General features: G+C 43.8%; 1 protein-coding gene across 2 annotated transcripts; it reads right to left on the minus strand.

Moving 5' to 3' along the window:
- Positions 1 to 162522: 162522 nt before the first annotated feature.
- On the minus strand, positions 162523 to 938480 carry PTCHD1 (patched domain containing 1). 2 transcript variants are annotated; one of them, XM_086933366.1, is made up of 4 exons: positions 938077 to 938402; positions 862120 to 862143; positions 478523 to 479013; positions 162523 to 164648 (listed from the first exon to the last, which is right to left on the minus strand). In XM_086933366.1, exons 1-4 carry the CDS (start codon positions 938400 to 938402, stop codon positions 162994 to 162996), a joined length of 2496 nt encoding a protein of 831 aa, XP_086789492.1. In that variant the 3' UTR covers positions 162523 to 162993. The 2 variants fall into 2 exon arrangements, with proteins under 2 accessions (XP_086789492.1, XP_086789491.1); XM_086933365.1 differs by lacking the exon at positions 862120 to 862143 and having other exon boundaries at positions 478523 to 479183; positions 938052 to 938480.
- Between the last annotated feature and the right edge of the window lie 214953 nt (positions 938481 to 1153433).

The raw sequence follows: 1153433 nt of genomic DNA on the forward strand, positions 1-1153433 counted from the left end.
TCGAAACAACCGCAGTCCAAACCAATTGACCGTCGACCAACCCTTCGTGGATTCAAGGGTTAAGCGCGGTAGTCTAGCGGAGCGTAGCAAGCTCCGTACTCGGTTCTCGATCAGCCGGAATTGCAGCATTCGGCGTCCCGGTAAGCACTAGTCAAACTCTCTGTTTGTTAAAAGCAGTAATTATCGGCACCAACCAGCGTTGTAGGCGTAGGGTAGCAAACCAGGGTTTATCACTTCATGTTCGTTTTTGTGCTTGATATTGTGATCACGCCAGCCCGGACCCGTTCAGCGTTCCTCCGCTCCGGCAGTGTCAATCCGCCATCTTGGACCGACCTGCCTTTAAAGCCATGACTAGTGAGGTGTGGTGTGTGCACCAACCTCCTTCCTTCTAGAACCTCTCTAGGAGTTGTAGTCAGGGTGTGCTAGGCCCTTACCACCTACAACTTCTAAGTTCAGTAGAATTTATGTATTATAAGCTTGATTTTTTTATGTACCTACTGGTACCTTGATGTCATTTTTCAAATGATATTCTCAAGATTATTTGGTAAAACAATGCAAGCTCCTTTCCCATCCGCTGCACACCAATGTGAGAAGTTGGCCTGGTATATGATGTCCACTATTCTAGTGGGCACCTTGCACCATTCCAAACGACCCTTATTGATTGTAGGTTATAAAGTCAACCTTATAGAAAGCTATCCTTGTGGTAGTTGTGGAGAGCAGCCTTTAGGCTAAGACTTGGAGAGGAGTTAAGCCAGTTGTTTTACCAATTATATTCTCTTGAATGATCAAATGAAAGCACACCACACAAGGTATATATCAAATATATATGTATTTATTCTAAACACAACCCCTCTGCACTCTTTATGAGGTCAGAGGTAAAAGTACAATGCAATAAACTTAATTAGCATACGATACGTTGCACAGTATAAGTTATGCCCCAGGGGCCTCACAAACCATATACTAAAATAGTGGTATAAGAACCACGTGAGAGTTAGAAAGCAGGCCTAGGACCTGTGGAATTGCTGGGGCTGCCTAGAACCACCAAAGGTTAGGATGTAGGAGGCCCATGGGAAACACGAGCAGTGTCTAAACACAGCCCCGGGTTACCTTTGACTTTCTATGGAGAACAAACAATTTACAAAGTTACAGTTTAAGGGTACTTTTAGGTGAACTACGATGGAACCCTTTTAGATTAGGGCACTTCTAGAGTCAAGACCCATTGGAGCACCGAAGTACTTGTGACACTTCACCCAGGGAAGCCGGGTGCATAGGTGCCTTTTCGTGTCGGGTTTTGCCTTCGATTCCAATGGAGAGCTGCGAAGAAGTGCTGCAGGCGACCAGAGGAAAAGTGTCCGAGTGGATCCAAGGGTGGATCCGAGATGTGGAGAACCTAAAAGTAGAGGAGACAGAGTCTGGGTCACTAGCCAGTGACCAGGATGGAGATAGGAAGATGCCAGCCGATGTCAGGTGATTTCAGGTGAGAAGGTGAAGCTTGTCTCTTCAGCCACGAGGACCAGGAGGCATAAATTACAACCAGGAGCTGGATACGAGCTGTTGCATGAATGATCTAGTTGACTGATGTTTCAGTATCTGGATTGGACCCAACAAGCCATGGCCAAGGCAATCCACGCAGGATGTTGAGATGGGCTTTGGTGCAAACCAGAAAGGTCCTTGAGACTCCCCCTTTGGAGAGGAGTTGGAGCAAGCCTGGAGCAACCAGGAAAGCTGAAGAAAGTGAAGATTGGTTTTCGCGGGGGCTCACTAACCAACAGACTAGGAACCGCAAAGACGCGTCAAGCTAAAATGCACAAAGCGGGCCCACGGGACACTGGTGGAGTGTGGGCCTATGAGCATTCATGCAAAAGGTGCTCGGGTGGGGCTTCAAGCACCCTATTGCACAACTTCAGAATACGTTGGGAAGTAGATGCAGGTTGCAAAATGCAGGATGTCCAGGAGTTCCGGTCCCACGTCTCTCATGTCCGCTACAGGTCTCAGCTTTCCTTCGAGTGCAGGTCAGTATCAGAGATGTCTGGAAGTCTGAGTCCTGTGTAACAGATTCTTCGGGATCCGGCGGGAGCCTTGAAAATAGAGGGGAAGCCGGGTGCATAGGTGCCTTTTCGTGTCGGGTTTTGCCTTCGATTCCAATGGAGAGCTGCGAAGAAGTGCTGCAGGCGACCAGAGGAAAAGTGTCCGAGTGGATCCAAGGGTGGATCCGAGATGTGGAGAACCTAAAAGTAGAGGAGACAGAGTCTGGGTCACTAGCCAGTGACCAGGATGGAGATAGGAAGATGCCAGCCGATGTCAGGTGAGAAGGTGAGAAGGTGAAGCTTGTCTCTTCAGCCACGAGGACCAGGAGGCATAAATTACAACCAGGAGCTGGATACGAGCTGTTGCATGAATGATCTAGTTGACTGATGTTTCAGTATCTGGATTGGACCCAACAAGCCATAGCCAAGGCAATCCACGCAGGATGTTGAGATGGGCTTTGGTGCAAACCAGAAAGGTCCTTGAGACTCCCCCTTTGGAGAGGAGTTGGAGCAAGCCTGGAGCAACCAGGAAAGCTGAAGAAAGTGAAGATTGGTTTTCGCGGGGGCTCACTAACCAACAGACTAGGAACCGCAAAGACGCGTCAAGCTAAAATGCACAAAGCGGGCCCACGGGACACTGGTGGAGTGTGGGCCTATGAGCATTCATGCAAAAGGTGCTCGGGTGGGGCTTCAAGCACCCTATTGCACAACTTCAGAATACGTTGGGAAGTAGATGCAGGTTGCAAAATGCAGGATGTCCAGGAGTTCCGGTCCCACGTCTCTCATGTCCGCTACAGGTCTCAGCTTTCCTTCGAGTGCAGGTCAGTATCAGAGATGTCTGGAAGTCTGAGTCCTGTGTAACAGATTCTTCGGGATCCGGCGGGAGCCTTGAAAATGCAGGCTGGTAAAGATGCAGTTGGTGCCTGTTTGAACAGTGTGGTCACTCCTTGACCACAAGGGAGATTTCTTCCGCTTTCCAGTCGATATGGAATGTCGAAGGTCCAAGATATATGTTGCAGAGTTTCATCCAGGGTAATCTAAAGTCCTAGGGACTGGGGTTCTATACTTATAGTAAGTTTAGAGGTTGGACTAACTCTAAGGTCCCTCCTATGGGTGGACCTGGGGAGGGGGTGGTTACCCCCCTTCCCCTTTGCCCAGTTTCATGCCAGAGCTGGGGCTGAGTGCCCCAGTAACCGGTTTGAACTGGGAAATGCATGGAGCACCTTGTGTGCCCCAGGCAGTGTCTGAAAAGCATTCACTGAATGCAACCCTCCCTGCCCAAATACACTAAAGCCTGTCTGGGATGGTTCTAGCACCTCCCTGGACAGGAAACCTATTGTCCAGGCCTCCCCTGCCAGAGTTTTGTCCAGCAGCAGGAGGGCAGACTCGTGTCTGTGGCAGCAGCATCCATTTTGTGATGCCGGGGCTCTGTTTAACTTTAACCAGGTTTAACAGTAACTACATGCCTTCTCCCTCTAAAAGGGTGGAATGCTACCCCCGCCGCCAGAACTGGCAGGGGGTAGTATTACAAAGTGTTTGACACCTCACACAACATATTTTGATAAAGCCAAAGCAAAGTTTGCATTAACTGCGAGGATTAAATTGCATTTAAGAGTATATGGTATGGCTATATCATAGAACAGCTATAAGGAGATGGTTCCGAAAGCTGCAGAGGGTCTCAGCTCATGCTAGGGCACCCTCTCACACAAAACCAAGCACTCTGCCTCCAGGATGGTCAAGGCCTGCCATAGGAGTGACTTATAGGTTACTATGTGTCTATACATAAGGTAGATATAGATAAGGGGTGATTACACCACCTTGCCCAGGCTGTAAGTACAGACCTGTGGTGTCAGTTTGGAAGGCTAACCAGGGGTGGCACAATACATGCTGCAGCCCCTGGTAGGCCTCGGTTGCACCTATGCCCTGGGTACCTAGGGTACCATATACAGAGGCTCACAAGGGTGATCCAGTAACCCATCTGGGATGTACCTAAAGTACATGGTATCAATTTATAGAGAGTACAGCTAGGCTGTGGGCCTGATTAGCAAGGCCACAGCCATACTAAAGTAAAAAAACTGTGAAACACAGCAAAAAGTGGGGGATAACTATAGGAAGCAGACCCTACTCTCTTGCAAACCCTACCTTCCGCCACCCATACAGTACATGGCATTTCCCTTGTCCTAACACTCCCTGACTATCTCACCATCTTCAGCCTGAATTTGTACCTGTTTCCTCCACACCCCTTTCATCCATTTAAAAATTGTACATAATCGACCCAGGTCAATCGGCATACTGCAATGGGAGACAGCTTAGCCACTTCCTGCATATCTCTCTTAGATCCAGAAGGATCATGTAAAAGAGCAGTTTTCTCCAACTTTACTCATCTTGGCTTGAGTGTCCATGTCCCCAAAGACAACAAGCGGTACGCTAACCTGGATATTTATATTAAGGATGTCACTCATAGCTTTACTCACATCCTCCCAGAAGATTTGGATCACAGGGCATTCCACAAAGTTCGAATTTCGTACCCCCCTTTCCCCATCTTTGATATTCTGTTGGGCGTCCAGTACTCTCTATGGAGGGATAATAGATGGTTCTTGCTTAAACATGCAGGCTTGACAGTGCTATACAGAAGATTCATGGATACTTGCCATAGGTTTTCCAGCTGTATCCTCGGCAAGTGAATTCCCCAATGCTACCCTGGCAATGTAAAGTCTCCGTCAGCCAGATCCACCATCAGCCAGTACCACCTTGAGAAGTCCTTGCCCTTTTGATTTGCTTGTTACAACGTCTATTCCAACTCATGTGAGCCAACAACCTCTGTAGTAAATCCCTGAGACCAACTTTTCAATTGGAGATATTGAAACTTAGAAACTTTGCCATAAACCATGACACAGAATTTGTCTCATGGTGGCGCTCACAGTCTTGCATCAATTAACCCGCACTCTGCAAATGACCCTCCTTAATGGGATGTGCCTGTGTGTCCTTTGTCCATTTGGAAGAGCCCAGAGAGTCCCAAATAGGTGCACATTTGCTAAAATAGGCATGTTTGGTGGCCTTCCTAACACAATACCATAGCTCTGCCACGTCCTGTAGCACCTTGAGCCTCACCTTCTTGTAATACTTTGGATCACTAAATTTGTATATAAAGTAGGATTCTACACCCTGAATGCCCCTTAGCATAGCCTTAAACCTGCTTCCTATTTATGAGCAATCCAGACGATTTAACAGCAGTCTCCCATTCTTTAAGAGGAAAGCCCAGGCATAATATTGGTGATCTGGAAGAGCAAGGCCCCCCTTTTCTCTTTTCCTTCACAGCTTCGGTCCGGTCAGGACCGGACCGTGATTAACTCAGAAAGCAGAACGAACGAAAGGTAAGCATCTGAAAGCACGGTCACTACACATTGACACCGTGACGGTTAGCGCATTGTCTCCTTTTGAGTAGCCCCACACTAGGAATAAGAATGTACCCCTTTCTCTTGCAGGCATATTGCGGGTGCTTCGAAGATCTACCCCTTCACATTTGGACATCAAGAATATCTAATAGGTAAGACTGCCACTGAAACACTAGAGATTAGGGAACACAGTGACCACGATTATACAACTATTAAACAAAACATCTGTTCTCTTCCACAGAGTAGAGAGAGGCGAATAGCTTCATGAAACAAGTGAGTTGCTTTTGGATTCCATTGAGGTATGTTTGGATGTGGCAATATGAGAAGGAATGCTAAAATATATGTTTACCATTCAGGTGGTCCCGCTTCGCGGTTATCGGTGACTAAAGGAATTCAAACTTGGCTGACTATTAGAGAGGTAAGATGCTGAGAGGTGGTTGTTGAGCCATATATCAGTCTCCACTTTGGGTAGTAAACAAACAACTAATAAGGGTCTCCTCTCTCTTTTTCCATTCACAGTTTATGGTCCTGATGAGAACTCCGTAATAAAGAGAGTTCGAAACGCGTAGACCTTGTTATGTACATACTTTGTTATGTATAAACCATAAGAATACTAAATGATACCTGTATTATATTGATTCTCTCTTGAAATTACGTTCTATGGTTGCTAAAAACTGTATATAATTTGTACAAAAATATTTTTGATATTAGAGTGTTAGGAGTGTGAGTGTGTATGGAGTATGTCTGAAAAGATCTATAATGATAGTATGCATGAATGATATGAAGAGGATGTGGTACAATAGTGATTAAGAATATGTTCGTTTATGTTATGTTTTTTGAAATGTTTCTTTGAAATATGTGAAATTCGCAAAGAACAAATGAAAAAATGACAATTTGAAATAAAATAAAAATCAAAAAGATTGATTCATAAAAATCAGATACTGCTCAGAGAGCATTTTATTAATCTGTGAGGAAGATAAATCGAAAGATTGATTAATACTAGCAGCATTGGCACTTTTTTTGTTATATACATAAAGCAGGGTTTGGCCTTGCTGCTTGGGAGCCCATACCCAGTGGTGTTTAGTCGTAGAGTTACATAGTAAGCATAAATGCAAGGGGCAGTCCTGGCTCATGTAAGAATGCAAACATGACTAAGATGGGCATACAAGATCTACTTGCTCAACAAAGTGGGAGGAGAGTTACTTCTCCATACAGCAGCAAAAATAGCCTGACAGTTATACTAGAGAAGCAGGTGCATTCTACTAGCTAGGCCCTTCTGGGCATGTGCGAAGTGGAAGATGCTGAATATAGTTTGTCTCTAGGCAGACTACAAGAGCAGTTAACAGAGAGGTAGGACAGAGCACATGGCAAACAAAATGGCGGCCAGAAATACATAATGGCTTTCACAAAGCGGATAAGATAACTTCTAAATACAAGATGGTTTCAGCTAAATGCTATCCCATTGCTGTCAATTTACGACAGACAACCGTTTTAGCATTAGCTGAAGACATTCCTATGATCCAGTAGGAACATAGAAAATATTTACACATTAATTTTTTCATAAATTTATCAATATCCTAATTCATTGCTAGGTGGGCATTTTCCTGAGCTATAGGCAGGAATACAAAGAGAACAAAGCATCGGGTCATAATTAACATTAAGAGAGCAGGAGAAAGTAATGACCACTAATACAAATAGAATTATCATTTTTTCTAGTCCTATGCATAAGCAAATTCTAAAATCATCTAGTTAAAACCTTCAGGGCTGCTATGCATTTCAGTGACTAATATATACTCAGGTGAGACAGTGGCGATCCTTATCAATGCTCTCAGGTGAAATGGGAATACCCATTACCCTTTATCAGAGTAGAGAGACCTGCACCACCCGGTCCACAGGTGCGGTAGCTATTGGCATGGGTTGCTGGTGGTGGGCATGCTGCCCCACACATATGGCGGTTGCTACCACCTGTCCGCGGCGGTGCATCACCGCCATAGGGCATAGCCTACAGCCAATGGGAGCGATGATTGCGGTGGCATGACACAGGTTTGAAAATCGCGGAAGGCGTGCTCCGCCACCGCGGAACCTGTCATTGGATGGGTTTGAAAGATGCACCATCGCGGTAGCGCACCCGGGTCCCTGCGGTGCATCACCGCCATGGGGCATAGCTTACAGCCAATGGGAGCGATGATTGTGGTGGCATGATGCAGGTTTGAAAATCACAGAAGGCGTGCTCCACCACCGCGGGGCCGGTCATTGGATGGGTTTGAATGATGCAGACCTGGGCAACCAATAATTGCAGCTTTGCACCTCACAAACGAGCCCATGGGGCTATAAATGTGTGGGAGTGAGCCCAACATTTCCACTGCTCACAGAGCCTGCTGCCTGGTACCCTCTCCTGCTGATTCCTGGGACCCTCTCCTGCTGCAGCCTGAAGTGCCTGCTGCCTGGGACGCTCTCCTGCTGCTGCCTGGGACCCTCTCCTGCTGCTGCCTGGGACCCTCTCCTGCTGCTGCCTGAATTGCCTGCCGCCTGGTACTCATCAACACTCATTTCAACCACAGGTGTCACATGTCCACAGGGATGGCAAGAACAGAGAAGATCCATGCCAGCCCATTCACAAGCGAGGAGCTGGAGGTGCTAGTGGACGAGGTGCTGGCACAGTACCCGAGGCTGTATGGTGGCCTCAATGTAGTGGTAAGTTATCATTGAGTGTGCTGTTGGGCAGGGGGCGTCATACATGCATGGGACTGGTGATGTGTGCGACACACAGAGGGCTTTCATTGCAGTCATCCTGCATGTGTGTGTGTTTGGCATGTAGCCTGTACGCCCACATGTTTGCATGCAATGTTGACTATTTGACCCATGCAGAGTGCCCTTGTGCGGTGTCCCCCAGTTTGGATATTTGTTGGATTCCAATAGGTCCAGACTCTGCATAATGCTACTGTAGTAATAGATGTGGGAACATGACTCTGTGCAACTGGTAACTTACCCTATTTTTCTCCCATACCTGCAGCTCAAGGTACACCAGCGTAAGGCCATGTGGAGGGCCATCGCTGCCAAGGTACGGGCCCTGGGTTTATCCAACAGACGACGCACCCACTGCCGCAAGAGGTGGGACCACATCAGCCGACTGGCAAAAAACATGGCCGAGATGACCTTGGGGCTTCTACCACGCACTGGGCATCTGGCACAGCGAAACTCTGATGTGGGTGGGCTCCACCGTACAGTCCAGGGTTTGTCAACCGCAGTGACCTCTGCCCTTCAACAGGCCCATCCTCAAATTCCTATTCAGGTGCCTTTGTGCACCCCCCAGTCAGTGGCCACATAAGATGACAGTGACCACGGTTCACATACATCACAGAGACAATAGAGCACAAGGAGCACAAAGTAGACGCAAGCCACGAATGCATATACAAGAGCCCGTCTGGGAAGAGCAAGGCCGAAAAAGCAATGAGGCAGACATCAGCCTCACAAACCTCTAAAGCATCTCCAGCAAAGGACTCTCTTGTCCCTAAAACTTCATGTAGAGCTAGGCATGCAGTGTCTGTGTCCACTGAGGAGGTGTTGCATAGCAAGGGTACACCTAGGAAGGGCACAGGCCCAGTTACCCCCACCACAACTCCAATTCCAAGCCCAGTGAAGCAGTGGAGGAGGACACTGTAGGTGCCACCATAGGCAAAGGAGGGCACTGTAAGTGGGACACCTAGCAGACAAGCAAAGGAGGGCACTCTAAGTGGGACACCTAGCAGACAAGCAAAGGAGGACACTGTAAGTGGGACACCTGGCAAGCAGGGTAAGGTGGTCCAGAGGCGTAGCCAGACAAAGCGTCCTGCAGGATCCAGCACATCATCAGAGGGAGTGGCAGTGTCTGAACCAGATGCGGTCCAGTTGGTGTGTGTACCTGTTGTGTCATCACCTGTTCCCATTAACCCCAAGACAGGGAAGCCATTTTGTATTCCCAAAAAATGGAAGGGCACCCCTCCAACCTCTCCCACCCACACTGTGTCCCAGGTCTGCATGACTCCACCTCCACGTGCCACTATACCACCTGGTTCAAACAGCCCTCCAGCTTGCCAGATGACTGATAGCCCTACATCACCTGTTTCTCTGTTTCCCCAGTCAGGTGTTCCTGCTGAGCCCGAAACACAGCCAGCTTCAAGTCAACATGACAGCTAGATGTGAGTGTTAGTCCCTCTCATACACCTGTCTCTCATAGAGGTGTGCTAGTCCTGACCATCGTTTGCCGCCTGGTTGTGTTGCTGGCCATAAAAGGGTACAGTCATACACACTCCCTGTGAAGCTTCTCATGCCCTGACTCTGCACTTGTCCCTGCCCACTGGCCTTGTCGTTCACTGTTGTTCTGGCCTTGCCTGTGCAGCCTCTCATGTACTTGCTGGGCCACCTGCCATGGACACTGACCCTGTTGCTCTGCTGTGTTGTACTCTCACCTGTGCAATGGACTCTGACCCTGTTGCTCTCCTGTGTTGGAGTCTCCCCTGTGCCATGGACACTGACCCTGTTGCTCTGCTGTGTTGGAGTATCCCCTGTGCCATGGACACTGACCCTGTTGCTCTACTGTGTTGGAGTCTCACCTGTGCCATGGACACTGACCATGTGGCTCTGCTGTGTTGGAGTCTCCCCTGTGCCATGGACACTGACCTTGTTACTCTGCTGTGTTGGAGTCTCCCCTGTGCCATGGACACTGACCCTGTCTCTCTGCTGTGTTGGAGTCTCCCCTGTGCCATGGACACTGACCCTGTTGCTCTGCTGTGTTGGAGTCTCCCCTGTGCCATGGACACTGACCATGTTGCTCTGCTGTGTTGGAGTCTCCCCTGTGCCATGTACACAGACCCTGTTGCTCTGCTGTGTTGGAGTCCCCCCTGTGCCATCCTAAGAAAAGAGTGACCTTTTCTGATTCTTCCTATACTAGTGCAGAATCCGATAATGAAACACACCCAGAAAACACCAACAATGGTGAAACTTCCTCTAATCAGAGCTCCTTACCTTTTTTAGATCACCGACCCCAGAGAGGCAATCAGACCAGAGGGAGAGGCAGAGGGAGATCGAACTTTTACCTTCAACCTCCACAGCAAAAGAGGCCCTATATGAAAACCAGGAGCCAATCCAAATGGGATTAAATAATAAAAAAGCTGCCATTATCAACCTGTCAAATATCATCTTAACCAAAGATGAAAAATCAGTCTTAGAGAAGGGTTTAGGATACGCCATCAACACTAGATTAGACAAATTCAATCTTGAAAGAGATCTCCAAGGTTTTTTTAGGAAAATCAGATTGCAGGACTTCTTTGAAAATAAAGAACCGAAAGAACGAGTAGAAAATAAATCAGGACTCAAACCGAAATCTAGCTGGACCCCTTCAATAGGCATGGTCCACAAACATGTAGATCTCTTTGAACAAGCAGTGGAGAGTAATATATGTGACTTACTAAAACAACCGAGAGTAAATAGTTACAATCTCAGCAAAGCAGAAAATCTGGCACTTAAAAATCTAGAAAATAATAAAAACCTTATTGTAAAACCTGGTGACAAAGGTGGAAGTATTGTCTTGATGAACACCGAGGATTACAATAGTAGAATGATGCTCCTACTGGACAATCCAGAACACTATTGTAAATCAAACAGAAATGAATGGAATGCACTAATTCTAAAAGTAAACTCCCTATTAGATCTTGCTAAAGAAGATGAAATAATATGCGAGGAAGAATTTAGATTTCTAAAAAATAAGTCCCCTATTACTCCAGCACTATATGGACTCCCAAAAGTCCACAAAAACCTGGTGGACCCACCTATGCGGCCCATTGTGTCCAGTATCAACTCCATCACAGAGCCACTAAGTAAATATGTGGACAAATTCCTACAACCCTTAGTAACAGCCCAACTAGCTTATATCAAAGATCAGCAGAGGCGATAATTCACCCCTTATTGCGTCAGGGTCGAAACGTCAACGGTTGTCTCCCCCAATTAATTGAGGCCTGCACCTTATTTTCCCTTGCCCTTGCCCCCTCCATGTATTATAATTAATGTATATAACTTTGTATGGGTAGGCCTCTTCGGTTGTCCAACTAGAAGCATTGTAATTTTAGTTGTACAAATTGTGAATCTTGTCTTCCAAATTACTTTCTTTCAAATTCACTTGAGCACTCTTTTCACATTCTTACTGCATCTTGCAGTCTTTCTCCCTTCCCTTGCATTTAAATCTGTTTTACAAATGTTGAAAATAAATGTGATATATATTGACTGACTGAATATAAATTGTTTTTTGAAATATGTAAGTTGGGTACAATCCATTTATATAGAATTCTGGCTGTTTAAAGAATTTTATCTCCTATTCCTTCTTGGATTTATTTCCCCATATGTAAATAATAATTGATGTATTAATTTCTGTTTGAAGATATGTCTAGGACCTAATTGTTTCTTTATATCAATTGATACCCAGGTCCTTTGACTTATTGGGTCAACCCCATTGAATTAATGATGTCATCCTGTTGGTGAAGGGGGGATGGCACCGCACCAGCGTGGGGTGGAGGGGACACCATGGTACTCGCCGCTGCCCTCCAGTTGACTTCAATAGGCTCTCAACGTGGCCTGTCAGGTTTCTCCACATGTGTCTCCCTCACTCTCAGAAACTGCAAGGCAGAGGCCCAGCAGTCGTGTAGCATCTCCCTGAGGCCTGGGCCTCGTGCAGCGCAGAGCAGCTCATGGACACCCGGGCTCTGGCTCTTTCATGACTCTAGAATCACGAGGTCACAAGTCTCAGCCAAACAGTCTCATTTATGTGTGATGAATAAAGGCCTTTCATAATAGATGTTGACAGGGCCCAGCAAGTGTACAATTCCTTAGAGATGCTGCGCTCCTAGGCAGCGCGACTCGAGACTTCACCAACACAGCACCCCACCCTTCAGGGCCAATCCAGGTTACAACAGGCCTAATGTCTAAGGGCAATTCGCTGCAGTTGCTCCCTCAGTCCGCCACGCCCCTTATGTCTCACCTCTCGAAGCCTCTGGATGAGCAGTGATGGACGTAACCACACCAGCGCCGCCCGGCTCACCTATGTTGATCGGGCAGGGGGCAGGTGCCCCCTTGCAGCGGGGGAACTCATTGCACTGGTGCTTCCAATGACTCCACTGGCCACCAGCATCCACAATGTATGCAATGGAGAGTAGTGCGGCCAAGCAGCCTCAGGTCCCCCGGGGACAGAAGGAATGACACCGCGGGAGCTCCAGCGTTCCTTCCAGGGACCCACCCACCAGTATTCTGCTTGGCTCATGTCTTTAGGAGCCCAGGGAAGGCCCAGAGGAGTTGATGTAAGGCCACATGTCTTTGGCGGCACTGTGATCCCGGGTATGATGATGGTCCAGCAGGCTCCGTGCTTAGGGCCCGCACCACATGGAGAGAGGCTGCGGCAGTCAGGAGGCTCCGACTGGACCTCCCACAAAGCCACCCATAACATGCACCAGTGGCACAGGAGGGTGGGGAGCTAGCGTGGCCCGAAAGAGATCCGATGGCAGGGGTGCACAAGGATTCCCATTTCTGCCTCGCCCTTCACACTCCTATGCACCTTGGTCAGGAGCCAAGGCCCTCAGGACCTCCACATGCTGCACCTGTAGCCCACAGCAGGCAGAGCAGCTCAACCCATTGACCGATCCCAATCTGGATATGATAGAGCGGTGCGTCACTTGAGGTACTCACAGCCAGCAGGTAGTTTGGCGTCAATCTCAGCCAGGAACCGCCGACTCACAGTCCATCAGACAACTTGGAAAAATAGAGGCTGCAGCTCTGCCTGGACCTTCAGGCTGCACCGCAATCTTCACCTCTGGGATGGTAGGACATCTAGTCACCGCACGCACTTCCACCACATTGCTAGTCAGGCACAGGCATAAGAATTGCCAAGATGGCGGTCAGATTCCTGCATGGATATTGGGGGATTACGGCCATGGGTGACGGAGCCGCTTCAGTGAGCAGCCATCTTCCTTGGCGGTAAGCGATGCCCCCAAATTGAGGAACCTTTTGACCAAACTGGCACAAACTCTAGCCCGTTTCTGCTCTGCATAAAGTAGGTGAACTTCCTGAGTGATGGCCAACCCCCATTTACTGACTGTTGCATGATTACTCTGCTAGTAATTCCAGCCTTCCGTCTTGGGCTCCTTGACTAAGTGTTACTCCAGCCTTAACCGGTCTAGTAAAGGGACGGGTATTTTTACGCTAACCTGTAGGTGTAGAGTAGTTGGGGGAAACTGAAAGGTGAGGAAGGAATATTAAAAAAAAAAAAAGAAACACGGGGGGGTCTCCAGGGACAGTTTAAAGACCCCAAAATGCTACTGTCCCTTAGAACAGTTACAACAAACGGGTAGCACGGAGTCAAAAAGAACTAAGTAAAACCCTAAAGGTGCCTCAAGGAACAACAAACATAAACTGCTAATGTATGGAAAGAAAGCAACAATGGGACCACTCAACTCTTTAGGAGAAAATTCCCATCAGTCACCATTCGATTCCGCCCTTCATCATCTGGGAAATGTCACCCTCAGAGACCAAAGGTACTCACAGTGGACTGGTCAGTTGTTAAGACCTAATCCCACCTGCATCGTACTATGATGAGGGGGGAAAAAAACTCAAGGAGAAATAGTATGGTGACTGGAAGCAGTGCTAGAACTAGTGAAGTGCAATGTGCAAAGGTGAAATGTGAAATGTAAAATTAGGTAGGGAAGTGAAGAAGGATTATTTATTAGAGAATCACTTCGCTCCTAAAAATAAAAAACATGAGTGCGTAGGTGGTCTAAACAAATAACCACTGATGGATAAGAGAGGTCGACATGTTTCTGCAGACTAACAAGATCAATCTAGTATCCAGCTGCTTCTTCAGGACCAAGAACGCTACTGCTTCAAAGACATACAAAAACATATATCAAAGGAAGACAACAGATATCACCTGCGATCCAGTGATTCTATCCTTCTCCTGGCAATTAGGCAGGAGAGAAAATCCCACCTCACCTGGCATACAGCGCAGGTAAAACGGGGCACCGCTCTCTCCGTCGGTACCCCGGGCGTCCCTCTGGGCTGTCGTGGGAGGTACCACGAGGGAGCTGAGGGTGACATTTCCCAGATGATGAAGGGCGGAATCGAATGGCGACTGATGGGAATTTTCTCCTAAAGAGTTGAGTGGTCCCATTGTTGCTTTCTTTCCATACATTAGCAGTTTATGTTTGTTGTTCCTTGAGGCACCTTTAGGGTTTTACTTAGTTCTTTTTGACTCCGTGCTACCCGTTTGTTGTAACTGAGGGAGGAATATTGCCACAGGGTCTGTATTCATATTGTGAACTGACCTGTCGGGTATCACTTACACCGCGCTACGCTGCCGAGTGCATGTACATGCAAGCGTGCTGCGTAGAGGCTTGCCAATATCCGTTGCACTGTGTAATGGTACTGTGCGAGTGTGGGAGAGTGTGCTACATGAGAACAGCCTGTTAATAGTCACACCTCGCAGCAGTGTTGCTTTACTTGTTTGTTTTATTGCAAACAAACGCTCCGTTTTGAGATTAGTTTTGCCCGTGCAGCCTTAGCCCACAGTGCTGCTGAAAAGTGCTGTAATTTCCTGTGCGTACATTCCTGATATTGTTGTGACCTGGGGTGCACCATATAAATGCATGGATTTAAAATGTTTTATTTGACGTGGTGGGCCCAGTGATGACAACATATCACACTGCAAAAGGGTGCTGGGGTAAAATAGGCCTTTTCTCAAGTGTGCATATCATTGATGTCATTTTTAACACTAATGGGGCTAGTACTGCTAGAAATTTCCAGGAGTGATTTATGCACAGAAATACATGATGTTCATGTTGTGTTTATTAATGTGTGTTGAATAAAATATTTATTTGCATACACCACGTGTGAAGTCTCTTTTGTGATTCTCTATTTATTGCGTGGAAGTGCTGTGGCAATGCTTTACACCTCACCTCTGTGATGAGCCTGACTGCTCAGTGCCAAGCTACCTAATAGTGAGAGCGGTTGTACAGTGTGTGTAGTCACCTAACCATGACAGGAATGGACGGTTCTACCTGACTTGGGCTCCAACAATCCAATTCCAACAACAGGCAACACTCAGTTGTCATCAATTCAGACAAACTGTAATGCATATCTATGGCTGTACTATCGTCTATTTCATCAATTATAATAATATTAAGCTTACTAGACATTACAGTACATCAAGCTATAATAAAGCAAAACAAATAACTAAAAACATAGCAAGTCCAACCAACACACTTAAACACCGGAAGTAAACTCAGATTTACAAATATACTTTAAAAAGAAATCCAAAGTCAAAGGCTACTTTCAGAGTTTGTATTCCAAAAAGATGAGTAGCATTTAACTGCCTAAACACTGTTTTTTCTAAAAAGTGGTTTAAGATATCACCTTCTTTCTACAGTGAGTGGGGGTCTTAATAAAAAAAAATATGTTAGTCCGCCTCTTTACATGAACATTTCTCATAAAAAGTCCAGCTATAGACCTCCTAATATTTCACCAGCTGGCCTAGGCACAGAAATAGCAATCTCCGTCTCGCTACTGTAGCAAAAACTTTAAAATACATTGTTCTTGCATTTATAACAAAAGCTTAGAAAAGGTATTTGCTACAATAACATTTTCATCCATACGAAAGTATATCTATCTTGACATAATAATCCTTCTGTAGCTTCAACTCGCTGAATGTATTTAATATTTTGCATTTTAGAAATCGAAACAGTTCTTTCAATGGTTTACTTTCAAATTCGTTGACATTTAAGATTCATTTTAGTGTATGGGCACCTGCACTACGGGTTGCTATATTAGGTTTTTATGCTTAAGGGCCTTTTTTCATTCGCTCCACTGATAGTGTTCCCTGTTTATAGTTAAAATTGTTAAGACCATTCATAGCAAATACTTTCAATTAAAATGCTTAAAACAATTCATATACGTTAAAGACAGTGTCGTTCTGGAACCAAGAATGATGACATTTTGGTCTGAGGCCTGTGCTTGTTCTAAATATTGTACAGAAAATGTTGAACATTATTCTCTCAGTCACATGAAACAATTGCACATCTTTGCAGGCTGGTGAGAAATGTGAATATTTCTTTGCATTGGAGTAAAGTGTATCTCCTTGGTTCTGTAGCCTTTGAGTTTTAGGATCTATTATGAGGCTACACCATAGACATTATTGCAATGGTGCAGTCTGGGCAACATAAAGGCTCTGATCACTGTGATGGGGTCAATGACTATTAGTTATTGGACGAGCCTCCACGGTTGAAATAGAAGTTTGCGTTTTTCACAACCACTTAGATTTGATGGCCAAATGATATCCAAGTGATAAGCCATCCGCTATATTTTTTTGTTACTGCTTGTGTGAGAATTCAGGTTGTTCCTTTTTCATTTGGCCAACTTCAGCCTTTGACCCATTTAGGCAGAGATAATTCTCGTTCAGCCACTGACAGAGAAGATATGATGTATTTATTTAATTAACTATGCATTTTTTGTAAAACACTGGCTTATGACAGATTTCCCTTTTGCAAGTGTTGCGAACAGTATTGTTGCCATTCAGTGGCCAAAAACAGGATATTTTCCAAAGATGTGAAGACTTTGTTGAGCATCCGAAATCACCTGTGTATTTCAAACCCGATCTTCTGAAGGAGATGGACTGCACATTGAGCGTCCCTGTAGCTTTTTCTATGCGTGGCAGTCTCATTACTTTTGTTGATTGGTAGGGGTTCTATCTGGAGACTTGTTCAGCTTTTTTTAAATGCTGTCAAATTTGTTTGATTTCTCAAACCTGGGTGCAACTTGTTCCTGTGTTGGGCTTCCAAAACATGGATAGACCTGTCTCCATGGGCCATGTGGTTGTACTGGACCCATGTTAGCAAGTTTGCAGTGCTGGACCTTAGGTTGGGGGAACAGTGTAATTCTGGATTCGACGTTGATATGCTTATTGTGGTTGCTCACTTGGATGTGGTGTTGGTTGTATGTATTTGCAACTCCAAGTGGAACTGGCTAATAGCATGAGCCATGAGTCTCATACAGATTTTAACTTGTAATAGAAATAGTGAAGAACCTTGAGGTACGACACAGTACATAATTTGCAACTTTGAAGAAGACGATCCACTTCGGATCAGCTAACTGTGGTTTGATAAGAAAGATTCAATGAATTGTAGAGCTCTTCCCCAAATTGTCGCCAATATTCTCAGGTGCTCAGACATTGTTTTAGGTGCCATGTTTCATGTTTGTGGCTTTCAATTTTCTTTCTGCTTTGTGTATTTGCTCAATACTTAATACTGTAAAAGAAGGGTTTAAGTTTAAGTTTAGTTTAAGTCTAAGTTTAAGTTTAAGTTTAAGTTTTAAGTTTAAGTTTAAGTAAAGTAAAAGTAAAAGAAGGGAATGTCTTCTTACTTACCGGTAATCTTCATTACTCCGGGTCCCGTTGTCCTTGTCCCCTTCATATTGACTAGTGAGATAACCTATCTCCATGACAGAAACAAGAAAAGCAGGAATGCTGGTACACCCCTCCCCCTCCCCACTGGGAGTACATAAGGGTACATTACCAAGCATTCCCCCTGAACCATGAAGCCCCAGATGAGGGCAGGAAAACCTGGGAGGGAGGGATGGTATGAAGGGGACGAGGACAGCGGGACCCAGAGTAATGAAGATTACCGGTAAGTAATAGGACATTCCCAGTGCTCATGGATGCTGGCTGTAAAGCAATAGGGGATCAGGCCCGTCTTCGACCCCTCTTGCTCTGGGCTCGCCTGTGGAGGGTACCGGAGCTAAAACCTTATGCCGATGGCCTAGCTGAGGTGATGCACTCCGACGGTTGGCACAGCATTAAATGGCTGAAGGACATTAAACTTCTTCTAGGGGACCTAGGCCTGGACTCCTGCTGGCATAGCCACTCCGCTCCCCCGAAGGAGACCTTAAAAAAAACTTTTTTGGGAGTGGGTCAGTGTGAAGCGCATCAGTAATCAGCAGCACTGCAAAACCACCGCAGCTTTTCTGCTGATAAAAGATGTCGTCGCCTACGAGCCGTACATGGACATAATAACAATCGCCATGGACCGGTCCTTGTACATCAAATTCCGGCTAGGAACCCTACCCTTGGCCGACCTCTGCTCCAGGTGGAATAAATCCCAGCCCTCATCACGCTATTGTGCTCTTTGTCCCGATAAACCAGAGACGGTGCCACACTTTCTTTTCGAATGCCCGGACTACGGTCGCCCCAGATCACGTTGGCTTGGTCCTATCTGCAGAGAATTGGGTACCCGCCAGTACTCTGTCGCCCTTCGGATTCTTTTAACCAATACAGCCCCTCCTATTGTTTGTGCCGTTGCCAAGTTTTTAAAATGGGCTTGGTTGATTAGGCTCAGAAGACTGTCCACATCAATTTAATCCTTTTTTTAACTAATTTATGCTGATCAAATGTGTTTTACTCTTTTATCTAATGTACAGTCATACTTTTTTCGACATGCTGTTTTTATCTCTTGTACCGCTTTTATGATATATGCATATCGAAATAAAGCAATCAACCAGTAATAGGACATTACCCCAGGTCCCTCCTGTCCTAGTCCCCTTCATACTGACTAGTGAGAATACCCAAGCAGAACCGGCCATCATCACACAACAAACCACCAGGACACAGAACCACAGCAAACCCGGCAGTTTATTGAAAACAGCAAAGTATCAAAGAAAAAAAGGGAATCATGAACACACAGCCCGAAGAACCCCCACACCAAAGTGTGTGTCATCCCCCAGAACATTCTGAATCCGGTAATTCCCACAAAGGTATTAGCAGAGGCCCAAGAAGTGGCCCTACAAATCTCAGAAAGGGACACACCACGAACCTCCACCCAGCAAGCAGCCACCCCCACGTAGAATGTCCCTGAACCCCAGCCTGGGGATGGCAGCCCGAAAGGGAATAGGCCAACACAATAACCTGCTTCAACCAACGACCAATGGAGGAAGTGGAAGAAAGGCAACCCCTAAAGAACACCCTAAAGGAAGCAAACAGGGAGTCAGCACGCCGAAAGGAACGAGTACGGTCCACATAGACCCACAAAGCATGGCAAACATCCAGCAAGGACCACGGAAGGTCGTCCTCATCCACCTGAACAGAACACAGAGCAGGCAAGACCAGCTCCTGAGCGATGGAACTGGGAGGAAACCTTAGGAACAAAGGAGGAATCCAAACGAAGAACAAACCCATCCGTAGAAAAAGAAAGAAAAGGCTCCCAAGCCATCAAAGCCCCCAGCTCCCCCAGGCGACGAGCAGAAGTAATAGCCACCAAAAAAACAACCTTCAAGGTGACAAACTTCAAATCGACCTCCTCCAAAGGCTTAAAAGGAGCAGCCACCAAGGCCCTCAAAACCAAAGGGAGGGCCCAAAGAGTAAAAGAAGGCCGAACCACAGGATGGTAATTCGTAAAAACTGCTCAACAAATGGGAAACCAGGTTGTTAACATCAGGCAGATTCACCCAAGGGTCACGGAAAGCCCGAAATGCAGCACACTGGGCCCCCAGAGTCGAGACAGATAAACGCTTCTCGAACCCATCTCAAAGGAACTGAAGAGCATCAGGCAAAGGACAAACCAAAGTAGACAATGCCAGACCAATCCACCAGCGCTCAAAATTACCCCAATGCCTGCCATAGGACCGAAGAGTAGAAGGCTTGCGGGACCGCTGAATAGCCAAAGCTAAATGCTCGGGGAAACCCCTATTCCTCCAACCCTGCTTCACAACCTCCAAACCGACAGCCGAAGCCGCTTGAGGGACAACATCAGAGAGGACCGTAAGGGAGACGTCGGGAAGGGGAAGAACCAAGGACCCTGAACCGCCAACAACTTCAGAGTCTGAAACCACGACGGGCGGGCCAGAAGGGTACCACCACTACCACCTCCCGATCCTCTATCACCAGCGGAGACAGAAACCGAGAGATCAGAGCAAGGGAAGGAAACGCATACAGCAGGCGAGAAGGCCAAGGGAGGGTCAGGGCATTCACCCCCCCAAGACCCCTCCTGAGGAACCCGGGAGAAGAACCGGGAAGCAGAGCATTGAGCCGGGAAGCAAATAGGTCCAGAAAGGGAACACCAAAACTCATGAACACCAGATGAAAAGCCACCGGAGTCAAAGCCAACTCCAGGGAGGTGGGAAAAAACCGACTGAGGGCATCCGCTACCCCATTGTCCACCCCCCAGGACATGCACAGCCACCAGAGACAAAAGATGGCCCTCAGCTCAGCAAAACAACGGGGAAACCAATGCTTTCAGGGACAGTGACCGGATACCCCCCCGGTAATTCAAGTAGGCAACGGCCACCGAGTTGTCTGACCGAACCAACACATGCTGGTGCAACAGCAGGCTCTGAAACCCCAAGACTGCCCGACACACAGCGGACAACTTTCGCCAGCTCGAGGACCGCCGACCCTCCAGCAGGGACCAACGACCCTGAAGGAACTCCGTCCCCAAAGTCGGCCCCCAACCAAGAGCACTGGCATCCGTCGTAAGGGCCACCGGAGGAGGAGACTGCAGATGCAAGCCCCTGGCCAGGTTGTCCGACAGAGTCCACCAGCGCAGGGCAGGAAGGATCGACAGAGACACCGGAACCAAAAGGTACAAATCCTGAGGCAAAGGATCCCACCGAGCCAACAGGTAAGACTAAAGAGGCCGAAGATGGAAACACGCCCAAGGCCCAGTGAACACCGTAGCCGCCATCAGACCCAGAAGGAGCAACCAAAGACGGACCAGGAAAGACCGACCCACCAGAAACCGATGAGCCAGGGAACACAGGGTCACCACCCGAGCAATGGGCAGGAAGACCCGATTTAGATCCGTGTGGAAACGTCCCGCAATGAAAGTAAGTTCCTGAGACGGCAGAAGTTGACACTTGGGGAGATTCAACAGGAACCCATGGGCCAGCAAGGCAGAACACACCAACTCCTGATCCCTCAACAACTAAACCTCGGAGGGAGCATGAAGGAGCCAATTGCCCAGAAAAGGGTAAACCATCAGCCCCTGATGATGCAAATATGCCACCAAGGGACCCACCACCTTGGTAAACACCCTGGGGGCCCATCTCAGGCCGAACGGAAGAACCTTGAACTGATAATGGAAACCCAGAAGACAAAACCTGAGGAAAGGACGAGAAAGGGGGTGGACCGGCACGTGATAATAGGCATCCTGAAGCTCCAGAGTGCACATGTAATGACCCCGGAGAACCAGGGGTATCACCCGCTGATGAGTCTCCATCTTGAAGGGGATCCGCAGCACAAAGTTGTTCAGGGCCTTCAGATCCAGGACAAGACGTAACCCTCCTGTCACTTTGGGAACCAGAAAAATAATGGAATAAAATCCCTGACCCCTCTCCCTGGGAGGAACCACCTGTACCACCCCCTTGTCCAGCAGAGACCTGACCCCCAGAGACAGCTCCGCCCGCCTGGATGGAGAAGATGGCCAGGGAGTCGGACGGACCCCTGAGTCTGGAGGAGGGGTCGAAAACTCCAAAAGGTACCCCAACTGGACAACGTCCAGCACCCACAAGTCTGAACAGGAGGACATCCAGGCTGGGAGAAAGAACCAAAGCCAACCTCCGACCAAGGATCTGGCTTCAGCAGCTAGATAGTCATGAACGAGGCTTCGACAGAGGGGACTTCGCCTTCTTGTCACAACCCCTTCCAGACTGAAAACGACCCCTACCCCTGGAAAACTGCCTGCGACACGGAGGATGGAAGAAGGGCTTAGGCTTTGAAGAAGCCGGAACAGAGAAAGACTGCTTGAAAGAGGAAGAATGCTTCTTCTCCTTAAACAGCCGATGCAACTTGCCCTCCAATTCCTCACCAAACAACATAGAACCCTGAAAGGGCAACCGAAGAGCAGCATATTTCTGGGTCAAATCTATCTTCCAGTCCTTCAGAACCAAGGAACGAAGAGCAGCCACACAAGCACTCCCAGAGAGAGCCGAGTCATGCACCACATCGAAGGAAATGTCAGGCAGAAACTCAACCTGCTGCTCACCCTGAGCCAGAAGTCCCAAACAGTCAGTGGCATTATCCATAGACCCATACAAAGATTTCAAGTCCGAAAGCAGAGACTGAGCCACATATGTCCCGTAAATGCCAGCCCGTAGCGCCCAATGAGAACCAGAATAAACCTTCCGGAGGGAAGCGTCCACCCTTTTGTCCACCGGATCCCGCACCACCTCATCCTCAGCTAACGAAGTGTGCCCAACGAGACTAACCACAAAAGAATCCACAGGAACAGAGTCTGGCAAGTTTCTGGCCATATCCTGAAGAGGATAGAGCTTTGCCATGAAGCGAGGGAGTAGGATGCAATCTGGATCCTTCCATTCCCGGTCAAGTACCTCCTTGACACAAGGATGAACTGGCATACCCACAGGAGCTGAGCACTGGAACTGGTGAAGCAAGGAACCATATGTACTAGGGACTTCATCAGCTGGAAACCCCATATTAGCCTTAACATGACCCAACAAGTCTGGCATCATGTCCTTGTCCACATACTTGCCTTTCTGAGCATCCCCCCCAACCATTCATCCTCAGACCCAGAGGAAGAGGAAGGAGGCGGAGACTGACCAGCGGACTTGGATCTGGGAGCACCCTCCATCTCCAACAAAGTCTCCTTAATCAGCCACTTTATCCTGGCATCAGCACCCTGGGAACGATGCCTGGAACACGCAGGAGAAGGAGATGAGGAAGATGAAGCTGAGGAAAAAGAGGAGGACTCAACCACATGCCTGCTCTTCTTGGCATGTTTACCCATGAGTGCAGGAGCACAGGACAATGAGTAGTAGGAAGCCACCCCAGGAGCAGGATGAAAGGCCACTGAAGCGCAGCCAGCCACCACAGGAGCAGGACCTCAGGCCTCCCAAGGACAGAACACAGGCAGTCCACCTGCAGCCCAGGACCACTGGAAAAGCATAGATCCAATGTGGGGGCAGCCCACATGAGGAACAGGCACCAGCAGAAACGACCCCAAAACAGAAGCACTTCACAAGAACCAGCCAACACAGAAATGCAGAAATAACATCAACAAGGTTCACATAAATAAAGAAAAAATGCTATGCGGTACTTACAGATAGGGCCGGCAAGCACCCCACGCAACCGCTGCCAGCTGCCATAAAAAAATGCCTGACTTCCTGTTCCAAACAAAGGAAGTCAGGCAATCCCCAGAAGGAAGTGCTCCAGCCACACGGAGGCCGCCGCACTCCCGGCGAAGCAACAGGAACCACAGCATCCCCGACATGCCCAGCAACACGGAAAACGCGGCCAGGACACCACCAGCATGAAGAAACCACCAGGAAGCGCCAACATGGCTCCCCCCAAGCCCGGCAGTGGGGAGACAAAGAAGACCAGCACACACCTGGAGCCCAGCAACAGGTAAGCCCCAGAAGCTCCCAGGCTCCTGGTCCACTGCATACTGTCGGAGGAAAGAAAAAAGAACAGGAGGAATGCTGGGTAATGTACCCTTATGTACTCCAGTGGGGAGGGGGAGGGGTGTACCAGCATTCCTGCTTTTCTTTTTTCTGTCATGGAGATAGGTTATCTCACTAGTCAGTATGAAGGGGATGAGGACAGGAGGGACCTGGGGTAATAGGTATTGGTGATGGGAGCTTTGATCCAAGACCAATTTGCTGTCTCTGATTTCTTTGCTTTTCTTCTGAGATTATGTTTTCACATTATTGATCAGGCATGGCAGGTACCTCCTTTAACATATCCAACTCTGATATTTTCTGGAATATTTTGTATATTTTCATAATTATTTAACAGCCTGGTTGTTTCGCGACACTACGTGGGCCTTCTTTGCCTTTTAGACTCTTCTATTTTGCCTTTTTCTAACTTTGCAAAGATCTCTGTCCTCAGATGCTTGGATTGTATTTTGAAGCACAGTCTTTTCATGTCAGTTCATTCTAAGATAAACCACTTGTTAACAGTCTACTCAAATAATTTAGATTTTTTTGAGTGGAATAGGGGCCAACATTTTGAGAGTCATGAAAACTTACTGCAGAAGAGATTCAAGGAGGGCATCAGGGTTATTGCCAGTTATGTATTCCACAGTTTTGTTGAAGGCTGAATGGAAACCGGATGATGAAATATTTATTTGGTAACTGTGTATAGTTGGAAAGATGAGCATGAAGCTTTTTTATTTTGAATGACTACAATTGTCTTTTGTGTTAAATGTTAATAGACAGTGATCAGTCAAGGAATCGTCCTTACTGACTATATCAGAGGCATGGGTGCCAAAGTTAAATAGCAGATCTGTGATTTTGTAAACACACTTAGGGCCTGATTATGAGTTCAGCGGTCCATCTGACTGCCGAACCCTTGAAGGAGGTGCGGTGGCGGTCAGGGACTGCCGCACCAGTGGTTCAACTACCGTATTACAAGTGCGGTGGTCGGACCATTTTGTGACTGCCACAACCACCAGGTAACTGTGTTCTCTGGCGGTGGCGCTGCGGTCTAAGGCAGCGGAAACGTAAAGCATATTTTAAGTTTCCCTACCAACAGTCTTTTCATGCCGGTGTGCTTGCCATGAAAAAGCTGGTCGTGGGGAAACAATGTTGTGCCGCCCTGTATACATGCATGCCCAGTTCCTGCATTACATGGACTAAACAGTTCATGATGTACAGGATGGTGCTTTTGCATTCAATTGCAGTGCCTTTTTGAAAGGGACTGCTGTGGTAACACCAAAAGACATCCCGCCAGATCAGGAGACATTTAACATTATATTGCACATTTCTGCTTTCTGCCTGCGCTAGTGCACAATTTTAGGCAGGCATGTTTTTATGCAGGAAGGGAATTCTTCCCGCACAAACACAATCCTCAGAGGCATTTTCTTCATTCTGTGTGTGCTGCAGAATGCAGCACACAAAAGAGATGGAAAAACTAGGAGAAATAAACAAGGTTCTTTTCATGGCAGGTGTAGCATTTTGACGCATTCCTAGGTCTACTACTAATGGTAAATCTGTGAATGCTCCAAAATACATGGGTGGATGAATAGGAAGAGTAACACAAGGCAGCGACTTGTGTGTCCTTGCATTACTACACATTTACTAAGCCATGCAAAGCAAAGCAAGGGGACTTTGTGTGGCTTAGTAAATTTCTCTTTAGGTTTTGCGCTGCTCTTGCTCTCCATTGCATGGCAAATGGGTGACTCAAACCCATGACAAATATGGGCCAGGGTCTCTTAATAAAGCTTTTTGAAGACAATTAAATAAAATCAGAGAAAATAAATCAAGAAATATATTACCAAAGCAATACAATAAACTATACTTGAAGAATTACACGTAACTAACAGTACAATATTAATAAATGATACCACAATAACAAAATAAATATAAAAATATAAAAACAAAGTTATCTATACTACTATTATAAAGAGAGAACTTGCACCTTTGGGCAAGGTAAACTCGAAAACTACACCACCAATCTGAACACCCAAGACATCTTAGAAAACCTCAGGGCAAGCAGAAGGACATAGGCTACATAAAAATAAAAAATAAACATTGTTTAAAATATTTACAAAGAAAAATAAAGTAGTCCCTTGCAAGTAGTGCCGGTCGTGACGTATGCGTGAGGGGAGTAGTGTCCTTCACAGCAACAGGAGGAGCGAGGACATGATTAGCGTCTGAGTGAGGGGAGGAGCGGAGTTCACCACAGCAACAGCAATACCGAGCGGTGAGAAGCAGAGGAGCAGTGGCAGCGCGGGGAGGTAAGTCGTCATGGGGGGGGGATTTCAAAGCCGAGGCGGGAGGTGGGAGGCGGGAGGCGTGCGGGAGACTCGAGACTCGAGACAGGAGGCGGGAGGTGCCTCGCGCTATGCGCCACGCTCTGTGCTCGAGTTCTATGGTTCATATACAAGCTTAAATAAGCTTTAGCTTGGTTCATCTGCCGGGGCAGGAGGCGGGAGGCGGGCGGGAGACTCGAGACTCGAGACGGGAGGTGAGAGACTCGAGACGGGAGGCGGGAGGCGCCTCGCGCTATGCGCCACGCTCTATGCTCGAGTCCTAATGTTCATATACAAGCTTAAATAAGCTTTACCTTGATTCATCTGCACACAGGGTTTGATCATCACTGGGAATGAAACGCAAATGTGTATTTCTTGAGAAAATGACCTTCTGTCTCAAAGTAAACAATATCTTCCGGATATTGGGCAGAGGAAATAAGTTACGAGGAATATGCAGAAAAAAATAGGACATCTCATCAGACATGGGTTTTATGACTACATAAAAACACATTCAGAGAAACGGATATACGGTGAAATGCTAAGTGCACAGATGGCAGGAAAGTTGAAAAAGAGCGAAATTAATGATTAGAGGGATAGGAAAAAACAGGATTGCAATGCAGTCTGCTCGCTTCTAAGTATGTTATACAGGCTTCTGCATTTGAAATTCAAATGTGTCTTTTTATATATGCACAATGCTGCCCCAGCCCCTTTCTGCCCCAGGCAACGCTGGGGCGGGCTGCTAGTATACTATATTTGAAAAATGATATTAAACACTTAAAGATGATATTCTTTCCTGAAATCTTCTTTCCCATGATATTCTTTAAATCACATGTTATTTGTTTTCAACTATATTTCTCCAACAATATTAAAGTGATATACCTTAGCAACAAGGTTGTCTGTAAGTTTTCAAAGGAAGAAGAATGAACCAATTGCTATTAACCACTGGCAAGTCCGAATCTTAAACATTCCAGCCATGGAAAGGCTCACTAAAATATGATTGGTGATAGTGTTTGCTTCAATAAGATGTGGAGGCCACTTCTGGATAATTTTCTTTATGCACTCCAACACTGTCTGTCTTCTGGCATTGTTTTAGTTCATGGTATCTTCCTTAAATCATGAAGCTCCTTATTTATGGTGTTTAATGTTAACTGAAGTTATTCTAGTATTAATGATACTGCTACACTTTTGGTTTGTGGTGCTTACAACCATGTCTACTGTAATGCGTGAGAGCATGGGGTGACATTTAGTACACTGTTGGGCCTAGCACTATCTTTTGTGAAATTGTACTGACAAAATTGGACAGGGAATATGATTTCCTAGGTGGTTCTCTCTTTCTCCTCTAACTGTTTGCACTAAAATGCTTTTTGCAATAAAATGTGCTGGTTAGAACTTGGCTCACGTCATAAGTATGTTTTACATTAGTTACAGAATTTAAGTTTCACAGACTGTGAACCTGTTAGAAATGGTGTTACTGGTTGACTGTGGTGTGAGCCCTGTCAAGCAGTAATCACAATCCTAGCCAGGGAGAGACACAAGCAAACCCCATATTAACTTGTGCTGAACCCCCTGGTCGCTTGGCACCAAGCAGTCAAGTTTAACTTAGAGGCAATGTGTAAAGTATTTGTCCATCACTTCAAACCGTAAAACAGTGAAACAGTGAAACGACCATACAAAAAGATCCCACACCAGGTTAGAAAAAAACTTAATTTAAATAATAAATAAAGACCAAAATGACAAAAATCCAATCAGTTGAACCGGAATTATGACTTTTTAAATAATGAACTACAATGTAGCACCTAAAACTTAAAGCGCCAACTGTAGCTATCTGGTCACGTTGGACCAGGTCAAATTAAAAAGTTAATACCTATTGCGATTGAATGCAGGTTGAAATACAGGCCCAGATTAGTTACACTGAAGTTTTACCTTCTCAGGTTTTGTGCCAAGAGTCCTGTTTGTGTTGAAGAGTGCCACAGGGAGCAAGGAGAACGCTGGTGTTGGTTGGCGTGGTGCGGTGAGCTGGCTGGGCATCACAGACGGGTGGGCTGGAGCCTCACGTTGGCGGTCCTCTGAGGCGGTCGATGCTTGCCATGAGAAGAGACAGGCTGGCAGCAGCTCGCACTGATATTTGGTGCGAGCGGCATGTTTCCAGTGCATACTGGCACTTTTTAGGTCACAAAGAGCACAAAAGCTTGAATTAAAGAGGTAAAAAACCACACCAAGGGTTTAGGGGGTCTTTGGGGGTGAGGAACTCACTGCAGATGGACTTTTATGTCCCTGAGGCACAGAGCAGGAGGCCAGAAGACTAGCTATTTAAATCACTCTGGGATCCTGGGTTCAAGATGAGTTATAGCTCTAGTTCGTCCTCCATAGGCAAGATAGCAGCAAGCAACTGGTCAGCAAAACAGGGCAGCAGCTCCTCTAGAGTGGTAGCCCAGCAAAGTGACAGTACTTTTATCAGCACATCAGTCATTCCTGGCAGAGTATCTTCTGGTCCAGAAGTGTGCTGAAGAGTTGGCAGCTGAAGTCCTTCTTTTATAAACCGGTGACCAAGTTCTAAAAGATGGGGGAAGCTTCTATATAGTGACTTTGAAGTGCTTGGAATTCCCTGGCTCCAAGCTGACTGAAGTGATATTGCAGGGTCGTTAGGCCCTTAGTGTGGAGACAGCACACAGCCTATTCATTTGAAGTGAGGCTAGGCCCAGCTCCTCTCTACCACCTTGCCAGTGATGGCCCATTCAGTCATACCTAAGCTCCCCATTGTGTGTGGCTGTCAAGAGCAATACACAAAGCTCGATTCTCATCTACACCCAGTCATGTGACCAGAAACAGGCTACAGGCACTAAATGGTTAAGGCAAGAAAATGCCAAAATTCTAGAAGTGAGAAGAGAAAGCAACCTGGTTGCACTCAATTCAACAAAAAGTATCAGAGCTCAATCATTTTTTAACTAGGATGAACAAATGTATACAAATGCGTGCAACAGGAAAAAGGCCCTGCAAGCCTTTGTAAATACTAAAAGGAAATCGCCAGATGGTCGTCTGGTTAAGCTAATGCACTGCTCACGTCACTTAAGGAGTTTACAAAATTAAACAATAGTCAGCTTGACATAAATAGTATGCATTTGAAATACGTGATAAGAAATATTAAACATTCCATTGAAGAAGATGACGTGAAATCTTCAGGCTTGGTTGAGTTTTTTAATTAGTAAATTAGAAAGTTCGTGGAGATTGTTAAAACTTCACAAAATCCAGGTTGTAGATATTCCATACAAGCGTCAGGTGTTTAAGAAATTAAAAGTCCCAATGCATTTCGATCAGTAACATTTGACTTTCGTCAGGGAAATCGATGAGAAAACAATAGTAAACAATTTGGAAACCAATCTCTGTTGCAGCGAAAACAAATGTAATCTTACAATTGGGTGAGGAGAAGCAAGTGAAAGATACTGTTAAAAGCTTTGAGCAAGGAAGGTTTAAGCGAAAAAAGGAAGGAAGAAGTCGAATAAGTAGAAGATACCTTGTCACCATAGAAAGAGAAGAACAGAGAGGTGGCTAGGGGGCGGGGGTGATGGGGAGAAACTCGAGTGTGACTAGCAGGTGCATCGTGGGCAGCCAAATGTCGAAATTGGTGTAAAGAACTGGTTAAAAAAGAATGTCAAAAGATGTAGTCGATCTTACCAGTTTGAGTGGTAAACGCGGTAGACCAGAAAATTACAGTGAGATCTGCCGCACTGTGGCGTGTTTCTGGTAAAGTTGGTGCGTAGACTGCAAAGGAGGAATGAAGTGCTGTTGTAAATAAAACAGCGATAATGTTAAGCATTCGCTGAAGACATGCTATTGTGTCTTCGTTATAGTTTTCCCGCTCATACTTGGAAGTACGGCCGGACTCCATCTTGTTTTCCAGCGTCCATCTTGTAGGCTACATTCTGCCATGTGCTCGCCACGAGGCAAGTCCTACTTCACTGACCGTCACCCCTGGAGTTTGCCCAGCAACAGGCTATAAATAGTTCCAGTTTGTTTAGCGCATGCCCAGTATGTGTAACATCTGTTCTTGCTTAGAGGGGATTGGAATGTGCATTCGAGGGGTTCCATGAACCGTTAACTCCACCCATGTATCGATCATGTTTGAGAAATGTCCATATATGGTTGTAAATCATGCTTTCTGAGTTGTAACCGCCCACTTATGAGCCCCTTCTTTGTGTATAAAAGGGGACCACATGTCCGAGTTCTTTGTGCTACCTTGTACAATACTGTAGAGTGTTGTGTGGGCTGTAGTACCACCTTTAAACTATGTTTTTGTATTTCCAGTTTCCGTGCCAATTTCTTATGTAGTCTGAGGACTTTGCGTACAGAAGGGCGAACCCTTTCGCACTCACGAGCCTTGCTGAGACCTGTATTCATCAATTGGCGCCCCGCGTAGGGCTCATCGGCGACTCGGATGCTCGAAGGACTGGTCGTGATGAAGGATTGGAACTTTGCCGGGGACGTGATCACTGCCAGCGGCGCCTTTAGTCCTGGCATCCCGAGGTATTCTTTCTTCCCTTCCGATCTGACTATCTGGGTGGCGCCGGTCATCGACTGAGACCTCTTCTGTCGGTTTGCCGCGTAGTGGCCGTTTGGGCGAATTCGGAACTTGGCAGTTGGAATCTGGATGCTCTTGATTTGTAAGAATCGTTGTTCGATGCTTGCTCCGAGCCTTTGATAGTCTTGTTTGGCAAGGCAGTTTTATACGCTTGCCCCGACTCCTTTGATTGATTGTTTGGTAGTGACTAGTCATATTATTGAGTCTGTAGATGTATGTATGAGTTGCAACCCATATAGGCAGGCAATGTGGGGATATTTCTCCTGATCTGTGAATTTGAGCGGTGCAACGTTTTAAGTGCCATTTAATTATAATATTGCATATTCTGCATTATTTTTAGACATGCCTGTTTTTAGCGCACTCCGTAAGTGGTGCTGCTGTTTTGGAAATGACCGGTTGGTACTTGAAGAATCACAACCGGCTTCCCCAGAGGGGACGCCGAATAGAGATATGTCAAATTTGGTCTTTCCCCCATAATGTACAGCACGTTGTGGCGGAAATACACAAAGAAGGATCCTGAGTTGCGATGGCCTATGTATGGATCGTTTGATTTGAGGAAAATCGAGTATGTGGAGCAATGTATGTGTAAGCGGCGAGTAAGGCAAGATATGTTTGAATGCATACGAATGTGGGTGAAAGAGGTGCGAGAGCGGGAGAAGCGTGAGCAAGCACTGATTGAGAAAGAGCAACGAAAGAGTGAGCGTGAGAAGGCGCATGAGGCGAAAAAACGCGAAGCGAAAGAATTAGAAGAGAAGCAGGAGAAAGAACGTCGGTTGCAAATATCTGGCCAGTACCCTGTTCGACAGCCTCTTTATCCTGTCCTTAATAAATCGGATGATGATTTTTCGTTATTAGATCGCTCACCACCCCCGTACGCTGGTCCGTCTGCCCCGAGTGGAGGAGATCAAGATTCTAGACCGCCCGGACAGAAAGTGGATACGCGGTCTATGTTATCGACCGACCGTATGACCGAGCTTCGTAAGATTGCTCATCGGGTTAATAAGGATTCTATTGCTCTCGCTGATTTGTTGACAGAGCTAGAGTCATGGGAAGAGAGGGAGAAATTATACTTTACTGATTATCTTTCTAATGAAATAGTGTCAGCCTTTCGGAAATATTCCGATGTTCTAGAACCAGCGGATGTGATAGCTGATGCAAAGGATCTGCGTAAAGGTCTTTTTCTCTCTCCCCAGGTACCCGATGCAATCCGACGGCTATTTGCGTTACGGGATGAAATGTTTCAGCTACGGGACGACGCACGGAAACGGAAAGCTGACGAAGAGCAGTTGAATCCGACTGGCAGCGAGAAGCAGTCATCCATCTTTTATTCAGATAAGATCTTTGCAGTGCATGCTAAACCAATGCGGGAGGCGGCGCCTTTGTATGTTCCTCCTAAAGGAGTTGGCACTCGTTCGGATAAAGGGTCTCCTGATGCTCAAGGGTATTTTATCTATAACTGGGTTTATACTCCTTGAAATAGGGCCAATGTTATGGCATTAAAGACATCATTACCTGATCCTCGAAAGAATCCCGCAGCCTTTTACGAAGAAGTTGAGGGGGCTTTGAATTCCTGCACTATGACTCTGTCTATTATTGATTTTTTCTTTGGGCTTATATTACCCCCAGATATGTGGAGGTCAATACAAAAGGTTAATGACCTTCAGGCATTTAAAGCTCGATGGGCGGATCTTGAGGATGAGGACAGGGAGAGGAAACCAGCACAGAAGCCGTCCCAGGCCATTTTAGATCTTCCGGCTGCTATTTTAGCTAAATTAAAAACGCTTATCCCCCCTAAAAAAATTGATTGGACTATGTTAGCGTCATGTAAACAGAAAGTAGATGAATCCGTTTCAGATTTCTTCACACAATTTGAAGAAACATTTCATGATTTTAGTGGTCTTTCGCTTACAGACGACACGGGCCGACACCTTTTTGTTGATAAATATGTTTCAAATTTATTGCCAAGTATAGCAGCTCGATTAAAAGCGAGTAAAGTTCTTGGACGACTTCGACACCAGCATCCCTCCTGACGATGGCTCAGTATTACGAGCGTCAGGAATTAGAAGCAAAGGGTAGTGAGAAAAAGAAATCTAAAGATCTGAAAACGAATGTTATGCTAGCGCAAGTATATGGACCACCTCATAGAGGTCATGATCGGGGCGGCAGGAATTTTCCTAACTCTCCTTCGGGCCGTACTGATTTGGCCCGGGATCAATGTTTGTATTGTAGACAGAGAGGCCATTGGGCGCATGAGTGCCCGTTGTTGCGTGCTCAGTGACAGGAGCGTGGGCAAGGGTCTATGAGGGATAGAGGAAACCTTTCAGGCCCTAGAAACAACACGAACGACCGAGCTAAATTTGATTCTAATGTACGACCCCGAGATGGGTCTAATGTTTTTGATCGACGGAATCAGTATCAATTGTCTGACTATGCACCTCCCGAGCAGCACGATTCACATTATGCATAGGATTGCGTAGGATGAGGTAAGGAACCAGTTGAAGTGCCAGTAGATCAGAGAGGTCCTTATGTTACAGCACATGTTTTGGGCTCTACTGATAGGTTCACAGGAGCTACTCGTAGCGCTTTGTCCAAAAAATTGGTTCCGAGGGCTCCCTTGTCTGGCTCAACAATTACGTCAATAGGGTTCGATGGAACGCCTTCTGTTAGCCGCTCCCCTGAGGGAGTACGTGTTATTTTAAATGACAATTTTCCATCCATGGAGAGGGTGTACATGATCACCATAGAGGCTGCACTGGCCTCTTTGCCTGACTCTTTGTGGGCCACGTCCGATACCGACGTGGGTCAGATGATTATCCCTCCGGTGCACATTAGTGTAAAGGAGGGAGCTGTGCTGCCATGCCTGCCTCAGTATCGGATATCACAGGAGGGGGAGGAGGCGCTTATACAGATAGTTCAGGATTTGATTAAAGTTGGGGTGGTTGAAGAAGTTCCATACAATGTGTGCAACAGTCCTATTCTACTGATTTTGAAGAAGGACACTGACACCAGGATTTATTGATTTATTATCGATTAGAGGGAGGTTAATAAGATAGTGATACCTCAATACCCAGTGGTTTCCGATATTACGACACTCCTTACTTTGGTTCCGCCAACTGCAACAACGTTCTCTGTTATAGACTTGAAGAACGCCTTCTTTTCGATCCCTATTCATCCTGATAGCCGATACCTTTTCGGTTTCACGTTGAATAATAGATCGTACAGATTCTGTAGGGTTCCTCAAGGCTATACTGAGAGCCCAAGTATTTACAGTCAGGCATTAAAACGACAATTAGATTCCTTTGTTTTACCGGACGGTATGGCGCTTATACAATATGTCGATGACATCTTGTTGGCCGCCGACACCCCTGAACAATGTGAAGAGTGCACCTTGTCTTTACTTACCTTCTTGGCATACCACAATCACAAAGTATCGAAAAAGAAACTGTAATATTGTAGACCAAAGGTAACCTACTTAGGTCACCTTTTGTCTAAGGAGGGGCGTGCACTCACACCAGATCGTATTCAAGCTATTTTAGACACACCAGTACCATCTACACAGAAAGAAGTTCGAGCCTTTCTGGGCCTCAACTCCTTTTGTAGACAGTGGATATTAGGGTTTTCATACATAGTTAAACCATTGTTAGGCTTGTTGACAAAGGATACCCCAATTCCCCTTCCATGGACGGATGAATGTGAGAATGCTTTTCACCAATTACTTCAGGCCCTTTGTTCAGCACCAGTATAAAGCACCCCTGACTACACAAAGCTCTTTACATTGTATGTGCATGAGAGAGATGGATGCGAGTTATCAGTGTTAGTGCAGATGCACGGCGATAAGCAGCGCCCTTCTGCATACTTCTCGGCAGTACTTGATCCTGTTGCCCGAGCGTTGCCTGGGTGTTTTCGCTCAGTTGCGGCGACAGCTGTGTCAATACGCCAGAGTGAAGGGATAGTCTTATCTTATAAGCTGTTGGTGTTGGTCCCCCATGCTGTTGATGCCCTTTTGAATCAGACAAAGACGCAGCATTTAACTAGTGCTCGTCTGACAGGATACAAACTGACATTGTTGGCTCCTCACATAACGTTGAAGAGATGTGCAACACTGAATCCAGCCAGGTTGTTCCCTTTCTAGCGACTCAGCCTGAGGCGCAAGAGACGCATGACTGTGTTTTTGTGACCGAGCAACAGACAAAGGGTCATATTGATTTACAAGATGCGCCCTTTACAGATGTGGATGGAGAGCTGTGGGTGGATGGCTCCTGTTTAAAGTTACAAGACGGAATGACTTCCGCATCATATGCAATTACCACATTACACACGATAGTGGAGACAGCACGCATACCACAGAAATCAGCTTAGGCAGCAGAACTGATAGCGTTGACACGAGCTTGTGAGCTTAGTGCAGGATTATGTGTGAATGTCTACACAGACAGCCGCTATGCTTTCGGAGTAGCGCACGATTTCGGCCTGCTCTTGAAAGAAAGGGGCTTTTTGACATCACATGGAACCCAGATAATGTATGGAGAATTAGTACAAAACCTTTTGACTGCATTGACGCTCCCTAAGAAGATAGCTATAGTGAAATGTAGTGCACACAAGAAAGTGACAGACAAAGTGGGACAAGGAAATGCTTTTGAATATCAAGTGGCACGTGAAACTGCGATGCAGCCTGGCTCTACTTTGTAGTATGTCGTTGTTAGAACCGGCTGTCTCTAGTTGGCAGAGGTATGCACTTCTGACAAATAGGGACACTCCTTTTCTAGTCAGGGCAAGGGGATCACACCCTTCGATAACCCCTGCTCACCCCCTTGGTAGCTTGGCAGAGCAGAACAGGCTTATCTCAGAGGCTGTGTGTTAAGCAATTATGACCACATACAGTAATACAGTGAATACACTACAAATGGACACGACACAGTAGTATTATAAAAATAAGTATTTTTATATAAGGCTTAGCACAAGACCAAGTAACGACAAGACTGTACACAATCGGAATAAATACTCTGGGAAGGAAAAAGGGATAGTTCAAAGGTAGTTTCTTCTTCAGCACGAAAAGTCTTTAGTATCAAGCGATCTTCTTCTTGGCAATATAGTTCTTAGCAACAGGGTAACCCACACGGGGGCTACACGACGTGGAGGCAAAGTTAATCCAAGGGTTTCGGCGTCGACCGCGAGGAGCGCTACGTCGAGCCCGGAGTCACACGGACCCCCAACAACACAGTACCTTGGAAAATGAAGCACACGATGATCAGCGGCGTCGAACGATCCGGCGTCGCGCCTTCGGTGTCAAGCAGGCCTCAGCAGGCGTCGTCGATGGTGCGGTTGCACAGAGTGAGCAGCGCTCACGGCGACGGTGGGCACACAGTTGATGCGGTCAGCAGCGGTGCAGACACGAGGTCCTCTGGAGCTAGAGCCGTACTCCCACTCACTGGCGTTGCTGCTGGCGTCGGTCGGGCCCGGCGTCCGGTCGTCGTGATTGCTGGTTCTTTCAGAGGCGCTGGATTCACACTTCCAGCAAATAGCACCTTAGCAGATGAAGTCCTTTAGCCCTGTGACTTCAGCAGGAGACTGGCACTCTTCCAGTCCTTGGAGATTTTCTTAGCAAGCGTGAGAGTACACACACAGTTCCTCTCTCCTGGTTCCTTGGCAAAAATAAAGAAGCACTGCAGGATTCCCCCAACAACAGCACACTGGCAGAAGGGGTAGGCAGTCCTTAGATCAGCAGGCCTCTTGTCCTTGGTTACAGGGTTCCTTGTCAGAAGTGATCTGATTTCCTAGTTCAGGGGTCCTTCTCTTATACCCCTTCTCGTCTTTGATCCCTTTGTCCATGCCGGGGATTTCCCAACATCCTGGGTCTGTGGTGGGTGGAGCTAGGCAGTAGCACCTGGCCTATTCATTGAGCAGGGCTGGGTCCTCAGACGCCCAGCAGGAGGTGGAGCCAACATTGATACTGGCAGGAGCAGAGCTATCGCCCCCCTGGCAGGAGGTGGGGCTAGGATCGTCCATGGCAGGCACAGAGCCATCAGTCGCTTAGCAGGAGGTGGAGCCAGCATTGTATCAGGCAAGGCAGGCTATCAACAACTACTCTCCCCCTACTCTCAACGTAAATGTCCCACTCATCCCACACTGACTCATCCAGACCTGTGGAGCCACCCAGCTCCTGTCACACACATGCAAGACCAGCAGAAACCAGATATGATTAGACAAGAAAATAGACACTTTCTAAAAGTACTATTTTCGAACCCAGAGTCCAAAAACCATCCACACCAACGGATGCGTAGTTAAACCCCGAGTTCAGGGATACCAAACTCGACATTGCACCATGCTCCCCTAGCCAGCTAGGATCATAGTGTTAACAATCCCGGCGGCCCATTCTATCCAACGGAGAGCAGGCTACCTCGCAATAGTGAAGCACGAAGATGGCGGTACTTCACTATCAGGACATGCCAACTTGGTCAGGCGTGTCCTACCTTATACGTACAATGCACCCTGCCCGTGGGCCTACCATAGGGGTGACTAACATGAAGTCAAGGGGAGGTTGGAGGGGCTGGCAAGTAGGTATACCTGCGCAGCCTGCTTGACAGTACAAGACTGCACGTGGGTCTCGCAATGACCGACCCGTAGACATTCTTTTACGAGGCCGCTCCTGTGGGTGGCACAACACGTGCTGCAAGCCCACGAGCGGCATTTGTATTTACAAGCCCCGGCACGCCTGGTGCACTAGACTAGGGACTGACAGTAAACCAAAATAGGCCAAACATGGATACAATAGATACATCAATTTAACATCGGGAGCACTTGCGCTATGGCACTGATCAGCAGTGACACGGCGCCCAAAGCATATACCAGCAAAACATCGTAAAACAGTAGAGGCAAACAGAAAAAATGGAGGGGAGACTCAAGCCAATGATGCCAGGTCTAACACGTGTCCCCTCCAGCTGAAATGTGGGGAGAACTACCCTTGACCTAGGGAGTCCTCAGCACTAAGGCGGAAAAATCTGGACAGACCATCAGCATTGGCGTGATCTGTACCAGGGCGGTCTTCCACCGTAAAGTCCATCCCCTGTAGGGAAATGGACCACCTCAACAGTTTTGGATTCTCACCCCTCATCTGCATCAACCATCTGAGGGGCCTGTGGTCTGTCTGAACCCGGAAGTGAGTCCCAAACAGGTAGGGTCTTAGCTTCTTCAGCGCCCAGACCACAGCAAATGCTTCTCTCTCTATCGCACTCCACCTCGTTTCCCTGGGAAGTAACCTCCGACTGATGAAGGCTACAGGTAAGTCTCGGCCCTCTTCATTTACCTGAGCTAGAACAGCCCCCACGCCATGCTCTGAAGCGTCCGTCTGAACAATAAATTCTTTCGAAAAGTCGGGTGCCTGGAGAATGGGTGCTGTACACATTGCAGTTTTCAGGGTGTCAAAGGCCGTTTGACAGGCATCAGTCCAGATCACATTTCGCGGCTGCTTCCTGGAAGTCAGCGAAGTCAAGGGGTGCACAATGTTACCATAATCCTTGACAAACCTCCTGTAGTAACCCGTGAGACCTAAGAAGGCTCTCACCTGAGTTTGGGTTTTGGGCGGTGCCCAAGCCAGGATGGTATCAATCTTGGGTTGCAGGGGGGCAACCTTGCCGCTCCCTACTTGGTGCCCCAAGTACACCACAGAACCCTGCCCAATCTGGCACTTACTGGCTTTGATTGTGAGGCCTGCTCCGCGCAGGGCCAACAACACTTCCTGGAGGTGGCGCAAGTGTTCCTCCCAGCTGGCGCTGAACACTGCGATGTCGTCCAGGTAGGCGGCACTGAAATCCTCCAGTCCAGCCAAGACCCGGTTGACCAACCTCTGGAAGGTGGCAGGGGCATTCTTCATCCCAAAGGGCATCACCCGGAACTGGTACAGCCCATCTGGTGTGGAGAATGCTGACCTCTCCTTTGCCCCATCAGTCAAGGCGATCTGCCAGTACCCGGACGTTAAATCGAACGTACTAAGGTACCGGGCAGCCCCCAACCGATCTATGAGCTCATCAGCTCTGGGGATGGGGTGCGCGTCAGTCTTCGTGACTGAATTGAGTCCTCGGTAATCCACGCAGAACCGGAGTTCTGGTGAAGCACCAGGCGCTGCAGCCTTCGGGACCAAGACCACTGGGCTGGCCCAAGGACTGCTAGAGGACTCAATCACCCCTAACACGAACATTTTGGAGACCTCCTCCTTAATGTACGCCCTGGCCTTGTCAGTCACCCTGTAAGCCTTGTGCTTCACAGGAGGGCTGTCTCCGGTGTCGACGTCATGGACACACCAATGCGTGACACCCGGGACCAAGGAAAACAGATCCGGGAATTGTCCCAACAGGTGGCAACAATCCTGTGTCTGTTCAAGAGTCAGTGTGTCAGAGAGGACCACACCATCCACTGACCCGTCTTGCTCTTTAGCACACAGGAGGTCAGGAAGAGGCTCACTCTCCTCCTCCATTCCATCGTCTGTAGCTAGGAGCATGCCCACTTCGGACCTTTCTAAGTGGGGCTTCAAACGGTTGACATGCAGGACCCGCAAGGGGTTCCTGGGAGATTTCAAGTCCACCAGGTAGGTGACATCGCTCTTCTTCTCCACAACCTTAAACGGTCCAGTCCACCTGTCCTTGAGCGCACAAGGTTCCACAGGGGACATGACCCACACTTCTTGACCAGGCTGAAGCTCTACCAGAGTGGCATTCCGGTCGTACCAACGCTTCATCTCCTCCTGGCTGGCCTCCAGATTTGCCTGAGCAAGTTCTCTGAAGCGCCGAGTCTGGTTCCGAAAGGCCAGCATGTAGCTGTATACATCCTGGGGAGGTTTCCTGGGAGATTGCTCCCAGCCTTCCTTGACCAGACTCAAAGGTCCTCTTACCGGGTGACCGTATAAGAGCTCAAAGGGGCTGAACCCTAGAGCCTTCTGCGGCACCTCACGGTAAGCAAACAACAGGCATGGCAAGAGGACGTCCCATTTCCGCCTCATTGGTTCTTCAAGACCCATAATCATGCCTTTTAGGGTCCGGTTGAATCTCTCAACCAGCCCGTTTCCTTGCGGGTGGTAAGGAGTGGTGAACTTGTAGGTTACCCCACACTCCTTCCACAGAGACTTCATGTAGTTCGAAATGAAGTTGGTGCCCCGGTCGGACACCACCTCTCTGGGGAACCCCATCCGGGAGAAAACACCCATCAGTGCCCGTCCCACCATGGGGGCCGTCACTGTTCTAAGAGGGATGGCTTCCGGGTACCTCGTGGCATGGTCCACCAAGACCAGGATGAACCTGTTGCCCAGGGCTGTCTTGGGGTCCAGGGGCCCAACAATGTCAATACCCACCCGGTCAAAGGGGGTACTGACTACTGGAAAAGGTTGGAGGGGAGCCTTCTGCTTCCTCCCACTTTTCCCACTTGCCTGGCAAGTGCGACAAGTCTTGCAATGGATGTCTACATCCCTACGCATCTGAGGCCAATAAAAATGGGTGACAAGCCTGTCATAGGTCTTGTCCTGCCCCAGATGTCCAGCTAAAGGTACGTCATGAGCCAAACCCAGTAGGAAGGCTCTGAAGCGCTGGGGTACCACCAGCACACGGGCTGACCCAGGCTCAGCAGCCTTAGGCTCGCTATACAGGAGGTCGTTCTCCCAGTACACAAAATGTGATCCTGACTGATCACCTGAGGATTGGGCTGAGGCCTGGTGCCTCATACCCACAAGAGAAGGGCACACTTTCTGTTCCGCACAGAATTCCTCCCTGGAGGGACCACCATCCTGGTGCCAATGGGTCAGCTCGGGCAGGTCTCCCAGTTCGGCAATTTGTTCCCCTGTGGGCTCCAGGGCATCCCCCTCAGGGTCTACCTCCTCCTGGACCACGGGAACTACGGGGGCCGGTTTCCCGCGCCTCCTGCCTCTTCTCTTCACAGCTGGGTCCTGGGCCGTACTTTCAGGCTCCGGGACCCCATCAACACCCTTACTCGCTGTCATCGAACGAGTGGTTGCACACACCCACTCTGGCACACCCAACATTTTCAAGTGCGCCGCTCTCTCCACCTTAGACCAAGGGGAGTCTTCTAAATCATTGCCCAGGAGACAATCGACAGGCATGGCGGGCCTCACAGCAACCTGAAGAGTACCTGAAACTCCCCCCCATTCAAAGTAAACCTGAGCCACCTCACACTCTTTCCGGGAGTTATCGGCAGCTATCACGGGGTAGAATGCGTGGGGAACCACCTGCTCTCTGGACACTAAGTGACACTTGACAGCTGTCACACTCGCTCCGGTGTCTCTGAGAGCTTCCACTCTATGGCCATTAATGGTCACCCACTGCCTATATTTACTAGTGTTACTAGGCAGAGGGGGTGGAGGGACCATTTGCATGTCTCCTAGCGAGACCAGGGACATTTCTGCGGGACCCCTCCCACCATGGACAACCATCTCCTCCCCTCCCAAGGCTACACTCGCCAACTGACGAGGGGGTGCACGCGGCGGTGCATTCGAATCCTTTTTGGGACACTGGGGGTCATAAAACCGGTGTCCCACCTGCCCACAACCGTAGCAGGTTAGGGGGCCCCTATGAACAGGTTTACCCGTCGGGGCCCCTGGCTTCTTCTCAGGGGGAGGCTGGGAACCTTTCCCTTGGTTCCCTTGGGGATTACTTTGGGGCCCTTTCTGAGACTCCTTCTGTTTACCCTTGTCCCCCCCACTCTTCTGCTGGGGACCCTGCCCACCTTTGGCTGAGTCTCCCACTGGACCCTTGTGGACCCTGGTACTGACCCAGCGGTCCGCCTCCTCAGCAAGTTTTCTAGGGTTAGATATCTTGCTATCAATCAGGTGCTGGCGCAGCTCTGGAAAACAGTTATTAGACAAGTGCTCCCAAGCAAACAAATCATAAAGAGCTTCATAACTTTCCACTTTGCTGCCCTTTACCCAACCATCCATGGCTCTGCAAAAATAGGACACATATTCCACCCACGTCGTACCAGGCAACTTCTTACATTCTCTAAAAGCTTGTCTGTACTTCTCGGGGGTTAAGCCATATCGCAACATTAAAGCATCTTTCATATGAGCATACGACATCCTATCCGCAACAGGCATGTCTAACAGGGTATCTCTTCCCTCATTCACAAAGCGACCCCACAACCCCGCTCCCCAATTCTTCTCAGGGACCTGGTGGGCCAACAATGCTAACTCATATGCTTTAAACCATTGACCAATATCTTCATTCCTATTGTAATCTTTGATCACATCTTTCGGGAAGTAAAACTTACTTTCTGCAGGCTCGGATGGAATGCTGCCACCAGAGGGATTCAACTCTAACTTCTTAGCTTGGATATCCAGTTCCCTCAACCTGGCTTCACGCTCCAAGGCTAACTTCTCTCGTTCAAACTCCAACTTTTTGATCTCTAAATCAGCTTCCCTTCTACCTTTTGCATTTTCTAACTCCAACTGCCCATTTATTTTTAGCCTTGCCATCTCCATGTTGTAAGCTCGCTCTTTCGCCCTTTCTTCTCTTTCTTCAGGGGAAAGACCTTTGGAGGAAACACTGCTTCCGGGAGAGGGCACAGGTCCATTCACTGGCACCTCCTCATCCCCTTCCTCTGTGGGTACCACCACCACATCAGAGGGATTTCTGGACTCCCACCAGGCCTGTAATGCTTTACGAAAATCATCTTTTCTCGAGAGGCCTGTGGTAGGAACTTTAAACTGGTCGCAAAAGTGTTTCAGCTCATCTTTCTTGTATCTCTTAAGCTTGTTCCTCTCGAACTCCTCCACAACAACGACAGCAGGGGCAGTGACTCCGTTGTCACTCATGGTTAAAACTGGCAGTGTTAAAAAAAAATCAAGTTTCAGGAAAGCGGAGAACAAAAATAGGATCCTTCCGAATTAGATTGTGACTGCGTTATGGTCTGCTTTCACTACGTAGCGCACACTAATCACTGTACATGGGTCATAAATGCAAGGTCCAAAATCCCACCGCTGCCACCAATGTTAGAACCGGCTGTCTCTAGTTGGCAGAGGTATGCACTTCTGACAAATAGGGACACTCCTTTTCTAGTCAGGGCAAGGGGATCACACCCTTCAATAACCCCTGCTCACCCCCTTGGTAGCTTGGCAGAGCAGAACAGGCTTATCTCAGAGGCTGTGTGTTAAGCAATTATGACCACATACAGTAATACAGTGAATACACTACAAATGGACACGACACAGTAGTATTATAAAAATAAGTATTTTTATATAAGGCTTAGCACAAGACCAAGTAACGACAAGACTGTACACAATCGGAATAAATACTCTGGGAAGGAAAAAGGGATAGTTCAAAGGTAGTTTCTTCTTCAGCACGAAAAGTCTTTAGTATCAAGCGATCTTCTTCTTGGCAATATAGTTCTTAGCAACAGGGTAACCCACACGGGGGCTACACGACGTGGAGGCAAAGTTAATCCAAGGGTTTCGGCGTCGACCGCGAGGAGCGCTACGTCGAGCCCGGAGTCACACGGACCCCCAACAACACAGTACCTTGGAAAATGAAGCACACGATGATCAGCGGCGTCGAACGATCTGGCGTCGCGCCTTCGGTGTCAAGCAGGCCTCAGCAGGCGTCGTCGATGGTGCGGTTGCACAGAGTGAGCAGCGCTCACGGCGTCGGTGGGCACACGGTTGATGCGGTCAGCAGCGGTGCAGACACGAGGTCCTCTGGAGCTAGAGCCGTACTCCCACTCACTGGCGTTGCTGCTGGCGTCGGTCGGGCCCGGCGTCCGGTCGTCGTGATTGCTGGTTCTTTCAGAGGCGCTGGATTCACACTTCCAGCAAATAGCACCTTAGCAGATGAAGTCCTTTAGCCCTGTGACTTCAGCAGGAGACTGGCACTCTTCCAGTCCTTGGAGATTTTCTTAGCAAGCGTGAGAGTACACACACAGTTCCTCTCTCCTGGTTCCTTGGCAAAAATAAAGAAGCACTGCAGGATTCCCCCAACAACAGCACACTGGCAGAAGGGGTAGGCAGTCCTTAGATCAGCAGGCCTCTTGTCCTTGGTTACAGGGTTCCTTGTCAGAAGTGATCTGATTTCCTAGTTCAGGGGTCCTTCTCTTATACCCCTTCTCGTCTTTGATCCCTTTGTCCATTCCGGGGATTTCCCAACATCCTGGGTCTGTGGTGGGTGGAGCTAGGCAGTAGCACCTGGCCTATTCATTGAGCAGGGCTGGGTCCTCAGACGCCCAGCAGGAGGTGGAGCCAACATTGATACTGGCAGGAGCAGAGCTATCGCCCCCCTGGCAGGAGGTGGGGCTAGGATCGTCCATGGCAGGCACAGAGCCATCAGTCGCTTAGCAGGAGGTGGAGCCAGCATTGTATCAGGCAAGGCAGGCTATCAACAACTACTCTCCCCCTACTCTCAACGTAAATGTCCCACTCATCCCACACTGACTCATCCAGACCTGTGGAGCCACCCAGCTCCTGTCACACACACGCAAGACCAGCAGAAACCAGATATGATTAGACAAGAAAATAGACACTTTCTAAAAGTACTATTTTCGAACCCAGAGTCCAAAAACCATCCACACCAACGGATGCGTAGTTAAACCCCGAGTTCAGGGATACCAAACTCGACATTGCACCATGCTCCCCGAGCCAGCCAGGATCATAGCATTAACAATCCCGGCGGCCCATTCTATCCAACGGAGAGCAGGCTACCTCGCAATAGTGAAGCACGAAGATGGCGGTACTTCACTATCAGGACATGCCAACTTGGTCAGGCGTGTCCTACCTTATACGTACAATGCACCCTGCCCGTGGGCCTACCATAGGGGTGACTAACATGAAGTCAAGGGGAGGTTGGAGGGGCTGGCAAGTAGGTATACCTGCGCAGCCTGCGTGACAGTACAAGACTGCACGTGGGTCTCGCAATGACCGACCCGTAGACATTCTTTTACGAGGCCGCTCCTGTGGGTGGCACAACACGTGCTGCAAGCCCACGAGCGGCATTTGTATTTACAAGCCCCGGCACGCCTGGTGCACTAGACTAGGGACTGACAGTAAACCAAAATAGGCCAAACATGGATACAATAGATACATCAATTTAACATCGGGAGCACTTGCGCTATGGCACTGATCAGCAGTGACACGGCGACCAAAGCATATACCAGCAAAACATCGTAAAACAGTAGAGGCAAACAGAAAAAATGGAGGAGAGACTCAAGCCAATGATGTCAGGTCTAACAGTCGTGAAGTCACAAGCTGAGCAGTGGCACAATGGTATGGAAAAGGTATTAGAAATGCAAAAGACTGCTACTGAGAAAGAACGAGACCAATGGTCCAAAGATGGAGAATTGGACGATGAGGGTTGTTGGAGGAATAAGCAGATGGATAAGTGGAAGTTACCCACAGCCTTCGTGTGTTGCGTGTTTATCTAGGTTCCTGATCGATACTGCGACCTTATGCCCCTATTCGGCTATAAATCCATTTATTCCCTATATTGGCATAACCGTTCAAGTGCGATATTCAGAAAGTCATCTCTGGCCTCACACGAACAGAGCCACATTCCAGAATAGTTCTCTGCCACTTCCTTTGCAACCAATTAGTGCAATGACAGAGCAGAAGTCACTATCTGATATTCCTAGATTAACACTCCGAGTTCTTCAACAAGATAAAAACTCAGCATGCTGGAAATCCCCGCTTGCTGTGTTTTGATTAGTAATGGAACTCTGATGAGCAACTGATAGCTATCACTTCCTAGTGACATCTTTAATTGACGTCTTATGTCCAGCAAACTTGCGTCAAACCAGGCACCTGTCAGGTATAAATATTACCAATGTTGCCTTAAGCAAGAGCCTGTTGCTAGCTGTTGTATGCTGTCTGCGAGCGAGCCTGCTGCTGCAGCCAGTGTCCCATTGCTGCTGTTGGTGAAGCTACTGATACCATTATCGCTGCTAAAGCGCGAACAATGGTGTGGTGAGCTTAGGAGCTGAACAGCCGTCCCTCTGCGAAGAGCCCAGCAGATGCCAACCTGCCCGCGGACGCTGTCCCCCCTCCTCCTCCTCGACGTGCTGAAGAGAGATGCTGCCTTTCTTCTGCTGAGAAATCCAGCTCCAGCGTTTCTAGTCTGCCCTCGCGGGTGACTGGGATACCGAGTTCCTCCTGAAGGAGATACCAGACCTCCATCATTCTATTCAGAGGTATGGTGTTGACTAAACCCTTAGATGAGAATTCTTGAAGCAAACCTTGGCAAAACCAACTTAACTTAAAGCTACTTACTTACTCCCCTTCCACGTGTTAGGCTTAGGTCAGGCACACTGGGGTAGGGGTAGTTAGAAGCACCAGTTGAGTATTTTAGCCTAATGTATATATGACTGTATATATGTTTTATTACTTTTAAACCATTGTATGGCTAAGAAACCATATCAATGCTTTTACAGTATTATTTCGCAATACTTATCTTAATGTACGTACTTTTTATAATAACAAGTCTTGCAATTGTGGCAATACATTTCTCTTGTACGAGAAGAAAGACTGTTCAATAAATGTTAACCCTTTATTGACAAACGCCCGTCTCTCTATTCTCTACATATTGTGAAAGTAATCTGCACTAACCTGACTGAGTGAAATACATGTCTATTGTTCACACGACCCTAGAGATTGACTCTTGATCTGAGGAGCAAAGTTGTCATGTTGCACGGTTGTTGGAAAGCTGAATCCCTTCTTGTCTGTGCCAGGGAAGCTGATCACTTCCTATACAGAGAAGAAAGTTTCCAGTGACCTCTGAGCTAGTTGGTAACACACCCAATTAAGTTTAGCATAGTCAGTAGAGGCCTGGAAGATCCGCCCTTCTACGTCGATACTACTGTTTATGTTATTCCAATGCGCAGGGCCTAGTGGGAAACTAGGAACTACACTACATGGCGCCCAAATGTTTGGTAAGGCGATAAACTAACGCAAGACATTAGAGTAACTCAGTCGTGCATATTTCACACAGACCCCTTTCTCCCGTAAATACTCCAATAGACGTCTGGAGTGGGTGAAAGGTTAAATCCGCCCGACCTTAGTAGGAAGAGATTCCTATGTAAAGCTCTGGTTTATTCAACGTTGAAGGATACAGTGTTCCAAAATATTGTGCGCCTAATCTTTGTCTCCTTGGAGACCAACTCTGCAAAGCCTGCATTTATAAAAAATGACAGACAGTGAAGAAGAAAGGGAAGCAGTTAGACTGGCAACCCTACTAATAGAGGAAGACTCGAGTCTCCTACAGACTGACCCGGATGCCATCGACATCCCGGTCCACTTAAGAAAGTCTATAACTTTAAAACTTATAGAAAACGGATTGACACCACAAGGTGGTACAGTAATTTTCGTGATAGAGGCTCACGAATATCGGCAGACAGAGGTATTCTATTCATGGATAAACTTTCCAGCGGCAAACGCTACAACAAAAGAGTTTCACTATTACAAAATAGAGGAACCTCCGGAAGAGTACGCTCCTTTCGAGGAGATTGAAATTCCACTGAAATTTCAAGAGCACCTGCTCTGGTTTAATGGCACCCTAAAACACAATGATCACATTACCAGGCTCGGTCCACTAGGTAGACCAGGAGCAACCTGGCCGGTTCTAGCCAGCTACACACCACATCCTGACATTGTAAAAATGTCTAAAGAAGAGCTGTTAGTACAGCTAAAAACATTAATAAAAATACATAGGCAATTAGTCCAATATGTAATGCGGACTGCAACAGTCCAGCCAGCTGTTAATGTATCACAGCTGACCCCTCATCAGGGGCACACTAATAAAATTACACCACAGAACATACAGTCATGTCTTGGTAAAACACCCGTAAAACCGGAACAAATTCCTTTCTGGTTAGCACAGAAAATCACTCAAATAGAGGCAGTATTTCCTGATACTACCCCTATTGAGAAACACAGAATCTTGACAATCTGCCTTCCTATGGGAATCGCACCACACGTGGAGGACTGCAACACTTGGGGTACAGTCTTTGCTTCCATTTACACAAAAACACACGGTGTTCCGTCTATGGCGGTAATACCAGAAGTGCTAAAACAGATTCAAAATGAATACGGTCCAGAGGCCGCTTTAAATCTAGGTATGAAATTACTGAAAGACTTCAAGCAGGTCTCGGCTATATTATTAGCCAACATTAAAGGAGAAGCAGCATCTGTGGCGATCCGCCAGAAGTTGAAGGAAACAGATATAAAAGATCCTGTTGAGCTTGCAAAAATCATAAAAAAATTCTATGAAGAATTAGGTAGAGACAGCTTGGGTGGGAAACCGGTAAAGCCCCAACTGCTCGAAAATCCTGAAAAATTATTTTTTAAAAATATTTCAAACACTCCTAAAAAGAGCTGGGATGGAAATAAACAATCCACTCCCAAGGAAAAAGTTTTCCAGTCCAGAGGAAGGTCTCCTCGACGGAGGGAAAGAACTCCGACTCAAGAACGCCAGTCTCCCCAGAGGGAGCCCTCTGAGAAAAGATATAACCTTAGAAGTAGGGATAATCTGAAAAAACCTGATAGATATCAAAGTATTGATACACGTCCCTCTCGATCTTTTCCACAGAATTCGGAAAGAAGAGGACGGTCAGACCCAGGAGAGCACACCAAGTCCAAAGACAAGGAACCTGCTCAGAGTAAAAAATCTCAATTTCAGAAAAAGAAGGTAGCCAGTATTAGAGTAATCAACCATGCCGAGAATACTGAGGACACAGTTGAAAAACGGGGAGAGGGCATTGACAATGTTGGACAGTGCAGCAGAAATCAGTATAGCGCGCAAGATCTTGATGAGTCATCTGGAGACAGTGGTCACGAATCAATACATTCAGGTTGAAACTGCCGACACCAGACTTAGCGAGCCCCATAAAATATACAAAATAACATTGCGTATAGAGGGTGATAAGACTAGGAAAATTAGGAGTCTATTTTGGGATAAGCTCTCAAAAGGCTATGATATTCTGTTAGCTGAAAAAGATTGGCCCCCAGAGTTTGTCAGGGAGTGCCCTCGTGGCGAAGAAGTGATTATGCCTGCCTTCTCGAATCACATTCCGATTCACAAAAAATATACTTATGCAAGGAAATGGGCAGTAGCCCAGGCACCGGCATTATATAAAAATCATGTAGGATGGGATGAGGACTCAACTCCTCATACAATCCAATTAAAAAGTGAACCAACTGCCCAACGGCATTATCCCATTAAGCAAGAAGCTAAAAAACAAGTCAGGGAGATCTTAGATCAACTTGAATACCAGGGGGTGATTGAAACATGCACCTCTCAAATGAACAATCCTTTTTTTCCTGTCTCCAAACCGGACGATTCATATCGTCTAGTCTTGGAGTACAGACATCTTAATACATGTTGCAAAACTTTTGCAGTACAAAATTCGCATAGTGCAGCCCTAATGAATAACATAGTTAGGAAAAAATATAAAACGACATTAGACATATCTAATGGTTTCTTTTGTCAAAACATTGCACCGGAAAGCAGATATTTGACCGCTTTCTCTGCATTTGGGTCGCAGAAAAAATTCTGTCGACTCCCACAGGGGTACAAGAACAGCCCAGGATTATTCTCAGCTAGGGTAACAGAGATACTACAAATATATGATGATGAGGCATTATCTTACGTAGATGATATCTATCTCACAGACGACGACTTGGATACTCACTTGAAAAGAGTGAACACCATTATACTTGGGTTCGCAGCAGAGGGTTACAAATTCAACTTTAAAAAGTCCCGAATTGCCCATCTGACAGTACTATTTTTAGGGTACGAATTATCAAGTGAAGGGAAAAGCCTAGCGGACAACTTCTTAGAGAAGTGCGCTGTACTCCAAGCTCCAAAAACGCTGAAGAATTTACAATCCATTCTAGGTGTTCTGAATTTCGGAAGAACTTACATTCTAAATTACGCAGAGAGGGTTAAACCTCTCTACGAACTAATTAAACCTGATTTTAAACAAATCAATTGGACTCAAAAACACACAGAAATTTTGAGATCGCTGCAAACAGACATGTTAGCAAAAACAAAATTAGATACACGTGACAACACGATCGATCTTGTAATCCGAGTCATCCCAGGAAGATGCGGATTCACATACCTGACCTCTAATGAGGGGGAAAAGGTACCAATTTCAATGAAATCTCACTTGTACACACAAGCAGAAGAAACATTCAGTCACACAGAAAGAACTGTGAAAGCAGTGCAAATTGCATTAGCAAATGAACGAGAACTAGCACACGGCAAACGGATTAATATCCTCACAGCGGAATCCGCCTTCGAGGCGCTATTAAGCCCAGTAAACCTGCCTACAGTGTCACTGGATCCGAAATGGATACAGTGTGTAGATTCTCTAGGAGCGGAAGATGTGAAATACTATTTCGCCCCGCAATTCGAAGAACTGAATGACTTAGAGTATGAAGAAGAATATCCTCTGCCAATCGAAATTCTGCCTCTCCCACAATACGCCTGTATAATCTATACAGATAGATTAGTACAGCATTTCAACGTAGAGAGCAAATCCTACGATGCAGCCTGTGCGATAATTAAAGGTCGTTGGCTGTGCGGTAAATTCAGGCCGAAAGTAACAAAAACTGAATCTGTAAGAAACTGTTCGGTTCAGAGAACTGAAATCAGATGTTTAAAGATGGCGCTCGAAAATGCAGAACGTGAATTCCCCACACTTATCGTGTGCGATTCTCATTTTTGCGTCAACTCTTACAACAATAAATTGCAGAGGTGGATTGAAAACGACTACAAAGATGACACAGGTGCCACAATAAAGCATAAATTGCTCTGGAAACAGGTAGCTCTTTTACACAAAGAACTACAAAAGACTCACGTGGTACACGCACAGAGTCTTCAACGTGATGGCGTTCACGTTGCAGGGAATTCATTGGCTAATACAGCCACAGCGGAAGCAACTAACCCGGCTTCCGTAGCCACAAAAAAGCGTACAGAAAAATATATAGACGGGGAAACCATGCTGGCAGTAAAAACGACCGTAAAAGGCGACTGTGCAGCGCTACCCGTGAACTATCCACTCAATTATGCATACATAATCGATGCAAACTCCGTTCCTTTTGCTCGAATCCCTGGAGTGGGGGACAGAGTAATTCCAAACAGGAGCAGGAGGGGCTTCCTCTTACTGGAAGCACACATGGGGTTGGGTCTGAGACACCAAACAATCAAGGTTTCTCTGAAAGAATTACAATCAGAGTACTGGTGGCCAGGAATGAGCATAGATATTCAATGTTTTGCTCAAAATTGTGAAAACTGCAACAGAGATAAGAGTAATGAACAGGTCAGTGTAGTTTCAGGATCCCTGCTAGACAGCATAAGGCGGTCTATCTGCGCAATCAAAGAAGAGAAGCGCGTCCCATTGTACACAGTTAAGGCTAAACACACTTGAAAAATGTAGCCTCCAGCACTCGGCTGACGCCTAGAACTGTTATAAGAGAGATCTGCGAGTCTATATCGGTACATACGCAATTACCACGTTCCATTCTGACCAGGGTCCTGCTTTCAGCTCTCAAGCTTATAAGGAGGCCATGGCCAGCATGGGAATTGGGTTGCGGTATTCTTGTCCGTCGCACCCCGAAGGGAATAGTGTGGTTGAAAGAAAAAACCGGGACATAAAGCGATCTATAACAGCGAAGGTATTAGGTTCAGGCGCTGGGTGGGTCAAACATTTAATAAGTGTCCAGACTAGTCTTAATAACTTGCCAAGAAATTCTCTAAAAGGTTTCAGCCCATACGAACTATTGTTCGGAATTAGAATGAACATTCAGGACCTCGATAGTCAGATGTCAGTGGTACAAGAAAAAAAAACAGACTTTGACATCAAAGATCGTTTGGCTGTTTTACAGGAACTGAATGAAACAAGAAAATCCTTAAGCAACATAAAGTTAAAACAACAGCCATCTACCACTGACGAGGCACCACAAGCAACAGCCCCAGCAAGGCCTGTCTGGATTCCAAAGATTGGGGATCTAGTCAGAGAAAAGATCGCGGTTAAGAAGGAATTTGGGCCTTCTTACAGAAAAGCAGTATCTGTCTTGGCAGTCACCGGAACAAGATCAGTAGTACTACCGCCCCTTGCTGGTAAAAAGGAGAACAGAGTCGTGTCCATCGACCTGGTAAAACCACAAGCATGTGGCCTATAATCAACAGTAGGCCCAGTGGTCTCCCAAGAAACAACAGAATACCCAAACTTGCAACAATCCAAGAGGTTCAAACTGAAAGACTAATCACATTCGATCAGCCTGCAGTGCACAGTGAAGGACTATGCAATAATGCCATGGAACTCGTGCCTCTTGAGACACAGATTGAAACGGTTCGTCAAGAAACAACACCAGTCTACACTAATGTGGCATCAGAAAGTGCTACGGAGAGACAGATTGAAAGAACAATCCCATCAATTGACAGAACTGCCTCTGGTTATTTCATCGACTTCGACAACTTCTCTGAAGATCAAAACGACCCCGAAGTGATGCCAGAAACAAAAAAGTATTCTAAAGAAAATACAACAGGACTCCTTCAACAAATCAAAGAATTATATCTGGATTCACCGTTGATTGAGCATTGGATTATTTCAGGGGTATTCATACTCCTACTATGCCTAATTTTAGTTTTAATTTTAGGAAAGTTTATTACAATTGAATGGACACAGCAAGTCAGAACATCAACCTAGTCCTGAAACCACACAGATCATCCCACGTGAAGAAAAGAGAACTGTCAACAGTAAATGTCACAGCAATTCCAATACCTGGTGGGGTAGTATGGGAGAAAACTGACTATGAAATATATGGTCCGGTCGAAATCCTGAAGTATCCTCATCAACTGAAGGTTTCCTTAAGTGACTTTGTAAAACCTAGTACATTCTCTGATGATTGGGACTTTAACAGTATTAATGACATGATGTCTGATTTAGTAATGTCAGCTAGATTCACAGATCATGATTATTTACAAGGTTCATCTAGTTATGAGCAGTTATTCTGCTACACACATTATGGTGATCATTACTTGCATAAATCTGCACAGCCTAGAAATATTTTTATGTATAATCAATGGGAACATTGTGCTACACCACCTAAAAGCAGTTCTAAAGCATTTTTTGAGAAATTCAAATACTTCTCAGGGTTTAACACCAGTGATGCAGAAACGTTTTATTACAAACTGTTAGATAAAACAGGAATGAAAACAATGCTGACAAATTCTAAATTGATATATTCAGAAGCATTTTATGATAAAATGATGACATTTGGTTTTGATTATTGGAAAGATAATATTGAAACAAAAACTGTTTGGGGTACAAAAGATTGGCAGGTACAAGGCATTGAAGCACTATTTAGAACCTGCATGATACCAGAACAAATGATGTTTTTAAATGACACAATACACCAAACATCCTGTCTTGGCCTAGCTAAGATCAAAGACCTTAACAAACCATCTATACCAAAGCCAATACCTGAAAATACAACTACAGATATTGAGTTAGACGTATCACAAATTTTACATTTTAATAGAACACATCCTGATTGGAAAAAGTGGTTAATCTGGCCTACTGACACAAACAGCTGTCAAGATAGATTCCTGAATAAAACACAGGGGTTAAAAATGACCAGACTAGACCCTAGATATTCCCAGAGACAACATCCAGGGATAATAACAACATACAGTGTAGGGAAACTCTGCCTTGAATGGCTAACATCATCCACACTGGCTGAAATTAAGCAACACTTGTCTTTACTAAAAGATGGTGCTGATTTGCGCGATTTCATTCTTGGACCACGCAAACAGCGTCAAAAGCGTTTCATAGCGACCAGTATCTATGCTGCATACAACGAGGCTTGGAAAGTCAAACAAATTGAAACAGCTGAAAAAATACGAGAAATTGATCGTATTAATTTGGAAAAATCACTTTCTGTAGTAGACAATGGGTTAATGACTCTGTCTTCCAGAATATATTCGTTGGACAATATTGTATCCTCTGCCTTTGATGTGATAGATAGAGACTTGCTAATGTTACAACATGGCCAGTCACAATTACGTTCTATTATACAATTAGGCTGGACGCTGCAAAATCTTCGTTCAGGCTATGTGCCTTGGCGTTTAATCAACACAACGTCATTATTTTCCATTTTTAACCTTACTGATAAACAGATCAGTTTGGCACAGAAAGGAGCAGACTATACAATCCTGAGCATCGAGAAACTTGAGAGATTACCATTGACAATGTCAGAGAGTCCTGTCATTGAATGGATAATACACGGAATTATCACTATTCCGATAACAACTTTCCGATTTAAAAAGTGCCTTGAATACATACCTACTGGCCAGTATGAACAATTGGGTAAAGGATATGTAAAATCTGAATGGAAATTACCATACACACATTCTTGCTACAGTGACAGCGACAAAAATATATTTCTTAGTGGTGACAACTGTAAACATTCACTGAGCGGAACACTTTTGTGCCAGGGTATTAATTTACACGGAGCATGTGATGGAAATTCTAACAACCTTTCATGCCACCAGCTAGTCACACCTGCAACTCAGATAGAGCCTTACTTTATGCAACTTGCGAACGGGAGTTACATTCTCAGAACGGATCACAGATGTTGTGGCCTCGTGCCAGGGAAAAGTTATCTAGTAAGCGTAACATCCATGGTCAAATGCTGTATGCAGGCATTGTTCCCGAGTGGGCCTGCAGACACAGTGACTCCCATCTGGCCTCGTCTGAATCTCTATTCTATACGAATTGATACTTCAAGCAAAATGAAGTCTGTGCTTTTGCAGACAACAGTGCCTATAACGTCATCAAAAGAGACGTATGATCTTCTAGTTGCAAGGACAGCTACTGAAGTTCATGAACTTTTATCAACAAATTGCCCCGTGCATTTCGTAGAAATGCTCAGCCAACTCCTTAACATGTCTAGTGCCACAAGCATCCCAGGCATATTTAAGACGATTTTTACGGGACTGCTAACACCTTTTCAAGCAATTTTGGGAATCGTTCCTAATTTTGTTCACTCTGTTTTTGGCGGCATACCATTATTTTTGGGACTCGTTGCAGGGATTTTATTTTTGACCCTCCTGCTTCGTTATGGCAAGCCGAAACTCAGACATAGCTCCCATGGGAATGGAAGAGACAATCCTAGCAATGCGCTACCGGGACAGGATAACGGGTAAGTAGAGCGATCTATAAATGTCTATGATTGATTGATTGATTGATTGAACGTCCTCGGATTGGCCAGGCTGAGAGATCAAAACATGACCTGGTTCCTTTCATTCAGACCTATATGGCAGAACTGTATCTTACCGGTACTTCGATGTATGCTATGCGGAGATGAATGCGTGTTGGACATCTGTCTTTCACTTCCATCAGTAGTACCAATGGACGTCGATACTTTGCTCAGTCCAATAACGGCTCACGCATTGTGTTGTCCCCAGCGGCTACCAATCCTGATGACGGCATTCGTTGAGACTCCTGTACTACGACTAGGTGGTAACAGTGGAGCGAGTGACAAAAGCAACATCACCCAGGTACGACCTTCTGTGAGCATTGCTGATCCCGACTATGATGACAGCAATCATTCTCACACCTGCCAAGTTACAGCACTATCGAAGTTGGTTGAACTGTCACCTGATTTTGTAGACCAATTCTTTGAGAGCCTGTCTGATACGATGTTCTCACCCGTACAGAAACAATAACTTTGGAGAAGCTTTCCGACACACAGCGTTCCCATGAACTCTGAATTCGGCCTTCAGTTTTGATCAACAAAAACTGCTAACAGCGTTGGAACTCTATTTCCCCGTTCAAGCATTAATTCTTTTGAATTGGACATTTTTTAATATTGACCTTTTTTGGCACGAACAATTCTTTGCTTAACGTAAAAACTATTCTTAGAGAACAGAAGCTTCAAACGTCTATTTCTACACACATCTAAAGACATAACAAACTTACATCAGCCTCTAGCACATTTATTGCAATGCATTTATATGTGATGATTTATCTCGCCCTTCTTCTGTTTCAGAGATACTTCATGTGTAATTCTTTTTGCATAATCGTTCATTGATTTCATATGCAATAATTTTTGAATGATTTCTATGCTTCAAAAACGTACAGTACCTAAATTTCACGTATTACATTATACGCCTATTTCGAATGCATTTATGTATTTTGGGGTGGGCAATGTTACACATGCATCCTATTGCTCTAGTTTTAGTAATTTGATGGACATGAAAACGTGGAGTGGGTGTTGCGTTTTTATCTAGGTTCCTGATCGATACTGCGACCTTATGCCCCTATTCGGCTATAAATCCATTTATTCCCTATATTGGCATAACCGTTCAAGTGCGATATTCAGAAAGTCATCTCTGGCCTCACACGAACAGAGCCACATTCCAGAATAGTTCTCTGCCACTTCCTTTGCAACCAATTAGTGCAATGACAGAGCAGAAGTCACTATTTGATATTCCTAGATTAACACTCCGAGTTCTTCAACAAGATAAAAACTCAGCAAACCTGGAAATCCCCGCTTGCTGTGTTTTGATTAGTAATGGAACTCTAATGAGCAACTGATAGCTATCACTTCCTAGTGACATCTTTAATTGACGTCTTATGTCCAGCAAACTTGCGTCAAACCAGGCAACTGTCAGGTATAAATATTACCAACGTTGCCTTAAGCAAGAGCCTGTTGCTAGCTGTTGTATGCTGTCTGCGAGCGAGCCTGCTGCTGCAGCCAGTGTCCCATTGCTGCTGTTGGTGAAGCTACTGATACCATTATCGTTGCTAAAGCGCGAACGATGGTGTGGTGAGCTTAGGAGCTGAACAGCCGTCCCTCTGCGAAGAGCCCAGCAGATGCCAACCTGCCCGCGGACGCTGTCCCCCCTCCTCCTCCTCGACGCGCTGAAGAGAGACGCTGCCTTTCTTCTGCTGAGAAATCCAGCTCCAGCGTTTCTAGTCTGCCCTCGCGGGAGACTGGGATACCGAGTTCCTCCTGAAGGAGATACCAGACCTCCATCATTCTATTCAGAGGTATGGTGTTGACTAAACCCTTAGATGAGAATTCTTGAAGCAAACCTTGGCAAAACCAACTTAACTTAAAGCTACTTACTTACTCCCCTTCCACGTGTTAGGCTTAGGTCAGGCACACTGGGGTAGGCGTAGTTAGAAGCACCAGTTGAGTATTTTAGCCTAATGTATATATGACTGTATATATGTTTTATTACTTTTAAACCATTGTATGGCTAAGAAACCATATCAATGCTTTTACAGTATTATTTCGCAATACTTATCTTACTGTACGTACTTTTTATAATAACAAGTCTTGCAATTGTGGCAATACATTTCTCTTGTACGAGAAGAAAGACTGTTCAATAAATGTTAACCCTTTATTGACAAACGCCCGTCTCTCTGTTCTCTACATATTGTGAAAGTAATCTGCACTAACCTGACTGAGTGAAATACATGTCTATTTTTCACACGACCCTAGAGATTGACTCTTGATCTGAGGAGCAAAGTTGTCATGTTGCACGGTTGTTGGAAAGCTGAATCCCTTCTTGTCTGTGCCAGGGAAGCTGATCACTTCCTATACAGAGAAGAACGTTTCCAGTGACCTCTGAGCTAGTTGGTAACACACCCAATTAAGTTTAGCATAGTCAGTAGAGGCCTGGAAGATCCGCACTTCTACGTCGATACTACTGTTTATGTTATTCCAATGCGCACGGCCTAGTGGGAAACTAGGAACTACACTACAGTGCAACCTATGGTTCAGATGGCACATGGGCTAGCACATGTTGGCGCTTCGGCAATTGTGAAATTGCTTACGCAAGTATAGGAGCATCTAGAGATTGCTAGCACAGCTAAGAGAGTGGTGCAGACCTGCATGATTTGCCTTAAATACAATCCGGGAAAAGGGACACGAACTCCAGCAGGAGGATTTGCAACACCCACTGCACCTTTTGAAGTATTGCAAATGGATTATATTCAGCTGGAACGCTGTAATAATCTGAAGTACGTCCTGGTTGTGGTTTGTGCATTCAGCAAATAGATTGAGGCAAACCCTACTAAGGACAATACTGCAATGACTACTGCTAAGGTTATTCTGAAGGAAATCTCTCCTCGTTTTGGTGTTTGTAGATTGTTGTGGAGTGATAACGGGCCCCATTTTGTGGCAGACGTTATTAAGTATGACCTGAAGGGATTAGGCATTGTACAGAAGTTCCACGCAGTATTCCACCCTAAATCGGCTGGATTGGTGGAAAAGTACAATGGTACGCTTAAATTGAAGATAGCGAAGATTCAGGCTTCCACTTCTCAGACTTGGCCAGATGCTCTGCCTTTGGCGTTGTTGTCTATCAGATCTGTACCACACTCTCGGACGGGCCTAACGCCCTATGAGATAGTTTTCGGGCGCCCCATGAATATATGGGGGTGTTCAAACCAAGTTCAGTGCATTATGTACCTTGTGTTTTAATGAATGACTATTTGGCACAATTAACTGACAGCTTGGTTTCCATTCATCAACAGGTTCGACAAGCACTTCCTGATCGGTCCACAGGAGAAGGTCACAATCTCCGGCCTGGTGATTTCGTCTTGGTAAAGTCCTTTGAGAGGTCGAGTAGTCTGGAGCTGAGATGGTGTGGCCCTGAACAGGTCCTCCTAGCCACAAGAACAGCAGTACAAGTGACAAATCGCAGGAACTGGATACATTCCATCCACTGCCGGAAAGTGCAACCTGATTTGGTGGAACCTGCTGTACTGACTGATCATCGAGATATCCTGACTACGGAGAGAGGCCGTGCTGTGGTACCTGACGATGCTGAGAAGTTCTTCCCGGACCATACAACGCCTGCATCGAGAAGATACAATCTGCGTCCAAGGAAAGAATCTGCAATTGTATGAGAAGTTGTCAGAACGGTCCCTAGGTTTGTGAAACGGAGAGCCAATGAGGCAAGGGGGGGGGATCAGCCATGCATTAGAGTAGTGACACCCGTCTTGGCCCGATGGTGAAGAAAACAACGGCTACCTCAGGGGTAAGAGTTCTGACAACACTTTAGTTTCAGGAAGATACTGTGTACATTTTGCTCGAGATGGAAAAAAGAAAGATTTTTGGTTCTGTAGGGTTCATTTTCGTTATAGCAGTCATTGCTACAGTAATGTGGTTTGTTGAGGAGAAGGCTCCTGCCCATAAACTGTATGTTGTTTCTACTCCAGTCCCGAATGAGGACTTTTTCTATACAATCCCATATCAAGAGTTGAAACATCGACAGTCATATTTGAATATCACCTTCATTCAGATGTTGCATCATACCCACGTTGCTACAAACGCCACAAATTGCTGGATATGTGGGATGATGCCAGCTCATCAAAAAAAAGGGGGAACGCCGTTCATACCATTTCCCTTTTCTCACAAAGGCTCTTGTAGAGCATGGTACACTTTGCTTTTTGCTACAAGGAAGCCTACCGTAGGAGGATTGATTTTCAAATTGAACAAGTAATGTCATCAAGATAAAGATGGCTATCCACAAGCCAACAGAACTATATGGGAGTGGGAAGAATATCGACCGGACAATGAATCGACCCCTTATGTCTTCACGAACACTAGAGACACTGCTGGACAAGAGAAGTTCGTGATTTCAGTGGCCCAAGCACAAGCTGATTTATGTGTACAGAGTGTAGGCCACATTCCTGTAGGTGTTAGCGATTGTATTGTTGTATTGAACATTGATGGTCTGAATAACAGTACTTTCCTTGCTTCACATAACACCTATTTTGTATGTTGGAATAAGGGCTATTATTGATTACCAGCCGGTTGGTCTGGAGTATGTTATGTACTGTTCTTATTGCCACCTGTATTCTTGGCACCTGCCTCATATCATAAAGACTTGAAATTATTGAATAATGTAACTGTGAACAGATTCAAACGGACTTTATCCATAGATGATGTTGATCAGACGGACACTAGTCTGCAACAATACATAGATTTCAATTTAGGACTGTTTTCCTTTGTGGGAGCTGCTCTGAAAAGCAGGAAAATACGGCGATTAACAAGAGTAGTGGAAGCTGTCACTAATCAAACTGCTGCAGCTCTTGGGAACCTTACTGAAGAGCTACAAATTATTAGGATTGTTGCGTTGCAGAACCGAATGGTTCTCGACGTTATGTTAGCAGATACGGGTGGAGCTTGTAGAATTATCGGAAGTAGCTGCTGTGTGTTCATCCCTTACCATACTCCTTCTGAGTATAAAGCCATTAACAAATTACACAAAATTGCAGCTGATATACATCAAGAAAATGGGTCTTGGACTTTTTCTGGGTGGTTCTGGACCTTGATTTCTACATGAGGGTGGAAGGTCCTCACTGGACTATGTATAATTGTTGCCGTATTATTCACCTGCTGTGTATGCATTCAATATAGCCCTATGATATGCTCGTTGTGTGTTTCACTTTGTGTGCCTAATAAACAAGCTGTTGCGGATGCTGCCCATAGGAAAACTATAACTAGAGAGATAGCGGATATGATGAGCATCAACATAAACGATGAGTATTTAGATTATCCAAGAAAACCGAATGTCTTCAGCAAATGCTGAAAGGGTCGTCTGTTGTAAATAAAACAGCGATAATGTTATGCATTCGCTGAAGACATGCTATTGTGTTTTCGTTATAGTTTTCCCGCTCATACTCGGAAGTACGGCCGGACTCCATGCTGTTTTCCAGCATCCATCTTGTAGGCTACATTCTGCCATGTGCTCGCCATGAGGCAAGTCCTACTTCTCTGACCGTCACCCCTGGAGTTTGTCCAGCAACAGGTTATAAATAGTTCCAGTTTGTTTAGCGCATGCCCAGTATGTGTAACATCTGTTCTTGCCTAGAGGGGATTGGAATGTGCATTCGAAGGGTTCCATGAACCGTTAACTCCACCCATGTATCGGTGATGTTTGAGAAATGTCCATATATGGTTGTAAATCATGCTTTCTGAGTTGTAACCGGCCACCTATGAGCCCCTTCTTTGTGTATAAAAGGGGACCGCATGTCCGAGTTCTTTGTGCTACCTTGTACAATACTGTAGAGTGTTGTGTGGGCTGTAGTACCACCTTTAAAGGTTTATTAAACTATGTTTTTGTATTTCCAGTTTCCGTGCCAATTTCTTATGTAGTCTGAGGACTTTGCGTACAGAACGGCGAACCCTTTCACACTCACGGGCCTTGCTGAGGCCTGTATTCATCAGCGTTGCAGTCAATAAATTAAGGTGATGACAGATAGAGCACATGCCGTGAAGCTAAGGACTTACCAAACACTAAAGTGAATTAGCAGAACACGAGGTGGGAGGTTAGAGCAATCAATCAATCAATCAATCAAAGACATTTATAGAGCGCACTACTTACCCGTAGGGTCTCAAGGCGCTGGGGGGAGGGGGGTGCCGCTACTGCTCGAACAGCCAGGTCTTCAGCTTCTTCCTGAAGGAGAGGTGGTCTTGGGTCAGGCGCAGATCGTCGGGAGGGAGTTCCAGGTCTTGGCGGCCAGGTAGGGGAAGGACCTTCCTCCTGTTGTCGCTCTTCGGATGCGGGGGACGGCGACGAGGGCGTGGTTGGCTGAACGGAGGTGGCGTTTGGGAGCGTAGAAGTTGATTCGGTTGTTGAGGTAGCTCGGGCCTTGGTCGTGTAGGGCTTTGTGTGCGTGGGTGAGGAGGCGGAAGGTGATTCTTTTGTTGACGGGGAGCCAATGCAGGTCTCTCAGATGTCCAGAGATGTGGCTGGTTCGTGGGATGTCGAGGATGAGTCTGGCTGAGGCGTTCTGGATCCGCTGGAGTCTCTTCTGGCAAGAGGGGATTTAGAGCAATGGCATCCTGAAATAAAAACGACAGATTCTTTATTGCTGTACAAAATAATAATGGAGTGCTCGAACGAGAGAACGTTAAGTAGAAACCACTCACCAACAGTGAAACGCTAAAAGTGAAGCGCTAGCCAAAGTGCTGGGGATACACAAGGAATGTCGTCAGCCATCAGGCAAGTCACGATGGAGAAAACAAGCCGTCGGGCAACGAGTGAAAGTTATCGGAGTGGACAAAAAAGACGGACAACGCCGGAGAAAAGTGAAAAGTGAAATGGCGGCCATCTTAGAATGGTGAATGTAAACAGAAGAAGCAAAAGACAGTTATCTGATGATAAACGTAATGCTAATAGCACATCAGGGGTAATCCAGCATTGTAAATCAGGAGAAATGCAGCTAGTGAGCACAATATTCAAAACAGACTGATGAATACAATCGAAGATCATTAGATATGCAACAGTACAAAACAGGCATGGTATAGCTGGTAAGCATAATGTTAGATACAGGCGGGTAAAGGCAATCAGAAAAGTGGTTTTAAATATTCAGACAGACATATGAAGGAAGCTGGTGATAACACAATCATAACATTCAGTTACCCTAAATTTAATAGGAACAAGACCAGATATAAATGTACAGTATCATAAAAAACATGCTAGTTCGAATTTATCATTAAGCCCTAGTGGGGTCAGTGATTGCATGAACCAAATCCAATGTGTCTCTCGATGAGACAGGAATTTACTTGTGTCCCGGTCGGGACGATGCTCAATAACCTCAAGTATCCCGCATTTAAGTTGGGCGATGTTATGTCTCATTATACGCCAGTGTTGAGCACAAAACCCATTTGTCTGAAATTTAAAACTACATGCAATAGTCACCATCTAGTATACTTCATTAAATGCCCCGGGCAACTTATTTTACGTTGGAAAAACCGAGAGGGCACTGCGCACTCGCATAACGGAACATAAAAGTTGCATTAGAACCAATACTGTTGGCTCTCCCATTGCTCAACACTGGCGTATAATGAGACATACCATCGCCCAACTTAAATGCGGGGTACTTAAGGTTATTGAGCATCGTCCCGACCGGGACACAAGTAAATTCCTGTCTCAGCGAGAGACACATTGGATTTGGTTCATGCAATCACTGACCCCACTAGCGCCTAATGATGAATTTGAACTAGCATGTTTTTTATGATACTGTACATTTATATCTGGTCTTGTTCCTATTAAATTTAGGGTAACTGAATGTTATGATTGTGTTACCACCAGCTTCCTTCATATGTCTGTCTGAATATTTAAAACCACTTTTTCTGATTGCCTTTACCCGCCTGTATCTAACATTGTGCTTACCAGCTATACCATGCCTGTTTTGTACTGTTGCATATCTAATGATCTTCGATTGTATTCATCAGTCTATATTGAATATTGTGCTCACTAGCTGCATTTCTCCTGATTTATACTGCTGGATTACCCCTGATGTGCTATTAGCATTAAGTTTATCATCAGATAACTGTCTTTTGCTTCTTCTGTTTACATTCATCAGTCTAAGATGGCCGCCATTTCACTTTTCACTTTTCTCCGGTGTTGTCCGTCTTTTTTGTCCACTCCGATAACTTTCACTTGTTGCCCCACAGCTTGTTTTCTCCATCGTGACTCGCTCGATGGTTGCCGACATTCCTTGTGTATCCCCAGCACTTTGGCTAGCGCTTCCCTTTTAGCGTTTCACTGTTGGTGAGTGGTTTCTACTTAACGTTCTCTCGTTCGAGCACTCCATTATTATTTTGTACAGCAATATAGAATCTGTCGTTTTCATTTCAGGACGCCATTGCTCTAACCTCCCACCTCGTGTTCTGCTAATTCACATTAGCGTTTGGTAAGTCCTTAGCTTCACGGCATGTGCTCTATCTGTCATCACCTTAATTTATTGACTGCAATGCTTAATTCCTCCTTTGCAGTCTACGCACCAACTTTACCAGAAACACGCCACAGCGCGGCAGATCTCACTGTAATTTTCTGGGCTACCGAGTTTACCACTCGAACTGGTAAGATTGACTACATCTTTTGACATTCTTTTTTAACCAGTTCTTTACACCAATTTCGACATTTGCCTGCCCACGATGCACCTGCTAGTCACACTCATGTTTGTTCCCGTCACCCCCGCCCCCTAGCCACCTCTCTGTTCTTCTCTTTCTATGGTGACAAGGTATCTTCTACTTATTTGACTTCTTCCTTCCTGTTTTTGCTTAAACCTTCCTTGCTCTAAGCTTTTGACAGTGTCTTTCACTTGCTTCTCCTTATCCAATTGTAAGATTACATTTGTTTTCGCTGCATCAGAGAGTGGTTTCCAAATTGTTTACTATGGTTTTCTCATAGATTCCCCTGACCTGACGAAGGGTAAATGTTACTGCCAGAAATGCTTTGGGACTTTTAATTTCTTAAACACCTGACGCTTGGATGGAATATCTACAACCTAGATTTTGTGAAACTTTAACAATCTCCACGAACTTTCTAATTTACTAATTAAAACACTCAACCAAGCCTGAAGATTTCACGTCATCTACTTCAATGGAATGTTTAATATTTCTTATCATGTATTTCAAATGCATACTATTTATGTCAAACTGACTATTGTTTAATTTTGTACACTCCTTGAGTGACTTGAGCAGTGCATTAGGTTAACCAGACAACCATCTGGCGATTTCCTTTTATAATTCTAGAAGTGGCATTTTCACAATATTGCAATATAAAATAGTGATTTCAGAGCTACCAAACATGACCCTGTCATCTCTTCCTATTTAGAAATGATACTTATAAAATGTAGTAAGGCAACTGCACTGTTATCCTATGGGAGAGATAGGCCTTGCAATAGTGAAAAAACAAATTTAAGAGTTTTTTACTACCAGGACATGTAAAACTTAAAAGTGCATGTTCGCCTTTATAAATACACCGCACCATACCCGTGGAGCTGTCCAGGGCCTACATTAGCAGTGACGTATATGGAATAAAAAGGCAGGTTTAGTCTGGCAAAAAGGTTTATTTTGCCAGATTGAAATGGTAATTTAAGGCTGCATACACAGGCTTTGCAATGGCAGGCCTGAGACAGGTTTAAAAGACTATTTCAGTGGGTATGCAAAATCAGTGATGCAAGCCCACTTGTAGTATTTTTATTTACAGGCACATATAGTACACTTTACTAGGGACTTGTGAGATAGAGATTTGTGAGTAAATGAAATATGCCAATTAGGAATAAGCCAATTTATACCTTGTTTTAAGGAGTGTGCACATGCACATTAGCACTGGATGGCAATGGTAAAGTGCTACGAGTCCTAAGGCCAACATAAATAGGTGTAGCAAACTAGAAGAGGAGAGACAAAACGTTTGGGGGAAGATCAACCTAAGGCTTACAGGCCTAAGACGTGTCACCCAGCTGAAAGTGGGGAGAGCTATCCAAAACCTTGGGAGTTCTCTTCACTGAGGCAGAAAATCCTGGCTAGAGCATCAGTGTTGGCACAATCTGATCCAGGGCAGTGGTCCACCTTCACCTTAAAGTCTAGTGCGTGTAGCAGAATGGAAAACCTAAGCAATTTTGGATTTTCGTCACTCTTTTTAATTAGCCACCAGAGGGGCCTGTGCTCTGTCTGATCCCAGAAGGTATGTTATGCTATTTAAGTCTTGGTATAGGGCACAACTCATCCCTGAAGAGACATCTAGGCGCTGAATCAGCAGGTAGGTGTGAAAGAGGCAACATTTAAAACAATTAGGTTTTTATTTTTTTATTTTTTTATTTTGCAAGACTAGAGCATACCCGAATAAACAGAGGAAGTTTGTTCCAGTGAAACAGAGCCAGATATCAAAAGGAACGGCCTCCATATTTGGCCGTACAAATCCGTCTGGGGTGAAGAAGTGATTGGTTGCTTGATCACAGGATCCTGCTTGGAGCATAAGGAATGAGTCTATTCTGAAGGTATTTCGGGCCTGGCCCTGGCAGCGATTTATGTGTCATGCAGAGCAATTTAAACAGTGCTCTCTTGCAAATGAGGAGCCAGTGTAGTGCTCTAAATATGGGGGCTGACAAGGTTCTTGGAGGGAGGTTGTTTACCATATGTGCTTGGGTATTTTGGACGAATTGTAGTTTCGACAGCAGAGATTCTTTGGGGACAAGGAACAGGGTGCTGCCATAATCAAGGTGCCTGATGTCTACTGCCTGGGTGAGTGTCCCAAACAGGTATGGTCTCAGCTTCTTTAGTGCCCAGACCACAGCAAAGGCTTCTCTCTCAATAACACTCCACCTCTGTTCCCTAGGAAGTAGCCTCCTGGAGATTAATGAAACAGGTTGATCTAGGTCCTCCTCATTTAGCTGTGATATGACTGTCCCATACTATGCTCTGAGGCATCTGTTTGGACAATAGACTCCTGGGAAAATTCAGGGGCCTTGAGCACAAGGGCCGTGCACATGGCCTGTTTTAGGTAGTCAAAGGCTTTCGAACATGCCTCTGTGCAGATATCTTTCTGGGATGTTAGTTGGAAAGCAGCTCAGTCATGGGGGTAACAATTGTGCCATATCCATTCAAATCTCCTGTAGTAACCAGTGAGGCCCAGCAGAGTTCTCACTTTTATTTGAGTTTTTGGGGGCTCTCAGGCCAGGAGAGTCTCTCTTTTGGTCTGGAGGGCTGCGCCTTACCCCTGCCCACCAGGTGTTTCAAGTACACCTCAGGTCCTTGCCCTATCTGGCACTTACTGGCCTTGATGGTCAGGCCATCCTGTTGCATGGCCTTAAGCAGTCCATACATGTGAAATAGCCATCTAAATTAGCAGCACTTAAGGCCTCCATTTCAGCTAGGACTTGGTTCACCAGCCTCTGGAAGGTGGCAGGTGTATTCATGAACCCAAAAGGCATTTATTTAAACTGAAAGTAGCCCTCTAGGGTAGAGTAGGCTGACATCTCTTTAGCCCCCTCCATCAGGGCAATCTGACAGTACCCTTAAGTTAAATCAAAAGCGCTCAGGAACTTGGCTGCCCACAACCCAGTAATGAGTTTGTCAGCTCGAGGGATGGGTTGGATATCAGTCTTTGTGAATGAGTTGAGTCCCCTGTAGTCAACACAGAACTGGAGTTCTGGGGTAGTGTCCGGTGGGGCTGTCTTTGGTACCAGCACAACTGGGCTAGGCTAGGGATTATTGAAGGGCTCAATGACCCCCCTTATTCCAGCATTGTAGTGACTTCCACTTTTATGCTGGCCCTCACTATGTCAGACAGCCTTGTAGTGTAGTTCCTATATTCCCAATAGGCTCTGCGCATTGGAATAACATAAACAATAGTGTAGACTTAGGACTGAGGTCGACTAGGTCTCTATTGAGTATGTTAGACTTAATTGTGAATGCCAGCTAGCTCAGAGGTTACTCGAAACTTTCTCGAATAAACAAAGAAGGGATTAGTTTACGACAACCATATAACATGACAACTTTGTTCCCCAAGAATAAGAAATATATCTTCAGAGTGGCGGAAACAATAGATGGCTATTTCACTCAATCAATTGTGCATGCTTCGTTTCACCAGGGTTTTTGCAGAGAAATAGAGAGACGGGCATTTTCAATAAAAAGGTTATTTATTGAGCAGTTTTTTTTTCTCATGCAAGAGAAGTGAATTGCAACAATCGTAATACTTGCTATGAAGTAAAGTGCGTACAGTAAAAAGAGTATTATGAAATAATACTCTAAAAGCATGATATGGTTTATAAGCCATAAAATACTTAAAATAGATAAAATACATACAATGATAAATAATGACTAAAAGTACTCAACTGGTGCATCTAAAATACGCCTACCCCGGTGTACCTAACCTAAGTCTAGTACAAAGGGAAGAAGTAAGTGAGGTGTAGCTTGAGTTAAATAGTTTCTGCCAAGAATCTATCCAAGAATTCTCTAAGGGGGGGAGGAGCTTCGCGCGTATCCAAGATGGACGCGTAAGCACAGGGCTCCCGAGACCCTTTCCGCCTCCCTCATCTATCCTGCAAAGTATCCTGATTTGGACGACGGGTACTTTTCGCTGATGCCCTGCTGATACAAAAACTTTTTTCAAAAATCGATTTGGCCACCGGGAACCGGACTTACTGCACTTTGAAAACTTGCGGCCTATACCGAAGTCCATCCACGGGCTTGAGTCCCTGAGGTACCCAGGTGGCAATTGAACAACAACGGCTGGTGTGACATGTCCACTGCCCCTGTGGTACTTTCCGTTTCGCTCTTGGTCATTGTTGATGGCGACTTGCTGCCGATCGGCACGGCTGACCTGATTCTGCTGCCAGTCCTACGCTTGCTTTCGATCCTCGCCCTCTCGCCTCTACCGGCTTGCCGCAAGGGGAATCATTCTGACCAGATCCCAAAGGTTCCGTCAGAGCTTGTCGCCCATCATGGCGGGCAAGTCGGATACCGAGAAGCGTGCCACCAGAGGCTCATCCCGAGGAGGGGTTGCCCAATCCCAGACCATAGATCGCTTTACCCGCCCGAAAGGATCCCCTGGCGGAGCGAGCAAGGTCTTTGAGGAGACTGGTGATGGTCCTCCTGCAACTGAGGAACTGACTTTGAAGGATGTTATGGGCGCCATTGCAAGTGTTCGGACAACTATGGGCCAGCAGTATGAAACCCTGGCAGCTAAGATAGACATGGTGGCGATCGAAGTCAATCTTATCAGGACGGACTTGGGGAAAACCAATGAGCGGGTCAAGTCCCTGGACATCAAGACCGCCAGCCTGACCACGGATGTCTCGGATCTCCAGACCGAAGTCCGTAATCTCCGAACGTCTAATGACTAGTTTGCCTGTCGGCTGGATGATTTTGAGAGCCGGGCCAGACGCAACAACGTCCGCATCGTAGGTGTTCCGGAGAACTCCGCAGACTTGTCTACAGACATTCTGGTGGAAGACCTCGTTTTAAAACACTTGGCACCAAAGGGCCTCAGTAACTTTTTCACAGTGGAGCGTGCTCATAGAGTCCCCGGTGGGAAGCCCAAGCGGGGGGCCGCTTCGCGAGGATTTTTAATTTCCGGGACAGAGACGCTATCCTGCAAGCCTCACGTACCAATGGTCCCACTAAATTCGAGAATGCGTCGATCAGTTTTTATCCGGACTTCAAACAGGCGGTGCAGAAACAACGTATGGGCTTTACGGGGGTGAAAAGGCGACTCAGGGACATGGGACTGAAGTACACCATGCTTTTTCCGGCCCGCCTGAGGATTGAATATGAAGAACGTGCGCTCTTTTTTGACTGTCCGAGGTGGCCAGTGACTGTTTAGACACTCTGCCGACACACCGTACCAGCCCAGAGAGTTCGAGGGGCACGGAAGGTGGCTTGGAAGAACAGGAGTAGTGAGTCTGCGCCGGCGAGCCAATTTTATGGACTTATGGCAGTGGCTCTGTGACTGTTATGTCTATATAGTGTGGATACCCAGGGGGGGGAATCGGGACTCTTCCCCCCTCTGGGGACTTTTTTCTCTCTTCTTGTAGGTTAGTTTAATGGGGCGACAGGCACACTGCTAGTTGGGGTGGCTTTTTGGTCTACCGCAGGAGTGCAGGGTGGGGGGTGTGTTTTTGAGGCTTCAATTGGGGGAGGTGGGGGGGTCTTTTCTTTCTTGTTTGTATCGAGGCTGCGCGTTGTTCCACATTTTATCCTATGTGCCTGTTTCGTGGCGGGGGGCAGAGTGTTCATTTCTGGGATGGGGGGTAGGGGGCTGAGGGTGCTGAGCTGGAACGTCAACGGTCTTGGTGATAGGATAAAACAGGGGATAGTTTTGCAATACTTGAAGCGATGCTCCCCAGATATGGTTTTACTCCAGGAGACACATTTAGTAGGAAATACGTGCCATGCACTGAATAGACGGGGCTACCGTCTGGTGGCCCATTCTGGATTTACCACTGGGTCGAGGGGGGCGGGCTTCCTAGTCAGGAACTCCCTCCCCCTGGAGATAGATAACACGGTGCTGGATGATAGAGGCCGCTATGCGGCTATTACAGGTCGGTGGGAGGGGAAGACGATCTCCATTTTGTCTGTGTATGTTCCGCCGGTCTACAGTCCACCACATTTACTGATTTGGGTAGGGTGGTCCTAGGGTTCCCTGACGGCATGTTGGTTGTGGGTGGCGATTTTAATTCAGTTGTCAGTGGGGATGAAGATCGTAGCCCCACCAGACTCCTCCCCGCATCGCAGCTATGGCTGGGGAATTTTTTGGACATGTTGGGTCTAGCGTATTGTTGGAGGCAACTGCACCCTGGGCAGCTCCAGTATACCTTCTACTCGGGAGCTCATGGGAGTCTCTCGAGACTCGATTATATCCTCATACCAGCGGTGCAGATGGTCTCTGTAAGGGAAATCAAGCATTTAGCTAGGGGGATCTCCGACCACTCCCCACTCTGGCTCACTATTGACGTACAGCTGGGGGCCGGGGGTCGGATTGCCCCGATCAACCCCTGGCACCTTTGTAACCCCAAAATTAGAAAGGAGGTGGTTAAGAGTATGGATTACTACTTTGCTGAGAATGAGGGATCGGTGTCCTCCCCTGTCTCCTTATGGGAGGCTTATAAAAGTGTGATCCGTGGTCAGAATCTATCCTTGATTGCTAGCGAGAGGAAGCGCAAAAATGTGGAAGTGGTGTGCTTGGAAAATTAAATCACTGGGTTGGAGGAACAGCAGTCTGGGGCTACACCTGAGGGACTACATTCTTTGGCCCTTAAATAGTCTGAATATATAGCTCTGGTGACTGACGCAGCCAAGGCAATGAATCGTGAGCAACAGGGGCGTTTGTATGATGTTGGTGACAAAGCGGGAAAGTTGATTGCTTGGCTAGACAAAAGAGATAGATTGAATCGGGTGGTGCCTGTTGCTGAAAAAGTGGATGGTACGTGAGTGGTGGACCCAGTTGAGATAGTTGAGGTCTTTGCCCAGCATTTTCAGAAGGTTTATGCACCGGTCTCAGATAGGCCGGAGGAAGACTCGCACTTGTTGCTTCGGGATATCGCGTTGCCTAGCCTGTCGGAATCGGACAAGGAGCTTATGGAGGCGGAATTCCCCACCAATGAAGTAGCGCTCGCTATCCGCTCACTTTGCTTGGGGAAGGCCTCAGGTCTGAATGGCATACCAGTTGAGCTGTACAAGCTGTGCCCTGGCAAAATGGCGCTGCATCTTCGTCGGATGTTTTCGGGATGGCGAGATCTCGGGTCCCTTCCCCGGGACCAGAGACTGGCGTCCATTGTGGTCATCCATAAAGATGGCAAGCCCCGTGAACACTGTTCGTCGTATAGGCCGATCTCGCTTTTGAATGTGGAACCCAAGATCCTGGTGAAGCTTTTGGCAAACCGACTGATTACGGTGCTCAGTGACTTGATACACCCGGACCAATCTGGCTTCATCCCCCATCGAAACACCGCGCTCAATCTTCGCCGTCTTCATGGCGTCTTAGCAAGGGTGGGGTCTCTTGATGAGCTGGCCATCTTGGTTTCACTTGATGCCTCGATGGCCTTCGACACGGTGGAATGGCCATATCTGTGGGCAACCCTTGCTAAGTTTGGTTTTGGCCCTAAGTTCATCGGGTGGGTCTGTTTGAGCAACCGCTGGCTCAGGTGGTGGTCAACGGCAGGGCCTCGGAACCCTTTGTTCTCGGACGCGGCATGAGGCAGGGGTGCCCTTTGTCGCCACTTCTTTTTGCGCTTGACCTTGAACCCCTTGTCGCGTGGCTCCGCTGGGAACCTTCGCTCAAGGTCATTCGATGGTCCCCTGACTTCGAGGATCGTATATCGCTATACGCCGACAACATATTGTACCTTACCTCGCCCCGTAAGTCACTGGGTGTTCTATTTGACGTCTTGAGTTCCTTTGGTAGAAATTCCGGTTTAGTAATCAATTGGGCCAAGTCCTGTATCTACCCTCTCACAGTAGAATTACCTTCTCTGCCTCGTGTTTGCCTGATACCCGTTTCTAGAGTTGGCTTTAAGTACTTGGGGATCTACATTTCATTGGACCCCACAGTGCACTATGAGCGGAATTTATTACCTCCGCTTGCCCGGCTTAGGTCGGATGTTGCGGCGTGGTGTGGCTTGCCGTTGTCCCCCTTGGGAAGAGCGGCTCTGTTCAAGATGATGTCTCTCCCCCGATTCTTGTATGCCATCCAAAACACACTTGATCTGGTGCCGGCTAGCTATTTCCGTGAAATTGAGGGCCTCCAGAGGAAGCTGGTGTAGGGCGGGCGACCTCGCATAGCATTGGCAAAATTGACTTTGCCCTGGTACGACGGTGGTATAGCGTTGCCTGATATTAAATGCTATTACTGGGCATCCCAACTGAGCGCTGTTAACCATGCCATGTACGGTCCTGTTCCAAATCCCGCATTCGGGATGGATAGATGGCAGCTGCCCGGGGGCGACTATAATAGAGCGCTCTATTCTAGAGCCGCCAGGAAGAACCTGACGGGCCCCACTGGGGTGGCGGTACGAGTATGGGGTAGTGCAACTACGGCTACGGGGTGGACGGACAGGCTGACTAGAGCGACCCCTCTATATGCTGCGGAGAGACTGGGTGGTCTATGGATGACAAAGGGATTCGATAGATGGGACCTTATTGGCATCAGTAAAGTGGGCGATCTCTGGGCCAAGAACAGAGTTAAGACTTTTGATGAACTTAAACAGGAATATAAATTGAGTGATAGGGAATTTTTCCGATATCTCCAAGTTCGCCACGCACTTGAGTCGGTTTTCCCAGCTGGTGCTACGATCCCGGAGTCTTCTCCCCTGGAAGATAGAGTGCTTGACGGGTACGTCCCTGATAGCACTATCTCTCTCATCTATAAAAAACTCATCAATGACCGTTCGGACCTCCTTGTACAGCTTCGGGGTGCCTGGACTGGCGATGGACTGGAATTGGTCGATGAAGACTGGCAGGCTGCGATATCCTCCCCTAAAGAGGTCGGGATTCCGGCGCGTCTCCGACTGGTGCAACTGAAGATTCTGCACCGTGTCTATGTCACCGGTCCACGTTTGATACATATGGGTTATTCTGCGGATGGGCTGTGTAGGCGTGGTTGTGGTATGCTTGCTACCTTCCTTCACATTGTATGGGAATGTCCGGAGGTAGTGGTTTTCTGGATTCGAGTGCATGCGGTGATGGGTGAAGTAACGGGTGTTGAGTTATTGCCTGAGGCCAGACACTGCTTGTTGAACATTTGGGAGCCGAATGATTGCACTGTTGCTCAGACTCAATAAGTCACACTGGGCAACATGATTGCGAAAAGAGACATTGCTCAATTGTGGGGATCTCAGAGGGCACCATCAGTCTTAACTTGGAAAGAGAACATGGACTGGTGCATGTTTAGAGAAAAAATCGTATATATTTCCCGTGGTAGGCCCAAGAAATTGGGAAGGATATGGGGTCAATGGAATTCATACCGAGGAGAGATCCGCACTCCCCCCTTTACTGAAGCTCCCAACATTCCTCAATTCCCTTTACTGTGCGTTCCGGTTTCTTAGTTTCCCATTGTATGTGATGTATGTTTCGCTCTCGCCCCCCCCCCTCTCCAAGATCTCTCCTCCTTCATAGCAATACTCATTAATCATTTGTCTCCCCCTTCCGTATGAGACAGTCATTACATTGCATGGTACCGCCTCAACTCTTTTTTGTGTTTCAATTTTTGTTATTTATAAAATATAAAATGTGAAACCTTTTATTTATCCTCTTATTGCCACAAGTTCTCCATTATATTGTGCCTTTTCGCTGCCGGGCCCTCGGGTTGTCGGCTGATGAGCTGTGTAATATTGTGCTACTGGTATTACGTACTACTGACCAGCCTCCGTGGTTGTAGGTCTGTAACTGTATTCCCTTTTTACAAAATAAAGGTTTTAAAAAATAATTTTTAAAAAAGAATTCTCTAAGGGTCTATACAGCTCATTACCTTGGTTATAGAATGAAGGTGGTGTTGTATCTCTCTCTCAGGACTCGATCTCCCAGTAACCCACAAGGGTAGCAGGGAAACACTGGAGCTGGGTTTCTCGGCAGGAGAAAGACAGCATCTCTCTCAGTGCGTCAGCTGGAGGGTCGGCTTCCTTCGGCACTCGCTAAAGCAGGGCGTCGGGCAAGTAGTTAGTTGATCTGCTCCAAACCACCGTGTGTTTGCTAGGCAGATGTGGGTATATTTATAGCTGGAAGGTGCTGAGTTTGACGTAAGGGTGGACATAATAACGTCGCTAAGAACTCGAAGTTCTTTACAGGCTCCAGGAGTTCTGGGACAAATCAATACTGAAGCAGGGGGAAGTCCCATACTGCTGAAGGCTGGTTGTCTTCAAGAACTCATTGTACTCTAGGAGCTTAGTGGAAGTAGCCATGCCGTATTTGGACTGCATTGGCTGTGTTTAAATATGGTTATGATTCTAATGCCTATATTAGGATATGATAAGTTATGCCTATATAAGGGCATGAATCGGGAAAATTACACTAGAGCCCTAGATACGTTTACAACACCTACTCCACGTAGAATGTCCATCTTTACTAAATACTAAGCAGTTATAACATTTCTAAGCATGTGTTTACAATCCCACCCCAAAAATACAAAAAAATGCATTTGAAATGGTTTGTACACGAAAAATTAGTATTGTACTGTAACGTTTTCTAAGCAGTGGTATCATTCAAATAATGCATATAGTTTTACATTTGAAATGCTGGCTGAATGATTCAAAAAATTACATTTATGAAATGGCTCTTAATACAGAAGAGAAGGTCTAGACCATTTCATCGCAGATTTATATAATACTGTAAATGTGCTAGAGGCTAAGTTTAAATATTGTTCTCTAAGAATAGTTCAACATTAAGCAAATTACTCTGTGCCAAAAAAAAGGTAAATATTTTGATAGTGAGAAAAATAATTTCGTTGTAGTAAAAAATAGTTCCAAATTATTTAGAAGTTCTGTTTATCAAAACTGAAGGCCGAAATCAAAGTTCAGGGAACGCTGTGTGCTTGTTTCTCAAGAGTTATTCTCGTTAGGAGAAAACATTAACTCAGATAGGCTGGCAAAGAATTTGTCTACCACAGTAGGTGTAAGTTGGGCCATTTCCAAAAAAGTAGAAATAGTGCATAGGTGAGATGCATTACCGTCAGCGTGACCTGGATCAGCAATGTTCACAGAAAGTTGTACCTGTGTGCCGCTTTCATCTCGTACCTCACCGCCACCTAGTCATAATGGTGAGGTCGTAACGAATGCCATCATCAGAATTGGTAGCCGCTGGAGACAACACGTTGCATGAGCCGTTACCGAATTAAGAAAAGTATCGACATCCATAGGTACTGCTGATGGAAGTGAGAGACAGATGTCTAACACGCATTCTTCTCTGCAGAGCAGGCATCGTAGAACAGGTAAGATGCAATCTTGCCAGATTGGTCTGAAGGATACAAACCATGTGGTATTCAGATCTCTTAGACGAGCCAAGCCGAGGACCTGTGTTATCCTTTTTCGGTACCGCATTGTCTGGATCGTTTGTTCCATGGTAATCTGGGCATCGCTGGTGACTGGACTTGCCATATCGGAGCAGAAGAAACAAAAATAGAATTCTTGCTACGAGTCCCAAAATGAGAGGCAGACCGCTGAACACAGAGTGCACGAAATTCGGGAAAATGCTCAGGACTGCTTCAAAGGGTACTAACAATCCCGAAAAAAGTGTCTTAAATACATGTGTGATGCCACTGGTATCTGACATGTTTAAAATTTGACCTAACATTTCTACGAAATGTACGGGCAGTTTGTTGATAATAATGTATGTATCTCTGCTGAGGTCCTTGCAACTTGCAGATCATACGTTTCTCTAGACGAGGTTAAAGGCACAATTTTTGGTAAAAGAATGGTTTTCATTCTGCTTAATGTATCAATTCGAATATAAGAGATATTCAATGAAGGCAAAATCGTTGCCTCCTTGTCTGGCTTCCTGTTTGGATACAATACTTACATACAACAAGTGACCCTGGATGTAACACTGACGAGATAGGTCGTTCCTGGCAACATGCCACAACAGCTGTGGTCACTTAACATAACGTAGCTGCAGTTGGAAAGCTGCCTGAAAACAGGTTCTATTTGTGTGGCTGGGTGCCGTGCAAGTGGCAAGAAAGGTCATTAGATGAACCCTCACAGGCTCCATGTAAATTAATTTTTTGACACAGAAGTGTACCACTTAGCGAGTTTTCACAATATTTCCCACTAAGAAATACTTCTTTGTTACGCCCACTCGAACATCTATGTGTGTAAGGTAAATTCCAGGTCGACATAATGTATCCTTTACCCAACCTTTCATACAGGCCCGCTGGTATATGCTGTAGGCAGTATTGAAACTGGAATGTCGTTATTGGTATTGTTATGGTACCATGTATTATCCATTCAATGACAGGTCTCTCGGAAACTGTTAATGGTTATCTTTCTAATTTTTCAATGCTCAGCACCGTATAGTCTGCTCCTTTTTGTGCCAAAGAGATTTGTTTATCTGTAAGGTTAAAGATAGAAAATAATGACGTTGTGTTGATTAGACGCCAAGGCACGTAGCCTGAACGAAGATTTTGTAACGTCCAGCCTAAATGTACAATAGAACGTAATTGGGAATGGCCACGTTGTAACATTAGCATATCCTGTTCTATTATATCAACAGCAGATGATACAATGCTGTACAAAGAATGAATTCTGGAGGACAGAGTCGTTAACCCATTGTCCACTACAGACAGTGATTTTTCCAAATTAATACGATTGTAGTGTAGTTCCTATATTCCCAATAGGCTCTGCGCATTGGAATAACATGAACGGCAGTTTAGACGTAGGACTAAGGTCGACTAGGTCTCTACTGAATATGTTAGACTTAATTAGGTATGCCAGCTAGCTCAGAGGTCACTAGAAACTTTGTCGAATGAACAGGGAGGAGATAACTTTCCTGATTAGACAAGAAGGGATTAGCTTCTGACAACCGCATAAACATGACAACTTTGCTCCCTCCAGAATAAGGAGTATATCTCCAGAGTCGTGTGAAAACAATAGATAGCTATTTCACTCAGTCAATCGTGCATACTTAGTTTCACCAGAGTGCAGAGAAATAGAGAGACGGGCGTTTTCAATGAAAGGTGTAATTTATTGAGCAGTCTTCTTTCTCATGCAAGAGAAGTGAATTGCCACAATTGCAATACTTGTCATAAAGTAAAGTCCGTACAGTAAAAAGGAGTATTATGAAATAATACTGTAAAAGCATTGATTTGGTTTCTGAGCCATATGATACTTAAAATGGATAAAATATGTACAATTACATACAATGATAAAAGTTGACTAAACATACTCAACTGGTGCTTCTAAATACGCCTACCCCAGTGTACCTAACCAAAGTCTACTACGTGGGAACGAGTAAGGGAGTCGCAGTTTAAGTTAAGTTAGTTTTGCCAAGAATCTGAATCAAGAATTCTCTAAGGTCTAATCAGCTCCGTACCTTGGTTTTAGAATGAAGGAGGTCTTGTATTCCATTCTCAGGACTCGATCTCCCAGTAAACCGCAAGGGTGACTGGAAACACTGGAGCTGGATTTTCTCGGCAGGAGAAAAGACAGAGTCTTTCTCAATGCGTCAAATGGGAGGGTCGGCTTCCTTGGGCATTCGCATCAGCTGGGCTTTGGGTAAGTAGATAGCCGCCAAGCTCCAAACCACCATGTGTTGCTTAAGGCAAATGCTGGTATAGTTATACCTGGAAGGTGCCGTGTTTGACATAAGGCTGGACATAAGACGTCAATAAGAACCATCACTAGGACCTGGCAGTTGTTTCAGGACTCGCAGGAGTTCTAGGACAAATCAAAACAGAAGCATGGGGAATTTCCAGGTTGCTGGAGGTTTGGTTTGTTTAAAGAACTTGTTGTACTTTCTAGGAGTCGAAGGAAGTAGCCTTGCGGTATTTGGACTGCATTGGCTATTACTAAATATGGATATGATTCTTATGCCTTTATAAGGATATGATTTGTTAAAACCACATAAGGGCATCAATCGGGGATATTTAATTAGGGTCCTAAATACGTTTACAACACCCACTCCATGTATAATGTCCATCATTACTAAATACTAAGCAACATATAAACATATAAGTATGCAAGTGTTTTCCAGCCCACCCCAAAATACATCAAATGCATTTGAAATGGTATAGATACACGAAAATGAATATTATACTGTACGCTTTCAAGCAGTGGTATCATTCAGATAACATTTTGTTCATTTAGAATGTTTGACTGAATGAATCACGAAAATTACATTCATGAAATGGCTCTTAATACAGAAGAAAAAGGTCGAGACCATTTCATCACATAGTTATACAAGATTGTACATGTGCTAGAGGCTGATTCAAAATATTGTCTCTAGAGTCTCTAAAAATTCAAATTCTGTTCTCTAAGAATAGATCTACTTTAAGCAGAGTACCTTGTGCCAAAAAAAGTAAATGTTTTGGAAATTGGGAAAAAAATACTTTAGCTTTCATGGGAAAAATAGTTCCAAATGTTTTCAGCAGTGCTGTTTATCAAAACGGAAGGCCGAATTCAGAGTTCAGGGAACGCTGTGGGCTCGCTATTTCAAATATTATTCTCGTTGTTAGGAGAGAACATTACCTCAGATAGGCCAGCAAAAAAACACGTCTACTACAGTAGGTGAAAGTTGGGCCAACTCCGAAAAAGTTGAAATAGTGCATATATGCGATGCATTGCCATCATCGGTGTCTAGATCAGCAATGGTCACGGAAGGTTGTATCTGTGTGATGCCGCTTTCATCTCGTACTTCACCGCCACCTAATTGTAATGGTAAAGTCTCAACGAATGCCATCATCAGAATAGGTGGCCGCTGGGGACAACATGTTGCATGAGTCGTTACCGGACAAAGCAAAGCATCGATATCCATTGGTACTGCTGATGGTAGTGTAAGACAGACGTCCAACACTCATTCTTCTCCGCATAGCAGACATCGAAGCACAGGTAAGATGCAATTTCGCCATATTGGTCTGAATGAAAGAAACCAGGTAGTATTCAGATCTCTTAGCCGGGCAAATCTGTGGACCTTAGTGATACGGTCTCGGTATCGTATTGCTAGGATCATTTTTTCCATTGTAGCCTGAGATGTGTCTGTGACTTGACTTGCCATATCGGAGCAGAAGGAACAAAAATAAAATTCCTGCTAGGAGTCCCAAAATAAGAGACAGGCCACCGAAAAGAGAATGCACAAAATTCGGGAAGATGCCAGAACTGTTTCAAAGGGTGCTAACAGTCCCGAAAAAATTGTCTTAAATACATGTGCGATGCCACTGGTATCTGACATGTTTAAGATTTGGCTTAACATTTCTACGAAATGCACGGGGCAATTTGTCGATAATAGGGTATGTATCTCTGTCGCTGTTGTTGCAACTTGCAGGTCATACGTTTCTTTGGACGAGGTTAAAGGCACAGTTGTTTGTAAAAGAATAGACATCATTCTGCTTAAAGTAGCAATTTGAATAGAAGAGATATTCACAGAAGGCCATATTGCTGCCTCCATGTCTGGATTGCTGTTTGGATATAATACTTGCATACAACAAATGACCATGGAAGTGACGCTCACGAGATAGGCTTTTCCTGGCATTATGCCACAACAGCTGTGGTCACTTAATATAACGTAGCTACTGTTGGAAAGTTGTCTGAAAAAGGGCTCTATCTGTGTAGCAGGGGTGCCGTGCAGATGACATGAATGGTTGTTTGATGAACCTTCGCAGGCTCCATGCAAGTTAATACCTTGACACAGAAGTGTACCAGCTTATGTTTTACAATTGTTACCACTAAGAAATGCCTCGTTTTTCCCTTCACTATAACATTTATGTGTAAAAGGTAAATTCCAGGTTGATTTGATGTATCCTTTACCCAACCTTTCATACAGACCTAAAAGTATATATTTTTGGCAGTATTAAAACTGAAAAGTTGTTATCGGGATTGTAATGGTGCCATGTATTATCCATTCAATGACAGGGCTTTCTGACATTGTCAATGGTAATCTTTCTAGTTTTTCAATGCTCAGCATCGTATAGTCTGCTCCTTTTTGTGCCAATGAGAGTTGTCTATCAGTAACGTTAAAGATAGAAAATAATGACGTTTTGTTGATTAGACGCCATGGCACGTGGCCTGAACGGAGGTTTTGTAACGTCCAGCCTAGCTGTACAATAGAACGCAATTGGGATTGACCATGTTGTAACATTAGCATATCCTGTTCTTTTTAAAAAAAAATATTTTTTATTATTCATCATCAGATAATACCGTTCTAACAATTATTCAGTTCCATATATATATCATACAGCAAATACTCATATTAAACAATTACATTTCTCGAAACACATAATATAATGCAGGATATAACCAAAAAAGATATACCAAAGAAAAGAGGGGAGAAGTTAGAAGGACTAGCAACAGGAAAAAACAATTTGTAATACTGGATACATACCCAATTTAAACAATATAGGCAGTTTTCTCTTTATGAAAGTATCTTTTTACCCATTTTGACCCTCTACTTTTAGTTTCCATTGCTCTACCGGTGCCCAGATCCGTTTACGATCCGCATTGCTTTGCGCCCTTTTTTTCATATAAAGCTTTCTCCAGAGTATACATAGCTAACATTCTTGAAAGCCATTGATGAAATGACGGAGGATTAGGGTCTTTCCATAAAGTTGCTATACAGAAACTAATTAAAGTCATTGCGATAAATATAAATTTTTGATGCGGTATGTCCTGTCCATCACTTCCTACCCCCGAAATCATAACCTCATTTGTTAGCCTAACAGAAATCCCCAATTCATCATTAAAAAATGTTGCAATCGCCTGATTAAGAGGGTCTAGATTAGGACAAGATGCAAACATATGAATTGTATCAGCCTCCAGGCTTCGGCATCTCGGGCAGGATATCCTGCTCGTTCCCCCCCAACGTGCTATTCTATGAGGTGTATAATACAATTCGTAAAAAGTTTTATAACATTGTGCCTGTAAGTTTGCAACTTTAACAATAGAATTTGTAAGTTTTAGTGATTTTTCCCCCTCATTTCCTGCTAAATGTAATTTTAATTTCCATTTATCAAAATTTTTTATCCTATCATCCTCGTTATATTGACACAATGCCCCATACAGTTGTGAAATTGAGCATCCCTTCTCATACTGAATATATTCCATCAAATCCACTCTTTTAAAATTACAATTCCCTACCAATTTCCTTTGTAATACTAACCTTATCTGCAAGTACTTAAAAAAATCTCTGCGATTTTGCGAAAATAATTGACATGCCCTTTCAAAAGAAATTAAACCAGAATCATCTGTGATATCTCCTATTGTGCCCACCCCAGAATTATCCCATCGCTTCATCACTTGATCATGGAACCCCTCCGGTAGAAGTTCATTCTTATATAAAGGGGTATAAAAATTAATTCGCCCTAACTTAATTTTTTCTGGACAGTGGACCAAACTGATATAGCAGCGCCGAGAACCTTAAACTTTGTTCTCTTGTAGTAGTTCAGCTCTTTAAATGTAAGCAGTCCCTTATTAGAATCCCGAACCAATAGATCATATATGTCTGGACTAGCGCCCCCATCCCTCCAGATATCCTATGTGCTTCCCCCTAGAAGTCCTCTGAGAAAATGCAGAGTTGCTGCCAAATAGTAGCTCTTAAAGTCAGGTACAGCCAAACCTCCCCGTTCCTTAGAAAGCGCCATCAATTTTATAGCCCTCCGAGTTTTACCCTTTGACCATATAAATCGGTTGCAGAACCCGTCAATTTCCTTGAACCAGATATTATTGAATATTAAGGGAATTGTTCGGAAAAAATATAAAATTTTGGGGAGGAATAGCATCTTAATGACATTGCAGCGTCTGATTATTGTCAAGTGTAGGTTGTCCATCCTATCTAAATCTAATTTAGCCTTTCTGATCACAGGGATCAGATTTTCCTCGACCACCTTGGATAAGTTAGACATTATCGTAATGCCCAAGTATACAGCCGAATCTGTTACTCTCTCATCATTTATCGTGGTAAATTGGTTTACAACTATTTGTGTTTTAGCGTGATTCAGTTAATACCCTGACAGGAGCCCATATCTTTTTGCCTCTTTTTCTATTTCCACTAGCGCTGTTACTGGAGCTGATGATGTGATTGCCAAATCATCTGCGTATCCCAGAATTTTGGCCTCATACCCATTCAGGACTATTGGGCAGATATCTGTGTTTATTTCTATGTGTCTTATGAAAGAATCTATATAAAAGGCAAAGAGCAGCGGGGAGCAGGGACACCCTTGCCTGGTTCCCCGCTCCATTTTAGTAGTTTCGCTCTGCTCCCCCGCTACTCTCAACCTTATAGCCGGACATCTGTATAAAGCTTTTAACCCGCTTATACATCTCTTCCAAAAATTAAGTTTGCTCATTGTTGCCCACAGAAAGCCCCACGAGACCCTATTGAAGGCTTTTTCAGCGTCCAGTAATATTAAGGACAGAGGGTCTTGTTAGGCTGCCGTTCCATCAAACAGAGTAAAAACCCTTCTAATGTGATCAGCTGTGCCCCTACCTGGGATGAACCCGTGCTGACGGGGGGACACCACCTTACCAATTACTAAACTCAGCCTATTTAGCCATTACTTTAGAGTAAGCCTTAGTGTCACTATTCATCAAGCTAATCGGTCTGTATGACCCGGGATCAGTAGAGATTTTATTCTTCTTTAAAAAGACCACCATTGACGCTTCTCCCCAGGACCCCGGCGGCTCAGCTCCATTCTGAATTAAAACCATAAGTTTATTGATATCACCTTCTAAGATTAAGAAAAATTTCTTATAAAATTCTAACGGTATCGAATCAGGTCCTACGCCTTCCCCGACGGCAGGCTCTTAAAGGCCATTAATATTTCTTCTCGGGTAAAGTTTACCTCTAGCATGTTCCTATCTTCCTCAGTGATTTTATCTACTAAGGCCGCTTCCAGGTAACTCTCCATTTCGCCCACTTCTGGTTCTTCTCCCTCCTGGCTGTATCATTTTTTATAAAAGTCTTGGAGTACTGAACAAATTTCTTTTGGGCTTTTAACTACTACCCCTGCCTCCGTAATCATTTCTGTTATCTGCCCCCTAGTAGCTACTTGTCGAGTTCATATCGCTAAGATCCGTCCAACTTGTTCGCTATATTCATATTGCTCTTCCCTCCTTGCTAAGTACTTTCCTGCTGCTTTTGCCGCATAAACTTCCCCTATTGCTGCTTTAGCCTGGGATAGATTTTGTGTCACCCCTGTCACATCTCCATTGGCCCTTTTGATCTTTACCAGTTCTTCCTCTAAGCTCCCTACTGCCTTTATCTTCTTCTCTATTACTTCTTTTTGCAGTTTATTACATCTGAGCGAATAACTTATGGTTTCTCCCCTTACACCAGTCTTCATTGCATCCCACACTATTGAAGGTAGCGCCCTGCCTCTATTGTGCCCCAAAAATACTTTTAGCCAAATTTCCATATGGGCAACATATTCTGCATCCTGCAATAATGCTCTCTCAAATGTCCATGAAGTTGGGCTTTTACGTGTATTTAATAGAAAAACTTCCAAGGAAAGTGGGTTGTGATCTAACATCAGTCTCTGTAGTTTTTTGACTTTTACTATTGGCACCAACGAGGGAGAGATCAAAAAATAATCAAGCTGTGCTAAAGTTTTATGAGGGGCAGAATAGTATGTGCTGCCTCCCCCTCCAATAAGCTGCTCCCAAGTATCAATTAGTCCATTATCCAGCATAAGATTGATTAAAACTCAATGACTTTTTTCCTTTCTACCTTTAAACCTGCTCGGATCATTCTTCCACAACCGATCAAGACCATTTATATTGAGATCGCTACACATTATAATCAGGAGCGGCCAATTGGACAACTGTGCATTTATATGAGTTAGGACCTCTGGGTCATCAACTGTACGTGCGTAAATAGAGCATAATGTGAAATAAAAATGTTGTATTTGACATTCAGCCAAGGCCCATCGACCGTTCTTATCTACCTGCTGTTTTTTCAGTATAACCGTGTTTCCTCGCGCCAGTATCGCTACCCCACGTGTCCTTGTACCCTGAGTCGTACAGGCCAGTAAATTATAACTCAGTTGTTCTAGTAAAAACTTCTGCGATATCTCGACATGCGTCTCCTGAAGACAAATTAAATCAGCTTGCAATGTTTTAAGATATTCTCTCAAATCACTTCTTTTTCTTGCATCATTTAAGCCACATACATTAATTGTAACTATGCGCATTAAAAGTTAGCTTTTTTGTCTTTGTTTTGTTTACTATACCATCTCCATGGCATCTGCATTCCCCTCCCATTATAACCATTGTCAATGGTAATCTTTCTAGTTTTTCAATGCTCAGCACCGTATAGTCTGCTCCTTTTTGTGCCAACGAGATTTGTCTATCAGTAAGGTTAAAGATAGAAAATAATGACGTTATGTTGATTAGACGCCATGGCACGTGGCCTGAACGGAGGTTTTGTAACGTCAAGCCTAGCTGTACAATAGAACTTAATTGGGATTGACCATGTTGTAACATTAGCATATCCTGTTCTATTATATAAATAGCAGATGATACAATGCTGTCCAGTGAATAAATTCTGGAGGACAGAGTCATTAACCCATTGTCCACCACAGAAAGGGATTTTTCCAAATTAATATTATCAATTTCTCGTATTTTTTCTGCAGTTTCAATTTGTGTTACTTTCCAAGCTTCATTGTAAGCTGCGTATATACCGGCGTATATGAAACGTTTTTGACGCCGTTTGCGAGGTCCCAGTAAGAAATCTCGCAAGTCAGCACCTTCTTTAAGTAAAGTTAAGTGTTGCTTAATTTCGGGAAGTGTGGATCTCTGTAGCCAGTCGAGGCATAGTTGTCCTACACTGTATGTTGTCTCTGGGAATATCTAGGGTCTGGCCTGTTCTGTTTGAACCACTGTATTTTATTCAGGAATCTATCTTGACAGTTATTAGTGTCTGTGGGCCAGATCAACCATTTTTATTCCAATCAGGAAGTGTTCTGTTTTGTTTTAAAATATATGACACGTCTAACCCCTCATCTGTAGTGGTGTTTCTATCAGGCATAGGCTTTGGTATAGACGGGTTGTTTAAATCTTTTATCTTAGCTAAACTAAGACAGGTTGTTTGTTGAATGGTGTCATTCAGGAACATTATTTGTTGTGGGATCATGCAGGCTCTAAACAATGATTCTAGACCTTGTACCTGCCATTCCTTGTACCCCAGATGGTTTTTGTCTCAATGTTGTTTTTCCAAAATTCAAAACCAATTGTAGACATTTTTTCATAACATTTTTCAGAACAAATCAGTTTAGTATTTGTCAACATGTTTTTCACTCCTGTCTTATTTAACATTTTGTAATAAAATGTTTCTGGATTAGTGTAATTAAACCCTGAGAAGTATGGAAATTTCTCATAAAATGTTTCGAACTGCCTTTTGGCGGGGTTGGACAATGTTCCCATTGATTATAACTGAAAACATTTCTAGGATTTGCAGATTTATGCAGATAGTGATGCCCAAAGTGAATGTAACAATACATTTCCTCATAATTCGACGAACCCTGTAAATATTCATGTTCTGTAAATTTTGCTGACATTTCTAAATCTGACATCATATTATTAATATTTTTAAAGTCCCAATCATCAGAGAAAGTACCAGGTGATACAAAGTCACTTAAGGAGATCTTAAATTGGTGTGGATATTTCAAGAGCTCAACCGGGCCATAGATTTCATAGTCAGTTTTGTCCCATGCTATACCACCAGGTATAGGGATGGCTGTGATGTTCACTGATGATAGTTCTCTTTTTCGATGTGAGAGGATCTGTGTGGTTTTTGGACCAAGTTGATGTTCTGACTTGCTGTGTCCATTGTACTATATTTTCCATCAATAAATCTACCCAAGCTTAAAACCAAGATGAGCCACAGAAGGAGGAAAAGTACACCTAACACAATCCATAATGTAATCCATGGTGAAGTTAGATATGTTTCTCTGAGTTGATGAAAGAGTTCTGTGATTTTTTTCTTTGAATGTTTTTGTTGCTGGCTTGTCTCCATGTTCACTTGGATCATCGGAAAAGTCATCAAAGTTGATAAAGTAGCTAGATACAGTTCTGTCAATTGGTGGAATTGCTCCTGGATTTACATTGATCTTTGTATTTTCTTTTGTTACATTTGTATAGTCTTAGGCTACATCGTTGTAGACAGGTGTTTCTTGGCGAACTGTTGCAATTTGGGTTTCAAGAGGCACAAGTTCCATGGCTTTGTTGCGTAGTCCTTTATTATTAACAGAAGGTTTATCAAATGTGATTAGTCTCTCAGTTTGAATCTCTTGGATTGTAGCAAGATTTGGTCTTCTGCTATTTCTTGGGAGTCCACTGGGCCTACTACTTATTATCGGCCACATGGTTGTGGTTTCACCAGGTCGATTGATACAACTCGGTTCTCCTTTTTTTCAGCAAGTGGCCGTAGTACTACTGATCTTGTTCTGCCGACAGCTAAGACAGGTACTGCTTTTCTGTAAGAAGGCCCAAATTCCTTCTTCACCGCAATCTTTTCTCTGACGAGATCCCCAATCTTTGGAATCCAGACAGGTCTTGCTGGGACAGGTGGTTTTTCTTCAGTGGTTGTTGGCTTTAGCTTTTCGTTACTCAGACTTTTTCTTGTTTCATTTAAGTCCTGTAAAACAGCCAAACGATCTTTGATATCAAAGGTTTTTTGTTTCAGCACTGAAGTCTGACAATCCAAATCCTGGATGATCATTCTAGTACCAAATAAAAGTTTGTACGGACTGATACCTCCCAGAGAATTTCTTGGCATGTTATTAAGACTACATTGGACACTTATTAGATGTTTGACCCACCCGTCACCCGAACCTAATACCCTCGCTGTTATAGATTGCTTTATGTCAAGCAATCAATCAATCAATCAATCAATCACGGAGTTTGTAAAGCGCAATACTCACCCGTAGGGTCTCAAGGCGCGCGCGGGGGGTCCGCTACTGCTCGAAGAGCCAGGTCTTGAGCTGTTTCCTGAAGGAGAGATGGTTCCGGGTCAGTCGTAGGTGGGTGGGGAGGGAGTTCCATGTCTTGGCCGCCAGGTAGGAGAAGGATCTGCCTCCGGCGGTAGTCTTGCGGATGCGTGGGACGCCGGCGAGGGTGAGGCTGGCGGAGCGGAGCTGGCGGGTGGGCGTATAGAATGTGAAGCGGTTGTTGAGGTATTTGGGTCCCATGTCGTGGAGAGCCTTGTGTGCATGGGTGAGGAGTCCGAGCGTGATCCTCTTGCTGATGGGCCAGTGTAGGTCTCTCAGCTGGAGGGAGATGTGGCTGAAGCGGGGGTTGTCCAGGATAAGTCGTGCTGAGGTGTTCTGTATGCGCTGGAGTTTTTTCTGTAGTTTGGCAGTGGTGCCAGCGTAGAGGGTGTTTCCGTAGTCCAGTCGGCTGGTGACCAGGGCCTGGGTGATCGCCTTCCTGGTGTCGGTGGGGATCCAACAGAAGATCTTGCGGAGCATGCGCAGGGTGTTGAAGCAGGATGACGTGACGGCGTTGACTTGCTTGATCATCGTGAGGGAGGAGTCCAGGATAAAGGCCAGGTTGCGTGCGTGGTCCGTTGGTTTGGGTGTGGAGCATAGGGCAGGTGGCCACTAGGAGTCGTCCCAAGCAGAGGGTGATGTTCCCAGGATGAGGACTTCCATCTTATCTGAGTTCAGTTTCAAATGGCTGAGCTTCATTCATTCCGCAACGTCTTTCATTCCTTCCTGGAGGTTGGCTCTGGCGGTGGTGGGGTCGTTGGTGAGGGAGAGGATCAGCTGGGTGTTCTCAGCGTAGGAGATGATGTTAAGGTAGTGTTGGCGTGCGATGGCTGTGAGGGGGGTCATGTAGACGTTGAAGAGGGTGGGGCTGAGCGAGGAGCCTTGCGGGACACCACAGATGACTTCGGTGGCCGCCGACTGGAACGAGGGGAGGCGGACTCTCTGGGTTCTGTCGGCGAGGAACGAGATGATCCATTGCAGGGCCTTTCCTTGGATTACGGTGTTCCTGAGGATCTGTATATGGGTACGGTGGCATACGGTTTTGAATGCTGCCGATAGGTCCAGTAGGATGAGGGCCGTTGTTTAGCAGGGACCTGATGTCGTCGGTGGCCGCGATAAGGGCGGTCTCGGTGCTTTGGTTTGCTCGGAAGCCGGACTGCGAGGGGTCGAGGGATCCGTTGGTCTCGAGAAATGCAGAGAGTTGTTTGTTGACGGTCTTCTCAATCACGTTGGCCGGGAAGGGGAGGAGAGAGATGGGGCGGAAGTTCTTGAGGTCCGTCGGGTCCGCGGTGGGTTTCTTCAGGAGGGCGCTAAGCTCGGCGTGCTTCCAGCTTTCCGGGAAGGTGGCGGATGTGAACGAGCTGTTAATGATGTCCCGGAGCTGGGGTGCGATGGTGGAGTCGGCTTTGTTGAAGATGTGGTGGGGGCAGGGGTTGGTTGGGGAGCCGGAGTGGATGGTGTTCATCGTGCAGGTGGTGTCTTAAAGTGCATACCGTCATCCAGTTGCTGAGGGTGGTGGTGGGGGGCGCCAGATCAGTGGTGGGGTGCGTGGTCTGTGTGCCGAAGCTGTTGTGTATGTCAGCAATCTTGCGGTGAAAGAACGTGGCGAGTGAGTCGCAGAGGTCCTGCGAGGGAGTGATGACGTTGTTGCAGGCGCTGGGGCTGGAGAGTTCTTTGACGATGCTGAAGAGTTCCTTGTTGTTGTGGGAGTTGTTGTCCAGTTGATCTTTGAATGTGGTCCTTTTGGTGGTGCGGATCAGTTGGTGGTGTTTGCGGGTGGCGTTCTTGTGGGCCGTCATGTTTTCTTTTGTCTGGTCATGGCGCCAGGCTTTCTCGAGGGCACGGCAGGTTTTCTTGGAGTTTTTGAGGTCGGTGGTGAACCAGGGGGCTTTCTTGCTGCTGTGTCTGCTGGGGGGGGTTCTTCAGTGATGTGAGGGCGTCTGCACAGTTGGTGAGCCACTGTGTGAGGTTGCGGGCTGCTTCGTTGGGGTCTGTCGTGTAGGTGGGGGGGTTCTGGCTGAGGGAAGTGGTGAGTTGGTCGGTGGTGATCTTGCTCCAGCTTCTTCGGGGGCCTGTTGAGTGTGGTGGTGGGTCGTGGTTCTCCTGTAGTTGAAGTGGACGCAGCTGTGGTCTGTCCAATGTAGTCTGGTGGAGTGGCTGAAGGAGATGTGCTTGCTGGAGGAGAAGATGGGGTCGAGCGTGTGGCCGGCGTAGTGGGTGGGGGTGTTTACCAGCTGCTTGAGTCCGACGTTGGCGAGGTTGTCCAGCAGGGTGGCGGTGTTGCAGTCATTGTGGTTATCCAAGTGGAAGTTGTGGCCTCCTAGGAGGATGTAGTCTGTGGAGGTGAGGGCGTGTGGGCTGACGAAGTCAGCAATGGCTTCGCTGAATTGTGTGTGTGGTCCCTGGGGTCTGTAGACTAGGGTGCGTCCGAGGGTGGTCTTAGGGTCAGTGTGTATCTGGAAGTAAAGGTGTTCGGCGGCAGTGAGGGTGTCGTCAGAGTTGGTCGTGATTCTGATGGTGTTTCTGTGGACAATGGCGATGCCTCCTCCGGTTTGGTTGGCGCGGTCCTTCCGGGTGATCTTGTATCCATCTGGGATGGCTATTGCGATGTCGGGCGCTGAGGAGGCGTTCATTCATGTTTGTGTGAGGAAGGCGACGGCAGGTGAAATGGTGTCTAGGAGGTCCTAGAGTTCGACGGCGTGCCTGTGGATGGAGCGGGTGTTGAGCAGGATGCACTTGAGGTGGTTGTTGCTGGTGCTGGACTTGGTGGGTGCGATGCAGGTTCAGTGGCAGGTGAAGCTGTAGGCGTGGCAGGTGAAGGCTCCGTGGGTGCGTTTTGGCGTGGCTTGGTAGCAGGCTGGCTGTCGGCCGGTGTTGAGTGCGTGGAGGGTGGCAGAGTCGTAGCTCAGTCGGGTTGGCTGGTTCCGGCAAGGTCCGGCGGTCCTGGCGCTGGGCGCGGTCCAGGCGTGGACGGGCGTAGACGGGCTTGCCTTTGGGGCACCTTTGGCGCGCAATCGGCGCACCCGCTGCGCGTACGCGTGGACTCCGCCATACGTAGCGGGGTGGGAGGGAGGAGCAGCTGGGAGGCGGGAGCGGGGTGGCTCAGGGAGGGGGAAAGGAACAGAAGGACAAGGGGGCGGGCCGCAGGGGAGCAGCGGCAGGGAGCGGGGAGGGGTCCGAGGCGGGAAGCGGTCCTGAGGGGGTGAGAAAGTTGAGCAAACACAGGGCAAAAAGCGGGCAAGATGCACAAGGAGCAAAAAGAAGAACACAAAAAGGAACCTATGCCACAGGGGCAGCGACGGACACGCGGAGGAGGCAGGGAGGCCGGGCTCACTCAGGGGGAGCCGCGCGGTGAGTGGAGTGACCGTCGCAGACCAGGGTCAGGTCAGGTCACAGCTCACCGTCGCGTGGCTAGACCCTAAATAGCCAGTGGGAGGGAGGAGCAGCTGGGAGGCGGGAGCGGGGTGGAGTAGGGAGGGGGAATGGAATGGACTAGAATAACGCAATGCATGCCCATGCTGGCCATGGCCTCCTTGTAAGCCCGAGAGCTAAACACAGGACCCTTGTCAGAATGTAGCATGCCAATTGCGTATGTACCGATAAAGACTCGCAAATCTTTTATAACAGTTCTGGCGTCAGCCGAGCGCTGGGGCCACATCCAAATGAATCTCGTACAGGAATCTACTGCGACCATGATATATTAATAGTTCCCGTCCCTTTGTAAGGGACCACAGTGGTCCAGGTAAACACATGCTAATGGTTTGTCTGAGATTAGAAGGGGCATCTGCGCTGGTCGTTTCACTGTTGCTACTTTCATTTTTTGGCATATTTCACATTCTAGAACATAGTTCCTGGTCTGTTTTCTCATGCGTGGCCACCAATATCTCTGTTTTAATATTGATACTGTGGTAGAAACACCAACGTGTGCAGAATCGAGCCCTTCGTGTGCCGCTAAAATGAGTCCTAACCTGTGTTCCGTGTTTGGAATTGCTCTATCCCCCACTCCAGGGATTTGAGCAAACGGAACGTTGTTTGCATCAGTTTTGTATGAGTACTTTACTGGAAAGCCTTTCGGGAGGGTCTTACCACTGTCTTTTACTGAAGCACTGACAGCTTGCATTATATCGCTGTCTATTTTGGTTTTTGACCGAGTAATGGCAGGTACGGAAGCCGTTTGTACAGCTGCTTTCGCGGCCTCATCAGCCAATGAATTCCCCGCAACGTGAACGCCATCACGTTGATGACTCAGTGTATGAAACACGTGAGTCTTTTGTAGTTCTTTCTGTAAAAGAACTACTTGTTCCCAAAGCATTTTATGCTTGATTGTGCTACCTTTTGCGTCTTTGTAGTTGTTTTTTTTATTTGTTAAAATCTTTGGTGAACCTTTATTATGAATGCGAGCGATTACAGGCAGAGGCCTACAACCACCTGGCCGGCCACTAAGGAAGTCATGATAATAGCAAAGCAATAATAGAAAAACATAGCAGCGCACGGCCAGGAGTACCCGTAAAGGCAGGACAGAACGTAGGAGCAAGCATGTGTGTAGGCAGTCAGGAGTAATGAAGGTTCGTTTTCAAATCTTTAAATCACAGGATCACTATCAAGCAATCGTTCCAGGTCCTGTAGGTAGTCCGCACAAAGGGAGAGGTCAACAAGCAACACAAATGCAGTAGGGAAAAAGGGCTACGCGTACAAATCAGGATGAATCCCAACACAGTCACATATCATAGTACACCAGCACCCCATCCCTCAAAACCGAAAACACTGCAGAGACCCTAAGGAACGGTAATACAGAAAAAGAAAAAGAAAAAAGGGCCATAGAACCAAGGAAGAAACAAAGAGCTAGAAAGAAAACTCCCCCCCCCCCAACCCCCCACCCCGCACCCCTGCAGAAGGCCACGGCCTACCCCCCCCAGCAGTGTGCCTGTCGCCCTAAATAAGAGACCCGAAATGTAGTAAGTTAGAAAGGAAGAAAGAAAGAAAGCGGAGGAGGAGAAAAATCAGTGTGTCAGCATCCAGTCATCCACCCCCGAGCCCATAACCACAAAGTCGACACAGAAGCGAGAGCAGTGGCAGTCAAAACAGAGCGCGCCCCTCGTAGTCACCAGGTAAACCAACACCATCAATCAATGAAGCAGACTCAGCCCTGCCCCATGCGATTGATTGCCCCAGCAAAGTACATCCAACCAGCCACCATGATGATGAACGTGGGCGACAAGGAGAGGCCAGCGGGTTGTTTTCCAATGTCCGCCGTAAGCAACAGTGTGCTGTGAAGGGTGCCAAATGAAAGGTCCACGAACGGCACCAGTCCCCGATACCTAGCGACAGCCGATAGTTCCGTTGTCATCACGGGAGACTGGCCCCCCAAAGCCGCCATATCCACTGGAAAGAACTTAGCCCACCGCTCAAGTGTAGGGTGTGGCATAATGTCCTGAGCACGCGGATAGTCCAGCAAGGCGTGTCCAGCTACGGGAGTAATGGCCTCCAATTTGCGTCCCAGATCGCGAGCACTGCAGACCATGGTGCCACGAAGGGCACCGAGGGCAATCAGTACATCCCGGACCCCTGGTGACGTCCCATGAGCACAGTCCACGGCGCTCGTCCCTTCCATAGGCTCTTCAGCAGGCTCCGCCATGTTGGTAAGGGTGTCACTGACCCACGCATCTGGTCGGGCATCCTCTCGCCCCCCATCAGAGCACAAGTGAGTCACAATTGCGAAAGTGGCAAACTCCATGATGTTTGCAGAAAATGACACGAAGGCATCCTCAGCGGTGTCAGGGTCTCAATCACACACCAGTGCCCCCAAGTCTCAAAACACCGATCCCTCGCCGAAAAAAATGGCGCTCAGACTTACTTCGGGAGAAATGCAGGGAACGGCCGAGCCATGCACAGACAAAAAATCCCAAATGAAGTGTAATCCCCCGGTTCCTCAATGCGCCACCGGCACTCAACCCACTGGGTGGGCCGGAGATCGTAGCAAGAGGCAAACGATGCGGGCGGACCACTCCGGGCAGCCGGCTCCTCCCCGTCACAGGCAATCATCACCATGATATCGGGGGCTGGCCGTTCCTCGCACGCAAAGCCCCGGACCAGCAGCCATGGAGGGTCTGATAGGCGGCGAGAGCATTTCTCCGGATCTACGGCTGATGGAGAGTTTGGGAGCACATCACCGAGCGCCGCCACACTTCCCCTCCATAGGAATGCGGCTCAGGGTCAGGATAGGATTCAGGATCAGTGCACAAAACAACAAGGTCGGCGGAGCTGAGTGCCTAGGCGGCCATCGCGGTCTCCGGCTTGGCTCCTCCCCCCTTTGTAGTTGTTTTGAACCCAGTTCTGCAAGTATTCATTGTAAGACTGGACACAGTAATATGAATCGCACACTATTAGTGTGGGGAATTCGCGATCAGTATTTTCAAGTGCCATCTTAAAAGCCTGTCGGTCAGCTCGCTGAGCTGTACAGTCTCCAAGTGATTGAGTTTTAGCGACCAAAGGTTTAAATTTCCCTTCGTGCCAACGACCTTTAACAATCGCGCACGCAGCACTATAGGCTTGTTTACCCCCAACTGTGGGTTGTGCTGAGCCGTCCGTATAAATTATACAGCCGAGGACATTCATATTCATATTGTAGGAATTCTTGTGTTTTTAAGTTAGGATCAAATTTGTATACTACGTCTGGTGCAGCAAGAGAATTAACCCATTGTATCCATCTCGGATGTAAAGCTTTATCATTGGGGATGCTTGCTCTTATTACTGCTTCTAGGGCAGGTATCAGTGTAATGATTATTATTCGTTTACCTTGTGCGAGGGCTCTTTCTTTTGCTACAGCAGTTTGAATTGCAGTTAGAATTTTTTCAGTAGAACTGAATTTCATTTCAGCTTGCGTGTACAAGTGTGATTTGTAAGCTATTGTTACCGTTTCTCTCTCATTAGAGATCAGGTATGTGAATCCGCATCTTCCTGGGATGACTCGGGTTACAAGGTTGCGTTCGTTTGCACGTGTTTGCAATTTTGTTTTAGTTAACATGTCTGTCTGCAATGATCTTAAAATTACTGTGTGTTTTTGAGTCCAATTAATTGGTTTAAAATCAGGTTTTATTAGTTCGTAGAGAGGTTTACTCTCTCTGCATAATTTAGAATGTATGTTCTTCCGAAATACAGGAAACCTAGAATAGATTGTAAGTTTTTCAGCGTTTTTGGAGCTTGGAGTACAGCACACTTCTCTAACAAGTTGTCTGCTAGGCTTTTGCCTTCACTTGATAATTCGTATCCTAAAAATTGAACAGTCAGATGGGCAATTCGTGATTTTTTAAAGTTAAATTTGTACCCTTCAGATGCGAACCCAAGTATTATGGTGTTCACTCTTTTCAAGTGAGTCTCCAGGTCATCGTCTGTAAGATAGGTGTCATCGACATAGGATAATGACTCATCCTCATAAATTTGTAGTAACTCTGTTACCCTGGCTGAAGATAATCCTGGGCTATTCTTGAATCCCTGTGGGAGACGACAAAATTGTTTTTGGGTCTCCATGCTGGAGAAAGCGGTCAAAATCTGCTTTCAGGTGCTATGTTTTGACAGAAGAAACCATTTGAAATGTCTAATGTTGTTTCATATTTCTTGCGCACAATGTTATTCATTAGTGCTGCACTGCGTGAGTTTTGTACTGCAAAAGTTTTACAGCAAGAGTTTAAGTGTCTGTAGTCCAAAACTAGACGATATGAATCGTCTGACTTGGAGACAGGAAACAAAGGATTGCTCATTTGTGAGGTGCATGTTTCAATCACCCCCTGATATTCCAGTTGATCTAAAATTTCTCTTACTTGTTTTTTAGCTTCTTGCTTAACAGGATACTGCCTCTGTGCAGTAGGTTGATTTTTTAACTGGATTTTATGGTGAGGAGAATCCTCATCCCACCCTACGTGATTTTTATATAATGCAGGGGCCTGGGCCACTGCCCACTTTCTAGTAAATGTGTATTTTTAATGAATTTGAATGTGATTTGAGAAGGCAGGCATAATCATTTCTTCGCCATGTGGGCACTCCCTGACAAATTCTGGTGGCCAGTCATTTTCTGCAAGAAGGATATCATAGCCTTTAGATAGATTCTCCCAAAAGAGACCTCTTATTTTCCTAGTTTTATCTCCCTCTATACTTAATGTTATTTCATATAGTTTATGGGGCATGCTAACTCGGGTGTCTGCAGTTTCTACTTGAATGTATTCATTTGTGTCGACTGTCTCCAGAAGATTCATCGGGATCTTGGGAGCTATGGTCACTTCCGCTGCGCTGTCTAGCATTGTCTGGGCCCACTCTCCGTTTTTCAGTTGTGTCCTCAGAATTCTCGGCATGTTTTATTTTCATACTGGCTACCTTCTTTCTGGAAAATTGTTTTTTTTTTTACTTTGATGAGCTTTTTTCTTGTCTTTGGACTTGACGTGCTCTTCTTTATGTTCTGACCGTCCTCTTCTTTCCAATTTCTTTGAGGATGTCTGAAAAGATCGAGAGGAACGTGTATCAATATCTTGATATCTGTCAGGTTTTTTCAAATTGTCCCTACTTCTAAGGTTGTATCTTTTTTCAGAGGGCTCCCGTTGTAGAGACTTGCCCCCTCCCCTTCTGGAGATCTATTTCTTCGTTGGGGAGACCTTCCTCTGGACTGAAACTGTTTTTCTCTGGGAGAGGTTTGTTTATTACCCTCCCACTTCTTCTTTTGAGAATTGAGATTATTTTTAATTAAAGTTTTTTCAGGATTTTCAATTAGTTGGCATTTTACTGGTTTACCACCCAAGGTATCTCTGCCTAATTCTTTATAGGATTTTTCAATTATTTCAGCAAGTTCAATAGGTTGGTCTGATATATCCTTCTCTTTCAATTTTTGGCGGATCGCCACACATGCTGCTTCTCCTTTTAGTTTGGCTAACAATATAGCCGAGACCTGCTTAAAGTCTTTCAGTAATTTCATACCCAGAGTGAAAGCAGGTTCTGGACTGTAGTAATTTTGAATCTGTCTTAGTACATCTGGTATAACTGCCATAGACGGAAACCATGTATTTTTGTGTAGATAGAAGCAAAGACTCTGCCCCAAGTGTCACAGTCCTCCACATGTGGTGCGATCTCCATTGGGAGACAGATAGTCAGAATTCTGTGTTTTTTGTGAGGGGTAGTATCTGGAAATACTGCCTCTAACCAGAATGGAATTTGTTCCCGTTTTGCGGGTGTTTTACCAAGACATGATTGTATATTCTGTGGTGTAATTTTAATTGTGTTCCCCTGTTGAGGGGTATTTTGTGGAATTTTAATTGCAGGTTGGACTGTTGAAGTCTGCATGACATATTGGACCAATTGTCTATGTATTTTAATTACTTGTTTTAACTAAACTAAAAGTTCTCTGTCTGACATTGTTTCAATGTCGGGTGTGGTGTGTAGCTGGCTAGAACCAGCCATGTGGCTCCTGGTCTACCTAGTGCACCGAGCCTGGTAATGTGATTTTGATGTTTTAGGGCGCCATTAAACCAGAGCAAGTGCTCTTGGTATGTTAGTGGAATTTCAACTTCCTCGAAAGGAGAGTATTCCTCTGGAGCTTCCGCTATTTTGTAGTAGTGGAACTCATGTGTTACAGGATGTGCTGCTGGAAAATTTATTCAAGAATAGAATACCTCTGTCTGCCAAAATTCATGTGCCTCTACCACAAATACGACTGTACTGCCTCTTGATGTTACTCCATTTTCTATAAGTTTTCTAGTTCTGGTTTTTCTTATATTGACCGGGATGATTATTGCATCCGGGTCGTTATTTTGGACAAGTGTGTCGTCCGCTACGAGTTGAGCTGCTAGTGTAGCTCTCTCCCTTTCGTCCTCACTGTCTGACATTTTTACTGACAGCAAGTTTGCAGAGCAAGTTTTGAGGAAACAAAGATTAGGTGCACAATATTTTGGAACACTGTATCCTTCAACGCTGACTAAACCGAAAACTAATACATAGGAATCTCTTTCTACTAAGTTTCGGCGGATATTAACCTTTCACCCACTCCAGATGTCTATTGGAGTTTTAACGGGAAAAAGGGGTCTGTGTGAAAAAGCATGACTGAGTTACTCTAGTATCTTGCGTTAGATTATCGCCTTACCAAACGTTGGGCGCCATGTAGTGTAGTTCCTATATTCTTAATAGGCTCTGCGCATTGGAATAACATAAACAGCTCTGTACCTTGGTTATAGAATGATGGAGGTATTGTATCTCTCTCTCAGGACTCGATCTCCCAGTAACCTGTAAGGGTAGCAGGGAAACACTGGAGCTGGGTTTCTCAGCAGGAGAAAAGGCAGCGTCTCTCTCAGTGCGTCAGCTGCAGGGTCGGCTTCCTTCGGCACTCGCTACAGCAGGGCGTCGGGCAAGTAGTTAGTCGATCTGCTCCAACCCACCGGGTGTTTGCTAGGGCAGATGTGGGTATATTTATACCTGGAAGGTGCCGAGTTTGACGTAAGGGTGGACATAATAACGTCACTAAGAACTCGAAATTCTTTACACGCTCCAAGAGATCTGAGACAAATCAATACTGAAGTCCCGTACTGCTGAAGTCTGGTTGTCTTCAAGAACTCGTTGTACTCTAGGAGCTTAGTGGAAGTAGCCATGCCGTATTTGGACTGCATTGGCTGTGTCTAAATATGGTTATGATTCTAATGCCTATATAAGGATATGATAAGTTATACCTATATAAGGGCATGAATCTCGAAAATTACACTAGAGCCCTAGATACGTTTACAACAGCCTGCCTGTTCCTTTTGTTTTTGACAGGCAGGCTGTCCCCAGCATCTATATCAAGGGTACACAAGTGTGTAATCCCAGGAGTGAGGAAAAATAGAGAAAAAACTGTCCCAGTAACTGGTGAAAGTCCCTCTGCTGTTCTGGGGGGGGGGGTTGGGTGGGGAGAGGTTGACACATTCCACACTCCCATCCTTCTTTTTGGATGACAGGAAATCAGGGAGAAGCTCACTCTCCTTTTTCTCCCCCTCATCCATCACCAGCAGCATGGTGACCTCAGACCTCTCATAGTGGTGTTTGAGGCAGTTGAGATGGAGTACTTTTAGGGATTCTTGTGGGTCTTGGAATCCACCAGGCAGGTGGACTCTCCCGTCCTCTCCACCACCTCATATGTCTCAGTCAATTGATCCACTGGCTACATCACTTACACTTTCTGCCCTGGTTGAAATTCCACAGGGAAAGAAGTTTGGTCATAGCACAGCTCCATATCCTCCTAGCTAGCCTGTAAGAACTTGGAAGCAATGTTCTATCCATTAGGCTCTGAACGTCCACCAGTTCTGGGGAGGGGCATTCAGGGGCTTGCTCCCTATCCCGCTTGGCCTCATCTTTTTCCGATAGCTGTCGGGCCATTCGTACAGGCTCCAGACCTTCTTGATTCTCTTATGGGCAGCCATGGACCTGGTGGTAGAACAGACTGTCGTGTCCTGTAGTAGGATGCCTCGGAAACACCACAGATATGAAGCTTATCCACAACTCCCCTACATCGGTTCACTCTACACCAAGGAATATATATACACTGGTGAACAGAGATGATGCCAATGCAGGGAAAGCAGGGAAACAAAACAAGGAAAGGCGGGGGAGACACAGGAATCAGGAATCCAGGATGCGTAGAGAACTGGACAACCCACTCTATGGTCTTCAGGATCTTCTCCTGTAATTAAGAGGACTGATTAATAGAGACGTTGAAGTGGCTATTTTTATATGTATCTCATTAAACATCAATATGGGCTACCTGGACACTGAGCAATGCATCTACCTAGACGTGACTGGATTCTGTTATCTTCACAGAAGAAGTCGATAGTAATATGCAGAGGAAAGAACACTCCTGTAAATAAGGAATAAATATTAGGTCTAAGTGCCTACCCTAAATGTGACTGTATAGAATGAATAATGCATACAAATGTACCGAATACGTGGTGTGCCTTAAGAAGAATGTCTCCCTGTTTCTCCACAAGAAGTCAGCTGGTCCTCTACTAATGATTCCCTAAAACACAATGGAGACGTTTTAGTTTCTCTATAGAACTTCACGTGTTATTAGAAGCCCCTTAAGGAATCAGTAGTACCTGTTTTGTGTCTATGACCAACATTCAAAAAGATGTCCTGGAGCGCTGACACAATATATGAGTCACTCCTGACCATAACATAAATCACCCCCGTCGGTATAACTAACACGGATACCAACTCCGTAAACCAATGATCAAAAATAAACAGACTTTCCAGCGCAACCTGCCCTGGACGTTATCCTCCTCCACAGATACTGCAGATCAAAAGAACCACTAGCACTTAGCTCTAAACCCAAAGGGTGCAATCGGGAAGACGTCTTGAGCACAGCAAACGATCCCCGACGCGGTCCGGACGCCAACAAACCCGGAAGCAATGCACAAATCCCGCAACGAACGCAAAGCGTCGTAACAACAACAAGGAAGGACTAAATAGTCTGCTCACGCATGCGCTAGTCCTTGCGCATGCGCTCATCTGTGATTAGCGGAACTTTGCCAACCATGTCTTTGCCAACCACGTCAGTACGGGTTTGGCAGGCATGACACAGACCCGCTCAGACAACCCCTATATTTCCAGGTGTGACCTGAGTTCAACTTACTGCCAGGCAGTGTGCTTCAAGTCACTCCATAACAGACAGTCCACAGGCATAGCAGGGGTCACAGCAACTTTCCGAAGACCTGACAATCCCCCTCCCCCACTCAAAGGGAACAAGATGCACTGGGTAGTAGATTTCACAGTTGTCTGCTATCACATCCTGGTGACATGTATTGGTTATCACCTGCTCTGTGGACACCAGATGACGAATGTATGACTTAACAACTACTACTGTAACAATGAATTCCTATACCACGAATGTTAAACCAGTACCATTTTCAACCCACTAGATTCTTAACAACGACTTCTTAAACAACAATAATTATTCTATTTGTTCATTTCCTGACTTTACTATTCACAGATGATGTAAAAACGAAACCATCCAATTACTTACACCAGATACAACATCTTGTGGTATTTAAAATGGATTTAAAAGCCTCTCTCAAATGCAGCATTTTGCTTGGAAACATAAAGGACAGAAAATCAAATGCCCGCACCTACTTTTTTTTTGTAGCCCATCTCTCCCCAGAGTTGGGGCTGGTTTCGCCGACAGCCTTTGACAATCACGAGCTTGGTGGGTATCTCTATTCATGGGTGAGTCCAGGAACAGAGAAAACAGCCTCTTGGCGGCGTTGTCTGCCAGGGAGATGGTGATGCAAGGAGAAACTTTGTACATACCCCAGCGTCCGCATTGTTGCGCAAAGCAGAGATTTTCTGAGCCATGTATTTAAATATAAACACATATATTTGTGTTCAAGGAGACATGGTCCTTAGATTTCATATTTTTTCTGTACCGACACTATAGACATATATGTAACTAATGATCATTTTTGGGAGATTACAGGCAGTGCAACTGGGCACACGTATCTTAAACGTTTCAGGAGGAAGGAGATGATTTTCCAAAACCCTTCTTTGTTTGCTTTTTCCTTATGTTCCCCAGATTTCTATGTCCAGTGCGGATGGTGCCGACTTCGTACAACGTACTGCTTTTATTTCAATTTCTTTTCCATTTGGGATTCCCATGGTTACAACAAATAAATAACAAAAATAAACATAACAATAGTGCCATCTAGTGGCCAGTTAGGAGGTCGTTTTTTTCGTGGTTTAGGAAAGTCGTTGTTCCTGTAATTCATGGTTAATGACGTCGTGGTTCATAGAAAGGTCGTTGTTTTGGATTCATTGTTCAGGTTAGTCATTGGGAAGGCTTCGTTATTAAGGCTGTTTCCCCCAGATGACACCTGACAGTAGTCATACTGGCTCCTATGTCCCTAAGAGACTTCACCTTCTCTCCATTAATAGTGATCTACTGCCTAGGCTTTGAGGTATTGGAATGCATGTGGGCTTTGGGCACCATCTCAGCCTCACCCATGTATACTGGGTTAACCCCACTAGTCTCCCCCACACTAACTGTGCTATCTCCTCCTCAAGCTCTACGCTAGCTATCCCTTGTGACTGCCCACCATTGTGTGGCAGTGTAATCCTGGAGCACTTGGCATCTCCCTTCATATGGCCATATCCATAGCACTCATAACACCTAGGGACAACCTTTCCAGTTTTCTGATCTGTGAAACCTTTCTTGGGGTGACCAGATTGGGAATTGGACCCATTCCCCTGTGAAGAATCCCTCTCCAGCTGCCACCTGTACAGGAAGCGCTTCGCAGTCCGATAATAATGACTTAAGAAACCAAACCTATATCTATCAGTCAACAGCCCAATCGAAATACCCAAACAGGACTGCCACTAGTATTTTTTTTGACTCCGGAGTATGAATCAAAGGGCCCATTTGATATTCTGAATAGAGGCAATCTACTACGGCTGCTCAGCAGCATTCCAGCATTAAACAACATATCCTCAGCTGACCTTCTCTCCATAGAATTGATAAAATCTGAAAGGCCGCACGGCAACAAAGCCACAAAGGCAACATTGGCTTCGTCCGTAATTACAAACAACATTTTAGAAGAGCAAAATCTCCTTAAAACATGGGGGATCCAATCGGCTGTGTACCATAACGCAGGATATCCGTTGCCCCTGCTTGAGAGACCTAAGCAGGGAGTAACCATAACAACCTCGGGAACAAGATCGGTGCTGAGGGGCGCACTGGGCCAATCCCCGATAATTACGCTGGCGATTACAACTAAAAACAGCTTAATGAATACAAACGCTCACAGCACGTTAGAACATCGGCTCTTCAAAATCTGTAACACATCAAGCAACCAACAATGACAAGGAAATTCAATGGAGTCATGTAGGCGCTCGGCGGACCCATATTTGCAACTATGTTCGTGGAACATAAATGGCCTTAATAACAAAGTAGTTGACAACGACTTCCTAAACTATGTGAAAGTATTTGACATCATTCTCCTCCAGGAAACATGGCTAGAGGAACCGGCACATATAGAGGGCTATACCTGCCTTCATTTTCCAGCAACAAGGAAAAGCAAGTTCGGACGGTTGGCAGGCGGTCTAGCAATATACATTAAAATCGCAACCGTTGGCAACGTGCGGGGACTCATTACCCACTCACCTGCTATAAACTCAGTTGAGATTGCCCTAAACTTTGGGGGAAAAAAAGAAAGAGATTCAGCTGATTAACACCTATATTAACCCCAAAAAAAAGAAAGTAGAGGCAAAGCGCTTAATGGACCTTCTGCATCATGTCATGACTTCACAAACTTCCCCAAGTGTAATTCTCTCGGGAGACTTCAATCAATGTATTTTGGGGTCTTCCCTGAACTGTGACTCCCAGGCACAGTCTTACCATTGGAATATCCCACTCCAAATATTTAGCAGGCAAGGCAAAACCCACAAGGTTGCGAAGGAGCTGCTGGAAGATTTGGAACATATAGCCCTGAGGGTTCTAAACAGAAGATTTCCTAATGATTCTCCAGCTGTGGCATCATTCAACTCAGGCAACGTAACCTCTACAATCGATTACACGCTGGTCTCCCTTCCTCTATTCCATTATGTGCTGGGCTTTAACTTAGGGGATAAGGGAGACAGTGACCACCGCCCTCAAGAAGTCTCCTTCGGCGCCCTGGCAGACAAAATTTTTTCTAACCCAGCAGGACCAGACGCCAGCCATACCATAAACCTCAAACGAATAAAAACCTCTGTCGCCAACACAGCAGAGGTTTTACAAGCAGCAAAACTCCGATTAAAGAGTCTACACTATCCCTCACGGAACCCAGCAGAAGTTTGGGAAAAATTCATGGTCAACTTTGCAAAAGCATACTCAACAAATGTACGGCATTTGCCTTCCTCTAGCTTCGGGGTTCCAAGGAAGATGTCAAGCGCCCAGAAATCAGCCCAAAATATTCACAAAAAAGCAATCAACAAATCATTAAGACTGCTGAGAAAAAGCCCGGGGGATGGGGTATCCCTTGCACAGCTTTATAAGCATCGGACGGACCTAAAAAAACTGAACTGGGCAGTAAAAAGATCCAACGAAGAGGAGTTCTGGGCGAAACTGTACCACAGCTCTACTGAGAACAACAGTGCCCAATTCTGGGCTACAATAAATAAAATGTTAAACCCGAAGAACAGCGGAATAACATCTTACATAGCTAAAATCTCCTGGGAGTCTTTCCTGGATACTCATTTCAACCAACAGGCCCCTCTAACAAGTGCGAACCAGGTCGCTCTAGTGGGCCAACTGCCACAAATAAGTCCGCCATGGACAGAAGCTGAAGTTGGAACCGTGGTAGGTTTATTAAAGAAATTAATCTCTAAGGGAAGGAAAGACGGCGCAGCAGGGCCAAATGGAATCCCCCCGGCCATCTTCAAACTGGAGCCGGAATATTGGGCAGAAACGCTGACCCCTCTATATATGTCAGTCAGCCGATCTGGACGCCTTCCTGCCTCTTGGAGGGGCTCTATTATTTCACCCATTTATAAGGCGGGTGACAGATCCTTACCGAAAAATTACCACTTGATAGCACTCCTAGACATCGAGGCCAAATACTTCGCGGGGCTCCTACTGGCCGAGCTACGTGAATGGGCCAAAATCCGCAACTTAATTCCATCAAGCCAAACGGGATTCTGCGAAGACACGGGAACAACAACAAACCTGCTCGCAATCTCACAACTTATTGACAAGGCAAGGGTGTCTAAACAAGCTTTACCCCTTTGCTTTGTGGATTTTAAGGCGGCCTTCGACAATGTTAACCGGGCCAACCTTTGGAGAAAACTGACCTCTTGGGGGATCCTGGGACCCTTGTTAAACCTTCTGATTGAACTGCACACCAACACGTGGGTTCAGGTAAAGCTCGGTAATGGCACACATCTCTCTAGGCGAATTCCGACCACAAAAGGCCTAAAGCAAGGCTGTGTTTTAGCGCCGACTCTTTTTAACTTATTCACAGCCGACCTGCCACCTGTCCTAGAAGCCTGTAATGCGCACGCCCCACGATTGGGGGGCAAGGCGCTGCCTAGTATATCCTATGCTGACGACGTGGTCCTGGTGAGCCATACAAAAGTAGGTCTGCAAAATCTGATCAACATGCTACATGGATTTGCTGAATCCAACCTACTAGAAGTAAACACCAACAAGACCAAAGTTCTGTCTATTACTAGGAACAAACAACAACATACTTGGTTTCTCGGCACAAAGGCTCCTGCAAATTGCTCGGAATATAAATATCTCAGAATCTTGGTTGATAAAGGAGGTTGCTTCTTAAACCAACTAGAGGCCATCAAGAGGAAAGGGATGCTGGTAGCAACCACACTTAAACAGCTAAAGGCAAACTTGAATGGCCCTACCTTATTGCCACTGCTTCGCGTGGCGCAAGTTAAAATAGAGTCATCTTTGACTTATGGCAGTGAGGCTTTAAGAGGCAAAGACGCGGAATTACTGGATAAAACCATTGTAAGGGCCTATCGTCTTCTTTTTAACCTGCCAACTTACACCTCACAAGCCCAGATCCGATTAGAATTTGGATTGACCAGCAAACTGCTCGCAAGAAGAGGGAAATTGTAATAAATTGATGTCCATAAATCCAGTATATGTAACAATTTAGGTTTATTGTAGAATAAAATCAGGTCAGGTAGATAAATAGAATAAGATTGTATAATGATAGAAAAGACCCCACCAGGAGCAGATGGACTTCAGCTCAGCCTCCAGATGTAACTGTTCCAGCTTTCAAGCAAATACAATTGGAACACAGATGACATCATAGAGACATGCAGAGATAGAAATGAGAAACACTAAGGAAGGACAAAGAAGAAATGAAAGCAGGATGTAACACACTTACATAAAGTGTTGGCACAAAATGAAGAACGCACCGGAAACTACACTGAATCACCAGCTCTGGCAAGATTTAACCAACTCCTCCTCTAAAACGCCAAAATCATATTTAGAGGAGTCTTTGACTGCGACAAGTCTGAAAGATTTATGGGAAACTCCACTACCACATGCGCAATTTAAGCGGGTAGTAAACAAGAGCATAAAAAGACAATCGCATGTGGAAGATAAAGCTACCTTTTCCCGCAGGCGACATGCCTGGATGACTATGTGTACATACAAACTGCCGGGCCTGCAGGCATATTTTGGTCTTGGGTACGGAAGGAAAACGAAAGAAGCCTTTTTAAAGCACAGGTTAGGAATTCTACCATCTATACCTCATCTACAACCGTGGCTGAGAAGGGCTTGCGGAACAAAATGTAGGCTCTGCGGTGCAGAGAATGAAGACTTTGAACACGTGCTATGCACATGCCCGATGCTGAAAGAGGAAAGGGCCGCCCTGTTGAAAACTGCTTTTAACGAACATAATATCCGCACACGCAGACAGGCAGTCCTGGCCTGCTTCGATCCGGGCCTTCCACCATTAAATGGGAAGTTAGTGAAATTTTTGAAACTACTTGAGCGGAAAGTAACAAGTTCATGAACTTGGCCCTGACAAGATCGATTGAACTATGCCCAAGACAAGACGAAATGACCAACGCTCACTTCCCACATCATATCGTTTTTAGCATTATTATCATTAATAACTAATGTCTTTTCTGGTTTTACAAATAACTTTTTGCTCTTATAATCTTTTATCTGATGATATGTGTTTTAATGTACTTTTGTAACGGTTTTTATTAACCTGAGACAATAAATACATTTACTGACTGTGAACTAATTAGGGGGCCTTGAGAGAACACCTTGCTTTTACTTTTATCTTCCCCCTCTTTCGTCTTGTGGGAACCGTGACCACCCTTTTGGGATTCCCCCCAGACACCTTCTTAGACACTCCCAGAAGTCTACCTCCTCACAGGCTTCCTGAGATCATTAAGCTTGCTATCCACTACGTGTTGGCACAGCTCTGGAAAGCAGGTATTAAACATGTGTGCTCCCACAAAATTAGGTTGAACAGCCCAGTTAAATCATGCACTTTGCTGCCCTCACCTAGTCCTTCAATGCCTTGCTCACATAATCTAAGAAATCCACCCAGGATTGATGTGGAAACTTGACACTGCCCCTGAACCTCTGATGGTACTTCGCAGGGAGTCAGCTCAAACTTAGCAACAAGGATTGCCTTCTTGGGGGCATACTGCTCTCATCCTTTACCTCTAGTGTCAGGGGTGCGTTCCTACCCACGGTGGGGATGTGTTTCCAGAGGCTCCCCCCAGAACTCCTCTGGGACCTTATGTATACTCAGTCCAACTACATAAGCAGCAACCCACTTGCCTATACCATCTCCCACCAGATAGTTAGGCACCAGCTCCTAGGGTATGCAGAGCCTCACCTCATCTGCAGACACTGTTGCTATGCTGCCACCATCACTGTTGGGGGCGGTAGGTTGCTTCACCTTTAGCTCCCACTCCCTGATGTTCTTCTCATGCTCCAACAGTAGCTTTTCTCAGCCAAGGCCCTCTCATCCTTCTCCTTTGAAAAGGCCATCTCAGCCTCAGCCTTTTCATTTGCCAAAGCCCTCTCAGGCTCAACCTGCTATGTATTCTTTTCCATGTTTAATTTGGCCAGCTCTAGCCTGAGCTTACTTTCTTCCCTTCTGACCTTCAGCTCATTTGGGGACAGGCCTTGGGAAGTAACACTTCTCCCCCCTACTGGGAGGGAACTTTCAATCCTGGGAGAAGGGTACCCACTTCCTCCACAAACTGCTTTCCCACCTCCTCTTGTTGGTTCTGATCTGAATCTTCCTCACCCTGCTCTTTTTCCACATCATCTGTTTCTGTTGCTGCCACTAGCAATTGGTGTACCCAAGCCCTCACACCTTTTGCAGCATCACCTTCCTGGTCGTGCTCTTTGTGGGAAGCCACCTCTCTTCACAGAACTCCTTGAGCTGCACCACAGTGTAGGACTCCGGGTTAGCCAGCTCAAACTCCATGTTTGTAGAGGTGGGTTCAGGCAGAACAGTTAGAGAGAGAATTTAGAAAATACAAAAAGGTCGATTAGGGAGAATTTAAACTTGAATTGGTCTTTAGATATAGGATGGATGTGTATACCTAATCACTGTCTGGCACTGCACCAACACAAGTCTTATGCAAACCACTGATCACCAATCTTAGAAATGGGGTTACTGGTTGACTGGGGCTTAAGCCCTGGTCAAGCAGCAACCACAATCCTAGTTAGGGTAAAGCAAAAGAAGGCCCCAAATTAACCTGTGCTCAACCCATGGTATCTTCACAGAGAGCAGTCAGACTTAACTTAGAGGCAATGTGTAAAGTATTTGTGAAACACTTCAAACAGTAAAACTGTGAAAACACCACAGAAAAAGACCCCAGGTTAGAAAAAAGAGCTTGATTTAATAAATAGAACAAGACCAAAATGACAACAATTCAATCAGTAGATCCGAAGTTATGACTTTTAAAGATTAAACCCCATTATAGCTCCCAAAAGCATAAAGCGGCATCCGCGGCTATCTGGTAATGCGGACCCGGTCAAATAAAAATGTTCAGCCCGACAGTGATGGAACATGGTTCGGATACAGTCCCAAATTAGCCCAGCTGAATTCTACCCTTCAAGTCTGGGCCAAGAGTCAACCAAAGGTAAGGTAACATGCAATGGCATAAAGAAGTAGACAGAAAAACATTCTTCAAGGGGGAACATACCAAACATAATCAAAGGTGCTCATTACCTGTGGTAATAGTGAAAGATCATTTTCAATCGCCCGGGAAATATTGAAGTTTTTGGTCATAATTAAGCCCATGTTCAACGGTACGCAGACGCATAATCCACATTGCTTCTGTGCGACGTAGTATAAGTTCCCTGTTCCCGCCCCTTACGCTGTGCAGGACCGTATCAATCCCAAAGAAACTAACCTTTTTGTCAATATACTGTGGCTGACATGCAGACGCATGAAGTGCCACTGGATATTTGGGGTCCTGTTTCTGTATGGCCCTCATGTGTTCAGCAATTCTATCCTTAAGTGATGTTATGGTGCTGCCCACATAATATTTTCCACATGTGCACTCAATCACATACACCACGAATTTCGTTGTGCAATTAATGTTGTGTTTGATGGTAAAGTTCTCTCCATTCATGCCATTGACATTTTTGGTACCATGTTTAGCCCATCTGTACATGGAACAAAACTCACATTTGTAAAAGCCTAGACTAAGTTGGGTCATCCAATTGCTTGAACTGGTGCTGTGTGGGATTGTGGGGCTCAACCTGTTTCTCAATGTCCTTCCTTTTCTGAATGGAACTGATACTTCACAACTTCTCTCACTTACGGTACATACCTTTAAGTGACGCACATGACATACTTTTCACTTGGAGTTCCGTTCATGTGGGCTTTTCACATGAGTTGATGCTCTGTAACATATAAATCTTGTAACATCTTGTCAGATGTTCTATTGTTATTCTTTGTATCTTTCCCAGCCCTGAGGAGTCGCGGAAACACTTTTCCAAATATGATGAAACACGTGTCGTCTGGCTGGTTCTGAAATCATTAAAACTGAACTATAGTGACACTTTGCAAGGAAATCCTGTTTGTTTCTGTTGGCTTTGGTCTGATGTATTATGTGTCTACACTGACACGACTGTTTATAATTTCAATGTTGTGTGCATAAGGTCTTCCTGTTAATTCATGTTTTGTATGTCCGGTTTCCTCTGACATATTTTTGAGCGGTTAGAGTGTCTTTTCTGCTCGCCAGTTGCACCACAATACCACTGTTGCTTGAATACTTGTTGGCTCCACTTTTAGCTGAGCGCCCAGTATCACTCTGTGACTTAAAAACCCTTTCTCTTGTAATTATCCTATGGGAGAGATCGCCTCGTAGTAGTGAAAAACTAATTTAAGAGGCATATTTGTGTAGGAGCTGTGTCTTCCTTGAGCCAGGCAACATGGGGGCACGAGCGACATACCTCCTAAGTTTAATTTATCAAGCCATGCAAGGCAACTTTGAATGGCCTTGCGTGGCTTGATAAATCCATAGTAATGCAATTCAGCACAAATCGCTATGTTTCATTACTCTGCCAAAGGGCGGCATTCTATGGGTAGAGCTTGGGTGTTCCCAAGCATTCACCCATGGATTTTGGCGCATTCCCAGATTTACCTTCAGCCGTCAAAATACTAGGCTTCCCCAGAGGAGGCATAACAAGCAGAAACAGCTCTATTTCTCCTCGCTTCTTCCTCTTTCTATGTGCGCTGCAGAATCCAACTCACATAGAAATCAGAAAATACCTCTAAGGATTCTTTTTGTCGAAGAAGGTGTCCCTTCCTGCACAAAAACAATCCTGCTTACAATGCAGGCACCCTTGCACTCTGGTGCAAGGGTGTCTGCCTTGGCGCTAGGCAGCCAAAAGGGCACCAGCTCAAGAAAAGGCTTCATATTGTGTTAAATACGGCACATTCATGGCCTTTTCCTTTCATGCAGCGCAGCAAGGTGGCTTGCTGCCAGAAACTGCTCATGCGGGTATGAACGGTGGTGGGGTGGGGCGGGGGACTAGACAAACGATGAGGGAAAATTGAATAAATATTTCATTTTCCCTCGTTGTCTGTCAAGTCGCTTCAACCCGCCCCACACTCTTACCTGCACAAGCCACTTCTACTTGCTGCTCTGTATTGCGTGAAAGGTACATAAATATACCCCTAAGTGTTTTTCACTACCAGGACATGTAAGTCTTAAAAGTACATGCCCAACTTTTTTTATTTTCTGCACCCTGCCCTTTAGACTGCCCAGAGCCACGTTTAGGGTGACTTATATGTATTAAAAAGGAAGTTTTGGACCTGGCAAAATGTTTAGTGCACCCGGGACTGGCTAGTCTTGATTATAAGTACAGCTAGGAGAATATCAGATGCCCTTTTGATTCAAATCCAAAAGTCAGAATCAGGACTCAGGACAGATGTGGTGTTGACTTCTTTTGACCATAAATTGAATCAGGTCAATGTAGAATTAACAGAATACAGAGATTACCTTATATATTAAAAAATAAACAAATTGCAGAAAGATCTCAAAAACTTCTCCAGGGAAAAGGTCTACCCGTATACTACAGAGGATTACGCCCGCCAAAAGATTCAAGAGAATCTGAAGGGAAACCAACAAGGAAGACCCAGACACTACACAACAAGTAGTTTTAGTGTGGGGAGTGAGAATGAATACCCACAGAAAAGACGAGGTAGAGGCAGGGGTTTCTGGCGGGGACCGAGACCACCGATGTTTCATCAACCAGCCAACCTATATCAGAATCACAGTTATAATTGGCCTTTAATGGGCTATCCGCCCCAGCTCCCTTTTTCCAATCCCCCTTTTGATAATCCCGGTTTCCAGCCCCCTCACTACTTCCCGACTACCCAATTTCAGAACTTCCAGGAGCCTTTTGTAGGAAGGGGCCGGAACAAAGGCAGGGGCAGGTCACGAGGACAACAACGGGTAACTTGGGAAGACCAGGACCCAGAAATCACACAGAGAATTACCAGGAGCATGGCATCGAGCAGCACACCCGGGACCAGCCGCCAGCCTCCTTAGTGGTCAACCTTTCTTCCCTTGTTCTTTCCCCTATTCAAGAACGTCTTTTGAATAAGGGGTTGAGATTTGTTCCCACTAACCTTCTGGACCCATTTCCGTTGCATCAGGATCTGGCTGTTTTCTTTCGCAATCTGAGACTACGGTTGTTCTTTGGGGACAAAGAGCATGATGGCCCTCTCAAAGGGGATACTCCTTTCCGCCCCAAGTCCATCTTCACCCCTCAATTGGCATTGCTACCACCGGAGGTGGCGACCTTTGAACAGGCTGTGGTACGCGATCTGGAGCAATTGAACACATCACAATCACGTCCCTTTTCAAATCTCTCCACAGTGGAAAAACAAGCCCTTAAGGAACTCATGGACTGTAAGGAGATTATTTTGAAACCTGCTGATAAGGGCGGTGCTACGGTACTGCTGGACATAGGCATGTATAACAACAAATGTCTCCGGCTGCTAGCTGATGAGAGGAATTACCAGAGACTTTCAGAAGATCCCACAGAGGCAAACACTCTGGAGATAGTGATGGCGGTGGAGGAGGCTAGAACCAACGATTGGATCTCGGAACAGGAGTAGTCTTCTTAGTGACCACACAGCCCAAGACGCCCTATTTCTATCTCCTCCCCAAAATACACAAACCAGCACGACCCCCTCCCGGGAGACCTATTGTCTCCGGTATGGGGTCATTGCTGGAACTCCTCTCACAATTTTGTGATTTTTACCTCAAGCTTTTGGTTCAAAAACTTCCAGTTTACCTGATGGATACCCTTGATATCCTTAACCATCTGAAGAATATGCCTTTCGACCCAGATCAAGAATTTCTCATTGGGCTCGATATTGAGGCATTATACACTAATGTCCCGCAGAGGGAAACCCTGCGGGTGCTGGAGGATATCTTGTTCCTGGAATACTGCCTTACCAGACAAATCGTGCCCTCATTCTCCATCTAACTGAGATAGTACTAACCCAGAACTTTTTCGAATATGAGAACCAGCTGTACCTACAGACCCAAGGGACCTCCATGGGTAGTGTCTTTGCACCCAGCCTGGCAGGACTATACGTGGGTGCATTTGAACACAATGTCATCTATCATGAAACATGCCCATGGAGGTCTAACATCAGGCCGTGGCGTTGTTATATCGACGACGTTCTAGTCATCTGGCGGGGCGATGCTACCTCTGTTTGTCTTTTTCTTGATTGGCTCAACCAGAGAAACCCTGTTACATTTTACTTCCACCGTGACCAGAACCAGCTTGCCCTTCTTGAATTTAGTCATCGAACCATGAAAGGGGGTCCTACAAACTAGGGTACATCATAAGGCAACAGATAAGAATGCCTTTTTAGCTTACAGTAGTTTCCACCCACGGTCACTGCCGGAAAATCTACCAGTGGTGCAGTTCTTTCGAATTCGCCAGAACGGCTCAGAGCGCAGTGACTTTTCTGTGGAAGCTAACCTGTTGTCTAAGAAACTACGAGAAAGGGGGTACCCTAGAAGAATAATTAAACGGACCACTAAAAGAGCATGGAATGCCGATCGCGAAGCATTAATTACGAAGACGAATAGACCTGCTTTTAAAAAAACAGTCTTTGTTTCGGTCTCCAATACTGCTTCGCATCAGATCAGGGGGACCATACGAAAGAACTGGAGAATTCTGATTTCAGGGAACCTTCAGGTGGAAAAACCTCTGTTTTCTTTCAAACTTAGCCAAAACCTCAAGGAGCTTTTAATCCACAGGAGGCCTAGAACACCGCCTGCACGCTGTCTGGACATTTCCATCTCGGGCCTGCCTTCTGTTAAGGGGCACTTTCGTTGCGGTTCTTGCAGTGAATGCCATTTGACTAACAATACCAAACAGATTGATTTGAGCCTGTTGACCCCGTGGGAACAGAGATCGCATACTAAATGCGACTTGCAAGGAGTTATCTATCTGATCACATGTCCGTGTGGTAAACAATAGGTTGGCATGACCAGTAGGAAAGTCCGGACCCATATTACTGAACACAGTAGTACCATCAGGTGTGGTAAATCGAATACTAGGCTGACAACACACTTCCTCGAGGCAGAATACTCTGTTGAGGACTTGAGATGGACTGTCATAGAGAATCCTACGACAGGGTCCCGTGGACAGGGGAACATCAGGGCCCTTTTTGTTAGAGAACAGAAATGGGTATACCGCCTCCGCAGTGATCTACGGGGTCTAAATGACGATATACCGTGGCACGCCCTTACAAAATGAAATCTAATACCTGAGGGCTTGTCCACTAGTGGGTGGACATTCATCAGATCACTAACTTGTTCTCAGAATATAACTATTTGTATAGGCCCATATCTGTATCTGGGTCCTTCATACTTGTATGGCTATCTATATTCATTAGGTAGAACACACTCTGTTTAGGAACCGAGATACATTGAGCTGCCGAGTGTCTCTCTTAGTCTCCTTTTAACTGTAACCCTCGGGTGTATTGCGGTGGTAATTAAACTACAAATCTCGACATCCCCTTGCATGTAGAGACGTTTGGATGCGGGTGCGTCTCCACGCTGGCGCCCACGTGACTTCCCACAAGCTGATGCCGACGAAGGAGGTGCTTTTAATGGCGGAGGCACACATTCAACATTACCTTCGCGGCGGATCAGCAAGCGGGCACGAGAGGTGTCGGATGTCCCTATGGAACAGTAAGAGGGAGTCACTGGGTCGGCGATAGGTTCAGTAGGACCTGGACGGGGCTGATCTTAACATATATTGTTGGGGGTCTGTTTCTTTGCCTACGGACCCATGTGTAGTGACGGGTTATCAAACTGACCATTTCACCATCTGAAGTTTAGGATAACATGGAGGTAGAGGGGCTACAGGGTAAGCACGAATTCCATACGTTTGTACTTGGAGCTAATGTTTCTTTTTGAACACAGGTTTTGTTCTTTGGGAATCCCCCCGCCAGACGCCAGTACAAGCCTTATGACAAAATAGACTCAGTAAGACTTTTGTACACCTGCAGTGCTTGACGGGGTCAGGGGTGTAACATTATGACCTAATGAGATGTGCGTGTAAGAACTACGAACGGAATGAGAGGGATATGGACGCGCATTCCCCAAATGTGTGCACACATATGTATTCTTTTTAGGTGTTCGTTTGGAACAGGTGTTGGGTGTTTTTAATGGCAGAGAAACTGACCGCAGGGCATGTAACCTCACAGAAAGTATTGAGTGTGTGAGTTGCTCCGGTATCATGCCTTTCGGCGAAGGGTAGTGGAGGGATACAGGGGCTAAAGATCCAGGAATGTCTCAGAACACATGATGTGGTATACACCTCTCAGTATGTGACATTGTAGAGGGTCTATGTCTTCTGATAGTGTTTTTTTGTATCCTCTTCCCTTCTTTTCACAGTAATATCTTTCCATGCTGGTGGAAGTCCCTCCACGTGGGCAGCCTCAAAATATGCTTAACTGAGGTAAGAGGTGTGCTAGGACTAGGACAGGTAGACTGTCCTGATGAAGACCGCTGTGACCCACTAAAGAGAGGGCACCCAAAGAGGGTCGAAACATGTTGACCACCGCAGTTTAAAGGAGGATTGTTTTAGGATCTTAATTTCCTGCCTAAGCATCGTCCATCCTTCACCCATTTTTAATCCTGGTCGGGAACCTATCAATAAAGGGTTTCAACAGGTATCCATGAGCCAGTTTTAATGAGCACTTTCTTACTGCACTTTTTTGTCCATTTGTAACCCAGTCTTGAAGGGTAACACTTTCTTCTGTGATCATTGTAAGTCAATCTTGTGTTTGTCCCTGTGTGTGTGGCATTGTGTGTTTTGTGTTTCCCCCTCCCTATGCTCCCCCTCCTGTGTGGCTACGCAGGGGCTTATTGTAAGCAGACCCGATGATGAAGCATGTCACACACATATGTGTGTGACTGAGAGCAGTTTTTTCAATAAATATTATTTTGACAAAAACTGTCTTTTTTGTTGTGTTTCTCCTTCCCACCCCTCTTTGTGTTTACATGTGATATGCAGGGGATTCGGGGTGGTGAAGTCTAATGATTGACCCTCTACCCTCCTATATCAAGTGTGAAAATGTTTATTTTACCAGGTCGAGATAGCAGCTTAAAATTGCAAACACAAGGTCTGCAATGGCATGCCTGAGACATATTTAAAGGGCTACCTAAGTGGGTGGCGCAAACAATGCTGCAATCTCACTAGTAGCATTTCAATTATAGGCCCTTCTCACATGTGTTGAATTTATCTAGGGGATTAGGAGTACATTAAATATGCCAAATGGGGATATGCCAATACTACCATGAGTGAGCGCATGCACTTAAGCAATGGTTGGTAGTGGTAAAGTGCTCCGAGTCCTAAGGCCAACACAAATAGGTCCAGCAAAACGGAGGAGAGGCAAAATGTTTGGGGGGAAGACCACCCTAACTAAGGCTGACAGGTCTAACAGTACCCATGTTATATCACCATTAATGGAGCTTGAGTAGAAGTGGAAAGAGTAGCTTAAATGTATGTAAATGTAAGTATATAAATGTAAATGTAAATGTATAGGCATTTATATAGCGCACTACTTACCCGGAGGGTCCCAAGGCGCTTCGACCGCTGCGAAACCCTTCCTGGCTTCCCTGAGAGATGGTCCCTTAATGGGTATCTCCAGGGTGAGACCAGGCATCCCCGGCGGTCTGGTGGGGCCGTTAGTGAAGATGAGGCAAGCTAATGCCCAGAGTTGCCGAGTGTGATCGCTGATCAGAGTGGGCACCGAGGAGAGAGAATTATCGAGTCCGCTGACCCTGGTCCAGAAACCTGCCGCGCCGGGAATCGAACCCTGGTCCCGGGCCGTCCTCTGCTCTCGGGTCTGCTGCCTCTAACCGGTGAGCCACACTACTTCACTAAAAATCGCTTAAATCCTCTTTAAATAGAAGTACTACTGATAGGCTTTTGTCATTTTCATTTTTTCGCGCTATGTTTTTCTAAAGATTTGTCTCTCTACAGAAATATTTGTGTTTGTATATCACTTTGTTTTCTAAATTTGCATGTGTATTAAAGATCTGCTGTGGGCATAACATGCCACTGCTGAGGCCATTAATGTTCACTTGCATTACACTAAACTTGTGTATCTCAGTTTTCATTTGTTTCACATCCATAAAACGTTCTGCAGTGAAGCCCATGAGTTGTGGCCGTGGACTCGAAAACATGTCCATGCTGTTTAGCATCATTGTATTACATGCATCAGTTAAACCTCACTGAGAATATCACAAATATTATTTCGTGTTTCATCTGTGAATTGTAGCTCACCAGTTTACGAAAATGAGATAAGACAAATTATAACTGATTTGTGTTCATGCAGTAAACAAAGGGGCTTATTTACAAGCCCCTTGCGTTGTCGGTGTGTCACACTAGTCATGGGAAAAAGTGGGTTCACTGATAGAATATCGATGCTAAAAGCATTGATGTAAAAAATATCACACAAAAAATAAAGAAGGAAAAATATTGACTCCCTATACATAAATAGGTAAGTAAAAAAATATCTCTTAAAAAGTATCAAAGTTAAAAATATAGTTGTAAATATTGATTTAAAAATATAAATAAAATAACATATTATATGTTAAATATTTAAAATATTTATATTATCCTTAACAAAAAATTACATTTAATATACATTTTAACTGAATATAAAAAATGTAATACAAAAATATAAACACGCAAACATAATAATCCATCCATATACACATACTTACTTAAAAAAATGTATTAACTACTATCTTTACTTAATTTTTAAACTTTAAAATTCTATGACAATAAAATATATATACATATATCAAACATTTTAAATTAAAAAACATTCTATAATTAACTAAAACATTAAACTATTAAAACAAAATTAAAATGCACATTTCACAATCCAATAAATACACCAGTAGACAAAATGTTGGATAGCAAAATAAGTAAATTTACTATTCCCACTCCAGTGAGTGCAACAGTAGGGAAAGGGTTGAAGAGTGTAGGGGTAAAGATTACTATTCCCACTCCAAAGAGTGCAACAGTAGGCATCGTGTTGGATAACAGAGGGAAAACATTTACTATTCCCACTCCAGTGAGTGCAAATGCAGGGTAAATGATGGATAGCGAAATAATTAAATGTACTATTCCCACTCCAGTGAGTACATCAGTAGGGAAAGTGCTGGATAGGGGAGGGGTAAAAATTTACTATTCCCACTCCAGTGAGTGCAACAGTAGGGAAAGTTCTGGATAGCGGAGGGGTAAAAATTACTATTCCCACTCCAGTGAGTCCAACAGTAAAGATAGTGTTGGATAACAGAGGGGCAAAAATTACTATTTTCACTCCAAAGAGTGCAACAGTAGGGCAAGTGCTGGATAGCGGAGGGGTTAAATTGACTATTTCCACTCCAAAGAGTGCAACAGTAGGGAAAGTGTTGTATAGCGGAGGGGAAAACTGTACTATTTCCACTCCAGGGTGTGCAAAAGTAGGGTAAATGATGGATAGCAAAATAATTACATTTACTATTCCCGCTCCAATGAGTGCAATAGTTGGGAAAATGCTGGATAGAGGAGGGGTACAAATTACTACTCCCACTTCAGTGAGTGCAACAGTAGGACAGATATTGGATAGTGGAGGGGTAAAAATTACTTTTCCCACTCCAGTGAGTGCAACAGTATGGAAAATGCTGGATAGCGGAGGCGTAAGAATTACTATTCCCACTCCAATGAGTGCAACAGTAGGGACAGGGTTGAATAGCTGAGGGGTAAGAATCCAAGTACAGCTCACCTAACCTCCCTACCCAGGGCCCAACCTTCCAAGATCAAGAACGAAGAAGGTCCACCCATTAAATGCATGCTCATAAACTGTAGATCGGCCTCTAAGCATGCATCAGAACTAGCAGAGCCATCCTCTCCCATGACTTAGACATAGCGTTCATCACGGAGACCTGGCTAAACAATCTCTCTTACCCTATTTTCAACATGCTGATGCCTCCCGGATTCCCTTTGATCAACAAAGATAGAGAAGTTCATAGGGGCGGGGCCATAGCAATTATTCACAAGAGTAACATCTCCATCACGGAAATTACCTCTTGCTTGTATAGCTCCTTTGAATGCCTCTCAGTCAACATCAGACATGCGCTAACAGGTCATTACTTTGTCATCTCCTATACCACCCTCCAGGCAACTCCAGCAAATTCGGTGAACACCTTTCCGACCTGATTGCCCAATGCGCACTCAGCAACTCAAACAACATAATTCTTGGCGACCTCCATCTTAGATGGAATGAAACTCAAAACCGGCTCATTCAATCTTTAAATAGCCTCCTGCTGGAAATAATCTGACCCAACATTGCTCAGAAGAAACATACCATAGAGGAGCAATTCTGGACGCAATCAGAGCCTCAGAAAGAATCTGAAAGCCTCAGAAAGAATCTGGAGGAACAAGCCCTCCACCCTCCATCGTGATCAACTTAATGAAGCCTGCAGGAACTACAAAAAGCATGTGAAGAATAAAAAGACAGCTTTCTTCTGTTCTGCTCTAAACACCGCAAAAAAAGTCCCAAAGAACTCTTCAATAACATCAGGAATCAAACATCCAAGCCTACGACTTCTTCAATATTGGCAACCAAAGAACAATGAGACAACTTCGCCGTCTTTTTCAATGTCAAAATCGCCTAGATCAACCTCTCACTTGGCTCAAATCTCTCCCCTACCACCAAGATCAAGGCATACGAAACTAAGGATGGTGCCTCCGTGAACCCCCCAAAACACTGGTCCTCCATCCCTATTCAAGAAGCGGAGATAGTCAATCTAATCTCCACTGCTAATCCCTCATCCTATGCTCAAGACCAGCTATCCCCTCATTTGGCCAAGGACCTGAAGCTCACCCTAGCCCAGATATGGTGCAAGATCATTAACAACTCTCTGAGCTCCGGAATTGTACCAGACTGCCTCAAAGTAGGCCAAATCCCGCCACTACTGAAAAAACCAGGTCAGGACACAGAGGATATGGACAACTTTAGACCTGTATTGAATTTACCCCTTCTGTCCAAAATCGTGGAAAGATGTGTACTCCCTCAGCTGACCCAACACCTGGATAACATCAATCTGCTTGATCCACATCAATCAGTCTTCAGAAAAGGCTGCAGCACCGAAACTGCAATCATCAGTGTCCTAGACGATCTTCACAAGTCACTGGATTCGGTTCAATGCTGCCTTCTTATCCATATAGACTTATCGGCCGCGTTCGATACAGTTGATCACTCTCCACTCCTCAAGGTCCTCCTGGTCTTCAAGAGACAGTCCTCCACTGGTTCTCTTTTTTGCACAACCGCTCACAAAGAATAAAAATTGAAAACTTTGAGTCCAACCTCCAACCAGTCAATAGAGGTGTCCCCCAAGGGTCAGTGCCCTCCCATCAGCTTTTCAACATCTACATGGAACCCACACTGCTCAGGAACTTAAACATCCCTTTCTGCCTGTATGCAGACAATACGCAGCTTTATCTGGAAACCACCTCCATCAACGACATCCGGAGATTAAATGCCATGCTCAAAGAGGTTCAACACTGGCTCAAAATCATCCACCTGAAACTCAATCAAGAGAAAACGGAATTACTCCTCATCTCCAACAGAGACGAAAACCCCCAAATTGAAGAATGGCTGAAAGTCATTGACGCCCTCAATGGTACCCTAAGCCCAGCGGACTCAGTAAAATCTCTAAGTTTTACCCTAGACCCGAAACTGAACTTGAAAAAACACATTACTAGACCCACCAAAAGTGCTTTTCTCAATCTGATATTACTATATAAAATAAAATCCTTCCTTCCCCCTAAAGATCTCCAACAAGCCATGCAAGCACTGGTGCTCACCAGAATCGACTATGAGATCGCAGCCCTGACCGGAACAGCAAAATCTCACCTAGCACACCCAAAACAACTTTCAATGCTGCAGCAAGAATGGTCACAGGAACGAAGAAATTTGACCACATCTCTCCTGCACTCAGGGAACTTAAATGGCTCCCAATTGAACTTGGAACCAGCTGTAGAACAGCTTGCCTCACGCATAAAGCCCTACACACAGGCAAACCGGAATACTTAACCGCCAAACTCAAAAGAACCGGTCAGTCCAAGAACCTCAGGAACTCCAACACTTTATTGCTCATCCTTCTGAAAACTTGCAAGCAAAATACCGCAGCTAAATCTTTCACTGGAAACGTCCCACAAATTTGGAACTCCACCCCCCATCAGAAAGATCCCCTCATTCCCTAAATTCAAGAACCTGCTCAAAGTCCCCTTCCTAGACCCTTCTGGAGCACAACGATAAGATCCAAGGAAGCTCCTTTCAAGGTTCTCCATCATTCTGTATTCTCTTGACTGTGGACTTCGATATGGTGGACCCAGAATTCCTCTCGGTCTCCCGTCCTCGTTAAACATAGAATCCAAAATAAATAAACAATATTTAAAAAATATCCGATTACATATATTAAACATATAAAAAGATCACTTATAGGGGTCGATTACGTTTCGGGAAAAAGCACTCCGAATAGCCGTACGGAGTCTTTTTCCCGTACGAATCGTACCCTGCAACGTCCCCGTACGTACGATGTTGTATGATTCTCACCCAATGCAGCTCCCCATACGAATCGTACCAGGAACCTTACGACTCGAATTCCCGTACGATTCACTGCCAGAGCACGCAGCAAGTGATGTTTGTGCTGTTCGAAGCAGGTTTTCCCGACCCAGCAAGTACGATTTGCCTCGCCGACCCTCCATATGACTCTTTTCCTACAGGAGCTGAAAACTGTCGGAAAAGCAGAGTACACCCCGAAACAGGTACAGAACGGACCCACCGGGTACAGTGCGTACACCCCATGATCGCAGGGGTACAGTGCATACCCCTGCGATCATGGGGTGTATGCACCATACCCCATGATCGCAAGGTGTACGGTGCATACACCATCACCGCAAGGGGTACACACGTACCCCTGCGATCATGGTGTGTACGCACCGTACGGTGTGTATGTAAATGTGTGACCCTCCATACGAATCGCATTAACCTGACGTGTACCGTACGAATCGCGTCTCCATTTCACGGTCCGGATTTTACTCGTCAGGTCATGCAGCATGTGTACGAATCGTATGGTCCACGTTGAGGGTCCGAGTCGTACGGAATCTTTGGTGGAATTCGTATGGGTCGCAACGATTCGGACGGAAACTGTCCATAGAATTCGTACTACGAGATTTTGGATGGACATGTACGATTCGTACAGAGAGGGCTCCGGAAACGATTCGGACAGACGCTTTTTTTCCCGAATCGGAATCGACCTCATAATGTTAATTCCATATAACTAAAAGTACAAATATTATAAAAATTAAATTAATAAATACATTTATAAACAATATTAATTTGAAAGGAGCAAATATTAACAAACAAATGATTTAAAACATAAATGTATATTTTATTTCCTACCCTATAAAACTGCACCAATAGAAAACGACTTCAACATTTTTATTTAAATGTATTACCATAATTAACATAATTATTAATGAATTAAAAAAATATTACTAATAAAAAAGATAATAAACATTCATTGAGTACACATTCTTTAACACTATGATATACACAACACACACCTAAAATTAATTACACAATGACCATAATTAATTACTGATTAATTAATTTAAATTAATTAACAACTAATTAATCTTTCATCAATACAAAATAAATTAATGCCCACCCTTCCCACCATTTACAACTATAAACTCCACAACACACACATAAAAGTTATTACACAACTACCAACATGAATTATTAACATTAATAAATAATTATTAACTTAATTTACACATATAACACTATAACATCACAATTAAACAAACATTAATAAATACAAATTATTCCATACATGTTACATAATTAAATTACTTCCCACCCTATTCCCCTATAAATCCACAACCAGCTACAGAACTAAAAATGCTAGATTCAAATAAAAGAAATTAATAACTTCTAAAAATAATCAATACATTTTATAAAATTAAAATACTTCCCAACCTATTCCCCTATAAACCCACAATCCGCTATGGAATTAAAAACGCAAAATTAAAATGAAAAAAAATTAATACCTAGTAAAACACATATAATAAAAATCAAAACAATTCTTATACCAAAAAACTAACATCACACACATATGAAATATATATACAAAAATACATAACATTAGTAAAAATTTGATATTTTTTAACAACTATATTTTTGCAAATGATATTAAACACTTCAATACTTTTTAAATCGATATAACTTAACTAAAATCGATTTTTTTGACAACAAGAATTTGTCTGTCGATATTCCTCACCCACGATATCTTTGCCATGATATTTGTGCAATGTAATATTTGTTACTCGATATTCTGTCTCTTCACCGAAGAAGTGACCTACCTGCTTCACAGGGGACTTGTAAATAAGCCCCAAAGTGTTTACACAGCTTTAATCAAGCTGGAGTTCACACTCTCTGACAAGACGTCAATAAGAAAACTAGCAAATAATAGAGTGTTGCATAATTCTACAAGTGTTTGCTAGTTGTGGCAAATCTTAACAAGGCAGGTGACAAATTGTTGACTTTTTGGACATTGCCACTGTTTAACAGTTTCAGAAATTATTCACTTTTCTTTTGTCTGACAGCCTCACCAATGTCGTAGACCACAGCAGAATAATTGATACATTCAATAAAAACCAACACCATCAGAGAAACCCTCCTGAAAATCTAACAAAAGGACAAACAGACAAGAATAATATATTTTGCAAATTAATGGCTGTGTTCATTTCAAGTGATGGAGCGGAAATCTCACGTCATTTGCTGGGATACCTCATAATCATGTGTAGAGTGCACCTGCATATAATCTTGCACATATATATATATATATATATATATATTCACTGAAAAAACCATAGGTTATAGACCATATATAGTTAGGAATAAGCATTTACAAAACCTTATTTTACTCGCATAAAAACATTGAAATTCCATATATAGTTAGTTGCACTAACTATATATCGCGCACCCGCAATCCACTGCTGATAATGTCACATATTACATCATTCATGACATGGTCAGTGACATCACTGATGACATCACTGATGACATCTCAAATGACATCACTGATGACATCACTGATGACATCTCATTTGACATTACTGATCACATCACTGATGACATCATTCATGTGATAATACGATGAACCTCTTCAGACTCTAATATAACCTCAGATACACTCAGTGTAAACAGACACTCACAGACTGTCACTCATCCATGGAGTTATTCACACACCTAGTCCATCATGCAAAGAATCAATCACACCTCCATTTCCTCAACTATACAGTTATACACACCTTACTCATTCAAACATATACTAACACATATTTACTCTCTTATACAATCCCTGATACAAGCTCACAATGATATATACATTATGCACAGTTATTTATATATGTCAACTCTCACATGTACTGTGTTTTACATATGTACTTACTTTGACATGTAGCACTGAGATATCCATTCACTCACCAATACACTCATGCACACAGTCAACCGCCCATACAGCTGTTTCCACATGCACTTTTGAACCCATACATCTAGTGAATCAACTGCTCACACATCTATGCACAGAGTCATACACCTCCCAGCCACCCACACACACATCCAGTCTCCCATACAAATACTTGGGCAACCAACCAATAACCCATATAGTTACTCAAATAGCTCCTGATCAATACATGCAGCAGTTTAAAGAACAACAGACATAATGATGCACAAATTAAGACAGTTTAGTCACTAACCCATGCACTCAGTGAGACACATTTAATCACACACTCATACAGTCAATCATGCACCTACTAAATCCTTCATCCAGACACTTATACATCCACTCATTCTTCAATATGTAAGACATATTTTGACTTTTCAGAAACATACAGTCACTGGATGTTGTCATCAGTGATGTCATCAGTGATGTCACTGACCATGTCATGAATGATGTAATATGTGACATCATCAGCAGTGGATTGCGGGTGCGCGATATATAGTTAGTGCAACTAACTATATATGGAATTTCAATGGTTTTATGCGAGTAAAATAAGGTTTTGTAAATGCTTATTCCTAACTATATATGGTCTATAACCTATGGTTTTTTCAGTGAATTTCATTGGTTTTTTAAAATCTAACATCTGTAGCTGTAAAATGTATTGTTCTTTAAATCCAAAAATATATTTTAGATGTTTATTGATATTTTTTTTATTAAATATTTTTTTTCTTCGCTTCCAGTTCGCGAACCGGGAAGCTTTCCGTTAGCTCATCTTGATGCCGCGACCTAGTCCGCGAACCGGTAAACGTTTCGTTTGCGCAACTGTGACGCGTCGCGGAAGCGCGACGTATCACTTTGTCGCGTAATGCGTCTTATGACGCGCCGCATTAGCGCTCCCGGAAGTGCTCCGGACAGCGAACCGGAAGCGATCCGGGACGCGGCGCGCACCGCGTAACGTGAGCGGAACAAGTCATGTGACTTGTTTATAAAACTTTTCATTGGTTCATTTCACTTTTAGTTTCCAAATGATGTAAGACTACGTCATATGATCTAAAAATAACACTTTTCATTGGTTTAGAACTTTTGCTTTTCCCAAATGATGAAAACCCCTCCTTCTTTCCTCACTCTGACTTTCATCTTGGTGAGAGAAAGACCATTTACCTATAATTGAGCAATGGCTTCTGTACTTGCTTCAGCTGGTGCACCCCCACCACCACCTCCACCTCCTCATGAGAAGAGAGGACCATCATCTCGATTCATCGCCAACACAGAGGAGGAAGAGGATGAACTTGAGGAAGAGGAGAGAGAAGAACAAGAGTTCTTACAGGAGTTGCCCCGTGTTTCCCGTCGGAAAACTAGTTTTATCTGGCAGTTTTTTTCAATCCCTCGAGGGGAGAAGAAAGTCAATGCAAAATATGCCACCTGCCTTATCTGTAAACAAAGGCTATCAAGAGGCACTGAAAAAAAGTATAGCATGGGAAACTATACTTTGCATCGCCATATGACCAGGTGGCATCCACTCAACTACAGCCGTGCAGAGTTGCGTGACCTGCAGGATAATCCCCCAACAACTCCTGTTGCCAGGTCAACCTTGCATATCTCTTTGACTGGAGGAGAGGCACAGGAAACCGTGCCAAACATTCAAAAGAACTTTAAACACATGAAACTAACCTGCTTGTATTGCGGGGCATTACTTTCATGTGGGAACATGAGCATAAACTTAATGAACATTGCTTTCGAAAATCACAATTGCCCTAACCAACCCAGACAATAATTTTTTTTTTTGCTCCTGTTGAGCCCTTTTCATTGCCTGTTTTTTGTTGTTTCCCCTCCTTCAAAAACAAAAAAAACATAAAACTGTTCAAAAATACAAAAAAATCAAAAAATGTTTAGAAAAATAAATAAATAAATAAAACAACAAAAACATTAAAAAAAAAGTTCTTTTCAGAACTACCTCCCCTTTCAAATAAAATTGCTAGAATGTTTAGCACTCTGGCAAGCTCTATTTCTTTTGGTTCGCTTTCCCGTTAGCTGCCCGGTTCGCGAACTAGAAGCGAACCAAAAAAATTATTTTTTAAAAAAAGAAGAGTTAGTATAAGGGAAGTAAACAGAGAGTAATGTTAAAAGAAAGACAGCTATAGAGAGTAAACCAGAGATACTGTTTAATAGATCTATTTACCGAAGAAAAGATGGAAGAGGGTATAATTGCGAAAAACAAAATGGATAAGGAAGTGAAAGAAAAAAAAGAGAGTAGAACAATAACAAAGAAGAGTTTCTTGGAGAATGTGAGTGAATGTTCGAACGAAACACAAAATGGTGGACTCCGGTTACGCTGCTGGTTCGCGGACCGGGACGCATACCGGGAAGCGGTCCAATAAAAAAGGTGGGAAAGTAATTTACAGAAAAACGACTAGAGACACTCTCACCAAATATACATTAGCTCATACTACATAACAATCCCTTTTATTTTCACAAATTTGATTGAAATTCCATTTAGCCATTTAGCCTGTAGACCTCTCTAAATACCGTGAGGTAAATTACTTCACAAAACACATCTGAAGTGTTGGAATTGACAACCAATGAAAATGTTACTTTCATTTTCTACTTTTATTACCTGACATTTGATTGGTTATATACCTGAATATATATAAAGGAAGAGAAGGAAACACAGCCATTTTGACTACTACTTCTTGTTGTATATGTCATTTGGAATATCACTAATCACTTCAACTTGTTTCTAAAGGTAAGTTGTTATTTTTAAAACTGAAGTATATTGTGCACTATAAGTAAATATGGTAAACTTTTTCAAATAGTTATATACTATCCCTCTGTAGTAGTTATACATTTAGATAGACTTCTCTGTTATAGTTATGGATGGACTTAGACTTCTCTTGTATAATTATAAATTTTCTTACATTAAATCACATACACTTTTTTATATTCCTACTTCCACTCTGATACTATACACTGCCCAAAGATAAATTCACTGATAAAAATGCCTATCTAAAATTAATCCCAACAGTGCCCTATCTCTACTAATATATATTTTTTTAATCCAAATTGCAGGCAAAATGGAAGGCGAAAACCAAGTTTCTTTTGAAATGGACCTGCAAGAGAGCAGCCAAGAATTGATTGATCCAATTGATCAAATTGACATTGAATTTATGGACGAAACTTTGGACAAAGAACTACTGCAATGTGTCCAAGCAGTAGATGACTTCCTTGAAAATGAGGACATTTTACAACCTCACGGATTGCAAACAATATTCCAAGAAAATAATGACATTTCAGGCACTGAAATGTTAGAAAGTTTAATAAATTATGAAACACAAACAAAATAAAAAAAAAGCTTTAAAAATAAAGAAAACAAAAAAAACCAACAAAAACAACAAACAATTAACATACAGTATTTGAAAAGTCTATCATTCTTTTTTCCTTATAGTACGCTGCCCAGAACGCTTCCCGGTTCGCGAACTTGGTGCTCACCACGCAAAAAAAAAAAAAAAAAAAAAATTTTTTTGACCCTGCTGGGCCCTTTTAAAACCTCCACATAAAACCTAGGGGGTCAACGAGGATCTACTATGCCCCCTTATGGTAATTTCCCCCTTTGTTTTGGCCTCCTCTTGTCTCTCGATCCTACCGAGAGACAAGATGGCGGCCGCTCCGGACTGTTTAGAATGTTGACAGACACCGGAGAGCCAATCAGCTTCGCTACGCAAAGCTCCGTTACGCGAAAAGTAAGCGGACCGGAGCGCAGCCCGGAGCGCTGTTACAGATATATATCTTGTTTTGAACGTTAATTTCTCAAAATCCACTGAAGCACATATATTGAGACCTAGCAAAGGCACATCGGGCTAACAGTCCCTACAATTTGGCCAAGTTTCGTGCAAATCCATTCAGCCGTTCGAGCTAAAAGTGAGTCCAACCGTCCTATGGAAATTAACATGGGAAAAACGCGTTTTGGGACCCCCCTTTTTTCTCGGCCCCCCCTCGACGAACACCCCCCAAATTTCCAGGAGCTGCTCAGAAACAAAATGTGCCATTTTCCTGAAAATTTCAGCCGATTTATATATATATTACCTACTGGCGACCGCCAGTAGGTAATATATATATATATATATATATATATATATATATATATATATATATATATATATATATATATATATATATATATATATATATATATATATATATATATATATATATATATATATATATGTGATTTGTTAGAATTGAGAATTGTCAGTCAGTCAGTCAAAGCAGCTTTATTCGATAACAGGTATCTTAAAAGCATTAACAATCTTACATTCATCAATATATAAAAACGATACGAGTTATCAAAAAGCATCAGTTAAAAGTATAAAAATCCTTCAACTCATTACATTCATTAGAATCTCATTGCCCATACATGATTAAAGAGACTGTGGCAGATAACACTTGTGACACTACTACTAAAATTAAAAACAACTCCAGCCCTGCCCGCATAATACAAACGTTTTCTGTTTTTTGTTTTTGCCGTATAAGCGAGGGCCGTAATATAAAAATAACAGTCCAATATGGGCGGCAGAGAACGTTGGCTAAAAAATGACATAAAAACATGATAAGTCATTGGGAAACCCCTCGCAGGATTTTGAACCTTATTATCCAAACAAAAACGAGGTACTTGGCCACACCACAGGCGAAAAGAGTCTATGCATCTGACTTTAGAATACGTAGAGCAGTGTTGTGTTCATATGTGCCCAATTGTCTGCAGATGGGCTTTAACCATCTCGTTCTGGGACATTTATAGGCTGGACAAGCGAACATGAGGTGAGCCACACTCTCAGTCGACTCTTTGCAGCAGGGACACCCCGCTAATATTTGGTAGGGGGCGATCCATTTTACAGTTAGCTCACGGACCGGGAGTGAACCCACCCTGAACTGTACATACAGTGCTCTATCTCGTGGTGTCTGGATAACATCTAGGTAAGGTTGTAAAAGGATATGCTGCTTGTAAAGATAAAATTCTTCCATGAGCCTTCCTGCTCTTGATTTGCTGTGCTCCTGAGCGTCAACCCAGGCCCAATAGTGCCTTTTGAGCTCGACTTTATTGGGTGGGGTTTGCGTGTCCCACGATTCCTTAAGGCCTAGTGCAAAGAGCATTTTTTTTAAATTGGACACCTAGCTAATTCTTTGGCCACCATCAAGGGCCATGACTTCTGTAAGTGGGGAGGCATAGTTGGTAAGCTCAAGAGTCCGGCACAAGCGCCTCCAAAATGACAAAGGTCGTAACCTGGCTACATCTTTAAAACAGCGCTTACCCATGTCGCTCATCAACGGTTTGAGTGGCACATTGCGGGGAAGCATCACGATGGGCATATTACCAACAACTAGCGATAATTATCGCTATGTTGGCTTAGCGGCAATATTTTTATCGCCGTGCTGCGGCGATTTTTATCGCTTAGGAACCTTGCTATTATCAAGGTTTATCTCCTAAGCGATAAAAATCGGCCGAAATGCATGAATATCGCTGAAAAGTCAGCGATATTCATGTATTACCGAGCTAATGCTCTTAGTCATGTTATCCACCTACCATTGGATAACATGGCTAAGAACTGCTTAGGGCAGGTGTTAGCTTTTGGAGATATTTGCGCTTAGCGCGAATATCTCCAAAAGTTGGTAATAGGAGATAGCAATGTTAGCGACTGTTTCCAGTCGCTAACATCTTGGCACGCCCACTTTGCATGTCATTAGTGATAAATTTCACTGACATGCAAAGCGGGGCCCATGATGGTCGCTATTTCCTACTAGCTGTCGCTAACTGGTGTTAGCGACAGCTAGGTAATAGGGAGATAATGTTATCTCCGCTTTCTTGGCTTTTAAAGCCAAAAAAGCGGAGATAAACCATTTGATAATATGTCCTTAGATCTCTTAAAAACTTATGTCCTGATCGGGTAATACTATCCACATTCTCAAAACCCCATAATTCAGCACCATAGAGTGCTGAGCTAACCACTTTTGCTGCATAAATTTAAGGAGCAGGGGCCACAGGTCTACTCTTCAAGGAGCATTGTTCTCTGGCTAATGCTCCTGCAACACGTTTAAGATTTAGGAGCATTTTGTCTATGTAGTAACTCCACTGCATTTTCTCGGCTAGCCTTATCCCTAGGTAGTCAAAGGTTGCGAATTTTTCTAAGCGGATTCCATCAAGGGTGAGGTTGCCTCTATATGACCTATGAGGGTTAAACACCATACATTTGGTCTTGGAGGTGTTGATAATCAGCCTCCTAGACTTGTAAAAGAGATGGAATCTGTCTAGAAGCTTTTGCAGCCCCACCGGTGTCTTGGATATAAGAAGTGTATCATCTGCAAAGAGAAGGGTGGCGACCCTATCGCCTGCCAGGGCTGGGGCATCAGATGGAAACTCTTTGAGAAAGCTAACCACCCCGTTCATATATAAAGAGAACAGGGTGGGTGCCAAGACGCAGCCCTAACGTACTCCTCTATTGACTGGCATCTGTCTGTTTTCTGGCCTTGGGACCCCCACCTCACTTGCGCATAATTGCCATCATGCAGGCGAGTTAACAATTTCAGCAACAAATGTGGAATTCCCATTTCTCCCAGCAGATGCCACAACTGCTCATGAGGGACCAGGTCAAAGGCAGTCCTTAGATCTATGAATGCCAAATGAAGACTACCTTTGCCAATTAGGAACACCTTCCAGTAAATTAAAAGTAGCCTAAATGATTGGTCTACTGTCCCTGTGCAGGCCTAAATCCCGCTTGATATTGGGAGAGGATATTTTCTTTATCCACCTAGTGGTGAATTCTCTGCAATAGCACCCTGCCAACTACTTTCTGCATGGCGTCGATCAGGCTTATTGGGCGGTAGTTGGCAGAGTCTTCCCTAGCACCTTTTTAAAAGATGGGTACCACCTCAGCAGTCTTCCATGACTCTAGTAATGCACTACCCTTTGCGATGGAGTTAACTAGAAGCGTAATATAATTTGCCCAAACACGGGGTCCGCAAGGAAAAGATCTCCTGGGAGGCCATCGGGTTCCGGGGCTTTTGCTGAAACTATTTTCATTATGGCTGCCTCCACTACTTCTAATGTAAAGAGGTCGATGATATTCAGAGTGGGGTTAGCGCTTGGTCGATCATAAGATCCTACTTGGGGGGTTAAATTAATCCCTGAATAAAGGCTCCCAAAATGATTATACCAATCCTGGCTTGTAATATGGTTAGGAATTAGGTCTGTATCTTTATTGCCAGACCTCCTAACCAAATTCCAGAAGAGGTTGGGGTCTTTAGCTGTACTTGCATTTTTTAAGTTCTGCCAAAGGGACTCATCCCACTCAAGCTTAGCACGATGGACAGCAACTTTGTAGTTCTTTCTTTAGTCTCTAATTAGAGAGCAGTTTTTGCTTTGTATTGCTACAACCAAGGCCCTCTTTTTCTGTCTACAATCCCCGGTGAACCAGGGATGGCACTTTTTAACACCACTACTTGGTTTTCCAGCACTGTCCACTATAAAGAACGCCCCGATCTGAGCTATAATTCTGTCATTTAATTCTGGTATCTTTACCTGGCCGTCTAATTGATCGTAAGCCTCTCTTAATACAATTATATTTTCACTCAAGGCATGACTAATGCCAGATATTTGAGATTCTTGGGCAGCGACTCTAGACCATTTAAGGGACCTTCTACAGTTTGAAGGGATCAGTTCTTTTCTTAGCATACGGGGCCCCGGAATTTGGGTTCAGAAAGAAGAGAGGGCCCAGGGTGTTTCCATACTCAAACTTAATGTATTGTGGTCGCTGTCAGAAGATGGAATCACTTCAATGTCTATTATCATATTCCAGAGTCTCACATCTACTAGCATATATTCAATTTGTGAGGGGCAATTGACTCTGTTATATGTATTAGCTCCTGTGAGATCAGAGGGGGTTCTGCCATTCACGGCCCTTAAACCATTTTCTAGGACAAGTGCGCTCACCTGTATTACTATTTGAGACCATTTCCTAATGGTGGGATATTTCACAATGGAACACCCCACCTGATGTCATCTTCCTCTGTCCATACCAAGTCTTAGAGCCCAGTGGCTCGAAAGTGCCGTTGAAATCTTCTGCAACCATTACGTGAGAATTTGATGGGCAGTTGGATAATTCCTGTTCTAAAGACAGGACAACATTTGACAAATTGCCCCCTTGTGTTCCCCTTATATAAACGTTGAACAATTCAAGGGTCTTTCCACATCTGCTTCCCTTGATCGAGAGCCACATAATATCAAAGCTGTCACAGTGATGTTCGATGATGTGGCAGCCTATATCTAAGACCTTCAGATGGCCGCCCCCTCTCCATTGAGGTGGCTGGTTTAAAAAAGCAAGTATAAACAGATTTGTGTAATGCAGTTAAACTCCAGGTTTCTTGGAATATGCAAATGTGGTGGTTCTCATTCAGGTCGTTCCAATCGGGCAACAACATTTTGCTACGAAGACCTGCAATATTCCATGAAAGAATTTTAAGATGGGATGTTAGGATTCCATCACTCGAAGAAGTTTGTTGTGTCAAGCACAATGGGACGGGAAGTGGAACAGAGATATTAGTGGCCACTGTGATGCCCTGGTCCCTCAGATTACATGCTCGGTCACTGCTATGGCTATTGGAATTTAGCATGGGTGGAGATTCATAAGAGTAGGCAACTGATCGGTTATTACGGGGAACACATTGAATGTTAGTGGGTCGGGGAAGTTGTAATTCCTGCCTGGGCCGGTCGACCTGATATAGTCAGTCCACAGCGTCAAGCGGGGACCCTCGTAATGGAGATAGTAACTTCACACTGTCGCGAGCCCTAGCTACAGGATTTGTAGGGAAACGCCTAACCTGTATAGATGAGGAATCAGGAGAGCAGGCCCTATATTTTAGTGCCAGAGGTTTTCTGCCAGGTCAGGGTTAGTCAGAGTAAGTTCGATGCTGTCTGTGAGTTGACTGATGGATGTACATCTCCGTGCCCTGTCTATGTCTTCCCTGATCAATGAGCAGCAACCCCTGACGTAGCGTAACCAATGTATGGACTTATTTATCAGGGAGTCCTCGTTCTCATATCTGCTTCTTAATCTAATCTTAGGTACATTAACCATAAAATCTGTCTGTGCATGCGCTGGGGTGCAGGGAAGTTGTTTGCTCTGTTGTAAGAGTGCATTTCTGCCCAGGAATGAAACAGGTAAAAAATAATTTGTCCTTCTATGATTCGCAGTAACTTTAGAATACAGTTGATTTTCCAGAATATTGGGGAGGGGATACAAGGAGGACCTGCCAGGTTAACTGGCAAAACCATAGAGGCTCGTCCAGATGGAATTGTGGAATTGGGCATCATCTATCTGGTTTCCTGGCGTTGCTACCTGGTGTGAGTTTGATGGTACAGGAGGAACTAGTGTATGTGATGTATTGTTAGGAACTAGTAATTTTACAGTGGCCACAAGGTCCTCAATCACTGCCCTCGAAGACCCAGCCACCTCCCTGAGTGAATTTACGGTCTGGAGGAGGGTCAGCGTTAAAGAGGAACTGGTGGCATCTAACTCAATCAAGTTCTTCTCTGTGAGAATTGTATTAACATAACTATATGACATATTTTAGTCTATTGACAAGTATTATGGAGAAATAGCGTATACAATGAATGTAACTAGTAGAAAACGTCAACATGAAGAACTCGTGTTTTGAAACTGACAAATACTCATGTACTAAGTGTGCTTTTTAATTGTGACACTTCATACATAGGTAAATGCATTAGTTGAAAATGTAGTAATGTTTATGTGAATTCGTAAAGCTTACATGATGCATTCTTATGTTAACCAAAACCATAGCGCTGAAATGCAATTCCCTGACAACTCTCGCTTTAGAATTAACAGTTTAAATTTCATGTGTGCTGTGGAATCTGTTCTTTTCTCTTTTTGTATTGCAGGTGAATAAGCGCTCTTTTAGGCAGAATAATGTCTTTGTTTTACTAGCTAGGCAAGGAGAGAAGTTACAATCATGTGACTTGGGTCGATAAAAGAAGGACGTTAGGATTCACACAGCAGAAGGCCTGGGAACCAGGGACTAATTGTTAAAAGAAAGGTTCATGGACGACATCGTGGAAAAGTACACTGAGGACTGTACCCAGAGTGGATGGTGTGGACAAGGTGAATTATGTGATTTCCCTCTGCGGATAATTGATTGTTGGAATTAAGGTAAGAGTCCCACTTATTTCCTGCCTTGAGAGAGAGCATCTTAGAACAAGCTCTTTCTTTGTGATGGTGGATTTATGCAACTTGACCCATTGACGATGGAAAGGCTTCTCAGGAAGACGCCACTCAATGACACCTTTTATCCTTTCTATTGAAAATGCTTATGTATCTTAGCGTTAGAGTAGGGATAGATTAATGCTTTTCACTAACCAACCCTCGATGCAGGGGAACTTGGACTGATGCTTCCTGATTTTCTTATTCTACTGCTTGAATAAAGTGTTTTGTTCTTGCTGCACCGTCAAAATTGGATGCACGGATTGGGCTTCATGCTAATACTTCTGTATTTTTATGCTCTCGTGTTGAGGTGGCTCCCTGTCCAGTTATTTTAGGCTTTGTAATAAACAAACTAACCTTAAGTGGTTGTCTGTGAGTTATCATGTATCCAGATGAGTTATTGGCTAATTGACTGTTTGTTAACGACTTGTTCCCCCTCTACACTTTCATGCAGCGAAAAAGAACCATCAGAGTGTGACTCTAGTATAGGTCTAGATATTAGGGGCCTGGCCCTTTCAGTTTGTAGCAGATTAGGATTGTTGGCACATGAAGAAGGAGTGAATCTAGGAGTGATGTAGTTTAGGTAGAACTTAAAACCCCAAATCCCCAAACTTGAGCCCCAATAGTCGAGAACGGAAGGTGGTGGAACTTGCGGAGACCAACGGAGTTTGATGGTGCTGTGAGATCAGTTGCGGTAGGCGGAGTGAGTATTAGCAGGGTGTATGTCTTGTGGAATTGCCAGTAACTTTAGTTGCGTGAATGTGGTTTCAAGTTCGACGTGGCCCAAGGATTGAGATTAAAGTTGCGGGTACTAAAGTGGCCTGAGATCCTAGAAAATTAAAAGGTGTGGAAGACACAGAGATTGTGATTGTCTGACCGAACAATTGAGGAGTTGTTGTGAAACGTAATCGGCAGTTCCACCTAAGACAAGAAACTTTGTTTGAATGAGACGTATGGGGATCCTCTAGTGGACCTTGTGTACAGAAGTTCACTATACTGATTCGGGTGATCCCTGCTGGTCAAGGATTACTGTGTGTGAATGTTCTTCAGTAGTTGAATCCTATCGATCTTTCTGAGTGGCAGACAGTTACAGACTTAAGATGATTGTGTGAGTGAATGTGTATGGAGAAATTGTGCAGGAGGGTGTGTTGCTTCGAGGAGTGAGAGTGATGTCAGATTGTCTGTTGGTGTAATGCCACGCAGGGATTGATTGGTAGTCATTGGGAAGTCTGTGGTTGAAAAGGACTGCTCAGCTGAAATACATTTAACAACAAATTGCATTTTTGGAATCATGCGAGGCATTAGGGTGTTACGAGATCTTTTCAATGGGTGATTAAGAAGTTGCTACTCAAGTGGGCAAAGAGACACCAACAGAGAATAATCCAGCACACTAAATCTCAACAAACGTTGTGCTCCACACTATAACTTGGCTTCAAAATTGGCACAAGATCACTGAAAAAGAGGACAAATTGTCATTTCCACGCTTTGGTTCATTCAGGTTATATGTGCTGAATCAGCTTAGAGGGAAAATGTTTGCACTGTGACCTTTGCCTAGACACACACAGTTTGAAGTACTAGAATCATGGATGCATGCAGCTCATACTAATCAGAGAGATAAATATCAAGGGAGTATGAAGAAAACTGTGAAGGTGTATCAGGATGCACAGTTGGACGTGAGGCTTAAGAGGTGGAGAGTGGATACCACTGAGGGAGAGAGACTATACCCAGTGCTGGTAGGAGATGGAGAACCACAGGATAGGAGCAGAAGGGCAAATGGGAGTGACAGTAGTGACAATGAACACAGCCTGTTGGATGGGTTGTTAGCCTAGCATTCTCCACCTTACAGTCCACAAACGTGTGAGGGGGAGAAACTCGGAAAGTGCAGAGAATGTGGAAAGTGTAGCAGTTCAAGAAATTCCTGATCCAGGGGTTGTGGGAAGGATATCAGCAGGAGTAGGAGAGACAAGAGTGTCTGTCTCAGGAGGTAGGTAACAGAATGATGTCAATACTGTTTCACTGTTGCTGGAGGCTCTTACAGTACCCGTTATCATTGGTCCTGTTCCTGTTTATGACCCAGGCTCAGTGGGAAGTTTTGGTCGGAGACAACCTATACATATTGAAGGGACCAGATTGGGAACAACGGGGAGCACGAATGGGAATTGCCATTCTTTAGTGCCTATGGAATCCAGTACTCCTTTGGTGACCCCTGCCGAACCTTCTGGAGTACAAATTGGCTCCAGTACTATACAATCTATATATATACCCATGATAAGCACTATTTCAGATCTGCGAATGTGGGAAATTTCTGTGAGATGACCTAGAGGCTTGACTCAAGAAGCAAGCACAATTCAGGAACCTTATGAGAATAAGTATGTTTTAGACGTTGTGGACTTAGACTCATGAAGAGAGACAATATTGACAGCAAGGAAAGCCAGAATAGTAAGTCCCGTCAGGGTCACATCAAGGCTGCAATAAAGGGAAATCTAGTGGATGTGGTGAGGATGAATACTGAATTAGAGAAAGTCAACAGTTGGAGTCTACCTTTAAGTAGGCTAGAGACCTATGAGCCAGATGATGTGTTGTTTGTGGTTGAGGATGTCACCCGAAGGGCAAGACGAGCACACAAGAAGTTGTCAGAGTTGGCTCAGAGATTTGGAGTAGATTAATATGGAACAAAGATATTGCAGGAAAATCACAGGTTTACTTACAGTGACAAAGAGCCAGGGGAAAACAGAGTGACTGGGTTGAAGACGCACATCCGAGAGTTGGTAATAGGAATAAGGGCTTGGAGTATGCTGGATAAGTAGGAGGAAAGGTGGTCACAGAAGAAGAGGGTAAGAAAGGTGACAAGAGAGACACCATCTCCAGGCAGGGGAACGCAGGGAGTGGAGCCATATCCATTATTGGAAGTGTCTTGTGGAGGGTATGTACATGTTCTCTGTAGTTGGAGTGACATTGCAGCATTCACAAATGATTTCCCCAGACTAAGGGAGAAACCTGCTGAGTGGTACAAGCAATTTGATCGCCTTATTAAGATTTTGAAAGTGTTGTGCATTGATCTGAACACCTTAGTCGAAATTTTCATTCCTAGTGACCTATGGTTTACTTGTAAGATAGCTGTTGAGTGGCCTACTGCTGAACCAGAGAGGGGCTCTGTAACTCATGGTTCTTTGCTTACAGTTATGAAGGAGTATGATTAGGTGTTCATATGGTTGTTTGAAGTCCAATATAGCCCCAAAACACATTGATTGGGTTAAGATAGATCACACCTAAATAGTCATTACATGCTTACTACGAGAGATTGTTGCAAGCCTTCAAGCAGTACAGTGAGTTCAATAGGTTCACCCCTAAGGACATCGGACAATTTGTGTCCAAATTTGTGACAGTATTGAGGTCGGAAATCAGCCTCTTGGGCCGAGAGCACCTCATTTGTTTGCAAACAAATCTGTGGACGAAATCTTACAGTATGCTAGGTATTCCAGTGATGAGGTGGTGTCTAAACATAGGAGGATTAAAGAGAAACTGATTTTAGTCTAAATGCGTAATTCCTATAAGGGAGAGCAAGTGCAGGCGAGGGTGGGAGCTGTAGCTCGTGGTCAGGGAAATGTCCCAGGAAGTGTCCAAGTACCATCAGTTGCAGGGTTGACAGGACAGGGAAGCGGAAGAGGCATCCCAATAGATCCAAAGACAGGGGTAGATGTTGCGACTCTGAAGAAGACCACTGCCTGTTATTTTGTCACAAGATCGGTCGTTGGAAGTGCAAGTGTTGCCTTCATGCTGCGAACCAAGAACAGCGAGGAGAACTTTTGAAGTGGATGGAGTACATCAGTTGCCGACAGTGACCAGGTCAAGATCATTTAGTGCAGCAGGGAATGAGAATCCATTAGTGCAAGTGTCTAAGCCTACAATAATTCCACAGTGCAATCAGACATATCGCCAAACCCCTTTGATGGAAGCCATTGACTGATTCAGTCCGGACCTGTCCTTATGACGGTGCCTGAGGGGGGAAGAGGACTGTACCCTTGGCGCAGCCTTAGAGGTAGACCAGAGTGAACCATACATAGAAGCAGACATAGATGGTCATCCCATTACATTCTTGAATGATACTGGCCCTACCCGTTCTACTGTGAGCTCTGCAATAGCCACAAACATGCCCCTCTCAGGAAAATCGATCCAAGTTGTAGGAGTCTCTGACAAAAGAAGGACAACGCCTTTGACGGAAGAGGTCCCAGTGAAAATCTAAATTTTCCTGGATCATGGTGTGTGATTAGAGTCCAGTCTGTTTGCTAGGGTGTGACCTATTGTCCAAATTGAATTGTACCATCTACTGCACACCAAAAGGAACTGAATTGCAGACTAATGATGTGGACACTACTTTCAAATTGGCCACCCAGAATCTTTGTATTGCCATGTTTCTTTATTGACAGTAGAACTCATTCCATTGGATCTCAGGGACACCATCTCTCCAGTGGTATGGGACTTCTCAGGGGAAGAGATTGGACTGCTTTGAGAAGTCAAGCCACTCCACATACAGGTTAAGCCAAATGCAGTGTTTCCAAGAATACCCCAGTACAATCTGACTCTAGAAACAGTGGCAGGGATTCACCTCTAATTGAATACATGATTGCACAGGGAAAACTAAAGGAGATCATGGAAAGTCCATGCAATAATCCTATTATAGGACTGCAGAAGCCGAGCGGGAAATATCAGAATGTCAAAAAACTTTGGAAGATAAATAACAGCATCATTCCATGTTGTCCTGTGGTGCCAAATCCATCAGTAATTCTATGTCAGATTCCTAGCAAAGCTGAATGGTTTACAGTGATTAACCTCTGCCAAGCATTTTTTTCCATCCCATTGCATGGGGAAAACCAATTCTTAATTGTTTTCCATCTAGAGAATTGTGTCTTAACATGGTGTTTATACTTCAAGGGTACACTGAAATTCCATTTGTATTCACTCAGATCTTGAAAAAGAACCTTGAGAGCTTGCTTCTGTCTCGAAACTCAGTGTTGGTTTAATACATTGATGACCTCCTCATCACGTCCGTGACAGGAGAGGCTTGCAGGCATGATACCATTAACTCACTGAACCATCTGGCTGGCAATGGACATAAAGTATCTCCGAGTAAGCTTCAGTACTGTTTGAATGAAGTACAGTACTTGGGTCATCGGATCTAAAAAGGCAAAAGAAAGGTGTCACCAGAAACAGTGGAAGCGACCATGAAAAGGAATCTGCCCAGTACCCAAAAGGAGGTTAGAATGTTCTTGGGTGATGATCAGCTACTGTCGACAGTGGATTACTAATTTTTCCTTGATGGCAAAATCTGTGTAGATGTTGACTCACAAGGATGTATTTGATCTGTTACCTTGGGATAACGATTGACTGTTTGCCTTATTGGGGTTGAGTAAGTGCCTGTGTCACGCTTCAGCTTTAGGAATGCCTGATTACAACTAAGAGGGTTTGCTGTTCTGCCACAAAAGGGATGGTTGTGCTCTATCTGTACTCACCCAGACACGTTGAGGTGCCCGTAGACCAGTGGCCTATTTCTCAGCTACTCTAGAGTCTGTGGCATCAGCGTTGTCTGGATGTCTCAAATCTGTTGCTGCAACAGGTGTCAGTATTGAACGATGTGAAAGCATTGTGATGGATCATCCTCTTACATTATATGTACCTCACTCAGTTGAGCTTTTGATGACGAGAACCAAAATGCATTATTCAGCAAATAATAGGCTGACAAGGAATGAAAAGTTGCTTCTTGCCACTAAAAATGTTACTCTAAAGCGGTGTTCTGAGCTAAATCCTGCTACCTTGGGGCATATTTACAGCACAATGGAGAAGTGTGGCGTTAAGCAAACATTGCTAACGCCAAGCTTCTCCATTATGAAAATTCAGGGATGTGCTGTATTCACAAGAATGCAGCCCGCCCCTGCGCTTCCCTTAGCGCTGAATTCAGCTGCTAAGCGCCTACGCAGGCACCCTTGCACTATAGGGCAAGAGTGTCTGCAATGGGGGGAAGATTGCTTATGTGCAGGAAGATCACCCTTCATGCACATAAACAATCTTTAACCCTTTTGCTGCAACGGCCATCGCGAGCACTACCTGGCTAGTGCTGCGCACGTCCATTGGCCAATGCGCCCCTCCCACTCTTTCAAACCACTGCACCGCCACGGAATTTGCACCGTGGTTAAGCGGTTAAATGCAGTTTTGTAACTTCTATGTGTGCTGCTTAATGCAGCACACATAGAAGTTGCAAAATTGAATTTTTTTTAATGATTGTTTATGTGCAGGAATGGTGACCTTCCTGCACATAAACAATCATAGGCAATTTGCTGTTTCCATGTGTACTGCACAAGGCAGCACACATGGAAACAGCAACAATTAGGAGAAATAAACCATTTCTCCCGGTTTCGCCTGTTTAAGATCAGGTTTTCCCTGGTCTTAAATTTGGCGCTGCCTCCTATTTACGCTTCCGTTGTAAATAGGGTGTAGAGTCAAAATCAACGGGTGTTGCGGCGGAACACCCACAGCAGCACTGATTGCCCTCCCCTTTCACACTAAAAACACCGAGACAATGAAGGAAATTTGAGAGCAGCGTTTGCGGTATGCACCATTTCCAGAGTGGTGGAAGCTGCTTGCTTACAGAGAGTACATTCCGCACAAGTGGCTGAAATCATTGCTTTGACACATGTATGTCACATTTCTGAACAAATCCGATTCACAATTTATACCAATAGCCAGTACGGTTTTGGTGTGATTCATGATTTTTGACAGCTATGGTCGCAGAGACGGTTCCTAATGTCATCTGCGGCATTCGGAACCAGATGGTCCCCGTTTCACATCTAGGACCATCTGGGTCCCTGATGTGAAATGGGGAGTATGTTAGACAACTGTTGGAAGCTTCACAATTGCAAGGGAAATGGCTGTCATTAAATGTGCAGCCCATGGAAATGGAAATGATTTCGTTACTACCGGAAATATGTTTGCAGATGAAGTCTGCTACGACCTGAACCCAGCAGATTGGATTCTTATCAGAAAGCAATTGAAACAAAACTATCTTGACCCTCGTTGGCATGGGCCATATCAAGTGATACTGGTGACTACAACTGCTGTGAAGTGTGGTGGAGTGCCAAAATGGGTCAATGCATCTCACACCTGATGAGTCACAGGTCCCTCTGATGAAACAGCTCCTCCACCAGAAGTACTTTCAGCTGTGACTGAGTGGTCAAGGGAGGGGCTGTAGAGGTACCTGAAGAGGCTGGTTACACACCAGATTCAATCTGAGGGGGGTCAAGCTACACATGACCCTGGGGTAGACTCTAAGGGAGACGGTAATGTTACAAATGACAGAGAGTCTGACTCAGTGGAAGAGACCGGTGTGATAAGTGGTTGTTTGCAGCTATGAAAGAAAGATGCTGTAGGTGAGACCTGGCCTGACAGGAGAGAAGGAATCTGAGACTTGTATCTGAAAGGGAACTTGCACCAATAGATGAATCTTCAGAGTCCAATTTAAGTGGAACTGAGCAAAACACAGTGAGTGTGGGAAGATTCAGGAGACCTTGAGTGCCATGTCAAAGATATTCCTCTTCAGAGTGGACTTATCTGGTTGCAAATGCTGGGGAGACCGAGTTCCAAGATTTTGGTGCTGAATGTCGAGATCTTTATGAGAGTTCCTGGAATTAAAGCGAATGTACTTCTGTTGTCGACTGTAGCTTTCTCACCAAGGCTAAGTGGCTTACAGACTCTTGTTCTGGAAGACATAAAATTCACAAGCTTCAGAGTACCACAGTCTCCTTAAGAAATTGCATCATTGAGAGCTGTTCTGTTACAGCAAGTCATTGAGGAGATTGGCTCTGACCTGATAAGGGATGTGAACTGAACTTTGAACTGTAAATAAGTTGTTCAGAGATGATAACCTAGGCTGGAGTGGAAGAAGAAAGGGGGTCAGGGACGTTTTCCACGCCATGTAAATACTGTAAACAGAGACTCTTGAAAAGAACTTTCCATGATTTCAAAAAGGTAGTTGGTCGAGAACATTTTTACACATGAATACAGGCAGAGAAAAGAGACTCCTTGTATTGATCCTCTTTTGAACTATGATCCGAGCTACTCTAAAATGTAGTCTGGAAATTTGAATCATAGGCACAAATATATTGTAGTTGTACTCATTGTAGGGGAAATTGTAGTAATAGCTGTAGTCATTACAGAGTCAATTTTTTAAGCGCACACAAAATTGAGGGACAAGGGATGAGGGTACACAGGGCATCAGCACCTACCACTGTTGTCTCAAAGGAGGGTACACCAGTATCTTAGAAGGGCTTAATAGAACAGACTAGTTGCTTCATTCATATAGACCTATCCATGGGTGAATATACATTGAATGTTTGTGCTATGTTGCTGTATGATTATGTTAACACTATGGAAGTTAGAGATTCCTATGTGTGAATGCTTTTACCTGCTTTGGTTGAGGAGGGAACACGTTACCATTACTTACTCTTGACTTATAGTATTAGTTGTAGTTTACTCCTTCATATGATCTCATCAAAAGGCCATTATGAGTACTACTTTTCAAATTACGATGTGGTACTTTCAGAAATACCTGTCTATAAACAGCTGAATAAATACAATTATGAGAAGAGAATAGAAAGAATGGAAAATTACTTCTCCCCAACAGTCACATTAGATACTGCTTATGCACATAGTCTTAACTCAACATGCATACTAACAGATATAGAAAATAAATGTATAGATCAAGTAGGAAATAGACGTACGGGATTGGGTAAAAAAGTTGACAATAAGGACAAGGATTCAGATTGGACCAAGGAGGAGTTTGTTCACAAGGCTAAGGTAAGTTCTGGTCCTATAGCTTTGGATTGGCAATAACGAGGCAAGCGTTGCATACATCACGCTGAGAGTCGGCATGATACACTTATTATGGGACAGAGTTTGCATGCTCATATCTTCTTAGTTATTGGTCCTTGCAATACATTTTTGCAAGAGTCAGTTCGAGTTGTCCCAGTGGTGTATTTTGCACGTGGAAAGAATGATAATGATAGATTACAGAGCAAATGATATGGTACTTGTTATTTATCAGTGGTATTTCCAAAAATATACCATGTGGATGACTTGGAGTGATCTAAAGGGAAGTGGAACAGAAGGGAAAAACGCGGTCTGACTTCTGGAGAATTTGTAGGAGATATATTAGGAGCACTGATACCTAGTTTGGGAGTGGTGTTGAATGACATCAAGATTAGATGGCTGTCTACAATAGTGGACAAGTTATCTGTCAACACAGCTCAGTCTTTGCCACTCATAAAAGGGGGGATAGTCTTGATAAGGGTGATGGTGATACAGAATCACCTTGCATTAGATGTGTTACTTGCGAAGGAAGGCGGAATCAGTCGGATGTTTAAGGTCCAACAGTGTTGCACTTATACCCCTGATAGAAGTAAAGATCTGAGGGGATATGTTAATAACATTACTGATATACATCATGAAAAACAGGAATTTACAGCTGAAGGAGTTTGGGATAAGATTGGAAAAGTATTTAGTACAGTTGGAAAATGGTTCGAAAATCTAGGAAGTAGAATCTTTAGTTACATATTGAAACCGATAATGATTGCTATAATCTGTATCATTGTTCTGGTAGGAGTGATAAGGGCATATAAGTGGTACAAGGCAAGGCAAGTCAAGAACTCCTTGAGAGAAGGAGATAGAAGGCTGGAAAGACTGCATGAAATTCACTACGAGAATTTTAAGCGAACGGAGGACTTTAGACAGAGGAGATTGGCTAAGACATGTTTTTAGATCGGTCTACTCTGCAGGTTGTTTTGAAGGGTTTTATGATGACTCAAAGTCATCAGAGAGGGTACTGATGGAGCGGAAATCTCATTGCATTTATTTGGGTTTATCATAATCATGTGTAGAGTACACCCAAATATACTCTTGCAAATATATAAATGTGACTATGTTACATATGTGTGACGAGTATAAGGGACAATTAGCAAAGAAAATGAATATAACTAGTAGAAAAAGTTGTGAAGAACTCATGTTGTGAAACTGACAAATACTCATGTACTAAGTGCGTTTATTAATTGTGACACTTCTTACGTAGGTAAATGCATTAGTTGAAAATGTATTCATCTTTACGTAAATTTGAAAAGTTTACATGATGCATCCTTATGTGAGCTGAAATCAAATGCCTGACAGTCAAGTCCCTGACAACTCTTGCTTTAGAAGTTTCAATTTCACGTGTGCTGTGGAATCTGTTCTCACTTTTCGTACTGCAGGTGAAGAAGCGCTCTTTTAGGCAGAATATGTCTTTGTTTTACTAGCTAGGCAAGGAGAGAAGGAATTACAATCGTGTGACATGGGTCGATAAAGAAGGACATTACGATTCATACAGGAGAAGGCCTGGGAACCAAGGACCAATTGTTGCAAGAAAAGTACATGGACGATACAGCGGAAATGTACGCTCAGGACTGTACCCAGAGTGGATGGTGTGAGCAAGGTGCATTATGGGATTTCTACCTTTGGATAACTGATTTTTTGGAATTCGGGAATGAGACCCACTTCTTTCTTGCCTTCAGAGAAAGAACATCTTCAAACAAGCTCTTTCTATGCGATGGTGGCTTCATGCAACTTGACCCATTAATGGTGGCGAGGCTCCTTAGGAAGATTCTACTCACTGACAACTTTTATACTTTCTATTGATAATGCTTATGTCGGGATGGCATCTCAGCATTAGAGTTGGGATCGATTAATTATTTTCACTCACCAACCTTCGATGCAGGGAAACCTGGACTCAAGCTTTCTGATTTTCTGTATCGCACTCTTTGAATTAATAGTTGTGTTCATGCTGAACCGTCTAAATTGAATGATTAGATTTGGCTTCATGCTAATTGTTAGAAATGGGGGTCTCTAGTTGGTTATGATTTGCACTGTTGTCCAAGTAGGGACCCTTCTTCCTAGTCAGCGTAAGGGGAATACACTTCGAAAATAAACCCTGCTCTCCCTCTTGGTAGCTTGGCATGAGCAGACAGGCTTATCTCAGAGGCACTGTGTAAAGCATTTGTGCACACATACAGTAATACAGTGATAACACTACAAATGGACACCACACCAGTTTAGAAAAATAAGTAATCTTTATCTAAACCAAACATGACCAAAACGACAAAAATCCACAATACAGTACTCAAAATATGACTTTTAAAAGGTAAACACAGTTCTGTCCATTGAAAATGATGGATGCGACACTTTCAGCACAAAGTACCTTAGATGCAACAAAACTACAAGCAAAAAGGGTCACAGGAAAGGTGATGCATTGGTTCCTTACACTCTGGGAGGTGATGCGTCGGTCCTTTGCTCCGGTGGAGGGGAAGCGTCGGTTCCTTACAGATGTGGAGGGGAGGTGATGCGCTGGTTCCTTACCGAAGAGAAGGTGAAGCATCGGTTTCTTACAGCATGGGGAGGTAATGCATTGTTTCTTTACTGCATCCCCCAATAATGCGACATACTTGGTGCCTGGATGCGATACAAGATGATCGGGGATGATGGGATGCCTGAAGATCCAGGATGCGCTGACAGTTGGGGCAGCAGCATACAGGTGCTGCGACGATTACAGCCACGTCCCCTTGATGCATCAGTTCTTCGGCTGCTGCAATGCGTCTGAAATTCTTCTCCCACCACTGCGATGCATCGGAATCCAGGCGTTGCATCGATTCTCACAGTTTCTTCAGTATTTACAGTTCCCAGCCCCAGAAACAACCTGCAGAGGCCCAGAACACTAGCAGGACAGAACTTCCAGCAGTGGAGTTCAGGGGCGACTGGGGGTGTAGTCTTTGTGTCCCTGAGACTTCAGAACAAGAGGCAAGCTCTACTTCAAGCCTTCAATCAGGGGACACAGAACACAGCAAAGTCCTTGTCCTTTCCTTAGCAGAAACAGCCACTGCAGGCCATCCCCAGACGGCACACAGCAAAAGGGCAGTACTTCTCCTTCAGTTTCTACAGATCTTCTACTCTGCAAAAGTTCCTCCTGAGTTCCAGAAGTCTGGGGTTTAGGCCCCACTTTTAATAGCACACATTCCTTTGTTCTCTGGTGGTAGAGAAGCTCTTTGCCCAGCCAAAACCAGTTCTGTCTTCTCTGGTGCAGCTGCCCGGCAGGAGGTGGAGAGAGCATTGTCCAAGGCAGACCAAGCTTATTCAGGTGTGAAATAAATCTCCTCCCCCTACTCTGATTGCAGCCCAGGTTTTTTCAGACCATCCCTGACTCACCCTGGAAAGGCAGGACACACCTCACTCTCCCAAGTGGCTGCCTGAACAGAGTGCACATCCCCATCCCCTGTCACTCCAAAGCCAGACAGTCAATACACAAACCTAGCAGAGGCACACTGGATGGCTAAGCAAGAAAATACCCCTTTCTAAAAGTGGTATTTCAAACCTCAAAATGTAAAAATCATTCTTACTAAAAGATGCATCTTACAGGCACATAAATCGTTATCTTCCTATCTTTTCCCCAAGGAAAGTTATATTTATAATATGTCATAAATAAACTCCCATTCTATCCTGCAGGACAGATAGCCTTTCAATACTGAAACACGTAATTGGCTGCATTTCACTATCAGGAAATGCCACACACATCAGAGCTTGTCTTACCTTTCACATACACTGCACCCTGCCCACAGTGGGACCTTGTGCCTATATTAGGGGTGACTCACAAGTAGGAAAAGGGAAGGTTCGACATGGCAGTACTGAACTTCACCCAGACACTGCAATGGCAGATCTGAGAACCTTTTGCAAGGCTGCTTGTGTGGGTGGCACAATCAGTGTTGCAAGCCCACACAAGCAGCATTTGATTTACTGACTCTGGGCTCACATAGTGCACCGTTGTATGGTCTTAATAGTAAATCAAATAAGCCAATTATGGGACCACTAATCCTTAACAACAATTTACAGTGGGAGCACTTGCACTTTGGCACTGAACAGCAGTGGCAAAGTGCCCAAAGCATCTAGACCAGGAAAAAAAAAAGTTCAACACACAGTAAAACACAGGAGGCAAAGGCAAAAAATACAGGGGAAACCCATGCCAAGGATTGCCGATCTAAAACTAATTCCTCTGTATTTTTATACCCCCTGGTTGAGGTGTCTCGATGTCCCACTATTTTTGGCTTTATAAAAAACGAAGTAACCCTAAGTAGCTGTCCGTAGCTGTCTTCTCTATCCAGAAGAGTAATTGGCTAATTGAATGTTAACGACTTTTCTCCACTTTACGGTTAAATCTGCGAAAAACAACCATCGGAGTGTGACTCTGGAGTGGGTCTAGAATTTATAGGCCGGGCCCTTTAACAAGCTTGAGAGATTCCCTCAGGTAAAGATAGCCATTAAGTTACAGATCCCAGCAAAAGAACTAAAATAGTTGTTGTCTTTACTTATGCATTTGAAAAACAGATACAACTTTTTTTTTAAATTGTGTGCTTTATTTTTTAAACTTGTATAAATAAATACAAAATGACAAATAGATTTATGCTTACTAAACATTGCATTTGATTGTATGACTTTACACAGTGTCACAATAGTTCAAACTTGCCATTGTGTCCTTGTACCTGTTGGTGCATATATATTTTTTAATCTTGTTGGATATTATGCGTCCTGACGCTGTATCCAGCCACCCTTAGTAGGACCCCTGAGTGCTTACAATTGTAATGTGTATCTTGGGAGCTATACAGTCAAAAAGACTCATCCGGGAGGTTACTAAAGAGACTTCTCATTTGCGACAAAGATTACAATGGATAAACTGATTCGTCAAACCGTTAAATTCCGTTAGCAAAGGGCAAGCTGAGGATGATGCCAGTACATTGTTGTTACCTGTTCAGTTACCTATACTTGTTATTATATTTTTAAGCATATTTTCGGGATGAACCACACCACACCATGAATGCATTGTATGCTGATCATACAGGTCTTCAGACTCTATTTATCCAGGGATTTTGACGAGGAATACAATACTTTCATTAATCAGAGTTCGGCTTTCGTCTGAAAAGTCAAATACAAACCCTCTAAGTGGAAAGCACTCCTAAGATCTCTCTCAACACGTGAGAGATACACTTCATCTTTTACCGTGACATTTCTCTACAATCCGAACTAAAGCGGCCTTATGAAATGCCAAGAACATGTCAATTTGATATCAAAGGATTTTGAATTCGTATAGACACTTCACTCACACAACCCTGTCGAATAAACCATGTGTATCATCACCACAGATATTCCAAACACGTAAACAGGGCTGGTCTGAAGAATGTATCATGATTGAAACCTTGATCTTGGACTGTTCATACTGCAACAAAATGTGAAATATACAATTTTTTGTAGAGAAATAATTCGATGTATTTCAACTCAAACTAGGGCTTCACGTTGCTAACCCATTTCTTTTTTGTGAAACACACTTTCACAGCAGTTTGGACATCCAGACTAGAGCATACACTCTATTAAGGGCTTTCTCATGACATGTTTTAAATTAAGTACGCTCCTGTATGCGAAGTGGAAGGAAATGTCCTCTCAATATCAATAAGCCTACAATTCCTGCAACAAATAAGCTCTTCACTAGAAAGTCCCTTTACACAATTTCATCACACTTGTCATCTTAATAAATTAGCTATGCATTCTTCTCAGTTGTAGATCTCTGGGGCAATTTCCATAAGGTTGGCTGAACTTTGCAACTACATTTACATTCCTTGACTTAAACCATTTCTTCAGATGTGAAAAGAGGACTTAAAAGCATTACATGCAAAACGATTTTTTTTATGTGGAAAAAATGAAGACATATCTTTATTTACTCAGTGGTGTTTGTGAAAGTATATAAAGAGATAGCATTCTTTGTAGTGCTCCTTAATATATCACGCAGTTCTTCTAGCCTGTAGCTTATTTTTCAAATTATGCAAACTTCACTGAATGTCATGTTCTTGTTGCTTCATTATCTCCTCCTTTGTGTAGGAAAGCTGTAAGTACCTAGGAGAAGAAACAGGACGGCTTCCATGCCTTATGAATCGTGGTCTCTCGAGGGTTTTACGCAGGGTGCTTCGGTTTATGGTAATCTGTGTAGATTTGAATTGCAACTTTCTATTAGCCCGCACACAGACTCTAGATCTTTGTGGGACCCCTGTCCTGTGCACAACTTACCTTCCTAGGCCCTTATTTATGAGGCCTTGCGTCAGTTTTGCGCCGCCGGTGCGTCACTTTTTGTGACGCACCAGCGGCGTACAAAATGCGCCTTGTTGCGCCATATTTAAAAAGTGACGCATCTAGGTAGATGCGTCACTTTTTAAACCCCTGCGCCACATTATACCTGCGTCAGGTGTAATGTATGCAGAGGGGGCGTTCCCCCGCAAAAAGCCTCGTAATAGTGACGCAGTGAAATCTATGAGATTTCACTGCGTCACTTTTAGGATGCTGTTGCGTCAGAATCTTGCGCCTGCCTCACAGCAGGCGTAAGACTGACGCAAGCCCTTTCACATGGGGCTTTCCCCATGTGAAAGGATGCATTGCTGGAGTTGCGCCACTTTTGTGACACACTCCAGCAATGTGTCACTTTTGCGCTTACAGATGTGTCAGAAATACTGACGTATCTATAAGTCCTTGCGACATGATGCGTCATACATTAAATATGACGCTTCATTGGTGTCGCAAGGAGTGCGCAGTGAAAAGTGACGCATCGCTGTTTTCACGCAGCGATGCGTCACTTTTCATAAATGAGGCCCCTAGTCTTTAGCAAACCCACACGTAGCCCCTCCACCCTCGGCATTGATCCTCTCAAGTATATGGCCCAGTTTACAATAAAACTTCACTTTCATCTGCACAGTACACAGCCCTCCCTGCAATCCTGCTAGTTGCAAGTGTCAGTGCTTAATTCGTTAGAGGATGAGTGTCGGTACACACATCTTTTCAGAAGCACATGGCAAGTGCAATTAGACGTCGGTGCGCCAAATAAAAAGGCTGGTAGTCTTAAAACTACTTAAGGCCTCTTTAATCCACTACCAGATACTCCCTGTCCCTTTATCTCACTCTTGCATGTACCTGCTTTCTCCCTTTGTGACTGTTTTACCATCTTTATCTTCCTCCATCTTACCACTTCGTATATTTTTCCCTTCTTGCACTCTAAAAATATCTGATGTGGAAAAATATGTGGTTATCCCCAAAAATAAGTGCCTGTCCCCCACTGGCTCAACTTAATCACCACAAGTGCTAAACTTCCAGACAAATCCACACACCCTTACCATTTTCGGTTTCCTAAATTTTATATGAGCTCCACTTGAAAAATTATGTGATTATTTCCAGGCATGGAGGTTCCTTCATGTGGAGTATGGCAAAGACAGAAGCACTGGGGTCATTGTCTTACAACGTTATGTTTGTTAGTAGAGTTTTATGTTTTGGTAGAACCACTTTCTCAATGCAATCTTGTGTCTTTCCTTTATTTCTGGGTCAAATAGGATTATGTGTTTACATAAATCTGCATGACACAATATTTATCTTAATCTCTAAGGGGCATATTATCAAGTGGGTTTATCTCCGCTTTTTTGGTTTTAAAAGCCATGAAAGCGGAGATAAAATTATCTCCCTATTACCTAGCTGTCGCTAACACCAGTTAGCGACAGCTAGTAGGAGATAGCGACCATCTTGGGCCCCACTTTGCATGTCAGTGATATTTATCACTAATGACATGCAAAGTGGGCGTGCCAAGATGTCAGCGACTGGAAACAGTCGCTAACATCGCTATCTCCTATTACCAACTTTTGGAAATATTCGCGCTAAGCGCGAATATCTCCAAAAGCTAACACCTGCCCTGAGCAGTTCTTAGCCATGTTATCCAATGGGAGATGGATAACATGGCTAAGAGCATTAGCTCGGTAATGCATGAATATCGCTGACTTTTCAGCGATATTTATGCATTGCGGCCGATTTTTATCGCATTTGCAATAAACCTTGATAATGCCAAGGTTTATCTGCGATAAAAATCGCCGCAGCTCAGCTGTAAATTTTTGCCTCTAACCAAGCAATAGCGATAATTATCGCTATTGCTTGGTAATATGCCCCAATATTTCTAGTAATATTTCTTTTCACCATTGTTCTGTTCATAACACCTGGCCCGTATTACAAATAGGGTGCACTTTCCCTGTGTGTGCAAAAGCGCACCTTTAAACCAGTGGGCCTGTGCAAACAGGAAACGTTCACCCTATTATGATGACTGCACTGCCCTGGTGCACCTCATTCAGTGAAATATGGAGCAGCAGCTTCAAAGTCACTGTTTCTCTGTACAGCCTGTACTTTAAAGAGGGGATCCCCTAGCAGGCAGGTGATGTGATCGACTGCACCTGTCTGCAGGGGGATGTCTGAGGGGTCAGCGGCACATCCTTTTAGTCTGACAGAAGGCTGCCTTCAGGGTGCACACTGACAGGGCACAACCTTTTTGTGGTGCATTTTCAGTGCCCCCTCTAAGGGCATGTTTGCCTACTTTGCCCATGTCTGTCACATGGCACGGACGCAAAAGCAAAGTTATGCCCTCATATGCATAGGGCCACACCCAAATGCCAATTAAGAAACATCCTCACACAATAGCACTAGTGCTACATGTGTGCCATCACTATCAGTATTACAGAAGGGGATCACAAGTGTCTCCCTCCCCTTCTGTGATAGCAAAGTACCCCGGGGACGGACAAAGCGGGCACATACACAATTTCAATATTGTGGCCACTGGAGAGCTCCTGTTTCTTCCTTCCTTGTCATCTGGAACCTGCAAACTACTGCTTTTGTTATGATTTCTCGCTTGCTTTGAAGTATGCCACATTCAACCTGCTCCAGATTTTTAATCCTGCCATTTTTGAGCAATTTGTTCTTTGTCGAACCAAATCTTGTTTGTGCTACATGTAGGTCTTTTACTCAGGTCATGGGAATCAAGCTGCACCCTACTGGTGAGCCTCAGATGGGGCGAAACCACCTGGAGTCGTTTGTGTTATGGCTCATAGAGAACAAGCCTTGGTAGTTGAGAATGGACTGTTCCTACTGAAGCAGGACCAAAGCTGTTTTGCACATGGCTGGTGCCTGTCTGAGGGGACATTCTGGGCAATAAATGTGATGGGCTGCTATGTGATCCAGGGCCAGTGGCTGAGATAATTCAAGCATACCAACTATCATTTTGGATTCCTTGATCTGATGGCATAAGCACAATGAGTAGTCACACACGTGTCCTGTGCTGCCTATCTCACTGAAATCAAGCTGCACCCTACTGACGAGCCCCACATAAAACACAACTGCTCTGGGTTCACTTGTGTTCTGGTTCAAAGGGTATATGCCTGGCAATTTAGACAGGACTGTTCCTATTGGAGCAAGATCAAGGGTGATTTGCATATGTTTGGCTCTTGTCTGAGGTGGCATGGAGAGAAAAAAATGACGGTCTGGGATACTACACTGAGTAAATATGAGTGGCTCAGATTAATTTAAGCATCTCACTCTATTTGTAGTCCTTGTAACTGGAAATATAACATCTTATGTCTCAGGAGAGAGGACTTGCTATAAAGGCCACATAGTGCTTCATTATGAGTTCCACGTTTTCGGGCTTGGCATTATTCCCCCCTTGGAGCTACCGATCCAAGGGTTATGTACCTCTGGGGAGGGAGGAATACTAGATAGTACAAGGTGGACATGATGGTACCCTCAGAAATGACAACGTTCCAGAGGAATTGATCATTCTGTTCAATATTACCCAGGTAATTTCTCATTTCTTTCTGAGTTTCCTTCAGATATTTTGACTGCTTTGAGCAGCTGAAAAATATGGGTCAACCACAATATATTCAAACAATTTCCGCAGGTCTCATTATTCTGATGGAGCCAATAATGCCTATTGCCAGCCCCGATAGAAATATATGGAGTCTCAGAAAGAGATCAATCGTAAACATGACTTGTCATCTGTTCACTACTCCTTTTAGAATGATTTGAAATATATTAGAAAACTGATCATGCTTCACATGCATTAGAATTGTTGGGTCCAGGTTAAACAAGCTAGCTGAGTGGTGAAATGTTTGTTTTTTTGGTCTGCACTGTATTACGCTTTGGTAATGGTGATTAATTTTGCTTCTTTATGTGGCGGTAAGTATTGTTTTGTAGCAGCAACAATTAATTGATTTTATGATCAAATAATGGTCAAAGTAAAAACAGTGACTTTTGTTCCCACAAAACAGGGTTGGATGCTGAAAAAACAAAGGAATTAGAATGGTACACTCTTTCAACTATGCAATATGGTTCTAAAACCTATGTGACAATATGTCACATAGGTCTCCTTTTGAACTGTTATACAGAGTTGTCTAAAGGATTTTTGGAGTCCCACAAAAAATATTTTTTGAGGTTCCCTGTTTGCAACTACTCTAAATTATGTTACTCCTTTTCTGCTAATTGAAGAACACACCGCACCAAGCAATGTTGAAGCATATGTGAAATATTCAGAAAAGAGGTCACAGACAAACAGACAAATACAAAATAGGTCTTGTCTGGTGACCCAACCTTAAAATGACACTGGGTAGAGAGAGAGAGAGAGAGAGAGAGAGAGACAAAGGTACAAGTAAGCTGAGTGAGGGAATGCGTTGAGATAGACAACTAGAGGTGATATAGAACAAAAATCGCTTTCCCAGAGGGCCCCTTAGGAGATGGGGTCCTGGCCAATTGCCAAGCCTTAAAATGTCCCCAGTGTTGTACACTTATGGGCTTTTTTTTGCATGTCCACAGGCCAATTCTGCTTCCGGAAATTAGGACAGTAGCAGTTTTTCTTGCCAAAGTGCATATTTGGCAGTTGTTAAAAGGACCCTCAGGCCTACTGTTATGTGGTGCAAGGGCATAACGCAGAAGAGAAGGCATTTATTAAAATGCCAACTAGTTCAGATAATGGAACTACAATAAAAAACAAATGTTTGCACAAAACAAAAAAGGGGGGGTGGGGGGAGTCACTTTCCACTTTATAAAATCATCTGTTAAAACGTTAGTAGCCAACTACAATTTTCAATTAGAATAAACATTTTAACAGGTAGTGTTGGACCTGGCCCTTCCTGCAGGGTCATCGCTAAACGTTTTGCATTCCTCCTCCTACTTTTTTCTGAATTTGTTTTTGCTGGCATCAGGATTCTGCACACTTTACCACTGCTAACCAGTGCTAAAGTACATGTGCACACTCCTTAAAACCTGGTAACATTGGCTTATCCTCCATTAGCATATTTGATTTACTTACAAGTCCTTCGTAAACTGGTACTACATGTAGCCAAGGCCTGTAAATGAAATGCTTCTATTTGGACTGCAGAACTGCTTATGCACCCACGTTAGTAGCCCCTTAAACATGTCTCAGACCTGACATTGCTGAGTCTGTGTGTGCAGTTTTGAACTGCCATTTACACCTGGCAAAATAAACCTTTTGCCATGCCAAAACCTTCCTTTTCATTACATATTTCACCCCTAGAGGAGAGGGCCCAGCACAGCAGGGTGTAATGTGTTGAAAAAGTAGGATATGCACTTTTAATTTTTACATGTTCTGAAGTAAAAAACTCCTAAATACTTTTTTCACTACTGCGACTATCTCTTCCATAGGATAACATTGGATTTCCTTTATTACATTTTATAGGTTATCAGTCCATGTTTGTTTTCTCAGGAATCACAATTTAAAATTGTAACTTATGGTAAAGTCTATTTTAAATTACAATTCTGAAAATTTATTTTTTTAAGTTGGCATTGTCTTGCCTTAGCCATTTAGTGCCTGTAGCCTGTCTCAGGTCACATGACTGGGTGCAACTGACAGTTGAGTTTGTGTATTCCTCCTAGACAGCCACACTTAAGAGGGAGCTTAGGTGTGCCTGGATGGGCCATCACTGACAGGATGGGAGGTGGGAGCTGGGCAAAGCCCCACTTTGACCTGAATAGGCTGTGTCCTGCTTCCAAAAAAAGGTATGCATACCCCCGGTAGTTAGTCTGAAACCAGGGCAGGGAAGGCAGGATACCTGGGGAATTGAATAGAAAGGACACCTTCAGAAGCTTCTCCCAAACTACCAAGGCACAACTGGGTATGAATACGGGACCTCAGACACCAACTCTTCAGTACACTTCTGGACCTGTTGATACTCTGTCAATATGAAGGACTGCTTTGCTGATGAAGTACTACAACTCTGCCAGACTGCTGCCCTCCTAACTTGGTGAGAAGGTCTAGACCTGCATCTCTTGAACCCAGAACCAAGAGTGACTCCAAGGGCTGGCTGGCTGGCCTCCTGATCTGAACCCTTAGAGACATAACAGGTTTCCCACAACCTTGTATCTGCCCCTGGACTAGGTCATCTGCAAGTCTGCCCTGCCAAGTGGTGCCACCCCCAGACCGGACCCTTGGCAAAGGGCTTAAGGTGCTTTGCCATCCTCTATGGCTTTAGCAGAACTGATGCATTCCCTCTGTTGCACTGCACAACCCCAAGCAGAACCAACGCATCTCTGCTGCTATGTGGATTGGACCAGTTGCAAAGACTCGCATCGCCGCCACAACCCGCAGCGCCTTCCTGCCACTGTATGACACATCCTCAGCACATACCCTGGTGCCTCCTGGAGACGGCAGCCACAACAACGATGCCGCATCATAGCCTTGCAACTCTTCAGGAGTATCATATAGCCCGACTGCGCACCTCATCCTCTATGCCAGACTTTGCATCGTAAGCCCTGTTGACAGGATCCCCAAAGTTGATGCAACCAGACCTTGCAACACAGCCTCGGCTCTTCTCAGAAATGATGCATCGATTCGGCTATGCAACAAATCATTGCAGCGGATCCACGTAACACTCTGTAAACCAGGATTTAAGGCACTCTGTTCAGCTGGCCTAACTGGGTCCCTGTAGCCAGCCTACACTTTATTGTGGTTGGCCTGAATTTCTGACTTTGTCCTGGTCTGATGCAACCTGATATCCACACTTGCCGCTTTCCGCCTTTTGGTGCAATTTTTGCTAAAAACATTAAAATTCAATAACTTATTGGATTGTGTGATTTTGTTCTTGTTTCATTTAATAAAAAGACTCTATTTTTCCAATACAGTTGTGGGCTCTTTTTGTGGTGTGTTTTTCACTATGTTACTGTTTGAAGTGTTGCACAAATACTTTACATATTGCCTCTAAGTTAAAAATGACTGCTCAGTGCCAAATTACCAGGGGATTGAGCACAGGTTAAGTTGGGGTTTGCTTGTGCTTTACCTGGGCAAGAATTGTGGTTGCTGCTTGACCAGAGCTCACACTCCAGTCAACCAACCACCCACTTTCTTACACTGGTGTTAAGCTGTGAGGATTGTACTAATGTTTGTGTAGTGACATGCAGTAATTTTGTGTTATACTAGCACCCAGACCAATTTAGTTAAATTCTCCCTTATTGCCTTTTTGATTTTTCAAAATGTTACTCTCTGTCTGTTGTGCTTGAATCCACCTCTTCAAGCATGGAGTTTCTACTGGCAAACATGAAATCTTACATTGTGGCCCAGCTCAAAGAGATCTGTAAAGAGAGGAGACTTCAAACCAAGAGTACCAACACTAGGGGAGAATTGCAAAATGTGCTGAGGGCTGGGCAAAAGTCCACCAGTTACTTGCTACAGCAACCGAAGGTGATGAGGGGAGGGACAGACAAGGAGGGAATTTAGAACTCAGTAATGAGGGCCAACAGCCTGCTAAAGGGGATGACTTGACCCTGAACTTCAAGCTCTAGGGCAGGGAGCAGTGTGTCTCCTGCAGCCTGTTCCCAGAGGAGCTGGTGAAGAGGCAGAGGAGAGAGTTTTCAGGCTGGAAATGGCCAGGCTCAGGATGGAGGAGAAGTTAGCCATGGAGGAGAAACTAGCTGTAGAGAGTTTGGCTCAAAAAAAGAACCTTGAGGAACTGGAACCAAAAGTCAGGCAGCATTGGTGGAAGCATACCTGAAGTGTCTGAGGATACAAGAAAGCCCACATACCAAAAGATCTGGTGCCCAACTATCTAGTAGGGGATAACATAGACAAGTGACTTGACGCATATGACATAGTTCTATAGGTACACAGGATTCCAAAGGAGCACTGGGGGTGGGTGGGGGTTTGGCTTGTGGAAACAAATGCCTCCAGTGGGGAGGGACACACTGGCTACACTAGAAGTAGAGGACTGAACCATAGATATATCCCCCATGAAAGCCATCCTTGTCACTAAGTTTGGATTCACCCCTAGTGAAATACAGCATCAGGGACAGCCAAAAGATGTGAATGAGTGTTGTGTAGACTTTTTGGATTATGTCAGCAAGGCACATAATGGTTAGTTGCAGGGCAGCAAGGTTAGTGATTATGCTGGGCTCTACAATGTAATCTAGGGATAGCACAAGCTCAGCACCTGTTTTCCATATCTGCACCAGCACCTAGTTGACAACAAGCTGGCTAATCCCAGAAAGCTTGCTGAGGAGGTGGATCTTTGGGTTAGTAGCAGAGTGTCCATGAAAGTACTGGAGAGTGACCCAAAGAAAGGTGGTTAAGGTTCCCCCCAGCAGAGTGCGGGGAAGATTAAAGATGACCCAGACAAGTCCCAGAATGAAGGAGGAGGAAAAGGTTCCCATGCCTCATCTGAGACACAAGGGGGTAGTTCTGGTGGGCTGTGTCCCACGGTACCCCATTTCCAACCCCATTGCTTTGAGTGCTCCCATCTGGGACACAAGCAGGGGAACTCTGTCCAAAGAACCCACCGACTGATGGGACCTCTACAGGTGTGGCCAATATGGCCTTAGGGGTAAGTATTCCCCAGGGGTAGGTCACAGACCATGCCATGATCCCCCTTAAATGGGAGACAGACTCAGAGGTGTGCTGGTGATCCTTGAGGGTGTGAGTTGTCACTTCCACCAGGTGAAAGTGAATGGGATCCCCGTCACTGGTATAAGTGACACCGGGGATAGCCAGACCATGGTAGTGGAAAGGCTAGTTTCCCCAAAACAGTACACTGACCAGGTGTGGAGGACAAATCAGGTCCATGGGCAGATAGTTTTCTGCCCTGTGGCCCTAGTATCCCTGGAGGAGGGTGGGATGGGCAGGTGACTCAGAGGAGGGTCATAGTTAGTCCACAGATGCCCCTGGGCTGCATTCTGGGGAATGATATGCCCCCAATTTCAGGAGAACTGAGAGGGCCAGCTGCCTAGGGAGCCCTGACGATTCCATTTTCTGGGGGTTCCACTCCCAAGGGGATGGATGGGATCCCAGGTGGAGGATAGGGGGAAGGAAGACTTACCCGTCCCATGTTTAATCTCAGAGTACAGCACCCGAGCTGGGTGAGCAGATTCAGGATACCACTCCGGGACTGGTGGTAGGTAGAGTGGAAGTAGAGGGCAAAACAACTGGGTCTACCACCCCTCACTCTGGTGAACCTCAAAGGCAGATGATCCTGGATGGCCTGGGGCCTGGCTCTTGAAACTGACAGCTGTTAGTGGCCTCTGTTGGTTACAGTCCTTATGGGAAATGTTTTACTTGGGTTGGGACAGAAGTCTGATCCAAGCAGTGGAATGGGCTACATCACTTTGTGATCTGTGAGCAAGTTAAGGTTAGGTGCTGCATAGATGGAATCCACAGATGAAGGAAATGGTTCCCACAAATCAGTTTAGTGGCTCAGGAGAGTATAGACGGAGGAATCCAACCAAGTTCAGAGAAGTATAGAACTGTCAAGGGCCCCTGCAGTTGAGGGCCACTGTCCACGTTCCATCGCCTAAGCAGGGAATACTATAAAGGTATTGTTTAGCCTTCCCTAGGTTAGGGTCATTCCCAAACATTTTACCTTTCTCCTCCTAATCTATGATGAATTTGTTTTGACTGGCATTAGGAGTCTGCACGCTTTACCACTGCAATCCAGTGCTAAAGTGCATGTGCTTACTCCTTAAAACATGGTAATGTTGGCTTATCGCTAATTGCCATATTTAATTTACTTATAGATCCCTAGTAAATTAAATACTACATGTAACCAGGGCCTGTAAATTAAATACTACTGGTGGGCCTGCAGCACTGGTTTTGCCTCCCACGCATGTAGTCCTTTAGACATGTCCGAGGCCTGCTTTTTCGGAGCCTGTGTGTGCAGTTTTAAACTGCCACTTCGAGCTGTCAGAAGAGCTGGGGAAGGTCCTTGACAGCCCAGAGGGTAGGGCACATTGTATTTAAAAATTAGGAAATTTACTTTTAAGTTTTACATATCCTTGTAGTGAAAAACTCTTGGAGTTGCTTTATTTCATTTATAGGTGTAATTTTGTAATGAGAAGATATAACCAGTTCACGTTTGGTGTCTCTGGAATCACAATTTAAAATCGTAACTGATGGGACAGTTGCATTTTAAATGGCAATTCTGAAAATTTCACTTTTAGAAAGTTGGCATTTTCTTGTCTTAGCAAAACCAAAGGGGATGATGGACGGAGTGCTTGCAAGTTCAACACTCCGTCCATCTTCACCTTTGGTTTTGCTTTGTTCGCCCTAAGTTGGCAGGGTATGCCCGGGCGTGGGTCCCTTGCTCACTTTGCCACTAGATTAAAGCTAGCCTGGTTGATGATGGCTTATTAGCCAGAAACCGGTCCCAGGATGCTTGTTTCCGGTCCAGGGAAGACATCGCTTGGCAGTTCGGGCTGGACTGTTACCATGAGGCACAGAGACAGACTGATTGCATATGGCCATGTCTGAACTGGGGTGGTGGAGTGAGCTAAAGAATGATGATGGATTAAACCCAGATCAGTTGACTGTGGATGAGTGCTTGCAATGTTCAACACTCCGTCCTTCATCCCTTTTGGTTTTGTTACTTTCTTGTCTAAGCCATTATTACCTGTAGTGCCTGTCTCTGGTCACATGACTGAATGCAGTTAACAGCTGAGCTTTGTGTATTCCTCCTAGACAGCCAATGGGGAACTTGGGTGTACCTGGATGGGTCATCACTTGCAGGATGGGATGGAGGAGCTGGACTCAGCCCCACATACAAATGAATAAGTTGTGTCATGCCTCCATACACAGGGCTGCAAATCCCCTGTAATTAGTCTGGAGCGAAGGCTTGAAGGGCAGGATTGTGGAGGTGACTTCAAATGGAAACTCTAGAAGCGTCTCCACCACTTTCAAGACACAACTGGGTATAAATATTGGACCTCAGACACATACTCTTCAGTACACTTCTGAACCTGTGGATACTCTGCCCGGAAGAAGGACTGCTATGCTGCTAAAGAACTGTCACTCTGCTGGACTATACTCTCCGTGACAAGTGATTTGCTGTGCTGTGTTGTCCTGCCCTGATGCCTGCTGCCCTCCTGCCTGTGTGAGAAGAACTGGACCTGCATCTCTTAAACCCGTAGTGACTCTCAGGGCTGGTTGGCTGGCCTACTGACCCGAAGTCTCAGAGACCTAACAGGCTTCCAACAACCTTGCATCTGCACCTGGACTAGGCCATCGGCGAGTCTACCCTGCCAAGTGGTGCCACTCCAGTCCTGGATCCTTGGAAATGGGCATAAGGTTCTTTGCCAGCCTCTGCTGTATTCCCTTTGCTGCGCATTGCAACGCATAGCAGAACTGATGCATCACTGCTGTTGCGTGGAGTGGCCCATCGCAAAGACTTGCTTCACCACCATGGCCCTCATCACCTTTGAAACCTTCTCTGCACAACACATCCTTGGTGCAGACCCTCGCATCCTGTTGACAGCAGCCTTGATGATGATGCCAGACTCCACATCGTAGTCTTGCAGTTCTTTGGAACCAACGCATTGTCCCGACTGTGCCCCGCATCCTCGATGTCTTACTTTTCTTTACAAGCCCTGCCGATGGGATCTTCGACATCGGCACAATGGCACCTTGCACCATAGGCTTGCTGCATCTCAGAACCAATGCATCCCTTCGGCTGCATGACACATCTTTGACAGGGATCCATGCAGCGCTCCGCTAGGTGGGATTTAAGATACTCTGTTCAGCAGGCCTAACTGAGTCCCTGTAGCTGGCACACGCTCCATCGTGGGCACCCTGACCTTGTGACTTTGTCCTGGTCTGGCACGACCAGATATCAACAGTTGGCGCTTTACACCTTTTGGCACTATTTTCTCTATAAATTTATTATTCAATATCTCCCTTCTAATAATTGGATTTTTATCATTTTGGTCTTGTTTTGTTTATTAAAAATCACACTATTTTTCTAATATTGTTGTCAGCTCCTTTTGTTGTGCATTTTCACAGTGTTACTATTTGAATGAATTACACCTTGCCTCTAAGTTAGGCCTATGCTCTGTGCCAAGCTACCAAGTGGTTGAGCACATGTGAATTTACGGGTTGTTTGTGCCTTACCCTAACAAGGATTGTGGTTGCTGCTTGACCAGGACTCACACCCCAGTCACCCAACAACCCAGTGTCTTACAGGTAGTAAAGCTAATATTCTCAACAATAAATAAAAAAATACCAATGGAAAGCACATAAAGACAAACTTTTAGAATTTGTTTCTGTTTCAATTATTTTTGTGGAAACATCTGATAAATGTGTTTTAAAGGTCAGTTCACTAAACGGAAACAAGGCATTGTACCCATTTGTACCTAAAATTAGTAGTTTTGAATTTGTTCAAAATGTTAGACACATATATGATGGAAAATATCAGGTGTTAGTTTCGATGCGCTGATGAATATGCACCGGTACTTGAAGAATCTGCAGTCATGTGTGCACACATCAAGTACACATGAGAATCATGTTAACGCAAAAAACAAAAATCTGCTCACAAGTTCATTTCGATCGCTGATGTTTATAATATGAGCAGAGGAGCACATTATGTTAATTGCATGTTGCAGTACCTCAAATATGTGCAGATTATGAATCAAGTGGCAGTATTTTGCGTATGTCACTGTTGCCTGTGATTACGATTAGGTACCAAGGCCCTCATTAAATGTGGCCAAGTATAATATCTGGCAGTGGCATAGTCAGTGTGCCAGGAAGGAAATGTGGTTCCTGTTTGACACGTTAAATTCAGCAATAATCAGTGCTCAGTGGGTCCCTCAAGTCTTTGAACCCCAGTGCCACTGCACCCACGCACCAATGGAAACTATACACCATATACCTGGGGTCATATCGTGATAGCTCAGTGTTTTTTGTGTTTGAGGTACCTAAAGGCGTGTCATCCTAAGGATTTTGTGGAACCTGGGCAAGAAATATTTTGGAAGCCCCTGTTTGGAACAACAACAGGCCAGATGTACGAAGCATTTTCCCTGTCGCAAATGGCCCAAAATGCATTTTGCCATGTACAGAAGGCAAAATGTGACTCAGTAACTTGTTACCGAAACGCATTTTGCCTTTGCAATTCGGTGTTAGGAAGGGGCAGGGCTTCTCTTCCTAATACAGAATAGCACTGATATGTATGAATGTTTTGTGGCTGGGAATGCGGTCACAAATCATTTGCAGTTGCCACCAACTTCAAGTTGGTGGTAACCCATTTGCAAACTGGAAGGTCCCCGGGGGGCCACTTCCCGTTTATGAATATGGGTGCCAACATTTTTTAAGAGCCATGAACCACTACCTACTCTTACAAAAAGAAAAGATAGCTTTTCATTTTTATTTTTCTAAGGCATTAAGTTGTCCTTTAAAAAATAAATGGGCTGCATCACAAAAAATATAGTTTTCTTTTTTTAAAAAGCAATCACAGACATGGGTCTGCTGACCTCGGCAGGCCACCATCCTTTTGATTGCAGCCATTCACAATGTCCAGCAAAGTGCGACCTACCTCATAAATATTGATGAGGCAGGGCCATTTGCGACCCACTGTGAATCGATAGCATGTCGAAAACACTGTTGTGCATCGCAATTTGCGATTTCCTAATAGCGAATCGCTAAAATTTGCTATTAGGAAATCACAAACACGCGATTTCTACATCTGGCCCTTTTGTGTTTTATCACACCATTTTTTGATAATTTAAGCCCTATGCTGTCAAACAATTTTGAATTATAGTTTAAGGTTAAGAAACGAAAATACACAGAAGAGAGCTAGAGACAAAGTTCACTTTCATTCGGCCCCTCGGAAGATGGGGGCCCTGGGCAATTGCCCGCTTTCTCCATGCTTTAGTCTGTCTCTGGCGTGAAGTTCAACTATATACCTTAGAATTTTTAGAACTAATGCATGCATTTTAAACAGAACAAGTTTGAGGCAGTGAGCAGAGTTTGCCTCTTCCTGTTTCCGACTTGCTCCTGACTTGTTCTGTCTGAGGCTCATGCACGAACTCAGAGAAATTCCGAGTTATATTGTTGAACTGTAGACCAGCGCAAAAACGCAGGCGCAGAGAGACAACAATATGGTCCTAGTTATTAACATTACTGGGATTGTCAGCAAATTCGTGCTGAATTTGGGAAGTTTATATCTGGCATTTCAGATGTTGATATCTCCAGGTGAAATAACGCATAGTGCTAACGAATCATTCTCATGAGGCCAGGCACATTGTTCACCGACCCTATCGATATTAACGGGGAATTCGCAACGAGGGACTTTGCAGTTGTATAAGCATTTTCCATTAAAAAACGTAAAACGTGGCTCTATTGATGTAAAAAGAAAAAGTTAGCTTATTAACTTGAGTTATTGCTCTTCATAAACCCTTATATCTGATCAAAGGATAGCTCCGCTTCGTCCTTGCAGTTGACCTTTCAGTCTGCTTGGCTCAGTAACCAGAAAAATACTCTGTAGCTGCAATTCAGACTAAGCAATTTACATTTTTTTCTTTTAAATCTAAAGCTTGCTTGAAACAGGCAACAACCTACATCCTTATTTTCAGTACCCTCTCCTTCTTAGAGAATCAGTCATGTTGTGATATTTCTCCCCTAACCTATGTATTGGATATACTATACCTGCTTTTTGTTTTAATCCCCCAAAAGGAGATGCCTCATTAAAACGTATCCTCCGTAAGACCTAAGGTGAAACAAAAAAGCAACACACAGAAAAAATTGTCACACTGTCGTAATTTGGTCAACCACTCGAGTACTGTCCATGTCCACCATTTCCACACACTCAATTTCTTCTCGATTTTCAGGGTTCGTCTTCTCTTTCCGCTTTTTCTTTGAAGGTGGCACAAAAGTTAGTATCACAGGTAGAATGGCAAAGCAGTGAAAGAAGGTGACAAATGCTATTAAAAACAAGCACCTGAACAGTGTATGGGTCAGATTTGAAGGCACAGCTGCAAGAGGAATCAGACCAACAGTATAACAGAGGTAGCTCTGTAAAATGGCTACCCCATGCACTTCTAGGGCATTTTTTACCCATTTAGTTCGCGTGAAATCTTTTCCAAGAATAAAAGTTGATATTAGTGGTGCACAGTTGTCCACTGTGTAGTTAATTCCATAAATTAAACACAACACTGAGATGCAGTCCAGTTCCACGTTCCACAGTGTCATAAACCCTATCACTCCAAATTCAACTGAGACTACAGTTAAGGTAATCCAGAAATTGATGAGAGAGTTTGCCACTAGGAATGCGGAGAAGAATGAGAGAAATAAAGCACTGATGCAGGCGTTCTGCAAGGGGGCACCCACTGAAGAGGCGTATCGATCCATGAACACAAACGATGGGTTAAAAACAATGAATTTCACCTTGGACGTGAGAGATAGCCTCCTCAAGGTTTCTAACAAGTCATACAGCTCTTCTCGATTGGTTTCCATTGTCTTGGCTACCAGGAACATTCTAGAGGCCACAACCTCTGGCTCGTTGCTGTATTTTTTGGGAATTATGATGTCCTCTGAAAAGTGGGCGTACTGTGGCGTTTTCAAGAACGCAAATCGCAGGGTGTCCGTGAAGTTCTTTTTGGGCAACCCCGTGGACATGTTAAGTTTTCTAAGGTAATTCAAGTAGCTCTCAAACCATGATATCCGAACAAACCCTTTGGTGTATTCCAGCACGTCTTCCTGAACACTAGTGTTCCAATACTCGATTGATTCATAGATATAAAAGCCGATGACTGGGCTATAGTTGCTGAAGTATTTTTGTTGAGCAGCCGTGTAGGTTATGGTTCGTGTCTCAGTCGCAACGAGGTTACTGAGGTCGGATCCTTCACTGACCTGCAGGTAGCCCATTAAGGCAAAGGAAATATAAACTAGATAAAACAGCACTACAAAAGGCTTGACATATGTGTTCGTGATCCAGTCACAGTAGTAGTGTTTAAGGAAACAAACTAAAAGATGACTTTCATAAGAATTCGTTTCTTCTGAGTCAGCGGAGTCCTCACTAAACTTTGCTGTCATAAGTACTCGGTACCATGCAGGCTTCTGTTGCAATACCTCAGGTTTTGGCACCTTTCTGCAGAATATGCTATGCTGGTAGTTGTTTTCTATGTAACCAGTAAATACCAGGATTGAACCATAAAAGGAGAGAATGTAGAGGTAGTTGAAGAAAATCGCAATGCATGTATTGTGGCAGAAAATCCTCACGGCTTCTATGTTGGTAAATGGGCTCGCTCCTATACCGAATGTCACCAGGTAAATGGCTGTCGTCAGAGAGTACGAGATCATGGAGTTGGCATAAACGTCTGCAGCTCTTTCTTTCACATGCTGATCTTCTCTGGTCTTTCTCCAAGATGACAGCATTTCAAATGTGCCGTACAGCCCATGCCCTGGAGGAAAAACAAAGCAAAATGTTAGGCTGCTACTCTGACTGTATCTGACATTTTAATTATATGCTAAAGTCGTTGCGAGGTTATTTGTCTATTGCAGAGAAACATAGGACCAAAGAATGATGGTAATTTGTGATGGCAGGTTATCCTTACCAGATAGTAATGAATACACATACAAATCATTTAAAAACATCTGTTACATCTTTATCTCCGTGTTGCCATCTTTGCTATTCTTCTTACATCGTTTTCACTTCGTAACGGCCAACATTGAGTGATTGTGCTCTGCCAGGGGCGTTTGAGGCTTACCAATGTCTCTGTTTGGGTCACAAACTGTGGGAGATCACCATAGTTCAGGCTCTTCATTGGATGGGACCGCTTTCGTAACAGATCACGTTGCACGTCAGCAGGGTCCAGAAAGAAAGGCAGAGGCCAAACTCTCTAAATTCCTTGTCTTATCACAGGGGATAGATCGACCTGAAATGTGTTAGTTCATCTTAAAGATGAAGCATTCCGACCTGGGGCTACCGCCTGGCTCTTCATCCCAATTTTACTACATTAAAAACCCCAGCACAGTCACCATTGAGGCTCACCACACTATAAAGCTGCATTATTACCCAAGGTGGAGTTTGTCATTGACCCTTCCCCTTAGAGGATGCTTTTTGTATCACTGCTTGTTTGACACTATGTTTGGCAATCCAGCATCTGAATTAATTGATCACATTTATTTAAGCAACAGATCCCCTCAAGGAACATATTAATATTTAAGTGGCATTGACTTTTGATATAATACAGTGCGCTGGCTAACTGTTCTCCACAATTATATTTGTTACAGGTTGGTTTAATACTTTTTGAACGGCTCACTGGTGTTGTAGAGTTTCATATTTTGGGCAGATTTGACCTCACACCTGATTGATAATAATCAAAGATCATTATAATATAGCTGCAGGACCAGTGCTGTATGTTAACAGGTTAGTGTACTTAGTCAAGATGTCTATACAGAGTGATCCATTCACTAAAACTCACCATCCCAATAAGCACCATTATTCATACTTTGATGCAAGGGTCAGAGGACTGATTAATGATTAATGAATAGACTGTCCTCCACTGTCCATTACCATTGTGTTCACACCGTGTATAATCAATTGATAAATGAAGAATGCGCTCAATAAATGCACACAGGAACACATATTTAGATGCAGATGTTGTGCAAACTTCATGTTGTTTTGCAACATCCATAATCTACAACTATAACCTTTTTCTTATTGGTTAAAATTCTTTCAGGATAGCAACTGACATTTTTCACTCTCCATCTTTAGAGCTGTATTTTACAACAGTATCAGGCTTCCATAAACAAATGGGATGAAAAAGTGATTTTAGCTGTTGTCACTTGATGATTGATGCAGCAAGCGCAATATCTTAATCCAGTATGGTTGGCAAATTATATAACACCGAGACTGTAGTATTGTACAAGAGCAGCATTTTAACACTAATAAGAAATCAGGATAAGGCGGAACCATCAGCGTCCAACAAATAACAGGACTGGGAGCAGAAACCGTCCCTGACAAAGTGCTCAGCTGCCCCCCCTGGGGTGAGGGAAAGTGCAGCTGAGCAGTTTGTGGGGGCCGGTTTCGGTGGATTTTGTTACCAGGGGCCAATATTGACGACCCACGGTAACAAAAAACGGCCCCCCAGGGACCCAAAACCGACCCCACCCTAGCGGCCTACCGGGGGAACGCCCGGTGCCTACTATGGCCAGTCTGGCCCTCAATAGTTTACCAGATTGGTATTGCCCTCTTCTGTGGATGTCCCTAAATCCTCAATCCATGGCCCACCGAGTTTGACACCATATTTTTGGGGAGATCATATCCTGCCCTCACCCTATAAGAAATAAAAAAAATTGAAGCACTCTGTGCCCAGTCTCTGCTGGTACTAATAATGGCAATCTGCACCGCTTCCTTACCAGGTATTTATGGGAGTGTATATCCTGTGTGCAACACACCCAGGTTGGCATTGTGTTTTGTGTAATATAGTGTTGTTCAGAGAAATAATCTTTGCATACTTTCCGTGCAGATGTTCAGTGAAGAATTTTCACTTTATTGGCACCCATGTCAAATGCCTGAAGATTGATCAGTCTTCTCTCTTCAAACCCAGCATTTCAGCGACAAAGCAAGTGCTGTTTTGGCCCAACAGCTCACTTTGTGCTCAGCTCTTCGCCTACATGATATACTCATCCTTCCCTCTATCTGGGGCTGCTAGCGGGACAGCCCTGCTTCATAAAGGAAGCCATGAATCTTTCTACATGTCCTGATCCTGAGAGTGCTTCTTCTGAAGAGCAGACTGTTCAACATACAGAACAGAGAATGATTATGTTTCAAAGTACTCACTTGAAACATACTGGGTGGACGCACCCCTTATTAGGTCATACGTACAATCCATGCACAACTGTTAGGTACATAAAGTGTGTACTCAGCTCTCTGGGTCTAGACTGTTTCAGTAGTACAATAGTCTCTGACTGTAGTGTTACGGCTCTGGCCCGCAGAATAAAGTTTCAGTAGAGTTTCCAACTGGAGTGCCCAACATACATAAAATAGAAAATATATTTTGTGCAGACTTCAGCAATACCTTAAATAGATTTTCAGCACTGTTATTATCCACCTCAAAGTTATCCATCAGAACTAGTTCATCTTGGTACAGGCCAACTGGTAGCTTGTAGGTCTGAAGGTGCACTCTCTGGTATTATTTTATGCCAAATTTTACAATAGCCATTGCTTTCAGCATGTGTTGTGCTTTATTTGTCTTTTGGGCAGCCTTGAGAGTGCACACACAACCACACACACACACACATACACACACATATATATCCCCATCTATAACCCTTTCACTCTGCCAATCAGGCATTGGAGTTCTGGACAGAGACCTTCTGTCGTCACATAGCACTTCCCCATGGAAAATGCCATGCTGCCATGGAAGCAAAATCTAAATCTGATGGCCTTGCTCTATCTAGCTTGAAGAAAGTGTTTTCTCCAGGATCCATCAGTCACAGGTTTGAACTACCAAGAGCTAATTCAGGCTCTGGGTCAAAAAGACTTTGGGATCTCACTTAGGGCCTTATTACAATGACGGTTGGTCAGACCGCCATAGTTTCGGGCAGGAGATCGTACGACAATGAGTTGCTGGTCCTGTCCGCCCTATTAGGCTAGGACTGCCGTGCAGGTGGTCGTAAAATGCCTTTTTGTACTGTACTCTGCTGGGGTCCAGGAAATGGGCCGCAGTAGAAAAAGGCACTTTGTGTACATCCATGCACCGTGTGCCAGGCACCATGTGCTGCCTGTCACACAGTGCATTGATGTGTGGGGGGAACTACATGTACCCCCAAGCCACTTTGCGGTGGCTCATAGGGGATGGGGCCCTGCTTCAGACCCCCCTAAGTCAGTTTCATCTGCCTTTTCATGTCAGTGGGATGGCCATGAGATGGCGATCGGAAAGGGACATCCTAATCCCTACGGCAGTGCCTACACAGACACCGCCTTCATTGTAGGGATAAGAGTTCGGAGTTCGACCACCACCCTGACTGGAGCTGGGATTCTGTCAGAGGCAGTGGTCTTTCACCCCGACCTCCGTGCCCCGACCACCGTATTATAATTCGATGGTTGGACCGATGGCCTGGATGTCAGGAGGACCACCACTGACGACCTGTCAGGGGCGGTCCACCCTCCATCGAAATGTGACCCTTAGTGTTTTGCGGAATGGGAGCACTAACACGAATAAGGCCATAAGTAAACTACACGAGTTTCAGAAAAGCACAGAAAAAACAAATTGTTCTAGATTGCCCAAAACTGAATACCATTAAGCTCCCAACTCTAAACTGGGGCACCATTCAGTTTAGGTGGAGCAAGGTACCCTGCCTACCCTCTCAACTGATAATTCTTAGTAGTAGTTACCACTTACATGATCTCTTCTCAGCTTCTCATACCATGCTTGCAGCCAAGGAGCCTTGCCCACAACTGTCAAGGTAAATGCAGTGGAGAGGCCAGATCCCTCATAGTGCCCATCCACCTATGGTCTAAGGACATCCTAGGGACATTTCTCCAGCACATTAATGTCCTGATGCCTTGTCTAATCCCAGCAGTATTAAAGAGAAACACACAAATGTGTTAGGAATCCTAAGTTCCTGCTGTAGTCTATCACTTCAGAAGCCAATAGATGCATCCTTCCATGCACAGGCATTTCTCTAGCACCATCGTCTTTCACCTGGCTAGTCACAAATGCTTGCCATGCGTAATTATTCCTTGGTAGTACCCAATGACCATTCAGCCCCTCTGTTGATGTGGGGTACCAATACTTATCCTACAGCTAGGCAACGTGATTACAGCACTGTCACCTATGTGGCTTATGGGATGCAAACACTAAACTGTGAGCTGCTATTAAAAAGATATAGAAGGTATTACAAATCCTGCAGTAGCCAGCCGTTTCAGGACATTCAAAAATAAATACCCAAAATGATAAAATGGCGCTTTAGACACTCAATTCACAGACATGTGTACGCTCTTTAGCAGATTAAGATGTACCTGTAGCATTTCGTATTCATGCCAGCCATAATATTATAGGTTCACAATGACTTTCTACAGAACATATATGGAGATGCCTGGAGGGATCTTGAAGATGCCCTTGAGCAAATGGTTGTAATTTTAATGTGTGCAAGAGAATCTCAGAAATGCTCCCGGCGCCTGTCAATTTGCTACATTAGGAAAACGTATTCAGTCTGGCAAAAGGCATCCTGAATACATCTGTGAAGTACTTGAGCGCTCATAGTTTGCTTTAGAGCAAACAAAACCCTTCTTCTGAATAAATCAGTAAACTTATTTGAGCGACAAAAAATGGTGGTGATATTTGAGAATTAATGTTACTTTTGGTATCGATCACAACATTCAGCCATAAGGTCCCTGAAACCCATAATTTGTATAAAGCAAGTACATTAAAAAAAAAAGTGTTAGAAGAGGACAATTGTCAGTCAAGGTAATAAAGGCACACGCCGCTTAATCAAAAATGTGATGGGCATGAAAAAATAGCATGCCTGTCAGACAATACTTAATTGCGGCCATGAAGTAAAAAACATAAACATATTGCCTAACAATATTGCAGTACCAAAGCCTACATTAGGAAGACATTTCTTCTACTATTTGAAGTTAAATTATCTCGTTCTCGTAATCAAAATACGTCCTATACTCTCTGACAGTTCACCCCAACAAACATTTGTAATTATTGTGAACGTTGAAATAAAGCAATGTTTAGATATCTTTATTATTAAAAATCCTCCATTGATACTCCCAACTTGACCGCTGCTTTCAAGAATATTCCTATCACATAAATGCAAACTCTGTGCCAAGACACAATTTTGCTTGTTTTCGCCACACCTGATTCACACCTTTGACTACCACCGTTCCATTCTTCCTTCTTCTGCAATCACTATCCGCCTTCATCCTTCAAATTCCTGCTTCCTCCTAACCAGCTGTCTAAGATCAGCTGCCCACGAATCTCCATCCAGTGATGTGGGAAAGATAGCTATACCGTCTGCTTCTTTCTCATTTTCTCTTTTTTTGTTTTCTCCTTTCCTCTTATTATTTCCCTACGTTCCATCCTGCAGTGTTGTGTGATCATGTGCAGTGGGACTCTTGTGATGCTTGTTGGACCCCTTACAAAGTTATGTAATCAGTCGAGAGGTATCTTGGTGTGTTTGGGTGTGGTCAATAAAGTTTATGAGGTAGTACATTCAGTTAACAGTTGCATGCTGAAGAATAAAGACATGTCTTGCAGAGCTCTGTGTGTTGCATGGTCATGTGTGTGCTCTGGAGCTGGGGTGGATGCGATGACTGGTGATGAGTAGAGGATTCGGGCCTGAAGAAACAAGTCTGCTCTCCCTAAGAGTTTGCTGAGGTCCAGCAAACTGCTTGTGTGTGCCACATGCTCCCCAATAATCAGGCTAAGGTTGGGGTAAGGAGTCAAAGTGCCACTATAGCCTGTTCAAGGCCCTCAAAGAGGGAGAAGGCATCACAGAGGAGCACAGCTAAAAAGAATTCTAGAAGCCTACTGGTAAGGCTGAAAGAACAGTTACTGTGCCACAGCATAGTACAGAGCCATTGTCCATATAAAGAAGAAATGCTAAAGCCAGTGACAAACAGGTACAGAGAGCTCAAACATACTTATCAGCACAAGTGATGGAAGTGCCACATGACCTTGATTTGGGTGTGACAACCAAGCTTGGGTGAGCCGTGTTTTTTTGCAAATTAGCAAGCGTCATCCAATACTTCGGAATCGTAAACGTTTTCAATGGCTGCCGAAAGAAGCGCAAAGTACTGCACAGCCGCATTCCTGAAACCACCATGGCCATTCAACACCGGCAATAAGCAGAATATTGGAGCCAGATGGACTGCATCGATCGAAATGTTTGATGACTTAATAGATTCTCTTGAAGAAGTAGATGACAAAAAGCTCATCAAATACTTAAAGAACCTTGCAGGTAATGGAATGAAAAAAGTGATAAAGAAAATAAAGAAAAAATCTCAATCTGATGAAGTATTGTGCCATCAAATCAAAGAAACATTGGAAGCCAAGTTCAATCCAATGCCTAATGTCGCCTATAAAAGATACATTTTCAACCAGGCAAGACAGAAAGCTGGTGAAATGATGGAGGAGTCTGTTGAAAAACTTGATACCCCCATCGAGCACTGCAAGTTCAGTGAATTTAATGATGAAAAAGCCATGCGTGTCAGAGTCATCGATGGATCCAATTTGTTTAGACGATGCATACTGAGAGAGACACTCAGTCTAGAAAAGGTACTCATGAATGTGAGAGCTGTAGAACGTGCAGATCAACAGGCTGTTGATTTGGAAGTTGGTACAGCCTAGAATGAATCAGCGTTGATAATGAAAAGTAAGCAAAAACACAAAGTTGATTCCCAGAAGACAATGTCTCCAAAGAAAATTAAATTGTGTTTCTGATGTGGATTCTCGTTTCCACTCAAAGGTAAATGTCCAGCCATTTGACAGATCTGCAAAGCCTGTGGGAAAGAAAACCATTTCATAATGGTCTCCAAAGCAAAAGGGAAACTAAGTGCGTCACAATGAGAAGAGAAAATGGATACCAGAAAGTTCCAGAAGCATTCTAGCCATACCCACAAGGTCAAACGACAATATAAATTCAGGCAAGTAGAAACTAAATGAAGTCGATTGTCACCAAATTCATCTTCCAAAGGCTCTTCAACCTCATTTTTGATCAACAGTGAGGAAGATGGATGTGCAAGGGTGATGTTGACCGCAGAATGACGTGTACATGTAGGATTGGCTGCTTGCAAAGAAGAACACAAGTCAAAGAGAGATCACCATGTGAAGTGGCCAAAATCATTTGGCCAGTGCCCCAAGGTCATGCTAAATAGTTTTTGGTATAGACAGTGGTTCATTGATCAATAGAATGCCAGAAAACAAATACCATGAACTGTCTCCCATACCACGCCTAATGCCATAAAAAAATAATGGCATACACCTGGGCTGTTTTTGCGTCATTGCAAAGTCAAATGTCATTTGCAGCGACAATGAGACATAAGAAAATGATAGTACAAGCGCCAATTCATGTCCTCCAAAGGTACATCGTTGAGTACATGTTTACCCAGTTTCAGCTCTGCTGCTGACATGGGATTGACATCTATCAACTGCAACCTCACTGTACATTCTAAATTAGTAAATCAATTTTCATTGTTGTTTCATGGACAAAGGAAACTAAACACAATAAAGGTGCACCTTAACATTAATGGGGATATTCGTCCTGATGCTCAGTGACACCATTGCTTTTCATTTACAGGAGGCAGTTGAGAAAGAACTAGAAATATTATTAAAGCATGACATCATCAAGCACTCTACTGGCCCAACACCATGGGTTTCACCCATAGTGGTAATGCCAAAAAGGGACAGTGGAGGTACATTTTTGTTGAGTTGATATCCGCCAGGTCAACAAAGCAACGAGAGAGAAAGACATCCAGGTCCACACATAGCGCACATAATTACACAGCTGAACGGTGCCAACGTTTCTTCTGTCTTGATTTCAACAAAGGATACCATCAACTTGAGCTGGAAGAGAACTCTAGGTACATGAATACTTTTTCAACTCATGTTGGTTTGCTCAGATACAAAAGATTCAACTTTAGTGTGTCGTCAGCTGCAGAAATCTTTCAAGATGTAATTCACTGAGTAATTCAACCTATCACACATGCTTTTAAATGCAGTGATGATATACTAGTGTGTGGGGCCACACATGACAAAGCTCTTACACAATTATGCCATCTGCTATCTGATTCAGATCTCACTTTGAATGCAAAAGTGTAAGTTACACAAAACCAAACTCAAACTCTTCAGGCATCTTTTGTCTGAAGGGGGAATAACTCCTGACCCTGAAAAAGTAAAAGCATTGTCATCCACTTGTCCCCTGCAAGATGTAACCAAGCTGCGATCCTTCTTAGGCATGGCCAGCTATTGCTCCAGGTACATTTGTGAATTTGCACAGTAAGTGCCCCATTAAGGGAGTTGATAAAGAAGAATATTCCCTTCCAGTGGTCCTCTAAATGTGACCGAAGTTTCAAGAAACTCAAACACGCAATTGAGAATGCAACAGAAATTACTTATTTTGATCCAAAGCTACATACTGAGATCATAGCAGACGGAAGCTTGGTGGGGTTGGGAGCAATCTTTACTAAACACAATGGACCTCCAAATGCTCAGAGACACATTGTGGCTTATATTAGCAGGTGTCTATCTCAGACTGAACCTGCCTATTCACAGCCAGAAAAAAAGATCGTGGTTGTAGCATGGGCTTGTGAACATTTTCATGTGTTTTTGTATGGATAGCATTTCACCCTTGTCACTGACCACCCAGCGTTGCTCACTATTTTCAGAAATCCGAAAGCCAAGATGCCCCTTCACATCGAGAGGTGGGTATTGATATTGCAAGAGTATTGCACTATTGCACATAAGCCGGGCAAGGATCAAAACCCTGCAGATTACTTGTCACAAGTGCTTTTACAGCATCACAGTGCACCATCTAAAGCGGCTAAGGAGTATATCAATTCCACAATATGGTACAGGACCCTTGCATGTCTATCCATTGACCAGATCAGTGCAGCTACCAACACACACAGAGGCATTCTCACACCCAAGGATATCAATGCAATGCAATCATAGAGAAAGCATACTCGAATTCTCACAGATGAAGTTGAATATCATAATTCAAAAATGTGCAGTAAGAACTTTCTGTTACTCAAGAAGGTATTATTCTAAGAGGTTTGAGAATTGTCATATCTGAGAGCTTGAGGAAACAAGTCATATAATCGGCACACAAAGGACATTGTGGCATTATATCCACCAAGAGAGCCCTCAGAGACCAGTATAATTTCCTCGTCTTGATGAATGATTCGAGAAGAAACTGAAAGCATGCGGCCTATATACCTGTTTATCTCCCAAGACGACACAGCATACACTAAATATGTCTGACCTTCCTAAACAAGTGTGGGAGAAAAAAGAAGTCGATTTTATTTAACCTTTAAAAAATGGCCATCATTTTATGGGAGTTTTTGATGAGTACTCACATTTTCACATAGTGGAAGATTTATCATCGACCACTCAAAAAGTCATCGAGAGGCTGGATGATATTTTCAGTGTGGGGTGTTCCCTCCATTCTTAAACCTGACACCAGTACACCCTTCAATAACAGAATATTTAAAGACGTTCTATGTGGCTTGAATGTCAAGCATACCTCTCTGGCAACAGGCAAATGGCACTGTTGAGTGATTTATGAGCACCATGAAGAAAATGGTTTACCACACTGCGCTCGAAGAAATCAACCTCAGGTCTGCTTTATGTCCAGCCCTTTGTGCCTATCGGTCAACTCCACATTCTACAACAGGAGATAGCTCTGCCACCTTGCTGTTTGGGAGAGCCACTGGACAACAGTACTACACTAAACCATGAGCCGAGTAATAGACTTTGATAAGATTCGTGTCATGGACACTTCCTATAAAAGCTAGATGAAGACCTATGCAAATAAGTGCAGATGTGCTTGGGCCATGTTTTCAAAGAAGAACGAGTCCTAATCAAACAAAGATGGAAACCCAAGACTCATGTTCATTTGATGCTGATCCATTTAGAGTTCTGACAAGCAAAGGACATAAGGTGACCGCTCAGTGTCCCGGAAAGTCCATTAAGAGAGTTATGTTACATTTCAAGCATCTGCCTCACCTCAAAAGCTCATTGAGGAACTCTAATGTATATATGTTTTCTGTACTTTTTATTTATGAAATGAGGCAGATGTAATGTTGTGTGATCATGTGCAGTGGGGACCTTGTGGTCCTTGCCAGACCCCTTACAAAGTTACATAATCAGTTGGGAGGTATCTGGGTGTGTCTGGGCATGGTCAATGAAGTTCATGACATAGTGCATTCAGTTAACGGTTTCATGCTAAAGAATAAAGACTTGTATTGCAGACCTCCGCAGTTGGTGTGATCATTTGTGTGTGACAGAGCTGGGCTGGACTTGGCACATCTCTCATGAAATGTTACAGAACTCTGGCGCATTGGGGCACAATTATCGAGATTGTGTTGGGAGGACATGATGATTCAATGGCGCAATCATATTTGTAACTAAAGTCATAATGAAATTGTAACCCCCAAATAAATGTGATGAAACAAGCGCATCTCTAAAACCCCAAAAATTCGAAGCATGAAACCTGGTGGGGAGGCAGTGAGCAGGATGAATGAATGCGCCTATGTCCCTACTTAAGTACTTATGATTTATAAGCCAACCAACTTTGTACAGTGGAACTATTACAACAGTCCTTGTCATATGTACTGCAGAGGCCTTGAAAATAAAACAAGGCCAAAATGTTTCAACATCTTAGTCACAAAGGATGTGTGTGGATTCAATTAACTAAAAAAAGATATCTTGATAGAGAAAAGTAATTTTAGGAAAAAAGAAACAGGAGTTTTATGCCACAGGAAGTAATACAAGGAATATATGTTGTTTGAAAGAATAAAATAAAGAATAAGGAATATCATTAATGATCATGAAATGTTGTGCTTTATAAGAAATAAAGTAATAATCCGCAAAAATGAGGTGCACATTCATAATTAAATTACTTATTAAAGACCTGTTACCAATACATTGGGAGTCTGCAATATAAATCAATCGATGCATTGACCCCTTCAAAGAACGGTTTATGATACAATAGAGTTTTGAGGAGGTGTTAAGTTAATCTGAAGTTCTATGAAAAGCAAGCAAGTGGAGCAGCGTAATTTAAGCCCCACCCCTATACGTCACAGAAGCAATATATATGTGTACCTGATACTGTATACCTTAACTTCATTAATGTAAACTGGAGCACCATAAAAGTACTACTGATGTGTATTCACTTTAGAAACCAGAGGCCTATATGCGGTGAACAGCCATTACAACTTGGCTGTTTCACCGCAAGGCATTACATCGCATGCGTTACAATGCATGCAATGTCACAACGCGTAGCCATTGCTACACATAACATTACATCGCATGCGCTTTTACAACGCATGCAATGTACTGGCTATCCACAGAATAAAAGTACTACTGATGTGTTTTCACTGTAGAAACCAGAGGCCTATATGCGGTGAACTGCCATTACAACTTGGCTGTTTCACCGCAAGTCATTACATCGCATGTGTTACAACGCATGCAATGTCACAACGCGTAGCCATTGCTACACATGCCATTACATCGCATGCGCTTTTACAACGCATGCAATGTAATGGCTATCCACATCTTTGTGAGGAAACTGAGGCTCTTCCGTTTCCTCACAACGACGTGCACCATGCAGGACGTGAAGCTGGAACCAGGAGGGAGGAACATAAGGAGAGAGAGGTAAGGGGGATTGGGCCTGTGGTGGGTGTTACTTTTTTAGGGTTTATGGTAGTGTGGGGGGGTTGTGCAGGGCAGTGTTTAAGTGTAGGGACCGGCCTGGGGTTCGGGGGAGGGTTGTGCTGGTGGTAGTGTTTTAGGGTTTAGGGTAGTGCTGTGGTGTGTGTGTAGTGCAGGGTAGTGTTGGGCTTAGGGTCGTGCTGGGTAGTCTTAATGTAGGCAGAGAACTGGGGTCAGGGAGGGTTGTGCAGGGGTACTAAATTAGGGGTTAGGTTAGGGTAGTGTCACTTACATTGCATACTTTTAGCATGAGTATTGCTTTACCATGCATGCCTTTGCGTAGTAATGGTATGCGTGGTAAGCATATGCTGTGCATAAAATAGCACTTTTCTGAAATATTGAATTACCAATCATGCAAAAATTACTTGTAGAAATTCACAAGTAGGATCCATTTCAGTAAATTTACTCTGAATAAAAACTAACTAGTTTACATTTTTAACCTCTTATTTTCATTGACTCCCACATGCATTTTGGGCCCATATTTACAAAGATTTTGTGATAAGCCTTTCTGCAAGCATTTACTAGTAGGTGTTTTGCTTTTGTCTTTCTACGTCATTTGATATGTGTTCCAATGTTTTTTGTGATACGTTTCATGAATTAACCAATGTCAATACTATACTTGTCATACAGCCACGGCCCGTGGAGGGAGTTTCGGTGGGGCGGAGAGGCGGGGCGGGAGAGGGGCAGGGTGGGGGGTGCTAAAAACTGGAGTATGGCTAATTGAAGGTAAGTAAACAATTTAATTAATAAAACGAATTTCGTAGCGCGCCCTGCATCGCAAAATGCGAAACTCCCTCCACGGGCCGTGGCTGTTGTCATACTTATTTAATAGGTATCAATAAACTCTTTATGTGTTTTTTGAAAGTGATTGGGTTCTTCCTGACAGAACCATTGTAGCTTATTATGTTCTTTTTAGCAGGTGTGCTACCTTCTGCAGCACACATACAAAGAGGAAATTTCCTTAAAACAAAGGTTTTGTGCAGGAAGGACATCTTTCTGAACGAAAAATATGACAACCTTTAACACAGACACCTTTGTACTAAGGTGAAAGATTGCCTGCCTTGGCACATGGCAGCTGAAAGTGAAACAGCTGATCTGAGGCACTTCTTTGTAGATATGGTGCAGCTCTGCTCTCTGCAGTTCATGAAACTAAGCACAGAAACTATGCTTGGTGCCCTTTGTGGCATTAACTCTTTCAAATCTGGGCCCAAGTTGTCCACCTATTATTTCACCACAGTATTGCTTATGTACCCTAAAACAGTACTTTTTAGGTTTACTTGCTCACAGTTCAAGATATATGAGTAAGGAAAGAAGGCCAGTGAGTAGTATAATTAGTGGGGGTCTCAGTGCTTAATGGGAAGAGCCACAAATAACAGTGACCAACTAGGGGACCGGGTTGTTGAGAAGGAGAGCATAGCAGACAGAAAGTTTACCAGGAAACTCAGCAAGACGTGGATGGTGAGCAAGCGAGCACGCTAGTCAACAAAACTATGAAAGGCTCAATGTTCTGGTGAATCTTAAAATTCATGCTTTCCAATGTTCTCACTTCTTACTGGGTCTATAAATGTAATAAAATCAGCCATGCCACTATTTATTTTAATTACACCTACGAAACATGTAAATGCTTATGCTCAGCAGCGACATAGGGTTTGGCCGTTCATGTCATATTTTACAGAAACTAATACATTTTTACAGGTGTCTTAGACAGAGTGGACAAAGCAGCATCTTTTTTGGAGCAAAAATACAATCTTGGATTGAAGAAGTGATAATTTACAATGTTTTTTACCAAATTTCGAATTGCAGATATCCCTGTTGTCTAGTATAGGCTTTGTACTGAAAGAGTCCCATTTATGTTAAAAAATATTATGCGTGCACATATTTAAACGTTTTCTAACTTTGTATGTGAGCTGCACATTATAGCGCCCAGGCAAGATTTGAAAACCTTAGAGGAAAGAAAACCGTAGTCATATTTTACGCCTGCTTTGAGGCATTTTTGGATGTGAATCCTTGTCGATCAATGTTATTAAATAGGGATGTGTGTCACAAACCATGAGTGATTGCATGTGAACACCTATTTACCACCCATAATACACCCCTTTGAGGTAAAAGTAGAACAAAGTAGTGGAAAGCACTACTTTGTGTTACTTTAGGGCCTCTATTCAAATAGCACACTTTGCGAATTACTTTTCTGCTGCACCCGGGAAACATCTTAAGCCGTGGTACATATTTCTTTTTCTTTAAATTAAGCACTTAATGCATGTTTCTTTTTCTATTGGACGCGCCAGAGCATATGAACCTCCATTTGTATGCGGGACAGCATATATTTCCCATGAAGTATTTGGCATTTGTCTTAATTTGCACAGCGCTCTCCGCAAATGCTTTTGGCGGTCAGGTCACGACTGTCAATTTAAAAGTGGCACAATGCCCTCTATTAGAGTTAATTGGAAGCTGCAAGGCTCCCCGCACATAAAGTGAAACAAAATACACAGTGAGTGACTGACATCTCATTGTTAATTATAGCCTAAATAGTCATGTTCTCCTCTCAGCAGAAGACACAATTACGCTGTGCTCCGTGTACCGACAGACTGACCTTTATTTAACATAGCAGATCACTTGTTACGACAGGAAGTGAGACCGTGCTCCCTTTGGCCTTAAGTCACAAAATGGAGTTAGCTGTTGAAGCGGAAGTGAACCTGCTTGAGGCACAAACCCACTAATTCCAGTAGTTGGTGTATTTGCGCAGTATTGCTTGAGACCAATCAGCACTCTTCTTCAGAGGTGATAATAGGAGCTGATGGCTAGCATCAGAAACTCTGCTTGAGCAGCCACATCTGAGGCTGGTTAGTACCGTTTGTCTTTTTGCACAATTGAAGCCAAGCAAATCAAAAGGGCTCAAATATACATGTGTTTAATTTTGTTAGTAAGTGGAAGTCTTTCTGATTAATGCTTTCAGATCTGGATATGGACTTTTTCAATTTAAAACGTGCTAAATTAATCTTGTTGTTATGGCTGTTCGAATGAAACCCTACATGAAAGTTCCATGTTATTGTTGTGTCAGGAACTTTGATTGCAGCTGTTAGACCATGGAGCGACTTGACCAAATTACATACACAGTTTCTACCATTTTGACTTAGGAAATGGGTTTATTCTTCAACTACGAAATGCGATATATGACCAAGCAACTCAAGACCTGGCTGTTCGAGCAGTAGCAGACAACCCCCCCCCCCCCCAAGCGCCTTGAGACCCTCCGGGTGAGTAGCGCGCTAAACAAATTTCTTGATTGATTGATATATATGATGGTCCTGCAATTACAATCCATGTTTAGGAAGACCGAGTTAATGATTGATTGAATTCAAATTATTATAATTATTTTACTATAGAAATACTGACATTTATTAAATACATTTCTATTTGTTATTGAATTTAATTATTGCTACTCGATTAGTTAGTGGTGAATTTATATCTTGAAACCCCCAGAGTATTTGGCAATTAAAGAGAATAGTATAGGACTAGTGTGTAACACCTCATATAAATATTGTCTGAGTGTCCTAATTTATGTTGTTGCAAAATGAAAGGTGAGGATCACCCCGTGCAATCATTAAATGTATAAGGATACAAAACATGCTGATTTGGCGAGGTGTGGTAGTCCACAGAGCACAATTCAGCACCTTGGTGAGCTCTCAGCAATTGCTGGCTCCGGCGATTGATGCTACATAACAATTTAGGGCTAATTTGCACTTCACAACCTCACATTAGGCCTGTGAATATTTATTGACTTTCAGTTTTCCTTGATTGGCAGTGATTTTAGTGCAGGACAGTAACTAGACAGCGACTGGCTTCTCCCTATTGAGGCTCGCTTAGATTGCAGTCAAGGGAGGTGGATTCCACTAGGCGAGGAGTGCACCTTGGCTTGTTAGGCCATCCCCAGTCCATTATCGCTGCTGCACTGCCTCATAACAATTATCTTGAGCAGATGTTGTTTCTCTTTGACTGATTTCTCTATTGGCAGCACTGATTTCATATACAATTCTTTTTTGCTGCATGACATTACTTATTCTACACAAAATGGAGGGAAAAGGACAAACCAACACTCTAAGAAACAGAAATAAACTGCATCTTTACCTCTGGTCAAATCCAAGGCTGCGGAAGCAGCTAAACCATCTCTGACCACTGGTTTCGAAGAAATACATTCAGTTCATATAAATACTGATGCTAACTGTGCAGATAGTAAAACCATTCAGGAAGACTTGGCTGCTTTATCAATGAAAGTTCCTGATAACAAAATAACTATTAGACACTAAAAATATTATTGACTAGATGCTTCCAGTCACTGCTGAACTCTTTCAAATGAAAAAATTTATTTTGGATTTAGAAAAACGAAATAGCCAACATTGTGGAAAATTAATACGGTTTGGTGAACATTATCTGCGCCATCTTGCCCTTTTCTCCGATGCCACACTTTTTATCGTACACCCCCCGCCATTTCAGCTGCCTTGATCAGAACCATCCTCTGCACACCCCTGACCCACCAGCACGGCTCTTCACCCTCACAAACACCCGAACGCACTGATCACTCCCGCTCCCACATGCCTTGCGCGTAAGCGGCAGCCATTTTAAGCACCATGGCCTCCCTGCCCTCGCTGATAGCCAGCGCGTCTCTCTCTCTCCTAACCTCGCAGGCATCCCCCGCACGGTGACAACCCCCTCCCGCTCTCACATGCTTTGGGTCATAAACCCCTCTTCAGCGCAGCTCTGCCTCGGAATCCCATCCTGTTCCCAGCGCGACACCTCCCTTCATCCCTTTCATGGTCCCAAGTCCTTTGATACAAACCCCCTTTTCCTGTATGCCCGTTTGTCTCCCTTGTTCCCAGGCCGCCACCTGGCCCTGCGGATACTGTTTATCCCACCCCCGTACAGTAGGAAACTTCCCCCTATCAAAGGACCCTCGAGTCGATCGAACACCCTTCACCCCATGAGATCCGATCAACTCCACACATTCCGTGAATCGGCGGAATGTCCAGCTGCGCGATAATCATCACCTGTTGTGACCGGGGTGGGGATTTCAACTGTAAACGTGTGGGAACGGGCTTGAAGCGGGGATTCCTAGGATACCTTTCCGTACATCAAAGTACTGACAAGTATATGTTTCATGTAATAAAGCAATAAACCTGCGTATAAGAGGCCAGGCCTCAGAGATGCGGTTAGAGCACCTCGTGACGATACTTGCTGTCCGAATTGATGTGTTCTCCTCCGGAGAGAATAAACCCTTGTTTCCTGCCTTTCAGTCTCCAGCGCCTGCTTCTTCATTGATTAATATTCTGTGGGTAATAGAGGCGACACCGCCGGGCAACACAAAAGGGTCTTTGGTCACTGGTTGTCTAGCCACCCCCTTTTACAATTGGCGTCCCAAGCGTGGGGCCCATCAGCGACTCGTAGATCCAGTGGGAGAGGTCCTGACGACAGAGTGAACGACTGCAACGATCGGGAGGTACCCTGTCCGATAGACCCTCGTCTGACAGCCGATCATCCGAACTTCACTGGTTCCGAACAGACCTCTCTCGAGTGATCTATGGTCCTGACTGGGAACCATCAGGAGTGCCGCGAGGATTACGAAGAAAAGAGGACGATCGGGCGCTGGATTCGGAAGACAAGAAACTGTCCATGCGGTCCGGGTAAGGTCGTGTAGACACGACGAATTAAGAAATTGTTTGATTGATTGTAAAAAAATACTAGTATTACTCTTTGTTAATTTATTTGGAGTTTCGCTGTCGGCAAACGGAGAAACAACCGGCTCTCCCTTTGCAAACAGTGAAGGATAGGTAACGCACCCGTCGTGCCTATCTTTCTCCCCCACTGATCAATTGCCCCTCCCCATTGATTAACTGTTACGGATTGTTTTCTGGAGATTCTCTGTCTGCAAACAGGAAAGAATAGGTTCCCTCTTTGCAGATAGTGAAAGGGTAGGTAACGCAGACCTTTGCGGGCCTACTTATTCTCCCCATTGACCATTTTATTGACCATTTTATTGACCAAACATTAACTGTCTGATATTGGCTCTTGAGGTATTCACTGCCTGCAAACAACGTAGAATAGAAATATTCTGTCTAGTCTTTGCACACAGTGATAAGATAGGTAGTGCTGACTATTGTCCCCATTGTGACCCGTCATGCCTGTCTTCTCCCCACTGATCGATAGCTGGTTCAGCCCGGACCGTTTATTAGAGGTGGACCATCTAGCTCCGCTGGAAGGCACCCCTAATAAAGAAATGTTCACAAAGTATGGATTAATTACCATAGCCTATAGTAAGCTATGGCACAAGTATACCAAAGCAAATCAAGAGAAACAGTGGCCACTGGTGGGATCCTTCGATCTTGACAAAATAGAGACGTTAGAAATAGCCCTTCGTAGTAGCAAGACAACGCCTATTATGCTCGACAGTCTCGGTATGTGGCGCAAAGAAGCAATGCAACGAAAGGAAAGAGACGAAGTCAGAGTAGGTAAAGAAACGCGACAGACGACCTTCCAAGCGTCTGATAGGCAAAAGGAAGGGGCAGCGACGACACAGTTCCAAAGATTAGGCACAAAAAGGGAACAGTGTAAAGGGACGTACCGACAGGACAAACCCGAGACACAACGACCCGAAAGTAACCCCCCGACACTACGCGCAGGGCGAACAGACCTAAGGCAAAACCAATGTGCTTTTTGTAAAAGACTCGGGCACTGGAAAGCCCAATGCCCGACTCTACGGAACATAGGTAAGAGCGGAGGGCCGACAGAAATAACAAGCCGGCAGAAAGGGAAAAGGCGCGAGACAAAAACGAATCAGACTAACACGGACAGGACAGATAGGACTACGACGTTTGATTATGCCCGATGGCACAGATTTCGTCAGACCAATTTCAACGACATGTTGGAGTTCTTGGACTGATTACTCTCCCCCCCACTCTGAAAAACAAAAGCAATTACAGGCCTGCGTAGACAACGCCCCGTTAGTAAAAAGATTCAAGGAAGCCAAGTCTCTGTTATATAATTTAAGATTTAATTACAATAAAGATAACACACGACCAACGATAAATAGAAAAACTAAGTAAAACTGTACTAATAGGAGCGATACAAAACATATTACGCTCACTCCGGAAGTTCCCAAAATGCAACAGGTCAGCGGTCCCGCCCATCCGGAAAGTGAAACACACAGCACGTGTGGGGCGGGGACTGCCGACAGCCATAGACCAAAGAGGTCGCCGGCGAGAATGTACAGGAGGCTCCACGGGCCCGGCACGTCCCATCCTCTTCTCCCATATGGTCTAGCGGTTGAGATTCCTGGTTTTCTCCGCCCCGGCCCGGCGCCGAAGTCCTCCAGCCGGGCAAAAGGATATACCTGCGCAGCACAGAACATACAATGTCCGACGGACCTATTTCCGCAGCACAGAACATGCAATGTCCGACGGGCATACTTGCGCAGTACCGGACATGCAATGGTCCTCCAGAGTACTCGCCGAGTCAGGGGTGTAGGGTGGTCATCATGTGCGCCCCTGATTCGAAGGAACGGCGTGGAATGCACTGGGAGAGGGAGGCGGCGCGAACGAGCCTCCCTCACCTCCCCAGGTAGAAGCGCCACAGCTGCATCCTAGCGCCCCGAGCCAATGTCCTGCTCCAACGACACGGTGTTTCATTTTTTCTCGCCCCAGAAAAGTCTCTTCCACTCTTGAAGACACGACGAAGGGCGGCTGCTGCAGGGTCTCAAAACGGCGTCTGGGCCCCCTGGAAAGCGGGTCTAGGCCGCTGGAGTAACTTTGTCCGGTATTGCAACTCGGGCGCTTGCCCGCCTGGGCACGAGCCCCCACCTCCGACAACATCCCCACGGCTTTGAAGATTCTACCAGAGTCCCAGAAGCCCTCGGCATCCACAGGCTTCCGGTGGGGAACAACTGCCTTGATCACTAATGAAATGACCGCGACATAGCCACAAGATGGTGGTGCTCTCGTGTCGGCACCAGCTTCAGTTTGAATCATCCAAAAATATTGTGGGCTAACGGATTCGAGTAAGTTCCGGCTGAACCTCAACGTGACCCGGTAAGGAAGATTCTACCTCCCTCCCCTTTTGATTGACGGTCCACATTACCAGCCCCTCTGTTAGCACAGGTTTTTTGAACTGCCGAAAGGGATTCTGGTGCAACCAACCCGACATCGCCCAAAATGGCGCCGGTATCAATAGGAACTTACGGACACCTCGTGGTGTTCTTTGACTAACAAGACTTGATGTTCTGAGATATGTATGTGAACCTTTGTACACTTGACGAAAAAGGGAGGAGGGTTCACTTGGCGAACATTTGAAAGGAACCCGTTAAAATGTTGATTTCAATGTACGATTTATTATGATATTTATTGTAGCCGATACATAACGTAGCTTATGACGCACGCCCACGGTATACATCTAGGAAATGTCATTACAATTAGTCTGACTGTGTTTCAATTTATGAAATAAATACCCTCTGATCCCTCAATTATTGATAGACGTTTTTAGTTCCTTGCAAATAACTAAGTAGACGTTTTTTCAATGTTTTTAAAATGCTGCAAAATAGCCCCCTACTGTATGTGCTTCAGCCATCGCCGTGTCCGGCCAAATACGATTGCACTCACATATTTACTTACTGAACGATTATGCAAATAAAGGTTTTCCAAGCTATGAACATGTATCGCATACTTTTGTAAATGTGGGAATTGGCGGGAGGGCTATTTTGTGCGCAACCGTTTTGCTCTCTTTTTAAGGTTATTAGAAAATGGCTGTTCGGCCCCGGATTGATGATCGAATCTAAGGTATGATACGCTGCCTCCAAATATGCGACTAAGCTCAGGAACTAACGCATGAAGAAGGACCTCGACTTCTGAGAATGGGTAAAAGCGAAGCGGTATGAATGTTAGAATGTTATAAAGGTATGATGCTCGAAGGTACTAAGGGACAGGGTTGGCCGAAGAACTGATATGCCTTAGAACATCACAGCGTTGGGAGTGATTTAAGGATCCCGATAGCTGGATACATCTACAAACCAGATACCTCGCGCTAGGCGCCTCTGATTTCTTTTTAGCGTTTTCCCTACACACGATCTATAATGCCACCCTTGGACACCCCCTCCCCCACGAACAACCTATCACACTGCCCGCCCCCCCTTGACTTCGGAAACCATGGCCCTAGGGATTATATCCCGAGGAGATAAGACGAGTATGTGGTAAGTAAAGAACTTTCGTACCCGTACCTTTGATATGCTCGAATGTTGTTCCCCCTCCCTTTCTTCCTTTTTCTCCCTCTACAGGTTACATTGGAATCACGACTAGGGTATAGTAAAGATCTGGAGCCACGCCATGTCCGATACACGAAGCGGACCTACGCTGCAAGATGGCACCTAAGAACACCCAACTCAATGCATGTCCTTATGTACCCGGCCTAATGCTCTACCGTCCCAAACTGCATGCTTTCTACATTCTAACACAGACCCGAAATGTCTCATGTTGGGTAATGCACTGAATAGCCTAAATAGTACACGGCCACTCTCCGTGTCACACGTGTACTATTTAGCCTATTATTGATCTCTCTCTCTCTCTATCTGTCTCTCTCTATCTCTCTCTCTCTCTCTCTCTCTGTCTCTCTCTCTCTCTCTCTCCTCCACACTTTCACTCTTCCTAGCGACTGGCACCTAATTGGCGAACCACTACCCCTGGTGCACCACCTGATTGGCTCCAAATACCACAAGTATTTGCACAAATTTGTCTTAAAAAATATACATTACATCGATACCACGTTACTACCTCTCCTTTTCTGTTAAATACTGAAGAAACCTAGATTGGCCGATAAGAAAGGGACAGGTAAGACGACTAAGGTTCCCTAATCTGACCCATTTTGAGGGAACTGCTTGTCAGTGGCATCCATGATAAAAATGTTTCTGGTAAACGCGACCTTCCCCGTCCCGAAGTTATCTCAATACCCAAACAGAAAAAGTGATCGAGACATCCCCGTTTTCCCAGAATGCCCCCAGTTTTGTATCAGCTGCCCTGGACGAAAGTTTGAAAAATGTCCCTTGCCCCAGTTCGTTATATTCCTAGTTGTTTTCCGTTAGACCTCGCTCACCCCAAGGATGAGTTGAATAGTCATCGCGAGCCCCGAGTTTTTTTAAAATAAAGTAGCCAGGTTGTAAGAAACTATGTAGAATTTAGAATAATGTTTGCGAAGTTAGAATTAAGTCAAAAAATGAAAGAACTTGTTGCAAGAAAACCCTGCTGTAAGTAAACTGTTTAGTCGAAAGATAGGATGCATTGATATAATGAAAAATCGTTTAGCCTATGTTCATTCCTCAGAAAGATACCTATCAGACCATGGTGAATAGCACGTTGCACTTTTTCGTAAAATACAAAGCCCTGAAGGACGGCATAAGCTCCATAGGACTCGTACTAGGAAAGTGGGTCTCTGCCAGAAGAATTGACGTGACTGTGATAAAATGCAATAAATAAGTATCAGACTTCGTTCCACGACAATGAATGTAGTACCAACAGAACGCCAAAGACATAGTCACGAAGGAAAGCTGTAGGGAACCCAGCAAACCTGTCACCGATTATTTATACGTTGGCTGAAATACCTCAATGTAACGGATGCTTACCCAGTTGCTTAGTGTTGGGAGAGAAATAGATTTATGTGATTACCTTCCTCTGCAAAATCTCTAAAGACTGTCTTTTCAAACTCATTTAAGGGTACCACTGTCGGAGGAGAAAGAGACCGGATGTGGGAGCACGCGGCCTGACTGCAGATCGTGGAACATCAGCGACATTGGCCAAGGCGAGACCGCAACAGTAAGGAGTCGCAGGACGAGGCACTGTTTCTGACAGAATGAAAGGAAATGGCTGACCTGAGGCCCCTGCTTTATGATCGACATGTGCCGAAAAGTCCCCGCTCTCTGAACCTCGTTATGGACCCGCCTGTCTAAATTTTCCGTCCCCCTGGTCTGTTCCCGATCTGGCCCTGCTCCATCCCCTCCTCCTCCGACCTACCATAAGGACTACTCACACACCCCCCTCCCTCCACCTGAACTTTCAAAATCCTCTAAATCCTACTGTACCATCCAGAGAAGGGTATTTCCTGCGCCAAAAGGGAGGGAGCTCCGACTAAGTAGACCACGAACTGCGTTAAATCTCAGAACGGTGACCTAAACACCACCAAGGGTCACCCCAAAGAGAAGCTAAACGAAGTATGTGGTTCTGCCCGCTACCGAGCACCTTGAAGATGATGGAAGCAACAGGAAATACCCACTACAGAGACCCAAGGACAGACAGACTCCACAGCTCAAAGACAATTGCACTCTTCATCACAATCCTTTTTCTGTCTCCTCCTAATGACCATGCTCTGGGTTATGGAAGAAAATGCACCTGATCCAAAACCGTAATGTACTTCTCCCACGAGGTCTGGCGAAATAAAACAAAGACACACTCTTGCCCGCAGACCTCCAACGGCCCAACCCACATGGACATTCCTACTAAAGAACGAATTGTAATGCAGGTGCTCAACAGTGCCAACAGAAGATGACAAAGAATGCTGAGAACTCACTAATGATGGTCCACGACCACAAGACACTGGAAACCCCGATTATTGTTTTTACTTCATCTCATTTCTCTCCCAACCGCCATTGAATTGACTATGCTCCAACCGAGTACAAAAAGAACTTACTTTCGTGGTAACCTATCAGCTCCTATTCCGAATGACTATAAGCATCTATGATCTGTACCCAACGCTCTCACTACATAATATTTGTCTGATATTGCATTACTATGACTTTCCTGCAACGAGCTTAACGATGAGCCCGCCCACTAAGATGAAAAGATTTAAAAAATGTGATGTTTATGTACAGTTCCTTCACCTGGGTTATCACTTCCTTACTTTTGACCACCACAGTAGACATAGATAGGAAATAGGCCAGCAAGATGTCTTAGAAATGTTAAAGGGAGGACTGTGGAAAATTAATACGGTTTGGTGAACATTATCTGCGCCATCTTGCCCTTTTCTCCGATGCCACACTTTTTATCGTACACCCCCCGCCATTTCAGCTGCCTTGATCAGAACCATCCTCTGCACACCCCTGACCCCCAGCACGGCTCTTCACCCTCACAAACACCCCCACGCACTGATCACTCCCGCTCCCACATGCCTTGCGCGTAAGCGGCAGCCATTTTAAGCACCATGGCCTCCCTGCCCTCGCTGATAGCCAGCGCGTCTCTCTCTCTCCTAACCTCGCAGGCATCCCCCGCACTGTGACAACCCCCTCCCGCTCTAACATGCTTTGGGTCATAAACCCCTCTTCAGCGCAGCTCTGCCTCGGAATCCCATCCTGTTCCCAGCGCGACACCTCCCTTCATCCCTTTCATGGTCCCAAGTCCTTTGATACAAACCCCCTTTTCCTGTATGCCCGTTTGTCTCCCTTGTTCCCAGGCCGCCACCTGGCCCTGCGGATACTGTTTATCCCACCCCCGTACAGTAGGAAACTTCCCCCTATCAAAGGACCCTCGAGTCGATCGAACACCCTTCACCCCATGAGATCCGATCAACTCCACACATTCCGTGAATCGGCGGAATGTCCAGCTGCGCGATAATCATCACCTGTTGTGACCGGGGTGGGGATTTCAACTGTAAACGTGTGGGAACGGGCTTGAAGCGGGGATTCCTAGGATACCTTTCCGTACATCAAAGTACTGACAAGTATATGTTTCATGTAATAAAGCAATAAACCTGCGTATAAGAGGCCAGGCCTCAGAGATGCGGTTAGAGCACCTCGTGACGATACTTGCTGTCCAAATTGATGTGTTCTCCTCCGGAGAGAATAAACCCTTGTTTCCTGCCTTTCAGTCTCCAGCGCCTGCTTCTTCATTGATTAATATTCTGTGGGTAATAGAGGCGACACCGCCGGGCAACACAAAAGGGTCTTTGGTCACTGGTTGTCTAGCCACCCCCTTTTACAATTGGCGTCCCAAGCGTGGGGCCCATCAGCGACTCGTAGATCCAGTGGGAGAGGTCCTGACGACAGAGTGAACGACTGCAACGATCGGGAGGTACCCTGTCCGATAGACCCTCGTCTGACAGCCGATCATCCGAACTTCACTGGTTCCGAACAGACCTCTCTCGAGTGATCTATGGTCCTGACTGGGAACCATCAGGAGTGCCGCGAGGATTACGAAGAAAAGAGGACGATCGGGCGCTGGATTCGGAAGACAAGAAACTGTCCATGCGGTCCGGGTAAGGTCGTGTAGACACGACGAATTAAGAAATTGTTTGATTGATTGTAAAAAAATACTAGTATTACTCTTTGTTAATTTATTTGGAGTTTCGCTGTCGGCAAACGGAGAAACAACCGGCTCTCCCTTTGCAAACAGTGAAGGATAGGTAACGCACCCGTCGTGCCTATCTTTCTCCCCCACTGATCAATTGCCCCTCCCCATTGATTAACTGTTACGGATTGTTTTCTGGAGATTCTCTGTCTGCAAACAGGAAAGAATAGGTTCCCTCTTTGCAGATAGTGAAAGGGTAGGTAACGCAGACCTTTGTGGGCCTACTTATTCTCCCCATTGACCATTTTATTGACCATTTTATTGACCAAACATTAACTGTCTGATATTGGCTCTTGAGGTATTCACTGCCTGCAAACAACGTAGAATAGAAATATTCTGTCTAGTCTTTGCACACAGTGATAAGATAGGTAGTGCTGACTATTGTCCCCATTGTGACCCGTCATGCCTGTCTTCTCCCCACTGATCGATAGCTGGTTCAGCCCGGACCGTTTATTAGAGGTGGACCATCTAGCTCCGCTGGAAGGCACCCCTAATAAAGAAATGTTCACAAAGTATGGATTAATTACCATAGCCTATAGTAAGCTATGGCACAAGTATACCAAAGCAAATCAAGAGAAACAGTGGCCACTGGTAGGATCCTTCGATCTTGACAAAATAGAGACGTTAGAAATAGCCCTTCGTAGTAGCAAGACAACGCCTATTATGCTCGACAGTCTCGGTATGTGGCGCAAAGAAGCAATGCAACGAAAGGAAAGAGACGAAGTCAGAGTAGGTAAAGAAACGCGACAGACGACCTTCCAAGCGTCTGATAGGCAAAAGGAAGGGGCAGCGACGACACAGTTCCAAAGATTAGGCACAAAAAGGGAACAGTGTAAAGGGACGTACCGACAGGACAAACCCGAGACACAACGACCCGAAAGTAACCCCCCGACACTACGCGCAGGGCGAACAGACTTAAGGCAAAACCAATGTGCTTTTTGTAAAAGACTCGGGCACTGGAAAGCCCAATGCCCGACTCTACGGAACATAGGTAAGAGCGGAGGGCCGACAGAAATAACAAGCCGGCAGAAAGGGAAAAGGCGCGAGACAAAAACGAATCAGACTAACACGGACAGGACAGATAGGACTACTACGTTTGATTATGCCCGATGGCACAGATTTCGTCAGACCAATTTCAACGACATGTTGGAGTTCTGGGACTGATTACTCTCCCCCCCACTCTGAAAAACAAAAGCAATTACAGGCCTGCGTAGACAACGCCCCGTTAGTAAAAAGATTCAAGGAAGCCAAGTCTCTGTTATATAATTTAAGATTTAATTACAATAAAGATAACACACGACCAACGATAAATAGAAAAACTAAGTAAAACTGTACTAATAGGAGCGATACAAAACATATTACGCTCACTCCGGAAGTTCCCAAAATGCAACAGGTCAGCGGTCCCGCCCATCCGGAAAGTGAAACACACAGCACGTGTGGGGCGGGGCCTGCCGACAGCCATAGACCAAAGAGGTCGCCGGCGAGAATGTACAGGAGGCTCCACGGGCCCGGCACGTCCCATCCTCTTCTCCCATATGGTCTAGCGGTTGAGATTCCTGGTTTTCTCCGCCCCGGCCCGGCGCCGAAGTCCTCCAGCCGGGCAAAATGATATACCTGCGCAGCACAGAACATACAATGTCCGACGGACCTATTTCCGCAGCACAGAACATGCAATGTCCGACGGGCATACTTGCGCAGTACCGGACATGCAATGGTCCTCCAGAGTACTCGCCGAGTCAGGGGTGTAGGGTGGTCATCATGTGCGCCCCTGATTCAAAGGAACGGCGTGGAATGCACTGGGAGAGGGAGGCGGCGCGAACGAGCCTCCCTCACCTCCCCAGGTAGAAGCGCCACAGCTGCATCCTAGCGCTCAGAGCCAATGTCCTGCTCCAACGACACGGTGTTCCATTTTTTCTCGCCCCAGAAAAGTCTCTTCCACTCTTGAAGACACGACGAAGGGCGGCTGCTGCAGGGTCTCAAAACGGCGTCTGGGCCCCCTGGAAAGCGGGTCTAGGCCGCTGGAGTAACTTTGTCCGGTATTGCAACTCGGGCGCTTGCCCGCCTGGGCACGAGCCCCCACCTCCGACAACATCCCCACGGCTTTGAAGATTCTACCAGAGTCCCAGAAGCCCTCGGCATCCACAGGCTTCCGGTGGGGAACAACTGCCTTGATCACTAATGAAATGACCGCGACATAGCCACAAGATGGTGGTGCTCTCGTGTCGGCACCAGCTTCAGTTTGAATCATCCAAAAATATTGTGGGCTAACGGATTCGAGTAAGTTCCGGCTGAACCTCAACGTGACCCGGTAAGGAAGATTCTACCTCCCTCCCCTTTTGATTGACGGTCCACATTACCAGCCCCTCTGTTAGCACAGGTTTTTTGAACTGCCGAAAGGGATTCTGGTGCAACCAACCCGACATCGCCCAAAATGGCGCAAGTATCAATAGGAACTTACGGACACCTCGTGGTGTTCTTTGACTAACAAGACTTGATGTTCTGAGATATGTATGTGAACCTTTTTTACACTTGACGAAAAAGGGAGGAGGGTTCACTTGGCGAACATTTGAAAGGAACCCGTTAAAATGTTGATTTCAATGTACGATTTATTATGATATTTATTGTAGCCGATACATAACGTAGCTTATGACGCACGCCCACCGTATACATCTAGGAAATGTCATTACAATTAGTCTGACTGTGTTTCAATTTATGAAATAAATACCCTCTGATCCCTCAATTATTGATAGACGTTTTTAGTTCCTTGCAAATAACTAAGTAGACGTTTTTTCAATGTTTTTAAAATGCTGCAAAATAGCCCCCTACTGTATGTGCTTCAGCCATCGCCGTGTCCGGCCAAATACGATTGCACTCACATATTTACTTACTGAACGATTATGCAAATAAAGGTTTTCCAAGCTATGAACAGGTATCGCATACTTTTGTAAATGTGGGAATTGGCGGGAGGGCTATTTTGTGCGCAACCGTTTTGCTCTCTTTTTAAGGTTATTAGAAAATGGCTGTTCGGCCCCGGATTGATGATCGAATCTAAGGTATGATACGCTGCCTCCAAATATGCGACTAAGCTCAGGAACTAACGCATGAAGAAGGACCTCGACTTCTGAGAATGGGTAAAAGCGAAGCGGTATGAATGTTAGAATGTTATAAAGGTATGATGCTCGAAGGTACTAAGGGACAGGGTTGGCCGAAGAACTGATATGCCTTAGAACATCACAGCGTTGGGAGTGATTTAAGGATCCCGATAGCTGGATACATCTACAAACCAGATACCTCGCGCTAGGCGCCTCTGATTTCTTTTTAGCGTTTTCCCTACACACGATCTATAATGCCACCCTCGGACACCCCCTCCCCCACGAACAACCTATCACACTGCCCGCCCCCCCTTGACTTCGGAAACCATGGCCCTAGGGATTATATCCCGAGGAGATAAGACGAGTATGTGGTAAGTAAAGAACTTTCGTACCCGTACCTTTGATATGCTCGAATGTTGTTCCCCCTCCCTTTCTTCCTTTTTCTCCCTCTACAGGTTACATTGGAATCACGACTAGGGTATAGTAAAGATCTGGAGCCACGCCATGTCCGATACACGAAGCGGACCTACGCTGCAAGATGGCACCTAAGAACACCCAACTCAATGCATGTCCTTATGTACCCGGCCTAATGCTCTACCGTCCCAAACTGCATGCTTTCTACATTCTAACACAGACCCGAAATGTCTCATGTTGGGTAATGCACTGAATAGCCTAAATAGTACACGGCCACTCTCCGTGTCACACGTGTACTATTTAGCCTATTATTGATCTCTCTCTCTCTCTATCTGTCTCTCTCTATCTCTCTCTCTCTCTCTCTCTCTCTCTCTCTCTCTCTCTCTCTCCTCCACACTTTCACTCTTCCTAGCGACTGGCACCTAATTGGCGAACCACTACCCCTGGTGCACCACCTGATTGGCTCCAAATACCACAAGTATTTGCACAAATTTGTCTTAAAAAATATACATTACATCGATACCACGTTACTACCTCTCCTTTTCTGTTAAATACTGATGAAACCTAGATTGGCCGATAAGAAAGGGACAGGTAAGACGACTAAGGTTCCCTAATCTGACCCATTTTGAGGGAACTGCTTGTCAGTGGCATCCATGATAAAAATGTTTCTGGTAAACGCGACCTTCCCCGTCCCGAAGTTATCTCAATACCCAAACAGAAAAAGTGATCAAGACATCCCCGTTTTCCCAGAATGCCCCCAGTTTTGTATCAGCTGCCCTGGACGAAAGTTTGAAAAATGTCCCTTGCCCCAGTTCGTTATATTCCTAGTTGTTTTCCGTTAGACCTCGCTCACCCCAAGGATGAGTTGAATAGTCATCGCGAGCCCCGAGTTTTTTTTAAATAAAGTAGCCAGGTTGTAAGAAACTATGTAGAATTTAGAATAATGTTTGCGAAGTTAGAATTAAGTCAAAAAATGAAAGAACTTGTTGCAAGAAAACCCTGCTGTAAGTAAACTGTTTAGTCGAAAGATAGGATGCATTGATATAATGAAAAATCGTTTAGCCTATGTTCATTCCTCAGAAAGATACCTATAAGACCATGGTGAATAGCACGTTGCACTTTTTCGTAAAATACAAAGCCCTGAAGGACGGCATAAGCTCCATAGGACTCGTACTAGGAAAGTGGGTCTCTGCCAGAAGAATTGACGTGACTGTGATAAAATGCAATAAATAAGTATCAGACTTCGTTCCACGACAATGAATGTAGTACCAACAGAACGCCAAAGACATAGTCACGAAGGAAAGCTGTAGGGAACCCAGCAAACCTGTCACCGATTATTTATACGTTGGCTGCAATACCTCAATGTAACGGATGCTTACCCAGTTGCTTAGTGTTGGGAGAGAAATAGATTTATGTGATTACCTTCCTCTGCAAAATCTCTAAAGACTGTCTTTTCAAACTCATTTAAGGGTACCACTGTCGGAGGAGAAAGAGACCGAATGTGGGAGCACGCGGCCTGACTGCAGATCGTGGAACATCAGCGACATTGGCCAAGGCGAGACCGCAACAGTAAGGAGTCGCAGGACAAGGCACAGTTTCTGACAGAATGAAAGGAAAGGGCTGACCTGAGGCCCCTGCTTTATGATCGACATGTGCCGAAAAGTCCCCGCTCTCTGAACCTGGTTATGGACCCGCCTGTCTAAATTTTCCGTCCCCCTGGTCTGTTCCCGATCTGGCCCTGCTCCATCCCCTCCTCCTCCGACATACCATAAGGACTACTCACACACCCCCCTCCCTCCACCTGAACTTTCAAAATCCTCTAAATCCTACTGTACCATCCAGAGAAGGGTATTTCCTGCGCCAAAAGGGAGGGAGCTCCGACTAAGTAGACCACGAACTGCGTTAAATCTCAGAACGGTGACCTAAACACCACCAAGGGTCACCCCAAAGAGAAGCTAAACGAAGTATGTGGTTCTGCCCGCTACCGAGCACCTTGAAGATGATGGAAGCAACAGGAAATACCCACTACAGAGACCCAAGGACAGACAGACTCCACAGCTCAAAGACAATTGCACTCTTCATCACAATCCTTTTTCTGTCTCCTCCTAATGACCATGCTCTGGGTTATGGAAGAAAATGCACCTGCTCCAAAACCGTAATGTACTTCTCCCACGAGGTCTGGCGAAATAAAACAAAGACACACTCTTGCCCGCAGACCTCCAACGGCCCAACCCACATGGACATTCCTACTAAAGAACGAATTGTAATGCAGGTGCTCAACAGTGCCAACAGAAGATGACAAAGAATGCTGAGAACTCACTAATGATGGTCCACGACCACAAGACACTGGAAACCCCGATTATTGTTTTTACTACGTCTCATTTCTCTCCCAACCGCCATTGAATTGACTATGCTCCAACCGAGTACAAAAAGAACTTACTTTCGTGGTAACCTATCAGCTCCTATTCCGAATGACTATAAGCATCTATGATCTGTACCCAACGCTCTCACTACATAATATTTGTCTGATATTGCATTACTATGACTTTCCTGCAACGAGCTTAACGATGAGCCCGCCCACTAAGATGAAAAGATTTTAAAAATGTGATGTTTATGTACAGTTCCTTCACCTGGGTTATCACTTCCTTACTTTTGACCACCACAGTAGACATAGATAGGAAATAGGCCAGCAAGATGTCTTAGAAATGTTAAAGGGAGGACTGTGGAAAATTAATACGGTTTGGTGAACATTATCTGCGCCATCTTGCCCTTTTCTCCGATGCCACACTTTTTATCGTACACCCCCCGCCATTTCAGCTGCCTTGATCAGAACCATCCTCTGCACACCCCTGACCCCCAGCACGGCTCTTCACCCTCACAAACACCCCCACGCACTGATCACTCCCGCTCCCACATGCCTTGCGCGTAAGCGGCAGCCATTTTAAGCACCATGGCCTCCCTGCCCTCGCTGATAGCCAGCGCGTCTCTCTCTCTCCTAACCTCGCAGGCATCCCCCGCACGGTGACAACCCCCTCCCGCTCTCACATGCTTTGGGTCATAAACCCCTCTTCAGCGCAGCTCTGCCTCGGAATCCCATCCTGTTCCCAGCGCGACACCTCCCTTCATCCCTTTCATGGTCCCAAGTCCTTTGATACAAACCCCCTTTTCCTGTATGCCCGTTTGTCTCCCTTGTTCCCAGGCCGCCACCTGGCCCTGCGGATACTGTTTATCCCACCCCCGTACAGTAGGAAACTTCCCCCTATCAAAGGACCCTCGAGTCGATCGAACACCCTTCACCCCATGAGATCCGATCAACTCCACACATTCCGTGAATCGGCGGAATGTCCAGCTGCGCGATAATCATCACCTGTTGTGACCGGGGTGGGGATTTCAACTGTAAACGTGTGGGAACGGGCTTGAAGCGGGGATTCCTAGGATACCTTTCCGTACATCAAAGTACTGACAAGTATATGTTTCATGTAATAAAGCAATAAACCTGCGTATAAGAGGCCAGGCCTCAGAGATGCGGTTAGAGCACCTCGTGACGATACTTGCTGTCCGAATTGATGTGTTCTCCTCCGGAGAGAATAAACCCTTGTTTCCTGCCTTTCAGTCTCCAGCGCCTGCTTCTTCATTGATTAATATTCTGTGGGTAATAGAGGCGACACCGCCGGGCAACACAAAAGGGTCTTTGGTCACTGGTTGTCTAGCCACCCCCTTTTACAACATAAGAAACTTCAATCTGCCAGAAACACTGACAAATCAGAATGTCGACTATATTTGCCCTCACCGAAACGCCTCGCATCCACAGACCCTAAGCAGGAGGAAGATCCTTCTCCTAGATCGTGGCCAAGACCTGGAATGAGCTCCCGATAGAAATCAGACGCGCCACCTACCTGAACACCTTCAAGAAGGCTCTCAAGACCCTGCTCTTTGGCTGAACAGCACTTCTGACCCCTCCCCCCAGCGCCTTGAGACCCTCACGGGTGAGTAGTATGCTTACAATTCCCTGATTGATTGATTGATTGATTGATTTGGAAAATACATATCCTAAACGGCTCAATATAAAATTTGCAAAGAAATTTGAAATTGACAAAGCTCATTGTGCTCCTTCTGATTGCAAACCTAACCAAGCAATGCATAAACAAGGTATTTGTAAAGTCGTAAGGCATAATCACCTGGTGTTTATCAAAAAAGTTATCATTATTCATAATGGGTTGAAGGCAACAACATCTATTTTCCTCAGGATTTTGTGAAAGAGATTTTTTATTCTGGAAAGGAGTTTGCAGCCCTAAAGCTCGTGTTAAACGAATGTGCTTATACTAATGGCCTTTGTGATCCTTTAACCATGAGCATTGGGAAAAATGACTTAACTAAATCCTTTCAAAACTGATCAGATCGTATTAATTTCTTTGATGAGAATCATCCCCTGTCTATAGAAAAGTATCTCCCTGAAGTTCTCTGAATAAATTGTCTACCTTAACATTGATTATATATCTATCAGGGTGCTCTGTACTAACCGTATACATTCACAAATATAGGTGGAATAGTGCTGATGTTCTAAATGTGTGCTTCTATGTTTCATGCTCCATTTGTATGGTCACTGTTGATTATTTCTCTCTTTTTCTTCCTTTTATTTTCAAAGGGGCTACCTTCACTCTTTTATTTCTCTGTATTCTCTATACTTGTAATCTGACCTACTATATTAACTATTGTTCTCTTCTTTTACTTCTACTGTATCCATTATGGCTAATTCATATAATCTAAGCATTGTTTCTATAAACGTTAGAGGATTAAGACATCCTGTTACGATTAGGAAGATTTTAGTTTATTCATCTAGACAGAAAGCAAACTTTTGTTTAAGAGAAGAAATACATATTGAGGAGACGATTTTGCCACATGTGAATAAATGGTCGATAGGAAACATTGCTCTTTCTCCTTTCATTGGTATGAAAATGGTGCAGCAATTCTCTTTTCTAAGAAGATTTGCTTACAGCTCTTAGACAAACGATGGGATGGAGATATCAATATGTATATGCTAAAATTAAAATTGATGACTATATTTTAAATTTAATCAATATCTATTGTCTCCTAGGTGATGAACCCCCTTATTTTGGAAAAATATCACTACAGACATCATTGATCTTTGTAATTTTCCTTTAATTGCTGGAGGGGATTTCAATTTGATACGCGATCCTCTATTAGCTAGATCTACTGTTAGATGTAAACCTCCCAATTCTGCTGAGATGTTTAAAGCCTTTTTAAAAACACCAAACTCACTGATCCTTAGATTTATTTATTTATTTATTTTTGGCATTTATACAGCGCTCTGTTAGCCGGAGGTGTCCTGGCGTTAGAGGCTTCATTTTCCTACTCATAAAGTAATAAAACTCATAAAGAAATAAAAAAAAATACTAGTTCTCATCTTTCCCATTCCAGAATTGATTATCTTTTGTCATTGAAAAACTTATGTTCATCCATGACACAGCCTAAAACAGGACAAATAGCTATCTCTGTTTATGCCATTAAATCTCTAATCCTTAATATTGACAACTGTACTGCCTCCTCCTCTTAATGGAGAATGAACATTGATGTTATCTTAAATTATACTAGTAAATGAAAAGAGTTATCCCCTATTGAAGATTATTTCCTTTATAACAGTACAGAAGTGATTTCGAAAATAATTTGCGGGGATGCTTTTTTAAAGCATACAGTAGATATATAACAATTTCAATGATGTTATTGGCAACAAAGAGTTATCAACTAAATTAGCTAATCTAGAGAAAGACATTTCTAAACCAGGAACTTTCATTATTACATCTAATAACAATTCCTATAATTTAAAGCTACAAAAACTTCAATATGAATATAATTCATTACTTAGTACGCATGCAGGCCTTCACATCTTTTAATTAAAAGGCAAAACGTCATTTTAATTCTAATAAAGCAGCTAAATTGCTTGCTAATTAATAATGTATCAGAATATATAAAACTGAATGACACGCTATGAAAGATTGTAATGGTAACATTACGACAACAACTTCACACATTTTTGACAAATATATACCAATGCACTCAAAAATATACAAAAACCCTAATCCAATTGATCAAATAGATATTGATATCTTTCTACAAGCTTGTAATTTAACTAGACTTCCTCCCGCTGAAATGCTCATACCCGCACTCACGCCCTTCCACACCACAGCGTCTGAATGCCAACATGGGAGTACCTGTTACGGGAGCTCATACCGCACTGCTGGTCTAGTTTATGGGGGTGGTGTCTGGTGGATTAGAGAGCCCAGAGACCAGAGAGCCGGTCATGGAATTGGGATGCCGGTGGTTGTGGACCTACGCAGACCCACAAAGCATATCAGCTTTTAACTCCTACTCTCCCTCGGCGAGAACCGGCAGAGTGAGAGAGAGATTGAGGGTGATTAAGGGTGGCTGAGGGAGAAAAGACTGGAGGGATGGCATATGTGACAAGTGATCGCGGATCTAAGCTGTTTGGCTACCAGGGCAACTGAGGAGCTTGGTCACTCTGCCCTGCCTGCTCGTGCTGCGCTTAGTGCCTGCTGCCACAGCTCCCGACTCGTCTGTCAGAGACAGGTGAGCTTCAGGTATACGGCAGGGTGATGGGTGCTTCTTTACGGTTCTATGTTAAAAAAAATTGCAATGACTTTCATTGCCAATGTCCCCCACCTTATCCCTGGTTATCCCTTGGAGCAACTGAAGAGATCAAAGGAAACAAACAAAGGACCAAGAATCATTTGAGTTTCACTGGGAGTCAGTCAAGGCTGTGAATCTGTGAGAGAATATTGTAGTCTGGCTGGCTGGTGTCTGTCTGTCTAAAGCAGCTGTAAGCTGACATTTAATATCCTGGATTGGTGGTGTGTGGTATGTGGGTGGAGATGGCGGTTTGTGACCTGGGGAGGAGGTAAGTGGCTGGTGTTTGACTTTGGTCATCCTATCTGCCTATTTGCCTCGTGTCCTTACCTTCTGCCTTCAGTTGCCTGCCTCTTGCCAGTGTTGACATTGTTTCACATGTAAGCCTGGTTTATTGCTAAACATAAACAGTCGCACAGGAGGGAAAATGCCTCAATTGGCTCTAGCAAGGAACTACATTAGACTCATTCTTGGTGCGGGCTGTTAGTGTAATGTCAAAGGACATCAAACTGGCAGAGAGACAGCTGTCGCAGGAACGTGGAGAAGATATAAGCCTAGTTACCTCTTTGTTGAGATCTCCACTATCGCAACCTGAAAGAACTGCTCATATTGAGGCTGTCCCAGTCTGGGGGGCTATTGCTGATGCGGAAGTGGAAGGGGGCTTGGATCCAAGTGCATCTAGACCACTGTCACTCACATTTGGTCCCAGTCCATGCCCTAGTCCTTGTCCCAGCTTCAATAACAGCCCATGTGAGCCCGTAGCAAAAAAGAAGAGGAAGCTGAAACCAGGCAGAGACTCTGTTACAATAAAAAAACTGGGGCCAAAAACTAGATCCACTCAGCAGAATGCAGGGGGTCTGCATCAACTAGCCTCCCCGAGAGCTGTGATACAAGACATTGGTTTGGTGGAGCTAAGTGGGCTTGGAGAAAGATTAGTAGAATTATATAAAGGCGTGTCTAACATCCCACCGATCCTGGAGAGACTAAATAGCCTGGAAGGGATGATTAGGGAATTAGTCTCCAAGAGTAAGCCTACCTCTTTTGACATAACATCCACTTCCCCACATGATTCTATAAATCTTTTAAACAAACCTAGTGCCAGGGAACTTCAACGTGGGTGATAATCAGCCGCTGATTTTATTCAGGAACCTGTGTTCCACCCCCTCTTCAAATAAACCTGCTGTCACAGTAAAGAGACATGATACAGCCCCAAGGGGTTCCCTGTCACAGGCCGCACACAGTCGTGGAGGGACAAAAGATTCACCAGCCTATTCTGATAATTCTCACCTCCAGCAGCCGTTTCACCCACATGCACATCAAGTCTTACACTTGACGCCAGAGTGTTGCCCCTATATAGCAGTTCTGGTCTAGGTACCCCCGTCCCAGCACACAAAGATGATAATTATGAGGCTCTGAAAAACAAAGTTTGCCTCTGGCCAGGGAGAAACGCTGCAGTGACAAACTGGGAGTTTGACGACATTCTCATGGTGAGGATAGTCGGATGGCTCAAGTCTTCTCCAAAGACATTGACAGGTAACTGTATCATGGTCAGCTGTAGGTTTCCAGAGCTGGTGCATCCTTTGATCAATTTTGGTACTAGGAGTGGGGCAAAGGGTGTTCTTGATCTGCTTTCTGTTGTCCCCCTAGGTTTCCTTTATTATGTATTTGCACTGGAATTGTTTTTTAATCCTCTTATTCAACTGGCGAAGATCAATTTTTATTATAATCGATTCGGGGCTCAACTAGTGGGGATTATTGAGAATTTGGAGCAATTCTCCAGGAGAAGAATGGTAGAGAATTGAAGGCGGCTTTTCTAATTTTGGTGGGGATTTTAATATAACAAAATGTCTCTATAGTGGGAATCATGTGTGCAATATTTGTAATGGGCTAGGGGAGTCTGCTTGTCACTTTAAGCACTCAGCATACGGGGCAGCATTAACAAGGCCAATACTAGTTAATAACCTGACCTTTGCAATGGATTTAATGGTGGAACTAAATAGATATTCCAAATTTTGTGGAAAGAGGCAAAACAACCACCATTGACCATATTCTAGTGTCAGATACCTTGGCCCCACCGATAAAAAACTGCAAGGTCTGTCCTTCCCCTTTTATTGATCATTATCCCAATACTGTAATGCTTGCCTGTATGCCTTTAGCTCTCTCTACGCCTGGCACAGCGCAGCCTATGTTCTATATCAAAAAAAGGGGGTGCACAGAAAATGGCAACATGTCGATCCTAGCTGAGGTCTCACAGAAGTTTTGAGCAAACATTATATGGAAATTTTAAATTGCTTGGGAGAAAACTGTGAGCCAGCTACTGTGTGTGAAAATGTTACAAGGATCTGTAATTCCATTTCTGATTCACTATTGTTTAAGAACCCATGGTTGGCATGCCCTGTTTGCACATGGTTTAATTCAGAATGTGCAAACACCTATAGAACTTTAAAAAACGTAACACACAAAATCCCGCAGGATCCAGTGGAGGTAAGGGAGGCCAGGAGGAATTACCAAAAAGCTATCGAAAATAGGAAGGCTAAAATAAGAACTAAGGCTTGGGATTACCTGGAACAGACAGCAGCCTTGAAAGATAATCGAGCCATCCGGGAAATAGTGAATAGGGCCTTAATACCCAGGCCAGGGACTGGCCATTTCGGGCACCGGGCAGTCCCCCGGTGCGCCGCAATGGTGGGGGACGTTTTTATTCCAGGGCCGTTTTTGCAGCAACGCTGCAAAAACTGCCCTGTAACAAAATCGGCCGAAAACCGGCCCTGGCAAAGAGCGAGGTCGCACCCCCAACCCCCCTGGGGGTGGGGGGCCGGCCTAGCACTTTGCCAGGGCTGGTTTTGGTTCTCATTCCGACCATGTTTATGACTAAAAAGCCAGAGTTAGGATTGACGATTTGCCATATAAAGGTGCAAGAATGGATTGATCATTTTGCAAAAATCTTTAACTTTAAAATGCCTGAGAAAAATCCAAGGCTACCTGCTGATCCTGTTGCAACTAGCACAGCACTAGTTGTAAGCAAATACATTTCTGTGGAGGAAGAATGCAGAGCTATACTCCGCTCAGCATCAGGGAAGGCATCAGGACCAGATGGGGTACCAGTGGAGTTTTTTAAACACAATTTAGATCTCTAGGCCCGCTGCTCACGAATGTCTTTAGGTCTATAATAGTTGGGGGGTCAATTGAGTCATGGAGGCAGTCAGCTACAGTTCCTATTTATAAAAAGGGTGATAAGAATGTTTTGTCCAACTACTGCCCGATTGCACAGCTTGACTCTTTGGCTAAAATCTTTGGCTGGATCATTTTAGAGAAGCTGAAAGCTTGGGGGAGAGGAAACTCCTTTTTTACCAAAGCACAATTTGGGTTTTGCCCAGGAATGGCTACAACAGAGAAAACTCTGAATCTCTCCTTAATTTTGGGTAAATATGTCAAGACCAGGAGAGGGGCCATACATATGGCCTTTATGGACTTCTCCTGTGCCTTTGACTTAGTGGATAGAATTAAATTGTGAGAAATCTTGAGACGTGCTGGAGTGGATTAATCCCTATTGCAATTATTAACCCTTTCGCTGCTGATGACGAGCTCAGCTCGTCATCACCCACGGGTGTCGTGTGCTGATGACGAGCTGAGCTCGTCATGAACAATGGAGTTCACCAAGTGCCAGCACAGCACAAAAATCCCCGCAGCAGCCATGTGGTTAAAATGTCTTCACCAAGACACAAATAGGAGAGTACGCTTCTCCCATTACTCTACTCCTAGATAGGCGACATCCAAGTTACCAGTTGGGTGAAACAAGGCTGCATCCTGGCACCCTTTTTATTCCTTTTTATATTAATGACCTTGACTTACTTTAAATAGACTGTAGCCCTGACGTCCCAAAAATTGGTACGCGCCCAGTCCTGGTTTTGTTATACAAGGACGATGCTGTCCTCCTTGCCCACATCTCAAATGGCCAGCAAGCTCTTTTAGATGGGAGCATGACAGTGAACACCATCAGTGGATGCTTGCGCCCAAGAAAGGCAGAGATAGTTCATCATTCTGCAGGGGCTTCCTCAGGAAGTTCCGTCTGAGGCTTGCTGAATACCTACCTTCTGCTCGCAGTGCATTCTACAGGATGACAACACAGTGCTGCACTGACTACAGGTGGGGGCTTCGTGCCTCTGGTACACTTTCTGCAGGCAAGTGGGACAACTAAGAAGAGGACAAACCATTGTAGCTGGAGTCCATTGATCTTGGTGCTAGACCTCTAGCTGCTTCTGTGGAATACTGGATAACCAAGATGGGGACTTTTTAGATGAATTATGGAGTGAAACTTGCTGAGATTTAGCTCACTGATTTATTATTCAAATGCCGGTCTTCAGCTTCCAATGAGAACATTCTCAGAGCTGTCACCAGTGACAGCCATTTCAGGCAATCGTGTGGCAGCAGAGAACCATAGATGCTAGTTTTTGAAAGTCCAGAACTGATGCCTGAACTCTCTGCAACCCCTGGAGTTGTTGCAGCAGGCTGGGTGTATGCAGTGCCTATGCTTAACAGCACATTGTCAGGGGGAAAAAGTTCGACTAAGTAATGGTCACTATAAGTACCACAAAGTGTGCCCCTAAACCTGGCCCGCTGCACTGGTATCCTCACAGCAAGAGCCCAACATGAAACTTATGTTGCACTTGGTAGTCACAGCACATCTGGCGGTGTTGGTGGGGGACAATGTGGGGCTCAGTCTCTGCCACAATGTACACTGATACTCAGGATACTATTTTCTTGTTGCTGTCTTCTGTCAAGTTCATAAGTGTGTAGCTATTTTAGTCCATTATGAAGAAAAAACACAGGATCAACCACCACATCTTTCATTAGAATCCTCATACATTTGATAGGTTAAAAGCTGCAAGTTTCAGTTGGAGTCTCTCTTCACGCATGCTGCTGTGTGGAATGGAACCGAAAGGCTACTGCACATTCAATTCAATAAATGATATGCACACTGGGGAGGGTTCTGTCAGCACTGCTGAGCTATGTGATGGTAAAACACTGCCCCCAGAGAAAGAAGAATGAAGAGGGTGCATAGAACCAATGCAGAGTTTGTATACAGTCCTATATGGCTTTGTGGAGTTCAGAGAAGGACCTTTTCACATCCTCTGCAGTATAATTTGTTTTGTGTGGTGACAACCATTCACAGTCCCCGGGCAGAGGTGAGATATTTAAGTCCTTAGCCTTTTTGCATTGTTTATCTGTGTGAAAATCTATCCATAATCCAGGAGAGAGAGAAGTCTGCCACCTCATTCTTTAGTGATTTTCTCTACTCACTGCTCCAAAGCAGAGGAGAGGGAGCTTACAGTATCTTTATGTATTGTTTATCTTCTTGATATCCTGTACTGTTACAGCAGAGGGGAGACAAAGCTTGCCAGCTTTTTTTACGTATTTGTATCATTGCTTCTGCAAGAAAACAAGCATTTCTGCTCCTTCTGCTGTGGCCATGCCAATTTTTTACGCTACCCTCTGACTATGCCACTGAACTACATTTAGATTTAATATATGTTGTCAAAAGTGACAATGGCAAAATATAGAAGGTGTGTCCATATAATAACTTTAAATAGATCCATAAAGGTAATGAAGTACACACAAGAGTGTGGAGATCAATAACCTGGGTCTATCCCACATAGTCCTTGTACTACCGCATTCACCCATTATAGGGATACTATCAACTAGTAAAACATATGCTAGGGCTGCCCTTCATGATGCCGAAGAGATTTGAAAGCGATCACTGATGATTCACAAAGGCTATCTAGAACGTTTGTTTTTCCAAGGGATTTACCTGCCATTTGTTAGCAATATGTCTGCCTCCAGTAAGTTTAATAAATAGGCCATTTATCAATCAAGGGATAGATGTTTACCTTCTCTTGCCCATGATCGAACCTTTGGGGGACTCCCACTGACCTTGGTTTGATTTGCTCCTGTTGCAGGCACTAGGCCAAGCCACACAAGTGTTTGCTTTGTTCACCCTAAGTTGGCAGGGTACACCCAGACTTGGGTCCCTTGCTCACTCTGCCACTGGATTCAACCTAGTTTGGCTGATGAGGGGTCTTACCCCTTACCGGTCCCAGGATGCTTGTTTCCAGTCTAGAGAAGACCTGGCTTTGGCATTTTGGTCTGGACTGTTCTCATGAGGCACAGGTTCAAGACTCATTTGCATATGGCTAGGTCTGAACTTTTGGTGGGCAAGTGAGCTAAAGAACGATGATGGATTCATCCCAGATCTGTGACTGGGGTGAGTGTCTGAAAAGTTTCAGCGCTCCGCCCATCATCTCCCTGTGTTTGCTTTGAGCCACACAAGTGGCACACCTTTTTTATCTGGCACAAGTGGGGTGACACTGAGTGGTAGGATTCCAAAATGTTCCATCACAGAAGAGTAAGAAAAATGCATGATTTCAGGCAAAGTTTGACGTTTGCACTGCACTTTGGATAAGAAAACTCCTGGGGATCCACGCAAGGCATACTACACTGAAATTATCTGGATGTCTAGCTTTCAAAAAAGTCTGCAGTTATTTTGTTTCCATGAATGACGGTTAGACACGGCCCAAAATCCCACAGCTACCCCTATCACTGATTATGCCATGTAGGGCTTTAGGGGCTTTTGTGTTGTGGTCTCTTGGCCCAACCACACAGTGTGGTGCCATTCTTATAGGGAGACATGTGGGAACCAAGGGTGGTAGAAAATGTCTGGCTCCCCACAGATTTCAGGCGTTTTCCTCACAGAAATGTGAGGAAAATGTGTGTTTTCAGTCCACGCTTGAGGTTTGCAGGGCATTGTGGGTAAGAAAATATTGTGGGATCCATGCAAAGCACTCTACACTGGACTCCCCAGAGTGTCTAGTTTTAGGAACTGTCTGGGTCTGCTAGGTTTTCCCAGGAGGCTGCCTACCCAAGCACCAAAGGTGAAGCCATTCACCATTGCAAGAGGGATGATCTTGAGAGTTAGCCACACTTTCCTGGCCCATATGTAAAAACAACACCCAAAATAATCAAATGTCCACTTGCTTGCCATTGGGATGGGATTCTTTAGTCCACAGAGGAGCATAAAGACTGATGCTTTAGTGGTGGGGGTGGGGACTGATATTAGGAAGGGCTAGACCCACCCAATATTTTATATAAAAAAAATATTCCTGCCATACAGTGGGCTTTTTGCCTCCCCAGGGGCAAATTGAAAAACCTACTTTTTTCCCATGGGGCAAAAAGACTAGTTGCCTCTTTTGGGGTGGGAGTGTTGCCAATCCCAGAGCGCAAAACCTGCGCCACCTTCTTTTACCCCAAAAGGTAAAATGCCCGGTGTCAGATGGACTTTCTGCCCCCTGAGGGACATATTTGCGGCAAACTCTCCAATTGGCACAAAACTATGTGTCCTTAGGGGGGCAGAAATACACTATTATCCCTTGTGGGGTGGGGGCATGACTTAATGCCAAGGTAGGCTGGCCCCTCCTTTTGGTTGTTTTGTTGCTATTTTAAATTTTCTGGTGCTCTGTAGGCGTTTTGCCTCCTGGAGTTGGCAGATTGGGGGAATACCCCCATCTACCCTCCTGATGGGCAGAAAGTCAAAAAGGAGGTCCAAGGTGGGTGAATGCACTGGCCCATCTACAAGGGGACCATTCCCACCCCAACAAATACAGCAGAAATGCAGTACCTGGTGTCTCCTGGGCTTTCTGCATCCTGTCAGGGCAGATTGGGGTAATTATCCAAATTGGTCAGAAAGACAGCACTTTTTTTTAGGTGCAGGCATGGCAATGCCCGTGGTGGGCAGCCCCCTACTTCTATATTTTTTTTTTAAATATCCCTGGTGTCTAGTGAACTTTCTGCCTTCTAATAGAGCAGTTTGGGGTAATCACCCCCATCCGCCCTCTGAGACTGTAGAAAAACTGTCAACATATTTAGTGACGGGGTGGAGGCATGACCATGCCAATGGTGGACATCCCCCTCCGCTATATTTTTTAAATGTCCCTAGTGTCTAGTGTGATTTCTGCCCTCCACAGTGAGAATGCAGATTGGGGGTAATCTCCCCAATTTGCCCCTAGGGGAACAGAAAGTCTGCCAGCACATTTTATTGGGCAGCCCCTACACCTATATATGTTTTAATTAAGCCCTTATCTCTAGTGGGCTTTCTGCAGATCAGGGTTAATTACCTTCATCCACTCTTGGGGGCAGAAAGACTTTAGTCATCAAATGTGCTGGGGGAGGACAATCCATTGCCTAAGGGACTGCTCCCCATCCCTGGTGTTTAATGAGTGGCTCCCTGCTTGGGGATTGCTCTCCTGTGGCGATCCCAGAGAAGGGATCTACTGTCCAGAGATATTGTTGGAAGGGAGAGATTCTCCTCTGGACAATGATATCTCCCACAATCCAATCAGTGTTCAGTGACCCGAGCTATGCCCCCATTGGCTCCTTTTACTTTCACTTTAGTGTAATGACGTCAGCACACTCTACTCCCTAATCATCATTACTCTAAAGGCAAACAAAAAACCTAGGCTGCTTGGGAAGCTCTTCCTGAGCAGCCCAAGTTTTAAACATAATAATGGAATCCCTCTGCTGCCCTGCACCAAAGGGGCCTTTAGATGCCTCCCCAGTTGTGGCCAATGGGCAACAGATGCCCTGGGGAGTTGGTGCTAGTGTCGGTCACCCGCATCTTAGGCTCCACCATGCTACCAACATTTACAGTGTTACCTCACACATCTCCAAAACATTGTGCTGTACCTTGAATGTGCGTTTTATCCCTCCTGGCATGGTGGCCGAGGACTTTATTAGAACCCCCATATTAATCTTCATTTAAGTACAAACAGAAGTTTGTGCCTGTATCAGAATGTGAACAGTAGGCCATAATGCCTTGCCACCCCCTCTCCACAATTTCCACAGGTAAAACCTAAAGGAATTGATATATGGAACAACTAGGCCATGCATGTTTGTACACTGCTGCCTCATTGTGACTATGGGTATCAGACTCATGAGGTAATACCATAGCTGTGGCATTAGTACTCACTAGCTGCTGTATTACCATAGTAAAATCATGTGCGGGTTGTACTGAGGCCATAAATCTGTTTGACCTGATTCAGCCTGCTAAGAGTCAGCATATAATGAAAAGCATTGATGTTAGTACAATAGATAGTTATTTACATGTAACCTGTTCCCCCAAAAAAACACTGTTGGCTGACTTTGTGCAGTAGACATTAGTATCCCAGCATAAGCATGATTTCAGCAGTGCAGGGGTCTGATCACCACTGCTTTCCTTGGGGCTTGGCTCTGTGTAGCTCAGCCCCATCTGCAATGGGCTGACAGTTCTTGGTATTTTTTGTTCGGTAATACTCAACTGTTGATCTGGCTGAAACAAGGTATGGAAATTAAGTGGCATAGGCATGCATCATAAAGAAATGCAGAGAATGCTCCTTAGCAGCTACAGCTGGTTTCATGGGCTACAGGTAGTCAGGCCTATCCACTTATTTCAAACTGAAAACTGAGCAGCTACATATGGCAATGATTTTCCATTAGGGCCAGATTACAACATAGATCAGTCTGCATAAATGAGACGGTCCTCAACTCTACAAAAAGCAGGGTGGATCACACATTCTCATGTGTGAGACAATAAAACAATGCTTCCCTGGTCAACAGAAAGTGGATAAAACTGAACACAAATCCCAGCCAGATATATTTTGCTATACTAGTAACAAGGTCTAAGGTGCAGAGCTCTTAACTTTTGAAAAAATTCTTAAGAGAGACTTTATTAGCATATTTGACAATGTCACAGGAAGTGATTCCGCACAACCTTTGACATCAAGGACAATATGATGTTACATCAGTGAAAAAAATATAGAAGTAAAATAAATTAAATTTCATTAACACTTTACTATATTAGTCATACAGCTTACCAAAGTAGAGGTGAGCACTATGAATTGTCCAAAGTGGCTCCTCCTAGTAAAATAAATGGACTGTAGAAAGCATCCCTGATGCCCTTATAGCTCCCAAAACTCTCTGCACACAGTAGAGCTCTGAACTGCATTGCATTCAAAGTTAAAGGAATAGCCCTTCTGACCAGGTGTGGCATTTAGTTTGCTATGAGCGAGAGCTTAGCCCGATCTCAAAATGCATCAGTTTTACTCCCTGTAAAGAAAAATACTTTTTGCACTCTTCCCCCCACATTTTGCCCCATTTGGACTACTAGCTGCTGGATTTCCAACTCTGAGAGTGCATGGAGGCCTGCTAACCAGACCTTAGTGCCAATGTTCCTACCCATTACCAACTGTATGTCAAATTGGCTATCCCCAATTAGCAAGTACTGACTTACTTATAAGTTCCTAGTATATGGTAAGAAGGGTACCAAGGGAATGTAAGGCAGAGTGACCCCAGGGCTAAAGCACTCATTGTGCCACCCTGTGTGTGACAAAATACTAAATGTCTCCCAGCTGCCACTGCAGCCCAGAAGGGCAGTTGTCACAATGCCAGTTCAACTTTGCCATTACCATGAATGGCAAACCGACCCTTTCCCTTAGCAATATATGCAAGTCTCCCCTAAGGAAGGCCTAAGATCCCTAAGGAACGGAGCTGTATTTTATTAAGTGGGACATGTATGTTTATATATGTCATTGCAGCAAAACCCCTCAAATTGTTGTAAAAGTTAATAGATCCATTGGCTAATACAAGGTTACAGGCTGGCACTCCAGCCTGGCTACCTTATAAAGGGGACTACCTAACTGGTTACTGTAAGGTAGAATTTAATTTTGCTATTAAAGTAAAGCACGTTTTAGAAAGTTGTTACTCTGTGACCCAGATGGCCCAGTAGCCTCACAAGGGCAATGGCGCCCGTGGACTGAGTAATCACCACAAAGGCACCCCCTTCGACATCATAGCAACCTGAGCGTCTTTGATCATCTTTTCATCCTGTATCTCCAGCATCATGACAACTCAATTAAAGTATATGGCGGTTGTGCTGTAAAGTTTAGAACTGGACTGGGAAACACTGTGTTGGTCAGCTAAATCTACCCCATTGGACCCTGAGACCTTCATTCTGTAGAATGTGGGCCTCCAAGCTGGGCCTGAGTAACTGAACTAACTTTTACAAACTTTTAAAAAGTTTCAAAACCTTTTGTTGACTAATGCTTGTTTGCAGTTGAAATTAAGAGTGATAAAACTTTTGCAAATCTGTATCTCTGGAACCCTCTGTGGGATTTTGCTCATCAAGGACTCAAAGATATAATCTATTTTTATAAATTGGTGTTGTGTTTCTCCAATATTGTGTGGCTTTCTTATTTTGTTGTGTGGAATGATTACATTCTTCTCATTAAGGGGCTCATTTATGAGTTTGTGATGCAGTGCAGCAAGTAATCTTGCAGCGTTGCACTGCGTGACAGGGAAATGGCAGGAATGCACTGTAGTTAAGTGAATATGGTGCATTCTTGTTGTGCCCCTTGCATAGGCAGAATTTGGGCAGCCTAGCGCCAATGCAGGCATCCTTGCACCATGGTGCAAGGTTGCCACTGTTGCATGCAGGATTGTTTTTGTGCAGAAAGGGGCACCTTTTTGCACAAAAACAATGCTGGGAGGCATATTCCTCTTTCTATATGTGCTGCATTCTGGGAAGGCAGCACACATAGGGAAGGTGTAAGATTTAAGAGCATTCCCAGTTTTCCAAGTTATTATAAATCTGGGGATGCATCAAAATCCATGGTAGTTGCATGGCAGCATCCACGCAATGCCCATGGAATGCCTTCCTAGGGCAGAGTAATGCAAGAAAAAGATTTGTGCAGAGTTGCGTTACTCCAGATTTTTGAAGCCACTCAGAGACACGCAAAGTGGATTTGTGTGGCTTTAAACATCTGACGTGTACGTTTGCGTCACACATGTACCATGTTGCGTGGAGCAAACATGCTGCAACCCTCTCATAAATAAGCCTCTAAGTTATTTTGTTCAAGCCTTGCTGCTTGAAAGCTATAGCTATAGCTACACAGGGTGGAGCTAAAGGTATTTCAAAAGAGCCCGACTGGACCCAAGACAATTTTGTGAATGTATTCCATGGTAAGGGTACACAGCAATATCATATAATACCCTTAACCGCATCGCTGCGGCGGTTATTTTTCCGCTACGCGGCTTTTTTCTAAAAGCCGCGTTAGATGACGAGCTCAGCTCGTCATCCGCACACGACCACCGTGGCTGATGACGAGCTGAGCTCGTCATCAGCATCGAAGGGGTTAAATCCTCACACTCCCAAAGAGTGAGGATTGAGGTCTCTGAAGGGGCACTCACAGAGGGGCATTATTAGATACTGCTTTTAAAAATTTAATACAAATACAAAAGGAAATATAAGTTGTTAAGACACATTCCTTAAACTAAGAATGAATAGAATTATCAGTAATTATGAGTTATTTAAATAAAAAATGCATCCTTATTTGTTCCAGTTCTTAATTTATAGAAAAATAAGTTCCAGGGCCCTTGTTAGGAGGCCGTTGCTGCTTTCACTAACCATTGCCCTTGCCAGTGCTGCCCTTTCATCTAGAGCAGTCGACCTGGAAACTGGGGAACTGGGTTCGAGTCTCGGCAACAACGCTCCACATCCTGTTATTCTGAGCAAATCACTTACTCTCCCTGTGCAAAAATGACTGTGTCCATCTGTAACGAAACTGGTGCTAATGTAAAGCGCTCTGATACCTGATATCTTCGGGTCGAGTTTGCGCTACATAAAACTCTAAAAACCCTCACGCTCCCATAAGTGGGCCAATTCAGACTATTCCAGCCCCCAAAAGCTATAGGTATGGCTTTGGCTGCAGGTATAAGTTATTGTTAATGTGCATTGAATTAATAAAAAACTGTTGTTGTGGTAATCTCCAAATTAGATAAAGAGTGCCACCTTGTGGCATACTGTCATACGTGCAGGTTTTGGCAATTAAGTGCAGTGCAAAGCGCCCGAAACCACCTGCTCAAATTAAACTCTTCACTGCGGCGCGAATTCCGTCGTAGTGCTGGACATTCCAATCGCAGGCGTGGTCATGACGGTTCCCGGCCGTCATGAGCACACGCCCACCGTGACTCATGATGGCCGGGAGCCGTCATGAGCATGAAGCGGTTAAGCACTGTAACATGCCATACATTCATGTACCGTTGTGATTTATTACAGGTAAGACCATGTGAATGTGACTGCAATAGAATCAGGGCTGGCTATAGTGTTGGTGGCGGCCGGTGCAACAAAACCTCCTTCTCCATGGATTCCCTCACTACCACCCTACAGTGGTGCCCTTCATCTTCCATAGATCCTATGAAATGTCACATAAGACAATGAGGACTGCAAGGTAAGATTCGCAGTTGCACGGCATCTACACTGGTAGGCATTATGTGTTAAGAGTGCTTGGTCCGGAGAAATATAAACTCTGGATTTAAAACATAACCTAGTGGTTGGGGATGTCTGCTCTAATAAGTTTGCATTATTATTCAAAGAGACCCTGTTTAGCAACCTCAGAATAACGAAAGATTGGAAAAAACAGTAAGGTTCTAAACCAATGCCTTCAGTTTCCGTGCTGCTTTTTGATTCTGGTTCATGGCTTACTGTGAGAAAAAAATTAGTTTTTGATTGGGTGTGGTTATACGCTACTCAATCAACAACCACAGTCCTTGTCAGAGTGAACAATAAAAGTCTTAATTGGTGTTTAACCCACTAGTCGCGTGACACAAAATCAGCCAGGCTTAACTTAGAGGCACTTTTTAAAGTAGTTATAAAGTGCAAAAACAGAAACAGAGTGAAAACACAACATAAGAAAAATCCGATACCAATTTAGAAAAAATAGAGAAAACAAAATTACACCAAAGCAAATTAAATCTAAGCAGTAGAACCAGAGTTATGAATTTTTAAAGTTGTGAGTGAAAACTAGCCCCAAAAGATGAAAACGCCAACCGCAGCTATCTCGTTGCACAAGACTGGGGCAAACTCAAAAGTTAAAGCCGACCGCAATAGAGCGCAGTTCAGCAACTCAAGGTGGAATGGGCCTGGCATCCGCTTACCTTTCAACTTAGAAGAAATTTCAAAGAAAAAGTTCATGAGAAGGTAAAGATCAGCGGGGCAAGGCAGCAGACAGTACCCGAGGAGGAGGAATCCTCATCGCGGAGCGTCTGGACAGAATCGCATTAAAGATTTCTACAGTTCGACTTAGTCAATTTTTTGGAAGTCGTAAATCTCCAGAGGGACGAATCTGCATGGTGTAACTGAAGAGGGCTCCACAAGGCTGGGTACGTTTGGTAAAAGGTTCCAATGAATAGGATTCTATGAGAAAGAATGTAGTGGGAGCTACTGCAGAGTCAGGCCAACCGGTGATGCACCTTTGGTGGATTTGCAAGCAATGAGGTCTGGTTTTCTCTTGGTTCTCAGGCCATTTTGGATGGGAAATTTTATAAGTCCCAACTTTTCAGATTAGTCAGGAGCAGCACCTTCAGCATGACTACCGGGGCATCACTTGGGGGGTCAGGACCCACTTCAGCAGAGTCCAGGTTCAGTGTTTTACGGTCTCTAGAGCTTGCTATGTCCCTGCTGCTAAAACAAAAAGCCAGCTATCTAGTCCTTAGAGTCACTCTGATAGTCCTGGGTTCAAGCATCAAGGCAGGCCTCAAGCAGCAGGGCAATCTACTCAGGTACAAGGCAAGCCTCAAGCAGCAGGGCAGTCCTCTGTTTACAGCAGGACAGTCCTCTGGGGGTCGAAGGCAGTCATTCTGTTGCCTTCTGCAGATCAAGGAGTGTACTGAAAAGTTGGTCTGAAGGTCCAATACTTTTACCTGGTGGCAGCCTTTGACGTAGGGGAAACTTCTAGGCTTCCCCCACATCTGATATTAGAAAGTTCCATCCTTTCCCTCAACAGGCTCTAAGTAGTCTATGGTGACAAACGCCTGGTGTCAAGTTCCTTTGAGTGTTTGCTGGAGGCAACCCTTTGAAATTTCAATGGGGAACAGCTCCACTTCACCCATCTTGGCAGGATGGCAACACCTAGACTCCCTATGTCTCTCTGTCTAAGAGGAATACACCAAGGCCAACTGTCAAACTATTCAGTCATGTGGCCCAGGACTAAGGCACTAAATAGCCAGGACAAGCAAGTGCCAAAATCAAATAGACCCGAGAACAACTGGGGTTGGCTCATAATCAGTAAGGCTGAGCCGTAATCAATAATCAACAAGAAACAAGTGCCAATACTGATCGTATATTCATGAAAATTCTCTAACACCAGAACAAAGAAAGTTTATCAAAGCTGGGATATACTAATTAATAGCTTTTTATTATTACAAACAAGTCATCAAGAAAGTATATTTGTTTTAGTCATATACTGTCAAATAGAAACAGGACATTTTTTGTAAACACAAGAACAATTTTGGACACAAACAGTGAAGCATTAAAATCAAACATGCATTCCATACTCAATCATATCTCAATCATACCATTCATTCATACACAAACAACATACAAATACTCAGCCCTATTGAATACGAATAGACAAGCGGGTTGAGTATTAGGTCTGCTGCAATATATACAATTATATACATAGAATTATACAGTGAATTCGTATATATAGGTCTGAATCGGATAAGTCATAATAATCAGAGAGCGCAGTCAAACAATATATATAAAGCGATTCTAAACCAATAGTGTAACAGTATATTAACACTAAGGGAAAAACAAGAGGAGCAGACACTGGGCATGAAAGGGCCTACGCGTTTCAAATCCCTAAGGGTTGGGAGGGATTCTCATCAGGGCCGGGTAGCTCTGAAAAAAGAAAGAGAAAACTTTGTGTACATCTATTTAAAAAGGAGAATCTAATGAGCATTATGACACCCAAAGGTTCCTATGCTTACCACTATGAAGAAAATCCAGAGATAAATGTCACCTGTGTTGACAACAGAAAAAGGAAAAGAATATGTACAACATTAAAATTAAGAAGTGTATGTCTAGCCTACTAGTCTCGATTTGTTGTAGAGCATACGTCATGAACATGAACGCGAAATTACCTTAAGTGTTTACGGAACAGAAGCCAAGCCTGTATTAGTTCAGGTGAGAGAAGCTGGGTGGCCTGCAAAAGATATAGGCTATTTAGTGTCTAAAAAGTTCCATCGAAGTGCCCTAACGGTTAAACACAGGGTCATTCTTCTTACCGGAAAATTGTGAACATGCACGTCCAGAAAAGAGGATCGTAGAAGGATCAGCTCGAATAATAATTTCAATCAGCCTCTATTGAAAAGAAGGGGGGGGAAGAGAGTGTCAGACCTTGACTCGGGATGCAAAAGTTATCGGTCTGTGAACAGCAAGGTCCTTTGGAGGCTTACCGGCTGGGGAATGTTGTTGTTAGAAGGTAGTCGCCGGCGTCTCCAATGGCACTGATCTCTCGCGCATGCGTAGAGTGCAGTCCGGCTTGGAAGGCATCTCCATTTGTGGAGATGAATCGCGCATGCGTGATGTGAATCGGCTACGAAGCTAATACTATCCTGACGCAGAGACTTGTTTAACCATGGGTGTGGCTTAAATCGAGCACGGGCATAATCTAACACAGATGTGGTTGCAGAGGCAAACAATGTACAGGGACAATGTTTTTAAAGTTTGTATATCTCTGATATTTCATTAAGTCCCCTAACTGCTGTGTCAAACTTTACAATCAAATAGGCTTCTCTCTTTGACAGTTTTTGGTCCAGATCTCCGCCTCGGGGATCTTTTTCAACGCGAGAAATGACAGTCCATTTGATGTCACTTATAAGATGTTTACAACGTTTCCAATGGTTCACCAACGGGGCAGTTTCAACTCCATTTTTTATCCTGGATTTATGTTGGGTGATACGGTTGCGAATTTCTTGATTAGTCTTTCCTATATATAGGAGTCCACAAGGGCACATAATACCATAGACTACATACTTTGATTTACAATTGCTGAAAGTTTCATGTTTCCATGAGATGCCACGATGTTGAAACAATGATCCTTCTATTGTCAGGTCACAGCATAAGCACGTCCCACATTTGTGGTGACCGACAATTGGGGACAATCCCATAATTTTTCTCAGGGACGGTTGTTCTTCTTTTTTTATTCCTGCTCTTATTATGTGATTGGCCACACTGTTCTCCTTTTTAAAGGCAAATAGCGGGGGAGCTTGCAGGCTTGTGTCCAAGTTTTTTATAAGGTGCCAATTTTGACTGATGATTTTTTTAAGGTTATTGGCATTGGGGCAGTAGGTAGTTACACTACCTACTGCACTACCTACTTTCCCTGAGAAAAATGATGGGATTTTCCCCAATTGTCGGTCACCACAAATGTGGGACGTGCTTATGCTGTGACCTGACAATAGAAGGATCATTGTTTCAACATCGTGGCATCTCATGGAAACATGAAACTTTCAGCAATTGTAAATCAAAGTATGTAGTCTATGGAATTATGTGCCCTTGTGGACTCCTATATATAGGAAAGACTAATCAAGAAATTCGCAACCGTATCACCCAACATAAATCCAGGATAAAAAATGAAGTTGAAACTGCCCCGTTGGTGAACCATTGGAAACGTTGTAAACATCTTATAAGTGACATCAATTGGACTGTCATTTCTCGCGTTGAAAAAGATCCACGAGGCGGAGATCTGGACCAAAAACTGTCAAAGAGAGAAGCCTATTTGATTGTAAAGTTTGACACAGCAGTTAGGGGACTTAATGAAATATCAGAGATATACAAACTTTAAAAACATTGTCCCTGTACATTGTTTGCCTCTGCAACCACATCTGTGTTAGATTATGCCCGTGCTCGATTTAAGCCACACCCATGGTTAAACAAGTCTCTGCGTCAGGATAGTATTAGCTTCGTAGCCGATTCACATCACGCATGCGCGATTCATCTCCACAAATGGAGATGCCTTCCAAGCCGGACTGCACTCTACGCATGCGCGAGAGATCAGTGCCATTGGAGACGCCGGCGGCTACCTTCTAACAACAACATTCCCCAGCCGGTAAGCCTCCACCGGACCTTGCTGTTCACAGACCGATAACTTTTGCATCCCGAGTCAAGGTCTGACACTCTCTTCCCCCCCCTTCTTTTCAATAGAGGCTGATTGAAATTATTATTCGAGCTGATCCTTCTACGATCCTCTTTTCTGGACGTGCATGTTCACGATTTTGCGGTAAGAAGAATGACCCTGTGTTTAACCGTTAGGGCACTTCGATTGAACTTTTTAGACACTAAATAGCCTATATCTTTTGCAGGCCACCCAGCTTCTCTCACCTGAACTAATACAGGCTTGGCTTCTGTTCCGTAAACACTTAAGGTAATTTCGCGTTCATGTTCATGACGTAGGCTCTACAACAAATCGAGACTAGTAGGCTAGACATACACTTCTTAATTTTTTCTGTTGTCAACACAGGTGACATTTATCTCTGGATTTTCTTCATAGTGGTAAGCATAGGAACCTTTGGGTGTCATAATGCTCATTAGATTCTCCTTTTTAAATAGATGTACACAAAGTTTTCTCTTTCTTTTTTCAGAGCTACCCGGCCCTGATGAGAATCCCTCCCAACCCTTAGGGATTTGAAACGCGTAGGCCCTTTCATGCCCAGTGTCTGCTCCTCTTGTTTTTCCCTTAGTGTTAATATACTGTTACACTATTGGTTTAGAATCGCTTTATATATATTGTTTGACTGCGCTATCTGATTATTATGACTTATCTGATTCAGACCTATATATACGAATTCACTGTATAATTTTATGTATATAATTGTATATATTGCAGCAGACCTAATACTCAACCCGCTTGTCTATTCGTATTCAATAGGGCTGAGTATTTGTATGTCGTTTGTGTATGAATGAATGGTATGATTGAGATATGATTGAGTATGGAATGCATGTTTGATTTTAATGCTTCACTGTTTGTGTCCAAAATTGTTCTTGTGTTTACAAAAAATGTTCTGTTTCTATTTGACAGTATATGACTAAAACAAATATACTTTCTTGATGACTTGGTTGTAATAATAAAAAGCTATTAATTAGTATATCCCAGCTTTGATAAACTTTCTTTGTTCTGGTGTTAGAGAATTTTCATGAATATACGATCAGTATTGGCACTTGTTTCTTGTTGATTATAAAAATCAAATAGAGGCATTTACAGAATTGTGATTTAAAATCTGACTTCAACTCTAAAGAAAATTATAAACTACAATTCATTTTAGACCAAAAATGACAATCTTATCTGTTCCCCATCAAGAATTGCCACTTATTAAGTGTAATAAGGTAATCCAACATTATCCTATGGCAAAGGTAGGCCTTACAGTAATGAAAAACGTATTTAGGAATTTTCCGCTGGCAGGACATGTAAAACTTAAAAACACATGTTCTACATTTTAAATACAATGCACCCTACCTTGTGGGCTCTTTAGTGCCTGCCTAAAGAGTGACTTATATGTATTAAAAATGTATAGTTTGCCTGGTTGAAATTGCAGTTTAGGACTGCGCACACAGGCTGCAATGGCGGGCCTGAGACATGTTTAATAATCTACTTAAGTGGGTGGCACAATCAGTGCGGCAGCCCCACTAGTAGCATTTAATTTACAGGCCCTGGGTAGATGTAGTGCCAATTTACTAAGGACTTACAAGTAAATTAAATGTGCCATTTGGATGGAAGCTAATTTTACTATGTTTAAAAAAGAGTGCACAAGGACTATAGCGCAAGTGAGCAGTGGTTAAGTGCACAAGTCCTAATGCCAACAAAAACAAAATTCAGAGAACAGGAGGGAAGAAGGCAAAGGGCCTTATTATGTGTATGGCAGTCCTGGGATCACCATACTCATGGTGGCGGTCCGACCACCAACCCCCTGGTGTTTTGACTGCCGTATTACGATGGTGGTGGTGGGACCACCACAAAACCACTTCCAGGATCCAGGATCCCACTGCAGTGAAATGCTTTGTGGAAAGTCATGGTAAAGGGCTGTCAACAGGGCCCCCGGGCAAATCTGCACATGGGGGTGCGTGCTGGGGGCAGATAATGTGCCCCACCAAAAGTGCACAGCCATGCATACACTGTGTGACATGCACCACATGGTGCAATACCATATTGCTGTAGGCGCTGTCACAGTGGCGGTATGCTGTTTAGGCTCGGATTCATAGGCGGGTTTCCACAGACTTTGCGATCTTCCTGGAACTGCTGTGCTGGTGATTCTACAGTGTGAGAAAGTGCCTCTTTTTACATGATTAACCCCCCACTTTTTGCCTGGAAAATTATGTATTTTCAATTGAAAGTACACAAGGTCTAAGGGGGCAAGATGGCGGCTGTGTGAGCTGTGTGAATGTTGCTCCCGGACCGCCGCAATTATTGAGCGGTAGAAGGAGCAGCTAAAAGCCCTGTTATACCTCGAGGATTTGCGGGGAATTAAGACACGAAATACCCTCTGTTCCGGATGGTTAGCTTCGTGGGATTACGCCTCTTGGTACAACGTGCAGCAGAATTCCGTTTCTGCACTTTACAAAGCAGAACGTACCTGGTTGCTTGGCGGACGTGGCTGGCCGGCAAACGGTTTGGAGAGAACGCAAGCTTGAGCGGGATGGCCCGACGGAGAGCTGAGCCAAGGGAGGGAACTTTTGGCACGAAGGGGGTTGTAGCGCCCAAGAAACTGCCTGCCGTAAAGGAATCAGAGGCGGCTGTCACTCCCACTCAGAGCTACGCAGAGAATAAAGCGTGCAGGAAGGGGACTCCGGACACAGAACAGCATCTACTAGAGGGGTACACACGGAAAAAGACCCCTACCATTCCAGAGATGTTCTCAGGCAAACTGGTAAGCGGGAAACAGCCTAAGCAGTTTAATTCTTTGATGCAAAAAACTCTGGCAGAGGCACTGGCCCTGGGACTATATCAGTTTCCCCTACTGTTAATAACAGAGCCTGCAACATTGTAGCTGCTCCTGAGGGGTTGAGCACACAGGACTCCCATATTACTATCAGACTGAGATTGAGATTGTCAGTCTCCACGATACCCGGGATGCTTTGGACGCGCATACAGAGGGATTGGAAGGAGCACCCTACAGCAGTGAACAGGAGGGGGCGGCAGGGGCAATGACTATACTTAGTGAGGGTGTTGCTGATTTTCAGGAGCTTAGTGATATAGTGGGGGCACCCCAGATGGGGAGAACTTTTTTTCACTGGCAGAAGATTCTGATTTATATAATGTTAGTGACCCCGATAACACGGACATAGATGCTTCAGGGGATGATAGCGACAGCCCCCCTATGACTGCTGATACACTAAGGAGGGCTGCTAATCGTCCTAGAAAGAAAAAACACACGGGGTCCTGACATGAAAGCTCTCACTCTGACACCACTGAACACCTCCAATGGGACTATTCTACTACTAATTTGGAGCTGGGGGGGGGCAGGGCCAGGTCCTGGGTTCCAGGAGGAAAATCTTACTGTCTCTGGTAAAAAAGCGGATGTTGTTCCCTCAATCAGCTTAATATACGCAACTCTTAAGGCCATGCAATCTGAGGCTCGGCAGGAGCATAAAAGGGAACAATTAGCGACCAAAAAAATACAGGGCGCTATTCGTAAGACAACTAAAGCCTGCTCAGAGGTGATTGCAAGAACCACTGCCCTAGAAGAACGTGTAGTGCGGTTGGAGGCCGGGTTAGAAAGCACGGAGAAAAAAACATCTGCTAATGATGCTAGAATGATGGACATCCTTTGGAAATTGGAAGAGTCCGAAAATAGACAGCGAAGGAAAAATCTACGCTTGCTGGCCATCGAAGAAAAAGCTGAGGGGAGCGATGTACGGGGTTTGTGTTAAAGCTCTTCAAATCGTTTTTTTCAGAACTATCTCACTGGAACTGGGAAGCAGAGATCCAGCGTGTTCACAGGTTCCGCCTAATGGTCAAAAACAATATGGGCCCCAACCCAAAACCCGAGCAATCTTGATATTCTTTGGACATTTTTTATTGCGTCAAGCGATATTCGAAAAGCCCAGACCAGACGCCAAAAAATCAGCAGAGGTGCAGACTTTTTTTTGTCCGGCCTGACTTCTGCCACACCACTGTGGAAAGAAGGTGGCGTCTCCGGCAGTTGATCAGCCCCTTCCAAAAACATGGATGTGAAGTGTATTTGATGAACCCCGCCAGGCTAAAAGTTATTTATCAGGGGTGGGTCAGGGTATTCACTTCTGAGATCCAGGCTTAGAACTACCTGAAAGAGCTAACGAACGCTGGATCAAGCTCGGGACCTGTGGGGCTTAGCTAAAAAAGAAAAACATTTTCTTTTCTTCTTTCTTTTGCCTAAGGTGGGGTGCCTGCTTAGGCTAAAGGATGGGATTTGATGGTTAAATGAGTAATATGGAATGTGCAATGCGTAATTAGGGTGGAATGTTGTATTGACTATAGGAAATCCTGAGGATCTAGGCAGGACTCGGCTGCTCTTTTAATATTATTGGGTGGGTTTGGGGTTTTATTCTGCGGTGGGATGGGGAGGGACATGGGTCACACATCAACGCAGGAGGCATCACAAGGGTCTGAGGACCTTTCTTGTCCAAGTAAGGGGTGTGGGGAGGGAAGGGGGAGGGTTAGGGAGGTCGATCCTACTTGGAACAGAGGGGACTTTTGAGGGTATAGGTACATGTGTGTTGGGATATTGTATTTTTTTTCCATGATGCTCAAGGTTAAATTGTATCTGGTTCTGTTCAGTATATTGAATGGGATGCATTAGGATAGCCTCTGTCAATATTTGTGGACTAAACAACCCTGCTAAAGGACGTTGGATAAGAGAAGATATGAGAATCTTGAGGGCAGATATCATCTGCCTTCAGGAGACACATATCGAAGCTAGCAGAAATAAAATCATGGAGCTGGATGGGTTTCAATTAATTTTGTGGACTAAACAGGAGGTTAAGACAAAGAGGGTGGAAATATTTGCACGGCGGGGCATGGGAAGTTTTACTCGTTCCACCTCTGATAAACAAGGAAGGTGGGCAATGAAGCAATGTACCATTGGTAGCAGTATGCTCACATTATGTTCTATTTACGGACCAGTATTGGATGATCCTAAAATGTATAATTGGCTTGGTTTAGAGCTGGTGGGCTAGCCTGCCCCGATCAAACTCTGCGGTGACTTCAATATTAATATGGGCTGTGCGATATCTAATCAACCAGAAACAATATACCAAGGGCGGAAACCGAAAGTGATTAGATCTCTCAGTCAACAGTTTGCATCAATAATGATTGATGTGTTTAATACTATTCAGAGTGGAAATATACCTCCTGAGTCTTGGCGGAATGCCAGGATTGTTGTATTTTAAAAAAAAGGGAAAGTGGCGACTGATCCAGGGGCATATCGGCCTATCACACTAATAAATAGTGATATTAAAATTTACTCCAAGATTTTCGCGAATAGATTAGCACTGGTCATCAAAAAAATGGTGTCTCCCCAGAAACATGGCTTTGTCCCTGGTAGTGAAACTATAGATCATATACGACGGGCAATAAAATTGTTTTATTATACTAAGGTTACAGGAGACTCTATGGCCATAATCCTTTTAGATGCGGAAAAGGCATTTAATAGAGTCTCCTGTCCTTTTTATCTGCTATCTTGAAGTATTATGGGATTGGGGATGGTTTTTTAAGAACAATAAAAGTATGTATAAAGATCCAATTGCTAAAATAGCTCTGATGGGGGTACAGTCTAGTGAGATCAATATAATGCGTGGAACCAGACAAGGATGTCCGTGCGCACCCCTACTATTTGCCATCTATATTGCTCCACTAATCAGGAAGATTCAGGAGAACCAAATAATCCAACCTATTTGTGCCAGAGGGGGAAGACGTTAATATTTTGGGATATTCAGACGATTTAGCCATAATAACAGCTGCCCCCCGTCAGGCTTTGAAGGAAATAACTTTTCTGACTTCACAATTTGGCAAGGTCATCTGAATGATAGAAAAACACAAATTGTTGTTAACGATAAGGTTATACTAGCTGATCAGCGGATAGTACCAAGTGCCGGATATTTAGGTATAGAGATAAGTTCCAAACCTGAAGATATTGTAGATATTAATTTCAAACCGTTACTACAGAAAATTAAATCTGATTCTCGAAGAATGAACAATTTACATCTAACACTAATTGGGAGAAATAGGGCCCGATGTAGGTAATTCCGATTTACCTACTCTTAAATACCGAATCATACCGATTCGGTATTTAAGAGTAGGTAAATTGGAAGGAGGCAGATGTAGGTAATTTTTATTTAACAATTACCGAATCTGTAAGATAGGAATCAATGGTAAATACCGATTCGGTACACAAAGCCAGGAAGAGAAAGGGGGAATACATACCTCATCATTGTGCTACAGTTCACTGAACATTGTTGGAAATACACACATTTACATTACATTTGTTAAAGTGAAGACATTGCAAGATGGCTGCTAATTTGTACATGTCATGAGGCATGAGTGTGTGTCATGGCACCTGGGAGCCATTATAGAACAGGAAATTAATAGTAAAAGATAGTATGTGCCAGTAAGGGAGCAGATAGGTAACACATTATAGTTGTTGGATCCCCATTAAAATAAATACATACATAAATACATTATTGAAGGCTGGGAGTGAGCAGGGAGTGGGACAGAGTGCACTGAGGTACAGAGGAAGAGTGTGTAAGTGGCAGAGGAAGAAATGGGGAGAGACCATATTGTGCTGAAGCCTGAGGGGAAAAACTGTCTCTCATGGCAGCAACGGAAAGGTACAACCCATACAATCAGAACACAGTCAGACCAAAATGTTCTTAAGCATGAAAAACACATGGATAGTGAAGAAAGCCTTCAAATCAAGAGCAGACACCTGTGAAAGACAACAATGTAATTCAGTCATGAGCAAGGGGGTGACCCAAAGCCCACTCAAAATATATGTAATGTATTGAAAACAACAGGTTTGCACACAGCAGTTGAGACCTAACATTAAACGAATTAGGAGCACTGTAAGGTAATATTATTAGGCCATAACTGGAGCTTCTCTGTCCCAACAGGATTTTCATTGTCCATTTCATATTATGACAAGTTATGAAATTATTTCTCTGCACCAGAGTTGGTTTCTCAAATTTCATGTCCTCATCATGAAGAAGTGAATCAGGAAAAGAGCCTGACATTAGAATTTTTTTCTGTTCATTCAATCCATGTATAATTATCTCACAGGAAGCTAGTTTAACAGTTTTGACCAAGAATTGCTGAAATATATTGCAAGATGCCTGGTTATCCCCTTTGAGAATGATGCATTGTTTGGCCACCATAGCAGCAGAAGACAGCTATTATCTCACATTTTATCAAAGGCATTTAGGAAGCATGGGGACCCTCAAAAGACATAGATCATTGACACATTAGCAATTTCAGGTATAGATAGCCTCACAGCAATAAAACATAACTTTAACACATATTTCATTACATGCGTCACACATCTTGCTATTTTCATACTACAGATCAGCACTTTGTTTCCCAGTACCTACAGCCACTGAGGAAGCTGGGCAGCTGCAGCATGGGAAGCTGGGCTCCAGGTCAGGCTGTTCTTTGCCCGTTATCTCCACACTTAGAACGTTCCAGGTCACACTCCCTGGACTCCCTGGGAACACATTTGAACAGCACAGATGCGTGTGTGCACAGCAGACATGCACTGTTGGCAAGACACTGGTATGTTAGGGGTGTGTCAAAGGCAAGACAATCTGTGCATACCTTTGCCTGTTCTCTGTAATGTGCCACAAATGTGCCACAAAACCCTGCTTCTTCCACTTCATGCACCACCTATTGGCCTCTCAGCTACTAAAAATCAACCCTTTTGGTAAGTCATCTCCCTCCTCCTTCTTCACGATCATGGAGGATTAGTCACCAACTTGACATCTTTGACATCCTAATATCTCAATTTCCTAAAGGAAAGCTGGTTGTATGACTCCGCTTCCCATGATATCGCGGCCACCATTACTCCCAGCTACTATATTCCTTAAGTTATTAAAGAAAGAGTGGAGGCAGCACCAAGCGAAAGTAAAACAGGACCACGTTGTATCAAAAAGATATGTGTTTTCCTTTATTTTTTCAATTTTTCAAACAGCCAACGCGTTTCGCTCCCCAACCATGGGAGCTTCGTCAGGGCAAAGATGTAAGTAGGTCTTGAAACGACGCAATAACGTAGACAAGACAACTGGCCAATGAAGTGGTACAGATGCCAATATAGAGATTCTGATATCAGGATAAAGATGTACACACGCGTCACGGGCCTTTAGGTAAATAGCCAAGAGGAAAATATTTCATTTGCATAACAGTATTGTTGACTTTGTGGAAAGTGATGGGCATGTGTGCAGGCCTTGGTAAGCTGCTACCACAAATACTCCATGGTTCGATTTCCGATAATGGCCCGTGACGGATAGAGTCGAGATATATATTCCTTAAGTTAACTGCCAAGGTAAGCATGAGGGCAGTCTTATAATTATGCATCAATCAATTTTTTACCTGCTCTAACCACAGTCTTTGCTCTTTTTATCTAGGTGAAATCAGGATTTTCTCACTGAAATGCAACTCCTAGTCCTCTTTCTCATGGGCCCCTATCTATCACCAAAATGCCACCGGTCCAACCAATAAGTTTGTGATCTCTTTGTATGAATTACCACCATCACTCTTGATGAAATTTGCCAATTATCTCTTGCTTGGCAACTCTAATAAAATTCATTCATCAAATCAAGCTCCAATAGCAGCATATAATTCTTCCAAATTGTCTTTGCTACCACCCCAGCTGCAACAAATAACATTACCCCCTCACAGGAACTCTGTAATAACCTTGCAAACTTCATCCACAACTAGATCGCCAACATCTATCCTAAAAATTCAAACCCCAGTCCAATCCACCGACTTCTTCAAGCAACACAGTGACTCATCTTCCACAACAGACATCCTACTGGCTGAATTGAGCCAGTACGCCCACAGGACACCACCTCCATCATTAACTTTGTGCACTTAGGGGCCCCAACCACTGAACCATGCTCTCACTACATCTTCAACCTAGGCGAAGCCAGAATCATTCATGTACTCACCGCATTTTTCAACTCCTCAATTGCCATGGCCATCTTCCCTGAGGACTGGAAACATGCAGAAGTCAATAGCCTACAAAAGACACAATCGGCAGACCCCAGTGAATTCAACACTACGGACCGATCTCCCTGCTCCCGACCAAAGTATTAGAAAAAGGCGTCAACCAACACCTCACATCTGGAATGGAACTTTCTACTCAACTCCTCCCAATCCGGATTCCGCAGCAACCACAGCACCAAGACAGCCCTCATCGTGGCTACCGACGACAAGCAAGCCCTCCTGGATCAAAGAGAGACTGAGGCTCTGATCCTCCTCCACCTCTTGGCAGCCTTCGATATGGTTGCCCACCACTCACTCATTACAAGGCTGCACAACATAGGCATCCAGGGAGCTGCTCTCAGATCGAACACCTCTTCCATCCCCTGGAGAATGCAATAAGTCTGCCTTTCCTCCTACACCTTCAAACTCAAGAAAATCATTTGTGGAGTACCCCAAGTAGCCTCGCTCAGCACTACCCTCTTCAACACTTATATGGCACCCCTGGCTAGCATCACCAGAACCTAAGGACTCAAAATCATATTCTACTCCGATGACACACAACTCCTCCTCTCTCTTTTCGAAAACCACACCAAGACCAACATCCACAACTGCATCACAGATGTCACCATCTGGATGAAGGACAAGTCTCTGATGCTCAACTTGGACAAGCCAGAGGTACTGATTTTTGGGAACCAAATCTCCCCATGGGATGCATCCTGGTGGTTCTCGAACTCGAACCTACTCCTACTCCAACTGACCAAGCTAGGAACCTAGGCATCATGCTGGACAACACGCTAACCATAACAATTCAGGTCAACTCTGTCTTCTCCTCCTGCATCTCTATCCTCTGCATGCATCGCAAAATAATCAAAAGGCCTACCTCAAAGCTCAAGACGAACCATTAACCAGGCCCTCATCTCCAGCCGAATGGACTACGGTAAGGCACCCTACACAGGGATCGCAGCTCATTTCCAATGAACACAGACCATTCAGAATGCTGCATCCAGACCATAACCTTCGTAGATGAACCCAAATCACCACCTCCGTCAGGAAACTCCACTGGCTCCCTGTACAGAAAAGATTCCAGTTCAAGCTCCTGACCCATGCATAAAAGGCCTTTCACAGCTGCGGACCTGCCTACCTAAACCACCACCTGAAATTCCATCAGTCCACTAGACACCACTGCTGCATGTTCATTCCTATAACCCTCAACCCCTGCCTGCATCTGACGTAGCAAATAAGGAGGTCACTCCTTGTCCTACCTAGCAGTGAAGACATGGAATGAGCTACCGTTTCATCTATGGACCTCCCCCTCTCTTTCAGAGTTCCTGAAAGTCCCTGAAGACCTGCGTATTCAGCTAACCAACTGGACCCTGCCAGCGCCTACATACCCTCACTGGTGTCAAGAAACGCTCTACAAATCTACTGATTGATTGATTGATTAATTGATTGATAAATATTAATCTTGACATCCCATCCTATTTGGTGACAGGCTTCCTCATAAATTCTTGAAGTACCTTAATCTTATCCCTTCATGTTTCGGTTCCACTCATATAGAAAGGCACATTTTTTTCAGCGTAAGCTGCATCATCACCTTTCCTCTCATTGTACTCACTTGGTCAGACCATCCTGTGGTTCCCTCCCTAGTTCCACACGGTACCCAGCGTACATCTGCGCTTAGTTTGGGAATATCCAGGGTAAAGCGTTACTGGGCCAAAGTCAGCTCCACCAACCTTTCCAAAGCGCTTCAGTCTAAGGGCCAGATTTAGAGCTCGTGGACGGGTTACTCGGTCACAAACATGACAGTTTATCCTCTATGCTATATTACAAATGCATTATATCCAATGGCACTTGGCTTTGGTGTGCTCTCTTCTGCAGATAATATCCACATTGTCATCTTCTTTGCCAAAGACTATAGCTTCCCACAAGAGAATGTATGTTCTGATATGTAGACAGTAGACCCTAGGATGGACGGCACTGTCTTAAACTTAACAGTGACAAGATGGGGGTCTTGCTGTTTGGGCAACCAGCGATCCATTGTTCCGCTGACTGGTGGTCTAATGATATTGGGACACCCCTCCCCCATCCCCAGCAGCTAACAATCCTGGTATCTGGTTCAAAAATATTCTTTCCTTCACCAAACACATCAGTCAATTCTCAGGACCTGTTTTTCTATTCTCTGTACTGATAAAAATCATTGCCTTTCGTCCCACAGAGATCAGGAAAACTGTGGTACACTTTGATACCTTCCTGTCTGTTTTACATGAACTCACTCTTGTTAGGAGCACTTGAATACCTTCTCTAACAGCTTCAAGTGGCAAAGAATACAGCCACCAGACTGGTTTTGAACGTACCTTCTTCCACCCTGATTTCTTCTCATCTCAGACACTGGCTCCCCATCCAGAAACACTTTATCTTAAAGGTCTTTTGTCTTACTCGCAGAGCTGTGTTTAACCAACGTCCTTCACATATAAAGCTTGTGTTTAGACCGTATCTTCTTCCTTACACCCTTCACTCCACCTTCTCTAGAGCAGTCATTATTCTATTCATCAAGAGAGCCAGGGGAGGAGGTAGAGCTTTCTGTTAACTTGTTGCTAAACTTTGGAACTCCCTACCCTTGGACTCAAAACTACTTCCAACCACCTTATTTTCAGAAACAAACTCAAACCATTGCTATTCTGATCCCTCTTCCCTCCACCTGTTGCCACTTGTTTGTGTTTGTTTCTGTCCTGCCCAGTGCCAGGACACCCTTCATGGAGATAATGTGCTTTATAAAATCACTTTTCTAATTGTGCAGTATTTTGAATTACCTACATTTCAGTTTAGCTTCCCTAATATGTGTAATGTAACATCTAGTATGCTTTTTTTTTCTTTAGAGAATTAACATTTGGACAGTCCAATTCAGCTGGATTGGAATCCCATCCAGCTAAATTTAGGAATTTGGCCTTTTAAAATATTTATATTGCATGAAATGACGCAGAGCAGAATGTGGGATGGGAGTTTCAGGGCTTTACGAGAGTGTCTGTCTTCAGAAGACAGGCATTCCTCAGCGTCAATAAATGCAAAACTTATTTCATTGCCTACCAGGGCCCCCAGCAACTGTAAATACACAAATTAAAAGAAAAAATAACATTAATGCAGAAACATATTTCATCTCTCTGCTAGCACCGCTGTTTTCTTATCGCCCACTTGCACGGGATGTGCTATTTTTAGGATTTGTTTTTCAAGTGATGTTTGTGCCCGGTTGCTTTAAAAAGCAGGTGATTGGATTCCTTGAGTGCTACAGTACAGGCTGAATGGCACTCCCCAGCAGCATTTGTGTTTTAAATTACAATATTTTCCTTTGCCGCCCTCTCGAGTTTATATTTGACCTTGATGTGAAGGCTTCAAGATATGTCAGAATAAGCATTTGTATTGTTCTAACAACAGGGGGACAGATGTATCAAGAGATTTCGTGGTTGCAATCCCGAAACGTCAGAGAGTCACAGAATTTGTGACAGCAGCATTCCCCTTTTTGCGATTCGGAAAAGTTTTCTGAATGGCAAAATGGGGTTTCGGCCTGATACCGATTCACAATTAGGATGGTGACTGTAGGGAGCATTCGTTCCAAATTGCTATTCGGTATTGTAACTATCAAATCATTGATCAAGCATCCTGGGACCGGTTTCTGGTTAATCAGCCGCCATCAACCAGGCTAGCTTGAATCCAGTGGCAAAGTGAGCAAGGGACCCACGTCTGGGCATACCCTGCCAATTTAGGGCAAACAAATCAAAACCAAAGGGGATGATGGACAGAGTGTTGAGCATTGCAAGCACTCACCCCCAGTCAACTGATCTGGGTTTAATCATTCATCATTCTTTAGCTCACTCCGCCACCCCAGTTCAGACATGGCCATATGCAAATCAGTCTGACCCTGTGCCTCATGGAAACAGTCCAGCCCGAACTGCCAAGCCATGTCTTCCCTGGACCAAAAACAAGCATCCTGGGACCAGTTTCTGGCTAATCAGCCGTCATCAGCCAGTCTAGCTGGGTTCAAACTAGAATGGCATGGTGAGTAAAACAACAATAGATTTAGTCCCAGATCTCTGTACTTGGGTGAATGTATGACATTGTTCTGCATTCTGTCCATCAACTGTTGTTTTTGCATTTGTCCTCCCGAGTGGTACGGGTATGCTCAGACGTGAGTCCTGTGCTCTCCATGCCACTAGAATCAAGCAATCCTGGCTGATGAGGGCTGAAAGCCCGAAACCGGTCCTAGGATGCTTGTTTCCAGTCCAGGGAGGACCTGGCTTGGCAGTTCGGGCTGAACTGTTCCCAGGGGGCACAGGGTCAAGACTGATTTGCATATGGCTGGGTTCAAACTGGAACGGCATGGTGAGCAAATAAAGGATGGATTTAGGCCCAGATCTCTGTACTGGGGTGAATGTATGACATTGGTCTGCATTCTGTCCATCAACTGTTGTTTTTGTAACTGGTAATAAAAGGGGCTCTGAGCCTGCTATCCACCCATACCAATTGTGTTAGTGTATTCCTTTTATGAGTATGTGGGCCTAGTGCCTGCCAACTCTACAGAGGGGACCACTGCCAGCTCTCACTGAAGTTTTCCATATCTTTAGCCTATTATTTTAAAGCACCACCGATTCCTTCAAGGAATCCGGGCAACAAAAGTCAATGTTAGAAAGTTTACCCCTACTCCAAGTAACGGTGGTTCGACGACTACCCTGTGATAAAGCTAATACAACCAAGTTTCTATTTATTTTCCTGACATACTTGACAAATCTTAAAGAGCAACATGAGAGGAAAGCTAAATAATATATCCAATCATTTTCTGTGCTGCTTTAATAGCTGCTCCCGAAAATCTTTAAGAGGGGGACAAGTCCCAAGTCAGGTAAGGAAACCAGCTCAGGGGCTGTGCATCTCACTCAATTTAAGCTTTCAGCCAGATCAAACAGAAACATTCCCACAGGCTGTAGTAGGCTTGATGGAGAAATTTATAATAGAATGTTGGATGTGGTTTCCCCCCAAATTATTGCCTTCAATGCTCCTGTTTTTGCTGAGGTTGTTTTGCTGGCCTTAGAACTTTGCACACTTTACCACTGCTAACCAGTGCTAAAGTGCTTGTGCTCTCTCAACTAAACATGGTAGAATTGGCTTCCACCCAATTAAGACATTACATTTACTTGTAATTCCCTAATAAAATGGTACTAGATGTATCCACAAGCTGTAAATTAGATGCTGCTAGCAGGACTGCAGCACTTATTGTGCCACCCACTTAAGTAGCCTATTTAAACATGTCTCAGGTCTGCCATTGCAGCCTCTGTGTGCAGTTTCAAACTGCCATTTTGACCTGGCAAATTAACCTTTTGCCAGGCATAAACCTTCCTTTTTAAGACACATGAGCCAGCCCTAAGTTAGACCCTAAACAGCCCATAGAGCAAGGAGGCAGGACATTCCAGACACTTCTGTAGGAGGAAGACTCTAGAGCTTCTCCCTCTTCAAAGTGGACACCACGTATAAGTAATGGATCCTCAGACTCAACTCCTCATATCACTTCTGGACCTGTGGACCCTAACAGTTGTTACGTCTGCCATGCTGACCTGCTTGCTGGCCAAGGACAGCTTTGATGCCAGAAGTCTGCCTGTGAGGACCCATAACTTGCCCCTGTAGAAACCAGTACAGTACAAGTTGAGAGACCGATTTGAATATGTCAAATTGCCCACCACGTGTAGTTCAGCCAAAAATGTTTTTTCCACCTGTGATGACTACATCTGTTATGACTGGTTCTGTGCAAGTACCACAACCAGCATCTATGCAGACAGTGCCTAGGATAATTGCAAACGACCCAGTAAATTTAACCTGACTCCAGAGGCTCAGGGAGGTGAAGGAGGTTTACTTACATTATGATTTCTCAGAATTAACAGACTGTTACACGCAGACCGCATCAGACAGTACAAGCATTAAGAGATGGGGGAAGGATTGTTTTACAACATCCATATCCCCAGGGGAAACACATTTGTTTGAAGATGGGATTTGTTTTCCTCTATGGTTTGAAGAACCTGCAGGGATTAAAAAGACAGAGAACAACATGCAGATGGGTAGCACAGAGCCTGATAAAGAAAGGCCACTATGTATTTCACAATTAAAAAGTGAATTAGAGGAAATCATTAGGGGATGTCTAGATTTGGAACATTTGAATCTACATTAAGAGAAAGAATTAACCTGTGTAAAGAAATTAAAAGATGAGCAGCAATTACACATGATAAATTGACTGAGTTGGCTCAGAAATATGAGATTGATCTTTCTAAAAGTTATCATTTGCAGAGAAATTACAGGATTCATTTAGACAATGAAGCAATTGAAACAAAAGCATTCTTAAGGAATGCGGTTACATATTACAGAATTAATTAAATACATTTGCAAATTAAGTGCATTTGAAAAATTAGAAGACAAATGGTCAAGAAAACATTACAATAAAAAGAAACAACCTGAGTCAGTAAAAAAAATAAATTAATAGTATAAGGAAGTCGCTTCAGCTTATCCATTGAGAGAGATATCGGGAGGATTGTATGTCCATGTACCATGGAGTAAAGGTGATATAGCAGCTTTTATGAACAATTTCCCTAAATTAAGAGACAAGCCTGTGCAGTGGCACACACAAATTGATGGGTCTGTAAAGATTTCAAAGGTGCTGTGGATTGATTTGAATACTTTTTTCGATATTTTGGTGCCAAGTGATTTTGTGCTGAATATAAAGTTGATATACAATGGTCATGTGAGGAGCTAACGAGAATGGTACTCAATAATGCACCATCTCTTGTAGTTATGGAGAAATTTGAAGCACGGATTGCTTTCCTGAAAGGAGAAGTGCCTCCGAAAGATCTTGACTGGTTAAAAATCAAACAAACTACCCAAAAAACAAAAGAATCAGTACATGAGTTTTATGAATGGTTGTTGCAGCAGCACCGTAGAAGAGATTACCCGGATGAGAACGACATGGGGATTTTTTTAATTTCAGTTCATACTAGGGGTGAGACCAGAGATTAGTGCTCATATACAACAAAGTGTAATCTTCTGTCAGAAAATGTCACTTAATGAGATCCTAAGATATGCAGAGTATTGCAGTGATGAACAAGAGATGAAGCAGAAAAAGGTTAAAGAGAAATGCATGTTAGCTCAAGCAAAGCTTGCTCAGAAAGATTTTCAGAATTCTTCTTTTGCAGGAAATCAAAGAGTTAAGTAGGGAGTTGTTCCACAAGCAGGTTTTCAGGGTAATCCAGGAGGGGATTTTGGTGTTTCACAAGGTAGAGGCAGAGGTAGTCCAATTGTTCCAGGTTCAGGAATGGATGCTGCAATGCTGAAGAAGATGACCCCTTGTCACATTTGTAACAGGGTCAGGCATTGAAAGAGGGAATGTAGGTTTTATCCCAATAATGCTAATGGAAATGTGCAGGTACAGAGAGGAGTGTAGATGTAGAACATGCCAGTATAACAGATGCAAATGCCCATCCAAAAACAAATTCCACAGATACCGGTCCCACAAGCCCGAATGATCCGCGAAATATGGAACACCCCTAGATTTAATTTAAACCAGATGCCAAAAGCAAATTTAAACCCTTTCCAGAACCCAAATCAAAACACTTTTCAGCAATTTCCTGTTTTTGAATAATGACAGAAGTGTTGCACTGTAGGGGGCAGGGATCTGGGGGTATCAGGATACATCGGCGATCCAAGTTGAAGAAAATAACTTCCTTAGATACCTACTAGCTCTCCCGAAAGGTACCTCAGTCTTTAATTGCCATCAGGAAGTGGGGATGGACTATATATCCGATTTGATGAAACTGCACCCAGTTCTACTCTGGCGCAGAGAATGGGTCTCAGAGGCCCTTGTCCTAAATCAGGATATAATAAAGGATGTTATGGGCGCATAGCCTGGCTTGAGTATATCAGGAAAATATTTACTGACATACAACGGCCTGAGTATTTTAGTAATCCAGTCTCAATCATAAACATTTCGAAATCTGAACTGAAGAGGTTATGTATGGCTCACTTTGAACTTCTTAGGTGTGTAGGAGAGATGACGAAGAAAACAGTTAGTGAGCATCAACTATCGCTGACCACCTACACAATTCAGCCATATTTGACCTTATGTAACTTGGGCTTTGACCGATTTATTTTAACAAGATTTAGGTTTAACTTATTTCACCGGTTAGTTACATTCCCAAGTAAAAATGACTGGTAGAGAACCTTAGCTCCTTGCCCATGTGATTGTACATCGGTACAATCCACCTTTCACTTAGTATAGTTTTGTAAATTGTACGAGAGTGAGCGTAAAAGGTGGATTAAACAGTACCTTAAACAAGGTGCTTGTCGTCAATGCCGCCCTGCGTTTCTTAGTCTGCAGCAACTGGGAAACGCTACCTGTACCATGGTTATGACTGGTTTTTAAAAAAATGCTTTAAGAAAACGGAATTTAGTGATTAGCGAAGTACCTTAAATTGATTTAATACTGTTTTAACAAAAGGTTTTTATTGTATATGAATTGTATGTATATATATGAAATGTTGTTTTTATGATTTTATGTAACAAAAATCGAATAAAGCTAATCTGAATCTGAATAATGACAGTTCAAGTTCCGACATTTGTCAACGACAGTACCGGGGGGGGGAGGAAGAATGCGTGCTTGGTGCCATCTTAGAGGTAGACCAGAGTAGTCCATTCATTGAAGGTGAGGTGAACGGCCAACCCGTATCTTTCCTTATGGATACAGGTGCCACCAGATCCACTGTCATAACTGTGAAAGTCCCAGCCCTACCCCTCTCAGAAAAGATCGTAGTTGTAGGTTTTTCAAATAAACAAATTACAAACCTAGTCTTAGAAAAAATTCCTGTAAATATAGGTTTACTTGAGGAAAATCACAAGTTGTGACCCAAGCCCTGTAAATTTGTTAAGGAGAGATTTATTGTGCAAGTTAAATTGTACAATTTACTGTACATTGGACACTGTAGAATTTCAGGTGCATGATGAGGATGTGGAATTTAAAATGGATCAACAAAAGACGACAGCTGTAGGATTGTTCCCATTAATGGCAATTGGAGAGCTACCCTTTGATTTGAGAGAAATTGTGTACCCAGAAGAATGGGATCTCACAGGAAAGGTTGTCGAACTGATCTAAGGTGTAGAACCAGTCTGAATTACTTTAAAGGAAAATTCAATGTATCTGAGAACACCAACATGCCATTTGACCCCAGAAACAACTGCTGAAATAGCACATGTGATAGAAGACATGACACAGGAAGGAATTCTGTGGGAACTGATTGGGAGCCCATGTAACTCTCCGATCAAATGTTTACAGAAACCAAATGGAAAGTATAGGATCATCCAAGATCTTAGAAAGATGAACAAGATAGTTGTTCCATGTTGTCCCGTGGTACCCAATCCAGCCACAATACTTTTCCTAATTACATGTACTGCAAAATGGTTTACAGTCATTGATCTTTGTTAGGCTTTCCTGTCAGTGCCATTGCACAAATATATCACATTTCTTTTTTCTTTCTGGGTTCAACAGAGAGTTTTGATATGGCACCGAGTCTCACAAGGGTATACCGAGATGCAGACTGTCTTTAATCAGATTGTGAAAACAGATTTAGAGTCATTACAGATACCCCACAGATCAATACTCATGCAATATATTGATGACCTATTGGAGGCATCAGAGACACTAGAAGCTTATAAGCAGGATACCATTGTGGTATTGAATCACCTGGCTGAGAATGGGCATAAAGTGTTTCTAGGTACAGTTCTATCAGAAAGAAGTTCAATATCTGGGACACATCTTTGAAAAAGGAGCAAGAAATGTTAACATAGAGAATGGAAGCAATCCTTCCAACAAATCCACCTCAAACGCAGAAAGAAGTCAGAATGTTTTTAGGAATGATTGGCTACTGTTGACAGTGGATCTATCCTTTCCCTAGTGGCAAAGCCTTTACTGAGGCCGGTACAGTATGTGTCTGATCTGCTTACTTGGGACAACAAATGTGTGAAAGCCTTCCTAGAGCTGAAAACTTTTCTGTGCCCCAGCACAAGGAATTCCAGATTACAATAAAGAATGCACCTAATTTTGTAATAAGAGGGAGGGCTGTGCTCTCTCAGTGCTAACTCAGGTGTACAGTGATGCTCAAAAGCCTGTTTCATATTTCTCAACCACGTTGACCCTGTTGCCGCAGGACTACCTGACTGCCTTAAAGCTGTTGCCGCAGAGATCATTAGTCTGGAACAGAGTGAGAGCATAGCGACAGGATACCCTTTAACTGTAATGGTTCCTTACTCTGATGAATTACTATTGACACAAAGCAAGACCCAATAAATGACTCATAATAGACTCACAAAATATAAGCAAAAGATTTTGTCCTCTGAAAATGTGGTGTTGAAGAGATGTAAAATCTGTCTACTTTGTTACCAATAAATTATACTGTTTGTGATGAAGTTGAGCATAATTTCCTTGATGTCACGGATTTATGCACAACTGAATGAAACCGACTATGTAATTTTTGTGGGTGAGTCATGTCGGCGAAACATTGAAGGTACCCTGAGAGCAGTTTACGCTGTGTGTACAATAAATGATGTTCCGGAACTTTATGGCTTCAAGGAGTTACCTCAGCACAAGATGCCGAATTGTTTACCCTTACCAGAGCTTGCAGTTTAAATACTCAAATGAGAGTGAGTATATTTACAGATAGCCAATATGGCTTAGGCGTTGTCCATGCTTTTGGGTGATTGTGGTCACATCAGGTTTGGTAACCTCTTCAGGAACCCCAATTAGGAATGGGGTGTGGGTGATATATTTATTGCAAGCTCTCCAGTTGCCTGCAGAAATTGCAGTTGGTAAATGTGCTGCCCAACAAAATGGTAATGGCTACATTGCTATGGAAAATGGGTATGCTTATACAGTTGCACTAAATTGTCCTCTGTTGGCCTTTACATTTAAAGGAACTTTCACATGTTAGTTTGTAGAGGACACTTCATTTTTCTAAGTTGATGACAGTGACAGATACTTGGGATGAATTGAAGAGAGTACAGGAAAATATGTCAGAAGCAGAACAACAAAACTTGATCAGTGCAGGTTGGCAGAACCATGTAAATAACATTTGAATGTCAGTTGATTGGACACCATTGCTACTTGTTTGTTGTTTCCAATTGCAAAATAATTTCATGGATAAACACCCCTAGGGAGGGACCCCATGATACGACTCTTTAAAAAGAAATGGTACAATCCAAAGTTCAGAACACTTACAAGACATGTGTGTCACTGATGTGTGACATGCCAATAAATGAATGCAGGGAAAGGAACACCACATGTTACACTGAGTTACATAGAGAGATCAGGTGGTCAGTTCAACAGAATGCAAATGGGCTTTATTGAAATGCCTGTTTGTAAGGAGCTGAGATATATCCTGGTCATAGTATGTCTCTTCTTGAGATGGGTGGAAGCCTACCCAACCAGAAGAAATTACATTCTCGCTGTAGCAAAACTGTTATTGCAAGAATTGATTCCCAGGTACAGAAAGTTGGTTTCTCTAGAATCAGATAGAGGTACCCATTTTAACAATGAAGTCTTAAAGATGATTTGCACAGCATTACAGATTGAACAAAGATAGCACTGTAGTTATTGACCTGTGGCTTCAGGTGTAGCCAAACAACTGAATGGGACTATCAACTCTCGACTAGCTAAAGTTTGTGCTTCACCGCCACTGAAATGGCCAGATGCTTTACCTTTGGTGCTGATGAGTATTCAAAGTATTCTTGATATAACAACTGGTATATTGCCACATGAAATTCTCATGGGATTATGAGATTGCCTGCTGTACCTGCAAATGCACTTTTGAAAATCACAGATGATATGATACTCAAATATTGTAAAGGACTGGCTGATGCGGTACGTTCTATTTTACCTGGTTGCTGCTGCCACTAACGATCCGCATCTAAGACAGTGCCATGACCTCGAGCTAGGTGACTGGATTGTAATCAAGAAGCATATTTGGAAGGGTTGTTTGGAGCCGAGATGGAAAGGCCTGTTGTAAGTAATTTTGGTGACCTACACTGTTGTTAAATTTGCCATAGTTCCAAACTTGGTGCATGCCTCACACACCAAGAAAGTGAGACATCCAGAAGAAGAAACTGTGCTCCTTGAAACTGAATGAAGAGCATTGGTGACTGCATCACCACCAGTTGTGGGGCCACAAAGAGCAGTGATATCGAGATCACAACAGCAGCAACAAGAAGAATGGGGTGAAGATTGCCAGACTGTAACACCAATCCAAGTGCCTGGTATTTCACAAAGTGGCATTGAAGTCTCTAATGAAGGAGAAGTAGAGACGGACCCTCGACTTGCATGACAACATAAGTACAGCCAAAATATTTGGGTGAAGGAACAGGCATTGAAATGAAAAGAGTCACCCCCAGAGTTGAATGGCCATATAACTGTATTCAAGAAAGACTAAGAAGGAGTATATCAGTCAATCAGATTCCATCAACTATCCATGAGAAGACAGAATTGAGTGATAAAAGTGATACAGAAGGAAATCAACCAAAACAAAGAAGATCAAAAAGAGCAAGAGGGCCTTGTAAAAGGTATTCAGGGCCTGAGTGGTCTTACTAAGTGGATAAAGTATTGAATGTCACAATAGATGAGCTGTGTGATATGAAATTCAAACTGTTTGAACCTCCATGACATCACCACAGTGAGTACTGTTGGATAAAGCTACTTAAAAGAAAAGAACTTTGCGATTATAAAGAGGCACTTGAAAAACCTAAAAAGGATTCTTTGAAAGGTGTAAAAGAGACTAACACTAATTCGCATTTTTTTTAAAGAAGATTTGCCTAGGCCCGAGTCTGCAGTAGAAGAGTAGGGATAACAATTTAGAAGAACATGGAGTAGGGTTAAGTATTGTCTATAAGAGGATTGATGTGCTGAAAACCTGTTCATAAATGCTAACCACAAATAACAAGCTACTCACATGTGAAAGTTCCATTAAATGTACAAGCAAACAGTGCACAATATAGTGCAACTGTTTCAGCATACCCATTTTCCATAGCAATGTAGCCAATACCATTTTGATGGGCTGCACATTTACCAACTGCAATTTCTGCAGACAACTGGAGAGCTTCCAACAAATATATCACCCGCACCCCATTCCTAATTGGCGTTCCTGAAGGGGTCATCAAGCCTGTTTGTTTTCAAAAAACATGTGTTGCCTTAGAAATAAGTGCAAATATATTTTGTGCAGAATGTTTTGCAATATCAGTAATAATGATTACCATAGTGCTTGTAGGAGTTTACATTACACCTTAGAAATATAATAGAGGGCTCATTTCGATACCGTTTTGGGGAAGGAACTACCCAAACTTAGGTCGGCGGTTCCAACAACCCCATTAGGATGCAATTGCACATGATGAGGTCGCAAACTTCAATTTTTCAATGCGATCTTGAGGGGCGGACTGAAAGAGAAGTTTGTACACATCCCTGCACCGTGTGGCAGGCACCTCATGATGACTGCCACACAGTGATGGATTATGAGGGGGACACCGTAGGTGCCCCAGGCCCAAATGCAGAGGGCCACGGGGGAAGGGGGCCCTGTTAAGGGACTCCAAGGACGGTTTCTGACAGCCAATCCATGTTGGAAAGGCCGACATGGATTGGCTGTTGAAAACCAACATCATCATCCCGACTGCGGAATTGTCGTCTTTAAGGGATTATGGGGCAGTTCCGACTCATCAAGTCGGATTCCCCCGCCCCGGGTTAAACTCTGACCATGTCATCTTAATGTGGAGGTTGGAGTTTAAACCTACCACATCGGTCGGAAAGCAACCGACTTCGTAATTACTCCCTAAGTCTAGAAAAACTGACACACTTACATATATGAACGATGAGGATTAATAGAAAGCCTCATTTACAAGTTACAAAGAGAAAGATTACACAACTAATGTTTACTCTAGATTAGTACAGGAGTACATACACAACATGGGTGGCAAAGGACTGTGATGTCCATGCTTATTGGCCACATCAGAAACTGAAGAAGTCATATATTATCACATACCATTATCATATGCAATTTCCTGTAGCATACTGCTTTCACTTGTATATAGATGAGAACATTATGAATATTCCTATTTAAACGATGATTTAATACTTTCTAGAGTGCCTTTAGTGGAAAGCATGATTTACACTTGCAAGCAAAAGAAATGGACACAGCTAGGTATTACTTATGGCATACAGGCCTATAGATAGGGTAAAGCTTATCAAAAGAATTTAATCTGCTTATTGAGACCACTAGAGAAAGTTTTCATTATGACGCTAGAAGAAAGAAATACAAACATAACTCAAGGCAAATATAAATATAGTGATGTTTTGATAAATGTTTGGACAAAAGAAGACACATTTAGAAAGAAAATGGTTCACCCAAAATTAAGATTAGACAGTCAACATAAGGGAAAATGTGTGTTTATAAAAGAAAAACATCCAAAATGAACAAGACATGTAGGGATTAGTAACTGTGAGCACACTTTTGAATTCATTTTAGGAACATGGCAAATGTTACAGGGAGTAGACTCTGCAATTCTAGGAGTTTATTTTGTTTGTGGCCAGGAAGCTTATTTCCAGTTACCTGATGACTGGGAAGGTATATATTACCTAGCTGTATTGTTTCCTAAAATGTACCATGTTGTTAGAAATTGGGTTTCTGGTTGGATAAGATGTGCACCCTGTCCAAGCAATAGCCACAATACTAGTAAGGGTAAGCTGAATGCACATTAAAATATAACCTGTGCTCCCCCTCTGGTAGCTTGGCACAGAACAGTCAGGCTTATCCAAAGAGGCAATGTGTAAAGTATTTGTGCAACACAGTAGCACAATGATTACACCACAAACAAGACTCCACCTAGGTTTAGAAACATAGATTATTATATTCTGAGCAGAACAAGACAAAAAGAACAACACTCAAATGTATAGAAGTTGGGATATTGAATTTTAAAATATTAAAGACAGTAAGGCTCTTAGAAGCAAGTTGCTCTAAAAAGGCGACTTTGGGTCATGCTGGAGCCGGGCAAAGTAAAATATTTCAGCTGACTGCGATGGAGCACTAGCCAGCTTTGGACCCAGGCAGGCCCTGGTGAATAATGTTACTTTGCTGGTCGCAAACAATGAGATGTGTCGATCTTCTCCAAGTACTGAAGGGGATGTGTCAGTTCTGAAGATGGGTGCCAGAGCCGAGAGGCACACAGCGATGAGCTGGATTTTGCCACACAGTAGAGGGGATGCGTCGATCACACCAACTTGCAGTGGTGGTGATACGCTGTCCGATGTGTTGATCTCTAGCGGCAAAGCTCTGGTTTCGATGCAATGTGGTGATTTTACTCTCACCAAACGGGTTGATGCACCAGTTCTGATACATACAGACAGAAGATGCATTGAAATCTGTGTTGCAAATATCCAAGCCACTTCCAATGAGCCAGGGACAGAAGCAGGGGCAGAGACTTTGATTACCTGAGTCTCAAGCAACAGGAGGCAAACCAGCAAGCCTGTAGAGATCACTTGGAGTGAAGGCAGCATCCAGCTCTCTTTCAGCTGAGTCAGAGAGCAGCAGGCATCAATGGAACACAAGAGAAAAGCAAGCATTCCAAGTCAGCACTCCAAAGATGAGTCTTTTAAGCAGCATCACAGTCCTTCTGACGGAGGTTCAGTTCAAGATCAACAAGTGTCCAATTTTAGGGAGTCAGAGACCCAGTACTTATACTCAAAATTGCCTTTGATGTGGGGAGGGGTTACTTCACAGCAGCTCTCTGAAGTGCACATGTTCCCCATTCAGCCCAGTCGTGTCTGCCAGGCCACATTTGGGGGTAAATCAGCCCTTTGGGTGGGGACAGGAAACTACCTATTTAAATGTTAACCCCTCCCTTCCATAGTGCCCAGAATGCAGATGTTTGTAGATAGGTACTGAGACACACAAATCCATCCTGTGCTGTGGCTGTCTAGAGGTAATGCACAAATTGTAGCTGGCACACACCCCAGACGTGTATTGAAGAAAGGCTGTCAGACACACAGAGAAGTAAGTGCAGAGAAATGTCAATTTTTGAAAAGTGGCAATTCTAAAATAGTAATGTTAAATCCAACATCACCACAGAGTAGAATTTATCAGTACCATTCCAAGCATATGAAACATGAAAAAGCTACTCCTATCTGTTCAGGAAATATAGCTCAAAAGTGTATTTAGGAATTCCCCATGCTAACCTGGGAGAGGGGTAGGCCTCAGAGTAGTGAAAAATGAAATAAGTTGTTTGGATGTGCAAGACATAAAAATACATATCCTAGCCTTTTACATACTTATTTACATAGCACCATGCCCGTAGGGCTACCTAGGACCTACCATAGGGCTGACCTATATGTATTAAGAGGGGAGTCTTAGCTTGGCAAGCAGTTTTAAATGCCAAATCAAAGTGGCAGTAAAGTGCACACAAAGGCACAGTAGTGGCAAGCCTGAGACAGGTTTAAAAAGCTACTTTTGTGGGTGGCAAAATCGGTGCTCCACACAACTAGTAGCATTCATTTTACAGGACCTGTGTATATGGTATACCACATTACAAGAGACTTACAAGTAAGTTACATTGGTCAATAAGGTACATATCAGTTACACAAGTGCTTAGGGAATAAGCACATGCCCTGTAGCACTGATTACCAGTTGTGAAGTGATCAAAGTCCTAAGGCCAACAAAAGATTCAGCAAAAGGAGGAGGCAAAAAGCGAAAGTTTGGGCAAGATCACCCTAAAGGCACATGTGTATAGTATAGATGCAATAACAGTGACATCAGCACACAGCCACACTTGTAGTGCAGAGAGTGCAGGTGAATTAGTGGGAGATATATTTGCTGCAACCATTCCACCTGTAGGAGTCATCATAAACAATGAAAAGATTAGAATATTGTCAGAAGTTGTCAACAAGCTAGCAGCCAGTACTTCTGGAGCTAGTAAACACTGAGCTTATTGTAATAACATTCTATGGCTTAGAAGGATCACTTAGCATTAGCCATTTTACTCACAGAAGGTGGCGAAGTCTGCATGATGCTAAAATGTACCCTTTGCTGTTCATACATCCCTGATGAGAGTAATAAAATTGAGGAATTTTCTAAGAACATTTCAGACTTGAAACCTGAATTAGAAGAGTTGGAAACACCCAGCATTTAAGAAAGGTTTGGAAAAGAAGTCTGTAAAATTGGAAATTGGATCACAACAGCTGGAGATGGTATTTAGAAAGCTATACTTACTCTAATATTTATTTACTTTTATTTTATTTATTTATTGAGCTTGTAGAGCTCGACAGCTACCCACAGAGGGTTTCCCGGCGCTGGAATACTGTTCATAAGATTTTGCTTATTATTTGTATTTGCTTTATTCAAAGGCTGAAAATATTGCTAACTCAATGGAAAAGCAGAGAAGGAAATAAAAGGTAATTAGAACTAAATAATCTCATGAATGATGAGTACCGGAAATCAGTAAAATGTCAAAGTTTTAAACAGAAAAGGCAAGATTCAACTGACAATGAAAGTGCCCTTTGATATATGTGCAATGATTAACGAGAAATTTAAAGAGATTACACATATTTTTAATGTCTAAGCAGCCATAGATATTAGTATAGTCCGTAGAAATGCTTAAATACAAGTCATATTGTTGAAAACGTACAATGCCATTTAGAAACTTGACCTTAATGTGACATGCTTCGAAATGTTTGTCATAACTGCAGAATGTTCTGCTTTTAAAAATTGTGTTATTTTACTAAGCAACATATTATTTGTAATGGTGAAACAATAGTTGCACATTTCAAAACTGTATTTCTTCATATTAACTAAATGCCTTCCTAAACAGTATTTTGAAAGTTGATGTTTCTCTTCTTTAGCATAGTTAATTGTGTATTCGATGCCTATGGTAACAGAGATTTATGAATAAAAGGACACACATGCAAGATGCCTGTAACAAAGTTGGTGATAAAACTTTGCAAGCTGCATGTTATTGCATGGGAAAGGAAGAGCTCAACTCACTCTGAGATAAAGGCTGCCACTCGATTGGATCTGAGGAGGAGAGACCAGCTACACATTTTGCAACATTATTTTTGCCTTTTATATTAGCTGATGCGGTTACGATGCCATGAAGTCCGAGATTTACATCTTAAAACAATGAGTTGGATCTATGAGAATCCGGCTTAGTAGAGACCCTTACCAAAGACAGCACGAAATACTTTTCAAAGACACGGGACCCCCAACGACAAGACAATACTTACCAATTACAAGACATTTATCACAATGCTTGTGAAAACATGCTGAGAAAGTAACTCGCAAACAACTCCTTAGATGAAGCAACAGATAAATCCTACTTAAATAAAGACAGTGACTTACCTGCCCTGAAGAAGTCCTTTTGGACGAAACGCGTAGGCACCGGCTACAACATTGTTTTTATGAAGATAGAATACATGCTTTTTTGAACCGAATAAAGATCTTACTACTCATCCATTGAAGATTCTTGACTTACCTGGATTGAATGAATGGAATGCTGCGACCATATGGTGTTCATCCATAAAGAATATTGTTTTTTTCTTGGTTATCATACCATATAGGAATAGATAATTTTCACATTTCTGTAGAGTGCTGGACATTGTGTTAAATAGCTTGTGTTCCTATTTAGATGCTATACCATTATTCTGTTAACTTTCTCCTGCTTGCGATTTCCTGATCTTTCTACCAGAAACTCATTCCTTGTCCCCTGCTGGCATATGTGGCTACTGCCGCTTCCATTGATCTCTTCTTTTACTTGAGGCTTGACTTTTGATAGATTGCTTCTGCAAATGCATGCTTGATTATTCAAATTAATGTGACTGCTGAGTTTCATGAAGTACTCTTCAAGGGAAGTTCTGCTGCTTCAAATTTGATTATCGAGCTTTATGCTGTCTTTAACTTACTCTTTTCCTTTGAACTTGAACTGTTCATTAATTGTATTAACTGCCAATTTTGATTCTGTTCTTTAGAATAGGGATTGCAGTAGTTTATGGATTGTGCTTTATGCAATATTTAATTGTTTGTTCTAACCATTCTTTTTTATGAGATTTCTGTAAACCTACTTGATTTATTGACTAATGTGAACTTACTAATCTCTGGGAAATAAAACTTAAAAAACTATTTTCAAACTCTCATCATTTACTGAACATTAGATCTGTTATTGTGATTTGAATTATGATGGAGAAATAGCTCCTGGTTCAAACACAGTGGCAAAGATCTGTCACCTGAATCAAGTGGTAACCCTGAAACTATTGGCAGGAAAATAATTTTGCAATTATGGGGTGTGGTGCCTCACCCTGAATGGATCTGGTTTGAGGGAACGGTGCACGCGCCGGACCATCAGCAACTTGAAGAAATTGTCTTCCTCTAAAAAAGGTCTTCAAGCACTTTCTCAATAAAACTTCAAAGAGTTCCATTACTACAGTTTCTGCTTGACCAACGATACAGAGAGTACTTCTCGAGAGTACACCCAAAGGTTTTTTGTTTTAGATTTCCCCTCTTCAAGCTCAGTGGCTAGTTCTTTATGCAGTGTTATCTGGGTGGACGCATCATTCCCAATGTCCGAAATCCGGTGCTCTGTTGTATGCTGTTTATCGCACCTGTCATATAATCGAGGCTATGGGTAACAGAGACTATTTTAAATCTATAGACGATAAGCTACATTTATCCTCAAGCTACAGGGACCTGACATGTGGTTCAGAGCAGTCTCTCAGGTAATCACCCACTGCCATGTCCTGTTCAGTCATGCACTGCTGAGACAGGTGCTTTTTTCGATTTCAAAGATGAACTTGGGCTATTTTGCATCAGATTTATCCATTGTGTATGTTATAGCACTCAATGACAATGTGGTCATCCCAAGGTACATACACAATCTAAAATTAAAATTAAATAGACTCTGTGCTTTCAATAGTTAATTTGTTAAAAACATACACAGCCACACAGTATCAGTGGAATCATATCACATACTGCTTTAGAAATGTCGAGTATGTGACAGAGAGCCGCAAGTAGGAGCCAAGGGGAGAGTAGTCTGAGTTTGAGCAGGTAGCGCTCCAATTAAGTCCAATCATCACAGCTGGTTATGCAAGAAAGTTAAACTGATTGAAGTCTGTGTCAAATTGTGAGATCGCGTAATGTACTCCCTGAGAAAGAGTTGCTCATTTCAAGGCATCATTACAGTTGCAAGCCTAGGCCATCCAGGAAAGCACCACCACAAGCAAGTGTACAACAAAGCTGCTGGCAACCTCAGTGCATCATGGCAGGCCCAATGGAGTTCACAGTCAACTGTGCACTTGATTCAGGGAGCCATTTTGAAAAGCTGTCCTCGCAGTCAGCCTGAGATATCAGAGCAGCTGCACGCTCATAGTACCATGTGCCCTGACACTGTCTGAGAAGGAACACTGAAGCTGGTGGGCTGCTTGGGGGATGGATGCACAGGCCTCCAGGATGGGTGGTCTTTCCTCTGCTCCTTTGAGACATATCCCGGCCACGCAAAAAACGACTGGGTATCTTGCACTAGCCAGAACAGCTAATGGATCAAGAGCTTCCAGTTTATTACAGATGATGAGTCTTTATGTATGGAATGAATGGATAGAAACTCTTGCTTCTAGTGCATGATAAAATAGTAGCAATTTTGTTTGCTGCTCTCCGACACCCGTGCTATTTATTCTTGCTACCCATACCCACCCACTCTTCTGATGCTCCCCACCACTCACCCTTCCATTATTATTCTATTTTGTTTTTTTGAGAGAGCCCAACAACTTCATAGTTCTACTTGGCCACCTGGTAGTGCCTATTTCGGCAGTGCCCACGAGAAAAGCAATTACAAGATGGCTGCCCTTGTGTGCATCTACATGCATGGACGTAGATGGGTGGTTATTTCAGAATGCTCTTTCTCATAAATTTCAACTGGCCTCTAGTACACCCCCACGCAAGGAGGTCCATCTTGAAATGTTTTTCCTTTATAAGCAATATCATTCCAACACAGGATCCATCAGTGAGGATCTTGGAATGGTTTTCCTCATAACAGAAAAAGGACTCCAAGATGGGCACTCGTGTAGTGCATGCCCACTGATGCAACAACAGCCACCTTGGTATTTTATTTTTTTAACTTTGCACAATGCTAAACCAAATAAGCAGTGGCTGAGCCAATAACTCTGCGTGTGGTCATTAAAGGTGAGGTCTTTTGGCTTCGCCAAAGTTTGTTTTGAGTGTCTTTGATTTTGTTTCACAAACTTTCTTGTTTATATCAATACCAACCATGTACTGGTTCAGCTTCTTTATGAAAACTAGTTAACCCGTTCTTTGAGAAAAAGAAGGCGGTGGCAGATCACTAGACAACCTTACAAAAGTAAAGCTTTTTATGGATTAGAAAGGACTCTGGGGTTAAAGCTGGAAAGCAAGGTTTAAGGCCCCTGGCATTGCAGCTATCCTTGCAAAGTCTTCCACCTCAAGGCGACACTAATTTTGCTTCTTTGTGATTCCAACTGAATGCCATTAAGTGAATGTTGACACTTGATGTTGTTGACTTCATCTGAGTGATATGTGATTTTGAAAAGACAGCAATTTTGACTAGTAGGGTAAATATTTTGCCATGGCTTTAGGCCATCTGGATGTCATGTAATGGTTAACTTCGTGCTACAAAGCAAGGATAATTGGGAGAGGCTGGCAGTTCTTCTTGGGTCTTGAAGAGTTTTTTAGCTGAATTGTCTGCTTCACTACTAAGGGTACTGAAAGAGATTTTCTGATCAAACAAAGGTCTTTTTGCATTCTCTGTGATGGATGAACCACTCCATGTATTCTAAGGGAAAGTTCATTCCAGCACTAGAGCAACTGAATATCTCAAAAGATAAGGTAAAGTCGAAGCAGAAAGGTTTTGATCAGGACAGCTGGATCAAAGAGTGGGAAGTGTCATTGTTGTATTGGAACAAGAAGTATGCAAACGATTGGGAGACATAGGCACATTTTTCAGATAGAGTAATATAAACACCACATTTGCAAAAGCTGAAGAGGCTAGGAAATTGGGGAAAGTTAGAAAAGGGGAAAGCAACAACATACTTGACTATCATCAAAAAATGATAGTCTTGCATATTCTCCAGTATAGTCTGCCATATTACTTCTATCTCTCCATTCTGTACTGCTGCCCTCTATTTTTCTTTGTCCAGTACCTTCCACCATTCAATCTATAAAGCACGAAACTGCCTTCAAGAAATCTGGACTTGAGGGTTCCAGAGCAGTCAGAATATGCTGGGCCTCAACTGTAACAACTTTTATCTCTGGTGTTCCGGACCCCCATAGTGCTGACCCCCAAACTGGGAACCAAGTATCTCTTTTAGTGCTTGAATTTCAGGGTAGTCAGGCAGGGAAGTCTAAGGCTCACCCATGGGAGGTGCTGAGGGCTGAACACACAGAACTCAGCATGGAAGCAAACAGCACTTAATGAATTGCTGCCCAGTCAGTGATTTTACTTCCATAAAGACAAAGTAATTATTTCACTCAAAACAAAATACAACTCACAAATTAAGTAATATATACAGACTAGCAGGTGGAAATGCCCAGGGTTACAACCAATAAAGAGCCTCATAGCCACCTAATGTACCTTGGACTCCGAAACTGGAGGCATAATTACAGTCTGCACACAAGCAAGCCCCAATCAGTAAAAATACAATACCCCCAAGTACCAAACACACTTTAAAGGTGAATAAATAACAAGTCAAGCCTGCATGCTTTGTTAGGTGCCTCTATGTAAGTCAGTTCTAGAACGTATGCCTTTAAAGTCAGAACATTACCTGTGTTGAAGATGATGGAGCAAATCTCCTCATATTTATTTTAAAAGTGCAAAATGTTATGCTTAACACATATAGTAAATACAATTTTGTAGAAGGTAATCATACTTAGGGATTGTAAGCACCCAAATGAAGTAACATGATGCACTGTCTTAAGATAGTCTGACTACTGAGGCCATATTAACACTGAGTTTACATGTTTGATTTAAAATGCCTGTTTTTGTTTTAAATTGTTTTCTTGCACAAGGGGCCCGATTCACAGAATTAACTTAAGACAAAATCCTAAACTTACAACCATTTTGGTATTCCAGAAGGCACTTACTCATTTTGGTATTCAGATAATGCACTTACTCATTTCGGTATTCACAGAAGTTAGGAGTTCTAACTTTAGGACTCCTAAATGGCTTCTGTGAATACCGCAAGTCTTAAAGTTAGGATTTTCTCAGTTTAGGAGTAGTAAAGTTAGGACTCCTAACTTTAGGACTCCTAAATGCCTTCTATGAATACCGAAAGTCTTAAAGTTAGGATTTTTCTCAGTTTAGGAGTCCTAAAGTTAGGAGTCCTATCTTTACTTCAAGTCTCTCCCATGTTCAGTGATTTAAAAGTGGAGGTGAAGAGCTCTAGAAGGTAGGTGTTTGTGCTCAATCCAGAGATGTCACATCACCTCTCCACCAATGACACACATTTTCTGGGAGCAGTTCACAGGCTAACCCACCTAATGCACAACATCTTGGGTACTTGTATAATAGCAGAATCAAGTTGGGGTCTGAAATACCTCTCTCTGGAGTGCAGTTCTTCCTCTAACTGACTTGCAATACAGGTTACTTCCCTCCAAGACTTCAAATGAACCCCCTGGTGTGATTGACCGAAGAGTTCTGCCTGTCTCCCCTTTGCCCCAGTGAGCATGCCCAGGCTTTTTCATGAGTGTCAGCGAATCTCCCTTTATAGATTAACCTACCCACTTCCCGAACCAGAAGAAGGCTAATCCCACACAAATGTTCTTACTTTTCAGGAGAGGCTTCTAAACTGCCAGATGGCCAGCAGAGTAATTAATTTAGCCCAGCAGGGAAGTTCAAATCCCAAATCTCATTAGGGCTGGCTCAGGGAAATATTGCAAAAAAGACAATAAGCATGAAGGAGTGCAAATATTGCCGAATTCATATTTTATTTGCTCTAGAGGCTCTTTTAAAGAGAGAAAATGTCAATGTTCAATGTTCAGCCAGCACAAAATTATATTTTGAGCAGTTTTCACCCAAAGTGAAAACAGTGAAGGACTGCAGACTTACACACTAGTCAAGAAATTTAACTTTTATTTTGTAATGCCTATTTAAATTATAAGTCCTGCACAGGCCGAAACCAATTGACTCGGGGGTTCTATCTGCAAAAGACCTCCTGGCACTAGGCCCGAAGATGTGTTCTCATGCAACCAGTGCAGGACTTCTTGCTAGAGCTGTGCAGCTGTAGGCCTTTATCTAAAACAATTTTGACAGAGGTTTACAGTGCGTGAGATATATATGTAATTAGTGAGACACACTCAGAACAGAGGTCCAAATACCAGACATCCAAAATCAAAAAAGATCTTTGGGGATTAAGCAGTCAGAATCCACATTCTCACACATCTATTACCCTATTTATCATTCATACCAATAGATTCTGCCTAAAATCCACCCGAAATTAGGGAATGTGCAGATAGGACACGTCTATCCCAATGGTGAGGAGTCATCATTCTGTGCATTCAAATTCCTATTTCAGTTAAAGAACTGTTGTAGTTATGACTTATTAGTTTAGTCATTTAAAATATTACTTTGTGCTGAGCATAACATTTTTGTATTTTTCACGGTTGCGCTTTTGTGTATAATTCATAATATTAGCTGGTTGGATTCTCCAAGCAGCGGCCTGTTTTATAACTTTCTTATCAATTTATTTATGAAGTACTTGTTAGAAGTATATTTTACCTAGACAACTCTGGCACTGCACGTAGCATTTTATCTTGCTTCAAAAGATTTTTAAATAACTCTACCCCTGCTGTGCTACATCTTGAGAGTGCTGCATTCCCAAGTTTGATGCCCTTTGGCAATTGTATCTAGCACTTTATTTAGATTTTATCCTATTTATCTGGCTTATCAAGGCATATAATAGTATTGGTTGTCCATTATTTTTATGTTTGCGCCTAGAAGTGTTTCTTACTTATAGTTCTCTACATTATGAATGGACTAAAGTGACAGAACAAATCAATTTTTTTTTAATTAGCATTTAATATTGTAGAGTAATATTGTGGAGTGGTGTGGCTCACTGGTTAGAGGCGGCAGACCCGTAAGCAGAGGATGGCCCGGGACCAGGGTTCGATTCCTGATGCAGCAGGGTTGTGGACCAGGGTCAGCGGGCTCGATAATTCTCGCCTCGGTGCCTACTCCAGTCAGGGACCACACTCGGCAACTCTGGGCATTAGCTTGCCTCATCTTCACAACGGCCCCCCCAGACTGCCGGGGATGCTTGGTCGCACCTTAGAGATACCCATTAGGGACCATCTCTCAGGGTGAGCCAGGACGGGTTCCCCAGCGGTCGAAGCGCGGAGATACTCCTCCGGGAGTCGATTCTAGCGCTATATAAACCCACAATTAAATTAAATTAAATTATGTTTTTATTGTATTTTTTCTTGTAAAGCTGATCTAATAAACTTTATTTGAATAAGATATATGCTCTGAATAGATGTGGAAGGTATGGTAGGCATGGATCACAAGAGAAAGGATAAATAGTACCAATACATATCATCACCGTGAGATACTTTAATATAATCGGGCCACTGGAATTATGTGGCTCTGTGGGGCATGTTTTTTAGTTTGTTGCATAAATAAGGATTTGCCACACAATCCATCATCCGCTGCATAATCTGCCGATTTTAACAAAAACTTTTTTTTTGCTAAAGTAGATCAAACGTTACTAAAAATTGGCAAAATATGTGTGCGTGCAGTGGAAGGTCCTCTTTAATGTTTAACTGGTCTTATTTCAGTTACTTACCTCTGCATATGGCTGTTAAACTGCCCCTAATGAGGTGAAATCTTTGACATTATTACCATGTGTGAAAATGACAAAATAATGAAGTATGCTACCAAACAATTAGTAACATTATGCTACATAATTTGCCTTTTCTTGTTGCATAGTTTATTCAACCCTGCTACATAATTTAGTGCTCCCCTGCCGAATAACTTCAGTGGCCCCAAATATAATTATAATTATATTAGAGGTAAACTGGCTTAAGGATAAAGTGATTTAGAGCTCAGTAGTTCTAAAAACAAGAAACAGAGTGCCAGATGTAGGTAAATGAGAAATACTAATTTCTTAATAGCAAATTTTACTGATTCGCTATTAAAAAATTGGTATTTCCTATGTAGGTAAAGATTCGGTAAAAAATACTGAATCCTTAACATTCCTTATTACCGAATCGGTAATTGAGATTCGGTAATAAGGAATACCTACCCATTCATTTGTATGGGCTTGGAGGCCTATAGGAATGAATGTGAAGACATCCAGTATTAGCGATTCGCTATTACCGAATTGGTAATACCGGGAGGCATTTAAAGGGTGCCAGGGTGTCCAAAGGACACCCTGTTGCACCCCTGAAATCTGCATGTGTGCACATGTGGCGCACATACATGCCCTAAGGGCAAGGATGTGTGCCACATGGCACTTTAAAAAGCAAAAAAGTGCTTTTTTAAGGGAAATTGGTAATTACCACCAACTTGAAGTTGGTGGTAATTACCGATTTCTTAAGGCTCAAAAGCACTCTTTAATGTGCTTCCTACATTGCATTTAAGGAATCTGCATGAGCAATAAGGAATCAGTATTAAGGAATCGGTATTTACCGATTCCTTATTTACTGATTCCTTACCTACATTAGGAATGGCTAAACGCTGAAATCTACTGAATTTCAGAGTTACCAACCGGTATTTAGCCACATACATCTGGCTCAGAATGTAATGTTTATGTACATGCAAAATGAAGGAAAAAAATGTGCATGAACAGGAAGGATTAACAGTCTGTAGGAGTAGCAATCTAATGGCATGAGAGAATCTGAGAAAAAAAACATAATTTTATATTAGAACATCTATTTCATTGTCTAATATAATTTATAATAGGCAATGAAATATATGTTGGTGGCTGCACTTAACGGGCCAGATACTATTCATGTTAACGCATATGTGCAAATAAAATAAGCTCACTGTTCTTTACAAATTTAGCTCATATTATATCAACGCACAATCACCACGTGGCAATCTGGGGAAGAAATGTTAATTCTGTGATTAGATCATAGATTAACTTGATAGGGCAGAAGCCTGGAGACCAAGAAAGTCTCCCTTTCTTTAAAACATGTTATAAATTAGCAGGGGGTTGAAAAAGCATGGAAACATTTACATCCTGACTCATGTGAGAACATGTTCTACTCATCAGCGCACAGCATTTATAGTAGACTTGACATCAAGAAAATGGAAAAACATGTTTTTAGGTAAAAACAAAGGAAATATCTTGATCAGATTACATGACCACACTATGGCTCGCTGATATAGACACCACCATGGAACTCACTTGTAGGTCCAATAATTGATTCATGAATCACAAGTTAGCAAGGTAACAGGTAACGCTGTGGAGTGGCGGGGTGGGGGCGGGGCTGGGTGGGGGGTAGTGGAGTGTGACATACGACCAGAAAGTGGAGAGTAAAGAAATACATAAATAAAAGCACTTACATTGCGCTCGCAGCATCACCGAGTCAGCGATGCTGTAAGTGCTTTTATTTATGTATTTCCTTACTGTCCGCTTTCTGTTGTATGTCACACTCCACTAACCCCCCCTGCCCCGCCCCGGCGCACCACCCCACAGCGTTACCTGTGCGAGCTGCCACTAAGTAACAATCAAGTGTAATAGGATACTTGGAATAGGGAGCAAGCTAGAAGACAGGACCTTAATGAATCAACACAGCACATGAGCTACTTAACATACATAAGCTAACAATGTAATGAACACAGCTATTGATGGGGAATCAGATTGTGTATTAAGTTTTGTAGTCACAATTTTGGGTGGTTGTTCAAACAGAAAGCAGAGTTCCATACACAAATTAAATGAAAGCTCAATAAGTGGTAAAGTAAAGTTGTATGCTTTTTCGACTCTTGTTGAATGCATATGTGCCTGACCTCCATGAGGACCTAAGATTCACTGACAAGTAATCACCAAAGATGACAGTGAATCTCTGAAAACAAGGTAATCGTTTTTAGCGCCAAAGGTCTTAGTAGAACATTTTGCGTAATACTGTGTCATTGATCCTACAGATGAGATGCTAATGTGGTTACCATTATGACAGACCAAAAGCAAATTTTTCACAACTTTGATGCTTGAAGTAAGCAGCTTTAATTTTAACATTACTCTTTGTAATCCCATGATCATGTCGAATTAGCATCAGGAGCTCCAAAATAATGGCTTCAGAAGGAGAAAGAAATGTAAACTGTTAAAGATTCATTTTTGAAGGAATCATGTGGCTCAGTAGCTCAAGCCATGTGCAATGTTTAAGGCTGGAGATGGAATTCCAATCTGCTATCATCCGTGCCTTACAGGCAGCTATCCAATGGTTGTTGATTATTTTATAACTCAGGAGATAAAGGCCTGTTGACACTCATATAGAAGCTAGAATGAACAGAGATCATCAGGGGCAGGCTATGTTCAAGGTTGAAATCTACCTCGAAGCTCAAAATGAGCTTGAGATTGAGAGTTTGTTCTATTATATCATAGAGGTTGAGCCAATAGATTGTGTAGGGCTTTTGATTTTAGTAGTGGCTGAACAGCCTAGTACTTATAACTTGGTGTGCTCTTAGTTTTATGTGGGTGTGCATCCTGAATATTAAACCATAATATTGGTGGGACATAATATTAAACATTTAATTTTGACAGGGGAGCAAGGCTAGATTTTTTATACATAACTTCACATATATGTACCTACATGTACATATAACTTCAAGGTATATAGATGTGGGGTTAGGGATAGTAAATCTATACTTCTCTATATTCACTTACCTTTCAATATTTGTCCCTGGATATTCTGTCCTCTATATTCCTCTATCTTGATGTTGTTGGTGTCAATATTCAGTAGTACAATCGTTTTTGTGTAGGTTCTACGTAGGTGATACTTCCCTCAAGGTTTAACCTACCTACTCAGATTAAAAGAAGCCTGTATGAATAAGGAGTGGGTGTAAAACTCTGCTCACGCATTCAAGCAAAGTGTTATACCACCTCCTTAATCTCAGTGGCATAAAGGGAGTTGGCATTCCGAGGTTGCAAGAGATTAATACTACATGAGGTGTTTGAGTATTAAGTTACAGAGGGGTATAATATGCCCCTTAGGGGCATACTAACAACACACAGCAAAAATATCGCTGAGCACGCTTAGCGCTATTTTTAGTAACGCCAGTTATCACTGGATTGAAACGCTGAGATAACGCGGTATCATCAACATTTATCTCCACAGCGTTAAACAATCAGGCGATAGCTGCAGAATAAGGGGACATCGCTAGAAATCTAGCGATACAAATGCGGCTATAAGGGAATCCTTGTAAATAGGGAGATGTGGATTCAGACTTAGAATCCACCTCCCTTAATAAATGTAGCTAAATCTGACAATTTGCAGACGTTAGTTGATGGCGATAACCGCGGTTAGCGCAGCTTTTTTTATCGCTATGGGTTTCCTGTGCCATCTTGTTAATAAGGAAAAGCGCTGTTAGCGATATTTTCCCTGTTGTTTTTTGAAGAAACACCTACTTTGCATCTCATTAGAGATGCAAAGCTAGGCGTCGTTACAAAGGCTGCTAACATGCGCTAATGCATGTTAGCACTGCCTTGTAAATAGGGCAAAACCATTATCTCCGTTTTTTGGGCTTTTAAAGCGTTTCTTCAAAAAACAACAGGGATAATATCGCTAACAGCGCTTCTCCCTATTAACAAGATGGCACAGGAAACCCATAGCGATATAAAAAGCAGTGCTAACCGTGGTTATCACCATTAGCAAACGTCTGCAAATTGTCAGACTTAGCTATATTTATTAGGGAAGGTGGATTCTAAGCCTGAATCCACATCTACCTATTTACAAGGATTCCCTTATTGCCGCATTTGTATAGCTGGATTTACAGCGATGTCCCCTTATTCTGCTGCTATCGCCGGATTGTTTAACGCTGTGAAGATGAACGTTGATGGTACCGCATTATCTCTGCGTTTGATTCCAGCGATAACCGGCATTACTATAAATAGCGCTAAGCGCGCTAAGCGTGCTAAGCGCGCTCAGCGATATTTTTCGCTGTCTGTTGTTAATATGCCCCTTAGTTTTTCAGTCAGCAAATGAGTCAAAATATTCCCTCTGGGCACGAAATGGTGGTGCACTCTGATGGTAACATTCTGAGAATAGAACTACACACTGCATATTTTGAGGATGTGTCCCAAGATCAAGCTCTAGCTACTCCAATAAAATGTAAGGATAGAAATCAACAAAATCCTGCAATAAATCCTAAATACATTTCTCCCTCTGTTCAGAAATGAAGCAAGACCGACCCTGGATAAAGCATGAAAATATCTTCCAAGGCTAATGGCGGTGAAGGTTTATAAAAGCGTGAACATTTAGGGGCATTTCGCCAGTTTGGCGGCTGAAAAAAGTGGCCGTTTTCTGCCGCTAAACCGTCGATACTTTTTAACGCTGTTCTTGATAATATGCCCCCTAATATGGGCCTGTGGGTGAACACAGGGAAAGAATCCAGGATTCAGTGAGACTAAACTGCGAATAGTTCAAAGAGAAGCGGTACCTGCACCACACACCCCATCTGTTCCTTTTCGGCAACTGTGGTAGCTAGAGCTTACATGACAATGATCCAAAAAGAATTGCAGTTAGATTGTAATGTCAAGCCTTAACCAAATAATATGTCTCAACAAGTCTGCAGTAATAAATCTAATAAAATAGATGCAAACGTTTTATTACGTTATGAGTATGTTCCATTGTTTTACAAGATGTATAATGCAAACAATAATTTAGTACCAACAAAATCTGATGTGAAAGCTCATCATTCTAAAGACAGTGCCGAGGAAAACCAATATTTGAAGCAAGAAAACTCAAATTCAATTTAAGTTTAAAAAATCGAAATCGTACTTATCAGCTAACTAAAAGTTTTTTATTAAATTGAAATAACATTAGAGCAGCTTTTCATAATCATGAGGCATGTTTGCAATACACACTTAACAGTTTCACTGTATGGTTAAAAATCTTGTTGATTGTCTTTCATTTCCATTTTTAGCTTCAGTGCCAAAAAGCTAGTCATTCTTGAAAGCTGTGTGAGCGGTTCAGATGAGAATTCAGAGACACCTTTTGCAGAGGTGTTGCTCAGATGAAATTTCACAGGTTCCGCGCTGCGGATCTATTGATGCACCCAGAGACAGCATGACATCTTGCACTATGGAACGAAAGCTTTTCCCTCATTTTACACCAGGGTTCTGCGAAGATTGCAACCATTACCAAAACTGTGATATTTGAGAAAACCTGTAATATGAAAATCTTAGGGGCATATTATCAAGGCCAGGCGATTAACTTATCGCTGCTTTAGCGTCCATTTTTGGGCGTAAAGTGGCGATAACTTTATCACCTAATCAACAAGGACATGCCAGCACGTGTTTTGCAGACTTAGCACCCGTTTACAGCACGCCTAACTTTGCATCGCTAATGAGATGCAAAGTAGGCGTGGCTGTGAAACCAACCAGGGAAAATATCGCGAAGGCAGCTTTGCGATATTAACAAGGAAGTGTAGCGATATTTTAAATCGCGTAAAGTATGCCTTAACGCCTGACTAAGGCATACCTAACATGGGGGGTGGATTGTGTGGCTAAGACCACAGGCCCTATCATCAAGGATATCGTGGTTTTCCATGGAACAGCGCTAGGATAATTATCGCCATTGCGCTAGGCGTTGTTGATACATCGCTAGCATGGCAATAATTATCTGCGATAGCCGGCGTTAATCATTTTAACGCTAAGAGCGGCCAGCAATAATTATCGCTGGCTGTTGATAATGTGCCCCTTAATTCGTTAATATTTTCCCTTTCAGGAACCTAAGACGTGTAAGCATTTATCAAGAAGAGGATTGGTGAAGGCTGGTTTCAGCTTAAAATATTAGTGGGTGAACCTTGTTACGCCAGTCTCTTCGTTGCTTAAGAAGAGATAATTAATATTTAATATGTAGTGTCGGTGAGTGACACAGAATGTAATCCTGTGATTGAGGAAGAGTGTTTAAATTAGCATATCCGAAAGCAGTTCATTCTTTTTTCAAATGTGATGACTGGCGTGGTTACAATATACAAATAGCAGACTTGACATCTAATTAAAATGCTGCTAATGTATTAATTCTGCCCTGTCATCATAAGTGATAGTAAACATCTTAGGGGCCGATTCGAAAAAATAATGAGAAAGATTTAATGTTATATTATTTAATTTTTATGAAGACTGGAATGCTGGTGAAGGCTTCATGGGACTATTTTGAGATGGCTATACAATCTGCAATTGATTATTTGGAGGAAAGCCAAGCTTAAGCTGTTTCCGAAAAAGTCAGGTAACAGGTAATTATGTTGCTTGGATTGGAGACTTGACATGACCGTTCCACAAAATGGCGTCCTTTCTTTTAAAAACAGCTGTATGTAATTAAGTCGACTTTTGTGCCCTTCATTATTACCTATAACAATTCTAAAAATCTTCAATTTTAAAAGGTGTTTTATCACATGCATGCTTATCGAACTGTACCCTAATAACCTCTTAGTATGCCTTAATGCTCCTCACCGACTGGAACCCTTAAAACCCCGAACTATATCTTAAAGCTAAATCCCTTGAAACCTAATAAACCCTTACAATGTCTTATTGGTACCCTTCCCATACCAATATAATTCCCTTTACTATCTTTTAATGCAATCCAATCGCTGAACTCTACCAACACCCTACTAATCCCTAATGCTACCCTTCCCTGAACCCCCAAACCCTCTTACTACCCTTCAGCGAACCCCAAAAAATCTTTACTACCCCTTAACACTACCTTTTCCTAAACCATAAAGACCCCTGACTACCTTCTAAGGTTTCCCTTCCCTGAACCCCCAAAACCCCCTACTACCCTTTAATGCTTCCCTTCCCTGATCCTAATACCCATAACTAGACCCAGGGCCCCTATCACACCTTTCTGTAAATGCTCCTCCCTACTTTATGCCCTCTTGCCCCTGCTCTAAGTACACTTAACCTTACCATGTAAGGCACAACATTATTCAATTTTCTTTTATAGAGACAACTTTTCTCATTCTAATGTTTCAGTATACAACATTGTTTTACAAACCTTTTTCCAATATGCTTTTTCCACCCATATATCTTAAAGGTAAATCATACAAACTTGACCATCCTTAAAGGTCTTCATCATTTCCTAACAATCTGGAGGGGTACTGAGAATTATGTTATAGTGCAAAAACAAAAAGCTGAAAGCAAAAAAGATGGGAAAGTCTGACCAAATTGTGTGATCTTGTGCATTTGTTCTAATTTCACTTTGCCTCTTTTTTCTTCATTTCACATGTAAGAGCCCCCAGAAATATCTGTGTTAAGGATATACAGGGTACAAAACCTTCTAATGCGTTTGATTTAATAAACTATAATATTGCCCATGTAAAGTTAGAACCCAAGCCACCCACAGGGTTCGACAAGACAACTGACTTGCATCTTAGTTCACTAGTGGCAATGGTGTCAGGGTGGGAGGAGACATGCATGTTACTATGTACATTTTTTAAAAGTATCACTTTTAAAAAATACTTCTAAATGCACTGATATAATCTTATGTAGTAAGGGGAAACGCTTCTGCATGTTAATGAAAAATATTTTGAATTTTGCAGAGGCTTTGTCATTTTTATACACGTTTGTTGTAAGAGGTCTTACAAATTAAAGTGTTGCCGGATAACCGTTTTTGCTTTTGTTCTGTTACTTCAGTTATACTGTAAATAACCACTTGCCCGTTAATTTACCATCTTTCTGAAAAATAGTGCTCTCTTAAGTAAACAGCAGCCCAGGGCTACTGTTTACCAAGGGGCCACATGTGAGGGTCAGGAGGATCGCAAGTGGCACACAGGCCGTACTGTGATCATTACTGGTTTATACTATATTCTGCTTCCTGTACTTGCTCTGCTTCAATTAATTAAGCCAAGCATATTAGCTTCATTTTTAGCCTTCAACTTCAAATTCCTTCACATTTACATAACATTTAAAAAAATATTTTCAGTTTTGCTTCTTTATTTATATATATTTTATTAATCTGAATATTATTGACTTTTCTAAACAGTTGCAGACCCCCTAAGTAAGGTTTGAATCCCCCCAGCGGTCCACGGAACACAGGTTAAAAACCACTGGGCAGAAGTAGAATGTCGAACAATTTGGACTGGCGGTGGATTGTCAGAAGAGAAGAGTTGTATCAATTCCATTCTTGTCCGGTTCATTTTCAGTGAGAGCGGTGCCATCCAGTTGATTGGTCCGACACTCAGGTCAGGCTAGGTAAAGTTGAGTATCATTGGCCTATTGATGTATGTAAATCGATTTATCATGAAAACTGTGGACAGTGGTCCCACATACAACTCAAATAGATAGGGGAAGAGCATGGGGCTTTGAGGAATGCCATATTTCATTGGGAATCAGGGTGATTCACAAGTAGCTAGTTTCACTAATTAGGATCTAGAGAAGAGGAAGGAATTAAACCAGGTCTGAATAGTTCCTTCTATTCCCCTTCTTGATCTATATTCTAACGAAGAGAGTGGCTGTACAGAATGCTGAACACAGCTTAGAGATTCAAAAGAACAAGCAAACAGGGTTTTGCATCAGTCATGATTTTCAGGACATCTCCTAGTATCTGAAGTGTGGAAGCTTCTGTACCTATTTGGAGTAGAAGCTTGATTAGAAGGAATCTAAGAGGTTGCTGTTGGACATATGAATTAGGAATTGAGGTGCAACAACTTTCTCTTTTTTTTTTCCAAGCACATATGATTAGTCACAGGTATATAACTCAGACAGCCATTTGGATTCGAGTTGGGCTTGAGGATAATGGTGATTAATTCAGATTTGAGAGATGTGTGAAAGATGCATTCCTCCAGTGATGACTTTGAGAACAAGAGGTGCGATATCATGAATACATTCTTTTAGAAGAGATGTCAGAATGGGATTGATATAGCATAGACATTATATTTCATCTATCTCTACAATTTCACCCTGGAAAAATGATTTGTTACATTATTTTACGATAGCGACAAATGTGTGATAGGTTATCGAGTTTAAAGAAAACACACAAATGAAGAATGATTTAGATACTGCATCGTAAAAGCATAAAGAATGTTACACGTCGGTTTATGATGCCTTTTTATATAGCACAAACTAGTCTTGAAAACAGGTATCAGACCGCTTTATATGACAACACATTCATTTTTGTTAGGCACAGTAAGATTAAGTGATTTACCCAAAATCACAGGATGTTCAGTGTCATTTCAGAGACTCGAACCCAGTTCCCCAGATTTGAAGTCGACTACCCTAACCGTCAGGCTACATCCTCTCCTCTACTCCTCTACAGCATATAAGCTATTGTAAAGTTTAACAACTATATTGATATATGTTTTCTTTATGCGTGATATGATTACAAATAATGAATCTATCGAATGGAAGAACTAATGCACTGTTTGAATAATGTAAGCTTCATATTTTAGCACAAATTCATTTTGCACAAGCTTGTTTAATGAAGGCCTCAAAACCTGCTTTTCTTTTCTAGTATGAACTTATGAACTGAATAATCTGAAGCATATGGGAACCTTTCGTAAAGTTTCTACTTGTGCCCTAACACTCAATTATACTTTTCACATTTGTTGATTACTTGACTAGACTTGCAACAAAATTGTTACTTCCTAGAGCACATGTTTGGGAGAGGACTGACAAAGGATGAGATCATGAACTCACCTATTTTCTAAGTGTCACAACCAATCATGTGACTTTAGTGTAGTGATCCTAAGGAAAATGCAAAGTAATGGATTACTTAATTATTCCGGATTTGTATACTTTTACTGATTGCATCATTTCATCCTACTGAAAATGACCAATGGGACAGAGTGGTCCGACAAATTTGGTGATGTCAAGGTGTATGAACCAGAAATCGATGGAGTATAGTTGTCTAAACTCTGAAAATGTGTGGTTCCTATCTAGTCCATCTCCCCTCAACCCATCTTGTGGTACAGAGACTGGAATTTGAACTTCCAGATACAACACAAACTGTGTCGAAATACTGCGTTTGCTTCCGGCTGATATGCTTGCATAGTGGAATCTTTTTGGCTGGAAGGTTTCAGAGAAACCGCTATGTCATTGACGCTTTAGTACGGACAGGGAGAGACAATCCTGTCCATGAACTGGAACTGGTCATTCAGAAATTTACTGAACTTTCAGTGATAGGGTTGTATTGAGAGAAAAACTTATTTTCCTATAATATTTACTTTCTTAGGACAAAATCTCCCTTGGCAGAGAAAGATAGCTCCCTTAAAATGTGGATTTCACAGCTTGTTAAATGCTTATCACATCTGTTGAATTTTAACTAGATTGTATGCTAATGATTTGAAATTAGATCATAAAAATTGAGATAAAATGCTCTGCTCAATTATGCGGATTTATGATCAAACAATTGACTGGTAGAAATTAGTTGGGGGCTTACTGTGACTTTTCTAAATACTAACAATTATCTTCTTCCAGGTCCTCATATAATAATTGTTCATCCCGTAAGTATTCTGGTCCCTTTCAGCACAGAACACGATCCATCGGAGGAATGAATAGGATTGGTACCTGGGGTTATTCTGAGATAAAATAAATTGGATAAACTAAAATTATTTATGAGGCCTAATATGTTTACGTTACAACAGGATCTTTCACGTAAGAGGAAGGACTGATGGATGAAATGATTTGTATGCTAGATTGAACGTCAGGTTTATTGAGGTTGGTCACTTGACCTTGGGTCTTTTCAGAATCATAAATGTTAAGGAGTTATTTCATTCAACTTTAAGTAGATTACAGCTATGTTTGAGCACAGAAGCTGGAGCTATTACTTACCAAATCTTGAGAGGAAGGGAATCTTGTGAGTGAGATTGACTAGTGATGAGTTTTTTTGTGTGAAACAAGATTCTCCGCAGGTTTAAAGAATCTGCAAATTTTATTCTTGTGGTCTGTAGATTTTGATGATGGGATGAGAGCTTTATTTTTTTCCTTTGTCATTTGAGGGCAGCTAGTGAATCTAGAGTTTTATTTTCATCATACCTTTTCAAATTTTCTAGTATTTTATTATTTTATTTTTTTATTGATATTTTTTTATTGAGATCACTTAACCTTTGCAGACTTTAGGGTTAGTAGAGTGAGCTTGTTATTCAAGGTTTGGTCACTGTAGTAGTTGTTAGGTTTTGGTTGATAGCTGATTATTTGTAGTGAGATAGGTTCTAAGTTTTAAGGACAGTTGTAACATCGATATATTCATATAAGGTCTTCTCCAGATTTGCATACGTTTAATATGACCTGTTTCAGCAGGTTCCAATTGAGATACAATAAAAAGAAATGGAAATAATCATATCAGAATAAATTGACTGTGTCTTTTAGTGATGTGTCATTGCCATTAAATTCACTCATTCTGTGAGATGGAGAATAGACAAAGTGGGATAAGTCATAGCATGGCCAGACATTGTTTAGTCTTTTTACAAACAGATGTATGTATTAAATTACACAGGATCATAAAGCCACTTAAGAAGGTATTGTAGGAGTGGTGAGTTCCCATCAGTTCCTAGAATTCTTCAGGGAAATAAGTGTCATAATCTGGAGAAGGATACATAATGTGAAAATAGTAGGATTTATTGAATTTTAGAGTGAATGACAGCTGTTCCAATAAAGAGAATGTTACAAAGTCAGTGGGGAAAAATTTCCTTTGGGTCTTGTGGATAACAATGGTCACACTTCTGTGTGTGATGTCTGTGGACGATGGAGTCCAGGTCTTGGTGATAAAAAAACCTACCTTGAGATGTAATGGAGATGCAATATTACAGGGGTATACGCTTGAGCAGATGTAGCATTAATGAGTGCACACTTTATGTTTTATGGACAATTATATGTTTGAAGATGTGACCAGTTTGCATTAGATTATTTAGATGAGTGCATTGATCATGTTTTGATGTGCATTTGATTGTGTTAAACCTTAAGATCCTTGAAATCAAGAGTTTGAGTGAGGGTAGTTTTTGTCATTGATTCAACAATTTTTCAACAATCGAAGCCTTGGGCACAAGCATATTTCGCAATGGTGTACATCTGAAGTGTCCGCAAAATTTCTGTTGCTATATCTTTTTGAAAGGGTCAGCCTGTCTCACATGAAAACACTTCTATGATAGGCATTGTACTGATGATCAGTAGACCTATAATACAAATTATTTAAGGGACGCTTCCATTCTGCTTTGCGATCAGTTTCAGTTGCAATTCCACTGGGAAAGGTGGTGCTAACTAACCTGTCTGGGAAAGTCAGTCTAACTATGACTTTTGAAGTGATCAGTTACACTTTCATAAGACAATTCAGGGATATTGGCACAGTAGGTGACTAGACTGCATTCTACCACTTATCATCTTGACGTTAAATTTTTCATATGTTCATCGCAACCAATGTCGCCACCAGAAATGAATAATCTCCTGACGCGTGCTTCACTGTCAAAGGAGGTGAAATTTACATTTTCATAGTGTACTTTCAAGCTACTTCACAATTAATTGCACTTTTAATGTTACTTCAAAATACAGTAATGTAAAAGTGCAACTGTCCCCTTTAAAAAGACACTTTGGATACTGGTTTTCCGGGGATGGTTGTTTTGACGCATACCTCTTAGTGGTTCTGAAACCAAAATGGATCTACACAAAACAACTGGCCAACTGCTCTTTTTCCAGTTTCTGAATAGGAACAGTTTAAGATGTTGTCATTTTCCCACACAGATTACTCAGGCAGGAGTTCAGAGTATCACATAACTGTCGTGTAATTGAGTTTAACCTTGTTTGATTCAATTTGGATACCTGTGTATGAGGAAGAAACATTTGGTGAAAAGCTCTAGCAATCCAATTCCAAAGGACAAAATTATGAAACGCAATGTCTGTGCTTTTAGGGAAACAGTGGATAACTGCATCTTCACAATAGAGACTGAATATTTGGGGCAAGGCTTTCGACTTCTGGGGAAAATCCATAATCTGGGGGTGTTTGAACTGCAGAGCAGGCATACGAGTAGCACAAAAAAGGCCGTGTAGCTCTTTCTAAAATAATGAACATGTACCTGTTTTTTTTCAGAGGGCGTGCATTCCAAATAGTAAATATTATCCTTTTAACAAGATTGTGAACCCATGAAAATTAGTGAAGCCCTCTACCTGTCTGCATTTTACTAAAACATTCGCATTGCTGGGAAAGCCATGCTGCAACACTGTCATGTGTGCCAGTGTCTCTTCCAATGTTGTGTGGGGGCAATTGGGATGACAATTTTAGTTTGGCCAGTGAATGGTGACCATTTTGGGTTCTGCTAGTCTATCATTTTTCGCAGCTGTCTTGAAATGAGTTATAATTTCATCTTTGGTGGTCATCATGAAATGTTTGTTTCACTTTCAACATTAGTGGCCAGGTGGATCCAGAGTTTTGCAAGGTCTTGTATTAAAGGTGGTCATGTTTGGTCACCGTCTACGAAATCCAGGCAGGCGTAAAGGGCAATCAGTCAGTGTCTGAAAGGTTGATCTGACAGGTCAGTAAGTAGGCTAATTGTTTGGTTGTTTGTGGGCCTACTTTATGGTCTGCTAGGTCAGTTTACTGTTGATTTATCTGACATTACCATAAACATTATCTGCACCAAGCACAAATGCATGCAGGCTCCCATACCTTGCAAAACACGTATACAGCGTTGTGAGACATAGGGTTATTTGGGTGAAGGGGGTGGAGACCCCACTCAGGCAACAACCATAATCCTTGTCATGGTGAACCACAAACATCACTCAATTAACCGGTGCTTAACCCTCTTGTATCTTGGTATAAAACAGCTAGGCTTAACTCAGAGGCAATGTGTAAAGTATGTATGAAGCACACAAACAGTATTAAAGTGAAAAAACAAAACAAGAACAATCTCAAACCAACTTACAAAAACAGAGTAAATGGTATTAAATAAAATGATACCGGAACACAAAAAAATCCAATCAGTAGAACTAGGGATTTTGATTTGTATGTTTTTAAGTGAAAATAGCACAAAGAACCAGAAAGCGATAACTGTGGCTATCTCGTCACATTGGACCGGGACAAACTCACAGGTTCAGGCTAACCATGATGGTGTTTAGCCCAGGCGCAGTACTGAGTTCGGCCTGGTGGGAGTTGTACCTTATGTCCTTGCTGCATGGTCTGGGCAGTGTTGATTTGTCTGGCTTCATGCTGCTCAGCATTGAGTCAAATGAAGCTGTGTGGAGAGGCTTTGCAGGGCTTCGATTTGCTCACCAATAGTTCCGATGAAGCTTTCAGCTTTGTTATGAGGCTTCGTGTCACTCGGCATCAGATCCTCTTAAGTCTTTTGATAGGAGCTGCATGGCTCTGAGGGGCTTGATGTCTCTCTGCTTTGGAACCAGTGGAGCTTTCAGATGGGATCTGCAGGCATAGCCCTGCAAAACTTTACATCGCTCGGTGTTGGGTCTGGTAAATCCTTCAATTCAGAGCTGTGTTGCTATGTGGGGCCCTGCATCGCTTCACACTGGAACTGATGGAACCTTCATTTAGGTAGGGAGGAGTTCTCTCTGCTGCCATCTATTGGTCCAGGATCAGTGGGCACCCATTGGGGTCAGGGCTCTTGCAAGCATAGGCCAGCAGCTTCACTGAGGCAGGTCCAGTTGGAGCTGGTCAGCTGGGCAGTTGCAGGACAAGCCTGTGGAAGCATATCGTGTTCGTGTAGCTCAAACAGGAGGTTGGCAAACTTACCATTGATGTCACTCAGGGTAGTCTGGGTTCCAGGCAAATAGGTCCAATCTTCTTTCTCCGAACAGCAAGGTAGTCCTTCAAGCAGTAGGATAGGCATTCTGGGAGCATGTCAGTCCTTCTTCTGAATCTTCCACAGGTCCAGGAGAGTACTGTCCTATTTTTTATACCTGGTGCCAGCCTTTGTCCATGATCTACCCCCCTCCCCCAAACTGGCAGTGAATAGTTCTTCCCCTCCCCCCTCAGGCTTGGCTCCAAAAAGCAGGGCAGACCAAGTGTCATGTTCCTTAGTGTGTGCTGCAGGCAGAGCTCTTTGAATGAAGTATAATCAGGACAGGGGACAGCTCCTTCTCAGCCATTAGCCATCTTGTCAGGAACACCTACCTTCTCTCAGCTACATCCAGGCCCCATTGTTCTCTGTCTTGGTCGAATATACATTCTTGATGGAGAACATTTAACAGCCCCAGGCAGCTTGAAACTCCTAGAAAGGCCCCAGACACTTTGGGCAGAAAAATTGCAACTTTTTAAAATGTGACTTTAGCATTAGAGAGTATTTTAAATTACAAATCATGTGAGTGTTAATATAATTTCTCTATTTGCTCCCAATCTGACCTTAGCACATATTAAATGAACTAAGGTAACCCAAAGGAACATTTAACAGTCCCAGGCAGGTGAAAACTCCTAGAAAGGCCACAGACACTTTGGGCAGAAAAATGGCAACTTTCTAAAAGTGGTATTTTTCAAATTATAATTTAAAATGTGACTTTAGCATTAAAGAGGATTTTAAATTAGAAATCAGTTGAGTGTTAAGATAATTTCTCTATTTGCTCCTAATCTAAAATTAGCACTTATTCACTGAAATAAGGTAACCCGGAGGTAGACTATGGGAGAGATAGGTCTTACAACATGAAAAACGACTTGAGGAGTTTTTCACTGCCAGGATCCATAAAACCTAAATATATATGTCCTACTTTTTAAATTCCATGCACCCTGATCTATGAGTCTTTAGGGCCTGACTTAGGAGTGACTCATTAGTCTTCAAAAGGATTGTTTAGGCCTGGCAAAATACATTTTTTTGCCAAGGCAAAGTGGTATCTTAAAACTGCACTACAATGCTACTTTAGTGGGTGGTACCATGAGTGCTGCAGCCCTCTAGTAGTATTCAATTTACAGGTTCTGGGTATATTTAGTACCATATCCTAGGGACATATGGGTAAATGACATGTGCCAATCAGGTGTTGGTCAATTTTACCATGTTTGGAAAGGAAAGGAAGAGCACAAACACATAGAGTCCTAATGCCAACAAAAATGAGTTCCATAATAATAGGGTAGTGCAGGGAAAATTCTGAAGAATACTACACAAAAGATGGCCATTACCAACAATATTCTAATAGGCAGTACAATGTCCAATTTGGATGTATTTCTCTAGTCATATGTATCTTCATGATAAATTGGTAATCCTCAAATAATAACCCCGGAAAGACTCAAAACCTCACTATCCTGATTCAAGGTTAAAGTTGAATATGCATCCTTTATTCTGAACTTGCAGCCGTAGTCCATGAAAATGTACTTGCCCCAGGCTTAAGTAAGATGACAATACAGTGGATGAAGGATCTCAACAGCTGAAATACTAAACTATATCTCTTCCATGATAAACAAAATTGTCCCTGATCAAACCAGTTTAAGGAAGCCATCAATGTGGCTCCATCATGCGTAAGCCATTTAATCCGGCCTCAAATTCAGTATTAAAAGAATCTTTACAACAGGCTATTGTTCCAATATGCTAAATTGGTACCGCTTTTGAAGAAGCCATCAGTAGATAAATAAATATTGGTCAATTCTAGGGGTATCTCTTTGCTGCCATCTTTTTCAAACCTTATTGAGAAACTGATTCATTTTAAGCTCACCAGCTACCTGGTGGCCGATCAGCTGCTTCATCCTTCACAATTGGGGTTTCTCCAAGGTTTCAGCACAGAATCAGCAAATCAGTTTTAGTTGAAGTCTCTGATGTTATTAAACTTGCAGTGGATAGTGGAAAGAAGGTGACCTTATTGCTGTTGGAACTTTCAGTGGCTCTATATGGTTTCCCACTCTATCTTGCTGCAAAATTTGCAGGATATCAGGTTAGGTGGGACTGCTTTGCTGTAGCTACGTTCTTTCCTTTCAGATAGATCTCAATCGGTGTAGATGCCACTGTTTGCTTCTAAACCTAAGGTCTTGAAGTATTGAGTTTCCCAGGGCTAGGTATTAAGCCCAGTACTGTTTAATATCTATCTTGAGACACTGGCAGCTTTGGTGGAGTCTTTTGGGCAGCAGATTATTTCCTATGCCTATGACAATGCATTTGATGTTAATGTGGGAAGGCGATGTTTTAACTGCCTCGGTTAAATTCAAATTGTGTCTTTCTGTGGTGCTTAGCTGGATGTCTCAGAACAATCTCCAATGTAACACTAGCAAGAAGGAGCTGTTCGGTTTTAGTACCCCCCCCCCATAGTGGGTAGGTGAGATCTGGCCCAACTCATTCCAGTCTCCTCCGTCTCCTTTCACTGTAGTGTGAAATCTAGGAGTAAAATTTGATATAGATCTCATCTTCAACTCTCAAGTTGAAAGGATGGTCAGGACAGGTTTTGGCTTCCTCAGGATGTTGAGGAAGTTTCTGTATATGCTCCCTGCTTCCTGTCAAATGTTAGTGATCCTTTCTTTGATAACCCCCCAGCAGGATTATGCGAATGTTCTTTGCTGGGGTCTCTCGAAGTACTTGTTAAAAAGTTTGCAGGTGGTGCAGAACATTGCTGCTCAGCTTTTACTCAAGATTCCTAGATGTAGCATTTTGTATGACCACCTTAAACATTTGCATTGGTTGCCCGTCAAGGCAAGAGTGAAATTCAAGGGACCGGCCTTAGCCCACTAAGCTTTTGATAGACTGGACCCCAGCTATTTGTCCAAGAGGCTACTGCACTGCAAGCCTCAAAGAACATTCTGCCCTAGGGAGGCTTTACTGAAGGAAGTACCCAAGTAAAAGAAGAAAAGAATGGATGATTCTTCCTTGTTTGTTATGGCTACCAGAGGCTGGAATTCCTTGCTATTGTCTCTCAGAGCCATCAGAGATCTGGAGTCTTTTTAGACTTCAGTTTTAATGAAGTGTTTTAACTCTCACTTGGATATCCTTTTGACTGTTAGCGCGAGGACACTCTATCAAGTAGCCGTGTTCTTTACAAATGTTTTTGATTGATTTTTTTGATTGATAAGGAAGCCTACATTGACACTGCTTGGGTTATTCCCTACAATTCTCCCAGGCCATAGCAAAATGCGTTAGTCCACTTCAAAGTTGGCCTGAAATGAGACAGTTCAGCAAAACCTTGAAGAAGTACTTGATGATCGACAGTGATGAATAATTCTGAGAGCCCTAACATTTTCAGGGTCTGACACCACCTTCAACTGCAGGAGATGCACAAATTCTAGCAAATTTACAAGAGGAGCACTCAACCTCTGAATGTAGACTGTTGGTGGATGAAAAAGATGTCTGACACTCAACCCATGTAGAAAGGAGATTCTCGTGATGTAAAACTCACCAAATATCTGGGCCTGAAGGGTCCTGTCTATCGCTCTGAATCCTCATAGTCATGATTATCTCTGGGTTCCGACATCTTAAAACTCTACAATGTAGGACGCCTGATTTACTCATCTATGGATGATGCACAAAGTACTGCCCTTCATGAACTTTCCGAATGAAGTTATGGTTGGAAATGTCTTTAGGCAACCACAACTGGTCTTTGGTAATGTTGTCTACTTGGGCCTGCCAGCAAAGTGATCTGCCAGATTACACATATTCAAAATACTTTGACGCTGTTCCTTTTTGTACTAAGGAAATGTAGTCACATCTTAGCCAGGTTAAGAGAGCCAAATTGTCATCTGGTAAACAAAAATTTAAAATATTTGTGTTAGCTGGTATCTTAAGCTCAGCCTTTGCGATGCTGTTGTCTGACCCAAAATAAACACTTGCAAAATGGGGACGTAGATGGTTAAGTGTGCAGGAAGCCATGTGATTGAAATGCCTCCCTTTACCGTTTAATTTGGAGACCTGCTATCTTATCTTTTGGGGAAAAAAATTGCCTGCTCTCCACAGTGTAACACAAGTATTCATTTAGAGTAGAAGTCCTTAAACTTTTGCCTTCTGGGGACCCCTACTTAATCATTATTGTAATTCGGGGACCCCCCTACTGAATCAGAATTGGAATACGGTGAACCCCATTGAGACATACTGGAATCCAGGGACCCCATCTAAAGCAATTTTGATTAATTGAATCTCAAAACAATACACAGAAACAACCATTCATCAAGCAGATACACATATGATGAAATAGTATACTAAATTCACAAACAAATATAAAAAACATTTGAATTTTAATGGGAAGGTTAGGGCTTTTCTAAATTCAACATAGGCCACCCAGGGTCCATGCTACATTCTGTTGCACTGCTCCAAAGAACCAACTGAATATATAGCCTCAATTTTTAAATTCCTTTACATGTATGTGAGTTTTAAAATGTTAAATTTTACAATTTGCTCCTTTATTTAGACACACTTTATTAATCTGCTTTTATTGTTCATTTTCCTAAACAGTAGCCGACCCTCCAAGGAATCGTGGTGCAGCTCGAGTGCAGAGTTATTAGGTCGGCTGGGCTGGGTTAGGGACAAACAGCTGGCAGGGGACAAATAAAGGCAGCTAGGCCACTGACAAAGTGGGGTTCTGTGATTCTGACGTCCCTCGACGGCTTCTTGGTCCTTGTGCAGTGGGAATCTGGACTGTACTCTCACTATTGGTGTTTGCTGCGGCGTGTCCGCTATCCCGTGGGTAGTACTGCATGGCTCCTGTTGGTCCTGGTGTCTTAACACTCAGTGGGGAGTACCTTCTCCTGGTGATCTGAGGCATCGAGCGGGCCGGGGAGCTGCAAGGTGTTGTATCGGACTCTGCTTGTCGTGACTGTGCACTGCACAGGAGTAGCTCCCCACTCCAAGGAAGGCTGTAGCCAACTTTTGAAGTGCTGGCAGGCTAGCCAGGGCTTTGGTAGTTCTCCGGCTCCTAGGAAAAGTCACTCTGTCACGGTTGTCGAGAGAGGGCTGAGGATGGGCAAGGTTTCATGCTAAAAGTCCACAGTTATGCTGCAGTTCTCAGCTCCCGCATTCACTGCCTGTAGCCCACTTGCCAGTAGAGCTCCGGTTGCCTTCTGCCGCCCTGATTAAGTCAGGCACAGCAAGTCCAGCCCGCTGCTCAGACCAAAGCGACGATCAGTTTTCGACCATTGAGCGACTTATCGGACTTCAACTACCCACGCTCGACCGCCTGGGTATAACTCACTGTTTTCATCGACAACCCTGTCCTGATGACGATCCCGACTAAAGGGGATTGAAACGCCGTCGACTATACAGCTTGAATTATACGACGCATATCACATCTTGTGCTCCTGTACAAATAATTGTGTTTCAAGTGATTATAACTTGTTCTTCTTTGGGGCCATTATTTGATGTAAATACTTTGGTTAATGCGTCGCCAATGCTGTTGTGTTTAGCACTTGCACATTCACTATCACTGATTGTATATAGCACCTTGCACCAAGTGTCACTGGGTTGTCACAAGATCCGTTCTGTACAGTGCTGTTTTAACTGTATTGACATACGAAAGATCTTTCCCTTTGCTTCTTGGTAAATAATACTACCTTCTCTGAAATTTATTGACTCCTTGTTTCTTCTTTCTTTGTAATGCATATTGCATACATTTCTGAAACTGTCTTTACATAATACCTGTTGGGAATTGTTTTTGCTTACGCAGTTCTCACCAGGCAGTGACTCTTCCTTGTTCTTCTTCTCTTGAGCCCTCAAATCAGAGTTCTTGGGTTCTGGGGTGCCACCTTAATACTCAATTTAGGGGTGTTTAGGGGAGTGACAGGTAGTAGCCAATGGGCTACCTACCTTTAGGGTATCGACATCCTCTTTATGACCACTTCCTGTGAGAAGTGGGTATAACCCTGACCCTAGAATGTTAATTCAAACCAAAATAAGATGGAGGAATTTGACAAGTGGGCCCCACATCAGCTGGCCTACCCTAGCGGTGGTGCTAGCTGAATGTGGGCACACCTCCTAATCCTACTAATTCTTGTGGCCAAACATTAGGAGCAGGATGGGGGTGTGGGCATCTCCACTATCTGGAGAGGCTGGGTCGCATAACAAAGGTGGCAGGGCCTTTGAAGCTTCCAGTCCTGGAATGCACAACCTGCGTGGGAAAGGTGTGAAACCCTCTGTCCAGAGCAGGCTTTGTTACTGGCATCTGGGAGCGAAGGCTCTCACCTAAGGAGGTCAGGAACCTGTCTATGGTGGCTGGTGTCAGTCAACACACTAGTAATCAGTAGGTTTCCAGGGGGCACCTCTAAGGCGCTCTCTCAGAGCATGCATTGGTAAATTCAGCACTTGCATCTGTGTGGGTTGATCAAGAAGAGATTTTTGGTGCCAAACCACCTTGGGATACATTTAAGCCATCATATAGCTGGGGAACTCGTAATCATGAGTATCCAGGCCATGCACTCGTCATGGCTTCCCTGTGCACTGGTGATATCTAAGGGTAAGATTAGATATCACAGGGACACATCCACTCCCACAGATATGCCCGCTCATGGATATAGTGCACCCTACCTTAGGGCTGTAAGGCCTGCCGTAGGGGTGACTTACCTATACCACACGCAGTGCTGAGTAGGCATGACACACAGGGATGTGTGACATGTTGACTCTTCATTTTTTCTGCTCTAAGGCACGTAGCTGAAATGGCAGTGTGCATGAGCTTCGTGAGTGGACCCTTAGGGTGGCACAATTTGTGCTGCACTCATTAGTTACCCTCTTTAGTTCCAAGGTTCTAGGTACCAGAGGTACCACTTACTAGGAACTTACAGTAATCCTAAAGGGGTGCCAATTGTGGAACAATGATACAGTTTCGGAAAAGAGCACTGGTACTGGGGAACTGGTTAGCAGAAACCCAGTACACCTTCAGTCAAAGTTGCACCAGATACTAGGCAAAAGGTGGGGGGTAATCATGTCAAATGGGGCACTTTCCTACACTAGGCCTTTTTGATTAAATGCAAAAAAGTCCACCTCATTGCAATAATTGAAAACCACGCTGACAAAACCATTATATCCGCATAAGTATTGGATTTATGCAGAAATTTTTACAAAACAGTAATAAAAAATGCAGTCACAAAGAACACTAAATTAGGAATTCATAATCATGGTTTCTTTTGTTCTGCAATAGGCTGGCTATAGTGGCAGAGCAGCACCGCCTTTGCGAGAGCTATTGGCAATGTGTGTTAGCCATGTTCTACACCAGTGTGGCTGCTGTTCAGCACAGCTAAATGTTAGTAGCATTGGGTGGAGTGGACTGGAGTGGGGTAGATTTGGGTAGAGTGGAATGGGGTAGATTGGAGTAAAATAAAGTGGGGTGGACTGAGGTAGTGTGGAGTGGGGTAGGTTGGTTTGGAGTAGCGTGAAGTGGGTAGATTGGGGTAGCATGGAGTGGGGTACATTAGCTTGCAGTTGAGTGGGGTAGATTGGAGTGGTGTGGAGTGTGGTAGATTGGTTTTGAGTGCTGTGTGGTTAAGTGGGGTATATTGGAGTGGGGTATATTGGGGAAGAGTGAGTTAGAATGGTGTAGAGTGTAGTGGTGTAGAGTAGAGTACCGTTGAGTGGAGAAGAGTGGGGTAGATTGGAGTGGAGTAGGGGTAAATTGGAGTGGGGTGCTGTAAAATGGAGTAGAGTGGGGTAGGGTGTACTGGAGTGAGGTGGACTGGAGTGGAATGGGGTGGAGAAGATTGGAGTGGATTGGGAAAGATTTGGGTGAATTGTGACAGATAGGGGTAGATTGGGGTGGATTGCAGAATAGTTGGGTGGATTGGGGTAGATTGGTTTCGGGCAGTTTGGAGCGGAGTGTGGTACTTGAAGTGGGGTAGATTGGGTGGATTTGAGTAGGGTATATTGGAAAGGAGTGGTGTAGGGTAGGTCGGAGTGAGTGGAATGGAGTGGGTAGATTGGAGTCGAGCAGGATACTTGGAGTGGGGTATATTGGGTGGATTAGAGTAGGGTGTTTGGAATGGAGTGGGTTGGATTGGGGTAGATTGGAGTGGGGCAGACTAGGGCAGATTGGAGTGGGGTAGTTTGAAGTCGGGTCGATTGGAGTGTAGTAGGGTAGGTTGAAGTGGGGTGGGGTGGAGTGGAACAGAATGGCGTACAGTGGAGTGCAGTAGATTGAAGTGGAGGAGAATGAGCTAGACTGGAGTGGGTAGATGGGGTGGAATGGTAGATTGGAATTGGATAGATTGGAGTGAAGTAGAGGGGGGCAGATTGGGGTAGAGTAGAGCATGGTAGATTTAAGTGGAATGGAGGAGGCTAGATTGGAGTGGAGTAGAATGGGGTAGATTGGGTGGAATGGAGTTGGGTAGAGTGGAGTGGAGTAGATTTGGGTGGATTGGAGTAGAGAAGAGTGGAGTGGGGAAGATTGGGATAGCGTGGCGTAGGGTAGATTGGAGTGCTATAGAGTAGGGTAGATTGGAGTGGAGTGGGGGTAGATTAGGGTGGTGTGGGGTACATTGGAGTGGTGTAGATTGGGAAGATTAAAGTATGGTAGATTTAAATGGTATATTGGAGTGGAGGAGGTTGTAGTAAAGTAGAGTGTGGTATATTGGAGTAGAGTGGGCTAGATTGGGTAGGGGTAGATTGGAGTGGAGTGGAGTGGAGTATAATGTAGTGGGGTAGAATGGAGTGGAGGCACATAGAGTGAAGGGGTGAGAAGAGGAGTGGCAAGCTGTGTCATAGAGTTTCTTACAGTGGAACATCCTGGGGTGGCATGGCGTGGAGTGGCATGGCATAGAGTGGAAGGGCCTAGAGTTGAGCAGAGTGTTGTAGAGTCAAGTAGTGTAGAGTGTTGTAGAAATGAATAGTGTGAAGTGGAGTTGCATAGTGTGGAGTATGTATGCGATGACAGTGCACTGTCATTACAGATAACACATTTCCAAATGAAAATGGGCATTACTGTTGCATGTTTATCTAGGTTCCTGATCGATACTGTGACCTTATGCACCTATTCGGCTATAAATTAGGTGTGGGCGGAAAATCCGTTTCGCTCGCGGATTTTGCGGATTTTCGGGAAATTCGCAATCCGCGAGATTCGCGAATCTCCCGCAAAATCCGCAAATCCGCGAGCAGCGGATTTTGCTCGCACTGCTCGCACTGTTCGCGTGAGTTCGCGGCTTCCCAGTACAACTTTGCGCCCCGCGAATAAGTGCAAAATTGCAGAAATACGATCTAATCAAAACTGAAACTACTTACCAGGTTCAAAAGTTCAGGCTCATCATTAGTAGCCATTTCCTGTAGTGCTTGCTGAGGGGCCCCTCCAGAGTTCAGTTGCCAGTTGCAACTATTATGTGACCCTGCTCTGAACCTCAGAATAGTTACACATATGCCACAAAGGTCCTGAATTACAGCTAAGGGAGACAAGCAGGAGCCAGGCTGGCAGTTCAAATCCATTAATCAGCCCCTAATTCATTATTGTCAGTTGGGGCAGGGCAGGTGTTGTAACTAATTTTGCAACAATGAAAGCACTTAGCAAGTGCAAAAGTTCACTAATCAGGAAGCACTAAGGAAGCAGGTGCCAGCTAAAAAAATATTCTGTGACACATTAATCAGCCCCAAATTAATTCAGGTCACTTGAGGCAGGGAAGGTGTGCTTGCGTTGCCACAATAATGTACACTGACTGGACAACCAGAGGGTGCTGTGATGAAACAGAGGGTGGCATGGGTGGGCCAGAGGGTGGCATGAGTAGTCAGAGAGTGGCAGTGGTGACAGAGAGTGGCAGTGATGAAGAAGAGTGTCCCAAACAGGCTGGACACGTAGAAACAACAAGTTCGCGAAACTTGCGACCCGACAGGTAAGTTCGCAATTTGCGACATTGTACAAAACCCTCGCGAACTGGCAGAAACCCGCGCAAACACAAAAAAAAAAAAATCCGCAAATTCGCGAGAATTCGCGGATTTTGCGGATTGCGAGTTCGCAAATCCGCAAAATTCGCGAACGCGAGATTCGCAAAATTCGCCCATGCTTACTATAAATCCATTTATTCCCTATATTGGCATAACCGTTCAAGTGCGATATTCAGAAAGTCATCTCTGGCCTCACACGAACAGAGCCACATTCCAGAATAGTTCTCTGCCACTTCCTTTGCAACCAATTAGTGCAATGACAGAGCAGAAGTCACTATCTGATATTCCTAGATTAACACTCCGAGTTCTTCAACAAGATAAAAACTCAGCAAACCTGGAAATCCCCGCTTGCTGTGTTTTGATTAGTAATGGAACTCTAATGAGCAACTGATAGCTATCACTTCCTAGTGACATCTTTAATTGACGTCTTATGTCCAGCAAACTTGCGTCAAACCAGGCACCTGTCAGGTATAAATACTACCAACGTTGCCTTAAGCAATTGCTGGTGTCCCATTGCTGTTGTATGCTGTATGCAGTACGCTGATGCTGCTGCTGTCCCTTTGGTGGTGAAGCTACTGATACCATTATCGCTGCTAAAGCGCGAACGATGGTGTGGTGAGCTTAGGAGCTGAACAGCCGTCCCTCTGCGAAGAAGCCCAGCAGATGCCAACTGCCCGCGGACGCTGTCCCCCCTCCTCCTCCTCGACGCGCTGAAGAGAGACGCTGCCTTTCTCCTGCAGAGAAATCCAGCTCCAGCGTTTCTAGTCTGCCCTCGCGGGTGACTGGGATACCGAGTTCCCCCTGAAGGAGATACCAGACCTCCATCATTCTATTCAGAGGTATGGTGTTGACTAAACCATTAGAAGAGAATTCTTGAAGCAAACCTTGGCAAAACCAACTTAACTTAAAGCTACTTACTTACTCCCCTTCCACGTGTTAGGCTTAGGTCAGGCACACTGGGGTAGGCGTAGTTAGAAGCACCAGTTGAGTATGTTAGCCTAATGTATATATGACTGTATATATGTTTTATTACTTTTAAACCATTGTATGGCTAAAAAACCATATCAATGCTTTTACAGTATTATCTTGCAATACTTATCTTACTGTACGTACTTTTTATCATAACAAGTCTTGCAATTGTGGCAATACATTTCTCTTGTACGGGAAGAAAGACTGTTCAATAAATGTTAACCCTTTATTGACAAACGCCCGTCTCTCTATTCTCTACATATCGTGAAAGTAAACTGCACTAACCTGACTGAGTAAAATAACTGTCTATTGTTTCACACGACCCTAGAGATTGACTCTTAATCTGAGGAGCAAAGTTGTCATGTTGCACGGTTGTTGGAAAACTGAATCCCTTCTTGTCTGTGCCAGGGAAGCTGATCACTTCCTATGCAGAGAAGAAAGTTTCCAGTGACCTCTGAGCTAGTTGGTAACAAACCCAATTAAGTTTAGCATAGTCAGTAGAGGCCTGGAAGATCCGCACTTCTACGTCGATACTACTGTTTATGTTATTCCAATGCGCAGGGCCTAGTGAGAAACTAGGAACTACACTACATGGCGCCCAAACGTTTGGTAAGGCAATAAACTAACGCAAGACGTTAGAGTAACTCAGTCGTGCATTTTTCACACAGACCCCTTTCTCCCGTAAATACTCCAATAGATGTCTGGAGTGGGTGAAAGGTTAAAATCCGCCCGAACTCAGTAGGAAGAGATTCCTATGTAAAGCTCTGGTTTATTCAACGTTGAAGGATACAGTGTTCCAAAATATTGTGCACCTAATCTTTGTCTCCTTGGAGACCAACTCTGCAAAACCTGCATTTATACAATGCCAGGAGAAAACAACGGAACGACTGGGGGTGCAGGAAATGCAACTCAGCAGGATTCTGACGACACGGTACCGGGTGCAATAATCATCCCGGCACATTTAAGAAAATCTATAACTTTAAAACTTATAGAAAACGGACTGACACCTCAAGGTGGTACAGTAATTTTCGTGATAGAGGCACACGAATATCGGCAGACAGAGGTATTCTATTCATGGATAAACTTTCCAGCGGCAAACGCTACAACAAAAGAGTTTCACTATTACAAAATAGAGGAACATCCGGAAGAGTACGCTCCTTTCGAGGAGATTGAAATTCCACTTAAATTCCAAGAGCACCTGCTCTGGTTTAATGGCGCCCTAAAACACAATGATCACATAACCAGGCTCTGTCCACTAGGTAGACCAGGAGCAACGTGGCCGGTTCTAGCCAGCTACACACCACATCCGGACATTGCAAAAATGTCTAAAGAAGAGCTGTTAGTACAGCTAAAAACACTTATAAAAATACATAGGCAATTAGTCCAATATGTAATGCGGACTGCAACAGTCCAACCAGCTGTTAATGTACCACAGCTGACCCCTCATCAGGGGAACACTAATAAAATTACACCACAGAACATACAGTCATGTCTTGGTAAAACACCCATAAAACGGGAACAAATTCCTTTCTGGTTAGCACAGAAAATCACTCAAATAGAGGCAGTATTTCCTGATACTACCCCTATTGAGAAACACAGAATCTTGACAATCTGCCTTCCTATGGGAATCGCACCACACATAGAGGACTGCGACACTTGGGGTACAGTCTTTGCTTCCATTTACACAAAAACACACGGTGTTCCGTCTATGACGGTAATACCAGAAGTGCTAAAACAGATTCAAAATGAATACGGTCCAGAGCCCGCTTTAACTCTTGGTATGAAATTACTGAAAGACTTCAAGCAGGTCTCGGCTATATTATTAGCCAACATAAAGGGGGAAGCAGCATCTGTGGCGATCCGCCAGAAGTTGAAGGAAACAGATATAAAAGATCAGCCAGTTGAGCTTGCCAAAATCATAGAAAAATGCTATGAGGAATTAGGTAGAGACAGCTTGGGTGGGAAACCAGTAAAGCCCCAACTGCTCGAAAATCCTGAAAAATTATTTATTAAAAATAATTTAAACACTCCTAAAAAGAGCTGGGATGGAAATAAACAATCCACTCCCAAGGAAAAAGTTTTCCAGTCCAGAGGAAGGTCTCCTCGACGGAGGGAAAGAACTCCGACTCAAGAACACCAGTCTCCCCAGAGGGAGCCCTCTGAGAAAAGATATAACCTTAGAAATAGGGATAATCTGAAAAAACCTGATAGATATCAAAGTATTGATACACGTCCCTCTCGATCTTTTCCACAGAATTCGGAAAGAAGAGGACGGTCAGACCCAGGAGAGCACACCAAGTCCAAAGACAAGGAACCTGCTCAAAATAAAAAATCTCAATTTTCAAAAAAGAAGGTAGCCAGTATTAGAGTAATCAACCATGCCGAGAATACTGAGGACACAGTTGAAAAACGGGGAGTGGGCATTGACAATGTTGGACAGTGCAGCAGAAATCAGTATAGCACGCAAGATCTTGATGAGTCATCTGGAGACAGTGGACACGAATGAATACATTCAGGTGGAAACTGCCGACACCAGACTTAGCGAGCCCCATAAAATATGCGAAATTACATTGCGTATAGAGGGTGATAAGACTAGGAAAATTAGGGGTCTATTTTGGGATAAACTCTCAAAAGGCTATGATATTCTGTTAGCTGAAAAAGATTGGCCCCCAGAGTTTGTCAGGGAGTGCCCTCTTGGAGAAGAAGTGATTATGCCTGCCTTCTCGAATCACATCCCGATTCACAAAAAATATACATATGCAAGGAAATGGGCAGTAGCCCAGGCTCCGGCATTATATAAAAATCATGTAGGATGGGATGAGGACTCTCCTCCTCACAAAATCCAGTTAAAAAGTGAACCAACTGCCCAACGGCAGTATCCCATAAAGCAAGAAGCTAAAAAACAAGTCAGGGAGATCTTAGATCAACTTGAGTACCAGGGGGTGATTGAAACAGGCACCTCTCAAATGAACAATCCTTTGTTTCCTGTCTCCAAGCCAGACAATTCATATCGTCTAGTTTTGGACTACAGACATCTTAATACATGTTGCAAAACATTTGCAGTACAAAACTCGTATAGTGCAGCCCTAACGAATAACATAGTTAGGAAAAAATATAAAACGACATTAGACATATCTAATGGTTTCTTTTGTCAAAACATTGCACCGGAAAGCAGATATTTGACCGCTTTCTCTGCATTTGGGTCGCAGAAAAATTCTGTCGACTCCCACAGGGGTTCAAGAACAGCCCAGGACTATTCTCAGCTAGAGTAACAGAGTTACTACAAATATATGATGATGAGGCATTATCTTATGTAGATGACATCTATCTCACAGACGACGACTTGGATACTCACTTGAAAAGAGTGAACACCATTATACTTGGGTTCGCAGCAGAGGGTTACAAATTCAACTTTAAAAAGTCCCGAATTGCCCATCTGACAGTACTATTTTTAGGGTACGAATTATCAAGTGAAGGGAAATGCCTAGCGGAAAACTTCTTAGAGAAGTGCGCTGTACTCCAAGCTCCAAAAACGCTGAAGAATTTACAATCCATACTAGGTTTTCTGAATTTCGGAAGAACATACATTCTAAATTACGCAGAGAGGGTTAAACCTCTCTACGAACTAATTAAACCTGATTTTAAACAAATCAATTGGACTCAAAAACACACAGAAATTTTGAGATCACTGCAAACAGACATGTTAGCAAAAACAAAATTAGATACACGTGACAACACGATCGATCTTGTAATCCGAGTCATCCCAGGAAGATGCGGATTCACGTACCTAACCTCTAATGAGGGAGAAAAGGTACCAATTTCAATTAAATCTCACTTGTACACATAAACAGAAAAAACATTCAGTCACACAGAAAGAACTGTGAAAGCAGTGCAAATCGCATTAGCAAATGAAAGAGAACTCGCACACGGCAAACGGATTAATATCCTCACAGCGGAATCCGCCTTCAAGGCGCTATTCAGCCCAGTAAACCTGCCTACAGTGTCACTGGATCCGAAATGGATACAGTGTGTAGATTCTCTAGGAGCGGATGATGTGAAATACTATTTCGCCCCGCAATTCGAAGAACTGAATGATTTAGAATATGAAGAAGAATATTCTCTGCCATTCGAACTTCTGCCTCTCCCAAAATACGCCTGTATAATCTATACAGATAGATTTGTACAGCATTTCAACGTAGAGAGAAAATCCTACGATGCAGCCTGTGCGATTGTTAAAGGTCGTTGGCTGTGCGGTAAATTCAGACCGAAAGTAACAAAAACTGAATCATTGAGAAACTGTTCGGCTCAGAGAGCTGAAATCAGATGTTTAAAGATGGCGCTCGAAAATGCAGAACGTGAATTCCCGACACTTATCGTGTGCGATTCTCATTTTTGCGTCAACTCTTACAATAATAAACTGCAGAGTTGGATTGAAAACGATTACAAAGATGACACAGGTGCCACAATAAAGCATAAATTGCTCTGGAAACAGGTAGCTCTTTTATACAAAGAACTACAAAAGACTCACGTGGTACACGCACAGAGTCTTCAACGTGATGGCGTTCACGTTGCAGGGAATTCATTGGCTAATACAGCCACAGCGGAAGCAACTAACCCGGCTTCCGTAGCCACAAAAAAGCGTACAGAAAAATACATAGACGGGGAAACCATGCTGGCAGTAAAAACGACTGTAAAAGGCGACTGTGCAGCACTACCCGTGAACTATCCACTCAATTATGCATACGTAATCGATGCAAACTCCGTTCCTTTTGCTTGAATCCCTGGAGTGGGGGGCAGAGTAATTCCAAACAGGAGCAGGAGGGGCTTCCTCTTACTGGAAGCACACATGGGGTTGGGTCTGAGACACCAAACAATTAAGGTTTCTCTGAAAGAATTGCAATCAGAGTACTGGTGGCCAGGAATGAGCATAGATATTCAATGTTTTGCTCAAAATTGTGAAGACTGCAACAGAGATCGCAGTAATGAGCAGGCCAGTGTAGTTTCAGGATCCCTGCTAGACAGCATAAGGCGGTCTATCTGCGCAATCAAAGAAGAGAAGTGCGTCCCATTGTACACAGTTAAGGCTAAACACACTTAAAAATGTAGCCTCCAGCGCTCGGCTGACGCTAGAACGGTTATAAAAGATCTGCGAGTCTTTATCGGCACATACGCAATTACCACGTTCCATTCTGACCAGGGTCCTGCTTTTAGCTCTCGAGCTTATAGGGAGGCCATGGCCAGCATGGGAATTGGGTTGCGGTATTCTTGTCCGTCGCACCCCGAAGGGAATAGTGTGGTTGAAAGAAAAAACCGAGACATAAAGCGATCTATAACAGCGAAGGTATTAGGTTCAGGCGCTGGGTGGGTCAAACATCTAATAAGTGTCCAGACTAGTCTTAATAACTTGCCAAGAAATTCTCTAAAAGGTTTCAGCCCATACGAACTATTGTACGGAATTAGAATGAACATTCAGGACCTCGCTAGTCAGATGTCAGTGGTACAAGAAAAAACAACAGACTTTGACATCAAAGATCGTTTGGCTGTTTTACAGGAACTGAATGAAACAAGAAAATCCTTAAGCAACATAAAGTTAAAGCAACAGCCATCTACCACTGACGAGGCACCACAAGCAACAGCCCCAGCAAGGCCTGTCTGGATTCCAAAGATTGGGGATCTAGTCAGAGAAAAAATCGCGGTGAAGAAGGAATTTGGGCCTTCTTACAGAAAAGCAGTACCTGTCTTGGCAGTCACTGGAACAAGATCAGTTGTACTACCGCCCCTTGCTGGTAAAAAGGAGAACAGAGTTGTGTCTATCGACCTGGTAAAACCACAAGCATGTGGCCTATAATCAACAGTAGGCCCAGTGGACTCCCAAGAAACAACAGAATACCCAAACTTGCAACAATCCAAGAGGTTCAAACTGAAAGACTAATCACATTCGATCAGCCTGCAGTGCACAGTGAAGGACTATGCAATAATGCCATGGAACTCGTGCCTCTTGAGACACAGATTGAAACAGTTCGTCAAGAAACACCAGTCTACAATAATGTGGCATCAGAAAATGCTACCGAAAGACAGATTGAAAGAACAATCCCATCAATTGACAGAACTGCCTCTGGTTATTTTATCAACTTCGACAAATTCTCTGAAGATCAAAACGACCCCGAAGTGATGCCAGAAACAATAAAGTATTCTAAAGAAAATACAAGAGGACTCCTTCAACAAATCAAAGAATTATATCTGGATTCACCGTTGATTGAGCATTGGATTATTTCAGGGGTATTCATACTCCTACTATGCCTAATTTTAGTTTTAATTTTAGGAAAGTTTATTACAATTGAATGGACACAGCAAGTCAGAACATCAACTTAGTCCTGAAACCACACAGATCATCCCACGTGAAGAAAAGAGAACTGTCAACAGTAAATGTCACAGCCATTCCAATACCTGGTGGGGTAGTATGGGAGAAAACAGACTATGAGATCTATGGTCCGGTCGAAATCCTGAAGTATCCTCATCAACTAAAGATTTCCTTAAGTGACTTTGTAAAACCTAGTACATTCTCTGATGATTGGGACTGTAACAGTATTAATGACATGATGTCTGATTTAGTAATGTCAGCTAGATTCACAGATCATGACTATTTACAAGGTTCATCTAGTTATGAGCAGCTATTCTGCTACACACATTATGGCGATCATTACTTGCATAAATCTGCACAGCCTAGAAATGTTTTTATGTATAATCAATGGGAACATTGTGCTACACCACCTAAAAGCAGTTCTAAAGCATTTTTTGAGAAATTCAAATACTTTTCAGGGTTTAACACTAGTGATGCAGAAACGTTTTATTACAAACTGTTAGATAAAACAGGAATGAAAACAATGCTGACAAATTCTAAATTGATATATTCAGAAGCATTTTATGACAAAATGATGACATTTGGTTTTGATTATTGGAAAAATAACATTGAAACGAAAACAATTTGGGGTACAAAAGATTGGCAGGTACAAGGCCTTGAAGCACTATTCAGAACCTGCATGATACCAGAACAAATGATGATTTTAAATGACACAATACACCAAACATCCTGTCTTGGCCTAGCTAAGATCAAAGACCTTAAAACACCGTCTATTCCAAAGCCAATACCTAAAAATGCAACCACAGATATTGAGTTAGACGTTTCACAAATTTTACATTTTAACAGAACACATCCTGATTGGAAAAAGTGGTTAATCTGGCCTATTGACACAAACAACTGTCAAGATAGATTCCTGAACAAAACACAGGGGTTAAAAATGACAAGACTAGACCCTAGATACTCCCAGAGACAACATCCAGGGATAATAACGACATACAGTGTAGGGAAACTCTGCCTTGAATGGCTAACATCATCCACACTGGCTGAAATTAAGCAACACTTGTCTTTACTAAAAGATGGTGCTGATTTGCGCGATTTCATTCTTGGACCACGCAAACAGCGTCAAAAGCGTTTCATAGCGACCAGTATCTATGCTGCGTACAACGAGGCTTGGAAAGTCAAACAAATTGAAACAGCAGAAAAAATACGAGAAATTGATCGTATTAATTTGGAGAAATCACTTTCTGTAGTAGACAATGGGTTAATGACTCTGTCTTCCAGAATATATTCATTGGACAATATTGTATCCTCTGCCTTTGATGTGATAGATAGAGACTTGCTAATGTTACAACATGGCCAATCTCAATTACGTTCTATTATACAATTAGGCTGGACGCTGCAAAATCTTCGTTCAGGCTATGTGCCTTGGCGTTTAATCAACACAACGTCATTGTTTTCCATTTTTAACCTTACTGATAAACAAATCAGTTTGGCACAGAAAGGAGCAGACTATACAATCCTGAGCATCGAAAAACTTGAGAGATTACCATTGACAATGTCAGAGAGTCCTGTCATTGAATGGATAATACACGGAATTATCACTATTCCGATAACAACTTTCCGATTCAAAAAGTGCCTTGAATACATACCTACTGGCCAGTATGAACAATTGGGTAAAGGATATGTAAAATCTGAATGGAAATTACCATACACACATTCTTGCTATAGTGACAGCGACAAAAATGTATTTCTTAGTGGTGAAAATTGTAAACATTCACTAAGCGGTATACTTTTGTGTCAGGGTATTAATTTACACGGAGCTTGTGATGGAAATTCTAACAACCTTTCATGCCACCAGCTTGTCACACCTGCAACTCAGATAGAGCCCTTCTTTATGCAACTTGCAAACGGGAGTTACATTCTTAGAACGGATCACAGATGTTGTGGCCTAGTGCCAGGGAAAAGTTATCTAGTAAGAGTAACATCCATGGTCAAATGCTGTATGCAGGCATTGTTCCCGAGTGGGCCTGCAGACACAGTGACTCCCATCTGGCCTCGTCTGAATCTCTATTCTATACGAATTGATACTTTAAGCAAAATGAAGTCTGTGCTTTTGCAGACAACAGTGCCCATAACGTCATCAAAAGAGACGTATGATCTTCTAGTTGCAAGGACAGCTACTGAAGTTCATGAACTTTTATCAACAAATTGCCCCGTGCATTTCGTAGAAATGCTCAGCCAACTCCTTAACATGTCTAGTGCCATAGGCATCCCAGGCATATTTAAGACGATTTTTACGGGACTGCTAACACCTTTTCAAGCAATTTTGGGAATCGTTCCTAATTTTGTTCACTCTGTTTTTGGCTCCATACCCTTATTTTTGGGACTTGTAGCAGGGATTTTATTTTTGACCCTCCTGCTTCGTTATGGCAAGCCGAAACTCAGACATAGCTCCCATGGGAATGGAAGAGACAATCCTAGCAATGCGCTACCGGGACAGGATAACTAACGTCCTTGGATTGGCCAGGCTGAGAGATCTAAACATGACCTGGTTCCTTTCATTCAGACCTATATGGCAGAACTGTATCTTACCGGTACTTCGATGTATGCTATGTGGAGATGAGTGCGTGTTGGACATCTGTCTTTCACTTCCATCAGCAGTACCAATGGACATCGATACTTTGCTCAGTCCGATAACGGCTCACGCATTGTGTTGTCCCCAGCGGTTACCAATCCTGATGACGGCATTCGTTGAGACTCCTGTACTACGACTAGGTGGTTACAGTGGAGCGAGTGACAAAAGCAACATCACCCAGGTACGACCTTCTGTGAGCATTGCTGATCCCGACTATGATGACAGCAATCATTCTCACACCTGCCAAGTTACAGCGCTATCGAATTTGGTTGAACTGTCACCTGATTTTGTAGACCAATTCTTTGAGAGCCTGTCTGATACGATGTTCTCACCCGTACAGAAACAATAACTTTTGAGAAGCTTTCCGACACACAGCATTCCCATGAACTCTGAATTCGGCCTTCAGTTTTGATCAACAAAAACTGCTAAAGCGTTGGAACTCTATTTCCCCGTTCAAGCATTAATTCTTTTGAATTGAACACTTTTTAATATTGACCTTTTTTTTTGGCACGAACAATTCTTTGCTTAAGGTAAAAACTATTCTTAGAGAACAGAAGCTTCAAACTTCTATTTCTACACACATCTAGAGACATAATAACTTACATCAGCCTCTAGCACATTTATTGCAATGCATTTATATGTGATGATTTATCTCGCCCTTCTTCTGTTTCAGAGATATTTCATGTGTAATTCTTTTTGCATAATCGTTCATTGATTTCATATGCAATAATTTTTTAATGATTTCTATGCTTCAAAAACGTACAGTACCTAAATTTCACGTATTACATTATACGCCTATTTCAGATGCATTTATGTATTTTGGGGTGGGCAATGTTACACATGCATCCTATTGCTCTAGTTTTAGTAATTTGATGGACATGAACCCGTGGAGTGGGTGTTGCGTGTTTATCTAGGTTCCTGATCGATACTGTGACCTTATGCCCCTATTCGGCTATAAATCCATTTATTCCCTATATTGGCATAACCGTTCAAGTGCGATATTCAGAAAGTCATCTCTGGCCTCACACGAACAGAGCCACATTCCAGAATAGTTCTCTGCCACTTCCTTTGCAACCAATTAGTGCAATGACAGAGCAGAAGTCACTATCTGATATTCCTAGATTAACACTCCGAGTTCTTCAACAAGATAAAAACTCAGCAAACCTGGAAATCCCTGCTTGCTGTGTTTCGATTAGCAATGGAACTCTAATGAGCAACTGATAGCTATCACTTCCTAGTGACATCTTTAATTGACGTCTTATGTCCAGCAAACTTGCGTCAAACCAGGCACCTGTCAGGTATAAATACTACCAACGTTGCCTTAAGCAATTGCTGGTGTCCCATTGCTGTTGTATGCTGTATGCAGTACACTGATGCTGCTGCTGTCCCTTTGGTGGTGAAGCTACTGATACCATTATCGCTGCTAAAGCGCGAACGATGTTGTGGTGAGCTTAGGAGCTGAACAGCCGTCCCTCTGCGAAGAAGCCCAGCAGATGCCAACTGCCCGCGGACGCTGTCCCCCTCCTCCTCCTCGACGCGCTGAAGAGAGACGCTGCCTTTCTCCTGCAGAGAAATCCAGCTCCAGCGTTTCTAGTCTGCCCTCGCGGGTGACTGGGATACAGAGTTCCCCCTGAAGGAGATACCAGACCTCCATCATTCTATTCAGAGGTATGGTGTTGACTAAACCATTAGAAGAGAATTCCTGAAGCAAACCTTGGCAAAACCAACTTAACTTAAAGCTACTTACTTACTCCCCTTCCACGTGTTAGGCTTAGGTCAGGCACACTGGGGTAGGCGTAGTTAGAAGCACCAGTTGAGTATGTTAGCCTAATGTATATATGACTGTATATATGTTTTATTACTTTTAAACCATTGTATGGCTAAGAAACCATATCAATGCTTTTACAGTATTATCTTGCAATACTTATCTTACTGTACGTACTTTTTATCATAACAAGTCTTGCAATTGTGGCAATACATTTCTCTTGTACGAGAAGAAAGACTGTTCAATAAATGTTAACCCTTTATTGACAAACGCCCGTCTCTCTATTCTCTACATATCGTGAAAGTAAACTGCACTAACCTGACTGAGTAAAATAACTGTCTATTGTTTCACACGACCCTAGAGATTGACTCTTAATCTGAGGAGCAAAGTTGTCATGTTGCACGGTTGTTGGAAAACTGAATCCCTTCTTGTCTGTGCCAGGGAAGCTGATCACTTCCTATGCAGAGAAGAAAGTTTCCAGTGACCTCTGAGCTAGTTGGTAACAAACCCAATTAAGTTTAGCATAGTCAGTAGAGGCCTGGAAGATCCGCACTTCTACGTCGATACTACTGTTTATGTTATTCCAATGCGCAGGGCCTACTGGGAAACTAGGAACTACACTACATTACATCTGCAAAGACATACAGTTTTACTGCTCACAAATGATAATTTGTGGCAACTTCATCACAAAGTGTATTGATTTATTTTGATCGTATTAAAATATGTGTTTCCACCACATTTCAGAATTACAAAAGAAAATCTTAATTTCTACTGTTCTCATTCTGATGTATTCTGTAATATCAGCGCAGTTCATTTTTGTTGTATGCCAGAAAAGAAAACATCCTACAGTCTGTCCTCTCACATGCGTGCAGAGCAGGATGGATTGTTGTGTACATTTTCTCACTTTGAAGTCAGCAAAAGAAAAGTAAACACCAAGTACCCTCTCAATCCCGGCATTTGACCTCTGTCTTTGAATGCACAGCAAATGAGACGGGATAAGAACATGATTTAATGGTCTGTTTACAGATAGTGAGCTCTCACAGGAGAGACAAAGTCAAGGTGGACAGCCTAAAACAACAAACAAAAGACAGAGCCAGCCACAAACGATGCACTCTGTAGAGTAACTCAACAAAAAGAAAAAGAAAAAAATTGGTCCCAAAAGAGCAAACAGCATAAGAATACAAATAGAGGAAAGCGCCGACCACAGATCTGACCAGCAGGAAGCACGCAATTTAGAGTGGCTTTGAAGCCCACCAATATTAAGTAATCAGAGGGCTCCAAGCCTATCAACAGTAAACAAAATGTTCAAAGAGACAGGGCATGTGCTGTCTATGCAAGACATAATAAGAACTCAACCTCAGCCCTAACTTTAACCCTATCCCAACCCCTACCTCTGCCTCTGCCCCTACCCCTGCCCCAAACCTTAAACACTAAATGTAATAAAACCCTAACCCTCAAATTAATTACAACCCTATACTAAACCCTTACTCTAACACAACCTTAACTTCAACTCCAGCTGATAGCCTTAACCTAACACAAACTCTATTTGTAACTCTTACTGTAAACCCAACTTCAAACTGTTCCACTTTTTAGTCAGACCATTTTAAGAACATTGACAGTTACATTTCGAAATGGAATTTTTCTTTTACACATATCCTCATTATCTGATATTTTTTTAATTTCTCGCCTACAAGACAGCTTTTAGCTAACTGCAGGCAAAATTCTCTTGTGAACTGTACCAAAAACATACATTGGATTTCGAGCTGGCTCTCTGTTTACCATTGGTTGGCATTATTGTGATTCTTACATACTTTCTTCTGATTCAATGACTTGCCTTCTTCTTTGGGTGTTTTCCCTTCACTGGTGCATAGGCTCTCAATTATGGAACTACTTTTTCATTAAGCACTCCAATGGAATGTTGGTGTTTTCAAGCTCTCTCTCACATGGCACATAATCTCCATACCCACCTACTCCCTTGCTTTCCCTTCATCCACACTCCTTTGAATTGCTACCCCACCTCTTGCTGGCATTTGCATATTTTATTTATTTTAATTTTTTTGAAGTCATGAAAGCTGATATTTTCTGTCTTCCGAAACGCCTTTTGCTTAGTGGATCCCTTACCATTTCCTGTTGCTCTTCCACAATTGCGACCCTTTCAACATCGTTTTCTTTTTTTTTTGCCATGGCCAGAAGCTGCCACTTGCTTCTGGGTGGCTCTGCGCCACAAAGAGGGCTTTCAAGCAACATTTTTTTTTTTACTGATCCAAGTAGTGTCCGCGATCTTATATCAGTAAAAACTATATGGTGCCCGTATCATCCCAAATGTGTGCCCATGTGTGGTGACCCATGCATGTGCATTTATCATCCTGCATGGCTCTTCATGCGTGAGCATGTTCACATATATATCTAGTACAGATGACGCAATAGAGGGGTTGCTGAACTGTTCCTGTAGACAGACTAGGGGGATTTAACTGGCGTGACCAAAGGTGTTTGAAAGACACCCAAGGGCATCCATTTTGTTGGATGTAGTTGCCTCACACACCCAGAAGGGTGTCATGCTTCATCATAGGCGTTTGCTCCTCGTCGGGGAGGCGGTGCAACCCCCGACGGGCTCACCTCAAGGAGGAGCTCTTTGGCGGAGATCTTTTTATCCAACAGCCTTATGGTGAAGTGGGGGTGTGTGGGCAGGATGGTATGTTGTTTTAGTGAAGTTATTAAAATGTAGCAAGGGGTACCGGAATTCACTTTATTCTGGGGGTCCCCTGGCTGCAATTAAAACGTGGAACTAGCTCGCTAGGTATCAACAGGTTAGGTCGAGTGACCCTAGAGAAGGCTAGAAGTGAGACTGGTCGACATGTTTCTCGCTCAGGGTAAAATCACCCGCGATTCATCAGGACCTTACAAAAAGTGCAAAGAAGAAGAAGAACAACAACATGCTTGTGTCATGTGTGTGGTGTAAGTTACCTCTGTGGAAGCTCCTATGCCTAAACACAAAGAAAAAATATAGAAACAAGCAATGGTTATAACGTTTCCTGTAAACCAAAACAAGTCAAGTCAACGCCAGGGCATGAACATAATGTGGCATGCTAGTTGTACTGTGAAACATTGAGCACAACATTTGCATGCCTGGGTGTATCGAGCGTGCAGCGTGCATTGTGGGGAGCACACACACACACTCTGTACGTGAAGGAAAGTGTCAGGTTGGTGGTTTAAAAACAAGGGTTAAAAATGCAGCAGTCTAGGAGGGATACTATTCACATCCAGTGTCATTAGAGGACAATTCTAGTAATGCAGACACCGGCTATATCACACTGTGGTTTGACCCCAATAATCTCCCACTGTGGCTTGACAACCGGCGTTGTAAAAATGAGCACATTCCCTACTCACCTAATGGTCAGGGACTACTTGCCACATGAGGGGTCGGCGGGTCAGTACATCGGGGGTGAGTCTAATGGATGTAGCTATAGGGAGCACATAAGTAAAGCCACTGAGCTCCAATCACAGGCAAGGTACTGGTCTAATGTGAAGCGCTCTGTCCTCCTTTATCGTGCTCACGACGATATGACTCACCTCAATCTGCCCGTGTCCGCGTGGGAAAACCTACCCATCTCCGCCGAGTTCGAGTAGATAAATGAGCTCGGCGGTCGGTGTATTTAAACGCGCCGGCGTTCGCTAACGCGTAACCACCTGTTTGTTTAATGTCACGTGATCAAGGCTGGTACTGGGGCGGCCATGTTGTGCTGGTCAGGGAGTGATCTTGTCCCTGTCGCTTAGGTCGATGATTGCCGGCATTATGAGCTTGAGAGCCCCATTATGTGTGCAAGATCCATAGAGATAACAAAGGGAAGTACCCCGTATGTGTAGTGGTGTGACCGCAGAAACCCGGCGTGCATATCGGAATTGCCGCTCGGTATAGATGGTCACGTGATGTAAACAATCACTGTGGCGGCCATGATGTAGTGGGCAAGGAGTGGCTAGCCATGAGAATACCTGCCGAAACAAACTATGGCGGTCCCTTGGATGGATGTACAAATGCATCGACCATATTTTAATTGATCGTTAATACAGACCCTGGTGTGTGATGGCAGGGAAGGGATAACAATGGAGAGGCAAAAGCCAAAGGAGGTGTGTTTACCAGTAATAGAGCGGTCAAAAGAGTATTATATTAACACTGGGTGCTTTGCCTTAACAGTGACCAGCACAACATGGCCGCCCCAGTACCAGCCTTGATCACGTGACATTAAACAAACAGGTGGTTACGCGTTAGCGAACGCCGGCGCGTGTAAATACACCAACCGCCGAGCTCATTTATCTACTCGAGCTCGGCGGAGATGGGTAGGTTTTCCCACGCGGACACGGGTAGATTGAGGTGAGTCATATCGTCGTGAGCACGATAAAGGAGGTCAGAGCGCTTCACATTAGACCAGTACCTTGCCTGTGATTGGAGCTCAGTGGCTTTACTTATGTGCTCCCTATAGCTACATCCATTAGACTCACCCCCGATGTACTGACCCGCCGACCCCTCATGTGGCAAGTAGTCCCTGACCATTAGGTGAGTAGGGAATGTGCTCATTTTTACAACGCCGGTTGTCAAGCCACAGTGGGAGATTATTGGGGTCAAACCACAGTGTGATATAGCCGGTGTCTGCATTACTAGAATTTTCCTCTAATGACACTGGATGTGAATAGTATCCCTCCTAGACTGCTGCATTTTTAACCCTTGTTTTTAAACCACCAACCTGACACTTTCCTTCACGTACAGAGTGTGTGTGTGTGCTCCCCACAATGCACGCTGCACGCTCGATACACCCAGGCATGCAAATGTTGTGCTCAATGTTTCACAGTACAACCAGCATGCCACATTATGTTCATGCCCTGGCGTTGACTTGACTTATTTTGGTTTACAGGAAACGTTATAACCATTGCTTGTTTCTATATTTTTTCTTTGTGTTTAGGCATAGGAGCTTCCACAGAGGTAACTTACACCACACACATGACACAAGCATGTTGTTGTTCTTCTTCTTCTTTGCACTTTTTGTAAGGTCCTGATGAATCGCGGGTGATTTTACCCTGAGCGAGAAACATGTCGACCAGTCTCACTTCTAGCCTTCTCTAGGGTCACTCGACCTAACCTGTTGATACCTAGCGAGCTAGTTCCACGTTTTAATTGCAGCCAGGGGACCCCCAGAATAAAGTGAATTCCGGTACCCCTTGCTACATTTTAATAACTTCACTAAAACAACATACCATCCTGCCCACACACCCCCACTTCACCATAAGGCTGTTGGATAAAAAGATCTCCGCCAAAGAGCCCCTCCTTGAGGTGAGCCCGTCGGGGGTTGCACCGCCTCCCCGACGAGGAGCAAACGCCTATGATGAAGCATGACACCCTTCTGGGTGTGTGAGGCAACTACATCCAACAAAATGGATGCCCTTGGGTGTCTTTCAAACACCTTTGGTCACGCCAGTTAAATCCCCCTAGTCTGTCTACAGGAACAGTTCAGCAACCCCTCTATTGCGTCATCTGTACTAGATACGGACACATGCTGACACTGGACCTTCCACCCTTCAGAGTGGTAATCAGTGTCCGTCGATCAATTGATCAATTTTTCTCCCTCTCCTTTGATAAACACATATATATCTACACACACGTACGCACATAAATTATCAAGCATGTATGTACATATATAATGACGCGCCCACCTGCAGGACAGGAAGACAATGACAAAGGGAAAAAGTACTGATGATGAAGAACTTAAATGTTTGTGATAAAGAGCCAGGGCGGGCAGAGTGGTGAATGAAAGAGGCATGATGTGGAATCAAGAACAAGCAGAGTTAGTAATTGGTACTCCTGGTATTCGGCAGTGTCCGCAAGGGGCTGCTAAGATATTCTTGGCCACCTGCACAAATTTTTCCCACAGATGAGGCAATGGCCATACAAAAAATATTATTCGTTTGAAACTGGCAATTTAATCTTTTTTGAAAGTGCCTCACTTCTGATAAATACTGCCTTCTGCATATTTTGTTGATGTTGACCACAATGTCTAATATTATTACAAAAGGACATTTGCACACTTTAAGTTGGCAACTCTGAGATTTGTCTTCCTGCAGTCAGGATTTCTATGAGGCGGTAACTTCTCCACAAGATGTCTACAATCTTCTAAGGTTCCTAAACTACAACAATTTAAATCACAGGGATTCAGATCATCATTTCCTTTATTTCGGTTAATAAAAAAACCATGAAAGGCAGCAATGTCCAAACATACATAGATAAAAAACATAAGATCAAATACATATGTGTGTAAATAAAAACAATAAAAATGATGAAAATACTACAAACAGTATAAAACCCTCTCAGCAGTGATATATAAATAGTTTACAATATCCCTAAAATCCCTTCTTAAACATTAATTTTCTTGGGTCTCAAATACCATATTGCTGTTAAACATTTGACAGTTGAAAAGGCAACTGGGCCACTAGTATTTCTTCTGCAAACTCTCAATGCTGTAATGCAGTCCTTGAAGCCCATCAATGTGCACAATGATCTAATTCAGTGAACACGTTGCTTTATATAATTTGTGCAAAAGAATAAAACATGTTCAATGGACTCTGGAACCTCACATCCCATAGGGCACAACTTTGAACTATCTGACCCTTTCTTCCAAAAGCAAGTAAAAGAGGCTATCTGTAATGTACCTACTCTAAACTTGACAAAAAAGTGTCCTTTCAAATGGTTTAGTAATCATGTCTAAGTACATGTAAAATTCAAAGCAACATTTGAATGATAGAAACGCATCAGTCAGGGTACCGAGGTAGTCTTTGAAATTTTCCATTCTCACACATGGCTCCAGTAGGCCGATTTGAATTTCTTAAAAGCATTACATGATAGGTCCAGGGAGTACGTTCAGAAGGCCCCTAGACACTGCACACAAACCCTCTAGCAAACCTCTAGGGCTTTATAGGTCTCTAATTCTTTTCTGGCCCACACCCTTAACCAATACAGAATTGGTCTCAAGGAAGCAATAACAGAAATGATCTCAAATGTGGATCCTTATGAATGGGTAGAGTGGGAGTACTCATTGAAATTTGCAACATTGATTTAAGAAAGACAGTCTTTGCACTTTCAAACATCTCCAGGTTACAATGGCGTCAAATATCACCCTTTAAGCAACTGCTCACGTGCTTGGCTTCTATAGATTTCAAAGGTAGATGAGGTGGGAAAGAAAGGGGTCCTACTCATAAGCCTTATTATGGACCCTGCGCATTGTTTTGAGGACATAGTGCTCTTCACCATCTGTGCTGTACATCTGTGAGAGTCTTCCAGACGAACACCCAAATAATCAAACTTGGAGACCCTCTCAAGGGTCTCCCCATCTAATAATATGATTCATTCTTTTATTTTTATTAATCTCTAACCCATAGTTTTTACAATATAAGGAAAACGTCTCGAGCAGTGTGTATAAGCCCCAGATAGTAACAAGATGCCGTCAGAAAATAATAGGCACAGTGTCTTTGCTTCCTTGATCTTAGGGGAATCATTCTCACAATTAAAAAGATACGGTAAGCACTCATTGATATATAAGAGGAAGAGCCTGGGAGCCAATATGCACCGTTGACAGACTTCTCTTAGTATTGGTATTTCTTCTGTTACTTTTCCTACAAGGCAACACTTGACCCTAGTATAGTTGTCTGTGTAAAGTGCCTGAATGAGGGTCAGCAGACCACTTGGGTCCTCTATCCTGCACAAGGTATCCCATTACTTAGATCTTGGAACATGATCAAATGCAGATCGAAGAAGGCCACAAATAACCTCACATTCTCAGGAGCCACAGTCCTCCACTTGATGGCTAAGAAGCTTATAATTTAGTCCACTGTACTGACTTTTTGCCTAAACCCGTCCTGTAAATTGGATAGCACTTTATCTTGTGCAGTCCAATCCCATAGTCTGTTAAGTATCTGGGAGCTGAACACTTTCTGGATATTATCAATTAATCGTATGAGTCTATTGTTACACAGGGTCGCTTTATCACCCTTCTTGTGGATCAGTACTACTATAGCACCTTTCTAAGAATCAGGGACTCAAATTCTTGCCATCAAGGTATTGGACACAGAATTCATATATGAGGCCCAAATCTGCAGTTCACTTCCGTAAAGGCCAACCAGGATTTTTTCCTAAGCCTGGAGCTTTCCTTGACTTCTGCCCTGCTATAGCTATAATGTTTTCTTCAAGAGTAGATTTCTCATAATATTTGCCCCCACAATCTACAGGAGGTGTTGAAAGGTCGATTTCCCTACCAGTGGTTCTGATGTTTGTACGGTAGAGATCCCCAGAGTGTGAGACCCATTACTCAAGAGGGATGTGATAGTCTTGCCTCAGCTTATCGGTGCACCTGTTCTGTGATACCAGCTGCCGAAAGCATTTGCTGTCTTTGGTTCTTGATGCCACCTAGCCAAAGCAATCTAAGGTCTAGCCTTACTTTTTAAGGCCATGATAAAGGCACCCTTAGCCAATGTACTAGTATGGGCATACCATTTGCTGGATTGTGCAGGTTTCAGGCCCTATTTTTCCTTGCAGGTTTGTACAAATGGAAGGTCTAATCTACAAAAAATGTCATTCTGATCACATAAAGTGAGCACTGGAAGTGTTAAATTAATGATTGCCTCTGCCACAGTTTTGGGCTGACTAGTGTCTTAAATTGCTGGTGGGTTGAAGCAGTGGTAGGCTACCAATTTGGGCAGCGATAAAAATCTGTGTTTCACTGGAACTTTAAACGAATGTTCTGCTTGTGGCTGGAAATGGAGCAGAATTTCTATAGGTCACTACAGTATCTAAAGTGTACAACAAAACACAATAACACAACACAAAGCTAAATGTCTCAACAAAAACAAGACACAACATGACAAAACAATCAAGCCAGAATACAGCCTTTCAAACTCAATACAACACAAGAAAAAACAACGCTACAAAAAAACCACATAATCACCCTACAACATAATGCAACTGCGTTATTCTGTATGGCACATAGCAACAACACAGCAACACAACCTAAAAAAACACAACACAAACAGAACAATGCAGCATAAATGCCATGCAAAGGAACAAAATAAAATGTCACTGTAACACATTTATTCAATCAAATAACTGCACAATGGAAAACAGAGATATAACAACTACCCCAATACATCACATCAGGATTACATATTAGCACATTATTACGGCAGCACAACAATGGACAAGCAAAACAAAATGAATGTACAAAACATAACAAAGACATAATTACTACACAATAACGCTACAAAACCAAAATTCAACACAATTAATCAATTGAAAATGTGTGCTACTGAATTCCTTTGTGTTCATGTATTATTGCATTGAGTTGTGTTTCGGCAGGGGCACAACACAGGTCCCTGCAGTCCCTGTGGTGCAAGGGGCCCCCCAACCTTTCAGGGAGCCTCCAACTCAGCAAGGGCACCCCAATGCCAAGGAATATTTGGAAGATATGAGAGACTAGGGGTTCCTCATTTAATTTTGCGGGGGGGGATTATTACGCCACTGTGTTGGGACACTCTGTTGTGTTGTACTTGGCATTATTTTGTTTGTTGATCTGCGCTTTTTGTTGTCATTGTGTTGTTGTTTTGTTGCTTTTTGTTGATACGTTGTACTGTGTTGCATATTTGGTGATATTCTATTGATGATTTTTTGTGTTATTGTAATGTGTTTCCGAGGTGTGTTCCAGTAACTGTTGTGTATTATTTCAATAACATGCTTTGGTGCTGCGCTGCGGTTCCAAAACTGCAGTCTGCTTAAATATGCATAAATATGTTAGAAGTTATTTCATTAAGTCTTGCCCTACCTTTCTTATTCAATATCGCCATCCATAAATGTATAGCAGTTAGGCCCTGGGAGAGTTTGCTGCCCTGAGATATGTTGAATGATCTCATTGGTAGAATTCTCTACCTAGGGTATGTGAATAAGATAAATAATGACTCTTATGCACCAGCTTCAACTTTGCAATTCCATCTGTTTTGATGATTATACTATTTAAAGCACAGCCCCCATTTTACACAACACTGTTTGTTGAGACGAGGAGAAAATGTGAACGCAGAATGCATCACTGTAGTCAAATACATGGCATGTAAATGTAGTGTATTTTGTAAAGCGCATAGCTGCCCCAACGGGGCGTCCCGGCGCTGTATAAAGCTGTGGAACCCTTCCTGGCTCTCCCTGTGAGATGCCCCTCCTGGGCACCCCCAAGGTGAAGTCAGGCCTCCCAGTGTTGTAGGGGCTGTTGTGGAGATTAAGTAAACTATTGCCCAGAGTTGCAGCGTGGGACCCATGATTAGAGTAGGCGCAGAGGCGAGAATTATCGAGTCCACGGACATTGAGCCAAAGATCCTGCCAAGTCGGGACTTGAACCCTAGTCCCGGCCTGATTTCTGCTTCAGAGTCTGCTGCTCTAACCAGTGAGCCACACTTCTCCACATGGCATCTAAGGGTATAATAGGCAACTCACATTCAATTGTTGTCCATTTTAGAGCAACCTGCTCTATAATTCATTACTTTCCAAGCAATCAAGCAGACTCTTAGTCAAGACAGTTCTTACATTCTTGGTTAGAATTCCTTGCACAGGAACTCGGTACTTTGTGACTACCAGGGCTCTACACCAGGGGTCTCCAACCTTTAGGAGTTAAAAGAGCTATTTGTGTTCAGTGAAAATCCTTGAGAGATACTATAATTAGTATTGCAATAGTCACCACATCAGACTAGATTACATCAGTGACTACCATAGTCAGCTGTTTACTGGGTTTGCTGGTGCTTGATTGAAGACGCTGACTCAATGCCACCGTCAACGTTGCTCCGCTCTCGGTTCACTGCTTAGGAGCTGCTCCAGAATCACTGCCTCACTGCCCATGGCCTTAGCTCCCTCATGGCCTCACTATCTGCTGCTTGGCACTTGTTTAGGGTGACCAGATCTTGAGAACCGAAAACCGGGACATTTTGCAAAAATAGAAGAAGGACTACAATTTTACATCAATGGAGCGGAGCAGAATGACAGCTCTCATCAACATAGGATTGCAATAGAGGCACTAAGAAAATAAATAAATTGTAATTTTTAAAACCAGCATCATGCCTGTTAATCAAATTGCTTACTTATAATAGCGGCCCGAGTTCTCAAGGAAAGATAGGACGGCCCTCCATTTTATAGGGTAGTTAAGCCCCTTCAGGTTTAAGGTGAGAACCTTCAGGACCTCGTCACCCATGAGTGGAATCGGATTGGGCCCTGCATTCGCTCGGGGTAGCCGCTAGCCCCCCCGTACACTGCCCTTGCCCCCCAGTAGTGCGATACACAGGAGCCCACCCCCCTACCCAGCCACCCCCCTCCAACTCCCCACATCCACCCCCTTAACCGACCAACTACCATCCCAAGCCCGAACTCCCGTCCCCGCCTTGCCTCCCCCCAAACCCAACTCCATCATCCCAACAAATGAACATTGTCCCAGCCCTGCCCTCTCTCATCGCAGGGCTGTGGCGAATTACGTGCTGGAACGTGCAACTGTGTCATCCTCCGTGGCCCCCCACCCACCCCCGGACCTGAAGTGCAAACGTGCTATTGAATCCCCCTCACTCTAATCAATCAGTCTGATGACGAAGTGTCTTTGGCCACTTCCTGGATAGCATTGGCCCTACCTTGTGTGGTGGTATGAAAGTCGGGCTTCAAGTTCGCAGCAAGTGAGCGCCGTCAAATGACTTGTTGCCAGCCTCCCCTAGATGATTGTCGGGAGGGTTTCGGTGACCTGGTCTCCTCCATCTGTTCGATGCCCAGCAAGGTGCATGTTTCATGGAGTGAGCGGAGCTGGTGCAGGGCACCGTTCCACTTGAATATCAGGTTAAAAGGATGACTGCACGAGTAGGGGATCTTTTTGTCCCTTAAGAAGGTGGTAGCTATTTTGAATGCCTTCCTTTTCTGGAGAGTGATAACCGAGAGATCATGATACAATGCTACGCGCTTGCCCTGGAACCGCAGGGGTTGTTTCCGCTTTGCCTCCCTGAGGATTCTTTCTTTAGGCGGAAAGTCTGGCAAGAAGGCTAAGATGTTCGGGGTGGGGGCAGACGCGCGCCTCGCCAACCCCACTCTGTGAGCTCTAACAATCCTGATCTCAAAGTCTGCCGATTCCCCCAGAATGTCTCGGAACAGGGCCCGCAGGTAGCCCGTGATATCAGCCCCTTCTTCTTTAAGTGGGACCCCCCAGACCTGAATGTTGTTCCGTCGGGACCTGTTTTCTAAGTCCTCCGCATGCGCCTGCAGGTCCACTTGCTGGTCTTTAAGGCGGGGGACTTCCTGCTGGAGCTGCTCTATCTCTTCGCTTCTGGCCTGGTCTGCTTCCTCGATAGTGGCCACCCGCTCACCAAGACTGTCCACCTCTGTCCTGATCTCTCTGACCTCCCCTGCGACCTCCTGTTTTAATGTTTGAAAGTCTTCACGAAGGAAGTCAAACAAGGTCTCCAGGAAGGATTTTGTGATGGCCACCTCACCCTCACTGGATTCAGTTTGCTGCCTTGGCGGCCCTGGGGAGGACGGCCCCTTGTCCCCCTTTGGCTGGCCTTTTTTGAGCATCTCCGGGAGGGTGCAGTCTCCCTTCTTCCTCAGGCCAGCCATGCTATGCTACTCTTCAGGCTCGTGCCGGCCACCCTGCTGTCTCTCCCCTCCAGGTGGTCACCCCGGTGGTCACTCACCACCTCTGTCACTGACTCTCTCATCTTCACTGCTCTGCTGGAGAGTGGCTTTCCTCACCTCGTGCAGGTGTGTTGTGCACAGGGCTCCGCTCACAGCCTCCTCCGATGCCCCCTACACCGGGTTTCCAACACTTGCCATTTCCGCTGAGATCTTGGGGCGTTTGGAGGTCCAGACCCCCAACCGTGGGACCACCACCACTTGTGTTCTTGCCAGGTGGGTGCCCCTGCCCTCCCGGCTCGGTGCGTGGGCTCGGGGGTGAGCAGACAGCTGGCCGTGCGTCTCCTGATGCGGCCCGGTCAAGACCTCCCTTCCAAAGCGGCCACCCCCTGGCATGCTTGATGCCCGGGCTTCCTTGTGGCCCTTCCTTCTCAGCCCCATCTGTGATGGGTGTCTCTCCTGTCGCTGATGGGTCGGCGGCAATGCCCTCTCGGAGCCCCCAGGCCCACAGGGCGCCCCCAGGGCGCCCCCAGGGCCAGCACCTTGCCTTGGCTGCCTTCAGGAGATATTCAACCCCCTGGGGCCTCTGCTTGTCCTCCTCGGTGCCTCCGGCCACAGTCTGCCTCCAAACTGGCGCAGGCCACCGCTCAGGTGCTGCCTCCCCTCATTGAGCAGCCCCCCTGCTCCTCACCTCTGTGTACTCCGCCTCGTCTTGTCACTGCAGGGTCGTCTGGTGTGCTTGCTGCCCCTCAGGGGCGAGCGTCACGCTTCCCGGCTGTGTCGGACGTGCCCGACACAGCCACCAGCTGCAGCCCTCTTGATCCCGACCTCGCGTTTCGCGCTGCCGCCCGCACACCACTCTTAGGCCGCGGGGCTGACAGCATCCTCCCGCTTAGTCTCGCGGAGCCTCCAAGACCACCGGCGAGGGGCGCGGGAGCCGCCGGCGCCTTCCCGCGGCCCGTTCCAATCTCCACAGTCACTGGGTCCTCCTGTCTGGTCGCCGTGCGATCCCTTCACCCGGCTCGGTGTGTGGGCGCCATTTCGCGGCCTGCAGCGGCTGTGCGTACCACGCTCCTCACAATCGGCGGTCACCTTAGCGGCCGAGTAGTGTCCTCTAAGTCTCCCACCCCCGGCACAGCTTCTTGGGGGGAGAATTTTGCGTTTAACGGTCCACAGAAGTGCCTGGGTCGGGGAGCACACGAGACTTGCGACTTTCTACGCCGCCATCTAATGGGATGGATGCAGGTTTTATCTTAAAAGGTTAAAAAGCAAATAAAGGCAGGGCTGAAAATTGCCTCCTTGTTGTTTTCCCTGTATATATGATCTTCCTGGTAGCCTTATTCTGGCCCAGGGGGATCCTGTGAAGGATGGAACAATGTCTATTTGTTCACTGCTGTATGCCGACAATGTGACTATAATGGATTTAACCCCCATTGGCTCGCAACTATGCATCTGCCTTGACAAAGTTTGCAGAAGTCCACTACTTGAAAATTAACATCTCCAAAAGTAAAATCTTATTTTTTGTAAGGGTACAAGGAGGAGGGCGATGTAGGCACCACTACCAAACTCATGGAAGAGTCCATATGATCCAGAATGCAGCCATTAGACTGATGTTAAACCTGCACAAGACATAACTCAGCACCTGAAGGACCTCCACTGGCTTCCCTTTCAGAAGACATGCCACTTCAAGTTTCTGACCCACACCTACAAAGCCCTTCATGACCAAGGACCCACCTAAACGAACCACTGCCAGCAGCCAGCACTTCCACCGACCTTTCAAGAACCTCTGCTCCGCATAAATCACACCTCATCATACCACACATCCGCTTCTGCTGCTCCGGAGGACACTCCTTCTCCCACCTCAGTGTCAAAGCCTGATATGCCCTTCCCCTCCACCTTCGCACTGCACCCTCACTGACCCACTTCAAGAAGGGACTCAAGAACTGGCTTTTTAACTGATACCTGCAGCACAGCGCCTGGATACTCCCTCTGGCAAAAAGCTCCACTATACAAGTACTACTTGATTCATTGATTGAAGTTCAACTAGTTTTCAGGGGAAGAGAAGCTAGAAAATGTGGATTTGAACCGTTATTTGGGCAAGATCTTTTCTAGTTGGGGCGGTATGCCGACCATATGAATCTCTGTGCGAGTAAAGCTCTTTCTCAGGCAGATGCCCTCAATAGATTTTATAAGTAGCTTCTAAGACACCATTTTGGCCATGTTCGTATGTAATTCTTGTACATTCTTTGCTGCTTAATGCACAACCTCACTTTTCAAGGCTGTTGCCTCTCTTTAATCACATCTGAACTTCTAACTATTTTAGTTTGTTGTGTCTTAAAATGTGTTTTTGTATTGTTGTTTATCTGGATCTCTTTGGATTTCCAAATCATATTAATAATACTTTGACAAATTGGATTGACTAATTGACTACCATTTGTAAAATTACTAGCAGTGATAACTCAGTGCATCAGACATGGTTTCCGGCAGTAATGTAAAAAAGTCTTTGTCAATTTGGAATGCCTCTACATGGGTAATACAAAGCAGCCACAGGCGCAATGCCATTGGCACTAAAGTAATGGTAATTGTAATAAGCCCCCCACATGAATTAACCCTAAAAAATCATCTTTAAATATATTTTGGAAATGCAGCCATTTTTTTTCCAAACATCAGCTGATGATTTATGAAAAACCACACACTGTGTTCTTAAATACACATTGTTGGCATACATACATTAATTCTGCCAATAATAAAGGTTCCTATTTAGTGGGGTGGGATGCCCACAGGAGAGCTAGGTACAGGCAGCTGGAGAGCTACCAGAGTTCTCAAGCTTCTCGTTGGAGAAGCCTGCTCTAGACAAAGCAGTGGATTGCGCCGTAGACATTTACTTTAATAATACATGCTCTGTTCATGAAATTACATAATGCACTCAGGATCTATTATGGAAATCGGGACTGATGAGTGGAAATTGGTCACATTTACGACCTCTCCTTCGTGTCACATGAATAAACAATTTTTAGCCTGCTGCTTCTGAGAGGAAATGTGCCATGCAGCAGGCGATGCTTTTCATCCCTGCAAGACAATGCACTGACATTCTTTCAGCTTTCCTAATGTCGACAGCAAAGACATGGCAAGCTGAAGCTGTGCCAAGGACAACTATCCTAAACACAAAGGCATAGAATGAAAGGAGTAATAACACCATCCACCTTTGACAACCTCCCTCTACCTTGCAGTTGGGTTGGCGGGGGCCTAACAGACTCCTGCAGCCTCAGAGGCGCACAACAACCCTTTCCTTCCAGGCAGCCGTGGTCAGTGCAGGTAACAGCGGTGGGGCCGGTAATGGGAGGATTTTGAGGGATGATGCTAAGGGAAAATTATTTATTTATTTTATTTTCCCTCTGCATTGTCCCTCGAAATCCCCCCTTACATGGCCCCACCGCTGTTACTTGCATGGACCACAGCTGCTTCCAGGGACCCTCCTTGACTATAAAGCCAACAGATATCTGTGACATATAGGAGGTTTGGGGGCACCTTATTACATTCTGCATGGTGGCCCCCAATATTTTGCATTGCACCACTGAGGAGCAGGACAATATTAGCCTGATAAAAACACAGTAAGACCTCCTCACAAACTGCATTTTGTAGTACTTTTTGTAGTGCTACAATACGTACTACAAAATGATATTCACAAATATACATGCAGAGTTTATGCCTCTGCCGCTCCTATTTTTTCTGTGTGGAAATATTTGCCAGAGTGCACATGTATATGTCTTAGTAGCATATGTGTGACGGACGGGATGAGTGGCTGGAAAATTGGCAAAACTTACAACATTTCATTGCAATTCACAAACTGCACTTCTAAAGTTACTATAGTAAAAACGGGACCCAAAACAGTAGTAGATTCCTCCAGCGTGGAGCCGAAGAAAGTCCACCACCACACATAGGCAACCATTGTTACTGCAACACGTTCCAATAGAAATCAGTGGTGTTAGGGACTTAAAATAAAAATATCATATGAAATAATGCTAAGATAAATTACATTATTTAAAACAGTTAAAGCATAAAATTATGATGGAATGGGAAAACATATACAAAATAGCATACATTTTTAATTAATTCTAAAAACAATTAATAACCTTTCTTCCAATGTAAAATTAATTTGACAATACATTTATTAAGTATAATTACATTATTTGTATTTAATTTTAAGCATCACTTTTAATAACTACTAATACATATTGATTTTATTTCATTTACTTTAATTTTGATGTAATTTGATATATTTACATTAATAACATTAATAAATGATTTAATTAAAATGTTAGTGATTAGTGCTGCAGCATTGTTTTCTTTAGATCTACATTTAAATAAATACACAAAAACAATTAACAATATTTTTTAACATAAAATATTTTTACAAACTTTTTACATCATTAATAACCTTTTTTTACTATTCCCTATGCTTTACCACATCTCTGCAGTTGGAGTGGAGATCGCAGTACGCTAAAGTAAAGGGAAAAAAGGTGTTATAATTACATGTTTCAAATCGATTGTCCTTTTCATCAAATGCTACATTAACAAGAACTAAGCTTTTATTATTTCCTAGATATGGCTATGCTGTAAGCCAATGTGTTATACATGGGAATCATACACTCTACATGTTCATGAACTGCACTGGCTTGTGTTTTTTAACCAAATAAATGAACGGTAATAAACAGGCACCAAGAAGGTGGGTATGGCGAGGGATTGAGGAGTGTCATTTTGTGAGAGAGAAATATCAAGGTAATGATTTCCAAATTCCACAGTCTTTGATTTTATATTGAAGGTTGTATTGTATTTTGTTTCAGGACTAAATTCGTTTTTCCCCTGGTTATGCTGCTAAAGGTGCCAGGCTGCCTTCCATTGCTCGCCCACTCCCACCTTTCCCTGTCACGTCGACATCTTGCATCTGAGTGGGACCATGAGGGCTGGCTCGATGGCATTGAACAGATGACAAAATGGATTGATTTAGAGGTGGGCGGGTTTGTTCTCAGTTTTGACTTGGAATGTCTTGCATGACATGCAAATTCCTCCGCGCATTCAGGTGCTCACTTAAGACTTAGCTATTTTACCAAACCTTGATTCCTGTTAAGTAGTTCTGCTTCTGTTTGACCTGCCTTTTCACCATGGCTTTTTTTCATAGTATTTAGTGCCACGAGACCTATGATGTAAGAGTGCTTCATAAATTATTTGAACATAACATTTTGATACCAGAGAGGAAAAAGAATGGACACCAGCTGTAGGAGCTTATGGAGGCAAACCACCAGCTACATCCTTTGCAGACTTTCTTTAAAAAAGGCCTTAGTACTGAGCTCTTGGGTGAATCGGAGACCCTAGTTTCCTGACCCAGTGGGCCTCTTTTGATACCATTGACGATGATATTCTCCTTGATCGACTTGAGGCCACTGGCTGTGACCACTGGTCACTGTCATAGTTTATGGTGTCATAGCTGATAGTTAACATAAAAAGACTCAGACTATATTTTTTTAGTTAAATAAACTTTATTTCACTTTCCGTATATAACCATAAGGAAACTCCACAGTCGGGTAGGGATCCCTGTAGTAAAGTACAGGGAAAAGTTTATTAAATTCTATACTAAATACATAACAGCGAACAAAATGCTATAGCACTGTTACCTTAATATTGAATTAAATATTTAGCTCATTTAAATATACTAGATGAAACACAAAATATTTTTCTGGAGTTTAAATTAAAAAATGAATTTCCAGATAAAGTAAAAAATATTTTTATTATAAATTGTTAATTATTACAAGTAATTTATATAATGAAATAAAAGTAACTTCAATATAGTTTATTTAAATTAATGTTACATTCAAAAAAAGGTTGGTAAAATATTTTATAATTATATAATAATGTTTTATTTTTAGATTTTTAACATCAAATTATATTTATTTTACTAATTTAAAATAATTTAATTGAACATTATTTCCTGTTTGGTTTTATTTTAAGTCCTTACCGCCATCATTTTCTAATGAAGAGTGTTGCAGTACCACTGGTTGGTTATGTGTGGTGCTGGACTTACTACTGTTTCTTTTTGGGAGCAGTAATTTACACTTATAAAGTTGATTCCACACCCTTTTACAGGGGTGGCGATGTGTAAGTATAGAGTCATGATTAAAAGGAATGAATCACGTGTCTCAGTATTCACATGTTTCTATATGTCTGTCGCGGAGACCCCCATTCACACTAACAAGGGGGACGGTATATGTTGATTCTCCACTCCCCAGGTTAGGTGAACAGCATCACCACTGGGTCTTTATCACCTGAGTGTTCATTTCTTCAGGTGATCTTCTATCCTTCCCCAGGAGTGAGACTGTCTGGTTTACGGCAGTCGTGATTGATAGGTAGATAGAGCAATTATTAGAAGTTACAATTATCTCCATTCCTGTATAAAGTGTTTTATTGATCAGGAAATGGAAACCAGTAAAAAAGGTAAATATTGGTGGTTTGGTGCTTTGGTGGTCGTGTTAGCGATCCACAGGACCTAGTAGTTGGTTGTGGCAGGTCGACATGTTTCAGCCCTAGGTTGCCCCTGTGGGCCATAGGGCCTTCATCAGGATCAGTGTGAGAACGACTCGTTTTTGAATCACTCGCTGCATGTGTAAGTAGGTTCACTTACCACTCTTCATCAGTGAGCTTGATCGCTCAATCTCTGAGATTGTGTTATAGGAGCAGACATTGCCTAATACTTATGAAGGAGACCAGTGTTTCTCCTACAGGGTTTAGAGGGAGAAGAGCACAACCCTTTGTTGAGCCTCTTGCGTGCAGGTGCTCTGCTGTCCTCTGTGCCCCATACATTTGGCCCACCCCCTTTTTAAGGGTTGGTGATGTGCAAGTATATGCTTTTAAGTAACTTTATACTTGGATTTTGTGAACAGCGAAAGGTAGTAAAGTTACTCAAAAGTGTAAAAGTAAATTGTATGTGTAAATTACTCACAAGTGTAAGTTATCTTTGTGAATAGCCTAAAAAGTTGCAATGCAATTTAGCATTGTTGTCATTTTAACACAGATTAATATTGTCTATGTAAAGGTTACTCCTCGCTAGAGCTCATTTTATACCTGAATAAAGCAATCAGTAACTGAAAAGTGACCAGTTAACCTTTGCAATAAGCCACCTCTGTGCAGCTTCACATGTGGCCTTTTTTTTACTGACTTTTGAACCCTTTGAGCTACAAACGATTTTTAATTGAAATCTGCAAATTGAGCACAGAATTGTTGCAAATGTGGTATATCCATAATTATATATAAAACATCACAAGGTTGCATAGTTCCAGTGTCACTACTTATAACATAAGATGTCAATGTGTTCTTTGGGTGATTCATGTCACAGTTTTTGTGATTTCGTCTGATATATTGAATGATTTTTCAGTGATGTAATGAAAAATGATAAGGCCTCCTGCAAAATATTAATAGGGGCCCCTGAGCCTCTCATATTTCACAAATATTCATTGGAATGGGGCCCCTCTGAAGGTTTTGGGGGCCATCAATGGTGGAGGGCTGCTCTGCGCCTCAGATGGAGAAAGCAGGAGCCTGTAAGAGAAAACTAAAAGCACAGGGAGTGTCTGATGTAGATTAAAGAGGCATGCGGTGGAGTCAAGATTACGCTGCCAGGGTATTTGGTTTGCTGACATTTAATTGCACTGACCACAGGTTTCAGAGCAGAGCTTTGGGCCCCTGCGCTTGTTACAAATTAAGCATTGGAGGGAAGTAATGATTGAAATGAGGAAACAGTGGCTCAGAGTAATGAAATTACTGGTAAATAATTCAAAATGTTATTTTTGTCTGCTTCCTCATTCACTCTTTAGGCAGGTGTACAGGATCCAGCCATCAACATAGTTCATCCTCGATTGACAGGTTATTATTATTTTTTGATAGAAGCATTGACATTTCAGTTTCCAATAATGGGCTATATGACTCATTAGAATACTCAGATGAGACCTGGACCAGGGAAATAATGCCAATGTCATTGCCATAATTCTCTGAATCATCAGTCAGGATTTTAGTTTTATGGCCTGATTGCAAGACCTCTGAACATGTCAACAGTATAGTGGTTCCTTCTTGTCCTGTGGTAAGGAATCTATCTGTGATACTGTTCCAAATTCAAAGCTGAGTTGTTCATATTTAATAATCTCTGTAAGGCGTGTTTCTCGATTCCACTTCATGAGAAGAGCCAATTTGTATTTGCTTTCCGACTGGGAAATCATATCTTAACATGGTGACATATCACACAATGGTATACTGAGAGTGCATCTATCTTCAATCTGATTTGGAAAAAGAATCTTCATCCTTAGTCTTACCTCATAACTCAGTTCTGGTGCATCGAATAGGAAGGAATCTTGCAGAGATGATACCAGTGCTCTGTTAAATCATCTGTCTGAAAACGGATATGAAGTGTTTGAGACCTCCAATTGAAAAAGGCAAGAGAAAGGTGTCACAGGAAAGGGTATCAGCGATCATTCAAATTAATCCGCCAGGTCATCTGAAATTGGTCCTGATTTTTGGGGGAATGGAGGGATACTATAGACAGTGGATTCCCAACTTCACTCTGATTGCTAAGCCTTTGCAGATCTTGACACACAAAGACGAGTCAGATCTGGTCCCATGGTATAATGATTGCTTGCTTGCCTTCCTGGAGCTGAGTGAGTCTGCGGTGTGCTCCAGATTTAGGAATGAGCATTTCTGCTATTCTGTCATAAACAAGAAGGTTGTGCACTCTCCGTACTCACACAGTTACATGGAAGTGCCCATAGGTCAGTTGCCTATTTCTTTGCTACATTAGATCCTGTAGAGTCCACGTTGCCCGGATGTCTTATATCTGTTGCTACAACTGGTGCCAGTATTGAAGGATGAGAGAGCATCGTCGGCCACCCACTGACAGTGTACGTTCCACGTACGTGGAAATTCTGTTGACAAGAACTAAAACACAGCACTTGACCAATGACCGATTGACAAAGTATGATCAAGTGATTTTGGCTGCTGACAATGTAACACTGAAGTGTTGGTCTGTGTTAAACCCTGCTACCTTGTTACCTGCTCCAGTTTCTGAAGGGGAAGAAAATGAAGACCACAACTGACTCAATGTCACTGAACTGTGCAACAAACCACCTCCTGGCATTGCTGATGAGCAACTGTCTGACCTTGATCATGTTATGTTTGTTGATGGCTCACTTTTAGGAGACAATGAAGGAAATCAGAGATAAGCTTTGGCTTTCTGTACTGTTTCTGGAGTGGTGGAAGCCGCTTGGTTACAAGGAGTATACTCTGCGCCGGTGGCTGAACTCATTGTCTTAACCTGTGCATGCTGTGTTTCTGAGAAACTCTGAGTGACAATCTATACTAACAGCCAGTATGAGCTCAGTGAGGTTCATGACTTCGGGCAGCTATGGTCTCAATGGTTATATCATCTGGATCTCTGATTAGAAATGGGGAAGTCGTGAGACAATTGTTTGAGGCATTTCAGATGTCAAAAGAAATTGCGGTTCTAACATGTTCTGCCCACTGTAAGGGGACAAACTATGTTACTGTGGGAAATCGATTTGCAGATAAAATTGCACACTCTTGTGCTCTCAATGCATGTACTTTCAATAGAGAATGAAGAAACGAGGACACAGAGGTGGCTGATTTCAATATGATGTTGGCTGCTGCTGATACTTGGGATGAGGCAGCATCCTGCAGGAGGAGGTTTCTGAGGAGGAACATTCAGGCTGGATCAGAGCAGGTTGTGTAAAGAGAGAGGAGGATATTTGGGTGTTGAATGATCAGAGAGCAGTTCTTCCCAATTGCCTATTGTACCCTATCATGAGGTAAATTCATGGGTCAACGCATGTAGGAAGAGATACGATGGGGAGGCTGTTTAGGCAGATATGGTGAAATCCCAAGTTTAGAGTGATTGCAGAAGCTTTGGGCCACAGATGCCCACGTGTCAGTAAATGAAGGCAGGGAACAGGACTGTTGTTACACTGAGTCACATAAGGAGATCAGGAGGCCCCTTCAAAAGAATGCAATTGATTTTGTGGAGATGACCTTGTGCAATGAATAGAGGTGCATTTTTGTTGAGGTGTGCATCTTCCCCAATTGGGTCTAAGCCTATCCAACTAGGAGGTGTGACAGTCTTACAGTAGCTAAGCTGTTGTTGAGGGATCTCATTCTGAGTGTTCAGATATCTAACTACATTGGATTCAGACCGAAAAACTAATTTAAATAATGAGGTCATGAAATTAGTATGTGCAGCCTTGTGGGTGGAGCAGAAACTATATTACAGTTACAGGCCAGAAGCCTCAGGAATTGTTGAACAGGCCAATGACACTCTGAAGTCAAGATTGGCAAAGGTGTGTGCTTTGAAATCTCTGAAATGGACTGATGCTTTGCCTCTTGTGCTGATAAGATTTCGTAGTGCTCCTGATAGAAGAATTGCTTTGTCGCCTCATGAGGTTCTTATGGGGCGAGCAATGAGATTGCCTGATGTGCCTGCCAACAGGCTTGTGAATATCTCAGATGATTTGGTTCTTGACTACTGTAAGGGATTGGCTGATTTGCTCCATTCTGTGTCTCATCAGGTTGAAGCAGCAACTGCACCAACATCACGAGACCTCTGCCACAATCTAAATCCTGGAGACTGGGTGCAAATCAAAATGTGTGTGAAGAAGAGTTGCCTTGAGCCCCATTGGCATGGAACATACAAAGTGATACTGGTGACTGTGACTGCTGTGAAATGTGGCAGAGAACCAAAATGGGCCATGCCTCTCATACTTATAGAGTTCCGCGCCCAATGAAGAAAATTCTCCTCTCCCAGAAGGACTGACAGAGGTGACTGGGGAGTCACAGGGAGGACTAGCCAAGCTGTAGAGGGACCGGTGAAGGCTGAACAAACACTAGAGCAATCAGAGGGTGGGGTCCAGTCAACAGTACACCAAAGTTGACTCTGAAGAAGAGAGATTAGTGGCATGTGAAGAAGAGTTCGACCCGGATGAAGGATCTAGTGAAGTGAGGAGACAAGTGCAGTCGAGACCGGGAGCAAATCTGAATGTGACCTGGCCAGAAAAAGAATGGAGAAGAAATGTAAAAATCACCTCTAAAAGAGAGCTTGTACCGATAAGTGAAACGTCTGAATCAGATCAAAATGAAGTTGAAGGTGAGAGACTGAGCTCAAGAAGGTCTAAAAGGAATATGGTGCCTTGTCGGAGGTACTCAGCTCTTGAGTGGACTTGTTTGACTTATTTGGTTCCCAGTGCCATCGAGGAAGAGCTCCGATACATCGGTGCTGATAATCAACATCCTGCAGAAGATCCTGAGGACTGAGTTGTATACTATTCTTTCATTGGCAGTTCGTTACCCACCAAGATTGAGTGGCCTTTAAGCCCTGATATTAAATTACACCGTTTTTCCTCCTTTGGGTCAAGACAATCATAGGCAGAAGTTGTGGAACTAAGAGCTGGTTTAATACAATGAATCGTAAATGAACTTGGCTCAGAACATATTAGGGATGTTGAATGAACCTTTATGAACTCTGTCAATAGTGTTCAAAGAAGATTACCTATGCCCAAGTGGATGAAGAATACATTTAGAGGTTATATTTAGAAGAAGATGAAGTTAGATTAACAAAGTCTTATGAACTTGTGGGAAGAAGTGAAGGTCAAACAAAAACATGGATTGAGTGCTGGAGAAGTTGTGGGAGATATTTGTGGAGCAATGATACCAAGCGTAGGAGTAGTGTTGAATGACATTATGAATAGAAAATTGTCTTTTTTGGTTGCAAAAGAAGGCAGAGTCTGTTGGATGCTAAAGGTCCAACAGTGTTTTATTTATATCCCTGTCCATCAATTGTTCTTTTTGCATTTGTCACCCCGAGTGGAGCGGGTGTGCCCAGATGTGGGTCCTGTGCTCTCCATGCCACTGGAGACAAGCTATCCTGGCTGATGAGGGCTGAAAGCCCGAAACCGGTCCTAAGATGCTTGTTTCCAGTCCAGCGAGGACATGGCCTGGCAGTTCGGGCTGGACTGTTCCCATTGGGTGCAGGGTCAAGACTGATTTGCATATGGCTGGGTCCAAACCGGAATGGCTTGGTGCGCAACAAAACAATGGATTTAGGCCCAGATCTCTGTAATGGGGTGAATGTATGACATTGCTCTACATTCTGTCCATCAATTGTTCTTTTTGCATACTTGTCAGGGATACTTATATCCCTGACAGGAGTAAGGATTTGCAGAAGTATACTAGCAATATTACAGAGTTACATCAGGAATTGACCAGATTTCCTTGACTAGAGGTAGAATGAGGGGCAAGATGGCACCCACGGTGTTAGATGTGAAAGCTCTCACTCCGTACCAACCCCCCTCTCGTAACCCTTCGATGCAAGAATGTAGTATGCAGGTTTAACCACTTAGCAAATACTTTCAGACATGCCATGCCATGGACTATATTTGGCTTATTCCTCCTACGCTCTCCCTCAAGACTCTGTCTTACTTGGTGTTTCCTGTTTGATCTTCGAGCTGTCCTCATCAATTTAGTGTGTGGTGCAGCTTCGCTGGCTTCTGCAGCTGCAATGCCCCCGAAGGTCACAAGAGGAGGCAAGGGGTTGCGAGAGGAGTGAAATCTCGCACACTACCTGACGTCTCCAGGGCAACGATGTGAAGTGCAGATGTACAGCGCTGCAGCTCAGGTAATCACGGCAGTCAGGAGGGCGCTTTGGCCAAAGCCTGCAGTAGTGATCCCGGAAAGAAAGGCACTTTTCCTGTCTGCTAAAGGTAGGAAATCTATACCACTTCACAAGGGGGATTCTGACATTGTGATGGATGGCCAGGGAGATAGCATTGATGCTCTGCAGAGTCAATCTGAGAGTCAACATGATGAGGTTGGTCTCCTCGGGCAGAAGGCTGTGGAGAACTCCTCCGATACGGGCAGCTCAGGCAACCAGGGGAAGACTCCTATGGTGGTAGGAGTTTCAAAAACTAATGGGCACGCTCAGGGTGAAAGGGGAACTGAGCCTGTACCGCTTCTAACTTCTCCAGGCAGGAGAGCTTGCAGAGTCAGCCAGGAAAAACACCATCACACCTTGAAGATCCTCCACAAAAAATCAAGGAGTTTAAGGTAGAGATGTACAAAGACCAGGGCTGGGACAAGTCAACAGGGAATGCTGGTAACTATGATGCCTTCAAAGAGACAGACTCGGGGGATAACTTCTTCTCCCTATCAGATCCTTCTAATTCATCAGGTGTTGAGATGCTGTCAGTCCCAAGGCAGTGTTCATGGAGAGAATCAGCAGGCAGTGCATGGAATGAGTCCAGTAGCTTGCACCTTGAGGAGGAACTCATGGACAACTTAGAAGCTGGAACAGCCACGATATAGAAAAGGATGGAGGTGCCCGAAAGAGCAGAGCATTCAGAGACTGCAGGGGCACTCATGTGGGACTATTCGTTTACCTCAGAACTAGGGGCTGACAGAGGTTCCTTGCCAAAGCACACTGGTGCTGCGATGGAGATAGAACCTGATGAGTTATCACTTTCTGTGATCTACCAGAGTATTATGGTTCACACAGAGGAGACAAGAATGGAGAGCTAAAGTACTCAGAGAGCATGCCGTAAGCTACAGAATTCCATCAGGTGCATCACAAAGTCCTGCTCAGAGTTTGCGGAAAGGATTAATGAAACGGAGGCTCGTATCTCAACTCTGGAAGATGAGCTTTCAGACCAGAGATCTATAACTGAGGCAAAGCGATCACAGAAAGAAGTCACACAGTGGAAGTTGACTGATTTGGAGAGTCGTCTGCGGCAGAATAACCTTAGAGTCTTGGGTATACCTGAGGGTGTGGAAGGACAGGACGCTCAGAGATTCATCATTGAACTACTTACGGAAGCCTTCCCTGAGCTTACACAGTGGAATTGGAGCCAGGAAATCCAAAGAGCCCACCGATTTCCCTTCAAGCAACAGCATCGACCGGGTCAAACTCCTTTAAGACCTAAGGCAATCTTAATCTGTCTAAATAACTTTCTGGACCACCAAGCAGTGTATGATCTGGCACAACCAAATAAGAGTAGGGCAGGGAGGGGGAATGAGTTTTTTGTGAGAACTGATTTCTGCCACAAGACAGTAGAAAAACACTGGCAGCTTTGACAGTTAATTCCATTGTTCCAGGGCAAAGAGGCACAGGTCTTTTTTTCTTAACCTTGCAAAATTGAAGATTACATATAATGAGCAAACTCCGTTTTTCTCTTCAGAATTACAAGCCAAGGAATATTTACAGTCACTCTAGAGTTATCACTGAGTTCCTTGTGCCTATTGCTGTGTAATGAGTAATTGTAGCTACAAAGTAATCAATGTCACGAAGTGGGGGGCTGATCCGGGAGATTGGGAGATTCCCATCACACGGGACCTTGGGTCCTACTGCTTCAATCTTGGGAGGAGTGTGTGGTGTGGTTGTTAAGCGGGATTCAAGGGTATGGGTCAAGCGGGGGCTGGTTGGGGGTAGGTGGGAAGGGGTTACTGGTGTGGGGGGCACTTGGGGGGCTGGGGTTGAGGGGGTAAAAGAAAACCAATCCATATCATGGAAAAGGTGGTGCAAGACAGTTGTTTTCTGAGCATGGTATCTATCACGCTTAACCTATGGAATGTAAAGGGCACTTCAGAGGGGGGAGAAGCTGAGGGCCCCAGGAATGCGTATTTGTTCTTTTAATGAATGTGGCTTAAACAACAATGTTAAAAGGCAGCGAGTCATGGCAGAGCTAAGGGCATTACAACCTGATGTGGTGTACATACAATAAACTTATATTCCTTGGGGAAGCATAGGTTATTGGCCGAATTGGGCTACACGTTGATAGCCTGTACACAATAGGGTACTACAACATGCGAGATGGACATTCTGGCAAAACAAAGTGTGCGTGTGGCGGGCAGAACACTGCCAGACAAATATGGTTGATGGATTATTGTAGCATGTGCAGCAGGTGCCACTAAGTTTGTTACATGCTCTGTATATGGATCCAATCTGGATGAGGCACAGGTTTTCGATTTCCTCAATATAGAACTAGCGTCTTGGCCGACACCCCTGGTACTATGTGGCAATTTTAATATCCATCTACACTGCCTGAAGATACGGCCTGGTAATGCTAGCTATAGGGGTAGGAAACCTAAAGTATTTAAGGCTCTACAACAGCTTTTAGCCAATCATGGATTAGTCAATGTCTGGTCTGCAAGGATGTATCCTGACCCCGGTTTTACATTATATTCACACCCACATAACAAATTCATAAGGTAGGCTACGTTTTTATATCTAGGGCATTAAACACAGGGACTAAAATTCGATTGGGGCCATGAACCTCTTCTGATCACGGCCCTTTATTGCTAGATATCCAGGCTATAGATATTATTTGCCTACAAAGATCTTTCACTTTTGATAGGAAACTTCTGCTGGATGCCTCATTTATCAGCCATGTTAAGCAATGGATTGTACAATGTTTTGAAATTAATCGTAATACTGCTGTTTGCTTAATGGTATGGGATGCTTTCAAGGCATGACTCAGAGGTGAGATCTTGAACTTCAGGCTTCATAAGCAGCGGGCAGCATATGCTTCTTATGCAGAGTTTATATGCGGACCTCAAAAGGGCTGAACAGAATCTTATCCAATATGTGTATGATAATATTCAAACTATGTCATCACAAACTGAGGTGGCTAGTTTTAAGGCTAGGATCAAATCCCACTGGACTAAAGAGATCGCATGTAAATACCTGGTGTATAGAAAAGACTGTCATGAATACGGGGAAGCCACAGAAAGATGTTTTGCAAGCGGGTCCAGAAGTCGATCAAGGGCTAGCCTCTATGAAGGACTCAACAGGGTTGTTGGTAGAGAAATCCTGTGAGATCCTTAATGTGTTTAGAACTTGTTATGAGGACCACTATACTGAGAGTGGCAGCACTGGTGGTTTGCTCACGGAAACCTTGATACAGGATATATGCAGGGAGAGACTCAGCCACAAATAATCTGTCAAGCGTAATGCCCCCATTATATTAGATGAGCTAGAAGATTCAATAAACACACTGGCCAACGGTAATGCATCCAGCCCAGATGAACTTCCATTAGAATTTTATAAGGTTTTTCTGCAAGAGTTAAAGACAGATATGTTGGCAACATTCCAGGATGCACAGAAGGGGATGGTGCGAATATTGGTGTCTTAAACAAAAAAGACAAGCTGCCTACAATACCGAGCTCATATAGACCCACCTCCCTATTGAATTGTGATGGAAAAATATACGTTAAGATATTAGCTATGTGCCTGGCCAGGGTCATCACTCCGTTGGTCTCAATTCGACAGCATGGCTTTATCCCATGCAGAGGCACAGTGAATCATATCAACAGGCTCTATTTATTCGATATGGCTAACGTACATCATGCTCCTATGGGCTTGGTATTACTGGATGCTGAAAAGGCAGTTGACTGGGTCTCTTGGGAGTTTTTGCGGACGGTTCTAAGATGGCTTGGGTTTGTAGCAGGCTTCATCAACTCCATGCAGGTCATGTATAGAAATCCTACAGCTGGAATTCGCTTGATGGGGTTAGAATCAGAGCCAGTCATAATTTCCAGCGGGATGAGGCAGGGATGTCCCTGCTCTCCTCTACTATTCGCTTTGTATATTAATCCATTTTTGACGAGGCTCCAGGATAGCCTGATTATTAAATCTGTCCGATACAGGCAGGAACGTTTTTGGGTGTTTGCCTATGCGGACGACGAAGCAGTCATTACTTCGGACACATTTAAAGCCATCCTCGAGAGAGAGCGATTAGCCCACCAGTCCAGGCAGGCATTGGGATATAAGTTAAACATGACCAAGACAAGGATTATCTGTACAAATCAAGCCTGCACTGGTGACCCTAGGGTTACGGATGAGGTCATATATCTTGGTATCAAAATCAGAACATGCATGAAAGAACTGTTAGAGACTAATTGGGGCTCTCTGCTAGAAGGGATTAAAAAACAGCTGGATAAGGTCAAATGTCTTCATCTTTCACTGGTAGGAAGGTGTTATGTGCTGAAAATGAACATATTACCTAAGGCGCTGTACTATTTTAGATCAGTACTTTTAGAACTCACTCGCACTGAGCTACAGAATCTGCAGACGATATGTGGTAGAATTTTGTGGGGCCAGGGGAAATCTCGTAGGGCAATGATATTCATGACTCTGCCCTGGAAGCAGGATGGGTGGGCAGTCCCTAACTTCACATTTTATTATTAAGCTTTACTCTTGAAAAACATGTGGATCTTACTCACTGGGGAAGGCATAGACAATGTGGCAGAGGTTCCATCCATGTATCAAATGGTACATGGTTCAGAGTCTGAGGGTAGTTTATTCACAATACTTGAACCAAGTTACTTTAAGAAAACCCGCTTTAAGGTGCTGCTTGCAGCCTTTAAATTTTGGAGATATGTTTGTAGACATTTTCAGATGGACGGGGTCAGCTACTATACACCTACTTCAGCATCGATTCTGCTACCCTCTATTTTTCGGGATACTACAATGGCTAAATGGAGACATAAGGGGATAACGATGGGAGGGGGGTTTTACAAAAAGACAGAATTCTCTCATTCCTAGAACTGGCTTAAAAATATCTCCTCCCCAAAACTGAGTTTTTTAAGTTGTTACAGATTTGAGATTTCCTTCATAGGAAATGGAAACAGATAGTGGTAATGCAAAATCCACTGGTAGAGTTAATTAGACTGAGGGATTGGATCGGTAGCTTATATAACTGTGTTTTAGATTCTCAACAAGATGATCTAGAGGATCAAAACCTCAAATGGAGTGATCTGTTGGGTCAACATGGGGAAATTCTGGAGGAATCTATACAGCTGTCGAAAGAAATCTTAATCTCGACCAGTCTAAAAGCACCCAACTTTAAAACTATATTTAATCTGTATTATACTCCTGCCAAAATGTATTAATTGGGAGATGAATGCCGGCAAATGCTTTCGCTTTTGGGCAGAGCAGGCAGGCATCCTACTCATGTTTTATACTTGTGCTTAGTTAAGACACCTTCTGGGGCAAATGGAAACTTGTTTAGCAGAGGTGACAGGTGTAGAAATTAATATTGCTCCTATAACGATGCTACTGGGCTTAAGCGACAGTTCGGCAACTAGATGGACCTCTCAGCAATTCAGGTATTTGGTATTCATGACCACTGTGGTCGCCCGACTCTGTATAGATTTCTCTTGGTTGCAGAAGGAACCTCCCACTTTGGGGATGTGGCGAGCTATATACTTGCCATTTATAATCTCAAGCACAGCTGGTACTCTCTCAAGGGGCCAAGTAGGTGCAAATTGGGCCCAACCGGAAGACGGCTGTAATGCCAGAAACCGGTCCCCGGAAGCTTGTTTCCTTTCCAGTAAAAGAATTGGCTTGGTAGTTTGGTCTGCCCTGTTCCCATGATGCACTGGGCCAGGGACAGACTAATTTGCATGTAGCCAGGTTCTGAGCTGGGATGGTGCAGTGAGCTAAAAAACGGTGATGGATCAAGCCCTGATCTGTTGCCTGGGTACGAGTGTTCTGCTTAATTCAGAGACTCTGTCCATCACCACCCCCTTTTCTGAATCGTTTTGTCCACCATAAGCGTGGAAGGGTATGCTCAGACATGAGTCCCTTGCTCACTGCACCATCAGGATTCAAGCAAGCCGGGCCGAAGACGGCTGTAATGCCAGAAACCGGTCCCCGGAAGCTTGTTTCCTTTCCAGTAAAAGAATTGGCTTGGTAGTTTGGTCTGCCCTGTTCCCATGATACACTGGGCCAGGGACAGACTAATTTGCATGTAGCCAGGTTCTGAGCTGGGATGGTGCAGTGAGCTAAAAAATGGTGATGGATCAAGCCCTGATCTGTTGACTGGGTATGAGTGTTCTGCTTAATTCAGAGACTCTGTCCATCACCACCCCCTTTTCTGAATCATTTATAATCTCAAGCACAGCTGGTACTCTCTCAAGGGGCCAAGTAGGTGCATATCGGACCCAACCCGTTTGCTCCAACTTGGGTTGCAGAGACAAAGTGCAAATGAAGGGGAACGTTAACTCATTCTCTCAGATTACCTGCATAATAGTCATAGAACGTGTTGTTGTTTTCTTGCTGCACGGAGTGAATCTCTTCAGGAGATTTGGAGTTCTTATGTTTCCTCTGTATTTTTATACCCTCATGCAGAGATTCGTATATGTCCAATATTTTTTAATTTGTAATAAACTTGACTAACTGACATTTGGTTGTCTACCTGACTTATTGTGTAATCATACTGAGTTACACGAACCAATTGGCCCAGGCTCTTTCACATAACAATGCTTGCATGCACTTTGATGACCAACTTCGAATGGGATTTGTTTAATACAAAACCCATTTCAGCTTTGCTAGCCATGAATGTGCATGGATTTTGACGTATGTGTTTATTTCAGATTTGTAGGACAAATCTGCAATGCATTTAGAACCATAACACAGTAAAGTCCCCTTTTTATTTTGCACTCAACTGTGCTGAGACCTGAACGGAAACAGCCACTCCATGGTAATTGTTGACTGGAGCTTCAAAGAAATGTTCCAAAGGAAATGACACATTAACAGACTAGAAGCGCTCCTCTTTGTTCGATACACAAACAGATGAAAAGATGATGGATCTCAAACAGATAAAATTCAAGGGCAATGACAAGAAATCAGGATATGAAGTGGTCAGAGAACAATAATCTGAATTTCATGAGCTTGAGTGCCTGCCATTGGAAATCAATTCAGAATGACTTCACGGTTCCGCAAAGAAAATGTGCTCCTAACAAATATGACTGCTCGGCATTAAAATTTTAGGAACAAGACAAATAGAAGTTACAGCAAGCTCAGAAAGGAAAAGCTGTCTGTAGCTCTGACTGCACAGAGCCCCAGTGAAAATCCCTAGCTGCGTAGTCTCTAGAAAACAAGGGACGGCAAAGCCTAGACATATGGCATTGGATGCTAACATTTGGTTTTTAGAATGCCTTTTTGTATTGCAATGGTTTCGGTAAAAACTTTATTAATTAGTGGGCCAAAAGTCTGTGCCATTAAAGAATATAGGGGCATATTATCAACAACTAGTGATATTTATCGCTAAATAAGCTTAGCAACATTTTTTTATCGCTGCGCATCGCCGGATTTTATCGCAGAGATAACGTGCTATTAGCAACGTTTATCTCCAAAGCGATAACATTTCCGGCGATAGCAGCGGAATGCTTGAATATCGCTGGAAATCCAGCGATATTCAGGCATTATCGCTAACAGGGACTTAGCCTGAATATCCACCTCCCATTCAATATACAGGCTAAGAACTGGTCTGAGCAGGTGTTAGTTTTCAGAGATATTCGCGCTTAGTGTGAATTTTTTTGTCGCTACGCCTGCGTTGATAATAGGCGATAGCGATGTTATCGACTGCTTTCCCACTTTGCATGTCATTAGCGATAAATATCACTGACATGCAAAGCATGCCCCAAACCGCTCGCTATCACCTAAAAGCTGTCGCTAACTGATGTTAGCAACAGCTTGCTAATAGGGTGATGAAATTATTGCCGCTTTGCGGCCGAAAACAGCAGCAAAAGCGGCGATAATTTAATTTCGCCTGCCTTGGTAATATGCCCCTCAAGTTTTTGACTGCACGTGCATATTGTGCAAGTTGAGAATGCCATCACTCACAGTGAAGTTAGCCAATGGCTGAAGTGGGTTGAGCCGTTGCCCCATGAAGGGTACTGTAGTGGGAAGATGAAAAATGTGGATGACTCAACAACTGACCAATGGATTAATAGGGCTGATGGAAAGTTCCTATAAGTAAGTATAATTGTACTAAACTAAAAAGGTCTTGACCGACTGCAGACCTAAAATATAGGAAAACTCTGTTTTCTACAAGAGTGACAATGGCAGAGCAGAAAAATATATACTTATGATGCTTTGAAATTTTCTCTAAATTGTTGAGGTTGGGAATACACTCACTCTCCATGTGAGGAACTTAATAATGAAAATGACATTTGCAGTCCTGGCTCTCTGTCAATCTTCTGTCTGATGAAAATGTGCAGATATATGTACCTCCGTTTTTGTGGAAAAAACTGCCCAATGGTCCAGGCGGCACACATTCTTTGTTCATCATTGCCTCTTTAATGCAACTATTTATTCTATTTCCAACTATGGTATTGATTTTAAGTGACACACTATTGTGGGGTAATTGTGCACTCAGGGGCATATTTACAAACACTGCGTGCTGCTGGAATGTTGATTTGTGTGACATTCTGGTGGTGCACAGGGCTTAGCCATATCTACAATGCCACATAATGCCACCCTGCATGGCTTTGCATGGCCTTGTAGATATGGAGTAATGCAAAACAGTGCAAGTCGCTGCCTTGCCTTGCTTTGCGTTAGGGAGGCGTTCCATGGGTGTTGCTGTGGGTGTTTCCACGCAACACACATGGACTTTGACGCTGCCCCAGATTTACATTATCTAATAAACCTGTAGCAGAACCAAAATTTTGCACCTCCCGAGAGGAGGCATAATGAGGAGAAATGTTTACATTTCTCTTTGTTTTTCCCCTTTCCATATGTGCTGTATTCTGCAGAACACATAGAACAAGGAAAATGCCTCTTGTGATTGTTTTTTTGCAGGAAGGTGTCACTTCCTGCACGAAAACAATCCTGTCACCACCACAGACACCCTTCCACCATGATGCAGGGTTTCTACGTTGGAACTCAACTGCAAATTATGCACCAGAACAGGCAGAAAGAACGGTGCATTCCTCACCTTTAGAGTTCGACCTTTAGAGTTCAGTAGAGTGACAGCACTGCTAGAAATGGGTAGACCTCCTGCCCTGAACCAGAAAACTTGAGATTGCAATGCCCTATTTAAAAGGTGGGGACATTACTGGGTTTCCAATGTAGGTGCCTTGTCTGGCTCCAATATCAGAAACACTTTTCCCAACGCCAATCAGCCACAACAGTACCAGTGTCACTATTGACGCTGATTTTCGATTCTTTGGTCCACTGTGTAGGGCGTTGTGGGCCCAGTTAGGAAAAACAATTAATGCCCAAATGTACAGTGAGAGACACATATCCCTGCAATGAGGTTTTGCTTCTGAACAGCAGAAAAAAACAAATGCAGAGTAAACCAAAAAATGTTACGCCCTCTTAGCAGGAAGATATGATGACAGTGCATCTGCTAATGTGATGGAACTTTAATTGTAGTGGGCTGGTGGGCCACCCACCAAACTCTATATCAGCAGTCCTGCTGAACTACTAGCATATTTTGTCACTATAAAATAGTGATGACATGCAAACATTACACTATGGCCACCCTAAGCCAGATTATCAACAGTGACCACTCAAGCCTTCTAGGTGAGGTTTCTACAGAAATGCCACAACAACATTTATCATCATTAATTGCCTCCACCTGGCCAATGAATCAATGCAGGGTTTGGAAATGCAACCCTTTGTCTTAATCAGCATAACATTTCTGAAAATACACATATTTTTCAATCAAATACCACTTTCCATTTGGGCAAACAAACTTCATTTTCTGAAAAGAAAAACCTTTTTTTCTGAAACAACATATATTTTGCCTTTAAAATAAAAGTTTCTATTTTCAAGAAATACACACTTCCTAAAGATCAGCTTGTCATTTTCATTGTGTATTCACATGTAGAAATGCCTCACATTGACAGATTCTGCTTTGAATGCTGCGTTATTACAACAATCATAGACCAAGGATGCTCACCATAACACCAAGGAGGCATGTACTATGCCTATTATAATCATTATATCAGGGTCACCATTGTGCCAGGGCTGGTCACCCTAATGGCCAGGATGCCCACCATGTATCAGTCATGGCCATTATTATGTGAGGGGTGGACACCATTCTGTCAAGGGTGGCTAGATGCAAACCAGTCAATCTCTTAGTATGTCAATGATGGCTGCCAGTATGCCAGAAACAGACCAAGAATGCCCTAAAAAGTCAGAGATTATCATTACTATGCGATTGGCACTTTTATGCCATGAAGAAATGCAATTGTGCCAGGGGAAATCCCTTATGATTGGGGCTAGCATACACATTTGGCAATCCTTGATGCTTGGCATAGCTTTCAGGAAACAACACTGTTTATTAGGGAGGGACTCAATGCCAGACAGACACGCACAAAAATTAATGCAGATGAGGCTTTTAATTTTTCTCTGTTCAGGATCTATATAATTCTCTCCTCAGCTCTTGAGCCAATCATGCTCCTAACACATTTTCACTTTGGCTCCTGCAGTCCCACACTTCAGTGGGTCAGCACTGGTTACAGCTCAGGCTACTGCTGACACTAATCTTTCATGGTATATTGTTCAGACACATGGTGCAACTTATAGAGCAGGGCCAACAACATGACCAATTTCCTTGGTACTTAGATCGAGAGAGGATGCATTTGATCATGAGGCAGATGCCATAGGGCAACACAGTGTTTGTTTGCATGCTATTATGAAGACCTGCCATTGGTTTAGCTGTATATCACTCTGAGGGTCTTGAGATGAGCAGTCCTGCCCTTCTTAATATGCACAGACTCTCAGAGATACTGGGCTTGGCTTCACCTTGGAGAGCTGCTTTGAGGGTGGTGGTGAACTACCAGTAGCTCCTGAGCTACTCGTTGGAGACCCCTGCTTGCCCCGAATGATCCCTTTTGTCTGCTTTGTGGCGGAAATGGACCTGGGTATGGTTTTTTGAAAGAGACAAAAAGGTAAATAAGACCTTGCTTTTGAACTTATCTGTTCAGGTGAGCAAAGCAAGGTTAAAGTAGAGATCACTACATGCCAATTTTCGTATCTTGGAACACCCTCAAAGTAGGAGATTTGGTTATTGTTCAAGGTGCAGATCAGTGGAATGCACTCTCAAGGCACCTTTTACTTATTAATCCTATTGCCGTATAAAAACATACAAAGGCAACCACATAATTCCTATGGAGCATAGGTATATAAAATGCCAATACAGAACAATAATTCCTAAGATTTTTACTTTTCATATGTTTAAGTTTTTCTGAGTATTTCTCACAAGTTTTACATTCAGCCTACACAAACTCAAGAAACGCAACAGAATTTCTCAGCACTGTTAGAAAAGTCACACTAATGGTAAAAGACCTATTCAACAGTATCTATTGGCAAACACTTTAGGGCTTATTTATGACAGACCTGTGTTGCATTTGCACCACGTAAAGTGGTATATGCGTGGCGCAGGGCTCTCATACAGATTTTTGAAGCCACGCAAACCCACCCTGTGTGGCTTTGAGTGGCCTCATAAATCATGAGTAAGGCGGCGCAGCACTTATTGCTGCGTCACCTTTCTCAGCACCGGGGAGGCGTTCCATAGGCGTTGCTGTGGGTTTTCTCATGCAACACCCATGGATTTTGACGCTGCCCACGATTTACATAAACATGTACACCTGGGAGCACCAAAATCGTACGCCTCCAGAGGTGAGGTTAAAGAGGAGAACTAACTTAATTTCTCCTCGTTATTTCCTCTTTCCATGTGTTCTGCATTCTGTGGACACAGAAAGAGGAAAACGTCTCTTGGCATTGTTTTTGTGCAGGAAAGCAAGAATGCACTGTATTGCTTAAATACGGTGCATTCCTGCCCTTTCACTTTGGGGTTAGGCAGTGCAGCAAGGTGCCTAGCTGCACTGCCCTATGCCAAAATCCCATAAATGAGGCCCTTTGTATTTGAATCATGCCCACATCAGTGTGAGAAAATCTATGAAACATCAGCTATGACAGGTGATATAGTGATGTATAATGTGAACAGCACCGTACAAAGTAAAAAACGCACAACTTACTCAAAAGGACATTGATACGCTCAACACAACGGCAGAAAGTAAAATTCAATGGTGCCACACAATGCACAATTCACTCTGTGCTTGTAATTGAAAATACTTTTAAGATCAATAGACTTAAGATGATAACAAAATGAGTGGGATACCTGAGGAGTTTAAATTGATCCCCGACACAGCAGGCAACCAGATAGTCAAGCTCGTCAGCCGGCTCACTAATGTGTGGCTGTGTATCTGGGAATCATGCTTTATTTTGAGTAATCATCCTTCCCTGGCTCACATTCCAGTTAGCCACAATCCTGGCTTCCAGACGTATGTAGGTGACAGAGAGGCCCATACCAAACTTGAAGATAGCTCTTTAGGCTCTATTGCCAGCTACTTAGGCCTGCCCAAGAGCTCGGGACAACAAACCCGTCTCTGGTGTGAGAGCAAGCTAAAGGAGGCCATCTTTGTTGGGACTGCAAACCTTCCTTTCCACCCTTGCCATTGAAGGGAACAGAATGCTTACTACGACGTTATTTGCTTCCTAGTTGATTTCGGCTACATAAGTATCTCTACATGCACTGTCACATTTTGTAAAGAGTCAAAACCATACCTACTTGCCTTATATTTAGCAATAAACAATATAATCCTATCGCACCTGCTGAAATAGTACTCCACTGGTTTCAAATCTATTGTTCGATTTGCTCATGTTCTTTCTTACGCCTTGCTATTCACCTTGCATATTCTCTTTATGCTATGTAACTTTTATGCTATTTTTATTATTGATTTTTGATGGTTTTATTTTACTATATGATATACTATTTTTATATTTTCATCTGTATGTCAGTAAGCGTCTGACACTGTTTGGTCGTTTCTCGTTTCAAAAGCTTTATTCTATTATTAAAAAAAACAATCATAAAAGCATATACATGTACATTCACAGAATAAATCATTAAAAGCTAGAAAATTTACAGATTTGGTGCAGCTCGAAAATACAATAAAACAGAGTTATTAAAATATCATGCTTTTCCTTGCGGCCACAGATTTCAAGATGAACATGGCTGTATGAAAACAAATGTCAGGGTCATCTAAGGAGAATAACAATCTCATTGCCGAGTTTACCATAGTAACTGTCCGTTTTATAAATAGGGGTTTTAAATAAACAACATGAAGATGTTTATAAAGGTCACACAAGAATAAGAAATGCACAGTACTCTGTTTGGTGACCCCATCGCATGGACATGGTATAGAGGGATAATTTTTCATATCTGGGAATGCCACCAAATGGTGGACAATTCCAAGTCTTAATCTAGTACGGACAAAACGATGGGATGGTCTGGTGAAAACCTTTAGGTATTTTGAAAAGCCAGATGAGTCCCGATTGGAGTAATAATACTGAGGGATAGTTAACAACATTGTAGTGTCTCTACGCACTTGGGCTTTCTTATATAGATAGGAGCACTTGAGTTCTTTCTTGGAAATATCGGAGAAACTCTCTTGCTCATCCAGGAGATTGAGATTAAATAAATCCCTGGCAGTTGTCACAACATAATCAATCCATGGGATCGATGTGCTTTTATCTAGGCGGAGACAATCTGTGATGATACACCTCGTAAAGCTAGTTTCCTTTTTATGCCATATTGCTCTCCATACCAGCAATGGTCTTAAACAAATTAAATCTGATAAAAACTCTAGGCCCAGTTCCTGGTGAATTATCACTGTGGAAGCAGACTTAGGCAGGAATAGCAATCTTTTTAGAAAACTATTTTCCTCTATTTGCAAATCTCCGTGGCGACAATGCCCCCAAACACCAGATCCGTAGAGCGCAATAGCAACACATCTGCAACAATATATGTGTAGCATGTCATATATGCGCCGGTCACCAAGTTTATTTGCAAATTTAAAAACTCCATGAGCACTTTTGGACATCTTGGCTTTTACATTGGATATCTCCTCTGACCACAAACCGTTGCTACTAAAAGTTATGCCCAAATAACAGAATTTATTGACAACTTCTATTTTTTGTCCCTCTATATGGAAAAATTTCAGCTTCCTTATTTTCTTTCCACATGGCATAATGAATGTTTTAGTATTATATATTTTTAATTTTTTTTCCTTGATAAAACCCGCAAACTTGTCCATCAATTTATGTAAGCCTCTAGGGGTTCTGGATAGGAGCACTGAGTCATCAGCATAAAGTAAGATGGGAACAGCCTGACCATCAACTAACGGGGCATCAGAGTTAACTTGCTTGAGCTCAGAGTCTATTGTGTTAAAAAAAAGGGAGAAAAGGAGGGGCGCAAGGAGGCAACCTTGTCTTATACTTAACTTAACACTGATACAATCAGTACATTCCCCCCCTTGACCATATCTAATACGGGCAGAAAGTTTAGAATACAATCTGGCCAGAAAGTAAATAATCTCTGCTGGGGCCCCTTGATCTAATAGGGTTGACCATAGCAGCGCGTGATCAACGAGGTCAAACGCGCTGCTTAGGTCAGCGAAGCAGAGAAAAAGCGAACCCTTCTTAGCACGGGTATACTTCCCAATTAGGAGGTCTAGATTAATGCATTGTTCCACGGTACCCAGACCCTTACTGAATCAGAATTGGATCGTGCAAGAATACCACTACCCTCGGCCCACTCTTCTAATCTGGCCAACCGCACCCGGCTCATGGTTTTAAGTGATGAATCTAAAAGGGAGATAGGGCGGTAATTTTTAGCATCCGACCTATCCCCCTTTTTATATATCGGAATAATTACAGATTCACCCCAGGTGAGCGGTGTGCCCTCCAGGACTGCTGCATTAAAGACCCTAGTCAGGACTGGGCCCCACATTGATGTATCTGCCTTGCATAGGTCTATGGGCACCCCGTCAGGGCCAGAAGCCTTCTCTCCCTTGCTAGTCCTAATGGCAAGTTCCACCTCCGAAACGGTGATGCTTAGGGGAACAATTGGCCATGGATCAGCCTCTACCCGGGATAAGTCCACCACCCTCTGTGAGTCAAAAATGCTAGCAAAGTGAGCGACCCAACAATCCTCACTGACAAGAGCAGTGAGGATCGGGGTTTCATCACTCTTAAGAAAAGGGCAATTAACCGTATCCCAGAATAATTTGCTGTCCGATAATTCAACGGACTTAGACAAATTAGCCCATGCTTCCTCCTGCAATTCCAACTTCCGACGTTTTAAATGCCCCTTATAAGCGGCCCTGAGGGTTATGATACTCGACCTATCTCTGGGCCTACTAGATAGAGACTTCTTAAGCTTCTGCAAAGACTCGGTGCACAAAGAATCAAACCAACCTATCCTTGGTTTGCCATTAGTACGCTTAGTAGAGGTCAGGGTATTATGAACTATATTATTAATCCTGTTAAAACTAGTTAATATGTGTCACAGTTCGATGTATACATTTGTTTACGCTGACCTTGCTTCTCCCGATTTCCTGCGTTCCAGGGCATGGAACTACACTTCCCATCATGCCCGGGACGTGAGCGACATGATAAGCATTCGCGTAACCAGGAAATAAAGAAGGAACAGTGGGACCCGGCATTGCTGAATATTCTTGCCTTTGCTGGTGATTCTACGGACGTCAGATTCGGGGTAAGCGCTAAGTAAGCTGTGCACTGCCTCCCCGGTACCCCGTGGTTGCCGGGTGCTTGTGGTATTCTGTTTAGGCATTAGTGAAAAGTCGCAAGGTATTGCTCCTCCTCAAGTTTTGCTGGTTCTCATACCAGTTCTGGCCTTTGTCTCCGGTGAGCGGGAGCGACTTCCTTTGACATTATCGAATCGGAACTGTGTTCCAAGGCTGTGCTTGTGGATGCAGTCAAACAAGCATCGTGTGGAGTAACACGAGACTTTGGGTGCATTTTGTGGTGATTAATATATGGATTAGGAGTGCATGCTGAACACGCCAATCACCCGTGGAAACAATAAAACTGTGTCAGATTGTTGAAAGACTTAACGGAGTTTATTGAAGGATATATTTGCAAGGGTACAGAGACGCTAAGGAGTATTACCGTTTCCTGCTGTTCTTGCCTGCTTTCTTTTCTCTGCAACCTGTTCTTTTTGTTTCTACTTAGAAGAGAGATTTACTGGGGATTTACAGGGGATCAGTCCTAAGGACATCGCACGAAATGTGTTGGTAGGTTGTGACTCACATCACGATACATGCTTACACCACGATTAACATGTTACCTAATGGTTGTTGTCTCTTTCTATAGGTCTGATATCTCCTGAGGTCTCCTTATATCTTCTTATGTACAAGGCTACAGTATTTTCCTTTTCAGGTAGGAAATGTTTTAAGTTGTATCTAGAGGTAAAGGAAGAGAACTTAGGTGATTTATACTCATCCTTGTGGTATGTGTATTTAGTGCATTTGTTATTGTTGTTATAAATCTCCCTCCCCGCTGTCCCCTTCCTTTCCCTCCCTCGCTTGACTATCCTGGTGCTCTGTATATGTAATCTCAGACACCGGGGACGTCAGGAGGTGGAACCCATTTATCTTCAGCACAATCCAGAAGACACAGGAAGACCGAGCCTGACAGAATATTCTGCCCAAGAATTTATATACTTCCTGATTGTGCTGAAGTTAGTCTATCATTGCTTCCCTTGATGATGTTATGGCCACCCTGGCGTTGGTACAAACTGAGTTGGCGGCTTTTCGTCAAGAAGTAGCTGACTATAGAGCAGAAACTGCACAATTACAAGCCCGTGTAGACAGGTTGCAGGGAAATCCTTTCAACGCCAGTGGAAGCCAGGTCCCTCCGGCATCAGTGGTTGTGGAGATGCCTGCTCAGATTCCCTTAGCTCCCCCAAAACGCTATTTTGGGGATAATAAAAAGGTGCAGGTATTCATGACTCAAGTCTTGCTCCACTTCATGTGTAAACCTAAAATGTTTTCCACCAATCAGGCCAGGGTGGCTTTCGTGATCTCATACTTAGGGGGTGATGCTGCGCAGTGGGCAGTACCAATTGTGAAGAGAGAAGATCACTTGCTGTACGGTTGGGATGAGTTCCGCAGAGATGTTTGAAAAGACTTTTGATCGGAGAGCGGAAACGTTCTCTGTTGACAGGGATCTTTTGGAGTTGAAGCAGGGATCATCTGACTTGGTAACATATCTTAACCACTATCGAAGGTTGGTGGCAGAAACCGACTGGCCTGAATCCAAACAATCTGCTGTTTTCTATCAAGGACTCAACGATGAGTTAAAAGATGCTTTAGCTCACATCGACCCACAACCCCGTACTAGTACAGCACTCATTGAACTCACCTTGCGGCTGGACCATAGACTGAGGGATAGAAAGGGAGACCATAAGAAAAAAGAACGCTCCTTGCAAACCTATGAAAGAGCGGGACAAGGCGAAAAACCTACGACCACCGTGGAACCCATGGAGATTGGAGCCTTGAGGGCCTCGCTACCAGTGAGTGAGCGGGATCACCGAAGAAAACAAGGATTGTGTCTTTACTGTGGAAAAAGGGGCACTATCTCCGAGAGTGTCCGGTTAAACCGAAACCCGGAAGGTTTCGATCTGGACAAAATGTGGCTGGGATCGCTGAGAAGGAGGCGGAAACTTGGGGGTGGATGAAGGAGAACCTTCGAGCATCAACATCATTCCTTCATTATCTCCGGTTAACATGCAATTGAACAACCATGTGTTCATCACCATGACTATGGTCATAAACGAAGTAGAGAATGAGATTAGTGCTATGGTGGATTCAGGAGCCACGGGCTGTTTTATGGATTATGATGTGGCTCATAGACTGGGGGCTCTTCTCGTGGCCAAGAACGTACCAGAAACAGTGTATGCTGTAGATGGGAAAGAATTGGAAGCTGGACCCATTCGGTATCATACCCCTGGGTATGTTCTTACTTACGAATCTTATCATCAAGAACTTTTGTCCTTTAACATTATTCAAGCCCCCCAGTATGGCGTTATTTTGGGTCTTCCTTGGCTGCAGAAACACGAGCCATTGATACATTGGTCTTCCAGAACGGTGCGGTTTGAATCCGAGTATTGCCTGTCCCATTGCGTACTACAGTCAGGCAACCCTTCAAGAGTACTTGCTTGTTCCTCTTACATTGCTACAGCTGCTGAGAAGGAAACGGTTCTGCCTCAAGGGTACAGAGCGTATGAAGATGTTTTTTGCGATGTCCAGACAGAAGTCCTCCCACCACAAAGGGAATACGATTGTCGTATCGATCTTCTCTCAGGATCTGTGGTTCCTAGCGGACAAATCTATGCACTCACTCTGCCCGAAAACGATCTACTCCGTACCTATTTGGACAAATATCTGGCGGCTGGGTTTATCCGACCCTCGAGATCTCCGGCAGCGTCCCCTCTGTTTTTCATTCCTAAGGCGAATGGGGAGAAACGGTGTTGCATCGATTATAGGGCCCTCAACTCTATAACGGTGAGAAATCAGTATCCCTTACCGTTGATCCTGGTGCTACTGGAACAAGTGCGTCAAGCCAAGATATACACCAAACTTGACTTGAGGGGGCGCTTACCACCTCGTTCGTATCAAACAAGGGGACAAATGGAAAACCGCTTTTAAGACGCGGTAGGTGCTCTATGAATATTTGATGATGCCCTTTGGGCTCTGTAATGCCCTAGCCTCTTTTCAATTTTTTTTGAATGAGGTATTGATGGATCATCTGGACCAATACGTCGTCGTCTATATAGACGACATTCTGATCTACTCTGATAACACGGATGATCATGTGGAGCACGTTATAAGAACATTACACTCACTTCAGAAACATCAGTTGTATTGTAAAACCACCAAGTGTGAGTTCCACGTGACCACAGTGGAGTTTCTGGGAGTTATGCTAACTCCGTCCGGTCAGGTTATGGCCGAAAGGAAAGTCCAGGCAGTGAAGAACTGGCCTCGCCCTGAAAATGTTAAGGACATTCAAAGTCTGCTTGGCTTTGCCAATTTTTATCGCAGATTCATTCGGGGATTCTCTGAGATGGTTACCCCGTTGACTCGTCTTACCAGGAAAAACACTCCATTTGAATGGAACGAACACGCACAGGACGCTTTCATCCGATTGAAGAAAGCGTTTTCTTCGGCTCCCGTCCTCGTTCATGCAGACCCAGACTTGCCTTTTCTGGTGGAAGCCGACGCATCCGAAGTAGCGTTGGGAGCAGTACTATCCCAGAGAAATGACACGACCGGACAACTTCACCCTATTGCTTTTATGTCCAGAAAGCTGAAACTGGCTGAGATGAATTACACGATTGCAGAAAAAGAGCTCTTGGCTATACGAGATGCGTTCTTGGAATGGAGACATTGGCTCATGGGTGCTCGCCATCAGGTGATTGTTTATACGGATCATCGCAATCTGCAGTTTATGCGATCAGCCCGCCATCTCACTCCTCGGCAGTTGCGGTGGATGTTGTTCTTTGAAGAATTCCACTTCACGTTGACCTACAGGCCTGGGGTAAACAACACGAATGCGGATGCCTTAACGCGTCAAGAAAATCCAACTATGCACGCTGTGACCCCGGAGAGAGCCATAATCGACCCCTCTAATGTTTTGTGCACAACACGGACGGAGGATTTCCTAGAACGAGTAAAATCAGGAGTCCAAACCTGTACTTGGAGAACTTGGTTAAGACATCACAAGGATTGGAGGTTGAAACAAGGAATATCCATGAAAGGGCCACAGGTGTTGATCCCCACCATAGCTTTACGGAAGGTCGTGTTTTCATGGTGTCATGATACTCCTTGTGCTGGACATACAGGGTATGCAAAAACATTGGAAAAGGCCTTAAGACAGTTCTGGTGGCCCTCCATACGTCCTGATGTGCAGGACTGGGTGAAGAAATGTGTGAGATGCGCTCAAATGAAATCGGATAGGCAACAACCTCAAGGATTGTTACAACCTATGCCCACTCCTGATCTGCCATGGGAAAGATTCTCTGTGGACTTCATTGTGGGCCTCCCCAAAGACCAGGGAAAAACGGCCATTATAGTGGTTATAGATTACCTCACTAAAATGGGACATTTCATTGCCTGTAATCAAGTTCCCACCGCAGGACAATTGGCGCATCTCCTTCTTGTACATGTTGTGCGGCTGCATGGTCTCCACAGGGTCATAGTCTCTGATAGGGGGGCACAATTTACGGCTCAGTTTTGGAAAACCTGGTGTGCAGAATTGCAGATTTCCTCTTCCCTTTTTACCAGTTTTCACCCCCAAACCGATGGGCAGACGGAGCGGCTGAACCAAACGCTTAAACAATATCTGCGTTATGTGCAAGACAACACCGATGCCTGAGTGGATTGGTTGTGGGTGGCGGAGATAGCATACAACAGCACGCAACATTCCTCCACACTGCACACCCCTTTTTTCAGTTCCTATGGCCGCCATCCTAGGTTCAACCCTCTGTTGCTCCCCAGTACCAACACTCAATTGCCAGACGTCAGGGACAGATTGTTGCGTGTCCACAAGATCCTTCTTGCCACACGCTCGAATCTCTTGCGAGCCAAGAATAGGTACAAAACTCAAGCAGACAAGCGTAGGCGACCATGCCCTGTGTACTAGAAGGGGGAGAGGGTGTGGTTATCCACCAGGTACATTAGGTTTAAAAAACATAGTGTGTTCAATCCCCGGTTCATCGGCCCATATCGGGTGATAAAGCATGTCAACCCTGTGGCGGTGAAACTACGGTTGCCAACGCATCTCAGGATTCACCCTGTTTTCCATGTGTCCCTCCTGAAGCCCTCGCTCTGTCCTGTTCGGCGGTCTCCTTCGCCAGTGTGGGTACATCATGATCAGGAGTATGAGGTTCAGAGAGTGCTGTATTCCAAAAGGGTGAGGGGTCGTGTGCACTATTTGATTTCTTGGAAGGGTTATGGGCCTGAGGAGAACTCATGGGAACCTGCGGGGGCGGTTCATGCCCCTCGTTTAGAGGCGAAATTCCACCGTATGTATCCGGGTAAACCGGGTGCTGGTCAGCGTCCCTCTGGAAGGGGTATGTACTGTCACAGTTCGATGTATACATTTGTTTACGCTGACCTTGCTTGAAACGGTAATACTCCTTAGCGTCTCTGTACCCTTGCGAATATATCCTTCAATAAACTCTGTTAAGTCTTTCAACAATCTGAAACAGTTTTATTGTTTTCACGGGTGATTGGCGTGTTCAGCATGGACTCCTAATCCATATATTAATCACTACAAAATGCACCCAAAGTCTTGTGTTACTCCACACGATGCTTGTTTGACTGCATCCACAAGCACAGCCTTGGAACACAGTTCCGATTCGATAATGTCAAAGGAAGTCGCTCCCGCTCACCGGAGACAAAGGCCAGAACTGGTATGAGAACCAGCAAAACTTGAGGAGGAGCAATACCTTGCGACTTTTCACTAATGCCTAAGCAGAATACCATAAGCACTCGGCAACCACGGGGTACCGGGGAGGCAGTGCACAGCTTCATCACGATACATGCTTACACCACGATTAACATGTTACCTAATGGTTGTTGTCTCTTTCTAGAGGTCTGATATCTCCTGAGGTCTCCTTATCTCTTCTTATGTACAAGGCTACAGTATTTTCCTTTTCAGGTAGGAAATGTTTCAAGTTGTATCTAGAGGTAAAGGAAGAGAACTTAGGTGATTTATACTCATCCTTGTGGTATGTGTATTTAGTGCATGTATTATTGTTGTTATAAATCTCCCTCCCCGCTGTCCCCTTCCTTTCCCTCCCTCGCTTGACTATCCTGGTGCTCTGTATATGTAATCTCAGACACTGGGGACGTCAGGAGGTGGAACCCATTTATCTTCAGCACAATCCCGAAGACACAGGAAGAACGAGCCTGACAATATGCCACATGAATCTGTGCTTTCGTCCAAGCAAGAGCACAGATCGGGCAAACAGGCCGCTACAATTTTAACCAACAACTTATCGGAGTTATCACCCTTCCATTTTATCCTGTGACCATTTGGTCTACATGGGACGATATCGGTAACAACAGTTTTAGCTGATGCTACTTTATTACCCCAAACTAGCAGCATTACTGTAACGCAATTATGGTCACTGATAGCAAGATCCAGTATAACGGGAGTGTCACAATATTTACTAATATCAGCTGAGACAAATAAACGATAAATAACTGAGGCCGAATTCCTCCCTGTAAAGGTAGGGACGGGGTTTCCATCACCGTCTCCTGCGGGTTGTAGCACGACCAGGTCGAATTTAGCAAGGGCGGAGTTCAGCGATTCACCATAAGTGCTATGCTTAAAATGGGTGTACCCTTCTCCTCTGTCATCATATATCCCGCATACCTTAGTTAAAGAAAAGGGGCACAACGGAATATTAAAATCCCCACCCCAGATGAGTTCAAAGTTAACATGATTGGCCCGAACAATCCCATCCAGGGCCTTGTCGACCTCGCTAACCGCGGTCGATCGCATAGGGTCGGGCAAGTTATTGTAAAAATTAATCAATAAAACATTACGACCATTCTTATGTCTCAGCCACAGCAGTTGGGAGTGACTTCCGATCATCACGTATTTTATGACCTGCACAGGGAATCTAACGGAAAGCAAAATAAGTAAGCCCCCTTTAGCTCTGCCCATATTCGATCCTTGCGCTGGAAGATTATAGGCAACATAACCATCATAGCTAATATCATCTACGCTTCAAGTCTCTTGTAGACACAGGATATCATATGATTCCACTGTTTCTCTCCACCCAAGGACTCCCAGTTTGCTATTCCAGCCCGCAATATTCCAACTTGCTAAATTGTACCCTTGACTTTCTTTTTCTTTTACTTTTTCAATCCCTACCTCGGGGATACCACCCCTGTCCCGGTATATAACATCTACAGCCTCTGTATTTGCTAAGTTGGAAATCGGGCTACTACATCCTTGCATATAGGGTGGGCCTATACTATGAGTGGTGCCCTGGACAACATGCTTGTGCAGCTCTCGGTCTTTATCTCCGGTAGGGCCACAGTCCTCAATGTTATTAGGTTGTACATAATCTAACAGCTTCAAAGAAACAACGGATACTTCTTCAAAACCCTCCTTGTCCTTGGGGGTTCCTGGTTCATTAATGGAAGAATACAGTCAATTCACAGCTTCAAGACAACTAAAACGATTAAAGTTAGGAAGTGATTCGGGATATGCATAGGGATCGGTATACTCCATTTTCACCTATATCCACCCCGCCTTTCCACTCTCGTCCATTCATTCGGCCTCCCCTTTGCTACCACTACTTTAGGTGGCGGATAAAAATAGGCTATGGGTAAAGACTGGATAGTGGCATCCAGTACCTGGTTGGGCCAAGCACAAATATAAGAAACGGTACTGGGGTCTCTGAAGGTAACCACTGTGCAATCCCAATTAATATTTTTAGTCGTTCTACCTATACACGGAGTTCTCCTCACCATTACAATCTCGCTCGGACTTTGGGGGGGCAGGGTTCTATTTAAATTAAGCCAACTGGTTACCTTGTTTTTCAGAGCAGCAAAGGACTCCTTCGCCTGTTCTCTCAAAACAGGGACTCCCGCTAATATAACCACTAGGGGGTTAGCTTCTGGGGGCAGATACGGTGTAAGTAGCCTACCCTTCATATTATTATCCGCCTGCGCCTGTCCCTTGTGTTGGGCACCTGTGTTCGTGGGATTAGCCTGAGCTGCCGATAGGGGCCCAGCGACTGTATCCCCACAAGGCTGGGGTACAGCAGCAGCTAAGGTTTCTTTTGCAGGTTGGTTACGTGTGACAGGTATAGTTACAAGTACTTCATTGTGAGTGTTCTGGGGCTGGCTGATGGTCGTTGGTACCTCAGTAAGCTTCGTGTTTGTCACTAACCTATCCAGTGAAGTGGAGTTGGCTTTCACCAGAACTTCCAGTTGATCTAGTTTACTGTTAATCATCCTGGTTCATTCTAATAAAGGAAGCATTAAAGATTTCAATAAAATTTCAATTTTTCCCAGGAATACATCATTTGTACTAACATCCGTACTGGGGTTGGTGTTTAAAGGGGACCCCATAGGTAGACTAGTGTATAGGGGATTAGGAGCCAACACTGGAGGGGTGACTTTAGAGATGGTTTTAGAGATGTTAGGCACATTCCCCTTCTGGGAATCACCCTTTCTTTTCCTTTTACCATTATTATTGATTATTTTTGACCCAGGGTTACCATTATCTTTTACCATTGGGTTAGGGTTTTTTGCATGGGGACTTAATGTAATAGGGGTAGGAGGGGAAGTATTAAGTAGAGAAGGCGACCCAGAAAGTCCACTAATTATAGTGGAATTTAGAGTATCCTCTGCTAGATCTACTAGGCCCGGCACTACCAGTGTGGAACCTCTTTCGGGGCGCTGGGCAGACGTTAATTCAGAAAAAGTTGGGTTAGGAGAAACTACAGCCCCTATAGCGCCCAATGACGAGCGCTTTCCTGTGACTAAATCTAGGGGAAAGCGTTTTTCAGTCAGGGCAATTTCTTTATCTAATATGGCTGTAGCACGGGTTAAGAATTGGTCAATTGTTCCGGTAACCGTCCCGCCTGAAATCGTGGCTGTCACATTCCTCTCCTTCCCTGAACGAAGGACCATGGTGCCGAGTGTAAACAATATAACAATATCCTATCAACTATAAACCATAAACTAGGCACAAAATGTGAAAGGGACGGGGCCCGGCCCGGCCTCTACCGTCCTCGGACGGCCTCAGACGGCCCGCCCTTTGCCCGGGCTTAGCCCGGTGCACGCCCGCGCGCGTCCCGCGGTACGTGGGAGGGGCCTGTTATTGTAAGGCAGGTGGGCGGGTTGATACGGGAAGAGGCACCAGCTGTGGATGAGAATGGAATGCTGGTCCTCGCAGTCCCAGTATCCCGCAGGGCACAACAAGTCTCCTTTCCTCCTTCTCCCCGGCTCACGGCACTTCACGCAGCCCCTCCGGTTGCAGGGATATGAAGTTCGCACTACACCTCTCAACGAGCGGCTCCCGCGGAGCGGGGGCCGCGAGGCGTGTTAAGGCTGCAGGCAGGTGGGCGGGTTGATACCAGAAAGAGGCACCAGCTGTGGATGAGAATGGAATGCTGGTCCTCGCAGTCCTGGTACAACAAGTCTCCTTTCCTCCTTCTCCCCGGCTCACCACGCTTCAAGCAGCCCCTCCGGTGGCAGGGATATGAAGTTCGCACTACACCTCTCAGCGAGCGGCACCCCTGTTTGGTCGTTTTCCATGCTATATAAAACTATGAAATAATGAATAAATAAATGAGAGTCTGGCAGCGAGCTGGTGCTCCTGATAAGCGATGATTGGGTAATCCAGGCTGCATGACTCCTCTTACTATCTAGGGAGTGCAATAGCTGGGACAAGGTAGCATTACCATGAGCACAGCGTTTTTCATCACTCACCTTATGTCAGGATGACACCAAGAGAAAAGTAACTTGGAAAGCCTGCTCAGTGCAGTTTTCAATATGGGTGCACCAGGGATAGAAGCAGTAAGCACAGGCAGGACCAAATCAGCTTAGGTAACCTTTTGTTATAAGTGATTGGAAGGAAGTACTGAACACTAATGTAGGAGACAACACAAGCCTTAGTCAACCTTAATGACAACCTACACTGCACTGTGGAGAAGTGTGGCTCACCGGTTAGAGGAGGCAGTCCATGATGCAGAGGTCAGACCTGGGACCAGGGTTAAATCCCTGACGCGGCAGGGCCTTGAGCTCACAATATCCACGGACTCAATAATTCTTGCCTTGGCGCCTACTCGAATTGTGGGTTCACAGTCTGCCACTCTGGGCAATAGCTTGCTTAATCTCCACTACGGCCCCACCGCGATGGGATGCCTGGTCTTCACCTTGGGGATGCCCAGTAGGCGTAATCCCGCAGGGAAAGGCCAGGACGGGTTCCCAAAGCAAGCACCTTGAGACCTTACGGTGAAAGGCGCTATGTAAGAACGTATGATTTACGATTTATTTATTTATTTATTTATTTACATGGGATCTTTACCAAGTGTGTTAAAGATAAGGGCATTGTGGCACAAAAATCCGTGCACAGAATCATAGAAGTAGGGAGTTTACCCAAATGAAATAGTTATTTCTGCCATTCCTACCCTTCTAAAGGGCATTGTATAAAAAACAAAACAACTTTGACAATGTAATGTAAAACATTCTTATAGAGCGCACTTACACCCAACGGTTTCATGGCGCTATAGGCAATAGGGATACAGACAGGAACATCTGCTGATAAACATGCCGGGTTATTTTGGAAGTCAACCCGAGACAAGGACGCTGCGTTTTCCGTGCTGATTTACCTGCTGACATCGTGGTCTGTAATTTCCTGAGAGCTACAACTTGCCTGTGGAATCAAACTCCCAGAAGTGTAGATTTCCATACTTGGCTAGCTCTTAGGGGGCAATCTTTCATGTTTACAGTTCTGGACTCATGGGTCTACTTTTCAAGGATCAAAGTTACCTTCAAAGCACAGACTGAAACTATTGAAAAGTGACTTTTGTGGGTTGTCAACAATTGAAGTCATTTGTGATAAAAAAAACATAAATCTGTAGACATTCTAAGAATGTTTCCTAAACATCATGCACAGGCATAATTGGCACGTGTATGGGGCTAGTAACACATCAGACAACAACTTGTTACCACAAACCACTCTCTGTTCGAGACTTCACAATTGTACATGAAGATATTCATGAGCTTAGAGTTTTCAGCATATGAGCACCAGGATATGCCACCATCCTTATACGATGTGGCAAAGCTCAGACATGGCATTAAACCTGAATTCATCCAGGAACAGAGAACACTTGCTGCCAAATATGTAGACGTCAGAGTGACCCTGTAGTATATGTAGTTATTAGATTCATTCTCAACACCCCAATAAAATGTGCCATTTATTCGATAACAGCACCTTCGCCCACAATTGCAGACAACTGTCTTTCACTCATTCTCCAAATGTTGGCAAGGCACGAAGAGGCGCTTGACGCAGACTTGTTTTTAAAGATAAACTACTTATTTCTCCTAATTGACCAAAGTCTTCATGGTGAAGCCTTCAACAGAACTGTTCAAACAGCTGCAAATACTGTTTTGATAAAAGCACAACTAAAAAGATTGGGCGCAAGCCTCAGATTTACAGTGTGAAAATGAAGATGTGAAGATGAGATGGTGTAAAGGGTTATTCTTTGGTCAGGCAATAACCTAATAGCGTAAACAATGCAAACATACGGTATATATTGGATGAGGAAGCCTCATCCACACTCATTTTATGGCATTCTTTATCATGTACAACCTCATCCCACTCTGATAAAATGGTACTATCAGAGCAGTCTCAACCTCAGTGCGAGGGAGTTCTTAGTAAGATGTATACTGGATAATGGCAGGATCTGGATGGTCAGAGGCGGCTGCTCCCTTTGGACAGAGGGGCTGCGTCCCCCTGATTTTCCTGCTTTATGTGCAATCCACATTGGTAAAATATTTCTCACATTGCATGCTGTGTATTGTGATTATTTAAATATTAGTGTGGATGTCATATAAAACAGGAAAACTTACCTTGCAGACAGTGCCTGCTCACAGTGCTGGTGTCATAGCATTGGGGGTCAGGCAGTCAGGCAGGCACTTTCACTGACACAGACGCTAGTGCGCATGTGCCATCCAGTGCGGCAATCCAAGGGCAAAAACCATTGCCGTCCGGGCCTGCCCTTCTCTGGGGCCTTTGGCTTCCTCCCCTAGATGACGCGCAGTAGTGTCTCGTTTTGCAGCTGCCCTGGGCAGCATGAGCATCAGCTCGGGGTGTGGTTGCATGCCAATTACTATTTCCTCCCCACCCTTTCCAAAGTCATCATAGGAAGGGGTGGGCCACGCTATGCCTTGGGAAACAGTGGGGTTAACTTGCCCTTCAACAAAGGGACGGGCGTTAGCGCTGGAGGCGAACAGTGGGACAATGTTTGTCGGCACCCCCCAATGACCTCCTGTGCTACAGATTCCCTCTCTACCACCCATTACCAGTGCACCTCAAGTCTCCATAACCACTATCTCTCAAATGCATTTCTTTTGTTTTATAGCGCCACTCATGCCAGTGTAGGGTGTCAGAGCACTTCACATCACACACACATTACACAGAGACAATGAATCGTACATGAGTGAATCAGTGTGTAGGAAATGTTACATAAGCCAGAGAACTACAAGGTGTAGGAGTCACATATTATCCCTACTGGTAGCAAGAATAGTTTGAGTGCTTGGTCTGGAGTAGCACAAATTCAAAATTTAAAACGTAACACCATGGTTGGGGGTTAGCTTTTCTAATAAGAATTGATTTCTATCCAAATGAACCCTTTTTACAACATTAGGATAAAAGACGAGTAAAAATCATAACATTCTAATCTATACCTTGCTGTCTGCATGCAGCTCTTTGATGACAGTTAATAGCTTACTGTTCTTTATAAGGCTTTTAACTTATAAACTGCAAGCAATAAAGGGATCTCTCTGACTAAAGCAGTAACCCACTGAACTATTTACATTAAAGGCACTTCCGTGACTTATGATAAGGCAAAACTTCCAACAGTTCAAAACTTCCACTAGACAAAACTATGATCTCTCCCCGGCAGACCCATTAATCACCAGAGTTTTGTTGACATTTTTATTGCTGCCTGGAAATAGCTGGTGGCAAAGAAACTCCACAATATATTTGAAGACAGGGCGCACCCCAAAGTCTCACACTGGGTGCCGTGGCACCGGTCGCACCACCCTAGAGTCGGCCCTGCCTCCACAAGTCGTTGTAGCTACTCCAAAGCTGGAACTTGCCGAAGCCCACCTCCCAGCCATCGTCACCCACCATAGCCGCTGGCCTCATTACTTCTTCTGTCCGAAGGAGCTGGCCTGGTCTGTCATCTGGAGCCCACGGACTTTCAGTGTGTCCCAAATAATGGCTATGAAAGGGGATCCGAGCAAAAACTTCGAAGAAACGCTGGTGAGTGACTCGTGGTTACTAGAGATGAATGAAGGGGATGTTAAAAATAAGAAGCACTTTCAGAAAGATTCTGCGCGGTCATGGTCAGTGTTAATTTTGTCTCTTGTAATTACCAGGAACCACACTGAGGCCTCACTGTTTTGAATTTAAACGTGTGAGGGCTCCTTTATCTTTCATAAATAATCCCAGACGGCAAAGATCACAAGAAAGATGACAGTGTAAAGTGCTATTTTGTGCATGCTGCAATAAAAAATGACATCAGCTTCACTGTTGTCACACACAACTATTCAGAATGTGATAGATGGAGAAATGGGTGGACTAGTAGAATTGAGTTTTACTTTGGAAAATCGTGACCTCTTTACTTCCCCAGTGAAGCATGGAGTGGAAGGCAATAAAAAGGTAAACGTGACTGATTTGTCTTATAGTGTGCTGCTGTAATCCTTTTAAGTCCGAAAATGAGACGCTGCTCCATTATATGTGACCCTTTTAGCCCGTCCTGACTTTTTATCTAATACCACAAGTTACGTTCTGTGACCTATAGTTGTGCTTATATAATGCTCTAGGTGTGGAGCAGGTAAGTGTCTGTGTACTTAAAGAAATAGGGCTAGCTAAAGAAGTCAAGCATGAGGGCAAGCTTGGCCATTTTCCAGCTATGATTATATTTTACTGAGATATAGTTTGATGTATTTTTAAACTTTGCACATCTTGCCCATCATGTTTTATTTGCGTAACAAACTGCATTAGCTATTCTACTGTGCCTATGTTGCGTTTGCTCATTGTGGTTTAACCCCTTCGCTGTGGGGGTAATTCCCCAGCGTGCGGGGGAGGAGGGGCCGCGTGCGGCGCCGCGGTGCTCATGACGTGACCTGCTTGTCATGCTGCACAGTGGAGCTGTGCTCTTGACGAGCTGGACTCGTCATGACTCCGCCCATTCAAATAGAACGCCCGCACAGGCGTGGAATGCGCATGGGAGTGCCGTGGCCGTTATGACGAGCCCAGCTTGTCATGAGCACAGCTCCACTGTGCCTCATGACGAGCTGGGCTCGTCATAAGCATGCAAGGGGTTAAGCTAACTTGCTGTACTGTTTTCCCAGCGGCATTAGCTCTTTATGTGGGGTAGAAGCTTCCGCCACTTCTACGTCAACCCTACTGTGTGTATGGTTGAGAAGATTGCATCGAAACTAGTTGATTGAAAACTGCTATGATGGAAGCATACACATCTGCTTCCATCATCACTGCCTTTCTTCTGTCATTATTATGGAACCTTGCATTGCTGCTTAAACATTACCTTTCTCTTAGCAAGACTAGTTAAGAGCACTCTGCTTTTGTGAAACATGTTGTTTGAATGAGTGATCTTGCTATAGCATGTAAGGGAAGCTTGCACCGTGCTGCTTGTGTGAACTTTGTTCTGTGTGTAAGGGAAGTTTGAACTGTTACTGTCTTTAACTACACATTGTGTATGTTAAAGATACTGGATTTACTGCTGCACATGCTGTACCTGTGTGTTGAGTAAAGCTTGCATCACTGATGTCAGACAACGAGCAACTAATACCTGAGGTAAACCCTTTCTTAGTAGATACGTCAAGTCAAGTATGATTTAAAGTAAATGTAAAGATGGATTAGAATCAGGTATGATGACATGTTCATTCTTAATAATGCCAACATGTTTCTGACTCATACAAGTGTCAATACTTGGTTGAGGGCTTTAATCAGGGCTAAATGGATCCTTAAGTTTTAGGGCGATCTTGCGGCAGTGGGCGAGTGGATGACTGCTAACTGCCTCTAACTTAATTCCAATAAGTCGGAGGTATTGGTGGTAGGCAGAGATCATGGTCTGTGGAGTGATATTTGGTGGCCAGCAAGTCTGGGCATGCCCCCCTCCCCCAAGCAAGTGGTTAAAAACGTGGGGTCTGGTTGGACTCATTCCTAAACTATCAAGCCCAAACCAAAAAAACAGCAGGGAATTGCTTTGGACTTCTACGGGGGCTCAGGCCATTGATGAGCTCCTTTGATGCCTCGATATGTCAGGTCATTATTCAAGCAATGGTCTAGGCTTGACAATGCCTGTTCCCTCTATTTGGGGTCCAATAAAGCAGAGGTTCAGAGGCTGCAAAAGATACAAAATGCAGCTCTTAGAACACTTCTAGGCTTGCGCAAGTCCTGCTCTGTGTCCATTGCTATCCGTCGCCTCCATTTAGCTTCCAGTGGCCAGTCGCATTGAGTTCAAGGCCCTATGCATCTCTTTTAAGGTATTGAAATCTGCCACCCCGCCTATTTTGGATAATCTTCTTTCACAGTATGTTCCATCATGCCCCCTTTGGTCAGAGAGCCAGCATTTGGTGGTGGTCCCTCGGATTCAAAGAGTCCAGGCTGGTGGTCGCTCTTTTCGTTACAGAGCTGCCTCGTATGGAACACACTTCCTGTTCAGATTTGGGGTCTCAATAACTACCTGGAATTCAGGAAGGCCATTAAGACTCTTCTTTTCCCTCTAACTAACTGGTTGTTGCTCTGGGATTTGTCATCTTTCTTTCAGCGCTGGGACACCCTTTTGCTGGGGCAGCTGTTGCGCTATATAAGACACCATAACATAACATAACATAACATACTACTAGTACTTCCATAAGCATACGTACATGAGAAAAGGAATTTCTCATCTCCGTTTTTAGTTCAAATACTGCCTACCTACGGGTCACTACTGCACACTGGATGGGCAGAGGGAGGTACCCAATGTAGTCACACATTCCTCATGAGGTATACCTGGCAGATTCTCCTAAATTACTCTCTGTCAGCTGTAATAGTGAGGATTCACATTACGGCTAGCAGAGGGTAATCTAGGTGAAAGCCCATGACCAAGTATTATTTGTCATTGCAAATTGTTCAGATGGGGTCAAGTGTATCATGGAGCTCATTGACCCCGATACTTACCTACTGCTTGGACAACACTATTTGGTCCACCGCAGTAGAGGGCATTATTCTGTCGAAGATGTGGTACACGTCACTCCCTAAGCATGATTTTTCGAGGAAGCATACCTTCCTTCTGTGCCTATAAAGACCCAACACCTAATCATCTTCAAACGGCTGAAAACAGTGATGCCTACATAACTTATTGATTGATTAATTACAAAGACAAATGGGCATAACACTGAGTGACCTGTTTGCCAATGTGCATTGAGTTTGCATCATTGTGTCGCAAGTTTCTGTTTTTCCTTGACTTTTTGTGTGCATTTGTCCATGTCACCTTCATGAGCATTGCACCATTTTAATTCACTTTTTGGAACACCCTTATGTAGTATATATGATGTCTTATGTAAGAAGATAGACTCAATATACTTATAATATTGATTTGTATGTGTTCCTTCCTGAAAATTTGCTGAATACAATTTTTTATCTCTCTAATAATTTGACTACAAATAGGGCTATTACTTAGCCTTTCATTGAGCAACCATTTGTTGTACAATTCATTGACATTCATTGAAGGGAACAATCTTTTTTCATGCTCCCAACCTGGATTCCATCCTTGTCATAGTGTGGAACAGTCTTTAGTTCTACATGGGAAGACATCAAAATGACCATTGATTCAAATGGAATCTCTGAATTTCTGATACTGGACTGCTCCTCTGTCTTTGATACCAAAGTTGCCATACTGACTTCAAAACATAGGAGTACATGATGCTGTTCTGCTCTTGTTTATCTCTTTCCTTACTGACAGGTCCATCATTATATCACTTCCTCCTTTCTTCTTTGCATCTAACACAGCCGGTACCCCACAAGGTTTCCACCATTGACCCACAGCCTTTACCCTGGCCTTCTCCAGGATCTCATCTTCGTCTTCTTCCTTAATGCCTCCTACCACTTGACAAATGGATGCCAACTGTCCACCTCAAACAAAACTCAGCAAAAAAAATGAGATATATGCGTGAAGGAAATGGGATGATAGTAGCCTTTCCACCATTTGGCTAGAAGAGAAAGTTCCCCCTCATCTTATCAAGAGAAGCAATGGATTTGGCAGTGAATATGAACTCCAAACTCTCATGTGAAGCTTGAGTACATGAAGAAGAATATTCTAAATCACGCAATCCCTACTTCTAAGATTCCCTTAGCTAGGTTTCCCTCAAACAATTCAGCCACCATCCCCTTGGTGCTTTCCCAAACCCTATCCCATTTTGACTTTTCCAGGGAACTATTACAGAAAACTTCTGTATGCCTGCTTCGCGGGCTACAGAGAATCCAGAATACAGCTGTCAGATCATTTCTTAATCTACATATCTAAAAACACATCTAACATGCCCTATACTAGATGGAGGTGGCTAGACACATTTTCTTTAAAACTATGTGCATTGGACATCTAGGCATCCATGGTACAGGAACAGTTTTGCTTCAACATAAACTCTGCACCTATTACCAAAATAGGCCAGGACATTCTAGATTGGCCCAACTCTTGACATACCAGCTTTCAAAAGATCTTGCAGTGGCAGAAGTGATTGCTTAGTTCAGACACCGGTACTCTATTCCAGCCAGAAAGCAGTCTGCTTGAATGTCAGAGAGCATTTAAAAAGTGACTTTGTTTACCTAACTTAATTATATGATATAGACCGCTGCTAAAGAATATGGTAGTGGTTCCTTATGTGGCAGTGTCTATATTCACAGTTTCTGCAACATCTCATCCCTAAGTCATTGGTGGCAGGTGACCATTAAACGTGGTGGGGCATAATCCTTGGCTCTAATTCAAGTGAGTGAGTCTGACTGCTACTAGCAGGAAAGGGAGGGCTTCACTCAAACTCCCTTGCATTTAGTCTTACTCTCATTAATCTTATTTCTGTTTGATTCAAATACTCTCATTTGCAGTTGCACTCACTTTTGCTTACTCTGACGGACTCAGCCTGACTGACCCAATCGCTCATTAATTCTCACTGACCCACTCAGTCTCATTCATTCTCACTTACTCTCCCTTAGTCCCAATAATTTTCATTCCATAGATTCACTCAGTCTCACTCTGACTCACTCAGTCTCACTCATTCTGACTCAATCTCACTCTACTAATTTATTCTCACACAGTGTCACTCAGTTTCACCTAGTCTCAATCATTCTCTCCAAGTCTCTGTTATGTCATATCTTATGTTATATGCATGGGTGAGAACCTGTAGAAGAAATTACAGAGAAGTGTCTCAGAGTAACAATCACTGCCCTTTCAGTGTTTAAAGGCTCACTGTTTCAGCACATTGACATGGAATCTTGTAGGTGTCTCTTTGAAGTCAGGAAGACTGGTCAGTTATATTTTCATCAGTGCTAGGAAGGAGATTCCGTGACTGCTTGGGAGGTGGTTGAATGCAAAAACTGAATGGAACATTCTGCTACTCTGTATTTGTCCCAGTGGACTGCCGCAAAGGGACTGCTTTCAGCACTGGAAATGATGCCCTGAATCAACCCAAAAGCACACTCTCCGTACTTTCTGCAGCCACCTGAAGTCTCCGGCTGGTTTGAACTCTTGCCGGAAGCTTATTTCAGTTCCCAGTGTGGCCTTGGATGGGCCTGTTCTCTCTGAAAGACTGGTAGTGATTAGCAGAGAGTGCCAAGTATCAGGATACCAGACGCTTCTCCAACTCTGCCAGCCTTTCAGACACTGTTTAATTTGTAAAAAAAAGATGAGTGCTAGGGCTCTCATCAGGAGGCCACTGCAGTGTGTACCACCCTTTGCCCCTGCCGGCTCTGCCAATGGCATTACCTATACAACTAGTACTTACAAAAAAACTACTAACCATCACACTACTACAAGTGTAACAATTCAGACTATTTCAGGCCCACCAAGCTACAAGAATGGCTTGGGTGCAGTTATTAGTTATTTTATTGTATTAATAAACAACTTGTTCTGCTCACCTCTAAACCACACAAACAGTGCCACCATGTGGCATGCTATCATATATGCCGGTGTTGACAATTAGGTGCTGGTGCTGAGCAGCGGACACCACTGACTAGCACAGCTTTCAGAGAGACCAGTGCTCAGTGAAGTCTCCCACGTTCCCCACTGACCAGCCCCACCTCGATTTCAATGAATGCATGGCAGAAGCACATATTTACAAAGTTCACACGTTGCATGACAACTACGCTGTATTTTATCTAGCAGGTATTATTTCCTGCCCAGTTCTTATCCTCAACAGCTTTGACTCCCTGCTGACAGTGAGCGCTTTCAATTTTTTTTGTGTTGTCTGATATTCTGAAACTTCAATGAATTTGTGTGAAAGCACACCTTTGCCCACAAGCGCCTGTCTACCCTAAGAATGGGGAAGCGGCTGAACAGTAATTCCAACATTGTTTCATAATGTGTTCCAATTTGTTTATGGAGTGAATTGATTTGTACATGTTAGAGCTTGTCTATGTTCCTGCAGCCTGCTGGAGAGGAGACAGACTAGGGAGAAATGGGGAATATATATAAAAAACTGATTTTTTAGGTTTTGTTCTACATAGTGGCACTAAGATGATCCACCTCACTTGTTTTTTCGTTTTTCAAGCAATGTGCTGCTCTGGGGATCTTGCTGGCTGAGTTCCTGTCAGATCACAATCTTGACTAGTAGCAGGGATGGAGTCCAGCCTTGAGTTGTACTCAGGGCTGACTGGGTACCCAAAGTGGCAATGCCAATTTTGTCGGACCGGCCCCCACCCCATCGGAAGGGGGGTGCAAGTGTCAAGCACAGCTGCTTAACAAAACCGGCACCCAACGCAAAATCACCTCTCAGTAACAAAACAGACCCCCACCGCTGGGACATCTTGATGATTTTGGGGGCCCTGGGCCAAACATATTTTGGGGGCCCCAGTTCGGAACAGATTTTAATTTATGATCCAGTTTTAGCTGTTTCATGCCCTCTTTGGCCAGGTCACTGACAGTTCACAGGCACAGTCATCAACATTCTAAATGTGTTTACATCTAATATTCAGGGATAGTGAAGTGTATTTTCAATATTGCATAACAGCAATACCTCACTAATATTACTGCAAATAATCTCTGTGACATCTTCCCATTTCTCATATGTGAGTTCCTGTGTTGATCTAAAAGAATCTTTTTTTAAGGATGTTGCATGAAACATAAACACAACATTTCTCTGCAAAATGTCTGTAATGGACACTCACACATCACCCGCATGAAAAATAAATGAAAGGGCAAATGGTATATAAAAAAATCTGGTTAAGAATTAAGCAAGGTCATCAGGGCATGATTCTCTGCAGAACAGAGCTGGCTCTATCAGTGGCCCCCCTGATAGGCTGGGGCCCTGGGCCAGAGCCAAAGTTGCCCATGCCTTCAAACATCTCTTCCCCGCCACTCCAAAACCAGCCCCCACCCTTCCATCCTCCCTGCCAGCCCAGCCCAGGAACGCTGAATTTAAATGTGACCCGGCATGAAGTTTTCAGGGTCTGATAGGTTGAGTTACAAGCTTCGTAGCCCCATTCTTTGACTGGATGGGAAAGGATGGGGTAGAGGAAGCTGAGTGACATAAAGAGGTGGAAAAAATAGAAAGGAGAGGAGACAAACTTAGTTGCAGCACTCAATCAGGGCTTATGCTGTACACGCCCAAGTTTGCATCCAAATGTGACACAGTTTTGCGTCATTAGCGGGCATTCTCGGAGGACCCCCAAGTATTGCATGCCAGCTCTGCCATCATGTCAGCCCAAATGCTCCTTAAATTGTACAACAACTAAGACAATCTCACTGAAGTAGTGTGGCTCACTGGTTAGAGGCGGCAGACCCGAGAGCAGAGGACGGCCCGGGACCAGGGTTCGATTCCCGGCGCGGCAGGTTTCTGGACCAGGGTCAGCGGACTCGATAATTCTCTTGCCTTGGTGCCCACTCTGATCAGCGATCACACTCGGCAACTCTGGGCATTAGCTTGCCTCATCTTCACTAACGGCCCCACCAGACCGCCGGGGATGCCTGGTCTCACCCTGGAGATACCCATTAAGGGACCATCTCTCAGGGAAGCCAGGAAGGGTTTCGCAGCGGTCGAAGCGCCTTGGGACCCTTCGGGTAAGTAGTGCGCTATATAAATGCCTATACATACATACATATACTGGCACATGCACATTAGCGCATGTGCCTAAGGAAACGGCCTGCCTGCCTGATGTCCATGTTAGTGAACATAAGGCATGCCAAGGAACCGCATTCTTAAAGAAATATAGATAGTAATTGCTTTTAGCAGTTACCACCCACATAGCTTTTAAATTTAGAAGAGCAGGGGCTCCGCACAGCAACAGAAACCGGTCCTGCCCTAAGCACAACTAGAGGATCACTGCACCATGATTGGAGAAAGTCAACGACCATCATGCACCACACATAACCACTCCATGGTGTCTCAACTGCAATCCACACTTTTTCAAGCACACAGTCCGAAAAGGCATCCCAGGAACCTGATGTCCACTGGAGTGCTTTGTGCCCTTATCAGACCTGGGAGTGGTATGAAAAGCTATATAAATTCTACTACACAATAAAATACAAAGCAATACAGTGATCGAAGCTGCTTTAGATTTTAACTACCACATTCTTGTAGCTGAAGTCTTTTAGTCCTTCACTCACACATCATCTAAATTTGTAACTCTGCATAACCTTCCAATGACTTGTATACTTGTTCATTGGCACAGCACTAATGTAAATATTAATCGATATTTCTGTAGGAATGGTTAATGCATTTTAGGCATTCCATTGTCATGCACCCTATTTCCCCCATTAAGTATTTATTGCTCAGTCAGATTTTTTCATTGTGTGTTCTGCTTCATATAATTTGGCACTTGCAAGTCATTATGGAGATTTGTGATAACAAATGGGCAGGGGATTGCAGGTTGTGTGCCTCTATGAATGCACAGACCTAAAGGTTTCTCAACCCTCATTACCAGAAAATCATTAACTCCATCAACCTCCAAAACAAACCACTGAAGTCATGCCATCCCTAACGCTCGAGGTCATGCTCCATCGCATACAAATACTTGATGTGTGTTTGCTCCTCCCTACCAGTCCGCCAGCCCACCCCAAACCACGGGTTTCATTTTCATCCTCAATATACCATTGGCGTCACCCTTCATTATAACCGGCGGTAATGCCTTGCCTCCACCAATCAGTATAAACCTTACTCCCTCCTTCAGCTTCCCGGTACCATGGTTACCTTGGCTTCAAATACACCTTTACTTTGACAAAAAGGATTTCATACCTATTTTTCCAAGACGTACATGTCAAAACAACAAGGAAGGTAAAGACAAATAATATACTATTCTCAAGATAATGGCAGCGAGAATGCATTAAAAGCACTCCAGCAATCCTTCCATCATCTTTGTCTTGATTATATTTTCAGCTCCTTATCTAGAGAAGTGTTTCAGGACAGACTACCCTTTCATGAAAGCAAATCCTCGGTGATGGACATGCTTTTCTAGAAACAGTAGGGTTTAGGGCTGGATGTATCAAGATACCCTTTTGCGAATCTCAAATAGCGATTTTTAAGGAATAGTTATTTGAGAATTGCAAAATGGTATGTATGTAGAAATTCGCTATTTTTTAGCAATTTCTTAAAATTCCTTAATTGCGATTAGCAAATTGCTAATCGCAATTAAGGAATAATTTCCCATTCATTTCTATGGGCCAATTGAATGAGAATAATTTCAAGGGTGCAAGGGTGTCTTAAGGACACCCTGCTGCATCCCTGAAATTGACATGTGTGCGCATATGGTGTACATACATGCCCTAAGGACATGTATGAGCGTCACATGCCACCTTTACAAATTGCAAAAAGGGCATTTGTAAAAGAATTCACAAATTACCACCAACTACAAGTTGGTGGTAATTTGCGATTTCTTAGTGTGAATTCGCAAAACTTTCTTCTTTCTTACATACCATTTAAGGAATGATTTTTGCGATTCCTTAAATGGTAGCGCAAAAGTAAGGAATCTCGAATTTTGCTATTCCTTATTTTTGCGATGCAATTTTTTTCAAACATCGCATTTCCTGTTTTTTGTCGCAAATGCTGCTATTTTGCGATTCACAGCGTTTGCGATAAAAAAACGCTTGATACATCTGCCCCTTAAACGCATCCAAGACAGAATGCCTGGTAGTACAGCAAGGTTTATGCTCCTGACTACACTATTATATATATGGCTGCTGTTCTGATTATAACAGCAGATCACTGAAAACCCGTATCGAATATGTCATTCCCTTTGCCCACTAACCTCTGCCGCCAATTACTTAAAGGAGCAGTCACTTAAAAGTACAGTTCAAAACAGGTAGCATTTGGCTTTAAAATAAAGGTGCACTTCTGACGAAGACACAGTGATTTCCCAGCTAGTCTCTAACGAGATATCAGAGACCAGTTTTAATGTCTGACACAGAAAAGTGGAATTGTGTTTCGGAAACTATAGCCCAGATTTTCTAAGATAATTCACCGGGGTTATGTTACTTTTTCGGGCACAGTCTCGATGCAAAATCAATTTTGGGAATTACAAAGCCATGCAAATCCTGAGTAATGTGGCTTTGTGGAAAAAAAAGCAGTGCAAGGCAGCACATAGCACTGTCTTGTGTTACCTTGCGTCAAAGGGTGGTGCATGGGTGTTCCCTGCATCTGCCCATGTATTTTGATCCAAACCCATATTTACAAAGGTTTGTAAACATGGATGCGCACCAAAATGGAGTGCCTTCCGGAGGCTGGAGTAAAAAGAATAAATATCTCTATTTCTCCTCATTTCTGTCCTCTTTGCATGTGTGCTAAGGAGCAAATAGCCTGAAAGCATAGTTTTGTGCAGGAGATTGTCCCTTTCTGCAAAAAAACTATCTTGCTCACAAGAAAGGCGCCATTATGACATGATATAAGGGTGCCTCTGTTGTTTCTAGGCAGCAGCACATGCACCAGCTCTAATAGAGTGTGGAACTGTGCAATGTCTTTGAAAATATGGTGCAGTTCTGTGCAGCATCTTCCTCAGCCTGGGAGCATACAAATGAACACACCACACACAGAGCTCTGCAACAGACATCTTGATTCCTCAGCATACAATCACACACTGTAAGCATTGCGCCTTAACTTTCATAACCACACCTTAACACCTCCCAGCAGACTACATATTTTCTGTCCAGAGTCCGCTTTGAACCGCAAGGGTCCTGGCACGCATAGTATTAAAGACACTACATATCCCCCTTTGTTAAATAAAAAGTACAGACATCAGTGTAGGAGGCTGGCTCTTTATTTAGTGTACTAAAACGAAGTTCACTGTGAAGAGAGTCCAGTGGATCCCTTACTGGTACACAAAGGTTAAAGTAGATACTACTTCTGTTTTTTTGTGGTAGTGTGGGTGAGTAGTTAGGCTTATCAGAGGATAGTGCTAATCATTTGTTGTACTCACAGATGCAATAAAAGGCATACACACTCAAGAATAAATCTGACATCAATTTATAAAAATAATATCGATTTTTATGTATATTGTAAGACCAAGAACTTTGGTTTACAGTAAGTACTTTTGAAGTTATGTTTTTTAACTGTTCAAACAATATATCCATATCCATATGGAATCCATAGAAGAAATAGTATCTGTACGGCCCTTGCTCTATTGGAAGAGGCGTTGGTCAGTGCCCGAACTAGCTCCTTATAGGGAGGAATTCCTAGAGGTTTGGGCTCTGCTAAAAGGCAAGAACATCCCGTGGCTGCGTTATATTAAGTCTCCTACCCTCAAGATTGGTTTGCCTCAGCTCTGGGAGACCCCGGATGTATGAATATCCAAACTGGAACTTAAGAGTCAGTTAACACAGCAGTATTTATCAGCCCTACAGAGCTCAGGTTCCCTAGGAAGGCTTTCAACAGAGTTCTTCCTGGTGAAAACTGAATTGCGAGCGGAAGAATTTTTAGATGTAATTTATCCACCTCTTGCCAGGAAGCTATATATCCAGCTAAGGCATGGCACTCTACCACTTAGAGCATTTACTTGCAAATGGGCTAATTCAAAAATAATTGCTTGCCCGGCATGTAACTATAAATGTGAAGATGTTAGCCATGTAATGTTTTTTTGCCCTGCCTACGAGGTTATAAGAAAATGTTGGCTAATTCCGTTCTGTAGGAACCTTGGGTTCAGATATTGTAGACAGGCTTGTAGGGTTTTAACATATGATACTCATCCCCCCATTGTCTTCGCTGTCTCTTGCTTTCTATTTGGCATGTGGAGTCGGAGGAAAAATTTTGGATGAATTTTTGTGTCCCAATATGTTTTATTGTGAATTTTAACTCTCAATTTTTGATAACTGTCTAGTTTAATCCATTTTTAATACAGGTCTGTTATTTATTTCTTCTTTTATTGATCGTGCATCTGTGTATGTATTTTATCTGCACTTTGACGGTCAATGACTGAAATAAAGTTATCAAATGAAAAAATGAAATGAAAAAATATATCACTTTTAGGAGCAATTAAGCACCATTGAAGTCAATGGAGAAAAGCAGAAAAATGCGTATAAAATAAGGCAATGCTTTCACAAAGTTCACTTTCTCATTTAAGGCCGAAAGCTGGACCAGGTCAAAAGTTCCAGCAGCAGAAGATTGGGAGCATCCCCGATTTAGCCGGTGCATGAGCATGGTGCTGAAGGTTTTAGTAGCTGGTGCACTGTGATGAAGGAGGCCACCTGGAAAGACACTGTATAGGAGGACATAGAGGTAAGTCCGGTGGGTCCCACTGGAGGGAGGAGGTTGCAAGTGTTGCAGGACCAGGAGAGCATGATTGGTTCCGCGTTACCAGACTGGTGAGGCCAGGTGCAGAGCAGATATGTAATCTGGGTGTCGTGCATCAAGAAGTCCTCACGGTCAGGAGTAGGCAACTTGGAGGGACGATTTTGAGACAGCAGTGCCATTCAGGATGTGGGCCTCAGGGTTCTAAATGTCGGTCAATGGGTGATTGCTTCTGGTATTGTTGGAGTCCACCACAGACTCTTTGTCTCACAGTTTTCTGTAGAGGGTCTGGTCCCCTGGATATTGGTCCAGTGGGGCTCTAGTAGGTCTTGGTGTTTTAAGACTTGGTGAGGAGACATATCTGACACTCCGGAGGTAGTGTACCTCTTTTGGTGAGGGTGCTGCATCAAAGTCATAGGGGAGTAGTATGTCGACAAACCAGACTCAGTTGGATCGGTGCCTGCGGAGTGCAGGGGAGTGATACCTTCACTCTAAGGGAGGTTCTTGGCAATTTTACAAAGAGGGGGCTAACCATGTCAAAAGAGGCACTTTCCTACATTTAGCATCACATTTTCTCAATGAGTCACTGAGGCGCTCACACTGGTCTGCCAGATCGGGTGGTATGAGGTAGTTGAGATGTACCTTGACCACGCAACGATGACATGAACTCAGATATTTGATCTGGACAGTCAGACAGGATCGCCTCACTCATGGTCTCAGGAGCTGACAAACATTGAGGTCAGTGTTTAAAGTGGGACTAGTCCTGGGCGATGGACTTTCTGGGACAATGCTCTGTCACTAGGTATCCTTTGCACGCTACGACCCTCAAAGGGTCAATAGCAAATGAAGTGTCTATTTTCTGCTTCTGTTTCTGTTTGACCAGTACCCAGTCCCCTTCATTGAAGACTGTTTACTGGGCGTGTTGGAGCTTATCAGCATATGTCTTCATTTTACACTTTCGAGAAGAGTCTGTGACATAACCCTTATTAGCATTCATCAATCGGTCTGGTGCTCATTGGGGTAGTTTGGTTCTGATGGCTCTCCAAAATAGCAAGGTGGCAGGACGCTCACCAGTTGTAGAGTGAGAAGCTAATCAATGGGGATGAATGGCTTGGCACATGGCATGGTGTAGATCGATGCTCACTCAGTTACTTCTTGAGAATGCCCGTAAATCATTCAACAACACCATTGATCTGAGGCCAGAGAGGTGTACTCTTTTACTGCTTCACATTGAGTCGAACAAGAAACTCCTTGAACTCTTCAATCTTGAAGGGCACGTCATTATCAGATTTGAGAATAGCAGGGAAGCCCCTTGCTGCAAAGATGTCATCAAGCCGCTTGATTACTTTGTCACTGGTTTTCGATGATAAGTCTTCCACCAAATGAAAACCTGAATATTCATCAATGACTACCATGAGATGATGTACATTTTTTAGAGGCCCAAAGAAATAATCTGCAACTCTCTACCAGACATGTGCAGGAAGGTCTGACATTGTCAGTGGATGCTGAGTCACCTTCGGGGGTAAACAGTTACACAGGTGGCCCTCTTTCTGCTCTTTCTCAACGCATTCATCTAGGCAATGGAATCACACTCAGTCTTTTAGAGCTCTTTTAGTGGCTACAGTGCCTCAATGTCCTTCAAGGGCTAGCTCAATTACTTACTTTCTCAGGCTCTCAGTTGTGACGATTCTCAAGCTTCTCAATATGATACCCTCTCGGGTAACGGATAGCTCATCCTGCACATTTTTGAATTTTTTAAATTCAAAATCATCAGCAAAGGTTTGAATACTTTTCTCCCAAGATTGCATTGTAATGTGGTCTTTAAGGATGAGCATGTCTATATCTGCATTGGTAGCAGCAATAATCTGTTCAATGGACAGAGCTGCTGGAGCACTGGACTTTACAATGAAGTTCAGATATTCTTCAGCTGCTTGCGATGTTGAACTGTGGCAAGGTAGTGGCACTAGTGGAAAGTAATCTGTGAGGTTTAGGTCTTTCCCTGGCTTGTGTAAAATTGCATAGTAGTGCTCTTGAAATCTCAACCTCCACCTCTCAATACAAGGGGGCGTCTTAGCTTTTGGGTTTCCAAAGATGGTCAGCAACGCCTGGTGGTCTGTGATGACAGGGAAAAGTTTCCCATATAATAACCAATTAAAATATTCACAGGCCCACACTATAGCCAAACTATCCTTCTCTGGATGAGAGAAGGCATGTTCTATTTCAGATAGGCTTTTTCTGGGATAGACAACAATGTGTCTCTAGATAATCAGATTGCCATTGTGTTAAGCAAGGATTGGTCCTAACTCCACTGTGCTTGCATCTACTGTGATCTCAGCCTGTAACTTGGGGTCAAAATAGATAATTTGAGTTGCATTTACAATCACTTGTTTGATTTCTCTGAAACCTTGGTCTCATTCAGGAGACCACTGAAAAAGGACATTTCGCTTTGTTAAGTCTCTCAAAGGAGCACTCACTGTAGCAAAGTCACAAACGTGTCTTGAGCAATAGCTAGCCTAGCCTAAGAAGGATTGCAGCATTCTTACATATGGTGGGAACAAGTAGACGACAATGCTTGCACTTTATCCAAGTCAAGAGTCATTCCCCCATAAGAGAATATATGCCCAAAGAATTTATTTTCGGTTTTGTGAAACTCACACTCAGATTGAGACCTGCATCAGCAAGTAATTGGCACACTTGACTAGGGAACCTTGTTATGCTCCTTTTGTTTTGTCCCAAATATAGTATGTTATCACTGTAATTGAAAGCATTTGTAACTGGTTGAATTACTCAGCAAATAACATCCGGAAATATCTCTGGAGCCGAGGATACTCCAAAACTCAGTCTTTTGTATCTGAAAACCAACATGGTTAAAAGAAGCAGTAATGTACCTACGGTTCTCTTCCCGCTCTGCTTTTGGTATCCTTTGTTCAGGTCAAGATGGGAGAAGACTTTGGTTATGTTCAGATGCATTATTATGTCCACTATGTGGGGACCAGGATGTCTTTCTATCTCGATTGCTTTGCTGGCCTGACGCATATCAACACAAATGTGCACTGCACCTCCACTGTCCTCTTTTGGCACAGTCTTTCTAGTTCTATCTCAAAGGCTTCTTGTAGGTGAAAAACGATTCTCCTGTGCCATTGGGCAACATGGCAAATGTCCTCATTGATATAAAGTTGCACTTCAATTTCCTTGAGTCTTGCTAGGCCATGAAACAATGACGGGAACTGACTCACAGTTCCAGACTGAGCAAGGATGTTGTAGTCAGTACCATTTCAGCAGCAGCAGTGGCAAAGCCAAGTAGGCATGCATTCTCTGAAGGGCATGTATTGGCACTTGAACTGATGTTGTTTTATGTCTCATGGTTGCTGTAAATGACCCTTGACGCTGTAATGGTTTAGAAGCAGCCCACGTATATAGCTTTGTGTTTGACCGAGTAAGGCGTGGCACAGGAGATAGGCTGTTACATTTTTCTACTGGCATGATGTTAATCTATGCACCACTGTCTATGATGAAGGTTATGGGGCAGCCATTCACTTTTAACATAATTTTAGGACATTGTCCAAATGAATTTTGCTGCATAGTTTGGGGATTCTTCGTTCATGTTTGATCTTCTTTGCAGATAGCTACTCCTACATATGCATGACCTTCCTTAGTCAATATCATAAACACACATCTGTCTGCTAGCACTTGATAATGACGCTGAAGAGCCTTTATATGAAGAACTTGATGATTGTCAACTGTGTTTGGTTTCTACTTGTCGTAACTGATGTTGCCTTTTGGCCTTCTGGGCATGATGAGAACGCATTTGGAACCTTCTGACCTTCATTTTCTCTTTTCACTGTGACACATTTGGTTTCTCATTCTCTTTGCAGACCCTTATGAAGTGGTTTTCTTTACTGCAGCCTTAGCATACATGTCCTATGGCTGGACATTTACCTTCATGGGGAAATGAAAACCCACATCAGAAGCATAACTTTTTCTCCTTCCGAGATGTCCACTTGTGAGTATTTTGTGATTATACTTGCTTTTCCTAATCTAAGCTGGTTCATTATGTACTGTTCCTGCTACAATATCAGCAGCTTATCGATGTACTTGTTCTTCTGCCCTTGCAGCCATTGGCATTTACTCTAAAATGAGTCTCTCTCTTAACATGCATCTACTGAAGGTATCTGAAAGACATCCATCAATGACTCTGAGATGCGTGGTTTAGTCATCATTAAAATCACAGAATTAACAATGTTTGATATGTGCAGCAAGTCTCTCAAAATCTCATCCAGCCTGTTGTGTTTGGTTGAAGATGTGCCTTTCATAGTCAGCATTTGGCATCTTATTAAACTTGGCTTCCAACACTTCTTTTATCTTTTGGTGGGATGTTGCATCAGCTTGTAAAACTTTTTTTAGCACTTCTTTCACTCCACCACCAGCAAGGGTTAGCAAATATTTAATGATTTTCTCATTGTTTTCTTTTCTAGCGCACCTCTGAAGTCATCTATCATTTCGATTCATGCAGTTCACCTGATACAGATGTTCTGTTTCTTTACTGTGTCAAATGGTGGAGGTGGCTTCAGGAAGGTAGCCTCAGTATATTTTGCGCTCCCTTCTACTGCCATTGGGAGTATGTGCTGTTCAGGCAGCGTACGTTGCAAAGATGCCACTTGCATTTGCTGCATGCATTGGCTTTGCGCCTGAGTCTGGTTCGTCACATCCTATTTAGGGTCGTGTGACACCTTAATCGCCTGTGTCAGTGAGTACATTTCTGGTAACGTACCTAGTCGATAATGCCTTCAGGGTTTCCTTCACATGGATGATGGCTCTGTTTTATGGCGAAGGGCAGTCTCTCTTCTTTCAGCCTTACCAGTAGGTCTTGGTGGGCTTTTCGAATGTGCTCCTCCTCAGGGCCTTCAATTTCTTTGACGGCTGTGTATGGGCTAGAATGGGGCTTTGACGCCACATACGCCAACCGCAGACTTCTTGGCTTCGATTTGGGGCACACATGGCAGTCACTAGCAGTTTGCTGTACCTTTGCCGACTCTCAGGGAAAGTAGGCTTGTTTCTTTGGGACATGCATCCCATCTTCATTGCCAATTGTAGCATTTTCCCAAGCCCTGGCGCATACAAATGAACACCCCACACACGGAGCTCTGCAACAGAGGTCTTTATTTCTCAGCACACAATCACATACTGTATGGATTATGTTGTAACTTTCATAACCACACTTTAACACCTCTCAGCAGACTACGTAGTTCCTATTTAGAGTCCGCCCAGAACAGCGAGGGACCTGGCGCATATAATAGCAAAGAAACCACATCCTGCTCTCACACTGCACAGCACAGCATAGCAACTTCACTTGCTGTGCTGCTTTGCACGAAATGTTAAGAAATACGCCACAAAGTTCGCAGTGAATTATGGGACAGTTTGTTCTCAATATTGCAACTGACCCTGCACTTTCCACCTTATCAAACTTAATATCTTATTAGAGCAGTGGTCTTCGTTTTTTTATGTTTTTTTTGTTAATTAAGTGTCTCAATCAATGTTTGTTCTTATCAGGTTGCATGTCGTAGAAATGAACAGTTTGTCGCATAAGGTGTTCTATTTTCTAGCAGAAGCATTCCAACTACATAAATCGTGAATTAAATGAATAGAGTGCCTCAAATGAATTCAGTTCCTCTGTAATTATTTACATTTAAATTTCCCAAATATTTATATACATATATTTTATTTAACAAAGAACACAATAAAAACACTGTGGTTAGATCACATAGTGCAAGCTTGGGAAGTGCTACTTTAAGGCATTTGGGGGTTAATGGGTTCGGATAATATTGTGGAGATGTAGCTATGGTATTTTATCACCTTTAACAGAGTCACATGCTTGTCTTCGCTAGAGTTTAGCATAAAGCTCTAAATCGACTAGAACATTTTTTGATATTGAAGCATGGACTCCTTTCAGTATTACCTCAACATGCTCCGTCCTTGTACCTTTTAGGTAGATTCCATCTTGAGATAGAAAAAGCCCCACTCATCTCTGGTACGCATCATAAACAAGCTCAACATTCCCAGTATCCTTATGTTTTTCCTGTTTCTGTCGAGATGAGCTATCTAGGACATGCCGAGGTTCCTGCTGGCCAGATTCAGGCAGGACAAAATAAGAAACTACAAGGGACTGAGGGATATGGAAGGAGCATTGGTATTGTAGTACTGAGTCCTATTATGTCATATTAACATAACCTGTATTTGTAAAGCGCACATTCACCCAGAAAAGTATTTTGCCTCTGAATAACAGATGTTTTTTGTTACCCAACTCAATAGTACTCATTTTACAGAACTAAGAAGGATGAAAGGCTGAGTGGATCGGCCAGGATTTGAATGAACCTGTGACCATGAGGTTGAACACAGGCCCCTACAGTAGATGTATGAGTGCACTAAGTCACCAGATATCCCTTTCTGTGAGTTCATAAAATCACTGAGTAATGACTAGTGAATTTTGTTTGTATCTTGATATTTTGCATGAAGTCTGGAGTTTCTTTGGTATACCTCAAAGATAAAAACTGGAATGAAGATAAAAGACATAGATATAAAGTTCTGATTACATACGGGTGACCTTAACTGCTTTTGTTTCTGTTAACCCTTGAAAGGGCCGGGTCAAAAAGTTCTAGACTTGTCCTCGAGTCACAATCCGATGGTTCTTTTTCGCAGCATGAAAGTGTAAAAGGAATCAAAGGTGTTGAGTGATCAATCAATTTGTCAAAAATCCTCTTGGACACATAGTAATCATAGACAAATACTTAAGGTTAGTTGATTTATTACAAAACCCCCCAAAAAACCTGAAGATAATGACACTGCAATGCGAGGGTGTAGGAATGCATCGGAATTAGCATGACGCCAACTTTGCGTATCCAGTTTAAATGGTGTAGCATCAATAATACGATTAGTTCAAGAAGCCAAATGCAGAGGATCAGAAAGCATGAGTCCAAGTTTCCCTGCATCAAGGGTTGATGAGTAAAAAGCATTAATCTGTCCCTTTACTAACACTAAATTGACATATTTACTTAAGCATCTTCAGGAAGGGGGATACAAGGTGTCAGCATGTGGAGTCTTCCTAAGAAGCCTCTCCGCAATCAATTGGTCATGTAGCATGAAGCTACCGAGACAGAGCTTGCTCTGAGATGATCTCTCTCTGAAGGCAAGATAAGAAGTGGTGACTCTCCCTACTTCCAACAACACATTATTCGTAGATAACATTCCCAGAATCCATTGCACGTCATGCCATCTGCTCTGGGCATGATCCCGAAGGAGTTTTTCCATGGGATAATGGTATTCTTTCCTCAATACATTTTGTCCTTGGTTCTCAGGCCTTCTCCTGTGTGAAGAACAATGACCTTCTCTTATCGACTCAAGCAACACGATTGTAACTTCTTTTCTCCTTGCCTGACTAATAAAACAAAGACATTATTCCAGTTAACAGGAGCGCTTCTTTTTTTCCCTACAACAAACACAAAACGTGGGAAAGAACAAATTCCACAGCACACATGAAATTCAAACTGTTAGTTCTAAAGCAAGAGTTTTCAGGGAACGGCATTTCAGGCCTACATCATTCAGCTAACGTAAGAAAGCATGGAAAATAAGGCACTTTCAATTAATGCATTCACCTACATGTAAAACAGCACAATTAATAACCACATTTAGTACATGAATAATTGTCAGTTGCACCCACAAGTTCTTCACGTTAATGCTTCCGCTAATTACATTCAATTTCTACTTTGATTTTCCATGTCACTTTACAACGGCTTAAACACGTCAAGTTTTAGGTTAATACATTTCAAATTTTAACACTTCATGGCAATACAACAAAGGATTATATGCGGGTGCGCTCTTCACATGTGATTATAATGCACCCCTCCAAATAAAATGAGATTTCCGCTACATCCCCCTCTGACTTGTCCATACATCCTGTTACTAGCTGGCCTTTGTCTAGCCTTAGGTATGTCAGAAGTATGCTGGGAATGTCAAGCATGGACATGGTGCCTAGCATGATGATAACACCCCAAGTAATGATTGGTAAAAGGTTCTTCAGGACTAAGAGCAATGAAGGTCATGGGGACACTTCCTCCACTCCTTATGTATTTGTAAATAACACGTTCACCCTTGGGCATCTTGATGCTGAATAACAGATTGTTACCCAACTCTTTGGTACTCATGCTAATAAGTTACAGTGTGGTTAACTTGGCAGCAGATACTTGGTCATAATTATTGCTCATGTGCAGCGACCTGATTAAAGCCATTCTATGAATTGCAGTCCCTCTTCACAGACCTCTTGAAACAAGGGAATAACTTGAATTGTAGGTCAGGAATGAAAGAAAATTCCAAGTTAACTTTGGTTGTACACAGCAAATGGGCAAGAGTGCTCTTACATTGCTTTTATTAATGCACCCTTTATTATCACTGTTTGGAAGAGTTGAAGTTCTTTGTACTCACCTTTTTCTATTGCAGACAGGAAACATGTCTGATTTACATTTCAAATGAGACTCCTGAGCTGTCACCCAGCGAGAAACCTTTATATCTTCACTATGTAGGGGGACTTACGCTAGAAAATACCATTGCATAATCACATAAGCACTAAAAGGGGATACAATGTTTAGACCAAATGCTGCAACATCTACTTTGAAAAGAATGCAATACTGCTGAACACAAAAGGCCTTATAGAAATAGATTTGTATAGAAGTAGCTATAACTTACTTTTATAGTACTCAAAACATACTCTTGAATTGCAGGAGTATGTCAGGAGTGCTACAAGAAAATGTCACAGCAAACTGTGTGAATCCAGCCTAAAATATGTTGTGTTCTGGCATCAAAACATTCTTGTACAACAAGATATACCCGCAATTTACATTATTTATTTCAATGTTAGGTGTATTGCATAACCAAAGGAACAAGTAATACTGTATGCAGATATAGTAACATATTAGAAATATGTTGTATCTTCAATCAGATTGGCTTGATATTGAAACTCTGATATGGCTACTTATTTTATACATATGCTTTGCATATGTATGGTTGGATGGATTAGTATTTATAAAGCCAAAATATTAACGGGAATAAGCGAGCGACTGTTTTTGTTTTTGTTGGCTTTGGTACTCTGTACACTTTACAACTGCTAACCAGTGCTATAGTGCTGGTGCTCTCTCTCTCAAACACAGTAAAATAGGCCTACACCTAATTTGCTCATTTTAATTACTTGTAAGTCCCTAGTAAATGGTACTACATGTACTCAGGGACTGTAAAATAAATGCTACTATTAGGCCTTTAGCCCTCACTGTGCCACACACTGAAGAAGCTTTTTAACGTATCCCAGGCCGGCCAGTGCAGTCTGTTGTGTTGTTTAAAACTGGCATTTAGACCTGGCAAAATAAACCTGTTGCAGGGTCTAAACTTTCTTTTTTAATACTGATAGATGACCCCTAGAGCTGGCCCTAAAGGCATGTAGGGAATGGTGCCTTTTATTTAAAAAGTAGAGCATGTTGGTTTAAGTTTTACATGTCCTAGCAGTGAACAAAACCTAAAGTCGACACTGTTGAAAGGCCTAGTTCTCCCGTATACTAACACTGGGTTACCTTATTACATTAAATTAGTGATACATTTTGATTTGGAGAAGTGAGAGATATGGTGTTTACACTTAAATGAATTGTAATTTATAATCCTCTTTAATGGTAAAGTCGGTTTTTAAGTCACAATTCTCAAAATACTACTTTTGAAAGTTGGCATATTCTTGAACTAATCATTTGTGCCTTCTGCCATTGTTCTGGATCACATAACTGTGGGTGGCTCTGCTGTTGGGGTTTGTTTATTCCTCCCAGTAACACAAAGGGGGCTTGAGTGTGGGCTGGATGGTTCATACTTCAGGGATGGCTGGTGGTGGAGCAGTACCTTGCCTGACTTAAACATCAAGGGGATTGCCTCCAGCACACACAAAGGAACCTGCCACTTGCCATTTGGCATCCCAGACTTCTTGTATCCTTGACAGGGTGCAGGAAGAACATTCCAGAACAAGAAGTGTGGGTAGAATAGAGATTCCCTACTTCAAAGGCAGGCACCAGCTATAAATAATGGACCTTCAGAGCAACTCTCCGTACACTCCTGGATTTGTGGACATTACAAAAGAAAGACTGTCTCCCCCTCTCCCCAGAGGACACCTCTGCTATTATCAGAGGACAACCCTGCTGCTTGAGGACTGCCCTGCTCTCTGAGAAGGAATACCTGAACCTGCCCCCTTCATCCCAGGCTAACCTGAGTGAATCCAGGAGTCAGTGGGCTGACCTCCTGTCTGAACTACAGGGATACAAGCCCAAGAGGTCTCCCTATAACTGCTGAGCTGACCTGCTACACTAGACCTGTCTGGACTTGCAACGTGACCTGCTTGAGCCCTGCTGGCATCTACTGGAGTGAGTTCTGGACCCCGAAAAGGTGCCTCCCCAGGTCCTGGACCATTAGCTGGCATCTGTTGAGCTGCCTCTGTGAACAAAGGTGAAATCCTCAAGTTTTGGCCTCTTTGCAACCACAAATGGGCCAGTTTGTGGTAAGATTCTGCCACCACTGGCAGACAGCCAACAAGGAGTTCCAGTGAACCCGACTCTTTGTGCTACAGCGACTCCCAGAGACAACCAGCAACACAAGATCTGATCTTCGCACTACAGCAACTGCAGCCTGCAGAGACAGCCAATGTGAAGCTCCAGAAATGACCGTCCAAGACACCCAGTGGGTCTTTTTGCTACATTGATGAGAGCCCACGCCACCCGGCTGGCAATTCACGGTGCAGTGATGTCCATCCATGGCACTCTCCTGCTCCTCGTGGTTGCCTTGACATATACTGAACTCTTCATGCCAAACTTTGAGATGGTAACTTTCTCAATTGGACTAACCAATTCCTTGTATCCGGCTTGCACTCCATTGCGGACCGACTGAACTTGTGATTTTCCCACTAGCATGACCAGGTGACCACTAGTGGTGCTTTGTGGTTTCAGGGGCGATACATACATAAAGCTTTGAAATTTAATTTCTCCAGTTCTACCGATAGGATTATTTTTGGTCTGGCATCATGTTATATATTACATTTTCTCTATTTTTCTAATTAGTTTTGGGGCTCTTCATGTGTTGTGTTTTCACTTTAATACTGTTTGTGTATTGCATTAATACTTTATACATTGCCTCTAAGTTAAGCCTGACTGTTTTGTACTAAGCTACCGGAGGGTTAAGCACAGCTTAATTTAGATACTTTGTGTGGTTCACCCAGACAAGGGTTGTGGTTGTTGATTGAGTGGGGCTGCGCCCTCCTCAACCAATAACCCAATTTCTTACATTTAGTCTTTATTGGAAATCACGCCAACTGAAAACCCCAACGGCTTCAGTGGTTCTTCATTGGCTGCTTGCGTGCATTTCAAGGGCGCAGTGGTTCTTAATTGGCTGCTTGCGTGCATTTCAAGTGCTTTAGCTAGGCTTACTGACTGAACCAATCTTGTTTCACCCTTAATTGGTTAATAATTCAGAAAAGTACCACTCATGCAGTACTTTAAGATCTTTGGCCCACAGTCTGCACGCAGTGGATGAACATTTTGACAGAGACTTCTAGACAGTGGAACTCTGTTTACTGTAATATCTGAGACATATATGGTCAATTGCAATTTTGTGAGACAGAAAGACATAATTATTTGCTTTATAATATATATCAATATTCAGGGTAATCATTAGTGCAAGCGTGAAGAGACTACATTACGGTGGATGTACATTTTAAAAGTTTATTTTTCATAACATTGTCTAGTATGAGTGTATTGTAGGGGCTATCATTATGTAACTACAGGAAATAAACAGAGGGCCAGATGTAGTATGCATTTTTGTAGTTGCAAACACTCCAAATCAGAGTTTTTGATACAGAAATGGATTTTTAAATGTACACACACCATTTTAAGTTTGTAAAGTTTTACCAACTCCTAATATGGGAATGCAAAAGGATAATGATTGGTATACAGAAGAGGTTCTGATTTAGTTTGTGATATCCCCTTTGGACCCCATGCCTTTGCGGATGTAAAAAAAAAAGTTGGTTGCAGAGTTGGCTGTTGTCCATGGGACCACAGCCAACTCTTCAACAAACTTTAACATTAAAGTAAACTTTTTTTTTTTAACCGCAGCCACGTTCCCAAATCATGCCCAAAGAAGGTGTTAGTTCTCCGATCAATGTTCCGGTATTGCGCGCGAATATTGGGCGTGCCCCAGTCTAATGCGCATGCGCGTAGGGAAAGTGCGTCGGAATTCTTACCGCGCATGCGTGAATGAACGCTAACTAACCGCGCAAGTGCTGTGCGGTGGGGCCAGAATACGTGTCAAGAAATTGCGCAACAGAGTGGCAATTTCGGAGATAATGCAGAAATAATTGCATAGGTATTGATTATTGCAGGGTTGTTAAGGATGGAGGAGGACATACAAGGGAGAGGATTCTTAAAGTAAGCGCTGTATCCACATACCGTCGCTGCTGTTCTTAACTAGTAATCGAGATCAGCCCATGCCTACATATTGAGGCACGGATGGGGTGAATATCTAAGTATCACTTCTAGATAGATGTATTGAGTGATATAGTAATGAGCTTAGTTTATGGTAAAAAAAGGTTTGTACTGCCCTAACTGAGAATTCTTTTCAGTTTTGAGCCCATAAGTCATCGCAGCTGGCTCCATGGGATGGAGTCATTAAGTCCAGTGGTGTCCGTACCCAGGCGGAAAACCCACCTCTGCTCCTTCTCAAATAGACCAACATCAGTTGGTAGCTGTTCGATGACAGTCCAGTGTAGTTCGTTGACACAATGTTGTGCCTCCAAAAAGTGTGCTGCCATTTTGGTGGTCGATTTCCTACACCTTACGTTACTCTTGTGTTTGTTCATCCTGGTCTTCACTGCTCGTGTAGTCATACCCACGTACTCCATGTTGCACGGGCACATGATAAGGTAGACAACGTTCCTACTGTTACAGTTAGTGAACACACGTTGTTCCCACTTAGTACCATTCTTGAAAGTGAGGATCTGACTTTTTTTAGTTAGGTGGCAACTATTACAGTTCCCACATGGATGGTGTCCACGTAACCCTTGCAACCGAGTTTGTTGGGTCATAGGGGTTTGAGGTCTTGTGTGCACAAGGATGTCTTTAAGATTCTTCCCTCTTTTGTGGGCAAACAGAGGTTTCTCAAATCAAGGGTGCCACTCGTTAGTATCCGCCAGTGCTTGTTCACCAGTTTTGATACCTGGTTAGATACTGAACTGTATGTTGTGACACAGACCGTTCTATTTGCTGTATTCTCTCTGGGAGTTCTGTCTTCCAGGAGAGCCTTGCGGTTATTATTCCATGCCCTTTTCATTGCCTTGTTTATCACCCTGTCAGGATATTGTCTCTGTTTCAGTTTCTTGCTCATGTCTTGGGCTTGGGATTTATACTTGGCTATGTCGCTACAATTGCGACGTAGTCGAAGGAACTGTCCGTATGGCAGATTCTCTCTCAGGTGACGAGGATGGAAACTGTCAAACCTGAGAAGGCAGTTCCTTCCCGTTGGTTTGAAGTGAGTCTCTGTTTTGAGGAACCCTGCCTCATGGTAAATGTTCAAGTCCAAAAAAACCATTGACTCTCTGGACATCGAATGGGTGAATTTGAGAAAAGCGTTCTGTGTGTTCAGCCAGGTCATAAAGTCTGTGATTGATTTGCCGTCACCCTCCCAGATGACCAAGACATCATCAATGTAACGTCGTCATGTGCGGATTCTGTCCCTGAAAGGATTGTCAGGGTGGAGGATCTTGGTGGACTCCAGATGGTGCACATACAATCCCGCCAGGCTCGGCGCGAAAGTGCTCCCCATACTGGTTCCATGTTGTTGCAGGTAAAGGGTGCCTTCATATTCAAAGAAGTTCTTGGTTAATGCTATAGAGATACACTCCATTACCACTCCACGTGGGGTCTGATATTTTCATGAGTGGGAGTGTAGTACCTCCTCAATGATCAGTAGAGTTTCATCGTGCGGGAGGCTGGTGTAGAGGCTTTCTACATCTAGACTCAGTAACATCTGAGAGTCTTGGTCAAATGGGTAATTTTGCAGTAACTGTAGGACTGCTTTAGTGTCCCTCAGGTATGTATCTGTTGCCTGTACCAAAGGCCTCAAAAATGCGTCTGCGAACTTGGACAGTGGTTCCAGTATTGACGCAATGCCTGACACAATCGAACGGCCAGGTGGATTCTGTAGATTTTTATGAACCTTTGGCATCGTGTAAAAATACGGTGTACGTGGGTTCTTTTGTATTAGGAATTCCGACTCCTTCTTCGTAAGCCAATCATGAGCCAGGGCTTCTTCAATCATTGCCCCTATCTGTACACGTAAGGATTCGGTGGGGTCATCTAAGAGAATCTGGTAATTTCTCCCATCCGATAGGAGTCTCCTACACTCTTGATCATATGCGGCTGTAGTTTGAATCACTACTGCCCCGCCTTTGTCTGCTGGTTTTATAGTCAGTTGTTTGTTTTGCGAGAGTTCCCTTATTGCCTCGTTCTCCAGTCTGCTCATATTCTGAAAAACCTTCTGGTTGGTGTTTAGTTTGCTGAGTTTGAGCATTATGGCTTTCTCAAATGCCAGGACGTCAACAGGAAGTTGATTGTCCAATGGCGTGAAAGTAGATTTTGGCCTCAAACCCGTGTCTGAAGGATCCGGGGTAGGCTCCTGGTTCTTAAAAAATGCTTTCAGCTTGATGTTTCTCACAAAATGTTGGATCTCCTTGTGCAGGCGAAAGGAGTCAGGTTTGTTGGTAGGGACATATCCCAGACCCTTATTGAGTGCCTGGTTCTGTAGTTCTGTTAGGGGCCAGGGGGATATGTTAATGACTAAGTTCCCCTCTTGCTTGTGGAGGCTTGATTCGCTGTCATGCTCCTGGTGTGGACCCTGGGATCTGCCTCCTCCTCTGGTTGCCAGGTGACGTTGTTCCCCTTCCTGTTCCTGCCCCTGCGGGGTCCTGGGCCCCACGATAAAAAAGGCTGAGGATTTTGAGGTGCGGCCGTAGGATCAGGCCCCCATTGTGGGTACATTGGTCCCATTGGTGGTGGGCGGTATTGATATTGCGGGAATTGGAACTGGCCATGATAAGGGTTAAATTGTGGAGGTCCTTGAAAACCTCTCCAGCCTCTCTGGCGTGGGAATTGAATTCTATGCTGGTGGTAGCCTCCTCTTTGCGGTCTCCTCTGTTGGAAACTACATGTCGACGCGCTTTCTGAGGTTGACGTACCCTAATATACAGTAAACAACCTCGCTTTGCACCCCTTTTATTGATACCAGCCGAGGGCTTAATAAATACTTTTTATTATTTTTTTCCTATGAGCCAGGTATCTTTTAAACCACCACATTTCACCACCTCACCACTCACACTTGTTTACCTCACACACACCAACACATAGTTCACTTTCAGTGCTCCTACGTAGTCGTGAGTCGCAGCATGTCGCATCCCGTAGAGGGGTGCGAAGACCCCAATGATGAAGCATGACACCAAGGGGCCTGTTGGTGTGTGAGGGTATTTAAAACAACACTGTGTGCTCCCTACCACTGTAGGGGTCACTACCACTACCAGAGTGGATTCCATTTGGTTTATGTAGATTGCCAGGAAAGACCGAATCCACTTTCCCTCTCCCTCCCTGCTTTTGTTATACTCTGGGCACTTTACCACTGCTGATCAGTGCTAAAGTGCATATGCTCTCCCTATTGTAAATTGATGTATGGATTAGTGATTCCATGATTGGCTTAGTTTGGTTTACCTGTCAGACCCTAGTACCGTGCACCAGGAGTGCCCAGGGCTGGTAATCCAAATGCTGCTAGTGGGCGTGCAGCACTGGATGTGGCACCCACAGAAGCAGCCTGTAAAAATGTGTCTAAGACCTGCCATTGCAGAGCCTCTGTGCAGTCTGGTACTGTCACGCTGATTGGGCAAGCGCACCCACTAGCCAGTCCCTAAACCTTCCCTTTTCTTAATATCAGACACCCCTATGGTAGGCCCAAGGGCAGGGTGAATTGTAAGTATAAGGTATGACAAGCCCTGATGTGTGTGGCATATGCTAATAGTGAATTACAGCCATTTTCGTTTTTCACTATTGCAAGGCTGTCTGTTCTCCATAGGCCAGAAAGGGCAGTTAGATTATTACATTCTTATAATCCTAACTGACTCAGAGAACATGGTAGAGATTCAAGTTTAGTATGCCTGAACTCAGAATGATAAAATACATCTTTTAGTGAAGTTGGTTTTAACATTCTGTGTTTAAAATGCCACTTTTAGAAAGTAGCTATTTTCTTGTCTAACTACCCAAATCCTGCCCCTGCTAGGTTGCGTATTCCTTTTCTGGAGTTTGAGTGACAGGGCTGGGGGATTCCAAAAGACAGAATGAGTCAGCCCAGTGGTGAATAGAGAGATCTGCATCGAGATGGGTGGGAGGAGTTGCACCTGAACCTTGAATAAGGCTGTGCCTGCCTTCCACAATGCTGGATCTACCTCTTGGGGTGCGGCTGAGGTCTCTGCCCTGCACTGTTAAAGAAGAGAAGGAATGATGTCAACAAAGTGCTTTCCAATAGACAGAATGAGTCAGCCCAGTGGTGAATAGAGAGATCTGCATCTAGATGGGTGGGAGGAGTTGCACCTGAACCTTGAATAGGGCTGTGCTTTCCCTCCACAATGCTGGCTCCACCTCCTCTGGGGCGTCTGATCTTTCTGCCCTGCACTGTGAAAGAAGAAAAGAAGGAGTCATGTTAACAGAATGCTCCAGAAATGGTTTGGACTAGGCAAAGGCCCCTCTCCCCTAAGAGAACAAAGGATTTTGGGGTATAAATATTGGGACCCTGATCCCAAGAATTTCAATCACTATTGGACTACAAGAAGAAACCTCTGCTGAGAAGAGGAACCTGAAGAAACGGAGGAGAGACCATTCCTAAGCTGAAGTGCTGCTTAGGGGATTGTCCTGCAGTCATTGCCTGACTACCAAAGAGAGGAGAAAGAACTTTGTGTGCTTTACTTTCAACTTGTGAAGGATCTCCAAGGGCTTGGAAAAGATCTTGCCTCCTGCTGAAGTCTCAGGGACAACAAACTTCACCCCCCACCCCCCCAGCCCTCCAGAGTTCTTTGGAAGTGCCTGCTGCTGTTTTGGGCCTTCTGAGGGACTGCGTGTCGCAAGGAGCTGGAAGCGCAACTCAACGAGGAAGAAGAGTGTCGCTGTCGCTGCTGTTGCCGTCACATCTCTGAACAAGGGTGTCGCCGCTGGAGTTGTCGTATTGCACCGCATCGAGAGAAGCGTCTCGCAACTAAGAGGAAGCGTGTCACCGTCACTGCTGCTGCTGTCGCATTTCTGAACAGGGGTGCTGCCGCTGTGGCTGCCGTATTGCACCGCATCGAGAGATGTGTCTCGCAACGAGGAAGAAGCGCGTCACCGTCGCAGCTGCTGTTATCGCATTTCTGAACAAGGGTGTTGCCGCTGTAGCTGTCGCATTGCACCGCATTGAGGAAAGTGCCTCGCATCCGCGGAGAAGCACGCTGCCGTCGAAGCTGCTGCTGTTGCTTTTATGAACAAGGATGTCGCCGCTGTAGTTGTCGCATCGTGCGGAATCTCCTCTCAAACGTCAGAGAAGAGTGTTGCAGCAGAAGCTGTTGCCGTCGCATTGCTGAACAGGTGTCGCCGCTGCAACTGATGCATCGAATCAAGACTTCTCCCATCATCGGAAAAGCGACCGCATCTGGAAAATCTTCACGTTTTTATTTCTTTGCACCGGAACTTTGCAGCATTTCCATCGCTGCAACATTACTTGTTGTGGAAGCACAACGCATTGTAAGGTACATTGACGCAAAGTGTTGCATCTTAAGAACTGAACTGAACTAAGCTAAAACTACCATTTTTAAGTATAGTATTGTGGATTTCTGTCTTTTAATGGTCTTGTGTTAAATCTATATAAAGAATACTTATTTTTGATATAAACCTTGTGTGGTGTCCATTTGTAGTGTTGTCACTGGGTTACTGTATGTGGTCACAAATGCTTTACACACTGCCTCTGAGATAAGCCTGTCTGCTCTGCCTTGCTACCAAAGGGGGTGAGCAGGGGTTATTTTAGGAGTGTATCCCCTTTACCCTGACTAGAGGCAAGGGTCCTTTTTTGTCACAAGTACCTACCTGTGCCAACTAGAGACCCCAAAATCTAACCTGTCGGAACATTTTGCAAATCGCATAAAGCAGAAACTGATTTTACTGAGACTGGGAGTTTATTCATCTAAAGACCTATTTCCAAAATGGAAACAGACCTGGCCCTCAATGGACTGCCGCCTTTGTGGACAAGGAGATGAATCATTGCTCTACCTACTTTGCATTTGTCCGGCATAATTATCCATACGGAAAGAACTCATGCCTCAAATAATGAAAAGAGAACAAATAAGGACTTGTAGATCCACCGTAATAAAATGCTTAGGAGGCTTGACAGTACAACTGGCATGTAAAGCAATAACGTTTTTGAGCTGAGCTGCAAACAAACTAGTCAAGAGAGACAGAGAACTTGAACCGGCAAGGCATGCAAGGTGAAAAAGTGCAATTAATTAATCCACAGCCTCATTGCTTACAGCACGGTACATTTTTCCTTGGAGAAATAACAGGGATTCATCAATGGCACCAGCACTTTATCTCAGATCACCAAGCTGAACTTAAAAGATCTCTTACTGGAAATATACACACAAAGACATACTGTCTAAGAAACACACATTTCCTTTTAAATGAACATCGCCACTTTTTTCGCGAATCGCTCTAGGGCTACTTTAAGAGATCACTTAACTAACCCTGCCGTACACAGCTCAAGTATAAGCACCTAAGAACGATGGGGCATATGTATCAAAATCCGTTATTTCGATATAGGCCCATAGGAATGAATGGAAAGTCATTCTCAATTTGCGATTCTCAATTTGAGAATCGCAAATTGAGAATAATTTCAAGGGTGTAATAAGGACACCCTGATGCACTCCTGAAATGAGCATGTGTGTGCACATGGCCCACATACATGCCCTAAGGGCATATATGTACGCCACATGGCACTTTGAAAAATGTAAAAAACAGAATGTAACTGTGGGTCTGAGCAATCTACCTGCTAATCAAAATGGATGAATGCAACTTATACTTTCCAGACACCAATGTTTGTTTGTTTCTTTTACTTGTTCTTCTGTTTGTCTGACATCACTACTCTACCATCCTGGACATCACCTCTTACCCTGGACATCCAGTACCTGGAAGGATATATACATAACTAAGACGTCCAGGTGACTTTATTGTAACGCAAATTGTATTTGTCACTCACTTTTAGCAAAGCAGTAGAGATGTTTGGTCCTGATGAAAGCAGCAGACACCTTGCTGGGTCCACACACTGCAGAAACATGTTGACATACACAATCTAAATAGTAGCTATTTGTTTAACCTACTATGTTCCCGCACTGGTTTTAACTATTGGAAGTTTGAGAGCTACCTAATACATTTCTTTTCCTCTCTACTCTCCAATTTTATATAATTCACTTAGTTCACACACTCACTTTTTCACACACTGCTTCTCAGCTATCAGAACACGGTCACCTCTTACACACCCTCAAAACACTGGGGCATTCACTTCTATTTCCAATATAATGAGTGGCTGCAGGTATATTCTCCTTCGTGTAAGGAGTCCCAGATGATGACAAGGGCGGTACCGAACGATAACTGATGGATACTTTCACACCTTGGAAGTATCTTGTTGTGCTTGAGTCACACATTATGATTTAATGCAAGAGTTGTCAGTGAGTTACACGTCAGACTTTGATTAGCAGGTAGATTGCTCAGACCCACAGTTACATTCTGTTTTTTACTATTGTCTTCTTTGGGGGCCGTAGCTGTGCTTGGTCTTTAAACTTACCCTTGGACCCTCTCTCTATCGGTTTTGTTCTTTCTACTTTGAAAAATGCCCAAAAGTGCATTTTTCAAAGAAATCGCAAATTACCACCAACTTGAAGTTGGTGGTAATTTGCGATTTCTTAAGGAGAAATCGCACAACTTGGGTGCTTGTTACAAAGCATTTAAGGAATCACAATTTGTGATTCCTTAAATGCTTATGCAAAATTAGCGATTCTTTACTAATGCGATGCAAAAATGTCTCATACATCGCGTCTTGCAATTTATTACTCGCAAGCGCTATTTTTTTGCGAATCGCAGCGTTTGCGAATAAAAAATCGTTTCATACATATGCCCCTATGTATTTTATAGCATGACTCACTATCACAAGACTGAAGGAATCAATTGCACTTTGTTTTAAAATGTTTTTATTATAAATTTTTATGAGAATGTATCAATTAATGTGTATCTTGCTCATGAATTTCACGAGTATTAGCGGTCATGCCGCTCTTTTTATGATTTAAATTAAATCAAATAAAGTAATTTCTCTCTCTCAAGTACCACAGACAATTTAACATTAGTACATTCTGCTTCATAGTAATAATAATTTCTTCAAAAACTCCAGATCACAAAGAAAGCTGTTACTCAAGCTTTAGACTTTTCTGAGCTGTGATATGCATCAGAGGACTTCTGCAAGTCAGACACTATTTGCACATTCAAGAAGTCCAAGGGGGAAAAAGCTACCGAATATTATTTACATTCTCACAATTAGTAAATGGGGATCCCACGGAGATAGTTCCCATAGCAGCTACTGCAGCAGCACCGGATACTCCTGATTAGGACATAAAAGGCACCTAACCAGCTTCCATGGACCATGCTGAACCTGTATAATTATGGGCATTTCTTGTTTTTTTTGGCAGTTTTATATAGCACAAACCTGGGCCAAGGGCTTAAGAGCACTTTTAAAGAGAACCAGATTATGTTACAGATTCTTTAGGCCCAAAGACATAAGTGATTGGGCAATAAACACAGGCTATTGAGCTGCATCTAGATTGCAACCTGGTTTCCTAGTTTAAAATTAGGCTACACTAGTTACTAGATCCACCACAGACGTCCTAGCATGGTAACCATTCATCATACACGTTTTTAAGGGCCAGATGTAGGTAGGCAAATACCGGTCGGTAACGGCCGAAATTCGGTAATTTCGGCCGTTACCGACCGGTTTTTGGAAAATGAGATGTAGGGCGACCTTAAATACAGATTTGGTAATTTTACCGAATCGGTAATTTTACTGATTCGGTAAAATTACCGAATCAGTAAAATGACCGAATCTGTATTTTGCGATGTAGGTAGCACTGTAATCAGTACTACAGGGCTTTCAGAATTCGTTATTTACCACCAACTAGAAGTTGGTGGTAAATAATGAAAAGCCTTAAAAAAGCATTTAGCATTTTTTTTGCTTTTCAAACGCTGCCATGTTGCAGACATACATGCCCTTAGGGCATGTATGTCTGCAACATGTGCACCCATACACGATTGAGGGGTGCAACAGGGTGTCAAAGTGACACCCTGCCACCCTTCAATGTTTCCCCCAATTACCGAATCGGTATTTACCGATTCGGTAATTGATTCGGTAATTACCGAATCTTACCGATTCGGTAATTTAAAAATAGAAATTACCTACATCCCATTTACCTACCCTTAAATACCGAATCGGTATGATTCGGTATTTAAGAGTAGGTAAATCGAGATTACCTACATCGGGCCCTCAGTGCCTAATAGAGAGTGTGCCCCGACTCCTGGTACCAAATGAAACATCAAAACCTGCTCTCTATAAGAATGAAGCCTGTTCTCAGATTCACAGTTAGTAGGCGGTATGTCTTTCAACTATTCTTGTTCATAAACTTCCAAAATATGAGGTAAGTCATTTTAGCATAGCGTCTCAACTACCAGAAATCTATCAATATTGGGGTACCAAGTGTATATTCTACATAAAGGCAATACTGGGGTTTATGCATGCTACTATTTGGTAGCCCAACCTCTTCATCTCTGCCCTGTGCATTCCTTTCACTTTTCAAGTCATTATCTGCACGAGAACTCCTAAAATAACTAACTTGAAATGATTTCTACCTTTCCTACTCTAGCTGCATACTTTCGCTACATAGTCTTTGCTTTTTCCTCCTGTAATTCCTCCAAGAATCCACTCAAAATCATGAATAAAAAGCTACTATAGAATATCCACGAATTGGGCACAGCTTTAGACTTCACCATTCACCAAAGCCTCAAGGAAAACATGGTTTGCAAGACCAACCCACTGATCACTAAGAGAACTAATAACATAGTACCATGATAACACATATTAGATATGCATCTTCATTCAACAGTAAGACCATGGACATGGCCTGCCCCAGTGGTACTGTTTATTCCTTAATCAGCCAGACGATCAGCATTAATTTCTGGAATACAATATAATTCTTGACGTTTTGTGTAGTCCATATCTTTGGCTGGTCATGAAGGAAGGCCCAGATCTGTAAAGGTGAAATAATTCGAAGCAACCACTGTCAGTCTTTGAAAGTAGGATGGCAAACGTCAGATCGAATGCGATAAGAGCAATCCTTATACACTCTTAACAGGTTGTATTAGAAGGGCACAATTGTAAAGCAGATCTTTAAGCAGAAAATGCTCAACAAAAGCCAGAAAGGTGCAAGGTGTTGTTGCTGGTATATCTTAAAGGAGACTCTGGGAATGTGCTTGGTCTCGGAACCAAATTACAACGTATCTAAGGGCCTGTTTTAGAGAGAACTTTACTATCCTACTGCATTTTCTTTATGTTGCGACCACTGTGAGATGGTGAAGCGTTCCTGACAGAGCTGGATACTGCTGCACGTGTCACTAATGAGGTCATAGCATTAAATCTAGCATCATCACAGTGTCCTGCTTTTGATTCCTGTTAGTCACAAAAGATTGGGAAAGCTGTGACTAACCCGTAGATCCCATCCTGCATCTATTTTAAAAGCAGCATCACCATGTTGCACGAAAGCAGCAGATGATGGCTGACCTTTTCAGACCTGCTGCTGAGGCCAAACCCTGCACAGCAAGTGCATTGACGTTGATTCACCAAAATACGAGGGGTAGCAGAATTGACATCACATGCCGCTTTAGACACCAAAGAAATCACAGGAAGTGACTTCATGTGGCCGTTGATGTCTTACCAGAAGTGATGCCACCTAACCTTTGACCCTGGTGATGGCGCATGAAAGACATCACTAACGATATAAACTGTACCATTAGGGCATAATTACAAAAACAGAGATACTGTGTATGTCTTTATCATATCATTACATTTCTCTTTCATTCACCATCTCTACCTGTTACACCTCTGCCTAAGGACCCCGTTCATCTCCACATTTGCAATATTCTTACTGCCGTCTTCCCCATCTCCCTCTATCCTCCACCATTTCTTACTTATCACTTTAACAGTTTTTCTATATCATTCCGTGATGCGTTCTCCTCTTTCCCAGTTTATCTCTCAATCACACCTCTGTTATATCCAACTCACAGTTCCATCACATGTCCACTCCCATTACCGCCTCTCATTACCATTGCTCACATATTTCCCAACACATCCACCTATCATTATCTTGCCTCTGAATCTGAGAGATTCTCCCTTCTTTCTTCTGGTCTTCTCTGCATGCCCTTCACTTTCATTTGAGTCCAGAATTTGTCTCACACCTTCATCTTCTTCATTCTAATCTCTAATATTTCTCTGTCAATGCCTCACATTCACCTACAATTTTCTCAGTCTCCTCCCCTACTCTACTTCTGTCATTATTACCTCTATTCCATTTTTCCTAGACCAGCAAGTGTTAAGTTTTCTCTGTTCAATCCCACACAATATTCACTCCTATCTTTGACAACTAATTATTGCTATCTTTAATCCCCCCTCTTGCTACTGTAGGTCCCCCACCATCTCTCCTACCTCACATCTACCTCAATCATTCTCTGACATTGGTCTTCCAGATTCCATCTTCCTCTGTTAGGATGCTTCTTTAACAGCTCCCTCTTACCCGCATCTTTCCTAGTTTTCATCTCACAACACCCTAGCTCTTGTTTTATCTCCACTACTCTCCTTTTTTACTTAGATGCTTCGCACCTGCCCCTGCATCGCTCAGTCTCTCCCTTTGTCATCCTTGTCTCAGCTGCGTCTCGGTTCGATTTCTTACATCCTCATCTATCTTGGACTACAAAGTGTAATATCTCTCCTTTCTGCAGCCTTCGCTAACCTGATTTTTTTCTTGTTACACTCAGGGTCTCTTTCTCATGCTGTTTCTCCCATGTTTTCATCTGGCTCTCATTAAGTCTATTCCTTCTGCTCGTGTTTCCATACCATTTGTATTGACTCATGCTCAGACATGGTATTGAACTGCTTAATGTCTGCAGAAGGAACTGTGGTCTGGGGTAAGAGGTCAGCCAGGGTGCCTCACCATCTTTGGGACACACTGTCACAGGATATGGCGTTGTTGGACTTCATACACCCCCATACTCTTCAGAGGCAAGAACACAGACTAAGAGCATTATAATGATGTCTCCCTCCATCTCAGAATTACCAATACCAGGGACTTGGGTAACTCCGTGAGGATGTGTGGTTGGAATTACAACAGAAATTGTAAATTACCCAGGAAATCAGGAGCATCCACCCGATTTTTCCTGGTAATTCCCCATTTCTCAACAAAATTTCATCCAGTATTTTCAGCTACGATCAGTTGCTGCAATCTCTAGGTGAGATGTATAGTTACCACCAGTGCCGGCTTTAGCGCTAGTGGCCCCCGGTGCAACATTCATTTTGGGTGCCCCTCTCCCCATCCCGTCCTCGTACTCCCTCACTACCTGCCAGCCAAAGTGTTCCTTGTCTCTCCATACCCTCTCTCTCACATGCATTTAATTTGTTTTAAAACACTGGTACAGGCTGGCTTTATTAATCCTTTCAGCTATCCGCATAAAATACGGATGTGTTCTTTGCAGCAGTCGCATTAACCTTCTGCGCTACTTTATGGCGAGTCAAAACTGGCACTAGACAAAACTCCGAACTCTCCTTCTAGGAGGAACATTACTCAGAAGAAGAACATTAATCTTGCCATTTTAATTGCTGCGTAAAAGCTGTGCACACAATGAACTCTGCAGCAGATGCTTTTAAATCGTAAGTTATTGCTAAAGACAGCGCCCTCTTTGAGATCAGTGCAACCCGAAGTCAGCACCCGGTGCGGCCGCACCAGCTGCACTGCCCTAAAGCCGACCCTGGTTACCACCGATCTAGAACCTTGATTATGCCGGTAACTGCCTTTACCGGCAACATCAGGATTTCCGTGGGGGTTTGAGTGAGGACCTCTGAATCTTTGTTATGCTGGAATTTCTTGTCTTCTCCAGGCAGCAGAGAAAGTGAAACAGACATAGGAGTCTATCCAATAATCTGTGCCCCGTTCATAATACTGGGGTAAAGCAGCTGAGTGCTGCTTCTCTTGGAAGTGTTTTTTGCTTTTGCAGAAATAAGGGCACTGGTAACCAGCTGTTTGTTACAAATGTGCATGAAAGTAATATTTTAATTCTTGAATTTGTGCTTTACGCTTCAAAAAGTCTATTTTTCAAAATAAATAATTTTAGAAGCGTGTTGCACAATCTAGGAAAGTAAAGTGCACCAGCAGAAACTAAACGGGGCTCATTAGAGCCTTGTTTTCTCTTTTTATGGTGCTACTTTTGAATCTCAGGGGTCACAAGGGCAGTGCCAGTGGACACAAGGGGTAAGCTAGGGGTAGAAGCTGCTCTCACTGGTGACCCTCAATGACATCCATAAAAAACTCTTCCTGTCCTCATGGTATTCTCCCATATTGCTTTGGTATTTCTGATTTGGACTCTCAATGAAGTGCTAAAAATTAATTATAATAAATAAAGTTTTACAAAGATAAAAGAAATCCTGCTCAGGAGTAGCTCATTAGTTATTGTTCATCACCTGAAGTCCTGTCTCTTAGGGTGGGTGTTAGACCTAGCAACCTTGGTATGTTTTCTTCGTCTTTCATGCTTCTGACTTCCTGTTTTTGACTGTGTGCTGCACCTAGTTTTTGCAGGTTTTAGAACTCTGGGCACTTTACCACTGCTGACCAGTGGGAAAGAGCAAGTGCTCCCTGTTTAAATTGCAAGTGTGATTGGTTACACATGATTGGCATATTTTGATTGACTGGTAAGCTCCTAGTAAAGTGCACTATTTGTGCCCAGGGCCTATAAATCAAATGCTACTAGTGGGCCTGCAGCATTGATTGTGCCACCCACATGAGTGGTCCTGCAACCATGTCTCAGGCCTGCCACTGCAGTGTCTGTGCGGGCAGTTTTAAACTCCCAAGTCGACCTGTAAAGTGTACTCCCCTGCTATAGTGTAGTTCCTATATTCCCAATAGGCTCTGCGCATTGGAATAACATACACGATAGTTTAGACGTAGAATTGAAGTTGACTAGGTCTCTATTGAATATGTTAGACTTACTTGTGAATGCCAGCTAGCTCAGAGGTCACTAGAAACTTTCTCGAATACACAAGAAGGGATTCGTTTCTGACAACCATATCACATGACAACTTTGTTCCCCAAGAATAAGAAATATATCATCAGAGTCGCGGAAACAATGGATGGCTATTTCACTCAGTCAATCGTGCATGCTTCGTTTCACCAGAAGTGCAGAGAAATAGAGAGACAGGCGTTTTCAATAAAAAGGTTATTTATTGAGCAGTCTTCTTTCTCATGCAAGAGAAGTGAATTGCTACAATCGTAATACTTGCTATGAAGTAAAGTGCGTACAGTAAAAAGAGTATTATGAAATAATACTGTAAAAGCATTTATATGGTTTCAAAGCCATAAGATACATAAAATAGATAAAATACATACAATGATAAATAATGACTAAAAGTACTCAACTGGTGCATCTAAAATACGCCTACCCCGGTGTACCTAAACTAAGTCTAGTGCAAGGGAAGAAGTAAGGGAGGTGTAGCTTGAGTTAAATAGTTTCTGCCAAGAATCTATCCAAGAATTCTCTAAGGGTCTAATCAGCTCCGTACCTTGGTTATAGAATGAAGGAGGTCTTGTATCTCTCTCTCAGGACTCGATCTCCCAGTAACCCGCAAGGGTAGCAGGGAAACACTGGAGCTGTATTTCTTGGCAAGAGAAAAGACAGCGTCTCTCTCAAGTTTCAAAGTTTCAAAAGACCTTTATTCGAATTTCGTAAAAATTCATAAAAGCAACAACAATAAAAACAGTCCAATAAACCTTTTACAGATCTATTTACAATAATCGGAATTTGTCTTGCTACACATACATCAATTTTACTATTCACAGGCTTTCCATTGTTTTACGTACACGGGTTATCACCCTCAAAAAAGTGCTTGTGGGAAAAACCAATTCATCAGTATCAAGAGAAATTAACAATAAGTATGAGTTACTTAGAGATAGCGGTCTATGTTTTCTAAAATAGGGTAATAAAAACCATTTAATATACTTTAGATAAAATTTACAGGAAAATAGGAAGTGCAAATCATTCTGCGTACTTATCTCCTCACAAGGGCAAGGTTTAGAATGTGATGACTGATGGTGACCCAAAGGGAAACACAATAAGAATTTTACAGTACCAGCACTTAGATGGAACAGTAACGATCTTTCCCAGTTGCTCATGGGGAGAATAAGATAAAGTGGGAGCGGTTGCCTAGTCAGTTCAGTTCAGTAAATCTTTATTTTGATGATTAAAAACCATCATAAAAATACATAATACAAATCATCAATCGTCGAATACATTACATTTCTGAACTATACAATATTTAAAAATAAAATTGATATGAATTAAAAAGGCATTTAATACATCCCGAAATCAGCCCCTAGTGTTTCTTAGTTTAACAGCCACTTTTAGAAAACTCATAATGGAGCACAGAGTATGAATGTCAGTTGCTCTTTGTAAAAATATTAAAGCAGATTTGGCGGTGCAAATTTTTGACTCCTTTAAAATATCTACAAGAAAGCTACGGCGGGGGATACGATAAAAAGAACATAATAATACAAAATGAAGAGTGTCCTGTGGAGACCTATTGTCGCAGCCGCAGGCACCCTTCTGCTCAATTGTTAAAGTAAAACCAGACGGATAAGCTAAAATGTTAGGTAACAAATTGAGCCTAAAACGACACATTAAAAACCTCTCTTGTTGGTTGTGCATTAAAAATAAATATGGTTCCATGCCCTCTCCATTGCTTACTATGGAATGCGCAGCTATAGATGATTTAGTAGAGTCCAGTTGTTTCCTGCTACAATCGTATTTATCAATTAGCTGCTTGTGAATCCGGTATTTACAAGAAGAATCAATCATTGCCGGGTCAGTAAATAGTGTTTGATGGTCTATGCTCTCTAGAGTTTCTTTAACGTATTTAAACAAGGGGATTTGTAGGCACCTATCTCTCTGGAGGCAGTCTTTAATTATTTGTCTACTGAGTTCAGCTTCTGGATTTAACCAGATTCGGAGCCAGGTCAGGATGGGTCTCACTTTAATCAGGTCAGATATATACGGAATACCAAGCTCCTTGTGTGAAATTGCTGCTGGGGTGGTCTGTGGTGCCTTCAGCAATTTTCTTAGAAATTTGTCTTCTTCAACTTGTATCTGGTGTACATCCCTAAAACCCCACACCTCTGCCCCGTACGTAGCTTTGGCAATGCTGACCGCTCTATACAGCGTCATTACTTGCTCCGGTGACCAGCGACCCATCCTACGTGCAAAGTTTAAAATAGCACCATTTGCTGACACCAGTTTCCTACTTCTTTCCTCCACCAAAGGGGCAAACCTGATCTCTCCTTCGGTTGCCTAGTCAAATTATTGCCCAAATAAGACGCAACTGATGATTCGTGTAATTCCTTTTCCAATCTTTTGGGATTAAAAAGTGCATACAGAGTAATTTTTAACTCATTCTTATCTTTAAGCTCTATTCTGGATGGGTCAGAAAAAAGGTCTCCCATGCCCCCATCACGCAGGGTCTTAAAAACTCCCGCAAGCCAGGGGATTGTTAGACCCTTTTCACAGCTCAGACAATCCTTTATGATGTCATGTGTTAGAACAGCTGAGCTGTTCTTCCATATCTTAAGCCAGAATAGAGCTGGTCTGGTCCTAATAAAGTCACATGTGTAGGGCAAGTTTAGTTCATTATGACAAATTAATTCCAAAGTTGAGATTGGGACACCCAAGATCTTTCTACAGAAGCGGTTTTCTTCTCGTTGGATGCTAAGATTGTTGTTACCCAAACCCCAAACTTGAGCCCCATATGTGACTACTGGTGCACACTGTAAATTAAAAAGTTTTAAAATTGCTTTGGTGGCACCTATTTTCTTCGGGCGGGGCAAGCTCAAAGTAGAATTGATGGCTTTTGAGAACTTGCCCATGGTGTAGACCGAGTGTCCACTCCATGAGCCGCTCTCAGCAAAAACCATCCCTAAGTATGGGAATGTGCTTACAGATGCTAACCTATCATTTCCCACGTGTATAGTGTTGAGCTTCCGTTTCCCTGGGCCACAAGACATGATAAATGATTTCTTGAAATTTACACGCAGATCTAGGGACTCCATATATTGTACAAAGGTTCTTACAAGCGAACAGATCGCGTTTGGGGTGCGGCCCATAAGGACCGCATCATCTGCATATAGCAGAGCCGGTAGCGGTTGCCCTTTGACTATTGGCTCATCTGGGGTTGTCTGTTTTAAAGATTTGGTGAGGCCATTAATATAAATGATAAAAAGCAGGGATGCTAAAACGCACCCCTGTCTGACCCCTCTTCCTACTTTGATTGGCCCAGAGACTTCCCCGCCCATCCCAATCCTCACCTGTGCTTTAAGGTCTGTATGAAGATAGGCCCAAAAATTTACAAGGGGTTCGTCTAGTCCATAGTCCAACAGAATGGACCAAAGTTTGGATCTATTGACTAGATTGAAATCGGATGACAGATCCATGAATGCGAGATAAATAGGGGACGATCAAGCAATGTTATATTTATCAATCACCAGTTTCAGGTTTAAACATTGCTCCACCGTGCTCACCCTACGTCTAAACCCCATCTGGCAGGGGTCCAACAATTCGGAATCTTCTGTCCACTCTAACACCCTATTATATAAAACCCGCCCCAACATTTTTAAAGTGTTATCTAGGAGCGAGATTGGCCTATAATTAGTTGGAATGGACCTATCACCCTTTTTAAATATTGGGACAATTGTGCTGGTGCCCCAAGTATTGGGCATAGGTACTGAAGGGAGACTATTAAAAACGTTAAGTAGGATTGGGGCCCACAAACCTGGACTCTGCTTAATTATGTCTATGGGGAGTCCATCAGGGCCAGGAGCCTTGTTGCCAATGCTCTGGCTGATGGCTACTTCTACCTCATAGATATCGATCCCAAGACAGCGCAATTGCTCTAGGCCAAAGCAAGTTGACTTTACAGGGGGGCTGGCGTAAATTTTGTAAAAATGGGCCTCCCAGGTACCACTAGTTATAGAGCAGCTAGTTGTAGTTAGTTGATTCCCCATGTCCCGCATTTTCCTAAAGGCAATTCAGAAGGAGTCACAGCTTTTCTGACCAGCACTTCCAACCAGTAACTCCCACTGTTCAGTCAATAGAGCAGCTTTCCGCTCTGCAATTCTAATTTTGTAACTTTTCCTGGCTGCCTGTACCTCTCTCTTACATCTCGGATTCCTGGTTATGGCCTTACGCAGAGTCCTATTTGCGAGTAAACATGCAGAGTCAAACTACCTTGGCTCTTTCTCAGGCTTTGGTAAGGGGACTGATAGGTGGGTTTTTATAACTCCACATAATTTAACAAAGTCCATAATTACCCTTGAACAATTCCCATCTGAGAGTCTGCAAGACTCAATCAAGTGGGAATGATCTTTTTCCACGGTCTCTAGTATGGCGCCGCTATCAATACCCCTCCATTTCAATCGAAGACCATCGCCCGAAGGGGTGATGTCTCTTGCGCCAAGCAGGTTGGCGTATACAGGGCTTGGCCCTAAACATAGGCTAACCAGAAGGGGGTTATGGTCCCCAAATGGTGTCTCTAACACTGTAGTTCTAATTATTCGATCTATTAAGTCAGATGACATAAAAATAAAATCGATTGTCGAGGCACAGTCTCTACCTTTAAAGGTAGGAACATAATGTGTGTTAACTTTATGTCCTGCTTCCAATGCGTTACTAAGAATATGCTCAGTTAGCAAATTATCTAGTTCCAAACCCCTTCGCTCGGCTGGGTCGCGTTGAGTTTTTCCCTCCGACCCGTGGTTCCTCATCAGTTTCGCATTAACGTCCCCCCCAATGAGAATTCATTTCCTCTCATCTGTGTTTTGTTCCAGATTTAATAAAACATTAGAAAGCTCTGTAAAGTTTTTATTTGGGACCGAGTTAAAATCATTATTATAAAAATTTATTAAATAAATCTGAGTCTGTCTTTTGTATTCTAAAACCTGTATGTTCCTATTCTTTGTGGGTAAATCCCTGATGGCACCACCAATTGATATTTTAATCCCAATAAAAAGGCCGCCTACAGCGCGGCCAAAATCAGTCCCAGCTGCTGTCACACTAAAACAGTGGTAACCCTCTATAAATAGGTTTTCAGTGGCCCAGGTCTCCTGAAACATGACAATGTCTTTGTCGCCCAATAGTTGGACCCATTGCGGGTCTGACAGTCTGGATTCTAGCCCGGCGACATTCCAACTAAGGATTGTCAAGTCGGATTTACTAGTAGAGATTTCTAATTTCCTCCTGTAATCCTTATCTATAGCTAGCTCAGCGCTTGCTGGGGTTGTGTTTTCTTTCTCTTGCAGTGTTGCATGCCCATTCCCTTGTGGCGATAAAAGAATTTGTTCATGCGTTATTATTTCCTTAGCAGGTTTCATTTGGGTGGGTGGAAAGTTAGCCCGTAGTGTGCTAGTCTCCTGAGGTTTGGTGATACCCTTATTATTTCTCATTCAGTCTTGGTTATTCAAATTTGAAAATGCTTGCTCAAACCGGTTATGCGTTGGGATGTTATATGTGTACCTCCCCTCATCTCGTGGAATGTGTTGGTTGTACATTGGAATGGTTGTATCTCTTATGTTATGCTGAGGGAGAATAGTACAACATGGGCGAGGCATCAAATGAATTGGAAATCTCGCCTGATGACGCAGTTGAGGGGTAGTCACAAAATTTTGGGAGGGACCCATTAGGTGCCTATAAAAATAACCCAATGATAAAAGTGTTGTATTAAACTCCCAAGGTGAGGGCAATGGGGCATTAGTAAGCGTATTTTGGGCCCAGTAAGGGGATCTGAAAGTTATGGTAATACAGTCCCCTTCGAATATTTTCCTAAGTGGGCCCACCCGTCCCACCCTTTGAGTTAAAATGATCTGGCTGGCTTCTTCCATTGGGAAATTACAGTTAGCATATAGCCAGTGAAGGGTTTTATTTTTTAAGCTCGCATGGTTTTCATCTTGATTCTCCCTAAGTTTAGGGACGTTAACTAGGACCACGACGTTAGCCCCACATTCCGGAGGTAGGCTAATACGGGCCGGTATCTGTCTTGTATTAGTTACAAACGTTTGCCCCACCTTATCTACAGGCAAGTTCTTGGTACCCCTAGCTACTCCACTAGAGGGTGCCACTTTACTATTATCTATGGGTAGGGTTGCACTTCGTGAGCTAGAACTAGCTGCCTTTATCTCATTTGGTTTTGGTGCCCGTTTGGCTTGAGGTTGGGTCCCTAATGTGTTTTTGCTTGTACTTGGAGTGGGGCCTTTAGTGCAGGCAGCTAATTTTGTGTTGGTTATATTGCTTTTTACCGTGGGTCCGACTGATGCCCCCAAATTGGGTTTACCTGTTGTGGAGGGCCGGTGCTAAGTTTCGCTCCCTGTTCCTCTATGGCTCCCAGCCTATTCTCAATATTTGAAATTTTTAGGCTGATGGGCCCTAGAAGGGTGAAGAGCAGGGTCTCCATCCTTCCCCAAAAACCTTCATTTGCTAACTCTATTCCTACCCCTGGGGTTTGATTAACTGTTTACAAACAACAAGAGAGAAAGGGAGAGTCACGAACACTCTTAGTCCCCAAAATATAATATGTATCAACAACAAAAGAGTGTTCCTGTTCTGGTTAAGGTGGAAAAAAGCACAGAGCACAAGAAAACAACAAAGCCCTATAGGTTTGTTAGGAAAGCCCTCACTCACCGACCTGGTCGGTGACTTGCTTCATCATCGGGCCCCACCGGGTGTGACCGAATGCCACCCCGGTGTGCTGCGACGCCAGAATTACTGCGGAGCTGGTTTTGTGATGGGAGGGCTATGTGAAAAATTACGTGAATAGTGTCAAGTGGTGAAATTAAAATTTGCCTTGTATGTATCAAAAATTTAATTTTAATCAAAGACCATCAAGGGCAAGGTTAAAAAATGTGTTGGTGAGTAGGGCCAACTAATTGGATGGTCTTACTCCCACTAGCATTAAGTGAAAATGTGAATGGTCAACATGGACATGTTTCAGCCGGTGTGGTATCATTAACCTGGCATTCGTCAGGACCTATGGTGTAAAACCTCGGCGGTATGGGCACTCTAAGGCCCACCCAACCAGAGGACTTGAAAGTTAAAAGTCTGTGAAGTGCAAAAAAACGGGGGGGCGGGCTTCACCACCCGAAGGTAGGACGCACACACCTCCAGCCTCTAAATTTTAGAGACCAAAAATAAAAGGCACTTCACCAGGGATGAAAATCCACCCCATAGACCGCGGGAGGGAGGGGACGGCGCATTTGGCACATCGCCCACGGCGTCCGTCTCCTGCAGGTAAGCCTAATCGCCCTCAGGACCGGGTCTCGTCGACCTATAGGTTTTCCTAACAAACCTATAGGGCTTTGTTGTTTTCTTGTGCTCTGTGCTTTTTTCCACCTTAACCAGAACAGGAACACTCGTTTGATTAACTGTGTCATTGAGATGTTCCTCCGTGTTAGCCCCTTTCGGCCCTACCTTAATGTGTGCCACCCTCCGTTGTTTACGCCCGCCTTTGCCCCTTTGGTTTTTTGTCATGGGCGGGTCATTAGTGATGTGTTTCAATTTGCGCTTAGCTTTTTGGCCCCTGGTTCGTATTACTGGGCTATTAGTGTTTTCTTTTTCTATGTTTACCGGGTCAATCCTTGGACAACCTTCTATACCATCTAGATCTACGGAGTCATCTGCGATAAGTAGGGGTATGTCTTGACTCGTGGTCATATTTGGTGACAACATGGTAGGGGTGGATGAAAGCCTACTTCCTATGACAGGGTGGTCGCACTGCATTATAACCTGTGTTGAACAGTTCTCAATAAGTTCAGGTCTGGGTAGCCCAGCATATGAAGCGGCGAGTAAAGTGTCAAATGAATTAGCCAGTACAAGAGATGTATTATCTGGGTGCATCACAGGGGGCGCGTTTGGGGGGAGAGAGAGGCGTCTTTCAGTGTTCTCAATAGCAGTCACCACAACCCCGATGGTTTTCTGCAGCATTCTGTCAATTGCAGTTAAAGTTGGTAATGGAGTGGTGACAGTTGTAGTAGATGTTTTCTGCGTAATTTTTGGTCCTGGCGCAGCTGATGTTTTCTTCCCCATTTTAAATATGAATAACGGCCCAGTCACAAGGATAGAAATGTACGGTGGCTTCCCTTCAACAAAGTGACAAACAGATGTGGATCCAAATGTGGCACTGACCTTTCAGAGGGTTGATGATATGATGTGTCCAGCCAAAGGGGGTGGCCCAGCCCAGCCTACTCCAGCCTCCAAGGGCCACAGAAGGCCCACCCTTTGCCCAAGCTTAGCCCGGCGCCGCCCGCGCGCGTCCCGCGACGCGGAGGAAGCCTCTCCTTTCTTATGCCGCCTCTGGGTGGAATTCACGGCGGGACCGAAAGTTGGCCGCTGTGCAGCCTGGGAGCTGTAGTCTCCCCCAACTGCGGCCGCGAGATGGATGGAAGCGGCGGCAGGGGAGACACACAGCGTTGGCCCCCCCAGGTGCGGCAAGGATATCAGGAGCCCAACAGGTAGGTTATCAGGGCAGTTTGCACCATGTCGGAATGCGTCTCTCTCAGTGCGTCAGCAGGGAGGGTCGGCTTCCTTCGGCACTTGCATACAGCAGGGCGTCGGGCAAGTAGTTAGTCGATCTGCTCCAAAACCACTGTGTGTTTTGCTAGGGCAGATGCTGCTATATTTATACCTGGAAGGTGCCAAGTTTGACATAAGGGTGGACATAATAACGTCACTTAGAACTCGAAGTTCTTTACACGCTCCAGGAGTTCTGGGACAAATCAATACTGAAGCAGGGGGAAGTCCCGTACTGCTGAGGGCTGGCTGTCTTCAAGAACTCGTTGTACTCTAGGAGCCTAGTGGAAGTAGCCATGCCGTATTTGGACTGCATTGGCTTTGCCTAAATATGGTTATGATTCTTATGCCTATATAAGGATATGATAAGTTACCTATATAAGGGCATGAATCTGGAAAATTACACTCGAATCCTAGATACGTTACAACACCCACTCCATGTAGAATGTCCATCTTTACTAAATACTAATCAGTTATAACATTTCTAAGCATCTGTTTACAATCCTACCCCAAAAATACATAAAAATACATTTGAAATGGTTTGTACACGAAATATGAGTATTGTACTGTACGTTTTCTAAGCAGTGGTATCATTCAAAATAATGCATGTAGTTTTATATTTGAAATGCTGGCTGAATGATTCACGAAATTTACATTTATGAAAAGGCTCTTAATACAGAAGAGAAGGTCGAGACCATTTCATCACAGATTTATATAATACTGTACATGTGTTAGAGGCTAAGTTTATTTATTGTCTCTAGGTATCAAAAAAATAGAAATCTTGTTCTCTAAGAATAGTTCTACATTAAGCAGATTACTCTGTGCCATAAAAAGGTAAATATTTTGGTATTTTAGAAAAAATAATTTCTTTGTAGTAAAAAAAAGTTCCAAATTTTTAGAAGTTCTGTTTATCAAAACTGAAGACCAAAATCAAAGTTCAGGGAACGCTGTGTGCTTGTTTCTCAAGAGTTATTCTCGTTGTTAGGAGAAAACATTAACTCAGATAGGCTGGCAATTAATTCGTCTACCACAGTAGGTGAAAGTTGGGCCATTTCCAAAAAAGTAGAAATAATGTAATTGTGAGATGCATTACCATCAGCGTGATCTGGATCAGTAATGTTCACAGAAAGTTGTACCTGTGTGCCGCTTTCATCTCGTACCTCACCGCCACCTAGTCGTAATAGTGAAGTCTCAACGAATGCCATCATCAGAATTGGTAGCCGCTGGGGACAACACGTTGCATGAGCCGTTACCGAACCAAGCAAAGTATAAACATCCATAGGTACTGCTGATGGAAGTGAGAGACAGACGCATTCTTCTCTGCAGAGCAGGCATCGTAGAACAGGTAAGAAGCAATCTTGCCAGATTGGCCTGAATAATAGAAACCATGTGGTATTCAGATCTCTTAAAGGAGCCAAGCCGAGGACCTGAGTTATCCTATTTCGATATCGTAGTGCCTGGATTGCTTGTTCCATGGTAACCTGGGTATCGCTGGTGACTGGACTTGCCTTATCGGAGCAGAAGGAACAAAAATAGAATTCTTGCTACGAGTCCCAAAATGAGAGACAGGCTGCCGAACACAGAGTGCACGAAATTCGGGAAAATGCTCAGGACTGCTTCAAAGGGTGCTAACAGTCCCGAAAAAAGTGTCTTAAATACATGTGCGATGCCACTGGTATCTGACATGTTTAAAATTTGACCTAACATTTCTACGAAATGTACGGGGCAGTTTGTTGATAATAATGTATGTATCTCTGCAGAGGTCCTTGCAACTTGCAGATCATACGTTTCTCTAGACGAGGTCAAAGGCACCCTTTTTTTTAAAGAATGGCTTTCATTCTGCTTAATGTATCAATTCGAATAGAAGAGATGTTCAATGAAGGCCAAATTGTTGCCTCCTTGTCTGGCTTGCTGTTTGGATACAATACTTGCATACAACAAGTGCCCCTGGATGTAACACTGATGAGATAGGGCGTTCCTGGCAACATGCCACAACAGCTGTGGTCACGTAACATAACGTAGCTATCATTGGAAAGCTGCCTGAAAACAGGTTCTATTTATGTTGCTGGAGTGCCGTGCAAGTGGCAAGAAAGATCATTAGATGAACCCTCACAGGCTCCATGTAAATTAATTTCTTGACATAGAAGTGTACCACTTATTGACTTTTCACAATTTTTTCCACTAAGAAATACCTCTTTGTTACCCCCACTCCAACATTTATGTGTGTAAGGTAAATTCCAGGTCGACTTGATGTATCCTTTACCCAACCTTTCATACAGGCCCGCTGGTATATGCTGTTGGCAGTATTGAAACTGGAATCTTGTTATTGGTATTGTTATGGTACCATGTAAGCATGGGCGAATTTTGCGAATTCGCGATCCGCGAATTTGCGGATTTGCGAATTCGCGATCCGCAAAATTCGCGAGTTCGTGCGAATTTGTGGATTTTTTAATTTTTGCGTGTTCGCGGGTGTTTGCGGGGCGCTCTGCGTGTCGCGGGTGTTCGCGGGGCGCTTTGCGTGTTCGCAGGGTTTATCTGCCCTCTGTACCACTCGCTTCTGTGCCCTTCTGCCCCACTCATTTTTTGTCCCCTTCTGCCCTCTGTCCCACTTTTGTGCCCTTCTGCCCTCAGCCCCACTTAGAATGGCGCGGCAAGCTGCCAGCGCCATTCTAAAATAGCTACAAAGAGCTTCAACAGGAAGCACTAATAGATAAAGTAAAGCAGGTGCTCGAGTTGAAGGTCAAATTAAGTTACACAATCATTAATCACCCCAAGTTTGGGGTGATTAATGATTGTGTAACTGAATTTGAGCTTCAACTCGAGCACCTGCTTTACTTTATCAAAGGTTCAAAAGGTTCAAAATAAGCTTTATTCGATATTCAAGCAAATATCATATAAGCATACATTGTTATACAAGTTTAAAAAACATTAAAAAAAAACACAGGAGAGGTAATAATTTAAAAATAAAAACATTGATACACGATTTATATAAAAAAAAAGGATAAGAGACGACAGTTAAAAACAGGAGTGATTATTTTCTCCGATCTCAGTCTAAAGTATTCCTGATTTTTATCAATAATTTTAAAAACTGCTCCATACTAGTTATCACCTCCCTATCTTCAAGTTCCTGAAGACGCTCAAAGGCAAGTTTACACGACCTGAGATTCCATTTCTTGAGCACGGGTAATAATAAGGCTTTTCTCAATAACCCATAATATTTACAAAAAAGAATGGTATGAATGTTGGTTTGTTGAGATATGTTATCACATGGGCAGGAGCAGAGAGTCCGAGACCAATCATTGCATTTTGGAAAAGTAACATAACAAAAGAAAGAACCCAGTCTGAATCTGGTAAGCAGCATCCTTGAATAACACGAAAAGTCTGTTGATAGGTAAAGCTGAAGGCCCTTGTGTGGTGTCACCCTTTGATATGCCAGCATGGTGGCACTGTGCTTCAGTTTGTTCCATCTGGCTGTTTCCATGTGGGCCATTAGCATCTTTCTTAGGCCTTTCCGTGAGATGTTTTCTAATGATGAGGGATCTGTAAACCATTCTGGGTGCCTAATTTCCAGAAAGAACTTTTTCACGTAGGCCAGCCATTTTGGTAAAAAATGTTTAGCCCCTTCCAGTTTTAAAATGTCTTGTATCACCTCTCTGTTAAAATCAGTTTCGGGGGTGGTCCAAATTTTATGCCAGAGAAGGGGAGGTTCAGATTTTATGACATCTGATATATATGGTAGGTCCAATTCGATGTGCATCTGATACACCGAAGTTGTTTTTGAGGAGGCCAGGAGGTACCTAACGAATTTGTTTTCCACAATTTGTATTGGCGAGAGGTTTTTGTCAATTCCCCAGAGGCCTGCCCCATACGTAGCGGTGCTGACACATTTTGCCTTATATACAGTCAATAGTTGTTTCACTGGTCTTCCCCCTATTTTACTTGCAAAATCGCGGAGCCCACCAATGGCGCTCACAAAAGCAAATTTCCTCTTGTCTATCGCCGCCTTCCAGGATAACTTTCTATGTAGGCAGATGCCCAGGTAGGTGAATGCCTCCACTGTTTCTAACTTTTGGCCCTCGATAAAGATAGGGCAGGAGATTTTTTTCTGACCTTTATTACTTAGCATGGAGTAAGATTTGCCTATGTTCACTTTGAGGCCCCTGGCCTTCATGAAATCCGTAAACTCTAAGACTGCCTTTTGTAGGCCCATTCTAGTCTGGGAGAGAATTGCGGCGTCATCTGCATAAAGCAGGATTGGAACCGGCTGACCACCTATTTTCGGAAAATCGCACTCGGTGTTTTTGAGATACTCGCCAATCGCATTTATATAGAGGGAGAAGAGAAGAGGTGCCAGGATGCACCCCTGTCTAACCCCTCTATTGATGTTAAAACGTGACGAGCACTCTCCCCTCAAACCAAATCTAACTCTGGCTCCAGCTTTTCTGTACAAAGCCTTAATGAATAATAGGATTGATGGATCTATCCCGAATTGATGTAATATGTCCCAGAGTTGATCATGCTGGACGCAGTCAAATGCTGAAGTGAGATCTATGTACGTTATGTACAGACTGCGTTTTTTAATATCCATGTATTTGGCCTTAATTAGATGTAAATTGAGCACCTGTTCAATTGTCCCTCTGCCTGACCGGAAGCCATATTGTAATTTCGACAATATGTGTTTTTCCTCCAGCCAGATAGTAAGTCTTTTCAGGATTATTCGTCCGACAATTTTCATCAGGGTATCGAGGAGGGATATGGGCCGATAGCATGACGGCGAGTGTCTGTCTCCTTTTTTAAAAATTGGAATTACTATTGCCTCTCCCCATGTTGGAAGGAGATCAACGATGTTTATCGAGTTTAGGACAGAGGTCAGAAGAGGTACCCAAAACTCCATTTCCGCTTTGTAAACGTCTGCAGGAATTGCATCCGGTCCAGGTGCCTTCCCTGCAGGGCTTTCTGCGATCGCCAGTTCCACCTCCTCTAGTGAGAAAGGAATTATATGAGGACTCTGTTGCGGTGGATTTAAATTTGATACGGTGGGGCATTCTGTTTCCAGATTATTCTGACCTGTGGGATTTGAATATAACTTCTGGAAGTGTTCCACCCACATCTCTCCACTTATTGCCATATCCAGGTTCTTTTCAGGCATTTTTACCCATGGTAGGGGGGAATTGATAAGTCTCCAGAAGGCTGACATATCACCCGTTTCTGATGTTCTGACCAAATTCTGCCATGCTTCCTGTTTAAGTGTCCTTTTCCTGTTTTTTATTACTAGACGGTATTGAGTCCTTGCCAAACGTATTTCTGTTTGGGGTTTGGGTATGGCATGCAGGAGGTTTTTTAGATGTGTCAAAGCCTTCGAACAGTTTGCATCTAACCATCCTTTGTGTTCAATTGGGCCTGGTTTAAACTGTCTTGTCAAAAGTTCTTTTAGGGTGTCCTGAATTTTTATGAAGGCTTTACAGATGACATCAGGGTTGTTATTAATAGTAAGACAGGTATGAATCTCCTCCCTCCTCTTATTAACTAAGTTTTTGAGCAAGTTATTTGGATTGATTTTTGACCATTTGACACAATATCCATTGGTGGCTCCCATTTGGATAGGTTGTTGGTAGTTAACCTTGTATGGGCTTTGATTTTTTGTAGGCCCCAGTAGTTCGATTGACATGGACAAAGGATAGTGGTCGCTGTATAAGTGGTCAAGGGTATTCCAGTCTTGTATTAGCGGTGCATGTGTTTTTGAAAATAGAATAAAATCTATGGTGGTGTTCGAACCTCTGCCATGAAAAGTTGATTTATGGGGTCGAGGGATATGAAGAAGCTCATTTACAAAACGTAAGTTAAATGAGGTCATGAAATTGTTGAGAAGATCCCCAGATAGTGTATGCAGGAAATGGTTAAAAGTGGCTTTACCAGTGTCTGAATCATATGTCACGAAGATGTCACAATCGTCTCTGACAATATGTGGGCAAATATGGCAATTTAGATCTCCCAGAAAAGCCATTGCACACTCTCCGCCGAATGATTCTTTAAGATTTTGCAATGCTTGTTGGAGATTCTCCAGGTCAAAGCCCAATTTTTCTACCGTAAGATTATTATAGAAGTTGACAATTAATAAGGACAGTGACGGGGCAATGTCCATTGCAATTATCTGGAAGGACTCTCTCAGGATTGTTTTCCTAATCCTGTGGCCAACTGCTACGCTAATATAGGAGCATAGCCCCCCTTTATGTCTGCCCTGTTTACTCATGGCAGCCGGGGAGTGGAATGTCTGAAAACCTTGCAGATGGATCGGAGAAATAGCCCAGGTTTCCTGAAAACACAAGATGGAATACTGGTTAACAATCTTTAGCCATTCCGGTATTGTAATTTTTGAAGAAAGTCCTGCCAGATTCCATGAGAGGAATTGGAGATTATGCGTATTATTAAGGTCTGCCTTGTAGGTGGAAATTGGGTTACCAAATATAATTGAGGAAGGAGAGGTTTGTCTTCTAGCATTGCCACTTTCAGGGGTTAATACTCTGTTCATAGAGTCATTTTCTGTGAGATTTTTAATAATCCCATCTGGTGGGTCCTCCTGCCTAACATCTATATGAGTCACTATTTGATCACCAAACCTTCTATCATAATTAACTTCCTTGTCTTGATTGAGTCATTCTACGTCGTCCAGCCCGTAGAGTGACTCATAATAGTTATGGCAAGGTAAGTTCCATATTGGATTTACGAACGGGGGAGGTTGAGGGAATCCCTCTAGGTAGTGCCGTGGAGTCGGCAAATGCATGTAATCAATCAAAGGAAAGAATGGCTGTTCTCTTATTCCCTTCTTTCGGTTGTAGTCCCTATAATGCGCAGATGTAGGATTATTATGGTAAGGTTTAGATTGATGTAATTTGGGGTGCATTAACGCCTCGGGATAGAAATAAGCTAGGGGTTTTGGCAAAATTGGACCCCTAGTAAAGCCCGAGAACCAGTCTATAATGTGCGTGATGACCCTTGGATCTCTGAAGGTAACAATCACTACGTCCCCTTCAATATCTTTGGGGCGGATCCCGATCCAGTGGGTCCTTTTAACCATTATTATGTCGCCATTTATGTGAGGGGGAAGGGGCCTATTTTCTCTGAGCCAAAAAATCACCTTATTTTTTAAGCTGTGATGGTTTTCGTATCCTCCTGTAGGAGGTAATGGTAGCACTCCCATCAGCACGATAACGTTCTGTGCTGCGGCAGGGGGTAAGTCGACGTATCTTTTGGGTGGGTGTTTTTCCTGTGGAGCTGCAAGCTTCATTTTTTCAAGGATAGGTTGTGCCTTGCCCATTTTTACTGAGGCTATGAGGGAATTAATTTGAGTTAAATGAGTGTCAGAGGACACTTTTGGTGGGGGCACAGAATTATGAGTAGTTACTGTCTTATTAGATGGGACTGGCGAGTGGTTTTTTTGCTGATTTGAAACCATGGGTTGCTTATTAGATTTCTGTACTTTAGACATTTTTCCTAATTTTGAATTTGTTCCCCCGTCAACCGATGTAGTGGGTTTTGCATTGGGGGTTATATGTTTTGATTCCTGGGTAGGTTTGTCTCTAGCTATAGGGTTTGAAACGACTTTTACGGCCCCATTTGCTGGGTGTTTTTGGTTTAGTGAATCTGAGAGAGTGTCAAGTTGGATGGTTATTCTTTTGACTCTCTCATGTATGGGTATTAGTAAAGCCTTAACGAGATGTTCCATGGCGTCCACAAAGTCTTTGATTGTAGGTGGGACGCAGGAGGTAAAGGTTTCCCTAGATGGTCTGGATGTACCTTCTGCAATTTGTAATAGTTCTTTGGTTAATAATTCTTGAGCCGATGTTTGGGTCTTAGCAACACTTTTCATGACGGTTTTTTTGCGTCGTTTCTTGGGTGGAGATCTAATAGTAACCTGTTTCTTATTGGGTTGATTTTTTGAATGTAAAGATTTATCTAGCTTTAGAATAACTGGCCTAGGTTGAAACATGGTGACCTTTTGAGTGGCCAAAGAAGGAGGTATTTCAATTATTTCGGGGGGGATGAACTCTGCAATCTTTGGCAAATTAGGAGTGACCAAGTCGATGGGATCAGGGGGTTCAGAGATTGTATTGTTAGTGAATTTTAATGGGGATGGGAAAGAAGGTCCATTTTTTGAAGGAAAATAAGGTCGGAATACTGATGGAACATCATCCGTGTTCATGGGATCTTCCTCTATATTTTTTAAGGTCGAGTTAAGTAATAGGGGCTCAGGAGTAAGAAGCGGATCTGCTGGGTGAGTGGAGTTTTTTAATAGCTCTATGGATTGACGCCGTGCAATGCGACGCTCTGCCAGAGCCAGGTCTCTATCAATTTCACCTGCTGCCTTGAAGAAGAATTTATGGAGGGGTCCGAGGATGGGGGTCTCTTCTGCAGATGGTTGTACCTCGATTCCAGATTTAGGCATTATCCTAAGTGCTAGGGGATGTGGCCCAGCCCGGCCTTATCTGGCCTTTGAGGGCCGTAGAGGGCCCGCCCTTTGCCCGGGCTTCGCCCCGGGCGTCCCGCTCGCATCCCGCGACGCTGAGGGCTCTCAGACTTGTACTGCCCCTCCCGGCGCTTCAGCTGCGTCGGGGAACGCGCCGCCGCTGAGCCTGATGGGAAACGTAGTCCCAAGGCGGCGGCGCGACTGGTGGCGGGAATCTGGTTCTGTTGTCCGGTCTGCGTGACTCTCCGTGCGCTCTCCCCGCACAGGTACTCTCAGGTAGGGCTCCGTTCGTTTCTGTGTAGGCTGTGTCTCCCACCCGCTCCACCGAGGGCTCTCAGACTTGTACTGCCCCTCCCGGCGCTTCAGCTGCGTCGGGGAACGCGCCGCCGCTGAGCCTGATGGGAAACGTAGTCCCAAGGCGGCGGCGCGACTGGTGGCGGGAATCTGGGTCTGTTGTCCGGTCTGCGTGACTCTCCGTGCGCTCTCCCCGCACAGGCACTCTCAGGTAGGGCTCCGTTCGTTTCTGTGTAGGCTGTGTCTCCCACCTGCTCCACCGAGGGCTCTCAGACTTGTACTGCCCCTCCCGGCGCTTCAGCTGCGTCGGGGAACGCGCCGCCGCTGAGCCTGATGGGAAACGTAGTCCCAAGGCGGCGGCGCGACTGGTGGCGGGAATCTGGGTCTGTTGTCCGGTCTGCGTGACTCTCTGTGCGCTCTCCCCGCACAGGCACTCTCAGGTAGGGCTCCGTTCGTTTCTGTGTAGGCTGTGTCTCCCCTTTCTGTGTAGGCTGTGTCTCCCCTGTGCTTTACTTTATCTATTAGAGCTTCCTGTTGAAGCTGACTTTTGTAACTATTTTAGAATGGCTCTGGCAGCTTGCCGGCGCTATTCTAAAAGAGTTACAAAAGTCAGTTTGAACTTTTGACCCAATCCGTTCCGCTCGCGGATTTTGTGGGAAATTCGGTAATCTCGCGGATTGCGAATTTACCGAAAATCCGCGAGCGGAACTGATTTTCCGCCCATGCTTAGTACCATGTATTATCCATTCAATGACAGGTTTCTCGAAAACTGTTAATGGTAATCTTTCTAGTTTTTCAATGCTCAGCACCGTATAGTCTGCTCCTTTTTGTGCCAAAGAGATTTGTTTATCTGTAAGGTTAAAGAAAATAATGACGTTGTGTTGATTAGACGCCAAGGCACGTAGCCTGAACGCAGATTTTGTAACGTCCAGCCTAACTGTACAATAGAATGTAATTGGAACTGGCCATGTTGTAACATTAGCATATCTTGTTCTATTATATCAATAGCAGATGATACAATGCTGTCCAAAGAATACATTCTGGAGGACAGAGTCATTAACCCATTGTTCACTACAGACAGTGATTTTTCCAAATGAATACAATCAATTTCTCTTATTTTTTCAGCAGTTTCAATTTGCGGTATTTTCCAAGCTTCGTTGCAAGCAGCATATATACCGGCGTATATGAAACGTTTTTGACTCTGTTTGCGAGGTCCCAATAAGAAATCCCGCAAGTCAGCACCTTCTTTAAGTAAAGTCAAGTGTTGCTTAATTTCAGGTAGTGTGGATTTCTGTAGCCACTCGAGGCATAGTTTTCCTACACTGTATGTTGTTATTATCCCTGGATGTTGTCTCTGGGAATATCTTGTGTCTGGCCTGTTCTGTTTGAACCCCTGTGTTTTGTCCAGGAATCTATCTTGACAGTTATTAGTGTCTGTGGGCCAGATCAACCATTTTTTCCAATCAGGATTAGTTCTGTTTTGGTGTAAAATATTGGACACGTCTAACCCCTCATCTGTAGTGCTATTTCTATCAGGCATAGGCTTTGGTATAGACGGGTTGTTTAAATCTTTTATCTTAGCTAGGCCAAGACAGGTTGTTTGTTGAATGGTGTCATTCAGGAACATTATTTGTTCTGGGATCATGCAGGCTCTGAATAATGATTCTAATCCCTGTACTTGCTAATCTTTTGAACCCCAGATTGTTTTTGTTTCAATGTTGTCTTTCCAGAATTCAAAACCAAATGTAGACAGTTTTTCATAAAATTTTGCAGAATATATCTGTTTTGTATTGGTTAACATATTTTTCATTCCTGTCTTTGAAATAAAACGTTTCTGGATCTGTGACATTAAACCCCGACAAGTATTGAAATTTCTCATAAAATGTTTTGGCGATGTTGGACAATGTTCCCATTTATTATAATTTAAAACATTTCTAGGTTTTGAAGATTTATGCAAATAGTGGTGCCCAAAATGATTAAAGCAATACATTTCTTCATAATCAGATGAACCTTCTAAATAATCATGATTTGTAAACTTTGCTGACATTTCTAAATCAGACATCATATTATTAATAGACTCAAAGTCCCAATCATCAGAGAAACTGCTGGGTGAGACAAAGTCACTTAATGAAACCTTGAACTGATGTAGATACTTCAAGAGTTCAACCGGGCCATAGATGTCGTAATCAGTAGCGTCCCATGCTACACCACCAGGTATAGGAATGGCTGGGATGTTTACTGATGACAGGTCTCTTTTTCAACATGAGATGACTTGTGAGGCTTTAGGACCAAGTTGATGTTCAGACTTGATGTGTCCATTGTACTGTATTTTTCATCAATCATTCTTCCCAAGAATAAAACCAAAATGAGCCACAGTAGGAGGAAAAGTACACCTAACACAATCCACAATTCAATCCATGGTGAAATCAGATGTATTTCTCCAAGTTGATGAAAGAGTTCTGTTATTTTTTCTTTGAATGTCTTGTTTGCTGGCTTTTCTTCATGTTCACTGGGATCTTCAGAAAAGTCATCGAAATGGATAAAATATCCAGAGGCAGTTCTGTCAATTGTTGGAATCGCATCAGGATTGTTATTAATCTTTGTAGTTGCTTCTTCCTTTGTCATATTAGTATAGTCAGAAGCTATATCATTGTAGACAGGTGTTTCTTGACAAACTGTTGCAATTTGGGTTTCAAGAGGCACAAGTTCCATGGCTTTGTTGCATAGTCCTTTTTTATTCACTGCAGGTTTATCAAATGTGATTAGTCTTTCAGTTTGAACCTCTTGAATTGTAGCAAGGTTTGGTCTTCTGCTACATCTTGGGAGTCCACTGGGCCTACTACTTATTATTGGCCACATGGTTGTGGTTTTTCTAGGTCGAATGATACAACTCTGTTCTCCTTTTTACCAGCAAGGGGCGGTAGTACTACTGATCTTGTTCCATTGATTGCTAAGACAGGTACTGCTTTTCTGTAAGAAGGCCCAAATTCCTTCTTCACCGCGATCTTTTCTCTGACCAGATCCCCAATCTTTGGAATCCAGACAGGTCTTGCTGGGACAGGTGGTTTTTCTTCAGTGGCCGTTGGCTTTACCTTTGTGTTACTCAGACTTCTTCTGGTTTCATTTAAGTCCTGTAAAACAGCCAAACGATCTTTGATATCAAAGGTTTTTTATTCCACCAGTGAAGTTTGACTATCGAGGTCTTCGATTATCATTCTAGTACCAAACAAAAGTTCATACGGAGTGATTCCACCCAGAGAATTTCTTGGCAGAATATTTAGACTACGTTGTACACTCATTAGATGTTTGACCCACCCATCACCCGAACCTAATACCCTCGCTGTTATAGATTGCTTTATGTCACTTTTTTTCATTCCACTACCGCATTACCCTCAGGATGGAAGGGACTAGAGTACCGCAATGCAACGCCCAAGCTGGCCATGGCCTCCTTGTAAGCCAGAGAGCTAAACGCAGGACTCTGGTCAGAATGTAGAGTGCCAATTGTGTATGTGCCGATAAAGACTCGCAAATCTTTTATAACAGTTCTGGCGTCAGCCGAGCGCTGGGGCCACATCCAAATTAATCTTGTCTTAGTTGTGGGGCCGCATCCGTCCTTAGGGACGCCTGCGTGTAGACAGTCTAATCCTATCTAACAGAGGTGTCTGGGCTGGACTGACTGTGCTATTGTCAGTCCCCTGGTCCGGTTCATGACTGCGATCTCTGTTGCAGTTCTGACAATCCATTGCAAAGTTATAAATTTGCACGCTCATTCCCGGCCACCAGTACTTTAGTTGTAATTCTATTAGGGAAGTAAAAATCCCATGGTGCCTCAGACCCACTCCCATGTGTGCTTCTTGAATCAAGAAAACTCTCCGCTTCCTGTTTGGAATTACTCTGTTCCCCACTCCAGGGATTTGAGCAAAAGGAACGGAGTTTGCATCAATTATGTATGTATTTCCGAGTGGATAGTTTAGAGGTAACACCGCATAATTGCCTTCCATTGTGGGTTTTACTGCTAGTAGCGTTTCACCGTCTATTCTTTTTTTAGAACGCTTAATTGTAGCTACGGAAGCCGTGTGGACAGCTGCCTTTTCGGCTTCATCAGCCAATGAATTCCCTGTAACGTGAACGCCATCACGTTGATGACTCAGTGTATGGATCACGTGAGTCTTTTGTAGTTCTTTCTGTAAAAGAACTACTTGTTCCCAAAGCATTTTATGCTTTATTGTGCCACCTTTCGCATCTTTGAAACCGTTTTGAACCCAGTTCTGCAAGTATTCATTGTAAGACTGGACGCAGTAATACGAATCGCACACTATGAGTGTGGGGAATTTGCGATTGGTATTCTCAAGCGCCATCTTGAAAGCCTGTAGTTCAGCTCACTGAGCTGTACAGACTCCGAGTGATTGAGTTTTTGTGACCATAGGTCTGAATCTACCTATGCGCCAGCAACCTTTTACAATCGCACATGCCGCATTGTATACTTGTTTTTCCACAATCCAATGTTGCGCAGATCCGTCTGTGTAAATTACACAGAAGTACTGCTCGAGAGGCAGAATTTCGGTCGGCAGAGGAAATTCGTGTTCATATTCTAGATATTCTAGTTTTTTCATATTGAGATCAAAAGCGTGTTCAACGTCTGTTGCAGCAAAAGAATTAACCCATTGTATCCATCTTGGATGTAAAGCTTTAGCAGTTGGAATACTCGCTCTTGTCACTGCCTCTAAGGCAGGTACAGGTGTAACGACTGATATGTGTTTTCCCTGTGTGAGGGCTCTTTCTTTTGCTATAGCAGTTTGAACCGCTGTCAGTATTTTCTCAGTTGAAGTGAATTTTATTTCAGCTTGTGTGTACAAGTGTGATTTGTAAGCTATTGGTACAGTTTCACCTTCGTTATAGGTCAGGTACGTGAATCCGCATCTTCCTGAGATGACTCGGATTACAAGATTGCGTTTGTTTACGCGTGTTTGCAGCTTTGTTTTAGCTAACATGTCTGTTTGTATTGAACGTAAAATTTCTGTGTGTGTCTGAGTCCAATTAGTTGGTTTGAAATCAGGTTTTATTAATTTGTAGAGAGGTTTAACCCTCTCTGTGTAATTCAGAACGTAAGTTCTTCCAAAATTCAGGAAACCTAGAATTGATTGTAAGTTTTTCAGCGTTTTTTGGTGCTTGGAGCAGCGCACATTTCTCTAAGAAATTGGCTGCTAGGCTTTTCCTTTCACTTGATAACTCATATCCTAGAAATAGGACAGTGAGGTGGGCAATCTGTGATTTTTTAAACTTGAATTTGTACCCTTCAAATGCGAACCCAAGTATAATGGTGTTCACTCTTTTCAAGTGCCTGTCCAAATCATCGTCTGTTAGATAGATGTCATCGACATAAGATAATGCCTCATCATCATAGATTTGTAGTAACTCTGTTACTCTGGCTGGAAATAATGCTGGGCTATTCTTGAATCACTGGGGGAGACGGCAACATTGCCTCTGGGCCCCCATACTTGAGAAAGAGGTCAAATACCTACTTTCTGGTGCAATGTTTTGACAGAGGAAACCATTTGAAATATCTAATGTCGTTTTATATTTTTTGCGCACAATGTTATTCATCAGTGCTGCACTGTGTGAATTTTGTACTGCAAATATTTTGCAACAAGAGTTTAAGTGTCTGTAGTCCAATACTAGACAATATGAATTGTCTGGTTTGGAGACAGGAAACAAAGGATTGTTCATTTGTGAGGTGCATGTTTCAATCATCCCCTGGTACTCAAGTTGATCTAAGATCTCCCTGACTTGTTTTTTAGCTTCTTGATTAACAGGATACTGCCTTTGTGCAGTAGGTTGATTTTTTAACTGGATTTACCTAGTGGACCGAGCCTGGTAATGTGATTTTGATGTTTTAGGGCGCCATTAATCCAGAGCTGATGCTCCTGGTAAGTTAGTGGAATTTCAACGTCCTCAAAAGGAACGTATTCCGCTGGAGGTTCCTCTGCTTTGTAGTAGTGGAACTCGTGTGTTATAGCATTTGCTGGTGGAAAAGTTATCCATGAATAGAATTCCTCTGTCTGCCGATATTCATGTGCCTCTACCACAAATATGACCTCACCACCCCTTGATGGTACACCACTATTTATTAGTCTGTAAGTTAAACTCTTTCTTACATTTATCGGGATGATTATTGCATCATCTTCATTTTCATTAAACCCTGTAACGTCTGAACCCGGTTGATTCACATCTACTGCAGCTTCACCGGTTGCATTGTTGTCACTGTTAGTTGACATTGTTTAATGAAAGTTTGCAGAGCAAGTTTCAAGGAAACAAACATTCCCAATTCCAATAGGCTCTGCGCATTGGAATAACATAAACGATAGTTTAGACGTAGGACTGAAGTCGACTAGGTCTCTATTGAATATGTTAGACTTAATTGTGAATGCCAGCTAACTCAGAGGTCACTAGAAACTTTCTCGAATGCACAAGAAGGGATTAGTTTCTGACAACCATATCACATGATAACTTTGTTCCCCAAGAATAAGAAATATATCATCAGAGTCACGGAAACAATAGATGGCTATTTCACTCAGTCAATCGTGCATGCTTCGTTTCACCAGAAGTGCAGAGAAATAGAGAGACAGGCATTTTCAATAAAAAGGTTATTTATTGAGCAGTCTTCTTTCTCATGCAAGAGAAGTGAATTGCTACAATCGTAATACTTGCTATGAAGTAAAGTGCGTACAGTAAAAAGAGTATTATGAAATAATTCTGTAAAAGCATTTATATGGTTTCTAAGCCATAAGATACATAAAATAGATAAAATACATACAATGAAAAATAATGACTAAAAGTACTCAACTGGTGCATCTAAAATACGCCTACTCCGGTGTACCTAACCTAAGTCTAGTACATGGGAAGAAGTAAGTGAGGTGTAGCTTGAGTTAAATAGTTTCTGCCAAGAATCTATCCAAGAATTCTCTAAGGGTCTAATCAGCTCAGTACCTTGGTTATAGAAAGAAGGAGGTCTTGTATCTCTCTCTCTCAGGACTCAATCTCCCAGTAAACCGCAAGGGTAGCAGGGAAACACTGGAGCTGGATTTCTCGGCAGGAGAAAAGACAGCGTCTCTCGCAGTGCGTCAGCAGGGAGGGTTGGCTTCCTTCGGCTCTCGCATACAGCAGGGCGTCGGGCAAGTAGTTAGTCGATCTGCTCCAAAACCGCCGTGTGTTTTGCTAGGGAAGATGCTGGTATATTTATACCTGGAAGGTGCAGAGTTTGACGTAAGGGTGGACATAATAACGTCACTAAGAACTCAAAGTTCTTTACACGCTCCAGGAGTTCTGGGACAAATCAACACTGAAGCAGGGGGAAGTCCCGTACTGCTGAAGAATGGCTGTCTTCATGAACTCGTTGTACTCTAGGAGCTTAGTGGAAGTAGCCATGCCGTATTTGGACTGCATTGGCTGTGCCTAAATATGGTTATGATTCTTATGCCTATATAAGGATATGATAAGTTATACCTATATAAGGGAATGAATCAGGAAAATTACACTAGAGCCCTAGATACGTTACAACACTGCCAGGCCCAATCCTTCCCTTTTTCTACATGTAAGGCACCCCTAGGGTAGCACCATGGGCAGGGTGTAGTGTATTTAAAAGGTATTACATGTGCTGTTGTATTTTACATGCCCTGATAGTGAAATACTGCTAATTTGGTTTTTCACTATTTCAAGGGTTATCTCTCCCATAGCTTATCATTGGAGCTGCCTTGTAACCTCTTACAAGTATAACTTCCAATTTGGAAGAGAAAGAGAGTCGGAGTTTAGGGTAGCTGAACTCACAATTGCAAAATACATCTTCTAGTGTAGTTGGTTTAAATTGCTTGTTTGAGAATACCACTTTTAGAAAATGGGCATTTTCTATCTTTACCATTCTGTGTCTCTGCCTGGCTATATAATCAGGAACTGAGGAGGGTGACAGTTGAGCTGTTTGTGCATTCCCTCTAGACAGGCACACAAAGGGAGCTGTGTTGTACCATGCATATCCTCATTACCAGGCTAGTGGGTTCATGGGAAGAGTTGTCACTGATACCTGAATTTGGATGTATCTGTCTTTACACAAAGCTTTTTCCACCCCCTGTAGTGTGTCTGCACCCAGATCAGGAAAGGGCAGGGTCTTGTGCACAACAAAGACTTTCCTTTGACGTTTGCCTACTTCAATGGCAGAAATTGGTATAAAACTTCTGGACTAAGAGGACATTCTGCCAGAAAGAAGAGGAGGATGTGTGAGGAGGGGTACTACCACTCTGCTTGTAGCCTTGTTGGGCTGGCCTGCCGCTTTCTGCTTCTGTCCTGGGAGTGAAAGGACTGGTCTTTGCTTTCAACATCCTGCTTACCAAGGTTGTACGAGGACGTTTGCGCACTTGCATACTGTTAACAAGTCTCTGGGCCAACAAAGACTTCCTCTGCAGCTCCTGAACTCCTCTGCTGGGAGTTCTGACCTGCCAAGTTGTGCCAATTGTAGATCTGGGCCTTTGGAGGTGGTTTTGCTGCAATGGACTCAAGAAAATCCACACATCAACCTCTGGCACCTGTTTTTCCTGATGCAGCACTTCCATGCCGCTGAAAAACCAATGCATCGCCGTGGTGCAGGTTAAGAATCGATGTAGTCTCTGCCGTGTGGCTGAAAGATCGCCACTGTCTGCATCCTGAATACCTTGTCACCGACGCCCATGACACCTGCTCTGACTCATATGCAGGTTCTGTTGTGCTGCTGAAGAATTTAACGCATCACCTGCCTTGCAGCTTGGACATAGATCCATTGCTGCATTGACCAAGTGCATCCTGATTTTCAATGTATCATACCTGTAAGCCAAGTTCTTCTGAACTGAGGTGGCGAAGTGAGCTAAAGAATGATGATGGATTCAACTCAGATCTGTGACTCGGGGTGCCTGTTTGAAAAGTTTCAGTGCTCCATCCATCATCTCCTTGTGTTTGCCAAGTTCTTGATCGACATTGCCCAGCAGTAAGGAACCGAGGCTGTGTGTCCGGAAACCAAAGCATTACCTACCCTCATAGTAAGGAACCGACGCATCACCTCCCCGACATTAAGGGACCGACGCATCACCTCCCCTGCACTGCAGTAAGAAACTGACACATCACTTCCCCTGGCAGTAATAAACCGGCGCATCACTTTGCTTTTCCGGCGTCACACCGCCCCTGCACCTGTTGCAGGGTTCAAGCCACTGCCAACTAAAGACCCCCATTTCTAACAGTGGGATTCCAGTTCCAGGCAGACTGAGCATTTTTTATGTCATAAAGCCTTGGATATTTTACTTGCTCATGAATGTGTGGTGGCTAAAGGCTGCTGGCTGCCACAGAGGCAACTAGAGTGCTTCCAGCTATTACAGGCCACATTCTACTAGAATAAAGTTTTAAAAACACCTAAAAACATAGCTGTTTTAGTTAGTTTCGCTAGTTCTATACTTCAGGAGAAGCTCCAAGATATTCCTCTGGGGATGATTCATCGCACTACACTAAGTGATGCTAAGAGTGGGGGAAACATGCAATGGTCCCCCACCAGGCAAATGTTTTCTTTTCTTTTTTTGTGTGTGTTGAAATCCTCTGAATAGGAAATACAATGCAGAACTCTGCCCTGTAATTTCTGATCACAGTTATTCCCCATTCTCTGCAGTTTAACAAATAATTGCACAGCAATAGTGGAGTATTAACTATAGCCTACAGGAAATATGGGTGCAGAGTCTGCGCCTTGCCAGTATTATGCAGCTTAGCGTTGAGGCTAGGGTGTCATAAATAGGGCTTTAAAATGTCACAAATACGCACAATTGAGCAAACAGAACACTAGGCAATTGTGTAAGTCTGCAGGAGCAACACAAGCACAAATTGGTTTAAATTGAAAAAATAAAATTAAACTACTACCTTGGCGGAAATGCTGTGATGGCTGGCAGGGTGCAAAGACGATTCATTATGAAAAGAAATAGGCCACATTGCACAGGAAAGCATGGGGTCCAGCAACATGCAGGACAGGTCAGTAGAGAAACACACCAAAATTCTGAGCCTGCAGAACAAGCATACTCTTGCTTGGTAGAGACTGGGGCCTGGAAAGTAGTATTGTTAGGCAATAACTTAGCTCTTTGGACACGTTGAAACCTTTAAAAGTGTCATCTGTTCTCTTAGCCCCGCAGTCAACACAAGCTGCTGTTAACAGTCCCCGATCTAGAAAATGGCTTTTCCACACTTTCTGTTACTTCTTTTGCAACCAGGGTTGCCACCTGACAGGTTTCCTACCTGTGTCACCAATATCTTAATGTCCTGCCATCATAAAAGTAAACAAAATCACCTAAATCTGGTATTTTTAGCCCTTATTTGTACATACTTCAAACAGCAAATATAAACAGAAAGGACTTTTCATCCCCTTCGCTGCTAGTCCTCCCCCTCCCTGCTAAGCCTTTTTTGGGCTATTTGGGGTAGTTCAAGTTTAGGCCCCTGTAACTTTTTGACCACATAAGGTACCCATGCCAAATTTGCGTCCTTTTCTTTCAACATCATGGAGTTTTTATAAGTACCCGGTGATTGTTGATTCCCCTGGAGTGAACACAGAAATTAGCCAAAATACAGCCAAATTCTTTTTTTGGGCGACAAAATGGGAAAATAGGGCTACAGGTGAAAGCGTCTGTATTTTTTCCCTGCAAATGGTATCAACAAAGGGGCTATGTTGCTGAAATCACCATCTTCCCAACTTTCAGGGATAAGCAGACTTTGTCAGAAAACCAACATTTTTTACTCAGTTTTGCCATTTTACTGGGACCTAGCTTATTTTTGCTAGTTTTTGTGCTTTCAACCTCCTTCCAGTTAATGGTAAAAATGGGTATGAAAGCAATGATGTATCCTGGAAAGCTATATCTTTCTGAAAAGTAGACAACATATTGAATTCAGCAAAGTGTCATTGTGTAGATCCTTCAAGGTTTTCTTCTAGAATAGTTGAATATAGGAAAAATTGAAAATGAGTTAAAAAAACAAGCCATTTGTGCCAACGTTTTCACATGTACATTCTACTAAGTATAACAGATGTTGGAAAGCGATATACTGTTACATCTGCTGAACCCTACTGGTTGTGGGGATATATGGGACTTTTAGGTTCACCAAGAACCCGAGCAACCCAGAGCCATTAACTGAGCAGTGTCTTGCAATGGTTTTTTATTGTACACCGGGTATAGAACTCTTGGTGACAGAACGCGATGAGAGCCAGACAAGTCACCCCATCCTAGTTTCCCCTGGGTGTCTAGTTTTCAAAAATGTATTGGTTTGCTAGTTTTTCCTAGGTGCCGGCAGAGCTAGGGATCAAAATCTACAGCTAGGCACTTTGTCAAGAAAGGGTCAGTTTTCACTGTAACAATGTGGTGTGTCTACATTGCATTTTGGGCTGTTTTCTGCCGCGGGCACTAGGCCTACCCACACAAGTGAGATATCATTTTTATCGAGATTTCGAGGAAATGCGGCATGGGTGAAATTTATTGGATCCACTCAGATGCCAGAACTTTCCATCACAGAAATATGAAGAAAATGTGTTTTTGTTTTTACAAAGTTAGAGGTTTGCAAGGGATTCTTAGTAACAGAACCTAGTGGGAGCCAGACAAGTCCCCCCATCCTGGATTGCCCTGGGTGTTTAGTTTTAAACAATTTATAGGTTTGCTATGTTTCCCTAGGTGCCAGCAGAGCTAGGGTTCAAAATCTACAGATCGGCTATTTGCAAACAAAGGGTCAGAAATCACTGTAAAAATGTGGTGTGTTCATGTTGCGTTTTGCGCCGTTCCCGCGGGCACTAGGCCTACCCACAGAAGTGTGGTACCTTTTTTTTGGGACAAAGTTTGAGGTTTGCAACGGATTCTGGGCAAGAGAACCTGGTGAGAGTCAGACAAGTCATGCCATCCTGAATTCCCCTGGGTGTCTACTTTTCAAATAAATATAGGTTTGCTAGGTTTCCGTGGGTGCCAGCAGAGGTATGGTTCAAAATCTACAGCTAAGCACTTTGCAAAAAAAGGGTCAGTTTTCGCTGTAAAAATGTGGTGTGTCCACGTTGTGGTTTGGGCTATTTTCTATTGCGGGCACTAGGCTTACCCACACAAGTGAGGTATCATTTTTATCGGAAGACGGGGTGGGTAGAAGCTTGTTGATCTGGGCAGAGTCAGAACTTTCCTTCACAGAAATGTGAGGAAAATTTGTTTTTTTTACAAAGTTTGAGGTTTGCAAGGGATTCTGGGTAAAAGAACCGAGTGAGAGTGACACAATTCACAGAAACCTGGATTCCCCTGGGTGTCTAGTTTAAAAAAATGTTTAGGCTTGTTAGGTTTCCTTGGATGCCAGCTGCGCTTGGACCCAAAATCCATGGGTTGGCACATTCCGAAAAAAAAGTCTATGCCTAGTGGGCATTCTGCCGCCCAGTGGAGGGGGGGAATTGGGGACTATTGCCCTAAGACTGTAGCTATTTTTTTGGGGTGGGTGGGGACATTTGGATGCCAATTCTGGGCAGCCCCCACCCCTATGTATAAAAAGTCAGCATAATTGCTGGTGCCTAGTGGGCTCTCTGCCCCCCGAGGGCAGATCAGGGTCTATGGCCTCCATCTGCCTCCTGGGGGGCCAAAAGACTGTGGCATCTTTAGTGTGGGGTTGGGGTATTGGCATAACCATTCTGGGCAGCCCCTGCCCCTAAGTTTAAAAATATTTTACTCCTGGTGCCTAATGGGCTTTATGCCCTCGAGGAGGAAGATAAGGGGCTACTGCCCCCCGGGGCCTAGTGGGCTTTCTGCCCCCCTGGGGGCAGATAAGGGGCTATTGTCCCCATCTGCCTCCTGGGGGGCAGAAAGTATTAGGTCTTCTTTTGGGAGTAGGGAGGGCATTGACATGCCAATTCTAGAAAGCCCCCAACTCTGGCCTATAAAAGAAATCTCTGGCGCCTAGGGTGCTTTCTGCCCCCCAAGGGACTGGGGGCAGAAAGCCTGTCCGGCCAAATGTTATGGGGGGAGGCCCAAGCAGGGATCCACTGGGGAAGGGTACCATTGGAAAGGAGAGACTCTCTCCTTTCCAATGATAATTCTCCAATGTGTTTCGGTGCTCGTGGCCTAAGATAGCCCCACAAGCACCAAAGCTGTGAAACTGAAATTAAGTTTTGTTTCATTGTAATGACGACAGCATGCCAAGCGTGCGATCGTCATTACAATGAAAACCCCCACCATGCAGCCTAACCATTCACATCCCAAAGCAAAACAAAAAACAGGAAATCCCTCTGCTGGTTACAGAAGAGGGATTTTTTTAAAGTGTGCTCATGATGGAATAGTTCCATTGTGAGCAAACTTGTACTTGTGCTCATGACGGAACCATTCCATCATGAGAATGGAAGGGGTTAATGTGTTCTGGAGGAATATATCTCTTTGCAAAGCATGACATTACAACGCATGCTTTTACAACGCAGTCTTTACATCGCATCTACCATTGCATTGCATTATTTTACAGCACATGCCATTACACCGCATTTTTTTAAATGACCATTACAATGCATTTCATTACAAAGCATACCATTACAACTCATACTATCACAACACATAGTACTTTTAGGGTAACAGTAGGGTAAGTTTTGGATAGTACAGGAGTAAAAATTACTATTCCCACTCCAGTGAGTGCAGCAGTAGGGTAAGTGTTGGATAGTGTAGGCGTAAACATTACTGAGTGTTGGATAGTGTAGGGGTAGAAATTACGGTAAATGGGCAAAATATTGATTCCAAAATATAGACGAACCAAAATATCGAGTCCAAAATATAGAATGGACAAAATATCGAATGGACAGAATATAGACATCAAAAATATCATTTTGAAGGTAAGTAATGTAATATCGATTTTAAAAATATAGACAGTCAAAATATCGAAGCACATAATATAGTTTATTAAAAATATTGAATTTTTAATAATATCGAATTTTTGTAAGTGTTTTTTATGTTAGTATATGTGTGAAAAGTGTATGTATTTAAGTAATTAATTTTATGTTATTTAATTATTGTGTAATTTAATTCTGTAGTGGGTTGTTTTTATAAGGGAATAGGGTGGGAAGCAATTCAATTATGTTAATTAATTAATTGGTATTTATTTAGAATAAATTGTTAATTAATTTTTAATTGGTAATTAATTAATTCTTAATTGATAATTATTTTTTATTAATTGATAATTATGTGAATTAAAATAATGTGTTTTCTGTAGCGGGTTGTGGGTTTATAGGGGAATAGGGTGGGAAGTAATTTAATATGATAATTCATTAATTGGTATTTATTTTGATTAAATTGTTAATTAATTTTTAATTGGTAATTAATTAATTCTTAAATGATTATTTTTTATTAATTGATTAATTGATAATTATGTGAATAACATTAATTTATTTTCTGTAGCGGGTTGTGGGTTTATAGGGGAATAGGGTGGGAAGTAATTTAATTATAATTAATTAAACATGTTAATTAATTAATTGGTATTTATTTTGAACAAATTGTTAATTACTTTTTAATTGACAATTAATTCATTTTTAATTGATAATTAATTTTTATTAATTGATTAATTGATAATGATGTGAATTATATAAATTTATTTTCACTAGAGTGGGAATAGTAAAAATGTACCCCTATGCTATCCAGCGCTTTCCCTACTGTTGCACTCTCTGGAGTAGGAATAGTAATTTTCACCCCTACGCTATCCAACGCTTTCCCTACTGTTGCACTCTCTGGAGTGGGAATAGTAATTTTTACCCCTACGCTATCCAACGCTTTCCCTATTGTTGCACAATCTGGAGTGGGAATAGTAAATTTTACCCCTACGCTATCCAACGCTTTCCCTACTGTTGCACTCTCTGGAGTGGGAATAGTAATTTTTACCCATACAATATCCAACGCTTTCCCTACTGTTGCACTTTCTGGAGTGGGGGTAGTAATTTTTACCCCCACGCTATCCAACGCTTTCCCTACTGTTGCACTCTCTGGAGTGGGAATAGTAATTTTTACCCCTACGCTATCCAACGCTTTCCCTACTGTTGCACTCTCTGTTGTGGGAATAGTAATTTTTACCTCTACGCTATCCAACGCTCTCTCTACTGTTGCACTCTCTGGAGTGGGAATAGTAATTTTTACCCCTACGCTATCCAACGCTTTCCCTGCTGTTGCACTCTCTGGAGTGGGAATAGTAATTTTTACCTTTACGCTATCCAACGTTTTCCCTACTGTTGCACTCTCTGGAGTTGGAATAGTAATTTTTACCCCTGCGCTATCCTACCCTTTCCCTACTGTTGCACTCTCTGGAGTTGGAATAGTAATTTTTACCCCTACGCTATCCAACGCTTTCCCTACTGTTGCACTCTCTGGAGTGGGAATAGTAATTTTTACCCCTGCGCTATCCAACGCTTTCCCTACTGTTGAACTCTCTGGAGTGGGAATAGTCATTTTTACCTCTACGCTATCCAACGCTTTCCCTACTGTTTCACTCTCTGGAGTGGGAATAGTAATTTTTACTCGTACGCTATCCAACGCTTTCCCTACTGTTGCACTCTCTGGAGTGGGAATAGTAATTTTTACCCCTACGCTATCCAACGCTTTCCCTACTGTTGCACTCTCGGGAGTGGGAATAGTAATTTGTACCCCTCTGCTATCCAACGCTTTCCCTACTGTTGCACTCTTCGGAGTGGGAATAGTAATTTTTACCCCTACCCTATCCAACGATTTCCCTACTGTTGCACTCTCTGGGGTGGGAATAGTAATTTTTACTCCTACGCTATCCAACGCTTTCCCTACTTTGCACTCTCTGGAGTGGGAATAGTAATTTTTACCCCTACGCTATCCAACACTTTCCCTACTGTTGCACTCTCTGGAGTGGGAATAGTAATTTTTACCCCTACGCTATCCAACGCTTTCCCTACTGTTGCACTCTTTGGAGTGGAAATAGTCATTTTTACCCCTACGCTATCCAACGCTTTCCCTACTGTTGCACTTCTAGGAGTGGGAATAGTAATTTTTACACCTCCGCTATCCTACGGTAATAATATTGCGTATTTTTTATTAATATTATGTTAATATATATATATATATATATATATATATATATATATATATTCAATGAAAAAACCATAGGTTATAGTCCATATATAGTTAGGAATTAGCATTTACAAAACCTTATTTTACTCGCATAAAACCATTGAAATTCCATATATAGTTAGATGCGCTAACTATATATCGCGCACCCGCAATCCACTGCTGATGATGTCACATATTACATCATTCATGACATGGTTAGTGACATCACTGATGACATCACTGATGACATCTCAAATGACATCACTGATGACAACATCCAGTGACTGTATGTTTCTGTAAAGTTAAAATATTTTTTACATATTGAAGAATGAGTGGATATATAAGTGTCTGGATGAAGGATTTACTAGGTGCATGACTGACTGATTGAGTGAGTGATTAAATGTGTCTCACTGAGTGCATGGGTTAGTGACTAAACTGTTTTAATTTGTGCATCATTATATCTGTTGTTCTACAAACTGCTGCATATGTTGATCAGTAGCTATATGAGTAACTGTATGGGTTATTGATTGGTTGTCCAAGTATTTGTATGGGAAACTGAGTGTGTGTGTATGGGTGGCTGGGAGGTGTGTGACTCTGTACATAGATGTGTGAGTAGTTGATTCACTATATGTATAGATTCAAAAGTGCATGTGGAAACAGCTGTATGGGCGGTTGACTGTGCATGAGTGTATTAGTGAGTGAATGGATATCTCAGTGCTACATGTCAAATTAAGTACATATGTAAAACACAGTACATGTGAGAGTTGACATCTATAAATAACTGTGCATAAGAGCCAGTGAATGTGTGGGTGGCTGTATGGATCATTGTGAACATGTATCAGAGATTGTATAAGAGAGTAAAGTAAATATGTGTTAGTATATGTTTGAATAAGTAAGGTGTGTATAACTGTATAGTTGAGAAAATGGAGATGTGATTGATTTTTGGCATAACTGACTAGGTGTGTGAGTAACTCCATGGATGAGTGACAGTCTGTGACTGTCTGTTTACACTGATTGTATCTAAGGTTATATTAGAGTCTGAAGAGGTTCATGGTATTATCACATGAATGATATCATCAGTGATGTGATCAGTCATGTCAAATGAGATGTTATCAGTGATGTCATCAGTGATGTCATTTGAGATGTCATCAGTGATGTCATCAGTGATGTCACTAACCATGTCATGAATGATGTAATATGTGACATCATCAGCAGTGGATTGCGGGTGCGCGATATATAGTTAGCGCATCTAACTATATATGGAATTTCAATGGTTTTATGCGAGTAAAATAAGGTTTTGTAAATGCTAATTCCTAACTATATATGGACTATAACCTATGGTTTTTTCATTGAATTTCAATGGTTTTTTGAAAGCTAATATTTCTATCTGTAAAATGTATTCTTCTTTAAATCATAAAATATATTGTACATGTTTTTTATACATTTTAAAAAAAAAAAAATTTGTTGCGCTCCTAGTCCGCGAACCGGTCAGCTTCCCGTTAGCTGAATTCAAAGCCGCGACTTGGTGCGCGAGCCGGTAATCGTTCCTTAAGCGTAACTGTTACGTTATCATGACGTTTTGCGTTGTCGCGTAATACGTTATCCGACGCGCCAAGTTAGCGGACTCGGAAGCGGATTGGATAGCGGCGCAAAGCACGAAACGTAAAGACAGCAGGTCATGTGACTCGATACTAACACTTTTCATTAGTTCATTTCACTTTTGGTTTCCTAATGATGTAATACTAGGTCATGTGATCTAAAATTAACACTTTTCATTGGTTTAGAACTTTGGCTTTTCCCAAATGATGAAAACCCCTCCTTCTTTCCTCACTCTGACTTTCATCTTGGTGAGAGAAAGACCTTTGTACAATCCAGAGAAATGGCTTCTGTTGTTGCTTCTGGTAGTGTTCCCCCACCACCACCTCCACCTCCTCATGGAAAGAAAGGACCACCAACTCAACCAATCTTTCAAGAAGAGGAAGAGCAGGAAGAGGAGGAAGAGCCTGAATATTTGCCTGAGGAGCCCAGGAGGTACAACAGGAAGGAAAATTTCATTTGGCAATTTTTTAAATTTCCACCAGGGCAAAAGAAAGTGAACGCCAGGTATGTCTTTTGCCGAATCTGTGATGAACGTCTTTCTAGAGGCACGGACAAAAAATACAGTTATGGGAATTTCACTATGCACAGACACATGAGCAGGTGGCACCCAAATAACTATAGTGCAGCTCAGCTTCGAGACGAACAACAGAATTCACCAGCAATAGCCAGAAGATCGGTTGTGCCAGAAGTTACGGGACCTGAAGCAAGGGAGCTGATCCCAAATATTCAAATGGACATGGGGGAAGTGAAACAAGTTTGTGTGAGGTGCAATCAAATATTATGCTACCGCGAAAGTAGCATAACTCTTATAATTAGAGCCATCCAAAATCATGTATGTCCAAAACGCCCCCAAAAATAAATTCTTCTTTTTTTTGTTGCTCCTGTTGAGCCCTCTTCGATGAATCATTTTTGTTTCCCCCCTCCCCCCCCCACAAAAAAAAAATACAAAATGTTCAGAAAAAAACAAAAAAAATATAAAAAATGTTCAGAAAACTAATAAAAAAAATTTAAAACAACAAAAAGAAAAAATAGTTCTTTTCAGAACTACCTCCCCATTATTAAAAAAAATTGGTAGAATTCTTTGAACTCTGCCAAGCTCTATTTCTATTAGTTCGCTCCCAGTTCGCACTCCGGTACGCGAACTTTGAGCGCACCAAAAAAAATTTTTTTAAAAAAAGGAACAGTAAGTATAAGGAAAGAAAACAGACAGCTATCTTACAAAAAAGACAGCTATAGGGAGTAAAGAAAAGATACTGTGACCCGCAATTCACTTCTGATCATGTCATATATTACATTATTTTTAACATAGTCAGTGACATCATCAGCAGTGGATTGCGAGTAACAGTTTTTTTTGTTTACGTCCTATAGCTGTCTTTTTTGTAACATAACTGTCTGTTTCCTATCCTTAAACTTACTGTTCCTTTTTTTAACGAGATAACAGATATGCCCACTTATTACATCATTCATAACATAGTCAGTGACATCATCAGCAGTGGAATGCAGGTTAAAAAAGTAGAAAACATTTACCTTATAATTCTTGTTAATTTTTAAAGAAAATTTTTCATACATTCAATCTGTAAAAGAGAGAACAAACATTTCCAAAAATATTAAAACATGTATTTAAAAAATAAAAAAAAGAAGGGAAAAGGTTCAAGAAGAAACACTTTTTAAACAACTTTGACACTTATAGAAACCTTTACTTCTCTACGACCCCTACACAATCCTAAATATATTTATTTTCAACAAACAGTATCTTCATGCTGATGAAATGAGGCCTATTTTGAAATATCATGCTTCTTTTGCATTGCTTATGTCTCACAATAGTGATGCCATAACAGCGCAAAAGAGATGTAAAACCATCATAAAATTGTGTCTAACATTTAAAATGATTGTTTTAGGATGCAAATAAGATGTGTGCTTTCAAGAGCTTTCTTTGAGGTGAGGCCTCTTTTCTTTTTTTTAAAAAAAACAGTACCCAGAAGTACAGCACTGTAAGCATTAAAATTGATACTTACAGAAGACTCAGCTTACCCATATGTACCTCACATTTCTAAATGTATATCATAAGTACAAAAAGCATAACATTAATTATACATGTTAAATGGTTTATTTTTGCTGTTCTCAGAATGTATCAAATTTCACTTAAATCAGTGACTTGAAGGTATTCATCATGTAACAGCGGGGAAAAAAAAACACAATCAAAATGACTGTGTTTAAAAAACCCATACAACCTAAGAAATCTGATTTCAAAACTCCTTAAAATTAACTTACTTTCAATGACGTCGAAGGATCTCCTATAAACAGCATCCACTCTGTTGTACTATAAATATTTTCAGCCCGCCACTTTCTGAAAGAAAACCTCCATCGATACGTAAAATATGTTACATAGAAAAAAAAACTTCTCTCATTCTATCACATGTTTCCACTAGGCCAAATCATGTTGCCGCGATTCGCAAGTCTTGTAATTCTTCCAATCAAATCCCGACATTTTCTATTTTCGCAACTTTCAAAAATAAAATATTTGAGATTATTTTCACAATCCTGGACTACTAATATCTTACTCTTCTTTGTCACTCATGTTCTCCTTTTCCTATGACACTGATACTGCTTACTATGAAGCAGACTTACTTGCATCAGGTTTATATAGTTGGATTTTTAATCTAGACAGCATTGCAGACTTACATTCCCTCTACTTAAAATTTTGGTTTTAAAGACACTCAAATGCCTTATAAATATGACCCAAAACAACCTATGAAGCTCTAACAGTACATATCCAAAATTTAATTGATTTCAAAATGGTTTTTAAAAACAACATATCTGTTTCAGCTTACATAAAAGACCATGGAATGCGCTTCATATACAACAATACCTTGAGTTACTACATGCCAGAATCCTACACCGAATATGCAAATACAATTTCTCAAAGTAACAAAATCTATTTCTATATCACTATAGACAAAGCCACAGTTTTAAAACACAGCTTTCTTCATCATTTTCTCCTTAAATCATTCTATTCTATATCTAAAATAAATAAATCTTTTCTCACCTTAGCAAATACTTTTTGGATTTTAAAAACAGTCTCAGAAATACACCAAATTGTCTTCAGCAGAAGAAAAACGATGCACTCCAGAGGCTGCAGCTATTGAAAGCACAGAAATACAGATATTCATTTCACATATCTCTCATATTAGCCAATCATAACTCTTCCCTCACTTTTTTCAAATTAAAACCCTTCCCCCCCTCTGCCCTCTCTGCCTTTTTTCCATAGCAACGACCTCCTGGAAGACCTCTCATGTTTGCAAATTCACACAACAATGTTTCAATTGAACTCTGAAATCTCAGTGCACCTGCGTATCCAGTGCAATCTTTCATTAAAAGTTTCTTCCTTGACCATTGAAATTACATGTTTCAAGAACACATCCATGCACCCTAACTTTCTGTTTTCAGAAATGGAAATGCGCCAATCACTGCTAATGAATCATTAGCATTGGAAATCCACAGTTTTTTTTCTTTACAAACTCCTACTGTTTCAACTGCCCTTTCATTACCACACTTCATCTGACTGCAGCACAACCTTCTCCCACCATGTTTAACGTCTGGATTGTTGGACATAGTTACATCCACTGGGCTCAAAGGTATGCTGACAACAGAAATTTACACAACCTCAATTTACAAGATGTGGAAATTAAATGGTTGGGCCAAAGAGGATTAAAATGTCACCAATTGATACCATTGGTGAAAACCTTTATGCATTTGCCAAAACCTGACCTGTTAATAGTGCATTGTGGAGGTAATGATTTGGGCACTTTAACAGGAGTAGGTCTGGAAATGCTTTTAAAGGACACCTTTGAGCAATTAATGGCACTTTTTCCTCAAACTGCCTTGGTATATTCCAATATATGCCAAAGACAGAAATGGAGGTGGTCCAACCAATTTGGTCCACAAATTGAGAAAGCGAGGAAGCATGTAAACAAATCTGTTTCAGCTTTCATGAGAGACCATGGAATGGGCTCCCTGTACAATAATAACTTGCGTTACTACATGCAAGATATCTACAGAGGAGATGGAGTTCACTTCTCAGATGAGGGCAACAGAATTTTCATTCTGAATTTAAGACTGTGCATTGGTACCTACTTATAAGTACCTAAATGAAACATAAACCCAAAAGCTCTTCTCAGAGCTACCCTTCATCTGATCACGCACAATTAATACTTTTCTCTAACTTATTTCTGTAATTTTCAACAAACTACGCTCAAAGAGCGCTACCCGGTACGCGAACTGGAAGCTAACCGCCCAAAATTATTTTAAAAATGTTTTTTCTCCGCACATATGGTCCTCCTCAGCCACCCTCAGAAAACCTGGGGGGTCAAAATACTTGTACCGTGTCCCCTTCTACCCTTTCTGAACATTATTTAACCTCCATTTTATATGTTAATTCGACCGAAACACAAAATGGTGGACTCCCGTTACGCTTCTAGTTCGCGGACTAAACTGCTTCCCGGGAAGCGGCCCAAAGAAAAGGTGGGAAAGTAATTCAAAGAAAAAGGACTGGAGACACTCTCACCAAATATAGATTAACTCATACTACATAACAATCCCTTTCATTTTCACAAATTTGATTGAAATTCCATTTAGCCATTAAGCCTGTAGACCTCTCTAAATACCTTGAGGTAAATTACTTCACAAAACACATCTGAAGTGTTGGAATTGACAACCAATGAAAACTTTACTTTCATTTACAATTTTTATTACCTGACATTTCATTGGTTATATACCTGAATGTATATAAAGGAAGAGAAGGAAACACAGCCATTTTCACTGCTACTTCCTGAACTACATTTCAAGAGCCTTTTCACCTCCCTGTAAAGTTATTTGATAATTTGTAAGTGGCACTTTAAATTAATTTGTAAAAATGTTTATTGATAATTATTTACTGACCCCCTGCTATAGTTATAGATACAGATAACCTCCTCTGTTACATTTATTGATTGACTTACACTTCTCTGCTATAATTTTGAATTTACTTACTTTAACTTCACTGTTAAAAAAACAGAACGACATGTCTGAACTTAAACCCAACAGTGCCCTAAGTCTTCTAATATAATTTTTTTTTAATGCAATTTACAGCAAAAAAATGGAAGGGGAGCAAGAAGAAACTAATGTTTCCTTCGAGATTACATCCAAAGACATTGTAACTGAAGAAAATGTGGATGAAGATTTTATGGATCAATCTTTTGACGAACAATTTATTCAAACCTTACAAGAGACAGAAACATCCATGTTCGACGAGATACCAGATGATATAATGCTGGAAGTTTTAATGAACTATGAAAATAATAAATAATTTTTTTTAAAATCAAAATAAATAAATAAATAAAAAAACGAACAAAAACAACAAATAATTAACATACAGTATTAGAAAAGTCTATCATTCTTTTATCCTTATAGTACGCTGCCCAGAGCGCTACCCGGTTCGCGTACTAGGAGCTCACCACGCATAAATATTTTTTTTTTTTTTTTTTTTTTTGCCCTGCAGAAACCTTTTACAACCTCCACATAAAACCTAGGGGGTCAGGGAGGATCTACTATGCCCCCTTATCGAAATTTCCCCCTTTGTTTTGGCCTCCTCTTATCTCTCGATCCTACCGAAAGACAAGATGGCGGCCGCACCGGACTGTTTAGAATGTTGACAGACACCGGAGAGCCAATCAGCTTCGCTTCGCATAGTTCCGATAAGCGAAAAGTACGCGAACCGGATCGCTGCCCGGACCGCTGTTACAGATATATATCTTGATTTAAACGTTAATTTCTCAAAATCCACTGAAGCACATATATTGAGACCTAGCAAAGGCACATCGGGCTAACAGTCCCTACAATTTTGCAAAGTTTCGTGGAAATCCATTCAGCCGTTCGAGCTAAAAGTGAGTCCAACCGCCCTATGGAAAACTCAATGTTAAAAACGCGTTTTGGGACCCCCTTTTTTCTCAGCCCCCCCTTGACGAAACCCCCCCAAATTTCCAGGAGCTGCTCAGAAACAAAATGTGCCATTTTCCTGAAAATTTCAGCCGATTCCGTCCACAAACGCCAAAGTTATTAGACATAGAATTTTCAGAAATCCCATAGGGAAAAAATCCTAACTATATATACCTACTGGCGACCGCCAGTAGGTAATATGTTTTAACAGATATGATTGTATTTTTTTAATAAGTTAAATTAGTTATTTAATAATTTTAAGGTAATTTAAGTATTTTTAAGTATATTTTAGCTATTTATTTTTAATATTTTTTAATTTTACATGAATTTTAAGAAATTCAATATTTTTATAATGTATATATATATATATATATATATATATATATATATATATATATAAACGATATTTTGAGGTCGATATTTTGGTACTTACCTGCTTTTAGATAGGAATGCGATATTTTGTCTGTCGATATTTTGGAATCTATATTTTGGGTAGTCTATATTTTGTCCCTCGATATTTAGTCAGTGATCCAGAAATTACTAGTCCAACTCCAGTGAGTGCTACACTAGGGAAAGTGTTGGATAGTGTAGCGGTAAAAATGACTATTCCATGTACCCCAAAACCCATACCCACCCTAATATTAAAAAAAATCTCCATTACTTACCTTATAATGCGTTGAAATGGCATGAGTTGTAATTGCATGCGTTGTAATGGTATGTGTTGTAGTGGCATGCGTTGTAATGGCATGCGATGTAAAGGAAGTTGTGTTGTAACAGTTGCGTTGTAAAGGTAGGTCATTGTAATGACTGCGTTGTAATGACTTTTTCCCATTCTAGAGGTGTGTTAATCATCCTTGACTAGTAATTAAAGGAAACAAAGACAGAAATGTCAAGTTTCAAATTAATACATAGGATTTTGCAAATCTATCTGCAACCTCTGATGCTAGGGGTCACAAAGGAAGTGCCAGGGATCCAAGAGGGCAAGCCAGGGGCACAGCTGGGACCCCTAGTAAACCATAAATAACATCAATGAGCAAGATGGGCGTTCAGCTTCATTATAGACCACATACCTACAAGCTCTTGCATCTACATCAACCAAAGACTTAATTACAGACCATTTATCCCTTAGCTGCAATGCTACAAGAGATTTGTGAATTTGACCACTGTAAAGCAATGAAACTGGTGCTTAGCCGGCCACCTCAAGGTTGACCACCATCTTCCCTTGTCCTTCTTTTGCACCTACAGGAGGGTTTTAACTTGAAGGTGTCAGAGCCAGGTTTTCTAAATCTTAATCTTTGGGTGTAATCATTAAATAACCTCCACCATTGGTCATATGGGCCTTTGTTCGTCTACAACAAGAAGTGAAAAGGGGTAATCATCTAAATCAAAACATATCGACAATAATATGATTAAAGACTTTTAGTACAGTCAATAAAGGGAAATTATGTGAGTTAAAGGGTTTTCTTTCCCAATTTTTAGTTACATTATTTATTCAATAAGTACTCGTTGTTTGAGTATCCGCATTAAAAATTAATATAATCCCTGGGTGGTGGTGGGAAGTAGACCTCTTTCAGGAAGATTTCAACTATACTTTTTTTGTAATAATATGTCCAGGAGTCGTAAATTGTGACAGCCACAGAGGACAATATACATTCCACCTTGTTTATGTGCATGTATGCGGAATCTGACAAATGTTTAATAAAAAGAAGTTTAAAAATATATGTAATATATATATATATATATATATATATATATATATATATATATATATGTATATATATATAAATATGTGTATGTATATATATATATATATATATATATATATATATATATATATATATATATATATATATATATATATATATATATATATATATATATATATATATATGGCGAAACTTGTCACTCGGAACACAGGATGCCCGGATATTCAGTAACAAAGAGCCGACCCAAAAGTGCTGGTGAACGGTGATTTATTTCGTAAAAGCCAGCGCTGCCGCCATGACGCGTTTCGCCTCCGGGGAGGCTTGATCACATGACAAACAGCAAGAATCAAGCAGGACTTTTAAAGTGACAGTGCATTGGATTATGTCATAGAAATGAAGAAAATACTTCAAAACGTATTGGCTGCATATATATAAATCGGCAAAACAATAGTGCCCAAGTGGGCCACCACGATTTTAGTTTAAGCAATTTACACATTTCAATAAAATCACATTCCAAGATTTTTAAAGAGAAATAAAGCATGCAAAAATTGCAAAAAATCGATAAATGAGAAAAACACTCATGAATATGTACATGATAAGTAAATTCATCTATGTACATAACAGTGTGTTAAAAACCGATATTTTCTATTGTATATAAAAGAATTATGGACAATAGTGCGAGTATTAAGTATCCAATAGCAGCAAATACATGACACAATAAATTTGTTTAGCCAGAATGGAGCCCAAGTAGGCCAGTCACAATATCTGTCACAGGCATATAAAGTGCATTAGGTGAAAGTGCAAAGTTAGCAAAGTGCAAAACAGTAATAATCAATAATTCCAAGATTAAAATCAGAATCAGTTATATACTGAAGATAAAAACGAGAAATTCATCATATGTACAAGAGGAAACTATGTTACAAGGAACAAGAAATTACTGACGTATCCGGACATGTCTTAGTTGGCATAGGGAATAATCCTAAAGACAGGTATAGAGATCTTCCCTGTCATTGAGGCCATTAGGATTTTTGGTGTTCAGTTCCAGGATGTATTGGGTCTCAAGGAGACGGAGCTTGGCCTCACGGTCACCTCCCCTCCTTGAAGCCTCGACACAATCGATCAAAAAGAATAGAAGTTGATCAGGAACACCTAGATGTTTATCCTGGAAGTGCCTGGCAACCGGATAGTTCTGATCATGCCCAGAAATTGCCCTTATGTGTTGGAGTATCCGTTTGTGGGCGGGCAGCTTAGTGCTGCCCACATATTGGAGCCCACAGGGAAACTCCAACACATATATGGCATATTCTGTTTTGCATGTAAGCCACTTCGAGATGGCAGTAGGAAACTCTTGAAAAGGACTTTTAAAATGAGTCCTGTTACTGCCAAAGCGGCAGGCTTTGCAATGGGGGCAAGTCCTAAAACCCTTCTTTAGAGCTGACCAGGTGTTAGAAATCTTAGGTTCCAAAGTATTACTAACTAGAGCCTTTGACATTGAGGGGGATCTTCTGAAGGTGAGAATTGGTTTGCTATCCACTATGTGACCAATCACAGGGTCACTGCGAACCAAATTCCAATTTTTATTGATAATTTTTCGAAGAGCTCCATGTTGTCGATTAAATGTCAAAATAGCTCTAGGGGAACTGGTTTGAGCATCCTTGGTCAAAATATTGTTCAGTAGCGTATTTCTTGTTTTGGGTATTAGTGCCTCCTGCCTGCTGACTGAATTGGAACGTCTGATAGCCTTAGTCAAAATTTCTGTGGAGTAGCCCCTGGCCAGGAAGCGTAACCTGCATGCCTCCTGCGCAGCTGCGCATTCGGCATCTGTGCTGCAGATTCTTCTTATTCGGAGCATTTCCCCGAAGGGAATGCTCCGAATTAAGTGTGCTGGATGTTGGCTATTGCAGTGTAGGATGGTGTTGCCTGCACTAGGCTTCCTGTACAGTCTGGTATTAAGAACAGTGCCCTCCACAAATACCTCGACATCCAAGAAACAGATTGACTCAGAGCTAAAGTTTGCAGTAAAATTAAGATTAACAGTGTTCAAATTAGTTAAATCAACAAACTTCCTGGCATCATCCTCGTTACCCCTCCAAATCAAAAAAATGTCATCAATGTAACGCAAATATAAAACAATGTTGTTGGAAATGAAATCATGGTGCTGACCGACTAGGACCTGCTCCTCCCATAGCCCAACGTGAAGACACGCGTAGCTAGGTGAGAAGCAGGCCCCCATCGCCACACCTCTAACCTGATGGTAAATTGCGCCATTGAAGATAAAGAAATTCTGTTCTAGGCACATTCTGGTCATATCTACCAGCATTCTGTTATGTGCCGTTGGAAGAGGTAAATCTTTGTTCAAGTAATAGTCCAAAGCCCTGAGTCCGTCCTCATGTCTGATCGAGGTATAAAGGGATGAAACATCCAAAGTCATGAGTACCATGTTGTCCTCCCAGATGAAATGACATCACTGATGACATCTCAAATGACATCACTGATGACATCATCCAGTCACTGTGTGTTTCTGTAAAGTTTAAATATGTTTTACATATTGAAGAATGAGTGGATGTATAAGTGTCTGGGTGAAGGATTTAGTAGGTACGTGACTGACTGTATGAGTGAGTGATTAAATGTTTCATACTGAATGCATGGGTTAGTGACTAAACTGTCTGAATGTGGGCATCAGTATGTCTGTTGTTGTGTAAGCTGCTGCATGCGTTGATCAGTAGCTATATGAGTGGCTATATGGGTTATTGATTGGTTGCCCAAGTATTTGTATGTGAGGCTGAGTGTGTGTGTGGGTGGCTGGGAGGTGTGTGACTCTGTGCATAGATGTGTGAGCAGTTGATTCACTACGTGTATGGGTTCAAGAGTGCATGTGGAAACAGCTGTATGGGCGGTTGACTGTGTGTATGTGTGTGTTGGTGAGTGAATGGATATCTCAGTGCTACATGTCCAAGTAAGTACATTTTTAAAACACAATGCATGTGAGAGTTGGCATATATAAATGACTATACATGAGTGCCAGTGATTGTGCAAGTGGCTGTATGGATCAATGTGTACTTGTATCAGTGATTGTATAAGAGAGTAAGTATGTGTTAGTATATGTTTGAATAAGTAAGGTGTTGTGTGTATAACTGTATAGATGAAGAAATGGGAGTGTAATGGGAGTATAATTGATTCTTTGCATGACTGACTAGGTGTGTGAGTAACTCCATGGATGAGTGGCAGTGTGTGAGTGTCTGTATAGGTGTATGAGTTCATATGATAGTGTTGTATTGATGAGTGACTGTATGTATGAGTGATTGTATGGGTGAATGAGTGGATGTGTGTGTAGACCTAGGAATCAGTGAGTGCGTATGTAGTAACTGGTATTGGTATGTCAATGGTTTCAAGAATGGTAGTCTGTATTTAACACTGGGTGTATCAAAGGTTAGATTAGAGTGTAAGGAGATGCATCGTATTATCACATGAATGATGTCATCAGTGATGTGATCACTGATGTCAATTGAGATGTCATCAGTGATGTCATTTGAGATGTCATCATTGATGTCATCAGTGATGTCACTGACCATGTCATGAATGATGTAATATGTGACATCATCAGCAATGGATTGCGGGCGCGCGAATTATAGTGAGTCCAACTAACTATAATGTGGGAATTTCAATGGTTTTGTATGAGTAAAATGTCCAGCTAACCATAACTGGTGTTAAACCAAAGGTTTTTTTAGTGAATTTCAAAGGTTTTTTAAATGCTAATTCCTAACTATAACGATTGTGAAACCTATGGTTTTTTCAGTGAATTTCAAAGGTTTTTTAAATGCTAATTCCTAACTATAACAATTGTGAAACCTATGGTTTTTTCAGTGAATTTCAAAGGTTTTTTAAAAGCTAATTCCTTTGTATATCGAGTTTGTAACCTGTTTATTATAATTATTATTATTCGAACTATGCCCGGGAGAGTGTCCGAGACCTTGCACGTAAACCCCCAAGGGACGGTGCCTCTACATCTACAGGAGGAGCCACAACATCAGGGAGAGGACGTGCAGCGGAATTGGAGATAATTCCGAATATTCAACCTGTTTTTTAGTGACTTTACTATAAAGTGCAAGCAATGCTTTGCTATGGTGAGCAGAGCATCAAGCTCATTGCATGCAAGAGGCAAGAACACCGCTGCCTTCCCCAGCCCTAATTTTTCCCCTTTTTTTTGCTCCTGTTGAGCAGTTTTGCATTCCCTGTTTTTGTTTTTGTTCAGAAAAAAACATAAAAAAAGAAGAAAAAAAACAGTTCTAGAACTACCCTACCTTTAAGCAATCCAAATTCTTATTTAAAACTATTTTACCCTGTGGTGCGCTCAGGGTGCGCGTACCGGAAAGCGTACATGGGAACGTACCCAGCGCTTACCCCGCGAATATTTTACAAAAAAAATAATCGTTTTTTTGCCCTTCAGGGTCCTTCTAGGCCCCCCTCAGAAAACCTAGGGGGTCAGGGGGTGTCTACCCTGCCCCCTTTTATTCATTTCCCACTTTTAATTTTCACCTCAGATATCTCGATTTTACCGAGACACAAGATGGCGGACTCTCCGGACTGTTTAGAATGTTGACAGACATCCGACAGCCAATCAGCTTTCCCCTCGCGCACTCCTGTAGCACGTCGAGTGCGCTCCCCGGTACGCGTACAAGTGAGTGCTCGGAGCGCGCCTATAGATATATATGTGTTTTTGAAGTTAATTTTCATAAAAACCACTTGAGCAATTTTCACCAAACATAGCAAAGGCACATCTGCGTACCAGTCCCTACTTTTTTAACAAGTTTGGTTTAATTCCATTCAGCGGTTCAGGCTGTAGACTTGTTAGACCGTCCTATGGAAATTAACATGGGGAAAACACGTATTGGGACCCCCCTTTTTTCTCAGCCCCCACTTCACGAATCCACCTCAAACTTTTAGGGAAGGAGCGGAGCGGAGCTGGCCAAAAGTTTGGAAAATTACACGCAAATTCATCAACCGGCGCCAAAGATATTCCCAATAGAATGTTGCGGATTTCCTATGGTAGCTAGGTCCTAACTATAGCTACCTACTGGCAACCGCCAGTAGGTATTATTTAAATATATATATACATATATATATATATATGCACGCAAATTCGTCACCAACTGAAGCAGCCGCCTCAGAACCAGAATCAAGAAATTACGAAAGAACAGACCCAGTGATGAGTGCTTAATCGAGGTGATTTATTCTTGCCAGCAAGCCTGCCGCCGCCATTACGCGTTTCGCCTTTACAAAGCTTGGTCACATGGCCGAAATGTATATATATATATATATATATATATATATATATATATATATATAATATTGTCAAAGTGTAAGTACCTATTCCAAATTACATTCATATATAGATTTAATTTAATAATTGACTTTTGCACATTGTGGTTAAGCATGGCTAGTTTGTAATATGAAGAAATGCGCTGTGTCAGTAGTAAGGCTGGCTAAAAGTTAGAAATGGACTGGTTTTGCAGAGGCCGCCCCAAAGGGGGCCTTGAGGGTCGGCGCCATAACGGATGCCGGGAGCCCTGGAAGGATCCAGTTCTAGCCACCTAGAAGCACCCCGAAGCAGAAGAGGTGCTTCCTTTGCGGCAAACTCATGCCAGAGAGGCACCTAGTCATCTGGCCAATGGGGAGGGCGAGGTGATGTATGGACCCCCCCCCCAATCACAGGAACCACTCGCCTCGGTGAAGATTCATGGGGGATGTACGGCACTGCTCTCCATAATACAGCTCATCATTACAGTGTCGAGCTGGGGAGCAGCGCAGATGGATTTTCAGGAGCATAGCAGCATCAGAATAAATTTACCAGAGCCACATCGAGACCAGGCCATCAATCCTCAACAGGAGAAGCCAATTGCGCCTTGTCGGTAGAACTCTCCCCGAGCTTTGCCAGCACCGCTTGCAGTACTGAGAGATAATGGCTCTTATGGTGTGACCTGCGTGACCCAGGAAGCCGAAAGCTGGGTTTGGGTCCTGGACTCGAAATAATCTGCTTCCTGATCCCAGTAGAATGGAGGCACGTGTGCCACCTCCTCCCGGACGAGCAGCGCTTTGCACCCCGGCAAAACCTTGCCTTGATAATGCGGACTGAGAGCAAGGCGCGGTGCCCGACCCGAGTTAGAGCTATCACCGGGGCAGTGCAGAGGAATCCGCCATGGCAGCAGAGTGAGGACCACAGCAGCAGTGGGGAAACTTTAAAAGCGACGTGATGCAGCCGGGTCAAGAACCTACTTCTCCAGCTACACTCCACCCACACAGTGTCCGGAATCTCACGAAAAGGCAGGTATCAGGGGCAGAATAAGGAGCGCTGCTGAGATCCTCTCGATAGGTGCCCACCAGCAGAGGACTGCCTCAGTCCCAGGTGATGCAACTGTGTCTGGCAAAGCAGGACCTGCAAAGGCGATTGCCGAAGCACCACGAGAAAAGGCAACCCCTCAGGAATGCGCCGGGCCCACCATATGGCCCATATGATGTGGGTACCTTGAGCTACGATGGAGGGCCTAGGCAGAGGTGACTGGAGCGTAAGTATGCAGCATAGAGGAGAAGAGTGCAGCCGGGCATCTGGGACCAGCACAGCGCTGATCAACGGAACCACCCCAGCCAGGGTGGAGGTCACTGGTCGAGCAACCGGGGAACAACCTTGGGGTGGCTGGCACGCATGAAGAGGGCTAGATCCATCAAGTATCATGTGCCAAGAAGTACAGGAGGAGCGTTGTTGAGGTTAAGGTAAGTGCAGGAAGGCTTCACGAATGCTTGTAGTGAGTGAGGGCCCTGTTGTGTTGATTTGTTCAACTGGGAGGAATTTACATATATGGCCCAAATGCCTACCTTTAATACAAGCAATATGCAGAAATGCGAATCTAACGAAAGTGACAAGGTAGCTAACAGTATACTTGTGGTTAATTTGCTGGCTGGTGCACATTGTATCCTTTACGCTGGGGCCCGCTCTTCTCAGCGCTATTTGCATGCTTGAAGGCGAGGGCGAAAAACCTTGTTGGGTGGGGAGGGGGGGTCTCATCTGTGTAGCTTATTGCTTACCCTCTAATGCATGTATAGCTGTGTGCAGCCCATGAGGGAAGGAGACGCTTGATTACTGAGCGAGGTTTTGGAGCAAGGCTAGAGCGGACGACTTTCGAGCAAAAATCAAATAAATACATGTTCGAGCCTGACATCATGAGTCACTTTGGCTTGGTGGTTAAGGTCTCTATGGCTTATAACAAAGGTTAGGTGTTCAAATCCTGGTGTTTCAAAGGTCGTGGTTTCTGGGAAACTTAATTATCTGTGATTCAAAATTGAGTATGTCCTTGTGTAGGGTAACTTGTGTCCAAGGAAAGCGCTCCACGTTTGAGCAATACAAAACTGAAACACAAGTATCTTTGAAGTTACATTATTGGAAGCTTCAGCAAAAGCAGCGACATGTTGTACTACACAGACAGAATGTACACATGTAAAAGGCCAACAGAGGCCCCCAAAAAGGTTAAAATATGCTTATACACATTTGGTGCAATTGGGCACTCACAGCATGATCATTCAGCATGGTGACCTCACACAAGCATATAATTGGTATGATACCCAGGCCCCCATCTTTTGCGGCATCCCTGTCTGACCAAGGACAATGCGTGGGAGCCAGAATCCAGAGTTGCAACATCTGAGATGGTTAAAGGTTAGTTTGGTATGGTAACTTGACACTTTTTGGCATTGGCCTCATGTATAAAAGAATGTGGCGCAGCCTTGTGTGGCAGCATCAGGTATTAATTAGAGAGGTTAAGCCAAGGCGCTCCCGGAAGGGACTCTAATAATAGATAGAATGTGAAGTAGATACGAGCAGATCACAAGGCACGCCTTTAGGAGCCTGAACTGGTTTCAAAGAGGTGAGCCTTATAGACTCTGGTCAGTTTTCTGCCTGCAGGCAGGTTGTTAATGAGTGAACTTGATCAATAGAATTCTGTTTGAGGAGTCAGATGAAAGGAAATCAAAAATAGTCTTTGGTGCAGCAGCCAAGAGATTTACAAAGAAGAAAGACAAATGAAAAAGGGCTCCCTGTCCTCAAGCGTCATAAGTCAAAGAGGCATTTAAACGTTAACGTTGCTTTGAAAAAGCCTTTCAAGTTACAACTTCCTTTTGGTTTTCAGTGACAGTAGTTGCGCCACTATCTCAGTGGGCATATGCACATTCTATGTCATCAGGCTAGGGGGCACAGGTTGTTAGGGACACCAATTGTGGCAGATCAAGGAGTATCTGTTGTAAATACACATCGAGTGTTGGGAGGCCAGCTGGGGCTGACTGCGAGGTCGCCTCCAAGCAAAATGCCAAGTAGGTCCTTTTACTTATCTTTAGGTTTGCTTTGAGGGCCATTGTTTAGGTCCTATGTAAGAAATAACCTTTGATTAATGCTCTGGTAGCTTGACACAGAGCAATCAGGCAAAATCTCAGGCCAGGTGCAAAGTAATTGTGCAAAGAAAAACAATCTGCGAAAACACCACGCAAACCGAGAATCCATTATCAGGATGTTGTAAAGAGGGGATCAGTTGGGTAGAAATCAAAGGGAAAAAATCCACTGGCCTTTTGAGTACACTAACGTACCAGCAAATTCAAATGTAGCTCGCATTCCCTAGAAGGAACAGCCATCAACAAACTAAGAAAGAAAACTCGAGGATTTGCCCAGAAGAGCAGGAACACAGTGCCGCTGGGCACTCTATACCTCTAAATTCTCAAGATCAAGGTGCATTTCTGGGTGCTCAATATGCCTGTGCACTCCCCCCCCCCCCACACCGACGCAAGGATTGGCCCTACATATTAATTTGGCATTAATGGGAAAATTCTGTGGATTTAAGGGCATTTAATGGGACAGATAGGGGGTACAACCTGACGGTCACATTGTAGGGTTGGGGCCTAGGTACTGGGCAGTAGACTGGATGAGACATGGCAATAGTAGCCACTCAATGCCCAGCGGGCCCTCCATCCACTGAAGAGCAGGACAACCACGGCTGAAAAAGGGCTGGGTACAGGAACAATAACTCACTAATATTAGTACGCCTGGACAGTTGAAGTGTTCTGAATAAAATTAGGCGTGGCACAACCTGCCACAATGGTACTGCTGGAGAGTATCGTCAGGCTTCCTATTGCCTTGTAGATGAAAACGAGCTAAAACGGGGACAGAATATTCCCGTACAGAAACTACTGGGTCGCTGGAATAAAAAAGGCTTAGGAGCAAGGTAAAATAGGTTTATAGAGGTTTCAGAGAGGAAGCATCTGAACACAGCTAGTTCTGCCAAGCATCTCGCTGCACATTAGGACCCAGCGTTTGAGAGGCAACAAGGCGAGCTGAGTATCAAGAGCACCACATGCCTAGGAAGGGCAACCCCTGAGGGATACCTCCTTTTTTTAGGCTGGGGTATGGCTCGGGTGCCCAAAGTCAGGGAGCCTGGTGAATCAGTCAGTGGGATATACTTCTCCATTTGACAAGCCTTGGTTACAGCAGGCTACAGACGTAATACAGCAGCCTCTCTCAAGGCCAGGTCATGGAGCCCCAGGGCACAAGATCCATTAGCAGTAAGATCAATTGAGACTACCTTCTGGTTGACAACTTCAGAATCAGGGACTGATAGGGTGGCACAAGGGAAGGCCGACGGCCCAAAAAGCACCGCAAGAATGCAACTCTTGCAAAACAAATGACCTAGAGGGTGTTAGGCATGGCCACATCCACCCAGGTAGCCATTAGCTACATGGGCGGGATGGGGTTCACCTGTCAGAGAAAGGGAGGCTTGTATTTCAGAACAACGTGTGGGGCGCCATGACGCAAGCAGGCTGAACCAAACGGGAGATGAAGAAAAAATCAAACTGACAGCACAGGGGGGAGCCGCAGGAAGACGTGAGCTTCCCTGGTGGCGTGGCGGATAACAAATGTACATTGGTTGGTTATGGAGGCACACCGACGGGGCGGTGTGTAGAAGGAGGGCCGCTCACTTTGGGATGCCTTCCAGCAGGGTGAGAAGGCACGAATAAAGGGGGTAGCAAACGAAGACGGCGCTCACAGCCCAGAACCCGCCAGACGGCAGGGCACAAAAAGACTAGAAAGGTAGCGAGTTGGGACCTAACTCCAGGGAGAGGCTACCCCCAAACACAAAGGGGCGTGGAAATCCACAGAACAATGTTTGGCCACAAAAGTTTTGGGGAAACAAGATACGCCTGCAAAACAGCGAAATAACGAACTGTCATGGTGATTAACCATTTTATGATATGCAAATGAGTGATTTATGACCAACAAATGATTTATGACAACTGATTTATGACTAGTAATGCAAATGATTAATGCCAACGAATGATTTATGACAAATGATTTATGACAAGTAATGCAAATGATTTGTTACACCAATCTATGACGGTTCATGACACAAATGATTTACGATGCGCAAATGAGTTAAGACGCATGGTTATGATGAGCAACACAAAATGATTTATGACACCCAGTTTATGATGATTCAGGATAATCATTTATGACCCTGGCCATAAACCTATGACTAGGGGATTGTAAATGATTATGCACATAAAGGTAATAAACTGCGGCGAACAACGACCACAAAAACTACCACGAGTGTTGGCTGTCTTTGCTAATAAATATGAAAGAAGGTTTGCTTGCTGTCCTGGAGTGGGCACAGTGTGGGTGTTATGAAAGTTAGCAATTTAAGAACCCTTCTCTGAACCAACGGCAATAACTGCTCATCAGTCTACAGTTAAAGACGTAAACTTCGGACAAAGCCCTATCAACAATTACAAAGGGAACAACACTTGTGTGTTCCCCCTCAAGAAATGTTTTAGCATCTGATTTATTTAAATTGTTTTCTCTTATGTGTATGTTTTCCTCTTTCACCGTCTCAAAATTGCATCGACCTTTCAGTATATTGCAGTGTGGCTACTCTGTCTTTTTCAATTGGACCTCTATTATGCTTTAGGTTATACAAAGGAACACAACTATTCCTTTTACAGAGGCCTTTCTGCAGTGTACAGTTTCTTGGCCAGGACCATAGAAAATTGTACCGAAATTAAACCATTGACCTCTCTGTGCTGTGAACCCTGTGCAATCAGATGTGCTCCAAGTGTTCAATGTTAGCAATAGTGTGCAGTATCAGGTGCTTATAAGGTTGATTGCACAGCAAAGAGCTAAGGTGCCGCGGGATGTTCTGCTAAAACTGGAGCGAGGCCAGAAAACAAGAAGAATACGGTGAGCAGTCTGGAACAGCCTAAAATCTAAACTGTGTCTGGCTGCTGAGGCACGCATAGAAAGAAATGGAGATAACTCAGTGATGTTGTTGGGAAATATTTTTCTGCACTGGTGCCATGGATAAAGGACAAGAGCTTTTCCCTACCAGTCACGATCTGCTTTTTGAATAGAGCACATTCAGGATTAAAGGTGAAATGAGTTGTCTCTTTGTTGACACCGTTGGCCGTATTCATGTATGCCGTGCAGAGCAAAAACACAAACTCAGAGAAAAGGTGGGTGCTAAACTACACAGCGTGTTTCATGCGCAATATTCAATTTGCTAATCTTTTGACAGCATCTTTTCATTGGCTATTTCCCCCTCGGACGTCTAGAATGCGCAAATAGTTGCCGCATTGCAGATAGATGTAAAAATACTCGTTTACTCCCCACCCCTTCACTTAATCTATGTAGCAACGTCAATAAATACTCCTTCATTTGGTAACTAAGAACTGGAGAAAGTCACACTGTGCCTGTTTTTCTTTGCATGGCACAAAGCCTGTCGCCCGTGAATGGTAATGCTTCTCTACGCCTCCCTTCCTACATGGAGGTTGAGGGTGAAGAGACACTCTGTTGTCAGGGTAGGGGGTGGGTTGCTATCTTAACCCCTTTCCTGCGGCCCCGATTTTCCCGCAGTGCGGCACTTCCGCAAAACGGGCGGGGCCGCGTCGGCCATTGGCCGACGGCAGCACTGGGAGGGTAGTGCTGCCGTCGGCCAATGGCCGACGGCAGCAAGGAAGGGGTTAATGCTTGCAGGGAAGAATGGGAATCTGGGGACTTATTTATGAGATTTCGGCAGAGGACACCATAGCCAGGCACCTTGCTGCACTGCTCTACGCCAAAGTGAAAGGGCAGGAATCCACCGTATTCAAGTAATATGGTGCATTCCTGTCAGAGCTCCCTGCGGTGGCGATGTTCTGACAGCCTAGCGCCAATGTAGGCAATAATGCACCATGGTGCAAGGGTGCCTCCGTTGCTTACAAGATTGTTTTTGTGCAGGAAGGAGCACCTTCCTGCACAAAAACAATCCTAAGAGGCGGTTTCCTCCTCCTATGTGTGCAGCAGAATGCAGCACACATGAAAAGAAAAAGAAACAAGGAGAAATAATCAATCAATCAATCAAAGGAATTTGTATAGCGCGCTACTCACCCATAAGGGTCTCAAGGCGCTGAGGGGAGGGGGGGTCGCTACTGCTCGAACAGCCAGGTCTTGAGTTGTTTCCTGAAGGAGAGATGGTCCAGGGTCAGCCTTAGGTGAGTGGGGAGGGAGTTCCATGTCTTAGCTGCCAGGTAGGAGAAGGACCTTCCTCCGACGGTGGATTTCCGAAATCGTGGGACGGAGGCGAGGGCAAAGTTAGTGGATCGGAGCTGGCGGGTGGGTGTGTAGAATGTGAGGCGGCTATTGAGGTACTTCGGGCCCATGTCGTGGAGAGCCTTGTGTGCGTGGGTGAGGAGTCTGAATGTGAACCTCTTGTTGACGGGGAGCCAGTGCAGGTTTTTCAGGTGGGCAGAGATGTGGCTGCGGCAAGGGATGTCCAGGATGAGTCTTGCTGAGGCGTTCTGAATGCGCTGGAGTCTTTTCCGGAGTTTGGCTGTGGTTCCAGAGTAGAGGGTGTTCCCCTAGTGCAGACGGCTGGTGACGAGGGCCTGGGTGACCGTCTTCCTGGTTTCGGTGGGGATCCATCGGAAGATCTTTCGGAGCATGCGCAGGGTGTTGAAGCAGGATGATGAGACGGCGTTCACTTGCTAGCGAGGGAGGAGTCCAGGATGAAGCCCAGGTTGGGTGTGTGGTCCGTTGGTTTGGGTGCAATGCCCAGGGTGGGGGCCACCAGGAGTTGTCCCAGGTGGAGGGAGATGGTCCGAGGATGAGGGCTTCCTTCTTGTCTGAGTTCAGTTTCAGACGGCTGATCTTCATCCATTCTGCGACGTCTCTCATTCCTTCCTGGAGGTTGGCTCTGGCGGTGGCGGGGTCATTGGTGAGGGAGAGGATCAGCTGGGTGTCGTCGGCGTGGGAGATGATGTTGAGGTTGTGTTGGCGGGAGATGGCTGCGAGGGGGCTCCTGTAGACGTTGAAAAGGGTGGGGCTGAGTGAGGATCCTTGCGGGACGCCGCAGATGACTTTGGTGGCCGCGGATCGGAACGGGGGGAGGCGGACTCTCTGGGGTCTTACGGCGAGGAACGAGATGATCCACTCAAGTGCCGATCCTTGGATTCCGGTGTTGTTGAGGCGCTGTATCAGGGTGCAGTGGCATCCGGTGTCGAAGGCTGCTAAGAGGTCCAGGAAGATGAGGGCAGCCGTTTCCCCGTTGTCAAGCAGGGACCTGATGTCGTCGGTGGCTGCGATGAGGGCGGTTTCGGTGCTGTGGTTTGCACGGAACGTGGACTGTGAGTGGTCGAGGGATCCGTTGGTCTCGAGGAAGGAAGAGAGTTGTCTGTTGATGGTCTTATCGATGACTTTGGCTGGAAATGGGAGGAGCGAGATGGGGCGGAATAAACATATTCTCCTTGCTACGCCTCACTTTGGGAGGCGTACGGATTTGGCACTTCCCCAGGTTTACATGACTTTGTAAATCTGGGGTTGCATCACATTCCATGGGTGCTGAAAGGGAAACCCACTGCAGAGCCCATGGAACCCCTTTTAGATGCAGAGTAAGGTGATGCAGCGATTTGTGCCGTGTTGCCTTACTCATAATTTATGAGGCCACTCAAAGTCGCGGAGGGTGGCTATGCGTGGCTTCATAAATCGAAATGAGAGCCCTGTGTCACACACGTACCACTTTACGTGGTGCAAAAGTGTTGCAGGGCTCTCATAAATGAGCCCCCTGATGTTGGTGATTTACCAGGAATCACGCAGTTGTGGGTGGAAGTTGGATATACTGGCCTCCTGGGCTCTGCTAAACGTTTGGCGAGTCCCATGAATGCAGGATTCCCTGCTGGAATCCAAGGGAGCTCAAAGGACCACCATGCATACTTAGGTCAGAGCCATAAAGGTTGCCTGGAGATGCACTGCACCTAGGGGTACTCAATGTGCTGCATCCACTCATCAGTATCCTGAGTAATTGGTATAATTGGTGGGAATCTAAGAATGCTGCAATCTTGTAAGTGAACAGCACTGCACAAAAACAAAGCACCACTTCTAAAAGGACATCAGAAACACTGTTTAGTGACAGATGTCTGTAGTCTGACAACTAATCACATCATTTTTTTAGTGATATGCCTTTTTCTGAGTATCAGTCGTAAGAGCTCATGGCCTGCTTACCAGTTTGGCTCAATGCCGGATCCGCTGCATCAAACCCACGCATGGACAGCAAGCCGCATTACGAGTTGTAAAAGTAAACTTGTAATACTGTTGGCAGTCCTTTGGCCTTGAAAACAGGCACTGCAACAGGAACGGACAATAAGTTCCAGCACTGCATGAATGCTCGCGTCCATGCAGTTCTGAAACTGGGGGAACACAGATGGGACACATGTTGTGCCCTCCTGAATGTATCCCCATTGCAGGTCCCTGTAGGGCCACCTTTGTTCCTGCACCGCCAGCCTTTTCATGGCGGGCCCCCGTCATGAAAAGGCGGGTAGTCCAGGAAGTCAAAATATGGTGAGGGAGACTGCGCCACTCCATGTACAGCAGAATGCGTTGTGGCGCTCCTGCGCCACTGCCAGGGAACAACTGTACCCTGGTGCAGCCAGTGGTCCACCACTGATACAATTTATAAAGTTGTAATCTGCAAAACGGTGGACCACCACTCCTGCACCACCACGAGTCTGGCAGTCACAACAACATGAATAGCTTACAGAAGTGAAGGTGAACACTGTGGAGAAGTTTGGCTCAGGGGTTAGAGGCGGCAGACCCGGAAGCTGAGATCGGTCCTGGACCAGGGTTCAATTCCCCGCCTCGGCGGGTCTTGGGCTAAAAATTCCACGGACTCGATAATTCTCGCTCCGGTGCCTTCTCGACTCACGGGTTCACACTCTGTGACTCTGGGCAATAGCTTGCTTAATCTCCACAACGGCCCCTCGCGGCGGGATGCCTGACTTTCACCTTGTGGATACCCGCTGGGGCTATCACACAGGGGAATATCAGGATGGGTTCCCTAAGCAAGCGCCGGGACACCCACTGCGGGTAGCTGTGCGCTATATAAGCTCAACTACATTTACATTTACATTTACACTGTACCAGGCTGTGACCTCCAAAGTCTCCGGGGAGTATGTCAATTGCAAAAGGCCTGAATAGATGATCAATGGAAACTCCTGTAGCGATAAGAACAAAATAGTAGATGTGTATATAAAATTATTACATACCAGTATGATGCAATTAACAGAAAAGAAAAGGGGAGAGGCCCATAATCTTACTGACAATGGTGCAGGAGACCAATAAATGTTATTAAAAGACAGGGTCTGATTAGATAATTACAGAACTATTTCTAATCACCTCTAGAAGGAGTTCAAATATTAAGATAATGGATGCCCGGCTAAATGTGCTAAAGAACTTGGGTGGTGACGTGTAAAACATAAAGGAAGATGAATGAAACATTTTTTCAGCCCAGTAGAATGAAGGTTGAAGTCTTTGGGGCTAACACAGAAAACTTGATGAACATGTCGAGGGCAGCTATTCGAGATATAATTACCATGAAGGTCCAATTATTGAATTTGCACTTTTTCTTTTGGAATTTATTCTTATATGTCTATTGATAGCTGCATAAATATAATTGTTCATTTGATATAATTTTTCTAGTATATTTGGTTTGTTGCCCTTTCTTACTTTCAAAACAGACAAGATGATGGACGGAATGTTGCACAATGGCAAAACATTCACCCCCAGTCACGGATCTGGGTTTAATCCATCGTTAATTTGCTCACCAAGCCACCCCAGTTCAGACATGTCCATATCAAGTTTCAAGTTTCAAGTTTAGCTTTATTCGATTTTAACAGCAGATAAAAATCATAAAAGCAGCAATAGATATACATACAGTATTTCATAATAAATAAATAGCTCCTAATTTTAAAACATTAAGAAGAGATTAAATTAGTGCATTATCGAACCATAGCATTTACATAGTACAATTAGCAGCCATCACATTTCTTTTCCTCTGGATACTCTTTAAGAAACCAATCATAATCATAATGCATTTGCCATTCTCCAATTGCTGTAAGCTTAGATAGGCTGGTCTACATTGCCGCCATGAACCCTTTTTCAAATATTGCCTAATCTGTGTCTTACGTTCCTTCTCATAATATTTACAGAATATAATAACATGGAACGTGGATTGTTGTGATAAATTATCACAAGGGCAAGTCCCAAGGCTCCTGGACCAATTGTTTTTTGTAGGAAAAGTTACCAAGTAATGAAATAATTCAAACCTAAACCTAGTTAAAATAAAGCGTTCAAAACCCACAATACACAATGATAGGTACGGTTGAATAGTGTAACAAACCAGAGACAGCTGGTGCTTACTGACGGTTTGTTTAGTAAGTTCAACCGAACACCTTAACATTTCATGGTGGTTCATACACAGACCTTTAAGTTCTTTCCTACTCAGACCACCTAATAATTCAGGATTATTATGTAGTTCTGGCCTATGTAGGTCAATAAATGTCTTCCTAACATACTCAAGCCAAGGAATATGTTTGGCGTTGTCCAATACCATCACATCCTTTAAGATTTCTCTACTAAGAGACAACACGTCTTCGGTCCAGACTCTCTGCCAGAGTAAGATTGGTTGTACTTTTATGAGATCAGAAATAAAATCCATTGGCCATATGTAAATCAGTCTTTACCCTGTGCCTCACGGGAACAGTCCAGCCCGAAATGCCAAACCGTATCTTCCCTGGACCGGAATCAAGCATCCTAGAACCGGTTTCTGGATTTCAGCCGTCTTCAGCCAGGATAAGTCCAGTGACTTAGTAAGCACGGGACCAATGTCTGGGCATACCCTTCCCACATAGGGTGAACAGCAAAACACACAAGATGATGGATGGAATGTTGCACAATGGCAAAACATTCACCCCCAGTCACAGATCTGGGTTTAATCCATCGTTATCTTGCTCACCAAGCCACCCCAGTTCAGACATGGCCATATGCAAATCAGTCTTGACCCTGTGCCTCATGAGAACAGTAGTGTACACTAGTGTTCTCTCGGGGGGTTCGGGGTGGCAGAGTATAAATTGTCTTTAACCCTTGCCCCTTCTTTGTGATTATACCTCATGGGAACAGTCCAGTCCGAACTCCATGCCACTGGAATCAAGCTATCCAGGCTGATGAGGGTTGAAAGCCCAAAACCGGTCCTTGGATGCTTTTTTCCAGTCCAGGGAGGACCTGGCTTGGCAGTTTGGGCAGGACTGATTTGCATATGGCTGGGTTCAAACTGGAATGGCATGGTGAGCAAAAAAACGATGGATTTAGGCCCAGATTTCTGTACTGGGGTGAATGTATGACATTGTCCTACATTCTGTCCATCACCTGTTGTTTTTGCATTTGTCACCCTGTAGGAGAGTAGGGTCTGCTATCCTATGGTCACCCCAATTTTTGCTTTTTGCTTCACTGGTTTTCGACTTACTGAGGCTGTGGGCCTGCTAATCAGACCCCCAGCCTGCTGTTCTCTCTCTAAATTCACAGACATGTACTATAGGTACATAACCCAATTGGAAATGGACTCCTTGTCAGCCCCTGTACCATGCACTATAGGTGCTCAGGGCATAGGTGCCACCAAGGCCTACCAGGGGCTGAAGCATAGCTTTTGCCACCCCTGCCTGGTTCTTAAATTGACACAACTGGCTGATCACTCAGCTGGGGCAAGTGGGTGTAATCACCCCTTGCTTAGATATTGTATACCTATATCTAAACCTATATCTGGACACATATAAACCTGTGAGCCACTCCTATGGAAGGCCTTATCAATCCTGGAGGCAGAGTGCGTGGTTTATTGTGAGATGGAGCTCTGGCATGAGCTGAGCCTGTCTGCAGCTGTCGGGAACAACTGCCTAAGCTGTTCCGGGATAATGCCATACTATATACTATTAAGTGCATTATAATACTCGCGGTTATATAGCAACTTTGGTTTGGCTTTATCAAAACATGTCGTGTAAGGTGTCATACGATTTGGAATACTATCCCCTCGACAGTTCTGTCGACGGGGATATAATTTCACCCCTCTAGAGGGAGAAGACATGTTACTTTACTGAATCACGGTTGATTTTTAAAAGAGCCTCAGATCCACAAAATAGATGCTTCTGCCACAGACACAAGTCTGACCTCCTGCTGCTGCCCGAAACTCAGCAGAGGAGGCCTGGACAAAGGCTTTCCTGTCGCAGGGAGGTGTTACACCACCCTAGACAGGAGATAGTGGATTGTAGCAGGGAGGTTTGAAAGAAACCAGACACTGCCTGGGGCGCACAAGGCTGCCCCTTGAATAATCCGGCCAAACCGGTTCTGGGGCACACCAGCCCCAGTCCCAGCGCGGCCTGGATCAAAGGAAAGGGGTGTATCCACCCCCTTCCTGGGTCCCACCCATAGGAGGGGACCTAGCAGGTAATCCAACCCCCTAGATTGGTGTAAGAATGGGAGCAGTGCCAACGCACTCAGATTATCCTGATGAAACATTTGAAATGAAACTTTGGACCCTTCGACATCCTACTCAACGTAGAAGACTGAAGAATCTCCCTTGTGGTCAAGGAGTGACCACCCTGTGCAAACAGGCACCATCCAGCACCTCGATGTCTGCTTTGTTGCAGGCTTGTCCCTCACTTTCACTGGCCTCATATGTCAGAAAATGTCAAGGAGTTTTGTCGCTCCTGTGTCACTTGCCAAGCCAGTGGTAAGTCAGGTGGCACAACAAAGGCCCCCCTGATACCACTACCTGTGGTGGGGGTACCCTTTGAAAGAGTTGGAATAGACATTGTGGGTCCCATGGATCCTCAAATAGCATCTGGGCACAGATTTATACTGGTGGTAGTGGATCATACCACCAGGTATCCAGAGGCAATCCCCTGAGGACCACAACAGCTCCTGTTGTGGCAAAGGCCCTTCTTGCAGTGTTCTCAAGAGTGGGTTTTCCAAAGGAGGTTCTTTCAGACAGAGGTACCAACTTCATGTCTGGATACTTAAAAGCAATGTGGAAGGAGTGTGGAGTAAACTACAAGTTTACCACACCCTATCACCCACAGTGCAATGGTCTTGTGGAGAGATTCAACAAGACCCTCAAGGGAATGATAAAAGGATTACCAGAGAAGCTTAGGCGGAAATGGGACACCCTTTTACCCTGCTTGCTCTTTGCTTACAGAGAGGTCCCACAGAAGGGGGTTGGCTACAGCCCTTTTGAACTTTTGTTTGGCCACCCTGTGAGGGGTCCACTATGTTTGGTGAAGGAAGGATGGGAGATATCTCTCAAAAAGCCTAAGCTAGATGTTGTGGACTATGTACTTGGTCTCCGCTCCAGGATGGCTGAGTATATGGAAAGAGCATCCAAAAACCTGGAGGCCAGTCAAAAATTACAGGAAGCTTGGCATGACCAAAAGGCTATTCTGGTGGAGTACAAACCAGGGCAGATGGTGTGGGTGTTGGAGCCAGTGGCCCCAGCAGCTCTCCAGGACAAATGGACTGGACCCTACCCAATTGTTGAAAAGAAGGGAGAAGTCACCTATGTGGTTGACTTTGGAACCCCTAGGAGCCCCCACAGGGTGCTCCATTTAAATCGTTTGAAAGCATTTGTTGACAGGGAGGACATGAGTCTCCTCATGGCCACAGATGGGGATCAGGAGGAAGAGAGTGACCCTCTCCCAGACCTGCTTTCCCAGAACCCTGATGATGGTTCAGTTGATGGAGTAGCCTTGGCAGGCAGCCTCACTGAGCAGCAACAGGTGGACTGCAGACAGGGTTTGCAGGCCCACAGACATATGTTTTCACTCACACCCAGTCAAACTAACTGGTGCACCCATGAGGTGGACACTGGTGACAGTCTGAAATGAAATGAAAGGAAATTTATATCGCGCAGACTAAGCCCCAAAGGGCATCAAGGCGCCTAGCTCAATATTGATAGATTATCTGTCCCAGGAGCTGATTACTGGTAAGCTTTCTTAAAATACCATGTTTTCAGGGCCTTTTTGAAGAGGGAAAGTGAAGATAGAGACTTAAGTTCCAGAGGGAGTGCATTCCAGAGACGGGGGGCGACTGTAGAAAAGGCTCTACCTCCCCATCTGGTCTTCTTAGTCCTAGGAATAGCCAGAAGTTTTTGTTGCCGTGAGCGCAGACATCTGCTGGGGACATAGCTGGATAGAAGTGCACCCAGCCCAACTGATGTTTCAGTTTTAAGAGCGCTGTGTACCAGACAAATGATTTTGAAAGAAATACGATGCTCTATAGGAAGCCAGTGTAAATTCTTTCTGGCTAGTATTGCCGAGGAGGATCGGGGAGTGTCCAGGATGAATCTTGCAGCCGCATTTTGAACAGTTTGCAGTCGCTGTATTAGTCCTTTGTTAATCCCTGCATACAGTGAGTTGCAGTAGTCCAATCTTGAACCAACAAGTGCAACCACTGTCTGTTTTCTGGCTTGCGGGGAGAGATAGTGTACTATTCGGCGGAGAATTTTAAGAATTCCCCAGCAAGTAGCCACTGTTCTATTAACCTGAAGGGTCATTGCCAGCGAGGTGTCGAACATAACCCCAAGGTTCCTAGCTGAATGGGAGGGGACCGGGCAGGTTCCCAGGGATTGTGCCACCAATCACTTGACCACACATCCTGGTCCTTTCCAAAGATCAGCACCTCAGTTTTATCGCTGTTCAGCTTCAGGGAGTTGACTATCATCCAGTCAGAGACTGTTTGCATGCAACTCCTGAAGCTGGCGGCGGAGGTACTGACCGGTTGGGCTAGTGACACCATAATCTGAGTGTCATCTGCGTATGACGTTACTTCCATTCCCTGGGCTTTTACCAATCTCGCTAGGGGGGGCCACATAAATGTTAAATAGGGTCGGGCTTAAAGCCGACCCTTGTGGTACCCCACATTGCAGAGATGTAGCAGGGGAGAGGTATTCTCCTAATTTAATCCTCTGTTCTCTAAGGTCTAAAAAAGAGGACAGAAGGTCCAGGGCTGACCCCTCCACTCCCATCTCCCTCAGACGAGATGTTAAAATTGAGGGAGATAGGGTGTCAAATGCTGCGGTCAGGTCAAGTAAGACCAGCAGTGTTGTCTGACCCTGATCTACCTTCATTCTGATGTTATCAGTAACCATAGTGAGTGCGGATTCTGTACTATGGAGTTTCCTGAACCCATGCTGGGTATGATCTAAAAACCCAGAGGAGTCCAGGAACGCAGACAGATGCATATTCAGGTGAGACTCAAGCATTTTAGCGGGGGCAGGAAGTAAGGATATGGGCCTGAAGTTTTTCAGGATTGTCGGGTCAAGTGGGGTCAAGTGAAGGTTTTTTGAGTAATGGCCTAACAATGGCTTTCTTCCAGACTGATGGGAAGATCCCATGTAACAGGGCACTATTCATTACTTCCAGCAGTGGGGGAAGTAGTGTGTTCCTACACTCCTTCAGCACATTAAGATGACATGGATCCAAAGGAGAGCAGGATTTAGTTCTATTCAGCAATAAGTTGAGATTATCGAGTGTGAGAGATGGGAAATTGGAGAGGGTCTTGGAGGGGTCTCTATGCCAGGCCTCTAGAATTGGTAATGCCTGGGTAGCATTGGTTTCAAGGGACTTTTTCTGCGCTTCTAAGTTAATAGCTATCTCATCGATTTTGTTGTAGAAAAAAGATGAGATCTTATCACAAAGCTCCTGGGATCCCTTCACAGGGTCTGGAACTTGTAGTGTACAAAGGGAGTCCACTATCTTGAACAACTCCTTCGATGAGGTAAGAGAGGTAGTAAGTTTAGAGAAATATTCTTGCTTGGTTTTAATGACTGCGGCCTTATATTCACCCAGCAATTGCTTATGGGCCTCTCTATCAGTGAAGTCCCATGATTTCCTCCATTCCTGCCTGTGAAGAATAAGATCTACAGGCACCCTGCCCATGTCAGGGATTGTATAAAGGCTGAGGTGCAAAAGATGTTGGAGCTTGGAGTGATTGAGCCACCAGAGAGCCCATGGGCTAGCCCAGTGGTCCTTGTGCCAAAACCTCATACCAAAGATGGAAAGAGAGAAATGAGGTTTAGTGTGGACTACAGAGGTCTCAATGCTGTCACTAGGACAGATGCTCATCCCATTCCAAGAGCAGATGAGCTCATTGATAAATTGGCTTCTGCCAAGTTTCTGAGCACATTTGATTTGACAGCTGGCTACTGGCAGATCAGACTAGCTGAAGAGTCAAAAGCCAAGACAGCATTCTCTACCCCTAGTGGACATTATCAGTTTGTGGTAATGCCCTTTGGTTTGAAGAATGCACCTGCCACCTTCCAAAGGTTGGTGAATCAAGTCCTTGCTGGGTTGGATGAATTTTGTGCAGCATATCTAGATGATATTGCTGTCTTTAGCTCCACCTGGGAGGATCACCTGATCCACCTGAAGAAGGTTCTGGAGGCCCTGCAAAAGGCAGGCCTGACTATCACGGCTACCAAGTGCCAGATAGGGCAGAGCAAGGTTGTGTACCTGGGCCACCTAGTAAGTGGGGGTCAGGTTCAACCATTGGAGAGCAAGATCCAAACCATACAGGACTGGGCTCCTCCAACTACCCAGACACAAGTCAGAGCCTTCCTGGGCCTGACTGGGTATTACAGAAAATTTGTAAAGAACTATGGGTCCATTGTGACACCATTGAATGACTTGACATCCAAGAAGATGCCCAAAAAGGTTCAGTGGACAGTTAGCTGTCAAAAGGCATTTGATGACCTGAAGAAGGCCATGTGCTCTGCACCTATCCTGAAGAGTCCTGACTACTCCAAACAGTTCATTGTACAGACAGATGCTTCTGAGTTGGGGGTGGGAGCTGTGTTTCACAACTGAATACAGATGGTCAAGACCAGCCCATTGCTTTTATTAGCAGAAGGCTGACGCCCAGGGAGAAACGTTGGTCAGCTATTGAGAGGGAGGCCTTTGCTGTGGTTTGGGCCCTGAAGAAGTTGAGGCTATACTTGTTTGGAACTCACTTCAAAATTCAGACAGACCATAAGCCCCTCTTGTGGCTAAATCAGATGAAGGGTGAAAATCCCAAACTGCTCAGGTGGTCCATTTCCCTACAGGGGATGGACTTTAGAGTGGAGCACCGCCCAGGGACTGACCATAGTAATGCAGATGGTCTCTCCAGGTACTTCCACTTAGAACATGAAGACTTATCTGGTCAAGGTTAAGTTTAATGTCCCTGCGTTTGGGGGGGGGGGTTGTGTAGGAGAGTAGGGTCTGCTATCCTATGGTCACCCCAATTTTTGCTTTTTACCTGTGAGCCGGGATAATGCCATACCATATACTATTAAGTGCATTATAATCCTCGCTGTTATATAGCAACTTTGGTTTGGCTTTATCAAAACATGTTGTGTAAGGTGTCATACGATTTGGAATACTATCCCCTCGACAGTTCTGTCGATGGGGATAGCAATCCACCCCTCTAGACGGAGAAGACATGTTACTTTACTGAAACGCGGTTGATTTTTAAAAGAGCCTCAGATCCACAAAATGGATGCTTCTGCCACAGACACAAGTCTGACCTCCTGATGCTGACCGAAACTCAGCAGAGGAGGCCTGGACAAAGGCTTTCCTGTTGCAGGGAGGTGTTACACCACCCCAGACAGGAGATAGTGGATTGTAGCAGGGAGGTTTGAAAGAAACCAGACACTGCCTGGGGCGCACAAGGCTGCCCCTTGCATAATCCGGCCAAACCGGTTCTGGGGCACACCAGCCCCAGTCCCAGCGCGGCCTGGATCCAAGGAAAGGGGTGTATCCATCCCCTTCCTCAGTCCCACCCATAGGAGGGGACCTAGCAGGTAATCCAGCCCCCTAGATTGGTATAAGAATGGGAGCAGTGCCAACGCACTCAGATTATCCTGATGAAACATTTGAAATGAAACTCTGGACCCTTCGACATCCTACTCAACATAGAAGACTGAAGAATCTCCCTTGTGGTCAAGGAGTGACCACCCTGTGCAAACAGGCACCATCCAACACCTCAATGTCTGCTTTGTTGCAGTTCCTGCCGGAACTCGAGCAACAAAGATTGACGAGATCAAGCTTGCCTGCCTTCTTACAGCCCGATCCACAGTCCCTGCAGAGCTAAGACCCGTGGAGGCGACCGGAAGCGTGGGGCACGCCATCTTGAAAAGACCACGAGATGCTGACTGTGCAGCCCACGAGTGACCCTCGAAGCTGCACACCGGGGTTTGAGAAGCCCTAACCCAGAGTCACTTTTGCACCAAAGCTCACCCCACTTCACTTGACGAGTGCTGCGTGGAGCCATTCTGCTTTCTTTGGCTTGACGCGTTGGCCTGGTCACTTGCCAGCTGGCTTGTGGCCCTTGTGCCGGCGAAAACCTAAATACAACTTGCAATTTTGGTTGCTCTAGACTTGCACCCACTCTTCTGAAAAGGAGCACCCGCTCTGACCCTCCTGGTCCCAGTGAGAAGCAATCTTCCAGTCCTGCGTGGATTGCTCTTGCCAAGTGTTGTTTGCTCCGATCTTGAAGCCGACAGCGCCAACGGTGAGAACCTGCGTGGGACAGCTCGTGGCCCGCTCCTGGACATCGCAGATGCCCCAGAGCCTACGTGGCAGCGGAGAGAAGCTCCTGGACACCCACCTGATTGCGCCCGACATTGCCTGGTTCCGTCCTGGTTCCACCCTGGTCACTGCTGAGTGACCCAGACTCTGTCCCCTCTGCTTTCAGGTACTGTTCTACTCTGATCCACCCTTTGATCACACAGGACACTTCTCCTTCACATCGCCTGCAGCAACTTCAGCTTCAAGCACCTACAACCTGCGTGACGAAACCCGACGCCACTTCGACCCTATGCACCCGCTTCCTGTGGGTGAGGTAACTCAGCAACGCCGGTGTTCCCACACTGGTACACACCTCTAGGGTCTGTGTCTAAAGTTTTGTCCATCTAGGTTCAGCGGAAGTATCCTTAAACTCTATTTGTGTAACTTTTACGCACTATTGACTTTACATTGGTGCATGCGTGTACTTTAAGCACTGCACCCGAATCCCGCGGGCTTTTCCCGACTTCAGCATTGCTTGTCCCGACTGCTCCCAGCGATTCCCTAGGCCCTAGGCCTAACCACTGTTCGATTGGTATCTCTTATACCACTTTCTTAATATATGGTTTGAGTGGCCACCCGCCCTCATCCATAATTGTGCAACTTTCATATGTTATACTGTGCTTTTGATTTAACGCTTGTGCCCCTTTGCTCATAAAGAGTACTGGGGATTATTTTAGAAATAAACACACATATTTTTATAATATATACTTGTGTGGTGTCCTTTCATTTGATATTACAGGATTGTGATTGGTAAAACAGCTCACTTAACACGACCTCTTGAGTTTAGCCTTTAAGGCTGCTTAGTCTATGCTACCATTAAGATAGCTTGTCTATAAGGTTGACTTACAACCAGACACCATAAGGGATTTTTTGGACTGATACAAGGTGGTGCCAGGATTGGAAACATCATATATCAGGCCAACTTCTCACACACCCCGAGTGGGACGGGTGTGCTCAGACGTGATTCCTGTGCTCTCCATGCAACTGGAACAAGTTATCCAGGCTGATGAGGGCTGAATAAGTATGGGCGGAAAATCCGTTCCGCTTGCGGATTTTGCGGATTTTCGGTAAATTCGCAATCCGCGAGATTCACGAATTTCCCGCAAAATCCGCAAATCCGCGAGCAGCGGATTTTATGGCTTGCTCGCACTGTTCGCGTGAGTTCGCGGCTTCCCAGTTCAACTTCGCGCCCCGCGAATAAGCGCTAAATTGCAGAAATACGATCTTAGCAAAACTGAAACTACTTACCAGGTTCAAAAGTTCAAGCTCATCATTAGTAGCCATTTCCTGTAGTGCTTCCTGAGGGGCCCCTCCAGAGTTCAGTTGCCTACTTGCAACTATTATGTGACCCTGCTCTGACCCTCAGAATAGTTACACATATGCCACAAAGGTCCTGAATTACAGCTAAGGGAGACAAGCAGGAGCCAGGCTGGAAGTTCAAATCCAGTGACACATTAATCAGCCCCTAATTCATTATTGTCAGTTGGGGCAGGGCAGGTGTTGTAACTAATTTTGCAACAATGAAAGCACTTAGCAAGTGCAAAAGATCACTAATCAGGAAGCACTAAGGAAGCAGGTGCCAGCTAAAAAAAATTCTGTGACACATTAATCAGCCCCAAATTAATTCAGGTCACTTGAGGCAGGGAAGGTGTGCTTTGCTTTGCCACAATAATGTACACTGGACAACCAGAGGGTGCTGTGATGAAACAGAGGGTGGCATGGGTGAGCCAGAGGGTGGCATGGGTGAACCAGAGAGTGGCAGTGGTGACAGAGGGTGGCAGTGATGAAGAAGAGTGTCCCAAACAGGCTGGACACATAGAAACAACAAGTTCACAAAACTTGCGACCCGACAGGTAAGTTCGCGTTTGCGAAATTGTACAAAAACCCTCGCGAACTGGCAGAAACCCGCGCGAACACAAAAAAAAATCCGCAAATTCGCGAGAATTCGCGGATTTTGCGGATTGCGAGTTCGCAAATCCGCAAAATTCGCAAATGCGAGATTCGCAAAATTCGCCCATGCTTAGGGCTGAAAGCCCGAAACCGGTCCTTGGATGCTTGTTTCCCGTCCAGGGAGGACCTGGCTTGGCAGTTCGGGCTGGACTGTTCCCATGGGGCACAGGGTCAAGACTGATTTGCATATGGCTGGGTTCAAACTGGATTGGCATGGTGAGCAACAAAAACTATGGATTTAGGCCCAGATCTCTGTACTGGGGTGAATATATGACATCGTTCTGAATTCTGTCCATCACCTCTTGTTTTTGCCCTTTCTTACTTTTCCATAAATGTACTTTCGGAAGTGTAGTCCATTCTAATTACTGAGAGTTGCCTCAAGTTTCTGTACTCTGAAACATTCTTCTACCAGTAGTGTCTCTAGGAGTGGTTTTGGAGACATCCAGAGTTAGAAGTGGTCTCCTATGCTCTGGCAGAGTCTGAACATGTTCTCCTTCCTACTGAGGTTGGTGCTAAAGGGTTTAGAAGGGTTCTGTGAATTAAATGAAGCAGCCTATTTGGCATCTCCAAGTACAAAGAGGTAGTGTTAAGTCTGCCCTTTGTTCTGTAACCTGACCCTGATTCCTCCCTGAAAGCTAATCCCTGCTAAGTGGTCAGTTGCTGACAATTTCTCCGACTTCCTGGTTCCAGAATTCTAGGCATTGTTGTCTGACAGGCAGGGTATTTAACTCAAGCAAGGAATATATAGGTAGGCCTTTGGAGGCTTGATGAGCGGTTGAACTACTTTTAAGCAAATTCTGCTTCAGGCAACACAAAGGTAATTCTTATGAAGTTTCATTTCTACTAAAGGTCTTAAAATATGATTTCACTATTTGAAAACTAATGGAAGATATCTTTTAACCATTGTCTAGCATTTTCCCAGGTGGCTATTCAAAATTAAGATTTTACTGACACCTTGGCCTGTTGTTGGGAAATGTAGCTACAAAGCGAAATAGCTTTGAGGCATTAATTCTCTGTGAAGGCACACTTGTCAAATATGCAGTGTGACACTTTTTTAAATGTAAAATACCATGTAGTCTTACTGTGTACACTTCAAACAGTGATTTGTTAATATATAGAAATAGATTACAGGTATTTTCCTCTGTCTGTGACTTTGCAGTGCTTTCAAATTGAAGCCTAAGAAGAGCACAGTGGTGCTCCTGATAGCTATATATTTTTGTCACATATTTGGTGGTGTTAATTAACACTGCATCCCAAATAGGACATTTAACTGTCACTGGTGCATTTTCTAAGATAGTTCCTATGTACTTACAAGAAAGTTTAATAAACAAGGTGGGTGAAAATAATTTTACCAATCCCATTTTAGGGTCACAGAATACCCACGTTGGCACTGAATATGAGTCTCACAGTGCACTGAGTCCTAACACTAGCTAAAAAAAAATCCAGGGAAGGCAAACAATCAGGGATGAGCATGTAAAAATGGAAGGATTCCTCCACATTGCAACAAATTGCTATTCCTTGCTACTCCTTCCTTTGCATCAGCTAAAAAGCACCCAAACCGTGTTCTTCAATCAGCATACCATTGTTCTTATTCATCCATACTGCAGCAGAATCTACTGCATGCATGCATGTCATCATCATGTGTAGGCATCCTTCTGCATTTGTGAACAGGTTTGTGTTTGAGTGTGGTGTTCTGTTTAGCACAGCTCATTTGTAAATGACCTAAGAACTGTGCTTTTTTTGGCCTCTCTAGAGAATCATGGTCACTTAGTGTTTCTGCTGGTCGTACAGTGTATTGAGATTTTACCATCAGTGATTATTACAATCAAAGAGTATGGTTGATGGGAATGATAACATGAGTTTTCCTGCTATTTATAATAACATACATTAATTATCTGCTGAGGATCACACACCCCATATAATTTACCTCAATAAATTAACTTAAAAGAAAGAGTCCCTTTTTTATGTCAAGGTAAAAAGTACACATAAAAATGAAATGCAAACATTATTTGGCAAGAATTTGTCCTATGGGTGCCAATGAAATCTCCATTCATTTATGTTCAAGAAGATTTGAAATGCGGGAGAGACAAAAATGCTTATACGCATTTCTGTTTTTAGGATTTTTGGGGCCCCAGCCAAGGCATATTTGGGGCCCCTGCTTGGAAAAACGTTTAATTTTAGTATCCATTTTCTGCTAACATTCACCAGAATGGGGTTGCAAAATGCTAATACACCAGCGGGATCGCCCCTAAGGACCATGGTAATTGTAGTACCATTCTCTGCGATGCATCTTCTTTCGAATTCTTGCTTATCTTCAAATCTTCGCCATCCCTGTACACGTGTTTCGGCTGACGAGCCAGGGATACCGCACCTACGCGCCTGAGTGGTACTATACCTGGCAGATATTTGGCAGCCATCGGCAACCCCAGAACACGGCCTATCCCTGCTGACGAGGGGTGATACCCCGAAACACGTGTCCAGGGATGGCGAAGACGGCGAAGATAGCAGAAGATCGAAAGATGATGCATCGCGAACACCTAACTACACTAACCAGAGTCCTTAGGGGCGACACCACCGGTGTGTGAGTAGTGTGCGACCCCACTTCCTTTTGTAACTTTAAAGCTCCCTTGAGCTCTCGGCTGACAAGCCAGGGATCCCGCATCTACGCGCCTGAGTGGTAGTATACCCGGCAGATATTTGGCAGCCATCGGCAACCCCAGAACATGGTCTATCCCTGCTGACGAGGGGTGATACCCCGAAACACGTGTCCAGGGATGGCGAAGACGGCGAAGATAGCGGATGATCGAAAGATGATGTATCGCGAACACCTAACTACACTAACCAGAGTCCTTAGGGGCGACACCGCCGGTGTGTGAGTAGTGTGCGACCCCACTTCCTTTTGTTCCATTTTCTGCTAACTCAAGCCTGTATAAAGCCAAACTTTCAGAAAGGGTCCCTCAAAAACAGTTGAATTATGCGTTGTCCAATAAGTAACATTCCCACCACTCAAATTTCATTTGTTATTCACTGTACTAATTGACCACTAATCCTTTATGGGTTCCAGAGTAGTGTGCTACTCGCTGAAAAAGCGTTTTGACGCCTCGTCAGGGGCGCTATATAAATGCAATTACAATACAATACTATGAGGGTGAAAGGTTAAATGCTCAGCTCAGGGGGATGCTTTGGACTCAGTGCTGGAAAGCTATTGGGCATAAGCTCAGATACATTCCCTCTATCGAGTCAAGATTTGTGGTGGTAGTGCTAGTCGAAAGTCGTTCAGGAAGGAAAGTGTGTTTCTGCAACGTCTGTTTCCTCCTATCTTCCATTTCCCCCACTACCATCGACACCAACTCTTCTACTCCTATTAGCACTAGGTTTAATCCCTTGCACGCTGTGTGAATTTCCGTGCTGTGATGGAGTTTTAAAAAGCGGACGGGATTCGGACAGCCCCCAGCCGTCCTGCACACATGCCCACCAGGACGCATGACGACTGGGGGCCGTCCCGAGCACCGAAGGGGTTAAAAGAGGGTTTGGTTGAGTGGAGTCTGATCCCATACACAATCCAGCTGTGGAACTCCCCTCATCTGGTTTTCTTAAAGGATACTATGAGAGAAGTAATGGGAGCTCAGGTAGACCATCCCCATTTTTGTTTCCTACATGCTGGCTACTAATAAAACAATTTTGGTATGCATAACTGCGATCAAAACAGGAGGTTAGCCAAGTCAGCCTACTGGGCATAGGTAAAATTGTAGCAGACTGAGAAGACTGTGACAGCCCTATGTCCTCCAGTCATTTGTAGGAAGTATTATTTGTACGTTATCGAACCTTGTCCCACAAATCCATTTTCTTTGGCATTTAGTATTGGGTACTGCAGCTTGCAAACTATATTAAAATTTGGGATTACAGTTAATTGTGTTCTGTTTTCCGGGGTGGCTGGTCTTAAGGGGCGAAGTGGGTGTTGCCCCCCTAACAATAAACAAAAAGCACGGAGTTGAATAGTTCCTGATGAAAGGCTTCATATATCCCCAGATGCATCAAGAACCCATTTTGTTATTCCTTATTAGCGAAAAATAACAATTCGCTAATAAGGAATAGCAAAATGCTATGCATGAAGAAATCACCAAAAAAATAGCGATTTCTTAAAATTCCTTAATTGCGAGTCGCAAATTGCGAGTCGCAATTAAGGAATACCTCCCCATTCATTTCTATGGGCCAAGAGGCCCGTAGGAATGAATGGGGAGGAATTCTCAATTTGTGATTAGCAATTAGCTAATCACAATTTGAGAATGCAATCTCAAATGTGACGGGTGTCCAAAGGACACCCTGATGCACCCCTTAAATGGACCTGGACACTGGTATTGCGCACACACATGTCCCAAGGACATGTGTCTGTGTAACATACAACTTTGAAAGATGCACTTTAATGCATTTTTCACAGTTTTCGCTATTTACCATGAAGTTTGATTTAACGGTAAATAGCGACCCCTATCAGCGAAATCGCTAACTATTTTACATTCATGCATTGCATTTAAGGAATCTCAATTTGAGATTCCTTAAATGCAATCGTGAATAGCGATTTATGCATTTGGGATGATGCATCCCAAATGTACAAATTCCGGTCGCAAAGGGGCAGATTCTGCGAGCGGATTTTAGCTTTGTTTCAGGCAGTAAGGACTCGGAGCCTGAAATCGTTTTTTTTTTTACCATCTGGTTATGTGAACACAGCTGCGCCTGTGCCCTGCCGGGCGAGAGAATACTCGCCCAGGAGGCACAAAGCAGTGTTGTGTCGTCAGGGTGGTGGGCGCGGCATTTTTCAAATCCATTGTATTTTGCTTCATTCTGGGCGTTAATGCCTGCGACCAGACTGGATCCACGTAACGCCAGAGAGGAAGGTGACAGGGCTGATTAGGTGTCCGCAAACATGCGAGCCCCTCCCCAACCCCATACGTTGGTATGCTTTTGCTTCAGAGGGCGTGCTGAAGGAGGAGGCCGCAGTGTATTTAGCAGTTGATACACTGGAGGGAAGAAAACTTAACGGGTGAATCAAGGTACGTTTTTTTTACTCGGTTCTATTGTGGATTTGCCGCTTGGGAACCTTTTCCTGTGTTATTTTTAACTGGAACACTAATTTTGGGAGTGCTGGAGGCCTCCCTCGTTATGAAATGCCAGCGCTGGGTTTAGAAGTAATAATGGTCAGAGGCCGGAGGCCGAGGTCCGTTTTTAAGTTTGCAGTGGACTTAGTAGTTGCATCGGTACACCTCGCCCCCCCCCCACAACTTTCGCCGCCCCAAATGATACACAGACAATTAAGTTGGGAAAAGGAAGTTGCAGGTTTATTTGTGATCCAAATAACAGAGCGGGTTAACTGACAGGCGACCCCCCTAAGCCCCGCCACCCCTCGTGGCAGGGCGCCTGAAGTTGAGGCAATGATGCGGATACAATGGCCCTGGACAGGTGTCGATCCGGGGAGGCACCAGCCTCCCCCCGGTGGACCTAGCGTCCACCTGCCCCACCCTCCGGACAAGGGAGAGTCAACTCACACATTGCCCATCAAGGCGGGGCGTTATTAGCAAACCCCCGGTTGTTCAGGCTTCCAACCGCCCTAAGGACTAACGGGGTGCCGTTGAACCAAGTCCCCGAGAAGGGCCCCTCGGCTTATATATGACTCATCGTTGTGCATTTGCACGGGGGCTTCAGGTCTGTTCCTGCGCCTGTCCTGCCTGGGGGATCGCCATGTAACACCTCCTGCAACCTGAAAAGAAACATAAACAATATTAATAAAACCCCCCTCACCACTTCCCCCCTTTCAGCGGGTGAGCGGTAGGGAGGGGAGCTGAAATTGCGGGCCTCGCGTCCGGGTTGTGGGGTGAGGAAAGGGGCCTATGAGGAGCTAACGGGCCTAAGGCTGGTGAGGGACAGCCTTGCGACCGCAGTGGTGAAGGGGCAGCAGCAAAGAGGCCACCGGAGGGGGAGGAGCTCACCTATAACCTCCCCGAGAAGGGAGGGGTGGCCTGGATGGCGTGACCCCGCCTGCCCGCCCCCTCCCACCCCAGGGCTGGCCTCGGTTTCCTGCGCCCTACTACGGGGTTTGCCCTCCCAGGGGGTCCCTTGCAGGGACATCGGGCATCCTTCATAGTAGTTGCATCGGTACACCTCGCCCCCCCACAACTTTCGCCGCCCCAAATGATACACAGACAATTAAGTTGGGAAAAGGAAGTTGCAGGTTTATTTGTGATCCAAATAACAGAGCGGGTTAACTGACAGGCGACCCCCCTAAGCCCCGCCACCCCTCGTGGCAGGGCGCCTGAAGTTGAGCCAATGATGCGGACACAATGGCCCTGGCCAGGTGTCGATCCGGGGAGGCACCAGCCTCCCCCCGGTGGACCTAGCGTCCACCTGCCCCACCCTCCGGACAAGGGAGAGTCAACTCACACCTTGCCCATCCAGGCGGGGCGTTATTAGCAAACCCCCGGTTGTTCAGGCTTACAACCGCCCTAAGGACTAACGGGGTGCCGTTGAACCAAGTCCCCGAGAAGGGCCCCTCGGCTTATATATGACTCATCGCTGTGCATTTGCACGGGGGCTTCAGGTCCTGTTCCTGCGCCTGTCCTGCCTGGGGTTGTCTTACCACCTTTTCCACAGCCTTGGGCGTGGCCCCCGCTGCGCCCAGGGCCCCCACTACCTAGCCTTAGTCCTCCCTTATCTACACCCGGCTGATTCTAGCGCCTCACCCAGGTCTAATAGGAAGATCGCCATACCCACTTTGGACAGATGCACCCCATCAGATTCCCAGCACCCAATGGATTTGGTGTGCAGCAAGCCATGCCTAATGCCCTGGGCGTGGCCCCCGCTGCGCCCAGAGCCCCCACTACCTAGCCCTTTATTCTCCTCTATCTGCATCCGGCTATTACTGATGCCTCCCCTAGATCTAATAGGAATATTGCCCTGCCTACTTTGGACAGATGTACCCCATCAGACTCCCAGCAACTAATGCATATAGCGTGCCGCAAGTTGTGCCTTATGACCCACCCCTCGCTGCTCGCCGAATTTGCGCATAGCTGCGTTTACGCGCCTGCGGGTAACTTCTAGCGCCTCCTGCGATGTAGCCCAATGCCATGTTGGTCTTGGAGATATTCCTGACCACAATACGCTGCATTGTCCCAACTCCCTGCTCGTGATGCTCGAGTCTCTCCTCATTGCATCCAATACACGCCTCCCGCCTAATGTTACCAGGTCGTTCCCCCCTGGTGCACCACTAGGATTTTTGGCGGCCGCCTCTTCTCCCGCAATGTCCTACGCAGCGTCACTAAAAGTGCCGCCCGATGCATTCCGGAGAAACCAAACCAAGATATATTAGTGTTGGTGAAACCATGCTTCCCAGTGTTTGCATTCACCCATCTCGCCAGTCTTGTGACATAAGAGTGCCCCAGCACCCGCACCTCTGTCCCTGCAATGAAGCGGACATTGTGGGGGGCACCCCACCTGCCAAGTTATAACTACCCTCTTGTTATGCTTCCTAACCCAAAGCCCTTAAGGGCTGACAAGGCGGCCTTCTGAGTTGCTAATGCCCCATATCAGGAATACAACTCTCCAAGTTGCATGTGGCCCTGCTAAATCATCTCACATCTGCTAAGGATAACCATCTGTGATAAGCGAGGGACAGCCTTGCGACCGCAGTGGTGAAGGGGCAGCAGCAAAGAGGCCGCCGGGGGGGAGGAGCTCACCTATAACCTCCCGGAGAAGGGAGGGGTGGCCTGGATGGCGTGACCCCGCCTCCCCGCCCCCTCCCACCCCAGGGCTGGCCTCGGTTTCCTACGCCCTACTACGGGGTTTGCCCTCCCAGGGGGTCCCTTGCAGGGACATCGGGCATCCTTCAGATTGTGGATTACGATGCAAAATAATGGCAGAAGCTCTTTGAGTTTCCGTTTGCAGGACAGGTTGTCATTTTGTGAAAGGACAAATCTTGACTGCTTTGTGTTAAACAACACATATGTTCTGCTGTGTTTTATCAGATTTGTAACTCTGAACTGAAAGCACTGCTGGAAACACGCTGCCTCTTAATACGAGGAGACATTAAAGGGAGACTGATTAAAAAGTAGTGACTTGGTGCAATATTACATCACCTGCTTTTCCTCATTTTCAGTTAAAGTTACATTAAAAGCTTAAACGTATGTCTTTTGAGCTAAATTCAGGCAGCTAGGTTTATGGTTTAAATTGGCAACAACAGTGAGACTGGTACTTGACTTCTGCTTTGTAAAAGGAAGGCCTGGTTTTGGAGGTGATGTTTCCGGACTGGGGCACTTTATGCATTTCTCTTTTTGTAAATCGTGCTGGTTTTCTGTGCCCAGAACTGGCAGCTGTAAATCACACACAGAACAATTCACCCAAAGGAAGACACCTCTCTTTGACCAAGTTTATTAGTTTATGGCTGATGCAAAAGTTATTTTTTTTGGAGATGGATGATTGACAGAATATTCCCATGGTCCATTGGCGCAGTCTGGCACAGTAACAGTATTTGTAGTCACTTACAGCTGACGGCACACCACACTATGAACTCCAGGAAATCAAATTGGTCATACTGGCATGGCTCCTTAATTCCTCTAACTGAAAAATTTCCATAACCCTCAAATTCCTATAGATGTCTTCAGGTAACTTCAGACATGTAACAATGCTGTGTTACAGCTGTAGAGCGATCTTAAGAATGTTTGAGGTCCTGGGCCTGAGACTTATTTGGGGCTACCAATGTGGCAGATGCATTGCTAAATTTGCAAAGAATAAGTGTTGGTGCATGGTAAGTAAGAAAGCTTTTAAATGTTTTGTGCGTATGGGTGAGAATGTGTGTCTGTGAGACAAAACATGTGTATGTGTGAGCATTACCTGTGTGTCTATCTGTGTGTGAGTGAAAGTAGAAGACACACATTGAAGGAGGGAATTAAATGAGTGAGAATGAATGCAAGTGAGTGAGGGAGAATGACAATAAGTTAACTGACTGGTACTCTGTTTGACACTGAGTGAATTGGAGTAAAAAAACAGACGGGTCAGAGAATGAGTGAGTCAGTGTTGCAATCAGTAACACTGACTGAGTCAGTGTGAATAAGGCTTAGTGGCTGAGAAGGAGTCAGAATGAGAATGAGAATTATGAATTAACGAGTGGGACTGAGAACGTCAGTGAGACCAAATAAGTCAGAAGACTGAGTGCCAATGAGTAAGCCAAAATAAGGCTAAATGAGATTGAGTGAATCAGAATGAGTGAGACTGACTTAGTAAGAACAAGTAAAAGTGAGTGCAAGAGTGATTGAAAGTAAGTGAATGAGACTAAGTGAGAATGAGTGAGAGAGTAAGACTGAGTGCAAGCCAGTGCAAGTGAAACCCCAAACCTTTCAAGAAGTCGGGTTTGCTTACCGAAATTCGAGCCAAGGATTACGCCTCACCACTTTTAAAGGTCACCAGCCTCCACTGTCTGTTTGTTGAACATTTTGTACTGGCAAGAAAGAAACTTTTAACCATGGTCTCCAGTGCTGTCCTATATATTTACATATCATGAGGAAAATAATAAAGCCACTTTTGATTAATGTCAATAAGTAGCTATATTGAAACTTTGAAGGTATGCAGTCGTATCCTGTCATAACACTGAGCTAGAACAGGGTCATGCATGTACTGCGTTTGTGATCCATATAATGCAATGCAGCTTTTCCAGATATTATCAGTTTCCGTACATTCTTATAGGTCATGTAAGAGTTTTTAAATTCAAATAAAAGGAATATATTGCAACTATACTTAAACTGTTTCAAGTTGACAGTCAGTGCTGCAAAGGTTGTTTACCACAAATCTAAAGTATCAAAGCTGACAGTTCTTATTTTTCCAAAATCCAATAAAATTCTAGCACGCTTTGATGAAATGAATCAATTGCAACGCCGTCCTCCAACTGTCAAGGATCATTGCATGTATGATTACCTACCCCTTTAAGTGGCACGCCTCTGTATGCAGGTCAGTTGGGCATAATCTGTGGATCAGCCGGCTTATGTACTACAGGGACATAACAAACATAAACATTCATAGGGTCTCCATCATATTCATCAGATTCGGAAACCTCTCTGTGTGAGTTTCACCCTGCACAATAATGAGACCTATGTTATGTTATGTTATGTTACTTTATTTCTTTTATAGCGCACGGCTACTCCGGGGAGCATCCCGGCGCTTTAGCAAAGAATAACAGCATAAAAACGGCAATCACACAACAGAAAAAAGCAGAAAATGAAAAGGGTCTATTTCATAAAAAGCCATGTTTTCAGGTCCTTTCTAAAGGCAAGAAGACAGGGAGCCTGTCTCAAGGACAGTGGTAGGTTGTTCCAAACTTTAGGTGTTAAATAGCGGAAAGACCGACCTCCCAATCGTGCGCGACGAATTACAGGAACAGTCATCATAGACAGACCAGATGACCTGAGAGTCCTGCTCGGTGCATACCTGGACAACTTGCAAACGGGTCATAAGATATTTCGGAAGACCCAAAAAGAGAGCGTTTGCGTAGTCCAGTCGTGAACCGATCAATGCCTAAACAACTGTTTTCCTGTGGTTAACTGAAAGTAGAGGAAGAAATTTCTACACAACCAGCTTTGGCAAAGCCAATTGGTCTCGCCTTTGCAAGAGCTATTGGCTTTGGCAAAACGTTTTAGCCATGTTGTACTCCGGCATGGCTGTTGTTTAGCATGGCTAAAAGTTAGTGGCATAGAGGAGAGTGGTGTGGAGTGTGGTACAGTGGGATGGTGAAGAGTGAAGCAGTGCCATAGAATGGAGTGGCATAGAGTGTCTTGTATTAGAGTGGCATAGAGTGGAGTCACAGAGAGTGACATACAGTAGAGTGGCATAAATTGGACTGGCGTAGAGTGCATTGGTATTGAGTGGTGCAGAGTATAGTGGCAAAGAGTGCAGTAACGGAGAATTCAGTGACACGCAATGCAGCATCGTAGAATGCAGTGGCATAGAGTGTTGCATAGGAGAGTGCAGTGGTGCAGAGTGGAGTGGTGCATAGTACAGTAGGGTGAGCACTACAAGATGATGAACAGAGGTCTGAAACTTTTCAACCACTCACCCCAGTCAAGAGATCTGGGTTGAATCCATTGTTCTTTTGTTCACTATGCCACCCAAGTCTGGACCCAGTCATATGCAAATCAGTCTTGACCCTGCTACTCATGGGAACAATCCAGCCTGAACCCTTGAAGTATCTGGTCAGCAATGGCTGAACTCACCTCAGGAGAATGAGGTCTAATTCCCTGGCTCCGAAATAATCTGGTCCTTCCTTGTGGACCTGGGCCTGCTCTAACTATAGTCCAATAGAAGGAATGGCAACTGGCCCTGCCAAGCATGTCAGAAATAGCAGGGCAAAAGCACTGGAGTGTGGCAGCCCCATGAGTAGGTTCTACTAGCAGTTGCATTGTTTAATATTTATATTATTGTATCTGATAATTATCCCCAGGAACCTGTCCTGGAGCCTTTTGTCATATTTTTCTAATTTTTCTTCTCTTGTTCTCAATTTTTGTTTCATTACAAAAAAGTACTGCAAAGTAATTATTTATACTGAAATAATTTTTAAGCTATCCTGCTTTTGTTACATTGTTCTTGAATTAATTCTACTTGACAGTTAACTTAAAATGCATTTTATTTGTATTTATGTTGATGGTACTATGGTGGCCTATGTTTGGTAGCATACTTTTGGCTTTATTTAGGCATTGGCGGGTGTCCTCTCATCGGTAGCGGTAAGGACATCTTCAACTGTAGCCGCGGGTTGTCGACTGTGATTAGGGAACCTTCCCTGGTGGGGATCACTTTGCTGTGAAGGGACCGACAGACAGAACAGTGGTTGCCATGTTTAAAGTGCCCGCTCATCAAACTTAATTATTTGTTTTTATTAAAAAAAATTCTCAACAATAAGTAATAAGCTTTGATGAGCCTATAGCATTTTCCCTGCATGTGGGGTAAATTTAAGATTTTTCTTGCCTGTTTCCACCATGGCTCAAATGGTGACATGGAAAGGGAAAATGAGTGATGGTAGTCACCATTAAGGGAGGACTGACTGTCTTTGTGAGCCAGCAGTCCACGGTCAACTGGACCACTGGCAAACGTTATTAGTAGCAGAACCAGTGGAGGCTCTGCCAACAGCAATCCAGTATATTCCCAACTGAAACAGAGTGGGGGAAACAGCATGTTTGGTTGGGTGGGAGGGTAGCTTGTTTACAGCCTGCCTTCCTCCCAGTCAAACCCTAAATAATGCCATTTATTTCATGAGTAGGTGTACATAAATTGTCCCCAATAGCTATAACACATAAAAAGAATATGAACTCGGGCATGCAGATGGTACCACCTGCTTACTATACGTACATCACTGTGCTATTTGCTGACAATATACTCCATCTTTGGTGCTCACTTGATATACCAGCCACATGGTGGCTGGAGGTGCAACTTGTGGATGAAAACTAGAGTCTGTTCTCATGAAATTCGCTGCCAACCTATACTGCTATGGCGTACGGTTAAATACCATTGCTCTACCACCTCAGGAGAGTAGTATGTTTAAAAATTGTATTTAATAATATAGGCTGTGTACTTTGAATTAACTAGAGAAGCTCAGTATCCGCCTATCTGAGCTCCCAAAAAAAAGCTACATAGGATATCTTCTATTCTCACAGAAACATGGGCATTGGACACCCTGAACACTTAAGATACCATAGATACAGATACTGTTTTATACAGGGGTGCGAGCTGTCCTGCAGTGGGACATTTCGTTTTGGATAGTAGGGAATTGAAAGCCTAAAGCAAAAAAATGTTATGCGACCAAAAATGAGTTTAATAATAATGAGTGATGACTCAAAACATGAATGCTGGTATTCACCCGGCTGTACCTTTGCAGAAAACAGGGTGTCTTTATGAATCTCACATCACGTGCTATATCAGGGTTCTCTCAATCTTAGGGGTAGTGATCCAGAGGGTTTACATTATATAGACCGGACTAATAAATAAATATTTGAAAGGATTAGCCTAAAAGTGGGTCATATCCCTAAAAGCCCATGATACAGCAAGATGAATGAACCAATAGTATAGGTTAGTCTTATACAATATGCAAATAAAAACCCAGATGGGTTTTTTCCAATGCATGTAGTCTGTTAGTGTTTGGGATTATCGTGTTTATTATTCTACAAGCTCCTGGTTCACTTCAAACATCACAGGTATAGTACAAAAACTATGTTAGATGCTACTAGCCAACATGTTTCGCTGACTGCAGAGCACAATCCTGGGGCTTTTTCAAGGCAGTATATAATTTTAGAGCCAAAGTAAACAATTTGAAGTTATATGCATAAATAACATTTTAAATGAATACACGAAAAATTATAAATGCATCATTTCATATGCAGAAATCAAGTTTAAAATGTTTTAAATAATAAGCCAAGTATGGAGAAATACCAGACAAAAAATAAAAAAAGTAATCATTTAAAATACATAATACTTAAATATTACCATATTGTGAAAAGGAAGAAATAAAGAGAGGGAAACAAAAACATTGCAATATAAATATAATAATAAAGATTAGGCCTGGGCGGTAAATTCCGTTCCAGTCGCGGAATTTGCTGAATTTGGGTAATTTCGCGTTCCGCGGAGAACGCGAAATTGCCCAAAATTCTAAATTCCCCGACTTCACAAAATTTTTTGCTTGTTCGCGTTCTCAAATGCGTGTTTGCAAGATATTTCCCCCCGAGCACGCAAATAGCGATTGCGAACAGTAAAAAGTCATTGCGAACAAGCAATTCCGCATGTTCGCGGAATTTCTGCGTGTTCGCAGAGATTTTTTACCGTTTCGCATAGATTTGCGTAACGCGATTACGCAAATTACGCCCACCCCTAATAAAGATCACGTAATTTATGACATTACTTTATCAAAGTTGCTGCCACTGCCACTGGACGCACTCACGAGTTCTGCTCTGCTCAGTCCGAGGGGGACTGCAACTCCTGTCTTTTGCTGCACTCTTCTGATTCCCGACGCGGGCGCCGGGGACTACATCCCCAGCGTCCTTTGTGGCGCCGGTCATCACGCATCATGCTAAAGCAACAGGAGGCACTTTAAATTTGCACTAGGGCTCCCGCAGCATGGGACGCGCACGGGCGCGCCCGTTGTGCCCGTCGCGCCCGTCAGGGACCGGATGAGGCTGGGCTGGGCCACCCCTCTAATTTCGTATACAGAACCCCATAGCACTGCCGATTACGGGAAGAAAACGTGAGTACTGGGCGAAGGTGACTACTAGCTGGCTTCCATCTCACTAACAAACGTTTTGACGTGTCCAAAGGGCCCTTTTGGACAATCAGGACCCAGAAAACACAGAGGTCATTGGGACAGAACTCAATCAGTTTTTAAGGTAGTGGACTCTCATTTACTTATTAGTCCGTCCATATTTATCATCTGGTGGGTGATTAAGCGGAAAGCAACGGGCTCCCTGGTGGTGGGGGGTGGTAAAGGGGACCCTTGACGCCTTCCTATCGAGAGCAGAGTCTATACTAGTCCACGAAATACAGCTGGCCGAAAAGAGACTCTCTTTGGACTCAATTGTGGCGCAAAAGCGGTCCTCAATGGGCAGTATAGCCACAAGTAAATCGCCCATTGCTGGGGCTCCCCTAGGTCAAGTAAAATCAAAAAGTGGTCACATCGCAAATGGCTCAACCCCTGCCACTTTATCACCACAGGCGGCAGGACTGTTAACCCAAACCATTGAGTTACTATCTGATGACTTTTGCCCGTCACAGATGAATGCGGAAGAGACTGAGGGGGCCTCTGATCCAAATTCTGTGTTACCACATGGGGAAGGGCTGGCCGAGGGAGAGCCTGCACGGGCCGTAGATCCAACTGGTGTAGAAATTATTCCAAGGAAAGGTGGGGAGGTGGTTACCCATTCTAAAAGGGCTTTAATAGACAAGAGTATTACAAACAGTGTTGCCACTTCATTGGCTGTTTCAACAGCTTCAGTAAAGCGAACCAGTGGGGTGGGGCACCATATTTCTAACAGTAAATCAAAGCAGAAGGGTGCACCCAAAGTGACCAGGTCTAAAGACACAGAAGGTTCCGCAGTTAGCTTCCAGTGTCCAAATTGTGGAGAGCCAGAAAAGACTCGGGCGGATATAGAAATGTGGTCTAGGTTGGGAATAATGTTAACTACCCACCTAGGACCCATACATGATAAAATTAATCTGATAGAAGGGAAACTGTCCCTGCTGATCACACAGAATAGTAGCCTGACAAATGTGGTCATGGGGCATTCAGTTGACAGCTTGAGAGGAAAGAGGGTGGGAACTACGAGTATGCACAGCTGGAGGGCACAAAGGAGGGTTTAGACAAAGGGCAAACCGCGGGGCCTACGGACGGAAATGTCCCAAGGCCAAACATCACCATGGAAGACAATAGATATACGAGGGTGGGAACCGCAATTCAAAACCTGGTCTCTGACCCAGCCCCTATAAACATAGAGGGTAGAACACCTATACCACATGATACTGCGTCCACTTTAAGTGACTTCTCTAGGTGCACTGCGGGCTTGGCGGTTTTAGATCTGCCGTCGGCATCATGCCCATACACAGTAATCCTGACAGGGGTCCCGGCTCTTAGCGGAGACAGAGAAGAAACCCTGCGTATGTTGATTAGCAAGGCGGCCCATTGGCTGAACAGAAATGCAGGTTTTAACATCTCAAACAACAGGCATATATTAATGGCTAGATGGGTGTCCTGGATTGGAAACAGTAGGAAGTGCTTTCCAGGATGTAGTGTGATCTTAAACCTAAGGTATCCAGGGCTGGTACACGATCTCCTCACCCAGCGAAAGGGGCCCTACCAGACGGAGGGCGGATCAAGTATTAGAATGCTCCCCATGGGATATTTTTATAGGCACATGATGTGTGCAAATAATCGTGCTGAACACAGGAGACATCTAGCAGGACCTGATTGAGGGGGTTTATCTGTCCGGTTATCTAATCGGTATGCCCCTGTCAATAAAGTATCAGCCCTAGATGACATAGATTGACTCGCCAGGAGCACGTCAAGTAGGGAGGTCATAGATTAGAGAGTTTGTCCTTTAACGTAGGCACGGGAGAGACAGTCATGTCAAAGGCTAATGAGTTTATCATACCCTCTCTACCTTGGGAGGCTAGTGGGCCCGCTGTTGATGGGAATACCCAAGTAGCTAATGTATCTCTCAGTCCTAATCTTGGCCTCATATCAGAGAGCCCAGACGTCCTCAGACAGGGTAATGTTGAGATAATTTCCTGGAATATAGCTGGTCTTTCAGCTAAAATACAAAACATTGAATGGCTAGCTTACATAAAGAAATTCCAGGTTATTTGCCTTCAGGAAACGTGGGAGGTGGCTAGTAGTGCGCTTTCTTTAGAAGGTTATAAAATGTACTTTGTACCAGCACGGAAGGCAGCTGCTGGAAGAGCAAGGGGAGGCCTGATTACATACGTGGACTTGAGGTCACAGGGGAGGTGGGATGATTTGGGTTGGGATTCAGATTTTATGCAGGGGATTAGATTTCGTAATAAGGGCTATAAGTTAATTTTTATACATTTTCATAATGCCATTTTAGCGGGACAGAACACAATAAGACTGAACGAATTGGAGTGTAGGGTGGCAGGTATTCAAGACCAAGGGGCGATGATGTACCAGTTGGTGTTACTCTTTGACTTTAACTGCCACCTGGGCCCAAATTTGATATCTAGTAGGGGGGATTGGTCTTTTTGCCCATTGGAGGAGGGCCCACACTTGGAGCACACAAGGGAGGGAAGGGAGTTAAGTAAGGTGTTAGGCTCTCATGCGCACTATGGACTTGATTACAGTAGGGGAGGAAAGACTGGCCCATCCAAATTTCAAAGGTAGAGGCTGTGATTCTTTTATTGATTTTATTTTAGTTTCCAACACGCTAAAGCGTTGTATCTTAAGTTTTAAGATACATGTAAGTATTTTTAGTGATCACAATCCTTTGGTCATGTTACTTAAGGACCTAAACCCAATCAAGAACCCTGTACAAATGGGGGTCAGTGGCAAGATAAGTGCCACTGATCAAGGGAGGAGGCTCAAATGGTCCCAGATTGAGGGTGAAGCCTTTTATAGAGCCTTAATGGCTGATACAGAATAGCAGCTTTGGGAGTGCTTAAATCTAACAATGGATAGGGCAGAATTGGTCAAAGCCTTTGAGGGCGTCACCCAATATATTGATGGCCTACTCAGGTGTAGAACTAACAAAAATGGAAAGAAGGATCATAGGTAGTTTGACCATCAATGCTCCTTTGCCCTGAGGGAGCTGAAGTCAGCTCCAAAAGCTGTCCCAAAAGATAAGACAAGGGTGTCCACATGTAGGGCCCTCTACAAACAGACAGTAAATCGATGCAAAACCTCCTTGCAACAGCAGGCATGGGAGAATTTGAGGGAAGCGGTCGAGTCTAAGAACTCGACTGCCTTTTTGAAAGTTATAAATGACCCTTGCTTACAAGACGCAAATAAATCAAAGGTAGCAAATCAAATCCTGCCAGAATCTTGGTATGAGCACTTCCACAGCCTCTAAAATTACAGTAGCCCCGAGGATCAACTAGAAATAGAGGAGGGGGGCGGGACAATCACCAAGACAATATTTTTCTTGGGCAAGATAAAGGCAGGCATTGAAGGTCTGACTAGGAGTAAGGCACCGGGTCCCGATGGGGTTCCCCCAGATCTTTTCTTGAGTCAGGTAGAACTTTGGGCACCCATATTGACTAGGGTCATTAATGCAGCAGTGGAATCGGGTATGCCTGCACCTTGGTCCACATCTACAATTGTCCCCATTTTTAAAAAGGGAAATAAGTACACCCCATCATGTTACCATCCTATTTCTCTTATTGACGTGACAGTGAAAGTATTAGGTAGGGTCATCCTCAACCGGTTAATGGACTGGGAGGTTGAACACCTCATAATCACTGACATGTAGTATGGGTTCAGACCAGGACGGTCAACTACCGACCAATGCCTTAATTTATACCTATTGGTAGCCAAGTACACCATTGCCACTCAAGAAACTGTGTACTTGGCTTTTAAGGACCTGAAAGCAGCATTTGATTGGGTGAACCGTAGGAAATTGTGGTAACTAATGGGGGCTCTTGGTGTGGATCCCGGATTGGTAAACATTTTAAGAGCATTACACCGGAACACGTTTGCCCAAGTCAGATATAATGAGGAGGGGAGCACCACCATTCCCTTTCCATGCTCAAGAGGGGTAAGACGGGGCTGCATTCTGGCCCCCTTCTTATTCACTTTGTATAAAACGGCCTGGACCAGGCATTAGGTGCTCTTGGGGTGGACTCACCAAGGATATACGAGAAGGATCCCCGTTCTGCTTTACGCAGACGACGGAGTGCTTCTCGCGCGTACCTCTCGTGGGCTACAGTGTTTGATAGATGGTTTTGTGCGTTTTATGGAGAGTATAGACCTGTCCCCCAATCTTTCAAAATCATATATTATGGAAGTGGGGAAAACTCCAAAAACGAAATATAATTATATGATTGTCTCTCACCGTTTAGAAAAGGTGCAGACGTTCTCATATTTGGGGATACTATTTGATACCCGTCTTAGTTTTAAAGCCCTGGTAGAAGAGAAATGCCGCACCTTAGCTAGTTGCTCCGGGGCAATTATGAATTTTGCGCATAGGCTGGGTCGTTGGTCACCGGAACAAATCCTGAGATTGTATAACTCTATGTGCTGTGCTAAAACTCTTTACGAGAGTGAGGTCTGGGGTTTTATTGACTCGCAACATCTCCAAACTGGAGAGAACAAATACTTGTGGCGGCTGCTGAAAGTCCCGCAAAGCACTTCGTCCCATATTGTTCATGAAGAACTGGTGTTAGCCGCATTAGAGACAGGTTGGAACTTAAACCACTTACATGCTGGAACAAAATTTGGACAAACCCTGAGTTCTTACTAAGCAAGCAGATCATAATGGATTGTAATGGATTGTATGACAAAATATACATGCAAAAGCCTCTATCAGAAAGAGATCCCATAGAACGCTTGGAACAACTATGTTTGAAATATATCGGTATCCGGGTTAGAGAAAAGAAAAATCAAAGAGAAAAGGACGTAGAAATAAATAGGCATGAGTAGTAATTGTCACATAGGGCACAAGTGAATGTCCCTTCATTGCAATTAATTTGTAGTCATTACTACTTAAAGCTGGTCGTATCTGAAAGACAAATAAAAATACAATAGACAGTGGATTGTGGAAATGTGTTTGGAAAATTAGACAGTCAGAGAAGTAACGTACTGAGAAGATCACAATTGTTCGTAGGTGTAGTAATATAGAGGTAGTCCATGATGAAAGTAAGGAGGCATCGCATTATTGCAGCTCAGCGTCTCAAAGAAGCGCCAGAAAGAGATAGAGAAACTCGGCACTTACCTTATCGGTTTTTGGTCTATTGGTATAAAGTCTCTGCGGTCCCCAGGGAGGTACTCCCTGTTAAAACCAGTTTGTAGTGTGATTACTACAAGAACCCAGGTCATGTGAGTCTGAGATCATGAGGCAGACGGCCATATTGTAACTACAAAAGCCAGGGAAAGAGGCTGTCCATCTTGTAGTGAATCAGCCAAAGTGTAAACGATTAAAAACCAAGTCACTATGTGAATGTGGAATTTTGTGCAACGTGTAAAAAGTGTTTATTGGACGAGATACTAGTGTACTGTGTTAGATCGGACAATATATTGATTAAAGTGTTATGGTTAAAAATGGGAGATACTAACCAATTCTGTCTTAACCATGGCCAGCAGAATGAATATATTGGAAGACAAAAAAAATAAAAAATAAAAATAAGTAGTAGGCAATCCGTGTGAATGAATAGCAGCATAGACTAAGTGTAGTAGGCGCTCTCATTTTAGATAAAGTAGGGATCTATGTATCCATGTGTGTTCATCTACGTTAAAGTTATAAGTATCATAAAGGTGAGAAGAAACATTGTATGATCCACATACAAGTAATTAGTATCATAATGTGGACCTGTAGAATTAAAAAGAAGCATGGTATGGACCAACATATACGTTATGACGATTAGTCACTAAAAGGTGAAAGAAGTCACCTACCATATGAAATTTAGTTTGAACGAGTCAAGTTGAACATCAATGCTCATTTCATCATGCGCAAACTGCATACGTTACTTTGATTACCTTTCATAATTGTAATAGAACTATATACCAATTCGTCATTATATAAAACGAAAAAATGTCAATCTTCATTGCAACAACTCTTTAACAATTTAGACTTATGAGACAGTTTTCCTCATTATGGTAAATATAGGAAGATGCAACAAGGCGGTAGAATTATCGATGCTTCCTTAGAACAAGCTTCGCCTGTTTATATTCAATAAAAAGAATCTAATGTTTTATATAACATAACAAAGACCTGTGAGACCAAAATCGGTTGTGGCAAACGAGTGTAAAGTCAAATTCCTTAACAACAATTGTTACACCAAATAAATCTAACAAAACAGTTTTCCACATGGTTGGCAAAAACGAGAAAATACTGTAGTAGCATAATCTTTGATAGACTAAAGATGATTCTCCTCTGTCAAATTAGAGTCTCCTGCTCACACTCAGCGTAATTAGAAATTGTAAAGGAAATGAGAATGGAGTCTATTCCTCATCATTATGGGGGTGAGGCATTTTCTTTTAACCAATAGTGCTTCTCTGCATCTTTTTTCAAACCTGTTTTTGTGCTACCCAACGTAGGTATGAGCTTTTTCTTGTTCTCATCAGGAGTTCTCTGCTAGCTCATGGAGAAAGTGCCTTTAAGTGTTCTAATCGAAAGAAGGTGAACGCTTTCTGATTCGGATGATATTGATTGTAGTGTTCAGTAAGTTGGGGATCAGTTTCAGGTTTGTGAACATTACAATAGTGTTCAAAAGTCCAAACGCATAAGGGTCTGACGATGCTGCCAACATAAAGTTGGTTTATGGGCATTCTATTATGTAAACAATGTAAGTACTCTTACAGTTGATCAAATCCATGATCTGTTATTTAATTGCTGTTGAAGGTGACAAGACTCCTTATATTACGACCCAGTTTAGAAGCTCCACAATTATGGCATGTATAGAACCCACAAGGTTTAGCTAGAATGGTACTTTGGGATCCTCTCTTGTCAATAAATTCAGATTTGCAAAGCAAATTCTTGAGATTCTTGGCTCTGCACAAAATCATTTGTAGGTAGCTGGCTGTATCCTGGTTAATGGCTGGTTGTTTATGAGCAGATACCTATGTTTTTTAAGGACGCTTCTGATTTGGGAGTGATCTTTGTGATATTTCATGAAACACTTACTACATTTTGTTGTTATAGGATTTACTGCAGATTACAGACCAAACTTTACAGAAAGTCCAAGGCTGACAATGCTATTCTACGAGCAGACAGCTTTTATCCCAACAATATTAGAAATACTCCCAAATGTGAATTACAGAGCATTGGACGAAATTGAGGGGAGTATGATCTCTGCTGAATAAAATCAGAGAAACTAATAAAACGTCAGGAACAAAGAGGGTACCAGAAAAATCATTTCCACAAATACGCTAAAGAAATAAATCAGAAAAAAACGTCATGATCAAATACAGTCTACAATACCACTGGAACATCCTACAACAGCAAAAAAAGATATAGCCAATGGGCTTGTGCTTTTCGTGCATCCACGCTTGAGCCTTGGAGTTTATGAATTTTCAGCACTTAGCAGATGGAAAAAAAACATATCGTTGGGGACTGTCGGCTTTCTTTATTATCTTTGAGCTGAATACAGTTCATTTCGCTCTTCGTCTACACTCAGCTGCTGCATCAATTTTATCAAGTGCTTCCTCTTTATCTCTACATGCCAAAGGCAACAAGGGCATATGGTGGAGGTCGCCCTTTTGTTTTGTATTGTCTGTATCTTCATTGCATCCCAGAAAATGCAATGCAAAGTTTTAGATCTTGTAGATATCCATTTATATCCTCTCAAAGAGCACTGGCCAAGGAATGTGATTCAAAAGATTTTACCTTGCTGGCTATTTTCTTTCCCTATAGCAGTTCTAATGTCTGTTTTATGCGGTGGATTGTGAACTATTTAATTTGATGATTCTGGGCCACCAATGCCCCTGGCTTATTCTTTAATCTATCTCTGCATTCCATATACTCAACGAGTTTCCACAAACTTTGCCTGAGACGGTGAGTGAGGCTGTAGTTGTAAGGGGCACACTGTGTAATAGCATGGTTTAGTTTTACCTTGCTTAATGACTCTTCTAAAAAGGTATGACCACTGTATACTTTACAAATGGCTGATTGGAATGCTAGGGAGATAAAACATGCTACCTCAGGATCTCTTTTTCGATATTCACAATTCAGAGCCTTTCGCTGGAGAGAGTTCTGCAGTGTGGAGGAATTTGCTCAAGATTTTTATTCATATATTGGGTGCTTAATTTGAAGTGGTAGTTGTAGGTGGGGCCTTCCAGCACTCTTTTTTGGGGACTGGCACTTTTTTGTCATAATCAGATTTTGACCTACAGCAGGAGAGAGAGAAACGTTGAAAAGAGGAAAGAAAGAGGAAAAGAAAATCGGAAGTACCATGGCAGAAAGACAAATCTGAGATGACAAGAATCCCAGAAAAGTGAGATATGGAGGGGCAAGTGGTGGTATTTTAGAGGATGAAAGAGGCATGAAGTGACATGTATAGAGTGCTTAATTTGTAAAGAAATAAGTGCCTTTTCTCAGAAGCCCACCAGGACTGATGACTAATGTTAGGGTATGCAACAACCCCAACATTTGGCACTGGCGGGAATCTGAGAAAAGGCACTTATTCCTTTATGATTAAAGCACTCTATACATTAAAATTTGAAAAGATGTTTTGGTACCCTGCTTGCAAACAATGCACTTATCATTTCAGCTGCTTTCTCGACTTAATACACCTAAGGGCCCTCTGATGATGAACAAATTCAGAGTCATTCCCAGATAGTGCAAAGTTAATGTCTTTCTCTACATCTTTTCCTCCCAAAAATAATTTTCCACTCATCTGACTACTCTTTAGCTTGCACCACGTCATTATATTTGACCTCCCTCAGTTTATCATAATTCATTTTCTATTCTAATACTCTCACATTTTACTGGACTGTTCCTGCGGGGTGGCCCCTGTTCTTGCCATCAAGGGAGAGTTGTGGCACAGTGGCCAGAGCGACTTACTCTGGAGCTCAGTGTTCACGGTTCGATCGCTAGCAGCAGCTCAGCATCATGTGCATCTGGACAGTGGCTCACTTAATCTCCCTGAGGGCCCCCAGCACCTTGAAATTTTAAGGGGAGATATGTTCACGCTTTACAAGTATGGATTATTAATATTATGAAATGTAATGCATTGGAATTTAATAAATGCTAAATCATTTCCCCTTTTATCTCAGCATATCACGTTTCACTCATTGCATATTCACAAAGATATTTAATGTAGAACGTGCATAAGGGGAGAGAAAATATACAGGCCTGTTTGAATTTCTTGCTCAGGTAAAACTGTGAAGTCAGGCGCCCCCACTGTCCAAAGCATACATAAGTAGTAATAGTATTGTACAGTTCTTTTGTCATGCAAATATATCTGTCGATGTTTAGTTAAACTCCATATTTTGTGAAGTAGATTTTTAAGGAATATCAGCTACAAAGTGGTAAGATGATTTAATGATGCTTCCTGATAAAGCATGACAGCATTCATTCTACCTTCAATCAATCAATCGGGAAATTAAGCGCATTACTCACCCATGAGGGTCTCAAGGCACTGGGAAAGGGGACTAGATGGAATACTTTCTATGTGATCACCAGAAAGACCAATTTCTGATCACCCCCCTGAGGTTCCAAGTGAATGACTTCATGCCCCCACTGGTGAATAATCTGCGGTGTTCTCTGAAGAATGAATGATGTAGACAAGTATGTTACTTGGTTAAATGGTGGTTGAGAGAAAGACACGTTAATCAAGGCTTGAGTTGCTACCACCATTCCTATGGATTCATAGAAATGTTTCAGTGCAGGGAAGGAATATTATTTGCCTGGTTGTTAATAGAGAGATCTTCTTCTACTCATAAACTTCACTCTGTCCTCTGATAAGACGGCTTCCACCATCCACCCATTAATACCCTTCACTAAAATGTATACTCAGTTGTGCAGAACACGCTGCTATAGTGAGTGATAGAGCTGTGGGAGAGGGTGCCTGTGGTGGAGAGGTGCATGTCTATTGTTTTGAGAGCAGTACATTTCCCTTTGGTTAACCTTTGCCCCTCCTGCAGCTGTAAACATGGGCAAAGCTTGAAGTGAGCAGTTGAGCTAGTATGGCACATCTATGGTACATAAGTTTAGTTTGCTCTCAAACTCCAACAACTCCACTGGCTCCCAGTCAACAAGAGAGTCTCTTTCAAGCTCCTCACTCACACATACAAAGCCCTACACCGCTAAGAACAAACGTACCTTAACCACCGCCTCACATTCCACATACCCACCAGACAATTCCGAAGCCCGCAACTTGCCATCCCCAGGATCCACAAGACCAGAACCGGAAGAAGATTGTTCTCCAACCTCGCCGCCAAGACCAGGAACACCCTGCCCCTTCACCTCAGGCAATCAGCGTCACTGACCCATTTGAGGAAGGACTTCCTGACCTGGCTTTTCGAATGATCCTCCATCAAGTCCGCCCAGCAGCCACCCTCCCCAAAGCCCTTGAGACCCTCAAGGTTGAGTAGCCAGGCTTTACAAGCCCCTGATTGATTCATTGACTACTTCACTTAAATTTAAGAGCATGCGACATTGGCAAAGGTAGAGTATTCGTAAAAATAATTTAAAATGTACGATAACTTTCCCTTTTTTGATTAACTGGAATCCAGATATGTCTGTGAGAAGTATGTATTGTACTACACGTGTAGAGATGTATTCAAATGTAAATACTGCCGGCAATAATCTCTTAGGATGACCCATGGTCATGTCTACAAGGTTTCCATAGATCTCACACAAGACCTGAATTGGCGTGAAACAGTCCTGATTGACATGGCCTGATCGCAGATTATATCTCGCATAGCTTTTCACTCAATGGAAAAGACTTTTGAAGCACTGTCACTTGTTTCTGAAACAGTATAAGCTGTAACTGTCTGGGACACTTTGAGTAATTTGCAATGATAATGTCTTTAAAAAGGAACGCTCTGCCAGAATGCAATGTTGCTATCATTTTGCCTTTGCTTGAGTGACAAAATGTCCTTCCCTGATCATCTTTAACAACTCTCAGCAAACATAATTAAACAAGTGAAAAAAAATTGCATATTACCCAGCATGATGAAAGGAAGGCCCAAGAAGGTGGAGTTGTACTTCCCGCCCGTCAAATTGATGATCCCTGCTGCGGTCAGGGTGGCCAGGCTCACCGTCACCAGACCGATGAGGCCGAGCCAGGGTTTGCTGCGGACACAGTCCTGCATGGAGCAGCAGAGCACCGCCAGGGTGAGCACCAAGGCCAGGCTTGTGATCAGGTAGCGCTGAGAGACAACGCTGGTCTTCTGAAAGTCCTCCCCCAGTGAGGCAGAGGTGAAGGGATACATTTTGACTTCCTTGTTGGCCCTCTGGAAGTGGTCCACAGTGTCACAGAAAATGGACTCCCACTTCTCGGCGACCACGTCGTTCAGAACGTTGAGGGCCTGAAGGTAGTAGGTGAGCTGGACGGCCTCCGCGGATTTGACGCGGTCCTTGCTGTGAATGGTGACTCCGCCCAGCTGGTGCCCGTTGTACACCTCCCTGCCGTCCTTCAGTTGGGTGATCGGATAGGTGATGATGAACGTTGTTCGGTTGGAGGAGCGGGCTGACTTCAGTCCCTCCAAAATGTGCACAATATCATCCACAATGCATGTCTTGTCGTTGCTCAAGACACAGATGTGGGCAAAGGTGTAATTGAAGCCCGGCCTATGTACCTGGATCCTGGTCACCGCCGAGTGCAACTGCAAGACACAAAGGGACAGAAAAAACATTCGGTCAATGCTAGATATCTTTTGATTTTTGGGATGTGTCAATTCAGTGCTTCATTTTCAAATATTACTTGCCAAGACTGAAATATTTGAGCCATTAAAAGCTACACTTTGCCTTACTCCTTCTAGAGGTTGTAGGCATGATCTTGAAATGCGCATAGATGTTGAAACTATTTGCTGACTAAGGATAACTCAATAAATTGTATTCCTCTAATGTGTCGTGCACACATGCAAAATTAAGCTTCTGCTCATTCTTTATAAAAACTAAGGAAGAAATTGAGGCAGCAGTTCTCATTGCTCAACAGAATTACTCACAGACGAGCCACTGCGAGCACAACAACTGCGGGCGAGCCCTGAAACTGACAAATATCAGGCCGAATAAATTATTCATCCTCCTTTGCATGTCATCCTCTGAAGGGCAGTTTAACATTCTCTGCGGCTCGGCAGCTCCCTCGCCCCGCTCCCTTTCCTTGCTGCCGCGCATCGCCACACAGGAGATGTGAATGCATGAATGAATGGCTTAATAACGAATGCTTAAGCAAATGAAATACGATGTGCTTATATTTAGAAACACGAACTACAGAGACTCGGGAACGTTCTTTCACAGGAATAGGATTCAATGCAAATTCTGACCATCACGGATGAGGGAAAGACAAGCATAAAGAAGGCATTGCTTATCATTTTTTTTAACTTTTATCCCAGAGCACATTTTATTATCCAGGAAATTGCTGGTGGTTTGAAAAAAAATACACACTTTCTAATTACTGTGGATAGAGAGGGCTGTTTGTCATCACCTAATACTGCTACAAGAAGCATGGTCTGGGCCCTTTGTTTTCGACTCTGTCTAAATCGGTGTAACATAATTGCTAGAGACATGCACAGCATTAACTGCCAAAGAAACAGCATAGGTTCATTGTAAACATGGTCATTTCACTAAATCGGGTTTTGTAAGTAATCTGTGTCAATGCACTGAAATACACGGTCTTCTTTTCTCCACCTTTTGATCCCTCTAAATATCATGACATCATTAACATAAATATTGACTTATAATATTATTATTGGATGAGGCACAATTGCTACAGTGTGATAAGTCGAATCCTGGAATAATTGTGAGCATGCTGTCTCTAATTCCCTCATTGCAGTCTGGTTGTAACATCTCTGCTCATTTGTAATATCAAACTGGCATTGCTAGTTCATTGCAATACCTGCAGTTTAGGCTTGGCGCCACAAGGACAGTGTGGCAATATTGAACATGTATTGATTAATTCAGTTAAAGTGAAATTATTGGTTGAAGACCACTGTATTTCAATAGTATACAACACCAAGGTCTTTTGACTTCTTGGGTTACCCCATTTTGGATAATAGCCACAAGGACAGTGGCAGGTTAATGAACGGCATAGCTTGCTTTCAAGTTCTTTCTTCTGAGCTAATCTTTCCTGAAAAGTCACATTCATTTGCTGATAAGGTGACGTTTTTTACACCATAGGGCTTATTTATGCGAGGCTTGTGCCGCCGGAGTGTCTCGTCTTCTGAGGCTCCGGCGGCGCAAGCCTCTCAAACATATTTATGAGGCCACGCAAAGCCACCCTGCATGTGTTTGAATGACCTCATAGATATTGAGCGAGACAAAGTAGCACAAGTCACTGTGTTGCCTTACTCTGCGCCTGGGATGCGTTTTATGTGTGTTGTGGTGCGTTTTCCCATGCAACACCCATGGATTTGACGCTGCCCCAGATTTACTTAATCACGTGAACCTGGGGCAGCTCGAAAACCTTACACCTTTCCAGAGCAGGTGTAACAAGGAGAAATATTTTTTCCCGTTCCATGTGTGCTGCAATGCAGAACTAATAGAAAGAGGAAAACACCTCTCTGTATTGTTTATTTGCTGGGAGGGGCCCTTTCCTGCACAAAAACAACCTTGCATGCAACGCCGACACCCTTGCACTATGGTGCAAGTGTGCCTGCGTTGGTGCTAGACAGTCATTTGTGTGCCAGCGCAGGGGGTAAGGACAGGAATGCACAGTGTTTCATAAATACATTGCATTGCTGCCCTTTCTCATTGTCGTAGGGCAGCGCAGCAGGAAGACTTGTGGCACTTCCCTACGTCACTTTCCGATAAGCCCCATGCTTATTGCACTAAGGGCATTCCAGACAGCAAAGCAGGAATATAGCTGCAAAGCCACTTTAGACAGTCTACCAAGCTCACAGGTCACTGCATGTTTAGAAGGATATTCACATCCTCTGTTTTCTTTTGTTCTGATTGGTTTGTGAATCAGGAATCACGTCATATTTTTATCTAGTTTCATGATTATGGGCATTTTCCACACTTCTGGCTGTGCCCAGGTCTCTTGTCTGAGTGGTGTGCATTCACCACACCTCCTCGTGGCCCCAGGATTCATTTTTTAAAACAAATTTATAATATGCTTTATGGTAAGCGCCCATAGGTCAATCAGAGCATAGCACACGCTCACTCCTCCTAACCAATCAGATTATAGAGGGTCAAAAATAAGCTTTTGCCGTTCTCAAACCTTGCAAAGGACAACAGGATTTCTTATATGTAGCCCAGGCTGGTCTGGTATTAATTTAAAATTGTCATTCTCAACTTTTTTTTTTTCTAGAATCAAACTGCCAAAGGTGCACAACTTGTTTTTCAATTAACATTTGAGACATTGCTCTGTTGCTTACACTGTACCAGGAAATGATTCCTAAGTGGATGAAGGACTAACTTCCCGCCAGCCGCGGCCCGTGAAGGGAGTTCCGTGGGGCAGGCAGGCGACGCAGGGGAGGGGCAGGGTTGGGGGTGATAAACACCGGAATATGGATTATTGCAGGTAAGTAAACCATTAAATTAATAAAACGAATTTCGTTCCGTGCCCTGCATCGCAAAATGCGATGCAGATCGTGCTACGAAATTCGTTTTATTAATTTAATTGTTTACTTACCTACAATCATCCATATTCCGGTGTTTATCACCCCCCCCCCCACGCTGCTCCTCCCCCGTCCCGCCTGTCTGCCCCACCGAAACTCCCTCCACGGGCCGTGGCTGCTTCCCGCTAAGCCTGGTGTGGTTCTCTTTAGTAGTTTCTGCATATAAGATTGACACACAGTACATAGAAAAACGTGTTGCTGGTTGCCCGACATCTTTTCCTTCAGTGATCAGTTTACACCTGAAAGGTGTAAACTGGGCCATGTTAATACGAAGAAAGATTATATGGGGGTGCGCTCTCCAAGTGTGATATAATGAACCCTGACACATAAAAAATAATTTCTGCTACATCACACCAAACACCCTTCCCTAACATACAGTGCAAGAAAAGAGGCCCAATACCGCAGTCAGAACCCTATTGCTTTTGCTACAACCATCAAACTGATATAGAAACTGGTGAGTGTTGTTTGGCACCAAAGCGCTTCAAGCCAAACCTCCTGGCATGGCCTAGATAAGGGGCAGGGGTGGTTAAAAGAGCTCCCCAGCCCAGCTCCACAGCCTGTGTCCAAATGAGATACATTCTTCCTGATCTTGACAAAGGGCTGGAGAGGAATGTGCCAGCAGGCCAACCTGTTCCCTCAAAGAACACAAAAGTTGCACTAAGGGAGGAAGTGATCATACACAGTTTTTCCCCTGGCCTTGCGGCCACATAGAGCATACAACCACCCCCAACATGATAATGAGACTGAAGTATTAGAGCACTGGACTTGGGAACCTTGGGCAGTTGACAGCTGTTCTCATCTTGGGATACAGGGAAGTTTCACAGGCCACAGTCTCCACATCAAGATGTATGTTTGCTTTCTCCATGAGAAAAACCTCTCACTGGATACATCCACTTGAAATACAGCGTGATTCCACACCCTCACAGGATGTACGACGTCTGTAGCTGGTGGATACACAGATCATTAGGCTCCCTTCTGGGCCAAGCTAAACATAAGTAATGGGCGGAATGCTTTAAGTGATCAATGTCATTGGGATTTGCCTAGACTGCATTTCAATCTCGTGCTCACTTTGCCATAGGAATCAATCACTGATGAAGCCAAGTTATCCAGAATAAGTCTGGAGTTGCTTATATTCCCGTTTGGAGGAAAGCTGGCCTGGCAGTTTGGGCACAAGTAACGTTTGGTTCCTCTGAGAAAAAATGACATATCCTAATTAACAATATGCTACAGTAAATATCAGACCAGTCAGGTGCCCATGCTGCATATAGTCAACTTTTTCAATGCTGATTATGACTATTTAACACCTCTCCATGCTAGTCTGGAGAGCTGCTAAAGTTTCAGTTTTGACCAATGTTAACTGGGCCGTAACCGGGGAGGATGAAAAAGAGGCTGAGGGCTGGTTAGCCAGCATTAGAGTCACCATTAACCTTTGCATTTCCTTACAGTAGGGAGTACATTCTGACACAATGATTCTTACTTTATAACTAACAACAGATATTTTAATAGTCATTTTATAATACTATTAGATTATGTTTACAGCCTTAGTGTTAATCAAAAAATATTGTCAATGGTTGAAAAATTGTATTAAGTGTATTATTTCAGATCTGAGTTCATTGATTTCTCAAGGTCTTTTGTATTTATTTTATAACTTCAAGTCAGTGGTCCGCCAAATCTGATGCAGTGTAAGTGCATATTTCACCGTTCTTTCACTTATTATTAAAGCCAGTCTATATCGATCTTACTGATAAGATAAGTTCACCATCTAACAGTGGTAAAAGAAAATACACTGAGCATTTGACTGAACAAATGACACTTCTAGTGGAGATGTCCATTCGGGCATTTACAGGCACTGGCGGACATCAAGGCCGCTGGTGTACTATTTTGAACATTACAACGTCTGGCCTTGTCGTTATGTAAGGACAGTGTTTTATTTTGTCACGAATGTCTATCAGTTCTGAAGGTCTTATTACTAACCAAAAAGTTGATACACCATATATTGCACATACGTATTTGTTTAACACAAAACATTGTAAATTATTAATACCTGTTGGACTCAAACAATTATGTTGCATCAGCTTGAGTGCCTTTTTAGGTTTCGACCTGGCGAGGGGCACCCTCCCAGTTTGAAAACTTTTGTTTTCAGTAGGGATGTTCAGACCGCCTCTGTTTCCAATTGGCTAGCTCCATAAATGGAGGCTAGCCATTGGGAGACAGAGGCTGTCAATCGCGCTTTCTCTTGAAAACGCGATTCGGGGGCGTTTCTGGTGCTTTTTTTAAGCCCCGCCCCTTTGTCCCGGGCCGCGCTGTGATTGGCTGCCGGCCCGGGACACCCCGTGATGTCATTCCCCGGGCCGCGCTGTGATTGGCTGCCGGCCCGGGACACCCCCGTGACGTCAGCCAATCACAGCACGGCCCGGGACCTGACTTGTTTAATCTCCCACTTTGCTCTCCTAAAATGTTGGCATGTATGAACATATAACATGGAGAGATGCAAGGGATCCATAAAAAACATATATTTGCCTTTGCTAAAACATGGAACGAAAATTAAAACATACAGGGTTTCTTTTTGAAGGCGAGATAGCATTAGAGTTGCTATCCCAAACAAGAATAGTATGAACAATGTTTTCATTAAAGAGACGCTCTCCCATTCCCAGAAGTTGTGATGAACCTACGGTCACACTAGGTAAAGACCGCTACCGAGTACTCTGATCAGCCGTTTGGGGCGGGGTGGAGAAAGGCAGCCCATCACTGCTCAGCACTTGTCTCTTAAAAGCGTCTGAGATTCGAAGGATGGTACATGAACCCTCTACTCTAAACTTCTAAACCTTCTCACTCAGTGCCATCTAGCCCGCCCCGCTGTTTCGGTAACCAATGGGTGACGACCATAAGGCTAAGTGCAGAACTCAGCACTGAGTCAAGTTTACCGGTTCACAGATGGCTGATATTTTCTTCCGGTGCAGCTGGACGGGTACTTCCGGTTTATTTGCCGCGGCTGTTTGGGACAGCTGTACATTCTTTTTATGTCCCTGATGTGTTAACTATTCACTTGGACATTTGATCTGCCCGTTTCGAAACCGTTTTCCGGTTCCTTACGTTCGCATGGAAGATGGAGGGCGCAGAATGCAAAGCGTAGGCGATTGAATTTTTAAATTCTGTAGGTCGGGGCGCAAATTAGGGGTGGCATATAAAACTACCTGGGCGGTATATATGGGGTTAGGCGATGAGTGATTAGCCCCCGGATTTCAAGCTTCATGACAAATCCCAGGCAATTTTGTCAATTAGTGCCTGTCGAGTCATGACAGTTTTTTAATTGTGCAGGATTTCACAAGTACTGTATACCTACACTTTTTAAGCTGAAAGGAAAAGCACCTGCACTTCTCATCACCAGTGCAATTATAATGGGAGAAAAACCGCACTTCTCAGTAGCACTAAGGTACTATAGAATATTTTTTATTGTGTTTTTTCCATTTACAGAATCGGTCATCAGTAAGGTATTGCAGTATATGTTCAAGTTCCGGGCTTTCCTTTTACTGTTGATTGTTTTCCGGTGCTTTAGTCCAATTAATTCAGTTGAAAGGAGCCAGTGCTACAGTTCTACTTTGCGTGAAAAGGAAAAGACCAGGGAGAGAAATACTGCCTTTGGTAACACGGAGTCCTCTTGCACCATTTAATGGATCATTAACCAGAGGCAGAAGGAGCATTTTGCTTGTTGGGACAGCAAAGTTAACAGCAGGAGGTGTCCGGTTAAATATGAATGTAGCGCTTAGGCAATATGCAGGGGCAGCTTTAAGGTAGTGCGATTGGTGCCACCGTGTTGGGCGGTGATCTCGGGGGACGCCTAGTTTTCAAATATATTTGGATGTAAAAGACCCTGCTGCAGAGTTCCTTGCCTTCAGCAATCTTGAGGCAACATAAAAAAGCCCATATAACTGGTGAACAATGGGCCTGCTGGAGAAAGAGAGTATTTTGTCTAGTGGAAGTTTCGCTTCATAAGTAGAGCACAGGGCTAGTATATTTGGTGCAAATCACGTTTACCATGCAGATCACTTAAGTACATTTATTGAAGTTAATTAAGCAGGTTACTGCTTTTGTCAGAGAGATGCTTTTGTTACTTGCAATTTATACATTTCAATCCTATAATATTACAGTTAGTTATTAACTGCCATCAAAGACCTGCATGCAAACTGCAAGGTATTGGCAGGGCCACAGGAATTATGTGGCATAGGAGGGCTGAGTAAGTGATGTAGCAGGCAAAATATGTGGCATAATGCAGCACATTTTGTGATAGTTATTTTGTCATTTGTGCACTTGTTAACACTGGGCATTGTTTGCAGCGCAAAAGTAACATTTTAACACCCAAATATAGCAATAAACAACAGAGTGGTGACTACTTTACCTTTGCAAAGGGCCTTCCACTGCATGTCAACATGTGCTGCGTCTTTAGAAACGTTTGAACTGTTTGAGCTAGCAACAGTTGCAGATAATGCATTAGATAAAGAAGTATGTGGCAAACAGAGCAAATTATAATAATGCGAAAAATTCAGCGGCTCAGAATCATATAACTCCAGTGGCCCTGGGTGTAGGTTAGAGAGTTATGATTTTTTCCTCTATTTTTAGTAATCACAATGTTGCTAAAATGTGTTTATTTGGGTAAATCAATCCTTATTAGTAAAACCAACCCCTAACCACAATGTTAGGTGTTAGTACATCTCCAGACCAAGCACCATATAAAACATACTACTTACTAGTATGGATGACATGTGAAGCATGCACATTGTACTCCTCTTTGTCTTATGTCAAATTTCCTAGAGACTTATTTATAGATACGTATGAGTCATTGTCTCTGTACAGTGTGTGTATGTTGTAAAGGTTTCTGACACCCTACAATGGCTATAAAACAAAAGACATGCATGTGAGAGAGAGTGGTTATGGAAATTAGAAAGGCACTTTTGGAGGTTGGTAGTAAGAGAATTTGTGGAAATGGAGGTCTTTGGGGGTGCTAAGAAACATTGTTGCACCGGGCACCACAAGTGCTGAAGCTGGCCCTGGTAACACGTTACTAACCTACAATAGCAATCCATAGATGGCTTTGTTTTTAGGTTTCGACCTGGCCGTAGCACCTGCGAAGCAGGTGCTCCGCCCAGGGTGAAATCTTATGTCTCTACATATGGGGCTTTGGTCCCTCCTTGTCTTCCATTGGCTAGCTCCATAAATGGAGGCTAGCCATTGGAAGAGATGACTGTCAAACACGCTTTCCCCGTGAAAACGCGATTCAGGGGCGTTTCTGTGTCTTTTTTTAAGTCCCGCCCTCTCCTCTTCCCATTGGCTGGAATTTTACCTTCCAGCCAATGGGAAGGGGAGAGCGTGAAAAACACGCCCCCGAATCTGCTGGCCGGGACACCCCCGTGATGTCATTCCCTGGGCCGCGCTGTGATTGGCTGCCGGCCCAGGACCTGACTTGTTGCCGTCTGGAGCTTATCTGCGTTCCGAGCACTTTCTCTGAGATACACTGAAAAGTAAACACACTCACTTACAGATACAGCCTATTTCTTATTCGCGGGATGGTACTTACAATTCAGCAAGTATACTCGGATAAAGCGAGCTGTAAATACCAACATTCACATAAAAGAACCGTGGCCCTAGTGAGCTACACAGGCATGGAATTGGGAAGCTCGGCATCTCTGCACTCTAACAGTCCCACTTCTGACACACCAACAAAGACACTCGCAGACACACATTTTCACTAAGTCTGTCTGGGCACATACTTAATCACAATGAGCGCCATGCTCCTGCCGGATGCACTGACAGACAGACGCTCACTTTCTCTAACGGTCACAAGTCTGACACTCTTAACAGACAGCTAGCCCCCGGGCGCATCGCTCTCCCGAGTGACTCCCACGTCCGTCTGTCTGTGCTGCTGTGCTGGGCCAGGCCCAGGTGTAGCAGCCCGGGAGTGACGTCACGCGCCGCTCAGGCAGCGGCACTTCCGGGTTTGAGGAAGGTGGAGGAGGGAGAGAGACGGGGTGCGAGCCAGGGCAGCAGCTGGAGCGGGAGCGTCACAGCGGTCGCTTCTCCCGTAACCCCGCCCGCCAGCTGGGCACACCGGGCATTCGGACGGGCATGGCGGGGCGCCGGCTTAACTGAGAGGCTTTCGGCGCCGGCTGAACGGGCTTCTCCATCTGCCGGGTCTGAGGCGCGATGTGATGACCATGGACTGCCGGATCAAGTGAGTGACAAGCAGAGAGGACAGCGTGCAGAACAAGGGGCATGGCATAGAGCTGTGCCAATAGAAGACGGAGTGATATGGGCATATGACGTGAAAGAGCTCTGGGCATTGGAGGGCAGAGAGCAAAGGGTTCTCGGGGGGGCACAAAGTGCCACGGAGGGTGCTGAATGCGGGTAGAGTGGCATACATCGAGTTTTGGCAGGAAAGAGCAGAGAGTGGAGGGCTCGGGAGAGTACAGGAATGTTGCATCATAAGGCATAGGAGATACAGGGCAGAAAGTAAAACGCATGGGAGAGTAGCAATCCATCAGATGCTCAAGCATGGCAGGGCAGAGAATCGAGTGATCTCAGGGCAAGCGTGTGACTAGCAGGGGGTGCAGTGTTACCAAGAGCTTTGACATATGAGGTCAAGCATTTGTGGACACTGGCATACCAGGACATAGGAGGGGGTCCCACTGCCCAGGACTGTCTGCACTCTTGTGCTAAAGTGCTATGCGCAGAGTAATATGAGTTGTGGGATAGTGAAAAGTTCAGGACGGAAAGACCAATGACCCCATGACTCAGGAGTGCTTATGTGTGATTCTTATGTCATACTTCTAGTTGTGCAGAGAAAACTACGAGTCCCAGAATGCTGTTTGCTAACAGCCAATAATGGCGGGCGGTGTTACAGCAGACTGCTGAGGGCCTCATGTTGTGACCGATGTGATTAAGACCCTGGGGGGCCCATGTCCTGCCCTCATTCCTCAAAACATAATTTTGAGAGCTTAGCACATGCCAGGCTTATCAGTACTAGGAAGGATTCACATTTAGTAAAGTCTTCCATTTTGCCCGTTCTTCTATATTTGAAAACACCAACGATCTCACCCGCTGTCTACACATGAGGGATCCCGAGTGTGTGCGTGTGTAACTGCTCCAGTGTGTGTGTGTGTGTATGTGACTGCTCAAGTGTGTGTGTGTGTGTGTGACTGCTCCAGTGTGTGTGTGTGTGTATGTGACTGCTCCAGTGTGTGTGTGTGTGTGTATGTGACGGCTCCAGTGTGTGTGTGTGTGTGTATGTGACTGCTCCAGAGTGTGTGTGTGTATATGTGACTGCTCCAGAGTGTGTGTGTGTGTATGTGACTGCTCCAGTGTGTGTGTGTGTGTATGCGACTGCTCCAGTGTGTGTGTGTGTATGTGACTGCTCCAGTGTGTGTGTGTGTGTGTGACTGACTGCTCCAGTGTGTGTGTGACTGCTCCAGTGGGTGTGTGTATGTGACTGCTCTGGTTGTGTGTGTGTGTGGGGGGCTCTGGGTGTGGCTAGCTCTGGGTGTGTGTGGCTGGCTCTGGGTGTGTGTGGCTGGCTCTGGGTGTGTGTGTGTGGCTCTGGGTGTGTATGTGGGTGGTAGTAATTGCTACCTGCTGAGCTCGTCCGTAGGGTACAATAGTTCTCTCATTTGCGAGAGATTAAGCTATTGGCAATGTAAATGACAATGCCATTTATCTGTTTTCAAAACCAACACATAAATACAAATTTTGTCATTTACAATGCCAATAGCTCTAACTTCTCCAAAGGCGAAACCGTTGCATTGTAAATGCTTGTTTTTTATTGGCAGCCTTCTTAAATTGTGGTCAAAATGAGTGCAGTTTTCACATTCTGAATCTTTTCCAGACGCTCCAACAATTTATTATTTTGCGATACTACCATGAGTTACAGGGCGTTTTTGATACATAATAGCAAGAAATGCAGCAGACCCGTTATTTATTGCGGTTGTTCTAACACGCCAATAGCTTGTGCAGCAATAAAAAAGCATTCGTTACAGTTGGGCTGTTCAATGTTTAAGTGGTAATTTTTTTTTTTTTTTTAAACATTATGAACTAAACTAGATATGTGCTTCAGATACAGATGGTTAATGATAAACACAGTTATTTAACTTAATGTCATTCAATTCAATGTCTCATTTTGCTACTTGAAATTTAAAAAATGCGAAATGAAATTTACAGCAATTTAAATTAAAGAAACGTGTCATGTTGTGAGTCTTTAGTCAACTACATGCGCATTGGACCAGGTCTCAACAGCACTTAAACAAAATATTAGATAATGTATGTTTTACATGCAGATGATAAACATGCTAGGCACAAGAAATAAAACGTTTCTAGTACTTGGTATTATAGCCAGGAGCGAAAGGAAACGCCCAAAAATCCTTCTAGAAGCACTGCAATGCGGAATTAAAGAGAAAATTAATGAGATGATATTTCACTGGCCTTCTCAAAACACAAGTGCAATTTTGTATAAAAGCAAACGAACAGTATACTTGGCAAAACTTTCTCCCAAACACCACTCCAGTTGTATTGACTCTTCATTTTCCTCGATAGGCTCACATTCAGAAAGTAACACTTGTCTACGCTATTATTTTAACTGCCAATTTTTTGAATAAGGTTATGATTCACAAACATTGGAAATTGGCCATGTTTGGAAGAAACTTCCAGTTTTAGAAATGCACTGCTGTTTCCAAGGGCATGCCTGTGATAGAGCGCAATTTGAATGAAATGTATGAATACGCCATATTTACAAACCAGTTGCGTAAAGATAGCTAAGGTAACTAGAGATATGAGAATATGTATCCGCATTTACTCACGATTGCTTTGTTAGAGATAAAGAGCACATATAGAGTGTGGGCTAATATAGAAATGTGTGGAAATGCTTAGAAATGTTAGATGTGTTAATCAGGTTCCATGTTATGTAGCTGCTAAATGAAGAAGGATGTAAAATACAAACTGAAGAAACGTGCAGACCACATGGCACTGTATAAAAACGGAATGTACCATTGCATCGTTCACGTAACATGGATTCAATATTATTCAATGATTTTGCTTATATGTTAAAGGCTATGTTTTATAGATGTGTTTTGTATAACCAGAGAGTGGTGTGTTAGCATATTATTTTAAGTTAAGAAATAATGGTTCACAGGGTGCAGGCTACTGCACGTAATTTAGTAGGCCCGGAGAGATAAAGGGTCTTCTTTGATCTGCACGTGCTAGTCGAAGTCAAGCCTCGTTAAAAATAAATTGCCAATGCTGGTGGAAGTTTTATGGCCTAGCCTGATAAGGGGAGTCTGGAATTTGGGGCCCCGCTTCGAAGTGTCTGTTTGCAGGTGCGAGGGGGGTACCAATCAAGAGCTTGATGAATAGAGCTCTGTTCGAGGAGATAGGCTCGGGTCCGGAGGAGTCTAATGGAATGTCATGGGGGTACCAGCACGCTGGAGACGGAGCCTGGGAAGCAAGGTCAACTTAAACAGACAGCCCAAAGAAGCGAAACTATGGAAAAAACCAGAATCGAGACCACGTGAATTGTGTACGTGGTGGGCGTCTCGGAGGGGCGTTCCACCTATACTGTGATTTTGTATTAGGGACAACACCCTGGGGAGGAGGTAGAGCAGATGGCCTGAGGACCCTTAGAGAGCGGATGGGTAGGCAGAAAGAGTACTGCTATAATACGTAGGTTTTCCATCTAAGACTAAGAGAGAGTGATTGAACTTCTTTGGAAGTCAACACGGCTGACACCTTTTTAGGTAAAGAACTTGCTAGGTAGGGATGTCATCTAGTCTAGTGTAGGGTCAGTCTAACCTGATTTGTTTCTTTCTGTAAATGACGCTTAAGATTCATCTTGTGTCGATGATATTTAACTTACTGATTTTCGAATTGGTTTTGGTAGTTTTCTTCTGTCGATTAAGATTTCTCAGAGAGTTCATGTTCATCTTATTACCTGTGTATCTTTTGAACCTTATACTGAGATGTTTGTACCTGCAACTAATTTTGGCTTTATAATAAATCTTTAAACTTATCCGTAGTAAGTGGTTCTTTAGAGTTGTGTCAGTTTGGGCTGGTTTGACCTATGTAGGGTTTGCCTTTTACTCAATGACAGTCAACAATCGATCCAAAAGACTTAAGTGAGATAGGAGTTAGGGTGATCAGGTAATCGATCAAAAATCTCACTTTCCCAGTTGGTAGCAGAGGATGGTTGGCTTCTTGAGGAAGGCGACCTAGATTAGGTCAAGATTACCCCAAGGCCCCTAGTGATCGAGGACCAGAAGAAGAACCACCTGCCGAAGAAGGTGCTGACGGTGCGAGAGAGAAAAAGCAGCAGAGTCGGTCGAGAGTGAGTATAAGGGTCATGCGTTGTCAGATTGCGGTGTTTGTGTTGTACCTGTGTTGTAATGTCAAGCGGAGTTGAATGCCTGTAGTGTGATTGTGAGACGGTTGTGAGCGCACGCAACCGGGTGAAAATCTTAAGTTCAGAGAAGAGCTTAAGTGGTTCGGGTGTATCGGACATCCAGAGTAATTGTCTACCATAGTGAAGGGGGTCATGAGGTACCATTGATCGCCCGTAGGACCGTGATAGGGGGAGCGTAAGAGTGAGTGTATGAGTAACGGACGCTGGTCGGACGTTTACTGTGTGTAAGTAACCTATCAGTTAAGGCGATCGTCTGAACGTTTACGGAAGACGTTTCGTCAGTTGAGGTGACAATTACAGTTAGACTGTAGACGTACAGTCAAGAAAAGTGATCGCTTGGTCGGAAGTAGTCATTTTTCGGTGTATGAATGGGATGCATGCATGACCGGGAGACGAGTTGAGAAAGGAGGGGAACTGCTGCAAAGGGGACGAGTGACGTCAGAGCGAGCCGCGCTGGGATAGGCTGGTTGGTGTAGAGCCGCGCTGGGATAGGCTGGTTGGTGTAGAGCCGCGCAGGGATTGGTGGTTTGTCATCGGGAAGTACACAAGGAAGGGAATTAAGGAAAATCATAGATTCTTGAATATGAAGTGCTTTAAATGTTTAAGGGCGATGTTTAAGAGAGAAAATAGAGAGGCGGTGGACGGGGAAGAGGCCCCGCCGGGGGGCACACCCGCTCGTTACATGGCTACGAATGTAGGGTTACATACTATACTGTGGATCTCTGAGTGGAGCAAGATAACGGAGGGAAATGAGGAACTGACGTTCCCGAAATACGGAACGTTTAGGTTGGAAGCATTGAACCAGCTGAAAGCAGTAATGCTTGCGACGAGACCTCTACCCAGACCAACACAGTTTGAAGCCCTCAATGCATGGTTTAGGGCGGCATACGACCGGAGTTTGGATAGGCGTCAAGAAAGAGTAAAACGATCGGAGCAGGCCGCTGAAGTTCCATCGTCTCAAGACTTGTGCCACGACCTGTGCCCTGGGGACTGGGTCATGGTGAAGAAGCACGTCAGGAAGAATTGTTTAGACGTGCGCTGGCGTGGACCTTACCAAGTCATACTGGTAACGAACACTGCAGTGAAGTCTGGAGGCTTGCCCAACTGCATCCACGCCTCACACACCCGAAGAGTTCCAGCACCTCCGGAAGAAACAGCTCCTCCCTCGGATGAAAATCCAGCTGAGAATGGAGAATACACAGAGAGGACCAGTCAAGCTGTAGAGGTGCCAGAAGAGACTGAGAGCGTGTCTGACCAGGCCGAGGACGGTCAATACACCAGCGAAACTGAAGTGGCCACAGAAGGAGAAAGTAGTTGGGAGTACGAATCAGACACTGATCAAGCTGCAAGTGATCAAGAGTCAAGTGCAAGAACGAGGAGCAGGAGGACAAGGAGTGGAGAGGCTAGCTGGCCGGAAAGAAGGAGAAGGCCAAGCCTGAGAGCAAATCCAGAGAGAACTCTTGTTCCAATTTCTGAAGACTCGGACCTAGACGAAGGTGCAGTGGACTCAGACTCTGAGGGTCCAAGGAGATCAAGGAGAGTACGTGTGCCCTGCAGAAGATACGCCACTCCTGAGTGGACCTACTTGGCGGCAGATGTCTTGGGGACAGAGATCCGGGAGGGTGAGGGAAGTGCAGGTGACCAACCTTGATCCAATCGTGACGGTGGAAGTAAGACTGTTGACACCTGGAATTGAGACCGAAGGGTTGTTAACGTTCACTCTCTCCGTCCCTCTGTATCTAAGCAGGATCAAAGACCTGGTACTGAACAGATTAGAATTTCCAACTTTGGGTCACCCAGTACCAGTGCACGAGGAAACCATCCTTCGTTTGGAATTGTTGGAATATGCTATTAGGGCCGCTTAAACACGAATCATCGTAGATACCTAAAAGACTTTGTAAATAATCCAGAGAGAGAAGATAACCTAGCGCCTAGTGGAAGAAGAAAAAATTTAGGGACATTTCATTTAGTGGATGGAGAAGGGCTAGGGTTGTCTATTGTTGAAATTAAAGAGACTGAATTGCAAAAGGACTTTATCAGCTTCCAAGTGTGGTTAACAGACTGAGAAAGCGAAATGAAAGCAGAGTGAAGAAATCAAAAGAGACTTCTCAGAAAGAAACTACACTGTTTGATAACATGGAGGCCGGTGGTCCGAATCGCAAGGCGAAATGCATAGTAGGCACACTTATAGCAGTAGTGATTTTCCTTATAGCCATAGTAGTTACTGTATCATACATAGTGGGACATGCGAGTACAACAAAGGCAACAGATGTAAAGCCTGTAGCGACATCGAAACCTGCTGTTGTTGGTAAAAAGGAGGAGGACAATGCAATTCAGGAGAAAGCGTTGCTGGCAGCAGAGGCCCGTAGGTTACTTGTAGATGAGTCACAGGGAAATTTTAAAACCAATGCTTATGCCAAATTGTTATATGAGTACATTGACGTCATGGAGGCCAAGGATTGCTATGTTTGCATGCAATTGCCGGCTTCGGTAGATGAAGGCATTCGGTATCATCATCTTCCATTGACCTATGGTATTACATGTAGTTTATTGCTTAGTGTATTTTATGGACGAGATGGTTTCGAGTATTATTTCTCGAATTATGATTCAGTGTTACCAGAAGTCCCGAACTATAAACAGATGAACAAGTGGGACTATTACAAGAAGGAAGATAGATTGGCAAAATTCTTCCTTCCTTGGGATACACTGGATACTTCATATGCACGCAGAAACAATCTAACTTGCAAAGTGTCAGAGATTGAGAAGAAGTTTATTGGGCAAGTTGATGACCGTTACAGAAGGCAAAAGATTCTGAAAATGTCAGGACAGTGGAAAACAGATTGGACCGAGGAGGAGAAGGCCCACAAAAGGAAGGGTAGTAATGGTCCAATAGCTTTAGATCGAACACAGAAAGGGAAGTTATGCCTACACAGAAGCAAAACTTACTATGAGAGTGTGTTTGTAGGTGAAGTTAGTTGTGAACATGCTTTCCGATTAGAATACTATACCAAGGATTTCTTAAAGGGAATGCAAGTGATTCCTAATGTATATTTTGTATGTGGAAGAAATGCCTACGTGAGACTGCCTGACAATTGGTACGGTTCATGTTATTTGGCAATTGTTTTCCCCAAAATATATCATGCAAAAGATTTAGAGATCATAGAGGGAAAAGCCTCAGCAAGGGGGAGAAGAGATGTAGGTGATGCTGAGGTAGTTGGAGATGTATTTGGCGCTATGTTCCCTCTTTTAGGATTGATACTTAATGATGTCAAGATCAGGAGACTGGCTACAGTTGTAGACAGATTGTCTGCAAGTACTGCAAGATCACTAATGCTGGTAGAAGGGGAGATGCAATCGATAAGAGCAATGGTTCTTCAGAACCGTCTTGCTTAGACGTTCTGCTAGCAAAGGAGGGCGGAGTCTGTAAGGCTTTGAAGGTCCAGGAATGCTGCACTTACATTCCAGACAACTCAAAACCTCTTGAGAAGGGCATACAGAATATAACCAAGATACACCAAGAAATTGAGGACCTAACAAGGGTAAATGTCTGGGAAAAAGTAGGTCATGGGATGGGTAAAGTTGGGGGTTGGTTCGCCAATCTCGGGAAAAGTTTTGTCTGGTATATTCTGAAGCCTATCATCATAATTGTGATTTGCATAATCATATTGTGGGGTTTAGTGAGACTGTACAAATGGTATAGGTCGAACAGATTGCAAAGGTCTATGAGAGAACAGGAGCAGAGGTTAGCTGCTATGCAAGATCATCAGTATAGGAGTCTGAGGGCTCTAGAAACGATAAAAAGGGGGAGCCTTGCAACAAGTTCTGTTTGACCCATTCAAATTGGTGTACTGGTGATGACCCCTAGAGGTCATCAAAGGGGGGAACTGAGAGAGCGCAATTTGAATGAAATGTATGAATACGCCATATTTACAAACCAGTTGCGTAAAGATAGCTAAGGTAACTAGAGATATGAGAATATGTATCCGCATTTACTCACGATTGCTTTGTTAGAGATAAAGAGCACATATAGAGTGTGGGCTAATATAGAAATGTGTGGAAATGCTTAGAAATGTTAGATGTGTTAATCAAGTTCCATGTTATGTAGCTGCTAAATGAAGAAGGATGTAAAATACAAACTGAAGAAACGTGCAGACCACATGGCACTGTATAAAAACGGAATGTACCATTGCATCGTTCACGTAACATGGATTCAATATTATTCAATGATTTTGCTTATATGTTAAAGGCTATGTTTTATAGATGTGTTTTGTATAACCAGAGAGTGGTGTGTTAGCATATTATTTTAAGTTAAGAAATAAGGGTTCACAGGGTGCAGGCTACTGCACGTAATTTAGTAGGCCCGGAGAGATAAAGGGTCTTCTTTGATCTGCACGTGCTAGTCGAAGTCAAGCCTCGTTAAAAATAAATTGCCAATGCTGGTCGAAGTTTTATGGCCTCGCCTGATAAGGGGAGTCTGGAATTTGGGGCCCCGCTTCGAAGTGTCTGTTTGCAGGTGCGAGGGGGGTACCAATCAAGAGCTTGATGAATAGAGCTCTGTTCGAGGAGATAGGCTCGGGTCCGGAGGAGTCTACTGGAATGTCATGGGGGTACCAGCACGCTGGAGACGGAGCCTGGGAAGCAAGGTCAACTTAAACAGACAGCCCAAAGAAGCGAAACTATGGAAAAAAACAGAATCGAGACCACGTGAATTGTGTACGTGGTGGGCGTCTCGGAGGGGCGTTCCACCTATACTGTGATTTTGTATTAGGGACAGCACCCTGGGGAGGAGGTAGAGCAGATGGCCTGAGGACCCTTAGAGAGCGGATGGGTAGGCAGAAAGAGTACTGCTATAATACGTAGGTTTTCCATCTAAGACTAAGAGAGAGTGATTGAACTTCTTTGGAAGTCAACACGGCTGACACCTTTTTAGGTAAAGAACTTGCTAGGTAGGGATGTCATCTAGTCTAGTGTAGGGTCAGTCTAACCTGATTTGTTTCTTTCTGTAAATGACGCTTAAGATTCATCTTGTGTCGATGATATTTAACTTACTGATTTTCGAATTGGTTTTGGTAGTTTTCTTCTGTCGATTAAGATTTCTCAGAGAGTTCATGTTCATCTTATTACCTGTGTATCTTTTGAACCTTATACTGAGATGTTTGTACCTGCAACTAATTTTGGCTTTATAATAAATCTTTAAACTTATCCGTAGTAAGTGGTTCTTTAGAGTTGTGTCAGTTTGGGCTGGTTTGACCTATGTAGGGTTTGCCTTTTACTCAATGACAGTCAACAATCGATCCAAAAGACTTAAGTGAGATAGGAGTTAGGGTGATCAGGTAATCGATCCAAAATCTCACTTTCCCACCTGCAAAGGTTCAAATGCTACAGGATTTCAGGAGCGCTCCTGGAAAACGTTTTGGATTTCCCATTTACACGAATGCAAGTGTTTACATGTGTGTAGTTTTACATATTTATACAATTACACAATGAAAAAACTTTGAAGTGTACAGTTGCAATTCAATACATTCAATCTCCTCATGGAAAAAAGATGCAAATAAAAAATATATATATATGAATACATAAATAAAATACATTGCTAAAGGCAGACCTCCCCCTCCCCCCCGCGCCCCCCCCCCCCCTCACCGGGAGAATAAGGCATTCATTACTATTAGGCTGCAAATGTCTCCTTATGCAAACTGCACACCCATTAACAACTGAGTGTGCAGGATTTGCTTTTATCAGGTGCACTCTTTCTGCATTTTGGAATTGGGATTAATGCACTAGGAGGGTAGTAGTCTACAGTCCAAGGCGCGGAGGAGGTACATCTGTGCTGTACTGTTTGTTCTACCCATTTGTGCCAGGTTGGACCCCAAGATAATCAAAAGCCCACCACTACCCTCCACGTCCGCACAGTTTTCACCCTGGTTGTAATTCTGTACTGGGGACAATTGGAAGTTTGGACCAGAGCTCAGATTGTGATTGTCCATGCCTAAAGAGAGATCGAAAGAGCATCGCTAAATCCCACAATAGGCTGTCCTGGAAGAATACTGGAGAAGGGAAGATATATGTTCACTCTGTCAAAGGGGCAGTAGGGATGACATTAGCAAACAGACCAATACATATCCAAGAGTGTTGGCGAATCAAATCTAGTGTGAGAAAGGAGTCTTTAATTTGGCACCACATGTATAAATCGCAAACTGCAACTTTCGAAGTACTCGTGTCAGTCATGTGAAAAAGTACATGGAGGGTCTGCGTCGTCTGCTCTGTTGCACTTGGCCCATAATTGAGAATCGCTTTGGGCACACGCTTGTACCTGCAGCTATATTACACAAAGCGCCCAGGGGTGCAATGGGCACGAGCTTTCTGTGTGCCAGGAACACTTTGGTATTACAGAAGGGGCCACAGACACTAGTACTAGCCGTTCTGCAATACAGATGCTCCGGTGCACATATAGGGTTAGCGCAATTCTAAGGGAGAGTTCCCTCATTCCCATGGGACGAGCCCCATGCTAATGAGGGAAACACTTTGCCTCTATGTCCACGCCATATTATGGAAGTGGGTGCAGAGGCACGCTGACTGTGCGCCACAAAGACATGGCGTACAGTCAGTCTGTCCCCATGGACTCCTCCTGCGTGAGGAGCAAGTGAGTCTCAGAGACCCCCTGACATCCCTCTGCATGTTGGGTGCAGTCACTGGCCGAGCTCTTTGACAGGGGAATCTTTGCTTGTGAAAGGCAGATTGCCTGCTGTATAGTTCGCCATTCACTAATGCGCTGCCCAGGACCGGAAGCTGCCCCATCTTTAACAGGATGCAGTGTCCCTGTCTGCACCCAGCACACCACAATAGAAATAGGGATTGTCTCCCTATTAATAATAAGGGCAGTTGCACGCCCGGGGCACTTCCGGTAACAGCCTCGGGCTTCCCATCATCTTCACTGAACATTCAGACTATCAGAGAGCTTCATCAATAACAAAATACCAAGATACAGGAACACAAATGCAGTGTATCGTGCTCACGACAATCATTGCAGCGGTAACGTATACACCACACAAATTAACGCTTAATTTAGGAAATACGCACTCGTGGCGCAGATCAATACAGTTTCTCATTTTGACTGAGACCCACATATCCTGGAACTGGCACGGGTAAAATAAAATATATGTTTCTAAGTCATTTTGCAATGTGCCTCCTGAGTGCAGTGTTGATGTTAAAATTGATCAAAGCTCAATCTAATTTATTGCCGTTGGCCAGCCTTGCAGAGCGGCGGTGACAGCTTCACGACTCTGTATTGGTTGGTTTCCCTTTCAGAAGAGCTGTCCTCTGTCAGGATGACGCTCCCTTTCAGGAGGCAACGAGCAAGGCTTTTAGGATGATTTCAAGTCGTAGCAGAGTTTTATTCCTTGCGGTTTAAAGTCTTTCTTCGCTCTTGTTATACGATCCTGTCCACGACCAGGCCGGTGCCCTGCCTGAGATGTGTGTCCCCTGACAACAGCTAATGAAAGCCGCGCGTGACACCAGAGCGCGCGGACTTCCCTTAGGGGGCAGTAGCGCGCTGTTCAAATGATTTGACTTCTTTCTCCCACAGGCAATTGACTGTATTGTGGAAAAAAAAGGTTACAACGAAGGCCAGAAGTATAGTTTAATGGGCATGATAGGCTCTGAAATTAATGACTATTTCTAATAAAATAGCATCTTCAGTGCAGTGTGCATGATGAAAGGGTATTCAAGGTAAATCGTGTGCCTTGTTCAAAGTGCTCCTTAATTCTAAGCATTCTATCCAAAGGGCGCAGAAGGGTTCTGGATAAGATTCTGAGTCCGATAGCACATTTTACTGGAGCTATTACACGTCCTTTATGGTAGCTAAGGTACTGATTGGTGCAAACACCCTTACCGACCTATTATGAAAGCAGGCATTTGGAGGTGCTAATGTGTGACAAGAATGTTGTGTATATTTGTTGTAGTGGGCTTTGTGGTGGAGATGATGTCTTGTGTTCTTTTTTATTCTGTTGTGTTTTATGCTGCTTTATTGCAATGTGTTGCGCTGTACTGCGTGTTGTGTTCTATTTTGACTGTTTTGGTGGGTTGTACCCTGTTATGTTTTTGTTGTGTGGTTCTATTGCTTTATGTTAGATTACTGTATTATGTTTTGTTTTTACAATAAAGATATCAATACATGTAAGGATGTGCTATTTGGTTCCCTTTCTTTCTGCAATAGCTGATGGTGTTGCGAGGTTGAAATAAAAATCAATGTTTACATATTGTCTACAACCAACAAATCATGAGTGTTGTTTGTTGCTGCTGCGAAGCAGCACTGCCGAGTGCAACACTAAATTGAGCAAAATAGCATACCTTTACAAATATGTATTATTATGTTAATTATTACCTTAGTAAAATGAGCAGCGCATAGTAGTACCCCATAGGCAGTTTATTTAATCTAACCTATGCTATTGGGGCCTGTCATAGGGTAAGATTGAGTGCCTGAGTATCCATAACAACTGAGGGGGAGAATCCCCCTTCAAGCAAACAAATGCTACTTTGTGGATGACAGTGGTCAAATATCATTTAGTCAAGAATGTGAAAAAATCATTGCACCAGCACTGTTGAATTTCCACTGTTAGAGACTGCAATGTTAGATGAGTATAAGATATCATTTTCGCTAAATGGTATGTATGTAGCAAATTTGAGTGCAAAATAAGGAATCGCAAATGTGCGATTCCTTATTTTGCGATTTCATTTAAGGAATTCGCAAATTTTGCGATTCCTTAAATGCAATGTATGAAGCACCCAAGTTGTGCGACTTCTCATTAAGAAATCGCAAATTACCACCAACTTCAAGTTGGTGGTAATTTGCGATTTCTTTCACAAAAGCACATTTTTGCATTTGTGAAGGTGCCATGTGGCACCATATGCGCACACATGTGAATTTCAGGGGTGCATCAGGGTGTCCTTATGACACCCTGGCACCCTTGAAATTATTCTCAATTTGCGATTCGCAAATTGCGAATCGCAAATTGAGAATAACTTCACATTTATTCCTATGGGCCTTCTGGCCCATAGAAATGAATGGGAAATTATTCCTTAATTGCGATTCGCAATTTGCTATTCGCAATTAAGGAATTTTAAGAAATCGCAAAAAAATGTGAATTTCTACATACATACCAATTTGCAAATCTCAAATAGCGATTTCTAAAAAAATCGCTATTTGAGATTCGCAAATCTGGATGTTGATACATCTGCCCCATAATCTTTAAACATAAGAGGGATCTCTTGCAGACAGTGAGCTTCCTAGTAACAAATTCCACACTGACGTGTGAGATGGGGAAAGAGAAATATTTGCTTGTTGTCTCGGTATACTGTCTCCCTACCTAGCCTTTACTTCACAAAAGGTATCATCCCACCCTTCCCATAAGGCTTTATGATAATTTTGTTCTCTTCTCCCTGAAAGAGTTTGAAATATTTGTTTTGTGGACCCTCACACACCCTATTGGTGTTATGCTTCATCATCGGGACGCATCCTGGTCCCTTAAAACCAGGATGGGCTCAACCATATTCCAGGAAGCACTTTAGATATTGTTCTAATGCTAGCAGGGAATACAAATATTGAGATTAAAAAAATACCTAGTGGTCACCCCAGTTTTCCTTTTTGAGTGCCACTGGTATGACAATAATCTGTGTTAATTAGGCGGGTATTTTCACCCGATTAATTAACACAGATTTTAATCATACCAGTGTACCGACCCATTGTGAAATTTTATTTTCTACTTACAGGAATACATGCTCCTTTAGGCTGATTTAAGGGGCTACTGCTAAATGTCTCTACACCCCTGTACTGATTAAAAAAATAAGAACCCTGCCAGGGCTGATTGTCAGTATTCATGACCGAGGATGGTATTTGGGTGTTTCTTCCATGGATTCTGCTGTGGTCTCTACTTGGAACAGTCCGTGGCATTTCGGTTTGTGCATTCACCAGGCAGGTGTTTGTGCACTATGAGGGATGGTAGCAGGTTCATGTTAGAGGTGGGGACTGCTAGTGTGACCCAATACATTTGTAATGATAATCATTTCTTCTTTGTAGTTTGTTAAACTTGATGTGCTGTGTTCTTTCCATATGCTTGTGGTGCTTAATGTTTCCTTAACCCTGATTAGTCATGAGCAGGCGGCAAGCTCAAACTCAAATGATATCTGACATCTTGTGAGATTTGGTGCTCTTGCAGGAGTTGGAAATCCCGACTGCCATTTTGTTTGGCCACCTGTGAATACCACACACTCCAGTTCTCAATGGTGGAGCCAAACGCGATGGTAGTGACCATACCCTCTGAGTCTCATCTTTACCTTTTAGAATTCCGGTTCACAAAAGGGAAAGCCCCAGACTCAGTATTCATGCACGTACTTTCCACAGCTTAGGGATCGTGTCCGTGGATCTCAGATATCAGCACCTTTACTGAGCAGTAGGTTCTTCAGAGAAATCTTTAGTTGCATGCCTTACCTTTTATCTGGAAAGCACTTTTGCTAATCAGGCATTTCTGAGAAGCATCATGTGTTGCTTGCTAGTTCTTTTGCGTATGTAGGCAGGTAATTGTAATTGTCAACACTTACAAAAACGTGTATGTTTGCGTATAGCTTTTTCGAACTAAAAGTGAACTCATGTGGGAACTAACAAACTCATTGCTCGAGCTCAAAGGAAATTGTTTTTTCAAAAGTGTATCTATTGTTATAACCTTGGTTGAAGTCATAAATGCAGCCAAAGTGTTATATATAAAAATGGTGATGAGTAATGCACAAATTACATGATTTTCCTATCACGATGTGTAGTTTGTCTTGATTACTTTCGGATCTGAGGAAAAATACATAGGACGAAAGCACAATATAGGGAGCACCATTTAGAAGAAGGTCTGCAGGAAGTGCAAGTAAGGATCATCCGCAAACATGAGGTTTTTGTTAGGAGTATTTAGGCAATGACCACTGGCGGTTCCTCGGCTATGGTGGAAGCGCGTTGCCCCACTGTTTTCAAGCAGTGCAAGAAGAGGAAACTTAACATAATAATAACTTACAATTATTATCATGTTATGTTTCCTTTACAGGCAGGAGGGTGGGTGGGGCTGCTCTGCTCACGGAGCAGGACAGGGGCAGAGTGGTTTGCCCACTCAAGTACACAATGACTGTTTGGTCGGCCCTCTCGGGCCGCCCACAGTAGTTTTTATTTTTTTTACAGAGTTTTATATAGCGCAAAATTGACCCGAATTGGGTATCAGAGCGCTTTACATAGCACCAGTTGCATTACATGAGGACACATTTTTGTTAGGCACAGGAAAATTAAGTGATTTGCCCAGAATCACAGGATGTTCAGCGTCATTGCCGAGACTTGAAACCAGTTCCCCAGATTCGAGGTCGACCGCCCTAGCCGTTAGGCCAACTCCTCTCCCCATCATGCGTACTTCACTGATCTCCATGCAGGCTGCATTACAGCCTGCATAGAGAACATGCCTCCCTCTACAGCCCCTGGCTGAGCGCCGTGTCACGGCGCTCAGACCAATTACAATGCTGCAGAGCAGCTCAGTGATTGGCTTAGGGGGGGAGAGCATGGCTGCCTGCTTCCTGTTCCTGGAAGCGGACTCAGGAAAGCAGGAGCACGGAGGACGTGGGACCCGGCCTCAAGGTACGTTTTTTTTTGTTGTACATTTCTAAACACCGCTCCCCCCACGCAACAACCCTGTGACCCTACGGCCTCCCTGCGACACACACGGCCCCACCCCCCACCTACGAGCCATGCCTGCCGCCCCTGCCAATAACATTTGTTTTATTGCAAGTAACTAGAGTGTTTTGGTCAAAACCAGGAATGAAGATAAAACTCAAAGCTCAGGAGTGCCAATCAACTCCAGACTGACAGATTGCCCCAGATTAGTATCACAATTCGGTAGGTGAATGTTAGTGAATAGCCTGAAAGTAAGGACTAAATAGTAAACACAGGGAAGTGACTTTTGTATGTATTGTCTTGCTAGTAAATGCGCAGCTTCTCTCTTTATAATTTGGCGTTTTTTTTTAAAGTTTATATTTTGTTGCCAGCCTCTTTCTCCTTGGGCCATTTGTTCTGTACTGGGTACAGCTACTAGTAGTGGTGGGAGTCAAGTGATAACAAGGGTTTGTGGTTTCATGCTGCCTATGCGATCCCTCAGGGCTGGCTTTAGGGTGGTGCGACTGGTGCAGCCGCTCCTGTTGCTGACATTGGTGGTGGTGGTGGTGGTAGTGGGGGGGTGGGGGGTGCTGTGTTTAAAAATAACTTATGGGTTTACAAGCAAGTGAACTTCCTTGTACTCCCAGCAGTTTGCAGGCTACAATAAATATGTCAAGATAACTGGTGATTAATGTCACTGCTGGTGACAGATCGGAATTCTGGCAGTTTTTACTCATCATAGGTTAGCACAGAGAGTTAATGTGCCTGCTGCAAAGAACACGTACCAATCAGATTACAAAACTGACTGTGAGTAAACTATGAGTAGGGCTTTCAATTGTTCTATTTGCATTTGTCACCCCAAGTGGGACGGGTATGCCTGACCTGCATCCCATGCTCACCATGCCACTAGAGTCAAGCTAGCCTAGCTGATGAGGGGTGAAACCCTGAAACTGGTCCTATGCTGCTTGTTTCCAGTCCAGGGAGGACCTGACCTGGAGGTTCGGGCTAGACTATTCCCATAGGGAGCAGGGTCAAGACTGATTAGTATTTGACTAGATGACCGGGTTGGAACTGGAATAGCATTAGGAGCAAAAAACGATGGGTTTAGGCCCAGATCTCTGTAATGGGGTGAATGTATGACATTGTTCTGCATTCTGTCCATCAATTGTTCTTTTTGCGTTGATCAATTTCAGAATTGAGTCTATAATTTGTGATGGGGATACATTTGTGAAATTTATGTCTATGGTGATTTATTTCTTGAATCCCTTACAAGTATTGATTTCATTCTAAAAACTCTGAAGGAATCACATGATATTATACTGTTATTCAAAACGGCCAGGTTATGTTTAGGCCAATTTTGATAAATGGGAATGAGTCATGGGACACTTGCCTCAAAAATTTGAAATAGTCTTTTGCAATTGCTGTTTCCTGAAAACTATCAAACTCCGAATTAAACTAATGCAACCCACAAATACTAATCACTCACTTTTCACATCATAACTGCTGTCATTCTAACATACACTAGCATGTATATATCATCCTCAAGCTAGCAGCCACCATGCAAAACACTTTAAAAACACAATGCCCTTTACAAAAACATAAACTAATAACATATTTTAATTCTCACAGCAATCACTTTCCACTGCAAAACATTAACACTAAAAACATAAACTACACGTTTAGCTACTTAAATATGAAAATGTCAAACCTACTATACAAATAAGTAAAATATAAAAACTAACACATTTCTACCAACAATCCTCATTTACTCTCTTTCTACTTTACTAACTTTAAACTACTGTAAAATTACAAACATTTGCACCATTCAACTAAACAAATGCATACAAATTAATCGATTAAAACATCCTAATTTGCTTTCGATTTCCCATGAGCTTTACAATTTGATTTTATTATTCTCATTTAAATATTGCAAGTAAATATATGTATTTATTGGGAAATTAAAATTTTAACACAAGATACTTACCTTTAAACATGTTTTACAAAACAATTTCTATACATCACATAAATAATAAAGTCAGATTTATTGACATTGACAATGCTTTCTTATATTTTAGACCTTTGTTAATTTGTGCTGATATTGTCTCATCATTAGTAGTCTGGAAATCCTCAGTCCACAGGAGCCAGAGGGATATGTTGCCTTGATTAATCAAGTTTGCTATAGGATAATGCCCAAAAGAACTATTTCTGTTCACCGAAGCAGTCCCCTGTGGTTCATCTCTCAAGACATACTTATTCCAAATCTTCTGATTTAAATCCTTTACATTTTAGACCTGGTCCCCTTTCCACATGGTTATAACACAAGGCTTCCTAGTGCTTAAAATAATGTAACTGCATTGTGATACTGCAAAATGATATGCTTGATTTAACCTTTGTTGTAGCTGTTTACTCTATGTAAAGTGCCCTTATGGTTAGAGCATACATTATAAATGTGGTATAAATAAAGGCGACACTCTTGTCTCCATTTGTCATCACATTACTCACTTAAATGACACCTTTCACAACATGTAGACCAGCACTCAGACACTTTACATGTATTTATTTCAAGCAATGTCCATCTTGTCAGATGCTACTACTGCCTATAAAAGAAGACTATATTTAAGCACTTTCTATCTTGTTTAAAGTACTCTATTTCCCTGCTTTAGGCAGGGAGACTTCAATGGATGTTGTTATAAAAGGCTGCATTGACATAGTCTGTTGACGAAACGAGCTTTCATTTGCCTTGGTCTAAAGAATGGTCTTAAACCTTTTTACCCATTTCCTACTGTGCTTGAGGATAGCAGGGGTAGAAGGTGGGAATTCATGCATGGCATTCTGTAGCAGCAACATTTTCGAGGGTTCATACTTAGGGGCACCTATTACTATATACATCTGCTCTACCCAACTCTAAAAGTATGCAGTGGTGCTGAGGAGAGTGCACCAGTGAAAGATGCAGCAGTTTGAAACCACTGCTCTGTCTTTCACAGCCAGTGGGCTCCATCTTATTTCCACTCCACTGCCTCTCCTAGAAGAAAGCAGAAAGTAATGCTTGAAATACATGAATTCATCTCAAGAACTGGAAACAGCTCAGGACATATTGCAATCCATTGTTAAAAGTTTATTTGTTTGCATAGTCAATTAAAATTGCATACAGCGGTAAATAAAACCATTTCTTGCAATGTCTAACACACTCAAATGTGATAAAAAGAAAAACACATAAAACATACTCGGATCAGTTAAATAAGTGGTTAAAAATGTATGCAATTGGACTTCTTGTGTGCAAAACCATCAATGAACTAACATTTTTTTGGCTCCTTTGATTTCATACATGTAGTTTGCAAAGGAAGATTTTTTGTAATTATAGTCTTGTTTTTAATTTATTCCCCTTATTTCCAGTTATAAAGTGTGAATAGCTAGTGTAAAAAATAACCCCTTGAATCAGGATGTAAAGTGTGTGTGGTTTGTGCAAAATTGTTTCCTAAAATACGACCTGGCTTTGCCCATTCACTGTCCTATTGCCCCTGAGTTTCTTTAAAAATCGGTTATAGGAATTGTAATCCCTAGCAGGTTAGGTAAATTGAAGTGCCCCTCAGCCAGGTGATTACTCCTTGCTTGCATGTGCAAAATGAAGTTGCAAAAAGATTGGTTTCCACAACTTTTTCCTTTGAGCCACAGCTAATGCTCTGCATTGGGCAAATAGCTGCAGAATACTGTATTGTTGAGACACTTTACATTTCCTGCGGATTTTCCTTTGCGCTTTCCTTTCCCTTTTAGTTAGGGCTGATTCATTCCTTTCAATTTCCTCAGATGTGGTTACTAGAACTGCTATTTCCAGTTCCTAGTGTGCTGGGCTATTCCTGTCTGCACCTGACGTTGCCTGCTGTGCCGAGTTTACTTCTCTGCTAGTCATAGGTGATGGACTTGCATGGAGTCTGTTGAATAGTGATGAGGGTGACTAGTCCCCTGTCCCTTGTGCGTCGATAGTGGGTGCTGTATCTTTTAAGACATATTCTAGAACTCGGAGCCTTTCATATGGTCTTATTGATTATATTCTTACTTATTGCAAGATGGCATTGAGGCTCGCGGGAAGAACCTGGAGCTTGCCCCCTAAGTTTGCACATTGGCATGGGACTTGCAGAATGTAGTTGTGATTTTCGGCGTTCTGTATCAGCTCATTTTTATTTTACATATCTTTATTAGCATTTGATAGAAAAGGATGTGTATGTCATTAGCTCGGGCGACGTGAACCCTCAGAGGTGCCAATGTGCCCGGCACCGCAGCCCACATAGTAACTCAATGATTTAGCAATCAAATGCACGAATGAACAGTTTTGGAAAAAATGCAATCAATACATGTAAATCAAGCATTAAATAAACAGCAACAGAACAATAGGGAGGCGGTTGTGCATACTGTAGGGCTATGGAGGCAAGAGGTGAGGGGGTGGCGAGGCAGAAGCAACCAGCCCCGGGACAGGAGAGGGGGGTGCATAATCAGGGCCTCAGCCCCCTCAGTGTACCATCATGCTCTCTCCGTGGCACACCAAGAACGCAACCACTCACTTGACTCCAAGCACAGCACACAAACTCGCTGCACCGAGTGTCCCCAGCTCTGAATCGCCCACACTGATGGGGAGGGTAAGTGTCAGCTCATCTACCTTTGACAGGCAAGTCAACATATCTTCCAGTATTTCTAAATTACGCTCAGTATGCTCATCCGTGTAAATGTAAATGTAAATGTACATGTATTTATATAGCGCAAACCACCCACATCGCAGGCATCTAAGCGCTTGCTTAGGGAACCCGTCCTGGTATTCCCCTGTGAGATAACCCGGCAGGGTATCCACAAGGTGAAAGCCAGGCATCCCGCCGCGAGGGGCCGTTGTGGAGATTAAGCAAGCTATTGCCCAGAGTCGCAGAGTGTGAACCCGTGAGTCGAGTAGGAACCGGAGCGAGAATTATCGAGTCCGTGGAATTATTGAGCCCAAGCCCCGTCGAGGCGGGGAATTGAACCCTGGTCCAGGGCCGATCTCAGCTTCCGGGTCTGCCGCCTCTAACCCCTGAGCCACACTTCTCCACAGATCACAGCTCACAGATGTATCTTGTATCAGCTCATTAAGTGCTGGTAGTTTTCTGTCAATGCCAACTATGTGTACTTCTAAAATGTTAAGGAGGTCGACCAAAAGTTCCTGTTTGTTTGCTAGATGGTGGATTGCTGATGACATTGCCTCCATTGAAGACAGGAAAGCCCCCGTGTGCCAGTGGGTACATCAGTGTTTGATGATTTAGATGCTGCTTCCTTTGCTATTTCCAAGCTTCGAGACATTATTGCTTTTGCTTAGACGTTTGTGCCAATGATAGGGACAGCCTCAGACTGATGCCTCTTAATTGGACTTAAGGGAGGCATGGACTGGAAGGCAAATTTGTCCTTGGCTGAGGAGCTACTACTGTAGACCAACAACAGGCTTAGACTGACTGTTGCTGTGTCCTTTTGTTGAATTGCCCCTTGCAATGGGGCTAATAATGGTACAAGGGGATTTTTTATTTGAGTTACGTCTACAACGTGCATGATTAATATTGATTCTGTGAGTTCATTGCAGTCTATTGTTTTGTACCCACTATACCACTGAAGAGAGAGATCAGTGGCAGGCATAGATTGAACAAAGCATGTACTAGATAGAACCCTAGTGGATACAATAAGGTGTTGTAGTATTTCGGATATATTCAACATTTGGAGTCTGTTGGTAATAAAGAAGCAAAAATCACAGGATCTGACTATTAAGGACTATGAGATTTACCAATGTTTGAAGCAATGTGCTGTGACCAGCTTTTTTTTTTTTCAAATCTTTTTTATTAAAGTACAAGAACACAAGATTACACGGAAAAGAAGGCAATCATACCAAAAATCAGCTCGCATGATATATACAATTAATAATGCATGGACAAATACAGTTAATGCAGTCGATAGTAAATAATAAGATGCTTATGACATAGTATATCCGTAGGAGATACACAATCGGTCCATATAGCAGTAGAGTATGGAGAGCAGTGTATCAGATATCTATGCATACAATCTCTGTGCCATGAAGCAAAAACAACTAAGAAGACAAAAAAAAGACAAGAGGGGAAAAGAGGGGAGAAGGGCAGATGGAGAGGGGGAGAGATAGAGAGAGAGAGTAGCAGCAACAAGATTTGAAGAGATTTCCTGAGTCCAGGCATACATCATACGTCATATATATCAGAAGTGATGCCCGATGTACCAACAGCGAACCCGCAGGGGCACAGTGAAACCCTGGCAGTGTGCCTAGGGTGGGTCATAACAGAGTTCCAATGAGTCAAGCAGACTCCAGAGTTTGGAATGAGGTTTTTGCCAGGGGGGTGAGCGTAATACCTCATTATCCGCACCTCTCAGGGAAGACAGACACTCCTGCCAGTGTGCGAAAGAGACGTCAGAAGCGCTCTTCCACTTGCTCAGGATAATTTTTCAAGCCAGTGTGAGCATAAGGTCCAGGAGGTGTCTGTCCTGCTCTCTAGGAATATTCGGGTCAATCGCACCTAGCAGGATATATGTGAAGTCCCTGGGTGGTTGGTGGCTGAAGGTTTGATGGATATAGTCAAAGATCTTGTCCCAGAATGTTTGGATCAGCGGACAGTGAAAAAACATATGTGCCATGTTACCCACATGTGTTTTGCAGTTCCAGCAAAGATGGCTGTCCAGGAGTTTGAGTTTGAAAAGTTTCTCAGGTGTCTAGTAGGCTCTGTTTATCAGCATCAGTTTGGTCTGCGAAAGTATCAGATATATTTTATTGTAGAAAGGAGTGAGATAAATCTTTTCCCAATCAAAGGTCAGGTTAGATAAGCTTGTCTTGTTTTCCCAGTCCCTCTCACATTTTCTATGTGTTTTCTGTGGTAACAGTAATATGAGCTTATAGATTTTGGATACTGTGTGGCCTAGTGACATAATGTGAGCTAGTTTAGTACATAGAGTGGGTTGTTGCGGGACAATGGCTCTGGCAGAGATAAGTGCCTTAAGGCGAAGACATTTGTAGAAGTCAAGTGGGCGGAGATCAAGTGGCGATTGTATGGTGGCAAACAGGGCGGTGAAGTACCCCCCAAATGTCCTGTACTAAATTCAAGCCCTTTTTAGCCCAGTCCTCCCAAAAGAGAAGTCCGCTTTCATCCTTTAGGGCCGAGTTAAACCAAAATGAAGCCAGGTTTGATTTGGAGAATTTTATTTTAGCTTTGCAATGCTTCTTAAGGTTGAGTAAAGCCCGTTTAGTGTTGAGAAATGTATATTTTGATTGAGTAAAGGCTGAAGAATACATAGTCATTATAGCGGAAAGTGGCAGGTTGTTAATTATGGCTTTTTCCACATGGACCCACACAGGAGTATATTCTTGTTGCTTAAGGAACCAATTTGCTCCTTGCTTGCACAAGAATGCTGTCTGGCAGCATCGAAAGTTAGGCAGACCTACTCCCCCCTTTATCTTTCAGCAATTGAAGTTTTTTCAGGGAAATTCTCGGTTTCTTACCCTGCCAAATAAAATTATTGAAGAGTTTATTTACCCTTGAGAGGAAGTCATCCGAAAGCAGCATGGGTAACATGCTGATTAAAAAATTTACATGCGGCATAATCATTGTTTTGAGGGTCTCCACCCTCCCCCACCACGATAAAAACTTCGGGGACCATCCTTCTAGAAGTGTGGAGATTTTCTTGAGTAACGATTTCTCATTAATTTTAAGAGTACTTATTAAATCCTTTTCAAAATCAATTCCTAGGTATTTAAAGCTCTCCTGTTGCCAGCAGAGGCCTGTGCCACCCAGGACACTCCTATCGCCGACATTTCTAAGCAGCTTTACTTCAGTCTTGTCCTTGTTGAGTTTATATATGGACACTGCCGAGAATTCTGCAATTGTTGATAACAAAGCCGGTATGGCTTTGTCCGCCTTCTCGGACACTACCAGGACATCGTCCGGACAAAAGATGCCTAGAAGTCTAAAATAGTGAGTAGGCTGGTTCTAGTTTATCCAAAATGTTAAGTATACCACCAGGTATCTTCAGAGTGTGTGTTTCAACACTGTAATGAGAATAAAAGTCGGGCTAATAGTCTGCCAGCAAATGCCCCTTTAGTATGGTTGCTCAATACAAAGCTGGTAATTGTACTTGTGCATTGAAATGGCAATGTGATTTATAGCAGTTTAATTGGCCAAAGCAGTGTTTCTTGTTAAACAAAAATAATTCTCATCTTTCAAAAATGTTACTAATTCCTAATCATGAACAGATACAGGGAAGCATCCCATCCACAGTTCAGAACATTGTTAAAGTGCTGCTTCAAGTGCATCAAACACATTTTTGAAGTTGTGTTTACTCATATGAAGACATCTTAGCAATGTTCTTCTTGTTTATTTCACTTGCCTCCACTTGCTGAATCATCTGATTTGCATTTGATTTTTGGAGTCACAGGACTATGAAATGTTCATAAATGTGGCAGAGTCTACATTTACTATATTGGTGCCAACATCAGAGATGTCCTGGGAACAGGTTTTGCTTCAATCCTCTTGTCAGGTTCCTAGTGGTTGTGATTGTCAGCAAAATTGATTTAGGAAGTAATCTTGGACAATTATTATCTCAGAATAGATGGTTGAACAAAGATGAACACAGGTCTCTATCGTGAAAGAAATTGTCAGCAGTCCAACAATCATTGTGGGTGTCTACAGAAAGACTGAAAAGGTCAGTGATAATGCTTATTTGAAAAAGCAGAATGGCTAGTGCTTTAGAACCTTAGTTGATGTTTCCTCTTGGAAACATTGACTGAAGATGATCTGGTTTCCTTAGAAGCTGTTCATATCACGATTAAGACAGTTAGTCAGCGGGCCATTGAGTCGGTTTCTACTGTCCTGCCAGGAATACAGATATAGAAGTTCTGCAAGGAGATTTCTGAGAGGTTGCATACAATGTATCCATATGATGAACAGACTTTTTATTCTTTGCCTGCACCCCTACCTGCTTATCTCAAAGGCCAAGGTTCTTGTGGTTCTATACTGGATTTTGGATATCATTCGGCTGAGATATCTACCATTGGTTCCAGGATAGACACTTTGTTTCAATCTGAGCAAACAATCATCAAAGGGGGTGGAGGTAGAAGCATATGGAGAATTCATTCAGCTTCCACAGATGCAACATATCTAAATTAAAGGGGAGTGAACTAGGTGATTTTCTGGTATCTATGTTTACCAGTTATCAACCCAAAATCCTCAACCAGTAGTTGCCAATGGTGGTGTAAGTGATCACCATTATGCTGTTATATTGGGTGGTGTCTTCATTGTGTTTTGCACCTAGGTACTCGCTTTCCTAGATATGTTCCACCTCCAATGGAAAGTACTGGTGTGATCCCTGTAGTGATGTTTAAAACTACCTCCTATATCTAAAAATTGAAATTTAATAAAGGTAAATTAGGTAGGGGTAAGATTAAAAGGTGAGGTGGTGATGTTGCTCTGACGTGTAATTTGTCCTTAGCATTACACGTATACAGTTAACATGTTTCGGCCTCTGCTGCCCATAAGGGTCCAGGCGTTCATCAGGACCAACTTACAAGATCCAGAGAACCCTTTTTATCACTATGTTGACCCGTATGTCTTTACTTATGTGTCGTCCTTCCGATAACTTTATCAGTTGCTGTATCAGGTTTCATTGAGCCTATGGTTCATTGAGAGAACAATGGTTTATGATTAAAGAGCGTGTCATATTACATGTCTGAATATCTTGCCATATCTGGCTAACCTAATATAAAGCGAAGACTTTATAGCCTCAGACTGCATTGCATCTCGGGTATTTGTATGTAACCATATATTTTAGGATCACGCGGCATTCTGTGCGGTATTTTCAAATATATAGAAAGGATGAACATTTAAAAAACAATTTTGTTAGAAAGGCGGGAGAATCCTTCTTAAAAACAATCCTGTTAGGGCTGGTGAATTTAAGTGGGGGGGGGAACCAGGAAGAGAGACACTCCTATCCTTTAATTTACATATATAACCAACCGTGTGGGTATATAACTATCCACTCACCATAAACGAGTGTTGTATTATATTATAGGTGAACGGAAGTGTATACGCCTACCTTCATGGGCAAAGCATATTATTTATCCTAAGAGAGTAGTTCTGTTTGTATTACCTTATTACTTTCTTTAGTCTGCCTCATAGGTAACGGGTCAGGTGAGGGCATTGTGACAATCTAGAAAATGAACAAAATGAAAGGTGCCACAATCTGGACGATGTTTCGATAAAGCATAGTTTGCAAGTTAAAGGGTGCTACGTTATGTTGTTTCCATGAATGAGTAGGTGTCACCTTCTGCATGGAAAGGGAGTTGTTGTGATTTTCTGTGAAATTAGTCGTCTTTTAATGCACGTTATAAATTAGTCTTCTTGGTATACACATCTGCTCTGACGGCAATTAGCAAACTGTGCATTTCATCATACGTTGGGCTTGTGACATGTTGTGCTAATTCCTCAAAGTTCCAGTCCCATTATTAAGGGAATGGTAAGCGTCTGCTAACTTTAGAATCATTCAGTTTCAGAGCTTAAAATTGCTGAAACAACTGGTGGGCCTTGTTGTAATTGAGGCTTCACTTTATACAGTGTGTTACTGCTGGGCATAGCTTTCCTAAATTGAACAGAGTGCTGGGGCGGAGTCCCTTATGAATCTGGGTTGATAAAGCAGAGCTGGGCTCAGCATTCCTAACTTGAAAGATATGTAGGGATGGAGTCTCTTTCAGTTGGTTACCGCTTCTGGTTAATAGAGCGGTGACCTAAGTGTGTGTTATGATTGTTTTACACATAGGCGGCTCACTCTGTTTTGGTTTTTATGTCGAGCCTGGCCGCAGCGCTCAAACGCTGCTCGCTCTGAGAGGCATGCTGTATTAGGGTATGTTGTTGAAGAGTCTCCCATTCTCCGACCATATTTGTCATTGGCTTTGTGTCATTGTCCTTCTTAAATGGTGGCTTCTGATTCATAAATGGTCTTGTTAGTCTCGCCTTTGTACCGCCTTGTCTCCATTTGTTTCGGCCCATAACGACTGGACCTTTTACTTGGCTGGTTACACGGCCTGCTTTATCTAGGGGGTGATCACTATTTTTTCTATTGGCACTGATGGGGACAATGGAGGCTGCTTTATGGGGAATTTGCATAATGATTGCGGCGCCCGCTGTAGGGATACCGTGATCATTTTCAATTTTAATTGTATTCATTTTTCATGTTGAGCCGAGCGCGGCATCCACTTCTGGGACAGCGCGCTCTGTTGAATTTTTTTTTACTTTTAAAACTTTAAAACTGAGCGCGGCGCCGCTTCAAAAGCAAAACGCTCGGTTTCTTAATGTATTTTTGTACTTTAACACTCAGCGCGGTGCCTGCTTCAAGGACACCGTGCTCAGTGTTAAAGTAAAAAAAAAAAGAAGAAACCAATTGCTGTGTCCTTGAAGCGGCGCCACACTCATTTTTAAGGTTAAACAAACATTTGCAATGCAATAGATCTCGTATTTACGCAAGTTTAACTATTGGCATTGTCATTTACAATGCCAATAGCATAAACTTGCATAAATGTAAGACCCATTGCATTGCAAATGCTTGTTATACAAAATCTCAGTGCAACCCCTTATGCAAGTAGTTTCATCGCGGGAGTGACACATTACTTAAATAGCTGTCGAGAAGGGGACTAGTGCACTGCTAAATTCACTCACTTGTCAATAACAAGCCCTCGGCGTCCCAACCTAAATTGTCCTCATCCAACTCAAACAGGGGACGTTGTCATTCTAAAACACGGTTTATAAACACTGGGTAAATGAGCCTTAGTCATTAAAGTGACACCATGTGTGGAGTATGGATAGAAATTTGGCACAAATATCCAGTTTGTGATGTAATGACTCAAATATTAATCTAAGTAGTGCTAGATATAAAAATGACTATTCTATTACATTTTTTCTAAACTGATGATAAGGAGTGTAAAATAATTACAATTTCGAGTTATAGCTCAAAGTGCTTATAAAGTGGTTAAAATGTATATGGACTTGTTCTTTGTAATCCCTAAGGTTGCTGCAATTGGGACAAAATCTCAAGAACTAACTATACGGAAGGCTTTCCCTGAAGGGACTTGGATGAAAGCTGTCAAATTCTAATAAGCTGTTCTTATCCGTTGGTTTGTAGTAAGTTTTTGTCCTTAGTCTCGTACCCTCTGCGAAGATGGTTACATCCAAGAAGGATAACTCGGTACGATGTGTGGAGAATGTACATTTTAAGAAGTTGTCTCTGGTATAAAGCCAGGTCATGAATTCCTTAACAGATTCTTCATCTCCTTGCCATACTAAGAGTACATTGTCAATGTATCTTCCCCAGAATCGTATCTCTTGTTCATAGGGATTGGCATAATCGAGTATGCGTGTTATCTAGAAAATGCTGACATATAACCCTGCCAGGCTCGGGCAAATGTATTGTGTGATTCCCATGTTTTTGAAGAAAAAGGCCCCCTTTGTATTAGAAAAAAGTTTTCAGTTAGAGCCAGTCTACAACACTCTAGGGCAAAGTGGCTTGGGGAGTTCTAATTCCAATCTTCCCTGAATCGTATATTCTCAACAGTTTCCAAAGTGCTTTTTGTGGCAGACTAGTGTATAGGTGTATAAACTTTCAATATCTAGCCTCACTAAGAATTGGGGGGTGGGGTCAAAATAAAAATGTCCAAGTAGATTGAGCAGGTCTCTTATATCTTTCATGTAGGTAGGCATGTGTTGTACAAACGGGTGGAGAACATGGTCTCCAAACTTTGACAATGGTTGTAGAATAGAGTCTATGCAGGATACAATTACATTTTTGTGCATCTTGAGAGGGGAGTAAACATATGGGTTCTTCAGTCTCCTTTTTAGAGATCCAACCACTCGTTTCCACTTCCTCCACCATGTTTCCTATGCAACCTTGCAGTCTGGGGGTAGGGTCATTGTCCTATGGTTCGTAATATTGTGTGTCAGAAAGCAACTTTTGGCATTTGGTTTGGTAGTCCCTCTTCTTTAGAAGAACAATCCCCCATCCTTTATCCACATATTTTATTATTAGCTCTTTGTCATTTGTTAGTTCCTTCAGTGCTTGTCTCTCTCTTTTTGTTATGTTTTGCAAGGGTTGAACATCTTTACAACCTACTTTCTTTGAAGACAGCTTGTTCGAAAATCACTATTTGCAACGGAACTGTAGTGTTCGTTGGACAGAAAGTAGATCTATTACGTAGGTTTGTGTCCCCTTCAACATTAGGTGTAGGTTTGTCTTTGAAATGGGCTTTTAGTTCGTCCTCTGACAAAATTCAGCCACTTCGTTGTGCAATCAGAACTTATCCAGGTTGGGTGTTAGGACAAATCCCAGACCTGAAATTGAGAACGGACATCTGATTTTCAGTTAGTGGGTTACCTGTTAGGTTGAACACTAGTGAATGTTTGTGCTGGTTCCTGGGTTTGGTTCTTGTGTTCAGCTCCTTGTGGTCATTCTTTGTTCTTTGCCCTCACTTATGCCTCTTCTGTTACTTCTTTTTTGGTTATCTTGGCCTCTCCACAAAAAGGCGGTCTAATAGGTGGAGGGAATCTAGTGCTGGTCCAGAAATGTATGGGTTCATCTATCGTCCCATCTGTGGTGGTAACGGTTGGTACAATGGAGCTTGTAGATTTTCACAGGATATTCCCTGCCAGTGCATCTGCCATCCGCGGCTCCTCCTTCTGCCTCTCTGTTTATTCTTGTTGTCATCTCCACTGCTTCATCCGGTTAAGTCTGTTGAGCTATCACCTGACGAATCATAATATAATTCTTGATCTTTGGGGTTTGTAATCAGGTCTGGTGTATAGGTGAGTCTTCTCCTGTGACAATGATTTCAGGTCCTTTCTGAGTTTGTGTATTTTACTATGAGTCAAGAAGTCCTTCATCTCGGTTATCTCTTTATTAATTTCTTTGAGACATTTTTTGTATGTTGTTATTTGTAGCATTGTCTTCAATTAAGTTTCAATAATTTCTATCTTGATAGTTATGGCTTTGGAAAATCTTGTACCTGTCTTAATTATTAGGACAAGCCAGTAGTGAGTACACTGCCAAGGGACAGCGGCTCAGTCTTTCTTAAAAGCGGGATCATCCAGAAAAATACGAGGGGCATTACTCATCCAGAGTCCTCTGGGTGCGATGTCAGCTCTTAGATATTCGGTCATCGTGATACCATGTATGACAGTCTTGGTTTCTTGTTTTTTCAGATCTGTAAGGGTCTCCCAGACATTTGTTTGGGTTAGCAATTGGGTGACATTTAGGTCACTCAGGAGTTGGAGGCCTGAGAGGATGGAGTTTATTTTCTTATCTGTCTAGGCTAGTCCTGGATTCTCTGCCATAATGTTGTTTTTTATGCAGTGAAGTCCTCGTGGGCTTGGTTATGTCCTGTAGTGTGATTCAACAGATTGGAGCGTCAACCCGTGTCTACTCCAGTACCAAGTTCTTTCTCTTTTAGACTACAGCTTCTCTGTACCTCTTGCCATTATAAGTGAAATGTTAGGGCTGTGGATTGGTGGTTACATGATTACTTAATGGGCAAACAATAATGCTGAGGTATTCTCAGCAAGAATAATTCACCGGGTAACTGTTGACCTGAGTATAGTTTCATATGCTGGTAACATATACATAATAGGTGATGACCTAAATGAAAATTTACAGCATCTAGGCCTGATGGTCACAGTGTTTCATAAGACAGGATACAAGCTGAATTTCAAAAGACAAACTAAATTTAGCCTATGTGAGGTGCAAGGGTGGTCACTGGGGAAACAATGTTGGCGGGTTGAGCTCTCTCCCCCTGTTCTTTCTACTCTGGAGCCACCTGCAATCCTGCTACCGCAGCAACCTTACTTCAATGCAACCTGAAAGAGGGGAAAAGGACGGAGACAGAAACCAAATAGTCATATACCTACCTACACGTCCCAACCTCTTGGTGTTGATACGGCTGTGCTGTCTGTGGGACTCCCATGAATGCTTCTCTATTTGTGGGAAAGTCTACATTCCCCACGCCATCTTCTGGGCTTTGATGGCTCCTACTAAGACTCGACATGACAGAAGGGGTACCAACCTTACCTCCAATTCTGTTCAAGCAAGCAGGCTGCCCGGGTCAGCTTTACATCAGCCGGCTGAGAGGTGATCCGCTTTCATAATCAGGAGCCCGATGGTGAAGTTGCTCATATTGGGCCCGGGGAAGGGGACTTCTGCTGCAGCAGTTTCTCCCATAGACTTGATGCTGCTGGAGTCAGTCAATAAGGTGGTGCCAGGAGGGGATACATTGACTATAGAGCAGACTTAACCACCATGTGTATCTAACCAACTTTCTCCTTCAAAGTCAAAAGCCCAGCATGGACAGATTATTCAACACACTGTTGATTCTGTGGATGGTTTCTTCCTGGTGTTTTCCTTTACAGACAACAAGTTACTTTTCAAACTAGTGCCGGGTCTGTGACCTCCACCAGTGACTGCACAGAAAATAATGGACTTACGGATTCAGGGGGGTCAGGGGTAAACAGCAATGCATTGTTAATTCTGCCTCTACATTTGTGGCTCTGAGCAGCAATGATTGTGAATGCAGTTGAGGGAATAATAATTTATCATCCTCGCTTCATTTTAGTAACATCTATTAGGCAGGATTCGCTCCTATGCAGCAGCATAACCAGGCAGCATCCTGTCCAGCATTACTTATGGCCGCACCTAAGGAATCAATGGCTATGGTAGAGATGGTAGCTATGGTGGCCGGGAAAGAGAAGAGAAACAACCTCAATTACAAACGAGCCCAAACTTTACAATAATGGGTGATGTTGAAGTCAAAAACAAAGTCAACCAGTTACTAGATCGCTCCTTTGATCGGTGTATTTTGGCAGTGGAGGTTGACTGTTGCTTTCAAAGCCAGGTGTCTCATTTCCGCAGCAACCTGATTGCGGATGGCAGTATTCTTAATTCTTCTGCTACACTTGACAATGCCCCGGCTACTTTAGAAAGGTGGAATTGCTTCAGCAAGATTATGGTAATTCCGGCCAATCAGCCTACGGGCAATCCAGAACCATCTTTACACAATACAAGCATAGCTGGGGAGAAGTTGCGACTTCAACAGATCTAAATACAGACATAGCAACTCTGACTCTCTCCTCCTCTACTGAACCATCTCTTTCTACAATTATTCAACTAATGCAGGTTCAGCACACTGAGGCATTTCAGCATTACGCCCAGGTCAGAAGAGACAATTTACAGTTACAGCAATCTTTAGTTAAAATAGCAGGCAAAGTCTTTACCCCTACAACCAGGTTTCTGAGCTCCAGCAGTGAGTGGCTAACACAGAAGAGGTTGGGACAGCTTCAGCAAAATCAATCTGAGAGCATTAGGGTCACCTTCTCCAGTTGCAGGTCAAGATTGAGATTTGGAGAATCACCAGGGGTGAGACAACCTAACGGGCTTTGGCATACCTGAGGGGAAAGAAGGAGATGATCCGCGACAATTTGTCATCTAATTTTTTATGAAGGCCTTTCCGCAGCTGTCGGACTGGGATATGGACTGCTGAATTCAACAGGCTCATTGTCTACCACTTCAACTTGACACTACTAAATCTGATAAAGCTCATCCTCAGCTACTACTGATCTATATTGGCTGCTACTTATTGAGGCAGGCAATTGTTTTTGAAGGCAAGCCCTTCAGCTCCCATTCAAGCAGATGTAGTATAATTCCATGTACGGTCGGATTTCTGTAAGCCAACAACAGATAAACGCTGGTGGCTTCGACAGATGATCGATCCACCAAAGGTAGTGGGTGCTCAGATCTTTCTCAAGGGACCTTCCAGGTTGAAGATCCTAAGATAGGTCAAGTCCAGTACTGCTATTCAGATGCTGAGGCAGCCAAAAATCTCAAGAAGTGGCAGGGTTAGACCTAACAGGCCTCAATCGTCCGCTCAAGCGGCGGCTAGCTCGTAAAGAGATTCTGTCATATAAGCCACAAACTGATTGCCTAACTATGACTCATTTGGCCTATAAAGATCAGTCCTTTTTTGAATATATTTCTTTACATCGCATTCTTTAGATCGCCTGCCATTACAACACAGTTGTTACAACGACCGTGTTGTTACAACTCGAACCATTAAATTGCAAGTCGTTAAACTGACTTGCTGTAGGGGGCGCCTTGGATTTAGGAATAGTATAATTTACTATTCCTACTCCAGTTTGTGCAACAGCAGAGAAGGTGTTGGATTGTAAATCCAACACCTTCTGCCCCCTACAGCAAATCGTTGTAACGACTCGCGATGTAATGGTTCGCGTTGTAACAACAACTGTGTTGTAATGGCATGCAACCTAAAGCATGCGTTGTAAACTGTGATCTGTACTAGTCAGTCAACTTCCATACTGGGGGGGTTGGAATTCTCTGCCCTAGACAATTGGAAGACTCAATTCACAGGACGTCCTCTGATTCTGAGAGTATATGGGTGATCACTCAGATTAATGTTCACTTTAAGAAAATTACTATTGTCATAATTTATGAGCCGAAAGTTGATGATCTTGCGCTCTTTGATTGGTTAAACCTGGAATTATCATATTAGTTGGGGGACTTACTTCTTCTTGGTGATTTCAACTGTTTTATGACATTTGCAGAGCGCACTACTAACCAAGTGGCTAATCCATGGATGGTAAAAACTAGAGCTGCCATTCGAGATTTGCCATGGGTTCATGGTTTAGTTGATGTATGGTGTACTCTGTATCCCAAGCGTCCTGGCTATACCTTTTTCTCTGCATCACATAAACAGTATTCACAAATTTACATGGTTTCTACAGTCCAGCGGCTGATTTGGTTTGCAAGTATGGAAGTATGTCCTAAGGTTACCTCAAATCACAATCCGCTTTTGCTGAATTTACAGTTTACCGCCTACAGTAAGGCGGCGTGGGGTTTTACTTTTCCAAGATCTATTTTTTCTAATCCTGGGTATATTGCCCGGATGAATGATTGCCTCAAGGAATTTGTTCAAGTAAATATGGGCTTTACTGCACCTCATCTAGTCTGGGACACAATGAAGGCTTACATACCAGGTATTACCTTCCAGTTTATCTTTGCAGGCTTATAGATTGTAGAAAGAAGAGGCTTTTAAATGTCGTGCCCTGCTGCGTGAGGCTGAATAGTAGCATTCCCAAGCTATTCAGGATAGCGGTCAAGGTGAGTCTTCTATTTATTTTATACTAGTGAAGCTTCACTGTATGTTGGATCGAAGACTACTTGAAAAAGTTGCAATCAAATATCTTAATCACAGGGCACTTCAGTGTGAGTACGAAGATCATATTAGGTGAGTCTTTGCTCAGGGCACTTCAGTATGAGTACCTGGAACATATTAGGTGAGTCTTTGAGTCTTTGAGGAGAAATAGGAATGTAATTAAAAGCATTAAGGGTAATGACAATACTCTTCACCATGGTACTCCTGCCATAGAGGAACAGTTTACGGATTTCCGTGAGGGCATTAATGGTCACTGATCAACCATCATACATTCTAGTATTAATGGTTATATATAGAATGTGAGCCTCTCCCACCTTACTCCACTTAGTGTGGACTTAAAGATGGATATTACACACCAGTAGATTGTAGGGGTAATTAAATCATTACCATCAGAGAAGGCAGTTGGGGAGTATGCTATTCTGCTGGAATTCTACAAGGCATTTAGTCAAGTTTTGCTCCCTCTTAGTTCTGAATTTGGTATAAAATATCGAAAAGGGCTTGGAAAACTCCTGTCTCATGAAATCTTACCAACATTATAGTGTTTCTTAAAAAAGAGAAGGCTTCAGAGGAGAAGAGGTCATACTGGCCAATCTCGTTGATCAAGTCTGACATGAAAATTTTAGCTAAAATCTTAGCCGTCCACCTGTCCCCTTTGATCGAGTACTTAGTGCTCTCACTACAGTATGGTTTTCTTCCCAGTCGGGATGCCACAAGCCCCACTAATTCGCCAGTTGACGTTTTTGATGTGGGTAAGAATGTCACAGCAGGCTGGGTATGGTTTTGATGGATGCTGAGATGGCTTTCAATAGAGTTTCATGGACGTTTCTTTGGACTGCTCTGTCTGGATTTGGTACAGGTAGTCGTTTTGCCTTTCTTGTTAGGTCTCTAAATTGAAATCCGATGGCTAGGCTGGTTTTTAATGGGCATTTCTCTCCCTCATCCAGAGTTTACAGTGACACCCACCAAGGCTGCAAGTTATCCCCTTTATTATTTGCGTTCTATATTGAACCCTATTTACAACATTTCAGTCTAAACCACTTGATTCCACCTGTTGCTTTTAATGACATATAACTTAAAACAGGAGCATACGCTGATGATGTTGCAATCTACTCTACTGATCCCCTGTCTGCTATGGAACACATTTCAACTGAGAGGTTTAGGGCTGTTTCTGGCTTTAACCTTAACCTGTCCAAAACACAAATTAAACTGAATTTTCGACCAGACTCTTTAGTCCCAGGACAGTCACTACTGCTACTTACCTTGGAGTTATCTGTGCCAATACTTGTCCTATTGTTTCATTAAATTATGAACCCCTCCTAAAGCCTGTTATCTCAAAGTTGAGGTCTTGGACCCGCCTTCAACACAGCATCCTCGGATGATGTAATATTGTCAAAATGAGCGTTTTACCGAAGTGTTTCTATCTTTTCGGGTGTTCCCTTTATGGGTTCTGGATCTCTTTTGAAAGCATTGTGGGGGGGGGGAGTGATGGGCAGCTTCATCTGGGGGTATCAAAGGGTTAGAAGGGTTATTCGTCTTTTAAAACTTCCCTTTAGCCAAGGTGATCTGTCCCTTCCAGATTTCAAGCTGTACTTCTGGGCCGTTTTTGGCTCTCTCATTAAGAACATTCGTACTCGTCTTGACTCTGACTGTTTCGCTCAAGGGTATCAAATGGCCCTGGAGCCGGTCTTCGGGTTCTCTCTTAGCAGACACTCGGATTTGAAGTACTTTCAGTGGGCTTCGTTTAAGAACATCTGGGACATTTCCCAGATTTGTGGAGAAATCAGCACCCAATATTATCTTCTATCTATTCACTCATTTACACCGCTATGGAGTAACCTTATATTTCCATTTATCTTCCATGGCTCAGTGCTTAAAGGATATTTTAACTGGGGCATTAAGACTGTCAGTCAGATCTTTGACACTGACAAGTTTTGTGATTTTTCCACTCTGCAGACACTTTCTGGACTTCCCCAGCAGTCCTTTTTAAAATACTTACACATTTGAGACTTTCTTTTTTACTCATTCCAGCATATGTAAGGCTGGGGACTAGGATGCCGACATCCTGACTTACTTTTTGCCCTTAGATGACAAGCATTCAAAAATAAAATAGGATTATGTCCATAGGCAGAGCAGATGATAGGTCTTGTCTCACTGCCAAATGGGGTGCCAAGCTTGGTCAAGATATTTTGGTCAATTAAATCTTGGATGCTTTTGATATTATGACCTGCTGTGTTTGTTTCGCTCGTCTAAAACTGTAGCAATATTGGACAGTGTGTAGGGTATGTTATACCCGAGACAGAATATGCACATGGTCTACGAGCATTTCGAACCATCTCTAATCCGCATGTAATATGATCTGTCTTCCCTTTCTCTCGCGCCAGGATACTATACTTTTTAGTAACAGAGCGCGCTACAAAAGCCTCTATAATAATAATAATAAGACCTATTGTTCTAAAAGTGGAAAACATGCAGCCGATATTATCCATATGTTTGTGGAATGCCCTGTACTCAAAGCTCTTTGGTAAGGGCATGAAGCAGTTATTAACCTTTCATCTGGATTACCATATTGTGTGCTCGGTTAAAGACATCATGTTGGCACACAAGTGCGATATTCGTCCCAGATTTACCTCCTTGTTATCAATTGCTGTGCCCGCCTGTGCATCACCAGAGTCTGGGTGCACCCTACCCCCCCCCCCCCCCCCCCCCCAGTTTCTGAATGGTGGTCATTGTTTTCACAGAATTATGAACTTGAGCCAGCTATTTTTAAGGCTAAAGGCATCAAGGCCATTGCACATTTGAATAATGTTTGGGCTACTTTGTTTCTTTGAGGTTCAGCATTTTGCATCTGTATTTGTACTGCTACACTCCAGGATACTTTCTCGTTAGGGCCCTTTTTCGTTTTGAACAAGTATTTATGTACAATGCAGTGTGCGTACCTTGTTTATTTTGATTGTCTTTGTTGGATGATCGCAAGTAACTTTAATATAAAATAACTACAAAAAAAACAAAAGCGTGACAAACTGTGCTTTTGGAATGTAATAGTTTACTATATGAATCTGGTGAAGGAAAATTATTCTCCTCAGGGATTTTGGGACACACCAGAGCCGCCCAGTTCTTTTAGAGAACTACAATCATTAATGTAAGTCGTAATTTTTGACAGAATATATTTACTATATTATGCGAAAAAGTTACAAAACTCCTGTATCAATAGATAGTTACTATAGCTACAATGAAGAGCTGGATAAAGGAACACACACACCCTTACAGAGTTACAAAGAGACATGCTCACAATGGCACTTTAAAAGCACATGGAAATACTCCTACAAGTCAGTTGAGATACACTTATATTTTACACACAAATGACAGACTGTATGCATTGCCTACAAACAGCATTTGTATACAGCAGCAGATTGGCAAAGCTAATCCACAAGAACTGTGTGAGAATTAGATTTGAGTTTCACTAGAAGATTTCAACCCATTTTTTACAAATGCCCCTTATTTTTATTCAAATTATGAGCTGTAGTTTGCTCATAAATGTTTCTCTATGCACCTACAGCACTTCCCTCAGAATACAGCTGGAATATGGCCAAAAATACTAATGAGTACGACAAGGGTACTTTTAATTATTTACATATGTAGTGGCCCACTGAAAAGTTTGCTGTGAAAGATTATCAATAGAACATTAACAGCCAGATTCATGAAGCCGAAATCGGCTCGCAAAGTGCCAGATTCTGAGACTGCTTTTTTCAAAGTTTCATGTTGCGCACACACATGCCCTAAGGGCATGTGTGTGCGCAAAATATGTGCACACATCAATTTCAGGGGTGCAACAGGGTGTCCTTGGACACCCCTGCACCCTTGAAATCGCAATCTCAATTTGCGAATCGCTAATTGCGATTAGCAAATTGAGATGGTCTTCCCATTCATTCCTATGGGCCTCCAGGCCCATAGGAATGAATGGGGAGATATTCCCTAATTGCGCCTCGCAATTTGCGAGTCGCAATTAAGGAATTATTAGAAATCGCTATTTTTGAATGGATTTCTTGATGAATAGCATTTTGATATTCCTTAATAGCGAATCGGTATTTTTTGCTATTAAGGAATCGCAAAATGTGTTATTCATGAATCTGGGGGATAATCCTCAGTTCTTATTATCCCTCTTGGGCTTCCAAGGGAATTTCCTACAGTGACTCTGAAGAGAGTCTTTGTACTGTTCACTCAATACATACTTCAATCTGGACCCTATAATCTGGTGCATTCAGGTGCAGATCCAGCATTTTTATTGTTATATATTAAATAGTCTCCTGGGCAATCAAGTGGGGGTTCAGTTTCTGGTGGATTATAGTTATATATCCTATTCTTTGCCACTCTTTTCTAATGAAACCTTGCTTTAATGGTCCTGATCCACAAATATCTCTTTTTTCATGCTATAGAAATCTGGCTCTCCACATTGTGTACTAAATCAAAGTACACTACGTAGAGAGTCCAGGGAGTCCCCTATTGGTTTAGAAAGGTAAAAGTAGATAATCCTACTGCTGTATTTGTGGTACTGTGGGCGACCAGTTAGGCTTATCAGAGGGCAGTTCTCAGCATTTACTCACAGAGGCAATGAATGAGACCCGCGCATAAAGAATAAATCAAGACCAATTTGAAAAATAACACATTTTAATATATATTTTCAGATCAAGATCTTCGTTCACAGATTACTTAATTTCTTATAAATCATTAAAGTTCTGAAAATAGTTCAAAGTTGTGAGCAATTAATCCCAATGGATTTTTAGGGGAGCAAAAAGCAGAAATGCATAGAATCTCACACAGACGGTTCTAGGGGTTCACCTTCTGGATTCAGAGTTGTAACCCACCAAAGTTCAAGAGGCCACCAGCAGTTCATCTGGGGAGTCCTGGATTCGGTCAGAAGCAGGATGCTGCAGGCATTGGTAGCTGCTACTAAGAAGGGAGTCCATCTAGACATAGGCTGCAAAGGGGGACTTGAAGGCAGGCCTGAGTGCTCCCAAATGGGGGCTCAGGTCACAAGGGCCTCTGGAGCACAGGAGCCCAGCCAGTTTGTCAGTACCTTGGCCGGGGGGCTGGGTGTGGAGCAAGTTGGTCAACTGGGCTCTGTGTGCAAAAGAGGTCTCCGTGGTCAGGGTCAAGCAGCTTGTAGGGACGATTTCAGGACTGCAGTGCCACTCATGGAGTAGGTCTCAGGGGTCATGACATCCCGCGATGGTTGCTTACTTCCTGGCCAGTTGGAATCTGGATTAGACTCTGACGGTCGGTGTTGGTTGCAGAGCCTCCGGTACCCTGGGTATTGGTACAACACGGCTCTGGTCATTCCTGGTGTCTTCACACTTGGTGAGAAGACAAAGTTGATTTTCCAGAGCACAAGTACCTCTTCCTGAGTAGCTGCAGCATTGGTCGGGCTAGAGAGATGCAAGACACTCTGAGTGTTCAGTGCCTGCTCCATGCAGGAGAGTAGTTCCTTTACTCCAAGGGATTTCTTGGGTGATGAACAAAGGTCTAGAGGCTGTCGGGGGTTCTTAGAGTCTTAGAGGGCTCACAGTGGCAGTGTGAGACAGTCCACCATGATGATTGAGTCTTGAAGAAGCAGGCAGGGTTTCGTGCTCAGTTCTTGGGTTCAACAGCTCTTCTTTGTCGGTTTCATATTTTGGTCCATCACATGTAAAGTTCTGGGTTGAGGGGTGCCATCTAAATACTCAATTTAAGGGCATTAAAGGGAGTGCCAGGTAGTAGCCAGTGGGCTACTTACCTTAGGGTGAATACACCCTCCATATAACCATTTCCTGTGGGCAGTGGGCTTAACCCTGACCCTAATAGAGTAAACCTATCCAACACAAGATGGAGGATTTGGAAAAGTGGGGTCTACATCAGCCGCCCCACTTTAGGGGTGGTGCTTGCTAGGTTTAGGTCTTCCCCCTAATCTAACTTATGTTCCCACCTGTTCTCCCACTGAAAAGTGGGGTTGGGACAGGGGGCTGGCATCTTCCGCTATCAGGAGAGGCCTAGGTCACATTTCAAAGATGGCATGGCCTTTGAATCTTCCTGCCCTGGAAGTCAGTTCCTGCTTGGACGAGATGTAAACACCTCCGCCCAGAGCAACTTTGTTCCCAGCCTCTGAGAGTGAAGGCTCTCATCCCAGGAGGCCAGAAACATATCTAATGATGGCAGGCTGCCTGAGACCAGTCAGCAACCACTCTAGTAGTCCGTAGGTTTTTCGGGGGCACATCTAAGGTGCCCTCTGGATGCATTTGTTAATAAATATGACACTTGCAAAGCGCGGGTTTATTAAGACAAGATGTTTGGTACCAAATTTATTCAGGTGTAAGTGTGAACTTCTCCCTCCCATCCTGCCCAGGATGGACCATCAGGATGTTGATGATCACCCAGTCACACCTAAGCTCCCTTTGTGTGTGGCTGGCTCCAGGGAATGCACAAAGTCTAGCTGTCACCTACCCAAGAAGTGTATTGGAAACAGGCTAAGAGCTGAAAAATGCCATCTTTCTAAAAGTGGCATTTTTAAAAGGGCAATGGTAAATTCATATTTACCAGTAAAGAGGATTTATCATTACTATTACAGTGATATGAAACACTGAGATCTACTCCCCCTCAGTCAGGAACTACAGCATATTAGTATAATAAGGAATTCCCAATGTTAGCATATGAGAGGGTTAGGCTTCACAGTCCTGAAAAACGAATGTGAGTGTTTTTCACTGCCAGGATACACCAAACTTAAATGTACACGTCCTAACTTTTGACTACACAACACCCTGCCTCATGGGCTACCTAGGGCCTACCTTAGGTATGACTTATGTGTAATAAAAGGTGAGTTTAAGGCTTGACAAAGGATTTTAAATGCCAAGTCGATATGGCAGTATAGACTGCAAACACAGGCTCTGCAGTGATAGGCATGAGGCATGTTTAAAGTGCTACTTGTGTGGAGTGCAAAAACAGTGCTGTAGGCCCACTAGTAGCATTCAATTTACAGGCTCTGTGCATAGGTAGTATACTCTACTAGGGACCTCTAGATAAATTAAATATGACAATTGCGGACAAGTCAATCAAACCATGTTTTAAGGGAGAAACTCGTGCTCTTCAGCACAGCCGTCACCTTTTCAGCAATACCTCCAGACTCTGTGACCCAGATCTGTGATTGGGGGTGAGTGTTTGAAAAGTTTCAGCACTCCGTCCATCATCTCCCTGTGTTTGCTTTGTTCACCCTAAGTTGGAAGGGTATGCCCGGACGTGGGTCCCTTGCTCACTTCACCACTGGATTCAAGCTAGCCTGGCTGATGAGAGGTGTTACCCTGAAACAGGTCCGAGGATGCTTGTTTCCAGTCCAGGGAAGACATGGCTTGGCAGTTCGGTATGGACTGTTCCAATGAGGCACAGGGTCAAGACTGATTTGCATATAGCTGTGGCTGAACTGGGTTGCAAAGTGAGCTAAAGAGCGATGATGGATTCAACCCAGGTCTGTGACTGGGGGTGAGTGTTTGAAAAGTTTTAGCACTCCATCCATCATCTCCTTGTGTTTGCAATACAGGACAAATGTCTTATCACAATTGGCATCCCTAGAGCAGGCGTGCTACAAAGATTTTCTCTGCGCTCCAGGAAGGCTTTCATGCTTTCACCATCAAATAGCACCGGATCCTTTACATCGCTGCACCTAAGCTTCAGTAAAGGCTTTAATAACAAGTACATTTTATAATCCACTGATGACAGTAGCCAACCATTCCCAATAACATCATCCATTACCTCTGGGTAGTCAGAGGATTCCTTTTTCAATGTGGTGGCCAAGATAGATCACTTCCTTTTACAGTATAGCCTCTTAGTCTGTGAAACCTTATGACCATTGTCAGCAAGATGATTCAAGAGCACAGATGTATCCAACTTGCAATCTTCCTTCATCTTTGATGCCACTAAAATGTCATCAATGTATTGCACCAGCATTTAATTACAAGACAGTTGCAAACTTTCCAAATTTCTTGTTAGCATCTGACTAAAGATTGAGGAACTAACTGTATACCCCTGTGGGATTCAACCAATCAGAAGTTTATTGAGAAATTGAAATGTAAAAAGACATTAGCTATCCCCATGAAGAGAAATGGAGAACAACTTTTGGCATAAATCAAAGACTGCGTAGCATTCTGCATCTGCAGGAATAGGAAACAAATTCTCATCAGGATTGGCTACCAATGGATAACATGGAACAAAGGATTTGCTAATTTTCCTAAGATCTTGGAGTACCCTCCATTTTCAACTCATTTTCTAATGCCCACCACAAGTGAATAGCAAAGACTCACAAGCATCTCTCATAAACACCCTACTCTAACATCTGTTCTATGTCAAGCTCATACCTACTTCTGCTTCTTGTGCAAGCCTTGTGGCCTCCAATTGCTTAAAGTTAAACTCTGATAAAACAGAGGTAGTCATCTTTGGACAAATAACACCTGAGTGGTCATCCAATTGGTGGCCTTCCTCCTTAGGCTCTCCCCCCGAACCTGTCAGCAAAGTGAGGAATCTGGGAGTCATCTTTGATGACCGCCTCACGTTCCACCCACATGCCAACCAGATTACCTCTTCAGCTTTTTACAAACTGAAGCTTATCAAAAAAATCCTCCCTTTTCTACCTGATAAAGCTGGTAAAACTCTTGTCACCTCTCTTGTGCTGTCCACCTTGGACTATTGCAATGCCCTGTTCCTCAATGCACAGGAAGGAGTCTTGAATAAATTGCAAACAATACAAAACTCTGCTGCGAGGCTTTTGGGAAATATTCCCAAGCATCACTCTGCCTCTAAAACCATCAAAGAGCTGCATTGGTTATCCATTAAAAACAGGATAAAGTTCAAGACCCTGTGCATTGTGTATAAAGCGTTGCACAACCAAGGACCAGCACATCTCATCCGCAATCTGACTCTCTATCGTCCGCTCAGAACACTACGTTCATCTTGCTCAGGAGATCTTGTTATAGCCCGCACAAAAACGGTCTCATGGGGCGATAGAAGATTCCTGGTATCAGCCCCCAAGTTGTGGAACACTCTGCCACCAATGATTAAAGCCAGTCCATCTCTATGGTCTTTTCGTAAACAACTTAAGACCTGGCTCTTTAACCAATAAATCATCCATAGTTTCCTCAGGGTAAATATTCAGATACTTAGCGCCGAGACGCCCACGGGCCATTGCATGCGCTCTACAAATATCAAAAATAAATAAATAAATAAATAAATAAGCTAGTATTTTGGAATTCTAGGATAAACTACATCTGGTTTGATTTGAATCTTAACTGGTTCTGCACTCTTTATTAATCATATTTCTTTACCTGTGACATCCCATAGCTCTTCTTTCACTGTATGTCTTAAATCAAGATGCAAGTCACCTTTGGTAAGAACTGGGAACAACTGAACTCTCACCTCCTATGTTTTTATTTTAAATAATGAATCTTCATCTTGTGTTTCAATTGCAATAGATCACCCAATAATTCACCCTGGAAAGTAAGTCTCTGCCAAGTAAATCAATAGGACTCAAATCACACAATATGAATATGTGGTCATTTTCCATGGACGCTATTTTAACTGCGATATTTCCCAAACTTATTTTCTGATTTGTCTATTGTATATTCCAACAACTTGTCTCTCTTTTCCAGAGAGAGGTAGGGTTGAGCCATCAATGGAACTAACTGTGAAGTGGGTGGCACCAGTTTTGATTAAACATGATAAGGGGGGCCAATCACATTGCAATCTATATATAACACACTCTGGTCTACGTCTAGGACTGCACCAAGCATGCAATCCTTGCTCCAGTCAGGCATGGTCATTGCAGATTTGTCACATCCAGTGAAAAAAGGAAACTGCATGTCTTTGTCACTAGAAGTGTACTCATGCCAGTCTTTTAACTACACACATGTATAAAGCCAACATCTGTCATCATTTCGAATGCAGGAACACCTTCAGGAGGAATCTTCTCCCCCTCCACTAGACATTTTCAGCTTATTCAACGCAGCACCCGATATTTTCACTTAAAATAATCCCAAAAACTCATAAAATTAAACAAACAATCAACCAATCCCACCTCAGCTATGGCACAGGCCAACTAATTACAGAATGTCTCACAGCAGCAACAAACCAATGGCAGCGCAACTCGTGAAGACATCTCACCAATCCCAGACTCTCATCATCAGCCAATTGCAATGTGACTTTTCCATGATTAGAAATCAATGCAATGCATTTTACCAACAAACACATACAAATTAAGAAACAAAACCTTGCCTGCTCATCCTAAAAGGACACAAGATATTAAGGAAATAAACCTTGCAATTGATAGAAGCAGACTAATACCTTATTAGCACTTATTAATCAAAACGTTCATACTAAGGCAGATATCTGGGCTTCTGTAGTCCACCCTCACTAGTGAATTTACTCCAGTGCACCGAAGAATAAACAAACACGAGCCGAAGATAAACAAATTCAATCTAGAAATTCTAAAATTCTTGTTCATACAGAAATGAAGACAAAGAATTGTATGGGCCCGAATCACAGAGCTAACTTAAGACAAAATCCTAAACTTACTACTTTTGGTATTCGCAGAAGTTAGGATTTTGTCTTAAGTTTGTCTTAAAACAGACTTAAGACAGACTTAAGACAAAATCCTAACTTAAGTCTGTCTTAAGTCTGTCTTAAGTCTATCTTAAGATACACTTAAGACAAAATCCTAACTTCTGTGAATACCTAAAGTAGTAAGTTTAGGATTTTGTCTTAAGTTAGTTCTGTGAATCGGGCCCTATGTGTGTATGCGGTGCCTCACAAAATACCCTACCCTACACACAAGTTCAACAACATGTCTTGTGATCTTAGACTACGCTGAAACTGATTACCTTAACCAACAATAAACATAAAAATTAAACAGCTTCTTTGACACACGTGCAATTTAATTAATCAAAACATCAAGACAAATACAACAAATCCAATTCTTTAATTCATAATTATGAAAAGAACATCAAAATCACAGTGATTAGAACACCTAATGAACAGCAAATTATGCATGTTTGACCAAAAATCTCACAGCATTATATTTCATGGTTTAACAGAACTCTGCACTCAAACGACAAATTCTATAAGGCATCAGTAATATACCAAAACCAATCTCAATCACTCAGCATACATTCTGTCCTACTAATACTCACAATCCTTTGCTCAGGAACAGCACTAGAACACTGAAACACATCAAATAATCCAAATTACGTACTTCTGAAGACGCTAGACAAACTCTTTATTCCACTTTTCACACCAAGACAGTGGGTACGTTATTGCTTAGATACTCTGCATGACTGTAGTGTGCCCAGATTTTTCAGGGGTAGGGGATGTGTTGACCTAAAGAACTATAAGGGAATGTGTCCCTAGAGACATGATTCAAAACAGCATTTCAAAATAAGAAAAGACTGACTCAAAAAGGAAGTTCGAGGTCAGAAATTTAAGAAACAACATAAAGGTTTTTTAAGTGTTAAATTGCAATACAGAAAATAGAAAAAATGCAAATGCTGCAGCCATCTCATTGAATCATTAAAAGTACATATGAGTCAACTGCCATGGAGGCTCAGAAATAATGCAATAATGAGCAGAAAATCAAAAGAAAGTCGGTCAGCATCCCTAGTAGAGACCCAAAAAGATGCAACACATCCCTACAATCAAGGTTTTATATAGTCATTTCAGGCATAGGAATTCATAGAACCTGCAAAGTCATCATGGCGCACGCATTATTACAATAAATCACATTTCAGTTTTTCTATAATGTCACATAACCCTACAATCTAAGCACAAACCCACTACATGAATATTGATTGGCCACGTCTGACCTAATGTCATCCAAATGTATTGGAACAAATTAGCTCCATAAACAATTATGCACAAATGCAATACAATGCACTAGCCGGAAGAGCCTTGAAAAGTACAAAAGCCTTCATCTAGCAAGTTCTTCGACAACAATGTGTCAAGCAAAATAAACAGTCCACATCTTGTTACGTGTAGTGCCAAGCGAGAAATATAAACAGATAATGAACATCATGACATGGCAGCTATTTTAACAAAGATGCTTTTGGGACTGACTGAACTGTAGTCTAACTTGCCAAAAAACAAAAACACATGAAAACACATCATAATAATTTTGTTTCAATTGCAACAGCTTTATATTGATACATATGTATGCTGCCCACCTCTGTTGTTGCCACCAGTTTTAAGTAAAGACTCAGCGTACCTTAGGAAAACATTGAGTCCCACCGTGAATAAAGTGAAGCTTCCGCGAAATGGCAGGGAAAAGTGCAGCGGAAGTCGTGCTGATCGCGGAAGCTGTAAGGAGAGGCTTCCGATGGAAAGATGTTGCCTCTACATTCAATAAAACTATAGCGAGTATCTGCTCTGCTCTGCATTGTGGGAAGGAGAAGGCAGACAAAGGGAGCACACTCAGCCTGGAGCTGGAAGGATGGAGAAGGTGGTGAAGGCTGTAAGTAAAGTGCCCGAGTTGCCCTGGGGAGACAGATTGAAGTACTGGGGGTGCATTGCTGGAGTACTCCCTCGCAGAAGTGAGGAAGCAAGGGAGAGCTCGCTGGACGTCAAATTATTACAAGGCACAGACTTTGAAGTTTAAGAACTTTAATGTAATTAGGCGGGCTTGGCAGAACAAAGGCAGGACAAAGGCACAACAGAGGTAAGTGGATGAATGATTGCATGATCGTTTGCAAGACCCCAACGCCTTCCTAATTATCCACTAATTCAAATTTGGTTGATTAGGGGGCTAGTAAAGGCGGGGATAAAGCCAACAGCACAATAGGGGTACATAAGAGTGTAAAAAACAAAACACATTTGCTACATCTACGGGACGAGAACTATGGCGCCAAAAAAGAAGCAGAAAACTCGCAAGGAGCCTATGGAGCAAAGCCCTGGGAGGAGAGAGCCTTCCTGGGAGATTAGGACATTGGAAGAGAGCCAGGTGAGCCAGGCCAGCCCCACAGAAAGGATTAAAGGAGTACCCCAAAAGAGAAAAAATAAAAGAACTGGTAAGGAGTCCTTGCTAGAAAATAATGGAAGTATGTTAGCCTCTAAATCCATAAAGGACTTTGTGGGTAAACATTACAAATTATCGAATCTATCAATGAAGCCCATTGAAGCAGAACTAGCACAACAGAACAGTATTGGGATAGTAGATCTTTCTGAAGAAATACTGGAGGCATCATTCCTGATAAACCATTCCCTCCTAAGTCAAGACGATTTAACAACAGCACTTCGACTGTCCTCATCTCCCAAACTATTCTCGTTGCAAGAGCAGGAACCAGAGACCTCAGGTCAGATGGAAGATAATAGTCGAGGCCTGAGAATTGACCAGGAGGACGTACTAAATACCTCGTTACCTAGGGTGAAAACGAGTAGAAAACAAATTCGGCCGGAAATATCGACTGGAAGGAACAAATGATCCTGAGAGAATCAGCCTACAAGTCCTAGACATTTCCTCTACCCCTACCTCCTCAATGATGGATTTATTGCTGATGCTTCAGAAAACCTTGCAGGGGATACTAGAAGTTACTATGCTAAATAACGGGGTCCTGAAATCGCAAAAGTCCTATTTAAAAAATATTGAGGAGGAGTTGCAAGGAATTAGAGGTCAAATGCCACAAATGATGAGACCAGTAGTAGACCCACCGCCTACAGAGGACAAATGCCCAATGTTGGTAAAAAGAAGAGGAGAAAACTCTAGATGTAGCCTCATGAACATTAGGGGTCATTCAAAAAGAGGGATATGTAGAAAGAGGAAAACTAAAACAGAAACAATGGAAAGAAAAAGGAGTAAGAAGGATGAGACAATCTTAAAACTCCCAGCACCAACATCGTTATGTGTAAAGTCCCCTAGAGCTGAGGGTGAGAAGAAGGGTCCCAAATATCAAGCTAAGAAACAGAATAGTAAGGGACCAAGTAAGGAGCAACTAAAAACAAAACCTGTACTAAAAACTAATAATGCAGGATATAATATAGAGCTTCAGAAGAATCATAACCAAGAAAAAACGGACCCTCATCGAGTTATGACAGAAGTGAAAAGTAATCTAGGGAATGTTACCTGGAAGAACGCCAGGCAGCCAGGTATAGAAGCCCCAAAGACAGGGACAGAGATAGGAAGTAATAAATGGCTGTATTTTGAACCCTATCAACCAGAAAAAGGGGGAAAAAATAAGGAAGATCCATCCCTTAAATAGATCCCAAATCCTATTTTCATTTTCAAAATGTATAAGTTTGAGGGGCCTAGGAACAAAAGACCTAAGACATGTGGGCTTCATAGAAAACTCAAATGGAAAGGAAATCACATGAGTTTTAGTCTACTCAGATCTGGTAAAATTGGCAATTTGGAAAGAGGGGAGGGAGATACAGCAGGAAGGGATACTGTTAATCCCAGAGAGAGAATTCGAGGGAAATGTCCATTTTGGTAGTGACTTTCTAAAATATCATGCAGGTCTCGGAAAGAGACAGGTGAGATTACTGGAGGAAAAAGAAGAGCGAGGAAGTACTCTGAATGTAGTAATGAATAATTCTGTAATTGATAATTCTTGGGGTAACTGGAGTCAAAGTAGCAGTTTTGCTGGTCCCTCCCAGCAGTATAAGGAGGATACATACGAAGAATGAGGCTTAAGTGAGGTGGAATAGGATGTAAGGGTGTCGCATAGCCTTAATTTCCTATCGTGGAACATAAATGGTCTTGGAGATATAACAAAACATGAATGCCTAAAAATGCAAGTAAAGAATGTGGAAACCATCTGTTTGCAAGAGACATGGCTATGCGATGTAACCCCAACATTTGATGGTTTCATCCAGCTCCACTGTCCGGCCAAGAAAAAATGGTTCGGACGACCGGCAGGGGGGATTATGACCCTATTGTCTACAAAAGTAGCTAAGAATGTGACTTCGATCAATGTAAAATGCAAATGGCTCTTGGTATGTAGACTATCGTTGCTGACTTTAGGTAAAAAATATGAAAATGTAATCATTATAAACGTGAATATGCAATGGGAGAATACTATGGAGTACGGAATTGAGCTGGCACATTTTAAAGATGATATAGACACTTTATGTGAAAGGTATGGTTTGGATATATTTGATTTGTTAGGGGATTTTAATCATAAATTGAACCCAAAGAAGGTAGATCTCTGGAATAGGGATATATTGGATGCATATGAAATAAAACAAGTAACCTTCCCAACCTGTGAACCCTCAAGACAGGATGAAGATCTGGGAAACTATCTAGGGGCGAAGGGCTTATTCTGTCTGAATGGCAGATTTGGATCAGACTGCCCAGCAGAAAAACATTTAAAATTGGCACACAAAACTGTCCAATAGAATATGCCTTTATGTTTGCCTGGAATTTTTCTCTTATAAGGGATTTTAAGATACTTCGGGAAGAAGGCAGTGATCATAACCCCCTGCAGTTGAAGATTCAAGGGTGAAATCCGATACCCGAGAAAAAGTAATTCCAAAACAGGTTGAATATCCCAAAAGAGTAACTACCAGACTAACAGAAGAGTACATAGTAAAACTAGGAAAATTCAAACAGAAAGTAGACTTGGGAGATATAGGGCCAGAACTTGGAATGGTATGAGGGAAAATAGCTCAAGTGGTGCAATGTCTTCGAATAGAATTAAAAAAAAAAATAAGTCAACAGATACATCCAGCTAGATTACCTAAATGGTTCTCAGTAGACTGCCTAAAGAAAAAAAGAGAGATACGGAAAGTAACAAGAAGTATTAGTAAAAAAACACGATCTGAAGAGACAAAACTATCCTAAAAAATTAAAAAATGAATATAAAAAGTTAATTACAAATGCAAAAAGAGCCTACAAAGATAAATGTTTGGGAAACTTACTGAAATCTATCGAACAAAGAATATTAGACAATTCTGGAAGCTGGTAAAAGCAGCAGCCGATCACCCAGTGGGTGCAATGAACTGCGTAGTAGATGAGGCAGCATGGGAGAAATACTTGCAGGAATTGTATGACCCTCATAGAGATCTAGAAGTAGAAGTGCCCCAGCCCTGGCAAGAGATAATGGAAGAACTAAAACTGGATTTCACAGAACAGAACGTAGAAATACAATAATTAAATTAAAATTAACACGAGCAGCAGGGCCAGACAAACTCCCAGCAATATTATAAAAGTCACAGAGGAAGTGGTCGGTGACAATTTTTTCTCATATGTTTACGGTAATCTTAGATACAGGGAAAATACCTAAGAATTGGAAGGGGGCGGTAATAAGGCCTGTTCATAAAAAAGGTAATATGAACGCACCACAAAATTACAGGCTAATCAACTTGCTAGACATAGGGGAAAAAGTATTTGCAAAAATAATTTTGAATAGACTAAAGGACTGGGTGGAGGAGTTCTCAATTGTACCAATCAAGCAGGGGGGCTTTAAAGAAGGCCACTCCACGGTTGATCATTGCTTTGCCTTGTGGGCAGTGGCACATAAGTTGATATAACAAATTGGTAAGCTGTGCTGCTGTTTTGTGGACTTTCGAACCGCATTTGATTCAGTTGACCGGAAGTGCCTCTGGGAAACCCTTGTAAAGAAAAATATCCCTGAGGGTCTGCTAGCTATAATAAAAGAGCTACATAGCGGAAACTGGGCACAAGTAATCAGAGACACAGAAGGGTCACTGACACCAAAAATAGCAATCGAGAATGGCCTTAGACAGGGCTGTGTGTTGGCTTCTCTACTTTTTGCCATCTTTTGAGCTGATTTACCGGCAACCCAGAGGTTAAAAGAAGCGCAAGCCCAAGAATTGATGGAAAGAAAGTGTCCTGCCTATTGTACGCAGATGATCTGGTGATCTTAGATCAAACTTAAACTTGGCCTCCAAAGAAAATTAAATGTTTTCAGAGAATACTGTGATGACGAATTTTTAACTGTAAATAGGGAAAAAACTAAAGTTTTATGCTTTGGAAGAAAAGCTATTAGATTTAATTGGTTTTTAGGTGATTTTAAATTAGAAATAGTGAATGAATATTGTTATCTGGGGCTGTGGTTCGATAGAAACTTAAACTGGCATACTCATCTAGAAGCCCAGAAAGCCAAAGCCTTTACGTCAATTGGTGGACTGAAAAAATGTAATCAGGCCTTTGGTGATATGTCCCACAGACCGTTGTTAAAGGTATTCAGCGCAATGATACCTCCACAAGTACTGTATGGAGCAGAAGTCCTATATTTAAGTGGTAAATCCGATTGGAATCAAGAGGATGGAAAATGCTTGAAAACACTTCTGACACTCCCACGCTCGTCAATGATCCGAGCAATAAGAACTGAGATAGGCACAACTGCCTGGAGTATACAGGCACAAATTACCTTAATTAGATTTTGGAAACGTCTGGATATAGAGACAGGTCAGAAGGTGTCAAAATGGTGCAGAAAAGAGATCAAATCAAGCAGCTTAAACTGGGCTAAGGACACAAAGAAGAAAATACTATTAGTATGTGAGAATATAAATGTGAAAATTTGCCAAGAATCCCTGTATGTAGAATTCACTAAGAAGGATCTTAGAAATCATAGCCAAGAAGTCTCCAAACAATCAGATATGAAATATCTGGCTACGAAAAAATCTGTTAAATTTATGAGGGGCTGAAGGCAAAAGGAAAATTGGTTTCCTTATTTGTATATTTTACCAAACTACTGGTATAGACAGGAGATCTTAAGGCGAGAATTGGTATAAACCCCTGGATGGCAAATGATGAATTAAAAATGAAAATGTTGCATCAGAATGGTTATTGTAAGTGCATATTAGGAACTAAAGGTGACATATTGCACATTTTGTTAGATTGTGTAACAGTATTAGAGCAGCGCAAATGATACCTCCGTCCATTATTTCTACAATATGATATAAGGCTACGAACACAGGCAATAGATCTACTAACAAAAATGCCTAACCTTGAGATCGCAGTCACATTGGGGAACTATATATCAAAGTAATTAAAAATTCCCTTAGAGAGAACTAGCCTTATTTTAGAGATTTTAAGTTGTTTTAAAGGTTAATATAACAATTTTAAATAGATAAATTGCAGTATAGTGAAGTGTTTTATGCCATATGTAATTCTTATAATGAACCGTGTGGTCTTGCTCAGAAAAGTGAATATCGGTACTCCATCTTTGAGATCCCATCAATTCCAATGCTGAGAGTGTATAAATTGTGTTGTTTTTATCTTTTATTGTAATTAGTTTTATAATTGTTTAAATACTAAGGTCTAAATAAACATTGCTTTTGACTGACTGATACATATGTATGACTTCTAATGTGAAATGACAAATTCTAAGGGACATAAACTATTGTAATGTGGAAAACTTCCACATCTCTTATTTTGGTCTCTTGAACCTATGTCTCTTCCTCAACACACCTACACTGAGAGCGACAGTTTCACTTCCCAGGATCTCATCAGTTTTAGTTCTCTTTCTCTTCCCGGCTTGTGACATTATTTCCTGCTTCTCCAAAAATTACACCCTAGTAAGGATACCCAGCAGCCTGCCGGGAGTTGAGGGGCTAAGGCCACCCAGGTGTGTTCTGTTCAATTGGAGCTGATGGTCTTCCGGCTAATGTTCAATAAAGTGGTGAAGCTCCTGGGTCTGTCTATCTGTATTGCTGCCTTCTAAACCTCAAGATAGACCCCTGTTTGGGCATTGTTTCTGTGAGAACACTTGTCCAGATCTTCAAATTTGAGTTGAACCTCAATGTTCTGGTCTTGTAGTTCTGGAAAACACCCGACATGTGGTGATTATCTGTCGTCTTCTCCAAACCAACAATTCTAGTTCTGAGAGGTTGGGTCACCTTCCAGCTCCTTGCAGCAAAATTTAAATTCCTACCGGAGAGTCACAAATTTAGATTTCATGTTCAACAGAATTGTTGCATATATTTCCTTCTGACACCCACCTTCTCCTATGGCGATTGTAATCCATCGGAGGTAGTATCTGAGGACTGAGTGGCTAATATTGTTATGTCTTTCTTTCACCCCTGTTGTGAGAGTAGCTCTTTCACTGATGGTTCATGCTTTGACTTGGTGCCTGACATGCTGTGCTGTGTTAGTAGCTTTGGCTGGGGGCTCTAAGGTACAGGCAATTCCACAAGGTGCACTACACTACCACCAGCAGATCAGGCACCACAGCTCCCCTTCTGTAGTGCATCAGTAAGCGCTTCCTCCACTGTCTGCTTCCTGGGGCTCAGGCTCAACTAACCTGCATGGAGTGGCAAGTGTGTCGAATAGCAGAAGCCCAGGGAGATACACCTTACAACTCACAGCAAGATAGAAGACTAATTTCTTTCTACACCCTTGCTGAAACTTCCCATCGCCCATTTCTCCTATTGATTCTCCACCAAGCTATTTTTATTTGCCAGGTGCCCAGGTGGATGATTTCCAGACCCTAAGACTTATGGGCCTTCAAGACTGGCCGGTGCTGTGTGGAATGCATTACATCTATTCGCTCATTCAAAACATGTGAAGGATAGCAGTGTATGTGTGTGTGTGTGTATGTGTGCGCGTGTGTGGGTGTGTGTGCATGTGACTGTGTGTGTGGCTAGTCACTAGAGGCCTTTTTGCCAGTGCAGGTACAACAAGACCCATCTCTGTGACATCCAGCACTTGGCACCCGCCTGCGTTGTTTTACGTGTGGGTTGCCAAGTGGGCCAGGGATCAGCCTGGTGTTTCTGCTCCCTAAACGTTGGCTGTAACGCAGACATAAAATTATTAAACAGAGTCCTGACACCAGCAGCCTCTTTGTGTTCCATGGGTGCTTCCCCACTCATAGGATGCGGCCCAGTTCATTAGATGAGAGTGGATCCTCAGTTATCACACCTACTGCTTTGTTGTATAGACAACGCCCTCCAACAGCACATTTTTTTACTTAATTGATTGCTCATTTAATTTGTTGAGACCCATCACACTTCTGAATGTTAGTGATTGCAATAAAGAGAGACTATTCTACTGTTTTGCGTACTTTAACCACCATAACTTACTCCTTGATGTACAAGACCTCACCTGTCTCATATCAATGGCAATCAGTTTTATCAACTGACCTCAAGGAAACCTGTTACGTAAAATATCAAATATATCTTAGTGACTTCTAGGTCTTAAGGTGAGATTTTGAAAATGATGCTTATCAAATCATTTATGACGTATTAATCCAATATCTGTCAGCTCTTTCCAACCCCCTGCGTGGGGCTCAATTACGAGTGCCTCGGTACCGAAGGCAACAATGAAGGCACCCAATAAAATTAAACACTGAGGCATTCTGTATTTATAGTGTGCAATAATTCATCCGATTCAGAGCTGTTTAACACCTTCGCTGTGGGGTGTTTCCCCCCGCTGTGCGGGGGGATGGGGGCCGCACGTGGCGCCGCTGTGCTTGTGACGAGCTCGGCTCGTCATGAGGCACAGTGCAGCTGCACTCATGACGAGCGGAGCTCGTCACAGCTACACCCGTTTTCGAAGGTTCAGCACAGAGGGGAAATAATCCCCGCGTGCGAACGTTCCAACGGCCGTGACAAGCTCAGCTCGTCATGAGTGCAGCTCAACCGTGCCTCATGAAGAGCTGAGCTCTTCATGAGCATGGAAGAGGTTAAGAACCATTGGTCATAATGTGCAGATCTGAACTACCAAACGTTTTCTCGGGGAAAATTGTGAGTTTCTGTGTTTGCTACAAAAATCATAAGACCGATATGTGAGGTAAAATAAGTTACCAGGCATATCCGAATTAACCTTAAAACTCTTAATTGAGGCATTAGAATCATGACACTTTCCCCTGACACACTGCACATGTGCCGAAACAGACCATGACTCAATTCAAGGAAACATGGTTAAAGCTATTTACTATGAAGGCACATTTTCTGTGCCTAGCCAGTTGTCAAAGCAACTCACTGATCAGTCTACCCCCATGTTGGAATTTCCCATTTTCCACTGCCACCCTTTGTGACACACGAATCTGCCTAGTTAATTTAAACAAAACAAAAAAAAACAATTAAACGAGTAAACATATGGATAAATATATAATTAGCGAAATCTTTGTAAAGTACACACATCCCTAGGCATAACTTATACATGACCTACTTTATACTTTTAATTCTATACTTTAAAGATCAGGCCCTTCCTTTTTCTGAAAGGGGTGTTTTTATGCTAGATTCCCCTAAAACTGCCTAAGACAGTACAGGAAAGTATAACAAAATATTGCTGCCTTTCTAAATTTCTTACAATGTGATCATAACCCCATCTGCTTCTTTCCCTAAATATATGCGGGGAGCCTCTGTCCCTCGTCTTTCTGCAGACGTGTTGTCTGAACCGAATAAACCTGGCCATGTATTGCAGTCCACATAAATACGGTGCAAGTAATAAATTAAGAGGAAAATGTATTATGTTTTAATTCTCCAGGCCTGGACCTGGGGAGCACATATCATTGTCTGCAGATAACCAGCTCCTTCCGTGACCGTCCACAGCTTCTGTCTGGTTTCTGCACGTGCCTAGTTTTATTATGAGGCTTGGCGCGTCATTGAGATGCGTCTTCTTGTCGTGTATCTCGCTTTTCGGTATTCGGTGGGAGGTGACTGCAGTGTAAGCTACCAGGTTGCATTTCATGAGTCAGACAAAACTGAAATCTGTTCGGTGCTCTGTGCCGGCTTCGTGTATACATTTGACACTTGCCATTCATCAATCACAAGTGGTGACGTTGTTTTATGGGGGTTTTACAAAACGCGACGTCTGCCACTCACGCGGCCTCTTGGCGCTGACTGCTGTCTGGGGTTGTAGAGTGCTGTCAACTAACGCGCATTCATGTCAAATCTTCACATGCTATCGCTTTGGTCCGTGGAAACAGCACAAGCAAAGTAGTATTTGTTTCTGAAATGACAGCCATTCTGTACTGCAATTTAATTAATTATTCATCCACTCTACAAAAGGAAGAGATGAGGCATTTCAATACATGCCAGCAGCGTTCATAGTTACAAGGTCAGAAACCACGAGGTCTGGATAATAAGCAGCTACGAAACGCACGAGGAATTAAATGACTACGCCAGCAGCTCTGCGGATTAATCGGAAAGCATGGATGTGTCTGCTCTTTGCCTGGAGTGTGCACACCCATATAAGGTTTTCAGGGCCAAACGCAGCCCTGCAAAAATGCTTAAACCAACCTCTCTCCCTTCGTCTGTGCGCACAATAGCTCACTTTCCAACCAGCCTTTCTCTTTCATTTTCGACTCTCTCTTTCTCTCTTGTCCCTCTCTGATCGATTTCTATCTTTTTACAGGGCATGCCTTCCTTTCTTAAACCTCCCTATGCCTGCTGCAATTAACTTTGGGGATTTCATATTATTCTTTGCATTATTCTGAGCTATTTTGTACTTACTTTCAGGGCTTTAATGCCATACTAGTTTATAGAGTAATGTGTACAAAAGAAGCTTGGATGATGTAATCAGTGATGTCATTTGAGGTGCCATCAGGGATGTCATAATTGGTGTCATAGAAGGTCATGAGTGAGGTAATATGTGAGGTCGTAATCAGTGCATGGCGCGTGCACAATTTATAGTATGGTCTGATAACTGTAACTGGTAAATTTCTGTGTTTTTTTTTTAGTTCAAAACACTAATGTTAGCACTGACATATTTAACAAACTATAACACTACTTGAACCTTTGTGTTTTTCAGTGACTTTATAGTTTTTTTTAACATGAAGCAATATTTTATTACTATACGCAAAGCCAACTACTGCTGTGCAAGGCCTATGGCTGCACACGAAGGGGGGTTGGCCGCAGGACTTGCTGCAATCCTCTCACGGGCAGCCAACTCCACACTGTGCACAGTCTCTGGCCGTGCACAGCAGGAGGTTGGCAACAGGGCCTGACTATGGCCACGACCTGTGTCAAACTACACCCTGTGCCAGCATCACTGCTTACTATCAATGTGGAAGGGGTGGCGTCAAATGGGCAGAGCTTGTAGGTGATTTGGTGCCTTTGCATACACAGCAGCAAATAAAAGGAAGAACCATGAACTCTGCCTTTAGACCAGGAGACGACAAGAAAGAACCCACTCGTCTTGGGGACGATAGAAGTGGGCAACAAGCCCGATGAAGGTCTTGTGTTGCCCCGGAAGACCTGCCAGGTGAAAGTCATAAGCCAAACCCAGTAGGAAGGCCCTGTAACACTGGGGACCAACAGCACACAGGCTGCCCTAGAGCTAGAGACCTTAGATTTGCTATATAGGAGGTCATTCTCCCAACAAATCGGGTGATCTCCAGAGGTATCACATGCTGCCTGGACGTCAGTTTGCCACCTCAAACCCTCTAGAGAAGGACACTCTTTCTGTGCTTTGCATAACTTCTCCCTTGTGGGACCACCCTCAACTTTCCAACCAGCAAGCTCAGGCGGGTCACCTAGGGTGGCAGTGTGCTCCCCGGTTGGTTCAAGGTCATCCTCCTTAGGTAGCCTGTCAACCTTGATCGTAGGAGCTTCAGGGGCTGGCTTCCAAAGCCCCTTGCCCCCAGTGACAGCTACTGCTGAACAGAAGTGGTGGGCCAGCACAGGGGGAACGGAAAAAAAAGAAAAAGAAAAGATGACTTACATGCCAGACGCCGACTCTTCTCTGTCCTCTTCTGCTCCTCTCTGCAGCACACAGGCTCCAAGGCTCCGCTAAGCCAATCACAACGCTGCTTCATGCTTTTAATAGTATTACCAGCATGACAGCAGCATCATGATTGGTCTAAGTGGCCACTCAGTGCCTGGGAGCCTGGGACTGTTCTGCAACCGGCTGTGCAGCACAGCCGGGTGGAGAAATGCTAAGTGCGCATGACGGTTTGCCCATCCTAAGCTGGCCGGCCACACTGTCCTGCACACTAATGGCGCCCAACACTCCTCCTTCCTGCTGGCTGCTGCTGTTTGTCAGGATAGCACAGCCCGCCTACATCGCCCTTGCTCCTTACTGACAAATAACATTATAATCACAGGGTGTGATTTTCATTTCATTTTTTATTTTTTTCACTGCTCTGAGAGCAGTGGGGCAAAGCTCATCCACCTTAACAGAAAAAACCACTGCTGCTTGTCCCTCTCCTTGGCAGCTGCCTGGGTCATTGTTACAGGCTCCAGGCACCCTTGACTCCCTTACCGGGCAGCCATGGGCAGTGTGGTCATACAGACCAATTCAGGTAATCCCAACATCTCTAAGTGTGACTTGAGCTCTACCTCCCCCAGATAGTTTGCTCTAGGTCATTGCAGAAAAGACAATCAATTGGCTTGATAAGGCTCACAGGTACTTTTACTGAATCCAACACCCCACCCACCTACTCAGGAGGAACCAGAGCCACCGGTAGAGGATAATGGCTCTCACGATTGTCGGCGACTATGACTTGGTGGAATGTGTTTGGGAGGACCTGCTCTGAGGACACCAGCTGACACTTCACAGTAGTCATGCTGGCTCCTGTGTCCCTAAGAGCCTCCACCCGTTGCCCATTGATGGTGACTGACCGCCTTTACTTAGAAGTATTGGCAGGCATATGGGCTTTTGTGCACAATCTCCTTATTCCCCAGGAAAGCTGGGGTCATCTTTGTCTGCTCCACAAAGCTAACTGGGACTACCTACTTCCAGAGGGCTACCTAGCCGTCCACCCATCGGTGTGGGGCTGTGCTCTTTTGGGACATTTGGAGTGAGCCATGAAGTGCCCATTCTTGTAGCACTCTGTGCGTTGGGTGCAAACTTCCCTCTCTGCTCATTAGAGAAACCCTGCTTTTTAGGCTCATATTGGGACTGTTTTTCACTGTTCCCTTGGGAATTATTCTGGGGCCTTTTGAGTACTCATTATTTTTAATTTTTCTCCCCCTCTTTCTTCTTGTAGGACCCAGACCAACCTTGTGGGAGTTCCCCCAGATACCCTTTTGGACACTCTGGTTCTGGCACAGAGGTCTGCCTCCTCAGGAAGCTTCCTGGGGTCAGTCAGATTGCTGTCAACTAGGTACTGACACAGCTCAGGGAAACAAGTACTGAGCATGTGCTCTCTTATAATTAGATTATGCAACCCATTGTAATCATTAACTTTGCTGCCTCACACCCAAAAATTCAGTGCCTTGCTGGAGTAGTCTTCAAAATCCACCAACTAGTTGTGAAGCATCCGATGTCCCAGAACTTTTTACAGTACTTCTCAGGTGTCAGTCCAAACTTAGCGACCAAGATGGCTTTCAAGGGGGTTTAACTGGCTTGGTCTAAAGTAAGAAGTGTGTCCCTCCCGACTGTAGGAATGTTTTTTCACAAAATCATGCCCAATGCTCTTCTTGAATCTTGTAAACCCTCCGGGTTAACTCATAGGTAGAAAACAATTTGTCAATCTCATTCTCCACCACGGCAATGTGAAGTGAAGTGGTGCACTGTGTGTTGCCCTCAAGACCTGGTGCAGGCAGCGGCTCAGTGACAGTCGTCCAGCGGTGTCAGTGAAATCAGGGCTGTGTTGCAGAGTGAGGCAATACTTGTTGAGCTACTGGCAGGTCACAGTGCAAGAGACACAGCTGGTTGATGGGAGCTGGCATCAGTTGGCCCAGACAGCGGTATGGGATGGGGCGGTGTGTCGTGAGACTTACAAGCGGTGCCCCCAAGCCACAATGTGGTCATGGGTGTCAAAGTCAGCAAGCTACGACGGTGCCGGTAAGACCAGGACGGCTCAGTGGTGGCAGAGTCCTCAGTGAGACCAGGGTTGCGGTGTGAGAAGTAGCGTTGCCTTCTGTGGTGCCATCCGGACACAGAGCCAATGACGGAGTCAGTGAAGGAATCATTTGCTTTTCCCCCTTTATGGCAACTGAAACCACAGTTCCAGAGGCGGTTCCCAGAGGTTGGTGAAGTCTTTGTGGCCCCTGAGACTTCAGAACAGGAGGCAAGCTCTACTTCTAGCCCTTAGAGATACTCAGCAACAAGTTTAAGAAAGTTCAGCCCAGTCCTTTAACTGCCCATGGCAGAAGGAGCAACTGCAGGGCAACCCAACAAAGCAACCACACAGCAAAGGGGCAGTACTCCTCCTGGCAGCTCTTCATCCTGGCAGGTTTCCTTGATTCCAGCGAGTTCTAAAATTCTGAGGTCTGGGCCCCAATATTTATACTACCAACAATACAATCCGCGGGTCCAGTACCCTCCCCCATGAAACATATATGGGGAGAAGGTCAGAAACAACCATAGTACAAACAGGCAATATTATGTGTATTTGAAAAAAGAGAGTTTTATTAAAGAGGACGGAATCCCATCGCCTACTGAGGTGGCATGCTTCATCATTTGGGATCTCCTCTTAGTGCAAGGCCTAGTGCAACCAAGGGCTGCAACCCCCTTACTGTAAGGGAGGAGCTCACAGATGTTTTTATTTGGGTCAGATGGTCTGATCTCCTAAGATCTGAGAAGCATGGGGAATGTTTTTAGGGGTGGGTATAATGCTGTGCGAAAAAGAGATGTGTAAAGTGATATTAAAATTGGCTACCAAACGAAAAAAGAACTTTAATAGTTAACGCCTGTTGTCAAATGTTAAAAACAGTGCAACCGCGCCCTGAAACAATTGTCGAGTACATTGGCCTAAATGGAGGGACAGCCAGAAGACAGTCTGGGGTACCGATGGAGAGAGCGGTGCCTCATGCCCTGAGCTGTTGCCAGGAGTGCTGAGGAGTCTACCCATACATTTGTGGGTGACAAGACTTATACTGTAGATTTTTCATAAGGAAGACCACAGGTGATTGTATGTTGAATTGTTCCAACTACTTAGTTGTAATTTTCATTTTTTCTTTGTACTCATATATTTGCAGTAGCTTCACTATCTAGGTCCTGAGGAAGGCCAAGATCGAAGGTCGATCACAATGGCTGAAACATCTAGACCCTCCATTTAAACCAACGCGCTCGGCATTTTCTTCAGGGCGTGGTTGCACTGTTTTTTGGTTGTATATTGGTGGGGATTGTGCCCGCGCAGGTCTTAGTACTTATGCCTAGGACCCCTCACCAACCTGTTGTTTTGTAAGCCCCAATATTTATACTCAGTTTCTCTTTGTTCTTTTGGGAGGAGAGTGTCTGTGACCAGCCCAAAGCAGTTCTCTCCTCTCTGGCCCGGCTTCCTGGCAAGAGGTGGAGACAGCTTCGTCCAAGGCAGACCAGGCATATTCATGTGCAAGGAAATCTCCCCCTACTAATCTAAATGCAGCCCAGGTCTATTCAGCCCAGCTTCGGCTGATCCAGGAAAGGGATGACACCCCTTGACCCCCAGTGGCTGTCTGAAGAGAATGCACATCCCCAGCTCCTGTCACATTTCAAAGCCAGACAGTCAATCCACAAACCCAGCAGAGGCACACAGTATGGCTAAACAAGAAAATATCTACTTTCTAAAAGTGGTATTTTCAAACACAGAACACAAAAATCATATTTACTAAAAGATGCATTTTATATCCTGAGTACGGGCATACTAAACCCCATTTCCCTATCTTGTCCCAATGGGAAGATATGCTTATAAGATGTATAAGAAACCCCCCATTCTAACCTATGGGACAGATAGCCTTTCCATAGTGAAAAACGAAATACACTGTAATTCACTACCAGGACATGTCACACACCCCAGTACATGTCCTACCTTTAATGTACACAGCACCCTGCCCACAGGGGTACGTTGGACTTACCTTAGGGGTGACTTACATGTAAAAAAAGGAAAGGCTAGGGCCTTGCTAGTGGGTGCACTTACCAGGACAACATGGCAGTTACACAACCAGTGCTGCAGGTCCACTAGCAACATTTGAATTACAGGCCCTGGCACCCTCAGTGCACTCCATTAGGGACTTACTAGTAAATCAAATATGCCAATCATGGAAATACCAATCCATAACACAATTTACAATAGGAGTACCTGCGCTTTAACACTGAACAGCAGTGAGAAAGTGCGTAGAGACACTAAACCAGCAAATACAGAGTCAAAACCGGGAGGTCAGAAAGCAAAAAGACTTAGGAAACATGCCAAAAGATGCCACGTCTCACAGCCACTGCCTGGCTGCATAGGTTCAAATCCATTTATTAATGACTGTTTGTTCGTTGAAACTAAGAGATAGTGGGCCAGATATATCAATCATTTGTTGTCTTCGCAAACAGCGGTTTCGCAGAATCGGCTGTTTGCAAACCCAATAAAATGCTTTTCAGATGTAGCAAACCCCTTTTGCGATTTGGTAACCTGTTACCGAATCACAAAATGCGTTTGCGATTCCTAATGGTATATATGAATGTTTTGTGACCGTGAATGCTGTACCAAAACATTCACATTTGCCACATACTTCAAGTAGGTGGTAACTCATTTGCAATTGGGAAGGAGTCCTAATTGGGAAGGGGTCTAGTAAGGGACCCCTTCCCCTTCGTGAATGTCTGTAAAAGCATTTTTTAAGAGGAGGCAGTGGTCCACGGACCACTGCCTGCTCTTATAAAATGAAAAGAAACTTAAAATTTTTCTTTTAGTGAAGCATCTCGTTTTCCTTAAAAAAAAAAAAAGATTGCTTTATTTAAAAGCAATTACAGACATGGTGTTCTGCTGATCTCAGCAGGCCACCATCCCAGTGATTTTTGCAATTCCTAATGGTTTGCAAATTGTATTCTTCCAAAAATCCCAGGTCCTACTCTCTAGATATGACAAGTACCAAGTTGCCTCCTTGCTTATTACTTAGATAAGTTCTTTGAGAAGGTTATTAACTGTCAGGGCACACATTATCTAGAGAGAAACATACTGTACATTTCTCAAGCAGGATTCAGAGCAAACTACTGTCCGGAAACAGCTTTATTAGCAGTTACGGCAAATATCAGACATTCATTGAATGAGGTCAAATCCATGGACATCATTCTTTTCGAGCTTTCTACAGCATTCAAAATGGTATCACACACCATTTTGGTAGAACATTTGCCTCTCAATCTCAGGTTGCGCAAGGCTGTCCCTTCATGGGTAAGTTTGCATACTATAAATTGCAACTAACTAAACCTAACAAATTAATATCCCATCAGAAATTTTACATAGACTGTGGTTCCCCTTGTTTATGTATGTGTATATATACAGTATATCTATAGAGCAAACCAAGCCAAAAGGCAGCTGAGCGTTGCACATGGACAAAGGCAAATTTGGATGGTTAATGCATAGTGATGTAATGTTCTTAGGAGGTAAGCTTTCAACTCTTTCCTAAATTGGAGAAGCATTGGGGCGGTTCAGATTGATACAGGGATGTTGTTCTACTTCATAGGATCATAGATGGGAAAGACCTGTTGTTTTAAAAAAAATTTTTTTTTAGGGTTTTATATAGCTCAAACTAGACCCAAAGATATCAGGTATCAGAGCACTTTACATGGGATCAGTTTTGTTACAGATGAACATATTCATTTTTTGTTAGGCATGGGGAGAATAAGTGATTTGCCCAGAATCACAGGATGTTGAGTGTTGTTGCCTAGACTCAAACCTGGTTTCCCTACTTCGAGGTTGACCGCTATAGCCATAAGGCCACAGCCTAAAAAAAAAAAAGAAATCGGGGCGGTTCAGATGGATACAGGTAGGTTGTTCTACATCATAGGAGCATAGATAGAAAAGGCATGTCATTTTGTTTTTTTCTTTTTTACAGTCTAAGTATGCAGTCTGATAGTGTTCTCACTATGGGTGTGTGAGTGTGCCCTCAGTATTTCTGAAAAGACTATTCAGGGATATTTCACTTGAAGTGGCAGGAGGTAGGCATTACAATTGACTTTTGCTCTCTGTGCACTGGAAAACGGACACAAGACGATTTCTGAAAGTTTTAAAAAGCACGCTTTTTGTGAAACAAAAACATAACTTAAGAATATGATGGCACTGGGTGAACTTTAACAGGAAACCCTATTTATTCCACATCAAATGTACTGTCAGAGTCATCAAGAACTGAGCCATGAGGCAGACCAAGACACGTATGCCATGCATGCAACATCAGAATAAACATAACATAACATGACATGACATAACAACATTATTTACTAAAAAAATAAAATCATCACATTAGAAACTGTGCTAAAATGTGTTCAACGAAAGTTGATGGGAAAGGTTAAACATCCTGAGAAATCATAACATTATAGTCAAAAGGCACTGGGTCTGAGCGAGCCTCACTTCAAATGCACCTGGTGATATTGAAGTAAGGACATTGATGGGACATTACATTTTAACTTTGGATTTAAAAAGTAATTTAATATAAAAATAAGTCTGTAGACATGAATCTGGAAATTTTTCCCTTACATCATCATTTACATTAAATAGGTGTACTCAGTGAGCACAAAAACCTGAATTTGTCTTTTTAACAAATTAAACTTTGAGTATGCCTTACTGAACATACACATTGAAATTCATGTCCAACTTCAAATTAATACAGAGTTACAAATATGATGGTCATTGTCAGGGCATGTCACCTTCTGACGTGGGACCATTAGAACACATCTTCGGTACAACAGCTAGTGCCCCCATATAAATGCTAAATAACTAACAAGTAAAGGGAGCTGTATCACCATGCAAAAGATTTCTAAAATGGGAAATATTTCATGCCAAAGTGATTGAGAACTGCCAATTTTCCATATCCTATTCATCAGTGAGAACATGTTTTTGTTCCATTTATAACTTTAATGCTGTTTGAAGAATTTTCAAGACACTTTTCCCCAAAAATGTTAACTGAACTTAGCCCCTGCCTGGAACATTTCAGTGTGATCCGTCAAGCGGGGACCAAGACAAAGGGGGTGTTCTAAAACATTGATTTTACGTTAATTCACATAGGACATTTCTGTTATATATATATATATATATATATATATATATATATATATATATATATACATATATATATATATATATATATATAAAAATATATATATTTGGTGGAAAATGCCAGTTTTTGCATGATTTCCCCCAATTTTAGACAGATGCTGCTGTTTTTTTTTAACTCTGTGCATTGGGGCTCTGCTAACCAAGCCTCAGTTCATGGGCTCTGACCTCTGAAACATCTTGAATTTGGCTATACTCCTAATTGGCACAATTCATTTACCTTAAAGTCCCTAGTATGGGAAAAAGTGCACCCAGGGCCTGTTAGTTAAATATCACAAGTGGACTGCAGCAGATTTGTGCCACCACTAAAGTGACAATGCAAAAGATGACTACAAGCCTCATCAGTAACTCCGCAGGTCTAAACCTCAAATTCAAACTTTCTGAATAACCCCTTTTGACAGGCCTGAATTACTAAACTGTTGCGCTCGCCATGCACAGAGTAGTCATCAATTATGTCATTACAGATGTCATCAGTGATGTTATCAATGATGTGACAAAACCTGTCAGAAGTGGTGTAATATGTGAGGCCATCAGCAGTCCATTGCGAGGGTGCAATTCGTTGAATTAAACATAACTCATGAATTTCAGTGGTTTTTAGAGTTTAAAATGTAATGTTTAAGCTGACATTTTCCCCCAACTATAACATCACTTTAACTTTATATAATACATTTCTAGGGTCTTTTAACGTAAAGTAGTATTTTATTACCACACCTAAGTAAGCCTACCGCACACAGCATGGGGTTGGCCGCAGGCGGCCAACTGCCTGCCGTGCATGAATACGGCGGTGTGCAATAAGGGATGGCCACAGGGCCTGTGCCCAACATCCACAGGCACCCAAACCTCGCCGTGCATGGCCTTCGGGCTTTTCAGTGTAGGATTGGCCACAGGGCCTTGCCTGAAGCCAGGGACTGAGATAGTCTGCTACGGGCATGTATGTCCTATCCGGGTAACCAGGGGTCGAAGCTTTGAGACTAGCTTGCTCCCTGCTACTTCTGTTACTTCCTTTGTGACCCCTGGCCTCAGAGGAGGTAAAACATTTGCTTCCTCTGAGGCCAGGTATCACAAAGGAAGTGCCAGGAGTAGCTGGTAGCAAGCTACGCGTCACAGCTGTGATCCCTGACTACCTCCAAATGACATCCATGCCCATGGACAGCCAAGACCCCATTGCTGGCCAACCCCCATGGTATTTCAGTGCCACAAGGCCCTGCCCTTTTATTTATTTTTTGCCCTGCTGCAGTATTGTGGTACTGCAGCAAAATTAAACAGAGCTGTACTAAGCGCTGCAGTAGTACCATGGTGCCACCCCCAGAAAAATCTTTGCATTTTGACCCAAGGGTATGTCTCTCCGGGACTCCCTCATAAGGCACAGGAGTTCATGGTACCCCTACCCTATCCCCTTATTGCTTATTTTTCTTTCTCTTGGTGGACATGTAAAATAGCATCCTCAGCTTTCTTTACAGGTAGCGGCCAGACAATCAGTTTGCATATTTTGAGCTTGTGGTACTGTGGTACACCATGGTACTACTGCATCATCAGATATCTATACATTTTGAACCTTAATTTATCAAAAACTACAAAACAGATTCACGCCAAAAAACATGTTGTGGGACCAACCCCATTTCTCAACCCTGTCTGATGGATCAGGTGAATGAAATATTTTTGTCGAAACTGATGTAAAGATTCATAAGGCACCAAAGTTATTAGCAAACCAAAAGATCTCTTTGCTATGTAATGTGGTTCTAATTATAACAACACAGTGGTGACTGCCACTGTGTAATATATATTCTCTGAAAAAAACAAAGGTTAAAGTAACGTTAGGTGACAATGCCAGTTGCAACATAACACTATAAACAAAAAAAGAACCACTGAAATTCACCAAGTATAGGTAGCTTAAATAAATGTAACTTATGCCCTGAAGTATCTATAATTTGCCCCATTGGCATGCACTTCTTATACCCTCACATATTACATCACTGATGACATGTTCAAAGACACCATTGAAAACATCATCTGATATTACATCATTTATGACAACACTGTGTATGACAGGGGTGGGAGTTACAGTTACTACCAGAAATCGAGGTATAGTTACTTCAATCAACTGTAACTGTTGAAATACAGTGTTTTGTTTAGTTTAACATCACTTAACCTTGCTTCTTTCAGTGAACTTCTATGGTTTTCTTTTTTAATACCTAACAATAAGTGTCACTTTAACCTTTGGTTTCTCTGTGAACTTCTATTTTTTTTAATGTAATGTAATGGATATATGTTTTGTCAAGGTGTCATTGCAATGTCTGTCCATAAACAATCAAATAAAGCATATAGAGTAATAAAACAACATCAAACAAGTGTCAAACTCTTGTTTTTAGACAAATAAAGCCACATAATGCAACCATAAGACGAAACATAAAGGGCCCCAGCATTCCCAACTGTAGAGCAAACGTTCAGGCTCTGGGAATGCCTAAAAAGACCCAATGTTCGTGGTCTCATGTTCTAATGAACCCAGGAAACATAGGGTAAATTTTCTTAGGTATTTATAGGGGGCTGCTGTACTTCCAGCAGCCCTTGCAACACTTAAAAATGGGCTGGTGGTGCCCCTGCTCAGACTGAGGCACCGCCATGCACCAAAATATAATTAAGTTAGCCCATAAATGGCATTATGCAGCACTCCTGCCCAGAGCAATGAATGATACAATGAGCGGCTCTGATCGCTCACTTATTATTCTTTCCCCTAATATTTTTTCATTATTTTGTTTTTTGTGTCCTGGTCCCAGCAGGGACACCCACTGCTTTTTTTTGTATGGGCCAGGGGTGCCCCAGGGCCTCTGCAGGCCTTGCTGGTTCTTCGGCGAGCATCCACTGTGCTGGGGGATCTGGCCAATGTGTTTCTCCGGTGGTGCCTCGGTGCCCACCCTGTGCACCCACACCTCTTAAATGAGTTGAGGGCCGGGAAGGAGCCCCAGAGCCCCTGCGGCACAGTCAGTTTTTGTGTGTGCCGCGGTGCTCACTTTAACAAAATAAGTTGAGGCCACAAAGGGAGCCCCAAGGCCACCTTGGCCCCTGTCCACTCCTCGGTCACTACCCACCCTGGGTGTTGGATGGAGCCAGCAAACAACTATTGTGCCACCCTGTGGGAGCAGATTTTAGCTCTGGTTCGGGTGCAAAAATGTTCCCTGTCCGCGCTTATGGGGAGGGAAACAAAGAAAATATTTGCTCCCGCCTAACAGGCGCAATAGTTCTCCCTCCAGAGGCGTGAGATATAAGTCAGGCCCCAGTGGATGGGTCTTTGGGGCTGAACTATGGCTGGGTGAGGGGGTCCCTATGCCCCCCTCCACTCAAAAAAAGAATTTGGCCATGGGGAATGTGGTCCCTGGGGCCATACCACAGCTCTGGGAGGAGGGCCCCATGCCACCTTCTCACAAAAAAGGGATTTGTCTCCAGGAGATGGGGCCCTGGGGCCATAGTATGGCTCGAGATGGGGCTTCACAGCCTCCTCTCCATAATAAATGACATTGGACCCACAGCGTGGGGATCTAGGGGCCTAAAAATGGCTCAGGGGGAAGAATTCTATCTCCCCATAAAAATAAAAGCGCACCCGAAGGAAAGGGTTCCTGGGGGCTAAATTTGGCTCAGGAGGGGGTTGCAAAACAACTCTGTTGTGCTGATTCATTGGACCCTGGCCCACCCTAGGGGGTCTTCAAAAAGAAAAGGGTAGAAGCCTGTCTTTTTTTATGGCACTGTGTATCCACAGAGGATTTTTGACCTTTTTTTGGGCATACGCAGCATGTATGAGACTCCCCTCCCCGGCCTTGGAGGGCAGGGTATCCCTACTGTGCCCTATGTTTTTAACTCTTTTTCCAGGACAGAAGACTGAGCTCTGCAGTTCAAAATGTCTTTGATGATGTGGTGGCAGCCAATCAGATCTTATCTTTAGATCTGTCAGCTCTGCGGATCCTGTATGGGATGGAAAATTCATACATTTTTAAGCTTATTTTCTCAAAAACTACTGAACAGATTTACATCAAATCACAAAAAGCATGCTTTCTGGACCAAGATCTAGCTTTCTGCCAAATTTGGTGTAATGCCATTTTCGCGGTATCACTGTTCAATTTTTCTATGGAAAATTGCATGGGGAAAATGCATTTTGGGACCCCCCCTATTTCTTGGTCCTGGCTTGATGGATCACCCTGAAACATTCCAGGAAAGAGCTGACGCAATGTATAATTTGTGAAAGAAAGAGTGCTGGTGCGTGCAGCTGTGCTCAGAAGCCTGCTACCAGTGCATTTATACATTGGCGCAGAATACAAAGGCTGGTAGTCTTTGATCCACTACCAGATACTCCCTGCCCCTTTTTCTTACTCATGTAGGTTCCTGCTTTCTCCCTTTGTGACTGTTTTACTGTATTTCTCTTACTCCAGCTTTCAGATCTGGGTGTTTTGCCCTTTCTTACACTCAGTAAATATCTGATGCAGGTAATAAGTGCCGGCCCCTCACAAAAGTGCTGGTCGCCCGCACCGGCAACCAGCAGCTCGAAATAAACACTGTGGATGAGATTTTTTGGTAGTACGTTTCTTGAGAATTCGTCAAACATCTACAAAGTTATTAGCAAACTAATAAAACCATTTCCTATGGAACTTGGATCTAACTATAATTACCTAGTGACGATTGCCACTGGATAATATATTTATGTATATATTTATAAAGTTTTTGTTTTTATTTATAGGCTACATAAAGTAGCAATTTTGTTTCATGCTTGATGCGGACCTCGCTTTGGACAGCAATGAGGAAGACTTGGAGTTGGACTAAAGAAGATTACCAGTATGTAATTGTCCAGTTTCTTTATGATAAAAGTAGGTTAAATAGATTTTGCACATAGCACTAATCATTGGTAACGAGTTTTTACTTAGCGATAAATTCTCCAAAGAATTTTTCATTTAAGAATAACTTTTATGTTATAGAAATAGAAAAACTGATTTTACATTATTTCTGCTGTTTATTCAATTAGGGATCTCAGTTCTTCTGCCTCATATCCAGACTCATTCTTTTATATATAAAAAGTCAGGCACATTTGAGGGTTTCCTTTTCTTATCATGGAAACACAGAACAACGATTCAAAAGTGTTTTGCCTTGGTGTATGTAGGGCGTTGGTGAAGGTATGTTGCAGGGCCTAGCTAACGCGCTGCAGAGAAATATGCCAGGCACATCACTGGGTCTCGTGCGACCTGGAGCCCATTTATTTATATCCTCGGACCGAGCCCGGGCACAAGGGGTGGTGCGCTGCTACATTGTAGGGTACTGTCCGGGTGGCCCTCTTCATCCCTCCTTTCTTTTACAGGTAAAATTATAGGAGAGGAAAATAAAAAGGTGAGAGGACGGAAACACAAGAACAAAAGTAGATCACACATTAGAGTGCATTGATGGTATAGTCCTTGGCAGAGAGCCAGCAGGTGGTCAGCTTGTTCAGCACACAAAGTCTTTCAGCCTTTGGCTGGGCACCGGGTTGGGTCTGAGCAGGTACCATTGACTTTGGGAGGGCCCTCCCGTTAATTCCACTGTGGTGTTATCAGGGCACTCCCCTGATGCCCATCGCTGCGGCTGATTCTCGGGACTCATCCTTGGTGCACTCACTCCGCCTTGATTAGAAATGAGCGCTTGGCTCGCATTGGTGCTTGTGGGGGTTTCCTCAGGAATGCTAGCCTGTTTGTTGCTTTCCTCCTGAGACGGATGATCGATACTAGGGGTGCCTTGGGCCTCTTTGAACCAGGATATGCTTCTCACCACCGCATGTATGCCTCGCTGTGCCGCGATCATGGTGTCATCTACGCGAGTGACTGTCCACACCTCCGGTTCATAAGGCGTACAAAACTTCCAGCCTGGATGGTGATCTTTGAGGACCACTTGGGATCCTATTCATATACCTGGAGCTTTGGCTCCCCTGTTTGCGGTTGCCTTCTCATTGGTCGTTTTCCATTTCTGCTGCATTTTTGGGATATCTAGGCAGGGTGACACCCATTTGGGGTCTAAAGGGGATCAGATATCGTGGCGAGTGCTTTAACAGAAGCAAGGCTGGGGCACATCCGGTTGTTGGGTGTGGTGTTTGCCGGCATGCAAGCAGAAATTGTTGGAGATATGCCTCAGGATCTTGGTGCTGGTCCACTCCGATTCTGTGGGCCATATTGAGGGTCCTCATGAACCGCACCACCTCGCCGTTGGCTTGAGGCCACTGCGGGGTGATGCGACGATGTCGGATGGCTCTCCACTCCAGGAAGACGTGGAACTCCTGCCCTTGGAATGGTGGTCCGTTGTCTGATTTTATTTTATCTGGCAGCCCGAACATGGCAAAGACCCTTTCCAGTGCTGGGTGAATGTGGTTGAACACTGTGGACGGCACCAGCTCTACTACTGGGAACTTTTAGAATGAGTCCATGATGACCGTGTTGTGCCGCCCGTCTGGGAAGCTCCCAAAGTTGATGCTGATCCTCGTCCAGGGCGTATGGCATGGGTCTTCAGTAATTACCGGCGCTGGAGCGGGGTCGCTACCGGTAATGGTGCATGGGTAGCATCATCGAACTTCCTCGTGTACATTGTCGTCCACGGTGCGGACCCACACTTTCGCCCGGAGCCTGGCCTTGGCGGTGCCTTGGTGGACTTGATGGGCGAGCGCAACTATTTTTTAGCAGACTCTTCAGCACAACAATACGCTGTCCCCTCAGGACTAGCCAGGACCCGCTGACACTGAGTTTAGAACACTCGTAGCTTGGGACTTCAACCTCCATCATCCCTCGGAGTGGTAGGGGTTCTGTGCCCCCGTACGTGTAGATCTTGGCTGCGCTGGGTATGAGGCGTGGTTTGGGCGACATCCGTTCATCCTAGTCGGAGTCCATCACGTTGACCAATGCGCCAGTGTCTATGAGGGCTTGCACTGATGTTCCGTGGACCTTGATGTTGCACATCGGGGTTGACACCTCTTTCGTCACGGCGAAAGATATGACAAATGTGTCATTGTCGTCTTTGTAATGGGCGCCCGTCCCTTGTTCTGGAGGTGCTCCGGGGTTGTCGTGTTCTTTAAGTGTGAGGTGTCGCAGAGTTGTCGAACGCCCTCTGGATGTGCCTCCATGTGGGCGACCTCCGCCACTACGGCAGATGCTGGCGTAGTGGTTGGCTTTGCTGCATTTTGAGCAGGTTTGTCCTCTCACCGGGCGCCTGTCTTGTTCTCTGTGGTTGAAACCGCAGTGCCCACACGCCAGTGCCTCGCCTCTGGCCGGGGGCGGGCGCCTCTGCATGACATCCACTGTCTCCTCTTTGACCCAGACCACTTTCTGCATCGGCACATTCTGCGTGTTCCGAATTCGGACGTCCTCCATTTCTTTGGCCCGCTTGTCTGACAGTTTGTGCGATTGGGCTAGGACCAGGATTTCATCCTGGGATATCCCTGGTCGTCGGAGCATCTGGCGCCGTATTGTGACGGACTTGCATCCCTGAATGATTTGTTCCCTGAGCTCTTCGTTTTGGTCGATGCCTATGCACGTGTGAGCCAACTTCCGGAGTCGGGCGTAGAACATTTCCACTGTTTCCTCCTCAGTTTGCCTGGCTTGGCGCAGCTTGAAGCGCTCGTAATCCGGGTTCATCTGGGGGTCGAAGTATCTGTTAAGGGCCGCAATGGCAGCAATGGCAGCGTCATACTCGTGGGCCGCTCAAGTATCGGGCAGTGTCTCAAACAGCTCGTAGAGCTCATCTCCCTGAAGTGCATCAGCAGGGAGCGTTTCACTGTCCCATCTGTTTCTCGGGTCACCGTGAAGTAGAGATTGAGGTGACCTACCCAGAGCTTCCATCTGGGCGCAGCTGTGGCGGGGTTGGCGAGCGGGCTGAATGGGGGTATGGGCGTCACCAACGCATGTGAATGTGCCGTTGGTGTTTGGGCCGGTGGCTGTGGTGGCGGAGGATCTCTGGCCCAGAGGTGCATTTCCCTTATGCACTCAATAATGAAATGTACAAAATAGATAGTTTTCTGTTGATGTGATGAGCACGTTTTTATTTACATTCGATTACAATTAGTTTGATATGTTCATCATTTGCATTTCCTTCATTTGTTATTACTTCATAACAATTGTTTCACATAATTATATATTCATCCATGCCCAATGCATTTCGGGCGAGATGCCCTTCTTCAGGGGCAGTATTAAGAAAACTCTTGAGTTCAGCGGGTCGTCACACACTAAGCCATGATAAACCGGAGTGTGGGGTGTCTAATCCTTCTGTGAGGGTAACAGACATCCTAAAGATTATCCTCTTACTCAGGAGGATTAACCCGACTGCACCACCGACCTGTTTAATTACATCAATACACTTTTCTCAACCACAGGAGTGTGCCACAAGGGATAAACACTTTGAGTGGTGGAGGATCTCCCATGGTATGCAGGGGTGGTCTTCTCCTGGTGCAATTGCCTTGACCTGTGCACAGCGTGGTGTGACACTGCCACTCTACCCCTTTGGGATGGTATGCCCTTGACCTTCTTATGCCTGAATTGTGTCCCTGTGGGCTTTGAAACTGTGTCTCTGTGGGCCTTGAGACTAACCTTCCTTTTCTTCTGTGCAGGTGTTTCCTTGCTGTACAATGATGTTGTCCTAATGTATTCTCCTTTCCTTTCAATGTACTGCCTCTTTTCCTTTTCTCTTCTGCTTCTGGCAGCTCCTGCCCCTCCGGATGTGTCTAAGCAGGTGTCAGCCATGCCCACCAGGAGGTGCGGGCCTCCAATCAGTTATGTGGGGGAATCCCCACGGTGCAGACCTTGGCGCTCCACCCTCGCGTAGGGGCCGATTCACAGAACTAACTTAAGACAAAATTCTAAACGTACTACATTTGGTATTCACAGAAGTTAGGATTTTGTCTTAAGATTGTCTTAAGACAAATTTGAGACAGACTTAAGACAAAATCCTAACTTAAGTCTGTCTTAAGTCTGTCTTAAATTTGTCTTAAGACAAACAACACAAAATCCTAACTTCTGTGAATACTAAAAGTAGTAAGTTTAGGATTTTGTCTTAAGTTAGTTCTGTGAATCAGGCCCGTAGTGTGTCATACGCTGCCGGACTCTAGTGCTAAGACCGGTGCCGGCGTCGAGCTCCTTTGCTCAGACGAGGACTGCCACGGCACCACTGCAGGTACTCTAGCCAATAGTAGGTGGTGATGCACACACAAGCCCAGATTCCCTGCCACGAGGGCGACAGGCTGTGCAGGAGAGGGCATGGGCAGTATGGAGCTTCTGGGGCAGATGTGGGGATGCGCCGTCTGCCGATGCAGCGCTCTTCTAGTGCGGGAGATGCGAAGGTCCGTTCACCCCTCATCGCAGATGGGGGCGCGCCGTACGCCGATGCAGCGCTCTTCCGGTGCAGGGAGACGCGAAGGTCCGTTCACCCCTCGTCGCCAGTATAGCGCGCTGGTGAAGGTATGTGGCAGAGCCTAGCTAGCGCGCTGCAGAGAAACACGCCAGGCACGTTACTAGATCTAGGCCGAAGGTCCCTGCGACCTGGGGCCCATTTATTTATACCCTCGGACCGAGCCAGGGGCCTTATTTATGAAGGCCTTGCGCCACCGGTGTGTCACTTTTTCCCATGTTAAAAGTGACGCACCGGCGGCGCAAGGCCTTCATAAATAAGGCCCCAGGTCTCGAGGGGTGGTGCACTGCTACATTGTAGTGTACTGGCCGGGTGGCCCTATACAGTGTATAACTTTACTTTGAAGCAAACACTTTAAGCTCCACTTTTTCTTACACAACACGGCAGCACAAATGTGCTGAAAATGTGCACTACAGCTTTTGCTCCACAACAGGTTTGCTCTGATGCAGGTGTCGAGGCAAAAAACTGACGATGAACTGCCCTTTGGCGATTCTATTAAATTCCTCGCTATCTGAAAAATTCGTGCTTTGACAGACGAAGTCCGTGCACCTTGTCCTCACTTACTTTAAGGTACCAAGATTTGAGGGGCAGGTTAAATTACATTAAATACGCGCACTGCCCACGAGCGCCCACTCCTAACTGTCCACCAACATTACAGAGCAGAAACAGATCATTAGGGTGATGGGTGGGAAGGCACGAGGGAGCACATTTCAACCTTTAACCTTTTGCTCCTTGTGCCATATTGCCTTGAAACTGTCCTAAGCACAGGGAAAGAAGGTAATTGGCATTTAGTTGTTTCCTAATCAAGATTGGCCACGCAGCTCAAGAATTTAAATTGCGTACATTTTATACACCACGACAGAACAGACAAAAGACAATTCTGTTGAGGATGCAGCACCAGTAGTTGTACTGACTCAAAGACTGCATGCGGAATAACGTATTGGTCGCCATGGCAACCTTTTTGGGAGGGGGGAGGCGGGGGAGAAGGACGCATACGTTGAATTCAGAAATGCGTTGGTATGCTCTCCTGAGCGTGCAGCGGTTTCTTGTTAAAATAACCCCAAGGTTCGTTCCTATGCTCTGTGTCGGAGGTGCGTGAAAAGAGAAATAGTTCACAAAGATGTGTTTCTCTTAAAAACATTCTGATTCTTGAATCTGTTTTTCATTGGGAGCAATGAAAAAAGACAACTCGTCTTGCGCAATGTTTTAAATCAACTGAGTATATTGATGGGAAAAAGAAATGGGGAGCATTTGTTCTGAAGAGGTTGGTGAGCTGACGGAGTCTGAGGCTTCAAGTATCAATAATTTACTATGAAGTCTTGCGACCTGGAATGTCCGTGAAAAGAAAATGTATGTGCATATTTGGCTTGAATATATAATCTGAAATTTTACAAATATCAACACAGAGTAGCTATTAGTAATAAGCTGGCACATAAATGCACTACAATGTATAGAAATACAATGACATTCAAAAGCAACCCTGGTATCCTAAACTTTTGTCCTGTGATATTTGTGACTGCCCATGTGCAAAGTCATTGGTGTTGGTGATCAGGGAAATTACTTGATTTACTTTGGTTAAACCTTGATCTTAGATGACCAGGAGGGACAAATACAGGCAGTATTAGGATAACAATACACTAGGACTATTGAGAAATCAAGTAAAGATGCAAGAAAGCTAGGCAGTGCTTCGTTAATGTCAGTGTACATAACCACCTCCCTAATGATCATGAAATACCGCACATTAAACCATACTGCTCCATGATTTAGACGATTAACTTCACAACTACTATTACACATTGGCCTCTACACAATGTAAATGACCACTAATTTGAGATAAATACATTTACCTGATAGTAACAAATTTCCAGCGTGAACAGTGTGTAAGAAAATCTACTCTAGTGAAACTGCTTTAGTCATTACTCAATTTGCTTTTATTGTCCTCTATCAGATCCTGCAATCAAAATGCCTGCGATTATAACGTTATTTGACCCTAGTTACAATATTAGTACAATATGTTATGAAGTTGCTTTACTTCTTAAAATGAAATATGAGTAGCAAGTGCTAAAGAACCTATTCATAAAATAAAAGAAATATAACAAGCTGAAATGTTGGAACTCCATGTTGAAAGTCATTACAAACAAGAATGCTAAAACTCTTTTGGACATTGGTTGTGAAAGGTACTACAACATAGAATAACGTTAATTTGGTGCCTATGTAACTGGTGCCGCCTGGTACATATATGTTACGGACCTTTATGCATCCACTAATAATGACTTTTCATTGCCAAAAAACCTGAAGAGGACATCTTACAAGAATCTCTTAAAGTGGACTATGTCTGCAATCTTAGCGTTAGAAGTAAGACATAGGGAGGGAACAGCCATGATGGTACTGCCCCCACACCCCTAACGTACTGAAATAAAACCCAATTTGATGAGCAATGATAATAGTTCCTATATTTAAGAGGATGCTGTCGTCCAGGGCAAACCATCAACCTAGAGATTTACGATATTCCATATTTTTAATAACTATTGGCAAATCAAATGGGTCTGTTTTTTATGTGATAACACATCGAATCACAGGCAGGCATAAACAATATTTCAATGCGAAAGGGCATTAAGGCCAGGCCTAGCTGATTTCCCAACAATTTCTAATCGTGATAATGTTAGTAGCATAGGATGCCAGAATGGTATGCCCTGAATATCATCTGACATAAATATGGTGGTTTAAATATCATTTATAAAAATATCTCCCAATTTTAGTGAACACTATAAAATCTGCACCCAATAGAGCACTACTTTTTTTTAAATAATATGCTACACAATTTATGACAGAAGATTTCTTTTTGTTATTGAGATTCTGACGTGGCAGCATTGGTAGAAGTTTTCATGGTGGAATTGTAGTTGATGGCATTACAAGTGGTGGTATTGGTGGTTGTATTAGTAGTGTGGTACTTTGGTGTTGGCAGTGGCGGAGGTGTAGTATTGCTGTTGGTGGATGTGCACCAAAATATAAAGTTGTAAATATTATCTTGCCTACTATTACATCCAGAATATCAATTATCACTGCAGTGTGAAGGTAAGTGCATTTAGGGGTCGATGGGATAATTTCTAATAGTGTCTTTTTGTTATGTTTTGACTTTGAAAGGGCTAAATTCTTACTGTTGTCATCAGTAGTCTATGGTTCTTTCCATATATTTTTCCCATGCATTTTGTTCCTACTTTCTGCTGGTGTCACCTTGCTATTATATATCCTTTTATTTCAATAAAGCTTTCAAACTGAAAAAAGGGCATTTCAGTTATCACGCTGTTACAAAACTTGTCACTACGAGTATGGAAGCAACTTTTTTGTGCCAGTATGGTCTGCACCATTGTAGTTATTTACCAAGACGACCATCCATATGATTCCAAGTCAACCATTTAATCAAAAAAACAGCTCAGTTAAAGCCATAGCCGCATCAAATAAAGTGAGCACTGCAAGTGCTAATTTAAGACATGAGGCCAGATGTACGAACACATATTCCCATAGACACAGAATGGGCAAAACTGTTTGATACATCTGGCCCGCGATCTCTGATACTGTTTTAGGGTAACTGGTATGGGAAACACTTTACAGGTTGCAGAAGTACTATTTTACCATCTTAAAAAGCGACAAATGGTTGCCTACCACAGGAATTTTAAAGGCGCCTGCATCTTTGGCTGGAAATGTAGCAGCATTTGTTGGCATATCTAAATATTATAACATCACACAAAAGCATACACAAAGAAACACGGCAACGTAGTTAAAACATGACAAGGAACAAGGCAATACAACGGTCAAAAAAGAACTCAGCACAACACCACAGTACAACAAAACATCAAATTGCAATACTGCAGAACAAAAACAAAGCAGCATGACAACAAAATGCCCACAAGTATGGACGAATATTCTTGTTACACACCACCACCTTGACTCTGTCACCTGGCAGGCAGGTCGTTCCCCTCACCGCCACGCAGCCCCTGCGCCTGTGTGTATCCTCGCCGCTACTGTTGTTTGATTTGCCTTAAACCTTGTGCCTTTTCTTTTCTGTACCCCTGTGCTACTGGTGTCCGATTTGCCTTAACCCTTGTGCCTTTTCTTCCTGTACCCCTGTGCCACTCTGTCTGTTCCCCCGCTCGCTCTTGGCCCCCCCATTGTTGTTTGCTCCGCTGTTGACCCCGCTGTTTCGGCCCCGGTTCCCGCCGCTTTCCCTTCCCGCCGCTGCGTCCCTGCGGCCCCGCCCCCTCTCTTTCCATTGGACACCCCGCTCCCTCCTTCCAGCTACTCCTCTCTCCTTCTGCCCTCATATGGAGGCCGCGCCGCTGGCGCGCCGCTGGCGCGCCAAAGGCAAGCCCGTCTGCGCCCGTCCGCACCTGGACCTCGCCCAGCGCCAGAACCCCTGGACCTCAATGACGCCAGCCAGTCCGACGGACCTACGACCCCTCCACGGACTCAACGACGACCGTAACCCCGCCTGCCACCGCGCCACCCCGAGGTGGACCCATGGACTTTTCACCTGCCAAGCCTGCAAATTCTCCTACCTCCGAACCAACACTGCACCCGCCAAGCCGAGCACCAGCAACTGCCACCTCAAATGCATCCTCCTCAAAACCCGCTACATCCACGGGCACGCCTTCAAACTCTGGAACCTCCTGGACACAACCATACTTGACGTTGCCTTCCTCACAGAAACCTGGATGAACGCCTCCTCAGCCCCCGACATCGCCATAGCCATCCCAGAGGGCTACAAGATCATCCGGAGGGACCGCGTCAACCAGACTGGATGAGGCCTCGCCATCGTCCACAGAAACACCATTCGCATCACGACCAACTCAGACGACACCATCACCGCCGCCGAGCACCTCCACTTCCAGATACATATCGACCCCAGGACCACCCTCAGGGGCACTCTCATCTACAGGCCCCCCGGACCATGCACACAATTCAGTGAAGCCATGCAGACCTGGTCAGTCAGCACGCCCTCACCTCCACAGACTACATCCTCCTAGGGGATCTCAACTTCCACTTGGAGAACAACAAGGATAATACGGAAGTCCTTATCCTTGGACCATCTCCCTCTGCCTGGGACGACTCCTGGTGGCCCCCTGCCCTGGGCACCGCACCCAAACCAACAGACCACGCACGCAACCTGGGCTTCATCCTGGACTCCTCCCTCATAATGACCAAGCAAGTAAACGCCGTCTCATCTTCCTGCTTCAACACCCTGCGCATGCTTCGAAAGATATTCCGGTGGATCCCCACCGAAACCAGGAAGACAGTCACCCAGGCCCTCGTCACCAGCCGTCTGGACTACGGAAACACCCTCTACGCGGGACCCACAGCCAAGATCCAGAAGAGACTGCAATGCATCCAGAATGCCTCAGCACGACTCATCCTGAACATCCCTCGCCGCAGCCACATCTCTACCCACCTAAGAGACCTGCACTGGCTCCCGATCAACAAGAGGATCACGTTCCGACTCCTCACACACGCACACAAGGCTCTCCACAACGCGGGCCCGAAATACCTCAACAGCCGCCACACCTTCTACACACCTACCCGCCAGCTCCGTTCCACCAACCTCGCCCTCGCATCCATCCCTCGAGTTCGGAAGTCCACAATCGGAGGAAGATCCTTCTCCTACCTGGCGGCCAAGACATGGAACTCCCTCCCCACTCACCTATGGAACACCCTGGACCATCTCTCATTCAGGAAACAACTCAAGACGTGGCTGTTCGAGCTGTAGCGTCCCCCCCTAAGCGCCTTGAGACCTTCTCGGGTGAGTAGCGCGCTATACAAATTCTGTGATCGATTGATTGATTAATACAGTGATAGTAGGTGTGTGCACCAAAAAGTACCCCAACTTACCACCAACAAAATGAAAAATCATCATTAAAAAATATTTTGTGATTTCATTCTTAAATTCATCGGGAGTGCATAAGAGGCTGCCTTTCCACTGAAAGATATTCTGAAAGTTTTCAGTTGAAACCATTGGGCGGACAAAGCAGCTTATAATTTTAGAGGATCCATTTTTCCTGACTTCCAGACTAAAACAATCACGTAGCAGACAAGTTTAATGGGCTCATGATACCAGCAGTAAATTAACTAAAGCAAGCCAAGGCTGTACAGTAACACTACCAAGCATTCCAGGGTGGATAGTGACAGCTATAAATGTTTCTTGATCCAGAATGGAGCCAGTTTTACGTTTGAAGTTGTGAACCCAAGTTCAGGCAGCTCTATTCTAGTCAAATGATTTCTGGATTCCGCAGCAACCACAGCACCAAGACAGCCCTCCTCGCCGCCACCGACAACATCTGCGCCCTCCTCAACCAAGGCCATACAGCAGCCCTCATCTTCCTGGACCTATCTGCAGCCTTCGCCACTGTCTCCCACCGCACTCTAGCCACCATACTCCACAACGCCGGCATTAAAGGAAAAGCCTTAGATTGGATACAATCTTTTCTCTCAGGCAGAACATAGAGAATAAGACTCCCCCTTCCTCTCAGAACTGACAGAGGTCAGATGTAGAGTACCACAGGGATCCTCCATCAGTCCCACCATCTTCAACATCTACATGGCCCCCCTCGAAACCATCATCAGAAACCACAGGCTCAACATCGTCTCCGACGCCGACAACACCCAGCTCATACTCTTCCTCACCAAGGAACCAGACAACACCAGGCGCAATTCCAAGAAAGGATGAAAGCTGTGGCAACCTGGATTAACAACAGCTGCCTGAAGCTCAGCTCTGAAAAAACAGAAGTCCTCCCCACATGGGACAACACCTGGTGGCCCTCTGCCCTTGGAAACCTACCCCAACGAAACACGCATGTAACCTCAGCATCATTCTAGACTCTTCACTCACCATGAATTGCCAGATCAACGCCGTATCCTCCACATGCTTCAAAACCCTCTCCATACTTCACAAGACGTTCAAGTGGATCCCCCGATTCCAAGAAAACCACCACCCATGCACTCATCACCAGCAGACTGGACTACGGCAATGCTCTCTACGTCAGAATCAACCAAAAACTCTTCCACAAACTCCAGACCATTCAGATTGCTGCAGCCAGACTCATCCTCGACATCCCACGACAGGACCACATCAGCCAACACCTCCGTGACCTCCACTGGCTACCCGTAGAAAGAAGAATAACTTTCAAGCTGTTCACACACGCCTACAAAGCCCTTCACAACACCAGACTCCAATACCTCAATGACCGTATCTCCTTCCACGTGCCCAAGAGAAACCTCAGATCAGCCTACCTCACCCTAGCCACTGCGCCTCATTTCCACAGGACCAAAACAGGTGGAAGATCCTTCTCCTACCTCGCAGCCAGGACCTGGAACAAACTCCCCCTTCACCTCCGAAGAAGCCAGACACTACACCAATTCAGAAAGCACCTCAAGACCTGGCTCTTCGAATGACCCTAACAGAGCTGCTCACAACCCCCTACCCCCAGTGCCTTGAGACCCTCAAGGGGTAGTAGTGCAAACTACAAAGCCCTGATTGATTGATTGGATGCACTCCTGCACTCAATCCACTACTCCTTGCCATGAGTGCTCAAAATGCAGGACCCAGCCCTTTATATCCCCTTCAAGGGAACTGCCAGTGTGTCTGGTAATTAAAAGGTATGAATTGACAATTAAATAATCCCAAAAACAAACAACAGGGGTGGCTTTTTTGACCAGCTGACCCTTGGAATTGCCTTGTTCATGTCTTATAAAGAGTGTGTTCCAGCCAGTTGTCGGTCTCAAAATCAATATCCAGTCCCTAATGATCCTGCAACAAATAAAATGATATTAGAAAGTGCTTCTGCATTAAAGAACGGCTTGTAGAGAGATGCTGGTGCTACTGAGACACGTTGTGACTGCAGAGAGAGAGAAGATAGGACTGGAAAGATGTGCAGAGGCTGTGAAGGGCTCATGGGGTTCTGCCAAAATGATTGGGTAGTACCGAGGTGATGCAGATTTGGAGTGAAGGAATGGCTTGGATACAGGTGTGGCAGTACAGAGATGCTTCTGCTATTAGACTGATGTTTGACTGTCGAGAGTGAAGGCACTGAAGAGATGGAGATCTATGTATAAATGAAGAATACTATAGAAATGCTGAGGTGTAGAGAGATGCAACACCGAAGAGATGCAAGCGCTATGGAGAAGATGACCCATAGGGATCAAGGGCAGTGAAGCGATACAGAGGCATTAGAAAGGAGATGCAGGGACTATTAAGAGATGTTGTAAGTGCTGATGTGGGTAAGTGAAGAGATGCAGTGGTTGTAGTGAAGAGATGTAGAACATTTCAAGAGATGTACGTGGTTAGATGAATTAGTGAAGAAAGAAAGATGCTGTAGTGAGAGGGCCAATGAAGAGATGTAGAGGTCACAGAGAGGGTTGTGAAGAGAAAAAGGGGCTATAGAGAGGGGAGGCTGTGAAGAGATGCATGGACTAGTGAGTGAAGAGGCGATGAAGAGATACAAGAACTGTGGAGAGGTGTGGCAGTGAAATGATGATGTTCCAGGAAGTAATAACAATGAAGACACGCGGATGTAGGGAACAGAGGGGAAAGTGAAGAGATGCAAAGGAGAGAAGGAACAGTAAAACAGTAAGGCACAAGGTCAGACTGATTTGCATATGGCCATGTCTGAACTTGGTTGGCGGAGTGAGCTCAGTCCATCATCCACTTTGGTTTTGCTTTGTTCACCCTAAGTTGGCAGGTTATGCCCAGACGTGGGTCCCTTGCTCACTTTGTCACTGGATTCAAGCTAGCCTGGCTGATGACGGCTGATTAGCCAGAATCTGGTCCCAGGATGCTTGTTTCCAGTCCAGGGAAGACATGGCTGGGCAGTTCAGGCTGGACTGTTCTGATGAGGCACAGGGTCAGGCTGATTTGCATATAGCTATGTCCGAACTGGGGTGGCGGAGAGAGCTAAAGAATGATAATGGATGAAACCCAGATCAGTTGACTGGGGGTGAGTGCTTACATTGTTCAACACTCCGTCCATCATCCCCTTTGGTTTTGCTTTGTTCGCCCTAAGTTGGCAGGGTATGCCCAGACATGGGTCCCTTACACACTTTGCCACTGGATTCAAGCTAGCCTAGCTGATGACGGCTTATTAGTCAGAAACTGGTCCCAGGATGCTTGTTTCCAGTCCAGGGAAGACATGGCTTGGCAGATCAGGCTGGTCTGTTCCCATGAGGCACAGGGTCAGACTGATTTGCATATGGCCATGTCTGAACTGGGGTGGCGGAGTGAGCTCAGTCCATCATCCCCTTTGGTTTTGCTTTGTTCACCCTAAGTTGGCAGGGTATGCCCAGACGTGGGTCCCTTGCTCAATTTGTCACCGGATTCAAGCTAGCCTGGCTGATGACGGCTGATTAGCCAGAATCTGGTCCCAGGATGCTTGTTTCCCGTCCAGGGAAGACATGGCTGGGCAGTTCAGGCTGGACTGTTCTGATGAGGCACAGGGTCAGGCTGATTTGCATATGGCTATGTCCGAACTGGGGTGGCGGAGTGAGCTAAAGAATGATAATGGATGAAACCCAGATCAGTTGACTGGGGGTGAGTGCTTACATTGTTCAACACTCCGTCCATCATCCCCTTTGGTTTTGCTTTGTTCGCCCTAAGTTGGCAGGGTATGCCCAGACGTGGGTCCCTTACTCACTTTGCCACTGGATTAAAGCAAGCCTGGCTGATGACGGCTTATTAGTCAGAAACTGGTCCCAGGATGCTTATTTCCAGTCCAGGGAAGACATGGCTTGGCAGTTCAGGCTGGACTGTTCCCATGAGGCACAGGGTCAGACTGATTTGCATATGGCCATGTCTGAACTGGGGTGGCGGAGTGAGCTAAAGAATGATGATGGATTAAACCCAAATGCCTATGCCTACCCTACCTTCCTTTGATTTATGCCTAAACTATACTGGAAAGTTACTATTAGTATTTTTATAGTGGTTTATTGAGCCTTCCTTTTCCCTCCTCTGTTATAAAAGGGACATTGGGGATAATGAGTAACTACTCGCACCAACTGAGGTGAACTACTTTTTACTCGTCCATCTACATGCACTACATGTACCAGAGTGCCAAGGGGCGACCCGGAGGAGAGGCTAGTGGTGTGCGATCCATCTTGGTTGTACTTAAACGGCTCCCGTGAGCCCTGAGCTGACGAGCTCTTGGAGACGCACCTGCGCGCCGGAGAGGCATCAGGGCCTGTGACGGTTACTTGGCGGCCTTCTCATACACCCCAAACACTGCTCTGCTGACGAGGGAAACTGTTCCGAAACCCGGGCCATGTCTCGGGTCCAGAGAACTTGGGGATAATGAGTAACTACTCGCACCAACTGTGGTGAACTACTTTTTACTCGTCCATCTACATGCACTACATGTACCAGAGTGCCAAGGGGCGACCCGGAGGAGAGGCTAGTGGTGTGCGATCCATCTTGGTTGTATAAAAGGGACATATACTTCTAAATATATATTTGCGTATATGTTTGCTCCAAGTTGATGAATAGCATTTAGGCACAGGCTTACACATACACATAGGCACAAATATATGTGTGGAGAAAATTCTGCCTTTCGACTTACATTATGAATAGACCCATTTGTTTCTTGCACTCTAATCAGTGACTGCATATTCTCTTTGAAATCTATTATAGCCAGTTGATAAACCCTGTAAACAAACCTGAACTCTGGGATTTTGTGAACTATGAATTAATTGCATCAATTAATCCCTAGCGATTTGTCCAACAGGGCATTTTTCTTTACTTTAACAATTTTTAACTGTACCTTGACTATAGGAAATTCATTTGAAATTTGGGTTGGTCTAATTTCCTTGAATATAGCTTTATTATACTCTTTACCTGCATACACAAAGGTAGCTCTGTGCTCTTAAGCATTTCTCCATATTTAACACCTGGGCAGCAGAAGTGATAACTCGGTCCTACAGGACTGTATGTCAGTTTAGGTTTCTCTACAAATAATTGATTATGTTGTTCAGTAATTTTCTAATTTCTATTGTTAATCCAAACACTGTCTATATACAGTCCATTTTCTTGAGCCAAAAATTAGTTCAGTCTGAACACAGAAGCATTTATCCAGTGATCATATGAGGATTATTTACAAATTTAGTTTGTGCCCTGTAAGTAACTGAGTTGTTGTTTGGGGGAGGGGTTGAACTCTATTTAAGCAATAGCCACAATCCTTATCAGGGTGAACCCCAAAAAATCACTGAATTAACCTGTGCCTAATCCTGTGGTAGCATGACACAAAAGGCTCAGACTTAATTTAGAAGCAATTGTGTAAAGTATTTATTCAGCACTCAAACAGTAATAAAGTGACAATTGAAAACAAGAAAAATGCCACACCAATTTAGACGAATAGACTAAAGTTAAATAAATGATTTGACACCAAAACAACAGAAATACAATCAGTAGAACTGGAGATATGTAATTTCAAAGATTTAAGATAAGTATAGCTCCAAAAAAGAACAAAGCGCAACTTGCCGGTATCTGGGCGTGCAAGATCAGGTGAAAATCACAAGTTCAGGCCGACCGCAAAAAGCTACCTTCTAAAGTCCCATGCAAATAATCTAGTCATGGTGGAGGAGGACATGAGGAACAGGGAAAGTGTCTAGGATGGCCGTTGCAGACAGTTTGCTGGATATTCATGTTGGTGGTCAGTGCAGGCTGTCGATGCTCCAGTGCAGATCTCTTGTTGCTGGTCGTCGCTGGTGGTTGCTTTAGCATGAAGAATTGGGTTAACAGGAGCCTTGCGCTCGCAGTCAAGATGGGCACCAAGATCTTGGTGTGAACTAACCCGTTCATGGTTGTGAACAGCCCAGAAGTTCAGTATTTGTCCTTTTCCTCTAGGCAAGCTCAACTGATGCCACACCAAGGGTCCAGAACCTGAGAAGGAGCTTTTGGGGATCATGAACTCACTCAAGAAGAGGCCAGCAGAGCTTAAGCAGGTGCAGTTGCAGGCCCAGGCAGGTTCAGGGAAGAAGGCCAGCTGGGCCATTGCAGGGTGGTCTCTAGAGCTTGTTGTGCCCAGGCCTGGGTGGAGTTCTCGGAGTTATGCAGAACTCTGCGAAGTGCTGAAAAAACTCCTCCATGCTCTGCGGAGTTGTGCAAGTAGAATAATGCTGTAAATCACGCTACTCGTCGTGATTTTTCGCAATGGGAATTTGTCACGTACTGTAAAATTAGCGTGAATGACACCACACGCAGCGTAAGAGGGTGTTGCTTCTTTCTGCCACTCAAGTAGATTTTCTACTCGAGGGGCAGCTTCCTCAGAGTGAGATGCAGGTTTCCCAGCGCAAGCAGAAGCGGCCTGCCACAGCCAGCCATGACAACCTCCATTGAGAAATCTTGCCGGGAGGTGTTCTAGCATATGATTATCCTAGCTCACCAACTTAACGTTGGCAAGCTGTGTGAGAGGAAAAACTCTGCTCTGCGCCACTTCATGGAGTTTTATTTAACTCTGCCCTCAGTGTGGAGTGGGCAAAACTCACCGAACTCCAAAGACAGAGCGGAGTTCACCATCCACCCCTAGTTGTGTCCTTGGAGCTGAGAACAGGAGGCCAGCCAACTAGCCTTTGGAGTCACTTAGGAAGCCTGAAATGAAGGGCACAGGTCCAGTCTTCATTCTCAGACAACAGGGCAGGACTCAAGCAGCAGGGCAGTCCTCTGGCACCAAGGCAGCCATTCTTCTGTAGTATTCACAAATCCAGGAGTGTACTGAAGAGTAGGTCTGAGGGTCCCACTTTTATACCTTGTGCCCACTTTGAAGTGGAAGAAACATCTAGAATATTCCCCCCACAGAAGTGTCTGGAATTTCTTGTCTCCCTGTGCTAGTCACAGTCTGTTTGGGGGCACAATCAGCTAGTGTGAAATCCTTAAAGTGTGAGCTGAGCAATGTCTTTTAAAGTGTGAGGTGACAGCTCTGCACCTCTAATACAGTCAGGATGGATGATGCTACTAAAACCCAGACCCTGGGTGTGACACTGTCTGGGAGAATACACACAGGCCAATTGCCATCTGAACCTAGTAATCAGACCCAGAATACAGGCACCAAATGGTTAGAAGAAGAACATGGCAACTTTTGAAAAGTGGAATTTGCAGAATTGTGAAATAAAAGCCAACTTTACCATTAAATGTGAATGTAAATTACATTTCCTCAGACACCAAACAAGACATATCTATCTGCTCCCAAACAAATGTTAGCACTTATTAATTGAAATATGGCAAAACATTGTTATCCTATAGAAGAGGTAGGTCTTGCAATAGAGGAAAACAAATGTAAGATGGTTCGACTACAAGGAGATGCAAAACTTAAAAGGTAATGTCCAACTTTTTAAATATCTTGCACCTTGCCCTATGGGCTTTTTAGGTCCTAATCAAGGGGTGACATATATTAAAAAGGAAGGTTTAGGCCTGGTCAAATATTTATTTTGCCAGTTTGAATGACCGTTTAAAACTGCACCCACAAGCTGCAATGACAGACCTGAGGCATGATTAAAATGGTTACTCAAGAGGGTGGCTCAATAAGTGCTGCAGGCCCACTACTAGCATTTCACTTACAGGCCCTGGGTACCGGTAGTACCACTTCACTAGGGACAAACAAGTACGTTAAATATGCCAATTAGGTGTAAGCCAATTTTACCATGTTTAAAGGAGAGAATGCAAGCATATTAGCACTGGTTACCAGTTGTAAAATTCACAGTTATAAAAGACAAAAAAAAAAACGATACAGAAAATAGGAGTGGTGAAGGCAAATGTTTGGGGGTGGCCCTGCAGAGAGAGCCAGATCCAGCATGCCCTGAATAGATATGCTTTCTAATGTACTGAGATCCAAGGCATTGGGTCACTAAGCCAACTGTGAAAGTATTTTAAGAGTTTGCTTCATAGTATTTAATTGTCACTAATTCATATGAGTTCAGTGAGCAATGCCAGCCATTAAAGCCATGCTCCAGCATTACTGACCTAAGTCAATGGCTTGTACAGTCTGCTGCTGTGGCCTATAAGGATACTAGAACATTAAAACTTATAAGGGAAGATTATTATCATTTAAAAAGCTAGAGTGTGAGAAACAGGATTATGCACTCTGCACCGTACAACAGGTTTTTCATCCTTTTTGTAACATCTGCTCTATCTCTTCACATAGGTTCTTGATTATGCCTGCATGCCGTCGAACACAGCATCAGCAGTAATCAAAGTAAATATTTTGGACAGGGCATGTTAGACCTGACATCTTTTGGCGTGTTTCCCCTGTCTTTTACTTTCTGACCTCATGTTTTTGATGGTATATTGGACTTTGCTTTTGCTGGTTTAGCGTCTCTGTTCACTTTTTCAATGCTATTCAGTACTAACGTGCAAGTGCCCTTACTGTAAATTAATTGGTTTTCCATGATTGGAATATTTGATTTACTAGTAAGTCCCTAGTACAGTGCACTGTGTGTGCCCAGGACCAGTAAACAAATGCTACTAGTGGGCCTGCAGCATTGGTTTTGCCACCCACACAAGTAGCCTTTCAAAGGTGTCTTAGACCTGCCACTGCAGTGTCTGCACACAGTTTTTACTGCCATATCGATCGTGCAAGTGCACCCACTTGCCAGACCCTAACCTTCCCTTGTCCTAAATGTAAGCCACCCCTAAAGTAGGCCCAAGGTAGCCCCATAAGCAGGGTGCAGTGCATGTGCAAGGCAGGACATGTAGTAGTGTGTTTTACATGTCCTGATAGTGAAATACTGTACAATTCATTTTGCACTATTGAAAGACTGCATTGAAAGACTGCATTGGTTAACATGGGAGCGGCCTTGTAACATCTAACAAGTGCAACTTTCCATTAGGCCAATATAGAGAAATGGAGTTTAGGCTTGCTGAACTCAGAATTTAATAACACATCTTTTAGTAAAGGTGATTTCTAGTTTGTGTGTTTGAAAATACCACTTTTAAAAAGTGCAAAAAGAACAGTCGATGGACAGAATGTTGCACAATGTCAAACATTCACACCACTATAGAGATCTGGGCCTAAATACATAGTTTTTGTTGCTCCCCATGCCATTGCAGCTCAGACCCAGCCATATGAAAATCAGTCTTGACCCTGTTCTCCATGGGAACAGACTAGCCCAAACTGGCAGGCCAGGTCCTCCCTGGACTGGGAACAAGCACCCTGGGACCAGTTTCGGGGCATCAACTCTCATCAGCAAGGCTAGCTTGACTCCAGAGGCATGGAGAACACCGGACCCATGTCTGGGCATACCCGTCCCACTTGGGATAACAAACGCAAAAAAGAACAGTTGATGGACAGATTACTGCAAAATGTCATACATTCACCCCGGTACAAAGATCAGGGTCTAAATCCATTGTATTTTGCTCCCCATGTCTTTCCAGACCCAGACAGATGCAAATCAGTCTTGACCCTGTTCCCAATATAGAGAAACAGAGTTTAGGCACTCTGAACGTAGGATTTAATAACACATCTTTTAGTAAAGGACATTTCTAGACTGTGTATTTGAATATGCCACTTTTAGAAAGTGGGCATTTTCTTGTTTAACCATCCTGTGTGTCTCTGCTTGTTTGTGTATTCACCGTCTAGTTTTGGAGTGACAGGAGCTGGGATGTGCATTCACACTAGACAATCACAAGGGGGGTTTAGGTGTGTCCTGCTTTTCCTGGGTGATTCATACCCAGGCTAAACATACATTTTCAGCATTTTGAGAGGTGGAAGGAGTTTTCACTAGTACCTGAATAGGCTGTGTCTGCTCTGCACAATGCTATCTCCACCTCCTGTAATGAAGCTGGATCACGGAGGACAGAACTGGTTTTCGCTGAACTCAGAGACTTTCTGCATGCAACTTTAAAGGGGGAAGTAATATAAATATTGAGGCCCAGACTTCAGAACTTTGGAACTCTTATGACCAAGGAACCTGCCAAGAAGAAGAGCTGGAGAAGCTGTGAGGAGGAACCACCACTTTGATGTGTGCTTTGCTGTGTTGGCCTGCAGTGGCTGCTTATGTCTTGGGCAATGAAATAACTGGACTGAACTTTCTGCTACTTATTTTCTTGAGTTTATCCACAGGCTTGAGGTAGTGATTTTCTCCTGAAGAAGATGTCTCTGGACCAGCAACGACTTCAAGTTCATCTGGTAGCAGCTCTGGAACTGTGTGTTTTGTGCTGCAACAGAAGAAAAAACAACCCAATGCCATCAACGACGCTGGCTCTGTGACCTGTTGGCACCACTGAGCGCATCGCCTCACTTCACACCGCAACCCTGGCCTCACTGCTGACCGCCGCCGCAACCGAGCGGCTGCTTGCACTATGACCTGAGGGCACCACACTTCACTTTGTAGCTCTGGTATCCCTGTGGCTGCCGCTCCATGCCAACATACGCTCATGCACTGTCGACTGAGGGCACCACTCATACTCAATGAACTGCCCCATCTCTCACCGCCGCCATGGCCACCGATGCCAACAGCGCTTCAACAACAACAATGCCGCTCCTTACACCATAACTGCCAGCAACGAGCATCACCCCACTTTGCACAGCAGGCCTGGTCTCACCGACGTCAGCGGATGACTCCACTGAGCTGCTGCCTGCACTGCAACCTGCGGACCCTGAATGCTGCACCTCACACTGCAGCCTTGCCACCTGCTGATGCTGGCGCTCCTGACTTCAACCTCACGGAGTTCGGTCTGCAACGCGAGTGACTCAAAGACCTGACTACTCCTGCACCGACCACCGGGAATGACACCTGCCAACACTGCCTCTTGGGAGCTCATGGGAAGGTCTATGATGCCCTGCATTTCCAAGGTACTGTTTGCAGGTCTTCCAGACAACGTAGCTGTAGTTGTAATGTTTCCCCTGTACTACTGTATGTTATGTGACAGTGCTTTACACATTGCCTCTGAGATAAGCCTGACTGCTCATACCAAGCTACAAAGGGGATGAGCAGAGGGTATTTTAAAAGTGCAATCCCCCTTATAAGGACTAGCAAGAAGGGTCCCTACTTGGACAAGGTGCATTCCTCTGCCAACTAGAGACCCTTTTTTCTAACAGTATAGATATCAGATAAAACAGAAAAGCCTCTACAGCCCAAGCCCCTCAATCTGGTCTGTAAAAACATTTCTTTTCATTTGAGAAGGTAGAAGGGCAGAGAGGGCCTGCAGAGACATCTATTTCCTATATTGTCCATTCATATCATTGCGTAAGTGACAGGGCGAGCCATATTAACTCGGGAGGGAGGTAGTCTCAGCTGTTGCCTCTCTTATTTCTCTACCAAAATGTCATGGCTCTTGCAGAGAGGCATTAAAGAGAAAAAGAGAGAGCGCTAGGCAAAGCTCTGTATTTTGATCATGAAAGTGAGGGAAAGACTCTTAAGAGAAGATAGATGCCAATTCTTCCGTCACGAGAAAAGACTGCATGATATTGGATCAAGGAGGGCAATATAAGTTTTTCCTTTAGTTTCATGATCAAAATACTGTGCTTTGTATAGCGGTAAAATCAATATAGTAATCAAATGATTGAATACATATAACCTCTGCTAGAATACTGGAATAATGAGCGTTCAGGTTGAAAACCCAGGAGGAGCAGCAGCCTATAAATGCTGGTACAGTCCTGATGCCATCAAAATCTCAAAACCCTAACCTCTTTCTTTTTCTCTCAATCCTTCTCTCTCATGCCTCTCCTCAGGAAATATGATGTGTTGGAAGAGAAACAACACAGGCAAAGGCTTTGTTCATGAATGGAGACTACCTATGAACATAGGTCCCACTGTCAGTGATAGACATGAGAAAGGGATGCTTCAGTAAGCCCTCTCTGCCTCTATATCTTATTAAATGATATGAAGCATTTTGGGCAGATAGGACTGTGCGGCTTTATGTACTTATCAGAGCCAACTTAGTTGATAAAACGTATTTATTTACATATGGTATTAACTCCCATAAAGCTATGCAGCTGCTCCAGTCTTCCAACTCCAACCACTAGTATTAGAACCCAGAGACCACCCCAGCTGACATCACATAGCATAAAACAACAGTCTTGCTCAGAAGGCATCTAAACGTGGGCAAAGCATAAAAAAAACATTACAACATTTCTTTCCTCTCAAATAACAAAATTAATTTTACATTTTAAAGGTTATAAGTGACATGCATGCCTAAGCATATCAAAACCAGTGGCGGCTCCTCCGCTGAGGTGGAGGACCGTCGTCCCACTGCTCGTTAAGCAGTGCAAAGACATATAAAATGATAATAACAAGAAGTTATTATCAAATTTTTTTTTCAGTACTCCAGCCAAGTCGAGCGGGGTGGGGCTTAACTCACCGTCATCAGAGGGAGCAGGAGTGTTTTGCATTTCCTCCCAAAGTGCACATGACGGTTTGGCCGGCCCTCTGGGGCCAGCTAAACAGCCATGCGTACTTGAAATGTTCTCCACTGGGCTGTCTTGCACAGCCCAGTGGCGAACATGCCCAGCCTCCCAGATACTTCCTGGGAAGCCAAACAGTCCGCTCAGACCAATCATGAAGCTGCTGCTGCAGTGCCGTGAATAGCTGGGAGAGTCTGGGAGCCTCGCTGGGTGCTTCAGGTGGCAGAGAGTGAGGATGGAAGACAGATGTGCGGCGGCGAAGAAGGTACGTTTATTTTTATTTTTTTTCATGCCTCCCCTTCCCAACCCCTCGTCTCACCACACGCTTGCAGAGGCAGCCACCACTGATCAAAACACAATAAAGCATTAGGTTGTGTGACAACAGATTATAGCAAATAGAATCCATAATGTAAACATACCTTAAAACGAACAGAAGTGTTTTGCTCAGTTTCTTCTTCTAGTTTCATACCTGGTGTTGATGTTGACAAGACTGATGCCCTGTACTTATTTCATGGAAGAATCAGTACTTTTACCCATCTGAATAGTCACCTGATCAAATTTCACTTGTCAATCAACTAGACTGAGAAATTACTCCCCCGTCTTTCATGTGTATCAGGTTTCTGCAAATACCAACTACTGTACTCAGAAATATGACAATCCCTCCTTTCTTTGGTTTCAGGAATCCTGTTTTTACTCTACCATCTACCATCCTCCTCCCTGACAAAACCTTTGCTATTCCCCTTATGCGAGTGGAGGGAATATTGTCTTTCAGAAATTTAATTAATTGCACACGGACCCATTCACCCACTACAAAACTCATTTCTTTGTTGGGATGTTCCAAATTGTATCTCCTCTTACTATGTTTTTGTGAGCCAATCACTCTCTCCTTCACCTTGGACGTGTCAACCTCTTCAGAATGGAGGGAACAGTGTCCGATGTAGTCAGTAAACAATTAAAAAAAATATTAATATTTTTATTGAAGTGTTATCTTAAAATACAACATATTAACCAATACATCACCCAACCAAACACCCCTATGGTGCTGCAGCCTATTTTTACCAGCAATCCTTAATGTGTAAAAAGTGTAAAGTACACGGGATCCTCTGCACATTCTTCCAGTTCCCAGGCAGCACCTGGGCACACCTTCTCTTCTGAACCATCCCTGGTTAAGCATCCTCTTCAGCGACCCATCTGCCCTATTTTTCCTAGCTTTATGGCCCAATCAAAAACCCAGTAGATCGGTTGCTCGGCCCACCTCTATCACTCCCTATTGGCCTTACAGGTCTGTACTATTTGCAACATCACACAGGCGCAACACTGTCCAGGTCCCTCCTACCTCCTGGCCAGAGTCACTTTACAAAACAGAAGCTTGTATCAGTCAAGCATCACCTCACTCCAGATGCCCAGGCAGACCAACTGGGGAGTGAGCGCTAGAGACCCTTCCATCACACTCTAAACTAAAGCCTGTCCTGAATACCATTCCAGAACGGCCATATCCGTGGGCAACCCCATAGCTTATAAATCAAAGAACCTTGCTGCCAGTTTCGACACAGGATCTTGCAATCTCGGTAGCCAGAAAGAATTATTGCTGGTGTAGAGAGGTGTGTTGCTATAACTCCAAACCCTTTCTCTCAGTGCTTTTTCAACCTTCAAACATGGCTAGCTGGGTGTTCTCTTTAAACACTCAATTCACCTTTTTCACCAACCCATTACGCTGTTGAGAATTTGGAGCTATCTGAATATTCCCAATTCCTGTGCTGCACAAATATTGTGAGGAGAGCTAAACACCATTGTCAGAGACAATACATTTGAGATAGCCTTTAATGATGCCCACAGGTTTCAAAATGCAGTGACACTCTTATTGTTAAGCTCATGGAAAACATTCTTAGTAAACCATTTTGAATGATAATCAACCAATACTATGACAAGAAGAAATCCATCTTGAAATTCAATTATGTGCCCTAAAAACACAATTACCAATTTTCCCATGTTTTTTACGTAAAATCCACAAAACCTAATGGTATGTATGTATGTATGTATGTATTTTGTATTTATAAAGCGCAACTATCGCTCCGGAAGGAGCATCCTGGCGCTGGTTAGATAGTATGCAGTAGGGAGATTGAAAATCCATGTTTTTAGTTGCTTCCTGAACTGGATTTCTTTAGTCTGGGACCTGAGATTTTGGGGCGTGGAGTTCCATGCTCTAGAGGACAGATAGGTCAGGGTTTTCCCACCTTTGGTTTTTAGGTTGAATTTGGCTAGTTTTAACAGATTGTTGTTAGAAGATCGTAGCGTCCTCGAAGGGTTGTAGTGGGGGTAACGTCTGGTTAGATATTTGGGGCCTGTGCAGTTAAATGCCCGAAATGCGATGATTAGGATCTTGAAAAATATCCTTTTATGCAGAGGCAGCCAGTGGAGGGTTCTCAAGGCTGCTGATGCTGAGGACCTCCTGGGTAGTTTTAGTACTAATCTGGCGGCTGAGTGTTGGACACTCTGCAGTTTTTTTAGTGTAGTCTTTTTCACTCCTGCCATCAGACCATTGCAATAGTCTATGCGGGCGAGGATGAGCGCGACTGCTACCGCCTTTCTAGCGTCAGTTGGTAGGAAATTAAAGAATTTTTTAAGAGATTTTATGATCCCGAAGCAGCTTCCTTCCACATTCCTGACGTGTTGGTCAAAGGATAGGTCGGTGTCAAATAGGACTCTGAGGTTTCTTGCTGTTGCTACGGTATGGGGGGGAGCGGTGGAGTCCTCTGGCCACCATAGGCTGGGACAGAAATTGACATTTTTCCCCATAGGGAGGATTTCAGTCTTGCTGGCGTTGCATTTGAGGTGGTTTTTTTCCATCCAGTAGAAAACGTCCTTCAAGCAATTTTTAAGATTTTGTTCAGCATTAGTTGAGTTTTCATCTAATGGAACTATGAGTTGGGTATCATCAGCGTACGATGTCACAGGTATGCCGAATGATTCAATCAGGGAAATAAGAGGAATTAAATAAACGTTAAAAAGCAGAGGGCTCAAAATGGAGCCTTGTGGGACTCCAGAGCGAATCTTTTTCTCTTTAGAGATGAAGGGTCCCAGTGCGACGGTTTGTGATCTGTCTGTTAGGAAGGATGTTATCCACTCCAGAGCTACGTCTGAGATACCAATATCTTTTAATCTGTCCAGTAGTATTGAGTGTGAGATGGTGTCGAACGCTGCTGTGAGGTCCAATAAAATCAGCACGGCGTTCTTTCTTTGGTCCTGTAGCAGTTTTATGGAGTCCGTCAATTCAATCAGTGCTGTTTCCGTCGAATGCTGAGGAAGGAAACCTGATTTTTGGGGCTGGAGGATGTTGTATGTTTCTATATGGCTTTTTAGCTCTCTATAGACCATCTGTTCCGTAATTATTCCCAGGACTGGGAGGAGTGAGATTGGGCGTAGATTGGTGAGGTCTGAGGGGGATTTATTAGGCTTTTTCATCAAGGGTTTTACATTCCCTTGTTTCCATTCCCTTGGAACTACGCCTGCGCTGAGGGAGGCGTTTACAATCTTATTTATGATGGGATTCACCACTTCAATTAGCTGGTGGAGAATTCTTGGGGGACAGGAGTCAGAAGGAGCTCCTGATTTACACGCTAGGATTACTTCACGGGTTTGCGATAGACTGACCTGTGAGAACGTTTTTAGATTTCCAATTGTATTTTCTCCTTGCTCGGAGAGGGTAGAGGTCTGAGAGACTTGGTGTGGAGGAAAGTCTTTCTGAATTAGGTCGATTTTCTCTTCAAAGAAGTCTGCTATTTGATTGCAGAATTCTTGGGAAGGAGGTATCTCGGGCTGTAGCGCTTTGGGGTGAGTGAAGGTCTTGACTATTGAGAACATTGTTTTTTGTTTTTGTTTAGCCTCCTTGATGGCTTTGATATAGAATTCTTTCTTGGCGGTTTTTATACTGGAAAGGTAAATCTTCCTTAGCTGGATATAAGAGTTTCTATCAGCAGTGTCGTAAGTTTTACGCCAGTTACGTTCTCCTTTTTTGCATAGTAGATGGGCTTTGGCTAATTCTGGCGTGAACCAGGGGGCATTTATCTTGCCTCTTTTATCTGTTTTACGGGCACGTTTGGGTGGGGCTCGTACTTTGATCTCATGCTGCATCCAGTTATGGAAGAGTTTTGAGTCGTGTTCTACGTCGCCCGTCAGAATAGGGATCTGTGTCTGAATGATAGGCTTGAGTTTGAAAGTATCCTCTACTGCTTTCCAGTTAACGTGGTTCTCTGAAAGTGAGCTGGGTTTGGTTAAGTTCTGAGGGCGCGGAGTTCTGATGCAGAACGGGATCAGGTTATGATCTGTCCAGATTTGTGGGACAGGAGATTGGGTTTCTAGAAGGGGAAAGTTAGTACAGACCCCGTCTAATGTGTGTCCAGCTTGATGAGTGGGCTGTTTGACCCTTTGTTGAAGGTTGAAAATTTCCAAGGTTTGATGGAAATTTAGTGCCTGAACGTCAGCTTTGGATTCGAGGTGCAAATTAAAATCGCCCAGGAGAGTGAAGTGTGGGTATCGGATTAGGAGCTGACCTAGGGTGTCACTAAGAGTTTCTAAGAATCTGGTTGCAGTGCCTGGGGGGCGGTAGATAAGTCCACCTGAGAAGGAAGAGGACTCGTTAAATTTGATGGAAAAACCGAGGCCTTCAGCTCCTTTGAGGGAGTCAAGGTTGAAGGTGTGGCATTTGAAGTGGTTACGTAGCAGCAGGGCTACTCCTCCACCTCTCCCCTTCAGTCTGTCTTGCCTGAATATGGTGTAACCTTGTGGGAGGGCTGTGGCAAGGTCTGGGTTACTGTTATCAGTGAGCCAGGTTTCGGTTATGAGAAGGCAATCAAGGTCTAACTCCAGAATGAGATCTTTTATGTCTTGGCTATGGTTACACATGGAGCGGGCATTGATCAACCCTCCTTTAAAGTGTGGAGTGCTATCCACCGAGTCAATTTGAGGAACTGTAGTCTTGGACGGGGACTGGGAGGAGGTCCACCTGCACAGCCTACAGCTAAACGGCCCTTTGATGGTATTCATCACGACCTTACAAGTACAGCTGTTACCTATGTGTAAGCTTTGAAGAAAATTGGCCTGGTACCTTACAGTGGGGGGTCCGTGTCCAGAGTTTCCTGCGCCTGTCGCGTTCTTGGCGCGGACGGGCGCAGACGGGCTTGCCTTAGGCGCGCCTTCAGCGCGCAAACGGCGCTCCCGCTGCGCTCGTCCGCTGCGCTTCCGGTGTATGCACATTTTAGTATGCAAGGAGAAGAGGAGGAGCAGAAGGGCGTGGCCTAAAAAGGGGCGTGGCCTGTCTCGTGGCCGGGAATGGCGAGTGTCTTTGGCGGCGCGGCAGCGCTAGGATCCGCTGTGCGTGCCTTAGACTAGAGTCGAAGTGCTCTCACTAGCTTGTGAGTGAAGTTTAAAAAACACAGTAAATCGTGACAATAACAAATAGTATTTTTTAAAAAGGTAATGCGCGAGTGCGCCTTCCGGCTTCCGCCTCAGAAGGATGTTAGCAATCTATCTGGCTTAGTCGCTTGTTTTCAGCGGCTATTTAAGGCGACGGTGGGCGTGGCCTAAAAAGGGGCGTGGCCTGTCTCGTGGCCGGGAATGGCGAGTGTCTTTGGCGGCGCGGCAGCGCTAGGATCCGCTGTGCGTGCCTTAGACTAGAGTCGAAGTGCTCTCACTAGCTTGTGAGTGAAGTTTAAAAAACACAGTAAATCGTGACAATAACAAATAGTATTTTTTAAAAAGGTAATGCGCAAGTGCGCCTTCCAGCTTCCGCCTCAGAAGGATGTTAGCAATCTATCTGGCTTAGTCGCTTGTTTTCAGCGGCTATTTAAGGCGACGGTGGGCGTGGCCTAAAAAGGGGCGTGGCCTGTCTCTTGGCCGGGAATGGCGAGTGTCTTTGGCGGCGCGGCAGCGCTAGGATCCGCTGTGCGTGCCTTAGACTAGAGTCGAAGTGCTCTCACTAGCTTGTGAGTGAAGTTTAAAAAACACAGTAAATCGCGACAATAACAATGGTATGACATGCATCTGCAAATGTTTGTCTGTACAAAAACAAAGCTCCCAAGAACTTATGTGTAAATCCACAGCATTTTCCAAACCAGGCAACCAGTAGTTTTGATCTTCTTTGTGTCACTGTCACAACTCAATGTCCTTCCTGAGCCAAGTTCATTACCTGAGTATGCAATTTAATCGGCACAACTCCCTGCTCACTTTTTATAATAAAATCGTTCTCAATTCTCCTGAACATTAGAAAAGACTTGCAATTTCTCTTAAAAAAATCTTTCTTCACACCAAACCACTACAATAATTGTCTTCTCTTCTTGCAATATCTGATTCCCGTTAGACTCTTTCAACCACTCTTCCTGACCAATTGCTCTGCTGTGATCAATATTTGAATCAAGAAATCCCACTGTGCATTCCACTTCGGAACTGAAAGTCATCCCTTATATTTTCCTTTTCGGCAAAACATTGAATCTCAAAGTTGAACTAATACATTCTTGCTAACTATCTGACCAATCTAGGTGAAGCTCTGCCCATACCATAGTCATCTACCAAAAACAACAGCATTTGTGATTTTATTTGTATTTTATTTAGTGTTTTATACAGCGCAAACATGACCCAGAGTAGGTTATCAGGACACTTTACATTGAAATATCAAGAAACAGTTCTGTTACCAGTCAAGTCATCAAAAATCATGATCTTTACACAACTTAAATTCTCAGCCCCACAAATACATATATACATTTTCCACTGCCCAAACACATGCTACTGCCTCCCTCTCTATTGTATTGAGATTCTTCAGAGACTTCTGCAAGCATCTTGAAGCAAAAGCTACTATTTTTACACTGCTACCTCTGATTTGACCTACTACAGCGTCCAACCCTCATGAACGTGGACCCATTGTTATGGTACACAAATCTCCTTAATCATACCGTGATGGTGCAGCACCTTGAACAATACAATTGCTTGTTTTGTGATGTCAAATGCTTTTTGTTGATCCTCATTCCATTTAAACTTACAACTATTCCTAAGTAATTTTGTGAGGTGCTCAATGTTGATTGCAAACACATTTAAATACTTAGACACATAGCCAAATAAATTCTGAGTTGATCAATATCCTTAGTTTGGGATGCATTTAGACTTACTTTTTACATGATCAACTTTGGATTAAATTATGTTTGCAGTTACCAAATGTCCTAGATACTCATCACTGTCTCTGAGTGTTAGATCTGTCAGTCTTGGAGTGGTCTTCCCCCACACTATTTGTTTGTGGTGGATTTAGGACTCTGCACATGTTACCAATGCTAATGAATGCTAGAGTGCGTGTTGTCTCTCCTTTAAACTTGGTGATATTAGCTTACATCCAATTGGCACATTACTAGGTCTGCAACACCCATTGTGTCACCCACTTAAGTAGCCCTTCAAACATGTCTCCGGCCTGCTATTGCAGCCTCTGTGTGCAGTTTCTAACTGCCATTCCATCCTGGCAAAATACACATTTTGCTGTGTTCAAACCTTCCTTTTAATATATTTAAGCCACACCTAATTAGGCCCTAAACTGCCCCTAGGGCAGGGTGCAGTGCATTTAAGAAGTTTGACAGTACTTTTAACTTTTACATGTCCTAGCAGTGACTAACTCTTATAAGCAATTTGACTACTACAAGGCCTACCTCTTGCATTGTATAACATTGGATTACCTTATTACATTTAGGGGCCGATTAGGATGGCGGACAGACTTGCGTCCGTCCGCCACCCCTGAGTAGGAGGGACCGTCCGCATGGGCAGCGGCGGTCCCTCCATGGCAATTAGGATGTGACCGCCACCCTGGCGGTCACATCCTGTATGTTTTACATTGCGGCGGGTGCTGCTTGAAGCAGCACCCGCCGCAATGTAAAAAATGAAAGCAGTGCATTTGCATGCACAAAGCGGCAGGCACCGCGCGGTGCCTGCTGCTTCCTGCACGCAAAGGCAGGGGGGTACCATAGGTACCCCCCATGTGCACCCCCCACGCAACCTTCACCCAGGGGGCCCGCAACGGGCCCCCAAAGTGAATGTCCGTATGCTTTTCCACGGCGGAAAAGCCGCCGCGGAAAAGCATTACTTTCCCTACATCCTAATATGGCTGCCGGTGTCTGATAGACACCGCCAGCCATCTTAGTGCTTTTCCGCCGTGGTCGCCTTCCGACCGCGGCGGAAAAGCGGAGGATTGTGAGACCCACCAGCCATCCTAATTTGGCGGTGGGTCTTTCAAGCCTCCTCGGCGGATTTCCAGCATCCTCCGGGCCGGTGGTGGCTTCCGCCGGCCCGGAGTATGCGGGAAATCCGCCATCATAATGACCCCCTATATATGTGCTAACTTTCAATTAGGAGCAGGTAGGGGTAATAAGTTTGGCCTCCAGAGAATTTTAATTTAAACAACTCTTTAATGGGGAAGTTGGATTTCAAGTCATAATTCTGAAAATGCCACTTTTAGAAAGTTGTGACAACAACACTATTGCCAATACTGATACTTACTCTACATGTGACACTCATAGTGACTGAAAAAAGAAACATTATTCTTTTTCTTTGTTATGTCTCTAAAGATTCAATTTCAATCTAAGTTCATGTTATTATTTCAATGAACCATCCCAACGATTTTGTTAGAACCACATTAAATTACAATCATATAAGACATTAATCGTAGGTCACATGTATGACAAGACATTACTAATCACATTTAGACAAAGCATTTAAATACTTGAACAAACTCAGGTTCCAAAAGAAATTTTCATAGACAATAATATTAATGAGTGAACAGATAAAGAAAGAAATAGGAAAAAAGAGTAAAAGAAAACCCAGGGGAAACGATGGAAAAATAATAAACAGAGCGTCTTTAGATTTTTGAAGAACAACACAAACCCTGTAGGGACATTAGCCAAACAGCATCGTATTCAGGTCTCCTTGATTGGATGGACATGTGTTTTCATCAAGGAATACATTCAACATTTAGCGGCCTGGTACTCAAAAATAAAGGGCACCTGCTTGGCATGAAAAAAGGTTGACGCGTTTCAAACCCCTAATACACTTTAAGAGGGGTTCTCCTCAGGAACTGGAACAGCGAGGAGCTAAAAATAAAATAAACAAAAAAGTGCACCTGTTACCACTTGTTCAAGCCAAACACCAAGCAAGCACTCCAATCCAAATAAACCTAAATCTTTAGATTGACCTTGTGTAAGCTTTCTTTCACTGGCACTGACTGTGCCCCCTCAATAGATTATACTGAATGCAACTGTCAAAAGCTAAAGATGGCCTGGAACAAGGGATAATTGGACAAAGGGAATTTGGGTTTTTGAACAAAAAACATCCAAGGATCCCTTGTTAGATGTCCTTCCAAAGATTCACAAAAATGAAACACACCCACTGGGTCGGCCCATCGTGTCCGGCTGTTGATCATTATTAGAGCTCATACCAAAATATGTTGATTTCTTCTTAAAACGATTTTTGGAGACAGTGCCTCCTCATCTTCAGGGCACAACGGATTTTGTAAACAAAATGGAATCACTAGAAATTTCAAACAATAACCAACTACTGCTAACTTTGGATGTGGTGTCTTTATACACCCAGATACCTCAAGAAAAGGGACTAAATGCAATTGAAACCTTTCTTGAGTAAAGACCAAGACATGTGAGGGTTCCCAGTGAATTCATAATGCAACTGGCCAGTTTTGCATTGAAGAAGAACTTTTTCAAGTTTGATAGTGACTATTATTTTCAGACCAAAGGGACTGCCATGGACTGTCCATTTGTGCCGGAATTGGCCGTGTTATACATGGCAAAATTCGAGGAAAGATTTGTTTATAACAAAAGCCCTTTTTCTGATCAAATTTCGAACTGGATGCATTAAATTGAAGATATTTTCTTAATATGGAATGAGGCACCAACTGAACTCTTGTCATTTCATGCCTGGTTGAATGAACGATTACCAGATATCAAATTTAGTTTGAATTACAGTTCCAGTAAAATTACGTTTTTTGATGTGGAGAGTTATGTATCCCATGGCATACTAATTACAACACTACACACAAAACCAATGGATAGAAACAAGGCCCTCCATTACACAAGTCATCATCCCCGTAGTTTGTGTGATAATCTCACCTTAGGACAGTTCCTCCGGGTGAAACGTAACTGTACAACAAAAACTGAATACATGTACTATGCAAACAATTTGTTGGAGAAAGTGAAGTTGCGAGGTTACCCCAAAAAACTATTAAAACAAGCGATGAAACGGGTGTGGTGGACACAAAGAGAAACTCTACTACAGAAAAAAACAAAGGACAGCACCAAATGTCTTGTATGTGTAACAACCTATTGTTCGCATACAAACTTTCTCAAAAAAGTGATCAACCAAAATTGGCACTTTGTCCAATGGACAGACATCTTTCAGCAAACCATTGTTTGCTCTTAAAAAGAACAAAAGTGTAGGCAACATAATCATTTGTGCAGCGGTGCCAAAAGCACTGAATAGGGGCATACTAAGGTCATAACTGAGCCTACCACCGAGAACTGGACACCATAAATGCGGCACTTGTGTATGCTGCCCACAAACAATTGAAGGAGCACTTTTTTTCTTCAAGACCATCAAATGGAAACATGATGCTTTTACCAACTGCAAAACAAAGAACGTAGTTTATGGAATTATGTGTCCATGCCCAAAACTCTACATTGGAAAAACTAACCAAGAAGCCAGTCATTGCATAATACAACACATGTCCAGGATTCGCAAAAAACAGCAAACACACCTCTGGTTAACCATTGGATACTCAACCGTCATACTGCGAACAAGTTAAAATGGACTGTTTTATCAAAAATTTAGAAGGACCCACAAGGTGGAGAGATGGAGAGAGTATTAACGCAAAGAGAAGCTATGCTGATTGTGAAATGCAATACTGCCGTGGACGGGTTGAATGAATTTTCTGAAATGTATAAACTTTAACTCAGTGCCCACTGATTATACTAAATTCCCTAACACCCACAATTTTCTGTAATTATCATCCTAAATACATTTTTGTCATTTTCCTTCATTGATAGAGCAGATCATGTTCTCTCTGGTGGCAGCCATGCAAGTAATGTCACAGTTCACTGAAAGCTGAGGCTTTCATTTTTTAATATTAAAATACTTTACCTTTCATATGGAGAATTGCCTACAACTCCCATGATGCACCATAAAGACCGATCTCAGATCAGATATAAATAACAATGCCACGCAGTAACATATCGTCAAGACAATCCTCTGCAGACCGAAGATGTAACGACACAATTCCCTTGCTGGTTACATACAATTTTAAACTGTTCTTTTCACGGGACCAAATAAAGTTTTTTGACGCACTTGCTTTCCAGTTAAAGCGGTCACATGACCACTAGGATGCGCACAATGATGTCATCATAAATATGCTGCCTAATCACTTGATACTGCGGTCCGGTAGAGACAAACACGCTTTCGATATAAAGATGGTGCTCAAGAAGAAATTGACTCAGGTATGTGCAACAACGGCTCCTTGCCCTTGAAGTAAACTAAGGTCCGGCCCCTGTATTTACAGCAGTATTATTCCCTATTCAGAGTGGCACAAGAGCAAGATTGCTGATTTTAACGATTCACACAAGAGGCACTAGGTTTGGACAAATCATACGCCCACCTTAGGTATGTAGAACCGCGTACATACCAGCGACATTTAGTGCATGGGTACCGGTTAGACCATTATTTAACCCTTGCTTTTCTTGGATTCTTTCCTTTCAAAGATGGTTCATTCTCACCAAACATCGTCTCCACCAGTCTATTTAAGGATTATTGAAGCCATTTTGATGCGAGCCACTATCCAGAATTTTTCATCACGCTGAAGTAAGTGCTCAAAACTGTCCCCAAGGAGAAAGAAACTCGTCTTCTACCATTCTTTCAGTTGCACTAACTAAAGTCTCTTCCTTGTTTTCAGCTTGACAATTGTATTCATTATAGTCACAGTTAGTGCCAGTTAAAGAAAGCTTACACAAGGTAAATCTAAAGATTTTGGGTTATTTGGATTGGAGTGCTTGGTGATTGGCTTAAACAAGTGGTAACACGTGCACTTTTTTGTTTATTTTATTTTTAGCTCCTCGCTGTTCCAGGTCCTGAGCAGAACCCCGCTTGAATGTATTAGGGGTTTGAAACGTGTCAACCTTTTTTCATGCCATACAAGTGCCCATTATTTTTGAGTATCAGGCCGCTAAATGTTGAATGTATTCCTTGATGAAAACACATGCCCATCCAATCTAGGAGACCTGAATAGGATGCTGTTTGGCTAATGTACCTACAGCCTTTGTGTTGTTCTTCAAAAATTTGAAGAACTTTGGTTTTTTGTATTCTTGCAACCTTTGCCGAAGGTTCTTTTTTCCTATTTCTTTCTCTATCTGTTCACTCATTAACGTTATTGTCTATGAACATTTCTTTTGGAACCTGAGCTTGTTCACAAATTTAAACGCATTGTCTAAATGCGGTTAGTAATGTCTTGTCATACATGTGACCTACGATTAATGTCTTATTTGTTTGTAATTGAATGTGGTTCTAACAAAATCGTTGGGATGGTTCATTGAAATAATAACATGAACTTAGATTGAAATTAAATCTTTAGAGACATAACAAGGAATAAGAAAAATTTAACTTTATTTAGTCACTATGAGTGTCACGTTTGATTGGTAATAGCCATTTGTCGAGTAAGTATCAGTATTGGCAATAGTGTTGTCACGGTTTAGTATTGGCCTAGCCTTGCTGATTATGGGCCAGAACCCTTTATTGTTCAGAACTTTTAGAAAGTTGTCAGTTTCTTGTCCTAACCATTTGGTGCCTGCAGCCTGTATACATGGTCACATGTCTAGGTGTAGGTGGAAGTTGGGTTTTGTGTATCACTCCCTCCCAGACAGTGAGACAAAGGGAGAATAGGTGTTGGCAGTACGGGCCATCTCTGACTTGATGGGGGGAAGAGCTGTCACCTACCACACTTACAAATCACATAGATTTTGCCTTAGCACACTCATAGAGGTTTCACAACAGTCCTTTGTGACCCCAGACAAGCTGGGGTCAGGGCAGGGAGGCAGGAAATTCCAGACAACACTGTGGGGAGAGGGACTCTAGAAGCTTTTCCCACTTTAAAGTGGGCACCAGGTATAAAAAGTGGACCTTAGACCAAAATCTACGGTACACATCTGGACCTGTGGAAGACACAGAAGAAGGACTGCTGTGCTGCTCTGCTGCAAGAAGGACTGCGTCTCTACTGCCCTACTGCCTGAGTGACAAGGACTGTACCTGTATATTGAACCCAGGACCATCAGAGTAACTCTAAGTGCTAGTTTGCTGGCCTTCTGATCAGAGAGTCAGGGACAGAAAAGGCTCCAACCACTCTGAACCCTGCTCCTAGACTCCACATGCTGTGAGTCCTGCCCCTCCAAGCAGTGCTACTCCAGTCCTGCAACCCCTGGAAGTGGGTCTTGAGGTGTTCTGTCAGCCCAACAGTGGTCTTAGCTGAACCGACACAGACCAGACACAGACCAGTGCATGGCATTGCAGCTCTGCATTGGAACTACTGCTGTGCGACTCATCACTGACACAGGAAATCACAGCCCTCGGAACTGCCACTGAGTAATGCATCCTCAATGCAGGATATTGCATTGCAGCTTCTCATAACCGCCGATGTGCGACACATACTTGATGTGTGACCTCTTACCGCTTCGCCAGTAGTATTTAAGGTACTTTGTTTAGCGGGCCTAATGTAGTGCCTTTATTTGATCCACAACCCATGAAAATGTGACTTTGTCCCGGTCCTGCACGATCAGATAACCACATTTGGCACTGTGTGCTTTTAAGCACTATTTCTAATTAAATCTTTTAAAATTGCATATCTCTGGCTCTACTGACTGGATTATTGTTATTTTAGTGTCCAATTATGTATTACATTATTCTTTATTTTTCTAAATTGGTGTGGGATTTTTCTTGTGTTTAGTTCTAACTCTTACTGTTTAAAGTGTGGCATAATTACGTTCACCTTCCTCTTAAACATATTCACTAATAACTGGTGCCTCATGTAGGGATCAAGTGTTCCAGGAAATTCACAAACGAATGCATAACTCCGCAATATATCGCTCAATGGGTTCCTCGGGTAACTGTTTCCTTGTGAGATACATATGTACTTCAGCAACGATGATTGGCTTAGGGAAAAAAGTAATATCAGTCTCTTCTCAACTGGTAAATATTAATCCAATAGTCCAAACCTTGTGTGATTTGGGATGACATGGTGTAAATGATCAAAAATGTGTTGCCCTTCAAATCCTAAACAGTTATATAACCTAACTAATCTTCTTTCTGGCAATTTTGATCAAATACTGTCTAAAGTTCATGGACTACTGTTTCCATCCGATGATATGTATTGTATGGGGATGGTAAAAATTGACTTGTCATATTTGCACCCGGAACATTGTGAATAAGTAAGTAGTAATCAACTTATTACATTTTTAGTGAGGATTAAAAATACCCTTAAAAATGGATTCAAAGTCATTCAGTGTATTTCAATGTTTTAATCTGCACACTTTAATCATCGACCTTTAATTTATTCCCTTTCTAAATCACAACATGATGGTGTCGACTGTGATGCCAGCGAAGCTTTAGTGCTACCTACAGTACTTCTCTAATATGCCTTCAGAAAATGAGTGTAAATATACATCTTAATCTTAACAATTAATGATTTTTTTTCACAAGCTCCCGCCTTTTGTTTGGTGTGCATTTCCACAAACCTATTTTACTGCTGCACGTAATGTTCATTCGCAATGTGCCCCATGAAGTGATGACACCCAAAACGGCCGCTCATCAAGCATGGAAGCGTGATGACCTCAAGTGTCTGTACGTGCTGTCGGCTCTGTTTTACGTGTCAGCGCTCACCTGCCAAAATCTGCACTCCCTGGGCTCAGCGATTGTACTGCTTCACCCCAGCCTGAGTCTATCTACATCGCGGCTCAATGTTCTTTGTCTTCAACTACTCCAACAGCCAACAAAGCTTTTCGAGGACTGCTGATGAGCAGCGACGAACTCTTCAGAATATGCACGTCAGATGAGGTATAAGCTTCAGTGTCTGTAGTACCTCACTCGTCACCATTGTTAAGATGTACTTATCATAGCCAGCGTAAGTTGAGATGTGATATTTCTTTGCAGGTATGGGGTAAACTTGTATCAGACTATGCCTGCGCTCCAGCCACTCTATGAGGGAGTTATAACCACAGGTTAGCTGAAACTGCGAGAATGATATCGAGTCATCCCAGGGACTAGGGGTCTCAAGGAGAGATGAACTGTGTTTTGGAAACTATACGAGCAGTGTTGCATATGGGCAGCCCATACATGCCAATACAAAGGTTTCAAGTGTGGAAACTCCCCATTAAAAATGGTTTTAATTTAGCTTTCTCCCAGAGAAACTACAAGCCCATAGGAAAGTAAAATGGCCCCATTTTTTCAAAAGCATCCTCTTTCTTGTTTCCACATATTAGCATGCAGGACTTTAAGTGGGATTTAAAAACTGGGAGGTCTCTCAAAGGGGCGTGGCCAATGTAATTAAGGGCTTAAAAACACGTAAGCTAAAAATCTTTGCTCAGCATAGTGTTCCACCCGACTTGTATTTTGCTGTTTCTGTCATTGCATCCAGATGTATGATACAACAAGTAACATGATACCTACAAGAAGTCAGGACTATTGGCTTTGACAATGAATGTTAGTTGCATAAGATAAATAAGCAGCAACTATGGCTTCCATATAATATTGAAAAAGCTTCCACTTAAAGCCCTGGTAACACCACAACAAGATTGCTGTTCCATGGCTTTAAGTGGGATGAAAAACTGGGGGGTCTCTCTAAAGGGTGTGGCCGATGTAATTAAGGGTGTGGCTTTAAAACATGCAGGCTAAAAATCTGCGCTTAGCATAGTGTGCCGCCAAACTTGTATTTTGCTGTTTCTGTCATTGCATCCAGATATATGATACAAGAAGTAACATCATACCAGACGCACAACACCCATTAGACACAAAGGGCTTCAACACCCTCCCCCCACACCCCCGTCGAGTGTGTCAGCCCGGGACGAGACAGCTTCCCGGGCACACACACAGCCGCACCCGAGCACTTCACGGGTCTTTAAAAGACCATTTGCACATTTGCATGTTAATGAGGCTTTGGTGTTGTTTCACCCCTTCTAAGAGCCCCAGCAGCTCCACTCTGCCTATTGCTTAAAGTTTCAGCCCCCCACACATTTTTTTCTTAGCCCCCCCCCGATATTTGGCTCTAGTTGCGCCTCTGCATCATACCTACACCAAGTCAAGACTATTGGCATTGTCAATGGTTGTTAGTTGCATAAGATAAGTAATCAGCAACTATGATTTGTATGTAATACTGAAAAAACTTCCACTTAAAGCCCTGGTGACACCACAACAATGTTGTGGCTCCTGAGTTTAAAAAATAGAAGGAAAATCCAGAGAGAATATGACTCTCTTTCAAGGATTTCTCTTCCCCTACACAGCTCACCTGCCGTAACTTCTACACTAGTGAGAAGTGAGCAGTGTGAGCACGTGCACATCGATGTGACTGCTGCCACTGTGGTCTGGAAAAAAATGGACCGCCTGTGCCAGGGCACAAAACAGAGCCCAATAAAGACCCGTTTTGAGGCCCCCTTTAAACATTTGCCGGTGAGACCAGGCCTGCTTAAAGCCCTGTTGGCATGAATAGTGAGCCTGCTTGTGTGGCGCTACAATGCATGCCTTCAGCGAGGAACTGCCTGCTGATACAAAGTAATATGCCCCTTGGGAGAAAATGCATGTATGCCAAGGGCTTACATAGGGTTGCATGCCATGTTTGGCGCCCCCAGCCATTCCTTGGTATTTATCCAACAAAAGTCTGCATATGATGATTTTTGAACCCTCACCTGCACCAATAAAACAAATCTTCTGATCAGAAAATTCAAAGTGTGTACCTGCATAGTAAGAGACCATTTTAATAATATATTCTTTTCATTCCACGTACAGACAGACCAGTGCCAATGCTCAATCAACCTGACTTGACAACCCAATACAACAGTTGGGGTTGCAGAGGCGTCTCCGTTTCTTCGGATATTAACACTGTCAAAAATATTCACTTTGATTACTGACCCTGTGCTCATGGGCAGGCGGAGACCCATCAGCCATTAACTTCCAGGAATAGATAGAGTACCCAGTGCGTCATTTGAGCTGCTGGCTTCTGCTGGGGGACACTCCACTTTTGGGACCAGCACTTATTTTTCTAACTTCCCAAGAGCAAGAGGGATACAAAAACACATGGCAAAGAAGGAGGAAGAGAAAGACATAAAGATCGTTACAAGGGAGATAGCAGGAACCAGTAAGAGGGAGACAGAGGGGCAGCTGACAGGGAGTGTCAAGTGGTGCATTAAAGAGGCCTGAGGGGTATTGAAGACAACACATCCTTGGATTGGGAGCACCGACATCTCAAGCGCCGGACCCGGGTTTCTGAGCAGAGCTCTGGGCACCAGCACTCATTCTTTTACTAGCACAGCCTGTAGATGTCACAGAAAGGAGGAAGAACTTGCTGAGAGCTATATGTGTGTGAAGTCCCCTGTTTGTCGCACGAATCTTCATAGTGTCTCTTTCCACAAATGTTTTCCTTGTAGAAAAAAGCAGGCCAAACATGGGATACAACTTTATGTTTTTTACTTGGAACAATGTTGACAGATATTCCAAGGGTCCAGACATCACACTTTATCTGACTAGAAAGTCCAGTCATGGAGAGGAGGCATGTTCAATTCCACAATTGCTCTATTTTCACTTTCTGATAATAATGCATACATGATATGGCAGGTCTTTTCACACCCAGCTCTATTGACCATTAGAACAGTTCTCAATTAAACCCAGAATCACCGACATTTCTGCAACACAGTGCTCTTTAATCCTCATATTAGAGCTCATTGTACTTCTCTGTATTATACAAACCTTTATATTTTCCTAAGTTCTTCTGCACTGTGTGATCACTTGAAAACAAAGCACAGTTATGGTGAGTTAAATGTTATATATTCATATTTGCTCTACAGCTGTTACTACTTTTTCTACCTGAAGTATTGTTTATCATTCATATTAATCAATATCATGGTGCACTTATTGATTGCTTAACCCCTTCGATGCGTGTGACAAGGTCAGCTCGTCATGGACGTTACCTGCGCTGTGCGTGTGACGAGTTGACCTTGTCACATAACGCTGGATTTTTAAAATTGCAGCACAGCATGGGAATTGCTGCAGCAATGATGCGGTTAATTTAATTATTCCACAAGGAACCATTATTTCTTCACTCACATTTGTTCAAGCATTTCCCCTGTTTTGTTTCTCAGAGTGTGACACACTACGTGTAACTGGTGTGCCTAGACTTGGGTGCATTATCAAAAATGGGGTAACCCAACTCGTCATGGACCTGGGTGTAAGTCGATAGAGAAAAACAATGGTCTTAGACCTCAATTTATATGCTGCGATAGTCAGTACATAGTCAATAAATACAAAACATTTAGAGCATATTATTATAATTCAACAGCTCATTGTAATAAATACTTAAGAAAAAGAGAAACAGCAACAGACCAAATTCAATTATTACCAAGCAATTTAATTCATTGCCTATCAAATGGTTATTCTATGTTGTTCACAATATCAATTCATGATATCAGTGGAATATTATCAAAGATTCACATTAGTACAAAAATACATTCATAGGTGAGTTTGCCCCAAGGAGGAACGTGCAAAGGTAGAAGTGATCAGAAGTGTTATTGGTGCTTTCAGAAAATGAAAGAAGGAATCTGGAAAAAGTGACAAAGAGGTAATTATAATATTTAACAGAAAATGGGATCAGTATTAAAATCCCCGTCCGAACATCCACCTAGCCACAGTAATACTTAAGTATGTAATCATTCAAATACAACAATAGGACATAGGTTCCAAATTGGGCACGTCAATTAAAGATCAACAAGAGTCCAGGTGAGGTCAAGTGGTGAGCGTCGACGTTTCGACTCGTCTAGTGGCCTGACGGGTAAGTTAAACCTCGGCTGTGCGAGTCTTCATCAGGACAAGGAGAAATGGGGGCAATTTCACCAAAGCTTGGTATCCCTAAAACGATTAAGGAAACAATAAGGCTGTTGCATGGACGTTATATACTTTTTAAACCTCCATACGGGAAGATGTTTACCCGAGTAGGAAAGAACGTGAGAATTGCACCCGTGTGTGGACTCTCTCACACCGGGGAAGGTGTTAAATTTCACCTATGGGACAAATATTTAGACTTAAATAAGAAACTACCCACAGGGATAGAATGTTCATAATAAAATCAGTAATGTCCCTGAATATAGCTACCTTCTACTGCTCAATGTGCTCAAGGAGTTGACATTATCCTGGTGAACGAATGGTAATGGATCACCAGGGCACCTCCACATAAATCAGGCTGTATCCCAGGGAGTTGGGGGGGTCATTGGTCCACCACAATTGTCACCTAAAACATAAATTGAGGTATAGGACCATTGTTTTTCTCTATAGATTTCGGTACAGTCAGTGCTTAATTTGTTTCCGGTGCTCGACACCAACACTCAATTGTCAGCACCGGCTCTAGTGACAGCCCATCTCATGGTGGCGATGTCTTCTTTGATTTTGAGATGAACATAGCAACCGTGTTTATTAAGTCAATATACACTGAAAAGGAATAAAACCAGCCTTCAGCCATTATTATAGCTTTGTGTGGCCGGAAATCATCTGACTTGTGAACCTAGTAGGATGTCGATGCTTATGTGTTATTTTGGTACTGTCAATGGCAGCACTGGCAGAGTATGGGTGATGCAGGATGCAGTAGCCTTCTAAGAAGGGCCCTGGCACTTATTTTCTTCAATTAAGCACTGGGTGCAGTAGGTCTGTATGTTCCATATTACTCAACTTCACCCCAGCGATTAGCCCCATCAGAATTGAAACCAGTCTTGGGTTGCTTGTATTCCCATTCAGAGACTCTACCATAGGCTGTGCTATTGAACTCAATCTGTGTTGCATGGATCAGGCTCATTAGGGTAGGAAAAAATCCTGGTGCTGCTTTTGTTCCTATTCGGAGGGAATGTGGGATGTCAGTTCGGGCTGCACTGTTCCTATTGGAGCAGGACCAAGCCTGAACTGCACATGGTTGCTAACTCTCTGAAGTGCTATAGTAAAACTCAATAAAAAATCATATTTGAGCCATATTACACCGTAAATACAGTTTGGTGTGAAGTGTCTCTTTTGGAACCAACCAAGGACTCTTATAGCGCTTCTACTTAAATAACAAATAAGCCCAAAATGATCACCTAGTATCTCCTTTCGCTGCACAATCTTTGTACCACCTTCAACAGGTTAGTTGTGCTGAAATATGATAATGTCTGAATGCAGTTAGTTAGGACAACATAAATGACAAGCACATTGCCATCCATGAATCTACGCTCAAGGGCGGCATGCTATATTTAGGTGTACAGTGGACCAGCAATGTATCCAGTTAGGTTCTAATGTAGTAGTAAATGCTCTAATAACTCTGAAGGAAATTTCAGTTGACCAATTACCGATAGTTTCTTCTATCCATTTATGTCACATGGGTTTTCAGACATTAGACTTCATTTCCAGTGGGACAAAAAGCAAAGCAAATTGTACTGGTTACATAACTGCACCAAGAGAAAACTATTAGTCACATTAAGCCCACAATAAATAACCAGCACTGGGATAGCAATTAATTATCAGTCTTGAAATGGATTTGCTTTGCCAAAGCATTTTTACTTTCTTAGTTAGCCACCACAAATGTGCAAGAATGCAGAGTGACCATATCTGTATGGGTTTATAAAACAAAATGCATTCAAAGATGGCTGCTGTGGATATGCAGGAAGTGACATTGGCCATCTTTGAATGCTTATTGTTATATTTTAACAAATGCTTTTCAAAGATGCATTTGAGGGCTATGGATGAGCTTGCATCCATGGCGGCCATCTTTGAATGCATTTTGTTTCACTTTAATATATCCTATTCAAAGATGACCGTAGTGGTATGTGCACATGCACAGCAGCCATCTTTGAATTTTTTCTTCTTCAGAGTTTTATATAGCACAAACTAGACCCAAGACATCGGGTATCAGAGCACTTTACATGATCACCAGTTTCGTTACAGATGGACACATTCATTTTTGTTAGGTACGGGGAGATTAAGTGATTTGCCCAGAATCACAGGATGTTGAGCGTCGTTGCAGAGACCCGTACTCGGATCCCCAGCTTTGAGGTCGACCCCTCTAGCTGTAAGGCGACATCCTCTCCCCTATTAGTGGTCATTTTGGAAATGATAAAAAACATGTTTTAAGTAATGCACCTGCCGCTAGTGTGAAGGGTCGAAACCCCCCCAAAACAGCAAGGAGTCTGAGGGGTAAAAGAATGCTGGATGAGGCATGGGGAACTGTATTAATGGGGGAGAAGTAGAGAGATGGGGAACATAGAGAGAGGGAGGGAGAAAATAGTCCCTTCCACGTACTGCAAGTAAGGTCGAACATTAGCAGTTAAAGGATACATCATCCACTCAAAACATTGTGAGAGGCCAAAAAATGCTCTGGGGGAGACTGGCAAAGTAATAGGGAGGCATATTATTTAAATAGGAGCAGGAAAGTGATATGGACAACGTAACACTGCAATGATGAGCAAGTGGCTGATCCAAAACCCACTTTAACTATATGTTATGAATTGAAAATAATCAGTCAGTTTATAGACAGCTAAAGCTGTTTGTAGCCAAGACCTAAAAATGATACTGTGAAAAAGTTCTAACCTGCGATTTATTTATTTTAAATCACAGTTGATTAGATACACAGCCACCCATGTGCCCATCAGTGAATCCAGTAATACCATTTTTAAAAGGTCAACCAGTGTTTCCTAATTACAAAAGTAGGCATTTCAGTAGATCTGCTTCTATAATCTGACACGGAATTAGGCATTTCTCCGTTTTTGTCACTATTGGATATCTCAGTTTTGAGACTTTCAGTTGCAGGTTACACCTGTAGAGGCGAATGTTTATGAGGATGTTTGCCTTTAGATCTGCTAATGCCTGTGTGAGCATAACTTGGGTCGTATTAGGTTGAAGCCTACCAGACAGTGCAGCTGTGTGGTTTGCTAAATACATCTTGGGAACATTCAATAAGCTTCCCTTGGAATGCATTCCACCTATTGCTTACCATTGGCTTTGTGGTTATCAAATGAAATATTTTGGTTTTCAGTTTGCTGGCTTTGTTTGTTTTAGGTTGTCCAGGGTGAGCTCATCCCTCCCAAGGAGTAAATCATGTTCACAACGTCCCTATGTATTCTTCCATGAGTTCTCCTTTTTGTAAATATGCTTGTAAATCTTTTTCTTATCTTGTCACATTTGCTGTGCATTTAAAGACAGAGGTCAAATATCAAGTTCTGTCTTCAGAGGGAGCTTGGTGTTTACTTGTCTTTCTCTGACTTCAAAGTGAGAGGATTTTTGTGGCAATCTTGCTGGATACTGAGGGTAGGAAAGTTTTTTTTTTTTAGCACACAGCAACATTTAAATGTACTATGCAAGAATTACAATTTGTTTCAGAATTAGAAGTGCACAAATGAAGCACATTTTCTGTTAATTCTGAAGTGTGTTGGAGACAAATACTTTGATTTATTAAAAAGAAAAACTAGTACACTAGGCGATGCTGTTTCCACACTTTATCATGTTTGCTGTATAGTTCATTAGTAAAACTGAATGTTTGTGCAAATGTAATGGTAATTTCACTTGAAAATGTACTGTCTGTAATGGCAGTGTGCTACCACAAAATGCATACTCCACCCCACTCTATTCTGCACCGCTCCACACCACTTCACTCTACTCTGCACCATTTCACTTTACACCACTCTGTGTCACTGCACTCTACGCCTCTGCACTCTACTCTGCACCACTCAACTCTACACCACTGCACTCTACCCCACGTCACTCTACCCCTCTGTACTCTGCACAACTCTGCTCTGTACAACTGCACTCTATGCCACTCTACTCTACACAGTTGCACTCTATACCACTCAAGTTTAGGCCACTCCAATCTCCTTTGTACAACTCCACTCTACGCGACTCCACTCCACACTAATGCACTTTACTCTGTAACACTCAACTCTACGCCCCTGCACTCTATGCTAATCCACTGCACACCACTTTAGTCTACTCTACACAACTGCACTTTATGACACTGCACTCTACACCACTTTACTCTATGGCACTGCATTCTAACCTGCACAACTCCACTCTAAACCACTTCACTCTACCCTAAAACAATATACCCTAAGCCACTGCACTCTATGCCACTTCACTCTATGCCAATGCACTCTACAGCTGCAATCTATGTCACTGCATTCCACACCACTAAACTCTACTCTGCACCACTGTATTGAATGCCACTCTATGCCACTGCACTTTATGCCAATGCACTGTATGCCACTGTACACCACTGTACTCTGCAACACTCTACTCTGCAACACTGCACTCTCCACCAGTGAACTCTACACCACTCAGCTCTCTATTACTGCACTATATGCCAATGTGCTCTACCCATTTTACTCTTTATAACTGAAGTCTGTGACACTGCACTCAGCATCCCTCCACTCTTCACCACTGCATTCTACACTATTCCACTCTGCACCCCTCTACACCACTGCACTCTTTTCCACTCTACTCTACTCTACTCTACTCTACTCTACTCTACTCTACTCTACTCTACACTACACCACTTTACTCAACTGTACATCACAGCACTGCACTCTATGCCAATGCACTCTATGTCACTACGCTGCACTACTCCACCAATGAACTCTACTATGTATCATTCTAACCTATACCACTGCATTCTATTAAACTGCATTGTACGTCACATAATTCTATGCCACTTCAGTTTACGTCACTGCACTATACAACACTCTATGCGATTCACTCTACACGAATGCACTCTACGCCACTGCACTCCACTCTGTACCACTATACTCAACACCACTGCACTGTATGCCACTCTACTCAAAACCATTCTACTCTATGCCACTGCATCCTACACCTATGCACTCTACGCCAATGCAGTCTATGACACTCTACTCTGAACATGCACTCTACTCTGCACTACAGCATCCTATGCCAATGCACTCTACTCCACTCCACACCACTGTACTCTCCATCACTCCACTCTACGCAAATGCATGCTGCAGCACTCTACTCTACACCATTGCACTCTATGCCTCTGCACTCTGCAGCACTAAATTCTACTATGTGTCTGTTAAACCTGTCATCCTTAGGGTGAACTTCACCCAAACAAATTGCCTGCGTACATCCTCTTGGTGCTGTATCTTTTTGTTGGCCGTAGGACTTTGAGCACTTTTCCACAACTGACCAGTGCTAAAGCGCATGTGCTTCTCCCCTAACCATGGTGACTTTGGTGTATACCCAATTGGCATATTTAGTTTACTTAGAAGCCCCTTGTTAGGTGGTATACCATATGCTCACGGTCTGTTATCTAAATGCTACTTGTGGATCTACAGCACTAGTTGTGTCACCCACACAAGTATCCTTTTAAACCTGTCTCAGGCCTGCCATTGCATGGCCTGGGTGGGCAGTTTACGTTTCTTTTAAAACCCCTTTCCCAGATTTAAACTCCCCTTTTATTACACATGTCTCCCCCTAATGGGCTGCTTAGTGATGTCATTTGAGATATCATCAGTGATGTCATCAGCGATGTCACTGACCATGTCATAAGTGATGTAATATGTGACATCATCAGCAGTGCATTGAGGGGGCGCGGGTTGTAGTTATCTCAACTAACTATAACGGCTGCATTTCTCTATTATTTTCCGAGTGAAATGTCTAACTAACTATAACGCCCCTGAAACGGTTGTTTTTTTCAGTGAATTTCAAAGGTTTTTTAAATGCTAATTTCTAAATATAACGTCCCTGAAACCTATGCTTTCTCTCTCTCTCTCTCTCTCTCTCTCCCTATATATATATATATATATATATATATATATATATATATATATATATATATATATATATATATATATATATACAAAACCTTATTTTACTCACACAAAACCATTGAAATTCCATATATAGTTAGTTGCACTAACTATATATCGCGCACCCGCAATCCACTGCTGATGATGTCACATATTACATCATTCATGACATGGTCAGTGACATCACTGATGACATCACTGATGACATCTCAAATGACATCACTGATGACATCTCAAATGACATCACTGATGACATCTCATTTGACATTACTGATCACATCACTGATGATATCATTCATGTGATAATACGATGAACCTCTTCAGACTCTAATATAACCTTAGATACAATCAGTGTAAACAGACACTCACAGACTGTCACTCATCCATGGAGTTACTCACACACCTAGTCAGTCATGCAAAGAATCAATCACACCTCCATTTCCTCAACTATACAGTTATACAAACTTTACTTATTCAAACATATACTAACACATATTTACTCTCTTATACAATCCCTGATACAAGTTCACAATGATCCATACAGCCACTCACACATTCACTGGCTCTTATGCACAGTTATTTATATATGTCAACTCTCACATGTACTGTGTTTTACATATGTACTTACTTTGACATGTAGCACTGAGATATCCATTCACTCACCAATACACTCATGCACACAGTCAACCGCCCATACAGCTGTTTCCACATGCACTTTTGAAACCATACATCTAGTGAATCAACTGCTCACACATCTATGCACAGAGTCATACACCTCCCAGCCACCCACACACACACTCAGTCTCCCATACAAATACTTGGGCAACCAATCAATAACCCATATAGTTACTCATATAGCTACTTATCAACACATGCAACAGTTTACAGAACAACAGACATAATGATGCACAAATTAAGACAGTTTAGTCACTAACCCATGCACTCAGTGAGACACATTTAATCACTCACTCATACAGTCAGTCATGCACCTACTAAATCCTTCATCCAGACACTTATACATCCACTCATTCTTCAATATGTAAGACATATTTTAACTTTACAGAAACATACAGTCACTGGATGTTGTCATCAGTGATGTCATCAGTGATGTCATTTGAGATGTCATCATTGATGTCATCAGTGATGTCACTGACCATGTCATGAATGATGTAATATGTGACATCATCAGCAGTGGATTGCGGGTGCGCGATATATAGTTAGTGCAACTAACTATATATGGAATTTCAATGGTTTTGTGTGAGTAAAATAAGGTTTTGTAAATGCGAATTCCTAACTATATATGGTCTATAACCTATGGTTTTTTCAGTGAATTTTCAAGGTTTTGTAAATGCTAATTCTTAACTATATATGGTCTATAACCTATGGTTTTTTCAGTGAATTTTCAAGGTTTTGTAAATGCTAATTCCTAACTATATATGGTCTATAACCTATGGTTTTTTCAGTGAATATATATATATACATACATATATAAACATATATCATCTGTATATCTATATAAATACAAACATAAATGCATGCATACATATACTTATATGCATACAGATGCATGTTATTTACATGAAAGTTGAAAAAACACTAATAAAAGCAAAGCTAAAAAGCCACCTCATTACAAACAGAATGGCTTTAACTTAAACGAGGGCGAGATCTATTGCATTTTCAATGCTTGTTTACTTTGGTTCCATCAAGAAGGCATTCAGATGTGTCACACATTTGCCATAAATTCTGAATGTTAGCACTCTAGTTGCACATTAGATCACTGTAGTAAAGCTACTGCTCACCAGGGACGTCTGCTGCTGGTATTCAAAGTGCATGTTTCAGTCTGCATGTCAGAATTTTTTTAATGAAATAGAAGAGGATTTGAGAAGTCACTCAAAATGATCCCTAATTTTTCTTTCTGAAGCACTAATCATACTTTCTATGGCAAAATTAACCCCCTCATGTTGTTCCTTTTTAAATTGAGTGTTTTCAGACTTACCACTTCATTCCAATCAAGATGGCTTCTGGTGTGCCATACTTTTGTCATGAGTAAGACTGTTAGCGCTCTAGTTGTTCTTTAGAACACTCTGGGACATTCTGTCATTGGGCTATACTTGGGGTACATCTGGGTGATATTTGGGCTACATTTAGGCTCTTTTGTCTCTGGTGGCCATCTTGGGAGACTGTATGTCAGAATTTTTTAATGAAATTGAAGAGGGTTTGAGAAGTCACTCAAAATGTGCCCTAATTTTTCTTTCTGCAGCACTAATCATAATTCATATGGCAAAATATACCCCCTCATTTTGTTCCTTTTTAAATTAAATGTTTTAAGAGTTACCACTTTATTCCAATCAAGATGGCTTCAGGTGTGCCATACCTTTGTAATAAGTAGGACTGTTAGCGCTCTAGTTGTTCTTTAGAACACTCTGGGACATTCTGTCATTGGGCTATACTTGGGCTACATCTGGGTGATATTTGGGCTACATTTGGGCTCTTTTGTCTCTGGTGGCCATTTTGGGAGACTGCATGTCAGAATTTTTTAATGAAATAGAAGAGGATTTGAAAAGTCACTCAAAATGTGCCCTAATTTTTCTTTCTGCAGCACTAATAATACCTTCTATTGCATAATATACCCCCTCATTTTGTTCCTTTTTAAATTAAATGTTTTAAGAGTTACCACTTTATTCCCATCACGATGGCTCCAGGTGTGCTATACCTTTGTAATAAGTAGGACTGTTAGCGCTCTAGTTGTTCTTTAGAACACTCTGGGACATTCTGACATTGGGCTATACTTGGGCTACATCTGGGTGATATTTGGGCTACATTTGGGCTCTTTTGTCTCCGGTGGCCATTTTGGGAGACTGCATGTCAGAATGTTTTAATGAAATAGAAAAGGATTTGAGAAGTCACTCAAAATGTGCCCTAATTTTTCATTCTGCAGCACTAATCATACTTTCTATGGCAAAATATACCCCCTCATGTTGTTTCTTTTTAAATTAAACGTTTTAAGAGTTACCACTTTATTCCAATCAAGATGGCTTCAGGTGTGCCATACCTTTGTAATAAGTAGGACTGTTAGCGCTCTAGTTGTTCTTTAGAACACTCTGGGACATTCTGTCATTGGGCTATACTTGGGCTACATCTGGGTGATATTTGGGCTACATTTGGGCTCTTTTGTCTCTGGTGGCCATTTTGGGAGACTGCATGTCAGAATGTTTTAATGAAATAGAAAAGGATTTGAGAAGTCACTCAAAATGTGCCCTAATTTTTCATTCTGCAGCACTAATCATACTTTCTATGGCAAAACATACCCCCTCATGTTGTTTCTTTTTAAATTAAATGTTTTAAGAGTTACCACTTTATTCCAATCAAGATGGCTTCAGGTGTGCCATACCTTTGTAATAAGTAGGACTGTTAGCGCTCTAGTTGTTCTTTAGAACACTCTAGGAGGCTGCAGTAGAACACAAAGGAATCAACTGACAGTCTCTGTCCTTGTTGGATGTACATGTTTTACTGAGAATGTCAGACTTCATTTTCACATGACTGAGAAAGATAATGTGAATTTACAGAAAATATGCTTTCAGTTTAGCTTATAGATCCCCTTCCAAACCACTGTGGGAAAATCATGAGATATTAGTTTTCTTTCAAACAATATTCATGATATCACAGCAGAAGGTTTTTTCACATGGTAAAATCACCTTAGAACCCACCACAATTCCTAAAACGAGTATGGTACCATCAACAAATGATTTATAATGTAACTAAAGTCCTAAAACCCTCTATTAACTACAATGCTTTTTAATGAGGTGCTATCATGTATATTGGTCCCAAGATGGCTGCCAACACTTCTTGGATGAAGTGCTGACAGCCAATCAGATCAGATGTGTGGTTAGGCTCCGCCCAGATATATATCTTTTTTTGAACCTAAATTACTCAAAATCCACTGGAGCACATATATTGAGACCTAGCAAAGGCACATTGGGCTAACAGTCCCTACAATTTTGCCAAGTTTCGTGCAAATCCATTCAGCCGTTCGAGCTAAAAGTGAGGCCAACCGCCCTATGGAAATTAACATGGGAAAAATGCGTTTTGGGACGCCCATTTTTTCTCGGCCCCCCCTTTATGAAACCCCCCCAAATTGTCAGGGGCTGCTCAGAAACAAAATGTTCAATTTTCCTGAAAATTTCAGCCAATTCCGTCCACAAACGCCAAAGTTATTAGACATAGAATTTTCAAAAATCCCATAGAGAAAAAATCCTAACTATATATACCTAGTAGGTAATATATATATATATATATATATATATTTTTTTTTTTGTGACACAGGCTTCTCCACCGCCGTCGCTCCTCCCGGGTGCTTCCAAGCCAACGCTGGTGAGGCGCTTAGAAACTGCAACACAATTCGACTATGTAATCGAAAAAACAGCAAGCATGCTGGTATCCGGATTTTCAGTACTTTAATGCAGACCCCTTCACCCCAAAAAAAGCGTTTCGCTAATGTAGCTTCGTCAGTGTCAAAGCTAGATTCGCGAAACGCGTCTGTCTGGGGTGAGGGGGTCTGCATTAAAATACTGAAAATCCGGATACCAACGTGCTTGCTGTTTTTTCGATTACATAGTCGAATTGTGTTGCTATATATTATATATATATATATATATATATATATATATATATATATATATATATATATATATTACCTACTGGCGGTCGCCAGTAGGTAGTTATAGTTAGGATTTTTTTCAATGTTAAATCTCAAAATTCTATTTGGAATAACTTTGGCACCGGTTGACGAATCTGCCTGAAAATTTCCTGAAAATGGCCTCGTCGAGCTCCGGTCCTTCCTTGAAAGTTTTGGGGGGATTCGTCAAGCGGGGGCCGAGATAAAAGGGGGGTCCCAAAACGCGTTTTCCCCATGTTAATTTCCATAGGGCGGTCGATTTCACTTTTAGCCCGAACGGCTGAATGGATTTCCACCAAACTTGGCAAAATTGTACGGACTGGTAGCCCGATGTGCCTTTGCTATGTCTCAAGATATGTGCTCCAGTGGATTTTGAGTAATTTAGGTTCCAAAAAATATATATATCTATAGGCGCTCTCCGGTGCGCGCACCGGAGAGCGCTCCAGGCGCGACACGCGACTTGCGCGCAGGAAGCTGATTGGCTCTCAGTTGTCTGTAAACATTCTAAACAGTTCGGAGCGGCCGCCATCTTGTGTCTCGGTAGGATCGAGACACGAGAGGTGGCCAAAACAAAGGGGGCAATGACCATAAGGGGGCAGAGTAGAGACCCCCTGTACCCCTAGGTTTGTTGTGGGGGCCATTAAAGGGCCCCGCGGGGTCTCACCTTTTTTTTTTTTTTTTCGATTTTCGCGGGGGAAGCGCCTGGTACGCGCACGGGGGAGCGTATCGAGGAGGGTACTATGGAAAAATAATCACTTCAAAAAATTGTATGTTTATTAATTGTTTTATTTTTATTTTTTTATTTTATGTAAGTACCTACATGTAGGTACTAATGAAGAGACTTAAATTTAATGTTCACCATCTTCTTTGTAGACATCTTGCATGTTGTTATTGTATTTTTTGTGGTATATGGAATTCATAACATAGTCTGTCTGGAAAGGAGAAACAGATCTTTTAAGCACTCCCTGAGAATTTCTAGGGGATCATGAGTAGTCTATCCTGCTCCCTTATGAAAATGAGGTGTAAAATATTCATATGAGATAATATAGTGGGAGAAAGGTAGTAACTATGAGTAAACTTACTATGTAACAGAAAAATAGTTGAACAGTATACTATAAGTCTCACTTTATATTTTAAACATTTTTGGTAATACTTTATGAATTACATATAAAAATGAATATTGTCTGAAACAATTTGAAATTATTAAAGATAAATTTATTCCTCTGATTCTTTTTCATAATTTAATAAAATTTCTAACATAATATTGTCCGGAATTTCCTCATAATTATAAGTACATGATTCCATTTCTTCCAAACATTCTATTAACTGTTCATCCAAAGAGTCATCCATGAAATCTAGTTCATCTTTTTGGTCTTCTTGTTTTTCCTCCTTTATTTTGATAGAAGTAACATTTCCTTGATTTTCTCCTTCCATTTTGTTTCTGAAAATTGCATACAAATTAACTATATTAGTAGAGTTAGGGTACTGTATACCAGAGAAGCCTAACTCAATCCATAACTATTACAGAGAAGTCTATCTCTATCTATAATTTTTACAGAGGGATAGTATATAACTAACAGAATATTTTTTCTGAAATTAACTTAAAGTGTACAATATACTTCCATAATAACAATTTACCTTGGAGAAATCAGGTGAAGTTGTCAGTGTAATTTGTTCTCAAATGTACTTCTGGAAGCAGTAGTCAAAATGGCTGTGTTTCCCTCTCTTCTTTTATATATATTCTTGTACTTAACCAATGAAACGTCAGGAAATAGTCGTAGAAAATGAAAGAAAGTTTTTAATTGGTTGTAAATTCTAACATTTCATATGTGTTTTTGTCATGTAATTTACCTCAGGATATTTAGTCAGGCCTACAGCATAATTTTCTCAATGGAATTCCTTCAAATTTGGGTAAATGGTAGGGACTGCTATGTAGTAGGGTCTATTCTATATTTGATGAAAGTGTCTCTAGTGGTTTTTTTGTAAATTGCTTTCCCACCTTTTTTTATCGAGCGCTTACTGGTGCGCGCTCCTTTACGCGCACTGGCAGCGTTACGGGAGTCCTCCATTTTGTGTTTCGGTACAATCGAGACACAAGATGGAGGGTAAACAATGTTCGGTATGGGTAGAAGGGGGCACGGTAGAGACTTTTTGACCATCTAGGTTTTCTGAGGGGGCTTAGGAGGCCTATAAAGGTTAAAAAAAAAAAAAAAATCTTTCATTTTACACGGGGGGAGCGCCTGGTGCGCGCACCTGTAAGCGTACCGGAAAGCGTAATTTGGTGAAAAATAGTGAAAAAAGTTAGAAAAAGATAAATGTTTTGAATGATCAGAGGTAGGGTAGCTCTGAAAAGAGCTTTTGGGTTTTGTGGTTGATTTAGGTACCTACAAGTAGGTTCCAATGCACATTCTTAAATTCAGGAGGAATATTCTATTCCCTTCATCTGAGAAGTGCACACCATCTCCTCTGTAGATGTCTTGCATGTTGTAACGCAAGTTATTATTGTATATTGAACCCATTCCATAGTCTCTCATGTAAGCAGAAACAGATTTATTCACATGTTTCCGTGCTTTCTCAAATTGTGGACAAAATTGGTTGGACCAGTTCCATTTCTGTCTTTGGCATATATTAGAAAATACCAAGGCAGTTTGTGGAAAGAGTGTCATGTTGAATGCAGAAATGGAGCAAGAAACCACAATTGCTGAAGAGATAGCTAGAAACAGTTCTCAAGATAGTCAGAGTTCTACTTCATTGAGCCAGGATCCACTAGGAGGACCAATTATCCAAAATGAAGCTGCCACTGCCATGGATGAGGTGGAAAGAGCTATGGAACAAGCTCAAGAGGATGGAGTTAACTTAGAAGATTTGGTAAAGCAACTAAACATTGAGCAGAAAAAGATATATGATGAAGTCATAGAGCAGATTGAACATGGATTCAGACATGAGGAAAAAGAGTGCTCATGTATATCGTTTGACCCTGTCCGACTGTACGTAAGTGGAGAAGCGGGGACAGGAAAAAGTTTTCTAATTAAAGCCATTGCAAGTTATCTGCAGAAAAGGACTGATTCACCACTGTCTTGTGTTGTAACTGCTCCAACTGGTCTGGCAGCACATAACATTAAAGGATTACTCTACATCGTTTATTGATGCTGCCAGTTGAACATGATAATAAATTGCATTACAACAAGTTATCTGGAGATGCGTGTTCTGAAGTTTCAAGAGTCTTGAAGAAAATGAAACTTCTTATCATTGATGAAGTAAGCATGGTCTCAAATCTAATGCTTGCTTTTGTGCATTTGAGAATGCAAGAAATTCCTAAAACAGAGTATGATGTGTTATTTGGAGGAAAACACATTATTGTTTTTGGAGATCTATTGCAGTTGACTCCAGTAAAAGGACAACCAGTGTTTAAAATGCTTACACATGAAGATACCAGGAAGTCCCTTGGAAGCATTGGAAATGTTAATATATGGCTACATTTTAAATATGCTGAACTGGTTCAAAATATGCGACAGGCCAAGGATGAAGATTATAAAAATATTCTACAAGATGTAAGTATTGGAAAAGTGACTGAGCTTGGGAAAAAAGCTTTGCATAGTCGATTAATTTCAAATTTGTATCCAAATGAAAACATTGTTCCAGAGAATATTTTTAAAAAAATGACTGAGAAGAAATCTGGGATATGTTTGATGCCAACTCTGCAAGAATGTTCCATCTTCAACAAGAAAATGTTAGAGTTAGAAAATGAAGAGATTGTGAAACTGGAAGCAATAGATAAAATAGAGCATATGGGTGCAACAATTGTTTTGTCTGAAAATTTGAAAACTAAATTGGATTCATTGGAGAAAAGTATTTCAAAAACAGCTGGTTTTGAAAAGACTCTGAATGTGTGTTTAAATTGTCGTATCATTTTGAGAAGGAATTTAAATGTTGAAAGAGGTCTGGTAAATGGAGCAATGGGTTATGTTGTTGATTTTGTGAATTACAGAAATAGAGATGGAATTGAATTTTTAAAAATAAAATTTGATGCCATTGAACAAGTACAACAAATAAGTCGTTGTTCTGCTAGATTTTTACTTGTAAAAGACTTATATGTTCGCCGAAAACAGTTTCCTGTTTGTTTGGCGTATGCAGTGACAATTCATAAATCTCAAGGTTTAAGTGTAGATGGTGCTTTAGTGAACATTGGAAGATCTGTGTTTAAAGAAGGTATGGCATATGTGGCATTATCACGAGTCAGAACTTTATCAGGATTGTACTTGATTGCGTGTGATGAGACAAAGATTTCTGCAGATCTAGATTGTGTTAAAGAATACAATAGATTAAGAAGAGAATATGCTCCACATTTGCCTCAATATCCTCTGTTTGAAAAACGTGTGGTAGGCCGAAAAAGAAGAAATGAGGATAATTGTAGTGAGGTAGTTGCAAAAAGACAAAAAGTAGAGAAAACTGTAATTGAAAACAGGAAGAAAAAGAATTGTGGAGAAAATGTTGTTGGATTTCAGTTTGAAAATAGTTCTGGTGTCAACTGCTATGCTAATGTAGTGATTAATGTTGTTTTTTTTCTTAAAAGTTTACAAGAACAGATTGTTGAAAATCAGGATCAAAGATTGTGTGGTTTATTGAATTCTGTGTTTGAGAAATGTAGCAGTGGTACAGCACAAATAGAAAGTGTAACAGAAATACGAAATATTTTAGATATGTGTTCTGGTCAAGATAAATTTTCACAGAACATTCAGCAGGATTGTCAGGAATTTTTAATGTATATGTTTGGTGTTTTGGAAGATGAAGGTGTAGATGTAGATAATCTTTTCAGTCTTTCTTATCAATGGCAGCATGACTGCCACAATTGTAGTTCATCAAGTACTACTAGAATAGACACTGAAAGATTTATATATTTGACTTTACCAGACTGTAAATCAGTGTCATTTAAAAATCTAGTTAAAGCAGCAGATCATAATATGGTGTGTACCCAATGTAACTATCCAATGGTATCCACATTATTTATACAAAGTTATGGTCAGTATATCATTTTAGTTTTCCAACGATGTAGACCTGATGGAACTAAATTGACAACTTCTATTAAAAATTTTGTAGCTTCTCAGTTATCAATTTCAGGAAGAACCTTTACAACTGAAGCTATTATTTATCATGATGGATCTTCGACAACCTCAGGACATTATACATGCTACTTAAAATCTGAAAATGGATGGAGTTACTGCAATGATTCTCATTTAACTTATAAACAACGTTTGCCTTATGACTCTACAAATTCTTTTCTAGTGTTTTTAAAACCAAAGTTTTAGTAAAGGGAATTGGCCTTTGAAGACGGGAATAGATAATAAAAGTTAGTTAGTTAGTTAGTTAATCTAATATTTTAAATTATTAATCTCATGTAGATACTTTAAGTGGATCTCAAAGTAAAAAATACTGATATATCTGAAACAAATTGGCCGTGAGGAAAGTGTAAGATATGATGTTGTTAGATCTTTTTTCATAGGAAGTCGATGAAATCGAAGTTATAGAGCACAGCAGACTTTTTTTCCACCAAAAGGACCTTCACTATCTGCAATCTCATGTAGATACTTTAAGTGGATCTCAAAGTAAAAAATACTGATATATCTGACACAAATTGGCCGTGAGGAAAGTGTAAGATATGATGTTGTTAGATCTTTTTTCATAGGAAGTCGATGAAATGGAAGTTATAGAGCACAGCAGACTTTTTTTCCACCAAAAGGACCTTCACTATCTGCAATTTGGTCTCACGGAAAAGTAAGTGAATCAAAGATTAGTGTACATATATGAGATGTATGTTTGAATGGTTTTTTTTAAACACAATCTTTTAGATTGTGTTTTTTTTTCCCCGCTGTTATATGATGAAGACTTTGATCTCACTAATTTAAGTGAAATTCAATATATTCTGAGAACAGCAAAAATAAATAATGTAACATATTGTAGAAGTTATTGTGTAGTTTGCATTGTGTAATTTATATTGTGTTTACATTGTCTTACACTCATTTTCTTTTTCACCCTTATTTACCTTTCTTTACTAATTTACACTCTTTTTTCATCGCTGTTTCTTTAGTGCACTTCATTCACAACTTCTCAATCTAATAGGAACTGTCTGCATTTCCTCTGTTCCTTCCACCACTTTTTATCTTTTTCATATTCTCACAGTACCACTGCTTTAGTTTCCTAACCCTCTCTTTCTTTTTCTCCATTTTTTTTTCTTTCGCACTCATTGTACTGTAGTTCACTTAGTTCTTCCTTTTGTCTTTCTGTGTACTTACTCTCTCACTCCTGTTTTATCCATCGTTCTATACTAACTTCATTCCTTTCATCCCTTCACTCTGTGACTTCACTTCACTCACTCTCAATCATCTTCTATTCCTCTTTTTTATTTATAGTTTCTCAATCAGACTTCTCTCCTTTTCACTCATTTTTCTTTTATTTTCTTATCTTTACTGATTTTGATTTGATATCTTACATTCTTTTAGTATCTTATTTATCTTTAGGAATTTGTTTTCTTTCTATTTATTTTTCCTTTTTTTTCTCTTTCTACATTACTTTCTTTCTGTTTTTGTATCCTTCACTATTGCTTCATTTCTTAGTAAACTTTTGTAGATTTTTAAACCTCATGAACTGTTGCTTCTATTTTATTATATATTTTTAAGTAATTATAACGTGTTTTTTCTTTTATCTTTCACAGATACAAGTTTGCATTGATTATATGGTAAGTGTGTTTACAAAATCTTTTTTGTTATCACCTTTGGTTTTATTTTCACTATTTTTCTCTCACCCTACCTCACCCCTGTTTCCTTACTTTGCTTTTCTCACTTATTCTTTTCTTCCATGTTTACTTCCTACCACATTCAACTTCTTTCAGTACCTCTGTCTATGCACACTCCTTCACTTACCTTTTTTACTGGTTCACTTAGTTCCTTTGTGACACTCCTTCTTTTACTCTCTTTCTTTTTTCGCTCTATTATTCCCCATGTCTTACTCTTATTCACTTACATGTACCCTGTTTCACCCCTCTTTGCTTATATTCACTGCTATTTAGTTTCCCTCCATCACTACTATTCCTTTTCTCTCATTCCGTCACTACCTGTCATTCACATGCTTAACTGTCCTTCCTTTTACTTTCATCATCCATTTACATTCTCCCAGAACCTCTGCTTTAGTCTTCTTCCTATTTCTTCTTTTCTTTTGCTCCCTTATTCATTTTTTTTTTCTCAGTTATTTCCTCTTACACTTTTTATCTGTCTTACTATCTATTACACAGTCCCTCTGTGTTCCTCCCTTTAGCTCTCTTTCTCTTAACACCACTCTCTCTGTCCCCATTCCTTATGGTCACTCCTCCATTATTTTTTTTTTCTTTTTTTTTGTTGGTGCGCTGACGGTGCGCGCACCGGGGCGTTTATCGGTATGCGCACCGGGAGCGCTCCAGAGTCAAATATAAAAAAAAAAGGAAAAAACTATTTTAAAATAAAAATAGTATCTTAATATACATTATAGGGTTCATTTTAGAAAAACTTACCTTTCTCAGCTAAAGACATTTGCGAAAAAATAATCTTAGAAATTCAATAAAACGTACATAGGTATGAAGCCCTACAAAAAGTTAAAAATTAGTATTAAAAAAACCTATGAAATTCACTGAAAAAACCATAGGTTTCACACCAGTTATAGTTAGGAATTAGCATTTAAAAAACCTTTGAAATTCACTGAAAAAACCATAGGTTTCACACCAGTTATAGTTAGGAATTAGCATTTAAAAAACCTATTAAATTCACTGAAAAAACCATAGGTTTCACACCAGTTATAGTTAGCTGGAAATTTTACTGACATAAAACCATTGAAATTCCCACGTTATAGTTAGTCGGACTCACTATAACTTGCGCGTGCAATGCACTGCTGATGACATCACATATTACATCACTCATGACATGGTCAGTGACATCACTCATGACATCACTGATGACACCGTCCTTGTGACAGAGTGACTGACCTCCTTTCACTGTAAAGTAACCCTTGAAACACATATTCAAAAATAGAAACTAACATTTTCAAAAAAGTGGAGATATCTATACCAGTTGCAACAACCAATTCAGTAATTCCACCATTTATATACACATCCACTCATTCATCAACAGTTCTATATAGTCAGTCATACATATACTCACTCATCATATGTAGTGAGACACCTATACATCCGTTAACACACCGACAGTCTCATATACTCACTTATATACATCAATACTCACATATACTAGATTAAAACATATGTAGTTACTGATAAAGACACTAGTAAGACAGTCATTCACTTACTAACACATACATATACACACTCATTCACCCATACAGTCCGGCACATATGCTGTCTTCAAAACACATACAAACAGTGAGTCAGTCATTTATGCATCTATGTGCTAAGTAACACTCCCACCAAATCATACAAACACTTATACTGATACCAAAAAAACATCTAATAACTCATATACACACATATGTAGCTACTCACCAACCCATGCAGCCACTTATACACAAAGTGAAACACTGATACATATATTTAAATATTTAAACATTACTCACTAATATATGTATTCACTAAGATAAACTTAATAAGCCAGTTATTCAATATTTTTTTTTTTTAAAAACCATCCATTTAGACTTTTATTTAAACATTTATTCTCCCATCGACCTTTACATATACATATATAAAACATATTTATTTTTCAGAAAGACACACATTCACTGGATGGTGTCATCAGTGATGTCATGAGTGATGTCACTGACCATGTCATGAGTGATGTAATATGTGATGTCATCAGCAGTGCATTGCACGCGCAAGTTATAGTGAGTCCGACTAACTATAACGTGGGAATTTCAATGGTTTTATGTCAGTAAAATTTCCAGCTAACTATAACTGGTGTGAAACCTATGGTTTTTTCAGTGAATTTAATAGGTTTTTTAAATGCTAATTCCTAACTATAACTGGTGTGAAACCTATGGTTTTTTCAGTGAATATATATATATATATATTTTCACACAATTGCCTTCGCATTTCGGTAAGGTCAGTCGGCCGCACCCCTCCCATCCGGGCTGTAACCTCGTATAGACAGCATAAATTCTTCCCAGTTTCAAATGAACAAGCCGACGCATGCTGTTTTGATCTAGCCTATCGTGGCGCCCACCAGGGGGCAAGCATTTGAAAAAGGAGCAATGAGGTCAGTTTGTTTTTCAGCACCAATGATGCCGCTGGTCCTTTCGAAAAAAGGTCAATGTGACCGAAATGCATCAGGAACATCAATGCCAGCATTTGCAAATGCAAATAAAACCTGCTCATTTTTACCGTAATGTGTGCGGCTCACCCTTTTTCTGAGAGAGAGGTCGTTTGGATATATATATAAAATTTGCGACAGACCAGGGTCGGAGAAATGATCATATTAGCATGTTTTTAGTAAGCAGGCCTCAAACTGTTCACTTCTGCTCACCTATGTAGCATTTCTTCCAAGGGGAACCTTTTCTATGCAGTGGTGTTTTAAAATCTCAAGCCAGTTTGTGCTGCAGTTTAGTCACTCTTTGCTGACAATGTTTTTTATTGCCATAGTCTACCCCACTGGACCACTAAAAATGTTTCCCACCCGTGGTTAAACGCAGCAGTTGTCTCTAAATGACTTCTAAACGTCGATCTGTGAGTGAAGCAACTGTGGTTAAATGGGGGCAATTATGCCTCCCATGTTCATGTGATTCTGCCAAAGCCAGAAGCCTGTTAATAATAATCAATCATGTTAAATGACCTCCTTTTAATAATAAGGTACGCTAGCCATCCGTTCTATGCCTGTTTTGTGTAAATAATTAATGAACTGGGTGTTCCGTGGAAATGATTTAAAGCAACAGTACTGGTAAAACGTTTTCTCGACAACGATGTAAACAGTTATTTTCGAGATGTGCATTAGATTGCCAATGAAGAATACAGGCGCACTCTTTCTCAAGGCTCATTTTGCTGAATTGCTTTTTGGGGAGTGCGACCTGCAGTCAGTCTCGACCTCGGAAATCCAGATAGAATCCTTTTTAAGGAAGAGACAGCTTCTCTGAACAAACTTGTGTACATAGGTTATCACCTAAATCATTTGCCATTTAAGAAAAGAAATCTATGCGAGGTAAATATATATATTTTGTTAATGGATCTGTGTTACTTTCTGTTACCTGCCATTTATGTTTTAAACCAAATGGTCACCAGTGACATTTATTTTTGGCACTAACAAAATGTGAAAAAGTTTATCCTACGTTTATACATGAAGATATCCTTTATTTTTACTTTTAGAAAAATTAGGCTTTGGCTTTTAAACAGCAACTAACTGCCTCACCTTCAAATTATTTTTCTGTTGCGTTAGTTTAGATAGAATGTTATTCCAGACGATGGCTGTATCCCAGTCAGTTATTTCCCCCGATACCAGTAGGACACTGTAAAATATCTACAAACAACTTCAGGCTGGAAGATGGGCACCTATAAATGAAATGCAAAAGTTCTTAAAACAGGCACTCCTTACCTGGGTATGAAGGCAGGCTTCTCGCTGCCACATCATGTGGTCCTTCTCGCTTAGTCTTTCCATCAACCTGACTGCCCTACTTTGAATGCATTGTAGTGTGTAATTGGTGTGTTTTGGAAGTTTAAACACTGTCGACATATTCAGTTACAAATATACATGTAATAATGATCCAGGCACACCCGATCAAACTATCGTTAAATTAGAGTCATTGTCAGGATTCACAGATGAAATGAAGTCGGGGTTACTTTGTCACTTTGAGGCATGGTACAAGGAGGCGTATTACAAGGAGAATGGCAGTGTCTTGACCCATTGTGCAGCAATAGGGAGTGGCCGCTCCTCCACTATGGCATCGCCCCACTGCTTTTAAGCAGTGTAAATATAGGAAACATAAAATGATAATAACAAAGTTATTAACATTAATGTTTTTGTGCTGCTTTGCGGACGGGCTGGTCTGCTCTCAGAGCAGGGCTGGGGGAGGAGTGGTTTGCCCAGTCCAAGTATGCAATGACTCACTGGGTGGCCAAACAGTCATGCACACTTCGCATGTTCTCAATACAGGCTGCATTACAGCATGCATGGAGAACATATCCAGGCCCCAGTCCCCGTCTGAGTGCCGAACCACGCTGCATTGCAGTGTTGTGGTTGGTCAGGGGAGCCTGGGTGCTTCCTGGCTCCTGTTCTGCACCGGCGTAGTCCTGACACGGAGGAGAGACGCTGTGGCGATAAGGTAAGGTATTCTTTTTTTTTTACGTCCCCCTTGCCCCTGCCCCACCCTACCTCCCCCGATCAATGCCGGCCGCCACTGGAAATAGGTTTTGCTTTTTGTTAGGGTCTTGTTTGGTAACTGTTGGACGTCTTTGTGTATTACCCCAGATGTGCTCAAAATAGAATTCTATAATGAAACAACATTTTGTGCTACAACATGGAAGCTAGGAATACTGCCTTTGTTCTTGGACAGACTGCATTAGCAGACTTAAGCTGTACCGTCAAAGAATAGTGTTTTCATAGTGAGTTGTAAGATGGTCCACACATGTATCAGTGAACTTAAAAGAATGCACAGCAATTTATCTCAAAATAGATTATTTTGACAAAAAGCCAGTATTTTGTTGCATCTGTCATAGTGCATATGTGTGCACATGCCTTTAATGACATGTGCCGTGAGTACACCTTTAAGCAGGAATCACGTTTTTCAATTTTTTTTAAGTTATATTTTTAAAATGTGGTTCTTTAATTAAAACTGTAGTATCTTTGTATCCTAAAGAAAGCCTGTGTGTATGCATGTCGATACTTTGTGAACAAATACAATTACAAATCTAACAACATGTTATCATGACAGCAAAGTTAAACAAATGAATGAGCAAGGGAAATTCAGTGAACAGTATAAGGTCTTCATTACATGCAAAGGCATTCACATAGCAAGCACTTCCTTAACAGAGGAAGCCATAACTCGACAAATAAATGTTTCTGTGTTGGATTAGCGAAAACATTAAAGATCACATAGTAGGTGTAATCTAACAAAAGGACTAGTTGAAAACCATCTCCCAAAAACTTAATTGGTATGTAAATAGGATAAGGTAGCCTTGAAAAAACATCACGGCACTGATAGACAGCCAATCCAATAAATGGCAAATGGCAACCCATGACAAAACAAACGTAGTTGGATCAGTTCCTCAAGTGCAAGGAAACAACACTCAGAAATGCAGATGACAACATAGAATATACTTTCTATGGACTTTTATATAACTCAAGTAGGTATTACAATACATATGAACTTACCCGATTCACATTCTGAACTGGTTAGCCTAATACATTTATCTAAATATTTTATGCTTTGTTTACACTTGTTTAAGCTTATAAAATGTAGTTAAACCTCTAGGATTTACTTGCACAGACCTTTAAATCCAATTTAAGCTCTATTATAAGATGTTATAACTTTATTATTGAAATTTGTCTTACTATATTTCTCAAAGCACCCCATCCTACCATTGCTGCATTGTCTTCCGTGGCAAGATTTTTAATGAACACATAAAATACACCTTCTGTCCCCCTACTACAAGCATATTTATTAGTCACTACTCACAGTAATTAAACATCTCTTCGGCTGAGCCTATAAATATCCATTGTAAACATTAATGTCAGATACCTTCATTGAATGTCCCTCAATAGATAAAATACCCTGACATAGTACCCCTGTTTTCAAAGTTTGGTTCGATAGCTGATTCGATGCCATATTGATTTTGTGTGTAGACAGGCCTGTTGTTGATTGGCAGGAACTGAAGGATTGAGCTGAAGGATAGAAACTTATGAATACCCTCTTTGGAATTATTTCGAGTGCCCTCATTCTAGAATAATGCATGATCCTTAACTAATCCTGTTTGGCTAAGTTGCTCACTGCTTCTGAAAGTTCTTGTTGCTCTAGAACTAATTCCAGAATCAAACATTTGATAGGTAGCAAACTTGATCTTCTTTTTTCCTTGGGGACACTCAAATCATCTGGCAGATTTTTTAGAATGTGTAATATCTGAAAAGTCAGTAAACCTTTTGTTAATAGACATGCCAAAATACATGTTTTAACGTGTTACAGGGACAATCACTTGGATTGCATTTAAAATTGCTCCCTGTCATCTTTTTTTGACTTACTCTGGTTTCAAAGTCAATATGATTCTCGGGTAATATTCAATGGATGAACCGACAATCTCCCTCTGTCATGTTTGAGAGAAGTGCTTCCTTGCAGTTTCATTATCATGTTGATTATTTGTTAGTCACAGAACTTATTTGATTTTAGTGAGATTTTTAAAAAGCTTTGACAATTGTTTGCTTTTTATGATGCAATAAAATTATTACTACGCATATGTGGTCTACAAATCAAACTATAAGGATGCCAAATGAGTGTTGTATCGTGCTCTGATATGTGCCTCTTGTTAATGTAATTCTTGACTTGTTATAGTATTCCAGCAAGTTGGACAGAAATCAATTGATTCTGTGCTTCATTTTTATCCTGTCAGCTATAGTTATGTCTGCATTTGTGGAGTTCCCTTTGGGAGCCGTTTGGCCCCCCTGGTCTGCACGGCTGGTAGTGGAAAGTAGCTAGAGCTTGAACCTAATTTAATGTTATTGTCTCCACTATGAGTAATCAGGAAAATCAAAATCTCGGGCTCAAATTGGATTAGTCATAAAACAACCATTCTGTTTGGACTACTTTGGCTGATTGTGCATTGGACCTCAGAATGTATGAAATATCTTACTGCCTTCCTGTACAGCTTTGCAGTCCTGGGTCACTGTGTGTATTTCCTCACTTTCAAGAGGCCCGGAGAATGCGAAAGGACCTATGTTAACTAATGCCAACCCATGGCACTGCTCCAGCATCTCAATGAGGGAATCTTAACCAACACCTGTAGGTGGATGCAACAGTCATGCATAGCTTTTTGGAACAGCTGAAACTACTTTTGTGTATCCATATTCTTGAACGACTGAGTTCAAACATTCATGTAGCATGCACGTAGCCAAAGTTTCAAGGTTTTATATTAGAGATTTGGATATTACAGTGAGATCTACAATATACAAAATGACACCCCTTAATACTACTTTAATAAGGAGCAAGATTTTTTACATTTTTACACATTAGTTAATTATTTGGACAATTTATCATCTCCATTGCAGCTTTTGCCATTGAAATACCATATTTTTCAAGAAGTATAGTAATATATTTTTCAGGCAGAACAGACAAATATAACATGTTCAATGGTCTGTATGTCATTATACCATAAAGTGCATATGCTCTCTTCCCAAATTAAACTCTGCCATGCATCTGTCATGTTTTGTGGCGGCAAACATTTCAGTCTTCATAGCATTATGTGTCTTTGCACTCTACGTTTCAGATGCCAGTTCAAATATACTTGGGGGATTGCTGTCTGGCATGATTGAATAATACAATGTCTTGCTCTACATATCTCTATATCATTTTCCATAGAGCAATTTTCCATAGCATGGTAATTTATTTGATGGACATAGCTCATATCCTTGGTATCTGATATAGTTAAAGAAAAGTACTGAAGTACAGTTAAACTGTTAGTTAAAAATGATCTGGCCTCAATAGTAGGAGCAAGACATTCCAAGGCCATTAGACACCTTAAGGACTTATCTTTAGCATGTAATAAACAATGGTAGCATTGTTAAATAGCAGCCAGTCCTCTCATAAAAATGATCACCAATCCTAATTCCAACCTTAGGGCTTCTATCGAAACCATAGAATTTAAAGTGCAGATAGTGGGGAGAATCTTTCCCTCTACCGTATGGATAAAGTTCCACTGAGTGACATTTATTGTCTCTATAGTATGTAAAAGTGTCGGAGGAATCTTCATTTTACATACTGTTAAGAAATGGTTATAGTGGCTGTGACCTGTTGCTCCCTAAAGTGCCTTTAGTGCATTTTCATAAGCAAGAACCTTATTTGATATGAGTGGAATATGTTCACTGTCAGCAAAATTAGTTAACATAATTCCTCCAAGATACGGGTAGGTTTTTACAACTTCCATATCAGAATTATTAAAAGAGCACTTATACTTTGCATTTATCTGACACTCCTTTGGACGAAACCTCATGACCTTAGTTTTATTTATATTAGCCTTCAGGAACTGAGCGCCTGAATATGATGACAGAGTACCAAGACTTCTCTGAAGGCCTTTAGGATCAGGTATAGCAAGACAATATCACCTGCGTAAAGGCATGTGCTTAAAGGATAAGAGCCTAATTTTGGGGCATCACCAGCTACCTTACTCAACATATCGGGCAAATCCGCCATATATAGAGATAAAAGGAGAGGGGGCAACTGGCAACCCTGTTCAGGCCATTTTTGGACTGAATTTTTGGAGTCATACCCTCCACATACTAACATAACATGACACCAGGTAGCGTTTGGAAGAGCAATAATGAGTTTTAAAAGACCTCCAGTTATTCCCATGGCACTCTACTTCCTACACAGGGCCTGCCTGTCTACTCAATCAAAGACAGTAAAGTAGTCAGTAAAGTCCACATAGACAGGTATACCCCTTCTTTTCACATATTTCTCCAGTATAAGATGTATCACGGTTATATTATCCAGAGTTGAGTGGTGTCTGTAAACCCTGCCTGATTCAATGGTATACTATTTATTTTCTTTACCCATTGTAGTAGGTTAGATAGTACCTATTTAGAGAAAATCTTTCTTGTAGCATCCAACAGGGTAAGCTGCTTATAGTTGCTAGGTATGTTATAGGAGCCCTTTTTAAGAAGCAGCATGATAGCACTACCCCTCCATGAGTTAGGGACCTCTCCTTTATAATAACATTATCAGAAGAGCCTCACTAAAAAGGAAGCCCATAAGTCCAGATCCAATTTTATGATAGTAATGAATAATTGATCTGGACCTTTTGCACCAGTGTTCATGGCCATCTTAAGCTAATGCAACACCGCCTGCCTAGAAGGATGGGGGAGAAAATCTCCCAACAAATATCTCTTCAAGGGACTCTATAACCCTATTGCTATCCATTTGATTGTTCAAAGAATAGAGGGAAGTTATATATTTTTGCCATTCCATGCTAGTAGTATTGTTTGTCTTGGCTTTCGAGAAAGAGCAGCTATTCTCCTCTATAATTTTCCAAACGTCTTTTTGTTTTTTACATTTCACTGCTTCTTTTGTTTTTACCCAGCTGTTATCAGATATAAGTCATTTTTTGATTCTTACCGACCTAGTTCTTCTTCTTTTCAAATGTGAGATCCACTTATTATGCTCTTCGGAGTAGAGGGTGTATTGTATTCTTTGTAAGTGATTATTAATCTTAGTCTAAAAAAAAAACAATTTATTAAAATCATTAGACAGCCTTATGGATTTCTACATAGGCTACCTACTGAAATCAAGGTTAGCCTCACAAAGTTTCACATGTGCACCTCAAATAAGTCAATAGGTAGCCAACCTGAAGAGGAAATGGTTTAATTGATTTTCTTTAATTCTACTGATAGTGACTGCTTCTGTTTCTTAGTCTTAATACCTTCCCATTCACTGCACTAAATAAAACTCATTGCTATCAGTGAACTGTCAAGAATGTGCATTATGAAATTTCCTATTGATAGTAAGAATTAGAACATTGTGGTCACACCAAAAATTATTTATCATCTTTAGATCTGATAAATAGGGAATAACCATGTATGAATTAAAATAACATAGTCAATTATAATTGTTGATATTGCTTTTACATTAGTGGTATGAGCTAGGATATCATTCTGTAATCTCCCTTTGAGAATAATTAAGTAATTCTCTCTTCATGCCTCTCGGCGCAGAGTTCCTCTTTTATTTACCTTGGTGGAAGCGGGTACCACAGTGAGCCGTATATTAACAGCCTCTTCCTGTTCTTTAGCCCCATATTTACTGAGTGCATGAGTAGAAACAGTGGCATTAAGATCACTCATTATTAGGACCTTTGAGATACTTACTATCGGCATGACCCTATTCATATAATGAAAAAACTTGCTTAACAAGTAGGCATTTTCTTGACCAGGTAAGATATAAAGATTAACCAAAATAAAAGGAAATACAGAGCATTGGCCGGAGTTCTGCTCTGGAAATACAATATAAAGTAATTAATTTGAATGATGGCAGTACACCTGATATGTCCAAATATAATTTGTGGGCAATAGTGTAGCTAAATCACCACTCGCATGGCCTCAGTTTGACTTAGCTGTGGTCAGCTAATCACATAGTAATTTGACCCTGTTTCTTGAAAACAGATTACTGCAGGACTGAAAACCTCTAGATTCTGGATCTTCCCCAGAATTTTTGAAACAGCCAGATATATTCCATGAAACAATTTTAATGGATTGGACAGAACTGCTAAACTCCCCAATTCAACACATTTGGAGCAGCTACTTTTTCACTGTTTAACAAACCTGCTAACCAAGCCCATTGAGATACATCATAATTTTTCGGTTTCAGGCCAGATTTATAATCATTGCATGACACCACCCTGGAGTGGATGTATGATGTATGATGTATCAAGAACTACCGCCCCATCTCGCTCCTCCCGTTTCCAGCCAAAGTCATCGAGAAGACCATCAAACAAGCAGATGGCCGCCTTCCTCGAGACGAACGGATCCCTCGACCCCTCACAGTCCGGCTTCCGAGCCAATCACAGCACCGAGACCGCCCTCATCGCCGCCACCGACGACATCCGAGCCCTGATGGACAATGGAGAAACAGCGGCCCTCATCCTCCTAGACCTCTCCGCGGCTTTCGACACGGTCTGCCACCGCACCCTAGTACGGCGCCTCAGCAACATCGGAATCCAGGACAAGGCGCTGGAATGGATCATCTCCTTCCTCGGCGGAAGAACACAGAGAGTCCGCCTACCACCGTACAAGTCAGAGGCCTCCGAAGTCATCTGCGGCGTCCCTCAAGGATCATCTCTGAGCCCCACCCTCTTCAACGTCTACATGAGCCCCCTCGCGGCCATCGTACGCAAACACAACCTCAGCATAATCTCCTACGCCGACGACACCCAGCTGATCCTCTCCCTGACCAACGACCCCACCGCCGCCAGAGCCAACCTGCACGAAGGGATGAAAGAGGTAGCCGAGTGGATGACGACCAGCCGCCTAAAACTGAACTCAGACAAGACGGAGGTCCTCATCCTGGGCCCCTCACCCTCCACCTGGGACGACTCCTGGTGGCCTCCCGCCCTGGGCACCGCACCCAAACCGACAGACCATGCACGCAACCTGGGCTTCATCCTGGACTCCTCCCTTTCCATGACCAGGCAAGTCAACAACGTCTCCTCGACGTGCTTCAACATCCTACGCATGCTACGGAAGATCTTCTGGTGGATCCCCACCGAGACCAGGAAGACCGTCACCCAGGCCCTCGTCACCAGCCGACTGGACTACGGCAACGCCCTCTACGCCGGTACCACCGCCAAGCTCCAGAAAAGACTCCAGCGGATCCAGAACGCCTCAGCCAGACTCATCCTCGACATCCCACGAACCAGTCACATCTCCGGACACCTGAGAGACCTTCACTGGCTCCCCGTCAGCAAAAGAATCACCTTCCGCCTCCTCACCCACGCACACAAAGCCCTACACGACCAAGGCCCGAGCTACCTCAACAGCAGAGTCAACTTCTACGCTCCCAAACGCCACCTCCGATCAGCCAACCACGCCCTCGCCGCCGTCCCCCGCATCCAAAGAGCGACTACAGGAGGAAGGTCCTTCTCCTACCTGGCTGCCAAGACCTGGAACTCCCTCCCGACCGACCTGCGCCTGACCCAAGACCACCTCTCCTTCAGGAAGAAGCTGAAGACCTGGCTGTTCGAGCAGTAGCGGCACCCCCCCCCCCCCAGCGCCTTGAGACCCTACGGGTATGTAGCGCGCTTTACAAGTGTCATTGTCATACGTTGCAACGCATGCTTTTACCACGCATGCCTTTACAACGCGGTTTTTACATCGCAAACCTTTACAGCGCATAGCGCTTAGAGGTGCTGGATAGTGAAAAGTTTAATTTTCTATTCCAACTCCAGTCCCCGTGGACACTAGGGAAGGTGTTGGATAGAAAATTAAACGTATTCCCTATCCTAGAGCGCCCCCCAGAGCAATGCGTTGTAATGGTTTGCGTTGTAATGCCTGCGTTGTAATGGTAGTGCGTTGTAAAAGTTTCGTTGTAAAGGTTGTTCACCCCCTGGAGTCCACCTTGCAGGAAACTTATGTTAAATGTGCATTAGTGGCCATCTTTTCCTGGCAAAAAGTAAATTCCTCAATGGAACGTAAGATTGGTAAATAATTTTTCCCACCCATAGGCAGACCTTATTTTTAGAAGAGGACTGTACAATATCAATTCCTGGTGACATAAAAAAACTCACAGTTGTTCAAAATTAAATTCACAATACTTGGCTACTTAAAAGTAACTCTTGTTTTCTTCTCTACTCGTGTGTCTAATAATTTCACCAATTCCAGATCACTACTCCATACCAACTTAAGTTGGTCTACCTGTGCCAAGAGATTCAACAGAAGTGATTGGTTTAAAAAGGTAGAATCATTCTCAGATAAGAGAATAAAGTCCAAAGGTATGATTTAATTGTTTCTCCTTTGTACTTTTGACTCTAACGTTTACAGGTATTGAGGGCCATTTTCCAGAGAATCAGACTGCCGACGAGGCATGAATGCAGATGAGGTCAGGTTTAGGACAACCGATTATGCTTATATTTCCTTTTTTGAGTCTTTCGAACCCCAGTGTAGATGAAAGTTTGGAACAAAGCTCTCAAGACCAAAGAAATTCTTATCAGGCTGGCTATCTAAGATAGTGACGTTTTTGCTCACACGTTCTGGCTCCTTTGATGATGTTAACCTACTGGATTCATAAGTATTCTTGGAAGCAACAGTTGACTGCGGATTCTCAATAGCAACAGTAGACTGAACCCTTTCTCCAGGGTCTACTGAATTCCAAAGGGAATTTTACCTTTCTAGACTCTATTTTTTTTTTAATCTTCTCAGCTTACTTTTAGCTTTTTTGTGGGAGCATAACAAGAACCAGGGGTACTTCTCTTTTTCCTTTCATTTTAAAAATTGGAAAAACTTCAGTTACCATTGATTGCATTGAGGAAGAGAAATGTTTTTCCAGAGCTGCCTTTGGAAAGATGAATCCTTTTCCATAAAGAGAAGCTCAAATGAAGATAGATCTGCCTCTGGAATGGATTTATGTGGGTGCATTGGCATTTTCGATATGTGTTGGACCTGGCCCTATCTGTAGGGTTATCCCCAGATGTTTGTGCCTTACTCCTCCTACTTTTGTGACCCACGTTTTTTTGGTTTTACTATTCTGGGCACTTTAACACTGCTACCAGTGCTAAAGTGCATATACTCTGTAATCAAAATATGGTAATATTGGCTTATCCACAATTGCCATATTGAATTCACTTGTAAGTCCCTAGTACGGTGCACTATATTTGCCCAGGGCCTGTATATTAAATACTACTAGTGGGCTTGCAGCTCTGATTTGGCCACCACCCACTCTGTGGCCCTTTAATCATGGCTCAGACCTGCCATGGCAGAGCCAACAGGTGCAGTTTTAAACTGCCATTTCGACCTGGCTAGTTAAACCACTTGTCAGGCCCAAAGTTTCCTTTTTAATAAATGTAAGGCACCCCTAAAGAAGGCCCAGGGAACCCCAAGAGCAGGGTGCAGTGTACTTAAAATATAGGGTATGTACTTTTGGGTTTTACATGTCCTGGTAGTGAATGGCTGCTAAATTAGTTTTTCACTACTGTGATGCCTATCTCTCCCATAGGTTAGCATGGGGATTGCCTTAAAACATCTTTCAAGTGTAATATCCCACTGGGAGCAGATGAAAATTTTGAGTTTGTTGTCTATGGACTCACAAATTAAAAGACATCTTTTTGTAAAGTTGGTTTTTAAATTGCAGGTCTGAAAATGCCACTTTTAGAAAGGTTACATTTTCCTTCTTTGACCATTCTGTGCCTCTGCCTGTCTCTGAATACACGTCTGGGTTAGGGTGACATCTGGGCTTTCTGCATTCCACCTAGACAGTCACAGAAAGGGATCTGGGGTGTGACATCTGCATCTTGATGGCCCATTACCAGGCTGATGGGCCTTCCTGCAGTAGATTAGGAGGGAGGGGCTGACACCTGCACCTGAATAGGGTTGTGCCTGTCCGCACACTAAGAATTCAAAACTCCCCTTGAGTGCATTTGGAGCCAGGAAAGGTAGGGCAGGGACCCTGCGATGATCAAAGGTCTCCTTTGTTGTCTACCTCACTTCAAAGACCCATTTTGGTAAAATTACTGTGCCTCTGACAGCCCCAAAACAGTTCATATTGGTGCCTTGAGGAGACTTTGCGACCAAGAGGGGCTAAGCTGCCAGGAGGGACTGTCACTTTGCCACTGCTCCACTGTGTTGGCCGGCTACAAACTGGTTGCTGTAGTGTAATTGTAATTGTAATTGTAAGCATACTTATAGAGCGCAGCTGTCACCCAAAGGGTATCCTGGCGCTTCGACCATAAACATTACCTACAGATGTTAACACTACGCAGCTCTCGGGAAGAGGTTGCTTTTGAGATCCTTTTTAAAAGACAAGAGATCCTGCTTGCTCCTTAGAGACATCGGTAAGGAATTCCAGAGTTTGGCGGCCGTAAGCTGAAAGAGCGGCTGCCCATCCTCACCCTTTTTATCCTGGGGACTGTGTCCAGGAGTGCCGAAGAGGATCTCAAAGGTCTGGCGGTAGAGTACCAGGTGAATAGATCTTGCAACATCACTGGACCCAGCCCGTGCAGAGCTCTGAAAACCAGACAGGAGGATTTGAAGCAGATCTGTTTTTGAACAGGAAGCCAATGAAGATCCGAGAGCGCAAGAGAGGACGAGGCAGACCGTGGTCGTGAAAGAGCCAGTTTAGCTGCCATATTCTGCACCCGCTGCAGCTTCGCTACCAAGGTGTTCAGGGCCACCAGAAGCAGTGCGTTGCAGTAGTCTAATCTACTGAGGATAATACTACGCACTGCTTCCATCCTTGCAGAGGGGGGGAGTTTCGGAAGAATTTTCCGTAACATGCGGAGCAGTAGCATGCAAGTCGGCGTGGTTTTATTAACGAAGGCATCCAGCTGGAGGCTAGGCCCGAACAGGACGCCTAGGTTGTGGGCGGATTCTGCCGCCGCTACGGTGCCTAGAGTAGAGAAAGGCCAGAACCCCTCGGGTAAAGAACGCAGCATTTGGTCCAGTGAGCAATGGAGAACTTCGGTCTTTGCTCCATTGAACTGAAGCGAGTTCTGACGCAACCAGTCCGCCGTTACAGTTATGCAGCGGTGAAAGGATTCCATAGAAACCGCTTCCCTGCCCTCAAAGGAAAAAATAAGTTGAGTGTCATCGGCATAGTTGATGACAGAAATGCCAAATGACTTAATCAAACTTATTAGAGGGCGAAGATATAAGTTAAAAAGGATCGGGCTGATTGCAGAGCCCTGCGGCACACCCTGATTCACATCTTTTACGACTGATCGGAAAGGCGGCAAGGCCACAGATTGCTGCCTATTACAGAGGTATGAGGCCAGCCAGTCCAGGGCCAGGCCAGTCACCCCGGACTCCCGGAGCCTGCCAAATAACACCGCATGGTCAACCGTATCGAACGCGGCAACATGTCGAGTAGCACCAGAAACGCCGCTTCTCCCATGTCGACGCGCGAACGCAGGTCGTTCAAAACGGCCACCAAAGCAGACTCCGTGCCGTGGGCCGGCCTGAATCCAAATTGGGCCACGTCCAAAAGGTCGTTGGTTTCAAGGAAGCTGGACAGGACCCTAGTGACCAATTTCTCTAAGATTTTTACCGAGAAAGGCAAGAGCGAAATGGGCCTATAATTGGCCGGGCACAACGGGTCCAAGGTGGCCTTCTTTAGCAGAGGAGTAACCACTGCCAATTTCCAGCTATCAGGGCCAATTTCCAGCTATCAGGGACCGTGGCCGTGACAAGGGACTGGCAGCAGATGGAATGGAGCAGCGGAAAGAGCTCCCCTGAAACAGCTTCCAGAACTTATGTGGCAATGGGTCTAAAGGGGAGCCAGATAAAACGCCATTGGCCAGCAAGCAGAAGTCCTCCAAAGAAGGAGTGGGAAAGCAGGTCAGCCGAGGCTGCACTGCCTCCTCCTCAAGGGCCTCCCGAGTCGCTATGCTGACTGGTTCCAAAGAACGAGAGACGAGGGGGCTGGTCGAATTGGAGGCCGAAAGTCCATTCAGGATGTTTTTTATTTTATCCTCAAACGCCAAGGCTAGGGAGTCACATAGCTCCTGAGAAGCCGGAATGGCTGATGTAGCACAGGCTGGATTGGAGAGGTTCTTAACTAATTTGAATAAAGTTTGGGACTTGTTACCTGCTTTAGCCAAGGTATCCTCTAGGAACTTGGCTTTAGCCACCCTAATCTGTACTTTATAGTCCTGGAGGGATTTTTTATAGGACAGCTTATCTGCTTCCAAATAGTGCCTTCTCCAGACCCGCTCCGCCTGTTTACAGCGAAGTCTCTGCTGGAGAAGATCACTAGAGAACCAGGGAGTTGCTTTTGACGGCTTATCTTTCACCCTGCGCAGTGGAATCACCTTGTCGAGCGACTCAAGGATCTGCTGGCAGAGAGTGGAATAGCTCTCCTCCACATTCTGACCCAAGGAAAAGACCCCAGGCAGTAACGTGGGTAAGTTAGAGCCCTTCAATAGCCGAGACCATTGCCTGCTAAGTTTAGGCCTGACCGGGACGCTATTACTCAGCGAACCAGTGTCAGGAGGGACTGCCACTTTGCACTGTGCTCTGCTATGTTGGCTTGCTGCTGCTACCTCTACAGTGAGGAAAGAAGGATCCTGCCCTTTTTATTCTCTGCACCTGCAACCTTACTGCCAGTATTTGAAAGTACTAGACAGCACTCTGCTCCTAGGGGGCATACTGTATCATCAGTAGACATGACAAGGGCTTGATTCCCGTGCATGCTGACAGTCTTACTAGCACCATCATGTAATCCCCCGAACCCCCCTGGTGAGAGTTTGGGACTCTCCTTGCCAGTACCAGCTGCACTGGGTTCAAACGCGCTGGGAGTAAAGTGCTGCTTTGTTCCCTGCATAACAGGCGCTACCTGCTCGTCATCTGCGTACTATGCACTATAGGCTTGGTGACCGCCCTGCAGAGACCAATACCCCCTACCTGCCCCAAGAGCCAATCTGGAGGCGTTTTGCTGTATTAAGCTGCTGACCTGCAGAAACCTCCCTCAGTGTGGGTCGCTTATTTCTTCAATCGCAACTTGGTCCCTTTGCTGCCGTACCTCGCAAACCCCCCTCAATGCAGGCCCCCTCTCATACGGAACTGTGATCTACCACTGCTGGAGGTGTCTACCGCTAAGCTCCAACCCGGAGAGCTTCAGTGCAACGCAGACAACTGACCTGTCTTCCTCTTGTGGATTAGAGGCAGTCCCAGTGAGTTGTTGGCACCTTTACTCTAACCAGAGTTCTCACACAATAATCAGCCAACAACTTGGGGCGCTACTGATTACTCTTTATTTCTTTTTGTAAAAGCAGTCCCAAAGTGCTTGCGTGGCTAATATCCCTCCAAATTGACAAGTGATCTTGTGTACTTCTAGTCGGATCCATACGGTCCCCAAAGCTCAGTGGTGCACTCTCTATGACCGGGGAGGAATTCCAGCTATATTCCCCACAACACTTTACTGCGAACCTTCGAGTGGAAGTGCACCATTGGCCCCATGAGCATTTAACTTTTCACATAGATTTAAACAACTAACTACTAAGGAAAATTACTGTACAGGCTCTAAAGAAGGCCAGTTTAACAAATACTGCTTTTCTAACCTGATTTGTAAACAGTGCATATCACATGACTACTTATTGGATTTTTTTGCAGTTTTGTTCCTGCTTTATATTTAATCAAGCTATATTTTTTTAACCTGGTGTGGACTATTTTTGTGTGCTGTTTTCACTGTTTTGGTGTACTAAGTATTACAAAAATACTTTACACATTGCCTCTGAAGTTAAGACTGACTGTTATGCGCCAGGCTACCAGGGGGTGAGCACAGGTTATCTTTGGTGTGTAACTTTCTTGCTCTTACTAGAGTGATGGGTCCTGACTGGCTGAGGTGCATACCCTAGCCAACCGGGGGCCCCCATTTTTAACAATAGGGGGAAAGCCAGCTTGCAAACTGAGGCCATTCTTTTAAATACATTTATCTTGGACAGACTGCTTAACGACTAGTACAGAGACCCCCTCAGATTTCACTGGGAGTTCTTTCAGGATTACTAACCATGTGTCCAAGAAATGATCTGCTATTTCTGAGTTTTTTCCAGGAGGTTCATGATAGAGAACAACATTATTTCAAGACCTTGAAGTATTCTAGAGAAGCAGACATAGTTGTCAGGGAGATTCACTGATGGATAAAGCAATAATACGGATGCCACAGAAAGATTTGACATTGAAGAAGCATTGGCACTAGGTAAACTACAGAAAAAGTTCCATGATAGTTATCTTTTCTCAGTGATAATATCACTACTCTCTCAGAAATATTCTTTCTCGACTCTGATGAAGCTGCCTTAAATGGTTATATCTCCTGTAGAGTATATTCTACCATCAGTTCGGAGGTGGTGTAGACATAGTTGTCAGGGAGATTCATCGATGGATTAAACAATAATTCTGATGCCACATAAAAATGTGACCTTGAAGAAACATTGGCACTAGCTGTACAACAGAAATGTTCCATTGACGTTTTCTTTCTCTGTGATAATGGCATCACTCTCTCAGAAATATGCTTGCTAGTCTCTGATGTAGCTGCCTTTAATGGTGATATCTCCTGTAGAGTATATTCTACCACCAGTGAGATGTCTCTACAGTTTTCAACCTGTTAGATTTTCTGACATTTCTCAAGAAAAAAACTCCAATGGACCTGAGCCCAGGCGACATTGTATAGAATGCTATGTTATTCTGGCCAACATTGTCATGGAAAAACTAAAAATTATCAGGAGTCATCTTTCCACATAATGAAGCATTATAAATACTCTCAGTATCCCTATAGCACCATCAAATTGTGATTTTGTTTTTGTTAGATGGTAAGGCAACTTCTGCTTTGAGATGAAGTTCACCAGATCTCATAAACTATGCCGGAATAGTTGACTTCTCTTTAAAAATACCCGGATGCAGTGCCTCGTTCCTTAGTGGATTTGATTTAGTCTTTTGACAACACCATGTGGAGATTATTCACACAGATCTTAACTTTTAGCTGGCATAGTGTACACAATAAAATGTATACAATAAAATGTAAGAAGTATATAAATAAAAAGTAATAATACTAAACGTTTGAGTCGGCTTTTCTAAAACGAAGATAGTAACAAAAGTCACACATGAAATATGAGGTGTAATGAGAATTGAATCCAGTTCTACTTAGGCTCAACTTCGCTCAGACACCTCCACCCTGGCTAATGGAATGAGAGAAAGTGTAATAATTTGGCTCTACTTCGCTATGGACAGAGTGTTAGGGTAACAGGAGGATCCTTGACAGGGAGGGATAGACAGCCTGCAAGCTGCACCGGCACCTAGGCCGGCCGCTTGAGCAGGAGAGTCTTCTTTTCCTGCATCTAGTGCGCTGTAATAAGGCAACGTTTTTTAGAGTGGCTCACAGCCCACCTTCTTCTACTGCAGCACCAGGTAGTGAGCACTGCCCTAAATCTGGAATCCAGGTGCAGAAAGATTTTAATCAGATCGCAATGCTCCTGGCAAGGGGGAGGGGCCAACTGGCCTGAAGGCTGCATCCAAGCTATTCGGGCCTCGTCCACGGACTGAGGCTCATCCACTTGGTCCTGCCCAGGTCCCATACTCCCCTATTATACGTCGCTCACTCCCTCACTCTCTGACTGCAGGCTCATCAGCCACTGGCGCATATTTTTCATAACTTATTGGCCAGCACAATCTGTAGTCTACTGTCCCAGCCAGTATTAGTTGACCTTGAGGTGGATATCAGACAAATTGTAAACCCCTGGCAAGGGATTGGATGGAATCAGGTGCAAGTGCTGGTAGAGATGAGCCAGCCACAAGCCACACTGATACCGTCTTCTCTCCACAAAAAACTACAAACCCCCCTGGATGACTCTAAGACTGCCTCTGGCGGCACCGCGTGAACTAGAGGCAGTCCCAGTGAGATGTTGGCTCCTTTTCTCTAACCAGAGTTGTCCCACAAGGGACCTGAAACGCGGGCTCGCTGAAGGGGCACAAGCGTGACCAGCCCCTTCTGTGGTCTGACCTTCTTTGATTGCTAGGCTCTCCGATACAGCTCTCCGTTATGGCGCATCATGCACACCCCTCACCAAGGGAGGTTGTCGCTTTCAGCGCTTCACAGGCTCCTGTACCTCTGGGCTTCCATGGGCCCCTGTTTGACTTTCGAAACTTAGGAGTTCATTCCAAGTCCTGCCTTCCTGCCCATTGCCAATTTTAAACTTAACACCTGTGAACAACACCGCAGAAAAAGTCTGAAAGCAGAAGTGTGGGGTTATGTTACCATGGAGAGGGCTCGTAGCATTTTGTGCAGAACTTCATGCTAAGTACACATTTATAAATCAGATTGTGCCAGAAATAGCTGAACCTTGTATCAAAGTCTTGGCCTGTGTCCCCCTTTGTTTTTAGACTAGATTCACCTCAGAAGTTTGACATCTGTTGCTTTTTCTTGTTGTAATTTGGGAATACCTCTTGGCACAAAAATCTAATTTATGAGTTCATTTCATGTCCTGTGATAATAGTCCAAATATGGAGTACATTAGGGACATAGTGATTTTCCTTGAAGCACAATGGACAATGTTAATTTAACATGCTACCAATATTTCTGGCTTTAGAAGCTTACAACATTGGAGTAAAAGTCTTTGATTTTATTTATATTTTTTCCCGGTAATGGGGAAATCATTCCTAAGGGACTTGGTGGTAAATGGACATGTAAGTAAAGAGTGGCCTTCCCTTGTATACAATATACCTGATATCTTATCTTCTGTAATATTTGAAATATTCGTCATGCATTTTTTCATCTATTATATGATTCATACTCTCATACACCTTGAGGTAGCTTTTCCACACGATGTTCAAAGCACCACAGCTCTCATTCACATTTGGATAGATTTCAAACATAGAACTGTTTTAAAATTCTTGATTTCTTTTAGGAAAAAACACAGCCATTAGCTGATGAATGTGAACAATAGGGCCCAATTTGCTGCCTTGTGTGATGCAGAATGTGATATGCCATGTGGCATTTTTCTTTTAACAGTGTTTTGACAAATTCTGCTATAATGCTTAACACTCGTGACAACATGCATCAAACGAACAGACGTGGGTACGTTATTAACTGAGAAGGACAGAGCAGTCCTCCTTGATTGTAATAGAGGTTCCCTAGATGCCTAAGTTCTGCCTGTGCATGTGCAAAATGTACACAAATCAGGGTCTTGAACTTACACCTCATTTCCAAATGTACTGGGTTTAGCTACATTCTCGCAAATTGTCTTGATGGCATGCAGTGAAGCTCTCTGTAATACTATAGTCAAGTAATACACGGGTGCCATGCTTAATATAAAGAATGCTTTAGTGTTCAAACTGTAGGGGACACAAATGCAATTTGCTGCTTTGCTTTCTTGTCAACAAAAACAGGGCAAATATGCCAATCGCTAGCTTGTTTTTTGTGATGCATACAAAGGTGTCCTGGTGATAAGAAATGAATACTCATTCTCAGCCAGTCAAAACAATAGCAAGATATGTAGATTTAACTGGTCTAAAGAAATAGAAGTGAACAAATTTCATAGGATTGTGAAGTCACTGACCCCGTGTTCAGTTACATTCTTTAATTCAGTCCCAGAAACTGGTTTGTATTCCATGGCATTTGCCTGCACACATGGAGTTCCTGGCAAATGCTCTCTATCTCACCTTTTTGATAATGTTAGTAACAAAGGACCCCTTTCCAGATGTAGGTTCAGGTCAGTTTAGGCTGAAGTTATTCTAATGATTCTGGCCTCCTATAAGCCCCCTTACTTATCAGGTCGAGCCTGAGCAAGTGTGCATGCGCTGCTCTGCGAGACTTGTTGTGGTGGAGTAACAAATAGAAGCCCCCCAACTCTCTGCCCATATTTGCCATTGGCGTGTGTCATTGTCTGTCCTAAATACTTGCTTCTGATTCCTTAGTAGGCCTCCTAGTCCCTCCTTAGTACTGCCTCCTCTTCATTTGTCACCTTCCATGGAGACTGGCCCCTTTACTTCGGCTGCTACACACTACCTGTTATTTAGACTGTGAGCACTACTTTTGTTATTCAGTTTCTCTTACTGCAGGCACAACGTGCTTTGGTGCCTTCTTTACCCCACCGCCTTCCCGTTGATGTGCCTTGTTTACCCCCCCCCCGCCCTCCCTCCTGTTCTCCGTGCTGTGTCCCTCCCCGTCTCCCCGCCCACTGTCCTGTCCCCCCACCCGCCATCCGTGTTGCCTACCATCATTTGCAATGCAATAGGTCTCACATTTACGCCAGTTTGAGCTATTGGCATTGTAAATGACAATGCCTTTTATTTAGGTTTTTAAATCATAAATAAAACACATTGCCGATTACAATGTCAATAGCTTAAACTTGCGTAAATGCGAGACCTAGTGCATTGCAAATTATGGTCTTTGTTAACCACAGTGATTTTAGTGCATGTGGAACATAGCTGGCATGACGAATAGTAAATGAAAAGGCATGAAGGCTAAGTTGTTTGGGTAGTTGCAAGGGAACTCATAACAACGTGCAGTGAAAATTATTTCTAAATTTAGATCAAAGTGCAATTTTCCAAGTGATGATGAGCTGGGACACAGGGGTGATAGGACACAAGTGAGTGCACACTCTCTTGCCCGAGAAAAATTTCTTTGGCGATCTCTACACCACTACAGGAGGAAGATCAGGAGAATCAGCGCAGGTTTTAACATACTGTCTGCATTTTGTGTGGGGATGCTGCACTCCAAATTCCATGGGCACACTTCTCTGCCTAAGGGGCGCTGAAGATCAACGCTGAGCAAACGTTGCCCTCTACAATCGGTCCATTATGCAGTCTCTGAACATTACGTCGGAACAGTACGCCCGCCTTATGCGGGAAAACAACGTGATGCAAGGAGAGTTCATCGAGCTCTTCCAGCTGGAGCAGCTGGTCAACATCCCGGAGCAGCCTCCGAGTACCGAGCTCACATTCGTGCTGCTCAGCGCGCTCATTTTCATACTCTTTGGTAACACCTTGGTGCATACCGTCACCAACACCTTCAAGCTCTGACACCTTCGGGTAAAGTTCGCGCTATATAAAATCGCATTAAATAAAAAAAAATTAATAATAAAATAAATAAATTTTAAAAAAATCTGCTCGCCTGAGCACAGCGACCTACTCATTGCCTTTTCTGGGTACCCGTTACCCTTCTACAGAACATCTCATCCAATTGGCTGGGAGGTAAGCAACATCTCATCCAATTGGCTGGGAGGTAAGCAGCAGGTTGTCTGTCGAATGGTTCTCACTTTTCATTTGTCCTATGAGAGCACTGATTCATGCAAACCAATGTAGGGACCCCTTTTGGAAAGTCCAAGCACAGGGAAATCAATCAATCAATCAATCACAGCATTTATATATAGCGCACTACTCACCCGGAGGGTCTCAAGGCGCTAGGGGAGGGGGGGTCCGCTACTGCTCGAACAGCCAGGTCTTGAGCTGCTTCCTGAAGGCAAGGTGGTCCTGGGTCAGGCGGAGGTGGGTCGGGAGGGAGTTCCCATTAAGCCTGCCACTCCCTTCTTTCCAAGTGTATTGGGCCACATTTGCAAGTGCTGTTCAATATCAGAGGGATCATTTTACAACTTGGCCCACCCACATCACCGCAGATATGATGGCGCAGAGTTATTTGTATTAAGTTTTCTTAATTTTCCTAAATCTTTTTTAGGTTTATGGAGCACAATTATTCTTTGAACAGGGTCAATGTTTATAAAAACGCTCCAAATATTGTCATAATTGTAAAAAACATTATTGCTAGGGCTCTCGTCAAGAGAACACTTCAGCTTGCACCATCCTTTGCCCCTGCCAGTTATGACTTACTGTTAACGTTTTGTTTTAGTATTTGTATAGTTCACTCACAGGTAACTTTGGATGTATGTTAGGGATTATTTACTATCGTGCCCCCTACCCTTTTAGACTCCCTGCATTCCATAAAGGTTGCCCCTTGTTTTACTTGCCAAATTCCCTCATATTGCAATCAGAGTAAAGAAAAGCAAACGCCAATTTCCGTATCCAAAAAGTAAGCAGCAATTTTTCAGAAGACATGGTCTGACATTTACCTCAATGCAAGTGCAAAAAGATTAAACAAGCATTTTCAAAGCAATAGGTCACACTTTTTCACAAGTTTGAGCTATTGGCATGTAAATGCCAATGCCAATGCCTTTTATTTATGTTTTGGTTTTTAAAACATAAATAAAATGCTTTGTCATTTACAATTTAAATAGCTAAAACTCGCTCAAATGCGAGACCTATTGCATTGTAAATGCTTGTTTTTTTTGTTGCAGTTTCATATAGTGCGAACTCAACCCGAAGGTATTTGAGCTCTTTACATGAGCACCAGCTATATTACATAAGGACATACTTTTTGGGGGTAGGCACAGGAAGATTAAGTGATTTGCCCAAAATTACAGGCTATTGAGCTGACGCCGAGATTACAACCTGGTTCTCCTGCTCCAAAGTTGGCAGCTCTGAACGTTGGGCAACATCCTTTACTTCTAACTAGAACCTGCCTCAGAGTAGCTGCTGAAGGAGCTGGTAACTGGCACATTAGATATAGTGCAGCCATTGATTAATACGTCCTTTCATAATAGTACTTCTGCTGAAGGTTTAAAAAGCCCTTGCTACTCCAGATCGAATAATGCAGGGCTTAATCTTTCAGGGAAGTCCCACTTTCCACCAATGATACATCTCACTATCCTATAAAAATCCCAGAAAAAAATGCAGTGGCAGCTCTTCTACATGATAAATTGCCAATTGGACTTTTACTCTAATCATGTAAATTAATTGTCTCTTATGGACTATGGCGATGAACTATTAATGTTGCCTGAAAGTAGCTTCTAAACCATTATGGTTCTTATGGGAGTGTCTGTAACCTCATTGGTTCAGAAGATTGTCTTTTAGGAAATTCTTAGACCACCTAAATTGAACTTTTTCATGATGCGCTCCTGCACGTCCATTAGAGAACTAAAAGGAGCATCTTATTCTCCTGCTATATTTAAACTACAAATTATCCCAGTCTGCCAACTTTTGTAATATCTGAATCTAAATTCTATCAAACAAATTATATGTAACACTTGTAAAGAGTGAAGCAGGTTAGGTGCTGTGAATTATTTACTGGCTGGGGGAAGAGTGGCTGGACAGTTTGATAAATACTTTATGTGAGCACACACAGCACTAGTGCCAGCAAATCCCCACAAAGGAAGATCAACGTCTTCATTACGTTCTGCGGTCACATGTTACAACCTCGAGAATTACTCTGAGGAGCTGTATGCCGTTCTAGAGAAAAAGATACTTGAAGAAACTGGTTCTGGAGACCCTTTCTCTAGAAACCTGCCTTCTTAAATGTTTCCAAATGTAGGTTGTTCCCAAGAGGTAGAACCCAAACTAGTGAATGCCATCCATGCAGGAAGATGCCCTTTGGTTCCTTTATTCGGGATCACATTGATTCTCTCTCCCCTCAAACCGCCTTTTTCTTTTCATTTTTTAACTTTATTTGTCATTCTCAGAACTATAACTAGAGAACAGGTAAACAGCCACATTTCTACATCATAGGTACAATGAGCCAAAATGCAATTCTTAATCAATACATCACGTTGAGCACAGTTGATAACACCAACACCCGCAATCTTACCAGTGTTCCAGTAGGTGCCTAATTATGCTCCCGACCTAACGCCATATGCTGCCCCTTACATATATCTACCTTCCTCACAAAGGTTTAAGCACCATGTGATGAGAGGAGATGTTGATAAACCCAGGCATTTCCACCCCCTTCCTTGTCCTCTTCCTATCCATGAGTCAGTTCAACCAGTCTTCCTTGAGCTGATTTTTCTTTACCCTCTTTCTCTATCATAGTACATGAATCCTTGTGCATACTTCAATACTAGTTACCTTTATATACACCAGTACCTGAAGCCCCACCTATACCTTAAAACCTTTACCCTGTCTGTACATCAGTACCACAAACAATACCTATCACATAGGAACTCAATCTGTATCCTGTTTATATCACATTTTTATTTTGCATTTTCATAGCATCTCCTTTAGAATAGGTTGCATCATGCTTAACTTGCAACAAAAAAAGATGCACAGAGAATCAACACATATAATGAGTACATCATACAACTAACAAGAAACGGAAAGTGAACATTATCATCATCAAGTAGGGAATATAATAGCCTTTATGAAAGATTACAGATGCATTTGGAAGCATAATGAAGATGAGGAAAGAGATTAGAGAGTTAAGTAGTATAAAAAAGCGTGCAGGGGCCGGTAAAAAGGGAAGGGAATAGTGTTAATAAAAGGACCGAAGGGACATAGAGGAAAGTAGACATACAGAAAGTGAGAATTAGGAAAATATTTGGGAAGATAGAGATGCTGGTGAGCCGCAATAAGTCTCAAGGTGAAGGCGGGAAAAGACTCAAACAAATTAAAAGTGAGGATGTCTATACATTTAGGGATTAAATCCATTCAGGTAGTTTCTTTTTTAACTTTTTCAGAATTGGATCTCCAAAATATCGCAGGTCAACTGGGAAAGAGTTTCATAGGGAAGGGAATACTCCTGAGGATAATTTTTTCAGCAGCACTGTAAGTCTGAGGTTATTTAGATTTCTCAGATATCTGTTGCCACTAGAAATTGTAAAGGATGCCCAAAGGTACTCTGGATGGTCATGCAGAAATTTTCAAGGTGATAAATGTCAACATGAACTCACGCATGCGTTTGGGGGAGCCAAAGAAGATGATTTAGAACTGGAGATATGTAGTTGAAATATGTAGTTCTAGAAATCAATCTGCCAACTAAAAAGTACAGCTTTAATTGTTGTCAAAGACGATATAAAATGTCTCTTTAGGAAGGCAATGCAGATTGCACCAGGTCCTCCAATGAAAAATGACAGACCCTCAGTTGAAGAAAGGTTTTGAGTTTTATGTTCAAAGTGAAGAGCATATAGTGTGGTTTTTGAAATGTGCTAAATCTGTAAAGACACAAAATGGCGAGGATCAGTCCAAAAGCCTAGATTTGACTTCATTATCAATAGCATGCGCAAAAGCTTTCAATATAGAGCTGCAAGAGTTAATCTTTGTTGAATTCAAAATTATGTGGCCTCCTGATATTTTAAACATCAACAAATCATCCACACATTGGTGAATTACAACCCCTGTTTTCTCCATAAAGAATCTTAGCAGCTTCATATGTAAATCTTACAGCACAAGACCCCAGAGGAACACCACAGCTGACTTTGTTTGAGCTAGAAGAGGCATTCTCTAACATATTTAGCTGTTTTGTGATTAGCTAGGAAAGAGGAAAACCAGCAGAAAGCCTTTAAAATGAATGTGAGTTTTGAAGACCGTAACGAGTCTATCATGATCATGGCAATGAAATGAGAAGTATGACGACACAAGCATCACCAATGTCCAACTTGCAGTGAGTGTTGTGCAGAATTGTAAGAGTCCTTTTGATGAATGTGTGTGGTAGGTTGAGCAGGTGGTTGGTGATTTTCACTGTTTGAAAAAATCCACGAAAATACCTTTTATGAAGGGTCTTCATATGTTGGCACTTTAGTTCACTGAAGAACTAAAGGTTTTTTATAATGGACGCTGGCGTGATATTTTCAGGGAATATCTTCATGGAATAATGCAGGCTTTAGAACTTTATTCACCAAGATTAGTCATTCTTCAGTCAGTGGTGTGAACTTGATACAACACCTAATTAGGGATGAAGGTTGAGAGGCCTCATCCTGTGCGATGTAATTTCTTGAAATAGATTTTATTATTAAAGCAACTGTGTTGGTAAAAAGTAAACTTATTATTTGTGTTTGAAATTGTACTGGTTTGAATATGGTTCAGGTAGTTGTTTACAGTGAAGTTTAAAAAGAGTCTTTTGGATTTAGAATTGGGGGTCTCTAATTGGCAGAGGTAAGTACCTTTGACCAAGTAGGGACCCTTAATTCTAGTCAGGGTGAAGGAATATACACAGTAGATAACCCCTGCTCACCCCCTAGGTAGCTTGGCACGAGCAGACAGGCTTATCCCCAAGGCAATGTGTACTATATTTGCACCTATCACAAACAATGACCTCAAATCCACCACAAACTGAGACCACACAGTCAAGTATATATAAAAATATAGCTTTATCTAGTTGCAGCAGTAAAAGTAAACAGTTACAAGGTGATTGCTCTTTCACCAAAGGTTGCACGTTATCTTGATGGTTGCGCTTAAATTATCAGAAAGTTCCTAATGTAAATAGTCTCAAGTCTCTTTAAATTAGCACTAAAAACAATGCAACTATATTATCAGCCCAAATTAGCTCTTCGTTGACTCTAGCGGGTTGCTACCCCGTTCCCCTCACCGTTGCGCTTACTCTCGAAGCCTCGGCGTGGTGGAGCCTCCAAGAACAGCGCCGGCCAGTCCCGACTGCTCTCCCACCCGCTCTCGACAATCCAACGAGCGGCGGGGAGATCGAGCAGTATTCTTCTTGAGGGACGACAGGCCAGGGGCGGTGGACACATCCGCTGCTCCCTCGGCGAGATCGGGTCCCGTAGATGACTCGGCTTCAGATTCCTCCCTGGTCGCGGTCTCAGTGGCTCTGATGACGTGGGCCAATCCGGTCGCGGCCGTGGCAGAGGATGAGTTGGAGGTAGTCAGCAAGTTGGGGTAGGCTCCCCTGGTCTTCACCCTGGAGGAAGTAACCAACAGTATAAATGATCTCACTAGCAAGAATAAGGCCCCAACGGGATCCACCGTATTTGTTGAGGATGGATGTTGTGTTATGGAGCCTCCTTCTGACCCAGGTTTTAAATGCAGCCGGACGTTGTTCGGGTCCCGCCTTCATGTTCAACGGCATGATTGTACCGGTGTTCAAGAAGCGAGACAAGGACAACTCTCAATGCTGCTGCCTCCTTTAATTGATCGATGCTGTATTTAAGGTATTTGGGAGGGTAATACTAAACAGGTTCATGGCCTGGTCAAATGTCAATTATATGCTCACTGACATCCAATACGGCTTTAGGCAAGGGTGGTCCACATCTGACCAATTCTTGAAGCCCCTATCTAATTATATATAAGTACACTGTTGCACGGCCTGAATCTCTCCACTTGGCTTTTATAGACCTTACATCCGACTTCGACAGGGTAAATCATGCCAACTTGTGGGCTCTGTTGCTTGAGCTAGGAGTGGAGACTAGCTTGGTGGGCTTATTGTCAATGCTGCATTCGCACACCTTTGCATCCATGCTATACATGCATGGCACCGATTCCACCAACTAGCACAGGGGTGCGGAAGGGGTGTATTCTTGCACCATTTTTGTTCACCCTATATGTTAATAAGCTTGAGCAGGCCCTTCTTTCAGCTCAGGTTAACTGCCCTAGGGTGGGCTTGGGGTTGCTCTCAGTATTGTGATATTCACTCCTAATGGTCCACACCGCCAGAGGGTTGTACCTCCTTCTTGATACATGCGTTTCCTTTATGGATATCCTTCACCTGGCAGCGAATTTTAAGAAATTCCAAATTATGTACATAGGTCCATGGTCTACCATTACTGAGACCTTCAAGGTGAGCCATCACACCCTGGGTAAAGTCTTGTCCTTTCAATATCTAGGGGTGCTATTTGATGTTGAGAATAATTTGCAGATGCTGTTGGGGAGTAAAAGAGCAGAGCTCATTAAAACCACAGAGGCTGTGGCCTGTTTTACTTTAGGTTGGGCTCCTGGTCTCTGCAAGTACTGCTTAAAATTCATAATGCCAAGCGTGTGTCCCAGGACCAGTACAGCAGTGAGATTTGGGGGTATGTGAAGACTGATATAATACAAATGGCAGAAAAAAAATTCTTAAGACGACTGGTTCAGGTCCCACAATCTACCCCTGCCTGCTCAGTACATGCTGAACTTGGAATTTATTTTCCTGCTGACTTATTGGCCCTTAGTGTTTTGCTCTGCTGGGTAAAAGTCTGTCCAACAGGAGATCTTAAGCTTAATAGATCGATCCTCTCTGATTGTTGTCCCTAGACAGTGCACCCAGAATTCCCTTGTAAGCTGCCCGCATGGCGGTGGCGATCCGCCCTACATCCTAGCCCGCCCGCCACCCATTTCCCCCGCCATATTAGTATGGCGGGGGTACCGCGGCAGATGAGAAGACCGTCTGCCACTTTTCCACCCAGTCAAAAAGTCAACTGGGCGGAAAAGGGTATAATATTGTGGCGGTGTCTGCTAGACACTTCCATCCATATCAGGATGCAGGCGGGGGCAGCCTTTCTGTGGCGGCGTTGCCGACATGTAAAGGCATGCGGTTTTCAAGGTTGGGGGCCCGTTCTGGCCCCCCAGGATGTTGGGGGGGCACATGGGGGGTACCTATGGTACCCTCCTGCATGTGCATGCACAACATGCATTTTTGGCAAAGCACCGCCCGTCGCAATGTTATAAATGCAGGATGCGCCCGCCAGTGTGGCGGGTGCACATATGGCGGGTGTTCCCTTTTACCTTCAGGATGGCATGCGCCTAATAATGCCTGAAGTCTCCGTAGGACACCCTGAACTTTGTCATGTTTTGTGAGTATTATAGTTGTCCCCGAAACAGGTTCCTACTACCACTGTTGAGGACATTGATTTTTACTCAAGTATTCCCTGCTCTTATGTATTTGCAATTGCTTCCAAACTGACCTGTTTTATTTTCTGTTGTGAGGTTTTTACGTGCAATTCTGGCATCTAGGCGCTGTTGACATGACTCAATATTATCTGTATGTATCTGTCTTTTATCTTGTTTTTATCACATTTTTATGTTGCTTTTTAATGTATATGTGTCTCATCCACATGGTTTTAAAATGTGGTGTTTTGAACTTTTATGGTTGCTGTGTAGAACTGAATAAAGACGTTGTGATGATGATGATAACAGCTTCACAGTTTCTTACTCATGCAAAAACTGTGTGTGCGTGTGTGTGCACTCACATGCACATGTCCAGACACACATATAGCTGGTATTCATGGGCGTCTGCAGGGGGGCAAAGAGGGGCGCTCGCCCCTCCCCCTGAGCACTCCTCCTTGCCCCCCTGTGGACACCATTGCTTTTACGGACGCCTTTTGTCCGTAATTCTGGTCCCTGCAGGGAGAAGAGGGGTTCCTTGCCAGAGGCCTCAACTCCCTGATGGGGCGCCTTGCACGCCTCCTCTCAGCCCCTCCCGCCCATTGTCATTCTGTCTGTGGCTGATTATCACATACAGAATGACAATGGCCAGTTTGAGCAGCTAAAGTATACATCCCACCCTGAACCAATGAGGCAGCTCAGTGTGTTGGCTATGCGCTGCCGAGACCAGCGGACACAGAGCAGTGTGGTGTGTGCCATGATCGGGTTTTTCCCCCTAAGGCCATGAAACGGGACAGGCTCTGCCTCGAGTGCCAAATGACATCACCACTGCTAGAGGTTGTACAGAAATACACCCACCCCCTTCAAACTCATGCTCAATGCCATTCTGGTTTATGCAGTCCTTTCCTTAATCAGCCATAGGTGAAAGTGCAAGCTGCATCCTAAGGGGAAGTGGCGAACTAGGTCTGGACTCCAAGACCTCCTTTTAACACTGTGTAGCCTGAGAGCAAGGGGTCTTCTGAATGAAGTTCTTGGGGGGAGGAGGGTCGATGCATTATCCTCCCAAGCAGGGCTTTAAGTGGGATGAAAAAACTGGGGGGTCTCTCAAAGGGGCGTGGTCAGTGTAATTGGGTGCGTGGCTTTAAAACACTTACGCTAAAAATCTGTGTTTACCATAGTGTGCCACCCGACTTGTATTTTGCTGTTTCTGTCATTGCATCAAGATATGTGATACAAGTAACATCATAGCTACAACAATTAAGGACTATCGGCTTTGTCAATGGTTATTAGTTGAATAAGATAAATAAGCTGCAGCTATGGCTTGTTACATATAATATAGAAAAAGCTTCCAATTAAAGCCCTGGTGACCCTACCACAATGTTGCTGCTCTTGCGTTTCAGAAAGAGAAGGGAAAACCAGAAAGAAAATGAGTCTTTAAAGGATTTCCCTTCCCCCACAATGCTCACCTGGATTGATATCATGCCGTAACTTCTCCACTAGTGAGAAGTGAGCCGTGCACATCGATGTGCTTGCTGTCTCGCACCGGGTATCTATCAGGCTGTTTTGCGCCTTGGCACTTTTTTCCGGACTGTAGTGACAGCAAACTGCTGTCACTGCAGTTCGGAAAAGAAATGGACGGCCTGTGCCAGGCTCAAACCAGAGTACGATAGAGACCAGTTCTGAGGCCCCCTTTAAAAATCTTCCGGTGCTCGGACCCCTTGAAACCAGGCCCACTTAAAACCCTGCTCCCAAGTCAAAAAATGAGGTTGCAGCAAAGCCTGGATTTCAGATCCCACTAAAACGTACACAGTCTTGTGTCAATAACATATCTATCTGCCAGTATGCACCCTATCATGTCTGGCAGGACGTCCCCACCCTATGTATCACTGCCTTAATACCCTCGGTACCCCACTCCCTGTGCTCACTGCCTAAAATCCCTCTGTACCCCACACCTTGTGCTCACTGCCTTATATCCCTCTGTACCCCACACCTCGCACTCACTGCCACAACATATCCCTCTGTACCCCTCACCTCGCGCTACCTGCCACAACATATCTCTCTGTACCCCACACCTCTCGCTCACTGCCTTATATCCCTCTGTACCCCACACCTTGCGCTCACTGCCTTAAATCCCTCTGTACCCCACACCTCGCGCTCACTGCTACAACATATCCCTCTGTATCCCACACCTCGCGCTCACTGCCTTATATCCCTCTATACCCCACACCTTGCCTTCACTGCCTTATATCCCTCTGTACCCCACACCTCGTGCTCACTGCCACAACATATCCCTCTGTACCCCACACCTCGCGCTCACTGCCAAATATCCCTCTGTATGACACTCCTCACACTCACTGCCTAATCGCTCACTTTACCCTGCCATTCATCTTCAACGTGTTCTCTCCCCTTCCACCTCTGTTCACCCCCTTACTTCCTTTAGTACCTTACACCTTTCTCAATATCTCTATTTCTTTTCCTCTTCAGTAACATCTCTCTTACTCACCTCTGCACTTCCTTTATATCAACGCACTCCTCTACCTCACCTGTCTACCTCAGTCTTTATTATTCCCTCTTCCTAAGATGTCTCTACCTGTCTCTGACACACCTCACCCTCTCTCTACTTGGTCCTCTCACGTTCTAGGAATGCGTTATACTCTCCTGTCCATATTTGATTTACCTGTCTCTGCTCCGGACTCTTTTTTTTTCTACACCTCACTTCTTTGTCTACACTTCACCCCTCGCTAACCTTCTGTTTGCCTCACTACTGTCTTTACCCGACCCACCTTTCAGTGCCTCTTCCCATTTCGCCTCCCTCCCTCACAGTGCTCTCCTAGCATGCATCTGTTTCTCCCCTCCCTACCTTTCTAACCAGCCTAACTTTCTACCTTCTTGTTATTCCTGGTAGTGAACCATTCATTTCACGCCTCCGGTTGTATTACCTACGCATTCCAATTGAGTAGGTCATTGCTGTGCTCCCAACCCGACATCGAGACCCAGTCCCCTAGCCTCTCAATATGCCCAGATATGACAACAAGCATTGGCATAGCCAATAGGTCTCACCTTTGGGACCTACTGCATGACTAAATAATTATAAGGTCCCAAAGGCGAGACCTACTGGCTATGCCAATGCTTGTTTTTCTCAGCTTGGCCTGAGCATTACCCGATCTTGATTGCCTGCCATTTTCGCACCGCCCCTGTTGATTAACATTAACCAAGCCCCTTCATGTACCAGGTTAGCCCCCCCCCCCCCCTGGAAAAATTTCTGCGGACGCCCATGCTGGTATTTTGTAGATAGCACGTCTAAAATTACTGTTCAATAAGATAAGCGTGACTAACACCAATCAAAGCTTAGTTCTGAGCTGATGTGGAACCCTGTTTCTGGCAGGTGGCTAGTTCTAAAGAAATGTAGTTTGGGGAAACTCAACCTCTGCTCATCTTACTTTTTCTTCAGATTGTAAGATATATCAAACCTTATTGAACAACGAATAAGGCCTCTACCTAAATCAAAGTCCTGCATCATCTGTAACCCAGAGGAAGGAGGCAGGACGTCTAACTAGGTTAGAGGTCTGAGGCTGGTATCCAGAGAACAACTGGCATTACTGTCTGGAAAATAAGATCCGCGTTAGCCAATGCGTTGGAATTGGAGGTATTTTATCGTGGAGGCTGGGCTAGATAAGAAGCATTTATTGAATATTGCCTGCATGAATTATTTTAAAGGGGCTAACTAATGAATGATGTCACAATAGTCTAGAAAAACAAAGGTGATATCATCAAACAACACATCATTCCAGAATGTCTATTGTGAGTGATTGTCAGAAGTACAGGACTGGGAATGGGATTCGTTTTCCTTTTTCAGCACTGGATGGCACATCTAAATATCTCCTGTCATTGGGTCTCACTAGCATTCCCAATCTCTGCGCCGACATGGTAAACGGTGTGTATAGTCTAGCATGTAAAGGGCATTGTAGCTAAGACTTGCTGCTGTGGGTGGCTTTCAATTCTGTCCTATGTGTTTTCGGGTGAAAATGCAGTCATGTTGGTGCTCTTTCATAGTGAGCTGACCTGATCAGTTACACACATCCCATGCATTTTGCCTAAAATGTTAGAACAAATCGACATCCCATAAATAATTAACCACAGAAATACCATGATTTACATAGCTGACAACTTCCTTAGACATAAGAAAGATTTGATTTAAAGATTCTCGAGCTCAGAGCTTTCCTGTTATATTTGACCTTTTTCCTATTGTGAAAATTAGATTAGTCTACTTTAATTTGATCTCTAGAATGAATGTGCCCTGTGGATGTTTGCTGGAAATTTGCTTGTGGTTTTTACGTTTTCGATTGAACGAGATACATGTTTGACCAGTAACTGGGACCCTGGCAACGACTATCAATGGGCATCAAGGTGTGCACTCTATTTACAACCAGAATTAAAAGTCGGACCATACAATGAGAAGATGCAGGGGCTTGAAATATCTAAGAAAACAATAATCAGCATCATTTTCTTTAAATAGGGGTTTGTTTGAGAATAGACGCTTTTCCATGCTTGATATCATGGAGTTCTGAGAAAGTATTATAAATAGTATCATAAATATTATAAAGGCTGTGCCATTTAATACATGATTATTAAATCATAAAGCACTATTGATAAGTATGTGTCTCTTTACTTATGCCATTATTGATGCCTAGCCACCAGATAGCTTTGATAAATACCTCAATTTAGATGATTGTTGCTATGAATCTTGCTGCGTATTTTTCAAATTCTATATGAACACGTCTACGTCCCTTACACTGATTGCAAAGTGATCATATCAATCAGCAACTGGTGAATGTTTATATCAGAACCAAATGTCAGCCTCATCTTTGCACTTTTTGGTCTCGCATTAGCTAAGACCTTTTGATTTCAAACAAAATAAATATGTATAATATACATAGTTAAAGGGGCTTTCAACCGGATTGCTTCATCAATTGTTCTGTTGATGTGCAATTCACATGTTGCTTCCACCACTACAGCACACAGCATGGGGCAGAGAGTCAGCCCACTTTAGCTACTAGCTAACTTCACTTCGATTGACTGTATTTTGCTCTTTCACGAGGAGCATATCCACACACAAGGTAGTTCTGTTCAGTGTCACTTGTTTTTACTTTATTGCTTTGCTGTTGCCTTTGTGTTCAGAGTCTGATAGACTAGAACACCACTTTCCACTAGCTCTCCCCTATTGAGCACAGGGCACAACCCAGCTTCATCAGTTACTGACTCCTACAAATAATGTTGCAAATTCCTTTTAGAGTGGCTTTTGTTTTTCTGTATTTCACAACATGCCAGATTGTGTCTATTTGAAACTGTTCTTCATTTTTTAGCATGTGCGAAATGAAGTACATTTATAACTGAACTTCTATATGTCATGCCGGTATGTATTTTAATTGAAGACTACTGTTATATTTGTAAACCAATTTAGTTTGTATATACTGCTTGTATAATTTTCTAGTTTGCTTTCAGTGCTTTTGTATTTCCTGCTTATATAGACATTTAACTATTATGGGCCACATGTACGACCATTTCATTTTGTGACTCCCAAATTGCGATTTTTAGTGATTCCCAATTAGCGAGTCTCAAAATGAAATGTACTACTGTATCTCAGACACATTTGGAGATTCCCAATGAGGTCACAAGTGACTTACCTCATTAATATTCATGAGGTTGGTCTAAATTTGCGACTCTTCGGGAATGGCCTGTTACCACAGGTATGGTAGCTTGCTGGGGACAGCAGACCACCATTTCTGTGATTGCTTTTAAAGTAAAACATTTTTTTTGTTAAATGCAGCCCATTTTCCTTAAAGGAAAAAGTGCCTCATTCAAATAAAAAAAGTGAAAAGTTTAATTTTTATTTTTCAAGAGTAGACCGCGGTCCGTGAGACCACTGCCTGCTCTTAAAACAGTTTGGCGCCCATATTCCCAAAGGGGAAGGGGTCCCTTGGTTACCCCTTCCCAATTTTGCATGGGTTACCACCTCCTTCACGGAGTTGGTAAAGTCTGAATGCTTTGCGACGCATTTTGGTTGCAAAACATTCATACATGCCCCTGTAACTCGCTATTAGGTGTAAGAGATGCCCTTGACACAGACCTTCCTAATAGTGAGTCACAAACCCTATTTTGCTAGTCAGTAATATGTTACTGACTCGCAAAATATGGTTTGTACATGCCAGTAGCCATTTTAGTGGTTGCAACCTGCCCGATTGGCTATTTGCAATTGCTAAAAACTGTCGTACATCTTGATCTATATTACTAATTTTAGCTCTGTCCTTTATTTCAAATTCCTTATCTATCTATCTAATCTATCTATCTGTCTATCTGTCTGTTGCTCTGTCTGTCTGTCTGTCTGTCCGTCTATCCATCCATCCAGCCATCAGCATCATATCATCATCAATCTATCTATCTATCTATCTATCTATCTATCTATCTATCTATCTATCTATCTATCTATCTATCTATCTATCTATCTATCTATCTATCTATCTATCTATCTATCTATCTATCTATCTATCTATCTTATTTATTTATATATTTTAAAGTTTTATAGAGCGCCAACCAGACCCGTGAGGGTATCAGAGCGCTTTACAGGATTGACGGGTGGTATGCAAAGGACTTAGGAGGGGAGGATACCAATGGGACACAAAGGGGTAGGTACATTATACTGGAAAAACAAGCAGTCTCAAATTCCGGATACATTTGGGATAAAAACAGATAGAATCATCATACAAGAAAATAAGTAGTCTTAGCTCCCGGGTGGGATGCCCACAAGGGCCGGGAAGGTATCATCCGGAAAAGCCAAGGATAATGCCGTAATGGTGGGTGGAACAAGTTCGTAGAGGGGAGAGGTGTGGCACCGCGGCCAGGACGACTGACGCTGGAATCTGGGGATCACGGTTCGATCCCCGGTGCCAGCGGCAGATTAGCCAGCAGCATGTGACTCTGGACAAAAGCTTGCTTAATCTTCCCGACGGCCCCAGCGCCTAGAGACCTGGAAGCGAGCTGGTTGGAGCAAAAGGGCTCTGGCAGACTGGGAGTTTCTGGTTCCTCTGGATATCACAAGTTTCTGGGCAAGGAATGCAGGGGAGTTGGAGTATAGAGCCTTGTGAGTAATGCAGCCCATCTTAACCCCTTCCGTGCGGCCGCGATTTTTCCCGTGTGCGGCCGCCGGACGAACACGGGCGGGCCATGACGAACCCCAGCCGTCATCAGCACATGAGCGCCGTAGTGCATGACGGCTGGGGTTCGTCACCAGCATGGAAGGGGTTAAGTTGGATTCTGGCCTTGAGAGGAAGCCAGTTCAGAGCTTTAAGGTGGGGAGAGAGGTGGTCGAATTTCTTTGAACCGGTTAGTAGTCCGGCAGCGGCCTTGAGGCAGGCTTTCAGTGGGGCCAGAGGGTTCTTGGGTAGACCTGCGAGAGTAGAGCATCTGTATTCTAGTCCGGAGATGACTAGTGCCTGGGTTGCCATTTTTAGGTCAGGAGTGTCAAGGAAGTGTTTCAGGTTTCTTAGGTAACTCAGGTGAAATCTGGTAGTTTTGGCCATCGAGTTGATATGGCCACACAAGTTCAAGCTGCCGTCTAGATTTATTCCAAGGGATTTAGCAGGGTCCACAATGGTAGGAGGGCAATTTAGCGTTGTGATAGCCTTGATCCATTCTTGCATGTCTGGATTTGGATTTGGTTTTGGCAGGGGAGATAAGAAGAAACTCAGTTTTTTTTGCGTTAAGTTTGAGCTGGTTAGAGGTGAGCCAGTGAACAGTCAGCTTAAAGGCCTCCTTCAGGGGAAGACTGTCCTTAGGAGAAGAGATTTTAATGTAGATCTGTGTGTCTTCGGCATACATGTGGTAGGAGATATTGGCGGTGTGTAGCACCTCTGTGAGCGGTTCAAGGTAAAGATTGAAGAGGGAAGGGGACAGGGTTGAGCCTTGAGGGACTCCCACCGTGATCGGAGAGGGAGTGGATAGGTTGCCATTAATTAGGACTAGGACTCTGTAAGCGATTCTGGAGGAAGGACCTAAACCTTAGTGATTAGCAGGCTGGATTATTGCAACGGACTGCTCCTGTCTGCCAACAAAGAACAGCTAAGGAGGCTACAAGTGGCCCAAAACACGGCTGCTAGGCTGATTCTCAATGCCCCTGCTGGGTCCTCTTCCCGCCCCTTACTCAATAAACTTCACTGGCTTCCCATCTGTCAGAGAATAAAATTCAAAATCTGTTGTACTATCCACAAGTGCTTGTTTGGAACTGGCCCTAGATACCTGACTGAGATCTTTAAGCCTTACTATCCTGGTAGAGCTCTACGCTCCGAAACTCAAGCCTTACTCCAGATTCCCAGGATAAAAAGAGAAAGACAGGGAGGTCGAGCCCTCGCCTACAAAGGTCCTGTTCTGTGGAACTCACTGCCCCTAGCCCTCAGACTAAATTCCAACCTTACCACCTTTAGGAAATGCCTGAAGACGTTCTTATTTTCCACCCAGTAACTCCAATAATGCTACACAGACATTTTTCTGTACCTGCTCTGCTATCGGTAACAAAGCGCGAAGATATCTCCTCGGAGATCGATTTCCTGCGCTATACAAGACCGAAAAAAAAAAAAAAAAAAAAAATAAAAATAAATAAATAAACCATTCAAGAACAGTGCCATCCAAACCCATCCTGAGATTGAGGCGTTCAAGGAGTGTTTTGTGGTTGCCAGTATTGAAAGCCAAGGATAGGTCTAGGAGGATAAGGAGACAGGTTTTGCCTTGGTGCAGGGCTTGGAGGGCATCATCCACGATGGAGAGGAGGGTGGTTTCAGTGCTTTGTCCAGGTCTGAACCCGGATTGGAAGTTGTCTAGTAAATGGAAGTTGGGGAGTGTAGGCTCACCTGCTGTTGCACACATTTTTCCAGCACTTTGGCTAGGAGTGGGATTTTGGATATAGGTCTGTAGTTGTCAGGGGAGGTAGGATCCAGTGTAGGTTTTTTTAAAATAGGGGGCGACTTGGCCGGCTTTAAGAGAGTCAGGTGTCCATCCCTGTAGGAGGAAAGCGTTGATTATTGCAGTCCAGGAAGGGATTATAGCCTGAGAGGCGGTGGCTAGGCGGTTAGAGGAGAGAGGATCATTGAAGTGATTGTTAGGGTTTAAGGAGGATAGAATTTTTGAGACAGAGTTTTCGCCATAGACTTTAAAGTTGGACCAGTGCGCTTGGTTTTTGGGTGAAGTCTGGGAGGGCAGCGCGGAGAGAGGAGGTAGAGCCGACAGAGTTAGGGAGAAAGTTGCGGATTTAGGTTTGTTTCCTAGGGCAGAGATTTTGTTGTAGAAGGAGGAGAATTCCTCGCAAGATATTAGCTATTTAGGGCTTTCTTTGGAGGTTTTTGCTAGTTTGTTGGATTGGTGTTTGACCAAGTCGAATAGCTTGCAAAGTCTATTCTTGGCGTTCTCTAGTTCTGTTTTTTACAACACTATTGATCTTTGCAATACTAGCTACATGTACAACCCTCTCTATATGTCTTTTCAAGCCTCTCTGTCTGTCTGTCTTTGCAAGGCTATCTATTTATAAGAACGTTTTACAAATGTATTACAAAGAAGCGTTAGCATGGGCAAGAGGCTGGCAGCCAATGCTAGAATGGTTGGATTTTATAAGTCTTTTGTTAGCCAAGACATTAGTTCTATTACCAATCATGCATATAACACAGTTACCTAAAGGGGTTTTCAGCCAGACTTCATCCATTAGTCTGCTATTGTGTCCTTCACATTTCCCCCCAGCCACTGCAGGATGCATCATGAGGCAGTGGGTTAGCACACTTTAGCCACTGGTTGATTTCACGTTATTTACAGCATGCTGCCCTTTCACAAGGAACACAACCACAAACAAAGCTGCCTCTTCAGCGTCAGCGGCTAATATGGTAAAGTGAGATTTTTTGAAAGCATAACAATATTTCTGGCTATAGCCAATGATTTTACGCAGATCAATGATGGCCCAGCTGCCTCCCCAACAATAACGCTTTCAACAAATAGTGACTGAAAAAAAACAAGAATTCCTGATGCAAAAGGCTGGTGTAGTAATGAAGATCAAGTAGCCGAGATGTAGTTTCAGATGATTTATTTAGTCTTAGTTGAAGGTTGGAAAGTTCTTGTACAGCAGCCCCACCAGAAGGAGCCTGCCTGCTGCTCAGCCCATACTCCAACTGTCACACCTCACCTCCCAGGCACCCACACATTCCATTCATCATCAACACCAAACCACCATTCCACACAGCACATCCACACTTGCTGAGCAGCTAGACAGAAAGCAACAAGAGAGAAGGATAAATACATATACAGGATAATACATATCCTCCCCCTTTATAGAACACAAAAAATTAAACTGCAAAACTGGATAAAATATTTACAAGAAGAAGCGTGAAAAGAGATATTACACCAAAGTACAAAAATGCAAGAAGGAATAAAGCATTACCCAGAAAAAACATAATAAAACATTGAGAAAAAAACAATGGATAGATAGATAAATATACAATGAAGAGCAACAATAGAGCATTGAAAATATATAAAGAATACACACAGGCAAATATACATGAGAATATGAAGAAGACGCATAGATAAATAAAATTGAAGAAGATGCATAGATAAGTATACCAGATAACATATCACACCCCCCCTCTATAACATTCATAAAAAATGGCAGAAGAAACAGCATATTATGTAGCAAACACAATAGCACCTATGACCACCACCAACCACATCCACTGGCCAGACAGGCATGTGAAGAGGCAGAGAACAGCACAACATGAACTAGCTGCTTGAAAGACACACACAGATATGTATAACATAAAGGTAAAGGGTGTATTACACCCAAAACAATGTCCTCAAACAAGGGCAAGAAGTAACAAGGAACATCAGGTGATATAGACATAACAAACATCCAATAAGTAAGGACATGCAATGAACACTGTAGAAATGGGTGACTCCCACCCATACGGCCACTCCTCATGTAAAGGCATCAGCAAACAATTTAGATATGTAAAAACACCCCTCTATAAAGGACATGTAGGAAACAATGCAGATATGTAAAAACACCCTTCTAGTAAGGACATGGAGCAAACAATGTAGATATGGGTGATGTGCACTCATATAATCATCCCTCCTGTAAGGACAGTAGCATGCAAAGCAGATATGTGTGAAATCCACACATATAACCACCCTCATGTAAGGGGCATGTAGTAACAATGGTGAAATGGGTAACTACCACCAATACAATAATCCCTATGTGTAAGGACCTATAACATATACTGTAGAAATTGGACTTCCACCCATTTCGCCATCCTGCATGCAAGGGCACGTAACGTCAACAGAGAAATGAGCGAATATCAGTCACTAAGTCATCCCTCATGTAAGTGCATACAGTCAAACTAAAGAAATGGGCAATTCCCGCCCATAGAGTAATCCCATGTGTAAGGGATTTGTAAAGTTAAATGTAGAAATTTCAAAAGAATTCCCATCACAACTCATAAAAATAGACACTAACTCAACAGAAGCGTGCTCACCATAAAGTAACATACACCGTTAAGACATATTGGCTGAACACAGTGATACAGTGACACTCCCATGAATATTAATGGCAACCAATCTTCCCACCCACATAGGGAATTAAACAACGCAGTATACAATACACTTCTTTGAAACTGAACGTCTCACCCACACTGAAACAATGGACCAAAACCATAACACACACATAGAACATAATTGCACAAGCAAAAATGCCACAATAGGTATAATGATACCAATAAGGAAATACATGTAACATTCATGACACAATTGGAAGTAGTGAGCATTGCCTTGGACAGTATAAAGGTATGTGAATGACAAACTAAATAATGAACATACATCCTACATGACAAGCAACTGCATAAAATGAAAACCAAGAATACCACTAACAAGCAATGTGACAACCAAAAATAACAAATGACATATACTTGAACGAATGGCATGCATTTGTAATAAGGAAGAACAGCCATAACGCTGGAAATCCAGGATACTGTCACTGTTGGGGGACATCTCACCCCAAGCCGTAAGTAGTGTTACACTACAATTGGTCTGCTTCACGCTGCACCATCCGTCAAATAAGATGTGGTCGTACACTCAAACAACCTTTTGCCGTGAGGTTGGCACTACTCCTCCGGAGAACATGATGAAAGAACATATATATACCAAGCAAAACACAATCGCAACTCAGGACACTGTAAGACAGTTATTGCGCTACTAGTGTAAACAAATAAAGTTACTTGCAGATCATTGAACAAACACGGTACAACGTGCGCCAGTTCTCGCCTATGAAAAATTTTGATGCCTTGGCTATGGTGTGCACGCCTTCAAGAGGGTTTGTGTGTCACCATGCTTGCTACAAGGAAAACAAAACAAACAAAACTTGTGCCTGCTCCTCGAGCTTCCCAGTGTAGTGTACCACCACTGCACAAAACAAAGATGGCGTTGTGTAAATGAGCCCAGAGTTGGATGACTTAAGGTGCATGCACCAAACCTTGCAAGTGCAGCACGCGTTCCTGAGGTGACATTGCTGTTGGCACTGCTAGATCTTCCTTTGGCCCCCGCTCCACGAGTACGACTGTCAGCATCCTCGCAGACGCTATGACACAGGTAAGCCTTGCACCTACCTCGCTCATGAATACCGGCGCAATCTGGGGGTCACGCACGATCGTGATGGCACAGTAAACAAGCACTTAGATCTCACCATCTTCAATACTGCCAAAATAGTCAAAACTGTGCACACCGATGAAGTTTATAGTTGGTGTGACTTCTTGCCAAGGCAAAACCAAAGGGGATGACGGACGGGTGTTGAACATTGCAAGAACTCACCCCCAGTCAACTGATCTGGGTTTAATCCATCATCATTCTTTAGCTCACTCCACCACCCCAGTTCAGACATGGCCATATGCAAATCAGTCTGACCCTGTGCTTCATGGGAACAGTCCATCCCAAACTGCCAAGCCATGTCTTCCCTGGACCAGAAACAAGAATCTGGGACTGGTTTCGGGCTCACAGCCCTCATCAGCCAGGCTATCTTGAATCCAGTGGCAAAGTGAGCAAGGGACCCACATCTGGACATACCGTGCCAACTTAGGGTGAACAAAGCAAAACCAAAGGGGATGACGGACGGAGTGTTGAACATTGCAAGCCCTCACCCCCAGTCAACTGATCTGGGTTTAATCCATCATCATTCTTTAGCTCACTCCGCCACCCCAGTTCAGACATGGTCATATACAAATCAGTCTAACCCTGTGCCTCATGGGAACAGTCCTGCCTGAACTGCCAAGCCATGTCTTCCCTAGACTGTAAACAAGCATCCAGGGACGAGTTTCGGGCTCACAGCCCTCATCAGCCAGGCTATCTTGAATCCAGTGGCAAAGTGTTCTTGCCAAACAATTCTCCGTGACCTGTAGACACTCGATAAGATGTTATATTGACATAATGTCACTAGTATAAGCTGTCCACCAACATCTTTTAAATAAATACTTGCCGGCTTATTTCACGAAAAACTCAATGTACTTGACGTTATCTTCTTACCTGTAGAAACTCAGAAATGTACATAACAGAAACATGCCCTGTTTGGGGCCATCTGGTATGAAGAACACATGGTGGGGATGTAGGGCTGGAGAGCATTCTGTCTGTTTCTGTACTTTTATTTTCCTCAAATTTTTTTTCAAGGTTACTTTCTCTGTAGTTTCTCTAGGCTTTCATTTATTTAGTGGTTTCTTCTGTAGAATCGTACCACGCAGGGTTTCTTTTTCTTTAAATCGTCACCAAAAATGTAGTAATGAAGATCAGGTAGCCGAAATGTAGTTTGAGATTATTTATTTAGTCTTAGTTGCAGGTTGCAAATTTCATTTAGAGCAGCCCCACCAGGAGCAGCCTGCCTGGTGCTCAGCCCATATTCCAACTGCCACACCTCACCTCCCAGGCACTCAAACATTCTATTCATCACCACACCAACATTTCATGCAGCACATCTACACTGACTGAACAGCTAGAGAGAGAGAGCAACAGGAGAGAAGGATAGAAGAATACATACTATACTACAGATGGCACCCAACGCAGACCTATTGGCTTTGCCAATGCTTGTTTTGTCTTGTGGTCATTTTCTATTGCAAGTAATAACTTCTATTTTAACTTTTCTTACTCTTCAAGATGGTGATTTAGATTTTTGCTAAAACAGTTGAATTCCCTTTTACCTTTTCTTTCTCTATTTCATTTCCCTCTCCATCTGCGTAATGTTTAGCTTCCCTCGCTAACAAACCCCTGACTTAATCCCTTAACCACATGGCTGCTAGGCGTTTTCCCGTCCTGCGCTGAAGATCCAAAATGACCATTATTCATGACGAGCTGGCCTTGTCATCCGCGCACGGCAGGTAAGCGCCATGACGAGCCCAGCTCGTCATTAGCTTCGAAGGGGTTAAAAGTAATTCACTGTTATGTGTCTAAATGAGCCCAGTAAGTCTACTAATCTTCAATATGGCACTATTATCTAGTCCTATTGACACATACATGACTTTTGGTTCTGTACATTTGATATTTGATTGCATGTGCATAGGTTCAACTTAAAACACTTAATTGCCTTCTTTGTTGTAAATGTTCTTATGAAAGTTGTGAGAAATAGGGTTTCTAATTGACTAGGGTGTGAGTCCTAGTCAAGAAGCAACCTCAATCCTTGTCAGGGTAAGGTACAAACAAACCCTAAATTAACCTGTGATCAACTCCCTGGTAGCTTGGCACAGTGCTGTCAGACTTCACTTGGAGGAAACGTGTAAAGTATTTGTGCGACACACCAAACAGCAAAACAGTGGAAACATCACACAAAAAGGATCCCACACCAGGTTAGAAAAATGGACAACAATTGACTTAATAAAACAAGTCTAAAACAACAAAAATCCAATTGGTAGAACCAGAGATATGATTTTTAAAAGATTTTAGCAAAAATAGCGCCAAAAAGCACAAAGCGGCAACTCGGGATATCTGGTTTCTTTGGACTGGGTCAGAGTCACACTTTCAGGCTGACTATGATGGAGCGCTGGTGGGATACAGTCAGCAAGTTGAACCTGCTGAAGTTTACCTTCTCAAGTACATGCTAGAGGCCTGTTTGTGTTGAATAGGGACAGAAGGAGCAGGAAGAGCAACTTGGGAGGTTGTCGGTGAAGCACTTTGAGCCGGCTGGTTTCAGGAGGGTGTTGCTGGAGCTTCGCATTGGCGGTCTCTGCGAGCTGTTGAAGCTGTAGTGTGAAGAGTCGTACTGACAGAGCATGGTACTGATTTGCTGTGCGAGCAGTGAGGTCTTGGTGCAAACAGGCCCATTCACGGTTGCGAGGAGCCCAAAAGCTTGATTTTAGTACCCTTGAGCCACACCAAGGGTTCAGGACCTGAGAGACATCACTTGGGGGTCAGGAACGTGCTGCAGCTGGGTCCAGGGACTGGTGCATGAAGTTGGAGAGCCTTTTTGTCCCCGTTGCACAGATCAGGAGACCAGCAGACTATCCTTTGGAGTCACTCTGTGGTCCTGGGTTCAAGGTGAAGCTCCAGTTTGAGTTCTTCTCCCTAAGGTGAGAGGGCAGCAGGCAGAAGGTCAGCATAGCAGGGCAGGGGTTCCTTCAGAGCAGCAGACAAGCGGAGTGGCAATCATTTCAATAGGACAGCAGTCCTTTAAACTGCACAGCATTCCTTCTTCCTGACAGGGTATACATAGGTCAAGAAGTGTACTGAAGAGTTGGTGCCTAAGGTCCTGTATTTATATACAGTTGTGCCTTTGAAGTGGGGAGAAGCTTCCAGAGGTTTGCCGTTGACGTGGACAGATGCCCTGCCTTCCTGACCCTAACTCAAGACTAACTACAGAGGTATGCACCCTTTGTGTGGAGATAGGACACAGCCTATTCAAGTGTAAGTGAGGCTGGGCCCAGTTCCTCCCACCCATCCTGCCAATTAATGCCCATCCAGTCATACCTAAGCTCCCCATTGTGTGTGGCTGTCTAGATGGAACACACATAGCCCAACTATCACCCACACCAAGTCATGTGACCCAGAGACAGGCTGCAGGCTCCAAATGGCTAAGAAAGGAAGATGCAAACTTTTTTAAAGTGGCATTTTCAGAATTGTAAGTTAAAATTCAACTTCACCAAAAGTTAGGATTTTTAAATATGATTCCTGAGACACCAAACATAAAGGGGTCATATGTTCCAATTTGAAATTACACTTATAACATGTAATAAGGCAACCCCAGTGTTATCCAATGGGAGAGGTAGGCCTTGCAGTATTGTAACACAAATGTAAGAGTTTTTATTACCAGGATATGGAAAACTTAAAAGTACATGTCTTACTTTTTAAATACATTGCACCCTGCCCTCTGAGTTGTCCAGGGCCAACCTTAAGGTGATGTATTTGTATTAAAAAGGAAGGTTTGAGCCAGACAAAGGATGTATGTTGCCAGGTTGCTATGACAGTTTAAAACTGCACAGACAGTCTCTGCAATGGCATCCTGAGATATATTTAAAAGGCTACTTAAGTGGGTGGCACAATCAGTGCTGAATGCACAATAGTAGCTTTTACATTTAAGGCCCTGGGCACGGGTAGTGCCTCCTTACTAGGGACTTGCAAGTAAATTAAATATGCCAATTAAACATAATCCAAACTAACATGTTTTAAGAAAAGAGCACAACCACTTTAGCACTGGTAAGCAGCGTTAAAGTGTGCAGAGTCCTAAGGCTAACAAAAACGTATTCAGCAAAAATAGGAGGAGGTAGGCAAGAAAGTTTGGGGATGACCCTTCAGAAAGGGCCAAGCCCAATAAAGGGAAATTGTTAATTGATACATGAGCTCAAATTAATATTCTAGGTAAAAACTAGGAAAGAGTCTTGAATAGTCTAGAACACTCTTCAGTTCAGGAAAATATATTTTATCATTGTGTTTCTTTTTTATATGCCACTTCTTTTATTTTATACAAAATTGCATTGTTTGTATGTGAACGTGGATAGATTTTTATAAAACTGTTACTTTTATATTTGTATTAGGGTTCTTTACAGTAAGAGTTGTAAAAAAAAGCCTGCAGTGCTCTTGCACCTGTGCCAATTATTTGTCCTAATTTACCTATTCATGTGTCTGGGAAATTTCCCCCCAGCCACTGCAGGATGCATCATGAGGCAGTGGGTTAGCACACTTTAGCCACTGGTTGATTTCACGTTATTTACAGCATGCTGCCCTTTCACAAGGAACACAACCACAAACAAAGCTGCCTCTTCAGCGTCAGCGGCTAATATGGTAAAGTGAGATTTTTTGAAAGCATAACAATATTTTTGGCTATAGCCAATGATTTTACGCAGATCAATGATGGCCCAGCTGCCTCCCCAACAATAACGCTTTCAACAAATAGTGACTGAAAAAAAACAAGAATTCCTGATGCAAAAGGCTGGTGTAGTAATGAAGATCAAGTAGCCGAGATGTAGTTTCAGATGATTTATTTAGTCTTAGTTGAAGGTTGGAAAGTTCTTGTACAGCAGCCCCACCAGAAGGAGCCTGCCTGCTGCTCAGCCCATACTCCAACTGTCACACCTCACCTCCCAGGCACCCACACATTCCATTCATCATCAACACCAAACCACCATTCCACACAGCACATCCACACTTGCTGAGCAGCTAGACAGAAAGCAACAAGAGAGAAGGATAAATACATATACAGGATAATACATATCCTCCCCCTTTATAGAACACAAAAAATTAAACTGCAAAACTGGATAAAATATTTACAAGAAGAAGCGTGAAAAGAGATATTACACCAAAGTACAAAAATGCAAGAAGGAATAAAGCATTACCCAGAAAAAACATAATAAAACATTGAGAAAAAAACAATGGATAGATAGATAAATATACAATGAAGAGCAACAATAGAGCATTGAAAATATATAAAGAATACACACAGGCAAATATACATGAGAATATGAAGAAGACGCATAGATAAATAAAATTGAAGAAGATGCATAGATAAGTATACCAGATAACATATCACACCCCCCCCCTCTATAACATTCATAAAAAATGGCAGAAGAAACAGCATATTATGTAGCAAACACAATAGCACCTATGACCACCACCAACCACATCCACTGGCCAGACAGGCATGTGAAGAGGCAGAGAACAGCACAACATGAACTAGCTGCTTGAAAGACACACACAGATATGTATAACATAAAGGTAAAGGGTGTATTACACCCAAAACAATGTCCTCAAACAAGGGCAAGAAGTAACAAGGAACATCAGGTGATATAGACATAACAAACATCCAATAAGTAAGGACATGCAATGAACACTGTAGAAATGGGTGACTCCCACCCATACGGCCACTCCTCATGTAAAGGCATCAGCAAACAATTTAGATATGTAAAAACACCCCTCTATAAAGGACATGTAGGAAACAATGCAGATATGTAAAAACACCCTTCTAGTAAGGACATGGAGCAAACAATGTAGATATGGGTGATGTGCACTCATATAATCATCCCTCCTGTAAGGACAGTAGCATGCAAAGCAGATATGTGTGAAATCCACACATATAACCACCCTCATGTAAGGGGCATGTAGTAACAATGGTGAAATGGGTAACTACCACCAATACAATAATCCCTATGTGTAAGGACCTATAACATATACTGTAGAAATTGGACTTCCACCCATTTCGCCATCCTGCATGCAAGGGCACGTAACGTCAACAGAGAAATGAGCGAATATCAGTCACTAAGTCATCCCTCATGTAAGTGCATACAGTCAAACTAAAGAAATGGGCAATTCCCGCCCATAGAGTAATCCCATGTGTAAGGGATTTGTAAAGTTAAATGTAGAAATTTCAAAAGAATTCCCATCACAACTCATAAAAATAGACACTAACTCAACAGAAGCGTGCTCACCATAAAGTAACATACACCGTTAAGACATATTGGCTGAACACAGTGATACAGTGACACTCCCATGAATATTAATGGCAACCAATCTTCCCACCCACATAGGGAATTAAACAACGCAGTATACAATACACTTCTTTGAAACTGAACGTCTCACCCACACTGAAACAATGGACCAAAACCATAACACACACATAGAACATAATTGCACAAGCAAAAATGCCACAATAGGTATAATGATACCAATAAGGAAATACATGTAACATTCATGACACAAATGGAAGTAGTGAGCATTGCCTTGGACAGTATAAAGGTATGTGAATGACAAACTAAATAATGAACATACATCCTACATGACAAGCAACTGCATAAAATGAAAACCAAGAATACCACTAACAAGCAATGTGACAACCAAAAATAACAAATGACATATACTTGAACGAATGGCATGCATTTGTAATAAGGAAGAACAGCCATAACGCTGGAAATCCAGGATACTGTCACTGTTGGGGGACATCTCACCCCAAGCCGTAAGTAGTGTTACACTACAATTGGTCTGCTTCACGCTGCACCATCCGTCAAATAAGATGTGGTCGTACACTCAAACAACCTTTTGCCGTGAGGTTGGCACTACTCCTCCGGAGAACATGATGAAAGAACATATATATACCAAGCAAAACACAATCGCAACTCAGGACACTGTAAGACAGTTATTGCGCTACTAGTGTAAACAAATAAAGTTACTTGCAGATCATTGAACAAACACGGTACAACGTGCGCCAGTTCTCGCCTATGAAAAATTTTGATGCCTTGGCTATGGTGTGCACGCCTTCAAGAGGGTTTGTGTGTCACCATGCTTGCTACAAGGAAAACAAAACAAACAAAACTTGTGCCTGCTCCTCGAGCTTCCCAGTGTAGTGTACCACCACTGCACAAAACAAAGATGGCGTTGTGTAAATGAGCCCAGAGTTGGATGACTTAAGGTGCATGCACCAAACCTTGCAAGTGCAGCACGCGTTCCTGAGGTGACATTGCTGTTGGCACTGCTAGATCTTCCTTTGGCCCCCGCTCCACGAGTACGACTGTCAGCATCCTCGCAGACGCTATGACACAGGTAAGCCTTGCACCTACCTCGCTCATGAATACCGGCGCAATCTGGGGGTCACGCACGATCGTGATGGCACAGTAAACAAGCACTTAGATCTCACCATCTTCAATACTGCCAAAATAGTCAAAACTGTGCACACCGATGAAGTTTATAGTTGGTGTGACTTCTTGCCAAGGCAAAACCAAAGGGGATGACGGACGGGTGTTGAACATTGCAAGAACTCACCCCCAGTCAACTGATCTGGGTTTAATCCATCATCATTCTTTAGCTCACTCCACCACCCCAGTTCAGACATGGCCATATGCAAATCAGTCTGACCCTGTGCTTCATGGGAACAGTCCATCCCAAACTGCCAAGCCATGTCTTCCCTGGACCAGAAACAAGAATCTGGGACTGGTTTCGGGCTCACAGCCCTCATCAGCCAGGCTATCTTGAATCCAGTGGCAAAGTGAGCAAGGGACCCACATCTGGACATACCGTGCCAACTTAGGGTGAACAAAGCAAAACCAAAGGGGATGACGGACGGAGTGTTGAACATTGCAAGCCCTCACCCCCAGTCAACTGATCTGGGTTTAATCCATCATCATTCTTTAGCTCACTCCGCCACCCCAGTTCAGACATGGTCATATACAAATCAGTCTAACCCTGTGCCTCATGGGAACAGTCCTGCCTGAACTGCCAAGCCATGTCTTCCCTAGACTGTAAACAAGCATCCAGGGACGAGTTTCGGGCTCACAGCCCTCATCAGCCAGGCTATCTTGAATCCAGTGGCAAAGTGTTCTTGCCAAACAATTCTCCGTGACCTGTAGACACTCGATAAGATGTTATATTGACATAATGTCACTAGTATAAGCTGTCCACCAACATCTTTTAAATAAATACTTGCCGGCTTATTTCACGAAAAACTCAATGTACTTGACGTTATCTTCTTACCTGTAGAAACTCAGAAATGTACATAACAGAAACATGCCCTGTTTGGGGCCATCTGGTATGAAGAACACATGGTGGGGATGTAGGGCTGGAGAGCATTCTGTCTGTTTCTGTACTTTTATTTTCCTCAAATTTTTTTTCAAGGTTACTTTCTCTGTAGTTTCTCTAGGCTTTCATTTATTTAGTGGTTTCTTCTGTAGAATCGTACCACGCAGGGTTTCTTTTTCTTTAAATCGTCACCAAAAATGTAGTAATGAAGATCAGGTAGCCGAAATGTAGTTTGAGATTATTTATTTAGTCTTAGTTGCAGGTTGCAAATTTCATTTAGAGCAGCCCCACCAGGAGCAGCCTGCCTGGTGCTCAGCCCATATTCCAACTGCCACACCTCACCTCCCAGGCACTCAAACATTCTATTCATCACCACACCAACATTTCATGCAGCACATCTACACTGACTGAACAGCTAGAGAGAGAGAGCAACAGGAGAGAAGGATAGAAGAATACATACTATACTACAGATGGCACCCAACGCAGACCTATTGGCTTTGCCAATGCTTGTTTTGTCTTGTGGTCATTTTCTATTGCAAGTAATAACTTCTATTTTAACTTTTCTTACTCTTCAAGATGGTGATTTAGATTTTTGCTAAAACAGTTGAATTCCCTTTTACCTTTTCTTTCTCTATTTCATTTCCCTCTCCATCTGCGTAATGTTTAGCTTCCCTCGCTAACAAACCCCTGACTTAATCCCTTAACCACATGGCTGCTAGGCGTTTTCCCGTCCTGCGCTGAAGATCCAAAATGACCATTATTCATGACGAGCTGGCCTTGTCATCCGCGCACGGCAGGTAAGCGCCATGACGAGCCCAGCTCGTCATTAGCTTCGAAGGGGTTAAAAGTAATTCACTGTTATGTGTCTAAATGAGCCCAGTAAGTCTACTAATCTTCAATATGGCACTATTATCTAGTCCTATTGACACATACATGACTTTTGGTTCTGTACATTTGATATTTGATTGCATGTGCATAGGTTCAACTTAAAACACTTAATTGCCTTCTTTGTTGTAAATGTTCTTATGAAAGTTGTGAGAAATAGGGTTTCTAATTGACTAGGGTGTGAGTCCTAGTCAAGAAGCAACCTCAATCCTTGTCAGGGTAAGGTACAAACAAACCCTAAATTAACCTGTGATCAACTCCCTGGTAGCTTGGCACAGTGCTGTCAGACTTCACTTGGAGGAAACGTGTAAAGTATTTGTGCGACACACCAAACAGCAAAACAGTGGAAACATCACACAAAAAGGATCCCACACCAGGTTAGAAAAATGGACAACAATTGACTTAATAAAACAAGTCTAAAACAACAAAAATCCAATTGGTAGAACCAGAGATATGATTTTTAAAAGATTTTAGCAAAAATAGCGCCAAAAAGCACAAAGCGGCAACTCGGGATATCTGGTTTCTTTGGACTGGGTCAGAGTCACACTTTCAGGCTGACTATGATGGAGCGCTGGTGGGATACAGTCAGCAAGTTGAACCTGCTGAAGTTTACCTTCTCAAGTACATGCTAGAGGCCTGTTTGTGTTGAATAGGGACAGAAGGAGCAGGAAGAGCAACTTGGGAGGTTGTCGGTGAAGCACTTTGAGCCGGCTGGTTTCAGGAGGGTGTTGCTGGAGCTTCGCATTGGCGGTCTCTGCGAGCTGTTGAAGTTGTAGTGTGAAGAGTCGTACTGACAGAGCATGGTACTGATTTGCTGTGCGAGCAGTGAGGTCTTGGTGCAAACAGGCCCATTCACGGTTGCGAAGAGCCCAAAAGCTTGATTTTAGTACCCTTGAGCCACACCAAGGGTTCAGGACCTGAGAGACATCACTTGGGGGTCAGGAACGTGCTGCAGCTGGGTCCAGGGACTGGTGCATGAAGTTGGAGAGCCTTTTTGTCCCCGTTGCACAGATCAGGAGACCAGCAGACTATCCTTTGGAGTCACTCTGTGGTCCTGGGTTCAAGGTGAAGCTCCAGTTTGAGTTCTTCTCCCTAAGGTGAGAGGGCAGCAGGCAGAAGGTCAGCATAGCAGGGCAGGGGTTCCTTCAGAGCAGCAGACAAGCGGAGTGGCAATCATTTCAATAGGACAGCAGTCCTTTAAACTGCACAGCATTCCTTCTTCCTGACAGGGTATACATAGGTCAAGAAGTGTACTGAAGAGTTGGTGCCTAAGGTCCTGTATTTATATACAGTTGTGCCTTTGAAGTGGGGAGAAGCTTCCAGAGGTTTGCCGTTGACGTGGACAGATGCCCTGCCTTCCTGACCCTAACTCAAGACTAACTACAGAGGTATGCACCCTTTGTGTGGAGATAGGACACAGCCTATTCAAGTGTAAGTGAGGCTGGGCCCAGTTCCTCCCACCCATCCTGCCAATTAATGCCCATCCAGTCATACCTAAGCTCCCCATTGTGTGTGGCTGTCTAGATGGAACACACATAGCCCAACTATCACCCACACCAAGTCATGTGACCCAGAGACAGGCTGCAGGCTCCAAATGGCTAAGAAAGGAAGATGCAAACTTTTTTAAAGTGGCATTTTCAGAATTGTAAGTTAAAATTCAACTTCACCAAAAGTTAGGATTTTTAAATATGATTCCTGAGACACCAAACATAAAGGGGTCATATGTTCCAATTTGAAATTACACTTATAACATGTAATAAGGCAACCCCAGTGTTATCCAATGGGAGAGGTAGGCCTTGCAGTATTGTAACACAAATGTAAGAGTTTTTATTACCAGGATATGGAAAACTTAAAAGTACATGTCTTACTTTTTAAATACATTGCACCCTGCCCTCTGAGTTGTCCAGGGCCAACCTTAAGGTGATGTATTTGTATTAAAAAGGAAGGTTTGAGCCAGACAAAGGATGTATGTTGCCAGGTTGCTATGACAGTTTAAAACTGCACAGACAGTCTCTGCAATGGCATCCTGAGATATATTTAAAAGGCTACTTAAGTGGGTGGCACAATCAGTGCTGAATGCACAATAGTAGCTTTTACATTTAAGGCCCTGGGCACGGGTAGTGCCTCCTTACTAGGGACTTGCAAGTAAATTAAATATGCCAATTAAACATAATCCAAACTAACATGTTTTAAGAAAAGAGCACAACCACTTTAGCACTGGTAAGCAGCGTTAAAGTGTGCAGAGTCCTAAGGCTAACAAAAACGTATTCAGCAAAAATAGGAGGAGGAAGGCAAGAAAGTTTGGGGATGACCCTTCAGAAAGGGCCAAGCCCAATAAAGGGAAATTGTTAATTGATACATGAGCTCAAATTAATATTCTAGGTAAAAACTAGGAAAGAGTCTTGAATAGTCTAGAACACTCTTCAGTTCAGGAAAATATATTTTATCATTGTGTTTCTTTTTTATATGCCACTTCTTTTATTTTATACAAAATTGCATTGTTTGTATGTGAACGTGGATAGATTTTTATAAAACTGTTACTTTTATATTTGTATTAGGGTTCTTTACAGTAAGAGTTGTAAAAAAAAGCCTGCAGTGCTCTTGCACCTGTGCCAATTATTTGTCCTAATTTACCTATTCATGTGTCTGGGAAATTTGGCAATTTGACAGTCCATTTTCTCAAGTTGTATGTGTGTCAATGTACCCCACATGGTAAAGTGTGTGTTAATAACAGTTGCAAAAACTCTTAATAATTAGTCTTGTGATTTAACACAAGAAACAGTCTGCTGCAGCTTGTCCTATTTAATAGTAGCAGTTCACCTCATCTCAGACAGACTTTAAGTCATACTGTGGCACAGCCACCTCGTGGTACTGATTCCATCTCATTAACTGGGACAGTTGTACGTAAGAGGCCGTGTGTAATTTGTAAAAGGGATTATAAAATGTGCCCTCAATAAGCCTCTTGTGTATAGTGTTGAGGAAGTGGGATCCAGAGGAAGGTAGTGACTGAAGTGCGTGTGGCAATAGATTCCTGAGTGGTACACAGAGGGGGACTCAAAATGCTGTGCAATAGGTTTGAGCCTTGAACCCTCCATCCAAGCCCTCACACTTATTTTAAAATCACTATGATTGGCTGGATGGAGGCTAGCTGCTGGCCTTTTAAAGTGTAGTTAGTGAGACTTCATATGGGATAATGCTATTTGGTAGGAAAACCCGGCATGAGACGAGCGCGCAGCGGATGACTGTGAGTGCTGCTAGCGCTGATAGCATTTTTAGAAAGCATTCTTTTAACAATTGTATTGTATTCTTTACATTATTCACTGCTCCTATTTCTCACTAGGCACTTTGTTTTTGCTTGGCTTTGCCTCAGGCTCATGTGTTCCGGAACCCAGTCCAACACAAATGACGCTGATTGAGTGGAGGGCGGACACGCATGGCCTGACACACTCCCCGGCTCGTCTGACGCTTGATTGCTAGACGGCAGGGTGATCATTATTTAAACCCGGCATGAGACGAGCGCGCAGCAGACGCGTGCAGCGGCCACGACTCCTGGCTACCGTGATGGGGCACCCCAACATTACACAGCATCGCAGCTGGCCTGCCTTAGGAGCACACAGGGTTGCCACCACAGCCTTGGACCTCCATTTTTAACTAACAAATACCCACACTGCCCCCTAGTCCTTGATGCTGGTAAGCCGGATGATAAGATCCCCCCACCCACCCGAGATTTTAAAATGCTCCTGCTTGATTGCCGATCATTGACCAAACATGACATAGAAATTAGGCTAATCCTGGAAGAAAAGGGCCCAGATGTGATGTTTCTGACGGAACATGGCTCAACAACTGGTCAGATCCAGTGGTTGTCCAGGCTCTTCCACCAGGCTACACCACACAAAGTCAAGACCGCACACTTAACAGAGAAGGAGGTCTCGCTATTATATATAGGGACTCGTTTAGTTGCCGCGTGAATGAGGGGTCGATTCATGACTGTGAAAGTCTCTCTTTCTCAATCGGCTTCTCACATATATGCACCTTCTCCGGAGTCTTAATCTACCGACCCCAGGGAACCTCTGGGAACTTTACCATTGATCTCCCTGAAAATGTAGCTACTTTAGCAAGCTCCCTGTCTAACTTCTTGGTACTGGGAGATCTGAATATTCATTTTGATGATGCCTCCTCGTCAAGTATAGAGGAATTAGTTGATAACCTAGGGGCCCTATCCCTTAACCTGAAAGTGGATGGCCCGACTCACCTCAAAGGTCATTTACTGGACCCCACCTTCACTAATACCAACCTAATAGTTGACAGCCCAATCCCTTTACCTTGGAGTGACCACTATTTGATACCCTTCACTTGGTCCACACCGAACAGCAATCAGTCTGAGCCTTCCATAAAAAAATCTGGTCGGAATTGGTCTAGGATTCCTGTTGAGTCTTGGGCAGACATCCTGAACAACACTCAACCTTCTTTAAAAGGAGACCCAGAATCAGCAAGCCTGGAACTTAACGGATGGCTTTAAGCTTCCTTAGACTTGGTGGCCCCCAAGAGACTTAGGAACATTAAGAAGATCTTGAAAAAGATAGCGTGGTACACTCCCGGCCTCAAAGAACTCAAATTAAAGTGTAAGCAAACAGAAAGACAGTGGAGGAAAGACTTCTCAGTGGAAAAAAAAAACAAATATACAGAGAAGCTGTAAAAGTCTACAAATTGGAAATCTGCAGAAGTCAAGCCAAGTACTACGAAACTAAAATCTCTGCACCGCGAGAAATGTTTAGGATTTTTCAAACAATCACTACCCCCATGCCTCCATCACCACCTGTAGCGGACACACTTAAACGGTATAATGACATAGCGCAATTCTTCCGCACTAAGATCCAATCCATTTCCTAACCTTTCCATCACCAACCACTCCCCAAAAGCCCCCTCAGGTGGATAAGGAAGGGAGCCAGCCACTAACAGACTTATAGGTATTTCCTCCCCTGGACTTGGAATCTCTCAAAATCTATCTGAATAAATTAAAATCAGGCTCCCCAAGAAATATGGCCCCACCTCCCGTCCTAAATCAAGTCTACCATACTATCGCCCCTACCATACTAGAACTCATAAATCTGTCCTTAAGCACAGGCAAGGTCCCATCCTTATGGAAGCAAGCCATGGTGAGAGCACTGCTTAAAAAAGTAGGAGCCGACCCAGAAGTGTTCTCAAATTATCGCCCGATTTCTTTGCTGCCAGGAATTGCTAAAATCACAACGAAACATGTGAATGCCATCTTGTCCACATACCTAGAAGAAAACGGCTGCTTTTACTTTACACAAACAGGTTTTATACCCCAGCAAGGCATAGAGACAGCATTGATTGCTATCACTGAGGAAACCAGAAAAATCATAGACTCCAGAGGGTCGGCACCAGTTATCCTCCTGGATCTGAGTGCCGCCTTCGATACCGTTAACCATCTTCTGCTTATCTCTAGGATTAGAGAGGCAGGGATATCGGGGGTTCAATGAGGTGGCTGGAGTCTTTCCTAGACGGCCGTTCATTTCAGGTCTTTGAGGAGAACTGCACTTCTAGAAGCATGCACTTGAGGTTTGGGGTGCCACAGGGCTCTTCCCTGAGCCCCACCCATTTTATTATTTACATGAGCCCCCTGACCAAAATGGTGGAGCGCTTTGGCATCCGAATCGTCACATATGCTGACGACACACAGTTGATAGTATCCCTCAACCAACCAGGACACAGCCCAAACAATCTACCTAATTGTCTTAAAACAATCTCAGCCTGGATGGAGAGCTCCTTCCTTCAACTAAATGGATCAAAAACGGAATTGATGCTTCCGGGTAAACCCCTCCCAGAGCAGTCCACCCCCTTGTGGCCTAATTGCCTGGGCAGCACCCCAACCCCCAAAGATGAAATAAAAAGCTTGGGAGTATGGCTGGACAATAAACTGAACATGAAAGTCCAAGTGCAGAAGGTGGCAGGATGCTGCTTTGGACTACTAAGGATGATGAGGGAAGTTTTCCCGATATTGTCCCGGGAAACTAAGAAACTAGTGGTCCAAGCATCAATTCTCTCCCGCTTGGACTACGAGAACGCCCTCTATGTTGGATCCCCTCAATCCACAATAATGAGACTCCAGGCAGTGTAGAACTATGCAGCCAGACTGCTCCTGAACATACCTCGCAGAGAGTCAGCCCGAGCAGCCATAGCTTTGCTTCACTGGCTGCCAGTTGCAAAGAGGATTCAGTTCAAATCCCTCTGTGTCACCCACAAGATCATGGCTGCCAAAAGTCCTCCTATGCTACAATCAATCATTGTCCCATACCACCCAACAGATCTCTGCGCTCTGGAAACAAACGCCTGGCCACTATCCCGAGAATTCGAAAGACCAAAAGTGGAGGCCAACGCTTCTCCTATGTTGCCTCCAGAAGATGGAACACCCTTCCGGACTATATTCGGTTAGAAGAAGACCATCTGGCTTTTCGTAAGCAGCTGAAAACATTTTTATATCCATCCAGTTAAAGCGTTCACTCATAGACTAGTTTCTTAGTGCTGCGAGGCCTTTGGTAGCCAGGCGCTTTAAAAGTACCCTTTTTATTTCATTTCATTTCACAAGCAAAGGCATACTCATTGTTTGAAGAAAGAGAGAACATAATGCTTCCCACTGCTGCTTTAGTTTGCCAAGACAGGGGAAGGTATCACTACAGAAACATGGAATGCAGGTGGCCTTTTCTTCTCCTGTCTGAGAAGCGGTCAGATATTTGTTTAGCATATACATTGATTCAGAGAGGCTTTTTTGTCCATGCCTGATGCATTGGCACAGATACTGAAAACTGCACTGTATTTTACTGTTTACATTGCAGTATGTAGATAGCATGTCATAAACCTGATGAGGCTTTGAGGCACTTGAGATCCTGGGCACACGTTTTGGAATGCATGGATAATGTTTGTTGTAGTTAGGCCTATATGGATGAAGTGTTTGAGATTTGTAGACATGCTCTAAACATGATGTGGTGAACTGAATGTTGTGCATAAATATAACAATGGACTTTTCATGTTGGTTTTCTTTTTAGTTGTCTTTGTCATGCAGATATCTGAGTGGGAAGAACCAGATTAATAATTCGTCCTGGAATTCAATGTGGATGTCAACTATTCTTATTCTAGAAGAAATCCCTATCTGAGAGGGAGCTTCCACATGTGAAGACATTTTGAATGAAGTGATGAGTCAGGAGTACGGTCATCCTAGACTATAGTGGTTAATTTTGTTGAGCGGTATGGAGTTTATTATTTAGAAAGAGTGATCCAGTGCCATGAATAGCTTGATGTGTGACGCACATTGCTATAATGATAATAATTCTACCCACAGGCAGCCAGTCTAATGACAGAATGGCCAGTGCAACGGCATTTCGGATATTTGGATTAACAAAGTGTCCTGCACCAGTGGCGTAATGAAACTTGAGGGGCTCCCCCTGCAAAGTACAAGGAGGGTCCCTCCCCTCCCTGGCCCACCACCTTTAACTTTTGTGGGGCCCCCTGGAGGCCGGGCTCCCCACCCTGCGGGGGCTTTTGTTACGGCACTGTCTTACACCTGTGTTGTAGACTCTGTGTAGTCTGTGAATCAGGCGGAGAGAGGTATCATATTAAGGCGATTTTGAACTGTACTTTTTGAGGAAACCCAGTGAAGGAACAATTCTTGGAGTGGTATTGGTGTATGCTAAGCCACTCTTTACTTTGCATCTGAGAACTGGCGGTATTCCTTGAGACAGAGATTTGTAGATGCCCCATTGTGAAAGACAGGAAGGAGCTGTAACAACCACTTACTAGATGGTGTGAACCAATGAATGAACCTACTAAACAAAAACAGAGTATTTTACATTTAACTTAAACCTGAAGGGGCAGATTTACAAGCCCCATGCGCCGCCGGTGCATCACGTTGCGTGACTCACCGGTGGAGCAGCCTGCTAAGAGATATTTACAAGCACAGGTAAAGTCACCCTGCATGACTTAACCTGTGCTTGAAAATATCGCCCCTGTTCACGCAACACTTTGTGTGTTAGGGGCGAGACATAGGTGTTGCTGTGGGTGTTCCCAAGCAACACCCATGTCCACTGAGGCATTTCCCAAATCGTAAATCTGGAAATGCCTCAGTGGACATGGGTGTTGCGTGGGAACACCCACAGCAACACCCATGTCCCGCCCCTAACACGCAAAGTGTTGCGTGAACAGGGGCGAAATTTACAAGCACAGGTTAAGTCACACAGGGTGACTTTACCTGTGCTTGTAAATATCTCTTAGCAGGCTGCTCCACCGGTGAGTCACGCAACATGATGCACCGGCGGCGCATGGGGCTTGTAAATCTGCCTCTTCAGGTTTAAGTTAAATGTAAAATACTCTGTTTTTGTTTATTAGGTTCATTCGTTGGTTCACACCATCTAGTAAGTGGTTTTTACATCTCCTTCCTGTCTTTCACAATGGGGCATCTACAAACCTCTGTCTCAAGGAATACTGCCAGTTCTCAGATACAATGTAAAGAGTGGTTTAGCATATACCAATACCACTCCAAGAATTGTTCCTTCACTGGGTTTCCTCAAAAAGTACAGTTCAAAATCGCCTTAATATGATACCTCTCTGACTCTCTCCGCCTGATTCACAGACTACACAGAGTCTACAACATAGGTGTAAGACAGTGCCGTAACAAAAGCCCCCGCAGGGTGGGGGGCCCGGCCTCCAGGGGGAAGAGAAATCGTAAATCTGGAAATGAGTCAGTTTGCTGCACCACCATAGGGGCGCGTAGTCAAGCAAAACGAGGAGAAAGGTGCTACAGGGTGTCCTTTGGACACCCCTGGCACCCTTCAAATCGCAATCTTATTTGCGATTAGCAAATTGCTAATCGCAAATAAGGAATACTCCCCATTCATTCCTATGGTCCTTTTGGCCCATAGGAATGAATGGGGAGTTATTCCTTATTTGCGATTAGCAATTTGCTAATCGCAAATAAGGAATCTGTAGGAATCGCATTTAAGTTTGCGATTCCTACTTGAATCCCATTTTGCGAGTCTGTAATAGCGATTCCTTATGAATCGCTATTTCAGACTCGCAAAACGGGTCTTTCATGAATCTGGCCGTTTGATCTTAAACTACAGCACATTACGTTGTGCAGTTTAAGTAGTGGGGCTGAGGCAGCTTTTACACTGAACTCTCAAAGCAGGCAGTTTCTTTGAGGGGATATGAGGTAATATACTAATAAATGTATTTAAACACTATTTTTATTTATCTTGGCTCATAGCATCAACAACACCTGCATCTTTTTATTGCGCTTTGCCATAAAAGGTACCAAATATATTCGATGCATATAACTTATCGACAGATTGCAAATTATTAACAGCATCTGCAGAATTGAAGATACAGATTAATGGCGTGGCTTGCGCTACAAAAGATTAAATACTGCACTACTTGGTCACAGTAAAGAAAGACTCACCTGAATTCTCATTAAACGATTGTTGCTGTGGCATGGGAGTTTGAATCCCAGAGGAGTGTTTTTTCTTTTTCTATGCTATATACACAATGGCATAGTCAAGCTATCTTTCTTAATTCCACAGAAATTATGCACTTCTCAGCAGAAACGAAATTACTTTACAAATTTTCCCATGCATTAACTAATTACTACTTTGGCCAATAAGTGACTTCTTGGGAGCCTGTGTCCTTTCAGTGCTTCTGTGTGACAGAAGAGGATGGAAGAGAGAGGCTGTGGCAGGTAAGTGAATTTTAATTTGTTTTCTACCCGCCTCCCGTCCCCCCCAGTTTCATTCATTAGCAGCCGTCAATGCATTTATGCAGTGGTACAAACACTTTCTATGTTCAATCAGTAGCAAGTGACATTTATTAAGCATGTTAAATATATCAAAAAATCATGAATACCTCTAAATTATAAAAAAAAACTATAGAAAGTAAGAACATCAATAAAATAAACCAACCGATGACCTTCAGCTTTACAACATAGGATTAGAAAAACAAAGACCAGACAGAATTCACAATTTTTTTCTGGAATCTCACAGCCTTAATTATTAAATTAAGTTGCTTACATGAGAGGGGCATGGCATTAAAAAGCTTGAAGACCACTGTGTTCCCAATGATGAGCAGTGCATGATAGAGTGATATGATTGGACAGATGCATAAAACATTTTGGGTGACCACCAAGTTGGGAAACATGTCATGAACAACACTAGGTCCTTTCTATACAGAGGCAGCAGGGCTCGTAATTTTAAAACATTTAATTATCAACAAATATTTGTTTTGGACCACACACGACTGGCCTGGAGAATGCGAATTTACAGTGGCCTTCAGCAGCTTAGTCACCAACCGAACTAGGAAGTTATGTTGCAGATAGGAAACACAGGTTGTTTTTGTTTGCTTTGAAAATTAAACATTTAGGAGCCATGTACATACATTTGCGCGCAGTCTTGTGACAAGACATCCGACAGTGTTGCCTCAGTGAGACCTGCACAGTTGTTTGACGAAACTGCTTCCCGCAGGGACAGAGAAGCCATGTTACTCAAATATGCCAATAGGGAATATATATCTCCTGACCAAAAACATTACTGATAGTTTACAGTGCAATACCAATTGTCTTTTGACGTTCCTCTTTTTCTCAGCCTCATGGGCCCAGGTTTGATGTAACCCGTGTACTGGAGCTATATACTCCAGTTATAATGCTCTGTGCTTTATATATGCTTAACACGGTGTTCCCAGTTTACCTCTATGCTGGTTAGCAAATCTGAATATTGCTAATTTAATTGTGCCATGTCGCATATCCTGTCAGACGGCAATGATGAATAACTGATTTAGGAATGCAACTCAAATCCTAAAGAGGAAAAAAGTATCATTATTTATAATTGTGTTATTTATCTAAGCACATTTATTTATAAGATAATAAAAACCAATGGTCAAACAATTCGGCATTTCTCGGTTTATTCCTAGGTCTATAAAATAAATATATATGTGTATAAATGATAAAATAAATATTGTTTTAAAAAATTATAAAATTGTATAAAAAATTGTTTATCAACTGCTGTAAACAATTTTCTTTGTGAGAAATCACAACGGAAATGTCTGCTTACAGTAAACGTGTAGGAGTCTGACACCCACTATGGGAGAGTCTTTGGAGACCCTCTACATGTGTCCCTTTTATTTTTTATTTACGTACATATCGAAGAGGAGGAACTGGGCCACATGCATCCTTGCCTGAGTCCTTCAGGATATTTTAGGAACCCGCAGCACTCTTTTCAGGAGCCAAATATAAAAATGAGCAGTATTGCCATAAACTATTTCCATCCGAAAAAACTGTTGGGCAAACTCGCATTTTGATTCTATTTACATTCCCAAAATCTATGGTGTGTGATCTGTGATGGGCCAATTCCTAGAAGTTGCAATCTTAGCATTAATACAATATAAGATCACACATTTCTCGCTTGTCCCTCGACCTTGTGAATACATCTAGAACGTGTGACTTTACACCATTCGCCATGACCCGTAATAGTAAAACGCCCTCTAATCTGTTGACCACAAGGGCAATCAGAAAGGTCTATAACCATCGGGGTTCGACATGCCCAAACATAAGCACAATTACTTTATGACACAAGGATGGTGTGTGTGATGGTGCGAGGGAGTCAGATCAGCATACAAACTTTAAAAGTGCCATCAGTAGGTGAACATCTATTGATGGTTACCTATTGTGCACCTATTGATGCATTTATGTATGGCACGGTGACGGGAATCCATATGATCCTGGAGCTTTTATGGAACAGACACTTATTACATCACCCTTCTCCATAAACTGCTCTTTTTATTTGTGATCGACTCTGTCCTACATTTCTGTGCATGTAAAGCAATCCATTAAGATTTCTTTGCCCCACTGCAGCCCTTGTCAAACTGACAGCAACAATCGGCAAGTGCATGTGTCTACATGGTAACTGCAGGGATTTTTCAATCATAGAGATCTTACACTCAAAAGCAGATAATAATTTGCTCACATCGACATCTCTGACCACACATTGTGTGATGTGATCAAGAAGTGATTGATAACCATTCATAAATTAACTACAGGATCCTTTCAGTGACATTGTAATCCTGTGTGGTATTTGATGGTGTCTTGGTGCATAAAGTAACTATGTTTTTGGGGAGCAATTAAGTGGAAATATTCCAAGAGAACAATCCTTAATCGTCCTTATGTGGAACTGATTCTTGTTCACCAAAGTCTTATGAACATCATTATAAATTGCCTCTTCAATTGGATGTGCTGGGATATGAGAAAAAAAGGTAATATCACCACGATGATGAGATCAGATAAATAGGCATGCAAATACATCCAAGGAATGCAAATGAACAAGACCAGAACATGGGAGCCATGGACCAAAGCATAATGTTTGAGTTATAAATGCCAAACTTCCAAAGACTTGATAACTCAATCATTCTTCTCAGCAGGAGTAAACACCTCTTATTTAATTCACAGGCAAAACGATATTGTGTAACTGTTAGACATCTTTCCAAATCGTTTACTCTTTTGTCTCAATTTGAAAAGGGTAAGTAAGCGATCAGTTTTTGCATTGTGACACACAATGTTGACAAATGTGTGCATTTGGCTGTGAGCGCCATATAATGAGCTAGCCTTTGTAATCGTGTCAAAATCTGCAAAGATTACGCTGGGTTTTCCTGTAACAACTGAAAGGGAAACATTAGCCAATATCATTTTAAACTGAGTTTTGAATGTAATGTTCTCATCTCATTAGAGAATAACGGTATAACATGTTTTTGTCATACTCCAACTAATCAATAGATATACCTCGGTCAAATGGATTGAGGAACAAAGTTTGTCCAACATACCAATGAGACGTAGAAAGATAACCACGTTTCTTCCTATATTCCGTCGTGGTTTTAAAATACAGTTGGTAGGCATAAGTATGGACAAATCTGTTTGTGTGCCAGAAAAGTTACATGTATGTAACACTGCTGGGTGTTGAATTGATATTTTCACCGTTACATTTGGTGTTGCTTGCTTTTATATGGGCTATTAGGACACAAATAGTTTACAATTCGTCGTTTTGAATCAGCGCTGTACACTTTATACATACCTTTATTTTTTAACTCCTACGGTGGTGCTTAGCATACAGCGATATATGCTTATGCCATGTCTAGGTCTATCCACTTGCTGTTTTGTGGTCATAATGTCTTATTTAATTAATAGTCACAGTTCAAAACATTATTTCCCCCTCCAACAAAGTTAACCCCTGGGTGTGTTTGGTAATTGAAGCTCATTACTGGTGTTTATGGAGTCATGTAAGTGTGGTCTTTTCCCCAACCTCCGGAAATGGTTCTGTCATACAGGACCCTGCCATGCACATCCTGGATGTGTCTTGGGCACTGCTTTTACCTGTGGGATTCTGTTTCCCATGGGTATTAGTTTGAATCCTTCCTCTGTGTTTGACAGTGTTGTCCTAAAGTCTGTTGTGAGTGGCTTACATCTATTTGCATGGCCAGCTCTTTTTGTACTAAATTTGAATGGGTAGGAACTAATATTATTTAAAGTGCTCTGTTGTCATTGGAAACACTCTCTTTATATAAATGTACTAGTTCATTCCAAAGCCCTACCAGAGGCTTTTCGTGCAGGTTCTTTTTTCTCCCTACGGAGCCCCGCTTTTCGCTCCTGCCCAATGAAATACTTCTCGCTTCCACCCTCCAGCGAAGGTGGCATGGGGTCTTCCATTTATTAATGATTGGTCCCTTGGCTGTAATAGTGCAAGATCTGCAAACTTCATGGCTTCTTTGTGTTTCCTGGGCCGTGTGTGCATCTCCAGGAGTTTACACTCTCTGCTCCTCATGTCCTTTATGCCCTTTAACCGGCCTATGGTATCTAGTATAGTAGACCAGTAATTATGCATCTATAGCCAACACCAGAGCATATGTTGAACATTTGCCATCTAATTTTCCCACCTAGTGCAGACTGAGACGGACTTTGGGTATATCTGGCTGATCTTGCATGGAGTGTGGTACGCTCAACATTCTACATTAAACTGTATGTACCTACGTCACGAGCTGTGGTATACTTTCTGTGGATATTCTAATGCCGTTTGCCTCTCCTTGTCATGGTGCACGTGATCCACTAAGCCATGGGTACTCATAAACATTTTCCCAGGGGCAACAAAGTACGATCTGTGGTGTGACCGAGGTCTGCACTGACGTCAGCAGCGTGGAGGTAGAGGGTCTGGGTGGCTTCGAGATTGTGTGAGGAGGTCAAAAAACAGGTTAAATGAACTGGCAAGCATTTATTTACAGTGTAGTAAATGCTTGTCTGTTTATTTAACATTTTTTCTGAATATTAGTGCTCAGCAGCTAGTGCTGCTGAACACCAGGGGGGCCGCATGTAAAGGTCAAGAGGACCGCAAGCGGCCCCAGGGCCGTACTTTGGGTATTACTGCACTAAGTCTTTTCATTTGTTCCTCAGTGCATGCACTGAGATACCTGTATGTTCTAGCAGTGATTTGTAGAGCCAGGATATCATGCTGTGCCCTCGTCCCACTGTGTATATTTTCTGTATCACTGCATACGATGAAGGTTCGAACACATCAATGTTCCAATGCTGCCTGAGGGCATGTATAATCCCATTATATAGGAGGAACTGACTCTTCAGTATTTCCAAGCAACCCAGCAGTGTCTGGAAATCCATAAGGATGCCATCTTGAAATAAGCAACTGATAGTCTCAAGGCCAGCCCAGTCCCAATACGGCTGGTCCCTTGAGGCTAAGTATCCCAACATAACTGGGAAACCCTTTATGGGTATTTCTAAACGTCCATATCTGTATGGTTTGATGAGCATTTACTTCGAAAAAAGATACACTGTGCTAGCCCAGATTAGCAACAATAGTATAACCGGAAAATCCCTAAAATACTCTGGAGATAAGTAGATTAAACAGTTTGGATATTTTAAAATCTACACAGCACCAAAATCATTTTAATTATGTTTACAATCTATTAATTTGCAAATATTGTGAGGTGTTTATTTGGTCTCCGCAATTCAAACAGCTCAAGAATGTTACTGCTTACCCACGCTACCAGAAGTGGATAACTCGATTATTTTAGTTGTGACCCAGCAAGACTTCCCCTCAGTGTGACACATCAGTTTGCACATAAAGATAGACCTTTCCTAATTGAGCCATCATGCGGACTAGGTCCTGCATTTTACAAATGATCCTTTAAGTTGGCAAAGATTGACAACTTCTTCCTAATACACGCCCTGGTAAGGTTTGCCTTCAGAAATATTGTGACCATGTGGTTGTTAATGGTCATATAATATAAGCATTCATCTGTCTCTTTAATGTCACCTGACTCTTGATGGACTTTGCAAGTAACACACAGGGCACCTCTGAACAATACTACTACCCTGCTTCTGCTAGGTTTGATGACTGGGCACTAGAACCAAAGGAGTCAAAATCAGTACTTGCATCTACGCCACTAAGATTATGTTCATCAAGTGGTCCAGATTAAATTTGCCATAATCAACCAGATCAACAGTATGTATTCTAAATAATAAAGAACTGAGGCCACTCTCCCAAAAACATCTATTGAGACCTGAAGGAAAAACCTTTGACATTTCACAAATAGTCGAACTTTGCCAAGAAGTCTGCCAATGTTGGTTAGCCCTAGTACCTTCTGGTAATAAAACCTAATAAAACCTAGAGATAGTCATGCCAAATAAACTCAGTCCGGACTTTCATCACTCATGCAAGACCTCATCTTAGGAGTCTGTAGGCATTTGCAAACTCTCACCTCTTGATCTGCCTTCCTCCATTTTCATGTAAGGGGTTTACCACTTCATAATTGTACGCCATCATGGAGTACGATTACGTAGTAGTGAATGCCTGTACAGCTGCTAGGTATCCTTTTATATCCATAATATGAAGCCATTTTTGGCCGTATACATACGTTTACACCTGAAAATATTTTAACCAATTGTGCTGTGAAGCACATCAATTTCTTTAATTGTTTGAAGAAAAGTGAATAGAGCGAGATCTCTCACCCAAGATTCCGGTAAGGTTGTTTTTGTTCTATTTGCTACCTTGCTGCATGGAATTTGGAGTTGGTGGTTACGTTGTAGAAGTGGGAATGTTCACCAGGCAATACTGAACGGTTCACGCCGTGAGGGTCCTTTCCATAAAACTCCTCCCACCCATGTGTCCTATGTGTATTAATGCCTGACAATGCCATCAAAGCTTAGTTCTAAGTGAAAATGCAACTTTCTTCCTTTTTGCCTAAACTTTCATTGCATGTTAGCCCGGTCAATTTGTGGCCCATCGTGGTGCTTGACATCCATTATGAAAGGCATTCAGACAAAGTTTTCTGAATATTTTTCCTACTGATGTATACTGTGATGGGCCCTTATACTAATCTTTTGCTGTTGAATATAACTTTTCTTTATTGGACGTTTTCCTTACTGTTTATCCTCATTGTTACTCTATGTATGTAAAGTGTTAAAATGGTATATATTAATTTACGTTGTTCAATGTTATACCTTATTTCTAGCTTAAGTACTTTGGGGCAGATTTATGAGGCCGTTGCACCTCTTTGCGCCGCAATTGCGTCACTTTATTTGACGCAACGGCGGCGCAAACAATGCACCCTATTTACAACGTGACGCATCTAGGAGATGCGTCACGTTGTAAAGCGCTGCGCCATAAGGAGGCGTTCCTGCGCAGGGGGGCGTTCCTGCGCAGGAACGCCTCCTGAAAGTGGCTGAGTGAAATCTATGAGATTTCACTCAGTCACTTTCAGGGCAATGCTGCGTCAAAACCCTGCGCCTGCTTGAAGCAGGCGTAGGTCTTGATGCAGCATTAGTAGAATGGGGCACCCCCGAGCCTTGCTGGAACTGCGTCGCGCTTGCGACGCAACTCCAGCAATGCGCCACATTTCCGGCACAGATGCGTCACGCATCTGTGCCGTTTTTGCACCATGGTGCGCCGCATTATAAATGCGGCGCACCATGGGTGGCGGAGCAGTGGCGCAAAATAACTGGCGCATCCCTGGGGATGCGCCAGTTATCATAAATCTGCCCCTCTATCTCTGAACCTTATTCTATTGTGCTGTTGTTTTCTGCTTTACATTGTGCCAAAAGGTACCCTTCCAGCACAAACACTATGGTGACCACAACGCAGACTGAAAGACATGGCTGCTGAAAGTGTGCAAGAAAAGGGAGAGAGCAGTACTCCTCCACTTTTTGTAGATATGGTGCAGTTCTGCTCTTTCCAGTTCATGCCGCACATCAACTTTGCTTGCTGGCCTGCTTTACGTGAACTCTTTATAAATCTGGCCCCTGCACTTACCTAAAAAGGGACACAGAAACTATTAGTCTGATTTAGATGATGGCAATAACCGGGCTTCCAGTCTGACAGAATCCGTGCCCTCCCACCTCTGTTTTCTCCCACCTAATTAGAAGGTTGGGAAAAGACTGGCAGAACTGATGGGAGAGACTCCATTATTAAGTCTGCCATTGGACAGTGTCGATGCTGCTGAAAATAGTATTGAACCGGTCACATACTAAAGGTTGTTTTGGTCTGTTACCACTTTTTAGGAAAGTGACTTGAAGACAATCTTGTAAACCATGGTGATCTCCCATCCATAGCTCTCGAAGTGCCCCTGATTTGCAAAGAGAAAATCTCACCACGTTCGGAAACACTTGTCCTACAATGTGGACACTGAAAACTTAGTCCACTTTTGGGACGTATTTCCAAGTACCCACAATTCATTGGCAGGAATTTCAGCTTGTTACATGGACATTCTAGAATCGAAGTGTTTTCCCTCTGACTCTTGCCTTGGCGCACACACCACCTGTGTCAAAAAACGAACCTCTGTTCTAGGCATGCTTAAACAAAGTGGACCTTTGCCCACCATCTTATTGGAAGCATTTCCTCTGCCAAATCAGTGACTGGATTGGCCACTGATACTGTTAGCAGTGGTGATCTAAGTGTGCCCACCTATACAACTGTGTAGCTTAATCATGAATCTTCTCAGAGAGGCACATTGAAGAAAGACTTGCAAATATCCCACAGAATAAAAGATGAGGGCCATTTTGCTTAGTAGTTTGACAAATGGAGATTCGAGGCAAGCAGTAAAGAGTCTGCGGCTGAATGAATTATTGATGACAGCTGATCTTTGTTTAATGACGCAAGAACAGCAAGGGTCGGCAGCCCGTGCAGGGGGTTTGGCCCAGGGCAAAATCAATCTCAGGTCACCGCTGGGTTCTACCAGAAGCTCTGCATAAGCACGGAAGGGATGTTTTCGAACGACACTGTTGAAAGCTGCAATGAGATCGACACAAATATGTTTGTGACTTTTGAAGACCCTAAGCGCTCCGATGGATATCTCGAAAAACAGGTGGTGTGAAACAATTTATCCTGCCATGGACCTGACAAAACATTCAACGAACAATGATTTATTTTCACATATCTCGGCGCCTACTATGGATGTCGCTGTCACGTGCATTACAATTAAGTAGCCAGTGACAAATACTGAAAACCGGAGTCCTGGACTGAAGACCTGCCGCAATGACAATACTGCACATTATATTTTAGAAAGTGTCTGCTGTAGCCAGTTGTGGTTTTGTGCACTTGGTAAATACTGTGGTGCTCATAAAAAAAAAACCTTAAACGGACTTGTCAAAAGCCCAATTATATTTCATTTATATTTAACTATCAAATGGGATTTAACCGCAGGCCTGTTAAATTAGGAACTGTTCGGCGAATGGCAAATCCTCACAACGTCTCTGCCTGCGACAGCCATAGGTTGTTAAGCAGAATGTACACAAGTGTGGAACTCAAATTCTGTGTATAACATGTTAGGAGAGTGGAGGAAGGATATCTCATACCTTCATCACAGAAGAGGAAATGTAAACATTGAGGTGGAAAAGTGTGTCTTTTCACATTTATCAGAAATACGAATTAAATATATGTAGCTCGGCATGAAATGTGTTTATTACAATACTTAAAGCTTCGCATGTCGCAGACATTCTGTGGAATGTAATTGCAAAATATGAATCAGAGCGACAAGTGATCAATGGAGTAATGGAATACAGGCAATGCGTAAAAAGCACAGTTATAGATTGTATTGATATATGCATTTAATGCCTTTGGAAATGAATGCCCTGTCACATTTAAAAAGATAATATTAGATTATGTACAAGAGTTCTATCAAAACAAATAGAATGGTTTCGTTTGTTGGCAATGATATTAATAACGTTTGCCAAAGCTAGCAGGAAGCCAGGTTAATTCCTCTAGTGACTTCTTGAGCGAAGTTAAGTGCCTACTGCCAGAGGCTATTTGTAAAAACACTCGAGATAAATGAGCATTTAATAGAGCATACTATTTTTAACAGGATTTTTGCATTCCCTCTTTGAACAGGCCTAAAGTTTAAAGAGGTGACTGGTTGCACGAAGACTTGGGAAACTCATCTTAAACTGTGGGTTGTAGCAGAGAATTCGAATTCTGAATATCGACGAGACAGAATATCGTTACAACAAACTACTATTGAAAGGGATGTGCACAGACGGAGGTAAGGGATGTGCATAGAGGAAGGTAAGGATTTATTATTGCTAACTCCACATCAGGGCCCGACTGGTCGTAGAGGGCACCAGGCATTTTCCCAGTGGACCGGAATGGTGGGGGCCGGTTTCGGACCGGTGGGAGCCGTTTTTGCTGCAGGGGCAGGCCCGGCTCCAGGAATTTTTATTTGGGTGGGCCAATGGTGCATTAGGGTGGGCCACTACGGCACTCGCGGCCGGCATGACTCGCGGGGCAAGGGAGACGGGGCAGGGGGTTCACGCGGGGTGGGGGCACGCAGGGTGTTGTTTAATTTATATGAATTATTATTAAAAAATATAGCTTACCTTTCCGTTGGCTGGGCTCCACGTCTTCTCGGCTCCTGCTCTCCTGCCTCTGGTAGGAACACGATGCAGGCAGCCTGGCTCCCTCCCCAAAGCCAATCACACCGCTGCAAGCAGTGTTGTGATTGGTCGGGACACCGCCCAGCCAGGGCCTTATGTGGAGACCATGTTCTCTATGCAGGCTGCATTGCAGCCAATGCAGCCTGCATGGAGAAGGGCAGAGTGGGCATGACTAGTTTGGGCAGCCCCAGAGGGCCGACCAAACAGTCTGTGCACTCATGACCTGACAGCTAATTAAATAAACAAAAACCGAAAGGGCATGACAGGGCCGGCTTTAGCACTAATGCGAAAGTCTTGTTTGGCGCCCCACCAATGACCTCTTCATCCGTAGATACCAATTCTATCACCCTTCAACAGTGCCCTTCAACCCTCTGTAGCCCCTCTCTCATATGCATTTCATTTGTTGTAAGGCGCTACTCATATCAGTGTAGGGTGTCACAGTACTTCACATCACACACACATTATACAGAGATAATGAATGATGCAAGTAGGTAAATCAGTCTATAGGGAATGTCGCATAAGCCAATGAGGATTAGAAAGTGTAGGACTCGTGTCATCCATACTGGTGGGCAATATATTCTAAGAGGGTATGGTCTGGAGAAGCACAAATTCAGGATTTAAAGCATACCCTAATGGTTGGTGGGTTGGCTATACTAATAAAAATGTATATCTGCCCAAGATAACTCTTTTTAGCAACATTAGAATAATGAAAGACTGAGGAAGTTCTAACTATATCTCAACACAAACAAAATGTGAAGTTCTAACTAAACCATTCATGTTTGTATGCAGCTCTTTGATGACAGTTCATAGGTCACTGTTCTAGGTTAGGATTGTAACTTCTGAACTGCAAGTAAAACAAGAATCACTGTGACAAAGACAGTAACCCACTGAGCTATCCACATAAAATACAGTTGATCTGCATTTCAAAACTACCAACAAAGGATTGCTCTCCAGCAGGATCAGTAATCATCAGTTATCTGGACATTTTTATTGTTGCCTTGCATCCATGGTCAATATAATGATAACAAGCATTTACAATGCAATAGGTCTCGGGATAATTAAATTTGAGCTATTGGCATTGCTAAATATTGCAACATCAATTGCAACAAAAGTCTATAAATTGTAGGCCAAAAAAATGTGTATTTATTTTGTAGCTGCGCTTTAGATGAATATGTTTAAAAGCAAAGTGCGCCATACTGCGATTGCTACAATCGTTAATTGTGGATGCGTTAACAATTGATGTGTGCACTGATGGCTGGTGGTGTGTCTGCCTGTAGAAATTGTGCACTGATGGCTGGTATTGTGTGTGTGCCTGGTGAAAGCGTGTAGTGACGTCTGGTGGTGTGTGTGCTTGGTGCAAGCGTTCACTGACGGCAGGTGGTGTGTGTGCCTGGTGGAAGCGTGCACTGACGGCTGTTGGTGTGTGTACCTGGTGGAAGTGTGTACTGCTGGCTGGTGGAAGTGTGCCTGGTGGAAGCGTGCACTGTCGGCTGGTGGTGTGTGTGCCTGGTGGAAGCGTCCACTGAGGTGTGGTGATGTTTGTGCCCGGTGAAAGCGTGCACTGACGGCTGGTGGTGTTTGTGCCCGGTGAAAGCGTGCACTGACAACTGGTGGTGTGTATGTCTGGTGATAGCGTGCAGTGACGGATAGTGGTGTGTGCCTGGTGAAAGTGTGCACTGACGGCTGAAGGAGTGTGCCTGCTGAAAACGTGCACCTCCTACAGCACCACTCAACCCCCAACACCTACATCACCCCTCAATCCCCACCGCGTACAGCACCGCTCAACTCCCAATGCCTACAGCACTGCTCACCCCCCACCGCATACAGCACCTCTCAACCTGCAATGCCTACATCACCACTCACCCCGCAATGCCTACAGCGTCACTCAATCCTCACCGCGTACAGCACCACTCAACCCACAACGCCTACATCACCACTCAACCCGCAATGCCTACAGCGCCACTCAATCCCCACCGCGTACAACACCACTCAACCCACAAACTTCTGAATGCAGGGTCTCTTCCCGTGTTCCCTCTCAACTCACCTGAAAGTACATCTGCATGTAAACAGAGGCCAAGTTGGCTGAGGTATGGGGACTAAGGCGCCCATTTTGCAAAGACTTCCCATACCCTTTGGTAAAAAGAACCATCCCAGATGTGTTAGTGGGTACCTGGAGGTACCTCTGTGTGTGAGTTCAAGGAGGGGGTCTAATGTGATTTCATTTATGGAATAACTTGAAGCATCATGATGACAAAAAAAATTTTTTTTTTTAGAGGCAATGTAAGGTTGTTGAGTTTGAAAACGTGTACTTTTAATGGTCATAAAAAATGTCTGCAATAGGTACAGTCTGGTTAGCTATTACTGCTGCTAAAGCACTTGTTTTATCTGATACAGGGCTGCTGGAATTATGCGATTCTGCATCTGTGACATTTTTCACATAATTATGTATTTGCCACATAATCCACCACGTGCAGTATAACATGCAGATTTAAAAAACAATTGAAGCTCAAATTGATCAAAAGTTACTACAAAACATGGTGACGTGTCTGCACGCATTGGAAGTGCTTTTCAAAGGGTAACTTGTCAACTTTCAGTACATTATTTCTGTATTTGGCTGTTAAATTGGTACTAATGGGGTGAAATCTTTACCCAGACAGTTCTACCAAGTAAAAAAAATCAAAATAATTAACTTATACTAGTAAACAATGTGCTGCATTATACTGCATAATTTGTCTATGGTGCTCCCCTTCCACATAATTCCATTGGCCCTGATCACATAATCATTGTGTGGCAACCTATGTTATACAGTGTTTATTACAATTCTAGAATAATGCCCTACATATTCACATTGCTTTCCGTTACATGCTGGCACCGCAAAACTATATAAATACACGTCACTATTATGCACTCCACCATCCTGGATTCAATTTTGTGACTGTTCTCATACAGACATCTTCGGGTATCACATTAACCAAGTTTCATGATGTATGTGTCCCATCAATTAGTTTAAAGTGCATTTATTTAACACCTCTTTACTCACTTGTAGGCGTGAGCATTATTTTAAGTGCAGTTGCTGAACGTGAAAATACAACAAAATACTTATCAAATATTGTGTTGTTTTTAGCAAAGCTGTTGACTTTAAATCAAGACAGCCTAGGAATGCACAAAAAAAAGTTGCTCTTCCAGGCCATCTTCATTCTTCAGTACTTAAAGAGGCATTTGCACCCTCCTGGGACTGCAGCCACTGACCCACAGTTTGAAGACCTGTGCCCTAAGGCCAGGGCCGGAGCTCCCACCACATGCTGTGCCTGCTGGCTTTGGCCTATTGTCATTCTATATGTGACAATGGGCCGCGATAATCTGTGCTGGGCTGCGCAGAGGCTGCAGCAGCCTCTTGAATCGGATCAGGAGAGCCAGCCTGAACACAGATGGGGTAAAAAAACGGCTCACATCATGTTTGGGTGGGCCAGGCTCATGTTTGGGTGGGCCTGGCCCACCCGGCCCACCCTCTAGAACCGGGCCTGTGCAGGGGGCCGGGTTTGCAGCAGTGCTGCAATATCGGTCTCCTGTGCCAAAAGCAGCAGCAGTGTTCCCCGCCAGTCACCCCTTCCTGGTTAAACTTAATTGCCAGGGCTGGTTTGAATTCCCAGTCCGGCCCTGCTCCACATCTATGTACGTTGAGACGCAAATGGGAAGTTAGGAATGGAAAGTGTATGGAAATTTACCTTTTGATATTTCGTCCCACCCTATTGTTGTAACTATAGTCTGTCCCGTTGATAACTGGGATTCAATAATCCCAGCCTATACCTAAATAATGAACATAATTGAGAGCTTAGTGGTATTGCACAGTCTTCTGATCATTTTAGTGTATGTATTGTGCCTAGAGGAGATTAAACTGGTAGACTTTCATCCCCAATAACATGCTCAGTGGAAGAGGGGTAATGGGTCCCGGGCCCCGGACGGCCTGTAGTAATAGAGCGGGTAATTTCAGGGTTCACTTGTTCACTGAAATGGGAGACCCCTTCCCCATTGTGGGTGATTGTTTTAATAAAGTGCCAGAACAAGTAGAAGTTGTCTGGAATAATTACATTGTATTGCTTCATTAGAGGATCTATTCGGTATTTCACTCTTGTATGTAGGCAGAGACAATTACAGCAAGCATAGTTCATAGGTCAGGTAAGAAATAGAACAGCCAACACGTGTTTCGCCCCCCTCATACAGCCGTCAGGCCAAGGGGCTTCCTCAGGGCTGTACAATCCAAAAGTATGTAGCCGTGTACAACAAAATAAAGGAACAAAATTGCAAAGTGAAACACAAATACAGAGTATATAATTTCAAGCAGTGTGCGTCGTATTTACATCAATACAATAATGATAAAAGATCACTCATCACCCGTGAGAGTGTAGTGCGAGTGGAGAGTGAGGGCAAAGTTATGAGAGGGTATTGAGGGAAGGAAGAGGGAGAGAGGAGACAGGAATGAGTTCAAGGAGAAGACGGTAATAGTACGCAGCAAAGTAAGTAGAGAGAGAGAGGAAAAGAAAAGGAATTACGAGATATGAGGGGTGCATGTGGGCATTGTGAGAGCTTGGTACAATACAGTAAGATGTATTAGTTCCATGAGGGTGAGGACAGGGAGAGAAGATTAGTGAGAGAGGAAGGAGAGGGAAAAGAGAGAGTGGGAAAAAGTAGAGAGGAAGTAGGAAGAGTAGAGGGAAATAACCCATATTATCGGAATAGGGAAAGTACATTGGAGCATGCACTGTAATACATATTAAAAAATGTGTTCATTAGCATACATACGTCAGGTGGGTGTCCAAATAGCTAAATATGAAAAACAAAAATTGAACAGGTGCAATGAGCATCGTTTGTAATGATTAGTGGCATTCTTATGCATTCCAGTAAGGTGGTAGTCGGTGTAAGACCAAACCCTATAGAAGTACCCAATAGCGTAATAATGTTTGGTCCTGTGAAAAAATTGGAACACAAGTGTTTCCGTGATGAGTCAAGTTCGACAGGCCATTGTGCTGTAAAATATAACTGGAGAGATCTAGGCCTGGAGAACAGGTTAATGAAAAAGATAGTAATGGAACTGTGGAGAGCCACTATGGGATCCAGGGTGCATGAGGGTATATAAAATATAGTGACTGGAGTGCCCTCAGAGGAGCACCAGCTCGAAATTCGGGTTGAATGGCTTAGCTCTTACCGAGTAGCGCAAGCGAGTCCTGCTTAGTATAGCGAATCCGAAAAGTTCTACAATAAGGAGGGAGAGGAGAGAGGCACAGGGGAGAAGAGAGCCAGTTAGGAAGGAGCCAACTGGTTCTACAGCGGTGGTGAAGACACACAACGTTGGAAGGGAGAGCGAGAGCAGGAGCAAAGGCTATCCAGTCCGCGCGTAAAGTCGGTTCAGCTTACTTGCCCATAGGACGTCCGGTCACTGTCGTCTAACTCGGGTCAGTCGGCAAGAGCTCCAAACGGAGTGTTAGTGGACATTAAATGCTATGTCTGGCGGAAAGGGCGCAACGAATTGGTCACCTGATCCTAGAAGGATCAGCGCTATCTTGGAGTGGTGTGCGGCACCGGTTATGGACCAGCTTGTATATAAGTGTATCTCACACGTGGTCCCTATACAGGCACAAAAGGGGGAGGGGGGCACGGGGGTAAAGGACTGTATTGGAAAAAGTCGTTTGAGATAATGGGTGACGGCGTGAGGTGGATACTGCCAAGGAGTGTTGGTGGCAGGGTCAATCAGTCTTGGAATTAGGACATTGGTAGGAGAATTTCCCTAAGGTGGAGTGACAGCTGGTCATCTCAAGGTCGGTCATGCACTTATTTAGTCCCCAAAGGGACCGGGGAATACCTTGGATACATAGGGTCTCCCGAATGTTGAAGTGGGAGAGGCAGTATGAGATGCCTAATGAGTCGGCCATCTTGCAATGTTAGCGAGGGAGTGAGGAAGGCTGGGGTGGGGGACCCCAGGTATGTAATAGGGAGATGGATTAGGGGTGGCATGGCACTCTAGAAGAATGGGGTTTATATTATCAGAGTCCCGTGAGTGTCGGTGTTAGGAATTGATGTGTACAGCGAGTATCAAAAACTAAGGAATAAGACATTAGGACAAGTTGTTAGATGAGTCCCAGGGGTGTAGGCAGGTGGGGTGAACTTACTCACTTGCTAACATTGCAAGATGGTCGACTCGTTAGGCATCTAGGGTAGGGTGTCCACAGTAATGTAAGAATTGCACTTGGCTGCAAAGTGCATAGAACTGCATATCCGGTGCCCGAGGCCTCCACCATGCTGCAGCTGACTCAACGGTTAGTAAGCCACCCTTAGTTGCCTACCCACCCACGCAAGCATTATCAGGTAAGATCACAACCTTTTGAAAATTGGGCCCTGTGGGAGATTGGAATATTGACAAATAAGTACAAGAACTTCAGTAATACAACCATTTAGCAATGGCTATAAGGCCCGCCAGCGACAACGGGAGTTTACCTCACAATTGAATTCGGGCCCCTAGCCAGTCCATTGCCCTACCGTAATTAGCTCTCCATACCTCCTCTGGGTTTCTACTAAGCCATATGCCCAGATATTTGACTGGTTCACTGCCCACTGTAGAGGGTATTCAGTGACATATGGTTGAGTGATGTCTGTCAGGGGAAAAATGATTGCTTTAGACCAGTTAATCTGGATCCCAGCTTGTCTGTCAAAGCTTATCACCTCACGTATGACCGGTTCCAAATTCGTTATAAGATCTCGGACATAAAGGGCCACGTCGCCAGCATACACGGATACTATTAGCCCCCTAGTCTCGAAACCAATGCCCCTCTCTGCATGATGCTGCCGCAGCCTGGCTGCCAATAATTCCATGGCAATGACATATAAGAGAGGTTTTAGTTGTCTCATGCCCTGGGTGACATTCATTGGTTTTGAAACCCGCCATTTAATCAGATATACGCCATTGGGAGAGTGTACAAAAGGCATACTTTCTGAATGTATTCAGAGCTTGGCGCCAATCGGCCAAGCAGTGGAAAGAGGAAAGACCATTCTAGCATATCAAACTCTTTGGTGGTGTCCAATAGGGCTGCCACTGCCTACATATCTTAGTGTATATGATGCATAACCACAAATATGGTACAGAGATTATGTAATGTGGCGCGGCCAGGAATAAAGCCAGACTGATCTGAACGGACTATCAACGGCAGGAGGGGCAGTAGGCGATTCACCAGCACCTTCTCGTATATCTTATTGTCGATACTGATTAATGATATGGAACGGTACGAGTTACAAAGTTCTTCTGGCTTGTCAGGTTTCAAGATCATCACAATTACAGCCTCTCTAAGTGAAGTTGGCAGGTGTTCCACCTCTAGCGACTCATGATACATTTCTATTAGATGTGGGATGAGCAGAGAGGCATATTCTTTATAGAAGGCTGGCATAAGGCCATCAAGTCCAGGTGCCCTGTCAGCTGGCAGGCTCGCGATCATTTGAGTGATCTCCTCAGGGGTGACTGAAGCATCCAGGTAGTCCTTGTGCGCCTGGTCAAGCCACAATAGCAGGTTGGAGTCAAAGAGTTCCAGTTGCTTGGCCAGTTTAATTGCAGCTATCAGGTCTGTGAATGTTTGCGTGTTTCCGTGATGGGTGACTCTGAGCTTGGTGGGATAGAGCAGGGCATATTTCACCCCCAGTTGTTGAAGGACTCGCTTGGCAGGCAGAAATTCTCTTCTCGCTGCCTCTACCGCCAATGTGAAGTCTAGGTAGAACGAGAAGATGCATCCCTAATGGCGCACCTCTCCATGTTCTTAGCACGGTTCAGAATAATGTCCCGGTCACAGTGCAAGGGGCAGGCTAATATGGGGCGAGCCGGGACTCCGGGAGGCGGACGTGGCCCCAGAGTTCTGTGTGCTCTCTCGACAATAAAGACTGTAGATAGGTCATGGGCTTTCAAGGTAATCCTCCATTCCAGAGATGGCTGCACTCTTCAGAATACCAATAATACAAATGTTATTTCTATGAGAGTGCGATTCTAAGTCCTCATTTTTAGCCCTTATTATTTCAAGTACTTTGTCCATCTTTAATAATTTCCGCCAGCCTTCCACTTGCTGGTCTTTCAGGTCTGAGAAGCGCATCTCAGTCTGCGTGATGTGCTCCTCGTGGGTGTCCACTCACTGCTTGACCTGATCCAGGCGGGCAATAAGGAGGTCTAGCTTGTTTTTAGTGGTTTTCAGGCTAGACTTCACGACCATGAGCAGTGATTGGACGTCTTCATTTGGGAGCGTTGTGCCCACAGCTGGTACGCCCTACCCTCTCCATCTGAGAGGATTTTCCCAGACACGTGTGGTGCTGTCCATCAAAGGTAAGTTTAAGCTGCCTAGCATCAGGTTTGCCCATGCCTAGTCTCCTCGATCCGCAAGCGTGCCGCACGTCATTCAGGCTCCGGGCGCCAGGTGTAGTAATGCCGGGCAGTACAGACTCCGCTTGCTTGCAGCACTGGCACTGGCAACCCGCTGGATGAGGGAGAACTCAGCTGCTGTTTCACCATCAGTTTTTGATTCTATAGGGCAGGTAAGGGCCATACACCACACACTTTTCCACAGGGGTTCAGGGCTATAAACTGCCACTGGGGACTGAGAAGTAGCGCTGGGCTATTTCCTCCATTTTTCCTTGCTTGAACCAGTCACTGGGCATGTTTATCGGGCTGGTTGTGCATGGGGAGCAAGGCCAAGGGGAAGGTGTTGTTTGCGATGTCCCTACGCGACACCCAGTCCCCCAGCAGTGGCGCCCACCCTCATTGCATGGCGCGTCCAACTTGAGGCCTGTGGTGTACTAGGCCCCTGCATTTCCTCTCCCACTGCCTTGGGTCTCAGCAGTTACGGCACCCTTGATCTTCTGGTATGTCCCTTTGCACTGTCTCCGCGGCTTCCTGGCACGGTTCTGGGTCACGGTCGCTCAACCAACTGGGTAATTGGCAGCCAGCCGGGAGTCCCCTGGGTTAAGTCAGGCAGTGTCCCAGGTGCAGGTATGGCAGAGGGGGGCGGGGGCCCACAATCGCTGCAGCTCCGATCCATTCCAGCAGCCCCAGTCATGCAGCGTTGGCGGGAGCTGCTCTCCTGCAATTTCAGGCCTCACAAAGCTTTTCGTGGTTGGGCAGCCCGCAGTTCCCAGCACTCTGAACCCGAGCTCAGCTGCAACATTGTGCAGTCGACTCCTACAGTGCCAGTTCACATTTACTGCAACTCCAGACTTCACCCGGTTGTCCTTTCTCATGGTGATACAGGCCCGCTAACCTTCCGGAGCAATTGTTGCAGGGAGGCTGAGTGCTAGGCCGCAATTCCCAGGGGTCGCCAGTCGACAACCGGCACGGACCAGAATGGAGAGAGGCAGCAGTTGCAGCTGTGTGCCTCAGCATTATTGCAGATCGACTTTCCTACTTTTGTAGCATGGGTAGGGTCCCTCGATTAGTCAGATTATGCTGGATTCTATAGCTCAGCCGGCAGAGTCCACTTAGAGTGCGGCCATCTTGCAGCCAGGAAAAGCCACGCCCCCAAGCTCCTGCTGAAGTTACTGATTTAAGTGCTAAAAGCTCAGAGTAGAATAAAACTGGATTTTGTAGTCGCTAAACTCACTTCACAGCTGTGATAGGTTTGTTGCCATGTCCTAGTCTATGGTTTACTTTTGGACTGAGCCACGTTTCAGCTCCTAAAATCCTCCAGAGTGGAAAGGCTGAAAAGAGGATCTAGGAAGGACTTTGCAAAACCACATACCTTTACCAAGAGCTCCCACTGGACCTGTTGTCAGCCTGTTTACAACTTTTGGTGATGCTAACCAAGTTGTCATGCTCACATTAGGTGCCTACCACCTAGGCAAGCCTCTGCACCTTGTTCTAGTTCTCTCAAGGTGGAAAAAATGACTAAGTAGCTGTTTTCTCCAATGGCTAGAAATATTTTCTGGTAAATCCTATAGCCCCAGGATGTCAGGCTAGGCTTGTAGGAGCCAGGTCTTTCCCCAGCCAAAGTTCACACAAGGTTTAGTCCTCTGACAGCAGCTGTGCCTTTTTTGAGTATTGAGTCCTTCTTCTCTTTGTGTCACTGCAGTGGGCAAACAGAAAGTCATCCATTTGACCATTGGAGAGCAGCTTGGACTCCCTCTTTGGCAGTAGGAATTAGATGTCCTTCAGTCATAGAGTGCTCTTAATCATGAACACTATAGTCTTTTTTTCCAGCAGTCTTCTTCCTTCAGATGTTATCTTCCCTGGTCCAGGAATGCTCGGAGGAAGTGGTGTTGTGGTGCCAGGCTTATCCTGTGCACTAGCCAGTTATTGAAGAACTTTCCCCTTCCCAATCTTGGCTACTTTCTTATCCTATGTCCGCCTCCTTTTACAGTACTTCCTCTTTGGTTTAATATAAAAATTCACAGAAGCCGTATATTCAAGATGGTTGAACCTTTGTTCAACCATCTGCGAGCATTCCAGACAGGATGGCAGCCACTACTCTATTTAGATGAGATCACATCTGCTCTGCAAGAATCCAAATTGGTTCTCCATCATGCTGAGGCTAGAATTAAATTGTCTAGGAGGGCTCTAGAAAGTAACGGGAGAAGATCCTGTCAGCTTCATTTGGGATCAGCAAGTGAAAAAATTATAATGAATGTCCTTTGTTCTGAAACTGTTCTGTACCCTTTCTAGGTCTTAATCTCTCCTAGGAGACGAGTTTTTAAAAATACAAATTCTCCCCTCGGTGCAAAGGCCAGGTGATTGTCCTCTGTCAAGCAGAGTTAATAACCCCAGATAGGAATGTGGAGGTGGAAGTGTGATGAGAGTCAGACTTGTTTCAGCTAATTCTTCCTGAGACAGCACATTTTATTAAATGTGCTTTTCCACTATCTGGTTTAAGCATTAAATCATAATTTGAAAATAAAGTTGAAAATACCTTTATATTACTTAATATATTCGCCTAAATGGAAATATAAAATAAATATTTTAATCACACCTAAGCCAGTCTATGAAAAATCTAGTCTAGAATTTTACAGTAAAAATAGTTTGTAGGCCTCACTCGCTGTGAGAGCACCTACTTAAAATATATAGTGTTCCGCTTTTTATATATCAGACAGCCTGCATTAAGGGCTCACAGGCACACTTTAAGGATGAATAATATAGAAAATAGGTTTTTGTAAATAGCCAAGGCACATTTAACTGCCTTGTGTTACTGTGGTGCCTTTAAATTGCAGTAGTGCTCCTGGCAGTCATGTATTTTTGTCATATATGTGGGTGGCAAAATACACACTGACACTTGAATGCCACATCACTGGTTTGTTTTCAGCACTACCTAGCATGGCCTTAAAGGAAAGCTAATTGCCCAATTGGGTGAAACCAAATTTGCCAATATCCTTTTAGGATCGGAGCACACACACAGTAGCCCTGAAAAGCAATGCTACAGTAGACATAGTCATAAAACTAGTCAAAAATAGAGACTAGTGAAAGGAGAAACATCAGGGGTAGCCACGCAGAAGATGAGGATTGCTCCACTTTGATACTCACACGATCTCTCAGTTGTCTAGTAGCAGAAGGATAATCAGTTAGGGCAGCACCTTTAAAGTTTTCTAGTTTCTAAAAAGCTTCTCCGCTGCCTATAAGACAAAGGGGTTGAGTTGTTTTTCTGAGTTAGGTACTATGCATACCCACCATGTTGTGTTAAATGAATGACTTCAGTCATAGTCATCATCTTTATTCGGTCATACATGTGACCCTAAAAGCGCAATCAAATGACACACAACATATTACAAAAGTACACAGTTTGACTTAACCACTTAAAATAATAGTCATATTAAAAGATAAAAATATTCCTTAAAAGCCATGATTATGCAAGCTTTAGGACTAAACGATGTTTCTAAATCAATTTACAAGGTGTCATATAATTTCAGTAGCTGCCAATCGGGTATATGCTGTTCAATCAGTGGGTAGATCACTCCTAAATCAAAATTCATAGCGCATATCTCTTTCGCAACTTCTAGGCATACTCAATAAAGGTCAAGACTGAAAAACATATTGAAGGAGACTCAAGACATTGTAAGAAGAATAGACCCTCTTGACGGTTATTGAAAATAGGGCGAGGAAAACGTTTTCTAAAAGAGGAGTACAATGTGCAAAAGCATAAAGTGCCTTGTTGTTTCAGGAGACAGCCCATCATATGGACAACACAGGAGTGAGGGGAACCAGGTGCCTGTTATAGGAAAGGCCACTAGTCATAGTATCAAGTTGACTCTTAGCTGTGTGAGATAACATCTTAATTCAGGGGCCTGTATCCAGACTAGATATGGCTCCATGCCGTAAGTAGTTGTGAGTGGTACATATGATTGGACAGTAATTATAAAGAATGATTTTATTATGCTGGCATTCTCTTTATGTGCCAAAAAACCTTTTCTTAACCAGCTCCTTGGTATGAGAGCAGATATCATCCGTACTATCAAAGAGGCTGCTGAGACCTAGATCTTGTAAGGTGTTTTTAACTTACTTGAGCCATGGAAGGGCTAACATATTACTTTGCTTCAAGCAGTCCTCGACTATTATGCGTGCAAAACACAATTCAAGTGTAGCCCAAATTTTGATCCATAACAGGATGAGAGCCATTCCTACTGTGTCCTCCAAATAACCTACACCCAGTTCCTGAAGAGAAATAAGGCTCAATGTGGATTTCGAGGTCCATATTAATCTGATTGTAGTAATACTTTCAATACTTTCCTCATAGTAATCATTTGCCACTGTATTTGTTGCTAGGAAGTCTAGCGCTTGCAATGTGAAGGTCGTTTTTAGATGGGTTAATCCACATATGCATATTAACAATCAGGAATACTCAAAAAACACTCTTGGATTTTGGGTGTGGGTGAGACTGGAGACATAATGAGCAAATGACAGCCTATCTTTTACAAAAGGGTAGCCTACCTTTCTTTTAAACACAGTTTTATTGATTTTATTGTATTCAATAGGTATATAAATGTTATCATTGTTTGATGGTATATACATATATGAAGGTGATCGTCAATTACAGTATCAGGTATCTAATATTGTCCATGTGTTATGTGACACAATATAGGAGATGACCATTATAATTTACAAAAAAAGGGTACCCTACTTATCAATCAATCAATCAAAACGAGCTTTATTCGATTTTTAGCGTTAAAATCATAAAATCAGACATACAGAAGAAAACATTCATCATCAAATATCACATTAAAAAAATACATTTATATGCAGCAATCAAGCGAGTAATACTGATAAGTTCATAATGTACTTGTAAACATGTTATGGTTCCCTTAGGTACATTTTCCTATACACTCTTCCCAGAATTCAGTTATTAATCACTTTCCTTATCCTCAATATATTCTTTAGGAAGCCCACCATAGAACCAATACAATAAAAACTATCCAGCATCTGCAGATGTATAAAAGCAGGGAAGCATTGCCTCCAGCCTCCCTGTTTTAGTAATGGCTTTAACCATCTTAGCCTCTCGCTAGTGTAGAACTTACAGAATAAAACCACATGTATTGTACTTTGTTGTGAAACATTATCACAAGGGCATCAACATAGTTCCCTAGACCAATCGTTAATAGTTGGGTACGTATTTAGATGGTGAAAGGTCCCAAACCTAAATCTGGTCAGGAGGTATCTGTCGTATCTGCTCAGGACTTGTTGCAAGTATGGTTGAATATTACTCGTGGTTGTAATCAATTGATGATGGATCACCATTGTTTTATTCAATTCGAGAGTCAGCCTGTTTTCTTCTAAATGAGTCATAACAACTCTTTTAAACTCTTTCCGTTTGATAACATTCATGCTATCGAGCAGGGTAAAATATTCAGGATGGCTTTTATCCTGCAAAAAAATTCTCAACATATTTCAGCCATAAGATTTTACGGACATTGTCTAATTTCATTGCATCCCTCATTATTTCCCTGTTAAGGCCAGCAGTCTCTGTGGTCCAAATTCTGTGCCATAACAAAACTGGCTGGGCCTTAATCTGGTCAGAAATGTATGTGACTCCCAGCTCAGAATGACAGTTGAAAACTGGTGCATTGCTTGGAACACTTAGAAAGGACCTCAAAAAAGCTGAATTAAAGTGCAATCTTGGAATCCCCATATTCCCGCCCCGTAAACAGCTATACTCACGCATTTTGTGTGATATATCTTTAGCAAGATTTCTAGGGGCCTTTTCTCTAATTTTTTAGAAAAGTTCAAAAGAGCTGCTATAGACTTCATAAAAAGTAAAGACCTAGCCTTAACAGCCGGTGCCCAGGAACATGACCTATCAAAAAGCATGCCCAAGTAACTAAATGAGTGGATAGTTTCCACGTTGCTCCCCCCGCCTGAAATCTTCTAATCTTGTTTTTCGTTGTCCCGCATGACATTACAAAGGTTTTCTTAGCGTTCAATTTCAGACCGAGCCTATCCATGAAAAAAGAATAAAAAGAGAGTGCCCTTTGTAAACCTACTTGGCTGCGGGCCATGAGGAGATGCAATCGGGAGAGAGTTTACGTATTGCGGTTCCCTAGTATGTGACACCAACTCCTGTTTTAAAGTGTTGGTATATAAAGAGAACAGGAGTGGTGCCAACACGCATCCCTGGCTTACGCCTTGTTCTATTTTAAATGAGGCAGTACACTCGCCCTTGGTACCATAATGGACCTTAGCTGTGGCTCTGGTGTATAACTGTCTTAAAAACTGAATTAAAACAGGATTGACTTTCAATTCATTAAGGACCCCCCATAGCTTTTCGTGAACTACGCAATCAAAAGCCGCGGAGAGGTCTACAAATGCCAAATAAAACTTCCCTGCTTTGGGCTTAGAATATTCACCAATTAAAATACTTAGATTTAAAATCTGCTCGTTGGTTCCTAGACCAGCTCTAAAACCATATTGGACGTGGCTTAAAATGCCATTTTCTTCGGTCCATCCCTGCAGTCGATCTAGAACAATCCTGCCTGCCTCCTTCATCAAGGAATCCAACAAAGATATTGGACGGTAGCAAGCAGTGTTCTCGCGATCGACCCTTTTTAGGTTTTGGCTAGCGTAGGCTGCGCACATGCACAGTCTCGCTGGCGAGATTTAATGAATCTGAGTAGCGAGGTTAAGCCCCACCCCTCTTCTCCATTGGCTGGTCTCCTAAACAGCGGCCAGCCATTGGAGAAGAGGTCCCAGTGACGTCATTCTTTGCATCTAAGCCCCGTCCTTTTCGGATTGGGGGGCGTGTTTTTGACTTTCTTTCTACCTAGTGACGTTCTCAGTCAGTCCCAGCGCACTTAAGTGCAGTATTTCTGGACCCTGATAGTTCCGTCTTAAAGGCTAGCGCCCTGTATGCCCTCTAAGCAGGATTAAGGAAGAGCATTAAGGACCAAGCTGTGGTAGGTGCAAAGAGTGCATGGAAGGCAGCAAGGCACAGGGTGTGCAGCCAAGGTGGGAACGTGCTCAATCGGGCGGGAGGTGGCAACCTGAACCATGCAGCAGGCCTAGAGCGCTGTGCAAGCTGGAGGCGCTCGGAGGCCTGAAGCCTGTTGCCTGGACCTGAGGCCGGAGCCGCTGAGCTGAGGTCTGCAGAAGGCAACGCGTCCGTGACGCAGGCCGCTGTGGGCAGCGCCGCAGAGAAGCTGCAGTGCCGCTGGACATGGCGTCGGCCAAGCAACCACTCACCATCAGGGATGTCCAGCCGCAGAACCCTCCAGAATGTTCCAGCTGTCTCGGACCCCACTGCACCGGCTTTACTGAGAGGAACAGGCAGACAACCCCCGCTGAAGCACCCGACCCGCCCACTGAAGGAGGTGCGTGTACAGAAACCATTCTCTGCTGGGGCATACCAGCCATCCCAGACACCATAGCCAATGGAGAATGGGATAGCATTCCTCCAGCCAATCCCAAGCCACAGTACAGCCTGGGAGCCTAAAAACCAATAAACAATACAAACTCCCAGCCAGTCCTTAGGCAATATTTTGCTTCTCTAATCACATTTCATTACGCTTTTCACACTGCTAAAAAATATACTACATCGTACGTGATTGGTTAATTGCCCAAGTCTGGCCCTGTTGTGTGCTCTAGGTTTGAGAAAGAAGGCCGCTGATAAACTAGTAATGTCATGAGCAACGGGTTTCCATCTCACTGTAATTAGTATTGTACGGTTTTGAGTACAGCTCACAGAGCATATGTCAAACACGCCTTTCGGGGTTGGTGGAAGGGAAGTTGCAGAAAGGGGAAGAGGCTGTGCGTAGGTCGGAAGTGGGCGGCGAGTGCCAGAAGGTTGACCCGTTGGAAGTACTGAAAGATGGCGGCCGCTGCGACCCTGCCCAAGCTGCTGCCAACACCAGGTGAGGCTAAGTTGTTGCGACTCGTGGGGCCTCTGAAAGAGCCTCAGAATGACCCCTGGTGGACGAGGAGCTAGAATCCTTCACAGAGACCTCAACTCTCACTCCCTGCAGGGGAGACGCACACATGTAGTATCACTTACCCATCATTACTCGGTTTTATTTTATATTTTATTTTTATTTTAAAAGTTTTATATAGCGCTAGCTTCACCCGTAGGTATCAGAGTGCTTTACATACACCCTGTAAAAAACAGACGGAAATTGCATTAAATAGTAGGCAGGCAGTAAGGAAGCAAATCAGGGATAAAAAAAACCAGCATGAAAAATAAGGTGGTTTTGCTCCCTGTTTTTCACCATCTCCCCTTGTGTCGGCATGCTTGTACTTTCTCCTCGTTACTTCTGAGGAGGTAGCGTGTTGAACCAATAGCGTGTGTAAACATACTTTCTTTTGCTTTATCAACACAGTGCCCGCTTTATGGACGGGCGCCACAATCCATTTATTTTTTAACTTCTGAGGAGGCAGCATATTCAACCAGTGGCATGTGTAAACAAACTTTCTTTTGGTTTATTAGTACTGTGCCCGCTTTACAGTTGGGTGCAGCGCTTCATGTTTCATACTTCTGAGGAAGTAGCATGAGTGCTTTTGGAATGGGCATGCCGGCTTTCATGTTTTACCACGAGAAAGCCGACACTGATACTGGAACCCGGTTTCCCAGTTACAAAGTCGACAGCTCAGGATGTTACGCCACACTTTCTGCCAAAACAATGGACATTTTTAAATACTTGGGCTGTGTTTAATTTTGTTTGTTCGATTTGCATCTACTGACTTAGGAGCAAGTTTAACATTTCACTTTCACTTCTAATCTGCTTTTTGTTCTTCTGAGGCTAGAGTTTGTTGTCTATGTTCGTCACAACAAATCACATGGGCGAAGTGTAAATACACATCCACAAGTTCTCATGGTTTCTTCACTGATGCTGACATGGCGGCGTATATCTTGCGGTGGTTTTTGTTGAATCAGCAGAGGTAATTACTAAAATCAATCAATCAATCAATCAATCAAAGACATTTATAGAGCGCACTACCTACCCGTAGGGTCTCAAGGCGCTGCGTAGGGTCTCAAGGGCTTCACGATATTGTGAAATGTTACTGCTTCAATAAGCTCTTTTGTAGTACCTTACGTTTGCAAGTGAGGTTGATGAAGTCTTTTTACCATACTCGTTTGTGAAACTGCACCATTGCACAGTTACGTAGCAGTCCTTGGAACACATTAGACACAGAGTGATAAGTTTCCAGCAGGTATGTTGTCCTGCCGGTACTTGTTATTTTGAGATTCTGGTCACCCTAACTAAGTGTCGTTTTTCAGTGAATTGCGGCAAGTCTGCAGTGATAAAATACAGACTTGTCTTTGATAGCAGGTAATTTTGATGTAAGAATGGCATTAAAACACTTTGCATTTTAGACCGGGCAGGAGAAAAAAGAGTTAGCACTTCCCACTCTTGTTTCTAAATAGTTTAGTCTATTGACTTCCTTTTCAGATGTGCTCTTAAAGGTTAAAATCTTAATGGGTAAAATCTGAATAAGTTATGTATGATTGGGTAGAGTTGTATTGTGTTGGTTTTTTGTAATGTTTGCGTGTGCCTGTGTGGGTTTTGTGTGCGCCCTAGTGTGTGTGTCTGATTGTTTAATGTTGTGTGTGTGTGTGCTTACTGTTTCCAAACTCTAACATCACTACACTGGTATGCAGCCGCAGCCACCACATTCCTCCGTGCATGTCAGCAGAGCCCCCACCCCCAGGAGAGCCAGGGGCCGCCTTAGGCATGTGCAAGCTGTGCACCTGCACAGGGCCACCAAAAAAAGTGATTAAATGCGCAGAACCCTTTTAATAGGGACCGAGATTAAAACTGCTAAGAACGTGATAAAAATAATACAATTGAACTTGAAATGAGTCAAACATGTGCGTAAGAGGAACCGTGCAAAATACGAAATACAAAGTGCAAAGTGCGAGGTCCAAATTTGTTAGCAGCAAAAGGTCACGTAGTATGCAAACTGCAATTAAATTAAAAGCTTCAATGAATGTCAATGGGCGTCAATACTCAAGGGATTCAGAAGCCTACAATGAACATGGCCATTGTCACAGTACCTTTCTTGTTAATCCTAGGTTTATCCCAGATCGGAAAGGTCAAAGGGGTGGCCCAGCCCAGCCTCTTCTGGCCTCTGGTGGGCGAGGATGGGCCCACCCTTGGTCCGGGCTTTGCCCGGGCAGTGACCGGGCACGCCCGCGCTTGTCCTGCGCTGTGGGAGGGCAGCACGGTTAAGAGGGCTTCTGGCACCCTCCAGTGATGTCACGGGCTCTGCGCCGTGCAGGGGCTCCTGGGAAATGTAGGCACAGCTCTCCCCTTGACTGAATTGGCGTAGCGTCAGGAGTTCCTGTTGTCCCCCAGAGAAATGCAGCAGATGCGGGCTGGAGGGTAGTTGATGGCCGTTCCCCTCACGGCACGATTTGGCTGTAAATGAGCTATCCTACTTAAAGATAAACTTCCACAAAGCTGGATGTTCAGTAATGGGTATTGTGGAAAATAACTGACTAATCAATGAGGTGATACATTATTTGACCTTACTTCAGGTCAATATTAAAGAATGTATTTACTTTTATGGTTGTGATACATAGGAGCAGAAAGGGTGGTATCTCTAAAGACATGTGCTTTCATTGTTATAACTAGAAGTAGACATGCAGCTTTCCATCACCTCTGGGCTCAGTCTGATCAAACCTTCATATAAAATAATTAAGAATAAGGGTTGACAGAGAACTAAACACTCACTTTCGTGAAGGGGTAGCAGACATTGGTTCTCATGGTGAGTCGTACTACAGGCCAAACATTTATTAAAATGTGCAAGACAGTGTCTTGGGGATAGGTATGTTCTCGAGAGGTGCTTAGTAATCTGAATGCCTTCTTCCCTAACTGGTACAATTAACCTCGGGTCAATCAGTGAGCTTTGTTGCAACTGGAAAGGGCATTACTTTATCAATCAAGAGTAACCCTGGAAATTAGTTAGTGATAGAAAAAAGGGACTAATCAAACACGGTAAATGGGTGTTAGGAGGAGTAGTAGAATGAGGCAAGAGGCTTCTGAGCATGGTTGATGGAAGGCTGAACTGTGAGTCAGTTGCTTAAGAAACCTGAATACAGCACCATATTTCAATCAAAATCACTTAATGCCCAATTGCAATTCCTTGTAAAATGTGAACTCAGGAAATGCGCAATGGTGTGAAGCATACACATTAGTGGGTGAGCAACTTGCACCCATGTAAGCAAGAATGTGGAATGACATACATATGTGCATTAATTCTCATGTTTGCATATGCAAACAGCACATTTGGGGCCAGATGTATGACCCACCAATTAGTGAGTTACAAATTGTGTCGCATTTGCGACTCGCTGATTGGAATGCATAACAGTGTCTGAGACACTGTTTGCGATTCCTAATGGGATCGCAAATTGCATTCCTGAATAATATTAATGAGGCAGGAGCAATTTGTGACCCCTATAGGAATGGCTAGAATTCACAGGAATGGTGGCCTGCTGGGCTCAGCAGACCACCATGTCTGTGACTGCTTTTTGAATAAAACAGTTTTTTTTAAAATGCAGCCAGTTTTCCTCAAAGGAAAATGGGATGCATTTAAAAATGAAAAATGAAACTTTTCAACCTGCCAAAACACTGCCACATCTCCCAGCACCTGCGCACATTCCACTGGCTCCCCGTCGAGGCGAGAATCACCTTTAAGATGCTCACCCACGCACACAAGGCCCTCCACGGCACCGGACCAGCATACCAGAACAGCCGGCTCAAATTCCACGCACCCCAAAGGACCCTACGATCAGCCCAGCTCTACTACGCCGAGGTCCCCCGCACCAGAAAGACCAGATCGGGAGGCCACTCCTTCTCCTTCCTCGCGGCCAAAGCATGGAACGCCCTTCCGCTCCACCTCAGACAGACAACATCGCTCCCCATCTTCGCAAGAAACCTCAAAACCTGGCTCTTCGACAGACTCCCTCCTTGATGGAATGGAACCTGCACCCCCCCCACCCCTTGCGCCTTCAGACCCTTACGGGTGAGTAGTCGCGCTTTAACAAACTCCTGATTGATTGATTGATTGTACCTAAGGCCACATGGGCAGACCAAACAGTACACTACAAAGGCTGTGTTGTAATTCACGAATTTGGAAATGCGTACAGGATCCCTACGTCCTGGAATCATATAAGATGTTACTTTACTGCTATCAGCACAAGCCTTGCATTTGCTGCAGGGATAAAAGCCTGCTATACCTAGAATACCTCTTTGTATTGGTGGCAGATGACTTTTAACCAACTGGCCTTTGAGGGATCATGTTTTTCTGAACGTGAGAGATGGGGGTGATGGGATATCACGGCCAATGATCACATCTGATTTAAGTATACTCCAGTTTGACTGTATGATTTTCCTAACATTGTTGGCTGCACTGGAGTAGTTAGTGATCAGCCTGAGGTTTTGTGTGCTCCCTGCTTCCTTCTTTTTGGGGACACCTTTCAGTAGATCTGTTCTACTCTTAGTCTCAATTTTCTTCCACGCCTCCTTCAAAATTCTCTCTTGGTATCCTCTCTCTTGAAACTTTTCTACGCTTTCTACAGCCGCCTGTTTGTAATCCTCAGGTCTGGTACTATTGCGTTTTATGCGCAATAACTCCCCGTAAGGAATGCTGTTTTTTAAATTCACTGGATGGCTACTTCTTGCGTGGAGCACTAAATTCCATGCTGTGGGATTTCTAAACAGTTCCGTCTGGATCTTTTTATCTGCCACAAAAACCCTTGCATCTAGATAAGTGCCCTCTACAGAGCTGATGTTGCTAGTGAAAGTTAAGCTCAAAATATTAGTATTCAAGTGGTCAATTAATTCATTGCTGATTTCCTGCTACCTCGCCAGATTAGAAAAAGGTCATCTATATATCGCCTCCAGCTAATGGTTCTCTCAACCCAGTGATCGCATGAGTCCGCCCATGCTGCCAGCTGTTCCCACCAGCCTACAAAAAGGTTTGCATAGCTGGGGGCGAAGCAGGCCACAATGGCAATCTCAGGTTCCTGTCTGTATATTTGATCCTGAAAAACAAAGATATTGTACAGGCAAAACTAGAGAAATTCGATCAACATTACACTATGTTCTAAAAAATTTCTGAGGGCGATTTCTTAAGAAATGACGGACGGCAGAAATCCCATCCTCATGGGAAATGCTAGTATACATGGATATATGGGAAGACCAGTTGGTTAAAATGTGTGGATCCACGCAGATTCCAGAACTATCCACCACAGAAATGTGGGGAAATTGTTTTTTTTTACAACTCTTTAGGTTTTCAAGGGATTCTGGGAAACAGAACCTGGTGGGAAGCCGTCAAGTCACTCGATCCTAGATTCCCCTGGGTGTCTAGTTTAAGAAAATGTAAAGGTGTGCTAGGTTTTCCTAGGTGCCAGCAGAGCTAGGGTTCAAAACCTACAGCTAGGCACTTTGCCAAAAAACAGTAATTTTTCACTGCGAAATTGAGGTGTGTCCACGTTGTGTTTTGCACCGTTTCCTGTCGCGGGCACTGGGCCGACCCACATAAGTGGGTACCATTTGTCTTAAAAGGCTTTGGGGAAAGCAGGGTGGGTCGAAATTTGTGGATCCATGCAGATTCCAGAACTTTCCACCACAGAAATGTGGAAAAATTTGTATTTTTTGAATTTTTACTTTTAGGCTTGCAAGGGATTCTGGGTAACAAAACCTGGTGGGAGGCAGTCAAGTCACCCTATCTTCGATTCCCCTGGGTGTCTAGTGTTCAAAAATGTAGTGGTTTGCTTGGTTTCCCTAGGTGCTGGCAGAGCTACGGTTCAAAAACTACAGCTAGGCACTTTGCCAAAAAAGGGTCATTTTTCACTGCGAAATTGAGGCGTGTCCATGTTGCGTCTTGTGCCGTTTCCTTTCACAGGCACTAGGCTGACCCATTCAAGTGAGGTACCATTTTTCTTGAAAGACTTTGGGAAACACAGGATGGGTGGAAATTTGTGGATCCACGCAGATTCCAGTACTTCCCACCACAAAAATGTGGGCAAAATGTGTTTTGTTGACAATATTTTTGGTTTGCAAGGGATTCTGTGTAACAGAAACTAGTGGGAGTCAGTCAAGTCACCCCATCCTGGATTTCCCGGGGTATATAATTTAAAAAAATGTATAGGTTTGCTATGTTTACCTAGGTGCCGGCAGAGCTAGGGTACAAAAACGACAGCTAGGTACTTTGCAAAAAAAGGGTACTTTTTCATTGTGAAAATGTGCTGTGTTCTCATTGTGTTTTGAGCCGTTTCCTGTTGTGGGCACTATGAATACTCACACAGGTGAGGTACCATTTTTATCAGAATAATTAGGGTAATTCAGATTTGTAAAGCAATTGTTATTACCTATTGACTTTTGATGCATTTCTGCTTTCCAAATGGAAGACATTGTGTAAAAAAGAAGTCATTTTGAAAAATGACCAATAATTTTCATGCTAGTATGAGTATTCCCAATTTCATGTGCAAATATCTACTGTTTCTAAACTCTATAATTTGTTCCCATTTCAGAAATACATAGGTGTCTTTCATACCGATTTTTCCATGTATACATTTTCCCAAAATAATTGCTATATACCCAGTACATAATAAAAAGCCATTGCAAATTGCTGCTCAGTTTTTGACTCTGGGTTCATCGGGTTCTCAGTGAACCTACAAGTCCTATATATCCCCACAACCAGTAAGGTCCAGTGGATATAACTGTATACTGTTTCCAAAGAGATTTCATAATTAGAAGAAGTTACAGGTGAAAACGTTGACACAAAAGGCTGTTTTTTTCATCTAATTTTCAATTTTTCCTGTATTTAACTGTTAGTTTCTATAAAGAAACCTTGATGGATATACACAAATGACACCTTGCTGAATTTAGAATGTTGTCTACTTTCCTAAAATGCATGGCTTTCCAGGATCCATTATTGCTCTCATACCCATTTCTACCATTAAATGGAAGGAAGTTGAAAGCACACAAAATAGCAAAAATAGGCAATGTCCCAGAAAAATGCCAAAACTGTGTAAAAAATGTTGGTTTTCTGACAAAAGTCTGTCATTCCATAAAAGCTGGAAAAATTGTGATTTCAGCCCCACAAACCCTTTTTTATACCATTTGCAGGAAAAAACCTGCTTTCTTCTTATTTTTTCTCATTTTTCCCCCAAAAAACAAAATGTAACTGTATTTGGCTCATTTCTGGGACCCCTCCAGGGGAATAAACCAACCCTGGTTACCTTTAGAATCCCCATGATGTTGGAATGAAAGGGCGCAAGTTTGTTATGGATACCTTATGTGGTCAAAAAGTAACAGGTGCCTAAGCACGCACTACCCCAAATAGCCAATAAAAGGCTTAGCACGGGGGGGGAGGCTTAGCAGCAAAGGGGTTAAAATATGAAACTAACATTTAAAAAACCTTCGAATTTCACTGAAAAAAACATAGGTTTTACAGACGTTATAGTTAGGAATTAGCATTTAAAAAACCTTAAAAATTCACTAAAAAAACATAGGTTTCAGGGATGTTATAGTTAGTTGGACATTTGACTCATATAAAACCAGAGAAATTTGCCTGTTATAGTTAGTTGAGCTAACTACAACTTGCGCGCCCGCAATGCACTACTGATGACGTCACATATTACATCACTCATGACATGGTCAGTGACATCGCTAATGACATTACTGATGTGATCTCAAATGACATCACTGATGACCTCAATGATGACATCATCCACGTGATAATCTGAAGCACTTACTGATGCTCTAATATAAACTTTGATACACACCCTCTAAAATATAGACTACTATTTTTGAAACCATACATGCAACAGTGCCAGATACTACATAACACCGACTATTTCCTAGGTCTATACACACATCCAGTCACTTACACATACAGTTACTCATCAATAAAGTACTATAATATGCACTCATACACCTATACATACAGTCACACTCCACCACTCATCCATAGAGTTACTCACACACCTAGTCAGTCATGCAAAGAATGAATCACATACCCATTTACTCATGTATACAGTTATACACACCAACTCAGTTATTTATACACACACCACATCACTTATGTATGCAGATACTAACAAATACTAAGGGCCCCATTAGGATAATGGGCAGACTTTGTCCGCCCACCATCCTAGCGTGGATTGGGACCACCCGCCATTAGGGCGGGGGGCCCGTGGGTGGCCTTAGGATGCGGCCGCCACAGTGGCGGCTGCATCCTGCATTCATAACATTGTGGCGGGCAGTGCACTCTGAACCGCCCGCCACAATGCTATGGATGCTTGCATGCATTTGCATACGCAATGCGGCAGGCACTGCGCTGTGCCTACTGCATTGCATATGCAAATGCGGGGGGTACCACAGGTACCCCCCGTGTGCACCCCCACCCCTTCTTCACTTTGGGGGCCTGCAGGGGGCCCCCAAAGTGAAGACCACATGCCTTTCCGTGGTGGCATTGCGGTCACGGAAAGGCATCTGTTTCCCCCATTGTAATATGGCTGGCAGTGTCTGTTAGACACCGCCACCATTATTATTCCTTTTCCGCCCCGGCCGCAAGGCGACTGGGGCGAAAAAGCGGAAGACGGTCTTTCCATCTGCAGCGGTCCCCCGCCATACTAATATGGCGGGGGGAATTCGGGAAACGGTGTCGGGCGGATTGCCTCCGCCAGGCCGGCGGTGGCTACCGCCAGCCTGGCGGGGGCAATCCACTTGACATCGTAATGGGGCCCTTACTGTCTTATATAATCACAGATACAAGCAGACACTCATTTATACACCAATTCTTCAAATAATTTACTCTCACATATAGTCATTTATATACTCCAACACTCACATATACTGCCTTAAAACATATGTAGATACTCACACTTATACCACTGACACATTCATTCACTCACCAACACACCCATACACACACTAACTCACCCATAAAGCTCTTCCCAGGTGCAGTTTTGAATCCATACAACCAGTGAATCACCCACTCAGACATCTATGCACAGAGTCACACACCCACCCACACACACATACTCAGGCACCCATACAGATACTCAGACAACAAATCAATAACCCATATAGACACTCATGTAGCTACTCACCAACCCATGCAGCCGCTTACACACCAACTGAGAGACTAATACAGACTTTCACACAGTTTAGTCACTAACCCATGCATTCAATAAAACATGTTCAATTACTCAGTTATACAGTCAGTCACACACCTACTAAATAATCCATTCAGGGACTTGTAAATCCACTCACTCTTCAATACACCTTAGCATAGATATATATGAGAAATATTTAAACTTTACAGAAACACACAGTCATTGGATGATGTCATCAGTGATGTCATATATATATATATATAATATGTATATATAATATATATATATTTACAGTAAAAAAACAAAGGTTAAAGGGACGTTATATTTAGGCTCACATTTTACACACTCAAAATCATAGAAATTCTGCAGTTATCTACCTGATCTAACTATAACTTACACCCAAACAATGCAGATCTTATGACCTCACCCATTTCATCACTCATGATATGGTCAGTGAAATCAGATGACATTTCAAATTACATCACTGATGGCATCACTGATGACATCCTCCAGTGAGTGTAAGTGTATACTGTGCTACTGTATAAGTTGAATTACTATTCTTTCTATACTACTAATGAGTGATACTATTTCTAACATATGTCATCTGATCTATATCCCATTTTTAAAGGGGGTGTACTATTCATCAGTGTACTAGCTCTACCCTGACACATCTCCAGCTGATGTGTGTGTATGGTAGTATTTTTCGACAGTCTAAGCTCTTGATTTTTACTTCACTCCACAGTGATGCCTCAGTATACTTTTGTTTTATAACATACTAACTAGTATCTTACACCTCCCTTCTTTCTGATAATTAACTGTAGTAGTAGATTGCGATAAATTCTTCTGTTAACTAAGACCTTTCTTTAGGGTGTTGGCTGAGTATAGTAGACATTTTCAACAGACTCACTTGTCTCATCTCATTATACTTTATTCGGCTAATATAGCCATAAAAGGCGACAACAGAAAAAACATACAGTTCAAAATACAAGTAATACTAATATTGCAACCATAAGAACAATACAAAGCACAATAAAAACCCAATAAAACGTACAATGGGAGCAGTGCCACTCTATATCAAATTGTTAATAATTCATGACTAGTTATAGGGACAATTAGATAGAGGTTAAGTGTACATTTCTGTACACAAGTCAAGTCAAATAACTTTATTTCGATTCCATATAGAAATCATAAAAGTATACATAGAGAATTTTAAAAGACATTGCAATTAATCCACCATAAAATCACAGTACATGTTTACACAATTTTTAAAACCAATTTCCATCAGTATCTATTTCTAATCACCAAAGCTGATCTAATAAAGTTTAAAACGGCATTACAAATATGTGCAGTTGACAAAGATAACAAGAGGTCATACGCTTCTTTGTAATAACGCGTTCCAAATGATTCTAATAATGGTTTAAGGAAAGTGTTTCTTGGAACTTTATACAAAGTGCAAAAAAGAAGAAGGTGAAGAGTATTTTGCGAAACCCTATTGTTACAGGGGCAGCAGGGTAGCTTCTCCCACCAACCCCCCTGCTTTGGAAATGCAAACAGAAAGTGTAAAGTGCCAAGGCGAAATCTTGTAAGATAAAAACGCCATTGCGTGTTCATAATATATGACAAATAAAACTGGCGAACTAGTTTTCCCCGTACACTTAATGCATGATCATTTGTCTTAAAAGAACCTAAGTTGACACTATAGGCATTTTTGATAATCTCCTTAGCATCCTTACCAAGCATTTCGGGATTTGTAAACATCTTACCTAAACCTATATTATTAAAAGTCTCTCTGACATATCGTAGCCACGGGATTTGGGTGTAATATTCAAGTTTAAGGCAATCTTGAATAATATCTTTTGTTAATTTCAATTCTTCAGATCGCCAAACTTTAGCCCATAATGTTAGAGGGGCGACGTGAATAATATCACTTATAAACTCGATTCCAACTTCTCCGTGGCAAAATATGTTAGATGTGCCCAGTGGAACAGATAATAAACGTTTAACAAACTTATTTTCCACAATTTGTATTTTTTCACAGTTTTGTGAACCCCAAACCCCTGCGCCATAGGTCAAAGCAGAAACACACTTAGCTTTGTATAACGATGTAATTTCCGCTACACGTCGCTGGCCTAATTTGCTGGCAAAACGGAAGAGGGCTTCAATTAACTGTGCAACTTTCTGAACCCGGGCTGTCAGCAAAGGTTCCCAATTCAATTTTTTGTTAAAAAGGTTACCCAGATAGCAGAAATTATCCACTTTCTCAATAGTAGCGTTCTTCACCACATACTTCCGTATTTTAACATTTTTTTGACCACAAGTCATGGCAAAAGATTTAGTAAAATTGACACCTAGTTCTAGTTTGCCCATAAATGTATCAAAAGCATTCAGAGAAATCTGCATGCTGTTGGGGGTAAGTGCCATTAAGACAGTGTCATCTGCATAAGACAACATTGGGATTCTTTTTCCGTTTATCTTTGGGAAATCAGCAGTCGTTTCTAATAAGAAGCCCTCTAAGCCATTCGTATAGACCAAAAATAAAAAAGGTGCTAAAATACATCCTTGTCGGACACCTTCAGTGGATAATATAGGTTTTGATTTCTCTCCACCACGGCCATATCTAATCCTAACCGTTGTGGCGGTATGTAACCTGCGGAGCAGGGTGACCAGTGGTTCTTCGAAACCCATAGAGTCCATCATGTGCCATAATTTGTCCCTGCATACTGTGTCAAAGGCACTGGACAAGTCCATGAATGCCAAGTGTATAGAACCATTCTTGGCACCCATGTACTTGCCCATAATCAATGCCAGGTTCAGGCACTGCTCGATAGTTCCTTTCCCCTTCCTAAAACCATATTGAGATTCTACAATTACACCTGACGACTCAGCCCATGTTTCTGTACACATAAGGGAACTCCAGAACATCATCAGAAAATGGGAAGGATCTTGTTTCTACACACTGGACCATTTTAAATTATATTACCAATTTTTTTAGAGAGTCCTGTATTGCAATTAAAAATCTTCCTATTGCACATACAACATAAAAAAATATAATATTTATCAACGGTCTAAGAGCTTGATCCCTAATAATAATTTCATAAATAATAAAAAGAAGTTTTAAAAACTCCTTCCGTTCTTCCAGGAACCACAAACAGTCGCGCAAGATACGTTGGCCACTGCTTTTTACTACTAGCCCACATGTACTCTAGTCCAGTTAATTTCTCTTTTCAGTTTTTTTCTTACTCTCTGCATTACATTGTTTCAAGCCAACTCTAAATTTTAATACCACGTTTCTAAGTTTAGTACTTGGCATGGTCTCAATATCAGAGAACATATGATCATTGCTCCACCCTTTTATCAGGAACTGGTTGGACGATTTACTTCCCGGATAAAATAAATCTTCTTCTCAAGCCTTTTTGGCTATAATGGCACGTCGCTCCTGTTTGGGGATCTGCTGCCCTAATTTCCATTGTTCTGGCTCTAGTCATAGTTTAACGCAAATCTTACTTAGCGTATGTCTAACTTGGGATGCCCAATTCAATTTACTTTCCTCTATTTATCTTTTACAAAAGTGTGATATTTTCGGGGTTCCTTCTCTACTCTGCCAGAAGTTCAATGTAGTTTGCAATCCCTGATAGTTCCATGCTGTAAGTTGGCATTTGCGGATCACTGACAAAATTTCAAAGGTCAAAAATATCAGAGCAAGAATATCTATGTCAAGAATATCAACATTCTATCTACAACATTGTAAGTATAAAAATATTGAGAAAAAAAATATTCTGCCATGGGAGATACTGCTAGACAAAATTGGCCCGGCATTTTCAAGGTTTAAGTACCTCCAGATAAGGTCATGGTATGAGGCGGAGGCCCGAGATACAATAGGGAACTGGGATCTTGAGCAGTTGTTTCAAAATGCCGGCGCGAGAAAAAAAAAGGTATCATTGTGGTAAACAAGCCTTTTAAAAGCAGTAGATCATGAGGTCCCCCCACATTCAGCAGTATGGAATTCCCTCCCACTTCGCCAAGATATTCAAAATCTTTTTGAGCTTTCCATCAAGTTAATGCATAAATACATAAAGCCTGTGAACGTTAAGAAAAATCATTTTTTTGTACTAAACAGGGTTTATTATACACCGGCCAAAATTTTCCAAATTTGCTTCTTCCGCCGCTTCAATTCCAGTTTGCCCGAAGTGCTTCAATAATAAGGCGGATGATACCCATATGTATTTTGAATGCGCAGAATTAGCAGTATTTTGGAAAGCGGTGGGGGACACTTTGGCAGATATTTTTCAAGTACGTATGGAGGTGGATCTCTCCCTGGTGATATTTGGCAAGAATAACTATGATACCAGGTTACTCTCACAGCCCCAGATGGGTCTGCTTCTCTATCTTGTGATCCTAGCTAGAAGAGAGATCTGCAATAGATGGAAGGACCCTGCCACCCCCACTAGAGAAGGTTGGATTAAAGCTGCCTTACGTATGGAAAAGTTAAACCAAGGGGAATTGCCCGAAAACATCTGGTCTCCTTTGTTGGCCTGGAGACACCGCTTGTACATGGTAAATAACTAAGACTCGGTAATCGGTACTTTTTGTCCAATAATATCACCAGTCCTCGGGATAAAGAGGAAGGCCATGGCCGGCTAGATAAAGGCAGTGAGTCGAGAGGCGCCCAGTTCAGTACAAATTAACTTGTTAAGATCTACTGTAGTCTGTGGTGAGATGAGGACAAAAAAAGAAAAGAGAAAAAAATATTGATGTAAAAAATATCGTTATTAAAAATATCCTTTTTTTAGTTAAAAAAATATGTAAAATAAACTAAATATTAGAAATAAGATAAACATAGTTAAAAATATTTTATAATGTTTAAAATTAATAAGTAATATATGTATTGTAATAAAACATTAAATAAACATATACATATAATATACAATATATATATATATACTTACTTAATAATCAGTTTTAATAATTATTTTAATAAAATAAATTATTACCAATTGATATAAATTACAAATACATCTATACACATAAAAAAATAACATAAACACAATTTAAATAATTATGTATAACAAATGTCTTTTTTTTTACTTTTACTATTTTTCAAATTAATTATATACTACAATAATTTAAAGAATCCAAAAATTATTAAACAGTGGAGGGAATAAAACTACTATTCCAACTGCAAAAAAAACAACAGTAGGGAAATTGTTGGATAGCGTAGGGGTAAAAATTACTATTCCCACTCCAGACAGTGCAACAGTAGGGAAAGTGTTGGATAGCGCAGGGGTAAAAATTACTATTCAAACTCCAGAGAGTGCAACAGTAGAGAAAGTGTTTGATAGCCTAAGGGTAAAAAATACTATTCCAACTCAATAGAGTTTAACACTAGGGAAAGTGTTGGATAGCGCAGGGGTAAAAATTATTATTCCCACTCCAGACAGTGCAACAGTAGGGAAAGTGTTGGATAGCGTAGGGGTAAAAATTACTATTCCAACTCCAGAGAGTTGAACAGTAGGGAAAGTGTTGGATAGCGTAAGGGTCAAAATTACTATTCCAATCCCATAGAGTGCAACAGCAGAGAAAGCGTTAAATAGCGTAGAAGTTAAAACTAACATGCTAATAAATAAAATAGTTTTTGCAAATAATTAATTATTTCATTATTAAATAACTCTAAACTATTTACAAATACCAATAAATAATTATTAAAAACATAATTACCAATTAAAAATTAATTAACAATAAATTATTAATAAATACCAATAAATAATAAATAATAAATATTAATTACCAAATAACATATATTTTAACAAAAAAGTATTATTTTTAAAACGTAATTACCAATTGACAAATATTGAACAATTAAATTCTTTTTTATACCCAAAATAATCATTATTAAACATTAATTACTAATTAATAATTACTTATTTTTATATTAATTAAGAATATCAATAAATATTAGTTAATACTATTTAATTACTAATTCATGATAAAACAACAATAAATTAATTTTCTTAACCAAAACATTATTATTGAAAATATTTACCGAATAATAATTAATTTCTAATAAATTAATTATTAATACCCAACAATAAATTTAATAATTACTGAATTAGATTTCAATTATTTCAAACACTATTCCCCTATAAACGCACAACACACTCCAATAATAAAATAATACACTTAACATAATTATCAATTAGTACAATTTAATTACCAATTAATAAAAATGAATTACCAATTAATAATTAATTACCAATGATATAATTATCAATACCAATAAATGAAAATTAATCATTACTTAATTACAATTAAATTACTTCCCAACCTATTCCCCTATAAACCCACAACCCGCTACAGAACTTAAACGCAAAAATTTATTTAATTTCATTCATATAATTCCTAAAAATGTATAATTAATTTAGTATAATTAAATTACTTCCCACCCTATTCCCCTATAAACCCACAACCTGCTACGGTACTAAAACACAAAAATATCTTAAAAAACACACTAATACCATATAAAACTTGTAAACATATATTTTAAAACCAGTAGAAAACTTAACAAAACACATATTACACATACATATTAAATACATAATAAAATACATAACAATAATATAAATATCGATATTAGTAACATCGATATTAGTAACATCGATATATTTGATACCGATATTAGTAACTTCGATATTACTTACATCGATATAAAAAAATCGATATTACTTACCTTAGGATCGATATTTTGTCCATCGATATTCTTAACATCAATATTTTGTCCCTTCGATATTATCACCTCGATATTAGTGTAGGTCAATATTTAATATTTGACAGCTCACCTGCATTCTGCTCTCAAGGCTTGCATCATAGTTGATGCTGGGAGAACAAGAAGCTGTTTCTCACATTTACCCTTCTCAAGATTCCACTCCAATTTTATGCCTAAAGATAGAACCCCCACTCTGTATTTTAATCCTGGTTGGACCATTGCATTAAAGGCTGATAGAACTGGCTGCAAAGATGTGCCTCCATATTTCCGCTTGAATTCTTTTAGGCCCCATACTTAGGAAAGTGCCTTTGCTTTTAGTGATTGTATATAGTCCCTCCAATTTAATTTGGTAACGAACCACATACCCAAGTATTTATATTTGTCTACCACCTCAACTTTGACCTCTCCCAATTGCTAATTAAAGGTTCCCTTTCTTTTCCCCGGCACGATTAGTTTAGTCTTTTCTAAATTGACCACAGGGCATTTCTTTAAACAATAATCATAAAAAATGTTCTGTTTCTTGTGTGAACCCAATTCTGTCATGTCCACTATCACTAAATCGTCAGCGTATAGTAGACATGGGATGTGATTAACCCCCATCTTAAGCTTAAACAGCCAGCATTATAGAATGTATTTGGTAGGCTTCTCTCAGTTCCTCACTTGCACCTGCCCCCTAGCTCCACTTTTCTGTCTCTTCCTCTGCCCCGAGCTTCTGCCTTATAATTTCCCTCGTCCATTCTTCCTCTCTGATTTTGTCTTTTTAGGCTCTAGGAACATTATCCCCATAGCCGAATACAATAAAAAAGGGAAGGGGGTCCCTGTGCTCCTGCTCCCCGAGCCTCATTAGGCTCTAGGGACCTTAACCCCCAGAGCCCTATATACTATAAAGGGGAGAGGGGAATGCCTCTCCTCATATTAAGTGGGTGGCCTGATGCCCACCTGTGATGCGGCTATGATATACACTCTTCGAAATTTGACTGAAAACACTGAACTGGGTGAAAGTCAGGCTGAATTTAGATCAGCACCACTCTGCTTTGGATGTTGACGGTCCAGTCAGTATACATGCTTTGAATCCACTTATGCATGAATTTGTAGGATTTTGTGGCCTTTCAGCATTAACATAAATTAGTCCAAATTGCAAATTTTCCCCTTGATTAGTGCTGCTGTTCCCTCTGAGATGGACTACCTAATAGTGTGGTGCGTACACAAGGTCAAATATCTCGGGATCAAGATCACGACGAATTGCGAGGAACTCATGTGCCTCAAATATGGATGTGCCATTGAACACATTGCTAGCCGCATCACCCGCTGGATAGCGTTACCCCTAACTATGGCGGGTCGTATTTCCCTTACTAAAATGGTCATATTACCAAAATTCTTTTATCTAATCCTTAATATCCCATATAATCCCGGGCGCCACTTCTTCTGTTCCCTTCAGTCCGAACTGACTAGACTAGTGTGGGGGGGTTAACAACCCCATATCCTATGGGACAAGCTTGTATGACCGTACGAGCGGAGAGGCCTGGATATCCCAAACTTTAAGTTGTATTACGTCAGGGTACAGGCACATTTTGCTCACTATTGGTTCCACCCCACCTGTTCCACCCCTCTTGTATCCACTGAACATTGGTTGTCAGATCCCATCCCTTTGGATGGTGTTATACTATCTAGGGTGGTACTTTTCGAGAAGGAGCCAACCTCAATTGACTGCACAAGCGCAGCCTGGGCTCGTATTCTAGCACATACGTCTGCACCCTATCTTTATTCTCCTCTCCTTCCTTTGACTTACCACCCTGATGTGGCATTGCTGCAAGAAGGCATTTTTAAAATCATGACAAGTGCACAGCATATTCGCACCTGGGGGATCTCTTTGATAAAGGCAAATTTCGCACTCTCCAGCAGTTATGTCATGACCCGACACCCTCTACCATGGACACTTTTCTGTATGCCCGCCTGAGGCATGGGATGTGAGCGTGCTACGCCACGTTCCCCTCAGAACCTCCTATCCTGCCACCTATGCATCGTGTGCTTCAAGCGGAGAGCGCAAGCCATCCGGTGTCTGTACATTACCACTCTCTGTACACCGATCATGACTATTCACCTTGTACTTCCCATGCTAAGTGGGGATTAGATCTGAGTCAAGAGTTCACTGATGAGCAATGGACATATTGCTGTCAACAGACAGAGCGGGTGTCCTCGAACAGCAGGTTACGCATTATGCATTACCGTTATCTTCAACTCTATTACCACACTCCCGTGCGGCTACACTGGTACGGGCTGCACGCCCTGACAGCTGTGCTAGGTGCCGGGCAGGACAGGCAGATTTCCTTCATCTTGCCTGGGCGTGCCCTGGGGTATATGACTACTGGCATATGATGCTCTTGATTCCATGACTATTGCACTCCTCCCTAGATCTCCACTCACTGTGCTCCTGGGCTACACTGTGCCCATCCCTACCACATACAGACAGTTTGTTTCTTTCATCCTGGTTCTGGCAAAACGGCATGTGGCCTGCAGGTGGGGCCGTGGCCGTGTGCCAAAATTCAAGGAATGGTTGGGAGATATCATCCTCTGGCAGGACCAACTTTGCATGTATGCTGACTTATTACCTTGTTCTTCCCGACCCCGGGATATATGGGGCCCGCTACAGTCCTATTTGCTAGAACATCCTCTCACTGTTCCTAAGCCTGAGCGCCTGGTATGTGGTCCAGAGATATTATTGCCATTCTTGTGAATTCTGGGGTGGGACGCACATCCCTGTATTGTTACATATACCATCATACACTGAGCAATATATCCTGTTTCCTCCATTGTAATCAAACGGCCAATGTATACTATCACTTGTACTCTGCTGATGGTTGTTTAATAAAAAAATAATAAATAAGTAAATAAATAAATAAATAAATAAATAAATAAATAAATAAATAAATAAATGAAAGTCAGTATAAATGCTAGTTGGGGTCAGAGAGAAAACAGTTCCACATGGCCTATAATAACAATACTTTTTTTATTATATAGCAACTCATACCATAGTTTCTAAGCACTGTAAATTACAGGTGTTAATAATAACCCTATTTAATGGCAGATATTTTACCTACCTCCAGCAGGATGAAAAGCCGAGCAGCTTTGCCGAAATTAACACATGTGACCTGTAAATCACTGCATGATTCAGCAGTGAGCTCACATCTCAATGAGCCATCCTACCTACTACAGTGGGTGTGGGGCTAGGAGAAAGTTAAACATTACCCTGTTCAGGTTAGACTGAACAAAAGGTTAAAAGGAAGGTTCGGAACCTAAAAGCAGTCACTTTAAGGTCCATTGGTGCCATGGACCTTAATTCAGGCAAGAAAAATGGCCATCTTGTGACAGAGTTATGTAGTGACAAATGGGCATAATTGTAAATCACCCCTCAAATCTGTTAACCTTGGTGCAATTGCACCTGATGTACCAATGACAGCTGGCATGCCCCTTTTTGTAGTTTAGGCAGGATCATGTATTTATTAGATTATGGATATAGGCATATCAGTAATTAAGAGATAGCAGGAAATCGCAGCCCAGCTGCAACTTCCATATCCTTAAAATAGTCGGAGTCTGGCCCAGTGATAGGAGTCTGAACACTGATGTATATACAATGAAACAAAGTGCTGAGACCTTGAATTAAGAAAGGCCAGTGCGGCGTCTTCTGCTTCTGACACTCATTCAAATGCAGTGAATTTGGTTGTATTTAGATAGCGATACATGGACAACATCATTGCTGCAGATTAAGATTTAGAGGAGGACAAGGACATACCATACCTAAATTTACTAAAATGCAATGAATACTATTTGGCTGCTGTCCTCTCAGTCTCAGAGTGCAGCAATCGCTTTATTTAAAACATTTAGCTATTGTAAATTGCACATACACCTTACAACACACAGCTCCACTCTTGTGCCATCGTAAAACAGACTGACACAAGTATGGCAAAGGCATAGTGTCCTCTCTGGCTTATAAGGGGCACTGCAGGCTCCTGTGTGGCCCAAAGACTAGCAAAGACTAGGAGAGTGCTATAAAAGAAGCATGGAAAACATATGAAGGGAGAGGAACTTCTCCCTCACGTGGGAAGACCATCATCATTCGAACAAAGATTCACACAGAGATGTTAGGGAGATTGAGAAATATGTAGTGAGCATTGCATAAATGCACAGGGAACCGCCACTTCCCAGAAAACGTTGAGGAAGTCTATAGATTATATGGAGGGAGATAGTGAGATATCCACCCCACCATGACTAAAGCTAGTCTTGTCTCCAGGAATTAACATCAAGCAGAAAGCTGACCCTGGGCCCAGCCTGCAAGCCATAGCCTGCTGCTGCATCGACTTGCCTCCCTTTATTTATTTGCTTGCGGCTTGAAGTGAAAGGCAACAATGTGTGACGCACTTGCCCTCACATTCCTCCAGTCCTTGCACTACAGCTCTGGTTCTCTGCTGTTTCAGACTTCAGTATAGAATGAACAGCATCAACTTATGTGATTCGGGTTGGCTGCTGGACATGCACACCTCAAGGAAGATTACTGTGCATGACTATACCAACTTGACCCATTTAATTGCTGAAATAGTCCTTCCACTGTATTAACGGTGAGAATGCAATTAAATCAGTTTATTTTGCTGGTAAATTACAAGTGGTCAAAAAAGACAACAGCTGTTTATCACAGCACTTGCATCAGGGGACCTGGGCAATTGCCTTCTTTGCCTATCCCCTAAAGGTATGTATTTTCGTAAATGTTGATTTAACGTTATAATTAAACTGATGAACCTGACATCTTCATGAAATGTGCTATAGGCTGCAAAATGTATTTCTTTATTTTTTCACATCAAATTACTTCATCGTATTTTAGTTTCTATGCCACATGCTTAAAATGATACAAATATATTTGTGAAATAAAATACTTGCCATAGATTTAAGTCTCATGATCTAACCAGCACATGCTAGATTAATGTTTTATTTTCATAGAACAGTCCGAAACACTGAACAGCTAACAGAGTAGGTTTGCAAAAGTTCTCACAAGAACCTTCCTCGACGTAACCTTTAGTAATGCGGTGTAACAAGTTTCAAATAACATTATGTCGACATGGACGTTTACTGTGGGCGTCGTGACTAGAGATGATTCAACATTCAAAGTTTGCAACGTGATTTGTGCTTTTCTATATAGTATGTGTTCCTAGTTAGAGAGCTAGAGCTTTTATGCTAGGCGATGCATTCTATGCACATCTCCCCTTCCCTGCCCTTTAGCACTTAACTGTGCTACCCTTACCCAAATTTACTGTATGCTACTGCTAACAGTGAGTTCTGTTTCCTGATTCCTTTGAGGAGACTTTCTTCTTGCTGATCATAGCTACTGCTGTGATTCTTTACTTTACTTGTGTTATTGGTTGCTACTGCAGCTGTTAGGGAACTTGGTTAAGTTTTCAGAGCTACTTCTATGAGGAATTCGGCCTTTCCTAGCTTTTTAGACAAATTTCTCTTGCTCTTTTCCAAAAAGAGCTCTTAATGGGTTACGGGTAGGGTAGGTTAGAGCCTTTGATTAGGATATGGACTAATTCCTTTATGGAACATACTGTCATTTTGTATGTTGACTGACCATTTTATTCTAGATATTTCTGTACATAGACTTATCTGACTGACTTGCATAAAAAGACAAAAATACAGACTAATCTTTTAATGAGAAAATTAAGTTTTGAAAGTTCACCAAACCTCTCATCATTGACTGAACATTACATTGCTGTATGTTAACAATATATGTAGAAAATGTTTTGGGGTTATGTTCCATACTAGCACAGTGTCAAAGATCCTTTGACCTGAGGGAAAATTGACATAGAAATCAAAGAATCTCTTTAATTCATTTCGAGGTGGAACTGTATATTACGTTTTTATAGGATTTCCACGCTCACAATCGCAGTGGTATGGAGAGCATGTAAGGTTTTACTAGAGACAATGAGGGTTTATAATATTCTCCCATCCTCATGGCAGACTATTGGAGTTGTCAATATAATCAACATTGGGCCATGCATGTTTATTTTATTTTCTCTGTGTTTAGTACTGATATCTCACTGCTCATCTGCCTACTTCTTCCCTCTCACATTATTTTTGTTCTTGAGGTTTTCTCACCTCATGACCAGGCACGGTGTTTTTGTCTACACTGTTGCAATATCCCTGCAATAGCAGGTTACCCACTCTCCAAAGTATGGCCTTTTCTCCATTGACATCTATTGTACTGCCTGGTGGCTAGTGAAATCCTGTTTAGAGGTGGGCCACTCTATACTTCCTCTACCATGGCAATTTTTTCCTACCTTAGAATTACATGGTTCTTACCGCATTGGTAAGATGCCAGACATCTTCCTTTAATATCCTGCCTCTCGCTAGTGTCTAACCACACTACTGCACAATAGCTAGTCTTCTACCAATATCTTGCAATTTGTTCTCCATAAATCCTCTATCCTAGTACCTGATAACATAAAGTTTGAGTACGACAGTCATAGTCCTGATGGCACAACACTCAGAGACTGTTTTTTCTGTTATCCTAAATTGAGCCACCCTCTCCCCAGTGATGGACTCTGTGCACCATAGGCTGTTCTGCTACTCTATTGGCAGTTCTCCAGTGTCTAGTCCTTCGTTATACTCCACACTAAGCTTTCCTATGCTCCAATGAGTATTTTTCTTAATATACAATGTTAGCGTCTGTTGCTGCTGGGATACCCAGCATTCTGTTTTTAGGGTCATGAATGTACCCATGTGTTAGACCTGACAGCCTTAGGATGGTCTTTTCCCCAACATTTTGCCTGCCTCCCTCCATCTTCAGATCTTGTTTTTGGCTGCTATTAGGATGCTGTGCACTTTAGCACTGCTAATCAGTGCCAAAGTGCTTGTGCTCTCTCCCCTAAACATGTTAATATTGGTTCATCCCCAATTGGCATATTTTATTTACTTATAAATCCCTTGTAAAGTGCTACCCCTTGTACCCAGGGCCTGTAAATTAAATGCTTCCAGTGGGCATGCAGCACTGGTTGTGCCACACACTCAAGTAGCCCTTCAACCATGTTTCAGGCCTGCCATTGCAGAGCCTGTGTGTGCAGGTTACACTGTCATTTTGACCTGGCCAAACCACCCTTTAGCCAGGATAAAACATTCCCTTTTTATTCTGATAAGTCACCCAAAAGGGAAGTGTGCAATGTATTACACAGGACTCGAGGTCCAGAGGCCAAGGCGTTCCATAAGAAATTTACCCCCTGACAAAGGGCAGAGGCTTGAACGAAATGCATTGGGGACAAATGTTAAAATGAAAATAAATAGCTTGTGCAATGGATGCGCATAAGATGAAGTATTGAAAAGGAACAATCAGGGCAAAGAGCACACATCAACAAGCTATATTGGAATAATTATTTCTAAACAAGAGAATTCAAAGAAATGAAATTTTGAATACATTTGGAATTTATAAAACTGTTTATGCTTGAACTTTGACTTCCAAATGGAATTTTGGCAGTGCATATAATCGACGCTCACACATGTAGATAGCGCAGCTCTTTAAGTATTGATTTACGTCTTGGATCAGGAGACTATACCTTTCTGCACGCCAGTAACCTATCACAAGAAAACAAAGTTTCAGTTAACTGCTCATATGTGAATTGTAGTATGTGTGTCCAGCTTTATCAATGTATTTAAAAGGCAGAACATGTACGTTTAAGCTTTACATGTCTTGATAGTGAAAACTCCCAAAGTTGTTTTTCAGTATTGCAAGGCTGATCTCTCCCATGGGATAACATTGTGATTGCCTTATTATATTTTATATATGCAATTTCCAATTGGGAGGAGATAGGACCCCCCAATTCTGGTTTCACCAGAATCACAATTTAAAATCACAACTTATGGTGAAGTCGCATTTTAAATTTAAATTCTGAAAATGGCACTTTTAGAAAGCTGCCATTTTCTTACATTAGCGATTTGATGCCTGACACCGGTTTTTGTACAGTCTGGGTTGGGTGGCAGCTGAGCTTTGTGTATTCCCTCTAGACAGCCACACACAAAGCGAGCTTAGGTGTGACTTGATGGGCCATCCTGGGAGATGGGAGGGAGGAGCTGCCACAGCCTCACACTTACACATGAACAGGCTGTGTCCTGTCCCCCCAGAAAGGACTGCATACCCTGTATGAATCAACCAAGGGTTTTGATTATGATTCTAACATGCCTTCTGGTTCCTATTTTGGCTCTGACAGTAAATGTTGGATCACAGAATGGGCAGAAAAATGTTAATTGGGACACAACAATTAACATTTGAATTAGCTTTAGGCCGTTTCAAATGTCTCCGTTCATTTGTATATTAATCATAGGTCTGACCATCCATTGCCCAATGGACTGATGCAGAAATTTGAAGAAAACTTGTAATCTATCAAAAATGTGATCAATTACAGATATCAATTACCGCATCACTGTTTCCTGTGTGATTCAGTCATTCTGATTCTGAAAAATACGTTCTGTGATTCTTGTCAAGTGGCCACTGCAACTTGCACCACAAACTGCCCTGCCATGCTGCCAATGATGGTAACAACACAACTACTTACTATCACACTCCTACAAGTGTGACAATTTGGTCTATTCCAGGCCTCCAAAATAATAAGAATGGCTTGGGCAGCAGGTAATAGTAATTTTTATTGCATATTGAATTAATAGTTAACAGTTGTTGAGGTCATCTCTAAGTTAGTCAGACAGCGACACCTCATGGCAGACTGTCACAAACACCAGTGTTAACAATTAGGTGATGGTGCACAGCACCTGAAACCATAGGCTCAAATTAAGCTTGGATAGACATGAACATTTTTTCACTCTTTCCTATATTACTTTATTTCCTTTTGTACTGGCTGGCCACTGAAAATCAATTTTTGGATGAGGGATGAGTGGATTACATACAGATTTAGACCTATCATAGGTTGTGGAAGACCACTAAATTCATACAAGCAGAAATAAAGAACAGGAAAGGTAAATAAGAGAGAAGGAGAGAGAGAGAAATAGGGAGAGAAAGTGAGCAAGACAGGCAGACAGACGTGGTCAGACGGATAGAAAGATAAATACATTGAGAGTGCATGTGTGAAAGACAGGCAGACAGAAAGCAATAATCCTTGATGCATAGAGTATTTACTTGGATTTAATATCCTGTGTGGATGGGATTATTCCTAGCACATAAGCTAAATATTTCTATTTTTAGCTCGTTTCTCATGTCTGAATAAAATAGAATTACTGTCTGTCTGTGATACATTGTTTCTGCAGACTAGTTTCGTATGCAGTGCCATTCCCATTAATCTAGTTTTACCTTATTTTGTACACCTCGGATTCATACATGTCCCTAAACTCTAATTCGTACTGTGAATGTGGGACCTGAGATATTTTTTGAACCTCACGTTTGCACTGCCTAATAAACTTCATTTGGAATGCTTATTTAATTTAGGATGACCCCCTCATTCCAGTACTACAATTTTAACTTACAAATCACTGTTTTCAGGTGTGCTGGTCCAAGAAGTACACTGGAAGCAAAGCAAGAGCAAAACACCCATAAGGCATTTGTGATCACACAAAATGTTACCAGGATTCAATCACAACACACGTACCAGCTCAGAGCTTTGCGATGGGCACTATATAGCCTTATATTGGTGAAAGCAAGTTATGTTACATGGTTTTTAAAGAGAACTGCATGCAGGTTAGAGACTGCTTCAGAATGTTGTAAAATTGTGGGTATTCCCCCCCACCCAGTAAAAAGAAAGAAGCAGCATGAGCTTAATGTATGCGTGCAAGAAAGGTCTTTTTTGGGTCCCGGGTTTTATTTTTCTCATCAGGCTTTGAAGCAGATCTTGGAAAAGAAAGGATCTTGGAAAAGAAAGGCAGAAAGGGAGAAACAAAAGAAAAGTAAGATTTGTTTTAGCGTAATTACGTGCAATCTCAGCAAATTTCACATAAATACGTGAAATGGACATCCTTCACTAATCACTATGTTTTACTGTGAAATGCATCCTTGTGTCAATTTTTGACGGGAATATGAATTTCGTGCTAAAAAAAAAGGGTTAAAAGATTGAAAACACAGGAAACAACAGCTGCTTGAAATCTGATGTTTTTCTGCATTTGAAGTAAATGTTTACAGTGAAAGGAGGTTAATGACGCCTAGTGAAGTAATGGTGCAATTTTGCATAACAAGCGCTACACAAAATTTCGGAAATTGCACAAACTTTCCTGGCATGATTTAAATTTCGCCCAGTAATGTCACAGGGAGAAAGCAGAGATGAACCCTTATATAGCGAGATGAAAAGATAAGAAATGTATTGCGGTGGAAGAAAGAGACATGAGGTCGAATCAACACTTGCCAACCTTGGTGTTCGACAACCCCAGCATTCAGGAACGCCATTGAGTTACTAAGAAGCATATCTGGGCCTTTGCACATGTATTTTCACAAATGAAACACTGCTGTAGCTCAGGAAGAAACTAAGACAAGGTGAAAGATGAAGAGGGTGAGAGAAATGAGAAAAAAGAAAGTTGTTACAGCAAACAATGTTAACTGCAGGCATCACAGCAGCGCGGGCAGTGGTTGTGCTAAAATATGAGCACAGCTTAACAGTTTGCTTCAATTATACTCTCAATGGTATTGGGTTAACTTCAGTATCAGTAGCCATCCATTTAAAAGTTCCTTTTCCTGCTAAAATTTGATTTGAAAGTCCCAATAATTGCATTAATGTATGTTGTTAGCTAAGACCTTTAGCTTTTACAAAAAAATATACAATATGCTTACATATAGGGGCTTTTAAACCACTCTCCTTATCCAGTGGTCTTTTATTGTATTTTTGACACTTTGCTTTCACCCACTACAGCATATAGCATGGGGCAATGAGTCAGCCTACATAAACCCCCAGTTAACTTCACTTTGGGTGATAGCATTTTGCCCTTTCACAAAGAGAACTTCTGCACACATGCTAGATCCCTTCAGTACCAGTGGTTGTGTATTTTACTTTATAATTACTCTAGTGCGGTCTTTGTGTGTAGAGCATGGGTACTCACAAACTTTCTCTCGGGGGGCCAAATTTACAGTGTGGTTTGTGGCGGAGGGCCGCACCAGTGGGGGCGGAGTCAGAGGGGGAGGGGGCGGGGCTAAAGCAAAAAACATTGTGACCATGAGATTAAACACAGGTCCCTGCAGCAGACGCCTTCGTTCATTGAGCCACCAGACCTGGCATACACACATCTCTCTCTCTCTCTCTCTCTCCCCCTCTCTCTCTCTCCCCCTCCCTCCATCTGTCGCCCTCCGTCTGTCTCCCTTCATCTGTCGCCCTCCGTTTGTCGGCCTCCTCCCTCTGTCTCCCTCTCCCTCTCTGTCTCCCTCTGTCTCCCCCTCTTTGTCTCCCCCTCTCTGTTTCCCTCTCTCTGTCTCCCACTCTCTGTCTCTATCCCTCTGTCTCCCTCCCTCTGTCTATATCCCTCTGCCTACCTCCTCTGTCCCCCTCCTCCCTCTGTCGCCCATCCTCTTTGTCTCCCTCTCTCTGTCTCCCTCTGTCTCTGTCTCCCTCTGTCTCCCTCCCTCTGTCTGTCTCCCTCTGTCGCCCTCCCTCTCTGTCTCCCTCTCTCCGTCTCCCTCTGTCTCCCTCCCTCTGTCTTCCTCCTTCTCTGTCTCCCTCCCTCTGTCTCCCTCCCTCTCTGTCTCCCTCTCTCTGTCACCCTCTGTCTCCCTCGCTCTGTCACCCTCTGCCTCCCCTCTGTCAATTGCTGTCTACCTCCTTCCCTACGTCCCTCCCGCCCTCTCCCTCTGTCTCCTTCTCCCTCCCTCTGTCAACCACTGTCTCCCTCCCTTCCTCCCTCTGTCTCCCTCTCCCTCCCTCTGTCATCTCACCCCATGTGTGTGTCAGTCCTCAGTCCGGGCTGAGACAGCTTCACCGGCGTGCACACACACACTAGCACCCGAGTACTTCACAGGTCTTTAAAAGACCATTTACATGTTAATAAAGCTTTGTTGTATTTCACCTCTTAGTGCCCCTGCATCTCCATGCTGACAATCACTGGAGTCCCCTGGCCCCCACAGAGCAGAGTCTCTCAGAGACGGGCTGCTGCAACCCGCAGTGTTTGCTAACACCATTTAATTTTTTTTTTTAAACACAGGTAGGATATCTGCAAGGTCCGTGGGCCGCCAAGGAGTACCCGTGGGTTAGAGCATGATGTCATAGCAGGAGGCTTCTGATACACAATCCAACATTATCAGATCCTATGTCCTGCCAATGCTTTTGCAAATTCCTTTTGTAGTGCTTTGCTATTTTTACTGCTGCTTTCATAGCTTAGGAAATTGTGTCCAATTGAATCTGTTCTGTTAACATCTGTTTGCTTTATTCTTTCTCAACTTAATTCTTTATTTCCTTTTTCTTTTCCAATTTTTCTCCTTCAAACTTTTTTCTTTCCTTCTTTTTCTCTCCTTTCTTTCTTTCTTTCTTTCTTTCTTTCTTTCTTTCTTTCTTTCTTTCTTTCTTTCTTTCTTTCTTTCTTTCTTTCCTTTATTCTTGCATTCTTTCATTCTTTTTCTCTTTAATTATCTATTTCCTGCCCTCTTTTCTTTCTTTCTTCCTTTTTTAATTTCCTTCACTCTATCTTTCCTTCTCTCCTTCGTTCCATTTCTTTCTTTTTTCATTCTTTGATTCCTTATCTTTCTTTCTTTCCATCTTTTCTTCCTTCTTTCCTTCTCTATTTTCAATCTCTCCTTCCTTCCCTTCTCTCTTTCTTTCTTTGTCTCTTTCCTTTTCGTTGTTTGTTTCTTACTTTCTCACTTTCCTCTTTCCATATTTCTGTCTCCTACCTTCTCTCTTTTTCTTTCTTTCTTTCTTTCTTTCTTTCTTTCTTTCTTTCTTTCTTTCTTTCTTTCTTTCTTTCTTTCTTTCTTTCTTTCTTTCTTTCTTTCTCTATCCTGCTCTACCTTTCCATCTCACTTTCTTTTCTTCTATTTCCTTCTTTCTTTCATTCTTGTTCTTTCTATTTCTTTTTTCTTCTCTCTTTTGTCCTGCTTTCTTTCTCCTTCTTTGTTTCTCTTTTCTGAACTATCTATCTATCTATCTATCTATCTATCTATCTATCTATCTATCTATCTATCTATCTATCTATCTATCTATCTATCTATCTATCTATCTATCTATCCCTTTACTTCGATCTTACTCTTTCCTTTTTTCTCACCTTCTTTATTGCCTTCCCTTCTTTCTTTTGCTTTCCTGCGATCTCCTTTTTCTCACATTCTTACTTGCCAGCCTTCTTTCTTTTTTCTTTTGTTTTCCTCAAATCTTACTCTTTCCTTTTTTCTCACCTTCTTTATTGCCTGCCTTCTTTATTTTTATTTTGCTTTCCTCAAATCTTACTCTTTCCTTTTTTCTTACCTTCTTTATAGCCTGCCTTCTTTCTTTCTTTCTTTTGCTTTCCTTCGATCTTACTCTTTCCTTACCTTCTTTATTGCCTGCCTTCTTCCTTTTTTCATTTGCTTTCCTCAAATCTTACTCTTTCCTTTTTTCTCACCTTCTTTATTGCCTGCCTTCTTTCTTTTTTCTTTTGCTTTCCTCAAATCTTACTCTTTCCTTTTTTCTCACCTTCTTTGTTGCCTGCCGTCTTTTTTCTTTCTTTTGCTTTTCTTCGATCTTACTCTTTCCTTTTTTCTCTCACCTTCTTTATTGCCTGCCTTCTTTCTTTTTTCTTTTGCTTTCCTCAAATCTTACTCTTTCCCTATTTCTCACCTTCTTTATTGCCTACCTTCTTCCTTTATTTTGCTTTCCTTCGATCTTACTCTTTCTTTTTTCTCACCTTCTTTATTGCCTGCCTTCTTTCTTTTGCTTTTCTTCGATCTTACTTTTTCCATTTTCTCACCTTCTTTATTGCCTGCCTTCTTTCTTTCTTTCTTTTGTTTGATTTCCTTTGATCTTACTCTTTCATTTTTTCTCACCTCTTTATTGCCTGCCTTCTTTCTTTCTTTCTTTTGCTTTCCTTCGTTCTTACTCTTTCCTTTTTACTCACCTTCTTTATTGCCTGCCTTCTTTCTTTCTTTCTATCTTTTGCTTTCCATCAATCTTACTCTTTCCTTTTTTCTCACCTTCTTTATTGCCTGCCTGACTTCTTTCTTTCTTTCTTTCTTTCTTTCTTTCTTTCTTTCTTTTGCTTTCCTTTTTTCTTTCTTAGAAGCAAGAGGCTTGCAGCCAATGCCAGACAGTTTGACTTCTTTTAAGCCAAAACCTTTTTCTTTTACTAAAATGATATGTCTATCATAGTTACTTATAGGGGTTTCATCCAAACTTCATTCATTAGTCTGTGTTTGGTATAATTCATATTTTTCTTCCACCCACTCCAGCATGGATTAAGGGATAATGTATCAGCCCACTTCAGCCAACGGCTGACTTCACTATAGTTATTGCATGCTACCCTTTCACAAGGAACACATCCACACACAAAGTAGTTCCCTTTAGTGTCAGGGAGGTCTATGGTAATGTGTGGGGTTTGTAAGACCAAAAACAAGTGATAATGTGCGGGTTTTTTAAGACAAAAGAACGTTTTTGCTTGTAGCAGATTACTTTTCTTTTAGATTGATGCAGGCCTACCATATTCTCAAACAATATTTGTTTAAAAAACTTTTAGTTCGGTTGCTAGGACCATAAAAAGTAAACATAGAAATAAAATAACATACATTATTAATCAATGCATAGATGTTTAAAAGACACTCCATAGGTAAACAATTCCATTTTAAATCAAATTCAAAGATTTTGCCAGACAGCTAGGGAAAAAGTAAGGGGGGCAATGAGTTAGAGAAGCGGGAGGGGATTATATCAATTAATGTGGTACAATCGGCATGTAACTAAAAAGGTTGCAACCATATTCCAATAAATAATTTAAAGAAACAAAAATTACACTATTAACATTAGAATCTAATTCGTCGAGAATATGCCTATGTACATAATAGTATGAAACTAAAACCATTATCTTGACCGAAGCTATGGGGGTCAGATATACAAATATAGTGTTGATACACATTTTATCATTTTTAACCCTTTTGTATAAAAGCCAGTCTCCTTCGCCACATTGTGTTTAAATATTGTGAGACAGCAAACACAATGGGTTTAGATGTATCATATTGTAAGACCCAAAGAGCCTCCCTACAGTGCTCAAAACCCAGATTCCGACAAAGCTGTATAAGCCAGTAGCGCCTCGCTTTTTGGTAACCAGGGCAAAAGAATAAAACATGCGTTTCTGTTTCCTCTTGTGTAATGCATACAGGGCAACCCTCCTTCTTCTGCCCAGCCCATTTATTAGTAAACGCACGTACGGGTAGAGTACTGTATCTGAACTGAAGATACCGTTTTTTTGCAACATGGGGAAGGATATCATCCAGGAAAATTTCTAACTCGTAATTATCCTTCACTACAAGAAACTGTGTCGTGAAGGAATCCAGTTTGGAATTTGTATGCATGGCTTTGAGCTTTAGGGTGCGTTAGGTCTTAGGTAATATGGCTCGGGGAACTAGAGAGCTAGTAATGTCTGGAGTGCTCCACAGGGAGAGTTGACCAAGCGCTTCGCACTCATGCTTCACATGGGCAAACCAGGGAACCCTTTTCAACAAACCCGGGTAGGATAAAAGCTCAATTGTTTCTGCCTGATATGATGCTAATTCGGGAGTTTCCCAGAGTCTTCGCCAGAAGGTTAAAGGATTTAGGGCAATCTCATCTTCAATCGGCGAAATACTCAGGTCTAGTTGTAGAGGAATTAACGGAGTACCCGCTGAGAGACCCGTTATTAGTCTTAAAAATCTGTTCTCGACTACAGCTAGGGTAGAAGACGAACTGTGCCCCCATAGTTCTGCCCGATAAAGGGTGGCTCCACGCGCTTGCGCCCTATATATTTCTAGCGCGGGAGCAATGGGTTTAAAAGATGATTTCCTGGCTAATTTGGCTATACTCTGTGCAATCTGGGATAGCTTGAGCTTAGCTTTGGCTATTTGGGGGGCCCACTGCATATTTTCTGAAAGGGTGATGCCAAGATATTCAAAGACAGGCACCCTTTCCAAACAACAGCCGTTCAGTTGTGGGTTGGGACGTGTTATCTTAGGGGGGTTGACAATCATGAATTTGGTTTTAGTAGTATTAATCACCAAACCCCTACTGTTACAAAATGAGGCGAAACTGTCCAGTAACCTCTGAATACCCATCGGTGTTTTTGATAGGAGGAGGGTATCATCAGCAAACATTAATGCTGCCACCTTGGTGTTTGCTAACTTTGGGGCATCGTAATTTACTACCTCAACCAGAAGTGGAATCAGTGCGTTGACATAGAGGCAAAACAGGGTTGGTGCGAGCACACAGCCCTGTCTTACACCTCTGCCAACTGAAAGCCTGATGGTTAAATCTCCTCCCCTTCCACATCTAACTTTAACATAGATGTCATCATGCAACTTAATCAAGATGTCAAGTAGATAGGGAGGGATCCCCATATCTCCTAAAAACCCCCACAGTTTAGGTCTGGGGACGAGATCAAAAGCAGTTTTCTGGTCCACGAATATCAAGTAGAGGCTGCCACCCTCCATTGATACAGTCTTCCAAGCAGCCACATACCGTGGAGGCAGTTTCGGTGGGGCGGAGAGGTGGGGCGGAGGAGGGGCAGGGTGGGGGGTGCTTAAAACTGGAGTATGGATAATTGAAGGTAAGTAAACAATTTAATGAATAAAACGAATTTCGTAGCGCACCCTGCATCGCATTTTGTGATGCAGGGCATGCTACAAAATTTGTTTCGCGAAGCGGGTGGAGTTCAAGGCCTTGTGTGTAAGCCACCAGATCATTCAGGGGAAAGGTCCCTGCTTTCTTCGGAATTTGTTAGTGCCACACATCCCGTCTTGACAACTAAGATCGAGTGGGGCGGGACTTGTTCAGGTGCCCAAGGTTGAAAGAGCTAGAATGGGGGGGAGATCATCCCGGTTCCTGGTTGCTCGACTGTGGAACGGACTGCCCACTAAGATGCGCCTGGAAGTCTCGGAAATGGTATTCCGCAAAGAACTAAAAACCCTCCTCTTTCCTAGAGGACGCCTTTAGACTCAGAGTAGGACGTGAGGGGTCGCCTGGGGCGGTTTGTGAGCCGACATACTAGCGCGGGGACACACTGTTAGTGTAACCAGGCGCTTTACAAATTCAGTTTACTTACTTACTTACTGTTTTATAATGAACTACACAAGAAGATAGGTTGACTATGCAGGTTGTTTATGGTAATGTCAATGGAACTTTGAAGATTTAATGCTAGTGGAGGTTCTGTGTTTTTTTTTTAAATCGAGAGACTTACAATGTGATGATAGATCTTAGAGTAGGAATTTCCATAGGTGTGTGCAGTCAGCATCTGATAAAATGCCCATAACATAACAATTTGCATGATTAATGAGCATAGTAATGTCTAATCTCACTGGTTTCTGGATATGGTTTGCTGTTCGGAGTTTAGACATGAGTGGCTTGACCTACATGGTTTTGTAAACTGAAGGGCCCATTACAAGTTGGGTTTTTATCTGCCCAGTATCTTCCTCCCACAACATGTGCGGAATAACATAGCGGAATTGGTATTTCTGCAGTGATTTCTGCATGTTTTTCCAGTATTTTACCTGGAGACATTGGCTTCTTTAAGCATCCGAAGTCTCTCAGTGAAATGCTGCTGATCTGTGGTGTAACTACAAATGTCATAATCCCGATAGGCTCAGAAACATCTGAATTACAGGTGCATTCAAAATGAGGTTTGCAAGACCTTGAATGGGGTTTCTCTTTAATGTAGGGCCAGGAGAGATTCTGGCTACCTAGGTTGGAGGACCTGCATTTCTTACCAATTTGTCTGGATTGCCAGATTAGATGATGTTGACATTGTCAAGGTATTGTGGAACTGTTGGCAAGATAATCAGAATTGGGTTTTTTTGTGAGTGGTTAGGGTACAAATTGTTACAGCTAGATGTTAATCCAAAACTATGGCAATAACTTTATTGAAGAGGTGGGTTAAAGTCAGCTCAGATTCAAATGAGATTTTCATGGAACTGACTGCAAATAGTGACTATGGTTCCTATTGTGCGTGACCCAGGAATGTTGAGAGAAATGGGTTTTTGTATTGACCATTATCAGACAGTCCATTTTCAACTATTGAAAAAATCCGGGAGTTTTCATCCAGCTCTTGGAATAATTTAGCTATATGACTAGGCCCTTTCCTTTAGTCATTCAGTCTGAAATGTATATTTTGGTACGTACAAAACCTCTTATAAGACTGAACAGCTTTGGCAATTCGTAAAGGAAGTTCTGTTCAGAACTACCGTCCAAAGATGCATTTAAAAGGCATTCCATTTCTATGTAGCAGTCACAATGGAACGTATCAATGCATTGCGGTTGCACTTGCAAACCCTAAACCATTAGTAAAATACTGGCATCTCAAGTGGGTTGGTATCTGAATCACAAAGAGGATGCTGTACCTATGAGACAGTACCCCCTTTAAGAATTGTTCCAGGCATCTTTGGTGTTGGGGTGAAAGACAATGCATAAATGTTTCAGTCAAATTGTGCAGATTTACACATGTATAAATGTTTAGCAAAAGTGCTTTTGAATTTAGTAACTTTATTTTTGATTTTCACCATAAGGAAAATATTTTTCCACATAGAATAACTCACTCACCTTCCCTTGCCATACTTGGACAGTCGTTTACTCTTCCTCTATACAAGATTAAGGGCCATATGTACCAAGCAAATTTTCAGTTGCAAACAACCCAATTCAAAGAAATGGTCAGTTTGTGAATTAAAAAATGCTTTTTTTCATGTACCAAGCCCTAATTGCGATTTGGTAACCTATTACGGAATTGCAAATAGGGTTTGGGGCATCCCTTACTCATACTGACTTTCAGTGGTATGTGTGAATGTTTTGTGGCCAAAATTCGGTCACAAAACATTTGTAGTTTACCACCAATTCCGAGTTGGTGGTAACCCATTTGCAAATGGGAGGTCACCACAAAGGATCCCTTGCCCTTTGTGAATGTTGGTGAAATATTTTTAAAGAGCGTAGGACCACAGCCTTCTCCTGAAACACAAAAAGAAAACTTTTTATTTCTATTTTTGAAACTTACCAAGTTTTCCTTAACCGCTTAACCACAGCGGCAATTCCGCTGCGGTGCGGCGGTTAAGCGGAGTGGACAGGGCCGCGTCGGCCAACAGACGTTTGCAGCACTACAGAGGTAGTGCTCGCGACGGCCGTTGGCCGATGAACGCACGCAAAGGGTTAAGGAAAACAGGCCGCATTTTAAAACAAATTATTTTTTTTTAAAAGAAATCACAGACATGGTGGTCTTCTGACCCCAGCATGCCTCCATCCCTGTAGTTTAAGCAATTCCACATGGGTCACACACTGAAACATACTTCATGAATATTAATGAGGTAAGGCTGTTTGAGACCCGCTGGAAATCATAAAATGCGTCAAAGACACTTTGGTACATGGTGTGTGCGTTTACCAAATAGCGCATCACAAAACATTTTTATTTGGTAAACGCACAGCCAAACCTATGTACATCTGGCTAAAGTCTCATATAGGCTGTGAGAGATTATAATACAGAAAGGTTTGTGAAATGTTCACCACCTTTCCAAATGATTTCTGCCCAAGAATGCAATGCCAACGCTCTGCTTCTGGGAGCAGATTTACTTTGTCATCAAGCCACATTAAGAAAATGAATTTAAAACTTCAATTTACAGTTGTAAATTTAAGATACAAATTAAGGGTAAATTGTTTAGAGTTACTTATTGCTGTGTGGCTTAGGCCCTTGATTGCTTGATCTCGTAAGCATACAGTTACGCAGAGGCCTAACAATGGCAAAAGCAGGCACTCTGCCCTACCAAAGATCAAAAGAGTTGACCGTAGTTTCAACCCACTTAGTCACCTTTCGTTGCATGACTTCTGATTCCCAGTTTAGCTGCGAAAGCCTAAGGAATGAAATCGTTTTCATGCAGTTGTCACTTATGTTTATAGTGTGCCCTCACTTTTGTTTCATGCCCTTAGCTGCCAATAGTAACCCCCAGCCATGGCCCGTGCAGGTAAGAGCAGTAGGGAGGTGGGGCTGGGTTGGGGAGGAGGGGATTCGACATATGACTACGAGGGAAAATTAAACAAATAATTAATTTTCCCTTGTTGTCTGTAGAAATAGCCCCCCACCCGGCCCCACCACCCCACTGCTCGTACCTGCACGGGACGCAGCTGGTAACCCCTACTATTTAAGCAGCTCTTCACCACTATGTTGCTTTTCTTATGTAGACCACTTAGTCTCTGCTGACTGACTACTCTAACTCAACTCATCATTGCCTCCCTGCCAACATAAAAGTGACTTCATAATCTGTGTAGATGCTCACAAACGTTTTGCAAGGGATTCCAATGAACGCTTTACTAACTAAGTCTATAAATAAGTGCGGATCAGTATTGCTGTGTGTCTAAGGAGCCCACAGAAGTGTTTTGTCTTCGTCTTTGAGATATACAACATTGTAGCACTACCAATATCGGAGCCTAGTATAGTGCAGGCAAAAATCTGTTCACTGGTGTACTACAGCTGGACAATTTCATTGGGTGATGCCTACTTGATAAGCAAATCGAACGACTTTGTTCTTGTTTACTTTTGATTAGGATGCTAATAGCTTTTAGCTCGAAAAGATCCCACTTTGATCAGCGGTGGATAATGGAATTAGTCCATTACCTTCCATTCTGTAGGCCGTAAGCATCCATTTCCCACTCATTTGCAAGCCCTGACCCATGACAGCCGTGATGCAGTGACACGACAGGGCAATCCGGCTGTATTTCGTTCAACAATTACACCTCGCATGCATTGGCTACTCCATTTATACGGATGAAACCCAGACACCTGACGAATATTTAACTTAAAATGCAAAATACTTCTGGGCACTAAAAACACTAAGATTTTGTATGAATATAAAAGAAGGTAGGTAAAAAGGAAAGAAAAACAACACATAATGTCGGAAAACGGGGTAGAAATTGATTGCCAGAGAAAAGTCCCAGATGATCACTGGTATTTTCTCCTAATATCCACGTTTCTCTATCCATCCATACAGTAAATTGAGAATCTAATGCTCTTTGCTACAAGACAAGCCATGATTTATTGCTGCTATATGTTAGCTCCAACAGAAATTAAATGCCTATAACAATAAACGCACTTATAAGACACATTTTCAAGGGCATGGTATATAAAACGAGGTTTGCGACATTTTTTAAACATAAACATGACATATTGTGGTCTTGCAGTATCGCAATAAAAAAAAAAAATAATAACCTTTTACACCAGCGACGGTAGAAGAAGACGTTTCCTTATCTTTCAACCACTAAATGCATTTGTATTCAATATTTTCTCATTGTCATTAATTTACATTTCTGTTTTTTTTCAGTCATTGGTTCCTATTTGTTACTAGTTTTCATTTCCGTCTTTTATTCATTGGCTCTGATGAGGATTACGTGCCTTATGAAGCTCATGACAATGCCTGCCCCCGACAAATGTGTAGAAATTGAGAAAAGACACTGGTAACATCAGGCAGTGCTCACCTCTTTTATTGAGGTGCTATTATTTGGAGACTCTGGACTAATTTACAAAGAAAAGTCGTAAATCTACACCTGTACATGTACTCTTATGCATTTTTGTAGATTTACAACTTCATACAGTTCCCAAAATTTGCTGGTAGTATGTCTGGAATGCTGAACCTACCTGTGAACAAATTCCGACAGAGGTGTTCATGGTTTTATGCCAGTGCTTAATTTGTGCCGGTGCTTTCCGGTGCTCGGCACCTGCACTTATTTCATAGGGCTGGGGCTATTGTCTTTCCCCTCACTAAGCATTGGGCAGCCCTGCCAAGTAACAACCATTAGGGATTCGATTAATGCATTTTAGTGCCGGTGTCCTTATCACCGCACTAAAATGTATTAGTCACGCACTTACATCTAGCCAAATTGCATGCGCAATGTAGACCTGCGGCCTGCACACAATTAAATAAGAAAAGTGCTGCTGTGCCTCGGCATCCATAAATTTGATTTAGCTGCCTTGGAGATCACAGGTGAAGGTGATGTCCTCAGGGGACTTAAAGTGTGTCTTTCAAACATTGTTTTTGAAATGGCTGGCACCGGATATAGAAGAGAAGATCTGCCTTGTTGAGGACCGACCTCAGCCTCTAGGACAAGTGGATCCGGTGCAATGTCACAGAGGCGTAGACAGAATCTGCTCTGCCCAGGCCGGGCCCAGCTCACGTAGATTCGGTACTGCTTTCTGTTTTGCTACACACCAGGTGCCCACTCCTGTTGATCGAAGCAGGATGTTTTCATTACAGATTCCTAGCGCAGCCAGCCCAAGCCACAAGGAATTGCTACTGCCCCGGAGTAATTCAAGTAAGGCACATCCGTGACCTTCTTAACATGTGCTTCCCTCCCCTGCTCTTGAAGGGTTGCTGGGGGCTTTGCCAGTCACGGTCAATGACTCCACAAGCTACGGCTACATGGACCATCCCGAGGCAGCAGGCATTATTTACCCACCACTGACAGTGACTCCTTGGTAAGTCAAAGATAACGTGGTGTTTAATGTTCCTGTTGCAAAGGGATCAGAGTTTTGTTTAGTGCAAGTTTGAACTCACCAGTGGCACAGGGGGCTAAGATGTATGCTTCAAAGAATCTGTATTTTGCATATCACAAAATCGTATTTTATGTCAATAGTTCAGTGGGTTAGTGCTTTTTTAACAGATACCATTTGGTTACTTGCAATTCATAAATTACAATCGTAATCCACACACTGGCCTAAACATTGTTGTAGGTTAGTTTGGGTAGAATTGCATTCTTATCAGTAAAGACAACCCCAATTATTGTGGTAGATTTTAATTCCTGAGTGCTTTTCCAGAGCACTTTTACAATATACTACCTAGCAGTATGGATGACGTGAGAGAGGAACTATGGAGAGATATGGGGCACAGTTGGAGAGTGGTAGTAAGGGAATCCATGGAGAAGGAGGTCATTGGAGGGCTGGGGGGGGGGGGCACCAAAAGGTTTGTTGCATTGGGCACCACCTGTGCTAATGCCACCTCTGAAAGAGTGAGTCAGTGATGTCTGGCACTCTGCTGTTCGACATTGTTAGTTTTGTCTAGTTGGAAAGTGTTGTACTTCATCAGTCAGTGGAGGAAGTGGGTGGAACCGAGGGAAGTGGGTGTTGCCTCTTAAAAATATTTTGAGCACCTGCACCTAATATTTTACAAATAAAAAACTGCTTCATGCAACAATGTCCAGAAAGGTTTTAGTTTAAATACATAGTTTTAAATATATTGTCAGATGCCCTAACTGTGTCTATGAGACAATGAATGTTGGTAGCATGAAATATACAAAAATCAATTAAAATGACCACATATTAATAATTGAACGTAGGAAGTATTATTTTTAACTTTGGATCATTTATAGACAATAAAAGGATCAAATATGTGCTCAGTGAACTAAATAGACCTAAAGTACTATTGGATAAAATATGAAAAAGTAACTGTGGTAGTCTATATACAGTTTGATTTGTAGCACAGGGATTTCACAGACGTTTCAGCTCTATGTGATTTAACAGGCCCTCATCATGACTGAAAACAAATGGCTAAAATTGGAAGTAGTCAATGTCACTAAATGAGTCATAAATAAGAAATATTAACAGATATCAGACTGGAATCCTAGTACTCTGTTATTTACAATATACAAAAAAACAACATGGTAATTCAAAGAATACCCACAGTTCTGTAAGGTGAAGAATATACCTAAACAAGAAAAAGATATGAGGAATAAATCACAGAAGTAAGAACAAGAACTCAGTGGTCATGTGTGAGAGGGCTCGCTAGGCGTTAAGTGGAGGGTAAACTCATGCACTTTGAGATACTAGTTTTTCTGTGGGGGAAGGAGAAATCATTAGGACTGTAGGTCAGCAGGGGGTGAACTCAAGTATTAAGTGATTAAACCTAAGTATTTACAGTAAAGTATGCTGAGCTGATGGTAGTGGAAGAACAAATCCCATGAGCTCTGGTGCTGATCCAAAGAGAATTCGCCCAAGAGATAAAGGGAGGGGCAGTCACCAGTTAAACTGATAAGAGTCACATAAGGTATGTTCATGTCACTCAATGAGAGGACCACAATTTGGCCATATAAAGCAATTATGGAAGGGCATGACAGAGGATGCCACTGAATTGCAAAAACTGGTCAGCTTGAATTAATGCACGGGAATGCAGAACAGGACAACAAGTGAAGTTCTGCAAGTTAAGGTCAAATCTGGTATTAAATTAAACCACAGATTCAAGGAATCAAAAACCAGTGTGTGTCTGGTACAATTGAGGTAGGCGGTACCAGAATGGAGAGTTTCCCCCAAACTGAACTAGTATAATTCCAAGGACAAGAGTGCAGTCAAAGCCTCCTGTGAAGGTGAACAGTTGGCAAAAGACTAGCGTCTACAAGGCAAAGAGCAGCAAGGGAGCATCCTTGCTTATCAAATGATATATGCAAGGATGTAGGGGACAGCAAAATGTACATAGGTAGGTCAAGTGAATAACCATCCAGTGGGTGTTATGGCTGCAAAAAGGATGCAAAAGAGAGGGCAGAAAAGTAGTGAATAAAAGCTGAGCCAATTGGTCAGACAGTAAATAGAGTACTGCTCTACAAAAAGTGAGGGGAGAAACAACCCAAATGGGGAATCTTGGTAATTAGGCAACCAAAAGGTGTTATGGCTGCAAAGTGGATTCAGACTCTGTGGGAAGGAATACATATTGAATAGAGGAGGAGATATATAAGCAGACAGTAATAGTGTATTGCTTTGCAGAGTTAATCAACCAGGACGACAAAGAGGAGAACTAATTCCCGGGAGAGTAAAAAAGAGGGGGTGGGAGGAAAACTCAGCTGGGCGTGACTGTTAATGAGAGTGGTAATTTTTCGACAACCATTGTATGTGGCAATTGTCCAGTCGAGAGTAGATGAACAATTTCAGAGAGACCATGAGTATAATGACCCAATGACAAGAGGTGAGACTAATACATGGAGGTACAGAAAACTCAGAAAAACTGGATGGTATTTTAGTTCTAAGAATAGTCCATTCATAGTGATAAAAAGAGTATATATAGAAAAAATTATTCTACAAGGAGTAGGGCAAACAAATATTCTACAAGGAGTAGGGCAAAAAAACATGATCTATCCCATAAAGGCTTACAGTATATTAAGAGCAAATTGCAAACAAACCATGGAGCTCCATTCTTCAAAAGAGTTCAGCCCATTATTAACAGAATCACAACTTTGAATCAAATTACATTCACTTTTATTTAGTACACTTTAAAGGATGCCATCTGATAGGGGTAGTTTGCTTTAGTATAGTACTTGTCATCTAAGTTGAAATTCAGGAAGGCCCTGAGCAAATTAATGTGCGACAGTAGGAGCATTTTCAGTATTGCAACAAATGTGGCTGTTGGGATGGGTAATCCAGTGGCTACGTTTTGCATTGTCTTGCCTATGTAGAATAAGTTAAAGTGACCAAACAGCAAATAGCAAAAGTCACATGACATGAGTTTGCAGTTTGCGTGATGTCCCAAAGTATGTGTTGTGTTCCTATGTCTTGAATTGTTTAGTGTTCTGCAGACAGACCGAGCAATTTTTGCATTTGTAGGGTCACAAATTACGTGGTAAGCCCTAACTACTGAGAGTATTCGTGGTGGAGTTAATAGTGGGGTCCCAACACAGAGCTTAGTCCAAATGGTCACAAAGATGTTTCCTCTTTTGTAAGAAAAAAGGGGGAACAGAGCTGTGATCAGTTCACTGTTAACTAAAATAGATCAATGTTTTCAAATGATTTTGATCACCTTATTGCTACACAGACTGCATAGGGTAAGGCAGTGTACAAAGTGATTACCAGGTTTATTGTGTGGGGACAGTAATGTTTCATGGGGATAATATCATGCGCATTTTAGTGCTTTTGATATGAAACATTAAAATATCTTTTTTTCCATCAGTTTGGTAAAGAGGACAGCTCCCTCCCGAAGTAATCAGCTGGGTATTTGTAAAATATGGCCATATAGTAATCCATCTCTAAGGCCTCTTGGATGGTTCCTGGAATATAACAATAGTGAGGTATGTTCATAGAGCAACATTCAAATGAATTATATTTTCTATGACCACTCAATATATATATGTATACAAATGTATATAATCTACCGTCATTTCTTTTTTATCTGTGTGTCCAATATTTCAGGCCACTTTTATTACTAGCACTGTGTGTTCATCGAACTCACTGAGCATGTTTGATTCATTTATGGTCTCTAAATGGTCAACAGTTTATTATAGTATGTACTAAATGTATTCTGGGCGTAAATCTTTTTTTATAGTTACAAAATATGGTCTTGTTTTTTTCCTTTTTGTATATGTCTTATTCTTTACATTCCTTACCGCACAGATATACTTAGGGGGAATGGCAAATGTTGTAAACTAATTATTGAAACTAAAACGTTTTTGTACCTTGTTGTGTGTAACCTGTAAAGCTGTTCCAGTCTCAGCTTTCTAAGGGTGGGAGAATCATGTGAAATGTTTACATTCTGGCATCCACATTGGAGGAAGCCAGTACCTATGTGCAATTGCACATTTTTCTTTTGTTTTTGTTCTTCGCATGAATTGTTTGTTTTGCCAGGAATGAATATCTGACAATTTCTGGGGTAGGAAGAAAATATAGAGGAGTTTGTGAATGCTCCCAGGTGAAGTTTTGGGCATTCTCAAACTTTAAAGGCAAACCGCTCCATGAAATGCCTTTATTTAGGATTAAATTCTATGTTATATTACTCTGACATGAGTAATATTTTGCAGAAGTTTGAAGTTTCCAGAAATTAGCACCTGTTTGTAGCAGGTCACAAGTCATGGAGATGAAACTTTCAATAGGATTGTTGGATGGGCCACTAACATTTTAGAGTATGTATAAGCATGTTTTCTGGCATTTCCTTGACTAGGCCTCAATTAGGCCTCAACTCCATTTTTATAAAACATAGCTTCTGACGTCATAATATTATTTGTGTGTTTATACTTCTCAATTGACATCGCACACAGCAAAATATGCACTGTTTATATTGTCATAATCCAAGAACACCATGAAGGAAGCCCTTCCTGCTCATATGCTGAGTTGTATTCATCAATTACTTTTTTATTTTGTAACTAGTGTGTTCTGACACCTCCTATGACATTAAATTAAAAGTGGGGTAATAACTATTCAAGATAGGGATTGTGCTAGAATGATGGTATTATATGGGATTTTATAATGTTGAACTGTGATTCGTAGTTAGAATGGTACCTTTGCTCACCTGATGCTGACTGTGCTTTTTCTATTGCTTTCTGTGGTAAAACTAGCTAAATACCCCCTTAAAGTTGGGAGTGAACCATGGCTCTTTTGTGAGCCTCAAGGGATGCTGCCTGATTCTCTTTTGATTTGCTGTATAATTTGGACTTTTTCTATGTAATTTGATTGACTTATTGAGATTGCTGTGTTTCACCTTTCTGTATTGCACTTTGATATTTTAACAAACCTTCATGGTTACCTCTAAATTATCGCCTTTTTGAGCCAATGTTTTTCTTCCTAATTTATCAACTGTATTCTTGAAATGCTGCTTTGAGTCGTATCCTCAGCCACACATTTCCTGATCTACTCATGAGAACAACATCGTCTCAGACCCTGCAATTGGCACTACTATCATGCACATTATCTAAGAGATAGTGCAGCCACATGCAACATTCAAAAATCATTTTTTGTGAGGAGTTGATTCAAACTGTTAGCATAGATGTGGCTTTTTCCAGATATTCCAAAAAAATAACACACAAAGGCTATTACAACCACTAAATAAAAAAAGCACTGTCAATAAGCCCATAATTCTTTTCTACCGACTGTTCGCGTTTCTAGCCCTTGTAGACTAAAGCTTTTCCTTTATCTAATGACATTCCTGCTGCCACTTTGCATCAACTACTTAATGTCCCTCTTGTGTCGAGCTTCTTGTACCCTACTTCACGTGTTTGTGATTTCCTGTCTCTGTTTTCATATTCTAAACTTCCTTTCCTATGTGCCTCTGATTTATTTGCCACATTTTCCTCATTTCAGATTTTCTTATCGTACGTTGCATACACCTGTATCCCTTTCCCATATGTGTAGAGCTCTGATTACAACCTTCCGACTTCTAATTTCTCACTTTACTCTCTACAAATGTTTTTCTATCATCCAATTTTGCCAGTTGAAAGTCCCTATTACATACCTGAATTCCTTTATGCTAATCCACTTTCATCCCCCATGACACTGGCTGGCTTGCTGGCACTTAGTCATTCCCAGAAACTCATGTTTAAACGTTTAATTCTTCACTAACTTCTATCACCTTCAAACACCCTCTCACTAACTTCTTACAGGTAGCAGAAAACATTTCCAGCCTACTGTTTTCTGTAGTTCACCCTGCTAGCGGTGACTGAACTTCTGTGTTTTAAACTGTAATAACAAACTAACTGAACAAAGAGATAAATACAAAATAAGTGCAGGCGTCCAACATTTTTCTTAGAAGGCCGCCACCCACATGTGTACTGCCCACTTCCAAAACTAGTGCACCAAATTTTCCCCACGGAGTCTTCACACTGCCTGTAGGTAAACAATCAAAATCCTATAATACTCTCAATTCCCCTCTGACAAGTTTTTTGAGTAGGGCAGGGTTGCACTGGCCGTAGCGGGCACCAGGCGTTTTAATGGTGGGCTGCCAGGACGGGGGGCGATTTTAGACCTCTGAGGGGCCTTTTTTGTTACCGGGGCTAGTTTTGGAGCATAGCTGCAATATTGGCCCCCTGCAACATAAGCGGGACAAAGCTTTCCACTACCACCCCCTCCCCCCCACGAGGGCCAGCCGAGCTCTTTGCCTCGGATTGTTTTGGTTCCCATTCTGGCCCTGGACTAGTGAGCAGAGAGGGTTCTAGAAAATATGTGGATGGGTGATTTCATTTTTAGCTTAGAACCTTGAAGGTCATGTAGTTAGTTCATACAATTGATTAACCTCTCACATTTCTGAAAAAATGGACAGAAAATAGTGTAAACAGAATCTGGTCAATAATGCAAAATCTAGCATCTTAGATCAGCAGCAGATCATTCCGTGGCGGCTCGCATAGGATGTGCTGTGTGGCGGATCGGGGGAGGGGCATGGTGGGGGGGGTAGTAATCTCGGACATACGACGGAACAGAGGAACGTAATAATTACTTTCCTCCGTTCCGTTGTATGTCTGTGTTTACTACCCACCCACCCTGCCCCTCTCCCTGCCCCACTGCCCCGCAGCACGCCCTATGCGAGTCGCCACTGAGATCATTATCTTTCAAAGTAGTGGGGTGTGCCACTTGACCTGAACTGCAGGTCACCCTCCTCAATGAAAGTTCTGGGGGATTCTCCCCAGAGAAATATATATTTTTTAAGAGATCGGATTCAATGCAAACTGCTGAAATTATTTAATTTTCTTTCGATTGAACATTGGTTGATCCTCAATTACCAAATTAGAGTAACAGGATGTGATTGCATATGCTCACGAAATTGGGGAGTCAGAACAATCTTGAGCCTTTAGCGGCAATTTACACATCATTTACAAATTAGCCAATGATAAAACGCTGTCAAAATGAGCATTTAAGGCTGCCGCTTGCAAAAACATTCAGGCCAATGCGATGGAACTTTACAAAGTATACTGAAATTTGGCAAATAAGTAGATGGACACTTTTTGTCTCTGCTACATAAGTATATCCTACCTCGTTCTAAAACTCCCCTGCTTTGAGGCATTTTCGATTTAATCAAATGAATTTTATAGATGTGACTACTGCTGATAGAAAAATACTAACTGACAGACACATATGCCAAAGTGACCACGAAATATTTCATGTTTGTACATGTATGTCCTAGATTAAACATCTTGAGAAAAAAACATATTTTCAACCAATATTTAGGGATACAATTAGTTAGTCTTTGCTTGACTGGCGCCTCCAATAAATGGCGTTGGACTGTGGTAACATTTCTCAATGGGGTAGTCAAGGTCTTTTACCATAGTACTACTGTGGGACCTCCAGGAGCCTCCAGCTACCATGTGGGCTGTTGGGCTCCGAGCACTGTTGAGAATACTTATTGAGGAATTTATTTTCATGGCCGGCAAGCTATTTCTACCAAATACTTCGGACATAACTACAGCAGTGCCAAATAACTTGATAGGCAAAAAACAAGTATGGATCACATCAAGTAGAGTCAAAGACTTAAGTATTGTACAATTATGATTTTGTGATTGACAGGCCGCAACCAAGAGAACATTTAGGCAAGTTAGTAGAAGACTTTCATAAAACACCCACTAACAATTTTCATACAAAATCTGTCCTTATTCATTTTAGTTGCAAAAGATGGCACTCCGGGGTAGTTTTGAACTAAATGAGTAAGGGGCAAAGTCTAAATGCGGGAGGTATTGCTTTACAGTAATGGTTGTCTAGAACATACAGAGACTGTTTTCTTGACATTGCACATGGTAGTTTAATTGTTACCAAAAACTTTTGGTTGGTGTATCGTTAATACCTGGTGGGTGTCTAGCTGTCAGTCTGCTTGTAAATAAGCACGGGAGAAGTCTTGGAACATTATAAATAGAGTTGGCAGCATCTTTTAGGTGGTTCCATGTATCTGTGAACTATCCAGCTTCTTGGCAAACTATTTGCCTGGGAGTACTAGTGCTTTGCCTTTTACATTTCAGAATCCACATAGCTTTTGCTATATAATGTGTTAATGTTGTAATGTTGCCCTGATGGTGACACATTTGTTCCGTGAGCTGAATGTACTTCGCTGCCTAATCAGGTGTTCTAGAGATTATAAATTAGATCTCAGCAAGGCAGGCTTAGCTTTCCATCCTTCTGAGGTCAATAAATCGAGTCACAATAATTTGTTATGTTATGTTGACTTAATAAAGCGTATCAAATAATTCCCACAGGTATATCTCGATGCTCTGCCAACACCTAAGATGCATCCAGAACCTAAAACAGCCAGGTTTTCAACATTTTCTTACATTTGATAAGATGAGAGCAGCAGCGTAGATGTAGAGGAAGTTGATTCCAAACTGTAGGGACAGTGAAGAAGAAGGTTCTACAGCCACATTCCGAAGTACAAACACAGGGGACCGTCACAAGCTCATTTTCACCAGATCTTGAAGTACGAGAAGGTCGATTTAGATGCAAATTTTCCATTAGATATGATTCCACTCTACTCATCAAGGACTTGTGGGTAAGGAAATATGTCTTAAAAGAGATGTGCTTTTTCATGGAGAGGCACAATGAAGAGCTCATAGAGTAGGCATAGAGGTGGAACCTCCCGAAAGATTACAGACCACGTGGGGAGCTTTTTTTTTACCACCTGGAACTTAGACAATAAGGCGTCATTAACTGCCATAAATAAAACATTAGTGTAATCGAGTTGGCTTATGACCAAGGCCTGGACCAACATTGCCCTTGTATTGAACGGTTACCAAGCAAAGACCCTCCTCAATATCCTCATAGTTGATAAACAGGAACCATAAGTTGCAACTATGGGATTCTTCATGGAAAGTTCCTGCTCTAGTTTAACTGCCAGATTTCTTACGGCATAACTTAGGGAGGAAACAGTCCTCCATTCTGAGGGCCACCAATAGGGGTCCAGAGGAGAAGGGCTCTGGAGACAGTTAGTCATCATCCAAGCCCCAATTCTCCTCAGACAATCCAGAAAATTATGTTTTAGGTTGTCAATATGTTGTCCCAGTGAAAAGATCAGCTGGGTGTCATCAGCATATGAGATTACATCAAAGCCACAGGATTTAAGAATCTGGGCTGGGGGAGCACATAGATGTTAAACAAGGTCGGGATCAACAATGAGCCTGATGCACCCCCTTATTGATGGTAATCGTGCTGGTTTTTAAAAGAACCCAGTCAAACATTTGAATGCGACTACTATCGAAGAAGTCGGGGAGCCACCCAGAGCCTTGCCATTGACATTGTTCGCATACAGTCTGCTGATCGATACTGCATGAGAAAACCTGTTGAAAGCCACTGAGAGAGCTAACAATCCAAGCATGGCGGGGAAGCCAGCATCCAAAGTTCAGTGGATGGTGTCTGTGACTGCCACCAGTGCCCCGATTGGGATTGGTTAGCAATAACATCTGTTATGAACAGCGCTTGGAGACAGCAGAAATGTGGCATGAAGCTTATGTCAAAATTAGTTATTAATACAATTTACTTTTTTGGTATTTAAAGGTCCGTCATGGGCTTCTATATTCTTAACTTGCTTAATGTGTGCCAAAAGTTGAAGTGTTGTATTTGCATGTAAAGTAAAATGAGTTCAATTAATAATACTAATACTCAAAGAAATTATAACTCCTGTTAGATAAACAAGTTGAAAATTAAAGTATATGCACTGGCTTTGGCATATGTTGTATTAATATCCCTAAATACAAATAACACTTTAGTACTATTAAGAAATCATCTCAAAGTGATTATGAATATGAATTGTACACACAGTATCAGTTTTTCTAAAATACTCAAACCAGAAAAAGAATCCACACCGTCGGCCCAATTCACCAAGCTGTTTAATGGACATAAATCTAGGTATAATGGTTGATGAACAGAAACCTACGTTACATACATGTTTGAACAAATCTTTACCAGGGTCGGGGAGTGGATGTTTCATTGAGGATATGCTCTCTAAAGATTGTTTTTCATAAACGTTTCCATTGCTCATTCAAACTCTGGAAACAATAGAAGATCCATGCCTGACAAGGACAAGCATATATGTGTTTCTGAGTGGGAATGTCGATTCTTAAAGGTTTACTGATAAAGAATCGCAATTTTATTAAAGACAAAGAGCCTAGCATTATGCATAAACTTTTATTCACTCCCTTTTGAGCAGTAACCAATAAAGGTTCCAAGTAACAGAATGCAAACTTACATCACAATGAAGTCGAACTTTCATATAAGTCTCCTTGTCTTCCATTTTCTTTCTCTGTTGGTTTTTTTTGTTCTCCGATCTATCCTCTTCATCCATGTCAGCGTTGTATCAGAAAAAATGCAAACACAAGTGTGTCTTTCTTCTCATCTTAATCTGCGCATCAACTTTATATCCAATTACTCTTGTTCTTTAATCTATGTTATCAATATTGAACAAACCCACTTCCTCCAAGAAGCCTGGGAGTGTGTGGTGGTTTAATGCTAGCCTCGTTGTCTTAAAATAAAATCACAATTCTTTATACAGTAAACCTTTAAGAATCGACATTTTATGGTAAGACAGGAGGCTAGCATTATGCATGCTCAAAGTTTCTCCAAGCACATTTCAAATGTGATCTATTGATCTCAAATAACATCTGCTAAATATATCTGAGGTAGACCAGTCCACTGCCTTCAAATTTTCTTCCAACTTTCCTCCTGACATAAGGTTTTACTTGCCATGGCACCCCTTACCGAATGTAATGTAAACTTAGTCATGTCAATATCTGCTTCTTTCATTGCCGACATCATCTACCTCGCAAATGATGTATTTGTAACCACGTAAAAAGGTTTTACATATGAAATCAAAAACTGATCTACTCTAGCGTCCTTTTTTCCAACATTCTACATTCATATTCTTTAATACAGTTAACCACATGCAACTTTGTTGAATTATTTAAACTTGGATAAAATATAGATGATAACATAATGTTGTCCTTTTCAAAATTCTGAACAAAACTCTCATTGGTTGGTAAAGTCTGTTTGACACCTCCAATGCTCCCACATCTGAAACTATTTAAAAGAGATTAAGGAACAACAAAGTTGATAATTTCCAGGATAACTGTCTTACAACCAGGTGCATATTGCTAGGCCATTCCTGAAACAATTTCAGCACTAAATGTACATCCTAAAGCAGGGGTCTCCAAACCGGTCCTGGAGGGCCGGATCCATGCAAGATTTTTAAAATTACTACATGTATCTCAATGGGGATATCCAACAAATCTGGCCTGGATCCGGCCCTCCAGGACCGGTTTGGAGACCCCTGTCCTAAAGGGACGAAATACTTAGGTTTTGAAACTCTCTAAAAAAATAAATAAACATCTGTTATTCAGCACCAAGATACCCCTAGGTGAATGTGCTCTTTACAAATACACATGTTGGGTCATATTTTCAACCTTATTCCTTTCATCACTCTACAAATTAAAGGGGTTTTCCTACTGAAATCCCAGAATCAAAGAATTCTGCAAAAAGATGTGCCACCTCCATTTCATTAGGCATCCATAGGATCCAAATCCCTTGCCATGCACCAATGTAACCAAACTCCCAATGCACTTTTGTATCTTGTCTTAGTTCCTGGGGCCCATGACTCATTGAGTAACCCTGTAGCCGACTCTGATAGTTTTGTGAATCTTCATGATTTCCTGAAATGTTCCAAATTGGGAGGTTGAGTAAACCCAGTAGAATTAACAGATGCTCTCTCTCTTCAGTTCCTCTTAAGATCCCCCTTCAGGACCTTATTAAATAAGTACTCTCCATAGCCAATTCCAAAGCAGTCAGAGACCATGCCTGACTCTTCCAAAAAGGTGTCACTAAGACAGTTGGTCAATTCTGTTTTCTGCACTGTAACAAAACTCTCTGTATCATAGAGAAAGGAGGGAACGCATACGCTCTTATCCATGACCAATCCTGCGACAAATCATCCACTCTGCCATTGCTCCGGGATCTGGTCACTAGCTGAGATAGTTTAACATAAACTTCAATCTAGAGGTGAAAAGATCTACCTCCAATGGACTGAATATAGTGTGAATCTTTTGGAAACAACGGATCTCCAATTTCCAATATCTGAAAACTGTTTAAAACTGCAACGGGTAAATAATCCTGCTTTCAACTCTAGACAATTGATAAGTTCCTTTCATTCTAACATACTCCAAGCACTACCTGTCTACTGATCTAAATAGGAAGTTCTCCATCCTTACATACTGGCGTCTGTTTCCAGAACAAATTCTGATTTTGTCCCAAATATAGCACAACCATTGCATGCTTCCAAATTCTCCAACCATCATCGCAACTCTTCCTTCGCCTCCATATTAATTTCTACTCCGCCCCAATACCATAAGCCTTCTGCTAAAGAAGATCTCTTTAGTCTTTGCAAAGCCCTGTGTTGCAATGGACCAGGGAACACTACTTGAATTGATGATGACAGAAGTTCAATCACCTGTGCTAAATCCCTTAGGTTCATAACTTCTTTCTTCATGACTTTTTAATATTCTGTTTTACATTCTTTATCTTCCTTACCAGAAGTTGCAACCTAAAAATTCTACAGTCTGGCTTGGAATGATAACAGACTTCTAAATGTTGACTATTAATTGTAATGATTGCAGTAAATCTCTTACCATCATCAGATGCTCCTTCAACTCTTGCCCCATTGATTCATTATCAAAATATTGTCCAGCTGACCTTTCCTTTTGAATTGTAACAAACTTTGACTCTCCAGATGAATCGGAATAGTGAAATAAGTATCCTTGAGTTCTAACTTCACCATCCCATCACCGTCTAACAACATTTCAATGAACAGATGGATTCCCTCCATCTTGAAGTGCCTGTATATTTCAAATTGGTGTAAACCTTTCAGACGTATTACAGGTGTCCACCCTTTGTCTTTCTTCTTCACTAGAAAAAGTGTACAGACATATTCTTTCCTGTCCACCTCTCTTTCCACTGTTGCGTCAACATCTGCTCCACTTCCTGTGTCAAAATCCCCTCCAACTCCTTTAGAAAATTTAGCGCTCTTGGATCCTTTCCTTGACATGGCTCCATATCTAATTCTGTCAGGTAACCTTTTACTGTCGGTGTACCAAGAACCCCCTTGCGAGAAGTTGCCCTCTCCCTCCAGCCTGTTCATATAAATTGCTCCTCGAGAACACTCTCTTCATAGAATATTGACCCTTATGCAGGCTTGTAAAGGTATGAACATATTTACCACTGTTCATAACCATGCCGTCCATGAATAACAGCCCCTTCATCTCATCACTGGAATCTTATTCACAAAGGTCTGCCAGCTTTGGATTTATTTGCATCAGAATAGTTATCTTTGCCTGTCAGCGAATAAACCAGAGTTGGTATTGCCTAAAAAGAAAATTGCCCTTTGGCACCATCCCTGTAAAAGGTGGATGCTTACATCTGTTCCTTTAACGTACGCCTCCTTTACTTAATCAAAAATCCTTGCCACTGGACTAAGGATGTCCAAAACTATCTTGGTACGACTTGAGGGATTTATTCAACCCCTTTCTCAGGATTTTTAACATGTTCAATAAATAAGAGGTCGTCTCAGGATCAATATTAGGGATCATCATAACTTTTAGTCAATAATAGGACATGAGCATTCTGCTTAGTACGTTCCTTTCCTCCCTCTCTAATGGCCTTCTGAGCTACAACTTAATGTGATCTACCACGTGATCTAGTGGCCACCACTCCTTGCTTGTAAGGTGCTTTATCTCCCTAGGATTAAACAACTTTTCACTCATGTGGTCCATCACCATTTTCTTTCTTTTATCCTTTTTTCTAAAATTCTCATTGAGTTCTTCATCTAGACCATCTTTATAGTCTAAATCCAATTTATATATTCATCAAAATCCTGACGTTCATCAATCTGATCAAATTCATACAGTCTTCCTCAAAGAAGTGCTAGACTGCCCATCTTGGTTGTAGCTTGGGAATTTCAATCTCTTTGAGCTGGTTGGGACTCTTCTATCAAAGCTACCTGTTAAGTGCTTTCTCTTTTTCACACCTTTAGCTCCTGGACCTCTGTGGGTTTCTCCTTCTCCTTCTGAGATTGAAAGACACTCTTACTCATTTCGACCCCTACTCGTTCTTTTGGTCTTCAACACCTCCCTAACTGTCTCCTTAACTGCTAGCTGCAGTTCATGAGAGGCAACTTTTCTGATTAAATTCAAAGCCAAAGCCTTTACTATTATTAACTCAAACTGCGGTAATCTTTTAAAAAAAAAATTCCTTAATTTTAATATTGAAACAAATAATTCCCACCTTACTCTGAAGTCGTGATTGCTCCGACAAACTAACTGCTGGCACCGAGCATTGTTTGGAGACCAAACAGCTGATCGCAACGCTCAAGCGCATTTATTCATACTTTGAAACAGGCCACAATTCTTTCAAAACACGTGTGCGTGCTCGGCGCGCCTTCTTCTATTTCATTATTAGAAGTCTGAACCGCTCTGGCTCTTACCACAGTGTACACATCGGCCGCACACTATATGGTGGTGCATGCTAGAACCCGTTCTAGACCTTCAGGCAATGATCGGCTGTGAAGGAGCTGACTGAAGCGTCTCTGCTAGCTTACACATGCACTGGACCTGTAAAGTATGACTTTCTTTGGAATAATCATTCAATTTACATTTATGAATTGTAATATATATTTATATATATGTATAATTTTACATATATATATATTTTAACTAAGAGTCACTGATTGCCTGATCCAGCATAGCCCTTAACATTAGCAATACAAGAAACATGCTGAACATGTTGCAAACATTTGTGTTTATTTAAGTAATCTAATCAAATAACCCGTAAACCCATAAATTGGGTTTATAAATAGAATTACCCACTTAACACGCTCTGGTATTGTTCTTGCAATAACATCTATTTATATTAAATAAACAGTCTGGAGTAACACTTATCTGTTCAGAAGCGGCAAAGAAAAGAGGAAGATCATGGAAGACAGGTAGATTTATATGAACTTGAGAGTTCAGTTTCATTGTGATGCAGTTTGTGTTCTGTTGCGTGAAACTTTTAATAGTTGCTGCTTAGAAGGGAGTGAATAAAAGTTTACGCATAATGCTAGCCTCTTGTCTTGCCATAAAATCGAAAGGCAGACCCCTGAAAATTGATGGGGATTTTGAGGACTAGGTTCCCATGGAGAAAAAAATAAAGTTTCAATGTGTAAATGAATCAATGTGATTCTTATATAGACTATGTACATTTACACTTGAGGAAATACCCTCACATAGTCATGAATGACAATTCACATCGTTTTCCAGGATCACATTCAATAAACAGTGATCGCCACAGCTTCTATGGTATACTCCTGGAAATATTTGTTAGTGTAAAATAAAGCTAACATTTGAAATGTAGGGGGGTAGATTTTAGATTTGTTTATTAATCAGCTGCCAGAATGTACGTAAATATGAATAGAATTGTTCCTAAACACAATATATCAAAATACCTTAGTTTAAGGAACACACAGAGTCTTATAAGCTTGTAAATTTGAAAATCAGAGGAAAAGCAGAAAATGGAGCTAACCCACCTAGGAGATGCTCTAGTCCTAACATTGACGAGGTCACTCAAAGCGAGACAGACTTGTAGGAAGTCTTGATTTTGATTTGTTCTTTCTAGTATTCTTCAATTACCACAAAATATTTCTTTGCACTAAGCAATAAATTAATAACAGCAATAGTAAAAAAAAAAAACAGAAAGAAGCAGATTATGGTTTACTATAAAACATATATATATTCTTTTTCATTGGAAGGGAGCTTGTTCCATTTAACACAGGGAACACAGAGTTCCTCCTCCCATTTAAATTATTAAAATGGGTGACCCCTGCAAGAAACCAAAGACTACAGGATTGCAAAATGCAAAAAGATGAATAGTATTTAAATCTACATTGTTGGAGTTGGGTTTCCTGAGATGCCTGTAAATATACTTTGTTTCCCAGTGACATGACTATGCATGTATTTCACAAAGGAAAATAGACTGAATTGGAAGATATATACTGAATCTGGTTTTTCTTCCTTATGTCAATTTTGGTACTTCCAAACGAATATGACTCATTACTAATACCATGTGTTCCATTACAACGCGGGTATTACGATGCGTTATTAATTACAATGACCTACCATTACATTGCATACTTTTACCACAAATATGCCTTTACCTTGCTTACCATTACAACACAAAGGCATATGCGGTAAAGGTTTACTCATGGTAAAAGTATGAAAGGTAAGTTACTCTACCCTGTTCTACCCTAAACCCTAATTTAGTACCCCTGCACAACCCTTCCCCAACCCCCATTCCTCTCGCTACCCTAATACATTACCCTGCACAACCCCGACCCCACCCTAAACCTTAAAACACTATACCCTGCATGACCCTCTCCTGACCCCCAGTCCTCTCCCTACACTTAAACACTACCCTATATGAACACCCAACACCACCCTAAACCCTAAAACACAACCCCCACCATGACCCTCCCCCGACCCCCAGTCCTCTCCCTACACTTAAACACTAGCCTGCACGACCCACCCAACACTACCCTAAACCCTAAAACACTACCCTGCACTGCAAACACACCCCATCCGACCCCCTTTTACACTAAAAAAGTAATCCCCACCCCAAGCCCAATCCTCCTTACCTTTCTCTCCTCGTGGTTCCTCTCTCTTGCTGGTTCCTGCTTCACGTCGGCTCCTAGGGGCAGTGCACGTTGTTGTGAGGAAACAGAAAAGCCTCTGTTTCCTCACAACGAGGTGGATCGTCTTTTTTTTTACATCACATGCAATGTAAAAGCGCATGTGATGTAAAAAACATGTGTAGTAATGACTATGTGTTGTTACATAGCATGTTTTGTAATGCTTGCGATGTCATAGCAATCAGGGAAACAGCTGTGTTGTAATGGCGGTTTCCCTTCCAAACAAACAAAGATAATGGAAGTTTCTTTTGTAGGCAATGTGGATACCCCCAAAAATAATACCAATACACACCAAAGTCCACCTGCTTGGGACTCCTATTAAGTTGAGCAATCTGTGAATTAGTACCAATAAATACTTGATTCCAGGATCCTATCACCTTAATTAGGAGTCAAACATATCCTGCTTAGTACCACACCTTGTTTTCAAACCGATAGCTCAAGCAATACTGGTATTTGAGAAACCAATTAACAAATTGTAATGTTAAACAAAGTTAACATAAATGTAGAGACATTTCAATTTTAAATGATGATTTGTATTCTGTTTTGAGCAGACGAAACCCATATAAATGGAAAAAGCCAGAAATCAAACACATATTTCGCCACGTAATGGCAAACTTGCCTCAGGCTCTTTTTAGGTCTCTTTTGAGTTATATATGGCTGTGTGGATTTTTTTTGCTGGAACTGCAATTTCCCTTACCACTGGTCTGAACAGAATATTAGTGCTGCAGTTTGCATTGGAAACTGCACATCCAGAAGGGATGTAGTAGGTGCACATGAATGGCGATCTGACTGCTGAAAGACTGTATGGATATTTGAATGTTACTTTTGAAACCCTTTGTGATAACCATTATCCTATCATCGTTCCTTGCTCAGCTGTCTCATCTTTGGGCAACATAACTTCTTGGGTTATTAAAAAGAAACTAGGAAAAGCATAACCTGAGCTCCTACTGCTAGTAAAATGCAGCCAGCTTACACTGGTGCACCATTTGAAGCTAGTTCAGGTCTATGCTTTGGTAACGATCAACAAAGCATGTGCAGAACACATGTATAGGAGGTTGATTAAACAATTAAAATCTATCAGGATCCTATGTTTAATATGTTAGTGTTTCACTTAAGCAGGGGTAAACACACATCTTTCTTTTAATCTTGCACAGGATAGCAACATGTTCCAACATTCTACATTAAAGTATCACACAAGAAAATGGGAGAACATTTAAGGAATGGTCTTCTTGAGAGCAAAAGACTACTCCCAATAGCCAACGAAAACCAATAACAACTGGACTAACCACTAACCATAGGTTCAGGAGGGGCATACTGCTCATGATCCATTGAAGTGACTGTAAAGTACTTCAACTTCTCATCAGGGATAGTAGGCACTATAGAAATGCACCTGCAATGTAATGCAATACTACACTGAGGGGCATATTTATCAATACATTATGCAGAGTAGCAAGTCACCTTGCTGCGTTGCGCTGTGTGATAGGGAAAGGGCAGGAATGCACCGTACCTAACATTGTACCAAGCATTCCTGCCTCTTCCCAGCAATGGCGCATAATGAGCTGCCTACCATCTACACAGGCACTCATGCACCACGGTGCAAGGGTTTCTGCATTGTTAGCAGGAGTGTTTTTGTGCTTGATAGGGCACCATCCAGCATAAAAATAGTCCCCTTAGGCGTTCCCCTACGTTTATGTGCGCTGCAGAACATAGAACGAGGTAGGCTTAAGACTCTTACATATCCTTCCATGGTCCGGTTTTCTGTTGCCTCTAAATGTGATCTGCCTCTTTTAAGTACTCTGAAAACTCTTCCTTCCTTCCACCTTCTCTTGAAACCCATCCTTCTGCACATTCTTCCATTCCTCCATTCTACTGAATATCTCTTTATTTATTTATTTTATTTGAAAAGTTTTATAAAGCGCAAACATGACCTGAAAAGGGTATCAGAGTGCTGTACATCAGAAAAAGGATACAATTAGTCACTAAGCAAGTAAACATCCTAAACATTTGTAGTGAGCCAACCCCAATACAATTAAAGTGAAAACAAGCATGAGGCACATGTAGCGAGAACATAAGTTGCAACCCGCTCTTCCCGCCATTTTCTCATTCTCCTTTCACTGCAAACAAAGTGTCACCGACTGCATCGGCTTCTGAGACCCTGTGCAATATGCTCCTTCAATAATTCCGCATTTACTGTGTATCACAACCTAATGATAGAGGCAGCTGAGTCTGGGTATTGCTAGTGAAATAGTTTATGTATGCTCTCTTCTCCTCATGGAGAAGCACTGTCGGCTGCATTGTATGTTCCGCCTACTCCGACAAACCCGCATTTCATGCATGGCAGATCTAAGTGCTAACTATTCATCCACAAGGAAAGCTCCCTAAACATATTCAACAAAATAAAGTGAAACACAATTTCCATTGGTAGTTAACAAATAATGAGATAGAAGTGCCCTATATCTAGAGTCAGAAAGTAGAAGAATTTGGGATTTGTAGCCCAGATGCCAGTAGGGAATGCACTAGGATAGGAACTGCCAGCGTATTCCACACTTCAATGAACAAATGTCCATCCTTCATGAAACAGCCTACAGTGAATATTAAGTGAACATGAGAATTAGTCTCATGTTATTTTGGTTCATGATTTCTTTTTCACTATTTCGCCTGCTTGGGCTGATAAAGTAATTATAAAGAGAAAGGATTAGGACAATTAGGACGACTTCAGAAAAAGCAAATTGTTAGCACATAAGTTCCTTCTCAACTTGAGAATCAACATGCCTCTTGTGGAAAGCTCTAATTCATGAAGAATGTATTCACGTGGCTTTTCATGTGTTTCTATGTTTTGCGTTTCCATTGTTCCTTTACTGCTAATAAATTCTATATTTTTAATTTCTGTTTTGGTGTAGAGACTCTTTCGCCCCAGTAGGGGTAGTACATTTCATTGACATTACAGAAAGTGGCCATGGAGCAATAGAAACATAATGCTTCTTTATTGCAATGCAACAGGAGGACATTATATTGGTGTAGGCATGGCACATTGATACTGCTATATACAACTTGATGCTGCCTAGTATGGTAGTGTTCGAGGAAAAAGTACAAATACCTATGCCTATCTTTCTCCCGAAACATTTGAAAGTGTCGAAAGAAATTATATTTGTGAATGTGAAAATTGAAGGCATACAAATTAAGCAAAGTTTAAGTTTGCCCCCCCCCCTTGGAGATGCCTAGGTATAGACATGACTTCTCACATTCAACATTTTTCATCTCTTCTAATTTTACTTTCTTCACTTTTTAATCCATTTGCAGGCGTGTGCTTTTGCAGAATATTCTGCATTGGTTATTTTTCATTGATTTATGTCTGGAGTAAAGCTCTCACCACTTACCAAGAAAGTTTTTATGCATAGAAAGACTTGGCAAAAATATCTCAAGTATGGTTAGTGGTCATAAAAAAACTGATTTTCACTTCTGATGGGAAATTCCAATCTATGCGTTACGCTGAAAACCTAGGAAATTAAAATACATCAAAGTGCAACCAAAGAAAGGCTTATTGTCAGAAACATTGGGGCATATTACAAAGTGGCAGCGATAATTATCTCTGGCCGCCCTCAGCGTGAAAATGTTTATCGCCGGCTATCGCCGATAATTATCTCCATGCTAGCGCTGTATTAACAACGCATAGCGCAATGGCGATAATTAACCCAGCAATAGCGATGTTTTCCATGGAACATCGCCGGTTTTTCAGCGATGTTCCATTGAAAACGGCGATAACATGCTGATACAACCCTGTGGTCGTATCTGCATAATCCACCCCCAATGATAAGTATAGCTAGGTCAGCATTTTAGCAGACATTTGTTTTTAGCCAAAACTGCGTCTGCTAAAGACCCGAGGGCCACCTTGTAAATATTGCGATGTGTATTTAGAGATAATTCACAAGGTAGTCCGTCAGGGGTACGCCCAGTGATGCCCACTTTGCATCTCATTAGAGATGCAAAGCGAGGCGTCGAGAAAACGGGTGCTAACATGCGCTAATGCATGTTAGCATCCCCTTGTAGATAGGGCGATAATCTTTTAAAGCCAAAAAGCGGAGATAAGGCCCTTGTTAATATTCCCCTTTGTTATTAAGCACTTAAATACAGAAGCCTAAAATATATGGTCCAGAAATATATTTTCCTACTTTAAGGGGCACATGCATCAACCTATTTAGGAAGTGCAAACGGTGCGAATCGGTAAATTCGGCCATTTGCACTTCCTAAATACGTTTTTGGGATGCATCATGCATTTTTGTGAAAATCGCTATTTTTAGCGATTTCCAAAAATGCGATTGCTTTTAAGGAATTGCAATTTTGCGATTCCTTAAAAGCAATGCATCATTGTTTTGAAATTTGCGAATTTCAAAATAGGGGGTGCAAATTACCACGAGGTTGAACCTCGTGGTAAATATGCACAAAAATGCATTTTTTAAAGTGTATGTTACAGACACACATGTCCTTAGGACATGTGTGTGTGAAACATGCACTTAAAAATACATTACAGGGGTGCAGGGGGAGTCCTTTGGACCCCCCCTGCACCCATGTAATGCATGAACAAATTGCGATTCTAAAAAAGAAAATCGCAATTTGAAAATGCCTTCCCATTTATTCCTATGGGCCTTTTGGCCCATAGGAATCAATGGGAATTGCGAAATCGCAATTTAGTATTCCCATAATATTTGCGATTCAGTAAAAACTTGCGATTTTTACCGATTCTCAAATATTATGGGAAAAAAATCATGCATCCCATTTTGCAATTCCTAATTTGCGATTCCCTAAAAATCGCAAATTAGGAATTGCAAAATCAAACAATGATGCATGTGGCCCTAAGTGTTTTAGATATAAACCTTTCTCTTGTCATTTCACTGAATTCTCGCCCATTCTCCTTTTCCGCCGCTCTTTCGTCATTATCCATCCTCCTGTCTTTCTTCTTCTTTTTCCCTATAATCCAACAGCAATACATTCCTTTTTCCCCCTCTCTCTCCCCATCCTTCTCACTATCACTCTCCGCTTTCTTCTGCTTTTCTCCCTTTAGTTCCTCAAGGCTCTTTCATCTCCTTTTCTCTACTACCCCTCTTTCTCCTCTGAAAGCTTGTCTCTGTCCAGAGCCCTCTTCCATCCATCCTTCCACTATTGTCAGTGCTTATTGTGCCACCTTATGCCAATCAGAGGATCGGGCAGAGGGGTGAGTTGAAGGGTCCCCGGCACAGCCACCTCCACTCCACCATCTCCGGCAACCCTTGGAACGACCTTCTCTGGCCTCAGGAGTTGGGCAGGGCCCCGATACCAGCGAGGGTGGTGAAAAGCTTGGGCATCCACATTGATGGTAATCTATCTATGAAAGATCAAGTGTCGTCGGTGGTAGGCACATGCGTTGGCCTCCTAAGGCAACTCCGGAAAATCTCTCCAATGCTGTCTTTTTCTACCCTAAGGACGGTGGTGTCTGCAATGATTCTAGGGCGTTTGGATTATGGGAATGCCCTTTATGTTGGGCTTACCCAGCAGTTACTCTCGAGACTGCAAATAGTGATGAACGATTCAGCTAGACTGATCTTTGGAAAATCTAGAGGCACGCACGCCTCTCCTCTTCTATACCAATTACATTGGCTTCCCATCAGGCAGAGGATCCTACTCAAAGGTCTGTGCATCGCACACAAGGCGGTCTTTAGTAACGCCCCTAGCTACATTAAAGCCAGACTGGTGCAGTACATCCCCAGAAGAACCCTGCGCTCATCTGAGGACACTCTTTTGGTAAGCCCGCGTTATCGTCTGACCACCTTGGTGGACGTGCCTTTTCAACTACCCTGCCGGCAGCCTGGAATAAGCTACCACCAGGTCTACGGAAGGAACCAAATCTACTGCCTCTTAGGCGAATGTTAAAAACTGTGCTTTTCCGAGAAGCCTGGGGTTCGATATAATTTGGTTGTCTGTTCTCTGAGACGATCTGTTTTTCAAGTACAAGCTCTTAGAGACCAATCGGTGATAATGCGCGATACAAATGTAATAAATAGTCAACACACCAGTAGAGATAGACTCCTCTAAGGTGGGAAGTGGGTGGTACAGTCGTGCCCTGTGCTTTTAGAGTCCAAGTTCACTTTATACACTTCTTTCCCACATGTCCTGTAAACGTTCATCCAGCCAAACCAGTGCATTCGAATGAAAAGTTTGAGCTGAGCCAGCATTTCATTGTTATTGGACAATTTTGACAGCTATAGGGCTTACCCTGGTTGCACATCAGAGTACTGCAGTCTGACATAAAATATTGTGTACTAAATATTGTCGCAAAAAATGTTATGACTGTGTGTAGATCTTTTAATATTAACTCCAGTTGAGTAATATTTTTGTAAACGGTATTTTGGCCATATTATTTACGCCAGGCTGTATTTATTCTCACTAGAATGTTTTAGCACCACACCACTGAACCTAAATTTTCCAGGGGCCACACTAAGTCATTGCTAGTTTACACCAGCATAAATTTTATAATAAAAGGCCACATCTTTTCGCCCTTACAAAGCACGCTGTAGGAACCATTTATTGTTTTGACATAGTTTGTAAAATATTGGTGGTCTTTGTGCTACATCCCAGTAAATTAAAAACAGCTGTCATCTTCACATCTCTACACATAATCTCCTCTGAACTTTCTCCTTGAATCATTCTGACATTGCGCTGCGAACTGCCGTTCAAAGGGTCCACGAAGTACGATAAAAACTATAGGAAATATTGTTGTTTCATTGAGTGGATTTTTTAAACCTGGTCTTTTGGAAGAAGCAAGCATCTAGCAAGAAATTCATCTGATGCTTCTCTGATGCCACGTGCATGTGTCATTGTTAGGTGTCAAAAAAGCAGTTTAGTAATGTAAGTGCCACCGACTGCGTATTCGGTGCTTAATGATCAGCGTCCCAGAATTCATATGCCATGTTCTTCTTGTCACGGGAGTAGGACTGATGAATTACCTTGCTAATTTACCAGCGATCGTGATGTAAAGGCAAGGCTATAAATACCAAATTCAACTTTTAAAATTCTAAAAGAGAGCTTATTTAGAACATCTCCAAAATCCACAGAATTCGAATTGGACGAATTTATTTGTGAAAGATTTACTGTTACTCGTGATATCTCGAAGGTTTGCCTGACACTTTTCTATGTAACACACCCATGACACTGGGCCCTTATTATGTCAGACATATAGGAATTCCATAGGGTTGAATGCTGTTCTGTGACCCAATCCAGTAGCTCAGCATCCTTTGCTATCCAAAATGTGGGTGAGGAAGAGTACTCTTTGCATCTAGTATGTGTATGTTAATATTTGTTTGACTTTGAGAGGGCAACTGGATAAATTCAGATCCATTTAGCACACTGCAACATGCTGTATGCGCTACGTTTATGACTAAGACCAAGAGACATGTTTTAAGGTTGAAATTCAGGAGCATATTTACAATGCCCGTACAACACTTTTACGCCGCCAGAGCATCACTTTTGTGACGCTCCAGAGGCGCAGTGTACTTACCCATATTTTCAAGACCACGCAAAGCCACCCTGCATGGCTTTTCATGGCCTTGTAAATATGGAGTAAGGCAATGCCTTAATCTGCGTGGAAGTGGTGTTCCATGGGTGTTGTTGTGGGTGTTCCCATGCAACACCCATGGTTTTTGACACTGTCCCAGATTTACAACATGGCCTAAATCTGGGGCAGCGCCATAAACTAACACCTTCACAAAGCAGGCTTAACAAGGAGAAATGAATACATTTTTCCTTGTTTATTTCCTCTTTACACGTGCTGCATTCTGTAGCACACATAGAACCAGGAAAACACCTCCTTTGATTGTTTTGTGTAGCAAGGTGTCCCTTCCTGCACACAAAAAAATCATGACAACAACACATGGTGCAAGGGTGCCTGCATTGGCACTCAGCTTCAGTTTGTGCACCAGCAGAGAGGACAAGAATGTGCAGTGTCTTGTAGATGCAGCGAATTCCTGTCCTTTTCTTTTGATGTAGGGCAGTGCAGCCAGAAGGCTTGCTGTGCTGTTCTTCACCAAAATATTGTAAATATGCCACTGGGTGTCTACTCCTCAGACGTAGAGATTTATTTTCAAGTTAGATTCCACAAACTAGCCATTCACCTGAGAGAGGAAGAGAGTTATTCAAATATCCTTGTCAGATCATGGATGAGTGGAGATCTGAAGCTGCATATTCCATGCATGGTGAGCGTTTGAACCAAACACAGCCCTGAGAAATGATTTAATTCAAGATGTATTTCACACCAACCATCCTCAAAGGTGCTTGGGGATGTTATTTTTGTTATCACATGGGACGAATGGCACACATATTTTGGTGAAAGAGCTGCACCTTTGTGGGGCCTCCGTAAGGGGATCTAAAGAAACATTGTAATATTTTGCTGCCTGTCAAAGGACACAGAATAACATGTATCAGTAGTAAGATGTCAAGTTCCTCCATGAAAACTGCATGCATGATAATTCAGTTCTGTATGTACAGCAGGCAAATACTTGTTCCAGAAGAAAAGCTGTGTGAAACAGCTGAGAAACTAACAAGGCCCATCAAGGACTTCTTACTCTAACAATCAAGGTTCACACCCAAAACAGCCTTTACAGATTGTTCTTTCCAGCAAACACCGGACAGGTCATATATTCACTTCCTAGCACTCAACTGTCTTTCATTCTTTATTACAATAACTACACATTATATACTAGTGCCTGTCTTATCTTAAAAATCCAAAGCCAACTAAAAACATTGCAAGATATATATAATTTGCATCAGCCTCTAGACATTGCTATGCCTGAATGAATACTGAGTATCATTTATAGTATTGTATACCAGCTGCTGCCATCATATGCTAGTTTGAATGGTGTTAAAGTATTTAAGGCTGTGGCCAATTACATTAGAACATCACCAACTTTTTTTCTTTCTGGTGTTAAAAAATAATGATTAATGTGCTGGACTCTAAGGGTTGTTACTCAAATGTGGCAGATTTCTTTTTAAGGCAAAACCAAAGGAGATGATGGACGGAGTGGTTTGGTGCTTTGGATTTGCTTTGTTCGCCCTAAGTTGGCAGGGTCTGCCCAGATGTGGGTCCCTTGCTCACATTGCCACTTGATTCAAGCTAGCCTGGCTGCTGACGGCTGATTAGTCAGAAACCTGTCCCAGGATGCTTGTTTCCGGTCCAGGGAAGACATGGCTTGGCAGTTCGGGCTGGACTGTTCCCATGAGGCACAGGGTCAGACTGACTTGCATATGGCCATGTCTAAACTGAGGTGGTGGAGTGAGTTAAAGAATGATGATGTATTAAACTCAGATCAGTTGACTGGGGGTGAGCGCTTGCAATGTTTAACACTCCGTCCATCATCCCCTTTGGTTTTCCCAGATTTCTGTTTAAGCCAGCCCCCTTTATGGGGTGATTACTCATGCTCAAATCAACCTTGGCTATTCGTTGTGCCATATTGTAACTCATTAAAACAGGGTTGGTAAAAACTACTTGTTACCCTTAGATTACTGTTCTTAATGGCTCAGACAGTTTAGTTGTCAACCAGGCAGGGGCAGCTCATTTATTTGAATGGAGGAGCATTGCCCCACAAGCCCCAGTGCTTAAAAATACAGCAGTAATAAAGTTTATTTATTACTATTTTATTTTTCAGCAACCTGTCCCAAACTGAGTGCCAGGATGAGGCAGGGCCAGAGCTGCCGAGTGGCACCAGCAGGGAGCTGTGCACTTTAAAATGCATGTTTCTGTTTGGCCGGCAGTCTTGGGACAGCCAGTCAGGCATGTGCATTTTAAAGTTCCCTAACATAGCTGTCTTAGACAGCTGGGTTAGAGAAAGCGCAGGTCTCCAGTGCTCTTAGAAGCACTGAGGGAGCCTGCTCTATCCAATCCTGGTGCTGCTTTCATGCTGTGAAAGCTGCAGCAGGATTGGGTAGTGCAGTTTCCTGCATCATGAGCTTCCTGGAAGGAACTCGATGGACGAGAATGTCACGCTGCGGAGGTAAGTAGATTTATTTATATACTTATTTTTGTGTCGCTCACTCCATCACCATCGGAACAAGTCAGTTGCCACTGCCACCAGGTTAAAGATAACAACAATGCCAATGTCCCCATATCCCTCATGTGTAGATCACACATTCCATCACAGCTTCTAGAATGTCTCTCCTCTAGGTAAAGATCCATTGCCATGCCAGTATCCACAATGCCTACTGCTTGAAAGTACAACGGACATACCAAAGTCAGCATTCCCTCTGTATATAATAGATACAAATCAATGGCAGAACCTAATTGCTTCAACTACGGAAAGCGCACATTGCCATTCTAGTATTAACTCTGGTCTCAGGCATCTCCTGTGAACGTAAAGAACTCATGCTCATGCGAACATTCACATTTCAACTGATATGCAATTCCTCATTACTTCCCTGCCTGCATTCCTGCTTTCAAGATTATTCATAGTTTAATATGTTAACTCCTAAGATTGCCTTACTGCAAGAAATTCATTTATTGGACAAAGAAGTATCCAAACTTAAACAACAGTGGTTTGGCTATGTTTTTGCTTCGCTAAGTACAGGGATGCGTAATGAAGTAGCTATTTTATGTCATAAATGTATTGACATACAAGTCCTTACACAAGATACTGATGCTATGGTGTTGGGTTTCTGTTTCCTTGCTAGTTAATAGAATTTCTATAATAAATATAAATAAATATTCACCCACTTCTCCAGACAATTCTTTTTGGCCAGAGACACTATCTGAACTAATTACTTACAAGGATGATTATTTAATAGTAGGCAGCGATCTTAACATGGTTTTTGACCTCATTATTGGTCATAATTCTAAAACTAACTTCATTCTTTCCCACATGCACTCTAAGTTTACATTTACTATCCAACAAAGATCCGTGATGATGCTAGAAGACTATGTAATCCTATGCTTTTAGAATATATATTTTTCTTCCCTGTACATGCTACTCATTCCTGACCTGATTATTTGTTCTTCTCTAAATTGCTTTCACAGCACCTTACACACTCTGACATAGGCTCATATTATTTCTGGATCACGCTCCCGTCACTCTGGGTTTGGTCCTTCTTCTGCCCAATCAAGGTACTAAAAGGTGGAGATTCAATAATTCCCTCGTTTTGGATCCCAACTTTACACAAAGTTTCAAACTTTTTACCAACACATTTTTCTTGAAAATCAGAGCCCGATCATATCTCCCCAGATTATATAGGGCACCTCTAAAGCTGCATCTAGGGATTTAATTCTTTTGTTTGTATCTCATATAGGGAATGCTTCCTTAATTTACTTACATCTCATATTAAACAACTATAGCACGCCTATTAGCATACTAACTCTATAGCATGTCTAGAGGAACTCCTTAAATCTAAATTTGCTTTCAATAATATTTCCACAGAAAATGCCAATTCATATTTCCTTAAGGCCTTTGCTAAATACTATGGAGGTAAAAAAAAAGATGAGAAACTTCTGGCTACCTAACTTAAAATTAAGAAGGAGTGTACCAAAATTGATTCTATCCTCACTTCTACTAATTTTATGGTTTATAAAAAATGAAGATATATTATCAGAATCCATGCATTTATTTCAGAACCTTTATATCCAGCCTGTCCTACTCTTCAAAAGATATTCTTCAGTATTTATCTTCTATTACGCCACCTTCTCATCCTAATATTGATTTTTCCTTGTTGGATGCTGATATTCAGATTCATGGTATTTTCATTGCTATATTTGCTATTAAATGTGGTAAAGCGCCAGGGCGTGATGGTTTACTTTAGAATTTTGCTTGCATTTCTCAAAAATTCTCACTTCTAAATTACATAACTTGTTTCGCTTTTTTATATTCTCTCAATAATCTAGTGGTTCTTTTCAGGATGCTTTAATATGTCTTTGTCTGAAGGATCACAAGGATCACATACTGTTAAAAAACTATAGGCCTATTTCTTTAATTATTTCAGATTACAAAATATTTGCGAAAATATTAGCTCTCTGTCTAGACACCTTATTATCTTGGCTGATTGGGCACGAACAATGTGGCTTTATTAAAGGCAGACATATTTCACATAATACCAGATTATTTTTCAATGTCCTTAGCAAATCTTACAAACACTCTTTAGCAGCTATTCCTTTAAATGCTAAAAAAGGCAATTGATAGGATTCGCTGGCCTTTCATTTTTTCTACTCTTCTCAGGTTTGGTTCTACTTTTATTAATTTTGTTTCTTTGTTGTACTCATCTCCCAAATAGTCTATTTTAGCTAATGGCCTCATCTCTCAATCATTTCCATATATCGAGGTGTTCAACAAGGTTGCCCTCTTTCTCCCTTAATATTTATCCTTGACTTTGAACCTTTTTTGATTAAAGTTTTTCGGAATTCCCAGAATAAAGATTTTTAATATGGTAACAATCAGTTAAAACTTTCAGTTTATGCTGATGATAGTTTACTCTTATCTCACAAGCACAGTCTTTATTGTTAGACTTCCTAACAGAGGTAAATCATTTTGCATCCGTGTCAGGTTATAAATTAAATGCTGATAAGTGTGAAACTTTTCTGTTAAATAATTTTTTCACGCAGGTTTCACATTTTCTGAATTTTCATTCCTATCACACAGCATTTTCCCTCAAACAATCCTCTTTGTTGCTATAAGAAGATGACACATTACGTTTTTCTTTATGGACTAATATTGAAAAACATTTATCGAACCATTTACTTTTAAGACTTTCTATCTCTTACACATAGGCCTTATCATCAGCCCTTCCTAATTTCAATAAAACATGTGAAATTCTCCAACCTGTTTTCATTTTTTATCAAAATGATAAGGATCAATCTCTGCAATCATCAATATGGTGTAACAAGTATCTTAAAATTAATAATAAAACCAGTTTTTGGAAGGAATGGCATGCCAAGGGATTCAGTTGGATCTATCAACTTTTTCATAATGGTGATCATGATCATCCCTTTTACCATAGCTCAAGAATGTTTTTCCTTTTCATCCTCTTATGAATCTAAATATAAATATTTAATTTCTGTAATTCAATCACCTTATACCCAATCTCCAAATACTCCGATTTCTACTTCTCCTACACCTAGAATAATTGTGGTTCTGGTTAATTCCCCCTCTGTGTCTCAACTTTATAAACATCTTACCACCTTTCCAGATACTTAAGATAAAACAGAGGTGGAGCTCTCTTGGGAGTCTGATCTCCAAAGTTATTTTTTCATTCCGGTATGGAATAAAAATTTGTAAACTAAAATAAGGAAATCATCAAGAGCAGCTAATTCTACTCAAACATTATTTTTCATTTATAATTGGCTTATGACTACGCCTGTTTTAGTACAAAAAAGAAACTCTACTTGTTCCTCTTCTTGTTGGTCAGGTATCGCAAATTCAGTGGATCTCAACCATATGGTATGTCCTAATTTTCACGATTTTTTGGATACAAGTTTGGCAACAAATAAATGACGTTTTTCATACCCAAACCCCCTTTAATTTTGTTCATATTTTTCTAGGAAGTGTTTATGAAGATTGAAAGTCTCACTCTAATAATTTTCATATATTTATATTACTCCTTGCAGTTGTATTCCAACAGATTACCAGAGCATGGAAGGATGCTACTCCTGTTTCTTACAGAGCTTGGTGGTATGGAGTCTGTTATAACCATAGGCTGGATAGGGCATATGTTTATCCAGTGTCCACTGCTATCAAACAAGGTCTTTTCTGGTTACCCATAACAAATTTTCTAGAACAAAACATGTTTCCATAGTCCTCGAAGTGAAGAAGTACCTAAACACCCATACATTTTTTTTCATTATACTTATTGTTAATTGTTAACAATTTTCACTGTTCCTAATCTATGTTTTTAAACTGCTTATTATGTAGTAGTTATTACTATTCTAGATAATATATGATTGTCATTCTATCTTTTCTTTCTTTCTTCCTTTTATCTTTCATGCCTAATGATTTGACAATTTGTTTAAATTGACTTTATCTTGTATTGTAATATATTGTACTTCCATATTTATAAATAAAGTCATTCTTTAAAATTAATTGAACTGTTTGTGTGTTTTGTAATTACATGACAGTTCATGGTAGAGATCGCTTCTTAGTCAACTTTAACGGTGGAATAGCTCTTTTTGATTCCCCATTTTTCTGGCAATATCGTTTTTTGAGCTGTGACAAATGTTATTTCTCCCAGTACTCTTGCACCTTCCTCAAATTTCACTGGTTGTTTTGGGTCCTTTTGATGTCTGCATCATGCTTTTATCTAATATGATATGCTATATATTTTAACAATCTAATATTGTCAATAATAAACTATAAAATAGATTTGCTTTCAGCCACATCTTGAGGCATCAGAGTGGGGTGAAAAGCGCACACCAGTTTGTTGTGGGAAACATTTTCCTTTCGTTTGTCAATCCATTTGTGTCCAAGAAACATAGAAGACCTTTCTACTCTACAAATCCACCATCCCTGAACTATAAAATCAATCATTAACCCTAGCTCCTCCCATTCCTGAACCCTGAAAACCACTTTCCACGCTAATACCACACCCATCCCATATCACTTAAGACACCTAAGCACAACCAAGCTCGACCCATCCCTGAACCCTAAAAAACCCTCTCCACACTAGAACACAACAATCCATGACCAATGAGAATTCTGCATCAGACTAAACTACTTGTCCCTGAACACTAAAAACCCGTCCTACATCTAAACTCATCCCAGCCCTGAATCCTTACAACCGTTCAACCCCATAAACTTCACTCCATCCTGCACCCTAAAAACTCTTCACCACTTCAGCCGCTACCCATAATTTAACCTTACAAACCTTCACCAACCCTAAGCATTGGCAGTCCTAAACACCACCTAAGTTTAATGTAATTTTTTCATAACCAATTTTATTATGAGTTCAGGCAAAGTTCAGCACAGCCCTCCACAGTCAGGAGGAGACTGCCAACAACAGATAGAAAGAGATACATCATCAATATAGCATCGAACTCAGCGTTATATAGAAAATGACATCAAACTACCCCCCCCCCCCCCAACCCCACAACTACCCACCCCTTATCCCACCCTAACCCAGTGCACGTGATCACAGTCTAGCAACATGAAAAAGCCTACCAAGGTGGAGCCAGCCATTGGCCTAGGGTGCGGGATCCCCATCCAGCCGTAATGCATCATCAATGTCCATAGGGGGGTCAAGGAGCAGGCCCCGGTAATCCGCCCACCGTTTCCAGATTTTGTAGTGTTTGCGGGGACATCCCCGGGCTTCAAAAACAGGTTGCTCTAGACCCATGAGGAAATCCAGGCCCGCCCTCCAAGCCCCGAGTGGGGGGGCGCGCTCGCTCTTCCAGGCCTGTGCCAGGTCCCTCTTCGCCACCACTAGCCCCAACAACAGCAAATGGCGTTTGTAAATATTGCCCCCAACGTTCTCGAGAACATGGAGAAGGCCCAGCTTGGGGGTACGGGGCAGGTCCCAGCCCAACACTTCTGACAGGCAGTCCCAAACCCCAGCCCAGAATCGAGTCAGTCTCTCACAGGACCATATCGTGTGAAACAGGGTACCCTCTTCAGAACCACACCTCAGGCATTCCGGGGACGCAATAAGGCCTGCCCGCCATAGGCGGCGTCTAGTATAATACGCCCGGTGGAGGTATTTGAACTGGATGAAGCGAAGGCGGACAGCGATAGCAGCACCTCGGGGAGATTCCAACGCCTCACGCCAGTCATCATCATCCAATGGACCAATATCACCCTCCCAGGAGGCCCTCAGCGCTGCGAGTGAAGGGGAACAGTGTGTGACCAGAGTGCGATATATCTGCGAGACCTTCTTGTCACCCAGGTCTCCCATAAACAGTTTAGCCTCGATAGGACTAAAGTCAGGGAGCTGGTCCAGGCCCACCAGACTAGGGGTAAGGGCGTGGCGAAACTGAAGATAGCGGAAAAATTGTGTCTTGGGCATGCTAAATTCGGAGCTAAGTTCCTGAAAGGACTTTAGGGTAACACCAGAGAGGACATGGCCTAGGGACGAGATCCCAATCGCATCCCAACCGTCAAATCCGGATAGAGATGCCAGCGCCGGTAACAAGCCATTGCGCCACAGCGGGGTCTCAGCTGTAAGCCGACCCCACCAGCCCACCCGATGCAGAGCCCGCCGCCAGACAGCGAAAACCACCTGGGTGACCTGCGGAAGCAGTCGTCTCCGCCCAGCCGAATACAGCAGGGTGTGAAGGGAGGCACCACCCATCAGTGAATGCTCAAGAGCATAAGCCGGATCACTACGGTCTCCATACCACCACTCGTTGAGCACAAGGAGATGAGAGGCCTGATAGTAGGATAAAATATCCGCGGCCGCCAAACCGCCGCAGTAGGTTGAGAGGAAGCACGTGCGCAGCGCTACCCTGGCGGCACCGCCAGCCCACAGAAACCGGCCCAGCACAGAATTAACCGTACGGAACCACTGCGGGTCAATCTGGAAGGGATGGTTCTGCAGTTGATATAGCAGACGGGGCAAAGCCACCATCTTGAAGATGGCCGATCGGCCGTAGATATTAAGTGGCATGCGTGTCCAAGTCTTAACGTCCAGCTGGACCCGGTCCCACACCGGCAGGATGTTCCGGTCCCAAGCCACTACAGACGAGGTGGAGAGGTAGACACCCAGGTACCTCACACCCTCTACAGCCATCCGAAGGGATGCAGCCCAAGGGCAGTCCACCGTGGCACTCCCCAGCACCCACAGGGTCGATTTGCGCGGGTTGAGGAAGAGTCCCGATGCCCGGCCAAACTCGTGCATCAACTCCAGGACACGAGGACCCGTACGCTGCAGGTCAGTCATGAAAAACAGCACATCATCCGCGTATAATGCTATGCGGTCGGAGTGATCCGCACCCCAGACGAAGCCACGGTAGAGCTCATCGCGGCGCACCCTGGCGGCCAGCGGCTCCATGGCCAGCGCAAAAAGGTAGGGGGAGAGTGGACACCCCTGACGCGTGCCCCTGGACACCGGAAAGCGAGCAGATGCCGTTCCCGAAATACGTACCGAGGCCGTGATCTCAGTGTAGAGCAGCCTGACATAGGATAGGAATACCGGGCCAAGATTCAGCAGCGGCAACAGAGCAAAAAGAAAGGTCCAGCTGACCGAATCGAAGGCACTATCAATATCAGCCAGCAGGAGCGCCGGCGGGTCCTCCGAAGACTCGATCGCTTGTATCGCAGCCTGCGCCCGTCGTATATTGTGTCTCGTTGCCCTGCGTGGCATAAAACCGGCCTGATCCGGGTGGACAAGGGCCGAAATGTGCGGAAGTAAGCGGTTCGCTAGCGCCTTTGCCAGGAGCTTGGCCTCGAAGTTGATGAGGGATATGGGGCGATAAGAGTCATGGCGATCGGGGGGCCTACCCGGCTTCGAAAACACTACTATTTCGGCATGACGCCAGTCCGGTGGAAGGTGACCACACTCTCGTGCCTGTTCCAGAGCCCGCAAGTAATGCGGTCCGAGCTGTAGAAAGTACTTCTTATAAAATTCGTTGGGGAAACCACTTGGCCCCGGCGCCTTGCCTACATTCAACTGACCCAGTGCATCCCCTAACTCCTCAACCGACATGGGGAGGTCCAGGGCCTCGCGCACCTCATCGGACACTGCCGATGGGGGAACCGATGCAATATAATCTGTGATAGTGGCAGGGGAGAGAGTCTCCCGTGAGGCATACTGGCGCTCATAGTAGCGCGCAAAACTCGTTGCGAGAGTTGCCGGGTCTGTAATCGCCACTCCGGCACCATCAACAAGGCCCGGCAGAGTAAGAGGCTGTAGGTTCTGTTGACACAGCCTATGGAGCATGGCGCAGGACTTATCGCCCCACTGGTAGACCCGACTACGAGTGGCCAGCCACGCCTGACGAGCCTCATCCAGCAGGACCGAGGAATAAGATTGTTGCGCCTGCAGGAGTAGGCGCAGTGCCACATCATCGGGTGCCTCGCTGTGCCGAGCCTCGAGCTCCTCCACCCGCTCCGCGGCCGCAGCAATGCCTCCCAGCCTAGTCCGGCGAGCAGACGCACACCAAGCAATATCAATGCCCCGCAGAGTGGGTTTCATAGCCTCCCAGACTGTCACTACATCCATCCCCCCGGTAAGGTTGTCCTGCCAATAATGGGCGATCGCGCTACGCAGATGCTGGGAATAGTCAGGGCGCTGCAGATGCCACGCTGACATTCGCCATCGGAAGGGGGATCGCGCCCTGCACAGGTCTATTTGTACCGCCACTGGGGAATGATCAGAAAGCCCGCGAGGCCGAATCGCGGCCCCCGTCACCCTGGCCAGGAAGGCCCTCGGGACAAACACATAATCCAAACGGGACAGGGAGCCATGGACCGCTGAGACAAAGGTGTACTCTCGCCGTTCCGCATGCATATGTCTCCACACATCCACCCAGTCCAGCCCATCAGCCATAGCCCCCAACCGTGTAGGGGAGGATACAAGTGCCACTCCCGGCCTCCTCTGCCGGTCCAACGCCACATCCATCACATCATTCCAGTCTCCGCCAATCACAGCCATGGAGCGGGGGAACTCAGCCCATAGGGCAAACAAACGTTCAGCTAAGGCCCACTGCAAGGGGGGGGGGGCATACACACAGCCAAACACAACCTGCTCCACCCCGACCTTCCCTTGCACAAAAACAAAACGTCCCTGGGGGTCAAGCCACTGACGCTCATGTACATATGCCAGCCGTCTATGAATAAGAATGGCCACACCCCTGGAACCCCTGGTAAAACCGGCATGGAACACTTGATGGAAGCCAAAGCGCTGCAAACTCAGGGCTTTCGTACCTAGCATGTGTGTCTCTTGAAGGAGGAGCACATCTGCCAAGTCCCTCTTAGCCCAGCGAAGCACTGCCCCCCGTTTAATCTTGTCCAATAGTCCTCGTACATTCCAGCTAAGGACACGTATGGAAGCGCCATTAGGCGCCAAGTGAGGAACATCAACCATGATCATAATTCTCCCAGTCCCACTCACCCCGGCCCCCGGCCCATGTCTCAGACCCCACAGTTGCAAAAAACCCCCAGACCACGTGCACCCCCAGAACCAGAACCCCAGACCCCACAAACCCAATGACCCCAACCCCTACTACCCCTCCGACCCTTACCCAACCCTCAAGCAACCAAACACCCAGGTCCCCCCCTCCCCCACCCCTATACCTCAAGGAACAATGAAGTATCTGTCGCGGCATACGGTACTTCAGGCCCAAAACACAGCGCCTAAAGCCAGCCATACCAATGGATCCCAACTAGTCCCCCCCCGAACTAATCAGACACACTACCAGAACCACCCCCCGGTCCCAACAGAAGGAGGCAGCCCAAAGTACGTGTCCTGAACCCCAACAAACATACAGTAGAGTTATAGGCAGAGTACCACAAGAAGGTTATAGCCCATAAAGGCCCCGGCAGTTGCCAAAAAGGAGTCAATACTGCACCAGCCAAAGTACATCCCACCAACCACGGTTCAACTTCTGCCAGGTGTAGTCCCATATAGAAGGCAACCAGCAGGCAGCTCCCACGATAGGCGATCAGGAGCCTCCATCAGATCCATCCGCCTCAGGCTGTGTGTCCCCCAAGAGGGGTCCCGGGACAGGGACCTCCTCCGGGAGCGGGATTTGCGATGACGTTTCCCCTTGGCAGACGAGCTGCCCCCGTCCTGAGACGAGCTGCGCGATGATTCAGAGTGCAGCCCCGGTTGGACGTGAGGTCGGATTCTGACTGTTTCATCGGTCCAGGCGAAGACGGCCTCCGGTGTATCAAAGAAGAGGGTCTTGGAGTTGAAGATCACTCGGAGGCGGGCCGGATAGAGCAGCGAGTACTGAATTTTCAGACCACGGAGCTTGGCCTTGGCATCCAGGAAGGAGTGTCTCTGTTGGTGGACCAGCTTGGTATAGTCCGGGAAGATCATTATTTTATGATTGTCATACAACAGAGTGTCCTTCATCCGCGCCTCTCGGAGAATGACGTCCCTGTCGTGGAAATTAAGGAGCCTGGCGATGATCGGGCGGGGCCGCTCCCCGACTGGCGGCTTCTGAGTTAGGGCGCGATGGGCACGCTCCACTATGAAGCATCGCGACAGGGAGTCCGGTGGTAGCCAGCTCTCCAGCCACTGGGACAGAAAAGCCTCCATAGGCCCCTTCTCGCAGTCCTCCGGAAAGCCAACGAAGCGCAGGTTGTTCCGCCTCGCCCGCCCCTCGGCATCCTCCACACGTAGCGCCAGGCCCCGTTGTACCTGCTCCATATCGGCAATCTTCTTCTTGAGGGTGCCAACATCTCCCTCCACCGTCGTGACCCTGGTCTCAGTCTCAGCAATGCGGGCGACAGCATTGCGAAGATCTTGACGCAGCAGCATCACATCGGCCCCCACCGCGCCAATTTTCGCATCCAGCATGTCGCGGGACTGTGTAATGGCCGCCATCAAAGCCGCATTGTCAGGTCCAGCAGGATGACTACCCCCCGCCCCACCGGCTCCTCCACCGTGGCCCGTGTACTTGTCAATGGGTCCTGTCTTAGCGGCGGCCGAGCCCCTCGTCATGGCGGCCGCCCAGAGGGTAGAACGATGACACGCACCTGCAGTTGGGCCGCTTCTTGCAATAGTCCCCCAGCTAGGCCCCGATCGAGGCGTCCCGAACACACCGGGTCGCGTGAGAGTCCCTCGCCACCGGTCCACAGATCAGGTACACCCCAGGCAAAGCCGCTCCGCAAATGTGTAGGATACGTCGACGTGCCCACCGGTACTCCTGGCACGGCGCGGTTATGGGCCAACCCAGCGCAAACCACAAGTTCTCCAGCCGCCGCCCCAGGCACCACAGGAGCAGGATAGGGCAATTCTCCGGGTCAGGCGCCCGCCTGACCCCACAGTACCCGGGGGGCCCCCTGCCGTGTCCACCCACCGGGGCAATGGATCTGGGCCGGGATCGCCAACTCAGAGGTCCGACTGCACCAGGGCCCGGTAGGCCGTAGATCTTCCAATATCCCTTCCAGTCGCGGGCCCCGCCGCTCACACGGTGAGGAAAGCAGGGGATCCCACCGCAGAGTGTCAGGAGCAGGCAGCCCCGGAACGTGGCCGGTCCCGGCCGTAAGGATCAATGTCCCGGCCGCGCTCGGACACACCAGGCCGCCCCGGCCGCTCCGGCCCCTTCGCCGCCTCCACACCACCTGCAGGTCCAGCCAGGCCCTGGGGGGGACAATCGGTATTCAGATGTCCAATGTCCGCAGCGACCCCCTCCAGCACATCACTCCACAGCGCCGGTCAACAAGAGCGGAGGATGCAGCCCTCACCAGCAATGGAGCCGCCGCCAGTCCCAGCAGAGGGCACCGCGTCCGCCGGCGGCGAGGGGCGCCGCGCCCCCGGAAGGCGGAGGGCGGCGCAGACAGCCACAGCAGAGCGAATGCCCTCGGGCGGGGGCCGCCAAACTCGAGGCCCCGGCTCCGGCAAGTCCAGGTAGGCCGCAGCCCCCCAAGGGCCTCCCTACTGGCCCAGGCCCCCACCGCCGGCAACGCAAGGACAGACAGGGCACCCCGCTGTGAGTCGCCGACAGCAGGGAGCCCCAGAGCACGGCCAGGGAGCGGCAGCGCCGGCTCCGGGTCAGGTCCCCGGTCGGGGACGTCAAAATCGAGGCCCCTGCTCGGCCGGCGGGCACCAGGCCGCTCGCTGCACCAACTCGTCTCACAGCCTCCGATGGTCTCGGCGCGGCAGCTCCAGCACCGGACGGCTCCCGGTGTCCTCCGCTAACACTCCCGTAAGTGTGGTGCACTTTGCAGGGTTCAGGGCCAGGATAAACGCAGGATAATCGGCGGGCCGGCGGGAGCTCTTAGGCAGCCACGTCCGCCATGCTCGCCAGCTAAGCCACGCCCCCCGTTTAATGTAATTTTTGATTTTTCCTTTAATATATTTCCTATAATTTTGGATTTTTTATATATTTTCTTATAATTACCTGTCCTTACATTTGGTTTCCTCCAATGTGGTTTCTCAGTTTTTTTTCCCATTAATTCATACACATCTCTTGGGATTACCCAGCACCCAGTAAAAGCAGAGAGCAGGGAAAGTAGCTACAAGATCAGGCACAGTGCAGCTCCTGCCTGATCACCTGCAGAACCACAGGGGGAGCAGACAACGCTCCCCAGTCAGAACACAACCTGTAATGTCCTTGAAGATTCTGGCAGCTGGTGTCCATGACTCTAAATCAGTGCACTCTTAAGGAAGGCCTTGGGTGCATACGCAGTCCTATTACTCTGTCATCCATTCTAAGGATTATGTGTTTGGTAGTATGTCAGAATGGCATGCAGAGAAATATTGACTGGTTTAAATATCGTGTCCTGAATATTGTTTACAAGATATTGTCCTGTGGGCTGTGATTCTATTATTACTACCTCTAATGGGGCAATTGTATTTGTAAATATTACTTAGGGCACACTATTTATGACAGACGATGATATTTCACTGTCAGCCCACACCACATGTTTACAAGGTACCAGTGAGTTTTGGTAATAATAGGCATTAACAACAACTCACTAAGTAAGAGATGTGGTGCTTGATAAAGGGTGGACTTTGAAAGAAACTTCAATGAGAGTAAAGAGTTGTCTATGGACAGTGGATGAGTAATCTTCATCTTCATAGTTGTTAGCCTTTCATTACTAAAAAATAAAATATTAATGCTTATGATAACATTAAAAATAATTATGCCAACTTATAAAGCTTTCATATACTTCACATTGTAGGTTTACAAGTTTGATTGAAAATGCCATGTTACTATTTCCTGACTTATCTCACCTCTAAATGCGGGAATGCTAAGTCATCTCTGCCAGGATTCAAATTGTTGACTTTCAGGTTCCATGCGAATCTCAGCAACTAGATTATCCGTCAAAAAATCTTGAAATTGTGACACATTAATCTCAATGACAAAAATATTTCTGGCATTTTGTCTATGTAGATGAAATTCAATCATTTGTGCTGCTGCATAACGGCACCAAGTCCTACAAAAATAAATCAAACTAAATGATACACCCTTACAATGTGTAATGTGATTGTCAGTAGCACCAATGCACAAACTAGCACATTTGGGCAGTTTAGACATCGGACCCAAGTTAATGAAAAACACATTTGACTCACCCATTGCTGAGTCCCTTTAGGCACCAGGCAGCTACTAGACCAGTGGTTAGCCAACTCTTTAGAACCACAACCTACTTTTTAGAATGACACCTAGCTGTAAAGGACATTTTTTCTATGTAACTACAGCCTCGTGGAATACCATTTTGTAATTTACAGTCAGCACATTTTCCATTGAAATGTCCAGTAAATTTGCACAGCAATACAGTTTTACTGATAAAACTGTATTGCACACAAATGATGTCTGAAAATCGTGTGGCAGTGAATATTTAGCATTTGCGCATCACCAAATAAAATGTCTTAATTGCTTTGATCCTATTAAAATCTTTGTTTCCATCACACTTCAGAATTTCGAAAAATGGCCTTCATTTTTGCTTTCTTAACTGCTAAGTGTGTACAGTTCATTTGCAGGTATTTACATTTTGTTGTTTTACAAAAAAATTACATCCTACAGCCATTCCTTTCAAAATAGCAAGATTGTCACATAATTTACTTTACTTTACTTTCTCTGACTGCAAAGTGATGAGAGCAGTTTATAAACAGGAATCTCCATGTTTAACCCCTTCCATGCTCATGACGGAACGGTTCCGTCATGAGCGTAAGGTGGCCTGTGCTTATGACGGAACCGTTCCGTCATGGTTCCACAGGCCCAATGGAACGTTCAGCACCGGGGCAAAATTTGTGCAGCACAGAAGGGGTTAAAAAAAGCAGCAACTTGTCAGAAAACATTGCCTGACTCTTCACCTCTGTCTTTCAAGCCCAACACGTGTGACAAACTAAATACAGCATTCAAAGGCATCTTTATTTATTGCTTGATCTGTGGTGACCCCCCAAGAATCAGCAGATGGCCCACAATGTGGGAAACATTGTACTAGAGGCTTAAAAATTGCCCTTCTGATGGTTAACAAAAACTGCTTGTCTGCTAATGTATAGAGTAACATTCATAATAGTAATATGTGTGATAACAGCTGTTACTGCACCTTTTGTCATTTAATGGACTACTCCTAATGAGGGACCTAGTCATGAGCCATCAGTACGACCTTGCAGCACTCCTAGCAGTGGAATGAGATCCTCACAATGCATTTCTGCGGCTTCCATCACTTTCAATGTTATAAAACTGTGTTTTTCTTTTCTTTTTGGACAATTCTTTATTGAGTTTTCTCCATATTCACATAACATTCTCAAACATGAAGCTGTTTACCTACAATTAACAATCATATTTAATATTGTCAGTAGCAGTATTAAGGAGCATTAGGAGAAAAGGTAAAATGGTGTGAAGGAGAATTTAATGTTTGGAACATGTAGTGCTAGGGTTGTAACACAAGGGTCTGCAGATCCTGCAGCATTGGTAAGCCCACAACCGTTCAGCTGCCCCTCAGCCCTTGAGGGGGGCCCCCATTCACCCCAAGGCCAACTGATACCTGTGAGATATGGGAGATTCAGGTCCCATCTTTACAATCTGCAAGAGGCTGCATTCTTTTTAATTTATGCCGCTGTGCAGTTGGATGGATCGAGCTATGGTGCAATGATTAGGAGTTTGAACCCTTCAAATGGAAGAAGAATACTATATCATTTAAATAAGCATAAGCAAAACAAGTAGGTCTGGCATTTGCTGACAGACTTTTGTTTTTGTCAAACAATGTTTATTTTGAGGCGATTTTTACAAAAGCTTCTGGGCCCTCATCAATCTAAAAAATAAATACATCTATAAACAAAAATATATTATGTCTCAAAAAGCACAAATTGCCATAGTAGTTCTGACATTTGGCGGGAACTACTTGTGTGTGGCTGTGTTCCTTGTGAAAGGACAGATTGCCTTCACTCACAAGGAAGTTAGTCACGGCTGATGTGGGCTGACCCATGACCCATTCTGTAAGCTGTAGGGGACAGAAGAGAAATGTGAATGGCACACTAATTGACCAATTGATGAGGAAGTCTGTCTAAAGTGAAAACCCCAATAAGTAAGTATATTATAAAAATAATATGCGTAAAATCAAAACGACTTGGCTAACATCAGATCTGAACATGATGGAGGACTTAAGTGCAAACAGCTGATATTTTACAAAATCTGGGATAAAAAATAAATGTCTTTCTTTTTGTGATGAGATCTAGCTCAACTGCTGACGATTGCCTGATAGCAAAATATTTCAAGATTGGAAAATATAGCCCTGTGCTGTGCTCAAAGTGATGCGCACAAACTATAATCTAAAAATTAAGACTTCTCAAAAATGTCTGCATACCTAGGAATAATGTTCAATTCTAAAGGCTCCTGGTTGCCCCTTTTATTGAATAGGTGAACACATTTTAATAACTGATTTTTCCAAAAGAGTTTGTAACAAACTAATTCAGCTTCTTTTGGAAGTATGCAAGCAAAAATGTTTACCAGTTTTAATGTATGTTGCTGGTGTGGGGAAATATCATGAGGTTGCTAAGTTTCAGCTAGAGGAGAACCATTTTTGCCTGCAGTGGCAAAGTCTCCCTACATCAGCACCACATTTCTTTTTACATGAGTAATTAGGTATCACTTATGCACCAGATCCAATTAAAGCAGGACAAGTCATTTCTTTCCCACTTACGATATTCGTGGATTTGCCACGACCATCAGTGCAGCCCCCTCCTTTTACGGCGCGAATATACATTGTGACAACTTCACAAATATCACAAAAATATATATATTTATATGTTTATACATCCACCCTCAGTCTCACTTAAATACTCACAAACCTACTTACGGACCAACTCTGAGACTCGCCTACCCACAGACAAACCCCCTCAGACACTCACAGATCAACTCAGAGGCTCAAGCACCTACCACAGACCCACTCTGAGATTCATACAGCAACTCACAGGCCCATTCATATTTCTATGTACCCACTCAGAGACCCATTCAATCACTCATCCAAACGTTAGAGAGGCATTATTATTAGGAAATAGAAGTTGAAAAAAACCTGAGAAATCAAATGAAAAAAACAAAGGTTACAGGGACTTTATAGTGAGGGTCACATTTCATTCCTACAAAACCAGGGAAAGTCAGCATTTATAGTTACCTGAGCTAACTATTATGTGCACTCTCACAATGCAATGCTTATGACATCACATATTACATCACTCATGAGATGGCATCCTGGTGCATGCTATTGCAGCTTCATATGCACTTTATCTTTCTTGCAGGGTGGGAATGGGATACTTTTGAGGCTATGACGGATTTGCCAAGAAATGTAAACTGGGGTAGTCCTATTGAGTTGCCATTTCACTTCTTAATGTATTTGTTTGTATTTCTCATGCTTCTATGGGATTAGGCATCCTTTTAATGAGTTTGAGTATTTTACTTAAATTATGCATTTTACTACATGACATATTTTTATTGAATGTGTTGTCATTTTTGTGCTTTTAATGATTTGCTTGTCAAATCGAATAAAGATTGATGACAAAGACATGGTCAATGATGACATCTCATATGACATCACAGATGACATCTCAAATGACATTACTGATGACATCATCAACAGAACCACTGACAGATCAACTTACACCCCTTACAACATCTCATACACCCACTCCCACACCCACTGTCATACCCATTAACAGACCCATAAAAAATACTCACACACCAACTCACCTGTCCTTGGAAGAAGATGTATTTATTGTACAAGTTTATAAAAACCCTTACAAAAAGGAGATTGCTCAAGTCAAAACAAATTCATAAAAATAGTGCACTAAAATCCCATCATTTTTGCAAACATTAAAAAAAGAAAGTGCTATGGGAGGATTTGGCCTGGCCCAGTTTTCCTTTTCAGGTTGGATGAGCCTTCCTCTGACAGAATGTCTATATCAACACGTGTGCTATAAAAACATAGATTAAAAGAACTTCACAATTGCATTTATATTTAAAAGCCACAGAATGAATAGTTGCATTCATCAGGATTGTTTCAATTTTTATGATATAGATACTACTGGTCCTTCTTGTCCTTGGCCTTTCCAAAGCACAATAGTTTTCAAGGCGATGAAGAAAAGCTTTATTGTGTCAGGCGTTTCCCCGGTGTAAAAAATTAGGGGCCAATCCTGGGACCAGGCAAGGTAAGCCCTTAATTTAGAGCTGTTTTATGGTGTGCCAGATCTCTTCATTTTCTCCTCTTCCGCCACCAGTCCTTGGAGCCATTCACATAACGACTCACCAATATAGCCATTAAAGCAATCAGTAACTCACAAATACAGCCTCTCATGCACCTACTCACTGACCAATACAGCCACTCACACATCCAGTCATACAAACATAGAAACACTTACACACCCACTCATACAGCCACAGACATACTGAATCAGTCACCCATACAGCTACTCACATACCTACACACTTTCTTATACATATACTAACACTTGTACTCACTCACCTATACAGTCACTGAGACAAGCGCATACTCTCCCATTAAACCTCTCTCACACCCATTTACTCACCCATACAACTACTCTCAAGCCCTCTCACTCACCCATAGTCCCACTTATACACCCATTCATGCAACCACAAAGCCATTCATTTACCCTCTCATTCACTCACACATACACATGTCCCTGCTCAGTCACCCAAATAGCCACTCATGCATCCTCTCATTCACCTTTTATAGCAACTGAAGCACCCACACACACACCCATACAGCTACTCATTCACCCACTCATTCACCATTACAGCCACATATACACTCACTCACCCATGTGTTTACACACACAGCTACTCACTTATGTATACAGTCTCTCACATACCCACTCACTCTTTCATACACCACTTATACACCCACTCATTCACTAATGCAGGCACTCCTACAGCCACTTACCTTGGAAAACACTCACAATCACTGGATGATGACATTGGAGATGTCATCAGTGATGTCTTTTGGAATGTCATGAGTGATGCCATGAGTGATGTCACTGACAATGTCATGAGTAATGTAATATGTGAGCTCATAAGCATTGGGGAGGCATAAGTTATAGTTAGCTCAGGTAACTATAACTGCAGAATTTATCTGGTTTTGCACGAAGGAAATATAAGCCTAACTATGACGTCCCAGTAACCTTTAGTTTTGTTCACCACAATGGCCTAGGGGGTCAAGGTATTCCCCTTGTCTTATTTTTTAACACTTATTCTGGGACTTGGCTCAAGCCGAGTCCCAAGATGGCTGCCAATGCTTCCTAGTTTGAAGTGTTTGCAACCAATCAGATTTGAGCACTGGGAATGTTGGATTCTCGCAGAATCTACATTCCTATATATGCAAACTTGGATTTCAGTTAATATCTCTAAATGGATTTACATCATATCTCAAAAAAGTACTTTCATGGAGCAGTATCTGCCTTTCTGCCAAGTCTGGTGTAATTCCGTTCAGCAGTTCAGGTTGTGGCCGTGCCTAAAGTTCCTATTGGAATTAACATGGGGAAGACAAGTTTTGGTACCCCTACTTTTTCTCATCCACCGCTTGACAGACAGCCCCATAACTTCCAAGACAGCAGCTGGAGTGAGCGTCATACTAGTTTTGAAAATTCCAAGAAGATTCATTAAACATTGCCCAAGTTATTGGCATATGAAAATATGCTCTTCCTATGGAAATACATCCTACCAGCCACTGGGACACTTTTTTGGAAAAATTTTGAGAAGATTCGTCAAAAGGCACCAAAGATGAGGCAAGTCATAAAACGCTTTTACTAGTGAAACTTGTTCCTAACTTTAACTGCTTACTGGCAACTGCCAGTAGATAATATATATAACTATAACTGCTGAATTTCTCTGGTTTTATATGAGTGAAATATCACCCTAACTAAAACGTCCCTGTAACCTTTTTTAGTGAATTTCTGAGGATTTTTAAATTCTATTTCTTAACTATAACATCCCTATAACCTTTGTTTTTTTCAGTGAATGTCTAAGATTTTTAAATGCTAATTCCTAACTATAACTTACCTGTAACCTTTGGTTTTTTCAGTGAATTTCTATGTTGTTTTAACTAGTAATCACTTTACAGAGTGGCAAAGAAAGGGGGCTGGGCCTCGAAACAACTGTTAGGAATCCCGCTGTGTACAACTTACAGGAGGTACCAGAAGGGATTCTTGGCCCTCAAGGTCCCTCTGGAGTAAAGTAGACTTTATTCCCCAATCCGGAAGTGCACCATGAGCTCTGCGTTACCAATCCCACTGTATGCAACTTGCAGGAGGTAACAGGAGGGATAGTTGGCCCCCAAGGAAGAACTTGCAGCCCAATTACCCCTCTTGTTACCTCCAGTAAGTAGCACACAGCGGGATTGCTCAAACATCATGGAAGGCCACGCCCCTTTTCTCCACCACTCTACTAATGCACCTCATGGCACACAACTTGTAGGTGGATGTAGTCACCTTGGCTATTGAGGGTCCTTGGGGGCCAACTACCCCATCTGTTGCCTCCAGCAAGTCCCACACAGTGGGTATGCTGAGAGATTTTTGGTGGCCTTACCTCTTTTCTCCACCACTCTGCAAATGTATATCCTGGTGCACAACTGGCTAGGGGATGAAGTCCCCTTGGCTCTTGAGGGCCCTTGGTGACAAGTACTCCACCAGTTACCTCCAGCACACACCACACTGTGGGGTTGCTGAGAGGTGGTCAAAGGCCATGCCCCCTTTCTCCAACACTCTGCAAATGTGCCTCTGAGCGCAGTGCTGCTTGGGGGGAAGAAATGCACTTGATTCCTGAGACCCTCAGGAGGCAAGGTGACCTCAACCACCACTAGAGGTGCACTGAGAGGTGCATTTGCAGAGTGGTGGAGAAAGTGGCATGGTCTCTGACCACCTCTCAGCAATCCCACTGTGTGGGGCTTACTGGATGTATCAGGAGGTCTTCATTGCCCTTATGGACCCTCAGCAGTCACAGGGACTTCAACCCCCAACCAGGGGCGCACCAGGAGGCCCATTTGCAGAGCAGTGGAGAAAGAGGTGGGGCCTCCCGCAAGTTGTGGCATTTTTAAAGAATTCTTTAGAAGGGGGCCGCAGGGCCACCTTCCCTGGACCATTTATGCCATCCCAGGGGCCTGATCTTTTTTAAAAAAAACATTTTTTTCAAAGGGAGTGAACCACATGGACCCCCTCCCCAGGCCTATTTCGGCCCGGGGACCCCATCTCCCGGGGCCAGGCCTTCATCAATTTTTATTTTAAGGGAAGGGGGGCCAGCGAGGCCCCCTTCCTCCCCAGGCTGATATTGCCCCAGGGACACCATTCCTAGGGCATGGCCATGCCATTGGGGACTGCAGTGGAGACTCAAGGCCCCGCGCTCCCTGCTGACTCGCCGCTGGCTCCCAACTTATTGCGGGAGCTGGCATTGCTTTTTGACAGTGGGAGCTGCAAACATGCAGCTCCCTCTGCCCAAAAGCAATTCTGCTCCACTTCATGGAAGCTAGAGCATTCACTTCCATGAAGTGGACCAGAGTTTGCTATGGCATGGCAGGAGCATAGTGCATGGCAGGAGCATAGCAAACTCTAATGTCGAATAGGTGGGCACCAGGGGACATTGCTAGAGCCATCCCTGGGGGGAACATGAAGGGCTCCTGGAGTGGGGCCCCTCCAATCTTGTGGAAGGTGGCGGTCCCTGGGGCAGCGGGAGACAAACGAGCACCCACATTTGTAAATAAAAGTGCTCCTGGGAGGTGGTAGTCCCCGGGTCAGAGGGGAGGCCATAGGGCTTCCCCCGCATTTAAAAAACAAAACAGTGTGCCCTGGGGCCGAGCGGGTTCCCCGCATTTTCATAGCTATAGCCCAATGGAGGTGACAGTCCATGGGGCTTCAAATAAGCCCAAGAGAGGGGGCCAATGAGCCCCCCTCCTTCATGCCCCCAGGATTTGGCATACCCAGGGGTTTTAAAAAAAGACATGTGAGAGACCGCACTTCTTTTTTGTAAATGTTTCCGCAGATTAGCGGATCACATCTGGGAGGTCATGGTATTCATACCTTGCCCCCTTTCCTTTATTTTTTACTTTTTTTCTGGGACTCAAGCCAAGTCTGAAGATGGCAGCCAACACTTCCTGGTTGAAGTGTTAGCAGCCATTCAGAGCAGTGCATTTCCCTGCACAAGCTTGTCTTTGTTCGCGAATGCTTTGAGGTCAGAGATATCACTATAATTTTAACTACTGAATGGATTTACACCAAATAAGCAAAAGGCACTTCCTTGAACTGACATCTACCTCCCTGCCAAATATGGTGTAAGTCTGTTCAGCAGTTCGGGCTGTAGAGATGACTAAAGGTCCTATGGAAATGGACATTACAAATGCAACCTTATTTTCTGCCCTAAATTCTCAGTACCCACTGCACAGATCATCCCCAAACTTTCCAAATCAATAGTACCCACTGTGACCCTTTTTAGGCCACATTTCATGCTGATTGGTCAAATGACACCAAAGTTATAGCCAAGTCAAAAAATGCTTTTCCTATGGAAACGAGGTCCTAACTATAACTACCTACTGGCGACCGCCAGTAGGTAAAATATATATGTATATATATATATATATATTCAAACTGTGTTTGCCCCCAGGGCCTCCCGGGTCCAACCCAAAAGAAGCCGCAACTGCAGTCAATTCGTTTTTTCAGAAACCAGTAGATTTATTGTTCAAACCTCTACAGCATGCTTCACAGCGAAAAACCAACGCGTTTCGTGAGCTCCCCACTCACTTGATCACGGTTGTTACAAACACTGTTTGCTGAGAATAATTTAAAAAGGGAGTCCCTCCCCCCATCGGTCACATGATTCCAACCATATGTTTTTTGACACTATGGCCTTCTGGGACTCGTAGTTTTTACATTACAAAATGTCATTTCATGTTATTACCACAGAAAAACAAGTTGTACACCCATTCCCTGCTGATTAACAGTTTTTAAATCAGATATTCCTGATGTTAGTTGCCCTAACTATATATCGCGCACCCGCAATCCACTGCTGATGATGTCACATATTACATCATTCATGACATGGTCAGTGACATCACTGATGACATCACTGATGACATCTCAAATGACATCACTGATGACATCACTGATGACAACACCCAGTGACTGTATGTTTCTGTAAAGTTAAAATATGTCTTACATATTGAAGAATGAGTGGATGTATAAGTGTTTCGATGAAGGATTTAGTAGGTGCATGACTGACTGTATGAGAGAATGATTAAATGTGTGTCACTGAGTGCATGGGTTAGTTACTAAACTCTTATTTTGTGCATCATTATATATGTTGTTCTGTAAACTGCTGCATGTGTTGATCAGTAGCCATAAGAGTAACTATATGGGTTATTGATTGTTTGCCCAAGTATTTGTATGGGAGACTGAGTATGTGTGTGAGTTGATGGAAGGTGTATGACTCTGTGCATAGATGTGTGAGCAGTTGATTCACTATATGTATGGGTTCAAAAGTGCATGTGGAAACAGCTGCATGGGCAGTTGACTGTGTGCATGAGTGTATTGCTGAGTGAATGGATATCTCAGTGCTACGTGTCAAAGTAAGCACATATGTAAAACACAGTACATGTGAGAGTAGACATATATAAATAACTGTGCAGAAGAGCCAGTGAATGTGTGAGTGGCTGCATGGATCATTGAAAACTTGTATCAGTGATTGTATAAGAGAGTAAAAATATGTTAGAATATGTTTGAATTAGTATGGTGTGTATAACTGTATAGTTGAGGAAATGGAGGTGTGATTGATTCTTTGCATGACTGAGTAGGTGCATGAATAACTCCATGGATGAGTGACAATCTGTGAGTGTCTGTTTACACTGAGTGTATCTAAGGTTATATTAGAGTCTGTAGAGGTTCATCTTATTAACACATGAATGATGTCATCAGTGATGTCATCAGTGATGTCATTTGAGATGTCATCAGTGATGTCATCAGTGATGTCACTGACCATGTCATGAAGGATGTAATATGTGACATCATCAGCAGTGGATTGCGGGTGCGCGATATATAGTTAGGGCAACTAACTATATATGAAATTTCAATGGTTTTGTGTGAGTAAAATATGGTTTTGTAAATGCTAATTCCAAACTATATATGGTCTATAACCTATGGTTTTTTCAGTGAATTTTCAAGGTTTTGTAAATGCAAATTCCTAACTATATATGGTCTATAACCTATGGTTTTTTCAGTGAATATATATATATATATATATATACACACACACATATATATATATATTTATATATATATACACATATATATATATATATATATATATATATATATATATATATATATATATATATATATATATATATATATATATATATATATATATATATATATATATATATATATATATATATATATATATATATATATATATATACATCTCTGCCACTCCACTCCACAAGCAGGATGCAGGCGCTCTCTCCTCACGAAAAGAAACGTGGAGCACAGACCCAGGTAAGTGTAAAAGTTAATTGGTTTATTGAGCTGTTACTCAGTCGGCCATTACACGTTTCGGTACTGACGTACCTTGATCACATGACACAGTATATGGTCACCTGGTTTCTTATATACCAACATTAACATTTTTTCTTTCTTTTTTGTGATGTAATTTTAAAGTGACAGTGCTCCTTTTTACAAAGCTGTGCAAATAACGCTGTACTGCTGCCATGTTTTACATTATCTGGCTCATTGACAAGCTGTAATTCATTTGCATGTACAATATTACATTATACATTTAAATATTAGCTTTTCTTGTTTTCTTGTGCAAATCCGCATTTGTGAATGTGCAAATTATGCAAATTAATATTTCGGTATAAATACCACAAAAGATACCCCTAGATAAAATATGTACACATCTAAGCAAAATTTACATATGGTCTTGTGCAAAATTCGCAATACAGTACAATTCATCTGATCAGGGTATGGTACCCAGGTTAACGTTTTTCTTTGCATAACTAACACATGTAGATAACGATAGAAGGAAAAGGTTTTGATCAATCAATCTATATATATATATATATATACACATATATATATTCACTGAAAAAACCATAGGTTTCACACCAGTTATAGTTAGGAATTAGCATTTAAAAAACCTATTAAATTCACTGAAAAAACCATAGGTTTCACACCAGTTATAGTTAGCTGGAAATTTTACTGACATAAAACCATTGAAATTCCCACGTTATAGTTAGTTGGACTCACTATAACTTGCGCGTGCAATGCACTGCTGATGACGTCACATATTACATCACTCATGACATGGTCAGTGACATCACTCATGACATCACTGATGACACCATCCTTGTGACAGAGTGACAGACCTCCTTTCACTATAATGTAACCCTTGAAACACATATTCAAAAATAGAAACTACATTTTTTTTTAAAATGGAGATAACCATATCAGTTACAACAACCAATTCAGTAATTCCACCATCTATATACACATCTACTCATTCACAAACAGTTCAATATACTCACTCATACATATACTCACTCATCATATGTAGTGATACACCTATACATCCTGTTACACACCGACAGTCATCCAAAAGTTACTCACACACATACTCACACATGCAAATAAACAATTGAACATCCATTTATTTGCATATAGAGCTATACACACACTATCACCTTACTTCTATTGAAATTAAAACATATTTATTCTCTTAAACAATCCCTTATAGAAACACATACTTATTTAAACAGGAACTCTTACAATCTCTTACTCTCACATATACTCACTTATATACATCAATATTCACATATACTAGATTAAAACATATGTAGTTACTGATAAAGACAATAGTGAGACAGTCATTCACTCACTAACATACACATATACACACTCATTCACCCATACAGTCCTGCACATATGCTGTCTTCAAAACTTATACAAACAGAGAGTCAGTCAATCATGCATCTATGTGCTAAGTAATACCCCCACCAAACCATATAGACACTCATACTGATACTAAAAAAACATCTAATAACCCATGTACATACACATGTAGCTACTCACCAACCCATGCAGCTACTTATACACAAAGTGAAACACTAATACATATATATAAAAATTTAAACATTATTCACTAATATTTATTTTTCAGAAAGACACACATTCACTGGATGGTGTCATCAGTGATGTCATGAGTGATGTCACTGACCATGTCATGAGTGATGTAATATGTGACGTCATCAGCAGTGCATTGCACGCGCAAGTTGTAGTGAGTCCAACTAACTATAACATGGGAATTTCAATGGTTTTATGTCAGTAAAATTTCCAGCTAACTATAACTGGTGCGAAACCTATGGTTTTTTCAGTGAATTTAATAGGTTTTTTAAATGCTAATTCCTAACTATAACTGGTGTGAAACCTATGTTTTTTTCTGTGAATATATATATATATATATATATATATATATATATATATATATATATATATATATATATATTCACTGAAAAAACCATAGGTTTCACACCAGTTATAGTTAGCTGGAAATTTTACTGATATAAAACCATTGAAATTCCCACGTTATAGTTAGTCGGACTCACTATAACTTGCGCGTGCAATGCACTGCTGATGACATCACATATTACATCACTCATGACATGGTCAGTGACATCACTCATGACACCATCCTTGTGACATAGTGACAGACCTCCTTTCACTATAATGTAACCCTTGAGACACATATTCAAAAATAGAAACTGAAATTTTTTAAAAAATGGAGATACCTATATCAGTTACAACAAGCAATTCAGTAATTCCACTATCTATATACACATCCACTCATTCACCAACAGTTCTATATAGTCACTCATACATATACTCACTCATCATATGAAGTGATACACCTATACATCCTGTTACACACCGACATTCATCCAAAAGTTACTCACACACATATTCACACGTGCAAATAAACTATTGGACATCCATTTATTTGAATATAGAGTTATACACACACTTCCACCTTACTTCTATTTAAAATTACACATATTTATTCTCTTAAACAATCACTTATAGAAACACATACTTATTTAAACAGGAACTCTTACAATCTCTTACTCTCACATATACTCACTTATATACATCAATATTCACATATACTAGATTAAAACATATGTAGTTACTGATAAAGACACTAGTGAGACAGTCATTCACTCACTAACAAACACATATAGACACTCATCCACCCATACAGTCCTGTACATATGTTGTCTTCAAAACACATACAAACAAAGAGTCAGTCACTCATGCATCTATGTGCTAAGTAATACCCCCACCAAACCATATAGACACTCATACTGATACTAATAAAAATATCTAATAACCCATATACATACACATGAGTGGATGTGTATTAGATGGTGGTATTACTGAATTGGTTGTTGTAACTGGTATGGGTATATCCACTTTTTTGAAAATATTAGTTTCTATTTTTGAATATGTGTTTCATGGGTTACATTACACTGAAAGGAGGTCTGTCACTGTGTCACAAGGATGGTGTCATCAGTGATGTCATGAGTGATGTCACTGACCATGTCATGAGTGATGTAATATGTGATGTCATCAGCAGTGCATTGCACGCGCAAGTTATAGTGAGTCCGACTAACTATAACGTGGGAATTTCAATGGTTTTATATCAGTAAAATTTCCAGCTAACTATAACTGGTGTGAAACCTATGGTTTTTTCAGTGAATTTAATAGGTTTTTTAAATGCTAATTCCTAACTATAACTGGTGTGAAACCTATGGTTTTTTTCAGTGAATTTCATAGGTTTTTTAAATGCTAATTCCTTACTATAAGTTTCACTTTATAAATAAGACTGTTAGCACTCTAGTTGTTCTTTTTAACACTCTGGTACATTCTGTCATTGGGCTACAGTTGTGCTACATCTAGTTGAATTTTGGGCTACATTTACAATTTTTGATCTCTGGTGGCCATCTTTGGGCTTCATTGGGCTACTTTGAGCTACATTTGGGCTACATTTTGGCTCTAACATATATTAAGCCCAATGTAGCACAATACATATTTTTATAAAGTTAATTTTTTTACAAACCACTTCAGAATAGGGCTACCTGTCTCTACAATTATCCCTTTTTTTTTTTTTTTTAATTTTTTGGGGGAGCGCTCCCGGAGCGCGCCCCGGAGAGCGCCCCGAAAAGCGTATTTCTGAAAAGCGCCCCGAGGCGCGCTCCGGGGAGCGTCCCGTGAGCGCCAATATCGCAAACGAAAACATGATCGTGACGTATCGCGTAGCCGCGACCGCGTGATACGCACGGCGTAAGCGCACCCGGAAGTACTCGAGCGAATACGATCGCACAACGTAAACTTCCGACGCGCTTACGCTGCGCGCCCCCGGGCGCGCCCCGGGCGCGTAGCGTAAGCGCGTCGGGTCATGTGAGCAGAAAATAACACTTTTCATTGGTTCATAACAGTTTTAGTTTCATAATGATGAAGCCCCTGGTCTTGTGACCTGAAAATAACACTTCTCATTGGTTCAGGACAGTTTTGTTTTCCAAATGATGAAAGCCCCCACCTTTTTTCCTTATTCTGACTTTGTCCTTTGACTGAGGAAGATCTGTTTGGAACTCTCTGTACCTTTTTGTACTTTAAAATGGCTTCAGTAGCAGCAGCAGCAGGAGCATCTCAGCCACCACCACCACCACCACCACCAAGAGGACCAGCTCCAAATTATATTGGTGGTCAAGAACAGGAGGAGGAGGAAGAGGAAGAGGAGGAGGGGAGAAGAAGATGGCTGCCTGAAGAAAACACACCTTATAAACCCAAACCACACATTGTTTGGCAGTTTTTTTCAATTCCAGAGGGGCAAAAAAAGGTGAATGCGCCCAAAGTCACTTGCCTCATCTGCAATGATGAACTTTCACGGGGCAACCCAAATAAGAAATATTCTTTTGGTAACTATACCATGATTCGGCACATGACAAGAAAGCATCCAAACAACTACTCTCGCGCAGAGTTCCGGGAACTGGCCAGTAACCTCCCCCAGTCATCAAGGACCCCCTCCCAAAGAAAACAACCCTCTTCCTCGCAACCAGAAACATCTGAGGTGATGCCTTGCATTCAGCCGAGATTTGCTGATTTTAAAATTACTTGCACTGCTTGTGGCAAGCTTATCTCCTATGGGGAACAAAGTATTAAGCTCATCGTCCTTGCAGGTGATAATCACAAGTGCCCCAAAAAGAAATAATTTTTTGGGTTTTTTGTTTTTTTGCTCCAGTTGAGCCAGTTTCAATTCCCTTTTTTTGTTTCTCCCCCTAAAAAATACAAAAAAAATATAAAACTGTTTTGAAAAGCCAAAAAAAGTTTAAAAAGTTCCAAAAACACAAAAAAAATATAAAACAACAAAAAGAAGAAAAAAAAAAGTTCTTTTAAGAACTACCTCCAATTTCTAAATGAAAACTTCATTTTTTTAAAACTCTGTCATCTTTTTCCCTCATTTTACGCTCCCCGGTGCGCTACCTGGTGCGCGCACCGAGCGCTTCCCCCGCGCAAAACGAAAAAAAAAAAAATATTTTAAATGCCCCGCGGGGCCCTTTTATAGCCCCCACATCAAACCTAGGGGGTCAAAGGGGTCTATCCCTGACGCCTTATGGTCAGTTCCCACTTTGTTTTAGCCACCTCTTATGTCTCGATTTTACCGAGACACAAGATGGCGACCGCTCTGGACTGTTTGGAATGTTTACAGACACCCGAGAGCCAATCAGCTTTCCATGCGCACCTCGCGTGTCGCGCCTGGAGCGCACTCCGGTGCGCGCACCGGTGCGCTGCTATAGATATATATATTTTTTTGAACCTAAATTACTCAAAATCCACTGGAGCACATATCTTGAGACATAGCAAAGGCACATCGGGCTACCAGTCCCTACAATTTTGCCAAGTTTGGTGTAAATCCATTCAGCCGTTCGGGCTAAAAGTGAAATCGACCGCCCTATGGAAATTAACATGGGGAAAACGCGTTTTGGGACCCCCCTTTTATCTCGGCCCCCGCTTATTGTATCCCCCCCAAACTTTCAGGGAAGGACCGGAGCTCGACGAGGCCATTTTCCTGAAATTTTCAGGCAGATTCGTCAACCGGTGCCAAAGTTATTCCAAATAGAATTTTGAGATTTAACATTGAAAAAAATCCTAACTATAACTACCTACTGGCGACCGCCAGTAGGTAATATATATATATATATTTATATATATATACACACACACACACACACACACATATATATATATATATATATATATATATATATATATACATATATATATATATATATATATATATATATATATATATATATATATATATTCACTGAAAAAAACATAGGTTTTAGGCCTTATATAGTTAGGAATTAACATATAAAAAACCATTGAAATTCTCTGAAAAAACCCTAGGTTTTAGGCCTTATATAGTTAGGAATTAGCATTTAAAAAACCTTGAAAATTCACTGAAAAAAACATAGGTTTCAGGCCCTATATAGTTAGGAATTAACATATAAAAAACCACTGAAATTGCTCCTATATAGTTAGTTGAACTAACTATATATTTCGCGCATTCGCAATCCACTGCTGATGATGTCACATATTACATCATTCATGACATGGTCAGTGACATCACTGATGACATCACTTGTCTCTCGATCCTACCGAGAGACAAGATGGCGGCCGCTCCGGACTGTTTAGAATGTTGACAGACACCGGAGAGCCAATCAGCTTCGCTTCGCAAAGCTCCGTTACGCGAAAAGTACGCGAACCGGAGCGCTGCCCGGAGCGCTGTTACAGATATATATCTTTTTTAAACGTTAATTTCTCAAAATCCACTGGAGCACATATATTGAGACCTAGCAAAGGCACATCGGGCTAACAGTCCCTACAATTTTGCCAAGTTTCGTGCAAATCCATTCAGCCGTTCGAGCTAAAAGTGAGGCCAACCGCCCTATGGAAATTAACATGGGAAAAACGCGTTTTGGGACCCCCCTTTTTTCTCGGCCCCCCCTTGACGAACCCCCCCCCAAATTGTCAGGGGCTGCTCAGAAACAAAATGTGCCATTTTCCTGAACATTTCAGCCAATTCCGTCCACAAACGCCAAAGTTATTAGACATAGAATTTTCAAAAATCCCATAGAGAAAAAATCCTAACTATATATACCTACTGGCTATCGCCAGTAGGTAATATATATATAGATTGATTGATCAAAACCTTTTCCTTCTATCGTTATCTACATGTGTTAGTTATGCAAAGAAAAACGTTAACCTGGGTACCATACCCTGATCACTTGAAATGCTGATTTAATCATTGAAATTGAGTTGGGTCAGTTACACTTTTTATTTTGAACATGAAACCAATGTAACATGAAATTAAACATATGTTTTGTTATATTACGCACTTGGACTCTGTATGACCTTAAACACAGAGCCTTTTCTCTATTTTCACGGTTTTGTCACTGAAAAAAAAAATGCATTTAGCTTCCGGGAACGGGAGAATGGTCATGTGACCAAGAGCAGGATTGCTCGAAACGCTTCTGTTGTTTTGCCCGAATAAATACAAGTTATCTAACTGGATCAGTGTGGCCCGTACTTAATGGACATACAAAAGTGAAGTTGTTTGTTGGATATATATAATATAAATATATATATATATATATATACATATACACACACACACACATGCGCACACACACACATTTATATACATATAAATATATATGTGTGTGTGTGTGTATATATACGGAAAAAGCAAAGGTTATAGGGATTCTATAGTTAGGGTCAGGTTCTTATCAAACATAACCAGAGAAATTCAGCAGTTACAGTTAGCGGAGCTGACTATAACTTGCGCCCCCGCAATGTAATGGTTATGACCTCACATATTACATCACTCATGACTTGGTGGGGAAAACACATTTGGGACTCCCCTTTTTTCTCTGCCCCCGCTTGGCGGTTCACCCCGAAACTTTCAACAAAGCAGCTGAACCAACTAGGGGACTTTTTGTGAAATTGAGTGACTATTCGTCAAGAATCGCCAAAGTTATCAGACACACAAGAAACGCTTTTCCTATGGAAACTGTGGTCCTAACTATAACTACCTACTGGCAAATACTGGTAGGTAATACAAACCACTGGGCAGTTATAGTTAGGACCATGTTTCAATTGGAAAAGGGTTTTTGACTGGCCTATATGTTTAGAGACGTTTGATGAATCTTCACAAAATTTTCCCCAAAAAGTGTGCTAGTGATTTGTGTTGTGCATGGAATGTTTTTGTGGTGATCCGCCAAGCAGAGGCTGAGAAAAAGAGGAGGTCAAAAAGAGTGTTGCTCCAATGGTAATTCCCTTGGGAATTTTGAATGCGACTACAACCCAAACCATTGAAAAGAATTTGCCCAAATTTGGCAGAATGTAGCTCTTGGTACAGAAAGAGTGCTTTTTGTTATTTGGTGTAAATCAGTTCAGTAGTTTTAGTGTTACTAAAAGAAAACCAAATGTGTATAGGACACAAGTACTCCAAGGGTCTGACAGTCCCCGTGCTCAAATCTAATTGGCTGCCAACACTTCCAGCAGGAAGTGTTGGCAGCCATCAGCCTACAAAAGCCATAAAATAAATAAAAGGTAATAGGGAGGGCATACCCTGACCCCCTAAATGTGGTCTTGGGGTCCCGCTTTGAACCTGGCAGGGCCAGAAATCAAAAAAGGTTTGCCTTAGAAACAAGACAGAGCTGCGAATCCAGAGCAAAAGTAAAAAGTAACACAAGCGTGGTCTCCTGCGCCTCTATACATTATAGGCCCGAAGTAGGCCAGGTGCCTGGGGCATGTACGCCCCCCTTCTTGGGCCTAAATATGCCCAAGGTACCACCACCTCCCCGGTGCATAATATTATTAAATCAGGGATGGCTCAGACCCCACCAACCCCAGGGGACCACCCCCTCCCTGGGGCAAAGTTAAATATGGAGCGGGTGTCATGTGGACACCCCAGGGACCACCCACTCCTGGGGGCAGCCCCTTGAAAATCAAAGGAGAGGGGCAGCAAGGCACACCTCCTTGAGCTAACCACCCACCCAGGGCTGGCTCCTGCTATGTCCCGTGGTGCCCACTCCAGTGACATAGCTGTTTGTTTTAGAGTGGCAGGAGCTCACAGATTCTGCCAAGCTAAAGCAAACACTCCAGTTGCAGTGGGCATGAGCTGTCCAAGTGCTCTCGCATGCTGGAAGCTGAGCTTTCCCTGCCCACAGACATGCAGACAGGAAAAAACAGTAAACAATTGCTTCTGCACGGAGGGAGCTTCATTTCCAGCATTTCCCTCCATGCAGCAGCAATGCCTGATCCCGTGGGAGGTGAGGAGCAAGATGGGATCAAAGGGGTCTTGGGGCTTCCCCAAGGGTCCTGGGAAAAAGAGTCAAAAGAAGCAAAAAAAGTCAGAAAGGAGTAGATAAAGGCAGACTAAAGTTCAGAAAAAAGCAGAATAAAGGTCAGAAAGGAGCAGAAGGAGGCAAAATAAAGGTCAGAAACAAGCAGAAAGAGGCAGACTAAAGGTCAGCAATAAGCAGAAAGAGGCAAAATAAAGGTGGGAAACGAGTACAAAGAGGGAAAATAATGATTAGTAACAAGCAGAAAGAGGCAAAATAAAGGTGAGACACTAGCAAAATAAAGGTCAGAAATGAGCAGAAAGAGGCAGAATAAAGGTCAGAAACGAGCAGCTACAAGAGGCAGAATAAAGGTCAGCAACAAGCAGACAGATACAATATAAAGGTCAGAAGGGAGCATAAAGAGGCAGAATAAATGTCAGAAAGGAGCAAAAAGAGGCAGAATATGTGTCATGAACCAGTGCAATAGGCAGAATAAAGGTCAGAAATGAGCAGAAAGGAGGCAAAATAATGGTTGTGAGCGAGCAGGAAGAGGCAAAATAACAGGCAGAATGAGCAGAAAGAGGCAAAATAGATGTCGAAAGAGAGCAACAAGAGGCAAAATAAAGGTAAAAAAATGAGCAGCACGAGGCTGAATAAAGCTCAGGAGCGAGCAGAAAGATGCAAAATAATGGGCAGAATGAGCAGAAAGGCAAAATAGAGAAGGGGAGAGCAGAGCTAGAAAAATTAGCAGAAAATGAACAGAGGAGGTACAAAACTGAAGGTAGCAGAGGGTAGCAGACTGCAGGCAAGCTGGACAGGAGGACTGTCACAGAGGAGTTGGCACAAGGACCTGCTCCGGTGTGCCCCCTACCTTTTTTTAATCATGCATCCACTGACAGACCGACTCATACACTCACTCACCCACTCACAGACCCACTCACAGACTCATGCACCCACTGAAAGACACACTCATACACTGATGCACCCCTTCACAGATCTATTCAAGAACTCATTCACCAACTTACTGACTCACCCAGACGCACACTCATGCATTCACTCATGGACCCACTCAACGACTCACTCTCCCACTCATAGATCCACTGAGATACTCATGTACCCACTCACAGATCCACTCAGACAATCATGCACTCACTCATAGACTTACTTACAGACTCATGTTCCAATTCACCGACCCACTCAGAGACCTGTGCACTTACTTACAGATCCACTCAGCGTCACATACCCTCAGACACTCACTCGCCCACTCACAGACCCTCAGAGACTCACACAAGCACTTGCAGACCCATTCAGACACTCATGCACCAACTCACTCACCCATTTAAATACTCATCCATCCACTCACAGTGCTTCAAAGACACTCATGCATCCACTCACAGATCCAGTCACAGACTCACACACTGACTCACAGACCCACTCAGTCATGCACCCACTCACAGACTCACACAACCACTCATAGACCCACTCAGAAATGCATGCACCCACTCACTCACCCATTCAGGTACTCATCCATCCACTCACAGACCTTCAAAGACACTCATGCATCCACCCACAGACCCAGTCAGAGACTCACACTCTGACTCACAGGCCCACTCAGACATTCAGGCACCCAGTAACTCACCCATTCAGGTACTCATCCATACACTCACAGACCTTCAAAGACACTCATGCACTCACTCACCAACCCACTCAGACACTCACACATCAAGTCACAGACCCACTCAAGCACTCATGCCCTCACTCACAGACTCATTCACTCACTTACAGACCGACTCAGAGACTCATGTATTCACTCACAGACCCACTCACGCACCCACTCACAGACCCACTTAGACACTTATGCTCCCACTCACAGACCTACTCAGACTTTCACACACTGACTAATTTACCCACTCAGACACTCTAACACCCAATCACATTTTTACTGGGACACGCATGCTCTCACACACTTACTGTCAAAGGTTAGTGGTTACATATAGGAAATTACATTTTAAAAACCTTAGAAATTCCCTTAAAAAACAAAGGTTACAGGGACATTTTAGTTAGGAAATAGAATTTAAAAAACCTTAGAAATTCACTGACAAAAACCAAAGGTTGCAGGGACATTATAGTTAGGCTCAGATTTAACTCGTATAAGACCAGTGAAATTCAGGAGTTATAGTTATCTGTGCTAACGATAACTTATGCCCCTGCAATGAACTGCTTTTGACGTCACATATTGCATCACTTATGACATGGTAAGTGACATAACTGATTATATCTCAAATGACATCACTGATTACATCATCCACAGAAGCACTCACACCCTTATACAACCACTCATAAATTGAAATTGATACTTGTATAGCACACTACTCACCCGCAATGGTCTCAAGGCGTTTGTACGAATACCGCTGTGGAACCCATCCTGGCTTTCCCTGTGAGGCGTCCACTCCTGGGTGCCCCCAAGGTGGAGGCCAGGCATCCTTAGCGTTGTGGGGGCCGTTGTGGAGATTAAGCAAGCTATTGCCCAGAGTTGCAGAGTGGGACTCCATGATTGGAATAGGCACCAAGGCGAGAATTATCAGGTCCGTGGAATTTTGAGCCCAAGACCCGCCGAGGCAGGAAATTGAACCCTGGTCCCGGGCTAGACCTCTGCATCAGGGTCTGCCGCTCTAAACGTTGAGCCACACTTCTCATACACACACTCACACGCTCACAGAACCACTCACATACCTATTCTCAGACTGTTACAAGTACTCACACAACCACTCACTCCTCTATAGAGCCACTTTTGGTTAAACTATATATATATATAAGTTGCCAATAAATTAAATGGGAAAGTTATGCTGCGAGTGGAGACCTCTTCCTAAAAGTTGGAGGAATATTGTGAATATTTGACAGATGCCAGCGGACGTCTTTTATTGCACCACCAGCGATTTGGAGAGCTTAGGCAGCAACTGCAATCTTTTGAAGGTCACGACTTGTGAAGCCAGAGCTCCCCCAATCATTATCGTGTGAGTGAAGGAAAGGAAATGTTTTTCGGTCCTGGTGACAGAGGTATTCTCGGAGCTGGGGCAACAGAAGGCAGCTGCCTTGTGAGGAGGGCGCAAGTCATGGAAAACATTGGTGAGACTGTAATGGATTTTAGCATGTACCACAGCAGTAAAAACAGAATGCTAGTTTTAAAAAGGCATATTTGCACAGTGAGGTTATTATTGCTCGCACTCTGAAGACATTTACTCATGAACTATAGAAAGAGACACTGGTCTAAAAACGCATTTAAATGATTGTAACGGGTGTTGCGAAATTGAGTATTTTCAGTATTTCAGTCTAATTGAACCTAAGTGTAGGCTCTATATATTAAAATATACAGGCATCCTCACCAGTTGATAAAGGCTGCAGGGACAGCTGAAATGTGTCCTGGATTTTAACCTGCTGAGTTTGTTGCCAATAGATGAAATTGGAAACTTGCGCCAACCACGAGTGCAGACCTCTTCTTAAAAGTTGGGGGAGTATTGTGAACACACACACACACACATATATATATATGCATATATCTCGTTGTTTCTGGGGGTCCGTTATGGTGATGTTTTAACCTGTGACCACTCTTGATCATGTGATCACTGGCCCCACCTTTTGCCTCACAGGTGTGAGACATGTTGCGCTATTCTACAGTCCCACTGCATGCTGGGCGTTGAAGTCCTTCGTCAGAGCCCATACAGTGAAGGGGTTTCCAAAACACCAGGTGGTGCTTCCAAAGTTATTTGGCCGAGGATTTCACGCCTTTCTACAGCCGGGATTGCAGGTAAATCTGTCCTTTGTCCCCCTTATCAGGCAAACGCCGCGTTTGCCTCCTCTCTCCCCATGCGGGGAGAGAGGAGGCCTGATAAGGGGGACAAAGGATATGTGCTTGGGGTTGGCATGAATGGGTTTAACAGTTAGGTATATTTGAACAATTTGGTTCAGAGGAGTCTTGCAGGACCGATAATTCAAAAATAAGGCTTTCTGATTAGATGAGGGAGATTTTTTCTCCTGCTGGCCATTTCGGTAACGGGGGACCAGTATGGTCCTGTAGTACATTCAGTATGATTGGCTGTTTGCAACTCTGAATATATTCTGCCGACTATTACAAGACTTTAGGATTTGGTCCACCTGCCCTGTAAATGTTTTTTTAAAAGCATAAGGCAGCTGTGTGGGAACACTTTGAACCACAGCCATTGGGAGGACAAAAAGAAACTCTGACAAAGGTCAAAATAAAAAAAAAATGATTGAGCCTCAGGTTCTGCTGTAATCTTTCAAGGACCCTCCTGTGAGGTACCACCATACTCCTACAGGACTGTACAGGAGTACACCCACCGCAAGGTATTGCAGCCCTGCAAAAAGCTTCTGCAGGATAGCTTACACAGTATTTTAGTGCCATGGATGTAAGTGTGTATGGGAAGTACTGCTGGAGTACCTTGATACCCAAAGAAATGTTTAGAAAGGAAAAGGAAATGTTAGTAAGGTGACTGTGGGCGGCTTGGCCACCAAAGGCCGTAAACAGCAGGCAGATGGTCACATGTGGAGTGGTAGAGCTCAGGGCCTGGCCTCAAGCTTGGGGCATAGCCTACCCATTGCTCTGCTTGGCCAGCACAGCAGGGTGTAGGTTGCCTAAGGGATTCAGTGTCTGTTCAAGTTTGAATATGATCTCAAGACCTCAGAAAGTCAACCAGAGAAGAACGGGAAAAGTGATGTTATTTCTAGGTGTGCTAATAAGATCTGGTCTTACATTAAAAAAGCAGAAAAACAATGAAAAAACAAAGGTTAAAGTGTTATCATAGTTTAGTGTTGAAACGAGATAAAAACTCATATTTAAGAACAAACCCAAGAAATGTGCCTGTTATAGTTTATTGAAGTCTGTTGGGGTTCTAATTTATGCTACTCATGCAAAGGGGGCAGGGTAAAGACACACTGATCTCTAGGCATTTGTGGGGGTGAGGGGATCAAGAGGGACTGCAGTACTTTTGGGCCTGTTGTGGAATTACTGTGAGGTACTGTGGTACTCCTGCAAGAGCGGCTGCACAAGCATCCAACACATGGTACCACAGAAGCATAAAAAGACACCTGTGTGGGGTTGGCTACCAAAAGCCATATGCAGTGGATGGATGGCCCCCTGTGGAGTGGTTGGGCGCAGAGACTGGCCTCTGAGCTCCGCGGCCAACCCCCTGCTGTGCATTTCTATGTAGAGCAGGGACTTTGGCTGTAGGTTTTCCAATGGGATTGTGTATGTTCAAGTCTTAATATGATCAAAAACCTCAAGAAGTCACTGAAAAAACAAAGGTTAAAGTAAAGTTATTGCTAGGTATGTTAATAAGATCTTAAATGACATAAAAAAAACAGAAGTTCACAAAAAAAATGAATGGTTAAATGGTTAAAGTGACGTTATAGTTAGATGTTGAAGTGAGATAAAAACTCATGCTTAAAAAACAAACCCATTAAAATCACCAGTCATAGTTCACTGAGCTGTGCCAGAGTTCTAATTTATGCTACTCATGGCACACAAGCTCACTCATCAACTTTCTCATTCATACACTCAAATGCTTTCACACTCACCTCACTCATTCATCCCACCGACTGTCTGTCATAGTGAATGATTTTGTGAGTGTGTGGGCTTAGGCACTCATTCTGAGTAACATTACGCGAATATGCACATGAAAACTTTTTATGCATGTAATTTGAAGTACATATCTAGCATTGAGTGTAACTTTGTGTTGATGCTGTTATTGACCTTTAGGAAGGAGGTGGGAAAGGGATTTAGTGATGAGAAGTAAACAGGGAATCTATCTAAAGAAGCAGGATAGTAAAATTATCTGTAAAAAAAACTGGACTATTAATATTATATTTTAAACAAGTAAAACACGTGTGGATAGGAAATACAGCAAAGTATAAATGTAAAAAGGCAACATTTGTGTGACTACATTTCTGAATTACATACAGACAACATTATACATTAACCCAACCATTAACAGCTACTCCCTTATGCCTAACCATATTTTTTTTCATTTACACTGTTCTGTCTCTGCCATGTTACGAGGATATACCTCATGCCTCTGTCCGTGACTCCATTCTCCCACTTCGTTTTCTTATACTATGCATTACAGCTTCACGTACTCCATTGAGCACTCTAAGCCTAACCTTAACTCCAACCTTAATCTTACCTTATTCCATCCCCTACCCAAACTCTCACCTCTCACCCTCATTACAATTTCAACACTAGTCCTTACTCCATCATTAAACATATCTTCTCATGCAACTTCCCTTTAAACCATCTCGTACTCTAACCCTAACCCTAACCCTCACAAAACCAGAACCATTAACATTGCCATATCCCTTACCTCGTTGTTTATCCTAACCAGTACGCCTTAAATTACTTGATTCTTCAAAGAGCACCTTAACCTAACACAATCTAACTATTCCCCTTATAAGCCTCCGTAACCCCGCTCCTGTTCCAAAAACCAAAGCTTTGAATTGTTTCCACAATTTCTTCCACGTTTTTTTAACATTCAGTTAAACATGTAGTCTAATTTGCTACTTTTCTGTCTCTGCTTTATTACACCCTGTGTTATTCTATTTTTACTGCAAGGTGAAGCTGGGCATTGAAACCTAATTAGGAAGCTAAAGCACAGGGAATCTGATGAGAAAGGGTGAGCACATCGAGTCCAATTGGAGAAAGTGCAGTGCAGCCTGAAAAAGGTAGTGTGTGGAGACCGGTATGAGGCACTGGGTCATGCTAGGCGCTGGCAATCAATGGAAACTTGATCTCAGGAAAGCAACTCATGTATAGGTGACGCTGGAGATAACACCTAGCAGGAAACTAGTGTGCACCCTTACAGTGACCTCATTAACGGGAAACATCCTTTACTACGCAACTTTTACCACGCAGTGCTATTACAACGCAGGTTTTACAACGAAACCCATTACAACGCTTTGCACTGGGGGAGCTCTAGGATAGGGAATAGATTTAATTTACTATCCAACCCCTTCCCTAGTGTCCACGGGGACTGGAGTTGGAATAGTAAATTAAACTATTCACTATCCAACACCCCAAAGCGCTATGCGTTGTAATGGTATGTGTAGTAAAACCTGCGTTGTAACAGCATGCGTGGTAAAAGCATGCGTTGTAACGTCATACATCCCTCATTAAGTAGTGTGTAAAACTAGAGTTTAAAAAAAACAGCTAGAAAAGTATGATTCAGGCTAATGTATTTGAAGAGTGATGGAGCACAAAAGCGTGGAAGAGCGAAGCAATGATGATGATGTAGATGATGATGATGACAATTGTTTAGAGAGCTCGAGCAGTTACCCACCGATGGTGCCATGAACTGAAAGACGGTGTGATTCAGCAAAATAACCAGGTGTAAGCCCTTTTGAAATATTAACGACAATGTCGGATCCAACTAGGAAGCGAAACATAAACTGACACATTTTAGATACCAGAGCAGGTGTGTAATTAATCAGCAATCCTCGACACAAAGTAAGGGTTCAGAAGCCACATACAGAGTGCTCAATTAGTAGGTCATTGAAAACAGATTTGCAGCCAAATCAGCAAAAAGAGAGGCACGGAAACGCAGCTAAATATCCAAGCGCATGGAGGCTCTCTGTCTCTGTCACATCAGGAGAGGTGCCAAATGAGGAGCCACAGGGAGGTCACGGACAAGAAACAAAGGATACAGCATAAAAGAACGAACTTGGATTGAGGGTGTAAGACTATTTGAAAACTAAATACAAAACTACAAGTAAAGCATGGAAACGTGGAATGTGTGTCATGAGCGAGATGAAGACCTAGAAGGTAGGGATAAAGCAGGCAAAGCATGACGCATTGGCATAAGCCATAAGTTAAGGAGAACAGACAAAGTGGAGACATGGACACCCTACAAACCGTGCCGGGTATACTAGAACAAAAGGTCACAAACACCTTCTCTTGCACGATTTAGCAGAATGCAAAAACATTGCCAGAATGGAAAACACAAAGCATTTTTCACTTCTGAGTTGAATAATTCAAAAATGTTTTTTTTACAAGCATTGCCTGTATACAGTACTTAAAATTACATATTTCCTGGGTTTGATAAAAAAATCTAAAACGAAATAAGTCTGGTGATGTTCGTCTGGCTTACATACATGTGGTAAAGACAGTTCATGGCCACAGGAGGTTTATTTGTGTGTACACCACACATGATTTAACATAATTAACTGTACTGCTAGTGAAGGCGGAAGACCATTTGTGGTGTTGTCAGTGCATCAATGTGCACTCTACTACTTGTAGTCCACAACCGAAATGTTCACACGGTGCATGGACACAGGCTGCAAACTGGGTGCACCACACACATATCCTACACATGATCTGCAGGAGAAAGCTGGATTCCACATCAGGTGTGTCTCAGGGATAGACACAGGACACAGACACAGACGGTTGCCTGGTCATAACGGGCCACAAAAAGACAGACTCCACAGGGGTAGAAGAATACACTCACACCACCCTTGAGGCACACTGCACTACCCGATAAAACAACAGGTTGGATGCAGGATGCCTCAAAAGTGGTGGGGCTGGAACATGCACAACACCAATGCTGTGGGAAGGAAGGATGCTTAGTTAGCAAGAAATTATACAACAACAAAACAGGTGGCAAATTTAGAAAGAGAAACTGCACATACAGGTGTAATTAGTAGGAAAAGTTCCAAACAAAGGATCATGGAAAACGATAACAGGGAACACATCAGCAGCGGCTCCTGGAGGGAGTGCTGCAGGGCGGTGGGGGCGGGGGAGGGGCAGGGTGGGGTTTTAGTAAACTCCGACATGCGGTTGATCGGAGTTAGGTAAATAAATAAATAAATAAAACAAATTAAATTTTGCTTGCTGCAACGCCAAATACGTTGCAGCGAGCGGAGTTTAATTAATTGTATTTATTTATTTGTTTACCTAATTTCGATCGGCCGTATGCCGGAGTTTAATAACCCCCACCCTGCCCCTTCCCCGCCCCACTCCTCCACCCCGCAGCGCTCCCTCCAGGAGACGTTACTTGAACACATTAACATAATACCAGCAGGAAACACAGTGAGGTAAAACAAATTACATCTCAACAACTGAACCCACATTTCTAGGCTAGCAAAATATATCAGACTACGAGAATATCCCCATGCACAATAAACCGAGTTCCTAACCCATGAGGTCTAGGCCCAAGTTTGTAGGGATGTTGTCCTGTTAAATCAATCCACTGTAGTATAACCTGATACATCAACCCACCCACTTACATTTTATCATCCTGGTATCACGTAACCAAACCCATAATTCCAAACAGAATGGAAGCAGCAGAAATAGGAAATCTCCAAGGAGGAAACCAAAGAGTTCCCTCACGGTTGTCCAACCCATGAACAAGATCTGAAGCAATGGGCTCTATTTGCGCAGCAAGGAAAGTTGGCCTGAGCAAACATATAGATTTTAACAAGCGTCCTTAGGATGGGTAGCCTAAGATTTACAAAGTGTCTGATATGGATTACAGATTTTTTATATGAATTGAGAGAGAAGACACCATCTTTTTCACGTCTCAAAACCATGGGTAAAGCTAGAAGGCGGGTAATGGGCAAAGAAACAAAGACTGCTAATGCTTTCTACCACCCCATTCACATGTAATGAAATGCCCAGCAGATGTTATATGCTCTCAACTGGCTAAACCATAACAAGAAGGCCATCATCCAATACTCTGAAATCTCAATGTACCACAAGGGTAATTACCCCATGACACCAGTAAGAACTAGCAGAGCACTCAAACCTGGAGAGGCATAAAACACTGCATTGCGAGTCAGATGCTGGCAGATAAACAATGCATGTTCCAAGCATATCCACAAAACGTTGCCATAAGCATTGGCTGTGAGAAATCTGTGGAGGATCCGAGTTCCACACAATGATGTACATAATTTCAGTAGGTTTTGTAAACTTACGATAAGTGTGATTAGCAGTCCTAGGCTGTAGAATGTGCTCTATGAGTGGTGTGCGCTCACACTCACACACACACAAACACACATACACTGTATACAGTCAAACAATTGTACCCAGCACAAGGCTGCAGTCTATTTTGTTTTGGAACTTTGCATAGTTATCACAGTATGTCATCACAGGCCACGGTATATTCCCTGTAAAAATGTTATCTATAGGAACAATGGGGTTATTTGCCTTGGCAGAAATATCATGCTATGTTTGTATAAATATTTTACGAATATAATTAAAAAACTATAGTGCAAGTAATCGTAAGGTTATGCTCTAAAACTCAAAATCTTCAGAAATGTTCACATTTGTGCTGGAAAACCTTAACTCGCCTAGAAAAATGCTCATTATCTCACAATCGACATCTCAGATTATATCACAAATAACATAATCACATTACAAGTGCATCAGATATACCATCATTATTAGACTTGGCTTTTTCAGTGGGTTCACACCCGCTTTTTTTGGTTTTTGGCATCCTGTTTTTTACCTTGTTTTTTGTTGGTTTTAGAGCTATAGACATTTTATAATTGCTATTCAATGCTAAAGTGCATATGCTCTCCATGTAAATTGTGTTTATGGATTGGTGTTTCTATGATTGGCCTATTTGATGTACTGCTTAGTCCCTAGTACAGTGCACCGTGTGTGCTCAAAGTCTGTAAATTAAGTGCTACTTGTGGGCCTGTAGCACTGATTGAGCCACCCACCCAGGCAGCCTTTCAAAGGTGTCTCAGGCCTACCACTGCGGTGTCTGTGCATAGTTTTTACTGCCATGTTGACTTGACGAGTCCACCCACCTACCAGGCCCTAACCTTCCCTTTCTTCACATATAAGACATCCCTAAGGTAGGTCCAAGGTACCCCTGTTGGCAGGGTGCAGTTTGGGGAATGGTAGGACATGTACTGGTGTTTGTGACACGCCCGATGGTGAAATACTGGGAATTTCGTTTTTCACTATTGAAATGCTATCGGTCCCTTAGGATTGCATGGGAGATACTTTGTAACATCTTACAAGTACAACTGTCCAATGGGACAAGGTAGAGAAATGGAGTTCTCTGAACTCAGATTGTAATTACACATCTTTTTAGGGAGATGGTTTTTAAATTGTGTAGTTGAAAATGTGACTTTTAGAAAGTACAGGAAATATCTTCACTGATGCTCCAGGCACAGTGTGCACACCTGCGGCCCTAGTGAGGGCTAAACAAATTATAACAATGATGGTTAAACTTTAACAAGCAATCAAAAATTTAAACAAACATGACAAATCAGAAAAAAATGAATGTGTCATCCACTACTCAAAGCCACAATTCAAATCAAGTAAATTTAATTTAAAAAACATGATTCTTGGTAAAATAGTTAGCACTTGAAAGCCGGTCTTGACATTCTTAAGACTGGCTGAAAGGTACATCCTAATGCATTTCGGGCTTTCACAAAAGCTCTTCGTCAGAGGTATCACCCCCATTGGGGGTAGCCGTGCGCTTAATAAATTTCTAAATAAATAAATAAATAATTCTAATAGAAGATCCAGGTATCGCGGACCCCACAAATATCACGTCCGTCTCAAAAAAGGTCTCTCGACAACTACTCTATCCTACGGAAAATCACTGGGTGAATAAGTGTGATATGGCATGACTTATTGTGCTGTGCCTCTATGTCTTCTATCACCCCTTTTAAAAGTAACAAAGCTTCTGGGATTCTAGGGTTGCTCCCCAGGAAAACTGTGGTGACACTAAAGATGGATTGAGCAAAAACGTCTCGGCCGGCTCCATGTATTGAAGGCACTGCAGAGGGCACCACCACATTTCGCACAGAAACCCTGGTCTAAAGGACAATGCCATCCGCCACTGCCACCAAGCTGCTGCTTGCACCGCGATCTGTGGGCACTGCACTTCCCACCACCTTGCTTCATGCCACTTCCCTGGTATACCTGATGATGATGCGCCATAATGACTGCCTGCACTGTGGTTTGAGGGTACCACTCGTAAGTTACACGATGCACCGCCCCATCCCACACCACAGCCTTGGCCTACCGACTCCAGTTCATCAGCCAATGGCAGTGCTTTAACAATGACAACAACGCTGCCTGCACCGTGACCTGCCAGCACCGCAACGAGCACCGCACAACTTTGCACCCAAGCACTGGTCTCACCGACACCACTGGATGACCATCACCAAGCCACTGCCTGCACCAATACCTAAGGGCACTGCACGCCGCACCGCTGCACTTCGCACCCCAGCACCTATGCCCACCGATAAGGCGTTACCAAATTTTACTGCATGGTGTTAGATCTGCCATGAGTGTGAGGTCAAGGTCCTATGACTCCTGCATCAACCACGAGAACCAACGCCTGCCAAGTCCGGCTCTTCGAAGCTCACAACGAGGTCCGTGACACCCTACATTTCTAAAGATACAGTTTTGCAGGTCTTCCCGACACTGTAGCTGGCCTACGACACTGCGGTCAGCCAGAACTGCTTGGATTTGTTGTTCATGACACTGTGATAGCCCCAGACTGAGCTATTGACTTCAAGGAACTGTATTTTAAGTCTATTTTTGCTTTTTGATATTTTTAAGAACTGTATGGTGGATTTTTATCATTTTTGGTCTTGTTTTGGTACAGATAAAATATTGGATAATTTTCTAAAACTGGTGTTTTTTCCTTTTGTAGTGTTCTCACTGTATTACTGCTGGTTATGTGCAAATGCTTTACACACTGTCTCTGAGATAAGCCTGACTGCTTGTGCCAAGCTACCAACGGGGTGAGCAGCTGTTACTTTAGAAGTATAACTCCCTTATCCTGACTAGGAAGAAGGGTCTCTACTTTGACAGGGTAACAACCTGTCAACTAGAGATCCCCATTTTTAACAATCATCAATGACATTGCACATGACACCGCAGGTGATTTATTATAATATCACCAATTCTCTACACAATATATTTACAGTGATTTAACGCATTACCCATTGTGGATCAATTGCTACATTGTGGCAGCATTTTTGATTTTCTGGGTCTGGCTCAATCTGAGAGCTGATATAAACATAAATTGATAGTGTCTTACAAGTGTGACCTCTCTTGGTCAGTTTGCACCATCTGTATCACCCTTTCTGCACGTTAGGTAGCTAAAATAATTTGTTAAATTAAATAACGATCAGTCAAGTGGGTCGAAAAGTAAACAATACTTGTGGAAATGTCTATTACACCCCTCACCGCCCCCTGCTTCCCCGCAAGGAATTTTTACCCAGAAAAAACACTACATAGTTAAACAAGACATCAAGTATGCTTGAATAAACTGCTCCAACTTGACACTTTTGATGAGGGGGTGCATACTGTCAAAAACGCTTACATTATTAATTTAGGAAGCCCTTTCAATAACTACGGGTACATTGAGAGTCATAAATCACGAATTTAAATCTGCGAACGAAATGCTATAATGTTCAATTGATTAGCATGGCACGGCTGAAAAAAAATATTGCTAATTCAGTCTGTCGAATTATCAATCCCCCTTTCGCGTGTGTTAATTTCATTGCAAAACAGAGAGTGAGAAAAATAATAATAGGTACAGATATTAATGTTATTCAACATGGTGTGCTGGAGGAATGTAGAGGGGTGCTGGAAGATTGGAGAAATCCATTTTTAAGATGGATTTGCCCATCCAGACACTATTCATAGAGCAAGAAAGAGATACGGTAAAAGAACTTCATGAGCAGTCTTCCCAACAACTGAACGTTCACGTACGCAACTTTCAATATTCATAGTTTAGAGAAGATTAGCCAGGGGAGAGAAAATGTTTGCATATTTAACAAATGTACAACCTCTTAAAATATTCCTCATACATATTGTAAGAACCAACTCATTGACATTGACCAAATTTAGTTTGTTGTCAGCAGATACTTCGCAGTGTATGCTGGGTTTTGAATGTCCTTAGGTTAGCATTTTGGAGAGCATGCAATCTGTGCGGTTTGGAAGGTGATTGGTATATTTGAGTAGTTAAGGCAGCGCACAGCTCTAGAAGGGGCACCATGTGTACAATATATTTTCAGTAAGCATGTACACAGGCAAATGTTACAGGCTATCTGGGCATATATAGATTATCTTAGTGGTGCATACACAGCATGGCCATGCAGTATGGGTACCAGACTCTTTGTGCCCTTCTGCCCTCTGTGCCACTCGTTTTTCCCTCTTTTTTGTGCCTTTCTGCCGTCTGTTCCACTAGTTTTTTTGTGCCCTTCTGCCCTCTGTGCCACTCATTTTTCCCTAGTTTTTTGTGCCTTTCTGGCCTCTGTTCCACTTGTATTTCCCTCATTTTTTCTGCCCTTCTGCCCTCTGTTCCACTCGTTTTTTTGTGCCCTTCTGCCCTCTGTGCCACTTGTTTTTCCCTCATTTTTTGTGCCTTTCTGTCCTCTGTTCCCACTCGTTTTTCCCTCGTTTTTTGTGCCCTTCTGCCCTCTGTTCCACTCGTTTTTTTGTGCCCTTCTGCCCTCAGTGCCACTTGTTTTCTCTCGTTTTTTGTGCCTTTCTGCCCTCTGTTCCACTCGTTTTTTGTGCCCTTCTACCTTCTGTACCACTCGTTTTTCCCTCTTTTTTGTGCCTTTCTGCCCTCTGTCCCACTAGCTTTTTTGTGCCCTTCTGCCCTCTGTTCCACTTGTTTTTCCCTCATTTTTTGTGCCCATCTTCCCTCCGTTCCACTTTTTTTTGTGCCCTTCTGCCCTCTGTGCCACTCGTTTTCCCCTCGTTTTTTGTGCCTTTCTGGCCTCTGTGCCACTCGTTTTTCCCTTGTTTTTTGTGCCTTTTTGCCCTCTGTTCCCACTCGTTTTCCCCTCATTTTTTGTGCCTTTCTGCCCTCTGTTCCACTCGTTTTTCCCTCATTTTTTGTGCCCTTCTGCCTTCTGTTCCACTTGTTTTTTGTGCTCCTCTACCCTCTGTGCCACTCGTTTTTCCCTAGTTTTTGTGACTTTCTGCTCTCGTTTTTTATGCCCTTCTGACCTCTGTTCCACTCGTTTTTTTGTGCCCTTCTGCCCTCTGTGCCACTTGTTTTTATCTCGTTTTTTGTGCCTTTCTGCCCTCTGTTCCACTCGTTATTCCCGTTTTCTGTGCCTTTCTGCCCTCTGTTCCACTCTTTTTTCCCTCATTTTTTGTGCCCTTCTGCCCTCTGTTCCACTCGTTTTTCCCTCATTTTTTGTGACTTTCTGCCCTCTGTTCCACTCGTTTTTATCTAGTTTTTTGTGCCTTTCTGCCCTCTGTTCCATTCGTTTTTCCCGTTTTCTGTGCCTTTCTGCCCTCTGTTCCACTCTTTTTTCCTTCATTTTTTGTGCCCTTCTGCCCTCTGTTCCACTCGTTTTTCCCTCATTTTTTGTGCCTTTCAGCACTATGTTCCACTTGTTTTTCCCTCGTTTTTTTGTGCCCTTCTGTCCTCTGTTCGACTCGTTTTTTTGTGCACTTCTGCCTTCTGTGCCACTTGTTTTTTCCTTGTTTTTGTGCCCCTTTTGCCTTCTGTTCCACTCGTTTCCCCTGCCGCTGTGCCCCCTGCAGCCCACCTCCCTGACTGTCCACTGCCCATTCGCTGCCCCCACCTCCCGCCTCCCAGCTGCTCCCCCCTCTCATCTCCCCATATAGGCCTGCCGCTGCACAGTGAGGAGAGCGACCCTTGACCCCACCAGGTAGGTCGCTCCCCCTCCGCACAGCACCACCTGTGCCTCCCTGCCCCAGCCTCCGCTGCTGAGGAAGTTCAAGGCCCTCCACCACCTGCAGGCTACCAACTGCGCCTCATCCCTGGTGGCCAGTTGTAGGCCATAGGTAGGTTTTTCATCCTCCGCTTTATTGCTTTTATTGTATTGCCTGTATATTTATTGTTGTGTCTGAGACTGCTGTTGTCTGTCTTCCCCCACTGCCTGTACGTGGTCTGTGCCCCTTTTTCTTCGCTCTGTTCTGCTCGCTGTCCCCGTGCTTTCTCTGCCCGGTCTTTCCTTCTGTACCTCTTGCTGCCCCTGTGTCTCTGCCCGGTTTTCCCTTCTGTTCCCCCCGCTGACACCGTGCCTCTCTGCCCGTTCTGCCTACTGGTCTTAGCTGCCCCTGTATTTCTGTATTCTGTATTTTGGCCTCTGTGCCACTCGTTCTTCCCTCGTTTTTGTGCCCCTTTTGCCTTCTGTTCCACTCATTTTTTGTGCCCTTCTGCCCTCTGTGCCACTCGTATTTCCCTTGTTTCTGTGCACCTTTTGCCTTCTGTTCCACTCATTTTTTGTGTCCTTTTGCCTTCTGTGCCACTCGTTTTACCCTTGATTTTTGTGCCCCTTTTCCTTCTGTTACCTTCGTTGTCCCTCACCGCCCTCGCCGCTGCGTCCCATGCGGCCCCCCTGACTGCCCACTGCCCATTCGCTGCCCATCCTCCCAGCTGCTCCTCCCTCCCACCTCCCCATATATGCCAGCCGCTGCGCGGGCGCACCGCTGGGGCGCAGAAGACACGCCTAAGGCAAGCCTGTCTGCGCCCATCCCCGCCTGGACCGCGCCCAGCGCCAGAAACCCTGGCCCTCGCACCCACCACAACGACCGCCACCACTACGACGCCAGCACTCTGCACGCTCTCTACTCTGGATGGAGCCACACCTGCTTCAAGGCTGCCCTGAAATGCACACACAGCCCCTTCACCTGCTGGAACTGCCACTACAACAGCCTCAGAGCTGATGAACCACCCGCCAAGAAAGACCCCAACCACCTCTGATGCATACTACTGAACACCCGCTCCGCACGCAAGCATGCCGTCAAGCTCTGGGACCTGCTCGACACAACATCCACGGACGTCGCCTTCCTGACAGAGACCTGGTTTAACGACTCCTCTGCACCCGACATCGCCATAGCTATCCCAGACAGCTACAATATCACCCGCAGAGACCGCACCAACGGAGTCGCAGGAGGAATTGCCATTGTCCACAAGAACTATTAAAGAGAACAACGGTCCTTAGGATTAAAGGCATAAACAATTCAATGAAATATAGACTCCAATCAGTACTATATCAGAAAGTTTTCAGTACCCAGCCGGGCCTGAATCTTTTTTATCAAACAATAAGCATAGATAAGAAAGACCACCAGAGGGGTCTGATTCATTAACCGATAGGGTACAAGCCTGTACCTATCCAGAGCACACTCGAACAAAATTCAGGGGTGAGAAAGGTAGGAAAGGAAAAAGAAGTTTAAAGAATATCAGGCAAAGAGAACGTGGGAGCCAACTGTCCCTTGCATCATTAACACAATTTTTAAAGCAAATTCAGACAGACAATTACTGTAACAACATTAACACAGTGGAAAAAATTACAGAATTGTTAAAAGTGTCGACGACGTTTCGATCCCTGGCTCCTAGTGAACTGGGATCATCATCAGGACTTTGTAATAATTTGCCTGTTTGTACTTTTTGAAGCGCCTTTCAGAGCGGTGGTGCTCCAGTCGGTCGAAATAAAGGTGGGTTGAGGTCGGGGGTATAGGGATGGTTCCTCAATGTCCTAATTAATGGAGGACAGATTATTGTCAGTCGCTTGCGATCAAGAGAAGGTGTGTATTTAGAATCAATCCACACGTTGAAGTGCAATCGAATTAATCCACGCACTTCGGTTGTCAGTCAATGCTGCTTGGCTCACGATTCGAGCAACGATCAGTCGGCGTGCTCAATGGCACTGTTCCGACTATGCGAGAATCCTCTCATAGTCGGAATAGATTCTCGCATAGTCGGAACAGTGCCATTGAGCACGCCGACTGATCGTTGCTCGAATCGTGAGCCAAGCAGCATTGACTGACAACCGAAGTGCGTGGATTAATTCGATTGCACTTCAACGTGTGGATTGATTCTAAATACACACCTTCTCTTGATCGCAAGCGACTGACAATAATCTGTCCTCCATTAATTAGGACATCGAGGAACCATCCCTATACCCCCGACCTCAACCCACCTTTATTTCGACCGACTGGGGCACCACCGCTCTGAAAGGCGCTTCAAAAAGTACAAACAGGCAAATTATTACAAAGTCCTGATGATGATCCCAGTTCACTAGGAGCCAGGGATCGAAACGTCGTCAACACTTTTAACAATTCTGTAATTTTTTCCACTGTGTTAATGTTGTTACAGTAATTGTCTGTCTGAACTTGCTTTAAAAATTGTGTTAATGATGCAAGGGACAGTTGGCTCCCACGTTCTCTTTGCCTGATATTCTTTAAACTTCTTTTTCCTTTCCTACCTTTCTCAACCCCGAATTTTGTTCGAGTGTGCTCTGGATAGGTACAGGCTTGTACCCTATCGGTTAATGAATCAGACCCCTCTGGTGGTCTTTCTTATCTATGCTTATTGTTTGATTAAAAAGATTCAGGCCCAGCTGGGTACTGAAAACTTTCTGATATAGTACTGATTGGAGTCTATATTTCATTGAATTGTTTATGCATTTAATCCTAAGGACCGTTGTTCTCTTAAATAGTCGATTGCCCATGGTCCCTAGGTACCTTTTGGGTTCCCTTGTTTTGTTAAAAAGAATTGTCCACAAGAACAGCATCAGGGTCTGTACTAGCACCGACTACGTGCTCAGCACCGCCGAACACATGCATTTCCAGATCCACACAGACCCTAATTCCACACTCAGAGGCTCCCTCGTCTACCGACCCCCTCGACCCCGCCCCCAGTTCAGCGACTCCATCGACAACTTGATCAGCATGCACGCCGTGACCTCCACCGACTACATCCTCCTAGGAGACCTGAGCTTTCACCTTGAGAACAACAACGACAACAACTCCACAAACCTGATTGATAACCTCGCCATCCTCAGACTGAAGCAACTCGTCACAATGCCCACCCACTCCGCTGGCCACACGCTCAACCCAGTCTTCTCCTCAAGCCCGTATGTCTCCATCAAGCACACCACCGAACTCCACTGGACCAACCACCGTTGCTTTCACTTCCCCTTCCAGAAACCCACCACACACCACTGCACCCAACAGATCCCCCGCCGCTGCTGGAGCAAAATCACAGAAGACCAACTACACGCAAACCTCGCTCTCAGCCCACCCACCGAACCCTCCAACACCGACGACGCTGCCCACAGCCTCAGGCGCTGTATCGAGGACTGCGGCAACACCTTCGCCCCACTGAAGAAACCCCCCCACAGAGACACCAGCAAGAGGGCCAGATGGTTCACCCCAGAATTATTAGGCTCCAAGCAAGCCTGCCGGAAACTAGAGAAGAAATGGCACAGTGAACAAACTCCGGACAGCCACGCAGCACACAAGGACGCCATTCGCAACCCCCACCACCTCATCAGGGCAGCCAAGAGGACCTCCGACAAAGACCGGCTCAACAACAACTCATGCAATAGCAAGGAGTTATTTAACATCGTGAAGTAACTCTTCAACCCCAGCTCCAATACCAACGACATCCCGCAGTCGCAAGCCCTTTGCGACTCCCTCGCCACCTTCTTCCATCGCAAGATAGTAGACATCCACGACAGCCTCAACACCCAGACAGCCCCAACAGACAGCAACACAACAGACCCTCCGTACACCATCGACCATGACCCCCTGCTAGCCTGGGCAGCGTGAGCATCGATGACACCATCAAGACCATGCGCTCAATCCACTCCGGCTCTCCGTTGGACCCATTTCCCGCACCACGTCTTCAACTGAGCAAGCAGCTCCATCGTACCCCACCTGTGCAACGTCATCAATCTCTTCCCTGAGACCCCGACCTTCCCAGAGATCTGGAAACATGTCAAGATCAACGCCCTACTCAAAAAAACCTAAGGCAGACCCAAGAGACCTCAAGAACTTCTGGCCCATCTCTCTGCTCCCCTTCCCGGCCAAGGTCATCGAGAAAACCGTCAACAGACAGCAAAATCGATACCTTGAAGAGAACAGAATCCTAGACCCTTCCCAGTCAGGGTTCCGTAGCAACAACAGCACTGAGACTGCCCTCATTGCCACCACCGAGGACATCAGGACCCTGCTGGACAGCGGCAAGACCGCAGCACTCATCCTCCTAGACCTCTCTGCCGCCTTCGACACTGTCTGCCACCGCACACTACGTGCACGCCTCCACGCCGCAGGGATCCAAGACAAGGCTCTGGATTGGACCACCTCCCTCCTCTCCGGCAGAACCCAGAGCGTCCGCCTCCCCCATTCTGTTCCAAAGCCTCTGAGATCATCTGCGGCGCACCCCAGGGCTCCTCCCTCAGCCCGACGCTGTTCAACATTTACATGGCCCCGCTCGCATACGTAGCCCGACAGCACGACCTCATCATAATCTCCTACGCCGACGACACTCAACTGATCCTCTCCCTCACCAAGGACCCCATCACAGCCAAAGCCAACCTCCACGAAGGAATGAAGGCCGTCGCCGACTGGATGAAGACCAGCCGTCTGAAGCTGAACTTGGACAAGACGTAGGTCCTCACCCTCAGCTCCAACCCTTCAGCCTGGGACGACTTCTGGTGGCCGACGGCACTGGGGGCAGCCCTGACACCCACTGACCACCACACAACCTGGGAATCATCCTCTACTCAACGCTCTCAATGACCAAGCAAGTCAACGCCGTCTCCTCCTCCTGCTTCAACACCCTTTGCATGCTCCGCAAGATCTACAGATGGATCCCGACAGAGACAAGAAAGACAGTCATCAGGCCCTCCTCAGCAGCAGACTCGACTACGGAAACGCCCTCTACGCAGGAGCCCCGACCAAGCTCATCAAATGACTAGAACGCATCCAAAAGGCCTCGGCACGAGTGATCCTTGATGTACCAAGCCACGGCCACATCACCCCCCACCTGAGAAACCTGCACTGGCTCCCCATCAACAAGAGGATATCCTTCAAGCTCCTCACCCATGAACACAAGGCACTCCACAAGACTGGCCCAGCCTACCTCAACAGACTGCTCTCCTTCTACATCCCCAACCGCCAGCTACGCTCCGCGGACCTCTCCCTCGCCACCGTCCTGTGCATCCGAAGAACAACCACCGGTGGGAGATCCTTCTCCCACCTCGCCGCCAAGACATGGAACAGCCTCCCACTGAACCTACAACAGACCCAAGACCTGCTGACCTTCAGGAGGATACTCAAGACCTGGCTGTTCGAACAGTAGCGCCCGCCCCAGCGCCCTGAGACCCTCACAGGTATGTAGTGAGCTTTAAAAATGATTGATCGATTGATTGATTGATTATACTACACTCAGGCGGGCAGCGAGCCAACAAATTAACAGGGCGCCAGGAGCCAGGGCCAAGCCAATGTCTTGCTTGGCTCTATAAACCTGTGTACAAGCTGAACCACAGAAAGGTTTGCTATGTAAAACGTGGGACATACATCATGTAAAATCATGATAAAGGGCCTGATTTAGCATTTGGTGGGTGAGTTAACTCTTTCAAAAACAAGTCGAAAATCCTTCCTGCCTTGCTACTAGTTCATTGTCTAAAGCCTGTTCAGAATTCCAAAATGTATATTTCTTTAACATGAGGAAGTGTTTCACCCTATAGTACATCGGATCTTATTACTAAACTGAGGCATTTATTAAAGTGCTAATTTTTAAATATGAATTTAGAAACATTCACGCCCTCCACACCATGATGACAATGACATTTAAGAACTAAGAGGTAAATCAGTTGTCATGCACACCTTGTAAGTGACCTAGCTAAGGAGCATTAGTATAGTCTATTAAATCAAACAGGAGAGAGATGTTTGTACCGCGTACGTCCTGGACTCATGTATTTCAAGTGGATGTGATAGTGATATGCAAAAATGAAAAAAAAAGGAGTTGAGATTAAATAAAATAAATTGCCACGGAGCACAAAATTTGGTCAGATGGGGAATCCGGGATTGATCCCACCTTTTCTGCTTTGATATTGTGCAATTCAGGCACTAGAAAGTTATCTCTTTCTCTATCCTGTTACTGCTTTTCAGTAATGCTTGGAACATACGTTTAGAGTTTGGATGACAGACGGGACCTACAGAAAATGTTGACTTGTTTTGGGTTCGAAGGTCCAAGAGGATCCCGAGCTGCTCCAGAGCTAGGCCTCTGGCTTGAGCCTGGTTCTAGCCTTCCATATCTTGCCTACCTCTACTACATGCCATTCAGTACCAAAAGCTGAGGCACCATTTCTTGAAGTTTCTGAATGGTGCAAATAATGAACAGCGGAAGCCCATGTACTGAGTGTTCCCTGCAGATGTAAGGAACTCTGCCCACAACCAAAAGGTGCAGTCCCTGTTGGAAATTATTATATTGCATTACATTTAGGTTCATGAGATTGGTAGTCATAGATTACTGGCATGACTTTACCCTTCCATAGTTCGCCGTTTTAGTAAATATGTTGCACAGCAGAAAACTCTTCAACGTTTTGATCTATCTGAGTGGTCACAAATTGCCCAACTGTAAATTCCGTGTGTGAATATGTGTTACACACACATTGAAAAGATGAGGAGGCACTTTGTGTGTACTGAATGTAATCAGTAGTCTGGGGACCACTATCTTCACCGCATGAGGTCTGTAGCCTGCACAAAGACAGTGTAGGCTATCCAATTTTCACTGCTAGCACTATGCACGGCGTTTGTTGCCGCCATAATTGGACACTTTGTGCTTTGCGACAGCAAAAATGATCACAAATTATTTGCGCATTCACTTACATGACGGAAGAAAAGGTCTTTTTCTGTCCCATTTTCCCTATCCCTTTGCAATGTTTCCTGTGCAATTCATAATGCCAGTTACAAGCCACTATGCAGTTTTATGCATTGCGATTTTGCATTTGCAAAATCAGTTCTAGTTGCGTTGATAATTCTAAGTTTTCCGTTCGTTAGACGAGTTTTCTCCTGTTCTCTGCCCTTGTTCTATCTTTGCCTGCTAATACAAAATGGCAAAGGATATTAAAAAATCAAACTTTTGGTGAGTACGGGAGTGTGGGAACAGTATACCTCTCTTGGTTTGGAGAACCGCAAAGAGTCCATCTGTCACTCGTGCTAGCATCTGGCTGCAAAATTATTTTCGAAATCAAAGTCAAATAAATGGTACATTGTACTTTCATAAACGTTTATTGTTCAAGCATGTGAATCATTAAAAATGCCTTTTGTTCCTGTGTACTTGAACATGGGCTTTACAGCGAGATAAAGACCAGAAACATACAATGTAATGTCACGCAATCAAACACTCTAATTATGCATTGTCAAATATTCAAATGGTGAAAACACTCTAGATGCAATTGTAATACTCAAAAGAAACACTCATAATAACATACACATATAAATATTTAAGGTAATAATATTTAAATATGGATTCGTAAGTCAAAAAGTTGCTACAATATTTAAAATAAGAGCAATTTAAAGAGACAGATATTGTCTACTCCAAGAGTGGTGTCTCTGAGTGACACGGTTAAGGAAAGAAATTACTTAATTCGATCCAGTAGCTGAACCTGCACTCATTTTTGGGGACTGGCACTTCTTTCATCTCATTAGACTTTAACCCAGAACATGAGGGTAAGTAAGTAAGTAAGTAAGTAAGTAACATTGTATTGTACAGTTTATTAAAATCATAACAATTAAGCATAAAATGAACAGACAATCAACACATTTTCAAATACTTAATAAACACTAAAATTAGCAATATTCCATTATTCAGGTAGTCAGCAATATACCTTACTAAAGTGCTGCGTGCCTCGGTCTGCCCCAATCTAAAAGCAGAATTTCCTTTTCATATCCACTAAAATTCATGTTCAATATAATATTCATAATGAAAGGTCAGCTCTATGTATCCAGATCTGGTTTATAGTTACGGTGAGCCAGATTACAATAATGTCTAAATACTATCCATGGGCCCAATGTATCAGTGCAATCTAAAGGGATAGATTGACTATTTCCCTCTGGTCTTATCATATTTAAATCCTCCAATGTACTTGCATAGGCTTAGTATCTTCAGAACTTGTCCCCCTCCTTATCTCTGACCTACCCTCCTGGTACCTCCGTCTCCTGTGGGAAATGCTAAATAACAAAAGTTCCCATAAAAATACCCACCTTCTTGTAGTGACCTTGAAATGCCCAATATTCCTTCTAAGAAAGTTGAATCCTCCCTCCCTCCATCCATCCTAGGAGGCCACTTTTCTCCAAATCCGTTCTTACTTACACCCCAGCTGTTAAGCAGGTATTCCAGTACTAAATTGTGAATGATGCAATTGTTAACTGGCATTGTTTTAACCCCTTCGGTGCTCATGACGGAGCGGTTCCGTCATGAGCGCCGGTTGCGCTGTGCTTATGATGGAACCGTTCCGTCATGGCCCCGCATGCTCAATAGAAAAGCAACTGGCAGAACCGCCAGGATAGCCAACATTCAGTCTGCACGCAAGAGTGGAGGAGTTTGTATTTGGTTTGGTAGTACTTTAACAGTTGCTATGCAACATGGTATCTCATATGGACAAAGTGGTAAGGGGTTGGGTTGTGTCCTGCTGGTACAACTCGCCTCGAGTGGATCTGGAGCTGAGGAATTGTAAATACATGGTAACATGTGGCGCAGATGGATACTGCGCCACTTACGTCCAGTAAGGGTATTAAGTGGTAAGGGGTTGGGTTGTGTCCTGCTGGTACAACCCGCCTCGAGGGGATCTAGAGCTGATGAAATTGTAAACACGCGGTAACCTGTGGCGCAGATGGAGTCTGCGCCTCCTTAGGTTCAGTAATGGTATTTCGATGGGTAATAAAATTGGTCAAAAGTTGGAGGTTTAATAACAAAAAAAAGATGGTGTTATTGACAAGTAATAAAAGCTACGCAGTGAGCACCAGCCGCAAGTATGTAGAATTGGGTGGATATGGGACAGAAGCGGAGGCTTCCCCCTGGGAGCTCACACACTAATAGTTTGGTGCTGGCTATATTGTATGGGGAATTCCCCTTGGGGCACGGAGAGCTGAGCATACTACCTGCACTTCATTGGCAATTTACAGCTGCTTTTAAGCAGTGCATTCTATACTGCAGCGGTTGGCACTTGCTGGGGAGGCATTGTTATCTCAGTACATCGCGTAGCAGCAGTTTACACTCTCCATAAATGAACCAACATTAACAGTCTGGGTAGAGTATTAACAGGGTTATTTGCAGGAGTCTCCTGGTGATCAGGAATGCAGGGTTGGATCATTCATCCACACTATATTGGGGGCTTTGGCACCAGATTTGGAAGGGGAAGTAGCTACTGGGGGGAGGGTGAGAGCGCCAGTTGGCTCCTCGCCCTGTGGCGGGGTCCCGGGCAAGAAAAATGGCGGGGACGCCTTTTGGCGGGAACTGGCTCATCCTGGAACAGGGAGGGCAGTCCATGGGGCTCCGGGCTGGCGGGAGAGGGGGCCGTCCTGCTGGTGGTCCTTGACTCTCCGGCCCTACCCGAGATGCAGGTGCTTGGAAGAAGCAATTTGGTGAAAGGGGGTTGAAAGCTGGTGCGCAAGGAAAGGCGCAAAGCAGTACCAGGCGGCAGCGTCTAGGGCATAGACGACAGGGAGTTACCTGGAATGGAAGCAATGGAGATGGGTTGTGGCCTGCTGGTACAACCCACATCCAAGGTGGCTCTGGAGATCTTGTATTGTAAATACAATGGTAACCTGTGGTGCAAACAAATATTGCACAACCCAATGTATCAATGTGTGTTGGATTGGTTTAATAAAGTTGGTCTAATGTTGACAATGCTTCAACAAATAAAGAGAGTGTTATCTGAGAATAATAAAGACTACGCAGTGAAGACCAGACACTTTGTATGGTGCCTTTTTGTGGTGGGCCAAAAGGGAGGCAAAGGGTGGTGGGACGAATCGCACGTTATATGCCTACTATGGGATGGCAAGCTTTACAGAACTTTCTGAGGACCAGGCTCGTAACACTCCCAATTTGGAATTATAGAGGCCACTGGAAAAATCCCTTGTCTGAAAAAAAGGAATGCAGCCTGTGCCAATACCACACAGAATCAGCCATGCACATTGTGTGCTGCTTCCCAGCCTTGTCACATCAGAGGCAATTGTACCTCAGAACAATGTCTCTGCAAAAAAAGGCACAACAATCTTGAAATGAGACCTTCATATACATCTACACAACCATGGTGCCAATGGCCCTTGCACGGATTGAGAAGTTCGACACAGAAGCAGGAAGGCTATTGAGAATGTTACATAAACTGAGGGCAAACACAGCAAGTACACGCTGAAGGCTGAAGATCATCCTCTAGCACAGGCACCAATGTTGAAAAGACATTGAATACCATTTGAGGCCAAAATGGTGTCAATACATTCTACGGGAGGTATACAATATGAATTGGCAGTTAACGGCTCTATACATGCACCTCGCAATTTAGGGTATGGAAGCACATAGCTTTATGCATGTAGCATGCACTTTACGGATTCTTGCGTGGGTCTGACTTTGCATTCCATGGCCAAATATAACACTTTACTGCCAAAATACTCTCCTGGGTGGGGTCTCCCAAATGATCTGGCATTATACGGATCTATGCACTCATCTTGCACTTTAGGGTCTGGAAAGCACACGGCTGCATAGATGTATTTTGCACTAAACATGTAGCTTAGAATGTCTGTCTTAAACCAATTTTACCAACTATTCTCATACCAGCTCTAGTTACCTGCTTTCACCCTTGACCTCCGCTTTTATGCCGCACACACACATAAACTGCTAATCCCGTTTGGGCTTTAAATGTCATGCCTTTTAATATTGTCCTAAACTGATTTTTTAAACGACTCTTGCATGAGTTTTAACTACCTGGTTTTATACTTGACCTTTGTTTTTATGTTGCAATATATTTTTCCTTGTAAATGAGTTTAAGTAATCATACATTAAAGACTTACTTACTTACTTACTGTCCTATTTTGTGTTCCTTTGGGGTGCTTGTGTCACATTAATCTCCTTGAGTACTTGTGGTCAACTTTCTGGATTAATTGAATCTTACTCTCCTTGTTTAATTTTTGCTCCCACCATCGTCACTGCTGATAACAGAGGAGAAAGCATAATCTACTTATGGGGTTCTCTTAACCTTATAATACTCTTGCCAAGTGTATACATTGTGTAGCTTGCAATAAGTGTGTCACATTGAAATTGCACAGTTTCCTCTGTTCGATCTCATCAAGGGAGGAATCACTTTCATTATTGATGTCATCTATGGAATAATTCAAGTCCTCTGCTTTCAACTGTGTTTTCTTGCTTGTTTTAATTTGACAGTTTCTTATTGAAGTATGTTTATCGTCTTCAAGAGTTACTCAACAGTTAATAGAATACGACCCAAAGACCATTTATTTAAAATAGCATTACACTTTTCAATAAAACAGTAGCGGCCCGTGGTGAGAGTGCTGTGGGGCGCTGGGTAGTAAACTAGGGATTACATCCGAATAGAGGTAAGTAAACATATAAATAAATAAAACAATTTTCGTTGCCCGCGCTGCATCGTATCACATTTTATTTTAAAAAAACTTACCAAATGTTAAATTACATTACTTGTATTTTCAACTAATTTAAATAATGTAATTTAATTTGATTTAACATCATTTGCTACGGGGTTCTATTTTAACTCTCTTCCTCCATTATTTTCTATGAGAAGATGTTACAGTACCAGTGGTCGGCCTTGTGTGGTGCTGGACTTACTGAAGTTCTACACAGGAGTAATTTATTACAGTTTTGGCTCCCATTTTGAATGCAGTATCTTTAGAAGTGTAGTTTGTGAATAGCATCTGTGCTTACTCCTTTGTCGGTGGGTGCACGTCCCATCGTAAATCCCTCTCTAAACCACTCCTTACTCCTCCCTTATGCCTTCCCCATTATTCATAAGTATTCTAAATGTCCCCGCCACTCCCCTCTGTCCTTCCAAAATGTACTATTAACATGTATTCCCCCATTTGTGGTGACTTCACAGTAAGGGTGGAGATCTCTGCACAGAAAAAAATAGGAGAGAAGGAGTTGGAACCTCTACAGGTATGTTTGTGAATAGCATTCTGTAGGATGTTAGTAGTACTGCATTACTATTAAACATACTACAAAATGCAGTTTGTAATTTGGGCCTTAAGTGTCTATGTATCAAGCATGTAGTTTGGAAATGAGAATATTCGAAAGAAATATGTTTAAAAATATTCATTTTTGTAAACATTAACCTTCGCTCATTTCAATCTTGCTGATTACCATAGTTTGCAGTTGTCTCAAGTGAGTATATTTACATGTCCAACTTCAGTCCTAAGCAGATTGTGAGCTGGAGCCAAATCATGGTATTTAATTTGAGGAGTCAGTCAATGCCTTTGCCATTTGAGCCAACATTTCTAGCGATTACCCAGATTTCTTCATATGAACTATGTATTTACCAACAGTTGTCCTCTGTTAGAAGAAGTACAGGTTACATTTGATTTGGTAATATTTTGTGATAGTTTTTTGGAAACATGCATTGCATTATTTGTCTTAGCAACAGATTCTTTTGAGACCATGCACAACCAAAAGTAGTTAGATTCCATCCACTACAATAATCTAATGAAAGTTCTGGTGCAGCTAAATTTATCATGATGCCCCATCAAAACCACTGACTGAATATTATAAGGAAATATCAACATTTTCTAAGTAAAAGCCAATTACACTCGATCAGTTCCTTTCATTATTACCCTGGTGCAAAATGTTTTAATACAGCTCACAGGATTGTATTTGACAATTAATGCATGTCTTGTAAGTTTTTTCTCGCAATTCTTGAATGGCAATTTTTGGTCACTAAGAGCCGGGATTTAGGTACAGGAGTTACACATTTCAAAGGTTACTAGTTGCCAAGAGGATGTTCAAGGCATCTCTTAATGGGGTTAAAAAACGGATATATTTGTTTTACCAAATGGAACCTTAATCTATGAGATCTATGATTGCAGGTCATTTGCTGTCTTTTTCACCTTGATTAATTTGTTCTTGGTGGTTGTTGTAGAGCTGTGTTTGGGATTATGCTGTATGTTGATAACCGACCTTAACAAAAGCACTAAATGTGGCTCAGTTCAAATGCAAGTGTAATATTATTACTGTATTGCCTTACCTTTCATCCACTTAGCTTTCATGCACATTTCCTACCTTCAATTTCTTGAATTGTTAAAACTTGTTTCAGTATTTTTTTCAATTTCTTTTTATTGTGATCCACGCCTCTTTTGCTTTTCTGTGCCAGCTCAATAAAGTAAATTATTAAATCAATGACAACTGTCATAACCCCATCTTGATCTGAAACTGTACACCAGAGGTCTACAAGCGTTTCTGTAATAAGAGCTACTTACATTCAGTGAAACTCATCGAGAGCTACTAATGTTATTATTGTTGTAAACGTGTCCATATCAGACAAGATGACATTAGTGGCTACGATATTCAAGGCTACTACCAGCGATCAACTAAGTGCATCAGGAATGGTTGCCAGCCGTTATGTAATAAAGGCTTTGCCTATATGAAATACTTCTACATGAGAAATACAAGAGAACCATAGGTGCAATGCCTTGGGTACCAAGGTAACAACATTACCCCCAGGTCCCTCCGTCCTCGACACCTTCATAATAAACAAGTGGAGATGACCACCTCCCGACAGAAAAAAACAACAAGAGGCATGCTGGGACACTAATACTGCCCCTCCCCCCGGGAGTACATAAGCAGTACTTACCCAGCAGACCTCCTGTTCTTTTTTTCTGTCTGTCGACAGATTGGATGGTGTGCTGGTGCTGCTCCTGCTGGGCTTGAGTGGCTTCTCTTCTTCCCCCCCGCCCTGCTGCCTGGCTGTTTGGGCGCGGGGTTCCCTTGACTGCCTCCTGGCCTGCCAGGCTTGCTGGGAGTCAGTCTGTCTTGGAGCCGGTGTTCTGCTGTGCTCTTCGTGCACCTACCGGTCCTTTGTGGCTGGGGCTGGAGTTCCCGGGAAGTTGCTTCCGGGTCGCGGGCTCGTCTTCCCGAGCTTGGCCGGGGAGACGTGCCTCTCTCGATGGGCTCCTGCTGTTCCTGGCTGTGGAGAAGGTGGAGTGGGGGCCTTGTTCTTGGGGTTGGCCCCCGCTCTGGGTGAGTTCCGCTTGCGGGGTTTTCTTTCCTTCTGGCATGTGTCAGCCAACTTTGTTTGGACGGCTCCCTTTCTCCCTGTGCTTTGCGTTTGTGTAGCGCTATGTGCCGCGAACTGTGCTTGCGTTTTGCTTGTTGCCTACCTTGGAGTGGCGCGGCTTGCTGATGGAGGGCATGTGGAGTCCTTTCAGCTACTCTTGGGGGGCGTGTGCTGAAACGCGATGTTCACTTCTGCTGCCTATACGCGTTTCCCCATTCCTCGCACTCGTGTGATTTCTGCCGCTGCACTGCGAGTTTTAATGATTGCTTCATGCAGATTTCCAGTTTGGGTTCGTGTCCCCGAGTTGCCACATTACGGATCCGTTCCGGTCGCCGGCCCGGCTCTGTGCCTCTGCGGCCCCCGCCCTGCTCTCGGGCTTCCTCGGGTGCGGGGCTGGCGCTGCCCCTCGGCTGTGGCTGTTTCTGCTGGGAGTCCGCTGGGTTCCGGTTTGCCCCTCTGTTTGTGGCACGCCCGGAGCTTTGGTGGCTTTACTTATGTGGATGGGATGTCCCGTTCTTCTGGGGCTGCTTGTTTGGAGACCGGGCTTCAGTCTCGGTGGCTGTGGGTCTTTTCAGGTTCCTGCGGGTCCTCTCGGCCTCTTCTTCTTCTCGGTTCGTTCTTGTGCTTGCCACTGGTACCGATGCGATGTCTCTTCCGGACACACACGTGGCAGTTCTTTCTTCTTCGTGGAGATGTGTGGCTCACTGGTTGGAGCGGCGGACCCTGATGCAGAGGTCTAGCCGGGGACCGAGGTTCAATTCCCCGCCTCGGCCGGTCTTGGGCTCATATTTCAACGAACCTGATCCTTCTCGCCTCGGTGCCTATTCCTATGATGGTGTCCCACTCTGCAACTCTGTGCTATGGCTTGCTTATTCTCCACTACGCTAGGGATGCCTGGCTGGGGTCCCTGTGGGGCTCGTCCGTTTGGCCCTGGCCTTTCCGTGCTTGGCCGGTTGGGTTTCGAGGGTTGGCGTCCCTGGGTTGCTTTGTTTTTGCGTGCTGCTGGATGGACTTATGGCTGGGGGTCTCGGGCGCTGAGGTGCTGTGTTGCTTTCCCTGTCCCTCGCCTGTCGGTGTTCGGGGATCTCTATGGCTGCTCGTGCTGGGCTCTGGCTTTGCCTGCGCCCTTCTTTGGGTCTGTGATGTTTTTTCCCTGTGCGGATGCCGGCCTTGTGCTGTTGGCCCCCGCTCTGGCTGTTTCGCCCCCTTTTCTTCTTCTATGAGTCTCGTGGGCTGGTCCTGGATGTGGTGGCTGGCTATCCTTCTGGGTGTGCCGTATTCCGGTGTCATTGTCTCCTGGAGGTGCCGTGGTTTGTGCCGGGGCCTCCTGCTTGGGGGGCTTGCGTTTGGCGCTGTGCTTCGTCCCCTCTTCTTTTTTGCATTGTCATGCTGCTGCCACCGGTGCCCGCGCTGCTTGCTTCCTGTGTGTACTCAGTGGCTGGTGCTTATGTGTGCTTGTGATGCTCAGACGCACTAGTGTTCTCTGGTGCTCCCCCCCTCCTCCCGCGGTGCATGGGTGTCTGGTGGGTGCTGGTCGGTCGGGCGCTGTGGTTCCTGTGCTCCTCTTTTTTGTCTGCGGGGTCACGTTTCTGTTCCTGGCCTGCTGCCTTGCCGCCTGCCCTCCCCGGCTCTGGTCTGTTCTTGGGGGCGGGCGTGTCACGGGGCTTCTCGTTTGGGGGTGCCCCTGCTCTTGGCCGCTGTGCGCTTGGGGGTTTTTCCCCTCCGGGTTTGGCGGGGGTTCCTGTCGCCTCTGTGGGGGCTGGTTCCTTTTGCTTGCTCTGCCTTTTTTTGCTTGCTCCTGGGGTTTTCTCTGTTATTGAGTTCTCCCTGCCTGCTTGCTTGTGCCTTGCCCTCTGCTGCTCGTCTGTTTTGGTCGCTTCTTCGGCTTCTGCCTTCTCTGTGGGGGGCTTTGTCTCCTCGGCGGGCTGGCTGTGGTGGCCTTGCTCCGGTGGTGCCCTGGTTCTTCGCCTTCCCTTCCTGGCTTCTTTGGGGTTGGTCGGCTTTTTGGGCTGCTCCTGGTTCCTGTCCTTGGTTGCTTGCCGGTGTGGTGCCAGGGGCCCTCTGGGGTGCTTTGTCCCCTCTACCTGTGCTTGGTTGGCTTGTGCTGCCTTGGGTTCGGCTGTTCTGTTGTGTTCCGCCTTGCCTGCGCCTGTCCTCCTCTGTTCCCTGCTGTTTTGCTGGGTCTGGCCTGGTTGATGGCTGCTTGGGCGCCCGTCTGGGTCTTCCTGGTGCTCTGGGCTTCCCTTTGCTCCGGCCTGGGGCTTTCGGTGTTTGTCCTGGGGCCTTCTGTGTGCCTGGCCAGGTTGCTTCTGCTCTGGCTCTCCCCGTGCTTACCTTTGGTTTGCTTCTGGTGTTTCCTGGCCGCCCCTCCTGTTTCTGACGTTGGTGCCTGCCTGGTTTATTCCTGGCTGCTGCCGTGTCCTGTCGTGACACCTGTTCTCCAGTGTGGTGTGCTGTCCCCATGCTCCGCTGTCTGCTCGGTGGGTGTGCCTGGTCGGGCCGGGTTGGTGCCTGCATGGCCTCCTGGGGCTGCTGGGTGCTGTTGGCTTCTTGGTCCTTCTGCTCGTGGGGGTGTTTGCTCCCTGGATTTTTCTATTCTCGTCTGGTTCCCTTGGTGGGTGCCTGGATGGGGTTTTTGGCTGGGGCGTTCCGCTCCGGCCTGTTGGGCTCTTTTTTGGGCTCTGCCTCCTTGCTGGCCTCCCTTTGGGTCCTGGCGGGGTGTTCTGCATTGGGGCCGCTTCCTTGTGGTTCCTTCTGGGCCTTCTCCTGCTGTTGGTTCTCTTCCCGGGTTTGTTTTCCCGGTGTTGTGGGCCTGTGTGGGGTTCTGTGGCTCCGGTTCTGCCGGCTTCTTGCTGGTTGTGTGTGGCCTCGGGCTGTGCCTCCTGGGTTTCTGGATGTGCTGTCCCTTTTTCGGCCTGCTCGGGGGGTTTGTTGCCGGCCTTTTCCGGGTTGTTTCCTGGTTCTGTGGTCCTGGCTCGCTTCTTCCTCCCATGTTTCCCGGGCTTTGTTCCCGGTGTGGGTCTGTTTGGGTGCCCCTCCCTCCTTGGTTGGGGTGCGGTTCTGTGGTGCTCGTGCCTCTGTGAGTCCCTCCCTCCTGGCTGCGGGTTGTCTGTGGTTTCCTGCTGCTTGGTCCTCTGCTCTCCTTCGGGGGTTTGCTTGGGCCTGCTGTTCCTCCTGCGTGGTCGGGTGGCTTGACTCTGGTCCTGGCTTCCCGGTTCTGTTGGCGTTTGTTGTCCTCTTTTTTGCGTTTGCTTGGCTCCTCTCCAGCGTTGCTGGGTTGGGGCCTTGTGGTGATGGTCTGGGTGCTGTGCTCCCTGGGCTTTCTTTTTCCCGCTGCTCCTGCCCTTGCTGCTGGCCTGGCCTGGGTGTGGGGTTCCTGGTCGGTCCTTTGTCTTTTAGGCGCCTTCTTTGTGCTGCCCTCTGTGCCTCGTTGGGCGGCTGCTGGGGTTTCTCGGTTGCTCTGTGCTCCCCTTCTGCCTTGTATTCCATCCCTTTGGGGTTGGGGTTTTCTGGGCTTGTGGTCGGTTTCTCTGTTCCCGACCTGGTTGTGTTTTGTTGTTGCTGGTTTCCGGTCTTGTTGGCCTCTCCTTGTTTTGTGGGCTTTCGGCTGGGTTTTGGGGTTCTTCCCCGTCCCTGTCTTTTGGGTCGGGTTCTCTTTCCTGTTCGGCTCCTGGGTGCTTGTTGCTTCCTGGGCCTCCCCGGCCGGGTCTCCTCCTCGGGTCTCTTGGGCTCGAGTCCTTCTTTTTGGGAGTTTGGCCGTATTTCTGGCCTGTGCTTCTCCTTCCTTTTGGGCTGGGTGCTTGTGCCTGCGCTCTGTTCGCCATTTCTTTCTTTGGCTTTCTTCCGGGTTGTCTCATCTTTCTGGTGGGTCTGCCTGGCTCTGTGTGCCTTCCTGCTGGTTCTGGCCTTGGCGGTCTTCTCCGGTGGGTTGTTTTGGCTGGTCTTGGTGTCCGGGGCCGGGGCCCGGTTGCCGGTTTCTCTGGTTGGCGGCCTCCTTTTGTTTGGATCCCTGGCCGTTTTTTCTTTCTCCCCGGTCCTTGTCCCTGCTGTCATGTTCGGGATTGCGGGCCGGATGTTGCTTGCGGTCTTCCTTTCCTCCTTCTCGGTGCTCCCTTGGGTGACTGCTTTGTTGTGGTTTCCTGGGTGTGCTTCTGCGTGCGGAAGGCCGGGTTTCTGCTTTGGTATTCTCCACTTGTTTATTATGAAGGTGTCGAGGACGGAGGGACCTGGGGGTAATGTCTTATTACATATGGTAATCTTCATTACTCCGGGTCCCGTAGTCCTCGACACCTTCATACGCTCCTCCCTCCCTCCCGGGCGGCCGGCCTTCCTGTCTGGGCTTGTTAGTACAGGAGGTCTGCTGGGTAAGTACTGCTTATGTACTCCCGGGGGGAGGGGCAGTATTAGTGTCCCAGCATGCCTCTTGTTGTTTTTTTCTGTCGGGAGATGGTCATCTCCACTTGTTTATTATGAAGGTGTCGAGGACTACGGGACCCGGAGTAATGAAGATTACCATATGTAATAGGACATTTGTAAAAAAAAGTCTTCCCATTGCCAAATAATGTATCACTAATCTATCGGCTTTACAGATAGTTAGGACATTCAGCCATTATAATTTAAATATCAGTTTAGTAGTTCTGAAAATAAACATATTTCATCTCAAATACATAATCTTAATTTTGGAATATGTATATTTATTCGACCAAGCAAAAGCTTCTAATTAATAAGCTAGGATGCACTCTGGACAGCTACTTACATGTAGCTGGAGATCTACTAGTAGCTCACCAGCTACTCATAGGAGAAGCCTGCTGTATACTTTGTAACAGACAAATGTGAAATCTGACCACCAGGTGCCATATTACAGAAGTGCCTCTGGGGCACAACAGACATTTACACCCACTTTGGTATTACAGAAGGGGCAGCAGACACTTGTGTGTCCCCTTCGGTAATACTGATAGTGCTGGTGCACATAAAGCACCAGCGCTATCATCAGAGGGTGTTCCCTCATGGGCAAAGGGGGGTGAAGGAATCCCTTTGCCTCTGCACCCACGCTGTAATATAGACACAGGTGCAGAAGAAAAAAAGCTGCCAGGAGCGCACTCATGGCAGCCCTCTGGAGGTGGGAAAGGGGGTCCCGTGGACCTCTTAGACATCCCCTTGCAGGCGGGTGCAGCTACCTGTGAGGGGATCTTTAATCCCCCTTTATAGTGCAAGTGGGTTCCTGCCTGCACTGTAAAACATGCTGATCCTTTTGTCACATGAATGTGCTGTCCCTTAGACAGCGTAAGTTCGCGACTGCCCTGGGGGTAGCGTATTCATCCTAATGTAGTGCATTTTCCTCTTTTTTTTTTAATGGTGTGCCTGTCGCAAACAAGGAAAATGCACTGTATGTGTGATACAGCCCCAGGTAAAGCCCAAGCTATAGGTATTGCTTCCCGTCTATATTTCATTAGTATGCAGACTTCAATTCATAGGTTTCAGCAGGTTGGTCAAAGAACCATCAGCAGGACATTGTGGGTTTAAGCATTTAACTCCAGTTAGTCAATACAACTTCATTTTTAAGGCTGAGCAAACATTTTATGCATTGGTTATTCTACAGTTAATATTTTGAGATCCTCTGGCCTTACAGCTAGAGTGGTCGGCCTCGACGCTGGTTAACTGGGTTTGAGTATCTGCAGGGACGCTCAACATCCTGTGATTCTGGGCAAATCACATAATCTCCCCGTGTCTAACAAAAAATTAATGTGTCCGTCTGTAACGCAACTGGTGCTCATGTAAAGCTCTCTGATACCTTCGGTTCAAGTTCGTGCTATATAAAACAATAAATAAAATACAATATTTAATTGAAACACTGTGTTTTAATTCGTGATCAAGTTAAAAATACAGTAATGCAAAGTTTTTTTTGTCCCAGAAGGACATCTCATAAAACATCGTTTGGATGTAATATTGAGGTCATCAATATCGACCACTATTTAAGCGAAGAGGTGATCCTAACAGCAACAACAACAAAAAAGACGTGTAACTTGCATAAAACAAATTCTTTCTCACAGGTTAGAAAATAAGTGTGCCCATATGTAGTTATTAGCCTAAAAATAGGGGGCCTCCTTTATGAAAAGTGACGCATCACTTCGTGAAAACAGCGATGCGTCTCTTTTCATTGCGCCCTCCTTGCGACATGCTGGATGTGTCATATTTACAGTATGACGCATCATGACGCAAGATACGTCACTATTTCTAACGTATCTGTAGGCACAAAAATGACGCATTGCTGGAGTGTGTCACAAAAGTGACGTAACTCCAGCAATGGGTCATTACACATGGGAAAGTCCCAGGTGAAATGTACCTGCGTCAGTCTCACGACTGCTGTGAGGCAGGTGTAAGATAGTGACGCATTTGCGTCCTAGAAATGACGCAGTGAAATCTCATAGCTTTCACTGCGTCATTTCTACGAGGCTTACTTGCATCAGAACGCCCCCCCCCCTGCATACATTATACCTGGCGCAGGTATAATGTGGCGCAGGGTTTACAAAGTGATGCATCTATCTAGATGCGTCCCTTTGTAAATATGACGCAACATGGCACATTTTTTACCCTGCTGGTGCGTCACAAAAAGCGACGCCCCTGCAGCGCAAAAGTGATGCAAGGGCTCATAAGTAACCCCAGGCTTTTCTTTTCTTCGGATGAGAAGTCTTTTACGCAGGTCATGATTAATCATTTTCAAGGAACGCTGGTACGTTTCATTAATATTTTGTAAAATATTTTGCATCAGTTGAAAGTCCCTTGATCTCTCTAGCTAGACAACAGTACATTGGGCACTCAATTGGAAAGATGAGTTTTAAAAGCTTTAAAATGTTTCTTGTTCTATAAGGGCCAATTGATGCCTGGAAATAAAGCATACAATGTGCTTGCGTAATTTACACTTGGATCATAAAAAGTGCAACAGGTATGAATGAATGCAGTGCGAAGATGAGGCGATACTCATTCATGGTTATACAATGCAATCATAGTTTTTAACATGAGTTATATCAAAAGACTATCAAAGTGATGCATCAGAGAAGTGGTGAAGGACCTGCTATTCAAATAGTTAATACCCATTCGGTCTTAAATTATTCTGAGCAGTCTCTGTACATATTCATAAATAAATACAAACCGATAAGTAGACGATTTCTGAGTGCATTTATCCGTAAAACATCAGCAAAAATGGAAAACTAGGTAGCTTTAAGCATAAAGTACTTTAGAGTGAGACGTCCAATGTATGTACACATAGGGTACAATATTTTTCTGCAGGGAGTATTTTCTGTGGAAAGATGAGTTTCCGGAAGCTCAATAGTGCGACAAGGAATGAACCCAAAGGGAATTCTTAATAAATAACTGGGACATGTATAATAACATTTTACTACAAGAAATATCCACCTTTAGTCTTGTTAATAAAGTATTCAATATTGCGCATGTTTTACTGTAGCTAGCTAACTTACTACGGGAGGTAGAAAAGTGATAATGGACCCGGGGGCAACGCCGACTGATGGCGTGCCCACAGGACAGGTGCAGGCCGGTTCAGGCCGGTCCCAGGCCTTGCCAAGTGGGCACCGCAGTTCAACTTTTTCAAGGGCTTACGCCCGTGCTTATTGATTGGTCCGGCGGGGCCGGGGGGGGGAGGGGGTAGCCAGGCGAGGATAAAAGTGGAGTGTTTCCTCACCTGTATTACCTGTGTCCTCGCCTGGCTTCCCCGCCGCTTCACACCTTCGCTTCTGGACCTCGTCGCTACTGGGAAAGATTGCGGCGACCTTCCAGAAGAAGCTTGCTTTCTCCCACCCTCCCATTCCCCTAGACTACATCTCTGATGGGGAAGGGGTCATGTCTTGTCACTAAACAGGTGGTCAACCTTGGCATCAGTAATTGAAGTGCAGGTGAATTCTGAATTATGAAGCCTTTGGCTTAAGAACGGGGGCTGGGTTTGCCGTAGGGGGTTGGGACTTCCGCTACAGCAACTGTCCCTACGTGTCTCATGGTACTCCATCACATAGCCCAGGAGGATGTCGGGGGATGGCGTCAGCGCCAGGGGTCCAAGGTAGGGCCTGGTTGCCCAGGCCCATCCCCATTGGGTGCCAGTGGGGAACCCTTCTTGGGTTGGCTCTGGCACGTTTATGTTGGGGGCTCAGTTGTCATGCTGGCCCACGCCCCCTCTATCTTGAGGGGGCTAGGTAAATTCAAATTGTGATGTGCTATTTGTGATATGGGGACACAGTCCCGAATCTGTTGGCATAGTCAATGCCGTGGTGCCTGGGGAGTGTCTAGACATGACTCCTTTGAAGAACTGTTGATAGGAACCAACATGTATTAGTTCTGGCAATCAAAATGTCTCATGTACAAATTGTAAATAACCATTGAAAGTTGTGTTATTTTCCTGTTAAGATAGTCATGTTGATGGAAATGGAATAAATACGGCCGGAGAATTGTATATTCTCTAACGCAGTAATGTTGTCTGCGTCCCTTTGTTACCCCCCAAGGATTTCCTACTCGGAAGGGAAAAGGGGGGGATTGGTTAATGTAGGTCTCGGGCCGGTCCCCCACCTGTAGTGCGTTGTTGAATATCACTTCGAAACGGATCTGCTGGATGTAAGTAGTTTTCTTTCCAAGCAAACGTATGTTTTTAGTATTTTGTACTTCAGAATGTGTGTTTTAAACTGTAGGATTATAATGCTACAAAAGGCGCAGCATAATGTGATTTTTTTTGCCGAAAAATGTGCATTTCCTTTGCGGCAAGAATCGATGCTGCTGCGTGATGTGATCATCTACTGCCGCATAATTCATGCTCCACAGTTTAGCATTCCAATCACCGTGCTGTAAATAAATATAAATTGTTAACATATCGGATTTCAAAATATTATTTTTGCATTTAGGGTACCGTAATAGTAGTTTAACAATGAATTCCAGATTCACTTTAGCATATTCAGATTTATGCATACAAGACTAGCTCGCCTGGGTTTTATGTTTGTTATGCTTTTTGTTAATGAGCCCTTTGTTAATTCCTAAGGGTGTAGCTGAGTGCTCGTGTCAAGGTCTGTATGGAAGCCTTAATCAAAAATCTTGCCTACAAGACTTAATCTTCTGATTTCCCAGTGTATGACAACAGAGAATGAGAGAAGACGTGCCTAAAACATCTCTGAAAGTATTTATCACTGGATGGTTTAGATGGCCATTCAGAAAATGTATCAAGGCTTTTGCGATTCGCAAAGGCCGAAATTCACAGAATTTCGGCCTTGTGAATTTCGGCCTTTGCGACTCGCAAACGGCCTTTTAGCATTTTTTGGTATGTATTAAATAATCCCAATTGAAGGAATCGCAAAAAATTGTGATTCCTTATTTTGCCATAGCATTTAAGGAATCACAATTTTTGCGATTCCTTAAATGATATGTATGTAACATTTTGTAATTGCGAATTTGTGTTAAGAAATCGCAAATTACCACCAACTTGTAGTTGGTGGTAATTTGCGATTTCTTTTAAAAATGCCCTATTTGGCATTTGTGAGGGTGGCAGGTGACACACATACATGCCCATAGGGCATGTATGTGTGCCACATGCACACACATGTAAATTTCAGGGGTGCAGCAGGGTGTCTTTGAGACACCCCTGCACCCTTGAAATAATTCTCAAATTGCGATTAACAAATTGCGAATTCGCAATTTGAGAATTATTGCACTATCATTCCTATGGGCCTCCTGGCCCATAGGAATGCATTGGAAATTATTCTTTATTTGCGAATTCGCAAAATGCGAATTCGCAGATAAAGAATATTAAGGAATCGCTAAAAAATTGCGATTTTGTACATTCATTCCATTTTGCGAATTCTAAGTAGCGATTCGCAAAAAATCGCTCTTTAGAATTCGCAAAACGGAATCTTGATACATCTGCAAATGTGTGTTTTGCATATGTTTACAAAATTATTTCTAAAAATAACGTTAATAGTTTTTATTTTAATTTTAATATTATATATAACAGAACGTGGCGAGAAATTAAGGACTTGGCAGTAAATCTTTGTAAATGGCTTCAAAAATCAAATGATCAAAAAACATTGACAGCATGATGTCCTAATTTCTTATCCATATTATTGATGCTGTATTCACTTTGTTTTTTGTAATACCAATATATGTTCATTTCAATAAACTTCTAATTGAACTCAAAAAAAACATTGACAGCATGTGTATATTCCTTGCCATTGTGTATCCTAATGGTGTTCAGTATCAATGTGTTTCTTTTATGGCCAATATCATAGTTTAGTCTATCCAGCTGCAGTTAAAATTGTATGTTTTCGAAAAATAGATTTAGCAGATGAGGAAACATATATGATGTGTGATCGATTTGTAAAGGATCAAACTGTGGTCTGTCCGTAACAGTGCACTCCGAAGCTTCATATCGTGGCATAGAGTTCAACAGACCACTTTATAATAAAAGCAGAAAAGTCTAGTTCCAAACTGGAGAGGTAAGTATACCTTGAGTTTGAGGAAGAATCATTGATATGCATACAGGTCTTAACGAGCAAAGTCTACGCACTCCCATATCCAAGGCTTTTTTTACGTTGCTGTAATTAAGTCTATTTATTTAATCTGACCTTGTCTCAAATGTTCTTAATCCTGAGGGAGATCCGGCTGGAGAGGCCATGGAGAAAAAAAACATTTTACCTCAAAAACATGCCCAGTTAATACTGGCAAATGCCTGCCCTAGGTCAACACTAACAGCTTGCCCCCAATTTCATTGCACATTTGTACATATTTTGAGACCAAATGTGTCCATGGAATAAAGCCTAATAGGAAGGGCGCGCATTGCGGTCATAGGTTTTTTAACCACTTTATTGATAGCATTTCAATCACTGCTACAGGAAAATCAACATAGCAAAAATTACAGATTCTACATCAGCTAATAACATTATTGCCCCCTGACAATGCAGGTATCGTCTTTCTCACCTTGCCCGAACAACCACATTTTGTTATAAATACCCCATCAATGAGAATGTGGAACATATGTAATTGTCCGTCGGCATCTAAGGTGCTAGTCGATTAAGTGGAAATCACACGTAATCTCGATTTTTATATCAGTTCCAGGTATCGAAGCCACCCCCAACTCGACCCCTCTTCCTATATCTTAAAAGGCAATCAGATGGAATCAAACATATAGGGCCTCATTTATGAAAAGTGACGCATCGCTGCGTGAAAACAGCGATGTGTCACTTTTCACTGCGCACTCCTTGCGACATTCCTGATGCGTCATATTTAATGTATGACGCATCATGTTGCAAGGAGTTACAGATACGTCAGTATTTCTGACGTATCTGTAAGCGCAAAAGTGACGCATTGCTGGAGTGTCTCACAAAAGTGACGCAACTCCAGCAATGCAGCTTTCACTTGGGGAAAGCCCCATGTGAAAGGGCTTGCGTCAGTCTTACGCCTGCTGTGAGGCAGGCGCAAGATAATGACGCAACAGCGTCCTAAAAATTACGCAGTGAAATCTCATAGATTTCACTGCGTCACTATTACGAGGCTTTTTGCGGGGGAACGCCCCCTCTGCATACATTATACCTGACGCAGGTATAATGTGGCGCAGGGGTTTAAAAAGTGACGCATTTACCTAGATGCGTTACTTTTTAAATATGGCGCAACAAGGTGCATTTTTTACACCGCTGGTGGGTCACAAAAAGTGACGCACCGGCGGCGCAAAACTGACGCAAGGCCTTCATAAATAAGGCCCATGGATTCCATCTTATAGGACTGCTGACAGCTTCTCCTTCACATGAATGTTGCAAGTCTTGCCTCAGCACATGTGCGCTGGGGGAGTGACTTACTCTTTCCAGACATGCACTAATGCAAGTCTGGCTGCTAGCAGCCGATGCGAAATTAATTTACTAGTTGAGGTGGGTAATGAGAAAGTGCGGTTCTGCCCAAGGCCACCGGTCATCATAGGTTTAATAACTCAAGTAACAGACAGAAACTAAACTGGAAATCAATACGCCACTCAATAATTTCGTATTTAGAGTTTTCACAAGTGACACATTGTGATGTATTATGCACAATAACAATAGTTGACATGCATGCTCAGTTTGCACAGTTATATTCCACATCATGAATTTCCCACAAAAATGCTTATATTCAATAATCGCTTCTGTCTGGAATTAATAAATTAAACCTTTACTCCAGTGCTCCAAGAGTAGACTATAAGGGTCCGATCCAATGCACCTAAAAATATTTTATTTTCGAATATGACCAGATGGATGATTATAAATTATTTTTTAAATTAAGAAAGCATGTTAGATGCCCCATTTGTAAATAGAGTAATGAAAATGTATTAATACTCCAAATTAGTGTAATATTACCTGGAAATAAACCTTGTAAAGGAGCGAGAAAAAGGTGTTCCAGCTTGCAATTACATTGCAAAATTAGTGAACACCCACACACTTGTACGTTTGTGGATAATCCTGAAGTTATCATATCTCATTCCCACTCTGGAGATTTACACATGTAAAGGGCAGGAGTAAATCCCTTTCAACATTGGAATCGGGGCAGGACATCCCCAATATTGGTGTGTTGTGAGGAAGTGGGTATATCTCATATAGAAAATATTTTCCCTGATGAGGAAAAGAAAAAACATTTATATATATGTAAATCAACCCCATGTACATTTATGCGCATATAAATATCTACGTATACAAGGGGTCCTGGATAGCTGCCGCTGTCTCAGCCTCACAGCAGTAATCCTCCAATTTCTTGACAGTTCAAAAATATATATAAATCTCTTCTAAAATAGACATGAATTTATGGCATTTGAATTTCAATTTATTTTGCCAATTGGATCTCCAGTGTGGCTATACTTCTTTCACATTATGGGGCACATTAGTATAGCGGGCGGATCGCCACCGCCCGTATGGCCGTGGGGATCCGCCCACCAAAAACCTCTGCCCGCTACCAGTTTCCCCCGCCACATTACCATGGTGGGGGGACCCCGGCAGACGGGAAGACCATCTGCCGGTTTTCCGCCGGTAGACTTTCCGCCCGATTGCCTAACAAGCGGAAAAGCAGTTCATATGGTGATGGTGTCTTTTAGACACCGCCAGCCATATTACTATGAGGGCGGAAGCATGTTTTTTCATGGCGGCATTGAAGGCATGCTGGAATTGCTTGTGGGGGCCCGTTGCGGGCCCCCAGGGACTCTGGGGGGTGGTGGGTGCACATGGGGGGTAGCTATGGTACCCCCCTGCAGTTCCATGCACATGCATGTTGTGCATGGAAGTGCACAACATGCCTTCCTGGAATTGTGGCGGGCAGTGCTGAGTGCACCGCCTGCCACAATGTTAGGAATCGAGGATGCGCCCGCCACTGTGGCGGGCGCATCCTAATGGCACCCATAGGTCTCTTTTTACAACGGGATGGCGGGCGGACATCCTAATGTGCCCCTAGGTATCAGCATTTATTCCAAAATGACATATCTTTTCCGCACCTTAAGAGTCACACCTCTCTTTTATCATCCACTTGCACGTGATAAGAGCTACAATATTAACCTTTCCTCGAATTGCCCTTCTGTTTATTGCAGCGTACACCCAAAGTAATCGTACTGAGATATAGTGAACTGTTTTCTAAGCCTCAGGTTGCTATTTTGATTCTACACATTACCATGATTTTACTTCATTACTATATAATACAAAGGTCTAGAAACTTTTTCATTACCATAAATCATTGTATTCTGATTTGAGGACATTCCTTTTAATAAGGCCCCGATTGACTGCTGTGCCAGGTCAAATTCCCAAGTGGAATTCCACCCTTCAACACCGTACTCGATTTTTCCAGCTGTAATTTTTTTTTTTATTACCACTAAAATCACTTTGGAAAAGGGCTGCATTGCAGCTCAGACAAGTACTACAGGCTCTGATCTTCAGCAAAGGCCCGGGGAAGCATGCAATTCTCTCTCCTACCAGGCACCATTTCCCCAGGATTTCTGTTTTATTCTTTTCCTTTCAATAAATATGACATGCAAAATAATTATATATATATATATATATATTCACTGAAAAAACCATAGGTTATAGACCATATATAGTTAGGAATTAGCATTTACAAAACCTTATTTTACTCACACAAAACCATTGAAATTTGCATATATAGTTAGTTGCACTAACTATATATCGCGCACCCGCAATCCACTGCTGATCATGTCACATATTACATCATTCATGACATGGTCAGTGACATCACTGATGACATCACTGATGACATCTCAAATGACATCACTGATGACATCACTGATGACATCTCAAATGACATCACTGATGACATCACTGATGACATCTCAAATGACATCACTGATGACATCACTGATGACATCACTGATGACATCTCATTTGACATTACTGATCACATCACTGATGACATCATTCATGTGATTATGCGATGAACCTCTTTAGACTCTAATATAACCTTAGATACACTCCATGGAAGAGTGACAGACTGTCACTCATCCATGGAGTTACTCACACACCTACTCAGTCATGCAAAGAATCAATCACACCTCCATTTCCTCAACTATACAGTTATACACACCTTACTTATTCAAACATATACTAACACATATTTACTCTCTTATACAATCCCTGATACAAGTTCACAATGATCCATACAGCCACTCACACATTCACTGGCTCTTATGCACAGTTATTTATATATGTCAACTCTCACAGGTACTGTGTTTTACATATGTACTTACTTTGACATGTAGCACTGAGATATCCATTCACTCACCAATACACTCATGCACACAGTCAACCACCCATACAGCTGTTTCCACATGCACTTTTGAACCCATACATCTAGTGAATCAACTGCTCACACATCTATGCACAGAGTCATACACCTCCAAGACACCCACACACACACACTCAGTCTCCCATACAAATACTTGGGCAACCAATCAATAACCCATATAGTTACTCATATAGCTACTGATCAACACATGCAGCAGTTTACAGAACAACAGACATCATGATGCACAAATTAAGACAGTTTAGTCACTAACCCATGCACTCAGTGAGATACATTTAATCACTCACTCATACAGTCAGTCATGCACCTACTAAATCCTTCATCCAGACACTTATATATCCACTCATTCTTCAATATGTAAGACATATTTTAACTTTACAGAAACATACAGTCACTGGATGTTGTCATCAGTGATGTCATCAGTGATGTCATTTGAGATGTCATCAGTGATGTCATCAGTGATGTCACTGACCATGTCATGAATGATGTAATATGTGACATGATCAGCAGTGGATTGCGGGTGCGCGATATATAGTTAGTGCAACTAACTATATACGCGAATTTCAATGGTTTTGTGTGAGTAAAATAAGGTTTTGTAAATGCTAATTCCTAACTATATATGGTCTATAACCTATGGTTTTTTCAGTGAATTTTCAAGGTTTTGTAAATGCTAATTCCTAACTATATATGGTCTATAACCTATGGTTTTTTCAGTGAATTTCAATGGTTTTTTAATAGCAAATATCAAAAGCTGTAAAATGTATTCTTCTTTTAAAGGAAAAATATATTTTATATGTATTTAATATAATTTTTTTATGTATATACATTTTTTGAGGGAACGAATTTATCAACTATCATGCTGAAGAAGAGTGTGGGGAAAAAAAAAACAAAGAGGAGGACTAAGAGGAAAGAACAATCAGTTCAAAAATACAATTGCTTTAAAGCATGAAGTGCTTTTCCACACATTTACATTTAAATAACCCATATTAGAACATACAAAATATCTACAGAGGAGACGGTGTACATTGAATTTTAGACTCTTCATTGGTACCTACATGTTGGTACTTACATCACCCACACAACACAACAGCTCTATTCAGAGCTACCCTACCTCAAAGCACTCTAAAATATTATTTTACTATTTCCCTTGGTTTTCCCCTTGTTACGCTTTCCGGAACGCTACCCGGTGCGCGGACCGGGCGCCAATCGTGCGAAAATTTGAAAAAAAAAGGTTGGTTTTTTTGTACATATATGGGCCTCCTCAGCCACCCTCAGAAAACCTAGGGGGTCAGGATATGTCTCCCGTGCCCCCTTATACCCATTCCCAACATTGTTTATCCTCCATCTTGTGACTAAATTCGTCCGAAACACAAGATGGCGGACTCCCGTTACGCTACCGGTGAGCTACCCGGTTCACGTACTGGGTAGCGCTTCCACCGTGAAAAATCGAAAAAAAAATGTATTTTATTTTTTTGCCCCGCGGGGCCCTTTAATAGCCCCCACATCAATCCTAGGGGGTTAGGAGGGGTCTACCTTGCCCCTTTCATTCATTTCCCCCTTCGTTTATTTCCACCTCTTGTCTCTCGATCCTACCGAGAGACAAGATGGCGGCCGCTCCGGACTGTTTAGAATGTTGAGAGTCACCGGAGAGCCAATCCGCTTCTCCTCGCGAAGTTCCGTTACGTGTCTGGTACGCGAACCGGGGCGCTAACCGGGACGCTGTCACAGATATATATATTTTTTTGAAAGTTAATTTCTCAAAATCCACTGGAGCACATATCTTGAGACCTAGCAAAGGCACATCGGGCAAACAGTCTCTACAATTTTGCCAAGTTTCATAGAAATCCATTCAGCCGTTCGAGCTAAAAGTGAGTCCAACCGCCCTATGGAAAACTCAATGTTAAAAACATGTTTTGGGACCCCCTTTTTTCTCGGCCCCCGCTTGACGAAACCCCGCCAAACTTTCAGGGGACGCTCAGAAACAAAATGTGCAATTTTCCTGAAAATTTCAGCCAATTTCGTCCTTCAACGCCAAAGTTATTCAACATAGAATTTTCAGAAATCCCTATTCAAAAAAATCCTAACTATATATACCTACTGGCGACTGCCAGTAGGTAAAATATATATATATATATATATATATATATATATATATATATATATATATATATATATATATATATATATATATATATATATATATATATATATATATACATATATATATATATATATATAACATTTCTATGGCAAAATTAAACCCCTCATTTTGTTCCTTTGCAAATTAAATGTTTTAAGTGTTAACCCTTTATTCCAATCAAGATGACTTCAGGTGTGCCATACTTTTGTCATAAGTAAGACTGTTAGCGCTCTAGTTGTTCTTTAGAACACTCTGGGACATTCTGTCACTGGGCTATAGTTGGGCTACATCTGGCTGATATTTGGGCTACATTTGTTTTTTTTTGTCTCTGGTGCCCATCTTTGGGCTACATTGGGCTACATTGGGCTACATTTGGGCTCTAACATATATATAGCCCAATGTAGCCCAATATATATTTTTCAAAGTTCATTTTCGTAAAAACCACTGGAGCATATATCTTGAGACATAGCAAAGGCACATCGGGCTACCAGTCCCTACAATTTTGCCAAGTTTTGTGGAAATCCATTCAGCCGTTCGAGCTAAAAGTGAGTCCAACCGCCCTATGGAAAACCCAATGTTAAAAACACGTTTTGGGACCCCCTTTTTTCTCGGCCCCCGCCTGACGAAACCCCCCCCAAACTTTCAGGGGACGCTCAGAAACAAAATGTGCCATTGTCCTGAAAATGTCAGCCAATTCCGTCCATCAACGCCAACGTTATTCAACATAGAATTTTCAGAAATCCCTATTCAAAAAAATGCTAGCTATATATACCTACTGGCGACCGCCAGTAGGTAATATATATAACATTTCTATGGCAAAATGAAACCCCTCATTTTGTTCCTTTGCAAATTAAATGTTTTAAGTGTTAACACTTTATTCCAATCAAGATGACTTCAGGTGTGCCATACTTTTGTCATAAGTAAGACTGTTAGTGCTCTAGTTGTTCTTTAGAACACTCTTGGACATTCTGTCACTGGGCTATAGTTGGACTACATCTGGCTGATATTTGGGCTACATTTGTTTTTTTTTGTCTCTGGTGGCCATCTTTGGGCTACATTGGGCTACATTGGGCTACATTTGGGCTCTAACATATATATAGCCCAATGTAGCCCAATATATATTTTTCAAAGTTAATTTTCGTAAAAACCACTGGAGCATATATCTTCAGACATAGCAAAGGCACATCGGGCTACCAGTCCCTTCAATTTTGCCAAGTTTTGTGGAAATCCGTTCAGCCGTTCGAGCTAAAAGTGAGTCCAACCGCCCTATGGAAAACTCAATGTTAAAAACATGTTTTGGGACCCCCCTTTTTTCTCTGCCCCCGCTTGACCAAACCCCCCCAAACTTTCAGGGAACGCTCAGAAACAAAATGTCCCATTTTCCTGAAAATTTCAGCCAATTCCGTCCATCAACGCCAAAGTTATTCAACATAGAATTTTCAGAAATCCCTATTCAAAAAAATGCTAACTATATATACCTACTGGCGACCGCCAGTAGGTAATATATATATATATATATATATATATATATATATATATATATATATATATATATATATATATATATATATATATATATATATAACATTTCTATGGCAAAATGAAACCCCTCATTTTGTTCCTTTGCAAATTAAATGTTTTAAGTGTTAACACTTTATTCCAATCAAGATGACTTCCGGTGTGCCATACTTTTGTCATAAGTAAGACTGTTAGTGCTCTAGTTGTTCTTTAGAACACTCTGGGACATTCTGTCACTGGGCTATAGTTGGGCTACATCTGGCTGATATTTGGGCTACATTTGTTTTTTTTTGTCTCTGGTGGCCATCTTTGGGCTACATTGGGCTACATTGGGCTACATTGGGCTACATTTGGGCTCTAACATATATATAGCCCAATGTAGCCCAATATATATTTTTCAAAGTTAATTTTCGTAAAAACCACTGGAGCATATATCTTGAGACATAGCAAAGGCACATCGGACTACCAGTCCCTACAATTTTGCCAAGTTTTGTGGAAATCCATTCAGCCGTTCGAGCTAAAAGTGAGTCCAACCGCCCTATGGAAAACTCAATGTTAAAAACACGTTTTTGGACCCCCCTTCTTTCTCGGCCCCCGCTTGACCAAACCCCCGCCAAACTTTCAGGGAACGCTCAGAAACAAAATGTGCCATTTTCCTGAAAACTTCAGCCAATTCCGTCCATCAACGCCAAAGGTATTCAACATAGAATTTTCAGAAATCCCTATTCAAAAAAATCCTAACTATATATACCTACTGGCGACCACCAGTAGGTAATATATATATATATATATATATATATAAAAAATAAAACATAAATATATATATATATACACACACGCACACATACGATATGCAGACGATTGTGTTTTAATGTCCAGTACTGGGGTGGGGTTGCAACGGCTTTTAATTAGTTTTAATAATTTTATGAATGACCATGGCCTTAAAACAAATGTAGCTAAATCCCATGTCATGGTGGTGGGTAAGCAACCTACAAGTGTAAAGGTATGTTTTAATGGCAGTAAGAAATTGCTCTATGCGCCTACCTTTTCTTATTTAGGAATTATTTTTAATTCAAAAAGTACTTGTCTTCATTTACTGGAGGCCAAGACTAAGGGTTTTAATCAAAGTCTGGAGGCGATTTTTTGGATTTGCTAAAAAACTAGGCTCACGTCCACTGAAAGTAATTATTGAAATCTATAAGGCACGCACGGGTGCTGCTCCCCTGTATGGGGCAGGAGTCTGCGACGTTTGTAATACCCTAGCCATACAGACAGCTGAGAATTCGTTCTTTTTTAAACTTTTTTTTACCATCATTAGCCTCTAAAAACACCACTCCATTTGCACCTGTGAATGGAGTATCAGGCCCTTTTGTGCTGGAAGCAGGGAGAGAGAAAAGAAAGGGAGACACAAGCTTCACCCTTTACTGCCCTAGTTAATTTGAAGTGCCGTCTTCCATCTTACACTCCCACGCTATCACTCCCCTGTTCACCCCCATGGACCAAAGCACAGAATGGGAAGCAAAGGGAGACCAGATAGCCAGACAAAGCAGAGAAGGCATAATTATTGGACTTTGTTGTTCATTTGTTTCTCACACCACTCGATTAAGAGAGCCCAAAAATTATGCTTTTTAAAGCCCTTCATATCCAAACTGGCAACAAATTTAATAGAGGTTAACCAATCAAAGAACCTTGGAGGGGATACAGCTATTCACTATTTGCATATTTCTCTGCATGCCAACATCATAGAATAAAAAATCAGCCTTTCCTTATTATCTGTAATTCTTTCGGGAGAATCTACACATCCAAAAATAACCGACAAAACTCTTACCTTAATGTCAGTATCCAGCACAATGAACAGGACCCTACTCACATCATTCCAGAAAGACTGAATCTCAGGACATTTAACAAACATATGTAGAACATCCTCTATCGGACTGCCACACTAGGGGCAAGCTACGTCTCCTCTTCTCCCAAACTTTGACAGCCTTTGAGGCATCCAGTAGGCTCCATGGATGGAGAAAAGGTGATTTATTTTTAAGTGTGCAGGTTTTACTATTTCAAACAACAGAGACATTGATACTTGCCACTTATTTTCCAGCGGAGACTCCGGCAAGCATCTTCCCCACAAATCTGTTGGCAATGTAAAATCCCCATATTCCAAATCCACCCTCAACCAGTATATTATTGCGAGCTCCTTTTTGAGTACTGCCTCATCCAGAAGTCTGTCCTCCAGCTCGTTTGATCTTCCTATCACTGTGCCTGGATCTTGGAACCAACTTTGTATTTGCATAAATTTGAATCTGGACACTTGCTGTTCCGAAAGATGGTTACACGTTTCCCAGCTTATTAAGTGACCATCTTGTGTAATGTGGTTCCATCTGGTTAGACCCGCATCTCTCAATGGTCGAGCCAGTGCGTATTTTGTCCAGGCCGGTGAGCCGCGTGAGTCTCAACTAGGAGCATTTGGCTGTAGTATGGTTTTTTTAAGGCTTCTCTGACCCTATACCAAGTCTCAGCCAGGCCTCTCAAGATCTTTAGCCTGACTTTCTTGAAGTATTTAGGGTCTGCGTATTTGAACATAAAGCCAACACTACCACCTGGCTCCTGCCTTGACATTTCTCCCAGCAATCTCCCAATCTCCAAAATTATGGGTGTGTTCAGCAGCATTTTCCCATTTTCTAATAAAAACGCCCATGAATAAAATAGCAAGTCTGGTAAAGCTCAGCCCCCTTTTTTCACCCTTCTTCTTAATTTCTTCCAGGCTATTCTGGGGCCAGATAAAGCTACTAATTTGACCTTGCAACTTTTTGAGCTCTTCACTTTCGAAAGGAAGGGGAATAGTGTCAAACAAAAAAGTTAATTTTGGGAGGATCATCATTTTTACTAAGTTTACCCGACCTACTAAGGTAAGCTGAAGATGCGCCCAGATTTTTAGGAGCCTACTGATCTCTTTTTTAGCCTTCTCCAAGTTGACTTTTGTAAGTTTAGAGATGTCTTGTGGAATCATGACTCCCAGATATCTCATTGCTTCCCTATTGGCTGCTTCCCCTGTTTCCAAATTCCAGGACATTACCTCAGTCTTGCTCCTATTTATTTCGTAGCCCGAGATTTTCACAAAATCTGTTGTTGGTTTTGTAATGCGACTTAAGATGTTTTGTAGGTTGGTTAAGAGAGAATTTGTTCTTGAAACATTTGCTGACTGTGCCTACAAGTGTCCCTGCTACTATGTTTCATAGTGAACTTGGGGTGACCCCTTGTCCTTCCATATACACTTAGCGCCCTTATTACTGAGGTATAATATTCGGGCCAAGGAAGAAACAGCCTTGAATATTCCATCTCCACAATTTGCTGACTATGCAGTGCTCCTGATTGAAGAACGCATCGTCAGATGGACTAAGCTCTGTCCGTAAAGTATAAAGCAATTTCCTCTCCCAACAAGGATGACAACACCGTGTGTGGGCTTAAACTGTTTCATTGTTGAGCTCCATTGAACATGTTTCAGATGCTGAATGGTGAACAAGGCTGCTCAACAGCAGAAACACTGCTATTGGATATTGCTTTACATATATCCAATGAAAAAAACAGAGGTTATGGTCGTTATAATTAAGAAATAGAGTTAAAAAAAACTTAGAAATTCACTGATAAAACCTACGGTTACAGGGACCTTATTATTAGGCTCAGATTTCACTCTTACAAAACCAGTGAAATTCAACAGTTATTGTTACCTGAGCTAACTATTACTTACCCCCCGCAATGCACTGCTTATGACATCACATATCACATCACTCATGACATGATCAGTGACATCACTGATGACATCATTCACAGAACCATTCACACCCCATAAAACCTCTCTTACATTCACTCACACACAACCACTCACATACTTATTTTTTAATTCTATTTCCTAACTATAACAGCTCTATAACCTTTATTTAATTTTAATGTTTTCTAAAATGTCATAGCCTAACTGTTACCTGTACACTTTGAGAGTGGGTGTTTGAGTGTCTGCTTAGATAGGTGAGTGGGAGTGTCATTTGCTGCATGGGCCTCTGAGTGGGTGTGAATTGGTTTGTGGGAGTATGAGTGGCGTTGTGGGTCTTTGAGTGGGTGTTTGGGTGATTGTATGGGTGTGTACATTGATGTTAGTGGGTGTAGGAGTGCCTGTGTGGATCTCTGAGTGGGTACTTGAGTGGCTGAGTGGGTGTATGAATGTTTGAGTGGGTCTGTGACTGGAAGCGTGAGTGGCTGAATGGGTATGTGAGTGGGTGCATAAGTGTCTGAGTGGGTCTGTGAGTCAGTGCATGAGTGTCTTTATAAGTCTGTGAGTTGGTGCATGAGTCTCTGAGTGGTCGAGCGGGTAGGTGCGTGAGTGTCTGAGTCAGTCTGTCAGTAGGTGTGCAATAAAAAAAGTAGGGGAGCAGGTCCTCGTGCCACCTCCCCTTCTGATGGTTCTCCTGTCCAACTTGCCTGCAGTCCGCTATCATCTGCTGCCTTCGGTTTTGTGCCTCCTCTGCTCATTTTCAACTCCCTTTTTCTGCCTCTTACTTCTTGTTTCTTACCTCTATTCTGCCTCTTTCTGCTCATTTTTTATCTCTATTTTCCTCCTTCTTTTCATTTTGTCTGTTATTTTCCCTTCTTCCTGCTCAATTTTCACCTTTATTTTGCCTCTTGCTGCTCATTTCTCACCTTTATTTTGCCTTTTGCTGCTGGTTTCTTACCTCTATTTTGCATTTCTGCTCATCTCTCACCTTTATTTTTCCTCTTTCTGCTAGATTTTCTCATAATTATTTAAGGGTCGGTGGTAAACTGTGCTCTGCAAGCAACAAGGGGACTTCATCCCTCAATCAGTAATGCCAAGAGGTGCATTTGCAGATTTTTTGAGTAAGGGTGTGTGGCCTCTGATGAGGTCCCAGCAATCTAAATGTGTGGGACTTACCAGTGGTAACAATAAGGGTTCCTGCCCCCAACTACCCTCAGCAGCCAAGGGAATTCATCCCCCAACCAGTAATGTGCCTGGAGGCCTATTTTCAGGGTGGTTGAGAAAGTGGGTGGGGCCTCTGATGAGGTCTCAGCAATCCCGCTGTGTGGGACTTACTAGTGACAGTCGGAGTTTGTGGATTCCAATGGACCTCAGCAGACAGGGGACTTTATCATCCAATGAGAAGTGCACCAGGGGGCATGTTTGTTATTACTTTTAGGCCCCATGACACCACCCCGGGGCTATATTCTTCATGTAGAGGTGGACTGCGTGGTCCCCCTCCCAGAGTCATTAAAGGCCCCGGGGGACCCATCCTGGGGCTGAAATTCCCATGTAAGGGGAAGGGGCAGTACAGCTCCCCTCCCTGAGCCTCCAGAGACCATCTTCCAGGGTCCATTCCAATAATGAAGGAAAGCGAAGGTCTGGGGAGACCACCCCGGAGCAAAACTTTGTATCTAAGTTAGGGGGGCTGAGCAGCTTCCCCTCCCCTCCCTCCCTGAGCCATCAGATGCCCGAAGAAGCCCAAATCCAAACCAAAATTTCTAAAACTGGGTAGGGAGGCTGCATGGCTCCCTCCCTGAGCCATCAGAGGTCCCAGGAATCCCAATACAGGGACCAACATTTTTTCAAAATTGGGAGGGGGCCATGTGGTCCAATCTAAACCTCAAAGGTCCCAGGGAGCCCACCATTAGGCTGCAACAACAACCTATTGGGGGTCTCCCAGACAGGGTTCCGTCCAGGTCAGGGCACTGACATCGCCCTCCTGGCGGCAGTAGAGAAGGCCAGAAGCATTCTGGACACGGGAGGATCAGTGGCAGTGATCCTCCTGGACCTCAGTGCGGCCTTCGACACTGTAGACCATCCCACCCTAGTCCAACGACTGGGAGAAATTGGAATAAAGGGTATGGCCCTGAAATGGCTAAAATCCTTCTTAGCAGGACGATCCTTCCAGGTTTGGGAGAACGACAGCCACTCACCTATCATCCCCCTCCGATGTGGAGTACCGCAGGGCTCATCCTTGAGCCCTACGTTATTCAACGTAAACATGGCTCCATTGGAGAAGAGGATCACCCCGTTCGGCGTGTCCTTAATTAACTACGCCGACGACACCCAGTTGGTTGTCACCCTCACCCATCCCCATCATGCCCCTTCTGACCTTCACAGCTGTCTCTCGGAAGTCCATCGATGGATGAATCTTTCATCGTTAAAACTGAACGGATCAAAGACCGAGATACTACTGTTAGGTCACACGGGCCCCGCCCTTCCACCTCATCTCTGGCCCAGCTGCCTGGGCGACCCTCCCGCACCTAAGGACGAGGTTAAAAGCCTAGGTGTGTGGATTGACAAGGACACAACCTTCAAAACCCAGGCAAATAAAACAGCAGGGACATGCTTTGGTCTCCTCCGGGCCTGCAGGAAGATCTTCCCTCTGCTCCCAGCCACCGCAAGGAAGCTCCTTATACAGGGCCTAATCCTAGCGAGATTAGACTACTGTAACGCCATCTACCTGGGAGCTCCTGAAGCCACCCTTAATGCGCTGCAGAAAGTCCAAAACGCTGCCGCCCGCCTTCTCACGGGCACACCTTCAAGATCCTCCGCCAAGCCAGCTCTCAGGTCTCTGCACTGGCTGCCAATCAGAGAAAGAGTCATCTTTAAGGCCCTCTGCCTGGCCCATAAGACCCTCAACAATAACGGCCCCCCCCTTCTCAAAGAAATCTTAATCCCCTACAAAGTGAAAAGAGACCTCCGGTCCAATGGAGAAAATCTTATTTCAGTTCCCACAGTTAAAAAAGCCAAAACCGGTGGCCGCCGTTTTTCGGTCCATACGGCCAAACACTGGAACTGTTTACCACGAAGTCTGAGGACAGAATCAAACCATCTTCGGTTCAGGAAATCCTTAAAGACCCTCCTTTTCCCCCAAACATAACTTCAGTCAGATGGCCGGAAGCCTCAGGAGAAACAGCTCAGCGCTGGGATGCTCATCGAGTTACTACGCGCTTTATAAAACCATTAAAATAAATAAATAAAATAAATTATTCAAAATGGACATGGGGCCAAGCGACCCTCCCCTCCCAAAGTCATTAATGGTCCTGGAAAAAAGAAAACCTTTTAGGCCGGCTCACTTTCTTTATCTTATACCCACCCCAGGGACATAGCAGTGTCCCTGCCACACCAAGCATTTTTTTAATCTCCAAAGAGCAAACACAAAGACAGCTCCCAACTTGTGGGACCTTTAAGAATGCTTGAAACAACAAGAGGAACGGGGATAGGACGATATTTAATGGGGTCCAGTGTACAAGTCCTAGTATAGAGCACACAGAAGGATACAAAGTTCCCCGGGGAGAGTGCAGCAGTATGGAGAAGTAGAAGAAGGGCAGCGTCAAGGAACTAGGGAAGTTCCCTTGTCGGAACTAGAGAGCCTCACACACCCAGAGTGCTAGGTGTGAAACACACCCTGACTGTAGGATGTCCAGTTTCATCATCGGCTCACTGCTCCTCGTCAGACCTGCGCTGCAATGTCTGACGGAATGCCAGGAGGAACTCTTTTGGCGGAGTTCTTTTGTTCCTTGCCGATGGTGTGTGTGAGTAAAAATAGGGAGTGTAGTCAGTGAAAAGTGAGTGAATGTTAAAACAGGGTAAGGAGTCCACAATGGATTTTATTGACGTGGCTGATTCCCTGATTAAAAGGGGTGAGAGGGGAGCTAGAGACTGTAGGGTATGCAGAAAACTAAATCAACCCCCTTATGTGGTCAACATGTTTCTCGCCAACCGGCGATTCGTCAGGACCTTAACAAGGTACTACACAAGAAAAAGGTGATACACTGCTCATTCAGAAAGTAAAAAGCAAATGTAGAATACAACCTCACTAGGTCGGGTTCAAAGAGGGCCAGGGGTCCTGCTCTAATTAGGCGACCTAAGGATAGGAGGAAAAATAGAAAATAACAAAAGAGCGGGTCAACGCATACCTCAATATTGTAGTTATACATTTAGATGATATGGGGTGACTGTTAGGTGAATGCTCTCCACATTGTGAGGGGGGGGGGGCGCGGAAGGGCTGTGTAGGGAAAACATTCATACCGGACACAAGGTGGATGGTAATTTCCCTTCATAGTCGGTCTGGAAATATGGCACGACTAATATCTCTCATTGGAGAAACCAAAGTGCAGGTAAAGACACTCATCCTAAGTGTAAAGCCGAATCTATCAAAAACACACCCATTCCTGGGTGAAGAAAGGAAGGATCTTACCCTAAGGGAAAGTAATACGGGCCTCGCAGCTTGCTCCCGTGAGGCCAGCGTTGTCTGGTAATTGTACCTAGAAGGTATGGAATGGAAGGAGTGATTTATAAATAGCAAATCACAGGGTAGGGGACTAGTGCCTGGTATGCAGGCCAGAGCAAGAGGAGGAATAGGAAGGACTGGGCTCGTGCCATAGCACAGCCACGCTAGGAGTGCAAAGGCAGGTTCCCGGCTGTCCTCGAGGGCTGATTTTCCCGAAACCACACATGCAGTCATTGGGTGGGTAGGGAGCCGTCCGCTCTATCCGGGTAAGGCACACGAGCCCGGAGGAGCTCCCAGCGCGGTGTCCAATTCCAAAAGTCGGCACCAATACATCACCCAATGTTCGCAAGGCGCGAACTTGAGCAACGACAATGCTAGGCTATGGCGGAGCACCGCGCAGTAAGCTTCCCTCAAAGCTCAGCCTAAAGGAGGTTGGCGCGGCAGGCGAGAGGCTGGCGCTCCCCACCTCTATTCCGCTTGATGCAGTGTGGCGAGAGGGTGGGGGGCCCGGGCAGGGCCAAGAGCCAACCCTGTCACTGCCTGGTGCTGTGGGGCGGCAAGAGATGATCGGATCCTCCGGTCGGGGGGGCTGGGGACAGAGCTTACCTGTGCATGGACGCTGGGACGGCGGCGACACCTACCCCTCACGCTCGAGGCACCTGGTCAGGGTGCGGAGCAGCTGGTGGAGTGTCCCTGTGGGGTCCATCGTTATGGAGAATGTCGGCTACCTCGCCGCGGCGCCACGGGTTTGGTGGCGCCTCCCGCGCGTCATGCGCATGCGCCCAGGCAGCACGGGGACTAGAGCGAGTTCTGGACGATTGCGGCAACATTGGCGGCCATGATGGAAAGGTCGCTATCGCGGGTGGAAAGCTGAAACATAGTCTGCTGGCGGTTGGAGTGACACAGGATTGCTGCCCTATGATGGATACCATTCAGGTTATGGAAATAAGTAAATTAGACCCAACATGGGTGGCGGGGGGAGGGGTAAAGGGGGGTTAGGTTTGTGGAGGGTTGTTGTGGGCAGGGGTTTGCCCATAAACTGGTGGGTACGAGCTACTGCCAACCAGCAACCCTGGGTAGGGTTTGTGGGGGGTTGTTGGAGGCGGGGGTTTGCCCATATACTGGTGGGTACGAGCTACTATCAACCAGCAACCCGGGGGATAGGGTGAGTTCCCTAATGGTGTATGGGTTACTGGGCTCATGTGTGGAAAGCCAAGGGCCAGTAAGGTACTAGGATGGCCTTAGTGTTGGGATGCCTCGTGGGTGGATCATCGAGGGTAGGGCAGACACCCTCTGATGGTGCGGAATGCTAATGTTAGGAGATGGCTTGTACCGAGCTGGGGTATCAGTCTTGGTTAGAATGGGCAGGTGCAAGTGCCAGCTATGGTGTGTCATCTGGAGACGGTAGCCCAGGGGACTGCATCGTTGAACCCCACTGTATCAAGCTGGAGGCGGTGCACCCATCTCTGTTCAAGCCTAAACAGGGCCTGCCTGTTCATGGCTGGTTGGGACTCGAGCACTAACCACTGGATGCTGTCTGCAGGGTGATTATGTAGTTGATAGTGTTCATACAGTCTCGTGTGGGACCTGGAGCACCGTATTTTGCTTTTGTGCTCCGTTATTCTGAGCTTAACCTGTCTCATAGTCATACCTACATAGAATTTGTCGCAGGGACAAATCAGGAGGTAGATGCATTTAGTACTAAGGCAATTCGTGTGTCTGTGAAGTTGCCATGTGAAGGAATCGGTGAGCTTGATTTCTTTACATTGTCTGGACTAGGGGCACACCGCACAGCCTCCGCAGGGGTAGTGTCCAACAACGGGGGGGAGGTGCCACAGTGTCTGTTGCCCACTGCTGTGTTGTTTCTTGGGGCGCGTATGTATAAGGGAGTCTTTAAGGTTAGCCGTCCGTTTGAAGGCGAACCTCGGTTTGGGTATCTCAATGCCCCCTGAGTTAAGGATGCCCCAATGTTTGTTCACAGTTTTTTTAATAAAGTTGGAGTTTCTGGTAAAACTGGTGACGCAAGGGATCAGGTCATCGCGTTCCTTTTGGTGTACCTCAAGAAGGGCCTCCCTATGGTTGTTTAGTGCTCTCTTGGTCGAGTCACGTATCAGTTTAGTGGGGTACCCTCTGTCCTGCAGTTTATGTTGGAGGATATTGGCTTCTTGTCGGTAGTCATCCTTGGAAGAGCAGTTTCTACGTACCCTCAAGAATTGGCCGAAGGGTAGATTCTCGCGTAGTGCTCTAGGGTGATGGCTATTAAACAAGAGGAGATTGTTTCTGACAGTGCCCTTGCGGAAGAGGGTAGTGCTCAGACCGACTGGGCCCAGCCGGATCGTAAGGTCAAGGAAGGGGAGGGCTATCTCAGACATGGAGCCTGTAAATTTAAGGAATGGATTCTGTTGGTTAATCCTGCCAGCTGGGACTTCCGCCGGGAGGCGTACTTGTGCAAGCCCTTCCTTCGGCAGAGCGGGGACCTCTTTCCGCTGCCTACGGGGCTCACCACCATCTGACCGCTGTGTTGCCAGGACTGCAGCCTTCCCTGCCTTCCCTGCCCCCCCCGCCGCCGCTAACCACTCGCGGCCGCCGAGAGGGGCTGGGCGGGAAAACTACAATTCCCAGCGTCCCCTGCTCCGCGGGGACGCCGCCTGCCAGCTGGGACTTCCGCCGGGAGGCGTACTTGTGCAAGCCCTTCCTTCGGCAGAGCGGGGACCTCTTTCCGCTGCCTACGGGGCTCACCACCATCTGACCGCTGTGTTGCCAGGACTGCAGCCTTCCCTGCCTTCCCTGCGGCCCCCGCCGCCGCTAACCACTCGCTGCCGCCGAGAGGGGCTGGGCGGGAAAACTACAATTCCCAGCGTCCCCTGCTCCGCGGGGACGCCGCCTGCCAGCTGGGACTTCCGCCGGGAGGCGTACTTGTGCAAGCCCTTCCTTCGGCAGAGCGGGGACCTCTTTCCGCTGCCTACGGGGCTCACCACCATCTGACCGCTGTGTTGCCAGGACTGCAGCCTTCCCTGCCGCCCCCGCCGCCGCTAACCACTCGCGGCCGCCGAGAGGGGCTGGGCGGGAAAACTACAATTCCCAGCGTCCCCTGCTCCGCGGGGACACCGCCTGCCAGCTGGGACTTCCGCCGGGAGGCGTACTTGTGCAAGCCCTTCCTTCGGCAGAGCGGGGACCTCTTTCCGCTGCCTACGGGGCTCACCACCATCTGACCGCTGTGTTGCCAGGACTGCAGCCTTCCCTGCCTTCCCTGCCGCCCCCGCCGCCGCTAACCACTCGCGGCCGCCGAGAGGGGCTGGGCGGGAAAACTACAATTCCCAGCGTCCCCTGCTCCGCGGGGACGCCGCCTGCCAGCTGGGACTTCCGCTGGGAGGCGTACTTGTGCAAGCCCTTCCTTTGGCAGAGTGGGGACCTCTTTCCGCTGCCTACGGGGCTCACCACCATCTGACCGCTGTGTTGCCAGGACTGCAGCCTTCCCTGCCTTCCCTGCCGCCCCCGCCGCCGCTAACCACTCGCGGCCGCCGAGAGGGGCTGGGCGGGAAAACTACAATTCCCAGCGTCCCCTGCTCCGCGGGGACGCCGCCTGCCAGCTGGGACTTCCGCCGGGAGGCGTACTTGTGCAAGCCCTTCCTCCCGCGTCACGGGACGCGCGCGGGCGACGCCGGGCGGAGCCCGGGCAGAGGGCGGGCCGTCTAAGGCCGTCCAAGGACGACCAGGGACGGGACGGGCCACATCCTTAACACCATGGGTAAGCGCAAAATAGTCACTCCGGTGATGGGAGAAGCTAAGGCAAAGGTCCCAAAATATACGACCAGTATAATTACATACTTGACATCAAAAGTGGACGAATTATCCACCCAGATAGCTGTTTCTGAACGTGCACTGGGCCTGGAAACTACATCTGCAAGCACTAGTACTACATTTTCCTCGCCCATTAGCTGTGTTCCACTGGAGCCGAGGGTCATAATTGAATCATGCCGGACAAACTTGGCGCAGACTCCTACAGTTTTGTCTTCTCCAGAACTTCCTATTACTGTTATACCTCCTACAACTGAGGACATGGGTGTCAAAGAAAATACGGTCAACATTCAATCTGAGGGTCAGCGGGCTACTTACATCACCGAGGAGGGCTTCACGTTACTACTGGAAAAACTTTTTTCTGACAGGCTAGAATCTGCCTTAATTCAGATTGCAACAGACATAACTGAGACTCTGAAGGATTGTGTTAATAACTTGTTGAAAAAATGTGAACGCATTAACGAGTTTCTGAATAGTCAGGCCTCTGTACTGCCATCGCAAAATTTGAAATGTTCCCAGGTCCCTCAGGTTTCAGCACCTATAGAAATTGACCCTCCAAATAACCCAGTAATTAATATGCCCACAGAAAACTCTGTGCCTTCCAAAGGGAAAGTTGTAAATGGTAGATATACGCCCTTGCCGCTAACAGTGCCTAACCGTGCTTTATTGGAAAAGCCATTAGGTCTTCCGGGAGACCGGATGGGCAGGGTACCTCCAGTGCACCTACCCCCCGATGCAACACCTTTTGTAGCCGTACTGGTAAATGTACCCAAATTAGATGCGGGGGAGGTAGAACATCATGAAACGCTGCGCAACTACACGGAAAAATGGTGCAATGCAAATTGCACGGGTGAAAGTAATATTGCAGCTAATATACTGATGTGTAGAAGGGCTAATTGGGTGGGCAAAACTAAGAAGTGTGTGGCAGGAGACTGTGTTATAGTTAATTTTAAATCTCGTGATGTCACTAGCCGCCTCTTCTGGGATGCTTCCCCTTTGGATCCATTAGGCAAGGGTGTGCGCGCTATGCCGCTGGGTTTCTTCTACCCACCTGCACTCATGACAGCCGGAGGCGGGCATGGTAGGCCACAGCAAAATAACAACCACGGGTTTGTGGGTAAACAAAATTTCCCTCCTCAAGGGAATGAATGGGTGACAAAGAAATCTAGGGGCGGCGGTGTAGTCACTTCCGCAAAGCACACGCATCTAGATAACCTGCCACTCTCAAACAGATTTGCGGCTCTCGCTAATCATGACAATATGGACTGACTAGAGCCCAAGCAAACAAATCTGATAGTTAATGCCCAGGATGATTCCATCAACATCCCTACCCCCTGTAACACTGTTAACATCCCTACCCCCTGTAATGTTGCATCTAATGAGGGGGAGGTGATAACAGAGCGAGGTAATAGAAAAGTTAAGATCTTGTCCTGGAATATTGCGGGCTTACGTGCCAAACAGAATGACCCAATTTGGCTGGGTAAGCTAAAAGAACATGATATAGTAGCCATGCAGGAAACATGGGCAAGGGATAATTCATTTTGGTTGGATGGTTACTCTTCATTCTTTGTCAATGCACAGTGTACCCCGGTGGGAAGGGACATAGGCGGCCTGATGTTTCTGGTGTCTCTTAATATAGCTGGGAGTGTGAGGGAAATTCCTAGCTCCTCACATTATTTTCAGCTTCTAGAGATCCGCCACTCAGATAAAAATAAGACAGTTCTTATTAACTGTTATAACTCTTTGCAGGGCGGATCCCAAAATTTTGTTCTAGAAAGTTTAAGTTCATTTGTAACTGATTACATGTCAAAACAAACCACTTTTGTACAAATTATTTTAATGGGTGATTTTAACGTTCACTTGTGTGATTCACATTGCCAGATCAAAGATTTTAATGGGCCTGATCTTGCGACTCCTCCCCACTTTGAGCATAGTCTGAAGGGATCAGCCATGGAACAATTGTTATCAGCAAATGACCTATATGAACCAGGCTTTTCTGACCCAAATGACCGTGTGGTCACATACAATGCGAGGGGTAGCGAATCTATCATCGATTACATTTTTTTGTCGCCAGGGCTCCTCCATTATGTTCACTTTTATAACGCCATTGAAAGTGGATTCAGTGACCACAATCCGGTGTGCTTAATCCTGGATGGGTCGCTTGGACTGCTCAAAGGGGTTTTGTTGGCCACTTCTGTGAAGCATGTAAAGAGCAAAGACCAAGGGAGGCGATTAAAATGGTGCAAAGTTTGTCCAGAGGATTTTTCGAACCTTATTGAACAAGATATGATGGTGGAATTTCAGACCTGTAGGGACCCTGCCAGGGGGGATAAAGAGATTGTTGCCGCCTTTGAGGCTATCTGCTCGAGGGTGGAAGAAGAACTTACACTTGGCCCAAAAAGGGGACCTGCCCCAGTCTCCGGTTGGTTCGACCATTCTTGTTCAAAAGCTCACTCTGCATTGATGGCAGCGCTCAAACATTCCCCCAGAAATAAGTTAGTGATAGCGCAGCTAAGGAAAAAATATGCTGAGGCGGTAAAGATACGTAAAAAAGCCGTAAAAGAAGACGCCTGGGACGCTTTAATGGATTCGACCACCCTTAAACATAGCTCCAAATTCTGGTCCATAATAAATAACCCCATATTTTCCCAAACACGTAACATAGATCTTGAGGCAAATATACCTGAATCAGAGTGGCTTAATCATTTTTCAGTCATCTATGGGAGCAATCAAGTTTATGAAACATTTCGTATACCCTGCTATTCTGATATGCAACCTAATGTAGATTTTACTGAAAATGAAGTTAAGGTCGCGATAATTGGCTCCGCTAAGAATAAAGCCCCGGGACCCGATGGGGTTCCTCTGGACTTATATAAATCAAACCCAGAGATGTGGGCAACTATATTAAAGAATGTTTTTAATCATGTACTTGTAGGGGGATTCCCTAACACCTGGGCATGTTCAATCATTGTCCCAATCTTTAAAAAAGGACTAAGAAGTGACCCCAAATGCTATCGCCCTATATCCTTGCTGGATTCTTCCATGAAGATCCTGGGTAAAGTACTGTTGGCGAAAATTAACAAGTGGACACTAGAGAATGATATTTTGTCCAATGCCCAGTATGGTTTCCGGTCAGGTAGAGGGACAGAGGACCAATGCCTAAATCTGCACATGATAATCTCTAAATACACAAAGGCAAAAAAGGGGGCAATTTTTGTTGCTTACATGGATCTATCCACAGCATTTGATTTAGTAAACAGAGCCAAGCTGTGGGCCATGTTATTAAAAATGGGATTGGATCCTCCTCTGGTCCATTTCTTAGCTGAACTCCACAAGGATTTAAAGGCTTCCATTAGAATGGATCAAGAGGGACATCGCACAGCGTGGTTTAAATCAGGCAGGGGTGTGCGGCAAGGCTGCATCCTTGCCCCATGCTGTTCACTTTATACATAAATTCTCTGGAAAAAAATCTTCTGGCTGCTTCTGTGGACACACCGCGTGCAGGAGACACTCATATTCCAGTGCTCCTGTATGCGGATGACGCCGCCTTAATAGCTAGGACACATCTGGGCCTCCAGAGACTCCTTAATGCATTCAGTGACTTTATGTCTTCTCTTGACCTTGTGGTTAATAACGCTAAATCTCATGTCATGGTTTTTTTGGGCAGCTAAAAATAATACCAAATCCTTTTACTGTAAGGGGGAAGTGATTACTAACGTTAAAGCTTTCACTTACCTCGGTGTAATTTTCGACACTAAGGGCAGCTGGATCCCTCAGATAACAGCAAAGACCAAAGCAGTGAGGAGCTCTGTTAACGCTATTCTGAGCTTCTCAAGGAGACTCGGGGGGAAACCAAGTGGTGCACTATTAGCTTTGTATAGGGCAAAATCATTGGCTATAGCTAGGTACGGAGCTGGATTGTGGGGATATGTAAAAACTGAAACCATTCAAATAGAGGTTAATAAGTTTTTCTGTTCTATATTAGGACTCCCCTCATCAACAGCCACTTTTTCTGTCCATCAGGAGCTTGGAGTAGGATACATTACTGATATCCTCTCTATGGCACCCATTCTTTTGTGGATAAGGGTCTGGATTAATAACAACTTAGGTCTCAACCACAAAATTCTGTTGGATTGTTTAAAACTTGATAAATATAAAGACATTGCTTGGCTGTCATATATTTATAAGTGCTCAGTAGAACTTGGACGCCCGGAGATTTTCTCCTCCCCGCTTGACCTAAAAAAAGCAGACCTAGCCTGGGTCAAGGAAAACTTTTACAAACTTAAGTCCTTGGAGAGAGAACAAGTCCAGTTAACTAAACCCATGGTTAGAGCACATTATATGACAATCACTTGTATAGCCATCCAACCGTATCTTGCCCTAGTTAACATTCCGTTTCACAGGTGGCTTCTGGTTAAGTTTAGATTTAACCAGATTTACTTGGTACTCTGTGACAGACAGGGTTGGTTCAAGCCTGAGGATGCACCTGTATGCAAATGCGACAATTTCTCCATTCAAGACAATATGCACCTTATGTTGTTCTGCCCTTTTTATCATGCTCCTAGGCAGAAGTATCTGCTACCTTTGTTGAAGGGGAAAGCTTTTACGCAAGTAAAACCAGCTCTTCTGTTTTTACAAATGCTTGATTCGCCCTTTGTAATGTTCAGTGTAGCAAATTACCTTGTTGCTGCTGTTCGGATTAGGAAGAGGAAATTACAAGCTTAACAGTGGGGACTGTGATGAACGTGGTATACCTTGCTTTTTTTGCACATGATGAGTCCTTTTTAATCCGACCTTTTTATTGTTTTTAAATTGTATTGTATTGTATGAAATTTTTTAAACATGTACTTAGATTGTCTTTTAACTGTTGTAGTATGCTTTTATGATTTTTAACAAAATCGAATAAAGTGGTTTTTGACTTGTTGGTTAATCCAGGTGCAGAATAGAGTGCAGCTGTCGCGGTCTCCCTTCCATAGTATCAGAATATCGTCTATGTAACGACGCCACAATGTAAGATGTTGTCTGAAGGGGTTGGATTCGGGGTAAATGAATTGGTTTTCAAAGGCTGCCATATAGATACAGGCAATGCTAGGAGCAAAAGTCAAACCCATTGATGTACCCCTGATTTGATGGTACATCTGTGATCCGTATTGGAAAAAGTTTTCTGTTAGGGCTATGGCACGAGCCCAGTCCTTCCTATTCCTTCATCTTGCTCTGGCCTGCATACCAGGCACTAGTCCCCTACCCTGTGATTTGCTATTTACAAATCACTCCTTCCATTCCATACCTTCTAGGTACAATTACCAGACAACGCTGGCCTCACGGGAGCAAGCTGCGAGGCCAGTATTAGTCTCCCTTAGGGTAAGATCCTTCCTTTCTTCTCCCAGGAATGGGTGTGTTTTTGATAGATTCGGCTTTACACTTAAGATGAGTGTCTTTACCTGCACTTTGGTTTCTCCAATGAGAGATATTAGTCGTGCCATATTTCCAGACCGACTATGAAGGGAAATTACCATCCACCTTGTGTCCGGTATGAATGTTTTCCCTACACACCCCCTCCGCGCCCCCCCCCCCCCTCACAGTGTGGAGAGCATTTACCTAACAGTCACCCCATATCATCTAAATGTATAACTACAATATTGAGGTATGCGTTGACCCGCTCTTTTGTTATTTTCTATTTTTCCTCCTATCCTTAGGTCGCCTAATTAGAGCAGGACCCCTGGCCCTCTTTGAACCCGCCCTAGTGAGGTTGTATTCTACATTTGCTTTTTACTTTCTGAATGAGCAGTGTATCACCTTTTTCTTGTGTAGTACCTTGTTAAGGTGCTGACGAATCGCCGGTTGGCGAGAAACATGTTGACCACATAAGGGGGTTGAGTTAGTTTTCTGCATACCCTACAGTCTCTAGCTCCCCTCTCACCCCTTTTAATCGGGGAATCAGCACGTCAATAAAATCAATTGTGGACTGCATACCCTGTTTTAACATTCACTCACTTTTCACTGACTACACTCCCTATTTTTACTCACACACACCATCGGCAAGGAACAAAAGAACTCCGCCAAAAGAATGCCTCCTGGCATTCCGTCAGACATTGCAGCGCCGGTCTGATGAGGAGCAGTGAGCCGATGATGAAACTGGACATCCTACAGTCAGTGTGTGTTTCACACCTAGCACTCTGGGTGTGTGAGGCTCTCTAGTTCCGACAAGGGAACTTCCCTAGTTCCTTGACTCTGCCCTTCTTCTAGTTCTCCATACTGCTGCACTCTCCCCGGGGAACTTTGTATCCTTCTGTGTGACCTTTAAGAATGCTCCCATCAGCTGGGAGCTGAGTTTTGATCTGTTTCCCTGCTCACACTCATGCGGGCAGGGAAACATGTCAAAATATTGCCACTTCCCTGAGGGAGCAGCAGTAGTGGCTAGTCCCTCTGGGCAGAAGCAATGCCATTTCCAGCTACATGCAGCGAGCTGGCTGGGACCACAGAGACCTTGTGGCTCTACCTCTGGCCCTCAATGAGTATATGGTGGATTCCCTGTGTGGGCACCCACTTTTGGCAGAGCGGGTTCTGTAGGATGGGGGCCCCCAGGGACTTTCAAGGCTCAGGGAGGGGCAACATCTGGATTCTTACCCCTCTCATTAAAAAAAAGGTCCTGAGTGAATGGGGTTAACAGGGCTTAAGAAAGTTTGGGAAGTGGGCACCTTTAATTGAAATTGATCATTTGAGATATCAGCAGCGATGTCATAAATTATTTAATCGAACACGTAATGAGTGATGTAATGTGTGAGTTCACAAGCAGTGCATGGTGGGGGCTAGTTATAGTGAGCTCTGGAAGTGTTGTAGAGTGGAGCGGTGTAGAGCATAGTGGGGTAGTCTGTAGTGGCAAACAGTGTAATAGAATACTCTGGAGTGGCACAGAGTGGAGTGTTGTAGAGTGGAGTGATGTACAGTTGAACAGCGTAGAGTGGGTTGACGTGGAGTAGCGTGGCGAAGAATGGAGTAATGTACACTGCAATAACATACAGTGGATTGTCAAAGAGTGGAGTGACGTATAGTGAAGTGGCGTACAGTGCAGTGGCATAGACTGGATTGGCACAGAGTGGAGTGGCATAGAGTGGAGTGATATAAAGTTGAATGGGGTAGAGTAGAATAGTGTAGAGAGGTATAGCATAAAGTAGAATATAATACAGTGGTGTTGCATACAGTAAATAGTGTAGAGTGCATTGGCATACATTGTAGTATCATAGAGTGTAGAGGCGCAGACATGAGTGTGGTACTGTTGAGTATCGTACAGTAGAACAGTGTACAGTGTACATTGAAATGGTGTGCAGTGCAGTGGCATACAGTGGAGTGTATTAGAGTGGAGTGGCATACAGTGAATAGCACACAGTAGAGTGCCAGACAGCTGGAGAGGCTCTATATTGTATCCAATTTTTAAAAAGGACGACAGACAAAACCCCACCAACTGCCACCTGATAGTCTTACTGGACATTGAGGCTAAGATCTATTCAGCTGCACTTTTAAATGAGTTAGAGATTTGGGCAACAACTAATGCAATCATCTCTTTCTGTCAAACTGGTTTCAGACCCAATTCCTCCACACTGGATGATATAATCACCCTATCCCATAGGTCTTCAAATTGTTGGGCGCGCCCCCGGGGGGGTGCAGCATCCCTTCAGGGGGGACGCGCAGTTCACCCCACCACTTCACCTTCTATTGTTGCTTCCAGGCGCGAGTCGTGCGTCTCAGCCCGTGCTGCTGCAGCTCCAGCTGCTGGGGGCTTCGCTGAGAGTGTCTGGAGTCACAGGTCTTTAAAGGCCAGTAGCGCAACAGTTTCGGGGGGCTAAATCTTCCAGCAATAGGAAGAGTGGACATGCAGGGGCTCTAAGAAGGGGTGAAAAAACAACAAAGCCTCGTTAACTCATAAATGGTATTTTAAAGACCTGTGAAGTACTCGGGTGCGGCTGGCATCTCCAAAACTGTCTGTGTGTGTGCCCGGGAAGCTGTCTCAGCCCAGGCTGACACACACGATGAAGCCCTTTGAGCCCTATCGGCGTTGCACACCTGATGTGAAGGCATTTGTATCCCTCAGGTCTTAGTCAGAAGCCCCTTTATGGGTGGTACCCTTATCTGGTCAAAATACACCACTGGGCCTAGCAGCTACCTCAACCCTCTGGTCTTCGCAACTACAACTTGTCAAAATAGTATGCCTTTGTTCCGGATTTTCTCTTATCTCTGATCCACACTTTGGGTACCCTCCTGCACCCCCAGGGTGTGTCCAAACTGCGACACTTTGCAAGTCGAAACTGGTCAGACAGGAGGTCCTGTATGTTTTTTAAGGCCTTTGACATGGCTGCCGCCACCGATTCAGATACTGTCAATTCTCACATGATGATAAAATCTGTGTCCCTACATATCTTACTGTTGTGTCCTGCCTCACGTACCCATGTTCTTCAGCCATGTCTGCGTGGAGGTGAGTGACAAAGGGGGACTACAGATTATCAGTGTTTAGCAATGCAATCAGACCCCACAGCCCTAGCTGCTGTTGAAACTTGCAGGGAGGGCAGAGATTGAAATGGGACAGCTCACAGGGGAGACTGCCTACTGGAATTCTCCTCTATCCATTTGACATTTAAAATCAGAAGTTTGGCCTTCTGCTGCAACATGTGCTGAGGCGGTGGCACCTGGCACCTGTCGCAGCATCACTGTAGCAAACCACAATCGAACCCACACTGTCTCCTCGCCAAAGCAGGTTTTGGACACTGCCCAGAATGAGATGCCAACAGATTTTATTCCAGAATCAAAGATAAATAATACTACATTTATCACTGAAACTTTAAACTAAGAAAACAAGGAATGGCACTTATGTCAGCTAACACAAGCAGCAAAGAAAGAGGACTAGAGAATGACGACAATGTCCCCATCTGCTTCTTTATGGATGTTCATTTGTTTACTTTGATCACGTTTGTTGTAACTATCACACTGGAATGCTGGGTATTATCGTTTTTACTTTTGGCTGTGAATTCCAAGAAAGTAAAGTCTAATCTGAGCCTGTGTTAAAGTCATAGAAAGTTAAGGAAAGGATATCTAGTTAAAAAGTTGCAAATTGCAGACAAAGTAGCGTTCAAAGTTAAAAAATAATTTTCGAAAAAAAGTAAATGGGAAAACTTAAAAACACAAATTATCCACACCAGAGGCGCAACTAGAGCCAAACCTTTATTTGGGGGAGGGCTAATTCAGGGTTGAAAAAACAACAAAGCTTCATTAACAAATAAATGGTCTTTTAAAGACCTGTGAAGTACCTGGTGCGCCTGCGATAAGACGGACACCAGACCAGCCAGCCCACAGAAGCTCAAAAACTGTCTGTGTGTGTGCCCGGGAAGTTGTCTCAGCCTGGGCTGACACACACGATGGGGGAGGGAGCTGAAGCCCTTTGAGCCCTATGGGTGTTGTGCTCCTGTTAAAGACCATGTGCATATTTACATACCTTTGTAAACTGATTACAGAGGCTGTTTGTTTTCTGGTTCCAGTAGCCGCTGTGCCCCCACTCTGCCTATTCCTTACATGGTACGTTTTACTGACTTAATGTGAGAATGCATTTAATGAAAAGGAATATGAAGTAGGGTTACCAAAATAAAAATGCCAGCCATGCGTTGTTTAAAGAGCCTGCTAAGGCCTTGTCTTGACACTAAATAGGGTTATAAATAAAATAGTATGTATTCATTTGTAATGTGACATTTCAATCTTTGTTCCCTTTAATTATAAATCATAGATCATTCAGGCAGCCTTAGAACACAATTAAAAATGTTTTCTATTTATTTTCTCTGTTCCATGTATGCACAGATAAGTGCTGAAAATAGGCATTAGGGGACTGCTTACTTTTGTACCATCTGGGATATCAATATAATGAGCTGTCAACCCTAATCGCAAGACTGGAAGTTTGTCGCATGATGAGCACAATATTTATTTCCTCCACCCTCAATCTCTGGACCCTGAATAATGCCATAAAAGCAATAGTTTAACTTATATCTGAAACCCTATGCCAAGCCTCAATAACATGCTGAGTAATGTGCCTGGCAATGCACCCTACATTCAGACAACTCACTCCTCATTCTCGCCCTTCACTTTCACACTCACCCTGCACTCACAGGGATCACAATGTTCTCAGACTGATCACTATGCACTCAACCCACGCTCACCCTGCACTTAACCCCTTCCATGCGGCTGCGATTCCCCTGGTGTGCTGTAAACAACACGAACAGGGGCGGGCCGTGACGAACCCCAGCCGTCATCAGCACACGAGCACCGTAGTGCATGACGGCTGGGGTTCGTCATCAGCATGGAAGGGGTTAAAGAGACCACACTGCACTTATGCCACTCACCATGAACTTACACCATTCTCCCTCCACTCACCCTGCAGTCACATGAGCACACTTCGCACTCTGCACTCACAGTGATCACTCTGCACTCACAATGCTCTTGCGCTGTTTACCCTGTACCTCACCCTGCAATCACACAAGTTCACCCTGTATCTCACCCTGCAGTTACACAAGCACACTACTCACCCTGCTCATGCAACACTTCACTCACTTGTCCCTCTCATGTGTGTGATCAGTGTTAGTGCCGGCCCTGGCTGGGAGTCTTAGCCCCCCCAAAGTTCGGATCTAGTTGTGCCCCATATTGCTTCCCACGTCGGAAGTACATTTCACTGCAAGAAATTTACAACGGTTGTATCCTTCCTGAGGATTCCATTCTCTGGCAGGTAAGAGTGAAGAGCTTTTTGTATTATTTTTTTAAAGCCTCGCTCCTTTCCCCTTCATCCCACTACTAGTGGGAACGTTGGATGTTTCAAGAAGGAGCGGATTTGGCATTAATGCCATAGGTGCTGACTTTGGTTCTGGGGACCCTGGTTCGAGTCCTGGTATTGTCTCAACATCTTGTGATCCTGGGCAAAATCACTTAATTTACCAGTGACTTACGAAACATGAATTTGACCTTGATTAAAGTCGCTGGTGCTTGTTTAACGTGTTCCAATCCCTAGAGCTGAGTCCACAAGCCTAATATAACAAATATTGTGAAGTATGCCTACCATCTGTCCTCGCTTTTTTCGTAGACCACATTTAAATGTTTTTTTGTGCAGCTATTTCTGAAGCTTTGGAAGGCGATCTTCTTTATAAGCCAACTATGCAAACAAATTGACTCTTGATGCTGCTAGAGAATAAAGATGTAGATATCCTCTTGAATCACTTAAATCACATTTGTTTGATGTAACTGTCCCCTAAGCCTTCTTTGAAAACTGTGGCTGGCCTCCTACTGAAATGGCAACACCTGGCCATACTCCACATAATCATGGATTTCTCAATTGTGTCAAAAAGCATGTTTTTTTAACTTCTTTTTCAGATATCTTGTTTAGGGGCAAGGATGTGGCACAACAGCCACAGCTGATGACTGTAGAGCAGGGAAACCAGGTTCACTTCTTGATGTCTGCTCAACATCCTGTGATTCTGGGCAAATTACTTAATCTCCTTGTACTTACAAAAAATGAATGTGTAGTTGTGTAATGTAAAAGATGCTCCTGTAAAGTGCTCCAATACCTTTGGGTCATGTTCACACAATATAAAACTGCAAAAAATATATTACAAAATGTTGTGAGCACTCCCGTTTCCAGGCATTGCTCAAGACTGGTAGTGAAACATCAACCTAAGGATGGCAGAAGCAAGAATCCATCCACACATTGTCTATGTGGAAAAAAACATGCACTCCCACACCTGTGTTTTTTTTTTTTTTTGCTAATCTATTCTTCCTAAATGTTGTGTATTACGTGGAAAAGAAAGCACCAATGTAATTTTTTTGCAAATTTTTTTCTTGCAGACTTTTCATTTGAACTTTAGAATAAGGACATGCACTACAAAAATTTCAGTTTACTAAACACTCTTACTTTATTTCATATCATTTGCCCTATACGACCTGGGCTCTGCAGAAGGGAATGGCAATCAATGATGCAGAGTACCAGCTTCCAGAACTTTCTTGTAAGGTGGTGGTGGTTTGGGGGGGCTCGACGTGTAAAAAAGTTTAGATGGGGTGGCTTGGCCAACAAAAGTTTGAAGACCTCTGCCCTATCCTATCTTGTCCACCAGGCAAAAAGGCAGAAGACAGCCGTTCTCTACGCATGTTTCGTGGACTACTCATCTGCATTCTATCTGGTGGACAGAGGTATTCGATGGAGAACACTCCAGTAGTGGGGTATTCCTAGTGGTCTTCAAAACGCCATTATATCATTATATACATCAATTTGGGTGAGGGTCAAGCTGTCAGATTCTGCGCTAACTTGGAAGATTAATACCAATCAAGGGCTAAAGCAAGGGTGTGCCCTCGCTCCAATGTTGTTTAATTTATATACGGCGGACATGTCTCGGGCACTTAACAACACCAACTTAACCCCTCCAAAAATAGGCAATACTAAGGTCACAATATTGCAATACGCGGATGACATTGTCCTGCTTGATAATTCAAAAATAGGACTCCAGAGAGCACTTAATTCACTCCATTCATACAATAGGGCAAACAAGATGATAGTAAATGAATCCAAAACAAAGGTGTTATCCTTTGGAAGGACGCTAAAACAAACAAGTAGTCACTGATCTCTGGGTCCCCTAAAAATCTCAGGAGCAAAATCGTACAATTATTTGGTCACTTGGTTGTCTGCGAATGGCGCCCCAACAATACACATGCACCACTTAAAGGATAAGGCAGCTTTAATAATTGCTAGACTTTGCCAATTACATACAGCCCTTGAAATCCCCTCCTCAGACCCAATTAGAAAAGTGCTTAGGGCCGTACTACTCGCTCCATTTACAAACTTATAAAAGAGTTTGAGAACAGAACAATGGGAAAAGGGGTTTTAAGCACAATTGCACCTATCCTGTGTATTGCCTCATTCTTTATGATGCCACGGATCGGAGTTTCGTTTCCCTAAACCTCCTAGAACAAAGAATTTGTTCTAACATACAATTTTTTGCAGAAATGATCCAGCACACAAATTATTATTTTGAAAATCTGTACAATAGTAGCCACAGTTCATAAATCAAAAATGGAAAATCATTCAGTAGCAGAATCTTTGGATGTTTTTTAGAAGTTCAATCTTTATTTGGTTCTTCACAAATGTAGCCTACATTTGTGAAGAACCAAATAAAGATTGAACTTCTAAAAAACATCCAAAGATTCTGCTACTGAATAATTTTCCATTTTTGATTTATGAACTGTGGCTACTATTGTACAGATTTTCAAAATAATAATTTGTGTGCTGGATCATTTCTGCAAAAAACTTATAAAAGAGTGTTCAAACTGCCCCAGTACATCGGGGAACCCTTAATGAGACTTGAATTTTGCCTGGTGGGCATCGCACGGGGTCTTTTTTATAGTACTTCTACAGATGCATAACAACTTTGCCAGATACCTTGAAATTTATTCTGCAAGATATACTCAAATATAAAAACAACCTGTAGTCCACGTATTTAACAACGGCAGCAGCAACCCTACAAATTGACCTGACCATTCTAAATACCCCCTCAATTACGTACACTGCAGTAAAAAGTATAATGAAAAAACAAAACTGTCTACTCTCAAAGACCACGGACTTACAAAAGGCAATTCTTTAAAGCTGTGCAGGACTCTCTTACAAACTCACAACAAAGCATTGAGATGATCATGAATTGCGATTCTCCTATTAACATGACCAGAGAATCTGGATTTCATTAAAGACACGGAGGCTAACATTATGCATTAATCCTTTAATGCAACTCACAACAGCCGCTTACATCATAAAGGAACAATAAAGAATCAGATGACATCACACTATCAATATAAGCCGTGAGCAGGAGTAGAGCTGCCTCTTTCAAATGCGGACGAACAATGAGAAGTCTAATCGATGTGCAACTTGGTACAAGGATGGTGAAATGGTTGAAATCCATGGAAGGAAAGGAGGGAAAAACCATGGAGATCCATTAATTTGAGTTATCTGAAAATAGAATGAAGAACATCAAAATTTGAACCGTTGACATACGAGGAAAATTCAGAAAGTTAGCAATAATATTCGATGTAAACAATCTTTGAATTTGAAAAATTGAATACTCATCAAAAACGTTAAATGTTATTAATGTCTAATTGAACAAAATATCCAAAATATACTCCATCCCAGGGAGGGAAGGGGGGGGATAATGTTAGCCTCCGTGTTTAATGAAATCCAGATTCTCTGGTCATGTTAATAGGAGAATCGCAATTTCATTACAAGACAAGGAGGCTACATTATGCATGTTGGTAGCCCTGTATAACAGCATCAGAAACATGTTCAATAGGTTTGCAGTAATGATGCGCAAAGGTAGAAGCATTAGACCAGTCTGCACACTTAAGGATAACATCCAACTTACCACCAGACCAAAAGGATTTGCTGAACATAGCACTTCTTAGAGAGTGAGCTTGAAATTTAGAAAGGTCAATACCAGCAAAGTTCATAGCCAACTTAACCCACCTAGCAATAGAGCAGGATGAGATGGGTTTAAAGGGTTTGCCATAAGAAACAATAAGTTGATTTGCATCAGGCGGACGAAGGTCTTTCATTCTTGAATCATATTCCTTCATGCAATCAACCACACAAAGTTTTTTGCAGCAATCAAAACAAGGGTAAAAAATGAAATCAGACATGGTCTTAGTTCTTCTGTAGATTTCAAATTTAACACCAAACATGTCATAACATCTATTAGAAATATCTAGAGCTTTGACATCAGATACCCTGCAACAAGAAATCAGACATAAGAGAGAGGCAAGTTTAATTGAAAGACATTTTCTGTTAAGAAAGGGGTTATCGGGCCAGGAGCAGAAAAGGTCAAGCAAGAGTTTAACGTCCCAAACAGATCGGTATTTAGGCCTAGGGGGTCTTTTAAGCCTAATACTTTTAAGAACTCTACAAATAATAATGTTCTTACCTACTGTCTTACCGTTGACAAGAGAATGTCCTGCAGAGATGGTGGATCTAAAACAGTTAATTGATCTATAGGAAAGACCAGTGTCGAAAAGTTCAACCAAAGAATTGACTATATTAACGATAGGAGCCTCGACGGAATCCAAGTCCCTTTCCAAGCACCAACTAGTCAATTTTTTCCAGATATTATTATATCTGTAGTGTGTTCCAGGTGCCCAAGATTCCCCAAGGAGAGTGAGAGCAGATGACGAAAGTTGGGACAATTGGTTAGATTGCCTGACACTTTCCAGGCAAGAAGGATCAAACTCCCTGAGAGAACCAGGTGGTGATCTTCTCCGTTTGCGTTAAGAAGGAGCCCTTGAGTTGCCGGAATCAGGAAGAGAACGTCGCAAGAAAGTTCCAGAGCTGTGGGGAACCAAGCTTGAGACGCCAGAAAGGGGTTATCAGGACTAGAGAGGTCTGTTCCTGTCTCACTTTCTGCAGAACCCTTTGGATCATGGCGAATGGCGGAAAGGCGTAGGGGTGGAGAGGAGCCCAAGGTTGGAGGAAGGCGTTCACAGCTAGAGCGCGCGGGTCTGGCATCCAACTGAAATACTGAGGGAGTTGAAAGGTCAAACGGCTTGCGAAAAGGTCCAAATCGTAAGGACCCCAGAAGTGAACCAAGGAATTGAAAACGGTCTTATCGAGTTTCCAATCGCTGAAATCTAGGAGGGATCTCGAGTTCCAATCCGCTGAGAGATTGGATTTCCCTGGAAGGTATTCTGCCTTCAGTGAAATCTTGTGTTCCAAACAGAACATCCAGAGTTTCCTTGCCAGGTCTGATAGGTCGGCAGACTTCGTACCACCAAGACGGTTGATATAGAAGACTGCGGATACGTTGTCCATCTTCAGGAGAATGGATCTGCCCTGAAGAGAGTGTCTGAAACTCATCAAGGCATAGAGACCGGCTGTCAATTCTAGGAAATGTATATGATGGGATATTTCTGAAGGGGTCCAGACACCACCAGTGTCCTGGTCGAGGAGACGTGCTCCCCAACCCTAAAAGCTGGCGTCCGACTCTAAAACGAAGTCCGGAGTCGAACCAAAGATAGCCCTTCCATTCCAAGCGTCCAAATAGTCCAGCCACCAAGAGAGTTCCAGTCAGGCTTGTTCGTACAGAAAAACGTGGTCTCCGTACCAAAGGCCAGATCTGAGAGCATTGGCTTTCACTCTCTGAAGAGTACGGTAGTTCAGCGGACCTGGGAAAATAGCTTGGATCGAGGAAGAAAGGAGACAGAGAAGTCTGGCTAATTCTCGGAGGGAGAGAGACTGTTGCTCTAGAGCAAACCTGATCTCTTTGCGAATTTTGGCAATTTTCTTTTTTGGGAGTAAGAGGAGACAGTTGGAGGTGTCCACTGTGAAGCCTAGGAACTCCAGAGATTTGGAGGGTGAAAGAATGGATTTTTCCCTGTTTATAATGAATCCGAGATCCTCTATGAGGTTCATGCAGGTTTGGAGATCCTCTAATATCTGTGCATGAGATTGGGACATGATAAGGATGTCGTCTACGTAGATGATGTGACAAATACCTCTGGCTCTCAGGATGGATACGATCGTTCTCATGACCTTGGCGAAACACCAAGGAGCGGGGGAAAGGCCGAAAGGAAGGGCCTGAAATTGAAAGAGGCGAATGTCCCAAATAAATTGGAGAAAGGGTTGAAGTTCTATTGCCATGGGTATGGTGAAATAGGCATCTTTTAAGTCCAATTTGACCAACCAATCTTCTTGGAGGAGAAGGTCCCTGAGCAGATGGATCCCCTCCATCTTGAAATGTCGATAAACGAGGTATTTGTTTACCTCCCGAAGGTTTATTACTGGACGCCAACCCTTGTCCTTTTTCTCGACTAAGAAGAGGGTGCTTACAAAGTTTTTTTGAGACCAAGGTACTTCGATTATAGCGCCCTTCTTCAACATAGAAGAAACCTCTTCTTTGACGATTTCTAGGTGTTCTAAAGGAAGAACCAGAGGTTTGGGAGTAACAGATTGATATGGGATCTCTATGAAATCTATTTTGAAACCTTGGACTGTCTCTAGAACCCAGGGGTCTTATGTCAAGGAATTCCAAACGTGAAAGAAATGTTTGAGCCTGCCCCCGGCCTTTGGAGGGGAAGAAGAAAGAGAAGCACTTACTTTGAGTGTTGTTGTTGGAAGCGCCACGGGCAGGAAAGCCTCTTCCACGTGAACCTCTTCCTCTCTGTGGGTAGTATTGTCTGTTGTTGGAGGGGTGGAAGCCTCTACCCATAGAACCTCTTCCTCTTCCTGATGAGAAGGGCTGGAAATTTCCACAGCCGGAATAACGGCCCCTTCTTCCAGCCTGACCAAAAAGGTTTGTAGGAAAAACTTGTTTCATGTTATTTTGAGCTTTGTCTAAAGCGGTAAAAGTTGCGACATATTTACCAATCGTTTTTATCATATCCTCTCCAAAGAGGAGGCCATTGGGATTAGTCGAAGGTTCTTTCTCGGCAAGATCCCCAAGTTTTGGGTTGATTCTATTAAGGACAGTTTTCCTTCTCTCAATGTTAAGGGAGGAATTAGCGTTACCAAGAAGTATTATTGCTCTTTGGCTCCATCCCCTTATTAGATTGTTATCAAGCAGTAAGTTAGAAATGTGGGATTCCTCAGCTAAGTCGAGGATCCTAGTGAGGGGGCCTAATAGGTCAAGAAGGCGATCCTGACAGGCTTTAAGAGCCCTTTCGAGGCCTTTCCTTGGATCCTTGCCCAATTTTAATAAGAATGTTATAAGGTCGGGGTCTAGATTAGGTGTTTGGGAAACTTTATCTTCTATGTATGGTCTAGGACACTCAGACCTCATAGTGTTGCGTGATTCTCTCTCGAGGGAGTTCCTCAGCCATTTAGTCACAAACTTAGCAACGTGATCGTGTGGATTCCACCTTGAGCTGTTAGGGTGGGAGATATTGTTCGGGAGAACATTTCTCCACCTAGGGGGTCAAGGATCGCGTCCTTTGAAGAGGGGGAGGAATCTGCCTCTGAAAAGGTGTTAAGATCCAAGTCGTCTATGTCTTCCTCATCGAGGTCAAGGACGAATTCATCGTCGGGGTAGTTGAAGAACTCGTCTTCATCAGAGCTAGGATAAACACATGCACTGTCGATACCCGCCAAATTTGTGCCGCTAGGGACACCCAATCTGAATGTGCTGCGAGGGGTATCCTTACCTTGTGAGGCGCTAGGGCCGCCCATACCTTGTGAGGTGCTTGGATATCCCATGTCATGTGAGTTATCGCGACCTCTATCAGTGCTGAGGCAGTGTTTGGTTTTCTTATGGGGCTTCGAGTATTCAACTTCGGGGTCGCAAGTGTCAATATTAAGTAGGGATCTTTTATTGGACATTACTTCTCTCAAGGTATCCAGTATACAAGATCTCATTTCCCTTTGTAGGAAAGATTTAAAGGTATCGCTATTATGATTAGGGGAGCTAGCCACTGCATCATCTGATTCCATGTCAGACAAGGCAGGTAAGTAGGTAGGTAGATAACACTTAAGTTGTTAAAATGAGGCTTTCTTAATAAAAATATTAATCTAATGAAGGGAAAACCTTATAAAAGGACTATGTCTAAATATTAAATTGTTTAGTAATTAATTTATGCCCCCAAATATAAATTTTATGTTTGAAATTCCTCCTTCTTTTTTTTTTTAAAAGGTAGTACGTTATATTAAAGCCTAGATATAGCTTGAATTTATCTTTTTAAATAATTTCCTGGTATTAATGAGATTAAATCGTTAAAAATGTGTCCAAACAACTCTCAACGCAGGAACAGCTGATCGAAGGAGAGCGCAGTCGTTAAAAGCCTCGAAGGGCAACCGATGCGCTCGAGCAGCTGAAAAATGGTGAAGGAGGAAAGGCCTTTAGAAGGCATGCAGCGTCGCGGCAGCGTTGCCGCGGTCCATTCCTCCGGCTGAAATCGCGGGGTCGCGCTGGAGGGCTTCGACGGAGCCCGATAATAAAATTGGCTTCGGGTATCGCTTTTTGTTTAAAATAAGCATGAGGTAAATTGAGAGCCTTGAGGAGATCGAGGGGAAAGAAGGCAGCGGGTCGCGTTATGCCGTTAAGCCCTGGAAACCCTCCTGAGCTTCTGACGGTAAGGAAAGGGGGACAGAGGGTCATGAGAGATCAACGACCATAAATTGGAGGTCGAGTGTTAGTGTTAACGATGAAGTAGAAGGAAAAGGAGGTTGTGAAAACCGCGAGAACAGCTTAAAAGGTGCTATATAATGTTAATATATAGGTACAATAAAACATTTGCTAAATCAGAGTAAATAATCCACTAAATAGTAACAATAATGGTAAATATAAGAGAGAATACTTATCTGTTGTGAGCCGCATTTAAAAGAGGCAGCTCTACTCCTGAGCACGGCTTATATTGATAGTGTGATGTCATCTGATTCTTTATTGTTCCTTTATGATGTAAGCAGGTGTTGTGAGTTGCATTAAAGGATTAATGCATAATGTAGCCTCCGTGTCTTGTAATGAAATTGATAACTCTTGGCTTTTGTACCATGGACATTAGGTATTGTAGAGTTCGGTCATTTTGAAATTTAGGTTTTTTTTGTAAGGTATTTTTTATCTCTTTCACAAAAAACTCAAATTAGATCAATTATAACAGAGTGCAAATAGTTAAACTATCCGAAATTTAACTAAAACCACTAGTATATTCTAAGTTTTTAATTCTTTGGGCACTATGTGCTAGTCATCTTATAGGGTCTTGCAAGGAATCACCATTCTCTTTTGTCATTTGGTATATTATGTCTTTTTTTAAATGTTTGATATTGTCATGGTTTTAAGTAATCTATACAATACATTTTGCATTGAGTCGAATGGCGTAGAGTGGAGTGTTGTAGGGTACAGTGTAGCAGCGTACATTGGAATAGCAAAGAGTGGAGTGTGGTTGTTATACATATCCCTTCCTAGGGGATTTCCCTAAAACATTTTGGTCTTTTTCCTCCTGGTTGTTGCTGCTTCTTTCGTGGCCTTAGGACTCTGGGCGCTTTCCCACTGTAATGCAGTGTGAAGCTGTGTTCTCCCTTCCTACACGTGCTGGGAAGTAGTGCTTGTTTGATTGGTTTAGGTGTTGTACCTGTGAGTGCCCTGTAAAAAGGTACATCACATACCCAGAGCAGGTACTGCACTGGCTAATGGTGGAACGGAGCACTAATTTTACAACTCACAAGAATAGCCTTTCAAACATGTAAAGAGCCTATCAATGCAGGCCTGTGTGTGGGCAGTTGCGCTGATGCTGAGGTTGGCATTTCTAACTTCTTAGATAACCCTGAGTGGGTCTTCCACTACCACTAGAGCACCCCTAGGGTAAGCCCTGAGGGGTGGAGCAAGTGGTAGGTGAAAGGAAGGACAGGTACACATGAGTGTTCCATGCCCAGGTAGTGAAGAACGCCCATGTGGGTTTCCCCTACCAAGGAGGTCGGATCTTCCCATGGGACAACATTGGAGTTTTACTGATTCTCTTTTAGTGACCTTAGGGCTCTGCACACTTTCCTACTGTAAGTGCAGTGGGAAAGCGTTCGTGCCCTTATGGCATATGTTAGGAAGTTGTGCTTACCTTATGTTTTTTAAACATGTCTCAAGCCTACCATTGCAGCCCTGTATGTGCACACTTGCACCTAAGATGTTTTTAAAACACATGTCACACCTGTCATTGCAGGCCTGTGTGTGCACACTTGCACCCATGATATTTTGAAACATGTGTAAAGCCTGCCATTGCAGACCTGTCAATTGCACTAATGCTCAGTTGACCTTTGTAAACCTTTGGCCACTCCTGAAGGGACTTTTTACTGCCCCTAGTGTACCCCTAGAGTAAGTCTTGAGGGGTGAAGCAAGTGGTAGGTGAAAGGCAGGGCAGGTACACAAGTGTGCTCCCTGCCCAGGTAGTGAAGAATACCCATGTGCCTTTTCACTACTTATGATGATGTTTGCTCTTCCCATAGGTTAACATGGGGGTAATGGTTGAAATGACTTCAAGCTGCAATGGTGGCTTACAGTGGAGCATTCTTACAATGTGTTCTATCATTGATTCACATTGGCAAACCCTCTCCTGTTGTAAAGGTGGTTATGTCATTAATAGCTAGCTTAGAAATGTCACTTCCAAAAATTGGGAATTTCTATGCTCTAAAACTCTTTGTGTGCCTTTTAGCTTGACTCCCGTCCATGCTGGAGGCTGAGGGTCATATTGTTGAATAAAAAACATGTTATTTCAATGGCTGATCGTTTTTTAAACATAACATGTCAATAATCGTTAATGGTTTGTTATCAACTTGCGTGTCCTCAGACTCAAAAGTGAGAGGAAACTAAAGAGAAAATGGCAGCGATCTTAGAGAGGTGTCATTCATCATTAATCAAAAGGGGGGAACTCAGTATTGATGGGCCCTAAGGACTGAGTTCATGGGGATCAGGTCATCCCTCCCTCTATGATTAACAACATAAAGCATGCTAAAGATGATATTCACACGGATTCTCAGTCATCAACAGTCCATAGGGCTCATCAGTACTGAGTTCCCCCTGCTGAAGATGACATTCATGAGAGTCTTTAGTCATACGCAGTCTACAGGGCTCACAAACATTGAGTTACCTCTTTGACCAATGATGAATAATACCACTTCAAATTGGCCACCATCTTTCCTTTTAATTTCATCTCTCTCCAGGGTTGAGAACACGCAAGTTGCTGACTTGCCGATAATGAGCATTGGCCGCGACTCGTTACTTGAAAGAATGATTTAATGATTGCCCGGAAAAATACCTCGCTAAACTCATATGGGCTTTTTTCGCAACATAACCACTGTCTAAAAATTACACTGTGCAACACTCACCACGTTTGAAGTAAGCTCGAAAACAGACCCTTACAATTGCCTAACGTGACGATCTCTGACATGGCATATAATCCCCCAACTCCCACTCCTTTACACCTACAGGCTGGTAGAGGAGGGTAGGTCTGGGAATATTCTTCCACCCCATTCATATGAGTAGAGCTCTATGCTAGAGTAGACCTAGAATCAGCTTGATTGTTGTGGTCTTTCTAAAACTGAAAGTTCATGGTGGTCTGTTCTGCTTGATTTTCATAAGTTTCACCCGTAGGGATTTGGGAGGACCTCTGCCTTACATAAGGGGTATTCCTTTCAGGATTGTCGGGTAAGAACTCTTGGTAAAAAAAACATTCACTGTTGCTCATAAGTTTGAATTACTGTCACAACAGAATTCCTCCTTATGAAAAATAGTCCGTCTCTATTGGTTATCTACCTTTGACCACCTGCAATTAAATGTTTTTGTTTGATACGTATTAATGATATGCCTCATAAGAAACTTTAACGTGTTATTTTCCACTTTTGTTCACTTCTTTATTGCACCCCTGTCTACACCATTGAATATACTTGGCTATTGAGAGATGTGATTTGAGATGTGTGGCCTAATGTTTTTTATTGTTTGCAACTCAAATTAGGAGAATAAGCTCCACCAGACTAGGGGGTCACGCTGACATGTTGACCATGATTTGCATTGCGTCAGCTATTGTTGGTAGGCCTGAGGTAACCCTCTCTCTGGATCATTACATGACTTTCCACTTTCCTTCTTGTTTTCTTTAGGTGGAATCAACCCCCACTGCATCGATTCAGGTGCAGTGTGTATTGCTTATATGTCTTAACCTGATCCCTTGCTGGGTCCATAGATCTATATAGGGTAGAATTTAGTTAATCTAGGTCCTGAAAAAACACTGTGTGACCCTCCAGGCAATATAGGCTTGAAACATGTCGACCCCACCTTACCCGTAACACTTTAGCTACCAGGGTAGATTGTGGCATTAGGGTATCCCCATCATTTTTACTGGGTCAAGGGATCATTACCCCATTAAACTTCCCTTTGGTTCTCTTAGGCTCTTTTATTCTTCCCATACACTTTTTGTCACCACCCTATTTTTTGTGGCCCCCACTTGCATTCACCAGAACGGTGTTACAATCAAAAGATCTCCCACAAAGATCCCCCAGGCCATCAAGCATTGCAGCGCCTGCTTGACAAAGAGTGCCTTATGATGAAGCACTAGTGTGAGGGCACTATGATCTGATCATTCAGACAACCGGAAAGCCCTTGCCCCTGTTCAGTATTCCACAGAGATTAGGGCCCTTCCCTTTTCTCATAGAGGAACTACTCCAGTCTATGTTTTGAAGCATGAGGAAATGTCACAAGTGACCTTGTGGTGTTTTGGTAATGCGATTGTTCCTCATGCGTCCTTATCCAGAGATCTGGGATAAAATAAATCTTCCTAAAGAGAAGACAGTGAAAGTACAAAGAGGTTATTCTCCACCAAACAAGGGTCCTTCTTTTTAACTATATGAAGTAAGTGCTTCTTTCTTTGGTGGAGATATCCTCATATTTTTCCGCATTAAGAATGTGTCAACAAAATAAGCGGGAAATGCATTGGGGGACCTTTAGTAAGCTGTCTATCATCATGGCAAAAGTTGGGAAGACCTCTGCATACTCCTTGTAATTTTAAAGGGAGAACTATGGACTCCTCTCCCACCAGGGGAGGAAAAGAAAGAACCCACTCATCACATTCGCATGCAGATTGTGCGCCAATAGATCAATGATGCATTCATCCCCACAAAGGATATCACAAGGGAAAAGGTGTGGCGCAGCGGCCAGGGCGACTGAAACTGGACGCTGGGGATTACGGTTTGATCTTCGGCTCCAGCGGCAGGGGTCTGCCCAGCACCATGTGACTGTGGGCAATAGCTTGCTTAATCTTCCCGACGGCCCCGAGCGCCTTGACACCTTCGGGTAATTGTTTGCGCTTTACAAATACTGGATATTTACATTTACATTTACATCCTCTTTCAATGTGGAAAACGCCTATAAAACACACTTGCTTTGCCTTCGCCAAGCCAGGAGTTAGGATCATCTGTCCTTTACAGAAGTGGAGCTTCAGCTGGGTCACCTGCTAAGTTTATGTTTGTAAGTGCTTCCAGTTGGGGTTTAATTTCTGTGAAATGAGCATCATGGTCAGAAGGAAGCTCAACTGCCTGTTTGTCCAACAAGACTCCACAGTTTTGCACAAAATGTCTACCCAATTGGAGTACTTTCTACTGGTTACTGAGTGAGTGCTACCTCATTGGGTAAATGAGCAGTGTCTATTGTACAATACAGCTGTGTAATGCATCACAAGGAAATTTCTCCAGCGACTTTGTGTGGGTTTGACAATGGGACTGTTCTTTGGCCGTCTTTATCCCCCGGGCCTCAATTCAATGGTGGGTGAGCCGCACGACCCCCCATCCCGGGCCTGTTTCAGCTCCAGGGACCCATTGCCTGGGGCCTGTCACAATTCAGTTGGGGAGGGGACCATAAGGCCTGTGCCTGGAGTGATAACATTATTTTGTCATTTTACAGCTCAGCATGGATTGCACTGTGCTAATCCTATGCTTAAAGACTTTGCTGTAGAAATGGCAAATTACTTTGTCCCTTTCTATCACAGTGTGGATGGCAATGTTCTTTGCTTAAAAACATTGATAGAAAAGCAGACATTTGAGTCGAGCAAATTCGGAGTATTGTTAGTGTTGTACGGAGCTCTTTATATGAGCTGCTCTCTGCCTAAACTTGGGAAATTCCCAGAGTTCTCTGCTTCTTTTTTGCACATATGTATAAAAGGTTGCAGTAACTAACGTTATAATTAGGAGAATTTCTCTGTGACAACGTTAACTAAAAAAACACAGATATTCAGCAGTTACAGTTAGCAGTACTAACTTTAACTTTCACCCCTGCCATGCACTGCTTATGGCCTCATATATGAGTTCAATTATGACATCACTGATGACATCCCAAATGTCAAATGACATCATTGACAAATCGGACTCCCAGCACTAATGCTAGTGGGTGTCTTGTCAGTCCAGTTATAAAATGCACAGTTCTATGTTCCACCCTGGGCCAGTAGGAGCGAGCCACACTGGAGCAGTATACTTTGAAATATACTTATTGCAGGCAAGAAGACATGGCTTGCAAAGGTTGAAACATGCACATCTCATATATCATGTATCATTCCATGTGGCATCAACCAATATCACGGAGCCGCCATTGAGCGTGAGAAGATCCTTTCAGGCATCGTCCTGCATGATAATATTGACGTATTACGTCGCTGCTAATCCAAGCACTATTAGGTGCCAGCGCAATATTCTCAGGCATTGTCCTGTAGACATAACAAACTCTCTGGAGAGCGTAATTCATCACTCTGAGTCGCTGACCACTACAGTGTACCCGGCTGGGCTACCTGTAAGTCAATTTTATCTTTTTCATCACGCATGGGTGATAACAAGTCTCTATACAGATGTCCCCATATGTCCTGTCCTGATGAGACCCATATTCTCAAGGGTTGAAACGCCGTCGACGCTATAAGGAATTGAACCTACAACCAGTGCCTATGACTAGATATGGTCACTAGCTAGAATCATTTATCAATATTTGGGTCATTTTCCTTAATTGGTCATCCTATAAGAAACCGCTATGTTTATGTTTATTTGTGTGTTGTTGTAATTATTTTTTTGGTTTCATATGTATACACTTGGGACACTGTGCACCCGTACAGTTTTTTGTTGTGCTTTTCACATGATTATGTGACAAACTATATATCGATTGTACAATTAAACAACGTATGTTTTGAAATATAAACATTACTAAGACTGATTTAAACTTGTCCTTGCACCTCTTTTCGACATCTCCTTTCAACCTTTCGGTGTTACGCTAAATTGCTATTAAGCAAATATTTGAATTATTTATACAAATATCACACCACAGGAACCGTTGTTCTTTGTTATAATATGATGCCCTGGTTCCGATGTGAGTAGGGTTTTCCTTGTTCTTCCTTGAGATCAACCAACATCAGGCATTTCGGTGAGTAACATCTTATGGTGTGACATGTGCTCTATACAATTAGTGAAGAGGTTGGGATTGCCCAAATCACCTTTCACATACTGAGGAAGCCAGTGATCCCTGCACCAGGACACTCTGGTATAAGGTAATTTCAGGACCGCTAACTAGAAATTTTGGCTACCATACAATATCAGCAACTCTGCAAAAAAAAGGCATTCATCATGGCAGTAAGCTTGTAATTTTACTCTTCTTCCTTCAAATTGAGTACAGACTAACAACATCCTAAAATAAAATTGTGAAAGGAATAAAGCCATCAAATACTAAAGGGTAAGCAACTGAGGATAGGAGAAAAATAGATATGACCTATTAAAAATAAATGGATAATTTTAAATCTTCATTTCATATGCTTAGTACAAACACTGGGAGTTAAAGGAATTGTCAGAAAAACTCAAATTGAATTTCAGAAATACAGTACTATTCATGATCATTTCTAGATGTTTTCAAACACTTTGAGTGAAATGGAATAGTATTCAAGAGTCTTGAACCTTAAACCTTAACAGTGGCCCTGGAATAAAGCCAGAAGACACTAAAGCCTGGGTTCCAGCTGGTGTTTAAAGCAGAGAAGGTTTGTTTCTACCATAGTGTGGTTGCTACTGTTAAAAACAGTCTCTATATATTACCTTTCTAGTCTTTGTGGTGGCAAGCAAAAATTGGTTTACCAAACTCAGGGAGCATGATTGATGATAGAAGGAAAATGTATTTGACAGAAAGGATGGTGATCTAAGGTGTAGGGCGTTATGGAAATTGTTTCCAGTTTAAAGGCTACAGAGACCAAAGAGGTAGCCTATTTAGAAATCAGTGAACTGGTGACATATGGAATCTTCTGGTTTTTTTTTTAATTACTGATGTTGCAGCATTCTGAGTAATTTTCAACTGATGTAAGATTTTGATGAGAGATTCAAGGTATATTGAATTAAAACAGCCGAGACGTGATTGAATAATAGCATTTACTACTTGCATATACAGAATGGAAATAATGAAAGGGGGAATATTTTTTGAAGGAGTAGGTGGGTTGAAACAAGGGCGGGCCATATTCATGGATTGGGCTTCCAGGGACAGGGTGTTGTCCACGAGAATGCCTAAATTCCTCATCGTTAGAAAGAATCTGGGTGGCTGACCATTGCATAGGGCCATATGGTTCTGTCCCATTCCATGACCGATGAAGTGGAGGTAATTGAGATCTTGATTTTGGAAGGGTTCATCTGAAGGTAGTTGTTGGCTATCAATCTCCTGACGATGGTGAGGGTGTCTATTAAAGGACTTGTCCTTTGACTGAAAAACTCTTGCACACTAAATAGGTAAAACATAACCTATCATCATCGTAAAAGTGTGACCCTGCTTGTTGAATCAATTGGTCAAGGAGCCTCATATACATGTTAACCAGAACGGGAAAGGGGGCATGGTCACGTTGGCGACCAAGATGGCCAGACGACCGTGAAGCTCCAGCTCCAGAGACCTGACATTGGCAGTTTATAGACGACAAAAAACGTATCACTGTCCATCCATCATGGCAATAGGGCTGGATTAAGTCCCTGCAACAAATTGCCCCTACCTTCATTCGTGGATATTGGATCTCCACCGAGACCGCAGAGTATCTGATTGGGCCCGATTTCCTTGGAGGCCCCGCAACAACAGGGGCCGGGTACGAGCCTGAGTACTTGACTACCATGTCCCGTTGGGCCCTCTGTACCTGCGCTGTCAATGGGGCTCATCGCCCGGTGACAGAGCACCGCTGAAGCTTCCGAGACTGTAGGGGAGGGACCCCTGGCAATGGCTGAACTGGTGTGGTTCCCGGCTGGGGCCTGCTGGGGTTCATCTTGGACACCAGATATTCAGGTGGGTTGAGCCATGTTGAGGCTACTACTTGGGGCATGAGGGGCGAATGAAGTTGCAATCAAGACAGTTTCAGCTACTCTCTGACTGGATCAGGCCATGGCGTATGCTGGCTGCCCTGCTGCAAGCCTGCTGGTTTCTTTCCTGGCTGCTCCCTGGGCCTGATAGGTGCATCTTTCTGCATTTTTTCCCCTGTTGTGCTACAGGGGATTTCCTTCACCATGGGAGATCATCTTATGGCTGGCTGCGCTGCTCCATAGAGAGGCCTTAGGTTTTGGGGGAGACACCCCGGGGGGACATCTTCATGTGGCCTGGGGCAGCAGCTCTGGGCCCGTCTGTCAGCCAATGATGGCTGGAGCTACCCATGGGCCCAGATTAAGACTGGCCTTTCACAACATGGCATGGACTGCCTCAATGCTCTCCCAACCCACATATCTATCTCTCACCTGGTTGGTATGCTGCTGAGGGGCTTATAAGACTTACTTGAGACAGGCTGGACTCCATCCTAGCTGCCTTCCTCTTTACCCAGAGCGTTGGCACGAACCGACGCTGCTACATGAAAACATGTACAGACATCGGATTAAATGGCACCCTTGGTGAGCACTAATGGGATCACCCTGTTGAGTGTCATGCACACCCCGCAACATCAATCAGTGTCCGCTCTTATGGATAGAATATCCTTTCATAGCAACTCAAAGGGCTTGTGTCAGCTCCCCTGCACTGTCTCTACCTGGACTGAGCACAATGGACATGTGAGACCCCAAACAGAAGAAACTTCCCATTGAGAGGGCCAAGTTGGCTGACACGACCGAGGCCGCTTCAGACAATGAGGAACAGGAGACTGAGCATGGAATACAAGAACACGTATCTGGACTGGATGCCATCATGGCAGAGCTGAGGGCAGATTTTCGATCCATAGATGCCCAGTTTGGTACACTAAACACCTGACTGGACCACATGGGAGAAAGACTCAAACATCATAACAAACACCTGGATGGCACGGAGGAGCTGATCTCGAGCCTTGAAGATGGCACTACTTCCTTTACTAAGCACCTGGACAAAATGGAACATCTCATAGGGTCAGTTGTGGTCAAGAATGAGGATCTAGAAGTGAGTTAAAAAAAGGAACAATAGCCGTATAGTGGGAATTGCAGAGACCACCAGCATGGGTAGACCAGACCAGTTTGTGGAGCAACCAGTCACTGACCTGTTTGACCGTGCAAGCTTCACTGCCACATAAGCAGTAGAAAGGGAACACAGATAGCTTTGGCACAGGCCGCCTCCTGATGCACAACCACGTCACATAAGTGCCTGGCTACTAAACTTCAGGGATAGGGACACAGCTCTTCACTTTGCCCATGAAAAGGGGCAGTTACAACATCAAGGGGCCGTTGTCTCTATATACCAGGACTTCACATCCATGGTGCAGGAAGCGTGACATGAATTCCAGGAGGTCAAAGCCATTCTCTGCAAGTGAGGTGTTAAATGTGGGATGTTATTCTCTGCAAGGCTATGGATGGAGGTAGATGGCAAGGTGTGCCTTTTTTACTCCCCTGCTGAGGTGCTCTCCTTTTGTAAGTAGCTCCCACATGGTGCAGAATCCTATCCGTGTGAGGTCCAGGACTGGCCTTTCCCCCCCCCGGCTATGGTCCTGAGACCTGCATCCTGCCTACTTGAACTATCTGGGACTTATCAGAGGGGTCGATCGCACCATTTTTCATGTCCACTACATGCTGTTAGGATAAAGGCAGCTGGCTATAGTCAGATTTTCAACTCCTTTGTGATGACTGTTACAAAGGGTCTTCTGTTGCCATAGTGTTGCCCATCCTATTAGTGTTTATCACGTTCTGCTTTTCATATCTTGATTTCTCTGTAAGTTATGTGGGATTCACTGGCCAATTTCTTGCTCTATGTGGGTGGAGGGGGGTCTGTGAGCAAAAGGAGAATTTTTGCAGTTTTTGTTCTTTCTTATGTAATATTCACTGAAGAGGTACTGAACTTGACACACTGCATGCTATGCAGATTGCATATCAATTATTATTTATATGACATCTTGAGGCCGGGCCACCTACGCTGACATACCGTTCCTGACATGGAACACTAGAGGTTTAAATAACCTGAGTGAGAGTAAGCAGGTATTTACTTACCTCAATAGACATGAGGTTAAAATTGCCCTCCTACATAAAACGCATTTGCTCCCGCTAGGTACTCCCTCATTTGCTAAAACATGGGGTAACCATATATACTTCTCCAGTTATAGCACATATCACATATTCATGTGGCATGTGTATACTCATCCACAAGTGTCCTGTTCCATCTTCTTAGTAGCTATATTGATACCGAAGGCCGATATGTCATACTGGAAGGGCGATTGGCAGATACTCATGTTCTACTGATGAACATATATGCCTCTAATATTGATGATCCTAATTTCTTTTTGGGCATCTCAGCATTGTTAGACTGGCTTGCCACCATAAACATTACACTAGGTGGGGACTTAACTATTGTACATGATCCATTAATAAACACTACTGGTTCCCCCGCTATCAGTAAACCGCAGGCTGACAGGATATTTCATGACATTTGTGACACATATTGTTTAACAGACGCATGGCACCATACTTACCCATGCACGACGGAATACACATTATATTCTGCGCCTCACAATGTAAGGACATGCATTGATTACTGGGACACAACACCCTTAGCCTCTGCATGGTTGTGTGATATACTTCATCTACCCCAGACACTTTCAGACCACTAACCAGTAAAGGTGTCCTTGCATATTCCGTTTGGAGGGGGACTGGGAAGGAGATGGTGCTTCCCTAACAACTCTCTCCTCAATATAGCATTTCGCTCAGAACTCAGAGACGCCATAGTGGAGTACTTTGATTTAAATGTGGGCTCTGTCCAACCCACTCCATCCTACGGGAGGCATTTAAACCATACATATGGGGAATAGGTATATCTAAACACTTAGGCATCCTCCAAGACATGCAAAATGGTTTAACAAAAATAGAAGAGCAACTGAGGGAACTGGATGGGACGGCGGTATGAGGAGGAGGGAGGTCTAGTCTGGTCCAGTGATCCAGATTACTAGATGAATTCCGATCGCTTACTGAGAGGGAGAGTTCGTTCCTGGGCAAATATGTCAGAGCCCGCCAATATGGATAGGTTGAACGTCCTGGCTACACCTTAGCAAGACTCCAATACCCGACTCGACACCCTTAAATCATATCTGAATTATTGCTGAAAACTGAAGAACAGGTCCATTGCATCACTAAACGTCCTTCTCTATTATTATGAGCAATTATATACCACTAGACTTACTGATGGAGAGGATTCTAGAAAGGTTTTCCTTAAAGAGGTGGCTATTGTGTGACTCACTGAGGTCCAAATTCAATTTTTAAGCAAGCCCATCTCTGTTGAAGAATTCGCACAGGCCATCGAAGCCTTGCATGGCTAGAAGGCCCTTGTCCTAAACCCTTATCCTAGACGTACTGCCAGGTGCTTTCTACAAAACATACAAACATCCTTATTCCCCCTCCCATAGATATGTACTCCGAAAGCCTCAAAATGGGCACGTACCATATACACTTTGAGAAGCAGGGATTACTCTGCTTTTAAAACCTGGCAAAGACTACCAACTTTGTTACTCCTATCACCCACTGTCCCTCCTAAATTTTGACAACAACATTTTGGCCAAAATACTGGCTACCTGGTTGACATTATTGATGGAACAGATTATCTCACCTATCCAGATGGGATTTGTCCCACCCCGGGCTGCTTCTTATATTATAAGAACAGTATTCCCTGCCCTCAACAGAATTTCCCCTGACAGACCTGTCGCCATAGCTTTGCTTGATGAAGAGAATGCCTTTTACTCCTTTGCGTGGCCCTTTCTTCATGCTGTGCGTAAACCTCGGTCTTACCTTTGGCTTCATAGCACTGATCATGTTACTCTACTCAGAATCACTGGCACAACTCTGGGTTAATGGAACACTTATGGACGCATTTGAAGTTACGAGAAGCATGAGAGGGGGGTTGCCCCCTGTATCCCCTTCTCTTCATCATCGGCATGGCCCCTTTAGTGCACCACTTGCAGGAATAACATGTACACCGCAGCCTTAGATTTAGATCTGGCCCTCTCCTCATATCTATGTATGTGGGTAATATTGTATCATTCATTCAGACCCAATCCGTAATCTTACACCCATTATCCGTGAAATTGTCCTATTCGAGGGGTTCTCTGGTCTCTTCATTAATTAGGCAAAGTCGTTGGTGTACCCTGTCACTGATGTCACCACGCAGGAGCCCTGTCACTTCCCATTACAGTGGTGTAGAGTCTACCAAATACCTTGGCATTACCATTCATGTGGATAATGAGTAAGTAATCCATTCAATTTACGGCCTGGCAATCAAGATGTTTGAGAGACAAGTCGAGAGATGTGTCCACCTCCCACTCGCCATGGCCAGATGCATCGTCATCCATAAGATGGTAGTGTTACCTAAATTCTTGTATATGTTTTTATCCCGCTTACTCAATGTCTTCATCCACACTCTTCGGGGATTGTGCAATGGGACATCTCCACAAACTATTATAATTTAAATGCATACATAGGGCATACATTACCCCCAGTGCACTCACTAGAATAGATCCAGATAGATTGTCTGACAGCCCCAAATGTAGCGCACCCGATGCGGACTTCGCACACCTCATATGGACATGCTTGCATATACACAAGTATTGGGGAGAAATATTTCAACATATCTCACAGATGATTGACACAGAATTACTCCCAGATCCCCTCAGGGCCTTCCTGGGCTACATAGCGAATGTTCCATAATCGATGCGCAGATGCACAGCTATGGCACTATTGCTAGCCAAAAGAGAGATAGTGTTGCATTGAGGTGAGGGAAGCAAACCAACATTTAAAGCAAGGATCACAAGTTTAGCCACCTGCAATTCTATGAGAAACATCTATGCTATACTCCAACAACCCACCTCTATGCTAAAGGATATTTGGCAGCCTTTGAAAGATTACCTATTGACAAACAACATAGACGTAATTTATTTGACCTAATGTACGTCGAATAATTGTGAACCTTGACCCTTTTACTTTAATGCTTATAAATGAATAGTGCCCTCGAACTATTCATATATTCAGAATGTTATAACCCACGAGTGAGGGCTGTCTTTATCATTTGTTTTGTTTTCAAAAATCAATTACAAAAAATTACAAAACAAATCAAACAGAACAGGCAAGAGGATTGACCCTGGTGGACCTTACACTTAATGCTGCTTATCTTCAAAGATTAAGAGGTAAAAGTGACCACTGTCTTATCTACTTCAGGACCACATAGGTGACACCCGCTTCTTCCAAGGTCTTAAGCAGGATGGTGTGGTCAATGGTGTCAAATACAGCTGACAAGTCTAATAAAAGTAGCATGCCAGGTCCACCTTCATCGATGAAGTGGCAACGATTATTGAGGGATGTTAGGTTAGGTCCCCCAATAAGTAAGGAGGATTAGGATAACAAGCTGCTTTCCTGTAGTGCTTCATTCTACATGTGTGTCACTTCTAAGCACTGTAAATAGCAGGTGTTACTATTGCTCAATTTAATGATATGAATAAGAATAGAGATGATTTCATGGTTGAGATGTGAGATGTGGGTCTATTGAAATCCTGAGAAAGAAGTGAAATAGCATATGAGAGAGATGAATTTATTTAAGGAAAATGAAAGGAAGAGCTTAAGAAATGAAAATAAAATGTAAGATGCTGGGTGAGTAAATAGAGATTTTTGGGGCACGCTACTCAATGCTGAGAGTCATTCTGCCTGGGTATAGATATTAGTTAATTCCTTTTTAGGTTTCGACCTGGCGATCTGCGCAAGCAGTTCGCGCAGGCGAAAACTTTTGTCAGAGTAGTATGGCTGTGGTCACGCCTGTCTCTTCCATTGGCTAGCTCCATAAATGGAGGCTAGCCATTGGAAGAGGCATCTGTCCGTCATTCACGGAACAGATTCGTGGGCGTTCCCGAGATTTTTTCCCTCCTCGCCGGTCATGATTTTGTCATGAAGTTGTGGGCGTGTACTTTTTTTTTTCTTTTCACCGATGTTTTTCTTCATTGATGACCTCGTCCCTGTCCTGCGTGGTTGTATCCTGACCACCTTCTCGCCGTCCGTCCCCCCTCCCGCTGTCCTTGGCTTTGGTCCCCCCCCTTCGCAGATCACTACAGTCGACGCTTGTTTACAAATCTGGTCAAAATGGCGAAGGGGCGGCTGCGAGGTCGTTGCACAGCAGGTTGTCCCGATGTCGAGTTCAGGAAACCCCAGGTAAGTCGGCCGGGCTTCGGGCAGGAGGGGCCGAGCTTGGAGGTACAGGCAGAGGGCAGGGCTGTAGTGTGTGTGTGTGTAGGGTTGTATGCCGCTGTAAGGACGCAGCTGAAAGGGAGGGCTTCGGGCTGGCAGTCTGGGGTGTGCAGTTCGAGTTAGGCGGCTCTGATCCCCCCTCATAGCGCTTCCGGGATCCTTCACTGGCAGCTGCTGTTAGATGGAAGAGTAAGTGAAGGGGTAGCGAGCCGTCCTCCGGCATAATCCGATAGTGTAGCTCTCTCCCTTGGAGGGGTGCCGCAGCTGGTATGACGGGCATAGCTGCAAAACAGGCTGGCACTGCGCGCCCAATCACAGCGTGAACGGGCTGTGTGTGCGCTACGTGCCAGGCACTCGAGCTGTCAACGATCAGAGGGAGAGGCTGGCACAGGTCTTGATGAGGGGTGCCCGGACCCCGCGCCTCTGCCCAGGGCGGCATGGCCTGCGGCCATCAGCTTCTAGCTGCCTCTGTATGTTGTAATTTTCTTTAATAAAACTCATGCTTTGCATCCCCTTCCCGGGGATGCCCTGCAGTGTGTCACCTCAGGCGCTCTGTGCCCTCACTCCGACCCTACTACTTTAGCACTCTCTAGTCTATTTCTCCTCCTACCCTCTCACCCTCTCTCTCTATTCCTCACATATCTCTGTGACGCTTTTCATCTCCCCTTCTCTCGCCTGCATCCGCTTCCTTCCTGAACCCGTCACGTTTCTCTGCCCTTTCTCTTGAAAATATGATTGTTTGTGCCGCGTCTAGCGCACAGACGCCCCTTATGCGGCCACGGCTGGCGCTGTGTCAGGAATAAGATAACATACATGTTTTTAGGTGGTCGCAGGGAGAGCAGCTCGAAGGTTCAAGGCCGGACTGGCCGTCCTGTGCCGAGCATCGGGCGTTCCCGGGGGGCCTGGAAGGGTGGGGGGCGCGCTTGTTACTGGGGGGTGGTTTTGTAGCACTGCAGCAGGTTTTATAGCGCCGCAGAGTTCCTCATAGATTCAACAGTTCCCAGGCAACAAGAAAAGTGTCAAGATAACTCCGTGATGAATGTTCCTGCCGGAGCGAGCAGAGTTTTGTCTCCTGGCAGCGTTGACTCCTCTAAGGTAGCACAGAGGGTTAATATCCCTGCTGCTAAGAGCCTGTACAATACAGACCACAGAGCAGTATTTGATGTGCACAGCTCAGTGGGTCACTGCTGTTGTCACAGAGGTCCTTTTGTTACTGTGCAGTACTTGTGTTATAATCGTAATATTGGTTACAAAAGTTGTTTTTTTCCCCCAGTGTTTTTATTACCCTAATTTTGTTAAAAGGGTATACTTGAGTAAAATGTATTCTTGTTAGTTTGTGTGTGAATGAATGCATGTATATACCTGGATTTGTATAGTGCTGCTAATCGGACTAGAGGGCATCCAGGCGCTGTCCATAGGCACGAGGGGGTTAAATGATTTGCCTAGAATCACAGGAAGTTGCGCCAAAAAGCCGAGACTCGAACCTGGATCACCCGTCTCCGAAGTCGGCAGCTCTGGCCGCTAGCCGCACCCTCTCATGGTAAAGGCCACCCTAACCGCTCTGTTTCATTCTGAATGCTGAGGTTGTGATTTCCCCAGAACAAGCAGCAATGCCTGCCAGTCTGCATGGCAGGGGAGTCCTGTCCCCTTTGCCTTATTAACCTTTTATATGGACTGATTTACACACGTTTGCGTCATTGTCTCTGTTGTTTGTGATGTAAAGTGCCTCGACACCCTACGCTGTCATGAAAGGCGCTATAATACAAATGAAATTCATGTGAGAGGGCTTATGGAGTGATGAGGGGCACTGTTAGAGGGTGACAGGGAGGGAACATTGAAGAGTCCCAACAAGGATTGTTGTATCCTGGTGCACTGTAAAGTATTACTATGCTTTAAAATCAAATACAATTGAATATTTAATGAAGAATGTGTAATAGAATGCATCGTTTTTGCCATTATTTGCCCCGATTTTTGGGGGGGGAGGTGGGGGTGGCAGAGCACCCTAAAACCCTTTGTAGTGGTCCGACTCGCTCGCTATGCACCGTTTAGAAGCTGGTCTAACAAAATTTGCCAGGGCTACTTTGGGTTCCCAGTCCGGCCCATGTCATCATGCTCGCCGGAGAGGGGGGGTGGTGGGGCATGAAGAGGGGCATCACTGTCTGTCAGACTTTTATTTCGTGATGGGAGCTTTTAGGTTTCTTCGCAGCGCTATGAGATTTGTGGCTGTGGGTTCTCTGGTGTACAGAGGCTGCCAATGCATGTCTGGAAGGAGGTACATGTGTACTTTGGGGTTCCCTGTGCATGTCTTCCTTATTCGGGGGGAGGGGGGCATGGAAATGACAGGCCGTACACCCCGGATAAGGACCCATATTCTCATCCGTATACGAGCTGTCTCCACCCTGCTAGGGTCCAGAAAGAGAAACTGATGACGCAACTCTTCCGCAAACATTCTACCTCCCAGGTGGAGCCTTGCCCCCCCTTCTCTGGGTGTCTCAATGTAGTGCCCACGAGTCCTACCTCAAGGTGCGCGCTCCTGGTTCTGCGCTCCACTGCTCTCTAGCGCAGTCCGTGCTCTACAGATACACTCCATCAACTAACAAATTCTGCAGCTTACACTAATTTTTATCACTTTTAGACTGACATGCAGTAAGGGCGTGGGCCCATGGGTCTATTTTACATTTAAAAAATATCGAATTCTAAGAAATCGCTTTAGGAAATACAAAATGGAATGTACTAAAATTGCGATTTCCTAATAGTGATACCCACAGAGTCGCAATCACTGTTAGGAAATCGCTATTTTGGAAATTCAATCGATTATATGGGCCTTAAACCTAATTTTTTTTTTAAGAGGTGCAGTTAAGTACACCATTGCGGGAAACAGTCTTTACAACACTTTTTTTTACAACACAAGACATTTACCACGCATTTTTTATCACAAATGTATTTGGAATGTATATACCTTTATCACGCATATAAGGTAAAGATAAATGTATGTGTGTGTGAAAATATATATTTATATCTCTCTCCAATTAAGGTTTAGAGAGGGGTAGGGTTCTTGTGAGGTACGGGTATTTCTAGGGTTAGGTAAGGGTAGGTTTAGGGGTGGGTAAGTGTATTTGGCAGACGTATAGAGAGGTAATGGTATTTTTATGGGTCTTCGGTGGTGCAGATATTTTTAGGGGTGGGTAAGGGTCTTGTGGCATAAGGTTTTTTTTCTGGATGGGTAAGGGTGTTGGGTAGAGGTGTAGGGAGGTAATGGTATTTTTAGGGTTCAGGGGTGGGTAGGGGTATTGGGTGGTAAGGGAGTTTTTAGGGTTCAGTGGTGGGTGGGGGTCTTGGGTAGGAAAGGTGTTTTTTGGGGTTTAGGGGTTAGTAAGGGCATTGGATATTATGGGTAGGGGTATAGGGAGGTAATGGTATATTTAGGGTTGGATAGGGGTATTAGGCGGTATGGGAGTTTTCGGATTTAGGGGTGGCTATGGGTATCAGGTTGTGAAAGGGCTGGGCTCTGTGTGTGTTGGGCCTCTGTGTGTGTTGGGGCTCTGTCTGTGTGGCTAGCTTTTTTTTAGGCGGCTGTGTGTGGGTGGCTCTGTGTGTGGGTGGCTCTGTATGTGGGTGGCTCTGTGTGGGTGGCTCTGTGTGTGTGTTTGGCTCTGTGTGTGTGTGTGTGTGTGTGGGTGCAAATGCAATAGGTCTCGCATTTTCGAGAGATTAAGCTATTGGCATTGTAAATGGCAATGCCATTTATTTATCCGTTTTCAAAACCAACACATAAATACAAAATTTGTCATTTACAATGCCAATAGCTCTAACTTTTACAAAGGCGAATCCGTTGCATTGTAAATGCTTGTTCATTTAGGATGTCATCTTTCATCCTGGTGAAAATATTAGTGCATTTTTTACAACAATGAATACTTTATTGTTTGATTAGTAAAAATCATTACAATAATGGGTGTGCATCAATAAAAAAACGTATATCGGACAATTGCTAAAATATTTACACCTAGGGTAGTAAACAAGCGTTAACTATACTCCTGTGTCTTTGCTTACATTATTTCCTCATGCTTTTTTAAAAGCGGCCTAAATGTGGACATTTAATACAGTGATACCGTCGCAAGCAAATAGTAAGTAAAAGAAGGGTGTGAAATTCAACAATAAATAATTGTTTAAATAATCTCTATTTTTTCATGCTGTTAAAATGTAAACTTCATGTAGACAAGGGGTACTTTTTAGGTCTCGCCTACGCAGTGCGCATGCGCAGCATAGGCAAAATGACCTATTCCTATCGCTTCATCTCTTCAGTCAAGCACGTGCACGCGTTCCATTGTCTTCAATGGCAACGTGTTCACGTCTGCCGATTTCCTTGCGAGAGCGCGTGGTGCCATATGGTGGTACCATATGGTTGCACGCTCCCGTAAGGGAATCGCGCAGGCCCCCTCCCCTGCTGCTGCACAAGGCTCACGCTTGTTTACCTTTCTTTTCCATTGGGTTGTCCTCGCAAGGCTAACCATCATCTACAAGCCTTCCAAACTCTGCTTCATGTGGAAAACAGCAGACAAGAGTCTGCGTCGGCTTGTGAGGATGTGTCATTATACATATATTTTCAGTCTATTGCTTGCTTAGATGAATGTGTTGTACATCTTTAGGTGTAGATGTAATTATTAGCTATGAAGCTATTATTAGCTTCATGGGTTAGACCTGTAAATCATCATAAATTGCTTGTACATCTTCGAGGTCGGTTGGTGAGTCCACTGCCTGGTAAATCGATGTATGTGTAAGGCAAACTGATACTAGTGTGTGACTATTGATAACTAATCGAACAGTCAAAACTAAACTGGCAGAGGAGTTAATTTGTAAGTAAATTTGCATACATCGGTACGAGATGTTCCCTCTTACAACAAAAGAACATGGAGTCATTTGTTTTATTTCAATTGGCCAAGGTATATTCGACCTCTGTCCAGGATCCATTCCCCCATTGGATGCACGTATCACTAAAGATAGCCCACAGGCTCTAGGCACTATGTGTGGCATGTCGGCTGGCAGGTATTGACACAATGGGATCATATGTTAATCTGGGGGTTTATGGAGAGCCCAGGCTGGCACCAAGAGACTTAGAACACACTCGGGTTGCACATGCCAACCGCCTCAGGCACTTGTGATGAAACCGCAGCAGGCGTGCCCTTGAAACCATGAGCTCACGGTTCCAGTATGTAGGTAGACACCTAAGGAATGTTTTGGGGGTGGGAGGGGGTCAGAGGGTTCTACTTTCATAAACAATTAAACAAAATGACATCTGTCTCACATTAGAATCCCCTCTCTGAAAAACCTTCTGCCCTCCTGCCCCGGCGGCCTCTCCAATGTACGTGTCTGGCAAGCTACGACAGTAAAACGGACCACCATTGTCATGGTTAACCCCACTTTCTGAGTCTGTGTGCCAGCTTTCAAAAAGATACACGTTCTTGTTATGGGGCGCTGAAGAGAATCATGGGTTGTCCTGCCCCCGCTGGAGGGTCCCCCCTCCCTTTTAGTCCTTACCTTACGGGGCGGAGGGGGTGCGCACCTTACGAGGTGGAGGCCGGGGCCGCGCAGCATTTGTCTCTTTTATAGTTGAGTGTGTCACAGTGACTCGGCCACCCGCGTGGCGACTTGTGGGTCTTACTGTGGCAGGCTGCTATAAAGAGGGTTTATGAGCTGCAGCAAGACAACCCTATACACATCCTATGGATTTGGTGACTGATTGCACCAAGACGACCCCAGTGACATATATCACGACAGAAGGCGTGCAGTGTTGAAGCCTATGGCTCACCGAAGGAATACTTGTTAATTGCTAAATAGAGCTAACCTCGCATCCTTGTTCACTGCCGGCGCATCATATCTCTCACCAAATGGTATAGAAATGCAGGTACATCATGTTTGCTCACAGTCCTCCTAAATACCACATAAAGCACACAACTGTGTTCTTGACTCTTTCAGACTACTTTGTTATGAACGGTAGACAGTGACACACTGTTATGATAAAAGCGATTGAAGGTTGTAAAATTGGTTTTGCTGTAATATTTTCCCTCAAATTAATTCTCCCAAGCAGTAGTTTTTCATGTCAAACTCAGAACCGAACGGTCAGTCATTGCAGCTACGCGGCTCATTCAGTTATTTCTGTCTGTGACGTTGCAATAAAATGTAAGTGGCAAACGGTTGGCAACTTCTCCATAAGTGGCAACGGCGTGAAAATCTTGTAACGCACACATACGTTGACTTTTAAAGGCAAATTATTTGCACCTGAACACCATAAAAATACTGATGCACTCACACGTCCAGAATGCCCTACCATCACCGTTTAATTAAAAGAATAGTCGGTGCTGAAAATAGGGCTCTGTGGGGCTGATCTGAGAGCTCTTTCATGTGAACATCAATTTACTCAGAAAAATGTTCACCTTTAATCCACAACCCCCTCAAGCCAGACACCATCACAACAGCCAAGGGAGTCGTCAACAGAGAAATAAAGAATAATCAACTTTAAATAATCAACAATACAGAGCAAGCATTGGCATTGCCAATAGGTCTCGAATTTGGGACCTTATAAGTGTTTAGACATGCAACAGTTGATGTTGTGGCACCAAGGATATTGTACTGCATAACTAAATTCTTATAAGGTTCCAAATGCAAGACCAATTTGGCTATGTCAATGCTTGTTTATTAAGAAACAGTTAAGAAACAGTTGAGAGCTGTGGTGATCCGTTCTAGTTTGGGCGTCGACTAAGGCCATGGGACAAAAACAACAGTTGATGGACAGAATGCAGAACAATGTCATACATTCACCCCAGTACAGAGATCTGGACCTAAATCCATCGCTTTTTTGCTCACCATGCCATTCCAGTTTGAACCCAGCCATATGCAAACAGTCTTGACCCTGTGCCCCATGGGAACAGTCCAGCCTGAACTGCCATGCCAGGCCCTCCCTGGACTGGAAACAAGCATCCTAGGACCAGTTTCGGGCTTTCAGCTCTCATCAGCCAGGATAGCTTGATTCCAGTGGCATGGAGAGCACAGGACTCGCGTCTGAGCATACCCGTCCCACTCAGGGTGACAAATGCAAAAACAACAGTTGATGGACAGAATGCAGAACAATGTCATACATTCACCCCAGTACAGAGATCTGGGCCTAAATCCATCGTTTTTTTGCTCACCATGCCATTCCAGTTTGAACCCAGCCATATGCAAATCAGTCTTGAACCTGTGCCCCATGGGAACAGTCCAGCCTGAACTGCCAAGCCAGGTCCTCCCTGGACTGGAAACAAGCATCCTAGGACCCGTTTCGGGCTTTCAGCCCTCATCAGCCAGGGTAGCTTGATTCCAGTGTCATGGAGAGCGCTGGACTCGCGTCTGAGCATACCCGTCCCGCTCGGGGTGACAAATGCAAAAATAACAGTTGATGGACAGAATGCAGAACAATGTCATACATTCACCCCAGTAGAGATCAGGGCCTAAATCCATCGTTTTTTTGCTCACCATGCCATTCCAGTTGGAACTCAGCCATATGCAAATCAGTCTTGACCCTGTGCCCCATGGGAACAGCCCAGCCCGAACTGCCAAGCCAGGTCCTCCCTGGACTGGAAACAAGCATCCTAGGACCGGTTTTGGGCTTTCAGCCCTCATTAGCCAGGATAGCTTGATTCCAGTGGCATGGAGAGCACATTAGTCATTGTTACTAAGCTTCTAGCTAAACCACTAATAGTGCAATTCTATAGTGCAATTCTCTCTGTGAATAAGTAGAACCCCTACATATGATAATTACAAATTCCAGGGTCACACGAGGCAGAGAACAGTAAGTAAACAATGTGCAAAATGCCATATTCGACTGCTGTCAAGAAGTACAATGAAGTAAATAGATCAGTTAAACAACATAGGGCTTAGGTCTCCCCGTTATGGATTAACAGTTGTTAGCTTGCTGGCTCTCGCAGTTTATAAGTCTTTTTACTGCTCTTGTGACAAACTTGGTGAACCCGATACTAAGCACTGGATTGTCCGGATTCATAGATGCAAAGATGGCTTGTCGATAAGTGTGAACACCGAGTTTGTTTCATTGGCCCTTTTGCAAGATCTTCCAATCATTAAGAAGTGCATGAGCAAAGACATAACACATGCTCAATTGTTTCCTTGCTGCTCCCACACCCCTGCACATTATATGGTGTTTGTGCGGCGCCAACCTGGCAAGTGATACAAGAATGGCCATTCGCCCAATCTTTTTTTCCACATGATTGAGTAGGTGCATGACAAATGAGGCGCCACAACCCCTGGCTTAAACCCTGATATGATTGACCATGCATGGTTACGTTGTACCAGTTGGGCTCTGTCCGAATGGAAGGACCAGAAGCAGACATTTTTTTAACGTAGATTTAACATAGAACGGCATTTTGTTGGGGTTATTTTATTGTGTGTGCACTCAAAACAGCTTTTTAACTTTATTTGTGCCACTTTTTTTAAGGCTACCAACCCCTCCTATGAAACTATTCATTTGAGGAAGTTGGCTGTCAAAGGAACACCTACATTCATTTTAACTTTCGTACTAGCTAAATCTGAGACTAAATCCCAGTCGGAGGACAGTGCAACAATCAGCATCAAATCATACTTTTCGCTGCATGATTTAGCACTTTCTGTGGCAACAATGAGCACAGCACGTTCAATTTAACGTTGTTATGGTTACCATAACAGACTGTGTTTCTTTAAAAACAAACACAAGCATGGTCGCTTGCATTATGGAAGCCATTTTAGCAGAGGGACTAGTTCCAGTAGCAGAGAATAGGCTCAAATGTGAATTCCTATGTAAACAAGAGTACATCATTATAAGTCTATACATGACCTCACCATGGCCGTGGGTTAAAAAGAAAGCAATAGTTGGTACACGGCTTCTCAAATGCTTTCCTCAAACATATTTAATTACGGGAAATTTTTAGAAAAATATGATTCAGTTATATCAATTGAAATCCTTTGTAAACCTTACTTAGAGGAACTTTCGGACACGTTAATTACAGATGTAAAGATTTAAGACAACATTAGCTAAAAGAGAAACGGAAAAAGAATATCCCACCACATGTATTCCTCCATTAATAGAGGACATTAGGAATGATGGATCTCCTGCCTAACAAAATTGCCAGACCACAAATATAAATATACACATTCCATAATGGTAGTAAATAATGGTGTAAATTCTCTGTACAAAAAGAATACATTACAATCGTTTCAATATAAGACGATCACTAATTGTACAGGGTGTCTACGGTTAAATCCAAATATTGAGCACAAATATCAAACGAAAAAGAAAATATATCTACAATTGAAGTTCAATTTCGCTAAAACGCAGAGAATCAATAGGAATATACAAAGTATTACGAACATTCTCTGGAGGTTGAGACAAATTTATGCAACACTTAATGAGTTTACAACATTCATTCCTCTTCAGGGAACACCAACTTTCTAGAAGCATCCATGTAAAATGTGGAATGTGTAGAATCGGCACTTATGTGGCAAATACACATTAACATTCTCAGCACACACTCCATTCCTGGTGTGCGAAATAATGCAAAAATACCAAAACAATCTTTAGAAATTCTTAACCAAATGTGCTGCTGGGCGAAAGAAGGACCTTTTAGGAGCGATAAGGGAGATTTTGTTTGCTTTCACTTCTTGTTTACAGATGCTAACAAAAAAACGTGTCACAACAACTAATCCTCCCTCCATGTATTATCATTTTAAACTTCCACTTCCGCTTATGATGAGTTATTTTACCTCTCCTACTCTTACTGTCACGATGGATCCCGTCAACCTGTCCTGGTGTTAGCTAACAGCATTTTACACAGATGAAGCCAAGGAGGGGTGAAGCCTAACGTATCAGCAATCTTCCTGGCCTGGGCCCAACTGTCTTGAGCTGGAGGGACGAGGGCAAATCCGATTATCTCAAAAAGGCTTCCTTCCACCACTCTGGTGGTTTTAACAGTCCAGTTACTGTTATTTTCACTTAACGATGCAATGTATGATGAGAATTTTAGACGCCACAGAAACGATAGATGAATTTCTTCAGCTCTAACAGATTATTACTGACATATTGATTATGATAGCTTAGGCACCAGCACCTAGTGGTTGGGTCAGTGCAGTTTATTTTAGTTTCATATTCGGCTGTCTTGTGTATCTTCTCCTCTCTCTTGCATTTGAGCCAGACAGGGAAAAAGCACTACTTGTTAAATTATGACAAAAAGATTACCACATTGGGTGCAGGGCAATTTCTTATTTCAGTGCTTATCTAGATTTTCAGTGTATTTTTATAATTTCAATTTTTATTATTGTTTGACACAATGTCTGTTTAGCATGAATATAAATAAAAAAGTTAAATGCAACAAAGAAAAATCAGCGATGTAACAGTTGTTATAAAGGAGCGAACACATTGATAGAGAGAAACATAAATGATTTGGCAGTACAACTAGCCAAAATTCTAAGTTTCTTTGACAACATGGAAAGATTTAGATGAACTTTTAAAATGCTTAGCTTCCTACACGTCGGCATAGCATGAAACCATTTACTACTTTAGTACGATGTTTACAGAAGGGATCAGAACAATATCTTAATATCATACTTTGTAATGAACAAGGGCTTCAATTGGTCAGAATGTTATAGTCTACGCATGCTTAGGAAGGCAGAGGGTGCAGGTGCAAACAAGTTCATCATGAGCACTAGAGTGATCTGAAATCCAGGAGGATATATCAGGAAGTGGTTTCCAGGTGATTATCAGCTTCAGATATTCGCCACAGAATCAAAGAGCGACAAATGCAGAGTGGCTGGTGAAAAACATAACTTTAGCAGCTGATGGTGTTCTGATACCACCAGCAACAATGTGTACTTACAGAGATGAGATGAGGAGTATTGGCGTTGAAAGTATGGAAACTTCCAGTTCATGACCATACAAGAGCAAAATACATCATATTGGCACACAGTAGCAGTGTCAGCCAAAATATATCTAAGAAGTTCAGATGAACACAGCCACTAGCAATTAAACAACCTACTACTGCACCCTAGCTAATTCAATGGTTCTCTTCTTAAGCATAATCCATACTTAGTTTATTTTTAAAAAGTGCAGTGGTCTCCATGCCACTGGATTGAAGATAGACTGGCTGATGAGGGGTGATGCCCCAAAACCGGTCCCAGAATACTTGTTTCCGATCCAGGGAGGACCTGGCTTGGCAGTTCGTGCTGGATTGTCCCCATATGGCACTGGGTCTAAACTGGGGTGGCATGGTGCGGAAAAGAACAATGGAATTAACCAATATCTCTTGTCTGGGGGTGAATGTTTGATTTGCTCTGCATTTCGTCCATCATATCTGTGTCTTTTGCTTTCTTGCTCTAAATGCGCCGGGTATGCCCAGAGGTGGATCCCGGGCTCACTGTGCCATTGGATTCAAGCTAACCTGGCTGAGATGGGGTGATGCCCCGAAACCGGTCCAGGGATGCTTATTTCTGGTCTCGGGAGGACCTGGATTGGCAGTTTGGGCTGGACTGTTCCAAGGAGGCACAGGGTCAAGACTGATTTACATATGGCTGGGTCTATACTGGGGTGGTATGGTGAGCAAAAGAATGATGGATTTAACCCAGATCTCTTGACTCTGGGTGAATGTTTGATTTGTTCTGCATTCCATCCATCATCTGTGTGTCTTGGGACTCATGTACTTAGGATCTGCTCATTTGACAATGAGAAATTAAAGGTAAAGGTTATTTTTTTAATGGGATAGTTTCCGGTTGGTTATGCTGGCCACACAATAGAACATTTGCATTCCCAGAACAAATGTAGGCATTATTTTTAAAAATAAGTATTATGAATTGGGCTAACAAGATGTATGATCTGGGGGTGAATAGACTACTATAACATGACATCTTCAGGCCTTCGAAAACCCATCAAAAATCTTCAAAGACTTTAAAACCAAGTATCCAAGAGCTACTTCAGTCTGCAAACATGTGAGCATGCCAAACGAGCTCTGAAAACACTCAATTTTTTTCCTGTGGGTGCGAGGATCAAATGTAAGTCATCCTGCTTTACAATAAGACCTAGTACTAGAGGAGCCAAGGCCCATGATATCTACACAAGCTGTGGCCACATTGCAATCCCAATAGAAAACTTCATTCCATTTCTCAACACCTCATCCTACAATACCCATTCATCTATTGATTAACATATACCAGCTGACCCTTAGGTATATTAGACATCAAACTGTGGAACACCCAGCGCTGAACCAAACTACCTCAGATTCAGGAGACCTCTTTAAACTTAAAATTGATCTCTTCAAAAAAGCATTTGCCCGAATGCACTTGAGCAATGCAGATTGCATTTGAAGAATTTGGTTTTATGGTTGTACTTCAGCCTGCTGGACTCTCTGTCTAGTATGGACTGGTATCCTATTGTTTTGAAATATGCACATAAACACTTTGAAGTTGTCAAAAACAGTGGACGAACAGTACTTTGCAAAACTTCAACATAAATAATTAGTGATAGGAACTCAAAAGAGTTGCAGGAGAATCTGCAACAGTGTTTAGCATGTTTCTTTTTGGCTTGAGGACCACCTCATGGTGTCCTTAAAATCACAGGCTGGATCATTCATATGCTAGTCACTTTGAGCTCAGAAAACAGGAGCTTATGCAAGCACTGTCCTGACAACCACCAAACACAAGATCAGGCTGAATATCCAGGATATTTCACCAATGCGATTTAACCTAAGTTCAGGTTTTGGAGGTTGGGCATGGTTGAAAACATGAATAGAAGGTGACTTTTAAGCCATAAAATGTTGCAGTATTGCTAATGTAAATATAAAACTACTATTTTTTCAGTACCATTTTAGGACATCCATAACGGACCATTCAGGGTATTCCGTTGGTGGCAAAAGACAAGAATGGGAAGTGGGTGACATATTATTTTGGAATTACTGATTGGAGTCCACATCTCACCAGGTGAGGAAGAGTGATGCATCAACATGCAGGAGCTCATCTTGGTACAGTAGCTGAAAACGTTCTTGGTGATTAGGTCTTCTATATAGTGGGCATCTTATTGTGCATGTTGATGGGCCCCGTTAGCCAATATCAGCCTATATGAATAGTGGCAGTTTCCATGCACAGAACAATCTATCAACTCACTGGCAAGAGCAAATACCAAATAATGTTATGGACCAATTTAACATGGATGCGCGAGGAAGAGACAATTTATTGAGATCCATTTGTTGCTGGAGGTGGATTAGCGGTTCATCTGCTTTTATTTAGTATACTTTCCCGGGAATGCTGGAGGAAGCATGCATGTGGAAAGTAGAAGATATTCTTCCCCTTTCTGGTGAAATCTACTGAGATTTAACAAGAAAAAATTTGCAATATCCCTGTGAAGGATGTACTTATATTTTAAAACAAACAAAAAGTGTGAACCAGACAGTATGCCAAAAATGAATTTAGTTTGAGGCAAGTATATGATATCCTGCTTGCTCCTGGTCTTGGGATAAATGGTGCATCTCAATAGATATGGACATTATTGTGGTTTTCATACAGCTATGCTGCCATCATGAGCTCGTCATATCAAGTAGGTTGTTAGACCTGCCATCCTTGGCATGGTTTCCCCTGACTTTTTGCCTCTACCCCCTGTATTTTTGATACTGTGCTGGAATTCGTTTTTGCTGGCTTAGATGCTTTGGGCACTTTGCCACTGCTGATCAGTGTCAAAGTGCAAGTATTCCCTGTGTAAATTATTATTATGATTGGTTCTCCCTGATTGGCATATTTGATTTACTGGTAGGTCACTAGAAAAGTGCACTAAGTGTGCCAGGGCTGGTAAATCAAATGCCACTAGTTGGCCTGCAGATCGGATTGCGGCACCTACAGCAGTAGCCCTGAAAATATGTCTCATGCCTGTCACTGCAGTGCCTGCGCATGGTTTGTTAACTGTCATGTCGACCTGGGAAGTGCACCCACTTGCCAGGCCCTAACCCTCCCTTTTCTTACATATTAGCCACCCTTAAGGTAGCCCCATGGTACCCCTGTGGCAGGGTGCAGTGTATGTGAAAGGTAGGACATGTGCTGGTGGGTGTGGAATGTCCTGATAGTGAAATCCTGCCAATTTCGGTTGTCACTATTGCAAGGCTACCTGTTCCCATGGGATAGAATAGAGAGTTTGCTTATAACATCTTAAAAACCTAACTACCCCTGGGAACAAGGTAGGAAAATAAAGTTTAGTATGCCTGAACTCAGAATGTTAAAATGCATATTTTAGTGAGGGTGATTTTTACATTCTGTGTTTGAAAATACCACTTTTAGAAAAAAGCTATTTTCTTGCTTAGCCATCCAGTCTGCCTCTGCTAGGATTTGTATTGACTTTCTGGCTTTCACAGGGGCAGGGGATGAACAGTAGTTCCAGAGTCTGGATGACTCAGGGCTCAACCGACCTGGGCTGCATTTACAGTAGGGTAAGGAGATTTCCTTTCCCTTAAATAGGCCTGGTCTGCCTTCCACAATGCCGTCTCCACCTCCTGCCAGGAAGCTGTACCAGAGAGGAGAGAACTGGTTTTGACTGAGCACTGGGCTTCTCTGCCACAGGAGAACAAAGGATTTTGCTGTATAAATATTGGGGCCCAAGACCCCAGAACTTTAGATGATCCCTGGAATTCAAGAGGACCCTTTGCCAAGGAGAAGAGCTGGAGAGACTGAGGATAAGTATTGTCCCCTTTGTTGTGTGCTGTGTGGGGTTGGCCTTCAGTTGCTTTTTCTTCCAAGGAAAGGAGAAGAACTTTGCTATGTGATGTGTCCCCTGCTTGAAGGAGATCTCAAAGTGCCTGTGGGTGCTGGCCCCCTGTTCTGAAGTCTCAGGGACACTAAGACTTCACCCCCAGGTCACCTGAACTCTGTTGCTGTAAATTCTGACCTACCAAGAGGTGCGTGTGCCAGTTTTGGGCCTCTGGAAGTTGTTTCTACTGTTTGGGAGCTGGAAGAAAGAAGAAAGTTGACGACCTGCAAAACTCAACGCATTGCTCTTCTGATGGCTGTTTCTCCGATGCATCTCCACGGCGCGAGAAGAATTTTCATGCATCACTGTGCTGCTGTGAAAACTGATGGCACTGCAAGAATCAATGTTTTGAGGGATCGCAGCTGAAGAAAACCGATGCAGCCCCACTTGATGCTACTGCATCGATCACCAACGCATCCCGGATTTCCACGCATCACACTTGTGCGGCAAGTTTTCCCAACGCATCACCTGCAGACCGGCACTGTCACGAAGAATCAATGCACCATACAGACCAGAATCGACGCAACCCTTCCTCTGCGTGCGCTGGGACTATTGCATCACCTCCCCATGGTCTCAGGAGTTGATGCATCTCTTTGTTTCCGACTCTGTGTAAAAGTCACACATTCATAGTTTTCTATGGTTCAAGTTCTTGAAACATTTTGAAAGTCATATTTTTTATTGTGTTTGTTGGATTTTTGTCGTTTTGGTGTTGTTAAATTTAGATAAAGATATTTTATTTTTCTAAACTGGTGTGGAGTCCATTTGTGGTGTTTTCACTGTGTTACTGTGAGTGTTGGTACAAATACCTTACACATTGCCTTGGGAATAAGCCTGTCTGCTCGTGCCAAGCTAACAAGGGGATAGAAAAGGGATTATCTAAAGTGTGTATCCCCCTTATCCTGACTAGAAGCAGGTGACCCTATTTGGGCAAAGGTACCTACCTCTGCCAACTAGAGACCCCCATTTTTAACATAGGTCAATTAAGAAATGTAACTTGTGCACGCTGTAGACTGTTTGGCAAGAGCTTTAAAGAAGTTGATACACTAACTAAAACTTGTGCTATATGTGTCACCCAAACAGCAGCATCTATTTCAAGGATTGCATTGTGGTGGTAGCACTGTTGTGAAGAATGAGTTGTGAATATGGGGATATTTTGAACATAGGAATTTTAGAACATGGTTTTGCAGGTCAAACCCCTTGTTGCACTATTGAACTAAATTGGATCTGTCATGGGTTCTGTTCTAAACTGCATGTTCAGAAGAGAATTCACTTTGTTTTGTTCAAATTAGATTTTGCTTACTTTAGCTCAACATTTCTAAACTGAATATTTGCTCTGTTTTATTTCAGACTCACATACTGACACGAACTGAGTTGGTGACAAGTTGGTGAGATCGCCTAGCCCCAAAAGAGGAAACCAACTCTGAGGGGGGAGGAGGAGTGCACCTCTCACATTTGCAGTCAGAGCGCTGCGATTCTGGGCACCATTCGGCTGCCCGCAAATATACACACCGAGTGTCGGCACACTGGCATCTCGGGCATGGCTGTGGGTGGAGGAGGTTCGGCCTGAATCAAGGAGGATGCGCGGACAGCAAAGAGGTTGGAGGTGAGGGGGGAGCAGAGAGGGCAGCTGCCAGAGGTTTGTGCAGAGCAACAGAAGTGGCTGGATGCTTCTGTGCCCTCCCAGGACCAGATCATAGCCTTACTGGTTGCTACGCTGGAGGACACTGTTGGGGCCCACTGTCTCTGGTTTTGGTTTTGTGGTCAGGCAAGTAGAAGGTGGTGGCCACTGCAGCTGATAAGCTCTAGTAGACTTCAGAAGGCCTTTAACTTTGCCTCCAGGTAGCCTTAGAAGTCCCTGCATCTTTGCAACAGTCACCAGCTTATCAGCCCTCCACTACCCTGCCTCCCAACTCCCAGCCCAGAAGCAACGCAGGCTGAGTAGAGGTGCCCTGGGCCTCCTCTGTCCTTCACCCAGAAGTCAAGGCTAATGCAGTTAACCTCTGAAGAGCCCTCGATGCGGTAATTAATGCTGAACACAGCCGCCTCACCTGCTGACTGCAAAAAACAACATAAGTGGCAGTGTGTGACAGCTCCTGAGGTTCCAACCCCCATCACCTGGACAGTGGTAAGCCCTAAGGAAGTAGACATGTAAGTTGGGAGTACAGTGGGGGAGCAGTGGGCCAAGGTTCCTCTGCTCTTGGTAGAGGCCCACGCATGCTGAAGAGGTCCAGTGAGGTCTGGGTGCAACTTGAGGCCTGGGCAAGCTCCTCCATCAGTGGTCTACAAGGCATACAACCTTATTTGGAGAGGGCTCCGGCCCCCAACAACTATGAGCACCCTGGTGCTCCCATGCAGCGTGCTCGTGCCCCCTTGACTCTAACTGGTTGTTCCCTAATATGGGGATGGGGGGTGAGGCAGTGCTGGAGCAAGAACCAGAACATTGGTATTAAGGAGTAGTTTGTTTCATTACCACACATCGCAATAGTGTGCAGATATATGCATTGACCTGCAGGCACCTGATCCCAAATGTAAAAATGTAAATGTAAATGTATGTGTCTTGTAAAGCGCACTGCTGCCCTGAGGCGTCGTGGCGCTGTAGACCGCTGGGGAACCCGTCCTGGCTATCCCTGTGAGATGGTCCCTACTGGGTATCTCCAAGGTGAAACCAGGCATCCCCAGCGAATGTGGGGGGCCGTTGTAGAGATGAGGCAAGTTAATGCCCAGAGTTGCCGAGTGTGATCCCTGGTTAGAGTAGGCACCGAGGCGAGAATTATCGAGTCCGCTGACCCTGGTCCACGACCCTGCCGCGTCGGAAATTGAACCCTGGTCCCGGGCCGTTCTCTGCTTCCGGGTCTGCCACCTCTAACCAGTGAGCCACACCACTCCACTCCACATCCCAGGTCCAGCCTCCCTGATGCTGCGCAATTAGTAGGTAAATAATGCACTCAAGGAAAATCCGGAGGCAGGCCATCACACTACCAACAAGGAGGGAGGCAAGAATAAAGCTGCTAAGCAACCTAGCAAGAGAGATGTGTCTATTACTACTGAGGGTGTATTTGGCGATACTATGAGTTTGCTATTATCATCTCCTCCAGACCCTTTGCACATCCACATATTGCTCTCAAACTCTCCACTACCTAATCATCCCAGGATCACGGGCTACTTCATTTCAAATAAACCCATCTCCAGTAGCGGGGGTAGGAAAACATAACAGTCTGCACCTTGACCCCAGCTGGCAATTCCCTCGTGTCCCAAGCGATGTCAATATAATGCTCAAGCCGTCGATGACACTTTAGACATGTGCTGCACAGTGCTAACTATTTCAGTTCAGGTTCATGCCACAGACCATCAGGAGGGAGATGTATTATTCTTAGAGACAGTATTTAACCATTCCATCTCTTCCCTAAGCAGAAGCCAACACTGTGAATACACCAAACATGGGTGAGGCAAACAGAAGCAACCCCTTAGATGATGTCACCATCCCAGCATTGTTAAGTCCATATGCCCAACTAACCAACTGAAAGAACACAAACAAGCAACTTTGCGTGCCATTTCCTTCCCTCTAACCTTCTAAGTCCCATCAAGCTAAGCCTGTTAACCTCAAAGGTTTCAGCCACTAGCCCAACCACAGGAGCGTCCAGTCATATTCCCCAGAAGAGGCTTTTGGAATCCATGACTTTGATTCATCAGGCCACTCTGACTTAATGTTGTTATGGGAAGAATGTAACCTGCAACATAACTTGCTCAGTAGCCAGACATTCCAGCATAACTCCAGCAGTAACTCTGGAATGCTTTGCTCAGCAATTTAGAGACAGTCTCAGTGTTCCTGTCTTACCACTCCAACAATCTTGAAATGCAAGTTGACATTCTAAGTGCCCTACCAGATCAAAATTGTTTAAATTAACACCAAAGGGTCAGCTCTGATTACAAGGATCCAGTCGGATCAGACTGCCATGTATCATTCTTGCCCTTGCACCACCACTAGTAACGCCTTTGCTAGGATACCTCAAAAGCTGGATGCTATTCATGATTGGATTTCAACTCCCACCCAACAGGTAGGTTAAATTCTGAAGCAACAGGACAACACGGACCCTTGCAAAGCTCCTGTAGTCTCTAAGGGCACTTTCAAACATCCAGCGAATGCTACCTATTCTGCTCATGCTAAGGCACCCATGGGGCCTGATTTGAGCAACCCATAGAGTTGGAAACTGAGCTGTCAGGTGTCATAACCTCCAATGAGGGCACCATTTGAGCTGTTTCTCTCAATCCACAAGATGGTAACAATGGCTCATCCAATGAGAGGTCAGCGTCTGTCCCTGCCAGCAGAAGTGGGAAAGCCACACAAAAAAGAAGACTGCAAGGCTTTGAAAAGCAAGATACAAGAGTAGCGCTAGCTGCTCTCTACTTCTTTGCACAACTTCTGCCCCGCAGGTTGTCTCTGGCAATGATACCCCACTTCCAGCGAAACTAAAACCAAAACCTACCTCTTGTTTAACTGCAATCCAGTACAAAAGCTAGATCACAAAGAGGATAGTGACTTGAGCACAAAGATCCAAATTCTGCTTCATCAGCATGCATTTCCAGCACCGGCACCTCCATCATGTGCACTTAAGTCATTGACTGGGAAGCCTGATATTTGCAACATACACTCTGTGAACTCTGCCACCGCTACTGACGGACCTTTTACGCGTCCCGCGAGGAATGATGACCCCATGTCTCCTTGGCCTTGCCCATCCACGGATCTGGCATCTGATCCAGCGGCAGTGCTTGAATCTGCTCAACAGCCCTTCTTCTGCAAATTAGTTCTCGAGCACCATCATCTTTCGCACAGAATTTTCTTGTACAGACCATCAAAGGTCTATTGTCGTGGCCACCAATCCTTTCACTTAAGCAAGGACTTCAATAACTCTGCAGAGCAATTGGACTAACAACACCAAGATATTAGAAGTGGCAATGGAGAAGGTGGCACGCACCCACAATTTTCCAAAGACCAAGCTGGAGTTCAACCCACATTACGACAATCATGACATAATCAACAGGAGTACCATTCTAAAACTTGTACTTACTTAACTCTAGAGGTGGCAAGGAGCTGGACGTGATTGGGGGAGGTGATTGCAATGCTCATCTCTGCCCCCTGCTTTCAAAGATGCTTGCAGCATAATCGATTGTAAAGGGAACTCTTTACTTAATTTTTCCCATTATGAATTTGGAAACAATATTAATTATTCGATGATGAAATTTAATATGTGTTTCTGTCATGTGCCTGAGTTAGGCCTGGTAGGAAATAGGGGCAATTTACATTTACCCTGTTTTTCCCTAAAGTTGCCTTCCCTTTGTCATATCGACTTTTGACACACATTTGCATTTGTGACACTTCGGTTAGTTTGACCTTGCTGACACAAAATAACTTTGTGAAAACACTATCACACTGCCTTGGCATATTGTGCAAGACCATCATGTGTGTGATACAAATGTGTTAGATTTTTCATGATATTGACTCTTGAAAAATAAGAAGGAATAAGGAATATAAAAAGGATTGGGACCACAACGTCCAAGGCCAGTATTCTGGGTCCACTCTACAAATTTATTCATACACTTTTTCTGCCCTGAGGAAGTTCCTTTTACAGGAACGAAAAGTGCTGGCTTTTGTTGAGTTGTTTTTATGAAGAAAAATAAATAACTTTTTGAAATAAAGTGACCAGTTTGTGACTTCATCCCTGGTGAGGCCTCCACCCTTGCATTGAATTTTGTCTCTGGATTTCCAGAGGGACCGAGCTGCAGCAGGTCCCATGGTGGGCTGGCACAGAACTTCACTTAATAAGGGACTTTATGATTGATGTGCTCAGCGCAGAGTCAGCTGTAGGTTCATTTTGTTGTATATATGCCTTTTCTATACGTATCATTTTGCTTCCAAATACAGAGGAGAAGCTTCTGCTGACTTCAAAGAGTCCCTGCATGCTGAAGCTTTCGCCTAGTAGCAGACTGACATCATCGTGAGGGATGTTCAGTTTGTGACCAAGATGGAGTCCTACATTCTTACCTACCAGGTAAAGAGAATGAATCATCCAGAAGAGAGGTTTCTTGGCAGACCATACATTCACACCCTAGGCAAGTAGGTTAGGGTTTGCATCATAGGAGTATGCTAGATTGTTATACAATCTGTCTCAACAAGATGGTGGAACTCTTCATTTTATTCACTGTTTTGACACTCATAACTTTTGTGGGCTTCTGTCTATTATTCATTGCTGCACATATTTTCTGTAAAAAAATCACTGTGGTTCAATAAATATTAGAAAACGTCCCTTTGTGGATTCTTTGTATATTTCTCTGAGCGAAAGAGAGTGCGAGTGACTGAGCGAACATTCCTAGGTCTGTCAACACGGGTCCTGAGGGATCAAGGTTGTCATGTTCAAGTAGTTGCCAGAACTGTTTGCTCCCTCCCTAAGATGAGGGGAAGAAGGTGGCACTGTGAGCTAGCTTGTCCAAGGGATAATATATCCTGCGGGGCTGAATAGAAGCAGTCTGGCACCTACTTAAGTTTAGGTTGTCAACAAATGCACAGTTCCTACTGATTAGTGGAAACCACATGACATTTCACAAATGAATATAATTCTATAAATGTTTTTTTTATTTTAATTTTGTGGATAAGTGGCCAAGCTCTAGAACTGATTTTGTCCTACTATCTCCCAATCTAGTTGCCAGGGCGAGGGAGCAGCTAGTACATAATCTTGTCTTGAGCAACCATCTTCCCAAATGTCTCGTTGTAGATATCAGTAGCTGGCAGGAGATGGTAGGTAGCTTCTGGAGAATGGCTGGCATCACTGCACATAAGATTAAGGGCACTCGCATAAGTGAGAGTTTGTTAATGTTGAAACTTTTACATCTCAACTGGTTAGTGGCAATCGTGCCTTGACTGACACTTTGCTAGACAATGAGACTGATGCAGACAGGATCAACAATGTGTTCATCACCCTTTGCAGAAGCGGTGTCATGTGCACTATACAGGGTGACCTGTGGAGGCCTCGTAGGATAAGGGGTTGGTTTGATGGAGCATGTTCCAAGTCCCGCAAAGAGTTGAGAGTCGTACTTCACAAATAGCTTAGGTCTGCTGCTGAGGTCGTGCTCTGTAGGAAGACATACAAAAGGGCAATTGTAGCAAGGAAGAATATCCTCAGATTAAAGCCTAGGAGGTGCTTCAGAAAGCATGCCATAGGTCCCACTTGCTCTAACTTTTGGGACCCCTTGAGACACTTTTCTTTCATTGCCAGTCTACCAGAACGGGAAACAACAGCTACAACGCAACTGTTACAACGGACTACTTTTACAACGCAACTACTATAACGCAGGATCCTTTACAATGCATGCCTTTACAACGCATGACATTACATAGCAGATGCTATTACAACGCATGCCATTACAATGTAAGTATAGGTAAGTTTATCTTTTTTAAAACATTTATTTAATTTGGGTTTTGGGGTACAGGGGTATTTTTAGTGTTCAGGGATAGGTTTGCGTTATGGGGTACAGGGGGATTTTTAGGGTTCAGGGCTGGGTTTGGGTTTTGGGGTACAGGGGTATTTTTAGGGTTCAGGGCTAGGTTTGGGTTTTGGGGTACAGGGGTATTTTTAGGGTTCAGTGCTAGGTTTGGGTTATGGGGTACAGGGGTATTTTAGGGTTCAGGGCTAGGTTTGGGTTTTGGGGTACAGGAGTATTTTTAGGGTTCAGGGCTAGGTTTGGGTTATGGGGTATAGGGGTATTTTTAGGGTTCAGGGCTAGGTTTGGATTATGGGGTACAGGGGTATTTTTAGGGATCAGGGCTAGGTTTGGGTTATGGTGTACAGGGGTATTTTTAGGGTTCAGGGCTAGGTTTGGGTTTTGGGGTACAGGAGTATTTTTAGGGTTCAGGGCTAGGTTTGGGTTATGGGGTACAGGGGTATTTTTAGGGTTCAGGGCTAGGTTTGGGTTTTGGGGTACAGGGGTATTTTTAGGGTTCAGGGCTAGGTTTGGGTTATGGGGTACAGGGGTATTTTTAGGGTTCAGGGCTAGGTTTGGGTTTTGGGGTACAGGGGTATTTTTAGGGTTCAGGGCTAGGTTTGGGTTAATGGGTACAGGAGTATTTGTAGGGTTCAGGGCTAGGTTTGGGTTATGGGGTACAGGGGTATTTGTAGGGTTCAGGGCTAGGTTTGGGTTATGGGGTACAGGGTTTTTTTTAGGGTTCAGGGCTAGGTTTGGGTTTTGGGGTACAGGGGTATTTTTAGGGTTCAGGGCTAGGTTTGGGTTATGGGGTACAGGGGTATTTTTAGGGTTCCGGGCTAGGTTTGGGTTTTGGGGTACAGGGGTAGCTTTAGGGAATAGGGATAGGTTTTGGGTATAGGGGTACAGGGTTATTTTAAGGGTTCTGTTTTTTGAAAAACTACTTTAAACAAATTAAATTAATTAAAATAAATTAATTAAATTAAAATAATTAAATATTTATTAATTACAATTTTTAAAAAAAAGATATACTTACCTATACTTACGTTGTAATGGCATGCGTTGTAATAGCATCTGCTATGTAATGACATGCGTTGTAAAGGCATGCGATGTAAGGGATCCTGCGTTGTAAATATCGCGTTGTAATGGTATGCGATGTAAAAGTTTGCGTTTTAACGTCAAACATCCACCAGAACTGATCTGCTTCCCTGCCCCCTGCATTTCTTCTCCCCTCTCTTATTCACTCCTTTCTCTACTGAGGTCTTGATCTCCTATGTTTGATTTTACGACTGTTAACTAATGTAACCATGCAAATCTGTTATCCTTGTTATACTAATGGGTGAAAAACCGAATCTGTTTGTAATTACCGCTTAACCAGAGTACCATTGACCGTTACCCGGGGAAGCTGTCCTATGTAGCTTTAGAGGAGTCTGGCCATGGTTCACCGCCTCGGCGTCACCAAACCAGCCGGATATCGGGTATTGTTTTTAAGGGTGCTTCAAGGTCTTGTCTATCTATTACTCTGACTGCTTGTTTACCCTGAAGTCCCTTCCCCTCTGATCTGCCTCACGCTATCTGCATTCCTTTTCACTCTGTTTACCTTTCCCCCTCTACCTTTCATTCCACATAAGACATTTCTGTCTTTGCTTTGTAACTCGAAAATAACCTATGTTATCGTGTAATCTCATGTTTTTCTACTGTCTGTTCTCACCGCGGAGTCCGAACAACCTTGGCCGATGCCCGGTGGAGCTGTCCTATGCAGCTACAGAGGAGTCTGGCTAGGGTTCACCCCCTCGGCCGTCACCTACCCAGCCGACATCGGACATTGTTCTTCACTGTGCTTCACGGTCTTGTCTATCACTCACTTTGACTGCTTGTTTCCCCTGAAGTACCTTCCCCCTTTGGTCTGCCTGACCCTATCTGCATTCCTTTTTCCCCTGTTTACCTTTTCCCCTCTACCTTCCATTCCACATGCAACGTTTTGTCTTTGCTACTTAATGCGAAAATAACTTGTTATCGTGTAATAGCATGTTTTCCGTTGTCTGTTTCTCACCGCAGAGTCTGAACAACCTTGGCCGATGCCCGGTGGAGCTGTCCTATGCAGCTATAGAGGAGTCTGGCTATGGTTCACCCCCACGGCCGTCACCTACCCAGCCAGACATCTGACATTGTTTTCTGTACCTCCCTGTTATGTTCCCATCCCTCTAACTTTCTCTGATGTCTATACTTGGAATATGTAACTGAAGCAATTATGTAATCTTTAACTTGCTGATCCACATGTAAAGCGCTCTAATACCTACTGGTCTAGCCAGCGCTATATAAAACTTTGCAAATAAATGACCAGAAGGCCTTCTGGACCATCATCAGCCAACCATTTCTTAAAGATAAAGACACACCTATGATTGAGCCTGCCAAATCTGGCCGCAAATGGTCTACTTTCTTTGGGGGGGGGGGTTTACTCCGTTAGTGACGAACTAGGCAATGTCAGCAACTCTCCAGCTGCTGCAAAGGAGTGTTTCCTCCAAGGGTATTGCCCCTCTCTGGAAAAGGTGCTGGTGGCCATTAAAGACAGCCTAAGCGGAAAAAACCCTGCATCACATGGGGTCCCTTTGGACCTATTTAGGAACAAACCCGAATCCGTAGGTTTCTTTGGTAGCCAACTTCCTCAGAGCAGTAAATTCTTCAACCAAGATACCTTTGTGCTCCAACTTGCTCATCATCCTGATTTTTAAGAAGGACAACAGGGAGGGCCTCAGTTGTTATCATCTAATCTCTCTGCTGCAGCTGCACTCCACTGTGAAGGTGTTGGGCTGCATCCTAATCTCCCGTTTGGAGGCTTGAGCAGAGGAGAGTCTCTCTCTCTGACATTGAGTATGGATTCAGGGGAGGGAGGGAATGGAAGACCAATGGTTTAACTTCTGTCTCTTCCTGGGGAGCTCCACTTGGGCTTCATTGACCTGTCCCGTGCCTTTCACCGTGTATTCCACTCGAAATTGTAGGGCATCATGGAAGATTTGGGCATTGATAGACCAGTGATCAATACCACTAGGGCAATCTACTGTGACTCGTGTGCTGCTGTAAGGTTCGGGCTGGTAGAATATGTTCTGAAATGTTCGGGGTGCGCAGAGGCATCATGCAAGGGTGTGTCCTCATGCCTGTTTTATTCTCCCTCTAGAATAATCACTTAGAAGGAAAATAGTTATACAGTGCAGGGATGTGCAGCAGCTTGGAAAACATCCAATACCAGCCCTATTGTACACCGACGATGCAGTCATCATTGGTCATACAACCATAGCATTTGAGCATCTTTTGGATGCCTTTAGATCCTTCATAGAGGGGCGCAACATAAATATCAACACCAGCAAATCCTTTGTAATGCCCTGTGGTCATAGAGTGGAACCGTCTTCAAGCTCCAAACTACCCCTGTCAAACATGTGACTAACTTAACTGTCTCGGGGTAACCTCTAATTGTATAGGGTCATGGCACCCATAATGGCAAATAGAAATAATCAGATAGTAAGGAGTATCAAGGCAGTATTTTCCTTTGCCACTAAACTTGGCAAAAGGTCTCTTGCCCTCATATTGTCTATTTATAGTGCAAAGTGTGTTAGCTTAAGGATCAGGGTCTGGAGTTCACATGTGCTTTTGCCATTACAGAACACAGCAATCAAATTCACATTGTCGACTGGCTTTACCATCATCCATCACCTCTTTCATCTCTCTTAGGGAGCTATGGCTTACCCATCTTGAGGACATTTTAAGAACATGACGAACGATTTGGGTAATGGGACCATATCCTTAATCAGACTGCTAAGTGAGAACTGCCTGTCCCTCTCCCGGTCCCTAGAAATTCCCTTGTTGAGGAATGTCAGGCACATGGCAGTGGCCCTGGCTAGGCACAACCTATATGAAGTCCCTGCATGCTCCTTGCCCACAATGCCCTAAAATACATTTGGGTCTACATACTACACATTTTGGGAGTAAGAGTGATGGGCAAAGGTGACTGCAATCCCTTCTGTCGCCCTTTTTTTACACCTTGACCCCTTAGAGTGTTCAGCCAATTCTGATGTATGATGCACAGTACTATCAGCACTTTATTTACTCAGGTTTTGCCTTAACCTATTTTATAGACTGGTTACTTCTCGGTTTATTGACTACTAGTTGCGTAATCTTGTGCCCTGTCCATGTAAACATATGTCAGCACAAAGCACTTTAAACATAATGTTTTTCTGTACCTTTACACTGTTTACGTGTTCATGGTTCTAAAACCTCTTTTAATTAAGCGCTTTCTACAATCTTTGGAATCATTATTTTCACTGTTTATGCCTTCTTGAAACTGGTGCTCAAGACAAGGAAAGCATATGGAAGGTTCTGTACAAATGATGACACCCCTGTCCATTTTTATCTCAGATCCATTTTAGTCCTGGTATTTTTATCATCAAATAATTTTATTGTCATGTTGTCTCTTCCTTTTTTTATCTCTAGCACTTTAACATCAGATATGTTATCCTTGCATCTATATATGTCACGAGTTGTAACATACTCTTTATTTGGGTCTTGTGGCACAATTTCCAACACAGAAGCCATATACAATTTTTCAATGTAGTATTTCTATTTGCATTGAACTCAGAAATTGTATTCTGTTACTTGATTTTATCTTTGAGGGCTTCTCCTGAATCTGCCATGTACTGCATTTGGAGATTGCACTTTGCCTGCACTTTGATTTCATTTCTGTGGGCTCTATTTGAATTTGCTTTGTTTTTGTCTCAATATGTTTCATTTTTTGAATGTTCTTTTGTAGTACATTTCAATAGGACCGAATAATGTTGATTTTGACTTTGAGAAGCCAGGGATGTGTGCCCACGCAAAGCAGCATCATGGGGACAAGTGATACTTCTATTTCCGACTAAAATTACCATTCTGCTGAAAATCGTACCTACCAAATATACCACCCTTAAGGAGCTGGTGAGAAGAGTGAAGCAATGAAACGCATAAATTAGTACTAGATTAGTCAAACATAAGTGACTATTTACTGTAATGTGTGGTCGGTTCTTTCTCTACTAGTTCTTTGTGCTCTTGACTTATCTGAAGCTGATGAAAGTCAACAGATAGTATAATGGTACAGACAATAATTTTGAAAATGCAATTTAAATATATGAAAAGCACTGCAAGTATTGTTGCAGGCTTGGTTTGGGTTAGTTGAGCCAAATACTAATTTAAGAAAAACAGAAAACTGCCAACATGCTGTCGCTCCAACTGACAGTGGTCTAATCATCCCTTGGGGGTGTCCAACCTGAGATCAGGACAAGGTCCCACACTCTCGTTATTCAGGTAATGGGCTTTGACTAAGACCTAGTGGGATTCTTGGCTCTTTCGTACCTACTCACATGCTAGGTATACTTAGGTACATCTAGACAGGCACCATGGGAGCATGCACTTTATTTTATAAATGCATTTTATATTCATGTATATGTTCATGCTGTTGCAAAATGGTAGAACTGCACTATTCCTTTTTCTTCATTGTACAGCTGATCATATATCTCTGCTACTGTTTAACAGTTATCGCAGCACATATATTTTACACTAGAAGAACAACTGTGCAATAAATTTATATTGCAAACTTGCCCAACTGTTTCTTCTGTGTAACTCTCTGTGACCAAATGAGCAAGCACGAGTGACTGAGCCAAAAGTAGTACATTGTTTCCACTAGTCTGAGGAATCAGGGTTGTCGTGTTCTGAGGTTACCAAAAACGAATCTCTCTGATAAAAAGGAGATTCTAGTGGCACTGTGAGTTAGCTACTGCAAACAGGGTAACATACGCGGTGGGGGTGCTCAGAATCAGTCTGCCACCAGGCCAATGTGTATGTTATACAAAAGCGCAGGTCGAGAAGAACCAGGACACACAGCTTCTTACTGTCTGCTGTGAGCCTGATTTCATCCAATACTGACAGCATCACCAGCTCAGTGCTGTGATGGGCTCTAAAGCCAGCCTGTCTGTCCCCAAATAAGAGATGTTCTTCCATGAATATTGACAGAGTTTTGAGAACTTGTTGTTCCAGGATTTTGGCCATGAAGGGAAGTTTGTGAGATGGGCCTATAGTTTTTCAGATTCGTAGTGTCTGCTCCCGAGAGGGGGAATAACTCTAGCTTCTTTAAAATTCCTGGGAACCTTCCCTATATTTAGAGAGAAGTTGATAATGGAGAGGACTTCTTCCTTGATCGCAGGAAGGGCTAGTTTGAAAATCTTTGCTGGGCTGGGGTCCGCAGGTGAGCCAGACTTGATCCTGTTCGTTATATACAGCATGGAGTTATGATCTAGCTTCAGAAAGGAGGTGATGGATTCTGTCCTAATAATATATGAACCTGCCCTTGCCAGGGCCTGTTGGTTAATAGGCATTCTGTGAATATCTGCTAGAATGTCTTCAACTTTATCCCGAAAGAAGATCAGGAATTTGTTGCATTGTTCCTGACTGGTGGAGGCTTCTAGTGTTTGTTTTTGGCTAAGCTCCATCAGAATCTTAAAGGTTTCTTTCTGTTTGTTGTCTGCTTTCTTGATCCTTGATTCGTAGAATTCAGCCTTTCTGTTTAGGATGGCTTTTTTGTAGCAGGTAAGACTGGCCCTGTGTTCTGTGAGCGCCTGTGGCTCGTAGTCTTTACGCCATTGTCTTTCGCAGCGGTGGAGGGTCTGCTTCCGTCACCTAAGTTCTTCGGTGAACCAGGGGGCTCCCTTCACTTTATTATCCATTTTTATTCAGCCTGTTGATGACCATTCCCTAACTTTAAGATCCTCTGACCATGTATTCCTAGGTGCGTTCCCAAGTAGAGTATCCCCTAGACTGTTCCAACTACGCACTGTTTTCCATCTAGGGCGGGGGGCGTGGGGCACGGTTAGCTAGGGTCATTTGGTAGTTAATTAAATAATGGTCAGACCATCTGCAGCGAGTGGTCTCCACCAAGTCAATCTGGGGTAGAGTTTACCAGATGAGGTCTAGAGTGTGACCTTTTCCATGAGTTGGGGTCTCTACTAGCTGCTGTAGCCCCAGTGTGGACATATATTTTTCCAGATGTTGGACTTGTGTGTCTCTAGGTTGCTGATCCCAGTGGTCGTTGAAATCCCCAACCAAACCACTTTGGGTTTTAGATTGAGCCCTGTACAATTTTGGGCTTTTGGACTCTGTGCATGGTATTACCCCCTGGTGGCGATATCATATACAGAGCCAGCATGCTACAGGCATAAGCTTCTTTTGGCTGGAAAAGTGGCAGCATTTGTTGCCAGAACACAACATATAGCATAAAGAAAAATCACAATAGCAAAATAAGATGGCAAAACACAACAAAGCAGTAAAAACAGAAGACAGCACAACAACCAAATTACAAAACAACAACACATATAGAATTCTAATTGGGTAACAGTGAATAACTCTATGGGGCCGATTACGATGTCAGGCAGACTTGCGTCCACTAGACACTGTCTCAGAAACGGACAGAATGACCTCTGGTCGGAAGTCCAGACCAACTAATTAGGATACGACCAAACACTGTTTGGTCGCATTCCAAAATTTCCCTATGGAAGTATGTGTTACGGCCATAAACCGGCTGTAGTAGATGTTCCCATAGGGAAATGGGAGGTGGTGTTAATCCCTGCACCCTGTAGCAGGCACCTTGAGGTGCCTGCCACGGGTGCAGGGATTAACAAGGGGGCTCCTATGGTGCCCCCTCTGCCCCCAACTGGAGGTTACAAAGGAAAGGAGCCCTGTTAGAGGCCCCAAAACACTCTGTCTGACAGGGTTTCCATGTCGGAAAGGCTGGTATGGAAACCATGCCGGAAACTGTGCATCCTAAACCAGACGACATAAACTGCTATCCATTTGGATTACAAGTCGGTTTCATCTAGCTGACGGGCTCCATGAGCCTGTTGGAAGCAAGCCAGAATGACCGGTCGGTTTTAATTCTGACCAGCTGGATCAAAATCAGCTGGTTGGAATTGAAACCAATGATGTCGGTCCTGAGGTTGGAAGCCTTATGACCGACATCGTAATAGGCCCCTAAATGTTTGTGAGTAAGGGCTGAGAGTGACATCAAATAAGCAAGAGTGAAGCTTAACCCCTTACACGCTGATGACGAGCTGGGCTCGTCATGGCGTAGCCTCCTCGCACGCTGATGACGAGCCCAGCTCGTCACGTAACATGCGTTTTTGAAAATATCAGCGCAGGAGCGGAATTCCGCTAGCGCGCATGAGGTTAAGTTGTCTATGATGTCACTCTAATTCAGAGGTGAGAAACATCCCTGTTATTCACTTTTTACCCAAGTATAATTTTATATTACGCATAGCACCAAAATCATCAACTCCTGTTTTCAAATACTATGGAGGGCCAGATGAGTAAAGGACAACTATAACTTTTAACTCCTTATCCCAAGTGCAAATAACTAAAATATTTGTGCCCAGTCACTCGGTCCATCACACTCTGAGACATCCCACCCTCTCCAATCCTGAAGCTCTGCCCTCTGCCAGAGCAGAAGGCCTGTTTTGGGCTAAAAGACTCAAGGAGAGACCTGTTAGATCAGCCTGGGATGCTTCTAAGATATAGCAACTGTGAGAAGCAACTTTCATTACGCACACTTGTTACATAATAGAAGGAACTAGGCAAATGTATTATCTGGTGTTCAGCCTAGTGGTTCTCAGTGAGAGCCATACATAACATTTAGAGTTATAGATGGGGAACAGTGAATTATGGGAATGTTTCTCACAAAGGGGTCCTGAGTGACCTCAAATAGACAAGAAAGAAAATCGAGTTGTCTACGATGTCACCCAGAACCCTGAGATGAAAAACGTTCCTGTATTTCACTTTTTAGCCGGGCTATAATTTTATGTTATGTATGGCCCATAAAAATAACATGTGCTACTTTCAACTGCTATACAGAGGAGTAGTGAGAGTGCCATCCATAATATGACCTCTCCTCATGTGCCAAATGTGAGAATAAAATACCTGGCCTACTGCCACCCACTCCCACCTGTCTCCACTCCTTCTCTTCCCTCCCAAAGCTGTGCTCTCTGCTCTCCAGAGCTGCTCTGTCAGGATGTCACAGAGCCCAACTCAAGGAAACATGACTGGGTGTGACATAGCAACAGTGCTTAAGACGTACTGTAAACAAATATTCTTGTCACACATTACCACCCACCTTCTCAAAACGACTTTCATAATAGGGTGTTAAAAGGGGTTTGCACCAAGCACTGTCTTCCCTACCACCAAACACATGTAATATCACCAGTCAAACACGTTTTGTGGTTCGGCCTCTTGTCCTATAAAGTAAGCTATTCTTTCTATTTTGAGCATCAGTTAATGCTAATCACTGTGCATGTTGCTTTCCACTTCTCCAGTTCCCTGACTTAATTTGACCTTCCCTCTTATGTGGGAGGCATCAGCTCATGATTCAACGCTGATCCTTGCTACCGCTGCTACTCTCAGAGCACCGTGAACGTGGGAATTATCACCTTGTGTCCTCCGAACTCGCACGCCTGTTCCACTCTCCTCTTACAGCTGATGTTTTAATACAAAGCGCAGTTTATTTCTCTGCCTTTATTGTATTCTTTTTTAAACGTGTAATAAAAAAGAAAGCACATGTTTTCAAGACAGCATTTTAGACTTATGTTCTGCCCTCATTGCTTGGTATTTATGTGTCTAAAACAAAGTGCTTAATTTGTGCAGGTGGGTGTGGGTGGTCTGCACGGGCATATTTTTTTTGGGGGGGTGGGGGGCTTGAGACTTATTTTTCACCATTAAAGTGTGATCTAGAGCAAGAGAAAGGAGGGCAGAAAGGGGAGAATGAAGCAATAGATAGGAAAATAGTAACAACGGTAGAAAGCAGGGGTGAAAATCATTCGGCAAGAGTAACTTAAAAAGTACGGAAGTGTAGTGTGGTGGTAGAAAACGTTGTGAGATATCATCAAACCTAGGCCGACCAGGAGTTGAACAACGCCGGCTTTTAACAGCACAGACCAGCATGGGGGCTTTAGTGCTGGTGGAACTGGTGCGACAATTCTTTTTAGTGCCCCCACACCCCATAACCGCCTTCTCGGATTCTCTCACTACCACTGGGCAAAAGCGCCCCTCATCTCTCCAATCATAAGTTATTGTAAACACAGCACCCCCTCCCGCGGTCAGTGCCCCCTCCACTTAAGCCAGGCCTGCCAAGCAGAACTCCTAAGAAAAACGTTGGCCTTGGCACTTTTTTTTCACAAATTAAGCACTGTAATATGGCTCTATTTCGGCCACAAGTCAGGTCAAAGACTGTCTCATTTTATGGGCGTCAGAATTATGGGGAGCAAGTCTGCATGGGCCTGGAGGAAACCAGGGGGCCTTTTGTTCAATTGCAGTTGCATTCGATTGTCTGCATATTCTCTCTTTTGAGAACATATATTCCTTCTGTTCCTTAACCTTGCTCCCGTTATTACACATTGTCCCTTGTTTCACCGTGTGCTTGACCTCATTTTGTCTATAATAGTTGCCTCTATCTTTTTTTACCTTGAATTTACCAAGTGCTCTTCATTGTTTATTCAACTTATTACAGTGGTTTGGTGCAGTAGTCAGTCCCGTGTTTAGCTTGTATTGTGCTTCACGTTTTTACTTTGAATCAAATAAAAACATTATATATTTTTTAAACCACAGCCTCACGCGTTCCGGGGGCGCGCAGTGCATTTTCTGCCATTAGTGTGATGCACAGAGAGACAATCCCTTCAGCTCATTCATCAATGACAACTGTTCTCAGAGAAAATACTTTGTCATGTGACGTGTACCATGTGCCCTATTATTCGTCAAATGGGGGGGGGGGGGCAACATGGAACCTTGAAAGGGCTACATTTCTTCAAGATTAGGGGTAGTGAAGTGACATGTTTTTTCCTCATCCAACTTTGAAACAGGTGGTTGGTTCAAAAGTATTCAGCTTCTGCGACACAGCTACCTGTCCCGTTTACTGGGAGTACTTCCGGATACTTCTAGTTTCAATATTTAAAGTGGACTGCTTTCCTCGTGTCCACTTAATATGCTCCACGCCCCATAAACATGTAGGTCAAAAATGTTGGCTTGCTGTTCATTTGCACTCTCACTTTGTGACGTTGTCATCAATGAAACATAAAGGTATGGAATGGAATGCCATATGCTTTGTGGAGGTAAACAACAGGCGAGCGCGGTCTTAAGCTATGTCAGGAGATTTCTCAGTGAGGACTAAAGGCAATTCGAGGCTAGAACTACACTCTCGCATGGGAGCGCGGGAAAAGGGGATGAACTTGAGTGTGATCAGCCAGCGAGACGGTGGAAAATGCATGGAAAAGATTGGAAAGTATGGGCCATATTATATCTAGGACAAGGGAAATGAATGAGTTGATGGCCTCACTCTTCATTATCAACGTGCAGGTGTTCACTGCCATCAAGATGCCCCCTTACCCCTTCGTCCCATGGCAACGTTTGGCACTTTTGTTGGCAAACCAGGCAACAAGATTAGAGGGCAGGTAAGCGCTCCAAATTCAGTTTATTGTAGGTGCCAACACGATAAGGAGAAACAAGAGACAACGGTCAGCAGAACCTCCTCCTCAGCCCTCTGCGGCCAACTGGCCAAACAGAGCCGCTATCTGGAAACCGGTTCGCAAACATTTCTGAACAGAACCTTTGTGAGCATAATTCGAACAAAACAGTGAGCAAGGAGGTGATCCTGCCACATCCTAAGTTATTTTGCACTTTGGGGCAGTTCAGGAAGGCAGTCAGTGCCACTGGAGGGGCCTTAGATGTTTTCTATTCAGATCAAGATTTGTTTCAAGGTTCTTTGCTGGACAATTCCACGTGACAGTAGGGATCTACTTTCTGCCTTCAGAATAAAAGTGTTCCTTACACACTAGCCCGAGTACTCCGCTCACGTCTCCTAATGGTGGCTCCAAGAGGTATGTTTCAGTGGGAGTAGGCATTTTCTTGTCTATTTGCCTAAACTCTACAACCCAGCACACCTCTTATGGATTACCCTGCCTCCCTTGTTTACTATCTTTCTAGAAGACTCCAAAAATACATGGTACTTGCTATTGACCTGCCCTTTTGATGACTTCTGTCAGTACTGTATGCCTCACAGTTAGTTTTTAACCACTTAGGCGCAGCACAAACATGGTGCAGAATCAAACGCCTTTTATACACTTGTGAGGACACTCATTTTTTGCATCTTAGGATTGGTCAACTGAAATGCTCCCTCACTTTGCTCACATGTAGGAAACAAAACCAGGGTGAATTACCAAGGCTTCTCTTTTGTTGTAGTGATTTTTTTAGTCTATTTTCCGTTTCTCTTTTAGAAATAAACTTTCATTAGGTGAGGTGTTGGGAGTAGGGGACTCAGATGCAATGATGAGAGGTCTACGTATTTTTCTACTTGTAAAAGGCACCCCTTAAATGACAGCAGTATGACCCTTCCATGCTGTCCTTCCATGCTAAAAGACCCCCGATTGTGGTTATAGATCTGGGCTTCTTTTCTTTATGTACAGTACAGTACAGTTGTTTAAGACTACTGACCCTTTCTCCAGCAACAAACATTTTTGACATTCCGTTATTCCTTGCACCTACATTTTCCGTAAGAACTGCACAATTTCCAAGTTAATTATTTAGAAATGCAAAGTAACTGTAAAAAAAACATAACACAGTACAGTAAAGAAACAACCAGTGGATGTACATTACTTATATCTGATTGCATATGTACAAGTTACGATCACCATTTTGTGAGAATGCGTGCCCACAAATACACTTAAACACAACTTTCAATCAAATAAAGTTAGCCCTTCAATTGGCATACTCCAACTCTTGAATTCTAGGAATGGGACACATGCAAGCTTTTCAATGAGGATTAGAAAATGCTGTACAGTTATGCTTTGAGGATGAAGACTTATCGTTTTATGTTTGTTTGGGAAATGTTTACTCAGTATCAGAGAACTACTGAGAGATGGACATTTACGTTGTGAATTCCCCTTTCTACTCTTGCTTCCATTCCTAGTGAATCCCCACAGGTTGTTTTAGTAGGATGGGATTCAACTCCTCTTTGTAGTGCTTATTATTTCTCATATTTATTATCATTCAATCTATGTTTCTTGCTGTTTTCTTGAAATTACATTTCCTTCTGTTCACACTTCTAGAGTTACTACTGATCCTCTACCCAGTCTGATTCCAATTTGGCATTTCCTTTTTGTGTCATAGCAACCTCCTGTCCTGACTGTTTTTTTAAATTGACTTAGAACAAGGGTTGGTCTGTTTCTATGGGTAATTTGGTCAAGTGAAGATGCGCAAAGTCAACCACTGTTCTTCAGGTGCCACTTTCAACAAGTGACTCATGAGGTGACATTTGGAGTTGGGGTTAGAGTAGGGAGTGAAGCTATGGGAGTACCCACCTTGGTGAATATATCCAAAGTGATGGAATTCTATCCACCTTAGTCATTACTACCTATAGTTAATATGTTTCAAAGCCCTCTGAATGATAGAAGAGAACAGAACTGAGATTTGGCGAAGAAGTGATTTGCCCAAAGGGACGCGTCCTGTTCAAGTACAAAAGCCTGGATCAGAGTTTTCATCGACTCGTTTCAAGGCTGACACGTAGCCTATTAGATCACTTCTTAGTCGGGATACGTGGTCAGTGTTGGCTGTCTTCTCTGGGATTATGCACAATGTACTGAGGGTCGTGCTCAGCTATGTTTTATGAAGCTTACTACGAGCATATATCCTATTCCCAACAGCTGACAATTCACGTAGCTAAGTAAAAATGTGCCCAATGACAAACATGGATTTGCCTAGGACAGCAAGGGTTGTTGGAGTGAATTCTCTGGGATTAAAATGTAGGCATCCCTCTTCTAAATTTAACAAATCATTCACTAAAAGACATCTGAGATGTCAGGGGGTGGACAGCAAAACTAAAATGTTCAGCTCTGGTTACATGTTAAGCATGTTGCCATTTTTGGTCAGTTTCTTCATATATCACTTAGTTTTGGGTTTGAAGACAGAAGGAGAAAGTGAGTTGCCTATAAAGACGAAGTGTGAGAGTCCAGAAGTGTTTACTACTTTAAGTCTTTTTGTAAGTTTTCCAACATTTTTTAAGTTAATGGACTTGGAGCAATGGAGGCTAGAATTTGCCAAAGGATCACCGGTTTCGACAAGAGGAAGAAACATACAATAAAATGTAGGGCTTGTTCCAATTCTAAAAATGTACCCTCTAAATTACATTTGGGCGACGATATACATGAGTGAAACTTGTGGCTTTCTGAAGATAAATTGCACCCTGTTGGGGGAGTTCCTAAAATCGTTCATATTTTGGGCTTGTTTTAAGCATCATGTTCATTAAGATGCGCTCCGACTACTTGATAAAGTGTTTGCCTTAATTGACAAAATTGTGCAGGCAATTTAAACCTGGGTAGTAAAATAGTTCCCACTACTCGCAATATTTGGTCAAAGAAGAAACGGCTGCAAAGGGATTTCAGGTTGCTCAATTGATGAGAATGAGTTAAAACTCTCTTGCAGTTCCAATGCTTTGTAAGAAGGGCGGGTTGGCTAAACAGGGAAAGGGTGCAAAATAATAGGGCCATTTTTGTGGATAGATCTTGCAACTTGCAAGGTGCAAAAAGCATTTGACATGTTACAACTAATTACGGGAATAATGGGGCCTCTTTTTCGGTTCTACTATGCAGATTTGTTGAAGATCACACATTTGGTCAACTAAGAAAACCATAATTAGAACACAGCTCTTCCGGTTCATCTGTTGACAATGTACCCTCTGGGTGACATCTTTGGGCGTGGCAGCCAGCAAGTATGGGAGCTGCCTGCCTTGAGGAAATCGCCATCCTGCTCGGATTCATGTCCTCTCTTTCTAATATAAAGATTACTAGATGTGTTTAGCCTGTCTGTCTCAAAGCACTCCCATGTTTAAAAAGATGTGGATTCAGAAGCAATGGTGCAAAAGGCCGATTTGTCTAACTTAGACGCACTGGCAACATTTACATGTGATGACGTCGTGGGGGAGTGCTGGCAGATACACATGCTGGGTTACGATCCCTTGAGATTCGACGTGCTCCCACTCTCCGCCTAACAAGGGCTGCAGATGACGTCTAAAGGCAATCTCGTTCACATTGTTTGCATCTTATAACGAAACTACAAGTCCCCCAAAAACTATCAGAAAGGCTCAAATGCCATAAGCTCCATCCACTCAGACTGAGGTTCACTATTGGCTGAATGCATGCTCAATCACTCATTCACTTACTAGTATTGTTAAAAAAGGGCGGACATTTAAGAGTTTTACGGTATGGAATTTATGAGCGTAACAAATTACAAAAATTCACAATGAAATATTGTATACGACTGTATGTATTTTGCTTTTAATATGAATGACAACTTGTTTGTGGCACCCCTGGTGCAACCCCTTGTTCTTCATACGTTACACTGCTCAAAGAACACCAAACAAATTCACCTGCCTCTTCGATGCAACCTCGCTTGGCAGACAAGCCTGGTTATGCAATTACACTATCGATTTTTAAGTGTGGTGGAGAGGCGCGTGCCATTTACTCCACACTGCAAAGACGCTGATCAATAGTTCGTGTGCTGCTGACCTCTGTCTTTGGCGGCAAGGCACTCCCAAGGATGGCATGATATCTATCTATACAAGGCGGCCATGTGACCACCTCCAGCCCAGCATGTCAGTAACCACTAAATTCGCGGATTTAATAAATGCGCAGACTGCGGCTCAAGGGTGGGGGCGCCAAAAGACATTGTGATGAAAGCTGGGCTGCACCGGAAGCCTGTGTTGCGTCAACAGGTGCTCCCAGGTAGGAAGCAGCCGCTAACAGGTGACTAGGCAAACTCGAGCCCCACACAGACAGGTGCGTTCAAGGCCGTGAACAATCCCTCCCCCTCACCCCCTCCCGCCCATGCCCAGAAGTGGTTTACCTTCAGGATGAGGTCCGTGTGGTGCTGGTCCAGCATGTTGGCCCTTCTGGAGGAGGTGATGATGACCCGGCCGTACCTCCCCGGCGTCTGCAGGTCGGAGTACAGGCGGTGCTTGGAGCGGTTCACCGGGAAGAGGCTGTCCACCAGGTTGCGCTCGATCTTGGCCAGGCTGTGCTGCGGGGCTAGCAGGTACTCCACGTTGTCCTCTATCCGGTAGCGGCTGAAGCTGGCGCCCAGCAGGATGGAGATGAGAACCGGAGCCGAGGCGAAGAACACCGGGTGGCTGGCGATGAAGTGGCCGAGTCTGGAGAAAGACGTCCTCAGTCCCCTGTGCAGAACCTGCCGCAACATCCTAGTGCAAAGGGAGCTCAGGAGAAGGAGGCGCGCGCAGAGGGGTCTGAGGCTCTCCCGGACCCTGGCCAACACCATCGGGGAGGCCAGGCTTGCGGGGATCCCGCCAGGCTCGGATATCCGCTCATAGACCTCGAGGCGGCACCCCGTGAACGCGCGCACCGGGGCTCTGGGGTGGCTCCCAAGGCGGCTCTCTTGGGGAGGGGGCGGTAGGGAGAGGCTCGGTAGCGCCGGGCCGGCTCAAATACAGTGTAAATGATAGCAAAAGATCACGAGAGGACTGGAGAAATCAATACCAAGTGTATACGATGAAGGAAAACAATGAGCGCCCGCTCTCCATCAGAACGGAAAACCTGTTGAAAACCACGAGGAGTTTGTTTGACAGGCCGGCTTGACTGATCCTTCTCAGCAACTTAGAGCCACGAAGTTCGAGAGCCGCGATTTCTTCCATCCGCCCGGGAGAGGAAAAGGAGCTTTGTAAAAATATTTTTTTAAAAAGAAAAACCTCAGTAGAGGACCCTACGAGAGGACATGCCTGTATCTAACGCAGGTCCACCGACGATCAACTTGGAGCCGAAGTGAATTGGCGATGCAGTGTGTTGCTCAAAAAAACCTGCGTATTTTCCGCCCAGAAGGCTCCTCTGCCAGCGGTGTACGTGAAGAGTTTCGGCGTCAGAATCTATCAGTCTGCTTTTTTCCCCAATGGTTGTTCTAAGCTGATAGCAAGGGGATTAGTCTGAGTTCCTTAACTGCTCAGAGCATCTGGCCCGTGGGAGTGCCCTCGGTTTAAAGCCATGCTCTCGGAGGCTGGTGGTTGGCGCACCAGCAGCGACGTTGCTGGATTTTTAGCCCTGCCATCGCAGTGTGTCCTTTAGAAAAGGGTGTGCTTGGATGAGAATATCGGGCTGTGCAGTGCACATAAAATCACACGAAATGTCTGTTCGAAGATTGTCAAAGACGGTGAATCAGGGTGAAAATGAGCGGCAAGATAGGGCTGTCCTCTATCCACAGTCCCCATCTGCCATCCCGGTGGCCAGCTCTCAGTTCCCAAAGTTTCCAGCAGCCTGTCGTTGGTTTAACCGCACCTTGCGGTCTGGTGAGGTCTCAGCCACAGGCAGCAAACCCCGGGTCCCATGGTGGCAGTGCGGTGCTCATCGCAGAGGAACAGCTTTGTGTATTTCATTGGTTTCAAGCAGTCGCCTCCGCTTGTCCACACATCACCGCATCAAGATCCAGGGGGTCCTTGTATGCCCCACCCCCCCCAGTCCGCTGCTTTCACCCTTAGCATGCAGCTGCATAGGGTTTTTCGATTATCTTTACCCGGGCGATTCTCCGTGCGCTTCTGCCCTATGCCTCGTCGCCAGTGGTAGTGTGCGGAAAATGCTGTAGTGCCAGTTGAGGGAGGGGTTGGCACCGAGGTTCCCTCCCTCGCCCTCAGACACCTGTCCGTGCCTCTGCCAGCAGAAACATGCTGTAATTGAACTTGGAAACTTGCAGAGGGAAAACAAACATACAGTCACGACGACACTTCCTTCCACGTAATTCAACAGTGGATAAAAATGTACAAAGCGCGGTATTCCACTCTGTTTGTCTTTCCTGCGGCTAAGGAAACAGTCTTCTTTCGCAGCTCCTCCCTGTGCCGGCTGCCACAGAGACTGCCCCTCCTACCAGCAAGAGAGAAATAAATACACCCGGGGATGGGGGGCACACAATTACCTACACGCACCTCAGAAGCTGGTACTCTCCAGTGAACGACATTCACTTTTTCCCTTTAAAGGTGTGGATCCCATGTGACTGCAGAGCGAAAACGCACAGCGATAGTTTTGCTATTGTTTTAAATATCCAACATCGTAAAAAGGGCAGTGCCCTACGCGGCTTAGGAAAATCGGCTTCGTGATCTGTCCGCGAGACGCTCCATTAGCCTCGTCCTCCTCCTGACAGGCAGCGATTCTAAGATGGCATTTGAAGCCCCCTATTGGACAATTAGCCTTAGCGGACTGGGCGAAATGACACGTTTGCTGGGGATGCCAGTGCCCATGCAATGGGTGTGGGTGAAGGTCTTACGTATGTATTCCTTTTAAGCTTTGTCATGCCAGGGGAGCGTGGTGAAAGGAATTCAATTTCTAGCACGTTGTCACAGCAAAATAATGCAAAGGTTGCGTGAAACCACTGTCGGGTTTCATCGGGAGCTTCTTAGAATATTAACAGGACTCCGTCTGGATTCTCTGCTCACTGTCAGCAGCCGAGGGCTGCTTTGCTGCGGCTGCAGATCCCTGCAAAGCTGGGGGAGGGGGCTTCGTCCAGAAACGGCGCTGGGAACCAAAGGCAAAGAGGAAAAAAATACATCAAATGCCCCCGCCAACAGCCTTCGTGCAGCTTTCGTACATTTGGATGTCAGCAGGCGCGGGGACAGCGCGCCATCCAATTTGTTTGAGCGATGGCGCAAAGAGCACCGGGTGAAAGGAGCTGTTAGGTTGCAATGGGAAATGTACCTCGCAATTTGGCTCTGTGAGGCGATGTAAATGTAACAAGTAATAGTAGGGGACCCGTCTCTTGGCTGCGCCCTTGCTGTGTCGATTGGTGAAACATAGTAAAATGTCTTTACTTTTAAGCTAAGGTGCATTTCCAAAAGGGCCATGGGCCATGTGCCTTGGGCTTTCACTTATGGCGAAATGCAACACCATGAACAAGTTTTGCACCTGTTAGATGTTCTAGGCCACCTCCGCCACTATTCACGTTAACGTATAGCGTGAAGACGCCCCAGCCAGTGTGTGCCCCCAACCCCACGGACACGTCTCTTGGCTGCGCCATTGCTGTGTCTATTGGTGATACAAAAGGGGGTGGTAATGGACGGAGCATCTGAACCAATCAAACACTCACACCCAGTCAAAAGATCTGGGTTTAATCCATCACCGTTATTTAACCCACTCTGCCACCCCAGTTCAGACATGGCTATATGCAAATCAGTCTGACCCTGTGCCTCATGGGAACGTCCAGCCTGAACTGCCAAGCCATGCCTTCCCTGGAACGGAAACAAGCTTCCGAGGACCGGTTTCTGGCATTCCAGCCGTCTCCAGCCCGGCTTGCTTGAATCCAGTGGCAAAGTGAGCAAGGGACACACGTCTGAGCATACCCTGCCACACTTATGGCGGCCAAAAGCGGTACAAAAGGGGGTGGTAATGGACGGAGCATCTGAGCCAATTAAACACTCACACCCAGTCAAAAGATCTGGGTTTAATCCATCACCGTTCTTTAGCCCACTCTGCCACCCCAGTTCAGACATGGCTATATGCAAATCAGTCTGACCCTGTGCCTCATGGGAACAGTCCAGCCCGAACTGCCAAGCCATGTCTTCCCTGGACCAGAAACAAGCTTCCGAGGACCGGTTTCTAGCATTCCAGCCGTCTTCAGCCCGGCTTGCTTGAATCCAGTGGCAAAGTGAGCAAGGGACTCACATCTGAGCATACCCTGCCACACTTATGGCTGCCAAAAGCGGTACAAAAGGGGGTGGTAATGGACGGAGCATCTGAACCAATCAAACACTCACACCCAGTCAAAAGATCTGGGTTTAATCCATTACCGTTCTTTAGCCCACTCTGCCACCCCAGTTCAGACAGGGCTATATACAAATCAGTCTGACCCTGTGCCGCATGGGAACAGTGCAGCCTGAACTGCCAAGCCATGCCTTCCCTGGACCGGAAACAAGCTTCCGAGGACCGGTTTCTGGCATTCCAGCCGTCTTCAGCCCGGCTTGCTTGAATCCAGTGGCAAAGTGAGCAAGGGGCTCACGTCTGAGCATACCCTGCCACACTTATGGCGGCCAAAAGTGGTACAAAAGGGGGTGGTAATGGACGGAGCATCTGAACCAATCAAACACTCACACCCAGTCAAAAGATCTGGGTTTAATCCATCACCGTTCTTTAGCCCACTCTGCCACCCCAGTTCAGACATGGCTATATGCAAATCAGTCTGCCCATGTGCCTCATAGGAACAGTCCAGCCCGAACTGCCAAGCCATGCCTTTCCTGGAGCGGAAACAAGCTTCCGAGGACCAGTTTCTGGCATTCCAGCCGTCTTCAGCCCGGCTTGCTTGAATCCAGTGGGAAAGTGAGCAAGGGACTCACGTCTGAGCACACCCTGCCACACTTACGGCGGCCAAAAGCGGTACAAAAGGGGGTGGTAATGGACGGAGCATCTGAACCAATCAAACACTCACACCCAGTCAAAAGATCTGGGTTTAAACCATCACCGTTCCTTAGCCCACTCTGCCACCCCAGTTCAGACATGGCTATATGCAAATCAGTCTGACCCTGTGCCTCATGGGAACAGTCCAGCCCGAACTGCCAAGCCATGCCTTCCCTGGACCGGAAACAAGCTTCCGAGGACACCTGGCAATTGATAGGTATGTTCTCAATAAAATTGCACCTTCTCTATTCCAATCCAAAATTTTCTCCATTAACCTTCTTCATTGGACTCCTAAGCGGTTTTGTTCTCTTCATTTAAAGGATGATGATTTATGTTGGAGTTGTGGATTGGAGGTCGGTGATTATCCACATATGTTCTTTCATTGTTCACTTTCCAGCCCTTTTGGGATCTTATTCATAAACATCTCATGTTAATCTTTCAAATTTAATTTCCTCTTTCTTTTCCTATGATCTTATTGGGACCCTGGGCTTCCCAGATACCTTTGCCGTTAGATACCTTGGCAGACCCGAGAGCAGAGGACGGTCCGGGACCAGGGTTCGATTCCCGGCGCGGCAGGTTTCTGGACCAGGGTTAGCGGACTCGATAATTCTCTCGCCTCGGTGCCCACTCTGATCAGCGATCACACTCGGCAACTCTGGGCATCAGCTTGCCTCATCTTCACTAACGGCCCCACCAGACCGCCGGGGATGCCTGGCCTCACCCTGGAGATACCCATTAAGGGACCATCTCTCAGGGAAGCCAGGAAGGGTTTCGCAGCGGTCGAAGCGCCTTGGGACCCTCCGGGTAAGTAGTGCGCTATATAAATGCCTATACATTTACATTTACATTTACATTTACTGACGGTGGCTGTCAAGGTGATTCTTATGGAGTGGAAGTCTTTTGCTTCCGTTTCTTACCACATGTGGTGGGCATGGGATTCATTCTTGAGAAGTGCACACACTTCTGTGGATAGGGCTCATCTTACTCCCACTATTTCTTTTAATGTTTGGAGAATTCTAGATACTTATATGGATTTGGCCTCACAGGGGTTGGTCGATCAATATCCCTTTGTGACGTCTGACTGATTGGTGTTTCTAGTGTTTTGCTTTGTTGCGCCACCCAGTGAGTTCCTTCCTTTTCCTTTTCTCTTCTTTCTTCTTTTCTGTCTTCTGTCATCTTTCCTTTTCTTTTTCTCCTTTATCTTTCTGTTTTCTTAATAATGATGCCACCATGGGTTCCTATGATTCAATAGTGCCACTCTATTTCTTGATTGTCATTTTTGCTTTACACAATTTATTGGCTATTATTGTCATCTCCCGATGAACTTGTGGATTTTTCCTTATTCTTCATATTGGTGTCATTATGAACTGTACCTAACTGTTTTTATCTTTTTAAAATCTTAATAAAATTATTGAACAAAAAAAAAAAAGATCTGGAAGACCGCTGGAATGCCAGAAACCGGTCCTCGGAAGCTTCTTTCCGGTCCAGGTAAGACATGGCTTGGCAGTTCGGGCTGGACTGTTCCCATGAGGCACAGGGTCAGACTGATTTGCATATAGCCATGTCTGAACTGGGGTGGCAGAGTGGGCTAAAGAACGGTGGTGGATTAAACCCAGATCTTTTGACTGGGTGTGAGTGTTTGATTGATTCAGATGCTCCGTCCATCACCACCCCCTTTTGTACCAGTGTCTATTGGTGAAACATAGTAAAACGGCTTTACTTTTAAGCTAAGGTGCATTTCCAAAAGGGCCATGGGCCATGTGCCTTGGGCTTTTACTTATGGCGAAATGCAACACCATGAACAAGTTTTGCACCTGATAGATGTTCTAGGCCACCTCCGCCACTATTCACCTTAACGTATAGCGGGAAGATGCCCCAGCCACTGTGTGCTCCCCCCACCCCACCAAAGTGGGCTCTCCTGGGAAGGCAACCTGCCATTAAACCAGCAGGCTGCAGTTGTAATACAGACGTCCGCAATTGACCCAAGAGCATGAGCTTGAGATAATCATCATCTCCTTTGTCCACCTATTTAAAGAGTTCATGTGATTCTTCCTAGACCAGAGGTCTTCAAACTTTTGGATGCAGAGACCCCCCCTTAACATTTTTCAAGCGTAAGGTCCCCCTCCTCAAAAACATTTCTAGAACTTGGCCCTCCTCATCATTGCCAACCATAAACGCCCCCAATTCATGCTGCAAATCATTTTTACATCGGGGAAATAAATTAAACAGTGTTTAGAAAACCAAAGGTCAGTAAAAGAACTTGGGGGCGTGGTCAAAGGTGTGGCTAAAACAAAGAGCCTTATTTATGAGACATTGGGGTAGGGCAGCGCTGCGAGTCTTCTTGCTGCGCTGCCCTATGCCAATGTGAAAGGGCAGGAATGCACCTTATTCATGAAATATGGTGCATCCCTGTCCTTTTCCCCTGTGTTGGCGCACAAATTGCTGCTTAACGGCAACATAGGCAGGATTGTTTTTGTGCAGCCAGGGGCACCTTCTTGCAAATAAATAATCCTGAGAGGGGTTTTCCTGCAGCACACATAGAAAGAGGAACACACATAGAAAGAGGAAAAACAAGGAGAAATGGAAACATTTCTCCTCTTTATGCCTACTGTGGGGAGGCGTAAGGTTTTGGCGCTGCCATAGGTTTACATGGTTTTACAAATCTGGGGCAGCATCAAAATCAGTGGGTGTTGCCTGAGAACACCCACTGCAATGCCTATGTAACACCTACTTGACATAGTGTAAGGCAAAGTAGCGACTTGCGCTGCTTTGTCTTACTCATATCTACGAGGTAATGCGAAGCCATGCAGGGTGGCTTTGCGTCGCCTCATAGATATGATTGAGACGCTTGTGCCTCCAAAGATTTTAAAAAAGTGACGCCCCGGCAGCACGAGCCTCTCATAAATCAGCCCCAAAATATTTTGTTATTTTTTAAGTCTTTTCACCATCAGGTAGCTACATATGAAATAATGGGTTGCTTCAATGAAAAATACATTTACTCAATGGGAAATACACTGTAGGACATTATGAAACCTCTAATATTTAATGCACTGCAGAGGTCTGTGTGTAACCAGATAGACACAGAATTAAATTTGGTTGGCTCGGTGGAGAATTGTGACTTGTGTATTTTTAGTGCTATGAGGCAACAGCCTTTGACATAAAGCACAATGAATGTGTAAGTCGTTATTTTATACTTGCATTATACACATTATAATATAGACTGCTACGAACTACGCAAATAGTTTTAAAATCAAATGGAGCATCCAAAATGTAGATTTGAGTAATATAAGACCATAAGTAATGCATTTTTTTCCATAGCTGTCCCTTCAACACCTCTCCAGGGGTACTTTACACTGTGTAAATGCAGTTATGGTTAAAAGCATGCACTTCACAATCCAGTTGTTAACTCTTTGCACCACCATGCAAAAAAAACTCAACACATCTTTGGCATCACAATGCTTGGAGTGATTCAAGCATTTAAAGCCAGAGCCACTCCTTAGCACCCTTTACATTTGCAGATTAACTCCCAGCACACATTTGCAAGTCATTCAGACAAGCAGGCACCCTGGCATGAACACTTACCTGAAGGATTGTTTTACCAGGCCTCCTTGTTTTACAGCACATGAGAGTCAATCACCTTCAGCTAAAGCATTTTAATGATCGGAATTAAGGGTCCCAGCTGTTGATCAAAAGGAAAAGTACATTTTGCATTCCAGGCAGAAGTTAGGCCTGGAAATGCTCAACCCCCTTCCCAGGACTCCACGGCCCCCTGGGGGCTGCGTCCCACAGATTGAAGACTGCTGTCCTAGACCATATTGTTTAGTAGGTTGGGTATTAGTCACAACAGATGAGTTAAAATACTTGTGTCTCCATATTACCGGATCTTTGCAAACACACCATCGCCTACCTTCCCAGCACCAAATATTGTCACCTCTGCTTCTGTAAATGCCAACACTGGAAACATTTAAACACTCACCAATTGTTTGGAATACGGAATATAAAACAATCACTGCACCAGAGTCCCAACAGGGTGAACAATTCCCAAAATGAGCATCCCAAGCAGCTTTGCTTTCCTTGCCCCACATGCGATGTAATGAGCCCTGTGTTGATCATGGTGCCCTTCATAGGCCTCGCCTACTAGACAGCTCAAGTACTGTCTGTTGAGAAACATATTGTGAACCTACCATGATCATACAGGGACTTGGAGCCCACCCATTGGTTACCAATAGTTGACTTTCCTGTCACTGCCACTTACCTGCTTATTAGTCAATTCCCAGTTGTGAATTTTATGTTTGTCTCTCCCATGGAGAATAGCGTCTTTACCATCTCTTTTGGTAAGGTGGCTTCTATGCTTCTCCTGCTTGCTTTTCTAGCACAATCATTTTCTTTTGAGGGAAGCACTCCATAGGAGAGCATATGTTTTCCAGCAGTCTCCCTCGTGTACTTCTCTCCCTCGACTCTACCTTGCTGTCTGTTGCACATGTTCTTCTCCCTTTCCCTTCCAGGTTTCGCTCACCCTATATACTCTCCATGTTGCATTGTCACCCATTTACTTCTCCCCGCCCACTCCACCTTGCTCTCTCACTCATTGCTTCTCCTCCTCTAATCACTGCCCTTCCTGTTACTTACCTCCTCACGAGCCCTTCTTCTCTCTCATCTGTTGCTTCACCTCATCACCCGCCCTTCATGTTGCTTCCCCCACTTGCATCCTCTTTCTCTGTCACTTGTTGCTTTCCCTCTCCCGCCATCTGTTCTGCTTTCACCCTCACATATTGATTCTCGCACCTCTGCTCTCTCTGTTGCTTTCGCCATCCCTTTATATTTTACATTAAACAAGATTCACTTGCTTATTTTGTAGGTGTGAATATGTATACTGAGCATGGCTACAAAATTACACAGTCATGTGCACATCATACTGCCTTTTTAAAACTTCATTTTCCCTAGCCATGCTGCATAACATTGACAATGCTTAACAACATGACCAAAATCCATTGTCCCAAAGTCGAGACCTGTTGGCTTAGCCAGTGCTTGTTTCTCAAAGCAGTCCATCTTTATTGCCCTTTTTCTAGCAGAAATAATTTTTTTGTATATAGTTTTAAGAAAGGTAGAGTCAAACACGTATTTCTGTCCTGTTTCGGGGTTGGGTTGGCCACATTGCTCAGTAAAACATTCCAGCCAGTTATTTACATTTTGCTATACTGGAAGCAAATTGCTGGGAGGTGCAAAATAGTTGTCATACACATCTCAGTATTCTTTTGTAACATGACAATTTACCCTCTTTTTAAATAACCAATTAAAATTATTTAGACACTATCAAGCAATTTTTAAGTGATATTTTCATGTTTTAAGTTTATATATTCAAACATAAAAAAAGGATATTATTCCATTTTCCATTTTTTTGTGTAGTTTGTTCTTGGTTAAATGTGTTATCTCTTTAACGCAGAATTGTAACATCATCTAGAATGTCACTTGTTGCCAAGTGACATGGAAATGTATTGAGTTGAGGTTTGGATGGATCAGGTGGAGCCGTGATGTTACCTGGCTCCACAACCATGTAGATAAGGAATAAACCTTCTTCCACTTATCCAGTCTTGAGCTTGTTTACTACATACATTTGGCAACAATTTTGCGAAATGATGAGACCCTGCGCGCATGGCGAATCTGCTGCATTTCTGCTGTATTTCAATGATTGTTCACTACTACGAGGAACGTGCCCTCAGCGACTTTTCAAGCAAACAACTAGTCTACTGGGTACTGGCATTTACAAGGCACTATTTTCCTTATGGTATTCAATACTGCCTACATACATGTTGCGTATTCGCTGAGGCAGTTGCTCAAACACTTTTAAACTGGCACACGTGCCTTGTGCTCCTGCACTGATACCTCACAACCACGTTCTTCCTCATGACTCAGCACCAACATTCCATTTACTTCTTTGCAGTGTCTCTTCGTTCTGATGTGCATTTCACCTGATGTCACGGCAAGTGCCCAGCTAGCTGACTTAGCACGCCACGCAGCACACCCACACAGCGGCCATCTTCATGCTTTGGGATCTTTTTCCTTTTTCTTTGTGGTTCATCGCATGTTAGTGGTTCAGTTCTGGAAAAGTCTCTTTGAGTGCTCATCGTCTGTGTGCTATGGAACGTGGTGATGCACACACCTGACAAAAGAAGATTTCTCCAACGCTTGTAAATGTTAACAGTAATGTGGTGACAAGCACACTTCTACATCATTTCCTTACTTCCTGCAATTTAGTGTGTGTCACGTGAACAACATGGTGATATGCACACCAAACAAGAAGATTTGTCTTCCGTTAATAAACAATAGTTTTCCTGGTTCCTGCAATGTAGTGTCTGTCACTCGGTGATACGCACACCACATCTCAAACATCCGGTATATTTGTTTTTTTCCCTCTTTTCATCGAATCCCAGTACCTAGAAATTTGCAGGGGCATTTAGACCATGATCTCCAAACTACTGTATATTTGCTTTACCACTATATTTTCTTTCATATTATTTTTTTAGTTTCAAACACCTCATAAAATGTGTAAAATGCAAGCTGTAGCAACACCACCTGCTTTCTTAGATACCCTAGGAGAAACACTGGTAGGTTGGGAGGTATGGCACAATGCTTTTGAAACATACCTACGAATTATAGGTGATTCAAGATTTCGTGCGGATAGGAAGAAATGTTTGTTATTACCCGATGTGGGATTTGAAGGTAGGTCTACCTTCAAACATCTACCGGATCTATCAGAAAAAGAGAGAGATGGGATTGATGAATATCGTGAGACATTCCTTAAGCTCAAAAACAGGTTTGATAAGCATTCCAGTCTTATGGTTCTCAGACATAAGTTTTTTAAGAGGCTACTGAGCGAAACGGAGGATGTTGAATCCTACATATCTGTTTTATTTAGACTAGCAGCTGATTGCAGAACTGAGATTTGAAAACTTTACTGACCATCTGATAATTGATCAGTTTGTATGCCATTGCAAGGACAAAAATATAAGACAAAAACTCTTAAGCATGGTGACCCATCATTAGATGAGACAACTAAGGTAGCCAAAAGCATAGAAATGTTGTTGGTTTCCTTAAAGGAATTGGATGGCAGAGTGATTGATCCTGTTAATGCTGTGCATGTTAGCAATGTTGGGAAGTTGTGAGCAAAATCAGGGTGAAGGGGGTTCAAAAATGTTGTTTCCAAACCGACTAAGTCTAAAGCAGTGAATACCAGGAGTGCAAGCATGTGGTTCAGGTGTGGCAAGCCTCTGCATTCTAAGGAAGTTAGGTGTCCGGCTATGAACATAATGTATAATTACTGCAAAGAAATGGCCACTTTGCCAAAGTTTAAAAAAAAGGAAAAGTTACAAGAAACCTATTGTGTGTGTTGCTGAGTCGGATGAAGAGCCTGATGCCGAAATTATATCTGTGGTCATGGAAAATATTGATTGTGCTGACAATGAACACATGGTCAAGGGTGTCTCTGTTCGAGATCTTGTTGAAGGTGATCTTCATCTTCTGTTGATCTAATTGTGAATTTTGACAAGGGGAATAAAACTGTCACACTTCTCATTGACTCAGGGGCCAGGATATCGTTACCAGTGGTATTCATGACCTCCGGCGTATCCATACCATCCATTGTGGGTCACAGAAGATGAGGAAATGATTATGTGTTTATAGGATATTCAGAGCTTTTCCATTTTATACTGACGCTGAAGAGTATTCAGATGTACTGGTATTGGAACTGCCAGCTCTAGTCTTCCCCAGTCATCTGTATTGTTTTGAATTAAACCAACTTTGGAGGATCCAGATGGGACTGAATGCTTCTTAAGCATCCTTTGAGTCATTTCTTCGGCTCCATTCTCCTAAAACTTTAAGAAATGAGAAGACTTGACTATTCAAAGAAAATCGAGTATTGTACCTTCATTGGTAGTCCCCTTACCCTCCGTTTTCTTACAAAATTGAAATAAACTATTGTGCCCTGAGGAAGGTTTTGGCCCCACGATCGGCCCCTACCAAAACACGCTTTTGCACAGTTTCATTGTGCAATAGGAATATTTGTAATTTTTTTGAGGAATCAAATATGAAATAATGTCTGATGAATATATACATGAAAATATAAAACAGTGCTATTCTTACCAGAGTTAACTGTCTTGAGACCAAATATACACAAGACCTCTGGTCTGACTGCTTGGACTTGTGTAAATATTTTCCTTTACGCAAATCTTTTACAGCTATAAGTACCATCACTGTTGTTGCTCCTGTTGTTCATATTGGTGCACATATGTATTTTTGCCTTAAGTGGTATGACTAGAGATGTGGGATCAGTGAGATTGTTGGTTGAGGTTTGAGTGATTGAGTATGAATGTTGTGGGGTGAGAGGGAAGAATATTAAGGGGAAAAAAGAGAAAAAAGAAAAAAGAAGAAATCTAATACATATTTTGGGCACACTTACTGCTTTATACATTAGTTATAATATAGTGTAATTTTGAAATGATATTTGAATGATCTAATGAACTATAAAAGGATTAATAGCATGATGAAGTGTTGTTTTTTAAATCTGGATCCATACCTGGTTTTGTTCAATTCTTTATGTTGTAGCAAGATATTTCCGCTCTTATAATAGTAAAGGGAGGTGGCGATCTGTCCCCCTTTCTAGGTGTGTTTTCTAGTGTTGGGGGCCAGGATAACCATGATCACACAGAGGGTATTTGAAGAGACCTGGCGTGTTTCTCAAGTTTGATCACCGCCTGACCATTCTCCTGTGTAAAATGAAGGTCGCAAGATAGATTTAATGTTTTTTTGTTTTTAAGAAGAGATGAGATTCAAGGGAAAGGTTAATGTAGCGGTAAAAGGTTAAAACATCCTTGGATGGTTTCATCACGGGATGATTTTGAAGCCAGTTGTTAAGGAACCAGTTTTGATTGTGAGCTGTGTTGACGATAGACAAGGTTGGAGAGACAAGTTCCCATCAATGTTTGGGAGTGACTTGGGTAAAATCCAAGGTTTAAAGCACAAAATCAATGTGAAAGAAGGGACAGTTCCGATCAGACATAAGCGCAGGGGAGTATTCTATAGTGACAGAGAGGATTTGGAAAAAGAATTGAAAGAACTTTGTGTGAGGGGTTTCATTGAGCCCACAGAATCCTCTTTGTGGCTCTCACCCTTGGTTGTTGCCCGCAAGAGGTGTGGCCAGCTTAGGATTTGTGTTGATTTGAGATTACTCAACAATGAGATTTGGGTGGACTCACATTCCGTACCCAAAATAAATGATATGTTTGCGTTCACAAAAAGGGCCAAGTTTTTCCCCAAATTGGACCTGGCCAGTGCCTATCACCAAGTAGAACTGCATCCTGATTCATGCCATTTGACTGCTTTTGTGTTGCCTCTGGGCACTTTTCAAGATTGCCGTAGGCCTTTTTGGTTAGCGCCAACGGCTTCTGTGTTTCAGAGGATCATGAACAATATTCTCAAAGGAGTGCATGGAATCCAAGTATTTCAGGATGATGTTCTAATTTTCGCTAAGGATGCCAGTTCTCATGATCATATTCTTCAAAAGGTGTTAAAGTTATTCCAAAAATATGGAATGGTATTGAAGGCAGCGAAGTGCAAATTGTTTTGCACAGAAATAGAATATCTGGGGCACATGATTATGCAAGATGTGGTCAGTCCTAGAGCTGGTTTTCTGGAAGCCTTTCTTAATGCTCCTCCACCCAAGGATAAGACTGGTGTTAAACTTTTACTTGGGTTGTGTGAGTACTACTCCAGATGTGTTCCCAATTTTGCAACCATTGTGCAACCTATCAGTAAGCTTCTTAAAAAAGTCTTGATGTTTGAGTGGTGCAATGATTGTATGTGTGCCCTGGACCAAGTTAAGTTATTGTTGGAGAATAGTACTGCTCTCAAACCTTTTGATTCCAGTCTCTCTTGTTGTGTCACAATGAAAGCCAGCCAAGAGGGACTGGAAGCCATTTTGACACAGGTAGAGGATAGTGTTGAAAATACCGTATTCTGCGATTGAGAAAGAACTCTAGGCTTGTTGTTGGGCGACTGAGAAATTCCATCTGTATATTTGGGGAAAACGTTTTCTCCTGCTTACGGATCACAACCCCTCATAAGTATTCTGGGTGGCAGCGTGAAAAAGTGCTGCACACTCAAGATATTAAGCATGGTCACTAAACTTCTACAATATCAATTTGAGGTGAGAGACATTTCAGGAGGGTAAAATTGGAGAGACATGTTCTTTCCTGCGTTCCTATTGAGATCAAGGAGGATGATCAAATCAAGTTTGGGGACCTCAACGACCAAGATTGCGAGGATTGTTTGGTTGTGGCCTTCAAAATGCCAGAGTTGAGACTGTGTTCTGAAGATGAGGGGAGGGCTGCATTATAGAATGATTGTGTCTTACAAGATGTCTACACCTTAGTAAGGAGACGATGGGCCAGAAAAAAAGCATTGTCTTCCTTGTTGCAACCGTTTTGGAAGGTGAAGAGTGAGATATTTCTGGAAGATGGTCTGCTTTTTCAAGCTGACAAACGTATTCCTCTGCATGGTTTTGGGAGTGGCATTATCGAAAGGGCTCACGAGGGACATCTGGGATCCACATTTACCAAATGGCATATTTGTGATACCTTTTGCTGGCCTGGGATGGACACTGAAATTTACGATATGATTGCAAACTGTTGTGTGTGTGCTGCTTCTGACAAATGTCTTAAGGTAGCCACTCCCCCACCAATTGAATGTTCGCATGGCCCTTGGGTGAAGCTTGAATTTGACATTATGGTTCCTTGTGATATCTTCTCAGAGGGTTCTAAGTATATCTTGGTACTCAATGATTATGCTTCTAGATGGCCAGAAGTTAAGTTGGCGAGAGAACCAAATGCTAAGAACATTATTGAGTTTTTGAGGGAGGTTTGGTCGAGAGAAGGGTTTCCTGAGGTGTTGGTGTCTGCCAATGGCAAGCAGTTTGTTAGTGGTGAATGTCAATCATTTCTTGATGTTGCTGAGTGAGGCATATGAGGAGTTCTTTGTATCATTCTCAAATCAATGGAGTGGCTGAGAGGGTGAACCCAGTGATCAGGGAATGTTTCAGGTGGGTCATAGCTGGGAACCATGATGTATATAAGGCTTTAAGTAGCATGATTTGGTTTAATAGAACAACACCCCATTCCTCTACAAAAGTTTCACAGTTTGAACATTTGAGAGTTAGAAAAGCCAACACTAGTTTCAGACCTGGATGGATGTCAAAATCGATTAAGTCAAAGTCTGATGTTTCAAAATTGATGTCTATTGTTAAGGAAAATATGTTTCTTACTCAAGTTAAACAGAAAGAGTGGCATGATTCCAAGAAAGGAGTCAAAATGGCTGCCACTAGAAGTTGGGGATTTTATCAGGATAAAAACCTCAGTCTATGTTAAGAAGGGGGAGAGTAGATTTGGTGAGCCTGTCAACGTTGTGAAAATTGTGGGTAATGCTGTGCAAGTTATAGGGGGTCATTGGTGGAACTTGAGTAAACATTTTAAAGTTCGTGCAAAGGGGTCTGTTTCTGAGAGTGAAGAGAAAGGTGCTATTCGGAGCGACAAGATTATCCAATAGTCTGATTTCACGAGAAGTGTTAGAGTCATTGCTAAGCCTGCTAAATACAGATTGTGATTTAATTTGTGTGTATCATTCTTGCCATATGATTATGGTCATTTATATGTGTTTGTTTTACTTATTTTCTTACTTATAATTTATTTTGGGGAAGAATGGAAGTATATAGTATGCTCCTGGTTATGTGTGTTGTCTCTTAAATGTAGAATTGTAACATCATCCAGAATGGTACTGGTTGGCAAGTGACATTATCTATAATGTCAATTGTTGCCAAGTGACATAGAAATGTATTGAGTGGAGGTTTGGGCGGATCAGGTGGAGCAGTGATGTTCCATGGCTCCACAACCATGTAGCTAAGAAATAAACCTGCTTCAAGCTTAACCAGTCTCGAGCTTGTTTACTACATTTTGTTTATTGACAGGGTAAAAAAAAAACCAGACTACTATGGGCAACCCTACTAGCGGTGGGCGGGGATATAAGGCATGGCTTGTGCAGCAGTTGTAATATTCCTATCGTTTATATTATGATGTCCTTCATTGTCAGAAATGTTGTGATATCAGAGATGCTTTCTGTCACTAGAAAGTTTGAGAATGCTTATATTTCAAAACCACTGTTATTCAAATTGGGCATGCTTAGCCAGCGTTATTGTCTAGAAAGGCATCATACTTGTGTGTAAGTAAGGCTCTCAACATTTTTGCGGGTATGAGGTGATGTGAAGCAGTTGACAGTGACAGAAAACATGGGGATGTGGATTACTACCAGTACCCCAATTGATCAAAATTATGAGATCATGAGTAGATAACTTTCTTTCACCGTGCACCACCGTTTCCCTATCTACCAATCTTTGCAGTCCTTAGAAACAGGTCTTTTTTTAACATTAAACACCACATAAGCAAAAGTTGATGCAGTGCAATTTTTTTATTTAAGTGGAAGTGCCACCATTTTTTTAGGAGCCCGCTGTTGGAGCTGCAAAGGCCAGTGTTTCTGAGTTCACGGTAGCCTACTTATGAATCCACCTCACCCCTCTTTTTACCACCTCGATACTTTGTATGTCTACATTGTACTCTTGCAGCTTTTTTATCCATAATTTCTTTCTTTGTTATGTTTTTCTTTATCTCCCTCCTTTCTGCCTCTTCTGTCTTTCACTCACTTGATGTTATAACCTGTACCCAAAATCCAGCAACACTACAACCACCAGCACAAATTAGCCTTGGGGACAGTGTGGTAAATGGTTTCTATATCTTTTCCCTCTCTACCACTTTATCAGAATGTCCTGTGACATCATGGAATGTTTGAGTGTCTCACTCTGTGGAGATTGTCAGTTGGTCATCTCAGGCTGAGGAGCTGGTAGCTCTCTCCTGGTGGGGTTTCTCCTTGTAACTTCCTATCCTGTAACCTGCCACCTAACTACCTGCTAATAAAGAGGGATCTTCTACTACAACTGGACTACGCATCCTTGTTTGTGTACCACATTTTGGCAACGTTTCTTGGACTAACCTATGCTGCGCATAAAGAGGACTGCAACTTAGCACTAAGAAAACCAAGGACTGTTTTGGGACCCAGTCAAAATTAAAACAGAAGTAAGTTTATATTCTTTTCTAATCGGAGAAACGCCCAGCAAACCCCACCAGTGTCCTTTTTATCTTGGACAGCCTGCACCCTGGGCGTCTGTGTTGTGAGAGAACTAACTGCCGTTTCTCTGTCATCTGGACACTGACTGTTTCCAGCTACAAGAGCCACTGTTTCAGCGGGCCTGATCACCCTGTTGTGCCTTCCGGCCTTCTTATTTGCATTGACAGTTCGCTTTTATTACAACCACTGTGTTTTGTGTGTTTTCACACAGTGTGGGCATTTATTTTTAGCACTATTTGTGTTTGCTCTTATGGAGGTGCCCTGGCGCTGGCAGTACACTCTCTCAAGCACAGCAACCTTCGTTCTCAACTTGGACAGCCTGCAACCTCGGCGTTCGTGTTGTGTGAGAGTCTATTGCCATCTTGCTGTCATCTGGAGACTATTTGTTTCCAGCTACAAGAGCCACCGCCTCAGCGGGCCTGATCACCCTGTTGTGCCTTCTGGCTTTCTTGTGTTCTTTGACAGTTCGCCTTGGATTTAACCACTGTGTATTCAGTGTATTTTCACACAGTGTGGGCACTTCTCATCCTACGAGCGCTTGGTGTCTTTGTTGTTTTGGAGGTGCCCCGGCGCTAGCAGTACTCTCTCTTTCTCACAACGCTGTTGTGTCTCCACTTTCTCATTACTGGAGCCACCCATCATCTGTTCTGTCAAGCTCGATTGTGGCCTTTCTGTATTGGGTGTGTTCTCCCACAGTGTGGTGTTTCCTCTGACTTCACAACTTCAAGCCATTCAGAGTGTGGAAGCAGCGTGTGGAAGCCTGGAAGCCCATTTGTATTTTTGCAGTGTGTGGGGAACATTTTTGAGGCGTTTTGTGCACTTTTGCAATGCGATTTACTTTGAGGCGGTTGAGCCTCTACATCACGAACAAACCAACTGCTATGGCGCACGCACAATCTTACCTGTCTCGAGGAGCCTGCTTCATGCTCTTTGTGACGTCTGCTCTTCTGCCACTGCCTTCTCCGTTACGAGTCAGGACAGCACGTCTTCGCCGTGAGCCATCCAGCGCCGACGTGACGACTTGCCTCCATTTTGGTTGTTTTTGCTGCACAAGTCTCCGCAGTGTGTACGAGTCCGTCTGTTGTTGCCACTGCTCTTGGTCCGCTCCAGCTTTCTTTGCGATTCTAGTCCCTTATCTGTTTCAGTGGATAGTGGAACATGCGGAGTGAGGAGTGTAGGTCTACTACAGCGTTCTACGGAGAAAAGTGCTTTCGAGCTTCCTCTACATTGCTGCGTGAATTCGAGGTTTGCCATTTCCAAGAGGGGGTTCTTACAGGATCTCGTGTGAGAGATTAATTTCGTGACTCTTATCACGTTTCTAGACTTTTGCACTTCGTTGCTTTCAAGCTTCCTCTACATCGCTGGTTGCATTCTAGTCTTGCCATTTCCAACAGGAGGTTTTTACAAGAACCCGGGGACTGTGGATGTCCCATCTTTTGACGAACTCTTGGTTGGAGGTTGCCTGCATTTCACCCCACGTTTCCTGTTGTGCAGTCACTCATCAGAACTTTTGGACAATTCTGGCTAAGAAGACCTCGGGTGAGATATCGCTCACCGGAGCTGAATCCTTTTGTTTATTCTTATGCTTATGCTTCAACTTATTTGTTTTTCAGTGTATGTTGTGGGTTGGTGTGTGTGTTGGGCATAATGGATTGTTCTATTTACCTTTGGGAGGTTGTTAGTATGTTTTCCTTTTGTGTTTTTTTTTGTCAGTGGTTGTTTTATGCTGTACCCTACCATCAGTAATTTGGGTTGGGTTCCTAAGGCAGCGTCTTACCCTACGGTGTACCCTTATTTAGGGGAGGGCGTGTGGCTAGTCAGTGCCATATTTTGTAACTAGGGTGATGTTGTACCTTATGGGGTACCCTGTATATATATATATATATATAGGGGACGTTGTAGTCTTGGTCTCACAGGGTGTTTATTCTGTGTTTCACCCTGCTTAGGCAGCTAGGGTGTTTGTGTCTAATCAATACCCCATCCATGTACTTAGGGTTAGTACTTATGGTGTACCCTTACTTAGGGGAGGTTGTGGGGTTGTGGTGCCAGTCAGTGCCTACATTTTGTTTCCTAGGGTCTTGTTGTTACCCTTTGAAGAAGTTACGTTGCGCACTTTTAACGTGGTGTACCCTTTCATTAGGGGAGGTTGTTTGCATGTAACTACTATGTTCAAAAGTTTCAAGGATTAGTAACCTTTGTGTACCCTTTTCTGGGGAAGGTGGTGTGCGTGGTCAGCGCCACCATTAAGTGATGTTGCATTGAACAATTCTTACACTGCTCAATAGTGTACCCTTTTGTTAGGGGAGGTTGTCTGTGTTTGTCTAAATTGCATCACTCTATTTGGGTACGCGGGGTGCGTGGTCAGCGCTACCTCTTGGTGTTGTTGCGTCACAGTTGTCAGTGTGTGGCTACTGTGTTCTTCCTTCCAGGGGCGTTAGTATCCTCTGGTGTACCCTTTTCTGGGGAGTTGTTTTGTTCCACAGTTTAAAGGTTGCCTTGCTTGGTGTACCCTTGGAGGGGAGGTTGTTAGTGCATGTCATGCACTAATCTTTATTGCAAGGCATTCCTTTTTCTGTGAGGGTTGTTAGTTCATCTTATTGTGCTTACTTCCATCTGCACACATTTTGTCATTACACCCTACTTGGTTTGCCAGGTTGGCTACCTTGTTTTATTAAGGAGGGTGGATGGGCATGTTATGTCATTTGCATTCTTGTGTTTTGTCCAACCATGACCATTTGTGCATCTTATGATTTTCTTTCTACATGCCTCTTAATTTTCCTGTGTTTCTGCTTTCTCGCTTGAGTTTCCTGCTTTTCAAATTGTCCCTTTGACTAGCTCTTGTGTCTACAGTCTCCTCTGAATCCTTCTACTCCGTCTTAACTTCTTTCTTGCTGTTGTTCGCTAACGGAAGAGGATGTGTGGGAAATGGTTTCTATATCTTTTCCCTCTCTACCACTTTATCAGAATGTCCTGTGACATCATGGAATGTTTGAGTGTCTCACTCTGTGGAGATTGTCAGTTGGTCATCTCAGGCTGAGGAGCTGGTGGGGTTTCTCCTTGTAACTTCCTATCCTGTAACCTGCCACCTAACTACCTGCTAATAAAGAGGGATCTTCTAATACAACTGGACTACGCATCCTTGTTTGTGTACCACAGACAGCACAAAGAAGCAGACACCCAAATGTACAGCACACACTTACATGAGCAGGCACACAGATTAACAGGCCTACAAATATCTGTTCACCCAGACCAAAAAATAGGGATGGGCGGAACCTGCATAATTCTGTGTAATGTAACCATGCTAAATTACAGCAAAGTTACACATGATTATGCATAATGCATTGCATGCTCCAAAATGTACCCAAACAGTCAATTTGGGTAAAAAGTAAACTGTAAAATGTAACTTTGAGTTCATTTCCAGTAGCTTGAATTCAAAACACTGCCGCTTGTATTCCGATTTGTAGTTTTGTTCCTTAAAAGTTGCACAAATGGTCAGCTCGAGTAAAAAAAAATCAAACAGAAATGTTTGTTGTCCACTCACGTTACAGGATATGCAGCTCATGTTCAAAACACTGCAGATCATGTTTGCAGTTGCACTTTCATACGCAAAAATAATCCAAATTGTCCACTTGAGAAACACATCTACCTGAAATGCCTCTCGCATTTAAAAATGACCAGAATGCTACATCTAGTGTTAAAACATCCACCGAAAATCACGCAATGTGTTGTAATGGCATTATATTGATAATTTCTTGTCATTTGTGTAATGTGAAATCACCAAAATTACTCTGACGTAATTCAAATTTCACCCATGCCTACCAAAAAGCATTCATGCCTACAGGCACACTCATACACACATACCGTAAACATGCATGCATTCATGCCTTGAGACCACGAGATAAACATGCTACTCTTGTAGGCTGATCAATAGACATACAGGCACTCAAGCATATGGACTATATACAGGGACCATCAACACTGATAAACTGTCAAAAATACAACTGCAAATAAGTGGGCACAAGCTGAAGTGCATTGGGGTAAAGAAGGAGATGTGCTGGAGGGAGGAGGCACTGGGTGATGTAAATGTAAATGCCATTTGTAAAGCGCACAGCTACCTCCAATGGAGGTGTCCCGGCGCTGTCCGTATACCGCTTAGGAACCCTTCCTGGTTTTTTCCCTGTGGAATATCTATTCCTGGGCAGGCATCCCAGCGCTGTTGGGGCCATTGTGGAGATTAAGCAGGCTATTGCCCAGAGTTGCAGAGTGGGACCCATGATTAGAATAGGCACCGAGGCGAGAATTATCAGGTTCGAGGAAATTGAGCCCAAGACCCGCTGAGGCAAGTATTGAACCCTGGTCTCGGACCAGACCTCTGCATCAGGGTCTGCCGCTCTAACCATTTGAGCCACACTTCTCCAGTAGGAGCACTGCAAGGAAGATGACAAGTCTGCTTTATTGGTCATCCAACTCTCCGAACTGACAAGGAACTGTCAACATTCTAATGTGCACTTCAGAGGACTATACCAAGAGGGGGAAGAGGGAAGGGGTGGGAGGAGCGTACTATTACAGATGGAGATTACAACAGTGATGTTCATCAAGGCAGCCCCCAGTGATGTGCATCATGGCACTACAGCGTGTTATGCCAAAAGGGGATACAAAAAGATGTGCATCAGTGGAGCACTAGTTGGTGAGTCTGAGAGAAAGCACTTGGTGATGTGACTTTGTGAAGCAGTGGAATCTTCGCATACGGGGCTGTACTATATAAAACGCTCTGGGGTGCAATGGGTATGTGCATTCATGTTTTACACTCCTGGGGACCTTTGGTATTACAGAAGGAGCTGCAGAGGCTTGCACAGCCCTTTCTGTAACATTGATCACACAGGCACTAAATGTGCACCAGCACAATCCCAAGGGAACATGCCCTCATTTGCATCATTCATAAACACAGAGATTCTATCCTAGGATATTTTTATATATTTTATAATTACTCACGTTGTGTGCACAGAGGTGGGGGCTGTTACTCCGGGAGATGTCCAGGAGCAACACTATGTGTTTTTAAAATACCCCTCACACACTATGAGTCCCGTAGTGTCATGCTTCATCATGGAGGTCTTCCCGTCCCTCTACGGGGCGGGGCGGGGCGTGTGCGACCGACGACTACGTGGTAGCACTATATTTTGTGATAGGCTATGTGTGGTGTGGGTCATGGGAGTGGTAGGAAGTGTGGTGACTAGAAAAATAAACTTTAAACATTTCCTGGCTAGTAGAAAAAATATATTTTATTCGCTTCTCCAGCTGGAAGCATTAAAAAGGGGTTAGGTAGGGTGTCTTTAATATGCCCTCCATGGTCGACATGTTTTGTAAGCAGTCCCCCCTGCTTTACTCATCAGGACCATATGTGATCCCTACTACACTCAGGAAAATCTAAATATATGTAATATGCCTATTGTCCTAAAACAGATTGCAAAAATAGGCTAATCTGTTTTTAAAGGGTGGATATTACACTCCTTCCGAAAATTGGCCCTTTGGCCATCTGAAATATAAAAGCAGAAAACATATTATTATGCTTATGATTGTCAACACATCACCATTGACTGCATTAGTTCCAATATGGACGTAATGACAGTAGAATCCCCTGTACGGCAATCTTGGACAGATCATTATTTCATTGAATTTAGCCTTACGATAAAGGGAAACGAGATAAAGATAAAGGAGACATCAAAAAAGGGCAAATCCTCACCTTGTTGGGGAAACATTATAGAGCACCCTGACCTTGATGAATGGGTGAAGGAGAGCAAACCCACTCTCTCAGGGAACACCACAACAGATAATCAGAGATTTGAGGGATGGATGACTGCGATTGGAAACCAGATTAAAAACCCAGAAAGAAGTTTCACACCAAGGAAAGGGAGGATATCTGCACCATGGTTCTCATGTGAACTAAAAGAAATGTTGGTTAAAGTTAGAGTTCTAGAGCGAAGGTGGCGACGAAATTATGGGAATGAAGAAAAGGAGGTATACAAGAGGGCTAGGAGGCTCTATCATGCCTCAACAAAAGGCCCGAAAGCCAAGTACTTCACGTCCCAAATTGAAGCCTCTAGCAATAAACAGAAAGAAATATTTAAAATTGTCAACAGCTTTAGAAAGCCCAAAGTATTAACACAAGAGATCCCACTCTCCCAGACCCTCTGTGACGAGATAGCTAACTATTTCGTACAGAAAATAGATACCCTCACGAAAGACTTCCCTCAGTTTGAGAAAGACGAGTCAGAGGATAAAACTAACTTAGATATATATAAACCCCGTTGGGAAACCTTCAATCAAATTAGTCTGGAAGATACATACCAGGGGATATCTGCTATTAAGTCAGGATCTCCCTTCGATCCCTGTCCCCCTACGCTGCTAAAAGCAATAATAGAAGAGGTCAACCCCGGAATTAATTCTATCATAAACTCATCCCTTCAATCAGGCGAAATCCCCCCGCAATGGAAAGTGGCAGCAGTTAGACCACTGCAAAAGAAGGTTTTGCAGGACCCTGCGACCCTTACCAATCTGCGCCCCATTTCACTCCTCCCAGCACTCTGCAAATTAACGGAATCGTATGTCAATAAACAACTTATGGCTTTTCTGAAAGAGAATGAAATTCTTCATCCATGTCAAGCAGGTTTTAGGGCACACCATTCAACTGAATCTGCATTGTTGTCCTCAACCGAGACCATTCGAGCTGCATTGGATCAGGGCAAGATGGCAGTCCTGATCCTGTTAGATCTTTCTGCAGCGTTCGACACGGTGTCCTATGCTATCCTTTTACACCGCCTAGCAAATGCGGGCATAGCGGGAACCGTTTTCGAATGGTTCAAAAATTATCTGGCACACAGGCGCCAGATCATTATGTTGGGAAATTTTTGCTCTGAGGAGAAAGTGCTGAAAACAGGGGTCCCGCAGGGCTCAAGTTTGAGCCCCACACTGTTTAACCTGTATATGGTTCCCTTGATCAAACTTATCTCTTCCTTCGGTACCAGTACGATTGCAGATGCCGATGATACCCAGCTGGTATTAGTTCTTGACAAGAACCAAACTAATGCGGAAATGACCCTGAGGGAATGCCTATCGGCAACCTTTACATGGATTACGAACAACCACTTAAAGTGTAACTCTGCGAAAACAGAAATTGTGCCTTTTGGGCCCAATATCTGTTTCTCACCTCACAACTGGTGGCCCAAGGAGACAGAGGCTCCACCATAGACTATCAATGCAGTACGAAATCTGGGTATTAAATTTGACAACACCTTGTCCTTTAAACAACAAGCCAAAGAAGTGGCAGGTGTCTGTTTTAACATCATTAGGGGTCTTAGAAAATTCTTTGACCTGCTTCCCCTGAGTGCCAGACGGACGGTCGCAGTGGCGCTGATAACATCTAGACTAGATTACTGCAATAGTCTGTATGCAGGGTTAAATAAATCTGCCCTGCACAGACTCCAGATGGTCCAACATGCAGCTGCCAGACTGGTCCTCAGACGGCCTAGAACATCTTTGGCCTCTGCTGCATTGGAGGCCCTACACTGGCTCCCGGTACAAAAGCGCATCTTGTTCAAGGTCCTTACAAACACCTACAGAGCTTTCCATCATCAGCGCAGACATTTTACACAATATCACCCGTCGCGGGAACTCAGATCTTTTACAGCGAATTTGCTCCTCGTTCCCAGATTTAGGCTGACAACCAAGGGTGTAAATCCCTAGCAGTTATCGGTGCTAAAGCATTGAATAAACTACCCCACATCCTCCGGGAAGCCACCACGGAGCAAAGGTTCAGGAAAATGCTGAAAACATGGATTGACACACTGTCAGACACAGGCTGCAAAGCCCTGCTATGATCCCCCCCCCACAACATGGGCAGTCCAGCAGTGGTTATCTGCTGGCAATAAGGAGTCGCAGCGCCAAGATGCTCCTTGGAGTGGTAGCGCGCTATAAAAATGTCACATCACATCACAACTTGGAACATTAGTTTCACAGACACACAAACAGTGATATATCTTTGTGATATATTTTTGTGATATATTTTGTGATATATTTTTAGAAAAATATCTACTCAGAAAGAAGTTCTCTCCTTATGCAAGGTGCTGCTTCAATAAGACGTTTCCTTGCTTTTACTCCTGTGTTAAATGCACATCTCTATCATAGTGAACAAAGAAAAACACACACGCAAATTCTTGCTTTCTATATGGAATATGGCATTGGAAAACAATGACACAAACACACTCACATGTATCGAACACACGTCAGACTGCTTAGGAGGTTAGACACATGGTATATGTATTTCAGCATTAGATTAGGTCTATTGTTAGGCATTTTTTGACACAAAGTATATATAGTGTGATACATACATAGTTCCTCATTTAAACTGGCCCCATGAGCTCGCCACGGAGGGGAGGGTGTCTCCAATAGTAAACACTGTGGGGGAAGAACCAGAAAACAAAAGAGAAGTTCTTTGTTTTAAAATAAATTAACATCGCTATTAAAATACACTGGTAAAACTGTTGAAAGTCTGGTCTGGGACTCTTAGTGGTCGGTTTATCGGTGAAACCAAAAGTAGGTATTCCGAGCATCTGACCTGAATCAGGAAAAAAATGCTGAATGTTCAAATAGAAATATTCTATAGTCGCTGCTTGAGTACATAAGTGTTACTATGAAAATTCACGTGAGGGCCCTTTGCGATCGATTGCCGTTCAAACCGGAGTGTGGACGTACTCTGATCACCGCCTGGGTCTAGGAATAGCCAATTGTTAAAGACCCCAACTTGGGTCTATTACTCAGATGACCTGAGATATGTCCTCTCCTTCCCACTGGCCTGTGTGCTGCTCAGGTGGTTGGGGAGAGTGTTGTTGCTGGGCTATTTATGTGCCCAGAGATTGGATAATTGGTGGGCAGGTCAAGAACAGCTGCTCTGTTTGTGCCATTACAGGTGATCTCGCCTCTTCCTTCCTGTTAGCGCGAGTGCTAGAGCGCTAACGAAAATGGCCGACATTGTTGTCCTGCCGGTGCCTACTCTCAGATACTCACTTCCTGTATCCTTATTCGGCCAACCAGATGGCGAAATTTCGATGCCATTACAGGTGATCTCGCCGCTTCCTTTCTGTTAGCGAGAATGCTAGAGCGCTGACAATTTTTTTTGGAAGGGTGTAATATCCACCCTTTGAAAACAGATTGACCTATTTTTGCAATCTGTTTTAGGACAATAGGCATATTACATATATTTAGATTTTCCTGAGTGTAGTAGGGATCACATATGGTCCTGATGAGTAAAGCAGGGGGGACTGCTTATGAAACATGTCGACCAGGGAGGGAATATTAAAGACACCCTACCTAACCCCTTTTTAATGTTTCCAGCTGGAGAAGCGAATAAAATATACTTTTTCTACTAGCCAGGAAATGTTTAAAGTTTATTTTTCTAGTTACCACACTTCCTACCACTCCCATGACCCACACCGCACATAGCTTATCACAAAATATAGTGCTCCCACGTAGTCGCCGGTCGCAGCACGCCGCGCCCCTTAGAGGGACGGGAAGACCCCCATGATGAAGCATGACACTATGGGACTCATAGTGTGAGGGGTATTTTAAAAACACATTGTGTTCCTCCTGGACATCTCCCAGAGTAACAGCCCCCACCTCTGTGCACACAACGTGAGTAATCATAAAATATATAAAAATATCCTAGGATAGAATCTCTGTGTTTATGAATTTTGTACTGGAGGCGTATTCTATCCACCACCTCTATACTCCCTATTTTGTTGTTTTCTCAATTGCATCATGTCATTGTCCCATGCAAATGAAGGAATCCTTTCCCTTTGAGCTTATTCAATAATGCAGTATGAGAGAGACATATTGGCAATCAGGAGGTACAATGACAGTGCACTATGTAGAGGTGGCCAAGAGTTAGTGCGCCACTCAAGGGTGTCGATTGCGAGATGGCATGGTCTTCCAGAGATTCCCTGAGCATCTCCTGCAGCCTGGTGTAGCCACTCACTGGTCCAGCTTGCAGAGGGATTTCTGCCGCCTTTCAAATGCAGTCTGGTTTGCCCTGCAGTGAAAGGGAGACTGGAGGCTTAAAAAAACTAGCCACCATTCACTAATGCACACTTAACAGAGCAGGTGAGGGATCAAGTTTGCATTGGGAGCAGCTCATTTGTTGTGATACGGTGTACTGTCCAGAGTGCACCCAGTTGAAGGTGAGCTGCAGCACAGACTATCGCAGTGCATGCTATCTCTAATACAGCCCCAGCCAGGAGAGCATTGTGTTGCATATCAGGGAAGCAACATGTGATGTTCTTCATACAGCACAGGGTATTGTTCATTAGTGGAACACTTAGCTTTACATAGTTCAAATGTACAAGATGCAGTGCAGAATGGTTTTCAGAGCAATGTACAGTATGCCACAAGGTTATGTGTAAGGGGGCAATTACTCTTGTGGGTGATTGGAGTTAAAACAATGTTCTAATTTGTTAGCTTCCTGTTAGAAAGGGGGGTCTCTAGTTGGCAAGGGCTTGAACCTTTTTCCAAGTAGGGACCCTTCTTCCTAGTCAGAATAAGGGAGTTACACTCCTAAAATAACCCCTGCTAACCCCCTTGGTAGCTTGGCACGAGCAGTCAGGCTTATCTTAGAGGCAGTGTGTAAAGCATTTGCACATAACCAACAGTAATACAATGTAAGCACTACAAAAGGACACCACACCAGTTTAGAAAAATATCCATTATTTTTATATACTTAAAAAAAGACTAAATACGATAAAAAGTCACAATAAAGTAATTTATAAATAGTTATGTCGCAAGATGTCTTTAAATTGTAAAATAAGTTGAAAACAAAGTTCTCGCAGTTCCAGCTGACCGCATCGGTACGGGCCAGCAACAGCATTGACAGACTCGTTAACAGGACCTTTCTTAGGGCGGCTCACACGGAGGTGCAAGTCGGTCTTGCCATCCGTCGCGGTTACGATGCAAAGTGGAAGCGGTGCAAGGCGCAGTGTCCTCTCGATCCGGTGCGAGCAGTGGCTCGGTGCCAATTTTCCAGATGGCATTGGTGAGACCAAGGCTGGTGGTGCAGGGCGAGATGGTGTTCAATATGGTGCTGGCAGGTTGCAGCGCAGGTGACAGAGCCGGTAGTGGCGTTCATTGCGGTTACGGTGCAAAGTGGAAGCAGTGCAGGGCGTGGTGTCCTCTTGATGCAGCGCAGGCAGCAGCTCTGTGACGATTGTGCACGTGGTGTCGGTGAGACCAAGGCTTGCGGTGCAGGGCGAGACGGTGCTCGATGTGGTGCTAGCAGGTTGCGATGCAAGCGACAGAGCCGGTTGGCGGGAATTGGCGCTGGCTGAGCGGGACAGCTATGCGTGACGAGGTGGCCATGGGTGTCGAGCCAGCGGTGTCTGTGTCGGTGAGACCAGGCCAGCTAATTGAAGGGAGGGGGTGCGTGGCTGCGTGGTCCTCTCGATGTGGGGCAGGCAGCGGCTCGGTGACGATCATGACATGCAGATGGTGTCGAGGAGACCAAGGCTTGCGGTGAAGGGTGAGACTGTGCGGCCTACGGTACCTTCAGGACACAAGGCCAGCGACAGAGTCAGTGACAGAGTTGGTTGCGGTTCTCTCTTCTCTGTAGCAACTGAAATAGCGGTTCCAGGAGCGATACCCAGAGGTTGATACCCAGAGGTTGGTGAAGTCTATGCAGTCCCTGAGACTTCTTAACAGGAGGCCAGTTCGGTTTCAGGCCCTTGGAGATACTCAGCACACGTAGAGAAAGTTCAGTCCAGTCCTTTCATTGCCCAAGACAGAAGCAGCAGCTGCAGGCCAACCCAACAAAGCAACAACACAGCAAAGGGGCAGTACTCCTCCTGGCAACTCTTCCAGCTCTTCTCCTTGGCAGGTTCCTTCATTCCAGTGAGTTCTTGAGACTTGGGGTCTGGCCCCCAATATTTATACCAGCAATTCCTTTGTCCTCTGCAGGCAGATGGGCCTGGGCCTAGTTCAAACCAGTTTTGGGTGCATCCTGCCAATAGGCACCTTCTTCCTTTGTCAGTGTGGGCCAGGGTCCTCAGCTGCACCACAGGAGGTGGAGCCAGCATTATGGAAGGCAGGCACAGTCCTATCCAGGCTCATGTGCTACTCCTCCCACCCATCTATGTGCAGATAGGTCTATTCAGCCCTGTGCTGACTCACCCTGTCTCCTGAAGTCTCCCCCAGCCCCTGTAACTCACAAACCAGCCAGACAATACACCAGCTAGCAGAGGCAGGCTGGATGGGTAGGTCAGAAAATACCCACTTTTTAAAAGTGTTATTTTCAAACACAGAATGTTAAAACCAACTTCACTAAAATAAGTATTTTATCATTCTGAGTTCAGGCATACTAAACTCGAATCTCTACCACAGTCCCTGGGTCAGTTAGGATTATAGGATTGTATAATCAAACTGCCCACTCTGGTCTATGGGGAACAGTTAGCCTTGCAATAGTGAAACACGAAGTAGGCTGTAATTCACTAGCAGGACATGCCACACACACCAGGGCATGTCCTACCTTTCTCATACAATGCACCCTGCCCAGAGGGGTACCTTGGGCCTATCTTAGGGCCGACTCACTTGTAAAAAAGGGAAGGTTTAGGGACTTGCAAGTGTTTGCACTTGCCAAGTCGACATGGCAGCCCCAGGCTGTGCACAGGCTCTGCAATGGCAGGTCAAAGTTACACTTTACGGGCTGTCTGCCTGGGTGGCACAATCAAGTGCTGCAGCCCACCAGCAGCATTTGATTCATAGGCCCTGGCACTTGCAGTGCGCTTTACTAGGGACTGACACATATCAAATAGGCCAATCATGGAAACACCGATCCATAACACATTTTATACCACTAGACAGCAGTGACGAAAGTGCACAGAATCATTACACCAGAAAAAACAGAGTCAACAACGGGATGTCAGAAAGCAAAAAGTCAGGGGAAACACGCCAAAAGATGCCAAGTCTAACACTTCCCATTCAGTTCCCAAGGAGTTTTTGGTGCTAACTCCAGATGTTTGTTACCCAACTTACTGCTGCTCATTTTATGAGCTCCAAAATGACAAAAGGGTCAGTAACTCTTTGATTGATCTGTGAACACATGGTAATACATCAGCCCTTGTAGAAGATGCATTAGTCGAGCTAGACTGTTATGCTGTTGGGGCACATGCCTACTGCTGTTTACAACACTTTGTCAACATAGCCTTGCATGATTATGACTCTGATCATTTTACTTTTTTTAATTTTATCTTTTCAAAGGATAATAAAGCTTACTGATGACAATTTTCAAAAGTGTAGATAAAAAAGATAGCTTGTTACACAAAACCCATAGTGTACTTAACTCTCTAGCATTTTTATTGCTCTGTGTTTCCATTTTTCCTGCAGATATGAATGCTTTTGTGCCAAAATCCTTCTAATATGACATTCAGGAACAGAAGGCCCCCTGAAGTATTTTAAAGATGATAACTGTGGGTAATGACATGATATTCCCCCAGATTTGTGCTTTCTTTAACTAAACCTGGGTTTTATTGGCCATAGTACACTGCAAACTTGTGTCCTCCTAACTGGTGGCAAAGCACTTTGGTTCTTCCTTTTAAACATGGTAAATTGTCATACACCTAATTGTCACTTTTCATTTACTACTAAGTCCCTAATGTGTAGCACTCTGTGGACTGGACCAGCAAATTAAATGCTACAAGTGGGCTCCAGCGCTCATTACCTACTAAAGTAGCACTGGAAAACATGTCTTGTGCCTGCCATTTCAGCATGTAATTCAGTTTAGGTTTAAATTGCCATTTCAACTTGGTAAAATAAACCCTTCGCCATGCCTAAACCTCCCTGTTTAATATGTATATATCACCCCTCGTTTAGACCCTAAATGCTCATATGGCTGGGTGAATGGTATTTAAAATGTAAGACATACTTAAGTTTTACATATTCTGGCAGTGGAAACCACCCCAAAGATGTTTTTCAAAGTGGCAAGGCCAGCCTCCCATAGGCTAACACTGGTTTACCTTATTACACTTAAGAGCGAGAGGTAAATTCAGTCTTCTAAGAGGCTCCCCTGCTTCACCCTACATTCATCAATTGTTCCTTTGTGCTCTCAGTGAGGCGCATCAACTGCCCTCTCCTCACCAGGCCTGGCGACTTTGTGTTGTCAGGAAGTATTGCCCAGATCAGGTCTGAGTGGTAAGAGTAATTGACTGGGCTGAGGAACGCTTCCAAGAGCTATCAGTAGTGGATTAAGAGACTGCAATACCCCTCCGGTGCTTTGCAGAACTGGGCTGGTGTCAGAAGGCCAATTGTGGAACCCTTCGATTGAATGACTATTGCCCTGTTCTCGCTTCTGTTCTGCATACCATGGGTGAACTTCCTGAGTTGTGTCCAAACCACCATTTGTCAACTTCTGTCTAATTAGCTCTGCTATCTAACCCTACCATCTTCTTTGGGGCCTTGACTAAGTATAACTCTGGCCGCAATCAGCCTAGTAACAGGGGGAGGGTTTTTAATCTCCAACCCATGGGCATAGAGTAGGCAAGGTTAGCTGAAAGGTGGAGGAGGGATTGGGCCACAGGACCAGCATTTGTATTATCCATTACCATACCGGATATCAGTTGCATCGCATTATGGTGCTGTGTGCGTGTGTGTGCAAGTGCGCTCCACACAGACCTGCCTGGTATCCAATGCACAGCTTAGCAGGCAGAGTGAGAGTGTGGGAGTGACTGCATGAGGACCACCTGTCATTAATTACACCGCACGACAGTGTTGCTTTACATGTTGAATGCTTGCCAAAAGAATACTAAGTTTGACATATATTTTTAACCCGTGCTGCCTTGGCCCATGGTGCTATTTAAAATTGTTGTAATTATCTTTGTGTACACATTTTCAGGTCTCGCCTAGCAGCGTGCATGTGCTGCATAGTAGGGGGCCTCTTGTAATTGATCAGCTTTTCTCCCCAAAAACGTGCACGCTTTGCATTGCTTTCTATTGCAAGGCGTGCACGTTTGGCGATTCCCATGCGGGAGCGAGCGGCGCCATCTGTTAGCAATTATCGCGCTCGCGCCCACAAGGTAAACACCTCCCACTTGTTTACTGAGCGACAACGGACTACGTCGAGAGTGAGACTTACTTTTAGTGCGAGGCGCGCGCGCTTGTTATATTGTGTAATAGCATTTGCACTATCTTAATACATGTTTGCACAGTCTAGTAATCCTCGCTTAATACTTGGTAACTAATCATATGCCAGAGTGTGAATATTATGTGTAACCAAAACCGAGTCTTTTTGTTATTTTTATGCTACGATTTGGAGGCCTTAACAATCTTTTTAGTTCGACTAACTGAAAATAAAACAAAAAATATGGCATCCAATGTCTAAACTGCAAGAATCACCCCATTCCTGTGGACAGTGGAACAACCTCGAAAGTTAAACCCACGTTTATCGTTTCTTTAAACGGGTGAGTGGGTAAGTAGTGCTATTACAAGATGGCGTCTTATTAGGTAGGTTCAAGTATATAAACAATCTGTGATCAAGCACAGGATTTAATGGTCCTACTTTGAGATGACAGTTGTAGTTCTTCTATGACTCGGTGTTAGAAGTGCCTTTCCAATATGGGGTCCGTACTGAAACCTGGCATTCTCCTCTGTTGGAGGTGGCAGTTCAGTTGCTGCCGTTTGTCCCGCGGGCTTTAACTGACCAGCACTATTTTCGTGGCAGCTCTCCAAGAAGACTGCGGTATGGCCCTGCTTCTCCGATTGGTGGTTCTGTGCCAGAGGAGGCTTCTGCGGGGCCTGTCCTCAGGACTCCTCCATTGCTGTCTCTTATCTACAGGCAGGACCAGAAATCACGGGGCAGGGATCATAGAGGTAAATAAGCGGCATCCCTGAAAAGGATGGGGGAGCTAAGTTGTGACTTTTGTTTATAAATTTGTGTGACATACAGACTGGAGAACTCACCTTTATTGATGTTCTGAAGAACTTATTTGGATTATTGTGTTCAGTTTTCTGCACCACATCTTATGTAAGGTGTGCCTTTTGGGAGACTACACCTGAGGAGTTTTTCACCCACACTGGGGACAATGAGCCAAGTTCTGAAGATGTTTAACTGTGAGCATTTGTGTATTGATTTATTTATGTATTATTTAATACGATTTTATATAGCGCGAACTTCACCCTAAGGTGGCAGAGCGCTTTACTAAAGGATCAGTTACATTACATAAGGACTTTAGAGTACATGAGTTACATAAAAGATACAAGCAGAACAAGCATTGGCATAGCCAATAGGTTTCCCCTTTGGGACCTTATAAGTGTTTAGACATTCAACAGTTGATGTTGATGCACCAAGGATATTGTGCTGCATAACTAAATACCTATAAGGTCCCAATAGTGAGACCTATTGGCTATGCCAATGCTTGTTTATATTGTCATAATCTGGGGTGCACCCTATAACTGTGTGGTATTGAATTGTAATAATTGCCAGGGTGGGCCTAGCTCTGACAATGTTTAGCACCGCATAGAGGTACTGGGCCATAAAGTAGGATCTTTCACAAGTGTGCATACTACTGATGTCATTTTAAAAGGGTGGGCCTAGTACGGCTACTGATATTTCCAAATGTGATTTATGCCCAGAAATGCATGATATTCATGGTGTGTTCATTAATGTGTGGGTTGAATGCACATGTTATTTACATACACCATTAGTGTAACTCTGTTGTGACACTCAGTGGTGTGTTTATTGGGTGAAATTGTTGTGCCAATGCTTTACACATTGTCTCTGTGATAGGCCTGAGTGTTGCGTGTCAAGCTACCCAAGGGTGAGTACTGGTTATACAGTGAGTGTAATCACCTACACCTGATAGGAGTGGTGAGTTCTGCCTGGTTTGGGCACAGACTCAGCCAACCAGAATGTGCCAGTTCCAACAGGGGGAGACCTTAGAGGTAACTTATATGTATTAAAGAGGGTTAAATTGCCAGGTCGACATGGCAGTATGAAACTGCACACACAGGCTCTGCAGTGACAGGCCTGAGACATGTTTAAATGGTGACTTAAATGGGTGGCACAACCAGAACTGCAGGCCACTAGTAGCATTTAATTTACAAGCCATGGACACATATGGTGCACTTTACTATGGACTTATAAGTGAATTAGATATGCCAATTGTGAAGAAGACAATGTTACCATGTTTTAAGCAGAGAGCATGTGCCCGTTAGCAGTGGTAAGGTGACCAAGTCCTAAAACCAACAAAAACAAATTCAGCAAAAATGGGAGGAGGAAGGCTACAAGTTTGGGGGTTACCCTGCAGAAAGGGGCATTTCCAACAACTTATAATTCCGGTTCTACTAGTTTGATTTTTGTCATTTGTGTGTCATTTTATTTTATTTATTGAAGTTTATTCTATTTCTCCAAATAGGTTTGGGATTTTTCTTGTGATGTGTTCTTACTTTATTACTGTTAGAATATTGCCTAAATACTTAACACTTTGCCTCTAAATTAGGCCTGACTGCTTTTGTGTCAAGCTACCATAGGATTAAACACAGGGTTATTTACTCACTTTTGTGGTGCACTGAACAAGGATTGTGATTATTATTTGAAGAGGGTTCTCACTCCCTTCAACCAATAATACAATATCTTACAATAACTTATTATATTAAAGCAATGCAATGATACTCATATCACAAAACTAATATATTACATGGCTGGCACTGGAAATGTGTTATTTAAAGACAAAATTATTTGTAAGATCAAAACAAAATATGCTACATTTTGCATGGTGCAGCATTTGAGCTTGATTGATGAAGCATGAACTTTGCATATCTCTGGACAACTAATCAAAAAGTCAGCAGTTTGACATAAACATAGCACATCCTGGTATCTCTTACTTACAGCTCCAAAATATTAGGTAAAAGTAACTGCTGCAAGCGACACATATTAAGACAAGCTTATACCGCCGAAGGCTTTTTTTCAGCTTGTACAGGAAGAATAATGAGGCAATGGTTGTTCCTGAAGCCTTCCTCAAGGCTTAGGCTGTCACAGGGACATACACCTAAACTGATGTTAGCCTTCGAAAGATTTTAGGAATATGTCTCCAAAATAAAAATAAAAAACACTAGCAGAATGCCAAATAGATAAAGAATGTTTTCCCTAGGGGTGTAGCTCAGGCCTCTGCATAGCAGATGGAACCCCATTCTTTAGGGGTCCAAAAGCAATCTAAAGTTTTTGAATATCTTTGATTTATGTATTCTCTGTCATTCAGCTTCATGGGCAGGAAGGCATCCTTTTCGAGATAGCAAGCAATCTATAGCTTAGAAATACCTGTGAATTATGTTGTCTCTGGCATTCTGCTGGGACCATATCACCTTTTGTTATGCATTGCTTTTTCCCTCAACAAGGGGGTTAAACAGAATATTGGCAGCAGTTGATCAATAATGAAAGTGCATTAAGGAAGTCCCTGCCACGCTCATGGGTCCGAACAAGGCTGGCACGCCTCATGGCACACTTGTCTTTTCTTCACAGAATTCGTCTGGTACCCGCCCCCACACAAGAAGGACGTGATCAGTTGAGGTATCCTACCTCTATCGTGGCAATCTGCATCTCGCAATTAGCCCGTGAACATTGGACTTTTCACTGTGGGGCATGTGTCATTTATGAGGGGACCTGAGGAGAGGCTTTGGAACCAGGGGAGAGCAGGTGGACTCATCGTGTCCTGCACAACTCTGGGTTCCGCAGCAATGGATTGCAACATCAACACTCCCCATATTTTCACCTACCTGGGCTGTTGAAAATTACTGCATTCTGGGAGTTGCAGTTCTACGAGATGCCAACGAACTGCAACAGGTGGTTGCCATCGCGAAAGGGGAGGAGCGGACTCGGGGCAATTATTCAAAAGGCAGCAGACATTAGCACACTGTGTTTTCCACTTCAGGTGTTGGGCGCTGAGGAAGGAGTGAATCCGAAATGCATTCGCCGCTGCCTGAGCTGTTGAATGGTGAATAAAGTTATTTCCAACCGGTCTCCTCTGGGCTCCTGCTTCTTCGTTTGGGGAAGTCTCTTGCATCGCATTTCTGCGCTGGCCAGCAGCGCATTAAGGAAGTCCCTGCCACGCTCATGGGTCCGGACAAGGCTGGCACGCCTCACGGCACACTTGTCTTTTCTTCACGGAATTTGTCCGGTACCCGCCCCCACACAAGAAGGACGTGATCAGTTGAGGTATCCTACCTCTATCGTGGCAATCTGCATCTCACAATTAGCCCATGAACATTGGACTTTTCACTGTGGGGGATGTGTCAGTTATGAGGGGACCCGAGGAGAGGCTTTGGAAACAGGGGACAGCGGGTGGACTCATCGTGTCCTGCACAACTCTGGGTTCCGCAGCAATGGATTGCAACATCAACACTCCCCATATGTGCACCTACCTGGGCTGTTGAACATTACGGCATTCTGGGAGTTGCAGTTCTACGAGATGCCAACAAACTGCAACAGGTGGTCGCCATCGCGAAAGGGGAGGAGCGGACTCGGGCCAATTATTCAAAAGGCAGCAGACATTAGCACACTGTGTTTTCCACTTCAGGTGTTGGGCGCTGAGGAAGGAGTGAATCCGAAATGCATTCGCCGCTGCCTGAGCTGTTGAATGGTGAATAAAGTTCTTTCCAACCGGTCTCCTCTGGGCTCCTGCTTCTTCGTTTGGGGAAGTCTCTTGCATCGCATTTCTGCGCTGGCCAGCAGTGCATTAAGGAAGTCCCTGCCACGCTCATGGGTCCAGATAAGGCTGGCACGCCTTACGGCACACTTGTCTTTTCTTCACGGAATTCGTCCGGTACCCGCCCCCACACAAGAAGGACGTGATCAGTTGAGGTATCCTACCTCTATCGTGGCAATCTGCATCTCGCAATTAGCCCGTGAACATTGGACTTTTCACTGTGGGAGATGTGTCAGTTATGAGGGGACCCGAGGAGAGGCTTCGGAACCAGCGGACAGCGGGTGGACTCATCGTGTTCTGCACAACTCTGGGTTCCGCAGCAATGGATTGCAACATCAACACTCCCCATGTTTTCACCTACCTGGGCTGTTGAACATTACGGCATTCTGGGAGTTGCAGTTCTACGAGATGCTAACGAACTGCAACAGGTGGTCGCCATCGCGAAAGGGGAGGAGCGGACTCAGGCCAATTATTCAAAAGGCAGCAGACATTAGCACACTGTGTTTTCCACTTCAGGTGTTGGGCGCTGAGGAAGGAGTGAATCCGAAATGCATTCGCCGCTGCCTGAGCTGTTGAATGGTGAATAAAGTTCTTTCCAACCGGTCTCCTCTGGGCTCCTGCTTCTTCGTTTGGGGAAGTCTCTTGCATCGCATTTCTGCGCTGGCCAGCAGTGCATTAAGGAAGTCCCTGCCACGCTCATGGGTCCAGATAAGGCTGGCACGCCTTACGGCACACTTGTCTTTTCTTCACGGAATTCGTCCGGTACCCGCCCCCACACAAGAAGGACGTGATCAGTTGAGGTATCCTACCTCTATCGTGGCAATCTGCATCTCGCAATTAGCCCGTGAACATTGGACTTTTCACTGTGGGAGATGTGTCAGTTATGAGGGGACCCGAGGAGAGGCTTCGGAACCAGCGGACAGCGGGTGGACTCATCGTGTTCTGCACAACTCTGGGTTCCGCAGCAATGGATTGCAACATCAACACTCCCCATGTTTTCACCTACCTGGGCTGTTGAACATTACGGCATTCTGGGAGTTGCAGTTCTACGAGATGCTAACGAACTGCAACAGGTGGTCGCCATCGCGAAAGGGGAGGAGCGGACTCAGGCCAATTATTCAAAAGGCAGCAGACATTAGCACACTGTGTTTTCCACTTCAGGTGTTGGGCGCTGAGGAAGGAGTGAATCCGAAATGCATTCCCCGCTGCCTGAGCTGTTGAATGGTGAATAAAGTTCTTTCCAACCAGTCTCCTCTGGGCTCCTGCTTCTTCGTTTGGGGAAGTCTCTTGCATATATATATATATATATCTATATATATATATATATATATATATATATATATATAGATATATATATATATATATATATATATATATATATATAGATATATATATATATTCACTGAAAAAACCATAGGTTTCACACCAGTTATAGTTAGCAGAACATTTTACTCATACAAGACCATTGAAATTCCCACGTTATAGTTAGTTGGACTCACTATAACTTGTGCGCCCGCAATCCACTGCTGATGATGTCACATATTACATCATTCATGACATGGTCAGTGACATCACTGATGGCATCACTGATGACATCTCAAATGACATCACCGATGACATCACTGATGACATCATCCAGTGTCTGTGTGTTCCTGTAAAGTTAAAATGTTATTAACATATTAAAGAATGAGTGTATGAATGAGTGTCTGGATAATGGATTTAGTAGGTGTGTGACTGACTGTATGGGTGGGAGATTAAATGTGTCTTACTGAATGCATGGGTTAGTGACTAAACTGTCTGAATGTGTGCATCATTATGTCTGTTGTTGTGTAAGCTGCTGCATGTGTTGATCAGTAGCTATATGAGTGGCTATATGGGTTATTGATTGGTTGCGCAAGTATTTGTATGTGAGGCTGAGTGTGTGTGTGGGTGCCTGGGAGGTGTGTGACTCTGTGCATAGATGTGTGAGCAGTTGATTCACTTGGTATAAGGGTTCAAGAGTGCATGTGGAAAGAGCTGTATGGGCGGTTGACTGTGTGCATGGGTGTGTTGGTGAGTGAATGGATTTCTCAGTGCTACATGTCCAAGTAAGTACATATATAAAAAACAGTGCATATGAGAGTTGGCATATATAAATGACTATACATGAAAGCCTGTGATTGCGTAAGTGACTTTATGGACTAATGTGTAGTTCTATCAGTGATTGTAAAAGAGAGTAAGTATGTGTTAATCTATGTTTGAATAAGTTAGGTTTTGTGTGTATAACTGTATAGATGAGAAAATGGGAGTGTGATTGATTCTTTGCATGACTGACTAGGTGTGTGAGTAACTCCATGGAGGAGTGACAGTGTGTGAGTGTCTGTATAGGTGTATGAGCCCATATAATAGTGTTGTATTGATGACTGACTGTATGTATGAGTGATTGTATGTGTGAATGAGTGGATATGTATGTAGACTTAGGAATCAGTGAGTGCGTATGTAGTAACTGGTATTGGTGTGTCAATGGTTTTTGGAATGGTAGTCTGTATTTAACACTGGATGTATCAAAGGTTAGATTAGAGTGTGAGGAGGTGCATCATATTGTAACATGAAGGATGTCATCAGTGATGTCATTTGAGATGTCATCAGTGATGTCATCAGTGATGTCACTGACCATGTCATGAATGATGTAATATGTGACATCATCAGCAGTGGATTGCGGGCGCGCGAGTTATAGTGAGTCCAATTAACTATAACGTGGGAATTTCAATGGTTTTGTATGAGTGAAATGTTCTGCCAACTATAACTGATGTGAAACCTATGGTTTTTTTCTGTGAATTTGAAAGGTTTTTTAAAACCTAATTCCTAACTATAATGTTTGTGAAACCTATGGTTTTTTCAGTGAATTTCATAGTTTTTTAAAAGCTAATTCCTTTGTATATCGACTTCGTAACCTATGTTTTTTTTAAGCTGTTTTTTATAACTATTCATTTTTATTTTAGAAAAAAATTACTTGTTCAATGTATATATTTTTTGTTATCATATTTTCCTGGCGCGCTCAGGGTGCACGCACCGGTGAGCTTACCCGTATCATTTTGTCTTGTAGCGCTCCGGGTGCGCGCACCGGTAAGCTCTTCCGAGAGTGTAGCGAGAGCGCTAATTCTGCGTTCGTAAAAAAAAATATGTATGAAAACTAAATAATAATGCAAGACATTCAGTACCATACTTAAAAAAGCAGTATTTGTGATTTACGTAATGAAAATGATTTTGCATTTCCGTAAAGCTAGCAAAACGTCACTCAGGCGCGCCAGTAAGCGCCCACGGAAGCGCCTACGTTCGCGCCGTGTAAGCGCTCCTGGAAGCGCCTACGTTCGTGCCGTGTAAGCTCCCCCGGAAGTGCTTTAGTGCGCGCAGCGTAAGCACGTCAAGTCATGTGACCTTAAAATAACACTTTTCATTGGTTGCTAACAGTTTTTTTTACAAAGAATGAAATCCCCACCCATTTCCTTCACTTCTTCTTTCACTTTTGTGACTGCAAGACCTGTCTTTTTGCTTCTTAATCTTTGTTGGATTATCATGGCTGCCAGAGCATCCAGAAGCAGTGATGACTCAGATGGATTTATAGATGAAGAGGTTCCTCAGCCTAGAGTTAAGGAGCATTTTATCTGGAATTTTTTTTCCATACCTGCAGACCAAAAAAAAGTAAATGCTCCAAAGGTGGAGCGTCGAATTTGTCACACTGTCCTGTCACGGGGTGACCCTACCAAAAAATATTCCCTTGGAAATTCAACCATGATCCAGCACGTCGAGAGGAGGCACCCTCAGAACTATGCCCGAGAGAGTGTCAGGGCTCTGGCACAAGAGGCTCCAGGGGAAGGTGCTTCTACATCAACTGGAGGAGCAACTGCATCATCAGTGAGGGGGCGACCAGAACAGCTGATCCCTAATATTCAGCCTGCTTTTATTGAAGCCACAATTAAATGCAGACAATGTGATCAGCTACTTTGTTATGGGGAACAAAGTGTTATGCTCATGGTCCGAGCAATAGAGACCCACTGCTGCCATCCCCAGCCCTAATTTTGATTTTTTTTTGCTCCTGTTGAGCAGTTTCCCATTCCCTGTTTTTGTTTTTGTTCAGAAAAAAGAAGAAAAATAAGTTCTTTTCAGAACTACCTCCAATTCTCATCAAAGAGCTGTATTCTTAAAAAAATGAAAAAGAGTAACTGAAGTGGAGTGCAGTGAGAGAGGAGAGGAAAATGAGTGAGAAAGCAAAGAAAGGGACGAGAGGGGAAGGGAAGTGAAGTAGGGGGACTGAAAGAAGGAACATGGGAAATGAGAATAAGTGAAGAAAATGTAGTAAAGGAACAGGGGTGTGGAAGGGTAAGAAAAGAGCAGTGATGTTTAGGAAAGAGTGGACATACAGACTGGATAAAGACAAGTGAGTGTGAGACAAGGTGAGTAAGGCAGTGAAGCGACAGAGAAAGTGAAAGAAAAAGTAAGAGTAGAAGACTGAAGACCTCATGTATGAGGCCATGCGTCACTTTTACGCCGCCGGTGCGTCACTTTTTGTGACGCACCAGTGCTGTAAAAAATGCACCTTGTTGAGTCATATTTACAAAGTGACGCATCTAGGTAGATGTGTCACTTTGTAAACCCCTGCACCACATTATACCTGCGCCAGATGTAATGAATGCAAAGGGGGCGTATTGACGCAAGGAAGGGTCGTAGAAGTGACGCAGTGACATTTTTGAGATTTCACTGCGTCACTTTTAGGACACCGTTGCGTCAAAAACTTGCGCCTGCCTCACAGCAGGCGTAAGACTGACACAGGCCCTTTCACATGGGGCTGGCCCTATGTGAAAGGATGCATTGCTGGAGTTGCGTCACTTTCGTGACACACTCCAGCAATGCATCACTTTTGCGCTTACAGATACGTCAGAAATACTGACGTATCTGTAACTCCTTGCGACATAATGCGCCATACATTAAATATGACACATGAGTAGAAGACTGAAGGCCTCATTTATGAGGCCATGCGTCACTTTTACGCCACCGGTGCATCACTTTTTGTGACGCACCAGTGTTGTAAAAAATGCATCTTGTTGAGTCATATTTACAAAGTGACGCATCTAGGTAGATGCGTCACTTTGTAAACCCCTGCGCCACATTATACCTGCGCCAGAGTCACACATACATGGCGCAAGGGGCTTGTAAATATGCCAATGAAACCATTACACTATCTCTGGACCAGCATTAATGTTAAACATTGCGCACGCGGCTTGTAAATATGCCAATGAAACCATTACAGTATCTCTGGACCAGCATTAATGTTAAACATTGCACACGCGGCTTGTAAATATACCAATGAAACCATTACAGTATCTCTGGACTAGCATTAATGTTAAACATTGCGCACACGGCTTGTAAATATGCCAATGAAACCATTACAGTATCTCTGGATCAGCATTAATGTTAAATATTGCGCACACGGCTTGCAAATATACCAATGAAACCATTACAGTATCTCTGGACCAGCATTAATGTTAAACATTGCGCACGCGGCTTGTAAATATGCCAATGAAACCATTACAGTATCTCTGGACCAGCTTTAATGTTGAACATTGCGCACGCGGCTTGTAAATATGCCAATGAAACCATTACAGTATCTCTGGACCAGCATTAATGTCAAACATTGCGCACACTGCTTGTAAATATGCCCCTCTATATCTTATATTCCAACTCAATTGATACCATTACTGAAATACTTTATGCATCTCCCACACCATTTCATATGGTTTTCTATCTGCTATTCCTTTCCCTCTCCATACATTCACTGCTTCCACCCATGTTAAAGGTTGCACAAGGTGCTTCAAAAAAGGAGCATATTTACAAGTCCAATGAAACCATTACACAATTTCTAAACCAGCATTGAATCCAAACAAAAAAAACATTAAAAAGAAGTCTACCTTATAAACACACAGCTAACATTATGGAAAAAGGTAAAAATATAATTCCTTATTCACACAGACACTCACTGTGATACTTGTCAAAAATCTTTATGCTGTCTATCTTTTCTAAAAGAATCATTACTCACCTTTAAAAATGCTTTGGAAGATGAAAAACAGTGTCAGTCACAGTCAACAGATATTCTTAAGCAGAATGTCTGAACAATGCTTCCTTCACTTGAGCCAGAGAATAATGGCATTGATTCTTTCTCATTTCAGAGCCATAATCTTGTACCTAACCAATGAAAATTATTCCCACACAAATTCAAAACCAAACTGCACATTTTAATTGGTTGTACATTTCAAGACTTTGAAACTCACATAACATTCACCCCTCCCCCCAGTGCTCATTCACCAAGTAACCATGGTAACTCCCTCTTAAACCAGCACACAGTTCACAAGTTCATCATACTATGTTGCAAAAAAATCCATCAAGGGTGTTTGACCAATCAATCTACTAGCTAATCAACTGCAATGTTTGTTTAAATGACTTTTTCTCAACCATTGAAATGACTTCTCACAAAAAAAAAGCATGCACCCTAATTTTCAGTGGAGATTTTTAAGAAAGCTCCAATCATTTCTGGTTATTCAACTGCACTGATTCTCAAACACTTTTTTTTCATAATCAAACTGCCATTCCATTTCCACAACTCATCTGACTAAAAGCACATCTACCTCCAACATGCAAAAAGTCTGGTTTGTGGGTCATAGCTATGTCCACTGGAGTCAAAAATACGCAGCTAACAGAGGTTTTTACAACCTTGATTTACCAAATGTGGACATTGTATGGATTGGACAGAGAGGATTGAGGAGTCACCAATTGATAAAATCCTTTATGCATTTACCACACCCTGACCTTATAATTGTGCACTGTGGTGTAAATGACTTAGGCACTTTGACTGGGGTAGGTCTGGAAATGCTTTTAAAGGACATCTTTGGGCAATTGATGTCACTTTTTCCACAAACTACCTTGGTATTTTCTAATATATGCCAAAGGCAAAAATGGAACTGGTCCAACCAATTTTGTCCACAGATTGAAAAAGCAAGGAAACATGTAAATAAATCTGTTTCTGCTTTCCTCAGAGACTATGCTATGGGTTCCATTTACCACAACAACTTGCCTTACAACATGCAAGACATCTACAGGAGAGATGGTGTGCATTTTACAGATGAGGGGAATAGAGTTTTCCTTTTGAATATAAGACTCTGCATCGGTACCTACTTGTAGGTACAAAAAACACCAACATAACACAACAGCTCTTTTCAGAGCTAACTTTCCTCTAAACACTCTACATTATTTTTTTACTCTATTTCTTTACACTGTTTTTCCCCGTGGTGCGCTCAGGTTGCGCGTACCGGAGAGCGTACCCGGGAACGCACCCAGCGCTTACCCCGCGAAAATTTCAAAATTTCAAAATCAGTGATGTCATTTGAGATGTCATCAGTGATGTCATGAGTGATGTCACTGACCATGTCATGAGTGATGTAATATGTGACGTCATCAGCAGTGCATTGCGGGCGCGCAAGTTATAGTTAGCTGAACTAACTATAACGGGGGAATTTAAATGGTTTTGTACGAGTGAAATGTCCAGTTAACTATAACATGTGTGAAACCTATGATTTTTTCAGTGAATTTCTAAGGTTTTTTAAATGCTAATTCCTAACTATAACGTGGCTGAAACCTATGGCTTTTTCAGTAAATTTCTAAGGTTTTTTAAATGCTAATTCCTAACTATAACGTGTGTGAAACCTATGATTTTTTCAGTGAATTTCAAAAGTTTTGTCAATTAGAATTTTTAAATGTATTAATTATTATATATTTTTATCTTTATACTAATTTCTTACATTTTTATTATAAGTATTTATATTTATTTTATTTTTTAAATTATATTTCATATTCTAATGTAAAATAATAACAGAACTAAATTCAAATGTATTATTTTATTAATTAATATTTTTTCAATATATTAAAATTAAATTCTATATAATTCCTTTTTCATTGTGTTTTTTTTTGTAATTGTATCGTAGATCGCACCATACTTTGTACGGCTAATCGTACTCAGCGCGTACCCGCGCACACATTACGGATACGCTTTGACGTTGCGGGTCGCATCAACGCCTCTGCGTGACGTCATGTACAGCGTCCCATACACGTACGGCGCGAAAGTTTCTAATTATTCAAAAACATATATTTATGTACTTAATGTACATATTAAGGGAAGGCATTATCTGGGATAATCATGAAACTAGTTTTTTATAACTTTTAATAAGCGTATATTACTTTTGAAAGCAATTACGAAAATCGCGACGGTACGTCGTGCGTACTCGCAGCGTAAGAGCACCATAAGCGCACCGTAAGCGTATGCAAAGCCATGTGACCATAAAAGGAGAGTTTTGATTGGTTCATAATACTTCCTATTCCAACTGTTGAAAGACCCCTCACATTTTGATCATTCTACTTGGAGTTTCCCAAGAGACACATCTATTCTGTGGAGCTGTGGTCCTTTAGAACCAAACTCTACAATGGCTGCTCTTCTTCAGAGTTCATCAGAACATTCCTTTGAAGAAGATTTTGTTGTCAGAACAAGAGAAAAGAAGCTTTGATTTGGAAGTTTTTTTCATATCCGGAGGGACAGAAAAAGGTGAATGCGCTGAAAGTAACGTGCAAGATCTGTGAGGTTACTCTTTCCAGGGGTGACTCCACTAAAAAGTACTCTTTCCGGGACTGCCAGCATGGTTCGCCATGTCAAAAACCTGCATCCATACAACTATGCAAGAATGGCAACACAAAGGTTGCAGGAGAATCCTGAACCTGCAATTCCTTCTACCTCAACTGCACCACCACCTCCTCCGAGCAGTCCGCATCCTATTATTGTGCCACAGTTTGCGGATATCACAATTCATTGCAAATTTTGCAGAGAACTCCTTTGTTACGGAGAGCAGTCTATTGACCTCATTGTGAAGAGGAAAGAAGAGCATCATTGTCAAAGACAATAATTATTTTTTCTTTTTTGTTCCTGTTCCACAGTTTTTTTGTTTCCAGTTCCATTTGTTTGGTTAAAAAAAAAAACTTGTTGAAAAAATAAAATAAAATAGAAAACTAAAAACACAAAGAAAACAGTTCTTTTTAGAACTACCTTCACTGGTCAAAGAAAGAGCTATATTTCTATGTTAGTGTGTAAAAGTTTGTCAGAATTAATGTGTAGTTCATAAATGAATGAATGAATACATTGCTAGTGTATAGTGAATGTGAAAGTGCAGAACTATAAGGAAGTGCTACAGCTTAAATCTATAAGTTGTTTACCTATAGTATACTGTAGTACTTCCGAGGCACTTGAATGTAACATATCCATATAAATATGTTACAAGTCTATGCTTCAATTTGCACTACTGGTGAAACTGCCCGGGGGAATTTGTATGTGTTAGGAGCGGATTTACAACCCCCTTGTGCCTCTTTTACACATCTGTTGCATCACTTTTGTGATGCAGCGGTGGTGCAAAAGATGTACCATGGTGTGATGTAATGTAATGTAATGTATAGGCATTTATATAGCGCACTACTTACCCGGAGGGTCCCAAGGCGCTTCGACCGCTGCGAAACCCTTCCTGGCTTCCCTGAGAGATGGTCCCTTAATGGGTATCTCCAGGGTGAGACCAGGCATCCCCGGCGGTCTGGTGGGGCCGTTAGTGAAGATGAGGCAAGCTAATGCCCAGAGTTGCCGAGTGTGATCGCTGATCAGAGTGGGCACCGAGGCGAGAGAATTATCGAGTCCGCTGACCCTGGTCCAGAAACCTGCCGCGCCGGGAATCGAACCCGGCGCGGCAGGTGTGTGGTATTTATAATGTGATGCATACGGAAGGTGCATCACATTGTAAAGCCCTGCACCGGAAGGAGGCTTTCCTGCGCAGAGGGGGGGGGGGGGGGGGGTGGAGGTATTCTGGTGCAGGAACACCTCCTAAAAGTGAGTGAGTAAAATCTATAAGTGTATAGGTAAACACATACTGCTGAATGGCTCACTACAATACTGAAACAGTAGTGTGAGAGAGTTTGGTAAAAGTGTAACGATACAGACTGGGCAATTGAAGGTATAAAAGACAAGTTTGCTGGAGTATAGAACAGTGAATGCATAGTCTAGAGGGATTTAAAGCAGTCCATACCCTAAGGCCTACTTTAGAGTATGACTATCTGGAAACCGATTGAATGCTTACACTTCTACAAAGAGACTGTCTAGCTGAATTTATAGCTCCTTCATTTTTAGAACAGTGCATACATAAGAACATACTGATGTATAACTCACTACAATACTAAAATAGCAGTAGCAAAATGTTTGGAGGAAGTGTCAGGATACAGACTGGGCAATTCAAAGTTTAAAAGCCAAGTTTGCAGATGTTTAGAATACTGCATTTATTATCTATACTTGTTTGAAGCAGTCCATGCCCTTAGGCCTACTTTGCCGCATGACTACTTGGGTAGTGGTAGAATGATTACACTTCTCCAAGGAGAGTGTAGAGCTAAATGTACAACTGCTAAACTTTTTGTACAGTGTGTAGGTAAGCATATATTGCTATGTGGCTCAATACAATATTGAAACGGTAGTGGCAAATTGTTTGGAGAGAGTATAAGGATAGAGACTGGGTAAATAAAAGTTTAAAAGACAAGTTTTCAGGTGCATAGAAGAGTATATGCATACTAAATAGGAGTTTGAAGCAGTCCATATACTAAGGCCTACTTTACTACATGAATATTTGGGTACTGACTGGATGATAAGAGTTCTGCAAGCAGTGTCAAGCTGAATGTGTAACTGCTTCCCTTTTAGAACAGTTTATAGATAAGCACATACTGCTGAATGGTTCACTACAATACTGAAACAGTAGTGTGACAGTGTTTGGTGAAAGTGTAACAATATAGACAGGGAAATTGAAGGTATGAAAGGCAGGTTTGCATTTACATAGAAGACTACAAGCATAGTCTATAGGGGTTTAAATAAGTCCATGGCCTATGTCTACTTTGCTCCATGATTACTTGGGTACTGACTGGATGATTACAGTTCTGTAAGGAGAGTGACACACTAAATTTATAAGAGCTTCAGTTTTAGCATATTGCATAGATAAGGACATTCTGCTGAATAGCTCAGTACAATACTGAATCAACAATGACAGAGTGTTTGCTCAAAGTATAAGAATACAGACTGGGGAATAGAAGACATAAAAGACACGTTTGCAGGTCCATAGACGACTGCAAACATAGTCTATAGGGGTTTAAAGCAGTCTAAGGCCTAAGGCCTACGTAGCTCCATAATTACTTGGGTACTGACTGCATGATTACAGTTCTGCAAAGAGAGTGTATGACTGAATCTATAAGAGCTTCATTTTTAGCACAGTGCATAGATGAGGACATTGTGCTGAATAGATCAGTACAAAAATAAATCATCAATCACAGAGAGTTTGTTGGAAGTGTAAGAATACAGACTGGGGAATTGAAGGTATAAAACACAAGTTTGTCGGTACATAGAACAGTGCACACACATAGTCTATAGGGGTTTGAAGCAGTCCATGCCCTAAGGCCCATTTTGTACCATGAGTACTTGGGTACTGGCTGAATGATTACAATTCTCCAAGAAGAGTGTCTGGTTAAATGTATAGCAGCTTCACTGTTAGAACAGTGTATAGATAAACACATGGTGCTGTATGGTTGACTACAATACTGAAACAGAAGTGTGAAAGTGTTTATTGGAACTATAAGGATACTGACTAGGCAATTGAAGGTTTAAAAGGCAAGTTTGCAGGTGCATACAAGAGTTCATACATAGTCTATGCAGATTTGAAGCAGTTCATGCCCTAAGGCCTACTTTTGTGCATGACTACTTGGGAACTGACTGAATGCTTACAGTTCTGCAAGGAGAGTGTCTGGCTGAATATATAGCAGCTTCACTTTTAAAACAGTGTATAGATAAACACATATTGCTGTATGGCTCACTACAATACTAAAATAGCAGTAGCAGAATGTTTGGAGGAAGTGTAAAGATACAGACTGGGCGATTGAAAGTTTAAAAGTCAAGTTTACAGATGCATAGAAAAGTGTATTTATTATCTATAGGTGTTTGAAGCAGTCCATGCCCTTAGGCCTACTTTGCTGCATGACTACTTGGGTAGTGCCTGAACGATTACAGTAGTCCAAGGAGAGTGTCGAGCTCAATGTATAACTGCTTCAATTTTAAAACACTGTATAGATAAACACATACTGCTGTATGGCTCACTACAATACTAAAATAGCAGTAGCACAATGTTTGGAGGAAGTGTAAAGATACAGACTGGGCAATTGAAAGTTTAAAAGCCAAGTTTGCAGGTGCACAGAAAAGGGCATTTATTATTTATTAATCTTCCCAACACCCCAAGCGCCAGCACACCTTCCGAGGGTAGGTTTACGATTTACAAATGCTAGCATTTTTTAAATTAAGAAGCATATAATAACAAATATTAATCCTTTTGTTTTTCTTCTAATGATAATGATATATTTTTTATGTCTTCTATTTAGATGTTTTTAATCATGAAAATGCAAAGAACACAGTTTTCCGAGTAACACTTTTTAAACTCTCCAACGTACGTAGATAATAATACCTTATACGTGTTAACATCGAAATCGAAATCTTTATAGCTTCACAGTGTGTAACTTTTCTGAACACGTGAGGAAGAAAAACAGTTAAAACGTGATGACGTGTAAACTGCGAAACGTGCCATCTAAATAGGCGGACCCACAGCTTCCTTCCGTAGACTACTAAACAACCAAAAACTATATAAACCACACCTACTGTGCAATTAGTTTTGTTTTACGCGAGTTATTTCTGAGTCGCCAATCTAAGTTTCAGGTTCCGTTTTCTAGCATCGGATTCTCTTTTTGTGTCAACAAACATATTCCGGAGTTGTACGTTGTTTCAATATGGCATAGGCATAGTACTTAGTAATAATTTGTGGCTATTTGTCAATATTTAAACATTTATATCCAGAAAAAAATGTTATAGCATGTTTTTCGCTTTTTCTCTGTAACGTAAGCAGCTTGTTTTTAGAAACAGATAGATTATAACAAACATTGCTCCTTTTCTAGCTCCTTTCACCTTATATATAGTTACTTTTTATATTATTATATTGACACTGTACTTCGCTTGATAGGTGTTGGTGACCCGTCAACGCAAACCCTAAACATTTACAATCAACGTCACCATCTTCCACTTGTTATTGTGTTTTCCCCTAGAGATCAGATACTGTTAATATGTATAATATAACATTAACAGTCTTGGTGATCTTAGTGGAGTTCCTGATCCGTCGTCACAAAGAGTAACGATAAGTATGCAACGTTACCGGCTTGCGGTTTTCAGTCTATTTTCCCATTGTGATCATGTGCTGTGAAAATAAATACATATTATTATTTTCACCGTCATGATCTCAGAGGAGTTTATGACCCGTCACCACGAAGATCAAACTTTTTCACCTCCCGGAGAAAAGAAGTTCAGTAAATAATTACCACTCGAAAGTATTTCATTATGGATGTTCTGTTAAATACATAACTTTATTTTCCTTTTCTTTTTACTGTAACAATGGTATCAATCGTTACATTATAATAGATTGTCCTATTGCTACAGAAGAGGAATGGGAGATTTTTCAGCACCATCTATAATATAACTTTCAAATATTAAAAAGTACTTGATCAGATATTATTTTCAAGAAACATATTTTATGAAACAGCAGAACAAAAAAATATAGCTATCATGCATACTTTGTTACTTTAAATATTTAATAAACCCTACATTTCTGAATGTTATTTTCTAATTTCTATTCTTATTTGCGGTACCTATTCACCTTCTCCCTAAAGAATATATAGGACCTGTACTTTATATTATAAGAGTACCATCCTATATAATCTTTAGTGAGCATGTGATTTTTTAGCGGAACAGTCTGCAACCTCTAAGCACTATGACAGCACGTTCCTGAATTGTGCAGAATACAAATTTGAAAAATAATAATGCATGCATTTCTATGTAAAATGAAATCACTATATTTAACTGTTTTTTACTTGTTCTCTTGATCTGAGATAATGTAGTGCGGGAGTGTTTGTTGTAGCACTTCTATTCTACTTTATCTAAAAGTAACGGATGCATTCTTACATCATTAAGAATGTGGGGCAACACTTTTACAAACTGTAGCACAAAAAAGAAGTATATAGCCACGCTTAACTGATATTTTATGAAATTCCATTTTTAATTGTCACCCCTTTCAAATATACAGCGACAGTTTCTGAAGAAAGTTTATTTGTATTTGCTTAATAAAAATTGTTTCAAACTTAGACCAAATTATTTGCTGTGCAACCACACCTCTCCATCAGGAAAGTAAACACCACATTATAAGTAAATAGTACTAATAAGAAGTATGTCACCCACAAACTTGATTAAAAAAAACAGCTCAAGACACTGTAATTTTTCCGCCGTGATTTATACACCACACGGCAATTATATAAATGGCCCTTGATACATATAAAAACTATTGTTTCCCTCATAATCCCTCTCCACCACCTTATAGGCACTGTACAGAGTTAATAGTGTTCCTAACCTGCCCTCTACTACTTTCTTTCCCCATACTCCTTTGGAAAATGCATCACACTATCACTGACAACAGTGAACCGTTCCCACCCAATAAGGAGCAAACTTGTGCTCGGAACACTTTAGCCAATAAAATGTCCATGTTCAACTGACGTGAAAGAAATGAATGCCAAACCTTCTACTTTTAATACTTCACAGCCAATGAACATTAAGCTTCGTAAAGTCTCGCTTGAGCATGTTACCCTAATACTCCCTGAACAAGAAGGAATCCCTAACAAAACTTTTCCACTGACTTCTTGTATGACTAACGGTTCCTATGAAAAAAATATAAATCTCCAGCATAGTTACTATTTCAATTAGCAACATAATGTGGTGAACTTCTAACCTCTGTGCTCACGCAAGTGTTCCATGAACTATTACTATGGTAACAGGCAGAAAGGTACTGGCTGTACAAAAACCGTTATATTTCCCCTGGATCCTCTACAAGACAGAAAGGAAAGCAAAGTAAACAAAAACACTGTACCACACTTACAACCCCCTTGCGCCACTTGCGCATCCACGGCCCCTCCCCTCCAAAATTAAAAGTGTGTGCACCTCAAACCCCGGGAACAACCACCTGCAGGAGATTTCTGTATTGTTTGACACGGGCTCGGTGGCCCTCCGCCTGGTGCCCTCGAGAGCCCTGGGGACCGCCACGCCCAGAACCAGTTCCTGCAGTGTCCCGGGATGCCTACCACCAGGATACTGCTGTTTTCTATGAGAAGGCGGAAGTCTTGCGACTCCCACCCTCCCATAGCAAAGTTAGTTTGAACTTTGAAAGACACAACAGTGAAATCTGTTCTCTCTTTCAAAATCCAAACAAGATTGCATTTCCACATGCAACTTACCATCTCCCCATGTGCAAAAGCAATGCCGGTGTTCTATAGAGGAGTGGACCCCATCGAGCTGTGTACCCCTTTCACTCAGCATATGTGTATTAATGGTGCGCATGCGCACAATACGCCCCACCATGCCCACCTTCAGTCTGTGTACCCCTAATGTTTTTCATTTAATTTGCGCATGCTCTATTCAAACATGACGGTCACGAGGAGTCAGCGGGACCGTGGGGGCATTGTACGCTTCGTCTTTTTTGTAGATAGGGTCACATGTGTAGTGACGTATGTACTGGATGGGTGTGGTGTGGTGTATACCAGCCATGAGGGAGTGTGTGTGCCGATTTAACAACTAGACCTGGAACTAAGAAATCACTACAATGGAAATCTGGGCCATGTACTGTTGTTGTGTTTTCCTGGTAGCGTAAGCACAGTAGGCTGTACTAACTTATTCAGTCTCGATTAATTTACCACCTCCACCAGGGCTTTTAAATGACACCGCGTGGCACAGGGACACTGCAGGAGCTGGTCTTGGGGTGTGGCAGTCTCCAGGGCCTTCGAGGGCTCTGGGCATAGGATCACGCAGTCTGCCACACACAATACACTAAAAAGAAGAGAAAGTGATGAGAGATGATTTCTGACGTGTTTAGGCTTGAGAGCCTGGATAATCATTAAATGGGGTCTGGCAGTGAAGTGCGTACTTATTCTGGAAGAAGCCTTTCCGGGTCTTGCGAAAGCAAGTCATCTTTAATATTACCTCTTGCTGCGTGTACATGCAAAGCTATCTAATTTGCTTGCGCGGCCCCCCTCCCAACATTCAAAAATCCCGGGGGTTAGTGGTCCACGGCGCTGGGGTGTCCATCAGAAACCCCCTATTTTCTATATTAGAACCCTGAGGAGATGGCGGTCCCCGGGGCATGTGGGGGTGCTTGAGCCCCCCACAGTTTTTTTTAATAAAAACAGGCCCGTGGGCAGTCCCCGGAACTCCAGGGGGCCATGAGCCCCCCGCATACATATAGTTAAAGCCCCGGGGGTAGCGATCCCCGCGCAGGGGGGACCCTCTGGGATCCCCCTTATGAAAAAAAAATTGCCCCCGGGATTTGGCCCCCCGGAGGCTAATTAACAATAAAGCGGTCTTCGCGTTTTTTTTTCTTTTTCGCCCATAACGCGTACCCGGCGATTAAAAAAAAAATAATAATAATTTTTGAGCCTAACGATCCATGTGGGACCCCCTGAGCAGGCCTACGGGATCAGTATGTTTCTACCCTGCCGATTCGCGTGTTTTTTGCAGTTCTTTCACTGCTTTCTTGTGACTCGGTTTTACCGAGGCACAAGATGGCTGCCAACACTTATATAATGTAAACATAAGGAGTGAGTGCTTATGATAAATTAAAATAAATGTGGTGGAACGCGTGATTTCTATGAATGTAAAACCATTTCTGCACTTCACCCATATGATCAATATAAAAGACTCAACAAAAATATTATTAAAATATGAGTATTTTTCTTTCAAAGATGGTTTGAAGAGTTATACATTTTATAAAACAATATAGTACTGCACGGTAAAGGAGAAAAGTTAGCACAATCATTGGCCCCTCTCCCAACATTTAAAAGTCCTGGGGGGAGGTGGTAAATTAATCAAGACTGAATATGTTAGTACAGGCCACTCTTACGCTACCAGGAAAACATAACAACAGTATAAGGCCCAGATTTCCATTGTAGTGATTTCTTAGTTCCAGGTCTAGTTGTCAGATCGGCACACACACTCCCTCATGGCTCATATACACCCACACCACACCCATCCTGCGCATTCGTCACTACACACGTGACCCTATGTATAAAAAAGACGAAAAGCACATGTTGTACGCCATTTTAGAGTTGTTCCCAAAGTACCGAACAAGGGACCCACTACTACATGCGTGGCCTCTTTGGTTACTGAGTTAGTGGTGCCCAAAGCACTGAGCGGGTGAAGAACCTGATGATGATGGGAGCAGGAGTATGTCATTAGCCATAGAGATGTCAAGACTCTGCACCATATATGAGACTTCTTTGTTGGCGATCGGGACTACATCATGCAGAAGGTGTCTTTTCCATGAAAAGGTGAGCAGTGAGGCTTGAGTACGCATCGGAGGGAGTCAGGGTTGTAGCAGACTAGATACAAAAACGCGACTTAGCGTTTTAGACGAACGCATTTCTATATAGTGTATTAATTTACATGTATACATTTTTTTCCCATTAGCAGGAACGTTTTTATAATCGCTGAAATGTCCGGAATATTACCAATACAAACAGTTCGTAGAAATGTGATAAGGAACGTGTATAAAAGCGCAATGTTATCTAACTCCAAATTAATATAGTAACAATTACCAATCATAACATCTTTCTTTTATTATCTTTTAGATGTAGAGCTTCAGGATGGATTATGTCGGGCACGTGGTGAAAAACACAGGTGACAAAAAGGTGAGCTACGAGTATTGTTTTCAATCACTCTCTTATTTCCTCTCTCGTTTCATAAACAAATTACACACAATGTTAACTTCCTTTTTATCTTACAGGTTGTGTTTTACAAATTGACGACACCCCTCAAAAGAAACTTACAAATCTCTACCTTCGTGTATTCTACGATGATGCGTGGCCATTGTAACAAGGACTGAGAAGCCTGCTACGACACGTAGTGCTCCCTGTTTGAATGACGGCAATAGCACAAGGTGAGCAAAGAAGCTTGTTTCCGAAAGAACAACAAGTTATCTGTGAAAGGAGAGAATGTGTAGTATGCAGCAGATTCAGAAAAGGGGGTGGTGATGAACAGAGTGTCTGAATTAAGCAGACCACTCTTACCCAGTCCAAAGATCAGGGCTTGATCCATCACCGTTTTTTAGCTCACTGCACCATCCCAGCTCAGAACTTGGCTACATGCAAATTAGTCTGACCCTGGCCCAGTGCATCATGGGAACAGGGCAGACCAAACTACCAAGCCAATTCTTATACTGGGAAGGAAACAAGCTACCGGGGACCGGTTTCTGGCATTTCAGCCGTCTTCGGCCCGGCTTGCTTGAATCCTGATGGTGCAATGAGCTAGGGACTCACATCTGAGTATACCCTTCCACGCTTATGGTGGACAAAAAAGATTCAGAAAAGGGGGTGGTGATGAACAGAGTGTCTGAATTAAGCAGACCACTCTTACCCAGTCCAAAGATCAGGGCTTGATCCATCACCGTTTTTTAGCTCACTGCACCATCCCAGCTCAGAACTTGGCTACATGCAAATTAGTCTGACCCTGGCCCAGTGTATCATGGGAACAGGGCAGACCAAACTACCAAGCCAATTCTTATACTGGGAAGGAAACAAGCTACCGGGGACCGGTTTCTGGCATTTCAGCCGTCTTCGGCCCGGCTTGCTTGAATCCTGATGGTGCAATGAGCTAGGGACTCACATCTGAGTATACCCTTCCACGCTTATGGTGGACAAAAAAGATTCAGAAAAGGGGGTGGTGATGAACAGAGTGTCTGAATTAAGCAGACCACTCTTACCCAGTCCAAAGATCAGGGCTTGATCCATCACCGTTTTTTAGCTCACTGCACCATCCCAGCTCAGAACTTGGCTACATGCAAATTAGTCTGACCCTGGCCCAGTGCATCATGGGAACAGGGCAGACCAAACTACCGAACCAATTCTTATACTGGGAAGGAAGCAAGCTACCGGGGACCGGTTTCTGGCATTTCAGCCGTCTTCGGCCCGGCTTGCTTGAATCCTGATGGTGCAATGAGCTAGGGACTCACATCTGAGTATACCCTTCCACGCTTATGGTGGACAAAAAAGATTCAGAAAAGGGGGTGGTGATGCAGCAGGCGCTCAACACGCATTGGGCTAACGGGGCTTCAGGTAGGATGAGATAGCTTCCTGGGCCCAACACACAGTCGCACCCGAGTACTTCACAGGTCTTGTAAAGATCTTTTGCTTCTTAATGAGGCTTTGGTGTCCCCCCCGCTTACAGCGCCTGCAGCTCTACTCTGCTTTTTGCTTGAAGTGAAGCCCCCCCGAAAAAAAATTCTAGCCCCCCTCAATATTTTTGACTGTGGTTGCGCCTCTGGCTTCAGCCCCCCCGTCATGTGTTTCTCTCCCACATTTTAATGTCCTTTTTTCTCTCTTTCTCTTTCTCACTCTCTCACATTATTTCTCTTTCTTTTTTAAAGTTTTGGACGCTGCTGTCTCCAGTCTGCTGTATAGAACCTTATCTGAGTTGAAGTGGTGAACTCTCTTGGTTACAGTGAAGGCTGCTTCGACACATAGAGAACCCTTTTTGAATCAAGCCAATGGCACTAGGTGAGCAAAGAATTTTGCTTCCGAAACAACAACAAATTATTTGTGAAAGGAGAGAGTGGGTAGTGTGCAGCAGCTTGACTGGGTGGAAATGTATAATTACCTCCGAGCAGTGACAACAGATAGGTTACCACTAAAGAAAGGGAGTTAGAGGAACAATAGCAGGGCTCGCCCTCCAAACAATTATAGTTACACAAAAGGTCTCTGTCGCCAGATTCCTAGGAGCCCTGCTAGTTACCATAAATCACAACCAACACACAATGGGGTCGATCGTGAAGAAATGATATTGTGTACAAAAAAGGAGAAATTGCTCCTTTTTTAGGTGTCCCCTCACTCACCAGGGTTGCCCCATGGTGACATGCTTCATCATTGGGGCCATCCCAGTCCTCTACGGGCTGGGGCGTGCTGCGACTTGCGACAGTTACGTAGGAGCACTTTATAGAAGACTATGTGTGGTGCATGTGTATTTGTGGAGTGGACTATGTGATGTATCTTAAAAATACCTGCCCAGTAGGTTGTCAATAAACTTTATTCTTGCCTCTAGGTGGTAATATTAAAAACGGGGTGGGTAGATAGGGCGCCCTAAACTTAATGTGTCAAGGTGTACCTATCAACTCCTATCGTCGACATGTTTCGTGCATACCCCAAGCACTTCTTCGGGACTACACAGGGACCAGCCCTGTGTTCGCCACTCCTTAACTCTCCAATGAGACTATTTTGATATAATTATAAAATTCGAGTGAAACTGCAGCAAACTTTAATAAGTGCATGCAATGATACCTACGTTTTTTTCTCTCAAAAACACGTGGTTCCTGTAAGATAAAATACAACTTGAGAGGTCACGGGGTACAATGCCCCAAAACTTATCACACATAGATCACAAAGTGGATTCGTTGAGGAAAACGTTATTACATTTCCCGTGGTATTTAACAGACGTTTTGGCTGTGGTTGTTTCCATGCATAAAAACGTGTCTATTCTCATGCATAGAAAACGTGATGAAAACACACCTTACGGTGACACACCCAAACATTCATCTATCACACACACTCATACTTATATTACATACATGTCATGAGACCTAACTGGGCCCCATGGATTCGGAGGGGTTCAGTATCCCAGCAGATCTAATGAAAAAATGAAGAGATTGAATATCGTAAATGGAAGACCACAGGGTCGGTTTTTGCTGGCGATGGTGAATAGCCCGTTAATTTTCTGGGTTAATACCCTTCATTCGTTAGATTTTCACTTATTTGTGCACTGGATACCTCCCACTTATAGGCACCTACTTGCGTCCCTCCGGTCCGGATGTTACTCGACTGAGGGTTTCAGTTGTGTTTATGAGGAAGGTCCCGATGCCGGTTACTTCCGCATACGCGCCCGCGCTCATTGACGAGCTGGTGCGTATGGATCGGCCTCTGCTGTCGCGTGTGGCGGCCATATTGGGCGTATAATATGCTTTTACGTAATTTGAAAGGGGCAAAAAACATACAAACAGGCTTCGGTTTTGTCCTGGAAATAATTTGGGGTATATAAAATTACTTATACTAATTTATCGCACCCATGGTCAAATTTCAAAGAAAATTCTTTGAACAAATTATTCAAGGATCCAAAATCGTTTTTCGACCTGCCCTTCAAGGTATTAGCAGTCTGTTACTATTATTTTTGAGGGTAGATTCTAGGTTATTCTGATATCAACAAAAATTCATACAGGTATTCTAAGATTGGTTATGGTATACTTTAAGGTTTAACCGTACCAATCATATCGATCAAGGTAGCCACAGTGATTCTGTAATGGTATACCCATGGTTGTTTTTGTTCAGTTTATCTCTTTACAGATACAATTCACTTATGCAAGGGCTCATTCCTATCAGGTGAATTGCCCCCATGGTATGTCATCGTTTAGTCCACCAATATGAGACCGAAGTCTAAACACCCAGCGTTGTTCTTTTTCAAGTAGTTTCTTTTCCATTTCTGCATGTGGTTCTTGTGTTTCCAGCACCACCCACCGTATGTCATTGGGAGTATGTCCTTTTTCCAGAAAATGAGTAGTCATTTTGGTATTTGAGTGTTTACATCTAAAATTGCTGCGATGTTCCACCATCCTTGTGTTGACCTTCCTGGTGGTCATACCCATGTAGTGCAAATTACAAACACACGTGATCATGTATACAAACCCTGAAGTATTGCAATTTGAAAAAGACCTCAAATTCCAAACCAGGCCAGTGTTACATGTTACCTGTTTGGTCGCATTAGTTAAATGGCACACACTGCAATTGGAACATGGATAGTGTCCCAAAGGCAGTGGGTGTAGGCGTCGGATTGGGCCTTCCACATTCCTTGGGCGTGTGTGAACTACCAAATCTTTCAGGTTTTTTCCTTTTCGGTGGCTAAACATTGGTTGAGTGATGTTGAGACCCCCACTATTCAACGTTTTCCAATGTTTTTTGACAATCTTTGTCACTTGCTGTGAGGCTACTGTATAGGTAGTAATGCAGATGGGTCTTCTTTCTGAGTTATCTACAGGCAGTTCGCTGGATTTTGACTCTAAGAGTGCATCTCTGTTGTTATTTGATGCTCTCTTTTTAGGTATGCGTGTGACCAAGTCTGATAAGATCGGAGGCCAGGAAATCTCATGGATCACAGAGAAGATAGGCGGGGGGTAAAATGAAAGTAGCAGGTATAATAAAAATAACAGAGCAAACTACTAAAATGGCGGAGGACGGAGTATGTAATTAACATTTGGCGCCTCTGCAATACGTTTCAAATAAATATAGATAGAATATGATTATTAATATATTACAAAAGTATAGCAGCGGATGAGGCATATAACCTGGCAGAAGAAAGCGGCAAATTTAATACCTGAAATAAGGAGAGGTTTGCTTGGAGAACTTGAAGAATAACAAAGAAGTGTGGGCTTGGAAACGAGGCTGCACATGCGTAGAGAGTACAACTGGTGCAGAAAAAAAACCGGAAAGTTTTACATACTATCATAGAAATATAGCTCTTTTTTGACCAGTAAAGTTAGTCCTGAAAAGAACAGTTTTTTATGAGCCCCAAAGCCCCCAAGGTCCCAGCCGGCTCCCCGCATCCTTCAGGAGCCAGCAGTGCTTTTCGTCACCCCGGGCACTGCAGAAGGTGGCACTGTAGGCACCCGGGACACTGCAGAATCTGGCCTTGAAAGGTGGTGGTGCCCAGGGCCATCAAAGGCGCCAGGAAGGGGGCCGTGCGGCCCCCCTCCCAACATTCAAAATTCCCGAGGGGTGGTAGTTCCCGGGGCTGGGTTGTCCATCCCCCCTATTTTCTATATTAGACCCCCGGGGAGGTGGCGGTCCCCGGAGCATGTGGGGGGGGCTTGAAACACCCACACAGTTTTTATAAATAAAAAGAGGCCCCAGGGAGTGGCGGTCCCTGGGGCACCAGGGGGCCATGAGCCCCCCACATACATATAGTTAAAGCCCCAGGGGATGGCGATCCCCGGAGCAGGGGGACCCCTCTGGACCCCCATTATGAAAAAAAAATTGCCCCTGATATTTGGCCCCCCGGGGGCTAATTAACAATAAAGCGGGCTTCCGTTCCCCCCCAAAACACGTAGCATACGCGTACCGCGCGATTTCAAGAAAAAATTGGGGGGGCCTAATTATCCATGTGGGACCCCCTGAGCAGGCCTAGGGGGTCAGGATGTTTCTACCCTGCCCCCTTCGCGTGTTTTTTACAATTCTTTCACTGCTTTCTTGTGACTCGGTTCTACAGAGGCACCAGATGGCTGCCAACACTTCCTGGTTTACAGTGTTGACAGACAGTTGACAGCCAATCAGCATGCAGCTCGTGCTCGTAATTGTACAGTTTTTGGTACACTTACCGTACGCGTACGGTACTTCGTCTCTAGATATCACTATGATTTTACTTTTCATTTTCTCAGGAACTACTGAACAGATTTACACCATTTCACAAAAAACACAATCTGCGAACCAAACTTTTTGACAAATTTGGTGTATTTCCTTTCAGTCGTTCGAGCTGTAGCCCTGGCTAAAGGTCCTATGGAAAATTGCATGGGGAAAACATGTTTTGGGACCCCCTTCTTTCTCGGCCCCCACTTGACGAATCACCCCCAAACTTTTAGGGAAGGAGCGGAGTGGAGCAGGCCATTTTCTTGGAGAATTTCATGAAGATTCGTCCATCAGCTCCAGACTTATTCCAAATACAATGTTTTGGATTTCCTATGGAAACTAGGTCCTAACTATAACTAGGTAATATATATATGGGAACATGGAGGAACTGCTACCCCTTCCGATCAGGTGCTAACATCTGATTGGCTTCCAACGCTTCAAACCAGGAAGTGTTTGCAGCCACCTTGTGCCTCGCTTTAAACAGAGTCGCAGAAAAAACATTAAAAAAGAAAAGAGGGCAGGGTAGAAATACTTTGACCCTCTAGGCCTTTTGGAGGAGGGTGCCACAAATACCCAGCAGGGTCAAACAAGCATTTTTTTTAAAAAACATTTCAGCGGAAGTCGCGCTGGATCCGTAGTTCCTGCTGAAAATTAAAAAACAATATGAAGCGAGGGCTCCTGCACTTCATTTTCAATTGGCCCCCAGTTGGGCCAGGTCCTGGGAGCATTTTAATAAATGTGGGGTTACACCCCCCTCCTGGGGCTGGATGATGCCCCAGGGACCACCACCTCCCCGGGGCTTGTTTGATAAAGAATGCAAGAGAGACCTGTATGGCCTCCCCTACCGCTGGAGGACCACCATCTCCCTAGGGATTATTAATCTATCCATGGAAGGGCCTCTTGCCCCCCGCTAGAGGGACTGCTACCTTCCTGGGGCTTTTTGTTCAAAGAATGCAGGAGGGCACACAGACCCCCCTCAGCCCCGGGGGCTGCCACCACCCTAGGGCCTTTTTTTCATTAATGAGGGGGCGCATGGACCCCCTCAGGGACTGCCATCCCTGGGGCTTTTGCCAATTTCAATATGAGGGAGTCGTGTGGCCCCCTTAGCCTACCAAACCATAGCAAACTGGCTTACGCTTTTAGCAAGGAAGAGCATTAAGAATGCTCTTCCTTGCTAAATGTAGAGCACAATTCCTTTAAAAGAGAGGTCCTTCTCTGTAAAAGCAATGCCAGCTTCGGCAGGAACCTTTTAGCTTCCCCTGCGGTCCCTAACAGAGTGGGTGCCTTGGGTGGGACAAGGAAACCTACAATTGAGGCGAGGCTCCTGTGATGGGGTCATCTGGGCCGAAATTAACCTAGGCGGAGGGCAGCTAAAACCCACCACTTTATTTTAAAATGTAAAATAAAAAAAGGCTGGAGGATGGGGTACCTGGGCCAAAATCAGCCTGGAGAGAGGGGCCACAAAACCCCCTCCCCCTTTTAAAATAAAATTTTAAAAAGACAATGGCAAGTCACCAAAGGCCCTTCCCCCTTTCGCCACCACTATGCAAACACGCCTCCTGGCACACAACTGGTTGGGGGTGGAATCCCCTTAGATGCTGAGGGTCTTTGGGGTCCAAAATGCCCTTCTATTACCTCCAGTATGTCCCACATAGCGTGACTGCTGATAGGACTTCAGAGGCCACGCCCCATTTCTCCACCACTCTGCAAATGCACCTCCTGGTGCACAATCGGTCGTGGATGAACTCCTATTGACGGCTGAGGGTCCTAAGGGGGCCAACAAGCCCTCCTGTTTTCTCCTGTAAGTCCCACAGAGAGTGAATGGTGAGAGGACTTCAGAGGCCACACCGCCTTTCTCCATCACTGTGCAAACGCGCCTCCTGGTGCATTGCTGGTCTCTTGGCTCTAGAGTGTCCTTGAGGGCAAGCCCTTCTGTTACCTACAGTAAGTCCCACACAGCAGAATTGCTGAGAGGTCTATGGCGGCCACGCCACATTTCTCCACCACTTTGCAAATGCATTTCCTGGCATACTGCTGATTGGGGAATGACGTCGTCTTGGATGCAGAGGGTTCTTGGGTGCCCAGAAGCCTTTCTGTTTCTTCCAGTGAATCTGACACAGCAGGATTCCTGAGAGCTGGTCTAAGCCCCTCCCCCCTTTCACCACCACTCTGTAAACATGACTACTAGTTAAAAAACCATAGAAATTCACATAAAAAACAAAGGTTACTGGGATGTTATAGTTAAGAAATAGAATTTGAAAAACCTTAGAATTTGTTTCAAAACCAAAGTTTACAGGGTCATTGTAGTTAAGAAATGGAATTTTAAAAACGTAGAAATTCACTTGAAAGAAACAAACGTACAGGAACGGTATAGCTAGATCCAGATTTCCCTTGAACAAAATCAGTGAAATTCTTCAGTTATAGTTACCTTAGCTATTACTTACGCCCTTGCAGTCCACTGATTATGACCTCACATATTACATCCCTCATTACATTGTCAGTAACATCACTGATAACATCTCAAATGACATCACTGAGGACATCATCCACAGAAACACTGACATACCCATTCACACCCCACATTGACCTCTTGCATGTCCACTCCCACACAACCACTCACATACCCATTCACAGACCCCTATCAGTACTCACTCCAATCATTCCTCTATTGAGGCACTCACATACCCACTCACTCATACAGACACTCACACAACCAATCACTCACCCATACAACCACTCGTACAACCAGTCACTCACCCATTTGGCCAATTACATAGCCACACAGTCACCCATGCAGCTACTCACACACCCACGTCTTTACCTAGACAGTTACTCGCATACCCACTCACTAGCCCATGTAGGCTCTCGACACAGCCATTCACGCACCCATACAAGCACTCACAATCACTTACATGCCCATTCACACATCCATGCAGGCACTCACACATCCACTCACTCACCAATACAGTCATTCACAAAGATACTTACTCTCCAATACAGCCACTCAGACACCAACTCACTTACCCAAACACCCACTCAAACAGCCACTCACTCACCCATACAGCCATTTACACACAGTCCTTCACTCATACAGCCAGTCAGACACCCACTCACTCACCCATACAGTCACTACACAACCACTTATCTACCCATAGAGCCACTCACACCATCACTCACTCATCCTAAAGCCACTGATACATCCACTCAATCACCAATAACTCCACTCACACAGCATCTCACTCACCCACACAGCTACTTACACACTGGCTTATACACGCATACAGCCACTTACACACCCATACACACAAGTATACATACAGTCACACTCACTTAATATATGTTAGAAGTAGTATCACTCACTAGTAGTGCACCTAGTATACTAATTTAACTTTTGCAGTAGGTTAGGATATATGTTTAACACCCATACACTCTAACAACACTTACACTCATGTGATGATGTCATCAGTGGTGTCATTTGAGATATCAGGAGTGATGTCACTGACCGGGTCATGAGTGATGTAATATATGAGGTCATAAGTGGTGCCTTGAGGCCGTATGTTATAGTTAACTCAGGTAACTATAACTAAGTATTAGTATACTAGGGGCCCGATGTAGGTAAAAGTCATTTACCGAATTTAAAATACCGATTTTTACCGAATCGGTATTCTGAAATCGGAAAATGAGATGTAGAGAAAAAAAATCGGTAAAATACCGATTCGGAAACAATCGGTATCGTGTTTCGATACTTACCGATTCGTATTCACTGAATCGGTAGATACCGAATCGGTAATGGCAATACAACCCTATGGGCCAAAAGGCCCATAGGAATGCATTGTAAATACCGAATCGTTATTTACCGATTCGGCAAATACCGATTCGGTAAATACCGAATCGGTAAATACCGAATCGGCAAGCAAGTAAAAGTGAAACTAATGAAAACAGCCAATGAGGTGGAACCACCCTCCCCCACCCTAGCAGGGAGTGGCTACCCAGGCAGGTGCAACTCATTAGAACCTTCTGGAGAGGCAGCCAGAGCTGAGCAGTCAGAGTGAGCAGCAGAGAGAGTGGTAGCTGATTTGTGAACACAGTGGAAATGGCAAGCAGCTCTGAGAGCCAGAAGGCTGAGAGAAAGCGCAAGGTCAAGTTCAGCAGCATGGAGCTGCAAGTATTGGTGGAGGAGGTGGTGAGGGTCCACAGGCAGCTGTTTGGGAGGCTGTCCCTCACAGTCCCTGAGTCCACCAAGAGGAAACTGTGGAGTGCCACCAGTGAGAGGGTCAATGCAGTTGGTGTGACCCCCAGGAGCCTGGAGGACCTCAAGAAGAGGTTTTATGATATCCGGAGCCTCACCAAGAGGAAATTGGCGGAGCTCCACAAGCAGGCAGGTCTGACCGGTGGAGGCAGGAACCCCGCGCCCCCCCTCACTGAACTGGAGGAACTGGTGTCCACAACGATCGAGACCGAGAGTGTGGTGGGAGTTGGGGACATGGACAGCTCAGCCAGAGCTACAGCAAAAGGTAAGAAGCATGCGCAGCATGACACACCCTACCAGACACCTCCCCTTTAGCCTCAATGTACAGCCAAACCCCAGTCCAGTACTGCTAGCAACATACATGAGCAATGCATCATGGGAAATGTAGTCAGCTAATGTAGTAACAAATGTCAGTGCACATTAAACTGCAATGCACTTAAAAAAAGATTCAGAGTAATGAAAATGACATGTGCAATGCTTTTATTGTAGTGACTGTAAGACATTTGCACTCAGTTCACAAATGCTTCTTTATACCTAGGGGCGCCATCAGGCAGTGGAGCAGCAGCTCCACAAGCGACAGCTCCAGCAACAGCGGACAGTGCGGTGGCAGGGCCAAGCAGCATGGTTCCTTCGCAGGAGGAGGAGGACAGCAGTGCCATGGCCAATGAGGATGACCCAGGACATGCCCTCTCATTTCCACACTCCCCCCTACTGTCACAATCTCCCCCATTGCAGTTCTCACCAGAGAACTCACCCACACGGTCCCAGCCAGCACCTGCCACATCTCCTGCCAGGAGGATTATTGTGGCCCCATTGACCATCCTAGAGGGAGCTGCGGATCGGGCACCAGCACCCACACCTGCAAAACCTGTGGCACAGCAGGCCACCCAGCAGGGCAGCACCAATCGCCGCCGCCCACGCACTTCCAGCAGTGCTTTTCCAGCACGGAAGGGCACCGTCTTCCAAGGGCTTTAGGGGAGCATGGTGCGGATCCAGCGGATGCAGGCCAAGTCCATCCTGGCTTGCCAGCGCCAATTGCGGGAACACAACCTGCAGATGGTGGAAATGTCAAAGGGATTTGTTGATTTTGTGGCAAGTAACAGGGAAATTGCAACAGGACTGGGTCGCATGACAACTGCCATAACACAGCTGTGTGCCAAAATGGAAGAGAATGAGCACACTAGGCGCAGGGATGCCCATGTACACAACCGGGCAATCGACCGGCTTGCCGCAGCAACGGCCCTGCTATGCCGCCGAGGGGCAAATATGGAAGACTGCCTCACTCAAAACACTGCGGAGGTGACCAGGGGCATGGCACGCATCACCACTGCCATGGAGGCCCTCATCATTTCCAACACAGTGGTGAATCCTGCCCTGGACGTGGCCGAGGCTGGGGACAGCAGCAGCCGCAGCAGCCCGGCCAGCGCTGTGTCCGAGCCGCGCCGGAGCACCAGGCGCTCCGCTGAGGCAGCCGGCCATGCAGAAGGGGGGGAGCCACATCCCAGTGGTTCAGCAAAGCGCAGCAGGAAATGACACTGCCAGTGTGGGTGAGGCAACCCGGCCCATTTCCATTCTCCACCTTTTCTGTAATTATTTCATTTGTTGCACATCAGTGCTGTAACGTTGTGCCAACATTATAAAAACATTTTTTTTCACATCCATAACCTGTCTGTGCATCTGTACTCACTCAGAAATAGTTTTCTGTTATCTCCTCATGTCTGTATCTGCCATCACTTGGTGTAGACACCCCAGCAGGTTGTGTTTGTGGCACAGCAACGTCGTTGTCATGGTCCTCGTAGTCTGACAACTCCACCTCAGTGCCCTTCTTCACCGCAAGGTTGTGCAACATTGCACAGACAGCTATGATCTTGCAGCAGGTGATGGGGGTATACTGCCTTGCACCTCCACTCTTGTGCAAGCATCTGAACCTGCTTTTCAAGATGCCAAAGGTCCGTTCTACTACATTCCTTGTGCTTTTGTGGGCCCGGTTATACCTCCTTTGGCTGGGTGTAGAGGGGTTGAGGTAGGGGGTGAGTATGAATGAGCGGAGGGCATATGCACTGTCGCCTAGAAGGAAAAGGGGTAACATTACTCACATGCATACATGTACTTCAAAGTGCTACATTTTGTTATGGGGGTCTGATGATGTGTCTCACCTAGGAGGTATCCTTCACCAAATTCCCCAGCCGTCAGCCGTGCATAGATGCCGCTGTTTTGGAAAATGTAGGAGTCGTGGGTACTCCCTGGGAATTTTGCAACCAGGTCTGTGATGGTGCACTTAGCATTGCAAATCACCTGCACATTGATGGTGTGCGTAGACTTCCTATTACGGTATATGTATTCTGTGTCAGCAGGGGGGCAAATCGGAATGTGCGTGCCATCAATGCAGCCGATGATGTGGGGAAATCGTGCCATCTGGTAAAAGTCTGCTTTTGTTTGTACTAGTTCCGCATGGGTTGCAGGGAAAGAAATGTATTGGTCCATCCTCTGTATCATGGCGTCAAGGAATTTGTTGAAAAACCTTGACAGGCTGCTCTGGGTCACCCCTCCTACCGCAGCAACTGCACTTTGATAGCTGCCAGATGCAAGCAGGTGTAGGCTGCATAGCACCTGCACGTGCGTTGGGATGGCGTGTGCCCTTGGGGTGGGGTGGTCCAACAGTGGTTTTAGGTCCCTGATGAGCTCCAGAATGGTGTCTGAGTCCAGCCTGTACCTCTGTAGGATCTCTGCCTCTGTGAGCATGAACAGGGTGATCCTCTGTCTGTAGACCTGCTCCTCTCTTTGCCATTCCCTCTCTCCTTCCTGCTGTAGCCGTAGCCTCCTTGCAATGACATAAAATGCCGCCATCCTGCAAGTTGCATTGCATTTTGGGTCTCATTTTATAGGTTGCAGTTGGTTACCACCTGATTCCAATCCATGGTAAATACCGATTTTGAAATACCGATTTTGAGGCAAAATCTGTATTTCTGTGCTTCCCTACATCTCTATCAGAGTTTTGGCCTGTCCGAATCGGTAATTTACCGATTCGGTAACTCTACCGAATCGGTAGATGGTCCGATTCGGACTATTTACCGATTCGGTAACTCTACCGATTCGGTAAATGGTCCGATTCGGTATATTTACCGATTCGGTATGTTAGCGATTCGTTCATTTACCGATTCGGTGTATTTCCGATTCGTTTGTTTACCGATTCGGTATCTATACCGATTCGGTAAAAAGACCGATTCGGCCGGATTTCAGGCTCCTACATCCCGATGGCTGGATACCGCTCGGTAAGGGCCGAAAATCGGTATTTTCGGCCGTTACCGATCGGTATTGGGCCACCTACATCGGGCCCCAGGTGTACTAATACTGAGTGATTCTACTTCTAACATGTAATGTGTGAGTTGCTGTGTAACTGTATGTATCCTTGGGGTTATGAGTGTGTGAGTGGCTGTATGCTTGTATATGTGGATGTGTGAGTAGCTGTGTGGTTGAGTGAGATGCATGAGTGGCTGTGTTGGTGAGCAAGTAGGTGTGTCAGTGGCTGTATGGGTGAGTGAATGGTGGTGTGAGTTGGTTCTATGTGTGGGTAACAGGGTGCCTGTATGGGTGAGTGAGTGGGTATATGAATGGCTATATGAGTGAGTGACTGGGTGTGTAAGTGGATGTATGGGTGAGTGAGTGGCTGTATAAGTGTGTGTTTGTTTAAGTGAGTTGGTGGAGTTGGTGTATGAGTGGCTGTATTGGAGAGTGAGTGTGTGAATTACTATATGGGTGTGTGAGTTAACATGTGAGTGCTTGTATGGGTGAGTGAGTGACTGTGTTGAGAGGCTGTATAGATGAGTGAGTGTGTGCGAGTGATTGTGTAGGTGAATACATGGGTATGTGAGTAGTTGTATGGCTGAGTATGTGGCTGTGTGAGTGGCTGTATTGGTGAGTGACTGGTTGTATGAGTAGCTGTATTGGTGAGTGAATTGTTGTGTGAATGGCTCTACAAATGAGTGTGCGGTTATGTGAGTAACTATATAGAGGAGTGAGTGGGTGTGTGTGTACTGTAAGAAGGTCTGTGAATGGGTAGGTGAGTGGTTGTATGGGTGTGTGAGTGGGCATACAAGAGGTTGTATGGGGTGTGAGTGGACGTGGGAGTGGTTCTGTGCAATATGTTGTAAAGTGATGTCATCAGTGATGTATTTTGAATGTCATCAGTGATGTCATCATTGACGTCCCTGACCATGTCATGAGTGATGTAAAATGGGAGATCACAATCAGTACATTGCGGGACGTAAGTAATAGCTCAGGTAACTATAACTGATGAATTTCACTAGTTTTGTACAAGTGAAATCTGAGCCTAACTATAATGTCCCTGTAACCTTTGTTTTTTTCAGTGAATTTATATTTATTCATACAGCCTCTGAACCGGCTCCCTTTGAAAGATGCTTGGTGACCCGAATCTTGGTGCTGCGTCTGTTCAATTTGTTGAGCATGGCCCAAAAGCCCTACAAAGTCTGACAAATGAGGGACCCTGGATATATTTGGTACTAAATTATGGAGAGGGCTACCACCTTAAAAAAATCTGTTTCAACAAGCAATCACTGTGGCGCAAAATTCAATTAAAAAAAAAATCTTTTTCAGTGATTTTATGCTAGGACAGGCTTTTAGCAAAGCAATGTTTACTCTATGAACGAAGCAAGCCACATCGACCACGACAAATGTGTTTGTTTGTGGTTCTGTCGAGTAACAGACACAGCAAGCTTCAGTAGAGGTAAAAAGCATTTGCAAAGCCAGTAGGTCTGCCATAAGCACGTTGGCTTTCTTAATTCTTATTTTGTCATGGTGTTTGCTAAACTTTATTGTTGAGGAAAGTGGTGGCTCCTCGTCGATATAAAAGAAAATGGCTACAAGAAAAAAATGTGTTTTGTCTCAAAAACATACTTTGCCATAGACAACCCCAGCACTTGATGGAACTACTTTGTGTGTGGATGTGTTCCTGATGAGGAAGGAGGCAAGATGGCAGCTGCACTGACGGCTGAGTGAGCTGCTCCCCCCACTCTCCACTCCTGACCTATTGCCTAAACAATGAAGAACATTGCCGTATGAGTGGCCCGCTCGAGAAAAGTCGAATATCTACTAACGCGGGTTAACCTGGAACACTTACCAGGATGAGCTGTCGCTTGTGGTCCTGGTTGTGGTGCACTCTGCTCCCTTGCTATCTGGTGTCCTGGTCCCGGCCTAGCCCTGCAGTCGCTACAGTATCCGCTCAGTCTGCAAGGCGTCCTTCTGTAACCATGCTGCCAAAGGGATCTATCAGCAGGGGCCACGGCACAACAATACCAGCTTCAGGAACTGCGGTAAAGACTCCTGTTTCTGTTTCCAGTTCTGAGGGTCGGAAAGTCGACATCTCACAGCCTGCAAACGTGGTCTCGGCCGGCAAGAATAACATTGCCGGTCGTAACAAACAGACTGTACCTGCACTGTTTAAAGCACAGTCTTCAAAAACGAAGTCATCGATCAAGGCTCCTGCCGCGACCAGGGGTTCTGGCTCTTCAAAATCTTCACCTTCCACTGCGGCAGCACCGGTTGCTTGTACAAATGGGGAGGCTTCCTCTGCTCCCTCTGCCCCTGTGCCTCCATCAGTAAGTGAGTCAATAACTCGGGAGGCAGCGCTTGCTATTTGCTCTTCTGAAAAGCCTGTTCTAGGCGTGCCTGAAAGCTTTGAAAATGACTCTGTTGTTGCCCAGCAAACCATCTGCATGCTGGGTAATGGAGTCCCTTTGGTCAAAATACGGGAGTTAGAGGGATCAGGGCTATGTAAAACTGTATTATCAACTGACCAAATGGAAGACTTATATTTCAATAAGGAGGACGACCTAGCAGACAAATGCTTCTCCCTATCAGATGTGTCTAACTCTTCAGAAGAGGATGTCCAATACAAGGACTGGGCTGGTGATGGTAGCGATACTAGTAGTTTTCACTGGGATGGTGAAGGTGATCAATCTCAGCTGAAGACAGAGACGGTAAAAAAAAACTAGAGCAACGTCGGCTTGCCCTATTCAGAACGAGGTGACCACGGGAGCTATGTCTTGGGATTACTCGTATTCATAGGGCCTGGATGATAAAGTTGTCATAGTGGACGGTGCAGTGTCTGGAAGCAATGGCATAGCCTTCACCTCTCCTGAAGAAATCACGCTTTCCACTATTTATTAGGTGATGATGGCACATAGAGAGAAGTCAAGGGTTGAAAGCTCCAGGACACAAGGGGCCTGTAGGAAACTACAAAACTCCATACGCAGGATTGCGAAGATCTGCTCGGACTTCTCCTCCAGAATCACAGAAGCAGAAATTAGGATCTCCCAACTTGAGGACGACTTAGCTGCACAGCAATCTAAGGTGGAAAGCATACAATCAATCAGAGATGACACTGTGTTCAAACTGACTGATTTGGAGAACCGGGATAGGCGTAACAACTTGAGAATTCTGGGTATCCTAGAGGGTCAAGAAGGGGCTAACATCCGCCAATTTGTAATCAAATTATTTGAGGAGGCCTTCCCAGATCTCCCGCAATGGGACTGGAAGATGCAAATCCAGAAGGCCCACCGCTTTCCTTTAAACCAACGGAGCTCTGGTGCTCAGGCTGATAATCGTCTTTGTGCCATCCTAATCTCTCTGAACAACTTTTTAGCCTGGGAATCCTTGTGTGATCTGGCCAGCCCTGACCGTAAAAGAACCGGGAAAGGCCATAGTTTCTTTGTGCACCCTGACTTCTGTCAGAAGACAGTCGAACTGCGTTGGCACCTCAGGCAATTGATTCTGGAATTCCAGGCAAGGGGGGCTCAGGTTTTCCTCTTGAGCCCGGCCAAATTAAAGGTGATCTGTAAGGGGCAAACTCAATTCTTTCAATCAGAGGTTCAGGTCAAAGAGTATCTACTTACTTTGAAGACAGGATAATGGGCCACAGATGGTACTGGAAGATCTCCTTGGACTGCGGATTACAGTGTATTTATTTATATTTTTGGGATCTGATTGATTTTGTTCTAATGGACTCTGTAATCAATGTTTGGCTCCCCACTCTTCGTATTCGCTCTCTGTCAGACTCTGTTTTTCCCAGTTTGCCTAGGTCTACATCTTATCTGTTTTTCTCCCTATATAGATAGGTTCCTCATTGTTTCTGTAAGACTGCTTTGAGTATATTCTGGGTGCAGGTGTGGAGAGAGTGGGGGGTCTCCAGCTCAGCATCACCAGGGACAGTTGGTCCCCATGCCTTTGATGGTGGGGGGATACAGGGTGGGGGTCAGGGGGAAGGGGTAAAGGGGTGGGAGAGGGGAGACTGGGGTCAGTGGTGTTTGGTGGAGGGGGGTTCAATTTATTTTCTTACAAGACAGTTATGGCAATTTATATAACATTTCTTTCAAGATTTCTTTTGCTAATTTCATCTTAGATGTCAACTTAATTACTGACACAGGACTGTTGGGTCCGGGCTGTATCAGGGTGATCAGGAATGCTTTTAAGGACAATAGGTAGGCATAACTTCATTCGAATTTGCTCTCTAAACTGCTGTGGTTAAAATGATAGAAGAAAGAGGGGCGTGTTAGCTAAACTTGTCAGACATTGGGATATAAACGTATTATGTTTGCAGGAGACACACGTCCCTTGGAATAATCGTGCTTGGCTGAGGGAAGTGGGTCTTGATTTGATTGCCTGCACCCGGCAAACAACTACTACCATGGATGTAGCCATAATGGCTAGCCAAGGTATCTCTGCCGTTAAGCAAGTGAAGGTGGACAATTTTGGTCGATGGGCTCTTGCTGACATAGCGGTTAGGGGATCTCCATATACTGTCTGTTTACTGTACGGTTCTAATTTGGATGACCTCTCTGTCTTGAATTTTTTGAGTATCGAATTCGCTCAGTGGTCCTCTCCAAAAGTCTTGTGTGGTGATCTCAATATTCATCTGAATTCGAACTTTGACCTAAACAGCAATGCTCCATACCCTGGGAGGAAAGGCAAGACATTAAAGGCTGTTCAGGGGCTTAGCAATGAACATGCCTTGGTCGATGTCTGGCAGACGTTGTGCCCGACCGACCACGGCTAAACTTTTTATTCAGCCCCCCACAGCAAATTTGTCCGATTAGATTATTTTTTGGTTTCAAACTCTATTCTTGAAGGTGGTATTTGTGAGCTGCATCCCAGAGTAATTTCGGATCACAATTCACTGATTTTGAAACTTCCATCATGGGGGAAAAACCACCCGGGACAGCCTGGACATTTGAGCGGAAATTATTGCTCGACCAGGAGTATTGCAGTCATATGACAAATTGGATAAAAGATTTATTTCTGAGAAATAACGGTTCAGCCCCTGAGGTAATTGTTTGGGATGCCTTTAAGGCAGCACTTGTGGTATCGGGTTCTCCAGACCTACATATTCCGCAAAACCGCTTACACCATAAAACAGAAGTTGGCACGGAAACTGGAAATGCAAAAGACAAGTTTATTAGGACCCCATGGGGTGGTGGTACATTCCTACAGCACCCTTCGGCAATGCAAGAAGTATCACACCGAACATCGGTGCGAGACCTCTTTTATACAGTTTTACAGTAATAAAAAGAGTAGGCGGAACACATTTGCTCAGTTTAGGTACATATAAGGTCATTTTTGGAACACAGCCAGCTTATGGGAGGAGTTATAACACTACTGGTCAGTTTTGGGGAACATTACTAAGTAATGACTGTCCACTAGTATAGAGAGTTTGACTACGCATGTGCAAGCTTGACCAGTACTAAAAATAGCCTGTTGCTGGGCAAGTTAGGTGGTCAGTGGTACAGAGAAAGGACAAAAGGGCATGCTGACCACGAGGCAACGCGTTCAAATAAAATGGACGCCAGTGTTCTCAAAACGGCCCCCGAACATCGTGGTCAAGATAAGGGAAAATTTGTGTAGCAAAGCTTAACGCTAACCTGATCACTGTCAAATTACGACAGACGACCCTTTTAGCGTTTAGCTGAAGCTACCTCATAATGGACATAATCAGGGTATTCATCATCAATATTGATTGACATAATATTCGTTATTTCTCTATTGATCATTTGCTCATTCTTGACAATAGCTCGTTTGGATGGAATACAAGCAGAAATGCACATAGAACATAGCATAGGGCCGCACTGAATACATAGGCATAAAAAGAAGAGTATCCCAATTATTATACATAAAATTGTCAACAGTTTCCAACCCCAAGTACTGAGCAATGTCCAAAGCCAACCCGAAAGTGTCCAAGTACCATTATCAGGATGTATTTCAGCAGCTATTTTATGCAATTTAGAAATAGCATCGTATACAGAGGGTGAATTATCAGGCACATATACGCAGCAACTACTTCCGATAATACGGCATGCATCCCCACGATCAGCTAACACTACGTCTAGAACCATTCGGTTCTGGAGCGTTACAATCCTGGTAATTTGAAGTTCCTCAGTCAAATTCCCCAAAGCAAAAACTGTCTCATTAGCAACGGCTTCTACAACACGTGTCAGTCGTCTGATCTTTCTGCTATTTAGAGCAGCACCAACAAATGAAAAGAGGCCTAAATTAAAATCGACATACTGCTGCGGAGAAGTATCCGTCACGTTCTCTTCACTCTATTTAGTATAAAATCATGGTATAACACAAAATCATTATGATACATACAGGCAATAAACACAGGAGGTAATACAAAAGATATATAACATGTTCCTAACCATCCTATAGGGAGACGGTGATAACCTTTATTTCCACAAATAAAGTAAGTATTTCGTGAAGCCACAAAGGTGATACCATTTGGAGTATCAAAGGTGAGAGTAGTATGGCATTCACTTCTTCCTACTGGGATTGTACCTTTATTTCGGACACATAAATCAGCTTTAGTATCAATAACTGTGATCACGTGCAGACTAGACATGTTTACATTTCTCTGATTCGTATAAACTCGAGGCGAAGATACATTATCTGGTCGATATTCTTCCCATTCAAATTTAGTTCCTTCGGCTTGCGGGTAACCATCTCGATCATTATAACAAACTTTGTTGAGTCGAAAAAGTAGTCCACCTTTTGTCGGCCATCTCAAAGTGAACAGAAGAGTGTACCAAGCATTACAAGAACCATTGTGAGAGAACGGGAGAGGAATAAGCGGAGTGCCTCCTTTCTTTTGATGTCCAGGCAACATTCCAAATACCCAATAATTCGAAGTGTTCGTCATATTATGGGTGTGATGCAAAATTTGAATGAAACAATTATTCAGATAAGTCTGTCTATGTCGTTCTTCATGATAGGGCAAAGTGAAATGAAAATGTTCAGATGGAATTGGGGTAGTAGGCAATAAATGTTCTCTTGCCGGAACCAGTAGTTCTACCACCCAAGCTATTACCGCTATCACCACAATGCTCATAACGAAAAGTACTGCACCAAGAATTCTCTTATTCCGCATCGTAGAAGATGCCATAGTTCAAAGTACAAATGTCTCAAAAAGAAAGCAACTAAAAAATAAAAATATGAGTGCTGAGCTCCGAGGTAGCCGTTGGTTTCTTCTCCGAGATTCAAGACGGGTGTCGCTACACCTGGCAGAACTGATCCCCCCCCCTTGACATTCCCGGCTTCCGTTTCACAAACCTGGAGCGGTAACTCAACCAGTCTCTCACAAAACAACTGCTTTTCTTGGCCATAGATTATATCTCTCTCTCCACCAGAAACAGTGTGGTCCGGGAAGGCTCCCTCCGATTCGGTAGACGTAACAGCTGGGCTCTTCTCTTCGTCCAAGATGTCTCGATAATCAGACAGCACAGTGGGGCTCACCAGATCCGGAGAGACACGACGACAATGAGTAGAATGCACCCATCGTTTCCTGTTCGTGACTCGCACAGCCGTTCGTGTTGCTAGTAACACCTGCTCGGGGCCACGCCACCTCGGCTCCAAGCTGCTAGTTCTCTCAAAAGTCCGGATCATCACATGGTCGCCAGGACGAAGATTATGAGCCTCTCCAATAGAATTGTTGGGGAGCGCTTCTCGAACCTGTTGATGAATAGAAAGTAAATCATTTGTTAATCGTGCCAAATAATCGTTCATCATTATACAAGGCACATCATGTAACAACCGAGGCTTAGGAACTCCCCATATATTCATGGGCCTCCCAAACACCACTTCATAAGGTGTGAGGCCAGTTCGGGAATGGGGTACTGATCTAATAGATAGCAATGCTAGAGGCAGAGCATCCGGCCATTTCAAAGACGTAGATGCCACGATCTTTGCTAGCTTCAGTTTCAAAGTAGCGTTATACCTTTCCACCAGACCTGCTGACTGCGGATGGAATACAGCATGAAACTTTTGCTGAATTCCCAATTCCATCATAACGAATTCCACAATTTTCCCAACAAAATGGGGACCATTATCACTCCACAAAAATTTACAAACACCATAGCGCGGGAAGTACTCTTTGAGCAGCACCTTAGCTGTTGTCAGCGCTGTATTATCCTTCGTGGGGAAGGCCTCAATCCATTTACTGAAAGCACACACCACCACTAAGACATACTTAAGGTTATTGCAACGCTCAAGCTGGATGTAATCCATTTGTAGTACTTCAAATGGTGCAGTAGGTGGAACAAACCCTCCTTTCGGAGTATACGTCCCTTTAGCAGGATTGTACTGCAAGCATATCAGACAGGTCTGCACTACTCTTTTGGCCGTATTGGCAATCTCAGGATGCTCCCAGACTCGTGTAAGCAATTTAGTAATTGCGAGAGCTCCAACATGTGCCAATCCATGTGTCATTTGAACCATTGCTTGCAAGTAAGCTGCAGGCAATTTCCATCTCTCCATATCTTTGCTTCTCCAACAACCCTCATCGTCCAACACTCCCTCCGTTGCCCAGGGTGCGAGTTCTGCTTCAGACGCTGATTTCTGAATGTCTAGTATCTCCTCTCTAACATCATGCCATCACTCAGCCTGCGATTTCACTACATACATCGGCGAGACTTTTTGTAACATAGCAGTTTCCCTCGCTATGCAATCTGCAAAAGCGTTTCCTTGTCCTACTTTGTCTGTCACTTTCTTATGTGCACTGCATTTAATTATCGCCACTTTCTTTGGACATAGTAACGCATTCAGGAGATCACGCACTAGTTCTCCGTGCATAATGTGCACTCCGTGTGAAGTCAGAAACCCTCGCTCTCTCCAGAGTAGGCCAAAATCATGCGCTACTCCAAAGGCGTACCGGCTATCAGTGTAGATGTTCACACATAAACCAGCGCTTAACTCACCAGCTCTTGTTAAGGCTATCAATTCCGCTTCTTGGGCCGATTTCTGTGGTATTCGTGCTGCTTCTACCACTGTCTTAAGTGTTGTGATCGCATATGCTACAGAAGTTGTACCATCTGGCAACCTCAAACACGATCCATCAACCCACAGTTCCCCATCCACATCTGGAAGTGGCGTATCCTGTAAGTCAATACGACCCTTTGTTTGTTCTTCAGTCAGGAAAACACAATCATGGTATTCTTCCTCCTGGCCCTCAGCAACTGGATACGGCAATAAAGTAGCAGGGTTCAGAGTAGCACATCTCTTTAATGTGATATGTGGCGCCAACAGCGTTAGCTCATATCCTATTAAACGTGCACTCGTTAAATACTGGGTTTTCGTTTGGTTTAACAGAGCATCTACTGCATGGGGAACTAACACCAACAATTTGTGTGACAAAACTATTCCCTCACTCTGTCGTATAGCCACTGCTGTTGCTGCAACTGCTCGAAAACACCCAGGTAATCCTCGTGCTACGGGGTCAAGTACTGCTGAAAAGTACGCACAAGGTCTCTGTTTATCCCTGTGTGTCTGCACTAGGACTGACAATGCACATCCATCCTTCTCGTGTACATATAATGTAAAAATCTTTGTATAATCTGGTGTAACTAGCACTGGTGCGGAACAAAGGGCTTGTCTCAATTGTTCAAAAGCATTCTGACATTCATCTGTCCATTCAAGGGGAATCGGTGTAGATTTGGACAATAATGCTAACAAAGGTTTTATAATGTGTGAAAACCCCATTATCCACTGCCTACAAAAAGGCGTTAGGCCTATAAAAGCGCGCACATCTCTCTGAGTGTGGGGGACTGGTGTATCTAAAATTGCTTGGATTCGATCAGATGTCAATGCACGTCCCTCCTTAGACAAAAGATGACCGAGGTAGGTCACCTTTGGTCTACAATATTGGAGCTTTTTCCTCGAAACCTTGTGATTATTGTGGGCAAGAAAAGAAAGCATAGCAAGACTACACTCCTCACATTGCTCCTGCGTATCTGCTGCAAGTAAAATATCATCAACATATTGAATGAGAGCCACTCCAGACTGTAATTCGAAAGAATCAAGCTGTCTTTTTAGAGCCTGGCTATAAATGTTAGAACTTTCTGTATAACCTTGAGGAACTCGACAAAATCTATACGATTTATTGTTTAATGTGAAGCCAAACAGATATCGGCTATCAGGATGGATGGGAATGGAAGAGAAAGCGTTCTTCAGATCTATGACGGTGAAGGTAGTGGCTGTAGGCGGAATCAAAGTAAGTAGGGTGGTAATATCAGACACCACCGGGTATTGGGGCACTACTATCTTATTAATTTCTCTCAAATCAATAATAAACCGATAGATTTTGTCATCAGTATCTTTCTTTAAAATCGGAAGAATAGGGCTGTTACAGACATTATAGGGAACTTCCTCTACTACGCCTGCAATAATCAAATCGTGTACAATATGCGTTAGAGCAACTTCACCTTCCCTGGATATTTTATACTGTGGCACACGAGGTAGAGACGCTCCCTCCTTTACAGTGATTCGAATAGGAGGGATAATCATCTGTCCCACATCCGTGTCCGAAGTAGCCCATAACGTTTGTGGGAGTGAGGCTAACGCATGGGACACAATCTCTCTACATCTGGGTAATTGTCATTCAAAATAACCCACACTCCTTCAGGAGCGCAGCTTATGGTTGCTCAAAAATATTTAAGCATATCTATTCCCATAATATTGTCCGGCGTGTTTGGTGACACTAAAAACGGGCACGGGGCAAGAAATCTGTCAATGTGAAATGTAAGGGGTTGTGACAATGGGCTAAGAGAGGGTGTTCCATCGAACCCTATCGATGTAATCATTTCGCCAGACAGGGGAGCCCTTGGAACCAAGTTTTTAGACAGAGCACTACGAGTAGCTCCTATATCAACCAGGAACTGATCAGTAGAACCCAAAACGCCCGCTGATACATATGGACCTCTTTGATTTACTAGTACTTCAACCGATTCCACACCCCATCCTACGCAATCCTATGCATGTACATAATCCTGAGACTCTGCAATTTCACCCCCCGCTATCTGATACTGACTCCGTCGATCAAAAGTGTTATTATCAGCCTGACCACGACCCCTCATTTCAAACCTGCCACGATCACTCGCTCCACCCCTCACTCCTGAATAACTATTCCGTGTCCTTCCACCTCCTCGACCACGCTGATTACGTTGTTCTCGAAGCACCGGACAGTCTGAGGCCCAATATCCAAACTGTTTACAGTATGCACACTGATCCTCCGAAATGTCGGTACGAACGGAAGACGTACAGTACGATCCACGCCTACCTCTATCATTCCCTCTCGGCTGTGTAGCATAAACCTGAGCCAACATCACTTTCATCTTTAATTCCTTCGCTTTTTTATCAGTACTTTCTTTAGCCTCCAATTCCTGTCGCTCATAATACTGAGCCATAGTCAATAAAGAAGCAGGGGTCGCCGTGGTCCAGGAACTTTCACTAGTCTTTAAACGTTTTGCAATCTCCGGTAGGAGATTTGCTACATACTTGTCAACGAACAAATGCCTACCCGTGTCCTCTGTTAGTAATTGCCCCCTGTAATCATGAAATGCTTCCTCAAAACGTGAGAAGAAGTCAGAAACCGACTCATCCGCCTTCTGCTTACAAGAGGCTAACATGGTCCAATCAATCTTTTTAGGGGGAACAAGCGTTTTTAACTTATTCAAAATAGCCGCCGGGAGATCTAAAATTAATTGACATGGCTTACATGCAGGCTCCCTATCCAAATCAGCCTGAGCTAAAGTTTTCCAATCCGCCCCCAGGATCGCTTGATCATCGAATTTACGAATCGCCCTCCACACATCAGGAGGCAGTATTAACCCAAAGAAAAGGTCAATATCAACTAACGTCATAACACACGAAGAAATAGCCCCTTCCACTCCTTCATAGAAAGCTGCCGGATTCTTACGGGGGTCAGGCAGAGCAGCTTTAAGTGCCATAACATCTGTTCTGTTCCACGGTGTGTAAACCCAATTATATATAAAATAACCCTTTGCATCCACAGACGTTTTGTCATCGTTTGTACCTTGCCCTTTAGGAGGGACATATAAAGGTGCAGCTTCACGCATAGGCATAACATGAACTGTAGAACTCTTATCTGCTCCAAAGATAGGACACTCTTTAGATTTCTCCGTCGATCCCTGCGCAGGCGCATCTGATGCCTTTCCCGCCTTCCGTAATCTTGATGCCTCATTCCGTAGCTGGACCAACCGTTGAAAAAACCGATCTACATCTGCAATAACAAAAAGACCTTTACGCATATTCTCACGACCAACTGATACATCCTTAGGCTCTAAATCATTTGAATACTTTCTAAATCGTTCTACAACTTCATCTCCAAAATGGCTCAAGAAATACAACTGTTCTTGCTCGGACCACTTACGCATATGTTCATCAATCTCTGAAATAGTTATCGACTTAAGATTAAGTTTTCGAGCAAAACTACGCAATTCCGCAGCTTCGCCAGCACTTAGCCTAGTACGACTACCCCCTTGATCGTCTCCGTCTGAATCCTCAGTTGGGGCCGTAGGTGGAACATATGGAGGCGGGCAACGGTCTAATAATGAAAAATCATCAGATTCATTAGTAAGGACAGGATAAAGAGGACGTCGAATAGGGAATTGACCATTCATTTGCAAATTACGTTCCCGTGCCTCCCTCTCTTTCTTTTCCTGCAACTCCTTTTCCTCCAGCTGTAAAGCTTTATCACAAGCAGCCTTTCGCTGTTCTTTGTCCGCCAAGGCTTGTTCACGCTTCATTCGCTCACGCACCGCTTTCTCCCACATACGTACACAATCAAACATATCTTGTCTAGACCTGCGCTGAAACAAACATTGCTCCACATACTGAACCTTTCGTAAATCAAACGACCCATGTAGTGGCCATTGCAATTCATGATCGGATTTGGTATATTTGTGCCACAATGTACTGTACATAATAGGGGGAAGGCCAAATTTAACGTACATTTCGCGATTAGGTGTCCCCTCTGGGGGAGCCGGCTGAGATTCGTTTAATCGATAATTGGTACCTTTTCCAAGACAGCACATTCCTCGAAGTGTGCTTAAAACAGGCATGTCAAAATATCACGGAAACGCGATATTACAAAAATGGCACTTAATATACTTCACACAAGGTGTGCTGTTCAAACAAATACGAAATTAGAGAAATATCTCTACATTGCCTGCCTATGTGAAGTGCACTGCACATATAACTCAAATCATAGAACCAAATGTTAGCTAACTCAAAACAAATCCAAAAAGCCACAGTAAGCGTAGACTATCTTACCAATCACAAGTTTACCAAATTCTCAAATATCCAGGTTCCAACTGCCAAGTTCCTTAATCGAATCAGCCAAACCAGCACTGTACGACAACTCGAACGATCAGGATCTCAGTCGAGGACCGGCGCCAGAGAGCAGCTAAGCAGCGAGGCACTCGGACGCCCTCCTACAGCCGCGCAAAACGCCCTGATTAATTCTTGGCGTCCACCATATCGCAAGTTGTCTTCTATAGCGACTACAGCGCTATTCGGATTCCAAAGGAAAACTTCGGTTTCTTTATATATATCCAGTTCCAGTAGGACCCTCTTCCAATTGATTGAGCGCTACTCGGACCCCTTGGTTAACTACGTTTTTTTAATACACTCACAGGTTCCTGTAGGACCCTCTTCAAATTCAACTTGAATGAGCGCCACCCGGACCCCTTGAAAAGCCACGGTTTTGATATACTTAAAATTCTCTCTGACAAGCTACCAGATAACCCAGTTACTCTGTTTCAAAAAGTTTTCTTTGGCGTATTCAACTACCCTAAGTTTCAGGAGGCTCATCAGTCCTGATGATGATCTAAATTCATACAGATCGAAACGTCGTCGACCTACCCAAGGAAATACCCCCACTCCATTGTATATAGCTTTGTGGTTTTTAGCCTTGTTGTTGTGTGACATTTCTTTTTTTCACTATGTTCACTTATGTCACGTTCTGCACCTTGTCACTCATTTGAGCACCTGAAAAACATTATAAGAATTGTATATAAAAAGAAAAGTAAATAAAAGATTCCTTTTGAACCTACATCTCTAGCTCCCCAGCGTTAATTACTTATTCGCTCTATTCTCTTTAGGACCTTATTAGGCCACCCTTGAACCATTGTTCCTAAAAAATACATACCCACCCCAGGTTCGCTTTATGGGGTACCCTTGTTCTCAAAATGTCTATCTTTAGAGCATGTATTACTCTACAATGGATTAGTCCTGATTCCCCCACCTTTATTAATTGGAGGGCCCGGCTATTGGCAACATACAATATGGAGTTAGCTGTGTACAGAGCAAAAGGTCGGAGAAGACAGGAAGTGGGTCGAAAAATATGGGCTCCTGTTACGGACTGGCTAGGATGAATTTTCTGTGTTTGATAATTCTGGTGTTTATTATTTGTTTTGTGTATTCATGTATCCCTTTATTGCGGACTATATCATGCTAAATATCTGTATAATTTTCAATCATGTATTGCCATAACTTTTGTTTGTAAATTGCAAAAAAAAAAAATGTGTTCCTGATGAAAGGGCATGGTCACTCACAGTGAAGTTACCGAATTGCTGAAGTGGCCTGGACCCTTGCCCCATGCTGCAGTGACTGGAAAGCGAAATCGAAATTGTACAATAACACGAATGAAGAGGGGTGGCTAAAAGGCACTATAAATATTAGGAAGCAAATATTGCTGTTTCGAGCGGAATTGGAGTGAGAAGGTGGTAATCCTTATTCGATATCGTCATTTCTCCCAGTGACGGCTGGAACGGGATACCGGGATTCTGCAGCCAGGGATGCTGACGCGGGCCTCTAGCAGGTCTCCCCACTGGTGACACGGTTTGAAATTAGCATTCCGGTTCTGCTCAAAATGCAGTGATGACGCCTCTGATGCTGCGCCGCCACTCCTCGCTCCGCCCCGCCTCACAGGTGAGTATCTCATCAGGGCGCACTGGGACCTGTGGGGTTGTCTCGCTGCACCGCTTAGAGCTCATTAGCAGTTCGCCGAGAGCGGAATAAAATTTCTCTTTCACCCGGGGGGACGAGGAGGGCAGGGCTTCCCGGCAGGCTTATGCTGTGACTGTGTGCTGGGGATTTCCTGGGAATCCCGCCACAGTTGGCTGCTGGCACAGTGCTCTATGGATACTCGTCAGGGTTGTGTATGTGGTGCGTAAGAGCACGCGACCTAGAGGAACTGCACAGAGAGAGCTCTGCGGATTTTTTGTGCGTCTGAAATACATCAGCCTGCCTTTCTCTCGCGTTTAGTCTCCCCCCCCCCCTTTTTTTTTTACCGTTAGGCATTTATCGGTAGAGATTGTTTTTGCGTTGCCACCTTCGAGTTGCAGACACAGGTTTCTGATTTCTCTCGATCAAGGTATTCTAATGTTGTGGAGTAGCAGCCTGTTTGTAAAAATGTGTTATCGTTGCTAAGGGTTCCTCTTTCATGCAGCCTTCACACGCTCTGTTCGTACTTTTACCTCCTACCATTACATTTTTCTTCTTAGAATCTACATTGATGGGCACCATCCTTGTTACACAATTGCACAATGAAAGTTTGATTTTTAGTTTGATCGAATGTATTTCACAGCATATTGGTTTTATTGTTTATTTGGAAAGATATTACATCGACGATATCGACTACCATCATATTGTTACAGTAAGTACATACTGGAGATTATTGATTTACTATTCGAAATTCCACATCTACTTACGTATATGATAGCTTGATAGCTGGCATCGTGGATACAATATATTTGCAAGTCAATGCTAAAACTACGACATAGACCCCAATTTCGATTTAAGCGGAATTCCGTTCACAGATTCCCAGCAGCCTGAACTGCCACTGCCTGCCAATTTTTCTCATTATGAATTCGAGCCCTTGGAATGAGGAATAACTGTGCATGCATAAAATTACTCTGTACAATTCTGCTTCCTGTTCCATTTTCTGAGTAGTTTAAGGCTCTGGGAAAATGATTAATAGAAGCATTGGCTTCCCTGTGACTCGGGGGTGGCAGGATGGGTGTTGGAATGATTGGAGAGGAACTCTGGGCCATTTGTGATCAAGTGGAGTAATATACCACCAGGCACGCAATGAACATAGGGCTGAAGGGGGTTTGGTGCCTCCCCCGGGTTTGAGTCTCAGCCCAGGATCCTGCAGCTCTACTGGTTTCACGACCCACACATCCACAGGTGTTACAGGGTATTTCCCCCGAACTGGCAGCACCGTGTTTACTCTCCTCATTCACACACATCACGCATATCAGCCTGAGCGCCAAGCTTCCTGTTTATTTAACCCTTTCGTTGCTGCTGTCGGGCAACGGCCGTCGCAAGCACTACTTTCGGAGCGCTGCGCACGTCTGTTGGCTGATGCTGCACCGTCCACATAATAGAACGCCCCGCACTGCGGCGGAATTATCACCGCGGTAAACGGTTTAAAAACCCTACATCAAGATAATTATCTTGCAGCTCGAGTTGCTCTGTCATCGGCTGGACAGTGCCTGGAATCTTATCTCAGCCCAACTAGAGTTTTTCAAAGGTCTTTAAAAGACCATTTAGATATTTACATGCCTTTTGTGATCTGGTTATGGAAGCTTTCCTTTTTTCCCACTAGTTCCAGTACTCGCAACACGGGTTTAGACCAGGCTACAGCACTGAGTCGGCCTTGATAGAGATGGCCGATTCCGTAGGATGGAAGCTGGACGGAGGTGCGAGAGCGGTATTGGTGCTGCTTGATTTGTCTGCAGCGTTCGACACCGTCTCTCACCCCGTCCTACTCGACCGCCTTCGCTCTAAAGGCATTCAAGGCAAGGCCTTGGAATGGTTGTCCTCATTCCTATCTAATCGGACACAGGCAGTGTTTACCCCCCTACACCTCAGATAGCCGTTTGCTTAAGTGGGGAGTCCCTCAGGGCTTCTCATTAAGCCCCTTACTGTTCAATGTCTACTTTTCCCCCCTGGCCGAGTTAATTGCCAAATCAGGAATTAAAGCGACCTTGTATGCTGATGATATTCAGCTCTTATTTTCTTATGACAGTCCCACTCAGTCCACTTTCGATCCACTAAAAGACTGTCTCCGTAACATCGCCCGCTGGATGGATATCGACTTTCTGCGGCTTAACGCTGGTAAAACCGAGGTCCTCTTTTTCCATCAGTCGTCCCCATTGGACTCAAATCTCTGGTGGCCACTTGACCTGAGCATGCCTCCCTCCCCAGGGACTCAGTAAAAAACCTAGGGGTCAGATGGGATTCTAGCCTTTCCTTTCATAATCAAGTCCAGGCAGTATCTGCTGCATGTTTCTCTAAAATGAGGATGATCAAGAAATTCATAAATTTCCTTCCAAGTAACACCCGGAAAACCATTGTTCAGGCGTTGATAACATCACACTTAGACTACACCAACGGCCTGTACATTGGACTCGCTTCTGGCCTCTGCCACCGGCTACAGACAGTCCAGAATGCAGCAGTCCGGTTGGTCTGTGGCATCTCCCTTCGAGAGCACATCTCGCCACATCGGCGAAGACTTCACTGGTTACCAGTCAAAAAAAGGGCAGAATTTAAAGCCCTTACACTGGCACACCGTGCAATCAAAGGAGAGGGGTCAGCTTACCTCTCCTCCTGCCTCCGCCCCTACAGCAACGCCAGACTCCTCCGATCCAGCTCAAAAAACCTCCTGACTACCCCCAGATTTAAAAAGGTACGCTCTGGGGGGAAAACCTTTCAGGTATGTGCTTCTTCTCACTGGAACAAACTCCTGATCTCCATTTGGATGATTCAGTAAGAGCTACCTTTTCGCAGAGCACTGAAAACATTTCTCTTCTGCTAATTCCATCTAAGTAAGATCCAGCATACACACAGAAGCGCCGGGACACCCCGTTGGGGTAGCTGCGCGCTATACAAAACACACTAAATAAATAAATACTCCTTCGGTCCCCACTATGCCAATTCCTTACATTTGTATTTTATTTTTACTGCCACAGTGAGAGAATGCATTTAGTGAAAAGGCATCTCATGAGTAGGAATGCCACCTTTTCAAAAGAAAAATACTGGCTATTTGTTGTTGTTTAAATTTTCTTCAAAGGTCTCTCCTTGACACTAAATAGAGTTGTAAATAAAATGGTATGTATTAATTGGTAACATGACTTTTCTGTGTTTGTTTCCTTTAATTATTAATCATTGATCATTAGTGCAGCCCAACAACACATTTAAAAGGGCTTTGTATTTATATTTGCTATTTGAAGTATGCACAGATGAGTGCTAAAAATACTGACTTTAGGCGATTTTGATTATTTTTGTACTGGATGGGACATTAAAATACCAGTGGTGCCAGTAGAAATCCAGTCAGCTGGCAACCCTAATCACAAGACTTAAAGTTTATTGCAGGATCAGCAACATATCTTTTCCTTCACCCTCCATTCCTGTTTGATGGCATCATAGCATAGTTTAACTTATATCTGAAACCCTACGCCAGCCGTCAATACAATGGCAAGTTATTCCAGGTGTCTGGGAATACATCCTCCATTCAGAAAACTGACTCATCATTCGCCTGCTCACCCTTCACTTTCATGATCACCCTGCTCTCACAGCAATCACGCTGCACCCCCACTGCTCACTGTGCATTCATGCCATTCACCCACCTTCTACCCTGCACTCACACAAGCACACCGCTCACCCTACATGCACACAACACTCTACTCACTTTCACAGTTCACCCTGCACTCATGCTGTTACTCTGCACTTACATCGCTCATCCTTCTCTTACCCTGAGGTCACATGAGCACACCACTCGCCAAGAACTCACAGTGATCACCCTGCACTCACACCATGCACTCATGCTTCTCATCCTGCTCTTACACGAGCATACTACTCACCCTGCACTCATGTGACACTTCACTCACCTGTCACTTCCAAGTCTCACTCTGCAATCTAACTCAAACAAGTACATCACTCACCAAGCACTTGTTCCTCCCGTTCTGCACTTTCACCCACACCCAAACTCATCTGTCACATCACTCACCCTGCAGTCACTCATCTCACCCTACTCTCACACTGTCACATCACTCACTGTGCTCTCATAGGCACTCCTGTCACACACAGAGCTCACCCTTCACTCATATGGGCACAGCACTCCTCATATGCTCACACCACACAAACAAGCACAGTACTCACACTGGAATCATTCCACTCAACCTGCACTTCCTCCTCTCACCCTGCAATCATACAAACAAACGTCTCAGTCTACATTCATATAGACACTCTGTTCATCCTGCCTGCACACAGGGACAATAGTCTTCCGGAACTTATAGGGACACACCACTCACTCTCCACTAACGCCTCTCACCCTGCACTCACCAGTCACTCTCTTAGATGACCCTTCACTCTCACCGCTCTCCCCACACCACACACAGACACACCACTCACTCTGCATTTACACCACTCTCACCACCCTTCACTCACTCCACTCAATCTGCATGCACTCCTCTCACACCACACTCAAATGGGCCCTCCTCTTACATTGCATTCATGCAGCTCACCCAGCACTCATATCAGCACATTTTTCATCCTATACTCGCACCACTCATGCTGCACTCACACTATTCACCATCACCCAGCACTTACATGAGCACACCTCTTACTCTGCACATATAAACATTACACAACTCTCATGAACATACACATATTTCTACAAAGGCACCCGCAAAATACCCGTTCTTTCCAAAGTAACTAGATGTCTACGTAGTTGCATCTGCAACAACAGGGCTGGTGCAAGAGGGGAGAGTGGACTGAGAATGTGGAATCGCACAATGGGATGGCACACGATCCTCAATACATACCCCAAAGCCTCAGCTCTAGGTCTGAGGCTTTGGAGTATGGTTGAGGATATTGTGACACTTTCAGCCATTCCTGGTTTTCCATTCACAATACTTCATTTCAAGATAAGTAATTTTATTTTCATTGTAAGTTGGGTCTCAAAAACCCCAAAACAAAAAGTGTTACTGGTTAAAATCATGGATGTTGATGAAGTCAAGCATTTCATAAGATCTGTTGGATGCTGTGATAGTACGCTAGAACATGGGTTAGTTCTTTTTCAATGCTGTAACTGCTTGATCCACATGTGAAACCAAATATAATCCTAAAGCAGCTATTTTAAGAAAATTTACTTTTTATTCACATCATACTTGTAACAAACATTGACAAGGCAATATATTATTATTTTTGAATGGTGTTTGGAAAATATGTTATTATTAAGGTTCACTAAAAGGAAAGGCAGGTATAGCCGAAGCAGAAGGGCAAGATTTTCGAACACAATAATAGCAGATTGACTAATTAAAGTGTGAGTGGCAGTGGGTCTGTGTGTGACTGAGTATAAATGTATGAGAGAGTGCAAACACTATAGAGAGAATGCTTGTGAGAGAGAATGTGTGTGTGTTAGTTTATGTGTGTTATGCATAGAGGTGTGCTACTGGTCTGACATTCTAGAGGTTATTCTTGTCTTATGGACAAGGACACTAATAGCATATGAATGGGAGGTGTTACCTACGGCAAACTGCAGGCCCTGACATGCTTCTAATAAGACACCATCCTTGACTGTGGGGACTTGAACTGTCTAACTGAGAAAGCCACTATTCCAGTCATACCTAGCAGCAGAGACACAGAACACACTCCACCACATCTGGTAGAAGGCCCTGACATGATGCTCTTAATTCTTAGGATAGGAGGTGGAGCCATTTCAAAATGTTGGAACTGATATTTGAGGTAACTCTTGTCATAAGATTTCTTGTACTCATTTTATATGGGGTGGCAATGGCAAAATGCTTACCCGTGTATACTGGAGGGTATTTTTAGAGGTACCCATGACATGAAATTTCTGGCAGTGTCATATTGAATGTACTCCTTGGCATAAGGGGCTCACCCATGAAATAATGATGACCTTTGTATAGTGGAAGTAATTTCGGACATTTGAAAAAACTTGAGATCTACTCCTAGGAAAAGCCAGGTTTCCCTGGTGCACTATGAAAGTACCAGAATATTTCATGAATGCCCTCTAATGGTCTGTGGCATGTTAGCAAATTTGATCTCAAAAGTTTCAAAACATTCTCAGAGAAGAAGTCTACTCTTCCTCAAATCATCTAAAAGAAATCTGTTAATTGTTTTGCTTGCGGTAATTTGGGGAAAGTTTCTTTTCCTCATATAATGGTTAAGATGTTAGCTCTGACCCGATTTCTGGAAATGCTTTTCCTGCCTCATTGCTGGGAGCAGGATTGGCTTTAGGGCAATGCAACCGGTGCTCCTGCATCTGATGTTGACTTTGATGGTGGGGGAGGGGAAGGTGGGGGGGGGGGAGGCGCTGTGCTTTTTGTCGAGTGGCAGTTTTGACTCACCTTAAAGTAGCATGGAGGGTTAATGCTCCTGCTGCTAAGAACGTGTACCGTGCAGATCACAGAACTGAGTGTGAGTGAACTATGAGTTGCACTATAAAAAAATGAAATGTCTGTCACAGAAATTCTTTGGGAAGATGAGGTGCACTGATGGGGAGTGATAGTTAGGGAATGAATAGAGAAGAAGTTTATGTGGGAGTAGAGCGCCAAAAAAGACTGTTGTAATAACCAACAGTGCACAAGCCGGTCCTGGCTGGGATTCTGAACCACCTCGAGGTTCGGGTCTAGTTGTTCCCCTGAATACCACTGAACCTGACTGGTAATCAGGCTCATAGCAGTTTAACACTGTTTGGACAATCTAAGAGAAGGGAATCATTTTGTTCAATGCGTTTTCCTGAACCCTGGGCTATTTTTTCACTTGCTATTAAACTCTGCTGCCATTTTATTGCACTGTAGCAATTGTGTAGACCCTCGTTAACTTGACAGGGCCTCAGCACACTTCTGACTGGTGCAGTAGAAGGCTACATTGTTAGTTTGTTTGGTAGAGTGTGAGTTTATAGAGTGGCCTAAGTAGGGAACATTTTTGTGTTATGTGTGAAATTCAGAGGGGCGCCTCAAACATGTTGGACAAAAATGTTACTGTGCTCTATTTTTGAGTATGCTTGCCATCCTTGGGTGACACTGTAAGGAGTTATCCTGTTGTTTTTGCTTGGTTGGTAGCTGAAGATTTGTGGTCTGGGAAACTTGGGAGTTGTTGGATTCATGCAGGAGGTACTCCAAACCTCTGTCCCATCCACCCATGACCAGCAAAAGAGTTATATTGAGTTTGAGGAGTAGCAGCGTAGGTCTAACAAGGATACATGGCTTTCAAACCACCATGTATAATATGATCCTTTAGGGTGCATCCCGGAGCAGCAGAGATACAACTGACTAGAAGGGACAGCTTCCCAAAAAACACCAGTTTTATTTTGATTTTATGAGGGATAATCAAGCGTGATTTTGATACATTCCCAGACAAAGGACTGCTTCACAAGCCTTCCAAATGTTCATCCCTAGATTCCTGGTCCTCGCCCCCTGCAAGGATGTTTTTTAGGTAGTGGGCAGGGAGTAGATGTGCACATCACCCAGAAAAATGACTAGAACCTCATCCAGACTTACAGAGTAGCCTGTCCAGAACTACCACTTAGGAGGCTGGGAAATTGAGTAAGTCAGGATAAACTGCATTAAGTAAAGACAGAAATAAGGAAAATGTTACACTGAATGCACATTTACGAAATCACAAACATATTGTAGGTGTTGATGAGCAAATAGTGGGGCTATAGCATAAAGGTGATTTATCACTCTCCACTAGATCTCCTTTCAAATGTGGCTGGTGGTGATATGCATCAAGGGTGTACAGGGCCACTGAAGTAAGGCAGGTGAAAGGACAATTTTAGGTGATCGTTGTTCCTATCTGAGAGCCAGAGGGTAGTTATTCATTGAACAGGCCAGGCAAAACCAGTGATCTGGCATTCCATTGACTGGTTGCAAACACACCTAGCTCTGTTGGCCAAATGGTTGAAGCCCACATGTCAGGTAGGACACCAACCACCGTTATGTATGTCTTTCACAGATTCATCTTCAGGTGTTTGAGAATCTCCCATTCATCAGTTTAGTGCAGGCATTCCAGTAATCTACTCCTTGATTTCTCGGTGGGAGGTTGGAACACAAAAAACAGTTTGATTTTGCTATATGATTGCAATTCTTTGTATTAAACCTCTGGATTCACCATGTAAGTGGCACCAAATACATAAAGAAATACATGTTAAAAGCACATGTCTCCTGTAATTCCACAACTTAATGAATAAACAGTGAATATTTTCTGTGCCATGGTCCCTATCTGCGTAAGTAAGGTTAGAAAGTAGGAAACACTTGTATTTCACATTGTGCATAATTATGCTTTTCAGCCACCTTTAAGCACTGTGAATAACAGGTGTAATTGTTACACAATTTAATACAGTTCATCTTACTAACCATGAATGATAGAAGGCTAAGTTAGGCTTGCCTGTATTCAAAATCATGACCTGCAGATCACAGCTAATGTCAGAGGTGAATGTTTAACTCACTGAATCATCCTCCAGGACGTAAGGGAAAAGTATGCATTGAAATGTAGTAGCAGTTGTATAGCAATGTATACTCTTTGGAAGGCAAATACAGGAACTGGCTTGGGGAGTCCCAGTGCATACAGAGGTTACTGGCCTCCAACTGTGTCAATACCTCTTGTATCTAGGTGCACCTTACTATATGATCCAAACGTGAGCCCCAACTACCCTTTTAGCATTTGACACTCAAGGTAATGAGGTAGAGAGGCCCACGGCTTACTGAGATAAGTTTTATGGGCTAGCTACCCAGAACTCAGCAGTAACAATATTAACACTTAAAACCATGATCATTGCAGTCGCCACTTTAACTTGAAAAAGCAAAAAAAAAATCTACTGAAGCTAAGCACTCCTCATGATAATATAAAAGATCACAGAGAAATCATAAGCACAGTGTTAGTTCTGTCATCCTTAGGGTGATGTTCCCCCAACCATGTTGCCTGCTTACCTCCTCTTTTTGTTGTATTGTTTTGTGGCGTTAGGACTCTGAGAAATTTACCACTGCTACCCAGTGCTAAAGTACATGTGCTTCTTCGCTAAACATTGTGGCACTGGTGCATACCTGATTGGCATCTTTAGTTTACTTATAAGTCCCTTGTAAAGTGGTATACCATATACCAAGGGCCTTTAATCTAAATTCTGCTAGTGGGTCTGCAGCACTAGTTGTGCCACGCACTAGTAGCCTTTAAAACCTGTCATGCAAGGCCTGGATATGCAGTTTACTGGCACTTCAACCTGGCATTTAAAACCAACTGCCAAGCCTTAAACTCCCTTTTATTACACATAAGTTACCCCTTAGGTTGGCCTTAGATAGCCCTAAGAGCAGGTTCCAGTGTAAATAAAAGGTAGGACATGTAATTTTAATTTTCACATGTCCTGGTAGTGACAAACAGCCAAATGTGTTTTTCACTAGTGTGAGGCTAACTCCTCTCGTAGGCTAGCATTGGGAATTAATTAATACACAATTAAACTGTAATTCCTGATTAGAAAGTAGCAGCTGCATCATGTTTCATATCTTTGAAATGCTAATGATAAATCCTCTTTACTGGTAAAATTGGATTTAACATTACTATTTTACCAATGCGATTTTTTGAAAGTTGATATTTCTCTGCTCTTATTGCTCTGTGTGCCTTGCAGCCTTTCTCCAATATACGTCTTGGGTTGATGACAGCTACACTTTGTGCATTCCCTCTTGACAGCCGCAAACACAGGAAGAGTGGGTGTGACCGAGAACTCATCGGCATTCTGATAGCTCTTCATAGGCAGGAAGGGGGCGCTAACACTTGCACCTGAATAGCTAGTGTCCTGTTTCCCACACAAAGCTCAGATTACCCCCCCCCACTGATAGTCTTGAGCCATGGATGGGAAATTAAGGGGACCTGTGCACTTCAAGGGCCTGATTTAAAGTCATCCCCACTTTAAAGGCACAACTGGGTATAAGTACTTGGCCTCTGACCCGACCGAGACAGTACACTACTGGACCTGTGAACAACTCCGATAGAAGTAAAGACTGCTGTGCTACAGGTATTGCTACTCAGCTTGATTGCTGCTCTGGAAAAAAAACAGTTTTTCTGCTTTGCTGTGCTGCCGTGCTGTCTGATGATCTCTGCCCTGCTGAAGACGAGGACTGGACCCATCACACTTGAACAGAGAATGACTTCAAGGGCTTGTTAACTTGCCCCATGGTCTGAAGTCTCGGGCCATCAAAGACTTCCTTTAACCCTACAACAGCACCTGTACTCTGACATCTGTGAGTCCTGTCCTGTCCTGCCAAGGGGTTCCAACCTAGTCCTGTGTCCTTGAAAGGTGACTTCTGCTATCCAGAACCTTCAAACCTTCAGTGAAGACTGCGCCAATCAGTACCAAGGCATTGCCCTTCAACGCTGATGTAGGAGCTGCTCGATGACATCTCTTTGACGGACTGCGATACTTAATGATGACAGACAACGTGGCTCAATGAGGATGCAGCACCTGCACCATAAAGGGGTTTCTCGACAACTTCTTCTTCGCATGGATTGGAACTGACGTATCGAGTTTTCACCATAAACGATTGCTCCATTCAAAGTACTTTTTCAGCGGAACCTTTGTGAGTCCTGTAGTTGGCCTGCCTTCCAACGCAGTGAGCCTGAACTTTGTATTCACCCCAATCCAGCATGACCTCAAGTAGCCCTCAAGCGGGCATTTGCTTCTAAACACTACTTTTTGATTTATTCTTTAAAAATTGATAACTCCGGTTCTACTTGTTAGATTTATGTCGTTTTGGTCCTGTTTTACTCGTAAAAATATAATCTATGTTTCTAATCCTGTTTGGAGTATTTATGTGGTGTTTTCATTGTGTTACTGTGTGTGGGGGTGCACAAATACTTTACACATTGCCTCTTTAGGATAAGCATGACTGCACTCTGCCAAGCTACCAGAGGGCGAGCACAGGTTATCTTTGAGTGTGTATCTAGATAACCTTGACTAGGATTGTAGCCCCGTACTTGGACAGGGTGCATACTTCTGCCAGCTAGAGACCCGATTTCTAACACACAATAAAACAGGCTTTTAACATTCCTGCCTTTGTGCTGTGATATCCAGTTTTCATAATCAGTAGACAACTGCCCATTTATTTTAACAAGAGCTGTACAGAATAAAAACCTCCTGCCCTACATACTTTGACAGAGGGGTTTTCACTGGCTACAAGTCATTACCTATTGGTTTTTATCGAAGTGTCTTTACAATCAATCACCAATTGCCTGTAGGCTTTGACAACAGGGTTCATGTGGCACACCAGGCAAATACATTATTAGTTTTGTCTTTTCTGAAACACAGCGCACAGAAGACAGAAAAAAGCTCCCCTATAATGGTGCATTAAAACAAACTATCTACATATAACTAGATCATTTTGGATGTAATTTGCAGAATTTCAAATCTTACAACTACACTGGTAACCCACATAAATCCTCCCAGGCTAGGCAGGTGGAGAGTGCTCACCACAAAGTTCCTTTGAAGCTGAACTTCCCCCAGGCCTCAGAGTGATAGCAATTTTTGTAATGCCTATAGGTTTGATCTACTTTTCTAAATAGCATCAGCCTCCAAAGGAACAATACCAGTATGCATCTCCCAGAGATTTAGCCTCCTCCTTAAAGATGCAGCACTTTCAGCATGGTCAGGAACCAAACCTTACAGATAGCTCCTATTTCACAAAGCAGGAGCTGCTTTGGGGAATGCTGTCCAGCTATCTCCTGTATCCAGCAATAAGTTCTTCCTTCTCCAGGCAGTTCTGTGCTCTCCCTCTAGGGCCAAACCTCAGATGTAGGTCCCAATCTCACAGGGAAGCTGGCTATCAAAGACCTAAGCCCTCGAGCTCATAAAACATTCTCCCCATACTATTAGTTCTCCCTTTTGCCATGCCAGGAACTTAGTTAAAAGTGTTCATGGTACCACAGCACATTTACAGTGACTTCCCCTGGGCCCAACTGGTCCAGGTCTCATCTTACCTGGTCTTGCAGCACAGAAGAGTTCAGCCATGTGGCGGGCACCTCCAGAGGTGCACCCCCAAGTCCTGCTCAGTTTGGAGAGGTCTGGCTGCTCGTGGTCCTTGCGGCAGCACCTGGCAGCGCAGGCTGTCTCTCCGGAGCAGCGTTGTTGGAGGTCTCTGATATGTCAGAGTAACTTCGTTGTTTGCAAGGAAGTGGTAAGTGGCTTTGTTCAACTGGATTGGGGAATCCATTCTTCAGCTCCTGGCTGGAGCCCACAAGGATGCAATGTCATCCACGGCATCTCCAGCGGTTCTCCGCAGTTGCCTAGCAGTGTGCCAAATCCTTTAGCAATGTTGGTACCGGGAGCCCCTCCTGGCATATGGGGTTGCAATGGTACGTGACGAAAAGAGCACAGTCTCTTCCAGTCGCAGTTCCACACCCCAGACAGTCAGAAGTCTTGGCACTCCTGTAGCTGTTACTTTACCACTGGCCCCTTTCGGCACATGAGGTTATCTCAGAGCAGCAATACAGGTATATCAGGACACACATGGTGCTCAACTCATGGCTCAGTCTACTGCAGACCTCTCCTGGCATACGGAGGTTGCCAAAAACAATAATGCACATGGACAATGGCACAATCGCACAAGAAGTCCTCATGGTGGGGCTCTCCACTGGACCTTGCTGCTTCCAACGCCCTCCTGTTCCTCATAGGGCATACTGGTCTTGGCAAACAGGCTCCAGGGCAGTAGGTCTTCATTTCCCTGGTAGTGTCCCCTCACTCAGCAATGACACTAGCAAGCCTTGGCTTCAAGTGCTGGTCACAAGCAGAAGTTTTACAGAGCTTCCCCATCTCACAGAGAGCATTTGGCTGCTTGGCAGATAGCAAATGTTTGGGAACTCAACCTCCCCTTCTTATTGTCCTTTTCCAGACTCCAAATATAATTGTGGGGCTGGGTCTTTAAAGTTTTATGATAGGGTTCTGCTTCTTTTGAAGTGGGCACTTTTCCTTTTCATATTGTTTTCATGAAAGAGGTCTGTCACAGCAGGCATGACTCCGGAGCTGATAGTCCACAACATAATTAATGGGTGTTACCAGAGTTTACACCTGAATGTCCGCGACAGTGATATGTGCATCAAAGTGTTAATCCCAGACCATCACTCCTTCTCTTTATGATGCTCATATGAGACCCAGTTCTCTTCCTGAGGTGTGTCCAGACACCTTCCTGGTTATCTATCAATGAATCAAATAGCAGTCCTTTGAGCTGTTAAGGGAGTGTCTTCCTTCCCTCCAATGTCTCCTCCACCCAGCTCACAATAATCCAACAATGCACAACTCTGTTTGAGGGGACTCCTCTCCTCTTAATATCTTTACCAGGCAGGCCTGGGCTTCCCAAAATGGAACCCAGGGAGCTCCATGCAATGTCCCATTGTAGGCACACTCCCTTAGGTGTACATTCATAGCACACTTTCTGTTCTGCACTAATACCACTATGCATTGTACCCTCACATGTACACATGCCTTAAGCGCATACACTCAGTCTGCACCCATTGTTCAGCACTGAAGCTTTTCTATCTTTAATTGGGGTGTGGTATTTCAGAACACATGCTCTGCCAGTACACACACTTCCTTATGTGTGCTGCACAACTCTTCACCCTCCATGTATTGTACTTCACACAATGAAAACCAGCACATGTGGTCCCTGTGCATGCACTACCCAGCACTACATCGCTCATGTAATGTATTCCTCTCCGGCATAGATACACCCAGCACATACAATAACCAAACATTTACTGCACATTATTTCTCCATCCTTGTACTGTACCCTTCCCATGCACCTGTACAACTAACACAGTCACTACTCCTGCGTTATAAAGAGCTCCACATCTACCTGTTGTAAGCCAAGGGTAAGTTGAACAAACAGCAGCAGAATTTTTTTTTTTTTTTTAAATCTTTATTGTCAGGAAGGCAAAAGTTATATTCACAGTGACACATGTAGCTCGTATTCGCATATCAGTAGTATGTGTAAGCAGGAAAAATGAACATAACAGATCGAGTTTCCATAAGTATCATTCGCTACCCTGTTCTCTGCACGGAGCAGTCAGGAGTGACCAATATACACAGATTGTGGCATATCTTCGCATCATATCCATATGTCATTCCCTGACAGTACATTCCTGGTACATTTATCCGTTTCTAACAAAGTTAACTTTTATAAACAGCAAAAACAATAAAACCCAACTAAGGTCATCACCTGGTAATTGAGTGTTTCCATCCACAGTCAGTCTTCGGCCAGTACACATGTTCAGCACTATGTCCGAGGTAATGTATCATTCCCGCACCCTCCCGGCACCCACCAGCACTTTGCATGTAAACCCATTTCGTCTAGTCCTCATCCTCCTCTGAGTCCGATTCTTCGCCCTCCGGCAGGGGTGCACAAGGTTCTCCCCTATATTTGTTCCATGACGCCCACACCTTATTCCATTTGCGGGGGCATGCCCGCAGCACATAGACTGCCCTCTCTTTTACCATTAGGAGGTCCATATTCCTGATCCATCCTGCTACCGTGGGTAACTCCGGAACACCCCACCTCTGTGCAATGTCTCGTTTGGCCACTGTCACCGCCAGCGTAACCCATAGTTGCAGCAGCAGAACTTTTAACAAATTGAGCAAGCCTATAGACCTAACTCCAGTGACACAGTTTGAAAAGAAGCTGTTCAGTACTACTGATTACTACCTGGAATGCTATCAACACTGCGATGGTGCTGCTCAACTCCTAGAGAAGGCGGTAGCCTTCCCCCACAATTAGGGTACCACTTTGGGTGCCCCTCCTGATTCAACAAAATAGCAATCAATGAAGCAGCCCCATGTCATGGCGCACAAGCAAGATCTGTGTTCATGTATGACAAAAAATCTGCATTGGGGATCCAGACAACAGTAGAGTTGGCAAGCCTTCTGGGTGGGGATACACCTCACTTACCATGCCGATTACTTTTTTTTGTCCCAACATTTGTTTTTATGGGTTGTGGGTTTTTAGGGTAGGATGGTAAAAGTGTTTTAAATATACATTTTTTAATCATTTTTAATTGGTAAATATTTTACAGTATTATACTTATAATCTGTTGTTATCTATATTAAATATATTATGTTATAATGTTATATATTTGTAATATATTTGATGCAATATATAGTTATTTTTAAACTATATTTAGTTTTTTTAAATATAGGAAAGAGAATAATAAATATGATACTTCAAAATTCCAGCACTTGTCCATACTATTGCTTACATTGAAGTGGGAATAATAAAAGTCCAACATTTTCCATACTTTTTCCTGGTTGCAGAGGGAATAGTACATTTGACCACTCCGAAGTCCAAGACTTTCACTGCTGTTGCTGAGGTTGGAGTGTGAAAAATATTATGACCCACTCAAAGTTCAACACTTACCCTACTGTTGCTTAGGTTGGAATTAGAATAGTAAATCAGACCCCTCTGAAGTCCAACACTTTCCCAACTGTTTCTCAGACTAGAGTGGAAATAGTAAATATGACCCCTCTAAAGTCCAATTCTTTCTCTACTGTTGCTCAGTGTGCAGTCAAAATGTTGAATCTCACCCAACACTTCCTCTTCTGTTGCTTAGTTTAGAGTGGAAATAATGAAACTGTCCCTAAAGTCAAAGTATTTATTGATTTGAAGCTTTTTATTTGTTTTACTTTTGTAGCATATATTTGTTATTTAATTTTAAAAGTTAATTAATGTTCATATTTTATTGCATCAATTTGTTTACCTTTTCATCTTTAGTGTTAAGTAGTTTGTGTTTTATTTTCATGTTTATTTAATAACTGTTTATTTCCATATGTTTGTTTGCAATAATTTAAAATTTGATATTTTATTTTGGGAGTTAGAAAAATAGTTTTCTTTAATAAAATGTATATTTTTTAATGTAACATTTATTTTTCAAGTTACTATTTTTTTTCAAGTTAATATAGTGTTAAATATCTAACATTCGAAATACTTACCTAATTATTGGAATTATTTTAATCCACTATATTTTTTCTAGTCTATATTTTTTGTACTTCACATAGAATGTAAATGTGACGTTTTTGTCCTTAATATGTTCTGGGCAATATTTATTATTGCAATACTTTTGTCAGCGATATTATGCCATGGAAGCAAGCATTTTTTTTTATCCCTTTAAGACCTTATATATTTTCTCCTAAATTTCATACTGTAGCCTTACAGTCCACTGCCGAAGGCTATACTGGTTGTTAAAGGCACTGGACCTGAGGGCAATAACGAGGGAGATTGCCTTAACCAACCAGTAAACCCCAAGGCAGAAGGTGTATAAGGCTATTAGAACATTCCACCCTCTAAGGGTATAACGTTCTAAATTAAAAAGAGAGAAATATGAAGACAAACCTTGGAATGTCAGAGTTCAGGGCTCATCCCAGCCTCTATAAGCCTGTAGCTTCTTCATTGTCTTTAGTGGAGCTCTCAACCCTTCAGTGTTCTATATTTAACTTAATGTTCTCTCTAGAGATTGCAAACTCAAGGCTAACTATGTGCCTAAGTCCTGTAGATCCGTAAACCAGTTTTCGCTGGAGTTACTGTTTTTTCTTTCCTGACCAAGATAATCTTCCAAATATAAGAATAACTAAATATTGCATGAATTGAAAGCAAGTCATTAGTTCTTTGTTTTATTCAAACAGCTTTGCTTCATTATCGAATTATAATGGTCGACTTTACTGTTCCCCGCCCAAAGTCTCTTCATTTGAGCCCTACACCTACAATAACAGCACTTTGTTAAAGCATGTACAAATGATCGACATCAGACTCATAGCATCTTAGGCACACAAACGTACAATATCTCCATATTCGGGTTAATTTTTCTGATGAATATTTCCCTTTTAAAAAGTGTTATTGCTGCTGGCCAGAATTAGGAGCCAACATAATAATATAACCTTCCAATTTTTTAATAAATGCTTTACTCCAGTATGCCTTTAATCCTATTTTCTTGAAGGACTTGAATTTAGTTAAATAGAAGTCAGGTCTCTTTCTGAATTCAAATTTGGGAAATGAGCATCAATCTAGGGCGCTCAAAAATTGTTGCATTGCTACCAGCTAATGGTTCGAAAGTCAGGGGACAACGGACCAGCTTCCTCTTGTATTTAAACCATTTTTTTTCTAAATTAAGGGTACTTTTGTAATGCAGTCTTTTTTATGTGATTTTCCCAACTAGTGATACGCAGTAAAATTCATTCATTCTGGTCAAGATTTCCATTTTTATTTCAGCCCAATTAGCAGGTTAATTAGCTTGAACCAAGTCCCAAGTTTTATCCGGGGTAATCAGCATATAAAGGATGATTCACCAAAGATAAACCCATTGAATTTTATAGAAGTCCTACTCTACGACCGCCAGTGTGGCTATAAGTGGATGTGAGAAGGCCGCCAGTACATCAATGAATGATAAGAAAGCAGTAGCATTATAACCATGTGAGAAGTTTATGAGGAATACCTGATGATCTGTATGAATTACTTTTTCTAATATTTTCTGGAGCTGTGTTGCCATATGTTTGGAAAATATCTTATTCCATTTTGAGTTTCTCACAGTTGGAGGGGCATCTATGTATTATAGCCTATTTCTAGTGAGTTAGTGTAATCAAGTCTGGAGTTGTCTAGTGCTTCAATCGCTGTCCTTCTGAACCTTATTCGTACTAGATGGATAATCTTTTTAAATGGAGAGATACTCTGTTAACTTTCAAGTTCGTGGTCAGAACACCATCCACAGGGACTCCAAGCGTTCCTGCATTGGTGAAGGGTTGCAGCACAGACTTAGCAGAGGCGAGATATTAGGAAAGGGTCCAATGTCCCTAGAATTTCAGTTGCTTGACTTTGTAACTGGAGAAAATGTTGTTTTATCCAATATCTATTATCAGGGAGGCATACATAAAGACCAGCAAATTGATACAACAAAACATCCTAACATTCACAATCTGGGTACAGTTTCTGTAGTTCTAGAATGATTGCTCATTTTACGAATGACTGTACCCAATGGCACAAAGTATCTGATAAAAGGGTAGGGTGAGAGTGATAGAGCGCAGGTTCACCTGCCCGTTATTTACCATACTCACCTGGACCCATAACATTTATATATATATTCAATTTGAACAGGTAAACCCTACACTTGTATCAAATTTTGTTTTAACCATTCAGGACCTATACCATTGGACTTACCAATCCTAGTCACCGGTACCTGAAACCTAATTGATCAGGGTGTTAGCATAATTGGTAGAAATAGAACATTTGCACTCATAAAATAACCACAACTCGGGAAAGGTTTAAACTCTTTATCTAAAATCTTTAAAATGTCATAATCCAAGCATTGAATAATAGAAAATTCTCAATTAGGAAAATAACGATTAGAATGAAAATATGCAGAGTTTTTATAAGTAGTCTTTACGCATTTGACAAAAGGGTGTGAAGAGAGAAGGAAACAATACAATGACATACACACAATGAATATTTACCTAGAATGGTGTGAAGAACTAACCCTGGCCACGGGTCAGTTTAAAGGACAGAACCCCGAAAGTGCAGGCACCATAAAGGCAAGCAGGCGCGGATCAGAATCAGGACAGGTTAAGCCAAATTGGATCATGACAGGACCAACAAGGACTAAGACCTGCACCCGCAGTTAAAGTTGCAACGCCTGCGTTACTCCCTCTCTGCAGCTAACAGCCAGAACTCGGAAAGAGTTATTGATTTCTCTGACAAAGTGCTTCACCAGCACTTCAGCTCTCGAACCCCGATCTGGGTTCCGAACCTTCTGACAGAGGGCTCCACCAGCACCTCTGCTCCCGATCACCTATTGAGTGCGTTGGGTCAGTGATAGGTCAGCTATTCGGACAAGTCGGACAAATTAACTAACTAAGCCTACTCTAGTTATACTATTTTCCAGGTCAGTGTACCACCCCCCAATATTGCAAGTGTAAGGATCCCCAATTTTGATTGGACAAAAGAATGAGGAGAGGTCATCACACCATACCAAAATGAGACTTTTAGAATGAATATTAATGTTTGTGTTCCCGCCCATCAATTTATTTTACAACTTATGTTTTATTCCACCCAACAATGAATGTTCCAATATTGGTTACATTTTAGTTCATATTTTAGATCAGCTTTCTTCACAGGGGTCAGGAGTTGACGTTCCCATGAACATCTTCTAGCAAGTCAGGATTTGGCCGAGTTTCAACGGTCAGTGCTTCATGGACTTGAGCTTTTCTGCGCAGTCGCAGTTCCTCCAAAGATGGAGTTCAGAATATATGTCAAGCCTAAAGTTTGATACATATGAGAAATAGAAAAGAAACAGTTTTAGAACAAAGAATAACTGAATGCACTGTATACCACTTATCTCTACTCTATTCCCATTACTTTATTTTAACTATTGTGTTAAAAATTAGGCAGAATGAACAGCTTAGCAAAAGCAGGAGTACAAGCTTCATGCATGCTGTAACACAGAGCAGCCATCTTAGTTTTAATGCGCAGAAGCAAAAGATTCCCTCCAAAGCAAAGAGTATGTCATGTCACGTGAGTGTGACAGATGCATGCGCAGTAAGAAATCCCGCGTAGCAGCAGCCATTTTATTGCAAGCGGATTAACAATAGTAAAAGCACATATGCAAGCTTCTTCTAGAAACCCAATGTGTTGTGAAATGCAATATTAATAAGAAAAACATATTGGTTAGCGCATTACCGTTATGGCGAGAGGACTGAATTCAAGCAATTCACCTTACGTGCAAATCCTTGCTCCATCAATCCCCTCATTGATGATATTTTATATCATCACTAATTAACTTTTCACATCTCGCCCAGCTCAATGTCTTCAAACTTTCTATTTTGTTTCTTTTCATTGTTTGTGTGAAAGTTTTTCACTTTCTTGTATATATTTCCATTCAACTCTTCTGATTCAAGCTCATCAATATTTTTCTTTTTCCCTCTCTTATTTACTGCATATGTCTGTTTGTGCTTCCGACATTTGCAATAAATTATTATCCCTAAAATCAGTAGGCCTATTCCCGCCATTGGCATCAGTATTCTACCTACAAAACCTTTTCCTACATTAGAAAGCCAACTACCTATAGAGGAGAGACCATCAGTAAATCTCTTTCATGCACTATCAACCTCCAGTGGTTTGAGCTCTTTTTCCAAATGTGTAATATTTCTTACATACCCTTTAATTTCAACACTTTTGTCAGATATGTAAGTGCAACAATGTTGCGCCTTCAACATTCTACAGACTCCGCCCTCTTTTGCTAATAATGAATCAAGAGCAAGTCGATTTTGTAAAACCTTTGATCTGATCGCAAGCAATTCGGTATTGACCATTAAGAACCCTCCAGCAGTATCAGTTGATAACCGATCAACTACAGTTGACAATTTGCAAATTCTTTGCGTATTCAGAGCCACTCCCAATGCACTAAAAATATAACCTACTATTTCTCCAAAACTAGCTCTTTTTCTACGTATTAATCCATTAGTTTCTTCATTGTTTCCAGTGATTTTGTTTACATGATATATCTTTGGGAATACTATTCCAAAATTACAGCTCCCATACCAATGGTCTGGCAGTTTGTAATAAGCCTTGTTTCCACATAATAAATACATTCCAGGAAACACAGGTTTAGTTCCATCTTTGAAACCCCAACCCTAATTAGAAGTCGACACAAGCAGGGGGCAAGAATGCGGCCAGTGCTCTGGCCGTGTGAGCTGGTCCCAGCGTTCTCTCCCCCCTGTATGACCTGCTAACCCTTGTATCTCACAGCGCGGGGTCGACCTAACGGTATACTTATTGGATATACCTTACTCCTTGACCGGTGAAGGGAGATTCTCCGGTGGTCTTGTTTTTATCGCCGTAGCCTGTCACATCGGATCCTTGCAATACAGCGCTCAACGGGTGACGGCTTGCTGTTTGTTCACCGCTGTTTCCAGTGTTTCCAGTGCTATCAGCGTTGCTTCAGTGGCGCCGTGATGCAGCAGAAAAGCCAATCAAAGAACCTGCCCCGGGCTGCAGCAAAAGCCGCAACCTCAACCTCAGCTTCTTCGTCAGCCCAAACGACACCGTCGTCAGCAGAGATCCCGAAAACAAGCCAGTCAGACATCTTGGCTGGTAAAACAGCAAAGAATACAAAGCTGGTCCTGGTGCCTGCAATGTTCAAACCCTGGGCAAGCATTACTAGCAAAAGTCCACAGAGCCCTGCTGTTGAGAGATCCTCCGGTCTTCCTGCCGTTCCTCTCACGGCTACTACAGTGTCTGCAGCCGGTAAGGCAAATACTGTTTCCTTGGTATTCTCCTCCACAGCTTTGCCTAAAAACATTGATGGGGGCACTTTTACAAGTACAATTGCTCAACCAGAGGTGGGGGTGCCTGCCGAGAATATGACGGGGATTGTCTCATGTACGGAATCTTCTCTGGATCTGGGCTTACAACCAGCTGGGAGATGTAGTCCCCTTAGATCCAGCGCTTAGTATATAATCAGTGGCAGTTCATCCCCCTCACACAGAATTATTGCAAGCTCCTTTACCAACCGCTTTATTAAACACTGATGGCGACACAGACGGAGATAACTTTTTCTCCTTATCTGAACATATGGGCTCTTCTGTTGATGACAATGGGTTGGATAAGAACTGGACTGACGACGATGACAGTGAGATGGGTGACTGGTGCACAAACGATGCTTTGAACTCTGCTGGCATCTCGAAGGGTCTTTCTACAGTTCGTAAGGTACCCCAGGAATCTAGTTCAAACATTGGCTCCCTAGCCTGGGACTATTCATTCTCTGCTCAGTCTGGAGCACAAGGCAATTTCCAAGATCTAGTTGTCAATGGTCTTGACTCTACGACAGGCCCGCCTCCAAGTGAAATGACACTGGCAATAATATATCAAACAATAATGGCATATCGTGGGTTTCTTGGCGTTCGCCTCGACGGACTACATGTTGTATTCAAAGCATTTAAGCTATTTATATGACTATGGGCTGTTTTCGCATTCGCCCGGATCCACGGACGGTGTTGGTGGGACGCCCGAATTGTCCCGGAGGGCCCGCCCGCTATGGTCGTACATTTGCCCGACTCCATCATTACTGGGGCAATGCGCTCCTAATGCCTGGTAGGGTGTTATTTACACCTGACTATCCCATATCAGGACGGGCATAACCTGTGGCTAATGACCTGTTGCCCTTGATTTATTTCTTGTGGATTCTAATTTAGGTTACTCCGTCATCCCTGGAGTGTACCCCCTCATAACTTATTTGGACTTTGGACCGGGGAACCTAATATCCAGAACAGGAAACCCCTATATGGATTATATGATTTAATTATTTGCGCCCTGACGAAGGACTTGTTGGGACCAATTAGTCCCTTTCCGAAACGCGCGTCGGCGCTTCTGTTGGTTTTTCCCTTATTTATGTGTTATATTATGGATTGAAATTGATATGTACTGTATATTTTTTGATATTGTGTATGTAGTGGGTTCTTGACTGTGATTGTAACTACGTGTGTAGATAGATGGTTTGAATGGTTCTGACTGACTGAGGTTGTGTGGTTGTGCTCATGATTATTTTTTGGGGGTCCGCTCTGTTGTGTGTGTGTGTATATAGTATAAATATGTATATATAGACAATCTACTGTATATTGTGGTCACGTATGTAAAGTATATTTTGCCATTATGTCTTCAAAGTACTAAAAAAACATGTAAATAAAGAGTGACAATATTTTTTGAATAAGCTTTTGGCTGTGGGACAATGTTTCTGTTTATATATATATCTAGGATGTACCACCTAGTTGTGAATATCAGTTAGTGAGTGGGTTTGTTCTTGATTTTGCATATCGTGAGAAGACCCAACAGGAAAGTGCCCGCGCACAGGGGGCGTGCCGTAGAGTCCAAAATTCTCTTCGTAGAGTAATTAAGACCTGTGCAGATACTGCATCCAGGGTTGCTGAGGAGGAAACCTGGATTTCTACTCTTGAAGATGATTTAGTTACCCAGAAGTCTACTATAGATGCAATCTAATCCCAGCAGGACGATATCCAATGGAAACTTGTGGACATGAAAAACGGGGCGCGGAGAAACAACTTAAGAATTTTGGGGGTTCCTGAAGGCATTGAAGGATCGAATACCCGGCAGTTCATGGCCGATCTATTCGCTAAGGCATTCCCAGAGGTCAAGGAATGGGATTGGCAATTAGAAGTTCAACTCGCCCACCGTTTTCCCTTCAAGCCTAAACACCGCTCTGGTCAAATGGACAATAGACCCCGTGCTATCCTAATTTGTCTACATAATTTTTTAGCCAGAGAAAGGATTTATGATCTAGCCAGGCCTGATAGGCAAAGGTCAGGGAAGGGCTGTCAGTTTTTTGTCAGGCCAGATTTTTTGTCCAGCCACGGTTGAACGGAGGTGGCAGCTCCGTCAGCTCATTGCCCCTTTTCAGTCTAAAGGGGCACAGGTCTTTTTGCTTTTTCCTTCTAAACTTAAAATTATCCATCAAGGTTAGACTAGATTTTTTGAGTCTGAAATTCAGGCAAAGGCATTTTTGGACTCATTCTAGAAAGATGTAAATGCAGGATATAGTCTTTTTCCCTTCTTCTTTAGCTGCTAGTGGGGAAAATGCTCTCCCAAGGGGATGTTCTTTTGCGTGCACTTATCTTTGTGTCTCTATTTACAGCTCCGTGGGCATGTCCCCCATTGGGTTTTTCGTAAGTTGGCAGCGAATCTGGCGGGTGCCTGCTCATACCCGCTCCTCCATCACTTGGACTTCGGTCCTGTTGCCTAGTTTGGGGGGTGGTGGGGTGAGGGGGTGGCTGGAGGGTGGTAGTAAGGGTGGGGGTGGGATGGGGGCGCATTCTAAAAAAAAGCTTGAAAAAAAATTCTTTTATTATGGCTATCATGGATTTATGTTGAGAATTATTACAATTGTGATGTTTTTCTATAAAAGTCTTAATGGCGTCAGGTAGATAACGTATAGCCTCATGGAATGTCTGTTGCCTGAATAATGGGAAGAAGCAAGCCCTACATTCACGTGTTATCCAGGCTCTTCACTTGGAGGTATTGTGCCTGCAGGAAACCCATTTGCCCTGGAAGAACCGAGACTACCTAAAAATTCCTGGGTTTGACCTAATAGTGTGCTCCCATCAGACCTCTATGATAAGAGGGGTGGCTATATTATTAAAACGGGGGCTAGGTTCATGTTTGAGAACAAATCAAGACACTGGGGGGAGATGGGTAATTGCTGAGCTTCTGATTAACGGTACACTTTTGACTGTCTGCACTGTATATAGTTCAAATTTGGATGACCCTGCAGTTTTAGATTATTTAAATGTAGAATTGGCTCTAGGGCCTCATCCTATTTGTTTCGGTGGGGACTTCAATATTAATCTATCAGCCAATTTCAATGTAATAGGAGGACAAAAATATGTAGGCCAGAAACCTAGAGTCTTTAGGGCTTTGCAAGCTCTGGCTCACGAACATTTTATGACTGATCTTTGGTTTCATCACTGTAAGAATTTAGACTGTTACACATATTGTTCTGCCCCCCATAAAAAGATGGTTCATTTAGATAGTTTTTTCTTTGTCAGACCAACTTGTAGACGCTACCTCAATTTCGATTTTACCTAGAATCATATCAGACCATAATCCTTTGACTATCAACTGTACCTTAAATCGCAGTGTAAAAATCCCCAGACCATGGACCTTTGAGAGAAAATTGTTATCAGAACAATCATATTTAGACCATATGAGACCTTGAGTATCTGAATTTTTGAAAATTAATAGAGGCTCAGCTTCCAGTAATATTGTCTGGGACTCACTTAAGGCTGCAATCCGCGATGAGACTAAAAGTTTTTCATTTTCTCGTCAGAGGCTAATTTAGGAACCAACTAATGTGCGTATTGATGAATTACGCCATGCAGAGGTCCAGCTTATAAGTGCGATTAAGGATGGCCGCGATATAGTCCATATCCAACTACAGGTCGCACTTATCAAAGCCTCCCTGCTTGAGTTCTTTGGTCAGGATCTTGCAGCCAAATACCTACAGTATCGCTCGATGATGTTCGAGTTTGGTGAAAAATCTGGCAGGGTCCTTACTAAGCGACTTCAGCAGCGCAGTCTGGCTAACCGCATCACTAAGATTCAGGGCTCTCAGGGCTATGTTCCTGATACTCCCGAAGGGGTCCTGACGGTCTGTTCTGAATTCTATCGCTCTTTATACACAGAGGAAGTTAACAATCTTAATATAGATCATGAATTTGGGGCTTTTGCTGATGAGCTTAATACTTTAAAAATCCCGGATCATCAGAATGCTGCTCTTGTCGTACCTATAGGGTGGGATGATGTTGAATTAGCATTAAATTCATTGGCTTACGGCAAGGCAGCCGGACCGGACTCTATTCCTCTTGAATTTTACAGTATTTTCCGGTCGGAGATTCAGGAGGACCTTTTAACAACTCTTAGAGATGCTCAGCTTGTATCATACCAGACTCCTGGCCCTGTACTACTATCATTTTATTTAAAAAATAAAGATAAGCCGGAGCTGGATCCTGCTTCATTCCGTCCAATATCACTGATTAATTTGGACAGCAAAATCTTCTAAAAAATTTTGGCTGCAAGACTAGCATCGGTGATATCTCCATTAGTATCTATTCCTCAACACAGATTTATTCCTGGTCAGGACACGGCTGACCATGTCTGCCGTGTTATAGCACTTCTGGACTGGGCCCAAGTTACAAGATCCCCCCTCTGTGCGATCCTGTTGGACGCCGTGGGTTTGACAGGGTTGCCTGGGGTTTTTTATGGAAAGTCCTGCATTGGAAGGGGTTTTGTCCAAATTTTATACATGCTCTACAGTCACTTTATATTGCCCCCCAAGCAACCTTATTTATGTCTGGGTTACTTTCAAGACCGTTTGATATTAGTAGGGGCACCAGAAAGGGATGTCCCTGTTCGCCCCTGCTATTTGCTCTTTATATAGATCCGTTTATAAACAAAATCGAGCTCTCTCCAAATATATCTCCGGTTAAGATCAATGCGTTCGAATTTAAAGTTCTGGCATACGCCGATGATATTATTGTCTTAACTAGCGATGTGTTATCCTCATTCCTAGCTATTAAGAACTTAGCGGAACTGTATGGACAATTCTCAGGCTATAAACTTTATGTTCAGAAAACCCAGGTTGTTCAATATACTACTATGGGTCCCTCTGATGCGCCAGTCGTTCAAAGCGCGACGTATTTAGGGGTGAAAATTACAGCTGCAGTAGAAAAGCTATCCGATATGAATATTCTACCTATTATAGATACGGCTAACTCTACTTTGCGTAGGTTGGATAATCTACACCTCTCTTTATTTGGTAGAAGAAATGTATTAAAAATGTTGATCTTACCAACATTTTTATATATCTTTAGGACCATTCCACTGGAATTTGCTCAGTCTAGTCTTGCCCGTGCAGAAAGATGTTGCAACAGGTTTCTGTGGGGCTATCGTCGGCCCGAAGGGCTGCAAAATTGATGTATTTGCCACTGGACAGGGGTGGGTGGTCAGTACCCAACTTGTTGCTCTATAACTGGTCAGCCTTACTTCAACATCTCACTTTTCCACTTTTTGGTGAGAGAGCTATACTTCCACCATCTTGCAGTCCCTCTATTTTTGAGATTGGCTTAGGAGAGGATGCCAAGGGAATACTATTGTCGGTTCTTGAACCTAGTTATTACAAAAAAACAAGTTCAAGGTTATTTTAGCAATGCATTCAGTTTGGAGGAAGGTACGCCATAAATGGCTAATTCCTAACATCAACTATTACACACCTTTTGGCTGCTGCTAGATTGCTACCCTACATCTTTCAAGATCAGGTTACAATTAGGTGGAGGTTGCACGGTATTATGGTCTTGAGGAATTTAGTTTATGAAGGGAATATGGCTTCTTTTTAATTTCTAAAAAATGAGTTCGCCTTGGATATACATCAATTTTTTAAATATCTACAGATTCACAGGTATTTAGATAAGCTTCTGCATAACACCCCTACTGTACTTGCTAAAAATACACTTATGGAATTGATCTTGAGGAAGGCACGAATTGGGGCACTTTATCAAAATGTATTATCGGGTCTTCCTGATGATCTTACGTCTCAGAACACTAAATTGGATATCAAGCTAGGCAAGGTCGGTATAGATATTTGTCTGGCATTGGAACTATCCAATTCGGTGCTAATCTCTGGGAGCTTACGCTCCCAAAGCTATATGGCCCTTTTCGACCTTTACTATACTCCGGCCAAAATATCCAAATGGGGAGGTAGTGGTGGTCATAGTTGCCCAAGATGTGGTTTAACAGCAGCTAATGATGTACACATGTTTTTTTCTTGTCTTAAACTGGATTTATTTCTTCAAGATGTTCAATCATTTATCAACATTTGCCTTAAGATTCCTGTGGTTCAATCTTCTGAATTAGTAATAACTGGTTGCGAAACTGATTGTTTGTTGGATAGATCAACTCATGTTTCTGCTTTAATATGCATTTCTAAGTCGTTAATACAGCTGTGTATAACATCAGAATGGATTAGCCCGGCTCTCCCCACTTTTGTAAGCTGGACAGCAAGGATTCTAGCTCTCCATAATTTGAAATCAGCTGTGTTTCTAAGAGGGGGCAAGAGGAGGCGTGAGAAGGGCTTGAAAATATGGGCTCCATTTATACAATGGTTGAATAACTGAACGTAGGAGCTGGCCGGTCCACATTGTCTGTATGCTCCGGTATTCGTCTCCTTGGGAGATGTGTGATTTGCCTGACCAATGGTTCTGTCCTCTTTTACATTTTTGTATTCTTTTCTCATTTATTGTAAATTATGTACTTATTCTTCTACCTGATTTGATGATTAAGTTGTTTGCTATTGTGATTTGGATTAAACTGTCAAGCTGAACAATAAAAAATAAAAAAAATAATGAAACCCCAACCCCCAATTAACTTGTAATAGTGTTCACATTCACTAGAACCAATGAATATATTGTTATAATAACTTGTTATTTCTCTATGGAGACAGAGTTTAGCCTTCTTTTCTAAATCCAGCAATATAGCAGCATGAGTCTTGCCATATGGGGTGAACCCTATATTTTCAGCCCATTTAGGAATTTTATGATTTTTATCATTCGCCTTTCTTTGGAAATTCTCTCTCCTTTTCTCAACCATATTCAAAAATATTTTCTCTTTCTCTCGAAGTAAACATGTTAAATTATTCTTGTGTGCTTCAGCTATATCTATTGTACCGATTTTTAGAAAGTATTTTCCCATATAACATGTTACATCACTTTTAGTATGTACAGGATTCAGGTTACTACGTATAGGAAGTTCAGAAAATATCACATCTGAATTAGAATAATAATACTGCAAAGGTCCTTTCTTATAGAATAAACTAGCTAAAATACTACATGAAATACCATATGTTAGTGGTAAATGATGGTAAGTCACACCTTCGCCTACCAAAGTAGGTAACTTCATACAAACATAGCAATCTTCTATTTCCATAGCTTCTACATAGTGTACTAATAGGTTTGCGAATACATTTAAGTGATTCTGTTTTTAATTCCAGTATAATGTAGTCCTTCCTCATCTGATGCTTCTGAATCTACCTTCTGTTGTTTAATGCTAAGTGCATTTTCTTGTGTATCTATTCTTCTTGGGGTATCTATCGTTTGTAGCTCATTAGTATTATTTTTCATGTCTCTACTCATTATGTAAGGAATAGCTATTGTCAGTCCTAACCATACTATGAGTACTATCGCTATACTACATGTGCATATTCCACAGCATGTTTTCAAACAGTTTCTTTTCGGTCTTCCATTAACAGTATGATCAGCCATTTCTGACCAAGGACACTTAACCCCTCTTTGTAACTTCCACACAGTCTTTTACCCTGTAAAATTTTCAAGTGGGTCTCATTTCTCCATCAGTCTGATCAGCAATCAATTCATCATCACTTTCGTCACTTATTTCTAAGTTTTCGAAATCTTCAAGAACGATGTAAGTCCGTTCAGGGCCTCTGAATTTATTATTTAGTCTCTTTAAACATGGACTTCTTCTTTGTTGTACTGTAGATTGTTCAGTTTGACTTGTTATTTCATTTACTTTTTCTGGTTCTTCATTTATTGTCTTTAGACAAAATCTCAGTCTTTTGACAAACCTAGGCCACTTGTCTCCTTTTCTGAGTCTTTTAGCTGGCACTGTGCTCTGGCTTTCTTCCAGTGCTCTTTTATTTTCATTTAGTTGTGGCACATCTATTTCAATGCTGTCTTCTGTATCCCTGTCTATCTGACTAGGTCCAGGTCTTATTTCTGTTTCTTCTACCTGGTTACTAATCTGGCCTTGTTCTGGTAACTGCTGAATTTGACTTTGATTTGGATTTGTTTCGCCTTCTTCTTCCTGAACATTTTTTTCTACTTCTATCTGGTCCTGCTCAAACTCTTCGAACCCTTGATTTTCTTCTGCTGAATTCTCACCCTATTACCTATCTGTCCCTCCTCAGACTCAAGAGTTCTTGGTGGAGTGTCATTTGTCTGAGTATTCTGATCTTTCCTTATCTGTTCCTCCTCAGTATTACTACTGGCTTGGATTTCTGTAATCTGAGTACGTTCTTCTAAACCTATCTCGTTCTCACTATCACTCTGACTGTCTAGATAAATCTGACTTCTGGTTCTCACGTATTCTGCAGGTATTTCAACTACTGTAATCCAATCATCTTGACTGGTGCTTGGTTGTTCCTCTTCAGCTACTTCAGGATCGATATCCTGAGACCCCTCGGCTGCACAACCTTCAGCTTCAGTTTCATCAGGTTCAGTCACTCTTTTTGTGTGACTGACATGGATCCAGTGTGGAACTCCTTTGCACTTTACAGCTGTGGTGGTAACCAGAATTACTTGTCGTGGTTTTCCCAACCTCGGTGCAAAGCAAGATTTTCGAGTATGTTTCTTTAGCACTACCCAGTCACCTGGGTTCAGGTCATGTGTTGGAGTTGCTTTTCTAGCAACAGCGTATTCCCCAATCTGGTGAGAGATAGAACGCACTTGATCAGCCAGTTCTTTGCATTACTCCAGTGCTAAATCATCAGATATATTTATCAGCTTGTGTCCTGGCACCCATGCTTGCCTCATTGCTCTTCCCATTAGTATTTCATGAGGACTCAATCCTGTGTTCCAGTCTGGAATACTTCTGAGTCCCATCAGAACAAGAGGTAAAGCATCTGGCCACTCTAATTGGGTAGATTCATACATCTTCCCCAATCTTGACTTGATTGTGCCATTCAGTTGTTCTACCACTCCAGAAGCCTCTGAGCGGTATGCACAGTGTAGCTTTTGTTTAACATTGAATGCTTCACAGATTAGGTCAATTACTTCATTATTAAAATGGCAGCCTCAGTCTGATTCAATCGTTACTGTAAAACCGAAACGTGGTATTAGTTCTCTGAGTAGGAGTTTGGCTACAGTGATACTATCATTCCTACGTGTGGGGTAAGCTTCTACCTATTTTGAAAATAGGCAGACAATGACAAGAATTTATTTTAGTCCTCGACAAGGGGGTAACTGAATGAAATCAATTTGCAATCGCATGAAGGGACCCTCTACCTTCCCAATCTTTCCTGGTAACACTACAGTTTTCTTTCCAGGATTTATTTGTTGACAAATTAAATATCTATGGTAAAGTGCTTCTGCTATGTTCCTGAATCTCGCATTGAACCACGACTGTCTGAACAGACGTATCATGGCATCTCTCCCTAAATAGTAATCTCCTTGGAATATCCTAGCCATAGGAGCAAGGAAACAGTCTGGTAACACAGGCCCACCATCAAGGTAAACAATTGCAAAAAACAAAGTTGATGGACAGAATGCAGAACAATGTCTTACATTCACCCCAGTACAAAGATCTGGGCCGAAATCCATCGTTTTTTTGCTCTCCACACCACCCTAGGTCAGACACTGGCTATGTGCAAATCAGCCTTGACACTGTGCCGCATGGGAACAGTCCAGCCCGACTTACCAAGCCATGTCTTTCCTAGACCGGAATCAAGCATCCAAGGACCGGTTTCTGGCTATCAGTCTTCTTCAGCCTGTATAGCTTGACTCCAGTGATGTGGAGAGCCTGGGACTCACGTCTGAGCATACCCAGCCCACTCGGGGTGAAAATTGCAAAAAACACAGTTGATGGACAGAATGCAGAACAATGTCTTACATTCACCCCAGTACAAATATCTGGGCCTAAATCCATCGTTTTTTTGCTCTCCACACCACCCTAGGTCAGACACTGGCTATATGCACATCAGCCTTGACCCTGTGCCTCATGGGAACAATCCAGCCCGAACTACCAAGCCATGTCTTTCCTAGACCGGAATCAAGCATCCAAGGACCGGTTTCTGGCTATCAGCCTTCTTCAGCCTGGATAGCTTGACTCCAGTGATGTGGAGAGCCTGGGACTCACGTCTGAGCATACCCAGCTCACTCGGGGTGAAAATTGCAAAAAACACAGTTGATGGACAGAATGCAGAACAATGTCTTACATTCACCCCAGTACAAATATCTGGGCCTAAATCCATCGTTTTTTTGCTCTCCACACCACCCTAAGTCAGACACTGGCTATATGCAAATCAGCCTTGACCCTGTGCCTCATGGGAACAGTCCAGCCCGAACTACCAAGCCATGTCTTTCCTAGACCGGAATCAAGCATCCAAGAACCGGTTTCTGGCTATCAGCCTTCTTCAGCCTGGATAGCTTGACTCCAGTGATGTGGAGAGCCTGGGACTCACGTCTGAGCATACCCAGCCCACTCGGGGTGAAAATTGCAAAAAACACAGTTGATGGACTGAATGCAGAACAATGTCTTACATTCACCCCAGTACAAAGATCTGGGCCTAAATCCATCGTTTGTTTTGCTCTCCACACCACCCTAGGTCAGACACTGGCTATATGCAAATCAGCCTTGACCCTGTGCCTCATGGGAACAGTCAAGCCCGAACTACCAAGCCATGTCTTTCCTAGACCGGAATCAAGCATCCAAGGACCGGTTTCTGGCTATCAGCCTTCTTCAGCCTGGATAGCTTGACTCCAGTGATGTGGAGAGCCTGAGACTCACGTCTGAGCATACCCAGCCCACTCGGGGTGAAAATTGCAAAAAACATAGTTGATGGACAGAATGCAGAACAATGTCTTACATTCACCCCAGTACAAAGATCTGGGCCTAAATCCATCGTTTTTTGCTTTCCACACCACCCTAGGTCAGACACTGGCTATATGCAAATCAGCCTTGACCCTGTGCCTCATGGGGTCCTTGGATGCTTGATTCCGGTCTGGAAAAGACATGGCTTGGTAGTTCGGACTGGACTGTTCCCATGAGGCACAGGGTCGGAGCTGATTTGCATATAGCCAGTGTCTAACCCAGGGTGGTGTGGAGTGCAAAAAAACGATGGATTTAGGCCCAGATCCTTGTACTGGGATGAATGTATGACATTGTTCTACATTCTGTCTATCATCTGTGTTTTTTGCAATCAAGGTAAACAATGGAACCATCTTCAACCCTTCTTTGACAACCTATCTTTCTCCACTCTTCCTTTTTCTTTTGGTTCTGCTTCATTTTGCAAGTCTCTCACTTCTTCCTACATTCTCACACCTTCAAGCCATTTTAAATGAGGCACAATGTTGGGCTAACTGGTCAGCATATCGGTTACCAGCTGTCACTTTATCATTTCCAGATTGGTGAGCAGCACACTTGACCACTGCCACTTCTTTTGGCAATTGGATTGCTTCAAGCAAATCTTTTACATAATGACCATTTTTATTAGGAGTACGTGAAGAAGAAAGAAACTCCCTTTGCATCCATAATTGGCCATAGTCATGCACAAACCAGTAACCATACTGGCTATCAGTGTATATGGTTACTTTCCAATTTTTCCCGAATTTGCAGGCTTTTGTCAATGCAATCAATTCGGCTACTTGTGCAGACTTGACTCCAGGTAAATAGGATGCTTCAATTGGACCCCCAACGTGCACACTGCATATGCAGCCCTCAAACCTCCTTCCTCATGTCTCATACATGAGCCATCTACAAATAGTTCATATTCAGAATCGATTAACGGCTCTTCTCTTATGTCAGGACGTGGTTTTGCACTATATTCAGTCAAGTTGATACAATCATGTTCGACTTCTCCCTTCACTTCTGCAAAGTGTGAAGCAGGTAGCAGTGTTGCTGGGTTCAGGATATTATACCTGGCAATGGTGACGTTTCCTGCACCTACAATAATTCGCTCATATTTAGTCAGACGACTAGGAGTGAGGTACTGAGTCTTGGTCCTTGTTAACAAAATCACAACTGCATGTGGAACATACATACACTGTCACTGGATGTCCCATAACAATGGACTCACTTTGCTCAAGGCTCATACAGGTACTGCTTTCAGGCATCCGGGCATTGCAGATGCCACTGGGTCTAGTGTGGAAGAAGAATATGCCACAGGACGTCTCATTAGACCGTGAGTTTGGGTCAAGACTGAAAGTGCAAAATTATCTTGTGTGTCACAGAATAGTGCAAAATCTTTTGAATAGTCCGGCATCCCTAATGCTGGAGCTGTACACAGACATTCTCGTAATTTCAAAAAAGCAGTCATGTTTTTATCATCCCATTCCACCGGGTCTTTTACTTTTTTCTTTATCATTTGTATCAATGGTTTTGCTAGGACTGCAAATCCCACAATACATTGCCTGCAGTATCCTACAACTCCGAGAAACATTCTGATCTCCTTTTGAGTTTGTGGTAGATTAATGTTTTTGATTATTCTGATCCTTTCTGAGGTAACCCTTCTGACACCTCTTTCTATCTGGTGCCCCAGATAGTTCACTGATGTAGTACAAAACTGTAATTTCTCAGGTGACACTTTCTGCCCTCCTTCACCCAAATGATTCAGCAAGGCAATGTTATCTACAACACAGTCATTTCGCGTTTTAGACGCCACCAATAGGTTGTCTATATACTGGACCAGTACTGACTGTCCGGGCAGTACCAAAGACTCAAGGCACTTTTTCAAAATCTGATTAAAAATCGATGGACTCTCTGTATACCCCTGAGTAACGCGGTTCCAGACGTACACATGACTATCAAATTCAAAAGAGAAAAGAAATTTGTTATCTGGATGCAATGGAATCGAGAAAAATGTGTGACACAGATCGATTACGGTGAACCATCCAGATTCCCACGGTATCTGATACAGAATCACTGCAGGATTTGGCACAACTGGACAGCACGGGACAACAATTTTATTGATTTTTCGAAGGTCCTGCATGACCCTATACTTGCCACTTGGCTTCTTTATGCCAATTATGGACAAATTACATGGACTGCTCATTATTTCTTGTAAAATGCCTGCTTCAACCAAACGCTTTATTTCTGCTGCAACACCTGCTTTTATTTCTGGGAACATTTTGTACTGCTGAGTATTTGGGTAAACTGCACCTTCTTTTACTGTCACTTTTATTGGATCGATATTTGTCATTAATCCTACATCTTTTCCGGTACAATCCCATACATTAGGATTTACAGTCTGTTGTAATTCTTCTGGTAAGTCTTTCATAGTTAACTTTTTATTCTCTGTTTCTTGTTTTGCTAACATTAGTTTATAAACTCCGTCTTCATCTGGGTTTGAATTTTAACACCACTTGGGGTGCAAAAAATGGTGCAATTCTTTTTGCACAACAAGTCTCTACCTAACAGGTTTACTGGACTTTAATCACACACGACAAATCTATGCATTTCTTTAAAATTGCCTATTCTAATTTCCATTGGTTCTGTGACTGGGGTACTATTTGTTCATTTGAAATGCTCACTACTTGAATCGCTTCTTCCGAGAGGGGTAGGTTTGGAACATCTGCTGTTCTTACAGTAGAACGGGTAGCCCCAGTGTCCAATAGAAAAGTGACATCATTTCCTTCAACCTTTCCTTCAATGTATGGACCTGACTGATCTACCGGCAAGGAGGCACCAAGTACGCACTCCTCGTCCTCCCCTCTCAGGCACCGTCAGTATGTGGCCTCACTAAAAAATGTATCACTCAAAAGGAATTGTGATGTTGCTGTGTCTCTCCTCTCACTTTCCTACCAAATTGTGGTATCCACACTCTGATGTGCTTTGCTCCTTAAATTTGGCATAGGTGCAAGGGGTAACTGGTTTTATATTACCTGCTGCTGTTGTTTTCGTGGCACCTCATTCTGCGTCTGTGGATTTGAACCATTATTTGCATGTTACCATTTTGCACAGCCTTACACTCGTTCTTCCAGTGCCCCAACTAGCCACACCCGTGACAGGGAAACTTCTTTTTGGCTTCTTCTCTATTGAATTTACTCCTTGGCTTACCCCTATTTCCATCACCCTGAGGCTGGTTATTGTTAATTTGGCTTAACTGGAGTTCCTGTTGCTCTGCTAATTTCCCTTGTGCCCACATTACTTTTTCTTTTAATTCTTTTCGTTTATTGTCGAGTTCATCTTCACAATATTTTGCATATTTAAGGATTTCATCAGTGGGCTTGGCCTGCCAGCAAATTTTATGGTTCTTGATCCATTGCGAAATTTCTGGCCTTAATCCTGACACAAACCGATAGATGAAATGCGTCATGTCTTTCATATCGATATTATCTAAACCACTATACTGTTTGAATACTTGTATCAGACGTTCATAATATGCATGCACAGATTCATCTTTATTCTGAGTGGTTCTATCTATCCTAGTCCAATCTGTCTCTTTTGCAGGCACCTTCCCTTTGAGGTACAATATTTCTTGATTGTACTTCTTCATCACCTCATCAGAAGGTGCCCCTGTTTTCGGATCTCTAGGATACTCATCACTAGGCTAATCAATAGCTATTTTATATTCTGTCCACAAATCTACAGGAACAAAAATTTCAAATAGTCCATCTAAATCTTTCAAAAGACATTTCGAAACATTCCCAAATCTCTCAACTTGTCTGTACCACTCTACAGGTTTATCGCAAAGTTTGGGAAAATCATTTGTAAATGACAAAATATCCTGTCGGGTCCATGGGACATGTACATAACCTCCACCTGGTACTTCTCTCATGGGACATAACCTTTCCACTTTCTCTGCTTCCTTTAACACATATTCGGATGCAGTTTGTTTGGATTGGGCCTCTTCTTTTTTCTTTGCCCACCTAGTTTTCCATTTTTCTATGTCACCCCATTTATGCAATAATGTCATAAGCTCCCTGATCTGTACCTTTCTACCTGAAAAATTCATATTTTCCCAATCTTTGTCAGAAAATTCAGCTCAATATGGTTTCTGTAACACTTTAGATTTGTCAATGTCAATTCCCATGTTAGCTGCCCTATCCATTATTTTTTTATGAAACACTCTTGTATTTCTAGTAATACTTTTGCATATGAACAACAATTCATCTTCACTGAATGTGTTTAATCTGTCCATTCCCACATTTCCAGCCATCATTTCTTCTAATACGACTCTTAATTTAAATATATCCAATACCTTTGGCTGTGACTTTGGCTTCTCTATTTCTCATACCCATCTCTCTATTTCTTCTGGGGTTACTGCTGTTGCATTTCTTGTACCTAAGGATGTCTCCATTTGTACTTCTCTCGAATTTATAGGAGTGGTTTTTCTGACCGAGTCACCCACTGGTTCTCTTATGGGCAAATCCATCAGGGAAATCACTGACTCACATTCACTCGCTTGATCATCAATTATTAAGGGTTCTTTTCTTGGCTGAACTACAGGTGTAGTCAGAACGGGAGTTTTAGGACTAGCCTGCTTATCTCCTTACAAAGGAACAACTGGGTCAATAGTTACCGGAATAGTTAGGGCTTCAGGACTTGTATTTAATGGTACACAGACAAAATATCGAGTTTTAAATTTCGATATACAATTATATCGAAGTTTAAATATCGATGGGACATAATATAGAAGGTAAGTAATATCGACAGTCTTAATATCGATATTAGTATGATATTAGTAATTTCGAAGTTTTAAATATCGATGTCAATAATATCGAAATAAATAATTTCGATGTTACTAATATCGATTTTTAAATACATTTTGTGTATATTATATTGTATTTATTATGTTTTATTATTTATTTTTAATGTAATTTAATTAAATATTGTCTTTTAGTACTGTAGCGGGTTGTGGGTTTATAGGGGAATAGGGTGGGAAGTAATTTAATTATGTTCAATTAATTATTAATTTGTAGGAATTATTAATGAATTAATTGAGAATTAATTTTTAATTAATTTTGATTATTGAATAATTGATAAATATGTTCTGTAGCGGGTTATGGGTTTATAGGGGAATAGGGTTGGAAGTAATGTAATAATGTTTAAATAATTATTAATTAGTAGGAATCATACATTAATTAAAAATAATTGGTAATTATATTTAATTATTTTGGTAATTATTTTTAATTAATTGATAAATATGTTCTGTAGCGGGTTATGGGTTTATAGGGGAATAGGGTGGGAAGTAAATTCATTATGTAGAATTAATTATTAATTAGTAGGAAGCATACATTTATTTTTATTAATTGGTAAATAAATTTAATTAATTTTAAATAATTAATTGATAGATGTAATTTATAAGTATGTAATTTAAACCCCTACGCTCTCCAACACTTTCCCTACTGTTGTACTCTCTGGAGTTGGAATAGTAATTGTTACCCCTACGCTATCCAACACTTTCCCTACTGTTACACTCTCTGGAGTGGGAATAGTAATTTTTACCCCTACACTATCCAACACTTTCCCTACTCTTGCACTCTCTGGAGTGGGAATAGTATTTGTTACCCCTACGCTATCCAACACTTTCCCTACTGTTGCACTCTCTGGAATTGGAATAGTAATTGTTACCCCTACGCTATCCAACACTTTCCCTACTGTTGCACTCTCTGGAGTTGGAATAGTAATTGTTACCCCTACGCTATCCAACACTTTCCCTACTGTTGCACTCTCTGGAGTGGAAATAGTAATTTTTACCCCTACGCTATCCAACACTTTCCCTACTGTTGCACTCTCTGGAGTTGGAATAGTAATTGTTACCCCTACGCTATCCAACACTTTCCCTACTGTTGAACTCTCTGGAGTTGGAATAGTAATTTTTAACCCTACTCTATCCAACACTTTCCCTACTGTTGGACTCTCTGGAGTTGGAATAGTAATTTTTAATCCTACGCTATCCAACACTTTCCCTACTGTTGCACTCTCTGGAGTTGGAATAGTAATTGTTACCCTGACACTATCCAACACTTTCCCTACTGTTGCACTCTCTGGAGTGGGAATAGTAATTTTTACCCCTACGCTATCCAAAACTTTCCCTACTGTTGCACTCTCTGGAGTTGGAATAGTAATTTTTAACCCTACGCTATACAACACTTTCCCTACTGTTGCACTCTCTGGAGATGGAATAGTAATTGTTACTGCTACGCTATCCAACACTTTCCCTACTGTTGCACTCTCTGGAGTGGGAATAATAATTTTTACTCATATGCTATCTAAAATGTATTTAGCTTTTTTATTAGTATTATGTTGTTATTAATTGTTATTTATGTGAATATTTTATGTAAATAAATATATTAGTAATTTATTACATTTTTATTTGTTTTTAAGTTATGACAATAATTAATTTAGAGTTATTATTAATGAATAATATATTATGTATTATATATTTATTATTATTAATTTGTATTACATTATGTATTAATTTTAAATATTATAGTACATTTTTAAATATGTTTATTACATTTATAAGTATTATTTTGTTAATATTACATTTTTATTATATTTAAAAATAACGATATTTAAAAAAAAACGATATTTTTGTCATTCTATATTTTATTTTCGATATATTTGTACTTACCTTGTTAGGGATAGGAATACTATATTTTTGACTTCGATATTTTTGTTCCAATATTTTTGTATATCGATATTTTTGTTTTCGATATTTTGTCAGACATTCGTATTTAATTGGGAAAAGTTCTGAATCAACTCACTTTTTTGTTTATTTAATGCTTCTCTTTCCCTGTCTTGCAGTACTTTTTCTAACCAAGTCTCATGTACCACTTGTGGAATTAAAGGTGGTTTCAGAAATGGAGCATTTGGATTAACTGTGCTTGGTTCCTCATTATAAGGTGGTGGATTTTTCATTAATAGATCCTCCAAATAATCATCATCCGATTCACCACTAGTCATTAAATGTTTCGTTTTCTCAGTCCTTTTACTCCCTGTAGGTTCTTCTAAAGTTATTACAGGATATAGTCCTTCCACTAACATGAACTGTCTCCATTGTTTCATTTGTTGGTCTTTTGTCTCTTTAGGAAATCTAGGATAAAACTTACTCCAATTCCTGTTACTTCTGGGTCTATCTTGCTCAAAAGCCTCAGTTTCCCATTCTTCCAATGCCTCATACTGCGTTAATCTAGGCCTGGGATCTAATTCATTCATGCGAGTTCTCAAATTGTACAAAACTCTGCCGTTAAACTTACCATTTTCTGGAAATGCTAAAACACCATCATCTTTTGTGAACACCATCCAATTTTCTTACCACACACAAGTATGATAGCCCCTTTCAACCATCATGTATGATGCGGGCGTATTTGGTAGTGGAATAATAATCCCTTCTCTTGTTTTAATTGCTTTATCTTTTTTAAATTATTCTTAATTCTTTTAATGAATGACATTTTACTTTTCTCTCCATACATGATATAAGGTCTTCCTCTTATAAACTGTTCTTGTGCAACCCCTAGAAATTTCCTATCGGGTCTACCTCCTACAAGCGGACCTATGTGCCACATATAATTTTAAACGCAAATCTGTTTAGGATAACTCTCAATTTGTTTACAAAATTACTTCCAATACCAGCACGTCTCTTCATTTTTCAGTGACCAATCAAAATTTAGAATTCAAATAAGTTCAACCAATGGTTGCACAGCTTTTCCCATGAGACTAGTTCTCACGCTCCTGTACTCACCCCTCCTTAACAATTACTATCTCAGTTACACACCCGCTGTCTCAACCAATATCAGCGCGGCACTGAGTAACGTCAGCACAGCTCCGTACCTGACTCCCTCCTTTGCAAGGTAATACGAAACTTATTATTTTTCACTTTTAAATGCACATTTCATTAATTAACAATATAAAAACATTCACCACTGTACCTGAGTGACTAAATCAAAGGACAGATATACTTCACTCACTACGAGTAAATCCCTTCCGCTTAGTCTTCATATACTACGAGTAGAGCCCTTCCGTCTACTCCTCACACAAGCATTAGAGAACCTGCTACTTCTTTAGACTTATCCCTTCTGGGATATACTAAGACCAAAGTTTCACCAGCGATCCCCTTTGCTATTAATCAAGCTCAGACGAACTTGCTACTCCTTCCGTGTGACCCTTTCTAGGTTATATGACACAAAAGGTTTTGTTAGCGAACTCTTTACTATCATTCATTCACACATGCATACAGAAAATCCAACAGGTAAGTGACCTCACTGCAGTGTGGCTTCCATTTACCACCCGCTATTCTGTCCCTGGGGATTCCAGACAAAACATATAACAGGTATGAACACATTTTGGTTAATACATAAATCAATACAATCAATAATACGATTTCAAATATGCAAAAATATTTTTCATTAACCAGCTAACTAGAACTATCTACCTATCTTAACTAAACCCTAACCTTACCTCTGCTACCAAAATAAACTGATAGAGCGCAGGTTCACCTGCCCGTTATTTACCATACTCACCTGGATCCATAACATTTATATATATTCAATTTGAACAGGTAAAACCTTCCCTTATATCAAATTTTGTTTTAACCATTCAGGACCTATACCATTGGACTTACCAATCCTAGTCACCGGTACCTGAAAACCTAATGGATCAGGGTGTTAGCATAATTGGTAGAAATAGAACATTTGCACTCATAAAATAGCCACAACTTGGGAAAGGTTTAAACTCTTTATCTAAAATCTTTAAAATGTCATAATTCAAACATTGTATAACAGAAAATTCTCAAATAGGAAAATAACGATTAGAATGAAAATATGCTGAGTTTTTATAAAGTAGTCTTTACGCATTTGACAAAAGGGTGGGAAGAGAGAGGGAAACAATACAATGACATACCCACATTGAATATTTACCTAGAACGGTGTGAAGAACTAACCCTGGCCACGGGTCAGTTTAAAGGACGGAACCCCAAAAGTGCAGGCACCATAAAGGCAAGCAAGCGCGGATCAAAATCAGGATGGGTAAAGCCAAATTGGATCAGGACAGGACCACAAAGGGCTAAGACCAGCATTCGCAGTTAAAGTTGCAACGCCTTTGTTACTCCCTCTCTGCAGCTAACAGCCAGAACCCGGAAAGAGTTATCGATTTCTCCGACAAAGTGCTTCGCCAGCTCTTCAGCTCTCAAACCTTGTTCTGGGTTTCGAACCTTCTGACGGGATCCGCCAGCACCTCTGCTCCCGATCACCTATTGAGTGCGTTGGGTCAGTGACAGGTCAGCTATTCGGACAAGTCGGGGTTGCTCTATTGAACACTGGGAGCACTTTCCCTGCATTTTCGCACGCCGTACCTGATTCTGCCCTGCAGTTGGGACATTCCTGCCTGTTTCTTTTTGCCGGTCTCCCGCCGCTGCGTGCCTTCTGTCACCTGGCACTTGCAGCCGCAGTGGGGGGGAGACTACAACCACCATCAGTCTCAGCGGCAGGAAGCCGCCCCCACCCATTGCGCGCCCGGAGGCGCTTTAAATGTGAAGGTGAACATCAGAGGAGCGGGTTGCTCTATTGAACACTGGGAGCACTTTCCCTGCATTTTCGCACGCCGTACCTGATTCTGCCCTGCAGTTGGGACATTCCTGCCTGTTTCTTTTTGCCGGTCTCCTCCCGCCGCTGCGTGCCTTCTGTCACCTGGCACTTGCAGCCGCAGTGGGGGGGAGACTACAACCACCATCAGTCACAGCGGCAGAAAGCCGCCCCCACCCATTGCGCGCCCGGAGGCACTTTAAATGTGAAGGCGAACATCAGAGGAGCGGGTTGCTCTATTGAACACTGGGAGCACTTTCCGTGCATTTTCGCACGCCGTACCTGATTCTGCCCTGCAGTTGGGACATTCCTGCCTGTTTCTTTTTGCCGGTCTCCTCCCGCCACTGCGTTCATTCTGTCACCTGGCACTTGCAGCCGCAGTGGGGGGGAGACTACAACCACCATCAGTCTCAGCGACAGGAAGCCGCCCCCACCCATTGCGCGCCCGGAGGCGCTTTAAATTTGAAGGTGAACATTGCGTCGCGGGACGCGAGCGGGACACGCCTGGCTAAGCCCGGGCAAAGTGCGGGCCCTCTGAGGCCCTCAGAGACCGTAAGAGACTGGGCTGGGCCCACCCTCTTTCATTTGACTATACTGTGAGCTAAGTAGAGTGGGTATTACTTGTAGTAAGCTCTAGTACCTATTGTCCGTATGAATATTGGTTGTTAAATTGTATCCTGTGCTCCAAGTTGTACCATAGTGTTTATTTTACTTTAGTAGGTTGTGTTTAGATTGATTTGGGAACACTATCTAGAAATGGCGACATCACCTATGAAAGACAGGCACTCACTGTTAGGGGGAGTTAACCAACGAACACTGGATGATTTTTTGCTCAAGGTGAATGTTGGGACAGATAAGGAAATTGCTTTGGCTGAGCGAAGGGCGGGAAGACGCCCCTCGATTGAAAGTATTAAAAATAGGAGAACACCTACAGGCTCACCAAAGCTCACAATCTCTCCAATTCGTAGTATTTCCCCCATTAAGGTGGTTAATGAGGTAACCCTAAACACTATTAGTATACCACTACTTTTACAAGACAATACCCCTCCCCCAGTTGTAGTCACTAGTCTGAATATAAATGGTCTACATCTGAACAGTAGCCTGATTGTTGACATTGATCCCTTGCCGGATACATTGTCAACGCAAGCGGTCTCATCCATTATAGTAAAGGGACCAGGAAAAACACAGAAAACATATAGAGCCCAAGGTCCACCTCCTAAAAGAAGGAAGAAGAGGGGGGATTCCTTGTTAACAAATAAGGTGTCTGTAAAAAATGGGGGAACTTCTACCAAACCGACCCCTAACACACCAGCATCCACAATAAACCTGTTGGAAAAACAAATACCCTCTCAGTCAAATGATCCAGCTAGCTCAAATTTGCTGAGCAGCATAGAGCAATTATTAAGATCATTTACGCTGCCACTAGTTGAGAAACTGAAGGGTTTAACTAGCCAAATGGAGAAGCTAGAAAAAGATTTAGGGGATATTAAAGCAGCTATTATAAATTCCCCCAATAAGGAACTAATGTATAACCCCCCTGTATCACTTTCAATTATAGCTGCCCAGAAGGGCACTAAAACCACGTCCTTACCCCAACCCAAACCCCGCAAAATAATAAATACTAATTCTGAAACACTAAACAGTGGGAACAGGGCGAAGAAGACACAAGCAGGTGCAATCCCGGACAATCTAAGCAAAGGACCTTTATTGCACGCAGCTACTAAAACACATATTTCTAAACCCACAAATACAAATATCCCAAAACCCACTGAGCATCATACAAGTATTAGGACACTTCCAGCAAAGAGACTCAGAGTGGAGCTGCCACCAGAGGCGGCGCCATTTGTTGTAGACCTGACCGGGGTACCAGTGTTGGTAGATGGACATGCAGAAGACCAACGCGGGCTAAAAAACAAAGTCATACATTGGCTGAGGCAGAATTGCCCACTTCCACCACATATAAATGGGGCAATACTCAATGTTAGACGTTTAGCCTGGCTGGAGAAAAGAATCAAGGATTTAGAGGGCGACATTGTCATCATAAATGTTCAAGATGACAGGGTTGTTAGGTATATTATGAATGAGTTCCCACAAAATACAGGCAACACTATCACTATTCGTGATTTAACCTATTTTTATCCAAGAGCAGTAGTTGCCCCGATACCTAACCGTATACCTCGGACCTATCAACAGAATAACCATGCAGCAGCCTTACCTAGACATCAGAACATGGGCCACGGGGTTTCTCACTCAGAGACAGGATGACTATCTCAGACACACTTATTACCACCCTCAGGACACCCAAATAATTCCATCACATCGCCCCGGAAATTTAGATTTTTGGCCAACTTCACGGAGGCAGGATGATTACTTAAGACGACCTGTGCTCCAGCAAGGTGACTTTTATTGGCCCACCTTTAATCACTTTGCAGTATTAGCTGACATGGAGGGTGTTGACTGACTTAGTTTAGGGAATATAGAAGAGACTGCAGATAATTTTGTTCCTAGAAAAGGCCCCTGTACAATAACTGTTGAGCCAACCATCACCTGCAAGGCCTATGCCTCCCTTTTAAACCCTAAAGATCCCCCAAAACCAGTGCATGCTAGTATGTCCACAGATAAGGGGCTAGTTGACGTACATGCTTTAGGTAGGGATGGCATAAGGGCCAAGGTGGACAATGAGGCAATTAGAATGGTGTCCTGGAACATTGCTGGCCTGGCCGCTAAAATTAGTAATGAAGAATGGTGCCAGTTCATACACCAATTCTCCATAATCAGCCTACAGGAAACCTGGGCTGTTGACAACCAGTCCTTACATTTACAAGGATACAAATGCTTTTTTGTCCCAGCAAGAAAATCCAGATCGGGCAGGGCAATGGGTGGGCTAGCTGTATATGTGGATTTGAACCTCCCTGGTACATGGTCTACTATCGATTGCCACTCTCACGATATCCAAGAGGTGCGGCTCATGGGTAAAGGATTTAATCTGACCATACTGAACGTGTATAATAATGTGGCAGGAGGGGGATGTAATGTTTTAATACGGGACCTGGAGAATAGATTTTGCCATGCACCCACACGTAAAATCCATACACATACCTCAAATAGTATTATTGTAGGGGACTTTAATTGTCACCTTTGCCCAGCTCTTTTTCCAATAGACTCAATATGGTCGCGATGTCCAAAGGACAACAGGGCTCATTTTGAGCACTCTGAAGAAGGGGAGGCCTTAACACAATTCATATTAAACCAAGATCTGGTTCACACCCTAGATATGGTGTCCATATCAAAGGATGAGTCTCTGCCACCCTTCTAGGGGAGAGGATGCTCCTCGTATATTGACTATATTATCATCTCAAGGACTATGATAAATAGAGTATCTAGGGTAGGCATAGAATAGAACCCATTTAGTGACCACAACCCCTTAACGCTGGATATATTATACAAGCCCGCCTCAACTAGGGAGAAGCTTGTAGCGGTTGCTGAGAAGGTTACTGATCAGGGTAGACGCCTAAGGTGGTCTAAGGTCAATGGGGAAAGGTTTTACGAATCACTCATCGAGAAAGGGAAAACACTCATTGAGGCATGTTTAGATGAGAGTATAGAAGGGAACCAGTTACTTACAGTATTTGAGCAACTAGTACACCTGGTGGATGGGTTGTTAAGATCCAGAGCCCCAACAAAAGAGATTCGTAGCCAGCCGAGATGGTTCGATCGAGATTGCTCCAAAGCCCTGAGGGATCTTAAAGATAGTATTAAAGCATAACCCCAGGGATACTAATCAGGTTAAGTCCTGCAGGAAAAAATACAAAAGCGAGTTGAGTAGAAGGAAAAAGGTTTTACAAGCAGAAGGTTGGGCGGACCTGAGAGAAGCTGGGTAAAAGAGGGACATGACTGAATTCTGGAAAATTATTACCAGACCTACATTCCAGGATGACTGTGCCCCAAAAATAGGAACAAATATCACGCCCGATATGTGAATTGCCCACTATAGGGGCCTATATAACCACGAGACAGACACCCAGGATGATAATGGGAATACAGCTCCAGTCCAGCCTGTGGTTTTCTCTTTAAAGGAAATTAAGGTCGGGATTGAGGAGTTATCAAAAAATAAAGCACCAGGCCCAGATGGTATTCCTCCTGACTTGTTTCTTAGTTCAGTGGATTTAAGGGCCCCTATACTGACGAGAGTCATTAATATTGCAATCCGCTGTGGCCTACCACCTTCTTGGTCCACTGCCACTATCGTCCCCATTTTTAAAAAGGGAAATAGGCACGACCCACAATGTTATCGCCCCATTTCACTAATTGACGTCTCCGCTAAAATCCTGGGCAGGGGGATATTAAACCGGCTGTCTGAGTGGACAGAAACAAATAATATCATCTCAGACGTGCAGTATGGTTTTAGGAGGGGTCGCTCGACGAGTGATCAATGCCTGAACCTTTACATGTTAGTAGCTAAATACACCAGGGCTAGTGATGAATCCATCTATTTGGGGTTTATGGACCTGGCTGCTGCCTTTGATCATGTTAACAGAGGCAAGCTCTGGAACATGATGATTTCCTTGGGGATAGAGCCTGGTCTCCTTAACATATTGAGGAAATTGCATAACAATACATCTGCACAAGTCAGGTATAATACAGATGGAGAATGCTCAGACCCCTTCCAATGTAATAGTGGGGTTCATCAGGGTTGTATTCTGGCGCCCTTTTTATTTTCTCTTTATATCAACAATCTTGAACAGCATCTTTTACCGTTGGGAGCCGACTGTCCATGAGTAGGGCCGCGCCATGTTCCTGTGTTACTTTACGCAGATGACGCGGTCCTACTCTGCGTACACCAAAGAGTCTGCAGATTTTAATTGATGGGTTTGTTTCCTTTATGGGTTCTTTAGACCTTTCTGTTAATTTAAGTAAATCTTATGTTTTAACTGCTGGGAAAAAACCCTTTAAGAAATGTGCTTTTACAATAGGGAGTCATAAGGTTGAGAAAGTTAAGTCATTTTCATATCTAGGCGTTCTGTTTGATGGGCTTTTAAATTTTAACGCCCTGATAGAGGATCGCAGTCGCAAATTGATTATGGCCAACGGAGCAATAGCCGGTTATGGTAGAAGGTTGGGGAGATGGTGCCCCGAACAGGCAATGATCCTATACAACTCAATATGTTGCTCTAAAGTGACCTATGGGGCAGAGGTGTGGGGCTTTACAAATGTTTGTCATCTGCAGCGGGAGGAGAATAAACATCTACGATCCATCCTGAAAGTCCCACACAGTGTAACTGCTTCAATAGTACACAGGGAGTTGGGGATCGTCTATCTTGAAGATCTGATAAAGGTTAAGCCAATTTTAGCGTGGCTAAAGATCTGGACGAATCAAGAGGTGATCCAAAGCAGGGAAATACTGAAGGATTGTTTGGGCAGAGACAAATGGTCACAAATCCCGTGGTTCAGTTACGTAAAATCTGTATTGGTAACCCTGGGCCTAGGGAATCTCTTTAATGACCCAACTGCGATCATCCATCAGCATAAGACAACTGTAAAAGAGGCGTTCTTTGCGCTCAGAGCCGAACAAAGAGTAGAACAAGAATTGGCTAAAACCACGGTGGGCGCATACAACCTTGTAAAGAAAACAGAAGGAATGGAACCCTATTTATATTTGTTACATAATGCACAGGAAAGGTTCTTTATGACCCGTTTTAGGCTCAAATTTTTACCTTATTTATTGGAATCACCACTAGGGTACCTACCTACTATTGAGCAGAGGGGAACCTGCGGTTGCGACAATAGGTCTCTGCAGGATTCCCTTCATTTTGTATTAATATGCCCATTTTATTCAGAACCCAGATGCAGATTTTTGGTAGATATTTTAAAAAGATCAAATATTAAAGGTGCAAAAGAGGCCTTGATTTTCTTACAACAAGCCGCGGACCAACTAACATTGTGCTGTATAATTAATTTTAGTAAAGTAGCTGTACGACTAAGAGTAACTAGAGGAGGGGGGGTCGATGATGATGAAAACTCAGTGGTTGGGTTTAATGGATTATAATGTTTACTAATTTTATGGGGATTTTGTTGCTGTATTCATATTGGGCTATATGCTAATTTGACTGATTGTTTTTAAAGAAATGAATTCAATGCATAATGACTGTTTGCACTTTTATGGTGATTTTTAATCATCGAATAAAGAATTCAAATGAAATGAGTGCGTTGGGTCAGTGACAGGTCAGCTATTCGGACAAGTCGGACAAATTAACTAACTAAGCCTACTCTAGTTATACTATTTTCCAGGTCAGTGTACCACCCCCCAATGTTGCAAGTGTAAGGATCCCCAATTTTGATTGGACAAAAGAATGAGGAAAGGTCATCACACCATACCAAAATGAGACTTTTAGAATGAATATTAATGTTTGCATTCCCGCCCATCAATTTATTTTCCCACATATGTTTTATTCCACCCAACAATGAATGTTCCAATATTGGTTACATTTGGTGCCCCCAAAAATGGGGGGAAATATGGGATAAATGGAACAACTACAGAGGCGACATTTGTGAACCCCCCCCCAGCCTCGACGATCGGTACTTGAGGTAGACGTCTAATTGTTTTGATATATTGCAATCCTATTGCCATGACATTGATGTAGCACTGTACCTATTGTGTATCTACTGTACGCCTTTGCAACCCTTTTGTGTGACCATGATGGCCATTGTTTGGTCTTAACTTCAATAAAAAGATGTTTTAAAAAAAAATATTGGTTACATTTTAGTTCATATTTTAGATCAGCTTCCTTCACAGGGGTCAGGAGTTGACGTTCCCATGAACATCTTCTAGCAAGTCAGGATTTGGCCGAGTTTCAACGGTCAGTGCTTCATGGACTTGAGCTTTCCTGCGCAGTCCCAGTTCCTCCAAAGATGGAGTTCAGAAATATATGTCAAGCCCAAAGTTTGATACATACGAAAAATAGAAAAGAAACGGTTTAAGAACAGAGAATAACTGAATGTTCTGACAACTGACTCTTCTGACAGCGCGGGGACACACTGACTGTGTAACCAGGCGCTATACAAAATCAGAAATAAATAAATAAATAAATAAATGTACTGTATACCACTTATCTCTACTCTATTCCCATTACTTAATTTTAACTATTGCGTTAAAAATTCAGTGAACGAACAGCTTTGCAAAAGCAGCAGTCCAAGCTTCATGCATGCTGTAACACAGAGCAGCCATCTTAGTTTTAATGCGCAGAAGCAAAAGATTCCCTCCAAAGCAAAGAGTACGACATGTCACGTGAGTGTGACAGACGCATGCGCAGTAAGAAATCCTGTGTAGCAGAGGCCATTTTATTGCAAGCGGATTAACAATAGTAAAAGCACATATGCAAGCTTCTTCTAGATACCCAATGTGTTGTGAAATGCAATATTAATAAGACAAACATATTGGTTAGCGCATTAACGTTATGTCGAGAGGACTGAATTCAAGTAAGTCGCGTTACGTGCAAATCCTTGCTCCATCAAGAGTCAGGAGCATTGGCAAACACCACAACCCTTAATGAAATTTGATTTTGAAACAGTGATACATTTAAAACTGCCAGCTATTTCTGACACCGCTAACCATAGCATCTTCGAGTGGTTGCCTTGAACATGAACTGAGACTTGCCCATTGAGCCCCTGCCACCACAAATTATTATGACAACGTTCATGTGTTTGTTCACTCTCTGACCCTTTCCATAACCATCCAGAATTCCAAGGGCCCACGTTACATGTCCTTGCACAGCCTATCCTCCTGTGAGTGATATTAGATCCCTTTTTAGGTAGAGTATCAGCACGCATGCGCTGTCTGCAAGTAAATGTGACTTAGCTCCTGCCTGTTGCTGCCTGCTACTAACGGGTACACAGAGCCAGACATCACTTCCCTTTTTCGAACCAGACATCACTTCCCTTTTTCTACAGAAGATCACCGGCCAAGTTCAGTCTGGTTTCGCTTGCAGTGCTTTTCTGTTGTTTGAAGAGAACTCTTTTTTTTTTTTAAATTGTAGCTTTCTACCCGTGTGTGCTTTTCCGCCTGTTGCTGCTGCTTTTTTTAGGTTTCGCCTGGCGTTCACTGCGCAGGCGAAATTTTTTGTTTTTCAGTACTGTGACTTTAACCCGCCTCTCTCTTCCATTGGCTAGCTACATAAATGGAGGCTAGCCATTGGAAGAGAGATGTGTCAATCATTGTGGGAGCAGAATCGAGGGCGTTTCTGTGTTTTTTTTAAACTCCGCCCCTTTTCTCCGTCATGCAGCGGTGGCCGTTTTTTGTTTTTTTTCAAGGTTTGTTTTTGTCATTCCTCCGAAGATGGCGCCCGGGCAGTAGCTTACTTGTGAAGCTACGCAGTGCCGTCTTGAACCAGCGGACGTGGCCGCTCCGGGATGCCGGTTTGAAACTTTTGAGTTTGTATATTCCTCCTGTAATGTACCTTTTGCTACCTCGTGTATTTTGTTTGCTCACAATTGTCACTTTTGCCTCATGTAACTTAACGTCTGCTTTTGTAATTTGTTCACTCGTAATCTTCTCATGCGCCTGACACAGAGCTCTTCCGCTCTTTCCTAGGGCACCACACTGCATAGCCACTGACTGCGTAGCACGCCAGGTGACTCCACAGTGCACCTCTGCCGTGAGTGAGGGGAAGCAGAGCAGGCCGATGTGCTGCCCTCAGGTCGATCCTCCGGAGGCCGTCAGAGCAGGACACGGCTCGCCGGTTCAGCGTCGCAGCATAGCAGGGGAAGCAGCGAGGGTAACGCTCCCCTCATCACCAGTGTGGCGCTAAGAACCAGGTAAGTTTCTGCGGCCTGTGCAGCACTCAGCCCAAAAGCACTTCCAGTTGTGGCTTAATTTAAGCACGAAGGTCACGTGCGACCCTCGCCTCATTTATACCCTCGAACCGCGCCCGGTCACAAGGGGTGATGCTTGGATACATTTTGACGTATCGGCCGGGTGGCCTCTACAGTGCCCAACACTGAATTAGGTGCACCGTGGTTTAATTAATTTTTAAGCTGTTGTTTACAGTTCCCCTCTACTTCCGGGGAGATAAACATAAAAGTAGGACAAGCATTGGAACACCGGTGTCAGCCATGATGTTATCAGGAAGGGTCCTGAGACCACAGGTGGCTAAAACAGAGGAGGATTTCTGGATTTGGGTTTTCAGTTCAAGGAAAAAAAACTCCTGCCTCCCTAGCCATGGTATGTGAATTATTAGGTGAGCGGGAGATGTTGCATAACCAGGCGGACAAACGCTGACTATACATTCGGTTTCGGTCGTGGATTTTCTTGAGCGCCTGCCAGGTGCTAATCAGTGTATCACGGTGTCAGGACATCCTTTCCTAAACCTGCACATTAACAAAGAATGTCTAATGTATAGCCCCCGACAGCGTAATCCCTTTCGCGCGTGTGCTTCTGGGAGCAGCGGAAGCGAGGCCAGAGATCCGGTTGAGATGAAGGGGTCGCACGCTCGAGGCTGCGGGACAGCAGGTGGTGGAGCCGCCTTTTCCCCTTCATTTTCTTCTCCATAATCTTACGACAAGCCCAAACGGGTGTTATGGAAACTGTACAGGGATTTTCAGCGGCAATTCTTCAGGAACAGCACAAACGTCCACAATGTGCACGGGTGCTTTTAAATGAGAGCCACAGCAGTGGGTCAAGTTTTACTTTACTTGATTACGCAAGCTTGGCCATAAAGCAACAATAACAGCCTCACAATGATCTCTGATGATATGTTCTGCACAGCCCCTCAGTTCAGTGATGGCGCCCGGTGGGCGGGTCGGAACACGATTTGGGCTGGATTATGCTTCTGCGGGATTTGGGCTGTGCGAGCGCAGGTAGCTTGCGCAGATTCCAGATTGCGCATTACCACGCCCCACTATACTCACATGGGTTGGCCTCACCCCACCACTGAGTGAGTCATGGTGACTGGTTTCGCTTCTGTTGTTGTGCGCCATGTGTTTACTTTCTTTCCCACTTTTTATACGAAAATTAACATGGCCAATGCTTGTTATTTAACCTTACTAAAGGCATTATATGTCATTGTCCGTCCTCCATTTCATGAAGTGGAACTATTCCTGCATGCTCTGTAAACAAGCATTTGTGTAGGGGCTATGTTACCAAAGCGCTTCGAAGTCAGCAGGCGTTGAAGCGCATGCAAATACCTCTTCACACACACACACACACCTTAGTGATGTGTCTGATTTACTATGCCTGCTGGATCCTTTCTTGGAAACGTCCCTTTAAATAAAAACCGAAAGTTAAACCTCGTGCTTGTTTTGGCACGTGTTAAATGCCAGCGGCCATGCCCAAGATAAAACTGCGGTTTTTATAGCGCTTTACAGCCCTTTCAGCATCCAACCCTATGTCTAATCAAATATTGTGCAACTCAGTTCAGTTGTTTTATTAAATTAGAAAGATGAAAGGCCGAGCCGCCCTTGCCGGTGGTGACAAACACACCTCCCTCGCGCACACACGTAGGCCTCTCTCACACATGCACATATGTATCTCCAAAGCTCTATCACATACACGCCTCAACCATACACACCCATACACTTCTCATGCACACAAACTTGTCTCGCGCATGCACACTCATCACTCATCTCTCACGCTCACACACACACACACCACTCTCTCACTCGCACACGCAACCGCACTCTCGCACATACAGCTCTCTCGCACACACACATACACCTTTCTCGCACACACACATATACCTCTCTTGCACATGCAACTCTCGCACTCACACATACCACAGCTGACCCCACCGAACTCAAAAACTACCGCCCCATCTCGCTCCTTCCATTCCCGGCCAAAGTCATCGAGAAAGCTGTCAACAACCAGCTCGCCGCCTTCCTCGAAACCAACAAATCCCTCGACTCCTCACAGTCTGGCTTCCGAGCAAAACACAGCACTGAGACCGCACTCATCGCAGCAACAGACGACATTCGAACGTTACTGGACAATGGAGACACAGTCGCCCTCATCCTCCTCGACCTCTCCGCAGCCTTCGACACAGTTTGCCATAACACCCTGATACACCGCCTCAGAAACATCAGAATCCAAGGAAAAGCTCTAGAATGGATCACCTCGTTCCTCGCCGGAAGAACTCAGAGAGTCCGTCTCCCGCCATTCAAATCAGAGGCCACCGAAGTCATTTGCGGTGTGCCACAAGGATCTTCACTCAGCCCCACCCTCTTCAACGTATACATGAGCCCCCTCGCGGCCATCGCACGCCAACACAACCTCAACATCATCTCCTACGCTGATGATACTCAACTGATCCTCTCACTCACCAAAGACCCCAACACCGCCAAAACCAACCGACATGAAGGAATGAAAGAAGTAGCCGAGTGGATGAAGCACAGCCGTCTGAAACTGAATTCAGACAAAACAGAAGTCCTAATCTTAGGTACCTCCCCCTCCGCCTGGGATGACTCTTGGTGGCCAGAGGCACTTGGAAAAGCACCCATCCCGACGGACCACGCACGGAACCTGGGCGTCATCCTGGACTCCTCACTCTTGATGAACAGACAAGTCAACGCCGTCTCATCATCCTGCTTCAACATTCTTCGCATGCTCAAAAAAACATTTCGCTGGATCCCCACCGAAACTAGAAAAACGGTCACCCACGCATTGGTTACAAGCCGCCTGGACTACGGAAACACCCTATACGCCGGTACCACCGCAAAAGTTCAGAAAAAACTCCAACGTATCCAGAACGCATCAGCCAGGCTCATACTAGACATCCCGCGTAAAGACCACATTTTTGATCACCTGAAAAACCTCCACTGGCTCCCCGTCAATAAAAGGATTACATTCCGCCTCCTAACCCACGCACACAAAGCACTGTACGATCTTGGACCCGACTGCCTCAACACACGACTTTCCTTCTACACCCCCTTCCACCAGTTACGCTCCTCCAACCAAGCCCTTGCTGCCGTACCTCGCATCAACAAAACCACCATGGGTGGAGAAGTAGTGTGGCTCACTGGTTAGAGGTGGCAGACCCGAGAGCAGAGGACGGCCCGGGACCAGGGTTCGATTCCCGGCGCGGCAGGTTTCTGGACCAGGGTCAGCGGACTCGATAATTCTCTCGCCTCGGTGCCCACTCTGATCAGCGATCACACTCGGCAACTCTGGGCATTAGCTTGCCTCATCTTCACTAACGGCCCCACCAGACCGCCGGGGATGCCTGGTCTCACCCTGGAGATACCCATTAAGGGACCATCTCTCAGGGAAGCCAGGAAGGGTTTCGCAGCGGTCGAAGCGCCTTGGGACCCTCCGGGTAAGTAGTGCGCTATATAAATGCCTATACATTACATTACATCCTTCTCCTACCTGGCAGCTAAAACCTGGAACTCACTTCCTATTCACCTTCGCCTCACTCAGAACCACTTAGCATTCAGAAAGCAACTTAAAACCTGGATATTCGACAAGTAACTCCCCACCCTTCCTCAAGCGCCTTGAAACCCTCTGGGTATGTAGCGCGCTATATAAATAATTTGACTTGACTTGACTCGCATACACACATTTCCCGCACACAACCCTGTGTTTCTCTTTCACACACTCTCTCTGCCCCTCCCCACTTCTCTGTAGCGCAGTAGCTGCTAAACCCAGTAAGCGATGAGTATTAGAGCGTATAATGTTGATTTCTATTTTAATAATAATAATCGATGCCAAGAGACTGCAGTCGCATCTCCATGGAGGTGGCAATGGGGATATCCAGTTTCTTGAAACCCCTTTTTCCGAGGGCTCCACGTGTAATAATGCCTCCTGGGACAAGGGTCAGTGCTACGCAGGTCACAGGGAGGTAGGGGGTTCGGGTCCAACACCGCCCCTCTCCCCCCCGATTGTGAACAAGCAATAATGTTATTTTAAATGTAACAAATCTTTATGTTGTGCAAATAGTTTGTACCTTAAGAACATTTCACTGTTTAGAACATTTCCAAACTTATTGCAAACTCCCACAGTCAAAGGAACTTTTGTGCTTTTAAAAAGCATGATTCTGGCTGCATGCTTCGGTGATGACACTAATGTGTGGGCAGTGGGGCACCCGGGTTTGCACTGACCAGCTGGTGCACACTGACATTTTTATTCAGTGCAAATGTCGGTATTGCACTGATGGGTGTTGAAGAGCCCAATCTGCACAACATTCTGGTGTGTGCCGTTTGGAGCAGGCGGTTGGCTGGTGGTGGTAATACTGTTTTTTTTTTTCTATAGCGCGAACAGCTACCTCAACTAGGAGGTGTCCCGGTGCTGTGAGAACAAAACAAAGCCAGACTGCCCGGTAGGCGAGCAAAGTTAATGAACGAGTGAAAATAACCAAAACTTGAGCTGTTTCCTAAAGCTCAGTTCTGACGGGGCCCTTTGCAAATCAGGTGGTAGGGTGTTCCACAGTCGAGCCGTGTTAGCTGAAAAAGTCCGACCGCCCAGTCTTGCCCTTTTGACTCGTGGCACACTCAGTAAAACCCGATCATTCGAGCGAAGAGAGCGGGTCTGAGTGTATCTGGGGAGTCGTGATCTCAGATAGTTGGGGCATGTACCGTGCAGAGCCCTAAAGGCCAGTGTGAGAGCTTTAAACTTAATCCTGCTGGATATCAGCAGCCAATGCAGAGAACGAAGATGGGGGGAAACGTGCTCTTTAAACGGTAAATGCTTCAGCAGCTTAGCCGCAGCATTCTGTACAGTTTGCAGCCGTTGGGTCAGATATTTAGGAAGACCCATATACAGGCCATTGGCATAGTCCAGCCTCAATGTAATTGTGGCATGGATCACCGTTTTCCGACAGGACTCAGGCAGTAGTTTCAAGATTTGTCAGAGAATCCTCATTTTACTCAAGCAGCATCCGGTAACTTGCTGGATTTGGGGGGCGAAAGAAAGATTATCGTCCCATTTTACCCCAAGGTTCTTTGCCCAGTGGCTGGGGGTGGGGGGGGTCCCCATCTCAGCCGGCCACCATAGTTCTGCCGGGGGGGGGGTGCTTTTGCCAAAGAAGATCACTTCCATTTTTCCCGGATTCAAATTCAACTCATTTGTATTCATCCAAGTTGCCACATCTTGGAGGCAGCCCTTAAAGCGCGCAAAGGCCACCTCTGACACTTCTGAGTAGGGGAAAACTATCTGGGTGTCATCCGCGTATGATATAGCGGTGACTCCCCAGTTGGCAATGAGTGTAAAAAGTGGGGCAAGATAGATATTGAATAGTAGGGGGCTTAAAGCCGACCCCTGCGGGACCCCACAACTCAACGCCCTGCGCCTCGAGGAGCATTGGCCTAGTGCAACCTTCTGTGTTCTATTCGATAAATAGGACTGCAACCAGCCAAGTGCTTGATCACGCAGCCCAATTGCTGTAAGCCGATGTACCAGCCTATCATGATCCACGGTATCAAAAGCGGCCGATAGATCCAGGAGCATCAGCATAGCCGACTCTCCTGAATCCAACGACCATCTTAGTGACTCGGCCACTTCAATCAGCGCTGTCTCAGTACTGAAACCGGGCCTGAACCCTGACTGTGTTTCATGTAGTATATTGTTTGCCTCAATATGGGCATTTAGCTGACGCTGGATCAGCTTCTCCAACATTTTTCCGGGGGCTGCCAGCAGGGAAATAGGACGAAGATTATTCAAATCCTCCGGGTCTCCATTTGGCTTCTTTTTTAAGTGTAAAAGGGTGGCATGTTTCCAGCGCACATGGTACCAGAGGAACCATGTGCGTTTCTTCACCCCTCAAAAACCGGTGAATAAGCGGAGTGTCTAATGATCATAGCTTTACACGAGAGCCTGCAGGGCAGCTCAGTCGGGGGAGCGCCTGCTGCAGCGGTCTTTGTGTAAACTACATGTCAAAATTGTGCAGCGGGGCAGGTTTGTCCAAGCCTTCCCTCCTCCTGAGGTCAAAACAGTTGCCCCACTCAGATGGGTAATACTGTTATTGTAGGTACTGAACAGACCAATGTTAAACACTTTAAAACTCAAATTATTTTGAACATTGTTATGTTCCCCTAAGCAGAAGTGGGTAACATCACGGTATAGATTATTACTTTGAAAAAAAAAGGTTTGATTGAGGTAATGCCTACAATTATTGCCTCTTTTTGTTGCCTTTTCCTTGTGATGAGGTGATTTTTTCCCCATTGGCATCATATTATAACTAATCCTGTAAAGAGCCTTTTTCCTACTTTGTATTTCCTGGTTTGCTTTTAATTACCTCAGGGTACCTCGTGTTAAGGTAGTTTTCGTGTGTTGCTTTAGATTGCCTTGTGTCTTAGCCTGTTTGGAATTTTCTTGCTTTTTATGCTGAAATGTGAGGCATGTATTACTTTGGTTTATTTTCTGTTTGTTTCTTTTTTGGGGCCCTGCTTTGTCGTGTGTTGCCTTAGTTTGCCATGTGTTGCTTTGTCTCAAGTCTTGTCGTAGGTTCTGTTGTGTTGTTTTACTGACCCCATTAGTTTTCTGTGTTTGCTGTGTCGCTTTATTCAAGGCCTGCAATGCCTTAGGTTGCTCTGTGTTACCTTAGCTTGACTTGTTGCTCTACTTTTCTATGTGTTGTCTTTCATCGCTCAGTTCTTTCTGTGCCATATGGCTTTGCTGGTCTTATCTTGCTTAAGTGTGCTCTAGTTTTTGTTATGTGGCCCTAATTTGCAGATGTTGGTCTACTGTGCTATATGGCGCCATCGTCTAAGCTTGCATTGTGTGTGTGTGTGGAGCTCTGTGTGTGTGTGTGTGTGTATGTGGGGCTCTGTGTGTGTGTGTGTGTTGGGCTCTGTGTGTGTGTGGGGGGGCTCTGTGTGTGTGTGTGGGGGGCTCTGTGTGTTGTGTGTGTGGGGGGCTCTGTGTGTGTGTGTGTGTGGGAGGCTCTGTGTGTGTGGGGCTCTGTGTGTGTGTTTGTGGCTCTGTGTGTGTGTTTGGGGCTCTGTGTGTGTGTATGTGGCTGCGTGTGTGTGTGTCTGTGTGTGGGGGGGGGCTCTGTGTGTGTGGGGCTCTGTGTGTGTGTGGCTGTGTGTGTGTTGCTGTGTGTGTGTGGGCCTCTGTGTGTGTGTGTGTGTGGGGGGGGCTCTGTGTGTGTGTGTGTGGCTCTGTGTGGGTGGGTGCAAATGCAATAGGTGTCTCATTTGCGAAAGATTAAGCTATTGACATTGTAAATGACAATGCCATTTATTTATCTGTTTTCAAAACCAACACATAAATAAAAAAAATGTCATTTACAATGCCAATAGCTCTAACTTTGGCAAAGGCGAGACCTTTGCATTGTATTTTATTTTATTTTTTATTTTTTATTTTGCAGTTACAAATAATCTTAACATCAGAAAGCCTTTGAGTTCATTTTAATTTTAGCCCCCTCCCCCCCCGCCCACCCCTGGGAGCCCGGTATTCCTTCGGTGCTGATTGTTCCACAATTAATGACAATCAAAAGTAAAAAAAAAAAAAAAAAAACATTGTGATATGCATGTGCAAGATAATGTGTGAAAATAGTTATTGACAGAAGAAAAGAGGCGAAGGATTAAAGAATTGAGGAAAGGATAAGAGCCATACGAGTTTCAAACATATTTTACATGTAACAATCTCCTAGAGATTTACTGAGCCCGGTTGTCCCCGTTGCTTTGTCCAGGAGGAAAATCTCTCCCATACTTCCAACCCTATTTTCTTTTTCCTTCTTCCTTTCCTGGCATAGACTGCTTTTTCTAAATGGAAAGTGGCAGCCAGCCTAGCCAGCCATTGCGCGTAGGAGGGTGAGTCTGTGTCTAGCCAGCTTGAGGAGATACATAGTCTCCAAATTGCCATAGCGATAAATACCAGCCCTTCTTCCTTTATTCTTGGTGAGTCAGATTGTGTGCCAAGGAGAATAATTGTGGGGTTTAAGGAGACTGGATGTTTCATTATTTCGCTAAGTGTATTCTGTATTTTAAGTAGTGTCGGAGCTATAGTTAAACATGTCGCAAAGATGTGTACAGAGTCAACCCCAGCTTCAGAGCAGCGTGGGCACAGTGTTCCTTTACCAGTCCCCCATTTGATGATCCTGCTGGGTGTCATGTAGAGAAAGAAGATAGTTTTGAAGTGTTGTGCTTGCAGCTTGGCAGATATTAAAATCTGTTGTGATAATGCGAGAGAGTTGTGAAAGGTACTTTCTGGTGAATTAAGTTTGAGGTGCCATTTTGCAGCAATGGCCTCTAGGTCGTCGGGGGTTTGTCTATTGAGTATGTTATACAGAGAGCCGATGCGGGGGGTGATAGTGTTTCGAAGTGTGTTTAAAAATTCAACTTCTGAGAAGCCCGAGGCTCCTCCGACTTTATTGGAAAGAAAGGCGTGAATAGACAGATGTTTGAAGGAGTCTTGGCTTCTCAGGTTGAATTTGGCTTGTAGGTTTGCAAAAGGTTTGACTCCCTCGGCGGTAATCAGGTCCCCAAGTTTAACTATTCCGGCCCGATACCACTCTGAAAAGTATGATGTGTCAAAGATAGCTGGTAAATTATTATTGTTGAGTATGGGTGAGTAAACATTAAATCTACCTATCCCATAGATTCTTCGGATGTTGCGGAATACTTTGAAGGAGTTCAATAAGGTCTTAAATTTGACCCGATTGTAGTAGCCGTAAGTTGTTTCTCGAAGTAAGCATCCCCAATATTGATCCCCCAGTAGGATCTGAAAGGGAGAGGGCAGCCCGGCTGTAGAGAGAGTTGGTTCCATAACCAGCTCTGAGCTATACTGCGCGACTGATGCCCAGTAATAGAGGATGATGTTGGGAAGGGCCCAGCCACCTCTTTCTTTCGACAAAGTAAGATGTTTAAGGGCGCGTCTGGGTTGAGCGTATGCCCAGATGAATTGAGTGAAAATTTGTTGGAATTTAAGTAGTTGATTTTTGGTGAATTCTAGGGGTATGCTGCGGAAGAAGTACAGTAGTTTAGGGAAGTACGTCATTTTGACAACGTTGCATCTTCCCACTAGCGTTAAGTGCAAGTTGTCTATTTGTTGTAAAGCTTTCCTTGTTTGGGCTGCAAGGGGTGTTAGATTCTCTGTTACGATGTTCTCCAGTTTGGGTGAGATTTGGACCCCTAGGTATTTAGCATTGGGCACCACATGTTCGTCAGTCCATGTGATTTTCGCGTTTACCAAAATCTGTGTTTTGTTTTTGTTGAGGGCATATCCTGCCAGTTTGCCAAATTTCTGGGCCTCAAATTCTAAAGCCTGAATAGAGCTGGCGGGATCTGTGGAGGTGATGGCAAGATCGTCGGCATATGCCAGGATTTTGCAGCAATTTTGGTGATAGCATACCGGGGAGATGCTCTCGTTCTTTTCTATCTGTTTGATAAAGGGGTCCAGGTATAGAGCAAACAGCAAGGGGGAGCAGGGACAGCCCTGTCTCGTCCCTCGAGATATGGTAAAAGGGTCCGTAAGTAGTCCGTTTATAGTGACGATAGCCCTTGGTTTGTTATAGAGTGCCTGTATTGCCCGAATGATTTTATTTCCGAACCCCATCTTGCTCATGACTTTCCACAGATATCGCCAGGACACTCGATCAAAAGCCTTTTCGGCGTCTAGTAAAATGAGTGACATTGGGTCTCCAGCGACCTGTGCTGCATCAAATAAAGTGATCACTCTCCTAACGTGTTCGGTAGTTCCTTTCATGGGAATGAACCCGTGTTGCCAATCAGATACTAGAGATTCCACTATTTGAGAGATCCTAGAGGCTATCACTTTGGAAAAAATGTTGGAATCGCTATTGATGAGGGTAATGGGCCTGTAAGAACTCATGTCCAAAGGGGATTTATCTTTCTTTAAAAAGATAGAGACCCTGGCGTTTGCATTGTAAATGCTTGTTTCTTCTTCTTTAGGAGTACTCCTCATGAGCGCTGCTCATGCTCTCTGCTGTATGCGCCTCCCAGACTGCAATGCTAACCCCGCCCCTTGTTTTTCAACATCCACTTGCGGACACAGTAATTGTGTACTGACTTTCGTGGGTTTATTTAATTCTCAAGGCTTGAAAAGGTATTTTTTTTCCTATGGTGGCATTTCAATAATTATAGGTCTGGACTTCGTTCTGATTGAAATTTTGTGCATGCTTCAAAATGCATTCTTGCTCCGATGGAGCGCAAACTCAGCATTCCCCCCGGGGTACAATCAGGCACAGGCTCAAGTGCTTCCCAATCATCACGTACTTGGTAGTCCCCCTGGGGCCAAAGCAGGCATTCACTTCTGTTTCTACTGTGAAGGTATAACTGGCACATAACTGCAAAAAAAGGGACGTTGCTTCCTGGAATTCTCATTAGTGCGAGCCCGGGTCTCCGGGCACAGTTTACCAACCCCGTGCCACCCTGGGAGGGCAGCGTAGTAGTATTCTATTTACTGGAACTGTCCTCGCCCTTTTTGAGCCTCGTGAATGTGGTGTGGTCTGGCGCGCTCGCCGGCTATCCTTGAGGCGGTATCTGTGTCAATGAGGGATAGGGTCCCTCTTTGCAGTTGGCTCCAGATTTTAGGTTCACATGCAGAAAAGAAATAAATATTGGTTATGCGGGACTAACATGTGTCTACTTGCAGAAATGGAGTTCCTCGTGTACAATAATGTATAGACTACCCGGAGGGAAGCTGGGCCGGAGATCGACGCCGCCAAAACAAAGGACGAGGAACAAAGCAGAAAAATGAAGCAGCGGAAAGGATGCAAAGAACGTTATGACAATTGTGTTTTAAATTACAGGAGACAAAGCAAAACAGTCGGTGCAACGGACCAGCAGAGTCGGGGAGCAGCTTTGTCCTTTCAGCAAAGAGTTGACGATAACAGAAGCAGGTATTTGGCCAGGATCCTGTATGGATGGAGACTAAAAGAGGGGGTGTTTGCCACGCTACAGGGACGATAGAGCCGGCAGGGTGTATGTCGGGAGGAGCGTCACGTCCAAGGGATCCAACTAACATTTCTCTTTCTCTCCTAGCCCACTTTCATCCTCGATCGCAGAGTCTCTACTACATCGAGCGCACTCCTCGTTCAGGCCCTTTCACTAACAGTGGTTATGTAAGGATTGAGGGGCCTGGGACTTGATCACCCCAGTAGCACTGCCGGACAGAACTCTACTGTCGTTATTTTCTTGTGGCTGATTCTACTTTTTATCCCCAGATCCTGTCAGGGCGAGCGGCAGTGAGAATGGACAGCCAAAGTTCACCCCCCCTCTTTCCGGAGACTACCCAAGTAGAGGACTCCTTGCCGGGTACCTCCCAAGACACTCAGTGAGCAGACTTTTTGGAATTGGCAAACCTTAAAGGCGTGGGCGCAGAGCTTGCTGCATGCCCCTGAACCACAGGATTCAGGATTCACGGGCGAATCGCCAAGTCCTGATCCGCAGAACAGTGCTGATGACGCCCCTTCCAGGCCCAAGCGGATCCGAAAGCCAACTGTTAGGGATTTCCCGCAGGTACCGACACCACGAAGCAAAACTGTATCGACCCCCCAGGAGGTCCCTTCGCAGGTGTCTATTGTCCCACCGCCTGCTCCGGTCCTTACAATGGACAGCCAGGGTGCCCAGGGTAACTTTGCAACCAGGGACGACCTGGCTAAATTGATGGACACTTTGAACAATTTTATGGGACGTTTTCAAGGCGTGTCTCCTGTTGCAGGCCCGTCTCAAAGGGGGGGAAGTATTGTTGATAACATGAGTCCTGCTACGGCAGCCTCCATTGTGTGGTCTTCTGGTCAGACTAACAGTCAAGGCGGAGCTAAGCAGGGTGTGACCACTCCAATTGTGCAGGGGCTGGGGTTGCAGAGCGCTGTGCTTCCCCCGGTTGCCTACCCCGGTCGCTCCCCTGGTTCCCAGCCTGACTTTGGCTACGACTAGCAGTAGCGCAGGGGTCCTGTCTGCTGCAAGCCCGTTGCCCATTTCCCTGCAATCCTCAGTTCCGGCTATCTCCACCGCTCCGCTCCTTTCTGGACGTTGCTCCTTGGCTTGGCAAGTGCCATAAGCCGCAAAAGAAGGGATCTGGAAAAGGGAGTTTCTAGATATTTTCACGCTTCTTATGTTGGGACAGGAAGGTATGGACGCCAGAAAAATAGGGGCGAAGGAAGACAACAAAAAGGTTAAGTACCAGCCATGGCCCGAAAAGAACATTGCTAATTGGTTAGAAGCTTTCTCCATACTAGCGTCAGTCACTATGGAGAAATTCCCTGAACAGGGCCCTAGCTTGATCCAGTACTCCAGGATTATTCACAATGAGGCGTTGAAGTGGGGAGGCAATGGCTGGGTCAATTATGACAGGGAATTTTGGAGGAAAATGTCACAGTGCCCAGAGATGAACTGGGATCAGAAGAAAGTACAGCTCTGGATGGAACACATGGGGGCGCGTGGGCAGGCTTCTGCTAGCGCGCAAGGTAGTCTCCCTGGCGGGCAGTCTGCAGCTGGGGGGTCTTTTCAGTTTCGGGGCAGGGGCAAGCACGCCTTTCGTGGAGGCCGCAGAGGAGGTGGGCATAGAGGGGGGCTTCAAGCGTTCCCACCCCGGGACATGCCGTCTTTTCAACAACGGGTCTTGCTCCTGGGGTAAGACTTGCAAATTCCTTCATGCATGTAACTCCTGTGTGGGACCCCACTCCGCAACCTCTTGCCACACTAAGCAAACCCCGCAGCCAGCAAGAAGAGGGGGGCAGCAAAGTTGAGACGTGCTGCAAGCCTCCAGATCTCTCTCACCTGTCCATTTTTTCTCATTCAGCCACAGTGGAGCACCTGGGCAGTAGTGTGTGTTCCTTTTCTCCAGTTTTCCCTCCTCAACCCACCCCCTATCTCATCCGGAAGCTCCCATAGGTGTGTCCCCAGTTATTCTAGACAACATCACTCCCTTGCTCAGATGCTACCCGTTAGTGGCAGACAGCCGTTTGCTGTTGTTTGGTTTTCATGAAGGTTTTAAGATCCCTATTACAGGTCCTATAAAGAGCAAGGACGCAGACAACCTCAAATCTGCTAAAGAACAGCCAGAAGTGGTTAGGGTGAAAGTCGAAAAGGAGAGAGCGTTAGGCAGAGTAGGGGGACCCTTTTTGCTTCCTCCACTGGAGAACTTTGTCGTGTCACCACTGGGGGTAGTACCCAAGATGGAACCAGGTGCCTTCAGACTCATTCACCACCTCTCCTACCCTAAAGGGTCCTCAGTCAATGATGGTTTGGGAGAGGGAGCATGCTCTGTGTCATACTGTACACTGAACGTAGCTTTGGATCTGGTCAGGAGGACAGGCAGAGGGGCCTGGTTAGCCAAAGCAGACATTGAATCAGCTTTTAGGTTACTACCAGTCCACCCGAGTAGCTATGACTTACTAGGTTTCAAGCTGGACGGTGAGTTTTACTTTGACAAATGCATGCCCATGGGTTGCGCTGTGTCCTGTGCGTATTTCGAAGCTTTCAGTTGTTTTCTTCAATGGGCACTCCAAGACAAATACGGTGTATAAGGGGTGACTCATTACTTGGATGACTTTTTGTTCTTCGGGAGCGACGGGACACAGCCCTGCTCACAGACTTTGTCAGACTTTGTACTTCTCACCAACCATCTGGGGGTTCCCCTAGCACCTGGCAAGACAGTAGGGCCAGCTCAGATTTTGACTTTCCTGGGAATAGAGATTGATACCATTGTAGGTGAATCTAGATTACCAGCAGACAAAGTGCGTGACCAGGGATCAAACTTCAAGCCCTAGCTGGGCTGGATAGGGCTTCCCTTGGGTGCATCCAGGGCATCTTAGGTCTCCTCAACTTTGCTGCTAGAATTATCCCAGCGGGGAGGGTCTTTGCCAGGAGACTTGCTAGGGCCACTGCTAATATCTCCAAAAAACACCACATGGTGAAGCTGAGCAAAGGCATTCAGCAGGACCTGCTCATGTGGGGTGAGTTCCTGGTCAATTTCAATGGGGCAGTAATTTGGAGAGCTCCCTGGGCTGGCAGCCCTGACCTTGCGATGTTCACTGATGCTTCTGGCAGGCACGGTTTTGGCGCCATCTTAGACAGGGATTGGTGCGCTCAGAAATGGCCCACCGCCTGGCTTAAGAAAAAGGTTACAGCAAAGATCACTGTCCTAGAGCTTTTTCCCATTGTGGTGGCTTTCCACTTATGGCCTGCAGTACTGTCAGTAAAAAGGGTCCTACTCTGGTCAGACAACCTGGCAGTGGTGCAAGCCATAAACTCTCATTCTGCCAGTTGCCCCATGGTGCTATGCTTATTGCGAGAGCTGGTGCGAGCTTGCCTGTACAACAATGTTGAATGCAGGGCGCGCCACATTCAGGGGGATGTATGACGTTACAACGCATGCTTTTACAACGCATGCCTTTACAACGCGGTTTTTACAACGCATGCCTTTACAACGCATAGTGCTTTGGGCGCTGGATAGTGAACAGTTTAATTTACTATTCCAACTCCAGTCCCCGTGGATAGTAGGGAAGGTGTTGGATAGTACAATAAACCTATTCCCTATCCTAGAGCGCCCCCCAGCGCAATGCGTTGTAATGGTTTGCGTTGTAAAAGTTGCGTCGTAATGGTAGTGCGTTGTAAAAGTTTTGTTGTAAAGGTTGTTTACCCATTCAGGGTACCAAAAACATTGCAGCTGATGCTCTCTCTCGTTTTCAGTGGCAACGGTTTCGAGACGCATGGCAGAGAGCGAGAGAGGAAGCCACCCCCTTTCCGGCACATCTCTGGTACCTTTTGAAGTGGTAAATCGAATGAGGGCCCTGGGGGAGCTGTCGCTGGCACCTAACACCATCAGGAGATACAAAGCATGCGTGGAAAAATTTTGTGCCACAGTGGGGGCGTGGGAAGACACTGGGGCTGCCCGTTGAGATGAGAGTACAGGCGTTCATCCTGTGGGCTAAAGACAACAAGAAAAGCCACTCCAGGATATTGGGCCACCCAGCAGCCATCAGCCACCATGCCAAGATAAAGGGACAGGCTGATCCGACTCAGGCATTTGTAATCAGGGCAGCTTTAAAAGGGTGGGGTGGATGCGAACCTAAGGCACCAGATAGCAGATCGCCCATTGACTTCCAGACACTGCAATGCATGATCACTCGGCTGCCCCAGGTTTCCACCTCCGAGTTCAGACGGCACTGTTTGCGTCCACTTTCAGCTTGGCTTTCTTTGGTGCTTTTAGGATCTCCGAGCTGGTGGCCAAATCGAAGGATGACACGTCTGGGGTAGCATTGCAGTGGCAAGACGTGTCAGTGATGGGGGATGCGCTTAAGATAACGCTGCGACAATCTAAAACTGACCAACGGGGTAGAGGGAAGGTGTTTTGGTTGCAAAACCTAGGACTGCCCAATTACTGCCCAGTTAGTCTACTGGTGTCATATTTAGCCATACGCCCGGTTAAAGATGGTTATCTCCTCATACACGCAGATGGCACCCCTCTGTCCAAATATCAAGTGGAACATGTTATGCAAGCATGTCTTGTTTCATCAGGTGTTTCGACACCGGGCAGACGCTTCTCAACGCATTCTTTCCGCATAGGCGCTGCCACCACAGCTTTCTCTGAGGGTGTACAGATAGAAGGAATCAAGCAGGTGGAGAGATGGCAATCTAATTGTTACAAGAGGTACATTAGACCAGAAAAATGTTTTAAGTGTCAGTTCTTTTTCAGACTGTTAGGAGTGTTTTGTGGGACCAAATTGCAGAATTGTTAAGCTGCCCGGCCACTAGCCATATAATCTCGGAGTGGCCAAGTAAATACACGGTCCTGCAACAATTTTCTGGTGATGTATCGTGCAGTGTGGTTTTACGTGTGTTTAATATCGTTTGGCAGTGTGGTTTTATTGTGTGTTTAAAAAAAGTAGTTTCATACCCCACTTCTCTTTATTTACCTGGAACAACGGTCTGGGTGTTATGCCACAACGGTGTCTCCCAGTTGGCTCTGTGGGCCGAAAGCAGGAAGTGGAAACGCGGGTTTAGAAACACGCAAATTATTTGGCGCGGAGTCAATGACCTGCGTTGGAATGGGGTTCTGGCAATTTTGAAACAGGAATTACAGGAGAGCCCCCAAACCCCTGACGTGCTAGTACTTCACCTGGGAGGGAACGACCTGCCTATTCTGGGTAAAAGATTCCTGCTGAGGGACATGAAGGTGAACATTACCAAAATAGGTAACTTACTAGGGTCCTGCGAGCTGTGATGGTCGGAGATCACACCCCGCCTGGTCTGGCTTGGGGCACGCTCTGGTCAAGCATTAGAGGTTGCGGGAGAGTTAACTGTTCCATGCGTAGATTCGCATGCTGATGGGTTTTGGCTTCATTAGACATGGGGAACTCCACGCCAAAGCCACTGGATGCTTCGATGAGGAAGGAGTTCACCTCTCCAGAGTAGGCATGGACTTATTCCTGTTGGACCTTCAGGAAGCCTTGATATCAGCGGGTTGTGTGTAAGAAAGCGAGCTCAGGTGGGGGCCCTGGCTGCGACAGTCGCCACATCCAGGGCTGTGGTGGAGTTACAGGACGATCCAGAGGCGAAAGGTACTCAGGAGTACCCTATTCAGAAGCACAAAGGGTGATGAGGCCCAATATCCCCGGGAGATCTGTGCGGTAGACCCTGGGGTGCGACGGCGCCCCAGTATCCTACGGGCGGTTGGTAACCTGGACAACCGGTGGTCATTTGAATGCTCCGCCCCTCGAAGGGGGGGTGTGAGCAAGAGGGTGGATCAATGGTTCAACGGATAGGGGAGGGGCTATCCTCTCACCACAACCGCTAAGCACCGTCTGGCCAAATCCGCAGTACTACTTGGCCTATCAGGTGGCAAGCTGCGAGGGGCGGCTTGCCTTTGGATCGTCTGTAAGATAACCCACCATGTTTGGCATAAGATATGCTAATAAACCTGCAGCTACCTTTTCCCATATACAAGTTGTCTGTCTATTTATTTATGGGATATACAATGTGTGATGGGGGGCTGCTTGTGTGGGCCGATATTGGCACTAGGCAGGCCGACCGACTCGTCGCCGCAGGGGACCCTCATAAGAGGGCGGACCCCTTAGTGCCACAAGATGGCAAGCATGGCAGCCCTGCAAGTCGTCAGCTCCTCAGCCAAAGGCGCGTCACTTACGGCCGGGTGGGGGGGTGGGGCCGGAGTATTTTAGGCTTCCCCCTCCCTCTAGGCCGCCTCTGTCCTCCTCTCCCTTGATATTGCCCTCCCTGCCGCTTACCCTACATCTCAGGAGGAGGGGGGAGCTATGCTTTTAATATGTTATTTGTGTTGCAGACGGAGTTACAGGACGATCCAGAGGCGAAAGGTACTCAGGAGTACCCTATTCAGAAGCATAAAGGGTGCTGAGGCCCAATATCCCCGGGAGATCTGTGCGGTGGACCCTGGGGTGCGACGGCGCCCCGTTATCCTACATGCGCTTGGAAACCTGGACAACCGGGGGTCGCTTGAACGCTCCGCCCCTCGTAGGGCGGGGGTGTGAGCAAGAGGGTGGACCAATGGGTCACCGGATAGGGGAGGGGCTATCCTCTCACCACAACCGCTAAGCACCGTCTGGCCAAGACCGCGGTACTACTTGGCCTATCAGATGGCAAGCTGCGAGGGGCAGCTTGCCTTTGGATCGTCTGTAAGATAACCCACCATGTTTGGCATAAGATATGCTAATAAACCTGCAGCTACCTTTTCCCATCTACAAGTTGTCTGTCTATTTATTTATGGGATATACAATGTGTGATGGGGGGACTGGTGTGTGGGCCGATATTGGCACTATGACATTGTAAATGACAATGCCATTTATTTATCTGTTTTCAAAACCAACACATAAATAAAACATTTGTAAATGCTTGTTTCTTCTTCTTTAGGAGTACTCCTCATGAGCTCTGCTCATGCTCGCTGCTGTATGCGCCTCTCAGACTGGAATGCTAACCCCGCCCCTTGTTTTTCAACATCCACTTGCGGACACTGTAATTGTGTACTGACTTTTGTGGGTTTATTTAATTCTCAAGGCTTGAAAAGATATTTTTTTTTCTATGGTGGCATTTCAATAATTATAGGGCTGGACTTCGTTCTGATTGAAATTTTGTGCATGCTTCAAAATGCATTCTTGCTCCGATGGAGCGCAAACTCGGCATTCCCCCGGGGTATGGGACGGCGGGATTTTCGATCTCTTCTCTGATTACTATAGATCTAGATCCCCACTCAGGTCGACTGAACCTTTGTTGCCTGTCATAGAGTAAAAATCAATCCACTACCAGGTTAATCAACTCAAGAATTTGTACAACTCCGAAGAACCACTTACCACAAATAAGTTTTAAAGTTTTATTATAAAGCCAAAGATAACTGGAGATCCAAACATCTCAAAATAAGGTTCAAAAGATATACTGGCACCAATACAAACATGAATTCTCTAAATGTTCTTAGGCGACAGAAGAATATCACCAAGACTAATTCAAAGATCAGCAAGTTTGCAAGAATAGACACAAGTTGTAACTTGAGCGTCATTAGAAAAAGGAGAAAAATTCAGATTAGACTGTCCCTACACTAGACTAAGTGACATCCCTACTTAGCAGAATCTTAACCTAAAAAGGTGTCAGCCGTGGTGACTTCCAAAGAAGTGCACTCACTTTCCCTTAGTCTCTGTTGTAAATCTGTGCATCGCAGTCATACCCTCTCTGCCTACCCATCCGCTCTCTAAGGTTCCTCAGGCCATCTGCTCTCACTCCACCCCAGGGTGCTGTCCCTAATACAAAATCACAATTACAGTTGAAACGCCCCTCATAGACGCCCCTCACGTACACCTCTCACGTGGTGTCGGTTCTGGCTTTTTCCATACTGATACTCCTCTGGGCTTCTCGTTAGCGTTGACCTTGCTTCTCAGGCTTCTTCTCGGCACGCCGGTACCCCCCAGGAAATTCCTGAAGCCTCCTCCAGGCCTGTGCCTGTCTCCGAGAAAAGAGCTCTATTAATTACTCTCTTGATTGGAACCCCCTCACACCTGCAAACAGACACCCATGAATTGGGCCCCAAATTCCGACCTCCAGCTTATCTTCCAAGTCGTAAAACTTCGAACGTGGTCTGCAATTTATGCTTAACAAGACTCGATTTTAACTAGCACATGCAGATCAAAGAAAACGACTTTATCTTTCAGGCCTACTAAATTACTTGCAACAGGCCTGTGCATTCTATGAACCTTTATTTCTTAGCCTAAAACAGTATTCTAACCTATTACACACTGATTATATGAAACACTTCTATAACACAACTTTTAACCTGTGATCAATAATGCTTTGAATAATAATAATCCATCTTATGTGCAAATGTAAAGGCACGTTTCCGTTCTTTATACATTGTCATGAGGCCTGCACATTTCTACGTTTTGCAGCATTACATTCTCTTCTGCCACAGCCACATAACATGGAATCCAATAGCATTCTAACATTTCTAACATTACTACATTAGTTTCTCACACTAAATAAATGCATACTATATTAATTAAACACTCATAAGTATTTTCACTCTATATATTCGGCACTCCTATGTGCTTTACCTAAATCTGTGCATCTTACATGTAAATATGGTGTACTTATACATTTTACTCAAATTGCGCTCTCTCAGTTCCCCCCTTTGATGACCTTTAGGGGTCATCACCATCACAACACCATCATTGAAGGAATGATTTGAATCAAACAGAGCTCGTTGCAATGCTCCCTCGCTTTATCATTTCTAGAGCCCTCAGACTCCTGTATTGGTTGTCCTGCATCGCAGCTAGTCTCTGCTCCTGCTCTCTCATGGATCTTTGCAACCTATTTGACCTATACCATTGATACAGTCTCACTAATCCCCACAATATGATTACACAAATCACTATTATGATGATAGGTTTCAGTATGTATCAAATAAAGCTTTTCCCTAGATTGGCGAACCAACCTCCAACTTTACCCATTCCGTGACCCACTTTTTCCCACACATTCACTTTTGACAAATCCTCAATTTCTTGATGGATTTCAGTGATGTTCTGCATGTACTTCTCAAGAGGTTTTGAATTGTCTGGAATGTAAGTGCAACATTCCTGAACCTTCAAAGCCTTACAGACTCCGCCCTCTTTGGCTAACAGAACGTCTAGAGCAAGTCGGTTCTGAAGAACCATTGCCCTCATCGATTGCATCTCTCCCTCCACCAGCATTAAAGATCTAGCAGTACTGGCGGATAGTCTATCTACAACTGTTGCCAATCTCCTGATCTTGACATCATTCAGTATTAACCCTAGAAGAGGGAACATAGCACCGAGTACGTCTCCAACTACCTCAGCATTGCCTACATCCCTTCTCCCTCTGGCTTGAGTTTTTCCCTCTATGATTTCTAGATCCTTAGCGTGATATATTTTGGGGAAGACAATTGCTAAATAACATGATCCGTACCAATTATCCGGTAGTTTCACGTATGCATTTCTTCCACAGACAAAATATACATTCGGGATCACCTGCATTCCCTTCAAGAAATCTTTTGTGCAGTATTCTAATTGGAAGGCATGTTCACAACTTACTTCTCCCACGAACACATTTTCATAGTAGGTGTTACCTCTGTATATACACAACTTCCCTCTTTGTTCTCGATCTAAAGCTATTGGACCATTACTACCCTTCCTTTTGTGTGACTTTTCCTCCTCGGTCCAATCTGTTTTCCACTGCCCTGAGGCTTTCAGAATCTTCTGCCTCCTGTAACGGTCGTCCACCTGCCCTATAAACTTTTTCTCAATTTCTGATACCTTGCAAGTCAGATTATTTCTTCGGGCATGTGAAGTATCTAAAGTTTTCCAAGGAATGAAAAATTTCCCTAATCGATCCTCACTCTTATAATAGTCCCATTTATTCAGGTGCTTGTAAGCCGGGACTTCTGGTAACACAGCATCAAAATTTGAAAAATAGTATTCAAAGCTATCACGTCCATAAAATATACTAAGCAATAAACTACATGTAATTCCATAAGTCAATGGAAGATGATGATACCTAATACCTTCATCTACAGAGGCTGGCAATTGCATACAGACGTAGCAATCCTTTGCCTCCATGACATCAATGTATTCGTACAGTAACTTAGCATAGGCATTTGACTTAAAGTTTCCCTGTGACTCATCTACGTGCAACCTACGAGCTTCTGCTGCTAGTAAAGCTTTATCCTTCACTGCATTGTCCCCCTTTTTACCAGCAGTAGTAGGTTTCGATGTTACCACAACCTTTGCTTCCTCTGTTGCTTTCGCTTCATTTTCATGTCCCACTATGTATGATACAGTAACTACTAAAACTATAAGAAAAATTACTCCCGCTAAAAGTGTACCTATTATGCATTTTGCTTTACGGTTCGGGTTGCCGGCCTCCATGATCTCAAGACAGTGTAGTTTTAGTTCCTTTTCCAACACAAAGTCTTGTCTCTTTGTACCTTCAACAGTCTCTTTGCTTGTTCAGTCTTTTCGAACTACACCTGGAAGCTGACAATCCTTTTTGAAAATCAGTCCTTTGAACTTATAGCAACAGACAACCCTAGCCCTTCTCCGTCAACTAAATGGAAGAGTGCCTAAATTTCTTCTTCTTCCACTTGGCGCTAGGTTATCTTCTCAGTCTTGTTATTTACAAAAGTCTTTAGGTGTCTACGATCATGCGGGTTCCAGCAGCTCTAATCACATATTCTAAAAGTTCCAAACGAAGGATGGTTTCTTCGAGTGTTGATACCGTTGTACCAAAAGTCGGAAATTCTACTCTGTTTAGAACCAGTTCTCTTATTCTGCTCAGGTAAGGAGGATTGGGGACAGTGAGTGTCAGCAACCCTTCAGCTTCTACTCCGGGTACCAACAACGCCACTTCCAACGTTATGATTGGATCAGTGCTGGTCACTGTCACTTCCCTCACTCTCCCGGATCTCTGTGCACAAGACATCTGCTGCCAGGTAGGTCCACTCAGGAGTGGCGTATCTTCTGCAGGGCACGCGCACCCTCCTTGATCTTCTAGGACTCTCCTGCTCTTGATTCTGTACACCTTCGTCCAGATCTGAGTCTTCGGATATAGGAGCAAGGGTTCTTCCTGGAGTTGACTTTAAGCTCGGCCTCTTCTTCCTTTCAGGCCAACTAGCTTCTCCACGCCTTGTTCTCCTATTTCTTGTCCTCACAAACGACTCTTGATCACTTGCGGCTTGGTCAGTGTCCGATCCGTACTCACAGCAACTTTCTCCTTCTGTGGCCACGTCAGTTTCACTGTCGTCCTGTCCTTCTTCTACTTGGTCTGACACGCTCCCAGCTTCCTCCGACACCCCCACAGCTTTGCTGGTCCCCTCTATTGATTCTTCGTTCACAGCTGGATTTTCATCCGTGAGAGGAGCTGTTTCTTCCAGGGGTGCTGGAACTCTTCGTGTATGGGAGGCGTGTATCCAGTTGGGCAGCCCTCCACATTTAACGGCAGTATTCGTTGTTAAGATTATCTGGTAGGGTCCGCGCCAACGCACGTCCAAGCAATTCTTCCTGACGTGCTTCTTCACCACGACCCAATCACCAGGGCACAGGTCGTGGCACAGGTCTTTGGACGATGGAATTTCAGCAGCCCGCACCTGAAGAGACACAGAATGAATGACATCAGAAAGCCCCTTGCAATAGTCCAGGATCAGATCATCTGTGATATTCAACAAAGCTGCAGTTGGAACTGATGGCAGTCTCATTGCCCTCCCCATTAGAACCTCATGTGGAGAGAGACCTGTTTTCCTGTCTGGTGTGCTACGTATACTCATGAGTACCAACGGCAAGGCATCACGCCAGCTTAAGGATGTCGATGAACACACTTTGGCAATGCGGGATTTTATCGTCCCATTAATCTGCTCCACAATTCCCGAAGCCTCGGGTCGATAGCTACAGTGTAACTTCTGATCAATATTCAATGCAGAGCAGAGCATCTTCACAACTTCGCTGTTGAAATGTGTTCCCCTATCTGATTCCAAAGAGGCCGGCACACCGAAACGTGGTATTAACTCTCTAAGCAACAACTTTGCTACTGTGAGGGTGTCGCACCTGCGTGTAGGGTATGCCTCGACCCATCTGGAAAATATACAGACAACCACCAGAACATACCTAAGGCGGTTGCATTTTGGCATCTCAATAAAGTCTAGTTGCATCCGGTTGAAAGGACCACCAGACCTCCCAATGTGACTCAATGTAACTGGTGTCATTTTCCCTACATTCAATTGTTGACATGTTACACATCGCTGACACACTGCTTCTGCGGCTACTCTAAACTTGGGATTATACCAAGTCTGCCTAAATACCCGCAACATGGCATCTCTTCCTAGGTGTACTGGGCCGTGTATCTGTCTTGCCATTGGACTCACTAATTCATTTGGTAACACTGCCCTTCCATCTGCTGAAATCCACAAATCCATCTCACTTTTTACACAACCTGCAGTTTCCCATGTCTTTTTCTTAAAATCCGATGCGTTCTCTTGCATACCTTTTAAATCATCCCAGGTGTCTACAGTTTCTAGCATCATGATTAACTCTGTCTTTTCCTGTGTCCCACCCACTTCCACTTCCGTGAAAGAATATCCTTGTTCTGCACAGTAACGTGCGACCTCGTCTGCGTATCTGTTTCCCTGGGACACAAAATCAGTACCTTTGGTATGGGCTACACATTTAACAACGGCAATTGCTGCCGGACCTTGTAATGCTTCTAACAATAGTCGTACAAATTCCCCATTTCAAATAGGTGAACCTGAGGAGGTCATGTAACCTCTCTGAGACCACAATTGCCCATAGTCATGAACTACCCCGAAACCATATTGGCTATCGGTGTAAATGGTGACTCGAATTTTGCTACCTGCTAAACAGGCACGCGTCAATGCAATAATTTCAGCTACCTGAGCGGAGTGTACTCCTTCCAGGCAAGCGGCTTCCACAACTCCAGTAATGGTGCAAACAGCATAATCTCTTCTCAACTGACCGATATTGTCTCTTACACATGAGCCATCAACAAAGAAAATTTCATCAGGGTCAGTCAACGGCTCATCCACAATATCTGGTCTCGGTTTGGTGCATAGTTCAGTCACGTCAAGGCAATCGTGATCTTCACATTCCTCGTCTTCTATATCATTAGGGAGTGGCATCAAAGTAGCAGGATTCAAAACAGAGCACCTCTTAAGGGTCACGTTCTCCGCAGCAAGAATAACTTGCTCGTAGCGCGTGAGCCTATTATTTGTCAAGTGCTGTGTCTTGGTCCTGGTCATTAACAATTCTACAGAATGAGGTACATACACCACTAATTGGTGTCCCATCACTATGCTCTCACACCTCTCAATGCTGACACCTGTTGCAGCAACGGATTTGAGACATCCGGGCAACGCTGCGGCTACTGGGTCTAAGGTAGCCGAGAAATATGCTACTGGTCTACGGGCATTTCCATGAATTTGGGCTAGAACTGACAAAGCACAACCTTCTATTTCGCAACAGTAAAGTAAGAATGGTTTTTCGTAATCCGGCATCCCCAAAGCAGGAGCACAACATAAGTCCTCTCTCAGCTGTAAAAATGCCATCAAACAATCCTTGTCCCATGGTACCGGATCACTCACCTCCTTGTGCGTCAGTTTTTGCAAGGGTTTTGCTTTCAGGGAAAAGTTAGCTATCCACTGTCGGCAATAACCTACCATACCTAAAAACATCCTGACCTCTCTTTGTGTCGTGGGCGAATTCATTTTCATGATCGCCTCTATCCTGTCTGGTGACACCTTTCGTTTCCCTTTTTCAATTCGGTGACCCAAGTACTGTACCTGTGTCAGACAGTACTGTAATTTGCTCGGAGACACCTTGTGTCCATTCTCAGCTAAATTGTTCAGCAAGGTGATGGTGTCTATTTTACAAGCTTCCTCTGTTTCTGACGCAACAAGTAGGTCGTCTATGTACTGAACCAGAACCAAGTTCTGTGGTAGTACTAGACTTTCAAGATTTTTCTTCAGCAGCTGGTTAAAAATCGATGGGCTTTCTGTATACCCCTGTGGGATACGACACCATGTTAATACGCGATTTTCCAGCTTAAATGCGAAAAGAAACTGGCTCTCCTCATCTAATGGAATTGAAAAGAAGGCCTGGCAAAGGTCGATCACTGTGAACCACTCAGCTTGGAATGGTATCTGAAACAATATCACTGATGGATTTGGTACCACTGGACAACATGAAACAACTATGTTATTAATCTTTCGGAGGTCCTGAACTATTCTGAATTTCCCACTAGGTTTCTGCAAACACATAATCGGGGAGTTACATGGACTACCCACGATTTCCTTCAGTATTCCCTGCTTAATCATGGAGTCGATCACGGGCTTTATTCCTGCAATCGTCTCCGGAGTCAATTTGTATTGAGGCGTTCTTGGATATTCAACGTTTGGTTTTATCATGATTTTCACTGGCTCCACTCCTTTAATCAGTCCTATCTCTTCCCCAGTGAAATCCCACACTTCAGATGACACAGTATCTCTTAAGTCCCAAGGGATCTCTTCCACCGTCAAGGTAGGATACAGTTCTATGCATACTTTTGAATTTGCAACCTTAAAGGTGGCATCATCGTCGTTAGTCTGTACCTCTACTCCCTGAGGCGTGCAGTATATTGTGCAATTTAATTTGCACAATAAGTCTCTTCCTAACAAACACACAGGGCTAGAATCGCATACTACAAACTGATGTTCGTCGCTGTATTTTCCTATTCTCACTAGTACTGGTTCTGTCAAAGGGCTAGTCATTCTCCTATTTGCGACTCCTACCACTTGAATGGTTTCCCCTGACATTGGCAGGTCCGGAACCACTGCTGATCTCAGAGTGGATCGAGTGGCCCCAGTATCCACTAAGAAGGTCGTAGGACACCCTGCCACTTCGACCTCCACAAACGGTCCCCTTTGGTCCACCTCTAGAACTGCCCCGAGGGTACAGTCCTCCCCTCTACTCACCCGCTGTCCAGTTAAAGGATCAACATAGTAACACTCTTCTCCTCCTACAAAAAGAGGCATCTGTCTATAGGTCTTTCCCCCTGTCGCAATCTTGGGTGGTTGAGGGAACTGGGCTCGAGGAGCCAATGTCCCCCCTTTGACCACCTTACCCTTGGGTATTGTCATCCCCTTTACCGGAATGGCCTGAACTTCTTCCTCCTCTATCTCCAGTTCTCCATTTTCAGGATTATAGGGACACTCGCGTTTCCAATGTCCCACCTGGTGACACTGGTGACACTTTGTCGTCCTTTTCAAGGTAGCCAGGTCTACTCTAGGTCTCGGATTTTCCTCGTTGTCCCTATTCTGATTATTTGGTCTCCTTCCCATGGTCCCTGTTCCCTGTTGCTGCTGTCCACCCTTTCCAGCCGACTGCATCTGAACCAACATCAGCTTCTCCTTAAGTTTTTTTGCTTTTGAATCTATTTCATCACTGCAATACCTTGCATATCTCAAAATTTCATCTAATGGTTTGTTTTGCCAGCAAATTAAATGTTGCTGAATCATCAAACAAATATCAGGTCTCAATCCCAAAACGAATTTCGACACAAACTGTCCTATGTCTTTGGGATCCATTACGTCTAGTCCACTGTATTGTTTGAATGTTTTCAGCAACCGCTCATAATATTCATGGACTGTCTCCTTGGGTTCCTGCCTAGTTCGGTCTATTTTCACCCAATCTATATCCTGCGGTGGCACCTTCTCTTTCAGCCATGTCATTACCCTTTCATATTTCTCCATTACTCTTTCTGACGGTCCATTAGTATGGGAATCTCTCTCTGGTTCTGATGTGGGCCATTCGACACTAACCTTACATGCTGTCCACAAGTCTCCTGGGACTACAATATCAAATAGGGTGTTCAAATCAATCCACAGTACTTTAGAGATTTTTACAAATCTCTCTACCTGCTTATACCACTCTACGGGATTCTCTCTCAGCCTAGGAAATGAATTGGTAAATGCAGCTAAATCTCCCCTACTCCAGGGAACATGCACATAGCTCCCATTCGCTATTTCTCGCAGAGGGTATGCTTCCATCCGCAGTGGCCCTCCTTCCGGGGACATCACAATCGTGCTCCGCCTGACAGTTCCTTTCTTGGACCACCTTTCTTCCCACTTATCTAAATCTCTCCATGTCCTTATTCCTGTGATCAGTTCCCTTATGTGTGTTTTTAATCCAATTGTCCTCCTCTCATCAAGGTCCTGATCTGAATAATGCAACCTATGGTTACCCTGTAATGCCTTTGTTCTCGACAAGTCTACCATGTACTTGTCTGCCAGTTCAGATAATTTCTCGTGTATTGCTCTCGCCTTCCGAGTAATATCCTTTGCTATAAACAGCACCTCATCTTGCTCGTACATGTCAATCCTTTCCAAAGGCAACGTACCATCTATTATCTCATCCAAATAAGATTTTAAACTGGTTACATTGAGTCTTCTTGCCTTTACCTCAGCTTTCAGCGTGTTATCCCTAGAGAGTCCATTGACATTTCTCCCATCCCAGCTCCGAGCCCTACGCCTGGGCTCAGGCGAGTTATGGGGAGTCCTCCCATGTTCCCATCTCTCCAGGTCCCACGCAGTTCCATCCCCTCTTGGTGTGTGGTGAAACAATGCTCTATTCCCCACGGTCCCACTCTGCCCATTCTGCTTGGTCTCTCTAACTGCATGATAAGACCCTCCATTGTTCCCCATGCTTTCACAATTCCCTTGCTGTCTAGTATCACTCAACACATGGTAAGGCCCTTCGCAACTCCCCATGTTCCCGCGATCCCAGTGTTGTCTACTATCGCCCGGTGCATGGTGAGTGCACTTAAAGCTGTCTCTGTATTCTTGCGTCCTTCGGTCTCCCTCACTGTAAATGAGACGAGACACCCTTCCACACTCTGCACTTCTATCTTCTTGCTCCTGTCCATTTTCATTATGGAAATGACGTGTAGCTCCTCTACTCTCCTGACTTTTGCCATCGCACTCCTGACCGCTTTCACTAGCCCCACAGTGAGACAATGTTCCATCGCTTCGACTTCCCCATTCAGCTTCCGCTCCTGACCTGTTACTCTGGGTTCCCGTGTTAGCATCCCACTCTCTCAGGTCAGCCCTCAACTCCTTAAAGGACTTCGGCCGTGGTCCCCTTAGATCCATCGGTCCTCTCGGACCCCCCTGATCTATTATGGGATCCACTGCTGAATTTAATGGGGTGCTCCGATCTCTTGGTCCTGGCAACTGCCTTCGGGCATTGGTCATATTGTTCCTTCTTTCCATTTCTGCTCTCTCTCTGTCTAGTCGTACTTGTTCCTCCTCTCGTGCCTTCTCTGGGTCATAAATCGATACTATAGGACCTATGGTAACAGGTACTTGAAGAGCGTCTGGCAGTTGATAGGACTTAGCACGCTCCGTTTCTGGCACCTTTTGTACCACGAACCTTCCGACTACTCTCTGTACTGGACTAGGTTGAGGTGTTTCCTCACCTTTGGTGGGTTCCCAGTCTGTTATAGAGAGTGGTCTATATTCCCCTATGTCAACCCTATTTTCCCTTGGGAGCTCAGCACCTTCCATCCCTCTATTGTACGGAGGCGGCCTATCCATTAGCAACCTATTTACCGGGCTATCCTCTGTCTCGCTCTCATCATCCTCTTCTGGTGTTCTTTTATCTCATGTAACTTCTATCACTGGGTACAATTTATCTACTTCAATAGCCTGCACTCTCCATTTCTTGGCTTCCTCATCCCATTTGGCGTCTTGTACTGCCCTTACCGATCGTTTCACTCTTTCTTGACGCCTGTTCTGGTTCCTGTCGTGCGCCTCCCTAATCCACGCGTTAAGGGCTTCAAACTGTGTTGGCCTGGGCAGAGGTCTCATCGAGGACATAACTGCTTTTAACTGGTGCAACACTTCTAATCTAAACGTTCCGTATTTCGGAAAAGTCAGTTCCTCGTTCCCTTCTGTAATCTTACTCCAATTAGAAATCCACAGTATGGTATGCAACCCAACATTCGTAGCCATATAATGAGCTGGTGTACCCTCTGGCGGGGCCTCTTCCCCGTCATAAGATTCTCTCCTTTCTCTCTTAAAGATCGCTCTCAAGCATTTAAAACACTTCATGATCAAAATCTACAATTTTCCTTAATTCCCTGCGTTTGTTTACTTCCTGATGACAATCCACCAATCCCAGCGCGATTCTTGCTAACTGGCCTATCACAGCGCAGTTCTCGCTAACTGGCCTATCACAGCGCGGCTTCTCACCAACCGGCCTATCCCAGCGCGGCTCTCTCTGACGTCACTCGTCTCCCTCTCGCAGCAGTTCCCCTCCTTTCTCAGCTCGTCTCCCGGTCATGCATGCGTCCCATTCATACTCTGAAAAATGATTACTTCCGACCAAGCGATCACCTTTCTTGACTGTACGTCCACAGTCTAACTGTAATTGTCACCTCAACTGACGAAATGTCTTTCCGCGAACTTCCAGACAGTCGTCTTAACTGGTACTTACACACGATAACTTCCGACCAGCGTCCGTTACCCATACACTCACTCTTGCGTTCCCCCTATCTCGGTCCTGCGGGTGATCAATGGTACCTCATGACCCCCTTCACAATGGTCGACAATTACTCTGGATGTCCGATACACCCGAACCACTTAAGCTCTTCTCTGAACTTAAGATTTTCCCCAGGTTGCGCGCGCTCACAACCCTGCCTCAATCACACTACAGGCATTCAACTCCGCATGACATTACAACACAAATACAACACAGAACAACGCAATCTAACAACGCATGACCCTTATTATACTCACTCTCGACCGACTCTGCTGCTTTCTCTCGCCCCGTCAGCACCTTCTTCGGCAGGTGATTCTTCTTCTGGTCATCTCTCGATCTCTAGGGGCCTCGGGGTAATCTTAACCTAGTCTAGATCACCTTCCTCTAGAAGGCAACCATCCTAAACTGCTACCAACAGGGACAGCGGGATTTTCGATCTCTTCTCTGATTACTATAGATCTAGATCCCCACTCAGGTCGACTGAACCTTTGTTGCCTGTCATAGAGTAAAAAGCAATCCACTACCAGGTTAATCAACTCAAGAATTTGTACAACTCCGAAGAACCACTTACCACGAATAAGTTTTAAAGTTTTATTATAAAGCCAAAGATAACTGGAGATACAAACATCTCAAAATAAGGTTCAAAAGATATACTGGCACCAATACAAACATGAATTCTCTAAATGTTCTTAGGCGACAGAAGAATATCACCAAGACTATGTTATGTTATGTTATTAGCATTTTAATGCGCACAGCTGCTCCAGCGAAGGAGCGTCCTGGCGCAGGGAAAGGTAGACACAACACAACACATGGACCAGTAACGAAAACAGAGCATTAAAAGCAAGGAACATTTAAAACAGGAGGGTTTTCAAAGCCCTACGAAAAGATAGTAAATCATTCGAGAGGCGGATTTCCAAGGGGAGCGCATTCCAGAGGGTTGCAGCTTTTACGCGGAAGGAGCGACCTCCCATCCGACTAAGTCTAAAACGGGGGACAACCACCAAGGACTGTCCAAGGGATCGTAGTGAGCGGGTGGGAACGTAGGGAGAGATCAGTGTGTTGAGTATCCCGGGCGCCAACTCTCTCAGGATTTTAAAAACCAGGCAAAGAGCCTTGAATTGAATACGCTTGCTTATCGGGAGCCAGTGCAGGGACCGCAGAGTGTTAGAGGTGGGACAAGTTCGAGGCAGACCAACCACCGCCCTAGCCGCCGCGTTCTGGACTCGCTGTAAGCGAAGGATCTCGGCTTGGTTCGCTCCTAAAAGGAGTGAGCTGGCGTAGTCCAGCCGCGAGATGATCATTGCTTGAATGACCAGCTGTCTGGTAGGAGCATCAAAGAATCGCAGCAGGGGTCTTAGCCCGCGTAATACTCCGAAACAGCAGGCCGCCACTCTCTTCGTGTGAGTCACAAAGCTTAGCGTGTGGTCAAGCCATACTCCCAGATTCCTGAGTTCCAGGACAGGGGCCGGCGCTGATCCCAGCTCCGGAGGCCACCATACGTCCCCCCAGTGGTCCACTTCCTTGCCAACGATCATCACCTCAGTTTTTGTCGCGTTCAGCTGGAGGCAGTTGTTGTTCATCCAGCTGGCCACCTCTCTCAGTCCGCTACGGAACCTGAGGGCATCCTGCTTGGCATCCCCGCTGATCGTAACCGCCAACTGAGTGTCATCAGCATAGGAGACCATGGTTAGGCCCCATTGCTTGACGACCTCAGCCAGCGGCTGCACGTATAGATTAAAAAGCGTGGGACTCAGCGAGGAGCCCTGAGGGACCCCCAGGTCCAAAGGATGGTGCTTGGACTGAAATGGAGGGGTGGCAACGCAGAAGGAGCGATCACTGAGGAAGGAGCGGAACCACTGCAGAGCTGAACCACAAATGCCAATGTCCTGCAGGCGGTGTAGCAAGATGCGATGGGAAACAGTGTCAAAGGCAGCGCTCAGGTCTAGTAGAATAAGCGCTGCCGTTTGACAAAGATCGGCAAGTTTGCAAGAATAGACACAAGTTGTAACTTGAGCGTCATTAGAAAAAGGAGAAAAATTCAGATTAGACTGTCCCTACACTAGACTAAGTGACATCCCTACTTAGCAGAATCTTAACCTAAAAAGGTGTCAGCCGTGGTGACTTCCAAAGAAGTGCACTCACTTTCCCTTAGTCTCTGTTGTAAATCTGTGCATCGCAGTCATACCCTCTCTGCCTACCCATCCGCTCTCTAAGGTTCCTCAGGCCATCTGCTCTCACTCCACCCCAGGGTGCTGTCCCTAATACAAAATCACAATTACAGTTGAAACGCCCCTCATAGACGCCCCTCACGTACACCTCTCACGTGGTGTCGGTTCTGGCTTTTTCCATACTGATACTCCTCTGGGCTTCTCGTTAGCGTTGACCTTGCTTCTCAGGCTTCTTCTCGGCACGCCGGTACCCCCCAGAAAATTCTTGAAGCCTCCTCCAGGCCTGTGCCTGTCTCCCAGAACAGAGCTCTATTCATCACTCTCTTGATTGGAACCCCCTCACACCTGCAAACAGACACCCATGAATTGGGCCCCAAATTCCGACCTCCAGCTTATCTTCCAAGTCGTAAAATTTCGAACGTGGTCTGCAATTTATGCTTAACAAGACTCGATTTTAACTAGCACATGCAGATCAAAGAAAACGACTTTATCTTTCAGGCCTACTAAATTACTTGCAACAGGCCTGTGCATTCTATGAACCTTTATTTCTTAGCCTAAAACAGTATTCTAACCTATTACACACTGATTATATGAAACACTTCTATAACACAACTTTTAACCTGTGATCAATAATGCTTTGAATAATAATAATCCATCTTATGTGAAAATGTAAAGGCACGTTTCCGTTTTTCATACATTGTCATGAGGCCTGCACATTTCTACTTTTTGCAGCATTACATTCTCTTCTGCCACAGCCACATAACATGGAATCCAATAGCATTCTAACATTTCTAACATTACTACATTAGTTTCTCACACTAAATATATGCATACTATATTAATTAAACACTCATAAATATTTTCACTCTATATATTCGGCACTCCTATGTGCTTTAACTAAATTTGTGCATCTTACATGTAAATATGGTGTACTTATACATTTTACTCAAATTGCGCTCTCTCAGGTACAATCAGGCACAGGCTCCAGTGCTTCCCAATCATCAGGTACTTGGTAGTCCCCCTGGGGCCAAAGCAGGCATTCACTTCTGTTTCTACTGTGAAGGTATAACTGGCACATAAATGCAAAAAAAGGGACACCGGAGATGGGAAAGTAAGTTTTTTTCTAAAAGTTTAAGGGTATTTTCATTCCTCTTCTGTGCCTGCTACTGCGTGGAGCATGTAGGGTTTTAGAAAGTATACTACACTAAGATGGCCACTAATATTACTACTTTTGAATGGGTTGTTTCGGAGTGACGTCTCTGGCAAGCTGACTCTCGATGATTTGTTGGTCATCAAACTGTCCTATGATCTTTTGCGTTTCTTCTTTCTAGGCAACAGCTAACAATGTGTATGTGATGGCAGCCCTGCGTCTGTAATCAGTTTCCTCCTGTCTGCGTTTTTACAACAGTTAACAGGTAGAAGATAGCCTAGGGTGGACGGCCGGACCTTTATTTACTGTGCGTTGATGAAGTTCACTCAGTTTAGTAGGGGATGATGGATTCTACTACTGTTCAGAGTCTTATGTGTGCTCATGACTAATGTAACTGAATGAAGGCAAATGGGATTAGTTGTGGGGCGGACGCCAGCCTTCCATAGAAAAACAGCTTTGCCCCTACCCCTGCTGATATCAGAGTTCACTTATTCTTTGACTCTCAGCCCATCAACATTGTCCTAAGGGGTTATTAAGGAGAGATGAGAAGTGTAACCACAGGGTGTACATGGCTCCCACAGCAACTTATCTGTTTCTGCCACAGCACGCATGAACTCTGAGAGCAGTGCCAGAGTTATCCAGGGGCAGGCTAGGGGCTGTGGCTGGCTCCTCTGGCCACCCGATAAGATGTTCATGTAAGATTTGACATGTCACTTTTTCACATTGGTGGGAGCAGTTTGTCTTAGAAATAATTTGGTGCCTTATGTGTTAGCTTTCATCTCTTTGGAAAGGCTTCACAAGCCTTGCTATCAGCGTGAATGATGCTTCTGCGCCAAAAGATTCGGCCAGATATGATTGTTTTGGTATCTTACACAATGACCTGTCTGTCACACCCAGGGCTCTTCCCAGAGACCCAATGTCAACTTTTTCTATGCTCTCTAATAAAGTCACCCAATCGGGAAGTCCGATTTTCCGAAAATATGTGTAAGTGAGATGCTGGCCCAAGAAATTAACTCTTCACATCTGTTTGGATGTGTTGGTGTCAGCCGGCTTGTTTACATACCATGGCAGTGACATCGCTCACAGTAAGCGGATGTAAACAAATCACATGATAAATGCATCACAAGGCGCTCTCACCTCTGCTCATCTAACACAAAATAACGTTTCCCCTCTAAATGTGCGGGGTCCCCGATATTCCTTTGCCTGAAGATGTACGTACTCCTTCATAACTGTACTGCTCTCTGCTCACAAAGAACGTATTTTTACTCACAGTAACGTTCTGTTCCAGGGCTGAATTTGGGGGCCCTCAGTTGTCATAGTGGCATTCTTTCTGCCATTGTCTAAGGCCCTCCATTGTATTAGAAGAGGTGTTTGGCCTGTCTCAATTGTACAAGACCCTAAATTGTAATAAATAGGGGTTCAGCCTGTTGCATTGGGCAAGGCCCACAGTTGTACTGCAGTGTGGGCCTCAGCCTGTTGCATTTGTCTAAAGCCCTCCTTCTTAGGTCTCGCCTAGCGACGCAACGCATGCGCTGTCGCCATGGCGAGATCTATTGTTGTCAGCTTCTTGGCCGAAGGGGAACAGGACGTGTGCACTCGCCCGGAAGACAGGACATGTGCACACGTATGACTGAAGACATTAGCATAAAATACAGCAGGCGTGCGAGGACCTGAGATGTGCGCATGCGTACAGCTCAGCTCGCTCATCCCTCCCTCTCTCCCTCCCTGTCTGTGTGCATGCAAATGCTTGTGTTGCGATGGCCAGCCACCTCGGTGTGAGTGTTTGATTGGTTCAGATGCTCCGTCCATCACCACCCCCTTTTGTACCGCTTTGTTCGCCATAAGTTGGTAGGGTATGCTCAGACGTGAATCCCTTGCTCACTTTGCCACTGGATTCAAGCAAGCCTGGCTGAAGACGGCTGCAATGCCAGAAACCGGTCCTCGGAAGCTTGAATCCGGTCCAGGGAAAGCATGGCTCGGCAGTTTGGGCTGGACTGTTCCCATGAGGCACAGGGTCAGACTGATTTGCATATGGCCATGTCTGAACTGAGGTGGCAGAGTGGGCTAAAGAACGGTGATGGATTAAACCCAGATCTGTTGACTGGGTGTGAGTGTTTGATTGGTTCAGATGCTCCGTCCATCACCACCCCCTTTTTTACCGCCTGTCCGGGACAGGGCTTGAGCTCTAGGTGTAGACCGTGCCCAGCGGTGCGCTCAGCTGCAGGCCTGGGAGCGAACAGGCATGCAAAGTACCAGGTGGTTACGCACAGTGGTCTGCACTGCAAAACGGGCAGTAAGCCTTTGGCCTGCTGCTGGCTGCCAGTCGGCTCGAAGCCCCTGGGCCAGCTTCGGCTCGGTGTCGAGCAGCTCCGCGGACACCGTAAACCCAGCTGCTCTGCTTTTCTGCTCCATTGCACCGTCCACCGAGTAAGGACACCTAATGGCATGCAGGTGCGCCATACATTGCTCTAAATCTGAGCTGTCATGTTAGAGGCTTGTATGAGTGCAGCGTCGTGAGAAATAGTGTGAATATGGAATCTATGCTAAGTAGCATCAGGGATTTTGGTTTAGTGAGTCAAATTTACAGTGCCTGTTGTTCACTCTTAAAAATCTATTAATTTATGTAACGCAGGTGCTAAAATTTAGCCAATTGCTAGAGATAATGCCCAGCGTGAGAAGCTAGACTAGCTCAAACTACCAATCTGTAGGAGGTAGACAACCTCCTTTGCCAGCATTCATATCTTTAATGGATTTACATGAAACCTTTCATCCAACCAGATAACCCACAATATGTATTGAACAGTGGTGCTTCAGAATCTCACTACGTCCCTGGGGTGTAGTCTAGTCTGTAAACTAATTTAGCCACAACAGAGGCATTTAAATGTGGTGGGTAGCTACTGTACCTATTGAGCATTGCTTAATATCTCTAAGGTGTGGAAAGAATTACACAGATCGATTGGGGATCATTAAAAGTATGAACATCTTTGATATTTACCACTAGAGCACGTTACATGTATTTTTTTTTTATGTAAATACAACTGGAAAACAATATTGACTCTTTAAAGTTCATTTCAATATTTCCAGTTAAGTGGTCTGGCTAATGAAATGCAAGTATTACCAAACTGACTTTCATGCTAATGGCAAATGTACCTTGACAGTTTCCTCTTACATATTTTAGTAGTGTATGTAGTGACCTTTTCTTGTTAAATACGGATTCGTTCAAAACAAATAGGTTTCAACGTTTGTTGTTTCTTGATAGATGATCTTTGATCCCAACCTACTCCACAAAATGGACACATGGATACCTCAATAGAACATCAGCAGTCCTGCATGAAACGGGGATTATTAAAAAACTCCTGGCATCATATGGGTTTATTCAGTGTTCAGAGTGTCAAGCTAGATTTTTTTTCCACTGTTCACAGTACAGTGGTAACCTACAAGAGCTCAAAGTAGGAGGTAAGAAACCATGTCTGGCTCAGAGTCATGTCTTATATAACGTATGTACAAATTCTTATTAGTATTTTATACTGTGACAACTGCAGGCCCATCTTCTAGTATTTTAGTGGCTGTCTTTGAAACGTTGGCACTTGTGTGTGTGTGTTAAGTAACTTGTCTCAGATGAATTCTGGTGTGCTTTTTTTCTTTTAATTTCCTTTTAATGACTGCATTCTTATCAACCAAAGTAATTGCAAATCGGAGAGTAATAAGAACAGAAGATATAACACAGTATTTTAGAGCACTACCCTCGCACTGTTCTTGCTGAAAGCTTATATGCACACAAATCTAAGCCCTTTTAGTGTTTTGACTTTTACGTCTGTTATTAAAATGGGAAAAGTTAGTCCCAGAATGCATATTTATGTTGGCTAAAAAGTAGAACTACCTGAACGTTGCACATAAGCAATTGATTTACCCAGTGTGCCTTTGAACACAAAATGCTTTCTTAAATGGGACCAGCTCCCTCAGATTCTCTAGGTGCACCATTGTCAGGTGCCAGACTGGCTCCAAAAACGTAATTAATTTTTACGTCGAGCCTGGGCAGCACATGCGCTGCTCTGTGAGGTATTCTGTATTAGAGTATGCACTTGATGCGCTACCTGTTGTCTGCCCATAGTTTTCATTGGCTTGTGTCTTTGTCCTTTGTAAATGCTGGTTTCTGATTCGGTAATCCGCTTGCTAGTCCCTCCTTAGTACCGCCTTGTCTTCAGCTCTAACCTCCCATTATTAGTTATTTAGTCTGTAAGCACTGTTTAGGGAATTTTGTCTTATTGCGTGCATAAACTGCTTTTTAGCAAAATTAAGCGCGCCATGCGCGCTTTCACTTTTTAAGCAGTCCGACAATGGCTGCAACTTCTTTGGAATTCCATTGGTTTCACATTTAAGAGAGTTTGAGCTATTGGCATTGTAAATGACAATAGCTGAAACTCTCTCAAATTGACACCTATTTCTTTACAAATATTTCTTTTGTGGGTTAACAAGCACACCATGCTGCGCTTGCACTTAATAGCGGCCATACCCCTTCATTTAGACGTGGCTTGTCTAAAAGGGGCGTGACCTCTATTTAGTGCAAGAGCGGCATGGGGCTCTTGGAAATAAACAACATTTGCAATTCAACATGTCTCGCATTTGCGAGAATTTAAGCAATTGACATTTACAGTGCCAATGGCTCAAATCCTCGTAAATGCGAGACCTATTGCATTGCAAATGCTTGCTACTGCCAGGGGGGGGATTAGCCTGTTGCCATTATCAGAGGCTCTCAGTTGTGCTTGCTGTTAGTGTCCGAGGCCCCTGTGTGATGCCTGCAGGCCTGGGCTCTGTTTCTACAAAGCCAGGCACAACGTTTTTCACAATGCACACTTATCTGGATGACAGGCCAGCCAAAGTATTATTTAATCATCAGCAAATGCTGCTCTACTAACACATCAGTTGTGAAGCGCCTGGCCTAAAGGCAGTACAACATCGGTTTTCTATAGTGGCTTCATTTTCTACTCACATTGGCTTTGGAAGGATTTAAAGCACACACTGCTAGGATTTGAACATGTGAACTTAGGCCACCATTAACCGCAACCATTAAACGCCACCATTTGTCTGATATGTAAGTGGAATGTTATAAACCTGGAAAAACTTCATGCCAAACGAACAGAAACTGGTGACCTCTTTTTAGTATGACTGTTTATGGATTTCTGAAACTGCTTTTCTCTATAGGAATAAGGTTTTTTGTTTAAATTACGTCTGGTAGATTGTTTGAAAATAGCCTCCTAAATATCTCATATCATTTAATAGCGCTCTTTTTCTATATCTCAGAAACATGAAAGAAGAATCAAGCCGTACCCGGAGTCTCATTCGTATATACCTGCCCTAGGTAAAAAAACATTATTATTTACAATATCAATAGCTCTAACTATGAATATTGCTAGACCTATTGCATTGCAAATGCTTGTTCTATATGCTGTGCTCTACCCCTGCTCCTTTAATCCCCTGCCTCCCTACCTAGGTCTGGCTGTTTGATTGAGGGTGAACCAGGTCAAAGGGCAAATTTACAGGTCATGTAATTGTAATTGCATTCATATTGCGCTTGCTACCCCTGAAGAGGCGTTGAAGCACTTTTTCGGCGAGTAGCATGCTATTCCAGAACCCATAAAGGATTAGTTTTGAATTAGTATAGTGAAATATGAAAGTAATTTGAGTGGTGGATATGTTAGTCCATTATTTGGATTCCGAAGGATAGCGGAGGGATAGAAGAGGGAAAAGGTTTGCATTTATATAGCACTTGCTACTCCAGATGAGGTCTTGAAGTGCTTTTTCGGTGTGTAGCATGCTAATCTGGAACCTATAAAGGATTAGTATGGTGAAATATAAGTGGACATGTTAGTCTTTTATTTGGATTGAAAAGGATATTGGAGGGATGGAAGAGGGAAGGATTTAGACTTTGTTGTTTTTTGGTCGTTTTGGATGCCATAGCAGTAGGAGGAGGCTTGGGATGATACAAGGGATGTGGGGGGGGGGGGGGGGAAAGTCTGAGGGAAGGGTTTAGAAAAGCTTGTTTTGGGTGATCGTTATAGTAAAAGAGGTATGAGATGATGCAAGGAGGGGTTGAGTCGGGAAGAGCCTAGAAAGGGTTCTCTTGGGATCATAGTAGTGGTATGGGATTTGGGATGAATGAGAGAGTGGAGGCAGAGGATATATTGATAGAGGTATAGGGTCAGAAATAGGGTAGTGCATTGGAAAGAGTAGTAGAAAGAGGTTTGAGATGAGTCTGAGAGTTGAGGTAGAGGCTATGTATTGAGAGAGGGTGAGAAATAGGGAAGTGCATTGGATATACTGAATTAGCAGAAAAGTAATAAATATATAGATCCAAGTATATGGAAAGTATGTAGATGCATAAAGGAAGTAAGTATATGTAGATTAAAGATGCACTAAATAAATTCTGGCTTTCAAGTGTTGTTGTACTTAAAAAGAAGATGATGTGAAGAAGATCACCCCATCCCCTCCCTCAAGAAAACCCTCCCTTGGCACCAGAGCAGCCAGGCATCTTGGAATGATAATCCAGAACTTGTGTATGTATTGACCCCTCCATCCCCCTTCATTTAGCATTGCTTAAATACTGTATATGTGCTTGATCTGTGATGGGTTAGAAAATTAATGAGGCTCAAAAGTATTAGTAGTTGAAGCATTAGACTACTCCAGACTTGACTACACCATCCATACATGGACTGTAATAAATAGCTGCTTCTTAACCTGTAAGAATCACAAAAAGGAGGGATCAGTTTGCACAAGGCATCAGAAAGGTTGTCAGTGTGTCAGAAGTCATAATGACACTGAACTGGTTGCGGGTTTAGAAAAGGATTGTTTAAACTCATCAGTTTATTTCATTTCTGCTTTCAAGCCACTACCTCTCTTTACCTTCGTGAACACATATTACATCTTCTAACTAGTGTGAAATCAAGATCCACATACTCTGCTCTCCTTTTACAAGCCTCCAACAGACTTGTCCGAATTTGTTGAAAGAAACTGTTGTCCCGTTCAGTAAATTCTTGGAGTTCACTCTGATTACATCTTGATTTCATAATCTAACTTCGCTCAAATATGCTATCAATGTATGTACCTCTCTCAAGAAACTGTGGCGCATAGTGGGCTTTATATTCTTTAAAAAACAATAAAATGTTGCACATTAAAAACAAATAAACGGTTAAAATAAAATCAGGATTAAAAATAGGCTTAAAAATTGGAGTTATTTTCACACGTCGTCTGTAAGACTTAGTTTATAGAGCTTGAGTCCACACGATTTTCCTGATTCTACTTTATTTGATTAAAAAATCAACCATTACTACAATGATGTTCAAAGAAATACATTTTTGTAGATAAGTAAAAGCAAGTCTATATTGCTTAAAAGTTCTTACAAATGTTTTTAAAACACGATCTTCGGTTTCTGTAAAATGTACAAAAAAGAATAAAGTGATTGGGGCTTTTCACAGAGGTTCCGTCACATGGCCATACACACTGAGGAATCCTTAAATCAATGACCCATTTCCAGATACGATCAGAAACTGAACTATATTAAACCAGAAGAGGGTGAGTAAGACGCCATGATGTGGATTTGAGATAGAGAGCAAATGTGGCTGAATGCCTTCAATGAATAATACAGAATCACGTGCAACAACTATAAGTTTAGTTGATTCAAGTTGATCTTTATTATTTCCCAGTGTACATCTTAATTGACGTTTCAGTTCTGGTTTGGACTGGGGATTTGGGGAGGCAGCCGACCAGCCGGAGGCTTGCCCCCCGGGGAAGTTTGGGGGAGTAGGGGGGGGGGCTAGGGGAGCACTGCGGGCCACGCGTGGTTGGGCTGGAGGTGGGCTTGTTGGGCTCCCTGTTGGGCTGGTCCGTATATAACCGGACATTTTGTGTCACTGCCCACCGTTTGGTGCACAATGACACAGCAGCCGGGTGCAGTGGGGGCTTGAGTTTTTTGTGCGTAAGCTTGTGGTTTTGTTGCGGCAGGCACAGAAGGCTGGTGCCGGTACTCGTTCCCCTACTTCTGCAGAGCGGGAGTGCGGTGGATTGCGTGCTTATGGCGGCGCTGAAGGACCCCAGGGTGACGGAGGCGTTGAAGGTTCTCGGAGAGGCGGGCCGCATGGACCTGGTGCGGCCCGATCTCCAGGTAAGGCCGCCGCGGCGCGCTGCCAACGGCGCCGCGGCAGCTGTGCTGGCCTGCGAGCCGTCGCGGTCTCGACCGTGGCCAGCTCCGAGTAGCGGGATGGCGGCGGAGGAGCGAGGGGCGGGGGGAAGCATGGCCGGGATGCGCCGCAGAAGAAAGCCAGAGGAGGGGCTGGGGGGAGCAGGCGAAAGGGCGCTAAGAAGGCCCTCTAGTTCGTGGAGCGGGCGGGAGGGAGGGGGAGGCCCCTGGGGGGACCCTGGGAGACAGGGAGTCCCAGGCTAATGATCCGGGGGTGGGAGGGCAGGGGCGGGTGGGTGCAGGCCCTGGAGATCGAGAGGCGGTGGGGGAGGGGGAGTGCAGGAGGTGGGGATATGGTCCTGGGGCTGGGGGAGGAGACGAGGCAACTGGAAGGGGGAGTTGGAAGTAAGGCAGGGGTCCCACGGGAGGAGTGGGGAGGGTGGCACCAGGAGGAGGGGAGGGGAGACGCTGGGGGGGAGGGGTCCCCGCTGTTAATTCAGGAATCAGAGCCGGAGGAGGTGGGGGAGGGGGGGGTGGGGATACTGAGCTGGATTGAGGGTCGTCGTCATCAGAGGAGGGAGGGGGCATTGTGAGCCCAAGCAGGTCTCCGTCCCCGGGGCGGGCGCTGAGGGGGAGGGGTGGGGGGAGGAGCCAGGCCGGGAAGGCGGGGGGGCAGTGGGCCAGAAAGGAGTGGCGGAGTTGAGTGGGGTGATGGGGGAGTGTCAGGTGGGGGATGGGGGGGCGCGGGGAGGTGCAAGGGGCCAAGTTGGGGGGTTGGAGGGTCGGGGGGGCGGTGGGCTGGGACTGGGAGGGGGATGGGGTAGTGTGGGCGGGGGGATCCCGGCGCGGCGCGGAGGTCATTTGGCTGAGTGGGGCAGGGGGGCTCCGCGGGGCTGGGGGGGTGTTGGCACGTGGGGGGGGGACGCGTGGGGGGGAGGGTGGGTTTTTTCACCCCAGCATGCTGGACTCCACCTTTTTTCCTTGTCAGGAGCTGTTGGTGAGGCGCTCGGGTGAGCAGCATGCGGCTCCGCTCTACCGAGAGGATGGTCCGGCTCTGCCTAGTACGGGCGGTCGCGGTCCAGCGAGGGACCTGGCAGGGGACCGCGATGGACGGAGGCGGGAGCTGTCTCCGCCGCCCCCCCCGAAGGGTCGCTACGGCCGCCGGGGGTACGGGGATGCTTGTGGATGCACATACTTCTGCTTTTGGTGCGAGTGTTGCTGATGGGCAGGGGGGAGTGGATCTGGTTGACTTGATGCGGGTGTGTAGGGAGAAGGCGGGGTTGAGCCGGCTGGAACCCCTAGGGGGTGGCCGGGAGTGCCAGGATGTTGGTGCGGAGGAGTCTGACGAGGAGGGGGAGATCAGGGAGGAGGGGGGTGTGAGTAACTTTGTTGGCAGTTTGTTACAGGTACCAGCAAGGCAAGACGCGCCCAGAGTGACGGCCCCCTCAGCTCCACTGGTTAGGCAGCGGGATCCGGTGCGGACGCCGACCTTGACGCCAGGTAAGGTGGGAGACGGAGCGGGGAGTGGCAAGCGGCGCTGCGTGCAGGTTTCGGTGGGGACTGGCTCGGGGGGGGGGAAAGGCTGGCTTCTAGTGAAAGGCAAGTACGTGCAGGACACAGGAGTGGGTACGGAAGTCGCAGCAGCGGGTAGCGACGGGTCAGGCGCGTGTGGCGGGTCGGCGGCGGATGGCGCAAAAGACACAACGGGAGGGGGGAAGGAGAGTTGTGTTGTGCCGGTGCAGAAGCTGCTGTACATGGGGGTGACTAAGCCGCTGGGGGCGCACCTTTCGCTGGCGACGAAGGCGAAGATATGGAAAGGGGAGTACATTGACATCCTGAAGCTACTGCACAGGGAGTTGACATCTAAAGAGGGGTCTAAGGAGGAGGAGCAGGAATTAGCTAGACGCCCGAAGGTGCCCCTGACGCTAGACAATTGGTCGGCGGCTTTCCTCATATACTCCAGTGTGTATTGCGAGAAGTTTCCGGACCGGTCCGTAGCGCTTTTCAAATACATGGATGCGGTGTGGAGGGCTCAGGTGCCCTACAGCGGTTTCGCTTGGTCACACTATGACAAGGAGTTTCGGGCGCGTATGGCAGCCAACCCGGCGGTGCAGTGGAGGGAGCTGGACTCGGACTTGTACCAACAGACGATGGGCGAGGCCAAGTTCGGCCCTACCATCTATACAGCCAGCGGTTTGCCGCTGGTGTCAACCCCCTTTGCGGCCCGCCCCACCCATGGGGGGGATGGGGCAGGGCGAGTCTAGCGGCCAGGCCACGGTCGGGGCTTGCTGGGACTTCAATAAGGGAACGTGCGGGCGGACGGTGTGCCGCTTCCGGCACGAGTGCTCCAAATGTGGGCGGCGTCACCCAGTGGTGTGCTGCTGGGGGGTCGGGGGTCTCCGGGGCAGCAGCCTGCCTAAGGAAGTGCACAATCTGGGGGACTGCAAGGTGGCCGGTGGGGGGAGGAAGGGGGAAGCCGGAGCTTTGGGAAAAGGCTCATTCGCCGGTTAAGCTGGAGCGGATGGAGCCCTGGCTGGTGGCATATCCGCGGGCGGAGGATGCTGCAGTGTTGCGTCACGGTTTTCAAGAGGGTTTTCGGCTGGGCTATGAGGGCCCTCGGATTGCACGCTGGGCGGACAATCTGAAGTCGGTGAATGCACACAAGGGCATAGTGCGGGAGAAGCTGTTCAAGGAGGTCAAGAAATGCCGGATGGCGGGCCCTTTCTCGGAGCCGCCGCTGCCGGGCTTGATCATCTCCCCCATCGGGTTGGTGCCCAAGAAGGAGGCGGGCCAATTCAGGCTGATACAACACCTGTCTTGGCCGGAAGGGAAGTCGGTGAATGATTACATTTTGGCGGACCTGTCATCGGTGACCTACTCGTCGGTCGATGTGGAGCGGAGGCTCGTGTCGGTGGTGGGGCAGGGCGCATTGATGGCAAAATGTGAAGTCAAGTCGGCTTTCCGTTTACTCCCGGTCCACTCAGCAGATCACCAGTTGCTGGGGATTCCGTTTTTTTGTCTCATTTTCGTGGACAAGGTGCTGCCTATGGGGTGCTTCATCTCGTGTGCGTTATTTGAGTGCTTCAGTTCCTTCCTGCAGTGGGTTTTTTCCAGGCGCACAGGCTCTGAGTCAGTGATGCACTACCTGGAGGATTTTTTCCTGGTAGTGCGGCCCGGTGCGACGGACTGCCAGCGGCATCTGGACAGTTTGGCCGGGCTGATGGGGGATTTTGGTGTTCCCCTGGCGCCAGAGAAGACGTACGGTCCCAGTACAGTGTTGTCCTTTCTTGGTATTGAGCTTGATTTGATCGCCATGGAAGCACGCCTACCGGAGGACAAAAGGTCGGCTATGTTGGCCTTAGTGGATGGAATGCTGGCGAAGAAGAAAGTGACGGTGCGGGAGGTTCAGGTACTGTTGGGGTATCTGAATTTTGCTTGTCACGTGGTACGGGCAGGCTGAACGTTCTGCCGTCGGTTGGGTTTGGCGTTGTCCGGTTTGACCTTGCCTCATCACCATGTGCGCCTGTCGGTGGGGATGAAGGAGGATCTGTGCATGTGGCGAGTGTTCCTTGGACGTTTCAATGGGGTACCCATGTCACCGGCGGAGGACTGGGAGTGGGACGTCACACTGTACTCTGATGCGGCGGGTGGCGGTGGTTTTGGTCTGTACTGGGATGGAAAATGGTGCGCGGAGCAGTGGCCGGCGCAGTGGCAGGCGGGGTGGCGGAGCATTGCCTTCTTGGAATTGTTTCCATTGGTGGTGGCAGTCTTGGTTTGGTCCGCGGAGCTGGCGCACAAGCGAGTGTTGTTTCGGGTGGACAACATGTCCGTCGTGCAGGTGGTGAACAGGCAGTCGGCGCGGGATCCGCAGGTGTTGAAGTTGATGAGAGTGTTTGTGCTGCGTTGCTTGGAAAATGGCATCATGTTTCATGAGTGCCACGTCCCCAGGGTGGACAATGACATTGCGGATACTTTGTCTCGTTCACAGTGGCAGAGATTCCATGGGCTAGCCACGGCGGCAGAAGAGGTCAAGACACCGGTTCCGAGGGAACTGTGGTCGGTGGGCGAGGCCGGGTCGTTCAGCTGGTGAAGGCGTCGGTAGCAGGATCTACTTGGAAGGCTTATGAGCAGGTCTGGGAGGAATTCCTTCGGTCTGGCGCGGTAAGGTGAAGGGACCGGTGGCAACGTGAGGAGCAGGTTGTGAGGTTCATGTTGGCTCTTATGGACAAGGGTTTGTCGCGGGTGACGTTTGCGGGCAAGCTGTCGGCGGTGGCGTTCATGGGGAAACCGTGGTGGGGGTACCCCCATTGGCGGGGGAACTGGGGTCCCGATTGCTGGAGGGGTGGGAGAGGGAGAGGGGTGCAAAAGTATGGTTACGCCGACCCATCACAGAGGTCTTACTTGAGGGGATCCTTTGTGCGTTGCCGTCGGTGTGTAGGGATGGGGGCGAGACGGTGTTGTTTTCCACCCTGATGTCCTGGCTGTTTTTTGGAGCGTTCCGAGTGTCGGAGTTGGTGGGCACGAGAGGGGGGTGTTGTGGGATGATGTAGAGTTGCGAACCCGGGAGGTGGCGGTGTGCTTGCGTTGCTCCAAGACGGACCAGCGGGGGGTGGGGACCTGGGTGGTGTTGGGCCCAGGCGGTCAGGAGGGGGTTTGTCCCGCGGCGTGGGGGAGGAGGCTGGTGGCGAACCAGTGTGTAGGGGAGGGCGAGGTTTTTGGTCGAGGTGGCGGCCACAGAGTGACGGCGGCTCAGGCGTTGTGGTTGCTGCGGCATGCCCTGCGGTACATGGGTGAGGACCCACTGGCTTTCAGGACGCATTCCTTTCGGATCGGGGCGGCGATGGAGGCGGCACGAAGGGGGTGGGGGAAGGAGGAGATAAAGAGGCTGGGTAGATGGAAGTCGGACTGCTACCGGACGTACGTGAGCATGCCGGAGGCGGATAGGGGGGGTTTTGCATTGATTTTCGCCTTCTGACATGTGTGTCTTTGCAGGTGCTGTGGCGGGGCCGGAGGTGGCAGTTTTGAATGAGTACTTTGTGGGACACTCATTTGTCAAACGGGCGGAACAGGCGGAGTGGGACAGACATCGGAAACTCAATTTGGGATTGGATGAAAGATTGTATCGTTGTCATTGGAGGGGAAAGGGGGGTAGGCGTTGGCATGAGTTAATGCCTTTGTTGAATACGGTGCTCAGGGTGGTTGTGTGCCCGGATGTGTTGGTGATACATTTGGGGGAGAATGACCTGGTGCAATCCAAGGGGCTGGCGTTGGTCAAGCAAATGAAGAGGGATCTGAGGGAAATCAAGAAGCAATGGGCAGGCTGTTACGTAATTTGGTCTGAGTTTATCCCCAGGCGGGTGTGGAGGGGAGCAGAGCGCCCAGGGGCTATTGACAGGGCTAGGAGGAAGATTAACAGGGAGATGAGTGATTTCTGTGCCAAGGAGGGGGTAGGTAGGATGGAGCACCCTGAGTTGCGTTATGGGGCGGTCTACTTTTTCAGGGAGGACGGGTTTCACCTATCTAGGTATGGCATGGAATTGTACATAGTGCAGTTGAAGAAGGGTTTGGATGGAGCATTGGTGGTGCTCAGGTATCCTAGGGGGCAGGAGTCCTATGGGGGGGTCGAAAGTCGCTAAGCGGCTTTCGAGTGGCACTTTCCTATTAAGAAAGGGGGTATTGGCAGGAGGCCTGGGGCTGTCTCGGTAGGTGGGGGTTGAGGTCATTGAGGTCACTGAGGTCATTGCAGTTTGGTGTGTAGAGGGGTAGGTGGCAGAGTGGATGTTTGTATTTTGGTTGCAATGTTGGGGATCCATTTAGGGGTGGGGTGGGGGGCTGTCAGGCAGTTGTTATTTAGTGAGCATTAGTTTTGTTCGGCACAGGCCAGGTGGGTGATGTTCAGGGTGCACCGGATTCCAATAAAGCATCCTTCATCACACTATTCTGGAGTCAGTGGTCAGTGCATCCCCCCCCTCCTACTGGTCGGCCCCAAATAGTAACGAAAGAACGTGAATCCGTGGCATTTAGTTTTAACCCTAAACTGCTGTCAGTGGTTCTAATGTAAGCTAGCCAAGGCATATTCAGGGAGAGACAATGGCGTTCTATTAAAAGCATTTTGCGATTTGGTGTAGAGAGTGCCACGAGTGTTGGGAATGCATTTTAATGAATGTCCCAGTTTTTTTAGGACAATATATGCGAAGGTAGTTTGAGAGACAGACAGGAGTCTCCTAACAGAGGAGTTCTCAGTTGTTTGATGAGACTGGCCATCCTTATATCTCCAAAGGCCTGGCCCATAAACAGCAAATGAGATACATGAACTCCTATACGTCTTACCTGCTTGTTGGATGGGCCTGTGTCCTAATTTGAGACAAATCTAAAAATACCCTCAGAATTTGTAATTAGTTGATAAGTCCTATTGGTCTTTAATTGATGCCAGGTACCAGCCTGCTCAAAGAAAATACCCAGGTAAGAGAAGGTGTTTACACTGGGTAACTGGGGACCAATTTACGAAAATGTACCTTAGTAACATGCTCCTTTACCCCATGTCAGCGGTTTTAAACAAGTTTGTAGCATCGCGCTCTAGTTGCCGCACGCTGCGTGATGACGCAGCGTGCGGTGGCCTTCTTGAATGGCAGTAACGAGTGAAGCTCGGAGAGCACCGGACGCCCGGCACTCTCCTGCTGAGTATAATAAACCTCGATTAGACAAACCTCACCCTGCCTCTGCAGACTTATTGGGGGGTATAATAGAAACATTACAGTGGCGATGAGGCTGGGAAGAGAAAAAAAAACACAGAAGGAAGCCTACAGACAGAACAGATATCGGACCCACTGAACAAGGGTGTCACCACATGGAGCAGCAAGGAGAGGAGCCATAGGAACAGCAGGAGAGCGTGGCAGGGGACAGCACCAAGACGCGCAGGCAACCAGGTAAAACAGAAGCTTGCCAGGTACAAAGGGCAGTGCGCTATAGCAGTGGGGTATGGAGCCATTCCCACAGGGACACCCACCATCTTAAGGGCAAGGAAGAGACAGAAGGGGTGGACACTATACCAGAAGACAGCTGTTGGTCACTAGCGCCCAGAACACGCTTAAGGCCCTGGCGGAGTTAGAGCAACAGGGAGAAGGGGGCACCGGGGGGCCCCAACCGACCCAGATGCACGGGGAGAGTGCAAGCGCACCAGGCCACCCGAAGGGTCAAGGAATAGAGCCAGAAAGACGCGCCAAAATGAGTGCACAAGCGTCCTCGCTCACAACGCCGATCCCTTTCTTACCAAAACCGGGAGGGACTGTAATGAAGTTGGAGGACTGGAGAGAATACTTCATGAATTACATAGAAGCCCTGGAAGATGAGAATGGAGAAACCTTCCCCAGCAAGAGGAAGAGGAGAATACTACTACACAACTTAGGCCCAGAAGGGATTAGGGTCTTCCAGAACCTTGTGCCCACCCCCAGGCAAGCGGCAGACGATGATGTATTCCGTCATGCGATAGAGGATTTAAACAACCATTATCGCCCTGCAGTGTGCACATCCATAGATAGATACAATTTCCAACAGAGAAAACAGGAGGCAGGCGAATCGATAGACAACTATGTAGCCGCGCTGAGGAAACTGGCGATCACGTGCAAATTTGGTGTCCTGCACGATGAATTTATAAAAGATCAAATAGTCATGCACACGACGAACAAGACCGTCCAAGACAAACTATGGGTGAACGGAGATGCAACGCTTAAGGAAGTGATTGCCATGGTGAAAAAAGCAGAACTGTCAAAAAGGTGCGCTGACGCAGCAAAAAGAGAATCTGCCCTGAGACCCATGGTTAATAAAGTCGATGATGCAGAACCAGCAGAGAGAAGCAAAGCCAGGGCCACAGAAGGGAAAGCGCCAATCAGGTGGACAGGGAAGCCTCCACAGCAGAGAAGGCAGAAAAAAGAAGATACGAAAACGTGCTACTGGTGCGGAAGCCAATCCCAAGCGGTGCACGACGAACGCGGTCCGGCATTCCGAGCGAAATGCATGTACTGCGGGATAGTAGGACACTACGAAAAACTATGTCGACGTAAGATGAGGAGACCAACGGTTAAATATGTGGCACATGAAGCGGAGGAGGAAGAAGAGAGAGAACAGGACGAAGACAACAACGTACTGTGCGTCGTAGACCAAGTACTAGGTATTGACTGCAAATGCTCCAGGAAACCACAATGCAACATGGTAATTGGAGGGATACCGATTAAAATGGTAGCAGACTCGGGCTCCCCGTACACCATTGTCCAAAGGACTGTGTGGAGCAAAAGTTTTAAACCCAGTCTAGGACCAGGACTGGAACCTCCGGACATAAGGCCAGTCACTTACACAGGGGAACCTATTGCGATGTTAGGGTTCTGAGTCTTGAAATTTGAGTTTAAAGGCCGAAGTGCTGAGTGCAAGTTGTATGTAACAGAGAAGGGCCCGTCGGTCCTCGGGTGGATGGATCAAGGAGACTTGGGAATACAATTGAACCCAGGAGGAGACACCCAGGTACTAATGACAAGCACAGAGAGCCCGCCAAACTTTGAGAGAATGAAAAGTGAATTCCCCAATGTGTTCGGAGGAACGGTAGGCAAACTAATGAAATTCACAAATTGGATAGAGCTCAAGGAGAACACCACGCCGGTGTCCCACAAAGTAAGGAACATACCCATTGCGGTCAGGGAAGCAGTGCAACAGGAGTTGCAAAGATTGGAAGAGAATGGAATCATTGAGCCAATAAATTGCTCCGAGTGGCTGGCGCCCCTAGTGGTGGCCATGAAACCTAATGGCAAGATCCGTCTCTGTGTAGATCTACGCGAGTTGAACAAGTGCATCATCGTGGAGAAATTCCTGTTGCCGCAAATAGAAGAGATGCTTGCGAGGACAAAGGGAGTAAAGTGGTTCTCCACCATTGATCTCACCTCAGCATATCATCAGATAGCACTGCACCCCACGAGCCGGAAGCTGACATTGTTTATAACACCCTTCGGATGCTATCAGTTCCGCTGCATGCCCTTCTGACTAGCGTCAGCAGCAGCAGTATTCCAAAAACAGATGCATAGATTGTTTAAAGATATAGAGGGAGTGCAGTACTTCCAAGATGACATATTGGTGATGGGCAAAGATCAACATGACCACGACAAGAAGTTGGACAAGGTGCTCTGGGTTCTGGAAAGCAATGGCCTCACGGTGGAATGGGAGTACTGCCGGTTCGGGATGACATCTGTCACCTATCTGGGTCACGAACGATATCGGAGAACAACGGCATCACACCCAAACAAGCCAACGTGAAGGCTATATGTGAAGCCCCAGTACCAAAGAACAAAGAAGAGGTGAGGTCCTTCTTGGGGATGGCTGAATACGACAGCAAATTAATGCAGCACTTTGCCACCAATACGCACCACCTGAGGCAGCTCATAAGGGACAAAACATCATTTGCATGGACAGAAGAGGCACAAAAGGATTTCAACATAATAAAAGATGACATCAGCAAGGCCTTAGCGCTTCAGGGATATTACCCTCAGGGGTGGTCGGTATTGACGAAAGATGCCAGTGAAAAAGGGCTGGGAGCAGTCCTTAGGCAGGAAAGGAAGGATGGAGAAATGGCGACGCTCACCTTCACGTCCAGGTCCCTATCTCCTACTGAACAGAAATTCAGTGTAATAGAGAAGGAGATGCTTGCAGCAGTGTGGGCCATGGGAAAGTTCCGCCAATTCTTGTGGGGCACGAGGTTCAAGCTCAGGACGGACCACAAACCCCTTGTCAGGATACTCACATCGAGTGGCCACGCCAGTGCAACGCCCCGCATCGCGAAGATGACGTTGAAACTGCTAGACTACAGGTACGATGTGGAATACATCCCAGGAGCAAGGAATAAGGTAGCCGACTACCTCAGTAGGGCCTCAGCGATGGAGGAAGCTCCCATCGTTGCGTACGAGAGTGAAGTCCTTGTGGCTTTCAAGGAGGATCTTGAGAATGTGATAAGTGGCCAAGAATGGACAAAAGCCTATGGAGAAGATCCTGACATAGAAGGCGTCAAAGAATGTCTGTTACATGGATCGCCAAAAAAGAAACATCTACGAGCGACACTCAGAAAATGTTATGAGGTGCACGAGGAGCTGTCCATAGGAGATCAGGGGATATTCTTGTATAGAAGGGACAAAGTAGTCCCGCGAATGACATTGATACCTCACCTACTAGCTGTACTGCATGAGGGCCATCTGGGTATCGTGAGGACGAAGATGAGAACGAAACAGATGTACTGGTGGGCAGGAATGGACATTCAAGTGGAGAGACAGGTAAGAGAAGTGACCAGTGCCAAAGAGCGGACAAGACTCTAACTCCCCTGAGACCATCTTTAGGGAAATTTGCCAACCCTACGAATCCCTGGGAGGAAGTGTCGATAGACATTCTTGGACCCGTGTTGGACACCCAGGGCACTCCAAAATAGGTGTGTGTCCTTATCGACAGATATTCAAAGTGTCCTGAGGTGCACACACAGGAGGAGATGGACACAGAAACAGTCCTCCGATTCCTCACGGCCACATTCTTCAGAGAAGGAATTCCCAGATCCATCTTGAGCGACAATAGGCCACAATTTACTTCAGAAAAATGGTACAAGTACATGGAGGGAAATGGGATCAAGACAAAACACACATCCGTATACCACCCTGCCGGCAACGGCCTAGTGGAGAAGTTTAACAGGGTCATAATGGGATTGGTGCAAGCCGCCATTTCAATTGGCAAGGACTGGGAAAAAGAAGTACAGAGCATGCTGTGGGCATATCGCATTACGACCACTAGCACAGGGTACAGCCCCTTCCAGATCTTGAGAGGGCATGACCCCTTCACCAAGGATAACCTGACGTGGAAGGAAAAGACAGTCACTAGTAAATGGTCTCCAGCAGTGGTACAGCATAACTTGTAGAAAGCCCAAAGAATATACACCAAACACTACAATAGGAGACGGAATGTGAAAGGAGCCTCCCTGGAAAGGGGGGAGTGGGTCAGAGTCAAACTGGCCATGCTATGAAAGAAAGGGGACAGTAAATACAGCCAGCCCTTGCAGGTAAAGGAAGTGTATGACAGAGCAGCTTTGCTCGGTATTGGAAATATCTGGTCCCAAGACCGTATGTCCAAATGCAATAAGATTTTAAAATGGACCAATGAAGAAAGAGTGAGAACATTGCAGGACCAAGTCCCACCTGTGGGTGAGGAGGCACCGGACGAAAGAGAAACAAATTCTGGGGCAGGAGTGAGTAACACGGAGTTCGAAAATGAAGACAACCCCATAGCAGGACAACATCAGGAAGAGGTTGGTGAGAGTCCGAGAGGGGAGAGTCCTCTGGTAAGTGAGGACAAGATGGCGGACCCGGCAGAGAGCAGCCACAGGAATGCATCCACCACTCCGGTAAGACGTACACGGACAGCCAGAGTTGTGGTGAAGCCTGCCAGATTCTGAGACTTTGAACTGGGAGATGGGAGATAGTATGAGGTGTTAAGAGACTGTTTAATTTTCTATTGAAATGTAAAAGGAGGGAGATATGTAGCATTGTGCTCTAGTTGCCGCACGCTGCGTAATGACGCAGCGCGCAGTGGCATTCTTGAATGGCAGTAACGAGTGAAACTCTGAGAGCACCGGACGCCCGGCGCTCTCCTGCTGAGTATAATAAACTTGATTAGACAAATCTCACCCCTGCCTCTGCGGACTTATTATTGGGGGGTATAATAGAAACATTACAAAATGTACTTTCAAATGTAGACCCTCCTTGAAAAGGACAAAAGAATCAAGAAACTTTTGTAGTCCAATGGGTATCTTTGCCATAAGAACGTCAGCGTACAGTGAAACAAGCACAGGGATGGAGTCAATCCTTGCCATGTCAGCTTCTGGTTTTTTTTAAGAGCTTTTTTCAATGCTGTATAAATAGAAGGGCTAGAACACACATTTACCTAACACCTCTTTTGACCCTAAAATTTTTGAATGTTCCCCATTCGGGCCAAAGCGGAACCTAGCAGTAACATGCTGATACATAAAACTTGCGAGGTGGATTATTGATTCATCGGCCCCTAAGGATCTCATAATGTACCATAGTTTAGCACATATAACACAAGCAAATGCAATCCTTAGGTCCATACAACATAGATATACAAAAAAAAGTATATTTGCCTATGAGTAATTTTAAATTAAGACTTCCTACGCAGGGTGGTCTAGGACCTTTACAAACCCGAACTGAAGGACGGATACAATCGAATTGTCTGGAGCCCATATTTCCAATTTCTGCAACAGAATTCTAACTAGTAATTTCATGGACAAACCAATAAAAAAGTGGGACAGTAACACTGTGAGTCCGATTTATTGCCCTTTTTAAATATGATGTACTGTAATTGTTTTAACGCAAGTGGTCGAATATACCCCAGATCATTTGATTTTAAAACGTTAGTTAATAGTGAGGCCCAAAGATTGCAATTATTCTTATAGATATCGACTAAGACCCTGTCTTAACCTGAAGCTTTCCCCCAATGACTTTTGATCAGGACAGTATAAGAATCATTATAATAAAACATAAAGTTGCCCCTTTACCTTTCTAATTCATTAACGCAATCAGGAATTTTGTCATCATCATAAATATGTGTGATCCAATCTGCTTCCAGGATCCCACATTAAGAGAAAGGCCTGGGGATTCACTAAAGTAGGAGGAATTAGTAATTCGCCAGAAAAGCTCACTACCTTTCATGGTGTTGCCTAAGGTTATCCCATGCTACTGCCCTAATTTCATTTTTCCTTTGCTGTATGGCCTGTTTATACCTTATTCTAGATTCTCGAGTCATGGTAATCAATTCATAAACTATTGTGAGCTTGCCTATACTCTCGATTGAAACATCTCTTGGGATGGTTTAAAAAAACAGTCATATATGTGGAGACTAACTTAGCAAGAAACTGTGTCGGATTTACCCCAGCCCACTCAGCACGGCACCCACTGGGCCTGCAACCTCCATCCGACTCCTCATGAAGTGTGATTTGACTACAAGGATCGCCACGGTTAGCTCAATCATAACAAGGCTGTGGTCACTTAAGCAAGTGGGAATGACCCTATACCTACTTGAGAGTGGAATTGCATTTTCTGTGTCCAATATGTGGTCATTTTTGATTGATACTCCTCTCCTGGTGAATAAAGCAGTAGGATTTTATATGGGATCGCATATATTAGCAACAAGGGATAGATTAGAGTCATAAATAAGGTATTCAGTGCATCTCCATACTGGATGTGTTCGAAATGGTTCTGCCTCAACCCCAAGTATTCTCATATTCTATGGCAGGACGGGAGGCTTCGGATTATGCCATACTTTCTTCACTTTATTTTCCACAGCAGCAAGAAAAACACATAAAACTACTTTTCCCATGAACACTTGGGAAAAACAGGAACCCAAAACATAAGTCCTTTGTCAGTCTCTGTAACCATTGCAGCTCCCATCATGCTCCTCTGCTGCCTCCACATCCTCTTTCTTTGCTGCTCAGCAGCAAGTTAAGTGCCTTTTTCTCTCTCTCCTGGGTTTGGGGGCTGTTTAAGGGGCGTTTATTGTCATGCCAGGTTAGCGCTAACGTTTTTGCCCTTACAGAGTCCCCTGCAAATCGCGGGACGCTTTGCGCGATCCTAACGCGATTTTGAGCCCAGTGACCAGTGCTGTGTGGTCCTCCCACCACCTGGGGGCGCACTATCTACTCTGTGGTCAGCGCGGGCGAAAGTCGTGTATCTCAGCATTTTCCCTGTGTTTACCACAGGAGATTGCCGTTTTTGCCCCTACCACCCGGATTGACACCCCTGGTGGGTCGCAAACTTCATCACTGTGCTATTGTTTTTACGCCCTGTGTGGGTTGTATTGTTTTAGTGGACACCCTGCGGGGTCGTTATTTTGACACCAATCCATATAAGTGGGGCTGTGGGACGCTTTTGTCCGGGTGGTGCCCTATATATCTACAAGGGTGTTTGGCGTCCCCTGGGGTTGGCTCCCCCTAGAATTGTGTGCTCCTTTGGTGCCCCCACATTTTTCTGGGCTCCCTCCCAGTTTAAAGTTGGTGCCGGTGACGGCTCTGTGCAAATCCTGCGCCTTTTCTCGGGTTCCTGCAGAGCCTGACTTAACTCGTTATGCAGGGGGACCAAGGCAGATAACCTGAGGAGGACCCTCTGAACTATGTCCCCTGGGATGACGATTTCTATCAGGCTGTTGATGATAGCATCTACAGGGCAGTTGACCAGGCGATAGTCCCCCTAGAACAGCGGATCACTGCGCGCATGGATGAGGCGTACGCAAAGCTTGCGGCCCTGATTCCCGCGCCCGCCCCGGCCACGACTCCGACCCCGGTCCCGTCGCCTCCCCCGGTCCCGTCGCCTCCCCCCCACCTCCTAAGAAACAGTGTACCGAGGGGGTGGATTCTGAGACTTTCGCGAGGGTTAAGCGTGCCTTTACGGGGCATGAGGATTCCCAACCTGCTTCTGTGCCCCCGGTTGTACTTCCTCCTCCTACCCCGCGCCCGATGTCCCCAGATCCGCAGGAGGATGGAGATTCGCCTGACATGGATGAGGAAGCTTGTTCCTCCAGGTCATGGCTTCTGTCGCAGGCGCCTACCTCTTCTGGTCCTTCCGACATGTTAGACCCGGACGATATTGTCCATACCCGCTCTTCGGACTGGGTTCCCAGGGAGAAGGTGGCTCTCTATGTGGCTAACCCTTTGCGTAAGCCTGTAGATAAGGATGCCCGCAGTGGCCTTTGGGCGGAGTGCCCTCGTCCCACCTTAGAGGGTAAGGTGACGTTGACCCCGGATATAGACCCCAAAATGGCAACATTTTTAGCCAAGTTTGTTAAGGACCCTCGGAAGGGTATAAACAGGTCGTGGCGTACCTGCCAAGACAAGTTGTTGGACGCGATTGGTCCCATGACCAAGATTCTGGACATGGCTGAGGAGGCCAAGGTGACAGGGGACCTCATATCCCTGAGGTCCTTTCGAATTGGGCACAGCGAGCCATTGTTTTTCTTGGGAATGCGAATTGCGCACTCTCTACTGAGCGACGGAGGTCGCTCTTGATTAAGATAGACCCCAAGCTGGGTGACCTCGCCGCGTCTGAGGCTGGCGCGGTGGCGCAGGGCGGGCTCTTCGGAGACCCGTTCATCAAGGAGCTTGGCAAATTTGTGGCCACTTTTCCCTCCTTAGACAGGGCTCAGTCGAATATAAAGAAGGTCTTTGCCCCTCGGGGTTTTGACCGGACCGGACGTGGCAGGGGCCGCTCGTTCGGCCACGGCAACAGCTCCGATCGGGGGCAAGGCTCCGGCTGCAGTCAGTTTTAGTCCAATGACCGCTTCAACAACTTCTACCCCACGAGGGGACAGAGATACCGCGGCCGGGGAGGCCAGAGAGGCCAACAACAGAGTGTTGGAAGAGGTGAGTGTGCTGCCCTCAGCGAGTTTGCGGTTAGGGGGGTGCTTGGCGGGCGCAGTTTTTCCCAGCCTGGGTTTCCCTGACAAGCGACGCTTGGGTGCTGCAGACGGTCCAGGGCTTTCAGATGGAGTTCCTTGGTCGTCCACGTCAGCTACAACGTCCCCATCCCAATACTTTCTCACAGCGCGATGCAGACTTGGTGCGCGCAGAGGTTTCCACCCTCCTCCACAAAGTGGCGATCTGTTGCGTGCAGGAGCATCCCGGGGGGTTCCTCAGCAACCTCTTTTTGGTCGACAAGGTCGACGGAGGCCGTCGCCCGGTCATCAATTTAAAAGACTTCAAAGTGGTTGGTGTACCGCCATTTCAAAATGGAAGGGATTCACCTCTTGTGGGATGTTTTACGGGCATCCACCTGGATGATCAGGCTCGACTCAAAAGACGCCTATTTGGCGGTCCCGGTTTTCCCTCTCCACCGCGTTTCCTCCAGTTCAGGTGGGACGTGAGGTCTACGAGTTCACCACGATGCCTTTCGGGCTCTCCTCGGCGCCGTGGTGCCTCACAAAGGTGTTACACCCGGCAGTGGAGGCCTTGAGGGCTCGGGGTGTCAGAATGATTGTGTACCTGGACGACATGCTGTTCATGGATCAATGTCCAGAACGGTTGGTGTCCCAGCTGCAGGTGGCAGTCAACCTGCTTCAAAGTCTGGGTTTTGTTATCAACGAGAAGAAGTCACTTCTAGTTCCAGTCCAGTGTGCCACCTTTTTGGGGTTCAACATAGAGTCGGTGTCGGCCACGTTGAGCCTTCCTGACAAGAAGATGTCGAAGATCAGACATGAGCTGCAACACTCCCTGGCCAGGCCGCTCATACCTCTACGGCACTTGGCACGGTTAGTGGGCCTCCTGTCGTCCTCAATTCAGGCCATTTTTCCATGCCCCCTCCATTATCGGGCTATGCAGCGTCTAAAGACGTACCACCTATGGAGGGGCCTAACGTACTCTCAGCTCATTCCACTTTCGGAGGAGGTGAGAGGCGAGATGCAGTGGTGGCTGTCGCACATGGAGGCCTGGAACGGCTGTGCGATCTTTGGGTCAGCCCCAGATATAGTCATCGAGTCCGACGCCAGTTGGTCAGGCTGGGGGGCCAGGTGCGGTGATTTTTCCACGGGTGGCGCCTGGTCTGCCCAAGAGCAATCTTTACATATCAATTGTTAGGAATTGCTCGCGGGATCCTTTGCAGTCCAATGTTGGACGAGGGACAGAGTGCAATTGTGTGTCCTGTTGCGCATGGATAACGTGTCTGCGGTCCGCTATAGCAATCATCTGGGTGGGACCAGTTCCAAGATGCTGGTGGACCTCGCACGGGATTTTTGGCACTTCTGCCTGGACTATCAAGTATCGGTCACGGCGGAGTCCTTGCCGGGCCGGCAGAACGAGGTAGCAGATTGGCACTCCCGGCACCTGCTGGATGCCAGCGTCTGGAAGTTGGACCCTCAGGTCTTCGCTCGGGTGGCGGACAAGTGCGGTCCCTTCACGGTGGACCTGTTTGCATCGCGCCTGGACCACCAACTTCCGAGGTACTTCAGTTGGCGTCCGGATCCGTTGGCGGAAGCAATGGACGCGTTCCTCCAGGATTGGTCGAGCGAGAAGGGTTCCGCGTTTCCCCCGTTTTCAATGATAACGCGAGTGTCGGCGCTGCTGCGTCGTCAGTTGGCGGAGGTAGTGTTGATCACGCCTTGGGGGAGGTCTCAAGTTTGGTTTCCGGTTCTTCAGGAACTTTCTTGGGATTTTCCAATCCTACTCCCCCTCTCTCCTCACATTCTGCTCAGTCCGGAAGGGACTCCCCACCGGTTGGTTCAGGAGGGATCGCTGGGGCTGATGACTTAGAGGATCTCCGGCGTTGCTGGACGCTCCCTGGCCTTTCGGGAAAAGCAGAGGTCTTGCTCTCCAAGGCTTGGGCGGATAGCACAACCAAGAGATACCGATCAGCATGGCATAGGTGGCGTCGCTGGTGTATGCGACGGAGTCTCGATCCTGTGGGGGCAGATGTAGTGCAGGTCCTTAACTTCCTTGCTGGTCTGGTGGAAGAGGGCTTGGCCTATCGATCCATCAATGCATTCCGTTCCGCGATCTTGGCTGGCCATGATTTGGTGCAGGGTTCTCCGATTGGGGAGCACCCTTTGGTGTGCAGATTATTGCGAGGGATCCGTCTTTCGCTGCCACCTGAACCACGTTACTCCGCTCTGTGGGACGTGAACAGGGTTCTGAATTTGTTTCTTTCATGGCAACCGAATAGGTTTCTCTCCCATAAAGAGCTTACGGCTAAGCTGGAGATGTTGTTGTGTCTGGTGTCCTGCAGGCGAGTCTCAGATGTACGAGCTCTTGACATCACGGCTAGAGTTTTTTTCCCCGGATGGGGTGTCCTTTACGGTGACAAGACGAACTAAGACCCTTACACGGGTTATTTCATACCCAGCTTTTCCGGATTCCCCTAAACAGTGTGTAGTACAGTGCCTCCGTGCCTATGAGGTAATGACTGATGATACTCGCCCTCTGGGCGAACGACAACTTCTCATTGCCCTACGTAAACCGTACAAGGCTGTTTCCTCCCCTACGATTGCCAGATGGGTGCGTTGGGTGATGCAGGAGGCGGGGATTAATACTAAACAGTTCGGTGCTCATTCAGCGCGAGGCGCTATGGCCTCTAAAGCGTTTGCCCTTGGGGCTTGGCTTGAGGATCTGATGAGAGCGGCCGATTGGTCCTCAGATTCCACGTTGAAGAGGTTCTTTTTTAAGCCAGTGTTGGAAGTGGCTCAGCTGGTTGTCGACAAGCTTTGAACTGGCATAATCCGAAGCCTCCGGTCCTGCCATAGAATGAGAATTTGCCTAAGCATGGGCGAATTTTGCGAATCTGGCGTTCGCGAATTTGCGAACTCGCAATCCGCAAAATCCGCGAATTCTCGCGAATTTGCGGATTTTTTTGTTTTTATAGTGTTCGCAAGGGTTTCTGCCAGTTCGCGAGGATTTTGTACCAGTTCGCAATTGCGAACTTACTTGTCGGCACGCAACGGTCGTGACTATGTTGTTTCTACGTCTGGTTCATCATCAAAGGTTCACAGCACCCTCTGTTTCAACACTGCCACCCTCTGTTTCACCCATGCCACCCTCTGGTACATCAATGCCACCCTCTGGCTCATCATCATCACTGTAGATTATGGGGGAAAAAGCAAGCACACCTGCCCTGCTTCAACTGACATGATTTAATTTGGGGTTGATTTATTAATGTGTCACTGTTTTAAAATTCCAGTCTGGCACCTGCTTCCTTAGCTGTAATTTGCTTTCTGTTGCAGTGCAATTTTTTTTTTCAGGACCTTTGTGGCCTACTTGTAGCTATTCTATGATCCAGCTGTGAGGGGCAGAGCAGGGTCATACAATTGTTGCAACTAGCAACTGAACTCTGTAGTGGCCCCATTCAGGAAGCACTACAGGGAATGGTTACTAATGATGAATTTGAACTTTTGCACCTGCTGAGTGCTTTCAGTTTAGCAAAACTCGTTTTTCTGCAAAACACCAACTGTAATGCCCCAAACAAACTTACTTGTGAAAGTTGATTTCTAATCCAAAAGTGATCCAAAGAAAGTCAAAAGGCCTCAAATCCAAAAAAGTGCAGGCAAATGTCAACCTGAGGAGTTATTCTGATAAAAATCATCATTTTCAGAAGGTCTATGCTGCTTGCTAGTGGATTTCTTGTGCAGAATTGCAAATTTTGTAATTTCGCGAGTGCGAGATTGTTGCTGCCCGCCGCACCTACATGTTTGCAATTGCGAACTTACGCCGCACGCCGCAAAATTGTATCACCAAGAAAAAAAAATCCGCTGCGTGCGAATTTGCGGATTTTCGGTAAATTCGCGAGCGTTCGCGGAGTGCGAATTTACCGAAAATCCGCAAAATCCGCAAGCGGAACGGATTTTCCGCCCATGCTTAAATTTGCCTAGCCTTAGTGCTGGTAAGTTCCAATTCTATTAAGGACTCGGAGGCGAGGATTATCCCCCCAATGACTTCCAAGAAGTAGACCCTCCCCGTATGCAATGTAAGTAATTCATTCATGGGAATTTTATGCTGTTACCATTAATGCTGCTGCACTGTGTTCGGTGTTTTTAAGTTGGATACTCTGAAGAGATGTTCGGAATCTGATGATGCGATTTCTTTCAGGGAATGAGGGTTCCAAACAAGAAGCGTGAGAATGCCGGAACATGGGCTTCGCGCGAAGAAAGAGGATGAGGAGGCAGCAGAGGAGCATGATGAGAGCTGCAATGGTTACAGAGACTGACAAAGGACTTATGGTTTGGGTTCCTGTTTTTCCCAAGTGTTCATGGGAAAAGTAGTTTTATGTGTTTTTCTTGCTGCTGTGGAAAATAAAGTGAAGAAAGTATGGCATAATCGTCGCCTCCGAGTCCTTAATAGAATTAGAACTTACCAGCACTAAGGCTAGGCAAATTCTCATTCACCACCTCTTTGGGGTGTGACATGTACAGATGAACATTGAAATCCCCTGCCAAGAAAATGTAAATGTCTTTATTGTTTTATGTTATATATTCCTCTAGTTAGCATGCCAGAGCTTCAACCACATCAATGGATTGGCGTTTAACACATAATTATAATATTATGTGTATTATAATATTATTAATAATTCATAAGTCGAGTCGGAGCTAAAGCACATAAATTGGAGAAAGAGAGTTAAATGTAACCCTACTGGTAAAAGTATTGAAATTAATATTGCTAAACCTCCCTCTGCTCTACCTTGCATCGAACTGGTAACTGGAGTGTCGTAGCTACTAAACCCATTGACAAAAAAGATAGTGCACACCCTAGTTTCCTGCTTACAAATAATATTAGACATTGCTAGCTGGCTAGTCCAAGCAGCACTAGTCAATTTATTTGCCACGCCTTCCATGTTTCATGCCACAAATAACACAGTACTTGTCCCGATTCACCTGCTTCTTTTGTAGCCTATACATAGGAAAGTACAAATGGATTACCCAGTGCAACTACCCAGGTCGGTTCCAGAAGCAGCAACAAAGGGGTAGCAGAAGACCGAGTTCCCGAGCCCATTTCACCATGCTCTACTAGCCCAATAGATCTGCCCTAGTCTGTTCCATAAACTCTGCTAGTTGGTGTTCCAGAAAGCACAAGACCTGCCCCCATTTCTCCTTCCACTTCTGTGTACTGTGCATGGTGGAGTTCGGGTAGACCCTTAAACAACTGTTCCAGAGGCAGTTGTTATTTGGTTTCCACAATAAAATCTGTATTAAAATGATAAGTATTGAGTCAGTCCTGATCATCGAATACCGATAGTTGATTGAAGGGATTTTGGATTGGGATGTTATACCTCGGAGCCATATTGCCCATCCTCACTTGTTCATGCTCCCGAGAGCAGAAAATAGGCGCTTGTTTTTGAAGAAATCCCAGAGGAACCGCTGCTGTCCTGCTTGCAAAATGGCAGCCGTGATTCAAGGCGTTTAGGATGTAGTGCAGATATCTAAGATTTTGAATAGTAATCACGAATCAATACCCCTCACATGTTGCATTTGAATCTCCTACCCAGGGGACCCTTCTTGCCATCAGTATTTCACTCACTAGTCGCAGAGTGTTACTCTTTTCGACAGCCAGAGAACTGTTCGATTTCTGAAGATATTCCAGGTTTCAACCTTTTCCGGGGAAACCATTTGAGCGTTCTTTAGAAAGAATACAAATAAGGCGCTGTTTCAGGAGGCATGTGGAAAACGCCTTTATAATTACTCAGTGTATTTTTTTACAATCTTGTCAAAGAACCCGATAAGGATGCCGTTGGGGCCTGAGAGGCTCCCCATAAGCAGTTAGGATAGCTGCAAGTTCCCATTTTATGTACCCATCTGCAAGAGCCCTTTGTGCTCTGGATTGCTGCGTTGAACGTCCATTAGGGCCGCACGTTGGATCACTAGAGGGGCCTTTCTCCCCTGCACCCAATTTACTGCATTGGTCAGATCATAAATGACTGGCCCGCTGTTGGGGTGGGTAATTTTAACAATGCTTGGATTGTTTAAATTAATAGATTGATCAGTTGTTGTGCTTTCAACAGAAGTTAGTTTATCCATCACTTCTTCAAATAACTGCTTAACATATTGTTCCAAGGCTGTTGGGCGATTGGCCCACAGGCAAAATACGTGATCAGAATTTAGCATGCCTTCCTTATTACACTGGGTAGCTTCCTGTTCCTGTTGAGGCCGGGCAGTAGTATCGAGGGTGTTTTTCTGCTTTTGGCGAGCAACGCAACCTGTCTTCGAGACATGTTGTTTACACACAGTGTTTTTTTATGTGCATAGTGTCCAGTGAGACTCATTCAACAATTGAGATACACTTCAACTAATATGAGGAGTCCACCAATCAGTAATCTATTATAATATCCCAGTAATGACTTATTACTTGAATTATACAAAAAAAAACACAGGACGGAAAGTGTTCCTATGACTGGTATGTAGTACACAGTTTATGTACAGTAGTCAGTGCGACAGTGAACAAAAGTGCAGATGACACAGCATTCAAGTAGGCGAATGAACATTTATAACATGTAAATAGGCACTGTACAATGCCCCATGTTCCATGCATGAATTTCAGATTTACATGTTAGGATGTTGTGGATCAATCTACAGTCCCTATTGATTTCACTGAATTTAGGAACCAAGGGGGAGGTATGTTGATGATTCGACCGTGAATAAATGAAGGGGTCTCTTCAAGACTAAGTCATCTGGCTAAGCACCTGCATGTAAATGAAGACAGACTTCATGTATAAGTATTTACTGGGTTATCACTATAGTACATTGATTGGTGGACTCCCCAGACTAGTTGAATGGTGTCTCACATGTTGAATGAGTCCTACTGGACACTCTACACATATCCGATATTGACTCTGGTCCCCGTGGGCATATAGGATTTGTTCCTGTGATATATTACATGTTGAGTGCAGATGCGTGCCTTTAAGGCCTGATTGATTATATTGGTTCAACGTACTGCTGTCAGTTGGTAATGTGGCAAAAGAAACCTTGTCATACCTGGGACTATCCAAACACGGACACGGTAGCTGCGCAAAAATGCCTAGCCGCTGTATTCACATGGCTTGCCCATGCAAAATTAAAATGTAATGATGGGGAAATCAGAGATCTTACTATACGGGCAATTCCCCCCTCAGTTCACTGAAGCTTTGTGGCCCTCTGACTTTCCCCGCCCTATATCTGTGGGCGGACCAGCCAAGAACCTAGGTATCTGGTTTGGGGATGACCTCAGGTTCACTGAGCATATAAAAAGACTTACAGGCGTCTGCTTCGGGACCCTCAAGTCCCTAGGCAGATTCTTTCCTTTGCTCCCCCAACCAGCCAAGGAGATGGTAACCCGGGCACTCATCCTGTCTTGACTGGATTATGCCAATGCGCTCTTCCTCAGCATTCCGGCATATCTGACCAACAAGCTACAAATTATCCAGAATGCTGCAGCAAGACTCCTTCTCAGCATATCTAAACGAACCAGCATCAGAGCACATATGTGCTCACTCCACTGGTTGCCGGTGGCCCAGAGGGTACAATTCAAGGCCCTTGTCTTAACACATCGAGCCTTAGATGACTTTGACCCCACCTATATCAAGAAGAGAGTGGCTTTTTACATCCCTCAGCGATCTTTAAGGTCAGCTGCCCAGCGACTAATGATAGTCCCCCGCTTTCGTCTAGTTAGGATGGGCGGCCAGTCTTTTTCGGTCAAAACAGCTATTCTATGGAATGCCCTCCCCCCTGTGCTGCGTCACACTCAGGACCTATGTTGTTTTAAAAAACTCCTTAAAACTCACCTTTTTACACAGGCCTATTAATTCACTTTCTTGCCTTCAGTTCACTACCTTTCGCGCCAGGATACTCAAGAGTAGTTGTGCGCGCTACAAATATCAATATAACATAACATATAACATAACATACAGTGGTGATTATATAGCCAAAATTATAGGAGGTGCATCTCTGTTAACCTCAGCCACTTTTAATCTATACCTATCACCACTGGCCAAGGTGATTAGAGCACATGGTTTTGAAACCGTGTCCTATGCTGACGATACACAGCTTCTAATCACCCTTGGTCCAAACCCCAAGGACACCAAACTAAGATTCCAACAATGCATGACCTACATAAAGGACTGGATGGCCAACAACTATTTGATGCTTAATGTCGGAAAGACTGAGATAATGCTGTTTGGAAATGCTCACAAACACTGGACAGATGAATGGTGGTCACCGACATTAGGTCCCTGCCCTGCTCCCAAGAACACAGCCCGGAACCTGGGGGTCACTATCGACATCAAACTATCCATGACTGATCACGTTAACAAAGTAGTACACACAAGCTTTGGATTGATGTACAGTCTCAAGACATTTTTAAGTGGATCCCCCTGCCGTCCCGCATGGCCATAATCCAAGGCCTAATCATAAACCGTATGGATTTTGGCAATGTACTGCTTGCCTCCACAAACAAAAGCCTTTTGAGAAAGCTTCAGGTCCTGCAAAACACCGAAGCTAGGATGGTGCTTCATCTCCCCCCCACACATCATTGGTGCCCTGTCTCAGGACACTGCACTGGCTTCCCATTAAAAAACGCATTAATTTCAAAGTATGCTGTCTAGTCCACAAAACAATCGATGGTCAAGGGCCAAAATATCTAGAAAAAAACCTCAGACTATCGCCCAACCAGAACCCTCCGTTCCATGAATTAGCTTCTCTTAACTGTCCCGAAAGTTTGCAAGGTTAGAAACGGCGACAGATCTTTTTCTAAAATAGCCCCAGAAACTTCGAATACTCTGCCTCTGCACATCAGAGCAGAACCCAACCACCAGAAATTCTGAAGAAACTCAAAAACCTGGCTTTTTTACATCTGCCCGTCCCTCTGCCTTCTCACTGAGCTCTGCAAGCGCTATGAGACCTACGGGTGATTTACGTGCTCTAAAAACTCAAACACAAACAACCAGGGAGTCTTGCAGACTCTCCTCCCACCTCCCAGCTGCTCCTCCCGCCCACCTCCCCTTATATGGCGGCCGCTGCACGGCCGCGCAGCGGGCATGGCGAAGGCGCGCCTAAGGCAAGCCCGTCTGTGCCCGGACCGTGCCCACGCCAGGTCCCCTGGCCCCCGCGAACACCATGACGCCCACCTCTGCTATGGCTCCATCACCCTCCACGCACTCAACACCGGACGACCACGCACCTGCTGCCTGGCCGGCCGGAAGCGCACCCAAGGACCCTTCTCCTGCTGGAACTGCAGCTTCACATGCGTCCGGCCCGCCAGCCCACCTACGAATCCCGACATCGCCATAGCCATCCCGGAAGACTATAAGATCACCCACAGGGACCGCACCAATGGAGTAGGAGGAGGAATTGCCATCGTCCACAGGAACACTCTCAAAGTGTCAACCAACACCGACGACACCCTCAGCACCGCCGAACACCTGCACTTCCAGATCCACACCGATCCCAACACCACCCTCAGAGGAACGCTCGTTTACAGACCCCCGGACCCCGAGCACGGTTCAGCGACTCCGTCACCAATCTCATCAGCGCACACGCCCTTGCCTCCACGGACTACATCCTCCTTGGGGACCTGAACTTCCACCTCGAGAACAACAACAACAACTCCACCACCCTGATTGACAACCTCCCCAACCTCGGACTCAGACAACTCGTCACTACTCCCACCCACACGCTTGACCTCATCTTCTCCGCAAGCTCCCACGTCTCCTTAACCACACCACCGAGCTCCACTGTACCGATCACAGCTGCATCCACTTCACCTTCCAGAAACCCAACACGCACCACTGCACCCAACAGATGCAGCACCGCTGCTGGAGCAAAATCACCAAAGTCCAGCTCTCCACCACCCTCGCCCGGAACCCACCCACAGACCTTACCGACCCCGACACCGCCGAACGCCACCTCAGACAATTGATCGACGACTGCACCAACACCCTCGCCCGCTCAAGAAGCCCTCCAACAACCACACCAGCAAGAAAGCCAGCTGGTTCACTGAAGACCTTCAGTCCTCCAAGCGCACCTGCCGAAAACTCCCAAAAAACCGTATCCGTGAACGAACTCCGGAAAACTACACAGCCCACAAGAACACCATCCACAAACACCACCACCTCACCAGATCCGCCAAAAGGACCTCCTTCAAAGATCGCCTAGACAGCAACACGCACAACAGTAAAGAGCTCTTCAACGTGTGAAGGAACTCGCCAACCCCAGCAGCAACGACATTCCACCTTCACAAGACCTGTGCGACTCGCTGGCCACCTTCTTTCACTGCAAGATCACAGACATCCACAACAGCTTTAATGCCGTCACCACCCCGGCAACCACTGAGACCCCCGCTCCCACGACCACCACCCGCACCAACCACCTGCTCGCCTGGGCCAACATCAGCGATGACGACACCATCAAGATCATGAACACCGTCCATTCCGGATATCCGGAAGACCCCTGCCCACACCACATCTTCGACAAGGCCAGCAGCACCATTGCAACCCATCTCCGAAAAACCATCAAGATCTCCTTCGAGACATCAACCTTCCTGGAGAGCTGGAAGCATGCAGAGATCAACGCCCTACTCAAGAAACCCAAGGGGGACCCCAAGGATGACCCCAAGGACTTCAAGAACTTCCGACCCATCTCCTTGCTCCCGTTCCCGGCAAAGGTCATCGAAAAGGCTGTCAACAAACAACTGACCAGCTTCCTCGAGGAGAACATCATCCTGGACCCGTCCCAGTCCGGGTTCCGCAGGAACCACAGCACCGAAACTGCCCTCATCGCCGCCACCGATGACATCAGGACCCTACTACACATCGGAGAAACCGCGGCCCTCATCCCCTTGGACCGGTCAGCTGCCTTCGACACAGTCTGCCACCACACACTCCGAACACGCCTCTATGACGCCGGGATCCAAGAGAAGGCTCTGGACTGGACCTCTTCCTTCCTCTCCGGTAGAACACAGAGCGTCCACCTCCCCCCCCCCCCCTTCGGCTCCTAAGCCACCGGAACCATCTGCGGCGTACCCCAAGGCTCATCACTTAGCTCTACGCTGTTCAACATCTAGATGGCACCACTGAATTACGTCGCACGACAGCATGACCTAAACATCATCTCCTACGTCGATGACACCCAACTGATCCTCTCCCTCACCAAGGACCCCAACACTGCCAAAACCAACCTCCACAAAGGAATGAAGACCGTCGCCGTCTGGATGAGGAACAGCCAACTGAAGCTGAACTCGGACAAGACAGAGGTGCTCCTCCTCGTATCCACCCCCTCAGCCTGGGACGACTCCTGGTGGCTAACTGCACTGTAAATTGATACTTGTATATCGCACTACTCACCCGCAAGGGTCTCAAGGAGCTTGTACGAATACCGCTGTGGAACCCATCCTGGCTTTCCCTGTGAGGCGTCCACTCCTGGGCACCCCCAAGGTGGAGGCCAGGCATCCTTAGCGTTGTGGGGGCCGTTGTGGAGATTAAGCAAGCTGTTGCCCAGAGTTGCAGAGAGGGACTCCATGATTGGAATAGGCACCGAGGCGAGAATTATCAGGTCCGTGGAATTTTGAGCCCAAGACCCGCCGAGGCGGGGAATTGAACCCTGGTCCCGGGCTAGATCTCTGCATCAGGGTCTGCCACTCTTATCATTGAGCCACACTTCTCCACTGGGAACACCTCCAACGCCCACCGACCACACACGTAACCTAGGGGTCATTCTCAACTCTACCCTCGCCATGACGAAGCAGGTCAACGCCGTCTCCTCCTCCTGCTTCAACATCCTCCACATGCTCCGCAGGATCTTCAAGTGGATCCCCACCAAAACGAGAAGGAGGGTCACCCAGGCCTTCGTCAGCAGTAGACTGGACTACGGGAACGCACTCTATGCAGGAGCTCCGGCCAAACTTCTGATGTGACTCTATCACATCCAGAACGCCTCCGCACGCCTGATCCTCGACATCCCTCGCCGCAGCCACATAACACCCCACCTGAAAGACCTGCACTGGCTCCCTGTCAACAAGAGGATAACCTTTAAACTCCTCACCCACGCACACAAGGCACCCCACAACACCGGACCAGCATACCTCAACAGCCGACTCAGCCTCTACACCCCCACCCACCAGCTCCACTTCGCAGACCACGCAATCGCCACCATCCCCTGCATCCGAAGAGTGACCGCTGGCAGCAGATTATTCTCCCACCCCGTCGCCAAGACATGGAACACCCTCCCCATCCGCCTACGGCAGACTGAAGATCTTCTGACTTTCAGGAGACTTCTCAAGACCTGGCTCTTCGAACTGTAGCCAGCCTTCCCCCCCCTAGCGCCTTGAGACCCTCGCAGGTGTGTAGTGCTCTTTACAAATGCTATGATTGATTGATAGAAGAATAAGAAAGACTAAAGAAAAAGGGTTTAAAAACAGAACTCCTTGGGCAATTACTTGCTGAAAAACTTAAATCAGACATTATCCCACTTAGTTTGCAAGTAGTCAGGAATATGTCAGAATATTTATTTAAGTTTGATTAATTAAAATCATTACATATAAGGGCCATTACATTAAATAGAAATAAAATAATTTTTGAACAAGAGTGCTGAATAATTCATTCTACTGGTGTTAAAGGATTGTTAAAATACTAGTTGGTTGAGATTATAATAAGGTTTAAAGCAACAATGTTCAGATTTTTAGGAATGGGAGTTTAAAATTCTGAGAATTTAATGCAAAACTCCTCGAGCCTCCAGCTGTTTTGAACCCAAACACAAGCAATTGAGTTTAGGGTGGTAGGTGTTTCCTCCTCTCCTGTTTAAATGTTCCCTTGGGTGAGTGACCGTTTGGTGCTCTTTACATGATCAATAAGCATGTTGGTACCGTGTAGGGGCTGCTCATATGGCCTGATTGCAAGATGCCAAGCCTGTGCAGCATGGGAGTTCATATTTGCTGCTTCAGTGAGTGAGTATTGAATGATACTGGTGAATTTGCCTGATCTAGCCAGAGTCTGATGGGTGTTTTCACTGAAGCACAGGTCAGATACCTCTGTACAGTGCTTGATCCCTTTCAGCCGGAACAGGGGAAGGAACAGGCAATGTTGTTCCTCGGCCAGTTTGGGACAGCAGCCCAAAAGGTGGAGCCAGGATTCTTTGTGATATTTACATAGCTTGTGGGTGATTGCTTCCTCTTGATTAGCCCAAGCTGGGTTGATGTCTGCAATGGGCAGGGCAATTAGGCTCATCTACAGAATTTTCTTGCAGGCCTAGTCAGAGAGTAAAAGTTGAAAATATGGTTGTGCCTTCCCTGGGTTGCATGATTTGTCCAATACCTCTGTCATTGGATTATGTCGGAGACTCTCCATATCTTGTTCAAAAGAAGTTAGAAGCATTTACCTGTTCATGACTTTATTCCATACTGATAGTGGGATGCCTTGCATGTACAGGCTTTCAGGCCTAATCTTCAGGGTGCTTATTACCGTTGCCAGCTGTGTTTGCCACAGGGATCTTGCTTCTTCAAAAATTGCCCTCAGGTGGCACTTAAGTGAGAGCTATGGGGCCCGCAGGACCATAAGATCGTACCTTGATAAGTCCCCCTGTCCTGAGAGGTCAGGCTTCCCAAGGCCCAGTTCCAGCCTCAGTCTGGATCTTCTGGCCTGCCTTGATCTGGGCGTTTGTTAAGAAGTTGTTAAGGGTGCTGGCGAAGGCCATGTGGCCATAGCTGAGGGCTGGGATACATTTTGCTCTTAATACTGTCAGCATGGGCTCAGCTGTTGGAATTTGTAGAGTGCTGCTGAGGCGCTTTAGTAAATGGATGACTGTGGAGCCCTTGCTTGTAAGATGCCTTAAAGGGACTGCCCATTTGGCCCATTTCGATAACCACACCCCAAGGTAGTTATATGCTGGGGCTGTCATTATTTGAAGATCCCCTAGCTGCCCGTGAGTGTTTTTTTGTGTGGGTATTTGCCAAAATACTAGAATTTTGTTTTTATTCTGATTCACCAGCAAATTTTTCGCTTGATTGTACTGGTGGAGTGCATTGAGGGCCCTCTGTAGGCCTACCCTGGTGTGGTCCATAATTGCAGTGTCATATGCTTATTGCAAGATTGAGATGTGTAGTCTGCGTGGGACTTGTTTTTACCCTGACCCAAGTTCCTTGATGTAATATTGAAATATCCTTGAGGAGCTGTGATGGAATCCCAGGCGGTTAGCTTCGCCCAAGGCCTGCCCCGATCCACTTTTTAAAAGGCTCTGCTATAATCCACAAAGCAGCCTGTGTGGAGAGGTACACCAGAGCCAGGATATTATCCATAGTGGAGCAGTTTGTTCGAAAGCCTGATTGATATAATGGAAGAATGCCATTGTCCATTGCCCAAGATTCCAGCTCTTTTAACAGGATGCATGCATAGGCCTTTGATTCCAGATCTAAGAGAGTGATAAGCCTATAATTTGCCAGAGTGGAGTGAGCTCCCTTTTTATGGATGGGGAAAAGAATTGTGCTCCTCCAGGATGCAGGTATTGTTGCCGTTGTGAATGCAAAGTTATACAGATGAGTGAGCGTAGTCTTCCAGAATTCATGTGCTGTTTTGAACACGGCTGCCGGAATCCCATTGGGACCTGGTGCCCAGTCGTTCCTCATTTCCTTGATTGTTGTGAGAACTGTACTTTCTGTGGTTAATGTGTTGTAATGATCCTCGAAATCTGGGGTAGGGCAACATATCGCAGGTACTGTTCCAATAACCTGGCTGGTTGTGTATGGCCGGTTCACATGACATAGCCAGTCTCTTTCTACAACTCTGCTTTCTGGTGGGCCCTGGATTGTCTAGACAATTCATATATCTACAAAGGTGGGCTTAGTATTTATCTTTTAATTGGGTCAAAAATGTGAGCCATGCTTCTTCCTTGAGGTGATTTTGGTGCATCCATGCTAGCTTCTTTTGGTCTGCCCTGCGCAAGAGGATGGATTGGTTATTTCCTGATTTAGAGCCTCTTCTCCTGGCAGCAAGAACCCTGCTGAAGGCCTGTTTGCTGGCAATGATTTCATTTGAGTAACAGGGTGTTCCGAGTGGTTGGTGGTCGGTGCAGGGTGTTGCGTTCGCCATTGCCCAGCGCCTTCTGGAGATCCACCACAAGGCCCTCCCAGTGGTCAGCTGCAGCTATAGGACTGGTTGGATTGCTGGCATACTTCCTTACTTCTATCCATGCAGCAAGTTTATCCACTAGTTTAGTCGACCATTTGATTATGTGTAGAGCTATGTGTCGCTCTTCCACTGTGGGTTCTCCCAGAGAAGATATGGATGATGAATTTATAGGGGCTAGCTGCAGTGTTGTCCGTAGTGGTCTGTGACAGGTTTCATCTATTTCGAAAGTGAAGGTGTTGAGTGTCAGCCCTTCGCTGACGAACATATAATTAATTGTGGAAGAGGTGTGGAAGAGGTGTGGCGGAGCGGCCATGGTGCCTGACTCCGGACCACAGGGTTCACGGGTAAATCCCCGGCTCCGGCGGCAGGTTAGCCCAGCACCATGTGACTCTGGGCAATAGCTTGCTTAATCTTCCAGACGGCCCCCAGCGCCGGGACATCTCCGTCGGAGGTAGATGTGCGCTTTACAAATGCTGGCATTTTGTAGGGATGCTCCTGAAAGTTGGTCTGGAGCACCAAGAGAGAGAGCTGGTTTGCTTGATGCTTTGGAGTGAGAAAATATGGTGATTAACCCAGAGCATGTGTATAGGTGTAGCCATTGCTGGCGTCTGTGGGCAATTGTTGTTTTTGTCTAAGTTCCTGATGTTGAAGTCCCCTACAAGGATTTTCTGGCGAGACTTGTTATTGATCAACAGATCGTCTGGTGTTTACTAAAAGGTCAAGGGCCATTTCCATTCGAAGTGATGCTGGATTGATGTAGCTGTTGATCAGCAACAGGGGAAAAGGTAGTGAGTTTAGCTTTATGCCTTTGATAAGCAGGGCTTTAAGTGAGTTTGACCAAATGGGAACTGCCGTGGCCACTATTTTCCGCTCATGTTTGAGGAAAATGGAAATGCCACCAGATGGCCGATCAAACGTTATTGTTCATGGCAGCATTATGGAACTCATAGTATTCAGTCAACATCATTGTTGGCATCACCTATGTCTCCTGGAGGCATAGAATGTCCCCTTTCTGAAGTTAATCCAGGGCAGTTTTCTCTCCATCAAGTTGCTTGATGCCGGCAACGTTCCATGAAATAATTGTTAGTTATTCGGAGCGATCTGCCTTATTATTAATACTGGGTTTCGCCTGTCTGGGCTCGATGTTAGGGATGGGACATGAGAGGGCTTATAAACCTCTGTTGTTTTTTCTTAGATGAGCTGACACTTTCACCTGAATAGGCAGTGTCCTGGCCCCAAACAAAGGGCTGAGTACGCCACTGTACTGAGTCCGAAACCAGGGCTGGAAAGAAAGAACCTCTGTGCTTTTCAAAGACCCTTCTTTGAAGTCATACCCAATTAAAAGGCACAACCAGGTATAAGTACTGGGTCTCTAACCCCACCAAATCAGACCCTTCTGGACATGTAAAGAACCTCTGACAAAAGGACTGCTGTGCTGCTACACTACTTACACTCAGCTTGAATGCTGATCTGGAAGACCGGCTTTTCTGATGTATTGACCTGCTGCCTGCTGCTCTCTGACCCCGCTGAGGGAGAGCTGGACTCTGCACTGAAACCAAAGCGGTCTCCAAGGGCTTGTTGGCTTGCCTACTATTGCTTCCGACGCAGGTCTATCAAAGTCTCTACCCCTGCTCTTGTGCCTGGTTTACTGGAAGTGGAACTCAACACAAAAAACCCTCAGGTCTGGAAGGGGAAAAGAACAGAGAAGGCTGACTATACATAAGGCGTCCCTTTAAAGGATGGTTTCTCTCACTCACCAAAGGTGGCATGCTTCATCATCAGCCTGCACCATGAACCTAGTCATGGTGCAGGCTACAACCCCTTCACTGTGAGGGAGGAGCTCAGGGATGTTTTGTTTGTCAGATGGGGTAACGCTAAAACCCAATGTGACCTAGCTCGGTGTAGTGAAGGGTGCAGTGCTAATAGTGAGGTGAGTTAAGACTAGCAACAGGGTTTACCATATTGTTTATTCTGACTGTCCTGTGCTAGGATTAAAATCAAGAAGTATGAAAAAAAACATTAGATCGAATCATGCTGATTTAGATTGACATGTTTCAGCCTATATCCAAAAAGTGTCGCTGCTATCTTCAGGATCTAGTGTCTGCTACTGCTATGCAAGTGATATCTACAAAACTGTGAAGAACGTGTTGATAACCATAACCAATATGTTGGTAAGTTAAATAGGATAACAGGACAGTGATCCAGGATTAACCAGATAATTGGATGCACTGGTGGTACCAGTAAAGGAACAGAAAAAGACATACCAAGCAAAATTAAATTCAAATGAAGCTTTAGGTAAAAGTCATTCAATATGTTTCAAACAGAAAATACATAAACAATCGGTAGTTGGTGTTGTGTAGACTAAAGAGTCCCAACCGAACCCACATACCTAGCTAGACCTGGCTAGTAGAAACCAGTTCAAAATGATAGCATAGACACTGTGAGCCTATGTCGTAAAACTATTTTCAAAATGGTTGCCGCTCACATGCAAGACCCCGTTTCAGTACCCAAGTTGTCCTTCGTGAAAATGCTTAAGGTGCATGCTCAACTCTAACCTATGTGATGAATGTTGGGGCGTTAATCATATTTCAATGCATACAAATTATATGCAAATATGCAAAATAACAAGTATGAAAGCGGCAGAGACCATATCAACTCATATGTGTGTTGAGGAACAGTAAAAAATAACATATACTTACACAGTGTTGAATGAAGGTACCAAGAGGTAACTGATCTTGAGCGAGATCAGAGATTCGGTGAGGCCAGCCTGAAAGAGTGGCAAGACTAAAACGCATAGGTGGTCAAAACCAATTGGAATGAAGTGACATGTAACAATAGCGGATATGATATTGCGGAGAACTTATGGGGTCTGCATACCAGAATGCACCTTGGGCGAGGTAAACATGTGGTCACATTTGGGGGAGAGGTCAATTGTCAGCTCCCAATTAGAGCTAAACAGAATGCTTGTGTTTTAAAAACAAGATGATGGAATTCCAAGGCCAAACCATCTGTATAAAGGCACTCCCTGTGGCTCAATGTCTTAAAATGCCAGAGAAAAGTGTACTGTTGGTACGATCAGGTGCGTTAATAAACGTGCTTGGCCTGGCGGGCAAACGGATGCATCAAGCACCTGCATGGCAGGCGCAGGATCCCATCGCTGGTGAGGCAGTGTAAGATGTGACTGTAGCCTCTGCATACAGTATTAGTGTAGGGCTTCCGCTACACCCAAATGCACTGGTGGTAAAATGAATGCGTGCGGTACTGGAAGTGGACCCAGAAACTTGCACCAGAAAAATCAACGCATCTCCATTCTGCTTGGAGCAGAACTGGCGCATTGACCCTGTTGCATAAGTAGGATTGGCACACTCGGAACCAACGCATTGCCTTCAGAACCCAATGCATTAGAACCTCTCATCACCTCTGCACCAGTGTGACACATCCCATTGACTGTTTGGAGAAACCCAGCACATTGCACCAGAAGCAACGTCTCTCAGCTTTGGTCCTTCATCTTCAGAACCAACGCATCGCCACCACTACGGGATCAACATCGACGATTCACTCGACTGCGCCCTGCATGTTGCTATTGCGACGAGGATTATCAAACTCTGTTTCCCTGACCTGTGTATCTCATGTATCTGGCCCATGCTCCATCGCGGTGGCCTGAACTGGTGACTATGCCCCGGTCCAGCGCGACCAGATAGAGATGGATCCCTGTGTGAGAGGATCTGTGTGAGCTCCATGACCATAGCATTGAGCTACACAATCTCCTCCCTCAACACCTGACTTTTCCTGGTTCTTTATGATGCCCTGGAAGCCTTTTTCTATGCTCGCCAAGACCCAGATGTATCTCTACATTAACTTTGGGAAGTCTTCCATGTTGCACATGGCCACTGCCTCCTCACAGATGTCATTCCACAGAGAGAGCTGTGTTGAAAGAACTGATCAGGATTAGCTGATATTATCCGCCACCCACCCACCATGCATAGCCACTGGATCAAGCCAACTTGATTTCTCACGATGAGAATATGGATAGGAGACTGGAGATGTACACAAGTAGATGGATGGATAGCTACCTGCAAGCTATGGGCTGTTTAGATGTTGGCGCTGCTTGGATGGGATGATAAAAAAAACAGGGGAATGATTCTGTTCAGGAGTCAGAGGTGGGAATCCTCAACTATAATAAAAGCACAATACCTCTGACACCATAAATATAGAACTTATTTTTGAACCAGATGGATTTTTTATTTATCCCTGGTTGGTAACTGAATACAAATGACAATTTTGTTATGTTTTAAACCAAGATCCGAACGCCGCGGATCGTTTCAAACCGAGAAGGGAGACAGAGCCCTAGCGGAAGGTAAACCAGTGATTAGTTCCCGATTCCCCGTAGTTTTCAGCAGCATTACCGCAAAACAGCCCGAGGACAGGTTTTGAAGGCACTGTGTCCCCAGACACTTGAGTGCTGGCACGCGCACAAGATGACTTCTGAGAAATCTGTATCTGCCAAAACGCAAGACGCCCAGGCAATTTGCTGAACACAGAAAAAAGATGGTATGTCATACTTCTTTCACTGTGACAATTTGGTAAATGGATGACGTGTTAAAAATGAGAAACCAGATCAATGAGATGCACATGATTATGGATAGTAATATATGTATTATGGCCCAGGTGTCTCTTGCTGACAGATTGTAAAGGGCTGAATTGCTGCTAACAGGATGTCACCTAATATGACGTGATGTGTGGGCTGTATTGTAAATACCATGATATGCTGTGCCACTGCAGCTGTAGAGACAGTCACTAGCAGGACCTAGGGTAGGACTGGGGGCAGGACTTCAAAGCCCACGCTGCTGTTGTTCCCTGGAGGCAGGGCTTGTGATTGTGCTCTTTTATAGCCAGGACACCTTGTCTGCCGCGCAAGACGTGATTGGTACAGGCCCGGGCCAATACTGGACCAAGAGTTGGCCCATCTTCACCCATCATCCACTTATAGGGGCTGAGGTAGGGAAACAGCCCCCCCCCCCCCCCGGCTGCAAGTTCAAATCTGGCTGGTATATGGCTTCTAGTGCCGAAAGGACTGTGTTGCATTAGAAATCACACCGTTTTTATGCTAAGGTTTTAACTTTCGCCTTTGGGAAAGTTGCATGGGATTTGAGCTCTCCAGAAGGAATACATAGATACAATGGGGAAAAGAAAGGCAACAGAGGCCCTGGTGGGAATGTTGGTGCCAAAAAAAACAAAAACTGCCTAACTGCCTCTTAAGAGCACAAAGTTGAGAGAAATTAATGATTTATTTGAAGAAGTGGAAACCAACCACAAACTCGAATCCTCCTCCTAGACCAACTTCAATAGCAAAAATATTTTCCAAAAACCCGTCCAAGCCATGCAAGACATCTAGGCCATCAGTGGCCCGCCAGTTAGAGATTGAATATAAATCTGCTCCAGTTTCAGCTCCTAACACAAACCTATTGTGGCCTGTAAACATTGGTTTGCCATCTTGGCAGCACGAGAAACTGATGTTCGAGGCAACTCTAATATTGCAGGCACCTGTCCGACTCCAAACTGTAATACATTGCAAACACCCTTAAACTGCAATTAACGGCAGGTTGTAAATGATCTCAAGACTGAGCGCGCCTGCTGGCGCATAAAAGTGACGAGCCCCATCGGTGGAGCGAGGGCTTTAAACAAATAACCAACCTACTTGACCATCTTCCAGGCTGTCAGGCGTGTCGCTGCTGGTGGCGGAGCCCCTGCGGGTGTTCCACGATGGTCTCCCTCCGCCGTTGTTCGTTGAGCAGCCGCCGAGAGGGGGGGACCGAGAGGGTGTAAAAACTCCCCTTCCCAGCTGCCCCGTGACCCAGGACCAGACCGCGGGATCAGAGAGCGTGCCTGCTGGCGCATAAAAGTGACGAGCCCCACCCGCGTCACGGGAGCGAGCGGGAGCGCCGGGCGAAGCCCGGGCAAAGGGCGGGCCCTCTACGGCCCTCCAAGGCCAAACGAGGCTGGGCTGGGCCACACCACTAACACCTGCTTTGCTGCCACGATTTGTAACATCTAAGGTACTCTTTGGGATATTACGTTTGTTGAGGTACCGTTGTGGTATTGCACCTTGTCCCTTACTATTATTGTTAAAACCTATCTGTTGCCACTAGGACTATATATTATAAGGGGTGTGACCCGTGAATAGTGCCGATCGACTGTTAAAACATGAGGAGGGGGACCAAAACAAATAGAATGCCCACGTTCAGATCTAATACTAGACAGAAAGTCGACTTGCCGCAGCCCTTACCATCTCTAACGGCGATAGACAAAATGTTGCAACAAACTATTGGGGCTGTGGCAACCACCATTGAAAATACTGAAAGGCGGCTCTCGATAGCGCCTACAGTAGCCATTCACAATACTGAGGATGGTCCCGTGGTCACAATATCAGACGAACCGGATACAAGCTTCTTGTTAACGTACTCTTATGTAGAGCTCCCATGTGCCCAGGCAGCTACAGATACATCTAAAAACACAACCAGAGATCCCGATTTTGTTGATCTAGAGGAGATACCTTTGTCTACTCCCCAAACTAGAAATCCAGGTAAAACTGCCCTGAGAACTAGAAAGAACACCGTTGCAAAGCATAACAATAAAAAGGGGGGGAGAGATAATCTTAAATCTAACCATAATCTGGTTACTCCAATGGTCAACACCACATCTGGCATACCCTGTTGGGTAGCCAATATGGTGTCAGACCTTAAGGCAGGACTGGAAGAGACTATCAGTGCACACCTTAAGCCCCTGATATCCAAACTTGATAGATTAACCTCTTTAATAAATAACAGAGTGATAGGACCAGTCAAACCAGTGACACAAGTGATAACTCCAGCACCAGGCAACCAGGACTCGGGTAGTCTAGGGGTCGAAAAGATTACACAAAATGGCAAGGTAGCGTCAGATAAAAATTCTGCAAAACAAAAAAATAGTGCAGCTCCACTAAGTAAAACACCGGGCAAGACACATGTTCCTCCACTTCCCTGCGCTAATGGTACCACTGCGCAGGTACGTAACAACCAAGGGAAGAGCTCCCTGCCACCTAGTAAGGACACTGTTGGCAATACCCAAAGGGAGACCCCTATCCAAGTAAAGACCACCACCCCAATAGTTGCAGCAAGGGTTAAAACGGGAGTGCGCTTCCAGTCAATTAATTTACCACCGGAAGCACTACCCTATGTAGTCGTGTTAACAGGTGTGCCGCCTCTAAAGGAAGGCAAAAGAGAAAATGAAGAGGAGCTGAGGAACAAATGTGTACAATGGCTAAGATCCAACAAGCCATTACCATTACACATGTCTGGGGAAATATTGGCTGTAAGAAGGGGGCAATGGATAGGAAATGGAGCGAAAACCATTGCTGGGGATGTTATTGCAATAAACTTCAGGGACACCTCTGTAGTAACCCACATATGTAACTCCCCAATGTTGGGACCACTAACTAACATACACCCCCTACATTTATCCTACTTTTACCCCCTACCCCCCTCACACAGACCAACATTTTTAAACAGGGGTCAAGTGAATAGGGCTCTGCACCCTGTGCAGCTAAATAGAGCAGATAACTGGCAGACTCCCTATCAGGCATTCCCCCTCTACGATCCTGCAGTTGCTATGCATGCACATTGGAACAGGTTCTGCGCCCTGGACAATGTCGATTGACTTGAGTGGAATAAAATGTGCCCATTTCATCCTACGAGGGGCAGTTTAGAGAAAAGATCCCAACTATCAGGGAGGTCGCCACTTACACCCTTAGCAGAGACAGGTAGTTCCTTTGTGGCACCTACTCATGAGTCTATAGCAGCTGACTCGGATGACACACTAAGGATTGGGCATGTAGCTGAGCCAAGGGTAGGAACCGCATCAGATAAGTTGGATATCCCCATTGCAGTAGGGGAGGATATAGACAGGAGTCCTTTGGGGGCTGGCGCAAAAAAGGCTGAGACTCAGTATGGTATAAGAGTCATATCCTGGAATATTGCAGGGGTGGCAGCTAAATACAACTTAAAGGAGTGGACAGACTTTTTAACTAGCTTTCACATCATTTGCCTCCAGGAGACCTGGGCTATTGAACCTGAACAATACACACTAGAAGGGTTCAAAAGTTTTGCGGTCCCAGCAGTAAGTGCGCCATCTGGAAGAGCCATTGGTGGACTTATAACATACGTAGATCTCTGCATTCAGGGGTCCTGGTCAAATCTGAGCTGGGACTCAACAAATATGCAAGCGATAGGCTTTCGCCACAAGGGCTTAAAAATCACACTGATAAACTGGTACAATGCGGTGGGCTCAAATACCAGAAATAACATCATGAAAGAACTGGACGATCGTTTTAAAACCATGTCTTCAGCTAATAAAGCCATAGGGTCCCCATATACCATCTTAGCGGGAGACTTTAACTGCCACTTGTGTGAAAAATTAAGACCAATAAATAAGGACTGGTCACGGTGCCCGGAGGAAAAAGGACCACATTTTGTTCATACCACTGAGGGTAGGGAAATGGAGAATTTTATAAATAGGCATAACCTATCATTTACAATGGACTTAATAATGATAGGCAATGCGAGGGAACCTAATGCAACGTACAAAGGAAGGGGGTGCCACTCCTATATAGACTTTGTTGTGATGTCCCCAACACTCAGAAAATGGATCACAAACTTTGAAATTGTACACAGTCCCTTCAGTGATCATAACCCGTTGGTATTGGATCTTAAATGTATGAACCTTAGAACAGCAGAGGGTGTACCCGTTGCCATAGAACAGGCAACGGCACAAGGGAGAAGACTTAAATGGGCCAAGATCAATGGAGACACATTTTACTTCAATCTTGTAACGAAAGGCCAAAAACAAATAAATGTTTGCCTGGATGAAAATAAGGGCGGCCAAACTGTGGTTAGGGCCTTTGAAGAAATTGCCCAACTCGTGGATACCCTACTGAAATCCTCCACAGGAGCCACATTGCCTCAGACCCCATGATGGTTTGATCACGATTGTACCAAGGCATTGAAAGACCCAAAAAAATGCCTTACTGATCAACCAAAGGACAAAGCTAAAATAGCAGGCAGCAGAAGATTTAGGCACATTCCTAGGTTTTAAAGTTCTTGTAAATCAGTGGCTGAATCAAAATACATGGGAAATGCATGGGGCCACCCATGCA

This window comes from Lissotriton vulgaris, chromosome 8 (genome assembly GCF_964263255.1).
Source record: "Lissotriton vulgaris chromosome 8, aLisVul1.2, whole genome shotgun sequence".
NCBI classification, from domain to species: Eukaryota; Metazoa; Chordata; class Amphibia; order Caudata; family Salamandridae; genus Lissotriton; species Lissotriton vulgaris.

Coding starts and splice junctions, on each gene's coding strand:
- PTCHD1 (XM_086933365.1), bottom strand. CDS start 938,480: ATGGTGTTGGCCAGGGTCCGGGAGAGCCTCAGACCCCTCTGCGCGCGC. Junction 479,184..938,051: donor ACACGGACCTCATCCTGAAG/GTAAACCACTTC, acceptor TGTGTCTTGCAG/TTGCACTCGGCGGTGACCAG. Junction 164,649..478,522: donor CCTTCCTTTCATCATGCTGG/GTAATATGCAAT, acceptor TTTTTCCTCCAG/GGCATGGGCTGTACGGCACA.